We start from the raw sequence: 985944 nt of genomic DNA, 5'->3' as shown, positions 1-985944 counted from the left end.
AACTACATTATTTGTCCCTGTGTTCTCTTCGTTCCAAGTTATAATTCCTGGCTGTTCTTCTCTGTATATTTAGCCTTAGTGTGTGATGAAGCCATAGACCAGGTCTTTGACATCCTTCTTGTCTACTTAAAGAGTCCAGATACCAGCCCTACTGTGAGTATACGCAGCAGTCACATCGCTATGAAATATAATAATAGTAATAATAATAATAATAATACGAAATCCAGCATATCTATCTTGTTTGCTGTGTCATAAAATAATAATAATAATAATAATAATAATAATAATAATAATAATTTGTTTATATACCACCCTATCTTCCCAAAGGGACTCAGGGCGGTTTACAGACAAAAGTAACCAAGTGGCAAACATTCATTGCCAAAATGCGGCAGCCTCGAAGAGGGTGACGGCAGGGCCCTTCTGGGCCCATTGGTGCAGCGGTGGCCTTTATTCCCTTACAGGTTCTGAAGAAGACCTTTCAGGCAACACTGAAGTGGTTTCTGAACACATTAGAGCCGCCCAAATCGAGTGCTGACTTCCAACGGCATCAGCAGTTTTTCAAAGGTATCACTCTCATGTCTAAAGAACGATAAACTAGGTCACCATTAATGGAAGCAGATGTATAGCTGAAGGGGCTGGAACAGACCACTTCTAAGGTGCTCTGCTCTCTCTTGTTGCTCGCATCTTATCCTTTCTCTGCAGATATTTTCGCAGTGTTACAAAAACGCATGTGCAGCCCCAGCTGGGAAGTGCGTGACTCGGCCCTGGAGTTCCTCATGTTGGTGATGAAGGACTTGAAAGGTAAACACAGGGCTGGAAAGGAAACATGGCTGAGTGGCTTGGAGGGGCTAAGCAAGACTTCTGTGCCCAAAGGCAGTCCATCTATGATTCAGAGGCAGTGAAAGAGAGATGGCTTTCCCTGCCATACCCTTCTCATGAGCTTCTACAACAGCTTCTCCCAACTTGATCTCTTGCTGGTGCTTTGGGCTTCATTTCCTATGACACCTCACCACTGGCCATGTTAGCTGGGGCTGATGGGAGCTGCAGCTCAAAACACAAAGACGGCAATGGTTGGAGAAGCTGTCCCAGAGCTATTGGCTTGTCCTCCTTCACATACCAGGAATATTTCTGCAGAAGTTTTTCCTTGAGCACATTCCTGCCTTTGCCCTGGGATTGGAGGGTTTGGAGACGCTGAATATTTGTCTCATCAGCCACCATGTGCTTGCCAACATCCGTTCTCAGGATTTGCTGAATAAGCCAGTATCTCTCAAAGTCCGGCTTTGGTTTGAACAGAAGGGTGAGGCTATCTGTTTCTAGAGCAGGGAGGGAACGCATGGGCTGCACAGGGAGGTTTTCTAGGCAGTCCGGGGAGTGAAAAACACCCCAGATCGATTAATTGCCACTTCTGGAACCATCTAAAAGTTGCAGATATGTGGTGTATCACTGGCAATTTTTTTAATTGGCCAAAAGTGGAAATGAAGCAACATCATTTGGGAACAGTTTTCAGAATCTGAGAGTCAACCATAGGGGTGAAAACATGTTCCCAAGTTTCTACAGTGCTCTCCTCTTATAGAGGAAGGCATAGATGGGGAATGGTTAAATAAATAAAGTTATTATTATAATGGGATCGAGCAGTATGTGTAAACCTGCCTCTCCTCTCTGCAGGGCGGCAGTGGTTCTGGGAAGCACTACTCTCGTCCGAGGTGCCAGCTCTTGCAGAGAGTCTCCTCGATGACCCAGAGAGCTATGTCCGAGCCAGTGCTGTAAAGGCCTTGGGGCAGTTTTCCCTTATGGTCGCCGTTGACTCACATGACAGCGGGAATCACAAAGAGGTACAGTCTTTGTCTGAGCAGACCTTTTGTCCTGGAACTACTTTTTCAACCACTGTTCTTGACTTTTCCAAGGTCTTGTCTTGTCTCATATGCACTTCCCATTTCTCATAGTGAATCCAAATGGGAAAAGTAACTTTTTTTGGCGGGGAGAGGGGCAAGAACTCTCATTACCCCAATGACTGTGCTAGTTGAGGACTTCTCAAAGTTGCAGTCCAAAAATAACTTATCACAAGCTGTGCCCTGGGCCACTGTCTGTTTTAAGTCTCCAGCTAGCTATCCACACTTTTTTTCCAGGATGGTGTTCCATTCCCATCTCTCTTACTTATATCCTTCTTATTCCAGCAGCCAGTCAACACAGGGCTTCACAGGAAGAGTGGGGAGAGGGATCCCATTTAGTCCCCCCTCCTGTTTTCTTTGCAAGCTTAGGGTTCCTCCAAGCCTGCCTTCTCATGTGTCGATATTTCTGTATGGCTGCATACAGGTCCGCACTCACGTTGATCTTAGCAGATAGGATCCCACCTTGTGGGTGCCAGGTAGCCTAGATGACAGAGATCTGGACTAGAGTGAGAAGAGAAACAATAAACAACTTTCAGGCTCTGTGTTTCTTCTTTCTGTTGCCTTCAAGGTCAGTGCTCACTTGCTGCAAATCTTGACCACGGACACTGAAGGCTTCCCTCGCAGAGCCGTGATTGGCGTCTTCATTGACTGGCTGCGGGAGGGCCACCCGGACGTCTTGGCTGCCCCTGAGCCATTTGTTTCTGACGTGATACAAGCCGTGAGCAGGGACTTGGACTGGGAAGTCAAGGTTTCTGGTCTGGAGCTGGCAGAGGCTTTTGCTGCCCAAACATTTGCACGGTTTGGGCTTGCCGAGTGTCCGTACACCACCGATTGCTTGCCATCCAGCAGCACGCCTTCCCACCTTCCCGAACTAATGCAGATATTCTCTCGAGTGAAGCTATTTGAGTTCCTGTTCCGAGCCCTTCAGGACTGTGACCGGCCGGTAGCGTTGAAAGCCTGCTGGGTCCTTCTTGCCATGAAACCAAAGATTTGTAAAGACAGCTGCCTGGAGCCGGAGAAGAGGTTTGAACCGAATGAGAGAACTCAGCCAGAGGAATTGCCAGGGGATGCATCTCCTTCTGCACTGATCAATACCATTGGGGAGTCTTGTGAGAAATTTCTACGGGATCCTGAGTGTCTGCCCACAGTTTTAAAGTCGATGGACCTGGAGGCCTTGGAAAGATCTCTGGATCTCAGTAGCGATCACTTGGAGCAGAGTCCCCAGTCCCTCTTGCAGGACATCCTCTCGGCCTCAGGGAATGTAGAAGAGAATGAAGCAGACTGTTACTGATGTCGCTGTGGCTTGGAGATCTCCAATTTGAAGGGCAGGCTGCTTTTCAGAACCTTGCTGCCTCGATGGACGGCTGTGTTCAAACAGCCCTCCTCTGTCCCCGAGAGCACAAAGGGCTATTTTGTAAAAAAAAATTTCCTGTGCAGATGGACACGTCCGGTGAAGATTTTCCTAGCAGAGTCATATCTATGTGTAGGAATCGCTTTGTGAATGTCCTCTGAGAGGAGCTGAACAACATACAAGAAAATTCAGAGACAAACAGGACACTCCCTCTGAAAATCGCAAGTGTACAATAAATATTTCATTGTTAAGAACTGGTCTGCAAATCATTTCTAACCAGCCATGCCCCTTGCAATACTGAGGATGCATTGCGCTTAAAAATGACAGTACTCGGGTAATATTTTGCATTCTTGGAATCAAATCCATAAGGCTACCAGCTTATAGCTGGGATGAGCAACTTGTGGCCTGCTACATTTTGTTAGCGCTGCAACTCTTACACGGGTTGGGGCTGCTGGAAATTAAAGTACATTTTTTTGGTGGATGAGAAGTTGCCCATTCTTGATTACAGCTCAGGAAGGTTACCTTTTGGGATCTCAATTTCCAGGATTCCCAGCCAGTGACTATGCTGGTCTTGGAGATTCAGTATAACTTTGCCAAATTCTGTCCTGGATTTACACTGCAGTACTTTTAAGAGCGCTCCTTTTCAAAAGCCTCAATTTTAAGGCAGATCTGGATACATTTTTGCTCAATTGTGTGCTTGTGTGAGAAATATACAATGATGATGATGATAATGACAATAATAATAATTGGTGCAAGCCAGTAAAGGTGTCTTTGCTTCCCTGTTTTAAGACAGCCAAATGTCTTCGGATGGTAGCACCTCGCCCTTCCAAACCCATTTTCAGTAACAACAGGACAGGCTTTTAGGCTCGACTGCAGTTTTTGGAGAGGCTCCATTTCCCTTATTTTTCTACTGCAGTTTTTGAAAATGCTCCATTTTTGTGATTTATTTTAAAAAGCACCAGACACAGTTGCTAAGTGACTGGTGTTTGCAAAAACCTGCTTCGTTTGCGTAAGAGCTTACAAGTTCCGAGACTGATAAAACTCCTTCCAGGAATGTACAGGGCTACACAGGACAGCTCTGGATGCAGGATAGGGGAGAGGCTTGATATAGAGTGTCCCTGTTCTGTGCCCAGGCTGGATAGCTTCATGCAAGCACCACAAAAAGGGGGAACGAAGCAGCAGAAGGATCCCTTTGAGAGATCAAGATGCCTGAGAGTCAGAGGCAGACAGAGATGCTCACAAAAAAGTAACTGGAGGGTGAGTAAAGGCATAGAAAGGCTCCTCTCTCGACAGAGCATTACATAAGGCTGCAGTCCCGCAGACATGGCTTGTGTAATGATGTTGCCGCCTGGGAACACAACTGGAAGGATGTTTTTGTGCCACGGTCTGCCCTCGCCGAGGAATGCAAAAGGGTGCCGGAGAATGCAGTCTGCAGTCTTGTTATGGTCTTTCAACTCAGCTCCACCTTCTGGTGATCCTATTAATGATTTTTTAAAACTCGAATTCCAGGACAGCTTACAATAACTTAGATTACCAATAGTAATCTAAAAGCAATGCACGGGCAGGATTAGACATGTCTTTGCCTGGGGCCAGAATGACACGAAGCAATGGATTCAAAGATTCTGCTTCCTGATGTTAAGAAGACCTGGGGAAGGTGCACCTAGCGGCAGGGAAGGTGCACCTTGCGGAAGGGAAGGTGCACCTAGCGGCAGGGAAGGTGCACCACTTGGTCTACCTTCTCTGCCACTAGGTCTACCTTCTCTGCCACTAGGTCTACCTTCTCTGCCACTTGGTCGACCTTCTCTGCCACTTGGTCTACCTTCTCTGCCACTTGGTCTACCTTCTCTGCCACTTGGTCGACCTTCTCTGCCACTAGGTCTACCTTCTCTGTCACTTGGTCTACCTTCTCTGCCACTTGGTCGACCTTCTCTGCCACTTGGTCAACCTTCTCTGCCATTTGGTCTACCTTCTCTGCCACTTGGTCTACCTTCTCTGCCACTTGGTCTACCTTCTCTGCCACTTGGTCGACCTTCTCTGCCACTTGGTCGACCTTCTCTGCCACTTGGTCTACCTTCTCTGCCACTTGGTCTACCTTCTCTGCCACTTGGTCGACCTTCTCTGCCACTAGGTCGACCTTCTCTGCCACCAGGTCGACCTTCTCTGGCACCAGGTTGACCTTCTCTGCCACTTGGTCTACCTTCTCTGCCACTAGGTCGAACTTCTCTGCCACTTGGTCGACCTTCTCTGCCACTTGGTCTACCTTCTCTGCCACTTGGTCGACCTTCTCTGCCACTTGGTCGACCTTCTCTGCCACTTGGTCGACCTTCTCTGCCACTAGGTCTACCTTCTCTGTCACTTGGTCTACCTTCTCTGCCACTTGGTCGACCTTCTCTGCCACTTGGTCGACCTTCTCTGCCATTTGGTCTACCTTCTCTGCCACTTGGTCGACCTTCTCTGCCACTTGGTCTACCTTCTCTGCCACTTGGTCTACCTTCTCTGCCACTTGGTCTACCTTCTCTGCCACTTGGTCGACCTTCTCTGCCACCAGGTCGACCTTCTCTGCCACCAGGTCGACCTTCTCTGCCACTTGGTCTACCTTCTCTGCCACTTGGTCTACCTTCTCTGCCACTTGGTCGACCTTCTCTGCCACTTGGTCGACCTTCTCTGCCACTTGGTCGACCTTCTCTGCCACTTGGTCGACCTTCTCTGCCACTTGGTCGACCTTCTCTGCCACTTGGTCTACCTTCTCTGCCACTTGGTCTACCTTCTCTGCCACTTGGTCTACCTTCTCTGCCACTTGGTCGACCTTGCCACTTGGTCGACCTTCTCTGCCACTTGGTCGACCTTCTCTGCCACTTGGTCGACCTTCTCTGCCGCTAAGTCGACCTTCTCTGCCACTTGGTCGACCTTCTCTGCCACTTGGTCGACCTTCTCTGCCACTTGGTCGACCTTCTCTGCCACTTTGGTCGACCTTCTCTGCCACTTGGTCGACCTTCTCTGCCACTAGGTCGACCTTCTCTGCCACTAGGTCGACCTTCTCTGCCACCTGGTCTACCTTCTCTGCCACCAGGTCGACCTTCTCTGGCACCAGGTCGACCTTCTCTGCCACTAGGTCGACCTTCTCTGCCACTTGGTCTACCTTCTCTGCCACTTGGTCGACCTTCTCTGCCACTTGGTCGACCTTCTCTGCCACTTGGTCGACCTTCTCTGCCACTTGGTCGACCTTCTCTGCCACTTGGTCGACCTTCTCTGCCACTTGGTCGACCTTCTCTGCCACTTGGTCGACCTTCTCTGCCACTTGGTCGACCTTCTCTGCCACTTGGTCTACCTTCTCTGCCACTAGGTCTACCTTCTCTGCCACTTGGTCGACCTTCTCTGCCACTTGGTCGACCTTCTCTGCCACCAGGTCGACCTTCTCTGGCACCAGGTTGACCTTCTCTGCCACTTGGTCTACCTTCTCTGCCACTTGGTCTACCTTCTCTGCCACTTGGTCGACCTTCTCTGCCACTTGGTCGACCTTCTCTGCCACTTGGTCGACCTTCTCTGCCACTTGGTCTACCTTCTCTGCCACTAGGTCTACCTTCTCTGCCACTTGGTCGACCTTCTCTGCCACCTGGTCGACCTTCTCTGCCACCAGGTCGACCTTCTCTGGCACCAGGTTGACCTTCTCTGCCACTTGGTCTACCTTCTCTGCCACTTGGTCTACCTTCTCTGCCACTTGGTCTACCTTCTCTGCCACTTGGTCTACCTTCTCTGCCACTTGGTCGACCTTCTCTGCCACTTGGTCGACCTTCTCTGCCACTTGGTCGACCTTCTCTGCCACTTGGTCGACCTTCCCTGACGCCAGGTCGACCTTCCCTGACGCCAGGTGCACCTTCCCTGACGCCAGGTGCACCTTCCCTGACGCCAGGTGTACCTTCCCTGATGCCAGGTGCACCTTCCCTGACGCCAGGTGCACCTTCCCTACCCCCAGGTGCCCTGTGCACCTTCCCTGCCGCTAGGTGCACCTTCCCTGCCACTAAGTGCACCTTCCCTGCCACTTGAAAAACATTCAAATGTGAGTAGATCAATAGGTACCACTCCGGCGGGAAGGTCACGGCGCTCCATGCAGGCTAACCTAGAAGTTCGAAAACATGCAAATGTGAGTATATCAATAGGTTCTGCTCTAGCGGGAAGGTAGCGGCACTTCATGCAGGGTAACCTAGCAATTTGAAAACATGCAAATGTGAGTAGATCAGTAGGTACCACTTCAGTGGGAAGGTAATGGTGCTCCATGCAGTCATGCCAGCCACGTGCCCTTGGAGGTGTCTATGGACAATGCCGGCTCTTTGGCTTAGAAATGGACATGAGCACCATCCCCCAGAGTCGGACTCGACTAGACTTCATGTCAAGGGGAAAACCTTTACCTACAGATTGCAAGGATCAAATCCTCTCTTGAGGTTCTGCCCATCAGTGATGCCTAAACTCTGGTCCTGCAGGTGAGTGGGAGTGCTCAGTTCCCATCAGCCTGGACCACCTTCTGGCAGCTGAAGAGCAAAACAAGGAAAGGAGCCAAGTTGGGGGGCTGCCTGGACTCAAAGCATGGAAATAGGGCTGCAGTTGGGCGTTGGGCTCCTCTCTTTTGATGGGAACTTCCCCAAAGGCTTTCCCTCCTGATCCGCCCCCACAGACAGCCTGCTTTTCCCTCTGATATCTCTCTCTCTCTCTCTCTCTCTCTCTCTCTCTCTCTCTCTCTCGCCCACGTCACGCCTCGGGAAGCCTCCTTGGCCCTCCCTTCCTTCCTCCAGCCGCAGAGAGAGAGAGAGAGATTGAGAGGGAGACGGGGCTCCACCGACTGCCGCCTTGGAGAGCCGGGATTGCCTCGGAAAGGTAGGGGAAAGCCTTGCTTAGACTGCAAAGGACAAGGGAAGGAGGGCATTTGGGGGAGAGAGTGCCTCAGTGGGAGGAAAGCTGCTGGGAGAGCATCCTGTCCCCTCTTTCAATCCAAGGTTGCAATCATTCATGTCTGGCTCGAGGACGAGATTTGGGAAGTCTCCAAAGCTGCCTTCCCTTTCCAAAACAAGAAGAATCCTCTAAGGGTCAACCTAAGCAGCACCTTCTACTTACAAAACAAGGTGAAGTCCACCTCTTGGGTTGGCCAGGTCAAAGATTTCCAACATAGGGATCAATATCATTCAGATATTGTCCGCTATGCTTGTCTCTGCCTCCTATATTGATAGGGAGTTTTGGTGGAGAGACATCACCTCCCCAGAAGCCTCCTGACTTTCTGATTGTCCCGCAAAATAGCCCCCCAGGGATGCAACAAGGCAAATGCAAGGAGGCAGGATGAAAACACAGCAGTGTTGGGGAACGGGCAAACTGCCAAACAAGTCAATGTGATGAAGTCCTGCCAACTGCAAAAGGCCACCCTACTGGGATCTGCGTGCATCATCTGAAAATACATCACACAGTCCTAGACACTTGGGAAGTGTTCGACTTGTGATATTGTGATACGAAATCCAGCATATTTATCTTGTTTGCTGCGTCATACACTAATAAGAACAACAATAATAGCAACAATAGGTTGCTGGGAATTTCTGGGCTGCATGGCCTTGTTCCAGAAGCATTCTCTCTGAGGCATCAGAAGTTGGGAACATTCAGCTCCCATCTTGCTGGATATGATACTACTAGCACTTTTATGGTCCAGTTCTTTTTAGGAGCCAACCCAGGATTTTATCAAGCATGTTTGTTTTATATGATTTTATTTGTTTTATGACTTGCTTTATTGTTGATTGATTTGTGTTATTGTTGTGTTTTATATTGTCTGTTTTGCCTGGGCTTGGCCCCATGTAAGCCGGCCCGAGTCTCCTTGGGGAGATAGGGCGGGGTATAAAAATAAAATTATTAATATTGTATGACACAGCAAACGAGATAGATATGATGGATTTCGTTTCACAAAATCACAAGTTGAACACTTCCCAAGTGTCTAGGACTGTGTGATGTATTTTTGGATGATGAGCACAGATCCCAGTAGAGTGGCCTTTTGCAGTTGGCAGATCGTAAAAATTATTATTATTATTATTATTATTATTATTATTATTATTATTATTATTATTATTATAGGACCATATTTGTGCCCATTGGATGCAAGGGTTGCTTTCTTGGAAAGCTAGACAGCAACCGTTGGATCCGGGAGCAGGGCTAGTCCACCGACTACTCCTTTGAGAAGCACTGCTATTGATGTTTACGGTTCTAAATTAACTTTGGAAACAGTAGGCTGTTTGGAATGATGGGAGTTGAAGTCCAGCACACCTGGAGGGCCCAAGTTGGCTCATGCCCGGTCTATAGGAAAGGTGGCCTATTCCTGGGATTGGTCCTAGTCAAAGCAGGAATGATTCAAGATCCTCCTTTGAAGGATAGGGTTCAGTACCTTGGACAGCACCAAACCCCAGTCTGGATTCGCAACTCTATGAGAAGCATTAGCCTTTGATGGTCATCCATTTGGCCAAAATTTCCACACATGCTTTTCAAGGGCCAGGTTTCAAATGATGGTCTTCCTGTAGTCTTGACTTCTCTGCCACCTCAGCTTCCTAGCTCCTTACTATGCCTGCTTCTGCCCTTAATATCTCTCTTAGGAGCACCCCCCCCCTACTCCAGGGTTGACCCAGTTTCCAAGGGAGGGGATCCCGGCATATGGAAGCAGAAGCAGCTTGGGCTCTTTCTCTAGGGCTCACGCCTTCACCTTGACAGCAGAGGAAGCAGTGCTTCTTAGTGAAGTCAGTTCACACATTCCCCTTCCATTGCGAGAAGAAACGCTGGACTGGACAAGCTCTTGGTTGTGTTCATGCATCAGGGGTGTCACGGTTCAATCTGTGGGACAGGTGAATCAAGGTTAGGCTTTCTTCCTCTTCTATCATGGGCAGCTTCTCTTTGGTCCATCCAGTACTATGTTTTATGCTCTGTGACCGAGTAAACCGCTGAGCTGCTGAACTTGCTGACCGAATGTTTGGCGGTTTGAATCCGGGGAGTAGAACGAGCGCCTGCTGTTAGCCTCTGCTTCTGCCAACCTAGCAGTTCGAAAATGTGCAAATGTGAGTAGATAAATAGGTACTGCTCCGGCGGGAAGGTAACGGCACTCCATGCAGGCTAACCTAGCAGTTCGAAAACATGCAAATGTGAGTAGATCAATAGGTATCGCTTCGGCGGGAAGGTAACGGCACTCCATGCAGGCTAACCTAGCAGTTCGAAAACATGCAAATGTGAGTAGATCAATAGGTATTGCTTCGGCAGGAAGGTAACGGCACTCCATGCAGGCTAACCTAGCAGTTCGAAAACATGCAAATGTGAGTAGATCAATAGGTATTGCTTCGGCGGGAAGGTAACGGCACTTCATGCAGGCTAACCTAGAAATTCGAAAACATGCAAATGTGAGTAGATCAATAGGTACCGCTTCGGTGGGAAGGTAATGGCACTCCATGCAGGCTAACCTAGCAGTTCGAAAACATGCAAATGTGAGTAGATCAATAGGTATTGCTTCGGCAGGAAGGTAACGGCACTCCATGCAGGCTAACCTAGCAGTTCGAAAACATGCAAATGTGAGTAGATCAATAGGTATTGCTTCGGCGGGAAGGTAACGGCACTTCATGCAGGCTAACCTAGAAATTCGAAAACATGCAAATGTGAGTAGATCAATAGGTACCGCTTCGGTGGGAAGGTAATGGCACTCCATGCAGGCTAACCTAGCAGTTCGAAAACATGCAAATGTGAGTAGATCAATAGGTACCGCTCCGGCAGGAAGGTAACGGCACTCCAGGGACACGGGACATTGGAGGTATCTATGGACAACGCTGACTCTTCGGCTTAGAAATGGAGATAAGCACCAACCCCCAGTCGGATACAACTAGACTTAATGTCAGGGGAAACCTTTACTATGAAAACTGAATTGCATTAGCAATTTCAGGATTGGTAAATGTACATACCATAGATATTGTTGTACATGGAAATAATGGTAGTAACAAGAAATTCTTGATAAGATTCACAGTTTGTCTGGTTATGCTGGTTTGTGATGACAACTACTGTACAGTATATAATCAATGTTCATTTTTTGTTCAACAATAAATGTGAATTCTTCTTCATGGAAAAATAAGACATCCCCTGAAAATAAGACCTAGTGCATCTTTGGGAGCAAAAATTAATATAAGACACTGTCTTATTTTCGGGGAAACATGGTATGTACATTTACTGATCCTGCATGCTCCGGTGTTCTGTTCGTTGGGCATGCTTCCAAACACAAACTTTGCTAGGTCTTACTTTCAGGGGAGGCCTTATATTTAGTAATTCAGCAAAACCTCTACTAGGTCTTATTTTCTGGGGATGTCTTATTTTAGAGAAAACAGGGTATAAAAGCCCATACTGACGACTGTACAAATGCCTATTTCTCAGGGCCCTTTTATTTCCCTATGTGTCCAGCTGCACATTAGAATAATGCCTGATGTGAATCTGTTTTGTCTGCACGCAGAGGCCCTTTGTGATGTTGCCAATAATGAAAAAACACACACACAGCCTCCTATGACATTCAAACCAAGTGAAGATCTATTTGCTGAAAGCCTATGTTCTTGTCAGAGAAGCATAAAGGAAAACAAGGTGCCCTGGGCTGTGCAGAGCATTGCGATGTGCCCTTGGGCTCCTCTCCAGACATGGCTTCTATTTTGATGAGCTCTCGGGGACGGTCTATACTTACTTCCTGTCCTTGGAGGACTTGGGTACATTGGAAATGACAGAGGAGGACAATGCGTGCAAAGGAGAAAAAACAGAATGGGAACATTGCTAAAACGGAGAAACCGGGGGAACTCTGGCAACACATTTTGTATTTTGGTATATCTTATCCTTTTCAAACATGTGCCCTTTTACATATCGACATTCCAGATATATAAGGCCCGGGCTGTGGCGCAGGCTGGTGAGCAGCCAGCTGCAACAAATCACTTTGACCAAGAGGCCATGAGTTCGAGGCCAGCTCGGAGCCTGCGTTTGTCTCTGTCTTTGAATGTTTGCCTTATATGTGTAACTAGCTGTGCCCGGCCACACATTGCTGTGGCGTTGTCTGGTGGTGTTGGTGAGAAATTGTTGAGGTAGTGGTGGTATTGAATGTCTGTTGTATGGTTGTCTTTATGTTTAGTATGCATTTGGTTGTTTGTGTACTGTGAAAGTGGTGAGGATAGAGGGGGGTCTATGTCCCTGTGTAGTATTGTATAGTATTTATACGTTGTCCATGTGTTGGGAATGCTTGGATTGTGTACTGTTGGGCTGGATGGCCCTTAGGGGTCTCTCCAAACTCTTGTGCCTGTTCCCTGGGCTGAGTCGGCTGCTAGGAGACCAAGTGGGTGGAACTTAGCCTTCTAACTGGCAGCAATTGGATAAAAACAATTATTCCTCTCCCTCTAATTAGGACTTTATTTTTCTTTTCTTTTTGTTGTATCAACCTAGAGACGTGGATGATGGGTTGTGTTGTCAAATTTCGAGGTTGGGGGGCCTGTAGTTTTGTTGTTTTGTGGGTCGCCGTGATGCCATCACTCTTTTATATATATAGATGTAATCCGCCCTGAGTCCCCTTCGGGGTGAGAAAGAAGGGCGGAATATAAATACTGTAAATAAATAAAATAAATATAAACCCACCCTTGCCTAGTTTCCAACAGACCTCACAACCTCTGAGGATGCCAGCCATTGATGTGGGTGAAACGTTTCTATCCACAGTTAGCAACTCAGATGAGCCCAAACAATGAAGCTTTGTCAGCTTCCAGCGACTGTTGAAATAAGGCATATTTAAGGTATTGTTCTCTCTCTCTCTCTCAAAAATAGCACAGGCATGCAGAACCTTTTGACATCCCATCTTCAACCCCATTCTGCTGCACAGTTGGCCCATATTTTCTTATTATGCTGATGTCTGTTGTTATCATTTCAGATTGTGACGGCCTTAGAAGGGGGCTGCCTGAGCCAAGCTGCGAATGAGTGACAGAGAGAGGAACTTTCAAAGGGAATAATTAATGGGTAGTTGTCACTCTTGGAGAGTTGCTTGATAGCAGCTGATTTACAAAGGGAATCATTTATGAAGAGATTGCCACAAGTTGTAATTTAGGAATCCTTGGTAGGGATGGTACCTGCAAACGATTGTGCCAGATTCGAAAAAGAAGCCCAAGAATGGGAAAGAATTACTCCATTGCATCTTTCCAAGACAAATGTCGGTTTGGACATGGTATTTAAAAGGGTGCATTGTTTTGACTCACATCTTGGAAACACTACATCGTGAGGAAAGATGTTTAAGGCAATGGTTGGTGCATGCAGATTCCTTGGATAGGTGTAATGAAGTACGCATTTTTGGTTTACAGATGTTATGTTTAATTGTGTGTTTGTGTTTTAAAAAGGTAAGTATTACAGTTATTGCATCTCAACACTTAGAGGCTGGTTGCCATGGAGAAGTAGGCGGAGCCAACTGTCGTTTTGTTGAAGAAGCGCAGAGTTTAAAAAAGGGATCAGTCTGTGCTCTGATGAGGCACAGGGAAGATTGATCCTAGGTTGAGGGGATCAAGGAGACTCAATTGTTCATTTTGAGTCAGTTTAAAATAAGTTTGGTGACTTATTTAATGTAGTCTGTGTCCTGGTAAGGAACAGGGAATCTGTGATCGTATATCACAGGGGTGACTGTGGTTTAAAAGTAGCAGAGAAAGAAGTTCTAACTACTTTAAGTAAAAGAAGTGACACTTTAGGGAGTTTGACTCATCTCATTCTAGTATTGTAACTGTTAATAAAAATACTTCTAAGTGAGAAACAACATCGTAACCACTAAGCTCTGTGCCTGAATAAACTTGTTATTTTTCTTCCAACATCTAAGCCTCTGTCACATATATTATAAACCATACGCTACCATCTAAAGTGAAGAAGAAGAAAGAAAAAAAGTAAAAGGTCTCCTCTCTGAGTCTTTGGTGGTTGCATCTTTACAAATTGGTGGCAGTTGCTATTAGCTCCTCGCAATAGGTTTATCCAAAAGCAAAGTATGGGATCAAGCATTGTTTTCTTCTCCCTCTAGAAGACAGCGTGACAGATCCAGGGTTTGTTGCCAGCAATGTTGCAGTGCAGACATGCCCAGGAGTTCAGTTTTGGACCTCGGGCGCTGAAGGATGCGCTGATCTCAACCAACCCCGCGCTGCAGGAGCTGTACGCCAAGGCCTTCTCAAGTGCCGAGAAACTCTTCCTCTCCGAGGCCTACAATCCCCGACGGACACTTTTCTGCAGCTTGTTCATCAGGACGGCCTTTGACTGGATTCTCAGCCACCCTGATGCTCCGGAGGATTTCGAAACCTTCTACTATTCACTGTTGAGGAGAAAGCAACGATGCTACCGGAAGCACATATATTTGCAACCCATAGGTAACTGAACATTGGTATTACATAAGGGCGGCAGACAGTAGATGAGGATCTCCAGGTAAACTCATAGATGATTGGGAGGGGTTTCTAACTTCCAATTGTCTTACAAAAGCAAAGCTTATGTTTAATCTTTCCTTAAATTAATATTGGTAAATTGATTAACAGATACGTATTTTTTCTAATGTGCAGACAAAGCATTTTCATTAATATACACTAATGTTTCCATAGTCTTAGCATACTTCACGAGGATAACAACAATAATAATAATAAATTATGTATTAATAATAATTTAATAATAATAATAAGTGCAGGTGGTCCCAGTGGTGATCGGCACACTGGGTGCCGTGCCAAAAGATCTCAGCCGGCATTTGGAAACAATAGACATTGACAAAATTACGATCTGCCAACTGCAAAAGGCCACCCGACTGGGATCTGCGTGCATCATCCAAAAATATATCACACAGTCCTAGACACTTGGGAAGTGCTCGACTTGTGATTTTGTGATATGAAATCCAGCATATCTATCTTGTTTGCTGTGTCATAATATAATAATAATAATAACTGGGTGCCGTGCCAAAAGATCTCAGCCGGCATTTGGAAACAATAAACATTGACAAAATTACGATCTGCCAACTGCAAAAGGCCACCCGACTAGGATCTGCGCACATGATCCGAAAATACATCACACAGTCCTAGATACTTGGGAAGTGTTCAACTTGTGATTTTGTGATATGAAATCCAGCATATCGATCTTGTTTGCTATGTCATACAATAAAATAATAATAGTAATAATAGTAATAATAATAATAATAATAACAACAACAACTACTTTATTTTTATATCCCGCCTCCATCTCCCCAAAGGGACTCAGGATGGCTTACATGGGGCCAAGCCCAAATAATAACAGTCATAGTAAAAAAACCCCACAAAAACAACAAAGTAAAACAAATCAATAAAACATATCAATAAAACATAGGTCGGATAAAAACCTGAAACATGCATAAAAATGACTGGGCCATAAAATGCATCCAGTGAAGAATGTAAACAAAAGAAGTAGGTAACCCGAGACTGTTATTGATAAGGGGCTAAGGATGAGGTAAACATGGGAACTATTGCCAACTGAAGAAATAACCTCTAGTGCTATGATCCTAAATTGCAATTGAAATAGGGTTGCTCTTGTGCATTTTCCACTCATTTCCAATATATAGGAACTCTAAAATAGACCATGTTTTAGCTTACTGTGTTTTCTTGTATTGTTACACTTCTGTTGTTTTCTATAATTTTGTGCCAAGGCAATTAAAAATCCGCTGTTTGTGTTGATATCGCTGCACCACTTACCTGATTTGCAAAGTTATCCCCACCTCCAAATATTGCTTTAAATGTGCACAGGTCTTGGGAAAGAGTACAAATCGTGGCCACAGTGGCTCGAGGAGACTCGGAAGCACAGTCCAAAACAAAACCCTTCCCAGGCACTGAACTTTTTTTTTGCACTTTAGTATGTTGTTGTTGCCACCTTCTTTGTACTTGACCATGCAAGGACAAGTAACTGACTTGACACTTTTTTTTCTCTCAGACCTAAGTGAAGGTCCTGTTGGGATCTCCTTGCTGGACTCCCTCCGCAGCTGTGTCGAATCCTTCTTCCTGGGCCTCCGTGTTAAGTGCCTTCCTTCTGTGCCTGTCTCCTCCATTCATTGCTGTTACCGCCACAACCAGGATTCGGACAGAGTGCAACTCCATGCCGGTAAGGTGATGGGAGAGCAAGTGGGGACAATGGTGGGGTGAGTGGCATTGCACTTTTAGCTCATCCTCGCCTTCCTTCCTTTTCACTTGTATTAGTCAATGTTTTATCACTCTTGACCAGAGCAGGGAGGAAGGGAGTGAGGTAGGAAACACCATGTTTCCCTGGCAGAATGTTTGGGCAGTGGCTGTCACTCTTTCCTTTTGGGACATTGTTTCCGGATATGCTCACCCTTTGGTCATCAGAGAAATATTTGCTCACCCAGACCAGGGGTTCTCAAACTTTTTCAGCCTTTTTGAAGCAAAGTTTTTATTGTGGAGCCCCACAAAATGTTGATTTATTATCTACACGCATAATAAAAATTTGAAGTTGTAGGTACTGGGAAATAGGAGGCAGGAAGCTGCATGGCTTCATGGAGATTTTCACTACCACTCGTGGAGCCCAAAGGGTTCCACAGAGCACAGTTTGGGGCCGGGCTGTGGCGCAGCTGGCTAGTAACCAGCTGCTATAAATCACTACTGTCATGAGTTCGAAGCCCGGGTCGGGTTAAGCCTCCGACCATTAATAGCCCCGGCTTGCTGTTGACCTATGCAGCCCCGAAAGACAGTTGCACCTGTCAATTAGGGAAATTTAGGGACGCTTTATGCGGGAGGCTAATTTACAACACCATAAAACTGCCAGCAAAACACGAGGGAAGGAATGAGGAAGTACAGCCATGACTGGACGGTGAAGCAACAGCTCCCCCTGTGGCCGGAATCGTGAAGCTGGAAAAATGTTAAAAATGCCTCTGAGTCTGTCTAATGTATGTTGTTGTCTGTTGGCATTGAATGTTTGCCATATATGTGTTCATTGTAATCCGCCCTGAGTCCCCTTCGGGGTGAGAAAGAGGGCGGAATATAAATACTGTAAATAAATAAATAAAGCCTTGTCGTAGATCAAAACTTTATGGATGTATTGTAGCAACTGATTTCATCCCAAGGCAATTGCAGGCTTCATCTAGTGTTTCCTCTGCTTCTGTAGATGGGATTCTGACCTTCCTGAAGAACAACAAGCCAATGGATGCCCTCTGTGTTCTGGGCCTCACCCTTGCGGACCTCTACCCCTGCGAGACGTGGAGCTTCACTTTTGGGAAGTTTTTGCCAGGCCAAGGTTTGCTTTCTATCTTGTGATTTTCCACAGTACTGGAGTCACACTCTCCTGGGATTGATCCATGAGAATGGAGCCATTGGAGTGGAAATGAGATTTCTGCTGTAGGATACTAAAAGTTAGAATGCACCGCATACTCCAAAGCTACTCCCAAATTTCTTGCAAACATCAAATCCTATTATTTTTTGGAAAGCTTCATAATGGATGATGCTGATAAACCCACTTGTATGTGATCGACAGTAGTTTTTCCTGTGGCGAGTGAATGAATGGGTGGGTGTCTATGGAAATGAAACTGACCTTTCTCACCTCTGGTTTCCTCTTTCCATAGAAGTTGGCGTCTGCAGCTTTGCCAGGTTTTCCGGTGAATTCCCCCAGGTGGGCTGTACCACTTTGAACCCATCCCCATGGAGGCAAGAGGTGCACGATGATGTCCTGGAACAGGCCAGGAACCAGGCCTTGCTGTTCAACCTGCTGGAGATGCTCCAGTGTTGCAAGGTCAGTTGTGCACTGTTGACAGAGCTACAACTTGGCGTTAGGAGGAGTACATGTTTTGCCAGAGTAGAGCCACATTTGGAAAGCAAGATGTATCTGGAAACCAAGTTACACCATCAAAATGGACAAGATTGTAGCTAGTATAGTGAGTGGTGTGGGATGTTGCATTTTCAAAGAGCAAGTAATAGGGAGTACATGACACTGTGCTATCAAGGATGAGCCTCAGACTGTACTTTTTCTCGGTTTCTCACGTGACAGGTCACCTGCCATGAGATCTGCCACCTGATCGGCTTGGGAAACTGCCGCTGGCTTCAGTGCATCATGCAAGGCGCCTTGAGTTTGGATGAAGTTCTGCTGCGACCGCTGGAGCCCTGCCCAATTTGCCTTCGGAAGCTGCAGTACGTTGTGGGTTTCAAGCTCATTGAGCGCTACCGGGTAAGAGCAGAGCCCACGCCCTTCCTCCTGCTAGGCAGGATCTTGAGTCTTAGTAAAACGGTGGCTGAATTGCACTGGACATGCAGATTTTGTTTTCATACTATAATTCCTTACAGTAGTTCATGCTTAGCACTGAAGTTCCATCCTATAACAGTTAATGAACTTGAGCACCCGACCATTAGCTTAGCTCACTGTCCACCTAAACAGTTCGAAAACATCTGTGCTGTGAGTAGAGAAATTAGGCACCGCTTAAGCAGGGAGGTATTTTACGACACCATAACAATGCCGGCGATCAAAGAACAAGGAGGGAAAATTCTGCGATCAAAAAGGGCTCATCGTCATAGCGGATGGAGTGACAGCACTCTCTGTGGCCGGAATCAAGCATAACCTTCAGGCGCCAAAGTTAGAAAAATTGCCGAAACACCTCTATTTACTATTATTTATTTATTTCCGGCATTTATACCCTGCCCTTCTCACCCGCGGGGACTCAGGGTGGCTTACAACAGTTGGCAACATTTAATGCCAAGAACATAATAATAAAACAAAACCAGTACATATCATCAATTCAAACTATAAAAATACATCATTAAAATACATTTTAACATTTAAAACATATGTAAATTAGATCCATTTGTCTAAAAGCCTCATGCTTCAGCCTTCAATCAGACCATGTCGACGTTATCGTATTACTTATTAAAAGCTTATGCACACAGCCATGTTTTCTATCTGTCTGTCTTGTATGTCTAAAAACGGCATTGAATATTTGCCGTGTATGTGTGTATTGTGATCCGCCCTGAGTCCCCTATGGAGTGAGAAGGGTGGAATGTAAATACAGTAGAGTCTCACTTATCCAACAGTCGCTTATCCAATGTTCTGGATTATCCAACGCATTTTTGTAGTCAATGTTTTCAATATATCATGATATTTTGGTGCTAAATTCGTAAATACAGTAATTACTACATAGCATTACTGCATATTGAACTACTTTTTCTGCCAAATTTATTGTCTAACATGATGTTTTGGTGCTTCATTTGTAAAATCTTAATCTAATTTGATGTTTAATAGGCTTTTCCTTAATGCCTCTTTATTATCCAACATATTCGCTTATTCAACGTTCTGCCGGCCCATTTATGTTGGATAAGTGAGACTCTACTGTAGTATAAATAAATAATAAATAAATTATTTGATGAACTATAAATTACTTTCAAAAGAAATACATGCTTGTTTTTGTTCTTTGGCACAGAAACTTTATGCTTGGATGCAAACTATTTCATCCACCTGGCTCAGCCAAGAACTGTCCGAGTTGTCTCTGTCAGAGGATGTTTTGCAACCGAGCACGGACTCTGGGATGGATTGCGAGAACGACTCTGAGGCGGTCACGTCCCTTTCGGAACCCCTGACACCAGACACTTGCAGCCAAGCCGTTTCCACGTTGCAGGACCTGGATCTTGACGATCAGTCTTGTTCCCTGGCTGATGCTCCAAGCCAGGAACAGCTGGGTATTGCGCCGAAACCCTCGGACATGATCAAGGAGTACACGCTTTGGCTCCAGATGTGCATTGCTGCGCTTGAAAAGGACGTCTCCGAGGAAGAGATTCTGCAAGTGGACAGGGCCGTGGACGCGATGGCGCGGTGGGAAATGTTCACAGGACGGCTGCCCAACACGCGGAGGGAGCTCCCGCTGCCCACCGACAGTCCAGGGCTACGGAAAGTCCTGGGTGACAAGTTCTCCTCCTTGAGAAGGAAACTGAGCTCCCGAAAGCAAGCCAAAGCAGAATCCTCCCCTTGTCGCTGGAAATGGGAGGAGAGCTAGCCCCACCAAGAGACTTTGCCTGATCCTGGGGTGGGATGTGGGGTCCTGGGGGTTTAGATGTGGGTTTTGTTAGCTTCTTTTCTCCTTGTTATGCCTCTTGTTCTTTTCAGTGCACGTTTTTGTCATTCCGTTGAGAAGAGATCCGTGAACTCTCTCCAAGTGCAATAAAAGAAGCTTCTTTATTGAGGCCTGGTCTTTTCCCTTCTTGGAGGAGATCTTTGGCTTATTACGGCCAAATGCATTAATCCTTAATAGGAGATTCAGCCTCAATAGAGGATGGCTTTTTGTGTGTGTGTGTCAGGAGCAACCGGAGTAGCTTCTGGAGTGAGAGAATTGGCCGTCTGCCAGGACGTTGCTCAGTGGACACCCAGATGTTTTGATGTTTTACCATCCTTGTGGGAGGCTTCTCTCATGTCCCCGCATGGAGCTGGAGCTGATAGAGGGAGCTCATCCGCACTCTCCCCAGGTGGGATTCGAACCTGGCAGCCTTCAGGTCAGCAACCCAACCTTCAAGTCACAAGGCTTTTATCCCCTAGGCCACCGGAGGCTCCTAATAGAGGATGGTGGGACCCAGGTAACAGGTGAGAAGATTTCAATCCTTACACAATCTAAAAAGCAACCGCCACTGCAGAGGAATGACCAAATTCTGCATTTTTGGAGTACATGTAGGAAGTGGTTTGCAAGCCAGAAAGCTTGTGGTGGATCCAGGTTTTGGAGTGTTTGGGGATGGGACAGCCTTAACGGTCTTTGCTATTCTTTGCTAACATTGATTCAGGATTCGGTGTCATTCTCCCAAGTATTAATCGGGGTTGACCTTGCTGAGTTTCCAAGATCAGATGGGATCGGATGCTTTTACTCGGCATTGCTGAAATGCAAATACTAAATCTACAGTCCTGTGCATATCTGCCTAAGATTCAGTCCTACTGAACTCAATGGTCTTTAGAGTAGCTATATAGCAGGATGCATCATAAATAAGGAATAGCTGGTACATAAAAGCAGCTGGATGAGCAACGGGCAGAATAGTGTCCCCTTATTAGATCTGAAAGGAGCCTCCGGTGGCCTAGGGGATAAAAGCCTCATGACTTGAAGGTTGGGTTGCTGACCTGAAGGCTGCCAGGTTCGAATCCCACCTGGGGAGAGCGCAGATGAGCTCCCTCTGTCAGCTCCAGCTCCATGTGGGGACATGAGAGAAGCCTTACACAAGGATGGCAAAACATCAGAAAACATCTGGGCGTCCCCTGGGCAACGTCCTTGCAGACGGCCAATTCTCTCACTCCAGAAGCAACTCCGGTTGCTCTTGACACGGAAAAAAAAATTAGATCTGAAAACCATGCAGTGAGATGGAAGCCACCCTGTTGCTGCCTCCTACTGGCTGCTGCTTTTTTGTGCTGGTTTTTCTGCTTTCTGTTTTGCAAAACAGGCACAAAAAAACAATACATTTCGTATTTGGAAAATGACAGGTTAATTAGCGAAGCGTGGATGGCTGCGGGAGGAAGATACGAGAGAGAACGTTTTAACGTCGAGCTGATTTTCCATTTTATCAGCAAGTGATAAAGGAGCCAAGACGTGTCTGCAAAAGTGTTTGTGACACCCTTCCTGTTGCCATGGCAACCGATTTCCCAGAAATGAGGGTCTACCCAGCACTTCTAGGATGTGTCTGTATGCGTGTTTGTGTAGGAGAGAGAGTGATGCACGCCTTTATATTCACATCATGTTTCCCCAGGACTTAATTTGGCACAAGGCTGAGCACTGGAATTAGTTTTCAATCAGCAAGTTATCTTTTCCCTGTTGAGCATCAAAAGTGCAGCAGTTTTACTGCAGACCAGAATTTGACAAGGGAAGATGAAGATGGATCTAACTGGCAATCTATACCTGGGAGAAGCAGCCAGCGAAGAGAATCACATTGTGTTGTCAAAGACTTTCATGGCCAGAACCACTGGGTTGCTGTGCGTTTTCTTGGCTGTGTGGCCATGTATCAGCCACATTCTTTCCTGACGTTTCACCCACATCTATGGGAGCATCCTCAGAGGTTGTGTGGTCTGAGATCTACAATGGGTGTTTTATTTATTTATTTACATCACTTTTACCCCGCCTTTCTCTCTGAGGGGACTCAAAACGGCTTATAGTAAATAAGCAAAAATTCAATGCCTAAAAACAATGTAAAAACAATTCATATAAAACAATTTACAAAACAATTCATATAAAATCACATTATATAAAATTTTAAGCATGTCCAAGATTAAAATCCATTCATCCAGAATCCTCAATAAGTCTTCGTACAGGTCATGTAAAGTCCATGTTCTCATTCATTAAAAGCTTGCGTGCACAACCATGTCTTTAATGCTTTCCTGAAGCCTAGGAGAGTTGGTATCTGCCTTATGTTGCTGGGGAGGGTGTTCCATAGTTTTCGTTCTGCATCCGAAAAAAATGAAAATTCTCAACCCATTGGCCACTATGGGCAGGTTTAGAACATAAGCCTGATTCTCGGTGACATTTCCTTCACAAAACAGAAACACCCGGAAGAACTGAGGAGTATCCTGTGAAATGCGGAAGCTGCAGTCACTATATTAATCCAGTGTAAGGGATTTTTTATCAAATTAAAAGCCGGACAATTGATGATTCATGCAAAACACGAATATTCAACTCCAGGCAGGGCTGCAGGATGCAGGGGGAGTTGGGGGTTTGGGGCGACACTTCGAATGGAAAGCTGCAGGCACAGAGCCCTACTGTTGTTCAACACAATAGGCAAGAGACAGGGGCCCCTCATGCTCAGCTAGTGGCACCGGTCTAAATTGGGAGGCTGCCCATTGAATTATTGCTGTATTGCTCACTTAAACGCTTTCTAAACAAAGAAAAAAGGGAGCGGATGCCTCGGACTCAAGGCTGGAGGCAGCACTCCATTACAAATATCATAAACTACTTCCACCAGGACTCTTTACTATATAACTAATGTTTCCAAGCAATGGCAAATGAAGTGACTGCTATTCAAGCATCTTGAGTTAAGTTCAAATGACTTGACTAGACTGTAAGTTAGATGCATAAAGGTTATTGACAGCATACCTTGAAAACGGAGTTACTGTACGGACCCACAAGTGGAGGCAGCATGGTCACAGCTGGCTTTTTACATGCAAGACTCTTAGCTGACAATGCTGAGAGAGAAAAGGAATACATAGAGGAACAATAGCTGAACATGTGGCAGATCTTCCATTTTCTTCCTGAAGTGGCCTTCCTTTTGTAAGAGGTGCTAAACAATGGATGAAGGAGAGAGAGGCAGATTCTGTTATCTCATTTCCAAAGTTACACTAAGTGGCTCGTTTACTTTCCATTCTAAACTTGAATCCCAAAGCCAGGACAAGAAACTAGAGAACCCAGGCCTGGCTGTAACTTGAAAACCACGTTGCCTGAACCGAAGTGTCCATTAGCTCCTGATAAACAGGCAGTACGACATCTTCCACATGGCATCAATGCAAGCTCTTACCAATCTTGTTCCCTTGTATCTAGAATTAAAAATGGGTTGGCAGCAGTTGCAAAGTATTTCTAAGCTTTTGGGATGACTAGTTGCCAAACTTGTATATTATAGCGTGTATTGTAACAGCTGCTTCCCAAAAAGATTGCAGTTGCTTTGCAGACACTGGAAAGCCAAATAAGAACAAATCACATTTTAATAAGATTTACAAAATTCATATATACAAAACAGTAAGTGAATACAAAGCAATAAAGTACATTTTTTACACCACAATATATTTAAAAATCTAATACACAGCTCCATAAACCGACACCGTCACAGCAAAATAAGCCACAAAGATGCTCTTTTAGTGCTTATAAAGTATCACATTAAAAATACTGAGAATCCTATCGCTACGTTATGAGTTGTGGCACTTACATTTTGGCACCTTTCCAAAAGGACTTTGTGCTTTTTTCCTGAAATTAGGGCAACGATGTCTCTGTGCCCACAAAGGCATGTTTTCTTGAGCTTTGCAATACTGCATAGAATACTGTTTTAGCAGAGAAGGTGTGTTGTGGCAGTACAAGGATGAGCAACAACTCAGGAAATCCCTGACCCTTGCTTCACCAGAAATGTTTGGGAAGTCACTGGGTCACATACTGGATCACTGAACAGATTTATTAAAATCACGTAAAGCAATATAAATACTACAAATTATGCTTCGGCATACATGATTCACTGCTGAACTTCATGGCCAAGAGCACATTTCTGAGCTCCATTTCGCTATTAACAGACTCTGGCCTACTTTATTTAGAATATTATTCTAGAGGAAAAATACCATAGAATTGACTTGAGGATTATCAAATTCCTAGAGACACAATTTCCCTCTTGATAAGTGAAAATGCAGGAATGGAACCCATGGTTACAGGGATCTTGAATAGGAATGGAGTTCCATCACTGTGGGACAACTGAATATACCATTCTCTGTGTCTTTGATATAGGACTTGGCAGGAAATGTATACAAGGAAGGCACTCGTGGGTGATCTTAAAGGCCTTAATAGGAAAAAAAGTACTAAACTGTCTTTACAATATGTGGAAGCTCAGCTGTTAAAGGCTGGAGTTTGTACATATTCAGAGGACAACACTTATTTGGCTTTTAAGACATTTATGAGACCATCTGTATGGTCAGTGTCTCTCACTCCACTAGAAGCTGTCTGAATTTGCATGTCCTAGTTATAAACAAACTGGGAGGGAAAGATTTATAATGTGTGTGCCAACAATTACAATGATGTCAATACGTTGTTTTAGTGAGCAGCCAAATCCTCCTTCTGGAGAGAGTCATCAAAGTGCACAGACTCTTCATTGATGGCATTCTGTTTCACTAGACACAAACTGTCAGTGTTGAAGCAGCGGCGCTTGAAAATCCATTCAGCAACAAGAGCCTTCCCTCTTCCACATCTTTCCCTCCCAACAAAAGACGTTTGGCCCAAGACCAGGAAGTCAACCACAGAAGCCAGGGCATCTTTCTTTTTCTCTTCTGATCTCAACTGTGGGGATTTATCGAGCTGGCTACAGCAAGCTAAAACTACAGAAGGAAAGCCAAGCCCTAGATTTGTTTTCCAGCCACTTGGTATATCCTTTAATTCAATGAGTAAAGCAGTTGTAGAAGCACCACCACCAAATTGTGCTCTTGACCAGAGTCCAATACATTCACAAGTTCGGAGGATATGGAAATTTGGTCCAAACTGCCCAAAATTTGGTCTGGATGGAAGAAACATACATCCCTCCAGTTCCTTCATGTAAAGATACACAATGGCAAAGTCAGTTTTAGTGTTAAATACTGTTACTATTCATGTAAGCTTCCCAACATGGGGCCCCCGCAAATTCATGCCAACTGCATGTTTTCCAAACTTTCAGCAACTGTTTATACATCTATCTGAAGTCACAGAAGGGAGTGTTTCCTCTCTTAGTCCTTGCCTGAAAGCATTGAAAACATGGCACAACTCTTTGCAGCAGACCTTCTCCAACAAACGAGAAATCCTGCCATAGCTGAGGACTATTTATTTGGAATAGAATATGCTGAAACATAAGTTCAAGGTCCCGTCTATGACTGTCCTGTGTGTAACTCATTTCCTAGTGAGTGAGAAGTCCTACAACTCAAAATCCTGTCCTACCCTCTAGTTATACCTGGGACAGTATGTTCTCCAGGCAAACGCCTTGTGGCTTTGGCAAACAAAAGGAAGGAGTCAATTTGTGCCTCTAGAGCCCTTAGTACTACTGTGGTAGGTTTTTTTTTTAAAAGTCCGAGTTCTAAGCAAAATATTGGCACACAATATACTAGGATTAGGGATAGGCATACAAAGCCATACATTTTAAAGTCCGAGGAGTCTGAGTAGTAACAATAATGTACATAAAAATCCTGACATTGTAAAACAGAAGCCTTCAATTGCAATATCTAACATAAGGATTAGTACAGATTATTTCGAAATGCGCCACATCATGAGAGCATGAAACCACAAAGTTCCTTCCATCGTAAGAGAGACTGGATGTACCAGATTAAGTTAAATTCATTCTGACCACCCAAACCTGTGGTAACTAAGCATGTTTATCTCAGCAAGGGACTCCCTCACACCAAGAGACCTGTATCTGGTATGACATACTAGAAGACTACATTCTACTTGTGGTTGCAGTGGTAGCCATAATTGTAACAGGAAAAGCAAGAACATATTGTGAGTACAGAGCTCTAATAAAGGGACTACAATGAATTAGCTCTTGCTTTACAATGCGAATAGAAGCATAGTTCAGATGCTAAATACTTGCAATCAGAGTTTGTGCTACAGTCTGGCACTTTGGCCCAAAATTAAAAAGTGTATGAGGCACTTTTGGGAAGCCAAAGAAGCTACGTTAAGTGAAGACGAAAAACAAAGGTTCTTTTAGATATAAAGATTGCAATACAGTGAAGTTAGAATACAGAAGACCCACTCTAGGTATGCCTAAAATTATGGGAATGTTCCACTGTGCAAGCTATAATGTAAGATCAGATGTATACGTTGTTCTATGATTAATTACCCTTAAAATCCTGTCAATTCCAGCCACTTGCCAAGGCAAAACTAGCATCTGAAAAATGCAAATTAGAAGTATCTCTGTTGATACAGGATTAGGATTCTTAAGAGAGAGAAAAGCCACAAAGAATTCCAGTGAATATAGTGATCAACAGCCATGGACAAAACATGAGTGAATTACATTCCCGTTTATCCTTTAATAGATATTATAAACTTCAAAAATATTTCAGCATATTAGTATATACGTGGCAAAGTGGGAATATTAGATTCTCGCCTAGACTCAGAAGTGGAAATGGTAGTTGGTCCATAGAATATCACACTACGTAAGTTCTCATGTGTAATGTAACCTTGAAAATGGGAAAAGTCTGAAATTCAGCTGAGCTAGGTTGTGCATGAAAGCAAGATTTGTGCCAATTTCTGTTATAGAATGTATGGTACACATACATAAGCATGCATATATACATTTAAGGAATCCACACAGAGAAAAAACATTCTAGGATTTGTCCACGCAGAAGGCCCAAGACATGCCTGGAATGCTGCTTCTCATTAAAGATATGACTGTCACCAAATGGCACAAACAGCATAAACTAGAGCATTCTGATAATGCCATACAATAACTAAGCCCTTTGAGTTGTATTATAACAAGTAATGTACCAATGTCACAGTAAACTTCCTTATGTTGGACAGGATCCCTGAATGAAGACTATTAGCACTGAAAAGGTAGGCCACTGTTTTGGTTAATACAGACTTCATAGCACAAAAAGTGTGAAATATTTGTACACACAGAAAAGGCACCCATAGTTAAATTCAATCTATCAAACTTAAAAAAAGAAATAAGCACATCAACATTACCCACAGCCTCTTGCAAACCTGCACATATTTTGTGGTACCCTTAAAAGGGCAAGTTAGAACTTGTCAGTTTACAAGATTTTCAATGTATATAGATTGATAAAAATCTGGCAACAGATACTAACAATTAATTGAAAGTCAGGCATTTCAGTTCAAAATGAGCAGTGTTTTGCCTTGACACGATGAACAGCCACCGATTAACAAAACTGCCCAAAGAGTAGGATCAACTTTCATATCTGAGACAGAAAACATCATTAAGTTGAGAGGACATTTCCAAAGAGTTCCAGCTATAGGTTAAAGGATTGAAGATGTCCGGTGAGAATATCAAGAATGTGCATAGTGGGCTCATGTTGTAATTCCACGATGCAATGGGTACTATACATGTAGTGCAAAGTAAAGCCTTGTGTTGCACCAACTCAGACTTTAAATTTCTGCCCTTTTGGATCAGAATCCCTAAAAAAGCAGTTTGTACAACTAACTAAGTCAGTTTGCAGTTCTGAACCTCCAATTTGAGGGAAGTTGAAGAGATTTTCAAACCAGAAAAGAGCCACCTTGGAAAGCAGAATCTGAATACTGGCGGAGGATTCTGTACGCACCAAACCTGAGCGTTGATCCCAGGATTGCAACCACATATTACAATGCATTTTTCAAAATGAAGTCTCAGTCAGAGAACTGGATACATTATTGGGTTTGTTAATACATCAGAAAAACTAACGTGGGAGACAGGCAGTATGGCATCAGATTTTGGCACCATTAAATAACATTAATTATAAACACAAATTACTTTACAAGTTTTTCTCCAAAGTTAGTGTTTTCTTTTCAGAAGGCAGAATGCAATAATGTGATTCAGAAGAAGGCACTGAACTTGTAACAGCCACTTTTTCAGTAGTGTTTTAGTTTAGTGATTCAGTAGCTAGTTTGAGCTTTCACAGTCCTTCTGCCCGTTGCTCGTCTGTCTGGACTGGCTATTTTGTCGTTTTCTTGAGCCAAACAAACGGTTAGGATCTTTTAAAAAAATCCAACACATGAACCAAAAGAAGCTGGGTCTATAGCTAGGCTTGGCTGCAAGAAAAAAAGTGAACCTTCTTTCACTGCAACATGATATCTTTAAGGTTTTCCTGAAGGATTGTATCCTTTACAGCATGAAACACAAAGCGGATGTTTTCAGTGTCTATGGCGGTGGTGAAGTGATGGAAAAGGGGCTTACTACGATTCCTCCGCTTCCGATCAAAACACTGCACCAGGTAACGCTGAACATCCTCCAGACGGTGCGGGTCACCCTTGAAGTCTCCAAAGTATTTCTTAATGCTGACAGTCTTCACTTTCTCCACCAGAAGGTCCATTTTATTCAGGAAGAGAATGATGGAGACGTTAAAAAAGAGCTTGTTGTTCACAATGGTCTCAAAGATGTTCATGGATTCAACGAGTCTGTTTGTGCGCCGGTCTTCCATAAGGACCTGATCATACTCGCTCGAGGAGACCATGAACAGTATCGAGGTGATCCCATCGAAGCACTGAAACCACTTTTGCCGCTGAGACCGCTGTCCACCCACATCGACCATTTTGAAAGGGATCTTCTTGATAATGAAATCATGCTCCACAATCCCCTTGGTGGCTTTTCTAGCGAGTAAGATGTCTTGCTTACTAGGGAAATAATTCTGCAGAAAGAGATGGGGGAATTAGGGAGACATCATGTATAAGAAATGGATCAAGAGCTGGCTCCAGGTGTGTTGTGGCAAAGTATGGAAGAGAAGAAACAAAAGCCTCAGCTGCAAACGGTGGGTTCAGTATGCTAATTCCTTTGCTACACAAAAATACCTCACTCTCATTCAGCATGTTTGCACTCCATTAAACAGCCCCAAGCAAACTCAATTTGGAGGCATCTGAAAGGTTTACAAGCCTTTTCAGTATCAAGAACATATCCTTTGAAGTTCTGTGTAGCAGGCTTGCAACATATGCAATAAAATCTGGCATTTCTGATAAGCTAAGCCTTGTAAGTTTCACTGCTGCAGGTACTGGGCAAGTTTCACTGCTATTAAATGATGGTGTGACACATATCTGAAAGTACCCTTCTCTTCCTATAATAGGCCCATTTTCTAGATCATCTCTGGGTCCAGAGGAAACAAACCCACTCACCAGTAAAACGACGGCACTGCAAAGGTACATTGTATTCTAAGAACTGATAATGGAATTATGTTTCAGTAAACAGATGTGCTACTCTATGCTTATAGGTCCTGACAATTCAGATTCTATTACTTGGTCTCCTTTGTCACACATTCCTTTTATTCTAACACTAGCACATACGAACACTTCTCGCTTTATTTAGCATGTTTCCCCCCAAAAAAGTACATAAAACTGGAAATAAATTTAAAAAGAACAGCAGGAGATAATAAATAGTTTTTAATTCTGTTCAGTTTCCCTCTAAGTCAACATCTGGATCAACATAATTTGGACATCAGAAAACACATACAGGAGGACGCAAATACTAGGGACAGAATGGGACCAGGAAAACAATAAAAACTTACCAACTGGCCAATCCGGTCCAGATTATCCAGGAAATATTTCACTGATTCACCCTGTTGAGAGAAGGGGATATATGTAGATTAATGCTATTTCTGGAGTAAGTTTAAAAAGACCAAACCTTGGTGAAAACAAAGAAAAGTGTATTTGTTCACCACACTCACTTTATATTTATTACTAGAATAAGCATCCCAAGTTCTGAACAAAAAGTTGCTTGTATAGCAATGATACAGGAAAAGTATTCTGCTCCATAACTATCTATACAATCTTTCTAATGAAATCATAAGATGATAGAAGGTTTTTTATTTATTTATTTCCAATATTTATATCCCGCCTTTCTCACTCGAAGGGACTCAGGGCGGTGTATAATAATAGCCGCAATTTGATGCCTATACACAGTTAAAACACACAGTATATAAAACAATTAAAAATTATAAAAAGATGAGGGATACTTCAGATTATAAGTCTCCAAGGTTCAGATTTGAAACAATGGCATAATTTAATCTTTCAACAAGTTTTAAATGCCGCTAATACTAAGCAAACAATACCAACAGGGGCTAACAAGAAGAAAGTCTGAAATATCCTTGTGCTAATTCTGCTCTCTTTTTTTTTCAATTGCAGAGGCTGTGTTTTGATTATTCCATCCAAGAGAAAAATACTGCCCGGTTTCCAGTTGAAACCTTACTTTGCCCTACAATTCTTGTTCCACCTATCCAAAGAGTTAACAGCAAAAGGTGGATGATGAATTTCATCATGGTGTGCCTCCTCCTCTAATGCTTGATATCCTCTGAGTCAGTTTTGCCAACTAGGACCGAATGGGAGGTGCTGTTCCTATTGTTGAGCGGCAGCCATGAGTCACTCCACATCTGGGAATGGGAGAGCACAGCAATAGGAAAAACAGTATACTGGTTTAGAAAACGTCAGTTCCCACATTTCAGCATTGCTCTAAACTTCATATTTGGGTGTTTTTGTTTATAGCTGGCCTACATTGTGCATTTTTACTGTGCTAATCTTGAAATGTTGACTGTGGGGACATTTACAGATATTTATACTTCCATTCAACAAGCAGTTAACTCAGTGTGTTGCATAGATATTAAATGGCTCCTGCTACATGTCACTTCCTGCGTACACGTGTTAAAGTGATGCTTGCTAATCAGACCCCCCTGGACAAAAATAGACATAGGTGAAGTTGAAGGCATATATTTACAAAAATAACAATTTCCTTGGACAACAAGGAGTTTAACAGCCTAGACTAGCAAAATACAGTTTACAGTGTATGTGTACATATTTTAATGCAAGTGTAAACTAAATGATCAGCATTAGGACAATGAATGGACTTAACCTATGACAGGGGTAACCTATGACAGGGGTACCCTATGCAAGGCTCCTGCCCCTTATTCCACCTTGTTTCCCATCAGATGTAAGATTCTGCATCAGTCTGCCACAACAGACCCTATCTGCATCCAAATCATTATGTACAGTGCAACATTTTTAATGGATATCCAGTTTCACTTCCCTATGCTTCAAATACAGCCCTCCCTCTGGTCAGAAGTGTTTGTAGGCAGTGAGATTTTATGGTTTGTTATCAGAAGCAACACAACACAGAAATCCCTTCAAAATGACACTGAAAAATAGGATCTTGGCTGTACCCAAGAGAGCTGCACTTTTTCTGTTGGGCTAACAGTGCGGCTGGAAAGAAGTCCCGGCTCCTAAGATTCCATGATCAAACACGCCACATAATGTAATCTATTATGTGCAATTTCTTTCCTGCTCGAAGTTTTCTAAGCTGACTTGCCAGACTCAAATGAATAAATGAAGCTCAGTTCAAGTTTCTTTGGGGGATGCAGTAGGGGCAAGTTATCCTCTTAGGACACATACTGACAGTTTGTTCAGGAGTAAAGCCAAATGAAGCACAGATCAGCTACAGTCTGAACTGCAGAAATCAATGTTGACATCAGAGAAGACATTTGAAAGGTGTCACAAATGTATTACTCAAAGCAACATTTTCCACTTTCTCAAGGAGAACCTCTTGAAGGGTGTTCCTGGACACCTTTCGCACATGCATGCAAACACACACACACAAATAGTGAAATCAATAGCGGAAATAGTGTGATCTGAGGTTTTACTTTTCCTTACATACAATAAAGAGACAACACTACAGATGTCATGAAAACATACCTGCCACAAAATAGCTATCCATACCAATTACAGATTTGTTGAGGTTCACCAGATGAATTCCTGACAAGTCATGCGTAAATTGTTTCATCAAAAGCCAAGACCTTCCCACTGGACTGCATGTTATCTGCAAGCATCAGAGATTTTCCCTGCCAGACTGAAAAAAGAGCAGACTATGCTAATGACTTTACCACTGTTTGGCCTGGACTCAGCAAGACTTTGGTCTGCGGTTTCCTCCCTCAGTTCTCACATCATGTGCCAACACTTCCTAATGGGGATGGACAGGCTGCTCACAAAGGTAGCTGTTATTTAAACCTTGTAGAAAGTATTTGAATCTCAAACCCGGAGGGAGTGAAATTCTCTCAAGATCACTGTTGGGAAATTACTTATTTTTATGTATGCCAAGTAGTCGACAGTATCAAACTGAGCAAGGCTCACTCAAAGCCCTTCTCAATCTAAGACAAGTCAGTCCATGACAAACATAATTGTCCCCACAGCCCCTAGAAGGTGTAGGGAATTTATCAAGAGACACATATGTTGGGGCTGTCACAGACTGCACTTTTCTCATTGCTTCTTTAAGCCCAGGCTTTCCATCCAACATAAATCATCACAGAATGCTCCTAACTAAACATATAACATCTCGACATTAAACAGCATTCCTGCCAATGCAAATATATTCTGATATATAGACTTATAGTATAGACTTCCTAACGTCTATACTATACACATACACACACACATCTATATATCATAGATCTCAGGCATATATTCAAGCAGACCTTTGTATCAATGGCCATCAGGCAACACTTCAATATTAGATCTATATAAGCCTGACCGGAATACTGAGAACTGGCTTCTCCCTCATCTTCTTCTATCTAAGTTATTTTCCCAATGGCACTGAGACAGTCATTTCCACAGGGCTTTATTTTGGGCATCCTCAGGTTGGCAGCAAGCATGTCAGCCAAGTGTTCATCCATCTTTTCTTTGGCTGTCCACATGGTCGTGGTCCTGCCATCTCCAAATGTAGTGCTGTTTGTGCTACTGATGTTGGTTCTCTTCACATTATATGGCTCCTTCTCCCTCATCAATTGCTGCTAAAGTACCAATTCTCCCTTTACTTTTTGGAAACTCATAACAAATAACTGGTTTCACTGTAAACTTGAGACAGTTTTGCTCAATTCCTTTTTTTGCTGTGTGTTATTTTAGTGGAATCCTCAACAACAAAACATGCTATTACAACTCTCCTCTGCCGGTTGCCAAAACGTACTGCAAGACAGATTCAGTCCCAATTTTGGGGAAAAGACAAAGTATAAATGCTATAACAACAACAGGAAGGAGAAGATAGCTATGGCAAGAGGAGCTGCTTAGAATTATGAATCCTCCCATTTGCCCTCCGAAAGTTCTGAAAGCCCCTCTCCACAGATTTATAGGTTATCCAGGAAGGGAGATGTATAGCTCTGAAGAACTATTGTGCAAAGGATTACAAAATGATTCTGGCAACAATATGGAAGAGTAAGTACCGCCCATTCAAAATACCAGATACTTTCTGCTTATCAAGTCTCTCTGAAAAGAGGTTCAAGGAACTAGGAGTTGTATATGATAGCGACAGAAAGCAATACAGTATACTCCTTTTGAATAAGCAAGCAGAAAAATATGGGTGCCGGAGGCAGTCGCGTACTGATTATAAAAGAATTTCTATTCTGCAGCTATATGCACACCCCTCCCATCAGAAAAGGGCAGAAACCTGATAAATGTAGCTGTAATACACAATGAAGCTTTTGTCACACAAAGACTTGCTTGAATAAAAGAAACTTACCAAGGGACACAGATGGGAGGAAGCCAGTTAGTGTGCTCCAGGGGAGAAAGAAGGAAGCAGAGAAAATACTACGATTACAGCATCCACCCACACAGTACACAAAGACCCAAGGCCCCACACAAGGATTCACAGCCAGAGCTTTGATACATCAGGTGCAAAATAGGATGAACAAATGCTAGTAAGCCATGACCAAATATCAAACTTAATGCTGACAACAATGCTGCTGGGATCAAACCTTGTCATATTTTTAGTCATATTTCAACTCTGATTTTCAAAGTAGCAATGCATTACATGGATGAATGGTGAAGATAAAGCAGTCAAAAGAAGCCAGAGTTTGTTATACTCCGAATCTTTGAAAGAAGATCTCTAGTTACCCAATTCAGGAACAAGGAATTGGAGAATTCCTTCATTTTGAAAAAGTTGTTTACAGAAACACTACACAGGATAAAGGTTTAGGAGAGAAAAAAATAGCAATTTCTTCTGAGCTTTAAGGTTATAATATTACTCCTTTATTAAAAGAGAAGGGTGCAATCCAAAGAGCCAGGCAGGAAAATTAGTTCGTAAGGAAGACATATCTCATATCTCAAATTGCTCACTGTAATGTTGTTAAACAAGTTTACTGCCCACCACTATCCATACATTATGAATCTCAGCACTTCCACAGCTGCTTTGAATGGTAAACAGAGTGTAATTTCCTAAAACTGCTCTTACAACTGGAGGAATATTTTTATATTCGTGCAGATCCTTGCTCTTTTCTCCAAAATGCCATTTCACATACTCACCAGCTGGTATTCACTTCTGCGGCTAAAAGCTTCTTTGATCCCAGAATCCTTCCATAGACCAATCAAGGCAGGCACATACAGCTGGAACAGAGAGGGTTCAATGGGCATCCCAGCCTTGTTTTCAAAGGCCATCAGAAACATCCCATGCTTCTCATTCTCTGTGTACTGCCAAGGAATGCCTAGTTTGTCCCGTGCATCAACTAGAACTCTGCAGCCCTGAAAAAGACAGAAAACACATTCAGCGATGTTTGAATAAATTACAACACAATATATGAGATACTTTGTAATTTTCCTTAAGGAAACTATGCCATTTTAAACCTTTCAATGTGAAAACCGCAACAAAGTTTTTGCAGTTTAATAAACATTGCCCATGTTTTTATGATAGAAGCTATTAGGAAATGACATTTACAACCCTGGAACAAAAATTGTGTTACATAGTATTATTTATGTGTCACACACATTGTTTCTGGACATCATGGACCTGGCATTTACAGAATCAAAAATATCTTACATAGACCCACATATTTCATCATTTAGCCACAGGTTAGTAGTGTAAACATCAAGATTACTGGTATACTGAATGAAAAGAACAGACCCCCATGAACAAAAGAATCTTCACTTTACTTAGCCTACGGAAACTTAATCCATCGACTTAAGCAGCAAATCTTCGTATTTGTAGCTGCACTTATGCCTGCAATCTATAAGACGACTTTCTGGCTCCAAGTAAATCCAAAGAAATGGAAAAAAAGGCTTAGAGGGTTGTCTTGATGCAGTGACAGTGAAACCTTGAAGGTGAAAACTGATTTGAGGAGAGGTGCAAATTGATCTGAGATATTTACTGAAAATGTATAATCAAAATTAGTACACACACCGCACTACAAATGAACAGATTGGGCAAAAACCTATTTGTAAATTAGAAACTCTAATTTACAATGTTGCATTAAAGCTTAGCTTCAATTTACAAGCAAAACCACCGTTAGGTTGTGAGTATTTACTTTAAGCAAAGCAAAACTGATGTTTGGAAAGCTAGGATAAATGCTAGGAAAAAGTACAAGTCTAACCACTGCCTGCACTGGATGGAAAAATAAATTTTGGACTGTGGCTTACTTTCAGAACTTGCAACTGTGCCTTCTCTGTAAAGACATATATACAGGGGGAACACAACAGAATGATGCCAAACGGGTTTCAGTAAACAAGGTAAACTATCTAATTGACACTTAAGTATGACTAATATTTTCCAAAAGCATCTAATGTCTGTCAGAGTGAATGAATATCTATGATTAACCTGTAATAGATCAGATACAGGCAGATTAGTTTCTTGAAAACTAATCATTTTCAGGGGAGGGTGGTGGTATTAAAATTTGATGGCTGAATACATTTTAATTACATTAAAACATTGATGTAACTTTTCTAAAATGTAAACTACTTTTTAAAAAAATGAATTGAAATTGGAAAGTTAATGTAATGTTCACTTTTATGTGTGCCTATCTATGAATGGGCCTTAAATCCTTCTGCAGCCATAATACACTTTGGGTAAGGTGCCATTGACATAACAGGATAACATTAAGCCACTTTTAGAGCCAATTTCTATACCTATTACAATTTTCAATGTATTCTTTAATCAGGGGTAACATCTGTATGCTGTAAACATTACCATACGAATACTATACAGGCAAACAGATCTGGGTTAGAGACTGCTATCTACACTACTTTGAACTCACTGGAGGAAATACAGGATACAGACGTAAGGAATTAATAGATAACACTCTTCAATACTACAATAAATACTAATAATCTAAGTTTATTTTCACATTGGCTTTGTTAGAAAAGAGCAGATGGGTATTTTCCTTCAATCCTGCATGAGATTCTCAGTAGCTTCTCATGCTAGAATATATCTGTAAATTTTGCAAAGCAGCAGAATGGTACCACTCCCTAGAAAAACGCTTTTTCCAAAGCCAACATTCTGGAATCTGTTTGCTTCCAATATTCAGGGTTATATTCTCTGCACCATGGAAAATCTGGATTCCTGCTGTTCTTTAAAACAGGTTTTTAGCCCCAAGGGCTAGAGAGCAAGATCAGAAAACAAGTCTGTGCAGTTACCAGGGTGTGTAAATCCTGCTCCCTATCCCTTCAGTCTGGCTTCTTCTTTTTAAACAATACACTTTCAAGTGAGGCTCTAACCTTGTCCTCCTGATGATGGATTGCTGAAATACAATTTATTCTGAATTCTACAGGTAAAAAGGCGCAGGAAGCAGCATAATGAGCTCACACGATTACTTATCTCTTAGGATTCTCAACAAGCTTTATTCTAGAAGTGATTCCCTCATACTTTGCACTGGATAGAAAGCTACTTTATTTAATGCAACACAACACTGCTATTTCATTCTGACTTGATGTCCCATCTCTTTGTATCAGCCTTTCCTTCCTTCCTTCAGGTTGCCTTGCTCCTCCCCTCTTCCCTTATAAGGAAATGTGTATGAAGAATTTACCTGACCGCAGAGTGAAAACTGCGTGATGTAAACACTGTGTTAACCTTATCTTGCATATGACCCATCCAGTCTATGTATTTAATTAATAATATTTACACTCCACTTTTCTAGGTTCAATACAACTAATTCAAAGTACTACACAGATGCTTTTGCTAAACGATTCAGGCTTATGAAACCTCACGGCACTTTCATTCCTGCTACTTTTTTGGCACAATTCAGTGTGTGTAGTGCTCCGTTGGACTGCAACTCCCATAATCCCTCATTATAGCCATGCTGTTGGCTAAAGTACAAAAAGGGCCACAGATACCAATTCTTACCTAGTTTTTGTCTTCTATTTTGCAGGATGTATTGCAAACATAAACAATGTGTGTTGGATTCAGATTTAGGTCAGCAAAACAGCAGAAATTAAGAAAGGACAGAATATTTTTGTTAAAATTCACTGCATATACACAGGGTGGAAAAACCAACATCACTTCAGGTGTCATTGCCCTGTAAACTCTCATTGTTTTGCACCACTGACCAGGAGAGCCAACACAGTGTTTAAGTGCTGAATTACACATATTTACCTCGAGGATGTTTGTACCTTATCTTGAGGACACACAACTGTCCAAGTTCTTTTCTGTCCCTGCTCCTTCTTTGGAGGCTTTAAAACAGAGACTGGGTGGCCATCTGTCAGGGGTGCTTTGATTGTGCTTTAACTGTATGGCAGAAAGGGGTTGGACTGGATGGCCCCTGCGGTCTCTTCCAACAATATGATTCTATATTAAGCATGGGCAAACATGGGACCTCCAGGTGTTTTGGAATTCAACTCCCACAATTCCTAACAGCCTACTGGTGGTTAGGAGTTGTGGTAATTGAAGTCCAAAACACCAGGAGGGCCGAAGTTTGCCCATGCCTGTTCGATATTATTGATTTATTTAGTACATTTATATCCCGTCCTTCTCACCCTGAAGGGGATTCACAGCGGCTTACACATTATATGTACGTACAATTATATTTTTAGCACAGCACAATATTATTATTTATTTATTTACTACATTTATATGCTGCTCTTCTCACCCCGAAGGGGACTAAGAGCAGCTTACAAATCAAATGTACATACAATATATTACTAGCATAGGACAATATAAGCATTAAATTACTATATTGTACTATATAATTTTATGGTAATATTACATTTAATATATAAGCAATATTATATTGTATTATTAATTAGTATAATATTGTATTACACTATAATATTATTATCAATATTATAAGTACATACAATATATTGTAGATTTATAAATTAGCATTATATAATAATAATATTATGATGTAATACAATGTAATAATAATAATTATAATTCACTATTATAATTGTGTATTTATATTACATGCAACATTACTAATAATATTGCAATATACAGTAGAGTCTCACTTATCCAACATAAACGGGCCGGCAGAACGTTGGATAAGCAAATATGTTGGATAATAAGGAGGCATTAAGGAAAAGCCTATTAAACATCAAATTAGGTTATGATTTTACAAATTAAGCACCAAAACATCATGTTATACAACAGATTTGACAGAAAAAGTAGTTCAATACACAGTAATTCTATGTAGTAATTACTGTATTTACGAATTTAGCACCAAAATATCACGATGTATTGAAAACATTGACTACAAAAATGCGTTGGATAATCCAGAACGTTGGATAAGCGAGTGTTGGATAAGTGAGACTCTACTGTAGTTGTATAATATAATATATTGTATGTATATATACAGTAGAGTCTCACTTATCCAACACTCGCTTATCCAACGTTCTGGATTATCCAACGCATTTTTGTAGTCAATGTTTTCAATACATCGTGATATTTTGGTGCTAAATTCGTAAATACAGTAATTACTACATAGAATTACTGTGTATTGAACTACTTTTTCTGTCAAATCTGTTGTATAACATGATGTTTTGGTGCTTAATTTGTAAAATCATAACCTAATTTGATGTTTAATAGGCTTTTCCTTAATGCCTCCTTATTATCCAACATATTTGCTTATCCAACGTTCTGCCGGCCCGTTTATGTTGGATAAGTGAGACTCTACTGTACTTGTAAACCGCCCTGAGACCCCTTTGGGGTGAGAAGGGCGGGATCTAAATGTCGCTAATAAATAAGTAAATAATGAATAATATTACTATTTTATACTATATCACTATACTGTAATATTATGAATAATATTACATGTCATGTAATATTATTAATTACAGGTTCTGCATCCCCATATTCAAACAACTATGGCAAGAAAACATTTGGAAAGAAACACTCCAAAAAGCATACTTAAGACTTCGGGTTGCTGTGAGTTTTCTGGGCTGTCTGGCCATGTTCCAGAAGCATTCTCTCCTGACGTTTCGCCCCCATCTGTGGAGCTAACCACCTCAGAGGATGCCTGCCATAGATATGGGGGAAACGTCAGGAGAGGATGCTTCTGGAACACGGCCAGACAGCCTGCAGGCCCGCTCGGCGCCAGTACCTTGAGGGCGTTCTCGTAGATGGTGGCCCGGAAGTCGAGCAGCGCCTTCTGGTCGAACTCTCGGCCGTGGATGATGCGCATCTGCTTGAGGAAGGTGGACTTGCCGCTCTCCCCGGCGCCCAGGAGCAGGATCTTGACCAGGCGGCGGACGGCGCGGCGCTCGCGGGCCAGCTGGGCGTCGATCTCGCGGCTGCGGCGCCGGGCCTCGCGCTCCGCCTCGCCGCCGCCCCGCTCCTTCCCCCCGCCGCGGGACGAGGCCTCGGCCGGCAAGAGGCAGCGGCTCAGCGTCCGCACCACCCCGGACATCGCCTCAGGAAGGGAGCCCCGCGCCCCCGTCCGCCCACTTCCGGTCTCGCCTCAGAAATGGCCGGCCCCGCCTCGCTCCCAGCGCCCACTCACGCCAAGCCCCGCCCCACACCCGCGCTCGTCTCCACCATTGGTGAACATACCAACGTCACTCAAGCACCTTCTTTTTCCCTATTGGATGACGGAGTGAAGGGGAAAGGGATTGGACAGACACTCCTCGACTTGACTCGTCTTCCTTCCTTCAATTCGCGACTCCGCCCTAACCCTCGAACTCTATTGGTCTAACCCTTCACGTCACTCAAAGTCTATTCGCTCTTTGCATTGGTTGAAACTGCCCGGATGGAGAGAACGGGAAGGGGATTGGACAGACACCCCTCGACTTGCCTCGTCTTCCTTCCTCCAACCCTCGACTCCGCCCTAACTCTCCAACCCTATTGGTCTAACTCAAAGTCAACTCCTTCTTCCTATTGGGTAAAATGGCCCGGAAGGCGGGGAAACGGAGAGAATGGGCATGGGATTGGACAGACACCCCTAGACTGGCCTTGTCTTCCTTCCCACAACTCTCGAACTGTAGCGGTCTAAACCCTTCACGTCACTCAAGATCAATTCGCTCTTCCTATTGGTTGAAAAGGCTGGGAAGGCGGGGAAATGCAAAAGATGGAGTGGGTGGGGACGCGCCTTCGGTTTCCTTGCTCTTCTCAAGCTCATTGGTCTCACTCATGTCACTCAAGGTAGGTCGCCTTTCCTCGTTGGCTGACAGGGCTCGGAAGGCGGGGAAAACGAAAGGAGGAAGAGCGGGACAAAAGGGGAGGGAAAAAAGAGGAGGAGCCACGCTCCGCAGTGGGCGGGGTTTTCCCACCCAGTGAATGGAGAGGAAGCAGGCGCCGTTGCTGATTGGACGAGAGTCTTTAATTACGTCACTGGCTAAAAATGTGCGAATGAAAGCAGGCAGAGGGCGGGGTTTAGGGGTTCCTTAGGGGCGGGGCATGCATTGGGGTCAAAATAGTGTCATTGTTGTATGTTTACATTTCAATACAACTTAAAATATACAATAATAAAAAAGTTTTATCATTATATATTATTGGTAGTCTAATTAATATATTAGTATTATTATATTGCAATATTATTTTTATATATTATATTGTATTATTATTATATACATATATAATGCGTATGAGCATAGACTACGTTATCATCAGTGTACGGGACAGATGTTGTGATCTTGGTTTTGGCTGTCAGTCATGTCATCTTTCCGATAGATTATTTCCACGCCAGTAGGAAGCTTCCCATCAAAAAGGTGCAGTGTCATAGTGATGAAGAAGGAGAATAAGGTTGGGGCAATAATACATCCCTGTTTGACTGCTGGTAGGCTGTTAGGAATTGTGGGAGTTGAAGTCCAAAAAACACCTGGAGGGCCCAAGGTGTCCATAGACATCTCCAAGGTCATTTGGTCGTCATGACTGCATGGAGCGCCAAAGCGGTACCTATTGATCTACTCACATTTCCATGTTTTTGAACTGCTAGGTTGGCAGAAACTGGGGCTAACAGTGGGAGTTTACCCCGCTCCCTGGATTCAAATCACCAACCTTTTGGACATTAAGTTCAGCAGCTCAGCGGTTTAACCCATTGTGCCAGTTCAAATCAGATAATCTGTATTTTTCAACTTGATATAGACACAGGGTCTTCTCCCATACCAATTTGCACTTCCAAGAATTTGCAGCACTTTATCAGTCACCTCGTTTTTACAATATTTATATGGTACCCAGTCTATTTTTACAACCTCTCCGTTTTAATCCATGTTTTTTATTAAGTTTTTGTCATTTATTTGTATTGGGTAATGTTTAAAATTGTTATAATTGTGCATGTCTCTTGTATATTATTGTGTTTTATATTGCTATTGTTTTTATTCGGGCTTGGCCCCATGTAAGCCGCCCTGAGTCCCCTTTGGGGAGATAGAGGCGGGGTATGAAAATAAAGTTATTTTATTGTATGACACAGCAAACAAGATAGATATGCTGGATTTCGTATCACACAATCACAGGTCGAACACTTCCCAAGTGCTAGGACTGTGTGATGTATTTTCGAATTATTATTATTTTATTATGACACAGCAAACAAGATAGATATGCTGGATTTCGTATCACAAAACCACAAGTCGAACACTTCCCAAGTGTCTAGGACTGTGTGACGTATTTTCGGATGATGCGTGCAGATCCCAGTCGGGTGGCCTTTTGCAGTTGGCAGATTGTAATTTTGTCAATGTCTATTGTTTCCAAATGCCGGCTGAGATCTTTTGACACGGCACCCAGTGTGTCCATCACCACCAGGACCACCTGCACTGGTTTCTGCCAGAGTCTTTGCAGTTCAATCTTGAGGCCCTGATAGCGGCTGAGTTTTTCCTGTTGTTTTTCGTCAATGCGACTGTCACCTGGGATGGCAACATCAATGATCCAAACCTTTTTCTTTTCCACAACTGTGATGTCTGGTGTGTTGTGTTCCAGAACTTTGTCAGTCTGGATTCGGAAGTCCCACAGTATCTTTGCGTCCTCATTTTCCAATACTTTTGCAGGTTTGTGATCCCATCAGTTCTTTACTGCTGGGAGGTGGTACTTGAGGCAGAAGTTCCAATGAATCATGTGGGCCACATAGTTGTGCCTCTGTTTGTAGTCTGTCTGTGCGATTTTCTTACAGCAGCTGAGGAGATGATCAATGGTTTCGTCAGTTTCCTTGCACAGCCTGCATTTTGGGTCATCAGCTGATTTTTCGATCTTGGCCTGAATTGCCTTTGTCCTGATGTCTTGCTCCTGGGCTGCAAGGATCAGGCCTTCTGTCTCCTTCTTCAGGGTCCCATTCGTGAGCCACAGCCAGGTCTTCTCCTTATCAGCTTTTCCTTCAATTTTGTCAAGGAACTTTCCACGCAATGTTTTGTTGTGCCAGCTATCAGCTCTAGTTTGTAGTGCGGTTTTCTTGTACTGGTTTTTTGTCTGATTATTATTATTATTATTATTATTAGGTTATTGTTGATACCATATTGTTTTTGTTGCCCCCACTTTTCCACTTATAGAGCTAGTTTATTGATTTTCTTTGAAATATGGTAAATATTCAAAAACATTTAATCTACTGATGCTTCGATTAATGAAATTTTATTGGTATCTATTTTTATTTTGAAATTTACCCATAGCTGCTGCATTTCCCACTCTCGGCTTATACTTGAGTCAATAAGTTATCCCAGTTTTTTTGTGGTAAAATTAGGTGCCTCGGCTTATATTTGGGTCGGCTTATATTCGAGTATATACGGTAATTGAATTGAACTGGATGATATGGCAGTGTAGCTCCAGCCTCATTTGTCGGTTCAACATAACTCAAACTTGACTGCAATTAATGAGAACAGAAACTGAGAGATTCCTTCACTAGAGCATCTGAATAACTCCGGTGCCAGTGGTCCATCCGTTCCTGCATCTCTTTTTGCCCATAGTAATATTCTCCTAGTCTTTGTCAGCCTTTGAATTTGTCTTCCGTGAACTCATTTAATCCTCTTTGAAACCTGTTTGAGTCGCTGACCGTCTCCTTTTATCCTTTCCTCTCTTTCATCAAGGAAAGGAAGAAAGAAAAGAGAGAAAAACTTGTGTTCCGTGACATTAGCACTTTGGGGATCATTGTGTTCTTATTATAACTACCAGGCCAGCCGCGCTCTTGTCTTTCCCTCCCTGCCTTGAAGTGTGCATTTTTCAAAAGCGGGAAGAATGATCAATATTAATATAATAAGAAAATGATGTCTCAAGATTTGCAAGCAGCGCGACGGGCTGCACGTCGTGTTATTTCACAGCTGTGCTTGAGGTGAAAAACACATAAATCACCCCAAACAGCCATGGAAACCGCAGCAAGTTTTTAAAGGGGATTTAGATCTCTGAATTTAAGGGACCAGATCTCTGAATATGTAGGGAGCGTATCACTGTGTATCTTAGGAATAGGAAGGAATGGGAGAGGGAAAAGACCCCAAATTCATTGGAGAGTCAAAATTCAAACGGCAAGTAGACACAAGACCTTTTGCAACACAGGATGACTCTTGCCTTAAAGGTTGCATCAGATTATTGTGGCATGAAAGTCTATGAAAAAGAGCCTCTAGTACAGGGGTCCCCAAACTAAGGCCTGTGGGCCAAGGTCATTGACCTGGCCCCTGTCCTAAACTTTAGACTTAGGGTTGACCTAAGTCTACCTGGTCTTTGGAGGTCTCTTTCCTTACCTGTGGTCTTATGAGATGGTCTAGATGGTCTTTGAAGGTCTCTTTGCTTAGCTATGGCCTTATGAGACCTTCTGGATGGCTTTTGGAGGTCACTTTCCTTACCTATGGTCCTATTGAGATGTCTAGATGGCCTTTGAGGGTCCCTTTCCTTACCTATGGTTTTATGAGATTGTCTAGATGGCCTTTGGGGGGCCCTTTCCTTACCTATGGTCTTATGAAACCATCTAGGTGGTCTTTGAGGTCCCTTTCCTTATCTATGGTCTTCTCGTGGCCTTATAAGACCATCTAGATAGCTTTTGGAGGTCACTTTCCTTACCTATGGTTTTATGAGATTGTCTAGATCAGGGATCCTCAAACTCCGGCCCTCCAGCTGTTTGGGCCTCCAACTCCCAGAATTCCTAGCCATTGAACAAGCTTTGCTAGGGCTTCTGGGAATTGGAGGCCAAAACAGCTGGAGGGCCGGAGTTTGAGGATGCCTGGTCTAGATGGTCTTTGAGGGTCCCTTTCCTTACCGATGGTCTTATGAGACCATCTAGATGGTCTTTGGACATCTCTTTGTTTACCTATGGTCTTATGTTAGGGTTGACCTAAGTCTGAAATGACTTGGAGGCACCCAAAAACAATCCTAATTTTTTACTTTCATCCTAGTCCGGCCTCAGATGCATATTTTGTGGTGATGGGGATTGTGTTTGCACTTCGGGTCTCAGATACCCTAAAGGCACCAACATCTGGCTCAGCCCAGACCACAAATGAATCCAAAGTCCTGCAGGGTATATTTCAGAGGAAGAAACATGCAAAACAACTTCTGAATATTTCCTTGCCCAAGAAAAACCTATGAAATTCATGGAGTTGCCATACACTTCTGGCATCTGGTCTTCTCTGGTAGTCTCCCATCTAAGTATTTGCCTGGACTGACCTTGTAAGACAATTTATCTCAAAAAGGAGTTCTGGCACAGGAGGCAACGAGACGGATAATATAGTCTCGTGAGAGTACAAAAGCAAAGTTTATTAGCTATGAGAAGGCAGGACAGCCATACACCCCAAAAGGTTTGAACTTGCAAATGGCTGCCGTGAAGCATGGCATCGTAAACAAAGAATATATATCTCGGCTTATCAATACTTGACCAATTACTGAGGATCTTCTTCACCTCCACACCTCTTTGGCACATGTGGTGTCTATGATCTCACTTGCTGATCTCAAGCTGGCATTTGGCCTTGGAAGTTTCTGGAGAAAGGTACCAGCTCAAGAGAAAGGGAGGAGAACAGGTCCTTTGTTACTTTGGCTCATACAAAGAGCATATTGTCTATATAAAAGCTAATATGATATAAGCAGAGGCAAAGCTATATATGCAAAAGTCTACTATTTTCTGGCCCATGGCCCTTCAAGCTGACAGCTTCTAATATCAGATGAAATCTTGGCTTGTTGTGGAAACAAGGATTGGTGAGAAAGTTTCAGTGGAGACCCCTTTCCCTCATGATAATAACTCTTCCAGGAGTGAATTTCCCTTCCTGAGGTAGATCTCTCTCACCTCCTGTTGTCTCACCCCCATTTGTAACTAACTATGAGTTTTTGTAAGTCAGATATTTGTAACTCAGGGACGGCTTGTATTTCGAAGTTATCTCTTCCAATGACAGCTTGAGGCCACCAGCTGCCAGTAGCAGCCAGTTCTATCCCATTTCGCTTCCATTTCCATTTCATTTTATTACTTAAGCTTCGAGCTGTTTGCATTATGCCTGGCGTTGTTTGCGAACATAGGCCCCACCGGTGGCTGTTTCACACAGACATGGTCCTCGCAGTGGCCGCAGCGTCATTAGATGGTGTTTGAGAGAGAAAAAGAGAGAGATAATGTGTGTGAACCCTCCCATTGCAAGCAGAACTTTCTTGCCCCGCAGCCACAGTATTTTTCCAAACTGTTGCACATTCATCAACCAGTGATTAATCAGACAAGCGTGTGCCGCAGTTGCTGGTGGCATGAAATTATTCTTTGTGTAATTTCAACATGCCATTCTCTGGCTGAGACCCTCATTTCGAACAGAGGATGCTTCCAAACAAGACTTTTAATGTGTGGTCGTCCTGACTCATTCCCGGAATGGGACAGGGTTTCAGATGTCGTTGTTGGAGACTAGTAAAGGAGAGAATTCCAGGAGAGCAATAAAACAAGCCTTTTATTATCACAGCTGATGATAAGACAAAACAGCCATAGGTACCCACTCTAGTGGGTCTGTACCATGCAAATGGCTGTTGCAACATGTGCATAGCAAACAAAGAATTTATATCTCAGCTTATCTAAAATTGACCAATGGCTGAGGATCTTCCTCACCTTCCAAACCTACTTGGCATAAATGATACCTGGGACCTCACTTGTTGATTTCAAGCTAACTTTTGGTCTTGGAACATTCTGGAGAAAGGCACCAGCTCACAGGAAGGGAGGGGCATATGTAGAGACAAAGCTACATAGGCAATAGTTTACTATTCCAGGAGTGCAATGAAACAAGCATTTTATTGTTATCACAGCTGATGATAAGACAAAACAGCCATAGGTACCCACTCTAGTGGGTCTGTACCATGCAAATGGCTGTCGCAACATGTGCATAGCAAACAAAAAATTTTATTTCTCTGCTTATCTACAATTGACCAATGGCTGAGGATCTTCCTCACCTTCCACAACTACTTGGCACAAGTGATACCAATGACCTAACTTGTTTACTCTGAGCTTTTTTCTCTCTCTGGAACTTCCTGAAGAAAGGCACCAGCTCACAGGAAGGGAGGGACAGGCCCTGTGTTGCACATACTACTTTGGTTCATACAAAGTGCTTATATTGTCTATCTATATATCTATATCTATATCTATCTATATATATAAAAGGGTAATGGCATCACGGCACTGGACAAAACAACTAAACTAAAAGCCCCACAACCTCAAAATTTGACAACACAACCCATCATCCACGCCTCTAGGTTGATACAACAAAAAGAAAAGAAAAATAAAGTCCTAATTAGAGAGAGAGGAAGAATTGCTTTTATCCAATTGCTGCCAGTTAGAAGGCTAAGCTCCTCCAACTTGATCTCCTAGCAACCCAATAAAAATAATTAAAAACACTAAAAAATTAATACAATAAAATATTATAATAACAGAAAATAACTAAAAATAATACAAGAAAATAATAAAATATAATAAATAAAAATATAACTTACAATAAAATTAATAAAAAATTGCAAATAACATCAAATAAAAATTACACAACAATTTTTAACCAATACCACCACCACTTTGCCACAGCAACGCGTGGCCGGGCACAGCTAGTATATATATAAAAGGGTAATGAAATTTCGGCCTAGGACAAAACAACAAAACTACACATCCCAGAAACACTAAACTTGGCAGCACAACCCCTCATCCATGCCTCTATGTTCATACAACAAAAAGCTCCAGCTACTCCAGAAAACGGCCAGGCTTTGAGACTGCAAGGCTATTCACTTCTACTCCACCTGGCCAACAAAGGATTCTCATAAGCCACAGCAACGCGTGGCCGGGCAAAGCTAGTATGATATATGCAGAGGCAAAGCTATATAGGCAATAGTCTACTATTTTTCTGGCTTATGGTCCCTACACTGTCAATGCCGTCGCCTTCTATTTACATCTCCCTATGTTTTCCCATTGCTTCTTCTCTTTTAACAGACCAGATAAATAGATCTGTTCAGAAGGAAAACAGAGAATGATTGCCCAAGGCTTTTTTTTGTTTTGAACCACTGTCTGGAAGCGCCCAAGGACTTGTTGATTCAATGGAACTGGGATGAATTGTTTCTCGGCTACGAAGGCTTTGACTAATCGTGTGTCATAATCATGACAGTTATTATAACCAATTATTAATTGCTGTTCTGTCTGGATAATGTTTCAGATTTCTCATCGACGGGCATATTGGCGGATTACATTCCAGACTGCTTGACTTCTATCGCGTTCATGGCAAAGTATGGTTAGAACTCCATTCTTCCACAGCAAAAGGGGAAAAAATATTTGAAAAATATGTTTATTGATTGCCAAGAAATGTTAATGAATCCCGGACTGGTGGGGATTTGCACAGTTCAAGGCTTAACTCTACAGAAAATGTTGCACATGGTTGCAGGCACGTTTTGCAAAATCTGATGTGTGAGGAAACACAACTTTCTCTGCAATTTCTGGCCTTTCTCCTCTCTGTGGAATGATCCTCCACTTGTTCACAAGTCATATCAAAATCTGCAAAAAAAAAATCCCCAAATCTGCGCTCAACTTATACATGAGATTGACTTATACACAAATTACCATACCTCACAACCTCTGAGGATGCCTGCCATAGATGTGGGCAAAACGTCAGGAGAGAATACTTCTGGAACATGGCCACACAGCCCAAAAGACATACAACAACCCTGTGATCCTGGCCATGAAAGCCTTTGACAACACATATACACAAATTTATACACTTTTATGCTATATTTGCCCCACTGACCAAGGGAAGGGCCGTAATATTCCTAATTTGCCAGTATAGAAACCCATCCGTTCCCGGATAATTTCCCATCGTGCACTTTGCTAACATTGCTGCATCTGCCACTAAATACAGTGGAAGCCCTCGGGGTCAAAGCCAGTCTATTTCCATTATTAATTTGTGTCAGGTGTGCCACGTTTAATTTTCATTTTCCTCATTTCCATATTCTTCTTCCTTCCCCCAAGAGGGATCAAACATAAATACTAAAATATGTGTGTCATGGCTCCTTTGTCAATTAATCTTTACCTGTTCCACAATTCTTGGAGGAAAGCCGGCTCCTCTTCATTAGGATGCCAGGCCCGTGTGGCCAAACACATTCATTTACTGTTAAGACACAAATCCTCCAATTTATTAATTCTGGAGAGAGGCTGAATATATGTTTGAACCAGAGGGATAGCTGTCCCGTTGACGTTCTTCACCAAGATGGGGTCACACGAAGGGAATAGACAAGCACTTATATAGCTTAGACCAGGGGTCCCCAAACTAAGGCCCGGGGGCCGGATGCGGCCCTACGAGGTCATTTACCTGGCCCCCGCCCTCAGTTTTATAATATAATATATTGTATATACATATAATATTGATAATAATATTATAATGTAATACAATATAACACTAATAATAATACCATATAATAATACTAATTATATATTCTATATTAAATATAATATTACTAATAATATTACAGTATAGTGGTATAGTTCAATAAAGTAATATATAATGCTAATATTGTGCTATGCTAATCATATAATATATTGTATGTACATATAATTTGTAAGCCACTCTGAGCCCCCTTTGGGGTGAGAAGGGTGTGATACAAATGTAGTAAATAAATGCAGTAAATAAATAATAAATAAATAAATACATTTTAGACTTAGGCTCACCCAAAGTCTGAAATGACTTGAAGGCACACAACAACAACAACAACAACAACCCTAATTAACTTGACTATCTCATTGGCCAGAAGCAGGAGCACACTTCCCATTGAAATCTTGATCAATGTATGTTGGTTAAAATTATTTTTATTTTTAAATATTGTATTGTTTTTTCATTGTTCTTGTTGTTTTTGCACTACAAATAAGACATGTGCAGTGTGCATCGGAATTTGTTTGTATTTTTTTTCCCCAAACGATAATCTGGCCCCTCAACAGTCTGAAGGATTGTGGACCGGCCCTCGGCTTAAAAAGTTTGGGGACCCCTGGCTTAGACCAATGGTGTCCAATCTTTGGTCCTCCAGATGTTTTGGACTTTCGCTCCCAGATTTCTTGAACATGGAGTCCCAAATTCCTGGAGGACCAAAGGATGATCATTACTGGCTTAGACTGAGATCCAGATGCAAATGTATGGGATGAAGATTGGTTTACCATGGGAAGATGTGGAAGAGTTGTGATGGTCCAATGGATTCCCGTCTTTCAAGCAGAAAGGTATGACCGTCAATGCCTATTGGCCATGATGATGTTATGTGAGGTTATGTGTAGAATTTAGTGGCAATGCTAGGCGGCATGGACAGGTGAAGCTAAAGAAGGGACTAACTTGGTCTAACCCAAGTCTAATCCTATCTCTCCTAGGATATTTTGAGATGCCATGTTGGGAGTCCATACAGAGCAGATTGAGTGTCCCACTGCTCTGAATGGAGACTGTCAGAAATAAATCAGGCCTCCTTTATTTAAAAGAGAGACTGTTAATTGGGAAGAGAAGAACATATTTCAATGCAAAGAGGGAAAAATGAAATGGAATGATTGGACCGGAAGGAACAAATGACTCTTGGAAACATCTGGGAGCAGGTAAGAAGAGCTTGGCAAACATCTGGATGCAGTTGGGTGCAAATAGGCGCAGGAAGGCCTGGCAAGACGCAATAACAGAAACGACAATGTTGTTAATACAGGCTAGTAGCTCCCATGGCCATAGAGCAGGGAGCCTGCTCCAATTTGGTCTTCACTTGAAGCCTGGTTGAAACCAATTGAACGAAATCCAATAGTGACAACTACACTGATTGCACAAAACCTGAATGGACATGTACAGGATGGTTGATGCTTGGCTTAGCAGTCATGGACATGAAGAGGACATTGGATTATTGTGGATCATAACTTCAACATGAGCTGTAGTTGGAAGTCCTGCCTTGGGTGGGAGGTTGGACTCAATGGTCTTTGGGGACCCCTTCTATCTTGATGCTCCGAAGGTATATGTTTTAGATATTTATTTATTTACAGTATTTATATTCTGCCCTTCTCACCCAGAAGGGGACTCCAGGCGGATCACATTGTACACATATAAGGCAAACATTCAATGCCATATAACATAGAACAGAGACAGAGACAGACACAGAGGCAATTTAAACCTTCTCCAACTTCCAGCTTCCCAAGGGTATGCTTGATTCCGGTCACAGGGGAAGCAGCTGTTTCATCATCCACTGTGATGGCAACTTCCTCATTCCATGATTTTTATGGTGTCGTAAATTAGCCTCCCCACATATAAGTAGTACCTAAATTTCCTACTTGATAGATGCAACTATCTTTCCGGTTGCTTAGGTCAACAACGAGCAGGGGCTATTTTTTATTTTTAATTGTCGGGTGCTCACCCCAACACGATCTGGCCTCGAACTCATGACCTCTTGGTCAGAGTGATTTATTGCAGCTAGGTGCTAACCAGCCTGCGCCACAGCCCAGCCCGGATATGTTCAGACTGGAAACCCCAGAGCAGATTCTTCATCCCTCTGACCTCAAAGGCATCGGCTTCTGGTGCTGACCTTGATAGATTGTAACAAGGAAGTTTCAGTAATCCCTCCGTGTTGTTGTTCTTGAAGCATCCCAGAACTTATTGAACAATCCAAGCGAACAGCTCTGCTCCGGTTCCCATTTATCGTCTGTGCCAAACAGAGAGGTCATGACTTCTCTTATCTTGTAAAAGGTATAGATAAGGAGCTTAAAGTTGATGGATTAGGGGAGAAATAGGCAGGCCAAATGCGGAAAAAAGAGAAACAAGCAGACAAAATACCCAGGGCAAATGGCCACACAAGAAAGGAGAAAGCATCTACTTTTTCTGTTTGACCTAGAAGGGACTTGGATCAACATAGTCTTTTGAATGAGTGACCAGAAAGACCAGTTGCAACACAAACCATGCCGGTCTGGGATTTAGGTCCGCTGGCTTTGTTATTTTTTGTTGGCTGATGGCATTGCTTACTTCCTCCAGACTAGGCAAGGCTACAAGCTTGTCCATGATTTGTTGTTGTGGGATTTGCAAGAGAACCTCTTTGGCCATGTTAGGGCTGTGTTTCAGAAGATTGTGATAGAAGTCTTTCCAACGTGTTGTTATTGATTTTTTGTCCTTCAGAAGTTTGGTTCCATCTGATGAGCGTAGAGGGTGTATGCCTTCATTTCTTTAACGCCACAAACCATGCAAAACAAAGACACCCAAAGCATCAGGAAAGTAAAAGCACTCCTGGAGAAGCAACACACAAGGAATCATAATTCTTGCAACCAGGATGTCATGATCTCCGATCTTTGACATCTCCGGACACAGAGCAAGTGCTGACAAAGAACAGATGCCAGCCATAAAATGGGCCAGCCATAAAACATCAATTACCCTCTGGTACGTGAGAGCCCCTATATAAATGGGCTACAGAGAAAATTCTGGTTTTCTGTACAATAAAACCTGTTGGAATCTACCAGCGTGTGTCTTGGTGCTTTCTCCTGGTGGAAGACTTACCACAGCACAACTGGAAGAAGAGAACCTAACAAACATTTATTACATATTGTTATTATATTATAATCACTACTTCTGTTACGACTACGACAATGAATCTCAAACTGTGCTATTTGAGCAGATTGACATGTGATGGGTCCCTGTCATGATCTCCGATCTTTGACATCTCAGGACACAGAACAAGTGCTGACAAAGAACAGATGCCAGCCATAAAACGGGCCAGCCATAAAACATCAATTACCCTTTGGTATGTGAGAGCCCCTATATAAATGGGCTACAGAGAAAATTCTGGTTTTCTGTACAATAAAACCTGTTGGAATCTACCAGCGTGTGTCTTGGTGCTTTCTCCTGGTGGAAGACTTACCACAGCACAACTGGAAGAAGAGAACCTAACAAACATTTATTACATATTGTTATTATATTATAATCACTACTTCTGTTACGACTACGACAATGAATCTCAAACTGTGCTATTTGAGCAGATTGACATGTGATGGGTCCCTGTCATGATCTCCGATCTTTGACATCTCAGGACACAGAACAAGTGCTGACAAAGAACAGATGCCAGCCATAAAACGGGCCAGCCATAAAACATCAATTACCCTTTGGTATGTGAGAGCCCCTATATAAATGGCCTACAGAGAAAATTCTGGTATTCTGTACAATAAAACCTGTTGGAATCTACCAGCGTGTGTCTTGGTGCTTTCTCCTGGTGGAAGACTTACCCACAGCACAACTGGAAGAAGAGAACCTAACAAACATTTATTACATATTGTTATTATATTATAATCACTACTTCTGTTACGACTACGACAATGAATCTCAAACTGTGCTATTTGAGCAGATTGACATGTGATGGGTCCCTGTCATGATCTCCGATCTTTGACATCTCAGGACACAGCGCAAGTGCTGACAAAGAACAGATGCCAGCCATAAAACAGGCCAGCCATAAAACCTCAATTACCCTTTGGTATGTGAGAGCCCCTATATAAATGGGCTAGAGAGAAAATTCTGGTATTCTGTACAATAAAAACCTGTTGGAAACTGCCCAGCGTGTGTCTTGGTGCTTTCTTCTGGTGGAAGACTTACCCACAGCACAACTGGAAGAAGAGAATCTAACACAGGGTTCGAATTCCCACTCAACAATAGAAACCCATTGGGTCACTTTGATCAAGCCACAGCCTCTCAGCCTCAGAAACCAGTAAAGGCAAATCCCTTCTGAACAAACCTTGCCAAGAAAGCCTTGCCTTTGGAGTCACTACATGTTGGAAAGAAATCAAGTCCCACAACGAGAAGCAAAACATCAACATTGCTGCAGAGCTACCAACTGTTGACAGTGCAATGTTGACTAAAGCCGCAAGACCCATTTCCGTACCAGCCTCTTGGATTTCCCATTACTTAGGGCTTTTATTTATGGCCCCATGCCTCAGTGATTGTGTTGTTTACTTGCAACATTGTGCTGACAGCTTTCTGATTCCCTAAAGCTTTTCCAGTGACTGACATAAAAGCTGGGAGGGGGAACAATGTGGGTCTCTCCTCCCTCCTCCCTCCCCGCCTGTCAAGATGCAGGGATTAGATGCAGAATAATGCAGCCTTTCCACCCAACCCCAGAGCTGTAACTCAGCCTCTGGATGCTCCCGGCCCCATAAATCTGGGCAGAAAAGTGCAGCTCCAGCAGTTTGCGAACAAGAGCCGCTGAGTCCGATTGAATTATGGCTGCGGGAGGCATCTGGGATCCCCCTGCGTCGTCGAATGGTTGGGAGCTCTAGCAAGGGGATGATGACTTGTGATTTTAATTAGATTGACTTAATTTATCACCTGCAGGAAGAAAAAGGGAAAGGATAAGGAGGAGGAGGAAGGCATGAGAGCGATGCCGGATCCTGAGACCCCTTGAAAAACCTTCAGGATGGTTTTGAATGGCCCTTCATGTTATTGACACCAACAGAAAAGCAACGACACTTCGCTGGAGGAGACGACTTCACGGTGTCACAATAAGCAGGGTGACAATTGCATTGGTGGAATCTCTGGCCCATACCCGTTCTCTGTGTTGGCATGGAAGCTTGTGAAGGATGCGAAGAGAACGGCTTTGATTTTCATGGACGTTTTCAGACCCGCTTTTCTCAGCCCTCCTTGCAAAAATATTCATGTGTTTATTTATTTATTTATTTATTTATTTATTTACAGTACTATATTCCGCCCTTCTCACCCCAAAGGGATCACATTATATACATATAGGGCAAACATTCAATGCCCATATACACATAGAACCGAGACAGAGACAGACAGATGCAGAGGCAATTTAACCTTCTCCTGCGGGTATGCTCGATTCTGGCCACAGGGGGGAGCAGCTGCTTCATCATCCACTGTGACGGCACTTCCTCTTTCCAACGTCGTAAATTAGTTAAATTTGCCTCCCCACTTTATAAGTGGTACCTTATTTCCTACTTGATAGATGCAACTATCTTTCGGGTTGCTAGGTCAGCAACGAGCAGGGGCTATTTTATTTTTTATTTTTTTATTGACGGGTACTCACCCCACCACGGGCTGGCCTCGAACTCATGACCTCATGGTCAGAGTGATTTATTGCAGCAGGCTGCTCACCAGCCTGTGCCACAGCCCGGCCCCAAATGTGTTGCTTTAGGTTGCGCTCACTTAGGCTGGACCTTCACTGTCAAATAATGCAGTTCAGTGCAGTTCAAATAATAATAATAACAATAACTTTCTCCTTCTCCTTCTCCTTTTCCTTTTCCTTCTCCTCCTCCTCCTCCTCCTCCTAGCCTGGGAGCTTCAGAGCCTGGCTGTTTCCTGCCTGGGGGGATCCTTTGTTGGGAAGTGTTACCTGGCCCTGATCAATGCTAATCAAACTGGCCAGTTGCAACATTCGCACTTGCCTCAGGCAGACAAGAGTTCTTTCTTCCACCCTCTCCAACATTTCACAGGTATATAAACCCCACTTGCCTAGTTTCCAACACCTCACAACCTGTGAGGATGCCTGCCAGAGATGCGGGCGAAACGTCAGGAGAGAATGCTTCTGGAACATGGCCTGGAAAACTTACAGCAACCCTATAATACTGCAGTTTGGGTGCTACTTTGGGAAGGCCAAGCTTGCCATAGGAATTGTGCTGGTGTCGACATAAGGTTTCTGGAAACCCCATAGGTTGCTATCCATGGTGCTGGAAGCTCTTCTGGGGTTCACATTGAAAGTCTTTCAGGGCTGGCTTTACTCCCACGGTTCCAACTGCTGTGCTGGCAAAGGGACTCTGGAGAAATGCAGCGCTTCTCCGTAGAAACCAGGGAAGGAGGGGGCTTCAAATGACTCCAGTATATCACAATCCATCATCTTGGCGTCCAATCAGCTCAATTTTATGCACCAAAAAATACTGAAATATTATGATTAGATCATTGAATGCAGCCTCGTATTTTATCACCGAGCTTTCAAGATTGGGCATGAAATAGATATTTACCGGCTGGGAAAAATCAAATGGAAATATTAAGCTGGAGAAAGTAAGGAGGAACGCGTGGCACTGTATCCTCAAGTATCCAGCATGGAGGGGAGAGGCGAGTGGGGGCCGTGGCCAGTTCAGCCCTGACCTTTGCAATCACTTCTCCGGGCAGCTCTGGACAAGTCATGATCTCCCGATGTTATCATCAGAGTAGATGTCTCCTGCTGTTTGTAAGGTTCTCTGTCTGGCCGATGTCTTAAGTCTTCCACCAGAAGAAAGCACCAAGACACATACTGGTAGATTCCAACAGGTTTTATTGTACAGAATACCAGAACCTTCCCTTTGGCCCATTTATATAGGGGCTCTCACATAACCAGAGGGTAATTGAGGTTTTATGGCTGGCCTGTTTTATGGCTGGCATCTGTTCTTTGTCAGCCGACCAGAGATGTCAAAGATTGGAGATCATGACACATAAGTGTTACATGGAGTCGTTTTCCTGAGCAGCGGTCTTGTGTTATGTGTATTTTAATAGTGTTGTGCTTACTCGTTTTGTTTTAACCCTATTGTGCCCTGCCTTGAGCAGCATGAGAGGCAAGTAATAACATTAATTATACTACTATTATTATTACATTATTATTATTATTATTATTATTATTATTATTATTATTATTATTATTATTATTATTTGAAACACAACAAGATGAGTCTACAGCAGACACTGCTAGCTGTTGTATTGGATTCCACGTCAGACACTTCCCAAGTGTCTAGGACACTAATAATAATAATAATAATAATAATAATAATAATAATAATAATAATAGCACTTGGGAAGTGTTCAACTTGTGATTTTGTGATACAAAATCCAGCATATCTATCTTGTTTGCTGTGTCATACAATGCCGTTGTGTCAATATTATTATTATTACTACTATATTATTTTATTATGACACAGCAAACAAGATAGATATGCTGGATTTCGTATCACAAAATCACAAGTCGAACACTTGACTGTGTGATGTATTTTCGGATGATGCATGCAGATTCCAGCAGGGTGGCCTTTTGCAGTTGGCAGATCGTAATTTTGTCAATGTCTATTGTTTCCAAATGCCGGCTGAGATCTTTTGGCACAGCACCCAGTGTGCCCATCACCACCGGGACCACCTGCACTGGTTTCTGCCAGAGTCTTTGAAGTTCAGTCTTGAGGTCCTGAGAGCGGCTGAGTTTTTCCTGTTGTTTTTCATCAATGCGACTGTCACCTGGGATGGCGACATCAATGATCCAAACCTTTTTCTTTTCCACAACTGTGATGTCTGGTGTGTTGTGTTCCAGAACTTTGTCAGTCTGGATTCGGAAGTCCCACAGTATCTTTGCGTGCTCATTTTCCAATACTTTTGCAGGTTTGTGATCCCACCAGTTCTTTACTGCTGGGAGGTGGTACTTGAGGCATAAGTTCCAATGAATCATTTGGGCCACGTAGTTGTGCCTCTGTTTGTAGTCTGTCTGTGCGATTTTCTTACAGCAGCTGAGGATATGATCCATGGTTTCATCGGTTTCCTTGCACAGTCTGCATTTTGGGTCATCAGCTGATTTTTCGATCTTGGCCTGAATTGCCTTTGTCCTGATGTCTTGCTCCTGGGCTGCAAGGATCAGGCCTTCTGTCTCCTTCTTCAGGGTCCCATTCGTGAGCCAGAGCCAGGTCTTCTATTATTATTATTATTATTATTATTATTATTATTATTATTATTATTAATGGCCTTTGTCCTGATGTCTTGCTCCTGGGCTGCAAGGATCAGGCCTTCTGTCTCCTTCTTCAGGGTCCCATTCGTGAGCCAGAGCCAGGTCTTCTATTATTATTATTATTATTATTATTATTATTATTATTATTATTATTAATGGCCTTTGTCCTGATGTCTTGCTCCTGGGCTGCAAGGATCAGGCCTCTGTCTCCTTCTTCAGGGTCCCATTCGTGAGCCAGAGCCAGGTCTTCTCCTTTTCAGCTTTTCCTTCAATTTTGTCAAGGAATTTTCCACGCAATGTTTTGTTGTGCCAGCTGTCAGCTCTAGTTTGTAGTGCAGTTTTCTTGTTTTTTGTCTGCTGTACTTTGAGGAGTTTCTGATTTTTGACTTCAATCAAAGCAGGTTCTTCACTTTGCTTTACTTCTTCTTCTTCTTCTTCTTCTTCTTCTTCTTCTTATTATTATTATTATTATTATCACCTTGTGCAAATGGAACCTATATGTATACTGTGGCATATCAGAGTTGGTTGTGAAGGGGCATCGTCTCCGTGCATTGCCTTTGCACACTGAGTATTCCAATTGTTTAACTGCAGCTCCCATAATCCCTGAATCCTGGCACCAAGCACAAGGGTTTCAGGCTCTGCATCCCTTTTATGGCACTCAAATCAATAAAGCTCCACTTCACTGCATTTATATCATACGGTTCTGCTTTGTGCCGCAAGGTGACCAGATCTCCAGCATGGCTCATGCTGAACTGAAAACAGCTTGATCTGGAGGATTGTTTTTCCCCCTCTTTCCCCTCCTTGTAAAACACATCGTGTTCCATTACTTCTCATCACAAAGCAATGGGGCTTGACCTCCTGTTTTTACCCGGTGCCTCCACACCGAGAGAAGTGGGAAATGGCATTCTGCAAACAAAAGCAGGGACCCGATCTCCTATGAACACGGGGAGAGGATGTTGCTGTTGTATCGCATGTAACGTTTTCTAAACGGCTCTTAATAAAGCTGTTTGAATAATAGAGCAAATGGGAAGGACAGGAACTGTTTTGTTTGGGTTCCTTTTTGTTCGGATGGGACCAAACTGAGGGGTTGGGATCGGATGCATTTCGAAGTGCGTGGACTACAAGCTTTTCAGAAAGCCATCTTCTGTTTGCCAATATTGGTTCAATTCCATCATTGGTGGAGTTCAGAATGCTCTTTGATTGTAGGTCAACTACAAATCCCAAATGTTAAGGTCTATTTTCCACAAACTCCACCAGTGTTCACTATTGGGCATATTGAGTATTTGTGCCAAGTTTGGTCCAGATCCATCATGGTTTGAGTCCACGGTGCTCTCTGGATGTAGGTGAACTACAACTCCCAAATTCAAGGTCAGTGTCCACCAAACTCTTCCAGTATTTCCTGTTGTTTGAGTCCACAGTACTCTCTGGATGTAGGCGAACTACAACTCTCAAACTCAAGCTCAATGCCCACCAAACCCTTCCGGTATTTTCTGTTGGTCACAGGAGTTCTCTGTGCCAAGATTGGTTCAATTCCATTATCGGTGGAGTTCTGAATGTTCTTTGATTGTAGGTGAACTATAAATCCCAGCAACTACAACTTCCAAATGTTAAGGTCTATTTTCCACAAACTCCACCAGTGTTAACATTTGGACATATTGAGTATTCATGCCAAGTCTGGTCCAGATCCATCATTGTTTGAGTCCACAGTGCTATCTGGATGTAGGTGAACTACAACTCCCAAACTCAAGATCAATGCTCACCAAACCCTTCCAGTATTTCTGTTAGTCATGGGAATTCTGTGTGCTAAGATTGGTTCAATTCCATCATTGGTGGAGTGCTCTTTGAGTGTAGATGAACTATAAAAGGTTTAAATTGCCTCAGTGTCTGTCTCTGTCTCTGTTCTATGTTATATGGCACCGAATGTTTGCCTTATATGTGTACAATGTGACCCTTCGGGGTGAGAAGGGCGGAATACAAATACTGTAAATAAATAAATAAATAAATAAATAAATAAATCCCAGCAACTACAACTCCCAAATGACAAAATCAAGATTGGTTCAATTCCATCATTGGTGGAGTGCTCTTTGAGTGTAGATGAACTATAAAAGGTTTAAATTGCCTCAGTGTCTGTCTCTGTCTCTGTTCTATGTTATATGGCACCGAATGTTTGCCTTATATGTGTACAATGTGACCCTTCGGGGTGAGAAGGGCGGAATATAAATACTGTAAATAAATAAATAAATAAATAAATAAATCCCAGCAACTACAACTCCCAAATGACAAAATCAAGATTGGTTCAATTCCATTATTGGTGGAGTTCTGAATGTTCGACAACTCCCAAATCGCAAAATCAATCCCAGTGTGGTCCCTAACCCTTGTAGGCAATCCACATCTCCATGAATTGACCTTTTGGTGAGGCAGTTGAACCAATTTATAGCAGTAGAGGGAGCTAGGACTCTTTGGATGAAGCTCAGTCCAATGTTTTCTTCTTCTTTCCTTTGGGTTCCTTTTCCTCCTTTCTTGCTGCCAGAAATGTGCAAAGAACACAAGGTGAAAACTTATGGGAGGGAGAAAAAAACCACAACCCATTGTCTGTCATTGCTCCAAGAGGACTGTCATAAATTACAGGCCCTAATACCAATAATAAGAATAAAGTATGAATGAAACCAGTGCCAGATTAGCAAACGTATTTAATGCTTCCAGAATGTGATCAATACGGCTGAATTGAGTTTTATCCAGGGCTTTCTGAAGCTGGTTTTGCCCCATCCATCACTGTGTGTCCAACGCTTTCATGGCTGGATTGCTGTGAGATTTCCAGGCTGTCTGGCCATGTTCCAGAAGCATTCTCTCCTGACGTTTCGCCCACATCTCTGGCAGGCATCCTCAGAAGTTGTGAGGTCTGTTGGAAACTAGGCAAGTGGGGTTTATTTATCTGTCGAATGTGAAAGAACTCTTTCTTGTCCATTGGAGGCAAATGTTGCAATTGGCCACCTTGATTAGCATTGAATGGCCTTGTAGCTTCAAAGCTTGGCTGCTTCCTACTTGGGGGAAATCCTTTGTTGGGAGGCGTTAGCTGGCCCTGACTGATTCATGCCTAGAATTCCTCTGTTTTCTGAGTGTTGTTCACTATTTACTGTCTTGATTTTAGAGTTTTTAATAATAATAATAATAATAATAATAATAATAATAATAATAATAATAATAGTGTTCGACATGTGATCCAGTACAACAGCCAGCAGAGTGTCTTGTTGTGTTTCTAATAATAATAATAATAATAATAATAATAATAATAATAATAATAAGTCCTAGACACTTGGGAAGTGTTCGACTTGTGATTTTGTGATACGAAATCCAGCATATTATCTATCTTGTTTGCTGTGTCAGTGTTGTTGTGATAATAATAATAATAATAATAATAATAATAATAATAATAATAATAATAATACAACTTTATTTATATACTGCTCCATCTCCTCAAAAGGACTCAGGGCTGTTTCCAACATGAACATAAAAAAACATTCAGTTGTCAAAAAACACCATGCAATGAAGTTAAACATAATAAACAACATCATAAGACAGAACCAAAACAATTCTATTAAAACACACATAAAATTACAAATCCACATCTTTGAGGCCTTGCAGCTTCAAAACTTGGCTTTCCAGGCTGGGAATCCTTTGTTGGGAGCTGTTAGCTGGCTCTGGTTAATTGATGCCTAGAATTCCTCTGTTTTCTGAGTGTTGTTCGCTATTTACTGTCCTGATTTTAGAGTTTTTAATAATAATAATAATAATAATAATAATAATAATAATAATAATAATAATAGTGTCTGACGTGTGATCCAATACAACAGCCAGCAGAATGTCTGCTGTGGACTCAACTTGTTGTGTTTCTAATAATAATAATAATAATAATAATAATAATAATAATAATAATAATAATAATTATTATTATTATTATTATTATTATTATTTAATTATATCCCGCTTTTCTCCCTCATGGGACCCAAAGCAACTTGCAACATATTAAAATCACATAAACAATAATCAGAGTGCCTCATAATACAGTAGAGTCTCACTTATCCAACACTCGCTTATCCAACGTTCTGGATTATCCAATGCATTTTTGGAGTCAATGTTTTCAATATATTGTGATATTTTGGTGCTAAATTCATAAATGCAGTAATTACTACATAGCATTACTGCATATAGAACTACTTTTTCTGCCAAATTTGTTGTCTAACATGATGTTTTGGTGCTTCATTTGTAAAATCATAACCTAATTTGATGTTTAATAGGCTTTTCCTTAATGCCTCCTTATTATCCAACATATTCGCTTATCCAACATTCTGCCAGCCCGTTTATGTTGGATAAGTGAGACTCTACTGTATAAATATAGTAGGATAAACAGATTATAAGGCATCAGTGGTAGAAGCCATTGAAATCCACAAGTATGTGGACAATTTCAACACAAAGGAGGAAACCATGAAAATGAACAACATCTGGCTACCAGTATTAAAAAACCCTCTAAAATCAAGATAGTAAACAAGCAGACAAGAGTTCTTTCTCCCACCCTGGACATTGCAATGATATATAAACCTGGAATACTTATAGAAACCCAGAGAGAGATGTTGAGAGAGACCAAGCACACAATAGTCCTTCCCTTCCAACTCTCTCATTCCCTCCCATCAGTCAATCCCGCTTGTAAAAACACATTTACAGTCTGAAAGCCTCAAAGTGATATTTCCCAGCCTTTCCTCCCTGCAAGTGCTGACCCACACATTGGCCTCACTGATGGGATCAACTTGGCTTTCACTTAACCCTTCCTGGGCTCTTTTGCCCCGTTGAGCATTTCTTCAATTATCCCTCCTGCCACTCCTGAAAAAAGCACAAAGAGAAAATTCATTGGCGCAGGCCAAGGACAAAAGTAGGCAAAATGAAAGCCAAAAGGACTACAAAGCTGGGTTGTTGTCAGTTTTCCGGGCTGTCTGGTCATGTTCCAGAAGCATTCTCTCCTGATGTTTCACCCACCTCTGCGTCAGGCATCCTCAGAGGTTGGGAGGTCTGTTGGAAACTAGGCCAGTGGGGTTTATGTCAGAGTATTAGGAGCGCAGCAGTAGTTGGATGGAAGCAGTGGAGCACAGAACGAAGAGACACTCAGAGACGTTGGTAAAACTACTTACAAAGTTTTACTGAATCAACACAAACAGACTAACAGACGACAGATGAACCCAGGACTCAAACTCTAGGCAGACAGAACTCGACTCCTAAGCAGACAGATCTCGACTCAACTCAGAACTGAACAGACGCAATCAATAATGCACACGCACTTGTGTCTGGATACTCCCTAGTTCCAGCCACACATCAAGGTCATCATAGTTTCTTGGCAATTAACTCTTTCCACATTATGGAACAATCTGAATGATGCAATCAGTTGCAATACAAGCATGACACAAATTGCATTTAAACACTATCAATACACAAATCTCACATTAACAGTTTATGTATCTGTGGAAAGTCCAAGGTGGGAGAAATTACTCTTGTCTGTTTGAGGCAAGTGTTGATTAGCATTGATTAGTATTGAATAGCCTTGCAGCCCGACTGCTTCCTACCTGGGGGAATCCTTTTCTTGTGAGGTGTTAGCTGGCCATGATGGTTTCCTGTCTGGAATTCCTCTGTTTTTAAAGTGTTGTTCTTTATTTACTGTCCTGATTCTGAGGGGAAGTAAAGGAGAGAATTCCAAGAGAGCAATAAAACAAGCCTTTTATTGTTATCACAGCTAATGATGCGGAGCCTCCGGTGGCCTAGGGGATAAAAGCCTCGTGACTTGAAGGTTGGGTTGCTGACCTGAAAGCTGCCAGGTTTGAATCCCACCCGGGGAGAGCGCGGATGAGCTCCCTCTTTCAGCTCCAGCTCCATGTGGGGACATGAGAGAAGCCTCCCCACAAGGATGGTAAAAACATCAAAACATCCGGGCGTCCCCTGGGCAACATCCTTGCAGACGGCCAATTCTCTCACTCTAGAAGCGACACAAAAAAAAGAAAGAAAAGCTAATGATAAGGCAAACAGCCATAGGCACCCACTCTAATGGGTCCGTAACATGCAAATGGCCGTCGCAACATGTGTGCAGTTAACAAAGAATATATATCGTGGCTTATCTAAAATTGACCAATGCCTGAGGGTCTTCCTCACCTTCCACACCCACTTGGCACAAGTGATACCAATGACCTAACTTGTTTACTCTGAGCTTTCTTCTCTTCTTGGAACTTGACATCATTCCACAGATATATAAACCCCACCTGCCTAATTTCCAACAGACGTCACAACCTCTGAGGATGCCTGCCATAGGTGTGGGCGAAACGTCAGAGGAGAATGCTTCTGGAGTGTGGCCATAAAGCTTTGAAAACTCACAACAATCCAATGATTCTGGCCATGAAAGCTTTAGTATTGTAGATCTCAGACTATACAACCTCTGAGGATGCCTGCCATAGGTGTGGGCGAAACGTCAGAGGAGAATGCTTCTGGAGTGTGGCCATAAAGCTTTGAAAACCCACAACAATCCAATGATTCTGGCCATGAAAGCTTTAGTATTGTAGATCTCAAACTATACAACCTCTGAGGATGCCTGCCATAGGTGTGGGCGAAACGTCAGAGGAGAATGCTTCTGGAGTGTGGCCATAAAGCTTTGAAAACTCACAACAATCCAATGATTCTGGCCATGAAAGCTTTAGTATTGTAGATCTCAGACTATACAACCTCTGAGGATGCCTGCCATAGGTGTGGGCGAAACGTCAGAGGAGAATGCTTCTGGAGTGTGGCCATAAAGCTTTGAAAACTCACAACAATCCAATGATTCTGGCCATGAAAGCTTTAGTATTGTAGATCTCAGACTATACAACCTCTGAGGATGCCTGCCATAGGTGTGGGCGAAACGTCAGAGGAGAATGCTTCTGGAGTGTGGCCATAAAGCTTTGAAAACTCACAACAATCCAATGATTCTGGCCATGAAAGCTTTAGTATTGTAGATCTCAGACTATACAACCTCTGAGGATGCCTGCCATAGGTGTGGGCGAAACGTCAGAGGAGAATGCTTCTGGAGTGTGGCCATAAAGCTTTGAAAACCCACAACAATCCAATGATTCTGGCCATGAAAGCTTTAGTATTGTAGATCTCAGACTATACAACCTCCGAGGATGCCTGCCATAGGTGTGGGTGAAACGTCAGAGGAGAATGCTTCTGGAGTGTGGCCATAAAGCTTTGAAAACTCACAACAATCCAATGATTCTGGCCATGAAAGCTTTAGTATTGTAGATCTCAGACTATACAACCTCCGAGGATGCCTGCCATAGGTGTGGGTGAAACGTCAGGAGATAATGCTTCCGGAACATGGCCAGACAGCCCGGAAAACTCACAGCAACCCAGTGACTACAAAGCTGCTCCAAACCGATCCAGCACCATCATATTCAGGACTTTAGAAGAAAGTCATCCCTAGTTGTTGGGCTCTTGATGGTTGTTCGTTCCAGATGGAGTCACTTAATAGTCTGTTCCGTTATTGACTTCCAGCAAGCGGCCAAATACTCATTACAAGCATTCATTCCCAGACCACCTTCGCTAATAGCTATTGATATTCCGATTCCGTCTGCGTGCTCCCCGGTGTCTTCTGAATCCTGCAGTGGTGACGTCTCACCGTTCATGAAAAACCTGGGATTTAATTACTTAGTTCTAACCCCACCTCTTACTCCTGACGCAACATGATTTTGGAGAGCTTTCGAAGACTATAAATGGCTTGAGGAACATTCCCCGATTCAGATTACTTTGATTAGTTGCATTAAGGTCATATCGGAGGGTCTTGGGCCGTTTTTAGTCGTTTGAATTGATTTTCCCCCCTCCAAAAACCAAAAGTCAGTGATACATTAATATCAAGATAGGTAGCAAATCAATTTTATAATATCCCGTAAAAAAGATTAATGTTAATGAATATTTTTTTTTGGTTATTACTAAGACATTAACACTAATGTTTCCAGGCTGTGTGGATAAATATTCCTAAATGTTCCACAATTTCTGTTCAACGGCAACATCAGAGTGAGAGGGGTTGACTTATTGGATATATATCTATATATATAAAATGGTAATGAAATTTCGGCCTAGGACAAAACAACAAAACTACACATCCCAGAAACACTAAACTTGGCAGCACAACCCATCATCCATGCCTCTACGTTCATACAACAAAAATAAAAGAAAAATAAAGTCCTAATTAGAGGGAGAGGAATAATTGTTTTTATCCAATTGCTGCCAGTTAGAAGGTTAAGCTCCGCCCACTTGGTCTCCTAGCAACCCACTCAGCCCAGGGGATAGGCAGAGTTAGGCCTCACTTGGGCCTCTTCCACACTGCCTATAAAATACAGATTATCTGATTTTTACTGGATTATATGGCAGTGTAGACTCAAGGCCTTTCCACACAGCTGTATAACCCATTTATAATCTTGTATTATCTGCTTTGCACTGGATTATCTGGACTCCACACTGCCATATAATCCACTTCAGTGTGCATTTTATACAGCTGTGTAGAAGGGGCCTCATATAATCCAGTTCTAAGCAGATAATATAAGATTATGAATATAATATGTAATAATTACGGTGATATAATAATACAGAACAATATAATCTCTACAATCAGGACAATAAATAAAGAACAACACTCTGAAAGCATAAGCCTATATATATATATATATATATGTGTGTGTGTGTGTGTGTGTGTGTGTGTGTGTTGTTTTTATTGCACAATTTATAAGCAACTTGTATCTTTCTTGTTACAACCAGTATTCGAGAGTCTATTTTTTCATTAGAATAAAAAAACACCTCTTGGATACCACAACCCAAATACCAACGTAAAGTGTGGGAGAGCCAAAGAAAGAGAAGAAAAGAAAAAAAAAGATAAAAATAAATAACTTTTTAAAAAAAAGAATTACTATGTAGATATATACATATCATTTATCAGTTGCTATATGTCCCCATGACTTCCAGAGCTCTGGAATTGGTCCTCTTTATTTTTCGCAGTAATCATGTGATTTATTTTTATAGTTTAAAGAAAAAGTTTAACTACATTTATTATTACAGTAGAGTCTCACTTATCCGAGCTAAATGGGCCGGCAGAAGCTTGGATAAGTGAATATCTTGGATAATAAGGAGGGATTAAGGAAAAGCCTATTAAACATCAAATTAGGTTATGATTTTACAAATTAAGTGCCAAAAATCATGTTATACAACAAATTTGAAAGAAAAAGTAGTTCAATACACAGTAATGTTATGTTGTAATTACTGTATTTATGAATTTAGCACAAAAATATCATGATATATTGAAAACATTGACTACAAAAATGGCTTGGATGATCCAGAAGCTTGGATAAGCGAGGCTTGGATAAGTGAGACTCTACTGTATTATTGTTTTTATTCCTATTATTTTCCCAGGAAGTTTCCTTAGACCAATTCTATGTGAATTTTTTTTTTCTTTTATTAAATACTCTTTCATGGGTCTCCAATCCATGCTGTTTTTGGGAGTTCTGTCCCAAAAACAATATTTAATATTTTTAAAGATTTTATAAGATTAATATTTTTTCTAACCACGGTGGCAAGAATAGTCTTAGCACAAGTTTGGAAAACAGAGGAAGTGCCTAGTATGGAGAAATGGATCAATAAAGCTATGGATGTGATGAATATGGACCTATTGACACAGAGGTTAGCACAGGACATATATAATTTTGGAAGCCGAATTCTGCAACTGAGTTTTCATGCCATGCTTTTCCTACAGAACTCAAGTCTTTTTATGCTGCATTTCTGGCTCTGTACAACTTGCTTACCTGCAACCATTTTTGCATGGAAATAAGAGGATATTTCAGTGCCTACTTGTGGACATGACCTCTTTTTGCTGCTCTTATGGCCCCGGGCCATTTAACTAAGGCCATTGAGCGGAGGGATTTGGGAACGTGCCCCACCATGTTGTGCGACTTGTTTTTTGGCAGCTTGCAAAGCAAACACTGGTAATAAACAGCAATGGGAAAATCAATGGGAACAGGAGGCGTATTTCAGCCTCCTCCATCTCATTGTTGCTACTTTGATTCATATAACAAGCAATCTGATAATGAGGTTGCGGGGATTGTGGGTTGCAAAAGGCAAAAGCAACACTACCTCCACCACCAACAAAGACTACTAAAATATCAACACTTGGAGGATGTGTTGTCGAAGGTTTTCGCAGGGTTGTTGTGTGTTTTCCGGGCTGTCTGGCCATGCTCCAGAAGTATTCTCTCCTGACGTTTCACCCACATCTATTTATTTATTTACTACGTTTATATCCCGCCCTTCTCACCCCGAAGGGGACTCAGAGCGGCTTACAAATTAAATTTACATGCAATATTATATTATTAGCATAGCACAATACTGGTCTTAAATTACTATATTGTACTATATATTGTAAGGAGCCCCGGTGGCGAAGTGTGTTAAAGCACTGAGCTGCTGAACTTGCAGACCGAAAGATCCCAGGTTCAAATCCTGGGAGTGGAGTGAGCGCCCGCTGTTAGCTCCAGCTTCTGCCAACCTAGCAGTTCGAAAACATGCCAATGTGAGTAGATCAATAGGTACTGCTCAGGTGGGAAGGTAACGGCGCTCCATGCAGTCATGCCATTGGCCACATGACCTTGGAGGGGTCTACGGACAACGCCGGCTCTTTGGCTTAGAAATGGAGATGAGTACCAACCCCCAGAGTTGGTCACAACTGAAACCTTTACCTACCTTACTATATCAACATATTGTAACATTATTAGTAATATTAAATTTAATATATAATTAATATTATTATATTGTTTTAATTAGTATTAATCTATGGCAGGCATCCTCGGAGGTTGTGAGGTATATATGTGAAGTATAGATGTGGGTGAAACGTCAGGAGAGAATACTTCTGGAACATGGCCATACAGCCCGGAAAACACACAACAACCCAACATTTGGAGAGTTAATGTTGTGACTAGCACAGCAGATTAGACCGTCAGCTGTAGAAGATCTTGCTGATTGGAAGGTTGGCAGTTCAAGCTGTGTGTCGAAGTGAGCTCCTGCCATCAGCCCCAGCTTCTGCTTACCTAGCAGTTCGAAAACAACAATGTGAGTAGATAAATAGGTACAGCGTTGGCGGGAGGTAAATACATGCTGGCTAATCCGATCAGGAAGGTGTCCATGGATGATAGGCTCTTTGGTGTGGAAAAATGAAACCACAGCAGTTTCCCACGTCTGAGTTGAGAACAGCCTCCAGATGCCGGAGATGAAAAAGAAGGAAGCCTTACCTTTGTTCGTGTACTGTCTGTCTTTGTCAATTGTTTAACGGCATTGGATGTTTGCCATTCTATGAGATTGGAGGGACGAGTGCAATGGATTTTCTTATATTTCAAAATATGGGACGATTTGCATTTGGATGTAGGATCCGTCCCCATATCCTGGACTTGATCCACATAGGGTATTATGAGTCCTAGCTTTGAATTATGCTCAGAAACAGTGGAACTGTTGTAGCAAGGGAGACACTTGGGTCATAAAATACTTCTAGTTGAGCAGGTCAGAGGTGTTACCTGGATTATAATATTTATTGATTTATTTACAGTATTTATATTCCTCCCTTCTTCCTCACCCCGAAGGGGACTCAGGGCGGATCACATTACACATATAAGGCAAACATTCAATGCCATAACATAGGACAGAGACAGACGCAGGCACCGGGCTGGCCTCGAACCCATGACCTCTTGGTCAGAGTGATTTGTTGCAGCTGGCTGCTAACCCGCCTGCGCCACAGCCCGGCCTTCAACTCCCACCATTCCTAAAAAATAGAACAAAGACAGAGACAAACGCAGGCTCTGAGCTGGCCTCGAACTCATGACCTCTTGGTCAGAGTGATTTGTTGCAGCTGGCTGTTAACCTGCCTGCGCCACAGCCCGGCCTTCAACTCCCACCATTCCTAGAACATAGAACAAAGACAGAGACAAACGCAGGCTCTGAGCTGGCCTCGAACTCATGACCTCTTGGTCAGAGTGATTTGTTGCAGCTGGCTGTTAACCTGCCTGCGCCACAGCCCGGCCTTCAACTCCCACCATTCCTAGAACATAGAACAAAGACAGAGACAAACGCAGGCTCTGAGCTGGCCTCGAACTCATGACCTCTTGGTCAGAGTGATTTGTTGCAGCTGGCTGTTAACCTGCCTGCGCCACAGCCCGGCCTTCAACTCCCACCATTCCTAGAACATAGAACAAAGACAGAGACAAACGCAGGCTCTGAGCTGGCCTCGAACTCATGACCTCTTGGTCAGAGTGATTTGTTGCAGCTGGCTGTTAACCTGCCTGCGCCACAGCCCGGCCTTCAACTCCCACCATTCCTAGAACATAGAACAAAGACAGAGACAAACGCAGGCTCTGAGCTGGCCTTGAACTCATGACCTCTTGGTCAGAGTGATTTGTTGCAGCTGGCTGTTAACCTGCCTGTGCCACAGCCCGGCCTTCAACTCCGACCATTCCTAGAACATAGAACAAAGACAGAGACAAACGCAGGCTCTGAGCTGGCCTTGAACTCATGACCTCTTGGTCAGAGTGATTTGTTGCAGCTGGCTGTTAACCTGCCTGCGCCACAGCCCGGCCTTCAACTCCGACCATTCCTAGAACATAGAACAAAGACAGAGACAAACGCAGGCTCTGAGCTGGCCTTGAACTCATGACCTCTTGGTCAGAGTGATTTGTTGCAGCTGGCTGTTAACCTGCCTGCGCCACAGCCCGGCCTTCAACTCCGACCATTCCTAGAACATAGAACAAAGACAGAGACAAACGCAGGCTCTGAGCTGGCCTTGAACTCATGACCTCTTGGTCAGAGTGATTTGTTGCAGCTGGCTGTTAACCTGCCTGCGCCACAGCCCGGCCTTCAACTCCGACCATTCCTAGAACATAGAACAAAGACAGAGACAAACGCAGGCTCTGAGCTGGCCTTGAACTCATGACCTCTTGGTCAGAGTGATTTGTTGCAGCTGGCTGTTAACCTGCCTGCGCCACAGCCCGGCCTTCAACTCCGACCATTCCTAGAACATAGAACAAAGACAGAGACAAACGCAGGCTCTGAGCTGGCCTTGAACTCATGACCTCTTGGTCAGAGTGATTTGTTGCAGCTGGCTGTTAACCTGCCTGCGCCACAGCCCGGCCTTCAACTCCGACCATTCCTAGAACATAGAACAAAGACAGAGACAAACGCAGGCTCTGAGCTGGCCTTGAACTCATGACCTCTTGGTCAGAGTGATTTGTTGCAGCTGGCTGCAGCTGGCTGCTCACCAGCCTGAGCCATAGACTAGTTTATGGTCAACCTGGCTGCTTCCTAGCTCTCTGCACTTCTGGATCATTATCATATGATGCCTCAGCTTTGCTCGCCGTTATCACTTATTTATTTCCATATTTGTTTGTTTTATATCCTGCCTTTCTTGCAGGTTTGGCATTCCGATGTAATTAAAAAGCTTCCAATAAATTACAGACACGAAAATACGAATTACATTAATTGTGCTCTTAAAACGCTAATTAAAAGCATTTTAAAACCACGCTAAATAATAAATAAGCAGTAAAATGCTTTTTAAAAGTCCGGCGCGTCCTGTGTAAAATCTCCGACGGTAACAGGCAGGCAGTCGCCGAAGGTCGACATAAATAGAAAAGCCTTTGCCTGTCTCTGGGGGAAAGACGACGGAAAAGGAACCGGCCTCGTCTCCTTTGAAAGGGGATTTTGTCAGTTGGGCAGGTTAGCAAAAGTTTAGCAAAGGGAACAAACACTGGAGAACATCCAATAAAACCAGCAGCTGACAGGATACGCCTTTCAGGGTATTCAGCGGATAAATTATTAATAAAAGAATACCAACTTTTCATTTTTGGCCTGTCTACACTCTCAAAGACAATCTTCCGGGGCAATATAAAATCATAAAAAGGGGCATAAATATATAATGAAACAATGCATAATTTTACAACGTGTGAAATCATTATTGCATGTGTACACTGCCTGTGGCCTCTACGATTTTCTGCTTGAGATTCCGTTTCAGAAATTTCTGGTGCTGGAGCTCTTGCTCCATTTATTGAACAAGAAGAAGAAACATATGAATCAAGGGTTTTTAAAATGTCAATAGGAGGTTTGCTCTTAGGACTTTATCATAGGAGGCTGAGGAAACACTTTTACAGTAGGATAAAAGTGCCTTTGGATGGAGCTTATTGCACAACGTTGTGTCTCTTCCATAGTCACATTATGCTTGAATTGCAACAGAGAAAGCCATTCCTTATGGCAAGGTTGTCTCCTATTTTTTTTTCTTGAAGCCCACAACTTAATTTAAGCCTGTCCAGGCACCCATGAAATCATGCTGAAGACACCTGGCCTTCAAGGCCTTATCTCGGATTCTCTGAGAATGTCTCATTTGTCTATTTTTCACTCCTTGTGTTCTCAGGCCTAATCTAGTTTCCCGAGAATATTCCCCATTCACCTTGCTAAATACACCAGGCTGCACACAGGATAAAGTCTTTTGTAGTTTATTAGGAAATAGGAAAATAATAGTTCTTAAAAAGCAAAAGCAAAGTTCCAAAAGGCTATAAAGAATAATCCAAGAAAACGTTAGACATAAAACAAGGTTCCATTAAAACATGACAAAGTCCCAAAACATGAATACACCAAGGCTGCAAGATAATACAGGAAAGCAAGAGCTGGCTTCTTGACTCAAACGAGAAGTTGCTTTGACAAAGATTTCTCTCTCAGCACACTCTTTTAATACCCTTTGTATAGCATTTTTTTTTCCGTGTCAGGAGCAACTTGAGTCGCTCCTGGAGTGAGAGAATTGGCCGTCTGCAAGGACGTTGCCCAGGGGATGTTGCCTGGATGTTTTGATGTTTTACCATCCTTGTGGGAGGCTTCTCTTATGTCCCCGCATGGAGCTGGAGCTGATAGAGGGAGCTCATCCACACTCTCCCCGGGTGGGATTCGAACCTGGCAGCCTTCAGGTCAGCAACCCAACCTTCAAGTCACAAAGCTTTAGTCCTCTACGCCACCGGAGGCTCCTTTGCATAGCATGAACGCATTTCTTTGGCCTCTGACCTCCCTCTTGTTTGCTATTCTAGCACTCCTGCGAATCCTGAATTCCAAACGGCCAGCACGATCCAAAGATTCTGTTTCATCAAGGCCAGACAGCTCATTAGCATTAGCGTCTTTCTGTATGCTATCAGACTGGGAGCTGTCCTCCCTTTGCACCTGGATAGCTTCAGTATCATCTTCAATATCATCAACACCATTCCCTGCCATGGGAAAGCCTCCCTGCTCTTCATGTGCCACAGCAGGAACACTCTGAACCTGAATCCCATAATTCCCATCAGAGTCATCGTGAACCAGAATCTCATCATCTTGAACCTGAATCCCATAATTCCCATCAGAGTCATCGTGAACCTGAATCTCATCATCTTGAACCTGAATCCCATAATTCCCATCAGAGTCATCGTGAACCAGAATCTCATCATCTTGAACCTGAATCCCATAATTCCCATCAGAGTCATCGTGAACCGGAATCTCATCATCTTGAACCTGAATCCCATAATTCCCATCAGAGTCATCGTGAACCTGAATCTCATCATCTTGAACCTGAATCCCATAATCCCCATCAGAGTCACTCTGAGGCTCTGGCTGAGCCACAACACTCAAGGGAACTGGAACTTTCACTTTCCCCGGTTGCCTGGGAATGAGCACAGGAATCCACAACATTGGTCTCATATGCCTGCGACTCTCTCCAATCACTATTCCCATTTCCTACAGCCCCAAAGCTCTGTTAGAAGATGGTGTTGTTCCAAGAAACAATACAAAGAAAGGATTCCCTGAAATGCACAGGCAAGAGGCCACTATAACTAGAAATGTAATGCAATAATATAAACTATAAAACAGTAATTAAACCAAAGTAGAATCCATGTGTTACCAACACACATACATTCATAGAAAGTAAAACTCTATATTCAGAGTTTGTGAGTCCAATGCCCACCAGTTCATGTTCCACATGGAGGACTGTATAAGTCACTAATTGTGAGTCCAAATTTAAACGTCCAAGTATGTGAATCCTTTTATGAAATCCAATGTTTTAAACAAGTCCAAGGGCCGGGCTGTGGCGCAGCTGGCTAGTAACCAGCTGCTATAAATCACTACTGACCGAGAGGTCATGAGTTCGAAGCCCGGGTCGGGTTAAGCCTCCGACCATTAATAGCCCCAGCTTGCTGTTGACCTATGCAGACCCAAAAGACAGTTGCATCTGTCAAGTAGGGAAATTTAGGTACGCTTTATGCGGGAGGTTAATTTAACTAATTTACAACACCATAAAACTGCCAGCAAAACACGAGGAAAGGAATGGGGAAGTACAGCCACTACTGGACGGTGAAGCAACAGCTCCCCCTGAGGCCGGAATCGTGAAGCTGGAAAAATGTTAAAAATGCCTCTGAGTCTGTCTAATGTATGTTGTTGTCTGTTGGCATTGAATGTTTGCCATATATGTGTTCATTGTAATCTGCCCTGAGTCCCCTTCGGGGTGAGAAGGGCGGAATATAAATACTGTAAATAATAATAATAATAGTTACCATCCACGACCGGTTTCGACTGTGTAGTCTTCCTCAGGTGGTGGTTATGCAGGTATGGAGAACCTAGAGTAGTCAATTTCATTCTTCAAGTATATAAAGACTCACAAACTCTGAATATAGAGTTTTACTTTCTATGAATGTTTGTGTGTTGGTAACACATGGATTATATTTTGGTTTAATTACTGTTTTATAGTTTATATTATTGGATTACATTTCTAGTTATAGTGGCCTCTTGCCTGTGTTGTTCCAAGAAAGCAAAGTCTAGCCAACACCTCTGAAGAGTGCTGTGAATGTGACACCAACACTCCCACAGCCCGCCAGTTAAACCAGTCCTGTGGCCACTTGAGCTTCACCCCGAGTTTGCTGCCGATAATACTGATGAAAAACCACTTCTCTCTCTCCTAACCATGAGCATTCTCTGTTGTTCAGAGCAAAAATCAATACAGCTGTTAGCACTAAGCTGTCAGATGACTTTTGATGCCTAATATATGATGAAGTAGTCACTCTGGGGTAGATATTTACACTTGGATGGTGTTTCTATCGCCCGCCATCTGCTTTGAAAGAGTTCTTTTTCTACCCGTCTCTCTTGTTGACTAACGTTGGATGTTCTCCTGAAAAGACGGGTTTTCTGGAGAGGAATAGAAACAAGAAAAGGGAAGAAAGAGATCCGAAGCAAAGCAAACATATCTGCACACTCCCAATGATGGTAGACCGGGAAGAGTTCGGGTTTTCGCACTCCAAACTAGAAGTCATGAGACCAGTTTGCTCCAGGATTGCTGTGTTTATCCTCCAAGGCTGTTTTCAGAAGTGACATTGAAAGCTCTTTTTAGCTCAATGGTAATAATAGCAGTGAGCACTTATAAAATGCTTGAGAGCATTCAAAACGCATCATTCACGGATATTATTGCCTCAATCTTTTAAACCAAGGCTGTAAAAGAGGTTGTCTTTATGATTCCGCCCAATTGGAGACACGGGGCCAAGGCCTGGAGCCTGTATCCCGCTTCCTCCGTCTGTCGATGTATTTATCATGGCCAGTGCTTTTTCGCCCCTATTTCCAACTTCCTAAAATGTCACCAATGTGTTTTCCAAAGTGCAAATGTCCTGAGCAACAGGAGCAAAAGTGAAGATGGTGCAAAACCTGCAAAAAGTTCTCCTCTTGTCTAAACTGATTCTCCTCTTGTCCAAAAACACACACCTATTGCTTTAAAACACTGCAGACTGAGAAACCGTTAAAGCGTTTCCTCCTAGGTTTGCCATCGAATTAATGGATTAACGGATTAGGTTGTGTTGATTTTAACAATGGGTTGATTTAACCTGCCTACTGAGACCGAGCCTATATAAAGCTGTCTTATCATCAGGCTGCACCATCGCCGCGTGAAGCCACTTCAGTAGCGTCAAGTCCCAGTCACATTACGGTTCCCAAACTTTTCCCTTCCAGGTGTTTTGGACTTAAGCGTCCAGGATTCCTGAACTTTAGTCCTTTTTGGGAGTTGAAGTCCAAAACAAAAGTTTGGGGATCAATACCATAGCGTAAATATATGCAAGATCCAATGTTTGTGGGTTGGATTAGATCTTCAAGAGACCAGGATTTGAATCTCTGCAGACCCATGCAAACTCATTATGGGACCTTGGGAAAGTTCTCTCTCTTCTATATATATAAAAGGGTAATGAAATTTCAGCCTAGGACAAAACAACAAAACTGCACATCCCAGAAACACTAAACTTGGCAGCACAACCCCTCATCCATGCCTCTACGTTCATACAACAAAAATAAAAATAAAAATAAAGTCCTAATTAGAGGGAGAGGAATAATTGTTTTTATCCAATTGCTGCCAGTTAAAAGGCTAAGCTTCGCCCACTTGGTCTCCTAGCAACCCACTCAGCCCAGGGGACAGGGAGAGTTAGGCCTCACTTAGGCCTCTTCCACACTGCCTGTAAAATACAGATTATCAGATTTGAACTGGATTATATGACAGTGTAGACTCAAGGCCCTTCCACACAGTTATATAACCCATTAATAATATTATCTGCTAGTCTAGCCATGTCTGACTCTGGGGATTGGTGCTCATCTCCATTTCTAAGCTGAAGAGCCAGCGTTGTCCATAAACACCTCTAAGATTATGTGGCCGGCATGACTGCATGGAGCGTTGTTACCTTCCCGCCGGAGCGGTACCTATTGATCTACTCACATTTGCATCTTTTTGAACTGCTAGGTTGGCAGAAGCTGGGGCTAACAGCAGGAGCTCAACATGCTCCCCGGATTTGAACTGCTGACCTTTCGGTCAACAAGTTCAGTAGCTCAGCGGTTTAACCCACTCCACCACTGTGGGCTCCCAATGCCATGAGTAGCAAACATAATAACATCAGACAGGGCATTTTGGCTTTGGCTGTACCTGTGATGTCCCATGGGCCTCGGAGTTCTGACCCCAGCGCCATTATGGCTCATGATGACGACAACATGGGTCTTTTGCCGTCTCAGCCGGAGACGGAGTCATTCCAGATGCCTGTTGTTGACAATTCTTGCCAAGAGCCCATTAAAACGGACCTTGAACAAGCTTTTCCCAGCGCCTCTCCCCCCTTCGCAAGAAAAGAGTTCTATGCGGCGAGTCGGGGTCAAAAAGAACAAACAAGGAGAAGCACCAGATTAGCACTCAGACAGGAAGATAATTAGCTAAGTTTCCCCTGGGAATTTGCAGGGAGGAACGCATCTGGATGATGTTGTGTTTCGCTTCTCTTTCCCTTGGGAAAGGAAGCTCTGGACACCTGCTCTGCAGGAAGATTGAGGTTCCTTAAAAGTTCCCCGCACCGAGGAATCCGTGCGGAGTCAACAGATCAGCTTCAGGATTAACTTTGGTTCCAGCCTAGTGTGGACTGAGTTTTAAGTCTGCAACTCCAGTTTCCTTGCCTTGCCTTGCCTTGCCTTGCCAAGTTTTCATGAACTATTTCGTCGTGTTTCCAGCTTTACATCTTATGCCAAGTATTTAGCCTTGTTTCCAGTTCCTGCCTTGGACTTACTTTGAACTTTAGAAATACTTTGGACGCTTTCCCCACTCTACTGCTTGGAAGTAGAGTGTGTTTCGGTTTTGGGATTATCACTTTGAACTCTAATATTAAATACTGGACAATATATTTCTGGACTATATTTGACCTTCCCTGAAAGGTCTATTGCTGGACTACATTTTCTATTTGTTTTTATTCTTCTATAATATTTCCTTAATAAAGATATTAGATTGTATTTGGCCCCGTGTGTTGGTTCTTAGTGCTCCGCTGCCTGGGCGTGACAGTACCAGATAATCTTCAGAGCCTTCCCAGTAGTTCCATTCTTCTACTGGTCTTTATTTACTTTCTATTGAGCTCCTAGAGTATTGGAATAGTCTTCTGTGCAGCTTCAAAACCTTAAATGTCTGTCTATCTGGGCAAAAGGATGCAAATGTTTTCTGCTCTTGAAGTTCAACAAGGAATCTACTCAATGTGTGCATCATTCCAGATGGATCACGTGCTGCTCCAACCTGAGCACCCCCAAAGAAATCATGAGAATCTGTAATGAGAAATATCCCAGTGGGCTATTGACGCATTTGGAGCGGCTGGAGTAATCTTCATTGTCATTTGGAAAAGGGAAAAAAAGTCCTTTCATTTCCATCCCCAAAGATGATCACCGTGCCATAGCAAAAAGGATTGGTATGTTACCCTCCAGCCAGCATGCTGGCACAAAAAGAAAATCAAAGACTGTGAAATAAAGTTAGTTGGAAATCCTTACAAGCAACAAATCCCCGATACACTGAACCACACGATGCTGGCTTTATATAATGCAAATCTGTTTTTTTCCTTCTCCAAGACGGAAAAGAAAAGAGGTGTAAATTCGTCTGCTTTTATTACTCCGGATGCTGAATTCCACCTTTAGAAAGTTTTTTTGAAATCTTTCATATATTAGAGGTGCCTATGCACACGTTCACTTATACACACATATAATATATCTACATACATATAATCTTCAAAAGCCGTATTCCAATTATCCCCCTTGAAGTGCTGGGACCATAAAACACATTTGACTTAACGTCTCACATCTATTTCTCTCAATCCGCAGCCGGTTGCAATCAGCTGAAATCCATGGCATTTCCAACAATGCAATTTTTATATATACAGAAAGAGAAAGAAGGCGCCTGTTATTTTTATGTGCTCATAAATGTCTTTATAGAAGAAAGTATGTCAAGTGACAAGGCAGTTTGCTATGGGTATGCGGGGGAAAAAACTTGCCATTTAATTTAAGATTTTTAAAGTGGGGGAATTGTTCTAGCTGCCAGTTCCAAAGCCTTTCGCAATCTGTATTTTTCAAAGGGTCGGGTATATACCGTGCTTGGCAACTCCATGCACAGGAGGACACAATCTGCCAGGCAGAGCTATGTAACCTATTTGTTGTATTTTAATTTATTTAGCCTCGTACAAGCTCTGTTGAAGCGTACTGGTGAAGAGGCGCACAAGGCTTCACCTGTAGACATGAATGAAGCGTCAGTGGAGCTTTAGCTATCTGTAGCATAAAGTACATTTTGTTAATGTGGGATTTGTGTATAGGTAGTGTTTAAATGAAATTTGTGTCTTGCCTGTATTGCATACTGATTGCATCATCCAGAGTGTACTATAGTCTGGAAAGAGTTATTTACTAAGAAGCTGTGATGTCCTTGATGTGTGGCTGGAACTGGGGAGTATCCAGACACAAGTGTATGCATTACTGACCAATGCCAGATCAATTAGTGCATGAACAAAATCTCCAGACTGCCGAAGAGGTGTGGCAAGCTCTCAAGAGTGTTCACCAGAGAGAAAGCGCACTAGGCAAGATGATCTGGACAAAGACGCTGTACAGAGCAAAACTGATTGAAGGTGGAGATGTGATGTCCTTGATGTGTGGCTGGAACTGGGGAGTGTCCAGACACAAGTGTATGCATTACTGATTGCATAAGTTCTGTTCTGTTCTGAGTTGAGCCAAGTCCTGTGTTCGTCTGCAAGTCTGTTTGTCTTATTACTGCTTTCAGTAAAACTTGTATATAGTTTTACCATCGTTTCTGATGTCTCTTCGTTCTGCGTTCCACTGATTCCATCCAACTACTGCTGCGCTGCAAATTACTCTGACACATTTCAATGAGGATTGTATGTGTTCCTATCTGATACAGATGGGTAAAGGCTCCAAGGTAGCTACTCTACAGATTCAAGCTGATTTTAAAAGGCAGAACTCAAGGAACCCAACAAAATTATGATGCTGAACTGGGACGATAGGTATGGGCGTAGAGGTTAATATTTTTAGGAAAGGGCCTTACGTCTTCTAAAACTGTCGCACCTCAGGTTAGCTTCACCTTGCTAAAGACACCAGGCTGCACACAGATCGTATTCTTTTGTGGTTTATTAGTAAATAGGGAAAAGATTGTTCATAAAAGGTAAAAGATAGTTACAAAAACAAGGTTGTAGAATAAATCCATGGAAACATTAGGCATGAAACAAGGTCCTTAAAACGAAGCCAGAAATGAGAATACATCCAGGCTACAAGATAATACAGGAAAGCAGACTTGGTTCTTGATTCAAGCGAGGAAATTGCTTTGACAAAGGTTTCCCGCTCAGCAGACTGTTTTAATAGCATGACATGAAGGCATTTCTTCGCCCGTTGACCTCCCTCTTATTTGCTATTCTGAGACTTCTGTGCAACCCCTGAAATTCCAGACAATTAGCCCGATCTAGAGAAGCGGTCTCATTGCTTTCACTTTCAAGGCCACAGGGCTCGTTAGTGTTATCAAACTGAGGCTGGGAACCGCTCTCCCTTTCTGCTTCTTGCACCTGAAAACCATCATCATGAACAACATCATTTCTTCCCATGGGAAAGCCTCCCTGCTCCTCATCTCCCACAGCAGGAACACTCTGCACCTGAACCCCATAATTCCCATCAGAGTCATCTTGAAACTCATCCAGAACCTGAATCCCATCATCTTGAAACTGCATCCCAGAATCCTCATCAGAGGCACACAAAGGCTGAGTCAGAACAAAAACCTTCTGAGAAATCTGAGACTGAAGAGTAATCAGTCCAGCTGGAAGTCACCCCAAATTCTTGGAATTATAATGCCATATGGGGAAAGAGATCTTAAAAATGTAAAATTATGGTGCTTTGGATTTTTTGGCAGATGCCTTGGCCAACAATAATTAAAATCAAGGTGCATTGTTTTGTGAAGATGGAGTCCAAGGACTTCACCACATTGACTCATTTCCCCGTCCAAGGACACTTCAGGCTCATTTCAGTGATGGAGAGGCACAGAGCCCATCACATGACATTGAATTACTTAGAATAATAGAATCATAGAATCTGAGAATTGGAAAAGACCTCGTGGGCCATCCAGTCCAACCCCATTCTGCCAAGAAGCAGGAAAATCACATTCAAAGCACCCCCAACAGATGGCCATCCAGCCTCTGCTTAAAAGCCTCCAAAAAAGGAGCCTCTACCACACTTTGGAGCAGAGAGTTCCACTGCTGAACAGCTCTCACAGTGAGGAAGTTTCGTTTGCTGTCCCATTTCATTTCCGCAAAGTGAGAAAAAGCTGCTGCGGACAGAGAGCAATGGAGAACAGCGTTTGGCTGGGGAGATGGTGGTAGAGGCAGAAGAGAAGAAAGAGAAAAAGAAAGGGTTTTGGGCTGATAGAGAAAAGGGAAAAGCAGGGAGGACTTGAAAAGCCTTTCCCCATGTGATGAATGTGAAGACGGGCAACAAGTGGTCAAGAATGGCTCAAGTAAACAGTAGGATGGGAAAGGAGTAAAAGTTTCACGGAGTGATCTATTGAAAAGCATTATTGCTACATGCTTCTCTACAAATCTGTAAGTTCATGAGATGAAGACCCAAGAGTTACTTTACCACCAAGAAGATTGGATCTCTCCAATGGAATATGTTCTGCCTTTGTCTTGTGTGAATCTCCTCCACCATCAAGCCACAACTAGCTTCTCCATGTTGAAAGGCATCTGTGTCTTCCCAAGCATCTTAGTTTGGGAAAGTCCTAGCCAGAACCTCCAAGTAGCATCTGTGCCGTGTTATGGCTGGGTTTAGTGGTTCCCTCACATTCAGCATTTGGCCATTTGTCAAGACTTCCCAGCATCTGACTTCAGATGGAAGAGTGAGTGAAAGCAGGCTCCATCTCAGAGGTTTCAAAGAGCCTCCGATGGGAATCCGATGCCTGTTTTGCGATCAAACAGCACTTCCCTCTCCGACACAGGTTGAGTCTGGGCTTCACAACTGCTCCTCGTCAATCCAGATGGTTTTGTGCTGCTCTTCTGCCACCTTCTCCTTGATGATGCGGAGGAGGTCCTCAAGGCTGCTCCAAGCGTCGGCTTCCAGGGAGGCATACAGGCAGGGCAATCCCTCCAGCTCTTTCTCATTCTGCCGGCACATCGGGAGGAGCTCTTCTTCAATCTCAGGCTTCGGTAAGAGCTTCCTGCATCACAGAAGGGCAAGCCATAAAAGATACATATTATACACACGCATGGATGTGTGTGCAGAGATTCCCGTTTGAAATAAGTCCCCAACACCTTTTGTTTTGCTGAGCAAAACAGATACCAAAGGCCATGATAAATGGAGAGATGCAGTTGATGATTTTCTCTTACTGGTGCTTACATCACACACATTATATATATACACACACACACACACCTTCTATCTTCTAAATCTAATCTAAATCTAAATCTAAATCTATATATATAAAAGGGTAAAGTTATTTGCGCCGTGACTATAACAACACAACTATGCACCCCAGAAACACCAAACTTGACAACACAACACAAAAGCCTTGCCTCAAGGTTCATACAACACAACCGAACCCCCAAAACAGAACCGGGACCCGCAAACCCCCAAAAACCACTCTAATGAGAAAACAGAACAATATAATCTCTAAAATCAGGACAATAAATACAAACCAACACTCACAAGACAGGAGAATTCCAGACAGGAGAATTCTAGACAGAAAACAATCAGACCCAGCTAACACCTCCCAACAAAGAATTCCCTCAACCAGAAAACAGCCAGGCCTCGAACCTGCAAGGCCATTCATTGCTAATTGAGGTAACTAATTCCAACATTCATACTTCCTGCACTTAGACTATTCATTGCTATTCAACCTGGTCAACCAACAATTCCACAAGGTAGAAAGCGGCCAGGCTTCCAAGCAGCAAGACTAATCACTCCTGTTCAACCAGCCTAACCAGAATATACCCTACATGGCTCAGGTTTGTAAGCCATCAGGCCACTCCATCCCATTCAACCAGCACAAGAAAGGAGGCCCCTATATAGAAACTGCCCAGGCTTAGAAGCACAAAGGCTATTCAGTGCAATTCCAATAGGCCACAGCAACGTGTGGCAGGGCACAGCTAGTCCATAATAAAAGTGAAAACCCAAATGTGTGTATGTGGCACAGATGTCGGCTCACACAGACAGCCTCCGGCCTCCACAAACAGGCTACCGTTCCCAGTGCTGAGGAGTCATTCTTTTCCACTGACATTGCAGTTATAGTGAGCGCCATGAACATGTAGCCCAGCCCCTGCCAATGTCCTTCCCAAACACTACGGCCCACCAGCCAAGGAATGCTTTCGTTTGGGGACCATTTCATCCTAGATTTTGCTTTTTCTTTCACCACAGGCAGGCATCCCAGGGTTCTCCATTGCTGTGGAATTTGCATGACTCCGCCCACTGCCCTTCCCTTTCAAATCTGTCTGCAGAACAAACAGAGCAGAACTGAGCTGCAACTAAACTTACTGGAGGAGTTTAGGGATTGACTCCACATGGTGGAAGTTGTAGTTCACCCTGCATCAAGTCAGAGCACTGTGACTCCTACTAGGGAATTTAGATGAGTTGTAGTTCACCTACACCCAGAACGCAAGGAACCCAAACAATGATGGCTCTGGGCCAAACTTGCACTGCATCCCCGATATGCCCAGATTTGAATACTGGTGGGTTTGGAGGGGAATTAGCCTGGACATTTAGGAGTAGTAGGTACTGGGATTTATAGTTTATTTATTATTTATTTGCTACATTTATATGCCGCCCTTCTCACCCCGAAGGGGACTCAGAGCGGCTTACAAATTAAATTTACATACAATATTATATTATTAGCATAGTACAATACTGGTAATAAATTACTATATTGTACTGTATCAATATATTGTAATATTATTAGTAATATTACATGTAAAATATAATATATAATTAATATTATTATATTGTACTAGCTGTGCCCGGCCACGTGTTGCTGTGGCAAAGTCTGGTGGTATGGGAAATAAACTATTGAGGAATTGGTGGTAGTTAAGGTCAAGGGTAAAGGTTTTCTCCTGACATTAAGTCCAGTTGTGTCCAACTGTACACTGAAGTGGATTATATGGTAGTGTGGAGTCAAGATAATCCAGTTCAAAGCAGATAATATAAGATTATAAATGGGTGATATAGCTGTATGGAAGGGCCTTGAGTCTACACTGCCATATAATCCAGTGCAAATCTGATATTCTGTATTTTATAGGCCTAAGTGAGGCCTAACTCTGCCTGTCCCCTGGACTGAGTGGGTTGCTAGGAGACCAAGTTGGAGGAGCTTAGCCTTCTAACTGGCAGCAATTGGATAAAAACAATTATTCCTCTCTCTCTAATTAGGACTTTATTTTTCTTCTCTTTTTGTTCTATCAACCTAGAGCCATGGATGATGGGTTGTGTTGTCAAATTTCGAGGTTGGGTGGCCTGTAGTTTTGTTGTTTTGTCCGCTGCCCTGATGCCATCACTCTTTTATATATATAGATTATTAGTATTATATCGTTCACCTGCAATGAATGAGCACTTCGAACCTCACTGATGATGGACCAGGACCAAACTTGGCACACAGAGCGCCCATAAACTAAAAGAGCATATTGGACAAGTTTGGGGAAAAGGGAGTTATAGTTCACCTGCATCCAGAGAAACAGTGACCTCCACTGACAATGGACTGGGACCAAACTTTGCACAGAGAAGCCTCATGAACAACTGAACATACTACAAGTGTTTGTGGGAAGGGGCCTTTATTTTGGGAGTTGTAGTTTACCTGCATCGAAAGAGCACTGAACCCAGCCAATGACGGATCTGGACCAAACTTGACACATAGACTGAACATTGTGGGCTGTGGATACTGACAGATGTTTCGGGGCAATTGCCTGGGACTCTGGGAGTTGTAGTCATTCACCTGCATCCAGAGAGCACTGCAGCCAGGTGATGACCAGCCAACGACAGATCTGGACCACACTTGGTACACAGACCCAAAATGGCCAACTTTGAATATTGGCAGGGTTTGGGGAGGATTGACCCATAATTCTGGGAATAGTAGTTCACCCACTCCAAACACAATACATAACATTGAAAGGCAAATAATACCATTCTCAAATGACCCGGGCACCGCCGGGTCCCCAAGCTAGTGTGTATATATATATACAGTAGAGTCTCACTTATCCAACATAAACGGGCCGGCTGAATGTTGGATAAGCGAATATGTTGGATAATAAGGAGGGATTAATGAAAAGCCTATTAAACATCAAATTAGGTTATGATTTTACAAATTAAGCACCAAAACATCATGTTATACAACAAATTTGACAGAAAAAGTAGTTCAACACGCAGTAATGCTATGTAGTAATTACTCTATTTACAAATTTAGCACCAAAATATCATGATCTATTGAAAACATTGGCCCCAAAAATGCGTTGGATAATCCAGAATGTTGGATAAGTGAGACTCTACTGTATCTGTTTTTATTTCTGAAATTTACCATCCTCGGTTTATACTGGAGTCAATGTTTTCCCAGTTTTTTTTGTAGTAAAATTAGATGCCTCGGCTCATATTCGGGTCGGCTTATACTCGAGTATATACGGTATATATTACGGTAGGTGTGCATCTCAACATGTTTGAGGAGCCACCTCTTCACCTTTTCCCAACCAAATGGTTTCAGTGCCAAGAGAGTTAGCCAAACTCCAAACACCATTGAAATGAAGTGAGACAAGGAGGTAGGAACTCATTTAAGTCCCATTAATTTCAACGGAACTTAAGTGCAATTAACTCTCTCTGACTTAGGACCAATAATTTAACTGGGAGACGGCCTGACAAAATACTACCAGCAATACATTTAAATTAAAACCTCAGCCCATTAATAGCACTTCTTCGATTACATAGAGATCTGTTCAGCAATCACACCAGTAGACAGTATTTAGCGCGGCTGGAAAATTCAATGCTCTCTCCCAGCGTCTTAATATATCTGTATGTCTCAAAATACCTTTCTGAAATATAGTTCTATATGGAAGCTTCACCAGCCAAAATTCATTTTGTATAAGCTACAATTTAAGTTGGTCTGCATTTATTTTCCAGGCAATATTTTTTGGCCACCGCCAATGAATAACCTTCTATTGTTGCTTCGACGTGATTAATGCAAATTGAAAGATCACTTCCTGCTCCGACTCGAGTGAAATAATTGACCGTTCGTTCGTTAATCCTTTATGTTTTAGTTACGAAAGACAGGATCGCAGCTGCCGTGTTGATGTTTATGACTCTCCTGCATTTACTTTCAGATAAGGAGGGGCACCTTTTCAATCTTCCATGGGGAATAACACCGTGGAGTAATAATTTTCTATTGATTTCCTATTAAGCTTATATTTAGACTTGTTTTCATTGTCATCTTCCATACTGTCTTCCATTTGTTTGCTAAAACAGTGGTTTGCAGGTCACCTTTGCAGTTATACCCAGGCAGTAGTGATACAATTTGGACATGACAAAAATATTATTAGTGTAATTTTGGAGAAAGTAAACCTAAACATAGCTTTTATACATATATGTTCTCTCTTCCTTGGGTTTAATTTGTTTACATCCGTCAAAAGATGTCATCTTTAGGCATTTTTAAATACAACTCCATGCATCTTTGGGGGCAAAGTCCTTCATTTCAATTGGGTTCACGATTATCTATTGCTTCAAATATCCATGTGAATTTTAGAGATTTCTCTTCCTTCTGGATAAGCTCTGAGAAAATGAAATCTTGTTGGCTGCCTTCTGGTTGATTCTTAGCCTTCTAGGCCAGAGTTTTCCAAATGTTTCATGTTGATGGCACACTTATTACACATGCATCCTTTCGCAACACAGTAATTCAGTTTTCCTAGCAAACTGGGAATTAAACCAACCTCTTATAAGAGTTTCATGTAATATATCTATATGTATCACACACACACACACTATATATAATGTATTATAATATAAGTTTTTTGTGACACAGTAATTCAGTTTTCCTAGCAAACTGGGAATTAAACCAACTTCTTATAAGAGTTTCATACAATATAGCTATATGTATTACACACACACACACATTATATAATGTATTATAATATAAGTTTTTTGCGACACAGTAATTCAGTTTTCCTAGCAAACTGGGAATTAAATCAACTTCTTATAAGAGTTTCATACAACATATCTATATGTATTACACACACACTATATACTGTATTATAATATAAGTTTCATATGAGTGTCACTGTATAAACGAGGTTTGGAAATTTTTCCTTTCCACTTCTTATGTTAGTAGCACACTTATTAAGTGTGCATCCTTTTGCGACACAGTAATTCAGTTTTCCTAGCAAACTGGGAATTAAACCAACTTCTTATATATCTATATGTATTACACACGCACATACAAACACTATGTACTGTATTATAATATAGATTTCATATGAGCATCACTGTAGAAACAAGGTTTGGAAATTTTTCCTTTCCACTTCTTATATTAGTGGCCACTTATTAAATATGCATCCTTGTGCGACACAGTAATTCAGTTTTCCTTGCAAACTAGGGTTAAACTAACCCCTTATAAGAGTTTTACACTATCTATCTATCTATATACACATACACACACAAACACATATACATACAAATACATTAACCCTCTCTGGAGGTTTTTAAACAGAAGCTGGATGGCCATCTGTGGGGAGGGCTTTGGTTATGAGTTTCTACCTGGCTGAAGGGGGGTGGACTAGATGAGGTATAAAAAGGCTATAATACACAGGAGGAAAGTGTGGGTGATATGCCTTGCTTCCTATTCATGATAACATCAGGTTAGTAGCATCCAACAAAGTCATGAAAGCGCTCAACACACCTGAACTTCTTGACATTCTTTTCGGAGACTCTGATAAAAAGAACGATGGGATATATCTTGGCTTTGATTAAATCCTTTGTGCAGCCGATGCCGACTTCAAGCAGACAATGTTTGTTCTGAAAATACGGAGTCGGGGAAAGGACTCGGGTAAGTACACCTTGGGATTTGTAAGCACACAGTCTCAAGCAGGATTAGGCAAATTAGTTCCCACCTGGTGAAATTATTTCATATCGGAAAGTAAAGGTATATCTCATGCCCTTACTCGCAAAGCAATCCCCAAAGCTTTGTTTCTTGTGTTCTTTTGTCCCAGTTTCCAAACATAACCTCACTTTCCCAACCCTGGTCTCTAAGCATCTTCAGTCACACCATCCATTATCCTTTGTTTCTCCTTAATGTTTGAGATGTTCTACATGCAGCTACATCTCTCCAAACCCATCATTTCTATCAGGCTTTTGACTTATTGAAGATCAGCTTCAACATAATCTCCAGCCAAAGGCCAATGGTCGTTGAAGCAATGGACTTTGGAAGGATGTAGGTTTCCTCTCCTTGACCTCCTTGGTATTAATAATAATAATAATAATAATAATAATAATAATAATCTTTATTTATATTCTGTTCTATCTCCCAATGCCATTATACAATTGATAAAGACAGACAGTACATAAACAGAGGCAAGGCTTCCCTTTTTTCATCTCCGGCATCCGGCTGTGCTCGACTCGGCCATGGGGAGGTGCTGTTGTTTCATTTTTATTATATTATAAAATTATTATTATAAAATAAATATTATAATTGTAAATTTACCATCCTCGGCTTATACTGAAGTCAATGTTTTCCCAGTTTTTTTGTGGTAAAATTAGGTGCCTCGGCTTATATTCAGGTCGGCTTATACTCGAGTATATACGGTATATTTTAGTTTGGGCCAAAGATCATGGAATTTAGATTGTAGACTATAGTAGGGAAAGTGTGGTCCTTGAGGCCCATTTCTGTGCCCCTGAAGTCCACCCAACAATAATTATAATAATAACAGCCTCATTAAATCCAGTTGTGTCCGACTGCACACTGAAGTGGATTATATGGCAGTGTGGAGTCAAGATAATCCAGTTCAAAGCAGACAATATAAGATTATTAATGGGTTATATAGCTGTGTGGAAAGGCCTTGAGTCTTTCTGCTATATAATCCAGTTCAAATCTGATAATCTGTATTTTATAGGCAGTGTGGAAGAGGCCTAAGTGAGGCCTAAGTCTGCCTGTCCCCTGGGCTGAGTGGGTTGCTAGGAGACCAAGTGGGCGGAGCTTAGCCTTTTAACTGGCAGCAATTAGATACAAACAATTATACCTCTCCCTCTAATTAGGACTTTATTTTTCTTTTCTTTTTGTTGTATGAACGTAGAGGCATGGATGAGGGGTTGTGCTGCCAAGTTTAGTGTTTCTGGGATGTGTAGTTTTGTTGTTTTGTCCTAGGCCGAAATTTCATTACCCTTTTATATATATGTAGACTAGCTTTGCCCGGCTACGTGTTGCTGTGGCTTATGGGGATCTTTTGTTGGCCAGGTGAAATAGCAGTGAATAGCCTTTAAGTCTCAAAGCCTGGCCGTTTTCTGGAGTGGCTGGAGCTGTTTGTTGTATGAACGTAGAGGCATGGATGAGGGATTGTGCTGCCAAGTTTAGCGTTTCCGGGATGTGTAGTTTTGTTGTTTTGTCCTAGGCCGAAATTTTATTACCCTTTTATATATATAGATAAAAAAATAAAAAATAAAATAAAAAAGTAAAAAAATATATATAAAAAGTAAAAAAAATACACTCATCCTATTCTAATTGGCTTTTTGATCACCTTTGTAAGCCAACACTTCTGAAGAGCATGATGAACATGCTACCGTACCAATCGAGCATCATCGAAGTACAAATACTTTCTTAATCTGGAGCCTAACTGCCCAACGCGGAGTCAACCAAGCAAGTCAAATCTTGCCTACTGCATTTGTTTGTTAATTCGCTCTAATGGGTCCCCTTCCCGAAAGAGAAATTAACAGATCTAAAGACGGGGATCATGTCAAAATGAAGGTAGCATGTGCAAAACATAAGCACGTAATTGAACCTTGTTTGTTCAAATGCAACATGTTCCGTAATTGCTTCTCAAAGGGGGAGAGAAACTTCTTTGGCTTGTCTTTTCCCTGCTGCATAACAAGCGCTCCACATTTGATGCCATCTGTTTGGGCTTGACATTAGCATCTTTGTTCTGTACATCACTGTCTCTTTCCACAGCTCGGGTAAAACCTCTTTAGATAGATGGATGGATATACAATCCAAGTATCCCATCCCCTCTAGACTGCATGAAAATCTAGAGAAGGAAATGAGGAATAATTGGAATAGCTGAATGAGAAGTGTCTGTCTTTAAAGTAGAACAAGAAGATGCAACGGAAGATGAGGAGAGGACCCATTCATAGAATCATAGAATCATAGAATAGTAGAGTTGGAAGAGACCTCATGGGCCATCTAGTCCAACCCCTTGCTAAGAAGCAGGAAATCGCATTCAAAGCACCCCCGACAGATGGCCATCCAGCCTTTGCTTAAAAGCTTCCAAAGAAGCTTTTAATTGGAGACTATGAAGACACAAGTTGGCCATCTGCAGACATAGATTCTGGATCCATTGAGTCAACCATCCAGGATTTGGAAACAGTCTCCTCCGGGCTGTGGCACAGCTGGCTAGTAACCAGCTGCTATAAATCACTACTGACTGAGAGGTCATGAGTTCGAAGCCCGGGTCGGGTTAAACCTCCGACCATTAATAGCCCCGGCTTGCTGTTGACCTATGCAGCCCCGAAAGACAGTTGCACCTGTCAATTAGGGAAATTTAGGGACGTTTTATGCAGGAGGCTAATTTACAACACCATACAACTGCCAGCAAAACACGAGGAAAGGAATGAGGAAGTACAGCCACTAGTGGACGGTGAAGCAACAGCTCCCCCTGTGGCCGGAATCGTGAAGCTGGAAAAATGTTTAAAATGCCTCTGAGTCTGTCTAATGTCTGTTGTTTGTCTGTTGGCATTGAATGTTTGCCATATATGTGTTCATTGTAATCCGCCCTGAGTCCCCTCTCGGGGTGAGAAAGAGGGCGGAATATAAATACTGTAAATAAATAAATAAATAAATAAATAAAAAATCTTGATTTTGCCATTTCATATGAAACTTAAGATCTTGGCAGGACTGGTGAGCAGCCTGCTGCAATAAATCACTCTGACCATGACGTCATGAGTTCGAGGCCAGCCTTGAGCACCTTGAGCACCCGTCAATTAATTATTTTTTTTAAAAAAAATAGCCCCTGCTCGTTGCTGACCTAGCAACCTGAAAGATAGTTGCATCTATCAAGTAGGAAATAAGATACCACTTATAAAGTGGGGAGACAAATTTAACTAATTTACGACGTTGGAATAAGGAAATGCCGTCACAGTGGATTATGAAAGAAGCTAAAAACCTGGCTCTTCCAAAAGGCCTTCGACGATTAATTATTAGGTTGAACTATCTGCCCATCCAACTACAGTTTTTTCTGCCACTACTATTTTGCACTTTACTGAGAAACTACCTCTCCCATTTTGATATATTTTGCACTTTAGTCCAGATCCTTGTTTTACTCTCCTGCTTTTAATATTTTATGCTATATGTTGATTACTATGATGGTTTTATTTATTGATGTTTTACTGTTGGAATAATTGTTTTATCATTTTATTGTTGTATGTTTTCGGGCTTGGTCCCCATGTAAGCTGCTCCAAGTCCTCATAGGGGAGATGGGGCGGGGTATAAAAATAAAGTTATTATTATTATTATTATTATTATTATTATTATTATCATTATTATTATTATTATTATTATTATTATTATTATTATTATTAGCTGCTCCCCCGTGGCCAGAATCGAACATCCCCTCAGGAGAAGGTTAAATTGCCTCTGTGTCTGTCTCTGTCTCAGTTCTATGTGCATATGGGCATTGAATGTATATAATGTGATCCACCCCAAGTCCCCTTCGGGGTGAGAAAGAAGGGCGGAATATAAATACTGTAAATAAATTAATAAATTAATAAATTCCAGTTACCTTGGCAGCAACCGCCTCGATATTGGCAGGGAAAATACATTCGTAGGTGTGCGGATTCCTTTCTCGGGAATATATTATTGTTTCTGTCTTGTGTCTCCTTAAGAATTCTTCCTTTGTTATGATGTCTGGAAAAGAAGACAAGGAAAATATATAGATACAAGGTTGACAACCATGTGTGCTCTACAAACACGGACAAGCCTTCAACCCACTTTTGGAGAAGGTCCATCAAATAAGAAAGGGAAGTCAACACTAAATCAAAGGTTTGCTCTTAGTGTGAACTTTAAAGGACCTATCCAAGGTGCTGAAACTATTTAAGGGATAGACTTCATCACTTTGGATAGCTTATTACACGTTTGAAATAAATAAAACCTTGAGGGAATTCATCCCGGTGGCATGGAAGCTATCAAATATTCCTGCCTTTTGCTGTTTGCAGTGTTTGAAAGCCTTTGCTTCTGGACAGATAGAAAAGGAAACATCCATAGAGGCCCAAACGCTACAAATATTGCAGGGAAGATTGTGTAAAAACAACAGATATTCACAATCTATAGAACCATAAACTCTTAGAACTGGCATGGCTATCTAGTCCAAATGCTTACAATAATAATAAGTGTCCTAGACACTTGGGAAGTGATTGACTTGTGATTTTGTGATACGAAATCCAGCATATCTATCTTGTTTGCTGTGTCATAATAAAATAAAATAAAATAATAATAATAATAATAAAGATTTCCACCAGCATTTGGAAACAATAGACATTGACAAAATTACGATCTGCCAACTGCAAAAGGCCACCCTGCTGGGATCTGCACGCATCATCCGAAAATACATCACACAGTCCTAGACACTTGGGAAGTGTTCGACTTGTGATATTGAGATACGAAATCCAGCATATCTATCTTGTTTGCTGTGTCATAATAAAATAATAATAATAATAATAACAACAACGACAACAGCAACAATAATATCCCGGTGGTGATCGGCACACTGGGTGCCGTGCCAAAAGATCTCAGCTGGCATTTGGAAACAATAAACATTGACAAAATTACAATCTGCCAACTGCAAAAGGCCACCCTGCTGGGATCTGTGCACATCATCCGAAAATACATCACACAGTCCTAGACACTTGGGAAGTGTTCGACTTGTGGTTTTGTGATATGAAATCCAGCATGTCTATCTTGTTTGCTGTGTCATACAATAAAATAATAATAATAATAATAATAATAATAATAATAATAATAATAATAATAATACATCACACAGTCCTAGACACTTGGGAAGTGTTCGACTTGTGGTTTTGTGATATGAAATCCAGCATGTCTATCTTGTTTGCTGTGTCATACAATAAAATAATAATAATAATAATAATAATAATAATAATAATAATAATAATAATAATACATCACACAGTCCTAGACACTTGGGAAGTGTTCGACTTGTGATTTTGTGATATGAAATCCAGCATGTCTATCTTGTTTGCTGTGTCATACAATAAAATAATAATAATAATAATAATAATAATAATAATAATACATCACACAGTCCTAGACACTTGGGAAGTGTTCGACTTGTGATTTTGTGATATGAAATCCAGCATATCTATCTTGTTTGCTGTGTCATACAATAAAATAATAATAATAATAATAATAATAATAATAATAATAATAATAATAATACATCACACAGTCCTAGACACTTGGGAAGTGTTCGACTTGTGATTTTGTGATATGAAATCCAGCATGTCTATCTTGTTTGCTGTGTCATAATAATAATAATAATAATAATAATAATAATAATAATAATAATACATCACACAGTCCTAGACACTTGGGAAGTGTTCGACTTGTGATTTTGTGATATGAAATCCAGCATGTCTATCTTGTTTGCTGTGTCATACAATAAAATAATAATAATAATAATAATAATAATAATAATAATAATAATACATCACACAGTCCTAGACACTTGGGAAGTGTTCGACTTGTGGTTTTGTGATATGAAATCCAGCATGTCTATCTTGTTTGCTGTGTCATACAATAAAATAATAATAATAATAATAATAATAATAATAATAATAATAATAATAATACATCACACAGTCCTAGACACTTGGGAAGTGTTCGACTTGTGATTTTGTGATATGAAATCCAGCATGTCTATCTTGTTTGCTGTGTCATACAATAAAATAATAATAATAATAATAATAATAATAATAATAATAATAATAATAATACATCACACAGTCCTAGACACTTGGGAAGTGTTCGACTTGTGATTTTGTGATATGAAATCCAGCATATCTATCTTGTTTGCTGTGTCATACAATAAAATAATAATAATAATAATAATAATAATAATAATAATAATACATCACACAGTCCTAGACACTTGGGAAGTGTTCGACTTGTGATTTTGTGATATGAAATCCAGCATGTCTATCTTGTTTGCTGTGTCATAATAATAATAATAATAATAATAATAATAATAATAATAATACATCACACAGTCCTAGACACTTGGGAAGTGTTCGACTTGTGATTTTGTGATATGAAATCCAGCATATCTATCTTGTTTGCTGTGTCATACAATAAAATAATAATAATAATAATAATAATAATAATAATAATAATAATAATAATAATAATACATCACACAGTCCTAGACACTTGGGAAGTGTTCGACTTGTGATTTTGTGATATGAAATCCAGCATGTCTATCTTGTTTGCTGTGTCATACAATAAAATAATAATAATAATTTGCTGGCATGTTTACCTCCTGCCAAAGCAGTACCTATTTATCTACTTACACTGTTGTTTTCCAACTGCCAGGTAAGCAGAAGCTGGGGCGGACAATGGGAGCTCACCCTGACCTGTGGCTTGAACTGCCAACCTTCTGGTCGATAGGATCTTCTACAGCTGGTGGTTTAACCCACTGTGCTAGCTGCAGCCCCATTATTGAAGCACACAACTGAAGCACTCCTGAAAGAAGTCCATCCAACCTCTGTTTAAAGGTCTCCATAGGCAGAGAGGCCACCACTCCTTAAGGCAGTCTATTCCACTGTTGAATCATTCTTACACTTAAAAGACTTCTAATTTTACATGTTAATTTTACTCTAATTTTCAATTTTCCTTGAAATTTTAATCCATTGTTTCAGGATCAGGGATGGGGCTGAGTGGGCTGAAGAGGGCAGAGGACTTTGAAGGTGTCGAAGAAATGATGGCTACAGTTATTATCTTCTTATTCACAATCCTCAAGCTTTCGCTGGCAGGGAACGGAGCCGGCGGCATGTTTATCCTCCAGCTAGTTAAATCTGGTGAACTTGAGCATGACCTATTTCAAGAAACAACATATGAAGTGCCAGGATAGGAGAATAACTGACGTCTCCATAATTGCCAGCCTGCGTTGCACTGTCAGGCTCTTCTTCAACAACGAAGTGTGCAAGATCTTCTGCAACGTCTACCACCGTATACGCATAAAAGAGCATAATAACAACGGAGGAACCGCCTCGCTGTGCATCATGCCAACGATAGTCTTGTTAAAGTGGGAATGATTGTATATAGAGTTGGTTAAATGTAATTGAGTCATGGTTGTGCAATATGTGCTGGAGATTGCATCATACACTGTGTGCTGCTTACTATGCCAGTGTGTAAAGGGTTAAACTTGGATTGCATCAGACAACAGAGGCTGAGATAAATAGCCCTCTACTTCTTATCTTTTTCTCTCTGTCTCTTCCCGTGTGTGCCTGCGTGAGAGCTGTGTATTGTCTTGTGAGATTTCCGTTCGTAAGTAAACTTTTGATAGCTAACCGAAGACTGCAGCGTCGTTATTTATCCAGAGCTTCCTTGTCAGAGACTTCTGCTGCGTGTGTGCCTAGGAAACCGCTCTGATAAGTCTTGTCCTCCAGAAGCAGTGATGGGAAGGCCAAAGAGTGTAGAGATAATGGACAACTCTGGACTTCTTCCCCAGCATGAAGCCATTAGCAGCCTCCTGTCTTTCAGGAGGTAGAAATACTATCCGTGTATGTGCCTTTAAGTTGCCTGTTGACTTACGATGATGCTCTGAATTTCATAGGCATTCCTTAGGCAATTTATCATTACAGGGTTGTGCATCCTTCTTCCAAAGTGCTTGGGACCAGAAGAGATGCTGGAGAATTCTATTTAACCTAATTTGACTTTCCTGGGTTTTAAAAAATCTAAAGGTAAAGGTTTTCTCATGACATTAAGTCCAGTCGTGACCGACTTTGGGAGTTGGTGCTCATCTCCATTTCTAAGCCGAAGAGCCGGCGTTGTGCATAGACATCTCCAGGTCGTGTGGCCGGCATGACTGCATGGAGCGCCCTTACCTTCCCACCGGAGCGGTACCTATTGATCTACTCACATTGGCATGTTTTCGAACTGCTAGGTTGGCAGAAACTGGGGCTAACAGCAGGCACTCACTCCGCTTCCGGGATTTGAACCTGGGACCTTTTGGTCCGCAAGTTCAGCAGCTCGGCGCTTTAACACACTGTGCCACCAGGGGCCCCATATATTAAAAAAGTCTACAACTCCCAAATTCTTTGAGTTAGCATTTTAAGCAAATCTGAATTTGTAATCAGGAAAGTTGAATGGCAGGACAAGGCAGGCGACGTAGTCATTCAGGGCGATGGGATTTACCTGGTTTGCACAAATTGAATTCCAGGGCTCCTCCGGCGTTGAGCAGCTTCTGAATGAAGGTCTTGGAAAGCATCGTGGGGCTGAAGAGGACGGGCCGGCGGCGGTCACAATGGACGGGACGCACCGAGCTATACGGGACCAAGCTGAAACTCCTATTGATCTCCGTTACTGAATCGAACTCTGGAAGAAAGACACGATGGTGTGTTTTTCAGTATCATGAGTGAAGCAGAAGTGAATAAGAAATACAATAATCAACATCACCACCACCATCATCATTATTATGAGATAGACTCAGGTACAGAACTGGCACCTGCTTCCCCAAACCTGGCTGTCTTGAGACAATTTCATCATCTCAAGAAAGATGAATATATTGACCTCTCTAGAAAACAGGTACAGTAGAGTCTCACTTATCCAACATAAACGGGCCGGCAGAATGTTGGATAAGCGAAAATGTTGGATAATAAGGAGGGATTAAGGAAAAGCTTATTAAATGTTATGATTTTACAAATTAAGCACCAAAAACATCATGTTTTACAACAAATCGACAGAAAAAGCAGTTCAATACACGGTAACATTATGCAGTAGTTACTGTATTTATGAATTTAGCACCAAAACCTCGAAAGCATTTACTAAAAGAACATTGGCTACTAGCAAATTGACTACAAATGAAGATAGATTTGTATTAAATGAACTTACAGTAGCAACATTTTCGGAAATTAAATCCATAAAAAGCCTTGCTGCCTAGGGAAACAGCTGTGGATCGGGGCAAGGGGCAAACTGCCTTGGATAATCCAGAATGTTGGATAAGTGAATGTTGGATAAGTGAGACTCTACTGTATCTGCAAGCTGGAGGCATGTAAGGATTGGGTAAAGGATGTCTTGAGCTGTCCAGTGATGCATATTTGCTGCATGGAATAGAAGAAATCCTTATTCATATTACACTTGCTTGTGGTTCATTTCTGGGCCAAATTCAACGTGTTAGCTATTACTTGGCACAAGACTAAGACACTTGGACAATCAGCCTTTCCCACATTTCTGATCCATTTCAAAAGCCTGTCATGTTCTCTGAAAGGTGACAGGTATCGTGTAGGTGGGATCAGGACCCTTTGGGTGGAAGCATCCCTAAGAATGTTACCATTGTCATGTTGGCTCCATTTCCACAAAACATTGCTAATGATCTAAAATGGCACCATTGGCTACAATGACCTGTTGTCTATGGCCAACACCCAACTAGAACATACCCACTGAGACAAAAATACTCACAAAGACGTTGCCTTCACACACATTCCTATTGATTCAATGGACCACTTGGGAACACCTGAGGCCAATACAATCTATTCATTGCCTTAGGTGGCAATTATTCCTAGCAAACCCAGACCAACACGGATACTCATAGATATTTTTTTCTGTGCCCTTCTGAGTATGAAATGTCATGCTATACCTTCAAATCTGTCAATCAAGGCCTTGGTCACTGGCTGGACCTCCGATCTGGAACGGGTGTCTTTCGAGGTGACAATGCGGACGCGTTCGTTGCTGTTCATTCGCTTGTACTTGTTTTCCGACCTGCTGACAAACTGACAACAAACAAAGTCCTTGTCAAGGGGAGCTTTGAGACAAGAACCTTTCAAGGAAAGCAACCCATCTCTGGAAATTCATCCAAGAAGGAAGAAATCCTTGAGACCATCCAACTACGCAACTGCTACCTAGACTTGACTTCCTCTGGCTTTGTTTGAATTGTGCAACTAGCATTTCACTCTGTTCCTTTCTTTACCTGTAGAATCTGCCCCAAAAGGAAACTGGCTCGAGAAAGGCGAGGACTGGTTTTAGCGTCGCTTGGTGGTGTGTGGTCTTCCGGCTGCAGTGTATTCTGGAAGAAGAAACGTATTTCAGGATAAAACAATATGCCAACTTGTTGAACACAGCTTTTTTTGTCAGAAGATCTAAGCAGACTCAATCACAACGCGAATCTGGCAGATTCCATTCATCTATATATATAAAAGAGTGATGGCATCAGGGCAGCGGACAAAACAACAAAACGACAGGTCCCCCAACCTCGAAATTTGACAACACAACCCATCATTCACGGCTCTAGGTTGATACAACAAAAAGAAAAGAAAAATAAAGTCCTAATTACAGGGAGAGGAATAATAGTTTTTATCCAATTGCTGCCAGTTTGGAGGCTAAGCTCCACCCACTTGGTCTCCTAGCAACCTACTCAGCCCAGGGGACAGGCACAGTTAGGCCTCACTTAGGCCTCTTTCACAGATTATCAGATTTTTACTGGATTATATGGCAGTGTAGACTCAAGGCCCTTCCACACAGCTATATAACCCATTTAGAATCTTATATTATCTGCTTTGAACTGGATTATCTTGACTCCACACTGCCATATAATCCACTTCAGTGTGCATACTAAACATAAAGACAACCATACACAGACATTCAATACCACCACTACCTCAACAATTTCTCACCAACACCACCAGACAATGTCACAGCAACGCGTGGCCGGGCACAGCTAGTAGTTTAATATAATTTCAATAATGTGTTGTCAACGGCTTTCATGGCCAGAATCACTGGGGAAATTCATGGCCAGAAATGTTGCATACCTATCATATTAACCAATCGAAGCAGTGTTGCTTTTGTGAAGAGGACAATGCATTCACGGACCATGAAAGAAGGAAAAACGATTAGGAGAAGCAGCACCAAACTTAAGCAAGATGTCATACCCCAGCCACCTTTGGCTTCTGAACCTGATCCAGAAATGAACTCTGACTAGGATGAAGCTTATTCTGACCTTTTGCCCAGCAATCCAAGCTCCTTTCAGTTACAGCTGCCGGCTGTTGATAGTTCAGATGCTTCCTTAATTGGGAGAGATACGGGAGATATTACTCCCGTGGCTGAACCAGATGTCTAGAGTTCCCCAGAGAATGTGCCCTTCAACCGAAAGGAGTTTTTGCATCGCCAGAGATCAGAAAAACAAGGGCTTAGAAGGAGTAACCGCTTGGCATCTCGAGGAGATTGTGGATAAAAAGATTCCCTTGAGAACTTTTGGGGAGTTTGGTCTCCCTTCGTTGGGATCTGATCTTCGTTCCATAAAAGTGCCTTGCACTACGGACACTTTGCGGTGTCAACGTAGCGTTTTTCCTGAGAACACTTCACTGACTCCAGTTCCCTGATTTCACCAAGCCAAGCCTCCTGTTTCTGGCGGCCAAGCCGAGCCGTGACTCCCGTTTTAAACCAGAGTAAATTCACTTCCTTGCCTTGTTCCTGAATCAAGTTTGATCTTCGCTTTGTCTTGTTCCTGCTTTGATATCCACGATCTCCTAGTGACTGGGGACCTTGTTATTCAGCCTTGCTTCTTTGTTGTTCCCTGCTCAAACTTCCCAACAATTTGAGCGTGTTTCGGTTTTGGACTTTGGACAATAATATTGGACATTTTCCTTCATCTTTTTGAACTTATTCATACCTCATCACAAAGGACTATTTCCCACTCATCCTTTCTGCTTATGCATTCCTGAATTTATATGTACTTTAATAAAGATATTATATGATTATTGGTCTCTGCCTAGTTTCCAGTGTTCACGCTGCCTTGGGGTGCAACACAAGATGATCGATCTCAAAGACACGACTTACCCGGGATGTTCGGAGCGTCCCGTACGAATTGTCCATCTCCTCCCGGTTTCCTTTGTTCATCAGCCGTTGCAACTTCACTAGGAGGAGCTGTTGGGCTCTATAAACAAGGATTTGCACAAACTCAGGGCATCAACCATGGAGGAAATCAAATAAATATAGTAGCATGAAGGAGTCCAGTAAAGGAAAGGCAGTCTTGACTGCACATCATTGTCTCCTAACTGTTTAGACTGGAGACATTCAATATTTTTTCCCGATCCCAGGAAGCTGAAGGCAGTTCAGGAGAAGGATCGATGCTCATGGCAAGCACATTCATCCTTTCTTTATCCCTGAGAATCACATATATTTCCCAAGGTTTTTCTCACCCGCTAAATGTGACTACTACATCACATTTAGAAGTTGCTTTTTAAATAGTCAAAAGTGCTTCACAAATGCTGTCTTTCTTACTATAGCCCTGCAAGGGAGACTACGGGCAGGAGACGAGGATGAGATATTCCCTAAGGTTAGCCCTCGAAGTGAGAAATATGCCGATGTATATCCATAAACACGACGCCAACTCCGTTCCAGATTGACGACAATTTAGAGAGCAGACACCGTGGTATTCAAAGCCCAGTGTTGTCAACTCAAGATCAGTAGGGAAGTTTGGTTGTTTACTTATTGTGTTTCTAAATTGCGTGGTAATCAAAGTTCTCTGAATAGTTTGCATTCTATTAAACAATATAAAATACAACATAGTTTTAATTAAAGTTTCAGGCAGAATGAAAAATATACGGCACTCCAGATCTTGTTGGACTGCGACTCCCATCAGGCATTGCTTAGCTAGCCAATAGTGAGTGATGAAGAAGGCAAGAGCTCTTGTCAATAAAACCGCTCAGTTTGGTTCTATTTGAAGCACCATATCTTGGGAGCCAAAATGCATCAACACATGTATAAAGCGATTAGTGGGAATGGAGAGCCTAGAGCAGGTCTGCACAACTTGCAGTTCTCCAGGTGTTTTGAACTACATTTCCCAGAATTGAACAAGTTGGTGACGGCTTCTGGGAGTTGGAAGCCAAAACAGCTGGAGGGCCACAGGTTGTGCAAGCCTGGCCTCGAGAATGCTTGCTCTTTAAAATTGACTTGTTGGAGATATCATAGACTGCTAAAAAGACCAATCTTTGGTCTTCCAGATGTCCTGGGCTTCAGCTCTCAGAATTCTTAACTGCTGGTTAAACTAGCTGGAGCTTCTGAGAGTTGAAATTCACAGTGTCTTGATCTAACCTTGGTCTCTTGGTGTCTTGATTCAACACTGTTCTCTTGCTCTCTTGATCCAACCCTGATCTCCTGATGTCTTGAATCTAACCCTGGTCTCTTGGTTTCTTGATCCAACCCTGATCTGCTGATGTCTTGATCTAACCCTGGTCTCTTGGTTTCTTGATCAAACCCTGATCTGCTGATGTCTTGATCTAACCCTGGTCTCTTGGTTTCTTGATCCAACCCTGATCTGCTGATGTCTTGATCTAACCCTGGTCTCTTGGTTTCTTGATCCAACCCTGATCTCCTGATGTCTTGATCTAACCCTGGTCTCTTAGTTTCGTGATCCAACCTTGGTCTTCTGATGTCTTGATCTAACCCTGGTCTCTTAGTTTCGTGATCCAACCTTGGTCTTCTGATGTCTTGATCTAACCCTGGTCTCTTGGTTTCTTGATCCAACCCTGATCTCCTGATGTCTTGAATCTAACCCTGGTCTCTTGGTTTCTTGATCCAACCCTGATCTCCTGATGTCTTGATCTAACCCTGGTCTCTTGGTTTCTTGATCCAACCCTGATCTCCTGATGTCTTGAATCTAACCCTGGTCTCTTGGTTTCTTGATCCAACCCTGATCTCCTGATGTCTTGAATCTAACCCTGGTCTCTTAGTTTCTTGATCCAACCTTGGTCTTCTGATGTCTTGATCTAACCCTGGTCTCTTAGTTTCTTGATCCAACCTTGGTCTTCTGATGTCTTGATCTAACCCTGGTCTCTTGGTTTCTTGATCCAACCCTGATCTGCTGATGTCTTGATCTAACCCTGGTCTCATGGTTTCTTGATCCAACCCTGATCTGCTGATGTCTTGATCTAACCCTGGTCTCTTGGTTTCTTGATCCAACCCTGATCTGCTGATGTCTTGATCTAACCCTGGTCTCTTGGTTTCTTGATCCAACCCTGATCTGCTGATGTCTTGATCTAACCCTGGTCTCTTAGTTTCTTGATCCAACCCTGATCTCCTGATGTCTTGATCTAACCCTGGTCTCTTGGTTTCTTGATCCAACCCTGATCTGCTGATGTCTTGAATCTAACCCTGGTCTCTTGGTTTCTTGATCCAACCCTGATCTGCTGATGTCTTGATCTAACCCTGGTCTCTTGGTTTCTTGATCCAACCCTGATCTGCTGATGTCTTGAATCTAACCCTGGTCTCTTGGTTTCTTGATCCAACCCTGATCTGCTGATGTCTTGATCTAACCCTGGTCTCTTGGTTTCTTGATCCAACCCTGATCTCCTGATGTCTTGATCTAACCCTGGTCTCTTAGTTTCGTGATCCAACCTTGGTCTTCTGATGTCTTGATCTAACCCTGGTCTCTTGGTTTCTTGATCCAACCCTGATCTCCTGATGTCTTGAATCTAACCCTGGTCTCTTGGTTTCTTGATCCAAACCTGATCTCCTGATGTCTTGAATCTAACCCTGGTCTCTTAGTTTCTTGATCCAACCTTGGTCTTCTGATGTCTTGAATCTAACCCTGGTCTCTTAGTTTCTTGATCCAACCCTGATCTGCTGATGTCTTGATCTAACCCTGGTCTCTTGGTTTCTTGATCAAACCCTGATCTGCTGATGTCTTGATCTAACCCTGGTCTCTTGGTTTCTTGATCCAACCCTGATCTGCTGATGTCTTGATCTAACCCTGGTCTCTTGGTTTCTTGATCAAACCCTGATCTGCTGATGTCTTGATCTAACCCTGGTCTCTTGGTTTCTTGATCCAACCCTGATCTGCTGATGGATTTGTAGTGTCTGGGGATGAGGAGGTTTGTACTTTGCTCACCTGCTGCCATTGGGGATGGTGCCCATTTCCAAATCCCGGTCAGTGAAGGGGTCAACCCGGGCACAAAGCCATTCACATTTCCCTTGGTACATGGTGTCGAGGACATGAAGGATTTCGTCACAGTTTACCGAGAGGGAGCAGCAGTCCAATTGGCTGGAGATGCTCAGATTCAGGCGGATGTAGAAAGAGTCTCCTGACGTCACCAGCCCTTCGTTGATTTCAGTCAGAAGATTCCTGTATTCTACAATGGAAAGAACCCAAGTCATAACCATTGATTGTACGAGCTTAGGAACCTGGTTCACCATAAACGAGACCAGCAATTCAATCTAGTCTGGTGCTATATCACTGACCCCAATGGAAGAACTGCTTGGGATGTCTCTCCAAACGTGTCTGACAATGGTGGACCTAGATAAAGTTCTTCCCTATATAATAAGGTAAAGGTAAAGGTTTCCCCTGACGTTAAGTCCAGTCATGTCTGACTCTGGGGGTTGGTGCTCATCTCCATTTCTAAGCCGAAGAGCTGGCGTTGTCCGTAGACACCTCCAAGGTCATATGGCCAGCATGACTGCATGGAACGCTGTTACCTTCTTGCCGGAGCAGTAGCTATTGATCTACTCACATTGGCATGTTTTCAAATTGCTAGGTTGGCAGGAGCTGGAGCTAACAGCGGGCGCTCAAGCCGCTTCTGGGATTTGAACCTGGGACCTTTCGGTCTGCAAGTTCAGCAGCTCATATAAGGGTAATGAAATTTCGGCCTAGGACAAAACAACAAAACTGCACATCCCAGAAACACTAAACTTGGCAGCACAACCCCACATCCATGCCTCTACGTTCATACAACAAAAAGAAAAGAAAAATAAAGTCCTAATTAGAGGGAGAGGAATAATTGTTTTAATTCCAATTGCTGCCAGTTAGAAGGCTAAGCTCCGCCCACTTGGTCTCCTAGCAACCCACTCAGCCCAGGGGACAGGCAGAGTTAGGCCTCACTTAGGCCTCTTCCACACTGCCTATAAAATACAGATTATCTGATTTTTACTGGATTATATGGCAGTGTAGACTCAAGGCTCTTCCACACAGCTATAGAACCCATTTATAATGAACTTAATGTCAGGGGAAAAACTTTACCTTTTACCTTAACTACCACCAATTCCTCAATACTTTATTTCCTATACCACTATACTATGCCACAGCAACACGTGGCCGGGCACAGCTAGTATGTATGTGTGTGTGTGTGTGTATATATATATATATATTCTGCAATTTTTTCTCACTGATGTTTGGTGGAGAAATATTTTTCCCAATTCCTCAGTGTAATGCATTTCTGTAAATGGCAGGGATCAGCTTTAAAATCTTATACAAGGCACTCTTTGAATTTAGTTGCAAGAAGACACAGATAAACCCATCTATCAGATGTTAAAGCAGTTACCGAGAGAAATAACCTCTTAGAAAGGGAAGTAAAATGACCCCCACGTTTGAATATCTCTCCACAAGAACGCACTCTGCAAAAGGACACCGGTAATGATAAAATTATACCCCAAGCCTTACATCACCCCCCTTTTCGATATAGATTTTTTCCCTTTTGGCTTTATATAAAGTACAGCTCAATCATTTCATAATTAACTCTAATTGGCACCTCGCGCAATCTGTATCTCACTTTTTTGCTCCTGCCAAGTGTAGCGTTCGTTTTTATGTTTGAAAACATGAAAGGAGCCGAGGGAAGCTGCGAGGGGGGAAAAGGCATGGGAGCATTTTTCCAACTTTTCCAAATCCCCTTGACCACTTAACTTGGGGAGAAGAGCACGTACATGCTCGTTTTATCCAGCTTATATATAAACGCGGTTTTATTTATTAACTTTAGAGTATTTATAGCCCGTTCTTCAGCCACAAAGGCTCTCCGAGCAGTTTACAAATTGTTAATTTGACAATTCCCTGCCCTCAGGCTTACCATCTAAATAAAACGTGATACACAAGGAAAAGGGAATTGTAGCTGAGGTCCAGCCGTTCTGCAAATATTATTCCATCCAATACAACAACTATTCTGATTTTAGGGGTGACAGAAGGTGTGTAACATTTCTGTGACTCTTGGAAGCAATTTCTTTAAGATGCAGATGATATTTATTTAATTACTAGCTGTGCCCGGCCACGTGTCGCTGTGGCATATGGGAATCCTTTGTTGGCCAGGCGGAATAGCAGCCTCAGTCGGCATTATAACTCTATCCTGAATTTTATTAGGTCCCTTTATTCTGGTATTTTAACTGATGATGTTATTTTTATATTGCTGCTGCAGTCCCCCCCACCAATGAAGTTGACTGAATTTTACTTGGTGTTTGATTGATATTATTAACTCTTGTTTTATTGTCTTACTGTGTTTCATTTTTTTTTGTATATTGTTCAATGTATTTATGCTGTTGTTTTTGTAAATTGTGCTAGAATTGAGCTGGAATTTAATGGCTTGCTGCTTGGAAGCCTGGGTACTTGCGTTCTAGGGGAATTGTTTTCTTTATTTTTGAGGATTTTTCTCGCCTTGTCTCTGATTTGTTTTGTTTTTGTTTTTTGATGTTCACTCCTTGGGAAATGATTAGTTTTGTAGCCAGATTTGGTGTGATTTGGCCCATTGGTTTTGTTGTTAACTTGGTCCTAATTAGGCACATTACATTTATATTTACATATAGATAGATAGATTTATTGTGTCAGAAGCAAATTGAGGGTACATATATCTAGTTCCACAATATTGATGAAGAGAGTGGGAAAGGAAAGATGGAAGGGCGGTAAAGAATTGGGCAGGGCTGTGGCGCAGTTGGCTAGTAACCAGCTGCAATAAATCACTACTGACTGAGAGGTCATGAGTTCGAAGCCCAGGTCAGGTTAAGCCCCCGACCATTAAATAGCCCAGCTTGCTGTTTACCTAAGCAGCCTGAAAGACAGATGCATCTGTCAACTAGGAAATTTAGGTACGCTTTATGCAGGAGGCTAATTTAACTAATTTACAACACTAATTTATAAAACTGCCAGCAGCACATGGAAAGGAATGAGGAAGTACAGCACTCGGTGTCACTCGTGGATGATGAAGCAACAGCTCCCCCTGTGGCCAGATTCGAGCATACCTTCATGAAGCTGGAAATGTTAAAATTGCCTCTGTGTCTGTCTATACTGTATGTTTTTTGTCTGTTGGCATTGAATGTTTGCCATATATGTGTTCATTGTAATCCGCCCTGAGTCCCCTTTGGGGTGAGAAAGAAGGGCGGAATATAAATACTGTAAATAAATAAATAAATACATTCTCGAACTGTATTGTTGCTTGGTGTGGTTCGTAAATATACATGCATGTCTGAAAGTTTGACATATGCCTTACCTTCGTGATTCGATTTACAGTGGAGTATCAGCTGCCCACTACACTTCTGAATTATCCAGTGGATTTCTTCCTTTGTGCAGGCATCCAAGGGTAGGGTTGTATTTTCCCCTCTGATGCATCCCTCCACCTAGAGATACAAAAGCAGTGTTATTCTCGCCAATGTGGCATTTATTCCACTTATTAAGAAGTGTAGTTAGCACCATCTGAATCCAGACTGACAAAGTTCTGGAACACAACACACCAGACATCACAGTTGTGGAAAAGAAAAAGGTTTGGATCATTGATGTTGCCATCCCAGGTGAGAGTCGCATTGACGAAAAACAACAGGAAAACTCAGCCGCTCTCAGGACCTCAAGATTGAACTGCAAAGACTCTGGCAGAAACCAGTGCAGGTGGTCCCGGTGGTGATGGGCACACTTGGTGCCGTGCCAAAAGACCTCAGCCGGCATTTGGAAACAATAGACATTGCCAAAATCACGATCTGCCAACTGCAAAAGGCCACCCTACTGGGATCTGCGCGCATCATCCTAAAATACATCACACAGTCCTAGACATTTGGGAAGCGTTCGACTTGTGATTTTGTGATACGAAATCCAGCATATTTATTTATTTATTTATTTGCAGTATTTATATTCCGCCCTTCTTTCTCACCCCGAAGGGGACTCAGGGCGGATTACAATGAACACATATATGGCAAACATTCAATGCCAACAGACAAACAACATACAGTATAGACAGACACAGAGGCATTTAACATTTTTCCAGCTTCACGATTACGGCCACAGGGGGAGCTGTTGCTTCACCGTCCACTAGTGGCTGTACTTCCTCATTCCTTTCCTCGTGTTTTGCTGGCGGTTTTGTGGTGTTATAAATTAGTTAAATTAGCCTCCCGCATAAAGCGTACCTAAATTTCCCTACTTGACAGATGTAACTGTCTTTTGAGGCTGCATAGGTCAACAGCAAGCCGGGCTATTTAATGGTCGGGGGCTTAACCCGACCCGGGCTTTGAACTCATGACCTCTTGGTCAGTAGTGATTTATTGCAGCTGGTTACTAGCCAGCTGCGCCACAGCCCGGCATATCTATCTTGTTTGCTGTGTCATAATAATAATAATAATAATAATAATAATAATAATAATAATAATAATAACAATAATAATAATACATCACACAGTCCTAGACACTTGGGAAGTGTTCGACTTGTGATTTTGTGATACGAAATCCAGCATATCTATCTTGTTTACTGTGTCATACAATTAAATAATAATAATACCCAACATGATTTTGCCGTGTTTCCCTTACCATAAGCAGCTGGTGCCCTTCTCTGAGGCCAGCTTTCTCTGCCAGGGAATACATCTTGACCGACTTGACGAAGTTCCCTTTGATGTTCCCTCCCAGCACAGTGATCTCCGAACCCAGCGTGTCTCCATTCACAATGATTTGCTGGACAGCATGGAACGTGTTGTGGAGGCGGCCAACGGACGTCACCGAAGGACGGAAAGGCCTGAGTCAACGGGAAGAAGAGAGAACATTGGCTTTTCTCAATTTGGAATCGTAAGAGTGGAAGCCGTGGCCTGCTTATCATTTTGTAAACACGGAGCAAGAACGCCTTGAGCAAGTAGATGCTGACCAGAAACCACACTCCCAAACTCAACCAAGCCTTCAACATACCTCTCCAGAGAGAACTTCCGAAAAATGGAGTTGACTTGCTCCAAGTCCAGCCCTTCAGACTGATGAGAAGAGGACGAGGAAGGCAATGAGGAATATCTGTCGTGAAACTCATCTGGAGAAAGAAGTAGGAGAAAAAGATTGGTAGGATACAACACAAGCATCAAAACTAAGACTCAACACTGGTACAGTAGAGTCTCACTTATCCAACATAAACGGGCCGGCAGAATCGTGATATTTTGGTGCTAAATTCGTAAATACAGTAATTACAACATAACATTACTGCATATTGAACTACGTTTCCTGTCAAATTTGTTGTATAACATGATGTTTTGGTGCTTAATTTGTAAAATCATAACCTAATTTGATGTCCTTAATCTCTCCTTATTATCCAACATATTTGCTTATCCAACGTTCTGCTGGCCCGTTTCAGTTAGATAAGTGAGACTCTACTGTACCAGTAAACACAGCTATTGTTTCCAGGACACCGAATCAACAGAAATCAGTCAAAGACAAACATAATATTTGCACCAAAACAAAACAATTCCTAGTGTTTAACTGGGTCACGTTACTAAATTATTTAGCATTGTCTCTATAACTCCATCATTATCATCATCATCATGGCTCAGTGGAAACGGTTGAAAACCAGTTTCCAAAATGTTGCCTTGGGTGGCATGGTCTCTGAGTCCTTGTGAAAAGTAGGGTATAAATAATAATAATAATAATAATAATAATAATAATAATAATAATAATAATAATAACAACAACAACAACAACAATAACAACAATAACAACAATGTATTTCATCTCTGCTCTGGCAGCAGAATATCATGGGTCATCCTGAATGGTCGGAATAGCACACTGCATTGTACATCACTACTGACCGAGAGGTCACGAGTTCAAAGCCCAGGTCGGGTTAAGCCTCCGACCATTAAAAAAAAAAATAGCCCCGGCTTGTTGTTGACCTAGCAGCCCCGAAAGACAGCTGCATCTGTCAAGTAGGGAAAATTTAGGTACGCTTTATGCGGGAGGCTAATTTGACTAATTTACAACACCATAAAACTGCCAGCAAAATGAGGAAGTACAACCACTAGTGGACGGTGAAGCAACAGCTCCCCCTGTGGCCGGAATCGTGAAGCTGGAAAGATGTTAAAAATGCCTCTGTGTCTGTCTAAAACTGAATGTTGTTTGTCTGTTGGCATTGAATGTTTGCCATATATGTGTTCATTGTAATCCGCCCTGAGTCCCCTTCGGGGTGAGAAAGAAGGGCGGGATATAAATACTGGAAATAAATAAATAAATGAATAAATAATGAGGACAGGAGGAGAAAGAGCATGAAGCAGGGAAACTGGGACATTTGAAGAGTTTGGATGAAAACGTGGGGATATGGAAGTGCAATGTGGTTGCTCAATACTTCCAGAGACCTTTTCCATTTCTGGATGACCCCAGAGATGCCAATTAGGAGGTCCATTCAGTACCTTTCAAAGAGACAGGCATGTCAGTCTATTTCAGCGTAAAAGGGCGGCGGAACGAAGGGATCCAGCAGTACCGTCGAGACGGAGAGTTTATTTCGGCACAGGCTTTTAAGGATATCGATCCACTTCTTCATAGGCATCTGACAACTTGGGCAACCCAAGCAACCAAACCCTCCCGCCTCCTCCTTACCGTCTAACTCCAAAGTGTCGTAACCAATGCTGTCGTTGTCTTCCTCAGTCAGGCTGGAATGAAAGAAGACAGTGGTTTTTGTCTTTCTCTTTTCAAAGCACATCCCAGCATTCAGCAACAGTAGAAGAAGACCTCTCCAATGCAGGAAGCTGGTTAGAGGTTAACACTTGCATGGAGGCAAATGGTGCCAACAGAGAGAGTTGTGTGTGAAGTGTTGAGGTTGGAGAAGGTTCCATCCAGAAAGGAGAGATGCTGGGAGCGGGGCAGCCGATCAACCCAAAACTCCTAAAAAAGGAGACATCTCTCCTCTCCCGGCATGACGGGATTTCAGGTCTCGACTACTTCGCGCCTGGCATCTCTTGACTCTGAACTATTTCAGAAAAGGACGCACAGGCTTAGAAGCTCCAGTGCCTTTGGCTTCCCACAGTGGGATGTTTCACAGATGTGAGCTTCAAGGGAATGTGTTTCTGGACTTCCAGGAGGAGTATCCTCAATCTGAAATGCTCAGGAAGAGAATCATTTCGGATTCTGGAAGTGGGACCCAACATTCGTTTACGTTTCATATATAGCTTGTGAGCAGGGATCCTCAAACTTTTTAAGTGGAGGACCGATTCACAGTCCCTCAGACGGTTGTGGGGCCGGACTAGGATGAAATAGTCCAGAATTAGGATTGTTGTTGTTGTGTGCCTTCAAGTCAGTTCAGACTTAGGTCAACCCTAAAATTTAGGACAGAGGCCAGGTCAATGGCCTTGGAGGGCCTTAGTTTGGGGACCCCTGATCTAGACGATCTCATAAGACCATAGGTAAGCAAAGAGACCTCCAAAGACCATCTAGATGGTCTCATAAGACCATCAGTAAGGAAAGGGACCTTCAAAGGCCATCTAGATGATCTCATCAGGCCATCAGAAGACCATAGATAAGGAAAGGGGTCCTCAAAGACCATCTAGACAGTCTCATGGGACCATAGGTAAGGAAAGGGACCCTCAAAGACCATCTAGATGGTTTCATAAGACCATAGGTAAGGAAAGAGATCCTCAAAGACCATCTAGACAGTTTCATAAGACCATAGATATGGAAAGGAACCCTCAAAGACTATCTAGATAGTCTTATAGGACCATAGGTAAGGAAAGTAACCTCCAAAAACCATCTAGATGGTTTCATAAGACCATAGATAAGGAAAGAGATCCTCAAAGACCATCCAGATGGTTTCATAAGACAATAGATAAGGAAAGGGACCCTCAAAGGCCGTCTAGACGGTCTCATAGGACCATAGGTAAGGAAAGTGACCTCCAAAAACCATCTAGGCTGTAGCTAAGCAAAGAGACCTTCAAAGAGCATCTAGACAATCTCATAAAACCATAGGTAAGGAAAGAGACCTCCAAAGACCAGGTAGACTTAGGTCAACCCTAAGTCTAAAGTTTAGGACAAGAACCAGGTAAATGACATTGGAGAGCCACATCCGTCCCACGGGCCTTAGTTTGTGTACAGTATGTGTAATCACGAGGAGTCCTCAGTGGTGCAGCGGGTTAAACCCCTGAGCTGCTGAACTTGCCAACCAAAAGGTTGATGGTTCGAATCCAGGGAATGGAGTGAGCTCCCACTGTTAGCCCCAGCTTCTGCCAACCTAGCAGTTTGAAAACATGCAAATCTATGGTTCAAAAACATGCAAATCTATGGTGCAAAAACATGCATGTCTATGGTGCAAAAATGTGCAAGTCTATAGAGAAAAAACATGAAAATCTATGGTGCAAAACATGCAAATCCATCGAGCAAAAACATGCAAATATGTGGTGCAAAAACATGCAAATCTATGGTGCAAAAACATGCAAATCCATGGCGCAAAAATATGCAAATCTATGGTACAAAAATATGCAAATCTATGGTGCAAACACATGCAAATCTATGGCACAAAAACATGCATGTCTATGGCGCAAAAACGTGCGAGTCTATAGAGCAAAAACATGCAAATCTATGACGCAAAAACTTCCAAATCCATGGTGCAAAAACATGCAAATCTATGGCGCAAAAAACGTGCAATGGATTAAACTCTTGTGCTGCTGAACTGCTGGCCTGAAGGTTGGCAGTTCAAATCAGTTGTATGGGGTGAGCAACCCAACCTTCAAGTCAGCAGTCCTGCCAGCACAAGGGTTAATTAATGTAATTTTATTGGTATCTGTTTTTATTTCTGAAATTTATCACTCTCGGCTTATATTGGAGTCAATGTTTTCCCAGGTTTTTTTGTGGTAAAATTATTTGCCTAGGCTTATATTTGGGTCGGCTTATACTCGAGTATATACAATATATATACACACACACACACACACACACACACACACACACACACTAGCTGTGCCCGGCCACGCGTTGCTGTGGCGAAGTCTGGTGGTATGGGAAATAAAGTATTGAGGAATTGTTAAGGTCAAGGGTAAAGGTTTTCTCCTGACATTAAGTCCAGTTGTGTCCGACTACACACTGAAGTGGATTATATGGTAGTATGGAGTCAAGATAATCCAGTTCAAAGCAGATAATATAAGATTATAAATGGGTTATATAGCTGTGTGGAAGGGCCTTGAGTCTACACTGCCATATAATCCCGTTCAAATCTGATAATCTGTATTTTATAGGCAGTGTGGAAGAGGCCTAAGTGAGGCCTAACTCTGCCTGTCGCCTGGGCTGAGTGGGTTGCTAGGAGACCAAGTGGGCGGAGCTTAGCCTTTTAACTGGCAGCAATTCGATAAAAACAATTCTTCCTCTCCCTCTAATTAGGACTGTATTTTTCTTTTCTTTTTATTGTATGAACGTAGAGGCATGGATGAGGGGTTGTGATGCCAAGTTTAGTGTTTCTAGGATGTATCGTTTTGTTATTTTGTCCTAGGCCGAAATTTCATTACATATATATATATATATATATATATATATATATATATATATATATCTGCACATGCTTAAGGCTCTGTTTGATCCAACAGCTGTTCTTTCCCTTTCCTTTCCTTTCTCTCCTTCTTTGAAAAGAAAACCCCACAAAGCATAGAAAATGTCACCAGTTCACCGGTGGCAACGATTCCATCCAAGGGAAGTATTTTCAGGTGCGGTACAAGCCCAGGAAAAATCGGAGTTGCCCTCGTCACCTTGTCAAATGCGATCAGAAGCGTTCTGACAATTCCATATATTCCTCCCCCAGCCCTATGCAGATGCAGCGAGGGAATATATCTATATCTCTCTATATATAATGACAGTAACCATCTCAAAGCAGTACAGCATCCGCCGCTAACTCAGCCTTCTCCCTTCACCCTAATGAGTTTCATCACGCACCCGACTCTCTTCTAATAACAGGAGTTGCATGAAGCATTTCGAGTCTGCAATTTCGCTATATCTTACATTGAGGAGCACCCACCTACTATGGGGAGCATCTTCTTTGGAACGCCGGAGTATGGAGTCATTGCCCGGTGGCTCTGGGGTCGTGGACATGATGCTGGGGTTGCGATTCCGGAGCGTTTGCTGCATTTCCAGAAGAAAGAAGACATAAGACATATAACACATATATAAAAGGAACCCATACATTGCTGTGACTTTTCCGGGCATGTTCCGGAAGCATTCTCCCTTGACATTTCACCCAGGCATCCTCAGAAGTAGTATGGTGTGCTGGGAACCAGGCAAGTGGGGTTTACTGTATATACTCGAGTATAAGCCTAGTTTTTCAGCCCCTTTTTAGGGCTGAAAAAGCTCCCCTCGGCTTATACTCGAGTGAGGGTCCTGGCCGGCTTCTATTCAGGTCGGCTTATACTCGAGTATATAGGTATTCAGAGTTGGACAGTCTTATCTTATTAAAGCCATGTTATTATCTTAAATTACAGTTTTATATAAGTACTAGCTGTGCCCGCCCACGCGTTGCTGTGGCAAAGTGGTGGTGGTATTGGTTAAAAATTGTTGTGTAATTTTTATTTGACGTTATTTGCATTTTTTTAATTAATTTTATTGTAAGTTATATTTTTATTTATTATATTTTATTATTTTCTTGTATTATTTTTAGTTATTTTCTGTTATTATAGTATTTTATTATATCAATTTTTTTAGTGTTTTTTATTATTTTTATTGGGTTGCTAGGAGACCAAGTTGGAGGGGCTTAGCTTTCTAACTGGCAGCAATTGGATAAAAGCAATTATTCCTCTCTCTCTAATTAGGACTTTATTTTTCTTTTCTTTTTGTTGTATCAACCTAGAAGCGTGGATGATCGGTTGTGTTGTCAAATTTCGAGGTTGGGGGGCCTGTAGTTTTGTTGTTTTGTGGCTCGCCGTGATGCCATCACTCTTTTATATATATAGATTCAAAAACATTTAACCTACTGATGCCTCAAATAATACAATTTTATTAATATCTATTTTTATTTTTGAATTTCACCCGTAGCTGCTGCATTTCCCACCCCTCGTCTTATACTCGAGTCAATAAGTTTTCCCAGTTTTTGCAGTAAAATTGGGTGCCTTGGCTTATATTTGGGTCTGCTTATACTCAAGTATATACAGTATATATCCATGGAACAATGTCCAGGGTGTGAATGTTGCAACTGATCGGCACTGATTAGCATTGAATGGTCTTGCAACTTCAAAGCCTGGCTGCTTCCTGCCTGGGGGGATCCTTTGTTGAGAAGCGTTAGCTGGCCCTGATTGTTTTCTGGGTGTTGTTCTTTATTTACTCTCCTGATTTTAGAGTTTTCGGGTCAGCAACCCAACTTTCAAGTCATCAGTCTTTGGCGACCCATTGCACCCACACCTGTGCCAGACAAGAAACAATCAGGGCCAGCTAATCACTTTCCAACTAAGGATTCTCCCAAGCAGGAAGCAGCCAAGCTTTGAAGCTGCAAGGCCATTCAATGCTAATCAAGGCGATCAATTGACGTGACAAGAGTTCTTTCTCCCACCCTGGACATTATTCCACATAAATATAAACCCCACTTGCCTAGTTCCCAAAGCATTTGGCAAGGCAGCTTCCTAAAGAATCCAAAGCCAAGGAGTGAGTGTTTATAATCCGCTGACCACTATCTTCTTGCCTTGATACCTTGCCAATCTTATCAGTAAGCGTCTGGCCGGACATCTCTTCCAAAGTTTCTGACAGCTTATTCAACCCAAAGCTATGATTTACATAATGGCTAATGAGTTGCTCCTCCACCCTGATGTTCAACCCTCTGAAGTCAATTTTATTTTATTTTTTTCTGCCCAGAACACAGAGACGGTTATTCTATTTATATTGATTTATCTGGTATTCAAGTGCCAGACCTTTTCCACCTTCTGCAGTTTGATGGAATAAGGCAAACATGGGCAAATTTGGGCCCTCCCGGTGTTTTGGACTTCAACTCCCACAATTCCTAACAGCCGGTAGGCTGTTAGGAATTGTGGGAGTTGAAGTCCAAAACACCGGGAGGGCCCAAGTTTGCCCATGTCTGGAATTAGGGTTTCCTGACTTTCAGCAGTTTCTTCTATCTGCCCAACAATAGAGCTGGCCCTTGCTTCAGCGCTATCGGCGTTATTTTTGTACTTGCTTCAGCGCTATCGGCGTTATTTTTGTACTTGCTTCAGCGCTATCGGCGCTATTTTTCTACTTGCTTCAGCGCTATCGGCGCTATTTTTCTACTTGCTTCAGCGCTATCGGCGTTATTTTTGTACTTGCTTCAGCGCTATCGGCGTTATTTTTGTACTTGCTTCAGCGCTATCGGCGTTATTTTTGTACTTGCTTCAGCGCTATCGGCGTTATTTTTGTACTTGCTTCCGCGCTATCGGCGTTATTTTTGTACTTGCTTCAGCGCTATCGGCGCTATTTTTGTACTTGCTTCAGCGCTATCGGCGCTATTTTTGTACTTGCTTCAGCGCTATCGGCGTTATTTTTGTACTTGCTTCAGCGCTATCGGCGCTATTTTTGTACTTGCTTCAGCGCTATCGGCGCTATTTTTGTACTTGCTTCAGCGCTATCGGCGCTATTTTTGTACTTGCTTCAGCGCTATCGGCGTTATTTTTGTACTTGCTTCAGCGCTATCGGCGCTATTTTTGTATTTACTTCAGCGCGATCGGCGTTATTTTTGTACTTGCTTCCGCGCTATCGGCGTTATTTTTGTACTTGCTTCAGCGCTATCGGCGTTATTTTTGTACTTGTTTCAGCGCTATCGGCGTTATTTTTGTACTTGCTTCAGCGCTATCGGTGTTATTTTTGTACTTGCTTCAGCGCTATCGGCGCTATTTTTGTACTTGCTTCAGCGCTATCGGCGCTATTTTTGTACTCGCTTCTCAGTGACTATTGTTAGCTGTTTCCATTGGGACCTCGTTGCAATGACAATCCCAGGAGGGATAATTTATGGTCCCATCAGCGTGCTTTTCATTTCCAGGGGCCAGCGTCTCTTGCAATCTCCCCGTGTCCTTTTTCTCGCGCTCAGCAGGATCCTTCCCTCCGTAAGTCACGTTGGGAATCGCATTGTCGGGTAATAGGATGTCTACCTTGTGAGATTATGGGAATGCGTCCAGCCGGCGGAGAAAATGGATCGGCTGGCAAGTGCCGAAACCTTGTTCTTCCCCCTTTGCTTTGGCTTACGGATCTCAAGGACAGGATAAAAAAAATAATGTGGAAAGGAAAGAAATCGGATCGCAAGGCAACAAGCAAAGGAAGATCTCCTCTCCCTCTCTCCAGATAATAAACAAACATCATGGCAAGCCAGCAACCACACTATTTTTTAGGTCCATAACTTGATGTTAGGTTATTGACTAAACCTAGGTGGAATTGCCAATATGGAAATCACAATGGACTCAATTTCCCTTCTCACAGGGAAAGTCATGCATGGGGTGCCCAACAAGGTTCCTTACAATTTTGCCAACTTTGCAGCTTCCCACTGAGTTGCTGATGGAAACAGGATTCGAGGAATTGGTGTCGGCGTGGCTGCTGCTGCTGTCACATCGGTCGTCGTCGAGTCCTCGGACCGCTGGGCTCACAAACGACAGAAAAAGACAGCGTCAGGAGGGATGAAAGGTGCCTAAGATATTGGCATTAGGGTCTGCTTGGATGGAAACAATGGTGGGCAAACAAGATCCCTGACACATGCGGTAATTGCTTCCAACCCCACCTCCCATGATGTGGTCAATTCTATATCTTCTCTTCTCTTTGCCTTCTGATCCTGTCTGACTCTTTCCTCTTTGCTCCAAAAACAAATAAAAACCAGGTCACAACAACTCCCTTTGAGAAATGCTACCCAATCAATGTACAGTAGAGTCTCACTTATCCAAGACTTGCTTATCCAACGTTCTGGATTGTCCAATGCATTTTTGGAGTCAATGTTTTCAATATATCGTGATATTTTGGTGCTAAATTCGTAAATACAGTAGTTACTACATAACATTGCTGTGTATTGAACTACTTTTTCTGTCAAATTTGTTGTATAACATGATGTTTTGGTGCTTAATTTGTAAAATCATAACCTAATTTGATGTTTAATAGGCTTTTCCTTAATCCCTCCTTATTATCCAAGATATTTGCTTATCCAAGCTTCTGCCAGCCCGTTTAGCTTGGATAAATGAGACTCTACTGTATTGTCAAAGGCTTTCATGGCTGGAATCACTGGGTTGCTGTGAGTCTTTCAGGCTGTATGGCCGTGTTCCAGAAGCTTTCTCTCCTGACTTTTCACCCACATCTGTGGCAGGCATCCTCAGAGATTGTGGAGTATGTTTATTTATTTATTTACAGTATTTATTTATTTACAATATTTATATTCTGCCCTTCTTTCTCACCCCGAAGGGGACTCAAGGCGAATCACAATGCACATATACATGGCAAACATTCAATGCCATTAGAGATACAACATATACAGGCAGACACAGAGGCAATTTAACATTTTCCAGCTTCCAGCTTCATGAGGGTAGGCTCGATTCCGGCCACAGGGGGAGCTGCTGCTTCATCGTCCACTTGTGACACCGAGTCCTTGATGATAGTACTTCCTCGTTCCTTTCCTCGCACTGCTGGCAGTTTTTAATGGTATCGTAAATTAGTTAAATTAGCCTCCCCGCATAAAGCGGTACCTAGAATTTTCTACTTAACAGATGCAACTGTTTTTCGAGCTGCTAAGGTCAACAATGAGCTAGGCTATTAACGGTCAGGAGCTCAATCCGACCCGGGTTTTGATCCCATGACCTCTCAGTCAGTAGTGTTTTATTGCAGCAGGCTACTAAACAGTTGCGCCACAGCCTGGCCCTATGTTAGAAACTAGATCCACACCTGCCTGCAACAGAAAAGAGTTCTTTCTTTCTCCCACCCTGGACATTATATAGATATATAAACCCCTCTTGCCTAGTTTTCAACAGACCTCACAACCTCTGAGGATGCTTGCCATAGGTGTGGGTGAAAAGTCAGGAGAGAATGCTTCTGGAACATGGCCATACAGCCCAGAAAACTCACAGCAACCCAGTGATTCTGGCCATGAAAGCCTTCGACAATATGTTTCCCAAGACCGGCTTGCAATAGGATTGGGGATCTTCTCCTATCTGAGTAAAAGTTGATCCAAGAGCCAAAGCCTTTGAGACTTCTTTGTAAAGAGACTCTCACCACCGGTCCCTGCAGATAGTGGTATAAACAGAAACCGAGAGAGAATTTTAAGCAAATTAATTGCCATCTGGCTCCTGGTGCTCAGGTGGCAGATGTGGCTGAGCAAAGAATTCTTTATCTCATCTTGAAAATGACCTGTTGGGTTTGTTTTCATCGTTGGGCTTGGGGAAATCATTCACTCAAGAGAAGGATTTGGAATAATAATTACTTCTGCTCTCAAGAGTTTGTGTATTTCTTTTCCAAATTGGCCTTGCTCCGTGTGTTTTGGACTCCACCTCCAATCATGCTTAGAGCTACCGTGTTTCCACGAAAATAAGACACTGTCTTATATTAATTTTTGCTCCCAAAGATGTGCTAGGTCTTATTTCCAGGGGATGTCTTATTTTTCCATGAAGAAGAATTCACTTTTTTTGTTGAACAAAAAAATGGACATTTATTATCTACTGTACAGTGGATGTCATCGCAAACCAACATAACCAAACAAACTGTGAATCCTAGCAAGAATTTCTTTTTACTACCATTATTTTCATGTACAGTAGAGTCTCACTTATCCAACATAAACGGGCCAGCAGAACGTTGGATAAGCGAATATGTTGGATAATAAGGAGGGATTAAGGAAAAGCCTATTAAACATCAAATTAGGTTATGATTTTACAAATTAAGCACCAAAACATTATGTTATACAACAAATTTGACAGAAAAAGTAGTTCAATATGCAGTAATGCTATGTGGTAATTACTGTATTTATGAATTTAGCACCAAAATATCACAATGTATTGAAAACATTGACAACAAAAATGCGTTGGATAATCCAGAACGTTGGATAAGCGAGTGTTGGATAAGTGAGACTCTACTATATGTACATTTACGAATCCTGCATGCTCTGGTGTTCTGTTTGGCAAGCATAATTCCCAACAAAACCTTTGCTAGGTCTTACTTTCGGGGGAGGCCTTATATTTAGCAATTCAGCAAACTCTCTACTAGGTCTTATTTTCTGGGGATGTCTTATTTTTGGGAAAACAGGGCAGTGGGAGTTGTAGTCCTAAAGAAAGTGATTTGGTATCTCAAGTCGCTCCTGACACGGAAAAAAATTAGATGTGGGTGAAATGTCAGGAGAGAATGCTTCTGGAACATGTCCATACAGCCGGGAAAACTCACACCAACCTTGGGAAAGTTCCTTATTTATTTGTTTATTTACAGTATTTAGATTCCGCCCTTCTTTCTCACCCCGAAGGAGACTCAGGGCGGATTACAATGAACACATATATGGCAAACATTCAACGCCAACAGACAAACAACATACAGTATAGACAGACACAGAGGCATTTAACATTTTTCCAGCTTCACGATTCCGGCCACAGGGGGAGCTGTGGCTTCACCGTCCACTAGTGGCTGTACTTCCTCATTCCTTTCCTCATGTTTTGCTGGCAGTTTTATGGTGTTGTAAATTAGTTAAATTAGCCTCCCCGCATAAAGCAGTACCTAGAATTTTCTACTGAACAGATGCAACTGTTTTTCGAGCTGCTAAGGTCAACAATGAGCTAGGCTATTAATGGTCAGGAGCTCAATCCGACCTGGGTTTTGATCCCATGACCTCTCGGTCAGTAGTGATTTATTGCAGCTGGTTACTAGCCAGCTGCGCCACAGCCCGGCCCAATTTTTTGGGACTAAAGTGCACCCTTTGCCATGCTGGATGGGGGATTCTGTGCATCCTAGTCCAGAAACCCATTTCCTCAAGCTCTGGTTTCAAGGGAAACTTAACTATATTTGCATGCATCTTTGGGGAACTATTTTTGGGCTTCCCCGCCTGGTAACATCGACAGGAACGCGACAAACAGCTTGAGCATTAAGAGGAAGACGAAGGCGACGGGGACGTGGGCTTTTTTTTTTCTCTGACCTTGAAAATCCGATGCCTTGCTCACACTGACGGGGGATCTTGTTCTTGGCAGCTGAAAGAGGAGAGAAATCAAAATGAACTCGGGACATGTGTTGCTTTTCCCCCAGAAGAAACACCGCCCACACATTCTCCACTCCATGCGCCTCCTTCCTTCGGAGAAAATGAAGAGGGTCGGACAGGATGACAGTTATTGCAGGCACCAAAATCCCTGTATTTTGAAATAATAACAGGAGTTGTGTTTACACAAACATAAGGGGATGGAACGGCTTCAGGAAACGGGGGGAGCCAATGTGACAGAATTGCTAAGATTACTTAACAAGTGAGAGGAAGACAGAAAATATTCTCTTTGTAAGGCAGGAATTTAGAGGTGCCCAGTTATGGCAAGGTAGTCATGGGATTCGTGTTGGAATTCAACACAACAATGCCCAAGTCTGTGACCTCCACCTATGATGGACCTGGGCCAAACTTGGCACACAGAACCCCCATGACTAACTTGTTAATGTGGGGTTTGTGTATTGATAGTGTTTAAATGCAATTTGTGCCATGCTTGTATTGCAACTGATTGCATCATTCAGATTGAACCATAATGTGGAAAGAGTTAATTGCCAAGAAGCTGTGATGACCTTGATGCGTGGCTGGAACTAGGGAGTATCCAGACACAAGTGGGAGTAAATGTACTATATTACTCTGGCTATTCCCCTTGGTTTTTATCCTTTAGACTGCTTCACCATTTTATTTCCCTGTTTCCCCTTATTCCTATGTCTCTCTCTCCCGAGTTTTTAATTAAGTGTTCATGTGGCCTGCCCTGGTTTTCATTGCTTTCTCCGATTTGGGTTGTAATATATATACGATGATTTTGCACTGTTATATTGTGTTATGATTTGCTGTTTATTTTGTTATATTGTATGGTGTCTGGGCATGGCCCCATGTAAGCCGCCCCGAGTCCCCATAGGGGAGATGGTGGCGGGGTATAAATAAAGTTTTATTATTATTATTATTATTATTATTATTATTATTATTATTATTGTGCATAACGATTGCATCAGTTCAGTTGAGTTCTGTCTGCCTGGAGTTCGAGTCAAGTTTTGTTGGAGAACAGAGCAGTCCTGTGTTCGTCTGTCGTCTGCAAGTCTGTTTGTGTTGATTATTGCTGCATACAGTAAAACTTTGTAAATAGTTTTACCAACGTCTCTGAGTGTCTCTTCGTTCTGTGTTCCACTGCTTCCATCCAACTACTGCTGAGCTGCAAATACTCTGACATAACTCAACCTACTAACTGACTAACCACACTGGGAATTGTAGTTTGCCCTCCAGACAGACAGCACACTGAATCCTACTCATGATGCATCTAGAGCAAACTTGCCCAACATCACAAACTCCAGCAATCCCGCCTCAGTTTGGACCCTACCTGGATCCCTTTCAGGTTCATCCTTCGGAATCGGGGCTGCTCAGAGCGGAAGAACTTGCTGTCTTCAGGAGATTCCTCCGAAGTTGAGGAATCGTCTGCCTCCTGGCCATTGGCTTTGGCACTTTGGGATTCAAAAGCCTGGGAAATCACAGTGAGGGGCAGGTTTCTTGGTAAGCTCTGGAAGGAAGTGCAAGAAGAGATTTAATGAACATTGCTTCCCAATGCTACACTTTCCAAAAGTTCATTTAGCACAGAGATGGAGGACAGACTTTCTTTCCCTTTCCACAGAACAAGTGCTATTGACCACATTTCCAGAATTGTCCTCTTGGGTTTGCTTCAAGTAGAACTTTGTTAGGATTAGCTCACAGTAAACTCAGGCTTAAAGGGATTGTAATAATAATAATAATAATAATAATAATAATAATAATAATAATAATGTACAGCAGACAAATAACCAGTACAAGAAAACTGAACTACAAACTAGAGCTGACACAAAACATTGCATGGAAAGTTCCTTGACAAAATTGAAGGAAAAGCTGATACGAAGAAGACCTGGCTATGGCTCACAAATGGGACCCTGAAGAAGGAAGGAGACAGAAGGCCTGATCCTTGCAGCCCAGGAGCAAGACATCAGGACAAAGGCAATTCAGGACAAGATCGAAAAATCAGCTGATGACCCAAAATGCAAACTGTGCAAGGAAACCAACGAAACCATTGATCATATCCTGTAAGAAAATCGCACAGACAGACTACAAACAGAGGCATAACTATGTGGCCCAAATGATTCATTGGAACTTATGCCTCAAGTACCACCTTCCAGCAGAAAAGAACTGGTGGGATCACAAACCTGCAAAAGTATTGGAAAATGAGCACGCAGAGTTCCAGACTGACAAAGTTCTGGAACACAACACACCAGACATCACAGTTGTGGAAAACAAAAAGGTTTGGATCATTGATGTTGCCATCCCAGGTGACAGTCGCATTGACGAAAAACAACAGGAAAAACTCAGCCGCTATGAAGACCTCAAGATTGGACTTCAAAGACTCTGGCAGAAACCAGTGCAGGTGGTCCTGGTGGTGATGGGCACACTGGGTGCCGTGCCAAAAGATCTCAGCCAGCATTTGGAAACAATAGACATTGACAAAATTATGATCTGCCAACTGGGATCTGCGCACATTATCTGAAAATACATCACACAGTCCTAGACACTTGTAATTTTGTGATATGAAATCCAGCATGTCTATCTTGTTTGCTGTGTCATAATAAAATAATAATAATAATAATAATAATAATAATAATAATAATAATAATAATAATAATAATAACAAAATGATAAAACCTCTAGAAAGACCAAGGCCTCCTCCAAACTGAGGACATATTCCAACCACCATTTCCTTTATTGCGTAACTGAAAGCTGTGGTTATTCTGAGGGTGTAATGCACTGTATTCACACAGTATGATTTTGGCCAGAGCTTGGGAGAAAAATTGCCATGGGTTATGTAGGCTAAGTGTGTCTGAAAGACGTAGTCCAAAAACGTAATTTCCCCCGAGTTCTATTTTTTGCTGTGCTCCAAAAGGCATGCCAGGTGGACATTTAAACCAAAAGGCAATGCTCCTCAGCCAGGACGGATGCCAATATCGTAAGCCCAGTCGGACTCACTTTTGTGCCAACCAGACTGTGCCGTCCTCCCTGTCACTAGAACCCATTGCTCTATCCACTTGGGTTGCATAGGGCAGCAAGAGCCTCCAGAATGGAAGCAATGTTGTGACAGTTCAACTTGAGAGACATTGCATAATGGCTAGGATACCAGTCAGCTGTTTCTAGGGTCACCTCTAGACCAGCCAGCCAATTCCAGAGGAGAAGGCTGGCAGAGATTGCTGGCACTGGCACTCGGCAGTCCAGAAGGAAAGGTGTCAAGCCTTGATGAGCTCTGCCAGGTGCATGAATCCCAGCAATTGCCCACCTATGCCAGGTATAAATGAACTTGCCCAGCGAGAGAGAGAACAGTGTGATCATTTTCTCGAACTCTACCTGGTCGTAGCCGTTGTCCTTGGAGAGACGCCGCAGCTTGCACTCCAGATTAATGATGCAGGCCTCCTTTCGAACCACTTCGATCCGGAGTTCGTCATTCCTTTCCTCCAGCTCCCGGATCTGCTTCCGATATTTGTCTTTTTCGATCAGGCACTGAGAATACTGAGTCTGGGCCTCGTCGCGTGAATGGAATGCCTTGGGAAGCAAAGAAAGTCCGATAAATTCCTTCAAAGGTGCAGATCCTGCTTGGATTTATTTATTTATTTATTTACATCATTTATATTCCGCCCTTCTCACCCCGAAGGGGACTCAGGGCGGATCACATTACACATATTAGGCAAACATTCAATGCCTTTTAAACACAGAACAAGGACAAACAAACATAGCTCCGAGCGGGCCTCGAACTTATGACCTCCTGGTCAGTGACTCATTGCTCTCCCGTCTGCGCCACAGCCCCGGGCTGGCCATTCATTCCAAATGCAGGGTTGAAACCTTCCTCTCCAAACAAAATATTATGTTCCAGATACCAACTTGGCTGAACACTTGGGAATCCCAACTGAACTGAACTCATATAGTAGGGATGGGGAACCTGGGATGGTTCATATACTTTTAGACAGGGCCAGCCCAAGGTAATTTTCAAGTGTAGGCGAACAGAATTTTGGCGCCCGCCCAAACCTTCAGGGTGAGAAGAGCAGGACACAAGTATGGGAAATGAATGAATGAATGAATGAATAAAATCAGGACAGTAAAAAAAGAACACTCAAAAGCAGGAGAATTCCAGACATGAAACAATCAGGGCCAGCTAACACCTCCCAACAAAGGATCCCCCCAGGCAGGAAGCAGCCAGGCTTTGAAGGCAGGTGGCAGGTCCAGGCTGAAGACCTGAAGGAGGAGGAGGCGGGGGTGCGTGTGCATACATGCACGCATGTGTGTGCACGCGGGGTGCCTCAACTGTGCCCCCGGGATTATGGCACCATAGGCAAGTGCCTAAATTGCCTCGCGGTTGAACCGCCCCTGCTTTTGGATATACTCTGAAGGAGAACCTTATCCAGTTTGATGTTCAAGAAAAGAGACATAGTGAATTGAAGGACACAATGCTGGTTGAGATGTCAACACTCTATGCGAGAAAATTAGTACCAAAGTAAACAAACACAATGAGGGGAAAATCAATCAAAGTTGTTACTGCCTGTTTAGCACTTAACTATTCTATCCCATTGAGTCCCAGGTAGGCAGCAACCCAGAGAATATAAACATGATCAAGCCTTTGGTTGCCTGCTTTAGATGCCACTTGAGTGCTTTGAATCCTCCAAAGTGCTATAGAAAGGTTACATATTACTGTATATACTCGGTTATAAGCCTATTTTTCAGCCCTTTTTTTTAAAGACTGAAAAAGCCCCCCTCGGCTTATACTCGGATGAGGGTCCCGGTTGGCTTATATTTGGGTCGGCTTATACTCGAGAATATATGGTTCATTTATTATTTTTCTCTATTATTATTGATAGTGTTACATTTATTATTTTTCTCTATTATCGTTGCTACCATTGCATTTATTTTACTCTATTTTTATTATTATTAATACATTTATTATTTCACTCTGATCTTATTATTATTATTATTAATTTATTATATATAAATTGCATTTATTATTTTACTCTATTTATTATTACATGTATTATTTTCCTGTATTTTATTATGACAAGATAGATATGCTGGATTTCATATCACAAAATCACAAGTCGAACACTTCCCAAGTGTCTAGGACTGTGTTTTCCTGTATTTTTATTATTATTATTATTATTATTATTATTATTATTATTATTATTATTATTTTATTATGACACAGCTAACAAGATAGATATGCTGGATTTCATATCACAAAATCACAAGTCGAACACTTCCCAAGTGTCTAGGACTGTGTGATGTATATTATTATTATTATTATTATTATTATTATTATTATTATTATTATTATTATTATTATTATTTTATTATGACACAGCAAACAAGATAGATATGCTGGATTTCATATCACAAAATCACAAGTCGAACACTTCCCAAGTGTCTAGGACTGTGTGATGTATTTTCGGATGATGCGTGCAGATCCCAGTAGGGTGGCCTTTTGCAGTTGGCAGATCGTAATTTTGTCTATTATTATTATTATTATTATTATTATTATTATTATTATTATTATTATTATTACATGCATTATTTTACTCTATTATTATTAAAAGGATATATAAGCACATTTACATTGAAGAAGATGAGAATAATGATTGGATCAGAGCTGGACAGTCTTATCTTAAATTTGGGCTTTATGTAAATATTCAAAAACATTTAACCTACTGATGCCTCAATTAATGTAATTTTATTGGTATCTGTTTTTATTTCTGAAATTTACCACCCTCGGCTTATAGTGGAGTCAATGTTTTCCCAGGTTTTTTTGTGGTAAAATTAGGTGCCTCGGCTTATATTCGGGTCGGCTTATACTCGAGTATATACGGTAAGTATTATTATTAATGATGGATTGGATTCCACTTACGGAGGACATTTCACCCTCAAGTTCCTCCTATGCCTTCCTCTCCAAAGAGGAAACATCACTTCCTCTCTCTGCCCACAACTTTTTCTTCAAAAGGCTCAATATAGAAATATTTTACATAAAGCCTATGCAAAGCAGTGCGTCCCGGATTCATTCCGATATCTCCTAAGTTTCCAGTCAGTCGTGTTCCAATTTGGATCTCTGGTTCAGAGAAGAAGAAGCTCTGGAGTAGCAGAAAATATTTTCTGTCCATTTCCTTCTTGCCCAAGGACACTTTGTGATTTCCACATACCTGGTCTCTCTCCTTCTCCACTTCTTCCAGCTGTATCATCACCGTATTCATGCGATGTTTGTACATTTCACAGTCTTTCCCCAGAGTTGAGCATTTCAGCTCCAGCTCCTGTTTCTCCTCGAGGTACTACAAATGAATCAATCAATAAACACACAATGCATCAAGGGCAATCGATAAAGATCTAGCCCACGCCAAAGAAGAGGACCTTGCCGATCTATCACCGCATCTCAGGGTTTGGCTTTGGTTGTAACACAATAGGAGAGTCTCAAGGGATATCTTGCCTATATTCTGCTCCATCCCTGCTTTAAGTATATTGTGTCTATTATTGTGGCACTCACAACTGGCTTTAGCATAGCCAGTTAACCACAGCTGCAATAAATCTTGCCAGTCAACAGGTTGGCAGTTCGAAACCCAGGTCGGGGGTGAGTGCTCGACCTTCAGCCCAGCTCGCTGCCCACCTAGCAGATCGGAAACAGCTGTGAGTAGATAAATAGGTACCGCTTAAGCGGGGAGGTATTTTAATGGCTCAAAGCATGGAACACAATACGTATATTAGAGCATCATATACATAATAATGTTAACAATAATAGTACAACTGATGAACAAATTCAGTCAGCTATAGTGACACACAGTCGTTACTTACAGAGTAGTAACTTACAGAGTATAAAATTTATAGACTGCAATCATCCAGATTTAAATGCTACACAGAGCAGTTTTCAGTATAGAACATATATCAACATATATGAGGGCTATCCAGAAAGTAGGTTACGTTTTGGATTTTAAAAAGGACAAAGTATAGGAGAAATCATTTACCATATGCAGCTGAAAGACACATCCCAAAACTATAATCTCATGTAATCCCTATTGCAATTTAGACACGTTTCATATAGATAAATGAGTTTGAAAAGTACTGCACCAGTAAATTTGCCGCCTCTCTCCTCCGTTTCCAACAATGGGGCCGTGGCTGGCAGTGCAGTGTTTTGGCTACGCTGCAGGAAGGGAGAAGGGGGAAGAGCTGAGGACACAAGCGGGGAATTTACTGGTGCAGTACTTTTCAAACTCATTTATCTATATGAAACGTGGTTAAATTTCAATGGGGATTACATGAGATTGTAGTTTTGGGATGTGCCTTTCAGCTGCATATGGTAAATGATTTCTCCTATACTTTGTGCTTTTTAAAATCCAAAACGTAACCTACTTTCTGGATAGCCCTCGTATCAACAATGTTGTTATATGTTGATATATGTTCTGGTTGATATATGTTCTATACTGAAAACTGAATTTGGTCATCAGTTGTACTATTATTGTTAACATTATTATGTATATGATGTTCTAATATACGTATTGTGTTCCATGCTTTGAACCTTTATCGTGGTGCATATTTTTTCAGATATTGTTTAGAATAGACATCTGTCTTTAGTTATTAGGTATTTTAATGGCACCATAAGGAAATACCAGAAAAATGCCGGCAATCAAAGAAGAGAGGAAGTCTGTGAACAGAGCTTTTCAACATGAAGGATGGCGCAACAGCACCCCCTTGTGGACGGAATCGAGCACAACCTCCAGGACGCCGAAGATGGGAAATGCCTATATACCTCTATCTGTATTGTTGTTTCTCCTGTCTTTGTATAACGGCATTGAAAGTTTGCCGGTTATGTGTTCCACCCTGAGAAGGGCGGAATATAAATACTGTAAATAAACAAACAAACTATAGAGAGTTGTGAATTACTTGACGGCATACCAGGGGTCATGATTGTTGGGAAATCATCCTGGACTACTCAAGTCCAAATGTAGTTAGATAGATGATAGAGTCAGATTGAGGGAATCCTTTCCCTGTTTCCAAAGCATGCCTAGATAGGCTCTACTGTGTTTCACTCTATCCTTTGTACGTCACATCCCTTACTTTGAAGTTAGTAGAAATGTGAATCTCTAGGGACAGTAACTTCTCATTGGTCAGAATGTCTTTTATGGCCCCAATAAACAGGACCATGAGGTTGGAACCATTTTGGTTCTGTCTTCTCTCTTTGTTCTTCTAGCTAACAACAACACCTTGCCATTCCTCCTGGCAAGATGTGACTATCTAGCTGTTTGTTATTTTCTCCTTAGAAACCAGTCTAGAGTAGACTAGACAGCTCCCAAGCCTTTCTATCTACAATGGAGTTCTTTTTACCTGAATAAATACTTTTTGAACTTTTCTTGAGACTCTGCAGTCCATTGCAATCCTAAAGGCTTGTCTTGCTCGCCAGTGTAAGTAACTGTTGCATTTGAAAGCTTTTGCTTTTGCTACTCTGCTGATTTTGGTGGAATCTCCCCCAGAGAGGGTTAAATTGAGTCTAACCGCTCAGAGATTACCACAACAATGATTTGTCACAATACCACACTATCTGGGTAGAATGAAGATTGTTCCCGTTAGGTTTCATGATGCCAAATGGAAGGAAAGGCCAGTAAGGAAACGAGACACTTATCACTATACACAACGTCAGATCTGCTTCTCCTTCAAAACAAAAAGTGGTTGGAGACAGCACATCAATGCATGCAGGAGAATTACATCAGCCCATTGTATTTAAAAAATTTTTTTGCATTTCTTGCATCAAAAAACTATCTAAGGCTGCTGTTGACAAATGGGTTTTCAGGAAGACTGTGAGATCTTGTCTATGAACAACTCCAGAACTGCACACCTGCCTGTTTGTTCTCCAAGAAAAACTCCAAGGTTCGTTGTGTTTTCTTGTTTTTACAATCTCCGTCTTACCTTATCTCGCAGGTCCTCTGCATGTCGGATCTCTTCCTGGAGATTAAAGATCTTGTTGACCAACTCCTGACGGTCTTCCAGTGCCTCTTTGCGGTCATGCTCTAGGATGTCCAAAATGGCCTTGTCTGAATCCGGCAAGCCGGGTTCTCCAGCCTGGAACACATGAGCAATTGTATAGAACAATGATGGGTGACCTTTTGCGCTTGGTGTGTCAAGATTCACCAAAAAACCTAGCATGACTTGGGTGGTGTGTCACTTCGAGAAAAAACCCCATAATTTTGCAATGTGTATAGTTTCAATAACAAAAATATATAATCTATATATATAAATGAGTGATGGCATCACAGCAACCCACAAAACTACAGGCCCCCCCAACCTCGAAATTAGACAACACAACCCATCATCCATGCCTCTAGGTTGATACAACAAAAAGAAAAGAAAAATAAAGTCCTAATTAGAGGGAAAGGAATAATTGTTTTTATCCAATTACTGCCAGTTTAGAGGGCTAATCTCTACCCACTTGGCCTCCTAGCAACCAACTCAGCCAAGGGACAGCCAGGGTTCAGTTAGGGGACAGGCAGATTTAGGCCTCACTTAGGCTTCTTCCACAGATTATCAGATTTGAACTGGATTATATGGCAGTGTAGACTCAAGGCCCTTCCACACAGCTATATAACCCATTTATCATCTTATATTATCTGCTTTGCACTGGATTATCTTGACTCCACACTGCCATATAATCCACTTCAGTGTGCATTTTATACAGCTGTGAAGAAGGGGCCTCATGTAATCCAGTTCTAAGCAGATAATATAAGATTATCAATATACAATATACAATTCCTCAATACTTTATTTCCCATACCACCATACTTCGCCACAGCAATGCATGGCCGGGCACAGCTAGTCTCTATATATAAATGAGTGATGGCATCACAGCGACCCACAAAACAACAAAACTACAGGCCCCCCAACCTCAACATTTGACAACACAATCCCTCATCCATGCCTCTAAGTTGATACAACAAAAAGAAAAGAAAAATAAAGTACTAATTAGAGGGAAAGGAATAATTGTTTTTATCCAATTACTGCCAGTTTAGAGGGCTAATCTTTGCCCACTTGGGCTCCTAGCAACCAACTCAGCCCAGGGACAGGCAGACTTGGGTCTCACTTAGGTCTCTTCAACAGATTATCTAATTTGCACTGGATTATATGGCAGTGTAGACTCAAGGCCCTTCCACACAGCTATATAACCCATTTATAATGGACTTAACGTCAGGGGAAAACCTTTACCCTTTACCTTAACTACCACCAATTCGTCAATACTTTATTTCCCAGACCACCAGACTTCGCCACAGCAATGCGTGGCTGGGCACAGCTAGTTGTAATATATAACTGTATTTAATAAATCAAAAACTACTTACTACCATTATTTCCATGTACAACAATCTATGCATTTTCCACGCTGATTTCTCTCTATTCTAGTTTCAATGTAGTCATGAATCATGAATAATATAATAATATAATAAAATGATAATATACTACAATAATAATAGAATAATAATAGAATGATATCTCATATATATATATATATATATATATATATATATATATATATATATATTGTGCATAATTCCCATGGAGTAAACAACAAAACCACTGGACCAAACCACACCAAATTTGGCCACAAAAGACATTAGTCATCCAATCAATCTGCATGCGGCAGCGTGTCAGCAAAAATGGCTAGGCGTGTCAGTGCTGACACGCATGTCATAGGTTGGCCATCACTGATATAGAATAACCCAGCATCTCAGGAAAACATCACATTCTTATGACGCTTGTGCATTTCTTTCCAAACTCAGTGTGCAAACAACTTCTCTGCCTGGCTTGTTTCCACGGAATTGCATTTGGTTTCCTTTGCGTCTGCTCCTTGACAAGAGATGTTTTTATGACACGTGGAGCCATTTCAGGGCAACATGCTCTGAATAATCGAAAAATCCTCGCCTGAAGTCATCATCACTGATGACGAGAACAAATGTTTTCTTCTCAGCGGCAGCCAGCTTTCCCCTTTCTGCCTTTAAGTAATTCGCTGTCCAAAAATAATTTCATAAACCGGGAGTCAAAAGGTACAAATACTTGACATGCAAAAGCAAAAGGAGAGAAGAAGAAATTGTGGAACGTTCTCTCACATGTACAGCCATTCCCTGTGAAATCTCAGATCCGAGCCCTACAAATATCATGCTTCCTAGACACTTGGAAAGTGTTCGACTTGTGATTTTGTGATACGAAATCCAGCATATCTATCTTGTTTGTTGTGTCATAATAATAATAATAATAATAATAATAATAATAATAATAATAATAAACACAGTCCTAGACACATGGGAAGTGTTCGACTTGTGATTTTGTGATACGAAATCCAGTATATCTATCTTGTTTGCTGTGTCATAATAATAATAATAATAATAATAATAATAATAATAATAATAATAATAAATACAGTCCTAGACACATGGGAAGTGTTCGACTTGTGATTTTGTGATACGAAATCCAGCATATCTATCTTGTTTGTTGTGTCATAATAATAATAATAATAATAATAATAATAATAAACACAGTCCTAGACACATGGGAAGTGTTCGACTTGTGATTTTGTGATACGAAATCCAGCATATCTATCTTGTTTGCTGTGTCATAATAATAATAATAATAATAATAATAATAATAATAATAATAATAATAATAATAAACACAGTCCTAGACACATGGGAAGTGTTCGACTTGTGATTTTGTGATACGAAATCCAGCATATCTATCTTGTTTGCTGTGTCATAATAATAATAATAATAATAATAATAATAATAATAATAATAATAAACACAGTCCTAGACACATGGGAAGTGTTCGACTTGTGATTTTGTGATACGAAATCCAGCATATCTATCTTGTTTGCTGTGTCATAATAAAATAATAATAATAATAATAATAATAATAATAATAATAATAATAATAAACACAGTCCTAGACACATGGGAAGTGTTCGACTTGTGATTTTGTGATACGAAATCCAGTATATCTATCTTGTTTGCTGTGACATAATAATAATAATAATAATAATAATAATAATAATAATAATAATAATAGGACAGTGCTGTGTGTACTACCTAGAACATCTTCCTTGCTTGCATGCCATCATCTATGGGAATATCATTTAAAATCCAACTATTCCGATAGCTTCTGTATCTGGAATGGAGGAAAAAGTTCCCACCTTGCCTTTGCTTTGTAACTTAGGTTGGTCTTGCAAAGACCTCAATTGCTAGAGGAGCAAATTGCTTTGCTCCTCTAGCAGCCAACCTGGCTTTCATGAGGAAAGAAGCCAACTTGGCTTTCCAGAGAAATCTATATGGTTTTTTTTTGTTGCAAATCTATGACAACCAGGCTTACCTAGAAGTTGGCTGTATTCTGACGGGAGCGTGAGTAATTGTGCAGCCGTGTCTCTCCTGCTCCCACCGTCAGGTGTATCTCCAATTAATTACAGCTCTATTTCTCCGCCGCCTCATTTCCAACCAGTGATTAAGCTCAAGTAAGTCATGCTGATTAACGCTCTCAACCTTCCAAATTACTATTTACAATGCCTCTCCTGGGAAGACTACAACCGAGCAGAAGAGGAGTTTTAGACTCCACACCTAAAACAGAGCTCAGTCCTTGGATCAGCTCAAGGGCTGCTTGGAGCTTAATGAGGTTATGAAAATCAACACATCACTTACTTTCTGCTTCGGAAAGGACGAGGCTGCTGCGAAGCACCGGGAACATTAATTTGGTTATGATTTGCTTAATCTTCCCGTGTCCAAATTGCGGAGGTGTGAGACAGATTAAGAGTGGTTGGAAAATAATAACTGACCATATCTACTTAGAAAATTGAACATGTGCAAACCTCTCTGCCGACCTTGGTCTTTATTATCCATGTTTTGCTGCTGGATGGCAAACTTCAGCTATGTCAAACCATGGCTTGTTGCCAAAAGGAAGCCTACAAATCCTGGCTCGTTCCATAAAACTGGCAAAAGAGATGGGAGAACAAAGCAAACCAGGAATAGGAGGAGAAGCCACAGCTTGGCCGGGCTGTAGCACAGCTGGTTAAGAGCCAGCTGCAATAAATCACTACTGACCGAGAAGTCATGAGTTGAGCTCCCAACCATTAATAGCCTAGTCCGTTGTTGACCTAAGCATCTCGAAAGACAGTTCATCTGTCAAGTAGGAAATGTAGGTACCGCTTTATGCAGGGAGGCTAATTTAACTAATTTAGAACACCTTAAAAAATCCAGCAGCGTGAAGAATGAGGAAGTGCTCCATCAAGGACTCGGTGTCACAGATGGACGGTGAAGCGGCAGCACCCCCTGTGGCCAGAATCGAGCATACCCTCATGAAGCCAGCTGCAATAAATCACTACTGACCAAGAAGTCATGAGTTCGAAACCAGCCTGAGTTGGATTGAGCTCCCAACCATTAATAGCCTAGTTCGTTGTTGACCTAAGCATCTCGAAAGACAGTTCATCTGTCAAGTAAGAAATGTAGGTACCGCTTTATGCAGGGAGGCTAATTTAACTAATTTACAACACCTTAAAAAATCCAGCAGCATGAAGAATGAGGAAGTACTCCATCAAGGATTTGGTGTCACAAGTGGACAGTGAAGCAGCAGCTCCCCCTATGGCCGGAATTGAGCATACCCTCATGAAGCCAGCTGAAATAAATCACTACTGACCGAGAAGTCATGAGTTGAGCTCCCAACCATTAATAGCCTAGTTCGTTGTTGACCTAAGCATCTCGAAAGACAGTTCATCTGTCAAGTAGGAAATGTAGGTACCGCTTTATGTGGGTAGGCTAATTTAACTAATTTACAACACCATAAAAAAATCCAGCAGCGTGGAGAAGAATGAGGAAGTACTCCATCAAGGACTCAGTGTCACAAGTGGACAGTGAAGCAGCAGCTCCCCCTATGGCCGGAATCGAGCATACCCTCATGAAGCCAGCTGCAATAAATCACTACTGACCGAGAAGTCATGAGTTTGAAGCCAGCCCGAGTCAGATTGAGCTCCCAACCATTAATAGCCTAGCTCATTGTTGACCTAAGCAGCTCAAAAGACAGTTCATCTATCAAGTAAGAAATGTAGGTACTGCTTTATGCAGGGAGGCTAATTTAACTAATTTACAACACCATAAAAAATCCAGCAGTGTGGAGAAGAATGAGGAAGTACTCCATCAAGGACTCGGTGTCACAAGTGGCAGCTCCCCCTGTGGCTGGAATCGAGCATACCCTCGTGAAGCCGGAAGCTGGAAAATGTTAAATTGCCTCTGTGTTTGTATGTTATATGTCTAATGGCATTGAATATTTGCCATATATTATGTACATTGTGATCCGCCCTGAGTCCCCTTCGGGATGAGAAAGAAGGGCGGAATATAAATAAATAGGTTATCTCTCGTGCAATAGCAGTCTTAAGCAACAAACCATCTTTAATACAAACCGTGGCTCACTGAAGACATCCTAAATTCAGGTAACGGAGCTGAATTCTCCAATTCGAATCATCTCATTTGAGCCCTAAACGCAAGCAAACCACTATTCTCAAAGCCTCGGCCATCTTTCACACGGCACGCGAGCATCAGCCTTTCAGCCTTCCTCGCAGGGCCATTAGAAGGAAAATTTATGAGAAATATTGCACCGGGTTGGACACACAGGAAAAGCATTATATAAACCAGCTGCTGTGTACTCTGAACTGAATGTTCTCTTACTGGAAAAGCGGCAATCTGTATAAATTATACAAAAAGATGCATAATTTATATTTCCCCTTGTTGCATGATTAATTCCACTGTTTTCTACAACTGGTTTAGCTTCTTCTCTTCACGGAAACCTCGCCGAAATCTGGAATGCGGTGTCGTTCTGGGACTCCCCAAGAGTTCTTTTGGTGTTGGAAACCCATCAGATGATTTTGGACAAGTCACACATTCTCAGCCACAGAGGAAAGGAATGACAACCCCCATCCAAACAAACCAAGAAAATAATTTGCTTTTGGATCCATATAAGTCAGAAATGGAAATGTCAGAACCAAGAATGACTTGAAGGCACGAGCAACACAACAAATGATGCAGCAGATGCTGCACAATCCATTATTATTGTTGATCAGGTCCAATGTCACAACCATTGGGCATCCAAAGAAATTCTACCCAGAATTATCCCTTTGGCTGTCAACAACAACAACAACTCTTTATTGATTAGTCAATTTTGACCATATCAAAACATGTGAAACATTCCAAACATACACACTTACTTACCCAAACATACAATGTGGCTATCAATTAAACCAAATCCTTACTGATGCCCATATAGAGCATCTGGACCAGTATACATCTGGACCGGGCTGTGGCACAGCTGGTTAGTAGCCAGCTGCAATAAATCATTACTGACCAAGAGGTTATGAGTTCGAATCCAGCCCAAGTCGGAGTGAGCTCCCGACCATTTAATAGCCTAGCTCTCTGTTGACCTATGCAGCCTGAAAGATAGTTGCATTTATCAAGTAGGAAATTTAGGTACCACTTTATGCGGGGAGGCTAATTTAACTAATTTAGATAGGTAAAGGTTTCCCCTGACGTTAGGTCCAGTTGTATCCGACTCTGGGGGTTGGTGCTCATCTCAATTTCTAAGCCGAAGAGCCGGCGTTGTCCGTAGACACCTCCAAGGTCATGTGGCCGGCATGACTGCATGGAGCGCCGTTACCTTCCCGCCAGAGCAGTACCTATTGATCTACTCACGTTGGCATGTTTTCGAACTGCTAGGTTGGCAGAAGCTAGGGCTAACAGCGGCCGCTGTATTCGAACCTGCGATCTTTTGGTCCACAAGTTCAGCAGCTCAGCGCTTTAACATACTATGGTTAGTAGCCAGCTGCAAAAAATCACTACTGACTGAGAGGTCATGAGTTCGAAACCAGCCTGGATTGGAGTAAACTCCCGACCATTAATAGTCTAGCTTCCTGTTGACCTTTGCAGCCCGAAAGACAGTTGCATCTGCTGAGTAGGAAATTTAGGTACCGCTTTATGCGGGGAGGCTAATTTAACTAATTTACGACACCATAAAACTTTCCAGCAGTGTGCGGATGAATGAGGAAGTACTCCATCTAGGACTAGGTCACAAGTGGACGATGAAGTGGCAGCTCCTCCTATGGCTGGAATCGAGCTTACCCTTATGAAGCCGGAAGCCGGAAAATGTTAAATTGCCTCTGTGTCTGTCTATATATTTCATATTGTCTAATGACATTGAATGTTTGCCACATATATGTGCATTGTGATCCACCCTGAGTCTACTTGTAAATAAATATAAATCCTGTAAATAAATAAATACACTATCCTCTAGGCCAGGGGTCCCCAAACTAAGGCCCGGGGGCCGGATGCGGCCCTCCAAGGTCATTTACCTGGCCCCCGCCCTCAGTTTTATAATATAATATTTTATATCAGTTTTAATAATATAATATATTGTATTTACATATAATATTGATAATAATCTTATGTTATACAATATAATACTAATAGTAATACCATATAATAATATTAATTATATGTTTTATATTACATATTATATAATAGTATAGTGGTATAGTTCAATATAGTAATATATAATGCTAATATTGTGTTATGCTAATAATATAATATATTGTATGTACATACAGCTGCTCTGAGTTCCCTTCGGGGTGAGAAGGGTGGGATATAAATGTAGTAAATAAATGCAGTAAATAAATAAATAATTTTAGACTTAGGCTCGGCCAAAGTCTGACATGACTTGAAGACACACAACAACAACAACAACAACAACAACAACAACAACAACAACCCTAATTAACTTGACTATCTCATTGGCCAGTAGCAGGCCCACACTTTCCATTGAAATCCTAATAGGTTTATGTTGGTTAAAATTGTTTTCATTTTTAAATATTGTATTCTATTGTTGTTGTTGCACTACAAATAAGACATGTGCAGTTTGCATAGGAATTTGTTTGTATTTTTTTTCCAAATGATAATTCGGCCCCTCAACAGTCTGAAGGATTGTGGACTGGCCCTCTGCTTAAAAAGTTTGGGGACCCCTGCTCTAGGCTGTTCCACTTTCATATGTGGTGTATTCCTTGTCTCTCTCACCCCAAGTTTTTATCTTTGTGTTCATGCGGCCCGCCCTTGTTTTTACTGTTTCTTTGACTTCTTGTTGTAATGTATATTATTATTTATTGTATTGTTTTAATTGTGTTATGATATGTTGTTTTTATATTTTATTATATTGTATTGCTCTGGGCATGGCCCCATGTAAGCCGCCCCGAGTCCCCGTTGGGGAGATGGTGGTGGGGTATAAATAAAGTTTTATTATTATTATTATTATTATTATTATTATTATTATTATTATTATTATTATTATTATTATTCTCCCAGGCTGAGACCAATAGAAGATGGATTCCCAGCGCAGAAGTAAACAAGTGTAACTTATCTCCCCCTAAACGGCAGCGAGAATTGTACAAGCAGGTTAGCAACAAAGTTAATTCCCCCGGTGTGTTCTCATATTTTTTCCCAGCCTCAAACTGCGAAGAGAATGAAGAAAATAGCCAAGAAGTCATTTGTAGCAAAGAGCTCTTTTCATGCCACCGGGCAGTTGTTAGCTTCCGATCATCTATAACAAAGTCCATCTGCCTGGTTATAGATTCCCAGCTCACGACAGCTCTGAAACTTGACCTGACCCGACAAATCATCTTCAGCAACCCAGATTTCCATCACGGCTCTCCCCAGAAACAACTTGAAAGACTTGGACTTTGAAATCTGCACCCAAGGCTATGTCCCGCTCTTTGGAATTTCCCAGATTCACCTGTATGATGGACTGGAGCTCCTGGATTTTGGTCTTGAGCATCTCGTTTTCCCGTTCCAACTCCAGAACCTGTTCTTTCTTTGGTCGGTTCTCAATGTCGTTCTTGAGCTTCAAGGACTGGTTCCTTTCCAGCTTGCATTCCTCTTCCACTTTATTCAGCCAGTGTTTCAGCTGGTCAATCTAGCAAAGTCCCATTAAAAAAAAAAAAAAGATAAAATAAGTCAGTTTTTAAAAAACAGGCCATGCCACTAGTAGTGTCATTTCCAGAAGTTATAAAGATGCCACTCAGCGAGCAAATAAATAGCGTGTATTTCATGCACAGTGCCTCCAGCGCACATATCGCAAATGGCACAGTGAATTATCAAATAAAAACAAAGGAATCTGGGGTTGTAAAACTTCTCTTTTACTTCATACTTGCATGCAGGAATGGATACTTTTTGAACTTTTCTAACTGTGGGATGACTTACAACAGTTTGTGCACATTTTTGACATTTTTTGGGGTATTTGTCTAGGTAAAATATTGAGCTGTGCAGAAAGCAACCCTTGGTCTCAAAAAACTGTGTTCTTGCACTATTTTCTGCTCAAAATAAGTTTTTATTTACAAAAAGAAGTGTTCTGAAATTAGGAATACTGCACAATATTTCATTGGATATGGTTGGCCAATATTTCCCAACTGACTTGGATCAATGTGTCCAATGATGATGAATTTTGGGAGCTGCAATTGTGGAAAGTTGTGCAATTTCCGTTGGAGGACTACACAGTTGTAGATCCATCCGTTGACTAGGAAGACGAGGAAGCTCTGAGCTCTAGATATTTATGAGATGATAATCCCATCATGCCTCACTGCTGGTCAAGTTCGATAATAATAATAATAATAATAATAATAATAATAATAATAATAATAATAATAATAATAATTGCAAAGGCTACCTTGCTGGGATCTGCACGCATCATCCGAAAATACATCACACAATCCTAGACACTTGGGAAGGGTTCGACTTGTGATTTTGTGATACGAAATGCAGCATATCTATCTTGTTTGCTGTGTCATAATAAAATAATAATTTTATTTTTATAGGGTTGATCGGAATTGTAGTCCCATATCTGAAGGGCAACAAGTCTCAGGTATTAGCAGCGCAGCAGTAGTTGGATGGAATCAGTTGAGTGCAGAACGAAGAGACACTCAGAGACGTTGGTAAAACTATTTACAAAGTTTTACTGTATCAACACAAACAGACTAACAGACAACAGATGAACACAGGACTCAAACTCTAGGCAGATAGATCTTAACTGAACAGACCAATCAATATGCACACATACTTGTGTCTGGATACTCCCTAGTTCCAGCCACACATCAAAGTCATCATAGCTTCTTGGCAATCAACTCTTTTCATACTATGGTACATCTGGATGATGCAATCAGTTGCAATACAAGCATGACACAAATTGCATTTAAACACTATCAATACACAAATCCCACATTAACAAGTTCTTCCATCCTGCCTTAGAACCCTTTTTTTTAAAGTAATGTTCTTGTTGGAGCCACAGAGCTTCTGAACCTGCTGACTGAAAGGTCAGTGTTTCGAATCCGAGGAGTGGGGTGAGCTTCCTCTGTTAGCCCCAGCTTCTGTTAACCTAGCAGTTCTAAAATATGCAAATGTGAGTAGATCAATAGGTACCACTTCAGCGGGAAGGTAATGGCACTCCATGCAGTCATGCTGACAACATGACCTTGGAGGTATCTATGGACAACGCCAGCTCTTCGACGTTGGAGATGAGCACCAACCTCTAGAGTCGGATACAACTAGACTTAATGTCGTGGGGAAACCTTCACTTTTCCTAATGTTCTTGTCGTCACAATCATACACAAAGCAGCCAAAGAGTCCCATGTCCCACATGGCCCCATCACTAACCTCTAATTGGAGGTCCCGGCTTCTCATCACCGCCATGTTCTTTTCTTCACTCAGTTGGGCATACCTCATGGCCAAGTTGTAGTTCTCGTCTTTAACCTTGACCAGTTCGTCGTTGTAGTTGTTCCGCTCCTCCTTCATTTTGTTGTACCTCTCCTGGAAGGTCAGCAGCTCTATCTTGTTGAGCTTCATCTGCTTCCTCTCATCCTCCAACTGGCGGGACTTGGCCAGGAGTTCGCAGCGTTGCGCATCCTTGGTCTTGAGCTGCTGCTGGAGCTTAATGATCTCGTTCATTAGGAAATGAGTGAGGCCTTCGTGACCCTCTTCTACTGAAAGAGACAGGCAAGGACAACAGGGTAGTGGCAACCAATGTACCCGACTTCAGCGCAATAACGCCTGTGAGAAGTAGTGAAGGTTGAGTTGGACAGAGTCAGGTACCTCTGGCCCACCACAAAGGATAAAAACCAAAATACCACAGTTATTCTTGAACTAGTCAATGACCTAAAGTAAGACTTTGGCAGATGGAACACAACAGATATTGTATACCTTCACTTCAGATATTTTATACCTTCAGGAGCCAGGCTGTGGCACAGGCTGATAAGCAGCCTGCTGCAATAAATCACTCTGACCATGAGGTCATGAGTTCGAGGCCAGCCCGTGGCAGGGTGAGCACCCGTCCATTAAAAAATAAAATAAAAAATAGCCCCTGCTGGTAACCCTCAGGAGAAGGTTAAATTGCCTCTGTGTCTGTCTATCTCGGTCTCTGTTTGATGTGTTTATGGGCATTGAATGTTTGCCCTTCGGGGTGAGAAGGGCGGAATATAAATACTGTAAATAAATAAATAAGAAATAAATAAATATACATTGCTTTTTGTTGTGAGCTGCCATAGGTCCCATCCCTTGAGGAAGGCAGAATATAACATGAGTCTGTTAATGTGGGATTTGTGTATTGGTAGTATTTAAATGAAATTTGTGTCTTTCCTGTATTGCATACTGATTGCATCATCCAGAGTGTAACATCGTCTGGAAAGAGTTAATTACTAAGAAGCTGTGATGTCCTTGATGTGTGGCTGGAACCAGGGAGTGTCCAGACACAAGTGTGTGTGCATTGTTGATTGCATCAGTTCAGTTCTGTTCTGTGTTGAGTGCTGTCTGCGTAGGTGTTAAGTCCTGTGTCCATTGTCTGCAAGCCTGTTTGTCTTGATTATTACTGCTTACAGTAAAACTTTGTATATAGTTTTACTAACGGGTCTGGGTGTCACTTCGTTCTGCGTTCCACTGATTCCATCCAACTACTGCTGCGCTGCAAATTACTCTGACAATTGGTTATGGGCCCAGATACCAGTTCCTAGACTGGTCAGAACCTAGACTGGACCAGAGCACAGACTGGACTTGATTCTGGAATTTGGAGTGGAGAAAAGTTGGAGCTGCAAGTGTGACCAGAGATGGGACCCGCTGTTTTGGTGAGCCTGCTTTGGTGTGTCTTCGGTGGAAGATTGTTTCCTGGAGAAGCAGAGCTGCAAGCGGGGTGTGCTGGAGCCTGACTGATTGATGGCCAGAAGTGAGAAGTGTGGAGCCATAAATCTTGAAGCTTGAGGGGGACTTGCCAGAAGCTGCTGAAAGTGTGGAACCATCAGTGGCAAATAACATTAGTCTTGACCACACTCTGACATTGCTCGGCCTCACACATTTCTGTGAAATATTGGAGGGTAAGACACTTACCAACAATAGTGGAGAACCGTCGTGTTGGTTCCTTTCCGGTCACTAATTTATAGAGCTCCGGATAGTAAAATTCAAGGCTTTCTAAGAAGACCACATAGCCTCTCTCTCCTTTGGTGTGAAGAATGTCTAGGAGTCGACCTAAGAGACGGGTTGAAAGAATATCACACACAGATAAGCTAACAGAGCCGAACTCGGAAAATTAAAATATACCAAAGTTAAAATCCTTTTTATAGCTCTTTTAATCCAGCCTTTGATTTCAACCACCTTGTTCCTACCTGCTCGGTTGATTTTGGAGAGCAGCATGGGGGAATTGAGCACCTCGTCCTCATCTTGTTCATCGACGACTTTACACTGGCGAAGGTACGGAGTCAGCTTGGCCGGGTTGATGTAGCGGGTCAACATGTGCCGGTTGCACTCCACGTTCTCCCACAAAGCGTCCTCCTCATCCTTCAAGGTCTCCATACAGTCCTCCATTTCCAGTTTCCTTAGTAAGAGAAAGAGAAATGGATCAGAAACATTCTCCACTCACCTCCAAAACTGATTAATAGAGGGCATAAATGAACAGATTTTGGTTTACCAGGAGGAGTTGGTCTGATTCTCTGAGAATGTTACCCTTTTGGAAATAATACTAATGGAGCAGCTCTTGAATATTTTATTTAAAAAGCCTAAAAATCACTTACCTAGATTATCCTTACTCAAAAATCTTGTTTTTCCATGAAAGTATTGACAGGACATGTTCTGCCTGACATTTGCTCTTTGCTCACAATATAAGGTCATGCAAACTGCAGTAATGATTTGGCTGCTGGATGATGCATACGTGGGATGAACTATGAACATGTCACCTGAGGATAGTGCATACGTGGAGCAAACTATGGACACTTCACCTGATGCGACGAGTAATGAATTATATAAGTTACAAGGCAACTACGCATGTCCAAAAGGATAATAAGAGTCAGCAAATTCCATTGTCAGTTAGCTTTCTGCGCATGCTTCTGTAAAATTATATAAATTGGAAAGCAGGCAAGGCGTGTTATTGCGTTTTCTGGGCATTAGCTAACATTGTCACCTGCTCTTGGCCAAAAGTAAACTATTTTGAAGACAACTTCTGCTGTCAATCTGCTTTCTTCACCCGCGTCCAAACAAAATTCTGCAACACTCTTTCGGAAATAATACTTGAGCCCATAATTGCACATATAGTCCCTTCCCCATAATCCCTTCCCCACGATTTCACCTGTTTGCATTCAACAAAATATGTATTTATTTACGACATTTCTATCCTGACTTTCTCTACCCTGAAGGGGACTCAAGGCAGCTTTACAAATTGGCAGCTATGCAATGCCTTAACAACAATACAAGATAAAATGACCATTTAAAAATAAAATTATAAAATACAATTAAAATACAATTAGAATGTGTTGTCGAAGGCTTTCATGGTCGGGATCACAGGGTTGTTGTATGTCTTTCGGGCTGTGAGGCATGGAGAGACTAGGCAAGGAAGGTAAATATATATCTGTGGAGAGTCCAGGGTGTGACAAGAGTCCTTTGTCAGTTGGAAGCCAGCAGTTAATCGCCCTAATTAGCATTGGAAAGGTTTGTCTCTTGCCTGGGGGGCATCCTTTGTTCAGAGTCATTAGCCGTCCTTGGGACTCCTCTGCCTTCAGAGTGTTGCTTCCCATCTACTGTTCTGATTTTTGAGCTTTTTAATACTGGGAGACAGATTTTGTTCATTTTCATGGTTCCCTCTTTCCTGTTGAAGTTGTTCACACGCTTGTGGATTTCAATGGCTTCTCTGTGTAGTCTGACATGATAGTTGTTGAACCAACCTGGACACAGTATATTATTTGAGAACACAGAAATGCTTGACCACTCCAACAACTATCATGTCAGAAGCTTCAGTGTTCCATTCGTGAGCCAGAGCCAGGTCTTCTCCTTATCAGCTTTTCCTTCAATTTTGTTGTGCCAGCTGTCAGCTCTAGTTTGTAGTGCAGTTTTCTTGTACTGGTTTTTTGTCTGCTGTGATCTGAGGAGTTTCTGATTTTTGACTTCAATCAAAGCAGGTTCTTCACTTTGCTTTACATATTCTGCCAGGGCATGTTCTTCTTCTTTGACTGCTTGTTTGACTTGTAAGAGTCCTCTGCCCCCTGATCTTCTAGGCAGATAGAGCCGGTCAACATCACTGCGAGGGTGCAGTGAATGATGAATGGTCATGAGTTTTCTTGTTTTTCTGTCCAAATTGTCCAGTTCCGCCTGTGTCCAGTTTATGATGCCAGCAGTATAGCTTATGACAGGTATGGTCATGAGTTTTCTTGTTTTTCTGACACCATCTGTCGGGGGTGCTTTGAATGCGATTTCCTGCTTCTTGGCAGAATGGGGTTGGACTGGATGGCCCATGAGGTCTCTTCCAACTCTACTATTCTAATAATAATAATAATAATAACTTTATTTTTGTATGCCGCCACCATCTCCCCGAGGGGACTCGGAGCGGCTCACATGGGGACAAGCCCAATGAAATCACATTCACATCATAAAACCAACAGTTAAAACAACGAGCATCATACTAAAAACAGGTTAAACAATTTCAATAGAAAGGAAGAAACCATGAAAATGAACAAACTCTGGCTACCAGTATCAAAAAACTCTAAAATCAGGACAGTAAATAAAGAAACAACATTCAGAAAACTGAGGAATTCCAGACAGGAAACCATCAGGCCCAGCTAACACCTCCCAACAAAGGATTCCCCTGGCATAATAATCCCTCTCAACAGATAGCCATCCAGCCCATGCTTAGTAGGAATGATAATAATAATAACACTATGTAACAGGGATAATAATAATACAGTAGAGTCTCACTTATCCAAGCCTCGCTTATCCAAGCTTCTGGATAATCCAAGCCATTTTTGCAGTCAATGTTTTGAATATATCATGATATTTTGGTTCTAAATTCGTAAATACAGTAATTACAACATAACATTACTGCATATTGAACTACTTTTTCTGTCAAATGTGTTGTATAACATGATGTTTTGGTGCTTAATTTGTAAAATCATAACCTAATTTGATGTTTAATAGGCTTTTCCTTAATCCCTCCTTATTATCCAAGATATTCGCTTATCTAAGCTTCTGCCGGCCCGTTTAGCTTGGATAAGTGAGACTCTACTGTATATTAAAAGGATAATAATAATAATAATAATAATAATAATAATAATGCATGAAAATAATAATATGATAACAATACTAAAAGGATGATAATAATAATAATAATAGTGCATAATAATAATATATTCAAAGGATGATGATTCTATGATTCAACGCAAGAGATGAACGGCCACGTTTGGGACTTTCCAGCTTCCTTGTTCTCCTTCTTGGCTTTTCTTGATCAGTCATGATGGGGAAATAAATGAATCTTGACTGATCCTGTGATGGTTCCTTTCTTGGAAGAGGCCACAGGACTGTGGTTGGCAAGAGGAAGACTGCTTAGCGACTGTTCCAAATATTTGCAGATGTGGCTGCCTGAGAAATAGTTGATAGTTGCTGGCGGGAGGGATCATAACAAGATGAAATCACTTCCTTCAACCCAGTTGTTTCCTCAATGTGAGCCCTACCTTTGATACAACCCCCAGACTTTCATGTCAAGAGCTGTGTAATTTGTGTAACCAGAAGTCAGAAGACTTGTGGTCGTGCCTTTCGTGGGTAGTCAGCCTCTCGCTTCTCGACATCCCCGTTGCCTTGGCACTAGAAGACGGTTTCACGAGACCATTTGCTCTTGTTGCAATGGTGTATTAACGGTGAGGCCGCAGACCATATTTTAGTTCTTGGGGACCACTGGTGATCCATGGACCACAGGTTGGGAACCACTGCACTGGAGAAATAGGCTGCTCAGAGCCACAGACTTTGTCTAAAAAAGGTAAACATAAAGGTTTTCCCCTGACGTTAAGTCCAGTCATGTCTGACTCTGGGGGTTGGTGCTCATCTCCATTTCTAAGCCGAAGAGCCGGCGTTGTCCGCAGACACCTCCAAGGTCATGTGGCCACGAGCATGACTGCATGGAGCGCTGTCACCTTCCTGCCGGAGCAGTACCTATTTATCTACTCACACTCTGGGGGATGGTACTCATCTCCATTTCTAAGCCGAAGAGCCGGCGTTGTCCACAGACACCTCCAAGATCATACGGTCATAGTCATGACTGCATGGAGCGCTGTCACCTTCCTGCCGGAGCAGTACCTATTTATCTACTCACACTCTGGGGGATGGTACTCATCTCCATTTCTAAGCCGAAGAGCCGGCGTTGTCCGCAGACACCTCCAAGGTCATATGGTCATAGTCATGACTGCATGGAGCGCTGTCACCTTCCCGCCGGAGCAGTACCTATTTATCTACTCACACTCTGGGGGATGGTGCTCATCTCCATTTCTAAGCCGAAGAACCGGCGTTGTCCACAGACACCTCCAAGATCATATGGTCATAGTCATGACTGCATGGAGCGCTGTCACCTTCCTGCCGGAGCAGTACCTATTTATCTACTCACACTCTGGGGGATGGTACTCATCTCCATTTCTAAGCCGAAGAGCCGGCGTTGTCCATAGACACCTCCAAGGTCATGTGGTCATAGTCATGACTGCATGGAGCGCTGTCACCTTCCCGCCGGAGCAGTACCTATTCATCTACTCACACTCTGGGGGTTGGTGCTCATGTCCATTTCTAAGCTGAAGAGCCGGCGTTGTCCGCAGACACTTCCAAGGTCATGTGGCCATAGTCATGACTGCATGGAGCGTCGTTACCTTCCCGCTGGAGCAGTACCTATTGATCTACTCACATTGGCATGTTTTCAAACAGCTAGGTTGGCAGAAGCTGGGGCTAACAACAGGTGCTCACCCTGCTCCCCGGATTCAAACCACCAACCTTTCTGTCAGCTTTGCGGTTTAACCTGCTGCACCACCAGCTGTATATATATTGTATCTACATACAATATATTATATTATATACAGTAGAGTCTCACTTATCCAACATAAATGGGCCGGCAGAACGTTGGATAAGCGAGTGTTGGATAAGTGAGACTCTACTGTATATATATTTTTATTACAACATTTGTATCCTGCTCTTCTCACCCAGAAGGGGACTCAGGGCGGCTTACAATAAAACACACATATATAAAAATATAAAATACAATGCAAGTCAATTAAAATAGTTAACTAATTAATTACAACAACATTCATAAAATACAATACTAAATAGCAGATTGGTGCAATCAGTTTGTTAACATAGCAACAATATTAGTATGATATATTACTATATTGTACTATACTAATATTACTAATAATATTGCATGTGAAATAATAATTGTTATTATATATACCAGGTTTGAATTTGGGACCTTTCGGTCTGCAAGTTCAGCAGCTCAGACTTTGTCGACTTCCTTGAAAATGCGCAACAAGGAGTAAGGACAGGATTCTATCTTAGGAAACAATGTTCAGACAATGCATGACAAGCACTTGGAAAGCTTTTATCATAAAGCCAAAGCTTAGGTTTCCCCAAAATTGCTACTGTTGAAGCTGCCTCGGGGTTCCTTTTGTTGATCCAACATTTGACAGTGTGACAGATACGCCAAATAATAGTCAGATTATTACTGCTAATACTATTCATAGCCTGGTTTGATCTGTTTTCATGCTACACGTTCTTCCTCTGACTGTCATCTTTCCCTTTCTTTCTTTCTTTCTTTCTTTCTTTCTTTCTTTCTTTCTTTCTTTCTTTCTTTCTTTCTTTCTTTCTTTCTTGCTTTCTTTTCACAGTCAAAGCAAAGCCACCAGCAGCAATTCAAATGGCTGAAACATGCATGGGTTTTTATCGCATTTGCTCTCTTGCAGTATATTGTATAGCCTTTGATTTGAGTGCCACTTAAAGCACAACGTGACACCTTGCGAGAGAGAGAAAAAAAATGGCTCGAGTGCCATGGAAACATTGCGGCGTCGGTCTCAAATGGCAGGTGTAAAGTCACCAACGTGGGCTGACTGGGAATGAGGGCGATGGGAGAAGAACTCTGAATCGCTGCCATAGCAAAAAAAAAGGCCTTAAATTTCTCCAGAATGCCGATTGTGCCGGGCAACCTATATCCTTGCGTCTCATCCAAGTGAGGATTCAAAATCTGCCCTCCAGCATTTCAAACACAACTTCGTGGTGGATCTATACATATTCAAGCATATGCAACTTTAACACGGATTTGTATTTTGACCTTTTCAGGGCAGTGGGTTAATAGATTTCCTCTCCTTTTTGTTGCAATGTGTACTGTAAAATAAATCTGCCTCACCTGTCCTTATGGTAGGAAATTAGAAACTGTGAATAATAGTGAACTCTATTGAAAGGAACACCTCACTATGAAATTGCACCGGAGAACTTAGAATATGACTGCGTTGGCACAATTGGTTAAACTCTTGTGTTGCTGAACTGCTGACCTGAAGGTTGGCAGTTTGAACCCATGGGACGGGGTGAGCTCCCACTGTTAGTCCTAGTTCCTGCTAACCTAGCAGTTCGAAAACATGGAAATGTGAGTAGATAAATAGGTACCTCCTCGTCAGGAAAAGGCAGAAAGATGCTCCAAGCAGTCTTGCTGTCCACACAACAAGGAGACGTCTGTGGACAACACCGACTCCTCAGCTTGGAAACGGAAAAGAGCACCTCCCACAGAGCCAGAGATGAGCATCGCCTCCAGAGCCGGAAATGAAAGGAGAAGCCTTTGCCTTTGTCCGTGTATGTGTGTCTCATTGTATGTCATTGAAACAAGACATTGAATGTTTGCTTGTATCTGTTTATAGGGGCCGGGCTGTGGTGCAGGCTGGTTAGCAGCCAGTTGCAATAAACCACTCTGACCAAGAGGTCATGAGTTCGAGGCCAGCCCGTGTTGGGGCGAGCACCCGACAATTAAAAATAAAATATAGCCTCTGCTCGTTGCTGACCTAAGCAACCCGAAAGATAGTTGCATCTATCAAGTAGGAAATTTAGGTACCACTTATATGTGGGGAGGCTAATTTACGACACCATAAAAATCACCCAGTCGCTGTTGGAATGAGGAAGTTGGCGTCGCAGTGGATGATAAAACAGCTGCTCCCCCTGTGCCCGGAATCAAGCATTCCCTCAGGAAGCTGGAAGCTGAAATTTCCTCTGCGTCTGTCTCTGTCTCTGTTCTATGTTATATGGCATTGCATGTTTGCCTTATATGTGTACAATGTATATAAATATAAATACTGTAAATAAATAAAATATGCTGTAATCCACTCTGAGTCCCCTTAGGGAGAAGAGTGGAATATAAATAAAGTGTTATTATTGTTGTTGTTGTTGTTGTTGTTGTTAGTAGTAGTATACAGAACAGCTACACACTGCTAGATCTTAAAGCATGACTTTATGGAAGCATACCATAGAATCACATCAAAGGACCTAGGAAAGACCTAGAGAATTTTTCAGATGTTGATCAGAGATATTGGTCCCATAATAATATTGGTCTCCAAGCCCTAACGACAACATTAAACAGCATATGTGTCCACTAAGAGTACTTTGTAGCCATTCCCAGCCATGATTTAATGGACAAGAAGCCCAGTCGAAGATGTTCCTCTATAGATCTTGGCACGCGATGTAGTTCTATTGACTCCACACCTAATAAATATGACTGCTTTATAACACTCATTGGGAGAATTGCCCAAAAACATATTCCACAAGGAAAGTGAGAATACACTTTCAGCAAGGAACCTTCCTGCTATTGGGGAATTTTCATTCAAAATGCAAAAGATGGAAGCACAGAATCATAGAATCATAGAATCATAGAATCATAGAATAGTAGAGTTGGAAGAGACCACATGGGCCATCTAGTCCAACCCCCTACTAAGAAGCAGGAAATCGCATTCAAAGCACCCCCGACAGATGGCCATCCAGCCTCTGTTTAAAAGCCTCCAAGGAAGGAGCCTCCACCACGGCCCCGGGGAGAGAGTTCCACTGTCGAACAGCCCTTCTCACAGTGAGGAAGTTCTTCCTGATGTTCAGGTGGAATCTCCTTTCCTGTAGTTTGAAGCCATTGTTCCGTGTCCTAGTCTGCAGGGCAGCAGAAAACAAGCTTGCTCCCTCTTCCCTATGACTTCCCTTCACATATTTGTACATGGCTATCATGTCTCCTCTCAGCCTTCTCTTCTGCAGGCTAAACATGCCCAGCTCTTTAAGCCGCTCCTCATAGGGCTTGTTCTCCAGACCCTTAATCATTTTAGTTGCCCTCCTCTGGACGCTTTCCAGCTTGTCAGCATCTCCCTTCATCTGCGGTGCCCAAAATTGGACACAGTGTTGTTCCAGGTGTGGTCTGACCAAGGCAGAATAGAGGGGGAGCATAACTTCCCTGGATCTAGACGCTATTCCCCTATTGATGCAGGCCAGAATCCCATTGGCTTTTTTAGCAGCTGCATCACATTGTTGGCTCATGTTTAACTTGTTGTCCACGAGGACTCCAAGGTCTTTTTCGCACACACTGCTGTCAAGCCAGGCGTCCCCCATTCTGTATCTTTGATTTCCATTTTTTCTGCCGAAGTGAAGTATCTTGCATTTGTCCCTGTTGAACTTCATTTTGTTAGTTTCGGCCAATCATCTCTCTAGTCTGTCAAGATCGTTTTGAATTCTGCTCCTGTCTTCTGGAGTGTTAGCTATCCCTCCCAGTTTTGTGTCGTCTGCAAACTTGATGATCGTGCCTTCTAACCCTTCGTCTAAGTCGTTAATAAAGATCCTGAACAGAACCGGGCCCAGGACGGAGCCCTGCTTGTGGCACTCCACTTGTCACTTCTTTCCATGATGAAGACGACGCATTGGTGAGCACCCTTTGGGTTCGTTCGCTTAGCCAATGACAGATCCACCTAACCGTAGTTTTGTCTAGCCCACATTTAACTAGTTTCCTTGCCAGAAGGTCGTGGGGGACTTTGTCGAAGGCCTTACTGAAATCCAGGTACGCTACATCCACGGCATTCCCTGTATCGACCCAACTCGTAACTCTATCGAAAAAAGAGATCAGATTAGTCTGGCATGACTTGTTTTTGGTAAATCCGTGTTGACTATCCCTTTGGCTTGTTAGCATACAAGAATATTTAGTGGCTCCGAAAGACAAGGAAACTTGAACATTGGACAACGACAGAAGAGGTTTCGATAGTGCTGCATTTTGCATTCGAATGTACAGACAATTGTCAAGAAAATGCTAGCAGCATATGAAACAATGACATTCCTAACCCGGCAGACAACTTCTGAAAAAAAAAATTGTCTGGAATGTATAAAAAAAATGTAGGGAAACATGAACAATGGTCAATGATAGAATGACATTTATAAATAGCTGCACTATCCAATTGAATGTACAGGCAAGACCAGAGAATTCTCCTAGAACACAAGCATATGGAACAATGGCATCGTTGACCCGGCAGACAACTTGATAAATATCTGCAAAAAAATATCTTGGGTGGAAGAAACACAATATTTTACAAATATGGACATTTACAATCAGGCTTTTTGCACATGGCAGAAAGCTGAATGTGTTGGTAACATTAGCTGATCCTTAATGTGGCACATGGAATTTGCTCAGATGCTCAAAAAAAATATTTTCTTACTAAGTGTAGTTACTAGGATTAACAGTTTGAGGTTCAGATGAAGTTAATTTGTTTTTAATTTGTGTTGTTATGTCTTGATTGTTGTATTTTATGATTTTATGTGACTCTATTGGGCTTGTTCCCTGTGTGAGCCGCCCCGAGTTCCCGCCTAGGGTGATAGAGGTGGCATACAAAAATAAATTTATTATTTTTATTATTATCCAGACATTATGGAGTTGGAAACTGGGGGATTTTGGGGGAAATCAACCCTTGGTTTACAGTTGTTCAACCATGGTCTAAAAGGCGGAGACGGCCAGGTGGGTGCTGTGCTGGTACGGCTGTACTAGAAGTTCCAACTTTATTTTCTTTCTGCTAATGTTTTCAGTCATAGGGCAGGCCGCCTGTCCATCATCATTAAGTTTGATTCCACCCCTTGTTCAGGGCTCTGGGAGGGAAGGAGCCATTTTTAAGTCAGTCTCTCTTAAGGAAGCTAAGCTATAGGACATAGACCAGCTCATCCCGTAGAAAAGCTTCATATCTCAAGAACATCCGGGGAGATAGAACATCCGAGGAATCAGAAACAGAAATTCCAGGGGAAAAGTCCCAAAGGTTCTGGCTAAGAGCTCACAGCCTCTCAGCCTCACAGTTCCTGAGGGAAACAGCCCTAAAGTTTCCAAAGAAACCTCGGAGAGAGAACAGCATCACAGATTCAAGGAACCCCATCTGAAACATCTGCAAGCCTTTGTTGGTAGGTCCACTCGATACCCAGACGCATTTGGAGTCGGTAGTGGGTCCCACATCAGCTAGGCCCATATGATAGACAGCCTGGGAGAGGTTATAAAGGGATTTTCTTATAGAGAAAGCACAGTTATCCAAAGCCAATTGTCTGTCCCCTGGGGATAAGATTGAAAAGTCAACAGTTTATTAAGGAAACCTTGAAGCAGGGGTCCTCAACTTTTTGGTCCAGTGAATTAAAATACATCCTACATATCAGATGTTTACATTATAATTCATAACAGTTGAGAAACATTGCTCTAAACCAGGGGTCCTCAAACTTTTTAAGCCGAGGGCCGGTCCACAATCCTTCAGACTGTTGAGGGGCCAGATTATCATTTGAAAATAAAATACAAACAAATTCCGATGCACACTGCACATGTCTTATTTGTAGTGCAAAAACAACAACAAGAAGAACAATGAAAGAACAATACATTATTTAAAAATAAAAACAATTTTAACCAACATACATTGATCAGGATTTCAATGGGAAGTGTGGTCCTGCTTCTGGCCAATGAGATAGTCAAGTTAATTAGGGTTGTTGTTGTTGTTGTTGTTGTTGTGTGCCTTCAAGTCATTTCAGACTTTGGGTGAGCCTAAGTCTAAAATTTATTTATTTATTATTTATTTATTTACTGCATTTATTTACTACATTTGTATCACACCCTTCTCACCCCAAAGGGGACTCAGAGTGGCTTACACATTATATGTACATACAATATATTATATTATTAGCATAGCACAATATTAGCATTATATATTACTATACTGAACTATACCACTATACTGTAATATTATTAGTAATATTACAGGTAATATAATTACATTATAATTACATAATGGAACATAATTAATATTATTATATGGTATTAGTGTTATATTGTATTACATTAGAATATTATCAATATTATATGTATATACAATATATTATATTATAAAACTGAGGGCGGGGGCCAGGTAATGGTGCTTGGAGGGCCGCATCCGGCCCCCGGGCCTTAGTTTGGGGACCCCTGCCTTGAAGTGTTATTTGACTCCTTGAAGATTTATTATTTGTTCAACAATAAAGACTTTGTTATCTCATTAAAAACTCAAAGGACTATCCTTTTCAGGAAAATCCTCAAGAACCTCTCTTTTGAGGCGCCCTGGCTTCCCGCTGGGCATAAAGTATACGTCAGGGGTCCCCAAACTAAGGCCCGGGGGCCGGATGCGGCCGTCCGAGGTCATTTACCTGGCCCCCGCCCTCAGTTTTATAATATAATATATTGTATATACATATAATATTGATAATAATATTATAATGTAGCACAATATAACACTAATAATAATACCATATAATAATATTAATTATATATTCTATATTACATATAATATTACTCATAATATTACCGTATAGTGGTATAGTTCAAGATAGTAATATATAATGCTAATATTGTGCTATGCTAATAATATAATATATTGTATGTACATATAATTTGTAAGCCACTCTGAGTCCCCTTTGGGGTGAGAAGGGTGTGATACAAATGTAGTAAATAAATGCAGTAAATAAATAAATAAATAAATTTTAGACTTAGGCTCGGCCAAAGTCTGAAATGACTTGAAGGCACACAACAACAACAACAACAACAACAACAACTCTAATTAATTTGACTATCTCATTGGCCAGAAGCAGGACTACACTGCCCATTGAAATCCTGATAAATGTATGTTGGTTAAAAATTTTATTTTTAAATATTGTATTGTTCTTTCATTGTTCTTCTTGTTGTTGTTGTTGTTGTTGTTTTTGCACTACAAATAAGACATATGCAGTGTGCATCGAAATTTGTTTGTATTTTTTTTTCAAATGATAATCTGGCCCCTCAACAGTCTGAAGGATTGTGGACCGGCCCTTGGCTTAAAAAGTTTGAGGACCCCTGATATACGTCCTATATAAAGACAACTAGCTGTGCCCGGCCACGCGTTGCTGTGGCGAAGTCTGGTGGTATGGGAAATAAAGTATTGAGGAATTGGTGGTAGTTAAGGTCAAGGGTCCCCTGGGCTGAGTGGGTTGCTAGGAGACCAAGTGAGCGGAGCTTAGCCTTCTAACTGGCAGCAACTGGATAAAAACAATTATTCCTCTCCCTCTAATTAGGACTTTATTTTTCTTTTCTTTTTGTTGTATGAACGTAGAGGCATGGATGAGGGGTTGTGCTGCCAAGTTTAGTGTTTCTGGGATGTGTACTTTTGTTGTTTTGTCCGCTGCCGTGATGCCATCACTCTTTTATATATATAGATAGTTACAGACCCAGCGCGTGACAGAACAGGTGCTATCTCCTTCCATGTGCTTATTATGTTCATTTTCTACCGGAAACAAAAAACTTTGAACATGCCAACATGAGATGAAACGGCACATAGGAAGAACTAGGAACGGGAATGAAAGGGGCGGAGGGCAAAATCCAATGTGTAAACCCACAAACACACAAAAGTAAAGAGAAGGAAGTCCCGCAATCCATCTCAGCTTCTTTAAGATTAGTGTTAGCTTGGAGCATGCAAATAAAACTAATGGCACAATAATTTTAATAATTTACCAGAGGAATTTAGTGCCTCTATTTAAAGGATTTTTTTTTTTTTAAAAAAGAAGAAGTCGCAAGCAAGGAGATGAAAGCTTGGCATTTAATAAAGGGTTTAATCTACACACCCTCAGTGCTGCCATGCATAATGATGAAGGGGAAAAGCAAAATGATTAGAGAGACAATGGAACAGAAATGCATCTCTGTTTTTCCGCCTGAACACCGCATTAGCCACTGGCACATCCGGTTGTCGTGTCCTGAGTGGCTTCATTTGGTTCCTGTCTTTTGTAATTTCCCCAGGCTTCCTTTCCTATCTTTTGGACCCATACATAGATCCTCAGCTTTTATATATAAAAGGGGCCGGGCTGTGGCGCAGGCCGTTGAGCAGCTGCAATAAATCACTCTGACCATGAGGTCATGAGTTCGAGGCCAGCCCGTGGCGGGGTGAGCACCCGTCAATTAAAAATAAAAAAAATATCCCCTGCTCGTTGCTGACCTAGCAACCCGAAAGATAGTTGCATTTATCAAGTAGGAAAGAAGGTACCACTTATAAAGTGGGGAGGCAAGTTTAACTAATTTACGACGTTGGAATGAGGAAGTGCCGTCAGAGTGGATGATGAAGCAGCTGCTCCCCCCTGTGGCCAGAACATCCCCTCAGAAGAAGGTTAAATTGCCTCTGTGTCTGTCTGTCTCGGTCTCTGTTTGATGTGTTTATGGGTATTGAATGTTTGCCCTATATGTACATAATGTGATCCGCCCTGAGTCCCCTTCGGGATGAGAAAGAAGGGCGGAATATAAATACTGTAAATAAATAAAATAATTATATATAATGCCCAAGTAAAATGGGGTTTTGTTGGGTTTTTTTTATCTAAAAAAATATTTTCAAGCTGTGGATTCTTGCTTCTGTGGATACAGGGAGATGACTGTATCAAGTTTCTTATTTTTTTAAACTTATTATTACATAAACTTCAGAAAAGGGTTTGCATTGAAATTAACTGCATTGCAATTAACTGCAATGGATCACTGACCAGGAGGTCATAAGTTCGAGGCCCGCTCGGAGCTATGTTGTTGTTTGTCTTTGTCCTATGTTAAAAGGCATTGAATGTTTGCCTAATATGTGTAATGTGATCCGCCCTAAGTCCCCTTCGGGGTGAGAAGGGCGGAATATAAATGCTGTAAATAAATAAATAAATAAATTGAAAAAACATTAAAATAACAAACATCGATACCAATTACATTAGGAAAGAGTGTGAGTTGCAATGAAAATCCCTATTGCATGACAAAGTTGTAGCAATGGCAAAGTTGTAACAATGCAATTCAATTTTAGAGGAAGAAGTGGGCCGGGCTTTAGCATAGCAGGTTAACCGCCAGCTGCAATAAACCTTACCAATCGAAAGGTTAGCAGTTCAAAGCCCAGGTTAGCCCAGCTCACTGACCACCTAGCAGATTGAAAACAGCAGCGAGTAGATAAATAGGTACTGTTTAAGCGGGGAGTTATTTAAATGGCACCATAAGGAAAACCAGAAAAATGTTGGCAATCAAAGAAGGAGGAAGTCTTTGAACAAGGCTCTTTGAATGGAGCAACAGCACCCCCTCGTGGCCAGAACTGAGCATAACCTCCAGGATGCCGAAGATGGGAAATACTTATATACAGTAGAGTCTCACTTATCCAATGTTCTGGATTATCCAACGCATTTTTGTAGTCAATGTTTTCACTACATCGTGATATTTTGGTGCCAAATTCGTAAATACAGTAATTACTACATAGAATTACTGCGTATTGAACTACTTTTTCTGTCAAATTTGTTGTATAACATGATGTTTTGGTGCTTAATTTGTAAAATCATAACCTAATAGGCTTTTCCTTAATGCCTCCTTATTATCCAACATATTCGCTTATCCAACATTCTGCCAGCCCGTTTATGTTGGATAAGTGAGACTCTACTGTAATTTTATTTCTGAAATTTCCCACCCTCGGCTTATACTGGAGTCAATGTTTTCCCAGTTTTTTTGTGGTAAAATTAGGTGCCTCGGCTTATATTCGGGTCGGCTTATACTCGAGTATATACAGTAAGTAAAACTTTATTTATATACCACCTTCTCTCCCCAAAGAGACTCAGGGTGGTTTACAAGCATAAAAACAGCAACATACATTATATAAGTAGCACAATACACACATTATTAAAACAGAATTAAAAACCTATACAACTAGTAAAACAGTGAAGACCATAAGAAACAATCACAACAACGAGAAGGAACAAGAATATATATAATCAGATGGGTTGACAAATATATCCAATGGTTAATCTGGCAAGTGGATGGTGCAGTCCAAAAATATCCGGAGGGATATTTGGGAGTTGTAGTTGCTGGGATTTATAGTTAACCTACAATCAAAGAGCATTCTGAACTCCGCCAATGATGGAATTGAACTTAAGCATTTTTAAGGACACGAACTGCAGTCCCAACTTCTCTCAATGCTACTCATTGGTGGAGCTGGAAACCGTGGAGGACCACAGGGTCATGTCTACTTGGTGCCATTCACTTGGCACACAAAACTCCCATAACCAACAGGAAATACTGGAAGAGTTTGGTGGACGCTGACCTTGAGTTTGGGAGTTGTAGTTCACCTACATCCAGAGAGCACTGCGGACTCAAACCATGATGGATCTGGACCAAACTTGGCACGAATACTTAATATGCCCAAATGTGAACTCTGGTGGAGTTTGGGGAAAATAGACCTTGACATTTAGGAGTTGTAGTTGCTGGGATTTATAGTTCACCTACAATCTGGACTCCAGCAATGATAGAATTGAACCAAACTTGGCACACAGAACTCCCATGACCAAAAGGAAATACTGGAAGGGTTTGCTGGACACTGACCTTGAATTTGGGAGTTGTAGTTCACCTATATCTAGAGAGCACTGCAGACTCAAACCATGATGGATCTGGACCAAACTTGGCACAAATATTCAATATGCCCAAATGTGAACACTGGTCGAGTTTGGGGAAAATAGATCTTGACATTTAGGAGTTGCAGTTGCTGGGATTTATAGTACACCTACAGTCAAAGAGCATTCCTAACTCCACCAACGATGGAATTGAACCAAACTTGGCACACAGAACTCCCATGACCAACAGGAAATACTGGAAGGGTTTGCTGGACACTGACCTTGAATTTGGGAATTGTAGTTCACCTATATCTAGAGAGCACTGCGGACTTAAACAATAATGGATCTGGACCAAACTTGGCATGAATACTCAATATGCCAAAATGTGAACACTGGTGGAGTTTGGGGAAAATAGACCTTGACATATGGGAGTTGTAGTTGCTGGGATTTATAGTTCACCTACAATCTGGACTCCATCATGCAGAACCCCCATGACCAACATAAAAGACTGTGTTTTCTGATGGTTTCTGACACCCCCTTGCAACCCCCAGGTTGAGAAATGCTGATGTAGAGGATGGTAGAGAAACAATGGGTCCCAAAGCCTTTAAATTTCATGAAACTGCAGAGTCTGAAAAACCACGGTGCAGAATGCAACACAATGGAGCCCATACAAATGCCGTTTTGAAGAGCTAAACATTTTTTTCTCTCTCTTTTTTTTGAAAACCCCCAACGCTCGCCAGCAAATAATAGCAAGCACATTACAAAACCGAAAACAGCGAAAAGAATCAACAGAACCAGGGCAAATATAGAACAACCTGAAACAGCAACAATTTCAAAGGCGTGCTGAAAAGGAATGCCAAGAGGAAGACAAGGAAAGCAGGAACTAATCGACTCTCTCGGCCGATCATGTAAAGCTACAAAGAACAATGTTTAGCATTTACATGGTGAATTTTCAGTGTTCAAAGCACTCCGCATTGCAATCCATATGACACTCTTGTAAAGCAAGCTGGTTAGGCGATGGAATTTATCTATGTGTTGACTTGTCACTCAATATTTGATTCAATACGTCTGCTCTAGCTACTAGCATTATCAGGTACAAAGATGTTTTGCACACACACATATCCATCCACCCCCTCCCCATGGATGCTATAGATTGCTTTCTGTCCAAATAAAAAACTTAGAAATAGGTCTTTGGATGGATCACAACTCCCATGCACCCTTGGAAACATTAAATACATGATTGGCTATATATTTGAAATTAAATTTCCAACAAGAGAAAGCTTTCCTTATCCATATGAGATGTGTTGCCTATCATTCTGAATGATCCTACGGTTGATGTTCCCAAGTGATGTTATGGACAGGACTCTGGTTGGACTGGATGGCCCATGAGGCCTCTTCCAACTCTACGATTCTATGGTTCTAAGTTCCCATATAGTGTAGTTCAAATCTATATATATACTAGCTGTGCCCGGCCACGCGTTGCTGTGGCGAAGTATGGTGGTATGGGAAATAAAGTATTGAGGAATTGGTGGTAGTTAAGGTAAAGGGTAAAGGTTTTCCCGTGACGTTATAGAAATGGGTTCTATAGCTGTGTGGAAGGGCCTTGAGTCTACACTGCCATATAATCTAGTTAAAATCAGATAATCTGTATTTTATAGGCAGTGTGGAAGAGGCCTAAGTGAGGCCTAACTCTGCCAAGTTTAGTGTTTCTGGAATGTGTAGTTTTGTTGTTTTGTCCTAGGCCGAAATTTCATTACCCTTTTATATATATATATATATAGAAAAGAGTGATGGAATCCCAGCGATTGACAAAACAACAAAACTAAAGGCCCCCCAACCTCGAAATTTGACAACACAACCCATCATCCACGCCTCTAGGTTGATACAACAAAAAGAAAAGAAAAATAAAGTCCTAATTAGAGGGAGAGGAATAATGGTTTTTATCCAATTGCTGCCAGTTAGAAGGCTAAGCTCCACCCACTTGGTCTCCTAGCAAGGGACAGAGTTAGGCCTCACTTAGGCCTCTTCCACTTAGGTCTATAAAATACAGATTATCAGATTTTAACTGGATTATATGGCAGTGTAGACTCAAGGTCCTTCCACACAGCTATATAAACCCATTTATAATCTTATATTATCTGCTTTGAACTGGATTATCTTGACTCCACACTGCCATATAATCCACTGTGCATTTTATACAGCTGTGTAGAAGGGGCCTCATATAATCCAGTTCTAAGCAGAAAATATAAGATTATAAATATACAGTAGAGTCCCACTCATCCAACATAAACAGGCCAGAAGAACGTTGGAATAGTGAATATGTTGGATAATAAGAAGGGATTCAGGGAAAGCCGATTAAACATCAAATTAGGTAATCATTATACAAATTAAGCACCAAAACATCATGTTATACAACAAATTTGACAGAAAAAGTAGTTCCATGTGCAGTAATGCTATGTAGTAATTACTGTATTTACAAATTTAGCACCAAAATATCATGATATATTGAAAACATTGACTACAAAAATGGCTTGGATAATCCAGAAGCTTGGATAAGCGAGGCTTGGATAAGTGAGACTCTACTGTACTTTATTTCCCATACCACCATACTTCGCCACAGCAACGCGTGGCCGGGCACAGCTAGTTGTATTATATGGCAGTGGAGATTCAGCCGGAGTTGCTTTCCTCTCTGAGTTCCTCAAAGTGTTGGACTTTTGCTTTCATCTTCTGAAGCAGCATAACCAATGTGCAAGAGTGCTGGAAGATGAAGCCCAAAAAATGAGTGAAGGACACAGCTCTCTGGACCAAGGAGACATCCCACCCTATGTCCCTGTGGTCCTCCACAGTTTCTAGCTCCACCGAGGAGTAGCATTGAGAGAGTTTGTATCCTAAAGAATATTTGAACGAGGGACTTTGTGACTCTATGTTCAAACCAAAGGCAAGCTACTGCAGAATCTTCAAGAGAGAGAAAGAAAGAGAATGAGAAGAACATTCCAAGAAAGAGAAATGAATGAGTGAAGGGAGCTGGGACAGATGGTCCCTCCTTCCGGCGTTCCTGTAATTCAGAAAGCCACCCGACTTATGGGCCTACCTCAGAACCTCTTAAGAAGCAGAACAATGAGCGGTGACAATGCAAGGAGAAGAGGACTCTGCTCTGAATGCTCTTCAAGCCACCATCTTCATTTCTTCATTGTCTTCGTCCCGTCTCTTGCTTTCGTTTGCACCCCTTCATAACATCTCCCGCAAACGGCGCAACATGTGTCCGGAAGCACCCACTCACTCGATGCTGTCCTTTTTCAACCTCAAGCCTATATTTAGCAGGAAAGAGGCCTCCGCGGCCTGTTTCACTTCCCTTTCTCTTTTCGGCTCAGAGGCTGAGAGTGGCTTTCCGGCAGGCTCTTCACCAGGGCGGACAACCGAAACAGAAGCTTTCTCCAGGACATGGAAAATGTGCTTGCTTCCTAGAACGGATGAAGAGAAAGGGAAACAACCATCACAGATGAATCTGTTTCAAAACCCAGAGCTTGGAAAAGGTCATTTCTTTAAGGTAAAAGGTTACTATCACAAAGAGCATGGGAATATTACTTTTTGGACTTCTATTCCCAGGATGCTCCAGCCAGCATGGTCACTGAGGCTCTGGGAACTTGAGGACATAGTTGCTTCTGGCATGAGAGAACTGGCCGTCTACAGCAGGGGTCCCCAAACTAAGGCCCGTGGGTCAGATGTGGCCCTCCAAGGTAATTTACGTGGCCCCTGTCCTAAACTTTAGACTTAGGGTTGACCTAAGTTTACCTGGTTTTTGGAGGTCTCTTTGCTTACCTATGGTCTTATGAGACTGTCTAGATGGTCTTTGAAGGTCTCTTTACTTAGTTACGGCCTTATGAAACCATCTAGATGGCATTTGGAGGTCACTTTCCTTACCTATGGTTTTATGAGATCATCTAGATGGCCTTTGGGGACTCCTTTCCAAATCATCTAGATGGCCTTTGAGGGTCCCTTTCCTTACCTATGGTCTTATGAGACCATCTAGATGTTTTTTGGAGGTTTCTTTCCTTACCTATGGTCTTATGAGATCAACTAGACGGTCTTTGAAGGTCTCTTTGCTTAGCTATGGCCTTATGAGACTGTCTAGATGGCCTTTGAGGGTCCCTTTCCTTACCCATGGTCTTATGAAACCATCTAGATGGTCTTTGAGGGTCCCTTTCCTTACCTATGGTCTTATGAGACAATCTAGATGGTTTTTGGAGGTTTCTTTCCTTACCTATGGTCTTATGAGATCAACTAGACGGTCTTTGAAGGTCTCTTTGCTTAGCGATGGCCTTATGAGACCGTCTAGATGGCCTTTGAGGGTCCCTTTCCTTACCTATGGTCTTATGAGACCATCTAGGTGGGTTTTGGAGGTCTATTTACTTACCTATGGTCTTATGAGATCGTCTAGATCAGGGGTCCCCAAACTAAGGCCCTCCAAGGCCATTTCCCTGGCTTCTGTCCTAAACCTTAGACTTAGGGTTGATCTAAGTCTGAAACGACTTGAAGGCACACAACAACAACAATTCTATTTTTTTACTATTTCATCATAGTCCGGTCCCGCAACAGTCTGAGGGACTGTAGATCGGCTGTCCACTTAAAAAGTTTGAGGTCTACAGAGACATTGCCCAGGGAACGCTTGGATGTGTTACTGGGAGGCTTCTCTCATGTTCCCGCAAGCTAGAGCTGACAGACAGGAGTTTAACCAACAACCTTCAAGTCAGTAACCCAACCTTCAGGTCAGCAGTTCAGCCATGTAGATGTACCCCTTGTTTAGCTGCGGGGTTTTCAACCAATGCATCCATCTATGCTATCATAAAGTCTGGGAATCTGTTCTTCTTCATGCTGAATTGTGTGTCTCTAATCAAAAAGATTTATTAAAATGTATTTGGAATAACAACAACACTTGCATTCGGGAGCCCTTGATAACGGTGCCTGATATTGTTTCAGGTGACACCGAACACCAGGCGCACAATGCAATGTTGTTGTTTTCCTGGCTCTGAAAACTCAATCCGGCCCAAAAACGAAGGGGGATTTCGGATAAGTCTTTTGAAGTGTCATTTCTCATTCTATCTAATCTTTCTCATGGAAGCCTTTAAGTCGGAAGCTTTGCCTCCCCGATTGCTGAGTCAGCTGCCTGGGCTCGGAGTTGTAAAAATCTATTTTAAAAAGGTCCGATGATTTTATTTTCCAATCATAAATACAGAATTTAATTAGCAGCTTGCTGCTAATGAATTCACAGCGGAGGACGTGATTGGTATGAGGCATGGAAATTTCAAGCATAAAACAAAACTAATGCAAAACCAAGCCGCCCAGTCGCACTCCCCGAGCAATTGGATTAACTCTTGGTGGAACCCATAAGAAAAAGGGACTTTTAGAAAATGCAAAATACTGTTTACTTATGCAAGGCTTACATGACCGAGTTGCTTTATTTCACATGTGCCTATTGTTAGGTCTAAATAAAAATCATAACATTGGATTTTTCTTTTGCATCTTGCAGAATCCCTCCCCGTTCTTTCCGTGTTATTTCTGCCTCATAACTTTCTCATAAGGGAGTAGGGTCATGGACATATCTATTTTGTTAAATGAGATATACCTGAGCTCTCTAAATCTGCGTTGCTGTGAGTTTTCCAAGCTGTATGGTCATGTTCCAGAAGCATTCTCTCCTGACGTTTCACCCACATCTATGGCAGGCAGTTAAAGTTGGGTCAAATTATATTAATTCAATAATGTAGATGCACCCCAAGGCATTTTTTTTTAAAAAAATCAGGCCTGGATCAAGAAATGAAACTGATAGAAATTAGGCATGTGCAATTTGGCTGGAGGGCGATCTGTTTTTGGTCTCCGAATTTTGTTGGGTACCCAGATCTCTTTTTTTGGGAACATCCCAAACAACATACAGTAGAGCCTCACTTATCCAACATAAACGGGCCGGAAGAAGGTCGGATAAGCAAATAGGTTGGATAATAAGGAGAGATTAAGGAAAAGCCTATTACACATCAAATTAGGTTATGATTTTACAAATTACGCACCAAAACATCATGTTATACAACAAATTTTCATTACAATAAAAGTGGGAGAACATAAATAGTAAAGAAAAGTAGGAAAGTAGCAAGAAAATGGTGAGCAGAAAAAAATAAGAGAAGAAAAAAAAAGAGAAAAAAAAAAAGAGTTTGTCAACTTCCGATCTCTTCCATCGAGGTTTAAAAAAGGTCCATATATTTATAGAGAAATATACATTTCTTTAAGGAAGGATAACTTCCCAATTGTTGGTGCTATTTTTTATGGTTGGGAATCTACTTTTCTTCTTCTCTTATTTTAAATATTCTTTCAAAAGAGTGGATTTATTAACACATTCAATATCTCAGAATAATCCGCCAAGACAAAAGACAGATTGGAGTAATCTGAGAAAATATTTGATAAAAAAAAATCGAACTCTTATGAAACATGTTCTAAAATAATCTTAGGCTCGACGATGTAAAAAGTTCTGTAGAGAAGAAAACATGCCTCGCTATGCAGAAGATCCAGAAGAGCTGCATATATGTGTTTATTCATGGTTTTCTTTTCTTACCATCTCACTGATATGTATATGATTCTTTTTTTAAAAAAAATCAATGTATCACATGATTTCAGAGTCCTGCTTAGTACCGCAGCCCAGATTGAGTTGTACCTCAACTCTTACTACCTACTGAGAATATAGAATGTTGAGAAGAGATAATTTCCCATCCTGCTGTTCACACGTGGTTCTGTACGTGGGGAGATTTCCCCGCATTCCGCCCGCAGCAAATTACAAATCGGCTTTAATACCTAGTTATTTTTCACTCGCCCAGATATTTGGATTTCGATTCTCCAGTGCTCTTCAAACACAGCCGGGTGTTTCTCTAACTAGGAAGGCCTCGCTGAAATTCCTCTTCAAAGATCTCTTTGCTGGGCTGGCAGCAATTACAGGTAATGATGCAGGCAGGTGAAGGAGAGGAAAACAACAACAGAGAGGGGAAGATAATGGCAAGCACATTACACAAGTGACCCTTGGAAAGTCTGGGATGAGTCCGCCATTGCCTTTGTTCATACATCACCATCCTCATCAGGACGGTCACCTGTTCGCAAGGCTGTCTCGACATTCCCCATATTTTATTTTTAATTCATTTACATATGAGGAAATGAAAGGGAGTTGACGTCCAAAATACCCGGAGGGCCAAAGTTTGCCCATGCCAGATCTACACTGTAAGAATTAATGCAGTTTGACACCATTTTCAACTGTTGTGATTCCAGCCTTCCTTCCTTCCTTCCTTCCTTCCTTTCTTTCTTTCTTTCTTTCTTTCTTTCTTTCTTTCTTTCTTTCTTTCTTTCTTTCTTTCTTTCTTTCTTTCTTCTTCTCCTCCTCCTCCTCCTCCTCCTTCTCCTTCTCCTTCTTCTTTTCATCCTCCTCCTCCTCCTCCTCCATCATCTCCATCTCCATCTCCATCTCCATCTCCTTCTTCTTTTCATCCTCCTCCTACTCCTCCTCCTCCATCATCTCCATTTCTGTCTCCTTCTCCTCCTTCTCCATCTCCATCTCCATCTCCTTCTTCTTTTCATCCTCCTCCTACTCCTCCTCCTCCATCATCTCCATCTCCATCTCTGTCTCCTTCTCCTCCTTCTCCTTCTCCATCTCCATCTCCATCTCCATCTCCTTCTTCTTTTCATCCTCCTCCTCCTCCTCCTCCATCATCTCCATCTCTATCTCCTTCTCCTCCTTCTCCATCTCCATCTCCATCTCCATCTCCTTCTTCTTTTCATCCTCCTCCTCCTCCTCCTCCTCCTCCTCCTCCATCATCTCCATCTCTATCTCCTTCTCCTCCTTCTCCATCTCCATCTCCATCTCCTTCTTCTTTTCATCCTCCTCCTCCTTCTCCATCTCCATCTCCATCTTCATCTCCATCTCCATCTCCTTCTTCTTTTCATCCTCCTCCTACTCCTCCTCCTCCATCATCTCCATCTCTATCTCCTTCTCCTCCTTCTCCTTCTCCATCTCCATCTCCATCTCCATCTTCATCTCCTTCTCCTTCTTCTTCTACTACTACTTCTTCTTCTTCTCCTTCCCCACTGTCTATTTTTATTTCCTTGCAGCTTTCACTTCCTCATGTGTAAATTTAATGATATGGTGCACCTGTGGGTAGGGTTTTGTTGATATTTTATAGACTCAACTACCTTGATTCTTTTGAGAGAGAGAAATATCGATAGTACTGAAGACATAATTGCCATTGGCTTTGATCCAGAGTGGAGCGTATTTGCTCAGATGTAACACTTTACTGTGTTTAAAACCTTCCATGCTTTAATCTAATTTACTCTGCCTGTGTTTTCCACGACCGTTTTAAATTAATGTATAATTTTACGTTTACAATCTACTGTCAGCCCATCAATCAAATCTTATTTTGGTCATAGACCAGAAAGTATAAATGCAACTGCTTAAAAAAAATACAAGAGAATAGTCAAAATGCAATGCAGTGCAAATCTAATTGGTTGTGTCTTATTGCATTTCTTTTTAAAAAATGGTGTTGCAAGCTACTTTGCATCTTAACATTGGGAAAGAGTATGTATCGGTGTGTCGCGGGGTTTGGGAGCCCACAGTTGCAAGCATCCGGAAGTTCAAATCCGGACAAAAGACGTTTTCTGCAGCCACTTATATGGTGAAATATTTTGGAATTAATGATCCTATTGGCTACACTTTAGCTCAGATTCTGGTGCGGCTAAAAAAAGATTCAACACCTCCTGGAAACATTTCAAATCCTGGCCTTGTGTATCCCTGACATTTGGCTTCCATCTAGACTAATCCCTTCTCAGTTTTTGACTCAGGACGATTTGTTTCATTCGACTTCTGAATATCTGGATTATGCTTCTGCTTTGAAGGACGGTGATATCACCTTTAGACCACCCTAGTTGCTTGCCAGCTTTAAAACAGGGCAGCAGGTTTTAATCCTGAATTTAAAAAGACTATCCAACAAGCTGGATCCTTTAATAGGTTCAAATTCAGATTAAACTCCAAAATTGATGGGCATTTACATTGACACCACTTTCACTGCGATGACTATAAAATCATGGAAGTTGTAGTTTAGCACTGGTGCTTCATCGAACAACAACTCCCATGCTTTCATAGTACTGACCCATGAGAGTCTAGTTCAGTGATTCTCAATTAGTGATGTTCGCGGCATTTGTTTCATCTGTTTCATTCATTTATTCATTTAGTATCGTCTATTCGGATGCACAAAACGAAAGATGCAATTTTCGGTAACACGAAAGAGAAAGCTGAGTTGTAGGCCAAAACAACTGGGAACCCACAGGTTGAGAACCATTGGTCTAGGTGGTGCCAAACTGCATTCATTCTACAGTCTAGATCAGGGATCCTCAAACTTTTTAAGTGGAGGGCCGATTGACAGTCCCTCAGACTGTTGGGGGGCCGGACTATGACGAAATAGTCCAAAATTAGTATTGCTGTTGTTGTGTGCCTTCAAATCATTTCAGACTTAAGTCAACCCTAAGTCTAAAGTTTAGGACAGAGGCCAGGTCAATGAACTTGGAGGACCTTAGTTTGGTGACCCCTGATCTAGATGATCTCAGAAGACCATCGGTAAGCAAAGAGACCGTCAAAGACCAAGTAGACTTAGGTCAACTCTTAAGTCTAAAGTTTAGGACAGGGGCCAGGTCAATGACCCTGGAGGGCCGAATCTGGCCCATGGGCCTTAGTTTGGGGACCCCTGACCTAGATGATCTCATAAGACCATCTAGATGGTCTCATAAGACCATAGGTGATGAAAGGGGCCCTCAAAAGCCATCTAGATGATCTCATAAGGCCATCAAAAGACCATAGATAAAGAAAGGGATGCTCAAAGACCATCTAGATGGTTTCATAAGACCATAGGTAAGGAAAGGGACCCTCAAAAACCATCTAGATGATTTCATAAGGCGAACAGAAGACCATTGATAAGGAAAGGGACCCTCAAAGACCATCTCGATGGTTTCATAAGGCCAACAGAAGATAAGGAAAGGGACCCTCAAAGACCATCTCGATGGTTTCATAAGGCCAACAGAAGACCATAGATAAGGAAAGGGACCCTCAAAGACCATCTCGATGGTATCATAAGGCCAACAGAAGACCATAGATAAGGAAAGGGACCCTCAAAGACCATCTCGATGGTATCATAAGGCCAACAGAAGACCATAGATAAGGAAAGGGACCCTCAAAGACCATCTCGATGGTTTCATAAGGCCAACAGAAGACCATAGATAAGGAAAGGGACCCTCAAAGACCATCTCGATGGTATCATAAGACCATAGGTAAGGAAAGGGACCCTCAAAGGCCATCTCGATGGTATCATAAGGCCAACAGAAGACCATAGATAAGGAAAGGGACCCTCAAAGACCATCTCGATGGTTTCATAAGGCCAACAGAAGACCATAGATAAGGAAAGGGACCCTCAAAGACCATCTCGATGGTATCATAAGACCATAGGTAAGGAAAGGGACCCTCAAAGGCCATCTCGATGGTATCATAAGGCCAACAGAAGACCATAGATAAGGAAAGGGACCCTCAAAGACCATCTCGATGGTTTCATAAGGCCAACAGAAGACCATAGATAAGGAAAGGGACCCTCAAAGACCATCTCGATGGTATCATAAGACCATAGGTAAGGAAAGGGACCCTCAAAGGCCATCTCGATGGTATCATAAGGCCAACAGAAGACCATAGATAAGGAAAGGGACCCTCAAAGACCATCTCGATGGTTTCATAAGGCCAACAGAAGACCATAGATAAGGAAAGGGACCCTCAAAGACCATCTCGATGGTATCATAAGACCATAGGTAAGGAAAGGGACCCTCAAAGGCCATCTCGATGGTATCATAAGGCCAACAGAAGACCATAGATAAGGAAAGGGACCCTCAAAGACCATCTCGATGGTTTCATAAGGCCAACAGAAGACCATAGATAAGGAAAGGGACCCTCAAAGACCATCTCGATGGTATCATAAGACCATAGGTAAGGAAAGGGACCCTCAAAGGCCATCTCGATGGTATCATAAGGCCAACAGAAGACCATAGATAAGGAAAGGGACCCTCAAAGGTCATCTCGATGGCCTCATAGGGGTTTTGGGTGCGTGTAGGGTCTGTTGTGTGTAACACCTTTGTATGTCTTTGTTTGAATGTTAGGGTGAACTCTTATATTTAATTTCTTTTTAAAAAAATGAGTAGAAATCTAGATTGAAAATAGTGGATAACATGTAGAAAGAGCAATTCTATATGTTTTGAATTGCTGATAATAATATGTACTTAATGTTAGAATTAACCGGTTGATTGACTAATGTAGATACACATGTACATTTCAAAAGGATTGTTATTTGACTTTATCTGCTATAATTTGCTGTTTTGTCATGTAACATATCATTAATAAATTGTTTACCCACCCAGCCCAAAAAAAGGAAAGGGGTCCCCAAAGGCCATCTAGAAGGTCTCACAGGACCATAGGTAAGGAAAGTGACCTCCAAAAGCCATCTAGATGGTTTCATAAGGCCGTAGCTAAGCAAAGAGACCTTCAAAGACCATCTAGACAGTCTCATAAGACCACAGGTAAGCAAAGAGACCTCCAAAGACCAGGTAGACTTAGGTCAACCTTAAAGCTAAAGTTTAGGACAGGGGCCAGGTCAATGACCTTAGAGGGCCGCATCCGGCCCCTGGGCCTTAGTTTGGGGACCCCTGGTGTAGATGCACCCCACATCTCCAACTTGAAAGTTACCTACACTCAAAGTTAAGCTGCAGTTGAAGAACCTCAAAAGGTTTGGTCCCCGACTCTTGTGAATACAAAATCCAGCTGCAAACACAGGTCTATTTTCATGCTGTGCAAATACCTAATCTGTTTACTTTAGTATTGTTTTTACTGGGGATCTAACATTATGTACTCAATCTGATGCTCACTTTGCCATTCAGACCTTGTGAGGATTGTCAGCCAGATTTTGGAGTATTGGCTTGCTCTGTTCCCAATTCAAAGATCTCTGAGTCCCTAATCCTGTTAATCATCATCATTTTATTTACTTGGAAATGTTATGTTTCCTCCTCACTTTTGCTCTGGCTAAAAAGCACTTGAGAACAAATTCTGAATGCGGGACTTTGGGGACAAAGCATCTGTCCATACAATGCAGTTTTCCTCTGCGGATGCCCATTTACAAAGGCTTTTCTTCATAATCTTCAGACAATGCTATGTATATTTAACCTTTGCAACAAAAGCATGTCAAGTATTTTGGGTGCTTTACACTGGAGTAGGGCCAGCGTGGCTGGCGGGATGCTTTTCAGAGCAATCATCTGGAGGCTTTGAGCCTCTGGATTGACATTTTTGATAACCTTCTGCTGATGGTTGATACGTCTCTCTCTCTCTTGACTTATTGTGCGGATGTATTGTGCCAGAAATGGCAATGGGCGCCTAGAAGAATGAAACTTTGCAACAAACATAACAATCCTTTCCTGTGTTCTTTGACTACAAAGTTCAGTGTTTGGTCCCAAGGATGGCAACATCTTTGGAACTACAATGGTTGAGCTCCGTCGTCATAATTATGTCCCACCACAACCTTTATTTGCAACCCAGCAGTCTCTTGACCAAAGTGCTTCCAAGGTGCCTGAAATAAGTGCATTGAGAAATGATATCTACAGTGTTGTCCTAGTCATGGGGTTCCTTGAGTCCAAGCATCTGGGAAGGCTCCTTAATGTCCTTCCACAACAAAACAACGTTAAGAATTGCATACCCTCCAACCTTTCACAGATGAAACCCAGGGCATGTGTAGCCGAGCAACATCTGAATGTGATCAAGATGGTTAAAGTTATTATAGAAGACGAATATACAAGCTAGGCATCTATGTAGACATCTACAATCATGTTGCTAGCAGGTTAATAATAATAATAATAATAATAATAATAAGAAGAAGAAGAAGAAGAAGAAGAAGAAGAAGAAGAAGAAGAACATGCTCTGGCAGAATATGTAAAGCAAAGTGAAGAACCTGCTTTGATTGAAGTCAAAAATCAGAAACTCCTCAAAGCACAGCAGACAAAAAATCAGTACAAGAAAACCGCACTACAAATTAGAGCTGACAGCTGGCACAACAAAACATTGCATGGAAAGTTCCTTGACAAAATTGAAGGAAAAGCTGATAAGGAGAAGACCTGGCTCTGGCTCACGAATGGGACCCTGAAGAAGGAGACAGAAGGCCTGATCCTTGCAGCCCAGGAGCAAGACATCAGGACAAAGGCCATTCAGGCCAAGATCAAAAAATCAGCTGATGACCCAAAATGCAGACTGTGCAAGGAAACCAACGAAACCATGGATCATCTCCTCAGCTGCTGTAAGAAAATTGCACAGACAGACTACAAACAGAGGCACAACTATGTGGCCCAAATGATTCATTGGAACTTATGCCTCAAGTACCACCTCCCAGCAGTAAAGAACTGGTGGGATCACAAACCTGCAAAAGTATTGGAAAATGAGCACGCAGAGTTCCAGACTGACAAAGTTCTGGAACACAACACACCAGACATCACAGTTGTGGAAAACAAAAAGGTTTGGATCATTGATGTTGCCATCCCAGGTGACAGTCGCATTGATGAAAAACAACAGGAAAATCTCAGCCGCTTTCAGGACCTCAAGATTGAACTTCAAAGACTCTGGCAGAAACCAGTGCAGGTGGTCCCGGTGGTGATGGGCACACTGGGTGCCGTGCCAAAAGATCTCAGCCGGCATTTGGAAACAATAGACATTGACAAAGTTACGATCTGCCAACTGCAAAAGGCCACCCTACTGGGATCTGCACGCATCATCTGAAAATACATCACACAGTCCTAGACACTTGGGAAGTGTTCGACTTGTGATTTTGTGATACAAAATCCAGCATATCTATCTTGTTTGTTGTGTCATACAAAATAATAATAATAATAATAATAATAATAATAATAATAATAATAATGTACATCACACAGTCCTAGACACTTGGGAAGTGTTCGACTTGTGATTTTGTGATACAAAATCCAGCATATCTAACTTGTTTTCTGTGTCATAATAAAATAATACTTTGTTTTTCTATCCCGCCACCATCTCCCAAAGGGACTCGGAGCGGCTAACATGGGGCGATGCCCAAAACAAAACAGAATAAAGCAATTACAATGAATATCAAAACAAAACAGTAATACCATAAATCAAGTGAAATAAACAATGTAAACATTTTAAAAATACAGTAGAGTCTCACTTATCCAAGCTAAACGGGCCGGCAGAAGCTTGGATAAGCAAATATCTTGGATAATAAAGAGAGATTAAGGAAAAGCCTATTAAACATCAAATTAGGTTATGATTTTACAAATTAAGCACCAAAACATCATGTTTAACAACAAATTTGACAAAAAAGTAGTTCAATACATAGTAATGTTATGTTGTAATTACTGTATTTACGAATTTAGCACCAAAATATCACGATATACTGAAAACATTGACTACAAAAATGGCTTGGATAATCCAGAGGCTTGAATAAGCGAGGCTTGGATAAGTGAGACTCTACTGTACAATAAAACACATAAAATCAGAACAAATGAGTAATGATACAGCATCAACCACTGGAGATAAAAGGGCTCGGGCATATAAAACTCAATATCCAAAGCTTTAATAAAGTGCATAGACAAGTTTTGCATGTCTGCAAGGGGTGCGTTTTTACCTTCCCGCTGAGACAGTACCTATTGATCTACTTGCATTACATGCTTTTGAACCGCTAAGTAGGCAGAAGCTAGGACTAACAGCAGTAACTCACTCCGACTCATGGTTTTAAACTGCCAAAAAGGGAACAAAAGAGGATTGGTAATTCTGTTAGTTCAAAATTGGGATGGGTGGAGGATGGGATAGTGTGAGCAAGTTGTGAAAATTATTAATGAGCGAAAGCATGCAAACTAGGAGAAGCAACAGTGGTTTGCATTCACCTAAGTCTCCATGATTTTGACCTGCTTGAATTTTCTCCCTACCTTCTGGGTTAATTGACTGTAAACTAGTTTTGCACTCTGAACCGAGTTTCCAGTAATCAAAGTGAGTTGAGAACGAAACGGGAAACCGAGAGGAGATCAAAACTGGGTTATGTTTAAAATCAGCGGGAAAAGGGGAACAATCGGGGAATAATGAGGCTACAAATCCGGAGAGTTGGAATGTGTGTGGTCATGGTGTTCTTTTGTGTCCGCTCTCCACATTGATGCTGCTTCAAAACCAGTTCCGAACTCTGCTCTTTCACTGGTTTGGCTCTGGATGAATGCAGTCGTTTCCCGACTTATTTCGACTGCCTTGACTCGGAGAGAAAGGTTATCACAAAGTCTGGAAACTCACGACTCTTTGAAACAATCATGTAGACCAAGTGGAGTGATTAGTTTTCCCTGTGGAGCCGGATAAAGGGTTTTTATAAGTAAAGGGGCAGGTTGGGGCATGGACACTGGAAAACTCTGTCCTTGTTTTCTCCCGAGCGGAGGAGGAAAAGTTGCCCAAAGTCGAGAGAAAAAGCTTTTTTTTTTGTCCAACTCCTTGGCTTTGTGCCACAGGTACCAATTACGCACCCCCGAGGGCAACCCATTATAACTCCGAAAGCCTTGGAACAAATTGAAAACCGAAAGGCTAGCCTCCCAAAAATGCTCACCCCATTAAAACTGTTGACCCAAATGAGCGAGGAAGGGGGAAAATAACGTTCCTGAGGGGACGAGGCCACTCAAAGAGGCAATGCATACACCTGCAAGCATCCCATCAGTGGGCCTGAAAATAAACCAAAGGAAACTAAAAAGAAAGGGAAAAACTCAGTGCTTAAAAGACACTTTAGGTACTCCAGCCAAGCTCAACAGAGGTCAACGTGTAACGGACTTGTAAGTAATGAAACAGGACGGAGGCTGGGAGCTATACAACTTGTTTACATGGTCCGAAGACAGGGAGCTCTCTTATCCATCTGCTGTCGTGATGGAAGGCTTCACTATGGACCACGGATGATGGGATTTACAGTACCTTCACTCACTTCCTGAGACCACTGCAACTGCCACAAATGACAGAACTGAACCAAACTCGGGACACGTATCCCAAACGACACACTTTACACCCTGTTTAGGGGAGGATGGACCCAGGATAATGGGATTTGCAGTACCTTCATCCAAATCGCCTCCCACTGCAAACCCCATCGGCCACAGATCTGCAGCAATGGGACCATTCATACTATCCAAAACAACTCAATGCCCTCTGCTTATAACCCGGGCACCGCCGGGCCCCCAAGCTAGAATAATAATAATAATAATAATAATAATAATAATAATAATAATAAATAAATAAAGGTAAAGGTTTTCCCCTGATGATAAGTCCAGTCGTGACCGACTCTGGGGGTTGGTGCTCATCTCCATTTCTAAGGCGAAGAGCCGGCGTTATCCGTAGACACCTCCAAGGTCGTGTGGCCATAGGCATGACTGCATGGAGCACTGTTACCTTCCCGCCGGAGCGGTACCTATTCATCTACTCACATTGGCATGCTTTCGAACTGCTAGGTTGGCAGGAGCTGGAGCTAACAGCGGGCACTCACTCCGCTCCCGGGATTTGAACCTGGGACCTTTTGGTCCACAAGTTCAGCAGCTCAGCACTTTTAACGCACTGTGCCACCAGGGGCCCCTAAATTATTAAATTTATTATTAAAATAAATTTAATAATATTATTAATAAATTTATTATTAAAATAATAAAATTACGATCTGCCAATTGCAAAAGGCCACCCTACTGGGATCTGCGCGCATCATCTGAAAATACATCACACAGTCCTAGACACTTGGGAAGTGTTTGACTTGTGATTTTGTGATACGAAATCCAGCATATACATCTCGTTTGCTGTGTCATACAATGTCGTTGTGTCAATAATAATAATAATAATAATAATAATAATAATAATATACATAACACAGTCCTAGACACTTGGGAAGTGTTCGACTTGTGATTCTGTGATATGAAATCCAGCATATCTATTTTCTTTGCTGTGTCATACAATGTCGTTGTGTCAATAATAATAATAATAATAATAATAATAATAATAATAATAATAATAATATACATCACACAGTCCTAAACGCTTGGGAAGTGTTCGACTTGTAATTTTGTGATACGAAATCCAGCATGTCTATCTTGTTTGCTGTGTCATAATAAAATAATAATAATAATAATAATAATAATAATAATAATAAACACAGTCCTAGACACATGGGAAGTGTTCGACTTGTGATTTTGTGATACGAAATCCAGCATATCTATCTTGTTTGCTGTGTCATAATAAAATAATAATAATAATAATAATAATAATAATAATAATAATAATAATAATAATAATAAACACAGTCCTAGACACTTGGGAAGTGTTCGACTTGTGATTTTGTGATACGAAATCCAGCATATCTATCTTATTTGCTGTGCCATACAATAATAATAATAATTGATAATAATAACATACTGTGTTTTTGTGTCAGTAAAACAATAACAATAATAATAATAGCATGCTGGTAATAAGTTGGAGTGGAAGTCTCTCATTTATAAGGTCAGCCATAGATCACAGTCAACTTAAAACCAAAGGCAAATATACTACACATCCTCTATGGCAGTACAAAGAACAAAGCTGCAATTGGAGATTGAGAGGAAACACTGACTGGAGACGGAATTGTTGCTGCATAGTAAATCGGTGACAATACTGCGAGAGGGAAACAAGACTGTGTGGGAGGCTAGAAGAAAGAATCGAAGAAGAAGACAATGAAAGATTGTGAATTAGTAACATCATAAAAGGAGTATTTATAGAGCAAGATCTGTGTTTCATATCCTTCCCCGAAGAGGAACTCGGGGGAGGGAAAAGGTGGTGCATGTGTTTATGACTACGAAGACCAACTTACGTCTTTATTATGGATTTATTTAATTCGTTTCTATGCCAGCTGTCTCCTGAAGTGGGACCCAAAAGGAGGGCAATGGCAACAGAGATAGACTGTTGGATACTTTTATTTCTATTTGTTTAATATTGGAGAGAGAGGGCTATCCAAAAAAAATGACCCTTGGCACCAACACTAAAACTGTTTTTCAAGAGACACATGTGAAAACGGGTTGCAAATAACTTGGAAATAAAAAGAGATTTGGGCGAGAAGCAAGAAAGTGTGGGAGAGGAGATTCCAAGGTTATACTCAAGTCCAAAATAAATAAGGGGATCTAGTTTATGTTTACTTGCAGCAAGTACAACCAATGGGCCAAGCCAACAGCATTTGCATTGGACCCAAAAGGAACTAAAGGTTTTAAGAGAAGAGATTGCAGAAAGTTGGAAATGTTGGAAGAAGCAAAGCCAAGTGGAGCCAGAAATCCTCCTTACCTTGCCAAGGCACCAGTTTTGGCTAGTTTGTAATCTGAAGAGATGCGTTTCTTGATCTCTCTGGAAAGCCAGCAAAAAAAGGAGATGGCTAAGGAACGAGGAGGGGACATTTCAGACTCAGACAGAGAGCGAGACTGGGTTGAGTGCACAAAAAGGAAAAGGAAAGAGAAAGAAACCACCCAGGAAACCAGACCGTTCCAGACTTCGAAAGTTAAAAAGGCTGTTGACTGGCATAGCATGCAGATGAATGTCAGGTAGGTAAATGCAACTAGTTCAGTGACTAGTTGGAAATGATTTTGGCTAGTGGTTTCCCTCCTTTGGTCCCTAATGTATCTACTCGTGGCTATTTTCTAATTGCTTAGGTGGGCAGTGAGCTGGGCTGAAGATCAGGTGCTCACCCCAACCCAGGCTTCGAAATGCCAACCTTTCGGCAAAAGATGCCTTTGTGATCCTGATGAAGGTGTATTAGGAAAATATAATACTTGTATTGGAAACTATAAATTGAATGTACTCATATTAGAAATAGGAATAGGAAAATATGTAATCACCAGCAGATTGTGTGCATATAGCCCCAAAAATACACTCTACCTAGCAAATAACCATCTCCCCAAAAGCAGAGACCAAAGTTCACCCTAAGTGCCAGAGACATATGTCAAGTGTCAACAAGAATAGATAAAGCTCCATGCTAATGGACGAAAGACAAGGCTTTTGGGATGTCAAGATAAGACCTGGCGCCATGTAGGAGTGCTAATGGCTCCCTAAAAGCTAGGATAAGGGGGAATTCCTCAATTAATGGGATCTCAGAAAGCCTAGATAGGAATTCCTTGTTAATGTGGGATTTGTGTATTGATAGTGTTTAAATGAAATTTGTGTCTTGTCTGTATTGCATACTGATTGCATCATCCAGAGTGTGCTATAGTCTGGAAAGAGTTAATTGCTGAGAAGCTGTGATGACCTTGAGTGTCCAGACACAAGTGTGCGCATTACTGATTACATCAGTTCAGTTGTGTTCTGAGTTGAGTTGAGTGCTGTCTCCTGAGAGAATCCTATGTTCGTCCATTGTCTGCAAGTCTGTTTGTCTTGAATATTACTGAAGTCAGTAAAACTTAGTATATAGTTTTACCAACGTCTCTGATGTCTCTTCGTTCTGCGTTCCACTGATTCCATCCAACTACTGCTGCGCTCCTAATACTCTGACATTCCTTAGATAAGACCTAATGGAGGGTCAGAGGTCTTGAAAGTAGCCTATATTTTAGGAAAACACAAAGGTAGCTTTTAGTAAAGTGAAAAGTAAGACTTTTTTTGACACTAATTGGTGATGGATAATGCCTATATGACATAGGTAGATGGAGGGAAAATGGTATAAAAGAACCTGTGTTTCTTTGTTCTGTACCTTCGCTTTCCTGATTACAGGAGAAGGTCCTTCTTATTGCTTATTCTCTCTGGCCACTGAGAATAAACGTCTTTTTCTACAGCAACCGGAACTCTCTTTATCTCATTACCTCAAACCTTTGTCTGCCATTTCAATCCCTTCCATTTCGAGTCTTCTCCAGCAGAGAAATCAACTTGGAAGGAAGATAGATCCCAGCAGTCTCTGCAAGTCTTTCCCCTTTGGGGAAGCAGATGGTATTCTCTTCTGGAGGAGACAGCATACACCCCTTCCAATGCCAATCTGTTCCCTCTTCTTTTAGTTTTATCCCCAAGAGAGCAATCCTATACCGTACCAGGGTCCAACTGATCCAACCAATATGGTATTTTTTTAAATCAGTGTAGCCATTCCAGAAATCCTCTGGGACCAGAAATGCATTTCACAAACTATTGATCCGATGATGAATTGTTTATGTTCCTCCTGGATGTCGCAGTTTCGGTGTGCTCCTCGCCATAAACCATCCCCAATGCTTGACATCTTTTAGAGCAAAAGGAACGGCAGACTCGAATGCTCATGTTTTATATATCCAGCGCCTTCGCTGAGATCATTAGTGTTAATTATTGTAGCGGCCTGCACACTGTTATTTTCTCCTTCTGGGGCCCAATTTCGCCATCGAGTCCCTTTCCCACTAGTTCAACTTGCTACCTGCAGATAAAGAGCTGTGGGCACAGCTGCTCTCCTCCGGCGTTTGGAGAGAGAGGGCGAGGTTTTCCTGTGACATCTTTTGAGGGTAATGGCTTGAAATCCAGGAGGGGTGTCGTTCCTGTCTGTGGGTTTATGAGAAAGATTCAGGCAGCATGGCAATCGCCCCAAGTGCTGAATGGTATGGAAAGCTTTGCATACATTTCTTTCGAGAATACTGTCAACACAACATCTTTTCTTATTGCCTCCTGTGCCATCGCCTGTGTTTGATTCAGTGAATCCCTTGCACCATATAATCCAGGCTGTTAAGCACTCTGGTGCTTTGAAATGAACTGAGCTTTCACTCCATTTTGAATGAAAGTTCGTACTTTTTATTATCTAAAAGGTTTCGCTTTTTTAAAATTCCGTGTCAGAAAAACAAACATCTCCTCCTCCTCTTCTAGCATTTGAAGCTGCTTACCAATAATTAGAAAACAAATGTAATAAAGTAGAAAACACAAAAGCAGCAGAAGCAAACAACCAGCATAAGGAATCCAAAAGCAGCCAAACCCCTTCAAGTTCCTTGGTAAACGTTTGCCTTATGCTTCTTGGAAAAGCCACAGAGAAATCTTACTGCAAGACTGGATCAATATTTATTGGACTATAATTTAGGAGTGCTTTGCCAGTTTCAGGGCATGGCTGGAAGCCGTAACAGAGGACTTGTCTACAGCGCTAACATCATTCAGAAAGGATATCACTTTTTCAACTACAACTCCTCGTGGCCATGTTACCTGAAGGATTCTTTGAGTAGTCATTCAAATGAAGGCTTTGACTAGAGACATTTCATACTACACAACGGTAACACCGTGCTCCTGCTTTACTTACCATGAAAAGGCACTAGAGCTCTCTGGCCAATAATTCCGAATATCCACATTTAAAGTGCAAATCTCAGGATTCTTCAGGTGACGACCATAGCAATGAAAACACGAGGGTTATCCAGAAAGTAGATTACGTTTTGGAATTAAAAATGAACAAAGTATAGGAGAAAACATTTACCATATGCAGTTGAAAGCCACACCCAAATACCACTTCTCAACATAGTCACCATTCAAATCTAGGCACTTATCATAGCAATGAATGAACTTGGCAACTCCTTCCCCACAAAACTCTGCTGCTTGCGTCCTCAACCAGCCGGTCACACTTTTCCGCAGCTGCGCATCGTCTCCAAAACTCTGTGTTGAGGATGCAAGCGGTAGAGTTTTGTGGGGAAGGAGTTGCCAAGCTCATTCCTCGCTATGATAAGTGCCTAGATTTGAATGGCAACTATGTTGAGAAGTGGTATTTGGGTGTGGCTTTCAATTGCATATGGTAATGTTTTCTCCTATACTTTGTTCATTCTTGATTCCAAAATGTAATCAACAACAACAACTCTTTATTGATTAGTCAGGTTTGACCATATCAAAACATGTAAAACATACAAAACGTACACCCTTACCCATACATACAGTAAAATCATGTAAAACAGTAAAACCATGTAAAAACAAGGCATCCTGGCCTACTAGCCTACCAACCCACTCCTTGGTAGTTGTGCAAGTACAGAATAAAAAGATTAAAATTAAGATTAATTATTCCCTTAAGGTAAGGTTTAAGCAGGGGACAAGGGTAAGTAAAACTAGTGGCTTGTCCATAGTAAAATTTTAAATTTGGATTTTGTTATTGGCATTAATAACACAGCTGTCGGCTTCCATCTTCTCGCAGATGGCCAGCGCTTTTTGTGTAAAAAGGGTTAGTTTTAAAATAGAGTTTTTATCTGAACCCCCGTAGAAGGATGTGCAGTTTCTCCTTATTCTCTAAATGTGGTTCTCAAGCAGAGGCTCTAAATAGAGAGATCGAATCCTGTTGTAATAGGGGCATTTTAAGAAAAAGTGTTCTGAGTCCTCCACTTCTGCATCTGCCTCGCGGCACCCACAGGTTCTCTTTGTATAAGGGATATTCTGGCGTCTACCTAGCTTAGACTTAATGTCGAGTTGCTCAAATCTAGCTCGGGTAAAAAAAAAATGTAATCTACTTTCTGGATAACCCTCATAGAACCATATAGATATATTATTGGATTTAGCCAATCTTTTCCAAGGATAGAATGGCTCCATTTTACAGACAGAGGAAATGATGACACTGGGAGTTGAGTGATGTCTTCCCAAGCTATCTGTTGTATATGGATGACCAATTCCCATCTCTGTGTCGAATCACTGCAACGTCTTTCTTCCTCTTTCCTGTCACTTGTTCCAGCCATTGTACTAAACACAACAGAGCAAGATTGTGAAGCACTCCAGGATGTTGCAAACATGAGGGCAGCACAAACAAAGAAATATCTAAGTATGGAGTGCTGGAATAGGACACTTTCTTCTCTTTGATGCTGTTCCTTCCAATCTGCTAATGTTTCTAACAAGAACAACAATAAATGATGTTTGAACTCACAGTGGCCATGATGTGATACTAATGGAGTGGAGTGGAGACACTAGGAAGAGGAAGAAGAGGAGGAGAAGGAGATGGAGATTGAAAAGGAGGAGAAGGAAGAGGAAGAAGAGGAGGAGGAGAAGATGGAGATGGAGATTGAAGAGGAGGAGAAGGATAAGAAGAAGAGGAGGAGGAGGAGATGGAAATGGAGATGGAAGAGGAGAAGGAAGAGGAAGAGGAAAATAGGAAGAAGAGGAGGAGGAGGAAATAGAGATGGAAGTTGAAGAGGAGAAGGAAGAGGAAGAAGAAGAGAAGGAGGATGTGATGGAGATGGAAGAGGAGAAAGAAGAGGAAGATGACACTAGGAAGAGGAAGAAGAAGAGGAGAAGGAGATGGAGATGGAAGAGGAGGAGAAGGACGAGGAAGAAGAAGAGAAGGAGGAGGTGATGAGATGGAAGAGGAGAAGGAAGAGGAAGAAGAAAATAGGAAGAGGAAGAAGAGTGATCGATGTACAACAGAATATGTAGTGATTTCAGCTAGGTAAGGAGGTCCATGCCTGGCGAGCTTGTGCTAAACCAGATCAGTCAGGACAGAGAACAAGCACTCTGGATTGAAGGCAAAATACAGAGGTTTAGTACAGTTTGGTAAAAAAAAAGGATGCAGAAACCAGGAAAACACTTCAAAATGTAAAAGTTGCCATGTCCTAATGTCCAGGTTTGAAGTCCAATGCTCAAACCACTGCACCACACTGGATCTCGAATAAGTTTTTTGTTAAGAGAAAGACTAAGAGTTTTGGGTCATGATTCTTTTCTTTTTTTAAAAAAATAAATTTTATTGTATATTACTTTGGAAAAGTAGTTAAAAACCACCTTCGTGGATTGAGAGGAAGAGAAAGATTTGCAAAAAGTGGAAAAGGAAAATAAAGGGAAAAAAAGACCAAAAAGAGAGAGAAAAAAGGGGGAGAGTGAGAGTCTTTTTTTCTTGACTTCCCTTCTTCTCTATAATGGTGTCTTATCAATTGATGTTTTCATCTGTTGTTTTCAGTCTTTACTGCTTCTGTTTTAAATAGTTGACTTGTCTCGGTCTGTTAATGGGCATTATATCAATACTTTGATTTTTTTGGTTTTCATCCAATCTTTTATTGGCGTCCAGTCTGTCATTGTCTTTGGTTTGTTCTGTGTTCTTGATAATAGAAAAGTTATTTGGTCCATATTCATTATATCCCATATTTTCTTTATCCATTCCTCCTTATTTGGTATTGCTTTTGGTTTCCATAGTCTGGCAAGCACTATTCTGGCTTGTGAAAATTTTATCTTCACATATTGGGTCACAATTCTTACATTCCAGAAGTTGCATTCCGAAAAAATCAACTTCTCCAAGTTCTGGACCTTTATTGTCTCTTTCCCCAAAGAGTTCCAGGCAACCAACCAAAGAAGCCTTAAGTGAACAATTAAAAACAACCTTGACGATTTAAAAACCCAAAGCATTAAAAATTAAACGGTTTTCATAAATTAAAGAACAACAAAAGGGGACGGAGAAGCGGGAGACCATTTTAAGGCTGCTGGAATGCAAGGACGTGGCTTTCCCCTTCAACTTTGCAAATGCCTTCAAAGAAGAGCTAGATTTTAAGTGAGGAAGGAGGAGAGTTATGTTTGCAGATCACAGCGAGAGTGTTAGTATATTTGATTGCTTGATGATTTTGTAGGTATAAATGATTTGCCTATCATGGGCTCTATTTGTTCTTCCTGCCTTCCAGCGTTTGCTTTCTCTTTTGGGAACAAAAGCAAACACACTCTTTTTGAGAAAGAGCCTCAGGTTGCTTATAAATAGCACTCATATTTCTCTGATAATTATAGATACGTCGGATTCAACCTGGATGCAAAATTATATATATGCCTGCTATTTATGCCCATAAATGTTAAAACCAGAGTGGGCTTGTTGAGGTTTTCTTTAATGGTCCTCTTCAGAACAAAAGCAAAGAGGGTGGGGAAATCTATGCATACCAGTTTAATGCCATGAAATTGCCGTATATACTCGAGTATAAGCCGACCCGAATATAAGCCGAGGCATCTAATTTTACCACAAAAAAACTGGGAATCCAGTATAACCCGACGGTGGTAAATTTCAGAAATAAAAATAGATTCCAATAAAATTGCATTAATTGAGGCCTCAGTAGGTTAAATGTTTTTGAATATTTACACAAAGCTCAAATTTAAGGTAAGACTGTCCAACTCTGATCAAATCATTATTCTCACCTTCTTCAATGTCAATGTGCTTATGTATCCTTTTAATAATAATAGAGTAAAATAATACATGTAATAATAATAATAATAAATACAGGAAAATAATACAAGTAATAATAAATAGAGTAAAATGATAAATGTACTAATAATAATAAGATTAGAGTGAAATAATAAATGTATTAATAAAAATAATAAAAATAAATTAAAACAAATGTAATAGTAGCAACAAAAATTATGATATATTGAAAACATTGACTACAAAAATGCGTTGGATAATCTGGAACGTTGGATAAGCAAATGTTGGATAAGTGAGACTCTACTGTAATAATAATAATAATAATAATAATAATAATAATAATAATAATAGAGTAAAATAAATGTAATAGTAGCAACAATAATAGAGAAAAATAAATGTAATAATACTAATAATAATGGAGAAAAATAAATAAATGTACCATATATTCTCGAGTATAAGCTGACCCAAATATAAGCCAACCAGGACCCTCAGCTGAGTATAAGCCGAGGGGGGGCTTTTTCAGTCTTAAAAAGAGGGCTGAAAAACTAGGCTTATACTCGAGTATGTACAGTAAATGATGTTTTATACGAATAGTGTTTCATGCCTCCGGAATCCATTAATCTTTAACGATTTTATGAAATTAGAGGCCACAAACAGAGAAAACTTTCTGGTGGAAGTAAAAAGCAAAAACAAAAGAATATAAAGAAGATTCCAACAACACAATATGGAAAAGGTCTGGGAATCTTGCCCAACTTTCGGAAATTGTTGGACTGCAATTCTCAGCATTCCTCATCTTTGGCTAAACTAAAGTGTCGAAGTCATGAAGCGACATATGGAAAGCTGCATGATTCCTACTTCATTATATAGCAAACTAGCTGTGCCCGGCCACGCGTTGCTGTGGCAAAGTGGTGGTGGTATTGGTTAAAAATTGTTGTGTAATTTTTATTTGACTTTATTTGCATTTTTTAAATTAAATTTATTGTAAGTTATATTTTTATTTATTATATTTTATTATTTTCTTGTATTATTTTTAGTTATTTTCTGTTATTGTAGTATTTTATTGTATTAATTTTTTAGTGTTTTTTATTATTTTTTATTGGGTTGCTAGGAGACCAAGTTGGAGGAGCTTAGCCTTCTAACTGGCAGCAATTGGATAAAAACAATTATTCCTCTCCCTCTAATTAGGACTTTATTTTTCTTTTTGTTGTATCAACCTAGAGGCGTGGGTGATGGGTTGTGTTGTCAAATTTCAAGGTTGGGGGACCTGTAGTTTTGTTGTTTTATGGGTCACCGTGATGCCATCACTCATTTATATATATAGATTGTTAGGACCATGGATAGTTCACAGTAGGCTTGGATTGCAACTCAGACTATATTCCAGAATCATAGGATCAGTTCAGATAAGACAAAACCACTTGAATACAATTGAAACTTTATAGGCATCTGCTTCTCTCTTTGAAAAGGGTTTAGTTGAAACAGTATTGTGTGCTAAAAGACAATGAATACAATAAAATGCATTTTAAATTACATTGGAGGACAGAAAGATGGCCTTCCCCAATTGATGGTAAATGTAATAATAATATACTTCATTTATATTCCGCTCTGTCTTCCCGAGGGATCTCAGAGCAGATTACAGAGTACATATATTTTTTTTAAAGATATTTTAAAGATGTTTTTAAATTGTTAGATTTTAGCCTGTTCTTGTAAGCTGCCACGAGCCCTAGGGGAGTGGCGGCATATAAGTTTAAATAATAAATAAATAAATAAATAAATAAATAAATAAATAAATAAATATATGGCAAACATTCAATGCCGTTATACAATTGACAACAAAAACAGACAGTACATAAACAGAGGCAAGGCTTCCCTCTTTTTTCATCTCCGGCATCCGGCTGTGCTCGACTCGGCCATGAGAAGGTGCTGTTTCATTCTTATTATATTATAAAATTATATTATTATTATTATTATTATTATTATAAAATAAATATTATAATTGTATATTATATATTGCATGTAATATTATGGATAATATTGCATTTTTCATCTCCGTCATCTGGAGATGTACTCGACTTGGCCACGGGGAGGTGCTGTTGTTCCTGATCAAATTGCCGGCATGTCTTCAAGAGTGCCTTTTACCTCCTTGCCGAAGCAGTACCTATTTATCTACTCACATTGTTGTTTTCGAACTGCTAGGTAAGCAGAAGCTAGGGTTGACGGCAGGTGCTCACCCCGACCCGTGGCTTGAACTGCCAACCTTCTGTTCAGCAAGATATTGTGTAGCTGGCAGTTTAACCTGCTTTGCCAACCCTAGTAGTAAATGTCTACTACTAGGTTTGTAGAAAGAAAGGTACAAAGTATGATATACCTAAATCTCACTGGGAATTTTTTCCACAGTTTTCTCTTGCTTTCTTCTGACTACGGTGTGTGTCCCTACTATTGTCATTTCGGGCTGTGGCGCAGCTGGCTAGTAACCAGCTGCTATAAATCACTACTAACCGAGAGGTCATGAGTTTGAAGCCCGGGTCAGGTTAAGCCTCCGACCATAAAAAAAAAAATAGCCCCGGCTTGCTGTTGACCTAGCAGCCCCGAAAGACAGTTGCATCTGCCAAGTAGGGAAAATTTAGGTACGCTTTATGCGGGAGGCTAATTTAACTAATCTACAACACCATAAAACTGCTCACGAGGAAAAGAAGAGGAAGAACAGCCACCAATGGACAGTGAAGCAACAGCTCCCCCTGTGGCCGGAATCGTGAAGCTGGAAAGATGTTTAAAAAAATGCCTCTGTGTCTGTCTAAAACTGAATGTTGTTTGTCTGTTGGCATTGAATGTTTGCCATATATGTGTTCATTGTAATCCGCCCTGAGTCCCCTTCGGGGTGAGAAGGGCGGAATATAAATACTGTAAATAAATAAATAAATAAATAAATATTCCCATAGAAGTGAAATCATAGTGAAAGTAAGGTGATGAAAAGAGATTTTTTAAGAATCACCTTCCCCAGCTAGAACGACAAGAAAAGAGGCAAAGAAGCCGAAAGCTCTGCGTTTGGAATTGACCGAGAACATTTTCATTCCAGATGCATTAGCGAGACAGATGGCCCAAGTTTGTCCCAGGCTTTTGGAACCAAAACTAACAGGCCCCCAAATCCAACAAAGACGCGAACAGCTGTCCTCTCTCAATATACCTGAAAGATTAATCTTTTTTTGCCTGTGGCTTTGTCTGAACTCTTCCGTTACCCAGCAAGATGCTTCTAAAAAGCTCCTTAAGATGTGATTCAATAGGCTGGAAGCTTTGAATATCATATCATTCAAGTTGCTGTTTGGAAGGAGATTTTGCTATGTTATCTCACTGTATTAACCATAATTATCTTGCTGTTTTAACCACATTGTATCCCGCCTTGAGCCTCAAGGCGAGGTGGGTAATTGATGACGATGATGATGACGATGATGATGATGATGATGGGGGCTAAAGGGAAATTGTACTGAAATTTAGACCCAAAATGTAACCTTTTCAAAAACGACAATTCCCGATCTCAGTTTGACTACCATCAATCACTTTGAACATTCTATGCTGCTAATATTTAATGAATGGCATTTGTAGTCCACAGAGTTACTTTTTGGGACCATAATAATAATAATAATAATAATAATAATAATAATAATAATAGGCACACTGGGTGCCGTGCCAAAAGATCTCAGCCGGCATTTAAAAACAATAGACATTGACAAAATTACGACCTGCCAACTGCAAAAGGCCACCCGACTGGGATCTGCACACATCATCTGAAAATACATCACACAGTCCTAAACAATTGGGAAGTGTTCGACTTGTGATTTTGTGATACGAAATCCAGCATATCTATCTTGTTTGCTGTGTCATAACATAATAATAATAATAATAATAATAATAATAATAATAATAATAATAATAATAATAATAATAATAATAAACTTTGTTGTTGAAGGCTTTCATGGCTGGAATCACAGGGTTGTCGTGAGTTTTCCAAGCTGTCTGGCCATGTTCCAGAAGCATTCTCTCCTGACATTTTGCCCACATCTATGGCAGGAATCCAAGCCAAGGAGCCTGTAGACACCTCCTGGTCATGTTGCCAGCATGGCTCCATGGGCACCTTATTACCTCCCCGCCGAAGTATTGATTTACTCACCTTTGCATGTTTTCTAACTGCTAGGTTGGCAGGAGCTAGGGCTAACAGTGGGAGCTCATCCTGACCTGCAGCCTCAAATTGCTAACCTTTAAAGTAGGTAAAAGTTTTCCTCTGACATTACGTCCAGTCGTGTCTGACTCTGAGGGTTGGTGCTCATCTCCATTTCTAAGCCGAAGAGCCGGCGTTGTCCGTAGACACCTCCAAGATCATGTGGCCACTGGCATGGCCTTGGAGAAGACCTATTGATCTACTCACATTTGCATGTTTTCGAACTGCTAGGTTGGCAGAAGCTGGCGGATTTGAACCACCAACCTTTCGATCAGCAAGTTCAGCAGCTCAGTGGTTTAATCCGCTGCACCATCACGGTCCCAATTATAACTACAGCATTTCACAGCTAGCATTAAACATGAGTGGCATTTGTCATGCAATCTATTAATGCTGGCAAAGAAAGGCAGCTGGTGCCCTCCTTGAGCAAAACCAGACCCAGAAATGGTATTTTGTTATCCAGGCAACGGGTTCAAAGGCTGAGTTTACGACACGAAAGACCAAAAAGCCGAGACGTCTTTCCTGCTGAGAAAGTGACAACGCAGTGGCCGCTGCTTTTTCCGAATCAAAAACGTCAGCAGCTCTGGACACAGAAAGATGAACTCGGCCTGTCTTTGTACACGAAGGACAACGGAGATGCTGGACATGCCAGCCTTGAGCCATCAAGAAGCCTCCGTCGTAAGTCAAAACAACACTTTGTCCTAGAATGGATGCTTTCTGATCGTGACCGCTGTGCTTTAAGATTTCTTTTGACAACGGGCGGAGATCAAATAACAACAGCGTTTTTAAAAAGGAGATAGAACAGGAAGGGATTGCTAATACAGTAGAGTCTCACTTATCCAAGCCTCGCTTATCCAAGTTTCTGGATTATATCCAAGCCATTTTTGTAGTCAATGTTTTCAATATACAGTAGAGTCTCACTTATCCAACACTCGCTTATCCAACGTTCTGGATTATTTGATGTTTTAATTCTGTGTTGTGTTTTTTCACCTATTGTGTATATTTTATGATTGGTTTTTGTTTTTGTCCTTTGATGTTTTATATTTTATCATTGTTTGTACAGTAGAGTCTCACTTATCCAACACTCGCTTATCCAACGTTCTGGATTATCCAACGCGTTTTTGTAGTCAATGTTTTCAATACATCGTGATATTTTGGTTCTAAATTTGTAAATACAGTAATTACTACATAGCATTAATGTCTAATAAACTACTTTTTCTGTCAAATTTGTTGTATAACATGATGTTTTGGTGCTTAATTTGTGAAATCATAACCTATTTTGATGTTTAATAGGCTTTTTCTTAATCTCTCCTTATTATCCAACATATTCGCTTATCCAACGTTCTGCCGGCCCGTTTATGTTGGATAAGCGAGACTCTACTGTATTTTAATTTTGCTGTAAGCCGCCCCGAGTCCCCTTCGGGGGAGATGGAGGCAGGATATAAATAAACTTTATTATTATTATTATTATTATTATTATTATTATTATTATTATTATTATTATCCAACACATTTTTGTAGTCAATGTTTTCAATACATCGTGATATTTTGGTGCTAAATTCATAAATACAGTAATTACTACATAGCATTACTGCGTATTGAACTACTTTTTCTGTCGAATTTGTTGTAAAACATGATGTTTTGGTGCTTAATTTGTAAAATCAGAACCTAATTTGATGTTTTAATAGGCTTTTCCTTAATGCCTTCTTATTATCCAAGATATTTGCTTATCCAAGCTTCTACCGGCCTGTTTATGTTGCATAAGTGAGACTCTACTGTATCATTTATTTATTATTTATTTACAGTATTTATATTCCGCCCTTCTCACCCCGATTACAATGAACACATATATGGCAAACATTCAATGCCAACAGACAAACAACATACAGTATAGATAGACACAGAGGCTTTTAACATTTTTCCAGCTTCACGATTCCGGCCACAGGGGGAGCTGTTGCTTCACCATCCACTAGTGGTTGTACTTCCTCATTCCTTTCCTTGTGTTTTGCTGGCAGTTTTATGGTGTTGTAAATTGTGATGACATTTTGGTGCTAAATTCGTAAATACAGTAATTACAACATAGCATTATTTTGTATTGATCTAATTTTTCTGTCCAATTTGTTGTATAACATGATGTTTTGGTGCTTAATTTGTAAAATCATAACCTAATTTGATGTTTAATAGGCTTTTCCTTAATCTCTCCTTGTTATCCAACATATTCGCTTATCCCATGTTCTGCCGGCCCATTTATGTTGGATAAGTGAGACTCTACTGTATCATGATATTTTGGTGCTAAATTCGTAAATACAGTAATTACAACATAACTTTACTGCGTATTGAACTGCTTTTTACGTCAAATTGGTTGCAAAATATGTTTTGGTGCTTAATTTGTAAAATCATAACCTAATTTGATGTTTAATAGGCTTTTCCTTAATCCCTCCTTATTATCCAAGATATTCGCTTATCCAAGCTTCTGCCAGCCCGCTTAGCTTGGATCAGTGAGACTCTACTGTAATAGTGTGAGAAGCAAAACCAAAGAGAATTGGAGAAAGCTGGAGAGTTTCCATTCTGAAAAATAACAACTTTGCCTGTAGGGAAAGGACCAAATGTTTGGAAGGATGGCAGAGATTGCGTCTCTCGATCTCTGTCTCTTCCCACGTCTCTGTTTTTTTTCTTTCTCTCCAAATTTTGCTGAATTGAAAAAGTGTCATTTCTCATTTTTCTTTTATAGGTGCCAGAGGTTGTTACCACTCACCCCTCATCCTGACTGGCTAATGCCCTGCAGAAAGCAGTTGACATGGGGGAAAGGGCCATAATGAGATGCTTTATCGGCCCATTACGTAGTTCCGCACTTGGAAATGAAATGAAGACTGCAGGCCCTGCTGTTAACATGCCGGCTCAGCGGAAGGGGCACCGATCTGCATTCTGGCTCAAATAAATCATGGAAAGGGGTTTGTTTGTTTTTTCCGATGTCACGGAAGCAAAAACACCCAATTCCTGCTCTAACTGGTCTAAGAAGTGGAGACCGGCTTCACAACGGTACAGCTGAACTGGGCTTGGTGGCAAAAGGGCGGGATATAAAGAAAGTGTATTATTACAATCACATTTAATATGAGATATTCATAATTATTTACTCCTATGCTCTGGTTCTTAGCCATAGTTTGGCCTTCATATCACTCCACTTCCTAAAAGATGTATCCAAGTGTTGGAGACTAGCCCGGAGGGGAAGTAAAGGAGAGAATTCCAGGAGAGCAATAAAAGAAGCCTTTTATTATCACAGCTGATGATAAGGCAAAACAGCCATAGGTACCCATTTCAGTGGGTCCGTACCATGCAAATGGCCGTCGCAACATATGCGTAGCAAACAAAGAACTTTATATCTCGGCTTATCTAGAATTGACCAATGGCTGAGGATCTTCCCCACCTTCCACACCTACTTTGGCACAAGTAATACCAATGACCTAACTTGTTTACTCTGAGCTTTCTTATCTCTCTGGGTCTTCTTGAAGGAAGGCATCAGCTCACAGGAAGGGAGGGGCACAGGCCCTGTGTTGCATGTACAGTAGAGTCTCACTTATCCAACACTCACTTATCCAATGTTCTGGATTATGCAAGTGAGACTCTACTGTATTAGTAATTATATATTCCTACGCTCTGGTCCTTAGCCACAGCTTGGCCTTCATGTCACTCCACTTTCTAAGAGCTGTGTCCAAGTGTTGGAGACTAGTCCGGAGGGAAAGTAAAGGAGAGAATTCCAGGAGAGCAATAAAACAAGCCTTTTATTATTATCACAGCGGATGATAAGGCAAAACAGCCACAGGTACCCACATTTTGTGGGTCCGTACCATGCAAATGGCCGTCGCAACATGTGCATCGCAAACAAAGAACTTTATATCTCGGCTTATCTAGAATTGACCAATGGCTGAGGATCTTCCCCAGTTTTCCCAGTTTTTTTGTGGTAAAATTAGGTGCCTCAGCTTATATTTGGGTCGGCTTATACTCAAGTATATATGGTACGTTAAGAAATTGTAAAGTCTGGAGAGGGAAAGAATTTTTTTTCTTATCGGTTCTATTTTGTCTAAAACTTACTTGTAATTGAAAGGAAGGAAGAAGAACGGAAGTCACGGACTCATTTCCCTTTTTTCCCCATCCCATTCTCCTTTTATAATAATAATAATAATAATAATAATAATAATAATAATAATAATAATAATAATAATAATAATAATAAATAAATAAAAACTCAGTCGCTATCAGGACCTCAAGATTGAACTTCAAAGACTTTGGCAGAAACCAGTGCAGGTGGTCCCGGTGGTGATGGGCACACTGGGTGCCGTGCCAAAAGATCTCAGCCAGCATTTGGAAACAATAGACATTGACAAAATCACGATCTGCCAACTGCAAAAGGCCACCTGACTGGGATCTGCACGCATCATCCGAAAATACATCACACAGTCCTAGACACTTGGGAAGTGTTCGACTTGTGATTTTGTGATACGAAATCCAGCATATCCATCTTGTTTGCTGTGTCATAATAATAATAATAATAATAATAATAATAATAATAATAATAATAATAATAATTTTATTCTTGTACCCCACCTCTATCTCCCCGCAGGGACTCAGGACGGCTTACAAATGCAAAAGAGTATACATACAAAAACATCAAATACCGAAAACGCACAAATGAAAAATCAAAACATACGATTAAAATCAAACCATTAATAAGACAAAGCCCGGGGCTGTGGCGCAGACTGGAGAGCAAGCCAGTGCAATTAACTGCATTGAATCACTGACCAGGAGGTCATAAGTTCGAGGCCCGCTCGGAGCTATGTTGTTGTTTGTCTTTGTCCTATGTTAAAAGGCATTGAATGTTTGCCTAATATGTGTAATGTGATCCACCCTGAGTCCCCTTCAGGGTGAGAAGGGCGGAATATAAATGCTGCAAATAAATAAATAAATAAATAAATAAAGTTATTCTTACTTTCCCACTTTTCTGTATTCACAATGTTCCCCCACTTTTTATGTAACGTAACTGTTTTCTTTTGACTTTACTTTCTTTTTTACTTTCAGTAAAAATATTTTTTAAAAACGTGCCGTAATTCAGTCTGCAAAAGTGTCCACGATGAACGTCACCCAGTTATAAGCAATGTTTTTGCTCTAAAGAAGTCTCTTTTCCTTCCAGCTCCTTCCCGAGGCTCCGGTGAAGAGAGCCAAAGCGAGGAAGTCAAAAGCTGCTCCTACGTTTGTCCTTTAGTAGGACATCATGTACACATGTCTGGATTTCAGACTCCTTTCCTGTCGGGTTGGCTGGGTTTGCAGAATGACAAGGGAAACAAATGCTTTGCCAAACATGCAGAGATAAAGCACCACTCTGGATAATTAGTTAATTAGGCAGGAAATCGCCTGTTATTGGACAGTCTATGGCTTCGAGTAGTAAGAGCATATGTTTTGCATGCAAAAAGGTTCCATCATTAGTGGACATCAAGCCAACTTCAACTTGTAGTGATCTTATGAATGACTAGCTGTGCCCGGCCACGCGTTGCTGTGGCAAAGTATGGTGGTATGGGAAATAAAGTATTGAGGAATTGGTGGTAGTTAAGGTAAAGGGTAAACGTTTTCCCGCACTCGAGTATAAGCTGAGGGGAGCTTTTTCAGCCCTAAAAAAGGGCTGAAAAACTACGCTTATACTCAAGTATATACAGTACTTACACTGTTCTCTTTCGAGATGCCCCACTGCCATCCCTTATGTAGAACAGTCATGGGCCAACTTTGGCTCTCCTTCCAGGTGTTTTGGACTCCAACTCCCACCATTCCTAACAGCCTCAGGCCCTTTCCTTTTCCCCCTCAGCCGCTTAAGCATGTGGATAATTTCAACAGAACGGAGGAAACCATGAAAATGGACTAAATCTGATATTGAAAAACTCTAAAATCAGGACAGTAAATAAAGAACAACACTCTGCAAACAGAAGAATTCCAGACATGAATCAATCAGGGCCAGCCAACACCTCCCAACCAAGGATTCTGTTAATGTGGAATTTGTGTATTGATAGTGTTTAAATTTGTGCCATGCTTGTATTGCAACTGATTGCATCATCCAGATTGTACCGTAATTGTGGAAAGAGTTAATTGCCAAGAAGCTATGATTACCTTGATGCGTGGCTGGAACTAGGGAGTATCCAGGCACAAGTGTTTGTGCAAAACGATTGCATCAGTTCAGTTGAGTTCTGCCTGCCTACAGTTCGAGTCAAGTTCTGTTGGAGAACAGAGCAGTCTTGTGTTTGTCTGTCGTCTGCAAGTCTTTCTTGTGTTGATTATTGCTGCATACAGTAAAACTTTGTAAATAGTTTTACCAACGTCTCTGAGTGTCTCTTTGTTCTGCGCTCCACTACTTCCATCCAACTACTGCTGCTCTGCAAATACTCTGACACTCTCTCCCCTGCAGACTATGAACTCAGGCTGGATCTACACAGCCCTATAATCCAGATTAGTAACACAGGTAATGCAGATTATCTGTTTTAAACTGGATTATATGAGTCTACACTGCCAGATAATCTGGGATAAGAAGATAATCTGGGATCAGATCCTGGGTTTAGGATAGAGTTGTGCACGGAATCAGTTTCTCCTGTTTCCTTCGTTTCTTTCGGGAGCACGTAACAGGAACCTCCCTCCCAGTACGAAAATAATAATAATAATAATAATAATAATAATAATAATAATAATAATAATAATAATTTATTTTTCTATCCTGCCACCATCTCCCAAGCGCCTCCTCTAGAATAGAAATAAACAGCAAGTTAGAAGAAGCCTCCTTAAAGTTCGTGGGAAATGAAGCCTGGGAAGCCCCCAACATAATGGAAACAGATCTTTCAGCACTCCAAATTGAAAACAGATATCTGCCCACCCAATTTTGGGAAGCTCCTAAAAATGGATCAGGCCCCCACTGAAAGCAGGGACCCGAAACGGATCCAGGTTTATCCCAAATGCACAACTCTAGTTTAGGGCAGTGTAGATCCAGACTTAGTCAGACATACATGCCATATATATGTAATTCTATTGAGAATGTAACTGCTGAGAAGCAGGGACTATTTGGTATGCAGCTGAGTGCTGAAGCTGTTAAGATTATTTTCCTGAAAACAGATATTTCCTAGGTCCCTGGTTTTATCACTGCGACTTCTTTTTCTTTTGTGAAAATTTGCCTTATTGAGTTTTAAGCTTCTATAAATAATGCAAGCCAAACATTTAACTAAAACACAGCTGTAAACACACATACCCGGTGGTTTAAAACTCAGCAAGCTCATTAAGGTTCCAGGCTTTAATAAAATATCCAGCAAATCGAAGCATTTTTTTGTTTCCTCAGATGTTATTTTCCAAAACAACATACCCAGCAACTTAAGTGTTGACAATTGTGTCATTTTGCTTCTGCGAAACATAACTGATTGACTATTAATTGAAGACCATTATCGGGCAACATTCTCGGGAGAAGGCATTTTATCATCTACTCATAAAGTTTCAGTCTATATCATAGATATGTACACTTGTATCAGAAAACCTTGTTTTATCATAGTGAGAAATTCTTCAGATTTAATCGATCACACAGATAGTTGTCTGATTCAGATTTCTTTTGAGCAGGAACCAGAAACATAGAGTCTCAGGCCCATTCTACACTTCCATGGAATTAAGTAATTTATATGTTTTTAATGCTTTTTAATGTTTGTATAATGTATTTTTACTGATTACTGTTAATGGTTTTTAATGTGTTGTTAATTTTATTGATTGTTTGGCATTGAATTTTGCTGGGTGTTATAAGCCGCCTTGAGTCTCTTCGGGTGAGAAAGGCAGAGTAAAAAAGGTTGCAAATAAATAAAAATAATCCAGATTATCTGCTTTGAACTGGATTATATGGCAGTGTAGGCTCATATAATCCAGTTCCAAGAAGATAATGTGGATTATCCACTTTGTTCATCTGGATTATGTTGCAGTGTAGAAGGGGTCAGAGTTGCACTTAACCTAAAGATTACTGGAGTTGACATTTTTAATCAAATCCATGAATGATCAAATCCTCAAAAGTCAAAACTACAAATGTGGAGGGACAGTTGTACTTAATTAAGAAGCTGATACAGAAATCCAGTCTTGAACTGTACTTTCATTATTACAGCAGGATAAATTATATCACTGCTGCAGTTGAAACTACTTGGATTCGATATAATTGTTGTAGCTCAGCAAGTGGAAGATTTTTCTAATGACGAGTCAGAGAATGAGGCGGATGATAGGTTTCAAAGTGAGGAGTCTGCAACTGATCCAAGAAAGTTGCAGGCAGATGAGACCGATGTTGTGAAGTCCTGTGCTCATTCCCAGGCAACAGGGGAAAGTAAAAGTTCCGGTTCTCTTGAGAAAAGGCCTTGGGCCGATGGGGAGTTTTCTTGGGAAAGTAGATTAGGCCTGAGAACACAAGGAGTGAAAAATAGACAAACGAGATATTCTCAGAGAATCCGAGGTATGATTTCAAAGACCAGGTGTCTTCAGCATGATTTCATGGATGCCTGGACAGACTTAAATTGTGTGGTGTGGGCATAATAATAATAATAATAATAATAATAATAATAATAATAATGAGGAACTGGAAAAATATAGATTTTTAGACATATGTTGTATGTACATTAGAAGCAGTGAAATGTAAAAAAATCAGACTTTATCTGTGTTAGATTCTGTGTAAATGTACAAGCTGGCAGGACAGGGAGAATGGGAGCCTGCTATCTATACATTCCAGTGTGAATTGGTTCCTAGTACAGCTAATAGAGGGAGAGCAGACTTCTTAACAAGGCAAAAGTAGGCCCCTGATTAATGTACTATAGCCAAGCCATAGTTATCTGTAACTTGCTACAGGCTTTTAGAGTGCTTAGATAGGAAAATGCTGATTGTGCATATTTATGCCCATGTATGTAAGCATGTGAAGTTACGTACTAATGACGAGATGTATGTAGAAGCATGTTCTTTGTCTGAAAATGTATAAAAGGCAATGTCAACGCCTTGATCGGGGCTCTGGTTGGCTTTCGGAAGAGATTCCACCTCCAGAGTCTTCAGATGAATATAATAAACTGGACTTTTTGGCCTCTCAAAGGGTCGCTCTTGGTGTTATCTCTCCTATCATCTACAACAACAATAATAATAAAACTTTATTTATATCCTGCTCACATGGGGCAAAGCCAACATAGTTCACAGACATAAATACATTGCACAATCTACACAAGTGAAAACACAATAAGGTAATAACACAAGAGTTAATACAACAATAATAATATCAAACAACCACCAATACAATTCAATCAGTGCTTCAGTGCTAGAGTGCAACAATCATATCTCTATCTATCTATCTATCTATCTATCGATCTGGCATGTCCGATTGATGAAAAAAATGTTTCAATTCTCATTTCTAAAGTAGGGGGCGCTTGCGCTTCGATATAGAAAGTATTTCCGATTTTTTCACCCAAAAATTTTGGATATTTCTGAAAATTCGTAATGATTCTAAATGTTTCTAAAATGGCGGACGCGCATGCGCAATCGCCCCCCCCCCCCCCAAAGAAAAGGAACCCGGGGGAGGACCTTTACAGGGCTCTCCCGCCCTCATTTCTTGAGCTATCCTCCTCAACCCTAGCCCCCACCTTTGCGTCCGTCATGGAAGCTTCTGATTGGCCGGGGAGTGGCAGCCATGTTAGGCTGCACTAAGCTCCCATTCTAGGTAGGCTGCAGAAACAAAAATTTTTTAAAAAATATTAAAAAAAATATATTTAAAAAAATTTTGGGGGAAAAAATTAACGAAACATTAAGAGACAATTAGAGAATGGGCCAACAATGGTTCGAATTACATTGCTGGTTGCGCTGTGAGACAATGCCTCGGAATGCGTATCAAAAAGCGAGAAAAATCCGAAATAATTCCGATATACGATTCAAAATGATTTTTTGGACATGTCTACTATCTATCTATCTGTCTGTCTGATTGTCCTCAGGTTTAGTATGTACAGGGCAGGCTTTGTTTACAATTGGTGTTCTTTCCAAAATGGGAGCAAACAGCTGAGACATTGGCCCAATTTGTCTTATCTTCTTCCATCTGAGGCAGTTGTTTCACTGTGCCTCATGGTAGAACCAACTCTGGAATAAATAATGAAGCAGGAAAGGAAAGAGAAGGAGGGGAAAAAGACTTCAGACTTTCAATCAGAAATATGTGTGTGTGTGTGTGTGTGTGTGTATGTGTGTGTGTGTGTGTGTGTATATATATATATATATATATATATATATATATATATATATAGCCAATTAATCAAATTGTCCTCAGGCATCTGCAGCCTTCCTATGAGACCTCCGTAGTGATTCTGTTTCTGAAGATATAAAGCACTGTGTTAACTGTCAGCATTCAGCAACCTGTTGGGTGTAATTTATCTTGTTTTAATTTATTAGGAGCTGTCTCCATATCTCTGTCCTGCTTGGAAGAAAGAGGCTTTAAAACAAATAAAACTAAATGTGAACTTCATTCAATATATTTTAATATATATATATATATATATATATATATATATATATACACACGCAGCAAAGAACCCTTCAGAAGAAGAAGAGGAAGAGAAGGAACGAGAGGGGAAATCAATTTTCATTTAGAAGAGGGATTCTGGCAGACTGGGAGCCACATTACTGCATTATAGTACCTCTTAACATCCAGGTTTATGTGACATATGGCATCATTTCTCTGCCATGATTCTATTACTTTCAGAAATCTGTGTTTAAAGAGCATTAAAAGGTCTCGCTCAAACTGACGGAAGTCAGGAAATTCAGAGGGAAGAATGACAGGCTTTTTAGTGAGTCTTATTGGAAATGGAGACGCGTCGGCCCTCTCGGCCCCCAATGGATCCGTAGAAGTCAGCAATAAAAGCAGCGTTACTTCATTTTTTTTTGTCAAGTTATGGCAAACATTAACAAAGTGGGGTTTTCGTCATCCAGTTTTATTTCCCCCTCATGTATGGGACTTTTTCGCCGGAGGGAGCCATCAGCAAGAGGTATCGTGACAAGACTCAATTTCCCGGTCCTCACAAAGGCATAAAATGCTTTGCTAAACGGATGATGCTTGTGTTTCCTCTCCACTTGTCATTTACAGAGGAGTTAAATTGCCTGCGATTCGGGGAAAGATTTGCACATGTTAGTAAAAAGGATGAAACCCAAAGCTTGGGGAGAAAAATGCCTTCGTTGTGCTATGGCTCCCAGTGGCCCCTCCGGCTGCAAGGCTTTGCGCGCTGGAGTCTCCAAAGTAACTTTTCCGCATTTCTGAGGAGAGAACATTCCTCCAACCGCTTCTCTTTTTCCTTCCCTAAATTTGCCTTATTTATTTATTTATTTATTTACAGCATTTATATTTCGCCCTTCTCACCCCGAAGGGGACTCAGGGCGGATCACATTACACATATAGGCAAATATTCAATGCCTTTTAACATAGGACAAAGACAAACAACATAGCTCCGAGCGGGCCTCGAACTTATGACCTCCTGGTCAGTGATTCATTGCAGTTAATTGCACTGGCTTGCTCTCCCGTCTGCGCCACAGCCCCAGACAATATCAAGGTTAGCTCTACATTAGGCAATGCAAGGAGGCGGTCTGATGAAACAGGCATGGAGTCTCATGGAAAGGTAGCATTAGATGGTTCTGACCCATATGATCTTATAGAGCTCAGGTCAACACTATCTCAAAATCGGTTACCTTCCCGGTTCTACCAATCTTGGGCTGACTTTCTGTCTCACTACCTTTCTTGGTGAGGACGTAGAAAATGGTTTTCTTGGTGATGTCTAGGCTATGCAATTCTCTCCTGATGGAAATTCACTTGTCTCTCTCTCACTGCTCTATTTTCATCATCAGGCAAAACTCGTATTTCAACAGTCTACCTGGTTGAGCTACAGCAGTGGTTTCCAACTTTTTTTGACCAGGCTCTACTTGACCAGGGACCACTTTGACCATGGACCACTTAGACTGGGGACCACGTTGACCATGGATCACGTTGACCATGGATCACTTTGACCGGGGACCACTTTGACCAGAGACCACTATGACCATGGACCACTTTGACTGGGGACCACATTGACCATGGATCACTTTGACTGGGGACCAAGTTGACCATGGATCACTTTGACCAGGGACCACATTGACCATGGATCACTTTGACTGGGGACCACATTGACCATGGATCACTTTGACTGGGGACCATGTTGAGCATGGATCACTTTGACCAGGGACCACGGTGACCATGGATCACTTTGACCGGGGACCACGTCGACCATGGAACACTTTGACCGGGGACCATGTTGACCATGGATCACTTTGACTGGGGACCACGTTGATCATGGACAACTTTGACCATGGACCACTTTGACCAGGGACTACTTTGACCAGGGACCACTCTCCAACATTAGTACCAAAAGAGTTACGAATCAGTTTTTGGTCAACTTTCAATTTAGTTTGGTTATTTGGGGTGCTGATTCAGAAAATGGCATTGCATAGACCATATCAGCTCTTAGTTTCTGATACAGAACATATCCGATCCAGTAGTCGCCATCTGCTCGCCCACAGAAAAACATATTTAAGAGTTGAGAGCTGATGTGATCTAGCCAATGCAATGTTTTGAACCAGCACTCCAAATAACTCCAGGAACAGGTCTAAAAACGAAGACACCAAGGTGCCACATGGAATGTGAGAAGGAGGAGAAGCAGCAGTCAGGAGGCTTGTTGTTGTGTCTTCTCCCGTCCCGACATCCCTGTTGCCTCAGCACTATAAAAGGGCTTTAATCACTATAATCAGTTGCTCCCGTTGCAATGGTGTAGTAACGGTGAGGTCGTGGACCATATTTTAGTTCTTGGAGACCACTGGTGGTCCACAGACCACAGGTTGGGAAGCACCGATCTAGATAAACATTAGACATGTCCAAAAAATCGTTCTGAATCGTATATCGGAATTATTTCGGATTGTTCTCGCTTTTTGATACGCATTCCGAGACATTGTCTCACAGCGCAACCAGCAATGTAATTCGAACCATTGTTGGCCCATTCTCTAATTGTCTCTTAATGTTTCGTTAATTTCCTCCCCCCCCAAATTTTTTAAAATATATATTTAAAAATATTTATATATTTTTTGTTTCTGCAACCTACCTTGAATGGGAGCTTAGCGCAGCCTAACATGGCTGCCGCTCCCCGGCCAATCAGAAGCTTCCACGATGGACGCAAAGGTGGGGGCTAACATCCTCTGCATCCACATGGAAGATTGCCATACAAGCACGGTGTGTAGCGATTGCGCATACGCGTCCACCATTTTAGAAACATTTAGAATCATTACGAATTTTCGGAAATATCCGAAATTTTTGGGTGAAAAAATCGGAAATACTTTCTATATCGAAGCGCCAGTGCCCCCTACTTTAGAAACGAGAATTGAAACATTTTTTTCATCGATCGGACATGCCTAATAAACATGCATAGTATGCCTTTTAATATGCCATTTGTGTTTCAAATGACATATTAGGGGTCCTTGGCAACATAGGTTTTCCATGCATTCTCTCGTTTTGGAAATTGGGAGTTTGCATTTCACCACCCTCTGTGTCGACATTAGCTAACTTTGTGAATCACACATCTCAGCACGTTCAACTGCGGCCAAGAAAAAACGAAAAGAGGGGGAAAAAAGCTTTTAATGTTTTGTTAGCTAGCGACAATATACAGCCGATTGAAGAATAAATCCAACCATGACAGGATATTATCTTTCCGAAATGCTCTTTTGAGGAAGAAACTGTGTAGCAGGACCCAAAATAAACAAAAGAAAACAAAATAAAAAGGACACCTTTTTTCCCCTCTTATGTGAAGTGTATTATTAAAAACAAGGGAGAAACATATGAGTGTGTTGACTTAATAAATAACACACAGCTGTGTGACCTATAAGCCTGCGGTTCCGATGTGCGGGAAAGAAGGAGTTTCATGGCTTGGATGACATAATAAAGGATTATGAGAAGTGCTTCAAACAGACTGAGTCATCCGGAGACCCCACTGCAACCATTACAGCCGCGTCTTATATCCAAGGAACTCGAGAACTGTTTTGAATGCAAGCACATAGACACCCCATGGGGTCTTTTTCTTTTCATTTGAGAACATGCTGTCTTGAACAGGAACAAAGGTAGGCAAGTTTTGTATAAATTTAAAGTGGTCTGTATTATATATGCATATTCGCATTGGAGGTGCGAATAGGATAGGGTTGTTGTATCTCGTCTAAGGCCCCATCTACACTGCCATATAATGCAGTTTCACAATGAAATTGAACTACTGTATATACTCGAGTATAAGCCTAGTTTTACAGGCCTTTTTTTAAGACTGAAAAAGCCCCTCTTGGCTTATACTCAGGTGAGGGTCCTGGCTGGCGTATATTTGGATCAGCTTATACTCGAGAATATTTATTTATTTATTTATTTATTTACCGTATTTATATTCCGCCCTTTTTTCTCACCCCGAAGGGGACTCAGGGCGGATTACAATGAACACATATATGGCAAACATTCAGTGCCAACAGACAAACAACATACAGTATAGACAGACACAGAGGCATTTTAACATTTTTCCAGCTTCATGATTCCGGCCACAGGGGGAGCTGTTGCTTTACTGTCCACTAGTGGCTGTACTTCCTCATTCCTTTTCTTGTGTTTTTCTAGCAGTTTTATGGTGTTGTAAATTAGTTAAATTGGCCTTCCGCATAAAGCGTACCTAAATTTCCCTACTTGACAAATGCAACTGTCTTTCGGGGCTGCATAGCCCAAACAGCAAGCCGGGCTATTCAACGGTCGGGGGCTTAACCCGACCTGGGCTTCGAACTCATGACCTCTTGGTCAGTAGTGATTTATTGCAGCTGGTTACTAGTCAATGGTTTCAATATATTATGATATTTTGGTGCTAAATTTGTAAATACAGTAATTACAACATAACATTACTGCGTATTGAACTACTTTTTCGGTCAAATTTGTTGTATAACATGATGTTTTGGTGCTTAATTTGTAAAATCATAACCTAATTTGATGTTTAATCGGTTTTTCCTTAATGCCTCCTTATTATCCAATGTATTCGCTTATCCAACATTCTGCCAGCCTGTTTATATATAATTATTATTCTATTATTATTGTAGTATATTATTATATTATTACTATTATATTATTATTATATTATTCATTATTTATGACTACATTGAAACTAGAATAGTGAGAAATCAGCATGGAAACTGCAAGAGGTACCAGAGATTGTTGTACATGGAAATAACGGTAGTAAATAGTTTTTGATTTATTAAATACAGTTATATATTACAATTATACATTTTTGTTATTTAAACTACATATATTGTGAAATTATGGGGTTTTTTTTCTCAAAGTGACACACCACCCAAGTCATGCTAGGTTTTTTGGTGAATTTTGACACACCAAGTGCAAAAGGTTGCCCATCATTGTTCTAGAAGCATTCTCTCCTGACGTTTCACCCACATCTATGGCAGGCATCATGGTCAGCCTCTGCAGCAACCCACGGAGAGCCCCTTCTTCCTATAGGTTGCAGATACGGTGCCGGAGAATGGCTCCTTTCCCAAATTGATTTCCGTAAAAGGCATTTTAATATTTCAGAGGTTCCCTCCTAAATGTTTTAAAAGCCTCAAATTAGAAGCAGTAACCAGATAATAAATACAAGCCAGTGCCTGCCAATGAGAAGCAGGACCAAGTTATTTGTTATGTTTATAATTCATTTCCGTTTCTCCACCGAGAATGTCTCTGGAGACGATGATTCTAATCTCGGAGCGAATCTCAAATAAGGAGAAAGTATTCTGTCAAATACACCTGCAGGACATGGGTTGGCTTGTTCCTCCTCTCCCTGCAAACATCCATCCAGGGAACAGGATGCATTAAATATCCATAAATAATATGTGAGTACAGTATCCAATGCCCCCATCCATGTGCAGGTAGGTGAGAAGGAATATTTGAGTATGTACATCCCAACATGATTTTCACAAGGGGAAAAACACATTTTGGAAAGAAAGGCTTCTAAATAATGTGGAACAACATCGAGGCAGATTTTATGTTGTGTTATGATATGTTATTTTGCTCAGAGGAGAATTTCACAGTTTCGTGTTTAACTTTCCAGGTCCATCATGGCTTTCAGTAGCATTCACACACAGGTGATTCAGCGCTTGAGGTTTTGCTTTATTTCATTGTTAATGATAGCTCACAAGGCAGAGGATCAACTGCAAAACAAACAATGAAAAATGCTTGGTACCCAGGGAACCGCTTTCTGAAAGGAGGAAACAGACCGTGTTGCCTGGATATGTTGCAGTTTGTTGTCAGGAAGGGATGGGTAGGTCGGACTTTATGACATAGCAGCAGCTAAATTGAATCGTATTGAAAATAATAATAATAATAATAATAATAATAACAGAAACTCCTCAAAACACAGCAGAAAAAACCCAGTACAAGAAAACCACACTACAAACTAGAGCTGACAGCTGGCACAACAAAACACTGCATGGAAAGTTCCTTGACAAAATAAAAGGAAAAGCTGATAAGGAGAAGACCTGGCTCTGGCTCACGAATGGGACCCTGAAGAAAGAGACAGAAGGCCTGATCCTTGCAGCCCAGGAGCAAGACATCAGAACAAAGGCAATTCAGGCCAAGATCGAAAAATCAGCTGATGACCCAAAATGCAGACTGTGCAAGGAAACCGAAGAAACCATTGATCATCTCCTCAGCTGCTGTAAGAAAATTGCACAGACAGACTACAAACAGAGGCACAACTATTTGGCCCAAATGATTCATTGGAACTTATGCCTCAAGTCCCACCTCCCAGCAGCAAAGAATTGGTGGGATCACAAACCTGCAAAAGTATTGGAAAATGAGCACGCAAAGATACTGTGGGACTTCCGAATCCAGACTGACAAAGTTCTGGAACACAACACACCAGACATCACAGTTGTGGAAAAGAAAAAGATTTGGATCATTGATGTCACCATCCCAGGTGACAGTCGCATTGACAAAAAACAACAGGAAAAACTCAGGACCTCAAGATTGAACTTCAAAGACTCTGGCAGAAACCAGTGCAGGTGGTCCCGGTGGTGATGGGCACACTGGGTGCCGTGCCAAAAGATCTCAGCCGGCATTTGGAAACCATAGACATTGACAAAATCACGATCTGCCAACTGCAAAAGGCCACCCTACTGGGATCTGCATGCATCATCCGAAAATACATCACACAGTCCTAGACACTTGGGAAGTGTTCGACTTGTGATTTTGTGATATGAAATCCAGCATATCTATCTTGTTTGCTGTGTCATACAATAATAATAATAATAATAATAATAATATTAATAATAATAATGCAAAAGGCCACCCGACTGGGATCTGCGCGCACCATCCGAAAATCCATCACACAGTCCTAGACACTTGGGAAGTGTTTGACTTGTGGTTTTGTGATATGAAATCCAGCATATCTATCTTGTTTGCTGTGTCAGAGTAAAACAATAACAACAACAATAATAATAATTTGCTTGTATGATAATGTGCCTGTTGTCAATGGCTAGATCTCAGAGAGGCTGGATCTATTGTGCACCAACTCTGCAAGCAATTAAACAGAATCCAAAGAAACAAAGTCGAGTTACGTCTCACACAAGTCAACAATCGGATGGAGAAAGCATGTCCAAAAGCAAGGTTAGGTAGTATGGAGTTTTAGCAAGCTACTCGACAAACTAACAGGGGCATAGCCAGAGATGGATTCCAATAAATAGCCAGTAGAGTTGGAAAATACTCAAAAATACCAGGAACAATAAGCTTGTGGGTGGGAATTTCTATTAGTTACTCATAACTAGAGAAGATCAGTTGAATCAATAATCGAGTTATGTTACGTTAGCTATGCCATCCCACGTATTCTTGATTTGCTCGGTCATATATGTGATGGTTTTCATCTGTAAAGTGGTCTGTATTATATATGCATATTCGCATTGGAGGTGGGAATATGATGAGGTTGTTGTATCTCGTCTAAGGTCCCATCTACACTGTCATATAATGCAGTTTCACAGTGCAATTGAACTACTGTATATAGTCGAGTAGAAGCCTAGTTTTTCAGCCCTTTTTTTAAGACTGAAAAAGCCCCCCTCGGCTTATACTCGGGTGAGGGTCCTGGTTGGCTTATATTTGGGTCAGCTTATACTCGAGAATATATGGTACATGTATTTTTTTTTCTCTACTATTATATTTATTATTTTTCTCTGTTATTGCTGCTACTATTACATTGATTTTACTCTATTTTTATTATTATTTTATTTATTATGGTCAACCCATAGGATTTTTTTTTTATCTTGTCAGAAGTCATTTCTGGTGTCAGAGAATTGGCCATCTACAGAGACGTTGCCCAAGGGATGCCCGGATTTGATAGCTGGGAGGTTTCTCTTATGTCCCCTCAAGCTAGAGCTGACAGACGGGAGCTCACCCCATCTCATGGATTCAAACCAGCAACCTTCAGGTCACCAGCAGCCCTTTCGTCCTACCATTGTTCACTTCTTGTTATGTTCTTTGTTATGTTCCTTAGCAAGAGACTTCTTCTGGTGGGGAGCAGAAGCAGTCTAGCATTCCTTGTTGATAAAGTCATTCCGTTCTGTATCCTTAAGCATGTCATAAAACCTCTCGGGAACTTTGGTCCTGAGTTCTGAAGGGAAACAGCATCCCATTGAAGATCTTGACTTTTCCTGACTAGGTGAGAGTGGGGCTGTTTTCTGAGATCTCGGAGAGCTCGAGCCCTCAGAATCCACCCATAATATATTGCTTTTGTTGCAACTCCGGATTTGTTAGTTTATTATTTTTCCCCAGTGCAGTTGGTGAAAGATTACAGTCATGCCAGATTGCTAACAGGCATAATTCACTAATTCAGTATGCAAGTGGCTTCATCCACTACGAGTTGACAAGACATAATAGAGCAGCTGCCAAAGGTCAGGTGGAATTGGAAAACGAGGATGTAAGATGGCATCGCTCAGCAAACAGCCCGTGGCAGAACACAGTCTGGAAATAAATGTGGCTTGTGAGATGATTTGTACATCCATGCTCGACACTTGCACATGTGTGCGAGCCACAAAACAGCCACGAGTCATGGATGGATCCGCCTGATGTGGCTCCATGGTAGGGTCACCAACTACCCCAGCTCTGCATAGATCTTGCCATTTGGGCTCAATAATAATAATAAAGTTCTGGAACACAACACACCAGACATCACAGTTGTGGAAAAGAACAAGATTTGGATAATTAATGTTGCCATCCCAGGTGACAGTCGCGTTGACGAAAAACAACAGGAAAAACTCAGCCGCTATCAGGACCTCAAGATTGAACTTCGAAGACTCTGGCAGAAAACAGTGCAGGTGGTCCCGGTGGTGATGGGCACATTGGGTGCCGTGCCAAAAGATCTCAGCCGGCATTTGGAAACAATAGACATTGACAAAATTACGATCTGCCAACTGCAAAAGGCCACCCGACTGGGATCTGTGCGCATCATCCGAAAATACATCACACAGTCCTAGACACTTGGGAAGTGTTCGACTTGTGGTTTTGTGAAACGAAATCCAGCATATCTATCTTGTTTGCTGTGTCATACAACGTCGTTGTGTCAATAATAATAATTTATTTATATTCCTCCCTATCTCCACAGCATATAAAAGAACAGCACAAAACAATACAATAAGCAATACAATAAATAATAATATCCATTTATTATTTAAGAGATGATACAATCCATTTACGAGATGATACAATCCACCGAGAGATGATACAATCCATTTACGAGATGATACAATCCATTTGAGAGATGATACAATCCATTTAGGAGATGATACAATCCATTTACGAGATGATACAATCCATTTAGGAGATGATACAATCCATTTAAGAGTTGATACAGTGCATTTAAGAGATGATACAATCCATTTACGAGATGATACAATCCATTTACGAGATGATACAATCCATTTACGAGATGATACAATCCATTTGAGAGATGATACAATCCATTTACGAGATGATACAATCCATTTAAGAGATTATACAATCCATTTACGAGATGATAAAATCCATTTACGAGATGATACAATCCATTTGAGAGATTATACAATCCATTCGAGAGATGATACAATCCATTTGAGAGATGATACAATCCATTCGAGAGATGATACAATCCATTTAAGAGATGATACAATCCATTTAAGAGATGATACAATCCATTTAAGAGATGATACAGTGCATTTACGAGGTTATACAATCCATTTACGAGATGATACAATCCATTTAAGAGTTGATACAATGCATTTAAGAGATGATACAATCCATTTACGAGATGATACAATCCATTTGAGAGATGATACAATCCATTTACGAGATGATACAATCCATTTACAAGATGATACAATCCATTTACGAGATGATACAATCCATTTACGAGATGATACAATCCATTTGAGAGATGATACAATCCATTTAAGAGATGATACAATCCACCGAAAGATGATACAATGCATTTAGGAGATGATACAATCCATTTAAAAGATGATACAATCCATTTACGAGATGATACAATCGATTTAAGAGATGATACAATCCATTTACGAGATGATACAATCCATTTAAGAGATGATACAATCCATTTACGAGATGATACAATCCATTTGAGAGATGATACAATCCATTTAAGAGATGATACAATCCACCGAAAGATGATACAATGCATTTAGGAGATGATACAATCCATTTAAAAGATGATACAATCCATTTACGAGATGATACAATCCATTTAAGAGATGATACAATCCATTTACGAGATGATACAATCCATTTAAGAGATGATACAATCCATTTACGAGATGATACAATCCATTTAAGAGATGATACAATCCACCGAGAGATGATACAATGCATTTAGGGGATGATACAATCCATTTAAAAGATGATACAGTGCATTTAAGAGATGATTCAGTGCTTTTAAGAGATGATACAATCCATTTAAGAGATGATACAATGCATTCAAGAGATGTTACAATCCATTCAAGAGATGATACAATGCATTTAAGAGATGATACAATCCACAATCCACCGAGAGATGATACAATCCACCGAGGCTCGAAAGTATTGCTGTTGATGTGGTTGAAACGCGCTCCAGTATAGGTACACGATAATCAAGTGGCGAAAAAGCTAGTGAGCAATCAGGACTCTTATGCCTGAGCATCCCATTACCAGAGTTTCGACAGTACATCAACAAAATTGCGAAAAGCTCCTTGAGCACCATTGTGTTAGTAGTCCAATACGAAGGAAGAATGCTCCAGGGCTTAGAATTACGACTGACATACGTGGATGGCTCCACGAGGAAATGAACTGGCTGGTTTGCTAGTTCCGGATATTCCCAGAGCTGATGTTCCAACATCTTTGTTGTCATTGTTTATTTAACACTCTCTCTGCCTCACTCCCTATTCAGGGAAAATGCGGATCTTCCTTTTGTTTGACAACGTACCAGCTTTACGAACAGACTCTCGGGCAAAGTGTGCCATGTTTGGGGTGTGCGTTCCCCCATGCGCCTTATTTCCATAGCCAAATGGTTGGCAATTCATTAGCAGTGCCGAAGGTCTGAGGTGAAAACAATCCCTCTGCGGCTCTTTAAAGTGTTTCATAAACAACTTTATGCTGCGAGCAATAATGTTAGATCCGTACAGATTTACATTATAATTAGAGATGTTAACAAGCTGCCCCCAAACTTTTGACACTCGGAGCTGTTTTGGTTGAAGTCCCGACTAGATTGCCAAATGGGTTTTTCCCCCCGCGCTCTCTCTGGGTTGCAATGCCATGCCCTGTTCCACTCTGTTTAATCACAACCATTCCTTTCATATTTATTATTAAGCTATTTGCATAGGGCAACTCAATTTAGCTGATATCATCTGCTTAGCAATACGGCTCCAGCCTCGAGATAGGTTGGCGCCCTAAAAGGCATAATGAAAATATATACCTGCTCGAGCTATGGAATAACATTAGTAACCGTGGTATAATTCTTGGGAAGGAGAAGAAAATAATAATTACTTGAGGAAGGAAGGGCGGGGGGGGGGGGAGAAATATCACAGTCCTCATAAAAGTATGCGCTAATGCACTTGGCTGTCAAACAAAGGGGTTCTTTAAAATGATGGAGGCTTCCCGAGCGCCATAAAGAAATAAGTATAAAAATAAGAGATAAGCATTTATTTTGAGCAATATGTTTCACACTAGCGATCATGGATGGCTTCATAATCAGTTACCAAAGCAGGACTGGGACATGCAAGCCAGGGAAGTTATTTTCAGAAACACAACAAATCAAACCAAGTTAAGATCACGGGCAGTCAGATAGTGGTGGGAAGCCATAATTTGGAGAATCTGGCTCCAGAAAGATTAGAGCCGCATCCTTTTTCATTTCCAAATACAATTCAAAGCAACGGTTATCACGTTCACAACCCTAAGTCATCCCAGTGTTGGTTAGGGGATTGTTGGAGAGTTTTTCCTAATTGGTTTATATATTTGCTTTGTTTCTGCTCTTCTCCAACAAATGGGACAATTAAACAGAACATACACCAATGTGAAAGGAGCGAATGCATAAATTGGGAAAGGGAAATGTAACACAACTTACTTCAAAGCCCCTTTTAAGGCAAGCAACACAAGTTACTAAAACTTGGCAGAAATGAAATGTTCTTCCTGAGGTATCAAGCTTGGTCTCCCTAGGAAGCAAGAAGCGGAATGAAATGGATCATTGCACTGAATCCAGAGAATGGGGTGAGCTCCCGCTGTTAGCCCCATCTTCTGCCAACCTACCAGTTCAAAAATATGCAAATGTGAGTAGATCAATAGGTACCGCTCTGGCGGGAAGGTAACAGCGCTCCATGTAGTCATGCCAGTGGCCACATGACCTTGGAGGTGTCTATAGATGAAGGGACGATAAGCCGGAAAATAATAAACTATTTCCTATGTAGCTTTGCCTCTACATATGTCCCTCCCTTCCTGTGAGCTAGTGCCTTTCTCCAGGAAGTTCCAAAGAGAGAAGAAAGCTCAGAGTAAACAAGTGAGGTCACAGGTATCATTTATGCCAAGTAGGTGTGGAAGGTGAGGAAGACCCTCAGCCATTGGTCAATTTTAGATAAGCCAAAGGTATATATTCTTTGTTTGCTACGCACATGTTGCGACGGCCATTTGCATGGTACGGACCCACTGTTTGGTTTATCATCAGCTGTGATAACAATAAAAGGCTTGTTTTATTGTTCCCTTGGAATTCTCTCCTTTACTTCTCCAACACAGACAACGCCAGCTCTTCGGATTAGAAATGGAGATGAGCACCAACCCGCAGAGTCAGACACGACTAGACTTCATGTCAGGGGAAAAACTTTACCTTTATGATATGTTCAGCCTACAAGTTAGATATGGTGATAAAATGCAGCCTTATTTCCTTGGCTACAACTTGAATACCATGGCATGCATGCAGGACCGGCCCAAGGTAATTTTCAAATGTAGGCAAACTGAATTTTGGCGCTCCGCCCCCCCCCCCCCCAAACCAATCACCAAAAAATAAAAGTGTTGGATAAGTGAAAATGGGTCTGGGCTGTGGCGCAGGCTGGAGAGCAGCCAGTTGCAACCAGATGCAATGAATCACTCTGACCAGGAGGTCATGAGTTCGAGGCCCGCTCGGAGCCTATGTTTGTCTTGTCTTTGTTCTATGTTAAAGGCATTGAATGTTTGCCCATATGTGTAATGTGATCCACCCTGAGTCCCCTTCGGGGTGAGAAAGAAGGGCGGAATATAAATGCTGTAAATAAATAAATAAATAAATGTTGTATAATAAGGAGGGATTAAGGAAAAGCCTCAATAAAGAACAACACTCTGAAAACAGGGGAAACCCAGACAGGAAACAATCAGGGCCAGCTAACGCCTCCCAACCAAGGATGCCCCCAGGGAGGAAGCAGCCAGGCTTTGAATCTGCAAGGCCATTAAATGCTAATCAAGCTGGCCAATTGCAACATTCACACTAGCCTCAAACAGACAGCTCTTTCTCCCACCCGGGACTTTCCACAGATATATAAACCCCACTTGCCTAGCTTCCAAGAGACCTCAGAACCTCTGAGGATGCCTGCCATAGATGTGGGTGAAACGTCAGGAGAGAATGCTTCTGGAACATGGCCAGGCAGCCCGGAGACCTGGCCTCAAGGGTGAAGGCCAGAACGGAGTTGCCTCAACAGCGCCCCTCAGAGCATGGCGCCTCAGGCAACCGCCTAGTTCGCCTAATGGTTGAACCGCCCCTGATCCTGCCTCATAAACCTAGTATACACCTATTTGTTTCCATTTTGGTCTGGCAAGTGAAGCCGAGCGCTCCGTCTCCATCCAGGTTCCTCCTCCCTCTCCCTTCTGCTGCCAGGTGTTGCGAAGGCACTTCACAGCCTCCCAGTCCAATTGTGAAGCCCATTATTATAAAAGTCAAACAATAAAACTGTCAAGCGAATCGCCAACCAGGGACTAGGTATTCTGGCCACAGGCAGGTAGAAGAGGCAGCATATTACCGTGACATATGTTGATGCTGTTTACCTGCTGCCTGATTACCAGGCAGCCCTGGTATTGTTATCAGGCACATGAATCCAAAATAACTACAGCTCGAGAAGTCATTCCCAACCTCCCTCGTATTTTAAATAGGGGAGAAAACACCAGTCCCATCACCGCGGCCCACCGCCTCTTCTTTGGCTGCGTGATGCCCGGAAAGGATGTTTTGCATTTCAGCCGGGAAAGGATAAGGATAAAAAGGAAAGAATGTTCTGAAATGTTTCGTTTTTTGAGAAAAATGGTTTCCTCTGCAGGTGTTGGTAATTAACAGCGAGCGAGCCAGCTTGACGTTTGCAGATCTAACCTTTCCAGCTCCTTATTTCGGCATCAGCCTGTATACAAATACACTCCGCCGCCCCATTGGGATGATCCGTTATCTCAGCAACAGCATCGTGCCGTATCAATATTCTTTTCTGAAGATTATCTAAAATTCAGAAGTGACAGAGTTGGGGCAGGGGTGGGCGGGGAGACCCTTGATGTTAATAGAATTAAAAGAGAGCATGGCAAATTTCCCCTCCTGCCACCAAACCACTCCTATAATGGGATAAATAATTTACCAGCCATATCCACATCCACAAGAGGTGGCGTGGGGAAAAAGCTTAAGATATCTGTCAGCTTTGCAAATGACATTTGGAAGGGGGGTAAAAAAAAAGGAATCCGCTTAGCCTAGGTATTCACTACGTGGCTGGTTCCATATAAGGTGGGCGAAGGGAAGCTGGAGATAGCACAGCACTCGGAAAGCAGAGATTTGATGTCCTTATCAGTCCCCCGCGAGCGTGCCAAAGCAAAGCTGCACATTACAGCCACTGAGCACCCACATATTTTAAAGATAGACAGAAAAGCACGAGATGCACAGAGATGAGTTTCTCTATTCCTAGCAAATATGAGCCAGTGACATGGATGAGTAAACAAGAGCTGGGAGGGGAAGGCCATTGGAAGGAGCAGAAAAGTGCTAGAGGCAAGTTGCAAAGACTGTAGCTCACTTTGGCCCTTCGGGTATTTTGGACTTTATTTTATTTATTTTATTTTTATTTACAGTATTTATATTCCGCCCTTCTCACTCTGAAGGGGGCTCAGGGCGGATTACAATAAACATTCAATGCCAACAGACAAACAACATACATTAGACAGACTCAGAGGCATTTTTAACATTTTTCCAGCTTCACGATTCTGGCCACAGGGGGAGCTGTTGCTTCACCGTCCAGTCGTGGCTGTACTTCCTCATTCCTTTCCTCGTGTTTTGCTGGCAGTTTTATGGTGTTGTAAATTAGTCTCCCGCATAAAGCGTACCTAAATTTCCCTAATTGACAGATGCAACTGTCTTTTGGGTCTGCATAGGTCAACAGCAAGCTGGGGCTATTAATGGTCGGAGGTTTAACCCGACCCGGGCTTTGAACTCATGACCTCTCGGTCAGTGGTGATTTATAGCAGCTGGTTACTAGCCAGCTGCGCCACAGCACAGCCTGACTTCAACTCCCACCATTCCTAACAGCCTCAGACCCCTTCCTTGTCCTCTCTCTTTTCAAAATCCACAAGCCACTGCAGCTGGTTACCTCCTTAATCAAACTATTTTAGTCCTAAGGAGAGGAAACTGATAATTATTCCCATTGCAAGTTGCTTTGCTAACTTACCCGTGTTGCCGGTGTCATTGCCATGCATTGCCTGTGCTCCAAAATCGCTCCCAACTGAAGAAACCCAACGGCCTAGACAAAGTGATGTTTCAGCATGCCTCGCCACTGAGGCAGCAATTACATATGTTCCTGGGACTTAACCCAAATATTATAGCTCAATGGTAGAAAAACCTCTTTTGAAGACAGAGAGAAAGATAGAAATGCGGAAAAGACAAAGACACAAGCAAACATAGATGGCAGCATAGAAAAAATAGTTTGAGCATCACATTTACACTGCGGTGTGAGGATCGAAAACATCATGGCAAGAAGCAGGAAATCGCATTCAAAGCACCCCCGACAAATGGTCATCCAGCCTCTGTCTATCTATCTATCTATCTATCTATCTATCTATCTATCTATCTATCTATCTATCTATCTATCTATCATCTATCTATCTATCTATCTATCTATCTATCTATCTATCTATCTATCTATCTATCTATCTATCTATCATTATCTATCTATCTATCTATCTATCTATCTATCTATCTATCTATCATCTGTCTATCTATCTATCTATCTATCTATCTATCTATCTATCTATCATCTGTCTATCATGTCTATCATCTCTCTAGCTATCTATCTATCTATCTATCTATCTATCTATCTATCTATCTATCTATCTATCTATCTATCTGAATCTAACTATCATATCTATCACCTATCTATCTATCTATCTATCATTATCTATCTATCTATCTATCTATCATCTATCATCTGTCTATCTATCTATCTATCTATCATGTCTATCATCTCTCTCTCTCTCTCTCTCTCTCTCTCTCTCTCTCTCTCTCTCTATCTATCTATCTATCTCAATCTAACTATCATATCTATCATCTATCTACCTATCTACCTATCTATCTATCATGGTCTATCTATCATCTGTCTGTCTATCTATCTATCTATCTATCTATCTATCTATCTATCTATCTATCTATCTATCTATCTAGTCTATCATCTCTCCATCTGTCTGTCTGTCTGTCTATCTATCTATCTATCTATCTATCTATCTATCTATCTATCTATCTATCTATCTATCATCTATCTATATCTCTAATTATTATATCTATCTCTATCATCTGTCTATCTATCTATCTATCATCTATCTATCTATCAATCTAGTCTATCATCTCTCCATCCGTCTGTCTGTCTATCTATCTATCTATCTATCTATCTATCTATCTATCTATCTATCTATCTATCTATCTATCTATATCATCTATCTATATCTCTATCTAATTATCATATCTATCTCTATCTATCTATCATCTGTTTATCTATCTATCTATCTATCTATCTATCTATCTATCTATCTATCTGTCATCTATCTATCTCTAAATATCATATCTCTATCTATCTATCTATCTATTATTGTCTATCTATCATTGTCTACCTATCTATCTATCTTTCTATCTATATCTTGTCTATCATCTCTCCATCCGTCTATCTATCTATCTATCTATCTATCTATCTATCTATCTATCTATCTCTAATTATCATATCTATCTATCTATCTATCTATCGATCGATCGATCGATCTATCTATCTATCTATCTATCAGGGAAGGAAAGGGTTATATTCTCATTCCTCACTGACTTCAATCCCCAAAATTATCCAAGCTGCTCTTTGCACTGAAGGCCTATCTATCGACATTAAAATACGAAGAGATCTTTGATGTTCCAGTCTGGTTCCGAGCTTTTTTGCTAAACGAGAAGAACCACCCATTTTTGTCTCTGGAAGGATCCAGATGAGACCAGAGTAACCTTTTTTTCCCACACAGTCGAAACAAACTGTGTGTTGTGTTTATAAAAGGGTGTCTGCTGCAGGAAACTGGCTTGAATTCCACCATGTATTGTTTTAACCCAAAGCAACCTGATTAGATTACATCTAAGAGGAACAAAGAGAAGCGGTTTCTGTTCTGATGGTTCCTTGGCTTAGAAAACGGTCCTTTCTGATTTTTTCAAATGCAGGAGCAAAGGGAGAGAGGAACGATTCCCCAGCCCAGCTTTCCCACTATTTGGACAAAAAAGCATGTAATAATAATAATAATAATAATAATAATAATAATAATAATAATAATAATAATAGGAAAATAATACGTGTAATAATAAATAAAGTAGAATAATAAATGTAATAATAATAATAATAACATCAAAGTGAAATAATAAATGTATTAATAATAATAATAGAGTAAAATAAATGTAATAGTAGCAACAATAATAGAGTAAAATAATAAATGTAATAGCACCAATAATAATGGAGAAAAATAATAAATGTGCCATATATTCTCGAGTATAAGCTGACCCAAATATAAGCCAACCAGGACCCTCACCCGAGTATAAGCCGAGGGGGACTTTTTTAGTCCTAAAAAAAGGGCTGAAAAACTAGGCTTATACTCGAGTATATACAGTATATTGAAAACTGGAGATGTACCTTTCATAGTTGTGCAAAAGAGGAAATGTAAGCAAGTATTTCTTGTCAAGTAAACAGATAAGAAGCAACATATCTTGAAGTTTTGTCAGAGGTAACCTCTGAGGATGCCTGCCATAGATGTGGGCGAAACATCAGGAGAGAATGCTTCTGGAACATGGCCACACAGCCCGAAAGACATACAACAAACTTGTATTCTTTTCCTGTATTTATTATTCTTATTATTACATGTATTATTTCACTTTATTATTATTAAAAGGATACATAAGTGCATTTACATTGAAGAAGATGAGAATAATGATTTGATCAGAGTTGGACAGTCTTATTTTAAATTTGAGCTTTAGGTAAATATTCAGAAACATTTAACCTACTGATGCCTGAATTAATGTAATTTTATTGGTATTATTATTATATCATTTCTACCCAGCCCTTCTCACCCATCAGGGGACTCAGGGCGGCTTACAATATACATCAAAAACACAGTTTACATCAGATTAAAAGTCATCCAAGATTAAAAATTACAATAAAAATTAAAATATAAATTAAAAACCAGCATAATTATACATCTAAATATACATTTCAGGCGCATTTTTCATGTTACCGGAAGCTGGAACCTGGAGAAGGTTTAAATTGCCTCTGTGTCTGTCTCTGTCTCTGTTCTATGTTGTATGGCATTGGATGTTTGCCTTATATGTGTACAATGTGATCCGCCCTGAGTCCCCTTCGGGGTGAGAAAGAAGGGCGGAATATAGATACTGTAAATAATAAATATTTTGTAAGGACTCCGCATCTGATGGCATGTGCGCACGCAGTTGGTTTTTTGTCTCTTTCCAAATCATAGTCCTCCTGCTCCAGTTTCTAAGCCGTGGCTGATCTTTCAAAGGTGGCGGAACAAGCAGGCAGCTTGGCTTCTGTGGCTCCTCTGTGGTATCTGTGGTATCTCCTCTCCTGTGGTATCTGTTTTTATTTCTGAAATTTCCCACTTTCAGCTTATAATGGAGACAATGTTTTCCCAGGTTTTTTGTGGTAAAATTAGGTGCCTCGGCTTATATTCGGGTCGGCTTATACTCGAGTATATACGGTATGTTAGTGTCCAGAAAAGGAACACCCTTGAATTACAAGATATTTAAAAAGAGGAAGGAAAAATATCCTCTCTTACCTCCCATGGGGAGAAAAGCATTGCAGTCCTTGGGCCATTACTCTTGAAGTCAAGCAGAAAAACTGGTGTTTCCAAAGTATATGCCGAAAAGCGAGTCCTCTCCCTCTCTCTTGTTCCCTTTCCAAATAACATTTCCCTTTCTTTATCTGGTTGGTTTGACCTCCCAGACCTCTCCAATCTGAGTTTATTAACAGCACATTCCGGTCCAATGCTCCGAAAGGCGGGACGGTTCCCATCCCGTCCTCTGTCCCTAATTGCACCGACTGAATCATTTACTTATTAGAATTTAGAATTGTTTTTCCACTTCTGCTTCCTCTTAACCCACCCGCCCCTTTGCCTCTTCCCTATGGATTAGCCTGTCTGAATCCATTCTCTGCCCCATCACTCGATATTACTGACACGGCACCGCAAAAGGCGTTTTTTCAGAGACCACCTCTGGGATGCGACACTCTTAATTGCTCCCCCTTTTCATTTCCAGAGAAGAAAGTCGGAATATTTTCTCCTCCGAAGCCAGGCTGGTGGTGGAATCTGCATAGCGAATGTGAAGGGAGCCAGGCTTTGAAGGCAAGGCCAAAGGGCCAGGCAAGGCTGGAGTGTTTGTTAATTAAAAAGTCTCCGCCGTTCCAGGGGAGTTCGAGGAGCCACAGAAGCCAAGCTGCCTGCTTGTTCCGCCACCTTCGCAAGATCAGCCACGGCTTAGAAATTGGAGCAGGAAGACTATGATTTGGAAAGGCCAGGGACAAAAAATCGACTGCGTGCGCACATGCCATCAGATGCAAAATATTTCTGTAAAGAGGTGATGTGGCAGAGAGGAATCCCTTTTGATCCCACCGCTGCCACCAATTGTAAAGAGGTGAGGTAGAGGAATCCTTTCTGATCCCACCACACACGCAGTTACCACCAATATAAAGACGTCTTATGGATGATGATTTTAATTATATTATTATATGTTTTAACTATCTTCTTCTTTGCTGCCACCAATGGAGGAGATGTCAGGCAGATGACGCTTGTTGTTTTTATGCTTTCTTTGTTTATTTCACTTCAGATGTTGATGTTGCTTAACTTAGTATAGGAGTATGACAGAGACTTAGATGGAATAAAATCAAAACAAGTTTATTGCATGTACAGAGCTTGATGGTTTCTTATAACTTGTTAAAGGCACTTAGCTTAATGGTTACAAATAGATATGAGGTGTTCAAACTTTCAAAATACTTCTTTCTCCAAACTAAACTAGAACCTGATCCTCCTAGATCCACTGGGATTAACTTTCCCTAATCCCCAGCCTCTATAACTAACCCTAAACAAGTCTCCTAACTTGCTTAGTCTGGCCTAATAGAGGTCTGTCCCTCCTGGTTTCCTTCAGTCTTGAAACCAGACTGCTCCCTGTGATTTAAAATCACAGACTGTCTAAAATAAATCACTTTATTTTAGATCTGACTCAAATTCTTTTATTTGAGCCACCCTGATCCTCCACATGAGAATCAGTCTCTTCCCTGCGACTAGAAATCACAGACTGAAACTGGGTTTTAAAACATTCCCCCTTTTCCTTTCCAAATGGCGGTTGGATCCGCCCCCGTTGTCATGACTACCTGTCCTTCAAAGCTGAGCTGGCTACCTCCTGGTATTAGCAGCTCTAATACTCACCATTTTAAATTAACCAAACCTGACTGTTTAAACAAATCAAATAAACATGTCATCATTAAACAAAATAAAATCATACACTTCTTTACAATTTCCATTATCAAAATTGCACTTGACAGGGATCTGCTTCTGTCAGACCTTCGAATCCAGGGAGGGGTGAGCTCCTGCTGTTAGCCACAGCTTCTGCCAACCTGGTAAAGGTAAAGGTTTCCCCTGATGTTAAGTCCAGTCGTGTCCGACTCTGGGGGTTGGTGCTCATCTCCATTTCTAAGCCAAATAGCCGGCATTGTCCGTAGGCACCTCCAAGGTCATGTAGCCACTGGCATGACTGCACGGAGCGCCATTACCTTCCCGCTGGAGCAGTACCTATTGATCTACTCACATTGGTATGTTTTCAAACTGCTAGGTTGGCAGGAGCTGGGGCTAACAGCGGGCACTCATTCTGCTCCCGGGATTTGAACCTGGAACTTTTTGGTCCACAAGTTCAGCAGCTCAGCACTTTATCACACTGTGCCAGCAGTTCGAAAAACATGCAAATATGAGTACAGTAGAGTCTCACTTATCCAAGCCTCGCTTATCCAAGCCTCTGGATTATCCAAGCCATTTTAGTAGTCAATGTTTTCAATATATTTATCTGCTTGGATTTTAATGTATTGTCCATTATTTTATTTTGTGTATTGTTGGAATGTTTTAAGTTTTTGTCAAATATGTTGTGTTGTTGTTTTGGGCTTGTCCCTGTTGTGAGCCGCCCCGAGTCCCTTCGGGGAGATGGGGCGGGATATAAAAATAAAGTTGTTTATTATTATTTAATATTATTATTATTATTATTATTATTATTATTATTATTATTATTTCTATCAAATTTGTTATATAACATGATGGTTTGGTGCTTAATTTGTAAAATCATAACCTAATTCGATGTTTAATAGGCTTTTCCTTAATCCCTCCTTATTATCCAAGATATTCGCTTATCCAAGCTTCTGCCGGCCCGTTTAGCTTGGATAAGTGAGACTCTACTGTATTTATTTACAGTATTTATATTCCGCCCTTCATTCTCACCCCAAAAGGGACTCAGGATAAATCATAATGCACATAGCAATCATTCAATGCCATTAGACATACGACATATATAGACAGACACAGAGGTAATTTTAACATTCCAGCTTCTGGCTTCATGAGGTTATGCTTGATTCCAGCCACAGGGGGAGCTGCTGCTTCACCGTCCACTTGTGACACCGAGTCCTTGATGGGAGTACTTCCTCATTCTTCCGCACACTGCTGGATGATTTTATCATATCGTAAATTAGTTAAATTAACCTCTCCACATAAAGCGGTACCTACATTTCCTACTCAACAGATACAACTGTCTTTCGGGCTGCAAAGGTCAACAGCGAGCTAGACTATTAATGGTCAGGAACTTACTCCGATCCGGACTGGCTTCGAACCCATGACCTCTCGGTCAGTGGTGATTTATTGCAGCTGGCTACTAACCAGCTGCGCCACAGCCCGGTGCACTAGATCAATAGGTACTGCTCTGGTGGGAAGATAACGGCGCTCCATGCAGTCATGCCAGCCATATGATCTTGGAGGTGTCTGTGGACAACTCCGGCTCTTTGGCTTAGAGATGGTTCATATGGTCTCTTCTGAGTATGATACTTTGTACTACCCTGGAAATAGCACCAAGCGAGTGGGAAAACGGCTCTGGAAATGCTATCCGAATCCAAACCTTGTCAGCCGTCGTCGTTCTTGGCCTGACAATTCTGATGTAATAAAAACTCCATCAGCATTTCCATTATAAACTCTATTTTAATCCAACTGTAAAAATGTGCTCAAGGCTGAGATTTGCAATAAAAATTCAAAGCTGGGGAGCCATTTCCTTTTCCCAAACAAATAGTAAAAAAAAAAGAAAGAAAGAACCCTGCACATTTCAAAAATGAAATTGGCAATGTTTCACTTCGCTAAGAGCAACCAATGCCTCTCAGAAGTTCCTCCATGACAGGCGTGTTGGGGTACATGTATGTGCGAGAGACAAGAGGCATGTTTGCGTGCACTAATGAGATCACAATCCCATCCAACAACATGTTCTGCTCATACTGTAACATCTCATACTTTTCGCTGATTCGAAGACACATTTCTTCCCGCCTTGGTCTGAAACGGTGTCAGCCAGGGATTGCTTTCCATTCCATGCGAATGGGTTGCGAATGTTGCCAAATCCACGTTGTTGCCAAAATCCTTATGTAATCAGCGCTTGCCATTCTGTCCATGAGAAATTATATCCTTGGGTCAGATTCCGTTTTAGTCATGCACATTTGCTAAGTCTCGTTGATTCCAGTGGCAGGCTCTCAACTTTCTCAGTTTGGCATGGATTCTTTGTCGCCTTCGCTTTGTCATAGGATACAAAATATAAAAAGGAGAAAAATCTAGAGCTGCTTCCTTGGAGGCTGCTATTATTATTATTATTATTATTATTATTATTATTATTATTATTATTATTATTATTATTTTATTATGACACAGCAAACAAGATAGACATGCTGGATTTCATATCACAAAACCACAAGTTGAACACTTCCCAAGTGTCTAGGACTGTGTGATGTATTTTCGGATGATGCGCGCAGATCCCAGCAGGGTGGCCTTTTGCAGTTGGCAGATTGTAATTTTGTCAATGTCTATTGTTTCCAAATGCCGGCTGAGATATTTTGGCACGGCACCCAATGTGCCCATCACCACTGGGACCACCTGCACTGGTTTCTGCCAGAGTCTTTGAAGTTCAGTCTTGAGGTCCTGATAGCGACTGAGATTTTCCTGTTGTTTTTCGTCAATGCGACTCTCACCTGGGATGGCAACATCAATGATCCAAACCTTTTTCTTTTCCACAACTGTGATGTCTGGTGTGTTGTGTTCCAGGACTTTGTCATTCGGAAGTCCCACAGTATCTTTGCGTGCTCATTTTCCAATACTTTTGCAGGTTTGTGATCCCACCAGTTCTTTGCTGCTGGGAGGTGGTACTTGAGGCATAAATTCCAATGAATCATTTGGGCCACATAGTTGTGCCTCTGTTTGTAGTCTGTCTGTGCAATTTTCTTACAGCAGCTGAGGATATGATCAATGGTTTCGTCGGTTTCCTTGCACAATTATTAATTGTTATTATTATTATTATTATTATTATTAATAATAATAATTATTATTATTCTGTCAACTGCAAAAGGCCACCTTCTATTGTTGGTGGAGTTCAGAATGCTCTTTGATTGTAGGTAAACTATAAATCCCAGCAACTACAACTCCCAAATGTCAAGTTCTATTTTCCACGAACTTCACCAGTGTTCACATTTGGGCGTATCGAGTATTCGTGCCAAGTTTGGTCCAGATTTATCATGGTTTGACTCTGGATATAGGTGAACTACAACTTCCAAACTCAAGGTCAATGCCCACCAAACCCTTCCAGTATTTCCTGTTGGTCATGGGAGTTCTGTGTGCAAAATTGGTTCAATTCCATCATTGGTGGAGTTCAGAAAGCTCTTTGATTGTAGTTGAACTATAAATCCTAGCAACTACAACTCCAAAATGTCAAGTTCTATTTCCTCCAAACTCCACCAGTGTTCAAATTTGGGCATATTGAGTCTTTGTGCCAAGTTTGGTCCAGATTTATCATGGTTTGAGTCTGGATGTAGGTGAACTACAACTCCCAAACTCAAGGTCAGTACCCACCAAACTCTTCCAGTATTTTCTGTTGGTCGTGGGAGTTCTGTGTGCAAATTTGGTTTGATTCCATCGTTGGTGGAGTTCAGAATGCTCTTTGATTGTAGTTGAACTATAAATCCCAGCAACTACAACTCCCAAATGTCAAGTTCTATTTCCTCCAAACTCCACCAGTGTTCAAATATGGGTGTATCGGGTATTTGTGCCGAATTTGGTCCAGTGAATGAAAATACATCTTGCAGATCAGATTTAGGAAAGTTGAGAACCACACGTCTAGAGCAGGCATGGGCCTCCAGGTGTTTTGGACTCCAATTCCCACAATTCCTAACAGCCTACCTGCCTACTCCCCAAGTTTGTCCATGCCTGCATTGGAGAGTATTACTGAACATCTCCAAAAATGAGGCTGGGGTGTAGCTGTGCCAGAGCCTTTGTGATTATGACAGTGCCATCGGCACTTAATCTATTGCACCAGGGACAGCCCTCATTAACGGCCAATTAAAAATCCATTTTCAATCTGCAACAAATGGATCCGTTAATTGATCCAATCAGTGCAATTACTCTTTGCAGGCCCTTAAAAATTAAGCCTTTTGGTTCGATGTCCAAATCCAAAATTGCAATATTTTTGGCTCGGTCTCTGCGGCCGTAAAAGCGAGGATCGTTACGATTCCTCCCCCAGAAATGCCTCATCCACTTATCTACGATACAGCCCAACCTTTGGAATTGTCCAGACGAAAACACAAATGTTCGCCGTCTTTCTTCCTGCGTCTTATGGAGAAATTTCATAAGCGAGGAGTTGAAAAGGCCTTTAAAAGGTCACTTTGTCCTTTAGGTGACCTACGTGGATCTGCTCTTTCAAAGGAGCAGGCATGCCGTTGCCTTTTAAGTTGAGGCAATCAGAATGTCAGCCCACGTCCCCTACCTCCTTCCTTCCTTTTTCTTGTCTGCTCTTCTCTGGCATTGTTTCCTTTCATCTCAAGGCCGAGCAAGTCAAATCTGCTCTTGAAACAAACAACAGGAATGCAGCCTCCAGCATTTCAGAAGACGCGTCAATGTTTAGGGCTCGTTCCAAGGACTGGGGGCCATGTGGAAACACAGCTTACTCCAGAAAACCTGCAAACACACAAGAAAGTGGCCAGCTGGGTCCAGGAGAAAGTGGTGGATCTCTTCCCAAGAGCTGCAAGGCTAGATCCAGTCTCCAAAACAACAACTGTTCCGTCTCCCAGGGGTTTGATTTGCATTTTCCCATGGTTGTAGGGAATAGCACTCTTTTTGCATTTTCCAGGGTTGCTGCAGACTCGGTAGCACTGATAGTTAGCCGTTAGCAGAGAGTTGTAACCATTCTGCAAGGCCTTTGCTGCTGAAAACTTGCAAAGTATCCTTTTGGTTTTGAGACCGCCCCTTTTACTGGGGATGAAATCTCCATTTTGAAAAGCCTTTCCACAGAAGAGAAAAGAACTCAGATGTGCTTGTGTGGTCAAGCCAGGCCAGTTCAGACAAGCCATCGTAAGTACTGACTTCTTGCCTTTGAAATTGGTGCTGAGCAGATAGGGAAAAACCTGCTCCTTCCAAGATTGCAACTCAGCACTGGGGCAAAGAACATCCCAGGATTTCTTTGCCATTGGAAGAAGCTCTAATTACTTCATCTCCAAGCTAGCTTTGAGCTTAGATAGTGAAAGACCTGCTTTTTTTTGATATAGCAGCTCAGGGCTTGGGTAGAGAGGATCTCAGGATCTCTTCGCCTTTGGAAGAAATTAACTCAGCAACTAAGGGGAAAAGCAAGAAAGGAACGTCTGCAAGGTTTTATAAGTTGACTGTTTATATTTGTAACCTTAACTACATGTGCCAAGTCTGCCAAGGACTTTGAGAAAATAAAATCTTGTTTGATTGTTCAACTTGAAGTCATTTTGGTTACTGGGATTGCTGAGCTTCAAAGTAAGGCCCCAGGCAAAGAAAGAAGCATACCTCAAAGCTCTAAAAGGTGCCTGGATGTGACGGCATAACAACAACAACAAAAGTTATCACGGGAAGGCATTCCAAGCAAGTAAGACGTAGGTCAACATGCCAGGTCTAAATGTTTTGGTCCACAGATAAGGAGAACCAACAGGTTGGGCAGGACATGTTGCTGAGCAAGACAGGACAAGCCAACACTCTAGGAATCCCAGAAATGGGAACAAAGTAGAGAGCTGGAAAATGTGCAACTGAGCAAACTCTTCTCAACTTAACCGGGAGTTGATATATTCTCCCTTCCACTGAATTTTCTAGAGTGGTAGATCTCACAGTTTGGTCTTCAAAGTGTTTAGGACCTCAGCACCAAGGTTCACTGCTTGTATATGAAACGGATATAGGCTTCTGGAAACGACCAGGGAGCCAAAGCTGGGAAACCATTGCTTTAGAGGACACGGCAGAAATAACCCAGCTAGCCAGCAGACTTGATAACATAACAGCCAGCCAACGTCTTTCGAGCTATCTAGCCATGTTCCAGAAGCTTTCTCTCCTGATGTTTGGCCCACATCTGTGGCAGGTATCCTCAGAGGTTGTGAGATATTTCCTCAAGCCTTGTTAAGTTTGTCCAAGAAAGTGGGAGTGTGCCCACCCGTCAGAGGAAAAATAAAGATTCTGGGGTTGTTATATGTCTTCCAGGCTGTATGGCCATGTTCCAGAAGCTTTCTCTCCTGACGTTTGGCCCACATCTGTGGCAGGCATCCTCAGAGGTTGTGAGGTATTTCCTCAAGCCTTGTTGAGTTTGTCCAAGAAAGTGGGAGTGTGCCCACCTGTCAGAGGAAAAATAAAGATTCTGGGGTAGTTGTATGTCTTCCGGGCTATATGGTCAAATTCCAGAAGTATTCTCTCCTGACGTTTGGCCCACATCTGTGGCAGGCATCCTCAGAGGTTGTGAGGAATTTTCTCAAGCCTTGTTGAGTTTGTCCAAGAAAGTGAGAGTGTGACCACCCGTTAGAGGAAAAATAAAGATTCTGGGTTTGTTGTATGTCTTCCGGGCTGTATGGTCATGTTCCAGAAGTATTCTCTACTGACGTTTGGACCACATCTGTGGCAAGCACCCTCAGAGATTTCTCCATACATCACAACCTCTGAGGATGCCTGCCACAGATGTGGGTGAAACGTCAGTAGAGAATACATCTGGAAAATGGCCATACAGCCCAGAAAACATAGACCACATCAGCTCTAGATTATTACATATGCTTTTTTGTGGGCGAGCAGATGGCGACTACTACCGTGTTTCCCCAAAAATAAGACCTCCCCAAAGAATAAGACCTAGCAGGGGTTTGGGGGGATTGCCAAATATAAGGCCTCCTCTGAAAGTAGGACCTAGCAACTAAGGCTGCAGCAGAGTTCCATTGGGAAGCATGGCTGCTGGGCAGAACCAGCACTCATACACACACCGGAGGGAGGGAGGGAAAGTGCTTGCTTTCTGTGCCTCCCTCCCTCCCTGCCTTGCCTTTCCTTGCCTGTCCCCCAGCCGAGGCTTGAAGAACCTTCCGTGGCTGCTGCCATTTCTTCCTTCCTTCCGTCTCCCTCCTGGCCATGCTGCCTTGCTTCCCAGAGGCTTCTGATTGGCTCCTGGAGCCAGGGCAAGGGAGGGTGGGAGGGAAAGAAGGAAGAAAGAGGGCTTTCGTCCTGCTGCTTTTGCTCCTTAAAGGTACAGGACGCATTGGGATTCTCCTCTCATCTTCCTATCCTATGCCATGAAACTGATTATTTTATACTATTATTCTATTGCCATATTATTATCATCATATTCTGTTACTATTATTATATCCCATTATTATATTATCCTATTAATATATTTTAAATCATTATATTATATTTTTCTATTATTATTATATCATTATATTATTATTCTATTATTATTCTATTATATTTTCATATTATTATATTATTATTCTGTTATTATTAAATTCCATTTTATATTACCCTATTAATATATTTTATATCATTATATTCTATACTATTATTCTATTATATTATCATATTATTATTTTATTATTATTAGCATATTCTGTTATTATTATATTCCATTTTATATTATCCTATTAATATATTTTATATCATTCTATTCCATTCTATTATTCTATTATATTATCCTATTATTATTATTATATTATTATGCTATTCTGTTATTATATCCCATTATTATATTATCCTATTAATACCATATTATTATCATTTTCTGTTATTATTATATCCTATATTATATTATCTCATTAATATATTGTATATCATTATATTATTATTATATTATCATATTATTATTATAGTATATTATATTATTCATCATTCATGACTACATTGAAACTAGAATAGAGAGAAATCAGCGTGGAAACCTTGTGAAACCTAAATTGCAAGAGGTACCATAGATTGTTGTACATGTAAATAATGGTAGTAACAAGAAATTCTTGATAGGATTCATAGTTTGTCTGTTATGCTGGTTTGTGATGACAACTACTTTACAGTATATAATAAATGTTCATTTTGTTGTTCAACAATAAATGTGAGCTCTTCTTCATGGAAAAATAAGACATCCCCTGAAAATAAGACCTAGTGCATCTTTGGGAGCAAAAATTAATATAAGACCCTGTCTTATTTTCGGGGAAACAGGGTAGGTGGTATATGCCATTGGTGGTCCAAGGACCACAGGTTGGAAACCATTGTCATAAATTGACAGGTGACTTGGAAGACTTTAACTTTCTACTTGACCAAGATGTCCCCTGGACATAATTACAAAAATTGCTCTTTACATCATCAAATAACCATTCCTGCTAATTATCTAAATTTTAAAATGTAACTTTGCAACACTCATGGCATTTCATTTTGAGACACTACTCCTGCTCATAACATCCCATTTTCAAGTTTTGGCCCACTATTTTCTAATGCATTGTAAAGAGCCACAGGCTGATACCAATTGGTTGACAATCCATGGAGAGATTCCGGGAAAGAAAGGCACATGTATAGCCAACGGGACAAATACAATCCCAGTCCTTTGGTTATAAAAAATTTGCAGGCTCTCCCCATCAGACAGCTTAAGAAGCATTGACCTACAACAAAGAGAAAGGTTGAAAAAGTGGTCGCTGCAATAACTAGAATATCCATACGCGGAAGGTCATCCAAAAGTTTCCCCAAACGTATGTTTGACTGTATTCCAGCAACGATCTGCTTCTCCTGCCAATCTGAGCAAGTGGGAATAGTGCAGCAGCTGATGGGAAACAGCCAACCATGGAATTAAGTCCAGATTTTCAAGTTTTTGCACAGCAGTAGCAACGTCGGGCATCATTGGATGTGCGGAGGCTAAAGGGTCAGGAATGCACTCCGGGCTGTCCGTTTCTGGCGGCGCAAGTAGATTTTCCAGGCAGTGTTCACACCAGGGAGCTTGGCGTCATCCAAATTGAATTAAGAGGCAGAGGAAATAGTAATTCCAGTGCTTTCTGGGAGGAAATGAACACCCTACAGATGAGGTCTGCAAAAAGCTAGGACTTTGGACACAAGTCCGGGGCTCCGTTCAGCAGATCAACAACCTTGGGTCCCAAAGATAACAAAGGACAGAACTGAACTCATGGGAAGTAATAGAAAATAGAAAATACATCCCATAGGACCATATAAAGGAAGTCAACTAATAGACATTATCATTTCAATACCTCCTTAAGATTATTTATTTATTTATTTATTTATTTTTCAAACTTATATCCCTAGGGCTCAGGGCAGCTTACAAGAACCGGCTAAAATCTAACAATTTCAAAACATCTTTAAAACATCTTAAAATTAAAGCCTCAAGTGCCTAATGATATACCGTATATACTCGAGTATAAGCCGATTTATGATGCAGTATATTCAGACGCAAAGATTGCACTTATTTTCTCAACCCCAAAATGCCATATGAATTACCGTATATACTCGAGTATAAGCCGACCCGAATATAAACCGAGGCACCTAATTTTACCACAAGAAAACTGGGAAAACGTTGACTCCAGTATAATGGTAAATTTCAGAAATAAAAACAGATACCAATAAAATTACATTACTTGAGGCATCGGTAGATTAAATGTTTTTTAATATTTGCATAAAACTCTAATTTAAGATAAGACCCTCCGACTCTGATTAAATCATTATTCTCATCTTCTTCAATGAAAATGCCCTTATGTATCCTTTTAATAATAATAATAATAATAATAATAATAATAATAATAATAATAATAATAAGGTAAAATAATAAATGTAATAACAATAATAATATCAGGGTGAAATAATAAATGTATTACTGTATATAGTCAAGTATAAGCCTAGTTTTTCAGCCCTTTTTTTAAGACTGAAAAAGCCCCCCCTCGGCTTATACTCGGGTGAGGGTCCTGGTTGGCTTATATTTGGGTCAGCTTATATTCGAGAATATATGGTACATTTATTATTTTTCCCTATTATTATTGGTTTTATTACATTTATTATTTTTCTCTATTATTGTTGCTACTATTACATTTATTTTACTCTATTATTAATAATAATAATAATTCATTTATTATTTCACTCTGATCTTATTATTATTATATTTATTATTTTACTCTATTTATTACTACATTATTATTTTCCTGTATTTATTATTATTATTATTATTATTATTATTATTACATGTATTATTTTACTCTATTATTATTAAAAGGATACATAAGCACATTTACATTGAAGAAGATGAGAATAATATGATTTAATCAAGAGTTGGACAATCTTATCTTAAATTACAGCTTGATGTAAATATTCAAAAACATTTAACCTACTGATGCCTCAATTAATGCAATTTTATTGGTACAGTAGAGTCTCACTTATCCAACATAAATGGGCTGGCAGAACATTGGATAAGCAAATATGTTGGATAATAAGGAGGCATTAAGGAAAAGCCTATTAAACATCAAATTAGGTTATGATTTTACAAATTAAGCATCAAAACACCATGTTATACAACAAATTTGACAGAAAAAGTAGTTCAATACGCAGTAATGCTATGTAGTAATTACTGTATTTACGAATTTAGCACCAAAATATCATGATATATTGAAAACATTGACTACAAAAATGTGTTGGATAATCCAGAACGTTGAATAAGTGAATGTTGGATAAGTGAGACTCTACTGTATTAATAATAATAAAAATAGAGTAAAATAAATGTAATAGTAACAATAATAATAGAGTAAAATAATAAATGTAATAATACCAATAATAATAGAGAAAAATAATAAATGTACCATATATACTCGAGTGTAAGCCAACCAGGACCTTCACTCGAGTATAAGCTGAGGAAGGTCTTTTTCAGTCCTAAAAAGGGCTGAAAAACGTGGCTTATACTCGAGTATATATGGTACCTCTTCTCTGTCTCTCTAAAGCAGTGGTTCCCAATCTTTTTTTGACCCTGGTCAAAAAATGGTTGGGAACCATTGATTCATGGTAACTATTTGAATTACATAGGATTCTCTTAAGCAAGAGGCGGTTTCACCAATTTCTTCTTCTGGAATAAAAGCTACATCACTTGGTATTTGTTGGTGGTCTCCCATCCAAATCCTAACCAGGGCTGATCCTGGCTACCTTCCAAGAACAGACGGGATCTTATGCCTCGAGGCGGCACTTTAAGTAGCTTACTTTGCTGCAAAGTCACCGCGAGAGGCAGACCCCAGCTTCATATTACAAATGTTTGTCTGGCTGGAGGTTTTTCAAATAGCCCCTAAGAAGCCTCCGAGGACCACGCGTGAAAGGCCCTCATTAGCTATTAATGCGTTCTTGCAACTGAAAGGTGCAGAGAGCAGCGTGGAGCTCACATTGGAGGAGAAACGGAAAGCAAAGCTTGGTTCAAAAAGTGTCCAATTAGCAGATCTCTCCTGTGCCTTTGTTCGCCCGCCAAGCGAAACAGGAGCTGAACTTGAGCAAAACAAGGCCTGGCGTAAAGTTACATTCTCCCTCCCCACCTTCCCAGCAGGAAAATCCACTCACGACTAAAAGCAAGGAAAGAAAAGATAATGGAGAATAAACTTCTCCCTCACCTAGAGGCAAGCATTATGGCCTATTGAGTAAACCTTGTTTACTTTTCTAAATAGATTGCAGCTGGGAATTTTCTCTCTGAAGGTTTAACCGGATTGCTGATCATCGCGGTTCAAATGCCTTATTGGCAGCGTGTCTTTGGGAAATTGCATGTATAAGTATTTAGTTCCATTTAGAAAAAGCAATAATTGCTGTTAGGTAAATGCAGTACACGAGACTTGACTGAAGATGCAGGATGCGGATGACACCAAACTGGGAGGGATAGCTAACACTCCAGAAGACAGGAGCAGAATCCAAAATGATCTTGACAGACTAGAGAGATGGGCCGAAACTAACAAAATGAAGTTCAACAGGGACAAATGCAAGAGACTTCACTTCGGCAGAAAAAATGGAAATCAAAGAGACAGAATGGGGGACGATGCCTGGCTTGACAGCAGTACATGTGAAAAAGACCTTGGAGGTATCGTGGACAACAAGTTAAACATGAGCCAACAATGTGATGCGGCAGCTAAAAAAGCCAATGGGATTCTGTCTGTCCTGCATCAATAGGGGAATAGCGTCTAGATCCAGGGAAGTCATGCTCCCCCTTATTCTATTCTGCCTTGGTCAGACCACACCTGGAATCACACTGTGTCCAATTCTGGGCACCGCAGTTGAAGGAAGATGTTGACAAGCTGGAAAGCGTCCAGAGGAGGGCGACTAAAATGATCAAGGGTCTGGAGAACAAGCCCTATGAGGAGCGGCTTAAAGAGCTGGGCATGTTTAGCCTGCAGAAGAGAAGGCTGAGAGGAGACATGATAGCCATGTACAAATACGTGAAGGGAAGTCATAGGGAGGAGGGAGCAAGCTTGTTTTCTGCTGCCCTGCAGACTAGGACACAAGGGAAGAATGGCTTCAAACTACAGGAAAGGAGATTCCACCTGAACATCAGGAAGAACTTCCTCACTGTGAGAAGGGCTGTTCGGCAGTGGAACTCTCTCTCTGCCCCGAACTGTGGTGGAGGCTCTTTCTTTGGAGGCTTTTAAACAGAGGCTGGATGGCCATCTGTCGGGGGTGCTTTGAATGTGATTTCCTGCTTCTTAGCTGGGGGTTGGACTGGATGGCCCATGAGGTCTCTTCCAACTCTACTATTCTATGACTCTGGTGTGGTGTTGGGTGAAAGGGTGTTTCAGTGCTAGAGTGCTACAATGTCCTCCTTCACCATATTGTCTCCAATGATAGGTCACAAAAGATGGCCCCTCCAAGAGATCTCAATCTTTGATCAGGCATGTTTAAATCACATAACTATATGTTCTCTGGTTGCTGCATTTTATTCCGTAGCTGAGTAGCCTGTGGTTGAAGGAAATAAGAGAAACCATCCCTCTAAATCCTTCTTATTCAATTATTGCTTAGTAGTGAGATTGATGAGACCAGTGTTGAAAGCTGGGGTGGGACGAGGGTCACAAAGCACTTCTCCATATGTTTCCTCTTGCAGCACCCCAAATTATAGAACATATCAATCTGGTGGCATATCTATTATCTTTTACGCCTGCGGTGAAAGTCCTTCTCCGTCTCTCGTGCTCTTAACGGAATTTAAGATCCCTTTATTCATTTTAACTGCTCCATTAATTTACTGGCTTTCTCTTCGTGGCTTTGATCTTCATTTTTGATCTCGCATTTTTGTAATAAGTGTCTGTTTTGAAGGTAGCATATGGCGGTGGAGAAATCGGATACAAAGTGGCCGCAGTTGGGTGGGCCCTGCTTTTAATTTATTTCATTCCTAGCATTTGCACTGCTATTTCATCCATTTATCTGATACGCAGTCATTAAAATTTAAACGTCAATAAAACGAAAGGCTCGGATGAGGAAATAGGAACAGAAGAACAGCAGCAATCTAATCAAAGCCACTAAAACAATAAAATGGCAATCATTCAAAAGCCTTGTTAAGGAGGAAGATTTTAATTTGTTGACTCAAGGTGTGTCCAGGAATTGCCTGGGGAGAAAATTCAAGAGCCGTGACAATATTACTACAAATGTCCTCCAAAGATTCCTATATGGCCTTTGACTTACTTAATGGAACCTGATGTTTGAACATGAGCCTTCAAGTTGCCTATTGATTTATGGAAACACCCATGAACTTCATAAGATCTCTTAGGCAAGGAAGACTCAGAGATGATTTTACCAGTTCTTTCTCTGAAACATAATCTACAGCACCTGGTCTTCACTGGCAGCCATGGAAGTTAAAGTGGTGTCACACTGCATTAATTCTACAGTGTAGATGGATTGACATCTGAACCAGTAGGAAGTTTCATTAGACCGCAATGTCCTAGACATTTCCATTATCAAATTTACGGTACTCAAACTGGACGATCTTATTCATTGAAGCATTTTATCCCATTGTTTCAGGCAAAAGGCAATTAAAGTGGTGTCACACTGTATTAATCCTACAGTGTAGATGGATCCAGTATGAAGCTTCAGCAGACTGCAATGTTCTAGACATTTGCTTTATCAAATTTACAGTACTCAAAGTGGACAATCTTATTCATTGAGGCATTTTATCCCATTGTTTCAGGCAAAAGAGCCCGGAGAATGGATTGTGTATAAGGAAATGACCAGTCATAAACTTCATGGTGAATCTGCTCCATAGGTCAGTGCAAACTGTAAACAGATTCTATGAGGTGCCAAAAATGTATGGGGGATAGATTTCAGCATCTTGGATTACTCCTTTAAAATTCTGACTAAATTCCAGAGCCTATTTACCAAGTGAATACTGCATAAACTAGCCACTTTGAGTCTCCTTATGGAGAGAAAAAGTGTGGTATAACAAAACGTAATAATAATAACAATAATAACAATAATATGTAAAGCAAAGTGAAGAACCTGCTTTGATTGAAGTAAAAAATCAGAAACTCCTCAAAGCACAGCAGACAAAAAACCAGTACAAGAAAACCGCACTACAAACTAGAGCTGACAGCTGGCACAACAAAACATTTTCATCAGATTAACTCCCAAGTAGAATGCATTGCTGCAATCCCATTTGATATATCATCAAATCATTAATTCTCGCTGCTAGGTTTTCCCTATCCAACTCATTTTGGCCCTGGAGTTACAGAAGAACCAATAGTGCAATACGTAACGATACAAGCGCTCGTGAGTGGCGAACTCCATCGCCCTTGGTTCAAACCTGACCAGGAACTTACAAGGGAGTATCTTGCCTCACTCTCCTGTTTGCAGTTTGGCAACAACTGAAGCCAAATTGGGTGACATCCTAGAAGACCCGTCTACTTAAACTTTGATCCGTCCCAGTCGAAAAAAGGAGGGCTGATGTCTTACAAGCAAATAGAGGCCGACAGATGAAGTGAATTGGATCCACCTTTTGAACCCCGCTCCTTATTTCTTCTTCTCTGTTTGTTTTTGCTCCCAGCTAAGGTCACCTTTGGAACTGGGGCTCAGCTGGAATGAAAGCAAAAGGATAGGAGTCTATGCAGTCAGGAGGGAAGTGTACTGTTTATCCCATCAGGGCCAGCCCTAGGTAATTTTCAAGTGTAAGCGAACAGAATTTTGGCACCCCTCCAAACCAATCACTGAAAAATAAAAACATTGGATAGGCAAAAATGTTGGATAATAAGGAGGGATTAAGGAAAAGAATATTAAACATCCAGCTGCTTCACCCGGCAGGAGACAGCCTCGCCGGAAGTGGCAGCACATGCGAACAAAAAATTGGCTTTAGGGCACATCGTTTGGGGGGCCTCAACTGCGCCCCCCAAATGATGGCGCCTGAGGTAACGGCCAGGCTGTGGCGCAGCTGGCTAGTAACCAGCTGCAATAAATCACTACTGACTGAGAGGTCATGAGTTCGAAGCCCGGGTCGGATTAAGCTCCTGACCATTAAATAGCCCGGCTTGCTGTTGACCTATGCAGCCCCTAAAGACAGTTGCATCTGTCAAGTAGGGAAATTTAGGTACGCATTATGTGGGAGGCTAATTTAACTAATTTACAACATCATAAAACTGCCAGCAAAACATGAGGAAAGGAATGAGGAAGTACAGCCACTAGTGGACGGTGAAGCAACGGCTCCCCCTGTGGCCGGAATCGTGAAGCTGGAAAAAAATATTAAATGCCTCTGTGTCTGTCTATATATGTTGTTTGTCTGTCGGCATTTAATGTTTGCCATATATGTGTTCATTTTAATCCACCCTGAGTCCCCTTCGGGGTGAGAAAGAAGGGCGGGATATAAATACTGTAAATAAATAAATAAATAAACGGCCTAAATTGCCTTACGGTTGAACCGCCCCTGTATCCCATGCACATGTATGCATTTCTTTGGTGCCCAACTCGTCTTCTTTCCCTTGGCGCTCAGGGAAAGGGTTTGGAGGAAACCAACCTTGCAACGGTGGAGTTGTGCTCCCATGGTGAACGATCTGGAGCCATAGATAAAGGGGAAGCGGGGCGAGAGCAAAGGGAAAAAGCAATATGATTTCCAGCTTGGACAAAAGTACCCGAAATCCATCAGCAGCTCAGCTGAGTTTAAGCTTTTGTTTGATCCCAAAGAAAGGTCAGACTGCAGGACAGACTCTTTTAAAGGTCTCCGGAGAAAGAGAGAAATCTTCTCTGCCCATCTCTTTTTTCCTCGCCGGTAAACATCCACTATTGCATTATCTCACTGCAAAGAATGACAACGGCGAAACAACTCTTGCCTGTATTTTGGACTTAAATCAAAGAGCTTCGGGTTCGTAGCCAAACAAGTCTAGAGGAAGCTGTGGGCAAGTCGGGGCAACTCTGCCTAAGCTACTTCACCTTTTCTCGTGTTGTATTGATATAAGGAGAAATGTCATCCACAATCTATTCTAGTTTGTATATTGTTATTGGGTTGTTGTGCGTTTTCCAGACTGTATGGCCATGTTTGAGTAGTTTTTCCAATTTCAGTGTGTCTTGGAACAGTTTCTCCCCGTAGAGATCTTCAATGTGTTGTGGAAGGCTTTCATGGCCAGAATCACTGAGTTGCTGTGAGTTTTCCGGGCTGTACAGCCATATTCCATTATTATTAAATGGAATCATAAGCATATTTACATTGAAGAAGATGGAGATAAGGATTTAATCAGAGTTGAGCAGTCCTATCTTAAATTACAGTTGGATGTAAAGATTCAAAAACATTTAAACTACTGATGCCTCAATTAATGTAATTTTATTGGTATCTCGGCTTATACTGGAGTCAATGTTTTCGCAGGTTTTTTGTGGTAAAATTAGGTGCCTTTTAATAATAATAGAGTAAAATAATAAATGTAATAATAATAATAATAATAATAATAATAATAATAAATGCAGTAAAATAATAAATGTATTAATAAAAATAAAAATAGAGTAAAATAAATGTAAAAGTAACAATAATAGAGTAAAATAATAAATGTAATAATAATTAATAGAGTAAAATAATAAATATTATTATAAAAATATTATTTTCTCTATTATTGCAGATATTTGATGATGCAGATATTTGACCTGAACAGGATCTTGTTAACAGCTTGTTTATTTTAACTTCTTTTGTATCGTGGGTTGTATGTTGTATGTATGTCTATGTGTTAAATGTTTTGATACGGCCGATGGGCTAATCAATAAAACATTTATTATTATTATTATTATTATTATTATTATTATTATTATTATTATTAACTGCATTTCTATACCGCTTTTCTCACCACTGGGGGGACTCAAAGCGGTTTACAACATAATAAATAGCAAAATGCAATGCCTTACAAATACATAAAAATATATCACATATCTAAATAAAATACATACAACTGTAGATTAAAACCATTAAAACTATAAAAACATCAAACATAGGCATATGCATGGAACATGCAATTAACATAGACATTCCTCTATGCCTGATCCAGACACTATTCTCCCATTGAGAATAGTGTCTCCCATTTATTATTATAATAGAGAAAAATAATAAATACAGTAGAGTCTCACTTATCCAAGCCTTGCTTATCCAAACTTCTGGATTATCCAAGCCATTTTTGTCGTCAATGTTTTCAATATATCATGATATTTTGGTGCTAAATTCGTAAATACAGTAATTACTACGCAGCATTAATGTGTAATGAACTACTTTTTCTATCAAATTTGTTGTATAACATGATGTTTTGGTCCTTAATGTGTAAAATCACAATCTAATTTGATGTTTAATAAGCTTTTCCTTAATCCCTCCTTATTATCCAAGATATTCGCTTATCCAAGCTTCTGCCGGCTCATTTAGCTTGGATAAGCGAGATTCTGCTGTATACCATATATACTTGAGTATAAGCCGACCTGCATATAAGCCCACCAGGACCCTCACCCGAATATAAGCCAAGGAGGGGTTTTTTAGTCCTAAAAAAGGGCTGAAAAACTAGGCTTATACTCGAGTATATACAGTATTTTTTGTTACCTTACCCTACCTCGTTCCTTTCCCGGCGATACATAATTCATGAGAATTAATTAGTGAATGTTTGCACAGCTCTTCAGGAAAGAAGGCCTTTATCAGAGTGGTAAATGCTCACAATATTAAACAGTGTGATTCAGCCTTGCGAGATTTTGTAGATCAGTGTCTAACTTGGTGTGAGCTTCTCTCTCTTTCTTTGTTTCTCTCTCCGTCTTATAACATGGTGCATTTCTAATATATTACACAAGGATTGTTTCGATTCCTTATGAGAATAAATCAAGCCTACGTCTTCTCCTTCTCTCTCTTTCTCTCTTTTTGCAAGAACTGACACACTGTTATCGACAATAACCCGGCTCTAAGGAAGAATAATGCTAAAGCATTGCTAGTGTTGACAGAGGTGGGATACCAACCCGTCACCGTTTGCCGCCTGTAAAACATGCCAGACTTCCCATTCCTCATATCCTCGGGATTTGTTCTCTCACGTTTGACCCGGGATGTAATTTTCAATCCAAAATGCGTTAACATTTGTTCTGGGTGGAGGGGGATGGATTGTGATGTGGTATTATGTAGCGTAGGGAAGCAGCACGCTTTGAGATGATCCATTTTGACACGGTATATACTGTATTTGCGACCCAATCTTTCTGGAGCAAAGGCAAAGCAGAGCAAGGGGAGATTTTTCCTCTGAATCTTTGAAAAGCTTTGCTGAATCTGATCAAAAGTCAATGCCAAACCCTCCAACACTTCATAGATGAGAAATGGGACTTCCAACATCAGAGCAGGATGAAAGTTACCGCTTATATTCGGGTCTGTTTATACTCGAGTATATACGGTAGTTGCTTTTGATATCTTGTGACATTGCTGAGATTCTTGTTTTCTTCTGGAGCTTTGGATGAAAGATAAATATCCAGAATTCCTTTGAAAGTGGCCAAAACTGGGATCCAAGCGATCTCCATTGAGAAGAAGCAAGATGGAGATGTTGTAAGATCTCATGAAGATGTCAATGCTGAAAATCAACATCTTGGGTGGCTGATGTCTCCCATGTTGATACATCTGTGGTAGGTTCTAATCAAAACTATGAAGGAGCAATCCACAGGGCCGAGTGCTACCTCCCTCTATTCCAAATCGTGACAGTTGGAGTAATGCGATTATGAATTATGAAGACATGGTCTTCTGAGAGATCTCTAATCTAATGATGAATCTGGCCTGGTAACACAGAGAAAACAGTCCCATATTTATGTCTGAAAAACCTGGCAACCCTTGCTGCCCAATTGCTTTCATTAGCGTTTGAGCCCGTTCTCAGAAGCCCTGCAACTATCAGCCCTACCCTGGTATCGACATAAAGCACATGGCTTATGGCCAAAAGGGAGGACAGAATCCTCCAAGGACCCATGAACCAGCCATAAAAGTCAGTTGGCCTGAGATGAGAGAAGGTGGGCTTTGATATGTTGGGTGATTTGTGATAATGTCCTTAAGGCCCTATATAGATGGGCAGTAGTGCTAGACTCTTGTATTCCGAACAAAGTGTAAGGGTTCTTTGCTTCAACTGTGTTGCTATGGGTTTAGTCTTCTCTTGAACGAACACGCCAAGACACACAGGGGCTGATGATATCATACATCTTCATTGTTCGGAATACAAGACTCTACAACTACTATGAAACCTCATGTTATGCATGTTATGCTTGTACACTTTTGGCATCAGCCATACTTGTATCCAGAGGAGATCCAAGGTAATTTTCAAGTGTAGGCGAACAGAACTTTTGGTGCCCCCCCCCAAAATCCAATCACTGAAAAATAAAAGTGTTGGATAAGCGAAAATGTTGGGTAATAAGGAGGGATTAAGGAAAAGCCTAAATAAAGAACAACACTCTGAAAACAGGGGAAATCAAGATAGGAAGCAATCAGGGACAGCTAACACCTCCCCAAAAAAAGATTCTTCCAGGCAAGAGGAAGCCAGGCCTTAAAGCCACAGGGCCATTAAATGCTAATCAAGGTGATTAATTACAACATCCACACCTGCCTCCCAACAGACAAGAGCTCTTTCTCCCACCCTAGACATTATTCCACAGACAAATAGACCCCACTTGCCTTGCTTCCAACAGACGGCAGCGGGCTCCAGAATGCCCAACACAGGCTCCGGAAGGCCCGCCCGGCCCACTGGAAGGCCCGACATGGGCTTCCAGAGCCTGCGCTAGGCCTTCCGGAGCCTGCGTCGGTCACTCCGGAGCCCGTGTCGGGCCTTTCGGGGGGCCGGGGGCCCCAAAGAAGGCCCACAAGGCCCGAAGAAGGAGGCAGGTGGGTAGCACCATCCTCCCGGGGGCCTCAACTGCGCCCCCGGAATGATTGCGCCACAGGCGACCGCCTAAATTGCCTCGCCGGTGGACCGCCTCTGCTTGCATCCTTTCTGGCCAGATTGCTAATAAACCTCTGTGGCTGTCTTCACCTAGTGAGTGTGTTCTTCAATCAGGAAGTTCAGACTTTATTGTAAATGCTCGCCAGGCACGGACCCTCCGTATCCACAGTCATAGTCTAAATCTGATCTCATCTTCACTTGTGTATTCTTCCTTGCTAATAATCCTTACCATCTTGATCCTATTCTGATGTCGCTTGCCCTCCCCCCCCCCCCCCATGTCCTGGTTTTCCTTTATGAAATGTTGGTGGGTATGTGATACTGGAAACATAGATTGTAATCTAGTTCCCTTTCAGCGACTGGATTACAACTTGCTCAGTTCCCTAAGCAACTGCATATTCTGAGCCACTTCTCCAGCTCAGCCAATTAGTGTCAAAGGCTTCACAGCTACAACCACAATGCCACTGAGATTACTTCGCTGTCTCAGGCATGTGTTTGCACGCACCTGGCATACGTGCACCCTGCATTTTTCTTGGCTTAGGTTTTGGTCTCCACACTTTCCCAGCCGCGATGTCGATGGCCACTCATTTCTGGACATTGCAAATTAAGCAGTGTAATTGTCGTTGTGTTCAGATAATCCTCTGGCTGCAGATTAATCACAAGGTGCTGCAGCCATTTAGGAAGCACTCCAGTTTAGATGACATCAGTGTCGCAGGCGGGGATTCAGCCATATAAGCCAGGTATTATCCTAAACATACAAAAGGATGGCAAATTGTATCTACACATGTATTATTCCAAAGGGGGATGTTTCCTTGGTGTTATTCACAGAAAACACAGAAAAAGGGAGAGGAAATAAAAGGTAGATCTGTCTTTCCATAATAGAAATCAGACAATGCATACGGTAGATCAAAGGGCACCTTTCATTCGTGGTGTGTGTTTTTATTAGCAGTTATAATGTCTTCCCAATGAAGTGCTTAGTTGCTACTACATGCTGCTTAAAATATGAGCCAGCTTTCCTGGACGATGTCTGTTTTGTCTTTGTTGTGTATTCTTATTCATGTACAGTAGAGTCTCACTTATCCAAGCTAAAGGGGCCGGCGGAAGCTTGGATAAGCGAATATCTTGGATAATAAGGAGGGATTAAGGAAAAGCCTGTTAAACATCAAATTAGGTTATGATTTTACAAATTAAGCACCAAAACATCATCATGTTATACAACAAATTTGACAGAAAAACTAGTTCAATACGCAGTAATGTTATGTTGTAATTTTTGTATTTACAAATTTAGCACCAAAATATCATGATATATTGAAAACGTTGACTACAGAAATGCCTTGGATAATCCAGAACCTTGGATAAGCGAGTCTTGGATAAGTGAGACTCTACTGGCAGTGCTTGGATTATTAGAAGAAGGCATTGTTTGTTTTGGGATGTTAGGTAATATCATTGAAGTTTGGTCCAAATCTGTTGGCTCGGTTCAGTGCTGTCTGGATAAGGGTAAACTATAACTCCCAGATCCATAGTCAATCACCCCTAAACCAGACCCATATGCACAGTTGGTCATGTTGAGTCTGTGTGCCCAGTTTGGTCCAGATCTGACATCAGCTGGGTTCAGTGCTTTCTGGATGCAGGTGAACTATAACTCCCAAAATCAAGGTCTATTCTCACTAACTCCTGCAATATGTTCAGTTGGTCATGGGGCTTCTCTGTGCCAAGTTTGGTCCCAGTCCATTGTTGGTGGAGGTCACACTTTCTCTGGCTGCAGGTGAACTATAACTCCCAAATCAAGGTCCATTTGCCTAAACCCATGCAGTATGTTCAGTTGGTCATGGGGCTTCTCTGTGCCAAGTTTGGTCCCGGTCCATTGTCGGTGGGAGTCACAGTATCAGTGAAGGTACTGCAAGTCCCATTATCCGTGGCAAATGTGGCCCAGATCCATTGTTGGTTGGTTTCACAGTGGATGTAGGTCAAGTACGACCAGAGGCGGTCCAACAATGAGGCGAATTAGGCAGTCGCCTGTGGCGTAAAACATACGGGGGCGCAGTCGAGACTGCTTTTTCTGTTGATTTGTTGTAAAACATGATGTTTTGGTGATTAGTTTGTAAAATCTTAATGTAATTTGATGTTTAATAGACTTTCCCTTAATCCCTCCTTATTATCCAACATTTTTGCTTATCCAACGCTTTTATTTTTTAGTGATTGGTTGGGCACCAAAATTCTGTTCGCCTACCCTTGAAAATTACCTAGGGCCAGCTCTGAGTACGACTCTTGTAAATCATGTTGAACTCTCCCCAAACTTCTTGTTCAATTGCTGATCAATTCCTCTGCTAACTGTGTGCCGAAGGAAAGGGTAGGAAAGGGTTAAGGGAGAGGCAGTGGGCGGGGTAATACATACATACACATTTCTCACTTTTGTTATGTGTATAGATATGTGGAGGAAGGAGAGAGATGGAAATAAGCTTGCAAGCTTAGCAAAAGCTTTAAAAAGAGCCAATGAAAAAGAATGAGGTCAACAAGGGTTAAAAAAGACAAGAAAGAAAGGAAAAGAAATCTAGACACTGGAAATTAGAGGAGATAAATTACAATAAGGATAAGGCTGTGGATTGTGTGCCGGATTGTGAGCACTAATAAAGCTCTAATCATTCTTAGCTTTGGAAAAATCCTTCCTGCGCACAAAGGCCCAGGGCCTGCCCGACACATGGCAATCTATTTTCCGGGACTCGTAGGGAATTTGCGTATCCGTGCCAATAAAGCAAACCCATCTCAGGGAAGCCATTGAGAAATCATTCGCTGTTCCGATGGAAGTGAGCAATAAGCCCGCGCGATGCTAATTTAGATCCTTCCGGAAGGCTCCCCACCAAAGCTCTCGCCCTGGAAATTCCCCAGCCTTATTATGGTTATTATTACTATTTCTATTTGCATGATACAAACAGCATCCTTGACACTGACAGCTGCTACTTAGAGAGCCCTTGTGGGAAATACAGTGTTGTGGTGTGTGCATAGGTGTGTTTTGCAAAATGGAGCTTCAGAGAAAGAGTGGAGCATCTTTATTCCTCTTTGCTCACACATGGCTAGCATTCCACATTCATTAGGCTTATTTAGCTCTTCAGAGATAATATGATCTCTTAAGGGCTCATGGGGTAGCTCTTGATAGGTTTCAACGCCTTCTGTATTTTTCTATATTTGGGAGTCAAGATCCTCTTTCCATCGGCCTTCATAAAGCACTTGGTTTATTTACATAATGGGCATAACAGCAGGGAATGAGGAAATCCATAGCATTGTAATCTCTCTAATCAAAAGACAAGGTGTAAACAAGAGAAATGGAGCATATTTGGACATGAGCAAGAGACGACTCCAGTTCAGGCACCTTTGGAAATAGGCATGTGTGACTCCCACCATAATGCATCCCATTCTTCAGCTAAGGAAACTTTGACTTTCATGCACATTTCAAAATCTCACAAAAGAGTGACCGCAGAAGTGTTATGTCAAAACAGAGTATGACACATATAATAATAATAATAATAATAATAATAATAATAATAACCATCAGAACAAATGCAATTAAGCCCAAGATCGAAAAATCAGCTGATGACCCAAAATGCAGACTGTGCAAGGAAACCGACGAAACCATTGACCATATCCTCAGCTGCTGTAAGAAAATCGCACAGACAGACTACAAACAGAGGCACAACTATGTGGCCCAAATGATTCATTGGAACTTATGCCTCAAGTACCACCTCCCAGCAGCAAAGAACTGGTGGGACCACAAACCTGCAAAAGTATTGGAAAATGAGCACGCAAAGATACTGTGGGACTTCCGAATCCAGACTGACAAAGTTCTGGAACACAACACACCAGACATCACAGTTGTGGAGAAGAAAAAGGTTTGGATCATTGATGTTGCCATCCCATGTGACAGTCGCATTGACGAAAAACAACAGGAAAAACTCAACCGCTATCAGGACCTCAAGATTGAACTTCAAAGACTCTGGCAGAAACCAGTGCAGGTGGTCCCGGTGGTGATGGGCACACTGGGTGCCGTGCCAAAAGATCTCAGCCAGCATTTGGAAACAATAGACATTGACAAAATTACGATCTGCCAACTGCAAAAGGCCACCCGACTGGGATCTGCGTGCATCATCCGAAAATACATCACACAGTCCTAGACACTTGGGAAGTGTTCGACTTGTGATTTTGTGATATGAAATCCAGCATATCTATCTTGTTTGCTGTGTCATAATAAAATAATGATAATAATAATAATAATAATAATAATAATAATAATAATAATAATAATAATAATGTTTATTTTTATACCCGCCTCATCTCCCCGAAGGGACTTGGAGAGGCTTACATGGGGCCATGCCCGACAACAATACAATAACAGCAATAAAACAATAAAACAAGGTCAGCAATAAAACAATGTCATATCAATAAAAACATAACATCAATGAACAGTTATAAAAGTCAGCGCACGGCATAAAATGGTTAAAAACAGGGCTAAAAACGCGGAGCTGGGCCCAGAGGAAAAACTTCAGCGTGGTAGAGGTAGTTACACAATTTAAAATCAATAAAGTGCTAAATAATCATGGCCAGGCAACCTAATATCACATGAGCAGGAAAATCATCCCTATAATAATTACGCAGAGTAATGAAACATAAAAAAATTTTTCAGGTGGATGTCATTAAGAGTCACTGGGAAAGAAACCTACAGTTTAACATCACAGCCTTGGATGACATTGACCTAAGCCAGGAGGCTTGCCTGGAAATTCGAGCAGATAACCAACTTCGTAGGTCAATGCCATTTCACGGGAAGCAAAAATTCCAGGGTAGACATAATGCTTTCATGTCTGTTTATTAGGAGCAAACGGGAAACCTGCTCTTCACTTCAGGCAACGTGAATTCACATTACAACCAGACCTGGGTTCTCTAGTTCTTGTCGTGCTTTTGGGATTCAAGTATTCTGGGAGTTTTTCCATGTTCATGTTGTGTTTCCTTGTTCACGTTTTGCTTATGGACTCCAGCTGCTTTTGGATTTTGGGACTATTCTTGAACTGTCTTGCTTTTGGGTTTACAAGAGACTTTGATTGCTGACTTTTTGGATTCCTTATCCCTGCTTTTTACTACAGTAGAATCTCGCTTATCCAACATAAATGGGCTGGCAGAACGTTGGATAAGCGAATATGTTGGATAATAAGGAGAGATTAAGGAAAAGCCTATTAAACATCAAATTTGGTTATAATTTTACAAATTAAGCACCAAAGCATCACATTATACAACAAATTTGACAGAAAAAGTAGTTCAATACACAGTAATGTTATGTTGTAATTACTGTATTTATGAATTTAGCACCAAAATATCACAATATATTGAAAACATTGACTACAAAAATGAGTTGGATAATCCAGAATGTTGGATAAGCGAGTGTTGGATAAGTGAGACTCTGCTCTGTGTGTGTGTGTGTGTGTGTGTGTGTGTGTGTATATATATATATATATATATATATATATATATATATATATATAGTGTTTATAATAAACTGTTTGACTTGACTCTGGACCCTTGTGGGTTCTCTGTATCTTGTCTTGGTTTTGGGATTCAAGTATTCTGGGAGTTTTTATATGTTTTTTTTTATATATATGATCTTTATTCAAAGTTTTATATATAGAAAAATGAGAGAAAGAAAAAAAAAGAAACATCAATATATATATCTTGATAAGAAAATAGTGTTTTTCCATCGAAAGTGGGAGAACAATTATTTTTGTTAGAAAGTAGGAAAAGAGAGTAGAGAGGAAATAAAAAAAGATATAAATAAAATAAAAACTAAAAAAAAAAAAAGGAAAAATGTTGACTTCCATCTTCCTTTAACTGGTTCTGCAAAAAAAAGAATTCTGATAGTCAATCAAAGCCATATCCCCTTTGTCCTTATCCGATTCTAAGATTGAATTTATTCAGCAGATGGGGTTAAATTTTATTTGTTTTAAATAGTCCTTTACCAGGCCCCAGTTGGTTTCTTTCTTAGGCAAGCCTTGACTTGAAGATAACCAGTAAGTAAGCCTATCCATGTTCATCACTTCCAAGACTTTAATCAACCATTCCTCCTTGTTTGGAGTCTCTTTTTGTCTCCACCTCCTAGCATAAGTTATTCTCGCCGCAATAACCAGATAGTTAAACAGGATCTCTTTATCTTTGTCATATTCTATATCTAACATTCCGAGTAGAAAATATTCAGGTTCTCTTCTAATCTTTATCTTCAAAATTGATTGTATTACTACATTTACCTCTTTCCAAAATTGTTGGGCTCTCGGACATGTCCACCATAAGTGAAAAAACGTGCCTGTTTGGTGCTCACACTTCCAACATTTTTCTGAGGAGTTTTTATAACATGTTCATGTTGTGTATCCTTGTTCAAACTTTGCTTATTGACTCCAGCTGCTTTTGGATTCTGGGATTGTCCTGCTTTTGAGTTTGCAAGACACATTTGACGGCTGACTATTTGGGTTCTGCACCTTATTTCCTTATCTCTACTTTTCACTTTATATCTTTTGTGCATGTTTGCAATAAACTGTTTTGCTTTTACTCTGGATTCTTATGTGATGCTCTGGTCATGGGTGGCTTCAGGTCTGGAGCGCGACATGATAGAAATGTTAAAACATCCCTGGAAATAGAGAGGAAGAAGAAAAGGAAGAGGAGGGGAAGGAGACTTCTATGTTATGTTGCTTCTTATTTTATTTGAGGATGCTTCAGGTGTCAAAAGTTTGGGAAATGGATGAAGAAGTGAGCAGTCCGTGCCTTGCACTTGAATGCCACGGCACAGGATAATGATCCATCCCAAAGTCAAGATGGATGCCAGTGACAGTAAAGAGAAAGTGAGGGATGAGATGCCATATATATATATATATATCACTTATATGCCAGCGTGTCGTTGTTTCCCCTTTCTGTGATGTCTCCCATCCTAATTAGAGGACCCGAGGCTTTCGACTCTGGGAAGGATGCCAAGCGGTTGAAGAGCTCCTTCGCCGCATGAAGAAACTGGATTAGATCAGTGCCAGTGACTTGATTTCCTTCGACTGGGGCGAGCTCTTCTTATAAACCAGCGTGGATAAAGTGTGACCCGTGGACTGGTTTTGTTTGCTTTTCAAACCACACCAATGCTATCTTGCAGCAAACCAAGAATTCGCCCTTAAAAGAAGTTGGAAAGTGCTCCCCCTTTTCCTTTTGTTTGTTTCTGTTGACTTCATAATTCACTTATACTGAATCCAAATCTCTGGAGGCGCACAAATGAAAGCAAACAGACGCTCTCTGAAAAGTCAGAGACAGAAGATATGCTCCGAAAGGACGCACAGGGCACTCGCGGAGAGTTATGGAAAACATCAACGCAACAGAGGGAAAAGATGCTTTGTTTACCAGTAGATAACATGCAGCCTTTCAACCCTTTTTTCCTTTAAAAACAAGAAACCTCCTGGGATTTGTCTGCTAACATTGTGTCCATTTGCAGGGCTTGGCAACCCAGGTGTTTTGGACTAGTGTACTGCCTTAATGGGCTAATGGAGATGCAGTCCAAAACACCTGGGAGGATTCAGAATGGGGCTAGATTCTATAGAAAATTTGGAGACTTGGTCTGGAACATTGGTTTTGCTGTGACAGACGTGGGAAACATTCAGACCCTTTAGGTATTGTTGGGCTGCAATTCCCAATATAGAAGCCGGGCTTTAGCACAATAAATCTTGTCAATTGAGAGGTTGACAGTTCGAAGCCCAGGTCAGGGTGAGCTCCTGATCTTTAGCCCAGCTTCCGTCTACCGGTTCGAAAGCAAAATGTGGGTAGATAAATAGGGACCGCTTAAAAGTGGGGAGGTATTTTAAAGGCACCGGAAAATGCTAATCTATATATATAAAAGAGTGATGGAATCCTGGCGACCGCCAAAACAACAAAACTAAACACCCCACAACCATGAAAATTGACAACACAACCCATCATCCACGCCTCTAGGTTGATACAACAAAAAGAAAAGAAAAATAAAGTCCTAATTAGAGGGGGAGGAATAATTGTTTTTATCCAACTGCCAGTTAGAAGGCTAAGCTCCACCCACTTGGTCTCCTAGCAACCCACTCAGCCCAGGGGACAGGCAGAGTTAGGCCTCACTTAGGCCTCTTCCACACTGCCTATAAAATACAACTTATCAGATTTCAACTGGATTAGATGGCAGTGTGGACTCAAGGCCCTTCCACACAGCTATATAACCCATTTATAATCTTATATTATCTGCTTTAACTGGATTATCTGGACTCCACACCTTTACCCTCTACCTTAACTACCACCAATTCCTCAATACTTTATTTTCCATGCCACCATACTTTGCCACAGCAACGCGTGGCCGGGCACAGCTAGTGTTTAATAAAAAAAGGAGGAAGTTTACAAACAAAGCTCTTCGGCACGCCCTGTGGCCAGATCCAAGCACAAGCCTCCAGGATGCCGAAGATGGGAAAAGGCTATATACCTCGATCTATGTACAATTGTCTGTCTTGTTTGCGGCATATGTATGTTCTTTGATTTGCCCTGAGTCCTCTTTGGGGTGAGAAGGGTGGAATATAAATACTGTAAATAAATAAATATTCCTCACCATTACTTTGTGCTAGTGAGGAATGATTGCTGTTTCAGTCCACCAACATCATTCACATATACCTTTTGTTTTCAAACTAGGCTTCTTTTTGGTGGACTAGTAAAAGGCTTCATGAGCTCCAAAAATAGGCGAAATAGATTGCACTATACCCTCACATTTATTTATTATTTACAGTATTTATATTTCGCCCTTCTTTCTCACCCTGAAGGGGACTCAGGGCGGATCACATTATATACATATAGGGCAAACATTCAATGCCCATATACACATAGAACTGAGACAGAGACAGACGCAGAGGCAATTTAACCTTCTCCTGCGGGGATGTTCATAAATTGGGTTTATGGTTCCCGTCCCCTTGATCAGGTCATGTAAGTGTTAGTTATTTCGATAATTGTATTTTTACTTTGTTTAATAATGTGTTATTATGTTGTTATGTAATGTTTGTGTTGTTTTTATGATTGGAAACCGCCCTGAGTCCCATCCAGGAGATAGGACGGTATATAAATAACATTATTATTATTATTATTATTATTATTATTATTATTATTATTATTATTATGTTCGATTCTGGCCACAGGGGGAGCAGCTGCTTCATCATCCACTGTGACGGCACTTCCTCATTCCAACGTCGTAAATGAGTTAAATTTGCCTCCCCACTTTATAAGTGGTACCTTATTTCCTACTTTCTTTCCGGTTGCTAGGTCAGCAACGAGCAGGGGCTATTTTTTATTTTTAATTGACGGGTGCTCACCCTAACACGGGCTGGCCTCGAACTCATGACCTCATGGTCAGAGTGATTTATTGCAGCAGGGCTGCTCACCAGCCTGCACCACAGCCCGGCCCACATGGGTTTGTCCTTCCATAAGAAAGAGCTCTTTTCTGAGCCCATGAGCCGAAGGTCACCTTTGGCTCAACTATTTATTGCAAGGTATAAACTTTGTGAGAGAGGCACATTAAAGGTCCATTAAAGAACCTAAATAAATACGTACCTGGCGCAGACAGGAAGTGCTCATCTGGCACTTCCCCATCTATCTCCTTTGTAGTGATATCACCCAAAGATATAAATAAACTCATCCAAATAAATCTCATCTCGACTGCGGCATTAGCATGGCTGCTAATGTATGTGACTGTCAGCCAAAATAAATTACCTTGTGATAGAAGTCATTTTCCAGCAAATTAATTATTCCCGTGTCAGCTAAAAGAGGCAGGTGCACTGTCACTGTTACCTCACTCGGGCTCTTCGATGAACTTCTCGAGTTGGCAGGACTTACGAAGGGCTCCGCAAGTCCCAGGCGGACTTAAGACCACCTCACCTAGTTATGAAGTCATCTGCTCTTAAGTAAAGTGGTCCACCTCATGTTCAGACCAAAGAGTTTTCCAACCAGATGTTCACGTTCACACCAATGCAAGCGATGCCTGTATTTTGCCAGTGACTCATGAGCAGGCTGAAATGCCACCTTTCTCTTTTCACTTCTGTAGACATTTAGGTCATCAATAAAACTGTCATTGCAATTTCTTTCCACGGGTACGTTTCTCCAAGACCACCAGGCAATATGGCATTGCTTCGCTCTCTCTTTATCCATCAACACGCTGATCGGAAGGACAGAGGACAGAATGGTGGCCAGGTTGGAACACGCACATAGAATTCACTATATCTCCTCTGGGTTATGCACATATTTATTTATATATTCAATATCTTGTCTTTTTCCAGTGAAGAGAAACCGTATCATGGACCATTGGTTGATGCATGGAGTTACAACTTGCATGTGCAGCTGAGAGATCAGGTTGTTGTTATTATTATTATTATTATTATTATTATTATTATTATTATTATTACTAGCTGTGCCCGTGTTGCTGTGGCGAAGTCTGGTGGTATGGGAAATAAAGTATTGAGGAATTGGTGTTAGTTAAGGTAAAGGTAAAGGTTTCCCCTGACGTTAAGTCCAGTCGTGTCTGACTCTGGGGGTTGGTGCTCATCTCCATTTCTAAGCCGAAGAGCCGGCGTTGTCCGTAGACACCTCCAAGGTCATGTGGTCGGCATGACTGCATGGAGCGCCGTTACCTTCCCGCCGGAGCGGTACCTATTGATCTACTCACATTGGCATGTTTTTGAACTGCTAGGTTGGCAGAAGCTGGGGCTAACAGTGAGGGCTCTCTCCACTACCCCAATTCAAACCTGCGGCCTTTCGGTCCAGAAATTCAGCAGCTCAGCACTTTAACACGCTGCCTTGAGTCTACACTGCCATATAATCCAGTGCAAATTAGATAATCTGTGGAAGAAGCCTAAGTGAGGCCGAAATCTGCCTGTCCCCTAACTGAACCCTGGCTGTCCCTTGGTTGCTAGGAGACCAAGTGGGCAGAGATTAGCCCTCTAAACTGGCAGCAATTGGATAAAAAAAATTATTGCTCTCCCTCTAATTAGGATTTTCTTTTTCTTTTCTTTTTGTTGTATCAACCTAGAGGCATGGATGATGGGTTGTGTTGTCAAATTTCGAGGTTGGTGGGCCTGTAGTTTTGTTGTTTTGTGAGTCGCCGTGATGCCATCACTCATTTATATATATAGATTATTATTATTATTATTATTATTATTATTATTATTATTATTATTATTATTATTATGACACAGCAAACAAGATAGATATGCTGAATTGCGTATCACAAAATCACAAGTCGAACACTTCCCAAGTGTCTAGGACTGTGTGATGTATTTTCGGATGCTGCTGCAGATCCCAAGCTAGTACCCAAGCTAGTCATCCCTATAAGTCACCAAGCAGGTTGATGAAAAAGCAAACATACACAGGCTTGGGACTGATATCTATGTACATTGTGGCATCTCTTCTAAATGGACATTTGTATTTAAAACATATGAGTAGGTAGAATGATCGTAATGCTCAAGGCAAGATTGTTCCCTCCCTGCTGAACAAAGCTTTGTCTCCATCTGTTCAAAAGTACAATGCTTCCTACCCCCCTCTGGAAAAAAAAAATCCTTTCCAGTCGCAACATTCCAAAAATATTCCATGCAATGTTGCAAATCTGTTGGATTGTGTTCTTGAAGTGGTAAACACAGACAGCATGATAAACAGTCTGTTTTGATTCTAGCCATTACATTTGTTTGGTTTTCGGTTTTGTTTTACGACGTGTGGGTGCAGCACACTCTCCGTCTCATACGAAGCGTCCCAACATCAGCCCTGGGGCACAACCCTATCACAATCAAGCTGTCACATTTCGCGCATACACACATATATGCCAGCCAAGCAAGGGAGTGCAAGAGAAAACCCCCGCAGTAAATAAAGGAAGGATTGTGATTACTTACAAACATGGCGATATGTGATTTTTCACAGTCTGTGTTGCGGCTGTGAGATTTTTTTTTTCTCCAAAGGATCACTGCTGCTGAAACTTGCTTCAATGCATTTGGAGGAGGTGATATTCATTACTAGAAGGATAAACAAACCCATGTGCCCAACCCTTCCTCTCTGTGGCTTGGTGCGCCAGCTTATTTATTTATTTTTATTTTTATTTACAGTATTTATATTCCGCCCTTCTTTCTCACCCCGAAGGGGACTCAGGGCGGATTACAATGAACACATATATGGCAAACATTCAATGCCAACAGACAAACAACATTCAGTTTTAGACAGACACAGAGGCATTTTTTAACATCTTTCCAGCTTCACGATTCCGGCCACAGGGGGAGCTGTTGCTTCACCATCCATTGGTGGCTGTTCTTCCTCTTCTTTTCCTCGTGAGCAGTTTTATGGTGTTGTAGATTAGTTAAATTAGCCTCCCGCATAAAGCGTACCTAAATTTTCCCTACTTGACAGATGCAACTGTCTTTCGGGGCTGCTAGGTCAACAGCAAGCTGGGGCTATTTTTTTTTATGGTCGGAGGCTTAACCCGACCCGGGCTTTGAACTCATGACATCTCGGTGTGATTCATCAGTAGTGATTTATAGCAGCTGGTTACTAGCCAGCTGCGCCACAGCCCGGCCCCTTATGTTGATGCTCGAGAAACTCTGAAGTGTCAGCTCCCAACAGCTACTGATGGTTGTTTTTTCCTGAATGTTTGTCTTCTACGTAGACATTTATTATTTATTTATTACAGTATTTATATTCTGCCCTTCTCACCCGGATCACATTGTACACATATAAGGCAAACATTCAATGCCATATAACATAGAACAGAGACAGAGACAGACGCAGAGGCAATTTAAACCTTCTCCAGCTTCCAGCTTCCTGAGGGTATGCTTGATTCCGGCCACAGGGGGGAACAGCTGCTTCATCATCCACTGCGACGGCACTTCCTCATTCCAACGGTGGCTGGATGATTTTTATGGTGTCGTAAATTAGCCTCCCCACATATAAGTGGTACCAAATTTCCCACTTGATAGATGCAACTATCTTTCGGGTTGCTTAGGTCAGCAACGAGCAGGAGCTATATTTTATTTTTAATTTTCTGGTGCTCACCCCGACACAAGCTGGCCTCGAACTCAGAGTGATTTATTGCAGCTGGCTGCTAACCAACCTGTGCGACAGCCTAGCTAAGAGATGCACTTCCATGTCTACCAGTTCCATGCACCAATAACAACCATGTTTTTATCCTTCTGGAGTTTCAATAACATGGTGTAACAGATGCGACTGAACGAATAAACAACAACATAACTTCAGATGAGCTCCCGCTTCCCAAAATCTAAGCACCTAGTGATTGTTTCAGCTGGTGAGGAACTCAACTCATGTTTTTAACACCTTATTAGTATGTTGACCTTTTATGATTGTTTTTATCAATTACTGTTGTTTTATTGTTGATTGATTTGTTTTATTGCCTTGTTTGCTTTTATATTGTTGTGTCTGGGCATGGCCCCATGTAAGCCGCCCCGAGTCCCTTTGGGGAGATGGGGCAGGGTATAAGAATAAAGTTATTATTATTATTGTGTTGTCGAAGGCTTTCATGGCCGGGATCACAGGGTTGTTGTATGTCTTTCGAGCTGTGTGGCCATGTTCCAGAAAGTATTCTCTCCTGATGTTTTGCCCACATCTATGGCAGGCATCCTCAGAGGCTGTGAGGTATGGATTATTATTATTATTATTATTATTATTATTATTATTATTATTGTTGTTGTTGTTGTTTCAGCTGGTGAGGAACTTTAGCAAGGTGTAGACATGTCCATCATTTGTGGAATGTCATCTTGACCAGAAAGATTGACGGGAGAGTCAACAACTCTTCCTTTGTTGGGAGGTGTTAGCTGGCCCTGACTGTTTCCTGTCTGGAGCTCCCCTGTTTTCTGAGTGTTTCTGACAGTACATAAAGAACAACACTGAGAAAACAGAGAATTCCATACAGGAAACAATCAGGGCAATGGTAACACCTACCAACAAAGGATTCCCCCTGGAAGCAAGCAGCCAGGCTTTGAAGCTGTGCGGCCATTCAATGCTATAGGCTGGGCTGTGATGCAGCTGGTTAGTAGTCAGCAGCAATAAATCACCACTGACTGAGAGGTTATTGGTTCGAAACCCAGGTTGGGTTTAAGCTCCTGACAGTTAATAGCCTAGCTTGCTGCCCACCTAAGCAGCTCGAAAACAGCGGTGTCTTCTGAAACAGCCTGGAAAACTCACAGCAACCCAACAAGAATCTATTTGGATTGATCACCCCTATCTGCTTCCAACAGGTAGGAGTTACAAATGAGAAACGTTTTCAAGGAGCAGCGTTGAAGGAAAAATAAAGCAGAAGAATGCAGGAGAAGCTTCAAAGTGCGAAAAAAATCTTTATGGCACCTTATGTATTTTTGATCTAAGCAATATTGTAATTCTTCATTCAGCTCAGTTCAAATATTCCACTTCTTTCTTTTTAAAGAAACAAAATATATTCCACTCATTAATCAGCTCATGTAGGCTAGGCCCGAATCGTATAATTTACTGATTTAAAGGGGTAAAGGAAGGGTGGAGAGAGAGAGAGAGGGAGTAAAATCTTGATTCGTTTGTGGTTCAGAATATTTTAATGCTTGGAGGAGTTCCAACTGGACTCGCTATTTAGTATTAGCGAGATGCCTGTGATGGTGATGAAAAGGGGGGAAAAAAGAGGAAAAGGTGTTTTTTTTCCCCTCTAAAATAATAATAAAGAAACCTCTGGCACGACTAATGGCACGCTTCCAGTGAATCCGTCTGCTAATTTTATCTGCACTTGAAAATTGCTACCTGTGAATTTCTTTCGCGACCAAGCCCATTCTTTCTCATCACAGACACCCCCTCCAAATAATAACTCCGCTCCATGCCAATGCCTTTATTCAATACCATTCTTCACTGTTGCTTTTACTGCTATTTTCAGCACACCTTCAGACCCGCACAGGGCTTACAAAAACCTTCCAGCGTAACTAAGAAAAAATAAGTAGATTTTGGGCCATTCATTCTGTGTCACCAAGGGTGCATATATACCAGGCATGGGCAAACTTTGGCCCTCTCTCCAGGTGTTTTGGACTTCAACTCTCTGTGGCTTGGTGCTCCAGCTTATGTTGATGCTCGAGAAACTCTGAAGTGTCAGCTCCCAACAGCTACTGATTGTCGTTTTTTTCCTGAATGTTTGTCTTCTGCATAGACTAATTTATTATTTATTTATTTATGTACAGTATTTATATTCTGCCCTTCTCACCCGGATCACATTGTACACATATAAGGCAAACATTCAATGCCATATAACATAGAACAGAGACAGAGACAGACACAGAGGCAATTTAAACCTTCTCCAGCTTCCAGCTTCCTGAGGGTATGCTTGATTCCGGCCAAAGGGGGAGCAGCTGCTTCATCATCCACTGCGACGGCACTTCCTCATTCCAACAGCGTCTGGGTGATTTTCATCGTGTTGTAAATTAGCCTCCCCACATATAAGCGGTACCTAAATTTCCTACTTGATAGATGCAACTATCTTTCAGGTTGCTTAGTTCAGCAACAAGCAGGGGCTATATTTTATTTTTAATTTTCGGGTGCTCAACCCGACATGGGCTGGCCTCGAACTCAGAGTGATTTATTGCAGCTGGGTGCTAACCAACCTGTGCCACAGCCCGGCTAAGAGATGCACTTCCGTGTCTACCAGTTCCATGCACCAACAACAACCATGTTTTCATCCTTCTGGAGTTTCAATAACATGATGTAACAAATGTGACTGAACGAATAAACAACAACATAGCTTGAGATGAGCTTCCGCTTCTTAGTTTTGGACTTCAACTCCCACAATTCCTTCCTTTCCTGCTGACTGGAAGGTTGACAGTTCAAGCCATAGGTCGGGGTGAGCACCCACTGTCAGCCCCAGCTTCTGCTTACCTAGCAGCTCAAAAACAGCAATGTGAGTAGATAAATAGGTACTGCTTTGGCAGGGAGGTAAAAGGTGAAAACATGCTGGAAGGCTAATTAATTTTGAAAAATCAAATTAACTGAACCCAAACAATTTAAAGACTTTGCCTAACTTCAGGCAACTATCAGACCCTGTCAAAACTTATTAATTCATCGAATCAATTAACTCCAGAATTGACCTTATTTTTTTTAGATTTGGTATAAGTTTTTATTATTATTATTATTATTATTATTATTAATTGAGCAGACTTTGGCAAAGGGACTGGTGTTGCGAACTTGGATTGATGAACTGTAACTCTGATTAACGAATTTGGATTAATGAACTCACGAATGGATTATTAACTAGAAAACTTTGACTGATGAACATTTACCACAAAAAAACTGGGAAAACATTAACTCCAGTATAAGCCAAGAGCGGTAAATTTCAGAAATAAAAACAGATACTTTTCCATTTCGCCCCATCATTTAACTCCAGCAATTGATTGTTCTTTGTTGCTATCCAGATGCCTAAATATTTGATTTTTTTTTTTACTATTTCTAATCCTGAAATCTTCTTCAATATTTCCTGACTTTCCAATGACATATTCTTTGTTAAAATCACTGTTTTATCTCTACTAATTCTAATACCTGCTAGCTTACCAAATTCTTCAATTTTATATAGCCAATTTTTAATTTTAGACTTTGGGTTTTCCACTATACAAATTACATCATCCGCAAATACGCGGATTTTGATTTCTTGTTTATCTAATTTGATACCTTTTAAATTTTCATCTTTTTTAATCGACCTTAACAAAACTTCTAATGCTAGAATAAAAATAAGTGGAGATAAGGGGCAACCTTGTCTAGTTCCCTTTTTTATTTCAAATTCCTCTGTTGTTTGTCCATTGACCCTAATTTTAGCTCTTTGCTGATCATAAATTGCATGGATTCCATTTTTGATTGACTTGAAACTCTCTCTGATTCACTTGAAACCCTGTCTGATTGACTTGACATCCTCACTGATTGACTCGAAACCCTCTCTGATTGACTCGAAACCCTCTCTGAATGACTCGAAACCCTCTCTGATTGACTCAAAACCCTCTTTGACTCGAAACCCTGTCTGATTGACTCGATACCCTCTCTGATTGACTCGAAACCCTCTCTGAATGACTCGAAACCCTCTCTGATTGACTTGAAACCCTCTCTGATTTACTCGAAACCCTCTCTGATTTACTCGAAACCCTCCCCGGTTGACTAGATGAGATTTGAAGCAGGAATTTCATGAACTTTGCCTTAACCTTTTAACCACGATGTTATGCTCGCTCTGTCTAGACTCGTGGCAAAAGGATTATGAGGTCCAAAACATATTTAATCAGTAGACTTGTGCACATGTTTGCAGACCTATAAAAGACAAGCGTTTTATAGTTCTGCAAACATGTGGACAAATGCTTTACACTTGGTTGGCATTGTTTGATTAATACAGGCCTCCCATAAACATGCTTTACAATTAAAGTGGTTCTGTCGTTAAAGGGAATTGGCGGCGGGGCTTTGCAGATATGACCAATTTCATCTCCAAAGAACGACAGAGGATAAACAGCATATTAAGTAATTGGAAAATAATTCGGCAAAAAACGTTCCCGGGGACATAATTACAGCATTTGAAATTACACGACTCGCTCACTGTTTGGGGAGGGAGGGGAGCCGGGAACCCGACCTCACCGAAAGCATCACGCATTCTCCAATAGAAATTATTGACCCATTCTTGTAAAGTTTAATCCAAGGCATGCAATTTGTCTCCAGGCTTTTGATAAGAGAGCAATCATTTAAAACCATGCTGTTCCCCAATAAGTAATACTCAGTGAGCAATTTGATCCATCGATGGCTTCTTCCTAATACGTTCCCCGAGGAACCGTTTCCCTAAATCTATTAGACGTTTACAGTCTTTCTGGATGGGCTGCCTGAGAAAGTCTATCACACTGTATTAACTTGACAAAGTAATGTGCTTCTCTCTTATATTTTCATAGCAAGAAGTGCAGTTTGACCTTGAAAAGACTAACAACACTTTATTATCCCTGATCTAAAGGAAGGGCAGTCGGGCGGCTTTGCAATGATATGGCACTGATGAACTTCAGAGGTTTCCCATCAGAGCACATTGCCGTACCAGAGTTAAGGAGGCTGTGATAGTGACACTGTGGCACTCAATCCTACAAACCAGTGGGTTCACAGTTCGAAAGATGTCCTCAGTGGCCTCCTCTTCTCCTTGTCACAGTTGTAACTTCCCTAGCTCCAGTGGGATTCCTTCCCAGTGGTCCTCAGAACTTGAGATGCTTTTCTGTTCTTAAGATGAAAGGCACATGTCAGCATTTTAGATGGATTAGGAATTTATTTATTTATTATTTACAGTATTTATATTCCGCCCTTTTTTCTCACCCCGAAGGGGAGTCAGGGTTGAACCGCCTCTGTTCCCACCCCACAGAGTGCAATCTAAATAAGACACGATACACAAGGAAAAAGAAGTGGAAGTGGAGAAGGGATTAATTCCAACAAATACTGGTTGTTAATTTGTCTCAGCAAACATAGTAATAGCAATTGAGACATACCGTGTTTCCCTGAAAATAAGACAGTGTCTTATATTAATTTTTGCTCCCAAGGATGTGCTAGGTCTTATTTTCAGGGGATGTCTTATTTTTCCACGAAGAAGAATTCACATTAATTGTTGAACAAAAACATGAACATTTATTATATACTATACAGTAGTTGTCATCACAAATCAGCATAACCAAACAAGCTGTGAATCCTATCAAGAATTTCTTGTTACTACCATTATTTCCATGTATAACAATCTATGGTACGTACATTTACCGATCCTGCAAGCTCTGGTATTCTGTTTGTTGGGTATGCTTCCAAGCAAAAACTTTGCTAGGTCTTACTTTCGGGGGAGGCCTTATATTTAGCAATTCAGCAAAACCTCTACTAGGTCTTATTTTCTGGGAATGTCTTATTTTCAGGGAAACAGGGTAGGAGTTGCCCATCACCATTCACTGAGACCAAGGCAACATTGAGACAATCTGCATCCTAGGGTTTTTGTTTATTATGTCAGAAGCGACTTGAGAACATACTGCAAATCGCTTCTGGTGTGGGAGAATTGGTTGTCTATATAGACGTTGCTCAGGGGAAACCCGGATGTGTTAGCTGTGAGGCTTCTCTCATGTCCCTGCAAGCTAGAACTGACAGACAGAGCTCACCCCGTCTCACGAATTTGAACCTGCAACCTTCAGGTCAGCAACCCAACCTTCAGATCAGCAGTTCAGCCAGCGTAAGGGTTTAACCCATTGTACCACCATGGCTCCTAGGGTGTTGTTATAGAACTTCAGTCTGGACTTCCATCAATCTTTCTCAGATCCTCCAGTCTCTCCATACAAAGACATACATGGAGTAAATCCTCTCACTGGTGACAGATTAGGGAGAAGGTACGACATGTCCTGTCCCTCAAAGGACTCATCATTTTCCACTACAAAGTAGCTATTTCCTAGTCATTGTGAGCCATTTACCTGTAATTTCCCTAACCAAAGAGGTACTTGCCTGGCTATTAAGGTAATTTCCCATCAGTCCTATTGGTTCCATCAGCTCCCTCCTATCCAAACTCCAACCTTACGGCTTCATGCTTAGCAATCGACTGATATTAGAAACGCCGTTTCCATTTCCTGACCCTTAAAAAAGAAAGCTGTCCCTTTGGAATTGATTTCATTCAGCCCCGGAAAAGCGTAAGTGCAAAAGAGAACATTGGGAATCGGTGCCGAATCACATTTTCAATATGTTGGCATCTCAGCACTGTTTGGTGCGCATATTATTTGGAAGCAGCAGAATATCATTTTATCTCCTTTTATGATAATAGGAAAATCGATAGGCAGAGGGTTTAAAAATGAAACGGCCCATTTATGAGTTTCCTCCATTCCTGCTCCTCCCCTCGCGATCAGATAATATTCCAGCTGGAAACTGAATTTATACCTCCTGAGAAACTCCTTTGGGAATAATTACTAATCACTGTGATTTTTCTAATGTGCCATTTATATATATCTGCAATTTCTCCTTGGAGTTATCCAACAGAGCATCTTCCAGGCACGGAGCAGATTTCCTTGAATCCAGGGAATTACCCAAATAAACAAAGGAAGATGTATTCCTTTCAAAGGCCTATAGCAAAATGCAGGAGGCATCCATACATATTTATGCTTGCTTTTTTATTTTATATACACACACAGACATAAGCACCAAATTATGAGGATGCATGTGTGTATGTGGAGTCAATAAAGTCTGAAAGAAGGCATTTCAATATAAACCTTATGAGAAATTCTTGAGATAGAAATGATCTTCATATAACTAGATAGATAGACATGGGCCAACTTGGGCCTTCCACGTGTTTTGGACTCCAACTCCCACAATTCCTAACAGCCTCAGGACCCTCAACTGGAGGGCTCGAGCTTCCCCATGCCCGATCCCATTGGTAGTGGGTAGCTTGAGTCATAAATTGCCTCAAGTAATCCATTATTTGTACCCATATTCACTAATATAGAGTACTTCTAGGTTTATAGATGGGGAAAGAGAGTATATTTTCGAACTGCTTAGGTAAACAGTGAGCTGGGCTTGACGGTCGAGTGCTCACCCCGACCAGGCTTTGAACTGGACACCTTTCAATTGGTAGATCTTGTACTGCTGATTGTGGCTCTGTTTTGGCACTAAAAGAAGTAATAATAATAATATAATAATAATAATAATAATAATAATAATAATAATAATAATAATAATACTTTATTTTTCTATCCCGCCACCATCTCCCCGGAGGGACTCGGGGCAGCTAACCTGGGGCGGAGCCCAACACAGAACAAAGAATAACAAATTAAAACACATATCAAGAACTAAAAACAATAGTACAACAGGGTCAGATGTTGATAGTCTCAAGACACAATATATTTATTATGTCTTTAGCACAGTTGGTAAATCACCAGCAGTAATAAGATCTACCAAATGAAAGGTGGCCAGTTTGAAGCCCGGTCGGGGTGAGCACCCAACCGTCAAGCCCAGCTCACTGTTTACCTAAACCGTTCGAAAACAGCTTAGAACTGTAAGTTGAGAAATTAGGTAACGCTAATTAGTGGGGGAGGTATTTTATGACATCATAAAGAACAAGACTAGAAATGCAATGACCAAAAGGAAGGTGGAAGGAGGAAGTCCTGATGGCTCTTCGTCATAGAGAATGGAGCAACCGTGAATGAATCCGAACTCAACCTCCAACTGTGAATGAATCTGAACTCAACTGTGAATGAATCCGAACTCAACCTCCAACTGTGAATGAATCTGAACTCAACTGTGAATGAATCTGAACTCAACCTCCAACTGTGAATGAATCCAAACTCAACTGTGAATGAATCCAAACTCAACTTCCAACTATGAATGAATCCGAACTCAACCATGAATGAATCCAAACTCAACCTCCAACTGTGAATGAATCCGAACTCAACCGTGAATGAATCCAAACTCAACCTCCAACTGTGAATGAATCCAAACTCAACTGTGAATGAATCCAAACTCAACCTTCAACTGTGAATGAATCCAAACTCAACTGTGAATGAATCCAAACTCAACTGTGAATGAATCCAATCTCAACCGTGAATGAATCCGAACTCAACCTCCAACTGTGAATGAATCTGAACTCAACCTCGAACTGTGAATGAATCTGAACTCAACTGTGAATGAATCCAAACTCAACCTCCAACTGTGAATGAATCCAAACTCAACCTCCAACTGTGAATGAATCCGAACTCAACTGTGAATGAATCCAAACTCAACCTCCAACTGTGAATGAATCCAAACTCAACCTCCAACAGTGAATGAATCCAATCTCAACTGTGAATGAATCCGAACTCAACCTCCAACTGTGAATGAATCCGAACTCAACCTCGAACTGTGAATGAATCTGAACTCAACTGTGAATGAATCTGAACTCAACCTCGAACTGTGAATGAATCTGAACTCAACTGTGAATGAATCCAAACTCAACCTCCAACTGTGAATGAATCCAAACTCAACCTCCAACTGTGAATGAATCCGAACTCAACTGTGAATGAATCCAAACTCAACCTCCAAGGCATGGACTTGTCTCAAAGTCCATGCCTTGAAGGTTGAGTTCAGATTCAACACACCTCCTTTCTGTCTGTCTTTTCTGTTTTGTCCTGTCTGTCCAAACGGTATTGAATGTTTGCAGTGTATCCTCCCCGAGATGATGATGATGATGATGATGATGATTATTATTATTATTATTACGCAACTGAGGAGGAAAAGGAAAGGGCCTGAGGCTGTTAGGAATGGTGGGAGTCGGAGTCCAAAGCACCTGGAGGGCCCAAGTTTGCCCAGGCCTGACCTCGATCATCACAAATGAAAAGGCCTTGTCCAGTCTTCTCTTCAGCTCTGACAAATGGCAATGGCAGCTGAACATTGCTTCCTTGCTGTCTTTTAAGATCAGTGACACACGCCTGCATATTTTATTTTCAAATTTCAAAAGGCCCATATTTCATTTCTCTGAAGGAAAGGGACTCACAGAATGCCTTGGACATCTTACAAGGCGATATCAATAAAAAAATAAATGGCACCTGAATGTTGGTGAAATTCAAAACCATATGCTCGGGGATTTGCCCTGTTCGCTCATAATTAATTTTTAACAAATTGATTGCCTATTCTTTTTTTTATTCTCCTGTGCATTTGTGGTGTTTTTTATTTCTTCGGCCCAAGTAAATCGCTTCAAGAACGTTGTCATTTTTTATTCATTTCAAGGAACGGGAAGGTATATTTTTACATATCATATCTCGATCGCCATAGAGTCAGAGAATTGGAAGTGATACCCAATCTATCCCAATTCTGCCATGCAGGAAGACACAATGAAAGCAGCCCTGACAGATGGCCATCTGATTAAAAAAACCTCCCTTCTTTAATTGGCCTATTTTGAACATATGTTTATGCATCTGTGTCTTGTGTGGGAAAAGAGAGAGAGAAGGAGAGGGAGCAAGAGAAAGTTCCCAAAGCAAATTTTGGTTTTGCCATTTTATATCAGGGATCCCATTCACTATCCCACTGTATATAATGGGTCTTTGGTATGTGTAGAAAGGTGTTTTCTTCATTGGCTAAAATTGCCAATTAAGTGACATTATCAGACCAAGCTGATTTCAGGAAAGTGAAAAGCTGCTCATCACAAGTGCCGAACCCGACTCAACACATAGAAGATGGTTTTGAAAGACAGCAGATTACAGGAGCTGTCTTCACAGACCTGTCAGTACTGTAAATCATCACCTCTTCCTGAAAAAAATGTATACTATCACAAAGAACTACCACCTCACCCGCTTCATAGGAAATCTGCTACAAAACAGGAGCTTTTTTGTTGAGTTCCAGGGCCAGAGAAGCAGATGGTGAAAACAGAAAAATGGCCAGCCACAGGGGAGCGTGCTTGACCATCAATGTTTAGCATTTACTCAAATGACCAGCGACTGTCAGAAGGGACAGAATTTAATCTATGCTGATGATCATGCCATCACCGCTCAAACAGGGAGCTTTGAAATGGTTGAACAGAAGCTCTCCGAAGCTTTAGGTGCTCTTACTGCCTATTGCAGGAAAAACAAACTGTGCCGGGCTGTGCCGCATCTGGCTAGTAACCACTGCAATATATCACTATGAGTTTGAAGCCCAGGTCGGGTTAAGCCCCCGACCATTAAATAGCCCGGCTTGCTGTTTACCTAAGTGGCCCGAAAGACAGTTTATTTATTTATTTATTTCCATTATTTCTATCCCACTCTTCTCACCCGAAGGGACTCAGGGCGGCTCACAATCTGGCAAAAATTCAATGCCAATATACAATACAAGAAGATAAAACAACTGAATAATTTAACAAAATACATACATTCAAAACCATACAGTATAAAATCCTTGAATCATTCGTCCACAAAACCTTGTACATAAACCTTAATCCAGACCGAGTTGAAGCCAACAGAATTCACTCATCAAACGCTTGCCCACAAAGCCAGGTCTTCACTTTTCCCCTAAAACTCAGAAGGGATGAACAGTTGAGCCCCCCAGGAGGATGGCACCACCCCCCGCCTCCTTCGCCTTCGGGCCAGTGCTCGCTGGAAGGCCTGACCTCCGGGGGCCTTTGTTTGGCCTCAGGGGCCTTTGCCCGGCATCCTCAGAGGTTGTGAGTTCTGTTGGAAGCTAGGTAAGTGGGGTTTATATATCTGTAGAAGGTCCAGGGTGGGAGAAAGAAATCCATTGCAGGCAATTGTAAATGTTGTAATTGATCACTTTGATTAGCCTTTAATGGTCTTGCAGCTTCAAGGCCTGGCTGATTCCTGCTTGGGGGGAATCCTTTGTTGGGAGGTGTTATGTCGATTTGTTGTAAAACATGATGTTTTGGTGCTTAATTTGTAAAATCTTAATGTCATTTGATGTTGAATAGGCATTTCCTTAATCCCTCCTTATTATCCAACATTTTCGCTTATCCAACGCTTTTATTTTTACAGTGATTGGTTTTTTTGGGGGGCAAAATTCTGTTCGCCTACACTTGAAAATTACCTAGTGCCGGCTCTGGGTGGGAACTGTCAAAACAACACTTTGTAAACTACTCCGGGTACTGTGCCATTATCCGGGTGGAGGCTACAAGGGGCTGCTAGAGAGAGAAGGAGGAGGAAAACAATTTTCCCCATTTTTGTTGGTTATTCTCCCTCCCCACTTCCCATGTCATAAACTAGACGGTTGTTTCCATGGTGGGAACATGAGTGGGGGGAATAACAGGAACACAGACCTCACTTTGTCATAGCTCAATGCCATGGAATCACGGCAGTTGTCATTTGACAAGGTCTTTAGCATTCTCTGCCAAAAAATACAGGTGCCTCTACCTCCCCAACTACAAATCCCAGGAGCCCATAGCATCAAATCGTGTTATTTAATCAGGGGTCAAACTGCATTAATTTTACATTATAGGTGCACCCTTAATGGCTTTGGGTAGGTCAGATTCTCTGAGCCTCAGAGGAAGGCAATGGCAAACCCCATCTGGCAAGAAAATGCCGCGAGAGGTCACCTTTGCCATCAGTCGGGAACTAAGCCATGTATTGTTTGCTGAAGGGTTGAGTACAAATGCTCTATAGATGAAACAAACACACAAATAAAAGTTACCTGTAAATAGTCCCTGCAAAAAGTAGCAACCAGCCATCAGCGGTCAATGAAGCCTGGAAAGAATATCATTGCCGCACTTGACTTCCCCGGAAAAGCAGCTTCTGCTGTATTTCTCCGGTTGATGGGTCTTTTATAGGCAGCGTGGCTCTTGGCTTCCTCCAAAAAGTATAGCAAGCTTAATATTGGAAGTATCAGCCGTGTCTTAAATATTGCATAACTTTGGTGACCCCAACGATTCCGCAAGCCCTGCGAGAAGCTGGAGAGCGCTTGCTTATAACGCTTTTTATTGCAGGAAGAATATATATAATTGGTAAATCCAAGCAGGAGTTGCATATTAACCACAAAAAGAGGGACAAGGCAGAATGTGCTACTCCGGCGGCTGACCTTGAATTCTAACTCTTTCTTTATTCTAGTGAATGTGGTGCTTGCTCAACCTTTGCTAATGGCACAAAAGTCCAGAAGTGCTATTACCGGGCGTTAAAATGCTCAGGATTTTTAATGATGTCACGGTTGCGTTTGAGGATGAACTAAAGCAGGCAAGGCTGGTGCCCCTTTCTGTGCCTTCCACAATCGTGAGGAGAGAGACACATCAGGAGGCAACTAAATTTGCAAAAAGCTATGAAACATATCCTAGGCTTACTGTCTTCCTGCTTCTCTGGTCGTTTTTAGGATTTTGCAAGCTTATGCCTTCGAGTCACCTGCTGACCGACCCATGGCTATCCCATTAATTTTATAGGGTCTTCCGAGACAAGGAATATTCAGGATTAGTTTTGCCAGACCTTTCTAGTATTCATGGGCAGCTTGAGTCAATGTAGACTCACAGAATGCAGTTTTAACTTAGCTGAGCACATAAGCCATCCTGCCATGCTGGTTCGGTTGTACTGTATCCTAATGGATATCACCTTGCAATACCATAATTATGAGGAAAATATTCCAAAACATATCAAAGGGAAAAAAGGAAGTTGTATTGTCGAAGGTTTTCATGGCTGGGATCACAGGACTGTTGTATGTTTTCCGGGCTGTCTGGCCATGTTCCAGAAATATTCCCTCCTGACGTTTCGCCCACATCTATGGCAGGCATCCTCAGAGGTTGTGAGGTATGGAAAAACTCACCAAGGAAGGTTTATATATATCTGTGGAAAGTCCAGGGTGAGAGAAGAACTCTTGCCAGTTGGAGGCCAGTGTGAATGTTGTATTGTCAAAGGCTTTCATGGCTGGGATCACCCCATCCTTTGATGCTTTAGAAATGTGATCTCTCCTAGGGTTGACGTGACTTCCCCAATTTGGTCTCTGGAATGTTTATGGCCCTAGAGAAGAAAGAGACCCAGGAGGTTGGTCGCCATTCGATCTTCCTGCTTTGTTCCAGAGAGAGGACGCACTTTGTCCGCTCTTGTAGTCAAGATGTAGCTATCTAGATCTTTGTTATTTTGATCTATCTATGTGTATTAGATCAGATTAGATAAGCTAGTTAGCTCCAAACCTTTCTATCCATCAATGGATTTCTTTTTACCTCAATAAATGCTTTTAAACTTTAAAGCTAGCTTTGTGGTCCTTTTGCCATCCTGAAGAAGACACAGAGGCTTTCCTGAACTCACACCGCATAAGTCTCACTGCTGCATTTACTCTACTATTTTAATGGGAATTTACCACATAAAGGGGGTGATTTGAGCTTAACGGCTCATCAATTCCCAACAGTTAGTTGGTTAAAGGTCCAGTCTGTTATAGAGATGTTCCCTGGAAGGGCACAAAACTGGGGAAGTGATGACGTGGGTATGCAGATGATTCCTTGATTAACTTAAGTGTCCAGTTGGAGAGTTCTTCCAGTTCTTCTGAAGAGTTAAGGTCTCCCCACTCCAGCTTCCCATGGTTTCTCAGCCCTTCACTAGAGCTAAAGAAGCACAACCAGGATACTTTATGGTGTCATGAAGGAGCATTCAACGAGATAAGTCACAGCAGCCAAGAAAGCTCATCCTGAAAAACAGCTGAATTATAGAAGACCTAGTTCAAAGAAGGGGCAAGTTGATATACGTGGTGAAGCAACCAAGGAGAACAGCAGTGACAAATAAATTATTTGGGTTGCCTCTCGAGAAGAAGAGCCACCTCGGGGTGCCTCCTTGCTGTGCCAAATGACCAGGGAGCAAAAGTGGACAGAAAACATCAAAAATAAAAAAGTGGAAGCCTCAAAACTGGTAAAAGACAGTGATTAGCACATCACCTTCTCTGTCGGCATCCTCTTATTTATTTATTTATTTACAGTATTTATATTCCGCCCTTCTCACCCCGAAGGGGACTCACATTATATACATATAGGGCAAACATTCAATGCCCATATACACATAGAACTGAGACAGAGACAGACGCAGAGGCAATTTAACCTTCTCCTGAGGGGATGTTCGATTCCGGCCACAGGGGGGAGCAGCTGCTTCATCATCCACTCTGACGGTACTTCCTCATTCCAGGTCGTAAATTAGTTAAACTTGCCTCCCCACTTTTATAAGTGGTACCTTATTTCCTACTTGATAGATGCAACTATCTTTCGGGTTGCTAGGTCAGCAACAAGCAGGGGCTATTTTTTATTTTTTAATTGACGGGGGCTCACCCGGCCACGGGCTGGCCTCGAACTCATGACCTCATGGTCAGAGTGATTTATTGCAGCTGCTCAACAGCCTGCGCCACAGCCCGGCCCCGTGTGCCTTTGCTTCTTGCCCAGGCACAGTGTTTCTGGATTTATTTTCTTCCCTCCATCTGGACTTATGAGATCTCATCTTGATGCTTAAGCATGAGCTGTCAGTCAATCTGGAGACTGTTTTGGAAAGCAAGTCTGCGCATGCACAAAATATTAGTAATCCAGTGGACTATCACTGATGTGTAAGCAGTGATGTATGGGTAATAAAGCTCTCTTCCGAAATCAGCCTTCAAGCAAATTTCCAGTGGATTTGCATTTCCCTCTAAATCGATGTCAATTAATACCTTTTCTCAGACTCTTAGTAGAAAATAATAATACTCTGCAGTTATGGTAAATCAGGCAGGCTATATTGTAATTGCTCTAACCACCTTCCATGTGTGTTTGAAACTTATTCTCTCATTTTATGATCTGTTTATTTTACAAGTGTGGGCAAACTGTAGACAATTACAGTCATAATAGTTCTGGGGCCCTTGGTTTTTATCTTCCCTCAGTACAATGTGATTTTTTTTTTTGAGTCCTTGCAGTAATTGTTTTCGCCCGCCTCTATCTTATTTCTTTATCACCTTGAGGTGAACATGCTTTAAAAAAAAAAAGAGTTATTCTATTATAAACACATCAAGCAATTCAGAGGAAGGCAGTTAGGTAATAATGGAATCGATGCCTTCTTTTTTCCAGGGCATTTGTCACCTAAATTAATTGAAGCATCTCAAATGGATTCAAAACGCCTTTTCCAAAATACGTTCAATTTGAGTATCTTGGACGATGGTCATTAAAAAAAATGTAGGAATGTAATTTATGGAAGAAAAAAAACCTCTAAGCTTTATTCTCCTTTGTAAATGGCAAAACAGGCCGAGCATCTTTTATCTGGGTTTCCAAAATACTTCAAAATTTTAAGTTGTGACACTTCTGCTTTCTGATAGCTCGGTATACACAAACATTATTTCATGCTAGAAATTATTACAATATTGTATATGAACTACAAATTAATTTTATAATACACTAGCTGTGCCCGGCCACGCGTTGCTGTGGCAAAGTGGTGGTGGTATTGGTTAAAAATTGTTGTGTAATTTTTATTTGATGTTATTTGTATTTTTTAAATTAATTTTATTCTAAGTTAACTTTTTATTTATTATATTTTATTATTTTCTTGTATTATTTTTAGTTATTTTCTTTTATTATAGTATTTTATTGTATTAATTTTTTTAGTGTTTTTAATTATTTTTATTATTTTTATTGGGTTGCTAGGAGACCAAGTTGGAGGAGCTTAGCCTTCTAACTGACAGCAATTGGATAAAAGCAATTATTCCTCTCTCTCTAATTAGGACTTTATTTTTCTTTTCTTTTTGTTGTATCAACCTAGAGGCATGGATGATGGGTTGTGTTGACAAATTTCGAGGTTGGGGGGCCTGTAGTTTTGTAGTTTTGTCAGGTGCCCTGATTCCATCACTCTTTTATATATATACTAGCTTTGCCCGGCCACGCATTGCTGTGGCTTATGGGAATCCTTTGTTGGCCAGGTGGAATAGCAGTGAAAAGCCTTGCAGTCTCAAAGCCTGGCCGTTTTCTGGAAGAGCTGGAGCTTTTTGTTGTATGAACGTAGAGGCATGGATGAGGGGTTGTGCTGCCAAGTTTAGTGTTTCTGGGATGTGTAGTTTTGTAGTTTTGTCCTAGGCTGAAATTTCATTACCCTTTTATATATATAGATAGATTTATGATAAAATCTAAAAAATCTAAACCACGAAATACTTTGGACTTAACTGAATCTGGACAGCCAGAGTCGAGGCTAAAGAGGCTTTTCCAACATTTGTGGAAGATCGTAATGACAAGGACCGGCATTGGAAGGGCCAATGCCTCTTAAATAAGAAACCCTGAGCAGTCAGACACCTGACATTTCAAGCTCAACATCCAACAAAGAGTTTGTGTTATTTACAACTGTTGATTTTCTCGAGCTTTTGTGTGTTTCATACTTGTGGAGTTACTTGGATTCATGCTCTCCAAACTGGCTTATGGTTTATGTCTGGGTTCTGGAATAGCCAAGACGTAACTGTTCTGCTTTCCTTGGTCAATATCCATGGCTACTCTCCTAGAATTTGCTGCCTGTAGGGACAAGAGAGAGTGAGCCAAAGTAGTTTAATGGTTTGAAGGTTTAGCTGGGCTTTTGAAACAGCAGTGTTCATATTCCAACTCAACCATGAAACAGCAACGTATTCACTAAGAACAGCTCTCTAGGGCAGTGGTTCCCAACCTTTGGTTCTCCAGATGTTTTGGACTTCAGCTTCCACAATTCCTGACAGCTGGTAAACTGGTTGGGATTTCTTTTCTTTTTTTAAATAAATAGTCGTTATTTGCAAATTTTACTATACACAGATAAAAACTGGGGGCATCGGGGTAGGGAAGTTGGGGAGGGAGGGTGGGGCATGGGGGGTGAAAGGGAGTGGGGCGGGGGGGTGCAAGGAGGGAAGGTGTACTTCCGGGTCAGTTTCCTTTCTTGGTCTTCCCTGTTGTTTGGCCAACAAATAAGTCAGTCTATCCATGTTCTTGATCTCCGCTACTTTTATTAACCACTCTTCTGTCGTGGGAGCTTTATTCTGTCTCCAATATCTAGCCTACACTATTCTAGCTGCTGTCGATAAGTACATTAATATCTTTTCATCATTTGATCCTGCTTGAATTTTGGATAAGTTCAATAGAAATATTTCTGGTAATTTGGGAAGATTGTTGCCTAATATTTTTTGAGTATATTCATGAATCCTATTCCAGAATTCCCTTGCGATTTTACATTCCCACCACATATGGTGGTACGTTCCTTCTACCTCTCCACAGTTCCAGCATTTTGTACTATTTGATTTTGTTTATTGATCCTAATCTTTTGGGAGTAAAATGCCACCTATATAGCATCTTCAGCCAATTTTCCTTCAAATTGTAAGAGTATGTAAATTTAATTTTCCTATTCCAACAAGCTTCCCATTCTTCCATTAATATACTCCTTCCAATATTTTAGCCCATTTAATCATACTGTTTTTTCCTATTTCTGTTTCAGTATTCCATTCAATTAAAGATTTGTAGATTTTGGAGATGATTTTGTCTTCAGACATCAAAATTCTGTCCCAGGTATTTCCTTTATCCATAAAGCCATGTCCCTTGTCCTTATTAAAATATTCTTTTAGTTGCCAGTATTGTAGCCATGTAAAATTACTGTACTGGTTGGGATTTCTGGGAGTTGAAGTCCAGAACAACTGGAGGACCAAAGGTTGGGAATCACTGCTCTAAAGCCTTACTAGGAGTGCTCTGAAAGCCTCCTAGATTGAGCCGTCCCAGTGCTAAAGATCTGCAAATCCCAACACAGAAAGGTCCTTGATGTATTTTGTCTGCAGCATGGATGAATCAGGAGTTGGTGTGACCAAGGGTCTTCATCACATTAACTCAATAAGTTTGAAAAGATAGTCATATTTACATTTAAGTCTCTCCTATGGGTACATTTGGGCTTGAAAGTGGTTGACTTTGGGCTGGACTATGTCAGAGTATTTGTAGCGCAGCAGTAGTTTGATGGAATCAGTGGAACGCAGAACAAAGTGACACCCAGAGACATTGGTAAAACTATATACAAAGTTTTACTGTAAGCAGTAATAAACAACACAAATGCAGACAATAGATGAACACAGGACTCTCATTCTAGGCCAGGGGTCCCCAAACTAAGGCCCGGGGGCCGGATGCGGCCCTCCAAGGTCATTTACCTGGCCCCCACCCTCAGTTTTATAATATAATATTTTTATTGCATTTTAAATAATATAATATATTGTATATACATATAATATTGATAATAATATTATAATGTTATACAGTATAATACTAATAATACCATATAATAATATTCATTATATGATATATACTACATGTAATATTACAGTATAGTGGTATAGCTCAATATAGTAATATATAATGCTAATATTGTGCTATGCTAATAATATAATATATTGTATGTACATACAGCTTCTCTGAGTCCCCTTCAGGGTGAGAAGGGCGGGATATAAATGTAATAAATAAATGTAGTAAATGAATAAATAAATAATTTTAGACTTAGGCTCGCCCAAAGTCTGAAATGACTTGAAGGCATACAACAACAACAATTAACTTGACTATCTCATTGGCCAGAAGCAGGCCCACACTTCCCATTGAAATCCTGATAGGTTTATGTTGGTTACAATTGTTTTCATTTTTAAATATTGTATTGTTCTTTCAATGTTGTTGTTTTGCACTACAAATAAGACATGTGCAGGGTGCACAGGAATTTGTTCCTTTTTTTTCCAAATGATAATTCGGCCCCTCAACAGTCTGAAGGATTGTGGACTGGCCCTCTGCTTTAAAAGTTTGAGGACCCCTGTTCTAGGCAGACAGAACTCAACACAACTGACGCAATCAGCAATGCACAAACACTTGTGTCTGGATACTCCCTAGTTCCAGCCACACTTCAAGGACATCACAGCTTCTTGGCAATTAACTCTTTCCACACTATGGTACACTCTGGATGATGCAATCAGTTGCAATACAAGCAAGACACAAATTGCATTTAAACACTATCAATACACAAATCCCACATTAACAGACTACGCCTTGGAAGTATCAGGAAGAGATGTTCCCAAGATCAGAGATCAATGTAGGTACAAAGATCCACAGTCAAAGGGTTTGATTATTGTGGTAGAAGAAATGGGAGTTGAAGGTAACTGTCCTATAAGCTTTATCTCTCCTCCCTACAAATGATATCTGCCATTCTGCAACACCGTTAGGTCACCGGTACATGGAGAAGCTTCTGAACCATGAAAAGCGAGCGGTGTGGTCCTGTTGCTTGATGTCAAGGCATCTTGGTCTTTGAAAGTGGCAGAACTTCCTCGCTCACTATCTAAATATATCCGGAGTAGAAGCTTCCACCTGCAGCCGCTAACAATATTTTCAAATGTCAAACATTTCACAAAACGGCAGAACCTGTTGTCTTGATCCTTTGTGTTGGCACTTCTTACTCTTTGCTCCTCAAATCACAGCAGGACCGTATGGCCAGGTCATTGAAGATTTACACTTGAAAGTGACATGGGATGGGCACGTATTAACACTGGGACAATACAAGACAATGGAAAGAGTTCACTTGTCATGTCTTGGGAAGCTGGCAGACTCTATCCAGGTCTTCTCATCTGACTTCAGCGTTATATTAAACACAACTTTGTCAAAAGCTCTACAAGTCTAGGTCTTAAACCCATAAAAGACATGGAGCAGAAGGTTGTCACACCTCTTTGCCTTCAATCTGAGCACCGTGCCTTAGTTGTGTAACAGCTTTTCTTTTTTTGCTTCCAACGTTGTATGTGTTTAACTGTAAACGGGAACTCTCACAAATCCTGAATACCTTTCAATCAAAGTATCGTATTCCTCACTCTCCTAGGACTGCAGCTTATTGCCTCTCTTTAATATGTTTTTTATTAATAAAACAGAAAGAGCTCCAAATATGTCAATATTCTAGTTAATGGAGACCATATTGGCCTCTTTTAGGCCCACCAGAGTCTTAGTTTTCTTCTTCCAGCAGATGCCTGGGGAGAGCCTTCAAAAATGGTGAGGTCATTGTTTTAATTCTTCTTGCAGGATTTCAAGCGATGTAATGGAATATCTTTCTCTCTCTCTTTTTTTGGCCATTCTTTTCCATTTCCCTATAAGTGGTGTAGAATACTATAAAAGCATACCAGATGGCCTTTGACTCCAGGGAACGTCCTCTTTCGGAAAAAGCATCGAGTGCCTCCAGATTGCTAAAAGCACTCGGGATGGTTTGGAGAGCCAGAGAACAATCCTTTTTTTCCCTGAAAACACACAAAACTTCTTACTTGCGTTGCAGTTGTTTTCCTGCAACTCCGTCTCCGGGGAGAGGAAGAAATGTGTGTTAAAAACAGTCATGGAGTCTTTTGGGACGAGGACGTGATTAAGGTAGGCCGTTGTTTGTCCTGGATGCGTATTTCCACCGCTGTCTGGAGCGAAAGCTAACCCGAGGGATAAACCGCAAAGATTCAATTTAAGAACCCAAGAAGCAGAACTAAGGCTCCGGATCGAGCGGAAGCAACGTTCCTGTTAATTAATTCAGAAATCATCATCACCGTTACGCCTTGATACAGGAAGCCCATACGCCGCGCAAGTTGCAACAACATCAAAAGCACATTAACATGACAAAACTCCTCATTATAAGTCGAAGTGCACGCACTGTTACTATGCTCCAATGGATTTACTTTTGTGTAAATGTACTTAAGATTGTACGCTTCTGTGCATTCCTTAGGAATAAGCCTCTCAGAAATATTTTGAAATTATTTTGAGGCATCAGTAGGTTAAAGGTTTTTGAATATTTACCATATTTCAAAGAAAAACAATAAACTAGCTCTGTAAGTGGAAAAGGAGGGTCAATAAAACAATATGCTATTAACTAACTTAATAATAATAATAATAATAATAATAATAATAATAATAATAATAATAAAAACTTCATTTGTACCCTGTCCTATCTCCCCATGGGGACTCAGGCAGACTTCCAAAGTAGTAACATGCAAACATTCAATGCCTATATAAACAATGCAGAGCTAGGTATAGATCTATAATTATATATACTAATTTCATATATGTATTTCCCCCTGAAACGTTTGCAAATCCTCTCTCTATATATGTACATTTCCCTTCTGCAATATTTGCAAGCCCTATATAATCTATATTCATATATATCTATCTAGATATCTTTCTCTATATAGATAATTATATCTGTATAGGATTTGCAAAGACTTGCAAACATGTGAGGCAAAAATGCATATATTAAAATAATGTATACATACAGATACATGGAAATCTCAGATATCTATATGTATACAGGACTTACAAAGACTTGCAAACATATGAGAGGAAAATTCATACATAAAAATAATGTATATAGATAGATACAAATATTTAAGTACATAGGGATTGCAAAGGCTTGCAGAGGGAAATGCCTATATCTCTGTAGGAGAGATTAACAAATATTTCAGGGGAAAATGCTTTTATAAGATTAATGGTGTGTGTGTGTATATATATATATATATATTCTTCTTCCTGACTTGCAAGGGCTTCCTTCCCTTTTCAAAATATTCCCTTGGTTAAGAGCGAGGGAGGCTTTGGAAGACACACTGATAAGGGAAGGTAAGAGAGAAATATATCATATATTGCAAGCAATGGCCTTGCCTCATTATAAGCCGAGGGAGGCTTTTTCAGCTCATAAAAAGGGCTAAAAAACTCGGCTTATCTTCGAGTATATACGGTATATTAGCTCACCCATAAGAAAGTCCCATTGTTCTCTGTAGAACGTACTCTCCATTAAATGTGTTTAAGATTTCAGTCTAAATCACTCACCTGAGTCTTGGCTGGACATCATTCTATTCCATTCATATATATATATATATATATATATATATATATATATATGTCATAAATTACTAACTGGTACTGACTCATGCAATTATTTTGAATAATGTGACCGTAGCTATAACTTTTCTCTCCCCTCTCTTAGCCAATCCGGCTCCTATGGCGAAGGCTATTGTGAAGTGGGCTGATTGGAAATGCTTCGTGTTTATAACAAATGTATCCCTTCTTATTTTCGTCAAGCTCTCCCACTTGCTGAATGAATTGCAAGGTTGTCAACTGTACCTGGAACTAGTTTTCCAAGCAGGAAAGCATTTTGCTTCAGTTGCTTATTTTAGCCGCATAATTAAAACTGAGTCATTTGTCTTCTGTCCATTCTCCGGCTAATTTTACAACTGCAGGTGGTATTATTTCCCACTATCAATCTGTTCCTTTTGATGATGTTTTTTCTTTCTTTCTTTGAGAGCATTCAGAGGAGCCGAGCTCTGAGCAACTCTTAGCCATAAGGATGCTGAGCGCCGAAAGGGGAAAACACTGCAATAATAAAATATCAATTGTGGGGTATTTTTACCTGCAAAGTATAAATTTCTCTGATTCTGAAAAAAAAAATTAACCACATGTGTAACGGCACTCCATGCAGTCATGCCAGTGGCCACATGACCTTGGAGGTGTCTACGGACAATGCCGGCTCTTTGGCTTAGAAATGGAGATGAGCACCAACCTTCAGAGTGTGAGTAGATCAATAGGTACTGCTCCGGCGGGAAGGTAATGGTGCTCCATGCAGTCATGCCAGTGGCCACATGACCTTGGAGGTGTCTACGGACAATGCCGGCTCTTTGGCTTAGAAATGGAGATGAGCACCAACCTTCAGAGTGTGAGTAGATCAATAGGTACTGCTCCGGCGGGAAGGTAATGGTGCTCCATGCAGTCATGCCAGTGGCCACATGACCTTGGAGGTGTCTACGGACAATGCCGGCTCTTTGGCTTAGAAATGGAGATGAGCACCAACCTTCAGAGTGTGAGTAGATCAATAGGTACTGCTCCGGCGGGAAGGTAATGGTGCTCCATGCAGTCATGCCAGTGGCCACATGGCCTTGGAGGTGTCTACGGACAATGCCGGCTCTTTGGCTTAGAAATGGAGATGAGCACCAACCTTCAGAGTGTGAGTAGATCAATAGGTACTGCTCCGGCGGGAAGGTAATGGTGCTCCATGCAGTCATGCCAGTGGCCACATGACCTTGGAGGTGTCTACGGACAATGCCGGCTCTTTGGCTTGGAAATGGAGATGAGCACCAACCCCCAGAGTGTGAGTAGATCAATAGGTACTGCTCCGGTGGGAAGGTAATGGCGTTCTATGCAGTCATGCCTATGGCCACATGACTTTGGAGGTGTCTACGGACAACGCCGGCTCTTCAGCTTAGAAATGGAGATGAGAACCAACCTCTAGAGTCAGATACGACTGGACTTAATATTGGGGAAAAAACCTTTACCTTTACCTTACATGTCTATGCCCATTTTCTTTGGTCTTTCTCTTAATGATCTTGCTTTTAAAATGAGACAGATGGCCAATTGGGACATGGAAAAGATTGTGGTTCGGTGAAATACGTCATTAACTAATCAGCCCCAGATGGTTTTAATAATTTATCCTGTATTTATTATATCCTTACCATTTATATGTTTTAAATGCAATCTTTTATCCTTGCATCGTTGTTTTTAATTGACTGGTTTTAACTGTTATAATATTCTAGTTTCATATTGTATCACTGTTTTTATCTTTTTATATTGTGATTTGTATTATGTTGTTGTTTATTTTGTCCTTATGTTGTTTGGGCCTCTGCCCCATGTAAGCCGCCCTGAATCCCCATGAGGAGATGGTGGTGGGATATAAATAAAGTATTATTATTATTGACATGACATTGTATGACACATTAAACAAGATAGACATGCTGGATTTCGTATCACAAAATCACAAGGCAAACACTTCCCAAGTGTCTAGGACTGTGTGATGTATTTTCGGATGATGCGCGCAGATCCCAGCAGGGTGGCCTTTTGCAGTTGGCAGATCGTAATTTTGTCAATGTCTATTGTTTCCAAATGCCGGCTGAGATCTTTTGGCACAGCACCCAGTGTGCCCATCACCACCGGGACCACCTGTACTGGTTTCTGCCAGAGTCTTTGAAGTTCCATCTTGAGGTCCTGATAGCGGCTGAGTTTTTCCTGTTGCTTTTCGTCAATGCGACTGTCACCTGGGATGGCGACATCAATGATCCAAACCTTTTTCTTTTCCACAACTGTGATGTCTGGTGTGTTGTGTTCCAGAACTTTGTCAGTCTGGATTCGGAAGTCCCACAGTATCTTTGCGTGCTCATTTTCCAAGACTTTTGCAGGTTTGTGATCCCACCAGTTCTTTGCTGCTGGGAGGTGGTACTTGAAGCATAAGTTCCAATGAATCATTTGGGCCACATAGTTGTACCTCTGTTTGTAGTCTGTCTGTGCGATTTTCTTACAGCAGCTGAGGAGATGATCCATGGTTTCATCCGTTTCCTTGCAGAGTCTGCATTTTGGGTCGTCAGCTGATTTTTCGATCTTGGCCTGAATTGCCTTTGTCCTGATGTCTTGCTCCTGGGCTGCAAGGATCAGGCCTTCTGTCTCCTTCTTCAGGGTCCCATTCGTGAGCCAGAGCCAGGTCTTCTCCTTATCAGCATTTCCTTCAATTTTGTCAAGGAACTTTCCATGCAATGTTTTGTTGTGCCAGCTCTCAGCTCTAGTTTGTAGTGCGGTTTTCTTGTACTGGTTTTTTGTCTGCTGTGCTTTGAGGAGTTTCTGATTTTTGAATTATTATTATTATTATTATTATTATTATTGGTTTCCAAAGACTTGGAAACATTGCATTTTGGGCACTCCATCTCCTAAGTGTATCTACACCTGTGGTCTGTGAACCACCAGTGGTCCCCACGAACTAAAATATGATCCACTGCTTCACCATTACTACACCATTGCAATGAGAGCAACTGGTCTCATGAAACCCTCTTCTATGCAAAGGGTAGACTTTACTTCTTAAAACAACAGCTCTCATGATTCCATAGCCTTGAGTCATGGCAATTTAAGTGGTGTCAAACTGCAGTAATTCCACATTGTAGATGCACCCATAGAATCCACCAGCCAGCATCTCCATTGGTCACATTTGCTTGATTCTGGGAGTTATGCTTCCAAAAAGCTAATGTTTCCAAGTGCTATTCTTCCCAGGAATATGTGCTAAGCATTTGATATCTTTTTCAACACACTGAATGATGTTTATTATTTCCCCAGGTCTTTGACAATCTTAAAAAAATATTTTATCTCTGGGTTTAATTCTTCAAAAAGATGGCTCTTGTACTGTTGGAACATGACTGAATCGTTGCAAAATTATATGACTGTATGCACTTTTAAGACATTCCAATGTTGTTTTAATTGGTTTGAAAAGCCAGAAATATCTCATCCAAAAAATATAAGGAGACTCGTAGCTTTTGGAGACTGTAGGGCAGGGTAGGCAAGGCATAAAATAATAACAATAAAGAAGGTGAAGGTTGAGAATCGGAGAAGGAGGGAGGCGAGGGAACCGCAGCACATTTTCTGCTGTGTGTCAAGTTTGAAGATTCTTGGAGTCGGTTACTGGATATAGCATTCATGTCAGCTTTGTAATACTGGAAGCCAATATCTTGGCACTTCTCTTATGAAACACCCTGTCCAGAGAGCTCTGCCAAGAAACATGTTTGATTATTTTCTGGTGACAGGTAAGAGCTCACCTTTCTTGCAAGTTTCCCTCATTGCTGATTGATTTTAGCTTGTGACGGTGCAGCTCTTCTGATTCTATAACTTTGTTGTTTTTACTGGATGATTTCCCAAAGCCAAACTATTAGCTTCACACTTCCAATGAAGTTTTCGGTCTGTATTTCTGAAAAGAAAGACCTTTGAATGCCAGAGTGGAGGAGTGGAGTGGCTCCAAAGTAGTTTTCAGAGACAGGTGAAGTTTTTGTTCTGTTTGTGCACGCCTGGGTTCCAATAAGAACAAGAATGTGCAAGAACGAGCTTCTGCAAATTTCTTTAAAAAGAGTTCTCTTTCAAAATTGTAAAATTCAAATGAGCTAATATAAGTAAGGAAAAATAAACCTATGGCGGTTGGACACTACAGAGCGCAGCAGAAACATTTACAAATCTGAAAAGGTGTGTGTGTATATATACACATACACACCGTATATACTCAGTATAAGCTGACCCGAATATAAGCCGAGGCACCTAATTTTACCACAAAAACTGGGAAAACTTACTGACTCGAGTATAAGATGAGGGTGAATATAAGACGAGGGTGGGAAATGCAGCAGCTATGGGTCAAATTCAAAAATAAAAATAGATATTAATAAAATTGCATTATTTGAGGCATCAGTAAGTTAAATGTTTTTGAATATTTATATAAAACTGTAATTTAAGATAATAATAAGACTTTAATAAGATAAGACTGTCCAGCTCTGAATACCTATATACCTGAGTATAAGCTGACCTGAATAGAAGCCGGCCAGGACCATCCCTCAATTATAAGCCAAGGGGAGCTTTTTCAGCCCTAAAAAGGGGCTGAAAAACTAGGCTTATACTAGAGTATATACAGTGTGTGTGTGTGTGTATATATATATATATATATATATATATATATATATATATCTCACACACACACCTTTTGTCTGCAAGGCAAGCGAGGAATATGTTGTGCTCTGCCCCGAGAAGGGCAGAATATAAATGTTTTAAATACATAATATACGATGCTAGATCCAAAACCAGAATCAAAGCATCTACCTGTTCATAAATCTGTCAATAGCTATTGGCTCCAGGAGATCAGGGAACATTTATTACCATATCTTGGAAATCATCATCATCAGCAGACAGTCATTATGAATTATGAACTAACTTTTCTAAACTTTGTTTACTAGACAGTGTTTTGGAATAATAATAATAATATACGAAATCCAGCATATCTATCTTGTTTGCCGTGTCATACAATGTTGTTGTGTCAATAATAATAATAATAATAATAATAATAATAATAATAATAATAAACAACAGGAAAAACTCAGCCGCTATCAGGACCTCAAGATTGAACTTCAAAGACTCTGGCAGAAACCAGTGCAGGTGGTCCCGGTGGTGATGGGCACATTGGGTGCCGTGCCAAAAGATCTCAGCCGGCATTTGGAAACAATAGACATTGACAAAATCACGATCTGCCAACTGCAAAAGGCCACCCTGCTGGGATCTGCACACATCATCCGAAAATACATCACACAGTCCTAGACACTTGGGAAGTGTTCGACTTGTGGTTTTGTGAATCGAAACCCAGCATATCTATCTTGTTTGCTGTGTCATACAACATCGTTGTGTCAATAATAATAATAATAATAATAATAATAATAATAATAATAATAATTCCTATAGGTAAACTGGACCCAAACCATGTAATTGCTAGGTTGGCAAGAGCTAGGGCTGAGAGATGGAACTTCACCCCATCTCATGGATTTCAACTGCCAACCTTCAGGTCAGCAGTTTAGCAGCATAAAGGTTAAACCCATTGCACCACCACACCATCCAAAACCAACACTTTATACTTCACCTGGGAACTAACTGACAACTAGTAGAATGACTTCAATACGGGTATAATGTCCTCACTCCTAGATGTTCCTATAACTTATCTGGCTGCCATGTTTTGGACCAATTGGAGTTTCCAAACTTGGTACAAAGATAACCCAATGTACAGCACATTGCAGACGTACCAATTTAAGGTGGACCATCTTTAGGTCCTCAGATTGTAGGAAGTAATAACCTTGTAGTAACTTTTCTAAACTTGGTTTACTAGACAGTGTTTTGGAAGGAGAGCTTTGGGTCCCAGTTCTAACCCCTGTTTCTTCTTTTAGTAAAAAATATTTTCTGACAAATATGGATAGGATTTCTTCCATAGGGACAATTGATCTTATCTATTTATTTACAGTATTTATATTCTGTCCTTCTCACCCCAAAAGGGACTTAGGGTGGATCACAGAACACATATACGGAAAATATTCAATGGTGATGATAACAATGACAAGACAAACAACAGATAGAGGTATATATAAGCTTTCCCATCTTTCGGCATCTTTGGAGGCTGTGCTCAGTTCCGGCCACCAGGGGGTGCTGTTGCTCCAGTTTTATTTGTTTGTAAACTTCATAAACTTCCTCTTTATTTCTGATCGAAATGCTGAGCTTAAATACCTCCCCCCTTTAATGCGGTTCCTATTTATTTACTCACATTTGTTTTTGAGCTGCTAGGTAGGCAGAAGCTGGGCTAAAGGTCAGGAGCTCACCCTGATCGGGGCTTCGAACTCTCAACCTTCCAATTAGCAAGATTTTTTTGCATCTTGATTAACTAAAGTCTGACCCTTGAAAAAACTTACTGTTACATTATTTTGGCAACTTTTACTGTAGAATCAAGGCGCTATTTTGAGAGCACCCAGAGATTTATTGTCAGCTCGGAAGAAGATTGTTTACATATAAACATTTATTTCTCTCAAACAGCAAGCATCAATGCTGAATTACAACTTGCTTTAAGAAAAACTTGCCCAGGTTTCAAAAATAGCTGGCCCCACGGAATGGAAAACTCCGCTCCAGAAAAAGGAGTCCAAATTCCTTTCACGCAGGCAGAAATAATGACAATGTTATTTGGGTCCTGGCCATGAATGAGTCGAAGACGAGAGGCTCTGCCAGGATGAAGAAACTACATGAGGAAATGTAACATCTGCACCGACTTACTCCCATTAAGGGAAAAGCATGCGGTGGGGAAAATGCCAAAATGTTTGACGTTTCCACAGCATCTCTGAAAGGAAGGCGATGGATAATAAATCGGGTGTTGTGAGGTAGGAAGAGGTGAACTGGGCTGACTTCGAGAAGTCACAACACGTTCCTGGGGAGAATTATTTAATTCTAAGTTATTTGCTTATCCAACGTTCTGCTGGCCCGTTTATGTTGGATAAGCGAGACTGTACTGTAATAATAATAATAATAATAATGAATATTGGAAGAGACCCCTTGGGCCATTTAGTCCAACCCCCTCTGCCTTTGTGCACCAAAACCACTAGCATAGCACCCCTAACAGATGGCCACCCAGCCTCAATATTATTATTATTATTATTATTATTATTATTATTATTATTATTATTAATAATAATAATAATGACAGTCGCATTGACGAAAAGCAACAGGAAAAACTCAGCCGCTACCAGGACCTCAAGATTGAACTTCAAAGACTCTGGCAGAAACCAGTGCAGGTGGTCCCGGTGGTGATGGGCACATTGGGTGCCGTGCCAAAAGATCTCAGCCGGCATTTGGAAACAATAGACATGGTTATGTGCCCAAGCTTTTCATGAGTAAATGACAAAGTTGACATGGCCTGATTTAAGCATGAAGCATGAGGATCTCGGACAAATGGAATTAATTATATATACGTTTTTAAGGTATTTATAATGTGTTTTAACAATGTTATTAATGGATTTGTCTATATTGTTTTGTTTTTATGATTGCATTTTGGGCATTAAATTTTGCCAATTTTTGTAAGCCGCCCTGAGTCCCCTCAGGTGAGAAGGGCGGGGTATAAATGTTGCAAATAAGTTGGTTTCAGTTCCGACAAAGAGTTGTTGGAACTCGGCTCTGGCGTATGTTAGGAGCGGGAGAAAACATCTGGTTTGCCTCGACTACATTCTCAATTGACCTTGAAAACTTAAAAACTAGTTATCTCCAAGATTTCCTTTCCTTGTTCCTTACTCTTTGTCGGTAGTAATTAAAAACCCAATTAAGTTTTTTCTAGATTTAATTTGAGTCCTGACATTTCTCCCTATTCCTCCACTCTTTTTATCCAGTTTTTTGTAGTATTTATCGGTTCTTCGATGATACATATCATATCGTCGGCGAAGGCTCTGCATTTGTATTTGTATCCTTGAATTTCAGCCCCCTTTAAACTTTCGTCTTCCCTGATGATGTTTATTAATATTTCCAAAACTAATATAAAGAGGAGAGGTGAGAGAGGGCATCCTTGTTGGAACTCGGCTCCGGCATATGTTAGGAGTGGGAGAAAACATCTGGTTTGCCTCGACTACATTCTCAATTGACCTTGAAAACTTAAAAACTAGTTATCTCCAAGATTTTCTTTCCTTGTTCCTTACTCTTTGTTGGTAGTAATTAAAAACCCAATTAAGGGTGCTTTGCATTTCCAGCGAAGGTAAATTGAATCTCGTCTGCACCTCCAAAACCGTCTGATAAAGGCAACTCCTCCTTGCCGCTGTGAATTAACTATTGGAGATTGCAGCAAAAGTTGCCAGGGATACAGAACTTCATATTTTCCAATATTTTGCAGTTTTTAGAACTGGAATATAGCCAGCCTTCCATATTTGATGGTGTTAGGGGCACATGGCCCCTGGAAAAGTGGAAAAACACAACTGATAAAGACATTACTGTATATACTCGAGTATAAGCCAACCCGAATATAAGCCGAGGCAACTAATTTTACCGCAAAAAAACTGGGAAAACATTGACTCAAGTATAAGCCGAGAGCGGTAAATCTCAGAAATAAAAATCGGTAATAATAAAATTACATGAATTGAGGCATCAGCGGGTTAAAAATTTTTGAATACAGTAGAGTCTCACTTATCCAACATAAACAGGTCGGCAGAACGTTGGATAAGCGAATATGTTGGATAATAAGGAAGGATCAAGAAAAAGCCTATTAAACATCAAATTAGGTTATGATTTTACAAGTTAAGCGCCAAAACATCATGTTATACAACAAATTTGACAGAAAAAGTAGTTCAATACGAAATAATGCTATGTAGTAATTACTGTATTCATGAATTTAGCACCAAAATATCACGATTTATTGAAAACATTGACTACAAAAATGCGTTGGATAATCCAGAACGTTGGATAAGCAAGTGTTGGATAAGTGAGACTCTACTGTAATATTAATATTATATGCATATGCTTGCTTGCTTATAGAGGAATCCTTTGTTGGGAGTTGTTATCTGGCCCTGATTGTTTCCTGTCTGAACTTCCCCTGTTTTCTGAGTGTTGTTCTTCATTTACTGCAGCCAGGCATTGAAGCTGCAAGGCTATTCAATGCTAATCAAGGTGGCCAACTGCAACATTCACACTTGCCTCCAACAGACACGAGTTCTTTCTTTCTCCCACCCTGGACAGACCTCACACCCTCTGAGGATGCCTGTCCACAGATGTGGGTGAAACGTCAGGAGAAAATGCTTCTGGAACATGACCACACAGCCTGGAAAACTCACAGCAAGCAACCCGTTTTCTATTTACAGTAGAGTCTCGCTTATCCAACGTAAACAAGTCGGCAGAATGTTGGATAAGCGGATATGTTGGATAATAAGGAGGCATTAAGGAAAAGCCTATTAAACATCAAATTAGGTTATGATTTTACAAATGAAGCACCAAAACATCATGTTAGACAACAAATTTGGCAGAAAAAGTAGTTCAATACGCAGTAATGCTATGTAGTAATTACTGTATTTATGAATTTAGCACCAAAATATCACGATATATTGAAAACATTGACTACAAAAATGCGTTGGATAATCCAGAACGTTGGATAAGCAAGTGTTGGATAAGTGAGACTCTACTGTATCATGATATTTAGGTACTAAATCCGTAAATACAGTAATTACTACATAGCATTATTTCGTATTGAACTACTTTTTCTGTCAAATTTGTTGTCTAACATGATGTTTTGGTGCTTCATTTGTAAAATCATAACCTAATTTAATGTTTAATAGGCTTTTCCTTAATGCCTCCTTATTATCCAACATATTCGCTTATCCAACATTCTGCCGGCCCGTTTATGTTGGATAAGCGAGACTCTACTGTATATTGAAAACATTGACTACAAAAATGCGTTGGATAATCCAGAGGCTTGGATAAGCGAGGCTTGGATAAGTGAGACTCTACTGTATTTTATTTCATTTGTTTGCAAACGCTGCTATTCCTCTCTGAGCCTGTAGAGGGCGCAGCGTACGCGGCGGCGACTTCAAAGGGAAACAGGCAGGCTTTAAAAAAAATATATTAATACAAAAGCTGATCGATCAAGCAAGGAACCAATAAGGAGCGCGCCTGCGCAGTTGGGGAGACACGCACGCGCCCCGAAACGACCGTTAGGGCGAGGAAAGCGCGCGACTCCCTCGTCCAATCAGCGAGCGAGAAGGGGTGGCGGGGGGGAGGGGGAGGAGTGAGGTAAATAAGAACTCTTCAAACTTAAAGGTGGAAGGAATATAAATTTGGGCTGAGGCTGTGAGGAATGGTGGGAGTTGGAGTCCAAAACACCTGGAGGGAAAGCCCAAGTTGGCCCATATCTACATTAAAATAAAATAAAGCGTTCCTGGATGTGCAGCTGAAGAAGACTCCTGAGATGTCCACACTTGAGGCAGCTGAAGAAGACTCCTGAGATGTCCACACTTGAGGCAGCTGAAGAAGACTCCTGAGATGTCCACACGTGAGGCAGCTGAAGAAGACTCCTGAGATGTCCACACTTGAGGCAGCTGAAGAAGACTCCTGAGATGTCCACACTTGAGGCAGCTGAAGAAGACTCCTGAGATGTCCACACTTGAGGCAGCTGAAGAAGACTCCTGAGATGTCTACACTTGAGGCAGCTGAAGAAGACTCCTGAGATGTCCACACTTGACGCAGCTGAAGAAGACTCCTGAGATGTCCACACTTGAGGCAGCTGAAGAAGACTCCTGAGATGTACACACTTGAGGCAGCTGAAGAAGACTCCTGAGATGTCCACACTTGAGGCAGCTGAAGAAGACTCCTGAGATGTCCACACTTGAGGCAGCTGAAGAAGACTCCTGAGATGTCTACACTTGAGGCAGCTGAAGAAGACTCCTGAGATGTCCACACTTGACGCAGCTGAAGAAGACTCCTGAGATGTCCACACTTGAGGCAGCTGAAGAAGACTCCTGAGATGTACACACTTGAGGCAGCTGAAGAAGACTCCTGAGATGTCCACACTTGAGGCAGCTGAAGAAGACTCCTGAGATGTACACACTTGAGGCAGCTGAAGAAGACTCCTGAGATGTACACACTTGAGGCAGCTGAAGAAGACTCCTGAGATGTCCACACTTGAGGCAGCTGAAGAAGACTCCTGAGATGTCCACACTTGAGGCAGCTGAAGAAGACTCCTGAGATGTCCACACTTGAGGCAGCTGAAGAAGACTCCTGAGATGTCCACACTTGAGGCAGCTGAAGAAGACTCCTGAGATGTCTACACTTGAGGCAGCTGAAGAAGACTCCTGAGATGTCCACACTTGACGCAGCTGAAGAAGACTCCTGAGATGTCCACACTTGAGGCAGCTGAAGAAGACTCCTGAGATGTACACACTTGAGGCAGCTGAAGAAGACTCCTGAGATGTCCACACTTGAGGCAGCTGAAGAAGACTCCTGAGATGTACACACTTGAGGCAGCTGAAGAAGACTCCTGAGATGTACACACTTGAGGCAGCTGAAGAAGACTCCTGAGATGTCCACACTTGAGGCAGCTGAAGAAGACTCCTGAGATGTCCACACTTGAGGCAGCTGAAGAAGACTCCTGAGATGTCCACACTTGAGGCAGCTGAAGAAGACTCCTGAGATGTCTACACTTGAGGCAGCTGAAGAAGACTCCTGAGATGTCCACACTTGACGCAGCTGAAGAAGACTCCTGAGATGTCCACACTTGAGGCAGCTGAAGAAGACTCCTGAGATGTACACACTTGAGGCAGCTGAAGAAGACTCCTGAGATGTCCACACTTGAGGCAGCTGAAGAAGACTCCTGAGATGTACACACTTGAGGCAGCTGAAGAAGACTCCTGAGATGTACACACTTGAGGCAGCTGAAGAAGACTCCTGAGATGTCCACACTTGAGGCAGCTGAAGAAGACTCCTGAGATGTCCACACTTGAGGCAGCTGAAGAAGACTCCTGAGATGTCCACACTTGAGGCAGCTGAAGAAGACTCCTGAGATGTCCACACTTGAGGCAGCTGAAGAAGACTCCTGAGATGTCCACACTTGAGGCAGCTGAAGAAGACTCCTGAGATGTCCACACTTGAGGCAGCTGAAGAAGACTCCTGAGATGTCCACACTTGAGGCAGCTGAAGAAGACTCCTGAGATGTACACACTTGAGGCAGCTGAAGAAGACTCCTGAGATGTCCACACTTGAGGCAGCTGAAGAAGACTCCTGAGATGTCCACACTTGAGGCAGCTGAAGAAGACTCCTGAGATGTACACACTTGAGGCAGCTGAAGAAGACTCCTGAGATGTCCACACTTGAGGCAGCTGAAGAAGACTCCTGAGATGCACACACTTGAGGCAGCTGAAGAAGACTCCTGAGATGTACACACTTGAGGCAGCTGAAGAAGACTCCTGAGATGTCCACACTTGAGGCAGCTGAAGAAGACTCCTGAGATGTCCACACTTGAGGCAGCTGAAGAAGACTCCTGAGATGTCCACACTTGAGGCAGCTGAAGAAGACTCCTGAGATGTCCACACTTGAGGCAGCTGAAGAAGACTCCTGAGATGTCCACACTTGAGGCAGCTGAAGAAGACTCCTGAGATGTCCACACTTGAGGCAGCTGAAGAAGACTCCTGAGATGTCCACACTTGAGGCAGCTGAAGAAGACTCCTGAGATGTACACACTTGAGGCAGCTGAAGAAGACTCCTGAGATGTCCACACTTGAGGCAGCTGAAGAAGACTCCTGAGATGTCCACACTTGAGGCAGCTGAAGAAGACTCCTGAGATGTACACACTTGAGGCAGCTGAAGAAGACTCCTGAGATGTCCACACTTGAGGCAGCTGAAGAAGACTCCTGAGATGTCCACACTTGAGGCAGCTGAAGAAGACTCCTGAGATGTCCACACTTGAGGCAGCTGAAGAAGACTCCTGAGATGTCTACACTTGAGGCAGCTGAAGAAGACTCCTGAGATGTACACACTTGAGGCAGCTGAAGAAGACTCCTGAGATGTACACACTTGAGGCAGCTGAAGAAGACTCCTGAGATGTACACACTTGAGGCAGCTGAAGAAGACTCCTGAGATGTCCACACTTGAGGCAGCTGAAGAAGACTCCTGAGATGTACACACTTGAGGCAGCTGAAGAAGACTCCTGAGATGTACACACTTGAGGCAGCTGAAGAAGACTCCTGAGATGTCCACACTTGAGGCAGCTGAAGAAGACTCCTGAGATGTCCACACTTGAGGCAGCTGAAGAAGACTCCTGAGATGTCCACACTTGAGGCAGCTGAAGAAGACTCCTGAGATGTCCACACTTGAGGCAGCTGAAGAAGACTCCTGAGATGTCCACACTTGAGGCAGCTGAAGAAGACTCCTGAGATGTCCACACTTGAGGCAGCTGAAGAAGACTCCTGAGATGTACACACTTGAGGCAGCTGAAGAAGACTCCTGAGATGTACACACTTGAGGCAGCTGAAGAAGACTCCTGAGATGTCCACACTTGAGGCAGCTGAAGAAGACTCCTGAGATGTCCACACTTGAGGCAACTCAACACCGAACTTCTCTCTTCTACACAACCATGAAAACAATGGAGTCTCCTCCAGTTTAGGGTTGCCATGCACAAGCATGCTTGCTTGTGAAGCCCTTCCACGCAGCCATATAACCCAGGTCCCTACCACACAGTTGAAAAAAATCCCACATTATCTGCTTTGAACTGGGTTATATGGCTGTATGGACACAGGGTCCTTCCAGGCATCCATATAACCCGGAATATCAAGGCAGAAAATCCCACAGTATCTGCTTTGGACAAGTTTATCTGCGTCCACACTGCCATATATTCCAGTTCAACACAGAAAAGGTGGAACAAAAATCGACTCCCTGCATTCAACCTAATCTGACCTGCAGCAGGGAGTTCCACAGATCTGGAAAGAAGCCCTGCTGAACCAATCGATAAATGAATATGTGCGATTTTATACAGCTGTGTGTGAGGTCGAACAAAAATCGACTCCCTGCATTCAACCTAATCTGACCTGCAGCAGGGAGTTCCACAGATCTGGAAAGAAGCCCTGCTGAACCAATCGATAAATGAAAATGTGGGATTTTATACAGCTTTGTGTGAGGCCGAACAAAAATCGACTCCCTGCATTCAACCTAATCTGACCTGCAGCAGGGAGTTCTACAGATAATAATAATAATAATAATAATAATTTTATTTTTGTACCCCACCATCATCTCTCCAGAGGGACTCGGGCGGTTTACAGATATAAAACCAGCATACAGTAATATCAAATACAAAAACACACAAATAAATTTAAAAGGCATTAAAAAATCACAATCATTATAAAACACATGAAAAACACAGCAATAAAAACATAAAATGAGCTCTCCATTCAACCTAATCTGACCTGCAGCAGGGAGTTCCACAGATCCAGAATGAAGCCCTGCTGAACCAATTGATAAATGAAAATGTGGGATTTTATACAACTGTGTGTGAGGTCGAACAAAAATTGACTCCCTGCATTCAACCTAATCTGACCTGCAGCAGGGAGTTCCACAGATCCGGAAAGAAGGCCTGCTGAAGCCAAGTTTCGTTGGCTTCGACTCGGTCTGGACTAAGGTTTATGTACAAGGTTTTGTGGATGAATGGCTCAAGTATTTTGTATTATTTTAAATCTGTTTTTAATTGCTAATGTTTTGTTCTTTTGTATTGTTGTATATTGGCATCGAATTCTGCCAGTTTTGTAAGCCGCGCTGAGTCCCTTCGGGTGAGAAGGGTGGGATAGAAATGATGGAAATAAAATAAATAAATAAATAAATATATTCCAGTTCAAAGCAGATACAGTACTTCCAATCCGACGCCAGATGGCGTCAGATAATACGGAGTGTCGGTTACACGGAAGTCGGATGAGCGAGACTCTACTGTATCTTGATATTCTGGGATAGAGGGCTGTGTGGAAGGGCCCTCAGTGAGGCTTGGGTAGTGGGGTGACCACTGATGATGCTGGGAAGGGAATTATAACATACTAGCTGTGCCCGGCCACGCGTTGCTGTGGCGAAGTATGGTGGTATGGGAAATAAAGTACAGTAGAGTCTCACTTATCCAACATAAACAGGCTGGAAGAATGTTGGATAAGCGAATATGTTGGATAATAAGGAGGCATTAAGGAAAAGCCTATTAAACATCAAATTAGGTTATGATTTTACAAATTAAGCACCAAAACATCATGTTAGACAACAAATTTGGCAGAAAAAGTAGTTCAATACGCAGTAATGCTATGTAGGAATTACTGTATTCATGAATTTAGCACCAAAATATCACGATATATTGCAAACATTGACTATAAAAATGTGTTGGATAATCCAGAACATTGGATAAGCGAGTGTAGGATAAGTGAGACTCTACTGTATTGAGGAATTGGTGGTAGTTAAGGTAAAGGGTCAAGGTTTTCCCCTGACATTAAGTCTATTATAAATGGGTTATATAGCTGTGTGGAAGGGCCTTGAGTCTACACTGCCATATAATCCAGTTAAAATCCGATAATCTGTATTTTATAGGCAATGTGGAAGAGGCTTAAGTGAGGCCTAACTCTGCCTGTCCCCTGGGCTGAGTGGGTTGCTAGGAGACCAAGTGGGCGGAGCTTGGCAGCAACTGGATAAAAACAATTATTCCTCTAATTAGGACTTTATTTTAATTTTCTTTTTGTTGTATGAATGTAGAGGCATGGATGAGGGGTTGTGCTGCCAAGTTTAGTGTTTCTGGGATGTGTAGTTTTGTTGTTTTGTCCTAGGCCGAAATTTCATTACTCTTTTATATATATATACTTACAGTATTTACTTACAGTATTTATATTCCGCTCTTCTCACCCCGAAGGAGACTCAGGGTGGATCACATTATATACATATAGGGCAAACATTCAATGCCCATATACACATAGAACCGAGACAGAGACAGACGCAGAGGCAATTTAACCTTCTCCTGAGGGGATGTTCGATTCTGGCCACAGGGGGGAGCAGCTGCTTCATCATCCACTCTGACGGCACTTCCTCATTCCAACGTAGTAAATTAGTTAAATTTGCCTCCCCACTTTATAAGTGGTACCTTATTTCCTACTTGATAGATGCAACTATCTTTCGGGTTGCTAGGTCAGCAACGAGCAGGGTCTATTTTTTTTTTATTTTTTAATTGACAGGTGTTCACCCCGCCACGGGCTGGCCTTGAACTCATGACCTCACGGTCAGAGTGATTTATTGCAGCAGGCTGCTCACCAGCCTGCGCCACAGCCCAGCCCCTTTGGTGAAGTACATCTCCTCTAAATCACTGTCAACTCCTCCTAAATCCCTCCAGTATTTTCTGCTGGAGTTCTGTGTGGGAAGTTTGGCCCAATTCTATCATTGGATATATCATTAGATATAGATAGATAGATAGAGTATATTGTTTCCGCCTCTGGTGACATTGTCTCTCTGCCTTGCTCCTGTGGATACTCCTGTTGGCGTGGCAGAAGCAAGCGGAGGCTTCTGCAACCAGGGTCCCCGGAGTCCAGCCTTCCAAAGAGACGCCTCCATTCACCTTGTTGCTGCTGCTGCTGCTATTCATTCCTGCAGCTCCCTCTCGCCTTGGTTCCCCGGGTCTGGTGTCTCTTTTGACCCAGAAACCCGCCTGCCTGGAGCTGCTGGGGACCCGCTGCTGGCGGAGGAGAGACTCTGGGGAGGGGTCTCTGCTCAGGTTTCTCATTCGAGTTGGAGAGAGGGACGCGCGCGCGAGAGAGAGACCCATCCCTTCCTTGCTTGCTTCTTCCTCAACTGGTTGCAACTGCAAAGCAGCGTCCTCAGGAGCTGGATCCTTTCTCTACCTGCTCCTGGCTATGGATCTTCCCCGGCGTTGATGCAACGAAGGAAAATCGGATTTAAATCACTGCTTTCTCCCTCTCTGTCTCTCTCTCTGTGGACTCCAAACCTGTCACGGGCGGATCTTGGGAGTCGCGGAGCCTGAGCTGGAGGATTTCGAACTTGCGATGCTGGTGAAGAAGAAGCCGGGCGTTGCAGGAGCCTTGCCTTCCAACCAAGGGGACCAGTTTCCGTCATCTTTGCGGTATGGAAGGTGCTCCTCGGGTGGCCTGCCGGTGCTGCCTCTGCCTTGCTGAGAAGTCCACGCACGCGTTTGTTTATTTCTCCCTTCCTTGTTCTATGATGAAGAACTCCCATCGCTGGAAATACTGACGCCGGGAAACTTAACACACACCGAGTGCACACCCAGCCAGGCGCGGAGCCTTCCGATCGCCCCCTCCCCACTCACTCCATTGGCGGCGGAGCCCAGAGAGGAAGGGAACATGTGTTTCGCATTCCTGCCGGCTTGTTTTCCGGCTCGGGGCGGCGGTTCCAAGGCAGCCATGCGAGGAGCAAGCCCCCGGCGAGTTGGGGGGCCCGGGCCGGCCTCGGAGGGCTTCTCTGGGGAGGAAGGAGAAGTGACGCCGCCGAGGGAGAGCAGGAGGAGGAGGAGGAGGAGGAGGAGGAGGAGGAACAGCCATGGCTTGCCAGGCCCCGAGAGAAGAAAGTTAAACTTCGGCGGGTGCTTCTGGCGGGCATGGGGGGCGTTTCTCCTGCTTCAGCTCCACATGTTGCAAGCCCTGGCACAAGGTAAGCCTGCCTGGGGACTCGGGTTGGGTTGGGTTGGGGGCTTGCACAGAAGGAAATGGGATTTTGGCCTGCCTCAATAGCACTCTAGTGCCTGAGATCCAAGGAAGTCGTATTGGGGGGCTTTCACAGAGGCCAATGGGATTTTGGCATTCGTCAATAAGAGTCTAATGCTTCAAGGAAGTCATATTGGGGGTTTCTGCAAAGGTAAATGGGATTTTGGCATTTATCAATAAGTCTAATGCTCCAGGGAAGTCATATTGGGGGGCTTTGGCATTCACCAATAAGCGTGTTATGCTCCAAGGATGTCATATTGGGGGGCACTTGGTCTGCCTCAATAGGACTCTAGTGCCTAGATTCAGTCCCAATGGGCTTGTTTTCTCCCTACTTGCTGAAGGACCCCCCAAATTCTTGCTCTGTAACACAGGGAAGTCGTATTGGAGGGCTTTGGCAGAGGTAAATGGGATTTTGGCATTCATCAATAAGAGTCTAGTGCCTGAGATCCAGGAAAGTCATATTGGGGGGCTTTGGCAGAGGTCAGTGGGATTTTGGCATTCATCAATAAGAGTCTAATGCTCCAAGGAAGTCATATTGGGGGCTTTGGCAGAGGTAAATGGGATTTTGGCATTCATCAATAAGAGTCTAATGCTCCAAGGAAGTCATATTGGGGGGCTTTGGCAGAGGTAAATGGGATTTTGGCCTATCTCAATAGGAGTCTAGTGCCTGAGATCCAGGGAAGTCGTATTGGGGGGCTTGCACAGAGGTAAATGGGATTTTGGCCTTTATCAATAAGAGTCTAATGCTCCAAGGAAGTCATATTGGGGTTTTTTGCAGAGGTCAATGGGATTTTGGCATTCATCAATAGGAGTCTAGTGCCTGAGATCCAGGAAAGTCATATTGGGGAGCATTTACAGAGGTAACTGGGATTTTGGCATTCATCAATAAGAGTCTAATGATTCATCAATAAGAGTCTAATGCTCCAAGGAAGTCATACTGGGGGGCTTTTGCAGAGGTAATTGGGATTTTGGCCTGCCTCAATAGCACTCTAGTGCCTAGATTCAGTCCCAATGGGCTTATTTTCTCCCTGCTTGCTGCAGGACCCCCAAATTCTTGTTCTATAACACACGGAAGTCATATTGGGGGGCTTTGACAGAGGCAAATGGGATTTTTGGCCTGCCTCAATAGATCCATGGAAGTCGTGCTCCTCCTCTATTCTGCCTTAGTCACACCACACCTGGAAGGAATTACACTGTGCCCAATTCTGGGAGATATTGATAAATTAGGATGTGTCCAGAGGAGGGCGACTCAACTGACCAAGAGTCTGAAAATAAGCCCTGTGAGGAGTGGCTTAAAGAGGTGAGTATGTTTAGCCTGCAGAAGAGAAGGCTGAGAGGAGACATGGATCAAGTCATAGGGAGGAGGGAGCAAGCTTGTTTTCTGCTGCCCTGGAGACTAGGGCCCCTTCCACACAGCTGAATAAAATCTCACATTTTCCTCTTTGAACTGGAATATATGGCAATGTGGACTCAGACAGGGCTGTATCCAAGGGGTGTGTGTGTGTGTTAGGGGTTCAACCCTCCCAGTTTATCCAAATCTCCATGAGTGTCCACTGAAGTTTATCTCTCTTGAGTGTCCACTGCAGTTCATCGATGGAGCCTATTTCTAAATTATTATTTTTTGTTATGGAACTACTCTTCATTATTCTCTAAAAACCATTTCCTCCGGAAATTTTGTTATGGCTATGGCCCTGCACTCAGATAACCCAGTTCAAAGCACATATTGTGGGATTTTTCTGCCTTCATATTCTGGGTTCTATGGCTGCCTGGAAGGGCCCTGAGTCCACACTGCCATATAACCATGTTCAAAGCAGACATTGTGGGATTTTCTGCCTTGATATTCTGCGTTATATGTCTGTGTGGAAGAGCCCTAGGACGCAGTGGAACATAGGCTTCAAATTACATGAAAGGAGGTTCCACCTGAACATTAGGAAGAACTTCACGGTGAGAGAGAGCTGTTCAGCAGTGGAACTCTCTGCCCCGGATTGTAGAGGAGGTTTTGAAACAGAGGTTGGATGGAGCTGTGAATGTGATTTTTGGAAGAATGGGGTTGGAGTGGAGGTCTCTTCCAACCAACTCTAGGATTCTGTGATTCGAGGTGTTGTGTCTGCGGTCTCATCATGCAGAAAAGACGTCTGCAAACATTTCTGCTGCTCAAGGAAAGAGCGAGACAGAAAGCCCTGGCTTGATAGTGGAGAGACAGCCTAGCACTGCAGCCCCCTCCCCTTTCTCTCTCTCTCTCTCCATCCCTCCCTCCTTCCCTTTCTCTAACAATGGGCTTTGTATTCAAAAGAGCTGCCTCTCTATAAACAGTCATGGCAGGGATAGCCATTGGCAATGTCCCCTGCAGTCTCTCCCTGTAATCCTATCCCAGCCTCTGGACTAATTTTTACCTTTCACTGGCTGGGCATGAATCTGCAGTTCAGTTCTGCCAGGCAAGGGAGAGTTAACTTCTGGATGCCTGTGTGTGTGTGTGTATGTATTATAGACAGACGCTCACTCTCTCTGTCTCTCTCTCTCACACACACATACAAACGGAGTTAAGCTGTCAAAAGAAACGGGCCCATAAATCTGCCAGCGAGGGGCTAAACCAGGCATGTAAAAAGAGAGCGCCAGAGGGGGGAAAATGAGGACCATTGTACGTTTCGCGCCCTGCTCATTCAACATGGATTTAAACCCAGACAAACTGGGCGATTGATTCGCATCTCTCTGCCTTTTCCCACATCAAGGACCGTGATTGTTAAATGAGGGTTCATGTAGCAGTTGGGGAAAAGAATCGGAGACTTCCCATAACCAACACCAGGCACTGGGTATCCAGTAATATCTCTCCCTTTTATTTCTGTGGCTAGTTTTTATATATATATATATATATATATATATATATATATATATATATATCTCCATTCTCAGCAACAAACACAGATGCCAAAGTGTGAGCTCGGTTATTACACGTGTTGTCGAAGGCTTTCATGGCCGGAATCACAGGGTTGTTGTATGTCTTTCGGGCAGTGTGGCCATGTTCCAGAAGTATTCTCTCCTGACGTTTCGCCCACATCTATAGCAGGCATCCTCAGAGGTTGTGAGGTATGGACAACCTCTGAGAATGCCTGCCCTAGATGTGGGCGAAACGTCAGGAGAGAATACTTCTGGAACATGGCCACACTGCCCGAAAGACATACAACAACTCTGTTATTACAATTGGCGACGCCGGCCAAGCTGATGAATAAGAGCTGCTTTCAGTTGTGTGTGTATATATGTGTGTGTGTGTATGTCACGCTACGATGGAGCGGACTCTGGGGTTCCCCACTGGTTTAGTGTGGGTGAGCTGGTGGAAAGCATGAGCTCCCATGCCAGGGGAAAATGTGGCTAAGCATTTTCATTGCATGCACATTGTGCACACTTTCCTTAAGGATTTTTCTGCCAGCATTTCAGAGGCTCACAATGCCTGCCATAGATGTAGGTGAAACATCAGGAGAGAATGCTTCTGGAACATGGCCAGACAGCCTGGAAAACACACTACAACCCTGTGATTCTGGCCGTGAAACATTCCGGAGGTGGATCAAGCTGCACCGTGCATGTCCTTTTCTAATCCTGTGCATCATGGAGACATGAATGTTTGTGCCGCTCTGTAGTGAGAATACTCTCGTGTCATGATCCTATTATAGTTCAGAGATTTCAGAATCCCCTTCCCTCTCCCCACACCCTTCTCCTTCCTTTGAAAGTCTAGAATTTCCTCGGGAAGAGCCCTATGCTAATCATTGGACAGTTTGAGTGGCGAGGGAGGGGCTATGCAACTAAGTCAGCTTTGGCCCTGCCTCGTCAGCATTTACTTTTGTGTGCTGAACTTTCTCCATCCAAGTCCAAAAGGATGGAAATAGTCTTCTTGGTAAGTGCCCCAACCATGAGTCCCTTTCCCTGTCTTTCATATGCTTACAATTCCCCATCCTTCTGAAACTTTAGGCATTGAGGTCTACAAATCTTGGTGGGTTATTGCTTTGTTTACCCCAAATCCTTTTTATTGCAAATCCAAATGCACAATTCTCTCTCTCTCTCACTACTTTGTATACAGCTGCAACGACTACAAGACTCAATACCATTCTGACCTTTTGCAAGACAAATATTAGAACAGCTATTTAAAATGGATTTCTTGAAGTCTGTAATGAAACTAGTTTTCGAGGCAGATGCCTGAATGAATTAAAATGACCTTTAGCAATGGCTTTCTATGGACAAATAGTGGAAGAAACCTTCACCTCGTGTTGGGTTACATTTGCTCAGATACATACATACATAATAATTGATTATTATTTGATTATTATCAGTGATACAGTGTTTGGTGTAGGAAGAATAACCACAAGTGAATATGATTTGAATTACTTTTACATCAGGTGTTAGTGATTTCCAGCCCCTTCCAGACAGTGTGGGTTTGCTTTTGGCTGATGAAATAGCCCAATTCATTAGGATTGTTGTTCTTGTGTGCCTTAAAGTAGTTTCAGAGTTATGTCATTAGGGCTGAAGATGGATAAATCACCTTGGAAGGTCACATCTGGCCCACAGGCCTTTATTTACAGACCCCTGTTTTAAGACATTTGGAACCGGAATCAGGAATATGTGGAAGTTAGAAAGCAATTCCTATTTTCCCTGGGCTGATGGAAGTTGCAGTTCAACACCTGAAGGATCTCATGTTTCCTGCTCCCACTTTAAGAGAAACTGAGGCACAATTTCATTGGAAAGATTCAGTGTTGACAAATGAATGGCCATTTTTATGGGTGTTCAACATGCAGTGCAAGCCTAGGTGTGCCTTCTCACAAGTAAACCCCATTGTGTCCCGTGATGTTCATTCTCAGCAACTTATTCACAAGCTTGTACCTGGTAGAACAAAAGGGATGTGAATGTAACAGAGTTTCAGCCGTGTTACAATGTAAAGGATGTTCAATGCATTCAGTGGAGTAGCAAGACTTTATTTCAGGAAGGAAAACGAAATAATGTATCTCTCTTTTTTAAGAATTATTTTGTAGCCTTTGAAGACTAAACAATTTATAGAGGGCCACATGTTGGTTAGTACATTAAAATTGGTTACATTTGTTGTCTTTGGTATAATTTGTATACTATTGTGGTTGTCTTGTAAATTATTATTTAAAGTACAGTAGAGTCTCACTTATCCAAGCTAAACAGGCCGGCAGAACCTTGGATAAGCGAATATCTTGGACTATTGCAACGCCCTGTATGTTGGGCTTCCGATGTCCACGACCTGGAAGCTCCGTATTGTTCAAAATGCGGCAGCCAGGCTACTCACAAGAACACCTATGAAATGCCACATAACACCAGTGCTGCAGCATCTGCATTGGCTTCCAACAGATTACCGTGGTCTATATAAGATGCTAGTCCTGACTTTTAAAACTCTTTACGGCCTGGGCCCATCGTATCTTAGGGACCGTCTCTCCTGCTCCCATCATCGGAGGTCGCAACGACCATCCCAACGAGACTTACTCTATGTACCGGGTCCTAGAGAAGTGCACTTGGAGAGGACCAGGCGCAGAGCTTTTTCTGTTTCTGCCCCTGCCTGATGGAATGCCTTGCCGCCCTATATGAGAGCCATGCGTGAGTTGGGGCCTTTTACCCTCACACTCAAGACCTGGCTCTTTACTAGAGCTTTTAATCTATTTTAATATTTTTAATCAATATTTGTATGTATGTATTTCTATCCTTTTTTATCTTGTAAATCGCCTAGAGCATCGTGGATGGAGGGCGATTAATAAGTAATTAAATGATGATGATGATGATGATGATAATAAGGAGGGATTAAGGAAAAGCCTATTAAACATCAAATTAGGTGATGATTTTACAAATGAAGCACCAAAACATCATGTTATACAACAAATTGGACAGAAAAAGCAGTTCAATACGCAGTAATGTTATGTTGTAATTACTGTATTTATGGATTTAGCACCAAAATATCATGATATATTGAAAACATTGACTGCAAAAATGCCTTGGATAATCCAGAACCTTGGATAAGCGAGTGTTGGATAAGTGAGACTCTAAAGGTAAAGGGTAAAGGCTTTCCCCTGACGTTAAGTCCAGTCATGTCTGACTCTGGGGGTTGGTGCTCATCTCCATTTCTAAGCCGAAGAGCCGGCGTTGTCCATAGACACCTCCAAGGTCATGTGGCCATTGGCATGACTGCATGGAGCGCCGTTACGTTCCCGCCGGAGCTATACCTATTCATCTACTCACACTCTGTGGGTTGGTGCTCATCTCTATTTCTAGGCCGAAGAGCCAGTGTTGTCCTTAGACACCTCCAAGGTCATGTGGCCGGCATGACTGCATGGAGCGCCATTACCTTCCCGCCGGAGCGGTACCTATTGATCTACTCACATTGGCATGTTTTCGAACTGCTAGGTTGGCATATTTTGGTGGAGGTTCATTTTGAAAGAAAAATATCTGGTACTTCTATTGATTATGCATATATTTTGATGAACTGGTCTAAAACACAGGAGTAAAACAATAACAACAGCAACATTTTATTATGGTCCAAAGACCCTTATTGCACCATAGGAGTATTATAATAACTTTTTAATTAGTTCAACTAAATAAAAACCGTAAGAATTTGCCCTCTAAACATTATAAGTTCCAGAATTAAGCTCATGATAATAATGTTTCAGCTGTGATGATTAAAAACTGATTAATTATGACGTTACATAACATTCCTTATTTTTAACTAACGGACTGTGCAATTGTCATTACCTCCAGTGTTAGGGTTGTGTATCCTAACAGTTGGTAAACTGACTGGGATTTCTGGGAGTTGTAGGCCAAAACACCTGGGGAGCCACAGGTTGAGAACCACTGCCTTAGAGCTACTGCCAGTCTGTTCTACATATGCATTCTTTGTTGTCTTTTCTTCTGCATAATATCTAGATATGCACTCTGCTTCTCCGTCTTTGAGCTCCATCATGTCTGCACAATGGTACTGTGATCTTAATCTTAGTTTGTATACAAGTAATAAAATGGACTCTGAAATGTGCATGATATGACTCCTAGTAGGTCCGATAAGGGTCAGATTTGTCTGATCACTGGATAAAAATGTGTTAGTGTTATGTGATTTATTACACTAATAATGTAGGCCTTTTCTGAAACTTGTACATAATGGGCATTATCATCTTTGTCGCCATCAATGTATATGTCCTTTACAAGTAAAGCAGTGGAAAGCAGTGTGATCTGCCAAAGGTGTATACGCTAAAATATTTGTGCATACACATAAACAGAGGGAACCAAATAACAAAATATAAAACTATAGGTAAAGGTTTTCCCCTGACATTAAGTCTAGTCATGTCTGGTTCTGTGGGTTGGTGCTCATCTCCATTTCTAAGCTGAAGAGCCGGCGTTGTCCGTAGACACCTCCAAGGTCATGTGGCCAGCATGACCGCAAGGAGCATCATTACCTTCCCACCGGAGCAGTACCTATTGATCTACTCATATTTGCATGTTTTTTATTCGAACCACTGACCTTTTGGTCAGCAAGTTCAGCAGCTCAGCAGTTTAATCCGCTGTGCCACCAGGGGATCCATATAAAAATATACGACAGTAAAATAAATTATTCAGATAAAACACAAGAAATATAATACAGTACAAAGCAAACTGGCCAATATATGTAATCAAAACATACAAGATTCCACCCAATATTAAATTAGAGAAAGTGACTCTGTAGGCTTCTAAGATGGCCTTGATTTTGTGTTAAAATGAATACAGTAAAGAAATGGTTTTGGAAGAAATAAGTCATCTTGACTTACTTCTAAAAGGCTGCTCTGTTCTAGACTTCAGTATTCCTCGGAAACAGCACGATACTTAAGACAGTCATTTGCTTTTGACAGCTGTATATCTTTCATAGCCCAAATTTGAGGAATACAGTGTAGCCTACAAGGCTAATAAGGCCATTTCTGGTGTCACTTGTGAGGAATAATTTTGGTGCTAGACCTTGAAGGTTATAGCTATTGCATTTAGAAAGACAACTGGTGTTGGGTGATTACGTTAAAATTGTTTTGAGCCAAACTGAAGGGTTTGGTTCATTTTATTAAAATATAACAGATTGTTTTTTTTATCATGCTAGTTCAGAAAGTTGTGGCATTGACATAAACAATGTTAATACTCTGTATGAGTTGCCAATCCACCTGTTAAGAGAATAGACATAAATGAGTATTTATCCTAGTATATGCATCCAAGTCCATGTCCCCTGGCTCTGTGCTCCCAATAAAATGACTAGAGATGAAATGAGTTCAAAATGAAGAAAAACAGGATAAGAGGAATTGGCAGTATATGCCTTTATCTCTACCTACTGCTTTTATCCCTTACAGGAATTATGATGAATGGTTATGGCTCTCTGTTCTTTGATTCTCTCTTCTGAGCCTATCCACTTGTGATTCTAGCACTTCAACATTTTCTATAGTCTCTGTCCATGATATAGATTATACATTTGCTTGCCTGGATCTTGTCAAATTTCTGCTGTTGTTATGGTCATCGATGTAGTCAACCATGCAATTAATTCCCTCTTCTCCACCCCTACTTTCTAGCATTTCATACAATATACCATCACATATAGGAAAAACATTTACTTTTTAACAACTTTAGAAACAAAGAGTTTTAAACCCCAGTCCATGAAAAATATGCTAGTTCATCTATAACTCTTTCTCACCTTAAAAATTGAGTTTGGCCATGCCAGGAGTGTGTTTTCATAAATAAAATTGGTGTGATGGCTGGGCTTTGAGTTCTGACCAATGTGACATTTATATCATTTTTGGATTACTGCAAGATACTCACAATGAGGCCGTCAATGTGCTGGTTATGACCTCATATAGCTCAAGCTCACACTATCTGAAATACGACATTTCCCTATATGAGCCTTCCCAGGCATTACAGTTTTTATCTGAGAGTTTTCACAAGCTTGTCTGGTGAGGACATGGGAAAGAACCTTCCTTCTTAGCCCACCTACACTGCTATATAATCCAGTTTCTGAATGCAGATTAATTGCATTGAACTGGATTATATGGCAGTGTAAACTCGTACAGTCAGCTTCAAAGCTGTTAATATGCATTTGGAACTGGATTATATGGCAGTATAGATCCAGACTTAGTGGTTGCTCCTAGGCTATGGAGGTGTTAGGTTCTCTTCTCCCAGTTGTGCTGTGGGTAAGTCTTCCACCAGAAGAAAGCACCAAGACACACGCTGGTAGATTCCAACAGGTTTTATTGTACAGAATACCAGAATCTTCTCTTTAGCCCATTTATATAGGGGCTTGCTAAAGAGAAGGTTCTGGTATTCTGTACAAATTGTCGGGTTCTCTTCTCCCAGTTGTGCTGTGGGTAAATCTTCCACCAGAAGAAAGCACCAAGACACACGCTGGTAGATTCCAACAGGTTTTATTGTACAGAATACCAGAACCTTCTCTTTAGCCCATTTATATAGGGGCTCTCACATACCAGAGGGTCATTGAGTTTTTATGGCTGGCCTGTTTTATGGCTGGAATCTGTTCTTTGTCAGCGCGTCCAGAGATGTCAAAGATTGGAGATCATGACAGGAGGCTGGGTTGGTTTCCTCTTTCAATTGATCTTCCTTCCTTCCTTCCTTTTAGTCACCATATAGAAATTTCTTCTTTAAACAAGTCAAGAAAAATCCAGCATCGGTGCCAATGGTTCATTCTTAGCATTTGGCCAAGAGTGTTGGGTGCTTCAGGTGGTCTTGTTGGAGGTCAGCTCTCTGCATCATCAGATTGTGTGCATTTCTATTGATTCTGGATTGCAATGCCACACATCACTGTACAGGAGAGATTTAAACAGTAAGTCTATCTCTTTCTTTTAACTCAAAATAGATCAGGTCTGGGCTGGGCAAAGATGAGATGTCTAGTCTAGAGTCATATTCTGCCAACTCAAATGGACTCCTCATGATGGCAGTAGAGTATTCATGCTAAATCCCATGAGGTGAGACTCCAAGCACAGTGGCTCATAAGATCTGACCTTCATAGCCAAAGGCTCTGCAGAAGTTATCTTTCAAGGAGTGACAATAATTGCCCATGACAGTGCCTGTAAGTTCAAAATTGTTACTTGCTATGTCTTGATTTAGGCTATTCTTGAGACAGTGAACAAAAATGGAGATAAGCAGAAGAAAGGGAATGTCGTCAAAGTAAACACTATGAAAACTGACATCTTGGCTATAAAGTCTTTCTTACCAACATACAGCGCACACTTCATGATGTTGCAGATGTCGTTTTCAGAATTTTAACATACTGGGTATGTTTTTCATTCCTGCTCCAAGCTATTTCAGACAGTTGTCCTGCTACTTCTCTTGGTGTTACTTAGATCCAGTGATAGTGATTGTGAAGAAGAAATACAATATTGCCTCTGGAATAGTGTTTTTCAACCCACACTGCAACCTGAAGGCTATCTGTTTTTGAATATGCATACAAGAAAAGACCTAAGTAACAAAATATTTCCAGTCATGTCTCCTCGCCTCCTCAAAACTCTGGTTTAGATGCTTCAGACTTCTTTCCAGAGAAGCTGTTAAAATAAATGTGACAATCTATGGAATAATTTGTGCATGCTTTTTCTGTTGTTCATATTATGCAATTTCTTTTTCAACTTAGAGTATCGTTGGATTTCAATCGTAAGATTTATTTATTCAGAAGAGGATTGCTAAAGCAGAGATTGTATGATCTATCTAATGCCATCCAGTGAATTTCCATGATTGAGTTTCCTATAGCTATATTTTTCTACTAAACATAAATTCAGTTTGGGACTAATTTATATAATACTGTAAAGAAAGGGAAAGAACATTTTAATTCTGCTTATAATAGAATACGATTTTACTGTAGCAGTCTCAGTGCTGATTTGTGTAGTTGCACATTAACAGGTGAGAAAAATAAGAAGTTTTATGTACGAATCTCCTGTTGGCAACAACAATTCAATATCCAAATGTGACTGACAGCTGGATGCCTAACTGAGCCCAACACCAATATAAGATGACAGATGGAAAATAAAGGCTCAAGTACTTTATAATTTTCCAAAGCAGTAATGCGTTTTTGTTTCATGCTGCAGTAATTCTGAAGTAAATATAACATGTCATTAATCCAAAACAAATGGCAACCAGAAGTTATTCCACCACATTAAACTCTTAACTCTAAAGTGTGATTCTGGTTTTTTGTTTTTTTTAGTATAGTGTTGGATTTAGGTAAAGGTAAAGGTTTCCCCTTGACATTAGTCATGTTCGACTCTGGGTTTGGTGCTCATCTCCATTTTAAGCCGAAGAGCCGGTGTTGTTCATAGACACCTTCAAGATCATGTGGCCAATGGCATGACTGCATGGAGCGCCGTTACCTTCCCGCCGGAGCGGTACCTATTGATCTACTCATATTTGCCTGTTTTTGAACTGCTAGGTTAGCCTGTATGGAGCGCCGTTACCTTCCCGCCAGAGTGGTACCTAATGATCAACTCACATTTGCATGTTTTCAAACTGCTAGGTTAGCCTGTATGGAGCGCCGTTACCTTCCCGCCAGAGCGGTACCTATTGATCTACTCACATTTGCATGTTTTCATACTGCTAGGTTAGCCTGTATGGAGCGCCGTTACCTTCCCGCCAGAGTGGTACCTATTGATCTACTCACATTTGCATGTTTTGAAACTGCTAGGTTAGCCTGTATGGAGCGCCGTTACCTTCCCGCCAGAGCGGTACCTATTGATCTACTCACATTTGCATGTTTTCAAACTGCTAGGTTGGCAGAAGCTGGGGCTAACAGTGGGTGCTTACTCCACTCTCTGGATTCGAACCTGCGATCTTTCGGTCAGCAAGTTTAGCAGCTCGGCGCTTTAACACACTGCACCACCGGGGGCTCCTAAACTGAGCCCTACAATCTCACAACACCATTTCCTGGTGTTTGTCCTTCCAAGAACAACTGGCACCATTTTTTATATGATCCTTAGTGCTTGGCACATTCATACGATATGGCAAAATGAAAGAATTTAATTGCCTTCCTCTCCTTATGGATAATGTGGAGGCCTGCAGATGTGAACCCGAAGGTTCCACATGCTCTTGTTCATCATGGAAAGTTATATTTTTCCCATTACATCTGAATTGATTCATTGGGATGAATGTCAGTCACTTGGCATTTATCACTTACTATTCAAATATAACAATTTAAAACATATTAGAGTCATTCAAGTTAAATTTATGCCATTTCATTTTGACTTGCCGCATGTCCTTATGACCCTGCATCACAAAATTTCTGGCTATGAATATTTTAAAGATACAGGGTTAGTGTGGTTACTTTTATGCACAAAGCTAGCTGCCAGTAGTTCAACAAAACGCAATATATGTATATTTTCACTAGCGTAGAATTTCCTTGCAAGACATTTTGATATTGATGACAGATTAAGATAAAGCAGTGTATGGATGGTGCTGTAGGCTATATCTTCTGAAATATATCCTACAATACCAGGTACTGTGGGCTGTATTTCAGAGGAAGGAACTGACAAAAACACCTCTGAATATTCCTTGCATTCAAGCTGACAGACAACTTGAATGCACATACACATAGTTTGACACTTAATTACTGTATATACTCAAGTATAAGCCTAGTTTTTCAGCCCTTTTTTAAGACTGAAAAAGCCCCCCTCGGCTTATACTTGGGTGAGGGTCCTGGTTGGCTTATATTTGGGTCAGCTTATACTCAAGAATATATGGTACATTTATTATTTTTCTCTATTATTGGTATTATTACATTTATTATTTTTCTCTATTATTGTTGCTACTATTACATTTATTTTACTCTATTTTTATTATTATTAATAATACATTTATTATTTCACTCTGATTTTATTATTGCATTTATCATTTTACTCTATTTATTATTAGTTGTATTATTTTCCTATATTTATGTATTATTTTACTCTATTATTATTAAAAGGATACATAAGAACATGAAGAAGATGAGAATAATGATTTCATCAGAGTTGGACAGTCTTAAATTTGAGCTTTATGTAAATATTTAAAACTGATGCCTCAATTAACGTAATTTTATTGGTGCAGTAGAGTCTCACTTATCCAACACTTATCCAATGTTCTGGATTATCCAACACGTTTTTGTAGTCAATGTTTTCAATACATCGTGATATTTTGGTGCTAAATTTGTAAATACACTTATTATTACATAGCATTACTGTGTATTGAACTGCTTTTTCTGTCAAATTTGTTGTTAAACATGATGTTTTGGTGCTTGATTTGTAAAATCATAACCTAATTTGATGTATAATAGGCTTTTCCTTAATTCCTCCTTATTATCCAACATATTCGCTTATCCAACATTCTGCCGGCCTGTTTATGTTGTCTAAGTGAGACTCTACTGTATCTGTTTTTATTTCTTAAATTTACCACCCTCGGCTTATACTGGAGTCAATGTTTTCCCAGTTTTTTTGTGGTAAAATTAGATGCCTCGGCTTATATTTGGGTCGGCTTATACTCGAGTATATAAATATTATTTTGTAGTAATGAGCTGAAGCAGTGTTACTATTTTCTTGCCAGTGTTAGGACTGTAATTTGGTAATTTTCTATGTAATAGGGTCCTCTCCTGTTGTTTACTACTAGGTGTGCACTGACTTTGCTGAGTTATAACTGCATGGAGCAGCGTTACCTTCCCGCCGGTACCTATTGATCTATTCACATTTGCATGTTTTCGAACTGCTAGGTTGGCAGAAGCTGGGGCTAACAGCGGGAGCTCACCACACTCCCCGGATTCGAACCGCTGACCTTTTGGTCAGCAAGTTCACCAGCTCAGCGGTTTAACCCACTGCGCCACTGGGAGCTCTCTTCCCAATGTATCCATGTACAATTCATTTTGCAGTGCCTTGGCCTGCTATGATGTGCCCGAGTAGTAGACTAGCATTGTCCAGGAAAGGCATTGGAAAGGCATTAATCACCCTAATTAGCATTGGAAAGGTTTTGTCTCTTGCCTGGGAACAAAGGATGCCCCCAGGCAAGAGACAAAACCTTTCCAATGCTAATTAGGGTGATTAACTGAAACATTAATCCTGGCTTCTCAGTGACAAAGGACTCTTGCCACACCCTGGACTCTCCACAGATATATATTCTTTCCTTTCCTTACCTAGTTTATCCATACCTCACAACCTCTGAGGATGTCTGCCATAGATGTGGGCGAAACGTCAGGAGAGAATACTTCTGGAACATGGCCACACAGCCCAAAAGACATACAACAACCCTGAAATGGGAGAGCATTTTCTCGTATTTTTCTCATGCCATAGCATCGCCGACATTATACCAGCCATGATATCCATAACATTTTAGCAACAAGTAATTTGGTGAATCACTTTCTGGATCGCGGCAACGAGTCATTACTCATTGGACGACCATAGTAATTACTTCCTTTTCGAGAACTGACATTCCAAACTGTGATCAGTAGATGATATTATTATAATAAATATATTCTAACAGTTTATCTCGAAAGGAGGAGTTTCAGGAGGAAACACATAAGAACTGTAATAATAAAAAATAATTTTGATATGACTTGTCAGCTGCTGGGCAAAAATCCATCCGCCCACCTTGATGCTGCAGATGCCTAAGGGTGTGCAAACGGAGATTCCGATGCAGCCCAGTAGAGGGAGTCTGAATTCAGTGCGGAATCGGGAGAAATGCGACCTGAAAATACCTCGAAAAAGTCTATGTCTCAGACTTTATTAAAAGTTATGACTTCTACAATTAGCCGGAAGTTAACAATTAACCTAGTTGGTCGTATTTCTGAATAGACATGTATAGGATTATTTTAATTATGTTGATACCTTCTTTATATGTTAGCTTTTAATATTTTTATTAATAATTTTATCCACATCTCTTAATTCTCGTAAGCTACCTTGAGTCCCCGTGAAGCAATATGAATAAAGCAATAAACAATAACTTGATTCTCTAGTTTTTATGAAAATTTCATTTTTTTTTTCATTGCCACCCTAGGAATAGTAAGAAACAATAAATAATACTAAATTAAATGTTAAATTTAATAAAATTGATACTATATGCTGCTAAAATACCAATAAATGGGCCCCAGAGGGAATCAAGCTTGAACTCTCCCTGGAAGGCAAGATGACTAAACTGAGATTGTCATATTCCAAATCCAAATTTATTGAATGCTTAGACCATAGGTCTTTCGCATGCAAGACAAACAAACAAATACACAAAAGCCAGATCATCAAATCTATATATATAAAAGAGTGATGGCATCATGGCGACCCACAAAACAACAAAACGACAGGCCCTCCAACCTCGAAATTTGACAACACAACCCATCATCCACGCCTCTAGGTTGATACAACAAAAAGAAAAGAAAAATAAACTCCTAATTAGAGAAAGAGGAATAATTGCTTTTATCCAATTGCTGCCAGTTAGAAGGCTAAGCTCCTCCAACTTGGTCTCCTAGCAACCCAATAAAAAATAATAAAAAACACTAAAAAATTAATACAATAAAATACTAAAATAACAGAAAATAACTAAAAATAATACAAGAAAATAATAAAATATAATAAATAAAAATATAACTCACAATAAAATTAATTAAAAAATGCAAATAAAGTCAAATAAAAATTACACAACAATTTTTAACCAATACCACCACCACTTTGCCACAGCAATGCGTGGCCGGGCACAGCTAGTACAATATAAAACATGCCATTAAAACCCTATATAAATCATTAAAACATTAAAATGCTGCAAATATCAATGTCAGGATATGCCCTTCAAATACTACATATGTCATGGATTAGCACCGACATAATTAAAAACAAGATAAAACCAAGTAAGTACAGCATTATTAAAACACCTTGGATATAAAAACCACTATTAGTTCAAAGCTTGTCATATTTGCGGTATATTATCTATTAAGCTGCTGAACTTGCTGACCAAAAGGTAGGCGGTTCGAATCTGGGAAGCAGAGAGAGCTCTCACTGTTAGCCCCAGCTTCTGCCAACCTAGCAGTTCGAAAACTTGCAAATGTGAGTAGATCAATAGGTACTGCTCTGGTGGGATGGTAACGGTGTTCCATGCGGTCATGCTGGCGACATGACCTTGGAGGTGTCTATGGACAATGCCAGCACTTCGGCTTAGCCAAAAATGGTGAGCATTAGACTCAAGTAAATATGATATATTTAAACAGAACTTCAAGGGGCAATGGTGGAAGAAGCTGCAAAGGTTGAACTTATTAACATGCCTGTTGTATCTTCAAAGTCTGAAAAGTATATACACGGTCCCTACTCGGCAAAAAGTAAACTGTCTCATATTCATATTTGCACATAACCTACTTGGCTTCTCAAGAATTATCATGTGTTGCTGTATCTGTAATAATGAGCTTTCAATTTTATTTATTCCCCAGAGCACCTCAGTCTTTAAATGACCTTCTCGGCTTCATGTATCTGATGAAGTTGCCTGTTGCATACTAAATTGAATTCTGTAATAATCTAGTTTTTAAAGCTGCCATAGAATATTTACGGCCGGATCCTGAGCCTCCTGTACACACGCAGTGTTCTTATGGAAGCAGAAACTTTTACCATTCTCTTTATAAAAAAACCCCAATCTTTATTTCAGATAGTGAAGTAAGCAAAAAGATTTAATTCTGTTTGCATAATAGTGTTCAAGACTTTTCAGAAGGGCCGTGAAAACATGGTTATAAGTGCCCAAGCTTTTGATGAGTAAATGACAAAGTTGACATGGCCTGATTTAAGGATGAAGCATGAGGATCTCGGATGAATGGAATTAATTATATATATGTTTTTAAGGTTTTTTGTAATGTGTTTTAACAATGTTATTAACAGATCTGTTTATATTGTTTTGTTTTTATGATTGCAATTTGGGCATTAAATTTTGCCAATCTTTGTAAGCTGCCTTGAGTCCCCTCGGGTGAGAAGGGCGGGGTATAAATGTTGTAAATAAATAAATAAATTTGTCTTCTGTTAAAAAATTGCAAATATTTGACTCAGATCCAGGGTTAGAAGAGGCATCAATATTAGAATCTTTCTCTCAGTGCTTTTCAATCCTTCTCAAAATGTTTTTTAAAAAATAAACAAAAGGAACAATTACAGTAGAGTCTCACTTATCCAAGCTAAACGGGCTGGCAGAAGCTTGGATAAGCGAATATCTTGGATAATAAGGAGGGATTAAGGAAAAGCCTATTAAACATCAAATTAGGTTATGATTTTACAAATTAAGCACCAAAACATCATGTTATACAACAAAATCGACAGAAAAGTAGCTCAATACACAGTAATGTTATGTTGTAATTACAGTAGAGTCTCACTTATCCAACATTCGCTTATCCAACGTTCTGGATTATCCAATGCATTTTTGTAGTCAATGTTCTCAATATATCCTGATATTTTGGTGCTAAATTTGTAAATACAGTAATTACTACGTAGCATTACTGCATATTGAACTACCTTTCCTGTCAAATTTGTTGTATAACATGATGTTTTGGTGCTTAATTTGTAAAATCATAACCTTCTCCTTAATCTCTCCTTATTATCCAAGATATTCACTTATCCAACATTCTGCCGGCCCGTTTATGTTGGATAAGTGAGACTCTACTGTACTGTATTTACGAATTTAGCACCAAAATATCACGATATATTGAAAACATTGACTACAAAAATGGCTTGGATTATCCAGAAGCTTGGATAAGCGAGGCTTGGATAAGTGACTCTACTGTACTTCATTTGGCATGTTATTATGGAAGTCATTGCTGCAGGGTGTTGTGATAATCATATAGTTGAAAGAGACCACAGTGGCCATCTAGTCCAACCCCTTGCCATGCAGGAAAAGCAGAATCAGAATATCCCTGACAGAGGGCCATCCAGGCTCTGTTTAAAAGCCTCTAAAGGAGGAGCTTTCGCTGGACTCTGAGGCAGAGAGTTCCACTGCTGAACAGCTCTTCTTACAGTCTTATTGTTCTTCCTATTGTTCAGGTAGAAGCTTCTTTACTGTAATTTGAATCTATGGTTCCATTGAGTCTTAGTATCCAGAGCAGCAGAAAACAAGCCTGCTCCCTCTTATGATATCCTTTCAAATACAGTAGAGTCTCACTTATCCAACATAAATGGGCCGGCAGAATGTTGGATAAGCAAATATGTTGGATAATAAGGAGGCATTAAGGAAAAGCCTATTAAACATCAAATTAGGTTATGATTTTACAAATGAAGCACCAAAACATCATGTTAGACAACAAATTTGGCAGAAAAAGTAGTTCAATACACAGTAATGCTATGTAGTAATTACCGTATTTATGAATTTAGCACCAAAATATCACGATGTATTGAAAACATTGACTACAAAAATGCAGAACGTTGGATAAGCGAGTGTTGGATAAGTGAGACTCTACTGTATTTAAACATGGTGATCAAGTCTTCTCTCAGCCTTCTCTTCTTCAAACTAAACAGACCAAGAACTTTAAGCTCCTTCTAAGAGGGATTTGTGGTCTTCAGACCTTTGATGATTTTATTTGCCCTTCTCTGGATACATTCCAGCTTGTCAATATTCCTCTTGAATTGTGGTGCCACATAACTGCTAACGTATGTGTTTTTTAAAAATGCTTACACAAATTAATGACATATGTTGTGTCCATGACTGTGAGCTATTAATAAATAATACCGTAGCTAAGAAGACGCCCCTTCATATTCAGAAGTAGAAAGTTTTTAATAGTTGACGTGGGTGGAAAGGAAAGGAAAACGCCATGGATTACCAAAAGGAGAAATATATGGGTTCCTGGACAAATTCATTAAAGCTCTTACTAGAAGCTTTAATGAACAAACCAAGGTTGCTGGTTCGAATCCAACCCGGGGAGAGCGCGGGTGAGCTCCCTCTGTCAGCTCCAGCTCAATGCAGGGACATGAGAGAAGCCTCCCACAAGGATGGTAAAAACATCAAAACATCCAAGCAATGTCCCCTAGGCAACGTCCTAGCAGACAGCCAATTATCTCACACCAGAAGCAACTTGCAGTTTCTCAAGTCGCTCCTGACTTGAAAAAAAAAGTCATAGAGTTGACTAAGCTGAAGCCAAGTTTATGGCAAATGAAAACAAGAAGACAAAAATTTCAAAATGAATATTTAACCAATTAAATAATAATATTTCAAACCCAAATGTAAATTAAACAAACTTTCTATTAAGACAGGCAATGATTTTCTTCCCCTTCAGGCTCTTAAAACCATCATTAGAAACCAAGTTGGAAGCTATTTTACTGGGGATATTCACACTGCTTGCATTCCAAATCACATTATTTTGAAGAGAATAGCCCGCCTGCAAATACAGGCCTTGTGAATACCATTTATAATTAAAACATGTTAAAATAAATTTCACAGTTTATTGAAAGTGAAAATGAGCATCTTCTGTTAACCTCGTCCAGGAGGGAATTAGCCAGCCTCTTTCGCCGGATAGAGCCGTATTAAATGAAAACACATTGGCAAAGCTTCAAGCGGTTTGGAGGTTTTGTTTCTATTATTTTCCGAAGCCCCCATTGGTAGGTGATTTGAAAGCTGTACAAATTTAAAGCAATTAAATAAAACGGGGCCCAATGGCCCAGAAAAGCAGACACACTAATAAACAATCAAATAAATATTCCAACTGTTACAGCTTCAGACCAGCTCTTGGGGAAGACAATGTAGATGCAAATCACAAAAATAAGCCTTCTAATGCCAAAGGATGATGATTACATGTAGAAAAGGACCACAGCGGTGATCTTTTTATGCTGGCGGTTCATAATTTTTCTCTCTGTGTGTCCTCTTGGTCTTTCAGTAAAAGGTATCTTCCTTGAATCCTCTCCTTTTGATATGTCTCATGCTGGATCTACACTGCCATATAATGCAGTTTCACAATACAGTCAGCTGCACTGAACTGAATTATATGACTTTACACTGCCACATAAAGTGGTGCAGCAGGTTAAAGCGCTGAGCTACTGAATCTGCTGACCAAAAGGTCGGTGGTTAGAATCCGGGGAGCGGGGTGAGCTCCTGCTGTTAGCCCCAGCTTCTGCCAACCGAGCGGTTCGAAAACATGCAAATGTGAATAGATCAATAGGTCTTTGGTGGGAAGGTAAGGACACTCCATGCAGTCATGCCAGTGGCCACATGACCTTGGACGTGTCTACAGATATGCAAATGTGAGTAGATCAATAGGTACTGCTCTGGCGGGAAGGTAACAGCACTTCATGGGTCATGCCAGTGGCCACATGACCTTGGAGGTGCCTACGGACATGCAAATGTGAGTAGATCAATAGGTACTGCTCCGGCAGGAAGGTAACAGCGCTCCATGCAGTCATGCCAGCAACATGACCTTGGAGGTGTCTACAGACATGCAAATGTGAGTAGATCAATAGGTACTGCTCCGGCGGGAAGGTAACAGTGCTCCATGCAGTCATGCCAGCCACATGGCCTTGGAGGTGTCTACGGATAACGCTGGCTCTTCGGCTTAGAAATGGAGATGAGCACCAACCCCCAGAGTGTGAGTAGATCAATAGGTACTGCTCCAGTGGGAAGGTAACGGCGCTCCATGCAGTCATGCCTATGGCCACATGACTTTGGAGGTGTCTACGGACAAAGCCGGTTCTTCGGATTAGAAATGGAGATGAGCACCAACCCCCAGAGTCAGATATGACTGGACTTAACGTCAGGGGAAAACGGTTACCTTTACTAAGCAAATACATTGAATACATTGAGCAAATACAGTGTATCTTTACACTGCCACATAATCCAATACAATACAGTTAATCTGCAGTGTAGAATGCTGGGCATTCAATTTTCCAGGAATTGTGTAAGCAAACAAAACCTTAAAACACTCACCCATATTTATGCAACAGCTTCAGGAGCTGTAGAAATTAAATCTTCCACATGGCCATATAAATTCAAATGAAATTTATCAGTCAGGTTATTGTCTATGCATAGTAAATTTTAATATTTCCCCGTATATTTCATGGCATTTTTAGTTTTGTAACTTTTTGATGTGGGTTTTAAAATTTACTCGATATTGATTTTGTCAGGTTTACATGAGCATCAGAGAATTTGGATCAGATCAGTAATCAGATTGCATTAAGCACGTTTGATTGATGCAAGATATGGAAGAGTGGTTTCTATCTCAGGTCTTTTTTACGTATTGAAGTAGAGTCAACAGTTTCCAGTGCTTTTGATGGCTGAGTGTTAATGGCATCCAGGCAGTCCCCACGTTACAAACCTCTAACTCATAGTTAAGAATGGGTGTGAGACAACAGAAAGTGAGAGAAATCTACCCCTCTGAAAGTGTTATTATCACGGGTGAAAAGGTGTCTCTACTGAAGCTTTATCACCAATTCTTGTTTCCACAACAAGCCAATTTTTTCAAAATCCAATTCTCACAGGGACAGAAAGTAGTTGAAATCTTTTGAACAGGGGCATGACAGCAAAATAAACACCACAGTGGTGTTTGTTGACCTTTCCCTATGATATTCAAAGTGACATTATATATATATATATATACTAGCTGTGCCCGGCCACGCGTTGCTGTGGCAAATTGGTGGTGGTATTGGTTAAAAATTGTTGTGTAATTTTTATTTGACGTTATTTGCATTTTTTATTAATTTTATTGTAAGTTATCTTTTTATTTATTATATTTTATTATTTTCTTGTATTATTTTTAGTTATTTTCTGTTATTATAGTATTTTATTGTATTAATTTTTTAGTGTTTTTTAATTTTTTTTGGGTTGCTAGGAGACCAAGTTGGAGGAGCTTAGCCTTCTAACTGGCAGCAATTGGATAAAAGCAATTATTCCTCTCTGTCTAATTAGGACTTTATTTTTCTTTTCTTTTTGTTGTATCAACCTAGAGGCATAGATGATCGATTGTGTTGTCAAATTTCGAGGTTGGGGGGCCTGTAGTTTTGTTGTTTTGTGGGTCGCCGTGATGCCATCACTCTTATATATATATAGATGGCTTAAAAGGTATCTACACTGCATGTACTTTACAGTTTTTAATTTGATTTTGGTCGCCACCTTGAATCTCTAATCTCTTTTACAAGTGAAAGGTGAGAAAAAGAAATATCCTTAGTTTTTAATATCAAATCATACTAGCACTGACAGTATTCTCCCTATGAATTATATATCCTTGTTATCAGCACACAGTTTTGTTAAGGTAACGTGTTTATGTTTATAGCTGGGAGCAACTATAACACGTCTTGTTTACGGTGACATGTTGGGTGGCAGACAAAACCAGTGGGCATCTGGTTTTAAGGATAATAATAGTACATGGAGGACTGACTGTATTGCTAAAATGTTGAGAAAAGGTGATTTACCGTATATATTTGAGGATATAAACTGACCCGAATATAAGCCAAGGCACCTAATTTTACCACAAAAAAACTGGGAAAACATTGACTCCAGTATAAGCCGAGGGTGGTAAATTTCAAAAAGAAAAATAGATACCAATAAAATTACATTAATTGAGGCATCGGTAGGTTAAATGTTTTTGAATCTATATATATAAGGATAATGAAATTTCGGCCTAGGACAAAACAACAAAACTACACATCCCAGAAACACTAAACTTGGCAGCACAACCCCTCATCCATGCCTCTATGTTCATACAACAAAAAGAAAGGAAAAATAGAGTCCTAATTAGAGGGAGAGGAATAATTGTTTTTATCCAATTGCTGCCAGTTAGAAGGCTAAGCTCCACCCACTTGGTCTCCTAGCAACCCACTCAGCCCAGGAGACAGGCAGAGTTAGGCCTCACTTAGGCCTCTTCCACAGATTAATTTATTTTAACTAGATTATATGGTAGTGTAGACTCAAGGCCCTTCCACACAGCTATAGAACCCATTTATGATGCACTTAATGTCAGGGGAAAACCTTGACCTTTTACCTTAACTACCACCAATTCCTCAATACTTTATTTCCCATACCACCAGACTTCGCCACAGCAACGCGTGGCTGGGCACAGCTAGCATTTACATAAAGCTCAAATTTAAGATAAGACTCTCCAACTCTGATCAAATCATTATTCTCATCTTCTTCAATGTAAATGTGCTTATGTATCCTTTTAATAATAATAGAGTAAAATAATACATGTAATAATAATAATAATAATAATAAATATAGGAAAATAATACAAGTAATAATAAATAGAGTAAAATAATAAATGCAATAATAATAATATCAGAGTGAAATAATAAATGTATTATTAATAATAAAAATAGAGTAAAAGAAATGTAATAGTAGCAACAATAACAGAGACAAATAATAAATGTAATAATACCAATAATAATGGAGAAAAATAATAAATGTACCATATATTCTCGAGTATAAGCTGACCCAAATATAAGCCAACCAGGACCCTCACCCGAGTATAAGCTGAGGGGGGCTTTTTCAGTCTTAAAAAAAGGACTGAAAAACTAGGCTTATACTCAAGTATATACAGTAATTTTTTTTGGTAAAGCTTGCAATTTAAAATGTTTTACTCTACAAAAACCTTGTAATGGGCAGGTTAGAAGTCAAAGTGAATTTGTTATATTATTTGTAGTCAAGTCCGTGTTTTCCTATTAGAGTTGTCATATTGTAATCTGTAATCTGTGCAGTGGGTTAAATCATTGAGCTGCTGAACTTCGTGCCTGATAGGTCAGTGGTTCGAATCCGGGAAGTGGGGTGAGCTCCTGCTGTTAGCCCCAGCTTCTGCCAACCTAGCAGTTTGAAAACATGCGAGTAGATCAATAGGTACTGCTCCGGCGGGAAGGTAATGGTGCTCCATACAGTCATGCCGGCTACAGAATTCAGAGAATGCAAGCATACTTAAGAGTGTCAACTTTCTACATTTTGTTAGGACATTTCATTGAATTCATTGTGTCTGATGAGTAAACATGCACAAGGTTTCCTAAAGACATATTGCCCTCACTGTCTACTAGAGATTGAGGTTAATGCATAGTTTAAGCTTTATCAAAAGACATAGCAGCAGACCACAGTAGGTTATAAAAGATAGGCGACATTTGAAAACATTTCCTGTGAACATCATTTTTTAAAAAACAGATAAGCTGTGTGATTTGAAAGATAAATGTTATGCTAAAGTGCTGGGAAGCTGATCACAATGTACTCTTCAGAATTCAGAATATGAGACACAAGTGAAATTTTTGCACCAGATGGAACTGAATCCATAAAACTCTTAAAGCAATTGTGTAGGATGTGTAAACAGCTGACAAACTCTAAGCCAAACACTCATGATTTATAGAATGAATATTCATTAATGCTTGTCTTTTAATGAGAACAGTTCAACCAATGCTTAATTCCGAAACCTACAGCTCCTTTTTAATGTGTCAATTTATCTGCTCAAGCTCCCCGTGATGCTGATCAACAAGCCTCCTCTCTAAGCCTCTTAACCTTTGCTTATTGTTGTCCAGGTCCATACCCTTCTTTATGAAATCGTAGTTTAGATTATTTTAGAATCACGCTTCTTATCTGGATTCCTAAGTAATTTTTTTTTTTGCCTTTAAGTTCGAGCTTGACAAACTTTGAAGAAAGCACACTTCTGTAGCTGGAACTTAGGTTTATACTGTTTACAGTATATTTCGTGTCTACTGCTTTCATCTTTTAATATGCAACTGTATCTGGATAGTTGTGTGACTTGGGGTAAGACATACTCTCACAGCTGAAGAGAAAGACAACAACAAACCTTCTTTAAATGAATCTGCTAAGACTGCCCTAAGATAGGTTAGCCAAAAGTTGGAGTCATTGTGAAGCCACATAGCAATAGGATACTTGGTGTGCTTTGGAATTGCGTAGAGAGCATTAGATAGGCCAAAGATATGTTTAAAACATTTTTCACTTAATACACGAGGGTTGAATGAAAAGTAATGCCTCCGCCTTCATAACTCCTCAACAGAGGGTAGTCCTGGTATGCGGCAGGTCCTGGCTTGTATGGAACCCTGCGCAGACGGGAAAGCCTTAGCATTGAATGGTTGTGTTGTTAAAGTGCGAAGTATGGAACCCTGCGCAGACGGGAAAGCCTGAGCATTGAACGGTTGTGTTGTTAAAGTGCAAAGTATGGAACCCTGCGAAGATGGGGAAGCCTTAGCATTGGACGGTTGTGTTGTTAAAGTGCGAAGTATGGAACGCTGCGCAGACGGGGAAGCCTTAGCATTTAATGGTTGTGTTGTTAAAGTGCAAAGTGTGGAATCCTGCACAGACGGGGAAGCCTTAGCATTGAACAGTTGTGTTGTTAAAGTGCGAAGTTTGGAACCCTGCGCAAACTGGGAAGTCTTAGCATTGAATGGTTGTGTTGTTAAAGTGCGAAGTATGGAACCCTACGCAGACGGAGAAGCCCTAGCATTGAATGGTTGTGTTGTTAAAGTGCGAAGTATGGAACCCTGCGCAGACGGGGAAGCCTTAGCATTGAATGGTTGTGTTGTTAAAGTGCGAAGTATGGAACCCTGCTCAGACGGGGAAGCCTTAGCATTGAATGGTTGTGTTGTTAAAGTGTGAAGTATGGAACCCTGCGCAGACGGGGAAGCCTTAGCATTGAATGGTTGTGTTGTTAAAGTGTGAAGTATGGAACCCTGCTCAGACGGGGAAGCCTTAGCATTGAATGGTTGTGTTGTTAAAGTGTGAAGTATGGAACCCTGCGCAGACGGGGAAGCCTTAGCATTGAATGGTTGTGTTGTTAAAGTGTGAAGTATGGAACCCTGCGCAGACGGGGAAGCCTTAGCATTGAACGGTTGTGTTGTTAAAGTGCCAAGTATGGAACCCTGCACAGAAGGCCGGTCAGTATGACTTAAGCAACGTGCAGTCACTGAATTCTTGACAGCAGAAGTTGTCACCCCGAAGGAGATTCATCAGAGAATGCAAGCTATTTATGGGGATTGTGTCGATGTAAGTCCTGTGCGTCGTTGGGCAAGTAAGTTTAAAGATGTTTAGGTGGGAACATCTGACTTGTGTGGCAAACAAAGAGTTGGACGTCTTGTGACAGCAACCACCAAGTTTCACAAGCAAAGCGTTGACAGATTGATTCAGGATGATCGTTGTATCACTCAGAGAAAAATTTCAAGTATATTCAGCATTTCACAAGAACGTGTGGGTCACATTATTGCTTTGCTTGGCTATTGGAAGATCTGTGCATGATGGGTCCTGTGAGACGCTGGTTGCGGAAACAGAGTGTCGACTTCTTCCGCAACAGCTTCAGAAAACTTTTTCATCGTTGGCAGAAATGTATCCAATTGTCTGGTGATTATGTGGAAAAGTGAATAGTCGTGGTTAAAGAGCACATTCTAAGGATTATTTCTGCATTTGATTTATTAAAATATTCCCATCCAAACCCAATAACGAAGCTGGAGGCATTACTTTTCATTCAATCCGAGTAGTTTTTGAGTTTGAATCGATCTGACAAAGTCATTCCCATTGACATTCTTCTGTGATAATCCTAAGTTTTGCATGTTTGATTGGAAGATGAATAGAGGAATAGGGTGTACTAAGGTTTATTGGCTAAAGATTATTTTTGTTCTGAAGCTGCTAAAGGTCATGTTTTCAGTTTTATACACATGCACTATATTAAAACACCCCAAATTTCTCTAGAAAAGTCTCCCATTGTCTGGATATTCACTGTAAGAGCAGCACAGAGAAATATCACTAATATAGAAAGAAAAAGCACGCCGTGTTTTATATGATGAGCTACTTTGAGTGAGACAGAGATGACACTTCTGAGTGAGACAGAGATGACAGAACATTAAGTGAGATATTTTTTTCTGGCTTTTATTGAATGGAAGTGCTTTATAGGCTTCCTTCTATATTCATCTTACAGATGAAATACTTGATTGTCCAATTACTACATTTATGCTGTTCTGCTATTAGTGAGTTTTTTTTTTTTAAATGTAGCGAACAAGCCAGTCATGATGCTGCAGGTAGCAAAAGGCATCAATTACACAAAATAAGGAGAGTTATTAGTAGGGATGGCATTTCAGAAGAGATGTGACAAGATGTGACGTGCTGGTTATTATTTTTAGAAGTCTTCTACCTTAATAACAAATTCTGTGTCTTTAGTTTACATGGTTGCATGTAGTACTATAAGTCCTTGCACTGGGACGCATGGAACTATTGAAGGGTCTTGTGGAGATGTGGCAGGGAGGAATCTTTATATCCCACCGCTTCCACCAATTGTGGTGATATGGGAAGGGAAGGATCTTTTGGCTAATTATATTATTATATATTTAACTATATCCGCTGCCACCAATATAAATATGTTTTATTTAACTGCGGCCACCAATTGTGGAGATGTCAGGCAGAGGGGAATTTATCTTCTTTATCCTTGTTCTTATTTACTTTAGATGGTATCGTAACTTAGTTTTGAATATATGTGACAGAGGCTTAGATGTTAAAGAAAATTAATACAGTAGAGTCTCACTTATCCAACATAAACGGGCCGGCAGAATGTTGGATAAGCGAATATGTTGGATAATAAGGAGAGATTATGAAAAAGCCTATTAAACATCAAAATAGGTTATGATTTTACAAATTAAGCAGCAAAACATCATGCTATACAACAAATTTGACAAAAAAAGTAGTTCAAAAGGTAGTTCAATACACAGTAATGTTATGTTGTAATTACCGTTTTTACAAAATTAGCACCAAAATATCATGTTATATTGAAAACATTGACTACAAAAATGCGTTGGATAATCTAGAACGTTGGATAAGCGAGTGTTGGATAAGTGAGACTCTACTGTAAGTTTATTTCAGGCACAGAGCTTAGTGGTTACAATTTGTTTCTCAGAGTTAAACTTTCTTAATCTGTTGCAAATATAACTTATGATGAATCCTCTCTCAAAATACTTTCTCCTTTCCTTGAGTAGTCTAAACCTTTTTCTTCTTCTTACAACCAAAACTATTAACTGATCACTTTGGATCTAACTGGGATTTCTTCCCCTTACCACTCAGACTCTCTGAATAAACCCAAACAAGTCACTTAACTTGCTTGATTTGACACAACTAGAGGTCTGAGCTTCCCTGGGTTCCCTAACTTGGAACCAGTGTCTTCCCTGTGACTAAAAATCACAGACTAAACTGTTTTTTAAAACATTCCCTCCTTTTCTTCCAAACGGCGGTTGGCTCCGCCCTCGTTGCTATGGTAACCTGCCTCAGAATGCTGAGCTGGCTACCATCCCCCTCGCACTGGTAACTAATACCCTTTTAAACATAGTTAAACATGACTTTTAAAACGAAATTATACAAACATGACATCTATAAATCAAAATAAAAACACACTTCTATACAGGTCTGGACATCTTTTCCAGATGCTCTGACTGCTTTGGAATGCATTGAAGAGGAATGCAAAGTATTGAGATGCATGCTACAAAATGTAAGAATATGTACACAGAGGTCAGGAGGTGTAATTGGTGCCTCTGATCTAAACGGAGGACATACAGTGAAGACAGAGAAGAAATGTGGTTGTTGGTCTTGGAGGATGCATCAAAGATAGATGTCAATGGCCACAGAACTCATGTGATTTCCAGTATATGATTCTTAAAATAAACTAGTCCAAAGCCATTCAAAAATAATGATCAGCACCATGGATTGCACTGACAGCCAGTAGAGCTGGTGCAGAATTATCATTTTGGAAGGTGCACTCTGTGCCGGCTGAACTTCTAAACCATCTTTGAGGACAGTTAAGTATATAGCACTGCAGTATGTAGGAGATTTCAGACATACCCAGAGCCTTGTTTGCTGGCTCTGAAGTGCAAGGGACACCATCTTGGTCTTAACATCTGATCTTTTCTCCCAGGAGACTTTGCATTGAGTATGGCTGACCATTATAGCAAACCAATTAAACTAAGTTGCAGGCCTTTGGTGAAGCAAATACTCTGAAAAAAAAGTGTTGTGTCTGCTTAGGTCTGAAGCCGAGCTGTGCTATTGGCCACTATTGCAGATATTGTGTTTACGCCATTTTCTCTCTTTTCCAGCTTTAGCAGATGGCTGAACATGGGCTATATTTGATACTTGGTGACTCTGTTGCTCTGTTTTCAGTGGATGGATGGATTGTCCCCTTGTTCCCCAATGATAAACACATTGGTGAACACTCATGTGGATCTTATTTACTGCCACCCTGGGGTTCCTCCAGCAAACACATTTATTTGTTTATTTACAGTATTTATATTCCGCTCTTCTCACCCCGAAGGAGACTCAGGGCAGATCACATTATATACATATAGGGCAAACATTCAATGCCCATATACACATAGGACAGAGACAGAGACAGACGCAGAGGCAATTTAACCTTCTCCTGAGGGGATGTTCGATTCTGGCCACAGCGGGGAGCAGCTGCTTCATCATCCACTGTGATGGCACTTCCTCATTCCAACGTCGTAAATTAGTTAAATTTCCCTCCCCACTTTATAAGTGGTACTTTATTTCCTACTTGATAGATGCAACTATCTTTCGGGTTGCTAGGTCAGCAACGAGCAGGGGCTATTTTTTATTTTTTAATTGACGGGTGCTCACCCTGCCACGGGCTGGCCTCGAACTCATGACCTCATGGTCAGAATGATTTATTGCAGCTGACTGCTCACCAGCCTGCGCCACAGCCCGGCCCCAACATTAGCTTCATACATTCATTGGCTAGCTGCAATGGATGTAAACAATATACAGTTATGGCCACTGCAAATACAACAATGCATTTTGAATTGTGCTGCTTTTTATTTTGCTACATACCCACTCCATGTTTTTTAGCATATCATCATTGGCTGTTATTCATGACTATGATTGCCTTGCAAGTGTAGAGTCTTGGCCACGAATGACTGTAGAGCAGGCATGGGCAAACTTTGTCCTTCGTCCACATGACCTTGGAGGTGTCTATGGACAACGCCGGCTCTTCAGCTTAGAAATGGAGATGAGCACCAACCCCCAGAGTCGGTCACGACTAGACTTAATAGCAGGGGAAAACCTTTACCTCTACCTATTCACTAATATAAAGTACTTCTAGGTTTATAGAAGGGGAAAAAGAGGTTAAAAGACAGCAGTGACAATACAGTGTTATTTTGGATACATTTTTGGCTTCAAAGTCCATCTACGGAAGGATAGGTCTAATTAGTGTTTCAACTAATTAGATAGATCTAATTAGTGTTTGAGTCCCCTATTGGGTGAGAAGGTGGGATATAAATATTGTAATAAATAAATAAACGTCAGTGTCACTGGCCAGTGTGGGGATAGACTCTAATCTTTTGACTCAAAAGGAGAATTATTGAAGATGCTGGGGACAAATATATTACCATTTTCTAGAAAAATCTTGCTTTCGTGTTATCCATTTATCATTCTTCTTTTACATTAATTTTTTGTGACTATCCAATAGTTTTTGTTTTGTTCTTTCATCCAGAGTATAATCAATACACAAATGCTCAGTGGAGATTGAACAAAAGATGGATGTCTTCCAGAAAGAGATTTAATCAAGCAAAAATATATACATACACACACACCCAATTGGGAATGGCAGCTTTATCATTCCTTAGCCCTTCTGACTGACAGTATAGTGTGATAGAATGACATTACATCTGAATTTCCGTACAAATTGTGTATGCCTTGAATGAAGACTTTATCAAACCAACTTTTAATAAGAGTAGGGAAATAAGTGTTCTATCCTTACTTAGTCTTGACTCACTTCCACCCTCCGTATTATTGAATTCGTATCTACAACCCAGTGAATTTGTGGGACTGGGCTAATTGTTTCCAGAAAAATATATTAAACATTTTAATGGTGTAGCCTGAGATATAATAAGATAATTAGTGCCTGATTTAAAGACTAAAATGGAGCTATAAAGCTAAGGTCTGAGTGAATATCCACTTGGCCATCTAACATTTTAATTATGTAAAGAAGGGAAGCAGTTGTTTAAATCACATTTTGATATCTCCAGAGAGCATAAGTGCATTCATAGATTAGTTTTCTAGTGAACTGCACATACTGAGTGGAATTGTGTGGATTAGTCACAAACAGAGCAGACCCACTCAAATCAGTTGAACAATGAGTCAAGTTGTAGGTTATTTATTTATTTATTTATTTATTTACAGTATTTATATTCCGCCTTTCTCACCCCAAAAGGGACTCAGGGCGGATTACAATGAACACATATATGGCAAACATTCAATGCCAACAGACAAACAATATTCAGTTTAGACAGACACAGAGGCATTTTAACATCTTTCCAGCTTCACGATTCCGGCCACAGGGGGAGCTGTTGCTTCACCATCCACTGGTGGCTGTTCTTCCTCATTCTTTTCCTCGTGTTTTGCTGGCAGTTTTATGGTGTTGTAAATTAGTTAAATTAGCCTCCCGCATAAAGCGTACCTAAGTTTTCCCTACTTGACAGATGAAACTGTCTTTCGGGGCTGCATAGGTCAACAGCAAGCCGGGGCTATTTTTAATGGTCGGAGGCTTAACCCGACCCGGGCTTCGAACTCATGACCTCTCGGTCAGTAGTGATTTATAGCAGCTGGTTACTAGCCAGCTGCGCCACAGCCCGGCCCCTAATTTCAGTTGACGCAATGGCTCAATCCTAGTTGGAACACATTAGGATTTATGATGTTGACTGCATGGAAAACCATGAACTACACTTTTTTCTGTGGACAAGCTTTCTTAACATCGTAGAACAGGCATGGGTAAACATCGGCCCTCCAGGTGTTTTGGACTCCAACTCCCACCATTCCTAGCAGCCTACTGGGTGTAATTTTTGGAGTATGGGTAAGTGAAACCATGGATAAGAGAGCCGTACTGCAGTTTGAAGTAGTTTCCCAGTGGTAACTTTTAGTGAATACCTTTTTCTTGGCATCCATTGACCTTCTTGCAATTGTGCATTTTCTGTCCTGCTGTTGGATGACTTACGGATTCACCGAGCAGATTGCTGAAGGCCATTTTTTTCTCCTAGCCTTTGGTATGAAAATGCATCTGAATAAGGGCTCTTTGATCTTCTAACTAAAAGAAGATTAAAAAGAAAGCTGGTGGGCAATTATTTTCTGATGAAATTGAAGGGACTTTCTTAAAATTTTAAGTCAGGCGAGAGCTTTTCCTTTTTTAAAAACTGAAATTTCAAAAAAAGGGTCTTACAATGTGGATGGCTTTGATTAGTTGGTTGTGCATTGTGTCAAGGTACAATGTGCAAAATATAATAGTGATGAGGTTGTAGTTAATACCGAATTCTCCTTTCTCTGGGCAAGAAAACAAATGGTATAAATAAAAAACCAGAAATGGCACCATTGATGTCAGGAAGTTGACATCAATGAAACAATCTGTATAATGTTTTTATTGCAAGTGTAAATACAACTTGGCACAGCCTTTGACACAACGTGGGCAATTCTGTAGTGTTGAGTAATTATAGTTATTGTAGTAAATGTAGCACAACTTTTGTGTATGCACAAACTTGTCCAGAGGAAGTTTTCTGAGCATTGAAGGGACTTGAGAAAGAAAGAAGAAATCACTTCTGATAAACAAATGCTTAGAAAAACTATGTACAGTAGAGTCTCACTTATCCAAGCCTCTGGATTATCCAAGCCATTTTTGTAGTCAATGTTTTCAATATATCATGATATTTTGGTGCTAAATTCATAAATACAGTAATTACAACATAACATTACTGCATATTGAACTACCTTTCCTGTCAAATTTGAGGTATAACATGATGTTTTGGTGCTTAATTTATAAAATCATAACCTAATTTGATGTTTAATAGGTTTTTCCTTAATCCCTCATTATCCAAGATATTCGCTTATCCAAGCTTCTGCCGGCCCGTTTGGCTTGGATAAGTGAGACTCTACTGTATTTCATACCATATCATCTTGGCTCAAATTTTGTGAGTTATTTTCAGGACATTTTTTCAAATGGAATCACTTACATTTCATGCTTTTAGTGAACACTGCTGTATTTCTAGATCGAGTATGAGATGTTTCCTTTGCATGAACATGTTGCGATACTGCAGTTATTGTAGGTTTGTTTGTTTATTTATTGTGTCCGTAGCAAATTGAGAATACAGTTATAATGTATAGAAAAGCCACAAAGTTAAAAACTTGGCATTATAGTAAATTTTCTTTGACCAGAAGCTGGTCACTTAGAGTGTCCCTGGTGTCGTTGTAAGAAGGTCCTCCATTGTGCATGTGGCAGGGCTCAGACTGCATTGTAGTAAGTCAATGGTTCTCAACCAGTGCGTCCCCAGATGTTTAGGCATTCAACTCCCAGAAATCCTAACAGCTGGCAAACTGGGAGCTGTTCCAAACTTTCTGGGAGTTGTAGGCCAAAAGTTGAGAACCACTGTAGTAAGTGGTCTGGGGTTTGCTTTCCTCCACATTTGCATCTTGTGGACTCGACTTTGTAGCCCCATTTCCTAAAATTGGCTCTGCATCTCATGGTGCCATTGCACAGTTTGTTTAGTGCCTTCCAAGTCACTCAGTTTTTTGTGTGCCCAGGAGTGAGTTTCACATCTCTACTATTTTAGGTAGGAACCTTGGTGCAACTCGATATAGACATAGGGTCTATTCCCATCCCAATTTGCACTTCCAAGAATTTGCAGCACTTTATCAGTCACCTCGTGTTTACAATATTTATATGGTGCACCTTACCCAGTCTACTTTTTACAATCTCTCCGTTTTAATCCATGTTTTTATTAGTTCTTGTTTTTATTGGCTAATGTTTAAATTTTTTTTAAATTGTGCATGATTTTGTCTATTGCTGTGTTTTATACGGCTACTGTTTTTATTCGGGCTTGGCCCCATGTAAGCCGCCCTGAGTCCCCTTTGGGGAGATAGAGGCGGGGTATAAAAATCAAGTTATTATTATTGTTATTATTGTTGTTATTATTATTATTATTATTTTGTCCCAACATCTTGTCCCAACATCTTTGTCCCAACATCTTGTCCCAACATCTTGCCCAATTACATCTAGCTTTGTAGTGGGGTGTTCATTTGTTATATGCAGAATAGTTCCTCAGAAGAAAAGAATATTCCTGCCCATCTTGAAGGGGGGTGGCTACAAAATAGTTCCTGAAGAAGTTTCCCTTGGATCCAGGCAATTTTTGTCTAGTCATAAAGGTCCTATTTTGGGGCAAGGAACGGACAGTGACATGAGCCATACCTTCATTGTATAAGGGGATTTGGTCAGCTGCCTGACACACACATTTCATTTTAGAATCATAGTAATTCTGAGAGAATTCTGAGAGTGCCTTGGACCACAAGAAGATCCAACCAGTCCATCCTTCAAGAAAGAACGCCCAACTGCTCACTGGAGGGAAGGATATGAGAGGCCAAGATGAAGTACTTTGGCCACATAGTGAGAAGACAGGAAAGCTTGGAGAAGAGAATGATGCTGGGGAAAATGGAAGGAAAAAGGAAGAAGGCAAGATGGATGGATGTTAGCCTTGAAGGGACTGGCTTGACCTTGAAGGAGCTGTGGGTTGTGATGGCCAACAGGGAGCTCTGGCCTGGGATGGTCCATGAGGTCAACAACAATTGGATGCAACTGAACGAATAAACAACAACAGAATCATAGAATGATCGAGTTGGATGAGACCTCGTGGTCCATCCAGTCCAACCCCATTCTGCCAAGAAGCAGGCAAACCACATTCAAAGCATTATCTAATACAATACCATGTGACTATATGCTAAAAAGCGTACAGTAATGACTATTTTATTATTGTGTTAGGAGGGTGTTTTTAAAAATTATTGTATAGGTACAGTGTGTTAAAGCGTTGAGCTGCTGAACTTGCGGACCAAAAGGTCCCAGGTTCAAATCCCGGGAGTGGAATGAGCGCCTGCTGTTAGCCCCAGCTCCTGCCAACCTAGCAGTTCGAAAACATGGAAATGTGAGTAGATCAATAGGTACAGCTCCGACGGGAAGGTAACGGTGCTCCATGCACTCATGCTGGCCACATGACCTGGAGATGTCTATGGACAACGCCGGCTCTTCGGCTTAGAAATGGAGATGAGCACCAACCCCCAGAGTCGGTCATGACTGGACTTAACGTCAGGGGAAAACCGTTACCTTTAATTTAGATACAACATTTGCTTGGTTTTTTGTGTGCAAAGAAGTTACCAGTGATTCAGTCTTGAGAAAAATGACTGAGGTCCAAGGGTTCCATTAATTCCAAGGGTCCCATTAATTCATTTCAGCCTAGATATTTTAAAATAATTGGCTTGGTAAGAAGATTGAGCAAGATTAGTAGCTAATGTGGAGATAAGTACAGTAATTTCTGTACAATGTATAACTGTGATTGTCAGTAGGTAGTAATAGGAATTCAGATTATTTTTCATGGGACCTTGCTTCTTTGTGTGAGATCATTAGCAGCTTCTGATATTGTAAATTGAGTTATTTCACACCTGTATTTTTTATCACTAGGCATTAACCCTCAAGCCAGAGACACTGATAAGTCTTACTAATTAGAAAGTCATTAATGTAGTTAGGGATATGTGCAATCAATTACGATTTGGTCTACTAATCTAAACAAAAACTTAATTGCATATATTCATCTTGTACTTTGAGTCCTTTTGAAGTGCAGCAGAAATGCCATTTTTGGCGAGCAGAAAATCTTTACAATGCTACAAATAATTTCATTTGTTCCATGAAGTGTAGAAATTCAATATTTTTTAATAAAGAAGATGCTGCTTTTTATCCTCCTCGACATCAATGAGATTATAATGGCAATATTATGGCACAGGGGCCGGGCTGTGGTGCAGCTGGCTAGTAACCAGCTGCTATAAATCACTACTGACCGAGAGGTCATGAGTTCGAAGCCCGGATCGGGTTAAGCCTCCGACCATTAATAGCCCTGGCTTGCTGTTGACCTATGCAACCCTGAAAGACAGTTGCACCTGTCAATTAGGGAAATTTAGGGACGCTTTATGCGGGAGGCTAATTTACAACACCATAAAACTGCCAGCAAAACACGAGGAAAGGAATGAGGAAGTACAGCCACTTCTGGACGGTGAAGCAACAGCTCCCCCTGTGGCCGGAATCGTGAAGCTGGAAAAATGTTAAAAACGCCTCTGAGTCTGTCTAATGTATGTTGTTTGTCTGTTGGCATTGAATGTTTGCCATATATGTGTTCATTGTAATCCGCCCTGAGTCCCCTTCGGGGTGAGAAGGGCGGAATATAAATATTGTAAATAAATAAATAAATAAATAAGAAAATGAGGGCCCTTCCAGACAGGCACAAAACGAACAACGGGTTCCGGATTATCCTGAGGTCTGGATTTCCAGGTTTACTTTGGATTAAAAAAACAGCTGGTCTAAGACTTTCAACAAGGTCTGAATCTTTACAGGTGTTGGGCCTGTGCGAATTGACTCTTGGGATTCATTTCCACGATTCCGAGGTATTTTATATCCCGATTCCTTCCGGGATTTTGGCCTGTCTGGAAGGGACCTGAGACATATAACAAAAAAATCAGTATATGCAATGCTTTTTTGGTTAGATTTCTGCTCAGTCATACTGTTCTCCTTTGAGTTGCCCACTGCGACCCCTAACGTAGAACAGGCATGGGCAAACTTGGGTCCTCCAGATGTTTTGGACTTCAACTCCCAGCATTCCTAACAGTCTCTGGCCCCTTCCTTTAATTATATTAATTTAAGCTAAGGCCCTACCAAGAGCCCATGAAGTCATCCCTTTGGCACCTTGCTTAAGGAAATACCATTTATGTGTTTTAAATGTAATTTTTTATCCTGTATTGTTGTTTTTATTGATATATTATATTACTGTTATATTATCTTTTTTATATTGTGATTTATACTATGTTTATATTTTGTCCTATGTTGTTTGGGCCGTTGCCCCATGTAAGCTGCTCTGGGTCCCCGTGGGGAGATGGTGACGGGGTATAAATAAAGTTTTTTAAAATTATTATTATTATTATTATTATTATTATTATTATTATTATTATTATTATTATGGGCCTAAGGCTGTTAGGAATGGTGGGAGTTGAAGACCAAAACATCTGGAGGGCCCAAGTTTGCCCATGCCTGGGTTCACCCTTAAAATATGATACCCATTTAACATCACATGCTAATCCCAGAAAGTTACCGATCTTCTTTATGGAACTCCCCGCCTCCTTTCTAATATTAGAATACAACTTTTCAAAGTGTTAAAATACAGCTGCAGAGCTCTTCGGAGAGAAACAAAATTGGAACTATTAAATATGACAGGAAACGGACTGCATGACAGAAATTGAAGGTAGCTCTGGCTTTCTTCAGGAGCTCATTTACTTTCTGACAGATGTAGTCTCAGAGAGAAGTGGAAGCATAATTCAAACGACGACTCTGAGCAGACAGACAGACACACAAACACACACACACACACACATGCATCTCGGTTGTACGTGTTTTACCAGAAGTAAAAGTCCCATGGCGCCCATGAGGCTTACACAGGTGTAAACACGCTTCTTGATTTCAAAACGTAAAAACACTTAGTTTGCCTGCTAGAAACAATTAATCACTCTTATGATTATATTTATTCAAAGAGGCATATGGAATTACTAATTAAACTGTTTATAGATAATGGGTAATTATGATTGATTATCACCTGGATAATGAACAGCATTCTTCCTTAGAAACTTTTGTTTACAAATGTGGAGTGCATTGTATGGCAATTCACACATACAGTAGAGTCTCACTTATCCAACACTCGCTTAGCCAACGTTATGGATTATTCAATGCATTTTTGTAGTCAGTGTTTTCAATACATCATGATATTTTGGTGCTAAATTCATAAATACAGTAATTACTACATAGCATTAATGTGTAATGAACTACTTTTTCTGTCAAATTTGTTGTATAACATGATGCTTTGGTGCTTAATTTGTAAAATCATAACCTAATTTGATGTTTAATAGGCTTTTTCTTAATCTCTCCTTATTATCCAACATATTTGCTTATCCAACGTTCTGCTGGCCTGTTTACGTTGGATAAGCGAGACTCTACTGTATGTAAATAGTCTCCGAAAAGCTGATCAGCAATCTTTTCCTCCATAGAGAGGAAATTGTCCAGTATGCACTACTTTGGTAATAATATTGCAAAACAGATTACTGTATATACCCGAGTATAAGCCTAGTTTTTCAGCCCTTTTTTAGGACTGAAAAAAAACCCCGTCCTCGGCTTATACTCAGGTCCTGGTGGGTTTATATTCAGGTCAGCTTATACTCAAGTATATATGGTATATTTATTATTTTTCTCTATTATTGGTATTGTTACATTTATTATTTTACTCTATTAATTATTATTATTACATATATTATTTTACTCTATTATTGTTGTTATTTTTACATTTACAGTAGAGTCTCACTTATCCAACATAAACGGGCTGGTAGAATGTTGGATAAGTGAATATGTTGGATAATAAGGAGGCATTAAGGAAAAGCCTATTAAACATCAAATTAGGTTATGATTTTACAAATTAAGCACCAAAACATCATGTTATACAACAAATTTGACAGAAAAAGTAGTTCAATACACAGTAATGCTATGTAGTAATTACTGTATTTACAAATTTAGCACCAAAATATCACGATGTATTGAAAACATTGACTACAAAAATGCGTTGGATAATCCAGAATGTTGGATAAGCGAGTGTTGGATAAGTGAGACTCTACTGTATTTTACTCTATTTTTATTATTATTAATACATTTATTATTTTACCTTATTTATTATTACATTTATTATTATTATTATATTTATTATTTCACTCTATTATTATTATTAAAAGGATACATAAGCACATTTACATTGAAGAAGATGAAAATAATGATTTAATCAGAGCTGAACAGTCATATCTTAAATTACAGTTTGATGTAAAGATTCAAAAACAATTGTATTGGTATCTCGGCTTATACTGGAGTCAATGTTTTCCCAGTTTTTTTGTGGTAAAATTAGGTGCCTCAGTTTATATTTGGGTCAGCTTATACTTGAGTATATACGGTAATTTTATTGGTATCTCGGCTTATACTGGAGTCAATGTTTTCCCAGTTTTTTTGTGGTAAAATTAGGTGCCTCAGCTTATATTTGGGTCAGCTTATACTTGAGTATATACGGTAATTTTATTGGTATCTCGGCTTATACTGGAGTCAATGTTTTCCCAGTTTTTTTGTGGTAAAATTAGGTGCCTCAGCTTATATTCTGGTCGGCTTACACTCGAGTATATACGGTATTTTATTTTAGGGGTGTTTAGCAAATAGTAGGACCTTAGACATTCTCACAATTTATAAACAAGCTATTTTTATTTTAAAAAACCCATTGGCAACTAGTTGACTTTTTTTCCATAATGATGTGTTCACGTCAATTGGACAAACATCTCTTATTTGAACCAAATAATGATGGCTGTTTCTTGGATGATTATTTCTCTGTGGATAGCAGTACAGGAACAGTGGATGCAAAATCCTCAATTTGATTTCGACTGCTTAGTAAATATCAGTCTATATCCCTATAGCATCATCTGGATGCAGAGGAACATGAATACAACACGGTTTTCGGAATCCTTCCTATAACACTAGAGCTCTGAAAAGTTTTTTTTAAAGCTCCGCATAATGCGTTTCAATCAGAATCTGGATTTGTAAAAACGAAATACAACCAACTGGCTTATTTATTGCAACACACAAAACGTGAGAAAAAGAATAAAATAGGGGGAGTATTTAATTTGAACCTTCTCGCCTGATGAGTTACTCCAAAATCCCTTGAAATATGTCAAGTCTAGAGTCCTAATGTCCCGATGTCATTGCATCAGGTCACAATGCAATTGTGTCAAACTGCATTAATTCTATAGTGTAGGTGCTTTTTGCCTTTTACTCATTGCAGCCATTCCTATCCTATTCCTACCGGCTGTTGACTCGAACTCTAGGCAGACAGAACTCAACTGAACTGACGCAATCAGTATGCAGAAACACTTGTGTCTGGATACTCCTTAGTTCCAGCTACACATCAAGGTCATCATAGCTTCTTAGCAATTAACTCTTTCCACACTATGGTGCATTCTGGATGATGCAATCAGTTGCAATACAAGCATGGCACAAATTGCATTTAAGTAGATAAAAAGTGTGTAGTAGAGAGATACGTAGTGTAAGTTGTAATGGAAAAGTTAAAAAACTGATAAGAAATATGCTTAAAGATGTTCTTGATTTTTTTTTTACTGTCAGATTGTATACAATATGATATGTTTAAGATATTTTAAAATGAGGAAAATGTAAACTTATACATTTTGATTGATAAATTAATATTTTTTTAAAAAAGATCTACTCGCATAGTATGTTTTCAACCTTTTTTCGTGTCAGGAGTGACTTGAGAAGTTGCAAATTGCTTCTGGTGTGAGAGAATTGGCTGTCTATCAGGACGTTGCTTAGAGGATGTTTTACCATCTTGTGAAAGGCTTCTCTCATGTCCCTGCATGGGAAGCTGGAGCTGACAGACAGGAGCTCACCCTGCTCCCCGGATTCGAACCACGACCTTTCGGTCAGCAGTCCTGCCGGCACATGGGTTTAATGCAACTCTTTTCGAACTGTTGGGTTGACAGAAGCTAGGGTTGACAGTCGGGAGCTCACCCCGACTTGAGGCTTCAAACTGCTAACCCTTCGGTTAGCAGCTCTTCTTGCAGCTAGCTGTGAACCCTTCATGTAAATTAAATTAATATTTTGGGTAAAAATAGTTTGAATTTTTTCTATATTTTTCTGCAGTAAAATATTGTAACTTAGGTGATTAAAATTGCCATAGTACTCATTCTGAACTATTCTTTTGCCGAAACAATGGCACCATGTTTGTATTGACTTGAAGGACATCGAGAAGTGAAATAATAAGAAGAGATACATTGTAAAGATTTCAAGCAAATATCTGTAACAAGAACTGATATTCAGAGGCAACGAGAGAAAACGAGACGCTCTCGAAATTGTTCTTGAGGTCCCCTTGTTTGTTTTATTGTTGTAAGTGGCTTTAAAGACACGTCCAACTTGCTAGCACTTTATTTTTCCCCACAGGGAGGTATGATCTATCAGCATCGATAATAATGCTTATTTCATCACGGCGGAAATCGTCGCCGCTTTATGATGAAAGAAATGCCTAATAGTCACGGCTGCTGTTGCAAAGCGAGTTTCTGGAACAGCAGGAGTGACATGATTTTTTGAAAATTGCAATACAATATTAGATATGGAAGAGTCTGAACCTGTAACGTCCGTCCTTTCCCAGAAATGACATTTAATTATAGTAGCTTTTCAGATAACGGGTACTCAGTATGGTGTTTTCTGTGATTATGTGATTTATGAGAGAGAACATAACATGCTTTTAAGGGAAGACCATTAGAAACAAGCCATCTTTAAGGATCACAGCCTTGCTTTGGTGTCCCTGATTTCCCCATAAAGGTTTTTTTAAGTCACTTGACAAATGCTGTCAAACATGGTAACCCCTCACTGCACATCTTAATCCATGACGGAGAGTTCTCGGATAGATTGGCTGTGAGGTGAAGGAGTTTTCAGACGTGATGCCTCCGCAGCCATCTCCCTCCGACAGATGCAGTGACCTTATCAGACAGACAGCTCTATACGGCGTGACAGCCCAGCCATCTGGTTTGTATTGATCATAATTGATTTAAGGAAAACGATCCTCCATCGCTTGGTGCTGTTAAATCCCAGAGCCAAACTTGACACAGTTTTTTGTTTGGAGGCTTGAACTCCCATGACTCACCAGAGACTCCACCCTTTGTTTCGGAATCATCTTTGATTCGGAATTATGTGTATTTGCAAAGAGGACAACTTTGATGTGTCCTCAACCACTCCTTGGAGACTCCAGAGTCCTTTCTGCATTCTCACATCTAAGTCTCCAGAGGAGTGCATCAGAACTGGAGGTTAATACCACCGAGAATTAAACAAGTGCTTATTGTTTTCAGCAATGACAGGGACTTTTGTGTTTTCCTACAAATGAGGTTGGGTGTTTGATACACTTCAGTGGCTCAGTGCTTCCATGCATTTCCTCCTGTGTGGTTCTAGAGAGGGAACATTTCCTCCCTATTTTCCTTGAATTCTTAAAACAACAGTAACAACAACAACAATTCTTTATTGATTAGTCACTTTTGACCATATCAAAACATGTAAAACATACAATACGTACACACTTACGCATACATACAATAAAACCATGTAAAGATACAAAACATCCCGACCTGCGGCCTAATAACCCGCTCCTAGACAAATACAGACTAAAAAGGTTAAAATTAGTAATTTCCGAAGGTAAGGTTTGAACGAGGACAGGGGTAAGTTAAACAAGTGTCTTGTCTGTAGTAAATTTTAAGTTTGGATTTTGTTAATGGCAATATTGTATCAGCTCTCAGCTTCCATCTTCTCATGAATGGCCAGTGCTTTTTGTGTAAATTCTTAAAACAACAGTAGTAATACAGTAGAGTCTCACTTATCCAAGCTAAACAGGCCGGCAGAAGCTTGGATAAGCGAATATCTTGGATAATAAGGAGGGATTAAGGAAAAGCCTATTAAACATCAAATTAGGTTATGATTTTACAAATTAAGCACCAAAACATCATGTTATACAATAAATTTGACAGAAAAAGCAGTTCAATACGCAGTAATGTTATGTTGTAATTACTGTATTTATGAATTTAACACCAAAATATCACGATATATTGAAAACATACAAAAATGGCTTGGATAATCCAGAAGCTTGGATAAGCGAGGCTTGGATAAGTGAGACTCTACTGCACTTAATTATATTTATAGACTGTGGAATACAGAATGGGATTAACACAAAAGGATGAGTATTCTAAAATACAGTAGAGTCTCACTTATCCAACATAAACGGGCCAGCAGAATGTCAGATAAGGGAATATGTTGAATAATAAGGAGGGATTAAGGAAAAGCCTATTAAACATCAAATTAGGTTATGATTGTACATTTTAGGAGCCCCGATGGCGAAGTGTGTTAAAGCGCTGAGCTGCTGAACTTGCTGACTGAAAGGTCCCAGGTTCAAATCCCGGGAGTGGAATGAGCGCCCGCTTTTAGCTCCAGCTTCTGCCAACCTAGCAGTTCGAAAACATGCCAATGTGAGTAGATCAATAGGTACCGCTCTGGCAGGAAGGTAACAGCACTCCATGCAGTCATGCCAGTGGCCACATGACCTTGGAGGAGTCTATGGACAACGCCGGCTCTTCAGCTTAGAAATGGAGATGAGCACCAACCCCCAGAGTCGGACATGACTGGACTTAACGTCAGGGGAAACCTTGACCTTTACTTTACAAATTAAGCACCAAAACATCATGTTATATAACAAATTTGACAGAAAAAGTAGTTCAGTACACAGTAATGCTATGTAGTAATTACTGTATTTACTAATTTAGCACCAAAATATCATGATGTATTGAAACACATTGACTACAAAAATGCATTGGATACTCCAGAACCTTGGATAAGTGAGACTCTACTGTATTAGTATATGTCAGCATCTTCATTGGTACCTTTCAGCCTTCTTTGAGCTCAGAATTAACAGTGAAAGATTTTGTAAATATTGCTACCTAAAGTTCCCTTCTGTCTTTAAAAAAAGATTGCAACATTATTTTTTCAGCATGTCAGAAGCACCTTGGCAAGTCGCTTCTGGTGTTAGAGAATTGGCCATCTACAGAGATGTTCCCCAGGAGATTCCTGGATGTGTTACTGTCCTGCTGAGAGGCTTCTCTTGTGTCCCTTCAAGCTGGAGCTAACAGACAGGAACTCATTTCTAAGTTGAAGAGCCGGCGTTGTCCATATGCATCTCCAAGATCATGTTGCCGACATGACTGTATGGAGTGCCATTACCTTCCCGCTGGATCGGTACTTAATTGATCTACTCACATTTGCATGTTTTCGAACTGCTAGTTTGGCAGAAGCTGGGGCTAACATCAGGAGCTCGCCCTATTCTTTGGATTTGAACCACTGACATTTTGGTCAGCAAGTTCAGCAGCTCAGCAGTTTAATCCGCTGATCCACCAATGGCCCTAATGTGTTTACACGCCTGCAAAAGCCAGAAAATCTCCTTTGTATAGTGTGTGCTAAGGTTAAACCTGGGACTAATCTATATGGAGTTGTTAGAATACTAGTGGAGGTGGGGTGGGAGTGGTTCACACCTAATAGTAATATGTAGTAATGATATTGCATATTGTAGCTGAGGGTCCTGATCTAGATTTAGGCATCTGGACTGAAATGCCTAAAGAAGGACAATAAGAAAGATCTTTCCATTTTTTCAGTAGAGGGACATCAGCGATAATCTGGAGAAAATATGCATAGCAAACAAAGTTGCCAGTACAAATGTTAACAGTTCTTGATAAATTAGAAATTATATGCAGGAGGAAAAGGAGAAAATCCTATCTCGCTTGCTACTCTTCACTCTTTCAAAACGCATAATTCCCCTTTCCAACATGCATTGTGCTCTAATAGGATTTGTGCAAATCGTGGTGTTGTAAATATACCCTAAGGGACATCTGTAAGCATATCAACAAGTGCCTGCTTTTCTATGGAGATCTGATTACTGTGTTGAAATTACGAGCAGCGTTTTAGACATGGCTACAGTTTCAGTTGCAGGCGCTCTTTGGGCCTGAAATTTCATTTTGGAGCAAGAGGTCCCCAAGGGCTGGTTACATTTATTTAATTATGTTGTACAAGGCTTGGGTAATAGTTTTAGATCAAAGGTATAAAAAATCCACTTCGAGGCAAATCTGCAACATAATTCAGGGAGTGGGAGATTGCCCAGTTTTTCAACATTTGCTCATCTGCCAGAATGATATTAAGATATCATTTCTCCATGTTTTTAGCAATACAGTATATATCTATAAATTCTTGAGCTGCAATTCTATGTTCATATAAACAGAAGTAATGGAATTTTCCCCCTGCCACTTTTCTGTTCATTGGCTCCAGAGTGGATTTGATACTTTCTGTATCATACTTGTAGTTTAACTGCCGGGATGGAATGTAAGGACATAGTTTGGACAGTAACTTCCTCGCAAGCGGAGTACTCGTAAAAATCCATAACAACCCAAGAAGAAAAGTGCTGGTCAACAGATGCAATTTCTGCTTCCAAATCACTTCTACCGAATGTGATATAGCACGTCCAGTCATATGATGATACTACTGCTCTTTAAAAGTATTTTGCTTTTACATATTGCCCAGTTAAGAAACCAGGAGGAATGAAACATAAATGCGCTGCATCTCATTAAAAATCCAACCGTGCCACAGAGACAGATGCTGAGGACATACCCGTGCCAGATTGAAGGCTCATTGTCTAATGTGTGAATCATGTAGGCGCAGGTTTTTACCACCTCCATTTTAATATGGAAGTTGGCTTGTTAGAAAGCATGTCCATATGGGAATCACATCACACTTTAAAATGTGCTGTATGTGCAAAAAAGTACTTTTGTATGTGCAGTAAAAGTAGTTTCGTAACTTTTTAGGAGGGGTAGCTAGCTTGTTTCGTAGGCTAAGATATTCACAAACGATTAAGCTGATTTAGGTTGGCAATAGATATACAGTGATACCTTGACTTAGGAGTTTAATTCGTTCCGAAACTTTAAACACTCTGATCTCAAAGTGAATTTTCCCATTGAAATGCTATTTATCAGTTCCGGCTCCCCCGAAACTCTTTCCAAAATGTGTGTTGGCCAGTGTAATAGCAAGGGAAAACCTGCACAGTCACATGGAACAATAAAAAAGACCAACTTTAAAATGGTAGAAGCAACAAGTTGTGGCACAATGGTAGCAACGCTGTGGCAAGGAAGCAAAAAGGTACAAAGTGAAGAGGCAGAAGCATCATTTTGTTCAATCAATCAATTTATTAATGCTCCGACCAATGGTCATATGCATTCACAGAGACAACATCAAACAAACATCTATACAAAACACTGTAAAATCCAACACTTAAAAGTAGGATGCAAGCAGGATAAAACAGAACATGTAAACATTGTGAGGTCCAGCAGCACAAGTGCAACCTGCGCTGGGAACTGCACAATTACTGGTAAAATGCCAATGTATCAATGCATCATTTTGTTTGTACTGTACTAATTTTGGATTTTGGAATACAGTAAAGTCTCACTTATCCAAGCCTCGCTTATCCAAGCCTCTGGATAATCCAAGCCATTTTTGTTGTCAATGTTTTCAATACATCGTGATATTTTGGTGCTAAATTCGTAAATACAGTAATTACAACATAACATTACTGCGTATTGAACTGCTTTTTCTGTCAAATTTGTTGTATAACATGATGTTTTGGTGCTTAATTTGTAAAATCATAACCTAATTTGATGTTTAATAGGCTTTTTCTTAATCCCTCCTTATTATCCAACATATTTGCTTATCCAAGCTTCTGCCGGCCCGTTTAGCTTGGATAAGTGAGACTCTACTGTACCTGTATCCTCAAATATGTATGTGGTGAGTTATCTTGGAATCTAAACACAATATTCATTTATGTTTCATATACATATTATACCAGGAGTCCCCAAACTTTTAAGTGGAGGGCTGGTAAACTGTTAAGGTGCAGGACTTGAATTGTGTGTGGGTATATGCACGTACTTATGCGCTGTGCATGCGTTAGCCATGCCACACAGCCACCCCTGCTCTCACTGCCACTGCCATTGTTTATTTATTTATTTATTTATTTACAGTATTTATATTCCGCCCTTCTTTCTCACCCCAAAGGGGACTCAGGGCGGATCACTTTACACATATAGGCAGACATTCAATGCCTTTAGCATAGAACAAAGACAAGACAAACATAGGCTCCGAGCTGGCCTCAAACTCATGACCTCTTGGTCAGAGTAATTTGTTGCAGCTGGCTGCTCACCAGCCTGCGCCACAGCCCGGGCCATCACACACACATCGCCACCACTCACTTACATTCACTGCACACCCGCTGTCACCACACACACACTTGCCACTACCAAGACACTGCTCACACTTGCTCGCTCTTGCCGCTGCCACATACATCTCTGTGCCGGTTGTGCCTGTGCTGGTTGTGTGGTGTGTTCACGGGCATAGCAGTAGTGGTGGGGACTGGAAAAAAGACCTTGGTGGACCAAATTTGAACCATAGGCCTTAGTTTAGGGACCCCTGTCTTAGATAATTTTATATTCATTTTAAAATACTTTTGTGCATGAAACAAACCTTGTATATATTAAACCACCAGAAAGCAAAGGTGTCATTATCTCAGCTGTTCGTGTGGACAAGTTTTGATTTTGGGGTATTTCAGAATTCTAGATAAGGGATATATTCAAACCGTATATGACTTTGCAAACAGATTGTGTAGGAAATGTTAGGGGTTAATCGCTACCCTGATTTATTTATGAGTCAGGTCTCTCACCTTCTTCTCACCAGTCAGACCACTTAGGCATCCGGCGAAAATGGCACCAACAAAACGACACCTCAGTTGTAAATTATCTGCTGATCCCAGCGGTTCAATACTTTTATTTACAAGCTATATACAACTCTAAACACCATCACTATCAGGACACATGTTCTCTGGCAAGGGCAAAGCATGCCTTGTCCTCTCAGTTTACCGAGTCTGCTATCAGTGCTAGCAAGGCACTCCCAGCATTCCACAGTCCATGACAAATGTTCGGTCCATGCAGTTGAAACAGAAGTCTTGACCCATTGGTCCTGCAGGCAGTCAATCAGAGCTAGCATGTAATTAACTCCTATGCTGCTGGAAAGCTTGCCGGAACACATAAACACAGTCCAACAGCAACAATTTGATTTAACATTTCACACTCTAAAAACACTGACAGGAAAGACCCCAAGGTGCCTTAATTCCCTTGCCTTGTATTGGTGGGAGTTCCTAACTAGAGACAACCAAAGATTGGTCTTCAAACTAGTGCATTTTAGCCTATTCTTCACCCACAGAATAACAGGGAGAATAATATAATGAGTGACAGTTATAGCCCATTGCTGAAGAACAAACAGTTGTTTCCTCTTCTGTGCAAACTACTTTCAGTTGTCAAGCTAATAACCTTTCACTTCCAAAGAAAAACATGTAAGAATTTCATACTCTGTTTCAGATTCATAATACGTACATTTTAATATGTCCATCAAAAATAAATTAAAGTCTGAGCAAATATTCAGGCGCCGAAATCCTTGGATAGAGTTTAAATAACCCCTACCAAGGAATGAATGCTGAACAAATTCCACAAATTTAACATAATAACACTCATTCATGGCTTTTAATGTGTTTGAAGCAGCAGATTCATTTGGTTAAAAAGAGTAATACTAAAGAAATTATGATAAATTCATTAAAAAGAAGCAAGAAGATCATCACTTCAGCATTTAGGTCCACAATTGGTAGACTTATGTCTAAAACGAGTTCTCTATAGTGTGGCATTTATTTTTAACTAATTGAATGAAAAAGTCTGCTGTATTTAATTTTCAGAATGGCTTATTAAGTGTTCTCATGGGTTTTAGAACACACAGTCAGACAATATTTTCAACCACTCTAATCCCATTATCTGCTACAGAGGTATACATTATTTGTAAAATCTGAAATCATCTCTAGCATCTGTCTCCACTAAATAACTCTTCCAATTTCATCTCTAGCTTTCCTTTGGTGATACTTCATTTAAAATAATTAGAATTATCCTTTTTAAAGGTTACCTCCGTCTTCAAGTTCACAAGATTCTGGGACCCAAGGGCAGAATATAAATACTGTAAACAAACAAATAAATACATTATGAATCAGCAGAGTACACTTGCATGAAAGACAGATAATAATTGGTAAGTCGGGCTCCATCTATTTAATACGTTACCTCTAAAAACAATTCATGGAAATTGTAGTCATAACTTAAAAGGTGAGAATAAATATAGCTTTATGTCCCAGGGAGTTGCAATACCTGAAGATGAAAATATAGAAAGTTAGCTCGCAATACGGGAAGTAATTTCAAATTAAAAAATAATGAGAAAGTGCACATGGTAAAGAATGAAAACATCACACTCCCCACAGAGCAATTAATGTGAGTAAGTGCTCATCATCTCGAGTCCTTGCTGGATTTTATTACCAGAGGACCGTCTTGTTGTAGAGTTGCTAAGGGTTGCAAATATGTTTTTCTGGGTTATATGAACATTAATTTCCTGCCAGTCTTCCTAAAAATAATAAAATGGAATACTTAGGCGATCCCTCGTAGCTCGAGGATGATAGTCTTCCATCCTTGGTGTCTTGGGTGTATGTTCTTAGGTGGCTGAAGAGACCTAGTCTTGATCCGCATGTTCTCCCTTCCGCAGTGAGGACATCGGTTTCCAGGTGGAAGGCGGTCCCGGTAGGGTTGGCTTGATGGGCCTTCCTCTTGACACATTTCTCCCTTAAGCCCTCCGTTTGTGCCTCTTCGAACTCCACAGCACTGCTGGTCACAGCTGACCTCCAATTAGAGCACTCAAGGGCCAGGGCTTCCCAGTTCTCAGTGTCTATGCCACAGCTTTGAGGCCCTCTTTCAATCTCTTTACCTGCCCACCAACATTCCGTTTCCCATTCTTGAGTTGGGAGTAGAGGAGCTGCTTTGGGAGACAGTGATCTTTGGGCATTTGGACAACGTGGCCAGTCCAGCGGAGTTGATGGCGTAGGAGCATCGCTTCAGTGCTGGTGGTCTTTGCTTCTTCTTCCAGCACGCTGGCATTTGTCCGCCTGTCTTCCCAAGAGATTGGCAGGATTTTCCTGAGGCAACGCTGATGGAAACGCTCCAGGAGTTGGGTGTGATATCTGTAGAGCGTCCACGTTACGCAGGCGTAGAGCAGGATTGGGAGGGGAATGGCTTTATAGACAAGCACCTTGGTATCTCTACGGATGTCCCGGTCAGCAAACACTCTCTGCTTCATTCGGAAAAATGCTGCACTCGCAGAGCTCAGGCGGTGTTGTATTTCAGTGTCGATGTTGACTTTTGTGGAGAGGTGGCTGCCAAGGTAGCGGAAATGGTCAACATTTCCTAGTGTTACATCATTAAGCTGTATTCCTGGCTTTGCAGAGGGATTAGCTGGTGCCTGTTGGAAGAGCACTTTGGTTTTCTCGATGTTCAGTGAGAGGCCGAGCTTCTCGTATGCTTCTGCGAAGGTGTTGAGAGTGGCTTGTAGGTCTTCTTCTGAGTGCGCACAGACTACGTTGTCATCGGCATATTGGAGTTCTATAACAGATGTTGTGGTGACCTTGGTTTTGGCTTTCAGTCTGCTGAGGTTAAATAGCTTGCCATGATTTCCACTCCGGTGGGAAGCTTCCCATCAACAAGGTGAAGTATCATAGTGATGAAGATGGAAAATAAGGTGGGGGCAATAACACATCCCTGCTTGACACCCGATTCCACCTTAAATGGGTCACTTTGGGAGCCATTGCTGTCCAAGACTGTTGCCATCATGTCATCATGGAGGAGCCACAGGATATTCACAAATTTGTCAGGGCACCCGATTTTTTGGAGGAGGGTCCAGAGAGTGCTGCGATTCACTGTGTCGAATGCTTTTGCAAGGTCAATGAATGCCATGTACAGAGGTTGGTTTTGTTCCCTGCATTTTTCTTGGAGCTGTCGAGCAGTGAAGATCGTGTCCACTGTTCCTCTGGAGGGGCGGAAGCCATAAAATGGAATATTACAACTTGAATCAATACTTCTTGCTGTACCAAAAAAAAACATGGTGTAGCCCCCGTACAGCACTGAGAACTAGGCATGGATTCATAAAGTAAATATTCATTATTGAATGCAAATTAAAAATGAATGTATCTTTAGGCGAGTTGATTTGAAGAAGTGTGACATCTCCTCATTCCAGATTCTAAGACACTCCAAGAACGCTGTCTTTCTAAGCAAAATGCCATGTGTGTTTTTAAAAACCTGCTGGATCATTGGAAAGCCAAGTTCTCTGCAGGATTCTTTTCTTTTCTGTCAAGCTAAATACCCTCATTTCCATTTATAGTGAAAGCAAAACATCTGTAAAGACTAATGAAACTTCCATTAGAAGGTGTTACCTGTATTAAATAGAATTTTGATTTATACTCCAGGCACTGCCAATCGTTTTAAGCTCTTGTGATTTCAAGGCTTCTGTGTTTCCTCCATTTATTTATTTTTCCTATCCTTTCATTCTTCTATGATAAAAAGGTGTACATGTAGACATAGTTGACAGTCACTTTATAGCAGGCATGGGCAAACTTTGGCCCTCCAGGTGTTTTGGACTTCAACTCCCACAATTCCATACAGCCCGGAAAAAACACAACAACAATATTATTATTTTATTGTATGACACAGCAAACAAGATAGTCATGCTGGATTTCATATCACAAAATCACAAGTCGAACACTTCCCAAGTGTCTAGGACTGTGTGATGTATTTTCGGATGATGCGCGCAGATCCTAGCAGGGTGGCCTTGCAGTTGGCAGATCGTGATTTTGTCAATGTCTATTGTTTCCAAATGCCGGCTGAGATCTTTTGGCACGGCACCCAATGTGCCCATCACCACCGGGACCACCTGTACTGGTTTCTGCCAGAGTCTTTGAAGTTCCATCTTGAGGTCCTGATAGCGGCTGAGTTTTTCCTGTTGTTTTTCGTCAATGCGACTGTCACCTGGGATGGCGACATCAATGATCCAAACCTTTTTCTTTTCCACAACTGTGATGTCTGGTGTGTTGTGTTCCAGAACTTTGTCAGTCTGGATTCGGAAGTCCCACAGTCTCTTTGCGTGCTCATTTTCCAATACTTTTGCAGGTTTGTTATCCCACCAGTTCTTTGCTGCTGGGAGGTGGAACTTGAGGCATAAGTTCCAATGAATCATTTGGGCCACAGAGTTGTGCCTCTGTTTGTAGTCTGTCTGTAGGATTTTCTTACAGCAGCTGAGGATATGATCAATGGTTTCGTCGGTTTCCTTGCACAGTCTGCATTTTGGGTCATCAGCTGATTTTTCGATCTTGGCCTTGATTGCCTTTGTCCTGATGTCTTGCTCTTGGGCTGCAAGGATCAGGCCTTCTGTCTCCTTCTTCAGGGTCCCATTCGTGAGCCAGAGCCAGGTCTTCTATTATTATTATTATTATTATTATTATTATTATTATTATTATTAATGGCCATTGTCCTGATGTCTTGCTCCTGGGCTGCAAGGATCAGGCCTTCTGTCTCCTTCTTCAGGGTCCCATTCGTGAGCCAGATCCAGGTCTTCTATTATTATTATTATTATTATTATTATTATTATTATTATTATTATTATTAATGGCCTTTGTCCTGATGTCTTGCTCCTGGGCTGCAAGGATCAGGCCTTCTGTCTCCTTCTTCAGGGTCCCATTCGTGAGCCAGAGCCAGGTCTTCTCCTGATCAGCTTTTCCTTCAATTTTGTCAACTTTCCATGTAATGTTTTGTTGTGCCAGCTGTCAGCTCTAGTTTATTATTATTATTATTATTATTATTATTATTATTATTATTATTATTATTATTATTATTACAACCCCTGTACATTCCTGCCTTCCAATAAAAACTCAGGTTCCATTTAGTTGCACTATTTTAAAGGAATGTGTATAAAGTATATACGAAATAGATGAAATTTGTGTTAAGATTTGGCTCCCATTTACAAGATATCTCATTATGTATGTGTATGCAAATATAGATATTCCAGAATGTAAACAAAACCCGAGCCAAAAATACTTCTGGTCCCAATCATTTCTTCTCTTTAGGAAAGAAATATGTATAATATACCAGAATATGTTCTATAGCTCAGAGAGAGAGAGAAAAATTTCTTTTGTATGTCTCTATTGATTCACTGTTGCATTTATTTCTCAAAACTAACTTCATTTGAGGTTTCCTGAATGCATGCGCTGGAAAATATGTATCAATACATTGTCATTAATTCTACTGGATGGCAACACTATTTTTAGAAGACTATAAGACATTTTTGCTTGCTTTTCAACTACCATGCCCAAATATTTTTCTATAAAATGGTTTATAATAACACCTTCCAATTATTTAAAAAATGTTTGTACTAAAACCAATGAAGACATCCAATATACTTAGAATTGTTTTCTAAGTACAGTAGAGTCTCACTTATCTCACAATACATCGTGATATTTTGGTGCTAAATTCGTAAATAAAGTAATTACAGTAGAGTCTCACTTATCCAACATAAATGGGCCGCAGAATGTTGGATAAGCAAATATCTTGGATAATAAGGAGGCATTAAGGAAAAGCTTATTAAACATCAAATTAGGTTATGATTTTACAAATTAAGCACCAAAACATTCATGTTATACAACAAATTTGGCAGAAAAAGTAGTTCAATTCGCAGTAATGCTATGTAGTAATTACTGTATTTATGAATTTAGCACCAAAATATCACGATATATTGCAAACATTGACTACAAAAATGGCTTGGATAATCCAGAACCTTGGATAAGCGAGTGTTGGATAAGTGAGACTCTACTGTACTACATAGCATTACTGTGTATTGAACTACTTTTTCTGTCAAATTTGTTGCATAACATGATGTTTTGCTGCTTAATTTGTAAAATCATAACCTAATTTGATGTTTAATCGGCTTTTCCTTAATGCCTCCTTATTATCCAACATATTCACTTATCCAACGTTCTGCCAGCCCGTTTATGTTGGATAAGTGAGACTCTACTGTATAAGGATTGCATATATTTATATGCAGAATTCTTTACAGATATGCAAACAAACATATTGTAGCCAGATACTGCAAGCTAGAGACAATTGCACACACACACAAAATTTGCAATACACATTAATTTGATGTGTGTTGCTTTAATTGATACTGTGTCTGGGTTTTTTGTTTGTTAGCCTTCTGAATTGGCTTTTGTCCAGTAAGTGTTTTCTGTAATCATGAAACATGCTAATTTAATCTATTTGCACCTGAAACCAATTTCAAAATTAGCACCTGTTAGACACTGCCGAAGGATGTTAAACAAACAACACAAAAATGCAACCCATTTGCTTTTTAATGAGCAAATAATAGTATGCTATTATTGCAGTCCATCTTACATCAGTCAAAGGTTTGTGGTTAAGTGTGTACTTGCAATGATACGTGTAACTACAGAGACGAGTCTTAATATTATAATCTCTTCTCATTACGTGTGAAGGTAAGCAAATGTGAATAAATGGCATTTCGGTGAGTCCTTCTTAAATTCCAGGAGAGAATACAGCTGTAAATGTCAGATGCTATCAGGTGGAAATGAATAAAGAGAAATAATATGAGACGCAGATCCAAATCAGACATGAAGAAGGCATCTACCACTAAAGACTGTGGGCGCATCCAGACAGCACCTACAGACGCATTTTCCCCTGGGGCGTCCAGACAATGCTTCAGGGAAAAATGAATGATTTTGGCACAAAGCAGGAAGACCCTGTAAGTTGTCTGCTGGAAAGACTCGGGTCTTTCATATCACAAAATCACAAGTTGAACACTTCCCAAGTGTCTAGGACTGTGTGATGTATTTTCGGATGATGTGTGCAGATCCCAGTAGGGTGGCCTTTTGCAGTTGGCAGATCGTGATTTTGTCAATGTCTGTTGTTTCCAAATTCCGGCTGAGATCTTTCGGCACGGCACCCAGTGTGCCCATCACCACCGGGACCACCTGCACTGGTTTCTGCCAGAGTCTTTGAAGTTCAATCTTGAGGTCCTGATAGCGGCTGAGTTTTTCCTGTTGTTTTTTGTCAATGCGACTGTCACCTGGGATGGCAACATCAATGATCCAAACCTTTTTCTTTTCCACAACTGTGATGTCTGGTGTGTTGTGTTCCAGAACTTTGTCAGTCTGGATTCGGAAGTCCCACAGTATCTTTGCGTGCTCATTTTCCAATACTTTTGCAGGTTTGTGATCCCACCAGTTCTTTGCTGCTGGGAGGTGGTACTTGAGGCATAAGTTCCAATGAATCATTTGGGCCACATAGTTGTACCTCTGTTTGTAGTCTGTCTGTGCAATTTTCTTACAGCAGGATATGATCAATGGTTTCGTCGGTTTCCTTGCACAGTCTGCATTTTGGGTCATTTTTCGATCTTGGCCTGAATGGCCTTTGTCCTGATGTCTTGCTCCTGGGCTGCAAGGACCAGGCCTTCTGTCTCCTTCTTCAGGGTCCCATTCGTGAGCCAGAGCCAGGTCTTCTCCTTATCAGCTTTTCCTTCAATTTTGTCAAGGAACTTTCCATGCAATGTTTTGTTGTGCCAGCTCTCAGCTCTAGTTTGTAGTGTGGTTTTCTTGTACTGGTTTTTTGTCTACTGTGCTTTGAGTTTCTGATTTTTGAATAATAATAATAATAATAATAATAATAATAATTATTATTATTATTATTATTATTATTATTATTGGTTTCCAAAGACTTGTAAACACTGCATTATGGGCACTCCATCTCCTAAGTGTATCTACACCAGTGGTTCCCAACCTGTGGTCTGTGAACCACCAGTGGTCCCCACGAACTAAAATATGACCTACAGCCTCACCGTTACTACACAGTTGCAATGAGAACGACTGGCCTCATGAAACCCATGAGCCAGAGCCAGGTCTTCTCCTTATCAGCTATTATTATTATTATTATTATTATTATTATTATTATTATTATTATTGCTATTATTATTATTATTATCAACACAACGACGTTGTATGGCACAGCAAACAAGATTGATATGCTGGATTTCGTTTCGCAAAACCACAAGTCGAACACTTCCCAAGTGTCTAGGACTGTGTGATGTATTTTCTGATGATGTGTGCAGATCCCAGTAGGGTGGCCTTTTGCAGTTGGCAGATGGTGATTTTGTCAATGTCTATTGTTTCCAAATGCCGGCTGAGATCTTTTGGCACAGCACCCAGTGTGCCCATCACCACCGGGACCACCTGCACTGGTTTCTGCCAGAGTCTTTGAAGTTCAATCTTGAGGTCCTGATAGCGGCTGAGTTTTTCCTGTTGTTTTTCATTATTTTTATTATTATTATTATTATTATTATTATTATTATTTCCCCCCTTTAAAGGCTTTTGTGTTCTGGTGCTCTGGTAGAAAGCCTGGCAAGGCATCTGGACATCCCCCACCTCAGAAAAGCATTCACTTTTCTGGAGGTGTGTGGACTAGAACCCGAGAACAATCACGTTTTTAAAACACGATTGCTTCCACATTAAAGGGCTGTGTGGAATCACCTTGTGTTAGCATGCTTTTCATTCCCACATTACAGTCCACCAATATATCCAATAATGCCCATGATTATCGCTCCAAGCCCAGAGAAGATATTTTAGCAATGAAAATGAAAGAAAGCTATAAACATATGTATCTCTTATATTTATGTCATCGTCTTCTTTCTAAAATAGTAATATACGTGTCTACTTGAATCAAATATTGAAGACTAATTCACTAAAATCTTACAGATATGCATGCTTCTTGGTAATGTCTCCACTGCTATACAATGAGCAGATAAGGTTGATTCTCAAGCAGAGGAGCAACAAATATCTGGCAAAGCTCTGTTGTTTTTCCTCATTTCTGTTGTTTAGTTTATGAACGGAATGTTTTTGATTATGTGAACAGAATGTTATTGGATTAAGAATTTAATTGCTTTAATACAAAACATTCCATTCCATTTTGATTGATGGTAATGTTCCCTCTGAGTTGACTAGGTGGGATGTGGGGAAGGAGATGTACGTAGTAATAATGACACAAACCCAGAGCTGCTGCTAGGAATTTGATAAAATGGCTTATCTCTTTCTTGTTGTTACTGTGACATGTACTTGTTCTAAGAGTGCAAAAGACATGTCATTAGGATGCATTTCAAAATAACTTTGTTTCTCTTAGGAAGAGTGCGACGAGAGTGATCCCAGGTTCAGAAGAAAGTGCAATATTGTACAATTTTGAAATGCAACATGCAGACACTCTCCCACACAGTTTTCAGAGTATGCCATTTAGATTATTAATAGTTTTTGCTCTTAGGAAATATATTTGTGGTTTTGGGTTACACATCCATCTGTTCCAATTTCTGAATTGTCATTTAAATGATGTATCACACAACAGAGACAGATGACTGGAGGCATTTGTAAGATGCGGCAGAGACTTCTAAAATGAGCAGTTTTAAACCACAGAGTGGTTTTGCTGACTTTGAGACCCGGTTCAGAGCACGGACTCAACGGGACACAGAAATGTATAGAAATCAATGTTAAAACGCCATTAAAATTGGACATGTATTCAAGCTGCTATAATGTATTTGTGAAATATGACTTACAGCGAATAGAGAACATTATTATCACTTGCATATTAGTCTGTTCAAAGATCCAACATTTTGATTAAAAATCTAATAGAAGTTGTTAGATTCACCACTTGTGGAGGATGGAACTAAGCACTATATTTTGGTTTACAAAATCTGCGGCTTGAGACCTCTATCTCATTCTGCCTCATACCATAATAATAATAATAATAATAATTTATTTGTTTGACCAGTCATATGACCATTTCAAAGTGCAACATAAATAAAAACAAGGCAAAAGGGATGGGAGGACAGGCAGCTGACCATCTGTTTGCCGACAAAATCTTATTTTCCTGATTAACTAAGCACTATAAATATTTGAAGTGTGCATGACTAAAGCAAAAGTAACTTTTCTACTCCACCATGATAATATTTTACGTTGAATCCCTCTGTGAACTGATCAAAGGATAATAATTTTGGCACCAAACTTGGTGGATATGTACTATTATGTAAAAACCATTTGTATTGTGAAAAGGATGAATGTTGTGGCAAAGGCTTCAAACATTTATATTAAAGAAGCTTGAAAGAAATGTATTAATCCTCATGGACTGGGATAAGAAAAAAATCATTGGGTGAGTCTTGGAATATTTTCTATTGCTATGAGAATTCCATTATATTCAGGGTCAGACAAAATGTTCCGATGAGGGTCCGGGTTAGGGTACAATGTACATTTCTTCTGTTTGGGAATTTCAGTAGGTCCAATGTTATGATAACCAGAGCAAATTCTTTCTCTTTGAAAAATGACAGAGGACATTGTGCCAATAGCAATTTAAAAAAACAACAAAACAAATCAGCCCTTATTTACAAGTAGCTGAAATTTGAGGAAGCTGTTATTCAGGTGAACATGTCATAAAATTTCATGTCTATTTCTGTGTGGATTCGGCAACAAAATGCTGCTCTTATGTCAAAGCAAACCCATGAGCTGTTAACTCAAAATGCTCTCAAGTTGGGACACTCTTAAGTTTAGATTTATTTATTTATTTATTTATTTATTTACAGCATTTATATTCCGCCCTTCTTTCTCACCCCGAAGGGGACTCAGGGCGGATCACATCACACATATAGGCAAACATTCAATGCCTTTTAATATATAACAAAGACAAACAAACATAGGCTCTGAGCGGGGCTCGAACTCATGACCTCCTGGTCAGAGTGATTCATTGAAGTTAATTGCAGCTGGCTTGCTCTCCCACCTGCGCCACAGCCCGGGCCCCTGTATGTTGTCTTCTCATTCACATTTTGCAACCATGTATGGAAGTTTCCTTATCTTGGCCATGCTGGCATATAAGAGAAACGGAGAACTAGGATCGACGGTTGCAAACTGGCTTCTCTTTCTTTACCATGATTGTTAATGAGTTAAAAGGCATGAGATCTTTGTTTGCCAGGAGAAAAATGTTACAACTTCCTGTCAGCGTGGGGGTCAGGGGTGCATGCTGGGTGGGTTTCTTCAAACTCCATCAATCATCTTCTCCAGCACCCTGATGAATTGGTTGCAATCGTCTGCCTCACCAATTCCTCTTCAATGTTAGACTCAGACACATCAGTAGTCTGAAGTCCAAACATTTATTTCAATATCTACAAACATATTTACAAAGCATAGCAAAAGCCATCGCTCTGAGCTGGCATTCTTCTATAGCCTCTTCACTCGGCAAGCACAGCTCAACACACAGAGATAAGAAGACACATTCCTCAGTCTGCAGGAAGTTCTGACCTCCAAAGCCAGAAATCATGCCTGATAGGTCATAGCAGGCTGTCAGTCTAACTAGCCTGCTGTTAACTGTTTCATGACTGAAACACACACTCTAGCAAAACAGCAGAAACACTTGATTTACATTTCACCTGCGATGTAATTACCCGTCCCTGATGACTTGATATTTTTTCCGCACCTTGGCCCAGATCTTTTGATCCAATTCATGATTTTAATATTATTCTGTGTATCGACTTTTTATGACTGTTTTTCTTATGCTGATGTTTTTATGGTTGCTGATTTGTCTATTGTTTTTGTTTTGATTTTGTACTGTTGCGTTGGGCAAAGCCCCATGTAAGCTGCCCCGAGTCCCTTTGGGGGGATGGGGCGGGGTATAAGAATAAAATTATTATTATTATTATTTCATATACATACATCCATAATCCAACACTTCCCCCATACGGAAAGGCTGCTTTTGAAATAAAAACACATTAAAGTCCTGCATTCAAAAGCACTCATGCAAGAATTAGGACGTGAGTGAGACTCACAAGAATATTCATAAGCCATTGACTGGAAAGATCTGTATCTACACACTGTTTCCTATCTAACAAAAGCTGCACTGAAGATGTTTGAGGAAAAATTATGCACTTCATAGCAACTCCTTAAGCTTCCTGAAGGATTGAAGTGTGCTTCCTTCTAAAAAAAAAATATGTCATTTCTGTATAGAAAGGGGCTTCCAGGTTTATAGATCAGATTGCACTTGTTATTAGAAAATATTCAGTTATGATGAAGTGGATTAGTGTAGGTCTGGTGATAGAATTCTCCCCTGCCCCTTGGTAATTGAAAGACCTTTTAAATCTGATACTGGAGCATGTGCTGTGGCATCTAATCCCACTAGAGAAGTCTGAATCATTCGCCCAACGGTGCTAGTCTATTTACTGAAGGGTCTTGGAAATGCACGTTGAATCTTATCCACGGAAGATTTGACTATCTGTCCACCACCTTCCCCAAAATTGCTTTCCTTTCCTTGGCGTCCAAAGCTACCATGTAAGTTGAAGTGCTTTTGAAGATTTTTCTGCTCTTAATTAACACCATGATTGAAAGTTTTCTGGAGAACCGATAGCATATTATTTTGTAATTTTGTCATGACGTATATTTCGTCTCTGCTAAAAAGTAATTAAATACAGTATTGGCTTGCATATAACTTACGTTGGTTATGGAGACAAATACTTTATTCCAATGGTTTTTCATACTTTTCTTATGTATGAAATGTAGCCAGCTAGGGCAGTAATGCTTTTCCTCTGGGGAGATGGTGGCGGGGTACAAAAGTAAAATTATTATTATTATTATTATTATTATTATTATTATTATTATTATTATTATTATTATTTCCAGAGTAATATTACCAAAGTTTCTATTACTGTATATACTCGAGTATAAGCCTAGTTTTTCAGCCCTTTTTTTAAGACTGAAAAAGCCCCCCTCGGCTTATACTCGGGTGAGGGTCCTGGTTGGCTTATATTTGGGACAGCTTATACTCGAGAATATATGGTACATTTATTATTTTCCCCTATTATTATTTGTATTATTACATTTATTATTTTTCTCTATTATTGTTGCTACTATTACATTTATTTTACTCTATTTTTATTATTATTATTAATACATTTATTTTTTTACTCTGATCTTATTATTATTATTGCATTTATTATTTTACTCTATTATTTTCTGTATTCTTTTCCCAGTATTTATTATTACAGTAGAGTCTCACTTACCCAGGCTAAATGGGCCGGCAGAACGTTGGATAAGCAAATATGTTGGATAATAAGGAGGGATTAAGGAAAAGCCTATTAAACATCAAATTAGGTTATGATTTTACAAATGAAGCACCAAAACATCATGTTATACAACAAATTTGACAGAAAAAGTAGTTCAATACGCAGTAATGCTATGTAGTAATTACTGTATTTACGAATTTAACACCAAAATATCATGATGTATTGATTACAAAAATGTGTTGGATAATCCAGAACATTGGATAAGCGAATGTTGGCTAAGTGAGACTCTACTGTATTACATTTATTTTACTCTATTATTATTATTATTATTATTATTATTATTATTACATTTATTATTTTACTCTGATCTTATTATTATTGCATTTATTATTTTACTCTATTTATTATTACTTGTATTCTTTTTCCAGTATTTATTATTATTATTATTATTATTGCATGTATTATTTTACTCTATTATTATTAAAAGGATGCATAAGCACATTTACATTGAAGAAGATGAGAATCATGATTTGATCAGAGTTGGACAGTCTTATTTTAAATTTGAGCGTTATGTAAATATTCGAAAACATTTAACCTACTGATGCCTCAATTAATGTAATTTTATTGGTATCTGTTTTTATTTCTGAAATTTACCACCCTCAGCTTATACTGGAGTCAGTGTTTTCCCAGTTTTTTTGTGGTAAAATTAGGTGCCTCGGCTTATATTCGGGTTGGCTTATACTCGAGTATATACGGTAATTTGGCTCTTGATGTAACCTAAAGAAAGCAGGTACAAATAAAATTAGGCTAATCGCTAGGCACCCATTTGAATAGCTCAACTTGCTTCATAAGAACAAGAAGTGGACTAGCGGAGTTATTCCACAACTGCCTTTTACACTTAGTGGTAATTCTCATTTTCTGGAGAGGACCCTTGGGCAAACTTTACCTACTTGCTTATGGGATGTAGCATGCAAACTGTTCATAATCAAGTTGTATAAAACCTTTATGGTTTTTCCTATGTAGTTCTGACATGCTGAGTATGTCAAGGTTTTTATTTTGAAGCACATTATTCTGGTAGTTTCAAAGAAATATGTTAAAAGTTGGAACTTCTTTTATACTTCTTGAAGTTTTGCTGTGGGATTTAGTGAAATCTGAATGCTAAGCCTGGGGCAACTATTATCGTCAGTCCTACACTCTTTTTCAAAGGGAGACCTTAGAAATTATTACATCCCCAAATTTCCATTTCTTTGGCATCTCCTTAAATCTTTGACCGGTTCACTGTTTCTCCCTTGAAACCCTCCATCATGTTACATAGTTTAATATCTCAGGTTCTATGTGTTGTCGAAGGCTTTCATGGCCAGGATCACAGGGTTGTTGTATGTCTTTCGGGCTGTGTGGCCATGTTCCAGAAGCATTCTCTCCTGACGTTTCGCCCACATCTATGGCAGGCATCCTCAGAGGATCCTCACAACCTCTGAGGATGCCTGCCATAGATGTGGGCGAAACGTCAGGAGAGAATGCTTCTGGAACATGGCCACACAGCCCGAAAGACATACAACATCTCAGGTTCTATTTCATTCTTACCTAAATGTTTAGATGCTGTTCTACAAAACTGGAAGAAGAGAGAAACAGTTAATGAACCATTTAATTAGTGTAGTATGGACTTGAAGGATAGGGAAAATCCAGGAATAGCTGTGCGGATATCTATAGTGAGCTGCATGGCGCTCGAACCAGATTTGTGCATGGATATACATAAACCAATGGCAGAATTCCGCATCAGGATTTCATATCACACAACTACGTCGTATTCGTGGTTACACACGATGAACAGCACCCATAAGCAGCTAGCTACTATACCTGAGATGTGGAGAAGTCCGTTTGTGTCTTGAAACTGGACTGTTTTACTGGAATGACTATTGGGAGGGAAGAGGCTGACTACCCATGAAAGGTGCAAAAGGTGTGACAACAAGCCTCCTGACTGCTGCTTCTCCTCCTCCCTCCCCCTGAGTGGAAGCGGGGGAGCCTTGCTGTCTCCGTTTTTAGGCCTATTCCTGGGGTTATTTGTGGTGCTGATTCAGACAATGGCATTAGATAGACCACATCAGCTCTAGATGATTAAATATGGTTTTTTGTGGCAACTACTGAAATCCTCCCACCATCTCCAACTGCCGCTTGGGTGCCAGAGCTAAGAGGGAGCAATGAAGAGAGTTCCATCTTGTCTCTTTACATCAGCTGGAGGCCCCTCCCCACAATAACATGCTATGCTAGTTATATATAAATGTACTAGCTTTGCCCGGCCACGCGTTGCTGTGGCTTATGCTTTCAGAGTGTTGCTCCTTATTTACTGTCATGAATTTAGAGATTATATTGTTCTGTATTGTTATATCACAGTAATTATTACATATTATATTTATAATCTTATATTATCTGCTTAGAACTGGATGATATGAGGCCCCTTCTTCACAGCTGTATAAAATGCACACTGAAGTGGATTATATGGCAGTGTAGACTCAAGATAATCCAGTTCAAAGCAGATAATATAAGATTCTAAATGGGTAATATAGCTGTGTGGAAGGGCCTTGAGTCTACACTGCCATATAATCCAGTTGAAATCAGATAATCTGTATTTTATAGGCAGTGTGAAAGAGGCCTAAGTGAGGCCTAACTCTGCCTGTCCCCTGGGCTGAGTGGGTTGCTAGGAGACTAAGTGGGCGGAGCTTAGCCTTCTAACTGGCAGCAATTGCATAAAAACAATTATTCCTCTCCCTCTAATTAGGACTTTATTTTTCTTTTCTTTTTGTTGTATGAACGTAGAGGCATGGATGAGGGGTTGTGCTGCCAAGTTTAGTGTTTCTGGAATGTGTAGTTTTGTTGTTTTGCCCTAGGCCAAAATTTCATTACCCTTTTATATATATAGATATATATGTATATGTATATGTATATGTATATATATGTGTATGTGTGTGTGTGTGTGTATCTATCTATCTATCTATCTATCTCTCTATATATATACACACATACTATATAATTTACAATAATATATAATAATTATAACATATTGTATATACATATAATATTCCTATTATAATACGATATAATACTAATAATACAATATAATAATATTAATTATATATCATATTTTACATGTAATATTACTAATAATATTACAATATATTGATACAGTTCAATATAGTAATTTAATGCCAGTATTGTGCTATGCTAATAATATAATATGGTATGTAAATTTAATTTGTAAGCCGCTCTGAGTCCCCTTCGGGGTGAGAAGGACGGCATATAAATGTAGCAAATAAATAAATAATAAATAATACTGGTTGGCATATGTTCTGTACCAGAAACTAGAACTGATGTGGTCTGTCCAATGCAGTTTTCTGAATCAGTACCCAAGTAACCAAACTCAATCTAAAGTTTGCCAAAAACTGATTTGCAACCCTTTTGGTAATGATGTTGGCAACATGACCTTGGAGGTGTCTATGGACAACACTGGTTCTTTGGCTTAGAAATGAGCACCAACCCCCAGAGTTTTACTCAACTAGACTTAAAGTCAAGGAGAAACCTTTACCTAACTCTTTTGATACGAATGCTGGTCAAAAATGGTTGGGAATCATTGATTTAAAGGGACAAATGGCTAGCAAAGGAAGGATAAACAGCTTCTTCCTGTCCCCATTTTCTATCAGTTCTCTGGTTGGCCTGAAATTACCTGCCGCTATTTCCCGGTGTAAAACAACTGGGAAGAAACAATAATGAGACCTTTGTAGGAGGAGTATCTGACACTTCCACACTATTAAAATTCTCCCATTCAAATCCCACAGAGCACTTAAAAAAGAAAAAAGAAGAGAAAATGTAATTTTAAGTTGGTCTGGGTAAAGACAATGTTGAAAGGCACATTAATCTTGGTGTTTTGTAAGATGTTTTGTTCAGGGCTGCTATCAAAATTCTTCATTTATCCTGAGACATGTCCTGCTGTGATAATCATTTCATCCAGGCTTACATTTCCAACTTTTTAAAGAGAATTTAATGAACTGGATTTAATTCCTATGAATGCAAGAAAAAGAGCCCAGCACCAAATATTACACTGGAGGGTACAAGACACAACGGTGTTTGAGGTTAGAATTTCAAATACATTAAAGTGTAAAAAAACATATTGAGGAAACTGCTGGATACCATAAATAACATTCTGATCATCGGCAGTCTTCTCTTACAAGATGGGTAGCACGGAAAGCGGCATCACAGAACCGTGGCATTAATATTTATTTCATTTGCCCAGTCTTTTCTCTCCACATCTCAACATATTCCCTCCAACTCAACATAACTCTGTCCTCATACAACCAACTAGCCAGCATCAGTAAGTAACTTCCTTAAAGTACTTATCAACCTTCATAGTGGTGTGCATTTGTATGGAATTGCTGTTCATTTTGTTTAGTTTCATTGTTTTGTATCAGTTTTGTATTTGTTCCAGTTTCTGAAAACGGGGCGGCTATACAGACTCAGCTTAGGGTCCCAGAATAACTATTGTTCTTAATATTAATATTATTATTAATACTCATTGGTACACATCAGCTGTCATGGAGAAGCAGACCTCTCTCAGACACAGCTTAGGATCCCAGAATAACTATTGTTATTGTTATCAACTGTCATGGGGAAGCAGACCTCTCTCGGACTCAGTTTAGGGTCCCAGAATAACTATTGTTCTTAATATTAATATTATTATTAATACTCATTGGTACACATCAGCTGTCATAGGGAAGCAGATCTCTCTCAGACTCAGTTTAGGGTCCCAGAATAACTATTGTTATTAATATTAATATTATTATTAATACTCATTGGTATGCATCAGATGTCACGGGGAAGCAGACCTCTCTCAGACTCAGCTTAGGGTCCGAGAATAACTATTGTTCTTAATATTAATATTATTATTAATACTCATTGGTATGCATCAGATGTCACGGGGAAGCAGATCTCTCTCAGACTCAGCTTAGGGTCCCAGAATAACTATTCTTATTAATATTAATATTATTATTAACAGCCATTGGTACACATCAGCTGTCATGGGGAAGCAGACCTCTCTCAGACTCAGCTTAGGATCCCAGAATAACTATTGGTATTAATATTAATATTATTATTAACAGCCATTGGTACACATCAGCCGTCATGGGGAAGCAGACCTCTCTCAGACTCAGCTTAGGGTCCCAGAATAACTATTCTTATTAATATTAATATTATTATTAACAGCCATTGGTACACATCAGCCGTCATGGGGAAGCAGACCTCTCTCAGACTCAGCTTAGGGTCCCAGAATAACTATTCTTATTAATATTAATATTATTATTAACAGCCATTGGTACACATCAGCCGTCATGGGGAAGCAGACCTCTCTCAGACTCAGCTTAGGGCCCCAGAATAACTATTGTTCTTAATATTAATATTATTAACACCCATTGGTACGCATCAGCTGTCACAGGAAAACAGATCTCTCTCAGACTCAGCTTCAGATCCCAGAGTAACTATTGTTCTTAATATTAATATTAACATCCATTGGCACACATCAGATGTCATTGGGAAGCAAGCCTCTCTCAGACTCAGCTTAGGGTCCCAGAATAACTATTGTTATTAATATTAATATTATTATTAGCAGCCATTGGTACACTTCAGCTGTCATTGGGAAGCAAGCCTCTCTCAGACTCATCTTAGGGTCTCAGAATAACTATTGTTCTTAATATTAATATTATTATTAGCAGCCATTGGTACACATCAACTATAATGGGAAAGCAGACCTCTTTCAGTCTCTTCTTATTGTTACGTAGCCTGAAACTAAAGGAAAACAAAAGCAAGCATGGTGACCATGCAACTTTCTCTTTCGTGTCGCCTTTGGTATTGTCTAAAAATTGCATATTTTGTTTTGTGCATCCGAATGGACGATAATAAACAAATAAATGAATGAAGCAGATGAAACAAATACTGCGCATATCACTACTAAGCACTGTGAATATTGGCCTTCACAGTCTTTCTCAACGGATTGATTTGGTTAAATGATACCTGCTTGTTTATAATATTTGCTGTAGACTTTATATATACTTCTGGAAAGGATTTCAATATGGAATTCACTATGAGTTCTATTTTTATATTGCACTGCCTCTAATGAGTTCAAGCAATAAGTACTGGTGAAAATTGGCACGGGGACTCAAGGCATTTTGTAACCTCATGTCCAAAAATGTTCTTCTTCTCTTTCAGACGATGTCGCGCCCTATTTCAAGACAGAACCAGGCTTGCCACAGATCCATCTAGAAGGGAACCGGCTTGTGCTCACGTGTTTGGCAGAAGGAAGCTGGCCGTTGGAATTCAAGTGGCTGCATAATGGCTCTGAAACGACTGCCTTCTCCAGTGAATACAAGTAAATGGAATGAGCTTTCAATTACATTATTTACAGTTGCACTGAAGCGACATCCTCATTTTTGTCCTCGAGATTGGCAAAAGAACACAGAAGCACTATAGAATTAAAATTTAGGGAATGAAAGTACCTTAATCTAATGTAGAACATTATTTTTATTAGTTGATGTTTTATTATAGTTACTTTCTTCTGTATTAAGGTATAAATACACACTTACACAATTATAAAGATACTAGCTGTGCCCGGCAACGTGTTGCTGTGGCTAGGACTTAATTTTTCTTTTCTTTTTGTTGTATGAACGTAGAGGCATGGATGAAAGGTTGTGCTGTCAATTTTCGAGGTTGTGGGGCATTTAGTTTAGTTGTTTTGTCCGGTGCCGTGATTCCATTACCCTTTTATATATATATAGACTAGCTGTGCCCGGCCACGTGTTGCTGTGGCGAAGTCTGGTGGTATGGGAAATAAAATATTGAGGAATTGGTGGTAGTTAAGGTAAAGGGTAAAAGTTTTCCCCTGACATTAAGTCCATTATAAATTGGTTATATAGCTGTGTGGAAGGGCCTTGAGTCTACACTGCCATATAATCCAGTTAAAATCAGATAATCTGTATTTTATAGGCAGTGTGGAAGAGGCCTAAGTGAGGCCTAACTCTGCCTGTCCCCTGGGCTGAGTGGGTTGCTAGGAGACCAAGTGGACGGAGCTTAGCCTTCTAACTGGCAGCAATGGGATAAAAACAATTATTCCTCTCCCTCTAATTAGGACTTTATTTTTCTTTTCTTTTTGTTGTATAAACGTAGAGGCATGGATGAGGGGTTGTGCTGCCAAGTTTAGTGTCTCTGGGATGTGTAGTTTTGTTGTTTTGTCCTAGGCAGAAATTTCATTACCCTTCTATATATATAGATTGATAGAAGGAAGGATGGGGATTTGAATGTCTGAATCAGCATTTGGAAACCACTGACATGTACAGAACAGATTCAAAATATTCCCTAACATCAGATATTGTGTTGTAACAATGCAAAGCAAACACAGTGTATTGGTGCGTATTACTACTATAGAGAAATGGTGAAGAGCCATACTTAAATACTGTTTGATCACTTAATGTTTTGACAAAATATAATACATGGGTTCCTTGGGTCATGATGAAAGGCGGATTTGTTTTGCTTTCGATTTGATTAACTTGCTTCGAATCCTTGAAGCATTTGTCTTTTCATAGAGGATGTGCATGGAAAGATAATCCAAATTTATAATAAAGCCTAAATAAATATGTTACTATGAATATTTCAGGCCTATTATTTATTTTTAATTGCTTGCCACGAACCAAGATGCACTTGGCATGTTTTTGTATTTATATGCAGGGAACTGCATTTAATCACTGGGATGAAATCATTCCAGACCCAAATGTATTTGTTTTTAGTTGATTTAAGCTGGGGTAAATTCTGCTTTCACCTCAGAGGCAAGCAGCTTAATAAAATCTTGGAGATTTTGCTACATAAATATAGGCTGGTGCAAATTATTGAACCATCCAGTTCAATTTAAATCAACATCAGTGCTGTCATTGGCTTGCATAAGTGATGATTTCCACCTCAAATCATTACCTAATTAACGTAATGTTATAGGCTATACTTAGTATATTGTTAGCTCAGTGTTAGGAGAGACGAAATACTGTATACACTTGAGTATAAGCCTAGTTTTCCAGCCCTTTTTTTAACGGCTTATACTCAGGTGAGGGTCCTGGTTGGCTTATATTTGGGTCAGCTTATACTCGAGAATATATGGTACATTTATTATTTTTCTCTATTATTATTGGTATTATTAAATTTATTACTTTTCTCTATTATTGTTGCTACTATTACATTTATTTTACTCTATTTTTATTATTATTAATAATACATTTATTATTTTTCTCTATTATTGTTGCTACTATTACATTTATTTTACTCAATTTTTATTATTATTATTAATACATTTATTATTTCACTCTGATCTTATTATTATTATTGCATTTATTATTTTACTCTATTTATTAGTACATGTAATATTTTCGTGCATTTATTATTATTATTATTACATGTATCATTTTACTCTATGATTATTAAAAGGATACATACGCACCTTTACATTGAAGAAGATGAGAATAATGATTTGATCAGAGTTGGACAGTCTTTCTCTATTATTGTTGCTACTATTACATTTATTAATACATTTATTATTTCACTCTGATCTTATTATTATTATTATTATTACATTTATTATTTTACTTTATTTATTAGTATATGTATTATTTTCCTGTATTTATTATTATTATTATTACATGTATTATTTTACTGTATTATTATTAAAAGGATTCATAAGCACATTTACATTGAAGAAGATGAGAATCATGATTTGATCAGAGTTGGACAGTCTTATCTTAAATTTGAGCTTTATGTAAATATTCAAAAACATTTAACCTACTGATGCCTCGATTAATGTCATTTTATTGGTATCTATTTTTATTTCTGAAATTTACCACCCTCGGCTTATACTGGAGTCAATGTTTTCCCTGTTTTTTTGTGGTAAAATTCGATGGCTCATCTTATATTCGGGTCAGCTTATACTCGAGTATATACGGTACATTTCATGCTTAAATGGCTTTTAGTGAACACTGCTGTATTTCTAGATCGAGTATGAGATGTTTCCTTTGCATGAACATGTTGCGATATTGCAGTTATTGTAGGTTTGTTTATTTATTTATTGTGTCAGTAGCAAATTGAGAATACAGTTATAATGCATAGTAAAATTAGGTGCCTCGGCTTATATTCGGGTCGGCTTATACTCGAGTATATACAGTAATTCATATGGCATTTTGGGGTTGAGAAAATAAGTGCAATCTTTGCTTCTGAATTTTTGGCATCATAAATCCGGCACTACCAGTACTTGTGGGCTACCAAATATTTGTCTTGTTTTCTTTGGAATATAATATGTTGGACCAAGATCTGCAAGCATTGCCATTCATTAATATTATGTATTACTCAGTACAGAACATAGGTTCTCTCATATATATATATGTGTGTGTGTGTGTGTAGCCCTTCACATGGCTATTCAAAGATAGATAGATAGATAGATATAAAATAACATTAGAATACCTACTGAAATTAAATGTATGTTATAATTGCTCTGCCTCGATGTCTTACAGGTATCTCATTCCATCCTTGCAAAGATCAGATGCTGGTTTTTATCAATGTGTCGTGAGGAACAGGATGGGAGCGCTCTTGCAAAGGAAGTCAGAAGTTCAAGTGGCATGTATGTATGGAAATATTAATTCCAAAATTTCTTAAGTCATGGAAATTATACTATATACTAGCTGTGCCCGGCCACGCGTTGCTGTGGCGAAGTATGGTGGTATGGGAAATAAAGTATCTTATATTATCTGCTTAGAACTGGATTATATGAGGCCCCTTCTACACAGCTGTATAAAATGCACACTGAAGTGGATTATATGGCAGTGTGGAGTCCAGATAATCCAGTGCAAAGCAGATAATAAAAGATTATAAATGGGTTATATAGCTGTGTGGAAGGGCCTTGAGTCTGCACTGCCATATAATCCAGTTAAAATCAGATCATCTGTATTTTATAGGCAGTGGGGAAGAGGCCTAAGTGAGGCCTAACTCTGCCTGTCCCCTGGGCTGAGTGGGTTGCTAGGAGACCAAGTGGGCGGAGCTTGGCAGCAACTGGATAAAAACAATTATTCCTCTGATTAGGACTTTATTTTAATTTTCTTTTTGTTGTATGAACGTAGAGGCATGGATGAGGGGTTGTGCTGCCAAGTTTAGTGTTTCTGGGATGTGTAGTTTTGTTGTTTTGTCCTAGGCCGAAATTTCATTACTCTTTTATATATATATACTTACAGTATTTACTTACAGTATTTATATTCCGCTCTTCTCACCCCGAAGGAGACTCAGGGCAGATCACATTATATACATATAGGGCAAACATTCAATGCCCATATACACATAGAACCGTTTTGTCCGGTGCCGTGATTCCATTACCCTTATATATATATATATATATATATATATATATATATACACACACACACACACACACACACACACACACACACACACACACACACTAGCTGTGCCCGGCCACGCGTTACTGTGGCGAAGTATAGTGGTCTGGGAAATAAAATATTGAGGAATTGGTGGTAGTTAAGGTAAAGGGTCAAGGTTTTCCCCTGACATTAAGTCCATTATAAATGGGTTATATAGCTGTGTGGAAGGGCCTTGAGTCTACACTGCCATATAATCCAGTTACAATCAGATAATCTGTATTTTATAGGCAGTGTGGAAGAGGCCTAAGTGAGGCCTAACTCTGCCTGTCCCCTGGGCTGAGCGGGTTGCTAGGAGACCAAGTGATCGGAGCTTAGCCTTCTAACTGGCAGCAATTGGATGAAAGCAATTCTTCCTCTCCCTCTAATTAGGACTTTATTTTTCTTTTTTTGTTGTTGTAGGAACGTAGAGGCATGGATGAGGGGTTGTGCTGCCAAGTTTAGTGTTTCTGGGATGTGTAGTTTTGTTGTTTTGTCCTAGGCCGAAATTTCATTACCCTTTTATATATATAGATTACAGCCATCGTTCCATCAATTAACAAAGCAAGAAAGAGGTGCCAGTGACATTCCTATACTACAGTTTGATTCGTCCTCGGGTAGCTAAAGGTTGGACCACTGCAGTATACGGATTAATATAGATATTTTCAAAGTTTTGTAAGTTAAAGACCACCAGAGAAGAATAGGCATTCTGTGGCATAAAGAAGCTGTGAAATTGCTAAGCATGTACATATAAACACCTAAAATGGGAGACCAGGCTTCATTTCAGCATTTGCACTCCTGAAAATGAATGGACTAGTTGACAACCAAATGCAATGCAAGCCAATCTCTAAAACCAAATGAGCCAAACCCAACAGGGCTGGCACGTCCAAACCTCTGATTGCAGAAACTGTCAAGTCTGACCTCTGATTAAATACTTGACTTTCGCTTGGATAAATGTGTTGATTTTCTCAATTACAGATGCCAAGATATGTGACTCGAATTGTAAAATACATCTGTTCTTACAGTCACTTTGGTTTTTTTTTTTAAAATAACAGACTTTTCTTCGCACACTTTGAAAATAGGTTCCATCTGGTCCTTGAAAGATAAATACTCACTCACACACAAATGTTAGCGTGTGTACTTAAGTTGTTAATTTGGTTGTCAAATTTCCTTTAAGATTCCCCACAAACGATGTCACTGTTAAAGTGGTAATGTTTGGAATAAAATAAATATGTATGTATTTATTCATTATCCTAATTTCAGCTAGCAGACACTGATCCAGTGCAAGTGATACACTAAATATTCGATTACTACTGCATGTCAATTTTGTATCTGTATCTATATTTTTGTGTTTTTATCTATGTAATTTGTTGTATATGTTTTATGTTCATTTTTTGACTTTGTTGTACCCCACCTCGAGCCTTCAGGAGAATTGGGTAATAAATAACATTTATAATAATAATAAGAAGAATAAGAATAAGATGGACTTATAATAATAACATGCCTGGCTGTGGCGCAGGCTGGTTAGCAGCCAGCTGCAATAAATCACTCTGAGTTCAAGGCCAGCCCTTGTCGGGGTGAGCACCCGACAATTAAAAATAAAATATGGCCCCTGCTCGTTGCTGACCTAAGCAACCCGAAAGATAGTTGCATCTATCAAGTAGGAAATTTAGGTACCACTTATATGTGGGGAGGCTAATTTACGACACCATAAAAATCCTCCAGCCACCGTTGGAATGAGGAAGTTGCTGCCGCAGTGGATGATGAAGCAGCTGCTCCCCCTGTGGCTGGAATCAAGCATACCCTCAGGAAGCTGGAGCTGGAGAAGGTTTAAATTGCCTCTGCGTCTGTCTCTGTCTCTGTTCTATGTTTATATGGCATTGAATGTTTGCCTTATATGTGTACAATGTGATCCGCCTGGAGTCCCCTACGGGGTGAGAAGGGCAGAATAGAAATATTGTAAATAAATAAATAAATAGATAGATAAATAAATAAATAATATGCTATATTTATATTCCGCTGTATCTCTCTGAGTGGATTCAAGGCGGATTACAGAACACATATATGGCAAACTTTCAATGCCTTTGTACAATTAACAAGGACAGGCAAACATAAACAGAGGTAAAGTAAAGGCTCTCCCCATCTTTTCCATTTCTGTGTCGAGGAGCTTTGTTGTCTCCTCCTCCTGATTGAATCCAGCATGTCCTTATGAGCACCTTTTATTGCCTCCTTCCTTTCAAGTGGCACCTATTTATCTACTTACACTTCTGTTTTCGATCTGCTAGGTGGGCAGGGATTTGAGGCTGATGGCGGGTGCTCACCCCAACCCTGGCTTGAACTGCCAACCTTTCGATCAGCAGGATTTTCCGCAGCTTTATTTTCCGCAGGATTTTCCACAGCTTTATTTATTGTTGTTGTTGTTGTTACAAATACTGTCTGCACAGATCTGCCCATCAATCAAGGGTGAAACAAACCCTGGGGACTTATATTGGAAGAAAGGCAGAATATAAATGGAATTAATAATAATAATAATAATAACAACAACCACAACAACAACTTTATTTTGGTATGCTGCTCCCTCTTTCACAGCGGAGACTCAGAGCGGCGTACATGGGTAGCAAGCCCAATCAATCACATTTAACAACAAAAGGTCATCAGTTATACAAGAAGCATCCTAAAGTAAAGGTAAAGGTTTCCCCTGACGTTTAGTCCAGTTATGTCTGACTCTGGGGGTTGGTGCTCATCTCCATTTCTAAGCCGAAGAGCCGGCGTTGTCCGTAGACACCTCCAAGGTCATGTGGCACTGGCATGACTGCATGGAGTGCTGTTACCTTCCCGCGGGAGCAGTACCTATTGATCTACTCACATTGGCATGTTTTCGAACCGCTAGGTTGGCAGAAGCTGGAGCTAACAGCGGGCGCTCATTATGTTCCCTGGATTTGAACCTGGGACCTTTCGGTCTGCAAGTTCAGCAGCTCAGCGCTTTAACACACTGTGCCACCACCAGGGGCACAAAAACAATTTAAACAGATCATAATTTAAAAACATCATTAAGACACAATAATAAAATAATTAACAATCATCACATACCAGTAAACACTAGTCCAATATAGGACATAAATGGACAACCATCAAAACTGATAAAAGTGTCTATATCAAAATAGACATAAGAAAGGAATATAAAAGGGAAGATGAATCTAGGTGGAAATCAGCTATAAAGTGACCAGGGAGTTTCAATATAGATAAGGGCCAGGTATAACAGACTAGTTTAGTCAAAAGCATGACCAAACATCCATGTTTTTAACTGTTTCCGAAAGACGGCGATAAATACATGTACCAAATAATTTTTAGATATTCAATAAGCATATCACTCCTGCTTATTATGTATTTCTGTTTCACCTTTCCTGTTCTGGTGCTATTAGTGTGCAGAAATGTGTAGTTTACATGTTTTATACTTGGGTATATTAAAGCTGAAGGAGCTAACTTGTGTCACTAAGGAAATAACACAAATTTTGGACTGCTAAGCCCAGGAAAGGAGCTCTTTCTAAACACTTGGCTTTACTAAAGTGTATTGCCATGTGTTTGGCGGGATGCTCTGCTATCCCCAAATTTCCATATGATCATTTCATTGTGGGAAAGACAAGTAGAAATCTTTCAGGTGAGAGGAAGTTTCACTCTTTGTTTACCCACCACACGTCTCCGTCTGAGGCTTTGATTATCGTTCCTCGGGGCACTTAGCTGGAAGGTCAGCCACAGTGGCTGTCATTTGATAAATGGCAGGAAGATAAAGTGGGTGAATGGAATTCTTTATTAGACATGACCATTTAGTGGGAAGTGATTAAAGGGAGAAGAGAGGTATCATGAGAGAAAATGTGCCGGATTTATTTTTTCTTCAGTTTAATATTAGCATCCGAGAACAATAGCGTGTAATGCAGTACAAATTGGCCAAGCCGCCATTCACTCTTCCAGCTAGCCATTATTATCATTATTATTCTATCCCCCAACAGATACTGATTTAAAAGTGTGATGGGATGATGAAATAGTTCAGTTTTTAAATTAGTTCATCAATATTGGACAAGGGGAGTGTAAACATAATGGCGGGGATCTCTTAACTGCTTTTAAGGCCTAAGATTGCCTGGCTCTTCACTTCCAACCTGACTGTCTTCTGAAGCATGGATTCCCTTTGCCCTTAATCATTGAATGGGTCCCAACATTAATTAAAGTTAATGGATTTCCTCTTAACCAGGATTTGAAAACAGCTTCAACGCCAGCTCCTCATTAATAGAGGAACAAATGGGAGTTCAGATGTCCCCTCTTTGGCCACCCTTTTATTGGTTTAGAATTAAAATATTGCACCTTTTTGTCCTGCAATTTATCGAGAAAAATGCCAAAAATGGGGCTTACAGAATCTGCATGTCAGAGACATGAACTATCCACTGTAGAAGATAATAATAATAATAATAATAATAATAATAATAATAATAATAATAATAATAATCAGAAATTCCTCAAAGCACAGCAGACAAAAAACCAGTACAAGAAAGCCACACTACAAACTAGAGCTGACAGCTGGCACAACAAAACATTGCATGGAAAGTTCCTTGACAAAATTGAAGGAAAAGCTGATAAGGAGAAGACCTGGCTCTGGCTCACGAATGGGACCCTGAAGAAGGAGACAGAAGGCCTGATCCATGCAGCCCAGGAGCAAGACATCAGGACAAAGGCCATTAATAATAATAATAATAATAATAATAATAATAATAATAATAATAGAAGACCTGGCTCTGGCTCACGAATGGGACCCTGAAGAAGGAGACAGAAGGCCTGATCCTTGCAGCCCAGGAGCAAGACATCAGGACAAAGGCCATTCGGGACAAGATCGAAAAATCAGCTGATGACCCAAAATGCAGACTGTGCAAGGAAACCGACGAAACCATTGATCATATCCTCAGCTGCTGCAAGAAAATCGCTCAGACAGACTACAAACAGAGGCACAACTATGTGGCCCAAATGATCCATTGGAACTTATGCCTCAAGTCCCACCTCCCAGCAGCAAAGAACTGGTGGGATCACAAACCAGCAAAGGTTGTGGAAAATGAGCACGCAAAGATACTGTGGGACTTCCGAATCCAGACTGACAACGTTCTGGAACACAACACACCAGACATCACAGTTGTGGAAAAGAAAAAGGTTTGGATCATTGATGTCGCCATCCCAGGTGACAGTCGCATTGAGGAAAAACAACAGGAAAAACTCAGCCGCTATCAGGACCTCAAGATCGAACTTCAAAGACTCTGGCAGAAACCAGTGCAGGTGGTCCCGGTGGTGATGGGCACACTGGGTGCCGTGCCAAGAGATCTCAGCCGGCATTTGGAAACAATAGACATTGACAAAATTACGATCTGCCAACTGCAAAAGGCCACCTGATTGGGATCTGCACGCATCATCCGAAAATACATCACACAGTCTTAGACGCTTGGGAAGTGTCCGCCTTGTGATGTTGTGATATGAAATCCAGCATATCTATCTTGTTTGCTGTGTCATAATAGAATAATAATAATAATAATAATAATAATAATAATAATAATAATAATAATAATAATAACAACTTTATTTTTATACCCCGCCTCTGTGACTATATCAAGTTGACAAAGGTAAAAAGATATTTCCTATCACCAAGAAAGACAGCAAGCCATGAATTGTTCTAGATCAGACGTGGCCAATTCCGGCTGTCCAAATGTTTTGGATTTCAACTCCCACAATTTCTAACAGACTCAGGCAGTGGATAGTGGTTCTCAACTTCTGGGTCCTCAGATGTTACTGTGTCAGTTTCAATTGGGAAAAAGTCAATTGTCTACCCAAGGAAATGCAAACATGCAGCCTCATGCCTCACTACACACTCAGAAACTTGCACTCATCAGCATTACTACAAGGTCTGTTCTGTCTCATAACTTAATTGCAGCTATGTCAATGATTTCTATAAAACAGAATTATTCTACTCACTGACCCCTAAAACAATAAAAATGTGGCATAGACAAAGAAACTTCTTAGAATCATGGTATAACTTTTCTTTGCAGACATGGGAAATTTCCAGGATGTGGAGAAGAGGAAGACAGTGTCTGAAGGACAAGCCACCGTTCTCAACTTCCCTCACATCGCCAGCTATCCAAGACCACAAGTGACTTGGTTTCGAGATGGGCACAAGATTATCCCAAGCAGCAGGATGTAAGTGGAAATTAATATTAGTGAATTATGACTAATTGCATTTTGTAACACAATTTACATTTTTAAGAACCTAATTATGGTTGAAAGATGATAAAGCAATCTTCCACGTTTCCTGTTTAAGTTGGTGACTGTTTTAAGGCTTCTTCTAAAAGCTTTATTGGAATAATTTGTGAAATGGTGATGGTCTGGTCTGCTCAGCCTAATTCCTGTATGCTTTTGGAGAAGCACTTGAATGTCCATGATTTAGTAATTCACTCAGTGTACTTACTTGTTGACTTCTGATATTAACTTATGAAATAAGAAGAGGTGAGAATGCATTCTTTGACAATGAGGTGGCACATAATGCTTTCTTTCTTTTGTATCCCTTTCCTCTGCAATGACAGTTTTGTTTCCTTTGTCTAATTAGGAGTTCACTCATTCATGAAGAAATGTATCACTTAATCAATGTCTTAAACTATCATTTTATTGATCATTTGACATGCCAACTTGATTTTATCTTCAGCTTCATGGGATTTTTTTGGAGCTTTGTTGTTTCTGTTAATTACGATCTTTTAAAAAGCATGGTTTTTCTCAATAATCCATTTGTGCATTTCAAGAAATTAGTAGGTAATTCGGGGAATGTGTGAGTATGTATCCGTGCGTGAAAGAACCATCGGCTGTCTATATGACCATATCACACATTCAAGGAAGGTTGCAGAGTATGAAAACCTGGCCAGAAATTATCTTATTATAAGGCAATACAGTCATTAGGGTTAGGGGCAGAGGATCTTTTGGTACTAATGTTGGAGAGTGGTCCCTGGTCAAAGTGGTCACTAGTGAAGTGGTCCCTAGTCAAAGTGGTCCCTGGTCAAAGTGGTCCCTAGTCAATAAAAGATTGCGAACCACTGATCTATAGCCATAGTGGAGAAAAAAATGGGAATTACCAGGTGTAACGAAGTGTGAATTTTTTAGTTTACAGATGTCATGTTTAATTGTGTTTTAAAAGGGTTAATATTTCAGTTACTCTGCACTCATGAGTTGGTTGCCATGGAGAAGTGGGCTAAGCCAACTGCCGTTTTGGTGGAGAAGTGCAGGTTTGAAAAAGAAGCAGTTAGTCTGTGCCCTGAGGAGATACAGTGAAGACTGATCCTCAGTTGAAGGGATCAGGGAGACTCAAATGTTTATTTTTGAGTCAATTTAAAATAAGTTTGGTGACTTATTTTAAGGTAGTCTGTGCCCTGATGAGGTACAGTGAAGACTGACCCTCAGTTGAAGGGATCAGGGAGACTCAAATGCTTATTTTTGAGTCAATTTAAAATAAGTTTGGTGACTTATTTTAAGGGAGTCTGTCTCCTGATGAGGAACAGATAATCTGTGATTATAATTCATAGGGTGACTGCAGTTCAGAGCAGTAAAGAAAGAAGTGACATTTTAAAAAGTTTGAAACACCTCATTCTAGCTTTGCAACTGTTAACCAAAGTGTCTCTAAAGAGAAAGTTACTGTAACCATTAAGCTCTGTGCCAGAATAAATGTGTTATTGTTTTTTTAAACATCGCAGCTTCTGTCATATATATATTACCATCAAAAACAAACAAGAAGAAAGAAGAAAAACAAAAATTAAAAGGTCTCCTCTCTAAGTAGCCAGTGGCTATATCTTCCCATAGTGGTGGCAAGCGTGGATAATCCCCTTTACATCTGGTGGCCGCATTATAAACATCTTTACAATTGGTGGCAGCAGTTATAATATAATAATACAAATTAAATAAACATTCCGACGTCTCTTCTCCGCACCAGGTTTCCAAAAAGGAGAGGTGGGATGGAGGGGCAGATATTGCTTTAGCCCTTCCCACTTTCACCTGAGGCATGTAGCTTATCTTTCTGCTTCATAGAACAGTTTCAAGAAGTAGTCTGATCCTACCAGTGAGTTACTCAAAATTAGCCATGGCTAAAATATAGGTATCCCATCTCTATCTATTTGTGAATGTCCCTTATTAATTCATGCTAACGGATAGGCGAATGGATATTTTGGAAGTCAACATCTGCCTGGCCAAAACCAATTTGTGAGTTCTCCTGTTGTGCTAATGTAAGTTTCTTCACAACATATTTGTATCTTGCTCCGTGGAATCAAAGGAAGGGATCATAGCAGGACTACAAACCAAGCTTGGTATTCATGTATTAGAATTTCGGAATACTCAGAATTAATTATGCCACCAAGTGCTTTGTTGGTCATTCCTCTAGAAAGACATCTCTCATACGAGCTCCTTAATAGGCCTTCTAATGTATGCTGTGCTTGAAAAGCTCTTGCTAAAGACTCCCTTAGTGCTTTCTGGGGCAATGCTCTAAAGAATGGCGCTCACATTAAGTCTGCTTAATACTTTCTCCAGAAGGTATTGATATGTCTCTGCTGCTTTTGAGGAGTATAATGCATCCTTTGCTTTCCCCTTTTATCTATATGAAGTAAATATTCGGCCGTGCTTTTATCCCCTCGGTGGCTTCTGATTTTGTGGAGGATTTCCTGATGCACCAGCTGTTGTCAACACCGCCCCGGCCCAACTGTGATGCGATGCATTACGGCTTCTGTGCCAAGAATGCACTAATCCATTTTGCTGCTAATTTTGATCTCTTCATTACACGTTATCATTTTAAGCTCTTTGAGTTGTTCCAGCATCTTTGGGTTTTCTTTGGCTTCGTTAATTAAAACATTTTAATTTAATTGATAATCCTCATCTCTTGCGGGAGGGGGCAAAGCCTTTTTCTTTAAAAAAAAATAAACTTGCTAGCAGTTGTTGCAATTTATTTAGCATATGGAATGAGTTTGGTTTCATGAGTATTTTTGACATTGCTAATATTTGGTCATAGATGTCAGTGGCGATGGCGTGATTGCAGTCAACATATTAATTATTTGCCTTTCTCTCTTGTTAGAATCTGTAGTAGTCTAGTTATGTGTATTTCTGATTCCATTTGATATCTGAAACTTTAAGGAACGATGTATCTTCATTGGGTGATGCTGAGATATTAGCCGTACTGTGCCTCCCAGGTTTGGCACAGAGCTGGATTCGCTCTGATTTATTTATTGTATCAGAAGGAGATTGAGGATGCAGTTGTAAGATTGCATTGTAGTAAGTGGTCTGTGGCTTGCTCTTCTCCACATTGAAACACACTTAACAGAATACTGTATATACTCGAATATAAGCCGACCCGAATATAAGCCAAGGCACCTAATTTTACCACAAAAAAACTGGGATAACTTATTGACCAGAGTATAAGTCGAGAGTGGGAAATGAAGCAGCTACTGGTAAATTTCAAAATAAAAATAAATACCAATAAAATTACATTAATCGAGGCATCAGTAGGTTAAATAATGTATATATAGTAGAGTCTCACTTATCCAACATTCACTTATCCAATGTTCTGCTTTTTAGTAGTCAATGTTTTTGTAATCAATGTTTTCAATACATTGTATTCTTTTGGTGCTAAATTCATAAATACAGTAATTACTACATAACATTGCTGTGTATTGAACTACTTTTTCTGTCAAATTGTTGTTAAACAAATCTATATGTATATAGATGGATCTATATGTATATAGGGTTTGCAAAGACCTGCAAACATATGAGGGGAAAATTCATAAATAAAAATAATGTATATTGATAGATAGATCCAGATATAAAAGTACACAAGGATTGCAAATGCGTGCAGGGGGTTAATGCCTATATATCTGTAGGAGAGTTTAACAAATATTTCAGGGGAAAATGCTTTTATAAGATGAATTGATATATATTTTTCTTCTTCTTGACTTGCAAGGGCATCTTTCCCTTTTCAAAACGTTCCCTTGGCTTTGGAAAACACACTGACAAGGGAGGGTAAGAGAGAATTATATCATAGATTGCAAGCAATTGCCTCCAGGTTCTGTTGCCCGGCCTTGACTCCATGTTTCCATTTAAATATGTGCATTATATTTCCTGTTTATAAGCTGTTACTTGCTTGTAGTTAGCTTGTTAAAGAGGGTGCAATCTAGTAAATTGTTTATTACCATTTAATACAATACTGTATTTATAAATCATATAAACTATATCATGTAAGTTGTTGGTGACAAAATATAATATAATTTTTAACGATGCCACAAGTTAGGCATGCAGTTCAACTATTGTTGATAAAATTGCAACGATTATAATGACACTGCCAATAACAACGTATTTATATTAGTCAGTACTTCTGTAGGGACACCAGAAAGCAGGGCGAGGGGCTTAATACATTGAAATTCTGAAAATTACCTGTCTGGCTAAGAACTGGGTTGGCAGTTTTTGCTTTGATAGCAATGCGCAGCTTAATGTTCCATGTCCTGATTTTTCACTTGAAAACAAACACGACTTCATTGTACATGTACTGAACCAACACCAGTGCTTCACTTCTCTGCAAATATTAGTGTGCCTTACAGCTTATGCTAGTTGCACATAATTGCATTTCACATACACCAGATAATACTTTAATTAAAATTGTGATAATTAGCATGTATTTTTAATGAACAATAAATTCAGAGATTGCCAAGTCAGTGGTGCATTTATTGAATAATGCTGCCGCTTAAAAAGAAGAAGATGAAAACCTTCTAAATCTACAAGCTTTACTTTTATAATGTCGGTATTTATCTATACAAACATTTAAGCTCACGGATCGGTATGGATTGTTCTGTTGAGTTATAGGGACAGATTTATAATCCTACACAATTAGGAATCTTTCCCATGGGTAGGACTTGATCTGGTTAAGATCGATGTGTGCTCTTCTCCAAACCATCATAGAATCCTAGACTTCGTGGACCATCCCGTCCAACCCTATTCTGCCAAGAAGCAGGAAAATTGCATTCAAAGCACCCCTGACAGATGGCCATCCATCCCAACTTTTGCAGTGCCCAGAACTGGACACTGTGTGATTCCAGGTAAAGTGGTCTGACCAAGTCAGAATAGCATGACTTCCCTGGATCTAGACACTCGACTCCGATTGATGCAGGCCAGGATCCATTGGCTTTTGTAGACCCATCTTGGACTTTGTTAGACCCATCCAATATGTCTTAGAAATCTACAAGCTCCAGGATTTCATAGATGAAAACACTTAGCACACTTTTGACCAGCCCATCCTTATGTTTTATTACTGTGTTTTAACTTTGTCTTATTAATGGTTGTGATTTTATCGTATGTTTTTAATTTTCATTTGCGCGTTTTCGGTATTTGAGGTTATTGTATGTTTGTCTTGTATTTGTAAGCTGCCCCGAGTCCCTGCGGGGAGATGGAGGCAGGGTATAAGAATAAAATTATAATTATTATTTTATTATGACACAGCAAACAAGATAGATATGCTGGATTTCATATCACAGAATAACAAGTCGAACACTTCCCAAGTGTCTAGGACTGTGTGCATTATTATTATTATTATTATTATTATTTTATTATGACACAGCAAACAAGATAGATATGCTGGATTTCATATCACAAAATCACAAGTCAAACACTTCCCAAGTGTCTAGGACTGTGTGTATTATTATTATTATTATTATTATTATTATTATTATTATTATTATTTTATTATGACACAGCAAACAAGATAGATATGCTGGATTTCATATCACAAAATCACAAGTCGAACACTTCCCAAGTGTCTAGGACTGTGTGTATTATTATTATTATTATTATTATTATTATTATTATTATTATTATTTTATTATGACACAGCAAACAAGATAGATATGCTGGAGTTCGTATCACAAAATCACAAGTCGAACACTTCCCAAGTGTCTAGGACTGTGTGTTGTATTATTATTATTATTATTATTATTATTATTATTATTATTATTATTATTATTATTATTATTTTATTATGACACAGCAAACAAGATAGATATGCTGGATTTCATGTCACAAAATCACAAGGCAAACACTTCCCAAGTGTCTAGGACTGTGTGATGTATTTTCAGATGATGTGCACAGATCCCAGCAGGGTGGCCTTTTGCAGTTGGCAGATCGTAATTTTGTCAATGTCTATTGTTTCCAAATGCCGGCTGAGATCTTTTGGCACGGCACCCAGTGTGCCCATCACCACCGGGACCACCTGCACTGGTTTCTGCCAGAGTCTTTGAAGTTCAATCTTGAGGTCCTGATAGCGGCTGAGTTTTTCCTGTTGTTTTTCGTCAATGCGACTGTCACCTGGGATGGTGACATCAATGATCCAAACCTTTTTCTTTTCCACAACTGTGATGTCTGGTGTGTTGTGTTCCAGAACTTTGTCAGACTGGATTCGGAAGTCCCACAGTATCTTTGCGTGCTCATTTTCCAATACTTTTGCAGGTTTGTGATCCCACCAGTTCTTTGCTGCTGGGAGGTGGTACTTGAGGCATAAGTTCCAATGAATAATTTGGGCCACATAGTTGTGCCTCTGTTTGTAGTCTGTCTGTGCGATTTTCTTACAGCAGCTGAGGATATGGTCAATGGTTTCGTCGGTTTCCTTGCACAGTCTGCATTTTGGGTCATCAGCTGATTTTTCGATCTTGGCCTTAATGGCCTTTGTCCTGATGTCTTGCTCCTGGGCTGCAAGGATCAGGCCTTCTGTCTCCTTCTTCAGGGTCCCATTCGTGAGCCAGAGCCAGGTCTTCTCCTTATCAGCTTCTCCTTATCTCCTTCTCCTTCTCCTTATAATAATAATAATAATAATAATAATTATTATTATTATTATTATTATTATTGGGCCCCTTTTACACTGCCATAAAATCCATATTAGCAAAGCAGATAATCCACATTATCCGCTTTGAACTGGATTATATAAGTCTCCTCTGCTATATATTCCAATTCAACGCAAATGATCTGGAATTTATATGGCAGTGTAGAAGAGGCCTGAGTCTTGTGTGACCACGATGGCAAAAGCTACTAATGAGGAAGGATATACAAGCGAGGAAGAGCTAGTTTGATTTTGCCTGCGTCTACAGGAAAAGGCAAGATTCATCTTCCTTCCCTGCTGCCTACACTGAATTGAATGGATGCTACTTTTGCATTTTGAACTTGGTAGCAATTGTATGTCAATGCAAAGCAAGGAAATGGAAACAGAGGAAGTGATGCATTTTAAAAGCAACAACAACAAAGCAGGTGAACTAATGAATAGCAGAGACCATGATACAACGGCTAAACATACTACTATGGGCATTGGAGCATTTAAGCTAATGGCATCTTCCTTTCCTCCTTTGTATGCAGCCATAGACTAACAACATTATTAGCAATTCACTGGCTCACGGATATGTCTATTGCTCATTCTCCCTTCCAGTGGCTCTTAAAGAAAAAAAAGTGTATCTTTCTCCCTTTTAAATAAAGATCTCTGATGCATATTTATGTGACAAAAATATGTCAGTGTTTTTCCAGTTTAATTTACATATCTTCATTATTTTAAGGCTCTGATGAGAAAGTAAGATTCAAAAAGATTATTTGGCTTAGAAATGGAGATGAGCACTACATGTCCGAGTTGGACTCAACCAGACTTAAAGTCAATGGGGAAACCTTTACCTACTAGTATATAAATAACGGCGCTCCATGCAGTCATGCCGGCCACATGACCTTGGAGGTGTCTACGGACAACGCCAGCTCTTTGGCTTAGAAATGGAGATGAGCACCAACCCCCAGAGTGTGAGTAGATCAATAGGTACTGCTCCGGTGGGAAGGTAACGGCGCTCCATGAAGTCATGCCTATGGCCACATGACCTTGGAGGTGTCTATGGACAACGCCGGCTCTTCGGCTTAGAAATGGAGATGAGCAACAACCCCCAGAGTGTGAGTAGATCAATAGGTACTGCTCCGGTGGGAAGGTAACGGCGCTCCATGAAGTCATGCCTATGGCCACATGACCTTGGAGGTGTCTATGGACAACACCGGCTCTTCGGCTTAGAAATGGAAATGAGCAACAACCCTCAGAGTGTGAGTAGATCAATAGGTACTGCTCTGGTGGGAAGGTAACAGCGCTCCATGCAGTCATGCCAGTGGCCACATGACCTTGGAGGTGTCTATGGACAACGCCGGCTCTTTGGCTTAGAAATGGAGATGAGCAACAACCCCCAGAGTGTGAGTAGATCAATAGGTACTGCTCCGGTGGGAAGGTAACGGCGCTCCATGAAGTCATGCCTATGGCCACATGACCTTGGAGGTGTCTATGGACAACGCCAGCTCTTCGGCTTAGAAATGGAGATGAGCAACAACCCTCAGAGTGTGAGTACATCAATAGGTACTGCTCCGGTGGGAAGGTAACAGCGCTCCATGCAGTCATGCCAGTGGCCACATGACCTTGGAGGTGTCTACGGACAACGCCGGCTCTTCGGCTTAGAAATGGAGATGAGCACCAACCCACAAACATGACTGGACTTAACGTCAGGGAAAACCTTTACCTTTACCTATATAAATACAGCTCTTTCTTGTATGCCAAGTAAAAATATTCTTTGATGATGTGGCCAGAAGTCACTATTACCACCTATTAAGAAGATCAATGAGAGTCTGGAAAACCACTGGCTGATCTTAGGCAAGTCACGCTCGCAAACCTCCTTAGAACAAAACTTGCAAATAAGGACCCATGACAGTGTCACCACGAGTCAGAAATGATTTGAAGGCACACAACTAATATCTCAATTTCTCCCAAATAGCAATAGAACTTTTTTTTACACTTTGATCTAAGGTTAGTTAGATGAATACAAGACAAGTGATTTTCTTTGACCAGTTGCGCCCCATGCTGCTCTGGATTATGTTTAAACAATGTTTTCAGAAGCCTGTTTCAAAAGCTTTCTTTTTTCATGCCTGAAAGCCTTTTTCATGACTCGCGGAACAAAACAACAAGAAACCTCTGCATGTCTTGGATGTGATTTGGCTTTTGCAGGCCATTAGTATCAGGTCAGCTTCAGTTTACACTTGGAGAACTTGGTGCATGGCATGGATATGGGACTGACTTTCTGCTAATTTAATGACGGAGAGCAAGGAAGGAACTGGCAGCTTGCCCATGGCTTCTCTATGATCCGAATTTCTAATAGTTTTGTCTCCAGCCTTCACCTAACAGATTGCAGATTCATTTAAATGAAATGGCCCAACTCAAATTTCATGGGCCTCTTTGAAGTGTATTAGAAGTATGGCTTCTGCCTGTTGCAGAAGTTCCTGTAACAGGTGTGCAATTAAAAATATCCAAAATATCTGCATAGAGAGTAGTTTCTGTTAAGGCAGAGTATGTTAAAAATGTCACTTGTTGCTGCGAACCCGTAGCTTCCCAGCTCAATTTGCATGACACGCATTATCTCTTAAACTACAGAGAGTCTGTTGTCGCCTTGAAACATTTATGCAGGCCAGCCAGGTCAGCCTCGAAGCAAAACAATAAATAAGAAGCCAACTTGGAGAATAGTAATACTCGGAAATCAATGTGAGCGGCATTTTAATCTTCCAGGGGATCCTTCATCAGATTCGAAACTGCCCTAGTTAAAACAGACAATTCTTTCTTGAGTTAATTTAATTGACTTCATTAGTAGATTTGGCACTATGGACCTTGGCCTCAATGAAGCCTGGAAGCGGAAGCAAAAGCAATTGTCCTACTTTAGGGGTTTATTTATATCACTCTTGTTTGGTTAATCTAACATTATGTTGTGTTTTGTGATGATACTATTAATGTCTGTAAAGAGCTTTGAGATAGAAATACAGTAGAGTCTCACTTATCCAATACTCGCTTATCCAACGTTCTGGATTATCCAATGTATTTTTGGATTCAATGTTTTCAATACATCATGATATTTTGGTGCTAAATACAGTAATTACTACATAGCATTACTGTGTATTGAACTACTTTTTCCATCAAATTTGTTGTATAACATGATGTCTTGGTGCTTAATTTGTAAAATCATAACCTAATTTGATGTTTAATAGGCTTTTTCTTAATCTCCCCTTATTATCCAACATATTCGCTTATCCAATGTTCTTGCCGGCCAATTTATGTTGGATAAGTGAGACTCTACTGTAATTACTACATAGCATTACTGTGTATTGAACTACTTTTTCCATCAAATTTGTTGTATAACATGATGTCTTGGTGCTTAATTTGTAAAATCATAACCTAATTTGATGTTTAATAGGCTTTTTCTTAATTCCTCCTTATTATCCAAGATATTCGCTTATCCAAGGTTCTGCTGACCCGTTTAACTTGGATAAGTGAGACTCTACTGTAGTTACTTATTACGGTCAACTGATTTTCCTGGGTCGGAGAACAGATGGGAAATATGTTGTCGAAGGCTTTCATGGCCGGAATGACAGGGTTGTTGTGAGTTTTCCGGGCTGTCTGGCCATGTTCCAGAAGCATTCTCTCCTGACGTTTAGCCCACATCTATGGCAGAGGCTGGGAAGTACTGGGAGGGACTTGGATGGTAAACCACCAGCAGTAATAAAATCTACCAACTGAAAGGTGGCCAGTTCGAAGCCTGGTCGGGGTGAGCACTCGACCATAAAGCCCAGCTCATTGTTTACCTAAGCAGTTCGAAAACAGCTTAAAGCTGCAAATAATAATAATAATAATAATAATAATAATAATAATAATAATAATAATAATAATTTATTTTTGTACCCACCACCATCTCCCCAGAGGGACTCGGGGCGGCTTACAGATATAAAACCAGCGTACAGTATACGGTTTTACAAAAACACATAACTAAATTTAAAAGGCATTAAAAATCACGATCATTATAAAACACATGAAAAACACAGCAATAAAAACATAAAATGAGCTGGGCAAAGTGCACTGAGTGGAACTTGTAAACAAGAAGGAAGGAAGAGGTCATGGGAAGAGCCTTAAACTGGGTAGAGAAATTATTTATTTATTTATTTACAGCATTTATTTTCCGCCCTTCTTTCTCACCCCGAAGGGGACTCAGGGCGGATCACATTACACATATAGGCAAACATGCAATGCCTTTTAAACATAGAACAAAGACAAGACAAACATAGACTCTGAGCGGGCCTCGAACTCATGACCTCCTTGTCAGAGTGATTCATTGCAGCTGGTTGCAGCTGGCTTGCTCTCCAGCCTGCGCCACAGCCCGGAGCCCAAATTAGGTGCTATTGGGTGTTTTACGTCCCCATAAAGAACAAGATCAGAAATGCGATGACCAAAAAGGAAGGTGGAAGGAGGAAGTCCTGATGGTTCTTCGTCATAGAGAATGGAGCAACAGAATGTCCCAAAATGTATAGATGTGTTTGTAAATCACATGGACAAAGAAAACTGTGGGAAATAATTAATATGAGACGAAGGGAAGCTTGTAACCCAGTGTGGACCAGCGTTGGAGGAAAATAAGAGCTGAACTGAGACCAGCCTTGAGAGATCTGTACCATGCCTAATGCCTTCAGCCTACCATGCAGTCTGAATCTTGTATTTGTTTACCTGGATTGTCTCCATCTAACTCTGCTCTGCATTTCTTGTAGTGCTTGACCTCATGGCTTCACTTAGTGAAATACCCTTTCTCTTCCATTTAGATAATCGTGTTGTGCATCTGATGAAGTGCAGTCTGGCTCACAAAAGCATGCCACACGACACTTCCATTAGTCTTTTAAAAACGCCAATGCCACAAAAACAGTTGTTTCTGTTACAATAAATTAACACAGATACTTCTCCGAATGTCGCGGCTGCAAAAATCACTGATCGTGGGCTTTGTCGTCGTTACGGCTTATTTACATACTGCATTTTCCACAAAGGCAGTATGCTCAAAGCAATTCACAGAATAGGCGATTTAAATACTCGAGCCATGACAGTCAAATATGCAAAATGTATTAATTAAAAATAAACAAACAGTATTAATAAGCAGTTAATTGACACGGGAATAGATGGCCCTTGTGGTCTCTTCCAACTCAATGATTCTGTGCAATGTGACAATTTTATATTGTAATATTATTGAAATCTATATATATAAAAGGGTAATGAAATTTCGGCCTAGGACAAAACAACAAAACTACACATCCCAGAAACACTAAACTTGGCAGCACAACTCCTCATCCATGCCTCTACGTTCATACAACGAAAACAAAACAAAAATAACGTCCTAATTAGAGGGAGAGGAAAAATTGTTTTTATCCAATTGCTGCCAGTTAGAAGGTTAAGCTCCGCCCACTTGGTCTCCTAGCAACCCACGCAGCCCAGGGGACAGGCAGAGTTAGGCCTCATTTAGGCCTCTTCCACACTGCCTATCAAATACAGATTATCTGATTTTAACTGGATTATATGGCAGTGTAGACTCAAGGCCCTTCCACACAGCTATATAACCCATTTATAATGGACTTAATGTAAGGTAAAACCTTTACCCTTTACCTTAACTACCACCAATTCCTCAATACTTTATTTCCCAGACCACCAGACTTCGCCACAGCAACGCGTGGCCGGGCACAGCTAGTAATATTATATTGTAATACGATATAATACTAATAATACAATATAATAATATTAATTATAAATTATATTTTACATGTAACATTACTAATAATATTACAATATATTGATACAGTACAATATAGTAATTTATTACCAGTATTGTTCTATGCTAATAATATAATATTGTATGTAAATTTAATTTGTAAGCCGCTCTGAGTCCCTTTCGGGGTGAGAAGGGTGGCATATAAATGTAGCAAATAAATAAATAAATAAATAAACAAATTTGGAATTTGCAAGTACAGTAGAGTCTCACTTATCCAACATAAACGGGCCGGCAGAATGTTGGATAAGCAAATATGTTGGATAATAAGGAGGCATTAAGGAAAAGCCTATTAAACATCAAATTAGGTTATGATTTTACAAATGAAGCACCAAAACATCATGTTAGACAACAAATTTGGCAGAAAAAGTAGTTCAATATGCAGTAATGCTATGTAGTAATTACTGTATTTATGAATTTAGCACCAAAATATCACGATATATTGCAAACATTGACTACAAAAATGCGTTGGATAATCCAGAACGTTGGATAAGTGAGACTCTACTGTAATTTAAAATTGATAAAAAAATTAACAATGCAAATATTTTTGACCAACAATAACAATAATATTGACGTTTTACCTATATTTAACAATTAAATCAGCACTGAATATTAAGACCTACACTACACATACACCTCAGTTATATCAAAGTAGCTGCAAAGGGAGAAATAAAGGAATAAGTTACCAATAGCATCCAAGCATCGTTATAGATAAATAGAATCCAACTAGATGACCTTCCCTTATTATTATTATTTTTTGCCCAGGTAGGACTTGCTTCTTTGAGTTCCCAATGACATAGTTACACACAAATAATCAATTTGATACAAATTATTTGAGGGTTAGACACAATATAGTTCATGGGGTACAGCTAGGTCTGCTTATGATCTTCTAAATCTTTGGAACTTTGCAAATCTGGAACTCCAGAAATGGTTTTTAATTAAAAAAATAAATAAAAATCATATATTTGTTTGCAAATATATGATTTGTCTTTTACCGAACTGTCAATATTTCTGGGGGAATACAGGCGTTAATATGGCTCGATAGCAGCATTATGGATCCAGTCTCCTTGTATTTTGGAAGTGTTATCAGGAGGAGCATGTAGGTTTGTTCTTGGCAGAGAAAATGTGTGCGCTGGGAAGGAGAACTAGCTAGCTACATTGTCAAGGAAAATCTCTTGGCAAATAAATGAAGGGAATGAAGGATGTGGTGTCAACCACAGGTTCTCATCAGTGAGGGACTCTGACTACCCTAAAGCATCAAATGCAGCTAATAAGACAACTGAAAAAAAATATTCCATTTCATCTCTCAGTTGGCAGGATCCCATCTCCTCCTGTGAATGACTTTAGGCCCAGGCATGAGGCAGGATCTGCAGTGGTTTCTTTAATCATTGACCAAAGAGGGAGGAAAGTACAGCCACACTCTTCACATTGATATTCCATTGGGCACTTACCTTTGACATATACCTGCTTTGTATCTAAGAGCCATGAAATTGTAATAGGGAATCAGGAAGAAATCTATGATGAATTCAGTTTGCTCTTGGGCAGCAAAGCTGCACAACAGTCAAATATGCAACAGTCTTGTTGATGTTGGAGGACTGACTATATTATAATTGGGTACATAACTGGGCTATAGAGTGAAGTGGGAAGTGACATACATGCCTACCTTGGGGCTGGAGGAATTTCCTGAAAGCTCCCACTTATGCAACATAACATAGTGGGCTGCCAGTTCTTTTGCACACAAGAACTTTATTCATGCACCTGCACACAAGAACTTTATTCATGCACCTGCACACAAGAACTTTATTCATGCACCTGCACACAAGAACTTTATTCATGCACCTGCACACAAGAACTTTATTCATGCACCTGCACACAAGAACTTTATTCATGCACCTGCACACAAGAACTTTATTCATGCACCTGCACACAAGAACTTTATTCATGCACCTGCACACAAGAACTTTATTCATGCACCTGCACACAAGAACTTTATTCATGCTAATTCATGCCTGTTCATTAACCGTTGTTAACCCTAGCTTGTTCATGTTTAGTCAGCATGGCAATTGCTTCCTGCTTGCCAAAGCATGTATTTATTTACAGTATTTATATTCCGCCCTTCTTTATCACCCCGAAGGGGACTCAGGGCGGATCACAATGTACATACATGCAAACATTCAATGCCATCAGACAAACAACACACAGACAGACAGACACAGAGGCTACTTAACTTCCCAGCTTCTGGCTTTGTGAGGGTATGCTTGATTCCGGCCACATCCACTGTGCTTCATCATCCACTGTGACGGCAAGTCCTTTTTTGATGGAGTACTTCCTCATCCAGTGTTGTAAATCTGCTTCTTCGCATAAGTGGTCCCTAAATTTTCCTACTTGACAGATGTAACTGTCTTTCGGATTGCTTAGGTCAACAATGAGCAGGGTTATTTTTTATTTAATTGTCGGGTGCTCACTCCGACACGGGCTGGCCTCCCTGCATAAAGCGGTACCTAAATTTTCTACTTGACAGATGCAACTGTCACCCCAGTTTAAGCTTCTCCCCATGATCTTATAGCACCTTAACTTCCTTCATGTTTACAAGATTCACTTAGTGCACTTTGTATGATTTTATTGCTGTGTCCCTCTGGGGAGATGGTAGCGGGGTATAAAAATAAAATTATTATTATTATTATTATTAACTGTCTTTCGAGCTGCTTAGGTCAACAGCGAGCTAGGCTATTAATGGTTGGGAGCTTAATCCGACCCAGGCTTCGATCTCATGAGCTCTTGGTCATCGTGATCTATTGCAGCTGGCTACTAACCAGCCTGCGCCACAGCCTGGCCCATATTTTTTTTCTTGTGTTATGAAGAGAAGGCTCAAGAAACTCCTCAGATTTCTTGCTGAATCAGTTGCGTTTGTTTTATTTCTGTGTCAATACTGGACAGCTATAGGTACTAGGGGTTTCAATTGTAATATTTCCAGTGTTGGATTAGCTATGTTCATCTGATGCAGAAGTGGGGAGCATATTTCCCCCCAAAGGCTGATGCGCAGCTAGGTTCCTCCAACACTAAGCAACCCAGCAAATGGTGACTGAGGGTTGAAAAAAGTTTCCGCAATCTCCGAAGGACCACCTACCAGCTGTCTCCAGTCTGGTAGGATCAAAACCAGCCATATTTACTTGGAGTCTATTAATGTGAACAGTGCCTCTAGGCAAACTGAGCAGACGTTAATTGGGTAGCTGCCAAGGCCAACAATATTCAAAAATAAAACACAAGAAATTGTGCATTCAGGTAGAGGGTTGCAACAAAACCCCATGGACCGATTAAAGAGTGGAAACATCCGATAGCAAACACTCTCATCACTACACCATGATGCCCGCGTATCTGGGAGAAAGTCCAGTTGAATAAAGTGGGGCTTACTGTTTATTATTTATTTATTTACAGTATTTATATTCCACTCTTCTCACTCCAAAGGGGACTCAGGACAGATCACATTGTACAAATATAAGGCAAACATTCAATGCCATATAACATAGAACAGAGACAGAGACAGACGCAGAGGCAATTTAAACCTTCTCCAGCTTCCAGCTTCCTGAGGGTATGCTTGATTCCAGCCATAGGGTGAGCAGCTGTTTCATCATTCCACTGTGACGGCAACTTCCTCATTCCAACGGTGGCTGGATGATTTTTATGGTGTCGTAAATTAGCCTCCCCACATATAAGTGGTACCTAAATTTTCTACTTGATAGATGCAACTATCTTTCGGGTTGCTTAGGTCAGCAACGAGCAGGGGCTATATTTTATTTTTAATTGTTGGGTGCTCACCCCAACATGGGCTGGCCTCGAACTCATGACCTCTTGGTCAGAGTGATTTATTGCAGCTGGCTGCTAACCAGCCAGTGCTACAGCCCGGCCCCTATTGCATATAAGTGGTACCTAAATTTCCTACTTGATAGATGCAACGAGCTTAGGTCAGCAACGAGCAGGGGCTATATTTTATTTTTAATTGTCGGGTGCTCACCCCGACGCGGGCTGTCCTCGAACTCATGACCTCTTGGTCAGAGTGATTTATTGCAGCTGGCTGCTAACCAGCCTGTGCCTCAGCCCACCCCCTACTGTTACATTATTAACTTTTTTTTCAATCTTAGTCTTAAAATGATGTGCAAGGGGAAGCAGAAACACTTCTGTCTGTGTCTTAAGAAAAAAAAATCAATAGTTCTTTCTGATGTATTGAGAGGCAGTTGATCATCTCTGGTTTAGTTCTGTCTCTGTGGCCATAAAGTACATCCTTTCATACTGTATTTTCTTGGTAACTTTTTTTGGTTGTCATATATTTTAAATCATTTTTAATTTTGGTAGTAAAACCAAGCCATTATTCCCATTTCCCCCCTTCTCTTCTCTTTCCTGGAGACTTCGTGACATATTGTCCTAACTCCAGCCTGCGTTTTTAGAACTGCTGGAATTAGAATATGTACGATCGTTCCAAATTGGTTGACACAATTGCAAAACATAAAAAAGCCAGTGGAAACACATTACTATTAAAGCATGAAGTCACAAGAGTGCAAGTGATAATTGATTTATAATGGCTAGAAATACGTCTTTCTCCGCCTGTGGAATTCTCTCCCACAGGAGGTCTTTGAGTGGAAAACGAGAAGTGAATATAAAAGTCTGGCTGAAACTTTGTATTGTCTTCAAAGACACTTGTCTTTGCGCAAACCAAAGATGGAGCTCATCAAGGTCCACACTCTTTGGGAATATGTTAATATGTACAACCCTTTGGGGCATCACCAGGATTTATTATTTCTATAAATTATTAATGATGAAAAAGAGATAAGGACTATGATTACCTTCATTTTTTACTAAATGTGTTCTGTGATACACAAGATAAAGATCTTTGAAGACTATTCAGGATTTTTTTACTCAGCTTCTCACCTACTTCTCTGGCCATCCATGGTTATGTTCTGAGAGCAAGTGTCTGCAAAGCAAACCTTCTCCATGACCTCCAAGGATCCTCTGGGTATAATAATAATAATAATAATAATAATAATAATAATAATAATAATAATAATAAGCTGATGACCCAAAATGCAGACAGTGCAAGGAAACCGACGAAACCATTGATCATATCCTCAGCTGCTGTAAGAAAATTGCACAGACAGACTACAAACAGAGGCACAACTATGTGGCCCAAATGATCCATTGGAACTTATGCCTCAAGTACCACCTCCCAGCAGCAAAGAACTGGTGGGATCACAAACCAGCAAAGGTCGTAGAAAATGAACACGCAAAGATACTGTGGGACTTCCGAATCCAGACTGACAAAGTTCTGGAACACAACACACCAGACATCACAGTTGTGGAAAAGAAAAAGGTTTGGATCATTGTTGTCGCCATCCCAGGTGACAGTCGCATTGACGAAAAACAACAGGAAAAACTCAGCCGCTCTCAGGACCTCAAGACTGAACTTCAAAGACTCTGGCAGAAACCAGTGCAGGTGGTCCCGGTGGTGATGGGCACATTGGGTGCCGTGCCAAAAGATCTCAGCCGGCATTTGGAAACAATAGACATTACGATCTGCCAGCTGCAAAAGGCCACCCTGCTGGGATCTGCGCGCATCATCCGAAAATACATCACACAGTCCTAGACACTTGGGAAGTGTTCGACTTGTGGTTTTGTGATACTAAATCCAGCATATCTATCTTGCTTGCTGTGTCATAATAAAATAATAATAATAATAATAATAATAATAATAATAATAATAATAATCTTTATTCTTATACCTCGCCTCCATCTCCCCGAAGGGACTCGGGGCGGCTTACATGGGGCAAAAGCACAAGCAAATACAGTAAGGAACATAAAACACATCAAACAGCAAAAACCGCACGCAAAAGGAATAAACATTAACATAGAAATAGCAAAAGCATTGGTAAAAACATATTAAAATACAGCGATAAAATCATAAAAACAAACCGGGCGAAAGTGCACTAAGTGGGTTTTGTATCTTGAAGGACAAAATTGCACTTGGGCATGTTAACAAACCCAAAATGTTCTCTACCTTCTTCCTGATCATGGCCGGCAATGGGAAAGGGCAATGCACAACCTTACAACCTGTGAGGACGCCTGCCACAGATGTGGGCAAAATGTCAGGAGAGAATGCTTCTGGAACATGGCCATATCGCCCGACAAAACTCACAGCAACCCAGTGATTCCGGCCATGAAAGCCTTCGACAATACAGGCAATAATGTATTTTCTCAAACAAGGGACAACAACTGAGAGCTTTTTGAATCAGAACAGATTTTAAAATCCGGACTTGATTTATCCTTGCTCGGTACATAGAAAATCTTAGAAAGAGGACAAGTGTTGGGAGATAGCAAGATTGACTTCTATTCTTTCTTCTCCTCCTCCTCACGGCTAGGACACAATTGTGTGTTTTTGCAGGCGGTTTTTACACATTCTGTGAAAGTGTTGGAGAATATAACTATTTCCTTATTGCATGAAAGTAAGTGCATTGGTATCTTGTTTTGGGCTTTGTGATCTAATCCATCTGCCTCACTGCGCTTGTTTGTTATTTTGGGTGTGCATCATTTATTAAAGAAAAGGTAGCACGCTTTGCATGTGGACAGGGGATTTTCATCACTTATTTCCCCTTATTGGAGACTCTCACAGTAATGGTGGAGATATACAACTACTCGTGTTGCTTTTACATGGGGTTGAGTGGGAGATGGGTCTTGGAATAATCTAACACATCGGTGAAATGTGTCGGAGGCATGTCTTCGCACTCCCTGGCACATTTATAAGTTTTTCTTAGAAGCCGAGACACTGTTGACTCAACCCCGATGTTAAAATGCTTCATGATCCAGTTTTGTATTTGGGTCGGGATGGAGAAAACTAGCAAGGAAATTGCTTGAAGTATCATCAGTCCCAACATTATAAAGTCATTATAAACTTAACTTTTCATACATTTGCAAGATGAAATGTTGAATGACAGACCACTGAAATGTATTTTTAGAAGACAGGTAAAGGTAAAGGCCGGGCTGTGGCACAGCTGGTTAGTAGCCAGCTGCAATAAATCACTACTGACCAAAAGGTCATGAGATCGAAGCCTGGGTCGGATTAAGCTCCCAACCATTAATAGCCTAGCTCGCTGTTGACCTAAGCAGCTCGAAAGACAAGTAGAAGTTTTGTGTCTCATTCCTCCCCTGCTCCTTTAAAACTATGTTTTAATCTATTTTATTGCATTTATGTTTTAATTGTTTTATAATTTGATAGGTTATATTTATTATTTGTTGTATAATGCGGCATTGAATTTTGCCATAATCTGTAAGCCGCTCTAAGTCCCCTTCGGGGTTGAGAAGAGCGGGGTATAAATATAGTAAATAAATAATAGAAAATGTAGGTACCACTTTATACAGGGAGGTTAATTTAACTAATTTACAACACCATAAAACTTTCAGCAGCGTGCAGAAAGGAATGAGGAAGTACTACCACCAAGGACTCGGTGTCACAAGTGGACGGTGAATCGAGCATCCATCCCCTTATGAATCTGGAAGTTGGAAAATGTTAAATTGCCTCTGTGTCTGTCTATATGTCGTATGTCTAATGGCATACCCTTTCGGGGTGAGAAAGGCGGAATAGAAATACAGCAGAGTCTCACTTATCCAACATAAACGGGCCAGCAGAATGTTGGATAAGCGAATATGTTGGATAATAAGGAGGCATTAAGGAAAAGCCTATTAAACATTAGGTTATGATTTTACAAATGAAGCACCAAAACATCATGTTATACAACAAATTTGGCAGAAAAAGTAGTTCAATATGCAGTAATGCTATGTAGTAATTACTGTATTTATGAATTTAGCACCAAAATATCACGATATATTGAAAACATTGACTACAAAAATGGGTTGGGTAATCCAGAACGTTGGATAAGCGAGTGTTGGATAAGTGAGATTCTACTGTACTGTAAATAAATAAATAAGGGTTTCCCCCCGACATTAAACCTAGTCATAACCGACTCTGGGGGTTGGTGTTCATCTCCATTTCTAAGCCTGTAGATCATGGAGCACCGTTACCTTCCTGTTGATCTACTCACATTTGCTTGTTTTTGAACTGCTAGGTTGGCAGAAGTTGGGGCTAACGGCGGGAGCTCACCCCGCTCCCCGGATTCAAACTGCCGAACTTTTGGTCAGCAAGCTCAGCAGCTCAGTGGTTAACCTGCTCCACCAAAAATTCCACATGATCTGCTTTGAACTGCTGCAGATTTGACACAATTGTAGACACAGTTCTACTCCTTCTGTTAAGAAGGTAACGGTTTCCCCTGACATTAAGTCCAGTTGTGTCCAACTTTGTGGGTTGGTGCTCATCTCCATTTCGAAGCCAAAGAGCCGGCTTTGTCCATAGGCACCTCTAAGGTCATGTGGCCGCTGGCATGACTGCATGGAGCGCCATTACCTTCCCGCCGGAACAGTACCTATTTATATACTCACACTCTGGGTGTTGGTGCTTATCTCCATTTCGAAGCCAAAGAGCCGCCTTTGTCCATAGGCACCTCCAAGGTCATGTGGCCACTGGCATGACTGCATGGAGCGCCGTTACCTTCCCGCCGGAACAGTACCTATTTATATACTCACACTCTGGGTGTTGGTGCTTATCTCCATTTCGAAGCCAAAGAGCCGCCTTTGTCCATAGGCACCTCCAAGGTCATGTGGCCACTGGCATGACTGCATGGAGCGCCGTTACCTTCCCGCCGGAACAGTACCTATTTATATACTCACACTCTGGGTGTTGGTGCTTATCTCCATTTCGAAGCCAAAGAGCCGCCTTTGTCCATAGGCACCTCCAAGGTCATGTGGCCACTGGCATGACTGCATGGAGCGCTGTTACCTTCCCGCCGGAGCAGTACCTATTCATCTACTCATATTTGCATGTTTTTGAACTGCTAGGTTGGCAGAAGTTGGGGCTAACGGTGGGAGCTCACCCCGCTCCCTGGATTCGAACTGCTGACCTTTTGGTCAGCAAGTTCAGCAGCTCAGCTTCCTTTTAGAAGACAGCAGGGCCCAAAATAACTAGCGGACTATTAGCAATGTCAGAAGACGGAATATTAGCACCAGACTAACCACATAGGTTCCTTCTTTTTAAATCATGTCCAATGTTGCTTTGCCTTCGTACTTTTAAGTATAATGTTGACAGAAATTTGTCTCTGAGCAATAACGTGGGCTGGAATCTTGCAGCCGTGCCAGCGATATCACATGGCTTCGTTCGCATCTCCTCGAGTCTTTTTCTCGCCGCTCCCTCCCCAACGGCTATCATGAGCCGAACGGTTTATCATCCTCACAAAGCATCTGTTGTTGCTTCGGCTTCTCGCTGCTTTGTGTATTCTCTCGCTGGTATATTCACTTAATTATGTGGCGGCCAATAACCGCACTCCAAGGGAACAAAAACAACTCTTGGGTTCATTTTTAAATTATATTGTACTGCATTGCTCTGTTCTAAGCCTCTCTTAAAATAAATGTTGAAAGTAGAACTGTTGATATAGTTTTTTAAAAAAGCTTTACGTTTTACTAAGTTCAGATAATTTTAAATGGTCCTTCAGCGAGAATAAATCAATTTTGTACCATATAACTTTCAATTACAGCCTTTGGATTGAAATAACAGCATGTTTGAAGGAGTTTAAAAGGATCTCAGCAAGATTTTCTTACATCTTCTGCCTGATATCTGCTCGGCGTTTTCTCCCCTCGCTCGTCTCTTTTCCTCCAGGGAAATTCCATCATGTATCATTGAGAAAAACAGTTTAAACACTAGACACCTTCTTGCGTTCGGTGCATCCGTGTCTGTATTTTCCCATCACTCGTGTAGGATTATTTCCACATATCTGAAAGCAAAAAAGGAGCGGGGCAAATCCCCAATGACACAAGCCTTTATTTTTAAAGGGCTCTTATTTTTTGCAAAGACATGACTTTTTAGAAATCGTAATTTATTTTATTTATTTATTTACAGTATTTATATTCCGCCCTTCCTATCCCAAAGGGGACTCAGGGCAGATTACAATGCACATATATACATGGCAAACATTCATTATAGACAGACACAGAGGCAATTTAATACTTTTCAGCTTCCAACTTCATGAGGGTATGCTCAATTTCGACCACAGGGACACCGAGTCCTTGATGGAGTACTTCCTCATTCTTCCACAAGCTGCGACAACTCACTTCCTTTATTTAACTATGAACTGTGCATGCAGTTGGAACACCGAGTCCTTGATGGAGTACTTCCTCATTCTTCCACAAGCTGCGACAACTCACTTCCTTTATTTAACTATGAACTGTGCATGCAGTTGGAACGCCGAGCCCTTGATGGAGTACTTCCTCATTCTTCCACAAGCTGCGACAACTCACTTCCTATATTTAACTATGAACTGTGCATGCAGTTGGAACACCGAGTCCTTGATGGAGTACTTCCTCATTCTTCCACAAGCTGCGACAACTCACTTCCTATATTTAACTATGAACTGTGCATGCAGTTGGAACACCGAGTCCTTGATGGAGTACTTCCTCATTCTTCCACAAGCTGCGACAACTCACTTACTTTATTTAACTATGAACTGTGCATGCAGTTGGAACACCGAGTCCTTGATGGAGTACTTCCTCATTCTTCCACAAGCTGCGACAACTCACTTCCTTTATTTAACTATGAACTGTGCATGCAGTTGGAACACCAAGTCCTTGATGGAGTACTTCCTCATTCTTCCACAAGCTGCGACAACTCACTTCCTATATTTAACTATGAACTGTGCATGCAGTTGGAACACCGAGTCCTTGATGGAGTACTTCCTCATTCTTCCACAAGCTGCTGGATGTTTTTATGTTGTCATAAATTAGTTAAATTAACCTCCCCATGTAAAGCAGTACCTAAATTTCCTACTCGTCAGAAGCATTTATCTTTGCTTAGGTCAACAACAAGCTAGGCTATTTAATGGTCAGGCGCTCAATCCAACCCTGGTTGGCTCGAACTCATAGTGATTTATTACAGCTGGCTACTAACCAGCTGCGCCACAGCCCGGCCCTTTGTTGGGTTGTTGTGAGTCTTCTGGGCTGTATGGCTATGTCCCGGAAGCATTCTCTCCTGACGTTTCACCCACATCTATGGCAGGCATCTTCAGAGGTTGATGGGACTGTTGGAAACATACCTGGTTTACTCATGCATTCAGAGTTGTGGCTCTTCTGAGGCATGGATGTACAGTAGAGTCTCACTTATCCAACATTCGCTTATCCAACATTCCGGATTATCCAACGCATTTTTGTAGTCAATGATTTCAATACATCGTGATATTTTGGTGCTAAATTCGTAAATACAGTAATTACTATCTAGTATTACTGCCTATTGAACTACTTTTTCTGTCAAATTTGTTGTATAACATGATGTTTTGGTGCTTAATTTGTAAAATGATAACCTAATTTGATGTTTAATAGGCTTCTCCTTAATCTCTCCTTATTATCCAACATATTCGCTTATCCAACGTTCTGCCGGCCCGTTTATGTTGGACAAGTGAGACTCTACTGTACTTGGATATTCTAAATTAGACATCAAATACACTATGAGGTTCTTTTAAACACTATCCAAAATAAATAATAATATTGGAGAAGATCGAGGAAATTGGCTTTAGAAGTTGCTCGTATTGCTCATCTTTTTGTTTTCACATTTTTAGTAACAGGAATACTTAAGGACTGCATTCCGCCAGGGTACATAATATCTTATGACACCCAGCTTAAGGAGAACTCATAACTCATGAATGTCATAGCTGTAAAACAGCTGAGTTAAAGGGCCATTTTTTAACCTGGGCTAATAAATTGCACGGTAGGACTTCACTGACTATTAAAAGGGCCCCTTATAGCACTAGACAGTGAAGATGGGATGCCGCTGTGCATTCAGCTGTAATATTATAGCTCAGTTTGCCTATACAGGACATCAAAACACAGCCTTTTTCATTCTTCACAAATAATGCATGCTTTGGTTTTCTGAAATGAAAGAATAATGGAAAGCAAGAAATATGCAGGGGAATTTATTTAGAAAAATCCCTTGAAGCTGAAACGAGAACACGCTTGTACTCATAGACTGGAGCGAGCTTACGATATCCTGCAATTGTAAATAGTAAATCTTGTATGTTGGAACCATGAAAGTAGCCAGGCTAACAGATGCACCCTTATTAAAAGCTTCTTGTCTGTTTCATCTCTTGAAAAGAAATGTCCGAACTGGAGCTTTGGAAGTACAGTAGAGTCTCACTTATCCAACATAAACGGGCCAGCAGAACGTTGGATAAGCGAGTATGTTGGATAGTAAGGAGAGATTAAGGAGAAGCCTATTAAACATCAAATTAGGTTATCATTTTACAAATTAAGCACCAAAACATCGTGTTATACAACAAATTTGACAGAAAAAGTAGTTCAATAGGCAGTAATACTAGATAGTAATTACTGTATTTACGAATTTAGCACCAAAATATCACGATGTATTGAAATCATTGACTACAAAAATGCGTTGGATAATCCAGAACGTTGGATAAGCGAATGTTGGATAAGTAAGACTCTACTGTACAGTAGAGTCTCACTTATCCAACATAAACGGGCCGGCAGAACGTTGGATAAGCGAGTATGTTGGATAGTAAGGAGAGATTAAGGAGAAGCCTATTAAACATCAAATTAGGTTATCATTTTACAAATTAAGCACCAAAACATCACGCTATACAACAAATTTGACAGAAAAAGTAGTTCAATAGGTGGTAAAGCTTTTGATGGGTGAAAAACCGGGGCTATTGTCTGTTTTTATTGTTGTTTTATTGTTTTTATTGTTATTTTAAAGCTAAGTGTATTGTTTTAATCTATTTCTGTAAACCGCTCCGAGCCAAACTGGGAGTAGTTTATGTTAAAGTGGGAATGATTATATATAGAGTTGTTTAAATGTAATTGAGTCATGGTCGTGCAATGTGTGCTGGAGATTGCATCATTCACTGTGTACTGTTTACTATGCCAGTGTGTAAGGGGTTAAGTGCCTGAAAACTTGGATTGCATCAGACTGCAGAGTCTGTGATAAATTGCCCTCTGCTTCCTATCTTTTTTCAATCCCTTCCCGTGTGTGCCTGCGTGAGAGCTGTGTATTGTCTTGTGGAATTCCGTTTGTGAGTAAACATTTGAGTAGAGAGCTGAAGATTCCAGCGTCGTTATTTATCTAGTGCTTCCTCGTCAGAGACTTCTGCTGCGTGTGTGCCTAGCAAATCGCTCTGACAGTCTAATAAATAAATAAATAAATAAATAAATAAATAAAAATAACGCTACATAGTAATTACTGTATTTACGAATTTAGCACCAAAATATCACGATGTATTGAAAACATTGACTACAAAAATGCGTTGGATAATCCAGGATGTTGGATAAGCGAATGTTGGATAAGGGAGACTCTACTGTACTTATGAAGGGTGAAATGCAGATGTATATCTTATAATTTTCTGATCCTACTGTACAATGGAATAAAAATAATAAATGGATGGGATGAGAAGGGACTCCACAAAAGTACAGTAGAATGAGAAGACTATAATGCTGAAATGGATTGTTCTCTGACTAGGAGATGGCCAGATGTACAGACCAATGGATCGTTGCATTGTATAGAAAAGGCATGGGCAAACTTTGGCCCTCCGGGTGTTTTGGACTTCAACTCCCACCATTCCTAACAGCCTACCGGCTGTTAGGAATGGTGGGAGTTGAAGTCCAAAACACCCGGAGGGCCAAAGTTTGCCTATGACTGGTTGAACCCATTGGGAGAAAAGCTTCAGCACCTTGGAGAGCTCTTTCAAGCTCAGCATGACATTCCCAACCAGCCAATGCTGGAGTCCAAGTTCCATGGGAAAACTTTATCCTGCCAGGACTATCTACATCAGGGGTCCCCAAACTAAGGCCCGGGGGCCGGATGCGGCCCTCCAAGGTCATTTACCTGGCCCCCGCCCTCAGTTTTATAATATAATATTTTTGTATCAGTTTTAATAATATAATATATTGTATATACATATAATATTGAGAATAATCTTATGTTATACAATATAATACTAATAGTAATACCATATAATAATATTAATTATATGTTATATATTACATATTATATAATAGTATAGTGGTATAGTTCAATATAGTAATATATAATGCTAATATTGTGTTATGCTAATAATGTAATATATTGTATGTACATACAGCTTCTCTGAGTCCCCTTTGGGGTGAGAAGGGTGGGATATAAATGTAGTAAATAAATGCGGTAAATAAATAATTAATTTTAGACTTAGGCTCGGCCAAAGTCTGACATGACTTGAAGGCACACAACAACAACAACAACAACAACAACAATCCTAATTAACTTGACTATCTCATTGGCCAGAAGCAGGCCCACACTTTCCATTGAAATCCTAATAGGTTTATGTTGGTTAAAATTGTTTTCATTTTTAAATATTGTAGTCTATTGTTGTTGTTGTTGCACTACAAATAAGATATGTGCAGTGTGCATAGGAATTTGTTTGTATTTTTTTTTCAAATGATAATTTGGCCCCTCAACAGTCTGAAGGATTGTGGACCGGCCCTCGGCTTAAAAAGTTTGGGGACCCCTGATCTACATGGTGGTTGGTTTCAGAGAAGATAAAATAAACAAATACATAAATAAAATAAGGCAGTTCCCTCCACCGTTTTCCCCTTGCTCGTCTGATGAGTTCTTTAGTATTTTCATAAAAGTAAGATAACACAGAAGTCACAAAATGCTGCGGTTAATGCCAGTTATTTTGTTTCCTTCCAACTGCCATGGTCTGTTTTTTAATTATTAAACCCGAATTCATCAGGAAACATATATAAAAAGGTTTGATATATTCTGTTTGACAGACTTCCCAAGAGGACCAGAACTCGTGGCACAGTCCTTGAGAACAATCTCTTTTGATTACATAATCAGATAAAATTGATTTCCTCATGACAAGAAGATACTGTACCTTCATCCTTGGCATCCTGATATGCTTTGACAGGTGTTATTAAGGCACATCATTTGCATCATAGCTGCATCCCCACCCCTGGCACTGCAGCTTATTGCTAGATGCAAGTTATTTCGTTAACCCTAAAGTATCCATGGATTCAATCTCTGTTGCATGGTTTGGTAAAGTCACAACCAATTACCATATATACTCAAGTATAAGCCGACCCAAATATAAGCCGAGGCACCTAATTTTACCACCAAAAAACCTGGGAAAATATTGACTCCAGTATAAGCTGAGATACCAATCAAATTACCGTATATACTCGAGTATAAGCCGACCCGAATATAAGCCGAGGCACCTAATTTTACCACAAAAAAAAAACTGGGAAAACATTGACTCCAGTATAAGCCGAGGGTGGGAAATTTTGGAAATAAAAATAGATACCAATAAAATGACATTAATTGAGGCATCGGTAGGTTAAATGTTTTTGAATATTTACATAAAGCTCAAATTTAAGATAAGACTGTCCAGCTCTGATCAAATCATTATTCTCATCTTCTTCAACGTCAATGTACTTATGTATCCTTTTAATAATCATAGAGTAAAATGATACATGTAATAATAATAATAATAATAAGCATATCTATCTTGTTTGCTGTGTCATAATATAATAATAATAATAATAATAACTCCAACTGATCAAATCATTATTCTCATCTTCTTCAATGTAAATGTACTTATGTATCCTTTTAATAATCATAGAGTAAAATGATACATGTAATAATAATAATAATAAGCATATCTATCTTGTTTGCTGTGTCATAATATAATAATAATAATAACTCCAACTGATCAAATCATTATCCTCATCTTCTTCAACGTCAATGTACTTATGTATCCTTTTAATAATCATAGAGTAAAATGATACATGTAATAATAATAATAATAAGCATATCTATCTTGTTTGCTGTGTCATAATATAATAATAATAATAATAACTCCAACTGATCAAATCATTATTCTCATCTTCTTCAATGTCAATGTACTTATGTATCCTTTTAATAATAATAGAGTAAAATAATACACGTAATAATAATAATAATAATAATAATAAATACAGGAAAATAACACATGTAATAATAACTAGAGTAAAATAATAAATGCAATAATAATAATAAGATCAGAGTGAAATAATAAATTTATTAATAATAATAATAAAAATAGAGTAAAATAAATGTAATAGTAGCAACAATAGTAGAGAAAAATAATAAATGTAATAATATCAATAATAATAGAGAAAAATAATAAATGTACCATATATTCTTGAGTATAAGCTGACCCAAATATAAGCCAACTAGGACCCTCACCCGAGTATAAGTCGTGATATTTTGGTGCTAAATTTGTAAATACAGTAATTACAGCATAACATTACTGCGCATTGAACTGCTTTTTCTGTCAAATTTGTTGTAAAACATGATGTTTTGGTGCTTAATTTGTAAAATCATAATCTAATTTGATGTTCAATAGGCTTTTCCTTGATTCCTCCTTATTATCCAAGATATTCACTTATCCAAGCTTCTGTCGGCCCGTTTAGCTTGGATAAGTGAGACTCTACTGTATATAGTTTTATATATATCTGTGGAAAGTCCAGGGTGAGAGAAGAACTCAGCATTATGTTTTAAGATTTTGCATTTGGAGGTTTAGAGAAGTCTGGGAGAAAACTAGGGAGTTACCCAAAAGCAACGCACAACAAAAAGCGTTCTAGTTACTCCATGTATCCTATGCAGCCTCATGCCCTGGGAAAAAATAATGTTCTTTTCTCTTTTTTTTTGTCTTTCATCACATTTCTTGATTTGGAAATTCAAGATGCGTTTCTGAGATATCCTTTTGTGCACCTGTTCATGTAATCTTTCATTATCGGTCTGTATTCATGCTGGTTGTTTTATTGTTGCTGCTGTATGGCTATCCTGTAATATCTACTCCGTCTGCAAATTGTGCAAATATATTACTACAGATTCTTCCCTACTGCAGCCTTCCAGAGGGAACAGACCCTGTAAAGGTTGGTATATTAATGCAGAAAAGAGTGGATGCAAATCGTGTTCCCAAATTGAAAACAGTCTAAAGAGCGCTTGGGTGCCTCTCCTACTTGGGACCCATCCTTTGCTTCACTTTAGGGTGAACTGAGCTTTTAAAAAACATCTTGGTCTTACCCAATTCACTAGCTTCTTTAAATGAATCAATCTCTGCAATTCTGCTTTGCTTTACATTACACAAATGCGATACATGTTGGTCTTTGTGAGTAAAACATAACTTTTATATCTTTGTAAGAGAAGCCGAAACAGATCAATGACAGGAAAGCAAAAATGCATTTCAGTGGTATTAATTCAGAAGCAGGTATGATATGGATTGAATGACTCGTTTCTGTCTAGAAGCGTCAAACCAAGAGAACGTGTGTTTGTAAACTTTTGCGAGTATGGACTTTTTTCTTTCTTTTCCTCCCTTGCGTGACCTTCTAAAGGGCTACCATATAAAATCTTATTAGAACAAAATAGATGGCGAATGAAGTTAAGAAACCCCAAGCCTCTCAATTAGCTCAAATTTCCAAGCGATGGCTCGAGGACTCATTGAATGCTATGGCAGCCTCTCCTAGCTCCCTGCGATCCAGAATAATTGCACATATCATTAGCATTCAATTAACATGAGTTAAATTTCTCTAGGTACTATTAACTGCAGAGACCCCGTTTATGGATGCGCTAGAATAGATTCCCCTCATTTGATGGCGAGCAAAGATAAGCATTTACGTTAACTGGCCTCCGGAAACAAATCTGAAATTTCTATTCCTTTTCAGCCAATTCTCAAATGGGTGCAACATGAGTCATGCACAGCTTGCCACATTTATAGTGAGTTTTTGCAAAAATCATAAATAATATCCTTATTGCTAACTTCCACATCCTTTAGCCTTAATTTATTTAATACTAGCTTGGGGACCCGGTGGTGTCCAGATCATTTAACAAAGGCAGTGTTTGGGCATCACAGTGGTCTGTAGGAGGTGATTTGGGTGAAGGTACTGCAAATCCCATAATCCTTGGTCCATCCTTCCCCAAAGGGCTGCAGTGTGTAAAGTGTGTTATTTGGGATATGTGTGCCAAGTTTGGTTCAGTTCTGTCATTCGTGGCAGTTGCAGTGGTCTCAAGAAGTGAGTGAACGTACTTCAGGTCCCATCATCCTTGGTCCGCTCTCCCCCAAACCACACTAGGATGTAAAGTGGGCCACATTGCTCCTGTGTGTCAAGTTTGGTACAGTTTTGTCATTCATGGACATCACAGTAGTATATGGGATGTGAATTGGATGAAGGTACTGCAAATCCCATCATCCTTGGTCCATCTTCCCCCAAACTGATGCAGCATGTAAAGCGTGTCATTTGGGATACATGTGCCAAGTTTCGTCCAGTTCTGTCATTGGTGGCCGTTGCAATGGTCTTAGGAAGTGAGTGAAGGTACTGCAAGTCCCATCATCCTTGGTCCATCTTCCCCCAAACTGATGCAGCACGTAAAGCGTGTCATTTGGGATACATGTGCCAAGTTTCGTCCAGTTCTGTCATTGGTGGCAGTTGCAATGGTCTTAGGAAGTGAGTGAAGGTACTGCAAGTCCCATCATCCTTGTTTTGTCCTCCCTCAAACCATACTAGTATGTAAAGCAGGTCATGGGAGGAGTATGTATGCCAAGTTTGGTCCTGATCCATCATTGGTTAGAGTAACAGAGGTCTGTGGGAGCCGAAGCTATTGAAAGTACTGCAGATCCCATTATCCATGATCCATCCTCCCCCAAACTGCACCAGGACGTAAGGGGAGTCATGTGGGTTAAGTGAGCCAAGTTTGGCCTGTGGAAGTGGCAGCCAATCAGAAAGCCAGCATGTTTTTCAGGCATGCCTTTTACCTCCCTGCTAAGCAGTACCTAATTATCTACTCACATTGCTGTTTTTGAACTGCTAGATAGGCAGAAGCTAGGTTGACAATGGGAGCTCACCCCTCTTGCCGCTTGAACTGTCAACCTTCCAAATTGTCCTTTTCATCTGGTTCTGGGCATGGCAGCGAAACATAACTGGCGAGAGTTTTGTGTTTTTTCATCAAAGTAGTAAACTGCAGATGCCGCATTATTGCCTTGTAAAGCTACATACATTCCAACAAAAGTATATGAAGAAATAAGGAATAACAGTCCATAAGAATGGGACTTTCTTCTAAGTGGAGCGTTTAGGATCAGGTTATAAAGTCTTTCTTCCATAGCTTTTAACCACGTTTATGGCAGAATTAGAAGAGGTATAAGTATGGTAAAACATGAGGGGCGATGCTGGGAGGCATTTAATAAAGACGCGTAACCAAGCAACAGAGTTTAAGAACGCCTATAAAATATAACTCATAAAACCAAAGCAGAAAAATAATGTTTGAAATAAAATGAAAAAAAAATACTTGAACTATAAACTTGACTTAAGACAACAGAGCTTTGCAATGTTGCTCTGGTTTAAATGTCTCTTCTTGTTTTGTTTCCTCTTAACAGTACAGATTAACCATTCTAAGTTTGCAATTATTGGCACGGCAGTCATAGAAGTGATTGTTTCATAACTAGAGAAATTGCAGCCTGAATGCAAATTGTGCGGCATCATCAGTTGCAAATGTGTTCGTATTCAGTGCAAGGCATAATACAGCCGTCAGAACCGTTCCTGTCAGATGCAACTGTGTTTTGTAGGTGCAGCTAATGAGAAATCCTTTTCCTGGAGTAGTTTTTTCAACCTGGCCCGTGTCATCTTTGTCTCTCTAGGTTTGTTTGCATCATTAAAAAGCCTGATTTATTGGGCAAGAATCAACTGTAATGAGCTTCTGGGCCATACGCTCGGTCCTCCCACACTTCCGTGCTGTGGAAGACTGGAAATATTTACATCCAGTTTTGATTCATCATAATTTAACGTTATGTCTGAAGACAAAACCTGTTACACCAAACCAGCTCCATTTCCTGTCATTCCAGTATGGCTTGATTCAAACAAATTAAGATTAACTAGTGTGCCGGTCTTTGAGGAAATGTCAAACTGTGTATTAATTTTGAAAATGTCAATATAATGTCTGGTCTTCTCACATTCAGGCCTCAGTGTTTCCATTACATCAAACCATGGTCTATTTCAGGCATGGGCAAACTTTGGCCTTCCTGGTGTTTTGGACTCCAACTTTATTTTATGATGCCAGCTAGAATTAGAATAATTTTATTACTGGAAGGAATTTTATCATGATGTCTTTCTGAACTGTTGGATTTAGTTTTTAGTTTTTTCTGAAAGGTAAATAATAATAATAATAATAATAATAATAATAATAATAATAATAATAATAATAATAATAACAATAATTTCTAAATGAAGATGAATCAGAAACTCCTCAAAGCACAGCAGACAAAATATCAGTACAAGAAAACTGCACTACAAACTAGAGCTGACAGCTGGCACAACAAAACATTGCATGGAAAGTTCCTTGACAAAATTGAAGGAAAAGCTGATAAGGAGAAGACCTGGCTCTGGCTGACGAATGGGACCCTGAAGAAGGAGACAGAAGGCCTGATCCTTGCAGCCCAGGAGCAAGACATCAGGACAAAGGCAATTCAGGCCAAGATCGAAAAATCAAAATCTGACCCAAAATACAGACTGTGCAAGGAAACTGATGAAACCATGGATCATATCCTCAGCTGCTGTAAGAAAATCACACAGACAGACTACAAACAGAGACACAACTATGTGGCCCAAATGATTCATTGGAACTTATGCCTCAAGTACCACCTTCCAGCAGTAAAGAACTGGTGGGATCACAAACCTGCAAAAGTATTGGAAAATGAGCACGCAAAGATACTGTGGGACTTCCGAATCCAGACTAACAATGTTCTGGAACACAACACACCAGACATCACAGTTGTGGAAAAGAAAAAGGTTTGGATCATTGATGTCGCCATCCCAGGTGACAGTCGCATTGACGAAAAACAACAGGAAAAACTCAGCCGCTATCAGGACCTCAAGATTGAACTTCAAAGACTCTGGCAGAAACCAGTGCAGGTGGTCCCGGTGGTGATGGGCACATTGGGTGCCGTGCCAAAAGATCTCAGCCGGCATTTGGAAACAATAGACATTGACAAAATCACGATCTGCCAACTGCAATAGGCCACCCAACTGCGATCTGCGCGCATCATCCGAAAATACATCACACAGTCCTAGACACTTGGGAAGTGTTCGACTTGTGGTTTTGTGATATGAAATCCAGCATATCGATCTTGTTTGCTGTGTCATAATAAAATAATAATAATAATAATAATAATAATAATACTGATGATATGAAATCCAGCATATCTATCTTGTTTGCTGTGTCATAATAATAATAATAATAATAATAATAATAATAATAATAATAATAATAATAATAAATCACACAGTCCTAGACACTTGGGAAGTGTTCGACTTGTGATTTTGTGATATGAAATCCAGCATGTCTAACTTGTTTGCTGTGTCATACAAAATAATAATAATAATAATAATAATAATAATAATAATAATGAATTTCCCCGTTTTGGTGTCAAACTGGAGGAAAAACACATGGCTCCCATGCAAAAGCAAAGGCAAACAAACAAAAAAATCAATCATTTCAGGAAAATTTCAGGCAAGAATAAGATTGATTTCATAGTCAGACAATTAAGCTTTGATTAGCAAGCAGCGAATCTTTCTTTGGACTGTGACAAGCCCACTCATTTCATCCAATTATTTCTAAGGCATTCTTGTTTGTTTTTATTTTCAAGGGAATTGTTTAAAGGATTGCAAACTTGTTATGTAATGAAAGTAGAAAAGATACATATGTACTGTTCACTAAGCAATAATAATAATGCTTTTAGAGGACAATTCTTCTTTGAAATGAGCATAGAGGTGGGGAAATTTGAAAAAAAAAACTTTGAAAATTCTGCTTTCCTTTCCTTTTCTCCTCCTTAGCCAGGTTTCATAAAAGGACAACCAGGAAAGACATGTTGTTTGGTGACTGTTTACATGTCAGAAGGAGAATCCAGTTACTTTTAGTTTAAAAGGCAACCTTGTTGCTGCATTGATTTTATCTGACTCCTGTTTGTTTGTGCCGAGTGGTCTAATGTTGAATTAGAAGTGCTAAGCAGAAAGATTCTCTCTCAGTACCTGCCTTATCGCTTTGTTTGAAATGACAGCCAAGCTCAGTTTTGAAAATGCCCAAATGCTTGATCCGTCCTGAATTGCCCGTTCGAAGTGCCATCACCTTCTGTGTGCTCATATGGCCACTTGGTTATAGTAAACGCTTCTAATGCCACATATTTACACCTGGAGCGATACTGTGAGTTCCAAGCACCTTTTTCTGACATCAATCAGATTGTAGAGTATTTATAAAATATGGCTGGAGAAACGGATGAGACAAAACCGTTCTGGTCCTCAGTTACAGGGATGTTCCTTGGCACGTTCAGGACAAGGACTCATTCCAAGCCTAGCAAACCCAAGTGCTACAATCACCATTACTTGCCACATGTTAAAAGTCATGTTTCCAACTTTCCTCAGATGCAGATGTTTAGGGGTGGTGGTGGCACGATGGATTAAACCCTTGTGCTGCTGAACTGCTGACCTGAGGGTTGGCAGTTCGAATCTGGGGAACGGGGTGAGCTTCTGCTGTTAAGCCCTAGCTCCTGCCAAGCTACCAGTTCGAAAACATGCAAATGTGAGTAGATCAATAGGTACCGCCTCGGCGGGAAGGCAAAAAGATGCGCCTTATTTATTTATTTATTTATTTGCTACATTTATATGCCGCTCTTCTCACCCCAAAGGGGACTCAGAGCGGCTTACAAATTAAATTTACATACAATATTATATTAGCATAGTACAATACTGGTAATAAATTATTATATTGTACTGTATCAATATATTGTAATATTATTAGTAATATTACATGTAAAATATAATATATAATTAATATTATTATATTGTATTATTAGTATTATATCGTATTACAATATAATATTATATGTATATGCAATATGTTATAATTATTAAATTATAATAATTTAAATAGCTTCTCTAAATAGCTTTGTGTTTTAGCCTTCAACATACCATGGTTTTATTAGCCTTTTAGATTTTACCGGACAATGCTTCTATGAGATTGTACCCCACTTATGCTGGTCTATGACCGTAATAAAAGAGTTTGATTTGATTTTATTTGACACTCCATACAGTCATGCCGGCCATATGATCAGGAGGTGTCTATGTACAACGCAGGCTCCTTGGCTTGGGAATGGAAAGGAGAATCTCCCCCAGAGCCAGAGATGAGTTCTGCCTCCAGAGCCGGAAATGAAAGGAGAAGCCTTTGCCTTTGTATTTGTGTTTCATTGTATTTTCATTGTAACAAGGAATTGCCTGTTTATATGCTGTAATCCGCTCTGAGTCCCCTCGGGAAGAAGGATGGAATATAAATAAGTTGTTGTTGTTGTTGTTGTTGTTGTTGTTGTTGTTGTTGTTGTTGTTTAAACCAGCGGAAGCCTAAAAAGACAAGGGCTCCTCTCTAATTTCTCAGGACTCCTTTCTCGTTTCCCTGTAAATAACACGGCTTTCCAAACATATGTGAAGCTTAACTCTCTAGCTTCTTGCGCAGCATCTCTCTTTCCTAAACAACCTAAAACTAGTTTGCAGAAACATACGGCCTTAAATTACTCAGGATACCTCGGACTGTGAAACTGATTGATCATAAAGGCTCCAGGTTCATTATGCAATGGGACATGCTTTGCTTAGAATCTAGACTCTGGGGCTATAAACACAGCTGGTCTTTTCCAGCTGGCTGGCTACCACCATTGGTTTCAAAGGAGGCGCATTTTCTTAATTTCAGTATTAAAACTAATGGGAAATTACCTATAAAAATAGTAATAAAGCTACATAGGTGTTACTGGGATTCAGGGTTTGTGCGTTCAAACTTGCTGCAAATATACATGTATACATACTTGTGATGGAGAAGGGGAATTGTTTATATTACGTTACGTTATGTGGGATTCATGTTGACTTACAGAAACATATACAATTGTGACCAAAAGAGGTCTACACAACTCACACTTTAAACACATAGAGGAGAAAATTTCAAAACATACAGTTAAAGCCCAATTAAAGTATTTGTAGTATTGCCCCACCCTGGCAATTTTCAGAAAGAGCTTGAAAACCTGGCTCTTCCCACAGGCCTTTGGATAAGGTCTGCCCATCTTCATAAGAATTCTTGTTTCCTGTGACCATTTCCTCATCGAATGCACTTTAATTCAATATAGCCACAGGGTCTATTTCCATCCCAAGTTACCCTCTCACTAATCTGTAGCACTTTGTCATCTACCTCAGGTTTGAATTTTATATGGTGCACTTTATTCAGTCTGCTTTTTAAATTTTTGTGTTTTAATCATGTTATTAAGTTTGCTATTTTACCTGTCTATGTTAATGTTTGTTTTTATGATTTGCACATGTCTTTGTACATTTGATGTATTTTATATTGTTACTGTTTTATCTGGGTTTGTCCCTTGTAAGCTGCCCGAGTCCCTCCAGGGAGATGGAGGCGGGGTATACATAAATTATTATTATTATTATTATTATTATTATTATTATTATTATTATTATTATTATTATTATTATAGAACAGTGTTTCTCAAACTGGGGGGTCGCATATTTCATATATTGGAAAAGACGTATTTCTGATGGTCTTAGGAACCCCTTTGGCAGAGAAGATCTCTTCAATTTCCTTCTCTTCCTTTTTGAAACAGATGGTGAATCCTCCCATCAAAAACCCAATTTGCCCAATTTTATCATTGGTGGAACTATGATAGTAGCTGAACTATAAATCCCAGCAACTACAACTAACAAATGTCAAGGTCTATTCTCCCCAAATGCCACCAGTGTTCACATTTGGGCATAGTGAGTATTCGTGCCAAGTTTGGTCCAGATCCACCATTGTTCGAGTGCACAGTGCTCTCTGGATATAGGTGAACTACAACTCCCAAACTCAAGGTCAATGCCCACCAAACCCATCGAGTATTTTTTTTGTTGGTCATGGGAGTTCTGTGTGCCAAGTTTGGTTCAATTCCTGTGTGCCAAGTTTGGTTCAATTCCTGTGTGCCAAGTTTGGTTCAATTCCTGTGTGCCAAGTTTGGTTCAATTCCTGTGTGCCAAGTTTGGTTCAATTCCATTGTTTGTGGAGTTCAGAAAGCTCTTTGACTGTAGATTGTTTTAGTTAACCCATGTTTATTTCCTTGTTAACAATGCCATGTTTTTGGCATATTAATCTCTTTGAAGCGCCTTTGCCTGCTTTCCCTCTCCCTGCTGTTATGGAGGAATGACATAAAACTTGGCACATCCCGGTGTTCTTTTGATGACAGGCCTCCTTTTATGGCCTTGTCTATGCCGACACATTGATGATCCTTTTTGTGCTTCGGTGTAGGGTCTATTTTAATTTGTTCTGTAATTGAGATTCACCTTAGTGTGCATCTTCAAAAGGAGAGTTAAGTAGATACAATTTCCCATCTTTTTGTCAACTTGTCATCTCGCTCAGAATGAGATGATAGAAGCCACAGGAATATAAACATTGCCATAATTTCACGTCTTCAAATGAGTCAAGTAAGGAGAGGTGAGAATGCAGACAGGCATGGAAAGATTCCTGTTAATTTCTTGTGTTAGAAGCAGGATCGGTCAGAACTAAAACAACAAGGAAGGAATTATTTTAAGAGTATGATTAACAATTGTGCAGTATTTCTGAATAGCAGAAAAATGCTTGCTTATACAAATTATATTTAACAAATGTATCCGATTTCTTTAGCTATCTTTAGACTTGTGCAAAACCGAGTTGCTGTTGTAAGATTTCAAAAGCATCTTGTTTCCAGATGTTTGGATGGTCAAGAAAACCCTTATAAAATGGGCTTTTCTTGCTTAAATTAGCATAGTATAAAACAATGAAATATAAAAATATAAAAATGGCAATACAGTAGAGTCTCACTTATCCAATGTTCTGGATTATCCAACACATTTTTGTAGCCAATGTTTTCAAAACATTGTGATATTTTGGTGCTAAATTCGTAAATACAGTAATTACTACATAGCATTACTGCATATTGAACTACTTTTTCTGTCAAATTTGTTGTATAACATGATGTTTTCGTGCTTAATTTGTAAAATCATAACCTAATTTATGAGGCTTTTCCTTAATCCCTCCTTATTATCCAACATACTCGCTTATCCAACGTTCTGACAGCCCATTTATGTTGGATAAGTGAGACTTTACTGTATTTCTGAGTGTTAATGGTGAATGAAAAGAGCACTATGTGCCTGCTTTTGTTGCAAATCCTAACTAAAAGAAATATATTTTTATTGCACAATAATATTTTATGTCTATTTATCAGCCATTCAAGATCTGATCTTACGTTAAATACAAAACGAATTAAGATTAAGTCCATCCTTTTCTATTCTCCTGAACTGTTTATTGAGAAAACTAATAGAAGTCAATTACCAGATAATGTGAAATGCTTTAAGAAAATATGGCCATAGTTGCAACAAGGGATCCAGTTGACTCATATTTTGCATTGGAGTTCTGTAAAAGTTTGAAGTCATTTTGCGTGGAAAGAAAGCTAGTATTTTGTTATAGATTGACTGTAGCAAACGCCTCTCATTGGGAAGTGCAGCCCATTGGTCACAGTCCTTTGTATGCAGCAGAAGCCAAGGCATAATACCTTCAAAGGAGACAAGGCGGCTCCGGCTTTTCGACTTGCCCGGAGCACATTTAAGGGCCACCTGTAGCCGAGATTAGAGCCGTCTCCTTCCCATAGTTTCCTACATCTGTCTGCGGCTTTGAAGATACATGAGCTTGGCAGGTATAATCTAGTTTCAACTACTGTAAATGCATTGCAACATAGCCTCTTTTCAAGTCAATTTCCACCCCCTTAAATCATATCAACATCAACAAGGAAAAATAGCTGAGGATTCTTACTTTTGTGAGCAGGAACACATAAGCAGGCTGCTCAACTCTCGTTCGATACATGACAAAACCATTCAAGCCGGAAGCCTTTTTAAGAAGGTGAAAAAGGCCAAATAAATGTGCGTCCATGTACAAGAAAATCCTCCAAATTGGTGCTCTTAGATGCAGCTGGCTCTTCCACGTCGACTTTTAGCTCAGAAATGGGAGGGCCGGGCCAAGTAATAGTCAACAGCTTTAAGCAGAGAGAGAAAATGCCTGCAATTAGGGATGCTGCGGAATTGCACCCAGAAATAGGCCTTTGGAAATTGTTCTCATCGGTAGCAAGCTTTCAAGGATCTCTCTCATCCACTTTCCATGCCCTTTGTAGCAGATGAATACCCAGGAGGAAGAAATGGCCAGGCTTCCCCAAGACCTTTCCTGCTTTGTGGAGGAATTTCAGTTGGTAGTAATACTAGGTTCTCTGTATTAAGCATCTGGGTTGGTGTCACCATTCCTAACCAGTGATTCCGGCCATGAAAGCTTTTGACAATGCATTCCTTGGATTGCAGGGTTGTTGTATGTCTTTCGGGCTGTCTGGCCATGTTCCAGAAGCATTCTCTCCTGATGTTTCGCCCACATCTAAGGCAGGCATCCTCGGAGGTTATGAGGCATGGAGAGACTAGGCAAGGAAGGTAAATATATATCTGTGGAGAGTCCGGGGTGTGACAAGAATCCTTTGTCAGTTGGAAGTCAGTGTTAATGTTGCAGTTAATCACCTTAATTAGAGGGTTTTTGTATGTCTTTCGGGCTGTCTGGCCATGTTCCAGAAGCATTCTCTCCTGATGTTTCGCCCACATCTATGGCAGGCATCCTCAGAGGTTGTCTGCCATAGATGCCTGCCATAGATGTGGGCGAAACGTCAGGAGAAAATACTTCTGAAACATGGCCACATAGCCCGAAATACATACAACAACCCTGTGATCCCGGCCATGAAAGCCTTCGACAACGCACTCCTTGGATTCTTTGCGGGTAGATCCAGCACCTGGCAGTTTAGACACATTATTCCATATTGGTTTCTGCTTGAGACTCATGGAACGGTGGGTACCATTTTTTCTTGTCATTTGTTGTTATCAGTGATGGAAGAGATAATCACACCATACCACTGCATACATTTGCTATTAACTCATTTCTTTGGGACTTGATACAGAGACAATCTCCTTGAGTTTTCCCTGCCTTTGGCACCTCCGTTCCCTTTTGCTTCCCTTCAAGCAGAGAATGAAGTGGCCTGATATTCCTTTATTTTCCTAATATGCTCTGTATCATATCTGTACTAAAACGGGGGGCGGGGGGGGGTATCTTCTAAAGAGCTAGCACAGAAAGCAATACCACTTAAAGCCACATTTCCTGAAAGCTGCTCTTATCTATAACGCACTGTGGTGTGTGAGTCATAAGTCTCCACTCTTCCTTCCTTCAACTATTTGCATGGTATTTGTTTTCACTCCCTGGTTCCCAACATATGGAGCACACGCCCTACAGGGAAGCACTTTGATTTTTATGGGGGACAGAATGAGTAATTAACAGTGATTTATTTTGCATTTCTTATGGTTCCAGGGACCTTACATACAGTATATCAATATACTAGCTGTGCCTGGCCACGCATTGCTGTGGCGAAGTCTGGTGGTATGGGAAATAAAGTATTAAGGAATTGGTGGTCGTTAAGGTAAAGGGTAAAGGTTTTCCCCTGTCATTAAGTCCAGTCATGATGGACTCCGGGGGTTGGGGCTCAACTCCATTTCTAAGCCGAAGAGCAGGCTTTGTCCGTAGACACCTCCAAAGTCATGTGGCCATTGGCATGACTGCATGGAGCGCCGTTACCTTCCCGCTGGAGTGGTACCTATTTATCTACTCACATTTGCATGTTTTCGAACTGCTAGGTTGGCAGGAGCTGGGGCTAACAGCGGGTGCTCACTCCGCTCCCAGGATTTGAACCTGGGACCTTTTGGTCCGCAAGTTCAGCAGCTCAATGCTTTAACACACTGTGCTATCAGGGGCCCCTTTTACACTGCCATATAGTCCAGTTCAAATCAGATAATCTGTATCTTATAGGCAGTGTGGAAGAGGCCTAAGTGAGGCCTAACTCTGTCTGTCCCCTGGGCTGAGTGGGTTGCTAGGAAACCAAGTGGGCGGAGCTTAGCCTTCTAACTGGCAGCAATTGGATAAAAACAATTATTCATCTCCCTCTAATTAGGACTTTATTTTTCTTTTCTTTTTGTTGTATGAACGTAGAGGCATGGATGAGGGGTTGTGCTGCCAAGTTTAGTGTTTCTGGGATGTGCAGTTTTGTTGTTTTGTCCTAGGCTGAAATTTCATTACCCTTTTATATTAATAGATATTGTGACATACATATTTTGAAAATTGAAAGCGGAATGTACACAGCTATCAGCTGTTAATAAAGAGTGTTAGGTGAGTCAATATTTTTGTATGAAAAAAATAAAATATATAATCAGCTGTGAGAAAATGAACATCAGATGATAGGATATTCTTGCATCTTCTCACCAAATACATGCCATGGAGTTGGTCACATAAGTTACCCTGAATTTGATACACATTACTTATATCCATTGTGCCTCGAATATCACTCCTGCCCATGTGATAGTTACGTTTTATTACTTAGTAGATTTTCCCCCTTTCTTAATAGGGTTCTTCAGATTCAGGGAAGCACTTAATTGCTTGAGTCATCACTATTCCCACATCGTTTTGTGTTGTTTTAGGTCTGTTCAAGTAATGTTTAAGCAATAGCCATATATCTAGGAGAAAAGAGGCACGCGTGTTAATGCTATTGTCAATCCTGGCGTAACTTGCTCTTTGTTACTTTTTATTTCTCCCTGCTTGATATGTGGGTTAGGCATAGTTACCATTTTTCTACGCAAAACCAGGAAGGTTTTAAATCTAAAGAAATCTCAGTCAGTCTGTTGGGCCCAATGGCACTGAATTCATTCTTTATAATGGGCTTTAAAATATTCCACTGCTTTTGCAATGGCTTAAGAGAACCAGAACTGACATAACTAGATGTGAAAGGATGTTCAGCTTGTCTCGGGAAGAATCACACACATACATCATCCATTTGTAAATCAAATCAGTGAAGTACAGTATCTGACAAGGATGGAAGCATGTTATACGGCCACAAAGATAGTCTCCGTGCTGTAGAATTCTCACAATTGGGAGGTGCAAAACCCACCTTTCAATCTAAATTGATGAGAAGAAGAATCATGGACCAAAACAGGTTGGGTGCAGATCCCGTGGCATACAACTAAAGCTCAAAGGTAGATTGATAACTGTAAGGCAAACATCAGTATAACTATATAGGATTACTAGCTGTGCCCGGCCACGCGTTGTTGTGGCGAAGTCTGGTGGTATGGGAAATAAAGTATTGAGGAATTGGTGGTAGTTAAGGTAAAGGTTTTACCTTACATTAAGTCCATTATAAATGGGTTATATAGCTGTGTGGAAGGGCCTTGAGCCTACACTGCCATATAATCCAGTTAAAATCTGATAATCTGTATTTTATAGGCAGTGTAGAAGAGGCCTAAGTGAGGCCTAACTCTGCCTGGCCCCTGGGCTGAGTGGGTTTCTAGGAGACCAAGTGGGCAGAGCTTAGCCTTCTAACTGGCAGCAATTGGATAAAAACAATTATTCCTCTCCCTCTAATTAGGACTTGATTTTTCTTTTTGTTGTATGAACGTAGAGGCAAGGATGAGGGGTTGTGCTGGTAAGTTTAGTGTTTCTGGGATGTGTAGTTTTGTTGTTTTGTCCTAGGCCGAAATTTATTAATCCTTCTAGATATATAGATTAATTTTATTTCTGCTTTTTTTCCGCAGAGCTGACCATTGCATTGGATAGATCACATCAGCTCTGGATTATTAAATATGGTTTTCTGTGGGTGAGCAGATGGCGACTACTGGATAGAGTATGTTCTGTATCGGAAACTAGAGCTGATGTGGTCTATCCAATGCAATTTTCTGAATCAGCAGTCCAAATAACCAAACTGAATTTAAAGTTGACCAAAAACTGTTTTGTAAACCTTTTGGTACTGATGTTGGAGAGTGGTCCCTGGTCAAAGTGGTTCCTGGTCAAAAAAAAAAAAAAAAGGTTCGAAACCCCTGCTTTAAACAGAGGCTGGATGGCCATCTGTCGGGGTGTATTTTTAATGTGATTTTCCTGCTTCTTGGCAGAATAGGGTTGGACTGGATGGCCCGTGAGGTCTCTTCCAACTCTAGGATTCTATGACATGTACTTCAACATCTGACAGAGCTTACATCTACGCATAGAAAAATGGTAACAGGAATTGATGCATAATTCCAAGGGTTTGTTTGGCTAGTGTGCATGTGATATACAGTAGAGTCTCACTTATCCAACATAAACGGGCCAGCAGAATGTTGGATAAGCGAATATGTTGGATAATAAGGAGGCATTAAGGAAAAGCCTATTAAACATCAAATTAGGTTATGATTTTACAAATGAAGCACCACAACATCATGTTAGACAACAAATTTGGCAGAAAAAGTAGTTCAATATGCAGTAATGCTATGTAGTAATTACTGTATTTACGAATTTAGCATCAAAATATCACAATGTATTGAAAACATTGACTACAAAAATGCGTTGGATAATCCAGAACGTTGGATAAGTGAGTGTTGGATAAGTGAGACTCTACTGTATTAGTAATCAGAATATTCCTGTGCTATAGGCTTGCTAATTCTGTTCCGGAGCTGTCATATGGACATCAATTCTTACTACAGGAAGAAATGATGGAATAAAATCTGTCACTGAATATTCTCGCTTGTTATAAATTAAGTCTAGGAATCTCGTGGAAGCAAAAGCAATAGCTAATTAAACAATAATGCCATGTTGGTTTTAGGCAATGAACATAAATAGCTGCAGACAGAATGGCTTTGGAGAAGTGTGCAATGTTTATGCTGATGACTCTTCATGCGTCTAACTATCCTCGCTTAAATTGCCTGCTCTGTGGGGAGATGTGTGTGTCAAAAAGGGGCTCTCGGTTCCTTGAGAAGGACAGATGACAGCCATCTCTTTCAGAATGGAGTGCCAGAAGCCATGCAGATTCATTTAATCAACTCTAAATAAACTTGAAAAACTTTGTTTGGCCACTTCACTTCTAATCAAGCAGTGGATGGAAAACACTGACAGCTAATAACTTATCTGTTTATGGATGTTACTCTCCCGCACTGTTATGTCTTTTCAAGAGATGCCCTTTAACATTTATTTATTTACTTTATTGGATTCGTTCTCCCAGAATGGGATTCATGTAACTCTCAATGCAATATGTGAGAAGACAGTTATACCTAAATCACAGTAAACCTGTGAAAGTGCCTTTGGTTTCAGGTTGCCATCCGTATAGAGCAGGCATGGGCAAACTTGGGTCCTACTTCCAGGTGTTTTGGACTTCAACTCCCATCATTCCTAACAGCCTCAGGCCCCTTCATTTCATTAAGTGATAAGATACATATGGACGAAATCATCCATCTTCCTCTCTCCTGTGTGACTCAGTGTGAGTATTGCCTGCGTTGTATGTGATTATCTGATCACTTAAGCGGCTGAGGAGAAAAAGGAAAGAACCTGAGGCTGTTAGGAATGGTGGGCGTTGGAGTCCAAAACACCTGATATGCATGATATATAGCGTTCTTTTTAAAGAGTTTACTACTCTTGCTTCTGCATGCTGTGCTTGCAGTTTGCTCCCTGTCTTTCATTGCTGGAAAAAAAAATTAATGGTATCAGTGACACCATGATCCTGTCGTAAGATTTATTGCCTCCGAAATGAGAGACAAAACAAAACTTAATGCAGAAGGAAACAAAATGGGTAATGAGAATACTTTATAGACCATAGTTTCATTATCCCACACCTCGCGGCTTAATAAAGATGGTTTAATGTAAAATCGTGTTGCCGAAGGTCAAACGAGAAGGACAGCTAGCATTTCAAGCAAAGGACGGCAAAGAGGTCAGAATACAAAAGGGACAGGCATGAAGGAAGGAACGTGATAGCCGGCTTCAAGATGAGAGGGCTGTCTCTTCCACTTTGTAGTAAGCCTCTCCTTTCATTGTGATCTTTCTAACATACATAGAAAAAAGAGTGCTAAAGAAGGCAGACAGCCTAAATACCTTCCAGGCACCAGATCTTGTCCGAAACAGACACTGGGAACATGCACAAAGAAGAAAAGGAGCCATTATCCATGGTGTCAATGACTCTTTGATTAGGTAAACCATAAATCCCAGCAGCTACAACTCCCAAATGTCAAGGCCTATTTTCCCCAAACTCCACCAGTGTTCAAATTTCTGCATATTGAATATTGGTGCCAAGTTTGGTCCAGATCCATCATTGTTTGGAGTCCACAGTGCTCTCTGGATGTAGGTGAACTATAACTCCAAAACTCAAACTAGGTGCCCAAGGAATGCTTCCAGTATTTTCTATTCGTCATGGGAGTTCTGTATGCCAAGTTTGGTTCAGTTTCAATGTTGGTGAAACAAAATGCAATTTGTTTCATAAAGATCAAGTAGACAGAACATATTGTAAAGAACAAAAATAACTTTCTGGCCTTGCATCGCACATTTTAGTGCAAATATTAAGACACAAACAGTGTTCAATTCAGCAAGTATTGCAGAATGTCAGTTTCAATGTTGGTGGAGTTCAGAGTGCTCTTTGATTGTAAGTGAACTATGAATCCCAGCAACTAAAACTCCCAATTGACAAAATCCAACCCCCGCCCCAACCCCACCAGTATTCAAATGTGGGCGTATTGGGTATTTGTGCCAAATTTGGTCCAGTGAATGAAAATACATCCTACATATCAGGCATTTTCGTGACGATTCATAACAGTAGCAAAATGACAGTTATGAAGTAGCAAGGAAACAAATGTCATGGTTGGGGTTCAGCACAACATGAGGAATCTGTATTAAGGGGTTGCGACATTAGGAAGGTTGCGGACCACTGCCATAGATATTCATGCCTCTCATTCCAAAAAGGAGGAACAACTTTATCCAATGATAACTTTGCTTAAATTGAAACACCTTTTGCTAGTGCAACTTGGCACTTGGTGTACATCAGTCCTTCAGCCCTCAATGGAATAAAATAAATCCCCATTGAATTATTGGCTTTCATCCCCTTACTTCTGAGAAAGCCGAGGCATTGCTTTTTGATTTTAAACAGGAAGTTGTCTTAGATGTGTCAGATATTATGAAGACTTTGTGCAGCAATGTAAAGCAATTATATTGCTTTAATTAACTTTGTCCTTTGTCTTGATTCTTCTTTCCTGTACAGTGAACTTGTCAGTGGCTTGTTATTCTGAAACTGCAGTGCTGTCACAAATGATATCGGCAGTCTCACCACAGTAGCTTGTTTGTGATTAAAAGTGTCCCTTCCAGCACAGAGATGAATAAGCTGCTGACTCCAAAGAAACTTTGGGTCCAAAAGAAGTCAATTCTGCTTCCATAGAAAAACCAGCCTGGCTCGGAGGTGGACATGTCACTTTTTCCCCTTAAATCTGAGCTATACACCAAGCTATTTTGCACTTCAAAATAGGAACCAAACAGTGTCCTTTCCATGGTACATCCAGTACTTTAGTGTGTCTCCTGCACTATTATGACATCTGTCATCGTTGGACAGTCATATAACCCAGAATATCAATGTAGATAATCCACAGTACAGTAGAGTCTCACTTATCCAACATAAACGGGCCAGCAGGATTAGTGAACATGTTGGATAATAAGGAGAGATTAAGAAAAAGCCTATTAAACATCAAAATAGGTTATGATTTTACAAATTAAGCACCAAAACATCATTACACATTAATGCTATGTAGTAATTACTGTATTTACGAAATTAGCACCAAAATATCATGATATATTGAAAACATTGACTACAAAAATGTGTTGGATAATCCAGAACGTTGGATAAGTGAGTGTTGGATAAGTGAGACTCTACTGTATATGCCATGAACTGGGCTATCTGAGTCAAAGCAGATATTGTGGGATTTCCTGCCTTGATATTCTGGGTTATATGGCTCTGTGGAAGGACCCTTAGTCAATTTATAGCTTGGAGTCTTTAGCAGATATAGGGCATTTCTATTTTCCTTGTATTTCACTATTGATAGACTTTATGAGGCAGTTTACAAGTACCTCATGGCCGAAGAGCTAAAATTGACTTCAGCAACTTACCTCCCACGGTACTTAATCTGTGTTGAATTGGTCTATAAATTTTTACCATCAATTTAATTAATTTAGTAGATCAATTTGCTTTTTGGGGGTGATCGTATTCCATCAAAATGGCTTTTAGGAATTCCTTCACGGTCTATTTATAGGGTGTGCTGTTTCTTTCTTGGTGCCACACATCTGTTAATGGCTCATCGTCCAGAGCGATGGGGAAGAGAGGAACATGGGAACTCCCTGCTTATTGGGAGGAAGGATCTTCCCTGAGTCTAAGGCCAAGAATCCAGAGAAGACTGACCAAGTTGATCAAAGGTGTTTGGACTTCAGCTCCCCCCTCAGCCATGAAAAGATACATATCTAAGGAGGATGAAATAATCCATCTTCTTCTCTCCTGTGTGACTCAGTGTGAGTATTGAATTGGAGGATGATTCCATCTTCCTTGCTCACACTCTGGCTCATTCTTTTGGCTTACTCCTTATATTTGCATGCTAGATTATACTTTTCAGAAATGATTAGTTTTAGACATTGAGGACTTGGCTTACTTGTGGGTTTAGCTTAGTATTTCGAGCGCACCTCGTGATCTCTCTGCTACAATAAATCATTTAGAAGAACACCTCTTTCAGCCGTTACCTGAGAGGATTGTATTACAAATGTTACCGAGTGTCACTTTGAAAGAGTGGGGAGTTCTCTGGGGCGTTTGGTTTCATACGCATAGGACTTTGTACTTGTCATGCAGACAGCCAGGACTGCATAAATAAGCAGCATTGTCTGAAAATTTAGATTTTCTTGAGCAGGAATGAGTCATAGAATTTAAACATGTTATGCGACCATCATAGTAACCATTCTCTTTCTAATAGCAGCACGAGTTCGATATTGTTTCTGTTCAGTAAGAGAACAGTTACATGGCTTTTCCCTATGTCAGGAGCGACCTGAGAAACTGCAAGTCGCTTCTGGTGTGAGAGAATTGGCTGTCTGCAAGGACGTTGCGCAGGGGACATTTATTTATTTATTTCCAGTATTTATATTCCGCCCTTCTTTCTCACCCCGAAGGGGACTCAGGGCGGATTACAATGAACACATATATGGCAAACATTCAATGCCAACAGAACAAACAACATACATTAGACAGACTCAGAGGCATTTTTAACATTTTTCCAGCTTCACGATTCCGGCCACAGGGGGAGCTGTTGCTTCACCGTCCAGTAGTGGCTGTACTTCCTCATTCCTTTCCTCGTGTTTTGCTGGCAGTTTTATGGTGTTGTAAATTAGCCTCCCGCATAAAGCGTACCTAAATTTCCCTAATTGACAGGTGCAACTGTCTTTCGGGGCTGCATAGGTCAACAGCAAGCCGGGGCTATTAATGGTCGGAGGCTTAACCCGACCCGGGCTTTGAACTCATGACCTCTCGGTCAGTAGTGATTTATAGCAGCTGGTTACTAGCCAGCTGCGCCACAGCCCGGCGCATCCGACATTGCTCGGATGTTTTGATGTTTTTACTATCCTTGTGGGAGGCTTCTCTCATATACACGCATGGAGCTGGAGCTGACAGAGGGAGCTCATCGACACTCTCCCCAAATTCAAACTGGCAACTTTCAGATAAGCAACCCAACCTTCAAGTCATCAGTCCTGCCAACACAAGGGCTAGTAGTACTACTAGAATGAACTCAAATCTCGCAAGGCGTAATAGTTATTTTATACTTTTGCTTTAAAATAATGGAAGAAAAAGATGTATTTTGGTAGATAGGTGGGTGAGTACGAGTTGGCTTCTAAGTTTTTGTATCACATTCAGAAAAATATTACTTCACAAAAAAACCGGAAGGATTGAATCAGAACACGAGTTTCTGCTTAGCCATCAATAGCGCATTACAAGATCTATGAAAGCGGTGTTGAAAGCGATCTCTTTTTATTCACCTGAACTGAAATAGACTTGAAGGCAAACACTCTTACTTTTAAGCAATTGTCTTGCTTCCGTACACTCTGGGGACTTGCGTGGGCTTCACAACTGAATATTGAATGTTTTTGTGTGACGGGATATCAAATGCATTGCTTCCTGCCGGAAGTTTTTTTTTCTTTCTGTTCCTTCTAGATAATGTTCAAAGTGCCATGAAGCAATTTGGCATATATTAATATTTTACGTCACCACATCCTTTTAAGATGCTTAGCTTTCACTTAATTTACTTGCGGGGTTATCAAAACGGTGACGGTATTTCAGTACCATCTTAGAGCATCTTTCCACTTTAAATCCACTTACTATCTCTTGCAAAATTCTGGGGATTGTAGTTTAGGGAGAGGCCTTTCAACAGCGAAAGAGGTCCTGGTCCTCACTAAACTACAAATCCCAGAATTCTGCAAGAGGCAGCAACTGGATTTAAAGTGGATCTCAACCTGTAGGTCCCCAGATGTTTTGGCCTTAAACTCCCAGAAATCATAACAGCTGGGATTTCTGGGAGTTGTATTTATTTATTTATTTATTTATCATATTTACCGTATATACTCGAGTATAAGCCGTCCTGACTATAAGCCGAGGCACCTAATTTTACCACAAAAAAACTGGGAAAACATTGACTCCACTATAAGCCAAGATACCAATAAAATTACCGTATATACTCAAGTATAAGCCGACCCGAATATAAGCCGAGACACCTAATTTTACCACAAAAAAACCTGAGAAAACATTGACTCCAGTATAAGCTGAGGGTGGTAAATTTCAGAAATAAAAACAGATACCAATAAAATGACATTATTCTCATCTTCTTCAATGTAAATGTGCTTATGTATCCTTTTAATAATAATAGAGTAAAATAATACATGTAATAATAATAATAAGCATATATATCTTGTTTGCTGTGTCATAATAAAATAATAATAATAATAATAATAAATAATACAGGAAAATAATAAATAGAGTAAAATAATAAATGTTAGTCTCATCTTCTTCAATATAAATGTGCTTATGTATCCTTTTAATAATCATAGAGTAAAATAATATATGTAATAATAATAATAATAATTACAGGAAAATAAGCAAGTAATAATAAATACAGTAAAATAATAAATGCAATAATAAAAATAATAATATCATAGTGAAATAATAAATGTATTAATAATAATAAAATAGAGTAAAATAAATGTAATAGTAGTAACAATAATAGAGAAAAATAATAAATGTAATAATACCAATAATAATAGAGAAAAATAATAAATGTACCATATATTCTCGAGTATAAGCTGACCCAAATATAAGCTATCCAGGATCCTCACCCGAGTATAAGCCGAGGGGGGCTTTTTTAGTCTTAAAAAAGGGGCTGAAAAACTAGGCTTATACTCGAGTATATATTTATTATATTCCGCCCTTCTCACCCCAAAGGGGACTCAGGGCAGATCACATTACACATATAAGGCAAACATTCAATGCCTTAACATAGAGCAAAGACAAAGACAAACGCGGGGCTCCGAGCTGGCCTCGAACTCATGACCTCTTGGTCAGAGTGATTTGTTGCAGCTGGCTGCTCACCAGCCTGCGCCACAGCCCGCCTTTCTCGATCACTGGGGGGACTCAAGGCGCTTTACAAACAGCACTACGTAGTGCCTACATCATAAAACATGAGAGAGTTGCATTAAAATTAAAATAAACATACATAAAAACATATTTAAATACAATCCAATGTTAAGACACATCATCCAAAGTCAAGGTCTAAGACCGATCCAAAGTCAATTGCTCGATTTCAAGTAAACTTATTTTACAACTACTTCTCAAAGGCTTGCTCCCAAAGCCAGGTTTTAACTCTCTTTCTGAAAGCCAGGAAGGTGATTATGTGTTGGGTATCATTGCAGTTCCAAAGGCCACTTGTTGTTGGTGGCACCGATTGAAGAAGCTGTGGAGAGAACTTCAGCTGAGGAACATGTTCATATGGACCAGGGGTCCCCAAACTAAGGCCCGGGGGCCGGATGCGGCCCCCCGAGGTCATTTACCTGGCCCCCGCCCTCAGTTTTATAATATAATATATTGTATATACATATAATATTGATAATAATATTATAATGTAACTAGCTGTGCCCGGCCACGCATTGCTGTGGCTTATGGGAATCATTTATTGGCCAGGTGGAATAGCAGTGAATAGCCTTGCAGCCTCAAAGCCTGGCTGTTTTGCAATGAATATCTTTGCTGCTTCAAAGCCTGGCTGCTTGCTACCTAGGGCAATGATGGGCAAGCTTTTGCGCTTGGTGTGTCAAAATTCGCCAGAAAACCTAGCATGACTACTGCCGGCCCGTTTATGTTGGATAAGTGAGACTCTACTGTATTGAGGAATTGGTGGTAGTTAAGGTAAAGGGTCCCCTGGGCTGAGTGGGTTGCTAGGAGACCAAGTGAGCGGAGCTTGGCCTTCTAACTGGCAGCAATCGGATAAAAACAATTATTCCTCTCCCTGTAATTAGGACTTTATTTTTCTTTTCTTTTTGTTGTATCAACCTAGAGGCATAGATGAGGGGTTGTGCTGTCAATTTTCGAGGTTGTGGGGTGTTTACTTTTGTTGTTTTGTCCACTGCCGTGATGCCATCACTCTTTTATATATATATAGATACAATATAACACTAATAATAATACCATATAATAATATTAATTATATATTCTATATTACATATAATATTACTAATAATATTACAGTATAGTGGTATAGTTCAAGATAGTAATATATAATGCTAATATTGTGCTATGCTAATAATATAATATACTAGCTGTGCCCGGCCACGTGTTGCTGTGGCATTATCTGGTGTTGTTGGTGAGAAATGGTTGAGGTAGTGGTGGTATTGAATGTCTATTGTATGGTTTTCTTTAGGTTTAGTATGCATTTGGTTGTTTGTGTACTGTGAAAGTGGTGAGGATAGAGGGGGTCTATGTCCCTATGTAGTATTGTATAGTATTTATACGTTGTCCATGTGTTGGGAATGCGTGGATTGTGTCCTGCTGCATAGTAGAAAGGGTTGGGCTGGATGGCCCTTAGGAGTCTCTCCAAACTCTTGGGCTGAGTAGGTTGCTAGGAGACCAAGTGGGCGGAACTTAGCCTTGTAACTGGCAGCAATTGGATAAAAACAGTTATTCCTCTCCCTGTAATTAGGACCTTATTTTTCTTTTCTTTTTGTTGTATCAACCTAGAGACGTGGATGATGGGTTGTGTTGTCAAATTTCGAGGTTGGGGGGCCTGTAGTTTTGTTGTTTTGTCCGCTGCCCTGATGCCATCACTCTTTTATATATATAGATTGTATGCACATATAATTTGTAAGGCACTCTGAGTCCCCTTCGGGGTGAGAAGGGTGTGATACAAATGTAGTAAATAAATGCAGTAAATAAATAAATAAATAAATTTTAGACTTAGGCTCACCCAAAGTCTGAAATGACTTGAAGGCACACAACAACAACAACAACAACAACAACAACAACAACCCTAATTAACTTGACTATCTCATTGGCCAGAAGCAGGACTACACTTCCCATTGAAATCCTGATAAATTTATGTTGGTTAAAATTGTTTTTATTTTTAAATATTGCATTGTTCTTTCATTGTTCTTCTTCTTGTTGTTTTTGCACTACAAATAAGTCATATGTAGTGTGCATCGGAATTTGTTTGTATTTTTTTTTTCAAATGATAATCCGGCCCCTCAACAGTCTGAAGGATTGTGGACCGGCCCTCGGCTTAAAAAGTTTGAGGACCCCTGATATGGACTGTATATTGCAGTCTGTATATTGGCAGGCTCCAATTGTATTGCTCTGTTTGTATTGGTCGGAAATGACAATAAGCGGGCAGTAGTAGCAACAGCAAAGGAATGAGGAGGGAGAGGCGTGTTCAAAAGGTAGCCCAGCACCGTGTAGCAGTGAAGGAGCAACTTCCAAGTTTAATGCAGCTGTGCACTAGACATGGCAAGAAGACTCCTGAGTCTGTGATAAAAACAGATGTTGGCAATGTCTGCTTTCAACTCCGAACCCCTTGCTCCCAATTTGTCTTACAGACCGAATGGTTTCAGACAGGTTCTGGAATCAGGCCATTGTTCTTTTCTTGTTAATTCCTTGGGGGAGAACGAGGAGAGCATGTATCAATTCCCCTCTTAGAATGGTTGTTAGACCATTCTAACAACTATCATGTCAGACTGCACAGAGAAGCCATTGAAATCCACAAGCATGTGGACAACTTCAACAGAAAGGAAGAAACCATGAAAATGAACAAAATCTGGCTACCAGTATTAAAAAACTCAAGAATCAGAACAGTAAATAAAAAGCAATACTCTGAAAACAGAGGATTTCCAGACATGAATCAACCTAGGGCAGTTAACGACTCTAAACAAAGGATGCCCCAGAGGCAGGAAGAAGACAGCAGATAAGCTTTTCAATGCTAATTAAAGTGATTAACTACACAACATTCACACTGACCTCTCTCACCCTAGACTTTCCACAGATATATATTTACCTCTTTGCTTAGTTTTCTCCATACCTCACAACCTCTGAGGATGCCTGCCATAGATGTGGGCGAAACGTCAGGAGAGAATGCTTCTGGAACATGGCCACACAGCCCGAAAGACACACAACAACCCAATTCCCCTCTTCTTTGGCCCTCGTTCCAAACACATGCCCTTTTCCAAAACATTAGGTTATTCCGGGAGCACAGCAGCTATATCAGCATGACCTGGTTTCCAGGTAACCAACCAAAAAGGAAAAAAAAGGTTGGGGGGAGAATAGAAGAAAAAAAAAAGCTTGTCATCTGTAACAACGCACCATGAATAACTCCTGGATGATAAAAGCAAGAGAGGTTGGTTCGACAAGGCAGCACCTGTTTCCCTGTGAACAGCAAGTGTTGAAATAATGATGGCGCGGGAATACAAGAGGTTCAGACACCTATGTAAAAAAAAAATCAAAGTGAATTGTGGCACAGGGAACCATCCCAACATTCCCCTTAGGAGACCAGTGATTATGCAGTGATTTATTTGGTGGCACATTTCTGTGTCCTTATGCCTGTTTCTAATAATACTTGGCATTGCTGCCGTGATGAGAACAATCCTCCTTCTACATGGCATTAAGAGTATAGAAAGTGGACGTGGAGAAGGCACAAAGTAAAAAGACGCTATTTTTTTTAATTTGAGAGACAAATTTTCCAGGAAATATCTAGGTCCTCATAGTATGTATCTTGACCTATGACTTGTTTTATTGTTGATTGTTTTATTGTTATGTTTTTATATTGTTTGTGACCTGGGCTTGGCCCCATGTAAGCCGCCCCGAGTCCCTTCGGGGAGATGGGGCGGGATATAAAAATAAAATTATTATTATTATTATTATTATTATTATTATTATTATTATTATTATTATTATCTGGCACAATTCTATAGTTAACTTTTGGTGGAAGTTGACCATAGAGTCATACTGCAAGACGTAGTCATTTTTGACCTGGCTTGTCCCCATATAAGCCTTCCCAAGTTCCTTTGGGAAGATGTTGGCGGGATACAAAAATAAAGTGATGATGATGATGATGATGATGATGATGATGATGATGATGATGATTACATTTAATTATGAATGAATCGTATGTTCTACAGGCCCACTCCTTCATCCCCACCAACCATGCTTCCTCAGGTTCAGGAACTCTCTCTGTATTGATGGTCCCCAGCCTCTCGACGGTTGCAGAATGAATGAGACTTTAGTCCAAAAAATATAAATAAAAATATTAGTAGTCTGATTTATGTTGATTGCCATGGTCATAAGATGTATTGCATTACCATCATCGCCATCATAGTAAATGTATTACCTGCCCCTCCCTGCATGTATTATATTAATACAGTAGAGTCTCACTTATCCAAGCCTCGCTTAGCCAAGCCTCTGGATTATCCAAGCCATTTTTTGTAGTCAATGTTTTCAATATATCATGATATTTTGGTGCTAAATTCGTAAATACAGTAATTACAACATAACATTACTTCCTTATGGCACCCACTGCAGTACATTTACCTAATAATACCCATTTGTGAATCTATTTGACTACTTTGTCAGTCAGTGCCTTTCAACATTAGGAAAAATCCTGTTCATATGAATCCTGCAGTTAGAAATTAGTCACTGGGTGAGATTAGTAACTCAGGTTTTTTTTTTCCTGCTATGTCATGCTTCTAAATCTTTCCTTTCTCTCTGGGAACATTTTGTGTTAAGTTAACTCTTCACAATTACAGTAGAGTCTCACTTATCCAAACCTCGCTTATCCAAGCCTCTGGATTATCCAAGCCATTTTTGTAGTCAATGTTTTCAATATATCGTGATATTTTGGTGCTAAATTCGTAAATACAGTAATTACAACATAACATTACTGCGTATTGAACTACTTTTTCTGTCAAATTTGTTGTATAACATGATGTTTTGGTGCTTAATTTGTAAAATCATAACCTAATTTGATGTTCAATAGGCTTTTCCTTAATCCTTCCTTATTATCCCAAGATATTCGCTTATCCAAGGTTCTACCAGCCCGTTTAGCTTGGATAAGTGAGACTCTACTGTACATGCATAAAAATGGAGTGTGTTGTCCTGAATACACACACACAAACACAAAATGACTTCGGAAAAACCTGAGATCGGCATCAGCGTTGTTTACTACTTTAGGTTGTTGAATGGTGATGCAACCTAAATGTGAAACACAACGATTCAATGGGTCTAACTAAGAACAAGCAATGCTGGATTTGCCATTGTGCTTTGGTTTTTCTTATGTGGTGGAATTCTAAATTTGAAGGCGATCTATTTCAGAGCAGTTCCAGACATAACGATAGAGTTGACGGTCTATAGGAGTGTGACACAAAGCAGCAACGTAGGTCTACCAGGCCAAATAATCTGGCACCAAAATAATAATAATAATAATAATAATAATAATAATAATAATAATAATAATAATAATAATAAGTTTATTTATATCCCGTCTCCATCTTCCCCAAAGGGGACTCGGGGCGGCTTACAGCAAAATCAAAATACAAGCAATGATAAAATATAAAACATCAAAGGACAAAAACAAAACCAATAATAAAATATACACAATAGGTGAAAAAACACAACACAGAATTAAAACATCAGATTAAAAACAATGAGGTTGCAATAGTAGATAAGCAGTATGTTCTCAAGTCGCTTCTGACACAACTTTAAAAAATCCAGCACTGATTTAGTCCTGTGTTCTTTAAGCACTTGCAATTCCTATTTATGTCTCCAGCAAGAACTATAGATCCCCCCGCCCCACTTCTCTTGTATTCAAGCTGGCAAACTTTCGTGGATTGTTGTTGTAGTTGACAAAGCATCACATTTCCAATGGCATTTTGCATTTTGAAGGCTGGCATTCCAAACCTTTTGAAATGTGCTACTCTTCGCTTTCCATGTCTGGGGAATGCTAGCATCCCGTAACGTGATCAGATCCGTCTTCTTCGTGTTTCATATAAAATATGCAAACTAATTCTCCATCCGTCTCAGTCTGAATACTTTGTGAATTCATGCTTCAGTAATCGGATCCATTCTAGACACAGCGCCCAAATATCATTACCTGCAAACAACACATGCTTCCATTCCTCGAACCTGTTGTAGCTGAAAGATTTATGATTAGCGATTTTAGCTGTAGCATTCGGTGTACGGGTTGGAAGGATATTTTTCTGAGTTCCAGATAGATTTTTTTTTTCTCCCGAAGAGAAGTTGATAGCAAAAGGGCTCGGCATAATATAATTTTCAGCAAGGAAATGCATTAAAATCTTTTAGTTCCTTATGCAGATAAACAGAATTTGATAAGCAGCTGTGAAGTTTTTGTTTGTTTCTACACCTCATAGGAGACAAGGTGTTGTCAAAAAGAATGTCCATTAATGTGTTGTCAAAGGCTTTCATAGCAGGAATCACTGGGTTGCTGTGAGTTTTCCGGGCTGTACGGCCATGTTCCAGAAGCATTCTCTCCTGACGTTTCATCCACATCTGTGGCAGGCATCCTCAGAGGTTGTGAGGTCTGTTGGAAACGAGGCAAGAGGGGTTTATATTGTTAATGTGGGAATTGTGTATTGATAGTGTTTAAATGCAATTTGTGTCATGCTTGTATTGCAACTGATTGCATCATCCAGACTGTACCATAGTGTGGAAAGAGTTAATTGCCAAGAAGCTATGATGACCTTGATGTGTGGCTGGAACTAGGGAGTATCCAGACACAAGTGTGTGTGCATATTGATTGCGTCAGTTCAGTCGAGTTCTTTCTGCCTAGGAGTTGAGTTCTGTCTGCCTAGAGTTTGAGTCCTGAGTTCATCTGTCGTCTGTAAGTCTGTTTTTATTGATACAGTAAAACTTTGTAAATAGTTTTACCAGCGTCTCTGAGAGTCTCTTCGTTCTGTGCTCCACTGCTTTCATCCAACTACTGCTGCGCTGCTAATACTCTGACATATATCCAGGGTGGGAGAAAGAACTCTCGTCTGTTGGAGGCAAGTGCGAATCTTGCAATTGGTCACCTTGATTAGCATTGAATGGCCGTTTAGCTTCAAAGCCTGGCTGCTTCCTTCCTGGGGGCATCCTTTGTTGGGAGGTATTAGCTGGATTGTTAGCACTCCAGAATATCTATTAGTTAGGAACTTAGAAATCTCATGGATATTTTGATCCCAAATGTGGGTATGTCTGTGCGGCATCTTGTTTGTCTGCTTATTATGACATTCCCATTACAGTCACATGGAAAGGGACAGATCAACATCTGTTGGGGGGCAGGATGATGGGTAGCAGAGTGCAATCCAAAAACACCATCCCGGTCTCACCTCCTTCTCCAGACTGTCTTCCCACGTGGATAAACAGCACAGGTCAAAAACACTCCAGCAGACGAGGGTTCGGTTGAAAATCCAACGACTATAAATCTTTATTTACATAACTATATACAAATAGAGCAAATCAGTCCTTTCTCCATGAGTGCTCACGCTGAAGCAACTCACACACACACACAGGAAACTCCTCTGCATTCCACAGTCCAAGAAGGATGTCCCGGTCAAAACAAACTTGACCCCATTGGTCCTGTGATACGTCAGTCATAGCAGGTTCTCATTAACTCCATAACTACTGGAATGCCTTGCCGAAAACTAACACAGATTGATTTTAACATTTCACAATACACAATACCCTGACAACATCCATCTATGATAGTTGATCCAGGATAGTTATTGCTTCTGTTGAAGATGACGGTGGTTTCTGCCATTACCTCTCATCTTGCTGCTGATCCCTAATGTCTAATAATGCAGCAATTGCAGCGCCTGGTTCCTTGATGGCTTCTCATTCATTTTCCCACAGAGAACGCGAGAGGTATCACAATGCCATGGGAGACTGCCGAGCTCACCTTTTGTGAGACATCACAAGGCAACGAGGGTCTGGTCTCACTCTTTTCTTCCTTATGGCACCCGCTGCAGTACATTTACCTAATAATACCCATTTGTGAATCTATTTGACTACTTTGTCAGTCAGTGCCTTTCAACATTAGGAAAAATCCTGTTCATATGAATCCTGCAGTTAGAAATTAGTCACTGGGTGAGATTAGTAACTCAGGTTTTTTTTTTCCTGCTGTGTCATGCTTCTAAATCTTTCCTTTCTGTCTGGGAACATTTTGTGTTAAGTTAACCCTTCACATGGGGCTCCTGGTGGCACAGTGTGTTAAAGCGCTGAGCTGCTGAACTTGCGGACCGAAAGGTGCCAGGTTCAAATCCCGGGAGCGGAATGAGTGCCTGCAGTTAGCCCCAGCTCCTGCCAACCTAGTAGTTCGAAAACATGCCAATGTGAGTAGATCAATAGGTACCGCTCTGGCGGGAAGGTAACAGCGCTCCATGCAGTCATGCCAGTGGCCACATGACCTTGGAGGTGTCTACGGACAACGCCGGCTCTTCAGCTTAGAAATGGAGATGAGCACCAACCCCCAGAGTCGGACACGACTGGACTTAACATCAGGGGAAAAACCTTTACCTTTTTTTTAACCCTTCACATTTAGCTTCATTTGCTTTTCTGCCATGCTTGCCCCTTGTCTTTGCTCCTATGTCTCAACATATATTCCTTTAGCAGTCACTACCAGTCAGTAAACAAATATTCACCTCGGTGGCACAGCGGATTAAAACGCTGAGCTGCTGAACTTGCTGACCGAAAGGTCGGTGGTTCGAATCCGGGAAGCAGGGTGAGCTCTCACTGTTAGCTCCAGCTTCTGCCAACCTAGCAGTTCAAAAACATGCAAAGTTGAGTAGATCAATAGGTACTGCTCCAGCAGGAAGGTAACGGCACTCCATGCAGTAATGCCTATGGCCACATGATCTTGGAGGTGTCTGCTGACATGCAAATGTGAGTAGATCAATAGGTACTGCTCCGGTGCGAAGGTAACAGCGCTCCATGCAGTCATGCCAGCCACGTGACTTTGGAGGTGTCTATGGACAATGCCGGCTCTTTGGCTTAGAAATTGAGATGAGCACCAACCCGCAAAGTCGGACACACCTAGACTTAATGTCAGGGGAAAACCTTTACCTTTACTAAGCAAATACATTGATCTATGTAGTGAACACTGAAGAACATTTTTATTGGATTTGTAATCTCTCCTGTATCTGTTCAAGGTGTCATTCTGAAAACTTTCAAATTTTCGATTCTTTTGAAAATAGATATATTAAAAAAAATCTTTTCTGTTTGTCCTTTCCAAATTGTGCCTATTTCAGCCTGTGGTAATATTTCAAATTATTTTTAGCATGCTTGTAAATGTTGACCTACACTTGCTATTGTAGTTTGCAACTTATAACCTGTCTTGTCTCTTTGAAGCTGATACCATATTTACACAGAGTATAAATCTCTGTGCACACAGTATTATTATTCATAAGGAAGAGAACGGCTCTCTGGATAATAGATGGCACCGAGTGTCGGGGAGGATATGGTTTGCCATCGTGACACTCCTGTTTTTGCAGGTTGTTGGCACAGAGATTACTGGGAGCGTGTAGATTAAAAGCCCAGAAAAATAAAACAAATTCATACTAGAACAAAAGATCATATCCCACTCTCCGTGTTGGGTAAGTGCTTAACATTTTCTCCCCTGAGAACTAAATAATCATCATTATGTTCTCCGGAGGAGTATGGTACTTCCCAACCTTCCTAATTTAGATCGGTAGTTCCCAACCTTCCTAATGCTGTGACCCCTTGATACAATTCCCATGTTGTGGAGGATTGATTTTGTCATTTGGGAGTTGTAGTTGCTGGGATTTATAGTTCACCCACAATCACAGAACATTCTGAACTCCACCAGCGATGGAATTGAACCAAACTTGTCATACAGAACTCCCACGACCAACATAAAATACTGGAAGGGTTTCCTAGGCATTGAGTTTGAGTTTTGGAGTTGTAGTTCACCTACATCCAGAGAGCATTGTGGACTCCAAACAATCATGGATCTGGACCAAACTTATTTATTTATTATTTATTTACAGTATTTAAATTCCGCCCTTCTCACCTCGAAGGGGATTCAGGGCAGATTACAATGAACACATATATGGCAAACATTCAATGCCAACAGACAAACAACATTCAGTTTTAGACAGACACAGAGGCATTTTTTAACATCTTTCCAGCTTCACGATTCCGGCCACAGGGGGAGCTGTTGCTTCACCGTCCATTGGTGGCTGTTCTTCCTCTTCTTTTCCTCGTGAGCAGTTTTATGGTGTTGTAGATTAGTTAAATTAGCCTCCCGCATAAAGCGTACCTAAATTTTCCCTACTTGACAGATGCAACTGTCTTTCGGGGCTGCTAGGTCAACAGCAAGCCGGGGCTATTTTTTTTTTAATGGTCGGAGGCTTAACCCGACCCGGGCTTCGAACTCATGACCTCTCGGTCAGTAGTGATTTATAGCAGCTGGTTACTAGCCAGCTGCGCCACAGCCCGGCCCCATGAACTTGGCATGAATATTCAATATGCCCAAATGTGAACACTGGTGGAGTTTGGGGAAAATAGACATTGATGTTTGAGAGTTGTAGTTGCTGGGATTTATAGTCCACCCACAATCAAAGAGCATTCTGAACTCCACCAATGATTGAACCAAACTTGGCACACAGAACTCCACGACCAACATAAAATACTGGGTTTCCTAGGCATTGAGTTTGAGTTTGGGAGTTGTAGTTCACCTACATCCAGAGAGCACTGTGGACTCCAAACAATGATGGATCTGGACCAAACTTGCCACAAATGCTCAATATGCCCAAATGTGAACACTGGTGGAGTTTGGGGAAAATAGACCTTGGCGTTTGGGAGTAGTAGTTGCTGGGATTTATAGTCCACCCACAATCAAAGAGCATTCTGAACTCCACCAGCGATGGAATTGAACCAAACTTGGCACACAGAAATCCCATGACTCACAGAAAATACTGTGAGTCATGGGTTTAGTGGGCATTGACTTTGAGTTTGGGAGTTGTAGTTCACCGACATTTAGAGAGCACTGTGGACTCCAAACAATGATGGATCTGGACCAAACTTGGCACCAATATTCAATATGCAGAAATTTGAACACTGGTGGAGTTTGGGGAAAATAGACCTTGACGTTTGGGAGTTGTAGCTGCTGAGGTCTAAGTCCACAAAATCCATATTTGGGAGTCCAAGGAAGGAAGTAAATGGAATAAGCAAGACATGGGCCAACTTGGGCCTTCCCTCCGGGTGTTTTGGACTCCAACTCCCACCATTCCTCACAGCCTCTCTATCTTTCCTTATTGTGCAGAATAAGAACATTACATTTCTGTTGTTTCAAAATCTTTTGCCATTTAATTACCTCGTCATCTGCTATTTTGACTAGAATGCGCTTAGTTCAAAACCAGCGATTTTACAACTTTAAGCGTTTGATCAGCTGAATTACGGCCAATAATTAAAATATATTTCATTTTGAGAATTGTCAAATTCTTTGGAAAGCAGTTTCTAATTATGTCTTAATTATTATTTCGAGCTCTTCAGAACCACATTTATTTTTCCAATTACAGCCCATGGATGACATCCCTGTTGGGAACTTTTAATAAAGTCGGGCTTATTAGTTCAATGTTCATATGCATTTTGCCCTTTGGCTGTACTGTAAACATACTTGGTTACCACCGCATCGCCTCCGAAAATAAATTAAATGTATATCCATAATGAGGTTAGTGATATCCCAACAGTGTGTTTCCAGTGAATACATAACAACGTTGCTTTCAGATCTTGCTTGGGAGCGCTCGCTTCCCAGTTAACAATTGGATGCTGCACTAAATAGACTGCTATTCTGATCCAGCAGGGAGTTTTTTAGGTTAACCATAGAATAATAAGGGAGTTTTTTTTTAAATAGGAAAATGTTGCTAATGTACACATTTATTCACAATTTAATGGAGAGAAGCACACTTTGAATCACAATTTGAACCACAATCAGGCTTTGAACAAAACGGACGAATTCAGAATTATTTAATTTAAACTGTGTAAGGTTAAGGAGTCCTTTGAGGCTCATTACTTGAGGCTCGGTGAGTCTATTTGATAGCGAAAATATTGCCCATGAAACAGCAGTCAGCTAATTTTTTTGACAGTATTATAAAGTAGCTAAATGACCTTAGACTAAAGGATGTGTTAGTTTTGTAAGTGTAATATCCTTGACACTTACTGTATATACTCAAGTGTAAGCCTAGTTTTTCAGCTCTTTTTTAAGACTGAAAAAGCCCCCCTCGGCTTATATTTGGGTGGGGGTCCTGGTTGGCTTATATTTGGGTCAGCTTATACTCGAGAATATATGGTACATTTATTATTTTTCTCTATTATTATTGGTATTATTACATTTATTATTTTTCTCTATTATTTTGCTGCTATTACATTTATTTTACTCTATTTTTATTATTATTAATACATTTATTATTTCACTCTTATCTTATTATTATTATTATTGCATTTATTATTTTACTCTATTTATTATTACATGTATTATTTTCCTGTATTTATTATATTATTATTATTATTATTATTACATTTATTATTTTACTCTATTTATTATTACATGTATTATTTTCCTTATTTATTATTATTATTATTATTATTATTATTATTATTATTATTATTACATGTATTATTTTACTCTATTAGTATTAAAAGGATACATGAGCACATTTACATTGAAGAAGATGAGAATAATGATTTGATCAGAGATGGACAGTCTTAACTTAAATTTGAGCTTTATGTAAATATTCAAAAACATTTAACCTACTGATGCCTCAAATGATGTAGTTTTATTGGTATCTAATTTTATTTCTGAAATTTACCACCTGCGGCTTATACTGGAGTCAATGTTTTCCCAGTTTTTTTGTGGTAAAATTAGGTGCCTCGGCTTATATTCGGGTCGGCTTATACTCAAGTATATACAGTAATTTATTGGTATCTTGGCTTATACTGGAGTCAATGTTTTCCCAGGTTTTTTGTGGTAAAATTAGGTGCCTCGGCTTATATTCGGGTCGGCTTATACTCAAGTATATACAGTAATTTATTGGTATCTTGGCTTATACTGGAGTCAATGTTTTCCCAGTTTTTTTGTGGTAAAATTAGGTGCCTCGGCTTATATTCGGGTCAGCTTATACTCGAGTATATACGGTAATTTGATTGGTATCTTGGCTTATACTGGAGTCAATGTTTTCCCAGTTTTTTTGTGGTAAAATTAGGTGCCTTGGCTTATATTCGGGTCAGCTTATACTCGAGTATATACGGTAATTTGATTGGTATCTTGGCTTATACTGAAGTCAATGTTTTCCCAGTTTTCTTGTGGTAAAATTAGGTGCCTCGGTTTATATTCGGGTCGGCTTATACTCGAGTATATACGGTAATTTGATTGGTATCTTGGCTTATACTGGAGTCAATGTTTTCCCAGTTTTTTGTGGTAAAATTAGGTGCCTTGGTTTATATTCGGGTCAGCTTATACTCGAGTATATAGAGTAACAGGATTTGGATTTCCACCTTGGAGGCTGTGTTTGTTATATGACACTTTAACTGAATGCCGAGGAGTAAAATGAAATTAACAAAGACTTTGTGAATTTACTGATGGTCCCTTTTCTTCCTTTGTGGGATTTCCTTTCTTGCTGTAGATCTTCTTTCCATTTTGATTGATGTGAAAATAAACATACAATTTGTTTGTTTGTGTGCTATGGGGAAATTCTACAGAAGTTGTCAAAAAGTGAGAATACAGGAGTTGCGGGGCTGAGGTTTGCCAGGTTGTCTGCCTAATGTGGTGGAAGTCAATTACATTAGAGCTGCAGCAATTTGCAAACAGGTTGCAATACATCACTGTTTGTGAGTGGGAGAAGGCTGAAAGCAAATCTGTTGTTTGTCATATGATAACTCTGAATTACAAATTATGCCAACCAGGAAATAATGGGGAAAAGAGCAAGAATTATACATCTTGAAAGTATAGAAACTGATACATAGGTATTGGGGTTGTGCAAAATTATCGTTGCTCCTCATCAGTCGTATCAAATTTTCCATAAACTGCGTAATAAAGCCACGTGGTGGCTAAAAATGTGTTCCTCTATTTCCCCAAGAGCAAAAGTGTTTTGTATGTAGTGTTCCGCAGTAGAACATGACAATTGCGTAAATATACTTTAAAACCTACCGTGACTATCAGATCGATGTGATTTTCCTCCAATGAATAAAACAAGGCAGTGTGAAATGAGTGAACTTTGAAAAATGATGACTTTGCCTTCAAAAATGTCAGCAAAAGAGCTCACAGTTTTGCACTATCATTGAGTAATTTAATATTCCATTTATTGAATATTCAACTTATTTCCTGTCCTTCTAAAACTTCTGCAGTATGAATGAGTCATTTAGTATTCAACCTATTGAGGGTTTCACTTATTTGCTGCATGTTATGCATTGAAATTATAGTAGTTTTTAGAATGCCATTAAATTCTGGTGATAACCCAATGGAGAGGTGCAGGATTGGATTGAATAATTTAGTTAGGGTTTAAAAGTCCTCTTAGATTACTCTGGGTGGACATAAACTTGAGTTTAGCATCCAGACCTCTTTTTCTTATTATTGTATGTACGGATTAAATTCTAAAACAGTTTGCAGAAATTAATAATTACAAAGTTTATGGAGGAAACTTCAAAACTAACAGAAGCATCACAGCATAGATATATGTGGACTACAGTCCATGCCTGTATACATACAGAAAGTGTTTTCCTGAATTCAAGATAGAGTCTCACTTATCCAACATAAACGGGCCGGCAGAACATTGGATAAGCCAATATGTTGGATAATAAGGAGAGATTAAGGAGAAGCCTATTAAACACCAAATTAGGTTATGATTTTACAAATTAAGCACCAAAACATCATGTTATACAACAAATTTGGCAGAAAAGGTAGTTCAATACGCAGTAATGCTACGTAGTAATTACTGTCTTTACGAATTTAGCACCAAAATATCACAAAGTATTGAAAACATTGACTACAAAAATGCATTGGGTAATCCAGAATGTTGGATAAGCAAACGTTGGATAAGTGAGACTCTACTGTATAGGTGTCTATAGTGATTTAGCTAGGACTGTGGTTAGAGAGTCCGTGCCTGGCGAGAGTACACTAAACCAGATAGGCCCAAATGCAGAAACATATTCACAAGCCACAGAGGTTATTACGATTCGGCCAAAAAGGATGGAAGTGCAAGCTATTTGGATAATCCAGAACATTGGATAAGCAAATGTTGGATAAGTGGGGCTGGGCTGTGGCGCAGCTGGCTAGTAACCAGCTGCTATAAATCACTACTGACCGAGAGGTCATGAGTTCGAAGCCCGGGTCGGGTTAAGCCTCCGACCATTAATAGCCCTGGCTTGCTGTTGACCTATGCAGCCCCGAAAGACAGTTGAATCTGTCAATTAGGGAAATTTAGGGACACTTTATGCGGGAGGCTAATTTACAACACCATAAAACTGCCAGCAAAACACGAGGAAAGGAATGAGGAAGTACAGCCACTTCTGGACGGTGAAGCAACAGCTCCCCCTGTGGCCGGAATCGTGAAGCTGGAAAAATGTTAAAAATGCCTCTGTCTAATGTATGTTGTTTGTCTGTTGGCACTGAATGTTTGCCATATATGTGTTCATTGTAATCCGCCCTGAGTCCCCTTCGGGGTGAGAAAGAAGGGCGGAATATAAATACTGTAAATAAATAAAGAAAGAAATATTTGCTTCGAAAGATACAATCATAAACATACAGAGAAATGCAAGACATCTTATACAGATGCTAATTTATTTGGCAGAATTCAAACCTATAGTTTTCAACAATAAAACCATTGCTACCGTAGACAGTAAGACGTTTTCCTCTTCTGCGAAAAGTTTGCTGCAGCAATCAGACTTTCTGTGTGAATGTAATACTTGTGCTGGGTTTCTCTTCAGTTTGCTCCAATGTATACTATAGCTTACTGTCAACTTTCTTCCTGCAGCAGATCCCCGGTGATGGCCTCTGAGTTAGTTGGAGGCTATAATGTTCCAAGAAATGTGCAGGAATCCTTTGTCATCCATTACTCTCTCACTCTCTTACTGCAGCTGTTAGCTCTAATCTGAAGTAACAGTCCTTTTGGGAAAAGGTTTGCACAGGCATCATTTTTTTCTCGTATAAGAGTTCAATCTCCTGTAGCATAACTGCAGTTGAACACCAGGGTTTTTTAAACCACTAGGCAATTGTGCTAAGTAGTTTAACTATTTATAATTGCACTTTAGCATTATATAAATGGCCCTAGATAGAAAAATTAGGAATAAAAGTAAATTAATTTGCATTTTAAATGGTATCTCTGTTATGATTAGTGCGTTCATTCACTTGCTGCTGTTGGGTGCCTTCAAGGTGTTTTTGATTTATGGCAAATGAAACGTGTCATCTTTTTTCTTGCAAGATTTGCTCAGAGGAGGTTTGTCTCTGTCTCTTTCTGAGGCTGAGAGAATGTGACTTGCCCAAAAGGTCACCCAGGGCCATTCTACACATGCCTAAAAAACCCAGAAGTATTAACAAAAGTAAAGGTAACCCATATAACTGTTATATACTTAACACTAGCTGTACCCGGCCACGCGTTGCTGTGGCGAAGTATGGTGGTATGGGAAATAGAGTATTGAGGAATTGGTGGTAGTTAAGGTAAAGGGTCCCCTGGGCTGAGTGGGTTGCTAGGAGACCAAGTGAGCGGAGCTTAGCCTTCTAACTGGCAGCAATTGGATAAAAACAATTATTCCTCTCCCTCTAATTAGGACTTTATTTTTCTTTTCTTTTTGTTGTATCAACCTAGAGGCATGGATAACGGGTTGCGCTGTCAATTTTTGAGGTTGTGGGGTGTTTACTTTTGTTGTTTTGTCCGCTGCCGTGATGCCATCACTCTTTTATATATACTTACATAGTGCCTAATTGCTTACAAGAAATGTCTTGTAAGCAATTAGGCACTATGTAAGTATAAAAACCCAGAAGTAACTGAGATAAAAGGGGGGATGGCTAAATCACGTTTGGGGAAAGTACCGGCGGAATCGAGTTAACAACTGAAAAGCACGTGTTTAAAACCCGATTCTGCCTAAAAATGTGCATTTTCTCATGACTGCTTATCCCTGTAGTTGTGGAAAACATGTGACTTCCTTCCGAGCTGCCTGTATGGACTGCTCCAGCACACGTGTGTGCTTTAAAAGCCTGAAACAGTTACAGAAACAAAAAACGTAGCCACGGACACACAGGTGGCTCAATCTAAGCACAGTTGGAAAGCAATTAGAACTCTCAGCAACCATTCCTTTGCTCTGATCTTTATTACATTAAACAGAGCTTGGATTTAGAATTGGGTGAAGAGAGAGCATAAGAAATCTGCTTGTGTGGACATGAGGTCCAGTGCATCTCGAAAGAATTTTTTAAAAAACCTTCCATTGGATGTCCCTCATCCCCTCTCCGTCTTGTGAACTTGTAAAATCTGCTTCAAAGGAAGTGGGGAGCATTTCCCAGGACTAACATGTCTATGTGGAGTTGTTTTCAGGTCCTGGGATTTGTTGTCCCACTTTTTAAACCCGCATTTTGACACTGTCTGGAAGTGCCCTCAGAGGGTTTCCATAGCTCCTTGTGTCAATCCACTTTTTAGACTGGAACTCTGTACTCAGATATAGGGTTGAAGACATGGGGCCGGGCTGTGGCGCAGGCTGTTGAGCAGCTGCAATAAATCACTCTGACCATGAGGTCATGAGTTTGAGGCCAGCCCGTGGCGGGGTGAGCACCCGTCAATTAAAAATAAAATAAATAACCCCAGCTCGTTGCTGACCTAGCAACCCGAAAGATAGTTGCATCTATCAAGTAGGAAATAAGGTGCCACTTATAAAGTAGGGAGGCAAATTTAACTAATTTACTACGTTGGAATGAGGAAGTGCCATCACAGTGGATGATGAAGCAGCTGCTCCCCCCTGTGGCCAGAATCGAACATCCCCTCAGGAGAAGGTTAAATTGCCTCTGCGTCTGTCTCTGTCTCGGTTCTATGTGTATATGGGCATTGAATATTTGCCCTGAGTCCCCTTCGGAGTGAGAAGAAAGGGCGGAATATAAATACTGTAAATAAATAAATAAATAAATAAATAAATAAATAAATAAATGTATAAGATCACATTATAAATAAGGTATTTGGATTTGTTATTTGAATGTGTATTTAAACCAAAATGAGCTAAATCAAACAACATCATTTTGTGTATTTTCTGGTTCTGTTATTTTTTTTTTCTGGAAAACCCACAGCACGACTTAAATGCAGTTAAATAGCTTTTTAAACGTCTCCATGTTTTGTAGATGCACTTTGGTACAATTTCAGTGCTATTTTTATAATTCTGCAGCTTTTAGTTTATTTTGGGTTTTGTATTAAAATTTTAATCATTTTTATTGTTTTTTTGTAAACCACCCCAAGTGGAAAATTGAAGGGTAGTATAAAAATACTTAACTATATACAAGTAAATTAACGCAAGAAAGGAAATGCACACAGTTTAGAACAGGCATCAAGTCACAGCTTGAAACTGTCTGTGGAAGTTAATATCATGTTTGCACATTTCCATCGAGCATATTAAATCTTTGTAGACCATAGTGTTGATAACATGCTGACTCTTTTATTGAGGAAAATGGGGAGAATTTGCTTCTCAAGCTACTTGGAGATAATGTCTATTAGCAAAAACAACAAAGGTTATATTATTTTGCTGGGAGCTGTCAGGTAGTATTTAGAGCAGGTGTCATCAAACTTTTTAAGCAGAGGGTTGGGGGTTGAACTAAAGTTTGAAAAAATGAACAAATTCTTATGCACACTGCACGTATACTATTTGTAGTGCATAACTATGCATGTATGTATGAAAGAAAGAAAAATACAATATATAAAGTGAAGGATAATTTTAACCAACATAAACTTACCAGTATTTCAATGGGAAGTGTGGCATTCTTATGGCTAATGAGATAGTCAAATTTATTAGGACTTTTGTTGTTGTGTGCCTTCAAGTGTGGGAAACTCAATTTGGATGGTTTCTCCTTGAATATATCTTGTCCGTGAGTTGGGGACAGCCTGGATACAGTAAATTATATATTACATGTAATATTAATAATATTACAATATATAGATATAGTACAATATGGTAATTTATTGCCAGTATTGTGCTATGCTAATAATATAATATTGTATGTAAATTTAATTTGTAAGCTGCTCTGAGTCCCCTTCGGGGTGAGAAGGGCGGGATATAAATGTAGTAAATAAATAAATTAAATAAATATATGTACCATGTTTCCCCGAAAATAAGACAGTGTCTTATATTAATTTTTGCTCCCGAAGATGTACTAGGTCTTTGGGAGCAACATTTGCAGCAAATGTATTATTTTTCCATGAAGAAGAATTCACATTTATTGTTGAACAAAAAATAAACATTTATTATATACTATACAATAGTTGTCATCACAAACCAGGATAACCAGACAAACTATGAAATCTTATCAAGAATTTCTTGTTACTACCATTATTTCCATGTACATCAATCTATGGTACGTATATTTACCCATCCTGCATACTCCGGTGTTTTGTTTGGCAAGCATGTTTCCAAACACAAACTTCACTAGGTCTTACTTTTGGGGGAGGCCTTATATTTAGCAATTTGGCAAAACCTTTACTAGGTCTTATTTTCAGGGGATGTCTTATTTTTGAGGAAACAGATTAACACCGTAAGATGCCAAACACATTGCAAATAGTGGGCCAGCCATTGACCCATGTGCAATAGTCATGATGTTATTCAGTAACACCATCATTACTGGAAAAGAAATCAAAGAGTGAAATGAACATCAACCTCAAAGTACACATAGCATTTGGGAAGTGTTTTGCTTTAGTAAGACCTTCCCTATGTCCTAAGGGCTAATCAATAAAATGTATTCTTCATGGGTTGTTTTTCTACGAAGATCTTCCCATTTGAATGTAGTTTCACTAGCTTTGCCCGGCCACGTGTTGCTGTGGCTTATGCTTTCAGAGTGTTGTTCTTTATTTACTGTCCTGATTTTAGAGATTATATTGTTCTGTATTATTACATCACAGTAATTATTACATATTATATTTATAATCTTATATTATCTGCTTAGAACTGGATTATATGAGGCCCCTTCTTCACAGCTGTATAAAATGCACACTGAAGTGGATTATATGGCAGTGTGGAGTACAGATAATCCAGTTCAAAACAGATAATATAAGAGTATAAATGGGTTATATAGCTGTGTGAAAGGGCCTTGAGTTACACTGCCATATAATCAAGTTATATATAATCTGATAATCTGTATTTATAGGCAGTGTGGAAGAGGCTTAAGTGAGGCCTAACTCTGCCTGTCCCCTGGGTTGAGTGGGTTGCTAGGAGACCAAGTGGGCGGAGCTTAGCCTTCTAACTGGCAGCAATTGGATAAAAACAATTATTCTTCTCCCTCTAATTAGGACTTTATTTTTCTTTTCTTTTTGTTGTATGAACGTAGAGGCATGGATGAGGGGTTGTGCTGCCAAGTTTAGTGTTTCTGGGATGTGTAGTTTGGTTGTTTTGTCCTAGGCCGAAATTTCATTACCCTTTTATATATATAGATGGACTGTGAACCATCAATCTTGTCTAGATGAAAAAAGAAGGACCAGATCTAACCAGTTACCTAAGTTCAGAAAATCTAAGTTTGCTTTCATGACATTTTTAAGGAAGAGGGATCATTTGCAGTTGACTCCTCCAGAAGAAGTGAATTACCTTGCGAAATGGATTGTTTCATTAGATTGGTAGAAACTGTTTCTCCCATTCTCCGTAAACTCATTCCAGGAACTGAGCATAAAGGCGTCAAATAACCAAGATGATAATGATGTCAAAGACGACAAACCCAGCGAGGAATAGAATCTGTTTTTACCTGGCTGAAATAAAATATAATTGAATGTATCCTTCTGGTTCTAATGACGGGAATAATAAAAATCAGTCTTTCAGCCCTTGCAAACTTTAGTTAGGAAGCAAAATATATTTATCTGGTTATTTTTAACTCAAAATCAATTCCCCTGTTTAAGATGATATTCCTGCAGCAAAGCGATAAGGACATTTTTAATGTTTCCCAGCATCTGCCTGTGCATTTCCGTGTGCGGCAGGATTAGTGGATAGCTGATGCTGCTGTTACATAAATGTGAGCAAGCAAAGTGAGCTGCTCATTACAGAGAGAAGTGGATAATATGAATCAGTAGCAGAAAGTGATGGAACGGTGGAGGCTGCCCATTAACTCCGTAATAGTTCCTCTTTTTCTCCAGATGAAGGGATTCGCGGGCACCAGCGTTTTGCTGCCTTGCCCAAGTAAATCCCAAAGCCTCGGCAGCAGAAACGTCTGCAAGTTGAGAGATAAATATGTGAAGACAGATGCAGTGAATAATATTTTGGAATTACAGGCATTCAGCTCTTGGCAGGACTGTTATCAAAGTCCCTGGCAAGGTGAGGGATCGTCATTCGGTGCGCAAAACAGGAAGGCGCATTGGCCGCTCTCAGGCAGATTGAGCCCACTTGGCATGAGGTTTCGCCATGTCTATTATATTTGTCCAAAACCGTGTGAATTCATTACAGTTGGTATTTCAGGAGTTACCAGAGTTTTGACTGTTTGTTGGGTGGGATGCCAGTTGCCACAAGATAATCTCGTGAGCTTTGGTGCAGCATAATCAGGCTGAAACAGAAGGTTTTGATTAATTTCCAAGGTCTTTATTTCGTCGGGAGAAAATATTTTATTTTGATTGAGGAAGAGAAGTCTGCTGATCATTCTTAGAAACTGAACCTTGCTCAAGGATTTAATGGCGGCATCTCCTTTTCAGTTATAAGGACATTAAGAATATCTTTTTTTCTTATGAGAATATTTTTAGGGTTTTAAAAAATACTAGCTGTGCCCGGCCAGGCGTTGCTGTGGCAAAGTGGTGGTGGTATTGGTTAAAAATTGTTGTGTAATTTTTATTTGATGTTGCAGTAGAGTCTCACTTATCCAACATAAACGGGCCGGCAGAACGTTGGATAAGCAAATATGTTGGATAATAAGGAGGGATTAAGGAAAAGCCTATTAAACATCAAATTATATTATGATTTTACAAATTAAGCACCAAAAAATGTAATATAACAAATTTAACAGAAAAAGTAAAAAATACGCAGTAATGTTATGTTGTAATTACTGTATTTACAAATTTAGCACCAAAATATCACGATATATTGAAAACATTGACTACAAAAATGCATTGGATAATCCAGAACGTTGGATAAGTGAGTGTTGGATAAGTGAGACTCTACTGTATTTGTATTTTTTAATTAATTTTATTGTAAGTTATCTTTTTATTTATTATATTTTATTATTTTCTTGTATTATTTTTAGTTATTTTCTGTTATGATAGTATTTTATTGTATTAATCTTTTAGTGTTTTTAATTATTTTTTAGTGTTTTTTATTATTTTTTATTGGGTTGCTAGGAGACCAAGTTGGAGGAGCTTAGCCTTCTAACTGGCAGCAATTGGATAAAAGCAATTATTCCTCTCTCTCTAATTAGGACTTTATTTTTCTTTTCTTTTTGTTGTATCAACCAGGAGGCATGGATGATGGGTTGCGTTGTCAAATTTCGAGGTTGGGGGGCCTGTAGTTTTGTTGTTTTGTGGGTCGCCGTGATGCCATCACTCTTTTATATATATAGAATGTAAAAGTGTTTGGATTAACAGCACAAGAATTTCAGTGCAATTCATGAGTGCCATTCTTTGAAGTTAGGATGTTAAATGGGTTTGCAAAGCCTGGTTATGGGAGTGGATCTGTATAAACAGTAGCAAGTCAATAGTTAGTAACATTTTCTATGTTGTATCTCTGGTTTTCTATGTTGTATCTCCATTTGATACTATCTATTAGAGAATACAGTAGAGTCTCACTTATCCAACATAAACGGGCCAGCTGAATGTTGGATAAGCTAATATCTTGGATAATAAGGATGGATTAAGGAAAAGCCTATTAAACATCAAATTAGGTTATGATTTTACAAATTAAGCACCAAAACATCAAGTTATACAACAAATTTGACAGAAAAAGTAGTTCAGTATGCAGTAATGCTATGTAGTAATTACTGTATTTACGAATTTAGCACCAAAATATCATGATGTATTGAAAACATTGACTACAAAAATGCGTTGGATAATCCAGAATGTTGGATAAGTGACACTCTACTGTAGTTAGTAACATTTTCTATCTTGTATCTCTGGTTTTCTATGTTGCATCTCCATTTGCTACTATCTGTTAGAGAATATTCATTGAACCCATGGAGTTTACACCGTTTGGGAAGTGATTTTATATTTATTGATGACCACCAATTGGATGAGCCCCCGGTGGTGCAGTGGGTTAAACCCTTGTTCCAGCAGAACTCGTGACTTGAATGTTGGGTTGCTGACCTGAAGGCTGCCAGTTTAAATCCAACCTGGGGAGAGCGCAGATGAGCTCCCTCTGTCAGCTCCAGCTCCATGCTGGGACATGGGAGAAGCCTCCCACAAGGATGGTAACAACATCAAAACATCTGGGCATCCCTTGGGCAATGTCCTTGTAGACAGCCAATTCTCTAACACCAGAAGTGACTTGCAGTTTCTCAAGTTGCTCCTGACATTAAAAAAAACCCAATTAGATGTAGGTAGGCTGTTAGGAATTGTGGGAGTTGAAGTCCAAAACACCTGGAGGGCCAAAGTTTGCCCATGCCTGTTCTATCTGGTCTATTTTACATAGGTAGGTAAAGGACTTTATTTATACTATGAGTTATCTTAATAAACAGAGTGAAACTGGAGCATAAGAATTATTCAATTGAGGCACCAGATCAAACCATTTACATCATCAGTCAAATCCACACTGGATTTGGCATTATGAATTCAGGTCAGAAATAACGTTTTCCACTTAGATATTTTCCTAAACAAGCAGCTAAATGACAAACTCTTTACGCCTCTCTTCCTTCTTATATCTGTTTTGCATTTAACCTACTTTACGTATTGAATGTTTTATAGCACTTTATGAATCTTTTTACTCTTTTGTACACAATTCATAAAAAATAATAATTAAGAGAAAAAAGAGGTATAAAAGGAAAAAAAAGTTTATTATTGAATGTGGTCAATAATACTTGTAAGCTGTCTTGTAATACCTCTGAGGGTGCCTGCCATAGATGTGGGCGAAACGTCAGGAGAGAATGCTTCTGGAACATGGCCATGCAGCCTGGGAAACACACAACAACTCAGTGTCTTACAATAGGTTCACGTAGCACAAGATTCTCATCTTCGTAATAGTTTTCCTTATTGTCTTAACATGCAGGGCACCTTCCCATATTTGACTCTTAACAATTGCAAATGATTTCTTAGTTTCCTAATTTTGCTTTCCTGATCGTGGCAATTCTACTTAAATATTACATTATCACAAGCTTACGGGGATCTACAAGTAATGATCGTTAAGCTGTTCCATCTCATTATAGTTTATATCCAGGATATTCGAGGTAGATAAATGTTTAATTGATTCAAGACTGGCTTTTCTGTTTAATAAAGAACATATTATAAATTTTCATAAGAAGTTGCACAAAAGGAAAAAAAAGACTGCAGAGACTGAGAATGATCTAGAGTGTTTTGGATTTCAGCTCCCATAAATCTCAGCCATTTTACCAGATGAGAGGAATTATGGGAACTGAAGTCCAAAATATTGTGCATTATGTATAACACTTTTGTGGACTTTGCCATTCACTACTTGTTATACATTAGTTTTAACCCTAACATCTTATTTATTCGGAAACACTGCCAAAGATGAACATGTATTCCAACACAAAAGGTTGTTGGGAAACTCATGCTTGAATTGGAAATACCCACCCACTGTGTGCAATTCAAGTGCTATTAAAGGAATTGGAAATGAACAGGCAAGTGGCAGTTGTCTATTCCTTGCAGTCATAACAGAATGTCTGACAGGCACACAAAAAGGCATTTAGGTAGAAGCAGGGGGAATTCAACTATAATAGTAACAATACAAATACTTAAATTTTTTCCATGTTGAAGTTCTCCACAAACTTTGAACGTTTTGCTTGCCATTTTATATTCCCCAAATAAAATACCATATTCTGCTTAAGACTAAACTTACTTGTGTTATGATAGACCCCGTGCACAATTTACTTTGAAAGTGAATAACCGTTCTTGGGGATCTCTGAGTTGGTCCAAAGTAAATGGTGTAAAGTAAAAAATTAAATTTCACAACAGTTTTAGAATTCCACTATCGCGTTTCGGTTAGTTCTAGTGGTCTATACAGAACTAATATTGTTGTACTACCATTCAGCTTTAAGTATGTACATTTAAGAACAAGCAAGTGTGAATGGAGCCCCCAATGGCACAATGGGTTAAACCCTTGTGCCAGCAGAACTACTGCCCGGGATGAGCTCCCATCTGTCAGCTCCAGCTTCCCATACTGGGACCTGAGAGAAACCTCTCACAGGATAGTAAAACATTTGGGTGTACCATGGGCAACATCCTTGCAGACAGCCAATTCTCTCACACCAGAATGTTGCAGTTAGCACGCTTGATTAGCATTGAGTGGCCTTGAAGCTGCATAGTCAATCAGTGAGGTTTTTTCCATAGAGGTAGCTTGACCATTGTTGCCTGGAGGCATCTATACAGTGGAGGAAATGAACATAATAAAGCTAAAAGATAAAATAAAAGGGATAACATTCTTGATAGCATCATGGTTCCTATGTGTTGTCGATGGCTTTCATGGCCAGAATCACTGGGTTGCTGTGAGTTTTCTGGGCTGTATGGCCATGTTTCAGAAGCATTCTTTCCTGATGTTTCGCCCACATCTATGGAAGGCATCCTCAGAGATTGTGAAGTATGTACCTCACAACCTCTGAGGATGCCTGCCATAGATGTGGGGTCAAATGTCAGGACAGAATGCTTCTGAAACATGGCCATACAGCCCTGAAAACTCACAGCAACCCTAAGAAAATGCTGCTTGATACTGTCCTCGTTTATCACCTCAAGAACAAAGAGACTCCATTAAATATGAGTAAGATTCTTCCTGTATTAGACAAGATAATCTATCTGTGCTGTTGTCTTGCCACTACGAGAGATTAATTTTGGGGCATCCGATTTAGAAAGTAGTGGAGTAATTTTCATCACTTTCCTTAACATCGTTTTGAATTTCTTTTTTTCACACTTAGAAGAGAGGTTTTCATTGCTTGTCCAGAATGACACACTTTAGATGAAAAGAGAATCTGGTGTGGATCAAAAGATGATCCCGAGGGAGAATCTTCGTGGTAAAGTCCTGCCTTTGAATGAGAAAGTGACCCTCACAAGAGTTAAACCGAGAAGATGTGATGTCAAGGTCACATTAACCACACTCTCAAGGGCGTAACGGGATTGTTCCTTTTCCTTAAGAGCGTTTCAGTAAAGCCTTGCTAAAGATTCCTCAAGTTTCTCAGACTGAAGGCTCTTAGTGCTGCCAGTCAAAAGGCATTGTGCGGGGCATCCATCTTTTCCATCTTTTTCTCGTTAATGGATTTTGTGTGGTAAGAAAAAAAAAATGGAAAAAGTAGTGTGGGAAAAATAGGAGGCCTGTAGATGGAAGACGACTTTGTCTAGCTCCTGGTAAAACTGCACGAATAAGGCAGGGGGTTGCACAGTGAGAAGCTCATTTGGAAGTAAACAGAATGGCAGACTAATAAGATTCTGCAAGAGCGCCTCTAGCTTTTCAGTACAATGAGCAAGGGCAAAGGACTGCTGTAGAGTATCGATAGCATCTTCTTTGCACCTTTAAAATAACATCAAAAATTTAAATGATTTTTATAATACAGCTTTAGTTGTAAAGCTGTCCAATAATGCACAATATTTCAAGCTATGACAGCATGAGAAGACATTTTTTTGTACATCTTTTCTTTCCCAGTGAAACCAACTTGGAGCGTGTTGGGTGATTTCCCTAACCAAAAGAAGTTACTGATGACCTTCAGCCTCATTTCCCTTTCTTAATGGGAGGGAGAAAAACATTGCAATACCTTTGAAAATAATCTGTCTACTATTTCCATCTTCCCCCAAGTTCAATCCTACTTTATATAATAATAATAATAATAATAATAATAATAATAATAATCACCATCTGCCAACTGCAAAAGGCCACCCTATTGGGATCTGCACACATCATCAGAAAATACATCACACAGTCCTAGACACTTGGGAAGTGTTCGACTTGTGGTTTTGCGAAACGAAATCCAGCATATCTATCTTGTTTGCTGTGCCATACAACGTCGTTGTGTTGATAATAATAATAATAATAATAATAATAATAATAATAATAATGATGATGATGAAACTGAAATCCAGTCTCTGACTAACACTGTCCGAATTTTTAGCACTGATATCAGCATGGAGTTTGGCTTGGACAAATGTTCAACAGTAGCATTGAAGAAGGGAAAAATCATTGAAAGTGTGGGCATAAATATGCCTAATGGCCAAACAATAAAGTGTCACCAGCCAGAGGCCTATAAATATCTGGGCATATTACAGCTGGACAACATCAAGCATGAACATGTGAAGACTGTGGTCAGCAAAGAATACACACAAAGGGTCAGAAAAATTCTCAAAAGCAAGCTCAATGGAGGCAACACCATCAAGGCCATAAACACCTGGGCCATACCTGTCATAAGATATACTGCTGGCATTATAAATTGGACACAGGTGGAACTGGACAATTTGGACAGAAAAACAAGAAAACTCATGACCATTCATCATTCACTGCACCCTCGCAGTGATGTTGACCGGCTATATCTGCCTAGAAGATCAGGGGGCAGAGGACTCTTACAAGTCAAACAAGCAGTCAAAGAAGAAGAACATGCCCTGGCAGAAGATGGAAAGCAAAGTGAAGAACCTGCTTTGATTGAAGTCAAAAATCAGAAACTCCTCAAAGCACAGCAGACAAAAAACCAGTACAAGAAAACCACACTACAAACTAGAGCTGACAGCTGGCACAACAAAACATTGCATGGAAAGTTCCTTGACAAAATTGAAGGAAAAGCTGATAAGAAGAAGACCTGGCTCTGGCTCACAAATGGGAGCCTGAAGAAGGAGACAGAAGGCCTGATCCTTGCAGCCCAGGAGCAAGACATCAGGACAAAGGCAATTAAGGCCAAGATCGAAAAATCAGCTGACGACCCAAAATGCAGACTCTGCAAGGAAACGGATGAAACCATGGATCATCTCCTCAGCAGCTGTAAGGAAATCGCACAGACAGACTACAAACAGAGGCACAACTATGTGGCCCAAATGATTCATTGGAACTTATGCCTCAAGTACCACCTCCCAGCAGCAAAGAACTGGTGGGATCACAAACCTGCAAAAGTATTGGAAAATGAACATGCAAAGATACTGTGGGACTTCCGAATCCAGACTGACAAAGTTCTGGAACACAACACACCAGACATCACAGTTGTGGAAAAGAAAAAGGTTTGGATCATTGATGTTGCCATCCCAGGTGACAGTCGCATTGACGAAAAACAACAGGAAAAACTCAGTCACTATCAGGACCTCAAGATTGAACTTCAAAGACTCTGGCAGAAACCAGTGCAGGTGGTCCCAGTGGTGATGGGCACACTGGGTGCCGTGCCAAAAGATCTCAGCCGGCATTTGGAAACAATAGACATTGACAAAATGTCAATCTGTCAACTGCAAAAGGCCACCCCATTGGGATCTGCGCGCATTATCCGAAAATACATCACACAGTCCTAGACACTTGGGAAGCGTTCCGACTTGTGATTTTGTGATACGAAATCCAGCATGTCTATCTTGTTTGCTGTGTCAGACTATGTCATTGTTATTATTATTATTTTATTTGTATACCGCTCTATCTCCCCGAAGGGTCTTCCAACATAGATAAAGCATTCAATTACTAACACCAAAACATACAACGCAACCATAATAAAACATTGACATAATTACTATTAACACAACATGCTCATGTAGAATTAAAAACAGTTCAATGCTGTTCAATTAACTTGTATGTTCAACATACAAGTTAAACAGATACATAGACAAAATGCACACATGTCTGTTCCCCTTGACTATTTTTGGATCTTTTGGAACTAATCTCTTAATCTTTCTTTTGTTGTAATTTTCTATTTCTCTGGCTCCAGTCCAGACTTCTTTTGGCTCCCAGGCAATTAGACTAAATGGTGGAAATCTATTTTACATTAACTTCAGCTATGTTATAATTTTTTTTTTTACATCAGGATCTTATCGTTTGTGCCACAATCTGTTCCTGGTCTTGTTTTTGGAGAGAGCTTCTCCATCCTTTGCTTTCATAGAATTATAGAGTTGGAAGATACCACATGAGCCATCAAGTCCAGCCCCTATAGAAACAGTCTTTTATTTGTGAAGCTACTGGATTCACAGTTGGTGGAGTTTCTTCATTATCTTTCCCCCCTGAAGATTACAAGTTTGCAATTATATTCATGATTAAGCAAGGCATTGGCAAAGAAGATACTGTATTTAATTGATCCAAATGCAAAAACAAGTTATGGTCAAAAGTTCTAAGCTCATGATTCCAAAATAAGTAGCTGTTTTATACGTTGTGGCATGTTTTGCTTTATTGAGTCATTAGGGCCAGAGAAATGAATGATCATGTCAGTGTCTGTTACTGCTTTCATCTCTGAGACAACAAATAGCATTTGTGTGAAAACTAAGAAGAGAACATTGCAGCGATGTGGCCAAATGCAGGGCTAGAAACAGCAGTGGGACAGCATGGTTGGCAGTGTCAACGCTTTTCTCAATTTATGGACTAAAGCAAGTGCTCTGTCATTAAAAATTCATCTCTGTCATTGTCACCTCATCTGCCATCTGCTCACTATGTTGCCCTATGGCAGGGGCGGGAGCACTTCATTGCTAATTTGTTTTTTGTTCAGTATATATTTTCAAGTGGCCTTGTCAACAAAACAGGAGGGGAAAAATCTATCACTTCCACAGAGCGCTCACTCAAGCTTTCTATGTCCATAGCATAGCATGCTCTGGTGATGCCATAATATACCTGAAAGCTAAATGTTATTTGAATAACTCGGGGAAATTAACTCCTGGTGGAAGTGAAGGCGGTGATAGGGTAAGAATCTGTGGGAAAGAAGAATGCTCCTTCATCATGAGACGACGATATCATAATTAACAACAAGAAGTCCTAATGCACATTGATTTCAGTACAGGTCATGCCTTTGTAGACTAGTCATTTGAAATTGCTTTCAATTTGCAGACAGCCTATAAATACGCAAACCTATGTGCAAAAAGCGAACCATTTCTACTTTATGAATATTATATGTATATACAATATGTTATAATTATTATATATTATTCTAAATTATATTGTGTATATATATATATATATATATATATATATATATATATACACACACACACACACACACACACACACACACACGCGTGTGTGTGTGTGTGTGTATACATATACTAGCTGTGCCCGGCCACGCGTTGCTGTGGCAAAGTATGGTGGTATGAGAAATAAAGTATTGAGGAATTGGTGGTAGTTAAGGTAAAGGGTAAAGGTTTTCCCTTGACATTAAGTCCATTATAAATGGGTTATATAGCTGTGTTGAAGGGCCTTGAGTCTACACTGCCGTATAATCCAGTTAAAATCAGATAATCTGTATTTTATAGGCAGTGTGGAAGAGGCCTAACTCTGCCTGTCCCCTGGGCTGAGTGGGTTGCTAGGAGACCAAGTGGGCGGAGCTTAGCCTTCTAACTGGCAGCAATTGGATAAAAACAATTCTTCCTCTCCCTCTAATTAGGACTTTATTTTTATTTTATTTTTGTTGTATGAACGTGGAGGCATGAGTGAGGGGTTGTGGTGCCAAGTTTAATGTTTCTGGGATGTGTAGTTTTGTTGTATTGTCCTAGGCCGAAATTTCATTACCCTTTTATATATGCCGTAAGACAGCTTTGGATGCTGTTAGTATATATTAGCAAGAATTCTTCATTAATTTGCTTTCCCATTAAGTCTGCATTTGAAGCGAACCATGCTTCTGCTCTAATTTTGCACTGATGGATGAATGTCAAAAGGCAGCATTGTTGCAAAGAACCCCCCAGGTTGACAGTCCCAGTGGAAGATTGCTGTCATGAAAATTTGAGCTCATAATGGATGAGTGCATGTTTCAAGAAATTTAGAGCAGTTCCATAGGGTTCTGAAGGTGAAGACAGAAATCAGTGGGAAAAGCTCGTCAAGGTTAACGATTTTAATTTAGTCCCCTTGATTTCAGTGGGAGACTCAAGCCATCGTCTCGTTTCTCCTTGAAAAGCTTCTAATGGTTATCCAGAACATATTGCTTTAGAAGGGATCGAGTGGCACAAAGCCCTGGATATTGGACTTTTTTTTTCCAAAAAGCAAATCTTACAAGGAGAAATATTAACATGAAACCGCGTTGAATAATTAGACAAGTGACTCATGTCAGAAAGACTTTGCCAACTGATGACAATCCTACTGAGAATCCCTGAGTAATTACATCCCCGTTGTCCCATAATCTCCTCATTTCTTCGTAAAATAGCTCCCGCTGAGTTGCCGGAGTTCTCATGTAGAAGGATCAGCTCCAGTTAAATGTGATGGAAGCTGAAGTTTTTATAAGGCAAAGAGTCTGAGTTCAATATTGCCCAAGAAGCTGGGTGGAAGCACAGAAAAGGAGGCTTGATCCAGGCATTTGGAAACCTCTCCCGTTTGCACTTTGGATCTGTTCTAAGTATCGAGCAAATCAGGTTATACTCTGCTTTATTCTGCCTATGGTATTGTAATCCAGTGTCATGCAGTCTAGTCAGTGAAAACCTAGTGACTTTTCAATTCTCTGGGAAATGGTTTCCTGAATTAATGAAAATGGAGGAGAGTCAGCAAAGTTAAGAGAAAAATTCTTGGAAAATTGAATTATGAGGAAAAAAATGTAAAACTCTTTCTCTGGATTTTTTCCCTTCATCTTCTATATATATAAAAGGCTTTTGGCATCACGGCGACTCACAAAACAACAAAACCCCAAATCCCCCAAACTCAAAAATTGCCAACACAATCAATCATCCCCACCTCAAGTAAGATACAACACAATTACACTAAAAACACAATCACAACAGCAACAACCGCAGCAGGCGATGTGTGCATGCGCCACAATCCTCCCAACCCTTCCCGTGCGCACGCACATACAACTCCAACCACTCCACAAAACGGCCAGACTTTCACGCTGCAAGGCTATTTACTCCTATTCCACCTGGCCAACAAATAATTCCCATAAGTGACAGCAATGCGTGGCCGGGCAAAGCTAGTTACATATATAAATGTGTACAATGTTATATTTTAACAAATAAAAAACATCAAATTCGAAAATAAAGGCAAGCGTCAAGGTTTTCCCTTGACATTAAGTCTAGTCATGTCCGACTCTGCGGGTTGGTTTTCATCTCCATTTCTAAGCCGGCATTGTCCATAAACGTCTCCAAGGTCTGGATGGCCATCTGTCAGAGGCTGGATGGCCATCTGTCAGGGGTACTTTGAACGTGATTTCCTGCTTCTTGGCAGAATGGGGTTGGACTGGATGGCCCATGAGGTCTCTTCCAACTCTACGATTCTATGATTCTAAGGTCATGTGGCCACTGGCATGACTACATAGAGCGCCATTACCTCCCCACTGGAGTAGTACCTATTGATCTACTCACATTTGCATCCTTTCAAACTGCTAGGTTGGCAGAAGCTGGGGCTAACAGCGGGAGCTCACTCTGCTCCCTGGATTCGAACATCCAGCCTTTCGGTCAGCAAGTTCAGTAGCTTAGCACTTTAATAATAATAATAATAATAATAATAATAATAATAATAATAATAATAATTTTATTTTTGTACCCCGCCACCATCTCCCCAGAGGGACTCGGGGCGGCTTACAGATATAAAACCAACATACAATAATATCAAATACAAAAACACACAAATAAATGTAAACTTTAATCCGCTGCACCACTGGGGAATGCTAAAAGAAATAATAATACAGTAGAGTCTCACTTATCCAACACTCGCTTATCCAACGTTCTGGATTATCCAATGCATTTTTGTAGTCAATGTTTTCAATACATCATGATATTTTGGTGCTAACTTCGTAAATACAGTAATTACTACGTAGCATTACTGTGTATTGGACTACTTTTTCTGTCAAATTTGTCGTTAAACAAGATGTTTTGGTGCTTAATTTGTAAAATCACATCCTAATTTGATGTTTAATAGGCTTCTTCTTAATCTCTCCTTATTATCCAACATATTCGCTTATCCAACGTTCTGCCGGCCCGTTTATGTTGGATAAGTGAGACTCTACTGTAATAATAATAATAATAATAACAACAACAACAACAACCGCTGTGCTGCAGCCCAGAATACTATTCTTGATTTTTTTTCCTAATTCTTCATCATATAAATATGACTTTTGGCCTCAGCCCTGGCAATTGGAGAACCAGCCCAGTTAAGGTGTTTTAGATAGATCTTTAATACTCTACCTCTGAACAAGCACCTAGTCATTAAGGACATTAATGAGTTTTATGATGATGCTGGGATAGGATTGTATTGGCCTCAATATGCATTGGCATAACGTAGGTTTCCCTGGCACCATTTTAATATAAATAAAGATGCTGATAGACCATTACTAATTTGCATGATGATTTTGGCCTCATGTTGGTTGGAAATATTCATCGGACGCATGCCAACCCGTAGGCACATCTTCTCTCAGGTTCTCTTAGAATTAATATGGAAATTAATAATGCACTATGGCATTGCAACAATAATAGCCTTTTTGGAAGATAACCAGCTCTTCTCAATTTGTATTTAACGTTTCCTTGCTTGTAGCTTGTTCACCGATTCATTAAATATTAAAGAAATAAATTTCTTTTCATACCAGTTCATCACAAGATGAGTCAGAGGAGGTTCTTTTTCTTTTGTTCCCCCTTCTGTTCCCGCTTCTCTTTTTCCGTCTTCTTTTGCATTACAGGTGCAAGTCCAGTTGGAGAGGTTCAAATGATCAAGGGTCTGGAGAACAAGGCCTATGAGGAGCGGCTTAAAGAGCTGGCCATGTTTAGCTTGCAGAAGGGAAGGCTGAGGGGAGACATGATGAGGGTCATGTGTAAATATGTGAGGAGATGTTGCACCCCAAGGCAGCGTGAACACTGGAAACTAGACAGAAACCAATCTATATATATAAAAGAGTGATGGCATCACGGCGACCCACAAAACAACAAAACTACAGGCCCCCCAACCTCGAAATTTGACAACACAACCCATCATTCACGGCTCTAGGTTGATACAACAAAAAGAAAAGAAAAATAAAGTCCTAATTACAGGGAGAGGAATAATAGTTTTTATCCAATTGCTGCCAGTTAGAGGGCTAAGCTCCACCCACTTGGTCTCCTAGCAACCTACTCAGCCCAGGGGACAGGCACAGTTAGGCCTCACTTAGGCCTCTTCCACAGATTATCAGATTTTAACTGGATTATATGGCAGTGTAGACTCAAGGCCCTTCCACACAGCTATATAACCCATTTATAATCTTATATTATGTGCTTTGAACTGGATTATCTTGACTCCACACTGCCATATAATCCACTTCAGTGTGCATACTAAACATAAAGACAACCATACAACAGACATTGAATACCACTACTACCTCAACAATTTCTCACCAACACCACCAGACAACGCCACAGCAACGCGTCGCAGGGCACAGCTAGTAATCATATAATATCTTTATTAAAGCACATATAAATTCAGGAATGCATAAGCAGAATGGATGAGTGGGAAATAGTCCTTTGTGAAAAGGTATGAATAAGTCCAAAAAGATGAAGGGAAATGTCCAGTATTATTGTCCAAAGTCCAAAACTGAAACACGCTCAAACTGTTGGGAAGTTTGAGCGGGGGACAACAAGGAAGCAAGGCTGAATAACAAGGTCCCAACTCACTAAGAGATCGTGGATATCAAAGCAGGAACAAGACAAAGCGAAGATCAAACTTGATTCAGGAACAAGGCAAGGAAGTGAATTTACTCCGGTTTAAATTGGGAGTCGCGGCTTGGCTTGGCCGCCAGGAACAGGAGGCTTGGCTTGGTGAAATCAGGGAACTGGAGTCGGTGAAGTGTTCTCAGGAAAATGCTACGTTGACACCGCAAAAATGTTTGCAGTGCAAGATACTTTTATGGAACGAAGATCAGATCCCAACGAAGGGAGACCAAACTCCCCAAAATTTCCCAAGGGAATCTTCTTATCCACAATCCCCTCGAGATGCCAAGCGGTTACTCCTTCTAAGCCCTTGTTTTTCTGATCTCTGGTGATGCAGAAACTCCTTTCGGTTGAAGGGCACGTTCTCTGGGGAACTCTGGACATCTGGTTCAGCCACGGGAGTAACATCTCCCGTAACTCTCCCAATTAAGGAAGCATCTGAACTATCAACAGCCGGCAGCTGTAACTGAAAGGAGCTCGGATTGCTGGGCAAAAGGTCAGAATAAGCTTCATCCTGGTCAGAGTTCATTTCTGGATCAGGTTCAGAAGCCAAAGGTGGCTGGGGTATGACAGGGGAAGTCAAAGGGAGGAGGGAGCAAGCTTGTTTTCTGCTGCCCTGGAGACTAGGATGCAATGAAGCAATGGCTTCAAACGACAGGAAAGAAAGGAGATTCCAATGAATGTGAGGAAGAACTCCCTCACTGCGAGAGCTGTTCAGCAGTGGAACTCCCTGCCCTGGAGTGTGGTGGAGACTCCTTTTTTGGAGGCTTGTAAACAAAGGCTGGATGGCCATCTGTTGGGGGTGCTTTGAATGTGATTTTCCTGCTTCTTGGCAGAATAGGGTTGGACTGGATGACCCGTGAGGTCTCTTCCAACTCTATGATTCTATGATTCTATGAAAGCAGGTAAGAACTTATCTCCTTTGGGGCCAAGGACCTCATTTGTCCTAAATCCAGCACTGTGTCCAATGCAAATGGTTAAACATTTTTTTTAATTTTTTAATTTTTTATAGTGAAACATGATACATTGAAAGTGGTGGAACAATATATCAATAGAAAAGTGGGAAAGTATCAAGAGGAAAAAATAAACGTAGAAATGGAGGTAAAAAAAAAAAAGACCGAAGAAGAGGAAGAGGAAGAGGAAGAAGAAGAAGAAGAAGAAGAAGAAGAAGAAGAAGAAGAAAGGAGAGAGAAAAAAATCGGGTTATACTTCCCATCTTGGCTTCGGAGTTGTCTCTTTCATTAATTGTGTCTTTATGTATTCCGTTTAATCTACTTTATATAATAGACAGGTCTATCATAAAATCCATTCTTCTTTTTGTTAGGAATTTTATAAAGTTTGTCCATTCTGTTTTGTTTTTCCCTTCTCTTATTTTTTGTGTTAATTTGTCCATTTGTACTATTTTATTTATTTATTTATTTACAGCATTTATATTCCGCCCTTCTTTCTCACCCCGAAGGGGACTCAGGGCGGATCACATTACACATATAGGCAAACATCCAATGCCTTTTTAACATAGGACAAAGACAAACAACAAACATAGCTCCGAGCGGGCCTCGAACTTATGACCTCCTGGTCAGTGATTCATTGCTCTCCCGTCTGCGCCACAGCAGTATACTGGATACTATATCCAGTATTCTTATTATCCATTCTTCGAGGGTTGGGAATTAAACTTTTTTTGGAGAGCTGTTGTTCCAGACTGATAGGAGAAGGACAGGTGTGTACTTACGTCTTTCTCTTTTATATTTCCCTCCGTGCTTTACATGGTTCTGATAAAGAAGACTCAGTAGATTGTATTATTATTATATTGGACTGATGCTCCATTATTTCATTAATTCAGATCAAACCAGGTGTGCCATCTGTCAGGAAGCAAGTGTTAATCCCTGTATAGTGGCTATTGTTTTCTTTTAACTCTGATATCAAAGCCGGTCTTTTATCTTGCTTAATCCCTGTATAGTGGCCATTGTTTTCTTTTAACTCTGAGATCAAAGCCCGTCTTTCATCTCGGCTACCCCGAAAAGGGGAATAAAAATCCTGGGATCAAGCTTTTGTTTAGAAAACTAAGGTACTGGCATGAGTTAAGAGACATAACCGAAGATGGAACTTCCTTTTCCTCAAATTTTTTTTGATCTGTTTTCAGAAACAATATAATCACAGCTAAGGAGAAGTAGCAGAGTTTTTCAAAGTTTTTCAAAGCCACAATCCAGAGACGTGTTTAAGTACATCCTTGGGCAGGATGTCAGATTTCAATCACTAAATGAGAGACTCCTGCCCAACGCACACTCACACACATCGCAGGCTACCTATCCAAGTCCATTAGGTTTGTGGAATAAAAACTCTGTGAGACACACAAGATTAGTTTTGAAGTTCTTTGGATGGCATCTGGAATATGGAACAAAGTCACACATAGTTAAGCAACATTAGCAAGACGCAATGCCAAATTAAAGCGTAATGTTTGGCAATCGCATTGCTGAAATATAAGTTATTTAAAATATAAGCTATGGATCACAACAAAATAAAATACCAGTTTTGGAGACAAGAGACCCAGTATATCTTCTGTTGACTCTTAGAGCATTGTTAAGGTGATCATATAATGTAGAGATGGATGGCTTTTGAATGCTTTGAAGCATACCTTCATGGTAGAGCAAGGGGACATTTCTCAAAATATTATTATTATTATTATTATTATTATTATTATTATTATTATTATTATTATTATTATTATTATGACACAGCAAACAAGATAGACATGCTGGATCTATATCACAAAATCACAAGTTGAACACTTCCCAACACTGTGTGATGTATTTTTGGATGATGCGTGCAGATCCCAGTCGGGTGGCCTTTTGCAGTTGGCAGATTGTAATTTTGTCAATGTCTATTGTTTCCAAATGCCGGCTGAGCTCTTTTGGCACAGCACCCAGTGTGCCCATCACCACCGGGACCACCTGCACTGGTTTCTGCCAGAGTCTTTGAAGTTCAATCTTGAGGTCCTGAGAATGGCTGAGTTTTTCCTGTTGTTTTTCTTCAATGCGACTGTCACCTGGGATGGAAACATCAATGATCCAAACCTTTTTCTTCTCCAGAACTGTGATGTCTGGTGTGTTGTGTTCCAGAACTTTGTCAGTCTGGATTCGGGAGTCCCACAGTCTCTTTGCGTGCTCATTTTCCAATACTTTTGCAGGTTTGTGATCCCACCAGTTCTTTGCTGCTGGGAGGTGGTACTTGAGGCATAAGTTCCAATGAATCATTTGGGACACATAGTTGTGCCTCTGTTTGTAGTCAGTCTGTGCGATTTTCTTATAGCAGCTGAGGATATGATCAATGATTATTATTATTAATAATAATAATAATAATAATACTTTATTTATATACCGCCCTATCTCCTCAGGGGACTCACGGCGGTTTCCAACATAACAGAAAACCATACAACAACTAAACATAATACAATAATGCACATAGTGCACAAGACATACTTTTATGTAGAATTTGAAATGAATTTAAGATGATAAATCTCAATAGTTTGGGTGTGTGAATTTATGTGTGTAATGCATCACTTTTCATAACTTTCCTAAGTGAAGATCGTATTGTTCCAGCTTGACAGTCCCATTAAAATACCACTCTCAGAGGTTCTGTTATGGAGATCTAATATACATGTGGATGGACAGAAGTCTAATATGAGTATTATCTTAATCTGCTTGTATTGGAACTCTTAAACACTGTCCTCATATGTACTTATCTCAAAACAACAAGGTACTATTCAAAACGAGTAGACATTAAGACTTAATATTACACTTGCACATTGAAGCTTTGAATGCTTAATGTAATGAAGAGTGGCATTCAATCCAGCATAAATGCTCCCTATAGACTATTTATGTACGTTCTTGTAAATAAGATCTTTATCCTTAACTAACAACAAGGTACACATTTCTGTGCTTTTCCTTAAATTACCTTCGCATTGTATAGACTGCTCTGACATGCATGTGGCCTTGAGCATGGCTGCTCATCCGTGTGAGCAGCCATGCTTAGGATTGTGATGTAAAGAACTGCAACAACTTTGTAGAGGAATGGCCACAAATGGTTTGCTCTTTCTAATTAAATTAAATTGCATTCAAATTAAAGATTAAAGCAGGAAAAAGTAACCAAGTGAAGACCCTTCTTCAATTATCTCATGTTCTCTCTTTCATTTGCATGTCCTTTTCTCGTTACATCGTGGAAACCCATTTATTAGGGCTAATTATCGTGTCCTTAATGTGACTGATGTGCCGTGCTCAGAGCCTGTCAATGCAGGGCTCTTCTTTTAAGAATTCCAATCAACTCTCTCATTCACAGTCAGAGTTATTGGCTGCCATTTCTTTCAAGACATGGACACCTCGAAGTAATGTTGACTGCTTCTCTTACTTCTTCATGTTGGCAAAACTCACTTGCCTTTGGGCCGGGCTGTGGCGCAGGCTGGTAAACAGCTGCTGCAATAAATCACTCTGACCATGAGGTCATGAGTTGGAGGCCAGCCCGTGTCGGGGTGAGCACCCGTCAATTAAAAATAAAATATAGCCCCTGCTCGTTGCTGACCTAGCAACCCGAAAGATAGTTGCATCTATCAAGTAGGAAATAAGGTACCACTTAGAAAAGTTTAACTAATTTACAACGTTGGAATGAGGAAGTGCCGTCACAGCGGATGATGAAGCAGCTGCTCCCCCTTGTGGCCAGAATCGAACATCCCCTCAGGAGAAGGTTAAATTGCCTCTGCGTCTGTCTCTGTCTCTGTTCTATGTGTATATGGGCACTGAATGTTTGCCCTGTATGTATATAATGTGAACATCGAAGGTTAAATTGCCTCTGTGTCTGTCTCTGTCCTATGTGTATATGGGCATTGAATGTTTGCCCTATATGTATATAATGTGATCCGCCCTGAGTCCCCTTCGGGGTGAGAAAGAAGGGCGGAATATAAATACTGTAAATAAATAAATAAATAAATAAATAATAAAATTATTCTCCTTGTCCCGACCTATGTTGATCCAGGGGCTCAATCCAAAGAATACATTGATATACAGTTGGACTAAAACAAATAATAATAATAATAATAATAATAATAATAATAATAATAATAATAACTTTATTTTTATACCCCGCCCCATCTCCCCATTGGGGACTCGGAGCGGCTTACATGGGGACCAAGCCCGAAAACATACAACAATAAAATGATAAACAATTATACCAACAATAAAACATCAATATCAATAAAACCATCATAATATTTATTTATTTATTTATTTATTTCCAATATTTCTACCCCGCCCTTCTCCCCGAGGGGACTCAGGGCAGCTTACACAACTGGTAGGATCACTACCAGTACATCATAATACAATAAAATAAGAATAAAACAGTTAAAATAATTAAATAACATAATAAAATACAATATATAAAAATTTAAAACAATGCAACACCAAATATATATACCAATCATCCATCAGACCTTGTGCAAAAGCCTTAATCCGATCCATGTCAATGCTAACTGAGTTCATTCATTAATAATCAACATATAACATAAGATATTAAAAGCAGAAGAGTAAAACAAGGATCTGGGCCAAAGTGCAAAGTATATCAAATGGGAGAGAGCTTTTTTGTTTATAGCTGCAAAAACCAGAAAAACCAGCTGCAAAAACCAAAAAATCAGAGCTTTTTTGTTTATAGCTGCAAAATAGGCTTGACATCCTTATGGGCTTGGCATCAACCAACATGTCTATCGGTCAACAAGTCAATAGAGTTGTGCACGGAACCGTATCCCTCTGTTTCATCCATTCTTTTGTTACTTTCGTTACCTTTGGAAGGATATAATGGGAAAATCACTCCCGGTATGAAAATCATCTCAACATGAAATCAAGCGGGAGCCTGCTTTTCGGCATCACAATTTAATCCTTTTAAAGATTAAAAAAAGGCATTCCACAGATCTATAAACCCCACTTGCCTGGTTTCCAACAGACCTCACAACCCCTGAGGATGCCTGCCATAGATGTGGGAGAAACGTCAGGAGAGCCGTGGCCATACAGCCCGGAAAACTCACAGCCACACAAACACATGCTATCCAGAAGTTCAGTCGTGAAAAGATCTTTATGATCTTTATGTGAATGCCACAGTGTCAGGATCTCCAATCCTCGACATCTCTGCTCAGCTGACAAAGAACAGATGCCAGCCACACATGTGAGTTTTTCCCATGGAGTAAACAACAAAACCAGTGAACCAAATCACACCAAATTTGGCCACAAAAGATATAGTCATCCAATCTATGTCTTTCAATTAAAAAAACCTAAAAAAATAAAGTCTAAATTATAGAGGACGAGGAAGAGCAGTTCTCCCCCTGGCTGCCAGTCAGAAGGGTAGGCCACGCCCCCTTTAGGCCTTGCTCACTTCGTGTCCTAGCAACCCCCTCAGCCACAATGGCTGAAGGTTCACTTAGGCCTCTTCCACGCTGCCTAAAAATACAGATTATCTGATTTGAACTGGATTATATGACAGTGTAGATTCAGGGCCCTTCCACACAGCTATAGAACCCAAAATGCCTACGTCAACAGCACGTTTGTTAAAAGCATCTGGTTAATTAATGAATACGCTTATCTGATTATCATATCATAAAAAACCTGAGGTTTTGTCCATTTCTTTTCACCATTTACCTTTTCTTTATTTGTTATATTAAAATTATAAATGCAGTACATCTTTTGTTTAAAAAAAATCAGAAAATGTAGACATCTATCAATGGAAACTTGGCACTTTTTTCTAGCTTCCTGTCATTTTGCTGGGATTCTCCTGTGACTGCCAACTTGTTAAAACCTGCCAAAAGGACTATGCATATTTAACAACTTAATTCTTTTGGTCCTATTTTAACCAGACTTTTTTTTTCTTGCTTCCCTTCCCAAAACAGAGCCATCACGCTAGAGAACCAGCTGGTCATCCTTGCAACATTATCAGCAGACGCTGGGTGCTACTACGTCCAGGCGGTCAATGAAAGAAACGGAGAAAACAAGACGAGTCCGTTTATTTTTCTGAGTGTGACAAGTGAGTTACTGACGTTTCAACAAATGTTTTCTGAAATGGACATAAGTCTGCTCAATGCCAGAGAAAATGAGGGTTTTTTTATGCACAGAAAAGTAATGTTAGTGGTGCATCTTACCTGCTGTATTAGCTACAAAAAACTAAAAGGAATTTGGCTTACAAGTGGAGAGTGTGCATTAAGCAGACTGAGTCAAAGAGCTTTTAACAGGCCTTTCCATGAGATATGTTTTTTTTTTTTTATAAAATACATTTAGGTGCATTTTGAATGCAAATCCATTACTTCTTCCATCACTGTTTTAAGGTTTTTCCTTCATCTTATTTCATGCCTATCATGTCCCTGGTTACTGGTTGTTGAGGTTGGTTTGATACACTTTTACGATGTTTTTTTATACCCTGCTGTTTTTAATTGTTTTAATTAGATCGTTATATGTTATATAAAGTTTTTAACTGTGTTTTAGCTGGTAAATGTTGTCGTTTGCTCTGGGCTTGGTCCCGCCTGTAAGCCGTGCACGTGGATATACAAACTAGCTGTGCCCAGCCACGCGTTGCTGTGGCAAAGTGTAGTGGTAGGGGAAATAAAGTATTGAGGAATTGGTGGTTGTTAGTATATGTTATTTCCTAAAGCTTATGAAAAGCAAATACTGTGGCTTATCTGCCTTGGCATTTTGTGTGGAAGGGCCTTGAATCTACACTGTCATATAATCCAGTTCAAATCAGATAATCTGTATTTTTAGGCAGCGTGGAAGAGGCCTAAGTGAACCTTCATTCATTGTGGATGAGAAGGTTGCTAGGACACGAAGTGAGCAAGGCCTAAAGGGGGCGGGGCCTACCCTTCTGACTGGCAGCCAGGGGGAGAACGGCTCTTCCTCGTCCTCTGTAATTTGGACTTTATTTTTCTAGGGTTTTTTTTATTGAAAGACATAGATTGGATGACTATGTCTTTTGTGGCCACATTTGGTGTGATTTGGTTCAGTGGTTTTGTTGTTTACTCCATGGGAAAAACGCACATTACATTTTTATATATGTAGACTAGCTGTGCCCGGCCACGCGTTGCTGTGGCGAAGTATGGTGGTATGGGAAATCAGATAATCTGTATTTTATAGGTAGTGTGGAAGAGGCCTAAGTGAGGCCTAACTCTGCCTGTCCCCTGGGCTGAGTGGGTTGCTAGGAGACCAAGTGGGCGGAGCTTAGCCTTCTAACTGGCAGCAATTGGATAAAAACAATTATTCCTCTCCCTCTAATTAGGACTTTATTTTTCTTTTCTTTTTGTTGTATGAACGTAGAGGCATGAGTGAGGGGTTGTGCTGCCAAGTTTAGTGTTTCTGGGATGTGCAGTTTTGTTGTTTTGTCCTAGGCCGAAATTTCATTACCCTTTTATATATATCGATTGCAGAGGGACAATGGGGATTGTATTCTCCTCACACCTCGCCAACCATAGTTCTCCATACTGTTAGAGATGTCCAATGGGAGGTATCTCTTGATTAGCATTGAATAGCCTTGCAGCCTGGCTGCTTCCCGCCTGGGGGGATCCTTTGTTGCTGGACCACTCTAACAACCACCATGTCATACGGATTGCTGTGAGATGGCATTCCAAGGAACTTGTTGGAACCTCTGTATTATGTTATTCTATCTCTTTATGGTATTAAGACCTTACTACTACAATTATTGGAGAGAAATACTGGTGTTCTCTTCCTACTCTTTGTAGCCCACGTGGCTTGGGTTGCTGCCACAAGAAGTAACAGTGATGTTACTTTGAAGTTTGGTTAAAGAATTCCCCACGAAATACTGATGTATAGCAGAGACTTGGCTAGGCTCAGATGTACTTTGCTTAATAACTCAATCCCATTCACTTTAGCACAAAGCCACATAAGGCAACGACAGGCCTTGAATATCTTGCAACTTTTGCCACAAAGTCTTTATTTTACCATGCAGCATAAGGTCAATCACTCTTTCTCCCCAAGTTGCTTGAAAAGTCTTGAATAAAATGTGCCACCTAACCCCACTCCCATTTCTTTTCCTGGCAGCCCAAGAAAAACAGCCATACTTAGAATTTAATGACATTCATTTATAAAGCAGGCTTTAATGGTCTGTATTACATAACCACTAATGCACTGTGCAGCTCATTTTCTGATCTTAATTAACATTTGGGAATAGTCTGTCGGTGGCCATGTGAATAAAACATTTACAATGCAACACCGTTGGGGACAAAAATGGCATGGACGCATCGAGAAGAAAACAAAACGGAGATAATTTGCAAGGCGGGCTGCAGAGTTCGCGCAGGTGGTCCTTTCAGGAGATGCAATGATTAAAAGAATTAGTGGGGAAAACGAGATCTAAAAGTTTGGGGTTTTGTTTCTCAGCCAAGAAAAGGCTTAGGCTCTTGGGCACGGTTGCTTTGATGATACATTTGTGCCAGAAACGGCAGGTTTCGGACGAGGCGAACGCTTGCTTATTATGCTGTTAACACATTTGATAAAACGAGTGTCCTGAGTTTACAGAGGAAAAGGAATAGACTAAATTCAGGAGACATGAATGAATCAAAAAAAGGATTTTAATCAGACAGAAATGGTCCTGAAGGTATAGGCGAAAGATGATGGACCAGACATCAAAACCAGCAGTTTCAAAAGAGATTCAGCAAAGTAAACCTGCTTTAAAGCACTTAGACTGTATCTGGAAGACATAACCAGTTGCATGAAAAATGACAGGTTTCTCTCGCACGTTGAAGACAAAACCTATTATTTCTGGGCTCTGGCTTCAGAACATTGTGAACATCTATACAGTGGAGGAGATGAATATAATAAAGATAAAAGTTAAAATAAAAGAGATGCCATTCTTGATAGCATCATGGTTACTATGTGTTGTCAAAGGCTTTCATGGCCAGAATCACTGGGTTGCTGTGAGTTTTCCATGTTCCAGAAGCATTCTCTCCTGACGTTTCACCCACATCTATGGCAGGCATCTTCGGAGGTTGTGAGGTCTGTTGGAAACTAGGCAAGTGGGGTCTATCTATCTATCTATCTATCTACAGTAGAGTCTCACTTATCCAACACTTGCTTATCCAACATTCTGGATTATCCAACGCATTTTTGTAGTCAATGTTTTCAATACATCATGATATTTTGGTGCTAAATTCGTAAATACAGTAATTACTACATAGCATTACTGCATATTGAACTGCTTTTTCTGTCAAATTTGTTGTAAAACATGATGTTTTGGTGCTTAATTTGTAAAATCATAACCTAATTTGACATTTAATAGGCTTTTCCTTAATCCCTCCTTATTAGCCAACATATTTGCTTATCCAACGTTCTGCCGGCCCATTTACGTTGGATAAGCGAGACTCTACTGTATCTATCTAATCTATCTGTGGAATGATGTCCAGGGTGGAAGGAGGAACTCTTCTCTGTTTGAGGCAAGCGTGAATCACCTTGATTAGCACTACTTGATTAGCCTCAAATCCTGGCTGCTTCCTGCCTGTGTTAGCTGGCCCTGATTGTTTCCAGTCTGACTTTCATATGTTTTACAGACAAAACTAAAATGATGACTGCTCTGCTTGTTGTTTGGCTTCTGCCTTGATAATTTTATTATTCTGCCCCTGAGATCAAATACTTTTCCAGCAATATTATAAAGTGCTGTTGACAGAGAATTAAAACCAACAGAATACCTGGAACGAGGGTCAGTACAGTTAAGTACAACGGACTCCAACTATTTTTTTCTTGGAGAGTTTCATTAAATGATTAACTACTAATTTAGTAATTAGGCAAGTCGATGTATTTCATGTGCTCTTTTGCCTTGGAACAGACAGCCAGTTATTACAAATGGAATCTGGCCAGCGCAAAATGATATTCTTCCACTTAATTACAATATAGCGAAGTCAAGACTAATTTCATTCCCTTACTCCTTTACTCCTATCTCCAAGATAATACCTTCCCTCCTTTACTCTTGCAATGTTTGGGAGAAATATGTATCTTCATTAAATAATAATTGGCTTTATTACCTTTTGACTCTTGAAAAATGATGGCCGGTAAGATTTCTATCAAACGTGCATCCATCTTATTTAATGTTTTTCGAAGCTTGCATTGGTTTTTCAAAGAAAGACATCAATGTCTGCAAAACATCCTGTATTATTGGGGAGGCTCTTATGAAATGGGACCAAGAACATCTCATTTATTAAACACATCTGCTTAGGTGGCATTCACCTCTATATTTCATAAATGGGAGAGGGAAGCCAGCAGCGAGGAACTGAATCGAAGTTCCAAATGATGAATGTCGCCAAGGCTTTCCAAGCTGCCAAAAGAGAGCGTATTGATTCTCCCATTTTGCATAACTTGCCTTTTCAGTCATTCGCTCAGGCTCCGCTCTTTGCATCTTTTCATAAAATATTGGGAGAGAATCGGGGAGAAAGAGATGTAATATTGTCCCAAAACCAATTCTGAAGGTAGGACACATTACTTAAGAGAGAGATAACAGACTCTGGTCTCAAGGTAATTGTCTATCAATTCCAGAGCGATTTTAGTGACAATGTGTAATTTCCTCCAACTCATCTCACCACTGAAATGGAAAGAAGAAATGGATTCTTTATGAGCTTTGCCATCAGTGCTAACAGTTTGGGAAAGAGAGACTTCGCACTTCGGATGTATGATACAAACGAACTGGATACTTCTGACTCCTTGGAAGGATATATTGGATCTGTCTCCTTAAATACCTGGCATTTGCAAACTTGGGCCTCCGGGTGTTTTGGACTCCAACTCCCACCATTCCTAACAGCCTCAGGCCCTTTCCTTTTCCCCCTCAGCCGCTTAAGCTGATGGAAAGAGCTGTCAGAGTATTTGCAGCGCAGCAGTAGTTGGATGGAAGTAGTGGAGCGCAGAACAAAGAGACACTCAGAGACGTTGGTAAAACTATTTACAAAGTTTTACTGTATGCAGCAATAATCAACACAAGAAAGACTTGCAGACGACAGACAAACACAAGACTGCTCTGTTCTCCAACAGAACTTGACTCGAACTGTAGGCAGGCAGAACTCAACTGAACTGATGCAATCGTTTTGCACAAACACTTGTGCCTGGATACTCCCTAGTTCCAGCCACGCATCAAGGTAATCATAGCTTCTTGGCAATTAACTCTTTCCACAATTACGGTACAATCTGGATGATGCAATCAGTTGCAATACAAGCATGGCACAAATTTAAACACTATCAATACACAAATTCCACATTAACAGAATCCTTGGTTGGGAGGTGTTGGCTGGCCCTGATTGATTCATGTCTGGAATTCTTCTGTTTGCAGAGTGTTGTTCTTTATTTACTGTCCTGATTTTAGAGTTTTTCAATATCAGATTTGGTCCATTTTCATGGTTTCCTCCGTTCTGTTGAAATTATCCACATGCTTAAGCGGCTGAGGGGGAAAAGGAAAGGGCCTGAGGCTGTTAGGAATGGTGGGAGTTGGAGTCCAAAACACCTGGAAGGAGAGCCAAAGTTGGCCCATGACTGTTCTACATAAGGGATGGCAGTGGGGCATCTCGAAAGAGAACAGTGTAAGTACTGTATATACTTGAGTATAAGCCTAGTTTTTCAGCCCTTTTTTAGGGCTGAAAAAGCTCCCCTCAGCTTATACTCGAGTGCGGGTCCTGGCCGGCTTCTATTCAGGCTGGCTTATGCTTGAGTATGTAGGTATTCAGAGTTGGACAGTCTTATCTTATTAAAGTGTTATTATTATTATCTTAAATTACAGTTTCATATAAATATTCAAAAACATTTAACCTACTGATGCGTCAAATAATGCAATTTTATTAATAGCTATTTTTATTTTTGAATTTGACCCGTAGCTGCTGCATTTCTCACCCTCATCTTATAAAAAAGGTAAAAGTTTCCCCCGACGTTAAGTCCAGTCATGTCTGACTCTGGGGGTTGGTGCTCATCTCCATTTCTAAGCCGAAGAGCCGGCGTTGTCCATAGACACCTCCAAGGTCATGTGGCTACTGGCATGACTGCATGGAGTGCCGTTATTTTCCCACCAGAGCAGTACCTATTGATCTACTCACATTGGCATGTTTTCGAACTGCTAGGTTGGCAGGAGCCTCGTCTTATACTCGAGTCAATAAGTCTTCCCAGTTTTTGTGGTAAAATTAGGTGCCTCAGCTTATATTCGGGTCGGCTTATACTCGAGTATATACGGTAAATAGAAATCTGACCAAGAGCACTGCAGCTATTGTGGTATTTTTGTTATATGTCTCTGGTCTCTTCCAGACAGGCCAAAATCCCGGGAAGAACCGGGATATAAAATCCCGATTCCTCCCGGGATTTAAAATTCCGATTCCAAATTCTAGGATTTTGGTGGGGAGGGTGGCTAGATGTTCTCCTGTGTTGCTCAGATATCAACCTGGGAAGGCACCTAGCAAACCCCCAGCCCCCCATTTCCATTCAAAACATATTGGCCAGGCCTTCAGACACCTGGCCTTCAAGGTCTTATCTCAGATTCTCTGGTTAGGTAGAACTAACAGCTTCAGTGCCAGCATCATAACACAGCACAGCATATTCTAGATGCGTACGGATTAAGTGTATTAAAGTTTTAATGTGATGAGGTCCTACAATGAAGTTAATGCTTCGATACCAAAAAATGGTATGGGGGAGGGAATTGGATTGCTTGACTGTGACTGTGCTATATATCACATTGGTTCGTGCGACAAATGTAATGGGAATCCAATGCAGCCCCAAACCCAAGAGCCTTGTGAGTTTCGTCATGTTTAAACCCATCTTCAAAAATGTCATTTTGCTCCCTTCCTTTGGTAACCTTTCACTTTTATTCTGTCCAAGAAAAAAAATCTGCCCTGTTGTATTCTGTCTGGGCCTATCATAAAAGAGACAAATGTCCCTTATATGCTTTAGCAATCGTTCAGTATTCTGTTTTCATCCATATCTAATTTCAAGTAGCTGCACAAATGTTTAGGGACCGAGTTAGATCTGTACAACGAGCACTATACAAAATGACTCTTGCTCCTATGATATTTCATGCTCTTTTTAAGCAAAAGCTTCAGGAAAGGAAAGAAAGGACAACGCCATTCTTTGGTCTTCTATTTGAAGAAGTGATATAATATACAGTAGAGTCTCACTTATCCAACATAAATGGGCCAGCAGAACGTTGGATAAGCGAATATCTTGGATATTACGGAGGGATTAAGGAAATGCCTATTAAACATCAAATTAGGTTATGATTTTACAAATTAAGCACCAAAACATCATGTTATACAACAAATTTGACAGAAAAGGTAGTTCAATATGCAGTAATGCTATGTAGTAATTACTGTATTTACAAATTTAGCACCAAAATATCACAATGCATTGAAAATATTGACTATAAAAATGCGTTGGATAATCCAGAACGTTGGATAAGTGAGTGTTGGATAAGACTCTACTGTATTTGCAGAAAATAAATCTTGTATCTTCTATATATATAAAAGGGTAATGAAATTTCGGCCTAGGACAAAACAACAAAACTACACATCCTAGAAACACTAAACTTGGCAGCACAACCCCTCACTCATGCCTCTACGTTCATACAACAAAAAGGAAAGAATAAGTTTTTATCCAATTGCTGCCAATTAGAAGGCTAAGTTCCGCCCACTTGGTTTCCTAGCAACCCACTCAGCCCAGGGGACAGGCAGAGTTAGGCCTCACTTAGGCCTCTTCCACAGATTATCTGATTTTAACTGGATTATATGGCAGTGTAGACTCAAGGCCCTTCCACACAGCTATATAACCCATTTATAATGGACTTAATGTAACGTAAAACCTTTACCCTTTAGCTTAACTACCACCAATTCCTCAATACTTTATTTCCCATATCACCAGACTTTGCCACAGCAACGCGTGGCCGGGCACAGCTAGTAATATATAATATGCAATTACTGTTTCCTATTATTAAATCAAAATTCACTACACAAAGTATTTTGCAAACTTTGCTGTTTAGAAACAATATTGGTAAACGCTCTGCACCATTCATATTCCGTTTGGACATCCATATCTATATTTGTTTGCGCTGAATTTTCGAAGCCAGTCGGGATTCCATCCCAAGCACTTTATTTAGACCTGGCACATGCAATTAATCTTTCTTTATCTCTAATCATTTTGCTGTTACTTTCATTGGAGCGATTTGTTTCCTATCTCTGCTGCTGCGCCGGAGTTGATACGTGGCGATAAGAGCGTCTTAGAGGACACAAAGAAGGAAAATAGAAAATTGAATTTGCCTAGCAATCATGATACAAACGGTGACATACATCAATTATGTATGCCATCCAGGCCTATGTACTCTTGAACAAACTCGACTGATTTGCTGGGAGGCTTGCGTCACAACAGTGCTTGATTTCGAAAAGAAAACCCAGAAGCCTGAAATGTTTTTTTATGTCCCGAGCATCGGAAGAATGACACACTCATGTTCGGAGAGAGTTCACAAATAAAAATGAACCCAGATTTTCGAGGGAATGGAGAGATCATCTAGTTGTGGCAGAAAGCCTCTCAGGAACCATGAGAAGTTACCCTCCAAATGAGAAGTTACCCAACAAATGCTACGGTCAGCGAAGGACAAGAGGGATCCTCTCTCTTCTGCAGGAGTCTACCGGATACCATGCAGCTGTGGACAAGTCTACATAGGGACCACCAAACGCAGCGATGCCCAAACAAGAGTCAAAGAACATGAAAGGCACTGCAGACTAATTCAACCAGAGAAATCAGCCATAGCAGAGCATTTGATGAACCAGCCTGGACACAGAATACTATTTGAGAACACAAAAATGCTGGACCATTCTAACAACTATCATGTCAGACGACACAGAGAAGCCATTGAAATCCACAAGCATGTGGACAACTTCAACAGAAAGGAAGACACCATGAAAATGAACAAAATCTGGCTACCAGTATTACAAAACTCAAAAATCAGGACAGTAAATAAAAAGCAACACTCTGAAAACAGAGGATTTCCAGACATGAATCAACCTAGGGCAGTTAACGACTCTAAACAAAGGATGCCCCAGAGGCAGGAAGAAGACAGCAGATAAGCTTTTCAATGCTAATTAAAGTGATTAACTACACAACATTCACACTGACCTCTCTCACCCTAGACTTTCCACAGATATATATTAGCCTCTTTGCTTAGTTTTCTCCATACCTCACAACCTCTGAGGATGCCTGCCATAGATGTGGGCGAAACGTCAGGAGAGAATGCTTCTGGAACATGGCCACACAGCCCGAAAGACATACAACAACCCAGTTACCCTCCAGCTTCGGTTTAAAAAAGACGGTGAATGGTATTGATTCAGAGTATTTATACCTGTTCTTCAGCCACAAAGGCTCTGAGAGTGGCTTACAAATTATTCATTTCACCTCAGGCTTACAGTCTAAAGAAGATTCGGCAGAGAAGAAAAAGGAGATGGTGATAAGGAAGGATAAGGACAGTGTTGCTTTCTCTCTCCAAGGCCAGAGCAAGGGATGTTTAAGGGTCTTTCCTCCGTGTTGTCAATGGCTTTCATGGCCGGAATCACTGGGTTGCTGTGACATTTTCATGCTGAATGGCCATGTTCCAGAAGCAGTATCTCCCAATGTTTCACCTGCATCTGTGGCTGGCATCTTCAGAGGTTTGTTGGAAGTAAGGCAAGTGGAGTGTATATATAATAATAATAATAATAATAATAATAATAATAATAATAATAATAATAATAATTGATCATTGATGTTGCCATCCCAGGTGACAGTCGCATTGAAGAAAAACAACAGGAAAAACTCAGCCGCTATCAGGACCTCAAGATTGAACTTCAAAGACTCTGGCAGAAACCAGTGCAGGTGGTCCCAGTGGTGATGGGCACACTGGGTGCCGTGCCAAAAGATCTCAGCCGGCATTTGGAAACAATAGACATTGACAAAATTACGATCTGCCAACTGCAAAAGGCCACCCTGCTGGGATCTGCACGCATCATCCGAAAATACATCACACAGTCCTAGACATTTGGGAAGTGTTCGACTTGTGATTTTGTGAAACAAAATCCAGCATATCTATCTTGTTTGCTGTGTCATACAACGTCGTTGTGTCAATAATAATAATAATAATAATAATAATAATAATAATAATAATAATAATAAGGCCAAGATCGAAAAATCAGCTGATGACCCAAAATGCAGACTGTGCAAGGAAGCCAACGAAACCACAGCTGCTGTGTTTCACCTGCATCTGTGGCTGGCATCTTCGGAGGTTTGTTGGAAGTGAGGCAAGTGGAGTGTATATATAATAATAATAATAATAATAATAATAATAATAATAATAATAATAAGGCCAAGATCGAAAAATCAGCTGATGACCCAAAATGCAGACTGATCTCAGCCGGCATTTGGAAACAATAGACATTGACAAAATTACGATCTGCCAGCTGCAAAAGGCCACCCTGCTGGGATTTGCAGCATCATCCCAAAATACATCACACAGTCCTAGACACTTGGGAAGTGTTCGACTTGTGATTTTGTGATACAAAATCCAGCATATCTATCTTGTTTGCTGTGTCATACAATAAAATAATAATAATAATAATAATAATAATAAGGCCAAGATCGAAAAATCAGCTGATGACCCAAAATGCAGACTGTGCAAGGAAGCCAACGAAACCACAGCTGCTGTGTTTCACCTGCATCTGTGGCTGGCATCTTCGGAGGTTTGTTGGAAGTGAGGCAAGTGGAGTGTATATATAATAATAATAATAATAATAATAATAATAATAATAATAATAATAAGGCCAAGATCGAAAAATCAGCTGATGACCCAAAATGCAGACTGTACAAGGAAGCCAACGAAACCACAGCTGCTGTGTTTCACCTGCATCTGTGGCTGGCATCTTCAGAGGTTTGTTGGAAGTGAGGCAAGTGGAGTGTATATAATAATAATAATAATAATAATAATAATAATAATAATAATAATAATAATAATACCAAGATCGAAAAATCAGCTGATGACCCAAAATGCAGACTGTGTAAGGAAGCCAACGAAACCACAGCTGCTGTGTTTCACCTGCATCTGTGGCTGGCATCTTCAGAGGTTTGTTGGAAGTGAGGCAAGTGGAGTGTATATATAATAAATAATAATAATAATAATAATAATAATAATAATAATAATAATAATAATAAGGCCAAGATCGAAAAATCAGCTGATGACCCAAAATGCAGACTGTGCAAGGAAGCCAACGAAACCACAGCTGCTGTGTTTCACCTGCATCTGTGGCTGGCATCTTCGGAGGTTTGTTGGAAGTGAGGCAAGTGGAGTGTATATAATAATAATAATAATAATAATAATAATAATAATAATAAGGCCAAGATCGAAAAATCAGCTGATGACCCAAAATGCAGACTGTACAAGGAAGCCAACGAAACCACAGCTGCTGTGTTTCACCTGCATCTGTGGCTGGCATCTTCGGAGGTTTGTTGGAAGTGAGGCAAGTGGAGTGTATATATAATAAATAATAATAATAATAATAATAATAATAATAATAATAAGGCCAAGATCGAAAAATCAGCTGATGACCCAAAATGCAGACTGTGCAAGGAAGCCAACGAAACCACAGCTGCTGTGTTTCACCTGCATCTGTGGCTGGCATCTTCAGAGGTTTGTTGGAAGTGAGGCAAGTGGAGTGTATATATAATAATAATAATAATAATAATAATAATAATAATAATAAGGCCAAGATCGAAAAATCAGCGGATGACCCAAAATGCAGACTGTGCAAGGAAGCCAACGAAACCACAGCTGCTGTGTTTCACCTGCATCTGTGGCTGGCATCTTCGGAGGTTTGTTGGAAGTGAGGCAAGTGGAGTGTATATATAATAATAATAATAATAATAATAATAATAATAATAATAATAATAATAAGGCCAAGATCGAAAAATCAGCTGATGACCCAAAATGCAGACTGTGCAAGGAAGCCAACGAAACCACAGCTGCTGTGTTTCACCTGCATCTGTGGCTGGCATCTTCAGAGGTTTGTTGGAAGTGAGGCAAGTGGAGTGTATATAATAATAATAATAATAATAATAATAATAATAATAATAATAATAATAATAATACCAAGATCGAAAAATCAGCTGATGACCCAAAATGCAGACTGTGTAAGGAAGCCAACGAAACCACAGCTGCTGTGTTTCACCTGCATCTGTGGCTGGCATCTTCAGAGGTTTGTTGGAAGTGAGGCAAGTGGAGTGTATATAATAATAATAATAATAATAATAATAATAATAATAATAATAAGGCCAAGATCGAAAAATCAGCTGATGACCCAAAATGCAGACTGATCTCAGCCGGCATTTGGAAACAATAGACATTGACAAAATTACGATCTGCCAGCTGCAAAAGGCCACCCTGCTGGGATTTGCAGCATCATCCCAAAATACATCACACAGTCCTAGACACTTGGGAAGTGTTCGACTTGTGATTTTGTGATACAAAATCCAGCATATCTATCTTGTTTGCTGTGTCATACAATAAAATAATAATAATAATAATAATAATAATAATAATAATAATAATAATAATAACAACAACAACTTTATTTATATGCCACTCTATCTCCTCAAGAGGACTCAGGGCGGTTTCCAACATGTATACAAAACAGTCAATAGTCAAAAACAACTTAACACAACAGACATAATAAACAACATTGTAACAAGGCAAAAACAATTCAGTTAAAATAGACATAGTGGCAGTCAGAACAGGAAGAAGAGGAAAGCTTTCTGATTGTTAGTTTTGAATACAAAAATAAAAAAGATGTTACAAATATCTGTTCACAAACCATGACTGTCCAGCTGCAGCAAGAAGTGTTCCATCTGTTCCCGTAGATATATTTACTTTCCCCATGCAACAAGTCATTTAAGGATGCACAAAGGATATAGTCAATATTGTTTTTCTATTACAATTATATTTTATTATAATAATTATTATTATATCTGTGTAATAATGTCCAGGGTGGGAGAAAGTCTGAAATGACTTAAAGGCACACAACAACAACAACAATCCTAATTAACTTGAATTTCTCATTGGCCAGAAGCAGGCCCACAATTCCCATTGAAATCCTGATAGGTTTATGTTGGTTACAATTGTTTTCATTTTTAAATATTGTATTGTTCTTTCGTTGTTGTTGTTTTCCACTACAAATAAGACATGTGCAGTGTGCATAGGAATTTGTTGGGGTTTTTTCTCTCTTCCAAATGATAATTCGGCCCTTCCACAGTCTGAAGGATTGTGCACTGGCCCTCTGCTTTAAAAATTTGAGGACCCCTGAGTAAGAGTATTTATGTAGTGGTAGCCTGACCTTTGTTGTCTGGAGGCATCCTCTGTTTGGAAGGTGTTAACTGCCAATTTGATTGTTTGTTGCCTGGAGTTCTCCAGCTTTTGAGTGGCATTCCTTATCTACTGTCTTGATTCTGCTGTTTTTTTAAATACTGGTGACCAGATTTTGTCCATTTTCATGGTTTCCTCCTTTCTGTTGAACTTGTTGAAGGTGTCAAGCTGAGCTCGAAAAAGCTCTCCAAGGTGCTGAAGCCTTTTTTTATAAAAGGTTTTTCACCTTCTTTGCCAAGGAATGCTGGTGCCTCACCAAATTGCAACCCTTAGGATCCCGTAGAAGTCAAAGTGGTGTAAAGCTGCATTAATTCTACAGTGTAGATGTGTCCATAAAAAGCAGTAATAACTGCTTTGTCTCTTTAACCATCCTGGTTGCTGTTTAGCTTATGCTAAAACCTGTAACTCCCCCTCACCTATGTTTAACTATGATCAAGTTTGGTTGAAAACAGAATCTATTGTGTTGTTTTGTCCCAGCACGTGTTCTTCTCACTAACTAGAAACATTTATAATAATAATACTAATTATTATTATAATACTAATAATACTAATATAATAATAATAATAATAATACAATATAATAATATTAATTATATATTCTATTTTACATGTAATATTACTAATAATATTACAATATACAGTAGAGTCTCGCTTATCCAACGTAAACGGGCCGGCAGAACGTTGGATAAGCGAATATGTTGGATAATAAGGAGAGATTAAGGAAAAACCTATTAAACATCAAATTAGGTTATGATTTTACAAATTAAGCACCAAAACATCATGTTATACAACAAATTTGACAGAAAAAGTAGTTCAATACTCAGTAATGCTATGTAGTAAGTACTGTATTTATGAATTTAGCACCAAAATATCACGATGTATTGAAAACATTGACTACAAAAATGCGTTGGATAATCCAGAACGTTGGATAAGCGAGTGTTGGATAAGTGAGACTCTTCTGTATTGATAAGTACAATATAGTAATTTATTACCAGTATTGTACTATGCTAATATAATATTGTATGTAAATTTAATTTGTAAGCCACTCTGAGTCCCCTTCGGGGTGAGAAGGGCGGCATATAAATGTAGCAAATAAATAAATAAATAGATAAATAATTTTATTTCCCCAAAAGCTAACCATAGTGAATATGGGTGACGGGATTATAAAAAATATCTTCAGCTACTCTGAGGCTGTCAGTAAAATTACTGCAGTTACAAGGGTAGCTATAAACCCATAGTTAAAGGTTAAAATTCTAGATAATGCATACTATTTACTGTATTATTGCACTAGAAATTTCATTAAAGCTGAATAGTAATGTCCCGCAGTAACCGTTTGTTTGGCCTATTAGATGGCTGACCACAAATAACCCATAATAAAGGGCTGTCAGTTTCTCCCAACGCTGCAAGTCCATCCAGGCAGTAAATATAAACTACAATTATTTTTAAGAAATCCCATTCTAGGGCAGCTTAATTAGGCTTATATTAAAATCATATGTCAACTAGGCCTTCTTCAGTAAAGAGAATGCACATGCCTAACTAAACATGGCCACATTTTGTTTGCTGTTTAACTAGTCAGATTTTTTAAAAAATACTCATAATAATCATGCATATCTTTAAAAATACCCAGCATGTTCCATATCAAGATGACCACCCTTGATTTTGTCTGGTGATCATTTATATGTATTTAACCCAGCTTTTGCACTTTCTTCTTTCTTTCACCTTGGTTATAAGGCACTAGCTGTGCCCGGCCACGCGTTGCTGTGGCGAAGTCTGGTGGTCTGGGAAATAAAGTATTGAGGAATTGGTGGTAGTTAAGCTAAAGGGTCAAGGTTTTCCCCAGACATTAAGTCCAGTCGTGTCTGACTCTGGAGGTTGGGGCTCATCTCCATTTCTAAGCCGAAGAGCCGGCGTTGTCCGTAGACACCTCCAAGGTCATGTGGGATGACTGCACGGAGCGGTGTTACCTTCCCACCGGAGCAGTACCTATTCATCTACTCTCATTTGCATGTTTTCGAATATCCAATATTCACTTATCCAATGTTCTGGATTATCCGACGCAGTCTGCCTTTTAGTAGTCAGTGTTTTTGTAGTCAGTGTTTTAAATTCATTGTGATATTTGGGTGGTAAATTTGTAAATACAGTAATTACTACATAGCATTACTGTGTATGGAACTACTTTTTCTGTCAACTTTGTTGTATAACAGGGGTCCCCAAACTAAGGCCCGGGGGCCGGATGCGGCCCATTGAAGCTATTTATCCGGCCCCCACAGCACAAGGGCAGAAGGGGGTTGGGCTAAATAATCCAAGGGGTCTCTTCTTCTCTTACAACCCTTATTATTATTATTATTATTATTATTATTATTATTATTATTATTATTATTAACATTGAGGCTGGGCGGCCATCTGTCAGGGATGCTTTGCTTGTGCTTTTGGTGCGCAGAGGCAGAAGGGGGTTGGACTAAGGGTCTCTTCCAACCCTCTTTTTTATTATGACACAGCAAACAAGATAGATATGCTGGATTTTGTATCACAAAATCACAAGTCGAACACTTCCCAAGTGTCTAGGACTGTGTGATGTATTTTTGGATGATGCGCGTAGATCTCAGTAAGGTGGCCTTTTGCAGATCCCAGTCGGGTGGCCTTTTGCAGTTGGCAGATCATAATTTTGCCAATGTCTATTGTTTCCAAATGCCGGCTGAGATCTTTTGGCACGGCACATTTATTATTATTATTATCATTATTAACATTGAGGCTGGGTGGCCATCTGTCAGGGATGCTTTGCTTGTGCTTTCAGTGCACAAAGGCAGAAGGGGATTGGACTCAATGGCCCAAAGGGTCTCTTCCAACCCTCTTTATTATTAATATTATTATTATTGTTGTTGTTGTTATTATTAATAATTATTATTGCTCAGTGGCCAACTATAGTCCGGCCCACCAACAGTCCGAAGGATCGTGAACTGGCCCCCTGTTTAAAAAGTTTGGGGACCCCTGTTGTATAACATGATGTTTTGGTGGTGAATTTGTATAATGATGACCTGATTTGATGTTTAATGGACTTTTCCTGAATCCCTTCTTATTATCCAACATATTTACATATCCTGCTGGCCTGTTTGTGGATAAGTGAGACTCTACTGTATATTGATAATGTTATATTATCTGCTTAGAACTGGATTATATGAGGCTCCTTCTTCACAGCTGTATAAAATGCACACTGAAGTGGATTATATGGCAGTGTGGAGTCAAGATAATCCAGTGCAAAGCAGATAATATAAGATTCTAAACGGGTGATATAGCTGTGTGGAAGGGTCTTGAGTCTACTTAATCTGTGGAAGAGGCCTAAGTGAGGCCGAACTGTGCCTGTCCCCTGGGCTGAGTAGGTTGCTAGGAGACCAAGTGGGCAGAGCTTAGCCTTGTAACAGGCAGCAATTCCTTTCCCTGTAATTAGGACTTTATTTTTCTTTTCTTTTTGTTGTATCAACCTAGAGCCGTGGATGATGGGTTGTGTTGTCAAATTTCGAGGTTGGGGGGGCCTGTAGTTTTGTTGTTTTGCCCGCTGCCCTGATGCCATTACTCTTTTATATATATAGATATCTGAGGTTGTTAATGTTTCTTCCACAATTTTAACTCCAGCCTTATACAGATTTCTCAGGAGACAGACAAGGTGGCTTGGTCTCCCCATATCACCAAGAACTGGTCTTATTCTGCACAAAAGGTGGATGTAGTATTTTTTTGCACAGAAGACAGCATTTTCTGTGCAAAAATATTCACTGTGGAAAACACAAAGTCTCCTTTGCAGGAAAACAAAACAGAAAATTTTCCACTTTTTTTGAGGACTTTCCCAACTGGTAAGAAAATGGTTCAAAGGTTTCTTGTTTCCTTCAAGGATTAAATTAACAGAATTACATCCCTAGAAAGGAGTAAAGCCTTACCTTGAGAATGACCACAATAGATTTGCCTTTAGGGACCAAGAGGTCCAAGTTGTTTCATTTTCATCAAGCAAAAGTTAAGTACCGTATATACTCAAGTATAAGCTGACCCGAATATAAGCCGAGGCACCTAATTTTACCACCAAAACTGGGAAAACTTATTGACTCGAGTATAAGACGAGGGTGGGAAATGCAGCAGCTACTGGTCAATTTCAAAAATAAAATAGATATTAATAAAATGGCATTATTTGAGGCATCAGTAGGTTAAATGTTTTTAAATATTTATATAAAACTGAAATTTAAGATAATAATAAGACTTTAATAAGATAAGACTGTCCAACTCTGAATACCTATATACAGTAGAGTCTCACTTATCCAACATTCTGGATTATCCAACGCATTTTTGTAGTCTATGTTTTCAATGCATCGTGATATTTTGGTGCTACATTTGTAAATACAGTAATTACTACATAGCATTAATGTGTAATGAACTACTTTTTCTGTCAAATTTGTTGCATAACATGATGTTTTGGTGCTTAATTTGTAAAATCATAACCTATTTTGATGTTTAATAGGCTTTTTCTTAATCTTTCCTTATTATCCAACATATTTGCTTATCCAACGTTCTGCTTACATGGGGCCATGCCCCAAACCATACAATATGACAGAATATAAAACAACACATCATAACACAATTTCACAATACAATAAATAATAACATACATTACAACCCAAAATTCAGAAAAAGCAATAAAATACAATCCAGTTAAAATCAGATAATCTGTATTTTATAGGCAGTGTGGAAGAGGCCTAAGTGAGGCCTAACTCTGCCTTCCCCTGGGCTGAGTGGGTTGCTTGGAGACCAAGTGGGCTAAAACTATTTAGGTCCTTGTGATTTCCTTTTTTTCCATCATTTTAAAATGTATTTATTTATGCAATGCTTTTGACACGAAATAAAAAGTGGGCGGAGCTTAGCCTTCTAACTGGCAGCAATTGGAAACAATCAATTATTCCTCTCCCTCTAATTAGGACTTTATTTTTCTTTTCTTTTTGTTGTATGAATGTAGAGGCATGGATGAGGGATTGTGCTGCCAAGTTTAGTGTTTCTGGGGTGTGTAGTTTTGTTGTTTTGTCCTAGGCCGAAATTTCATTACCCTTTTATATATATATATAGAAGACTGTCCAACTCTGAATACCTATATACTCAAGTATAAGCCGACCTGAATAGAAGCCGACCAGGACCCTCACTCGAGTATAAGCCAAGGGGAGCTTTTTCAGCTCTAAAAAAGGGCTGAAAAACTAGGCTTATACTCAAGTATATAAAGTATTTTATCTCTTGGACGTACCTGCAGCATAGTTAATGTTACATTAAGCCATTTTAAGTTGTGTTGAAATGAGAAATGACACAGAATACTAACTCGCTTCTTCATCTCTTGTTGCTGTATTTAGTTGCAACCATGTATAATTGTAGCCTGTCCTTCTCACCGTGAGTAACACGACAACTCTGCCTTGCAAAATAAGGGGGAAATAGTAAAAGAAAACGATTATAATTGCCTCCGCTGTGTGAGAGCATTTCACAATAAGCAGGGTTCTGTTCAGGTTCCAGTTTCTGTCACTTATTTCACAAGAACAGGAGTACGATTCAGAGATAAAACTCGCCTTCCTCTCCACAGTAAAGTCAATCTTGGCAAATAATGAAACTGGAGAAAGGTTAGTAAACTGCACTCCCTCCTTACTCTTCTGTCTGTTGCGGGAGGTTGTAAGCGTCAGAACTTGCTGTCTCGCTGCCTTTCTCTCCCAGCATGTCGTTTTGAGAAGGATCTTTTTGAAAAGAGAAAAGGTTAAGAAAAGGAAGGGGGAAAAAAGATAGCAGCCATCAGTTTTTCTGCAGCAATTAAGTCAACTCTTGTAGAATAAGAAGACCAAGCGTGTGGGAGGAAAACAAAGCACGCGAGGCCACGTAGCCCGTCCCAGTGTTGTCAGATGCAACACAAGCTGATGCCTCAATATAACATTTCACAATTTCCGAAGCATCACACTTCCATTCTCAGCTGTAAGTGGAATTAAAACTAAGGTCCTATGTGATACTTAATATCAGAAATATTCTGAATTCTTTTGATGAGATTGAAAAGAAAAGGGCGCTGTGGCGCAGCTGGCTAGTAACCAGCTGCAATAAATCACTACTGACCGAGAGGTCATGAGTTCAAAGCCCGGGTTGGGTTAAGCCCCCGACCATTAAATAGCCCGGCTTACTGTTGACCTATGCAGCCCCAAAAGACAGTTGCATCTGTCAAGTAGGGAAATTTAGGTACGCTTTATGCAGGAGGCTAATTTGACTAATTTACAACACCATAAAACTGCCAGCAAAACACGAAGAAAAGAATGAGCAACAGCTCCCCCTGTGGCCAGAATTGTGAAGCTGGAAAAATGTTAAATGCCTCTGTGTCTGTCTATACTGTATGTTGTTTGTCTGTTGGCATTGAATGTTTGCCATATATGTGTTCATTGTAATCCGCCCTGAGTCCCCTTTGGGGTGAGAAAGAAGGGCGGGATATAAATACTGTAAATAAATAAATAACGAAGAGTGACATAAGAGCAAAATATTCCACGCTATGATAACCAAAGACACAATGTTGGCAATTGGCTCTCTTTATATATCAAAGTAGAGACATGTATATACACCAGGCATGGGCCAACTTGGGCCCTCCAGGTGTTTTGGACTTCAACTCCCACCATTCCTAACAGCCTACCGGCTGTTAGGAATGGTGGGAGTTGAAGTCCAAAACACCTGGAGGGCCCAAGTTGGCCCATGCCTGGTCTACACCTTTCTTGCTCAGAATACTATCTGTACAATTCCTCCTTTTTGAAGAAGACCCTCTTTTGTAATAATTCAACCGGATCCAAAGAAGCTCTTTGTTTATTCTAGAGCAGCTTGGCCACAAAAAAAGAATATGCTAGCTGTACTTCATCATTTTACCGAGGTCTCTAAAAAAGCCCATCACCAGCAGCCCCATATTTTTGAGTTATGCTAACCATTCTTTTTTGTGACAGACTCACTCAGTGCTTCATTAATTTAGGTACTAGTCTAGAGGATACAGAGTCGTAAAGGTTGTGCCTTTCTTGTGATACTTTATTTCGATTTTTTGTGCCAGCGCTACCAAGCTCTACAATGCCACTTCAGGTGGAAAGTTTTGGCTTCCCTGGGATCTTTGTGTCAAAATATTTCAACTCAGGGCACTATTGTAGAATAGTCTTGTGCATGTCGGATGAATCACTATCTATTTCTGCTTGCTGGATACTGGAAGCCCCCATATCCATTTTCCAGTGCTGCCGAATGGGCACTTTTGTTCCACATCTTGAAGTTCAGTTGAGCTATCCTCCCTGGACTACCTTAAAAAGTCCCCCTGGACTACCTTAAAAATCCCCTCACTTGCCTGCAAGTCTGCAATCTCCTTTCTGCTTGGGGTTTTGCTTCCTTAAAGATGTTTCTACTTTCTGCTCTAGAAAAGAGTCAGGCTTCCCTTTTTGTTTGCTGGGATTATTATTATTATTATTAACTATAATTATCTGTCAAAAGTATTTTCTGAAGGAGAGGAAAGGAAGGAGAAAAAGAAGCTAAAGTAAAAGGGTGACTCTCCGAGCCCCCAAATGCGCATGCATCCACCATCCCTCAGGTCCCCAACTCCCAGTCAGTCCCACTAAATAAAAAGAATCAGGCAAATAAAAAATTCAACTGTGGTGCGAAATAGGGGAGGAAAAGCCGAGACCAGCTCTTGCTTGCTTTTGTGTCAGGTGAGTTTTCATACTTATCATTATGTGGTATCGAAGGTACCGAAGGAAACTGAATCCATGCACAACTCTATTACAGGATGGAATTTTGTTCAGGCTACATTAAAATGAACAAGAGATTATTATTATTATTTCTTATTATTATTTCTATCATTTCTATCCCGCCCATCTCACCCGAAGGGACTCAGGGCGACTTACAAAAATGGCAGAATTCGATGCCAATACACAACAATACAAAAGAATAAAAACATAAGCAGTTAAATACAGATTTAAAACAATACAAAATACTCGAGCCATTCATCCACAAAAACCTTGTATATAGACCTTAGTCCAGACCGAGTCGAAGCCAACGAAACTGATTCTTTGAACGCTTGCTCACATAGCCAGGTCTTCACTTTCTTTCCAAAACTCGAAAGGGATGGAGCCTGCCGGATGTCACTAGGGAGGGAGTTCCACAGCCGCCCTGAGTCCCTGCGGGGAGATAGAGGCGGGGTACAAGAATAAAATTATTATTATTATTATTTTATTATGACACAGCAAACAAGATAGATATGCTGGATTTCATATCACAAGTCGAACACTTCCCAGGTGTCTAGGACTGTGTGATGTATTTTCGGATGATGCGCGCAGATCCCAGCAGGGTGGCCTTTTGCAGTTGGCAGATCGTAATTTTGTCGATGTCTATTGTTTCCAAATGCCGGCTGAGATCTTTTGGCATGGCACCCAATGTGCCCATCACCACCAGGACCACCTGCACTGGTTTCTGCCAGAGTCTTTGAAGTTCAGTCTTGAGGTCCTGATAGCGGCTGAGTTTTTCCTGTTGTTTTTCGTCAATGCGACTGTCACCTGGGATGGCAACATCAATGATCCAAACCTTTTTCTTTTTTCCACGACTGTGATGTCTGGTGTGTTGTGTTCCAGAACTTTGTCAGTCTGGATTCGGAAGTCCCACAGTATCTTTGCGTGTTCATTTTCCCATACTTTTGCAGGTTTGTGATCCCACCAGGTCTTTGCTGCTGGGAGGTGGTCCTTGAGGCATAAGTTATTATTATAAGTTGTTGTTATTATTATTATTATTATTATTATTATTATTATTATTATTATTATTATTCCTCTTGTAGGCTATATGCACCAGGGCTTCCTGTAAGATGGCTCTCTCAGTAATACCATACACCTTGGCCTACATCTTTTTGTTAGTTTTAGCTAGACTAAACCCATTTAAACGAGCAAGGTTTACATTTGTGTTGACGCGCAATCCAACAGTGGATTGTATAGCTCTACTTTAGTTGGGATTAAGAAACACAATGTCAGACATGGACTGAAAGTGCCATGTTCCATGTTTTGCACAAGATTTAGTGTTCTAGGCCTTGTCCATGATTTAGTACTGCAAAGCAGATACGTGATGCTGACAGAGCTGGAAATACCTTAGAAGCTTGTCACTTACTTGTTCTTTACATGCTCATTATCTCTTTACAAAGAAGTGCTTTGCAAAACTACGAGGAGGGAACGTTTTATGTGAGCTGAATCCTTCCATTAAAAGGATATGTGACAAGTTGCTGAGGCAGCCATTTCTCAAATGTAAACACACACATATAATTTTCCTTTTGGCAAACATCTTAAAATTTTAAATATGCAGAACTGAAGGACTGTAATCTTAATTCTATTCCCTCCTCCCCCAGTGATATATAACAAGCTATTTTTTATGTGCATTAGTGGCAAAACTCCTTCCAATTTTAATGGAGTTGGATTGCAGATCAAAATAAGCTGCATGTAAAGTTTTATGTGTGTTTAAATTCTGATATTCATATCCATAATTTGTTAGGAGTGGGCGGCACGGTCTTGTGCACGTTCCTTCCTTCAGAGGAATCTTTAATGTTGGGAAATATCACCTTGGAAAGAATTGGAGTCCAGGTGGGCAATTATTTTGAAGTGGTCGACTTAAAAGCCAAACAAAACGGCTTGCAATTGTGTGCTTGCAATTTTCACTCATTCTGGATTACTATCACAATGCAGATTAAAAAGGCATGGGTTGAGGCTGCCATTTGCTTCTGAAGATGCTACCTCTTCCATAAGACATAAGGCAAAAATAAAATGTTATTGTTTTAGCTCAGAGAGGAGACACGATGATGGCCATGTATCAATATGTGAGGGGAAGGAAGTCATACGGAGGAAGGAGCAAGCTTGTTTTCTGCTGCCCTGGAGACTAGGACTTGGAACGATGGCTTTAAACTACAGTAGAGTCTCACTTATCCAACATAAACGGGCCAGTAGAACGTTGGATAAGTGGATATGTTGGATAATAAGGAGGGATTAAGGAAAAGCCTATTAAACATCAAATTAGGTTATGATTTTACAAATTAAGCACCAAAACATCATGTTATACAACAAATTTGACAGAAAAAGTAGTTCAGCACGAAATAATGCTATGTAGTAATTACTGTATTTACGAATTAAGCACCAAAATAACATGATTTATTAAAAACATCGAGTACAAAAATGTGTTGGATAATCCAGAACATTGGATAAACGAGTGTTGGATAAGTGTACAAGAAAGAAAGGAGATTCTATCTGAACATTAGGAAGAACTTCCTCACTATGAGATAGAGCTGTTCAGCAGTGGAACTCTCTGCCGCAGAGTGTGGTGGAGGCTCCTTCTTTGGAGGCTTTGAAACAGAGGCTGGATGGCTATCTGTCAAGGGTGCTTTGAATGTGATTTTCCTGCTTCTTGACAGAATTGGGTTGGACTGGATGGCCCGTGAGGTCTCTTCCAACTCTAGGATTCTAGGATCACAATTTACGCTCTGCCGTGATTGAAAACCCTTGGATCTTGAAGGCAGATGTCACAGTTTTCCTTCACACTCTTCAAATACAGACTTCGGTCCAATAATAATAATAATAATAATAATAATAATAATAATAATAATAATAATGAAGGAAAAGCTGATAAGGAGAAGACCTGGCGAATGGGACCCTGAAGAAGGAGACAGAAGGCCTGATCCTTGCAGCCCAGGAGCAAGCCATCAGGACAAAGGCAATTCAGGCCAAGATTGAAAAAATCAGCTGATGACCAAAATGCAGACTGTGCAAGGAAACCGATGAAACCATGGATCATATCCTCAGCTGCTTTAAGAAAATTGCACAGACAGACTACAAACAGAGGCACAACTATGTGGCCCAAATGATCCATTGGAACTTATGCCTCAAGTACCACCTCCCAGCAGTAAAGAACTGGTGGGATCACAAACCTGCAAAAGTATTGGAAAATGAGCACCCAATACTGTGGGACTTCCGAATCCAGACTGACAAAGTTCTGGAACACAACACACCAGACATCACAGTTGTGGGGGAAAAAAGGGTTTGGATCATTGATGTTGCCTCCCAGGTGACAGTCGCATTGACAAAAAACAACAGGAAAAACTCAGCCGCTATCAGGACCTCAAGATTGAACTTCAAAGACTCTGGCAGAAACCAGTGCAGGTGGTCCCGGTGGTGATCGGCACATTGGGTGCCGTGCCAAAAGATCTCAGCCGGCATTTGGAAACAATAGACATTGACAAAATCACGATCTGCCAACTGCAAAAGGCCACCCTGCTGGGATCTGCGCGCATCATCCGAAAATACATCACACAGTCCTAGACACTTGGGAAGTGTTCGACTTGTGATTTTGTGATACGAAATCCAGCATATCTATCTTGTTTGCTGTGTAATAATAATAATAATAATAATAATAATAATAATAATAATAACAATAACAACTTTATTTTTATACCCCGCCCCATCTCCCAGAAGGGACTTGGGGCAGTTTACATGGGGCCTTGCTCGATAAAACAATTAAATATCAAAACACAGCAATAAAACAGTTATCCAATAAAAACATCAATTACAATAAAAACAATCGTTAAAATCAACATAAAACATACAATAATAACACTGGAGACTAATTCATAGAACCCAGGCAAAGTGCAACATGTGCCGAAATGGGCCGAAATGGGGAAGGTAATTTCACAGTTGAAATGGACAAAGTGCAATATAACATTGGCAATGTTTGGTTCACATTGAAAAATATCTGGAATTAAATGAACAGCATACATCTGCAAAAGTCTGATTCGGATCCCAGCAGTCCTGAACCTTAGAATAGGTTTTTCTCTGAATGACAGTCCCATAGTGACGTATAAGAAGCAGACAGCAGAGAGCGATTAAAATTGCAAACTCTCTTTTCAAGGTGATGGAAAGTACTAAGTGAAATCTTTTAAAGATGGGAAGAAGGATCTATATGATGAAAGAATAATATTCTTTCTATTACTATGAAAAATTGGACTGTGGGATCATCCAATGTGTTTCTGCATATTTTAACATCCCAGTGCATTGAAAGGCCGGAGATCTGGACGGGACTTTCCTGTCCGAGGTTGAACCAGCCTATGTTGACATTCTTCCTTTCCTACGTTGTGTCTGGGAGATAGGACGAGTTGGTCATTTATCTGCCTTTCCCCTCTTCGTGTTGTTTTGTATGGCAAAGAAGGAAAGACTAGAAATGAGTCTCATTGGCTTTTATGCTAGCAAGCCATTCGGGAGGAAAATGCACGAGGCAGGATGTGCAAGGACAAGAAGAAAAAGAGACAGCCTTTGATTAAACCGTGGATGCGAAATCAGATACGCTACTCATTGATGCAGAGGGCCATTTGCACTTCAGAAGCTCATGCAGAGGAACGTTATGGGATCTGACAGAACTTTTTTGGACTTCGTGGTGCCAGTAGGATTCCTCTCTGGAGTGTAATACAGAATTGATTTGCAAAAGGGTCTTGGACAATTACACGTATTGGTTACAAATGCTCCGTCATCAAGCCACATTACACAGATGATTGATCTAGTAGTAGTATTTGTCTCCGAAGATTAGTTTGAGAATTGTGTCCCTCGGTGTAACTTCCAGAAAAAAGTCAACAGAGGAGGAAATGTCAGATCCTTAATTATTGTGAATGATAAGCCCAGCATGTGAAATATGTACATTCAGTGATTTATTTATTTATTTATTTACAGTATTTATATTCCGCCCTTTTTTCTCACCCCGAAGGGGACTCAGGGCGGATTACAATGAACACATATATGGCAAACATTCAATGCCAACAGACAAACAACATACATTAGACAGACTCAGAGGCATTTTTAATATTTTTCCAGCTTCACGATTCCGGCCACAGGGGGAGCTGTTGCTTCACCGTCCAGTAGTGGCTGTACTTCCTCATTCCTTTCCTCGTGTTTTGCTGGCAGTTTTATGGTGTTGTAAATTAGCCTCCCGCATAAAGCGTCCCTAAATTTCCCTAATTGACAGGTGCAACTGTCTTTCGGGGCTGCATAGGTCAACAGCAAGCCGGGGCTATTAATGGTCGGAGGCTTAACCCGACCCGGGCTTCGAACTCATGACCTCTCGGTCAGTAGTGATTTATAGCAGCTGGTTACTAGCCAGCTGCGCCACAGCCCAGCTGAAAGGGAACAGGTGAACAAACTTACCTTAGTCTAGAATAACTTTATAATTCTCAATGATCAGAAGCTGCTAATTGTGTTAGTCTGTTACAGTAGAGTCTCACTTATCCAACGTAAATGGGCCGGCAGAATGTTGGATAAGCGACTATATTGGATAATAAGGAGAGATTAAGGAAAAGCCTATTAAACATCAAATTAGGTTATGATTTTACAAATTAAGCACCAAAACATCATGTTATACAACACATTTGACAGAAAAAGCAGTTCAATACGCAGTAATGCTATGTAGTAATTACTGTATTTATGAATTTAGCATCAAAATATCATGATGTATTGAAAACATTGACTACAAAAATGCGTTGGATAATCCAGAACGTTGGATAAGCAAGTGTTGGATAAGTGAGACTCTACTGTAGTTCAATATGCAGCAATGCTATGAAGTAATTACAGTATTTACGAATTTAGCATCAAAATATCACTATGTATTGAAAACATTGACTACAAAAATGCGTTGGATAATCCAGAACGTTGGATAAGCGAGTGTTGGAGAAGTGAGACTCTACTGTAGTTCAATATGCAGCAATGCTATGTAGTAATTACTGTATTTACGAATTTAGCATCAAAATATCATGATGTATTGAAAACATTGACTACAAAAATGCGTTGGATAATCCAGAACGTTGGATAAGCGAGTCTTGGATAAGTGAGACTCCACTGTATATGTTTCCCATTGGTAGAAACTGGTCATGGCTCAATGCTGTGAAATTATGGGAATTGTTGTTTCATCAGGTCTTTAGCTTTCTCTTCCAAAGGGTGCTGGTGCTTCACCAAACTACAAATCTCAGGATTGCATTGCCTTGAGCCATGGCAGTTCAAGTGGTGTCAAACTGCATTAATCCTCCAATGTAGACGTGCCTAGGGTTAGAAAAAAACATCCTGTTTCAAATCATAGAGTGTAGATAACACAACTAAATTGATTGGTGATATGTTGGACTTGATAGAAATCAGTTGTTTGCTTTGTGATGTAAGAAACTGTAAATTATATAGATGTACTAGCTGTGCCCGGCCACGCGTTGCTCTGGCGTTGTCTGGTGTTGTTGGTGAGAAATTGTTGAGGTAGTGGTGGCATTGAATGTCTGTTGTATGGTTGTGTTTATGTTTAGTATGCATTTGGTTGTTTGTGTACTGTGAAAGTGGTGAGGGTAGAGGGGATCTATGTCCCTGTGTAGTATTGTATAGTACTTATACATTGTCCATGTGTTGTGAATTCTTGGATTGCGTCCTGCTGCATAGTAGAAAGGGTTGGGCTGGATGGCCCTTAGGGGTCTCTCCAAACTCTTGGATTCTATGCTTCTATTATTATTATTATTATTATTATTATTATTATTATTATTATTATTATCATCATCATGTTCATCATCATCATTATTATGTAGAGGCTGAATGGCCATCTGTCAGGAGTGTTTGGATTGTGTCCTCCTGCATGGTAGAAGGAAGTTGATGTGGATGATCCTTAGGGGTCGCTCCAAACCTTAGGATTGTATGTTGTTGTTGTTGTTGTTGTTGTTGTTGTTGTTGTTGTTGTTATTATTATTATTATTAGTGTTGAGAGGCTGGGTGGCCATCTGTTGGGAGTGCTTGGATTGTGTCCTGCATGGCCTTTAGGGGTGTCTCTTAACTTTCTGATGCTGTGATTCGTTGTGTATTATTATTGCCTAACTGTGTCTGTCCCTTGGGTGAGTTGGTTACTAGGAGACCAAGTGGGCGGAGCTTAGCCTTCTAACTGGCAGCAATTGGATAAAAATAATTATTCCTCTCCCTCTAATTAGGACTTTATTTTTCTTTTCTTTTTGTTATATCAACCTAGAGGCATGGATGAGGGGTTGTGCTGTCAATTTTCGAGGTTGGGGGGCCTTTAGTTTTGTTGTTTTGTTGGTCGCCGGGATTCCATCACTCTTTTATATATATAGATAGCTATCGGTGAACCATTAAAAAGGTTCAATATTAGTGCTGGATGACTGGTGAGTTTAGTAGTGGTAGACATAAGTTTTAGGATATACGTTTCAGTGCTTGTAAATATATTGTGTTGGAGCTTCGATCTGAGTACTGCTCTTTTACTACATATGTTGTTACGAAATCAGATGACCGATGTGACTGTTGAGTTCTCAAAAGTAAGATTTTTAATGACCCAGTCATCCTGGTTTATAGTGTGTTGTTGGCTGGTAATTCATTTCGGTTTCTTGTTAATAATCTTGTAAGCCGTTTTGGTGATTTTCAATTTCTAGCGGCAACATTTGCACCTGCTTCACGGCGCAATCTATCAGTAGAGCTGGAAGCACAAAACTAATCTGTTATAGATATTAGATTTGTCATAAGCAGTTATCCTTAATAGTGTAATATTTTCAAAATATTAATCCCTAGTGAAATACAGTTTAGATTCGTAATATTTGCGGCGTGAGCACTTGCCAATCAAATTTTTAATATCAGTCTTCCCAATGCAGCTGGATTAACTTTCAGTGCAAGTTAGGTGATTTATATGTTAGTTTATGACTGATTATTCACAGCACTCTGGTAAACCTTTCTGTACAGACAGCCCTCATTACTCCAGATGGGCTTGAGGAATATCTGGACTACAGTGAAATATTTCTGCCATTGAGCTCCATTTATCACCTTGGTTCCATGCTCCAGAGAATATTTAATTTGATGGACTTTCAAATTAATTTTGAGCTGCTCAGGCTTGCATTTAAGACACCAAAGCTCCTTAAAACATAAATGCAGACTCACATGTGCTTCTTGGAAGCATTGTCAAAGTGTCATGCTCCTGGTTATGATATGTAATACAGTTTTTGTTTCTGGGTTATAAATGCCATTTCCCAACTGGTTCTATTATAAAAACACTAGCTTTGCCCGACCACGTGTTGCTGTGGCTTATGGGAATCCTTTGTTGGCCAGGTGGAATAGCAATGAATAGCCTTGCAGTCTCAAAGCCTGGCCGTTTTCTGGAGTAGCTGGAGCTTTTTGTTGTATGAACGTAGAGGCATGGATGAGGGGTTGTGCTGCCAAGTTTTGTGTTTCTGGGGTGTGTAGTTTTGTTGTTTTGTCCTAGGCCGAAATTTCATTACCCTTTTATATATATCGATCGTAATATTGCAATACAATATAATACTAATAATACAATATATACATGTAATATTACTAATAATATTGCACTGTAGTGGTATAGTACAATATAGTAATATATGATACTTATATTGTGCTATGCTAATAAAATAATATATTGTATATACATATAATATTGACTAGCTTTGCCCGGCCATGCGTTGCTGTGGCTTATGGGAATCCTTTGTTGGCCAGGTGGAATAGCAGTGAATAGCCTTGCAGTCTCAAAGCCTGGCCATTTTCTGGAGTAGCTGGAGCTTTTGTTGTATGAACATAGAGGCATGGATGAGGGGTTGTGCTGCCAAGTTTAGTGTTTCTGGGGTGTGTAGTTTTGTTGTTTTGTCCTAGGCCGAAATGTCATTACCCTTTTATACATATTGATCGTAATATTGCAATACAATATAATACTAATAATACAATATATACATGTAATATTACTAATAATATTGCACTGTAGTGGTATAGTACAATATAGTAATATATGATACTTATATTGTGCTATGCTAATAAAATAATATATTGTATATACATATAATATTGACTAGCTTTGCCCGGCCATGCGTTGCTGTGGCTTATGGGAATCCTTTGTTGGCCAGGTGGAATAGCAGTGAATAGCCTTGCAGTCTCAAAGCCTGGCCATTTTCTGGAGTAGCTGGAGCTTTTGTTGTATGAACGTAGAGGTATGGATGAGGGGTTGTGCTGCCAAGTTTAGTGTTTCTGGGGTGTGTAGTTTTGTTGTTTTGTCCTAGGCCGAAATTTCATTACCCTTTTATATATATTGATCGTAATATTGCAATACAATATAATACTAATAATACAATATATACATGTAATATTACTAATAATATTGCACTGTAGTGGTATAGTACAATATAGTAATATATGATACTTATATTGTGCTATGCTAATAAAATAATATATTGTATGTACATATAATATTGACTAGCTTTGCTCGACCATGCGTTGCTGTGGTTTATGGGAATCCTTTGTTGTCCAGGTGGAATAGCAGTGAATAGCCTTGCAGTCTCAAAGCCTGGCCGTTTTCTGGAGTAGCTGGAGCCGTTTGTTGTATGAACAACAAAACAGGCCTGGATGAGGGGTTGTGCGGCCAAGTTTAGTGTTTCTGGGGTGTGTAGTTTTGTAGTTTTGTCCTAGGCCAAAATTTCATTACTCTTTTATATATATGTAGACTAGCTTTTATATACATGTAGATTAGGAAAAGTTTATTAAACGGCACACTTGTTATAGTTTTTCAATGATTACCTCCTAGATTCGCAACCAATTCAACCTTGTTTGTGGCAGCCACAAAAACAAAGTTTCTGGAGTAGAACAAAGTACTTTCAAAGTAAGTACAGTAGAGTCTCACTTATCCAACACTCACTTATCCAACATTCTGGATTATCCAACACATTTTTGTAGTCAATGTTTTCAATACATCGGGATATTTTGGTACATACAGTAATTACTACATAGCATTACTGCGTATTGAACTACTTTTTCTGCCAAATTTGTTGTATAACATGATGTAAAATCGTAACCTAATTTGATGTTTAATAGGCTTTTCCTTAATCTCTCCTTATTATCCAACATTTTCGCTTATCCAATGTTCTGCCGGCCCGTTTAGCTTGGATAAGTGAGACTCTACTGTACTTTCAAAGTAAGTACAGTAGAGTCTCACTTATCCAACACTCGCTTATCCAACATTCTGGATTACCCAACACATTTTTGTAGTCAGTGTTTTCAATACATCGTGTTACTTTGATGCTAAATTCGTAAATACAGTAATTACTACATAGCATTACTGCGTATTGAACTACTTTTTCTGCCAAATTTGTTGTAAAACATGATGTAAAATCCTAACCTAATTTGATGTTTAATAGGCTTTTCCTTAATCTCTCCTTGTTATCTAACATATTCGCTTATCCAACGTTCTGCCGGCCCGTTTATGTTGGATAAGTGAGACTCTACTCTACTGCTTAATGAAACAGGAAATAACACTTTCAAACCAGGAACAAAAAATTTTTCCCAAATTTTGTTACATAGTGTTATTTGTATCCCTCAAATCATTATCTAATGGAAAACCGCTTGCGAAAAGCATTTTTCTTGGGAAACACTGTGTAAAACGTTGTGTATAGTAGGAGAAAGGTGGATACAAAGTTGAATGCAACCTTGTTCAGAAGTCATAGCATGAAGCAGAAAGAAGGGAGAGAGAATATCCTTGCAAGACTGTTTTATGATTTCGGCTTCATGTAATGAATGGGCTCTGGGCAGTTGCAATCGCAAGATTATAAAACCCAATCTAAGGTCCTTTTGGAAACAAATTATCAGGGCATAACCCAGTTTGAGGACAATTTCTATTATGTGAACAGTCACTTTAATGACTTCGTATATATGATGAAGTGAAAGATTAAATAGTTCAGAGACTGCTCCGTGTCCATAGAACGCTAGCAATAATACTTTTATTTATCCAGACAAATGTGCTCCATGTTACGTTTTGCTTCTTGCGCAGTCCATTCAGATAAATCAGATTGTGCCATTGGTTTTACGTTGTCTCCGGCTCATGAGCCTTCATTTCAGACATTTCTTTCAGTGCGATATGTCATTAAGGATCGTGTGTCCTGTGATGCCTGCTAGGCTTTATTTTCTTCCCTATTTTCTTTTCGAACCATCAGATGGAAGGCAGGCTTTTCTATTAGAGAAATGGTGGAAGGGCATGGATTAAGTGGTGTCAAGGCTGACAAGTGTGTTATCACGTTCAGGCTGGAAGCTGAGGTGAGCTGGAATGAATCATCATTGCAGGCGAAATACGGCCGGGATGCATTAACCAAGTTCTCTGGAGACTTTGACCTTTGCAAACCCAGGAGTAGGAAAGGGCTTACCGTGCTTTTAGTCCCATCGGGACTCCCTTTGACGACTCATTACGAAATTGTTCACCATCGATCTTGTGCTGCAAGAGTTTGCCTATCCCAATTCTTCTACTATTTGATAGCTTTCGCATACCCAGGAGCTGACGTTTTGTCTCTTTTGCAGGAATGCTATACTTTTTTGGGGCATTCTCTTATTTCAATTTGCTAATCCCTTCTTTAATTTCAGTCTCTTTAGGAATTTTAAGACCCAAGTATAAAGAGTTGCAGGACAAAACATGACGAAACTGCACAGATACTTTAGAGCAGTGGTTCTCAACTTTTCTAATGCCGCGAATCCTTAATACAGTTCCTCATGTTGTGGTGACCCCCAAGCATAAAATTATTTTCATTGCTACTTCATAATTTTGCTACGGTTATGACTTGTAATGTAAATATCTGATATGGAGGATGTATTTTCATTGTTACAAATTGAACATACCGTATATACTCGAGTATAAGCCGACCCGAATATAAGCCGAGGCACCTAATTTTACCACAAAAAAATTGGGAAAACATTGACTCCAGTATAAGCCGAGGGTGGTAAATTTCAGAAATAAAAATAGATACCAATAAAATTACATTAATTGAGGCATCGGTAGGTTAAATGTTTTGAATATTTACATAAAGCTCAGATTTAAGATAAGACTGTCCAACTCTGATCCAATCATTATTCTCATCTTCTTCAATGTAAATGTGCTTATGTATCTTTTTAATAATAATAGAGTAAAATAATACATGTAATAATAATAATAATAATAAATACAGGAAAATAATACATGTAATAATAAATAGAGTAAAATAATAAATGCAATAATAATAACAATAATAAGATCAGAATGAAATAATAAATGTATTAATAATAATAATAATAATAATAATAATAAAATAGAGTAAAATAAATGTAATAGTAGCAACAATAATAGAGAAAAATAATAAATGTAATAATACCAATAATAATAGAGAAAAATAATAAATGTACTATATATTCTTGAGTATAAGCTGATCCAAATATAAGCCAACCAGGACCCTCACCCGAGTATAAGCCGAGGGGGGCTTTTTCAGTCCTAAAAAAAGGACTGAAAAACTAGGCTTATACTCAAGTATATACAGTAATTAAAACATAGTGATTAATTATTATTATTATTATTATGAGGGTTATCCAGAAAGTACATTACGTTTTGGAATTAAAAATGAACAAAGGAGAAAACATTTGCCATATGCAGTTGAAAGCCACACCCAAATACCACATCTCACGTAGTCGCCATTAAAATCTAGGCACTTATCATAGAGATGAAGAAGCTTGGCAACTCCTTCCCCACAAAACTATGCCGCTTGCGTCCTCAACCAGCCGGTCACCCTTTCCCGCAGATGCGCATCGTTGCCAAAACACTGCGTTGAGGACGCAAGCGGCAGAGTTTTGTGGGGAAGGAGTTGCAAAGCTCATTCATCTCTATGGTGAGTTGTGGTATTTGGGTGTGGTTTTCAGCTGCATATGGTAAATGTTTTCTCCTATACTTTGTTCATTTTTAAATTCCAAAACATAATCTATTTTCTGGATAATCCTTGTATTATAATAACTTTATTCTTATATCCTGCCCCATCTCTCCGAAGGGACTCGGGATGGCTCACATGGGGACCAAGCCCGGCAATGCACAATAAAATACAATCACATAAATACATTTAAAACATATAAACATAAAATCAGAAAACATATAATACATTAAAAATACTCAAGCAATATCTAATAATAGCTAAAACAATATCTTTGGGGGAGTACGGACAACGGATTATGGGATTTGCAGTACCTTCAACCGATTGAGCTCTGACTTCCACACATCACTGAGACCCCCATGAATGACAGACCTGGACCAAACTTGGCACACAGAACCCCCACAACCAACAGAAAATACTGGAGAGGTTTGGGAGGAATTGACAGTGATTTAGGAGAGATGTAGCTCACTTACATCCAGAGAGCACTGTGAACCCAAACAATGACAGATCTGGACCAAATTTGGCACAAATAACAACAACAACAACAATAACAACAACAACAACTTTATTTTTATACCCCGCCCCATCTCCCCAAGGGGACTCGGGGCGGCTTACATGGGGCCAAGCCCAGGCAACAAACAATATAAAACTCAGTAATAAAAAACAAATCATAAACAAATAAAATCACATATACCAATAAACAATAAATACACTTTGATAAAAACCTGGGTTGGCTCCTAAAAAGGGTAGCGGGTCAGAAAAATGCAAATAGTTTTATACAGTACAGAATAGGAAAGATGAATACGTCCAAATTTGAATACAGGTGGGGTTGGGGAGGATTGATTTTGGCACTTACCTCACAACCTCTGAGGCTGCCTGCCATAGATGTGGGTGAAACGTCAGGAGAGAATGCTTCTGTAACATGGCCATACAGCCGAAAGAGAAATTTATTTTCGCTCCCTTCCGTAATGTTTTATTTGAGGTAGTTCAGAGGTTCCTATTGCAAGGTTAACACTTTCAATGGAGGGCTCCTCTGAAGAGACTGCTTGCTCTCTTGCTTCTCCATAGGCATCTGGAAATAGACATAATACCCGTTTTTGCCCATGGCTTTCTTGCTTTGATCTCGGAGATGGTTGGCCCTTCTTGGTTCTGAGTCTGCTTGCAGCTCTTTTTCTGTATTTGAAAAAGAGTATTTGACAAGTGTTTTGAAAAGAGGGGAAGAGTTGTTTTGTTGCCCTGCTGAGGCACGCGTGGACACTTTTACTGGGATGGATTTATGCCGTTTAGCGTCTCTCTCTGTCCAAACGGTGTTGGTGGGGAAGAGGCCTGATTAAATGTTTCTTTATGCCTTGCTGTTGTGAACCCAGAGTAATTCTTGGAGATTGATTGTCAAACATTCTGAATCAATTAGGCCTTTAATCAGCGAACAGCAAACTTCGGATGGGCTCTGGACTGATTTTACCACCTTCCATCGACATGAACCTGAGCAAGAAAACAAGAAACTAGGAAAACCATTCAAGGGGTGTAATTCTTTCCTGATTATTGTATTAGAAGGGTCTCTGCTTCGCTTGTGGGCAAAAGGGGAAAACTCCGTTTGAAAAACAATTCTGAAATTGAGGTTTTAATCGATGTTGCTTGCAGACATTCAGTAACTCCCTTTGCTATGGAAAGATAAAAATTACTTGGTGAGTAACGTATGGCTTGGTAAAGGCACTTGCCAAGGTCTGCTCTTGTGGAGAGGCCATTGGCTAAATGTGACAAGACAACGGAAGCCAAAGCAGCAAATATATTGATTTTAGGGTGATTTCCCCATCACCCTAGGTATTCCCTCCAGCTGACTGTCAAAATGAAGGATCTATATATGAAAGTTTTACACCGAAACCAAGCTTGCCCTGTAGAAAGACCTGCAGTGATGCTATTGCATGGCAAGTACGAAAGCTGCACATTGACAGGTGTAATGAAGTACGAATTTTTGGTTTACAGGTGTTATGTTTAATTGTGTGTTTGTGTTTTAAAAGGGTAAGTATTACAGTTATTTCCTCTCAGCACTCAGAGGCTGGTTGTCATGGAGAAGTAGGCAGAGCCAACTGCCGTTTTGTTGAAGAAGTGCAGAGTTTAAAAAAGAGAGTCAGTCTGTGCTCTGATGAGGCACAGGGAAGATTGATCATAGATTGAGGGGATCAAGGAGACTCAATTGTTCATTTTGAGTCGGTTTAAAATAAGTTTGGTGACTTATTTAATGTAGTCTGTGTCCTGGTAAGGAACAGAGAATCTGTGATCGTATATCACAGGGGTGACTGTGGTTTAAAAGTAGCAGAGAAAGAAGTTCTAACTACTTTAAGTAAAAGAAGTGACACTTTAGAGAGTTTGACTCATCTCATTCTAGTATTGTAACTGTTAATAAAAATACCTCCAAGTGAGAAATAACATTGTAACCACTAAGCTCTGTGCCTGAATAAACTTGTTATTGTTCTTCCAACATCTAAGATTCTGTCGCATATATTATAAACCATACGCTACCATCTAAAGTGAATAAGAAGAAGAAAGAAAGAAAAAGTAAAAGGTCTTTGGTGGTTGCATCTTTACAAATTGGTGGCAGTCGTTATGAGCTTCCTTTACAACAGGTTTCTCTTGCTACAAAGAATATGCAATGTATCACCCAAATGGTGGTGCATTCGGAACCAGTCTACCAAAAACATGGTCCTTTATACTTTCAGAGAGTTCAGATATGAGATTTACAGCTATATTGAGTATAAGGTGAAAGAATGGGTTGTTAACTATGAATGATTAACTACAAAACATGTATATAGCTGCAAATCATAGTGCTTGCACTGTTACCCTCCAATTTGTTCAATTACGTAATTACGTAATTGAACATTTGGGTAAAAGCTTGTCTCGTTTCGTTTCCGGCTTTTGTTGCGGGGCCCGATCCATTTTCGGAGACCCCCACTGGCAATGGACCTGGATTACTTTAGGCAGACAGAAACCCCATGAAATACTGGAGAGATTTAAGGGGAATTCATCTTGATTTATAGCCATTGTAGGTACTGGGATTTATAGTTTGCCTGCAATCAAACAGCACTCTGGAGCTCACCAATGATGGACCTGGAACTACTGTATATACTCAAGTATAAGCCTAGTTTTTCAACCCTTTTTTTAAGACTGAAAAAGCCCCCCTCGGCTTATACTCGGGTGAGGGTCCTGGTTGGCTTATATTTGGGTCAGCTTATACTTGAGAATATATGGTACATTTATTATTTTTCTCTATTTTTGTTGCTACTACTACATTTATTTTACTCCATTATTATTATTATTATTATTATTATTATTATTATTATTATTATTATTATTATTATGACACAGCAAACAAGATACTGTCAGCTCACCACAGCCGCTCCTGAATGAACACACGAGACTCTTTGTGGTATCACCAGGAACTTTTACTGTAGGAAACATGAACATCGGAAAAGCCAAGAATGGGAGGCTCCGGCCAACCCTCCTTTATATACCCTCCCCCTCATTTGAACAGTCTCTTCCCGCTCAGTAAAACCCCGCGCAAATTCCCCGCCAAGTCCATCAGCCGTTTCTCCTCCGAGTCCTGGGACGCAGGTGTCTTATCAATGTCAGTGACCCTGAAACTCAGAGCCACATCCAGGCTCTAGTAGCAGGGTTCTGACATGGCGTCCTCCTCCCCTTCGTCCTGGAAGGAAAAGATTAAACACAACTATTGTTCTCCGCTGTCCAGAGTTCCTTTATACTTTTTTAACAGGCTGCAATGGAATACCGGGTGTACCTTTCCTAGGTCCTTTGGTAGCCTCAGCTCATAGGTCACTTCGTTTATTCTTTTTGCTACCCTGAATGGCCCTATATAGCGTGGAGCCAATTTCTTGGATGGGAACCCCAATTTCAGGTTTTTTGTGCTCAGCCAAACCAGATCTCCTTCGCCCAATTTGTCCCCCTCTCGGCGCCTACGATCCGCAAAGAGCTTGTACTTCTTTTGTGTTTCCCGCAATGCCTCTACCACGGTTTGCCACCCTTGCTTGATTTTGGCCGGCCATTCCTCGTCGGTCTGGCCCTCCCCTTCCTTCCACTCGGGTAGCCTGGGGAAAGGTGCCACCTCCTGTCCGTATACTATTTCGAATGGGGCACGACCTGTGGCCGAATGTACGGCCCCGTTAAAAGCCATCTCAGCAAACGGAAGAAGGTCCGCCCAATCATCCTGTCTATAATTGGTGTACATCCTTAAGAATTGGCACAGTGTCTGTTGGGTACGTTCGACCCCCCCGTTGGTCGCGGGATGAAAGGCCGAGCTCAGGTTCCTTTCTGCTCCTAACAGCTGTAAGAATTTTCCCCAAAATTTTGCAGTAAATTGGACTCCCCGGTCACTAATTATCTTGTCGGGACACCCATGTAGGCGATATACATGCTTCACATACAAATCAGCAAGTTTTTCAGCTGAAGGAAGTTTTGGCAGAGCCACAAAGTGTGCCTGTTTTGAGAATAGGTCCAATATTGTCCAAATGTATCTGTGGCCTCTGCTGGGGGGTAGTTCGCCTACAAAATCCATGGCTACGCATTCCCATGGCCTCATGGGCTCCACCACCTTCTGCAATAGCCCCTGGGGCTTCCCCGGTGGTGTTTTTCCCTCTGCACATAATTCACACTGCGTGACGTATCCCCTGGCGTCTTTCCTCATTCCGGGCCACCAGCATTGTTTGGCCAACAGTTTAATAGTCCTGGTGGGGCCTAGATGACCCGCACCCTTGTTATCATGGTACTTCCTTAACATTTCTCGTCTTAAACATTCAGGAATATACAATTTCTTATTTACAAACACCAAATCCCCACACAATTCTCCCTTTTCTTTGTTTGTTTGTAACCATTTGTCCATTCCATACGCTCGCTTCAACTCTTCCTCCCATATTTCTCCTCCCCCCGTGGAAATGGCAGTACGTTTGTTTTCTTTGGCCGCTTGTGCTCGAGTTAGTACTGCCAGGCCCCATTGCTTATCAAGAAAAATACTCCCTTCAGATTCCTGAATTCCTCCCCCGTGCTGAGGCATCCGAGAGAGAGCGTCAGCGAGTATATTATGTTTCCCCTGGAAGAATCTGAGTCTGAAATCAAAACGGCTGAAATATTGGGCCCATCTAATTTGCTTCGCTGATAGTTTACGAGGGGATCTTAGATACTGTAAATTTCTATGGTCAGTCCACACCTCAAACGGTGTTCCACTTCCTTCCAGGAAGTGTCTCCAGCACTCTAGTGCTTTTAGAATCGCTAAGGCTTCTCTCTCCCAAATCGGCCAGTTTTTTTCTGTATCGCTAAACTTTTTTGACAGATAGCCACATGGCTTCAGGTTCCCCCCCTCGTCTTTCTGTAGCAGAACTGCCCCATATGCCCGGTCTGACGCATCGCAATGTAATACAAAGGCTTTAGACATATCAGGGTGCTGTAGGACAGGCTCCTCAGTAAAACGCTTTTTAAGGGCTTCGAAAGCTTCCTGGCATTCTATTGTCCAGGTCAGTTTGGCCCCTGGGGCCTTCACTTTGGCTGTTTCTCCCCTACCTTTAGTCTTTAACAAATCCGTTAATGGCAAAGTGAGGCGCGCAAAGTCCTTGATAAATGTTCTATAGAAGTTTGCGAACCCTAGGAAGGATTGCAGCTGCTTCCGTGTTTTGGGGGCTTCCCACCCCCTCACGTCTTCTACCTTCGCAGGGTCCATCGCCACTCCCTGGGAGGAAATCCTATACCCCAGAAAGTCTATCTGGTCTTTATTGAACTCGCACTTGGCAAGCTTCGCATACAGTTTTGCTTCTCTCAACTTTTGCAGGACTTCCCTGACTAGTTCTATGTGTTGCTCCTTAGTCCGAGATACTAACAATATGTCATCTAAAAAAACAAAGACTCCCTTGTACAACAATGGATGCAACACTTCGTTGATTAATTGCATGAACGCGGCGCCTCCGCCGCACAAACCGAAAGGGAGCACACGATAATTGAATAATCCGAATGCACAGGAGAAGGCCGTCTTCCACCTGTCCTCTGGTTTAATCTGCAATTTATGGTACGCTTCAATTAAGTCCAATTTAGTGAATATCTGTCCCTCCGATAACTGGGCGATCAAGTCCTTCACTAAAGGTAGGGGGTATTTATTTCCAGAACTGATTGCATTCAGGCCCCTGTAGTCAATGCAGAGCCTCAGCGTTTGGTCCTTTTTGCGCCTGAACAACACAGGCGCCCCTAGAGGGGAATTTGAAGGCTCTATGAAACCCCTCGCTAGGTTTTTATCAATGTATTTTCTCAGTTCCTCCTTTTCCCTAGCCGACATTGGGTATATTTTTGCCTTAGGAAGCTCTGCTCCTGGGACTAGCTCTATCTTCACTTCAACTCTCCGCTTCGGTGGGAAACTGTCTGCTTCCTTCTCATCAAATACGTCCACAAAATCCCGATACTCTGGGGGTAATTTATCTGCCAGTTCTGCTATCCTGATAGAGTCTTCCTCCCCCCTTTTCCCCGGCTCCCTTTCCACTTCCTGGCTCCCTCCTTCCAACTTCATCCTGAAGATCATGCTCTTATCCTCCCAGTTGATTTGCGGGTTGGCCTGCCCCAGCCATGGCATGCCTAGTATAACATTATAGCTGGCTATTTGTGATATCACAAATGACACCTTTCCTTCCCAACTCCCTATCTTACACTTTACATCTTCGGCACTGTACTTAGCTAATGATCCCGATGCTGTGGATCCGTCCAACTGCGAAAAAGCTATTGGGGATTCTAGGTTCGTTCTTTCGCATCCCAATCCCTCGGCTAATTCAGGGGAGATGATGTTCCTGGAACATCCACAATCCACAAATGCTTTGCAGGTTGCTTGTTTGCTGCCACTTTCCAGCTGAATGGGGACCACTATCATGGCTTTGTCCTGACTTACCAACCCCCCCGAGTGGTGCCTCATCGGTGGTTCTTCCTCGGCGCGTTTCCCTGCCACGGCTCTTGGTTTGGGCGGCCCTCCGCCTTCCCCTTTTCTCTGCCAGCACTCGGCAGCCCTGTGGCCCAAACGGCCGCACACGAAGCAGCCCCTCCTGCTGGTGCTCACGTTCCCTGTCGGCTCCGTTCTCCTCCCGGCTGGGGTTGATCCCTCCTTCCGGCTCCCCTCTTTCATCTGCGGCCGCTGCTGTAGCCCTCCTCGGTGCCTCCTCGCCTGGGCCAGCGATGTCTCGATGCGCCCCGCCAGCTGAATCCATCCGCGCAGTGTGTCAGGCTCATCACGATGCACCGCCCAGGAGAGGATCTCCCGCCTGAGCCCCTCTTTGAAGAGTTCTATCTTTGTCACTGCAGACCATTCCGGCACCTTTTCAGCGAGGCATTGGAACTCCTCCGCATACTCAGATACCGACCTCTGCCCCTGGGAGACGGTCTTCAACTCCTCCCTCGCCCGGATCTGCTCCAGTGGATCTCGGAAACGGGTCTCCAGGGCCCCCATAAAGCGTCGGAGTGACCCCAGACATGGGTCGCGCCGCGCGTGTAGTTGAACGTACCAGCTGGCCGCTCCCCTCTTCAACACTGCACCAATGGCCCGTACCCGGCTGGATTCCGTTCTAAAAGTGTGGGCATTGTCCTCCATATAGCCCCTCACCGTGGTCAGGAAAAAATCCAGTTCAGAGGACTCTCCCCCAAACTCGATCCTTAGTTCCTCTCGTCTCGGTAGGGGTCCCTGTGGTGGCAATCCCCAATCCTCCGCCCGTCGCAAGCCCCCTTGCGGGCCAGTGGGCCCCGCTGCTGCTTCCCTTTGTCCTGTGCCACGCCCGGCATTCGCCAGGGGCACCAGGGTCTCAGTTGGGAGCGTAGCCGGGATTCTCGGAGGCTTTTCCCCTTCGTCGTCACTCTCCTCCACCCGCGTCAGGCTCGTTTGGATCTTGGGCCGGGCACCGGGCTCCTTTCGCATTTCCCTTCCCTTCGGTGCTGGGAGGTCTGCAAAGCCCTGGCTGCTTCCCATGCTCACGTCCCACATTGAGCTAGCCCGGAGTTCCCTTCCTCGCTCCGGCTCCGCCAAAACCGCCAGGCGCTCCATCGCCCTCGACATCACTGCCAGGGTGGTCTCCATCGCCGACATCCTCTCCTCCAGAAACACCATCTTTTGCGGGCCTGGGGAAGGTGAACCTTCCTCTCCTCCGGTGCTATCTCCCCGCACCACTCCGCGCCTCTGGGTTACCCCATTTGGCTGGGCATAAGCGGTGGATGACGCCAGGGCCGCCAGCTGGTGGAACTCAGCGTCCGTCTCGGGAGTGGCCCTTTCCGACCTTCCTCCTCCGGCGCCCAAGAGCTCTTCATCCTCCACTTGCATGTTACACCTCACCGCTACAGCGGGATGGTGTCCGTATTCTTGGCTTAGTGTCAGCTCACCACAGCCGCTCCTGAATGAACACACGAGACTCTTTGTGGTATCACCAGGAACTTTTACTGTAGGAAACATGAACATCGGAAAAGCCAAGAATGGGAGGCTCCGGCCAACCCTCCTTTATATACCCTCCCCCTCATTTGAACAGTCTCTTCCCGCTCAGTAAAACCCCGCGCAAATTCCCCGCCAAGTCCATCAGCCGTTTCTCCTCCGAGTCCTGGGACGCAGGTGTCTTATCAATGTCAGTGACCCTGAACCTCAGAGCCACATCCAGGCTCTAGTAGCAGGGTTCTGACAGATACCGGTAGATATGCTGGATTTCATATCACAAAATCACGTCAAACACTTCCCAAGTGTCTAGGACTGTGTGATGTATTTTTGGATGATGCGTGCAGATCCCAGTCGGGTGGCCTTTTGCAGTTGGCAGATCGTAATTTTGTCAATGTCTATTGTTTCCAAATGCCGGCTGAGATCTTTTGGCATGGCACCCAGTGTGCCGATCACCACCGGGACCACCTGCACTGGTTTCTGCCAGAGTCTTTGAAGTTCAATCTTGAGGTCCTGATAATAATAATAATAATAATAATAATTATTATTATTATTATTATTATTATTATTATTATTAATAGTACATTTGTTTTTTTAACTCTGATCTTATTATTATTATTGCATTTATTATTTACTCTATTTATTATTACATGTATTATTTTCCTGTATTTATTATTATTATTATTATTATTATTATTATTATTATTATTATTATTATTATTACTACATGTATTATTTTACTCCATTATTATTAAAAGGATACATAAGCACATTTGCATTGAAGAAGATGAGAATAATGATTTGATCAGAGTTGGACAGTCTTATCTTAAATCTGAGCTTGATGTAAATATTCAGAAACATTTCACCTACTGATGCCTCAATTAATGTAATTTTATTGGTAAAGTAGGTAAAGGTTTTCCCCGGATGTTAAGTCCAGTCATGTCTGACTCTGGGGGTTGGTGCTCATCTCCATTTCTAAGCCGAAGAGCCGGCGTTGTCCATAGACACCTCCAAGGTCATATGGCCACTGGCATGACTGCATGGAGCACCCTTACTTTCTTGCCAGAGCGGTACCTATTGATCTACTCACATTGGCATGTTTTCGAACTGCTAGGTTGGCAGGAGCTGGAGCTAACAGCGGGAGCTCACTCCGCTCCCGGCATTTGAACCTGGGACCTTTCGGTCTCCAGCTCAGTGCTTTAACGCACTTTGCCACTGGGGTATTTATTGGTATTTATTTTTATTTCTGAAATTTACCATCCTCGGCTTATACTGGAGTCAATGTTTTCCCAGTTTTTTTGTGGTAAAATTAGGTGCCTCGGCTTATATTCGGGCCGGCTTATACTCGAGTATATACGGTATACTTATACTCGAGTATATATGGCACACAGAACCCTCATGACCAACAAAAATAACTGGAGGTCTTTGGAATTGACAGGAGTTGTAGTTTACCTACACCCAGAGCACACTATGAACCCAAACAATGATGGATCTGGACTAAATTTGGCATATAGACCCAACATGGTCTATTGCTAATACTGTCAGGGTTTGGAGATAATTGCCCTGGGAATCTGGGAGTTGTAGTTCACCCTTATCCAGGCAGCACTGAACCCAGCCAACAACAGATCTGGACCAAAGTTAACTGATATTATCTAGCATCCCAAAGCAAACAATGCCATCTTCGAATAACCCGGGCACTGCCGGGTCCCCAAGCAAGTATTACATAAAACGGCCCCTACACATAACTTTTATAAATAACGTGTGATTTTCTGCTTGGTTGTGGAGCAGAATGTTAATCCTGGCATATTCATCTGCCACAATAAAAGGGTTGCTGCCGCGTTCCGCACAAAGTTCAGGATAAATGCCCAGATCTCAGGTGAGTTATAGGTCAGTTGCAGTAATTGGAAGGGAATGTAATCAAGTCACCTCTGTATTATCCAGCCGTAGTGGTACCTTTTATTGTCTGCTAATGAATAGTAAACAAACTTGTCACTAGCCATTGATTCTGGGGGAATGTGCTGTATAATTTATTCCAATAAAGAGCATCATGTCTACCAAAGGGAAGTGTCTCTTGATAACACAAGGGTTATTAAATACTGCTGGAAAAAGAAAAAAAACACCCCACCTTCAGCGTAATGAGATTGAAACTGTCTACATAAGGAAACCAAACTTTTATTGCAGGCGCGGAGAGTGAAAGCCACCTCATCAGTGTTGACTTTGCATCAGGAGTGACATCTAATTAAGGCTGCGCCGTTTCCTTCTGAGGAACAATCTGAATTGCGATTTAATAAATTTCCAACGAGAAAGCTTTATAAATAGCAAATCATGGCCTCTGATAATTTTTTTTAGCCCTGCCTGGCTTTGGTTTTTTAAATGCACAAATTGCCTGTGATTGGCATTGCAATATTCTAGCAATGATTTCAAAATATTTGATTTCCAGTAGAGCTGCTATCGTGACAATGCCATTATCTTTTGGAGTCATGAGAATCTACTCTTCTGCTGGGTTATGAAGAAAGTCAAAAGCACTTCTTTTGAAATTGAATAGATATGCCTATCCGTTCTTAGAAAACCAAGGAGTTATGTGAGAAACATATAGCCAGGTAGTTGTTATATATATATATATATATATACTAGCTGTGCCCAGCCACGCATTGCTGTGGCAAAGTATGGTGGAAGGGCCTTGACTCTACACTGCCATATAATCCAGTGCAAATTAGATAATCTGTGGAAGAGGCCTCAGTGAGGCCTAAATCTGCCTGTCCCCTAACTGAACCTTGGCTGTCCCTTGGCTGAGTTGATTGCTAGGAGACCAAGTGGGCAGAGCTTAGCCTTCTAACTGGCAGCAATTGGATAAAAACAATTATTGCTCTCCCTCTAATTAGGACTTTATTTTTCTTTTCTTTTTGTTGTATCAACCTAGAGGCGTGGATGATGGGTTGTGTTGTCAAATTTCGAGGTTGGGGGACCTGTAGTTTTGTTGTTTTGTGGGTCGCCGTGATGCCATCACTCGTGTGTGTGTGTGTGTGTGTGTGTATGTGTGTGTGTGTGTGTGTGTATGTGTATATATATATATATATATATATATATATATATATATATATATATATATTAGTATATTTGGAAGCTGGAGTAGAATATTTTTTTCTGCTAGACTCTGGAACTTACTGAGTCAATGGGAGCCTCTGCTCATGTGAAAAGAAAGGATGTCTTATAGGTAGTTCAGCCAAGGAAGCTTCAAAATCTGCTGGTTCTAACTGTTCCCTAAACTCAGAGCAAAGCTAGAATTTATATACCTGGTGAACCTAAGAAAATGTGGTATAGACACCAAGAACTAGGAAGCCCTCGAGTGTCTAACTGGGCCCGGGCTGTGGTGCAGGCTGGAGAGCAAGCCAGCTGCAACCAGCTGCAATGAATCACTCTGACCAGGAGGTCATGAGTTCGAGGCCCGCTCGGAGCCTATGTTTGTCTTGTCTTTGTTCTATGTTAAAAAGCATTGAATGTTTGCCTATATGTGTAATGTGATCCACCCTGAGTCCCCTTCAGGGTGAGAAGGGCGGAATATAAATACTGTAAATAAATAAGTAAATAAATAAATAAACTCAGGCATGGACAAACTTCAGCCCTCCAGGTGTTTTGGACTTCAACACTTGTGACACCGAGTCCTTGATGGATTACTTCCTCATTCTTACCACATGCTGCTGGAGGTTTTTATGGTGTCGTAAATTAGTTAAATTAGTCTCTCCGCATAAGGTGGTACCTAAAATTTCTACTTGACAGATGCAACTATCGTTTGGGTTGCTTAGGTTAACAATAAGCTAGGCTATTTTAATGGCGCTCAAACTGACCCGGGCTGGCTTCAAACTCATGACCTCTAGGGATTTATTGCAGCTGGCTACTAACCAGTTGCACCACAGCCTGGCCAACTGTTTTCATTCTGGTGTCACTGGTAAGTACTGAGCTGAAATCCACAGGGCAAAGCTTAGAACCCGTGAAACCTTTTACTCATCCTTAGCTGTTACACGAAGATTCACAGCCATGCTTTTGTTCAGTTAATAACTTTATTGTTGTTTGTGCCAATATACTACAGTTCTTGTCTCCTCCCCACTCTCTCATTCTTAAAGAAACGCTGCCATGCTCGAAGTGCTTTTCTGGCTTGTAGGGAAAAAATATAGCTTGGGACAGAGCAGAATGGTGCTCTGATTAAAGTGATTAAAACTATATACAGCATGCATAATTAACCTTTGCGCTGGCTGTCATGGGGAGCTGATGCATTTCGCCGATACTGTATCTACCCACGGCAGCTAACGTATGCTCCATGGCCATTTTTCCCCCCTCAAGAATTTTAATCACTTGAGATAAAGAGCCAGGAGAGGGTGCAGGGAATCAAGGCAGCATTAATCCTCTCTATGGCTTTATAATTTTCCGCAACTCATAATCAAGAAAAAGAATACTGCCTTAATCCTGGACGCCAAGGTCAATCATTCTTGGGCCCTTTTGATATTAAGAATGTCATAATTATGAAAAGATTACTTAATGAACATGATGTTCCTTTTAATAAGTATTTTACGCAGCTTAGCTCTCGGAAAACAAAGCAAGTGTGCATTTCAGGCAGGAAAAGAGAAGCTGGAGAAAATATTGTTCCGACTCTTAACAGTTGGTCAAGCAGCAGGAAAGGCACATTAGCAAAGGTGGAGTTGAGAAATGTAGATGGGAAGCAACATCAGGTGGGGCAAGAGGAAAGTGGGGGTCCCAAAGGAGCAGCCGGAATATCCGGAAGCCAAAAGGTCACGGCAGACAAGCGAGGAAACACACAATCGCTTACCATTGGATCCCCTTGGTGAAATCCTGCCAGAATGATGCACAAGCAGCCAGGTTTTCCCCTTAAGTTGTGTACTTCATTATAGAAACATGCTGGGTGATGATCATTGTGAACGCCTGACCTTTTTTTAGAGAAACGTGCTCGGTGAAAAAATAACGAAATCTCATCACTCAATTCAATCCTGAATTTTCGATTGGCAAATGCTACTCAAGTGCCTACTGTCCCGTCTAAGCAAACCTCGGTGTTGAAATCTCGTCACACAATTCAATCCTGAATTTTCGATTGGCAAATGCTACGCAAGTGCCTACTGTCCCGTCTAAGCAAACCTCGGTGTTGAAATCTCGTCACACAATTCAATCCTGAATTTTCGATTGGCAAATGCTACGCAAGTGCCTACTGTCCCGTCTAAGCAAACCTCGGTGTTGAAATCTCGTCACACAATTCAATCCTGAATTTTCGATTGGCAAATGCTACGCAAGTGCCTACTGTCCCGTCTAAGCAAACCTCGGTGTTGAAATCTCGTCACACAATTCAATCCTGAATTTTCGATTGGCAAATGCTACGCAAGTGCCTACTGTCCCGTCTAAGCAAACCTCGGTGTTGAAATCTCGTCACACAATTCAATCCTGAATTTTCGATTGGCAAATCCTACGCAAGTGCCTACTGTCCCGTCTAAGCAAACCTCGGTGTTGAAATCTCGTCACACAATTCAATCCTGAATTTTCGATTGGCAAATCCTACGCAAGTGCCTACTGTCCCGTCTAAGCAAACCTCGGTGTTGAAATCTCGTCACACAATTCAATCCTGAATTTTCGATTGGCAAATGCTACACAAGTGCCTACTGTCCCGTCTAAGCAAACCTCGGTGTTGAAATCTCGTCACACAATTCAATCCTGAATTTTCGATTGGCAAATGCTACTCAAGTGCCTACTGTCCCGTCTAAGCAAACCTCGGTGTTGAAATCTCATCACTCAATTCAATCCTGAATTTTCGATTGGCAAATGCTACACAAGTGCCTACTGTCCCGTCTAAGCAAACCTCGGTGTTGAAATCTCGTCACACAATTCAATCCTGAATTTTCGATTGGCAAATGTTACACAAGTGCCTACTGTCCCGTCTAAGCAAACCTCGGTGTTGAAATCTCGTCACACAATTCAATCCTGAATTTTCGATTGGCAAATGCTACGCAAGTGCCTACTGTCCCGTCTAAGCAAACCTCGGTGTTGAAATCTCGTCACACAATTCAATCCTGAATTTTCGATTGGCAAATGTTACACAAGTGCCTACTGTCCCGTCTAAGCAAACCTCGGTGTTGAAATCTCGTCACACAATTCAATCCTGAATTTTCGATTGGCAAATGCTACTCAAGTGCCTACTGTCTCATCTAGGTGTCGATTGTATGGAACGCCCTGTCGCCCGAATGCTTGAATAATGGCATTTATTGTGCCATTGACTTCTTTGTCGCACTACACACTGCCATTCATTTCCTTAGAAAACAAAAATATAGTCTTCAAAAGGCCAGAAAGGATTTTGAAGTTCCTAGAATAAAGCTAAAAAACATCTTAATGTACAGGTTGTCTTTTCATCACTCTGAGGGGAAAAAGGAAGGGGCCTGAGGCTCTGAGGAATGGTGGGAGTTGGAGTCCAAAACACCCGGAAGGAAGGCCCAAGTTGGCCCACAGTATTATTATTATTATTTTATTATGACACAGCAAACAAGATAGATATGCTGGATTTCGTATCACAAAATCACAAGTCGAACACTTCCCAAGTGTCTAGGACTGTGTGATGTATTTTCGGATGATGCGTGCAGATCCCAGTAGGGTGGCCTTTTGCAGTTGGCAGATCGTAACTTTGTCAATGTCTATTGTTTCCAAATGCCGGCTGAGATCTTTTGGCACGGCACCCAATGTGCCAATCACCACCGGGACCACCTGCACTGGTTTCAGCTGTCAGCTCTAGTTTGTAGTGCGGTTTTCTTGTACTGGTTTTTTGTCTGCTGTGCTTTGAGGAGTTTCTGATTTTTGACTTCGATCAAAGCAGGTTCTTCACTTTGCTTTACATATTCTGCCAGGGCATGTTCATGTTCTTCTTCTTCTTCTTCTTCTTCTTCTTCTTCTTCTTCTTCTTCTTCTTCTTCTTCTTCTTCTTCTTCTTCACAACATTTATATCTCGCCCTTCTCACTCCGAAGGGGACTCAGGGTGGTTTACAAATATATATACATACAATATATTATATTAAACGACTATATTGCAATATTATTTGTAATATTGCATGTAATATAAATATACAATTATAATAGTGAATTATAATTATAATTACATTGTATTACATCATAATATTATTATTAATATTACATGTATATACAATATATTATAATATTAGTATAGTATAATATTATTATATATTATTATATCATTAAATTGATGCAGGAGACATGGTGGAAAGTAGCCTTTCTGGACCGGTCCTTAATTAAAACTTGGAGACGGCACCAACAATAATACTCTAGTGCTACTAAATCTTTGGTGGCATTAAACATAATACAGCGATTCCACTTGTACTGACAAAGAATGTCTTACCAAACTTGTGCTGAAAGTTTTATAGAGACAAATAAAACTATACCAATAATGTTTAAGCCAAGAGTCATAACTTGTTCGTCTGCACCCTGCTTTTCATTTGCAGCATTATCTGCTTTTATCATCCCAGTTACTTCTCATTTCTGCTGTGTATGGCTTGGATCTGCCTTGCCTTGTCTGAGTGATGAATTCCTCTACTTTCTAGTTCTACTTCATGGCTAACGATATAGAAAGCCATAATCTATGATTTCTAGTCTGTGAGATCTCTGCAAACCTCATGGCCTGTCAGAGATGGCAGTAGTCCGGGAGATAGGGCGGTATATAAATAAAGTTTTATTATTATTATTATTATTATTATTATTATTATTATTATTATTATTATTATTATTATTATTAGTCATTTTTTGGAAAGTGTAATTGTGTATTCCTGAATGGCAGGAGGTTGGACTAGATGGCCCTTGTGGTCTCTTCCAACTCTAGTTAAGCCATCAGTGTGGATCAATTTCTGAAAGTCCAAATTGTGTCTCCATTAATGGGGTTGAATCAACTCGATAATGTTCTCTTTGTATTGGTCATATATCCGTTTATTAAATGGGAATGTTAATGATTTACTTCGTAGGTCAACTGTGAGCATGTTTGAGGTTAGCCCTGTAAATATATGTTAAATGCATTGTAGAAATCATGAACAATGGTGCAGAGATCGTATCTTAAAATCCACTCTACGGTCTAATAGCCACAATTGAAGTTGTGATTAAAGCTTTTGATCTACCAGTAAGCTCACATTGCACTTGCTTTATTTTTTAAGATTTTATTTCACCATCAAGGATATAATCTGTTTTATTATGAGATGTAGATTAATCTGACAAGGAGACGGCTCATATTATCTGTTGCTATCTAAAGGATTACATGGAAAATCTCCAAACGTGATGGGAGTTAATGCTTTCTTAGGGAAATGTGGGATGAAGATAGCTGTGTTAGAAGTGGTCTTGACTTGGGCTTTTGAAGAAGCAAAGCATGAATGGAAATGGTCATGGCTTTGGTTATCTCCTTGGCGTGATGACAAACTGGGAAAGTTTTGCTTCTGGCTGCCTGTGCCAGTTGCTCATTAATTCCCAGGAAATGCTCCGGGCCATAGTTGTTGATGCTAATCTCTCCCATTTGTTTTGTCATTAAACAAAACAAACCTGTTCCCATTTCCACACTGAGTCCTCCATCACTCGGAACTGAATACGGTGTCATAGTTTTCAAGATAAGTACTGTACTTGACTTTGCTACTGTCATTTTGCTATTGTTATTAATCTTAATGTAAATATCTGATATGCAGGATGTATTTTCATTCAGTTTGGCCCCAATACCAAATACGTCCAAATTTGAATACTGGTGTGGTTGGGGGGTGGATTGATTTTGTCATTTGGGAGTTGTAGTTACTGGGATAACAAACCCAGTGCTATTGTCTTTCCTAAATGTATCCTGTAATTGATGATAACACAACCAGTCATGGTCCAGATTCATCATTGTTTGACTCTATGGTACTCTCTGGTACAAACTCCACCAGTGTTCACATTTGGGCATATTGAGTATTGGTGTCAAGTTTGGTCCAAATCCATCATTGTTTGAGTCCACCGTGCTCTCTGGATGTAGGTGAACTACAACTCTCAAACTCAAGGTCAAGGCCCACCAAACCCTTCCAGAATTTCCTGTTGGTCATTGGAGTTCTGTGTGCCAAGTTAGGTTCAATTCCATCATTGGTGGAGTTCAGAATGCTCTTTGATTGTAGGTGAGCTATAAATCCCAACAACTCCAACTCCCAAATGCCAAAGTCTATTTTCCCCAAACTCCACCAGTGTTCAAATTTGGGCATATTGAGTATTTGTGCCAAGTTTGGTCCAGATCCAGTGCTCCCTGGATGTAGGTGAACTACAACTCTCAAACTCAAGGTTAAGGCACACCAAACCCTTTCGATATTTTGTGTTGGTCATTGGAGTTCTGTGTGCTGGGATTTATAGTTCACCTACAATCAAAGAGCATCCTGAACTCCACCAATGTTGGAACTGAACAAAACTTGAAACACAGAACTCCAACAGAAAATACTGGAAGGGTTGGTGGGCACTGACCTTGAATTTGGGAGTTGTAGTTCACCTACATCCAGAGAGCACTGTGGACTCAAACAATGATGGATTTGGACCAAACTTGGCACGGATACTCAGTATGCCCAAATGTGAACACTGCTGAAGTTTGGGGAAAATAGACCTTGGAATTTGGGGACTGTAGTTGCTGGGATTTATAGTTCACCCACAATCAAAGAGCATCCTAAACTCCACCAACGTTGGAACTGAACCAAACTTGGGACACAGAACTCCAACAGAAAATACTGGAAGGGTTGGTGGGCACTGGCCTTGAATTTGGGAGTTGTAGTTCACCTACATCCAGGGAGCACTGTGGACTCAAACAATGATGGATTTGGACCAAACGTGACACCAATACTCAGTATGCCCAAATGTGAACACTGGTGGAGTTTGGGGAAAATAGACCTTGGTATTTGGGAACTGTAGTTGCTGGGATTTATAGTTCACCCACGATCAAAAAACCCTTGAACCCCACCAATGATATAATTGGGCCAAACTTCACACACAGAACCCCCATGACCAACAGAAAATACTGGTCTTTGGCGACATTGAGAAATGAAGGATTGCAGTCATTGGAAGTGAACACTGCTGCACCATAAGGGACTCTAGCTGTTAGAAACAAGCACAGTTTTTTTAGAGGAGATTTGAGCATTAGTTATGAGAGCATGAAACCGCAAGCCCTGCTTTAGCAAAGGGAGGCCCATGGAGGAGGTTTAGGGCTATCAATTGTATGTTGTCATCTCAATGAAATAGACAACATTTTGTAGCTCCAGACCAGATGGTGGACAGATTAGCTCCCAGAGTAGTAATATGTGAAGGAATTGCCTGTATGACTTTCAAGCCAAGTTCCTTGTGAATATAAGGACAGTGAATTTTGCACTTTTTCCAAGCTTTGGCAGTATCGCTGGCTCTATATTTCTTCAACTTAGTACTTTATTTTCATTTTCTTGTCTTACAAGTATTTTCTCCTATGGCCTTTGGCCCCACAATTCTCCTGTTTATGACCTTGGCCTCGGTCTTGGACTTTGCTGACCGGAGAGTTCATCTTCCCTGTCCCAGTAGACGCTTCTGCCGTCTGCCCTCTAGCCTTTTATTCTCTCTCCATTGCCCGAATATTTTTCAATTGAGCTAACAAGACTTATTCTTGTACCAGCAAAAAAAAAACAAACTGGTTTGGTTTCTCAACAATTTGCCACCTGTCACTGTGCTTACCTGGAAATGATACAAACCCGGATCATCCCCAATTACTGGCAAATATCACACAATATAGTAGGTGCCGAACATATATCTAATTGGGTTGCTGTGAGTTTTCTGGGCTGTATGGTCATGTTCCAGAAGCATTCTCTCCTGATGTTTCACCCACATCTATGGCAGGCATCCTCAAAGGTTGAGAGGTCTGTTGGAAACTTGGCAAGTGGGGTTTATATATCTGTGGAAAGCCCAGTTGTGGGAGAAAGAACTTTTGTCTGGGTTGTTGTGCATTTTCCAGGCTGTGTGGCCATGTTCCAGAAGCATTCTCTCCTGATGTTTTGCCCACATCTATGGCAGGCATCCTCAGAGGTTGTGAGGTCTGTTGGAAACTTAGCAAGTGGAGTTTATATAACTGTGGAATAATATCCAGGGTGGGAGAAAGAACTCTTGTCAGTTGAGGCAAATGTTAATGTAGCAATTGGCCATCTTGATTAGCATTGAATGGCCTTGCAACTTCAAGGACTGGCTGCCTAATGCCTGGGGGAATCCTTTGTTGGGAGGTGTTAGCTGGTCCTGATTGTTTCCTGTCTGGAATTCCCCTGTCTTCTGGGTGTTGTTCTTTATTTACTGTTCTGATTTTAGAGTTTTTAAGTACTGGTATCCAGATTTTGTTCATTTTCATGGTTTCCTCCTTTCTGTTGAAAATGTCCACATACTTCTTGTGGATTTCTTTGGTTGAATCAGTCAGCAGTGCCTTTCATGTCCCTTGATTTGTGTCTCGACAATTCTGCTGTGTTTGGTGTCTCTGTATAGACTTGCCCACAACTGCATGGTACCAAAAGGGAGAAGAAAACCAATAGTAGCAAGGAAACTATCAGATTTAAAAGGGAAGAGCCACGCCGGAGATGTAAAATCAGCTTTGAGAGTAAAACTGGGAAATATGAGAGGAAAGGGCCGAGAGGACAAAAGCAAAACCAAAAAACCAAGATAGTCTGAACTAAACAAAGGAGAGAGGTCGAAGAAAGAAGTAATATGTAAGAGGTAAGGGAAAAAAGCGGAGAAAATCATATATTTTCCCTGTCAGAGTTACAGGAAATTAAAAAATGATGACAAAAGGGCTAGATTCACAAAGAGATTTGAAAGTAAGGTGGTGGCAGTGTTTAAATTCAATACAAGAAGCAGGGCGAACAAATGAAAAGGGAAACAGTGCTGTTCCGTCTCCCAGGGTTTTGATTTTACAAGTTGCCCATAGTTGCAGGAATAGCACCTGTTTGCATTTCTTCCAGGACTTTTGCAGATTCTGCAGCAACCTGATAGTTTAGCCATTAGCAGAGTTTGTAGCCAGCTCAGCAAAGTATTTGCTGCTTGCAGTGTGCAAATGTATCTTATTGTTCTGGAGACTGCCCCTTTTCCTGGGGAAAGAAGGCTCCATTTTGAGAAGCCTCTTGCCTTCTAGACTGAAGAAGAAACAACTTAGATGTGCTTGTGTGGCCAAGTCAGGCCAACTCTGACAAAGCCATCATAAGAACTGACCTGCCTTTAAAACCAGTGCTGAGCATAAATAGGGAAAGACCTGCTCTTTCTAAAATTAGTAGCTTAGCACTGGGGCAGAGAACATCTCAGGATTTCTCTGCCACTGGAGGAAGTTCTACCTACTTTGCCTCAAAAACTAGCTTGGAGCTTAGATAGTTATAGACCTGCTCTTTCTGATAGCTCAGGGCTAGGGTAAAGAGGATCTCAGGATCTCTTTGCCTTTGATGGAAGTTAACTCAGCAACTAAAAGGGAAAAGCAAGAGGGGGAAAGCGGCTGAGGAAGAAAAGGAAAGGGCCTGAGGCTGTTAGGAATGGTGGGAGTTGGAGTCCAAAACACCCGGAAGGCCAAAGTTTGCCCATGCCTGGTATAGATAGAACAATAAAGGTGGTCTACAATTTCTAGGGATTGTGTTAAGGTTACAATGCTGTATGTGCTTACTTTGAATTCAGTGGCTTCTTGCCTAGTGCTCTTACGTGACCTCAGAAAGGAACAGCCCAAAGAATAAAAGACAATTTTATAAATCATATGGGAAAGAAAAATGGGGGAGGAGAGTTTGTAAAAGCAAAACAGTACATTCGGAGGTAGTTCTGAGTCATTCCGATGCAACCATTAAAGAGACAGAGGTTAGCAAGAACAAGTAAAGATAAAGAGACAGAATGGAGAGTGCTGACTACGAGAAACACAGAGTAACAAAAGGAGAAATACAAGATTAGGCAGTAATCACAGATGAAAGGAAAATACTTTAAGGGTTTTCAATATAGTCATAAGATTTCATTTTCCAGGGTTTACTTTTTTGTAGAGTAAGTATAGGGCATCTTGCTTGAATAAAGCAGTCAAATTTCAGTCATAATTACTGCTCCATTCTTCACTTAGCAAACGTACACAACAATGATATTCTGTTCAGCATATCATTTCAAAACAGTAACAACATCACTACGACGGAAGTGGCTCAGATAAATTATAGATCAAAAGCCTGCTTTTGTTTAGGACTTGGATCTAATTTGAGGAGATCTGCAGACAGGGTATAGTCTGGTGAGACGCATGCAGCCTGTGCCTGCTAAAAATTCTGCTCGAGACCCGTCGCATAAGTAAGCCCTTGATACTGCTTTGACATAATTTAAAGAATTTCAGATCAAAGGTAAAAAAATGCCAAGGATTCTTATGTCATCTTTTTAAACCGGTTTTAGCTCCATGTATCTGCTCAGAGATAAGCTGAGCTCAATTTACCTTCTCAGTACACTCATAAGAAATCTAAAGTATTCCTGCCAGCCTGGATGTGATCTGGAAGCAGAAGTAATGCAAACAAGCAGCATATGCTTTGAATGTGCTTGGCATCCCTTGTGTATGCACACACACATACACAGTTTGCCTCTGAAAAGGAAGAAGTTGCCCAAAACCTTGTTGGAAAACGGTGGCAGGGATGACCGTAAAGCCCTAGGCAGCTCAGATCCAGCTTATCTGAAAGACTGGATCAAATTTAAAAGACCCCCAACTCCAAGTCAGTCCCACTAAATCAAAAGATTTTCGTACCGGGAGGGCTCTTACCATGACATGTTCCCGAAGGTACCGAAGTAAAACAGATCCATGCACAACTCTAATGATGCTAAGATATTTTAAAGTATCTCTAATGGAACTAAAAAGCAATTCGATTTAAAAACAGCCTCCTTTCATGATACCCCTTGCGAGTGACACAATCCAAAATAAAAATCGACCACGTCTTAGTTGTACAAATTAAGGAGGAAGGGGAGTTTTTAAGCAAGATTTTCGCCAAGGTCATTCCCGTGTCACGAGGCTCCAGAGAGAAAGCCTGTTCCCTTTTTAGACGCTTATTACTTTACAAGGAGTTAATAGAGGACATGACTAAAGGCAAAAGATGACCCATAGTTTCCCTTCTCAGTATGAAGTATATTAGATTGCTGGCAACCACAAGGTTATTGGCTCGGGTACACCTTCTGCTGTCCACAAGGCTGCCAAAGATATTCTAGTCAAAGATATAGGGATAACATATTCCTTTAACAACTTGTCCTTCCAACAGTTTTAAAAGTCGGATTTAGTTATTGTTGTTTTTCTATCGCCACTATAAGCTGAAACCCTGCTGTGCTATTCAGCTTTATTTATTTGCTCCTTGTATTGCTTTTCTGCTTTTCTTTCAGTGAGGTCAGGTGCCTGGCTTTGTTCTTGCCCACTTTTATTTCTCAGCTGCTCCAGAGCCAGTTCTATTGTTCAGTGTGGCTAGAACCATCCTGTAACCATGACCTGTTCATGGAAGTCCAAGAATCATAATACACCAGCCAACTCTATGCTGTTCCTCGTGTACACATCGACAAGCAGACACACTTTCTCTCTGTGTCATCCATCCACACAGCATTGTTTTCTCTCTCTTAATGAAATGTTGATTAGGAGCTTGGCAGGGAATATTCAGCAGAAGGCAGAGAATCAACTTAAGCTGCATCAAAAAGATCCAGGCAGAGGCAGGGAGAAGGAAGGAAGTAGCCATGCCAAGTTGGACACAAAGATGGAACCAAAGATTTTGATGAGTCGATTAGCTTGAGTAATTAATAAAGTCAAAGAAAGATCTGTGCAGTGGTTGGAGAAGACTTCGTATTAATGTCCTTGAGGGGATAGCAAGCATGGGCTCGGGCTGTGGCGCAGGCTGGAGAGCAAGCCAGCTGCAACCAGCTGCAATGAATCACTCTGACCAGGAGGTCATGAGTTCGAGGCCCGCTCGGAGCCTATGTTTGTTTGTCTTTGTTCTATGTTAAAAGGCATTGAATGTTTGCCTATATGTGTAATGTGATCCGCCCTGAATCCCCTTCAGGGTAAGAAGGGCGGAATATAAATGCTGTAAATAAATTTCAATTGGGTCAGTATGTGTGCATCTAACCAAATATTATGGTTGGTTTTGAGGAAGTAAGTGAAGTGAAGTTGCTGGTCTGAAAATATAATGATGATGATAAATAAATGATATAAAAATAGAATAATTTAAAATGCAATGGGTTCTAATAAATAGTGCTAATAGTTCTAATAAAGGCACATAAATTGTTATCTGGGTATTTTAATCTAATAATTCTATCTTTATATTGCTGCTGCAGTCCCCCCACCTATGAAGTTTGACTGAATTGTATTGGTGGTTGTTTGATAACATTACTGTTGTATTAACCTTTGTTTTATTACCTTATTGTGTTTTAACCTGTGTATATTGTGCTAATGTATTTATGTTGTTACTTTTGTAACAATGTGAGCTGCCCCGAGTCCCCACGGGGAGATGGTGGTGGGATATAAATAAAGTTTTTTTAAAAAATTATTATTATTATTATTATTATTATTATTATTATTATTATTATTATGACACAGCAAACAAGGTAGATATGCTGGATTTCGTATCACAAAATCACAAGTCGAACACTTCCTAAGTGTCTAGGACTGGGTGATGTATTTTCAGATGATGCACGCAGATCCCAGTTGGGTGGCCTTTTGCAGTTGGCAGAACGTGATTTTGTCAATGTCTATTGTTTCCAAATGCCGGCTGAGATCTTTTGGCACGGCACCCAGTGTGCCCATCACCACCGGGACCACCTGCACTGGTTTCTGCCAGAGTCTTTGAAGTTCAATCTTGAGGTCCTGATAGCGGCTGAGTTTTTCCTGTTGTTTTTCGTCAATGCGACTGTCACCTGGGATGGCAACATCAATGATCCAAACCTTGTTCTTTTCCACAACTGTGATGTCTGGTGTGTTGTGTTCCAGAACTTTGTCAGTCTGGATTCGGAAGTCCCACAGTATCTTTGCGTGCTCATTTTCCAATACTTTTGCAGGTTTGTGATCCCACCAGTTCTTTGCTGCTGGGAGGTGGTACTTGAGGCATAAGTTCCAATGAATCATTTGGGCAATGACTTGTGGGCAAGTCTATACAGTTGTGCCTCTGTTTGTAGTCTGTCTGTGCGATTTTCTTACAGCAGCTGAGGATATGATCCATGGTTTCGTCAGCTTCCTTGCACAGTCTGCATTTTGGGTCATCAGCTGATTTTTCGATCTTGGCCTTAATTGCATTTGTTCTGATGGCTTGCTTTCGGGTTGCAATTTATTATTATTGTTATTGTTATTGTTATTATTATTATTATTATTATTATTATTAAGCATGGAGTAAGCTTCTCATGGCACAGTTGGTTAAACCCTTGTGCCGGAAGGACTGCTGACTTGAAGGTTGGGTTGTTGACCTGAAGCTTGCCGGTTTGAGTGAGCGAGTGAGCTCCCTCTGTCAGCTCCAGCTCCCCATGCAGTTATATGAGAGATGCCTCCCACAAACATCAAAACATCTGGCAAACGCCCTTGGGCAACGTCCTTGCAGACGGCCAATTCTCTACACCAGAAGCGACTTGCAGTTTTGCAAGTCGCTCCTGGCATGAAAATAAATGGGAGTGATCAGTTCTAATGCTGCATATTCTAAGAGCATGCTATGGATGCAGACGCTGTGCAGGATGCCAGATGAAGACAAACGAGAGCAATGAAAGCCAATCCGGGTGGTGAATTACATACCCGAGTGTGTTGTGCTAGTTCGACTGCAGCCAGGGAGAGCTTTTTAAAAAGCGATTAAGCTGAGCACCTATGAAAGACCAATGGCGCACTGGTCAGGTGATAACCTTGTGTTACCCTAAATTACTGCTTGCAGGCCTGGACTTCGCACTGCCTTTGCTAGTAGAATGATTTATTGTTTTAATAAATATGCTCTCGGTGTTATTTTACCCAAGATTTTGGCTTCAGAAGCTTGGAGTTACCGGCAAGCATTAATGCCTGCTCACTTGGTTTAGCTGGTTTTTATGCCTCCTGGGCTTTATTGAAAAGATTGTGTATAGAGACTAACCTTGGCTTTTGAATATTTCCAGGAGTTTGTAAGTTCAAGGATTCCTAGGTTTTAGTGAGTCATCTTATCAGTATTACAGGTATCTAAGTAAGGAGTATCAGCCTTAATGTCATATTTTTGCTCCCTTTGAGTCCAGATAAACAAAGGGTGTATACAGTGTAATACCAGCAATAAAATCTATGTAATCTATATATATAAAAGAGTGATGGAATCCCGGTGACCGACAAAACAACAAAACTAAAGGTCCCCCAACCTCGAAAATTGACAGCACAACCCCGTATCCACGCATCTAGGTTGATACAAGGGGGGGAAAGCAAAATAAAGTCCTAATTAGATGGAGAGGAATAATTGTTTTTTATTCAATTGCTGCCAGTTAGAAGGCTAAGCTCCACCCACTTGGTCTCCAGCAACCCACTCAGCCCAGGGAACAGGCAGAGTTAGGCCTCACTTAGACCTTTTCCACAGATTATCTAATTTGAACTGGATTATATGGCAGTGTAGACTCAAGGCCCTTCCACACAGCTATATAACCCATTTATAACCTTATATTATCTGCTTCGAACTGGATTATCTTGACTCCACACTGCCATATAATCCACTTCAGTGTGCATTTTATCCAGCTGTGTAGAAGGGATTAAGGAAAAGACTATTAAACACCAAATTAGATTATGATTTTACAAATTAAGCACCAAAACATCATGTTATACAACAAATTTGACAGAAAAGAACAGTTCAATATGCAGTAATGTTATGTTGTAATTACTGTATTTACGAATTTAGCACCAAAATATCATGATATATTGAAAACATTGACTACAAAAATGGCTTGGATAATCCAGAGGCTTGGATAAGTGAGACTACTGTACTTTATTTACCATACCACCATACTTTGCCACAGCAACGTGTGGCCGGGCACAGCTAGTAGTAATAAAAAAGGGAGTGTTGTGTTACGGATACATGCCCAGCCTAGGGTTTCTGGGCTGAACATATCTAGTGACACGGAGAATTTGGTAAACATCATGTTAGTTTGAATAAGACACACAGCTGCTATGTCTAGTTGAGTGCGATGCCTCGGATTTTGCCACCTCTGCATCATGTTTAGGATTGTTTTGCATTAGCTTGTGGGCTGCAACAGCTGTACAGAATGAGAAAAAAGCTATGGAGCTGAGTGTCACTGACATTGATGACAGTGCAATGCAAGGCATTTCCCACTCACTGATGCCGAAAAAAAGAGATCGCATTTCTTTCAAAAGTCTATTAAAATCATAATTGGAAACATCCCAGTTAGATGAAAAGGAGGTCCCTAGATATACTTTTATGGATTCCTTTTGTTTGGAAATGGGCCGGCATATGTGGCAGGGAAATGGGAGTGAGAAGAGGGTCAATGAACATGGCTGGCATCTGGAGAAAGTTAAAAATAGCCGTAGCATGGGATGTGTTTATACACCAGAAAGCCCAGGGCAACGGGAATATTTAAATCATGCTTCTCGGAAGAATTAACAGCGTAAAATGCTAAAAGGAGGGAGGGCACAGAAGGGCATAGCTGGGCCTACGTGCACAGTCTTCACGTGCCATCAAAGCTAATGTGCACCTCACCTTTGGCTATGGAATTTAGCCAAAAAAGGTGAGCTAAATACGGTACAGTGTTCCCTCACTACCTCGCGGTTCACTTTTTGCGGATTCGCTATTTCGTGTTTTTTCAATAAACTCGAAAAGACTATTATAAAATATAAAAAATTACAATTTACAGCCTAAGGAAGGGAGGAAGGAGAAGCCAAAGGGAGAGAAAAGGAGCCCAAGCGGCAACGGGAAGAGAAGGAGGTGATTTATCAACACACGATTGGTTGATAAAGACTTAAAATAGTGTATAACTACTAAAATAATGTATAAATATTAAAATAAATATAGCGTCCCTACTTCGCGGATTTTTACTTATTGCGGGTGGTCCTGGAACCTAACTCCCACGATAAGTGAGGGAGCACTGTAGTTACATGCTCCTATATACATTTTTTACATTTTTAAATTTATTTAATTCCCATTTTTATTTCAATTTTTGAAAGGTGAAGTATACACCATATAATATAATAACACTTTATTTATATCCCGCCCTTCTCTCCGAGGAGACTCAAAGGCGAGGCAGTGGCACAGGCTGGTTAGCAGCCAGCTGCAACAAATCACTCTGACCAAGAGGTCATGAGTTCGAGGCCCGCTCGGAGCCTATGTTTGTCTTGTCTTTGTTCTGTGTTAAAGGCATTAAATGTTTGCCTTATAGGGCGGCATATAAATACTGTAAATAAACAAATAAATAAATAAAGTGGATTAGAGTACATAAACAGTCACAGGCAAACATTCAATGTCTTGTTACAATGAGACACAAATACACAGGCAAAGGCTTCTCCTTTCATTTCTGGCTCTGGAGGCGGTGCTTACCTCAGTTTCCAAGCCAAGGAGCTTGTGTTTTCCGTAGACACCTCCTGATCATGTGGCTGGCATGACTGCTTGGAGTGTCTTTTTGCCTTTTTCCTGCCGAAACAATTCCTATTTATCTACTCACATTTGCATGGTTTTGAACTGTTAGGTTGGAACTGCTCTGTTAAAACTGGTCCTCGAAATGCATTGATTCTAATCCAAGCCATTTTTGTAGTCAATGTTTTCAATATATCGCGATATTTTGGTGCTAAATTCGTAAATACAGTAATTACAACATAACATTACTGCGTATTGAACTACTGTTTCTGTCAAATTTGTTGTATAACATGACGTTTTGGTGCTTAATTTGTAAAATCATAACCTAATTTGATGATTAATAGACTTTTCCTTAATCCCTCCTTATTATCCAAGATATTCGCTTATCCAAGCTTCTGCCGGCCCGTTTAGCTTGGATATGTGAGACTCTACTGTACAAGGCTTTTGTTCTATCCTGGAGCATCATGTTTTTGGCTCGTGGCAAAGAATGGCAAATAGAATGGAAAGTATCACTGTTTTTAATAGTTTTGTGTAGTTCTAACAAAATACTAAACTTGATAGAATGGCGTGAGTTAGTCTTTGAAAAAGTCAGCAATTTATGGATATCGTGCCAGCTATATTTTCCAACTGTGTTGCAAAATGGCTTTGAGAACCTTCAGGATTTTTTTTTTTACAAAAAGCTACAGAAGCTTATGAGTTATTGTTTTATAATAGTCTTGCAAGCGACACAAGCCCTAGCTTTGATGGACGTTCCCCACCATCGCTGAAGCACCTGATTACAAATTTTCAACACCGAAACCTGGCTGTGAACACTCATAGATTAAACAAGACAGCTCTGTTTCTCGTTTTACTTCATGTCTGCTGTTTTGGCTCCTGGGGCCATCAGCCGCGCATTCCCAAAGATTTAGTGGAGGAGCGAAAAACCGAGGCGCAGGAAGAATCTCAAGAAGAGGCCTCGAGATGCAAGTGGAAGGAAAAGGCAGGAGTGGGCACAGTGTGAACTCTGGGCCAATTGCAAATGATCACAATAGCATTTGTTCCCTGGGAGATCAAATCCAGGTTGCTGTTTTGGAATATGTTTGTCAGAAGCTGATGCCATACTCGCTGAAACACTTTCGTACACTTTTCTGTAATACTAGCTGTGCCCGGCCACGCGTTGCTGTGGCGTTGCCTGCTGTTGTTGGTGAGAAATTGTTGAGGTAGTGGTGGTATTGAATGTCTGTTGTATGGTTGTCTTTATGTTTAGTATGCATTTGGTTGTTTGTACACATCCAAGAAACACTAAACTTGGCAGCACAACCCCTCATCCATGCCTCTATGTTCATACAACAAAAAGAAAAGAAAAATAAAGTCCTAATTAGAGGGAGAGGAATAATTGTTTTTATCCAATTGCTGCCAGTTAAAAGGCTAAACTCTGCCCACTTGGTCTCCTAGCAACCCACTCAGCCCAGGGGACAGGCAGAATTAGGCCTCACTTAGGCCTCTTCCACACTGCCTATAAAATACAGAGTATCTGATTTTAACTGGATTATATGGCAGTGTAGACACAAGGCCCTTCCACACAGCTATATAACCCATTTGTAATTTTATATTATCTGCTTTGAACTGGATTATCTTGACTCCACACTGCCATATAATCCACTTCAGTGTGCATTTTATACAGCTGTGAAGAAGGGGCCTCATACTTCGCCACAGCAACACGTGGCCGGGCACAGCTAGTAACATAATAAAAATTATAAAAAGGAACAACTGAGTGGCCTTTCCTGATATAGGATCGTATGGAGATTTCTGCATATGATATATTAATGCTTTAAAGCCGACATAACGCCTTTAAGAGGACCGTATCTTCCTCCAAAAAGACTCAGCGATGCAGTTTCTGGGTGCCAAATGTCCTTATTTCCAGGATCTATGCTTCATTTCCATAGGCTATTATTATCTTAAAGGAAGATGATAATGTCCATGCAAGATGGAATATGATGGCCATTCATTCCTTCTCTACTTTTTTTTGTTTTGAGAAGAGAGAGAGAGAGAGAGAGAGAGAGAGAGAGAGAGAGAGACTTACCAGGTGGCTGATAAGAAGTTAAAGAACAGGAAAAGATAGCAACATTGACAGCTCATGATAAATAATCGTGACAATCACAACGGGGACTGCGATAGTGGCAGCAAACAAATGAAAAGTAAATGCAGAAAATTGGAGAAGCATAATGTGTTCCTATAAAAGACACAGAGCAATAGGAATGGCACTAGAATAAAATCCCAGAAATCCCAGCCAGTTTACCAGCTGTTAGGATATCTGGGAGTTGAAGGCCAAAATATAAGGCAGCTGAGAACCACTGCCTTATATTCTTGTGACCATTGGCTTACAATATGGCTCCTCCTTGACTAGGCCATGAAACAGATCCCAAATGCATTCCTTTTGGCTGGACTTCCGCAAGACTATTTGTTTTTCCAGAGTGAAGTCCTAATCAAAATGATTATTTCCAGTATGTCATGGTAGGAGGCTGGTTCTCCATCAGACCAGTCTTCAGTATCTAGTTTGACTATATTTATTTTATTTATTTATTTACAGTATTTATATTCCGCCCTTCTTTCTCACCCCGAAGGGGACTCAGGGCGGATCACATTATATACATGTAGGGCAAACATTCAGTACCCATATACACATAGAACCAAGACAGAGACAGACGCAGAGGCAATTTAACCTTCTCCTGAGGGGGGAGCAGCTGCTTCATCATCCACTGTGACAGCACCTCCTCATTCCAACGTCATAAATTAGTTAAATTTGTCTCCCTATTTTATAAGTGGTACCTTATTTCCTACTTGATAGATGCAACTATCTTTTGGGTTGCTAGGTTGGCAACGAGCAGGGGCTTTTTTTTTTTTAATTGATGGGTGCTCACCCTGCCACAGGCTGGCCTCGAACTCAGAGTGATTTATTGCCTGCCCCACAGCCCGCTACAGCAGCCCGGCAACACTATATATTGGGTTGTAAATTTGGAGTAAACAAGTGCAGAGTGGCAGCTGAGAATTGTGCTTGATAGCTCTATCTGAACCAAATATATACACTGCACCTGCCTTGTTTTTATAGGTAAAGGTTTTCCCCTGACGTTAAGTCCAGTCATGTCTGACTCTGTTTTTATACATATAGCTTATTTCAGTCATTATAGTAAACCTATGTAATGGAGCCTCCGGTGGCTCAGTGTGTTAAAGCACTGAGCTGCTGAACTTGCGGACCGAAAGGTCCCAGGTTCAAATCCAGGGAGCGGAGTGAGCGCCTGCTGTTAGCTCTAGCTCCTGCCAACCTAACAGTTCGAAAACATGCCAATGTAATAATAATAATAATAAAACTTTATTTATATACCGCCCTATCTCCCGGATGGGACTCAGGGCGGTTTACAGTCATAAAAGCAAACACAAACATTACATAACAACATAATACATATTAGTAAACAAAGTAAAACAATACAATTATAACAATAAATCACACTTACATGATCAATAGGTACCGCTCTGGCGGGAAGGTAACGGCGCTCCATGCAGTCATGCCGGCCTCATGACCCTGGAGGTGTCTATGGACAACGCCGGCTCTTTGGCTTAGAAATGGAGATGAGCACCAACCCTCAGAGTCGGTCACGACTGGACTTAACATCAGGGTAAACCTTTACTTTTACCTATGCAATGGCAGAGAAAACCAGCAGATATTACCTGTCTTCTCTGTGTTTCTCACCACAATAGTTTCAAAGTCCAGTCTAATACGGGAGCTGTTTTGTGCTAAGCAATAAATCTTGAGTGTCCCAACGCTATGGGATGAAAAACTGTTCCATTGTTCTTGACATCTGTCAGAAATGGGAAAAAATGAAGATTTACCATGCCTAACCTTTAGAGGATTAAAGTAACAGGAGCCCCCTCCCATTCCCAGCCTGACAACCCTAATAGATGTGGAAATGTCGCACTATTTGTCAGCCCACATTACTGGGCGAAAAAGGAGACGGATCTTGGAAGGACATTTTTCCTGAGCCGGATCATCTGCCAATGAAAATTCCACAGGCGTCTTCAAGGGAAAGCCTGGGTGTTTTCTCTGCTTCTTGATTCCCTGATTCATCTGTGCGCAATATTACCAAGCTATTCTAATCAGACAAAAGGTTTAATTAATGTTTTTCATACTCAGATACGTTGAGAAGGTTGTTAATCTATCAAAAAGACGTGGTGCATTCAATTAAGACTCCTTAAAATGACAAGACACAGTTGGTTTGCAGCATGCATGTTGGTGAGCATCCAAATCATGTCCCTCTGTTTCCATTTGATCTTGCAGATAGGATTATCACTCTAAGCAGATAGGATTATCACTATAAGTTTATAGGAATGTGGGATCTATAAATATTTCAGAATTCAGACATCTTCAAACAACTTTGCTCATATAAGTGGGAGTATAAAAGAGAATCCACATACAACTAAATTGTGAATGCATAAAGGTGAATGTCAACAGACTAGCTTGCACCTTTGTTTTAAACCCCATAAAAGTCTATGTGAGCAGGAGGAGAAGAAAAATGAGACTGTCAACCACAGCAAAGATATTGGGGATGTTGGGATAAGAGAGATGTGTTGGACAAGATAGCAAGGATTATTGTGGAGCTTGCTCTCAAGCTATGTTGTCCTTTGCTGTAGTTGTTGGCTTGGTTCAGTTGGTCTTCATAGTCTATATGCCTCACACAAATAGATCTTGTAGTGCTGTTGAAGACGCCTCAACCTCTGAGGATGACTGCCATAGACGTGGGCGAAATGTCAGGAGAGAATGCTTCTGGAACATGACCATACAGCCATACAGTCCAGAAAACTCACAACAACCCAGATCTTGTAGTGTTTTGTATGAAGGCACTGTTGTGGTAATCTCTGAGCGGTTAGACTCAATTTAACAACAACAACTACTACTACTACTACTACTTTATTTTTGTACCCCGCCTCCATCTCCCCGAAGGGACTCGGGGCGGCTAACATGGAGCCAAGCCCAAACAATTACAATAAAACAAAATAAAATACATACAAGACACACGACAACATCCAGTAAAAATACTAATACAATAACAAAACTTAATAACAGTGGCATAGTAAAACAAAGTATGAAAACAGTATAAAATTTAAACGAGGGCGAGTTTATTTACCCCTGTGGGCCTATCAATTTCCTAGAAAGGATAACTATTTAGGATTTTTTTAAGGTTTTCTATGGCAACTCTATGATAACATTTAGTGGAAATCATTCATTTCACTTGCATTCACTATTCTCTGTGGTTTCCTTGTTCCATGGTAAGCTCAGGAACATGTCTTTACGCACTCTCTTTAACCATCTCTGGGGGAGATTCCACCAAAAATCAGCAGAGTAGCAAAAGCAAAAGCTTTCAAATGCAACAGTTACTTACGCGGGGTGAGCAAAGAGAAGCCTTTGTCTATTTAGGATGGCAATGGACTGCAGAGTCTCAGTAAAAGTTCAAAAAGTATTTATTCAGGTAAAAAGAATTCCATCGTAGACAGAAAGGCTTAAGAAATAAGAGATAAGAAATATGTTTAAAGATGTTTTGATTTTTTTAACTGTCTGATTGTATACAACATGATATGTTTAAGATATTGTAAAATGAGGAAAATGTAAACTTATACATTTTGATTGATAAATTAATAAAAAGTATATTTTTTAAAAAAGTAGATAGAAAGGCTTGGGAGCTGTCTAGTCTACTCTAGACTGGTTTCTAAGGAAAAATAACAAACATCTACATAGAATTTCAGTAAAAGTTCAAAAAAGTATTTATTCAGGTAAAAAGAACTCCATTGTAGATAGAAAGGCTTGGGAGCTGTCTAGTCTACTCTAGACTGGTTTCTAAGGAAAAATAACAAACATCTACATAGAATTTCAGTAAAAGTTCAAAAAAGTATTTATTCAGGTAAAAAGAACTCCATTGTAGATAGAAAGGCTTGGGAGCTGTCTAGTCTACTCTAGACTGGTTTCTAAGGAGAAAATAAGAAAGGAAAAATAACAAACATCTAAATAGTTACATCTTGCCAGGAGAGACAGCAAGATGCTTCTTGTTGCTAGAAGACCAAAGGGAGAAGAGAGAACCAAAATGGTTCCAACCTCATGGTCCAGTTTCTTGGGGCCATAAAAGACATTCTGACCAATGAGAAGTTAGTGTCCCTGGAGAGTCACGATTCTACTAACTTCAAAATAAGGGATGTGACGTACACAGGATAGAGTGAAACACAGTAAAACCTATCTAGGCATGCTTTGGAAACAGGGAAAGGATTCCCTCAATCTAACTCTATCATCTATCTAACTACATTTAGACTTGAGTAGTCCAGGGTGATTCCCAACAGGCACAGATTGTGAAGAATCTCATTTCAGGAGATGGGCCATTAAAATACTCGTTCAGTGAGGTCCTGGGTCTCACTTAACTACAAATCTCATCCTTCTTCAGGAGGTGACCACGGGATGCATACTCTCTGCCTACTCTTTCGGCTCCAGTGTGATAAGACATCCAGGCTTGCCGAGAGATTTCATTATACTACAACTCATGTCTATATTAGAAAAGCTAGCCAAAAGGATTAAATTGCTGAAGTATTGAAAGAAATACATCTAATTCCATAGTCTGAACCTCACCCAAAATGAGCATGTACTATGGATTGAGTGTATGCTTCAGCAGGCAGGAGTCTATTACGTTCTTGTTGCTTAATAGGTTTTCTTTCCCCCACGCCCCCAATCCTATTTAAAAAATGGATTTCATCACTTACTACCTTGTGTGTGATGCCTTTTGATGGAAAAATGCTTTAAAAAAATGCAAAACAGAACTTGTGTTCAACAGTCCTCTATGGTGGTAATCGCTGCAGTTTTTTTTAATAAAAAACCCATTGTACCCCATTATCTATTCCCTCTCCCCACTTGTGTTAAGCTCTAAGACAGGGGTCCCCAAACTAAGCCTTCCAAGGTCATTTACCTGTCCCCCGCCCTCAGTTTTATAATATATTTTTATATCAGTTTTAATAATATAATATATTGTATATGCATATAATATTAATAAAATATTATAATGTTATACAATATAATACTAATAATAATACCCTATAATAATATTAATTATATGTTATATATTACATATAGTATTACAGTATAGTGGTATAGTTCAATATAGTAATGTATAATGCTGATATTGTGCTATGCTAATAATATAATATATTGTATATACAAATGATATTGATAATATTATCATTTTGTACAATAGAATACTAATAATAATACCCTATAATAATATTAATTATATGTTATATATTACATATAGTATTACAGTATAGTGGTATAGTTCAATATAGTAATGTATAATGCTGATATTGTGCTATGCTAATAATATAATATATTGTATATACAAATGATATTGATAATATTATCATTTTGTACAATAGAATACTAATAATAATACCATATAATAATATTAATTATATGTTATATATTACATATAGTATTACAGTATAGTGGTATAGTTCAATATAGTAATGTATAATGCTGATATTGTGCTATGCTAATAATATAATATATTGTATATACAAATGATATTGATAATATTATCATTTTGTACAATAGAATACTAATAATAATACCATATAATAATAATAATAATACTATGTTATATATTACATATAGTATTACAGTACAGTGGTATGGTTCAGTATAGTAATGTATAATGCTAATATTGTGCTATGCTAATAATATAATATATTGTATATACATATGATATTGATAATATTATCATTTTGTACAATAGAATACTAATAATAATACCATATAATAATAATAATATGTTATATATTACATATAGTATTACAGTACAGTGGTATGGTTCAATATAGTAATGTATAATGCTAATATTGTGCTATGCTAATAATATAATATATTGTATATACAAATGATATTGATAATATTATCATTTTGTACAATAGAATACTAATAATAATACCATATAATAATATTAATTATATGTTATATATTACATATAATATTACAGTACAGTGGTATAGTTCAATATAGTAATGTATAATGCTGATATTGTGCTATGCTAATAATATAATATATTGTATGTACATACAGCTGCTCTGAGTCCCTTTCGGGGTAAGAAGGGTGGGATATAAATGTAGTAAATAAATGTAGTAAGTAAATAAATAATTAATTTTAGACTTAGGCTCGCCCAAATTCTGAAATGACTTGAAGGCACAAAACAACAAGAACAACAACAATCCTAATTAACTTGACTATCTCATTGGCCAGTAGCAGGCCCACACTTTCCATTGAAATCCTGATAGGTTTATGTTGGTTAAGATTGTTTTCATTTTTTTGTATTGTTCTTTTATTGTTGTTGTTGTTTTGCACTACATATAAGACATGTGCAGTATGCATAGGAATTTGTTCGTATTTTTTTTTCAAATAATAATTCGGCCCCTCAACAGTCTGAAGGATTGTAGACCGGCCCTTTGCTTTAAAAGTTTGAGGACCCCTGATCTAAGAGAAGGCCTGTGACTGCTTTCTTTGCATGCAGAGGTGACTTTATGACTCCTGGCTTGTTTCAAAGAAGGAAAATGGAGGCAGGAAGAGAGTCTGACTGTTTGGCAAAGATCAACTCAGTGGGCAGATGGAAAGCAGTTGGGGCCGGGCTGTGGCACAGCTGGCTAGTAACCAGCTGCTATAAATCACTACTGACCGAGAGGTCATGAGTTCGAAGCCCGGGTCGGGTTAAGCCTCTGACCATAAAAAAAAATAGCCCCGGCTTGCTGTTGACCTAGCAGCCCCAAAAGACAGTTGCATCTGTCAAGTAGGGAAAATTTAGGTACGCTTTATGCGGGAGGCTAATTTAACTAATCTACAACACCATAAAACTGCTCACGAGGAAAAGAAGAGGAAGAACAGCCACCAATGGATGGTGAAGCAACAGCTCCCCCTGTGGCCGGAATCGTGAAGCTGGAAAGATGTTAAAATGCCTCTGTGTCTGTCTAAAACTGAATGTTGTCTGTCTGTTGGCATTGAATGTTTGCCATACATGTGTTCATAGTAATCCGCCCTGAGTCCCCTTCGGGGTGAGAAAGAAGGGCAGAATATAAATACTGTAAATAAAATAAATAATAAATAATTGTCTTACATCCAAATTATCTCTCAAGGAGTTTTCCCTCCATCTAAATCAGCAAAAGGGGATATTATTGTTTTCCCTCACATCCTTTTGCATGGATATGGAGGAGGTGGAGGCTCCTTCTTTGGAGGCTTTTAAGCAAAGGCTGGATGGCCATCTATCAGGGGTGCTTTGAATGTGATTTCCTGCTTCTTAGCGGGGGGTTGGACTGGATGGCCCATGAGGTCTCTTCCAACTCTATTATTCTATGATTCTATGATTCTATGATTCTAGGTCACTTATAATGCAAAAAAAAAAAAAAACCCAGCTTGTTTGGGAGTGGCCGGGTGTCATCCCTGTAGTTACCGGGGTGGCATCTGGATACCCCACCGGGAAATCCCAGTTTTTTGGTTAGTGTGTGTATTTAAACTCACACAGAAACGGGTTTTTAAAACCCGCTTTGGTGCGGGTTTAAACCATGTCTGGAAGTACCCTGAGTGCAACCTAATTTTGAGCTTTGAACTCATTTTGCAGCAGTAGAAATAAGCTAAGGACAAAGGGGGAATGTGAGAGGAGAAGCGAGAAACTGGGAAATGTTGAAAGCAGCTGAAAAAGTGAAACAACAAGGGATTAATTGGGACTGTCAAAACTGTTGCCAAAACATAATGTTTTCCTCTGTTCAGATGCAAAACCAACCCAGAGCTGAGATTTTCTGACTCCAATCAGTTTTGCAGAAATTGCTTTCCTTTATGGAACACTCATCAAAATATTTCTGTTTCGACGTGGTTTTCTATAAATCTGATTGAAATGTCGCCAGAACCTTGCCGGATATGTAGTAAATCATCGTATTAACCTTTCCCTGTAAAACACAACCTCTTTGCCCCGAGATCATGGAAGAGATGGAAACTTGGATATGCTTTTTGCATACATCGTGGTGTTTTTAGTCAAGCATAATTTACAATAAAATAATTTTATCGCTTGAGTGACGGCAAGGCGATTCCAGGATCCTACAGTGTGCAATAAACTCTCCCTAGTTATATTTCGTCTATGAGATACCCAAATGGCTCATAGATTTATTGATCTCTTATTCTTGTGAAAAATGTAAAGTCTGAAAAAAAAATAAGCAGTCACAATTCTTGTTGCTTTTACTATCAGTTTGCATATTTTATTTTCTTATTCTCAGAGCGCATTTAAAATATCCATCACATATATAAAAACTCTGAAATTGTATGGTTTATGCTGATAGAGAGAGAGAGAGAAATCTAAAATATTACACCAAATGGATATTTTCTCAGAGAGCGATGCAAAGTTAAAGTATTGCTATGTATTTTTGTTACAGGACGTGTCTTTTTATTTTTCAAATCGGTGATATTTCACAGGTTAGGATGAGTGAAATGACATGGCAGAGGCACCGCATGCATATCCAGCTCCTCATTAATGGACCATAAATTGACAAGGCCCGGAGAACTTTTAAATGAGAGGTTTATATGTAGCTTTCCATTACCATGGTGATATTACAGCCTGTGCGGATTTGAAAACGCTGTGTTCCAAACCCTGTAATGCAAAGCAAATTTACCCAGTTTAGAGACAGAAAATGTGGCCGTGGGTGATGAAATAAAGCAAGGCAGCCGAGCCAGATGCACACTCACAGGGGATCTCGTCATTCATTTTACTGTATTATTTATTTCTCTTTGGAAAAGGTGACGTGATTAAAGGGGAAAGATGGACAGATGTGGATTTCCATTGGGGAGGCTTTGGAATAATTGTACTAGAGAGATGATCCTAGAGTCATGTGGGCTCCATGTACACTGCCGTTATAATTCGGATTGAACTGGAGCCAGTCCTTCCCTTTGTTATTTATGAATGCTCCCATTAGAAAATGCATAAGGATGTGGGTGAACTACAACTCCCAAACTCAAGTTTATTTATTTATTTATTAGTGTCATTTATATCCAGCCCTTCTCTCCCCGAAGGGGACTCAGGGCGGTTTACAAGTATGTATACATATACATACAATCTATATATATATAAAAGGGTAATGAAATTTCGGCCTAGGACAAAACAACAAAACTACACATTCCAGAAACACTAAACTTGGCAGCACAACCCCTCATCCATGCCTCTACATTCATACAACAAAAAGAAAAGAAAAATAAATTCCTAATTAGAGGGAGAGGAATAATTGTTTTTATCCAATTGCTGCCAGTTAGAAAGCTAAGCTCCGCCCACTTGGTCTCCTAGCAACCTACTCAGCCCAGGACAGGCAGAGTTAGGCCTCACTTAGGCCTCTTCCACACTGCCTATAAAATACAAATTATATGATTTAAACGATTATATGGCAGTGTAGACCCAAGACCCTTCCACACAGCTATATAACCCATTTATAATAGACTTAATAGAAATGGAGATGAGCCCCAACCCCCAAAGTCAGACACGACTGAACTTAATGTCAGGGGAAAACTTTTACCCTTGACCTTAACTACCACCAATTCCTCAATACTTTATTTCCCATACCACCAGACTTTGCCACAGCAACGCGTGGCCGGGCACAGCTAGTGTATTATATTAAACGACTATAATGCAATATTCTTAGTAATATTGCATGTAATATAAATATACAATTATAATAGTGAATTATAATTATTACTACATTGTATTACATCATAATATTATTATTAATATTACATGTATATACAATATATTATAATGTTTAAAAAAGATAAAGGTTTTCCCCTGACGTTAAGTCCAGTCATGTCTGACTCTGGGGGTTGGTGCTCATCTCCATTTCTAAGCCGAAGAGCCAGCGTTGTCCGTAGACACCTCCAAGGTCATGTGGCCATTGGCATGACTGCATGGAGCACCGTTACTTTCCTGCCGGAGCGGTACCTATTGATCTACTCACATTTGCATGTTTTCGAACTGCTAGGTTGGCAGAAGCTGGAGCTAACAGCAGCCGCTCACTCTGCTCCTGGGGTTTGAACCTGGACCTTTCGGTAATTATAATTAAACATTATAATGTTTAATGCTTACCAAACCCTTCCAGAATTTCCTGTTGGTCATGGGAGTTCTGTGTGCCAAGTTAGCTTCAGTACCATCGTTGGTGGAGTTCTAAATGCTCTTTGATTGTAGGTGAACTATAAATTCCAGCAACTACAGTTCCCAAATGCCAAAGTCTATTTTCCCCAAACTCCACCAGTGTTCAAATTTGGGCATATTGAGTATTTGTGCCAAGTTTGGTCCAGATCTATCATTGTTTGGAATCCATGGTGCATTCTGGATGTAGGTGAACTACAACTCCCAAACCCAAGGTCAAGGCCCACCAAACCCTTCCAGTATTTCCTGTTGGTCATGGGAGTTCTGTGTGCCAAGTTTGGTTCAATTCCATCACTGGTGGAGTTCGGAATGCTCTTTGATTGTAGGTGAACTATACATCCCAGCAACTCCAACTCCCAAATGCCAAAGTCTATTTTCCCCAAACTCCACCAGTGTTCAAATTTGGGCATATTGAGTATTTGTGCCAAGTTTGGTCCAGATCCATTGTTGTTTGAGTCCACAGTGCTCTCTGGATGTAGGTGAACTACAACTCCAAAACTTCCAGAATTTCCTGTTGGTGATGGGAGTTCTGTGTGCCAAGTTTGGTTCAATTCCATTGTTGGTGGAGTTCTGACTGCTCTTTGATTCTAGGTGAACTATAAATCCCAGCAACTACAACTCCCAAATGACAAAATCAACCCCCTTCCCAACCCCACCAGTATTCAAATTTGGGCGTATCGGGTATTTCTGCCAAATGTGGTCCAGTGAATGAATAATCCATCCTGCATATTAGATATTTACATAACAATTCATAACAGTAGCAACATTACAGTTGTGAGATAGTAATGAAAACAATGTTCTGGTTGGGAGTCACCACAACATGAGGAACTGGATTAGGGGGTTGCGGCATTAGGAAGGTTGAGAACCACTGGTTTAGAATATTAGTGGCAGGATGATTTTCAAATCTCGAAAATATTATCGTACTGCTAGTCAATGTTCCTCTTGCAACATTATCATTTTGTACGGAAGAGATTCCACTGTTTGACCAATTTATAATCCTGAATGTCGCAGCTGAGCAGTTCATTAAACCTGCTTTGCATTTTTTAACATTCTTTATTTAAGGTTACTTTATAAATGTCTGCTGTGGGACACTATCTGGCGGTATAAAACTATGCCAAGTTTTAAAACCGCTCCTACTATCTAACCTTAATGAGATATGCTTCCACAACTGAGTCACATGGGACTGAAGCTATAATTATTTATCCATCTTCCTATTGCCGTTCTTGCTTTTGCACTCGCGGTTCTGTGTTTGTTCCAGTCTCATTCAGCTCCCATCCAAGCAATCAGCCAAGATCAATGTTGTTGTGGTCACAAGCAACTCCTTTTTCTTACAAGGAACTGTGATTTGACTTATCTGCCCTGGTCTTGAAAGGCACGGCTTTAATCTCTATACACTGTGTTGAGAACATAGGTTCGTCCTTGTTCCGCTTTATCAACGACAGTAACAGCAAAATAGATGCGCCGATGAAATAGGAACGCAACAAGGTTAAAAATTACACATATACGATGTTGTTATGAATTTGTGTACTTGTCTCAAACAGAAAGCGCAGTAAGCACAGGGGACCTTTTGTTTACCCCTTAGGGTGCCTTCACACCAGGGCAGTTATATCGCCCAAGATATTTTACTGCGCGGCAACATCAGTAGGCACTTACTTTGTCTTTAAAAGCCATTTCAAGCACTTACCTTTTTCTACAGCCTCTCCCAAGGTGGCTTTGAGTAAAAGTGTTTTTGGGTTTTGTTTTGCTTAAATATAAATCTTTATATATATATATATTTAGCGTGGGCTCTTAGTGCACCTGATGTAGGCATCCTGGAGGGATCACAGTCGACGGTCGGAATAGCCGGAAGGAGGAGTGGAGCTCAAGGTGCCCTCCGTGCACACTTGGAAAGGCTCTCTCTTCCTCTCCTTTGCTGTAAATTCCTTGCTTAATACACTGGAACCTTGACTTAAGAGCGTCCCAACTTAAAGGTGTTTTGAGTTAAAAGCCATTGCTCAGCCCAGATTTTGCTTTGACATACAAGCATTATTTTGAGTTAAGAGCGAGTGTCAGAGGGAGCACTAGCTCAGAAGGAGCACTAACCGATTATTTTGATTGTTATTTCATCGCTTTTAATTATTGATATGCATTTTAAATTGTTATACTTTGTTTCTGTTTCGGGCTCCGCCCCATGTTAGCCACCCTGAGTCCCTTTGGGGAGATGGTGGTGGGATAATAATAATAATAATAATAATAATAATAACAACAACAACTTTTTTTTATACCCCGCCTCTATCTCCCCAAAGGGGACTCGGCAGCTTACATGGGGCCAAGCCGGAATGAAAACAATAGCAATATAAAACACAACAATAAACAAGAGATATGCACAATTATAAAAATTTAAACATTAGCCAATAAAAACAAATGACAAGAACTAATAAAAACATGGATTAAAACGGAGAGGTTGTAAAAGTAGACTGGGTAGAGTGCACCAAATAAATATTGTAAACTCGAGGTGACTGATAAAGTGCTGCAAATTCTTGGAAGTGCAAATTGGGATGGGAATAGACCCTGTGTCTATATCAAGTTGACAAAGGTAAAAAGTGCAAACTGGTACAAGAATGGTCACAGAAAAATAATAGAAAATAGAAAAATAAATTATTATTATTATTATTATTATTATTATTATTATTATTATTATTATTATTATTATATTGCATGACACAGCAAACAAGATAGATCTGCTGGATTTCATATCACAAAATCACAAGTCGAACACTTCCCAAGTGTCTAGGACTGTGTGATGTATTTTCGGATGATGCGTGCAGATCTCAGTAGGGTGGCCTTTTGCAGCTGGCAGATCGTAATTTTGTCAATGTCTATTGTTTCCAAATGCCGGCTGAGATCTTTTGGCACGGCACCCAGTGTGCCCATCACCACCGGGACCACCTGCACTGGCTTCTGCCAGAGTCTTTGAAGTTCAATCTTGAGGTCCTGATAGCGGCTGAGTTTTTCCTGTTGTTTTTCATCAGTGTGACTGTCACCTGGGATGATGATGATGATGATGATGATGATGATGATGATGATGATGATTAGGCTTTAGGGCCTCAAGGGAGCAGCCTCCGTGCCTCATGCTCTTGTCCACTTTACCTTTGAGGAACTTTGGGTTAGTTGATTTTTTGTGATTTTTATTCCTGGTCTGTTTGACTTTGTGATAAGAGAAGAGAGAGGGAGGCTGGAAGGAGGACAGTCAAAGTTTCTTTAGGTTGCTGTCAGTTTTCCGGGCTGTGTGGCTATGTTCCAGAAGCATTCTCTCCTGACGTTTCACCCACATCTATGGCAGGCATCCTCAGAGGTTGTGAGGTCTGTTGGAAACTAGGCAAGTGGGGTTTATATATTTGTGGAATGAAGTCTGGGGTGGGAAAAAGAACTCTTGTCTGAATGTGAATGTTGCAATTGGCCACCGTGATTAGCATTGAATAGCCTTGTAGCAGCCCGGAAAACTCACAGCAACCCAGTGATTCCGGCCATAAAAGCCTTCAACAACACAAGGTAACATTGTATTTGGTAGGAGTTCAGTTTAATACATTTATATCACAATAACCCAGTTGAAATGTATCTAGGAAGCTTTTTCGGTAGAGCAGTTTTGAGTTTGACTTTTTTTTCCCTGGGTTGTTTTCCATAGATTGGCAAGGCATCATAGGGCCGGGCTGTGGTGCAGGCTGGTAGCAGCCTGCTGCAATAAATCACTCTGACCATGTGATTGTTTTAGTCAATTGTTATGTTTTGTTTTTGTTTTTTAATTCTTATAGCGTTTTATAGTGTTTTTAGTGTTTTATTGTACAATGTTTTATGCTGATTTTATATTGGAAACCACCCTGAGTCCCTTTCGGGAGAGAGGGCGGTATACAAATAAACTTTTACTTACTTACTTACCATGAGATCATGAGTTCGAGGCCAGCCAGTGGCGGGGTGAGCACCCGTCAATTAATTTTTTTAAAAAAAATAGCCCCTGCTTGTTGCTGACCTAGCAACCTGAAAGATAGTTGCATCTATCAAGTAGGAAATAAAGTACCACTTATAAAAGTAGGGAGGCAAATTTAACTAATTTATGACGTTGGAATGAGGAAGTGCCGTCACAGTGGATGATGAAGCAGCTGCTCCCCCCTGTGGCCTCAGGAGAAGGTTAAATTGCCTCTGCGTCTGTCTCTGTCTCGGTTCTATGTGTATATGGGCATTGAATGTTTGCCCTATATGTATATAACTAGCTGTGCCCGGCCATGCGTTGCTGTGGCAAAGTGGTGGTGGTATTGGTTAAAAATTGTTGTGTAATTTTTATTTGACGTTATTTGTATTTTTTTATTAATTTTATTGTAAGTGATCTTTTTATTTATTATATTTTATTATTTTCTTGTATTAGTTTTAGTTATTTTCTGTTATTATAGTATTTTATTGTGTTAATGTTTTAGTGTTTTTAATGGTTTTTTTTAGTGTTTTTTATTATTTTTTTATTGGGTTGCTAGGAGACCAAGTTGGAGGAGCATAGCCTTCTAACTGGAAGCAATTGGATAAAAACAATTATTGCTCTCCCTCTAATTAGGACTTTATTTTTCTTTTCTTTTTGTTGTATCAACCTAGAGGCGTGGATGATGGGTTGTGTTGTCAAATTTCGAGGTTGGGGGGCCTGTAGTTTTGTTGTTTTGTGGGTCGCCGTGATGCCATCACTCTTTTATATATATAGATGTGATCCGCCCGGAGTCCTCTTTGGAGTGAGAAGGGCAGAATATAAATACTGTAAATAAATAAATAAATAAATAAATAAATAAATAAATAAATAAAATCATCAGACGGAGGCCTTACCTTCCTTCCCGAACTCTCTGCGTCCGTCTCCCACCCCTAAAACTCAGCTCATTCCTTTTAGGCTGTGATTTCAATTAAGCCTCATCTGGCTTTTCCTCCTCGCATTCTTGTCTCCTTTCCATCTCGTCTTAATGTAATTAGTGTCCAAGACAGCTCATCTGCTGTAGTTAATGCTTTGAATTAATCCCCCTTTCCCCTCTCCTGCCTTCGTTCTCCTTCTGTTGCTTTGGCTTCTGGTCCAATCTCTCGGCTCTCCAAAGGCTTCTCCGTTTGTTCCTTGCTCTGAACTATTTTGTGATGTTTTCTGTGACCGACTTCACGAGAATACGGGGCATCGAAGGGCAGAGATAAAACGCGCGGGTTTGGCAGAAGGGTAGAAACAGATAAAAGCTCATCAGTGTAAGAATACCTGAAAAAATCTTATATCTGAAATTAAAAAAAAAATATTTAACATCTGCAATATATTTTTTAGCATTTTTAAAATCTCTAAGGCAAAGCTCACGCTGAGCAACACCATCCAAGAATAATTTCATAATGCTTTTTAGCGGTGCGTTTGCGGTAGACAAATTGACACTATAAAATGTTACTGCTCCAAAGGAGCTATCGGTGCCTATTGGGTAATTAAAAGCTAAATAGAATCTTAAGAATCAATTCATGCAATTTCTGGGCCGGCTTGTTTGTTTACCTGCTGTAACTTTTTACAGCTTGGAGCCACTTAGGATGGCTTTTTTTTTTTTTGTCATTTCCAACAAGATCATGTAATGCAATTCACACTAATATTTTGACAAACAAGCTGTTAGGGAATGCTTGTATAATTTTCATGTTTTTTCGTGTTTATTTTCCATTCATCTGTAATTCATTATTACAACGAGAGAGGCTTTGGTCGAAGGAATAGTGAAATCTAAGATATAACCCAGGTGATTTCTCGCCTCAAAACAACACTCCTAGAAAGAGCAAAGCGACATAAGTTGGGTTGTAACATCACTATAATCAGAGAACAGATACAACAAAGTTTAAAAATATTTATTTATTCATTCATTCATTCATTCATTCTTTTATTTACAGTATTTATATTCTGCCCTTCTTACTCCGAAGGGGACTCAGGGCAGATCACATTGTACACATATAAGGCAAACATTCAATGCCATATAAACACAGAACAGAGACAGAGACAGACGCAGAGGCAATTTAAACCTTCTCCAGCTTCCAGCTTCCTGAGGGTATGCTTGATTCCGGCCACAGGGGGAGCAGCTGCTTCATCATCCACTGCGATGGCAACTTCATCATTCCAACGGCGGCTGGGTGATTTTTATGGTGTCTTAATTAACCTGCCCACATATAAGTGGTACCTAAATATCCTACTTGATAGATGCAACTATCTTTTGGGTTGCTTAACTCAACAACGAGCAGGGGCTATTTCTTATTTTAATTGTCGGGTGCTCACCCCGACATGGGCTGGCCTCGAACTCATGACCTCTTGGTCAGAGTGATTTATTGCAGCTGGATGCTAACCAGCATGCGCCACAGCCTGGCCCCAATACAATTAGCAATAAATTAACTATAGAGATAACATATGGAGCCTCTGGTTTCACAGAGGGTTAAACCCCTGAGCTGCTGAACCTGCTGACCGAAAGGTCAGAGGTTTGAATTGGGGAGTGGGGTGAGCTCCCACTGTTAGCCCCAGCTTGTGCCAACCTAGCAGTTCGAAAACATGCAAATGTGAGTAGATCAATAGGTACCACTCAGAAGTAAGGTGATGGTGCTCCATGCAGTCATGCCAATGGCCACATGACCTTGGAGGTGTCTAGGGAAAATGCCAGCTCTTTGGCTTAGAAATGGAGATGAGCAGCAAGCCCTCAAGTCGGACTCGACTGGACTTAATATCAGGGGGAAATCTTTACCTAACAATAGCATTTCCAGGCCCACATTTGACTAGTTTGTGATAGCATAGGAAAGTAGTTTGCAATAGGGAGCAATAAGATAGAAGAAGAGTTGTGAAGGAATGTGAGTCCATCTAAAGTTTATTTTTCAAAAAGAAATGCAACGTGACTAACCAAGGTCATTGTCCTATTTAAGTGAAACATAATTTTAACCTAATATTAGTTCAGATTAAAGACCCTTTTGTGGATGTCATAAAATGCAAACACCAGATCTCATTGCACTGGAAATAATAAGGTTTTGTCTCTTTGCCGCCTCCTTCTCTTTCTGGGCTGTTGCTGTGAGATGAGGCACTTCGGCATTATTCCGAATGTGGGTATCGCTGCTCCGCTTTGGCATTAACTGCCACCACAATCATTGCAAGCCTGCATGAGACTGTCTTTGCTCTCTAACATATGGATGGCAGCTATAAGCGATGCGTGTAGATTCTTCAACTGTAGCCTGCTGTCTTCGTCTTTTATATAAATAGCTTAGCTGTAGGTGTTTAGGAACAGTGTTGAAAACAACTCTTAATTGAGCATGGGACGTAAACGAGGAGAAGAATGAGAAGTGCCATCGCCGAGGATTGTTCTCAGAAATGGAGTCTTTCCAAAAGCTTTTAAAACATTAAATTTCCTGCGCTATTTTTTTTTTCATTTATCTGTCTCTTCACCCCTTCCTTCTCATATACTTCCTGACCTTTTTTTCTTCTTGCTTTGCCACAACACCTTGTAATGGACCCTTTCCAAAACAGGCACTAAATATCTCCGGAAATTTAGAATCTAAGTGACAGAAAATGAGAGAAAAGAAGCTTTTCATATAAGATTCATTCTTGCTCAGGTGTTCATATTTTAAGGGGAGGTCATTTTGTAAGGGTCGGAAAGTTTATCTTGTTATTAAATGCAGTGCCAAAAATCCTAAGTTGAAGGCTTTCCTCTATATCAGCCCAGAAATCTATATATATAAAAGAGTGATGGCATCATGGCAGCGGACAAAACAACAAAAGTAAGCACCCCACAACCTCGAAAATTGACAGCACAACCCCTCATCCATGCCTCTAGGTTGATACAACAAAAAGAAAAAAAATAAAGTCCTAATTAGAGGGAAAGGGATAAAAACAATTAGCCAGTTAGAAGGCTAAGCTCCGCTCACTTGGTCTCCTAGCAACCCACTCAGCCCAGGGGACCCTTTACCTTAACTACCACCAATTCCTCAATACTTTATTTCCCATACCACCATACTTCGCCACAGCAACGCGTGGCCGGGCACAGCTAGTATTGTTATAAGATTGTGGATTACACTGAGTAACCAAATTTGAAACATTTTTGTTCCTGGTTTGAAAGTGTTATTCCTCTTTAACTGTGCGGTACCTACTTTGAAAGTAGTTGCTATTCTCCAGAAACTTTGTTTTTGTGGCTGCCACAGACTATGTTGAATTGTCGAAGGCTTTCATGGCGGGGATCACAGGGTTGTTGTATGTTTTTCGGGCTGTATGGCCATGTCATACAGGAGAGAATACTTCTGGAACATGGCCATACAGCCCGAAAAACATACAACAACCCTATGTTGAATTGGTTGATACTCTATGAGATATTCTGGGCTGTGGATAGCACGGCAGGTTAAACTGCCAGCTACAGAAGATCTTTCTCACTGGAAGTTTGGCCGTTCAAGCTGCGGGCGGTGTGAGCTCCCACCATCAGCCTAGCTTCTGACTACCTAGCAGTTCGAAAACAGTAATGTGAATAGATAAATAGGTACCGCTTTGGCAGGGAGGTAAAAGGCACCCCTGAAAAACAAGGCGTCCATGGATGACAAGCTCCTCGGCATGGAAGAATGGAACAACAGCACCTCCCTATGGTTTAGTAGAGCACAGCCTCCAGATGCCGGAAATGAAAAAAGAGGGAAAACCTTGCCTCTGTTTATGTTATTGTCTGTGTTTGTCAATTGTATAGCAGCATTGAATGTTTGCCATATATGTAATCTGCTTTGAGTCCCCTTGGGGAGGTAGAGCAGAATATAAATAAAGTATATTATTATTATTATTATTATTATTATTATTATTATTATTATTGGATTTCGTATCACAAATCGAACACTTCCCAAGTGTCTAGGACTGTGTGATGTATTTTCCAATGATGCACGCAGATCCCAGTAGGGTGGCCTTTTGCAGTTGGCAGATCGTGATTTTGTTGATGTCTATTGTTTCCAAATGCCGGATGAAATCTTTTTGCACAGCACCCAATGTGCCGATCACCATAGGGACCACCTGCACTGGTTTCTGCCAGAGTCTTTGAAGTTCAATCTTGAGGTCCTGATAGCAGTTGAGTTTTTCCTGTTGTTTTTTGTCAATGCGACTGTCACCTGGGATGGCAACATCAATGATCCAAACCTTTTTCTTTTCCATAACTGTGATGTCTGGTGTGTTGTGTTCCAGAACTTTGTCAGTCTGGATTCGGAAGTCCCACAGTATCTTTGCGTGCTCATTCTCCAAGACTTTTGCAGGTTTGTGATTCCACCAGTTCTTTGCTGCTGGCAGGTGGTACTTGAGGCATAAGTTCCAATGAATCATTTGGGCCACAGAGTTGTGCCTCTGTTTGTAGTCTGTCTGTGCGATTTTCTTACAGCAGCTGAGGATATGATCCATGGTTTCGTCGGTTTCCTTGCAGAGTCTGCATTTTGGGTCATCAGCTGATTTTTCGATCTTGGCCTGAATTGCCTTTGTCCTGATGTCTTGCTCCTGGGCTGCAAGGATCAGGCCTTCTGTCTCCTTCTTCAGGGTCCCATTCGTGAGCCAGAGCCAGGTCTTGTCCTTATCAGCTTTTCCTTCAATTTTGTCAAGGAACTTTCCATGCAATGTTTTGCTGTGCCAGCTGTCAGCTCTAGTTTGTAGTGCGGTTTTCTTGTACTGGTTTTTTGTCTGCTGTGCTTTGAGGAGTTTCTGATCTTTGATTTCAATCGAAGCAGGTTCTTCATGTTTTGTTGTTGTTGTTGTTGTTGTTGTTATCATTAAAAACTATAGTAAACTGTGCTGCAGGAAGTCCCTCCCATCAAAACAAAATTTTTGCAGTTTAATAAACTTTTTCCATGTTTTTATGATAGAGCCAATTAGAAAATGACACTTATAATACAGGAACAAAAATCATGTTACATAAAGTAATTTGTAGAAGTAGTATGACTTTCTGATGGGCATTGGTACCTTTTGGGATCTCTACATTGTCACTTGCTGGTTGGACCCTCGCCCGTTAACACAATTTACTCCATTCGCTGGAGTTCAGGATTTTGTATTATTTTTCATCTGATTATATGGAATTGTAGTTATCGTGTCTATGTCTACAAGGCACTGTGATGTTCTTTGTTTGACTGCTGGTGAATTCCTCAGGTCATCATTAGAAATGAACAGAGAAGGGAGATCATTTTAGTCACATAACTGTCTGTGAAAGAGAGATAGAGAATGAAGATAGTCACGAGAGCCTTCAATGTTGTTAGAATTGTTTAAAGTTTGACTGTGGATGGTGTGTTAAAAAGCCAAGTTATAATGGAGAATGTAATCAGAAATGTCTAGCTGCATGAACTTTATGATGGGGAAAAAGGGGACCATTAAAACGGTTTTTAGCATCGAAATTGCAGACAGCGATGCAAACACAACATATTCTGTAGCAACCTGTTCATTGCTCAGGCTGTTATTGGCAGGGGGGTTGGCATTTGAATTTCTACAGTCATTAGTTGAAGCTATTGCTATTAATATCCAGCCTCCCAAGGAAAACATGTTTATTTCTGAAACTGGTCACCTAATAATGGCAACATACCGTTTTTCTTCACTTTTGTGCTTTGTGCCTTGTTAAGATGGCTTTTCCCACCGAGCGCTAATGAGGCACCGAGAATCGTGGTTGTAAATCTTGGTTCTTGTGAGTCTTAAAATGTTTATTTTAGAGATTGTTGGTTGTGCTCAACAAGTTCGGGGAATACAAAAAGGCAAGATTTCATAGGGCTGAAGAACACCGGCACAGTCTGTCTCCTTCTTCGTGGCATAAACCGATATTAGGTCGGACATTACTTCTCCTCTGTCTGGTGGATCAAGGTGAATCCAAAGGCTTATCTGAATGTAAATACCTTGCGGATCCTTTACTCTGTGGTTCTCAACCTGGGGTCTCCAGATGTTTTGGGCCTTCAACTCCCAGAAATCCTAACAGCTGGCAAACTGGCTGGGATTTCAGAGAGTTGTAGGCCAAAAACATCTGGGGACCCCAGGTTGAGGACCACTGGAAAATGTAGCCCATTCTGCAACATCCGTTGCAATTGGTTGTAATTGTGGAAATGAATCGGCCACTTTGTTTATTTGTTTCGTTAATATTCCCCCATCCCATTTCATGGGAGGAAGTTTCTCAGCCTGGGAACAGGGACGGAGAAGGCCCTCCTCGCTTGTGTCTCCACCAGACATGCTATTGAGAGCGATGGGACTGAAAGAAGGACCTCCGGAGATCAATAGAAGTCATGCATGCTCCTAGAATAGTAGAGTTGGAAGAGACCTCATGGGCCATCCAGTCCAACCCCCTGCTAAGAAGCAGGAAATCGCATTCAAAGCACCCCCGACAGATGGCCATCCAGCCTCTGCTTAAAAGCCTCCAAGGAAGGAGCCTCCACCACGGCCCCGGGGAGAGAGTTCCACTGGTGAACAGCCCTTCTCACAGTGAGGAAGTTCTTCCTGATGTTCAGGTGGAATCTCCTTTCCTGTAGTTTGAAGCCCTTGTTCCATTGTATCCTAGTCTGCAGGGCAGCAGAAAACAAGCTTGCTCCCTCTTCCCTATGACTTCCCTTCACGTATTTGTACATGGCTATCATGTCTCCTCTCAGCCTTCTCTTCTGCAGGCTAAACATGCCAAGCTCTTTAAGCCGCTCCTCATAGGGCTTGTTCTCCAGACCCTTAATCATTTTAGTCATTTTAGTCATTTAGTCATTTTAGTCCTACATAGAGTTGAGCATACATGACCTCTATTGATCTCCATGGGAGGTCCTTCTTTCAGTCCCACCACTCTCAGTAGCATTTCTGGTGGAGACTCATGCGAGGAGGGTCTTCTCGATCCCTGTTCCCTGGCTGAGAAGCTTTCTTCCTCCCATGAAAGGCTAAGCCAAGTCCCACCTGGCTGAAAACATTTGAGAACCCCTGCCATAGAAATTCCTTTGGCTAAACCACTCCGCCATGAGATCCAAAGCAAGAACGTTGTTATTCTGTGTATCAGACTCCATCCAGCTGCAAACAGTTATTTGAAGATTCCTTCTGTTCCTGGAATATAAACCACGTGAGTTTCCCCTTCAGCATGTAAGATGATTACATATGGTCTTTATATACATACCTTTCACATTTGGTTCTGGAAGTACCGTATATACTCAAGTATAAGCCGACCTGAATATAAGCTGAGGCACCTAATTTTACCACAAAAAACTGGGATAACTTATTGACTCGAATATAAGCCGAGGGTAGGAAATGCAGCAGCTACAGGTAAATTTCAAAATAAAAATAGATACCAATAACATTTCATTAATCGAGGCATCAGTAGGTTAAATGTTTTTGAATATTTACCATATTTCAAAGAAAAACAATAAACTAGCTGTTATGATTGAGCCTCATGGCTCTATAAGTGGAAAAGCAGGGGCAACAAAAGCAATCTCTGAGGATGCCTGCCATAGATGTGGGTGAAACATCAGGAGAGAATGCTTCTAGAACATGGCCATACAGCCCAGAAAAGTCACAACAACCCAGTGATTCTGGCCATGAAAGCCTTCGACAACATATGTTAACATTGCTTTGTACAAAATGGCTAGTTTTTCTTGCTTAATCCTAGATTCATTTCTCAGCTTGGTAAACAGTTCTAAGATATTTGAAAGATCCTTATCTCAATCAGAAAAACATCTCTTTTCCTTTCTTGCTCTGAGTTTGATGAATCGGTACATAGTTGTGGGGGAAGAGTGTAGATTTCCCATTTAATTCCACTTTGTGACAGTTCTGAGTGCCAGATGGAATCAAACATGTTTTTTTAGGTCAATGAGGCAGATATTCTCCCAGTTTTTTTTAACTAAGTCTGTTAGACAGTGATCATATTGTAAATAATATGATCAGTAGTCCTGTATCCAGGGTGAGAACCCATTTAAGCTTCCAAGGATTAGTTAATGTTTCATTAAGTGCTGTTGCTGTTGCAGCAAAACAATTTGCTGATGCTGCTGTTATACCTTTCCAGCTGGTGATATTGCGAGTGTCTGTGTTTATGAATTGGGTGCTTAGTCCATCTGCTTGCGGCTCTGAGAAACATCCAGCCTTCCGTGTTCAATCTAAAAGTTTTTCGGAGTTCTCTGGCATAACGATAATATTACATTTCAATCTATATATATAAAGGAGTAATGGTGTTCGTTCCTCCCACTAAACAACAAAAGTACAAGCCCCAGAACCTCGAAATTTGGCAACACAACCCACCATCCTTGCCCCTAGGTTCCGACTACAAAAAGAAAAGTTAAATAGAGTCCTAATTAAAAGGAGAGAAATGATTGTTTTTATCCAATTGCTGCCAGTTAGAAGGCTAAGCTCCGCCTACTTGGTCTCCTAGCAACCCACTCAGCCCAGTGTTAATAAAAGAATAAAAAATAAAATGAATACAAATAATACAATAAAAACCAATAAAAAAACACTAAAATAATTAAAAACTCTAAAAAAATTAATACAATAAAATACTATAATAACAAAATAACTAAAAATAATACAACAAAACAATAATAATAAAAAAGATAAGTTACAATAAAATTAATTAAAAAATACAAATAACGTCAAATAAAAATTCCACAACCATTTTTAACCAATACCACCAACACTTTGCCACAGCAACGCGTGGCCGGGCACAGCTAGTACTTTCTAATATTGTATCTCTGTCGTCCTATTGCCATGTTTGCATTTTCTGTTCTATTTGAGAAGCCTCAAGGAGTTGGATAGTTTAGTGAAGTGTTTCATCAATCTACAAGCCTTGCTTTAGGGTCACATTTAAGGGAGAGCTAAGAAGTAAATTTAAGTGGTGTTAAGAAGCAATATTTCCCTTTTTAGTTCTTTGTTGGTATTTATTGCCACCTGCATTCAGACTTTTTCTTCAGGTTTCCAGGAAAGGGTTTGTGCCGATTGCTTTTCCTGCCGTCATTATATTTAATTTATACACTCGGCTGTTTGAAATTCCATATGGTACCTGCTGTTTTTGAAACTGGTACATATCCAAGTGGTGATTACAGGCAACACCGAGGAGCTTGCATGAGATTACATTCACAACATATATTTTACGATTTTCAAGTCCCACCAAGTCATAAAACGATACATGTGCAACTATCACTTAAGCAGCGGTTTAGTTATGCCGATTTTATTACCAAAACCTGTATTTGGAGCAAACCTAAAAGCAAGCTAACCAATTGTGCACGTTGTGTGTATATATAACAAATGTTAGCAAACATAACAATTATGCTTGGATGAAAAAAGAGTCCATGTTCAGGTTGCTGCTTCCTCAAATATTTGATTCATCCTTAACACTCATTTAGACATTAACACGTTTTTATAACAAAGATATAATTAATTTCAAATAAATATTAGATTTTGCTTCTTTCAAAATCTCCTTAACCATACGAAATTCTAGATCATAAGCCATAAGCAATAAAAAATATAATGAAGTAAAACCCGAGACAAGCAAAGAAATGAGGTTTAGAGAGAAAATGTGGGTTATTATTATACTATTATTATGCTATGCTAGTGATATATATATATATATATACACACACAATATAATTTACAATAATATATAATAATTGTAAAATATTGTATATACAGTAGAGTCTCACTTATCCAAGCTAAATGGGCCTGCAGAACGTAGGCTAAGCGAATATCTTGGATAATAAGGAGGAATTAAGGAAAAGCCTATTAAACATCAAATTAGGTTATGATTTTACAAATTAAGCACCAAAACATCATGTTATACAACAAATTTGGCAGAAAAAGTAGTTCAATACGCAGTAATGCTATGTAGTAATTACTGTATTTACGAATTTAGCACCAAAATATCACGATGTATTGAAAACATTGACTACAAAAATGCGTTGGATAAGCGAGTGTTGGATAAGTGAGACTCTACTGTAATTATAGTGTGCTAAAAGATTACGTTTTCCCGTGTTTTAAATGTACCATATATACTTGAGTATATGTTGGGTTTTTCTGGCGTTTTTAGGGCTGAAAAAGCTTCCCTCGGTTTATACTCGGGTGAGGGTCCTGTCCAGCTTATATTCGGGTCGGCTTATACTCGAGTATATAGGTAATCAGAGTTAGACAGTCTTATCTTATTAAATTACAGTTTTATATAAATACTAGCTGTGCCCGGCCATGCGTTGCTGTGGCAAAGTGGTGGTGGTATTGGTTAAAAATTGTTGTGTAATTTTTATTTGACGTTATTTGCATTTTTTTATTAATTTTATTGTAAGTTATTTATTATATTTTATTATTTTCTTGTATTATTTTTAGTTATTTTCTGTTATTATAGTATTTTATTGTATTAATTTTTAGTGTTTTTATTATTTTTTTATTGGGTTGCTAGGAGACCAAGTTGGAGGAGCTTAGCCTTCTAACTGGCAGCAATTGGATAAAAGCAATTATTCCTCTCTCTCTCTAATTAGGACTTTATTTTTCTTTTTGTTGTATCAACCTAGAGGCGTGGATGATGGGTTGTGTTGTCAATTTTCGAGGTTGGGGGGCCTGTAGTTTTGTTGCTTTGTGGGTCGCCGTGATGCCATCACTCTTTTATATATATAGATTGACAAACATTTAGCCTACTCAATCAATATAATTTTATTGCTATCTATTTTTTATTTTTGAAATGTATCCGTCGCAGCCACATTTCCCACCCTTGGCTTATACTGGAGTCAATAAGTTTCCCCAGTTTTTTTGTGGTAAAATTATGTGCTTATACTTGAGTATATACGGTACATTGATAAAATGATAACATCTCCAATGTAAACCAAAGAAAAAGCATTCCTTTCCCTAGGATAGTTTATTTAGCTAGATTGTCTTTCTGCTTGTCTTTCTGCAGCTGACGTGACTTCTCATGCTTTTCTCTAGTAATGAATTTCCAGTCGCCTTTCTCTTTTAAAGAGATGGAATAAGGACACCATGCATAATTAGATTAACTGCTTAGATGTTTAATGTTACTCCTTGGCTCTATTTTACATGTTTCACATTCTTACTGATAGACCTTATTATAAAAGGGCAAGGAAACACGAGTTACTTGAAAACAAACTTCTTTCCGTTTTTTAAAATTGCTTCACTTGATTCTGCTGGCAATTGCTTTTATCATGTTTCACACTCCGAAGTGAGGACAGAATCTTTGTGATTCTGCGTCTCTCTAAAATCCACGATAGAAGCATAGCCTAATGCAAGGGCGGGTGCAACCCACCAGATTTTCCAAAGCAAGAGTTAAGGTTCAACTGCTCATATGTTCTGCTCATATGTTCCCTGCAATCTTCTTGCGAGTCTTAATTAACTAACTCTAATTTGTATCCCAACGCAAGACCCGACAAATGTTTTGGTAAACGATATCTCTAGTTTGAATGGGAGTCAACGTGCATGAGCAGGGTGTGATGCCTTTATAAAATTGGAACTTGCAGAAACTCAGTAAGAAAACAAGTGTTCATTAAGATATGGACAGAGCAAGGATAGGTCATGCAAATGAAACCCTTTGAACTCTTATAAGATACGTGCAGAAAATAAATATGATTTGGGTCTTTTTACAAGCAGTATTATTTTTCCATTCAAATACATTACATATTTTGTTCAATGCGCTTTACACGGAACATAAATGTAATCTTTGCCTCCGTTGGACCCCTGATCTACAGGGGATGGTGACGTTCAGGGGATGGGGTTCTTGTATGTTTTCCGGGCTGTATGGCCATGTTCTAGAAGTATTCTCTCCTGACGTTTCACCCACATCTATGGCAGGCATCCTCAGAGGTTGTGAGGTATGGAGAAACTAGGCAAGGAAGGTTTATATATATCTGTGGAAAGTCCAGGGTGAGAAAAGAACTCTTTGTCAGTTGGAGGCCAGTGTGAATGTTGTAGTTAATCACCTAAATTGGTGATATATATAAACCTTCCTTGCTTAGTTTTCTCCAGACCTCACAACCTCTGAGGATGCCTGCCATAGATGTGGGCAAAACATCAGGAGAGAATACTTCTAGAACATGGCCATACAGCCCGGAAAACATACAACAACCCTGTGCTCCCAGCCATGAAAGTCTTCGACAACACATTCAGGGGATGGATTTTCCATAGCCCTGTTTTTAATAAGTTAGGATTTGTTGGGGAATGTTGCTATGCTTTTGAGGAACAGGTGACTTATTCCATTTCAGCTGATGTGGAGTTTTCCTGCAATATCAGATTAGGTCTCTGGATGGAGGGAGTTAAGGATAGATTAATTCCCTCCATCCAGAGACCTAATCTGATATCACAGGAAAACTCCACATTAATTAGACATTCAGAGAGACTCAGTGATAAATCCTTGAAAGCCAGGTGCGAGAGGCATGATCGCATGGCTTCGTGGTTGGGTTTGGTCTTAAACCTGATTCCTTGTGCTTGACAGGGCAGATTACAGGAGATACAAGGAATGGAAAGGAGCATATTTGCACAAGGAAAGGGCTTGAATTATGGCCATGTCAGCGCCACATTGCTTGGTGCAAGCTCCTGTCCGTTGCAATTGTTTCTGCTGACATCAGATGTGGCATTTGTGGAATGAGCGAGGAGGAGATGGCGATCTTCTCATATTGACAGAGGTGTTCACATGACGTGGCCATCTCACCTTCTTCTTCCTGCGCATGGAGACATGTCTACTAATGTCAAAACCCAATAACCAGTAGGCATTTTGTCCAGATTGGAGCCCCTTCCATACTCCCCTATATTCCAAGATACTGGCACTGTAGATTCATATAATCCAGTTCAAAGCAGATAATCCTGGGATATAAGGCAGTGTAGATACAGCCTGAGGCTGTTTCCAGTCCCACCTGATCTCCATGAGGAGTGGAATAGCCATGGCGGAGGCTTTCGGAAACTACAAGTCTCACTTTGTGCACTTTGATCAGCCCATCCTTATGTTTTATTGCTGTGTTTTTAACTTTGTCTTATTAATGGTTTGATTTTAGTCGCATGTTTTAATTTTTCATTTGTGCATTTTTAGTATTTGATGTTTTTGTATGTATACTCTTTTGCATTTGTGAGCCGCCCTGACTCCCTGCGGGGAGATAGAGGTGGGTACAAGAATAAAATTATTATTTTATTATGACACAGCAAACAAGATAGATATGCTGGATTTCGTTTCACAAAATCACAAGTCGAACACTTCCCAAGTGTCTAGGACTGTGGGATGTATTTTTGGATGATGGGCGCAGATCCCAGTAGGGTGGCCTTTTGCAGTTTGCAGATTGTGATTTTGTCAATGTCTATTGTTTCCAAATGCCAGCTGGGATCTTCTGGCACGGCACCCAGTGTGCCGATCACCACCGGGACCACCTGCACTGGTTTCTGCCAGAGTCTTTGAAGTTCAGTCCTGAGGTCCTGAGAGCGGCTGAGTTTTTCCTGTTGTTTTTCGTCAATGCGACTGTCACCTGGGATGGCGACATCAATGATCCAAACCTTTTTCTTTTCCACAACTGTGATGTCTGGTGTGTTGTGTTCCAGAACTTTGTCAGTCTGGATTCGGAAGTCCCACAGTATCTTTGCGTGCTCATTTTCCAATACTTTTGCAGGTTTGTGATCCCACCAGTTCTTTGCTGCTGGGAGGTGGGACTTGAGGCATAAGTTCCAATGGATCATTTGGGCCACATAGTTGTGTCTCTGTTTGTAGTCTGTCTGTGTGATTATTATTATTATTATTATTATTATTATTATTATTATTATTATTATTATTATTATTATTATATTGCAAGCCCAGGAGGGGCTTTGGCTGCTGTGGAGGGAGCAGATGAATACCAATCTCCACGGCACCCAAGAAAGAACATTGCCAGACATAAGAGAAGTATAGATGTGCGCACATTGTGAGAGGGAACAAAAGCACCACTTCGAGTAATGTTTTGTGCTTACTTTTAAAGGGCATTTTGATAAGAGTGTTTAAAGTTCTATGCCATTTTCCTATCAACCGTTAAGGAGTTTCTTTTAAAAAAAATATTAAAGTTATGAAAAGTAATGCAACACCAGTAAGTGAATTACTTTTTTTTATACACTTCAGTGAGTAATGACAATAAAGCACTGTTCAAATGCAGGCTGAGCATCCCTTATCTGAAATGCTGAAATACACCAAAATCCGAATTTGTCTGTATGGGTGGCTGAGATAGCAACACTTGTGCTTTCTGATGGTTTGTGGACACTGATTTATTTTAACACATAAGATTATTAAAACTATTGCATAATATTTTCATGTCAGGAGTGACTTGAGAAACTGCAAGTCGCTTCTGGTGTGAGAGAATTGGCCATCTGCAAAGACGTTGCCCAGGGGATGGCCGGATCTTTGATGTTTTAACATCCTTATGGAAGCTTCTCTCTTGTCCCCGCATGGGGATCCGGAGCTAAGAGATGGGAGCTCACCCCACTTCCCAGATTCAAACAGTCAACCTTTCAGTCAGCAGTCCTGCCAGCACAAGAGTTTAACCCATTGTACCATTGGGTGCTCCTTCTTCACATTGTATATATCAGTTGTATGTGAAGCAAGGGTTAAACCCTTGTGCCAGCAGGACTGCTGACTTGAAGGTTTGGTTGCTGACCTGAAGGTTGCCAGTTCAAATCTGGGGAGAGCACAGGTGAGCTCCCTCTGTCAGCTCCAGCTCCTGATGCAGGGACATGAGAGAAACCTCCCACAAGGATGGTAAAACATCAAAAACATGAGAGCATCCCCTGGGCAACGTCCTTGCAGACAGCCAATTCTCTCACACCAGAAGCAACTTGCAGTTTCTCAAGTCGCTTCTGACATTAAAAAAAAATGTGAAACATAAATGAATTTCATGTTTAGACCAGATTCCCATCTCACATTATGTACATATATACACATCAAGGGTTTTAAAAAAATCCAAAAACCATGATACATTTTGTTCCTGGCATTTTGGATAAAGAATACTAACTGGTATTACAATTTGCAGCAAAATGCATGTGTTATTTTTTAAAAGACATTTTTCAGTTTTTCACCTCCCTCTCGTAGCATTCACTTAGAAAGGCTCAGAGTTTGTAAAACTAATGACAGCTTTAAAAAGGAAAAGTCTCTAGTTGAAATAGCTGAATAAATACAATTTCAGTGCTGCAGGCTGACAGATATCTTCAGAGTGAACTCTGCTTTCAATCAGTAAAATCTGGTTAGCTTTCTACTTCTCATTACAGGTCCCTGTAACATTTCAAACTGCCTGTCATAATTTTAATCTGAATCTGAAAGACATTTTTATAGGTACGAAAGTGGTTCATGTTCCTTCCAGTCTGTTAAGCTTTGTTGAGGAATATAAGTACTTTAAAAAAAGGAACATTTTTTTTCATTTTCAACTTAGACTGACGCCTTCAGTGTTTCTTTACCTTTTAAAAATCCTCAGATTTCAGTATATTTCTTGTTCTCTTTCCCTCGAGTTGCAACAAAAGAATCTGTATCACATCAAGATTAAGCTGTATTGACTAATATAAATCTTAATGCTGAAGTCAGCGTTGGTTTTAAAGAGGCCAGTTGGGGTCATACCAAATTTTGTCCCATATTTGCTAAGCACCGACTCAGAGATAGAGGATGCATTTCTGTTTGTGACAGCTGGGAGATGCAGGAAAGTCCGGCACATTGCTTTTCTATTTCCTCCGGTTAATCCTTGCAGCCACTCAGGACCCGTTCGTGCAACCGGAACATGGTTTTCATTTTCAGGATGACCTTGGAAATGTGTTTGCACATGATAAGAGATGGGATGGCCCAAGACTTGTCAGATTGGCCCATCATCCCTTTAAGTATCTTTCCGAGACTGGAGTGGAGTGCCTTTCCCCTTCCAATTCATCATATCTTGTTCAGCACCATGGACAGCTCCATCAGGATTCAGGCTGAAACCAAGGATCCATCTAGACCAGGCATGGGCAAATTTGGGCCCTCCCACCAGTGTAGTAATAATAATAATAATAGTTCTAGAACACAACACACCAGACATCACAGTTGTGGAAAAGAAAAAGGGTTGCATCATTGATGTTGCCATCCCAGGTGACAGTCGCATTGACGAAAAACAACAGGAAAAACTCAGCCGCTATCAGGACCTCAAGATGGAACTTCAAAGACTCTGGCAGAAACCAGTGCAGGTGGTCCCGGTGGTGATGGGCACACTGGGTGCCGTGCCAAAAGATCTCAGCCGGCATTTGAAAACAATAGACATTGACAAAATCACGATCTGCCAACTGCAAAAGGCCACCCTACTGGGATCTGTGCGCATCATCCGAAAATACATCACACAGTCCTAGACACTTGGGAAGTGTTCAACTTGTGATTTTGTGAAACAAAATCCAGCATAACTATCTTGTTTGCTGTGTCATACAACATCGTTGTGTCAATAATAATAATAACAATAATAATAATAATAATAATAATAATAATAATAATAATAATAATAATAATAAAGAAGAAGGACATGCCCTGGCAGAATATGTAAAGCAAAGTGAAGAACCTGCTTTGATTGAAGTCAAAAATCAGAAACTCCTCAAAGCACAGCAGACAAAAAAAACAGTACAAGAAAACCGCACTACAAATTAGAGCTGACAGCTGGCACAAGAAAACATTGCATGGAAAGTTCCTTGACAAAATTGAAGGAAAAGCTGATAAGGAGAAGACCTGGCTCTGGCTCACAAATGGGACCCTGAAGAAGGAGACAGAAGGCCTGATCCTTGCAGCCCAGGAGCAAGACATCGGGACAAAGGCAATTCAGGCCAAGATCGAAAAATCAGCTGATGACCCAAAATGCAGACTGTGCAAGGAAGCTGACTAAACCATTGATCATATCCTCAGCTGCTGTAAGAAAATCGCACAGACAGACTACAAACAGATGCACAACTATGTGGCCCAAATGATTCATTGGAACCTATGCCTCAAGTACCACCTCCCAGCAGTAAAGAACTGGTGGGATCACAAACCTGCAAAAGTATTGGAAAATGAGCACGCAAAGATACTGTGGGACTTCCGAATCCAGACTGACAAAGTTCTGGAACACAACACACCAGACATCACAGTTGTGGAAAAGAACAAGGTTTGGATCATTGATGTCGCCATCCCAGGTGACAGTCGCATTGACGAAAAACAACAGGAAAAACTCAGACGCTATCAGGACCTCAAGATTGAACTTCAAAGACTCTGGCAGAAACCAGTACAGGTGGTCCCGGTGGGTGCCATGCCAAAAAATCTCAGCCGGCATTTGGAAACATTAGACATTGACAAAATTATTTGTCTGTGTATGTTTTCTTTTTTTGTTATTCATTGTTGATCTGGTCAATCATAAGATCTATCTATCTACCATGTTTTTAATCATTCCAAATGTTGTGGAAGTTGAACCATCAGAAAGCCAAGTTGCCACTCTCAGCCAGCCGTGTGGACAATTTTGGAATACAGTAGAGTCTCACTTATCCAACACTCGCTTATCCAACGTTCTGGATTATCCAATGCATTTTAGTAGTCAATGTTCTCAATACATCATGATATTTTGGTGCTAAATTAGTAAATACAGTAATTACTACATAGCATTACTGCATATTGAACTACTTTTTGTGTCAAATTTGTTGTATAACATGATGTTTTGGTGCTTAATTTGTAAAATCATAACCTAATTTGATGTTTAATAGGCTTTTCCTTAATGCCTCCTTATTATCCAACATATTTGCTTATCCAACATTCTGCCGGCCCGTTTATGGTGGATAAGTGAGACTCCACTGTATTTTGGAGTTCAACATCAAGGACGTTCTGCCCATCCAAGATCTCTTTCATCTATAAAACCAATTCTCTATTTGTCATTCCATATTGCTCGTCAAAAGTCCAGGTATATTTCTTAACCATACTAATTTAAATTGCTTGAAACATCTGTTAAACACAAGTGACTGCTAACTTATTAAGTTGCTTATACTTTTCAGAAAAGATCTTGAATATGACAGAAACATACCTCGTGTTGTGTCATATTCAAGATCTTTTCTGAAAATTTCATCTTTGAGCAACAACAGACGAGCACAATGTTGGAAACTGGTACAACAGGGAAAGGGAAAGGTTAAAATGCTTTTTTTCCTTCTGGAGGCAGGAAGGGTTTTCTTAATGAGGGGTGGGACTGCAGTTTCACCTGAAGTCTGAAGTGGAACAGAGCAAGAAAGTATTTCCCTTGAGCTTTTGCTGAATGTGTAGCTTGGCTCTGAATGCGGTAATTATGACTATTTTGTACTGCATTTTACTCTTGTTGTGAAACTGAAAGCACCTGTCTCTCGTTGACTAGACAGTAGGCTTGATCGATCCATGAAAAATTTGATTCTAAACTCGTTTCAAAACTAGAGGGGGCAGTTTTTCGTTTTTGTTGCTAATAACGAATTTGGCCCCCAAAATTTTTCGAAATTAACGAAAATTCGTTATTTTCTAAATTAATTCGTTAATGGCGGACGCGCATGCGCGGTGGCCCAAAAACAGCCCGAAGGGGGGGGACTTAGGGGGCTCTCCCGCCCTCATTTTTTGTGTGATCTTCTTCAAACTTGGTACAGTGGTAGAACACATTTAACACTGATAGCTCACCAAAATGTGGAACGTTTCCCTTATCCTCTGAGTTTTGGCAAATTTTCATAGCTTTTATAATAAACCATTTTTTAATAATTGCAGAAATCTGTTCCTGGTTTGAAAGTCTTATTTCCTGTTAAATTGGGTTGTCTTTACTGTGAAAGTCATTGTTCTACTTCAGAAACTTTGTTTTTGTGGCTGAAACTTTGTTAAATTGGTGTGTGTGTGATATATATTGTGTGTTATAGTCCCTGCTTGTGTGTGTGTGTGTGTGTGTGTGTGTGTGTGTGTGTGTGTGTGTGTGTAGGTAAAGGTAAAGGTATCCCTTGACGTTAAGTTCAGTCATGTCTGACTCTGGGGGTTGGTGCTCATCTCCATTTCTAAGCCCAAGAGCCAGTGTTGTCCATAGACACCTCCAAGGTCATGTGGCCGGCATGACTACATGGAGTGCCATTACCTTCCCAGAAACACCCAGAAAATGGGAATTCCAGACAGGAAACAATCAGGGCCAGCTAATACCTCCCAACAAAGGATTCCCCCAGGTAGGAAGCAGCCAGGCTTTGAAGCTGCAAGGCTATTCAATGCTAATCAAGGTGACCAATTGCAACATTCACACTTGCCTCCCACAGACAAGAGTTCTTTCTCCCACCCTGGACCTTCCACAGATATATAAACCCCACTTGCCTAGCTTCGCACAGACGTCAAAACCTCTATGTCTGCCACAGATGTGGGTGAAACGTCAGGAGAGAATGCTTCTGGCACATGGCCATAGAGCCCGGAATACATACCACAACAGTGTGATCCCGGCCATGAAAGCTTTCGACAACACAACCACAGTATCCATTTAAGTTCATGTAGCGTGGTATGGACTGGAGACCTGTATTGGGGGGAGGGAGGGTGCGAATCTGGGCCCCTGGGAGCAGCCGAGGACGGGCCTGGCCCACACCCCCTCGCATCCCGGGCCTCTTCCTCCTCACCGCCGGGCCCCTCTCGGTCTCTCCAGGCCTGAGCTGAGGCGAGGCGGCGGCGGCGGCGGCCATTTCCCCCCTCCGTCTTCCTCCTCCTCCTTGGCCTCCTTCCCCCTCGCCCCCTCCCATTGGCTGAGCCTCCCATTGGCTGAGGGGCAAAAGGAAAGGAGTTTGGGTGATTTGCAAAAGCTTTTTTTTCTTAACGAAAAAAACGAAGAAATAAGAAAAACCGGCCTCTCGCGATTCGAAACCGCGATATCCAGACGTGTGGACAACCAAGGTTCTATATTGCTTCAAAACAAACGAAAATAACGAATTAATAACGGGTAACGGGAAAATCGAATTATTTGAGCAAGCCTACTAGACAGAGGTTTAGCTTCATTTTCAAAGCCATCTGGATTCGAGGCATCTCTTGTTCCACTGAGAAGACCACTGATTGTTCTAAACCGGAAACAGTTGTAGAAGAACCATGCCATTCATATAGATGCCAAAATGAAATTCAAGAGTCCCAAAACATAGTAGTGGTGTCCCAATGAGTGTGTTTGTGTCTTTAAATGATGGAATCCTGTTAGTGGTATACACATGAGTATGTCACACTATGCATGCAGAGCGAATTACTCACTATGGTGCAAAGCAGGTATTTGGCTAAGTGTGGAGATTATTTTTATTATTTATGTATTTACTTATTGTTGCACAAGTAGCAACTTTGCACATTGTGATTGCATATTGCAATTGTGCATTACACGTTGGATGTTACAGTTATGTTCTCTAGTTGCACATTGTGCAAAACTGCCGCAAGAGTGTTGTGGTTGAGTCTTTGATGAAGTCTTCGAGTAGAGATACTACTAGTTGTGCTAGAAGAGGCAGGAAAACTACTCGTGAGCAAGACTCCGATGAGGAGCAACAAAGGAAGAGAATCCGGGAAATACTTCCCGGTGTTTTGTTGGGCACTTTTTGGGATCTCTGTTTCAGAAGATGTGTTTGGAAGACTGCTTTGGGACATACGTGTTAACCCGGGTTTTCAGTGGCAAGGGGGGCTGGCATTGTGTGGGTTTGCGCTGGATTCTCCTGTGTTGGTTTTATGCATTAGCTGCCGGCTTGCCTCCGTCGCTTTGGCTCTTTGTATTAACCTTGGACTGGACCTCGATGCCTGTGACTTCTCCCTAACGACACGGACTGGAACTCGATGCCTGTGACTTCTCCCTAATGATGCGGATTGGAACTCGATGCCTGTGACTTCTCCCTAATGATGCGGATTGGAATTCGATGCCTGTGACTTCTCCCTAATGACACGGACCGGATCTGGTGGCTGTGACTTCTCCTTTACGACACGGTCTGGCTTCAACAACGTTTTGGGGCATAGTGTGGCCGCTGGCCACTGTGGGTAGTTGCTGGTAGCTTTCCTGTGATTGTTAAGCTCCATCGAGAAGGTGGAGCGAGTTTTCAGCCATTTCGGCTTAGTTTGTTTTAATCCGGATTATTTCCCAGGATAATCCGGATTATATCCTGAGTTTGGGTTTTTTAGTTATTTTTGGACATTGTTACTTCACACTGAATAGAAAGTGTTTTGAGCCCTTTTTTGGTTGTTTCCTGGGCTCTTTTGTGTTGTTTTGCAATAAACTGAGTTATTTATATTGGCAGGCGTCTGACTCGTAACAGAGAGTTGCATGGTGCTCATGCAGAATTTCCCTACAAGAAAATATTTACACTATGCTGAGAGGATGTTGGATTGTGGCCAATGATGATTCACTGGCTTATTCTGAAGAATGGTACATGAAAGTTTCCCATTTGTTTGCCTTTCTCTTACAAAGCATCAGGAACAGAGCCAGCAGATGCATCTTGTCAAAAGCTCCTTGTAGCCACATCCACGTTTTCTTGTTATGAAGGTGGTCTCTGTCTTTAATAGAAATCAGAGAGGCAATACAAGAGCCAAAAAAGGCTCTGCTCCTGAACCATGTCTTATCTGCAGTTGCTAGATAATGAATCTTTCTTCAACGCATGCTGTAGTACAAAGGGGCAACGAAGGGCTATCTAACAATTTATTCCCAAGAATTCAAGTGCTGCCTGTACTGTAAAAATTACTTACAACAAAAAAGGACCCCAGTAATAAGTTCCTTGTAGTTGTCCATTTAAAGAGGTGACTGCATGCCTGGAGTTTTACTAAAGGATTAGTACATAGATAAATAGAAGACGCTATTCCTCTACAATAGGCTTGTGCTTGGATTCGGGTTGGTTGGTTCCCTTCGGCCAATCTGGCTTGTTCGGATGGCTGAATATGTATGTAGGATATCATAATTCACAATCATATCACTGAAAAGTCAGAAGAAATAGACAGCAAATTTCTATTAAATTCCCATGTGTTTCGGTATATCCTATTCTCTTGACCTTTCCATTTCCATACCTTTTTGAAGATGGATAACTGAAACTGTGGATATTGAATCTGTGGGTGATGAGGTCATACTCTATTAGAAAATTAAATGCTTATCTAGCCAGAACATTATGTTTGAATGTCTAAGCAAACATATTATGTTTAGCTGTTATCTGTTGTTGGGAGCACAGTCTTTGTGTTGATAGACTCCCACCCCACTTCTTCAGCAGCCGAGAAGGTGCCTTTCTCTTCATTTTCTTCCTCCTGAGTTTTGAGAAAATCTTATAATAATAAAATATCCATATGATTGGTAATCAACAAAGGTTGTAAAAAGAAGGTCTTACTTTTGTTTGAAAGAACATCCACGCTCGAGCGGTGTTTTTGTTTGTGCCTTTCTCTCGCTCGTTTCTTTTATGGCGGATAAAGACTTCTCCGCTCGAGTTTGTGATACACGGCCCTGTGCTTAGTTTTATACGATTCCACATTTGCAATTGAATGCATTCTATTTGTTTCTGGGTCTCTTTGACCTGAATGATTCCATTTTAGTTTAATTCATGTCCTTGTGAAAGCAGAGAGAAAATTGCATTTTGGTCAGGTAGGTGGAGAATGCTAACCGACAGACCTTGGGTCTCAATAACCCCTTTCTCATTGTATTATTGTGACAAGCCATTCCATATGCCGGTTTGTTTTTGTTGTTGGTGGAAAAGGCTTTGGGGTAGCTCCTTGCTTTTTTACTTCAGCTCCCATTATGAGAAAACATTCAGAAAGCATCAGAGCTTTGGGAGCCAAGGTAGCAATCTGGATTTTGAAATATGTTCCACATATAACTATATACCTGGAAGCCAACAATAGTTGACCTTGAGCTTAAAATGCAATGCTGCCTGTTGCGCGCTTCTTGGAGTGAGCAATGATTTCAGAAGCCAACAGAAAACCACTTACATCCAATCTGGTTTCCCAGCCATTGTTCTCTAGTCGCTCCCTTCTATCATTCTAAAAATAACATCAAGGGAAGGACTGTGAGATTAGATGCACGCACCTAAAGAATAAAGAAATAAATAAAGGCAAATAACTACCTCTTTGAAAGTATAAGTGGGTTTGCTAGAGATGGTTGGGATTGACAACTCACTCAAACATAATCCTCTTTTGGATTATTTGTATTTCTTGCCCTCTTGTGTTGTTGATGTAGGCATCTTTTATAGGGGCCTGTTTTTATTTCGATGTCTACACCATTTACCATAATATGGTAAATGGTGTAGGGGCCGGGCTGTGGCGCAGCTGGCTAGTAACCAGCTGCTATAAATCACTACTGACCGAGAGGTCATGAGTTCGAAGCCCTGGTCGGGTTAAGCCTCCGACCATTAATAGCCCCGGCATGCTGTTGACCTATGCAGCCCCGAAAGACAGTTGCATCCGTCAATTAGGGAAATTTAGGGACGCTTTATGTGGGAGGCTAATTTACAACACCATAAAACTGCCAGCAAAACACGAGGAAAGGAATGAGGAAGTACAGCCAATACCGGACAATGAAGCAACAGCTCCCCCTGTGGCCGGAATCGTGAAGCTGGAAAAATGTTAAAAATGCCTCTGTGTCTGTCTATACTGTATGTTGTTTGTCTGTTGGCATTGAATGTTTGCCATATATGTGTTCATTGTAATCCGCCCTGAGTCCCCTTTGGGGTGAGAAAGAAGGGCGGAATATAAATACTGTAAATAAATAAATAAATAAATAATATTTAGCCAATATAAAAGCACTGACAGCAACCCAAAAGTGGTATTTTGCGCACAAAATCACAGGATCATAGTGATCACAAGGGCCATCCAGTTCAATCCCCTGCCTAATCCATAAAATTATAGAATCATAGATCTGGGTCTCATGGGCCCTTGAGTCCGACCGCTACTTAGTGTAGTATCTTCAGCTAAAGCATTCCCAACTGGAAGCTATCTTTGTTAATGTGGAATTTGTGTATTGATAGTGTTTAAATGCAATTTGTGCCATGCTTGGATTGCAACTGATTGCATCGTCCAGAATGTACCATACCGTGTTTCCCCGAAAATAAGACAGTGTCTTATATTATTTTTTACTCCCAAAGATGCGCTAGGTCTTATTTTCAGGGGATGTCTTATTTTTCCATGAAGAAGAATTCATATTCATTGTTGAACAAAAAAAATTGAACATTTATTCTATACTGTACAGTAGTTGTCATCACAAACCAACATAACTAAACCAGACAAACTGTGACTCCTGTCAAGAATTTCTTGTTACTACCATTATTTCCATATACAACTGGTATGTAAGCCGCCCCAAGTCCCTCTGGGGAGATGGAGGTGGGGTATAAAAATAAAATTATTATTTTATTACGACACAGCAAACAAGATAGATATGCTGGATGTCGTATCACAAAATCACAAGTCGAACACTTCCCAAGTGTCTAGGACTGTGTGATGTATTTTCGGATGATGTGTACAGATCTCAGTAGGGTGTCCTTTTGCAGTTGGCAGATCGTAATTTTGTCAATGTCTATTGTTTCCAAATGCCGGCTGAGATATTATTATTATTATAATTATTATTACATACACTTACCAATCCTGCATGCTATGGTGTTTTATTTGGCGGGCGCCGGGCATCCTTCCAAACAAAAACATTGCTAGGTCTTACTTTCGGGGGAGGCCTTATATTTAGCAATTCAGCAAAACTTCTACTAGGTCTTATTTTTTGGGGATGTCTTATTTACAGGGAAACAGGGTAGTATGGAAAGAGTTAATTGCCAAGAAGCTATGATGACCTTGATGTGTGGCTGGAACTAGGGAGTATCCAGACACAAGTGTTTATGCATAACGATTGCATCAGTTCAGTTGAGTTCTGTCTGCCTAGCTGTTGAGTTCTGTCTACCTAGAGTTTGAGTCCTGTGTTCATCTGTCATCTGTTAGTCTGTTTGTGTTGACCAGGCATTTAGGTGTTTTGGACTTCAACTCCCACAATTCCTAACAGCTGGTAGACTGTTAGGAATTGTGGGATTTGAAATCCAAAACATCTGGAGGGCCAATGTTGCCCATGGCTGGTCTAGACTCATTTTGAAGACATCTAGATACCTTCTAGACATCTAGATACCTTCTAGATGCCTTGATACCTCTGTTGGCAATTAGTTGCTGGTTGTTGTTTTTGGCAATTAGTTGCTGAACTGCTCTTACTGTCAGGTAATTAACTTTGCATAAGAAAATTAGATGTTCTGTCTCCTTCATCATTGCAAAACTTTTGTTTTCATCCTAATTTGGCTTTATGTGTTGTCGAAGGCTTTCATGGCCGGGATCACAGGGTTGTTGTATGTCTTTCGGGCTGTGTGGCCATGTTCCAGAAGCATTCTCTCCTGACGTTTTGCCCACATCTATGGCAGGTATCCTCAGAGGTAGTGAGGTATGGCTTTGTGTGCTTTGGGTGCCTCAACGCGATCTATGATGTTTGAGTTTGATTTTAATAGCAGTCCAAGACAGATGCTTGCTCTCATGTTCATTGGACCAAAAAATTTGAGACTGTATCCAAAAAAAGACAGAAATTATCCCAGTCTATTTTTATATAGGACCGTGATTCTTAAATCATGTGGCAAAGCATATTTTGAAACTGGTGCTCTGTGTATCTCTATCTTTCACCCTTCCAATTATGCATTTAAATGTGTTTAAACTGTTTTAAGCCTGTGCTTTTTAATAGAATCCTTGGTTTAATTGCCTTTTAGCTTTTGTAAAATGGAATTTTAGCCGAATTTTGTTTTAAATGATTGTAAGCTGCTTTGGGTCCCATGCTGGGAGAAAGGCGGGGTATTTATTAGTTAGTTACTGTATATACTCGAGTATAAGCCTAGTTTTTCAGCCCCTTTTTTAAGACTGAAAAAGCCCCCCCTTGGCTTATACTCGGGTGAGGGTCCTGGTTGGCTTATATTTGGGTCAGCTTATACTCGAGAATATATGGTACATTTATTATTTTTCTCTATTATTGTTGGTGTGATTACATTTATTATTTTTCTCTATTATTGTTGCTACTATTACATTTATTTTACTCTATTTTTATTATTATTGCATTTATTATTTTACTCTATTTATTATTACATGCATTATTTTCCTATATTTATTTTATTATGACACAGCAAACAAGATAGATATGTTGGATTTCATATCACAAAATCACAAGTCGAACACTTCCCAAGTGTCTAGGACTGGGTGATGTATTTTCAGATGATGCGCGCAGATCCCAGTAGGGTGGCCTTTTGCAGTTGGCAGATCGTAATTTTGTCAATGTCTATTGTTTCCAAATGCCGGCTGAGATCTTTTGGCACGGCACCCAGTGTGCCCATCACTACCGGGACCACCTGCACTGGTTTCTGCCATCCTATATTTATTATTATTATTAGAGTAAAATAATACATGTAATAATAATAATAATAATAATAATAATAATAATAATAATAATAATAATAAATATAGGATGGCAGAAACCAGTACAGGTGGTCCCGGTGGTGATGGGCACATGTATTATTTTACTCTATTATTATTTAAAGGATACTTAAGCACATTTACATTGAAGAAGATAAGAATAATGATGTGATCAGAGTTGGACAGTCTTATTTTAAATTTGAGCTTTATCTAAATATTCAAAAACATTTAACCTACTGATGCCTCAGTTAATATAATTTTATTGGTATCTATTTTTATTTCTGAAATTGACCACCCTCAGCTTATACTGGAGTCAATGTTTTCCCAGTTTTTTTGTGGTAAAATTAGGTGCCTCGGTTTATATTCAGGTCGGCTTATACTCGAGGATATACGGTATTTATTTATATTTACAGTATTTATATTTCACCCTTCTTTCTCACCCTGAAGGGGACTCAGGGCGGATCACATTATATACATATAGGGCAAACATTCGATGCCCATATATACATAGAACAGAGACAGAGACAGACGCAGAGGCAATTTAAACCTTCTCCAGCTTCCAGCTTCGTGAGTTTATGCTTGATTCCGGCCACAGAGGGAGTCAATTTTTTCAATTTTCCCAGGTTTTTTGTGGTAAAATTAAGTGCCTTGGCTTATATTCGGGTCGGCTTATACTCGAGGATATATGGTATTTATTTATATTTACAGTATTTATATTCCGCCCTTCTTTGTCACCCTGAAGGGGACTTAGGGCGGATCACATTATATACATATAGGGCAAACATTTGATGCTCATATACACATAATACAGAGACAGAGACAGACGCAGAGGCAATTTAAACCTTCTCCAGCTTCCAGCTTCCTGAGTTTATGCTTGATTCCGGCCACAGAGGGAGTCAATACTTTCAATTTTCCCAGTTTTTTTGTGGTAAAATTGGGTGCCTTGGCTTATATTCGGGTCAGCTTATACTCGAGTATATACGGTAGTTAGTTATATCTAAAGGGCTTAGTTTCTTCCCTTAGTCTCATCCCTGGACCTGTGTCTCAATACAGCAATGGTAGAGATGCCATTCAGTATGATGTGTTAAATAACCACTACGGGTGAGCAGAGCTTGTCAATACATTTCTGAAAACGTATTTGTAGAAATCATCCCTGCATACATCAAGTAGCTTTACTCCATCAATCACAACCTTACCAAGATTTTTAAGTGAATGGGGTTCATCAAAAAATCATTAGTCCATTGTTCCTGTTGCGTTCTGATGACTCAAAATACTCTCAAAGTAATCAGTATCGGAGTCATTTAGGTACCATCATGGGAAGTGAAATAAATACACGGTTACATCAAGACCGAGATTAATCAGGTATCTGTGAATTTGCCAGTTTTGTAGATTCCTTTGAGTAAAACCCTTTAAGTTCTTTCAAGAATGAAAGATCCAGTTCTCAACTCCCTCACTTGGGAAAGAACAACGGCGTGGACTGGCAGGGGATTCTGCGCTGAGATTTGATTGCCTTTCATGGCCTGGATGTTCATATATGTCGAAATAAATGTTAAAGGCAGTATAGAAATACTCAAGACTTTGAGAGCAATCCTTTAGATTTGTACAGTTCCCCGTGGATGTCATCGCTTCGGCTAAGATCCTTTCATTACTGCCAGCTGACATTTACTGGTCTTCGGCTCTTCTTCTGGATTTGCATGTGAAATATATCACGATTCTTTCATGTTCCATTATTTGGCTGAAAGGAGACTACCATAATGCAAGCTAATTCAGGAGGGGAAATCTTTATATTGGAGAAAGGGTTGTAATTTCATTACTTTGGGGCTGCTGTACCGCTCTCGTATTACATTTCCAAGTTATTCCATTTCAGGGCAAAGACGTGTCCAAAGTATCTTTTCCAGGGCTATTGAACCCTTTATGCAACTTAGAATGTATTATTTCTTTATTTATTTACCGTATATTTATTCTGCTCTTCTCACCCCGAAGAGGACTCAGGGCGGATTACGATGAACATGTACATGGCAAACATTTAGTGCCGTTAGACATATGAGATATAGACAGACACAGAGGCAATTTTAACATTTTCCAGCTTCTGGCTTCATGAGGATTTATTGTAAATGTGATTTTAATATGTTTTATTGATCTGTTTTTATACTGTTGTGTCTTTTACATTGTCTGTAAGCACCTGGGCTTAGCCCCACGTAAGCCGCCCCGGGTCCCTTTGGGGAGATGGAGGCGGGGTATAAAAATAAAATTGTTATTATTATTATTATTATTATTATTATTATTATTATTATTATTATTATTATTATTATGCTCGATTCTGGCCGCAGGGGGAGCTGCCGCTTCATCATCCACTTGTGACACCGAGTCCTTGGTGGTAGTACTTCCTCATTCCTTTCCGTACACTGCTGGCAGTTTTATGGTGTCAAAAATTAGTTAATAATAATAATAATAATTTTATTCTTATACCCCACCCCATCACCCCGGAGGGACTCGGGGCGGTTTACATGGGGCCATGCCTGGACACAAGAACACAAAATCAAATAAAAACAATAAACAAATCACCGAACAATAAAACTTCAACATGATTAAAAACAGTCATAAAAAGTCAAAAAGTTAAAAAGTTAAATTAGCCTCCCTGCATAAAGCAGTACCTAGAATTTTCAACTCAACAGATGCAACTGTTTTTCGAGCTGCTTAGGTCAACAGCAAGCTAGGCTTTTACCAGTCGGGAGCTCAATCTGACTCAGGCTTCGATCCCATGACCTTTCATCAGTAGTGATTTATTGCAGTTGGCTACTAACCAGCTGTGCCACAGCCCGGCACAGATGGGCGTAGTAGTACGAATATCAGTAGTAGTGTGAACATGTGAATCTCTCTTCTACTGAGTCCATTCTGCCATTGCTTCCTGTAATCAATCCCATCTGATTGGATATGTGTGAGATCTCCAAAGCTTAAGGTGATGCCACATACTCATATATGTGACTCTCCTGATATGTCCATAGCCAACCATGAAGTACATACTTGGGGACTTGTCACTTGGAAAGTCACACATTCCCCACTGGCACCCAACATAATTTTAATTAGAAGCCATAGATTGAAATAATAATAATAATAATAATAATAATAATAATAATAATAATAATAATAATAATAAAACTTTATTTATACCCCGCCACCATGTCCCCGTGGGCAATGGGCATTATTTCACATATGCCAAGTTTTTGGTAACAATAAAAGTAACTAAAATAGGTGCAATTATGTTGCAAAAGGAGTGAAATGTCATTCATTGTGTTATTACGCACAAAGTACTACAGTAATGGAACATCTACTCAACCAAAGCATTAATTAGAAGTACGTTGTATTTGATGTTGACCCTCATTATGTTGTGGCCCTAATTTAGTAATATAATATAATTATGTCTTAATTATTGCAACAAAGAATTAATTACAAATTACTTGCTGTTTCCAAGAACTGGCTTATCCCAACCTGTTTAGTTATAGTATTATTTCCCAAGAAAAGGAGGGACAAATATGAGGAAGAGAGGTAGAAATTGCTCCTCACCTCATGTCATAAGCAGATTGCCAAAAAGAGCTTTTGCAATCTGAAATCTTCCTCATATTTCCAGGCTTTCTGTTGGGTAGACTGTTTGGTAGATGCCTTGGAGTTGTTGTTGTTGTTGTTGTTGTTGTTGTTGTTGTCCAGTGGTCACCCTACCTGAGCCAACAACGGTAGTTCGGAGGTGGAGTCCCGTCACTTGGCTTTTGCCTTCCAACTTCCTTGCACAGAGAATCTGCTTCTAAATCACATTTCTGCATGATCTCACAAAACCTGTCTGTGGCTCCCTCCTGAGAGAGTACTATCTTTGTGCACACTGACAAGGATATTTCTCTTGCTTTAGTATGCCATAAAAATATACAGCTCTCCTCAGCATCAGTTCCACTGATCAGCTTTTTAAAATTCATTCGGAAACACGGACCGTCGTATTGCAAATTCCGTCGTTAAAAGAACACAATGTTATTTTGCATTGCTGGCTGGGTAAAAGATTTAAACTCACCGGCTCCCCCTGGCGGCTCTCAGGGGCACGATAACATCACGCCATCGCTCAGTCCAGATGTTTTGAAAGTCCAATTCAGGGCTGGGAAAGTTGTGTCCCTCCAAATGCAATTGGATCACAGTTTCTGTGTGTCTCAGCCATCTTGGCCACTGCTGAAAGATTATGGGAATTGTCGCTCACCAGCATCTGGAGTCAATAATATTATATACGAATGTTATACCCCAGCCACCTTTGGGTTATGAACCTGGTTCAGAAATGAACTTTGACCAGGATGAAGCTTATTCTGACCTTTTGCCCAATTCTCCGAGCTCCTTCCAATTATAGACCCCAGCTGTGGATAGCTCCGATGCTTCCTTAATTGGGAGAGATACTGAAAACATGACTCCCGTGGAAGAACCAGATGTCCTGAGTTCCCCAGGGAATGTATCCTTTAACAGAAGGGAGTTTCTGCATCGCCAGAGATCAGAAAAACAGGAGATGCAAAGGAGTCAACGTTTGGCATCTAGAGGGGATAATGGATTGGAGATTTCCTTGGGAACCTTTGGGGAGTTGGTTTCCCTTCGCTATGATTAGATCTAAGTTCCATAAAAGTGTCTTGCACTCTGAACAATTCATGGTGTCAACGTAGTGACTTTTGAGGACACTTCACCGTTTCCAGTTCCCTGATTTCACCAAGCCAAGTCTCCTGTTCCTGGCGGCCAAGCCGAGCCGCGACTCCCGATTTAATCCGGAGTAAATTCATGTCCTTGCCTTGTTCCTGAATCCAGATTGCTTTCAGCTTCGTCTTCTGCCTGCCTTGATATCCAAGACTTCCTAGTGACTTTGGACCTTGTTATTCATCCTGTTTTCTTGTTGTTTCCCCGCTCAAGAACTTCCCAACAGTTTTGAGCATGTTTCGGTTTCTGGACTTTGGACAATAATATTGGACATATCTCTTCAACTCTTTGGACTAATTCATACAATTTCTCAAAGGACTATTGCTCACTCAACCTTTCCACTTATTCTTTCCTGAATTTATTATTGTTTTAATAAAGATATTGTATGATTTTTGGTCTCTGGTTGGTTTCCAGTGCTCACGCTGCCTTGGGGTGCCACAACTAACTTGGGGACCCGTCAATGCCCAGGTAATTTGAAAGAGGCATTGTTTGTTTTGGGGTGTTAGGTCATATCAGTTTGGTAATCTGTAGTTCTGTCTCTTAGAAGAAAAAAATCAGTCTTTCCTTTTTTTTTAATGGAAATTCCTATTAAAATGCATAAGGATGTGGGTGATCTACAATTCCCAAAATGGTGGGTTTCTGTGCCAAGTTTGGTCCAGATCCATCATCAGATAGGTTCAGTGTTCTCTGAATGCAGGTGAACTATAACTCCTGGATGTCAAGGCCAATCACCCCCAAACACCACCAGTATGCAAATGTGTGCCAAGTTAGTTGCAGATCCATCGTTGGTGGGGTTCAGAGTGCTCTTAGATTGCAGGTGAACTATACATCCCAGTGCCTCCGATTCCTATAAATCATGATGAATTCTCCCCAAATCTCTCCAGTATGCTGTTGTGACTCAGCCACAGTATAGCCAGAGTCAGGATGAAGAAGGGGATTCTGGGTTTCAGATACAAGAGCCAGTTGAGCCAGAAGATGATGGCATGGGAATGCAGGCTGACTCAGAGGCTAGAGAATTGCAGTTTGAGCATAATGACCCCAGAAACCATAGATAATGGCCAGGAAAACATTCCCATGGGAATTAATGAGCAAGAGAGCTCTCAAGTCCCGGTTCAGGTGCAAGATAACGATAACGAAGACCTTGATTAATCTAGGGCTGACTGTCTGTTATGGCGAGGTTTTCAGGTCCGTAGGAGTGAGAGGCTAGCGGGAAAGAAAGAGGCCAGTTCTGGGAAAAGGAATGCCTTTCTCCGGTGCTTTTAAAAGTGTGTGTTTGCAGATAGCTCATTGTCAAAGCAAATCCTCACTTCATCTGTGTGGATGTTCTTGTTTCATGCTTAGGGAGAGTTTTCCTGGATCTTTGCACCTTTGGGCCTGGTTTTTGGGATCTACTGACTACTGCCTTGACTTGTGGATTATTTGATTGCTGTGGTTTATGGACTAATGGATTTTCATGACTTATGAACTATTTGGATTCCTATTGACTCTTTTACTGCAACTTTGAAAAACCTTTCAACTGCCTGCTTTGATTTATATATTTGCTTTTGCTCAATAAAACTTCAAAAGACTGTCTTCTGTGTCTGACTGAGTGTCTATAGCAAGGTGAACTATTCTGAGGTGCAACATATGCTTAGTTGCCGATTAATTCCTCTGATTGCAATGTGTCATAGGAAAGGATAGGAAAGGGTTAAGGGAGAGGCAGTGGGCGGGGTCATGCAAATAGGGAGAGAAAGGAACACTGGGATGTTCTCGCTGTAACCTGCAATGTCTTTGGAGAGAGTGACTTCACGGGGAAGTATAGCCTGTTTGTGGAGGCCGGAGGCTGTCGGTGTGAACGGACACCCGTGCCACATATACACATTCAGATTTTCACTTTTATTATGTGTATAGATGGCTGTTCATGTAGAACTCTCACTCCCTCGAATAAGATTACCGATTCCTGCCAGCTAGATTTTATTTTAAAAAGATTGAAAAAAATGTATATGAAAAACGACTTGAGTGTTCTTTGGATGAGATGTCTCACAGCGATATATATTATTTCATGTGAAAAGCTCTGATGTGGTGGATGCTCCGTTCCTGTGCCAAAAGCAGCCCCTCGCTGTGCGATTGGGGGGAAGGTCAGGTCAGTCGCAGAGTCTGAACTCCCAAATTGCTCTTTGAGCACAAAGACTTGTCAGAAGCCAAGTTCAGAGTAGAGAACAAAAAGCACGCCGGCTTTTGAGCTGAGCTGCTAAGCTGACACTGGGAAGCCATATAACAATGCGTCAGCTTAATTTCCTAAACACTGCAATGTGTACGGTTTGTTCCAAAATGTTCCTGAAGTTAAGGCTTGGCTCTTGTATTGACACATTTTTAAAAACAATGGTTGTGGTAGAGAGACCACTGCTTTGCCGAAGGAAGAGAAAGGGTGCAAACCTGCATTTTGATATACAGTAGAGTCTCGCTTATCCAACGTAAATGGGCCGGCAGGACGTTGGATAAGCGAATATGTTGGATAATAAGGAGAGATTAAGGAAAAGCCTATTAAACATCAAATTAGGTTATGAATTTACAAATTAAGCACCAAAACATCATGTTAAACAACAAATTTAACAGAAAAAGTTGTTCAATACGCAGTAATGCTATGTAGTAATTACTGTATTTACGAATTTAGCACCAAAATATCACAATATATTGAAAACATTGACTACAAAAATGCGTTGGATAATCCAGAATGTTGGATAAGCGAGTGTTGGATAAGTGAGACTCTACTGTATTTGAAAATAGGTGTCCTGCTTAGCTTTGGAGTGGCCAAAGAAGGAAAAAAAATGTGGACATCAACAAACTACAAGGAGACAAATACTGTATATACTCGAGTATAAGCCTAGTTTTTCAGCCCTTTTTTAGGACTGAAAAAGCCCCTCTCGGCTTATACTCGGGTGAGCGTCCTGGCTGGCTTATACTCGAGTATATATGGTGCATTTATTATTTTTCTCTATTTTTATTGGTATTATTAGATTTATTATTTTACTTGATTATTATTGTTAGTATTACATTTATTTTACTCTATTTTTATTTTTATTATTATTTCATTTATTATTTTACTCTATTATAACATGTATTATTTTCCTATATTATTTATTATTATTATTATTATTACATGTATTATTTTACTCTATTATTATTATTATTAATAATAATAATAAAACGTTTATTAATTCACTCTGATATTATTATTGTTAGTATTACATTTATTATTTTACCCTATTATTATTATTAAAATGATACATAAGGGCATTTACATTGAGAATAATGATTTAATCAAAGTTGGACAGTCTTATCTTAAATTAGAGCTTTATGTAAATATTCAAAAACATTTAACCTACCAATGCCTCGTTTAATGTAATTTTATTGGTTTCTATTTTTATTTCTGAAATTTACTGCTCTCGGCTTATACTGGAGTCAATGTTTTCCCAGTTTTTTGTGGTAAAATTAAGTGCCTCGGCTTATATTCGGGTTGGCTTATACTCGAATACATACAGTAATTCCTCATGGCAAGTCAATAGTTCTGGGAAATGCCAGCCTATTTTGTGGGTATCATGCCTCGTTGTTGTTGTTTACCTTCCTTTTTTAAAAAAATATATTTTTATTGAAGTTTTACCTTATAAGATAGAGTAAATTAACATCAAAAGAGTGAGAACATTTGATTGTATAGAAAGTAGGAAAACTGTGATTAAAAAAGGATCAAAAGGGGGGAGAGAGAAAAAAAAACCCAAAAACCAAAAGCAAAGCTAAAGTGTCCATATATATATATATATACACACATACACACACACACACATACACATATACTTACACATATACATACACACATACATACACACACACACACGTATACATACATATACACACACATATACACACATACATATACATACACAAAAATCTGAACAAATGGCGATATAAAAATGCAAAAGTACTTGGTAAAGAAACACACCAAAAAGCAAAAGCAAAAAAGCATTAGACACTTTGAGTAGAATCGCTAGATTAGAAGCAGCTGACATTGGTAATGTTTTAACAAAGAACTGCCAAAAACTGTTAAAGTTAAACTAAACAATCATTGTTGTTCCAGTACAACAGGTGGAAAATATAATAGTAATACTACTAATAATAATAATAATAGTAGTAGTAGTAGTAATACTAATAGTCAGGATTCCCAAGCAGTTCCTTGATTTAGTCATTCTCTAAATGTCCCAGGATTTCATTTGTGATTGACTGCCATGTGGTCAGTTTTCTTCCCTCTCCATCATCCTCTCCATGAATCCAATGCTCCTCCTCTGCCCCTGTTCCCAGCTTTTCCTCCAGTATTTATGTTTCTCGTCTGGCATCATTGCATGAGAGACTTAGACTATTTGAAAATGGTCAGGCAGGTTTTCATACTACTCAGAAAGCCCTGGGGAAATCTTCTCATACCTGGAGATTATCAAACTGTCATAGGAAGTTTCCTAGATGTGGCTGAAGCAATACACAAACCACCTCGTCCGTGAGCTCTGCCAGACTTTGACTCGTTCCTTGTACCTCAAACAGCAGTTTAGCAGACTAGCGGAGCTTTGGCACGAACAAAGGGAAAGTGACAGAAGAAGCTTCTCTTCTGGCTTGGCTTCTGCACATCAGGTGTTCTCTTCTCGATGAGGATCAGAGTCGACACTGGTTCACGGCCGAGCAAAGGGTTTCGTCTTCAAAGGAGGATCCTGGACAGTTCAGGATGGAGACTGGCACACAAAGTAGACTCACAGGAAGCTCTAACAGTCAAGGTTTAAGTGAGACAGTAACTCCGTCATGGTGGTGAGCTCCATATACGGAGTAAGATTGCTTCTGGTGGAGAAAAAATTTGGCCTGGAGAGAGGGAAGATGAACTTGTAACCTGTTCTGTTAAGGGTTGTTGTGTGTCTTTCGGGCTGTTCTGTTAAGTTTTGTTACTGGTTTCTTCTTTCAAGACAGGGGTAGTGCCTCTTAAGCCCAGAATCCCTAGAGCAGGGGTCCTCAAACTTTTTAAGTGGAGGGCCAGTTCATGGTCCCTCAGACTGTTGGTGGGACGGACTGTGATGAAATAGTCCAAAATCAGGATTGTTGTTGTTGTGTGCCTTTAAGTCATTTCAGAGTTAGGTCAACCCTAAGTCTAAAGTTTAGGAAAGAGGCCAGGTCCATGGGTCTTAGCTTGGGGACCCCTGATCTAGACGATCTCATAAGACCATAGGTAAGCAAAGAGACCCTCAAAGGCCATCTAGATGATCTCATCAGGCCACCAGAAGACTATCGATAAGGAAAGGGACCTCAAAGACCATCTAGATGGTGTCATAAGACCATAGGTAAGGAAAGGGACCCTCAAAGGCCATCTAGATGATCTCATCAGGCCACCAGAAGACTATCGATAAGGAAAGGGACCTCAAAGACCATCTAGATGGTTTCATAAGACCAAAGGTAAGGAAAGTGACCTCCAAAAGCCATCTAGATGGTCTCATAAGGCCGTAACTAAGCAAAGAAACTTTCAAAGACCATCTAAATGATCTCATAAGACCATAGTTAAGCAAAGAGACCTCCAAAGACCAAGTAGACTTAGGTCAACCCTAATTCTAAAGTTTAGGACAGGGGCCAGGTCAATGACCTTGGAGGGCCGCATCCGGCCCCCGGGCCTTAGTTTGGGGACCCCTGCCCTAGAGTGTCCAGAATTTTCAGGTTCTGAATAACCCTTGAGCAATTTCCTCAAAACATATTGACTTATCCAAGCGAAATGGGATGCATAGAATTTGTGGGGAGAGAGTGAAGCTACTGGAAAAGGGACAGACAATGGAAGGTGGGAAAACTTTTCACTTCCTCACTGTGTGAGCAGTAAATATACTAAAGGAGTACATAGGGCTTCACTGCCGTTCACCCAAAATAACACAAAACAAATAATAATATATTGTCGAAGGCTTTCATGGCCGGAATCAATAATAATATACTTTATTTATATGCTGCTCTAGCTCAGGGCAAATTACAGAACACATATGGCAAACATCCGATGCCGTTATACAGTTAACAAGGACAGACAATATATAGACATAGGTAAAGTCTTTTCCCGTGTTTTCCATTTCCGGCATCTGGAAGCTGTGCTTGACTCTGGCCACAGGAGGGTGCAGTGTTAATGTTGCAATTAATCACCGAAATTAGCATTGGAAAGGTTTGTCTCTTGCCTGGGGAAACCATGAAAATGAACAAAATCTGTCTCCCAGTATTAAAAAGCTCAAAAATCAGAACAGTAGATGGGAAGCAACACTCTGAGGGCAGAGGAGCCCCAGGGACGGCTAATGACTCTGAACAAAGGATGCCCCCCAGGCAAGAGACAAACCTTTCCAATGCTAATTAGGGTGATTAACTGCTGGCTTCCAACTGACAAAGGACTCTTGTCACACCCTGGACTCTCCACAGATATATATTTACCTTCCTTGCCTAGTTTATCCATGCCTCACAACCTCTGAGGATGCCTGCCATAGATGTGGGCGAAACGTCAGGAGAGAATACTTCTGGAACATGGCCACACAGCCCGAAAGACATACAACAACCCAGCTTTGCCGTCCTTAGATGTCCTCTGGGTTGTTATACGTGTCTTGTAGTTAGAATTGTTCTTCTCCTGATTCTCTTTTTGTATATATTGTATCAGTGTCAGAGGGAGATCCACAATAACAAAACTATTTAAATACTTAGTTTGTTTAAGTGTATGAAAGTGTTTCTCAGGCAATCTATGATGATCAGCTACAACGGGGCAAGAATAACAAATGAGTAATTTAACAGATTAATTCCATGAGTATTTCTCCAAGTCATCTTTTAACTAATCAATGGACCAATTATGTCTGATGACTCATTTAAGCAGATAAAGACACAGACATCAAGCCTATGGTTAATAAAACTATGACCAGCTGATTGTTTGAATTATCTTTCTCATCACTGCTCCACTAAAAAAAGCCATGGTAATTATAAGGCATTTTCAGAAATGTGAAATGTTACACATTAGTTTCATGTTTGCTAATAACTATTTCTTCAATTGATGTCCTACAGGCCAATCGCTAAAGATTTGATGAGTTTAATATAATTGAACAATGCAACATATTATATGCCATTTAGTGGCCTGAGCCCATTAGTCCTCCATTAGATAAAAAGCCAGCGCTATTGTACCGTTGTGTCAGGATTCAAAGGAAATATATTAGGCCCTGATCAGCATCATCTTAACCTCACATGTTCAGAAACCATTATGAAATGACTAATTTCACTAATAGGCTTCTTCGAGGACATAATGTGAATAAAAATGAAATAAGCATGAATGCTGTTCACCATTGTTCTCTTTGCAATTAGTAATAAGTAGCAAATGAAGCTCAGCCTCGATCGGCCTCTTTTCAGACACAATTAAAAACCTTGCTTCCTATGTTTCATCTATTTACCGCAAATGGGCTCCATTCCAGACTGGACTTTTAGAGGTCACCGCCATGTCGTCATTTGTTCTTTGGTTACTTTTGATGCAGTTGAAGAACTGAAAAACAGCGTTCATGGCATTGCAGGTAGAGGTGAGCATTAGTGCAAATTAACACATTTCAGCATTTACGGCTTCTTTCTAATCATTTCATTTGCTCCAAGACAAGAAAGCCTCTCTCTAGCATCAGAGATGAGTGGGCAGTTTATTAGCAAAAGCATTTACAAAAGGAAAATAGGACATTTCCCAAAAGAGCAGTAGAAAAGGAGCTATAGGATAGCATTAGTCCAAATACAAAATAAATAGTCCAAAAATGGCAAGGTACATGAAATCAAAGAAGTCAAGATCACGGAGATAAATCCATAAGCATGAAATCAGAACTTTTTCTAAGGCAAAACTCTTTTAGGATTATAGGTAACCCAGGAAACTTGAATCGTGAACTTGATTGAGAACTAAAACAGGAACATGAATCATTTGGCAACATTGTCTGCTCTGAGGCACCAAGTAAGCATCACTCAATTTAAACCCAAGTCCAACCAAGAAGCCATGAGATCGTGTCTTTCACACCTGGATTTCAAGAATTTTCCAAAAAGCTTCTGAGTGCCTTATTATTATTATTATTATTATTATTATTATTATTATTATTATTATTATTTTATGACACAGCAAACAAGATAGGTATGCTGGATTTCGTATCTCAAAATCACAAGGCAAACACTTCCCAAGTGTCTAGGACTGTGTGATGTATTTTTGGATGATGCGTGCAGATCCCAGCAGGGTGGCCTTTTGCAGTTGGCAGATCGTGATTTTGTCAATGTCTATTGTTTCCAAATGCCGGCTGAGATCTTTTGGCACGGCACCCAGTGTGCCCATCACCACCGGGACCACCTGCACTGGTTTCTGCCAGAGTCTTTGAAGTTCAATCTTGAGGTCCTGGTAGCGGCTGAGTTTCTCCTGTTGTTTTTCGTCAATGCGACTGTCACCTGGGATGGCAACATCAATGATCCAAACCTTGTTCTTTTCCACAACTGTGATGTCTGGTGTGTTGTGTTCCAGAACTTTGTCAGTCTGGATTCAGAAGTCCCACAGTATCTTTGCGTGCTCATTTTCCAAGACTTTTGCAGGTTTGTGATCCCACCAGTTCTTTGCTGCTGGGAGGTGGGACTTGAGGCATATGTTCCAATGAATCATTTGGGCCACATAGTTGTACCTCTGTTTGTAGTCTGTGCAATATTATTATTATTATTATTATTATTATTATTATTATTATTATTATTATTATTTGTCAGAGTTTTATATTATTTAGATCATTTCTTATGTGAAAATGGATAAGTGTTTGTGAGAACCATGTCCTATCCATGTATGACCAGCAGCAATTAAGACACCTGCTAAAGACTGAGTACTATTAATAGAGACTGAGTAAATCTTGAGTTAGTGAATGTGATGGTGTGAAGGTGATGGTGACAATGATGGTGTTGCTGTTGGAAAGCTGTTGGAGTGGAGCTGAAGAAAGCTTGAAGATAACATTTTGTTTCGCCAGTTGAAAGCTGCTGATAAAAGCCAAGGACTGTTATGTTTGTATATATTTTCATATAAATCTTTCTTTACTAAAAGGCAGTTTGTTTTGGGGTTTTCTCCTTGGACGAAGGGGTTGAATGTTTGGAACCCCAGTTTGATAGCTGCGACATTATTATTATTACTAGCTGTGTCTGGCCACGCGTTGCTGTGGCTAAGTCTGGTGGTATGGGAAATAAAGTATTGAGGAATTAAGGATTATTGAGGATAGACCCTGACATTAAGTCCAGTCGTGTCTGACTCTGGGGCTTGGTGCTCATCTTGTCTACACTGCCATATAATCCATTTAAAATCTGATAATCTGTATTTTATAGGCAGTGTGGAAGAGGCCTGATTGAAGTGGCCCTGGGTTGAGTGGGTTGCTAGGAGACCAAATGGGTGGAGCTTAGCCTTCTAACTGGCAGCAATTGGATAAAAACAATTATTCCTCTCCCTCTAATGAGGACTTTATATTTCTTTTCTTTTTGTTGTATGAACGTAGAGGCATGGATGGGGGGTTGTGCTGCCAAGTTTAGTGTTTCTGGGATGTGTAGTTTTGTTGTTTTGTCCTAGGCCAAAATTTCATTACCCTTTTATATATATAGATTATTATTAATACTTTATTTTTGTATCCCACCACCATCTCCCTGAAGGGACTCGGGGCGGCTAACATGGGGCCAAGCCCTGACAAACAAAATATAAACAAGTTAAAATATAAAACAAAGCAATAAAAATAACAAGCAGTATAAAATCAAAAACGAATTCAATTACTCTACCTTTCACTCCCTGCGGAGACCTAACTTGCCCAAGGACCAGGCAATATGGAGTGGTTCAGTGTCTCTTTTGACTCTCAATTTCTTACCCTTGGAAATCCACATTTTAAATAGCAGATGGTCTGGAAAACAGTTTCGTATATAGGTAGTCTGGCTAAATGCAAAGAAGAGAACAACTCCACCAGTTGCACTCCAGTGAGTGTTCTGGTCTTTCTACTGTGCTGCTCTGAGTTTCATCTTCAAAAGTGAAACTTCAGTAAAATGCCAGCCCTGTGCTATTTATGATAGTTTGTGCTCATTTTCGGTTTGTCTCACCCATATATCACACTTTAAAACATTTTTGCAGAAACGTCTAACAGAACTAAATATGCCATGACTGTTCTTTCCAACTCTGTGCTATTTCGTGATGGATTTTTTTGTGCTAAGGACTGAAGGTTTTGGAGTCTTCCAGTTGCCAGCTGTAAATTGCATTGACTCATAATGGCAGATTTTATAATGCTAAGATGCCTTAATGTACAGTGTTCGATGAGCCAGTTTGGATTTTCATTGGTTGAGACGCGGGGTTTAATTCTTTTTCCTCCTGTAACTCATTTATTGCCATCCTTATTTTTAGCAGCCTTTTATTATGATCTTTCTCATGTCGGGAAAACAAGGCTTTGTTTTCTCTCCCCAAATGAATAGCTCGGAGCAAAGCAATAACATATTGGTAGTTTAATTCACTTATTAAATACATGCATTGAGATATAATGCATATGCACATGCTGGCACACATAGCAGCCCGAAATGCCAGCATTTTTTCCTTGCCACATTTTTTTTTCTTCCTGCTGTGTATCCAGAGTTGCATAAGCTAAATTATTTACAGTTTGTAGACTCACAAAAGAGAAGCAGATTTGGGTTATTTACTTTCCTGATAAGGAAAGAGGATTGAAGTTGCTGTGATATGCTGCTTTGTTAATTTCGTATTTGTTCCCTGGAGTATAAGAAATCTTTTTTAAAAACTCACTCGAGCACTGGCAGGCTCTTTTGAAACTGCATGGAAGTCGCAAGATTAAACAAAAACATGAAAAGATCTTAAAAATATAAGTCAGCAAATGTTTGATAAAAATAAAAGTGCTTCGTCGCGAGGGGGAAAAACCTCTTTGAGCTCAATTTATTTGTTCTCCGGGAATGGGCCTTCCTGCGTTTTCCTGGGGAGCAAACCTTATGATCTCTTTGCTTGGAACGATTTGGAGCTTCAAGTCGGGGAATAAAAGGCTTTTGCATAGTATCATGAAAGCAACAGAAAATGACTGGACTTGAGAGCTGCTCCCTAATGAGAGGATGATCTGCTCTCAAGTCAGAAGGAAAAAGTGGAAGTTTGACGAAATGCAACTGCGCTGTAGAAGGAATGCAAGTCGGCACCACTTCAACTGCCATGGATCAATGTGTAGAACCATGGGAGATGGGCTCAGAAGTCCTTAGTCTTCTTTCCTAAAGAGTGCTGGTGCCTTATCACGCCACAAACACCACAATTCAATAATATTGAGCCGTGGGAGTTAACGTGGTGCTAAACTCCATTAATTCTGTAGTGCCGACACACCAGTGTTCCAAGACTGAAGACCTCCCAGATGGGCCGTGATGCTCAGTGATGGAAACCCACCGGATGATCTTGGAGATATGGCAAGTCCCGTCACGATCCTCCTTCCGCAGGGACCTGAAAACCTGGTGTTTCCAACAGGCCTTTGAAAATGATTAGCTCCAGATCCTACCTTGGTCACTGGCTAGGGCTGTGCTTGTATTTTAACCACTTCCCCGGCCCTGCAATACATTATTGCACTGGTCTTATCTTCTAATAGCTGCTCAACGGGTCTTGAGATTGAGAAATCTAGGCTGTATCCTGGCCACCAGTTTGCATTTTACCCACCCTGCATCTCTATGTTACTTCATTGCACTAGTCTTGGCCCAGCCTCTCATAGTTGTCTCGGCACTCCCTGGAACCTTGTCCATTGGTAGTTAAACCTCACCCAATGGATCAGCATTGAACTGGTTTCAATTCTACTTGAGTATGTTGTGTTAATAGTAATTATGTTGATGTTTTATTATGGTTGTGTTGTATGTTTTGTGTGTTGGTAATTGAATGCTTTACTTATGTTGGAAACTGCCCTGAGTCCCTTTGGGGAGATAGAGTAGTATACAAATAAAGTTTTCAATCATCATCATCATCATCACCATTATTATTGGTCAAGTCTTTCAGCCTCAGTGGAAGGCAAAGGCTCCTCAGCATTGCCACTACTGGGCCTAATATATTGTTCTTGTGCCCGCCTTTGGTAATTACTCTCCTCATTTTTCTGTCTTGAATTCCCCTTTTCTATTTACCTTTATCTACCTCATTAGATTTTAATCATGCGCTTTGCACCACTGCCCTGCCTGTTTATCATCTTGTTCTTATCAGGCAGTTTTACTTACCGTGTTTTCCCGAAAATAAGACAGTGTCTAATATTAATTATGCTCCCAAATATGCTCTAGGTCTTATTTTCAGGGGATGTCTTATTTTTCCATGAAGAAGAATTCACATTTATTGTTGAACAAAAAAAATGAACATTTATTATATACTGTACAGTAGTTGTCATCACAAACCAGCATAATCAGATAAACTGAATCCTATCCAAAATTTCTTGTTACTATTATTTCCATGTACAACACTCTATGGTGCGTATATTTATCGGTCCTGCAAGCTCTGGTGTTTTGTTTGGCGGGTATGCTTCAAAACAAAAACTTTGCTAGGTCTTACTTTTGGGGGAGGCCTTATATTTAGCAATTCAGCAAAACCTCTACTAGGTCTTATTTTCAGGGGATGTCTTATTTTAGGGGAAACAGGGTATTATTATATTGTTGTAAACTCTTGGTTTGACCTGTGTAATGTTAAATGTATATGATGTTTTATCATTAAAATGTGTGTGTGTGTGTGTGTGTGTGTGTGTGTGTGTGTGTATATATAATATATATAATATATATATATATACACACACACACACACACAGTAGAGTCTCGCTTATCCAAGCTTCTGGATTATCCAAGCCATTTTTGTAGTCAATGTTTTCAATATATCATGATATTTTGGTGCTAAATTCATAAATACAGTAATTACTACATAGCATTACTGCGTATTGAACTACTTTTTCTGTCAAATTTGTTGTATAACATGATGTTTTGGTGCTTAATTTGTAAAATCATAACCTAATTTGATGTTTAATAGGCTTTTCCTTAATTCCTCCTTATTATCCAAGATATTCGCTTATCCAAGCTTCTGCCGGCCCGTTTAACTTGGATTAGTGAGACTCTACTGTGTGTGTGTGTGTGTGTGTGTGTGTGTGTGTGTGCATATGTTTTAATCTGCTTATTGTGGAACTTTGGGCTTGGCCCCATGTTAGCCGCCCTGAGTCCCTCCGGGGAGATGGAGGCAGGGTATAAAAATAAAGTTGTTGTTGTTGTTGTTATTATATAAAGGCAAACCTTTCCTTACGAAATTCTACCAAGAAAGCACCGTGATAGGTTGGAAACTACTTAAAGGTCCGCAACAACAACAATATTTACACTTTCCTTTTCTGAATCAGTGGTTGGAGCAAGTGTGCAAGTGTGGTCTATCTGAGTTGGGGATTGCACTGTCTATCATACTTTCATTGGCCATAGAGATCCAACTCCTATTGGGATCCCAAGAGCTATGGCAGATGGATAGTATTTCTACTACCTGGTGATGGATTCGTACCTTCCAGTCAGTGCTATGTTGACTTCATCCAATGTCTTCTTATAGTTATGTGATTTCGTCCTCTGTGCCGCTGGCTTGAAAAGTGACTGTTGGTGCATATGTAACCACAGAGCTAGGCCTGGACAATATTTATGATGGGCTTGCTTTCTTGTTTGCAGGTGCTGACGATGCATCCACCACTGAGGCCCCAGTCATTGTAATTCCTCCCCGTAATACAAGTGTGGCAGCTGGGAGTAATGAAGCCGTCCTGGAATGTGTGGGCAATGGCAGGTAATGGAAAATCACCCGGGTTCTGCTCAATTAAAAGCACTAATACACTGAAGAGAATGCCCAGGTCACTTTTTATCAGGACATGGGAAATATGGATCTTGTTAGGTGAATTTTGCTACTGTCACCAGTTCCCTGCAAGAAGATTATTCTTAATAATTACCAAACTGGGTTGTAAATAAAAACAAGGTGTGTCATGCAGAGGCATTTTTGTTTGCTTGCTTGTTTGAGTTTTCCTTTGCGGTTACTGTGATACAGGTTCCTTCATGGCTTGGTGTAATGAAGTATGAATTTTTGGTTTACAGATGTTATGTTTAATTGTGTGTTTGTGTTTTAAAAGGGTAAGTATTACAGTTATTGCATCTCAGCACTCAGAGGCTGGTTGCCATGGAGAAGTAGGCGGAGCCAACTGTCGTTTTGTTGAAGAAGTGCAGAGTTTAAAAAAGGGATTCAGTCTGTGCTCTGATGAGGCACAGGGAAGATTGATCCTAGGTTGAGGGGATCAAGGAGACTCAATTGTTCATTTTGAGTTGGTTTAAAATGAGTTTGGTGACTTATTTAATGTAGTCTGTGTCCTGGTAAGGAACAGAGAATCTGTGATCGTATATCACAGGGGTGACTGTGGTTTAAAAGTAGCAGAGGAAGAAGTTTAACTACTTTAAGTAAAAAAAGTGACACTTTAGGGAGTTTGACTCACCTCATTCTAGTATTGTAACTGTTAATAAAAGTGCCTCTAAGTGAGAAACTACATTGTAACCACTAAGCTCTGTGCCTGAATAAACTTGTTATTGTTCCTCCAACATCTAAGCCTCTGTGTCGCATATATTATAAACCAAGTTGCGTTACCATCTAAAGTGAATAAGAAGAAGAAAGAAAGAAAAAGTAAAAGGTCTCCTCTCTGAGTCTTTGGTGGTTGCATTTTCGCACTTGGGAAAAAATGTCAGTATTATTTACAAAGAATTTCAGAAAGATCAGAAACTCAAAGTCATCTCGAGCACTGTGTGTGACAACTCCGCAACGCTAGCATTTTTCATTGTGTCACTTATGCTTACGTTTATAGCTCCTCGACCCATATGTAAGCATGGGGAAGCTCTTTGTTAAACAAAGACTGGGAACCTAGTTGTTTTCCTTATTCCTCATTGGATATTTGATCTATCAGCCCAGGGGCAAGAACATTGTGGGAGAAAGAGAATGGCCTGACATCTTCCTAGAGCCGATGAATAGCTCCTACCCTGCGAAAGCAGAGGCATTCTTAATCATAGTTAGTGCAGGCTCTCAAACTGAGTTAGAACGAAAATACCTCCCATACAGCTTCTCCCTAAGTTGTGTTTATTTTTAGTATTCTTTGCCCAAGCAAAGCAGATAATTACCCTCTAAAAGTTCAATCGCTATTACAATTAGCTATGCTTTTTGAACGGCGCTGGAGTCGGGTTTTTTTTTTGCTCCTTCTGCTTAAGTCCTGGGAGTTGTGGCGGGATTTATTTCCAAGTGTCCACTGCTCGATGTGCCCGCAGTCCCGGGAAGAGTTAGGTGAGTCATATGTTCAGGCAGTATTATTACTGCAGATAACATAATTCATAGTAATAATTGGCATGACTTTTACCCTCGCAGGCCCGCTGAGAAATTAAGCATCGCCTGGAAGAGGAACGGAATCAAAATAACCAGTGGAGTTGGCACTTTTGGGAGACGTCTTTCTATTGCCAACCCAACCTCGGCTGACATTGGGATGTACGTCTGCGAGGCGCAGTTGAGAGGCAGCCCGGTTGCGCCGGAGAGAGCAAAGGCTTTCCTGTCTATCCTGGGTAAGGCGGCTTTTTCATAACACCAGCCTTGAACCAAAGCACAATAGGAAACAGAAGTAGTTGTTTTAATATCCCCCTGACCTTCGAGCTGAACTTCTCTGCTGCAAATAGAACAAAGTGTGTGAAGTAGGACTATCTTCAAAATTAATTCTGCTGTTTCTCTTTATGAATACCAATTCATCAAGCGTATTATTTTTTTCCTGACGTTGGTGTTATGCAGAATACTTTGTGAATCTCGAAACTGTGATCATGAAACTGGAAGAAACGTACTTGGTGAAATATTAATCAGTCAGCTCATATGTCATACTTTCTAGCGGTATCAATCCAATACTCATTGTTATCTCCTTCATGGGGAAGATTTTGGAAATGTTTGCTTATGTATTTATTTACATTATTTATATTCCGCCCTTCTCACCCGGAAGAGGACTCAGGGTAGATTACGATGTGCATATACATGGCAAACATTCAATGCCAAACAACATATAGAGACAAACATTTTCCAGCTTCCGGCTTCATGAGGGTATGCTCGATTCCGGCCACAGGGGGGAGCTGCCGCTTCATCGTCCACTTGTGACACCGAGTTCTTGATGGTAGTACTTCCTCATTCCTTTCCACACACTGCTGGAAGGTTTTTAAATGGTGTTATAAATTAGTTAAATTAGCCTCCCCACATAAAGCGGTACCTAAATTTTCTACTCAACAGATGCAACTGTCTTTCGAGCTGCTTAGGTCAACAGTGAGCTAGGCTATTAATGGTCGGGAGCTTAATCCGACCCAGGCTTCGATCTCATGACCTCTCAGTCAATAATCACGCCACGGCGCCACAAATAAAATGTTTTGCCTTATTGAATAGCCCATTGGCTGCATCAAAACATTTAACAAACACATTTAACACACACATAGAGCATACAATCCACATTACAGTCAAAGCTAAAATAAGCAAGCTGTCAACAAGATCAAGATCAGCCGCCCTGAGTCCCTTCGGGTGAGAAGGGCGGGATATAAATGTGAGAAATAAATAAATAAATATCTCAAATGCCCCTACAATTTACCCCAATCGACTCCAAGTATGCAGTTCTCAACTGAGTTGCTTTTACATAGAAAAAGGGCTGTTTTGTTATTATTTTAGCATTCTGGCCAGCCAATAGTATAATGTACTAGCTGTGCCCAGCCACGTGTTGCTGTGGCGAAGTGTGGTGGTATGGAAAATAAAGTATTGAGGAATTGGTGGTAATTAGTATACATTATTTCCTAAAGCTTGTGAATATGCATTGGCATTCTGGGTTATATAGCTGTGTGGAAGTGCCTTGAGTCTACACTGCCATATAATCCAGTTCAAATAAAATAATCTGTATTTCATAGGCAGTGTGGAAGAGGCCTAAGTGGACCTTCAGCCTGTGCCCCGGGCACCGTTATGGCTGAGGGGGCTGCTATGACATGAAGGGGGCAGGGCCTAAAGGGGGCGGGGCCTACCCTTCTGACTGGCAGCCGGGGGAGAACGGCTCTTCTTCGTCCTCTGTAATTTGGAATTTATTTTTCTCTGGTTTTTTTATTGATAGACATAGATTGGATGACTGTCTTTTGTGGCCAAATTTGGTGTGGTTTGGTTCAGTGGTTTTGTTGTTTACTCCATGGGAAAATGCACATTACATTTTATATATATATATATATATATATATATATATATATATATATATAGATGGACTAAGGTATTGGTTTCTCTCCTCCTCCTCCTATCTGCTCTTCCCTAACAATCATCAATGTATATCAGCAACTTTCACGTTGCTCATATACATTTCCCCTAGTGTTGGGAAAGTTAGGTGGCAATCATTTTAATTAACATTCAGAAAATAGTTGGTGTTGATCAGTTGGATGTGTTGGAGTCCTAGATGTGCTGTTTTGCCTCTCTCGCTTTCTCCTCCTTCTAATTAGTGCTGTAAGTTTGTCAAGCTGCTAGACAGGAGTTGGATCTGGTATCTTTTGTTTCCGTGTCGTACAAGGAGTCCCACAATGAAGCCATTGTGAGTCAGAGCTGAAAGCAGATGAGCTCTATTGTCTTGTGCCTCGACGGTTCACCTCCACGGCCTCCTTTGTAGAGCCATCCATTCGTGGTGGCATTTTGTCCATGTTGTGTTTTAAACTTCTGACTGTAATTTTGGCTCCTTCTCCATAGTCACCTGATCTCAAATGCAGAATTTCGAAGCCTGCAGAGAGCTGTGAACAAAACATTTCGAGTTGAGACTCTTAATGATAACCCAGCCTCCCCCTGCCATTGTGGATGCTCAGAGACACTGCCAGCGATAGGAACTAATTAAAATCAGCCAAGCTATCGGTTGAGTGTCTAACGTAAGGAGACAATTTAATTTAATTGGCTGTAGCTGGAGTTTCAGAATAAAATTATTAATTAACGAAATGAGAGATTGCACTAATAGTCAACATTTCCCCTTACCTATTTCTTTCATAAATCCACATGGATATAAGGAACCTGTGTATATTTTTGTTTATTGTTATAATATGATAGTTAATTCCAGAGTTGAAAGAGTTCAAATCCACCGGTTGTTGGAACAGCTTGTCAAAAGTTGGGTGACTTGTATCCAGATGTTTTCTACACTGGACACTCCATCTGTCGCGGGAAAGTGAACTTTGAAGCCCCTTTACCTTGGCATCGAATTGGGGATCATTAAGACAAAGAAAGGAGGAGATTATGGAGAGGAAATTATATCACAGAGAAAGGGAACACAAGTAGAAAAAGGTCGTATTTATGTGAAAAGGGAGCTAGCATGGCACAGTGGCTTGAGTGTTGGATTATAACTCTAAGATTGGATCCACATCGCCATATAATACAACTAGCTGTGCCCGGCCACGCGTTGCTGTGGTGTTGTCTGGTGGTGTTGGTGAGAAATTGTTGAGGTAGTGGTGGTATTGAATGTCTGTTGTATGGTTGTCTTTATGTTTAGTATGCACACTGAAGTGGATTATATGGCAGAGTGGAGTCAAGATAATCCAGTTCAAAGCAGATAATATAAGATTCTAAATGGGTTATATAGCTGTGTGGAAGGACCTTGAATCTACACTGCCATATAATCCAGTTAAAATCTGATAATCTGTGGAAGAGGCCTAAGTGAGGCCTAACTGTGCCTGTCCCTTGGGCTGAGTAGGTTGCTAGGAGACCAAGTGGGCGGAGCTTAGCCTTCAAACTGGCAGCAATTGGATAAAAACTATTATTCCTCTCCCTGTAATTAGGACTTTATTTTTCTTTTCTTTTTGTTGTATCAACCTAGAGCCGTGGATGATGGGTTGTGTTGTCAAATTTTGAGGTTGGGGGGCCTGTAGTTTTGTTGTTTTGTCCGCTGCCCTGATGCCATCACTCTTTTATATATATAGATATGATAGTTAATTCCGGAGTTGAAAGAGTTCAAATCCACCTGTTGTTGGAACAGCTTGTCAGAAGTTGGGTGACTTGTATCCAGATGTTTTCTACACTGGACACTCCATCTGTCGCAGGAAGTGAACTTTGAAGCCCTTTGCCTTGGCATCTGATTGGGGATTATTAAGACGAATAAAGGAGGAAATTATGAAGAGAAAATTATATCATAGAGAAAGGTAACACAAGTAGAAAAAGGTCATATTTATGTGAAAAGGGAGCTAGCATGTGAGCCTAACTATGCCTGTCCCCTGGGCTGAGGAGGTTGCTAGGAGACCAAGTGGGCGGAGCTTAGCCTTCAAACTGGCATCAATTGGATAAAAACTATTATTCCTCTCCCTGTAATTAGGACTTTATTTTTCTTTTCTTTTTGTTGTATCAACCTAGAGCCGTGAATGATGGGTTGTGTTGTCAAATTTCGAGGTTGGGGGGCCTGTAGTTTTGTTGTTTTGTGGGTCGCCGTGATGCCATCACTCTTTTATATATATATATTTCAGAATGCAGATGAACTGCATTGCACTGGATTATATGGCAGTGTGGACTCATATAACCCAGTTCAATGCAGTCAAGTTGCATTCTGGAACTACATTATATAAGAGTGTGGATGGGATCTAAGTCCAAAACATCTGGAGGAACAGACTTTGAGAAACACTGCTATGACCAAATCTAATTTCCGTTGCTAATTCTAGATACAGTAGAGTCTCACTTATCTAACGTAAACGGGCCAGCAGAACGTTGGATAAGCGAATATGTTGGATAATAAGGAGAGATTAAGGAAAAGCCTATTAAACCTCAAATTAGGTTATGATTTTACAAATTAAGCACCAAAACATCATGTTATACAACAAATTTGACAGAAAAAGTAGTTCAATACGCAGTAATGTTATGTTGTAATTACTGTATTTACGAATTAAAAATATCACAATGTATTGAAACCACTGACTACAAAAATGCGTTGGATAATCCAGAATGTTGGATAAGCGAGTGTTGGATAAGTGAGACTCTATTGTACCATATATTGGACTAGATGGCCCATGTGGTCTCTTCCAACTCTATTATTCTATAAGTCTACCGACATCCTTTTAATACAGTAGAGTCTCACTTATTCAACACTGGCTTATCCAATGTTCTGGATTATCCAACGCATTTTTGTAGTCAATGTTTTCTATATATCGTGATATTTTGGTGCTAAATTCGTAAATACAGTAATTACTACATAGCATTACTGCGTATTGAACTACGTTTTCTGTCAAATTTGTTGTCTAAGATGATGTTTTGGTGCTTAATTTGTAAAATCATAACCTAATTTGGTGTTTAATAGGCTTTTCCTTAATCTCTCCTTATTATCCAACATATTCGCTTATCCAACGTTCTGCCAGCCCGTTTATGTTGAATAAGTGAGACTCTACTGTATTGGAATTTCTATCCGTCCCTGAAAATTACAACTTCTAATATATTCAGGAGCCTTGAAATATTTCACGCAAGTCAAGACGTCGTTCTTTTTCATTCCTCTGCAAAGTTGTGTTCTATCTTTAATCGTTGTCTTCTTTTATTTTAAAAAAACACACACACAAATGGCAAAGTTGAGTTTTAATCTTCTTTCTCCCCTCTCGCTCCCTGCTTTATTTCCTTTCCCCCAAATTATTATCTCCCGACTCCTTTTCCTTTAAAAGAGCAAGAACCCATTTCAATTATTTATGATTTTGATTTAAGCCTTCCTTTATCCTCACCGTTTTATTGTGACTAATTTAATTTTGGGGCTGTGCTGTCAGATCTTGCCTTCTGCAGTATTTCAAGCCACAGTTTCTACCAGTGCAGACGGTGCTTAAGATATAACTCAGATAAAACAGGAAAAACAAACACTAGGAGGGGAAAAAATCCTTAAAGTCACATTGCAACTTTGATGAGTAGCCTGTATGCACTTCCTTGGGATGTTTATTTATTGATACTATCTTCTTTATAGCGGGTTGCTGATGAGCAAGGCTCACCATATGAACATGTGGACAGAAAAGGATCTGTGTTGTCGAAGGCTTTCATGGCCAGAATCACAGGGTTGTTGTATGTCTTTCGGGCTGTGTGGCCATGTTCCAGAAGCATTCTCTCCTGACGTTTCGCCCACATCTATGGCAGGCATCCTGTTACAAATTGATCTGTTACAAAGGATCTGTTACAAATTGGTTATCCATTACTTTTATTGTGCCTTTTAATACAACGAGCCTGTGCCTTTTAATACAATGAGACACTCTCCTTTTGGCTATTTACTCCAAATGTCAGCTTGACCGACTCTACATTTTGGAATTTATGAAACCGTGCAACAGCAGGAAGGCTTCCTAACAGGAGGCTAAGTGTGCCAAGCGATAGAATAATTCATGAAAAGGCTGGAGTTCCAGAATGGAAAAGAGCCATTTCTTAATTATCAAGGGACCGGGATAAAAGGAAAGGTGCCGACAAGGATCGGAAATGATAGAGGAGCTTGTGTAAAATGGAGAGTTCTCTGTCAGTTTTCATGAAGGTGTTTCTTCTACCCGCTACATTATTAAAACCTGCTTTAGTATCACTTCAGGACTCAATTAGGCTCATCCATTTGTGCACATAAAAATTGTAGGGCTCATAATAGCATAGCCTTGGACACTATACAACTCGGAACCTGCTGAGTACAAAAGATCATGTTAGACCAGGGGTCCTCAAACTTTTAAAGCAGCGGGCTGGTCCACAATCCTTCAGGCTGTGGAGGGGCCAAATTATCATTTGAAAAAAAATGTGAACAAATTTCTATGCACAATGCATATGTCTTATTTAGAGTGCAAACAACAACAACAACAATGAAAGAACAATACAATATTTGAATATAAGAACAATTTTAACCAACATAAATCTATCAGGATTTCAATGGAAAGTGTGGATCTGCTTCTGGCCAATGAGATAGTCAAGTTAATTAGGATTGTTGTTGTTGTTAGTGGTGTTGTTGTTGCGTGCCTTCAAGTCATGTCAGACTTTGGGTGAGCCTGAGTCTAAAATTGTTCATTTATTTATTTACTACCTTTATTTACTACATTTATATCCCACCCTTCTCACCCCGAAGGGGACTCAGAGCAGCTGTATGTACATACAATATATTATATTATTAGCATAGCACAATATTAGCATTATATATTACTATGTATTGAACTATACCACTGTACTGTAATATATGGGCTCAGGCTGTGGCGCAGGCTGGAGAGCAGCTGCAATGAATCACTCTGACCAGGAGGTCATAAGTTCGAGGCCTGCTTGGAGCCTATGTTTGTCTTGTCTTTGTTCTATGTTAAAAGGCATTGAATGTTTGCCTATATGTGTAATGTGATCGGAGCACCGGAGCAGTACCTATTGATCTACTCACATTGGCATGTTTTCGGGGTGAGAAGGGCAGAATATAAATGCTGTAAATAAATAAATAAATAAATAAATAAATAAATAATTTAATATTATTATATGGTATTATTATTAGTATTCTATTGTATAACATAATATTTTTATCAATATTATATCTATATATATAAAAGAGTGATGGCATCAGAGCAGCGGACAAAACAACAAAACTACAGGCCCCCCAACCTCGAAATTTGACAACACAACCCATCATTCACGGCTCTAGGTTGATACAACAAAAAGAAAAGAAAAATAAAGTCCTAATTAGAGGGAGAGGAATAATTGTTTTTATTCAATTGCTGCCAGTTTCAAGGCTAAGTTCCGCCCACTTGGTCTCCTAGCAAACTATTCAGCCCAGGGGACAGGCATAGTTAGGCCTCACTTAGACCTCTTCCACAGATTATCTAATACTAAACATAAAGACAACCATACAACAGACATTCAATACCACCGCTACCTCAACAAGTTCTCACCAACACCAGACAATGCCACAGCAACGCGTGGCCAAGCACAGCTAGTAATTATATATAATATATTATTAAAACTGATATAAAAATATTATATTATAAAACGGAGGGCGGGGGCCAGGTAAATGACCTTGGAGGGCTGCATCCGGCCCCCGGGCCTTAGTTTGGGGACCCCTGTGTTAGACCATCATTCCGGAACTGATATCACCATTATTTTGGAACACGAATTGTTTCCCACAAACCTCGCCGCATTGGGTATAAGGTCTTTTTTTCCCGTGTGCTTAAAATCCAAGTAATTATCAGAAATGTAGATCCAGTAATTCCCAGCTGTGTGTTAAATTTAGGCATTTCTATTTTAGGGTTTAAGTAGGTTAAACAGTAATAAGGGCATAGGAATCTGATGTAATTCATCCAGGAATCCGCCAGCGGTGATTATAATACGTGTTGAAAAGGCCAGTTGGTAAAAATTATAGTTCAAAATCGACTTGAATAATAAATATGGATGAGTGTGATATTGTAGAGGAAAGACAATGTAGACCTTGGAAAAGGAAATGATAGTTCTGAAAAATATATCGGGAGAGCCGAGTATGTTAGTTTTATATGGAAGAATAGTTGAGAGAGAGAGAGAGAGAGACGTGAAGTAGAAATCTATTGATAGTTGGTCACCAGGAGAGGTGACTAAGTTCTCATTGGTTTTCATGAAGGGCAAAGAGATAAAGCCCATCTGGGATGACTTAGCCATAATTATAATAATTCTGATGTATAGGGAATACTGCATGACATGCTGTTGATTATAATATAGTTGATAAACTCTTATAATTAGGTGGTCCTGTAGAATATTAAAAAGAGATAGATGACAAGAGGGACATGCAGTTCAAAATCTAGTGGATAAAATATAGAATAGAGAGCCACACAAATGCCAGACTGGTCTCTCATAAACCCGTATGGCTGATGGATACTCAAATGTCACTCCTGGCATCATCTGTTGTGCAAACACATAATCCGTATAGTACAGAAATTGTTTATGCTGTTCATGTCTTACACATGAACCCACAGGTCTCCTTCCTATGGCCATACATCTCCCTCTGTCTTATGTCTTCGACTGCCTTTGGTGAGTTAATTCTAATCTGGGAATTTAATTAATTATTAGCATTCCTTGCCAGGCAGGATTCTCACATTATTGCGGTGGCTCAGTGGGTTAAACCAGGGTTCCTCAAACTTTTTAAGTGGAGGGCCGATTCACAGTCCCTCAGACTGTTGGGGGACCGGACTAAGATGAAATAGTAAAAAATTACGATTCTTGTTGTTGTGTGCCTTCAAGTCATTTCAGACTTAGGTCAACCCTAAGTCTAAAGTTTAGGACAGTGGCCAGGTCAATGGCTTTGGAGGGCCTTAGTTTGAGGACCCCTGATCTAGACGATCTCATAAGACCATAGGAAAGCAAAGAGACCTCCAAAGAACATCTAAATGGGTTGTTGTGTGTCTTTCGGGCTGTGTGGCCATGTTCCAGAAGCATTCTCTCCTGACGTTTCGCCCACATCTATGGCAGGCATCCTCAGAGGTTGTGAGGTACCTCACAACCTCTGAGGATGCCTGCCATAGATGTGGGCGAAACGTCAGGAGAGAATGCTTCTGGAACATGGCCACACAGCCCGAAAGACACACAACAACCCTGTGATCCTGGCCATGAAAGCCTTCGACAACAACATCTAAATGGTCTCATAAGATCATAGGCAAGGAAAGGGACCCTCAAAGGCCATCTAGAGGGTCTCATAAGACCATAGATAAGCAAAGAGACCTCCAAAGACCATCTAGATGATCTCATAAGACCATCAGTAAGGAAAAGGACCCTCAAAGGCCATCTAGATGATCTCATCAGGCCACCCGAAGACTATAGATAAGGAAAGGAACCCTCAAATACCATCTAGACAGTCTCATAGGTCCATAGCTAAGCAAAGAGACTTTCAAAGACCATCTAGACAATCTCATAAAACCATAGGTTAGGAAAGGGACCCTCAAAGGCCATCTAGATGGTCTCATAGGACCATGGGTAAGGGAAGTGACCTCCAAAAGCCATCTAGATGGTCTCATAGGGCTGTAGCTAAGCAACGAGACCTTCAAAGACCATCTAGTTGATCTCACAAGGCCGTAGTTAAGCAAAGAGACCTTCAAAGACCATGTAGATGATCTCATAAGACCATAGGTAAACAAAGAGACCTCCAAAGACCAGGTAGACTTAGGTCAACCCTAAGTCTAAAGTTTAGGACAGGGGCCAGGTCAATGACCTTGGAGGGCCGCATCCGGCCCACAGGCCTTAATTTTGGGGACCCCTAGGTTAAACCCTTGTGCTAGTAGAACTGATGACTTGAAGGTTGTGTTGCTGACCTGAAGGTTGCTGGTTCCAATCCAACCTGGAGAGAGTGTGGATGAGCTCCCTCTGTCAGCTCCAGCTCTATGTGGGGACATGAGAGAGTCTCCCACAACATCCAAAACATCTGGGCATCCCCTGGGCAACGTCCTTGCAGACAGCCAATTCTCTCACACCAGAAGTGACTTTGTAATTTCTCAAGTCGCTCCTGACATGGGAAAAAATGTCTGGAATGCCCTTGACAGAGATGGCATGAAACACTACCCTTCATTTTCAATAGATAAGGGACCCACACCCTACACAAAGCCTTTTCATCACACCAGAGCCATTATGAGTCATAAACTCCCATAAAATGCCTCTCGTCTGAATGTTTAGTAAGTTGCATCAGCGATACATCAAGAAGTAAAATGGCCCCTGTCATGCTCCTAACCCATGGCTGCATTATACTTCCCCAAACTGTGTGGGAAAGCTTCCCTTGATGTCTTCATGTAGTCCCAGCAAAGATAAACGGAGGTGGTTCCAAACTCTGGTTTTATTAGCTGCAGTTGTTATAAATTTTTGAAAGGGTAGCGCATCCCTGCGCCAGCAGAGCAGCGGTTTGGGGAGAGATTTGTGGCCGATGAGATGAGCACGTATTTGTTGTGTTAGTGGCCAGTATGGAGATTAAGTATTGTCATTGCGCTCATTAGAAAACAGGACTGGTTTTTAAAAAAATGCATACAGTGTGTTCCTAATATTCTTGGTAATCTATATATATAAAAGAGTGATGGCATCATGGCGACCCACAAAACAACAAAACTACAGGCCCTCCAACCTCGAAATTTGACAACACAACCCATCATCCACGCCTCTAGGTTGATACAACAAAAAGAAAAGAAAAATAAAGTCCTAATTAGAGAGAGAGGAATAATTGCTTTTATCCAATTGCTGCCAGTTAGAGGGCTAAGCTCCTCCAACTTGGTCTCCTAGCAACCCAATAAAAAATAATAAAAAACACTAAAAAAATTAATACAATAAAATACTATAATAGCAGAAAATAACTAAAAATAATATAAGAAAATAATAAAATATAATAAATAAAAATGCAACTTACAATAAAATTAATTAAAAATGCAAATAAAGTCAAATAAAAATTACACAACAATTTTTAACCAATACCACCACCACTTTGCCACAGCAACACGTGGCCGGGCACAGCTAGTCCTTTAATATGATATTATCATATTGGCGTTTCAGTGGGAGTCGTGAAATCCTGCCACTGCATAAAATGAACAATTGTGCTTTAAAACAGATCCTATGGCTGAAAATGAAACTTGGACAAAGGGGAATACAAGGCGAAAACAACCAAGATACAAAAATATCCAAGTGGTCTCTTACAATCAGGGCGTCTTCTAGGTCTTTATTATGAAATATTTTCCCTGAAAAGTTGATGGATGCTGATCCAAATGCTTACATTTTAACATGATTGCTTGCTATATAATCTTAAATGGAATATTATAGGAAACATCAAACATTTATGCAGCTCCTTGGGAGTTTCAGTGGAGATTTGTGCTCCTTCCACACAAATTTCAGAGCTACTTAGCCGATGATTAATTTTATTTATTCATTAAAATATTTGTATCCCAACCCTCGCCAAAAGATCAGAAGTTTTATTTATGTGATTCCTTGAGATCATTGCTATATATACATTGGTCAACTCCGATTTATGGTGAACTTCTCCTTTGCAAGACTTATGCTCTGCCTCTTCTTGTGGGACTATGGCTTCTCCTACACAGCCATATAATCCAGATTATCAAAGCAGGTTATCCACATTATCTGCTTTGAATTATTATTATTATTATTATTATTATTATTATTATTATTATTATTATTATTATTATTATTATTATTAACTGCATTTATATACCGCTTTTCTCACCCCTGGAGGGACTCAAAGGGGTTTACAACATAATAAATGGCAAAATTCAATGCCTCACATATCTATATATATAAAAGGGTAATGAAATTTCGGCCTAGGACAAAACAACAAAACTACACATCCAAGAAACACTAAACTTGGCAGCACAACCCCTCATCCATGCCTCTACGTTCATACAACAAAAAGAAAATAAAGTCCTAATTAGAGGGAGAGGAATAATTGCTTTCATCCAATTGCTGCCAGTTAGAAGGCTAAGTTCTGCCCACTTGGTCTCCTAGCAACCCACTCAGCCCAGGGGACAGGCAGAGTTAGGCCTCACTTAGGCCTCTTCCACACTGCCTATAAAATACAGATTATCTGATTTCCCATACCACCATACTTCGCCACAGCAACGCGTGGCCGGGCACAGCTAGTATATATATAAAATATATCACATATCTAAATTGAAAACATACAGCTGTATATTAAACTATTAAAACTATATATATTAAACATACAACTATATATTAAACTATTAAACTATATATATTAAACTATTAAAACTATAAAAACATCAAACATAGACATTGAACTGGATTATATATAATCCAGTTCAAAGCAGATAATCTGAATTATATATTGCAAAGTAGATGGAGACTTAGAAACATTAAGGTTTGAACCCAGATTTAGTCATACTAAGGCCCCATCTACACTCCCATATAATCCAGTTTGAACTGCTTTATAATAGTTTAGACTCGTATAATGCAGATAGAACCGCATTGACCTGAGTTATATGAGTATGCACTGCCATATTATCCAACTCCATGCAGTCAATCTTCATTCTGAAACTAGATTATATGGCAGCGTAGATGGGGACCTAAGATATCCATGGAAACCAATTATATGGGAAATGCATGGTTTGAATGGGTTTATTTCAGTTAAATAAATCTGGATCCAACTTGGGTGACCAGCTGGTGTTAGCTCCAAAGGAAAGCTCTGATCCCTAGAAGCCCTGCCAGATTTTGATGTCACAGTTTTAAATAAAAATTTCGAATATTTTGGTTGCAATAATTAAATGCAGAACGTTTAAAGCAACACAAAGTACAGCCTTTGGACCATTTCTCTGTCGGCATATAGAGTCCTACCACTGTGTTCCGATATGCCAGAATTACAACCTTCTCCACTAATCTGAATATTTGGATCCATTTATTATGTAATTTCAGTCTGTCATTATTTCCCGCCTTTCAAATACACCGCACTTTCCAAGAGGAATAGAATGGCTGTTTGGAACAGCATTTGGTCCCGTCGAAAGATTGTCAGGGATAATTTCGGTGTGAAATAGATGCCTCGCGAGGGAGTTAATGGGTTATTGGCGTCTCCCACTCCATCTTGGGTCACCCATTTGGACCTGGGCCTTGGGGATTAATAACAGCTGTTAGTTATGGCAAAGACACAATAATAGCCCTTGAAGATTATTTTTTTTAAGTGTTTGGAAAAACATAGATTGTTCCAGCTGGAAACCACAAAAGAGAGCTTGCTTGATTTGAAGGAACTGGCTTGAGCAGTAGCCTCATGCATTTGATCTCTTCTGGAATACACTTACATAAGGATCTAAAGTAATTGGAGGAATTACTCCTTAAGATGTAAGCCTTTGCATTAAGTGTTGTTTGTTGTTGTTTATTCGTTTATTTTTATGTTTATTTGTGTTTATATTATATTTATATTATACTAGCTGTGCCCGGCCACGCATTGCTGTGGCGAAGTATGATGGTATGGGAAATAAAGTATTGAGGAATTGGTGGTAGTTAAGGTAAAGGGTCAAGGTATGGAGTCCAGATAAAATTTGTTGTATAACATGATGTTTTGGTGCTTAATTTGTATAATCATTACCTAATTTGATGTTTAATCGGCTTTTCCTGAATCCCTTCTTATTATCCAACATATTTACTTATCCAACATTCTACCGGCCTGTTTATGTTGGATAAGTGAGACTGTACTGTATATTTATAATCTTATATTATCTGCTTAGAACTGGATCATATGAGGCCCCTTGTACACAGGGATGTGCTGCCAAGTTTTGTGTTTCTGGGATGTGTAGTTTTGTTGTTTTGTCCTAGGCCGAAATTTCACTATCCTTTTATATATATAGATTTTATTTATCTTTATTTATTTGGAACACTACAGTTCCAAAGCATCTCTCTTCCTTCGTCTAGCCTTCCTTATGGTCCAGCTCTCGTAGCCATAGTGTCAGGATGTGAAAGCCCAGCATTCATAACAGCTGAACTCTCCACATCCCGTCAGAGCAATGCGGGGTGGGAGATAATCTAAATGATAAGAGCCATCTGGCCAGGAGGATGGCTTTTATGGCCTGCTCTGGTTTCTCAAGACTGGAAAAGGACTACATAACAGATATGGGCTCGGGCTGTGGCGCAGGCTGGAGAGCAGCTGCAATGAATCACTACAATCAATCACTCTGACCAGGAGGTCATGAGTTTGAGGCCCGCTCGGAGCCTATGTTTGTCTGTCTTTGTTCTATGTTAAAAGGCATTGAATGTTTGCCTATATGTGTCATGTGATCCGCCCTGAGTCCCCTTCGGGGTGAGAAAGAAGGGCGGAATATAAATGCTGTAAATAAATAAATAAATGTGTGAATATGGAAAGGGGGGTGAAGGTAGGAGGTGGATATACTCGGGGTTTGGCGGGAATATGTTAGTTCTAGCTTCGTTTTCATCTTGTAAAGAAGGTCTTCAATAAAGCGTTTCCACGGAACTGCATTGAGTCCTATAGCTTTCAAGAGCTGACACATTGATTACTACGGGGAATACCATTGCCTTAACTATGCAGACCTTCGTTGCAAGTGTGATGTCTCTACTCTTCACTATTTTGTCAAGGTTGGCCATTGCTCTCCTCCCAAGAAGGAAACGTCTTCTGATTTTCTGACTGCAGGAATCTTCACGCCTAGAAATACAAAGTCTGTCACTCCCTCCACGTATTCTTAGTTTTTTCCTATCTATATATATAATAAAAGTGAATGTTTGTATGTTTGTATGTATGTATGTATGTATGTATGCGAGTATGTGCCAGCTTTCTGATTGGCCGCCACTATCGCAGGCCACTGAGACCACCAGGAATGATGGATCTGGACCAAACTTGGCACACTTAATCCCCATGATGCGCTTTACACCCTGGTGCCATTTGTGGGACAATGGACCATGGATGTTGGGATTTGTAGTACTTTCAATCGCTACGGCTCCCACAGGCCACTGCGACACCCACCAGTGACGGAACTGGACCTAACTTGGCACACAGAACCCCCATGAACCCCTTTCCATCCTGGGGCAGATTGGGGGAGGATGGACCAAGTAGCTTCACTCACTTCTTGCTCTGGGAGTTGTAGTTCACCCTTATACAGACAGCACTAAACCCAGCCAATCTGGGTCAGACTTGGCACACTGCCTCATCATGCCCAACTGAGCATACAGGCAGGATTTTGGGGTGATTGCCCTTTGGCTCTGGGAGTTGTAGTTCACCCTTATACAGACAGCACTGAACCCAGCCAACGACAGATCTGGACCAAACTTAAGTGATATTTCCTCACATCCCCAAACAACTCAATGCCCTCTACTAATAATCCGGGCACCACCGGGTCCCCAAGCTAGTTATATATAGTTTCTGTTTCTATCTCCTCTTGTTTCTCTTCTGCTTCATCCATTCTTGAGATAGCTGCCTTTCTTCTCCCATGATAGCCAAGCAACCTCTCACAAAGCTGTGTTGTTGAAAACATATATTTTGCAGATATCAATATGACACCTATCTTTTCAACTAATTTTACTGGTACTCGCCAGTGCATACAATTAATATATTGTGTCCAGATTCCTATGTATGTATTTTTAAAGCTTCGAAAGTGCTACTCTCCGTGAAATAGGCCTTTGTGCTGTTTGAATGGTGACCTCACTGTTTTCTTGGAACTCAACCAAAAGCCTTCTCTACTCAATACTTTTTCCAAGCTTTTTTCACTTTGCTTTTTCCCATATGTCTGCCACTTCATATACATATATATTATTTGTATTAATAACTGCCATCTACAAGGGAATACTGGAGATCAATAATGCCTTTAAACTGATGTCATTAAAAGGCTATAAACTGTGCAAACATCTAAGTTTATTGGTTTCACTCTGTAGGTTTAATTTTCTAGGGAATCCGGCTTCCCGAAGCCTCTGCTGCAGAAATATTGAAAATGGAGATTGCAGGGGTTTTTTTTTCAAAGTTACATATCAAAATCCATAGGCAGAAGGATCATTAAGAGTCATGAAGAAGAATAGGAGAGTTCAGGCAGCTTGGGTCAGAAATTGGTAGCAGATGAAATGAGAATCCTGTGATTTGTATAACATTAGCAATGGGTTCTTGGAAAGAAGGGACTTGTGGTTGGGATTTCTGGGAATTGTAGGCCAAAAACATATATATACTCGAGTATAAGCTGACCCGAATATAAGCCGAAGCACCTAATTTTACCACAAAAAAACTGGGAAAACATTGACTCCAGTATAAACTGAGATACCAATAAAATTACATTAATTGAGGCATCAGTAGATTAAATGTTTTTGAATCTTTACATCAAACTGTAATTTCAGATATGACTGTTCAACTCTAATTAAATCATTATTTTCATCTTCTTCAATGTAAATGTGCTTATGTATCCTTTTAATAATAATAGAGTGAAATAATAAATGTAATAATAATATTAATAATAATAAATGCAGTAAAATAATAAATGTAATAATAAATAGAGTAAAATAATAAATGTATTAATAAAAATAAAAATAGAGTAAAATAATAAATGTAACAATACCAATCATAATAGAGAAAAATAATAAATGACTAGGAAAGTTATACAGTAGAGTCTCACTTATCCAAGCTAAACGGGCCGGCATAAGCTTGGATATGCGAATATCTTGGATAATAAAAAGGGATTAAGGAAAAGCCTATTAAACATCAAATTAGGTTATGATTTTACAAATTAAGCACCAAAACATCATGTTTTACAACAAATTTGACAGAAAAAGCAGTTCAATACGCAGTAATGTTATGTTGTAATTACTGTATTTACAAATTTAACACTAAAATATCATGATATATTGAAAATATTGACTACAAAAATGGCTTAGATAATCCAGAAGCTTGAGTAAGCGAGGCTTGGATAAGTGAGACTCTACTGTATTAATAATAATAAAATAGAGTAAAATAAATGCAAAGGTCACAACAATAATAGAGTAAAATAATAAATGTAATAATAATAATAATTAATAGAGTAAAATAATAAATGTAACAATTTATTTTATTATTTATTTACAGTATTTATATTCTGCCCTTCTCACCCCGAAGAGGACTCAGGGTGGATTACAATAAACACATATATGGCAAACATTCAATGCCAACAGACAAACAACATATATAGACAGACACAGAGGCATTTAACATTTTTTTCCAGCTTCACGATTCCGGCCACAGGGGGAGCTGTTGCTTCACTGTTCACTAGTGGCTGTACTTCCTCATTCCTTTCCTCGTGTTTTGCTGGAAGTTTTTATGATGTTGTAAATTAGTTAAATTCACCTCCCGCATAAAGCGTACCTAAATTTCCCTACTTGGCAGATGCAACTGTCTTTCGGGGCTGCATAGGTCAACAGCAAGCTGGGCTATTTAATGGTCGGGGGCTTAACCCGACCCAGGCTTCGAACTCATGACCTCTCGGTCAGTAGTCATTTATTGCAGCTGGTTACTAGCCAGCTGCGCCACAGCCCGGCCCAACAATACCAATAATAATATAGAAAAATAATAAATATACCATATATACTTGAGTATAAGCTGACCTGAATATAAGCCCACCAGGACCCTCACCCGAGTATAAGCCGAGAATGGTTTTTTTCAGTCCTAAAAAAGGGCTGAAAATCTAGGCTTATACTTGAGTATATACAGTAGTGGAAATGTTCTCTGTTGTAACTTCTGCAGCAACTTCTGTTATTGTAGGTTGCTTCAAAAAGCTAGGGTCCTTTTATAATTTTAATAATAATTATAATCATTTTATTTACATATCTTGCCTCAAGGCAGTCTTTAATGTTTCGGAGATCCAATTCTGAAGAGTGCAATGAATATTGAAATCTGAGTTGGTTCGCTAATTGACATTCTGTTGCTTCCTTTGAATGTTCCACATTCAAACAGAATGTGATGGAATCTGTTTACAGCCAACTTGTTATGATGCTTATAAAAACTTCTACGTACTATTCTCTGATATAGATTTATTCTTGAGCTCTGGTGCTTTATATCCAAAGCTACATGGGATGGTGTTTGGAAACAGAGGTGGTCCCGTCTATAAAATGTGTTGCTGTAAATAAAAACCTTTATGAACCTCCCGGGATGAGTTTTAAAATATACCCTCATTCCCGTCTGTGAAATGAAAAGGGCCTCTACTCCAATGTTAATTTGCTGTGTAAAACTCTAAATATAAATTGGTAGTAGCTCCCTACTCCGTGAAATTTATATTTATCATCATGTATAATTGTTGAGGTTGTTTTATGAGGCTATCACTTAAAAGAAACTGTAAACCCAAAATGGAAGTCAAGCTGGGTAACACTGCAGTAAATACATTCCTTCTAGTTTCATAAATAGGTTTTGCATAGAAGGTTGAATTCCTCTACTCATGTAGATGGAAAGATTTATTTTTAAAATACAAAAAGTTTGAGAAACCCAGAAAAAAAGAATGAGAAACTTCACAATACATGTTTGATACATATTCTGCGCAAAATTGGACATAGTTACTTTTCACAAAAATTGTGCACAGAAAATTCTGTTGTCTGCACAGAACAATTGATTTGTATAGAATCAAATATTTTCTGCACAGGAAAGGCATTTATGTTGCAGCAAATAGTATTTCTGTGCTGAAAGCGATGAAAATTTTGTACAGGATAAATCCTAAAGTTCAAATAGTCTTTGAAAACTGTACCTTTCTGAGACTAACTTCTAACAGGAACCCAATACTTAGAAGAAATTGTTGCTTCATTTGAGAAGATATCTATTGAAGAACTGCACTCTTCTTGGCACCATGTTTTGGAAAACGGAAATGCCCATAACCTTTTGGAGATTTTATGTTTTTTGGAAAGGCCTAATCTTGTCAGAAGTCACAACGTTTTGAAAAACGATGCCACAGCAGTCTGAAAACAAGGGAATTCCAGATAGGAAACAATTAGGGTTATCTAACACCTCCTAACAAAGGATTCCCCCAGGCAGGAATCAGCCAGGCCTTGAAGCTGCAAGGCTTTTCAATACTAATTAAGGTGATTAATTGCAACATTCACACTTGCCTCCAACAGACGAGAGCTCTTTCTCCCACTCTGGACCTTCCACAGATATATAAACCCCACTTGCCTAGTTTCCAACAAACCTCACAACTTCTAAGGATACGTGCCATAGATGTGGGCGAAACGACAGGAGAGAATACTTCTGGAACATGGCCATACAGCCCGGAAAACATACAACAACCCTGTGATCCCGGCCTTCGACAACATGATGCCATAACCTCTTGATAAAAGCTTGATCTGTTAGAGTCATAACATTTTGGGAAAATGGCATTCACCAGCATTCATGCAAGGCAACTAGATTTCTCAGCTGTAAAACTGATGTACCTAGGTATGTCTTTGAACTGTTAGGGACAAAGATATGCCAGTACACAACCATATATATATTATGCTCTCAAAATACAAAAATAAGTAGACTTTTTAAAAAGGAACATAGTTGGTTTACTCACAAACTTCATGTATTCAGCATACAGGTGCTTTGCTTATCAATCTAGTTACAAATAGGATTTGAAGTAGTTTCTCTGTGTAAGTAACACAGGGCATCTTTCTTACCATGTTTCCCCGAAAATAAGACAGTGTCTTATATTAATTTTTGCTCCCAAAGATGTGCTAGGTCTTATTTTCAGGGGATGTCTTATTTTTCCATGAAGAATTCATATTTCATGTTGAACAAAAAATTGAACATTTATTATATACTGTACAGTAGTTGTCATCACAAACCAGCATAACCAGACAAACTGTGAATCCTATCAAGAATTTCTTGTTACTACCATTATTTCCATGTACAACAATCTATGGTACATACATTTACCGATCCTGCATGCTCTGGTGTTCTGTTCAGCGAGCATGCTTCCAAAGAAAAACTTTGCTAGGTCTTATTTTCAGGGGAGGCCTTATATTTAGCAATTCAGCAAGAACTCTACTAGGTCTTATTTTCCGGGGATGCCTTATTTTAGGGGAAACAGGATAGAATCAACAGTCCAAAGCCCAAAGCATATCTCTGTTCTGAGAGTCTAACAGAGTCTCTGTAGTCTGTTTCAACTAACTTCTAAAAGCATACATCTGCTTCTACTGAAGTCTAAAGCATACTTCTTGTACAGTCTTCCAAAGTGCACTGTTTCTGAAATGGAATCTGAGTCCTGAACAAGCCCAGATCTGATCACATGGTCTGCAGCCCCTCCCACAAGAAAGAGTTAAAGAAAACTGCAAACCAACATACACACGTATACAATACAGTAAGCAATCTGAAATATATACATAACAAATAACTAGTGGAGGCTTGAGGAAGGTTGCTATTTCCAACACAATGTGAGTACGCAACTGAATGAGCTTGGCTTGTACAAATACATTCTCTGACAGTTTTCTGCTTTCCCTTTCTTAAGAGCCACCGTATTTTACTGTTGAACCCGAGACCCGAATTGTGGTGGAAGTGGAGAAGACGGTGCACATCCAGTGCCAGGCAATGGGTAAGTGAGGTGTGAACAACGGCTGCAGTTTTGACCATTTAACCTCTTTATTAAAGTCGCTGCTGGCTGCATGCGGGAACTGTGTTGTGCTTGTTTGTTTATTGCTTTATAAAGTACAATTCTCTAGGTGACACGCTCAGGAGAAACAAAATTAAAACAATTTTTTAAAGCATCCGAAGATTCATCAGAAAGGATGAATCATGCCTGTCGGCTTCACTCCTGTTTGTTTGTGCTCCTCGACTGGAAGGATGGGTTCAACAAACGTGTTTGGCTAAAAGGGATTAGTGTCTTGATCCGAGTGAATTAATGGAAGCAAAATAGTGGCTCTGGGACCTATAACCGGGGCTTGTGGAGAAACAATCAATAATTGCAATAGTTAAAGCGCCTTGTTTCTTAAAATTATAGTGCTTCTGTAGCAGAAGGAAAATGTCAGTGAGGAGAACATTTAAGTGTAGTTACACTTCTGTGGGCGCACGCTCTCGACTGCAGTTTAATTGAAGGCTGTCTGGAAATCTCTAAAACCTTCAAAATATTTAGAATTCCACTTAAAATAAAATGCTTTCGAAGGACTAATTCCAAGCATACTAATTAAAGCATAGTAAGTGTAAATTGCTTATTTCGGCTGCTAAATGGGTTAACTTGACTTGGGGTACATCTCCATTGTGGAATGAATTGTTTGTGCAATCCTGGGATTTGTAGTTTGGCGAGTCACTGGCATTCTTTGGCAGAAAAGACTGAAAACCTTGTAAATAAAGAAGGCTCCCAGGATCCTATAGTATTGAACCATGGCGATTGCACTGTGTTCATTCTGCAGTGTAAATTTATTTATTTTTATTTATTTACAGTATTATATTCCGCCCTTCTTTCTCACCCCGAAGGGGACTCAGGGCGGATTACAATGAACACATATATGGCAAACATTCAATGCCAACAGACAAACAACATACATTAGACAGACTCGGAGGCATTTTTAACATTTTTCCAGCTTCACGATTCTGGCCACAGGGGGAGCTGTTGCTTCACCGTCCAGTCGTGGCTGTACTTCCTTATTCCTTTCCTCGTGTTTTGCTGGCAGTTTTATGGTGTTGTAAATTAGCCTCCTGCATAAAGCGTCCCTAAATTTCCCTAATTGACAGGTGGAACTGTCTTTCGGGGCTGCATAGGTCAACAGCAAGCCGGGGCTATTAATGGTCAGAGGCTTAACCCGACCCGGGCTTCGAATTCATGACCTCTCGGTCAGTAGTGATTTATAGCAGCTGGTTACTAGCCAGCTGCGCCACAGCCCGGCCCCTTTAGACACCAAATAGCCATCTGACCTTGTCAAGTTTTAAGTCCACTTCGCATATTTTTATTTCATTCACTTGGGGCATAAGTTCTGAAAGATAGAAGTTTCCATCTTGAGGTTCTCCAAGTGGACTACCACATCTGATTTAGAGGCATGGATTTATTTGGGACTGGACCTAAGTAAGTAAATGTTGGTACGCAAGACTCAATTTCTCAGCCTGTACTGAACTAACTAACTAACTAATAATAATAATTAATAATAGGTTGGCTCCCTCTTTACCTTCCTTCAGGAAACAACTGAAGACTTGGATGTTTCGGCAGGCCTTTGGAGATACAGTCATTAATTAATCTGCCCCAGAGGGTTTTTAATAATCTATCCCGTTTTTATTACGATTTTACCATTTATGTGTTTTAAATGCAATTTTTTTATGCTGTATTTTTGTTTTAATTGATATATTGTATTACTGTTTTATCTTTTTATATTGTGATTTGTATTATGTTGCCTATATTTTGTCCTTTGTTGTTTGGGCCTCTGCCCCATGTAAGTTGTCCCGAGTCCCCGCGGGGAGATGGTGGCGGGGTACAAATAAAGTTTTATTATTATCATTATTATTATTATTATTTTATTTTTATACCCCGCCCCATCTCCCTGAGGGCACTCAGGCGGCTTACATAGGGCCAAGCCCAGGCAACAAGCAATATAAAACTCAGCAATAAAAACAAATTTCTATACCGCTTTTCTCACCCCTGGGGGGACTCAAAGCGGTTTACAACATAATCAATGGCAAAATTCAATGCCATATATATATCATATATATAATCATATATCTAAATAAAAACATGCCGCTATAGATTAAAACTATAAAAACATCAAACATAGACATATGCATGAAACATGTTATTACAACAGTTAACATAGATCCCTTCTCTTCCCCCCCCCCCCACCATCTCACCTAGGGCCGGCTCTGGGTGTTGTGAATTAAATTAGCCTCCCCACATAAAGCGGTACCTAGTACAGCTAAAGTATCCTAGGCTTGGCGGGCCGGGGGGGGGGGTTAAAATACAGTTTGCTTATGCTTAAAGATTACCTAGGGCTGGACCTGGGTGTCATAAATTAAATTAGCCTCCCCGCATAAAGCGGTACCTAGTACAACTAAAGTATCCTAGGCTTGGCGGACGGGGTTAAAATACAGTTTGCTTACGCTTAAAGATTACCTAGGGCTGGACCTGGGTAAATTAGCCTCCCCGCATAAAGCAGTACCAAGGAGACTCGGTGTGGCTTACATAGGGCCAAGCCCAGGCAACAAGCAATATAAAACTCAGCAATAAAAACAAATCATAAACAAATCATAAACATAACTACACATCTTCAGATGAATGGGTTTATTAGAAGTCATTTTCAGGCAATTCAGATCATCATATTTCTTAGATTCTTATCCGTTACAGTTTCAAATGCCTTCAAATGTCACATTGGAACCATCCTATCATTTTTTCTTGAAACATACTGGGTCTTTCATGTACCAGAAAAGAAATGAAGACCATGGTTTTCACGCTTCTCACCTGGCTGGTGTTTCTCCAGAATCGTGCTCCATTTCCTTGTCTCTTGGTGCCGTAGTTTGTAGGTCTGCAATAGGCACTAACTGTGTTACTGTTTGTTGTAAGCCCAGCATCTCCGAGAGGACATAAAATGAAATGGGAGCAGGCCAGCCCAGGTGCTTGAATAATAGCCCTGGGAGCATAATTGAGCGGCTCGGTGCCCTGATTGTAAACAGGCAGGAAGTCTCAATTTGTCACAACTCCTATGGGGTCCTTTGGCACAAAAGCCATTTATTCCATCCTTACACACCATGGGCGTGAGAGACAAAGATTAAATTTACTTGATACAGCTAGATGAACTATAAATAAAATTACTGCTTTTTTCTGCTCACTGTAAATGGAATTTTCTTGGGAGCCAAGTTTCTCTGCAATGGTTCCTGTTGCAAAGGTTTAAAATATAAGGTATCGTTTAGCTTTCCAAAAAAGACTCAAAAGGTTCTTGAATATGGGGGCATTAATTTCAATAGATGGAAGTCTTGGAAATTAAAAAAAAAACATGTTGTTGTGCTTTTGGAGAGTAACTACTATACCCTTCTTTTCTGTTGCTCCCCTTCAACATCTATCCATAAGACAGTACCACTATCTTATGACCCTATTTTTTATTATGGTTTTTATTCTTATTCCTTTCTCACCCCGAGTGTTAACTTAGTGTTCATGTCTTGTTTTTATGCTTACTTAATTTTGCGTTGTAATGTATATTATTATCTATTGTATTGTTTAATGTGTTATGATGTGTTATTCTTTGATATTTTGTTATATTGTACTAGCTGTGCCCAGCCACGCATTGCTTTGGCAAAGTGGTGGTGGTATTGGTTAAAAATTGTTGTGTAATTTTTATTTGACGTTATTTGCAATTTTTTATTAATTTTATTGTAATTTATATTTTTATTTATTATATTTTATTATTTTCTTGTATTATTTTTAGTTATTTTCTGTTATTATAGTATTTTATTGTATTAATTTTTAGTGTTTTTTATTATTTTTTATTGGGTTGCTAGGAGACCAAGTTGGAGGAGCTTAGCCTTCTAACTGGCAGCAATTGGATAAAAGCAATTATTCCTCTCTCTCTAATTAGGACTTTATTTTTCTTTTCTTTTTGTTGTATCAACCTAGAGGCGTGGATGATGGGTTGTGTTGTCAATTTTCGAGGTTGGGGGGCCTGTAGTTTTGTTGTTTTGTGGGTCGCCGTGATGCCATCACTCTTTTATATATATAGATTGTTCTGGGCATGGCCCCATGTAAGCCGCCCCGAGTCCCCGTTGGGGAGATGGTGGCGGGGTATAAATAAAGTTTTATTATTATTATTATTATTATTCAGTAATTTGCACTCACGCAAACAGCATTCTGTCACTCTGCTCATATGGAAGATGACGAGTCCAAATATGAGAGTTTCTGCTATGCGTGGAAGTTCTCTACAGGATTGGGAATCCTATTTTCTGGGGCTCACAATTGAGAGAAGAATGCCTAATGCTAGGCTTTACTCTCTTCTGTTTCCACAATTGCCATTATTTAAGCTTCAAAGCACTTCCAGCGTCCTCTGTCTAGAGAACTATTCCATTTTTGTATCATCTGTTTCCATGTTACTCAGCAGTAATTTGTATTTGCCCAAAGGGGATTTCCTGGGATTAATAACATTTGCATTGAGAATTCCGACAATCAGACTGTACATAGACAGGCCTTTGGCATGAAATTTAAATTGTGTTTATTTTACAGTGGTGCACTGTCTCTATTTGGTATCAAGCTACACACACATCGCATTGTGTGGGGCAATCCGTAGCTTTATTATTCGAGCAAAACGAAAGCTTCACATGTGATTTCAGGAACTGATTATATCATTGTACAAAAATATAATTTCACGGCTGCTCCAATATTCCCTCCTTTTAAAAAAACAGCTTTTTTGTGGCTGTGTTCTTTGGGGACCTAATATATCTTTCATTCTTCACAGAAAGCTGAGTAACTGAAAACAAGTTGTTATGTATTTTTGTGTTTGGCATATTGGGGAGTTCTCCATTTTGTGCTGGATATTTAAAAATAGGCTGTGCCTGTATTTGCTTACTGGATGCACATAATAGAATGGCCTTTACTCTCCCTAAGTGTGATAACTTGCTGGTGGAAATAAATTGAACTCTAGATGATTATCTTGATGCAGAAATACACATGAGTTCAGATATTACCCGTACAGATTATTCCTATAGCAGCGGAATCATAGACTAGTCTCAAAAGTGTTGTGGAATTTCGTTTGGACACGGGTGAAGAAAGCAGACTGACAGCAGAAGTTGTCTTCAAGATAGTTTACTTTTGGCCAAGAGCTGGTGACAATGTTAGCTAATGCCCCAAAAATGCAATGCCACCCCTTGCCTGTAGTGGCTTTCCAATTTATACAATTTTACAGAAGCATGCGCAGAAAGCTAACTGACAATGGAATTTGCTGACTATTATAATCCTTTTGGACATGCGTAGTTGCCTTCTTATATAACTTATATAACTCATCACATCAGGTGAAGTGTCCATAGTTTGCTCCACGTATGCACTATCCTCAGGTGACATGTTCATAGTTCATCCCACGTATGCATCATCCAGGCAGCCAAATCATTACTGCAGTTTGCATGAGCTTATATTGTGAGCAAAGAGCAAATGTCAGGCAGAACATGTCCTGTCAACACTTTCATGGAAAAACAAGATTTTTGAGTAAGGGTCATCTAGGTAATTGATTTTTAGGATCTTTAAATAAAATATTCAAGAGCTGCTCCATTAAAAGCAGATAGACCAGTTCTGCTTCCTTGTCTAGGGACTTTGGCGGAGCTGGGGAAAGCGAGGGATTTGTCTCCTTTGTGTATAGAATCACCTTCTTTTTGTGGGATTCCATCTTTAGAGCCCACAGTGGTGCAGTGGGTTATCTTAAAAGTTTCTCTCTGTGTCTGTTTTGGGCAGGGGTCCCTCTTCCTACTCTGGTGTGGTATAAGGATGCGGTCCCTGTCCTCAAATTGCTGAATCCCCGTTACAAGGTTCTGGTCAATGGAAGTCTTCATATCCAGGGATTGCAGCCCGATGACTCTGGGATCTTCCAGTGTTTTGCAAGAAACGCAGTCGGAGAGATGCAGACCGATACCTTCTTGGATGTCACGAGTAAGTTTAGACTTCCATGCTCTTTTATAATAATTTCAGATAGAATGGGAAATGGGTAGGAATGTTCTGAGCAAGGAACTGAAGACCTGGTGGTGTCGGCAGGTTTTTGAGTAATTACATTGGAATACCGCCGATCTCTGGGCCTGAATATATTGCACAAGATTTATCTAGCCTAAAATGATACACTTCAATATTTTGGGTTTATGGTTCCTATCCCCTTGATCAGGTTGTGTGTTATTTATTGCTATATAATTGTATTGTTTTACCTTGCTCAATAATGTGTTATTATGTTGCTATTTATTTATTTATTTATTTATTTACAGTATTTATATTCCGCCCTTCTTTCTCACTCCGAAGGAGACTCAGGGCGGATCACATTATATACCTATAGGGCAAACATTCAATGCCCATATACACATAGAACCGAGACAGAGACAGACACAGAGGCAATTTAACCTTCTCCTGAGGGGATGTTCGATTCTGGCCACAGGGGGGAGCAGCTGCTTCATCATCCACTGTGACGGCACTTCCTCATTCCAACGTCGTAAATTAGTTAAATTTGTCTCCCCACTTTATAAGTGGTACCTTATTTCCTATTTGATAGATGCAACTATCTTTTGGGTTGCTAGGTCAGCAACGAGCAGGAGCTATTTTTAATTTTTTAATTGACAGGTGCTCACCCTACCACTGGCTGGCCTCAAACTCACGACCTCATTGTCAGAGTGATTTATTGCAGCAGGCTGTTCACCAGCCTGCACCACAGCCCGGCCCCTATGTATGTGTTGTTTTTATGATTGGAAACCACCCTGAGTCCCATCCGGGAGATAGGGCAGTATATAAATAAATTATTATTATTATTATTATTATTATTATTATTATTATTATTATTATTATTATGAGGGACTTCCACAAAACACACCATATGGTGAATTTCTTCTTTGGACTAGGCATCCAGGCTGGCTATATTGTCCCCAATTTGTCATATCTGGTTCAGTACCATGGACAGCTCTGTCAGAATTCAGGCTGAAACCAAGGCTGCATCTAAACCAGGCATGGGCAAACTTAGGAATTGTGGGAGTTGAAGTCCAAAACACCTGGAGGGCCGAAGTTTGCCCATTCCTGTGTTAGACCATTCAAGGGATTTGAATCTTGGTCTACTGGAGTCAGTGGAAGGCTAACTGCAAGGCTGAAGAAATATAAATACAGTAGAGTCTCACTTATCCAACACTTGCTTATCCAATGTTCTGGATTATCCAACGCATTTTTGTAGTCAATGTTTTCAATATATCGTGATATTTTGGTGCTAAATTCATAAATACAGTAATTACAACATAACTTTATTGCATATTGAACTGCTTTTTCTTTCAAATGTGTTGTATAACATGATGTTTTGGTGCTTAATTTGTAAAATCATAACCTAATTTGATGTTTAATAGGCTTTTCCTTAATCCCTCCTTATTATCCAAGATATTCGCTTATCCAAGCTTCTGCCGGCCCGTTTAGCGTGGATAAGTGAGACTCTACTGTATTTCATTTGGTTGTAAGGTTTGCACCATTGTTTAACCAATACTTGAAATGAATTCAATGGCAACTTTCCTTAAGTCCTTATTTCTTCCTGCTGATTTAAATGAATTAAATCACTTCAATCAACCCACACATTTCAAGGTTCTTCTTTGAAATGGCTTGCACATTATCACCTGCCGCAGCTGCCTCATTTGGACAACGTTGCTTTACCTGCTGATATCAGCCTCACAAATGAACCCGTTGCCGATGAGACGCAAATAAGATTCTACTTATAACGTCACGTTTCTGTTTTTACGAGGCACAGGTTGCCACGTTAAGCACGGCCTTGTTTAACAGCAAACATAAACTGTAAATTCTCTGTGAGCTTTCCAGGCAGGAGCCCTGTCAGGGAGGATTTCTATAACTGGAACTCACGCCTTGAACTCAGGTAACTAATGGATTCAGCCGACGAAAATTGAGTGACAAGGGCTTTGTCCTTTTGGTTCTTGGTGCCATAAGAGCATTTCCCACATGACTTCGGTCTAGTTGGAATGCTTAAAAATTATAATGTATGAAACAGTGTCACAAATATGAATATCTCAGGGGATGGATTGCATAATGGCCTTCTGTTTCATACTGGGAGAAAAGTAACTACAGTAGAGTCTCACTTATACAACATAAACGGGCCAGCAGAACGTTGGATAAGTGAATATCTTGGATAATAAGGAGGGATTAAGGAAAAGCCTATTAAACATCAAATTAGGTTATGATTTTACAAATTAAGCACCAAAACATCATGTTATACAACAAATTTGACAGAAACGGTAGTAATTACAGTAATTACTGTATTTATGAATTTAGCACCAAAATATCACGATATATTGAAAACATTGACTACAAAATGCATTGGATAATCCAGAACGTTGGATAAGTGAGACTCTACTGTATGAAGTTTCCTTTTGACATGATGAAAGTACAGTAGAGTCTCACTTATCCAACACTCACTTATCCAACGTTCAGGATTATCCAACACATTTTTGTAGTCAATGTTTTCAATATATCGTGATATTTTGGTGCTAAATTCATAAATACAGTAATTACTACATGGCATTACTGCGTATTGAACTACTTTTTCTGCCAAATTTGTTGTCTAACATGATGTTTTGGTGCTTAATTTGTAAAATCATAACCTAATTTGATGTTTAATAGGCTTTTCCTTAATGCCTCCTTATTATTCAACATATTCTCTTATCCAACATTCTGCCGGCCCATTTATGTTGGATAAGTGAGACTCTACTGCAGTTCAATACGCAGTAATGCTATGTAGTAATTACTGTATTTACAAATCACGATGTTTTGAAATCATTGACTACAAAATGCATTGGATAATCCAGAACCTTGGATAAACGAGGCTTGGATAAGTGAGACTCTACTGTATGAAGTTTCCTTTCGATATGATGAAAGTATGAGTAACTTAGTAAACAGTGTTTTTGTCATAGGGGACAGCATTTCCTTCAAATATAGTCTTGTTTTCTGTGCAAAAAGAATGTCATTTGTGTATTTTGCACAGAATCAGACCCAAACTGCTACCCTGTTACCCCGAAAATAAGACAGTGTCTTATATTAAATGTTGCTCCCAAAGATGTGCTAGGTCTTATTTTCAGGGGATGTCTTATCTTACTTTTCCACAAAGAAGAATTCACATTTATGGTTGAATTTTTTTTTTTAAAAAAATGAAAATGATCACAAAACAGCATAACCAAACTGTGAATCCTTTCCAGAATTTCTATATTATATTTTATTGCTATGCTGTTTTTAAATTACTGTTTTAAATTTCTGTTCGTATGTAAATTTATGTTGTTGTTGGGCTTGTCCTTGTGTAAGCTGCCCTGAGTCCCTTCTGGGGATACAAGAATAATGTTATTATAATAATATTATTATTTCTTGTTACTACCCTTTATTTCCATGTACAACAATCTATGGTATGTACATTTACCAATCCTGTATGCTTCCAAACAAAAACTTTGCTAGGTCTTACTTTCGAGGGAGGCCTTATATTTAGCAATTCAGCAAAACCTCTACTAGGTCTTATTTTCTGGGGATGTCTTATTTTAGGGGAAACAGGGTAATAGCACATGATTTTGCTATGGGAAATCCCACCCTGAATGAAAACACATCATGCCGTCTTCTCACAGAGTAGATGCCAAGTCACCCAATGGAAGATTCCATCCTCAAAGTGCTTGTGGACCTCGTTTCGAGACAAATAGATGTGACAAATCGATTGTGGTTGTTGTTATTGCTGTCATTATCATGCATTGGGGTGAGTGGATGAATGTGTAAGAGGGAAGAGAAGAGGGAGTTCTAGTTTTTATTTATTTATTTACAGTATTTATGTTCCGCCCTTCTTTCTCACCCCGAAGGGGACTCAGGGCAGATTACAATGAACACATATATGGCAAACATTCAATGCCAACAGACAAACAACATACATTAGACAGACTCAGAGGCATTTTTTTAAACATTTGTCCAGCTTCACGATTCTGGCCACAGGGGGAGCTGTTGCTTCACCGTCCAGTAGTGGCTGTACTTCCTCATTCCTTTCCTCGTGTTTTGCTGGCAGTTTTATGGTCTTGTAAATTAGCCTCCCCGCATAAAGCGTCCCTAAATTTCCCTAATTGACAGGTGCAACTGTCTTTCGGGGCTGCAGAGATCAACAGCAAGCCGGGGCTATTAATGGTCGGAGGCTTAACCCGACCCGAACTCATGACCTCTCGGTCAGTAGTGATTTAAAGCAGCTGGTTACTAGCCACCTGTGCCACAGCCCGGCCCGGTTTGCTTTGCTGCCTATTCGGATACGGCCCCGGAACTCTAACCATTCTTGTCCTAGGAAACTAGACCATCTAGGCCACACCGTCAATCATGATTCCTTTCTATATCAAGAGTGTAGGCTTGGTCCGAGGTGCCGTGGATGACTTTCTAGTTCTAATCTCCTCTAATAGCCTCCGCTTTAGCAATGACAGTTATTCACTGGATTCCGGTGGGATGGACAGGTGCCAAGCTATACATCTCCTGTGATTGGCACTCGGCTCCGTTGTTAGATCTTTCCTAGACTTACCTCTGAACACATATTGGGTTCTTAAAATGTCTGATATCTTCTCCGGGCTCGAGATAACAAGCCTGGCCCTGTTTGATCTTTGCATCGGAAGCTGAAAGGAAGTGGCACATTAAAACAGAACGGCAAGGAAAGCTTGGTAGAAACATAGACATACCTTGGATGGGATTGAAATCGCAACTTCTTTTGGCTGACATTTAACTTGGCAAACTAATGTCAGACTCGTGTTGCTTTTCATCTTAAAGAAGCATGTTAGGAGGATAAAAGCAGCGAGTCCTGTTTATTTCAGTTTCCTCCAAACCTCCTTTTCAAAACCCTCCTTGCTTTGCTTGTACTTGCGCAACGGCTGCTGCCAGGGTTTTTATTTTATTTTATTTTATTCCTTTAGCCAGCATAGGCAAGTTGGCCAATTCCCAGGAGATAAATAGTGAAAGGTTGCTTTCTCTCCTGAAAGGCTTTCCTGTTGTGATTGTCATGTGCTTGTCCATTAGTGGTGCAACAAAAATAGATCGAGCCGTTCCACCGGGAGCTTAGAGATCGTTCAAAGACTTAGCCAAGAACTCTATTAAAGAAACACCCTGGATTTTTTTTTCTTCTTCTTCCAGATGTTGCCCCCACTTTTACTCACCCTCCTGCCGATATCACTGTGACTGAAGGGATGACTGCAGTCTTAAGATGCGATGTTTCTGGAGCCCCAAAGCCTGCCATTGCTTGGAGGAGAGGTATTTTGTTTTATTTCTTTTTGGGAAATCACCCCAATTTGCTGCTCAGGGAACTGAAGCTATTCTTCCACGCTGTGTTTCAGAGCACCAGATTTTGGCCAGCGGCTCCGTCCAGATCCCCAGGTTCCTGCTCCTTGAGTCTGGAGGACTCCAGATCTCCCCGGTCTTCCTTCAAGATGCTGGAAACTATACCTGCTGTGCCGTCAACTCCGAAGGAGCCCTTAATGCTTCTGCTGCTCTTACCGTTTGGAGTAAGGATCACGTTGGGTTCAAACTCTTGCATTGATCAAGGCCTTGTCTATTCCAGTAGTGCCTTTGAGCACCCAGTTCGTGGGTGGGTGAGTTGGTGGGTTGTAATTGAATAACTGAATAGGAATTGTGTATTTATTTATTTACAGTATTTCTATTCCACCCTTCTTTCTCACCTTGAAGGGGACTCAGGGCGGATCACATTGACACATATAAGGCAAACATTCAATGCTATATAACATAGAACAGAGACAGAGACAGACGCAGAGGCAATTTAAACCTTCTCCAGCTTCCAGCTTCCTGAGGGTATGCTTGATTCCAGCAAACATTCAATGCCATTAGAAATACGACATATATAGACAGACAAAGAGACAATTTAACATTTTGCACCTTTCGGTTTCATGAAGGTGTGCTCGATTCTGGCCACAGGGGGAGCTACTGCTTCATTGTCAACCTGTGACACCGAGTCCTTGATGATAACTTCCTCATTCCTTTGCTGGCAGTTTTATGGTGCCATAAATTAGTTAAAGGGGCCCCCGGTGGCACAGTGTGTTAAAGCGCTGAGCTGCTGAACTTGCAGACCGAAAGGTCCCAGGTTCAAATCCCGGGAGCGGAATGAGCGCCCGCTGTTAGCCCCAGCTCCTGCCAACCTAGCAGTTCGAAAACATGCAAATGTGAGTAGATCAATAGGTACAGCTCTGGCGGGAAGGTAACAACGCTCCATGCAGTCAATGCCGGTCATGTGACCTTGGAGACGTCTATGTACAACGCCGGCTCTTCGGCTTAGAAATGGAGATGAGCACCAACCCAAAGAGTGTGAGTAGATTAATAGGTACCGCTCCGGCGGGAAGGTAACGGCGTTCCATGCAGTCATGCTGGCCACATGAACTGGAGATGTCTATGGATAACGCCGGCTCTTCGGCTTAGAAATGGAGATGAGCAGCAACCCCCAAAGTCGGTCACGACTGGACTTAATCTCAGGGGAAACCTTTACCTTAAATTAGTTAAATTAGCCTCCCCACATAAAGCAGTACCTAAATGTTCTACTCGAAAGATGCAACTATCTTTCGGGTTGCTTAGGGCAATAACAAACTAGGCTATTAATGGTTGGGAGCTCAGTCCAACCCAGGCTTCAATCTTAGTCAGTAGTGATTTATTGCAGCTGGCTACTAACCAGCTGCGCCACAGCCCGGCCCCTATGTGTATGTAGCTTCTAGATTTGATTGAAACCACTGGCTTTCCAAATGTTTTGGACTATGGCTCACATAATTCCATATCTTTGTGCACACATTGTTCAAATTTGACCAGGATGAGTAGCATTGATAGGATTGAGCGTGCAACTTTCCCAAGCTCTAGTTTAGTTGGCATCATCCTAAAGATCTTTATGAGATGCAAGGATTTTTTAAAAAGGAGCTGCTTGCTCCACCAAGTCAGTGAGATGTGGGTGGAAGTGTCCTGTCAAAGTTCTATTCCGAATAGGCGATCTTTGAAAAGTTATTTAATTCAGTCGTACACTGTTACAGCAGCAGTTGGGATGACACTATTATATAAGCTGAAGAGCAGAAATATTTGGCACTCTCGGACATGGTGCTTAATGGGATCCGATGTTCACACTAAGCACTTGACTCTTGTTCCTTCTCAAGATACCTCTCCAAGCATTAGGGCCTATTATTGCTTCTGAGGAATGGGACTTTGTTCCTCTTTTCCATTTACCTTCCTTTTTCACACTCGGATTTGGCTGATGTACTCGGCAGCCGTTCCCTTTATGTGAAACCTTTTGTGTCGACTTGCTCAGTGACCTTCATTTCCCGAGCACTTTTGAATGATGGGACTTTATAATGATGTTTGGGTGAATGTCACCTCTTGAGTTTGTGGGGTATTATGAAATATTTTATGAGATAAGGCTCTGCAGCTCCGTAGCGGAGCACATGCGTTGCATACAAAGAAACGTGGTGCAAACCATGACATTTCCAGATGGGCCTTGGAAGGATTCCTACCAGAACATAAGATAGTTTCCCATATTACTATGTACACTTCACATCCTATGACATAGAGTAACTTTGTTGCTGTTGTTAGTTGTTAATTGTTGTTAGCTGCTGTTAGGTCAGCTTTGACTTATGGGAAACATATTAATGAAAGGTCTCCAATCTACTTTATCAATGATATGTCTAAATGTTATAGCCTTAGCGTCATTGATGACATAAATGCACCTTTGGAGCAGTTCTCCTCTTTTCCTACTTTCTTCTCTTTTGCCAAGCATTTATTATCTTCACTAGTAAGTCAAGTCTCCTCATAATATATCTATTAGGCATGTCCGATCGCTTAAAAAAACGTTTCAACTCTCGTTTCTAAAGTAGGGGGCGCTGGCACTTTGATATAGAAAGTATTTCCGATTTTATGAGATGCAAGGATTTTTTAAAAATGGGCAGCCACGTTAGGCTGAGCTAAGCTCCCATTCAAGGTAGGTTGCAGAAACAAAAACAATTTTTAAAATATTTTTTTAAATATATTTTAAAAAATTGGGGGGGGGGAAATTAACAAAACGTTAAGAGACAATTAGAGAATGGGCCAACAATGGTTCGAATTACATTGCTGGTTGCGCTGTGAAACAATGTCTCGGAATGCGTCTCAAAAAGCGAGAACAATCCGAAATAATTCCGATATACAATTCAAAACGATTTTTTGGACATGTCTAATATCTATTATGAGGTTTTCCCCTGACATGAAGTCTAGTCGTATCCAACTCTGGGGATTGGTGCCCATCTCCATTTCTAAGTTGAAGAGCCGGCGTTGTCCGTAGACACCTCCAAAGTCATGTGGCCATAGGCATGATTCCATAGAGCACTGTTACCTTCCCGCTGGAGCGCTACCTATTGATCTACTCACATTTGCTTGTTTTTGAGCTGCTAGGTTGGCAGAAGTTGGGGCTAACAGCGGGAGCTCACCCCACTCTCCGGATTCGAACCGCCGACCTTTCAGTCAGCAAGTTTAGCAACTCAGCGGTTTAACCCTCTGCGCCACGGGGGGGCTGAAGTATGTCTAAATTATGGCAATTTCAGTTTAAGCAATTGGTCTTCAGATTTAATCCTGGCCTGAAGGAAAAGAGGGCTATAAATCCAATCAATCAATCTAGGACTCAATCATCTAGTTAGAAAAACAACTGAAGTATCTTGAACTGAAGATCTGAAGTTCCCTTTTGTCGCACCTCAGGTTAGCTTCACCTTGCTAAAGACACCAGGCTGCACACAGATCGTAGTCTTTTGTAGTTTATTAGGAAATAAGGAAAAGACAGTTCATAAAAGGTAAAAGTTCAGTTCCAAAAGATAGTTACAAAAACAAGGCTGTAAGAACAAATCCATGGAAACATTCCTTAAAACAAAGCCAAAGTCCCAGAAACGAGGATACATCCAAGCTATAAGTTAATACAGAAAAGCAGACTTAGTTCTTGATTCAAGCGAGGAATTGCTTTGATGAAGATTTCCCTCTCAGCAGACTGTTTTAATAGCATACCATGCCCTTTGACCTCCCTCTTATTTGCTATTCTGAGGCTTCTGCGCAACCCCCGAAATTCCAAACCACTGGCTCGATCTAGAGAAGCGGCCTCATCATCGCTTTCAAGGCCACAGGGCTTGTTAGTGTTATCAGGCTGGCAGCTACTCTCCCTTTCTGCTTCTTGCACCTGAAAACCATCATCAGTAACAACATCATTTCTTCCTGTGGGAAAGCCTCCCTGCTCCTCATCTCCCACAGCAGGAACACTCTGCACCTGAATCCCATAACTCCCATCAAAGTCATCTTGAAACTCATCCTGAACCTGAATCCCATAATTCCCATTGAAACTCATCCTGAACCTGAATCCCATAATTCCCATTGAAACTCATCCTGAACCTGAATCCCATAATTCCCATTGAACGCATTTCTTTGGCCTCTGACCTCCCTCTTGTTTGCTATTCTAGCACTCCTGCGAATCTTGAATTCCAAACGGCCAGCACAATCCAAAGATTCTGTTTCGTCAAGGCCAGACAGCTCGTTAGCATTAGCATCTGTCTGTATGCTATCAGACTGGGAGCTGTCCTCCCTTTGCACCTGGCTAGCTTCAGTATCATCTTCAGAATCATCAACACCCTTCCCTGCTCCTCATCTGCCACAGCAGGAACACTCTGAACATGAATCCCATCATTCCCATCAGAGTCATCGTGAACCGGAATCTAATCTTCTTGAACCTGAATCTCATAATTTCCATTGAAACTCATCCTGAACCTGAATCCCATCATCTTGAAACTGCATCCCAGAATCCTCATCAGAGTCACACAAAGGCTGAGTCACAACACCTTTAGACCTCCCATTTGAATTCCGATTGCATGCCAGCCATAGTTAGTGTTGCCTACCATTAAGGTTGCTACCATCATGTCCCTAAAATGGGTTAAGTCCGTTGGGAAATTAAAAGTGGGAGACAATTGGACGAATTTCCGGGGAAGAGAGTCTGCAGAGAACTTTGCACTTTCCTATGTTTGCGAGATGCAGGGAGCCAAGGGAGCAGAAATGTTCTTGCCCGGATGACAAATAACCGAGCTCGCTGCTTTCCGAGGGCAAGCACCTAAGCCAAGATGGAAGCCAGCAATTTTACCTGAACTGCGGGTCGTGTTCTTTTTCAGATCGCACTTTTATCGTCCGCCCTCCCGAGGACAGCACTGTTATTAAGGGAACCACAGCAATGCTGCAATGTGAGGCTGCTCATGACCCGAGAATTTCAATCAGGTTGGTGGTGTCTGCAGTTGTTTGTGCAGGTTATTTGAGCTTAATTTTACAAACCAGCCAACTTGTGTTAGGCGAGCTCATTCCGGTCCTTTTTCCGAGTCCTAAGGTTGGAGGTTGTGCCATTCATCATGTCACGTCTAGTTTTATTTTTCCTCTTCCAACTTATATATTATTTACAACAAACTCTGTTCCACTTCATGACTTCAATATCACTTCCGATGATATACTGTCAGGGTTAATATAATATCAATAAAACCGACTTGTCAAAAGCTGATACTTAATGAGAATCAAACCCAAAGCAGTTTAAATGGCTTGTAGGGATGTTTGAAAAACTCCTGAAAGCATCACATCTGCTTCTGGAAAAAAAAAATTATAATCAATTCAACTCAGCAGAATGTAAAGTAGTCTTAAAACTGCCAAATTCTACAAGCATGAATTAGAGGAATTCCCCCCTCTGTTTCTTTGACATGCAGAGAGCATGGAGAGGAATGGAAAATAATGCAGATGAAAAAGAAAAAGGCAAACTAGGAAGGCTGCCGTTCCCTTTAGAACATGTCGAACAATTTCACTGCTGTGAAAGAAAAAATTAAATGAGAAAAGGAGGAAACCGTGTCTTAAAAGCTTCTCCTTTTGTCGTGCTAATAGTATTGTGTCTGTGGGTCTTTCTATACACAGCTAGGTCGAAAGGTTTTCTTCCTGTGTCATAAAAAGTGTTATGAATGAGCACATAACAGCAAAAGTTGTTACAGATCATAGCTTGAACTATTCTCTATACAAAACTACCGTTCAACATAGTCACCATCAATTTGTACACTTTTGTGCCATCGTTTAACCCAGGCATCAAAAACATTTTGGAAAAATTAAGGGTCTTGCTTTGTGACCCATGATTTTAAAGTTGTTTCAAGTCATTGAATCTGTAACTGTGTAGGTTGTCTTTCAGAAGTCCAAACTGGTAAAAATTTAGTAAAAATCGGGGCTGTAGGGTGGTTGAAGCACTGCTGACCAACCCATTTTTGCAGCCACCTAGATTGTGAAAAATTGTGTGTCTGGGCATGCATTATTGTGATGAATCTTGATGGAACAAATGTGGCCTCTTCTTTCTTATTGCCTTTTTAAGTTTCTTAAGTGTGGTTATATAGGTTTCGTTGCTGATTGCGGCACCAGGTTGCAGAAAATCAACAACAACAATAATAATAATACTTTATTTTTCTATCCCGCCACCATCTCCCCGAAGGGACTCGGGGCGGCTAACATGGGGCGATGCCCAAAACAAAACAGAATAAAGCAATTAGAACAAGTATCAAAACAAAAATATATACAATTATATACATACTAGCTGTGCCCGGCCACGCGTTGCTGTGGCGAAGTATGATGGTATGAGAAATAAAAGTATTGAGGAATTGGTGGTAGTTAAGGTAAAGGGTAAAGGTTTTACCTTACATTAAGTCCATTATAAATGGGTTATATAGCTGTGTGGAAGGGCCTTGAGTCTACACTGCCATATAATCCAGTTAAAATCAAATAATCTGTATTTTATAGGCAGTGTGGAAGAGGCCTAAGTGAGGCCTAACTCTGCCTGTCCCCTGGGTGAGTGGGTTGCTAGGAGACCAAGTGGGCGGAGCGTAGCCTTCTAACTGGCAGCAATTGGATAAAAACAATTATTCCTCTCCCTCTAATTAGGACTATTTTTCTTTTCTTTTTGTTGTATGAACGTAGAGGCATGGATGAGGGGTTGTGCTGCCAAGTTTAGTGTTTCTGGGATGTGTAGTTTTGTTGTTTTGTCCTAGGCCGAAATTTCATTACCCTTTTATATATATAGATAATATTGATATTATATTATAATACAATACAATACAATACAATATTATACTAATAATAATACAATATAATAATATTAATTATATATTATATATTCAATATAATAATATTACTAATAATATTACCATATAATGATATAGTACAATATAGTAATTTAATGCATATATTGTGCTATGCTAATAATATATTGTATGTACATTTGGTTTGTAAGCTGCTCTGAGTCCCCTTTGGGGTGAGAAGAGCGTGATATAAATGTAGTAAATAAATAAATAATAAATAAATAAAAACGGTAATAACATAAATCAAATCAAATAATAAATAAATAAATAATACCCTATGTGTTCCAAAAAAACTTCATATTCACGATAATGCTTAAGCGGTTGAGGGGGGAAAGGAAGGTCTTGAGGACGGGAATGGTGGGAATTGATGTCCAAAATACCTGGAGGACCCAAGTTTGCCCATGCCTGGTATATATGATCCGAAGAGAAACCAGAGTATTTTATTCTAAATGTGTCGGGTTCTCTTTTAGCACCAAGACACACGATGGTAGATTCCAACAGGTTTTATTGTACAAAATACCAGAACCTTCTCTTTGGCCCATTTATATAGGGGCTCTCACATACCAGAGGGTAATTGAGGTTTTATGGCTGGCCCATTTTAACGCTGGCATCAATTCTTTGTCAGCTGACCGGAGATGTCAAAGATTGGAGATCATGACAAAATGTGAAATTAAACTTGGCTGGACATTTCTAGAATTAAACATTCAGAAGTGTAATATGTTCTGGGATGTAATCCCAGTGTTGGTTCTTGGGTTTGGAGGGTGGTGCCGACAGGTTTCTGCAGATTCTGGGATACGTACAATGGAAGTGACAATTCATTCCAGACTTGCCGTTTAAAAAACCACAATTAATAAAACTAAGGATGGTTCTGCCCTTTTTCTTTCCACTTCTGGGAACAAACACAAAAATCTTGGCATCCGTCCGCCAGCCTCAGCCTTTTTGGGCTCAGATTGACAACTCACGTTTCAGATTTCATGTTTAAGGAGGGCAATTGCATTTTATTAGTCTCTCAGGTCTGACAGACGTTGACTGGATCCGAAAGAGACCTTGGGAGATGACTAGCAAGCTTGACTGTGCTACATAATTATTTAGCTCTGTTTTTACCATATAATTTCAGCACTTGATATGTCATCATTTTTTAACGAAATAGACATCTGACTTTAACGGTCTGAAATACTGTGACAATCAGGTATGTTTGGAAGAAGGACAACGTTGTCATAAATCCATCTAGCAGCTCCCGCCTCACCATCGGCAAAGACGGCACGCTCATCATCAGCCAGACGTGGTCCGGGGACATCGGAGACTACACCTGCGAAGTCACGTCCTTCGGAGGGAACGATTCCCGGGTGGCTCGGATGGAAGTCATGTGAGTGTCCCGACCGTTTTAGGTGGTGTGTCTTCTTTTCTCTACATTTGTTTTGTTTTGACTTTGTATTTGCTTTTACGAAACCCAGTCAGTTCATTGTTCCAATACATCTATACATCTAGATTCGTTGAACATTGGTTGGGATTTTACATATGTGTGGAGTGTTGGGAATCACCCTGGACTACTCAAGTCTAGATGTAGTCAGATAGATGATAGCGTTAGATTGATGGAATCCTTTCCCTGTTTCCAAAGCATGCCTAGACAGGCTTTACCGTGTTTCACTCTATCCTGTTTACGTCACATCCTTTACTTTGAAGTTAGTAGAAATGTGAATCTCTAAGGACACTAACTTCCCATTGGTCAGAATGTCTTTTATGGCCCCAATAAACTGGACCATGAGGTTGGAACCATTTTGGGTCAGTCTCTTCTCCCTTTGTTCTTCAAGCTAAGAACACGTCCTGCCATCCCTCCTGGCAAGATGTAACTATTTAGATGTTTGTTATTTTTCCTTTCTTATTTTTCCTTAGAAACCAGTCTAGAGTAGACTAGACAGCTCCCAAGCCTTTCTATCTACAATGGAGTTTTTTGAACTTTTATTGAGACTCTGCAGTCCATTGCAATCCTAAAGGCTTCTCTTGCTCACTGCGTGTAAATAACCGCTGCATTTGAAAGCTTTGCTTTTGCTACTCTGCTGATTTCTGGTGGAACTTCTCCCAGAGAGGGTTAAATTGAGTCTAACCGCTCAGAGATTACCACAACAAAGGGTTATGGGCCCAGTTTATTGGGGCCATAAAAGACATTCTGACCAATGACCAAATTTGCCCACTGTCTGTCAGCTATTAAACACTAGAAAGAGCATTTATCCCAGTGGTTCCCAAACTTATTTGGCCTACTGTCCCCCTTCCTGGAAAAGGGGGCGTGGCTTAGAGGGGTGGGCGTGGCTCCTGCTCAAGAGGGAGGGGCTGAGCCTCTCCTAGTCCAAGATGCAGGGCTGGGAGGGGGAGGTGGGCGGGGCCACAAATGGGCGGCCAGGACTGGGATGGGTGGAGTTACGAGCTCTGAAGCAGGGCTGGGCCTCTATCCCTATCCTGTGGTGCCTGCTAGGACACAGGGGGCGGGGCTAGAGGAGGGGGCGGGGCCTCTTCCCAAGTGCCTGACGGGGCTGAACGTCTATACCCCGTCCCCCTATTCTAACAAGCGCCTCACCGGAGGTATACAGAGGCTCAGCCCTGTCTCGGGCTCTTGGGAAGAGGCCCCGCCCCCACCCCAGCCCGCCCTTTAGTCCTAAAAGGCCTCTCAGGAAAAGTATAGAGGCTCAGCCCTGTCTCGGGCTCTTGGGAAGAGGCCCCGCCCCCTTCCCTAGCTCCTCCCTCTGTGTCCCAACAAGCGCCTCAGGAGAGGTATAGATTCTCACCCCTGTCTCAGGCTCTTGGGAAGAAGCCACGCCCACTCCTCTAGCTCCGCCCCTGTGTGTCCTAACAGGCGCCTCAGGTGCTCAGCCCTGTCTCCGGCACTTGGAAAGAGGCCCCGCCCCTCCCCTGGCCCCGCCCCCGTGTCCTAATAGGTGCCATCACCACCCCACTGGATCGCTGCAGCACCCACCAGGGGGCGGTAGCGCCCACTTTGGGAATCACTGATCTATCCTCTTGTTTATCAGCGAGAAGAGATGAGGGAGACCAAAGTTCCAAAGCCAATCGTTGTTTGTTTGGTGAAGAAGTATTGAAGATGCACTCTCATTCCCTTCAACTGCCCCATTTTGTAGAGAGTGCTCCAATTCATCTTCTGCCATAACCCCCATTCAGATGCTTTAGAAATGTCCCAGTTTCCCTCTTTGTCCCCAGCATTCTTCTGTCCCCAAAAACCAAGTCCAAAACTGTAATTATGATTTACATTCTGTTTACTCAAATGGGAGAGAGGAGAGAGAGAACTGCCCTTTCAGGGGAATGAGAACCTTCCCACTGCTATCTGGAGAGTGCTATGGAGCAGCAATAGTTACATCATCTATATCCTCCAACATTTCAGGGATGGAAACTGAAACATTTGTGGCCCAGCAACATCAGAATGTGGTCAAAATCGGGAAAATATTATTAATAGAAGATAGGCATGTGCACGGGTTCAGTCCTTCCTTGTGATTCCTTGATTTCAGCCTATTTTTGCCTTTACAAGGCTTGAGTCGATATTCCCGGGAGCCGAATACCCCAATTCCAAGCGCAGGCCCAAAGTTCTCTGATTCGGGTCTGTAGTAAGCCTTCCCTCTTCTTTACGGAGGGCTGTGTTTGCCCGTGATTATCTGCATTAAATGCTCCGCTGATAAGTATAAAATTGAAAGGGACCTGCATTGATTGTTTTCCTCGGCTGAGCTGATCCTTAAGCTTTGATGGAAGTGGATTGTAAGAACAGCCGGCAGTTTTGTTGAGCAGGAGAAGATGATAGTCTAATGCCATAATCTTTTGGACTGAAACTGAGTACTAATGTGTGTGTGTGTGTGTGTGTGTGTTTTTAATAGCATCAGTTTCTGCTGGCTAGTTACACCTAATCTTGTCTTAGAGAAGGTGCATACGTTCAACCTGGCAATGTAGCATGTTTATCTCTAAGGTTCTGTTATATATTTGTTATACCTTTGTTATATCTATCTTGAGTGCCATGACTGAATTATGTTTGGAAACCACTCGTTCTTATATTCTCCTTTTCAACTCTTCTGGTTGGAATCTCTTGCTGAGAAGAGAACCCCAAACAGAGTGTTACTTCCGGTGCTTAATTATATTGCTGTTTCCTATACTTAATTTGTTGTCTTCTTTAGGGATTTTAAGAATAGACAAGACACAACTTGATGCTCTTAGCATTAAGGCTAACAACTTGCATGTACTGATGTGTGTATTATTTAGAAGACCGTCCAAGTGTGAGATCTCTCCAGACATTTCTACTCTCATAATAATAATAATAATAATAATAATAATAATAATAATAATAATAATAATAATAATAAAGCACAGCAGACAAAAAACCAGTACAAGAAAGCCGCAATACAAACTAGAGCTGAGAGCTGGCACAACAAAACATTGCATGGGAAGTTCCTTGACAAAATTGAAGGAAAAGCTGATAAGGAGAAGACCTGGCTCTGGCTCACAAATGGGACCCTGAAGAAGGAGACAGAAGGCCTGGTCCTTGCAGCCCAGGAGCAAGACATCGGGACAAAGGCAATTCAGGCCAAGATCGAAAAATCAGCTGATGACCCAAAATGCAGACTGTGCAAGGAAACCGACGAAACCATGGATCATATCCTCAGCTGCTGTAAGAAAATTGCACAGACAGACTACAAACAGAGACACAACTATGAGGCCCAAATGATTCATTGGAACTTATGCCTCAAGTCCCACCTCCCAGCAGCAAAGAACTGGTGGGATCACAAACCTGCAAAGTTCATGAAAAATGAGCACGCAAAGATACTGTGGGACTTCCGAATCCAGACTGACAAAGTTCTGGAACACAACACACCAGACATCACAGTTGTGGAAAAGAAAAAGGTTTGGATCATTGATGTTGCCATCCCAGGTGACAGTCACATTGACGAAAAACAACAGGAAAATCTCAGCCGCTATCAGGACCTCAAGATTGAACTTCAAAGACTCTGGCAGAAACCAGTGCAGGTGGTCCCGGTGGTGATGGGCACATTGGGTGCCGTGCCAAAAGATCTCAGCCGGCATTTGGAAACAATAGACATTGACAAAATTACGATCTGCCAACTGCAAAAGGCCACCCGACTGGGATCTGTGCGCATCATCCGAAAATACATCACACAGTCCTAGACACTTGGGAAGTGTTTGACTTGTGATTTTGTGATATGAAATCCAGTATGTCCATCTTGTTTGCTGTGTCATAATAAAATAATAATAATAATAACTTTATTCTTATACCCCGCCCCATCTCCCCGGAGGGACTCGGGGCGGCTTACATGGGGCCAAGCCCGAACAGAACAATATAAAAACAAACAATGCAATAAAACAAACAATCAACGATAACAACAATATTGATAAAAACAGTCATAAAAAGTCAGCAGACAAGATAGATATTAAAAAACATGAACTGAATTTACGAATCTGGGAACTCAATTGTAGAATTGTAGAACTCAATTGACAGACCCAGTCTTTTGAACTTGAACATGTCCATTTGTATTTTAGAACGTTTTTATGAATGTTGACGTAAGTTTAATAATTTTTAATCTGATTTATAGTGTATTGTATAATTTTTATATGTGTGTTTATTGTAAGCCGCCCTGAGTCCCCTCTCGGGTGAGAAGGGCAGGATATAAATGTTGTAATAAATAAAATAATAAATTGTCACCAAAATCTCAGGGACCTTGCAAGCTCTGCTACTAAAAGACTGTATTCACCAGTGAAACCAGTAATTGAATTGGGAACCGCATGCATGCTAAATAATAGTTTAGCCAATAGGTCCAGGCTGTTCAAAATATTGTGTCTCCCTATACCAGGGGTCCCCAAACTAAGGCCCGGGGGCCGGATGTGGCCCTCCAAGGTCCTTTACTTGGCCCCCACCCTCAGTTTTATAATACATTTTTATATCAGTTTTAATAATATAATATATTGTATATACATATAATATTGATAAAAATATTATAATGTTATACATTATAATACTAAAAATAATACCATATAATAATATTAATTATATGTTATATATTGCAAATAGTATTACAGTATAATGGTATAGTTCAATATAGTAATGTATAATGCTAATATTGTGCTATGCTAATAATATAATATATTGTACTAGCTGTGCCCAACCACGCGTTGCTGTGGCGAAGTATGGTGTTATGGGAAATAAAGTATTGAGGTACTGGTGGTAGTTAAGGTAAAAGGTCCCCTGGGCTGAGTGGGTTGCTAGGAGACCAAGTGAGCGAAACTTAGCCTTCTAACTGGCAATAATTGGATAAAAACAATTATTCCTCTCCCTGTAATTAGGACTTTATTTTTCTTTTCTTTTTGTTGTATCAACCTAGAGGCATGTATGAGGGGTTGTGATGTCAATTTTCGAGGTTGTGGGGTGTTTACTTTTGTTGTTTTGTCCGCTGCCGTGATGCCATCACTCTTTTATATATATAGATTTACATACCGCTGCTCTGAGTCCCCTTCGGGGTAAGAAGGGTGGGATATAAATGTAGTAAATAAATGTAGTAAGTAAATAAATAATTAATTTTAGACTTAGGCTCACCCAAATTCCGAAATGACTTGAAGGCACACAACAACAACAACAACAACAATCCTAATTAACTTGACTATCTTACTGGCCAGCAGCAGGCCCACACTTTCCATTGAAATCCTGATAGGTTTATGTTGGTTAAAATTATTTTCATTTTTAAATATTGTATTATTCTTTCATTGTTGTTGTTTTGCACTACAAATAAGACATGTGCAGTGTGCATAGGGATTTGTTCGTATTTCTTTTTCAAATGATAATTCGGCCCCTCCACAGTCTGAAGGATTGTAGACCGGCCCTTTGCTTTAAAAGTTTGAGGACCCCTGCCCTATACAAACCTGCCAGAGTCTTAAGACTTTCAAACAATGGGTTTCTCTTAGACTTGTCTTCATGTGGTGAGTAGCTTCTTAGTAGCTGCTACCTGTAGCAGATTGCCTTCCATGGGAAGCTAGGTTGGAACTAAGTGTTTTTGCTTGCAAGTCAACCTTGGATTCCAAAGATACATACAATGCAATGCCTCTCCTTTGTCTCTTCCTTTGCTTTAACCTTCCGGATCTAAACATAGTCCGGTAACTCTTCCATGGCCACGCATTTGTAAAGATGCTGTTGCCTCCAAACAATCAACGTGTGCAAACCACAGGGCATCTCCAAGGAGAGAAGACCAGATATGAACACAGGGCTTGCAAAGCAAAGGGATGTCATTTTGAATTTCTCCATTATTAAGTGCATGTTAATAACAGTGATTCTCAGAGATGTATGGGAACAAAACTCCAAATGACACCCTGTTAAAAAGCCATCTCGTCGTGGGTGTCATCTCCATATATCCCTCCAATTGCTTTGACTGCCTCTTACCATTTGTGCTCTTCCTTTTTTATATATTTTGCATGCTTCATCTAAGTGAGAACAATTGGGAAGAAGTCAGGCAGAAAGCAGATTATCTTTTCCACACAATAGAGAAGGGTTTCGGTAATTTCCAGCCTCTCTGGTGGGCTATTATCCAGGAAGGAAAAATTACTGCCGCATCCAAATCTACCTGCAGTCGGAAAAAACACACGCCAGCACAAAAGGCGAGGAGCCTCTTCCCTTGTTAAATGCCAAATGAATAGATTATTTTTGCTAATGCTCCAAAAGGTCAGAGCCTGCATTTCCCCACCTTAGGTCATCTATAGAAGCAAAATTAGTGTCATGTAAATGAAATGAGAAATGTCTTCCCCAGAAAGATGAAATTTCTCTGAAATTTGTATTGATATAAAACTGTAAAAAAAGGCATCATGGCAGAAAATGATATCCATTGGTATAGTTTAAAAAATCTATGGAGGAGACATAACTAAGTGGAATTGGTTTTTGGATATACAGTAAGTAGAGTCTCACTTATCCAACATTCACTTATCCAACGTTCTGGATTATCCAACGCATTTTTGTAGTCAATGTTTTCAATATATCATGATATTTTGGTGCTAAATTCGTAAATACAGTAATTACTACGTAGCATTACTCCGTATTGAACTACTTTTTCTGTAAAATTTGTTGTATAACATGATGTTTTGGTGCTTAATTTGTAAAATCATAACCTAATTTGATGTTTAATAGGCTTTTCCTTAATCTCTCCTTGTTATCCAAAATATTCGCTTATCCAACGTTCTGCCGGCCCATTTACGTTGGATAAGTGAGACTCTACTGTAGAACAATTCTAACAAATTCTTCAACTGTCCCCATTTGCAAGGGACGATTCTGATATATATATTCTCTCTCATCCCACTTTTTCAGATGCTTTTGAAATGTCCCAGTTTTCCTCTCCTCCTCCTACTTCTTGCATTTGTTCTTGGCTTACTAAATGCAAACTGCAAAAAGGAGTTTGTGCTTCATGAACTCAGCAAGGTGATTGCTGCACTTCAGCCAGAATTCACCTTGCACTCAACACCAACCAGGAATAATAATAATAATAATAATAATAATAATAATAATAATAATAATAATGATTTTATTTTTATACCCCGCCCCATCTCCCTGAAGGGACTTGGGGCGGCTTACATGGGGCCAAGCCCAGTCCACAACAATAAAACAAAGCAATAAAACAGCTCAAATAACAATAAAAACAAATCATAAAAATCACATTCAAGGACAAAAGATAAAATCTTGGATAAAATCTAGAAAAAAAAACCTGGTCCAAGGTGCTAGTTTGTCAATCCAAAAGTAGTCGTAAAAGGAATCCAAAAGTAGTCGTAAAACAGTTTAGTGAGAAAAGCACATATAAAAAGGAAAAGTCACCATAAAAAATAAGAAAGGCAAAATTCAATAGGTAATGGGAGAAATCGTCAATAAGCAATAAGCCAAACCAAAGTGGCAATAGGAAAAACACTCCAAAGGTAATAATCCAAACAGTTAAAATCTGTTCCATAAACAAGGTACAGAAACAAGAATCAAAATATGAGCATGATTCCAAGATTCATGAACATGAATCCAAGAGCCTAAACCATGAATCCACTAAGACATGAACTGGATACAAGGCTCAAGAGCCTCACTGTTAAGCAACATTGCCTGATCTGAATTCTAATAATAATAATAATAATAATAATAATAATAATAATAATAATAATAATAATAATAATAATAAACTTTATTTATACCCCGCCACCATCTCCCCAACGGGGACTCGGGGCGGCTTACATGGGGCCATGCCCAGGACAGTACAATATAGCAAAATATAAAACAACATATCATAATACAATTAAACAATACAATAAATAATCATATACAATGCAACACAATATATATATATATATATATATATATATATATATATATATATAACAGGGCGGGCCGCATGAGACAGCTTTCTCACCCATCCAACTCCTTATCTGGGGTTGCTATGAGAAGAGTAGGTGAAAAGTCTTCGCCAGCCTGTCTGCTGGACTCTGAGGCAATTTCACTTTCAAGCATGTTTAAGTGGCCGAGGGGGGAAAGGAAGGCCAGGGATTGTAGAAGTTGAAGTTCAAAACACCTGGAGGGACAAAGTTTTCCCATGCCTGGTGTAGAGGGTTCAGTTTAAAGAAGTCTTCCCCAACCAATATTTCCCCATAATGTGTGATTCGGCACACATACATCCCAGAGTTACTGATCCCATCCCATTGACCCTCCTTTGTCATCTTTTCTTCTGCTTTGTAACTGTTTGGTAGCCACTAGCCAATTTATATTTATATTTACAGTATTTATATTCTGCCCTTCTCACCCCGAAGGGGACTCAGGGTGGATTACAATGAACACATATATGGCAAACATTCAATGCCAACAGACAAACAACATTCAGTTTTAGACAGACACAGAGGCATTTTTAACATCTTTCCAGCTTCACGATTCCGGCCACAGGGGGAGCTGTTGCTTCACCGTCCATTGGTGGCTGTTCTTCCTCATTCTTTTCCTCGTGAGAAGTTTTATGGTGTTGTAGATTAGTTAAATTAGCCTCCCGCATAAAGCGTACCTAAATTTTCCCTACTTGACAGATGCAACTGTCTTTCGGGGCAAGCCGGGGCTATTTTTTTATTTTATTTTTTTATGGTCGGAGGCTTAACCCGACCCGGGCTTCGAACTCATGACCTCTCGGTCAGTAGTGATTTATAGCAGCTGGTTACTAGCCAGCTGCGCCACAGCCCGGCCCCGAGGTTGCTTCTCCAGAACGGACTGCACTCTCGCCCTATTTTGCAGCAGTTGAGAAGCAACTTGGTTTATCACAAACCGATCTATCATCTATCGTCTCTCTGAGTGTGCTTTCAAGGTGCCTGTCCATTTATGGCAACTCTGTGAATTGTATTGGGTTTTCTCAGGCAAGGAATCTACCGAAGCAGTTTTGCCCATGCCTTCTTTAGCGCAGGCCACAAACCATAAGATTCTATTTTTCTTATTAGCTTTTATTCCTCCCTCCCCTTCTCCTCCAGCTGAGCCACTTACTACAAGTCAAACTTCATGGCAGACTTAACTTCGGAAGTCTTTTGTGACCACGAAGGAAAGCTTTTTTCCTCCTTTTTTTTTTTTAATAAATTGACAGGGAAGCCGGCTTAATCTCTTGCGCCTTCTTGGTAATCCTCTCTTCAGTCACAGTCTCTCTAATTACCTGCTGTTGGGCTCCCTCTCCCCACCATCTTCGGTGAGAAATCTTTCCAAAAACAGGACTCTCGTTCATTTCCCTTGGCAAAAGAGCTCGCTTTTAGCTAATTTTGTAAGCAAGTTCTGCCGGTGTTTGCTGAGTAATTTTTCCCCAGCAAGCCTCTGGAAGTTACACATTTTTATAAAAAGGCATTTGTGTCTATTGTGTGTCATCTCTGAATAATCTAAAATTATTCTCTCGTCTTAAAGTTGTCATGAAATAGTTCCCACTTGCTTAGGCGAGGCAGTTAGGAAAATAGAAATGTTGCCAAATTACAGGAGACTCTGTCCTGTCCTTACTGTCTGAGATATTTTAAAAGTATTTTAGAACTGAACTGGACCCAAAAATCGAAAAGCGAATGTTGTAATCTAGGAAACATTGAGAGGTGGCATCCAGAGAAAGTGAGACCACATGTCCTGTCTTTACCACCTTGGAGTAAAATGCGAGATACAGTAGAGTCTCGCTTATCCAACGTAAACAAGTTGGCAGAACGATGGATAAGCGAATATGTTGGATAATAAGGGGAGATTAAGGAAAAGCCTATTAAACATCAAATTAGGTTATGATTTTACAAATTAAGCACCGAAACATCATGTTATACAACAAATTTTACAGAAAAAGTAGTTTAATACAAAATACTATGTAGTAATTACTGTATTTACGAATTTAGCACCAAAATATCACGATGTATTGAAAACATTGACTACAAAAATGCATTGGATAATCCAGAACGTTGGATAAGCGAGTGTTGGATAAGTGAGATTCTACTGTATTATCTCGTCTTAAAGTTGTCATGAAATAGTTCCCACTTGCTTAGGCGAGGCAAGGAAATGGAAATGTTGCCAAATTACAGGAGACTGTGTCCTGTCCTTACTGTCTGAGATATTTTAAAAGTATTTTAGAACTGAACTGGACCCAAAAATTGAAAAGTGAAGGGTATAATCTAGGAAACATTGAAAGGTGGCATCTAAAGAAAGTGAGACCACGTGTCCTGTCTTTACCACCTTGGAGTAAAATGTGGGATATATTGTTTCAATTTTTTTTTATCGTATCAGAAGCATTGCTTTTGGTGTGAGGGAATTGGCTGTCTACTGAGACGTTGCTCATAGGATGCCCAGATGTGTTGCTGGGAGGTGTTTCTCATTTCCCCGCAAGCTAGAGCTGACAGACGGAAGCTCACCCCATCTCATGGATTTGAACTGGCAACCTTCAGGTCAGCAACCCAATCTTCAGTTCAGCAGTTCAGCTGTCACGAGATTTAACCCTTGTTTTCTACTGAAAGAAGTCCAATAACAGAGTTCTCCTATATTTCGGAATAGTCCCAAATGCTGCCCTTGCTCTTGTCCTTATTGAGCCCAATATAGATTTGTCTCCAGTCTGAGATCTGGCTAACAGGCACATCGTTTCACGGATGTTAAGAGCATGAAACTTACATTTCTTAGAGAGGAGAGTCAGAGTATTCATGCACAAGTAAGTGTTTATGATGATGGTGTCAACAATTTCTCATCTTCTTGGCTCTTCATATTTTCTCTTCTCCTTATATACCATGAGCACATTTCTTCAAGTGGGATTAATAATTGTTAGCCTCCACTTATGTGGTCAAGTGAGAGACGAACACATTCCCTCCAACTCAAGGGTTCTCCTTCGGTTTTAAATGATGCTTCCCGGTGAGAGATATTTCTTGCAAGCTCCGTGCCTTTGCCTGTAGGGACTTTGGTGTGTTAGCTTCCAGTGCAACTGACAGCTTCTCATTTAAGGAGGTGACAGATCTTTGATCTTAACCCCAAACATCCGTTAATTATTTACCCTTACTAATATTGGCTCAAGGTTACTATTTGATACTGTCCAATCGGTTTTTAAAAAACGAGCTTGTGACAAATCCATTTTAATGAGCACACTGCGTCCTAACCGAGAGTCGTGGAGATTGCTTTAGACTCCGAACTTGATGGATGTTATAGTGCATTAATATTAAAATTTGGAGGAAGTCTCGCAAGATAATCAGCTGCAGCCACATCCTAAACAACACGTTGCATTTAAACTCGGGACAACCCAAAAGGAGCATTAACTTGTACTGCCTTTTCCCAAAACGGCGATCAAGCCGACTTTCCTAATGAGTGGAGACAAGTTTGACATTCACTGTTTCAGATGTTGAGAAGTCTCTTTAAATTTCTGCTGAAGACCAGAATTCCAAATAGGCGAAAACAATTCCCTTTTATATCAAATCTGTACATAAGCAAAATGACAGCTGCCTTGACCAAGCCTACTTAATTAAGCACAGCTTACAGCAAGTGCAAAGTAACTTTGAGTTGATACCTTTTAGAAAATGGATTTATAGATAGAAAGCTTCATGCTGGGGTTGCAATCATGGGCATCCGTAACACACGACCCTCCAAACCTGTGATTGTGTGTAAATAATCTGTTGTTCTTGTGTAAATAAGTGGCTCTTCTTGTAATAATATTTCTTCCAGCTTTTCTGCAGCAATTCTGCAAGATATCCCAGGGTTGGTGGCTCTAAATGGAACATAGGACATCCAATTTTGGCCCAGACAACACTCTGTCATAGCTAGAATAGCATTTGTGGTGCAGTTCAGCACAAAGTTGACATTTTATTTATTTATTTATTTACAGTATTTATATTCCGTCCTTCTCATCCCGAAGGGGACTCAGGGCAGATTACAATGAACACATATATGGCAAACATTCAAGGCCAACAGACAAACAACATTCAGTTTTAGACAGACACAGAGGAATTTAACATCTTTCCAGCTTCACGATTCCGGCCACAGGGGGAGCTGTTGCTTCACCGTCCATTGGTGGCTGTTCTTCCTCATTCTTTTCCTCGTGTTTTGCTGGCAGTTTTATGGTGTTGTAAATTAGTTAAATTAGCCTCCCGCATAAAGCGTACCTAAATTTTCCCTACTTGACAGATGCAACTGTCTTTCGGGGCTGCATAGGTCAACAGCAAGCCGGGGCTATTTTTTTTAATGGTCGGAGGCTTAACCCGACCCGGGCTACGAACTCATGACCTCTCGGTCAGTAGTGATTTGTAGCAGCTGGTTATTAGCCAGCTATGCCACAGCCCAGCCCCAAGCGATACTCATGCTATTATTTACCATATATACTCATGTAGAGTAGACCTCATGTATACATTTAGGGCTAGTGATGTGCATTTGTTAGGAATCGCTGTTCGCTTCGTTTAGTTTCATTCGTTTCGGCTCATTTTCATTTTCGTCTCCACTTCCGAAAATGGGGCACCTATCTAAATGGAATTTTGTCTCGCATCCGGAAAAAAAAAACCTTTACCCATTATACTTCCCTGATTGACCAAAACAATGCATGTGGACAGTCCATGAAACTTTGTCCCATCGTACTTTGTTCCATTTCGTTTTCTCTCTGTTGCCTCATGATATGGCCAATTTTATTGACTATGCAGCATTTTAATGATATTGTCACCATGGGATCATTTGGCACAACTGCCGTACATACCTTAAATATAGCCCAGAGGTGTAATTTCTTGCATTGTCAAAATTTTATTTTATTTACAGTAGAGTCTCGCTTATCCAATGTAAATGGGCCAGCAGAACATTGGATAAGCGAATATGTTGGATAATAAGGAGAGATTAAGGAAAAGCCTATTAAACATCAAATTAGGTTATGATTTTACAATTTATTTATTTATTTATTTATTTATTTATTAGAATATTTATATTCCGCCCTTCTCACCCAACAGGGGACTCAGGGAAGCTTACAATAAAACACATATATAAAAATTATACAGTACAATGTAAAACAGTTAAAAATTATAACTGATAAAAACACATTATAAAATGTACAGTGTAGATATGTGAGATTAGATTACACATTATATAAAAAAATTAAGCACCAAAACATCATGTTATACAACAAATTTGACAGAAAAAGTAGTTCAATACACAGTAATGCTATGTAGTAATTACTGTATTTACGAATTTAGCACCAAAATATCACGATGTATTGAAAACATTGACTACAAAAATGCATTGGATAATCCAGAACGTTGGATAAGCGAGTGTTGGATAAGTGAGACTCTACTGTATTTACATTTGTACTCATTTTAAGGCAGTGCCCATTGCTTGTTGCTCTTTTAGGCTGCTGTGCGATTCCTCCGGAGCATCTGTTGCTTCATTTGGCAGGACGGTGGCTCTTTTGATTTGGAGCTTAATAAACACTGTCAGGACAGCCTTGGCTGTAATCGCTTTTACCAACCCAGACATAATTTTGCTTTTCAGCTCAGGTTGTGCAGCCTAGTATGGGTTGTAATAAGCTATGGGCCGTGGTTCAAAGTTAATACAAAATTAAATTCATTACCCCTCTCTTCACTTCAACAGCGAGGAGACATCTGAAATTCAAAGCATGCTTTTTACAGCTCTGATTTAAATCCACATTCCGGGGCCTGGGATTGAACTTGTTTATGAATCTGGACTTGTGGTTTTCAGAGAGCGCTAAGTCTGCGGCATCGTAATAAATTATGAAAAGAAATGAGTACATTTTTAATTAAAGAACATGTCAAGAACAGTTTGGTGATGACCAGCAAGGGTCAGCAATAATTGATCTTGAGAGATAACTTCCAGTCGGTGACAAATTGCTAGGCTGGTTGGCATTTCTTCATTCAGAAGCGAGAGGGTTGAGAAAGGCCAGAATGTGCCCAGATTTTGTGAGCTGCAAACCTAAGACCATAACTTGCACTTTTAGCCCAGTTCCTTTGGATCCAATCCAAGATTTTATCATTATATTTTTTGTATGTGGTTTTTATGACTTGTTTTTATTGTTGATTGATCTGTTTTATTGCTTTGTTTTTATATTGTTGATATCCGGGCTTGGCCTCATGTAAGCCGCCCCGAGTCCCTTCGGGGAGATGGGGTGGGGTATAAAAATAAAATTATATTATTATTATTATTATTATTATTATTATTATTATTATTATTAAGAAATTCCAGTGTAGTTGAGGCAGAAAATCCCAGAACTAGACCTAGTGTTTGATGGGAGAGACGGAGGTCCAGCTCAAGGCCAACAAAATCAACATTTATTGGGTCTACCACGGGCATGGGCAAACTTCGGACCTCCAGGTGTTTTGGAGTTCAACTCCCACAATTCCTGGCCTCAGGTCATTTCCTTTCCCCCCTCAGCCGCTTAATATTTTTGAATGGTTGTGCTCAATGGACGTCAGCAATGTCTTCTGCTTCCCCGAGTATGAAAAACTCCACTTTAAATCATCCCTGTGTTGGGAAATCATCCTGGACTACTCAAGTCCAAATGTAGTTAGATAGATAATAGAGTTAGATTGAAGGAATCCTTTCTCTGTTTCCAAAGCATGCCTAGATAGGCTCTACTGTATTTCACTCTATCCTGTTTACGTCACATCCCTTACTTTGAAGTTAGCAGAAATGGGAATCTACAGGGACACTAACTTCTCATTGGTCAGAATGTCTTTTATAGCCCCAATAAACTGGACCATGAGGTTGGAACATTTTGGTTCACTCTTCTTCCTTTGTTCTTCAGGCTAACAACATCACCTTGCCATTTCTCCTGGCAAGATGTGACTATCTAGCTGTTTGTTATTTTTCCTTTCTTATTTTCTCCTTAGAAACCAGTCTAGAGTAGACTAGACAGCTCCCAAGCCTCTCTATCCACAATGGAGTTCTTTTTACCTGAATAAATGTTTTACTGAGACTCTGCAGTCCATTGCAATCCTAAATAGACAAAGGCTTCTCTTTGCTCGTCCCGTGTAAGTAACTGTTGCATTTGAAAGCTTTTGTTTTTGCTACTCTGCTGCATTTCAGTGGAATCTCCCCCAGAGAGGGTTAAATTGAGTCTAACCGCTCAGAGATTACCACATTTCTGCTTCCCTGAGTATGAAAAACTCCACTTTAAATCATCAGTCTCCCCACCCCCTTGGTCCCCTGTTCATATGTTTTATAGCTATTCCATTACTAAGAACATGCTGTAAAAAGAATTTATGGACCCAGTCTCTCAATTAAAAAAACACATTTGAAAATTGGCTTTTTCCCCCATGGTAAGTAACAGTGCCATTAGAAATTTAAGCATCAAACTAGAGAGTTTCTTTATAAATCATCATTTGGGAACTTGACAAAACTGAGCTTTACTCTAAATATGTTATTCAACTCCTAGACTAGACTGAATGATGTGTATCCATTAAGGCATCCATCTGATGTCTGAACTTGTAAATACCGTACATGGATGACATTTGGTTGTGAGTTACTGCAAAGGGTAGTAGGTTGTGTTTCTGCGCTTGTCTGATTGCTTGCGGCTTGTCTTTGGTCTCCCTAGAGAACTGCCTCACCCGCCCCAGAACCTTCTGGCCACCTTGAACTCTTCCTTCAGCCGCAGCGTCATCCTCTCTTGGGTGCGTCCCTTCGATGGAAACAGCCCTGTCCTTCACTACATCGTTGAGCTCTCTGAGAACAGTAAGTGAAGCAAAGCCCTCTTCTTTTACCCATTTCTGCTATTCACGCAGAAAGGCATCATTCTGTATTTTTCTGTTAGCCTGATGTCCTCTGTATATCTCCTCCCCCCCCCCCCCCCCGGCAAATACACATGTGGATTTTTGAAAGGCATAATTATTTTCTTCCAGTGGATAATACTCTGTTCTACTACAGTGCGGATCCTAATTGGGAGCTTCCTCCTCAGATTGCTGCACATGGCATTCGGTTTGGCTTCATGTGCCAGGCTGCCTCAATGTTCACGGTTTGAGAATGGAATTATGTAGCCTGGCAGAGTCCTGAAGTTTGGATGCTGCCTATTGTTATGGACATGGTTGCTATAAAAGGCCTCCCTGGGAAAAGATTGCATGCATTATCTGCCATCTTCTATCAAAAACACTTGCTTTTCCCTCTGTGTTCTGCTTCCCCAACACTAAAATACAGTGGTAGTTGCACCCCAACAAGATGCACCTAAGTTTGTGATGTCAAAACCACAAGAGGCTCCTCCTTTATGACTGGAGAGCAGGCCTTCTGTTTCAATGTCTTGTGGCACATCTTCGTACTAGGAGCCTTACAGTTTATCCCTACATAGATGATTGGCTGCTTGTGCGCTTAAGGTCTCACCTTGGCTAGTACTAGGTTGCAACTTGGAGCTGCTTTGCTTGCCTTTCTTTATATTTGCTGCTGTCAGCCAAGAGCTGGGGCTGCCACAGCTTCTCTCTCTAATTCCTCTCCCCCTGATCCTTCTTTCTCCCCCAACATCTGCATGACACATCTGGAGCCTTGCACCCAACAGCAGGCTTGGGAGGAAGTCAATGCAGAAACGGCTGGGTGGGGAGTGGGAACAATCTGCAGCTGCTTCATCTCACAGTTCAGCCGTGGCCTGAAAGATAAAAGTTCCAAGCAGCAGTCTTCATTTGTACATTGGATTTCATTTTTTGCATACACACACTTGCACTCCCGTCTTCATTCTGTTTCTCTCTCTCCTATAAAGACATCCCCAGTGCTTCCAGGTCATACTGGTTATCGCTGATCAAGTCTATATGAATGCAAAATTTGGGAAATGTTGGGGAGGGTGGGTTCAGGTTGTGTATGTATGTAGACTCATACATACCATATTTATCAGTGGGGTAAAGATTCTGAAGAGATTGAGAAGATTTAACATGCATTTCCTTGAATATTTCGTTTTGGAAAAACTGCATCCATTGTCCATTTTGAATCTGTTCTGCGGCTGTGGACCTTTTTGGGAGGTGATCTAACCAGCCTCATTATAATTCTATTCTGAATTTTACTAGGTCCCTCTTATCTGGGTATTTTAATCTAATGATTCTATCTTTATATTGCTGCTGCAGTCCCCCCACCTATGAAATTTGACTGAATTGTATTGGTGGTTGTTTGATATTCTTACTGTTGCATTAACTTTTGTTTTAACTTTTGTTTTATTACCTTATTGTGTTTTAACCTGTGTATATTGTGCTAATGTATTTGTATTGTTACTTTTGTAACAATGTGAGCCTCCCCGAGTCCCTGCGGGGAGATGGTGGCGGGGTATAAATAAAGTTTTATTATTTTTATTATTATTTTATTATGTCACAGCAAACAAGATAGATATGCTGGATTTCATATCAGAAAATCACAAGTCGAACACTTCCCAAGTGTCTAGGACTGTGTGATGTATTTTCGGATGATGCGCGCAGATCCCAGTCAGGTGGCCTTTTGCAGTTGGCAGATCGTAATTTTGTCAATGTCTATTGTTTCCAAATGCCGGCTGAGATCTTTTGGCACAGCACCCAGTGTGCCCATCACCACCGGGACCACCTGCACTGGCTTCTGCCAGAGTCTTTGAAGTTCAATCTTGAGGTCCTGATAGCGGCTGAGTTTTTCCTGTTGTTTTTCGTCAATGCGACTGTCACCTGGGATGGCGACATCAATGATCCAAACCTTTTTCTTTTCCACAACTGTGATGTCTGGTGTGTTGTGTTCCAGAACTTTGTCAGTCTGGATTCGGAAGTCCCACAGTATCTTTGCGTGCTCATTTTCCAATAGTTTTGCAGGTTTGTGATCCCACCAGTTCTTTGCTGCTGGCAGGTGATAGTTGAGGCATAAGTTCCAATGAATCATTTGGGCCACATAGTTGTGCCTCTGTTTGTAGTCTGTCTGTGCAATTTTCTTACAGCAACTGAGGATATGATCAATGGTTTTGTCAGTTTCCTTGCACAGTCTGCATTTTGGGTCATCAGCTGATTTTTCGATCTTGGCCTTAATTGCCTTTGTCCTGATGGCTTGTTCCTGGGCTGCAAGGATCAGGCCTTCTGTCTCCTTTCTTCAGGGTCCCATTTGTGAGCCAGAGCCAGGTCTTCTCCTTATCAGCTTTTCCTTCAATTTTGTCAAGGAACTTCCCATGCAATGTTTTGTTGTGCCAGCTGTCAGCTCTAGTTTGTAGTGTGGCTTTCTTGTACTGGTTTTTTGTCTGCTGTACTTTGTGGTGTTTCTGATTTTTGACTTCAATCAAAGCAGGTTCTTCACTTTGCTTGACATATTCTGCCAGGGCATGTTCTTCTTCTTTGACTGCTTGTTTGACTTGTAAGAGTCCTCTGCCCCCTGATCTTCTAGGCAGATATAGCCGGTCAACATCACTGCGAGGGTGCAGCGAATGATGAATGGTCATGTGTTTTCTTGTTTTTCTGTCCAAATTGTCCAGTTCCATCTGTGTCCAATTTATAATGCCAGCAGTATATCTTATGACAGGTATGGCCAGGTGTTTATGGCCTTGATGGTGTTGCCTCCATCTAATTATTATTATTATTATTATTATTATTATTATTATTATTATTATTATCTAAGGCCTTGCTGTGTGCTTCAGTCATTTTGTTGTTTCTCTGGCCACCGCTCAGCAGACATGCACTAAGAATACCAATGTGACTGGAATAATTATGGGCTGGAAAGGTGGGCTTTACATGCTATTTTGAGTAGCCTTTGGGTACAATCCGGAATATCAGGCTTTGCGGGGATCTGTCCTGGAGATAGGGAAGACACTGTCAGCTGAAAAATACACTAGTTCCATTCTAATAATCTGTAAGGAGCTCAACGGAGATCTGATAACATCCTCCAGAAATTGCTTCGATAATCCTGGAGAGCATGAAGGGATGTTCTGAACTCTCACACGCTGTCAGACAAATCCGATGATTTTCGCTGATGGCATTGTAATCTAAGCACAGGCTGGGTCTCAGTGCATATCAGATACATGTACTTCACTCTGCTTTGTGTCAGTAAGCACACGAACAAAGAGCAAAGACAGCCTCGTGGGTGAGAGCTGACATTAGAGAACATTTCATTCCATTCAGATCACCTAATCTTTTGAGGACGGTGCCCTTTTTGGATGACCTGGAGCCTGGCTCCTGCTCCTGGGTTGCCTTGGACTCATTTGGTGGTTTCAAGCATGCTGTTCTGCCTTGATCCCTGTTTCGTCCCATATAGAACAAGAATAATTGATTGTGGTATATATTGTGAAACTGTTTCAAGGATCAGCAAGTATTGTTCAACATTTTTTTACTTGGGAAATGGCTAGATATAAATGGAAAACTATGTTTGTAATACTTTCTGTGCACTAGGCCCAGTGAGCTAGACTCCCCCTCTTCTCTTCTCTCTTTCAAGATAAGCTCCTCTTCAATTCAAACATTTAAATCCGGAGTTGCTAGCTATCCATGTTTAAAATATATGTTTCAATGTAACTAGTAAAACACTCGGTTATATAACATGCCTATTAGTCTTGCTTTGATGGTCCCAAGAGATTCAGTCTTTTTCTTTGTAAGCTCAGTTAAAAGAAGCTGTCTCTCCATGTTTCCTAAGAAGGGACTCACACCCCAAGAAATTCCTACATATCCAAAAATATTCATTTTGCAAGATGTTCAGCATTTAAAGAAAGCAATTTGGCAGAATATTTAAAATAATAGACTTCTAGTAGCAGTTCGAAAACATGAAAATGTGAGTAGATCAATAGGTACCGCTCCAGCGGGAAGGTAATGGCGCTCCATGCAGTCATGACCTTAGAGGTGTCTACGGACAACGCCGGCTCTTCGGCTTAGAAATGGAGATGAGTACCACCCCCAGAGTCAGTCACAACTGGACTTAACGTCAGGGGGAAACCTTTATCTTTACCTAGACCACTAGTGGTCCCCAAGAACTAAAATATGGTATGCGGGTCACAGTTACTACACCATTGCAACGAGAACAATTGGTATCAAGAAACTTTTTTCTAGTGCCAAGACAATGGAGGTGTCAGGAGGAGAGAGGCTGACTACCCATAAAAGGTACAACAACAGGCCTCCTGACTGCTGCTTCTCCTCCTCCTCTAAATTGGATAGACCACATCAGCTCTAGATTATTAAATATAGTTTTCTGTGGGCGACCATCTGCATCAGAAACTAGAGCTGATGTGGTCTATCCAATGCAGTTTTCTGAGTCAGTATCACAAATTTATTTATTTATTTATTTATTTATTTATTTATTTACAGTATTTATATTCTGCCCTTCTCACCCCGAAGAGGTGTCAGGGCAGATCACATTGCACACATATAAGGCAAACATTCAATGCCTTAACATAGAACAAAGACAAGACAAACACGGGGCTCTGAGCTGGCCTCGAACTCATGACCTCCTGGTCAGAGTGATTCATTGCAGCTGGCTGCAGCTGGTTGCTCAACAGCCTACGCCACAGCCCGGCCCCAAACCACATAACCAAACCAAATCTAAATTCTATCAAAAACTACTTTGTAACCCTTTTGGCACTAATGTTGATCAAAGTGGTCCCTGGTTAAATAAGAAGCTGGGAACCACTTTTCTTGAAGATGCCAGTTCAGTCCCAAGATTGCATAGATCTTTTTATCCTCTATATCCTTCTCATTTCAAATAAAAAGGCAACCCATTGCTTCTCTTGAAAGAGCTGTGCGGCAAAACGTGATGAAGCTTTCGTTCAGGCGAGCAGAAATTTTGGATCATGTCTTTAAAAATATACATCCCCACCCAAACTCCACCCAAAACGTTACGGAGAGAGACCCGTTTTGTTGTGGAATGTATGGAATGAAAGCAAAGAAAGCTAAAAGGGAAATAAAACAGCCTTTGTGTGTATTCTACCCTTTTCCCATACACTAAAATATTAATCTCGTTCTGCTATCAAAAGATGCTCTGAATGTAGGCATTTCCTTGTGTCTCCAAGTCCTATTCAAAGGAAGGGCCAGTGGTTCAAGGAAAACACAAGAGCCATTCTCACTGCAAATGGAGAGCGGTGTTAGTGCTTTCCTTTCTACTTTGAGATGATGGGCTTCTTCCTCCGTCTACTAAACAGTCGGGTGGGCATTTATGTTTTCCTGGGAGGGGTCTTTTCCAACACTGTCGGTTTCATTTCTGTTTCCTGCCTGCCGTTTTCTTATCCTTTGTATAGAAACATGTGCTTTCACTGAGTGAAGATGTGTGGCATTGTGTTGTCAATTTCTTCAGGTAGCGCGCAGGTGTCTTTTTCTGTATTTAAGCTGTCACTGTTTCTAAATGTGTTTTCCGTGAGCACATTTGCTTGCACTTGTAGCTTTTTAACTGTCAGTGGTAGTATAAAAGGTGTTGTGCATCTCAATCCTTGCATGCTGTTATGCAGATAAAAACTGATGGGAGCCGGCGTGTTATTTCTTTTCCCCCAATTGTCTAGGATGTATTTCCAGGTATAAGGCCATTGCGTTTTAATACTCTATGACTTCTGAATATTAGGAAACCAAGTCTCAGAGGAGCCTTGGCGGGGGCTCTTTCGAAGTGCTGGAGACAGGGCTGAGCACCTGAGGCACCTGTTAGGACACACAGGGGGCGGAGCTAGAGGAGTGGGCGTGGCTTCTTCCCAAGAGCCCGAGACAGGGCTGAGCCTCTATACTTTTCCTGAGAGGCCTTTTAGGACTAAAGGGCGGGGCTAGGGGTGGGGGCGGGGCCTCTTCCCAAGAGCGCGAGACAGGGCTGAGCCTCTATACCTCTCCTGAGAGGCCTTTTAGGACTAAGGGGCGGGGCTAGGGGTGGGGGCGGGGCCTCTTCCCAAGAGCGCGAGACAGGGCTGAGCCTCTATACTTTTCCTGAGAGGCCTTTTAGGACTAAAGGGCGGGGCTAGGGGTGGGGGCGGGGCCTCTTCCCAAGAGCGCGAGACAGGGCTGAGCCTCTATACCTCTCCTGAGAGGCCTTTTAGGACTAAAGGGCTGGGCTAGGGGTGGGGGCGGGGCCTCTTCCCAAGAGCGCGAGACAGGACTGAGCCTCTATACTTTTCCTGAGAGGCCTTTTAGGACTAAAGGGTGGGGCTAGGGGTGGGGGCGGGGCCTCTTCCCAAGAGCACCAGACAGGACTGAGCCTCTATATCTCTCCTGAGAGGTTTTTTAGGACTAAGGGGCGGGGCTAGGGGTGGGGGCGGGGCCTCTTCCCAAGAGCACCAGACAGGGCTGAGCCTCTATACCTCTCCTGAGAGGCCTTTTAGGACTAAGGGGCGGGGCTAGGGGTGGGGGCGGGGCCTCTTCCCAAGAGCGCGAGACAGGGCTGAGCCTCTATACTTTTCCTGAGAGGCCTTTTAGGACTAAAGGGCTGGGCTAGGGGTGGGGGCGGGGCCTCTTCCCAAGAGCGCGAGACAGGGCTGAGCCTCTATACTTTTCCTGAGAGGCCTTTTAGGACTAAAGGGTGGGGCTAGGGGTGGGGGCGGGGCCTCTTCCCAAGAGCACCAGACAGGACTGAGCCTCTATATCTCTCCTGAGAGGTTTTTTAGAACTAAAGAGCCGGGCTAGGGGCGGGGGTGGGGCCTCTTCCCAAGAGCATGAGACAGGGCTGAGCCTCTATATTTCTCCTGAGAGGCTTTTTACGAATAAAAGGCGGAGCTAGGGGCAGAGGTGGGGCCTCTTCCCAAGAGCGCGAGACAGGGCTGAGCCTCTATATTTCTCCTGAGAGGCCTTTTAGGACTAAAGGGCGGGGCTAGGGGTGGGGGCGGGGCCTCTTCCCAAGAGCGCGAGACAGGGCTGAGCCTCTATACCTCTCCTGAGAGGCCTTTTAGGACTAAGGGGCGGGGCTAGGGGTGGGGGCGGGGCCTCTTCCCAAGAGCGCGAGACAGGGCTGAGCCTCTATACTTTTCCTGAGAGGCCTTTTAGGACTAAAGGGCGGGGCTAGGGGTGGGGGCGGGGCCTCTTCCCAAGAGCGCGAGACAGGGCTGAGCCTCTATACCTCTCCTGAGAGGCCTTTTAGGACTAAGGGGCGGGGCTAGGGGTGGGGGCGGGGCCTCTTCCCAAGAGCGCGAGACAGGGCTGAGCCTCTATACTTTTCCTGAGAGGCCTTTTAGGACTAAAGGGCTGGGCTAGGGGTGGGGGCGGGGCCTCTTCCCAAGAGCGCGAGACAGGGCTGAGCCTCTATACCTCTCCTGAGAGGCCTTTTAGGACTAAGGGGCGGGGCTAGGGGTGGGGGCGGGGCCTCTTCCCAAGAGCGCGAGACAGGGCTGAGCCTCTATACTTTTCCTGAGAGGCCTTTTAGGACTAAAGGGCTGGGCTAGGGGTGGGGGCGGGGCCTCTTCCCAAGAGCGCGAGACAGGGCTGAGCCTCTATACTTTTCCTGAGAGGCCTTTTAGGACTAAAGGGCTGGGCTAGGGGTGGGGGCGGGGCCTCTTCCCAAGAGCGCGAGACAGGGCTGAGCCTCTATACTTTTCCTGAGAGGCCTTTTAGGACTAAAGGGTGGGGCTATGGGTGGGGGCGGGGCCTCTTCCCAAGAGCACCAGACAGGACTGAGCCTCTATATCTCTCCTGAGAGGTTTTTTAGAACTAAAGAGCCGGGCTAGGGGCGGGGGTGGGGCCTCTTCCCAAGAGCCTGACAGGGCTGAGCCTCTATATCTCTCCTGAGAGGCTTTTTACGAATAAAAGGCGGAGCTAGGGGCAGAGGTGGGGCCTCTTCCCAAGAGCGCGAGACAGGGCTGAGCCTCTGTAGACCTCTCCTGAGGCGCTTGTTAGAACACGGGGGCAGGGTATAGAGGTCCAGCCCCATCAGGCACTTGGGCAGAGGCCCCACTCCCTCCTCCAGCCCCACCCACTGTGTCCTGGCAGGCACCGCAGGACAGGGATAGAAGCTCAGCCCTGTCTCAGAGCTCTAACTCCGCCCATTGTGGCCCCGCCCACCTCCCTCACAGCCCTGCATCTTGGAATAGGGGAGAGGCTCAGCCCCGCCCTCTTGAGCAGGAACCACACCCACCCCTCTAAGCCATGCCCCCTTTCCAGGAAAGGGGGTGGTAGGCCAAATAAGTTTGGGAACCACTGGTCTAGTCGCTTCTGCATTTTGAAAACTCGGGTTTAGCTCTGGGGAAAATGGGTGCACAAAATGATGGGAGAATGTAGATCAGCATGAGAAAAGTCAAGGGCGGAATATAAATACTGTAAATAAAATAAAAAAAAATAAAAGTCAACTTTGGAGGGATTAAAAATAAAAAAACAATTGTTATAAAATTACAGCGTACGCAGACGACGTGGTCTGTATAATTGAAAATCCACTTAAAAATCTAAATTGCTAGATTATAAATATAATAAGAAATAATTACTGTGGCATAATGTCATGGGAGCCAGGCACAGAAGAGCCCCAGTGGCCAGATTTTCATCAAATGGGTTTTCTTTACAATCTGGTTCAACCCCAAATCTCCATGTGACTCACATATGTTAGTTATTTCAGAGAGTGTCAGATGAAGTGCAGAAGAGAACAAACACATCCCGAGCTGTCATTCTATGAAAGCCAATGCAAAGTGAAAAATTCTTTATTTCTTTATTTGTTTATTTACAGTATTTATATTCCACCCTTCTTTCTCACCCCGAAGGGGACTCAGGGCGGATTACAATGAACACATATATGGCAAACATTCAATGCCAGCAGACAAACAACATTCAGTTTTAGACAGACACAGAGGCATTTTTTAAGCCCTGTTTCTGTGCATAATAGAAGCTCATTTGATAGCTTGACCCTGGCTTGTTTGTTGTCACTGCCGCAAAGCTTCTCCGGGCTTTCTGGGTCGGGCAAGTGACAGTAATCCCCAGAGGAAGGGGAAGTGGGTGTTGAATAGGAAACATTTTTTATGGAATGTTTCCTATTTTGGAAACAGGATAGAAAAGGGCAACAAAATCGAGGAGGCTCGTGCCGTTCTCTTGTCCCTTTTCTGCTGTGCAAGTAGCTACTTTGCTCTTCATACACACACACACATATCGTGCTTAAGCCTTTGAAAAGGCTTCATTTGATTGTCAAGAGAAGGGTTGCTATTTAAATTTTAAAGGTGCTCTGTGAACTTGCGGAATCCTTGGCTCCACGCGCAAGCAAATCATCCCGCTCAAACCCCTTTTTACTCTGCAAAGCGGAGTGCCCGAGAGATGAATAGGGTTCGTTTGTATTAGTTTTCAGTTTAATCTCTCTTCCTGCCAGATCTTTTATCTTCTACCAGGAGAAGGGGGAAAGAATAAATAAAGTATTCTACAGATGCCGCATATAAACAGAGCGCAACCCTAAGCCAGCGGAGAGATTAATAGGCTCCATTGTTGAATCAAACTGTTCACTAGATCGAATGGCTCGGGTTAAGCACTCTTGAGTGGTGTTTGCACTCGTGGTAAACAAATAGCGGAGAATGGCTCCGGGAAACAGACGGGTGACAATTAGCCCATTTGCGGACATCCAGCCTCCTCGTGAGTGTCCGCTCTTCCGATTTCATGATTAAATCTCTTTAATTCGGCTCCACTTTCATTTCTGCCTCCCTTTATTTTTGTCACATCCTTGCACAACAAATACTCATTTTATTCATCAGAGAACATCTGTAAAACGTAAGCAAAAAGATGCAATCTATCTATATATATAAAAGAGTGATGGCATCACGGCGACCCACAAAACAACAAAACTACAGGCCCCCCAACCTCGAAATTTGACCACACAACCCATCATCCACGCCTCTAGGTTGATACAACAAAAAGAAAAGAAAAATAAAGTCCTAATTAGAGAGAGAGGAATAATTGCTTTTATCCAATTGCTGCCAGTTAGAAGGCTAAGCTCCTCCAACTTGGTCTCCTAGCAACCCAATAAAAAATAATAAAAAACACTAAAAATTAATACAATAAAATACTCTAATAACAGAAAATAACTAAAAATAATACAAGAAAATAATAAAATATAATAAATAAAAATATAACTTACAATAAAATTAATAAAAAATTGCAAATAACATCAAATAAAAATTACACAACAATTTTTAACCTATATCACCACCACTTTGCCACAGCAACGCGTGGCCGGGCACAGCTAGAGCCATATAAAGTAAATAGGGAAATGAATGCCTTTTCTTCATTCTATCCATATATCACACAGGGTTGAGTCTCATCTGTTTCTTGCAGTCCATCAGTTCTCAATTCTCGCTTTTACTTTGAAAGTATGGATATTTCTGCACCCCCGGTGGTGCAGCGGGTTAAACTGCTAAGCTGCTGAAGTTGTGGACCGAAAAGTTGGTGGTTCGAATCCGGGGAGCGGGGTGAGCTCCCCGTGTTAACCCCAGCTTCTGCCAAACTAGCAGTTTGAAAACATGCAAATGTAAGTAGATCAATAGGTACTGCTCCATACAGTCATGAGCTTGGAGGTGTCTACAGACAACGCCGGCTCTTTGGCTTAGAAATGGAGATGAGCACCAGAGTGTGAGTAGATCAATAGGTACTACTCTGGCGGGTAGGTAACAATGCTCCATGCAGTCATGCCAGTGGCCACATGACCCTGGAGGTGTCTATGGACAATGCCGGCTCTTTGGCTTAGAAATGGAGATGAGCACCAACTTCAAGAGTTGGACACGACTGGACTTAATGTCAAGGGAAAACCTTTACCTTTACCTACTATATATGTGTATGATTTTTAGGGTTTGCGGCTCTGAGTCTTCTCTGGGAAAAAAGAAGCAAGATATAAATGCAAATAATAATAATAATAGTAATAATAATAATAATAATAATAATAATAACAGGAAAAACTCAGCCGCTATCAGGACCTCAAGATTGAACTTCAAAGACTCTGGCAGAAACCAGTACAGGTGGTCCCGGTGGTGATGGGCACATTGGGTGCCGTGCCAAAAGATCTCAGCCGGCATTTGGAAACAATAGACATTGACAAAATCACCATCTGCCAACTGCAAAAGGCCACCCTGCTGGGATCTGCGCGCATCATCCGAAAATACATCACACAGTCCTAGACACTTGGGAAGTGTTCAACTTGTGATTTTGTGATATGAAATCCAACATATCTATCTTGTTTGCTGTGTCATAATAAAATAATAATAATAATAATAATAATAATAATAATAATAATAATACTCAGCCGCTATCAGGACCTCAAGATTGAACTTCAAAGACTCTGGCAGAAACCAGTGCAGGTAGTCCCGGTGGTGATCGGCACACTGGGTGCTGTGCCAAAAGATCTCAGCCGGCATTTGGAAACAATAGACATGGACAAAATCACGATCTGCCAACTGCAAAAGGCCACCCGACTGGGATCTGCACGCATCATCTGAAAATACATCACACAGTCCTAGACACTTGGAAAGTGTTCGACTTGTGATTTTGTGATACAAAATCCAGCATGTCTATCTTGTTTGCTGTGTCATAATAAAATAATAATAATAATAATAATAATAATAATAATAATAATAATAATAATAATAATAATAATAATAAGTCCTAGACACTTGGAAAGTGTTCGACTTGTGATTTTGTGATACAAAATCCAGCATGTCTATCTTGTTTGCTGTATCATACAATAAAATAATAATAATAATAATAATAATAATAATAATAATAATAATAATAATAATAAGTCCTAGACACTTGGAAAGTGTTCGACTTGTGATTTTGTGATACAAAATCCAGCATGTCTATCTTGTTTGCTGTGTCATAATAAAATAATAATAATAATAATAATAATAATTATTATTATTATTATTATTATTATTATGTCTTTGTTGATGAGCACCAACCCCCAGAGCCGGACACGACTAGACTTAATGTCAGGGAAAAACTTTACCTTTACCTATTTAACTATATTTTAGCAATCTATGTAATAATAGGGACATTGGAGTTAGATGCCTGGGTGTGATGCCATTCTCTTTAGTCTCTGAAGTCATTTCATCTTCTGAGAATGCAACAAGAAATAAGCAGGCATCATCTTTTCAATGTACTTCACTCCCCTGCGAAAAATCAAAATGCTACTATTCATTTTAAAAATACGTCTCGTGCTGGAAGTGGAGCAAACATTGCGATACTCTGACCTCTTTTGTGAAGGTGGCTGCTCTAAAGAGGCCTGAAATAGCTTGCGAACACGTCCTGCTGCTGAGAATTCTTGCTTTCTTCCCCACACCTTTTCATAGCGATTGTTCCACTAGACAATTGTTGCCGGGAACCCAACTCCTGCTCCCACTATACCTTCCGCCTATTTCTCATTCAATACATAATTTCAACCAGCCACTCACTTGACAATGTAATGGCACCATTGAGGGCAAGCAAAGTTAAGTGTGACTCAGTACGGCATTTTTCCTGGACAAATCTTGTAATTCTAGTCAATAAGGAAAGTAGTTGAAATGGCTCCTATGTTTGCAAGTCGATCAATCCACTCCAATTGAAAGGAGCTCTCCAAGGTGCTGAAACCTACCTCCAAAATAGATCTAGCACCAGGTTGCTGTGAGTTTTCCAGGCTCAAACAGACAAAGAGTCCTTTCTCCCACCCTGGACATCATTCCACAGGTATATAAACCCCACTTGCCTAGTTTCCAACAGACTTCACAACCTCTGTGGATGCCTGAATGCTTCTGGAACATAAAAATAAAAATAAAGGTAAAACTTTCCCCTTGACATTAAGTCTAGTTGTGTTTGACTCTTGGTGCTCATCTCCATTTCTTAGCCGAAGAGCCGGCATTGTCCGTAGACACCTCCTAGGTCATGTTTCCACTGGCATGATTGCATGGAGCACCGTTACCTTTCCACTGGAGTGGTACCTATTGATCTACTCGCATGTTTTCGATCTGCTAGGTTGGCAGAAGCTGGGGCTAACCGTGGGAGCTCACTCTGCTCCCCGGATTCAAACCGTCGATCTTTCAGTTAGCAAGTTCAGCAGCTTTGTGGTTTAACCCGCTGAGCTATTGGGGGCTCCTTTTTGGAAGACGGCATTCTCTCCTGACTTTTCTCCCACATTCCATGGATATATAAACCTCCCTTGCCTAGTTTCCAACAAACCTCACAACCTCTGAGGATGCCTGCCACATATGTGGGCAAAACGTCAGGAGAGAATGCTTCTGGAACATGGCCATACAGCCCAGAAAACTCACAGCAACCCAGTGATTCCGGCCATGAAAGCCTTCGACAATACATAGATCCAGCCCCTTTAAAGTTGGAAAATTTATTTATTTACAGTATTTATATTCCGTTCTTCTTTCTCACCCCGAAGGGGACTCAGTGCGGATCACATTGTACACATATAAGGCAAACATTCAATGCCATATAAACATAGAACAGAGACAGAGACAGACACAGAGGCAATTTAAACCTTCTCAAGCTTCCTGAGGGAATGCTTGATTCCAGCCACAGGGGGAGCAGCTGCTTCATCCTCCACTGCGACAGCAACTTCCTCATTCCAACGGTGGCTGGATGATTTTTATGGTGTCATAAATTAGCCTCCCCACATATAAGTGGTACCTAAATTTCCTACTTGATAGATGCAACTATCTTTCGGGTTGCTTAGGTCAACAACGAGCAGGAGCTATTTTTTATTTTTAATTGTCGGGTGCTCACCTGGACATGGGCTGGCCTCGAACTCATGAGTGATTTATTGCAGCTGGCTGCTAACCAGCCTGCGCCACAGCCCGGCCCTATTTCCAGGCAAAGACCTGGACTAGATTCACTATCCTATTGAAATGTGAGACTCCAGCATCCACTGTATACGAGTGAATGAAAATTACCTGTAGGAAAAGAATTACCTTGTTGTTGTTTGTTCAGAAATGGAGATCACTTTCTGAGACTAGCAGGGGAAAAATACCTTCCCGGAATCTCCTTACCTCTCACACATCGTGTGATGATAATAACACACTTTCTCGAATGGAAAGGAGGTAGCATGTTCTACTTACCATATGCTTCCTGTTTTCACTCCTCGGAAAAGTTGTTAATACAATGCAGGTAGCAGAGAAATGCGATGTGTTAAACATCCAAACTGACAGAGGAAAGGCTTATAGCCTTATAGTTGGTGCCGCGTTGCTTTGGAGGACTCACCTTTGAGCGTGTTCACGCCAAATAACTTTCTCAACAGGAATCACGCACACAGGCCCTCTCCGACTCCCCGGCCTCGCAGCATCTTTCTCGAGATTTTCCGCCATGAGCCGATTTGGCTCAGAAAGTCACTGTTGCATACCTGCGTGCAAGCTGACAGGGAAGATATTCCACCTTTGCTGAGAATTTCATTAGAGTCCTCCAGTCGGTTGCGACGGTGTAAACGGACTGCCAAACAGATGGGTTGAGAAATACACAGCCCATCTGTCTTTATCATGCTCATTTCCCCCTTTATTAAAATGTTAATGGATATAGTTTTTATTTATTACGCAGTGACATGTGCGGCATCCTTTTTACAGCGCCGAAGGGTTTTGGACCGACGGGGAAGCTTCTGCCTTCCTCACAAACAACCTTAAAATCCAAAGTTCGGAGAAGTGCTGCCAAGTTAAAATGGCTTTCATCCCTGGCAGCTTTTATTCAAAGTTCAAAAGTGGTTAGGAAATAATATGGCTCACTTTAGAGATTATGTATTATTGTTATGGATTTGTAATCTTGAGTTACAAATTCTTCATCTGCTCTGTTTTCACTAAATGGCCTCTGCGTCTGTCTCTGTCTCTGTCCTATGTTATATGGCATTGAATGTTTGCCTTATATGTGTACAATGTGATCCGCTCTGAGTCCCCTTCGGGGTGAGAAAGAAGGGCGGAATATAAATACTGTCAATAAATAAATAATGTTGTATAGTCCAATTGTGTTGGGAATCTGTTGTCCACCAGTCTAATCCAGGTCACCAGCCTTCAAAGTTCGCTCGCGGCATCTCACCTGTGCTTCTTTGTGGCTTTGTTCTTTCCTTTTTCCTCTCGAAACAAAATGTTCTCCTTTATGTAGGGCTTAAATGATTGTTCCCCTTTATCGAGGGCTTATATCGATACGAAATGTGGCCCCAATTTGAACCCAATATCCAGTACTTGCTGATCCATTCCAAAAGGCACGACTGAAGTCCTGTAATCCTTCACGCAACTGAACAAGGTGCTATAAAGAACCTTACCAGAGACAACAATCTATCTATCTATATATATAAGGGTAATGAAATTTCAGCCTAGGACAAAACAACAAAACTACACATCCCAGAAACACAAAACTTGGCAGCACATCCCTGTGTACAAGGGGCCTCATATGATCCAGTTCTAAGCAGATAATATAAGATTATAAATATACAGTACAGTCTCACTTATCCAACATAAACAGGCCGGTAGAATGTTGGATAAGTAAATATGTTGGATAATAAGAAGGGATTCAGGAAAAGCCGATTAAACATCAAATTAGGTAATGATTATACAAATTAAGCACCAAAACATCATGTTATACAACAAATTTGACAGAAAAAGTATGCACAGTAATACTATTTAGTAATTACTGTATTATAAATTTACCACCAAAATATCACAATGAATTTAAAACACTGACTACAAAACATTTACTACTAAAAGGCAGACTGCGTTGGATAATCCAGAACATTGGATCAGCGAATGTTGGATAAGTGAGATTCTATTGTAATATATACCATATATAAGGGGCCGGGTTGTGGCGCAGTTGGCTAGTAACCAGCTGCTATAAATCACTACTGACCGAGAGGTCATGAGTTTGGAGCCCGGGTCGGGTTAAGCCTCTGACCATTAATAGCCCCGGCTTGCTGTTGACCTATGCAGCCCCGAAAGACAGTTGCACCTGTCAATTAGGGAAATTTAGGTACGCTTTATGCGGGAGGCTAATTTAACTAATTTACAACACCATAAAACTGCCAGCAAAACACGAGGAAAGGAATGAGGAAGTACAGCCACTACTGGACGGTGAAGCAACAGCTCCCCCTGTGGCCGGAATCGTGAAGCTGGAAAAATGTTAAAAATGCCTCTGAGTCTGTCTAATGTATGTTGTTTGTCTGTTGGCATTGAATGTTTGCCATATATGTGTTCATTGTAATCCGCCCTGAGACCCCTTCGGGGTGAGAAAGAAGGGCGGAATATAAATACTGTAAATAAATAAATAAATAAATACCACCATACTTCACTACAGCAACGCGTGGCCGGGCACAGCTAGTTTATTTATAAATGGGCATTTCATACTCACCTTTCAAGTCATATTCCTACAAATGGAAGGTGTTCCAGTCAATAGTCGATGCAATTACAGCTCCAGATAAGAGCAAAAGGAGGTGGCTTCCAAAAATGGAGTGGATTGTGTGCTAAGAAGTAAACAAGACACGTTGCGGGTATGTTTGTATGTATTGTGGGAACGAAATGACAACTCTACAAAACAATTCTCGAAGTCAGATTCGGGAGAAAGATAATGCCAACAACTTGGAGGGAAAGCACTTTTCCCGCAGAAGAGCTTATGGAGGCGACACTTCACTCTGCCTTTTTGAAAATGCAAGTGCCTTTCATGAGACACAAAGGCATCAATATGGAAAACAAAATAAGCACTGCTGCTTGTGCAATCGAGCGGCTGGCAGTGAATACCTTCCTACTGAGCTTGTGTTCTCTGCTTTTTGATCAGATAGGTAAGGATTTTGTCATGGGTTACGATGACAAAATCTTGGTCTTTGGGAACTGTCACTCGTTGGGAATGGAAAGGGAGCTCCAACATAACATTATCTTCCGTTGTGCAAAATTATTTCAAGATTACACTGCATATAACTGTTATTTATTATATACTAGCATTTGAGAAAGATATTGCTTGCCTGTGTTCCAAGTGTAGCCTAGATCAATGTCAGCTGGGTTCAGTGGGCACAGGTGAACTACAACTCCCATATACAAGTCCCATTGCCCATGGTCCGTTCCCCTCCAAACAATGCCAGGATGTAGGATGGGTCATGGGTGGTTTGTGTGCCAAGTTTGGTCTTGATGAATCACTGGTGGGGGTTGCAGTGGTCTCAGGAAGTGAGTGAAGGTACTGCAAATCCCATAATCCTTGGTCTGTCCTACCCCAAACTGCTGCAGCATGTATAGTGTGTCATTTGGGATACGTTTACCAAGTTTTGTTCAGTTCTGTCCTTTCTTGCAGTTGCAGTGGTCTCAGGACGTGAGTGAAGGTACTGAAAATCCCATCATCCCTGGTTCAACCCTCCCAAAAACAGCAGCAGGGTGTAAAGGGGGTCACGGGGGGTTCTGTGTGCCAAGTTTGGTCCACTTCGATCACTAGTGGGTATTGCAGTGGTCTGTGAGAGTCGAAGTGATTGAAAAGTACTGCAAATCCCATCATCCATGGTCCATCCTCCCCGAATTGGCACCAGGCCATAAAGTGCGTCATGGGGGTTAAGTGTGACAAGTTTGAGCCAGGTCCCGTTGTTCCGGACTCCACTTTGTTGCCCCATTTCTGAAGGCATCTTCAGTGCTTTCCAAGTCACCCCGTCTTCTGTGTGCCACTGATTGGGGTTCCTGGCTTTAGCCTGCCACTTTTGGACTCTTGCTTGCTGAGGCGTTCCTGCGAGTATCTCTGTAGATCTTTGAAAACTATTTGGGCCAGGTCCTGTCGTTCCAGACTCCACTTTGTTGCCCCATTTCTGAAGGCATCTTCAGTGCCTTCCAAGTCACCCCGTCTTATGTGTTCCACTGATTGAGGTTCCGGGTTTTAGCCTGCCACTTTTGGACTCTTGCTTGCTGAGGCATTCCTGCGAGTATCTCTGTAGATCTTAGAAAACTATTTGGGCCAGGTCCTGTCGTTCCAGACTCCACTTTGTTGACCCATTTCTGAAGGCATCTTCAGTGCTTTCCAAGTCACCCCGTCTTCTGTGTGCCACTGATTGGGGTTCCTGGTTTTAGCCTGCCACTTTTGGACTCTTGCTTGCTGAGGCGTTCCTGCGAGTCTCTCTGTAGATCTTAGAAAACTATTTCTCAATTTAAGGCATTGATATAACCGTTTAGTGTTGGTAATGCTGATGCTTCCCTTGAGAAAATGACAATGAACTTCAAGGCTTCTTTCAGTATGTAAACACAGAGAAAAAAACATGCGTTACTGATAGTGCCTTTTCAAATATATTCAGAGAGGGATAGGGCTTGAAGAAGCGCACTCATGGCATCAAGAGGAAATGTGAGAAAACAGTCTTAAGAAGATTAGGTTCTCCAACTTACAAAAGGATAGCTAAGGGAGAGTGCGATAGAGGCATGCAAATAATTACAAGGTGGATTAAAAGGTGGGTTTTTAATTGGCTTTAATCTGCTCTTTTATGAAAAGGTGTTCCTTGCTGATGGTGGCATTGTTGTAAACACAGTTGTCCTAGTGAAGAAGAGAAGAATAAATTACGCCCGTGTTATTAAGACGAGACAATCTGTTGCCTTGGCTAAATCACCTCAAAGTATCCTTTTCATTGAGCTACTTCCATATTTATTTTAATCAGCTAAGCGGTTGATTAATTGGTTGAAAGCAAGACTATTAACGGACTAACAGCCCCATCCTAAGGACATTTATTCGGAGGTTGATTTGGACTGGGCTTGCGGAGTAAATGCATTTCGTATTGGGGTGGAACAGCTCTGTCTTTGCCGTAATTAAACCAGAGCCAATGAGACTAAATCAGTTTGCCAAGTTTGCCTTAATGGCTTTATGGATTGAGCTGTAGGAAACCACTGATCTGTAGATAGACCTAATTTGGAAACCAGGACTGTTTACTTTGAATACTTTTAAACTTAAAGGGGAAAAGAGGAACCGCAGTTGTGTATCGCCTGATAGAAATGAAACGGAGTTTTCTTTTGTTGTCCTCATCTGGACCTGATGAAAGTCGCATAGCAAAGGGATTTTTTAATATCTGAAATTCTGTTTCTCTCTATCAGATTCTCCTTGGAAAGTGCACCTCTCTGACATTGATCCAAAGATGACCAGCATCACTGTGAGTGGATTAACACCAGCCCGAACCTACCAGTTTAGGGTGTGTGCCGTCAACCAGGTGGGAAAAGGCCAATACAGCCGAGAAACCAGCAGGTACCGTTTAATGAAACCGCATGCTAGTTCTTTGCAAATCTCCAGACAGTTTGGTCAAGTTAGAATTGTATAAGGAAGGGCCCAAGAGGTAGATGGAATCAGAATCATCTCCTTTCCAAAATCATTAAAAGTCCTGACTGGAGAGTCCATATTCAACATGTTGTCCAAGGCTTTCATGGCCGTAATCACTGGGTTGCTGTGAGTTTTCCGGGCTGTATAGCCATTTATTTATTTATTTATTTACATCACTTTTACCCCCTCCTTTCTCTCCAAGGAGACTCAAAGCGGCTTACAGTAAATAGGCAAAAATTCAATGCCTAAAAACAATGTATAAAACAACAATTCATATAAAACAATCTACAAAACAACAGTTCATATAAAACAGGTACCATTACAAAATAAAATCACATTATATAAAATTTTAAGAATGTCCAAGATTAAAATCCATTCATCCAGAATCCTCAAGTCGTCTCTGAAAAATGTGCACCACGAGAAAGGTTCAAACCATAGAACACAATATGTATATTAGAGCCTCATATACATAATAATGTTAACAATAATACAAATAATAAGATGTATAGACTGCAATCATCCAGATTTAAATGCTATACAGAGCAGTTTTCAGTATAAGACATTTATCAGACATATATCAACAATATCAACAAGACTCCAACTAAAGTTTGTTAGCGACACAGTATGCGTACATCCAGTCTCTCCAAATGCATGTAATATGCTGTAAAACTCAATATATCAGTGTGCAAATCACTTGGCTCAAACTTGGCTTGGAGTCAAAGCAAATCAAAGTCTCTGTAGTTTTGAAGCAGTTCTGTAGGACTCCTCTAGATGTAAATGCAGTCAGTAGGCTGTAGCTTCAGTTTGTTGACAATAAATGGTCAAATAGATGTTATTTTAGAGTAGCTGACTGTGAGCCGAAGTAAGCTGTTTACAAGCTGTTTACATAAGCCGTTTACTACTGGTTCCCAGGTTTACTCCAGTTTCAGTTAACCCTTCATCTGGTAAGTGGCAATGTTTTGAATATCTGTATTGTTGGCTCAGCTTCAAGTTTTATGTTCGCAGTATCTACATGCTGATTGTGGATTCTATAGCCATCTCCCAGAAGCATTCTGTCCTGACATTTCACCCACATCTATGGCAGGCATCTTCAGAGTTTGTGAAGTCTGTTGGAAACTAGAAAAGTGAGGATTATATATCTGTGGAATGATGTCCAGGCTGGGAGAAAGAACTCTTCTCTGTTTGAGGCAAGTGTGAATATCGCCATTGGCCAACAGGCAGGAAGCAGCCAGGCCTTGAAGCTGCAAGGACATTCAGTGCTTTTACCTCCACCTATACCCAGCCATTGCACTTTATTCCAAGCCAGCTCTATAGGTTGCAAAATATTGCAGATATATAAATTCTACAGCCTTACTTCCAATCTTGAATATGCTCACAGGCAGGAAGCAGCCAGGCTTTGAAGCTGCAAGGATATTCAGTGCTTTTACCTCCACCTATACTCAGCCATTTCATGTTATTCCAGGCCAGCTCTACAGGCTGCAAGATATTGCACATATATAAATTCTACTGTCTTACTTCCAATATTATTATTATTATTATTATTATTATTATTATTATTATTATTACTACGACATATTATTATTATTATTATTTAATCAAGGTGGCTAATGGCAACCTTCACACTTGCCTCCAACCTACAAGAGTTCTTTCTCCCATCTGGACATTATTCCATAGATATATAAACCCCACTTGCCTAGTTTCCAACAGAACTCACAACCTCTGAGGATGCCTGCCATCGATGTGGGCGAAACGTCAGGAGAGAGTGCCTCTGGGACATGGTCAGAAAAGGAAGGGGCCTGAGACTGTTAGGAATGGTGGGAGTTGGAGTCAACAACAACAACAACTCTTTATTGATTAGTCAATTTTGACCATACCAAAAGTGTGTACGTTTTGTATGTTTCACATGTTTGGATATGGTCAAAATTGACTAATCAATAAAGAGTTGGAGTCTAAAACACCTGGAGGGCCCCAGTTTGCCCATGCCTGGGTTAGACTCGTAAGTTTGTATAGATCAACTAGCTGTGCCCAGCCATGTGTTGCTGTGGCATTTTCTGGTGGTGTTGGTGAAAAATTGTTGAGATAGTGGTGGTATTGAATATCTGTTGTATGGTAGTCTTTAGTATGCACACTGAAGTGGATTATATGGCAGTGTGGAGTCAAGATAATCCAGTTCAAAGCAGATAATATAAGATTCTAAATGGGTTATATATCTGTGTGGAAGGGCCTTGAGTCTACACTGCCATATAATCCAGTTAAAATCTGATAATCTGTGGAAGAGGCCTAAGTGAGGCCTAACTGTGCCTGTCCCCTGGGCTGAGTAGGTTGCTAGGAGACCAAGTGGGCGGAGCTTAGCCTTCTGACTGGCAGCAATTGGATAAAAACTATTATTCCTCTCCCTGTAATTAGGACTTTATTTTTCTTTTCTTTTTGTTGTATCAACCTAGAGCCGTGAATGATGGGTTGTGTTGTCAAATTTCGAGGTTGGGGAGCCTGTTGTTTTGTTGTTTTGTCCGCTGCCCTGATGCCATGACTCTTTTATATATATAGATATGAGTGAGAAATGGGTAGGGATCAAAACTCCATTCCGTCTCACTTTTGGGTCAATTGCGGAATAGCTATCGCATATCTCCTACGTACGTACTCATCGGTCCCTTCTGATTCCATCTAAATAGCACATCAAAGGACGACTCCACCTGACTTGATTTAATATGTGTTTTGCTGCTTCTGCCTTGAGTCGGAAGCTTCCTGGGGATTTTAGACTAAACCCTTACTCTTGAGTTCTAAGAAGTTTGGGGAGTCACCCCATCTGTCTGGGGAGGTGGACAGGAACCGATGGAAGAAATCATTTCCGAAGGGCAGCAAGTGAAATGGACTCACTGGGGCTTGCCGTCTTTTTAACAGATCATGGCAAGCTGGGTGATTCAGATAGAATAAGCTTGCCAGAACATCTGTCTTCCTTGTGGCTTGCTTAACTGATTTTCTCTTATGTTGATTTGTTACAACTATTTCAAGCATGTCTGCAGCAGCAGAGCCATGTCGCTTTCTGGTTAATATTATGTGTCTGTAAACAAAGCTCGGTTGAAGACATAAGGAGGGTGTATTTACCATTTTTTTCCTCCTGCTCTCCTGCGCTTAGGTTGATGTTACCTGAAGAACCACCAAGTGCCCCTCCGAAGAATATCGTGGCCAGCGGGCGGACCAACCAGTCCATGATGGTGCAGTGGCAGCCCCCTCCCGAGAGCGAACACAACGGGGTCCTCCATGGTTACATCCTGCGGTAAGCATCTCTGTCTATGCTTAAGAACATAAAACTGGAAATAGAATGGAGACCAATCACACCAAATTGTAGCATCAGATAAACAGAAGTTGTCTTTGTTAAGGAGTTATCTTTTGTCATTACTCCAAATAATTACACTATGTAACAAAATCTGAAAAAAGTTATGTTCGTGGTTTGAAAGTGTCATTTCCCATTTCATTATGTGGTACTTACTGTATTTTGATTTTATTATTATTTTATTATGACACAGCAACCAAGATAGATATGCTGGATTTCACATCACAGAATCACAAGTTGAACACTTCCCAAGTGTCTAGGATTGTGTGATGTATTTTCGAATTTTTTTTTAAATTATTGTTATTATTATTATGTTTATTATTATGTTTATTATTATGTTTATTATGTTTATGGTTGAGTTGCTGTGTGTTTTCCAGGCTGTATGGCTATGTTCCTGCAGCATTACTATTATTATTATTATTATTATTATTATCATTATTATTATTATTATTATTTTATTGTATGACACAGCAAACAAGATAGATATGTTGGATTTCGTATCACAAAACCACAAGTCGAACACTTCCCAAGTGTCTAGGACTGTGTGATGTATTTTCGAATTATTATTATTATTATTATTATTATTATTATTATTATTATTATTATTATTATTATGTTTATTATTATGTTTATTATTATGTTTATTATTATGTTTATTATGTTTATGGTTGAGTTGCTGTGTGTTTTCCAGGCTGTATGGCTATGTTCCTGCAGCATTACTATTATTATTATTATTATTATTATTATTATTATTATTATTATTATTATTATTTTATTGTATGACACAGCAAACAAGATAGATATGTTGGATTTCGTATCACAAAACCACAAGTCGAACACTTCCCAAGTGTCTAGGACTGTGTGATGTATTTTCGGATGATGCGTGCAGGTCCCAGTCGGGTGGCCTTTTGCAGTTAGCACATCGTAATTTTGTCAATGTCTATTGTTTCCAAATGCCGGCTGAGATCTTTTGGCACGGCACCCAGTGTGCCCATCACCACCGGGACCACCTGCACTGGTTTCTGCCAGAGTCTTTGAAGTTCAATCTTGAGGTCCTGAGAGCGGCTGAGTTTTTCCTGAGTTTTTCAATACGACTGTATTATTTTCTTTTAATTTATTCTATTATTATGATTATTTTATCTTATTATTTTGTTATTTTTATTTTTATTATATATTTTATTTTTTATCATTTTATTTTATTATTATTTTATCTTATTATTATTTTGTTGTTTTATAATATTATTACTATACGATTACTATTTTATTTATTATTATTTTGTCTTGTTATTCTTTTGTTATTTTGTTTTGTTGTTGTTGTTGGGTTGCTGTGAGTTTTCTGGGCGATCTGGCCATGTTCCAGAAACATTCTGTCTTGACATTTCATTATTAAATGTGTTGTCGAAGGCTTTCATGGCCAGAATCACTGGGTTGCTGTCAGTTTTTCGGGCTGTATTGCCATGTCCCAGAAGCATTCTCTCCTGACATTTCACCCACATCTATGGCAGGCATCCTCAGAAGTTATGAGGTCTGTTGGAAACTAGGCAAGTGAGATTTATATATCTGTGGTATAATGTCCAGGATGGGAGAAAAAACTTTTTTTTTTCTGGTGGCGGAAAGTGAGAAAGTTGCAATTAATCACCTTGATTAGCATTGAATGGCCTTGCAGCTACAAGGCCTGGCTGACCCCTGCCTGGGGGAATCCTTTGTTGGGAGGGGTTAGCTGGTCCCAATTGAGTCTTGTCTGGATTTCCCCTGTTTTCTGAGTGTTGTTCTCTATTTACTGTCCACACAACTACAACAATTCGAGTTTGTAACAAATTAGTTCATTTCATAGCCTGATAAAATCCCAGGGAACTTTTTTCTGCTGGAGGAAAGTGAGAATGTTGCAGTTAATCACCTCGATTAGTATTGAATGGCCTTGCAGCTACAAGGTCTAGCTGATTCCTGCATGGGGAAATCCTTTGTTGGGAGGTGTTAGCTTGTCCCGATTGAGTCTTTTGTCTGGATTTCCCCTGCTTTCTGAGTGTTGTTCTTTATTTACTGTCCACACAACAACTACAACAATTCCAGTTTGTAACAAATTAGTTATTCTAATAGTCTGATAAAATCCCAGGGCAGCTGGCTCATTCCGCTGCCCACTAAATATTGTCCAGGGCATCCTATGGAGCCAACATGATGTACTGGCTAGGAATCTGGCTTGAGAAAGATGAGTCTGGTGTGAATTCCTGCTCAGCTGCCAAGCTCATTGGGCGATCCTGGGCCATTTGATCTCTTTCGGGCTCACCTCCCACACAGGGTGGCTTTGGATAAACAAGGATAAAGTGCGTAGGGCACTGCACGGGGCTCCTGATTATTGTCATTAAACGGCAAATTTCTGCCTCTGAGAAATGCATTGCTGATTAAACAGAAACAGTAGTAATTTTTTTTACAGTGCCAGCTGCTAATTAGCAATTGTATATGAAATATAGCGGGGAACAAAGACACTCCTTGCTCTTACTTTAAAGAATGATGACTCACGCAGCTGTTCCATTGGCACTCTAGGCAACACACCTAAAGGTCTCTGACTCATTATTGGAGATCGTGTTTGTTTTTGGTCACAGTCATCCCAAATCCTTCCCAGTTTGACTGCCAAAACTGCTAGCAGTAGGTCAGCATGTTCAGTGATAATAATTTATGACAGTGTGCCTTGACCAGTGCTTTAGGATGCCAAAATATGGACCATGAATTGGCAAACTCTTATTAATTGGCAGACACAATATATGTGTGTGTTCTGATATTGGATAACATACTATTCTTGAATTAGTCCAATCTGGTGAATACATGTGTGTGTTCAGATACTGCTATTCTTGAATTAGTCCAATCTGGTGAATACATGTATGTGTTCAGATATTGGATAACATACTATTCTTGAATTAGTCCAATCTGATGAATACATGTGTGTGTTCAGATATTGCTATTCTTGAATTAGTCCAATCTGATGAATACATGTGTGTGTTCAGATATTGCTATTCTTGAATTAGTCCAATCTGGTGAATACGTGTGTGTGTTCAGATATTGGATAACATGCTATTCTTGAATTAGTCCAATCTGGTGAATACATGTGTGTCTTCAGATCTTGGATAACATGCTATTCTTGAATTAGTCCAATCTGGTGAATACATGTGTGTGTTCAGATATTGGATAACATACTATTCTTGAATTAGTCCAATCTGGTGAATACATGTATGTGTTCAGATATTGGATAACATACTATTCTTGAATTAGTCCAATCTGGTGAATACGTGTGTGTGTTCAGATATTGGATAACATGCTATTCTTGAATTAGTCCAATCTGGTGAATACATGTGTGTCTTCAGATCTTGGATAACATGCTATTCTTGAATTAGTCCAATCTGGTGAATACATGTGTGTGTTCAGATATTGGATAACATGCTATTCTTGAATTAGTCCAATCTGGTGAATACATGTATGTGTTCAGATATTGGATAACATACTATTCTTGAATTAGTCCAATCTGATGAATACATGTGTGTGTTCAGATATTGCTATTCTTGAATTAGTCCAATCTGGTGAATACGTGTGTGTGTTCAGATATTGGATAACATGCTATTCTTGAATTAGTCCAATCTGGTGAATACATGTGTGTCTTCAGATCTTGGATAACATGCTATTCTTGAATTAGTCCAATCTGGTGAATACATGTGTGTGTTCAGATATTGGATAACATGCTATTCTTGAATTAGTCCAATCTAATGAATACATGTGTGTGTGTTCCGATATTGGATAACATGCTATTCTTGAATTAGTCCAATCTAATGAATACATGTGTGTGTGTTCCGATATTGGATAACATGCTATTCTTGAATTAGTCCAATCTGGTGAATACGTGTGTGTGTTCAGATATTGGATAACATGCTATTCTTGAATTAGTCCAATCTGGTGAATACATGTGTGTCTTCAGATCTTGGATAACATGCTATTCTTGAATTAGTCCAATCTGGTGAATACATGTGTGTGTTCAGATATTGGATAACATGCTATTCTTGAATTAGTCCAATCTAATGAATACATGTGTGTGTGTTCCGATATTGGATAACATGCTATTCTTGAATTAGTCCAATCTGGTGACCGCTATCCAGGTGTTCGTTTTTTGCTCTTTGCTACATCATAGTTTTGCTCTTTATCATTTAAGCCTGACCTTGAACAAACTATTGTGGGCAAATTGTGTTTTCTGCTGGACCACCCTTTGTCGATGAATGAACAAAGCCTCCAAAGTCAGCATTTTCCAGCTCTGTTTGTAAAGTCTGTGAGCTGTCTGTCAGTGGGAGTTTTTCAGAGCTCCACTCAAGCATGCAGCTGGGAGTTGACATGCTCTCTTTCTGTGTATTTAGTGCCAGGGACTACCAAGGTGTCAGTGCCTTTTGGGCACGGATGTTGTCAGGCCCAGAAGTAGAGCACCTTTATGTTGTCCTGCCGCCAAGGCACCTGAAGGCAGGCAGGACCTTCAGCTACGACACTTGTCAAAGCTCACGGTGAGGAGGGGAGACACGCAAAAGGACATGGCATTTCCAAACCGGCCTTCACCTGCTCCCCTTCTTCCCTGCAGGAAGATGTTGCATGTATAGGTCCAGGATGTCTCACACAGGAGCATTTCACACTTGGCCTGTTTTGAGCAAGACAAGCAAAGTGAACAGCCAGGTGGACACAAAGCATTGGAAGGAGCCTTCTGGGCTATTGGAGCCCAAGTCCATCCAGCCCAACTTCACCTGACATGAGTGGCAGTCTTCAGAGTCTCTCAGACTGGAGCTACACTACCATATAATCCAGATTATCAAAGCAGATAATCCACATTCATTTATTTATTACAGTATTTATATTCCACCCTTCTTTCTCACCCTGAAGGGGACTCAGGATGGATTGGAATGCACATATATATGGCAAACATTCAGTGCCATTATTAGACATACAACATATACAGACAGACAATCGAGGCTATTTTAACATTTTTCCAGCTTCTGGCTTCATGAGGCCACACTTGATTCCGGCCCCAGGAGAAGCTACCGCTTTGTCATCCACTGTGACGCCAAGTCTTTTTTGATGGTAGTACTTCCTCATTTTCTTCGCATGCCGCTGGCAGTTTTATTAATATATTGATATATTGCATTACTGTTTTATCTGTTTTATATTGTGATTGTATTATGTTGCTTATATTTTGTCCTTACGTTGTTTGGGCCTCTGCCCCATGTAAGCCGCCCCGAGTCCCCATGGGGAGATGGTGGCGGGGTATAAATAAAGTTTTTTATTATTATTATTATTATTATTATTATTATTATTATTATTTTATGGTGTCATAAATTAAGTTAAATTAGCCTCCCTGCCTTAAGCGGTACCTAGAATTCTCTACTTACATGCTCATCTGAAGCGCCATATTATCGCCTCTTTTAATGGCCATGTTTTTACTCTGATGAAGCTGTGTTATTGATTTACTGTGATTGTTATGTATTTTATACTATTGTGATTGTTGTATTTTATATTGTGCATTTTATACTGTCGTATTTTAGTGCAGGTTGTTGGGCTTGGCCCCATGTGAACCGCCCCGAGTCCCTTCGGGGAGATGGGGCGGGATATAAAAATAAACTTATTATTATTATTATTATTATTATTATTATTATTATTTTATTATGACACAGCAAACAAGATAGATATGCTTCAGGGTCCCATTCGTGAGCCAGAGCCAGATCTTCTCCTTATCAGCTTTTCCTTCAATTTTGTCAAGGAACTTTCCATGCAGTGTTTTGTTGTGCCAGCTGTCAGCTCTAGTTTGTAGTGCGGTTTTCTTGTACTGGTTTTTTGTCTGCTGTGCTTTGAGGAGTTTCTGATTTTTGACTTCAATCAAAGCAGGTTCTTCACTTTGCTTTACATCTTCTGCCAGGGCATGTTCTTCTTTTTTGACTGCTTGTTTTACTTGTAGGAGTAATAATAATAATAATAATAATAATAATAATAATAATAATAATAATAATAATAATAATTGAAACACAACAAGATGAGTCCACAGCAGACACTCTGTTGGCTGTTGTATTGGATCACACGTCGGACACTTATTATTATTATTATTATTATTATTATTATTATTATTATTATTATCTGTTTTTGAGCTGCTTAGGTGGCCAGCAAGCTAGGCTATTAATGGTTGGGAGCTTTAACCCAACCTGGGCTTTGAACCAATGTCTTCAGGGTTAGTGGTGATTTATTGCTGCTAGCTACTAACCAGCTGTAATACAGAAATCATTAAACCTAAATTTAGTTCAATACATAATATGAAAACAGATACAAAAGGCATTGTTAAACAATCAAACTCACATTGGAATCAAACTGTTTGCAGAGTATGCGTGTTTAAAACTTAGATCTTTCTGATCCACATTTAAATAACTCAAAAATAAAACAACTGAAAAAAAGGACTACAATCCACCTACACTTGAGAAATACCTAGGGCCGGCTCTGATCTGATTTGAACTGGGTTATATGAGCATTGATCTGATTTGAACTGGGTTATATGAGCATTGATCTGATTTGAACTGGGTTATATGGACTACTTTCAGCAGCAGCTCTGTGTTCTTTGTCGCTGAGCCTTTAGTAATACAACTCTCACTCCTCTCTCACATTAATTTAGGGACAAAACAGAAGGGTGGGCAATGGAACTATTTCCATGTTTGTCTTTGCTCGGAGCTATAATGCCTTATTTGCAAGTCAGACTGCTATTTAGACTACTTATTTCTGAGACGTGGATTAGCATATTTTGAGACCCTTCTGTGCAGTTTGTTTCCTGGAGGGAAAACAGGACGCCTTCCTCCCGCCTCCAAGTTCACAGGCTTCCAAGGAGTGTTTGTTTTTGAAAAGTCTTGTTTCCTGACAGTTGCCCTCCCTCCTTCTCTTTGCAAAGTGCAAAATCAGGCCTTGGAGGGATTCACCAGATGGCCTTGGCTTTCCAGGTCATAAGTCTTATGCAGAGACACATATGTGTTTCTTAACAACCTGTATCTCATGTCTCTTGTTGGTAAAGACAAAGAACTATCACAAAACAACCACGTGGCTCATCCATTTGAAATATATATCCAGTTACTATATATTTGCAAGGATTACATATATTAGCAAGGGTGTAATCCTTGCTTCTGGAAAACAGATAAAACACTATGAAAGTGGGGATAAAATGGAATACAGTAGAGTCTCACTTATCCAACACTCGCTTATCCAACGTTCTGGATTGTCCAACTCATTTTTGTAGTCAATGCTTTCAATATATCGTGATATTTTGGTGCTAAATTCATAAATACAGTAATTACTATATAGCATTACTGGGTACTGAACTACTTTATCTGACAAATTTGTTGTCTAACATGATGTTTTGGTGCTTAATTTGTAAAATCATAACTTAATTTGATGTTTAATAGGGTTATCCTTAATTCCTCATTATCCAACATATTCACTTATCCAACGTTCTGCCGGCCCGTTTATGTTGGATAAGTGAGACTCTACTGTAATGTTATTTTTCGTGGTGCGTTATTATAACAACAAATGATGGGAGACATTTTAAGTAATATGTATGACAACAGACACAGTTCACCAAGAATTAAGTATCGTATAAACTCGAGTATAAGCCGACCCGAATATAAGCCAAGACACCTAATTTTACCACACCAAAACATCGTGTTATACAACAAATTTGACAGAAAATGTAGTCCAATATGCAGTAATGTTATGTTGTAATTACTGTATTTACGAATTTAGCACCAAAATATCACAATGTATTGCAAACATTGACTACAAAAATGTGTTGGATAATCCAGAACGTTGGATAAGCGAATGTTGGATAAGTTGAGACTCTACTGTAATATGTATGACAACAGACACAGTTCACCAAGAATTAAGTATCGTATATACCCAAGTATAAGCCGACCCGAATATAAGCCAAGACACCTAATTTTACCACAAAAAAATTGGGATAATTTATTGACTCGAGTATAAGCTGAGGGTGGAAAATGCAGCAGCTACGGGTAAATTTCAAAATAATGGATATATATTTTTCTTCTTCCTGACTTGCAAAGGCTTCTTTCCCTTTTCAAAACATGCCCTTGGTTAAGAGCGAGGGAGGCTTTGGAAAATAAAACACACTGATAAGGGAGGAGAGAAATATATCATATATTGCAAGCAATGGCTGGACCTTGATTCCATTATAAGCCAAGGGAGGCTTTTTTAGCTCAAAAAAAAGGGCTGAAAAACTTGGCTTATCTTTGAGTATATACGGTATTAGGTTGCTGTGAGTTTTCCAGGCTGCCTGGCCATGTTCAGAAGCATTCTCTCCTGATGTTTTCCCCACATCTATGGCAGGCATCCTTAGAGGTTGTGCGATCTATTAGAAACTAGGCAAGTGGGATTTATATATTTGTCGAATGTCCAAGGTGGGCAAAAAACTCTTATCTGTTTGAGGCAAGTGTGAATGTTGCCATTGGCCACCTTGATTAGAATTGAATGAATAGCCTTGCAGCTTCAAAGCCTGGCTGAACATTCCACAGATCTATAAACCCCACTTGCCTAGTTTCCAACAGACCTCACAACCTCGGAGGATGCCTGCCATAGATGTGGGAGAAATGTCAGGAGAGAATGCTTCTGTTATAATTTTTTTAAAAATTAACGTTTCAAGTGATATGTACAGCGAAAGTGTGGGAATAAAGGTGTTTATAGAAAAGAAGGGTGAAAATAATAAAAAGAAGAAAGAGAGAGAGAAGAAAAAAGAAATAATAATAATAACAACAACAACAACAAAAAATAAAATAGAATAAATATGTACATACATTGACTTCCATCTTTTACACGGTTACTTTAGTGGGTTTTTGATTGTCTTTTCTTATCTCTTTTTCTCTAGTGTCGTTATCTTCTTACACTCAATCTATAATAACAAATCTTATGCTTAAATTAACACCTTCATTTGCTCTTCTTTCAAGTAGTTTTTTTTAATCAAATCCCAGTTAGTTTGTTTTTTAGGTCTACCATGATTATTTTTTAAATAAATACATCAACTTGTCCATAGTCATTATTTCCAACACCTTATTTATCCAGCAGTTTATCTCGGGAGTTTCTTTCTTTTTCCAATATTTGGCATACAGTAGAGTCTCACTTATCCAACGTTCTGGATTATCCAAGGCATTTTTGTAGTCAATGTTTTCAATACATCATGATATTTTGGTGCTAAATTCATAAATACAGTAATTACAACATAACATTACTGCGTATTGAACTACTTTTTCTGTCAAATTTGTTGTCTAACATGATGTCTTGGTGCTTAATTTATAAAATCATAACCTATTTTGATGTTTAATAGGCTTTTCCTTAATGCCTCCTTATTATCCAACACATTCGCTTATTCAACATTCTGCTGGCCCGTTTATGTTGGATAAGTGAGACTCTACTGTATGTCATTCTAGTAAGGTAATTAAAAAGAATTTCTTTATCTTTTTTTCTTTTTTAATGTTAAGCATCCCTAAAGAGAAAATATTTTGGATCCAGATTTAATTTGCAACATCTTTTGAATTTTTTGGTGGATTTCTTTCCAATCATTCTTTGCTGTCGTAGATGTGGGAGAAATGTCAGGAGAGAATGCTTCTGGAACATGGCCAGACAGCCTGGAAAACTCACAGCAACTCAGTGATTCCAGCCATGAAAGTCTTCAACAACAAATTAAGCATTAGTTGCCTTAGTTAATAGTCAACAGGAAGGTGCAACAATTGGCCATAAAAGCTCCTTCTCTCCCTGTATCTGTCACAAGGTTTAATGAAACATCTGTTTTGCTCACCTGAAGCCTTCCTAGAAATCGTCTCCAAATTCCACGGAAGGCCAATTACTCCCCCGATTGTCCTTATGGGACCGTAATCCCGGATTCCTTAATAATTGACTAATCGCGGCTGAACTCTCCATGTTGAAGACAAACGTCTTCAGGGATAAACATGGTTCATACTGATTTACAGCCGTACCTTGACAAAAATAATAATAGTCGTGTTTAAGGCTGCCAAGGGGAGGAGGCACGCAAAGAGAAGCCAAACACTCAATCATCCTTTTTATTGGACAAGCTGTAATTTTTTCCGCGCAGCCATAAAACAGGATAAAACACAAGTTTCTCTTCGCTTTGGGCATGCATTCTCAGTGACATCCAAGTAGAAATATTGTAGCAGTCACGGCAGAATAACTTCATATTTGAGACAGGTGATGTTGTTTAAATCTATTTACTGTATATACTCAAGTATAAGCCTAGGTTTTCAGCCCTTTTTTTAAGACTGAAAAAGCCCCCCTCGGCTTATACTCAGGTGAGGGTCCTGGTTGGCTTATATTTGGGTCAGCTTATACTCAAGAATATATGGTACATTTATTATTTTTCTCTATTATTATTGGCATTATTACATTTAGTATTTGTCTTTATTATTGTTGCTACTATTACATTTATTTTATTCTATTATTTACATTGAAGAAGATGAGAATAATGATTTGATTAGAGTTGGACGGTACTATTACATTTATTATTTGTCTGTATCATTATTGGCATTATTACATTTAGTATTTGTCTTTATTATTGTTGCTACTATTACATTTATTTTACTCTATTATTTACATTGAAGAAGATGAGAATAATGATTTGATTAGAGTTGGACGGTACTATTACATTTATTATTTGTCTGTATTATTATTGTTGCTACTATTACATTTATTTTACTCTATTTTTATTATTAATAATAATACATTTATTATTTCACTCTGATCTCATTATTATTATTGCATTTATTATTTTACTCTGTTATTACATGTATTATTTTACTCAATTATTATTAAAAGGATACATAAGCACATTTACATTGAAGAAGATGAGAATAATGATTTGATTAGAGTTGGACGGTACTATTACATTTATTATTTGTCTGTATTATTATTGTTGCTACTATTACATTTATTTTACTCTATTTTTATTATTAATAATAATACATTTATTATTTCACTCTGATCTCATTATTATTATTGCATTTATTATTTTACTCTGTTATTACATGTATTATTTTACTCGATTATTATTAAAAGGATACATAAGCACATTTACATTGAAGAAGATGAGAATAATGATTTGTTTAGAGTTGGACGGTGCTATTACATTTATTATTTTTCTCTATTATTGTTGCTACTGTTACATTTATTTTACTATTTTTTAATTATTATTAATACATTTATTATTTCACTCTGATCTCATTATTATTATTGCATTTATTATTTTACTCTATTTATTATTAATTGTATTATTTTCCTGTATTTATTATTATTATTATTACATGTATTATTTTACTCTATTATTATTAAAAGGATACATAAGCACATTTACATTGAAGAAGATGAGAATAATGATTTGATTAGAGTTGGACGGTACTATTACATTTATTATTTTTCTCTATTATTGTTGCTACTATTACATTTATTTTAATATTTTTATTATTATTATTAATACATTCATTATTTCACTCTGATCTCATTATTATTGCATTTATTATTTTACTCTATTATTCCATGTATTATTTTCCTGTATTTATTATTATTATTATTATTATTATTATTATTATTATTATTATTATTATTATTTTATTATGACACAGCAAACAAGATAGATATGCTGGATTTCATATCACAAAATCACAAGTCGAACACTTCCCAAGTGTCTAGGACTGTGTGATGTATTTTCGGATGATGGGTGCAGATCCCAGTCGGGTGGCCTTTTGCAGTTGGCAGATCGTAATTTTGTCAATGTCTATTCTTTCCAAGTGCCGGCAGAGATCTTTCGGCACGGCACCCAATGTGCCGATCACCACCGGGACCACCTGCACTGGTTTCTGCCAGAGTCTTTGCAGTTCAATTACATGTATTATTTTCCTGTATTTATTATTGTTGTTGTTGTTGTTGTTGTTATTACATGTATTATTTTACTATATTATTATTAAAAGGATACATAAGCACATTTACATTGAAGAAGATGAGAATAATGATTTGTTCAGAGTTGGACAGTCTTATCTTAAATTTGAGCTTGATGTAAAGATTCAAAAACATTTAACCTACCGATGCCTCAATTAATGTAATTTTATTGGTACCGATTTTTATTTCTGAAATTTATCACCCTCGGCTTATATTGGAGTCAGTGTTTTTCCAGTTTTTTTGTGTGGTATATTCAGGTCGGCTTATACTCGAGTATATACGGTATTAGCAGTGGATTATTAATACTGTACCAACAAACAGGAATCATTTCTGCTCATATTCAAGAAAACATATCTATTCTGCCAGTGTTTTCTGTGATGCAGGATCTCTTCTGGAAAAGATAAATCAGGTTGTCTGCTTTGACTCCATTCATTCATTCATTTATCTGCTGCCAACGAATGATGCTTCCTCTGTGCAGGTATCGCTTAGCCGGCCTTCCTGGAGAATATCAACACAAGAACATCACCAGCGCCGAGATTAACTACTGCTTGATCAAGGACCTGATCATTTGGACTCAGTACGAAATCCAGGTGGCATCTTACAACGGAGCTGGCCTGGGGATGTTCAGCCGGGCGGTCACGGAATATACTTTGCAAGGAGGTAAGCCTTAACACTTCTCCTGTTTGCGCATAAAGCATGCCTATTAGGCATGTCCGATTGATGAAAAAAATGTCTCAATTCTCGTTTCTAAAGTAGGAGGCGCTGGCGCTTCGATATAGAAAGTATTTCCGATTTTTTCACCCAAAAATTTCGGATATTTCCGAAAATTCGTAATGATTCTAAATGTTTCTAAAATGACGGACGCGCATGCGCAATCGCCAAAAAAAAGGAACCGGGGGGGGGGACTTTTATAGGGCTCTCCCGCCCTCATTTCTTGAGCTATCCTCATCAACCCTAGCCCCCACCTTTGTGTCCATCGTGGAAGCTTCTGATTGGCCAGGGAGCGGCAGCTATGTTAGGCTGCGCTAAGTTCCCATTCTAGGTAGGTTGCAGAAACAAAAAAAAATTAAAAAAATGTTTTTTAAATATATTTAAAAAAAAATTGGGGGGAAAAAATTAACGAAACATTAAGAGACAATTAGAGAATGGGCCAACAATGGTTCGAATTACATTGCCGGTTGCGCTGTGAGACAATGTCTCAGAATGCGTATCAAAAAGCGAGAACAATCCGAAATAATTCCGATATATGATTCAAAATGATTTTTTGGACATGTCTAATGCCTATATCTCTGCTTTTCTGAATGCCCATGCGTTGTCTTGTTTCTCTCCAGATTTCCAATGTATATGAGCAGCAAGGAAAACAGAAGGTGATAATTGGTATGTTCTGTCTCAAGGAAGTACGGAACAACAGCTGCTCAATTGCAAATTACGTTTCACTTTTGAACCACGTCGGTTAGTTAATTTGGTTGTTTAAATAACCCCCGTGACACGTTACGCTTATTGGAAACTTTCTTACATTTTGACCCGTGTTTGCATATATTTATACTTTATATGCAGCAACAATTGCATTTGGAAGCAAAACGGATGAAATTCCAAATAGGACCGGCTACTTGTATCCATGTATCCAAGACTTTGTAATTCTACAGCATATTTATTTATTTATTTATTTATTTATTATTTGATACATTTATATCCCGCCCTTCTCACCCCGAAGGGGATTCAGAGTGCCTTATAAATTAAATTTACATACAATATTATATTATTAGCATAGCACAGTAATGGCAATAAATTACCATATTGTACTATATCTATATATTGTAATATTATTAATAATATTACAGATAATATATAATATATAATTAATATTATTATTACAAAATACAGTAGAGTCTCGCTTATCCAACATTCGCTTATCCAACGTTCTGGATTATCCAACGCATTTTTGTAGTCAATGTTTTCAATACATCGTGATATTTTGGTGCTAAATTCGTAAATAGAGTAATTACTATATAGCATTATTGCGTATTGAACTATTTTTTCTGTCAAATTTGTTGTATAACATGTTTTGATGCTTAATTTGTAAAACTATAACCTAATTTGATGTTTAATAGGCTTTTCCTTAATCCCTCCTTATTATCCAAGATACTCGCTTACCCAACGTTCTGCCGGCCTGTTTGTGTTGGATAAGTGAGACTTTACTGTATTATTAATAATATTACATGTAATATAATATATATAATTAATATTATTATTACAAAATTATATTATTAATATGATATGCATATACAATGTATTATAATATATATTATTGTAAATTATATTGTATATATGTATATATGCATGTGTGTATACATACACACACACACACACACACACACACACACATCTATATATATAAAAGGATAAAGTTGCGGGCGCAGTGACTATAACAACAAAACTAAATGTCCCAGAAATACGAAACTTGGCAACACAATGCAAAAGCCTTGCCTTCCGGTTACAACAACACAACCACACCACAAAACCACAATCCGGACCCACAAAACTCACAACAACACATCATGACTATAACAACACAACTAAACGCCCTAGAAATACAAAACTTGGCAACACAACGCAAAAGCCTTGCCTCCCGGTTGTAACAACACAACCACACCACAAAACCACAATCCGGACCCATAAAACTCACAACAATACATCGTGACTATAACAACACAACTAAACGCCCCAGAAATACAAAACTTGACAACACAACGCAAAAGCCTTGCCTCCTGGTTGTAACAACACAACCACACCACAAAACCACAATCCGGATGCACAAAACTCACAACAAAGCATTGTGACTATAACAACACAACTAAACGCCCCAGAAATTTGAAACTTGGCACACAACTAAATGCCCCAGAAATACAAAACTTGACAACACAACGCAAAAGCCTTTCCTCCCAGTTGTAACAACACAATCACACCACAAAACCACAATCCAGACCCACAAAATTCACAACAATGCATCATGACTATAACAACACAATTAAATGCCCCAGAAATACGAAACTTGGCAAAACAACGCAAAAGCCTTGCCTCCCGATTGTAACAACACAATCACACCACAAAACACAATCTGGACCCACAAAACTGAAAAATTGAAGAAGGTAACAGACTTCAAATACTACTACTAATGTGAGTATAAAGAAGGGTGGAGGTCACAGCATAAATACAACCTAATGTAGACTGACCAACACCACCAGACTAAGCCACAGCAACGCGTGGCCGGGCACAGCTAGTATATATATATATGCATAATATATACATATGATATGGCACTCTGGAAGCCTGCTCACCCTCTCAACAAAGAACTTTTCCCCTAATTTTGGAATATTTATTCCTTGCAAACAAAAGGGCTGCAAAAAGGCCAGCCTTTGGACTCATTGCTCCGTTCTGAAACCTCTTGTGATGAGAAATGAAGCCATGCCTGTTTCAATCCGTGGTCTCAAATGTGGTCCAGTTGAGCTGTTTTGAGCCATCGAGGGTATCATGGTCTTTGCTTTAGGAGGCTGTAAAATGCAAGAGGGCCATTAAAGCCTCCCATTTGAGAAACACACTACATCGGTTACTTCATAGCCAGGAACACTTTTGCAATGCAGAGTGGGAATAAGACAGCAATATTATGGCACAATTAGATACACCCTGCCCTGTAAGAATATTCTTTTGGGCCAATTTGAAAACGAAATGTGCTAGGGTTGCAAACAACTCAATTGGAGTGGGGTTTTGGGCACTAAATAGCATTGGAAAATAACCAGTAGATCTCTGTGAATGTTAGCTGGCTTTTGAGATGGTAACTCTCAATTTTCCAAGTCTCGATGAATGGCGAGATCACTGAACCGCCTTTTTGCCTCGTAATCTAAACTATCATAGCCAAGACTGTGACGGCGCGAGTGGTGCCATCTATATGTTGAACTGTAAGTTGCAAGATTTGAATTGTTGTATCATGCCTGATTTTGCCTTTACCCTGTAAATGTAGTTGGATTGATTGGTTATTTATAGCTGTCAATCAATGTTCTTTGCACCAGTTATATTGCTCCCTCAGCTCAATTTTTGGCTCCACCCTTTCCTAGAGTAGGACAGTGTTTCCTTTTTCATTCCACCATCAAGCTTTATATCAGATGGACGTGAGAGAGAGACTTGGCTCTAAAAGCCCTTGATTAAGTTACCTCTCAGCAACAATTCTGAGGTTCTTACCCTTGAGACTTATGCTTCATGTTCAGGGCCAACCTGGATGATGTTGAGGAGTCTCAAGCGCCTTCAGATCAGTTCTTTGGCACCAGAGGAAGACTGTGTCTTCAAACATAGGCCATTTGGACTGAGGCTGAGGATTGCTCCGGCATTCACAGCCATTGAGAAAGAGGGACCTGGAAAAGCTTCTCAGCTGCAGAGCTCCTTGGACTTAAAACAACCAAGGACTATAATTTATATTTTCCTTTACCCCTTTGAAACTTCCAGCTTATTGCCTTAAAGGGATAACCCTTTGAAACAATAAAACCATTTTTGAGTTATCTACAGTGTTTTGGTCCTTGGGAGTTCCAGCTTCCCTAAAGGAGGGCAAGAAGCAATCCCCTGGGGAAAGATGTCACGTCCATGCCTCTTTCGCTAAGAGTTATAGCCCCAGGCGTGACGGCACAAAGACCACAGCTTCAGCCTTTGCCTTGGTTGCTTCTTTCCCTGCTGCCTAACATTGCTTGTCTGTCTTCCCTTCCCCATGACATTTCAAAATCAAAGACACTCCAACTCCCTTTCCCGCTATGTCTGTTTCTCCGGTAATTAATGGTGACATCGTGCCACCATCAATGAAAGCTCCAAAGCAGCCGTGATTGAGTCTTCTTGTCCTACTTATAGTTTTCCAAGAAGCATCTGGTTGTCCGTTGTGTGAAACAGATTGCTGAACAAGATGAACAAATCCTCGGTCTGCCCCGGCAAGGTTCCTCTCACGTTCCTTGCACCTTGTAGCAGGATAATGCAACATAAGTCTTCCCTGACCAATGTCACAGTCTGATTCTATGCAATGCTTTGCAAAGATTGCAAAAGGGTTTGGCCATTGCATATGTTAGTTGTCACTATTGACCTGATGTTGTTAAATTTTACTTTCAATGCGCCTTGTAGCAATAATCAGTGACGGGCAACTGCTGCCTCCAGGGCTAATTTTATGGCCCTCGATTGCGCTAAGCTCCGCAGATTTCTTTTTTTGCCTTGTCACCCAGAAGAGGCTAATTGCCTTTTTTAATATTTGCAGGAGCAGCATGCCCTGTTGACATATAAATGCCCATTTTTCAAACCCAGAAGTGAAGTTGTGGACTCATCCAGTTTTGTTTTGTTTTATTGGCTTTTTGGACATCCATGCAGCCATCGGAGTTCGCAGATTTGGAATATTATATTTGTCATTAAATTGATTTTGACTCAGTCCAGCCCATGAATAAGAGAAATCTAAGTCATAATCTGTCCTCCTCAATGTTTTGACTTCAGATATCTTAATTGGGAGAAATGGACTGAAAGTTTAGCAGATGCAACATTATGTCTGTATGTGCCTTCAAGTCGCTTGTTGATGTGTGGTGATGACCCCATGGATTTCTCTTAATTTTTTTAAAATAAGGAATTTTCAGAGATGGTTTACTGTTTTACATCTCCTAAAATTCCATTGGGTATTTTCCTTGTAGCCATTGGACAGTTTCTTTCATGTCAGGTGGGTTTTCATACCGGAAGGTCGCTTACCGTTACCGATGGTACCGAAGGAAATGGAGGAAACAGAAAAAACGAAATTCATGCACAACTCTAATTAGAACTTCCCTGGAAATTATGCATTGCATTATGAATGTATCTTTGCTTGCTACATTTATTCCTTCCTGAGTTTGGTTCAGCCTGTTGTTGGTTTTTTTGCGCAAGAAAAGTGGATCTGTTCAAATAGAAACAGTTGTAATATATTCTTCGCCACCCACACTGTCCCCATTTGGATGTTTCTTCCTTTCCTGTATTCTTTCCACTACCTTTAAGGTTGGATAGTCTCTTCCTTGTGACATTTCATGTTCTCCAAGTACCTTAACCAAATCCATCAGCATCTATTTATATTTCAGTCCTTTGATTCCCGTCCTTATATCTGGCAATTGGTTCTAATGTTGCTTGCTTGATATCGTGCAATGTTATTATCATCCTTTATTGACCAGCTGTCTGTAGTCATTTATAAATATATACATCCAGTGTTGTAAGCTGAAAATGGTCTATTCTGCATTAAGAGACTGATAGACAACGGCATTCAGATTGCCAGGATCCTTGGGCAAGGATGTTTTACTATCCGATGGATAGTGGTTGGTTGTAGGTTGAACGCTGGACATTTGACTGGTTTGTGTTACTGCTTCATAAAGCAAATGGATGATTTCAATATGGACGTTGCCATTTGCTAATGCGGACTTTATTTTTAAGGATATTTTTATTGATTTTGACCGAAAGAACAGAATGTACAACCAAAAACATAAAAAACATAAAAGGAGAAAACATAGAAAAATATACAGACACATATATAGAACTAGACACTACAACTAACCTAAGACTAAACTAGGTTAAAACACTAAGGAACTCTGACAACCCCATCACAAGGCCAGGCTATGGCACAGGCTGGTTAGCAGCCAGCTGCAATAAATCACTCTGACCAAGAGGTCATGAGTTTGAGGCCAGCCTGTGTCGGGGTGAGCACCCGACAATCAAATTTTTTTAAAAATAGCCCCTTCTAGTTGTTGACCTAAGCAACCCGAAAAATAGTTTCATCTATCAAATAGGAAATTTAGGTACCACTTATATGTGGGGAGGCTAATTTACAACACCATAAAAATCACCCAACCACTGTTGGAATGAGGAAGTTGCCGCCGCAGTGGATGATGAAGCAGCTGCTTCCCTTGTGGCCGGGATTGAGCATACCCTCAGGAAGCTGGAGAAGGTTTAAATTGCCTCTGTGTCTGTCTTTGTCTCTGTTCTATGTTATATGGCATTGAATGTTTGCCTTATATGTGTACAATGTGATCCGCCCTGAGTCCCCTTCGGGGTGAGAAAGAAGGGTGGAATATAAATACTGTAAATAAAATAAATAAATAAGCTATGATAAAAAGTACAGAACAAAAGGCAAAGGCATTGTTCTGCTAGAAGAATAGAAACCCCGAAGGTGGTGGAGCATCCACAGAGCCCATGAGCATCTCTCTCAGAGCTCCAAGGGCTCCCCGGAGCACAGTTTGAGAACCGCTGAGTAGACCATAGCCAACTCAGAGTAGAAATGTCACAACTTCCAAGCACTCATGCTTAGGGCACAGAGGACACATGCCATGCTCTTTGTTCATCCAGCCTAGTATGGCTCACTTTGTCCGACAATGCTTTCGACTGCTGTCCAATGTTTCATGACAAGGAATTTCCCCATCACCTACTACCTGACCCTTTTCAAGAGAAGCTTCCACAGACTGAGCTTCTTCGGATGTTCTCTGTCATTGAGCTGTAGTCCATCCCTGGGAAGGACCTTCTCGCCTTAGAGCAGTGCTTCTCAACCTTCGATATAGTCAATATAGTGTGTAGATCTCAGAAAGTGTTCTGCCTTGATCAGACATAACCTGGAATATCCTTGTGTCTAGTTTTGGGCAACACAATTCAAGAAGAATATGGATGAGATAGATGTCCAAAGATAGGGTACCAAAGTCATCCAAGCTTTGGAAACTATAAATCCCTCTGAGGGTTGGCTCAAGAAGTTGGGTATGTTTCATTTGAAGAAGGTTAAGGGCAGTGGTTCTCAACTTGTGGATCTCCAGATGTTTTGGCCTTCAACTCCCAGAAATCCTAACAGCTGGTAAACTAGCTGGGAGTTCTGGGAGGTGTAGGCCAAAATGCCTAAGGACCTACAGATTGAAAACCACTGCTCTAGGTGGACCTTTGTCTTTACTCTTTTGGCTTGTGGTTGGATGAGTAAGAGTCAGCTGGAAGTAAGAGTACAGTATCTATATATATATAAATGTAATGTTCGTTTTATTATGGAGTAAACAACAAAAGTCACTTCCTTAGAGGTTATCCATCTCAAAGAGTAGCCAAGTCATTGATAGTTCATTGTCACCAAAAGGACAATTTCTTCTTCTTAATGACTTAGTACCAGTACTGTAATGTCAGTTCTATTTTTTTCTTGTTTTCCTAGAATTAAAGCAGTCTGGTGCTTGCTAAAAACAGCCGACCCTCTCTGAACCTTAAGCACATTTTCAGAATGGTATTCAGTGGACCTCTCTGACCTGACATGTCTCTACTGCTGTTCATTATGCTCTTTAACCGTTACTGCTGCTTCTATTTGCTCAGACTGATCTAGATGCATGTTCTGGCCTAGAGAAGGATATGACCCCCATAATTTCATTGGTATATGCATATCCTAAGTTTGGGTCTTAAATTGCTCCTGTATCTGAGGCTTATCTTGTGGGACGTGACCTAGGAGAGCATCGTGATCATTTGTGGTGCACTGATGGATGCTGTGCTTGGGTTAAGGAGAATTTTGATGTTTCTCCATAGTCATAATTATTGTTTTGGAAACACCATCACTTAGAGAATAGTTTTATGGAAAACCGGTACTGATACCAGACGTGAAATCTTAATTTCTTGAGCTCTAGCCATGCTTCAAGAAAGAGGGAATGTTGATGTTTCTCCATAGTCATAATTACTTTTTTTGGAAACACCATCACTTAGAGAATAGTTTTATGGAAAACCGGTACCGATACCAGACATGAAATCTTAATTTCTTGAGCTCTAGCCATGCTTCAAGAAAGAGGGAATTTTGATGTTTCTCCATAGTCATAATTACTTTTTTTGGAAACACCATCACTTAGAGAATAGTTTTATGGAAAACCGGTACTGATACCAGACATGAAATCTTAATTTCTTGAGCTCTAGCCATGCTTCAAGAATAGCATTTTGTAGATTCCATTGGAGGCATGAATTACTTTTATTTGACTTTGTAATAAAGCAAACGGCATTAATGTCCTGTATTAATGTTCAGAATATGGTATTCTAGGCAGGTGTTTTAATTTACTTTTTGGAGTGCAGAGGAGCTTAGGAAGTGTACCAGGCAATTGTCTGCCTCTCACCGAAAAAGATGTCCTAGAAATTTCGGTTCTGTTCTGAACGGTCCTAATAAGCTTGCTGATTCGAAAAAGAAATTGTATCCAAGTCTCTGGAATCCATTAAATAAATGGGCTTAGAAATGAGGTGTAAGTACCAGACTACTACAATTTAAGCCACTGAAGGAAAGGATGGAAGGCTCGGAAAGTGACAAACGTATCCTGTAAAGACGCGGCTGCATTTAGAACTAGGAACTGACATCCTAAGATATTGAAAGCTCATTTGGAGGTTTTTCGAGCTTTCGCTAAACACTTACCTATAAAATTGCTCTTCTGACTCTCTGCATATTCACAAGGAGCCTCGTCTGAAGCGGCAACAGGTTTAGCCTAAATTCCTTCTCGTTTTCCCATTACCTTGCTGCCTGAGTCCATTTAATGGCTTTTATTCACACTGCCTCCCTGACCTTTTCTGCTAAAAGTAGTTTTGTAATGCTACATATTAACTTGCCGTTCGAGCAGCTGAGTTTTAATGCATTTGCAGCTAAGTGAACTTTACCAAGGAGAAGGTAAAGGTTGGGTCTGTCACAGCAACATTGCTATTCATTCGGGGGAATTCCTTAAACTTGTCGCGAGACACTGAAAGCTGTGCACATCCAGGGGGAAATTCGGGTTTGCATGGGAGGAAATATATTTGTCAGCTCTGTAAAGACAAGTGGCAGCACTGTGCTGTCTACACAGAAGGATGGGTGGCCATCAACATGTTTAAGCTCAAGTAGAACCCTATACGCTTCCATGAATTTCACATCACTAATCTATATATATAAAAGAGTGATGGCATCACGGCGACCAACAAAACAACAAAACTACAGGCCCCCCAACCTCGAAATTTGACAACACAACCCATCATCCACGCCTCTAGGTTGATACAACAAAAAGAAAAGAAAAATAAAGTCCTAATTAGAGGGAGAGGAATAATTGCTTTTATCCAATTGCTGCCAGTTAGAAGGCTAAGCTCCTCCAACTTGGTCTCCTAGCAACCCAATAAAAAATAATAAAAAACATTAAAAAATAATAATAAACACTAAAGAAAATTAATACAATAAAATACCATAATAACAAAAAATTACTAAAAATAATACAAGAAAATAATAAAATATAATACATAAAAAGATAACTTACAATAAAATTAATTAAAAAATACAAATAACGTCAAATAAAAATTACACAACAATTTTTAACCAATATCACCACCACTTTGCCACAGCAACGAGTGACTGGGCACAGCTAGTATTACATATGAATCCATTAATATATCTTTTATACACTTGTATCCTTTATATACTTGAGCGTCTTTGGAGACTCTGTATTGTTGACCCAGACTGTAGAAGCAACATAGCATTGCTCTTTATGAAGTTCCAATGCACTTCTGGATTCAGGATAATAATAATAATAATAATAATAATAATAATAATAATAATAATAATAATAATAACAACAACAACAACTTTATTTTTATACCCCGCCCCATCTCCCTAAAAGGGACTCGGGGCGGCTTATATGGGGCAAAGCCCACAAACAATAAAACAAACAACAGCAAAACAATAAAACAAATATCTCAACAATAAAACATCAGCATCAGTAAAAAAAAAATCAACATACAAAATAAAATATTAAGAACAGAAGACGAATGCACGGATCTGGGCCAAAGTGCAAATATTTCAGAATCGGGAAGAGGTAGTTATACAGCTAAAATAGACAATAAAGTGTTTAAATAATACTGAGGAGGCATCACCGGTGAGGCAATTTTTAAGTAGGCAGATAAGTCGAACCTACAACGATTGATCATCGAAGGCCTTTTGGAAGAGCCAGGTTTTAAGGCTCTTCCGGAAGGAGAGGAGGGTGGGGGCCTGCCTGATATCCCTGGGGAGCGAGTTCCAAAGACGGATTCAGGATAGTGATGAGGGCGTTGAAAGCTTGGAACCATGATATTGTCCACCTTCCTGAGGAGTGAGGTCTTCTGGAGAAGCTCTTCCTCCATCTCAGAGTCCCAAGGGTTGGAGCATTACATACAGAAGGGCATAGTGGAGGGTGTTTTCCGCTTGGGGACCCTGATTTTGGACACTCTCTCTTTAGAGGTCCAAGGGATATCTGTTAATGTGGGATTTGTGTATTGATAGTGTTTAAATGCAATTTGTGCCATGCTTGTATTGCAACTGATTGCATCACCCAGAATGTAACATAATGTGGAAAGAGTTAATTGCCAAGAAGCTATGATGACCTTGATGTGTGGCTGGAACTAGGGAGTATCCAGACACAAGTGTTTGTGTATAACGATTGCTTCGGTTCAGTTCAGTTGAGTTCTGTCTGCCTAGAGTTCAAGTCAAGTTCTGTTGGAGAACAGAGCAGTCCTGTGTTCGTCTGTCGTCTGCAAGTCTTTGTGTTGATTATTGCTGCATACAGTAAAACTTTGTAAATAGTTTTACCAACATCTCTGAGTGTCTCTTGGTTCTGCGTTCCACTGCTTCCATCCAACTACTGCTGTGCTGCAAATACTCTGACAACATCAACACTGATGTTGCTCCAGTATCAGGTCAAAGCATAACTTTGGAGTCAAGACTTTGTGACCTGACTGAGTTCGTCCAAATCTGCAATGCTTTTCAAAGGCCTTAAACTGTTTCAACTGATTTTGAGCTGCCGTATTTGAATATATCGAATTGACTAATATACCTTTCATCTTTTCAGATTATTCAATTGGTGAAACTGATTTTCCTGGTCAGTTTAGATACAGAGCGGGATAGAAATAGTTAATCACCATCAACTTCATAGTTGTCATCGTCATTATCACCATTGTCATCGCCATTATCAACAAGAATGCCATGAATTATTATTCCTGCTGTTGCAATTTTTCTGTCAGCATGTTATCATTTTCTCCCCCTCCTTTCAACAGCCATTTTTCATTATTATTTTTTTTGTCAGGGTTAAAAAAATCACCCTTTCCTTAAAACAGAATGTCTTCTGTTTTAAAATGATGGGGAGGTTGGGGAGGGGACCCCGATTGGTCACGTTTCTGTGAGCATTGTGAATAAATGCTTCTGCATCTTTGTCTCGGCTTTTGTAGCAGATTCCAAAATAAACCGAGGGTTATATCGAGAAACACTATGTTTGCGCGTGACACTCTTTCAAGATATTCTGAGTTCTCTCACAAGTGTCACTTCCCCGGGGGAGATCTCTCTGTTCCTCAAAGTCATTCAGAATTTTCAAAGAAGGAGGTGAAGCTCAAAGGTTCGCAGTGTGTGGGCAGCAGGAAAATATTTAAGACTGACTTCTGTAGGCAAACTCTCTGTGAACTTTTTGTCAGAGCTCTCTGTATGCCATTTTCCAGGAAGCCAACATCCTTTTCAAAGTGTGTGGCAGGCTCCCCATGGAGACAAAACTTCTAGCAATCAGCTACTCGCAGTTTGTTTCTACTTCGCTGGAACTCTCCTGTTGACCAACTCACAAGCCCACTCGATGCAACCGAAGTTGCAACTATTGGGTGCCACGACGGATGGCATAGCAGGAGACAGATGTAAATTTCTGAGCATGTCTCTTGTTCAGAACTAATTAAAATGCACACGGGTAACAAGAAGTCCATTTTGTTGAAGTGGGAATGATTGTATATAGAGTTGTTTAAATGTAATTGAGTTCTAGTGTTGCAATGTGAGCTGGAGATTGCATCATGCTGTCTGCTGTCCACTATGCGAGTGTGTAAAGAGTTGTGTATTGCATCAGACAGCAGAGGTGGTTATAAATAGCTTGCTGTGTTATCTGTTCTTCCCTCTGCCCTCTGCTCTCTGCCTGTTTGCACTCTGTATGTATATGTCGTCTTGAGAGTTTTCCGTTTGTCAGTAAATCTTTTGTAGAAAGCCAAACAGGCTTCAGCCTATTTATTGGTGCCAGTGATTCTTCGTTGATCTTTCGCTGCATGTGTGTTTATCCAAACCGCGCGCTCTGACAGTGGTTATGGGCCCAGCACGCTTCCGCTAGTGGGGAACTTTCTGTAGTCTGTAGTGCCTTTTGTGCTCTTCAGTTTGTGTCTGGGTGTTGCTGCATTGTCCACAGCTGTATGGTGTGCGGTAGACTCCTGAAGTAGTTATAGGATCCCATTTATCCTTTGCTGAACGTAGCATTTGTTGAATTTTCTTGGTGGGTCTGTTGATTATTTGTAGGCTGTGTTTCTTCATCAGCTTGCCTATACGGTCAGTGGTTCCCTTGATGTATGATAAGAACACTTTTCTTCTAGATCAGTGGTTGTCAACTTGTGGGTCTCCAGATGTTTTGGCCTTCAACTCCCAGAAATCCCAACAGCCGATAAACTGGCTGGGATTTCTGGGAGTTGTAGGCCAAAACACTCGGGGACCCACAGGTTGAAAACCACTGCTCTAGGTGGACCTTTGTCTTTACTCTTGTGGCTTGTTGTTGGAAGAGTAAGAGTCAGCTGGAAGTAAGAGTACAATATATATAGATAAAAAAATGTAATGTTTGTTTTATTATGGCGTAAACAACAAAACCACTGAACCCAATCATTCCAAATTTGGCCACAAAAGACATAGACATCCAGAATATGTCTTTCAATTAAAAAAACCCTAGAAAAATAGTCCAAATTACAGAGGATGAGGAAGAGCTTTTCAATCTGGCCAAACAAGGATTCCCTTACAAAAGAAGTAGCCAGGCTCTTTAATTGAGGATGCTACTCCAGCTACTCCAAAAAACAGCCAGGCTTTGAGGCTACTTCACTGCTATTCCACCCGGCCAACTAATGATTCCCATAAGCCACAGCAATGCGTGGCCGGTGGCCGGGCAAAGCTAGTACTCATATACAAGAGTGAGTAAGAGTCGGCTGGAAGCATTCAGGACCCTGGACAGCTCTCTGTGTTTCAGAACAGAAGGAATCCAAGGCAAATGGGCAGGCTAGGAGCTAACTCAAGTTGAGACATACATAGCAAATTGTCTCCACAACGTCTTCTGCTTTTCTGTCTTCTCGGAGATGAGTGCTTATATTTTAAAGGATCATTCATTTTTCCATGGGTACATGTGTTGGCAAGACCCTTCCGTATGTTGTGGCAACAGAACGGCACTTGCAAGTAGTTCTGTGGACCAAATAATTGGTCCAACGCTGAGTTGAAGTCCAAAACACCTGGAGGACCCAAGTTTGCCCATGCCTGATGTAGGTTGTGACACCATTCTGCCAACGTTTCAGCAACAGGACAAGACTCATGAATGAACTCAGTTAGCATTGACATGGATCGGATTAAGGCTTTTGCACAAGGTCTGATGGATGATTGGTATATATATTTGGTGTTGCATTGTTTTAAATTTTTATATATTGTATTTTATTATGTTATTTAATTATTTTAACTGTTTTATTCTTATTTTATTGTATTATGATGTACTGGTAGTGATCCTACCAGTTGTGTAAGCCGCCCTGAGTCCCCTCGGGGAGAAGGGCGGGGTAGAAATATTGGAAATAAATAATAAAATAAAATAAAGACGCTGAAAAGTGGTCTGAAGATTTCAGGAAGGGCTTCACGCTGTCTTGAAGATCATAAGAACATTATGATGTCAACAGGCAATATTTCTAAAGGCATTCTGGGAATGATAAACTACTTGCTAGGTATGTGAGTAGCACAAGAGAGTCTCCCGGTCCCTGAAGGTCCTGTGATTAATCACACGCCGCGTGACTGCAGGGACCAGTTTCAGGTTGTGGAATTAAGGTGATAAATGGCTTCTGTTATTGTCGTCGTGTACACACATAGCTCATTCTCATTGCAACCATGTAGATGACCCATGGGGAAGATGTTATCTACCTGGGAAATCTTTAACAATTATGGGAGAGAGATTATCTCCAATTTTCATCTTTCACGTGCAGGTTAGACTACATCTGACCCATCATGGAAAATTAATATACAAGTTTGTTGTCAATATACTTTATTTTTAAGAGGGATGGGATTTAAAATGTTTTTCTCGGCAACTGCAGGAGGGCCAGCCACTCAAGTAAATGGTTCAGTTTAAGTCAGTGCATTATGTTCTTTATTTAGCGGCATCGTCCTATCCGTCTAAGGCAGCTTTTGTTAGTCATTCATTTGCAAGGCAGAGATGTTGTAAATTATAGATAATGCTTAATCTTTGAGTGGTTGCTATTATTATTTATTTATGCAGAGATAAATAGTTAATTTGGGGATTCTAGTTGTTTAAAGCTTACTGCCTTTTTAGCTTCCGTTAATGCCACTTTTAGTGCGCCATTGAAGTCCCGTAATAATTATAATACCAATTTTGCAGCACATATAACAACGTGCCTCAGTATTGCGGAGATCAATTTTGTGTTTTCAAAAGGGAAAGGAGCTTCTTCCTTTCCTAGGAAGTCCTGGGGACAGTTTTGGAATCAGAACCTCGTCGAAATATCTTTAGCTCTCGCATTTCACAGACTATTTTTCCGTGTCTTATTCCAACCCTGATCAAGAGATTGGGTCATCTCAAAGTGTGCACATTCGTGGTGCCCTTTTAGTTGGCATTTAGTGCAAAGGTATTAGGCTAATATGGCCTTTGGAATATTTCTCAAGACCAGCCAAGCTACCTCTGCTTGTTATTAGGCATGTGCACAAACTTCGTTGTTATCGTTTCTTTCGTGTCTTTTGTGTCTTTTGTTTATTCGGAAGCACAAAACAGAAAGCCACCTCCCCACACGAAACTCAGCTCCACACGAAAGACTGTTTTCACGTGGAGCTGAAATTTCATTCATGCGTGCTTCTTCTCTTTCTCTGGAAACGAAATGAGACAAGCTATTACCCGAATGCACATCACTACTTTCTACAACATACAAGCATTCATATATATAATAAGTTTCTTGGTCACTGAGTGGGGTTTTGAGCTGCTGTGAGTTTTTCTTTGTGAAGCTGCAGATTCCCATTACAGAGGGATGTCTTTGCCTTTCGCCATCTGCGCTTCTATCTCAGTCTTTGGGGAAAGTTCATCTTCAGCCACAAAACCTATTTCATCCTCCCTCCTGCCCGTTGAAGGCATTGCCAACAGAAAAAAGAGGAATAAGCCCATTATGTTTCTTTTTAAGTCACTGCCGAGTATCAGAAACATAAATCACGGGTTCTTTTTTCCACACCACTGTTATTTCCTTTGAATTGTGAATGGCAGATAAATGTTTCTTCTTTTTCCCTTCTCTTTTCTTCCATTTCATCCTGCCTGCGCTGCAATCAATTTTACTTTGTCTCCTTCCTGGCCGCGTTGTGCAGTGCCGACCGCCCCGCCGCAGAACGTTCAAGCAGAAGCTGTCAACTCCACCACCATCCACTTCTTGTGGAACCCACCTCCCCAGCAGTTCATCAATGGGATCAATCAGGGATACAAGGTTTGGATGCATGCTTTCTCAAGAATTTGGCATCTTAGAGCTCCCTTATAGAACCAAAGCTTTCATGGCCGGAATGACTGGGTTGCTTTGAGTTTTCCGGGCTGTGTATGATCATGTTCCAGAAGCATTCTATCCTGACATTTCACCCACATCTATAGCAGGCATCCTCAGAGGTTGTGTGGTCTGTGGTACAAAAATAAAGTTATATTATTATTTTATTATGTCACAGCAAACAAGATAGATATGCTGGATTTCATATCACAAAATCACAAGTCGAACACTTCCCAAGTGTCTAGGACTGTGTGATGTATTTTCGGATGATACATGCAGATCTCAGTAGGGTGGCCTTTTGCAGTTGGCAGATCGTGATTTTGTCAATGTCTATTGTTTCCAAATGCCGGCTGAGATCTTTTGGCACAGCACCCAGTGTGCCCATCACCACCGGGACCGCCTGCACTGGTTTCTGCCAGAGTCTTTGAAGTTCCATCTTGAGGTCCTGATAGCGGCTGAGTTTTTCCTGTTGTTTTTCGTCAATGTGACTATCACCTGCAACATCAATGATCCAAACCTTTTTCTTTTCCACAACTGTGATGTCTGGTGTGTTGTGTTCCAGAACTTTGTCAGTCTGGATTCGGAAGTCCCACATTATCTTTGCATGCTCATTTTCCAATACTTTTGCAGGTTTGTGATCCCACCAGTTCTTTGGGCCACATAGTTGTGTCTCTGTTTGTAGTCTGTCTGTGCAATTTTCTTACAGCAGCTGAGGATATGATCAATGGTTTCATCAGCTTCCTTGCACAGTCTGCATTTTGGGTCATCAGCTGATTTTTCGATCTTGGCCTGAATTGCCTTTGTCCTGATGGCTTGCTCCTGGGCTGCAAGGATCAGGCCTTCTGCCTCCTTCTTCAGGGTCCCATTTGTGAGCCAGAGCCAGGTCTTCTCCTCATCAGCTTTTCCTTCAATTTTGTCAAGGAACTGTTTTGTTGTGCCAGCTGTCAGCTCTACTTTGTAGTGCGGTTTTCTTGTACTGGTTTTTTGTCTGCTGATTTCTGATTTTTGACTTCAATCAAAGCAGGTTCTTCACTTTGCTTTACATATTCTGCCAAGGCATGTTCTTCTCTGACTGCTTGTTTTACTTGTAAGAGTCCTCTGCCCCCTGATCTTCTAGGCAGATATAGCCGGTCAACATCACTGCGAGGGTGCAGTGAATGATGAATGGTCATGAGTTTTCTTGTTTATTATTATTATTATTATTATTATTGTGTGAGTAGTGACTTGAGAACATTCTGCAAATCGCTTCTTGTGTGAGGCAATTGGCCGTCTACAAAGACGTTCCCCAGTGGACACCTGGATGTGTTACCATCCTGCTGAGAGGCTTCTCTCATGTCCCCACAAGCTAGAGCTGACAGATGGGAGCTCACCCCATCTCGCGGATTCAAACCGCCAGCCTTCAGGTCAGCAGTTCAGCCGGAACAAGGCTATAACCCATTGCGCCACTGCTGGGCGTTGGTAGAGAGGGAGATATCCATGAAGCTTTCCTACCATGCAATCACCACGTACCCAGATATGCAGATGAGGTCTTTCAAATATGGGTCTCCTGCAGTGGAATGGGAATAATGGTGACATTTCATAAAGCCATAAGTCAGAGTTACTGTAGATCAGACAGATAGCGAGTTCATTGCATAGGCTCCAAAACGGCCCAGCAATACCAAGGGCAGTCCACCTGAATGAAGGCTGAATAACCAGTGTGTTAAATCATGGGTTTTGCTGCCTTTCAAAATACGTTCCAATCTAACGTTTCCATTAGGCTAGTTTCTGGAGTTGTTTTTGTACCCATTTGTTGTTTAAACTGCACTTCCCTCAAAAAATATATAAAGTATTTCACGGGTTGATTCACACTTGTCAAGAGATAGTGATACCCTCGCCTGTAACTGTCAACATTTCTCCTTCACTTTCCTCTAATTCTTTTAGACCGAAACAGCTGTGCAGTTCATATTTCTCTTACAGATTCCTCCTCCCCCCCAAAACCCCCCCCCCCCTGTAATATGGATACTAGGGCAAGGAAGACATTTTTGTCACATCTTCTTGTACCACATAATTTTGTATAATGATTTATAAATTACCGGTAATCAAGATTTTGTGTTCCCGCTTGCCGAGCGCGTTCCACCCATGACACATTTTTCTGTGGCAAAGGCAGCCGGCTGCTTTTTATAGAATTGTTCGGCATGAAGCTCTTGGGAAGCGAGGAAACAGTTGTTGACATTTGGACGTTTCCATTGTGTTTCATTGATATAATTTAGAAAACAGAAGCAAGGCTCTGTGTGTGCCATTATGGGATTGTTTCTTCTATTTTGAAACTCACTTGAAATCCAGCGAGTCTTTGAAGTATGATGTGACAGTTCTGTGAGAGAGAACCAGGTGTGTGTTTGTGTGTGTGTTGGCGTGTGTATGGGAAAAGTCAGCTTTTTCCTACACTGCTAAGAAGCCAATTCTGGTTTCCTGGAGCTTGGGCGTACTGCGTTGAAATATGAATTTTATACGCTTACTCCTGAAGCTTTTCTATCCAGGAGTAGAGAAATGATTTTTTTTGGCCAGGTGTATGATTCAGGGAGCCCTGGTAGCAAAGTGTGTTAAAGCACTGAGCTACTGAACTTGCAGACCAAAAGGTCCCAGGTTCAAATCCCGGGAGCGGAGTGAGCACCCACTGTTAGCTCCAGCTTCTGCCAACCTAGCAGTTCGAAAACATGCCAATGTGAGTAGATTAATAGGTATTGCTCTGGCACTCCATGCAGTCATGCCAGTGGCCACATGACCTTGGAGGTGTCTATGGACAACGCCGGCTCTTCGGCTTAGAAATGGAGATGAGCACCAACCACCAGAGTCAGACACAACTAGACTTAACATCAGAGGAAACCTTTACCTTACTATGATTCAGGGTTCATGGTCCTCACTATTTTCCCAATCAATGGGGAGTGCTTGAACACTTGAAAGCATAACATCAGGACTAGTCAAATGGTGTAGGCTTTCTATTTGAGATCCTCTGTGACCCAGAAGTAAAATGCAAAACTTTGCTCCATTTATTTTTTCTGGAAGCACATCTACATTCTTCCTTGTGTTTGTTTGGAAATAACCACCATGCCCATGAAAAACATCCGAAGGCACATGCGTTAAATTCAAGGCATATGAGCCAAATCCAGCCTGCCATTTCTTCTTATATGACCCTCCAAATGCTTGACTACTAGAGTTGTGCACGGAATTCATTTCTCCCATTTATTTCGTTGCCTTTCGGAGCACGATATGGGAAGCCCCTTCCCAGTACAAAAATAAGCTCGACGTGAAAGCAAGCAGGAGCCGATCCTGACTCCTCGCCTGCTTTTTGTGAGTATGTGGCTCTTGTCTCCTTGTTTTGGAGAGTGTGTGTGACATGTAGGAAGCACACATTCCTGCCTACAGCTGAGCACCTTTCCTCTAGAGTAGGAATTGTCATTCAATAACATCTGTGTAAAAATGAAAGAGCACCGACTACTATGTAAACAAATTATAGTTGGCCCTCTGCACCTTCATCCATGAATTCAACGGCCCTTTGAGTTACCTGGGGGTGTAAGGGTTTTTTTTGGATATATTTTTATTAGTGTATATAATAAGTAAATAACAGCGAAAGAGTGAGAACAATGCTTTTGACAGAAAGTGAAGAAGAAAGGAGAAAAAAGAAGATAAGAAAAAGAAAAAAAACCAAAAAATTAAAAAATTAAAAATGACTTTTTTAATTTTTTAATTTTGGGGGGGGGGGGGGGGGGGTTGTAAGTTTTTTAAAACCTTTTAAGAAGAGCTTGACCAAGGGATCTTGGAAGCATGACCGACCCTCGAATCCCCTCCGATACCAGGAGATGGCTGCTAGATAGCATTTCAAGGAGGCAAAGGAGAGGCCCGAAGTGGAAAGATGTACCAAGAAGTCTAGAATTTCGGATGTCAGGGCCAAGACAGGGTCTAGGCCTCTGGGCTCTATAAACTTGCAAAACCTATACCACTTGTACTTATAGATTGCTTGAGATGGATGTGGCTCTGATGAAAATGAGTGTAAAACCCTTTCTTTGTTCATGAGTGGGTTACAAAACAGGCTAAACATAAAAGGATTCCCCTTCTCCTTAAAGGTTTCCGGGCTGACTCTTAGGGTCAGTTAGCTCCAATTAACAACGGTTAACCGAACTGAAGGGACCCCAGTTGGCTATTCGGCTAGCCTTGTGCTGTGAAAAGCAATCAGGTCGGCAAATTATATCGGACCCTTCAACAACATAGCTCACTTTTCTTGCCGTTTGACATCATCTCAAGCAGCAAGGGCCGTGCCAAGTACGTCAAATCAAGCTTCCAGGGAAGCGTGGTTTGAAAGAACTTGGCATTGCTTTTCTCCAGATAAGGTCAGCCCAAGACCTTGTGCTACCTGAGGCAAAGCACAATATGACAGTGATATGAATAAAGCCCAATTAGGAGACTGTCTGACTTCAACATTGGTGACAGGACAGTGTTAACAGGACAACAGGCTCCTTGGAATAGTCAAAAGCTCAATTTTTGCCAGGTCAAGAAGATGAGATGGGCATGGAGCTTGGGGATAATGATGAGGAACGTGTCATCTCCATTGTCACCTTTTGAAACAACCATCTCTTTATCTTCCCTAAGTTCCCTTAGTCATCGATGGTGCGATGCCTTCTTGCCATCCCTTCCGTTCTGAATTTGTGGGGCTAATGTGGGCTCTTATTCTCCTGATCCCTGTTTATTCATTCCCCTGTAAGCAAAGCCCTCCCCGGTTGCAGTTACGTGAATGTGTCACAGTTATGTAAATCGTCAAATCTCGCTTTAAGCACTTTATGTTAGCCACAGATATTTTTTTTTCAAAAAAGGAAAAATCGCCACACCACTTTCGAGGCATGCTTTTTAAAATTCCCTGTCTGTCGCTGGAACTAATAAGCAAGCCCTTTCAGCCAGCACAACAACAAGGTTAAATCTGTATATATAACCATATTGGTGACAATTCTGTTTTGGTTATATTGGGACGTTTGTAATTGAGCTTAAAATGTCCTGGCAGGTGTATGTGGTTGGGTTGTAAATGGGAACCACTGCGAAAGTGCTTTCTTTTTTCAAAAATCAGCTCTTTCTCTCCTGTTGCCTTTCTAGCTCCTGGCCTGGCCAGTAGACGCACCGGAAACGGTCACTACAGTCACCATCACTCCAGATTTTCATGGGGTTCACAGTGGCTATATATCCAACCTGAAGAAATTTGCCAGCTATTACACATCAATCCTCTGCTTCACCACCCCAGGAGATGGGCCACGAAGTCCACCACAACTACTCAGTACTCACGAAGACAGTAAGTATGGAATTGCCCATGTCTGTACTCATAGTCTTAATGAATCATAGTCTTTGGGCAGCGTTTCTCAACTTGAGGATCGTGAGGGGAATATCAGAGAAGTCACCAAAGTATTTTTTGTTGGTCCTGGGGGTTTGTCTAGGAAATTTGGCCCAATTCTTTTTTTTTATATATAAAGAATTTTATTAAATTTTTTATACTACATTGAAAGAGTGAGAACAACCAAGGTATAGAAAAGTAGGAAGAAGAGAGAAAGAGAGAAAGATAAAAGTCTACAATCCATAAAAATATACCCACACACACAAAAAATGACTTCCATTCCATCTTCTTGGATAATATTTTCTTATTATTCAATAATATTTTTTTCTTACTAAAGAAAAAAATAGTAAAATTATGTCTCGTAATCTTCATTTTCTCAAATTATCCAGATAGTCCTGAAGATCATCCCAATTCGTTCTTTTCATTATCTTGCCTGTATTTTTCTTCAACGAAAAAGTCAATTCGTCCATGTCCTTTATTTCTCTTATCTTCTCCACCCACTCCTCAATTGGTAGGGCTGATTCCTGTTTCCATTCTCTAGCAAAAACAATTCTAGCGGTGGTCGTAATATAAGTGAAAAGTTTGTCTTCTTGTTCAGTCAATTGTAAGTCTAAATCTGTAAATCCTAATAGATAGTACTCTGGTTTTCTTATAAAGTTTCTCTTTAAAACCTATTGTGATTCTTCATGAATCTTCGTCCCAATTTGGCCCAATTCTATTGTTGGTGAGGTTCAAGGGGCTTTTTGATTGTAGGTAAACTATAAATCCCAGCAACTACAACTCCCAAAGGTCTATTTCCCACAAACTCCCCCAGTGATCACGTTTGGTCATACTGAGTATTGGTGCCAGGTTTGGTCCAGATCCATCATTGTTTGGAATCCACAGTGCTCTTTGGATGTAGGTGAACTACAACTCTAAAACCCAAAGTCAATGCCAACCAGACATGTGAGAGTTGCATTCCAAAACACCCGGAGGGTCAAGGTTTGCCCATTCCTGTGTTAGAAGAATGTTATCCTTGTTGGGAATCATCCTGGACTACTCAAGTCTAAATGTAGTCAGATAGATGATAGAGTTAGATTGAGGGAATCCTTTCCCTGTTTCCAAAGCATCCCTAGATAGGCTTTACTGTGTTTCACTCTATCCTGTTTATGTCACATCCCTTACTTTTGAAGTTAGTAGAAATGTGAATCTCCTGGCAAGATGTAAGGAGATGTTTGTTATTTTTCCTTTCTTATTTTTTCCTTAGAAACTAGTCTAGAGTAGACTAGACAGCTCCCAAGCCTTTCTATCTACAATGGGGTTCTTTTTACCTGAATAAATGCTTTTTTTGAACTTTTAGTGAGACTCTGCAGTCCATTGCCATTCTAAATAGTCAAAGGCTTCTCTTTGCTCACCGCATATAAGTAACTGTATTTGAAAGTTTACTTTTGCTACTCTGCTACATTTTGGTGGAATCTCCCCACAGAGGGTTAAATTGAGTCTAACCGCTCAGAGATTACCACAACAATCCTCTCCACTATCAAATGCTAACTTGTATCTCCTTGTGTAGACCGTGCTTCCAAATCCTTCATTCTTTCCTCATAGAAGGTTTTCTCTACCATTAACCATCCTCTTGTCTTCAAGCTGTTTTATTTTTCTACCAGATACTTGACCTCGCAATGAACAAAGTTTATGTAACCCCAAATGGCCTTCCTAATTAGGCTGAAACCATTCATGAAATCGATTAACCATGCCGAGAACCACAGCCGACTCAAATGTGCCTTTTCAGTAGGAGCTCCTCTCTGTTGCAAGGGTTTTCAGCACATAGTTATAAATAATTTCCAGTTCTCCCTTGGGGAAATTATGTTGTTTGTCTAATTGAACCACAGTAAGTGGTTGCATCCCTTGAATTGCTTCTGAAGACTCAACTGTTATTAAATTACTGCATTATTCCCATTAATTGGCTAATTAATTGTTAAATCTAAGTTACTTTGCACAATTAAAGGTACAGGAGCTTTGTCTTGGTTCACTAGTGAGGTTCCATAACGTGTAAAGGGAATATTTGTATGTGGAATCATGTATTTAACATGCACTCAGAAGACATCATTGTCCATGGTTTCTGAATATATGTTTTGTATTTATTCTGAAATCTGCATCCTCCGTTTAGACATTATGATATTAACCTTATGGACTGTAGTTGATTAAAAAGAATACTTATTTACAGTCAACATGCATTTAATCGTCAATATACTGTATATACTCGAATATAAGCCTAGTTTTTCAGCCCTTTTTTTAAGACTGAAAAATCCCCCTCGGCTTACTCAGGTGAGGGTCCTGGTTGGCTTATATTTGGGTCAGCTTATACTTGAGAATATATGGTACATTTATTATTTTTCTCTATTATTATTTGTATTATTACATTTATTATTTTTCTCTATTATCGTTGCTACTATTACATTTATTTTACTCTGTTTTTATTATTATTATTAATACAATTATTAATTCACTCTATTATTACTTGTATTATTTTCCTGTATTTATTATTATTATTATTACATGTATTATTTTACTCTATTATTATTAAAAGGATACATAAGCACCTTTACATTGAAGAAGATGAGAATAATGATTTGATCAGAGTTGGACAGTCTTATCTTAAATTTGAGCTGTATGTAAATATTCAAAAACATTTAACCTACCGATGCCTCAATTAATGTAATTTTATTGGTAGAGTAAAGTCTCACTTATCTAAGCTAAACGGGCCGGCAGAAGCTTGGATAAGCGAATATCTTGGATAATAAGGAGGGATTAAGGAAAAGCCTATTAAACATCCAATTAGGTTATGATTTTACAAATTAAGCACCAAACCATCATGTTATACAACAAATTTGACAGAAAAAGTAGTTCAATACGCAGTAATGTTGTGTTGTAATTACTGTATTTACGAATTTAGCACCAAAATATCACGATATATTGAAAACATTGACTACAAAAATGGCTTGGATTATCCAGAGGCTTGGATAAGTGAGACTCTACTGTATCTAATTTTATTTCTGAAATTTACCAACCTCGGCTTATACTGCAGTCAATGTTTTCCCAGTTTTTTTGTGGTAAAATTAGGTGCCTCGGCTTATATTCGGGTCGGCTTATACTCGAGTATATACGGTAATTAACCTTTTAAGAAAGGATTTATTAGCCTTATTTCCTACATTGGACCCTCTGAAAGTCAATACAAGATCACCATTGGTGGTGACGTTGCTTTGCTTAAGCTCAACAAGTCTTCTCCTGAAATAGAAGTGAGAAATAAGTTCAGGATCTTTGGTTTCATTTGATAGATGGTCTTTCCACTGATGTGTATCACAACTGTTTCAACCTAAATCCACACTGCTGTTATGTTCGTACTGCTGTAGCTAATTCATCACTTGAAATCACAAGTTTTGAAAGGTTTGGGCAGATGGGTTTGAAGTACCGCATGCTGACAACCAGGTACCTTGTGTTGGCAACCCTCCAAAAGGACAGACTGCATATTTTAAAAACCTTCATGGATCTCCTTTGGGTTTTGTTTTGAGGTTCTTTTTGCTGCATTCATAGCATCTTCCTCCTTCGTAGTCTCACAACTTGCCAATGGACAAGTCCTGCGAGGGTGACACATAGTCAACCCAACCAGGCATATATCTTGTTTGATATGTTTGTTTCGGAAAGACTGGAGGATACAAAATGTTGGCAGGGAAAGCGGTGCTGCCTTCCTGTCAACAGAAAGAAGATTTGTAATCTTTGTGGCATAATTCACAGTTCTTCCATGCAAGCTCCTGCGAAGATTGTCATTCATTCATTCATTCATTCATTTCCAGAGTGAGGTAGTTATCCTCCTCTTCGGTTTTCAGAGAGACTCGCTGACTCGCTTACTGGGAGAGTCTTACTTGAACTGCACAATAACAATAGGAGGAACAAAACAGCAGCATCTATATATATAAAAGGGTAATGAAATTTCGGCCTAGGACAAAACTACAAAACTACACATCCCAGAAACACTAAACTTGGCAGCACAACCCCTCATCCATGCCTCTACATTCATACAACAAAAAGAAAAGAAAAATAAAGTCCTAATTAGAGCGAGAGGAATAATTGTTTTTATCCAATTGCTGCCAGTTAGAAGGCTAAGCTCTACCCACTTGGTTTCCTAGCAACCCACTCAGCCCAGGGGACAGGCAGAGTTAGGCCTCACTTAGGCCCCTTCCACACTGTCTATAAAATACAGATTATCTGGTTTTAACTGGATTATATGGCAGTGTAGACTCAATATAACCCTTTTATAATGGACTTAATGTCAGGGGAAAACCTTTACCCTTTACCCTTAACTGCCACCAATTCCTCAATACTTTATTTCCCATACCACCATACTTCGCCACAGCAACGCGTGGCCGGGCACAGCTAGTTATATACTAAAAAGAGAGTGTGACATCAAATGTAATAGATTAGAAATGCTGTGTGCGACAGCGGGCAGTGTGTTTGACTTAGCTCCAGGTGAGACTTCTTAGAAGACCGTTCCAGGGCCATAGTACCATTGTATGGTACATTGTGATGTTAAAAAACCCACATTTTCCTGTCCATTCTGGATAACAAGCTTTTTTGTTGATACCCAGGACCTTATCAGACGCAGTGTCACACCTCAGGTTAGCTTCACCTTGCTAAAGACACCAAGCCACACACAGGAAGTAGTCTTTTGTGGTTTATTTAGTGTTGTGGTAATCTCTGAGCGGTTAGACTCAATTTAACCCTCTCTGGGGGAGATTCCACCAAAATGTAGCAGAGTAGCAAAAGCAAAAGCTTTCAAATGCAACAGTTACTTATACGGGGTGAGCAAGAGAAGCCTTTCAGCTTAGGATGGCAATGGACTGCAGAGTCTCAGTAAAAGTTCAAAAAGGTATTTATCCAGGTAAAAAGAACTCCATTGTAGATAGAAAGGCTTGGGAGCTGTCTAGTTTACTCTAGACTGGTTTCTAAGGAAAAATAACAAACATCTAAATAGTTACATCTTGCCAGGAGGGATGGTAGGATGCTTCTTGTTAGCTAGAAGAACAAAGGGAGAAGACTGAACCAAAATGGTTCCAACCTCATGGTCCAGTTTATTGGGGCCAAAAAAGATATTCTGACCAATGAGAAGTTAGTGTCCCTGAAGATTCACATTTCTACTAACTTCAAAGTAAGGGATGTGACGTATACAGGATAGAGTGAAACACAGTAAAGCCTGTCTAGGCATGCTTTGGAAACAAGGAAAGGATTCCCTCAATCTAACTCTATCATCTATCTGACTACACTTAGATGTGAGTAGTCCAGGGTGATTCCCAACATTTAGAAAATAGGCAAAAGATAGTTCATAAAAGGGTAAAAGTTCAGTTTCAAAAGATAGGCACAAAACCATGCTGTAAGCAATAAATCCATAGAAACATAGAGCATAAAACAAGGTCCTTTTCATAGAAGCCAAAAGTCCCAGCAAATATAATATATCCACGAGATATTACAGGAAAGCAAACTTGGCACAGGAAAGCAGACTTGTGTCTTGATCAAGCAATGGAGTTGCATTGACAAAGATCTCTCTACAAGTAGACTGTTTTAAAAGCATGGCATAAAGGCATTCCTTTGCCCTTTGACCTCCCGTTTATTAGCTATGCGAAGACTTCTCCGCAACCCTCTAAATTCCAGTCTTGTAGCTCGATCGAGATCCTCAGAGTCAAGGCCACTGAGCTTGTTACTGTTACCAGGCGGAGGCAAAGTGCTATCCTCCCTTTCTGCTTCTTGCACCTGAAATTCCTCATTAGAAACAACATCATGATTTATTCCCATGAGAACAACTCCCTGCTCTTCATTTCCCACAGCCGGAATGCTCCTATAATTCCCAGCATCAGAGTCATCTTCAAATTCATTCTGAATCCCATCATTATGCACATATAACCCAGGATCCTCATCAGAGTCACACAAAGGCAAAGGCGGAGTCACAACACAGTCTTCTCTACATCTTCTCCTTGTCTCTCCACATTGCCAAAATTCCACGGAGCCCATCACATGATGCAGGGCAATGTCTGGTGGGAATCCGTGGGGCTCCGTTTCAGCAACATGGAGAAACGAAGTCCAGATTGGAATCGGGTATAACTGAAAAACATCGAAGAACATGAAGAGGAAGCAGGGAGAGGATGAGGAACGGATGGGAAACCACGTGGAATGGAAAACCATCCCAGAAGATAGGGAAAGACAGTAGGGAACGAAGGAGGATGGTTCTGCTTTTCCCCACTTTTCCCCACTTTCTCCCTGCCCATCTGATGAGATTCTCAGTCCATCTAACACAGTGTTTCTCAACCTGGGGGTCGGGACCCCTGGGGGGGTCACGGGGGGGGGGGTCAGAGTTGTCGCCAAAGACGATCAGAAAACACATATTTCTGATGGTCTTACTTTGGTCCAGATCCATCATTGTTTGAGTCCACAGAGCCCAGCAAGTGAGAAAACCATTGGTAGATTTTGGCCGTTGAGATGAATATGACAAAGGGTGGATTTATTTTTCCTAGGAACGTTCAAAGTGATGAAGTGGGAAGTGTAAATACTGAAACTAAAAGGGTGTATAATCTGAGGACAGTCAGCAAGGGGAATCAAAGGAGGGTCTCTGCAGAGAAAACTAATTCAGAGACCATCTATATCCAAAATATCAAAGCTATCCCTTCCAACAACATCTCAATTTGATTAGCTTTGTGCTGCACTTCGTGGAAGCTGTGCTCTTCTATAGTTTTCATTAGATTCCCCGGGTTTTGTGAAGACTGATAGCAGGCAACAGGCATAGCTCTCCGACCACTCTTTCCCCTCTAACCATTTAACTAATGGATGTGTGCATTTTGAAGATACGTGGCTTCCTTGATTGTACCTGCTCAAAACAGCTGGGACCGAAATACTTCACCCTGGTCTCAGAATTAAATCGGGAAGCTGCACATTTCTGTGCCCAATACATCTCTCTTCAAAACAGTTTTTTTTTAAGCGTTCCCTTCTCAGCAATTCAATAATCTTATTTAAGAAATAAACAAGAAAAAAATGCATGCATAGCATGTCCAATTTGTAATATCGCACAGTCCAATTTTTCTCCCCGTCATTTTCCCGGGCCTAATTTATCAAAGCCTATGGAGAGGGAAAACATTTTTCTTTGGTGTGCGGCGCAAGTGCTCTTCACTTCAATTCCCCACTTTCCATTTGAAATCTCACCCCTGCTGCTCTGGTACGGGAAACAGACAATGAAGCAGAGATGAGCAGCTTCTTGATGTGGCGATTTCCTGTCCCCATGACTCGGGAGTAACCATCTGCTAGTCAGTCCTGCTTCAAAGACGATCCTTATAGACCACTCCGGTATTAAAGCCATCCAATTCCAAAGGCTGGCAAATTGGTTGTGGGAGAGACTTGTTGGAAAAGAACTGGGTGGGACCTCTTTGCTCGAAGGAGTGATTTTCTGCCATGTGTGCTTAGCATGGTCTAACCCACTGAATTTCTGCAAAGCTGCTTAATTTTAGATGTGTTTACTTAAAACCGGGATGGCAAAGCAGAAGGGTTTCTTGGATTATTTGCTTCCGAAGTAATCTGATTGTGCAAGGCTTCAGAAATGCCATTGACACACATTAAACCAGCACCATTGATCTGGTATTTGTTAAGTACATACATCTACCATGGCCCAAGGCCGCTTGTTCTCTGCTTACAACAGCTGCTGCTGCTTCCTTTTTCCCTTTTTTTCCCTTTTTGGCCAGCTGTCAAGAGATTACTCTCGTTCCTTTCCTCACGAGACACGATGACATATGAAAAAGAGCTCTAGCAGAATAGCAGTTCTCACAGGGGTAGTCCTTGGAATTGCCAGGTAAAAGGCTTGATAGTGATGGGAAGGAGTGTGCTTACAATCTAAGCAAGCTAAAGCCAGGCAGAATTGGTCGTACTGATAAGATGGGCAAAATCTGAGCCTTGTAAGGCAAGTGCCTGTCTTGTATAAAAGCTATCGCCAGATAGATTGGCTAAGGTTAGTCTAAATCAGGAATCCCCAAACTACAGCCCGCGGGCCACATGCGGCCCATTGAAGCCATTTATCCGGCCCCCACGGCACAAAGACTGAAGGGGGTTGGGCTAAATGGCCCAAGGGATCTCTTCCAACCCTATTATTATTATTATTATTATTATTATTATTATTATTATTATTATTAATCACGTTTTATTGATTAGCCCATCGGCCATATCAAAACATTTAACACATAACATACAACATACAACCCGCAGTACAAAAGAAGTTAAAATAAACAAGCTGTTAACAAGATCCCGTTCATGTCAAATATCTGCATCACCTCCACAGTTTACCCCAGTTGATTCCAAATATGCAATTCTCAGCTGTGTTGCTTTGAATAGGAAAAGGGCTGTTTTGTGTGTTATTTTAGGATTCTAGCCGGCCAACAAAAATGAAGTTTTAATATGTGGGTCCCAGTGTGTTTTGTGAATAATGTATGGCCCAAGGCATTGGTCTCTCTCTTTCTTATATAATTGACAGCTGAACAGTACATGTGCAATATCCTCTAACTCTGATGCTCCACAAATACAAATTATTATTATTATTATTATTATTATTATTATTATTATTATTATTATTATTATATTGTATGATACAGGAAACAAGATAGACATGCTGGATTTCATATCACAAAATCACAAGTCGAACACTTCCCAAGTGTCTAGGACTGTGTGATGTATTTTCGGATGATGCGTGCAGATCCCAGTAGGGTGGCCTTTTGCAGTTGGCAGATCGTAATTTTGTCAATGTCTATTGTTTCCAAATACCGGCTGAGATCTTTTGGCACGGCACCTATTATTATTATTATTATTATTATTATTATTATTATTATTATTATTATTATTATTAACATTGAGGCTGGGAGGCCCTCTGTCAGGGGTGCTTTGCTTGTGCTTTTGGTCCAGAAAGGCAGAAAGAAGTTGGGCTAATTATTATTATTATTATTATTATTATTATTATTATTATTATTATTATTACTACTGCTTGGTGGTCACCTGGCCAACTATAGTCCAGCCCTCCAATGATCTGAGGGATCGTGAACTGACCCTCAGTTTTAAAAGTTTGGGGACCCCTGGTCTAAATGCATCCTTCCTATTCTCTTTCCCTTTTCCTCTTACACACACATGAATACACAAAATTCTTCTAACCCCGAGAATCTGGCTCAGCAAAGCACTTCCATTCCAGCCGTCAGTCTGTGCCAGGTATCTGCTGAGGGAGACTGTGGTGCTGAAAACCCTCAGAGCTCATCATCCCATCCACTTTGGATCGGAGAGGCTTTGTTGCTCACAGTCAGCCTCTCGAGCAATAAAAAAAAGCAAAGCTCGGCTTCCCAATCCCGGCAGGAGATCCCAGCTATCTTTGCTGGAAATTTGAAGAAGGAAAGAATAAGCTCTCTCCTTTGAAGAAGAGAAGAACAATCAGCTCCTGCTTCGTAGCTGCAAGAGACATCAGTCTTTCACTGCTGAACACCAGGAAGTAAGAATAGCAGCCGTGTTCAGGGTGTATCAAAAACTATTGGAGAATGGCTTTTGAAATAGATAGGGTCATGTGTGATTTTCTCTATTTTGCCGAGGAATGCTCTGATGAAGGACAAGGTGTAGATACAGAAATTAAGTGGGTGTGTAATATCACGACACCAATTTCCGAGTCCCGAGTAGTCCCCCTCACAACCCAAGCAGTTGAGTAAGCCGAGAATTAAACAGCCCATCTCCCCTATTATAAAACAGTATTTCAGTGGACCCCAGATCCATTTTTGGGAGCCACCTGAAAGATGCGTTTTTACTCTGGAAAGATCCAGCCCATTGGAGGCAATGGGGAAATTACAAGGCTCACCTTTCCATCATTTTTAGGACATCAGTCTTAAGAAACCACTCTTTCTGGGATCCTTTCACCTTAGATCCTTCAATAAGGCCTGGATTAAAGTAATCAGACTTAAGAAACCACCTTTTCTGGCATCGTTTCTCCTCATGTCCTTCAATATGACCTGGGTTAAAGGCACCAGACGTAAGAAACCACCTTTTCTGGCATCATTTCTCCTTAGATCCTTCAATAAGGCCTGGATTAAAGGCATCAGACTTAAGAAACCACCTTTTCTGGGATCGTTTCTCCTCATATCCTTCAATAAGACCTGGGTTAAAGGCACCAGACCTAAGAAACCACCCTTTCTGGGATCGTTTTCCCTCAACACCCTTTCAGTGAAGCTGAGTTTGGGAAGGCACTCTTTTCAAACACTTATTTCAGTGGGAGCGCCACTACCTGAAGGAGCATTATCCATTCTTAAAAAGGATATAAATTACCTCCTCATTTTATGGTGTCTTTATAAGTGGTAAGATTTGAAGCATTTTCACCACCGGTAGCAGTTTCTTAAGTGTGTAGAAAGTAAATTGCTTCTTTATTGCTATTGAGCCAAAAAGCAAGCTAAGCCATGCAGAGCTGTGAGAATTTAGATCACCGATTGGTCTCTCTCAGAAGCTTACTTGCAACAGAAAAATGGAAGCCCAGCATGGCTTTCTTCTGTTCTGATTGGCCCAACAGGTAGGGTGTACAGGGAAACCCCATGTGCATGTGCTCCTGCCTCTCTGCACTCCACGTGTAGCCAAAAGAAACAGAAAGCGCTTGTTTTGGGCAGCCACGTGATCTGTTGCGGCCGGAAAAAATGGTAGTGGAGCCTAAGCCATTACAGCTGACCAAAACAGTCAAAACTAAGATAGAACAGCACATCAGTGAATGCTCTGGAGAACCCTCCTGGCCTTTGTTTATCTTTCAGCCTATTCCAAAGCAGCTCCCTTCTTCCTATCTTCAAATATCGGGCAGCAACACTAGAGTGTGTCAATGTGAGATTTGTGTAATGAGAGTGTTTAAATGTAATTTGTGCCATGCTTGTATTGCAGTCAGATTGCATCATCCAGTGTGTAATAGTGTGTAAAGAGTTAATCACTAATGAGCTATGGTGTGTGTGGCTGGAACTAGGGAGGATCCAGACACAAGAGTGTGTGCATATCTGTCTTGAGTTCCAGTCAAGTTTGAGATCTGTTGGAGAACAGATCAGTCCTGTGTTTGTTCGTCGTCTGCAAGAGTCTGTTTGTGCTGTTTACTGCTCCATTCAGTAAAGCTTTGTATATTGCTTTTACTGACGTCTCAAAGTGTCGCTTCATTCTGCGTGCCATTGTTTTCATACTACTGATGAGGAACTGAAAAATATAGATTTTTAGACATATATTGTATGCACATTAGAAGCACTGAAATGTAGAAAAAAATCATGCTCTCTCTGTACCAGGCACAAAGGAAGTGTAAAGGCTCTATGTGAATGTACAAGCTGGGAGAAGGGGGGCCAGTTATCTATACATTCCATTTAGAGGGAGAGCAGACTTTTGACAGGACAAGAGTGGCCTCTTGATGGATCTCTCTTTTGGTGTCTGTGACTTGCTACAGGCTTTTAAGAGTGCTTAAGATAGGAAAATGCTGATTGTTCATATTTATGCCCATGTATGTAAGCATGTGAAGTGACGTACTAATGACGAGATGTATGTAGAAGCATGTTCTTTGTCTGAAAATGTATAAAAGGCAAGTCAATGCCTTGATCGGAGCTCTGGTTTGCTTTTTGGAAGAGATTCCACTTCCAGAGACTCAGCTGAATATAATAACTGGACTTTTTGGCCTCTCAAAGGATCTCTCTTGCGTTATCTCTCCCGTCATCTACAACATTACTACTGCTGCGCTGCAATACTCTGACAGAGTGGAGGGGTTATTTGACATCTCAGAATGAGAGTCAAGCCCCATCTCCAAGCTTAGGCAGTGGTTAGAGCTTATACTGGCCTGCCTTTCTGTCATGCTCTCCAATCTTTGACATCTCCGGACACAGAGCAAGCGCTGACAAAGAACAGGTGCCAGCCATAAAACGGGCCAGCCATAAAACTTCAATTACCCTCTGGTATGTGAGAACCCCTATATAAATGGGCTACAGAGAAGATTCTGGTATTCTGTACAATAAAACCTGTTGAAATCTACCAGCGTGTGTCTTGGTGATTTCTTCTGGTGGAAGACTTACCCACAGCACAACTGGGAGAAGAGAACCCGACAATTTGTACAGAATACCAGAACCTTCTCTTTAGCGAGCCCCTATATAAATGGGCTAAAGAGAAGGTTCTGGTATTATGTACAATAAAACCTGTTGGAATCTACCAGCGTGTGTCTTGGTGCTTTCTTCTGGTGGAAGACTGACCCACAGCACAACTGGGAGAAGAGAACCCAACAATTTGTACAGAATACCAGAACCTTCTCTTTAGCGAGCCCCTATATAAATGGGCTAAAGAGAAGGTTCTGGTATTATGTACAATAAAACCTGTTGGAATCTACCAGCGTGTGTCTTGGTGCTGTCTTCTGGTGGAAGACTTACCCACAGCACAACTGGAAGAAGAGAACCTAACACTTTCCACCACATTTGTGGTGTTATGTGGCTTCTCATCAGCTCTGGGATTAGACAACCATTTTCTTTGACAAGATTTCCTGCACTTATCTTCATCTTAGGCTAAGGGAGTGTCACTCATTGAGCAGGGATTTGAACCCTGATTTCCTGGAGCCCTGATTCAATATGGCAGTACATTGCACTAGGTCTCTTCCCCATTTTCAGGGGCTTTAATCACTTGTGAAAATTTGTGGGACTATAACTGCCTTTGCTGGTTGTCGGTATCAAAGAATCCTGGGTGTACGGATGGCGCTCCTGCAACGGTGATGTGGCTGGGGGTTTCTGCTTTTTAAAAAATGAGTTTGAATAGGATTTGAGACATAACGCTCTCCCCTTCTGCTGTAGTTCTAAGGAAAATCCCTCTTCTGAAATTGAGCTTTCCAAACGAAGCGTTCCCTATTAGCTTTAGGATTTTCTTCAGGACCACATCAGAAGAAGAATCTCCGCTGTGATCCTTTTCAATGCAATTTCCCTTTTAAAGCCATGGCAGGCTATATGCAGATGGCATTTTACCCCAAGGTAATTGATGACCTTGTTTCAAAGTTTCATGCAGAGATTGAATTTCATGTAGATATAAAATTGGGACATTTTGGACCTCACGGTCTCGAGCAATAATGCCCTTGCACCATCTTTTAGAATTGGCTGTCAAGAGAGGAACGGAGCAACAATCTCTATTTTCTTCTCTTTCCTGTCTTTCTGAAGGTTGGGCATGCCCAAATCTATTCTGTCTTTTGATATAGGAGCTCATAACAGTGATAAAGTATTGCATCCAAATTACTCTCCAAAGTTTTTTATCATCTTCTTTTTTCTATACTTCTTTTCCCATTTACTTTACTCTGAACAATCAGCTGTAACAGCCTGTATTTTTTGTTTCTTATTATGTGTCTAAAATATTCTAAATTTCTATGTCTTTCCCATTTTCTTCATTATACTTAATACTTTTCCATTGGTCACCCTCTTGGTGCCAGAAATCCTTAATATCCTCTCATAAATCCACATTTCAAATGCTTCTTTTTATATATCTCACCATTTTGATTGCATGCTGCACAGAGTAGAACAGAGAGTGCCGTACTTTTTCGCAAAGTCAAATTATAAGTTTTTATTGCACATTATCTTCTTCATCTTACTCTGTCTCTGTCCTAACTTTTATTGCGTGTTTGATCTCCTACTGTTTTATTTAGACAAATTCCAGAGGATATATATTTGTCAACATCCCAAAAAAGAGGCGGGGGTTAATAAAGTCTGCAGTCTTATATATGAATTAAATTCCATTGAACCCATTTGGATTTATTTCTAATGACTGGACATCTATCGGATTGCAGCAGTTCTGGGAACAGCCGAGAAGAAGATCGGGTGGAAATAATTCCTGCGGATGAGAGCTAGAATGTCCTTAACGCCTTGATCAGTCTTGCCGCGCTGGTCCTGGCTGGCTGTTTTATTTCTTCAGACCAAACAATGCCAAGCTGAATTGAATCCAAAGTAAACGGGGCCCCTCCTGTTAACAGATTTCCCTTTCTGATTGCCAGAGCCTGGAGTGGTGGGACATCTGAGCTTCACGGAGATCTTGGACACGTCGCTCAAGGTCAGCTGGCAAGAACCTGTCGAGAAAAATGGCATCATTACAGGCAAGTATCGGCAAGTAGCCTCCATGAAACGTGTTATGAGAAATGGGAGAGCGGGGCGTGAGAATAGGAACGGTTGAGGTTCAGGGGACACATCACATTGCAGAGATCAATAGGGTCAGCTTTGATCAGGAGCCACTGGCTAGGAATTCAAGCTTGTTGCTGCTGCTACTTTTGTGAGACTGAAAAGTCAACAAAGGTACCTTAGAGGGGTTATGGCAGGGGTCCTCAAACTTTTTAAGTGGAGGGCTGATTCACGGGCCCTGAAATAGTCCAGAATTAGGATTGTTGTTGTTGTGTGCCTTCAAGACGTTTCAGACTTAGGTCAACCCTAAGTCTAAAGTTTAGGTCAATGACCTTGGAGGGCCTTAGTTTGGGGACCCCTGATCTAGAAGATCTCATAAGACCATAGGTAAGCAAAGAGACCTCCAAAAACCACCTAGATGGTCTCATAAGACCATAGGTAAGGAAAGGGACCCTCAAAGGCCATCTAGATGATCTCATCAGGCCACCAGAAGACCATAGATAAGGAAAGAGGCCCTCAAAGACCATCTAGATGGTTTCATAAGACCATAGGTAAGGAAAGGGGCCCCCAAAGGCCATCTAGACCATCTTATAGGACAATGATGGGCAACCTTTTGCATTTGGTGTGTCAAAATTCACCAAAAAAAAAACCTAGCATGACTTGGGTGGTGTGTCACTTCAAGAAAAAAAAACTATAATTTCACACTATTATTTAAACTATATAAATAACAAAAATATATAATTATAATATATAACTGTATTTAATTTAATAAATCAAAAACTATTTACTACCATTATTTCCATGAACAACAATCTATGGTACCTCTTGTAGTTTCCACGCTGATTTCTTTCTATTGTAGTTTCAATGTAGTCAAGAATAATGAATAATAATATTATAATATAATAGTAATAATATAATAATATACTACAATAATAATAGAATAATAATAGAATGATATATATAAATGTAATGTGCATAATTCCCATGGAGTAAACAACAAAACCACTGGACCAAATCACACCAAATTTGGCCACAAAAGACTTTAGTCATCCCATCAATCTGCATGAGGCAGCGTGTCAGCAAAAATGGCTAGGCGTGTCAGTGCTGACATGCGTGTCATAGGTTGGCCATCACTGTTATAGGACCATAGGTAAGGAAAGTGACCTCCAAAATTAATCTAGATGGCCTCATAAGGCCGTAGCTAAGCAAAGAGACCTTCAAAGACCATCTAGACAATCTCATAAGACCATAGGTAAGGAAAGGGATCCTCAAAGGCCATCTAGATCATCTTATAGGACCATAGGTAAGGAAAGTGACCTCCAAAAGCCATCTAGATGATCTCATAAGGCCGTAGCTAAGCAAAGAGACCTTTAAAGACCATCTAGACAATCTCATAAGGCTGTAGCTAAGCAAAGAGACCTCCAAAGACCAGGTAGACTTAGGTCAACCCTAAGTCTAAGATTTAGGACAGGGGCCAGGTCAATGACCTTGGAGGGCCCGGGCCTTAGTTTGGGGACCCTTGGGTTATGGGGCCCATTATCACCTCGACTGCTTTCCCTTCATCCAACAAACTCCACTTCTCCCTTTCTACCCCTCTCAAACTGGATAATTATGAAGAAATTCAGGTCCTAAATTGACAATATAGACATGTTGCTAAAGTGCATATCTTAATCTTAGTCTTCATTTTAACCCAAACTGGGGAGAAAACTTGCCATTTCAGTTAGCCAATTAGATCTTGAATAATAATAATGAGAGGTGGGATGTGACAAAATAATAATGCGAGGTGGGATGTGACAAAATCATGCCTTTCCCTTGAATGCTTTGGTGCCTTTATACAACGCTGCTTAGAAATCTGCGAGCGGCTAGGAGCCTTCCACTTCATCACTTCGGTTCGTGGATGTCATTTGCTGAGACTTGTTTTTTAATTCTTGTGCACAGAATGAGCGGAAAGCGCAAAGGGCATTAGAAGGGAGCAAGCCAACTTTGGAAAATTGCCCATTGCTCTCGTTGTAGATTTCAGTATCTCCCTTTCTCCCTGGGTAAACTCTGATTTATGAGGGCCTGGATGCAGACGGACAGTTTGTGATTGGATGTACTGCTCTCTCATACGGAATTTACTCCAGATCAACAGAAAATTATTTCTGAAACTCCTCCGGTCATTAGTTTCAGTTAGAGTGCGGTTTGCTAATGCCAGACATTGAGAGACACTTCTCCTGGCTTAAGCTTGAGTCAGGCAAAACCCGACTTTTGTCTACCTTTTGGATTCTTTTGAGTGCTCAAATGGCACAGTATGTGCTTTTTAAAAATTAGACGCCATTTTTTTTTTAAAAAAAACTTAACATAGGTCCCAAAATTCCTCACTCTCACTTTGCAGGCTCAGTTCCTTTTTGGGAACATTGGGTCAAGAAATGAAGCTTGTGTATTACGAAAGGGCACATTGAGGAGGGATTCAGTTTCAACCATTTGATAGAGAGCCTTAACGAAGCCGTACCTATTGATCTACTCACATTTGCATGTTTTTGAATTTCTAAGTTGACAGAAGCGGGGGCTAACAGCGGGAGCTCACCCTGCTCCCTGGATCCAAACCACCGACTTTTCGGTCAGCAAGTTCAGCAGCTCAGCGGTTTAACCCACTGCACCACTCTTTTCTCAGTCTCTATTGCCTGGCTTCCTTGGATGGTCCCAAATTCTGTTTTATTTCCAACTAGCTTGGGGACCCGGCAATGCTGGGTTCAGTGCTCTTTGGATGCGGGTGAACTACAACTCCCAAAATCAAGGCCCATTCCCACAAACAGCTGCAGAATGTTCAGTTGGTCATGAGGCTTCTCTGTGCGAAGTTTGGTCCCGATCCATTGTCAGTGGGGACCACTGTTTCTCTGAATGCAGGTGAACTATAACTCCCTTTTCCCCAAAATTGTCCAATATGTTCTATTGGTTATGGGGACTCTGTGTGCCAAGTGTGGTCCTGGTGTATCATCGGTGGGGTTCGGAGTGCTCATAAATAAAATAAAAGAACAATGGGTTCCCCTAAAACTGTGGAGACCAAAATCCACTGCTAGTGGTAATATGACAATAACCAAATAAACTAAATGTATATATTACAATAACATATATCCAAAAAAACAGGACTGTTCCAATCGCATAGAAGTAGAAACCAGCGGTTCTTCTCTCGAAGTAGAAGACCAAGTTTTTCATGTGAGTAAATGTCCTGTTCTTTATTACATATGAGTAGACTCCAGTTCTCATATAACTTGACTCAAACCTGCAACCGGTTTCGACTCACAGGAGTCTTCGTCAGGCGGTTGGGCTTACAAATAATCAACAAAGGTTCAACTTTTGAGGTGAGAAATTCACCATCAGTTTTCTGAATAGGTGGCCACTATCTATGTCCCCTTAGGATCCACCTATTCAGAAAACTGATGGTGAATTTCTCACCTCAAAAGTTGAACCTTTGTTGAGTATTGAAGTAAGTAAAGTGCCTGAATATACTTTTTTGTAAACTTTTTTGTAAACTTTCTGTACAAATCATTTAACTGCATGTATGTATTTATGATATGTATTATTTGTAGACCCAACCGCCTGACGAAGACTCCTGTGAGTCGAAACCGGTTGCAGGTTTGAGTCAAGTTATATGAGAACTGGAGTCTACTCATATGTAATAAAGAACAGGAGATTTACTCACATGAAAAACTTGGCCTTGTACTTCGAGAGAAGAACCGCTGGTTTCTACTTCTATGCGATTGGAACAGTCCTGTTTTTTGGATATATGTTATTGTAATATATACATTGAGTTTATTTGGTTATTGTCATATTACCACTAGCAGTGGATTTTGGTCTCCACAGGTGAACTATAAATCCCAGTACGTACTACTCCCAAATGTCCAGGCCAATTCCCCTCCAAACCCACCAGTATTCAAATTTGGGTATATCAGGGATGCATAGCAAGTTTGGTCCAGACCCATCATTGTTTGGGTTCCTAGCGTTCTGGGTGTAGGTGAACTACAACTCCTCTAAATTCCCCAGTAGGAGTCACAGTGCTCTGACTTGATGCAGGGTGAACTACAACTTCCACCATGTGCAGTCAATCCCCAAACTCCTCCAGTAAATGTAGTTGCAGCTCAGTTGTGCTCTGTTTGTTATGCAGTGAGATTTGAAAGGAAAGGGCAGTAGGCGGGGTCATGCAAATTCCACAGCAATGGAGAACCCTGGGATGCCTGCCTGTGGTGGAAGAAAATGCAAAATCTAGGATGAAATGGTCCCCAAATGAAAGCATTCCTTGGGTGGTGGGCTGTAGTGTTTGGGGAGGACATTGGCAGGGGTTGGGCTGCATGTTCATGGCGCTCGCTGTAACCAAAATGTCAGTGGAAAAGAGTGACTTGCTGGCTCCTCAGCACTGGGAACGGGAACCTGTTTGTGGAGGCCAGAGGCAGACATCCATGCCACATACATACATACGGGTTTTCACTTTTATTATGGATATAGATATAGATGAAGGAAACTCTATCCATCTTCTCCACTCCATGGCTGTTTTCATACATATGGCCTCCTATCCTCGGTTGCCTTTTTCTAAGCTACCACCACCTTAATCTTTCCCCGGAGCAGAAAAGTTCTGTGATTGCTTGGGTGGTCCTTTTTTGGCACCTCTTTTCAATAGGCTCTGTGCTTTCAAGCAAACTTTTCCAACCGGCTCTATGGAGACTGTCACAAGAAAGGTTCGCAAATGTGCTTCAGAGTCAATCAAATTGTCACCAGGGGCTCAGAGGAGAGAGAGAGAAGAAGAAAGGAACAAGTAAAATCAAAAGCCAAATTGAAAAAAAAATCAGGTTATAGAAACTCAAGGGAAGTGTATAGAAGGCAGATGATGGAGAGGGGAGAAGAGAAGAGCAAAGGCATGAAGGGCTAAACAGGCCGACAGCAAGAGGAAAGTGAGGTGGTGGAGGGTCAGCTGTTGTACAGATCAGGACAATGGATGTGGCTGTTCAAGGCTTGAAAAGCGAGATGAAACACTTCCCCTTGCTTAAAAGCCTATCTACAGGTGGGTGGCTGTACAGAATGAAAATTCCCCACACACATCGCAATTATTTTAAATTTCTCAGCATGTTCCTCTGAGTTCATTACCATCTCATTTGTACGTTTGTTCTCTCGGTTCCTGTTTGTGATGGAGACTTTTGCCCACCATAGAGGTCTATCTTGTACCATCAGATAGAGTTTTTCATCCCAGATTGTTCAGACCAAGCCATCTGTCTGGGGTGCTTTGAATGCGATTTTCCTGCTTCTTGGCAGAATGAGGTTGGACTGGATGGTCCATGGGGTCTCTCCCAACTCTATGATTCTATGATTCTATGGTAAAATAGAATTGTGAGTGTGTGCCTGACCTTCATGAGTGTTCATATTTTATTTACTCCCATGTTGTATTCAGGCCATGAGTTGGAAGACATGACACTTTATCCTGGACAAAAGTTGGAAATGAGAGGATATGAGCTGAGGTTGGGTGTTTGAAGGACCATCAGTGAGGGCAACAGAAAGTGGACACAAGTTGGAGACGAGAGGATATGAGCTGAGGTTGGGTGTTGGAAGGACCATCGGTGAGGGCAACAGAAAATGGACTGTGATGTCTCAGGCACCTTTGGCCCCTGACCCCGCAGCCATCATAGATCAAACTGAAGAGGATTTGGGCTTTCTTCCATCTCAGCAAGATTCCGTCCCTTTCCAGATGTCTCCTGTTGACATTTCAGTGCCAGAGCCAATTAGGGATGCCCTTGAAACGGAGCCTGTTTCTCCGGAAAGTTTGGTGTTTGATAGAAGGGCTTTTCTCAAAACAGATCGCTCCCAAAGGCAGATTTTAAGGAGAAGCACAAGATTAGCGGAGAGAGGCAATTGTGGTTAAATCAGTTCCCTTGGGAAGTTTCGGGGAGGCAGGCATCTGGTACGATGTTGAAACAGCTCCGTTCTCTGGGAAGATTTGGGGAATCAAACACCTGCTTGGGGGGAGCTCTTGAACTTCAATAAAAGTTCTGCACTGAGTTTCCCCTATCGCGGTGTCAACGTGACTATTGAATGAAGAACATTGTCTCTTGTTCCTGAGCTTCCAAGCGGCCCACCGGTGCGTTTACTCATGAGTAGTCTGGGAGTTGCGTTCCACTCCTTGCCAAGTTTGAACTGCGTTTCAGATCCACCACAAAATACCTTGCCTAGCCTTGAATCCTTGTTCTGGACTTTACTTCAAGAATCTTCCTGCGGAACCTTGCTCTTTCCCTACTCAAACTTCCAAAGAGTTTAAGTGTGTTTCGGTTATTTGGATTATAGACTTTAGACTCTAATACTGGACATATAACTTCATTTTATCGGACTAATTTTGATCTTCTCTCAAAGGTCAACTGCTGGACTATATACTCTGCTTATTTTTGTTTAGAACTTTTATTGCTTTAATAAAGATATTAGATTGTTTATTGGCCTCCGTGTTGGTTTCCAGTGTTCACGCTGCTTAGGGGTGTTACATGGACACAAGTTGGAGACGAGAGGATATGAGCTGAGGTTGGGTGTTTGAAGGACCACCAGTGAGGGCAACAGAAAGTGGACACAAGCTGGAAATTAGAGGGTATGAGCTGAGGTTGGTGTTTGAAGGACTATCGGTGAGGGCAACAGAAAGTGGACACAAGTTGGAGACGAGAGAATATGAGCTGAGGTTGGGTGTTTGAAGGACCATCAGGGAGGGCAACAGAAAGTGACTCCTTGAAGAGAAAGCACAGAGCTATGAATCAACAATTGTAGGGTTGCAAGCATCGTAAGAGTCTTCTTGCTCACAACCCTATAAAGGCAGGAAGGGAGCATCTAGGTCCATGTTAGTGAGCTATATTTAGAGAAACACCTTTGGAAGACATCTCTAATAATATCATCTTGAATGCTTTGTCCTTTTTTTTCATCCTTCCAGGCTATCAAATCTCCTGGGAGGTGTATAGCAGGAATGAATCCCGTCTTGCTCACACTCTTGCGAACACGACCCTTGAGTACAAAATTACAGGCCTGTCGTCGCTCACCACCTACACAATAGAGGTAGCAGCAATGACAGCCAAGGGAACGGGCTCCGTCACCTCGTCGACGATTTCATCAGGAGTGCCTCCAGGTGAATAGAATATCGTCGTAATGTTTCTCATTAGCCCTTTCTTTGGTGAGATCAAGGAGCTGTTCGGGATCACAAAAGCAGAAATGACAATGACGCAAGGAAAACTTGGTTGGGATGCCATCCCAGTGTCAGATAATGGGGCCCTTTGAGGTTAATGGTGAAATGAGTAGATGTTCCCATTCAATTACAGCAATCCAGTTAGATTAATGCCACGTAGTTAACTGCCATCTGTGCCCATGTCTACATCTGCATGAATGTCTCAAGAGGAGGAAGAGAGGCTAGGAATTTGGACTCCAGCAAACTGGGTGGACCGAATAGAGGGGAATGGGATGGGTTGGCACACTGCTTGCTCTTCATTTCCTATTTTTAGTGCTGTCACTCAAAGCACAAATGTTGCCATAAGGGAGGGGGAGCGAATAGCAACTGGAATAAGTAAAAGAAAGGAGTTCTCCACCTTACTCCTCTAACTTGCTCCCTCCATGTCCTCTTAATCACCCATGTGGAGCCTCTGTACCATTTTATCCACATACAAAGAGCAAGGTTGCAGCATCATAAACTCATGATTGTATTTTAGCAATATTTGCTTTCTTCTGCCTATCATCCCTTTTGAACATTTTATTGAGAAACAAAGGCTTACCAGTTTTGAGGATTGTGCCAGTATTGAAAGAGACAGATCCTGCTAAACAATTAAATGTCTGGAATGCTTCTGAAACATGGCCATACTGTTAAGATGCAGAGCCAGGGTGGTCAGGATGCGTGTGGGTGGGTTTCTTCAAACACCTGCTCCGGACCAGCACCCTGATGAATTGGTGAACTTCTGCCCTCACCAATTCCTCCAGTGTCAGACTCAAATACATTTGCAATCTATTTAATATTTACAGAGATATTTACAAAGCAGCAAAGTCCATCGCTCGAAGCTGCCATTCTTCGGCTCAGCTCGTCTCTCACAGTACAACAAGAGATAAGAAAGCACATTCCTTAGTCCGAAGGAAGTTCTGACCTCCAAAGCCGGAAATCATGTCTCATAGGTCACGGCAGGCTGTCAGTCAAGCTGGCCTGCTGTTAACTGTTTCATTGCTGAAACACACACTTGCTGAACAGCAGAAACACTTGATTTACGTTTCATATACACACAACCAAAAATCCAACACATACAACCTGGAAAATTCACAGCAACCCAGTGATTCCGGCCATGAAATTTATTTATTTATTTATTTATTTACAATATTTATATTCTGCCCTTCTTTCTCACCCCAAAGGGGACTCCGGGCGGATTACAATGAACATATATATGGCAAACATTCAATGCCATCAGACAAACAACATACAGTATAGACACACACAGAGGCAATTTTAACATTTCCAGCTTCGTGAGGGTATTTTCAATTCCAGCCACAGCGGGAGCTGTTGCTTCATCATCCACGAGTGACACCGAGTGCTGTACTTCCTCATTCCTTTTCACGTGCTGCTGGCAGTTTTATGGTGTTGTAAATTAGTTAAATAAGCCTACCGCATAAAGCGTACCTAAATTTCCTAGTTGACAGATGCAACTGTCTTTTGGGCTGCTATGCATATATATATGGCAAACATTCAATGCCATCAGACAAACAACATACAGTATAGACACACACAGAGGCAATTTTAACATTTCCAGCTTCATGAGGGTATTTTCAATTCCGGCCACAGGGGGAGCTGTTGCTTCATCATCTACGAGTGACACTGAGTGCTATACTTCCTCATTCCTTTCCATGTGCTGCTGGCAGTTTTATGGTGTTGTAAATTAGTTAAATTAGCCTCCCGCATAAAGCGTACTTAAATTTCCTACTTGACAAATGCAACTGTCTTTTGGGCTGCTCATTGCCCACCATGGGAAGGAGGATGTTGGGCGACAAACAGATCTTTGGTGCAATGCTTATATTCAGTTCTATCACCCACAAAAAAAATCAATAACTGTAGAAATATTGAGCTGTGTATGTACAGCCTGAGTTTGAATCCTTGTCTCTTTTCCTCGGCTGTATTTCCTTACACAGAGCTTCCTGGCGCGCCATCCAACTTAGTGATTTCAAACATCAGCCCTCGCTCTGCCACGCTCCAGTTCCGGCCTGGTTACGATGGGAAAACATCCGTCTCCAAGTGGATAGTAGAAGGCCAGGTATGGAAAAGGTTTTTGTATATGTTTGTTATTACGTATATAAGCCTGGAGAATTATTTTATGCTCAGCTTTGATTACAAATAGTGTAGCATGGCCATAAGTTGCTTTGAAAGAGCTCTTTGGTTAAGACTCCGATATCTGGGAAACCGATGTGGTCATCACTTTCCCACTTTCGTTGGTTCTTTCCCAGCCTCTATGCAACCATTTCTTCATTGTAAAAGGCTTAAATGTCTTTCAATTTCTTTTTGTCTTTAGCCCCTGATAACTTAACAGAAATTGAATGCAATCTTCAAGCTGGAGGTTCTGTGTGTCAAGCTTGGTCCAATTCCATCATTGGTGGATTTCAGAATGCTCTTTGATTGTAGGTGAACTATAAATCCCAGCAATTACAACTCCCAAATGTCAAGGTCTTTTTCCCCAAAAACTCCACCAGTGTCCAAATTTGGGCATATCGAGTCTTCGTGCCAAGTTTGGTCCGGATTCACCATTGTTTAATTCCACAGTGCTCTCTGGATGTAGGTGAACTACAACTCCCAAGCTGAAGATCAGTGCCCATCAAACTCTTCCAGTATTTCCTGTTATTCATGGGAGTTCTGTTGTCAAGTTTGGTCCAATTCCATCGTTGGTGGAATTCAGAATGCTCTTTGATTGTAGGTGAATTATAAATCCCAGCAACTACAACTCCCAAATGACAAAATCAATCCCTTCCCAACCCCACCAGTATTCAGTTTTGGGTGAATCGGGTCTTTGTGCCAAATGTGGTCTGGTGAATGCAAATACGTCCTGCATATCAGATATTTACATTACGATTCATAACAATAGCAAAATTACAGTGATGAAGTAGCAATGAAAATAATTTTATAGTTGGGGATCACGGAACTGTCTTAAGGAGTCACAGTATTAGGAAGGTTGAGAACCACTGAATTAGTATTTCATTTTTAAAAGAAGGGGAACGAGAATTGTGTATTCTGTTTACTAATACAGTAGAGTCTCACTTATCCGACATAAATGGGCCAGCAGAACCTTGGATAAGCGAATATGTTGGATAATAAGGAGGGATCAAGGAAAAGCCTATTAAACATCAAATTAGGTTATGATTTTACAAATTAAGCACCAAAACATGATGTTATACAACAAAATTGACAGAAAATAGTTCAATACGCAGTAATGCTATGTAGTAATTACTGTACAGTAGAGTCTCACTTATCCAACATAAACGGGCCGGCAGAATGTTGGATAAGCGAATATGTTGGATAATAAGGAGGCATTAAGGAAAAGCCTATTAAACATCAAATTAGGTTATGATTTTACAAATTAAGCACCAAAACATCATGTTAGACAACACATTTGACAGAAAAAGTAGTTCAATACGCAGTAATGCTATGTAGTAATTACTGTATTTATGAATTTAGCACCAAAATATCACGCTATATTGAAAACATTGACTACAAAAATGTGTTGGATAATCCAGAATGTTGGATAAGCTAGTGTTGGATAAGTGAGACTCTACTGTATTTACGAATTTAGCACCAAAATATCACGATGTATTGGAAACATTGACTACAAAAATGTGTTGGATAATCCAGAACGTTGGATAAGTGAATGTTGGATAAGTGAGACTCTACTGTATCAGCTTCCTCCTCTAAGATGTGTGGGTGCTGCTATGTATGATCAGCGTTTTTTTTTTTTTCTTATTAAAATCAACATTCCTCACGGACTTTTCCATAATTCTTCCTTGAACAAGGTTACTGCTTTTGTATAAGAAGCATCATGGCTTATCTGTTTACTTCTGAGATTAAGTTCAAAGTGCTAATTTAATTTAAATTGCCCAGCAGTATGGGGCCAGGATACGCAAAGAAATGTCTTCTCTCTGTTCTTTGAGAGAGCGTGCCGAGAATATCTCTAGATAATTCCACCCAACTGGGGATCCTCCACTCCAAAAGTAATACCTAAGGCGGTCATTTCGGAAAAGCTGTACTTTTAGACAGGCATTAATTCTGGCATTAATGGATATTCTAGAGCTTTTCTCGGCTGCTGTATACATCTCTGCTTATTGTTTCTTTGTTGGTTTTACCAATGCCGTGGGATTGTATTTGAGAGCTTGAGGAATAAATAACACAAGTATGTTTGTTTGCCTGGGAAGAGACTAACCCTGATGCCTTCCTGGCTGCTTTGTAACACCGAGAAAGATAAGTAAATGCCCCCAAATGAACTAAGAAAGCAAATGGATGCATTGAAGGAGCAAAAGGTGGGCTTTTCTGCAACAGGGAGGTGGCAACAGGGCACCTGTTTAAAAGCAGGAGAGGAATTTCCTTTCCGAAAACAAGAATTGGAAAGAAAGAGCCATCCAAACCAGTCTTTCATTCCATTTAGAGAACCGGGAAGGGGGGGGGGGGCAAGGTAAGATTTAGCAATACTTTTAGATCTAAGGAAAAGGTTTTTCACTAACATTAAGTCAGGAGGTTGGTGCTCATCTCCATTTCTAAGCCAAAGAGCCAGCATTGTCCATAGACACTGTAAAGGCCTATTAACGACTGAGGTTCTTTCAGGCAGGGTGAATCTTTTTTATCCCACCGCTGCCACCAATTTGTAAAGATTCAACCACCAAAGACTCAGAGAGGAGACCTTTTTTTCAAAAAAATCTTTCTTCTTCTTATTCACTTTAGATGGTAACGCAACTTGGTTTATAATATATGCGACAGAGGCTTAGATTTTGGAGGAACAATAACAAGTTTATTCAGGCACAGAGCTTAGTGGTTACAATGTTGTTTCTCACTTAAAGGCACTTTTATTAACAGTTACAATACTAGAATGAGGTAAGACAAACTCCCTAAAGTGTCATTAGGAAGTAGTTAGAACTCTTTCCTCTGCTACTTTTAAACCGCAGCCACCCTGTGATATACGATCACAGATTCTCTGTTCCTTACCAGAACACAGACTACATTAAATAAGTCACCAAACCAAACTCAAAAATGAACAATTGAGTCTCCTTGATCCCCTCAACCTAGGATCAATCTTCCCTGTGCCTCATCAGAGCACAGACTGAATCCCTTTTTAAAACTCTGCACTTCTTCAACAAAATGGCAGTTGGCTCCGCCTACTTCTCCATGGCAACCAGCCTCTGAGTGCTGAGATGCAAAAACTGTAATACTTACCCTTTTAAAACACAAACACACAATTAAACATAACATCTGTAAACCAAAATTCATACTTCATTACAGACACTTCCAAGGTTGTGTGGCTACGGGCATGACTGCATAGAGCACCTTTACTTTCCTTCTGGAGTGGTACCTATTGATCTACTCACATTTGCCTCCCCCAAGGATAGTAAAACATCAAACATCCAGGTATCCCCTGTGCAACGTCCTTGCAGATGGCCAATTCTCTCACACCAGAAATGACTTGCCGTTTTATCAAGTCGCTCCTGACAAAAAAAAGTTTAAGTATTTGTCCATCACAGAATTACAACATGCCACTTATGACTCATTAAGCAAGACTAAGATATTATTTATCTGCTCCAGTATCTATATTTTGAATGCTATTTTGTTTCTCTCCCTGTAAAGGAAATGATAGAATAACTGGAAGGTTTTCTTTAGCACACCCCGTTATTTCATAGCATATGTGGAAATCTCTAAATAATTCACACAGTTCTTTGTGTGTGTTTGGGGTGAGGTGGGAAGCAAGCGGCAACATAGATTGCACAGAACCGTATCTGAAATCCAGCTCACTCATGGACTCATTTCATCCTCCATAGAGAAATCTGTTTTAGATTTGAAGCAGACTGTCTGGAGGGGACGGAACCATGGATCAGCTGGTTTGCCTTCCAATCCTTCAGGTGCCTGAGTAGGTCGGTAGGTTGCAATGATATGCTCTTGTGTTCCCATCTTCGGTTTTGAAGTGCGCCTCTTCCCCATCTTTGTACAACGACCCTCTTTGTTTCTGTTGTTCCGGCTTGGAGAAAAAGCATCTTTCCTCATTTATTCCGCTGTCGGGCAAACGGGGCCGCTTCCTTCCCACCTGCAGATCTCTATAAATTGGGTACGTTTAAGATTAAATATTGAGTTTCTGGGACCAGTTTGTGCCGTTTTCATGCCTTGATGCAGACCATTCACCTGGTAGCGAGGCTGCTTCAAGCTGCTTGATGCTTTTGGAGTGATGCATAGGAACATTATATTTAACCTCTATCGTGGTGTGTGATTGCTGAACAGAGTCCATGTCTCGTGGCATCACGCTGCTCTTGCTAGTGCTACCGAGCTCAGAAAGTATGGCAGTGAAGTGCCAAAACAATGCAACCTTTATCTCCTGGAACAATGGCGAGATTTGCAATATACAAAACTTTATCTGACACCCATGTATGCATCACTCAGCCAGACGTGATACAGTTTGTAAAATTATTGATGTACACCTAAGGATTGATAGGAGACAAGGGGCTTCTCAGACAGTTAGATAAATCTTCCAGCCTTTTTTTTCGCTTTCTTCTTTCTCCTTTCATAAGCTCAGCTCCTTTGAAGCAAAACATGGCTCTTTCTTTGGTTGCTTAGTTTAAAACAGCAGTTCTTAAAGTGTGCTCCGCAGAGTCCTTGGGGCTAAGTGAGGTATACTAAAGGACGGTGCTTCTCTCCTCCTCCTCTTTCCTCCTTCTCCAAGGGCATGGGCCTTTCCCCAGTGCCTCCTTGTTCCCCAAACCCTTTTCTCCTCACCTGTTTCCTTTTTCATTCCACCATCAAGCTTTCTATTAGATGGACGTGAGAGAGAGACTTGGCTCTAAAAGCCCTTGATTAAGTTACCTCTCAGCACCAATTCTGAGACTTATGCTTCATGTTCAGACCAACCTGGAAGACATTGAGGAGTCTCAAGCACCTTCAGATCTGTTCTTTGGCACCAGAGGAAGACTGTGTCTTCAAACATAGGCCATTTGGACTGAGGCTGAGGATTGCTCTGGCATTCACGGCCATTGAGAAAGAGGGACCTGGAAAAGCTTCTCAGCAGCAGAGCTCCTTGGACTCAAGACAACCAGAGACTGTAATGTATATTTTCCTTTACCCCTTTGAAACTTCCAGCTTATTGCCTTAAATGGATAACCTTTTGAAACAATAAAACCAGTTTTGAGTTATCTACAGTGTTTTGATCCTTGGGAGTTCCAGCTTCCCTAAAGGAGGGCAAGAAGCAATCCCCTGGGAAAGATGTCACATCCATGACTCTTTCGCTAAGAATTATAGCCCCAGGTGCGACGGCACAGGTGCTTTGAATGTGCTTTTATTGCATGGCAGAAAGGGATTGGACTGGATGGTCCATGGGTTGCTCCAATGATAATGATGATGATGATGATTACAAAGGCTGGGTGGCCATCTGTTGCGGGTGCTTTTAATACATGGCAGAAGAGGTTGGAGTGGATGGTCCTTGGGGTTGCATGTGGCAGACCTAGGTAAAACCTGGCTCAAGTCTTGTGTGTATGTTCCAAGCTCCTGCAAGACATGGAACCTATAACTCTTATGAGGGGCCTCCTATTGCAAGAGTTGAAGCAGATTGCATGAATTAACATCCATAACCCTACATCTGGTTGCAGACAGGAGCTTATATAACCATTTGAAAGTAAAATTAGAAAGGAAAGCATCCATACATGAGAGGAAGAGGCATTTCCCATCTCATTTCCGGCATCTTGGAGGCTGTGTTCGACTCCAGCCACATGAGCTTGGGGTGGTGCTGTTGCTCCATCTTCCATGCTGAGGAGCTTTGTCGTCCTTAGACGTCCTTCTGGTTGATGTCCTTAAGAGCACCTTTATTACCTTCCCTCTAAAATCAGTGCCTATATAATAATAATAATAATAATAATAATAATAATAATAATAATAATACTTTATTTTCCGCCCTATCTCCCCAAGGGAACAGAACAAAACACACAGAAAGGAGGTTTGTTATGTCTGAAGTCCAGCTTCAGTGCCTTGGAGGCTGTGCTCAGATTCAGCCACAGGGGTGTTCTGTTGCTTCATTGTCTATGATGAAGGACTTCCTCCTTCCTTTCGGTCACCAGCATTTTATGGTGTTGTAAAATACCTCCCCCACTAAATTAGCAGTACATAATTTCTCTACTTACAGCTCAGCTGTTTTCGAACTACTTGGGTAAACAGTGAGCAGGGCTTGACAGTCAGGTGCTCACCCCGACCGGGCTCCGAACTGGCCACCTTTCGGTTGGTCGATCTTATTACTGCTGGTGATTTACCAGCCCAGTTTTCAATCTGCTAGGTGGGAAGGAAGCTGGGGCTAATGGCGGGTGCTCACCCCGACCTGGGCTCGAGCTGTTGATCTTCCAATTACCAGGATTTTTCAGCAGCTAGCAGTTTAGCCCACTATACTTAAGCCCGGATAGCTACCTGCAGGACTCTATTCAGCCCATCTTCCTCAACTCCTGGCTTTTGACAGCTCTAAATCACTCATCCCTTACTTCCAATTCAACTACATTCTACTTTGGAAGAACTTAGTTTTAGACATGTTTTCTTTCTTTGTCACTCTCAATCATTCTAAATGTGGAGGCTATGATTTGTAAATTGGAAGCTTTTACTGTGCTTTATTAGACGGAATCAAAGTTGGCATCTGCGTGTGTGCGTTTCTATTAACAATAGCAGAAAATTCTCCTAAGTGCTTGCTGTCATAACAGTTGTCTGGTGGGCAGTATATGTTTCACCAACAAAAATAGAATTCCCCCCAAAGTGCAGATGGAAAATGTACTTAACGTCTTTCCTTTGAGCGAAGTAAGTTTGAGAAAGGGCTTCTTCCCGTGTCACTCTCAATCAGTTGAGATCTATGATTTGCAAATTGGAAGCTTTGAGTCTTCTTCATTAGACAAAATAAGAACGTGCATGTGTGTTTCTTTTAATTAACAATAGCACAAAATTCTCCTAAGTGCTTGCTGTCATAACAGTTGTCCGGTGAGCAGTATATGTTTCACCAACAACGTCTCGGTAGACTGCCAATTCTCTCACACCAGAAACAACTTACAGTATGTTCTCAAGTCGTTTCTGATACAATAAAAAGCTACCTTTTCCGTGTGTTCAAAAACCGCTGTATTCTTCAAAAACTTTATTTCAAAAAAAAAGCACAGTGGGCTTTTTTGCTTTTATTCCTCTTTATGTGAAGGAACAATCGGGCTCTTTATTCCTTGCTTCGTGCGGGTCAAGACGCTCTTGACCTTGTAATCCCATCATCCTGATTTATAGAATAGCCGCATGACATACTGCTTAAAAGGTCTGTTAAAATTTATTAGCGCTAATTTTTCATCTCCCTCGTGCCGTACACTTGAACCCGACGTAATAAAGAAAAGCTGGATTTAAAAGCAGGGCTATCTCCTTCTAAGGGGGATCGCACAATTTATGTTAATACTCATTTCGGTAATACACATTTTTTTGGAAAAATTTGTAAAGCTCAGAGAAATCCTAAAGACGGCCACAAGTTTTGGAAGTCAAATGCAAAGGGACACGTTGAATCTGTTCCAAACCAAAGGCAATAACTCACTTTTCTGTTTTTTGGCACTGAAGCCATCCGCCACTCGTGTCAATAAATCCTTTTGTCAGTGGCAACATTTTCTTTCATGTTTTCAATGCCAAATGCAATACCTCACTATTACAGGCAAGTCTTTATAACGCTGTGACTCTCTGCCAAGCCAAATATAGCTCCGCAGCCATTGATGGTGGTCTGCCAAATACCCGATGGTCCCTCTCGTTCTTTTCCATGGTTCTGCCATTCATTGCTGATGGACTGAATTGGTTTTATGGAACTGTCCAAACCTCTCGTAGGGTTTCTCCCCCACCTTTTCAACCTGATCATGATCATTGCGATTCTTCTTTGCCTTTGGGTTGGCTTTTGAATTGAGAAGAACCGGTCACAAGAGCTTCCTGGCAGTATTGACTCCAAGAAGGTTTTGCCATTGTCGCTCTGATGATGATACCTGAGGACAGAACCCTTTTGGATGTTTCCACAACAACAACAACAACAACAACAACAACAACAACAATAATAATAATAATAATAACTTTATTCTTATACCCCACCCCATCTCCCCAAAGGGACTCGGGGCGGCTTACATGGGGCTATGCCCGGACGCAACAGTACAAAATCAAAGCAAAAACAATAAACAAATCAGCTAACAATAAAAACATCAACATGGATAAAACAGTCATACAAGGTCAATATACAAAATAATGTTAAAGTCATGAGTTGGATCAAAAGATCTGGGCCAAGGTGCTGAAAAAATGTCAATCTCTTGGAGTCTCTCAAATCCTCTTAGAGGCCATACATAGATTTTTCTAGCAACAAAAATAATTTTATGGTTGGGGTCACCACAACATGAAGAAGTTGTGTCATCTCCCGTGTTGTGTTTTTTCGCCTATTGTGTATATTTATTATTGGTTTCTGTTGTTGTCCTTTGATGTGTCATATTTTATCATTGCTTGTATTTTGATTTTGCTGTAAGCCGCCCCGAGTCCCCTTCGGGGGAGATGGAGGCGGGATATAAATAAACATTATTATTATTATTATTATTATTATTATTATTATTATTATTACCTCATGAAACGACCTTACAGTTGAGTTTGACATGAGCCTACTTATCTGTTCAATCCATTTAAATCCTTCTTTGCAGCATTTTGGTAGCTGATAAAGCCCAACCACAGTTTTATTGGTGTTGGGAATCACCCTGGATTATTCAAGTCTAAATGTAGTCAAATAGAGGATAGAGTAAGATTGAGGGAATCCTTTCCCTGTTTCCAAAGCAAGCCTAGATAGGCTCTACTGTGTTTCACTCTATCCTGTTTACTTCACATCCCTTACTTTGAAGTTAGTAGAAATGTGAATCTCCAGGGACACTAACTTCTCATTAGTTAGAATGTTTTATGGCCCCAATAAACTGGACCATGAGGTTGAAACCATTTTGGTTCATTCTTCTCCCTTTGTTCTTCTAGCTAACAAGAAGCATCTCTCCTGGCAAGATGTAACTATTTAGATTTTTGTTATTTTTCCTTTCTTATTTTTCCTTAGAAACTAGTCTAGAGTAGACTAGACAGCTCCCAAGCCTTTCTATCTACAATGGAGTTCTTTTTACCTGAATAAATGCTTTTTTTGAACTTTTATTGAGACTCAGCAGTCCATTGCAATCCTAAATAGACAAAGGCTTCTCTTGCTCGCCCCGTGTAAGTAACTGCTGCATTTGAAAGTTTTGCTTTTGCTACTCTGCTACATTTTGGTGGAATCTCCCCCAGAGAGGGTTAAATTGAGTCTAACCGCTCAGAGATTACCACAACAATTGGTTCTTTATTTTACGGAATCTGGCTGTTTTAATTAATGGCACGCTGCTCAGAATTTTCTGCAGTTTGCAAAATCTGTAGGCAAATTGTAATGGTTCTTTTCTTCCTATGATGAAGATCAATCATGGCATTCCTGATCCCTGTTTTGGAGAGCAGACGATTTCTTAGGCAGGTGATCTGTATGGCACCTAGCAGTGCAGGTTACCCAGTCAATAATAAATATTGGCATTGTATTGGGCACAGCTGTGAAATGTGATGGGCATGTTCAACACATAGTTTTAGACTTTATTGGCAAACTTTTCTATGAGTTTGTCCAGTTCTACAGGTTAAGTCAGATTTTCAATGTCAACGGAGCTATTAGGATTCATCCATTGTATAAGGCGCTCTTCTTGATGTCATTCTCACTTTAAAGCTTGGTAAATAAAGTGCCGGAGACTCTGACAATTTTATGCTTTTGCCGATCTTTAAATCAAAAACAGCTGAATCGATTTAAGTAGTCTTTTGTAAGAGGGGGGAAAAATTGCATGCAGGCTGACAGGCAGCGTACCAAATTTCATCCCAAAGTGATTTCAAATGACTGAGTTATAAACCTCTATAATGAAAACACTGAACTATTGCTGAACAGAGGATGCCCATGTAACAATGGAGAGACATTGTGTTCCCATTGAAAATGACGAGTAGCTGATAACCATCGCCCGGCTTGGAGACATTTCCCACTTTCTAATCTCACCATTTTTCTTGGGCAAGAAAAAAGCAAATCTATTTTTTCACTCTGATGTTTGATTGTCATCTGCTGAGATTATTTTCCTTGAGGATTTTGCATATCTTGTAGACATGACCCAAAATATCAGCAATGATCTTCTCAGAGTCTTTAAGGAGCTTGATAGTGACATGGTGCCTTTGAATTCATCCTTGGCAAAAAAATCTCCACTTGACAGTTGCGACACACAATCTTGACATTTCCATGCATTTAAAAATGTGTAGATTAAGTTGTAATTTCCACTGGAAGGATATGTTCATCTTTTTGCTGTGTGACAGGCCAGAATCCATCCCGACAAGGGCCTTGAGCCTAAATCCAGTTGTTCATGACAAGTGGAATAATTGACTGGATTAGTGGCACTGACTCCCTCAGTTTTGGGTAAATCTACTCCAATTGGATCTTAAAAATCAGGTACGGCTTTGGTCTTCCATATCTCAGCCTTTCATTTTTCTTTATCGAACCCAATATTTGCTTCTTGACGTCAGAGAGAATCGGCAAGGATATTTCATCTAGACCAGTGGTTCCCAATCTTTTTGTGGCTATTCCCCATCTAAGCTTCTCTAAAATCCCATTGCCCCCATTTTTTACTCCATGACATATAATTATTATTATTATTCAAAAAGTGAACTATTTATTCATGCAAAGGAAGCCTAAATAGTCTTTAACGTGGCCTAAGCAAGCTTCTAAAGAACATGACATCCATGAAAGAGAAAAATAAAAAATGAATAGATTTGGATCATCTGCATTAAACAACCTGTTCCCCTACCACGTCATTGATTCCATATGGATGAAATACAGGAATTTAATTTTTTCAGTGTTCTCAATGGCAAGGCTACTATAAAATTCCCCGTCTTCTGAACAACCCTAATACTGTCTTTTTATCCTTGAGATTAGTAACTTTTAAGTATGTTTTCTTTTTATCTGTGACTTCTTCTTGTTGTATATACCTTGTTATTTTGTTGTTATGTGCTAATAAATTCACCATAACTAATAATATAACCTGGTACCAATTTTTTAAATGGATGAGAGACGTTATAATAAGTTACATCACGAATTACTTTGAGAGAAAAAAAACCTTTCCAAGCACTGGCAGAATTGGTTATCTTTCCTAGCACTCATTCTTCGTATAATGAATGCCACCTGCGCATATTTATTCAAAATTATGCTCAGTTGAGTTAATTTCAATCTCCTTGTGTTAATTTTATATATTCAGATGGCTGCTTAAATCAAGGAAATAGAACTTTGCATCCTGTATCTTTAAACTTCCTTTATTATGCTTCTCTATAGGAAAAAAAGTTTTGTGTAACTGAAAAACTTCTACCGTTGCGAAAATAATATGTTCCAATAAAAAAAGTAATATTGCCTTTGCGGTGCTGTCCTTTCCGTCCTCGTTGGCCATGCTGGCAATATCCTCCCTGCCCAACTTCTCTTGACTTTAAACTTTATTTCTTTCCCATCTCATCCTTGTCAAAGAATTGACGATCAAGACAGATTGGATATCCCATGCAGAAGGAGAATATATAGATATATATATAAGACGTGGGAGAATATATATAAGGGTGCTCTCCTGGACATTTATGGCTGCCTTGCAAAACTGTCACCAAGGTAATTTACCAAGGCAGGCGCAAGTGGGCAAGTTGGGTTTTTCAAGGTCAGTTTACCGTATTGTGAGCACCAATTACTTCAGATTCGAGCGAGGTTTCACAGATCTGGTGTATAAGAAATATCTTTATAAGTTTTCTTGGGGGAAAAAAACACTTTTGGCTTACATGAAACTTCCCATTGATTTTTATAAAGATCTCTCGACACACGGCTTCAGTTATCGAGGCTAGGAAAGCAGTGCTCACGTTTTACGTTTTGTCTTCTCGTCTTTTGAAAAATGTCTTGGATGCTGTGTGTTTAGCCATGGGCCAGGCATTTATTTCCCTGGCTGTCCATCTGGTATGAAAGGGTTTCAGGACATTTCTATGGTCACGTGAATGTTTTCTTAATTTGGTCTTGGATCCAGTACGCTCCTACGTCTTCTTTCACATTGAAATTTTGGAGGTGTTTGCGGTAGAGTTGTGCAATCTGGGTAAACCTTGATCCATTTCATGTCCCGGCTTTCGGTGGGGGCCCCAATCCATTTTTAGGAGACCCCCAAATTCAGAAGGATGGATATCTGTTTTTCTCTGGGGTGAAAAGATCAGTTTTTTATTGATCCATTATGGGAGGGAACCTCCCCAGGCTCCCCTTCTCGTCATTTTGGGCATTTAAGAAACCACCAGTTTAGTATGTGTTGGCTTCAACGTGGTCTGAATTAAGACTCTTGTATAAGGTCTGGTGGATGAATGGCATAAGCACTTTGCATTGTTTTAAACTTTGTATATTGTATTTTATGACTGTTTTAACTGTTTTAAGATTTTAGTTCATTGTATAACGGTGTAGCGGCATCCATTGCCACTTGTAAGCCACCCTGAGTCCCCTCGGGTGAGAAGGGTGGGGTATAAATAATTGAAATAATAATAATAATAATAATAATAATAATAATAATAATAATAATGCCTGATCCTTGCAGCCCAGGAGCAAGCCATCAGAACAAATGCAATTAAGGCCAAGATCGAAAAATCAGCTGATGACCCAAATGCAGACTGTGCAAGGAAACCGATGAAACCATTGATCATATCCTCAGCTGCTGTAAGAAAATCGCACAGACAGACTACAAACAGAGGCACATCTATGTGGCCCAAATGATTCATTGGAACTTATGCCTCAAGTACCACCTCCCAGCAGTAAAGAACTGGTGGGATCACAAACCTACAAAAGTATTGGAAAATGAGCACGCAAAGATACTGTGGGACTTCCGAATCCAGACTGACAAAGTTCTGGAACACAACACACCAGACATCACAGTTGTGGAAAAGAACAAGGTTTGGATCATTGATGTCGCCATCCCAGGTGACAGTCGCATTGACGAAAAACAACAGGAAAAACTCAGCCGCTATCAGGACCTCAAGATTGAGTCTGTCTGTGCGATTTTCTTACAGCAGCTGAGGAGATGATCCATGGTTTCGTCGGTTTCCTTGCACAGTCTGCATTTTGGGTCATCAGTTGATTTTTCAATCTTGGCCTGAATTGCCTTTGTCCTGATGTCTTGCTCCTGGGCTGCAAGGATCAGGCCTTCTGTCTCCTTCTTCAGGGTCCCATTCGTGAGCCAGAGCCAGGTCTTCTCCTTATCAGCTTTTCCTTCAATTTTGTCAAGGAACTTTCCAAGCAATGTTTTGTTATGCCAGCTGTCAGCTCTAGTTTGTAGTGCAGTTTTCTTTATTATTATTATTATTATTATTATTATTATTATTATTATATTTTATTATGACACAAAATCCCAAGTCGAACATTTCCCAAGTGTCTAGGACTGTGTGATGTATTTTCGGATGATGCGCGCAGATCCCAGTAGGGTGGCCTTTTGCAGTTGGCAGATTGTAATACCTCACAACCTCTGAGGATGCCTGCCATAGATGTGGGCGAAACGTCAGGAGAGAATGCTTCTGGAACATGGCCACACAGCCCGAAAGACATACAACAACCCTGTGATCCCGGCCATGAAAGCCTTCGACAACACAGATTGTAATTTTGTCTATTATTATTATTATTATTATTATTATTATTATTATTATTATTATTATTATTATTAAACTGTGGGTCCCAAACGGGATCCCCTGAGGACAATATTGGGGTCACAATAATTTGGCAACAGTAAAAGGTTTCTGGATGTCACACATTGACACAAATTGGTTAGCAGCAACATGCCATGTTCTTTCTTTTGTTCCATTTCAGATCCCTGCAGAAAATGTTTCAATTGTACAACACAAAAGGGAAATCAGCCTGTTTAGCAAGCCTTGCAAATGCATCTGTTTCCAAAAAGGAAGAGAAGGACAGTCGGAGAGATGTTCTGCCTTCTTTGCCAAAGGGACTCTTAAGACCATCAGAAACATGTATTTTCTGGAGGTCTTTGGAGACCCCTCTGATACCCCCCTCACGACCTCCCCAGGTTGAGAAACGCTGCAATACAGTAAGTCAAGGAGGCTAAACAGACCCATAATACTATTCTCTGGCTTTTATTTCTTCCCCTTCTGTTTTTAGCCAGAGGGACTTTTTCGATTCCCAAGATTTTGCCTGGAATCTGCATGGAGATTCTCTATTTTTCACTCTGCTGAGTGAACAAACAAACCGGTATCGATTTCCAGAGTTCACGGTTTTCAGAGAACCGTGTTTCATTGCAAAGATCCGAAACGGAACAAAAGAAAGCAAGAGAAAGAACAAAGGTGCTCTGGATACATCCCTGCTGGCTAAGCAGCGCGGAGACTGTGCCGCGCTTTGTATTAATTAGCCAGAGTAAGTGGCCCACAGCCAGCTCAGCAAAGCACATCTGCAAGAAGCGCGCCAGCAGGGTCAGAGCACTAATATGGATTTAGAGCATCGCTTTCCCCATGCCGCCGTTCGGGGAGAAAGAAAGCTAGCGTTTCAAGGAAGACGAGGTAGAACAAATGCACAAAGGACAAGGTCTGGGGTGGGGAGCACAAAGCACGTCACAAATAAAAACGATCTTTGCCAACTCGTTGCAGAACCAACACATAGAAAGAAAATGTGTCCCATAGCAAACAAGATGACAGAAAGGTTCAATTTCCTTCCCTGATGATGTGAAAGCTATTTCTAAAGCAGTGATGGTAAGAGGACCTAATATGACAAACGACTGACACTTAACCATATAAAACTAGTGACCTGCAACTTCAGACTTAGTTAATCTACACCCAAATTAAAGTGCTTGCCACCCAAGCTGGGCACAACTCTAGTCCAGGGATTCTAAAACTTTTCCACTCGCGACCCCTTTCCTCCTGATACATTTTTACATGATCCTGGATATCTACGAGGGCTATCCAGAAAGTACAGTAGAGTCTCACTTATCCAACACTCGCGTATCCAACATTCTGGATTATCCAACGCATTTTTGTAGTCAATGTTTTCAATACATCATGATATTTTGGTGCTAAATTCGTAAATACAGTAATTACTACATAGCATTACTGTGTATTGAACTACTTTTTCTGTCAAATTTGTTGTATAACATGATGTTTTAGTGCTTAATTTGTAAAATCATAACCTAATTTGATGTTTAATAGGTTTTTCCTTAATCTCTCCTTATTATCTAACGTATTCGCTTATCCAACGTTCTGCCGGCCCGTTTACGTTGGATAAGCGAGACTCTACTGTAGGTTACGTTTTGGATTTTAAAAAGGACAAAGTATAGGAGAAATCATTTGCCATATGCAGCTGAAAGACACATCCCAAAACTACAATCTCATGTAATCCCCATTGAAATTTAGCCATGTTTCATATAGATATATGAGTTTGAAAAGTACTGCCCCAGTAAATTTGCTGCCTCTCTCCTCCGTTTCCAACAATGGAGGCGTGGCTGGCAGCACAGCGTTTTGGCTACGCTGCAGGAAGGGAGAAGGGGGAAGAGCTGAGGACACAAGCGGGGAATTTACTGGAGCAGTACTTTTCAAACTCATATATCTATATGAAACATGGGTAAATTTCAATGGGGATTACATGAGATTGTAGTTTTGGGATGTGTCTTTCAGCTACATATGGTAAATGATTTATCCTATACTTTGTCCTTTTTAAAATCCAAAACGTAACCTACTTTCTGGATAGCCCTCGTATGTATATAAAAGAGTAATGAAATTTTGGCCTAGGACAAAACAACGAAACTACACATCCCAGAAATACTAAACTTGGCAGGACAACCCCTCATCCATGCCTCTAAGTTCATACAACAAAAAGAAAAGAAAAATAAAGTCCAAATTAGAGGGAGAGGAATAATTGCTTTCATCCAATTGCTGCCAGTTAGAAGGCTAAGCTCCACCCACTTGGTCTCCTAGCAACTCACTCACCCCAGGGGACAGGCAGAGTTAGGCCTCACTTAGGCCTCTTCCACACTACCTATAAAATACAGATTATCTGAACTGAACTGGATTATATGGCAGTGTAGACTCAAGGCCCTTCCACACAGCTATATTACCTATTTATAATCTTATATTATCTGCTTTCAACGGGATTATCTTAACTCCACACTGCCATATAATTCACTTCAGTGTGTATGTTATACAGCTGTATAGAAGGGGGCTCATAGAAGGGGGCTTAATGTCAGGGGAAAACCTTTACCCTTGACCTTAACTACCACCAATTCCTCAATACTTTATTTCCCATACCACCATACTTTGCCACAGCAACACGTGGCCATGCACAGCTAGTTGTATATAAAATAGGTATCAAATTCAAACATTGCCAGAATTCTTCCTGCTGGGAATGTTGGATATTGAAAATGACAAGAATAAAGAAATTTTGTTTAACTTTTTAGTCACAGCGGCAAGGTTAGTCTATGCAAGAATGTGGAGACAAAAAGAAATACCTAAAAAAGAGGATTGGTTAAATAAGGTATTAGAGATTATGAATATGGACAGGTTGACTTACTGGTTATCCTCAAACCAAAAAAAGAAACCAACTGGGACCTAGTCAAAGACTATTTAAAAGAGGTAAAATTAGATCTCATCTGCTGAAGTTCAACATTTACAAGACTAGAAGAGGACGAAGGGGACATAGTATCGTTATAATGGAATACTAACTACGAATGCTTAAGGAATAGCAAGAGTCGAGAACTTTAAGAATTTTTTTCATTATTTTGTCTTTTTTCTCTCTTTTTCTCATTCTTCCTACTTTTCTATAATAAAAATATTGTTCTCCCACTTTCGATGTATACTAAATTTTCCTTATTTTCTCGTATGGTATATGAAATTCCAATCTATATATATAAAAGAGTGATGGCATCACGGCGACCCACAAAACAACAAAACTACAGGCCCCCCAACCTCGAAATTTGACAACACAACCCATCATCCATGCCTCTAGGTTGATACAACCAAAAGAAAAGAAAAATAAAGTCCTAATTAGAGAGAGAGGAATAATTGCTTTTATCCAATTGCTGCCAGTTAGAAGGCTAAGCTCCTCCTACTTGGTCTCCTAGCAACGCAATAAAAAAAATAAAAAACACTAAAATTAATACAATAAAATACTAAATACTAAAAATAATACAAGAAAATATTAAAATATAATAAATAAAAATATAACTTACAATAAAATTAATAAAAAATTGCAAATAACGTCAAATAAAAATTACACAACAATTTTTAACCAATACCACCACCACTTTGCCACAGCAACGTGTGGCTGGGCACAGCTAGTAACATATATTTTTTAAAAAATTCAAACATTACCTAACAATGTATCCCTCAATTTCCCGCGTGAAGAATATCATCATTAAAAAATCATAAAACCAAACTGTCATGTGAATTCCAGCCTTTCCCTTGACATGTTCCCCACAAAATAATTTATACACTGTTTACTTTGTGACATGCATGCAAATCAACGCCCTCCAATTATTTCAATTTGGAGAGGATAGGCTTGATTCATCCTCTGTCATCCCACTTTTCCAGCTAATTTGAAATGTCCCAGTTCTCTCTTCCTTCTCTACGTTTTCTCATTGAGTTATCTTGAGCGAGGCATGCTCTCTCGGCCTCAAGGGACAGCCATGGCAAGCTGCTTTTGAATCAGTCTTGCTCATGCCAGGTTTGCCATAGTCGTTCCATAATCTGACTTGTTGTGAAGGCACACAACAAGCAACGTCGTCATTGATGGTTGTGCTGATATTCTTTGCCATTTCATTGCTGCTTTTGTAATCTTCCATGCTCATATATATATATATATATATATATATATATATATATATATATATTTGCAAGTCGTTCGTTTTATTTTTAGTCTTGTAACCTACCTTGAAAATGCCTAACGGAGAGACTGGCGCAAATAGAATTCCAATAAATCTTTTTCATCACCAAACGGGAACCATCCGTGGCAGGAGCAGAATTTACTCCCAGCTGAAATGGAAGGACAAATGAAACTTAACTCATATTTGTTTATTTAATGTCATCAGTATGCATAGAGCACAGCAAAATACAAGAGGGTAGATCTTGCTCAGGTATCTTTCCTAGTTATTATTCAGTGCATGGAAAAAGAGAAAAGAAGCAAAGGAAACGACGAGCAAGGATAGAATATGTGACTGTTAAAGATACTGGATACAGTCGGTATTGTGTAATGGTCACGGTGTTGGATTAGGATTTGGAGATTCAGGTGGTAGAAAGGACATTAAATATACAGTAGTCACTTATCCAGCGTTCTGGATTATCCAACGCATTTTTGTAGTCAATGTTTTCAATATATCATGATATTTTGGTGCTAAATTTGTAAATACTGTAATTACAACATAACATTACTGTGTATTGAACTACTTTTTCTATCAAATTTGTTGTAAAACATGATGTTCTGGTGCGTAATTTGTAAAACCATAACCTAATTTGATGTTTAATAGGCTTTTCCTTAATGCCTCCTTATTATCCAACATAGTCGCTTATCCAACGTTCTGTCGGCCCGTTTACATTGGATAAGCGAGACTCTACTGCAATGTGTCTTAAAACGTTAAATCTTTGTGTCTCAAACTATTGCTTGTTTGGGCCAAAAGCTTTTGTAGAAATACAGTAGAGTCTCACTTATCCAAGCCTCGCTTATCCAAGTTTCTGGATTATCCAAGCCATTTTTGTAGTCAATGTTTTCAATATATCGTGATATTTTGCTGCTAAATTCGTAAATACAGTAATTACAACATAACATTACTGCGTATTGAACTACTTATTCTGTAAAATTTGTTGTGATGTTCTGGTGCTTAATTTGTAAAATCATAACCTAATTTGATGTTTAATAGGCTTTTCCTTAATCTCTCCTTATTATCCAATATATCCGCTTATACAACGTTCTGTCGGCCCGTTTACGCTGGATAAGCGAGACTCTACTATAATGTGTTTTAAAATGTTAAACCTTTGTGTCTCAAACTATTGCTTGTTTGGGTCAAAAGCTTTTGTACAAATAGGTGTTTTGGACTCCAACTCTCACAATTCCTAATAGCGGGTAGGCTGTTAAGAATTGTGGGAGTTGGAGTCCAAAAACTTGGAGGGCCAAAATTTGCCAATGCCTGCTCTATATCCAGAAATACTTTTGGCAAATCACAGTGTATGATCACATCCTTACTCACATTCCGCTAAGGCTGATATTATCTAAACCAAAATGATTGTTTCTTGTCCTCCTCATTGTTGTGGAATTTCGTTTGGCCACGAGTGAAGAAAGCAGACTGACAGCAGAAGTTGTCTTCAAGATAGTTTACTTTTGGCCAAGAGCAGGTGACAATGTTAGCTAATGCCCAGAAAACGCAATGCCACCCCTTGCCTGTAGTGGCTTTCCAATTTATACAATTTTACAGAAGCATGCGCAGAAAGCTAACTGACAATGGAATTTGCTGACTATTATAATCCTTTTGGACATGCGTAGTTGCCTTGTAACTTATATAACTCATTACTCATCACATCAGGTGAAGTGTCCATAGTTTGCTCCACGTATGCACTATCCTCAGGTGACATGTTCATAGTTCATCCTACATATGCATCATCCAGCAGCCAAATCATTACTGCAGTTTGCATGACCTTATATAGTGAGCAAAGAGCAAATGTCAGGCAGAACATGTCCTGTCAACACTTTCATGGAAAAACAAGATTTTTGAGCAAGGGTCATCTAGGTAAAGGATTTTTAGGGTCTTTAAATAAAATATTCAAGAGCTGCTCCATTTCAAGGCTGTTAGGAATTGTGGGAGTTGGAGTCCAAAAACCTGGAGGGCCAAAATTTGCCCACGCCTGCTCTATATCCAGAAATACTTTTGGCAAATCACAATGTATGATCACATCCTTACTCACATTCCGCTAAGGCTGATATTATCTAAACCAAAACGATTGTTTCTTGTCCTCCTCTTAGGTTGGCGTCATAGGCGAAGAAGAGGAATGGATCACGCTGTGTGAGGTAGAAAAGGAATCAGATGCTCAGCTGCTGGAGATCCCAAACCTCACGCCGTATACGCATTACAGGTGAGAGCAGATGGTAATTAATGGACACATCAACCGGCCGGTCCGTGGCAGCCGGGGCCAGCTCACACCAGCAGCTGCTGGGGGGAGAATTCACACCTCTGAAGAGTTTAAATTTACACCTCACAAGCACTTGCACTTAAATGACCCGCTTGATGTATTTTAATTGTCGCCTTCACATAGTAAAATAATTAATCAATCTGGAAATGGGAGCGAGGTGTAAAGTGCAGTGCTAAATAGTGCCGTTGAATAACTTAACACATCTTGAATCTGGGAGTTTGTCTAGACTAAAAGTTGCACTGGTTTAATTAAAATTGATCTTGCTTCATTTATGGGGGAGACAGTGCTGCAATTGGCTGACAGCTCCCTATATCACTATATCACCTATATCACTTTGGCTTCATTCTGTTAGTTGGGTCAGTAGATTTCATTTTCCTCTCTTTACTATACTTGGGAGAGCGCAATGGAGTTAAGCTTTGACGTACATCAAGTGCTCATCAATGTGAGGGACATACTGCTTTTCCTTCTGTTACTGCCATTGTAAATTCTTCCTGTTTACCTCCTTTGACTTCTTTATTGCTAGGTCAGGGCTATGACCTTAAGTATAAGGTGCAACAGCTTTGCAGACACTAAGCATGTCAGTGCTTCGGAAGACAAAAGTATAAAGTAGCTCATGTCTAGTGTTGCACTTTTCGCCCAACACCACACCAGAGTCCACTAGTTCCATCTAAAAATGTTTATTGAAGAAAGCATGTAAAAAGGGGGAAATGACATTTCCAAAAAGATCAGAAGAATAGCAAATACAAAAGAGCAATAATCCAAAATGCAAAAGTACATCAAGTTAAGAGAACCAAAATACACAGCAGTACTTCAAACATAAATCCATAAACAAGAAAACAGGAACTTTTCCAAGGTAAACCCTTCAAGAAAACGGACCAGAACAGGAAACATGAGAATACTTGAATCATGAACTTGAGAGCATAGACAGAAAAGCCATCCCCTATGTCAACATTATTTCCTCTGAGAATCATGAAGTCAACACCATTTAATTTGAGCCCATCCAAGTAGCCATGAGATCATGCCAAATGCACCTGGACTTCACGGTCTTATTACGGATTCTCTGAAAACATGTAATTTGTCTATTTCTCACTCCCTCTGTTCTCAGGCCTAATCTGGCTTCTTGGAAAAATTTCCCATTGGCTGAAGAGAATTGAAACTTTCCCTTTCTCTGTTTGCCTGGGAACAAGCACAGGAATCCAAAACATCGGCCTCATCTGCCTGAAATTCTCTCCCAACACTGACAGATTCCTCACTTTGAAACCCATAAAACCCCTCGTTCTCTGAAAAATCCTCTGCCGTTTGCTGAGCTGCAACAGTCAGCACTCTGAAAAAAACGCTATCTCCTTTCTTTAATTTCCGCATAGTTTAGAGTGATTACCTAATAGTTTAAAAGAGGATACGCTACTTTTGTATGCTTCTGCAAATTGCTCTCTGGGCAAATATACTGCTTTTGTTCTTTTGGAGTCCTCAACTTAGATGCTGAAAGGAATTTTTCCCCAGAACCATCTTGTCTCCATCATCCCAGGTAGACTTAGAACCACATTCCTCATTGATGAAAGTGGGGAGTAACTTGGACTTAGGCCACATCTTGGTCAGGCTTGCCTTGTTCCTTCTGTGTGCTGTCAGTGTTTGGAAAATTAATGGGGTTGTTTTGCTTAATGCTTTTCCTTCCATTAATGCACTTCCTTAACAAGATCTGAACAGATAGACTAATGGCATTGCATATGCTTGCTCCACCTTCACTCCATCCCAGCCTTTTAAAGCTAGACACCAAGGATTTAACATTGAACTAGAAGACACTTTCTTTCCAATTTTCATAGTTTGCATAGAAACACCAGCCTGGACTGTTTTTTAATCCATACTTCTAAGCCTGTTGTCCCCAAGAAATCATATTTTCCCCTGCTTTTAATTTTGGTTATAGATAAACCGCCAAAAAAAGTGAAATGTATCTAATGGAAGTTAAGGAGATAGTTAATTCACTCCAAATCAAACTTTAGATGTTGCAATGAAAAGAGCTGAAACTTTGGATTGGCTTAATCAGCTTTCCCTGACAAGGGGTGATTTTTTAATTGGAGAGGGCAAATTTTGATCATGGAGGATGAGAGGACTCATTCATGTCTGCTCCCCTGAGAGCCTTGCAAGGCCCAAAGAATAGGACATTTAATCATAATCAGTGAGATAAGCACAGCTTCACATCTCGTGGCTTGCTACACCCCACTCCCAATGCTACCCACCCAATTAGTTGGGTGTCTGTAACGGAATTTCCTCCTTTTCTCACAATACTAGAATTCAAAGTAAAAGCATTTATTAGAATCTCTATATATAAAAGAGTGATGGCATCACGGTGACCCACAAAACAACAAAACTACAGGCCCCCCAACCTCGAAATTTGACAACACAACCCATCATCCACGCCTCTAGGTTGATACAACAAAAAGAAAAGAAAAATAAAGTCCTAATTAGAGAGAGAGGAATAATTGCTTTTATCCAATTGCTGCCAGTTAGAAGGCTAAGCTCCTCCAATTTGGTCTCCTAGCAACCCAATAAAAATAATTAAAAACACTAAAAATTAATACAATAAAATACTATAATAACAGAAAATAACTAAAAATAATACAAGAAAATAATAAAATATAATAAATAAAAATATAACTCACAATACAATCAATAATAAATTGCAAATAACGTCAAATAAAAATTGCACAACAATTTTTAACCAATACCACCACCACTTTGCCACAGCAATGCGTGCCCGGGCACAGCTAGTATTTTCTAAATCCTCTGGTTGTCTTTCATGATTGTTCCATTTACATCAGCAGATCTGAATCAGTCTCTCTGATAAACTCTTGCAACTTGGAAGTGTCAACATTGCTGGAGAGCAAGCACTGAGTATCAGCTGCCTTTTATTATAGATCGAGGACACATGTGTCAAACTCAAGACCTTCCGTGTTGTTTTATGTGGTCATCCAGGTTCTGGACAATAACTCCTGTGTTTTTCATCATTAGATGTAATGACTGACATGATGGGAGTTGTAGTATAGGAACATCTGGAAGGCTGTCATTTGTTTTGTTTAGTCATTATGGTGCAGCTTGAATTTGAATACAAAACTTGTGGATATGATATCCAACTTTGAAATGTAATTTAACCTTTCCACAACCTCGCAGACACAAGTTCTGTTGGGTTGCAGTTCCCATAATCCTCAGTATGTTTTGTGGATAATCAAAAGTAAAGGGAGTTGTCGTTGCATAACATCTATGTGTTGGGAATCACCCTGGACTACTCAAGTCTAAATGTAGTCAGATAGATGATAGAGTTGGATTGAGGGAATCCTTTCCCTGTTTCCAAAGCATGCTTAGACAGGCTTTACTGTGTTTCACTCTATCCTGTTTACATCACATCTCTTACTTTGAAGTTAGTAGAAATGTGAATCTTCAGGGATACTAACTTCTCATTGGTCAGAATGTCTTTTATGGCCCCAATAAACTGGACCATGAGGTTGGAACCATTTTGGTTCTCTCTTCTCCCTTTGTTCTTCTAGCTAACAAGAAGCATCTCGCCATCTCTCCTGGCAAGATGTAACTATTTAGATGTTTGTTATTTTTCCTTTCTTATTTTTTTCTTAGAAACCAGTCTAGAGTAGACTAGACAGCTCCCAAGCCTTTCTATCTACAATGGAGTTCTTTTTACCTGAATAAATACTTTTTGAACTTTTACTGAGACTCTGCAGTCCATTGCAAATCCTAAATGGTCAGAAGCTTCTCTTGCTCACCCCGTGTAAGTAACTGCTGCATTTGAAAGCTTTGCTTTTGCTACTCTGCTGATTTTTGGTGGAATCTCCCCCAGAGAAGGTTAAATTGAGTCTAACCGCTCAGAGATTACCACAACAGATGGGAGTTGTGATACAGGAACATCTGGAAGGCTGTCATTTGTTTTGTTTATGTTGGAGTATGGTTGTATTTGTATGAAATGTAAATCAAGTGTTTACTGCTGATGAGCAAGAGTGTGTATTTTTCAGTAATGAAATAGTTAACAGCAGGCTAGTTTTGACTGACAGCCTGTTGTGATTGCTATGACCTATCAGGCCTTTGGGGGTCGGAACTTCCTCTGGACAGAGGAATGTGTTGTTTATCTTATCTGTGTTGTGTTCGGCTTGAGCTTTCTCTGGAGATGGACTATGAATGCTATGCTCTGAAGCCGAGAAATGCAAACTGTAAATAGATTACGTAAATAAAGTTAATCAACAGTTGGACTTCGTCTGCTGGAGTGTTTGTTTGACCAGTGCTGTTTCTCAGCATGGGAATACAGTCTGGAGAAGGAGGTGAGACCGGGATGATGAATTTTTGGAATCCACTCTGCACCCCATCATCCCCTGTCAGTGGGTCTTGAATTTGAATACAAAACTTGTGGATATATCCAACTTTGAAATGTCCTTTAACCTTTCCACAACCTAGCAGCCACAAGTTCTGTTGGGTTGCAGTTCCCATAATACTCAGTATGTTTTGTGGATAATCAGAAGTAATTGGAGTTGTCATTGCATAACATGTAGGGACCCAAACTGGGTAAAAACTCAAGAGCACTGACCTCCATGTAAAGAAATTATGTTGGCTCTCTGTATCCATGGATGAACACGGATGAACACCCATGGATTCAATGGCCCTTTGGAGGCAATCACAAGGCGGATGTGGCTCTCAATGGAAATGGATTTGACACTTCTGATATAGGGCACGATCAATCATTTCATGTTATTTAAGTTGATGAACGAAGATGATTCTGGTTTCAGGTGTCCTGGGCCCTTCTAAGCCCTTTGACACTGTCTGTTTCTGTCCTTCAGGTTCAGGATGAGGCAGGTGAACGTGGTTGGGAAAAGCCCCCTCAGCCAGCCATCGCGGGTCATCCAGACCCTCCAAGCCCCACCAGACGTTGCGCCAGGGAGTGTGACAGTGCGCACCGCGAGTGAGACTAGCCTATGGGTCCGATGGGTGGTAAGTTGACATTTTAACTTTTCCCTTCAACAAAGACTCCGAAACCCAGAAAAGATTTCTCAACTGTCTTTGCAGCAAAATTACACCTTCTCCCGTAGTCCTAATTGAGATCCTTCTATATATTTCCTTTCTGCGCTCTATCAGGCACCCGTGCCTTCTCATATTCCTGGAAAGGATCTGCTCTCTAATGGACCATATGATAAGAAGCATAACAAGAAATTATAAATACGATATAATTGGAGGAGAGCAGATGGCTCGGCTCCGCTTGTGGCAGCGCCATTCCAAAGACATTCCTTCCTTTCACTGGAGCGGCTTTCGTTTCAACTTCCGAAAAGTTTTCAGCTGCAAAGAGAGTTTCCCCCTCCCCACTTAGGAAAACAGTGTCAATGTGGAGGTTATATCGATGTGATAGATTGCAGTGCTAAGTGATTAACTCTGGAATCGAGTGATAAATTGCAGGGCCACTGATAAATGAATTTATCATTTGCCTCTGACAGCCATGCCCACCCCAACCAACTAGAATTCATTCACATATCCAATTTCCTCATAGCCTTCCCAGCATGATTTCTCCCCATTTCTCTCTCTAACGGAGAATATTCTCTCCCTAATACTATATTCTTGGGTGGAATTTAAGTTGCAATAGGTTTCACCCCTAACGCTGGAGGAAGGAGGCACGTTCTTAAAATGTTCTATAAGTTCTCTGATATGAGAAGGAATTCATTTCTTTCTTGTTGAGCGATGTTCTGCTGCTCACGGGAAAGCATATAAAATATCCCCCGAGTCCCTAATATGTGTGTGTCTGTGCGTATGTGTACACACACCTCAAGGAGCCCTTTGGATCCTAGTGATAAAAAGGCAGGATGTTATTAGAAGCCCGAAAGATAGATTAATCGGCCGCGAGACAGTGCGGCAGGCAAAGATGAAAGGCGTGTATCACGTGACTTTGCAATTAACTCTATTAATATTGCTTCAGCCCAATTGCGGAACATTTGTAGGTCTTTAATAATAATCCATAAAGAACCGCCAGCTCTGGTGGTGAATTAAGGCCTTGGCTTCTGTTTCAGAGTGCTTTCTACTAGCAGTGTTCGAGATAAAGACAGGTCTGTTCGTTGGTAATATATTTCTCCATTGTCGTCATGTTAAAATGTACTGTCCGCATGGCTGGCTTTAAAGCAAGGAGTGGGAAACCTCAGGCATGGGGATAGAAATGGGCACCCTGCTCTTGCCGGGCTGTGGCGCAGGCTGGTGAGCAGCCTGCTGCAATAAATCACTCTGACCATGATGTCATGAGTTCGAGGCCAGCCCGTGGCGGAGTGAGCACCTGTCAATTAAAAAAAATTAAAAATAGCCCCTGTTCATTGCTGACCTAGCAACCCGAAAAATAGTAGGAAATAAGGTACCACTTATAAAGTGGGGAGGCAAAATTAACTAATTTAAGACATTGGAATGAGAAAGTGCCGTCACAGTGGATGATGAAGCAGCTGCTCCCCCCTGTGGCCAGAATCGAACATCCCCTCAGGAGAAGGTTAAATTGCCTCTGCGTCTGTCTCTGTCTCGGTTCTATGTGTTTATGGGCACTGAATGTTTGCCTTATATGTATATAATGTGAGTCCCCTTCGGGGTGAGAAAGAAGGGCGGAATATAAATGCTGTAAATAAATAAATAAATAAATAATGGTTGTTTATAACCGGTTTTTGGCAAATATATTGTGCCACCATTTTGGTTTTGGCTGCTGGAATGCAGCCTCCAAGGATTTCTCACAAACTGGATTTGGACCATAGTTTTCTTCCCGTTTATATAGACAAAACAGTTTCTGAGCCAATCTCATAGCTTTCCTTTCTTTTAAAGTAAGGGATTCAGGCATGTTTGATCCCATTCTAGGAGGAGTATACTTTTTCATCTGTACCAGCGGTTCTCAAACTGTGCTCCATGGAGCCCTTGGGATTTGTTCATGTTTTTTTTCAATTAGTTCACACAAATACTCTCCATCCATCTGCCTCTGGTCTGGCCCATCTGTCAACAATACTATCTATATATTAAAAAATGTAACATGCATTTTCCCCATGGAGTAAACAACAAAACCACTGAACCAAATCACATGAAATTTGGCCACAAAAGACATTAATTGTACTTGGTGGTTGATTGATATTATTACCACCGTATTAACTTCTGTTTTATTGGCTATCTGTGTTTTATTCTTTGTATATTGTGCAATTGTATTTATACTGTTGTTTTTGTAAATTATGATGGTCAGGACTTGCCCCATGTGAGCCACCGTGAGTCCCCGTGGGGAGATGTGGCGGGGTATAAATAAAATTTTATTATTATTATTATAGTCATCCAATCTATGTCTTTCCATAAAAAAATCTAGAAAAATGAAGTTCAAATTACAGAGGACGAGGAAGAGCCATTCTCCCCCTGGCTGCCAGTCAGAAAAAATGTAACGTGCATTTTCCTCATGGAGTAAACAACAAAACTACTGAACCAAATCACACCAAATTTGGCCAGAAAAGACATAGTCATCCAATCTATGTCTTTCAATTAAAAAACCTAGAAAAATGAAGTCCAAATTACAGAGGACAAGGAAGAGCCATTCTCCCCCTGGTTGCCAGTCAGAAAAAATGTAACGTGCATTTTCCCCATGGAGTAAACAACAAACCTACTGAACCAAATCACACCAAATTTGGCCACAAAAGACATAGTCATCCAATCTATGTCTTTCAATTAAAAAAAAACCCTAGAAAAATGAAGTCCAAATTACAGAGGACGAGGAAGAGCTATTCTCCTCCTGGCTGCCAGTCAGAAGGGTAGGCCCCGCCCCCTTTAGGCCCTGCCCCTTTCATGTCATAGCAGCTCCCCATCCACAATGGTGCCCGGGGCACACTACCTATAAAATGCAGATTATACTATTTGAATACAACACAAAATGAGAAAATAATGGTTTTAAAAATAGAAGTAACCCAGAAACTTAAAAACATTTAAAATAGACTTATAAAATGATGATGGCAATAAATTCATTTCAGATTTTAAGGCAGTCTGAAACAATGAAGAGTAAGCTATGGTTTGGTATTCGTAAATATTTGTGCTCTTGACAATGATGTAAAAGAACATTTGAACATCGAAACTGGCCCATCTGTATAATTTGCTTCTCTTTCCCCCCATTTTACTCAGCCTCTGCCTGATACTCAGTATAATGGGAACCCGGAGTCAGTCGGATACAGGATCAAATACTGGAGTGTGGACACGCCATCTTCTGTGCTCACAAAGGCCATTAGTGATCGGCTGGAGAGGGAAAACACCGTCGAGGATCTCGAGGAGTGGACCGAGTATGAACTCCAAATCCAAGCCTTCAATGCCATTGGGGCTGGACCCTGGAGCGAAGTTGTGCGAGGCCGCACACGGGAATCGGGTGAGTTGTGGAGAAGGAGGTGCCATCATAACTGTGCAAATGTTTTTTTAAATATATTTCCCTTTGCTTCTAATTTTCTTCTGGTCTGATGCATACTTGACATTGTCCTATTTTAATTTCCTGCTGAATCATAATGTACCCCAACACTTTTCTCCATCAGCTACTGGGATTCTTGGTGCATTTTTCTCCTGCTCAATGTTCCGAGTGGGAAGAAGCCTTCTAAAGCAGGTTTGCAAAATTGTAGCCCTCCATGTGTTTTGGACCTTAACTCCCAAATTTCTAGCTATTGGACAAGCTGACTAGGACTTCCTGAAGTTGGAGGTCCAAATATCTTGGACGGCCGCAAGTTTGACATCTCTGCTCTCGAGCAATCACATGCTCAGGGATTGCTTTTGAGGGTGTGTTATCAGATCGTTCGGATGCATGTGGATACAATGAAGATAAAGTAAAACTCTATATTCAGAGTTTGTGAGTCCAATGCCCACCAGAATTCATGTTCCACATGGAGGACTGTATAAGTCACTAATTGTGAGTCCAAATTTAAACGTCCAAGTAAGTGAATCCTTTTATGAAATCCAATGTTTTAAACAAGTCCAAGGTTAGTCACCATCCACGACCGGTTTCGACTGTGTAGTCTTCCTCGGGTGGTGGTTATGCAGGTATGGAGAACCTAGAGTAGTCAATTCCGTTCTTCAAGTATAAAAATACAAATTACAAAGTATAGTAAAAGCATGGAAAACATGGAAAAGCCATGCTTTTACTATACTTCGTAATTTGTATTTTTATCCTGTACAAGTGTTTCTAGCCATTCGTATATATTCCCTGTAGGTCCACTCCGTCATTGATAATGACACATTGAAATTAAATACTTGAAGAACGGAATTGACTACTTTAGGTTCTCCATACCTGCATAACCACCACCTGAGGAAGACTACACAGTCAAAACCGGTCGTGGATGGTGACTAACCTTGGACTTGTTTAAAACATTGGATTTCATAAAAGGATTCACTTACTTGGACGTTTAAATTTGGACTCACAATTAGTGACTTATACAGTCCTCCATGTGGAACATGAACTCTGATGGGCATTGGACCCACAAACTCTGAATATAGAGTTTTCTATATACTTTCTATGAATGTATGTGTGTTGGTAACACATGGATTATATTTTGGTTTAATTATTGTTTTATAGTTCATATTAGTGGATTACATTTCTAGTTATAGTGGCCTCCCGCCTGTGCATTTCAGGGAATCCTTTCTTTGTATTACAATGAAGATAAACCAATGGTTCCCAATACAGGGAGAAAGCAGAAGTCCCATTTTTGCTCATGGCCAGGGATATCTCCAAATTAGCTTTTTTATGGCACTGTAGAGTCTTCTCAAATCAGAGAGTTGGCTTTGCATGCAACTGATCTAATTTAGTGTCTTCCCTAGTTACTAGTTGTTGCACACTTTGAGCTACAATTTGAAATATTTCAGAACTGATTCATTCCTTTGCTTCCATGTAACTGGTAAGCAGACGTAGTTGTACACTCCAGGTTTTTGCAAGTTCAGATCTCGGTGAGACAGGCTCTGTAGCTCCTGCTGTCAGGAGAAAACAGACTTCGTGGTTCAGTGGCAACGTCAGGGTAAGCAGTAGGCATGTCCGATCAATGAAAAAAATGTTTCAATTCTCGTTTCTAAAATAGGGGGCGCTGGCGCTTCAATATAGAAAGTATTTCCGATTTTTTCACCCAAAAATTTCAGATATTTCCGAAATTTCGTAATGATTCTAAATGTTTCTAAAATGGCGGACGCGCATGCGCAATCGCTACACACCGGGCTTGTATGGCAATCTTCCATGTGGACGTTCGCCCCCACCTTTGCATCCATCATGGAAGCTTCTGATTGGCCGGGGAGTGGCAGCCATGTTAGGCTGCGCTAAGCTCCCATTCAAGGTAGGTTGCAGAAACAAAAAAACTTTTTTTAAATATTTTAAAAAATATATTTAAAAATTTGGAGGGGGGGGGGGGAATTAACGAAACATTAAGAGACAATTAGAGAATGGGCCAACAATGGTTCGAATTACATTGCTGGTTGTGCTGTGAGACAATGTCTCGGAATGCGTATCAAAAAGCGAGAACAATCCGAAATAATTCCGATATACGATTCAAAACGATTTTTTGGACATGTCTAGGAAGCAGCACCAGTCGCTCTTTAGCATCTGCAGAAGATAGTTATTAAGCCGTTCTCTAAACTTCAAACAAGGCTCTTTCCCCGGCTCCCATCCCACACGTATCCGGTGCAATTTACCTTTCTAAGCTGGTGAATAATTGAGCGGAGCGACCTTTCTTGAATTAAGCATTCCCTTCTGAAAGTAAATCATCATTGTAGCAAACCCGGGCAATGAGCAGAGGCTGTATTTGTAATTTGTCTCCATAATCATACAGGGGCCGACCACCGGTGCCTGGGTAAGGCTGGGTCCCATTTATCACTTGAAAAGGGATCTCAGCCCCTTTTTTGTGTTATAAATGATTTGACACCATCCCATTTGCATATTTTCATTACCGTCAGAGGAGGAAGGGATCAATTAAAACCACATGCACGCAAACCCATTGACAGGATGCTTCCTCTTGAAGATAAGTAGGAGAAGACGGGCGATGGTCAGCACTCTGTCCATGTCACTCAGACTATGTTCTGGGATTATGTCTGTTTATTATAGCCTATTGTAAGTTATGATGGAGACTGTTGATCTGAAAGGGATCTAAATATTTCAAATAAATACATTGGATTCCTTTGCTCCAGGCTATACTCAATACAAGGGAGTCCCCGGTGACGCAGCAGGTTAAACCGCTGAGCTGATGAACTTGTTGACTGAAAGGTCAGCGGTTCGAACCTGGGAAGTGGGGTGAGCTCCCACTGTTAGCCCCAGCTTTTGCCAACCTAGCAGTTCAAAAGCATGCAAATGTGAGTAGATGAATAGGTACCACTCCGGCAAGAAGGTAACGGTGCTCTATGCAGTCATGCCAGCCACATGACCTTGGAGGTGTCTATGGACAACGCCAGCTCTTCGGCTTAGAAATGGAGATGAGCACTAACCCCCAGAGTGTGAGTAGAGCAATAGGTACTGCTCCAGCGGGAAGGTAACGGCACTCCATGCAGTCATGCCAGCCACATGACTTTGGAGGTGTCTATGGACAACGCTGGCTCTTCGGCTTAGAAATGGAGATGAGCACCAACCCCCAGAGTCGGACATGACTAGACTTAATGTTTACCTACCTTATAATCAATACATTGGGTTTATTTTATTCTATTAACTGACTCTTAGTGTAACACTAAGCAGCAGCATGCAAACACTGATTTTGGATGCCTCAGAATATTTGACCTATGTGACACAAACGATTCAAGCTCAATAGCAGAGTAAATACAGTAGAGTCTCACTTATCCAACGCTCGCTTATCCAACGTTCTGGATTATCCAACCCATTTTTGCAGTCAAAGTTTTCAAAGTTTGTGATATTTTGGTGCTAAATTCGTAAATGCAGTAATTACTACATAGCATTACTGCATTTTGAACTACTTTTTCTGTCAATTATGTTGTATAACATGATGTATTGGTGCTTAATTTGTAAAATCATAATCTAATTTGATTTTTAATAGGCTTTTCCTTAATCCCTCCTTATTATCCAACATATTTGCTTATCCAACGTTCTGCCGGCCCGTTTATGTTGGATAAGTGAGACTCTACCGTACTTTGTATTGCATTACTGGTTTTACAAAGACAGCACTTCCATACTGCACGTGTTGTTTTTCCACCACTAAGATCATTCCTGGAACTTTTGGTCATTTCTGTTATTTATCTCTGTGTGTTTCTTTGGACACACAGCATGACACTTTTCTTATCTTGGCACTGTTCTTTGGCAGCTGTCATGCCTTCGATGTTGATTGAGATTATTGTCATAGTTGGTACTGAAAAGATCCGTTGTTTTGTTTGTTTGTTTGGCTGGTCGGTTGTACACTGCAAGTCACTTCTGGTTTGAGGGAATCAGCCGTCTACTAAGACATTGCCCAGGAGATGCCCTGTGGGGACACTTCTCTCTGTTGGGAATGACCCTGGACTACTCAAGTCTAGATGTAGTCAGATAGATGATAGAGTTAGATTGAGGGAATCCTTTCCCTGTTTCCAAAGCATGCCTAGACAGGCTTCACTGTGCTTCACTCTATCCTGTTTACGTCACATCCCTTACTTTGAAGTTAGTAGAAATGTGAATCTTTAGGGACACTAACTTCTCATTGGTCAGAATGTCTTTTATGGCACCAATAAACTGGACCATAAGGTTGGAACCATTTTGGTTCTCTCTTCTCCCTTTATTCTTCTAGCTAACAAGAAGCATCCTGCCATCTCTCCTGGCAAGATGTAACTATTGAGATGTTTGTTATTTTTCCTTAGAAACCAGTCTAGAGTAGACTAGACAGCTCCCAAGCCTTTCTATCTACAATGGAGTTCTTTTTACCTGAATAAATACTTTTTTTAAAAAAACTTTTATTGAGACTCTGCAGTCCATTGCAATCCTAAAGGCTTCTCTTTCTCACCCCGTGTAAGTAACTGCTGCATTTGAAAGCTTTGTTTTTGCTACTCTGCTGATTTTGGTGGAATCTCCCCCAGAGAGGGTTATATTGAGTCTAACCGCTCAGAGATTACCACAACACTCTCATGTCCCCATTCCTGCTACCTAGTTTCTCCAGATACTTTAAAAGAACAGAAAACTACTTGGAAGTTTGAAAACAGAATTTGGAAACGTTATTTTTTTAGACTATGGGTCCTTAAAACCCTGCCCATTTCAGCTGCACAATTCTAGGAGCTGGAGCGGGGAGGAAAGAAATTGCCTCCAACTTTGTTTGAAAGCAACTTGTTTACCAGAGTCCTTGAAAGCTGCAATTTGAGGCCCACCATCCATCTCAGTAGATAGGGCTAAGCGAGTCGACAAGGCGTTTTGGTTTGCTCAGCAAAGAGAGAAAGACCAAAGAAAAAGAATGAGAGAGCAAAGGGGGGAAAAAACAAACCCAGTTTCTTGCTTGAGAGGCAGTGAATGTGACGGAAGGAAGACGGAGTACAATTTAATTATCCAGTCCTCTAAGGGCAGGTCTGGGATTAAAGGAATCAATCTTTTTGCATCCAAAAATGAATTATGTCGTGATCACTAGGACCTGTTGTAGAGAGGTATGTCAATGCTTGCAGCCATAGATTCCTCAACAGGAAAACTATCCCTAACCGTAAATGCTATTCATAGATAGACTGGATATTTTTGGTATCTGCTTCTCTTGAGGCTTGCAGGGTAAAGGCAACATCTGTCCAGATGGCTTAGATATATAGAGGCTTTTATTCTGTTTCAGGGCAGTGTGGTCTGTGTGATAACCCACTGCGTTGTGTCCCTTGCTGTGACTCTTTTAACCAGAACAGTCCCTTGGTTCACATTCAAAGGGAAACTGCCAGCGAGGGCAGCTGAGCTTCAAAAAGTGCACATTCAAAAATCTGTCAAATCAAAACTTCCCTCACAGTGTCTGTTTACACATTTTCCTAGTTGTGTTGCATTATAAACAGGGCATGGAACAAACAGGGCTGAGTGTGCGAAGAGCCCCTGCAGGTCTTGGCTCGATTAAGAAAACTAAATATTAAGGAAAGAGGCGTAGGAGGAAATGTCAGGGCTTGCTCCGTGGATTGAAATGTTGTCTGCTTTGCAAAAGAGATGCCTCCATCTCACTCAGTTCCTATTGGTACACAAGGTCCTAAGCGAGTCATTGGGCTCAAAAAAACCCAGCCATTTGGTCCCTGATACTCTTCCGGAGTAGTGCTAGACCATTTTCGAAACTATTTCTTCTCACTACCTGTTTTGAAAATGCACCTAAGAAGACCTAAAAAGACCAACACATGGCAGAAGTGCTCTTCCTATTACTCAAAAAACATTTTGGTGTGTATATGTGTTTTTTTAGCCCTCCAACGTTGCCTATGCCATGTTAATTGAGTCCTCTGTGCCGTCGCGCCTGGGGCTATAACTCTTAGTGAAAGAGGCATGGACGTGACATCTTTCCCCAGGGAATTGCTTCTTGCCTTCCTTTAGGGAAACTGGAACTCCCAAGGACCAAAACACTGTAGATCACTCAAAACTGGTTTTATTGTTCACAAAAGATTATCCCTTTAAGTCAATAAGCTGGAAGTTTCAAAGGAAAATATACATTACAGTCTTTGGTTGTCTTAAGTCCAAGGAGCTCTGCAGCTGAGAAGCTTTTCCAGGTCCCTCTTTCTTGATGGCTGTGAATGCCAGAGCAATCCTCAGCCTCAGTCCAAATGGCCTATGTTTGAAGACACAGTGTCTTCCTCTGGTGCCAAAGAACTGATCTGAAGGCGCTTGAGACTCTTCAACGTCGTCCAGGTTGGCCCTGAACATGAAGCATAAGTCTCAAGGGTGAGAACCTCAGAATTGGTGCTGAGAGGTAACTTAATCAAGGGCTTTTAGAGCCAAGTCTCTCTCTCACATCCATCTGGTAGAAAGCTTGATGATGGAATGAAAAAAGGAAACGCTGACCTACTCCAGGAAGAGGTGGAGCCAAACAATTGAGCTGAGGGAGCAATATAACTGGTGCAAAGAACATTGATTGACAGCTATAAATAACCAGTCAATCCAACTACATTTACAGGGTAAAAGCAAAATCAGGCATGATACAAAAATTCAAATCTTGCAACTTACAGTTCGACTTGTAGATGTGCCACTCGCACCATCACATCCTCTCTCAGCTCCCAAAATGCCCTAGATAATACAATTGAAAGATCTGCAGGACTTATTGAAAACAGTCTTGCCCTTGTGGCATAGCACAAGCGTAGGTAGGGTTAACAAGCCGACCGCTCTATTATCACATCCTTGGCACAGATGCTGCTTCTTCAAAAACAAACCATCCAGTTTCACCTCTCTCTTTTCACACAGAAACTCATTCCAGCTGTGCTGCACTCCTGCTGCCCTTAAGTAGTCTTTTGGCGGGCTTCAGTCTCCGAAGCGTGAGTGTCCATAGGTACCGAGCCGATATAGGCAGTGATTACCTAATTATGGCCATGCCGCGGGGCTGCGGGTTAGGCTATTCCGGAGCAGACATTTCAAGAAACAGCGGAGGGATCATGTTTGGGGATTGCCTTGCTGTAGTAATGAGGGCCAGGCAAAAATGGATAGCGGTCAACTTCCGTTTGGCAAGTCTGCTCAGGCCCTCGCTCTACCCAGGGGTGCCGGGAATATAAGTGTATACGTCTCATTTATATTACATATATTACTTGGCCTTGAAGCGGGGAAGTTGGGCTTCTCTTGTGACCAACCCGCCATGAATCATTGCATACGGCAAAATAGCAATCCGAAGCAGGGGAGCTTTTGTTTACTCTCAAAATCCTACTGGGCTTTTTTCAGCCACCTTTTCTGCAAGTATAGAGGGACTTTGTCGGCCCCTTAATCCTCCTTTTTGAGTTCCAGATGCTCCTTTTCCTTTCCTTATCCACCACTATGCCTGTATTCTGAATGAGACAGTTCAAGCAATCTGCAAATCTGCTCCAGCTTGCTTTAATTAAGACTTCGATAGAAGCAAATATTCAATGTTGAATACCAAGTAAAACAGCAGACATTTACATGGAAGGCTAACTAGGTGTTTACCACATATCAGGCCTTTTTTGAGGTGTTGTGAAGGTCTGTCCTCCTGCCCTATCCATTAATAATAATAATAATAATAATAATAATAATAATAATAATAATAATAATAATAATATCTCCCTAGAAGATCAGGGGGCATAGGACTCTTACAAGTAAAACAAGCAGTCAAAGAAGAAGAACATGCCCTGGCAGAATATGTAAAGCAAAGTGAAGAACCTGCTTTGATTGAAGTCAAAAATCAGAAACTCCCCAATGCACAGCAGACAAAAAACCAGTACAAGAAAACCGCACTACAAACTAGAGCTGACAGCTGGCACAACAAAACATTGCATGGAAAGTTCCTTGACAAAATTGAAGGAAAAGCTGATAAGGAGAAGACCTGGCTATGGCTCAAATTGAAGAACCTGCTTTGATTGAAATCAAAAATCAGAAACTCCTCAAAGCACAGCCGACAAAAAACCAGTACAAGAAAACCGCACTACAAACTAGATCTGACAGCTGGCACATCAAAACATTGCATGGAAAGTTCCTTGACAAAATTGAAGGAAAAGCTGATAAGGAGAAGATCTGGCTATGGCTCAGGAATGGGACACAGTCCTAGACACTTGGGAAGTGTTCGACTTGTGATTTTGTGATACAAAATCCAGCATATCTATCTTATTATTATTATTATTATTATTATTATTATTATAATATAATACTTTATTTATACTCTGCTCCATCTCCCGAAGGACTCGGGGCGGCTTACACTGGGACAAGCCCACCAATAATGCTCTAAGTTTGAGCACTTTAGCTTTGGAAATGTTTTGGGAATTCTCTGTTAGAATTTCCTTTGGCAGACTGTTTTCATATCCTGTCAAATCCAGTATTTTAGATGTGAACAAAAACATTTTTTACAAAAACTGCACACTCTCTCTTTCCCTGTCTCTTGCTTCCTGAAAAGAAATGTTCACCCTGAGAAAGTGACCAAGTTTGTTTTAAAGGTGCCCGTTTGCAGAAACAGAGTGCCTGCCTGACTTGTCAGTCCTGGAAATAACTATGTGATAAAGAAGATCAAAATGGCATTAGTGTTGCTCCTGCTGCAGTTAGGAGGATGGATGGTGAGCCAAGGCTGGATTTACAACCCAGGACTGTTTGGGTCAAGGAAATCAGGGCAGGGATTTCTGCGTTCCCTCAACAGCGTGGTTTGCAAAGAAAGCAAAGGTTGAAATGATAGAGATGCTACAAAGCTTAGGTAGGCATGGCTGTGGGAACCAAGGGAATGAGGTTTTCTTCTCCTCTCTTTGCATTGCTGAGAAGAACCTGACTCTTACATTTGGGCTTGCTGTTAGCTGCGGCTTTCTGCTTCTTGCATGTTATTTGGATGCTTTGTTCTCAGTGCCCTTTGGGGTTTCTTTCTGGGACTTGCTTTCTCTACCTGTCAGTGCCATCTCTGTAGCTCGTGCTAACACATTAGTCGCCTCACACTTCAGGGAGTTTTGGGATTCTCCAGACTTCTAGTTTTGGCACAGATGAGTGGCACAACGTGTTTTCCAACCAGGTGATAGAAGTCTCCTTTCCAGAAGTGGCATCCTATTGAGTTAAGTAGTGCAGAGCGTGCTTAGAAGGTGGAAGATCTGAGAAGTTCTCTGGAGGTTCGCAGTTGGGGTTGATGAGTGCTACAGGACGCAAAGTTGAAGGAGTTGTTGCTCACTGGAAGACTTTTTGAATGTGTCAGGTTCATTCCCTGGACCTGGAGTTGTCAGCTCAAGTTGCTGTTGTTTTAAAGTGAATAACTAGCTAATACAGCCATGGGCAAACTTGGGCCCTCCGGGTGTTTTGGACTCCTACATTGTGGGAGTTGAAGTCCAAATTTCGACTTCCAGCTCTTTTTGAAAAATAAAAAAAGATGTAATGGCTTCTTACACATCTTATAAACTACTAGCTTTGCCCGGCCACGCGTTGCTGTGGCTTTTTAGAATGTTTTGTTTGCCAAATGGAATAGCAGTGAATAGCTTTGGAGGTTGAAAGCCTGGCCGTTTTCTTCATATGGGAATCCTTGTTTGGTGAGGTGGAATATAATGAGTAGTCTCGGTGTGAGAGATATGAATGCTGTTGTTAGTCACCTTGATTAGCATTTAATGGCCTTGTAATCTGAAAGGCAGACTGCTTCCTGGGTGGGGTAATCATTTGTTGGGAAGTGTTAGGTGGCCCTAATTGTTTCCTGCCTGCGCAGATGGTTTGTTGCCGGTTTTTGGGTTTCTTAGCCCCCTTTTAGGTTCCTGCTGTGTTTTTTTGTTATATGAACCCTGAGGCAAGGCTTTTGCATCCTGTTGTCAAGTTTGGTGGTTCTGGGGCGTAAGGTTGTGTTGTTATAGTCATGGCACAAACAACTTTACCCTTTTATATATATAGATCCAAAATGCAAAAGAATCTTTACCTTGGCATGGTAAAACTAAGCAGTTGGATCCAGGAACATTCATGGCTGATAAACTACTGGTTGTATTTGCACCAGCATCCAGCACATCTCTTCTTTTGTGCTCCTTCCCCCCCCCCCCCCAAGAGAAGTAATTTGTGTGGGAGCTGCTCTTTGTGGAGATCTATGGATAAAGCCATGGCAGCCATCCAAAGGCACTCAAGGCTCACAGCAATCTATATTCCTTTAAGATAATTGCATCCTTGTGTGGAGCCCATCTCGGGGAAGATGGAAGGGAGGAGGACTTTCCACGGTAAGGAAGGTGCAGGATGGGCAGAGGAAGCATCCGTCTTGCCCACAAGAATATTGGTGCCGTGTTTCTCTTGCCTCGGGTCATCGGAAACTGAGAAATTGCTGGGGAGATTATTGACTGGCTGGAAGTCTGGTGCCTTTGTCATCTCCCCACTTTAGTTTATACTAGCTCGGGAACCCGGCGGTGCCGGGTCATATGAGAAAGGCATTGTTTGCCTGTGTTCCAAGTTTAGTGTAGATCCAGTGTCAGCTGGGTTAAGTTGGTGCAGGGAACCACAACTCCCATATGCGAGATCCTTCATACACAGTCCACCCCCCTCCCAACACCTCCTGGATGTAAAGCAAGTCATGGGGGCTCTATTTCTGTGGATGCAGGTGAACTATTTATTTATTTATTTATTTACAGTATTTCTATTCCGCCCTTCTTTCTCACCCCGAAGGGGACTCAGGGTGGATTACAATGAACACATATATGGCAAACATTCAGTGCCAACAGACAAACAACATTCAGTTTTAGACAGACACAGAGGCATTTTTAACATCTTTCCAGCTTCACGATTCCGGCCACAGGGGGAGCTGTTGCTTCACCGTCCATTGGTGGCTGTTCTTCCTCATTCTTTTCCTCGTGAGTAGTTTTATGGTGTTGTAGATTAGTTAAATTAGCCTCCTGCATAAAGCGTACCTTAAATTTTCCCTACTTGACAGATGCAACTGTCTTTCGGGGCTGCTAGGTCAACAGCATGCCGGGGCTATTTTTTTTTTTTTTATGGTCGGAGGCTTAACCCGACCCGGGCTTCGAACTCATGACCTCTCGGTCAGTAGTGATTTATAGCAGCTGGTTACTAGCCAGCTGCGCCACAGCCCGGCCCCTATATAACTCCCTATAACTATAACTCCCTTTTCCCCAAACTTTGCAATATGTTGTATTGGTTATGAGGGCTCAGTGTGCCAAGTGTGGTCATGGTGTATCATCAGTAGGGTTAGAAGTGCTCATTCATTGCAGATGAACTATAAATCCCAGTACTTACTATTCCCAAATGTTTAGGGCCATTCCCCTCAAAAACCCACCAGTATTCAAAACTGGGCATATCAGGTATGCATGGCCAGTTTGGCCAGGTTCATAGCATTCTGGGTGTTGGTGAACTACAACTCCTCTAAATTTCTCAGTAGGAGTCACAGTGGTGTGACTTGATCCAGGGTGAACTACAACTTCCACCATGTGCAGTCAATCCCCAAACTCCTCCAGTAAGTTTAGTTGCAGCTCAGTTCTGCCCTGTTTGTTATTCAGAGAGACTGGAAAGGGAAGAGCAGTGGGCGGGGCCATGCAAATTTCACACCAACGGAGAACCCTGGGATGCCTGCCTGTGGTGGAAGAAAAAGCAAAATCTAGGATGAAATGGTCCCCAAAGGAAAGCATTCCTTGGGTGTTGGGTCGTAGTGTTTGGGAAGGACATTGGCAGAGGCTGGGCTACATGTTCATGGAGCTCGCTGTAACTGTAATGTCAGTGCAAAGAAGTGACTTGCTGGATTCTCAGGCCTGGGAAGTATAGCCTGTTTGTGGAGGCCAGAGGCTGTCTGTGTGAGCGGACACCTGTGCCACATATACACATATGGGTTTTTGCCTTTATTAAGGAATTTAGATTTAGATTTAGTAACGTGTTCCTCTTTGTAGCCTCTGAGTATATTTTAAATGACTAATTAAAAATAATTTTAATTATTAATTATTATTAATTATTAAATTATTTTAATTTAGTCCCCTTTGGGGTGGACAATTAAAAATAAAATATAGCCCCTGCTCGTTGCTGACCTAAGCAACCCGAAAGATAGTTGCATCTATCAAGTAGGAAATTTAGGTACCATTTATATGTGGGGAGGCAAATTTATGACACCATAAAAATCATCCAGCGCCATTGGAATGAGGAAGTTGCCGTCACAGTGGATGATGAAGCAGCTGCTTCCCCTATGGCTGGAATCAAGGATACCCTGAGGAAGCTGGAAGCTGGAGAAGGTTCAAATTGCCTCTGTGTCTGTCTCTGTCTCTGTTCTATGTTATATGGCATTGAATGTTTGCCTTATATGTGTACAATGTGATCCACCCTGAGACCCCTTTGGGGTGAGAAAGAAGGGCGGAATATAAATACTGTAAATATAAATAAATAAATAAATAAATATTCTTCTGTGAATTGAACTGCGAGGAGAAAAAACAATAAATACTGTAAACAGGCAGAAAACAACATTAACAATTGCAGACATGTTTGGATGGGCCAAGAAAAACAAGGATTACCGGAGTGCATAAATCCAGTTGTGTAATTAAAGCACACACACATGAAGACATTCAGCAAAGTAATTCAACATCATCCGGTACTAAGAATAACACCGAGCCCTCTCCTGCCCCTTGTCATCTCAAATAAGCCTTCCGACTGCCTTTGCAACCTTGACAGGTACATCGTCCTTATTGATGTGCCCTGTGGGCATCAGGTACCTACATGAGGATGGGAAGGGAGCTATGCAAAAAATAAATTACAAAAAGGCCCTCTGCCAAGACCTTTCAAGTGGCCGGGAGATGTAATCTTGTTAACTGGGGAGTGTTAAACTTGCCTAAAGGTGCTGAGAGGCGCAAGAACACTGAACACCATGGAAATAGGTTGGCTTTCTCCCTATGAAGGTTAGTGACAGTAATTCTATTGTGACCTTTAAATTACAGTCTTCAGATTGAAAAGGGATGTATTTTTAAAAAGTTTTCTTTTGAAATGTTCTGTTTTCTTGAGTGTAGAAGCCAGATTTCACACAGTGGCTTTGTGGATTTTTACAACAGCTAGGCAGTACGTAAAGGTAACCATTTTTCCCCAACGTTCAGTCAAGTGATAATTATTGTTAATGATTTTGGATGTGTTGCTGTTTTTATTGATTTGTTTGGCATTGAATTTTGCCAGTTGTTGTAAGCCGCCCTGAGTCCCCTTGGGTGAGAAGGGCGGGGTAGAAATGTTGTAAATAAATAAATAATAAATAGTTGTGTCCGAATCTGGAGGTTGGTGCTCATCTCCATTTCTAAGCCGAAGAGCCAGCATTGTCCATAGACACCTCCTAGGTCATGTGGCTACTGACATGACTGCATGGACAGCCATTACTTTCCCGCCAAAGCAGTACCTATTGATCTACTCACATTTGCATGTTTTCAAACTGCTAGCTTGGCAGAAGCTGGGGCTAACAGTGGGAGTTCACCCCATCCTGTGGATCCGAGCTGCCAACTTCCAATCAGAAAATTCAGCAGCTTAGTGGTTTCACCTGATGCAGCCTGTGTGTATAGTATATCTATCTATCTATCTATCTATATATATGGGTAATGAAATTTCGGCCTAGGACAAAACAACAAAACTACACATCCCAGAAACACTAAACTTGGCAGCACAACCCCTCATCCATGCCTCTACGTTCATACAACAAAAAGAAAACAAAAATAAAGTTCTAATTAGAGGGAGAGGAAAAATTGTTTTTATCCAATTGCTGCCAGTTAGAAGTCTAAGCTCCTCCAACTTGGTCTCCTAGCAACCCACTCAGCCCAGGGGATAGGCTGAGTTAGGCCTCACTTAGGCCTCTTCCACACTGCCTATAAAATACAGATTATCTTATTTTAACTGGATTATATGGCAGTGTAGACTCAAGGCCCTTCCACACAGCTATATAACACATTTATAATGGACTTAATGTAAGGTAAAACCTTTACTCTTTACCTTAACGACCACCAATTCCTCAATACTTTATTTCCCATACCACCAGACTTCGCCACAGCAACTCGTGGCCGGGCACAGCTAGTACAGTATATAACACATACACACAACTAAACTAAACTGAAAGTACACACGATTATTATATTTGTTTATCTTTTTGCTTTGCTTTCCTTTGCTTCTGCTTTTCTTTTTTTCCCTTCTGAATGTTGATTAGCCTGTCTGTAATAAAACTAATAAAGGATAATTATTTTTAAAAAATAAAGGAGAAGCCATCTGACAATAGGAGCTGTTCATCAGCAGGATTAGTTTATCTGAAAGATTTCTTGCCAGCTTGTCTGATCAAAGGTGCAGCCCCAGGGCAGGTTGCAATACTGTTGAAAACAATATTAAAAACAAGAGTTGTGTCAATTAACAGAACGTAGCAGACCAAATGAAACAAGAATTTTACAGCAGAAAGCCATCCTGTCCAACCAATTCATGCAAACAGAAGGTTGCAGATCGTATCCATTGAATGTGTATGAATGGTCAAAGGACCCTTCCAGACATCTTCATAATCCGGGACAAAGAAATGGGGCAAAATATCGTGGTACCTGACAGCAAGTCCAGACATTGATCTGTCAGTCCCGGTTAATGCTCTCCCACCATCCTAACATGTTCATTTGAAGTAGATTTTTGAAATCTGCAAGATGGACATGGCACATCCACAGAAAGTCCTCTCCGAGATGTGCTGAACCTCATATAATAATAATAATAATAATAATAATAATAATAATAATAATAATAATAATAATAATAATAATAATGGTCCCGGTGGTGATGGGCACACTGGGTGCCGTGCCAAAAGATCTCAGCCGGCATTTGGAAACAATAGACATTGACAAAATTACGGTCTGCCAACTGCAAAAGGCCACCCTACTGGGATCTGCGTGCATCATCCGAAAATACATCACACAGTCCTAGACACTTGGGAAGTGTTCGACTTGTGATTTTTTTGATACGACATCCAGCATATCTATCTTGTTTGCTGTGTCATCATCATCATAATAATAATAATAATAATAATAATAATAATAATAATAATAATAATAATTTATTTATACCCCGCCACCATTTCCCCGTGGGGACTCGGGGCGGCTCACATTGTTACAAAAGTTACAACACAAATACAGTAGAGTCTCACTTATCCAACGTTCTGGATTATCCAACGCATTTTTGTAGTCAATGTTTTCAATACATTGTGATATTTTGGTGCTAAATTCGTAAATGCAGTAATGACTACATAGCATTATCATGTATTGAACTACTTTTTCTGTCAAATTTGCTGTATAACATGATGTTTTGGTGCTTAATTTGTAAAATCATAACTTAATTTGATTTTTAATAGGCTTTTCCTTAATCCCTCCTTATTATCCAATATATTCACTTATCCAAGCTTCTGCCGGCCCATTTATGTTGGATAAGTAAGACTCTACTGTACATTAGCACAATATACACAGGTTAAAACTCAATAAGGTAATAAAACAAAAGTTAAAACAAAAGTTAATACAACAGTAATAATATCAAACAACCACCAAAACAATTCAGTCAAACTTCATTGTATGCGCTGATGCGGATATCTGAGTATGCACACAAGCAGATTTCTTGTTATTGGATCTTGATTTAAGGCAGGGGTCCTCAAACTTTTTAAGCAGAGGGCCGGCCCACGGTCCCTCAGAGTATTGGGGGGCCAGACTATAGTTTAAATACAAATATGAACAAATTCCTATGCACACTGCATATGTCTTATTTGTAGTGCAAAAAAAAAAAAGCCAACAAAATGTTATGGTTTGCAAAGACACTGTGCTTTATTTGTGTGTTAACTGGAAAATGAAGTGCACGAAGCTGATTGTCTGAGCCTGCAAAGACCTGGGAATTTGATTTGAAACTGTTTCTGTTCTGCTGCTGGAGTACCAGTTTGAACAAGTTTTTGTTCAGTGTGAGTCTGTGTGGTGACTGAGTACTGCTTGGGGAAGATGGCTCTGTACTCAGAGAGTCCTTGCTATTTCTGAGGCCTTGTTTGCTGCTGGGAAACGAGGATGAAAAACCAGGACTGTATTCTTCACTGAAGCAGATTTATGGACTGAAAAAGGACTGTTTATGACTGCTGGGATTCTGTAAGCAATCAGAGGGACCATTGTGAATACCATTGTTCTTTGGATCTCTTGGAATTAGTAAAGTTCTTGTATTATTTGTTATTATTATTTGCAAATCTGAGTGGTGCGTCATTGTTCTACAGGGTGACTCTGGGCTCACGGGCACACGTAAGAGCTTCCGTTTACCATCTACAATCCACAACACGAAAAAACAACACAATATTTAAAAAGAAGAACAATTTTAACCCATATAAACCTACCAGGATTTCAATGGGAAGTGTGGGCCTGCTTCTTGCTGATGAGATAGTCAAGTTACAGTAGAGTCTCACTTATCCAACATTCGCTTATCCAACGTTCTGGATTATCCAACACATTTTTGTAGTCAATGTTTTCAATACATCGTGATATTTTGGTGCTAAATTCGTAAATACAGTAATTACTACGTAGCATTACTGCATATTGAACTACTTTTTCTGCCAAATTTGTTGTATAACATGATGTTTTGGTGCTTAATTTGTAAAATCATAACCTAATTTGACGTTTATTAGGCTTCTCCTTAATCTCTCCTTGTTATCCAACATATTCGCTTATCCAACGTTCTGCTGGCCCGTTTATGTTGGATAAGTGAGACTCTACTGTAATTAGGATTTTTGTTGTTGTTGTTATTGTTGTTGTTGTTGTTGTGTGCCTTCAAGTCATTTCAGACTTAGGGCGAGCCTAAGTCTAAAACCGAGGCCGGGGCCAGATAAATGACCTTGGAGGGCCGCATGTGGCCCCCGGGCCTTAGTTTGGGGACCCCTCATTTAAGGTATTGGCTTCCTGGCTGATATCCGAGCAGAGGATGGGCTGGAGATGTCCAAGCCGTGGTCCTTTCATTACAGGCTGCTCCTTCCCGACGGATGTCAGATAGACTTCCTAGTATATGAGATCCTAGAATACGAATAAGCGAATAAACGGATTCGTCATCTTCTCGTGTTCCTTTTGCAGTTCCTTCGGCTCCACCAGAGAACGTGTCCGCGGAAGCCGTGAGCTCCACTCAGATCCTCCTGACTTGGGCGGCTGTGCCGGAAGCGGAACAAAACGGGCTCATATTGGGCTACAAGGTACTGTCCATGTATATAGGCATCTAGAAAGGAAAATAAATCATGGGTAATCCTTTCGTAGGAAAGTGCTTCCTGTGATGTCTAACCACATGAAAAAGTGCATAACAGACTTTTCGGGACCCACCTACCTTCAGGACCTTAAAAACCTGGCTCTTCCAACAAGCCTTTAGTGATGGATTTCTGCCCCTGTAAGGCTTGTTCTGTGGTATATATCTGTTGCATATCTGTTGCATATATCTATTCTATCCCTTCACTTGGAATAGTTCCCATGTTTTACCTCCTTTTTAACCCCTTATCTGTGATAACATTCTCTCGACTTCATTCCTCAATACATGCACTTTATGGCCCAGTTATTGTTATGTGCTTTTCATGTTTTTATTCAATCCATGTTTTATTGATTTGTTATCGATATGTTTTTATTGACTTGTTTTACTGATGTGTTTTACGATGTCTGTTATGTACGGGCTTTGCCCCATGTAAGCCGCCCTGAGTCCCTTCCGAGAGATGGTGGAGGGGTATAAAAATAAAGTTATTATTATTATTATTATTATTATTATTATTATTATTATTATTATTATTATTATTATTTTGACACAGCAAACAAGATAGATATGCTGGATTTCGTTTCACAAAATCACAAGTCGAACACTTCCCAAGTGTCTAGGACTGTGTGATGTATTGTTGTTGTTATTATTATTATTATTATTATTATTATTATTATTATTTTGACACAGCAAACAAGATAGATATGCTGGATTTCGTATCACAAAATCACAGGTCAAACACTTCCCAAGTGTCTAGGACTGTGTGATGTATTGTTGTTGTTATTATTATTATTATTATTATTATTATTATTATTTTGACACAGCAAACAAGATAGATATGCTGGATTTCGTATCACAAAATCACAGGTCAAACACTTCCCAAGTGTCTAGGACTGTGTGATGTATTGTTGTTGTTATTATTATTATTATTATTATTATTATTATTATTATTATTATTTTTAATTGTATGACACAGCAAACAAGATAGATATGCTGGATTTCGTGTCACAAAATCACAAGTCGAACACTTCCCAAGTGTCTAGGACTGTGTGATGTATTGTTGTTATTATTATTATTATTATTATTATTATTATTATTATTATTATTAATTGTATGACACAGCAAACAAGATAGATATGCTGGATTTCGTATCACAAAATCACAAGTTGAACACTTCCCAAGGGTCTAGGACTGTGTGATGTATTATTATTATTATTATTATTATTATTATTATTATTATTATTATTATTATTTTTAATTGTATGACACAGCAAACAAGATAGATATGCTGGATTTCGTGTCACAAAATCACAAGTCGAACACTTCCCAAGTGTCTAGGGCTGTGTGACGTATTATTATTATTATTATTATTATTATTATTATTATTATTATTATTTTATTGTATGACACATCAAACAAGATAGACATGCTGGATTTCGTTTCACAAAATCACAATTCGAACACTTCCCAAGTGTCTAGGACTGTGTGATGTATTTTCTGATGATGTGTGCAGATCCCAGTAAGGTGGCCTTTTGCAGTTGGCAGATCGTAATTTTATCAATGTCTATTGTTTCCAAATGCCGGCTGAGATCTTTTGGCACAGCACCCAGTGTGCCCATCACCACCGGGACCACCTGTACTGGTTTCTGCCAGAGTCTTTGAAGTTCAATCTTGAGGCCCTGATAGCGGCTGAGTTTTTCCTGTTGTTTTTGGGATGGCAACATCAATGATCCAAACCTTTTTCTTTTCCACAACTGTGATGTCTGGTGTGTTGTGTTCCAGAACTTTGTCAGTCTGGAAGTCCCACAGTATCTTTGCGTGCTCATTTTCCAGTACTTTTGCAGGTTTGTGATCCCACCAGTTCTTTGCTGCAGGGAGGTGGTACTTGAGGCATAAGTTCCAGTGAATCATTTGGGCCACAGAGTTGTGCCTCTGTTTGTAGTCTGTCTGTGCAATTTTCTTACAGCAGCTGAGGATATGATCAATGGTTTCGTCGGTTTCCTTGCACAGTCTGCATTTTGGGTCATCAGCTGATTTTTCGATCTTGGCCTGAATTGCCTTTGTCCTGATGTCTTGCTCCTGGGCTGCAAGGATCAGGCCTTCTGTCTCCTTCTTCAGGGTCCCATTCGTGAGCCAGAGCCAGGTCTTCTATTATTATTATTATTATTATTATTATTATTATTATTATTATTAATTGCCTTTGTCCTGATGTCTTGCTCCTGGGCTGCAAGGATCAGGCCTTCTGTCTCCTTCTTCAGGGTCCCATTCGTGAGCCAGAGCCAGGTCTTCTATTATTATTATTATTATTATTATTATTATTATTATTATTATTATTATTAATTGCCTTTGTCCTGATGGCTTGCTCCTGGGCTGCAAGGATCAGGCCTTCTGTCTCCTTCTTCAGGGTCCCATTCGTGAGCCAGAGCCAGGTCTTCTTCTTATCAGCTTTTCCTTCAATTTTGTCAAGGAACTTTCCATGCAGTGTTTTGTTGTGCCAGCTGTCAGCTCTAGTTTGTAGTGCGGTTTTCTTGTACTGGTTTTTTGTCTGCTGTGTTTTGAGGAGTTTCTGATTTCTGACTTCAATCAAAGCAGGTTCTTCACTTTGCTTTACATCTTCTGCCAGGGCATGTTCTTCTTCTTTGACTGCTTGTTTGACTTGTAAGAGTCCTCTGCCCCCTGACCTTCTAGGCAGATATAGTCGGTCAACATCACTGCGAGGGTGCAGTGAATGAGGAATGGTCATGAGTTTTCTTGTTTTTCTGTCCAAATTGTCCAGTTCCACCTGTGTCCAGTTTATGATGCCAGCAGTATATCTTATGACAGGTATGGCCCAGGTGTTTATGGCCTTGATGGTGTTGCCTCCATTGAGCTTGCTTTTGAGAATTTTTCTGACCCTTTGTGTTTATTCTTTACTGATCACAGTCTTCACATGTTCATGCTTGATGTTGTCCAGCTGTAATATGCCCAGATATTTATAGGCCTCTGGCTGGTGACACTTTATTGTTTGGCCATTAGGCATATTTATGCCCTCACTTTCAATGATTTTTCCCTTCTTCAATGCCACTGTCGAACATTTGTCCAAACCAAACTCCATGCTGATATCAGTGCTAAAAATTCGGACAGTGTTAGTCAGAGACTAACACTATTATTTATATTATTATTTTCCTAGATAATTTGTCTCTTTTTCCCCCACTGCAGATTTTGTTCAAAACCAAAGATGCGGAGAGCAAATTAAGTAGCCAAGTTGTGAGAGGGAACCACACTCTTTCTGTGCTTCTTGGCGGCTTGCGGAAGTATGTTCTGTATGAGATTCAGGTGCTGGCTTTCACCCGCATCGGGGACGGGGTCCCCAGCTCCCCTCCCATCATTGAACGGACCAAAGATGATGGTGAGTGAGTCCGTGTATCTTGTTGGTTTGAAAATGAGAACTCCTTCCGTTATCCACCTTTGAGGAGAACATATTAGCAACCTCTCAGCTTGGTTACATGTTTAATCTTAAAGAGCCAGATCCTCCCCCAATGTAAACACCCTGGGAATCTGCTCCCAAAATCGCAGCCTTTCCCACCCCCACCCCTCTTCCTAGCAATTGACAAAAAGACCGTTTCACTCTAAAACCTTATATTTTATTGCCAGTTCCTGCCTGAAGCAAATTTTTACAGCCCAATTATGAACTCCTACAGAAATCCAATCATAGCGGTAAAAAAAAGCTGTGGTATAATGGGACGTGATAAACAAACCGTGCTGCGATTGAACGCGAGCAAGATGTGGAGTTGCCGATCCCAGGAGTGTGCCTAATGCCAACCTTGAGCGAAGGAAGAATCAAATGACCTTTGCAGAAATTAGTGCATAAATATTATTTTATACTTTACACAAACACTTTCTCTATGGCTGGGAGTTCTCATTTACAAGCTGACATATTGAAAGGCTTAGTCGGGATCCTGGAGGAAGGGATGTGAATGCATTTGGCATTTGGGGTGTGTGTGTGTGTGTGTCTATGCCTCCCATCCTAAGATAACAAGAAACAAGGCTACAATGTCTTTTTGCCTTTTCCCACCAAAGCGGTACCTATTGATCTACTCACATTTGCATGTTTTCAAACTGCTGGGTTGGCAGGAGCTAGAGTTAACAACAGGAGCTCACCCCGTCCTGCAGATTCGAACTACCAACCTTCAAATCAGCAGTTCAGCAGCACAAAGGTTTAATCCATTGCACCACCCCTATCTTCTATATATATAAAAGGGTAATAAAATTTCGGCCTAGGACAAAACAACAAAACTACACACCCCAGAAACACTAAACTTGGCAGCACAACCCCTCATCCATGCCTCTACGTTCATACAACAAAAAGAAAAGAAAAAAAAACCTAATTAGAGGGAGAGGAAAATTTGTTTTTATCCAATTGCTGCCGGTTAGAAGGCTAAGCTCCGCCCACTTGGTCTCCTAGCAACCCACTCAGCCCAGGGGACAGGCAGAGTTAGGCCTCACTTAGACCTTTTCTACACTGCCTATAAAATACAGATTATCTGATTTGAACTGGATTATATGGCAGTGTAGACTCAAGGCCCTTCCACACAGCTATATAACCCATTTATAATGGACTTAATGTCAGGGGAAAACCTTTACCTTAACTACCACCAATTCCTCAATACTTTATTTCCCATACCACCATACTTCACCTCAATTAGCAATGAATAGCTTCACCTCCTGGCTTCTTCCTGCCTGGGGGCATCCTTTGTTCAGAGTCGTTAGCTGCCACTGGTTGATTCATGTCTGGAACTCCTCTGTTTTCAGAGTGTTGCTTCTTATTTACTGTTCTGATTTTTGAGCTTTTTTTAATACTGGCAACCAGATTTTGTTCATTTTCATGGTTTCCTCTTCTGTTGAAGTTGTCCACATGCTTGTGAATTTCAGTGGCTTCTCTGTGTCGTTGTTGGAGTGGTCAAGCATTTCTGTGTTCTCAAATAATATACTGTGTCCAGCTTGGTTCATCAAGTGCTCTGCTATGGCTGATTTCTCTGCTTGAGTGAGTCTGCAGTGCAACACTCTGAATACAGAAGAGTTCCAAGGGCAGCTAATGACTCTGAACAAAGGATGCCCCCAGGCAGAAATGGCCAGGAGATGAATCTTTCCAATGCTAATTAAGGTGATTAACTGCAACATTCACACTGGTCTCCAACTGACCACAGTTCTTCTCACACCCTGGACTTTCCACAGATATATATTAACCTTCCTTTCTGAGTTTCTCCATACCTCACAACCTCGGAGGATGCCTGCCATAGATGTGGGCGAAACGTCAGGAGAGAATGCTTCTGGAACATGGCCAGACAGCCCGGAAAACATACAACAACCCTGTGATCCCGGCCATGAAAGCCTTCGACAACACACCTCTCAACCTCTGAGGATGCCTGCCATAGATGTGGGCGAAACGTCAGGAGAGAATGCTTCTGGAACATGGCCAGACAGCCCGGAAAACATACAACAACCCTGTGATCCCGGCCATGAAAGCCTTCGACAACACACCTCACAACCTCTGAGGATGCCTGCCATAGATGTGGGCGAAACGTCAGGAGAGAATGCTTCTGGAACATGGCCAGACAGCCCGGAAAACATACAACAACCCTGTGATCCCGGCCATGAAAGCCTTCGACAACACACCTCACAACCTCTGAGGATGCCTGCCATAGATGTGGGCGAAACGTCAGGAGAGAATGCTTCTGGAACATGGCCAGACAGCCCGGAAAACATACAACAAGCCTGTGATCCTGGCCATGAAAGCCTGCGACAACACAATTACGGCAATAATTTTCAGATGTAATAAAGATAACACACAAGTGAAGAAAAGAAGAAAAGGCCACAGAAGCCAAAAAATACAGAAAGAAAAAAGTGAATGGAGCAGAAATGAGAAAATCAAATGCACATTTAACCCCCAACCTTTCTCGTGACAATAACACACGACTATAATGTGGCTTCTGCTCAACGCAAATAAACCCGCTCACTCTCGGCTCTGTAATAAGATGTTGGCAAACGGTCTTTGCGCTCTTCCTTCCCGCAGCATGTGTTGACGAATGGTGATGTTTATTCTCCCGTCCCCACTCTCCTGCCATAAGCCAGCTTGATTCCTCCCTGATCAATTTAATTAAAAACATCATAGGTGAGAGCAGAGCTGGGATTGCGGCTTACGGGGCCGACATCAGTGTCTCTTGGATTTGCAAATTAGCATTCGCTCCCCTTGACGACCTTGCCGTCGTGCCTTCCACGATGCTCTGCACCTGTTCCTTTTTGGAGACCTGTGGCTGAACAGAGGTGCTCTAAAGATGCCTATGCGCCTCTCAGGGAGCAACTCAGACTAGGATCTCACATTTTCATATGTCCTGGAGCGACACGAAAAACAGTCTTTCCTTCAAAGTAATTTAAAACACCTCCGTAGTATATAACAACCAGAGTTATGAAATCTTTTTACAGCCTGATTGGCACACTGAGACCCCCCGGATATGTCGGTGTGTAATCATTCTCATTTGAGGTCAAATCTTGTTTGTCAAAGACATCATTGTAAATATATTTATTGGTGCAATAAAACACCCGAAGCTTAGAGCTGCAAGACTCTAAGACTCGATTGTTGTCGCGACCTCGGAAGATAGCGAGCTTTTTATGTTGTGCGGGATTTTCTTCGTCTCTTCGGGTCCCCGTTATTAGATCTGCTTCACCTTTGCTCAAACAGTTGGTCCAAAATATCAGGCATAACCATTCCAAGACCCTGATCCACTCAATCTCCAAGCTGTCACAATGAAACATAGTCGCATGTGTACCAAAACAATGGTTTATTGATGACTAGCTTTGCCCGGCCATGCATTGCTGTGGCTTATGCTTCCAGAGTGTTGCTCTTTATTTACTGTCCTGATTTTAGAGATTATATTGTTCTGTATTATTATATCACAGTAATTATTACATACTATATTTATAATCTTATATTATCTGCTTAGAACTGGCCCCTTCTACACAGCTGTATAAAATGCACAGTGAAGTGGATTATATGGCAGTGTGGACTCAAGATAATCCAGTTCAAAGCAGATAATATAAGTTTATAAATGGGTTATATAGCTGAGTCTACACTGCCATATAATCCAGTTCAAATAAGATAATCTGTATTTTATAGGCAGTGTGGAAGAGGCCTATGTGAGGCCTAACTCTGCCTGTCCCCTGGGCTGAGTGGGTTGCTAGGAGACCAAGTGGGCGGAGCTTAGCCTTCTAACTGGCAGCAATTGGATGAAAGCAATTATTCCTCTCCCTCTAATTAGGACTTTATTTTTCTTTACTTTTTGTTGTATGAACGTAGAGGCATGGATGAGGGGTTGTACTGCCAAGTTTAGTGTTTCTGGGATGTGTAGTTTTGTTGTTTTGTCCTAGGCCGAAATTTCATTACCCTTTTATATCTATATATATAAATGAGTGATGGCATCACGGCGACCCACAAAACAACAAAACTACAGGCCCCCCAACCTCGAAATTTGACAACACAACCCATCATCCATGCCTCTAGGTTGATACAACAAAAAGAAAAGAAAAATAAAGTCCTACTTAGAGGGAGAGCAATAATTGTTTTTATCCAATTCCTGCCACTTAGAAGGCTAAGCTCCGCCCACTTGGTCTCCTAGCAACCCACTCAGCCCAGTGTTAATAAAAGAATAAAAAATAAAATAAATACAAATAATACAATAAAAATAATTAAATACACTAAAAAATTAATACAATAAAATACTATAACAAAATAACTAAAAATAATACAACAAAACAATAAAATATAATAAATAAAAAAGATAAGTTACAATAAAATTAATTTAAAAAATACAAATAATGTCAAATAAAAATTCCACAACAACTTTTAACCAATACCACCACCACTTTGCCACAGCAACGCGTGGCTGGGCACAGCTAGTATATAGATATCCAGGATCATGTGAAAATGTATCAGGAGGAAAGGGGTCACAATTATTCCTCTCCCTCTAATTAGGGCTTTATTTTTCTTTTCTTTTTGTTGTATCAACCCAGAGGTGTGGATGAGGGGTTGTGCTGTCAATTTTTGAGGTTGTGGGGTGTTTAGTTTTGTTGTTTTGTCCGCTGCCGTGATTCCATCACTCTTTTATATATATAGATAACCATTCCAAGGCCCTGATCCACTCAATCTCCAAGCTGTCACAATGAAGCATAGTCACATGTGTACCAAAACAATGGTTTATTGATAATGTGGAGATATCAAATGCAATGGAACAAAAGGAGGTCTGTTCTTAGGCACTTGTCTCCTGCATCTGAAGAGTTTTTAGACCACCTGTTACCTGATCACTTTTTTTAGAAGTTGGATATGTTAGCAAATTAACCTTCTACATGTAAGACTGCTGTATAAAAAGAAAACTGGATGATACGTGTCTTTTTTAATTGAGTTATTCCTCTCGATTTCTAGCCCCAGGACCCCCAGTGCGATTGGTCTTCCCCGAGGTGAGGCTGATGTCTGTCCGTATCGTCTGGCAACCGCCTGAAGAGCCCAATGGGATTATTCTTGGTAAGTTTTTATTAAAGCCTAATAAAAGCCAACGATGTAGAGATGCAGAATTGAGAGCAAGAGTCATAAAAATACCTTATGATCTTATCACTCTGACAAAGCAAACTATTTAAAAGACAAAGAGAGAGAACTCTAAAAACTCTAAATAAAGAACAACACTCAGAAAACAGGGAAATTCCAGGCGGGAAACAATCAGGGCCAGCTAACACCTCCCAACAAAGGATTCCCCCAGCTACAAGGTTATTCAATGCTAACCAAGCTGGCCAATTGCAGACAAGAGTTCAAACAGACAAGAGTTACAAGATATTGGATATTGGACGAACGGATTTTAAACACATGTTTTATGTTTTATATTTTATACTGTATTTCATTGGTTGTATTTTTTATATGTTGTTGTTTTTAATGATGTATTGGCATCGAATTGTTGCCAATTGTACACCGCCCTGAGTCCCTCCGGGTGAGAAGGGCAGGATAGAAATATTTGAAATAAAATAAATAAATAAATAAATAAATAAGAGTTCTTTCTCCCACCCTGGACATTATTCAACAGATCTATAAACCCCACTTGCCTAGTTTCCAACAGACCTCACAACTTCTAAGGTTCTCTGCCATAGATGTGGGCAAAATGTCAGGAGAGAATGCTTCTGGAACGTGGCTAGACAGCCTGGAAAACTCACAGCAAACCAGGCCGGCCTGTGGCGCAGCTGGCTAGTAACCAGCTGCAATAAATCACTACTGACCGAGAGGTTATGAGTTCGAAGCCTGGGTCGGGTTAAGCCCCCGACCATTACACAGCCCGGCTTGCTGTTGACCTATGCAGCCCCGAAAGACAGTTGCATCTGTCAAGTAGGGAAATTTAAGTACGCTTTATGCGGGAGGCTACTTTGACTAATTTACAACACCATAAAACTGCCAGCAAAACACGAGGAATGGAATGAGGAAGTATAGCCACTAGTGGACGGTGAAGCAACAGCTCCCCCTGTGGCCAGAATCGTGAAGCTGGAAAAAAATGTTAAAAATGCCTCTGTGTCTGTCTATATATGTTGTTTGTTGGCCTTGAATGTTTGCCATATATGTGTTCATTGTAATCCGCCCTAAGTCCCCTTCAGGGTGAGAAAGAAGGGCGGAATATAAATATTGTAAATAAATAAACCCAAAGAGAGAGAGGTTGAACTCGAGGCTATTTAGTACAACCAGACTTCTTTGTCAATATATATTAATTTATTGTTCAGAACGAACTTTTATTTAGTGGTTCTCAGGCAGGAGACTATGATATATTATTGAAATGCTTAGTAGGTGAAGGTTGTAGTCTCCAGAGCCCTAGTCTAATGCTCAAACCACTACACAATAATGGCACTTAGAGTACTAAATACCTTCTAGTAAATGCAATTCTTTTGCAATCATCATAGGCTCTTCCCTGGAAATCCATCCACTTCCTTTATGTTTCGCATTTTCAGATGCTCCCTATAGTAAAGCAGGTTATTGTATTCCTTAGATAGTCTTGCTTGTTAAGTCTTCCCATGTCATGTTGTCCCCTTAAATGGGGAACTGCTTTTTTTTTTTGCTTTGTGTTAAACAAAGTCTGAAATCATTCACTGTATGCGGCATTTACTCAGATGGCAGACGGCAGCCCAAAATCCGTCGCTGATGATAATAGGGCCCACGAGGTGGTTGGAGTGTCATTAGATGTGATCTGAAAGCAGCTGCTCCGAAATCTTTTGCATATAGAAAAGGGAGAGAGTTTGAGGAAAGGGAAGGAAAGGAAAGTGGGTTTTCAATCTTGGTGCGACTTAGCAGTCAAGAAGATTCCAGACCCTCGTGTGCTTTAGGAAAAATCCTTCAGTGGGTTTATTCTTTGCCCTTGAGATACTTACATTATCTTAAAAGGAACTCTGCAGTGTGCTCTGAATCTGACTTATTGTCAGATTAAACATCCAAACACAGGACTTCTCAGGCTCTCCTCCCCATCATTTCAAGAACATAGGCCAATGATGGGCAACCTTTTGCGTTTGGTGTGTCAAAATTCACCAAAAAAAACTAGCATGTCTTGGGTGGTGTGTCACTTCGAGAAAAAAAATGAAATTTTGGCCTAGGACAAAACAACAAAACTACACATCCCAGAAACACTAAACTTGGCAGCACAACCCCTCATCCATGCCTCTACGTTCATATAACAAAAAGAAAAGAAAAATAAAGTCCTAATTAGAGGGAGAGGAATTTCACAATATATTTTAATTTATTTATTTATTAAACTTATATACCACTACTCCCAGTTTGGCTCGGAGCGGTTTACAAAAATAGATTAAAACAATACACTTGGCTTTAAAATAACAATAAAAACAACAATAAAAGCAACAATAAAAACAGACATAGCCCTGGGTTTTTCACCCATTGTCGGAAGAGCAAGGTTTTGCAGGCTTATATATAGTTTAAATAACAAAAATATATAATTGTAATATATAACTGTATTTAATAAATCAAAAACTATCTACTACAATTATTTCCATGTACAACGATCTGTGATACCTCTTGCAGTTTCCACGCTGATTTCTCTCTATTCTAGTTTCAATGTAGTCATGAATAATGAATAATATAATAATAATATAATAATATACTACAATAATAATAGAATAATAATAGAATGATTATATATATATATATGTATGTATGTATGTATGTATGTATGTATGTATGTAATGTGCATAATTCCCATGGAGTAAACAACAAAACCACTGGACCAAATCACACCAAATTTGGCCACAAAAGACATAGTCATCCAGTCAATCTGCATGCGGCAGCGTGTCAGCAAAAATGGCTAGGCGGGTCAGTGCTGACACGCGTGTCATAGGTTGGCCATCACTGACATAGGCAAACACAAGAAACTTGAATCATGAACTTGAGATCTGAGACAGGAAACTGGATCTTTGGTCAATGTTGTCTCCTTTGAGAGACACCAAGTAAACATTACTTAATTAAAGCCCAAGCCTGACCAAGAAGCCATGAGATCATGCCTCACACACCTGGGTTTCAATGATTTCTCGTAGAGTTTCTCTGACCACTAATTAATCTATCCTTCACTCCCTCTGTACGGAGACCTAATCTGATATCACAGGAAAATTCCACATCAACTGAAGGCCGATTCCCAAGAGAAATGGACCTTTCACCAGTTTCCCTTTTTTCCTGTTGCTGAGGAATGAACATTGGAATCCAAAACATTCTCTGACTCATCTTCAACTGCCTATACTTCTCATCAACCCATCATCCCACTTGTCCTCTGAGAAATCCTCAACCTCTTGCTGAGCCCCAACAGTATCAGTAGTTCTTTTTCACTTAATGAAAGGCTATGCTCATTAGACAGAGAATGTAAAGCCCTTAAAAGGCAAAGGTTTTCCCTGACGTTAAGTCTAGTTGTGTCCGACTCTGGGGGTTGGTGCTCATCTCCATTTCTAAGCCGATGAGCCGGTGTTGTCCATAGACACCTCCAAGGTCATGTGGCCATTGGCATGACTACATGGAGTGCCGTTACCTTCCCGCCGGAGCGGTACCTATTGATCTACTCACATTTGCATGTTTTCGAACTGCTAGGTTAGTCTGTATGGAGCGCTGTTACCTTCCCGCCAGAGTGGTACCTATTGATCTACTCACATTTGCATGTTTTCGAACTGCTAGGTTGGCAGAAGCTGGAGCTAACAGCGGGCGCTCACTCCACTCCCTGGATTCGAACCTGCGACCTTTCAGTCTGCAAGTTCAGCAGCTCAGCACTTTAACACACTGATCATATATAGTGTGTAGTTAATGTTTTCTGATGCTTTGAATGTAGTTGTAATATCTTTTGCTTTATTCTAGAACAAGTATTTTTACTTTATTTTTGTTGGTTAGTTAGGTTTTTTTGTTTTTACATTTGTATGTAGGTTTTGTTTTCATTTGTTTAAATCAATTAATTTTAAAAATGGCTCCTCTGCCTGGCTGTTGTTATACATCATCAGTTGTAATCCAGTAAGTCTGTGCAGGATGACAGTTTGAAACCAGTCAAAGAAAAGAGCAAAAATGCATCAACACTTGCCATCTCCAAGCTCTTGCTGGATGGAAATGGCTTCATCCGAATGTAATTAGCTGTTCGGTTCTGTCTTTGAGAGAGAAACAATATGATTCTTGTTTCCTTTTCCAGTAGTCTGTCATCTAGCCTTTTGTGAACATTCTTTAAGTGAAACAGAAGCAGAAAAAACAGGTGTAAAAGCAGCACAGTCTTGTAGTTTAGATCAATACTAAGTACAGGATTGCATGGAACACTTTTGCTTGTTTCTAGTTCACAATTCATAGGTCAACTGTAAAGAGGCAAATCCATTTCATTCTCATAACCTACTTTTGCGGTTGTTACTTGGGCTTCACAATGGTTGCTGATCAAATCCAATCCGTCTTTTATAGAGTGCAACACTAAATACTTAGCAGATTTCCCTTTTTGCATTCCAGCTCATCGTCTCCGCAGCACTTCTCCAACTGTGACTAAAATGAAGCCATCCTTCATTTTATGATCCTCAGCCTCCAACTGAGGCCTCTTTCAAACTTTCCTCCTCCCCGGTTTTCATCTCCATCTACTGCTTATCTCGCTCTTAATTCTTGAAATAGCTGCACGTCAAAAGAACCCCACTAAGTATCAGGTTCAAAGTGGGAATCGGCCGAACTTTGCAAATTAATGTTTTGATCGCATATTGCGTTTCCACCCATCTCCAGCCTTTGAAATGCTAAGTGGTAAAAAAAAAAAAATAACGTGCAGAACTGGACCAGAACAACTGAAGCTTCTCACTATTATGCTTCAATAACATCTCTTTTAGTAATTTATTTATTTATTTATTACATCATTTCTACCCCGCCCTTCTCACCCATCAGGGGACTCAAGGCGGCTTACAACATAAACATACACATCAAAAAACAGTTTTCATCAAATTCAAAAATCCATCAAGGTTAAAAATTACAATAAAATTAAGAATAAACATTAAAAATATACATAATTATACATTTAAAGATACATTTAAGGCGCTTTCCATGACCAGGTGGGGTCTGTCAGTAGGTCATATATTCATATCTCATTTTTGCTGCTGCTCATGCTCAAATAATAATAATAATGATTGGCCATCTGTCAAGGATGCTTTGATTGTGTCTTCCTGCCTGGCAAAAATTGGGTTGGACTAGATGAACCTTCCAACTCTATGAATCTATTATTTATTTATTATTTATTTACAGCATTTATATTCCGCCCTTCTCACCCCGAAGGGGACTCAGGGCGGATCCCATTACACATATAGGCAAACATTCAATGCCTTTTAACATAGAACAAAGACAAACAAACAAAGGCTCCGAGCGGGCCTCAAACTCATGACCTCCTGGTCAGAATGATTCATTGCAGTTAATTGCACTGGCTTGCTCTCCCGCCTGCGCCACAGCCCGGGCCTATGATGATAATGATATTATTAATAATAGCAGCAGCAACAACAGGATCTGATGACCTTTGCTAGACCATATGTGGACCAAATATTTCCCACCTCTGCTTTGCCATATCTTTTGTATTTCTCCTAATCAACCTTCATTTGAACCTGCTCACAGACCCAAAAGCAGAAAATGAGAAAAGACTCATAAGGCTGATCATCTGAAGCTTCTCCTCACCAACCAAATTCTGCAGCAAATGAATGTTTTCAGGCTCAAATTGGTTGCATTTTCTGCTCGTTTTGGAAAACTTTGCGTGGTAGCAATGTGCATAAAAACGGCATTAGTGTTCCAAGCACAAAACCATGCTCCTGTCTATTTTCTTTGGGGGAAACTAGTGCCCTTGAAGAGGCACAACATGTAAGAGATGCATAATGCTATTGCCTTTTGTTTGGTTCAGAGCAAAGTACAAAAATGTGCAGAAGTTGTTTGAAACCCACAATGAGTGCCATATGCTGAGTACCAACAAGAGATAGAAGTGATTTGGTTTTGCTTCTTGGGAACTTTTCACTTGCTACATCTGAATGTCTGTTTGGTCAAGTCGGAGAGGACAATGGGCCCGGGCTGTGGCGCAGGCGGGAGAGCAAGCCAGTGCAATTAACTGCAATGAATCACTCTGACCAGGAGGTCATGAGTTCGAGCCCCGCTCGGAGCCTATGTTTGTCTTGTCTTTGTTCTGTGTTAAAAGGCATTGAATGTTTGCCTATATGTGTAATGTGATCCACCCTGAGTCCCCTTCGGGGTGAGAAGGGCGGAATATAAATGCTGTAAATAAATAAAATAAATAAATGTTCACATGGCCATCTTCCAGATGAGGAAGTTCTGCTCTGAATTTGTGAATTTCACAAACATTTTCCCCCTCCAGTCAGTTAATCAGTCAGTCAATCGGTATGTCTTTATCACCGTCAACAAACCATACGGCAATGCAATTAAGATGTATATCTATATATATAAAAGGGTAATGAAATTTCAGCCTAGGACAAAACAACAAAACTACACATCCCAGAAACACTAAACTTGGCAGCACAACCCCTCATCCATGCCTCTACGTTCATACAACAAAAAGAAAAGAAAAATAAAGTCCTAATTAGAGGGAGAGGAAGAATTGTTTTTATCCAATTGCTGCCAGTTAGAAGGCTAAGCTCTACCCACTTGGTCTGCTAGCAACCCACTCAACCCAGGGGACAGGCAGAGTTAGGCCTCACTTAGGCCTCTTCCACACTGCCTATAAAATACAGATTATTAGATTTTAACTGGACAGTAGAAGCACATAAAATATCGCAAAGAACACCACTCTGACGACGGTAGATCCCAAGACAACAATGGGAAGTCTTTCTTCTTCTTCTTCTTCTTTTTTCTTCTTTTTCTTTTTTTATTATTATTTTCTGTTTTTATTATTATTATTATTATTTTGTTGAACTATCTCTATTACTTTTTCAATCCTTGGTTTTCATCTCGTACTTTAATCTCTCTAATCTTTCACAAATGTTTTCCTCGCTTTCACTGTATACAATACTTACATATTACAATAAAAATCACTATTAAAAAAAAAAAAGAACACCACTCTGAAAACAAGGGAATTCCAGACAGGAAACATTCAGGCCCAGCTAACACCTCCCAACAAAAAATTCACTCAGGGAGGAAACAGCCAGGCTTTAAAGCTGCAAGGCCATTTCATGCTAATGATTTTGCCTAATTGCAGCATTCATACTTGCCTCCAACAGACAAAAAAAAAAACAATCATAAATATTGTATATTCACAATTCCTCAATACGTACTTTATTTCCCATACCACCACCATACTTCGCCACAGCAACAAGTGGCCGGGCACATATAAAAGAAGTATGCACACTCTATATTTGGAAACGTAAAGTTTGAACTTCACGTGGAAACCTGAACATTTTCCCCCTCCTCGATGACGGCCCTATGAATCGGCAAGAACTGGAAATATCTAAATTCTCGTAGAAGTATTTTCTAAGTGTTTTGAATAATTCATTTCCCCTTGCGAGGATGTCTTAATCATTTCCATCTCCAAACATTAGCGTCTTCTTAAGGTTTGACGAACGGTCTTGCAACCACAGATCCGGTCTCCAGTCTACTCTGAGAATAGCCATTGACACACACAACACCCTTTTCACCCACAAATATCGCCCACATTTTTTATGATGTTCGGCAATCTTTGAGTATGCCGAGTTTCTATTCTTCATAACTTAAATGGCTTTTAAAATGCCTCTGCATGTATTGATGTGTTGTTTCCAGAGCTCTAGGGCATATACTAATTTCTCTTAGAACACTTTCCTCTATTGATTTCTATTGTTTGAGATTTCCCTTGGTCTTTTCGTCTCTTTTGCCGCAAAAAAGTTTCACACCCCAGTATTTTCCCCTGGAATTACCTTATTTTTGCATTGTTCCAATTGATTGACGTGACCAGCATTTTTGGGTTCTTTTCTTGCTAATGCATCTTAAACGACTTCTTTCATACCTACCAAAGTGGTTTGACTTTAAATCAGATGGAAGGGGAATAACACAGCCATTTCTCACCCATTTCGCTTGCTTTGGAATCAATTGTTTTATTCCGGAGAGTATATGTATTTCAGGAGTTGCGTGAAATTGTGTTGTGGAGAAGACGGCTAACATTTTGTTTTTCCCCTCTTTTTTTTCTTTGGTGCTATTTTAGTTTGGGAAAATTCAGAATGTTTGCCATCATAAAAATAGCTCCCTCCTTTTGTATTCTTGTGAAAATCATTATAGCAGATAAAAGCCGAATCTATCTCGAGAACATTCAGTTCCTGAGTTTGCTCATTCTTCTCACGGTACAATGTATTTTTTTTAAAAAAATACAGAAAACGACAATGATTTAACTAGACCACTTAAAAGTAGAACATATAACTCTGTTTCTATGCCCCAAACACATTTATATTTGGATTTCTTTTTTAAAAAGATATTAGAAAGGGGATTGATTTGCTCAAAAGCAGACCCAAATGTTCGTGCAGTGGGCATACTGGACGTATTCGCGTCTAATCAAACGGAGGCCCATTTAGTTCAATGAAGCCGACTCTCGCGATTATGTCCTGATGATCCACGGAAGCAATTTGGTGGAACAAGCTGAGGGTGACAGTTTCACAAAATGCTTTCCCATCTTTTTTTATTGGGTCGATTTCATAAAGTTATTGGTCAAATCAGTGTTTCTCCGCGGCCCTAATTTGAACTTGTCTCCTCCGATTGCGCATTAAGCAAGCAAGCAAAAAAAGAAACGTGCAAGTCATTAAAGTGGCTCCACAACTTTGCCTTTCTTCTTCCTACAGACTTTAGCTAGAGATGATGTGATTGGGGTTGTTGTATGTCTTTCGGGCTGTGTGGCCATGTTCCAGAAGCATTCTCTCCTGACGTTTCGCCCACATCTATGGCAGGCATCCTCAGAGGTTGATTTTTATGACTGTTTTACTGATGTTGACGTCTTATTGATGTGAAAAATTGTCTTTACTGTTTTATTGCTGTGATTGTACTTTTATGTCGGGCATGGCCCCATGCAAGCCGCTCCAAGTTATTATTATTATTGTGAGGCATGGATAAACTAGGCAAGGAAGGTGAATATATATCTGTGGAGAGTCCAGGGTGTGACAAGAGTCCTTTGTCAGTTGGAAGCCAGTGTTAATGTTGCAATTAATCACCCTAATTAGCATTGGAAAGGTTTTGTCTCTTGCCTGACGGACATCCTTTGTTCAGAGTCATTAGCTGCCCTCAGAGTGTTGCTTCCCATCTACTGTTCTGATTTTAGAGTTTTTTAATACTGGTATTCTCTCCTGACGTTTCGCCCACATCTATGGCAGGCATCCTCCGAGGTTGTGAGGTATGGAGAAACTAAGCAAGGAAGGTTTATATATATATCTGTGGAAAGTCCAGGGTGAGAGAAGAACTCTTGTCAGTTGGAGACCAGTGTGAATGTTGCAGTTAATCACCTTAATTAGCATTGGAAAGATTCATCTCCTGGCTATTTCTGCCTGGGGGCATCCTTTGTTCAGAGTCATTAGCTGCCCTTGGAACTCTTCTGTTTTCAGAGTGTTGCACTGCAGACTCACTCAACCAGAGAAATCAGCCATAGCAGAGCACTTGATGAACCAACCTGGACACAGTATATTATTTGAGAACACAGAAATGCTTGACCACTCCAACAACGACACAGAGAAGCCATTGAAATTCACAAGCATGTGGACAACTTCAACAGAAAGGAGGAAACCATGAAAATGAACAAAATCTGGCTACCAATATTAAAAAAACCTCAAAAATCAGAGCAGTAAATAAGAAGCAACATTCTAAAAACAGAGGAGTTCCAGACATGAATCAACCAGTGGCAACTAACGACTCTGAACAAAGGATGCCCCAGGCAGGAAGAAGCCAGGAGGTGAAGCTATTCAATGCTAATTGAGGTGATTAACTACAACATTCACACTGGCCTGGATTAACTACAATATTCACACTGGCATGGATAAACTAGGCAAGGAAGGTAAATATAGTAAATATAGGCAAGGAAAGTCCAGGGTGTGACAAGAGTCCTTTGTCCGTTGGAAGTCAGCGTTAATGTTGCAATTAATCACCCTAATTAGCATTTGAAAGGTTTGTCTCTTGCCTGGGGGGCATCCTTTGTTCAGAGTCATTAGCCATCCTTGGGGCTCCTCTGCCCTCAGAGTGTTGCTTCTTATTTACTGTTCTGATTTTTGAGTTTTTTAATACTGGTAGCCAGATTTTGTTCATTTTCATGGTTTCCTCCTTTCTGTTGAAGTTGTCCACATGCTTGTGGATTTCAATGGCTTCTCTGTGTAGTCTGACATGATAGTTGTTGGAGTAGTCAAGCATCTCTGTGTTCTCAAATAATATACTGATATATATTATGATATGAGAAGGTAGCTGGAGTCACAGATGGGTGAGGAATAGCCTCATCATCGGGCAATTTCCAGAAATTCTTAGTCGGCTCCTTACCTATAACCTGGTGGTTCTCAACCTGGGGTCCCCAGATGTTTTTGGCCTTCAACTCCCAGAAATCTTAACAGTTGGTAAACTGGCTGGGATTTCTGGGAGTTGTAGGCCAAAAACATCTGGGGATCCCAGGTTGAGAACCATTGCTATAACCCAACGACATCAATCAATGCATCCCAGGCAATTTGTCCTCTAGGACCACGGGCCAACTATTTAATCTCATTCTATCCATTCTTGCCAATAACACCAGACTTGCTTTCTTCTGGAGTCGACTACAAACCCAGTCCAGCTGCTCAGCTCCAAAATCAATTTCGGTCAGGGATGGCTTTGCTAGTAGCGAAACTGTTACATGCTCCATCAGGTTTCCATGGTGGGAAGCATGGAGGAGGACGGCCAAATAAAGTCAAAGCAGAAGCAGCTGAACTCAACAGCAATGGACATCTGCTATCCCTCTGACCATCTTTTGCACTCTAAAGAGTTCGGCCGAAGTCGGAGACTATTCCGCTGCCAAGCATCCTATTAATGTGCCGGCAGCAGCTTGGACACTCACCAGATTTCGACAAAAGAAAGGCAAAGGCAAAGCAAAGGGAGATTGTACCAGGGATGATATCAGACGGGATAGACAACATTCATCTCTTGCTGAGAGGTGGCAATAAAAGCGGATTCGGAGCATCGTTTGTCAAGCCAACTCTGTGTGTGCCATGAATCCACTTGCAGGCTTTGGAGTTTAATTGGTATACAGATGGTGGTAATTGTGTGCAGTGGGGCTAGCGATGCTTTTGCAGATAACCTGTCCTCTCCCTCTATGTCACTGTCTTTTTCCTCACTCGGGGGAAACAGGATGGTTTGTGGCAGCCGAGTGGGGAAGTGGCTGCTCTTTTTGTCTCCTGCGTTGATGTGTCATTATGAGTCACGTCTCGTCTCCGTTGCCATTTCTGAGGTGCCAGAGGAGAGGCCCGTGTTTCATCGGCACTCAAATTACAGCCGACAAGATTTGAGAGGCAGCCCAGTTGTTGAGGCCTGTCTTGGAACCGGGATGCACACAGACGAGAGATTCGGAGGGCCATATAGAGAGAGATTTGCAAACTTGGCTCCACAAAACGGAGCATCGAAATGTGCGGCTTTGCCAGAGCACCTGAACCACAAGCAGGAGCCAGAAAGCGTTACGAGAGAAGAGCTTTGGGTCAGAGCAGATCCACTGAATCGGGAGCTGGATGACAGACCGACAGTTGTGCAAATCGCACTGATTCAATGGTTCAATGAGCTCCCAGTGCTGCAACATTTTAAACCCTTGTGCTGGGAGGATTGTGTTGGGAATCACCCTGGACTACTCAAGTCTAAATGTAGTCAGATAGATGATAGAGTTAGATTGAGGGAATCCTTTCCCCGTTTCCAAAGCATGCCTAGACAGGCTTTACTGTGTTTCACTCTATCCTGTTTACGTCACATCCCTTACTTTGAAGTTAGTAGAAATGTGAATCTCCAGGGACACTAACTTCTCATTGGTCAGAATGTCTTTTATGGCCCCAATAAACTGGACCATGAGGTTGGAACCATTTTGCTTCTCTCTTCTCCTTTTGTTCTTCTAGCTAACAAGAAGCATCTCGCCATCTCTCCTGGCAAGATGTAACTATTTAGATGTTTGTTATTTTTCCTTTCTTATTTTTCCTTAGAAACCAGTCTAGAGTAGACTAGACAGCTCCCAAGCCTTTTTACAATGGAGTTCTTTTTACCTGAATAAATACTTTTTGAACTTTTACTGAGACTCTGCAGTCCATTGCAATCCTAAGTAGTCAAAGGCTTCTCTTTCTCACCCTGTGTAAGTAACTGTTGCATTTGAAAGCTTTGTTTTTGCTACTCTGCTGATTTTTGGTGGAATCTCCCCCAGAGAGGGTTAAATTACACGGGGCGAGCAAAGAGAAGCCTTTGACCATTTAGGATTGCAATGGACTGCAGAGTCTCAGTAAAAGTTCAAAAAGTATTTATTCAGGTAAAAAGAACTCCATTGTAGATAGAAAGGCTTGGGAGCTGTCTAGTCTACTCTAGACTGGTTTCTAAGGAAAAATAAGAAAGGAAAAATAACAAAGATCTAAATACAGTAGAGTCTCACTTATCCAAGCCTCGCTTATCCAAGCCTCTGGATAATCCAAGCCATTTTTGTAGTCAATGTTTTCAATACATTGTGATATTTTGGTGCTAAATTCGTAAATACAGTAATTACAACATAACATTACTGCGTATTGAACTACTTTTTCTGTCAAATTTGTTGTATAACATGAAGTTTTGGTGCTTAATTTGTAAGATCATAACTCAATGTGATGTTTAATAGACTTTTCCTTAATCCCTCCTTATTATCCAAGATATTCACTTATCCAAGGTTCTGGCGGCCCGTTTAGCTTGGATAAGTGAGACTTTACTGTAGTTACATCTTGCCAGGAGAGATGGCGAGATGCTTCTTGTTAGCTAGAAGAACAAAGGGAGAAGAGACTGAACCAAAATGGTTCCGAACTCATGGTCCAGTTTATTGGGTCCATAAAAGATATTCTGACCAATGAGAAGTTAGTGTCCCTAAAGATTCACATTTCTACTAACTTCAAAGTAAGGGATGTGACGTAAACAGGATAGAGTGAAACACAGTAAAGCCTGTCTAGGCATGCTTTGGAAACAGGGAAAGGATTCCCTCAATCTAACTCTATCATCTATCTAACTACATTTAGACTTGAGTAGTCCAGGATGATTCCCAACAACTATGGGCGAGTTGCACTCTCTCAGCCTCGGAGGAAGACAAAGACAAAACTTCTCTGAAGAAACATTGCCCCTAAAAACTTGTAATATTTTTGCCTTAAGTCAGGAAGGAAAGCTGTTTCACTAATATACAGAACCCTGGACTTCTTGAAAGTGGATCAACCACCTTCCTATATTCTCTGTTTTATAAATAGTGGTATAATTGGGAATATTGGCTCTGGGTTTTTCTAAGAACTGTGTGATTGACTTAGAGAAGAGCAGAAGGGTCTACCCCATTCTTTGATCCATTTGGAATTTGTAACTTGTTAACATGAGCGTTAGGAAAAAAAACACGGTACCAGCTGGGTGCTGTTAGGCATTCATATCAGAAAGAGTCTAATCTTCAGAGATCATTAACTGCGCACCATTCACAGCGAAACCGGAGAAAGAGAAAAAAGAGGGACCTAGTTTTGAATATAATTAGCATTACCCTTTGCAAATGTTATGCAGCCTGTCTAGGTATGTATCTTGAATTGCACACTGTGAAATCTAGGCCTGATTTAATAAACGCTGTAAGACTTTATTTCACCACTTTTGAAAGTCTAGGAAAAAGAGAACTCATCAAATGGTATACTGAAGGGAGGTGCTCTGACCTTTTCCAGTTTCTGTACATGTGCAGAAAGCAGAACCAAAGGCACAGTCAGATACAGCTGGGATGAAACATGACAGAGGCAGAAAGCCATGGTGGGAGGTGGGATGGGACACAGAATGGCTTAAGACAAAAGTCGAGGGGAGTGCACACTTCGGAGGCAAAGCTAAAATAAGCCCGGCAGCAAACGCCTGCAGGGGAAATGCAAAAGATGAACAGAAATCCAAACTTGGTCATCGGAGTCATTCAAGTGTAAGTGTTTTGGGCATAGAAACAGAGTTATATTTTTAAGGGTTGTTTTATGCTTGCTAAGCCCTGCTTTGCTTCCATATACTCTATAGCTGGGAGGGTTTTGTAAAAGCAGCATCAGCATTGGCAAGATGCTAAAAGAAAAGAAAATCAGATTTCCAGCTTCTCTGCAGTGAAGCCTACAATACACAAAGCTTGAGAGGGAAAGGCAGAAATTCGAATCTATCCGATCCTAGATTAGCAGTATGTGCCGACCTGTAACAGGGAATGCAAACAGCAGCTGCCTCCAGAATTCCTTATGGAGCTTGCATAAGGACCCAGCTGAACATATAGTGTTACCAATCCTTAGGCACGCCACACCTTCTCATTCTAAGAGGAAATTAATAACAAACTTCTTCTGGACAGATCTTGCCAAGGAACTCTTTATTTATTTATTTATATTTACAGTATTTATATTCCGCCCTTCTTTCTCACCCCAAAGGGGACTCAGGGCGGATCACATTATATACATATAGGGCAAACATTCAATGCCCATATACACATAGAACAGAGACAGACGCAGAGGCAATTTAACCTTCTCCTGAGAGGATGTTCAATTCTGGCCACAGGGGGGAGCAGCTGCTTCATCATCCACTGTGACGGCACTTCCTCATTCCAACGTCGTAAATTAGTTAAATTTGCCTCCCCACTTTATAAGTGGTACCTTATTTCCTACTTGATAGATGCAACTATCTTTTGGGTCGCTAGGTCAGCAACGAGCAGGGGCTATTTTTATTTTTTAATTGACGGGTGCTCATCAACCTAACTTCACTACGTATTGAGACATGCAACAGAGGCTTTCTCTGTAGCCTGATCTGTGGGACTTCCTGCACAAGGAAGCATTTGAAACTATTGACCATTGTCCTGCTTTGGATCATTTGGTGATCTTGAGTCCAATCCCACAATAAAACAGAATTTTGTTGTTTGGACGAATGTCTAGAGCCTCTGCTCTCTTGCTTTGCCTCTCTCAGCATTTGTTGGTAAGGGAAGACATTGGACAGATACATTCCAGTTGTCAAAATCAGTTTCAGCTGTGTATACTTGTCTTTGGTATCTGTCACATTTTCACAGCCCATCGATATTCTCCGGGAAGATGAAACTGCTTCTATATCTCGGTCTTTTAAAGAACGAAATGTGAAACAAATTTCACGGTGGATCATCACTCAGAAGGCCCTTTCCATTCATCACATCGTCCGTAATTTCCCAGATAATGTACTGCATCAATCCTGGAGGATGGGAGAGATGTTATAAAGCTCAGCTGGTAACCCCTAAAAAGAAGCAAATTGCATTGTTTTGTCTCCAAATAAATAAGTAATTAGGATGCACGAATAGTCCTGGCGCTTTTCCCGTACTAAAACAGTGGAAACAACACAACCAACTTTCTATTTTGTGTGTGTGTGTGTTTGTCATTATGAATCTAGGATACCAAATTGCATATCGCTTGGCAACCAGCAACCCGAACAAGTTCACCACGGTGGAGGTGGGCTCCACAGTCCGGCAGTTTGTGGCTACAGATCTCCTCCCAGAATCGGCGTACATATTCCGAGCCTCTGCCAAGACGCGTCAAGGCTGGGGGGAGCCCTTGGAAGCTACGGTTATCACGACGGAAAAGAGAGGTAAGATCTGCAAGCTTGTTTTTATAAGAGGAATCAGTGTCACCAGGGATGGGGATTTCATCTCCTAGCACCCATCCGGTAGCCACAGCAATAAGTTCCAGAACACCTATTTCCAATGCAGTTAAACAATCCTGTGATGGCGCGAGTGGCACCATCTATATGTCGAACTGTAAGTTGCAAGATATGAATTGTTGTATCATGCCTGATTTTGCCTTTTTACCCTGTAAATGTAGTTGGATTGATTGGTTATTTATAGCTGTCAATCAATGTTGTTTGCACCAGTTATATTGCTTCCTCAGCTCAATTGTTTTCCTCCACCTTTTCCTGGAGTAGGTCAGTGTTTCCTTTTTCATTCCACCATCAAGCTTTCTATCAGATGGACGTGAGAGAGAGACTTGGCTCTAAAAGCCCTTGACTAAGTTACCTCTCAGCACCAATTCTTCTTACCCTCTCAGTACCAATTCTTCTTACCCTTGAGAGATTCTTACCCTTGAGACGTATGCTTCATGTTCAGACCAACCTGGACGATGTTGAGTCTCAAGCGCCTTCAAAACAATTCTTTGTCACCAGAGGAAGGCTCTGTGACTTCAAACATAGGCCATTTGGACTGAGGTTGAGGATTGCTTCGGCATTCACAGCCATCGAGAAAGAGGGACCTGGAAAAGCTTCTCAGCTGCAAAGCTCCTTGGACCCAAGACAACCAGAGACTGTAATGTATATTTTCCTTCACCCCTTTGAAACTTCCAGCTTATTGCCTTAAAGGGATAACCTTTTGTGAACAATAAAACCAGTTTTGAGTTATCTACAGTGTTTTGGTCCTTGGGAGTTCTAGTTTCCCTAAAGGATGGCAAGAAGCAATCCCCTGAGGGAAAGATGTCACGTCCATGCCTCTTTCGCTAAGAATTATAGCCCCAGGCACGACGGCACAAATCCAGCGCTACTTTTTTAGACATTCAACTTATTTGCAAGCGGAGTGTCCTAGAGATTTATGATCCTTTTTGTAATAAATGCTTTGTTTACAAATGTACAACGAACAGATGGGAGCCGAACCCACTCAGACGCAATACCAACAGCATGGCCAACAATGATATAACGTGCCGAGGGGCAATGGGTATCTCAAAACACATCCACATACAAGCTGGATAACCTCCTGATCCTAAAGACTGCCGCTGCCTTATATACCCAGCATCCAAAAAAAAAACAAAAAAAAACTCCACTATTAAAATGCTTGAGGCAGGAAATGATATTTCTGTAGGGAAGGGCAGTTCGGCAGGCATGGTTTGCATGTTGCCACATTAGCGTTGGTTTGGATAAAAATGGCATTTCAGAATGTATAAATTGCACGCAAGGATTTGGCATCCATCAGTGACTAGTGTCCTGTTGTGTTTTTTTTTTCCCTGCACTTCAATTGAAGGGACTTCTTGCCAGAACTCCTACCCACCGCCAAATATATACTCTCTTATACATTAGAAACAAGAATGCTGTTTGTCTTTGAAAAAAAAAACACTTTTTTTCTAGCCATGATAGAGCCTATTAAACAAGATTATGCAGGCGATACTGCTGAGCACGTAATAGCTGCCTCTCATAATTTCCTTCCTTCTGTTGCAACAACAATGGGTTCTATTGTTAAGCACTTAGGGTTACTTTGAATACAAGACCTATATATATAAAGCTGCCCACCGCATGGATGACTGTACATCCTACCAACTGCAGAGAAGCAAAAGAAAGTAACCTGGTTTGCAGGGATTGTCTGGCAGGAGGCACACTCGGAAGCTCACACTCTACAACTGAAGTTTGACACTTCCTGGCACCTCAACCCTCTGAATCCGTGCTCATATATCTGCATATGTTTCCCTGCAGAATAGATATACAGAAGAGACTTTTTTCTGACATATTGTATTATCATCTTCTTCCATCGTCACCGCTTGACTATAAAAGGTAAAGGTTTTCCCCTGACATTAAGTCCAGTCATGTCCGACTCTGGGGGTTGGTGCTCATCTCCATTTCTAAACCGAAGAGCCGGCATTGTCTGCGTAAAAATCAGCGCTCGGGCTTTTAAAGTCATTGTTGTGTTATGTCGTTTTGTTTAGTGTTGATATGTTTTGAATTACTGTCAAATTTTGTGTACGTAATTGTCATGCTATGTTGTTATTTGGGCTTGTCCCTGTGTAAGCTGCCCCGAGTCAATTTGGGGAAATGGTGGCAGGATATAAGACTAAAGTTATATATAATTATAATTATAATAATAATTTTTTTTTCATGTCAGGAGCAACCGGATTTGCTTCTGGAGTGAGAGAATTGGCCGTCTGCAAGGACGTTGCCCAGGGGACACCCGGATATTTTGATGTTTTACCATCCTTGTGGGAGGCTTCTCTCATGTCCCCGCATGGAGCTGGAGCTGACAGAGGGAGCTCATCCGCGCTCTCCCCGGGTGGGATTTGAACCTGGCAGCTTTCAGATCAGCAACCCAACCTTCAAGTCACAAGGCTTTTATCCCCTAGGCCACCGGAGGCTCCTAATAATAATAATAATAATAATAATAATAATGATTATTATTATTATTATTTTTATTATTATTATTATCTGCAAAAGGCCACCCTACTGGGATTTGTGCGCATCATCCAAAAGTACATCACATAGTCCTAGACACTTGGGAAGTGTTCGACTTGTGAATTTGTGATACAAAATCCAGCATATCTATTTTGTTTGCTGTGTCATACAATAATAATAATTTAATAATATTATCATAATATAATAATAATAATAATAATTTATATAATTATTTAATATTCATATTTATATAATATTATAAATAATATTATTTATAATAATATTATAAACAATTATATAAATAAGACACCTCCTAGGTCATGTGGCCACTGGCATGACTGCATGGAGTGCTATTACCTTTCCCGCTGAAGTGGTACCTATTGATCTACTCACATTTGCGTGTTTTTGAACAGCTAGGTTGGCAGAAGCTGGAGCTAACATCAGGAGCTCACCCCACTCCCCAGATTTGAACCGCCAACCTTTCGGTCAGCAAGTTCAGCAGCTCAGCGCTTTAACATGCTGCGCCACCGGTGGCTCCCCATATGCGATTACAGATTCCAGTTTATATTTTGTGTGTCTGTGTGTGTGTCTTCAAGTCATTTGTCAACTTACGATTTCTTCAGCAAGGACTTCCCAGATGTGGCTTTGCCACTCCCTTCCTCCGATTTAAATCAATCCGTTATTGCAAAACCTCGGTGAAACAAATCATTTCACATTAGCACCAGCGACAACAATAAAAGGCAGCTTTAAAAAAACAATTACAGTTTTAATTACAAGATCAGGCTGAAGAATTATGCAGATTAATATACCTAGATTTCAATGCACGTGTTAATCGGGCATGGGGAAGATTGTAAATTAGATGCGAAGCGTACTCTCTTGAGGCATGTCTCCATCACCCCGGAGGCTGCGACCTAGAAGACTCTTCCTTTTGTTGCACAAGGAAGGCCCTTGCGATGAAGCCTGGCTGAAAGAGAATAAGCCACGGAAAAGCTGGCATGCAAAGGAACTCTCCAAGCCACTGGGAGCTTTAAAAATAAGCACCGCTGTATTGGATTGAGCTTAGAAGTTTAAAGGGAGGAGGGAAAGGGAAAATAGAAACCAGTGCAGTTCTTTTAAGACTAGCGTTGCATTGAATCAAACTGGCAGTTCTAGGTTCCTCAGAGAATCTCGCAATCATTTTTTTAGTCAATGGAGTTTCAGCCTCGGTGGTGCGGGAAGTCCCATATACAGTAAATTAGAGTCATTCCTCTGGGAGATTCCTGAGCCATGGATCACTCTGACAGCGTAACCCATTTTTGGGAACTCAAGAAGCAGGAAGATTCTTGGTCTCGGGATCAATCTAGACCAAGAAGAGTTGCTCTGTGATGTTTGTTATAGTCTTTCCTCTACCTCCACCTCCTGCCTTTAGTCTGCTTTGGATTGATCATTGGAAGAACGAGCATTGGCTTAATTTGCTAGTCTGGCTCCCAAGGCATGTATTCTTAGGAAATCCCATTGTGCAAGGAAACACAAATTAATCTCAGGGAAAACATCTAATTTTATTTGGAGATATTGGAAGCCTGCTGCTAATCAAACACTAGGCTGGAAGAAATAATATGTGTGGTAGAAAAGACAGGCAAAATCCCCAGGCAGGGGATGATAGGTCCCAGGCCATAAGTAGTCATACACTAAAAAAGATGTATGTTTTTATGTACCAGAAAGTGACTAAAAGGCCTTGCATTGTGCCTCCTGCTCCAGGTCCTGTTCCAATTCTCGCAGTGGCTCACAATGTAAGATGCCATTCTGCATTCATATGCTAGACATTAGACTTGTGCACAAATTTGTTTTCTTCTCTTTTCTTCGGTATCTTCGGCACCTTTAGAAGTCATTAACAGTAAGAGCCCTCCTGGTATGAAAGCCCACCCGCAAAGCAAGCAGGAGCCAATCTCAGTTCCTCCTCTGCTTTTCAGGAGCACATGGTCCTCCTCTTGCAGCATGTGGAGAACCGCCACATGCTCTTTGCATGGGATGTCCTAGCTTTCTGTCCTAGGGTCCTATTTGTCTTCTTTTGGAGATGCAAATGTTCCTGAAATTGGGTTTCTATGAGTTTTCTGGGCTGTATGGCCATGTTCCAGAAGCATTATCTCCTGACGTTTCACCCACATCTATGGAGGAATACTCAGAGGTTGCGCAGTCAGGAGATAATGCTTCTGGAACATGGCCATACAGCCCAGAAAACTCACAACAACCCAGTGATTCCTGCCATGAAAGCCTTCAACAATGTTCTTGGAGGGTTGTTGTATGTTTTCCGGACTGTATGGCCATGTTCCAGAAGTATTCTCTCCTGACGTTTCGCCCACATCTATGGCAGGCATCCTCAGAGGTTGTGAGGCATGGAGAAACTAAGCAAGGAAGGTTAATATATATCTGTGGAGAGTCCAGGGTGTGAGCAGAGTTCTTTGTCAGTTGGAAGTCAGTGTGAATGCTGCAGTTAATCATCTTAATTTGGATAATCCACCCCTTCCTGATGATTTGACAAACTAGCACTTTTGACCCAGGTTTCTCCAGATTTTATCCAAGATTTTATCTTTTGTCCCTGTATGTGATTTTTATGACTTGTTTTCATTGTTATTTGATCTGTTTTATCACTTTGTTTTATTGTTGTTGACTGGGCTTGGCCCCATGTAAGCCGCCCCGAGTCCCTTCGGGGAGATGGGGCGGGGTATAAAAATAAAATTATTATTATTATTATTATTAATTAGCATTGGAAAGGTTTGTCTATTGCCTGGAGGGCATCCTTTGTTCAGAGTCATTAGCCGTCCCTGAAGCTCCTCTGCCCTCAGAGTGTTGAATGTTCTTGGAATTGTCCAAAATCTAGATAATTACAAGGAACAGTCTCTGATATGTAGTAAGGAAGACCTCTGAAAACATTAGGAAGAAACAGATTGAAAGACCAAAGACAGGAGATGATTCAGACACATGCATCTGATGAAAACATACAATCTCTTGGAGACGCTGGTAGATTCTTGCTTCCTCCAACAAAGCCACCCTAAGAATTGTAGTTCTGGCCTTTGCATCCTTTCATGCAACTCAGTGCTGTTCTTGTCAAGGGCTCTGCAAAGTGAATGGCTTCCCATTCTTTGCCACTGAGGCCTGCTGAGAGACATTGAGCCATAAAGCAACTGTTTTTGAGAGAAGCGGGGAGCGGGAGGATCGAAAGCCCCAACATAAACTGTGTTTTGTTGAAAGCTACGGGCGACTCAGGAAGCCAGAGGTGTGCGTTTATGGAAACAGGTGCTGACGGAGTCAAATGGAATGAGTTTCTCGGAGGCAAGGCGCTGCGGTGCCGCCAATCAATGCTGGCTTTATTACACGCCACACATTTTAATCAGAATCGATAATCTCCATGATAAACAATTAAACAATTATTCCTCACTCTATTGAGTTTTTCTATTGAAATTGATGGTTGTTGACAAACTGGGCCGGGTGAAAGTTCCCTTCCTCTTTTGTATCTTAACCATTTCCTGGCCTCACGCTTTTCTCTCGTGGCCCTTGGGACTGGCTGGTCTATTTTAGTCTAATGATTCCAAGTGATGGAGTGCAGGAAAAGATAAAGTCTGAAGTGTATAGGTTTCTTGAGATATCCGTTTGGCCCTCAAAAGGTGTGCAGTGACTGTGCGAAGAAGACCGTCGAGTGTGAAGATTGCACAGGCGGCTGCTTTGCCAGGAAGAGAGACGGCAGGGCAGGAAGTCAGCCAAGCTTGGGATTGTGTGAACCTTCAAGGTCTTCGAGAGTGTCTGTCTTCAAGCATCAGCTATCGGGTTCCATTTTTGAAGAAAAACTTCAGGTGTCTGGATGGAAACTATCAGATTTAAAACATCAGTTGCAAAGCCGGTTTTCTTGCTTGTTACCCAGGAAAGCAACAGTTTGTTCTGGGTGGTGTTTTGCATCAATATACTCATTTCTTAGGGCTGAGCAGTACTATATTTGAAGGTGTTTTATTAATCAAGGGGTTGTTTTTAATTTCAGAGCGTCCAGCCCCTCCGAGGGAATTGAAGGTCCCCCAGTCTGAAGTGACCTCCCGGAGTTTGCAGCTGCACTGGGTTCCCGGAAGCGACGGATCTTCACCCATACGTTACTTCACGGTGCAAACAAAAGAGCTGCCAGATGGGGACTGGAAGACATATTCGTCATCTATCAGCCATGAAGCCACCTCCTGCATAATTGACAGGTACCCATATAGAGGGAGGAAGCATCGCATGCCTTAGCCCTGGTAGCATCTTCCAGACTCAAAACACCAAGACTCTTCTTCCGCAGTATGAAATAAAAGAGGGTTTTATAGTTTGCTTTGAGACCTATGTACTCAACTCAAGAGTCAAAGCCTAATCTTGATCCTTTCACGGTATCTCTTTCCACTTGGTTTTTCAATACTAGGCGTATTAAAAATCTAGTGCTGAGTTTTTTTATTCATCCAGAGCAGGGGTCCCAAACTTTTTAAACAGGTCCCTCAGACTGTTGGAGGGCCGGACTATAGGTTAAAAAAAATACTATGAACAAATTCTTATGCACACTACACTATATCTTATTTTAAAGTAAAAAAAAACCCACCAAACAAAATGGAAACAAGTACAGCCTCAATGTTAATAACAATCATCATCACCATCATCATTATCATCATAAAAATAATAAAGAGGGTTGGAAGAGACACCTTGGGCCATTGAATTTTTGTCTATTTACTGTAAGCCGCTTTGAGTCTCCTTGGTGAGAAACGCGGGGTAAAAGTGATGTAAATAATAATAATAATAATAATCATCATCATCATCATCATCATCATCATCTAGTCCAACCCCCTCCTGCCTTCGTGCACCAAAACCTAATCAAAGCACCCCTGACAGATAGCCACCCCACCACCACTACAATAATAATAATAATACCGTAATAATCAGGGTTGGAAGAGACCGTTAGTCCAACCCGCTTCTGCCTTCGTGCACAAAAGACACAAGCAAAGCATCCCTGACAGATGGAAGGTGTGCACGGGGCTCCCTCCTCCCTCGCCTCGCACACACCTTTTCCTCCTTCTCCTTCGTGCCACACGTGCCTTTCTCAGCGGAGGAGAGAGCCACCACTGCGGGGGCCGGATAAATGGCTCCAAGGGGCCACATGTGGCCCGCGGGCCATAGTTTGGGGACCCCTGATCCAGAGTAATCTAAACATTCTATTTGGTTACGGATTAATATTATTTACTCTTGGGATAGGGATCAAGGTGGATTCAGTGCATAAGATTCTAAAGAGCTACCGTGGTACACTGGATTGAGGTATCAAATTGTAGGTATCGAATTGGTCCTGGATAGGGAACTAGCCCCAGTGCCCTAGACCTAGATCTATGCAGCGTCAAACCTTTGCTTTTCCAGATTTTTTGGGATTTCAACCCCCAGAAGCCCAGGCCTACTTGTCCATTGCTCAGGAATTCTGGGAGCAGGAATCCAAAACATCTAGAGGACCGAAGGTCGGATGCCACTGATTAAAAGAGTCCTCTTCAGATGTTTTAAGCTTGACAAATTTCACCAAGATGTTATCAAGAGAAAATGTACTAATCATTAAAAAAAATATTGTTCCTTTTCAAGTGATGAAAAAATGGGACTAAATCAATAATTAAAATGTGTCTCAACCATGGAGAACAAGCACTGGATAATTAGGGGTGTAGTTAAGGATCTGTTTGTCGGTAATGTTGCTGCTGTGCTGGAGAAAAAGCAATAAAGTGCTGCATGGAGGAAGCGACTAATTAACATTGCATGTGACCTTTGCTTAATTAAGCCTTATTTCTCAGTGAAGGGTTGTGAAAGGATCCTGATGAAGGACAGAGGTACTTCTGGAAAAGGTGTCACGTGGGAGCACAGTTCTAATTTACCTCCCTTTACCAACCTGGAGGGCCCAAATTGGCCCATGCCTGCTCTATGGGGAGGCAAGGGCTTTTAGTAAAACCATATTTTACTCCAGTTTGCATGTTGCTTGATGCCTGCTCATCTCTCTGGGAATTGTCTGAAAGTGAGGGCAGGATTATAACCCCAGACAAATTGTTCTCCTATTGTTTCCGCACAAGTTAATTGGCGAGCTTTCCTTTTCTGTCTTGCCAGGCTCTCTAGCAAGGCAGGAAAATTCAAAATCCTTGTGAAGTCCCTTCTTTTGTCGTGATTGTTGAAATGCATTCCCCATCCACGCATTGAGATTCTGTCTCCGCGAGTCCCTTATCTTGTTTCCAGATGAAATGAGGGCAATTTTATCTGTATTGCCATACTGAGGAACGGAGAGATAGCATCGCCCTGTTTAAACAGCATTATCCAGCCTTCATTAGATTCTGCTGGAATTAAAATTCTTGTGCTTAAGCCTCCCGCTACCTATAAGGACTTGCCAGTTGCCGCTCGTCCTTCCTCGCCTGCTCAGATCTGCTGAATTTGCGGGAGGGGAGGCCTGGGAAGCGCTGGCGAAGAAGACGGGATAATACAACGTAGACTTCTGGCAGTGAGCGTAATGATCAAATAGTTTGATGCCATCTTTACAATTTGCAGATGGAGTGCCTATCTCCCTCTTGCGATAATTTCCACAAGCACAACGAGCTGTAAGGAATAAGGAAAGATGAATTCCATCTCTTTACTGGCAATTTCGTTTTCATTTTTCTCTCCCTGAAATCCTTTTCCATTTGTCTTCCAACACTAATCGCTTATTCCTTTTAAGTGTTTTCCTCCCAAGCTATACCCACATCTGTTTCTTACCCATCCTATATACGGCAACATTTGTATACTTAGTGCTTCTTTTCTCAGAGTGCCGTGACAGGGACAAAATCCACCAATTTTTTCTGGACTTACTGCATTTATTTATTTTATACCCATCTTTCTCTTTAAAACAGAAGTTAAGGTGACTTTAGCCTTTTCTACACTGCCATATAATCAGATTCAAAGAGGATAATCTGGATTTTATATGGAAGTGTAGAAGGGGACTTCAATTCAAATGAAAATATAGAATAGACAATAGGTTTGTGCATGAATTTAGTTTCCTCCAATACCTTCGGTACTTCGGGGCCCTTCCAGTATGAAAATCTATTCAACACAAAAGCAAGCGAGAGCCAATCTTGATGACTCCTCACCTACTCAGCATCATAGTTTAATTTTTGGATTTTCCTTTATTTTCCAGATTCTTTTTGTTTAGTTCATTGGTTTTCAACCAGTGGGTCCCAGGTGTTTTGGCCTACAATTCCCAGAAATCCCAGTTAGTTAACCAGCTGTTAGGATTTCTGGGAGTTGAAGGAACCACTGATTTATGGGGACTGACTGGGAGTTGGGGACATGAGGGATGATGGGTGGGGTTCACATGTGTGTGTTTGGGGGCTTGGAGATGAAGAGTCACCCTTTTAGCTTCTTTTTCTACTCCCCTTCCTCTCCTTCAGAAAATACTTCTAAAAATAATTGTTATTAATAAAAATGGTAATCCCAGATAACAAAAAGAGAAGCCTGCCTCTCCTCTAGAGTAAAAAATAGAAACAGGTTTAAGGAAGCAAAACGGCAAGCAGAAAGGAGATTGCAGGCACTGAAAACAGAGGGGATTTTTAAGGTAGTCCAGAGAGGATAGCTCTAGTGAGCTACAAGTCATCGCTCTTCCTTCCCTGAGCCTCCTTAAAATGCCTCTTGGAAAGCTGTGGTGTCCTGGTGGTGTTGAGGGAATGCATGCACGCCTGCCTCTCCTCTAGAGTAGAAACAGCTTTAAGAATCATTAAACCTGGCCTTATTCTCTGAAACAAATGCGGTCATTACTTCTCAATACCAAAAACCAGGCAATGTATCTACCACCACTTTCCTTGTGGGGATGCCTCGGAGCCATTTCACATGCTGTCCATCATATAGCCTTGTATCCCTCTGTGTTTAATCTGCCACTCCTAGCAGGTAGATCAGTCCTGCTAGTTGGCCCTATAAGACAAAGGACTGTATTGGTTTTAACCGATTAATTAGCTAAGCTTATTGTGTGCGAGTGTGAACTCCTGCAGACCTTGTTAGTGACTCAAGAGGGAACTTCCCATTAGCGATGCTGGAAGCGCTGCTAAAGTCACCTCGGCGGGAAGCCAGCTTTTGCATATCTTAAAGTCACTGAGTACACAGAAAACTTGCCGGGAATCCCCTGTCGTTATCTGTGTTAAATAAGCTGAGTAACACAATCAGTTGGAAATGCAGCAGCAGTGGGAAATAGCATCCCTGCAGCAGTGGCTAATAGATTAGCCGAGAAATCCGTGGCTGCAAAGACCACGTTGGCCCTCCCTCTGCTGCTGGTTACTTTTTGATACATTTTTGGATATCCTACATATGCATTTTGTACACTTTTCCAACTTGCAGGCTGAATCCGTTCACTTCCTACAAGCTGCGCCTGAAAGCAACCAATGATATTGGAGACAGCCATTTCGGTGCCGAGACAGAAGCAGTCACGACGCTTCAGGATGGTAAGACTTTTAGGAAGCCAAATTGGGACAGGAACTGAAGATGGTTATTTGGCATTGAGAATGCTTTACTTCATTCATTCTTCACTAATTTCATTCCTTGAAGAACTAATAGGGTAAACTTATCCCTGCGGCAAAAACTGAACATTTTTGAAGACTTTTCACAATTCAGGGTCTCTTCTGTGAAAAAAAATAATCACAAATTGTGCTTTGTTTTTGTCGCACCGCTAAAATGTTCTGTATATGGGTGGCATTGCCTGTGTAGAAAATAATACTTCTGCACAGAAATGTTATTTTCTCTACAGAAAATGCTGTATTTGGGAATTTATAGTGCACAAAATTCAGAATCCTTTGGTGTGGAGAGCAGCATGTTACAGAATATTTTTGCTCAGAAGAAGACAAATCATGTATATTTTGCACAGGATAAGTCCCAAAATATGACAGTTCTTATGACCAGGATTTTCCTCATCAAGTTTTCCATTCACTCAATAATAATAATAATAATAATAATAATAATAATAAGAAGAAGAAGAAGAAGAAGAAGAAGCAAAATAATAATAATAACTAATATGCAATAATAATTATTGCATATTAATATGCAAAATAATAATAATAACTGCAAAAGGCCACCCTACTGGGATCTGCGCACATCATCCGAAAATACATCACACAGTCCTAGACACTTGGGAAGTGTTCGACTTGTGATTTTGTGATACGAAATCCAGTATATCTATCTTGTTTGCTGTGTCATAATAAAATAATAATAATAAAAAAATGTTATTTATATACCTTCCTATCTCCCGGATGGGACTCAGGGCGGTTTCCAATCATAAAAACAACACATATATTACATAGCAACATAATAACACATTATTAAGCAAAGTAAAACAATACAATTAGAGTAGAGTCTCACTTATCCAAGCTAAATGGGCCGGCAGAAGCTTGGATAAGCTAATATCTTGGATAATAAAGAGGGATTAAGGAAAAGCCTATGAAACATCAAATTAGGTTATGATTTTACAAATGAAGCACCAAAACATCATGCTTTACAACAAATTTGACAGAAAAAGCAGTTCAATACGTAGTAATGTTATGTTGTAATGACTGTATTTACGAATTTAGCACCAAAATATCACGATATATTGAAAACATTGACTGTAAAAATGGCCTGGATAATCCAGAAACTTGGATAAGCGAGGCTTAGATTAGTAAGACTCTACTGTAATAATAAAACTTTATTTATATACTAGCTGTGCCCGGCCACGTGTTGCTGTGGCAAAGTGGTGGTGGTATTGGTTAAAAATTGTTGTGTAATTTTTATTTGACGTTATTTGCATTTTTTAATTAATTTTATTGTAAGTTATATTTTTATTTATTATATTTTATTATTTTCTTGTATTATTTTTAGTTATTTTCTGTTATTATAGTATTTTATTGTATCAATTTTTTAGTGTTTTTTATTATTTTTATTGGGTTGCTAGGAGACCAAGTTGGAGGAGCTTAGCCTTCTAACTGGCAGCAATTGGATAAAAGCAATTATTCCTCTCTCTCTAATTAGGACTTTGTTTTTCTTTTCTTTTTGTTGTATCAACCTAGAGGCGTGGATGATGGGTCGTGTTGTCAAATTTCGAGGTTGGGGGGCCTGTAGTTTTGTTGTTTTGTGGGTCGCCGTGATGCCATCACTCTTTTATATATATAGACTGGCTATCTCCAGGATGGGACTCAGGGCGGTTTCCAATAATAAAAACAACACATGCATTACATAGCAACATAATAACACATTATTAAGCAAAGTAAAACAATACAATTATATAGCAATAAATAACACTTACACAACCTGATCAAGAAACTCATGTTTCAAATATGTTTCAATGTTTCTTATATCCCTAGTTCATTTATTCCTAATATCCCCCATTAACATTAGAGATCAGGAATTCTAGTCATGCAAAATCCTCCATCTGGGTTCTGTTGACAAAGTTGCACCTCTTTAGTAGTCCGGCTCTCCCACGGTGCATCCAGCTAATGAATCTTGCTGTCAGAGGCCCAGAAACTGAATTAAACCCAGTTTGATTTGTCTTCCGGGTTCTGTGCTAACTAACCATTATCTTTCCTGAAATTGAATAATTTACTAAGGGGCATTAAAAATGAATGCAGAATGGACTGTCTGTTTGTAGAACTTTATTCAATTGCTTTCTCTCCAAATCTACTTCTTTGCGGCACAAGTGCTAAATTGTTGAATGAGGGAGAGAGGGGAGGCCGGGCAGGATCCGAGGACTGAAGAAGAGAAGACTCTAAGCCAGGGGTCCCCAAACTTTTTAAACGGGGGGCCAGTTCACGATCCTTTGGACTGTTGGAGGGCCAGACTAGTTGGCCACTGAGCAATAATAATAATAATATAATAGCAATAAAAGCAATAATAGTTGGCCACTGAGCAATAATAAATAAATAAATAAATAAATAATAACAACAATAACAATAATAAAGAGGGTTGGAAGAGACCCTTTGGGCCATTGAGTCCAATCCCCTTCTGCCTTTGTGCATCGAAAGCACAAGCAAAGCACCCTTGACAGATTACCACCCAGCGTCAATGTTAAGAAGACGAAGAAGAAGAAGGAGGAGGAGGAGGAGGAGGAGGAGGGTTGGAAGAGACCCCTTGGGCCATTTAGTCCAACCCCCTTCTGCCTCTGTGCCCCAAAAGCACGAGCAAAGCATCCTTGATAGATGGCCATCCAGCCTCAATGTGAAGAAGAAGAAGAAGAAGAAGAAGAAGAAGAAGAAGAAGAAGAAGAAGAAGAAGAAGAAGAAGAAGAAGAAGAAGAAGAAGAAGAAGAAAGAGGGTTGGAAGAGACCCCTTGGGCTATTGAGTCCAATCCCCTTCTGCCTTTGTGCATCGAAAGCACAAGCAAAGCATCCCTGATAGATGGCCACCCAGCCACAATGTGAAAAAGAAGAAGAAGAAGAGGAGGAGGAGGAGGAAGAAGAAGAAGAATAAGAAGAAAGAGGGTTGGAAGAGACCCCCTTGGGCCATTTAGTCCAACCCTCTTCTGCCTCTGCGCACCAAAAGCACAAGCAAAGCACCCCTGACAGATGACCACCCAGCGTCAATGTTAAGAAGACGAAGAAAAAGAAGAAGAAGAAGAAGAAGAAGAAGAAGAAGAAGAAGAAGAAGAAGAAGAAGAAGAAGAAGAAGAAGAAAGAGGTTGGAAGAGAAGAAGAGAAGAAGAGACCCCTTGGATTATTTAGCCGAACCCCCTTCTGCCCTTGTGCCGTGGGGGCCGGATAAATGGCTTCAATGGGCCACATCCGGCTCCCGGGCCTTAATTTGGGGACCCTTTCTCTAAGCTCTGGCAAGGCTGTATGGCAGTCGTGAAAAACTATTTGGTTTTGACTTCCAGAATTCCTTGTTTTGTACAGGAAGAGGGTGCGATACAAAATAAGAATGCATGCCCAGCATTGCATGGAAAGATGCAGTCTCCGCAAATGCAAGATTTCACTAGAGAGAGCTCAAGATGAGAATGTATTCCATTCAAGAATACATTGCCTTTCTTTGAGGCTGGGAGAGTTTGACGTGCCCAAGGTTTCTCAGTAGGTTTCTATGACTAAGGTTTGAATTGTAGTCTACTCAAACCATTACACTACGCCGGCTCCCTATTTTCTCTACCCATCCACAAATTCATAAGTCCCTGGATGAATGGGTCATAATACGTGGCCCCACATGATTATTTCTAGGGTATCTTCATACCCATAAGTCATGTCATTTAAAAAACACAAGTAACAATATCAACCAAGCATCTATAGAAACTCTGTAAAATTCCACAGTTAAAAGCAGGCTGCATGGAGTATAAAACAGAGCTTGCAAAATATAACCAGTAAAAAGCCAGTATAAAATATCAGTCATGTTAAAAACTAGATAAAAGCATCCCCAGCGCAGTCGGTATATTGGCATTTTTCCGGTAATTGTGCAGTTTTCGGCACATGTTGCACCTCACAATGTATATTTCGCAGTATATTTTTGCAGTTATTATTATTATTATTTTGCTCTGTTTTATCCTGCTTGCATCCTACTTTTAACTGTTGGATTTTACAGTGTTTTGTATAGATGTTTGTTTGATGTTGTTTCTGACCATTGGTCGGAGCATTAATAAATTGATTGATTGAGTCATTGAGTCCTAAGTCATGTCTGTTCCCCTGTCCCATTCCCCAAGATGAAGCCTGCTTTGCAAGAAAGAGAACGTGCCATTAACGGTAGCCTGTACTTGCTGATCCAACCATTTTGCAACTTTTTGGGAGAGTCTGCATTCATAAGTCACCCAGAAGAGATGCAAGAATTTAACAGCCTCCTTTTAGTGCCGTGCATAAAAAACAACATTAGCATAAGTTGCTTTGTGCTGTATTGCTATCCAAACACATCAAGCGCCTCCTGCGAATCGACCAAAAAGCTCAGAACTTGTGTTGATATTTCTGGGGGACATTTCTGCAAATCAGGCATTATTGCTGTGCTGAGCTGCAATAATATCTATCACTGATAAGATTTCCCATTTTTAGCTGGGTATGTCCATTTGGCAGCCATCGAAACAGCAATTTAGCCATCATGCAAGCCCCAGCCTACCAGGGAGCTGGCTCCAAATGGAGTTTGGAAACTACTATAGTTCTTTGACTCTAACATGCACTTTTTTCCATATTAACATTTCTAAAATGGGTTGCATCTTCAAATCACAGGTGTATCTTATGTATTTTTGTTGGTGGTAGTGGTGCTGAAGTTAGTGTGCATCTTACAATTGTTGGTGTTTACAATTGAAGAATTATGGTACAGTAGAGTCTCACTTATCCAAAGTTCTGGATTATCCAACGCATTTTTGTAGTCAATGTTTTCAATACATTGTGATAATTTGGTGCTAAATTCATAAATACAGTAATTACTACATAGCATTACTCTGTATTGAACTACTTTTCCTGTCAAATTTGTTGTATAACATGATGTTTTGGTGCTTAATTTGTAAAATCATAACCTAATTTGATGTTTAATAGGCTTTTCCTTAATCCCTCCTTATTATCCAACATATTCACTTATCCAATGTTCTGCCGGCCCGTTTACGTTGGATAAGTGAGACTCTCCTGTAGTTTGTTACCCTGCATGACAGCTGGGGTGAGGAATGAAAGCGAAAATTCTCTCCAGAGGAAAGAAAATCAATATTATTGCCTATAAGCCCTTGGGATGAGCTCAACCTTGGCCTTATCTTTAATGTGCACTGTTTCTCTCGTTGCTCTTTTTTGTTTCCTTGCTTGTTTGTTTGTTGCGGCAAATGAGCACAAGGGATGTTCTGGAACTCATTCCCATGAATTTTAAGCCATCCCAGTTCCCTTCATCCTTTTGCACACTTTGGGCTGAATTTGAAAGAGCCCGGCACACCCTCTGGCCTCCATACAGCAGAAGTGATTAATGGGAAAAGCTTCTCACCTCCTCAGCAACCTCAGAGGATTTATTTTGCCAAGCGGAAACGGGTGCCGGTGGTGGAGCATTTTAGCGTGGAGAGCTGGGAGCACTTGATAAGCCTCCTCGGCTTTGTCCCCAACGCATTCTGTGCCTTTGCGGCACAGGTAGGATAGGCGGTGAAAGCAGGCTTAGGCGGGTGGGCCTCTGAAAGCCATTCTCTGCCATTGGGCTACACTGCCGTGCCTGCAGTGATGCACACAAGGAAGGAAATAAGGAAGGAAGGAGCTTTGATTTAAAAAATTGGAACGTCGTTTTTGAAATGTATCTATCATCATCTTTTTTTTCTCTTTTAGTCCCAGGTGAACCACCCAGTTCTGTTTCTGTGATCCCGCACACAACGTCCTCTGTCCTTGTGCAGTGGCAGGTTAGTAAACTGTCAAAGGTTGAGTGAGATACTCTGTTTATAAGTGAAAAAGGCCACTAACCCAAGTCTAGCTAGTCCCGAGGATTCGTGCCACTTGCCATTTAGGTTGTGCATTGCTCTTCTTGTAGGACCTTTTCACACTACCCGTTTATAGTTTACTAGCTGTGCCCGGCCACGCGTTGCTGTGGCGAAGTCTGGTGGTATGAGAAATAAAGTATTGAGGAATTGGTGGTAGTTAAGGTAAAGGGTCAAGGTTTTCCCCTGACATTAAGTCCAGTCGTATCTGACTCTGGGGGTTGGTGCTCATCTCCATTTCTAAACCGAAGAGCTGGCGTTGTCTGTAGACTCTTCTAAGGTCATGTGGCCAGCATGACTGCATGGAGTGCCGTTACCTTCCCACCTGAACGGTACCTATTGATCTACTCACATTGGCATGTTTTCAAATTGCTAAGTTGGCAGAAGCTGGAGCTAATAGTGGGCGCTCACTTCGCTCCCGGGATTTGAACCTGGGACCTTTCGGTCTGGAATTTCAGCAGCTCAGTGCTTTAACACACTTCGCCACTGGGGCTCCTGCCATATAATCCAGTTAAAATCTGATTATCTGTATTTTATAGGCAGTGTGGAAGAAGCCTAGGTGAGGCCTAACTCTGCCTGTCCCCTGGGCTGAGTGGGTTGCTAGGAAACCAAGTGGGGGGAGCTTAGCCTTCTAAGTGGCAGGAATTGGATAAAAACAATGATTCCTCTCCCTCTAATTAGGACTTTATTTTTCTTTTCTTTTTGTTGTATGAATGTAGAGGCGTGGATGAGGGGTTGTGTTGTCAGTTTTCGAGGTTGTAGGGTGTTTAGTTTTGTTGTTTTGTCCTAGGCCGAAATTTCATTACTCTTTTATATATATAGATAGTATCTAGCCTACTTATGTCCTCTTTTGGTCACTGTAGATCAGACCTCTTCAACCTACGGTCCTCCAGGTATTTGGGCTTCCAACTCCCAGAAGCACCAGCTAACTTGTCCAGTGGTCAGGAATTCCGGAAGCCAAAATCCCAAACATCTGGAGAACCATAGGTTGAAGATACCTGTAGATCAGTGGTTCTCAACCTGTGGGTTCTCGGGTGTTTTGGCCTACAATTCCTAGAAATCCCAGCCAGTTGACCAGCTGTTAGGATTTCTGGGAGTTGAAGACCAAAACATCTGGGGACCCATAGGTTGGGAACCACTGATGTAGATGGAAGTATCCAGCAACTCCATCCATCTGTATCTCCTACTTTACTGCCACTTGGGCATCCCATGGCCATAGAGCAGTGGTTCCCAACCTTTGGGCCTCCAGGTGTTTTGGACTTCAACTTCCAGAAATCTCCACCATCTTACCAGCTGTTAGGAAGTGTGGGAGCTGAAGTCCAGAACACCTGGAGAACCTCAGGTTGAGGAAACCTGTAGATGGAGATATCCAGCAACTCCATCCATCTGTATCCCCTACTTTACTGCCACTTGGGCATCCCATGGCCATAGAGCAGTGGTTCCTAACCTTTGGGCCTCCAGATGTTTTGGACTTCAACTCCCAGAAATCTCCACCATCTTACCAGCTGTTAGGAAGTGTGGGAGCTGAAGTCCAAAACACCTGGAGAACCTCAGGTTGAAGAAACCTGTAGATGGAGATATCCAGCAACTCCGTCCATCTGTATCCCCTACTTTTATTGTTGCATGGTCATCCCATGGCCATAGAGCAGTGGTTCCCAACCTTTGGGCCTCCAGGTGTTTTGGACTTCAACTCCCAGAAATCTCCACCATCTTACCAGCTGTTAGGAAGCGTGGGAGCTGAGGTCCAAAAGACCTGGAGAACCTCAGGTTGAAGAAACCTGTAGATTGAGATATCCAGCAACTCCGTCCATCTGTATCCCCTACTTTTACTGTTGCATGGTCATCCCATGGCCATAGAGCAGTGGTTCCCAACCTTTGGGCCTCCAGGTGTTTTGGACTTCAACTTCCAGAAATCTCCACCATCTTACCAGCTGTTAGGAAGCGTGGGAGCTGAAGTCCAAAAGACCTGGAGAACCTCAGGTTGAAGAAACCTGTAGATGGAGGTATCCAGCAACTCCATCCATCTGTATCTCCTACTTTACTGCCACTTGGGCATCTCATAGAGCAGTGGTTCCCAACCTTTGGGCCTCCAGATGTTTTGGACTTCAACTCCCAGAAATCTCCAACAGCTTACCAGCTGTTAGGAAGTGTGGGAGCTAGAGGCCCAAAGGTTGGGAACCACTGCTATAGAGGCTAAAGAAACACAAGTGCTGACCAGGCAACATCCAGTTGGAGGTCCATTGAAGGAGAGGGATGAAGGAGCAGAACTTCGTGTCCCACCAGGTCAGATCAGGATCCCAGCCTTACTGTTACGTTACGGCTGTATCATTGATGTTGAGCGTGTCATTTACAGCATAACTTAGCCCACATAAAAGCAATAACATGCTCAGTTTCAAAATCCTGAACTAATGTGAAGCAAGTTGGCTGTGTTTACCCAAGCACCACGCTTCGGTATCAATCAGCCACACATTAGAACAGACGGAAACGTGAACAGAGGAGAATGAATGTGGCACATGTGGGAAGAAAGGTTGATCCCGTTGATAGATATTGGGTGGATAATGAATGCAAAATAGGTAGTAGTTGAGATAATTGGGTGCTTTTTATTTCATGAAAATGTAATGGGATAGTTGCACCCAAGCCACATCAAGGGAATTGAAGGCAATTACATGTCATTACTCCGCTTATGTTATTTGGGTACTCAGCAATTTAGACACACTGTAGTTTTCAAATAAAAATGTAAAATAAGCTTATAGTCTAGTGAAATGCTGAGAAAAACACAGACGGAATCCACGTTATTTTGGGTTTCCCTGTGCAAAATGACATTTTAATGGTTCTATAGGGAACGTGTGCAGGGAAATGAGATGTTGAGGCATTAAGCTCCCTGCCTGATTGTTTGAATCCCACCTTAAAACAAATGGAGACGGTTGTGTTGATGAAAAAGGCGATTCTGGGGCTCAGCGCTGATGTCTGGATTCCTTTTTGGTATTAAACTTAATGCTTTCTTCTAGTCTATTTCTTCCTTGCTCCAAGAATGTGTCCAGAATGCACACTGTAAACAAATTGTTGTTATTGTTCCTTGAAACCGTGCCGACTGCCACTCATAATCACTTTACCTGGCCCTGCAAATCCTCTGGGCCCATCTTAGAAACAGATAGAAAATCCTAAATAATCCATTACATCAAAACCTAAGGATTTTTTCCATGAAAGACAGATAAGAGCGAGATGCCCTGACCTTTCAACAGAGTACTTTTTCCAAGGCAGAACTATGATTATCAAGGCAAAGAGGAAAGATCATCCCATGCCATTTATTTCCCAGGCCTTTTCTGTGCCATGTATCTTAATAGCTTCCGATTCTGATATAAGATCCAAGCCCCGAGTGAATCCTACCGGCTCTCTATTGAATAGGGACTCGATATCAATCTGGAAGCTTTTTTTATATGAAGAGGAGAAATAAAATTAAGGCATTATATGGAACCCTCATTATCAGAACCTTGATTATCTAAAATAACTAGTTAATTGAATTGGCCGCCTGTCCCCTACCTAGATTCTGATCAAGACAGTCCCATCCAAAGTCTTTGTGCTTATTCAGATTTCTAATTAACTACATATTGAAGATGTTGCACTAAATGGCCTAGGAGAGAAGACATATTGCAGCATAGTCCAAAAAAGTGACTTTTCCACGTTCTTCTTAGAGGACAATCTCATCAGATGGTGCCCAGAGATTACCGCTCCCAGCTTTTCTTCTGCTAAATGGGATCCTACCATCTCCCATGTGTGTATATATATATATTAGGGTTGTGCATTTGTATGGAATTACTTACCGTTTCTGTTTGTTCAATTTGTATGGCCCCGTTTCCATTTCCGTCCGCCGCTGACGAAAATTGGTGCTTATACAAATGGGCTTTTCTGTCCAAGGTCCGAAAAAGCAATTTTTTTTCAGACCTTGGGCAGCAAAGCAACATGTCCTACAAGCCAGACCTATGAGCCATCGAGTGCTCAATGTCTTCTAGATGTGGTTTGCAGGGCCTACAGGTGAGCGCCGAGCACACAATGCTCATTGGCCTTGTGAACCAGGGCTATGAGCATTGAGCACTTGATGGCCCATAGGCCTGGCTTGCAGGGCCTACAATTGAGTGTTCGGTGCTCAACTGTAGGCTTTGCAAGCCGGGTCTATGAAACATTGAGCCCTCAATGCTCGTAGTCCTGGCAGGCAAAGCAACATGTCCTATGAGCCGGACCTATGAGCCATCAAATGCTCAATGTCTTCTAGAAGCGGCTCGCAGGGCCTACAGGTGAGCGCCGAGCACTCAATGCTCGTTGGCCTTGCGAGCCAGGGCTATGAGCATTGAGCACTTGATGGCTTATAGGGCTGGCTTGCAGGGCCTGCAATTGAGTGTTCGGTGCTTGACTGCAGGTCCTGCGAGCCAGGCCTATGAGACATTGAACCCTCGATGCTCGTAGTCCTGGCAGGCAAAGCAACATGTCCTACGAACCGGACCTATGAGCCATCAAGTGCTCAATGTCTTCTAGTTGCAGCTCGCAGGGCCTACAGGTGAGCACCGAGCACTCAATGCTCGTTAGCCTTGCGAGCCAGGACTATGAGCATTGAGCACTTGATGGCCCATAGGCCTGGCTTGCAGGGCCTACAATTGAGTGTTCGGTGCTCAACTGTAGGCTTTGCAAGCCAGGCCTATAAAACACTGAGCCCTCAATGCTCGTAGTCCTGGCAGGCAGGGCGTATGAGCATCGAGAGCCCGGCGCCTGGCAGAAGGCCCTGCGAGCCAGGGCCTACAGTCTAGTGACAAAAATCATCTGTCCAAATGGCTACCATTTCCCACTGCCTTTCATTTCACTGTTTCTTTTGTTCCCATGGGGTTGTACCGTTCCATGCAATCCAAATGGACAAAATGGTAGAAAACCACAAAAGAAACAGATGAAACAGGATTCGGGCCCAACCCTAGTGTGTGTGTGTGTGTGTGTGTGTGTGTGTGTGTGTGTGTGTATGTGTGTGTATGTGTGTGTGTGTGTGTGTGTGTGTGTATATATATATATATATATATATATATATATATATATATATATATATCTGCACTGAGCAAACTTGTTCAAAGCATAGGCTCCGTGATATGCTGTATTACAAGCATGGTGAGATAGATGTCTTACATTGCACCCAAGACTGTCTCTTCTCGTTGTCTCCCAGAATCTTCTCTCCATTTGAGACTAAGATGTTTTTGCTCTCCAGGTAGACTACCATGGTCTCTTGCCATGTTGCTTTTGTGAGGGATCCTAAGCATCCCCTCTTTGGTCATGCAAAATCACTTTGACTGGAAGGTTGAGAGTTTCTGTAACTTGTATCCAACCAAAGCAGCTTTTCCAGGTCTTGTATAAATCCAGTTTGCTTGAAGATAAGTTAATCCATAGTGTGATTTCAACTATTGATAGCAATGGGTTGTTGTATGTCTTTTGGGCTGTGTGGCCATGTTCCAGAAGTATTCTCTCCTGACGTTTCGCCCACATCTATGGCAGGCATCCATAGCCCGAAAGACATACAACAACCCTGTGATCCCGGCCATGAAAGCCTTCGACAACAGATTGATAGCAATATTTGTGTTTATGTTTTGAGTATTTCACATGAGGCAGAAACTGATTCCTGAACCCTAACATATTTTAATGGAAACCTCTTGTAGCCTCCGAAGGCTGAGAGCCTGAATGGCCTTCTCTTGGGATATCGCATTTATTACCGGGAGTTGGAATACGAAAGCATGGGATCAGGACCAGAGTCCAAAATCATTAAAAACCCATCGGCTTTACGAGCAGAGCTTACACGTAAGTAGCCAATGTGTCATTGTGTGTCTGTATTGCTCTTTCAATGGAGTCTGATTAGTTGTTAGTCTCTTCATATTCTGCGTGAAAGCTTTAGAAGAAAGGCTGGGTTTTTTTGCCACTTTGTTTTTAAAATGGTTAATGAAAAAGAGTGATTTGCACTTGTTCTGACATGTATTCCGTTGCTTAGCGGAAAGGTTTACGATATGTCCAAGGAGGTCATCCAAACAGTGCTTCCCTCCCTCCCTTCGATCCTCGGCACTCACAATTACTCCCGGCTTTCTGCCGTTTCCATCTTGTGGCTACCCTAGTAGTAAATCAGGTGTCCAAAAGTAGCTCGCCTAGTCCATCAAATTAAAGTCTGTATCGATTGGGAGAGCGGGATAAAGGGCGGAGGGGAAAAGAGAGTTAGAACGTCGCCTGCTGTGCATTCCACGTGCGGATGAAACCACAACCTGAAAATGCAGGTGTCCTTCCAGCCCCAAAGTTTACAACCTCTGTAAAATATCTACATTTTCCAACCCTAGCCATAGCTGGATCTTGGGGATTCTTCTTCCCCTGGCCACCCGTCCCTGATGCATTATTTTTGGTCCAGTTACAGCATCCCATGTCATTTCCTATTCCCTTGCAAGATGAGCGAACCCTTGTGACTGATGATCTTTTGGCATGTTCTCTAAAAATTGATGTGGCTTTTATTGCCTCTCAAGGTCCGGTCCTCAAGCTCAGAGCCGTTTACGGGTGGACGGCGTTGTTTCCCTCCACCTGCGCTGTGTGTCATTTGCAATAACAGTCTTCCCTGCACCCTAACCACTTTCTGCTTTGCTTACCCCGAATAGCCCAAAGCAGCTTCAAGACAGTGAACAGCAGCTCTGTATTAACAACGTATGAATTAACACGTAAGTGTGTGCATGCCAACACCGAGCATTGTTAGATCCATCTCTTTGCAATTGTACGGCTTCCTGGTGCCGTTCCCAATTTATCCTCGGGGGATTCCGCTTGTGGGATCTGCTTTCAAATACCTACTCTGTTTACACTTTTTTTTCCAGTATACCAGGTGTAGGCAACAAAGATAATTTATTCTCTTGTTATAGCAAAGCATCACTCGAGGGAAATGTGGATTGGATGCCTTGCTGGCAAAATGTATGGAGCTTGGTTCATATTTCTAGGCCATCACAGGGTTTTCTTTCCTGTATCTGAATGCTGGCTCAGATCCTCAGCTACCTACAGGGCTAAATTAGAAAGGACCTGGAGAAAGCCAGGTCATAGCTAAGAAACCTGTACAGCTGGAAATAAAGAAAATGAGGTTAGATGTCTTTAAAGGCCTGCCTGCTTTCTGTTGAGGACACTTCTGCGTGGCGTGCCTTGGAGTGGAGCCGAGAAGGTCAGCAGAGAGATTTGGCCCCACAGATTTTAATTCTCGTCTTCTTTCCCAGCGTCTTCTACACAGAGTCCCCTGTGAATATTTAGCCTCAGATAAGAAAGGAATTGAATGGAGCTTCTGTCAGTCTGACAGAAACTTTGTGTTTGCAAAGGGATCTTGTAAACCCTTAGAGACTAACTAAGAGAATGAGGTTGGTAGCATACGCTTTTGTAGACGACGTCGTCTTCTCCAGGTGCATGTCAGGAAGTAAACATAGGACTTTATCACACTGACACATTATTCCACTACAGTCATGTTAATATAATGGATACATACCAGGTAGAACACATTCAGAATTGCACGTCTCTTCAATAATAATTAATAATAATAATAATAATAATAATAATAATAATAATAATAATAATAATAACAACAACAACAAGCAGTCAAAGAAGAAGAACAAGCCTTGGCAGAATAAGCAAAGTGAAGAACCTGCTTTGATTGAAGAAAACTCATGACCATTCATCATTCACGGCACCCTCGCAGTGATGTTGACCGGCTATATCTGCCTAGAAGATCTGGTGGCAGAGGACTCTTACAAGTCAAACAAGCAGTCAAAGAAGAAGAACATGCCCTGGCAGAAGATGGAAAGCAAAGTGAAGAACCTGCTTTGATTGAAGTCAAAAATCAGAAATTCCTCAAAGCACAGCAGATAAAGAATCAGTACAAGAAAACTGCACTACAAACTAGAGCTGACAGCTGGCACAACAAAACATTGCATGGAAAGTTCCTTGACAAAATTGAAGGAAAAGCTGATAAGGAGAAGACCTGGCTCTGGCTCACGAATGGGACCCTGAAGAAGGAGACAGAAGGCCTGATCCTTGCAGCCCAGGAGCAAGACATCAGGACAAAGGCAATCACGGCCAAGATCGAAAAATCAGCTGATGACCCAAAATGCAGACTGTGCAAGGAAACTGACAAAACCATTGATCATATCCTCAGCTGCTGTAAGAAAATTGCACAGACAGACTACAAACAGAGGCACAATTATGTGGCCCAAATGATTCATTGGAACTTATGCCTCAAGGACCACCTCCCAGCAGCAAAGAACTGGTGGGATCACAAACCTGCAAAAGTATTGGAAAATGAGCACGCAAAGATACTGTGGGACTTCCAAATCCAGACTGACAAAGTTCTGGAACTCAACACACCAGACATCACAGTTGTGGAAAAGAAAAAGGTTTGGATCATTGATGTCACCATCCCAGGTGACAGTCGGGTTGACGAAGAACAACAGGAAAAACTCAGCCGCTATCAGGACCTCAAGATTGAACTTCAAAGACTCTGGCAGAAACCAGTGCAGGTGGTCCCGGTGGTGATAGGCACACTGGGTGCCGTGCCAAAAGATCTCAGCCGGCAGTTGGAAACAATAGACTTTGACAAAATCACGATCTGCCAACTGCAAAAGGCCACCCTACTGGGATCTGCACGCATCATCCGAAAATACATCACACAGTCCTAGACACTTGGGAAGTGGTCGACTTGTGGTTTTGTGATACGAAATCCAGCATGTCTGTCTTGTTTGCTGTGTCATATAAATAATAATAATAATAACAACAACAACAACAGCTATAGAAGCAAAATAACTGTTGCTCTGTTGCTCCTGAAGCTGCATCTACAATATGCTAACTAAATAATTTTAGTTCTCAACCGGTGGGTCCCCAGGTGTTTTGGCTCACAACTGCCAGAAATCCCGGCCAGTTTACCAGCTGTTAGGATTTCTGGGAGTTGAAGGCCAAAATATCTGGGTACAAATAGGTTGAGAACCATTGTCTTGAGGTTTTTTGAGGACATTGAAGGTGATGCTTATCTTACAACCCAATTATTTGTATTTCTAGAGCTGAAGAAGTACAAGCGGTACGAAGTTGTAATGACAGCGTATAACATTGTTGGGGAGAGCCCTGCCAGTGCCCCCGTGGAAGTCTTTGTCGGCGAGGCAGGTAAGCACATCATTTGCTAAAATCCTCGAAAGTAGAACTGGCATAACCTGAATGGGAATATATTCCTAGTTTGACCTACAGAAATTATAATTGAGCCCTGTAATTGAGATGTGGAACTTAAAAGGTATAGAATATCAGAGCTTGCATTTTAATTCAACGTCCTGGAACACCAGAGTCAGCATGACAATTGAACTGGTGGATGGAGTTGTAGTCCAAAAAAGTAGTCTGGGAGTTGTAGTCCAAAAAAGTATATTTCCAGCTTTGTCTAGAATAGAGTTTGCTGCATTTTTAAAATTGAGTTTAATCATTCTGCGATTCTTGAGATTGTATGGGTATGCGGGGGGGGGGGGGGATTCTGACAAGGTGTACATTAACTTGGTTTAACTGACTCTCTGTTTCTTGCATTCCCATCCAAAATGGGTGGTTGGTCCCTTCTCTTTTGAGCTACTTGACGTGTTCCTGAGAGTGCCATTCTCAGTGCCAGGCCACACGTTCCACAGACTGACGCACAGCCTCATTTTCTCATTGGACTCAGGCGTGTCAATGTGGGTTCCCTCCCCACAAGTTGACCTGATTTCGTGGCTGCGTCCTCCTGTCTCGGCACTCCGTGTCCCTTTTTGGAGGAAGGGTTGCTGTGCGAGGTCTGACCTCTGCTCCCGCCCAGCGCGACTCCGTCTGCTTTCACCCCGGTTACCCTCATCTTTCATATTTCACATGCAAAGGTTTCATTTCAAATTTGAGAATTATTTTCATTACCGTTCCATTACATTCGCAACGGCATGGGCCTTGGACAAGCTATTAGCTCTTCCTGACCTTTTTATTTCGAACATTGCCGTGATGTTCTGTTATCTTTTGCGGAAACTCCATAAATTTACCAGGGCAGCTGTGCTCTGGGCTGGCTCTTACTATTACAGTGTCGTCCGTTGCTAATATATGTTCCCTGCTGGTGAATTTTCCATTGGCAAGAAAAAAAGAAAGGATGTAGGGAAGAAAACCGAGACTTAAATTTCTATAGTAAGCTTCAAGTCATTAACCGTATGCATGCCAGGATCACCAGTTTAATTAATTAATCAATTTATTTATTTACAGTATTTATATTCCGCCCTTCTCCGGGCGGATTACAATGAACATATATATGGCAAACATTCAATGCCATCAGACAAACAACATACAGTATAGACACACACAGAGGCAATTTTAACATTTCCAGCTTCATGTGGATATGCTCGATTCCAGCCACAGGGGGAGCTGTTGCTTCATCATCCACGAGTGACACCGAGTGCCGTACTTCCTCATTCCTTTCCACGTGCTGCTGGCAGTTTTATGATGTCATAGATTAGTTAAATTAGCCTCCCGCATAAAGTGTACCTAAATTTCCTAGTTGACAGATGCAACTGTCTTTCGGGCTGCTTAGGTAAACAGTGAACATATATATGGCAAACATTAAATGCCATCAGACAAACAACATACAGTATAGACACACACAGAGGCAATTTTAACATTTCCAGCTTCATGTGGATATGCTCGATTCCAGCCACAGGGGGAGCTGTTGCTTCATCATCCACGAGTGACACCGAGTGCCGTACTTCCTCATTCCTTTCCACGTGCTGCTGGCAGTTTTATGATGTCATAGATTAGTTAAATTAGCCTCCCGCATAAAGTGTACCTAAATTTCCTAGTTGACAGATGCAACTGTCTTTCGGGCTGCTTAGGTAAACAGTGAACATATATATGGCAAACATTAAATGCCATCAGACAAACAACATACAGTATAGACACACACAGAGGCAATTTTAACATTTCCAGCTTCATGAGGGTATGCTCGATTCCGGCCACAGGGGGAGCTGTTGCTTCATCATCCATGAGTGACACCAAGTGCTGTGCTTCCTCATTCCTTTCCATGTGCTGCTGGCAGTTTTATGATAATAATAATAATAATAATAATAATAATAATAATAATAATAATAATAAAACTTTATTTATACCCCGCCACCATCTCCCCAACGGAGACTCGGGGCGGCTTACATGGGGCCATGCCCAAAACAATACAATATAAACAGCATATAAAAGAACAGCACATCACAATACAATAAGCAATACAATAAATATAATATCCATTACAAAATAAAACACGGATGATGTCATAGATTAGTCAAATTAACTTCCCGCATAAAGTGTACCTAAATTTCCTAGTTGACAGATGCAACTGTCTTTCGGGCTGCTTAGGTAAACAGCAAGCCGGGCTGTTTAATGGTCAGGAGCTCAATCTGACCCGGGCTTCAAACTCATGACCTCTCGCTCAGTAGTGATTTATTACAGCTGGTTACTAACCAGCTGTGCCACAGCCCGGCCCTAACAAAGAGCCAGAGAAACATGGACTGTAGGGTTAACACTGCACATCTTACATGTCTATAGAATTTGTGAAACTCGCTATGTCTTTGTGGAATAATAAGTCACAGGCAACCACAAGCAACTCAGTCCCATTGGTTTGTCCACATGGAAGTTTGCATCCTTAGGTTCAGGAAGAGAGGAAGGCATTGTGTCTGCTGACATGTCCTTTGCTGAAGCCTCCTCGCTCTTTGAACCCCATGGGAGCCCTGAAGAAAATTCTGCTGAAGGTTCGCCTATCTCATTATAGAGCAACAGTCCTGGAAGCCATTGAGATGTTCTGAACCTCTGTCCTTTTCACCTTGTGCAAGCCTTTCCACGACTCAGCTGCCAGGCATGATGCTTTGACTCCATGACAGCTATCTTTTGGATCCACCTTCCCATTGGCATCCTGCGCTAGCCTTTTTCTTAAACGCAGCATCCCCATTGCTCACCAGCCTTCAACTTTCCACCAGCTAATGATGAGTTTGGGGCACCGGCCCGGTAATTCAATAGAACTGCCAGTTGTCAGCTGCTTTCTCATTTTGGAAGGAGCGGAAGAACAAAAGATGGCAATATCAACCCTACAGTCCATGTTTCTCTGGCTCTTTGTTGACCTGCAGAGCTACCTTTGCTGCAAATATAATGGAAAGTACGGAGCTTGAAGGAGATGTGTTTGTGTGAAGCCAAACAAGGAAGAAGAGAATAGAGAATGGAGAAAAGTGATAAACCCTTTGGCAAGGATGGCATGCATCCTTATAACTGTTGTTGAGACTGACAACGGGAGCTAATACAGCTTGGATATAGATCCACACCCACCCCTTCCTTCCAATGTAATTTCTAAAAAATGATAATGAGCGGTGGTGTCGACTCGGATGTTCAAGAGGAGCGCAGAAAGAAAGCAGGTCTGAGCAGAGAGGTTTCCTTAATCTGATTTCGACTAATGACTGTCTTGTTTCCTCTCCGAAAAGCCAGCTACCTGTCTTGTGCTGCTTCTGTTAGGCAAAGGAAAAGCCAGAGAAGCAAAGGACAGTAATACCATTAAGGCCCTTGCCTGAGCCTCGCGTTTCCTTTTTCGCTCATGTTCTGAATGAGCCAGAAGCAAATCTGTTTTCCCACTGTTAACTGTAATTATTTCCCATCGCTTCCCTGCTGGTGCCGACTGCTGTATGTCCCCAGGAACGGCTGAACCTATTATTTTCCATCAGCTGTTTTCCCACCTGTGTCTGAAGCGTTGCTTGTGCATCCCCCAAAGGCTCGGCTCGGCTGATAGCAGCGGTGGGAGAAACGGCCAAATTGGGTTTCTGGGAATTTCAACGTGCCGGCCCAGAAATGCAAAGAAGGGGCTCCAAGGTGCCGGCGGGCAGACTTTGCGGCTCAGAAAGGAAAGTCGAAGGAGGAAAACGGGCTCGGGAAAGCTTCCTGGCGAAGATAAAGAAGAAAGACGTCAAAGCTACACTTAAAGCACCTGTTCGGTTTTGACCTGGGATCCAACTGGAAGCGTTGCTGCCTTTGTTTCGCACGATGAAACATTTTCTTCTTGTTCAGCCAAGGCATCGCAATGTCCATACGCTGAGCCTCGGTGCTTTGGATCCAGCCCAGATGGCTGCCGTTTGAAATTCCCTTCATTTGCCCGAAGAAAGAGGTGGGGATTCTGGAAACCAAGCGGGTCTTTCAGCTTCCATTTCCCAGCCTGCAAACCCCTCTGCCCCGCAGCTGTCTCTCTCAATCCCTCCTCCGGCTGCCCAGCCGTCCTCCTTGGCTGCCATCCCAGCGCACAGAGAGGTGCCTTGAACCCTGCCGACGCCAACGTTGGAGCAGGATTGCACCCCTCCATGAAGCACACTTTCTTCTCTCCCACTTGTTGCCAGAAATGCTCTGAATTCTGTGCAGAATCCAGACGTACTGGCGCTGTTACAAAAATCTTGGAGATGAAGTAATTTGGTACGTATTGGACGGCACGGCTTGAGCGAGCCATATGCACACCAAAGGCAGAAGAGCGCTGCTAAAAATCAAAGAACGGAAATACATACCCCGTGGCACTGTACTTTTAAAAGAATCTCATTTATTATCGTGTCTTTATCCTGCTGTTCATCTAATAACATTAAGGCACTATAGGTTAGGATGTACAGTAGAGTCTAACTTATCCAAGCTAAACGGGCCGGCAGAAGCTTGGATAAGCGAATATAATAATAAGAATAATAACTTTATTTTTATACCCCACCTCTATCTCCCCAAAGGGGACTCAGGGTGGCTTACATGGGGCCAATCCCGAATAAAAACAATAGCAATATAAAACACAACAATAGGCAAAAAACATGCACAATTATAAAAATTTAAACATTAGCCAATAAAAACAAATGACAAGAACTAATAAAAACATGGATTAAAATGGATAGGTGATAAAAGTAGGCTGTGTAAAGTGCACCATATCTTGGATAATAAGGAGGTGCGAAGGTGCAACCACCAAAGACTCAGAGAAGAGACCTTTTTTTTAAAAAAAAAATTCTTTCTTCTTATTCACTTTAGATGGTAACGCAACTTGGTTTATAATATATGCGACAGAGGCTTAGATGTTGGAGGAACAATAACAAGTTTATTCAGGCACAGAGCTGAGCAGTTACAATGTTGTTTCTCTCTTAAAGGCACTTTTATTAACAGTTACAATACTAGAATAAGGTAAGACAAACTCCCTAAAGTGTCATTGCTTTTACTTAAAGTAATTAGAACTTCTTTCTCTGCTACTTTTAAACCACAGTCACCCTGTGATATACGATCACAGATTCTCTGTTCCTTACCAGACACAGTCTACATTAAATATCACCAAACTTATTTTAAACAAACTCAAAAATGAACAATTGAGTCTCCTTGATCCCCTCAACCTAGGATCAATCTTCCCTGTGCCTCATCAGAGCACAGACTGAATCACAGACTCACTTATCCAAGCCTCGTTTATCCAAGCTTCTGGATTACCAAGCCATTTTTGTAGTCAATGTTTTCAATATATCATGATATTTTGGTGCTAAATTCATAAATACAGTAATTACAACATAACATTACTGCGTATTGAACTACTTTTTCTGTCAAACTTGTTGTATAACATGATGTTTTTGTGCTTAATTTGTAATCCCTCCTTATTATCCAAGATATTCGCTTATCCAAGCTTCTGCCGTCCCATTTAGCTTAGATAAGTGAGACTCTGCATACAGTAGAGTCTCGCTTATTCAACATAAACAGGCCAGCAGAACATTGGATAAGTGAAAATGTTGGATAATAAGGAGGGATTAAGGAAAAGCCTATTAAACGTCAAATTACTGTATATACTTGAGTATAAGCCTAGTTTTTCAGCCCTTTTTTAGGGCTGAAAAAGTTCCTCTCGGCTTATACGCGAATGAGGATCCTGGCTGGCTTATGTTCTGGTCAGCTTATACTCAAGTATATAGGTAATCAGACTTAGGCTTATCTTATTATTATTATCATAAATTACAATTTTATGTAAACATTCAAAAACATTAAACTTATTGATGCCTCAAATAATGTAATTTTATTAGTATCTATATTTATTTTTTATTTTTGAAATTTGCCAGTAGCTGCTGCATTTCCCACTCTCGTCTTATACTTGAGTCAATAGGTTTTCCCAGTTTTGTGACAAAATTAGGTGCCTCGGCTTATATTCGGGTCGGATTATATACGGTACATTACGATTGTACAAATTAAGCACCAAAACATCATGTTTTGATACAAGTCTGCCACTTGTTTGGGAGCATGGCTGCATTTGTGTTGTTGTTGTTGGACGTGTTGGCCCGTTGCGCGATGCTGCCTAGAGAAACCGCCGTGGATCCACATTATCTGCTTTGAACTGGATTATACGAGTCTACACTGCCATACACAAGGAGTCAATTCTTGTACCTTTTGTTAATATATGAGATGGATGGGTCGTGGTTGCTTCCTCTGAATTCTGTGTCACCAAATAAGGCAAAATACGAGAATGAATCCTGCCTCCCTGCTTCCAATTTCCATCCTTTTCATCTTCTGTTTTTGTGGCTGACAATGTTCCAGTCTGCCATCCACTTGAAAGAGAGAAAAGAGGATCCGTGTGTTATAACATTTCAAGGAAGCACGGTCACTATGGTTTTGATGCTGATCCCACATTCATAGCAGAATGGCTCTTGGCTGTGCCTTTGCTCCTTCAAGGATGAATATCCCGGTGTCAGCATCTCACAGTGTGAGTCTCTGGAGACTGAAATCCTCTGGAAAAGCACCAAGCGAAATGGGGAATGAACTGTGTTGGTTTAACCCAAGATCCCACTCTTTAGATTCTCCCCGTTTAATCTTGCAGACAGAGAATTGAATCTTTGAAACGATTTGCTAAGAAAGAATGTCCAGATTGAGACGCATGCCAGATGGGTTCATCCGCCACCCTTAATTCTCGGTTGGTAAGGCAGCAAGAAGATAATTTGCACTGGTTTCACATTGCAAGCTGAAGCAGCTGACTGAGCGCCTCATTAACAGCTCATTAAGCTGTTAATATTACTCATAAGCAGTTTTCCGTGCGACTCGATGTGTTGCATTGCGCGGCTGTGGCTCCTTGTTTAACTCGTAGCAAAGTACCCTGATTTGTCACATTGAGAAGTTGGAAGGAGGCTTGCGCTTATCCCAGAACCAAGATGCTTTGTTTTCTTCGCCTACATTTTCCTTGCCATCATATCCCATCAACAAACAACAAGAATCAGCTATTTCCTGACAGAAGAATGTCCCTCTCTTGCTTGATGTGATGGAGCTGAGCTGTAATGACGTTTGAACATAGTGCTTTCATGTTCTTCTATCCCAATGGTTCTCATCCAGATGTTTTTGGCCTTCAGCTCCCAGAAATCCTAACAGCTGGTAAACTGGGAGTTGTAAGCCAAAAACATCTGGGAACCCCAGGTTGAGAACCACTGTTCAACCCTTTCCATTGCTCAGTGCTAGCTTGCTTATGACTTGTTCTGTGGAAACTGTGGTCTTCTTTCCTTCATCCTCGCTCCTCTGCATCTACAGCTCAAATTCCATATCTAGTTGTTCCTGGATGTTATTGAGCAGACAAAGCATCATAGGAATTGTAGTGGCATCTCCCACTCTTCTGCCGTGTTGTATATTCTAGGGTACATAAGCCGGGCTGTGGCGCAGGCTGGAGAGCAGCCAATTGCAACCAGCCGCAATGAATCATTCTGACCAGGAGGTCATGAGTTCGAGGCCCGCTCGGAGCCTATGTTTGTCTTGTCTTTGTTCTATGTTAAAGGCATTGAATGTTTGCCTATATGTGTAATGTGATCTGCCCTGAGTCCCCTTCGGGATGAGAACGGCGGAATATAAATGCTGTAAATAAATAAATACATACATAAGCCGGACTGTGGCACAGGCGCAGGCTGGTGAGCAGCCTGCTGCAATAAATCACTCTGACCATGAGGTCATGAGTTTGAGGCCAGCCTGTGGCAGGGTGAGCACCCATCAATTAAAAAATAAAAAATAGCCCCTGCTCATTGCTGACCTAGCAACCCAAAAGATAGTTGCATCTATCAAGTAGGAAATAAGGTACCACTTAGAAAGTGAGGAGGCAAATTTAACTAATTTACGACATTGGAATGAGGAAGTGCCGTCAGAGTGGATGATGAAGCAGCTGCTCCCCCTTGTGGCCAGAGAAGGTTACATTGCCTCTGCGTCTGTCTCTGTCTCGGTTCTATGTGTATATGGCATTGAATGTTTGCCCTATATGTATATAATGTGATCTGCCCTGAGTCCCCTTTGGGGTGAGAAGGGTGGAATATAAATACTGCAAATAAATAAATAAATAAATAAATAAAATATTTCAAGACTAGGGTGTTGCTTTCATTTCTGCTGCACAGACAGACCTTGAATGAGCTTTGTTGGCCCATCACTCTGAGGGTTTCAATGGTGATCGAGCCCAACTCCCTGCTCCTTTAACATCACTTCTGTTACTGTGGATGAGGGCTGAAGAACCTCAACTAACCTTCCATTTCATGCTAGATCATTGTGACAGTTCTCACATCCCACGATATTTGTTTCGTTCCATGTTCTGAGACTTTGGGGGAGCTACCAATACAAATAATGGAACTTTTCATATCAGGGTAAGTTACAAGCAGGATTACACCACGTTGTGACCTTCAAGTCAGACAACAAGATAGGGCAGAAGGTTGGCAGAAGGTTGGCAGAAGGTATATGCCTACTAATAATGTGCTCACTTCCGAATCAATTCCATTGTGTTGTCTTCAACTAGGATACAATCTGGGACATCTCAGGAATAAGGAACCTCTCCTGGCGATATATGGGCCATTCCACCCTGCTTTACTGGTTGATTGTCTTAACATTAGAAGCACTGATTTCCCCCTTGCTCTAGTTTCAGTTTCATTCTCGTGCATCCGGTCTTGTGTTCTCTTGCATCCCAAATGAGGCGAGGGAGAGGAAGCCTTCATTACAGAGGGCAAAGGCGGGCAGTGGGAAGCTAGCAATTTGAAACACATGTACTGCCGCAGTTTAATAGAACAATTGTATGCTAATCTCTTGTAGATTTCACAGAAAACCGTTGGCTGGGACAGAGGCCTTTGCAGCAGCTTTAGCTCCCCCTCGTGGCCTTTGGCAATGATCATTGTCAAAGCAGCCCAAAAATCAAGAGAGAACAGCACGCTCCCTTTGCTTAAACAGAAGGAATTAGCGCTGTAATCAACAGTAATTTAATGAGGAGAAATACTGTTATTAGAAGCCTCGTCGCTGCAGCCTGACCTTTCTGAGATGCGTTCCTCGATAAGGCTGGCATCCTACAGATCTCAACAACCACTCGAGAGCTGAAAGCGAGCTGGAAGATGACTAGGATGGGTGGGCGGACGTTTATTGATGTGCAGCACAAAGCAAATTATTAGCGGAGAAGTTGATCATTCAACAGGATACTGAGGAAGTGTTTGGGAAGCTGATGGGCAGCAATGAAGAGCACGTTTTCTTGTCATGTAATTCATATACTGTGGCACACAAGAAAAGGCCAAGTGCCAACCTGGATGACTTTAAAATGGGGTCAGATTCATTCAGGGTTGTCAGGACCATCCTAAGAGGCTCTAAGAGAGCTAGATATCACCTCCATCCGTCAGCTGTTAGGAGATGAGAGAGATACTCAAATCCTGCAGGTTGATTTCTTATAGTCCAATGGTTCCCAGGCTTTTTTTAAACCAAGGACCACTTTGACCTGGGACCACTCTCCAACATTAGTACCAAAAGGTTACGAATCAGTTTTTGGTCAACTTGAGATTCGGTTTGGTTATTTGAGGTTCTGATTCAGAACATTTCATTGGATAGACCACATCAGCTCTAGTTTCTGATACAGAGCATATGCCATCTAGTAGTTGCCCTCTGCTCGTCCACAGAAAACCATATTTAACAATCTAGAGCTATTTTCCTCTGCATGTATTGTGGACTTTATTTTAGTTCTCCCACAGGTTGGGAAACCACTGTTATAGTTAAAAGTTTGACCACAGAATTCTCAATGTAATAGGTCTTTGGCCTGCTCCACCATGACTCTTCTTAGGTTCCTATTTTTATTATTTTATTCTTGAAGAACATCACCATGCAAGAAGGGTGGAGTAGAGTTGCAGCTTATGTGCACTCTAAACCAAATAGAGCAATTATGTAAAAGCGTATCAGAATAAAACTGGTCCACAACAAAAGAAAAACAAAGAGAATTCTGTTGGGAATGGATGAGCCGTTAAGCTCTAATCACCCTCTTTATGAGGTAAATTCCCATTAAAATAGCAGAGTAAAGAATTGCAGCAATGAGACTTGCGCGCAGTGTGGGTTTTGGAAGGCCTCTTTGTCATCAGGAAGGCAAAGGGATGCAAAGTTAGCTTTAAAGTTTAAAGCATTTATTGAGGTAAAAAGAAATCCATTGATGGATAGAAAAGGTTTGGCGCTAACTAGCTAATCTATCCTGTTCTAATACACATAGGCGGATTAAAATAACAAAGCTCTAGATAGCTACATCTTGACTAATAGAGGACAGAGGTGCGTCCTTTCTGGAACAAAGCAGGAAGCTGGAATGGCGACCAAGCCTCGTGGGTCGCTTCTGCTCTAGGGCCATAAACATTCCAAAGGCCAAATTGGGGAAGTTACGTCAGAGCCCTAGGAGAGATCACATTTCTAGAAACATCAAAGGGTGGGCTGACCTAAATAGGACGGGAAGCAGGAAACAATGGTGAATCCTATCTAGGCATGCTTTGGAAATGGGGAAAGGATTCCTTCAATCTAAGTCTATCATCTATCTGACTACATTTAGACGAGTAGTCCAGGATGATTCCCAAGAAATCCCTCCTGAGTCTCTCAGGTGGCGGTCATGAGATTGGAAGGTCTAGGTGCCACCACCAAAAAGACCAACCTGATGTGTCTCAAGAGGGGAAGGGAACCAAGGAAAGCTCATATGGAAACAGATGAGCCTTCAGGTACTTCACCCAAATCAACAAAGAGCCCTAATAGTCAGGACCCTAACCCTGAAATGAGCTTTGAAGAACTAAAATGGAGCATAAATGTCGCGTGACCACCTGGGCCGTGAAATGAAGACATACGGCTGTCATTGGAGTTGACGGTTGTGCTGCAGCAGCCGCTAGCAAGCAGCAGTGAAGGCAGGCAGGCAGGCAGCCAGGAGTAATGGCAGGGCTTTCCTCTCTCATTGTAGCATCTTCAGCTGCCAGGAGGTATGAAAGCGTCTCGTCCAGACTTTTAATTATCCTGAAACGTTGGACAGTCGCAGGCTTTGAGGATAAATGAGGTTGCATCTCACCTAGGCCTGCTTGCTTTGCCCATCAGAGCTGGATAATTGTTGCTGGAGAAATGTGTCCAAGCGGAGTCTTTGGCACCGCTGCTTTTTAATGCAATGCTTATGTGCCTGATGGGTCGTCCATCTTGCATTAGGAAAGCAGAGCAGTATATCTCCATATGCTGCACTAAGTGAGGCGCAGGAAGGGGATTTGGATGGCATCCAGATGGGAATGTCGTGGTGGCAAGCGGGCATGGAGGTGGCACTTTCCCTCCCCGCAAACCAAGTCGTAGCTACACATTCTCACCAGGTTCCTTAGTAAACAGGTTATCTCTGCTGCGATGTGGCCTTGCTCGTTGTCATGGACGCATGTGCCAGGTATTTGTCTGGGTTCATGATAGTAATGGGCACAATACTGTCCAGGTTAAGCATTTTGAAGCTCCATTTGGTTTAATGGGAGAATTAAGCACATGCTTAGCTCCACGGTTGCAATCCATTCAGACTGCTCAGAAGCATAATAAGGAGAACCATTTGTGGGCTGAGTTTTGTCTGTTTTTCCTCTCAAGTCGCAACCGATTGTGCCACAGCCTCCAGATTTAAAATGTGAGCTTGGAAAGGGAATCCGAGCTTTTACAGGTAGCAAAGGTAAAAGGGGAACTGTGTTATCAAACTCCACTGAGAGGGCTTTTTTCATCTGTTCATATACATTTTTGTTTTTAAAGATTCATCTCATTTAAAAAACACTCACACTTGAGTTCTCCTACTTTTTCTTCCCACCCAGCTTAGCCTTCTCAATTGTATACCCTCTCCTCGTAATTCAGCATTTCCCTATCTCTTAACTATTCGGTTTCCTCGGGCGATGATCAAGAGTTCTTGTAGAAGTCACCCGCAAATTACCCTGGGATTTCCTTGTTGTGTCAGGAGGTCAGAGCAGTGTGATCCGGCGGTGCCCTTCTTAATCGCTGTCTGATTAATAGCCTTTGATACTGAAAACTGTTCCCTGAAGAGGAGGGCAACCATGTTAAACTGCTCAGGTGAAATGAGACAGTTAGCTAATTGCATTGATTCCAACTGTTCGAGCCTGGCATGCGTTATACCTACGCCGCTCTGTGCTCCAAAGATTATTTATATATAATGCAAGCTGTGCTTGTTACTCTCTTAAGAATTCGTGAGTGTCTCGGATCAGATCATGGCTCTGGTTGCAACGTTGAGGAAGCCAATGCAACTGAGAAGCAGAGAACAGGCAGAAGGATACCCGTTGTTGTTGTTGTTGTTGTTGTTGTTGTTGTTGTTGTTACTGCTGCTGCTGCCTTGTGCCTTCAAGCTGTTTCTGACTTATTACTAGCTTAGGGAAAATCTATCATGGGGTTTTCTTGGCAATATCTAGTTAGTTTCCCATTGCCGTATTTTTTTAGACATAGACCATGGCTTGGCTTGCCCAAAATCCCCCAATGGATTTCCATTGAACCCTGATCTCCCAGAGCTGTAGTCCAATGGTTCCCAACCAATAATAATAATAATAATAATAATAATAATAATAATAATAATAATGAATTCATTGGAACTTATGCCTCAAGTACCACCTCCCAGCAGCAAAGAACTGGTGGGATCTCAAACCTGCAAAAGTATTGGAAAATGAGCACGCAAAGATACTGTGGGACTTCCGAATCCAGACTGACAAAGTTCTGGAACACAACACACCGGACATCACAGTTGTGGAAAAGAAAAAGGTCTGGATCATTGATGTTGCCATCCCAGGTGACAGTCGCATTGACGAAAAACAACAGGAAAAACTCAGCCGCTATCAGGACCTCAAGATTGAACTTCAAAGACTCTGGCAGAAACCAGTGCAGGTGGTCCCGGTGGTGATGGGCACACTGGGTGCCGTGCCAAAAGAACTCAGCCGGCATTTAGAAACAATAGACATTGACAAAATTACGCATAAAAAACTGCATAAAGGCCACCCGACTGGGATCTGCATCATCCGAAAATACATCACACAGTCCTAGACACTTGGGAAGTGTTCGACTTGTGATTTTGTGATACGAAATCCAGCATATCTATCTTGTTTGCTGTGCCATACAATAAAACAATAATAATAATAAAAACTTTATTTACATACCGCCCTATCTCAGGGACTCAGGGCGGTTTCCAGTCATAAAAACAACACATACATTACATAGCAACATAATAACACATTATTAAAAAAGGTAAAACATTACAATTATATAGCAATAAATAACATTTACACAACCTGATCAAGGGGACGGGAACCATAGACCCAATATATTAAAGTGTATCATTTTTTGACCCTGGACCATTTTGACCAGGGATCACTCTGACCAGGGACCACTCTCCAACATTAGTACCCAAAGAGTTATGAATCAGTTTTTATCAACTTTAGATTTCGTTTGGTTATTTGGGGTGCTGATTCAGACATTTGCTTTGGATAGACCACATCAGCTCTATTTCCTGATACAGAACATATGTCATCCAGTAGTTGCCATCTACTCATGAAAGGGGTGATTTGGGAATTCCCCCCAATCACTCTATAAATTGCCGGGTTCTTACCAAGCTGTTATGAGTCATCACTCGGAGTCCAAAGGTTGAGGACAAAAACACCTTTATTTGTAGCTACAGGTAGACGATGACCACACGTAGTGGTGGGGTCAGTAAAGATCGTCTCCCCCGACTCAAGCTCTGGGGTCCTTTTTATACCCTGGTTGTTTACAGATTTCTAGTTCCTCTTTCTGAACTAAATTTTACTGGAAATTCCCAGTTCAGTTTGTGGTGAGCTAGAATTTCCTGAGTTGTCAACAACTTCTAACCACAACTTTCGACAGGTGCAAGCAAAACACATGTAATTTATATATTGCATACATTTCTCAGAATCGGCTGACCACAACTGAATTCTTGCTTAAACATAAACACATGATGTCCTAAGACAGCAAGTTTGCAAACTTTATACTTATGGGGGACAGACTGATCCCTGGATTTTTAAAGCAGACAGGCATTCTAAAATGGAGTCACTTTGGCCAAGGCCAAGTGACCCCTTCATTCCCCCGTTTTTTCTTGTAACCAAGGAAGACATTTTCTTGGTTACACAGGCTATTTCACCTTCCCAATTACAGTGGGGTGGTGTCTTGTTCCATGGTGTTTAACTGCATGTACATGACACGCTGAACTTCCCTGCGCTGAGTGAAAATATCAGTGATCAGTCTGGCAACCATGTTTCTCAAGCACAACATGATACATGGCAGAAAAAGCAAGGCAAGAATTACAATCAGCAAAATTACAAACAATATTTTGATGAGGTCCCTCAGCCACCAGATATCCGGAAAAAAATTCAAAAGCCAATCAATCCAGCCGGTTCCCTTTGGGGTGTATTTAGCCCTTATGGTGAAGACAACGTTGTTAATCTTGGCCACATCAGATTCAATAACTCCAGACTCATTGATGTAATGGCAGCAGGTTATATTTAACCATACACATAAACCGCCTTCTGCCGCCAAAAGGTAATCTAGCGCCATCTTGTGTTGCATGAGAACTCCTGTCAATGAATCAATTTCGGTCTGGAGTGCTTTTATGCCAAAGACAGTCTGATTAGCCATAATTTCCAGCTGTGCGGAAATCCTTCTCAGTTGTTTAACATTTAGGGCAGCTCCCACCCAAGGAAACAGAATTGCTCCAAATCGTTCTCCCTCATTTAGGTACGTATTATCAGGATTGTAGCCACGTTTTTCATCATATGATCTTTTAGGCCTGTTCCACCGGTCAGTTGCTCCCAATGCTTGCAGGGGCTGCTCTCGCGGGTGTATCTCAATATTGGTGGGGACTAGGGTACCAATGGTGCAGGTACCAACCCACAGTGGGGGCAAGACTTTACCTCCCCACTTCCCACATATCCAGAAATATCCCGGAGGCAATCCTCCCATGGCATGGTTGTCAAGCAAAATACCGGGCCTTGGCCTACCAGGAATTTGATATTCCATTGGGAAGTTTCCTCGTGTCCGGACCAGATCTTGCCGCGGTGGGGGTGCAGCTCTCGCCACTGGTGATCGTGGTGAAGGTTCAGCACCACCCACAGGCAGTTGTGGTGGAGCCGCCGCTCCCGCCACAGGTGGCTGAATTGCTGCCTGAGGCAGCTCCGACCCGGGCTTAACCACATACATCTTAGGGGGGTTATTTGCTTTCCCATTACGTGCCGGACGAGAGGGTGGTGTCTTGTCATCACCCTCTGGCGAGGAAGCTTGCCTTCTTAATCTTTGTGGTTGTGGCTGTTTAACTCTATGGTGTATATTGTCATAGTATACAGGGAGAGAGAAATTACAATGGGGGTAATCTCCTACCTCTATAAGGGTGGCTTGGGGATAATTCTTATGTTCAATCTCTGAGATCCCATCTTTTGATCGTGTCAAACAAGCTGATGCGGTTGGTGCAGATTCATCATGGGCCAACATAAATTGAGCTGAATCAGTCAACCCCTCATGGTCAGCGTATGTCCAAGGGGTGAACAGTTTCCATCCACTTAGATCCAGCAATGGACCTGCTTTCATGACCCAACCCTCATATTGGGAACGAGGGCTATGGGCACAAACCCAGCAGTCTTTTACTTCTGCTTCCTTTACTATATCTTTAATTAGTTGGTGGAACATGTTCCTGTCCCAACCCATATGTGCCTGCACCAACGGCATCATGATCAACATTAAAAAGCACAATTGTGTCCTCATCTTTACCCTTGTGTTTGTCCTCAATATTACAACACTTTAGCCAACACAGAAACAGAATACAACCCACACAGGTACCCACAATTCCCCACACCCAAACCCAAGTGTCCATTCGGTCTTTTGGGACACTCTCGGAAGTGTACCCTCCTTCCTTCTTCAAGGCGGTTCTTGGTAACCTGACCTCTGGGGCTAGCTCTAGGTAGCTTCGGGCCCCTCCTCTTCAGGGCAGCTCTTGGTAGCTTGACCCTTAGGGTGTGTGAGTTTGAGTGGATTGTCCTTATGCAGGTTTACCTTCCAGGAGTCAGGATCTTTGGTGGTGTAGTCCCTTTTTGATGCAAGTGTAATGTACCCCGGCTTCACATCTCTTAACTTCACAGTAGTAGGAGTTATCAGGACCACCTCCAGTGGTCGAACGCCTCCAGTGGTTCTTTCCACCTTAGCCGAGGGGATTACACTGCCAATTTTTCAGCCAACCCTGGTCTCCTGGTAAGAAAAAATGTAGCGCAGTAACGGGAAAAGGGATGACACCAGCATACTTATATAGTTTATTTTAACAACATGTCCAGAGATTGGACTTCCCTTCAGAGCCCTGTTCGTTCTTTCCTCGAAGACTAAGGTCAATAACACAATGCAACTTCCAAGCGGTTCCTAACAACTGAGTTAGGCACCCAAGGACCTGGTGCACAAAGGCAGAGCCTTTGCCACCTGGTGAACCAATGGCTAGGCCATTGTCAACCCCAATGTGTAGAGCATCCCGTACCTAGGGATTGCATCCCTTGACATGGCACGCCTGACCTCTACAACTCTCTCAGCAGTGGTTGGCACCCCCACCCTGAGTATATAATCACAAAACTCTAGACCCTTGGCATCTTCGGCGAAATCAACTACTAAGGACTTAAAGAATTACATTTTAACAACAAGACGCCAGCCCATAAACATCCAGGGCTGGGTCCACTAGCCCGGCTGCAACCGGGCCCCAACTGGGCTGGTCTCCCTGGAACACAGCAGCCAAAACCTTGGCTCTATGAGACGCTCTCGCCTCCTCCCGTTTCACTTGCATAGCCTCTCGAGACAAATAAACCTGATTTGCAATTTCCAATATCCTTTCTAATGTCAGGTGGGCCAACCCCACCTCCTTCTGCAACTCTCTCCGTATGTCTGGCCAACATTGGCTGATGAAAACACTTTTCAACACTATCTTTCCATCGGCATGATCATTCCAATCCTTCATATCATAAGGAGAAAACTTCTCAAATGCTTCTCTAAGCCTCTCCAAAAATGCCACCGGACTTTCATCCTGCTCCTGTTCCATCTGGTAAATCCTTCTTACATTGGGAACTCTTGGAGTTCCTTTCTTCAAAGCACAAACAATTAACTTCTGGTACAATCTCAAAGAATCCCTACCATTTGCTGTATTTGGATCCCATCGAGGGTCTACTCTCACTGGGAACACTTTTTCCTGGTATACATCAACAGCATCTAAACTATTTGAGTTTGCATGTTCTCTCACAGCCTCTTGTCTACCTACTTGAGTCAACAACACTCTTTCTTCTGCGGTCAGCAACATTTCTATCAACTGCTTCAAATCCATCCAACTAGGATTATGTGTCAGAATGATACCTTCAACCAGATTTGCCATGCCCCTTGGATCTTCTGTCCAAGCGGGGCGGGCCTTTTTGATATTCAAAATATCTAGAGAGGTGAAGGGTTTATACTGAAACAGATTCCTAGTTCCAAACCTATGGTTCCCTTGATCATCTGGAGAAATGGGCACCAGCTGTGGTGACTCAACTTCACTTAACTTTCCATACCTACGAGCCCTTCTCATTTGCTCCAATTCCTCAAGTGCCTGTGCTTTTGCTCCATTCAGATTCCATTCACTTTCTTCCGGGGGTAGGTATGGTCCGAGGCTAGAACCCATCACAGGCTCCCGCACAGGGACTCTAGCAGCTGCAGTGGGGTGGAATCTCCCCATTGCACCTCCCCCTTTAAGTGGTGACAGTGGAGGATAGAGGGCAGGTGTATATGGGCGAGCCGGCATAGGTTCATGGGCCGGATCCCCTGAATTTGGATAGGGGAGGTACTGCCTTCCCCATTTCTTTCCCATTGGGGTGTCAATTTCCCTTTGGGAATCACCTGAACCAACTCCTCTCTTCCTCTCGGTCATCACATCATCCACATTCATGCATTCACATTCTCCCAACCATTCAGGTTGTTTTCGCACCACATCATACCAAGCAGAGATGTATTTGAACTGATTTGGATGCACGTCTGCAACAAATCTATAAACACTTAAAATCAGAACAGGATCGAGTGAACCTTTGGAAGGCCACTGGGGAGTGAGGGGAAATGAGACCCATTCTAACTCACACAACGCACGCAACTTATTTGGCCTCATTCCTTTCTCAGTAGTGTACTTCTTAAATTGCTCAAAATTATTTAACATACATTGGAGGGGGGTCATGGACCCTCCCGATTCTTTTGATTCTTTCCCACCCATGGTGGTATGTAAAAAAACCAATTTCCTAATGGAGTATGCCCCCGGACCGTGTTTGGATCACCCGTGCACGTCTTGTTACTAGGGTTTGCCTCCTAGACCCGATTGGATCTCCCTTTTCAGGTCTTTCCTAGAGCTCTTTTCTCCCTATGGGGTTCTCTTGGTTCCCAAGGGATTCCTACGGGACCTGGAACTATCTTTACAATTTAAAACTTCCCTCCCCGCAAAGCTTCTTCTTTCCCACCCACTGGGGTGTGAAAGATCAACCCAACAACAACAACAAGCGGTTCAAGAGGTATACTTGCCTAATTTTCGTCCCGTCCCGCGGCGGCCGCCTTTCCACGAGTGGTGGTTGTCTCACAACTTCTGTTTTGGAGGAGAGCACGCCTTCCCTTACCTCGGGTGATGTGAAGGGAACCACCGGTCTTTACCTCTATTAAGAGGCCGTGGCCACGTCTCGGTGCGGACCGTACGCAGCACCCTGGAAGGGGAGGGAGCACGCCTTGCTCCCAAGAGCAACTCCGAGTGGACTTCAACAGAGTCTTGGCAAAACTACAAATCCCAAAATTCCGGGCCCCACGTTGGGCGCCAGAAATGAAAGGGGTGATTTGGGAATTCCCCCCAATCACTCTATAAATTGCCGGGTTCTTACCAAGCTGTTATGAGTCATCACTCGGAGTCCAAAGGTTGAGGACAAAAACACCTTTATTTGTAGCTACAGGTAGACGATGACCACACGTAGTGGTGGGGTCAGTAAAGATCGTCTCCCCCGACTCAAGCTCTGGGGTCCTTTTTATACCCTGGTTGTTTACAGATTTCTAGTTCCTCTTTCTGAACTAAATTTTACTGGAAATTCCCAGTTCAGTTTGTGGTGAGCTAGAATTTCCTGAGTTGTCAACAACTTCTAACCACAACTTTCGACAGGTGCAAGCAAAACACATGTAATTTATATATTGCATACATTTCTCAGAATCGGCTGACCACAACTGAATTCTTGCTTAAACATAAACACATGATGTCCTAAGACAGCAAGTTTGCAAACTTTATACTTATGGGGGACAGACTGATCCCTGGATTTTTAAAGCAGACAGGCATTCTAAAATGGAGTCACTTTGGCCAAGGCCAAGTGACCCCTTCACTCACTCACAGAAAATCATATTCAATCATTTAGAGCTGATTTTCTCCTCATGTCTCGCAGACTTTATTTTAGGTCTCACAGCCCACCAATGGGCCACGGCCCACAGGTTGAGAACCACTGCTGTGGTTTAACACTCTTTACACCATGCTGGTGCACATATGTTTGAATATTGGAGGATTCAACACATTTAATGCCATCTGATACAGAATCCTTCTGATGCCAAATAAATCATATTGGAAAAATATATAAGGAAAATGTAAAAAACCAACTCCCGTGGAATTAAAACAGCAGCCTCCTCTACCTACTCCGAAAAGAAATGTTCTCATCGTATTTGCCATCCTTCCTTGAAAAGCACTCATGAGCTTTTGAGGTCTTTGAACCAAACTGGAACAAAACTGGAGAAAACATAATTTTTGAAGGCTGCGCTTCCACAATAGAAGCCATGTTCTGAGACAATTGCCAAATCAATGGAAATCATGTTGTGAAATCCGACATCACTTCATCTCATTTTCTTTGAATCGTCGACTCATCGACTAGTTCTCAGCTGTCTGTTGGAGATGGCAGGAGGCAAAAGACAAGGCCTTCCCTCGCTCTGCCGTGTAAATGGCTGGTCATCGGGGGTCCTTTCAGAAAACTGGAGAAGACTTCACAGAGCAGCAGTTGCTTGGGCGGAAAAGCCAGGTGTCAGTGTTTGTATTGCACAAATAATAGAGACACATCAGGGTGCCCTAATAATCTGTTCTGTACTAGAAAAAAACCCTATGTTGATAGATATCAAGGTTAAAAAAAAACCCTCATAGCATATATGTTTAGCCCTCTTTGCAGGATTATTGTTAAGATTAGACTGGAGATCCAAACACGATGGGGGGAAAATACGGCAACTTAGGACTTTGTCACACAAGGCTGGTATTGCACAATCACAGGATAAAAGGACTTACCATAGAGTGTTATGTCTTTCCTATAGTTGCACCCAATTGTAATTGGATTGTCTCTTTTCATTGATGGGGGAAAAATACGGCAACTTAGGACTTTGTCACACAAGGCTGATATTGCACAATCACAGGATAAAAGGACTTACCATAGAGTGTTATGTCTTTCCTATAGTTGCACCCAATTGTAATTGGATTGTCTCTTTTCATTGATGGGGGAAAAATACGGCAACTTAGGACTTTGTCACACAAGGCTGATATTGCACAATCACAGGATAAAAGGACTTACCATAGAGTGTTATGTCTTTCCTATAGTTGCACCCAATTGTAATTGGATTGTCTCTTTTCATTGATGGGGGAAAAATACGGCAACTTAGGACTTTGTCACACAAGGCTGATATTGCACAATCACAGGATAAAAGGACTTACCATAGAGTGTTATGTCTTTCCTATAGTTGCACCCAATTGTAATTGGATTGTCTCTTTTCATTGATGGGGGAAAATACAGCAACTTAGGACTTTGTCACACAAGGCTGATATTGCACAATCACAGGATAAAAGGACTTACCATAGAGTGTTATGGCTTTTCTATAGTTGCACCCAATTGTAATTGGATTGTCTCTTTTCATTGATGGGTGAAAAATATGGCAACTTAGAACTTTGTCACACAAAGCTGATATTGCACAATCACAGGATAAAAGGACTTCTGCATAGAGCTTAGTATAGAGTGTTATGTCTTTCCTATAGTTGCACCCAATTGTAATTGGATTGTCTCTTTTCATTGATGGGAAAAACTCATCAATGGATCCAATATTTCTTTTTTTTCTGGTGTTCTTCCTAATGCAATGACGTCCTTGTGCTGCAATCCCAATACAGTAGAGTCTCACTTATCCAAGCTAAACAGGCCGACAGAAGCTTGGATAAGTGAATATCTTTGATAATAAGGAGGAATTAAGGAAAAACCTATTAAACATCAAATTAGGTTATGATTTTACAAATTAAGCATCAAAACATCATGTTATACAACAAATTTGACTGCAAAAGCAGTTCAATACACAGTAATGTTATGTTGTAATTACTGTATTTACGAATTTAGCACCAAAATATCACGATATATTGAAAACATTGACTACAAAAATGCCTTGGATAATCCAGAAACTTGGATAAGCGAGGCTTGGATAAGTGAGACTCTACTGTACTTCGAAACACTTCAAAACTGTGTGACTGCACAATGGCAGGACAATAAGGGGAGGAATAGGGAAAATAAGCACATATGATTATAATATAATAATAAATAATAAAATTTTATTTGGAACACTAAACTGGAGACCTCCATGCTGTTGCCTGCTACCTTCTCTCACAATGTTTTTCTCTTAGCCTTTTGACTTTGGTTTGGGATTATGTCTTTTGAAATCCATTGTGCACACTTTGTGAAATGCATTGTGCCTGTTTATAGAGGAGACATAAAGAGAAAGAAAGAGATGGAGAAGGAGAGTGTTTTCTCTTTCTTTTTGCACAGTGTGCCATGCAGATTTCCCGCTCCGATTCTATTACTGACTCCTGTGTGGGCACAATCCTCTCTTGGCACCCGCTCCTTTGCTCGGTTCGGTTTTTCTCCCTTTGAATTACACCACTAATGGCCTCTCTGCCTTTGCACGCCCTGCTCTTGGCACGGCTACAAAGCCATGGTTATCCCTTCTTCAAGGCAAAAAAGAAAAATCAATTAATTTGTCCAGCCTGCTCTGTTTATGCTATTTGCTTTTTCCCTGACCAGTTCTTCCAAAGGGTTCGCAGGAACAGGCTGGAAGGTAAAAAACAAAAACCTTCCTTAAATTAACAACTGTGTACAAAAAGCTGTTCCGGATCCCTAAGCAAAATACAAGGGCTTATTTTGAAATGGCAAGTCAAAATATGATTTGAGCAAGCTGGCGCATCATTTTGCTTGCCAAAAATTGAGTTTTGGGGAGTTCTTTTTCTACACCTGTTCTCACTTATAGAGTCTCACTTATCCAACACTCAATTATCCAATGTTCTAGATTATCCAATGCATTTTTGTAGTCAATCTTTTCAATATATCATGATACTAGCTGTGCCCGGCCACGCGTTGCTGTGGCTTATGGGAATGCTTTGTTGGCCAGGTGGAATAGCAGTGAATAGCCTTGCAGCCTCAAAGCCTGGCCATTTTCTTCTTATGGGAAACCTTGTTTGATGAGCTGGAATACAAAGGAATAGACTTGCTGCTTGGAAGGCTGGATTATATGGCAGTGTGGACTCAAGATAATCCAGTTCAAAGCAGATAATGTAAGATTCTAAATGGGTTATATAGCTGTGTGGAAAGGCCTTGAGTCTACACTGCCATATAATCCAGTGCAAATTAGATAATTTGTGGAAGAAGCCTAAGTGAGGCCTAACTGTGCCCGTCCCCTGGGCTGAGTGGGTTGCTAGGAGACCAAGTGGGCAGAGATTAGCCCTCTAAACTGGCAGCAATTGGATAAAAACAATTATTGCTCTCCCTCTAAATAGGACTTTATTTTTCTTTTCTTTTTGTTGTATCAACCTAGAGGCGTGGATGATGGGTTGTGTTGTCAAATTTCGAGGTTGGGGGGCCTGTAGTTTTGTTGTTTTGTTGGTCGCCGTGATGCCATCACTCATTTATATAGATAGATTTTGGTGCTAAAGTCGTAAATACAGTAATTGCTACATAGCATTATTGCGTATTGAACTACTTTTTCTGTCAAATTTGTTGTTTAACATGATGTTTTGGTGCTTAATTTGTGAAATCATAACCTAATTTGATGTTTAATAGGCTTCTCCTTAATCTCTCCTTATTATCCAACATATTCGCTTATCCAACATTCAGCCGGCCCGTTTACGTTGGATAAGTGAGACTCTACTGTATTGTCAACAGCAGCTAAAGATTCCATCTCAACTCTTGTGATTAGGGATTCTTGCCTTGCCTTGAATTTTGCATTGCCTTTTGGGTGCAAAGGGGCCTTGAACTTAAGAATATCTCTAGATATCATGGAAATCAGGGCGGTTTTTCAAAGACGTTTGCCTCCTGTTCCTGTCTGCGTTTCCTTCGAAGTCAATCCTAGTGCGAACGGTCCGAGCGCGTGTCCTCTTTTGCATAATCCTTTTCCATAGAACGGACTTGATCGCGTCCGGAAACTTTTGAAGCCTTTTCTGCAAAGGGCTGATGTGCATTGGACTGTGCGGCAAGGAATAATGGCTTACAAGCCGCTACCGCTTCCCGAGGGTGACGGATCAGAAATGCAGAAATAGCAAAAGGGAAAAAAGACTGGCTTCTGTAGACTTTCGAGAGAGCTTGGGCTTTCTGGAACAAGAAGGTACATATAATATTACCCTCTAAATGTGGTGCACTTGACTTACAGATGGCACGTTAAATGGAGGCCTTTCCTGAAAATCCGGGTAATTGGGCAATTTCTCTCTTATTTTGAGATGTGGAAAACAAACAGCGTCTTTCAAGGCCCCGTCTTATATACCTATCTAGAAATCCTGTATAAGGAAACAACTGCAAAACTATGTAAGAGAAATCCATATTGTTACAAAAGCAGGAGAGAAGAAAACAATCCGTATACAGAAAGCTAAGGACACAAAGACTGAATATACACAAAACCTACAATGAATACAAAGGTGTGAACATACTGAGAGGGACAAACAAGAGACAACAATTAATGATTTTTTTTTTTCAAATAGGCTTTGAAATCCTTTTTTCAAGGAGACAAACCATTTGAATACAAACAGCTCAGTATTTACAAACTGCTCAATGGATTTACGTTTTACAAGATGTTTTCTTATATTTGATAATGTACAGGGGAAAATATACTACACAAGAAACATCACACCAGTATGTAAACTAGAAATCCTATATACACTTAGATGAGGTTTGTCATCTTTTGATGCGGCACTGCTTTGTTCCCAAGTTTGCTTTAGTATTATTATTATTGTTTTGGTATGTTGCATCTCTGTATCCATTCTGTGCTTTGTATGTATCTGGATTCTCGGTGGCCTTGCTTTTGTTCACTGATTATTTTGTTCTATCACATTTTCATAATTACGTGGATTTATCAGTCATGTTTTTTGGCAGTAGCTGTTTTATATAATAATAATAATAATAATAATAATAATAATAATAATAATCAGAAACTCCTCAAAACACAGCAGACAAAGAATCAGTACAAGAAAACCACACTACAAACTAGAGCTGACAGCTGGCACAACAAAACATGGCATGGAAAATGTGTTGTCGAAGGCTTTCATGGCCGGGATCACAGGGTTTTTGTATGTCTTTCGGGCTGTGTGGCCATGTTCCAGAAGCATTCTCTCCTGACGTTTCGCCCACATCTATGGCAGGCATCCTCAGAGGTTACCTCACAGCTGATAAGGAGAAGACCTGGCTCTGGCTCACGAATGGGACCCTGAAGAAGGAGACAGAAGGCCTGATCCTTGCAGCCCAGGAGCAAGACATCAGGACAAAGGCAATTAAGGCCAAGATCGAAAAATCAGCTCATGACCCAAAATGCAGACTCTCCAAGGAAACTGACGAAACCATGAATCATATCCTCAGCTGCTGTAAGAAAATTGCACAGATAGACTACAAACAGAGGCACAACCATGTGGTCCAAATGCTTCATTGGAACTTATGCCTCAAGTCCCACCTCCCAGCAGCAAAGAACTGGTGGGATCACAAACCTGCAAAAGTATTGGAAAATGAGCACGCAAAGATACTGTGGGACTTCTGAATCCAGACTGACAAAGTTCTGGAACACAACACACCAGACATCACAGTTGTGGAAAGGAAAAAGGTTTGGATAATTGATGTTGCCATCCCAGGTGACAGTCGCATTGACGAAAAACAACAGGAAAAACTCAGCCGCTATCAGGACCTCAAGATTGAACTTCAAAGACTCTGGCAGAAACCAGTGCAGGTGGTCCCGGTGGTGATGGGCACACTGGGTGCCGTGCCAAAACATCTCAGCCGGCATTTGGAAACAATAGACATTGACAAAATCATGATCTGCCACCTGCAAAAGGCCACCCTACTGGGATCTGTACACATCATCCGAAAATACATCACACAGTCCTAGACACTTGGGAAGTGTTCGACTTGTGATTTTGTGATATGAAATCCAGCATGTCTATCTTGTTTGCTGTGTCATACAATAATAATAACAACAACAACAACACTCTGAAAGTTCTTGAAGTCTAAATCAAGCTCACAACAATATGCTGGAGGCAAATGATTTATTCCTTTTTTCCACAAGCCCTAAATAACAGTTCTAAAGTTTCCCACACAGACACCCTGTAATATAACAGGCCAACTCCCATAAGCTCCCTAGTGACCAAACACTGTGCCCACAGTCTGTTAACTGCAATTTCTATTTCCCTCACAAAAGAGATGTCTTATCTACACTATCTTCCCTGTACCCAGCCTCTCTTCGCCCACCTCCCTTCTTTATGGCAGAGAACCAAAGCAGCCAGTTCCAGGCTGCTACAGTGATGCTGACACTTTATTTATATCCCGCCCTTCAGCGGATTACAGCACATAAACAGACACAGGCAAACATTCAGTGCCTTGTTACAAAGAAATACAGTGAGACAAAAGCAAAGGCCTCTCCTTTCATTTCCATCTCTGAAGGCGGTGCTCATCTCTGGCTCTGGGGGAGATGCTTTTTCTCCAGTTCCGAGCCGAAAATACTGTTTCCGATACAGATAATGCTATTTTCTCTGCAAATCGACCACTATCAATCTTTATAGAGAATAAATCCTAAACTGCTAAGATTCTTGTCCATTTAGGATTCGACTTCTTCGGAGTTTTGTTAAAACCGCTTTTGTGTATTTTCAAATATTCTTTCTCTCTCTAAACATCAAAAACCCTCTTATCTATGGCGTACATTCAGTGAAATCTACCCTGTTTCCCTGAAAATAAGATATCCCCAGAAAATAAGACCTAGTAGAGATTTTGCTGAATTGCTAAATATAAGGCCTCCCCTGAAAGTAAGACCTAGCAAAGTTTTTATTTGGAATTATGCCCGCCAAACAAAACACCAGAGCATGCAGGATCGGTAAATGTACGTACTATAGATTGTTGTACATGGAAATAATGGTAGTAATAGGAAATTCTTGATAGGATTCACATTTTGTCTTGTTATGCTGGTTTGTGATGACAACTACAGCACAGTATATAATAAATGTGCATTTCTTTTGTTCAACAATAAAAGTGAATTCTTCTTCATGGAAAATTAAGATATCCCCTGAAAATAAGACCTAGCACATCTTTGGGAGCAAAAATTAATATAAGACACTGTCTTATTTTCGGGGAAATACGGTATGGAAGAGTTTTCCAAGAAAATTAGTGGACTTCCTTTGTGTAACAATATTAATGTGTGCTCTATGGAGCAGGCAGCCTTCAGCAATTTTAAAAGACAATTAAAATAACAATAAATGGTGATATAATTTATTTGAATCAAATGTGGGACTGGCTAGACCCAGTTTTGCATTTTACTGTTTCATTGTACAACAATAATTTTGCTGCAGCCAACGCAAACAAAACTCCATCAGCTTTATTGATGCTTTGGATTATTAATGCTGCTCTTAAAACTCTCCTAGTTAGTTTTGATTGAATTGTTCCTTATTCTAGGGTTTTCCTTTCTTTTAAAAAAAATCCTTTTCGGGTTCCCTCCCCCCTCCTTTTTGGGTGTGTGTTTCTGTCGTTTAATGGAGCGGTAAATAAGAATTTCTGATAATGAGCCCAAGCATCTGTCACAACAACCTGGTGCCGGTTATTAACATTTCCATTAACGGCAGGGTGGGCAGCGATAATACGGAAACAGCACAGTTAGAACAAAATAAATAGTTGGTGTCAGGCTGAGTGGGTGTTAATTACTATTTTATTTTATAACCCCGGAGAGAAAAAGAGCAGAAAGATAGAAATATATAATAATAACAGGCTCGTGAAGGTCATTGTCTGTTGTGGGGGAAAGAGAAAGAAGCTGGCCAGAAGAGCAAAGAACCTGTGCTATGTCTCCTTTGCTTGGCAAGATTTTTACAGCTTCCGTTTGGGGTCTGCTAAATGGGCATAACGCAAGGAGGCTGGGCTTTCAAGCACGATGCGCAGAGGCTATTACAATCCCATCTGCAGGCAAGAAAGGTGGCACATGGCATCCTTTACGCATAGTTTTAACTCCCTCTGTAAAAAAGTTGGAAGGGAAAGTAGGCCGAGACTGATTTCAAGTGTCAAAGGCAGTCATTTGCCCGTTGACGAAGAGCCGCTGTGATGTGCCGGGCAGCAGGGCTTTCAAAAGGCAGATTGATCCTCCGTTAAGGACTTTGCACTCTTGGAGACGCGTCACAGATATCCCTGAGCGGTGTTACATCCAACTCAGGAGCAGGATGTGTTTCTCGCTAATATACATGTCAGGAGATTAGGAATGGATGAGTTGGCATCCTCTGGGCAAGCGGAGTTTAACGCGTTTAGTCGGTTGCTGTTGCTGCTAGCGGAGGGGCCTGGTCTGCGCAAGGAAACATCCAGCCCGCTCTGCCTGGGGAAATCTGCGCCGGGCTGCCTTCCATTAAAGGCACCAAAACGTTGCTCTGGGTTGCGTTGATTTATTCATTGAGTTTCTTCTCGCCTGCCTTGTTTCCGGGCCTGCACTCAGGGCAGGTTACCACAGATGTTGAAAAGCACATGGTTGCGAAGTGACAAAATGCAGAAGCACAGAAGTGATACAACACCAGGAAAAATACAAAGGGATACAGATTTCAAATCTCTCTGTCAACATGTGGAAAATCTAGTTTGCATGCTTGCAAGAATCCCTGTTTCTGCCGTATACCTTTTCCGGTCTGCACCTGGCGAAGGCACTTGGGTTCATTTCTAATTCTCCTTCCACTTCTTTTTGTTGTCTTTCTCCAGCCCCAGCAATGCCTCCTCAAAATATCCAGATAAATGCCCTCTCTGCAAGCCAGCTGGAAGTCACCTGGGATCCTCCTCCCGTTGACAGCCAGAATGGGAACATCCAAGGCTACAAGGCAAGTGGCTCTCTTGCATCTCCCAATGACGCTAGACTATCTTCTCTTAGATAGACCTGGGAACAGGAACGTGGGGAGTTGCCTTCTTAGCTGTATTGTGTGAGTATATGAGATTCCTTGCATGTGCATTGGGAGGACAATGAAGGGGTCGTTGCTACATACACGAGCCTGGGATTTCACTTCATAGAATCATAGACCTATTGTAGTAAAAGGTAAAGGTTTCCCCTGACGTTAAGTCTAGTCATGTCTGACTCTGGGGGTTGGTGCTCATCTCCATTTCTAAGTCGAAGAGCCGACGTTGTCCGTAGACACCTCCAAGTTCATGTAGCCAAAGGCATGACTGCATGGAGCATCATTACCTTCCCGCCGGAGTGGTACCTATTGATTTACTCACATTGGCATGTTTTCGAACTGCTAGGTTGGCAGGAGCTGGTGCTAACAGCGGGCGCTCAAGCCGCTCCCGGGATTTGAACCTGGGACTTTTCGGTCTGCAAGTTCAGCAGCTCAGCGCTTTAATGCACTTCGCCACTGGGGCTCCTATTGTAGCCTGTTGTTAATCCTAACTGTAGTAGACCCATTGTGTCAGAGAGCACTATGGACTCAAACAATGATTGACAACACGATGGATTTTTTTTTCATGTCAGGAGCAACTGGAGTTGCTTCTGGAGTGAGAGAATTGGCCGTCTGCAAGGATGTTGCCCAGGGGACGCCCGGATGCTTTGATGTTTTTACCATCCTTGTGGGAGGCTTCTCTCATGTGCCCGCATGGAGCTGGAGCTGATAGAGGGAGCTCATCCGCACTCTCCCCGGGTGGGATTCGAACCTGGCAGCTTTCAGGTCAACAACCCAACCTTCAAGTCACAAGGCTTTTATCCTCTAGGCCACCGGAGGCCTAGGGGATTGGGACCAAACTTGGCACGAATTCTCAATATGCCCAAATGTGAACACTGGTGGAGTTTGGGGGAAATAGACCTTGACATTTGGGAGTTGTAGTTGCTGGGATTTATAGTTCACCTACAATCAAAGAGCATTCCGAACTCCACTGATGATGGAACTGAACCAAACTTGGCACACAGAACTCCCAACAGGAAATACTATAAGGGTTTGGTGGGCATTGATCTTGAGTCTGGGAGTTGTAGTTCACCTACATTCAGAGAGCACTGTGGACTCAAACAATGATGGATCTGGACCAAACTTGGCACGGATACTCAATATGGCCAAATGTAAATGCTGGTGGAGTTTGGGGAAAATAGACCTGAGATTTATAGTTCACCTACAATCAAAGAGCCCCTTGAATCCCACTAATGAAAGAGTTGGGCCAAACAGGCAGAACGATCTTCAGTGTTCTCTGTCAAAGGAGTTCCTAAGACCATCAGAAATATGTGTTTTCTGATGGTCTTTGGCGACCCCTCTGAGACCGCTTCATGACCCCCCCCCCCAAGGGTTCCTGACCCCCAGGTTGAGAAATGCTGATTTAGAGATTTAAGGATTTATTTATTTATTGACAGTATTTATATTCCGCCCTTCTTTCTCACCCCGAAGGGGACTCAGGGCAGATCACATTATATACATATAGGGCAAACATTCAATGCCCATGTACACATAGAACCGAGACAGAGACAGACGCAGAGGCAATTTAACCTTCTCCTGAGGGGATGTTCGATTCTGGCCACAGGGGGGAGCAGCTGCTTCATCATCCACTCTGACCGCACTTCCTCATTCCAACGTCGTAAATTAGTTAAATTTGCCTCCCCACTTTATAAGTGGTACCTTATTTCCTACTTGATAGATGCAACTATCTTTCAGGTTGCTAGGTCAGCAACAAGCAGGGGCTATTTTTATTTTTTTAATTGACGGGTGCTCACCCCGTTACGGGCTGGCCTCGAACTCATGACCTCATGGTCAGAGTGATTTATTGCAGCCTGCACCACAGCCCGTTCCCAATTGAACCCCAATCTCAGCAATCAATTGGAAGCCAACAAACGTGTCACAAAATGGGACGTTTAGGCTTTGAGTCAACCCTACCACATTCCAACTGCCATTTCCAAATACTCTTCGGAGGTGGCCCTGGGTAAAACATGTTTGCAATAATCTATACTGAATATTGCCAGCAGAGACGCTCTGGCCAAGTCCTCTTTTGTCCAGGAAGAAGGCAGCTGGTCCCCAACATCCGCACCAGTAGCTGTGCCGGATCCAGGATCACACCCTGGGTGACACTCTGCCAAAGGCTTATTGCCGTCCTAGAAGCAAATCTTTGAGTCTGGATTGAGTCTTGACGACAAGCCTCGGAGCCTGCCTTTGGTTCATTGCTTGCCTGTGCATTAGACCCGCAAACAGAGCAAAGCCGAGCCAGTGAAAATAATCTGGCATTACGGCTTGGCAGGAGTGAGCTACCTGCTATAACCATTTGTATATTTCCCCCTTTTGTTTGTGCACAGGCTGTTCTAATAGCTTGGCTTGTAGCACAAAAGCAGACTCTTGGCCGGGCATTGAGGTCAGGTTCCTGGCTCACCTAGTGTAGGATTGATTAACCAATAGACGTTCATTAGTGGCTCCTGAATGGCCAAACTGGGAGTCCAAACTGGGTAATCAGGCTGAGGAGAGTGGGTCTGCATTGTTACCACTGGGCACCGATGTCGAGAAAGAGCAATTAGATTATGAACCACTGGAGAGAGTCCATGGCTTACATAATCATACCATCATGAGAACAATTCCGTATCCTTTGTCCTACGGCGGATTGGCCAGATGCTTTCTGGGCACTCACAGGTCAACTTGAAGGCAATAACTATGTCTTGTTCTTTGGCCATTTAAAGCAACTGGTCTGCAGAGCCACAACATCTCTATGCGGCCAGCTTGAGAAACAGAATCCAGCCTGGACACAGGATATTATTTAAGAACACAAAAATGCTGGACCACTCCAACAACTATCATGTCAGACTACACAGAGAAGCCATTGAAATCCACAAGCATGGGGACAACTCCAACAGAAAGGGAGAAACCATGAAAATGAACAAAATCTGGCTACCAGTACTACAAAACTCCAAAATCAAAACAGTAGATGGGAACCAACACTCTGAGGGCTTGACTGAACAAAGGATGCCCCCCAGGCAAGAGACAAAACCTTTCCAATGCTAATTAGGGTGATTAACTGAAACATTAAGGCTGGCTCCCAGTGACAAAGGACTCTTGCCACACCGATATATATTCTTTCCTTTCCTTACTTAGTTTATCCATACCTCACAACCTCTGAGGATGCCTGCCATAGATGTGGGCGAAACGTCAGGAGAGAATACTTCTGGAACATGGCCACACAGCCCGAAAGACATACAACAACCCTGTGATCCCGGCCATGAAAGCCTTCGACAACACACAGAATCCAATAGAATCATAGAATCATAGAATCATAGAATAGTAGAGTTGGAAGAGACCTCAAGGGCCATCCAGTCCAACCCCCTGCTAAGAAGCAGGAAATCGCATTCAAAGCACCCCCGACAGATGGCCATCCAGCCTCTGCTTAAAAGCCTCCAAAGAAGGAGCCTCCACCACGGCCCCGGGGAGAGAGTTCCACTGTCGAACAGCCCTCACAGTGAGGAAGTTCTTCCTGATGTTCAGGTGGAATCTCCTTTCCTGTAGTTTGAAGCCATTGTTCCCTTGTGTCCTAGTCTGCAGGGCGGCAGAAAACAAGCTTGCTCCCTCCTCCCTTTGACTTCCCTTCACGTATTTGTACATGGCTATCATGTCTCCTCTCAGCCTTCTCTTCTGCAGGCTAAACATGCCCAGCTCTTTAAGCCGCTCCTCATAGGGCTTGTTCTCCAGACCCTTCATCATTTTAGTCGCCCTCCTCTGGACGCTTTCCAGCTTGTCAACATCTCCCTTCAACTGCGGTGCCCAAAATTGGACACAGTATTCCAGGTGTGGTCTGACCAAGGCAGAATAGAATAAGGGGGAGCAGGACTTCCCTGGATCTAGACGCTATTCCCCTATTGATGCAGGACAGACAGAATCCCATTGGCTTTTTTAGCTGCCGCATCACATTGTTGGCTCATGTTTAACTTGTTGTCCACGAGGACTCCAAGACTTCCAATAGACTTCTCCATCATGACTTGGCCTCACCCTTTGAAAACCACTCAGCTGTCTTCGCCAGATTTTTAGAGAGCAGATGCCAGAGAGCCAGTTGTAGAACAGACCAGTGTCAGGAGGAGACCAGATTAGGACAATTGGGATAGCGGATGAACTCAACGTCCACATATAATAGCATTTGTTCCTTTTCCACTTAGGTTTATTACTGGGAAGAGGACAGCCGGAACGAGACCGAAAAAGTGAAGGTCCTTTTCCTCCCAGAGACAAGTGTCCGGTTGAAGAACTTGACCAGTTACTCCAAATATTTGGTCTGCATTTCTGCTTTCAATGCGGCCGGAGACGGGCCAAAAAGTAGCCCTGGTCAGGGCAGAACGCACCAGGCAGGTAAGGATCTGCAAAAGGCAAGGATGGGATGTAAATTTGGCCACAAGTTTATATTCCAACTAGCTGTGCCCGGCCACGCGTTGCTGTGGCGAAGTATGGTGGTATGGGAAATAAAGTATCTTATATTATCTGCTTAGAACTGGATTATATGAGTTCCCTTCTACACAGCTGTATAAAATGCACACTGAAGTGGATTATATGGCAGTGTGGAGTCAAGATAACCCAGTTCAAAGCAGATAATATAAGATTATAAATGGGTTATATAGCTGAGTGGAAGGGCCTTGAGTCTGCACTGCCATATAATCCAGTTAAAATCAGATACAGTAGAGTCTCACTTATCCAACATAAACGGGCTGGCAGAATGTTGGATAAGCGAATATGTTGGATAATAAGGAGGCATTAAGGAAAAGCCTATTAAACATCAAATTAGGTTATGATTTTACAAATGAAGCACCAAAACATCATGTTAGACAACAAAATTGGCAGAAAAAATAGTTCTATACGCAGTAATGCTATGTAGTAATTACTGTATTTACGAATTTAGCACCAAAATATCACGATATATTGAAAACATTGACTCCAAAAATGCGTTGGATAATCCAGAATGTTGGATAAGTGACTGTTGGATAAGTGAGACTCTACTTTAATTTGTATTTTATAGGCAGTGTGGAAGAGGCCTAAGTGAGGCCTAACTCTGCCTGTCCCCTGGGCTGAGTGGGTTGCTAGGAGACCAAGTGGGTGGAGCTTAGCCTTCTAACTGGCAGCAATTGGATAAAAATAATTATTCCTCTCCCTCTAATTAGGACTTTATTTTTCTTTTCTTTTTGTTGTATGAACGTACAGGCATGGATGAGGGGTTGTGCTGCCAAGTCTAGTGTTTCTGGGATGTGTAGTTTTGTTGTTTTGTCCTAGGCCGAAATTTCATTACCCTTTTATATATATAGATTGTCCTGTGAGCACTTCTGGGGATCATAATAAGTTTCTGTGGAATTTGTGGTCTTCGTCGTTGGTCTTGCTTCTCCTCATGCTGTCCATCGCTGTTTCAGCTCCAGGGCCTCCCAGCTTCTTGGCTTTCTCCGAGATCACTTGCTCCACACTCAATGTCTCCTGGGGAGAGCCGGTTGCAGCCAACGGCATTCTGCAGGGATACCGAGTGATCTACGAGCCTTTGGCCCCAGTTCAAGGTAAGGCTGCCAGAAAGGCTTGTCCAGTCTTGACTTGGAGGAGGCAAAGAATCTATAAAAATGTAAGATTGGAATTTGCTTTGTTGTGGTGATCTCTGAGAGGTTAATCTCAATTTAACCCTCTCTGGGGGAGATTCCACCAAAAGGCAGCAGAGTATCAAAAACAAAGCTTTCAAATGCAACAGTTACTTACACGGGGCGAGCAAAGAAAAGCCTTTGTCTATTTAGGATGGCAATGGACTGCAGAATCTCAGTAAAAGTTCAAAAAAGTATTTATTCATGTAAAGAGAACTCCATTGTAGATAGAAAGGCTTGGGAGCTGTCTAGTCTACTCTAGACTGGTTTCTAAGGAAAAATAACAAACATCTAAATAGTTACATCTTGCCAGGAGAGATGGCGAGATGCTTCTTGTTAGCTAGAAGAACAAAGGGAGAAGAGAGAACCAAAATGGTTCCAACCTCATGGTCCAGTTTATTGGGGCCATAAAAGACATTCTGACCAATGAGAAGTTAGTGTCCCTGGAGATTCACATTTCTACTAACTTCAACGTAAGGGATGTGACGTAAACAGGATAGAGTGAAACACAGTAAAGCCTGTCTAGGCATGCTTTGGAAACAGGGAAAGGATTCCCTCAATCCAACTCTATCATCTATCTAACTACATTTAGACTTGAGTAGTCCAGGGTGATTCCCAACATGCTCATCTTATTGTCTATGTTTTCCTGTATCAACACACACACTAGATTGTGCTTTTATTATTTGTTTATTTACATTGATATTTATATTGACTGCATGGAGCGCTGTTAACTTCCCGCCAAGGCAGTACCTATCGATCTACTCACACTTGCATGTTTATGAACCGCTGGGTTGGCAGAAGCTGGGGCTAACAGCGGGAGCTCACCCTGCTCCTCGGATTCGAACCTGCGACCTTTCAGTCAGCAAGTTCAGCAGCTCAACGGTTTATTCATAATCATAAATAGGTAAAGGTAAAAGTTTTCCCCTGACGTTAAGACCAGTCGTGTCCAACTCTGGTGGTTGGTGCTCATCTCCATTTCTAAGCTGAAGAGCTGGCGTTGTCCGTAGACATCTCCACGGTCATGTGACCATAGGCATGACTGGATGGAGCACTGTTACCTTCCTGCCGGAACGGTACCTATCGATCTACTCACATTTATTTATTTATTATTTATTTACAGCATTTATATTCCGCCTTTCTCACCCCGAAGGGGACTCAGGGCGGATCACATTACACATATAGGCAAACATTCAATGCCTTTTAACATAGGACAAAGACAAACAATATAGCTCCGAGCGGGCCTCGAACTTATGACCTCCTGGTCAGTGATTCATTGCAGTTAATTGCACTGGCTTGCTCTCCCGTCTGCGCCACAGCCCAAACAAAACCCACACAAAAACATTGGCATGTTTTTGAACCGCTAGGTTGGCAGAAGCTGGGGCTAACAGCGGGAGATCACCCTGCTCCTCGGATTTGAACCTGCAACCTTTCAGTCAGCAAGTTCAGCAGCTCAGTGGTTTAGCCTACTGTGCCATCGGGGTCTCTGTAATCAGTCTAACATTAGCCATTTCAACTGCATTGTTCTGTAACAAATGACTTTGTTCCCACTCTGTATTTCGGTTGCATCCGTGATTTTTTTTTTCCTAGCATTTTTAATCCAGCCCTGGCTTTAATCTTTTCCCCCATTGACTGGGAGCCTAAATAGTGTGATTAATTTTCCGAAATAACAGCTGAGAAAGAATTGATAATCTGTCTGCAGATGAATATAAAATCATTCTAAAGGTACATGTGAAAAAAGATTTAATAGGCTTGTTGCCGCGCAGGTTGTTTAATGTTTATTTTATATTTCTGGAGGGCTGCGAGGGGTCCAATCAGGTCTTGAGCTTCAACTAATTCCTGCTGATTCAAACCCAGGCGGGGAGCAATCACCAGCATTGTTGGAGCTCTCTCTCTATATATATATATATATATATATCTTTCTCTCCTTTTTCCATTGAGGGCAGGTGAGGGTTAGAGAGAAAGTGCCTTTGACTGCCTGCCTTGCATCTCCGTGGCTTGTGAGCCAAATGAAAGCCGCACTGAAAGCCCTTTGCCATTTAGCATGGGCAAGAGGCTCAGCGTGAAGTGCCAGGGTGGAAAAGGTATATAATTTTAATCAGGAAACATGCTCCGTGGGGAGATATTTTTGGGAGACCTCTCCCGTCGTTCCTTTTACAAGGGAATTATACCGGGCAGGTCTGGTGTTATCATCCAGGACTGGAATGAACTCATCCTGGGTTTGATTCAAGGTGCCTGGGTCCAATCTCATGCTTCAGGATACGTATTTAATCATTGATGGGGCGCCGGAGGGGATTCTGCCTCCATCCGAAGACCGGGCGGTTTGTGCAATTGACTTGTCTGCATGGCACGTAAGCGGAAGCATCTCGCCCGGAGGCACCAGGCTGAGGTCATGGCTGGAAAAGAAAAAGAGAATTTCAGATCTGAAAGAAAGGGCAGCAAGAGAAGTGGGGATTTGTGGCACTTGGTGCATCCCTGGAGACCTTGGGGATTACAGCTGGGGGTTATATTCCGTATTTAACTCCAAAATCAAATGTTTTCATTTTGTAATTGTTTTCTGTAGCTATTCAATCAATTCCGGTTATCAATGCTTGCTTTGCTTTAGATTTCTAAAAGCTCATTATAAAAACACACACAAATATATATATATATACTAGCTGTGCCCGGCCACGCATTGCTGTGGCAAAGTATGAGGCCCCTTCTACACAGCTGGATAAAATGCACACTGAAGTGGATTATATGGCAGTGTGGAGTCAAGATAATCCAGTTCAAAGCAGATAATATCTATATATATAAAAGAGTGATGGAATCCTGGCGACCGACAAAACAACAAAACTAAACACCCCACAACCTCGAAAATTGACAGCACAACCCATCATCCACGCCTCTAGGTTGATACAACAAAAAGAAAAGAAAAATAAAGTCCTAATTAGAGGGAGAGGAATAATTGTTTTTATCCAAGTGCTGCCAGTTAGAAGGCTAAGATCTGCCCACTTGGTCTCCTAGCAAACCACTCAGCCCAGGGGACAGGCAAAGTTAGGCCTCACTTAGGCCTCTTCCACACTGCCTATAAAATACAGACACCACCAGACAACGCCACAGCAACGCGTGGCCGGGCACAGCTAGTAAGATTATAAATGGGTTATATAGCTGTGTGGAAGGGCCTTGAGTCACACTGCCATATAATCCAGTTAAAATCAGATAATCTGTATTTTATAGGCAGTGTGGAAGAGGCCTAAGTGAGGCCTAACTCTGGCTGTCCCCTGGTCTGAGTGGGTTGCTAGGAAACCAAGTGGGCGGAGCTTAGCCTTCTAACTGGCAGCAATTGGATAAAAACAATTATTCCTCTCCCTCTAATTAGGACATTATTTTTCTTTTCTTTTTGTTGTATGAATGTAGAGGCATGGATGAGGGGTTGTGCTGCCAAGTTTAGTGTTTCTGGGATGTGTAGTTTTGTTGTTTTGTCCTAGGCCGAAATTTCATTACCCTTTTATATATAGAGATATATAGATATATATATGTATATACACAATGCGATGGTTTCCTGAGAGGTTTTTTAATCACTTTCCTGTATCGCTCCCAATTTAATCATGAGAGGGTGTTAGGAATGCTCGATCACTCCAACAACTATCATGTCAGACGACATGAGAAGCCATTGAAATCCACAAGCATGTGGACAACTTCAACAGAAAGGAGGAAACCATGAAAATGAACAAAATCTGACTACCAGTATTTAAAAAAATCAAAAATCAGAATAGTAGATGGAAAGCAACACTCTGAGGGCAGAGGAGCCCCAGGGACGGCTAATGACTCTGAACAAAGGCAAGAGACAAACCTTTCCAATGCTAATTAGGGTGATTAAATGAAACATTAGCACTGGCTTCCAACTGACAAAGGACTCTTGTCACACCCTGGACTCTCCACAGATATATATTTACCTTCCTTGCCTAGTTTATCTATGGCTCACAACCTTTGAGGATGCCTGCCATAGATGTGGGCGAAACGTCAGGAGAGAATACTTCTGGAACATGGCCACACAGCCCGAAAGATATACAACAACCCGGTGTTAGGATTGTTAGGAACTGTAGGATTATTGCACCGTCAAAGCAGGAGGCTACACGGTCAAAGCTTGCTGAGAGATGAGCGAAGCTTTTTCACTTTCACAGAGTCACAAACTTTAGCAATTTGTAGTGCTATTTATTAGAAAAAGTCAATCTTTGCTTTTGTTTTTATGAATGCACCCATTAGAAAATGTATAGGGATGGGGGTGAACCACAATTCCCAACTTCGTGGGACAATCACCTCCAAGTCCCACCAGTATCCAATTTATTTGCGATTTATTTACAGTATTTATATTCCGCCCTTCTTTCTCACCCCGAAGGGCGCTCGGGGCAGATCACAATGCACTTATGCTTGGCAAACATTCAATGCCATTAGACATACAACATATATAGACAGACACAGAGGCAATTTAACATTTTTATTTATTTATTTATTTATTTCCAATATTTCTATCCCACCCTTCTCACCCGAAGGGACTCAGGGCGGCGTACAATTGGCAACAATTCGATGTCGGCACATCATTAAAAACAACAACATATAAAAATGTATTACAACCAGTTAAATACAGTATAAAATATAAAACATATGCTTAAAATCCGTTCGTCCAATATCCTCCTACTTTATCCATACATTAGTCTGGATCGTCTTTGTCATTTATTCGTTAAAAGCCTGGGCACATAGATAGCCATGTTTTTAAGGCTTTTCTAGGGTATGCTCCGTTCCGGCCACTTCATCGTCACTGTGACACCGAGTCCTTGATGGAGTACTTTCTCGTTCCTTTCCGTTCGCTGTGGAAGTTTTTTTATGGTGTCGTAAATTAGTTAAATTAGCCTCCCTGCATAACTCAGTAGTAGCTAACCCCAAACAAATCATTATTCGCTCAGCTTAGTCTAAGCCTAGAAGAGCTTAGACTCTTCTATGTTGACTCTTGTACAGATTTCTGTAGTTAATATGCCGACTTCTGATGGGACGTTTTTACGACTGATCAAACGGTGAAAAGTTCTGAATTCCCCGAGTCTGGCTACACTGAAATGGGTTGGACAAGTCCTGAATAATCCTCTCTGTTTTGTAGAAATATCCCAATTTCTCCCTCCTCGGCTCACTTTTGTCCTCAGTTTAGTTCACTTGTTGCAAACGGAGTTCAAAGTTTCAAAGCATATCGAGACCCTTTCAGGTGTTTTTACTCACCTCTATTTTGAATTCTCATTCTAAAAATACTCTGCTCTGCATGTTTCTGCTACATGCGTGGAATTGGCTCTTTTTTCCTGAACTTCAAAAAGCCATTCAGAGAAGTAGAATTACTACGAATTCTTTTCAACTGCTTCTCTCTCTACTAAAGTGACCTGGACTTGGAAGTCTCTGTTGTAAGATTTAGGGATTTTTTTGGGAACGGCTTTCTTCGCATTCGTAGCTGTAGGTGACAAAACAACCTTGCAGCTATTCTTTATACCGCACTTAAAACAACAACAGTTGTTTCGAATTTCCATTGTTGGAGGGCTTTCCTTGACTATGTCTGAGCAGTGAAAGGATCCCCGGAGAGAACAAATGCATCTAATGTAATTTTCCTCTCTTGTGTCTTTTATGCACCTAATGGATGCCTACGTCCCAGAACTAAAATAGCAATTAGAAGAAGAGCGCGAACCTGCTTCAGAACTTTATTTTTAGCTTTAAACCAAGGAAAGCAGAGATAAATATCTTTAATATACCTAAGTAATAATATAAAAAGATGGATGACAACACAGTAGATAGAATGCATCGAAATTGATTTTGTGCCGCATGGAAGAGGTGTTGTCCAATTGCTATATGACACTAGTTAAGCGTTAGGATCATTTTGTTTTGGTGCAAACATTCCTAACTCTGGGTTGTTGTGTGTTTTCTGATCTGTCTGGCCATGTCCCAGAATAATCCAGAAACTTGGATAAGCGAGGCTTGGATAAGTGAGACTCTACTGTACTAATAAAAAAGAAGGAAAAAGAAAAAAGATTTTAAAAAGAGGTAAAAAGAAGGAACATATATAATTCAACAGTTGCTATATTTTCCCTATAACTTCCAGAGCTCTGGATGTGGTCCTGTTTGTTTTTTTTTCTTTGTTCATACGTTTTAAGTTTGTAGGTAAGAAAAAATTAACTACCTTAATTTTATGTTGTGATCCCAGGAAGTTTCATCCTTCATTTGGTTCTGTTGTAAAGAGAAGAGACATTGGTTGGCCAAGGCTTGGACTAGTGCATTTAGCTTGGGTGACTTGACAGAATGATTGACACAGAGGCAACACGTGGAGACGGGCTGGGCAAAGGGAGAAAGTGACAATTTTGGGCCCCTCTTTTCCGACACAATTAGTAAAATTGTCTTCAGCCTCCTCTTAATTTCTCAATTGCACCGTAAGAGTTTCCCTCCTTGTCAGTATCAAGCTTAACATCTAATTGCACTTATCTGTGCTGAAAATTGGCCATTATCGCTACTTAAACTCCCACTAATTGTAAGACACGCTTCCTTAGCAAATGGCGAGGCGATTTGACTGGTAATCTGAACCAGATCGGCTCCACTGCCTTTGACCAAACGCCTTATTTTTCATCCTGTCGTCCCGTTCCAGGGGTGAGCAAAGTCGTGACTGTGGACATCAAGGGGAACTGGCAGCGCTGGCTAAAGGTCCGGGACCTCACCAAGGGAATGACCTACTTGTTCCGCGTCCAGGCCAAGACCATCGCCTATGGGCCTGAGCTTCAAGCCAACATCACAGCGGGGCCGGCGGAGGGTAAGTGGGGATGCGCAGAACTTGCCAAAACAGTATCCAAAACGGCGGAGTCGATTGCATTAACCCAGCACCCAACGGCAAACTGAAATACTCCAAATGCATTCTCAAGCCAAGAGAGAATCATGTTAATGTGGGATTTGTGTATTGGTAGTGTTTAAATGAAATTTGTGTCTTGCCTGTATTGCATACTGATTGCATCATCCAGAGTGTACTGTAGTCTGGAAAGAGTTAATTGCTAATAAGCTGTGGTGTCCTTGATGTGTGGCTGGAACTGGGGAGTGTCCAGACACAAGTGTGTGTGCATTACTGCTGCGCTGCAAATTACTCTGACAAATCAAGTCCAAACTCATGATTTAGTGGCATCGGAGTTGAATGCCAGGTGCTTCTGCATCCGAGACAGTCTATAAACCTAAGGTCACGGTTATATATTCAGCTGTCCAAGAGAGACACAGTAGATAGCTGTGATGTCCCAATGGGAAGGGAGGTCTAAATGTAAACTTAAAATAATGCATTTAGGGATATTTTGTTGTGGTAATCTCTGAGTGGTTAGACTCAATTTAACCCTCTCTGGGGGAGATTCCACCAAAAATGAGCAGAGTAGCAAAAGCAAAAGCTTTCAAATGCAACAGTTACTTACGCGGGGTGAGCAAAGAGAAGCCTTTGTCTATTTAGGATGGCAATGGACTGCAGAGTCTCAGTAAAAGTTCAAAAAAGTATTTATTCAGGTAAAAAGAACTCCATTGTGGATAGAAAGGCTTGGGAGCTGTCTAGTCTACTCTAGACTGGTTTCTAAGGAAAAATAAGAAAGGAAAAATAACAAACATCTAAATAGTTACATCTTGCCAGGAAAGATGGCGAGATGCTTCTTGTTAGCTTGAAGAACAGGGAGAAGAGAGAACCAAAATGGTTCTGACCTCATGGTCCAGTTTATTGGGGCCATAAAAGACATTCTGACCAATGAGAAGTTAGTGTCCCTGGAGATTCACATTTCTACAAACTTCAAAGTAAGGGATGTGACGTAAACAGGAAAGAGTGAAACACAGTAAAGCCTGTCTAGGCATGCTTTGGAAACAGGGAAAGGATTCCTTCAATCTAACTCTATCATCTGTCTAACTACATCTAGACTTGAGTAGTCCAGGGTGATTCCCAACAATTTTAAGGTAAAGGTAAACGTTTTCCCCAACGTTAAGGCCAGTCGTGTCCGGCTCTGAGTGCTGGTGCCCATCTCCATTTCTAAGCCGCAGAGCCAGTGTTTTCCGTAGACACCTCCAAGTGTTGGAGACTAGCCCGGAGAGGGAGAGAGAATTCCAAGAGAGCAATAAAACAAGCCTTTTATTATTATCACAGCTGATGATAAGGCGAAACAGCCGTACGTGCCCATTTGTGGGTCCGTATTATGCAAATGGCCGTCGCGACATGTGTGTAGCAAACAAAGAACTTTATATCTTGGCTTATCTAGAATTGACCAATGGCTGAGGATCTTCCCCACCTCCCACACCTACTTTGGCACAAGAGATACCAATGACATAACTTGTTTACTCTGAGCTTTCTTCTCTCTCTGGATCTTCCTAGAGAAAGGCACCAGTTCACAGGAAGGGAGGGGCACAGGCCCTGTGTTGCACATACAATAGAGTCTCACTTATCCAATGGTCGGTTATCCAATGTTCTGGATTATCCAACGCATTTTTGTAGCCAATGTTTTCAATACAACGTGATATTTTGGTGCTAAATTCGTAAATACAGTACAGTAGAGTCTCGCTTATCCAACATAAACGGGCTGGCGGAATGTTGGATAAGCGAAGATGTTGGATAATAAGGAGGCATTAAGGAAAAGCCTATTAAACATCAAATTAGGTTATGATTTTACAAATTAAGCACCAAAACATCATGTTATACAACAAATTTGACAGAAAAAATAGTTCAATACACAGTAATGTTATGTAGTAATTACGGTATTTACGAATTCAGCACCAAAATATCACGAAGTATTGAAAACATTGACTACAAAATTGCGTTGGATAATCCAGAACATTGGATAAGCGAGTGTTGGATAAGGGGGGGGGGCAGCGCGGCCGCCAGCGCGGCCCAAAGGAGAAGGAGGTTGGGGGTGGCACCATCCTCCTGGGACGATTGTGCCCCCAGGACAATGGCGCCACAGGCAAGTGCCTAGTTCGCCTTATGGTTGGACCGCCTCTGAGGATCGTGGACCGGCCCTCTGCTTAAAAGGTTTGGGGACCCCTGGTCTATATAAAGGCTATACGATATATGCAGAGGCAAAGCTATGTTAGGCAAAAGTTTACTATTTTCTGGCTTATGGTCCCGACACAAGGTCATGGGTAGGTTGTTAGGAATTGTGGGAGTTGAAGTCCAAAACACCTGGGATATAGTCGAGGCAACATCTGATCAAGATGTCAACAGTAGCGGGAGCTTTGAAGCCAAGCAAGCAGCAGTCTAGCAGGGCATCCCTGCATGATGCATATAGTTGGCTTCCTCCTGTGAAGCTAAGCTTGTTTCAAAGAAGACATTTTTCCGATACTCCAGATTTCAAGGAGGGACATAGTGGGAAGAATCAGCACGTTGGGTATACATTACCAAGTAGTTTTCCTAAAGGATCCTTTGAAGCAGCAAGGTACCTCTGGCGTGTTCCACCTTCGGTGGTTCAAGCGCTCGGCTTAATCTGTGCATCTTTTTCAAAGGACACAGCACTTTGCCGGGGGCTTGTGGGTTTTTGCTCTCTTTTCTCCAAAGTAATTAGAGAGCGTGGTTTGAGTAATGGCTGCTTTCAGGCTGACCTCCCCTTCGTTCTCTCGGCCTCCTTCCCGCAGGATCTCCCGGCTCCCCTCAGCACGTTCTGGTTTCGAAAACGGCCTCTGGACTGACTTTGTACTGGACAGAAGGGATCTCCGGAGAGAAGCCCACCACCGGCTACATCATAGAAACCAGACCTTCAGGTAACCCGCTGCTGAAGGAAAAACATGAGCTGACCCAGAAAAACGTTAGTCATAGAATCTGCAGAGCAAAGATAGAAAGACCTGGCAAAGGAGAAGCAGGGCGGGTATAATTTATTCCCGAAACACTGAAGTAATAGAATCTCTTTTCATTTTTCAACTTTTACAAGTTGAACTTGAGCCAACAGTATGATGCCATTTATTTATTTATTTTATTTACAGTATTTATATTCCACCCTTCTTTCTCACCCCAAAGGGGACTCAGGGCGCATCACATTGTACACATATAAGGCAAACATTCAATGCCATATAACACAGAAAAGAGACAGACACAGAGGCAATTTAAACCTTCTCCAGCTTCCTGAGGGAATACACATAGAACAGAGACAGACACAGAGGCAATTTAACCTTCTCCTGAGCGTATGTTTGATTCCGACCACAGGGGGAGCAGCTGCTTCATCATCCACTGCAATGGCACTTCCTCATTCCAACGGCAGCTGGGTGATTTTTATCATATCGTAAATTAGCCTCCCCACATATAAGTGGTACCTAAATTTCCTACTTGATAGATTTATTTATTTATTTACAGTATTTATATTCCATCCTTCTCACCCCAGACAGGACTCAGGGCGGATCACATTATACAAATACAGGGCAAACATTCAATGCCCATAAACACATTGAACCGAGACAGAGACAGACGCAGAGGCAATTTAACCTTCTCCTGAGGGGATGTTTGATTCTGGCCACAGGGGGGAGCAGCTGCTTCATCATCCACTCTGACGGCACTTCCTCACTTCCTCATTACAACGTCGTAAATTAGTTAAACTTGCCTCCCCACTTTTATAAGTGGTACCTTATTTCCTACTTGATAGATGCAACTATCTTTCAGGTTTCTTAGGTCAACAACGAGCAGTGGCTATATTTTATTTTTAATTGTCGGGTGCTCACCCCAACACGGGCTGGCCTCAAACCTCTTGGTCAGAGTGATTTATTGCAGCTGGCTGCTAACCAGCCTGCGCCACAGCCCGGCCCCAACAGCTAAGAAAGCCAATGGGATTTTGGGCTGCATCGAAAGAAGTATAGTGTCTACATCAGTGGGTTCCACTCAGTGGCCTTCAACTCCCAAAAATCCTAACAGTTGGTAAACTGGCTGGGATTTCTGGGAGTTGTAGGCCAAAAACATCTGGGGATCCCAGGTTGAGAACCACTGATCTACATGAAGCTACATAAACAGAGGCTGGATGGCCATCTGTCAAGGGTACTTTGTGCTGCATGGCAGGGGGTTGGGCTAGATGACCCTCATAGTCTCTTCCCGCTCGATTATTCTTTGATTCCATTTTCTGAACAGAACATGTTATAGCTTGGACATGCTTAAAATTTTATATAATGAGATTTTATTTTGTCACGGTATCTGTTTTTTATATAAATTGTTGTTTTGTAGATTGTTTTATATGAATTGTTGTTTTTACATTGTTTTTAGGCATTGAATTTTGGCCTATTTATTGTCAGCCGCTTTGAGTCCCCTCGGGAAGAAAGGCGGGGTAAAAGTGATGTAAATAGCCCGGGCTGTGGCGCAGGCTGATGAGCAGTCAGCTGCAGCCAGCTGCAACAAATCACTCTGACCAAGAGGTCATGAGTTCGAGGCCAGCTCGGAGCTGCGTTTGTCTCTGTCTTTGTTCTGTGTTAAGGCATTAAATGTTTGCCTTATATGTGTAATGTGATCCGCCCTGAGTCCCCTTCGGGGTGAGAAAGAAGGGCGGAATATAAATACTGTAAATAAACAAATAAATAAATAGCTGGGGTCTTCGTACAAAGTGTGCTCGTGGTTATTTTGTTCAGAAAACAACTTTTTCTGTACAATAAACCAAACAAGACCTGAATTACAAATAGCCTTTGAAAACTGCAAGTTTTGAAAACTGAATGGCTAAACATCCCGTTCTTTGAGAAGAAAACCAGTGAACAATTGCATGGCCTGGGATGTAAAAGGGGGAATTTCCATCATCTGGGATGTCTTAAGTCTCTCCTCTATATGTTTTAGTAATATTCAGTCAACAGGTATAAAGTAAAAACTCATATAGACCGGTTTCGACTAGGTCTTCTTCAAGTGAATTAATCTGGGAAAATTACAATGGATTAACAAAAACATATAACATATCCACATAAATATCATTATAAATTTGACATAGAGACTTACAATAGTATATTCATATGTATACCCTTTATGTTCCTCTTCCTAGTTGTGTTATATCTTATTTATATACTGCTACCTGAAATCACCCCACCTGATGACAAAACTTCCCATTATATTGTGAGGTTCCTAAATAACAGTCTATGCTCGCTATAAGAATTAACCAAGAGCCAGCAGAGTATCTCATGAACATATAAATCCATTCACACTGTGAGTATATAAATAAGATATAACTTCCTTAATTGAAACCTAAAAACCTTAAATTATGTTATAGCCACTGTTTGTTCCTTTTATTTAGACCCACCCTAGAAAAAAAAAGAAAAGAAGACATAAAAACATAACTAGGAAGAGGAACATAAAGGGTATACGTATGAATATACTATTGTAAGTCTCTATGTCAAATTTATAATGATATTTATGTGGATATGTTATATGTTTTTGTTAATCCATTGTAATTTTCCCAGATTAATTCACTTGAAGAAGACCTAGTCGAAACCTGTCTATATGAGTTTTTACTTTATACCTGTTGACTGAATATTACTAAAACATATTACTGTATTTGTGGGTATCTATTACTTTGGTGCATAACCAGGAACCCATTTACTTATTATTTTAAGTCTCTCCTCTGGCAGTTGCTTCTTGTATCAATGCAGTCCCCATTTTCTGGGCCGTGTCCATTGGCGTGCCACGTGTTGGCTCATTGGGCGATGGTTGAAACGGTCCCTCCAAGGAGGTTTTCGCAGAGCTTTGTGCAGACCGGCTCCAGTGGATCTGCAAACAATCGTAGGCCGTGGAGGAGGGAGGAGAGCCCCTTGCTGCTCCCTCTTTTTAGTCATTTAATTCCTATGCAGGAATTATTTTAATCCTATTCATGGCACTGTAATAAGCGCGTGGGGGCATTTGTGTGCTAGGAGGCCTTTTCTTCGTTTGGGTGGAATCTGCAGAGAGCGCGAAATGCGATCCAAGCAAAAGGGGAGCTTGGTAATTGGAGCAGCGGATTATTTCATGCACCCTTTGGCTTCAGGAAAACGTTCTGTACCTTGCTCGGTTTTATTTTGCCAGCACCTTGGAGAGTGTTTCATTCTGGATTCAGAGCTTAGCCCTGAGGAGTATGGTGCTGTCCCAAGTCACTGTTTTCATCCATTGCTGGGAATGATGCAATTGCACCTTTCTATTGGATGAGGATGACTTTACGGAAGGCTAGTGGGTGGTGGAAGGCCAGCATGGTATAATGGTTTGAGCATTAGACTATGACTCTGGAGACCAGGGTTTGATTTTATTTATTTATTTATTTATTTATTTATTTATTTATTTATTTATTTATTTACAGTATTTATATTCTGCCCTTCTCACCCCAAAGGGGACTCAGGGTGGATTACATTAATAATAATAATTATTATTATTATTATTATTATTATTATTATTATTATTATTATTATTATTTTATTCTTGTACCCCGCCTCTATCTCCCCGCAGGGACTCAGGGCGGCTTACAAATGCAAAACAAGTATACATACATAACACATCAAATACCGAAAACGCACAAATGAAAATTAAAACATACGATTAAAATCAAACCCTTAATAAGACAAAGTTAAAATGCAGCAATAAAACATAAGGATGGGCTGAACAAAGTGCACTAAGTGAGACTTGTATACATTGCACATATACATGGCAAACATTCAACACCTTTAGACATATAACATATAGGCAGACATTTTCCAGCTTCTGGCTTCATGAGGGTATGCTCAATTCCAGCCATAGGGGGAGCTGCCGTTTCAACGTCTACTTGTGACACCGAGTCCTTGATGGTAGTACGTCCTCATTCATTTCTGCATATTATACTACTAATAATACAATATAATAATATTAATTATATATTCTATATTAAATGTAATATTACTAATAATATCACCATATAATGATATAGTACAATATAGTAATTTAATGCTTATATTGTGCTATGCTAATAATATATTGTATGTTCATTTGATTTGTAAGCCGCTCTGAGTCCCCTTCGGGGTGAGAAGAGCGGGATATAACTGTAATAAATAAATAGATAATAATAAATAATACTGTTGGCAGTTTTTATGGTGTCGCAAATAAGTTAAATTAGCCTCCCCACATAAAGCGGTACCTAGAATTTTCTACTCAACAGATGCAACTGTTTTTTGAGCTGCTTAGGTCAACAGCGATCTAGGCTATTAACGGTCAGGAGCTCAATCCAACCCGGGCTTTGATCCCATGACCTCTCGGTCAGTAGTGATTTATTACAGCTGGCTACTAACCAGCTGCGCCACAGCCCAGCCCTGCTCAGCCATAGTAAGCTTATAATGAACTTTATTTATATCCCGCCCTCTCTTCCAACAGGACTCAGGGCCGCTTACAAAAAATAAAAACTCAGTGCATGCACAAATTACAAAATTACAACATGACGCATAAACAATAACATCACAAACCTAACAAAAATAAACCACAGTACAAAAAGGCAAACATAAAAACATAAAAAACTAACAGACTGACATAACAATAAACACAAGGAAAATAACCCAAATTTTCCAACGTGATGACTTTAGGTAAGTCACAGCCTCAGAAGAAGCCAAAGTTACCCTACTTTGAACAAATCTTGTTACGAAAACCTTGTTTCTAAGGTCAGCGTAAGCTAGAAATTACTTGAAGGCACACAACAACAACATCATCCTCACCCTCCTCATTATTATTATCATCATCATTCTGGGTTAGTTAGCATTTGGATGTGAGGCTGCCAAGTGCTATAGGCTATATTTCAGAGGAAGGGAGTGTTAAATCCAACTCTGAAACTTTTTTGCCTATCAAAACAATATTACCCGTGGCATCGCCATAAATTGATACATCACTTGAAGGGTGTGCACACAAACACACATACAGCGGATGACCGCATACATAAAGCCACAATGAAGTGGGGAGAATTGCGGTCTCTCTGTAGCCACTGCAAGGCATCTTAACAAGCAAATGAAAAGTGTTAACACTTTGTCAATATTCAAACAACTTACCATTACCTTGGGGGTTTTGTATCTCAGCTGTCTTCCATTATAGGCCTCATTACCCTTAACATTAAATGCTGCCTTCTCTCTTGCTTCCCTTCTCATCCTATTGCCGTGGTAGCTCTCGGCCAAGGAATTAAAAACGTCACGGTGAAATAATACATGTGGGCCCCTACCTACGTGGCCTTTGACTGACAAGCACTCAAGGCATTGCTGAGTTTTATGGGGACTCATCTGCTTAGCATTTCAAATACTTCTTCATTTATTTAGAAAGTTGGTTTATTCAATTCCGGACTGGTTCGCGATATATTTTAAGAGATATAAAAGAGTCGGACTAATGGATTTAAACCCAAAATGCTAATGCCTCCCTGTCCAAATCTAAGCCGTGGAGGAGTTCCAGCTGCTCCATTTCTATTTACCAGTCTTGTTGAAGCGGCCCACATATACAAACACACAGCTGTAAGTTGCTGTAAAATATCCAGCTGTTTCCAGCTACAAACCCAAACATACGAAGGATGTGTTACAGGATCAATGACAGTCTCCATAGGACGTAGTGGCAACAATCCATTTTGAGACGAGGTATGGAAACATCATCTCACATCCAAGGGGTAAATGAGGCTGATTCTTTCAGAATAGGGAAGGAATACATGAAAGAAAGAAAGAAAGAAAGAAAGAAAGAAAGAAAGAAAGAAAGAAAGAAAGAAAGACAGAAAGAAAGAAAGACAGAAAGAAAGAACAGATTTGTTAGACAGCAGGCAAAAGGTAAAGATATTGGATGGAATTCACAATCACAGTTGTGACCTGGAGTTGTTTCTTGTCCTGATTTCCCCTGTTTTCTGAGTGTTGCTCTTTATTTACTGTCCTGATTTTAGAGTTTTTTAAATACTGGTAGCCAGATGGTATTCATTTTCATGGTTTCCTCCTTTCTGGTGAAATTGCCCACATGCTTGATGATTTCAGTGGCTTCTCTTTATAGGCTGACATGGTGGTTGATAGAGTGGCCGTACTGCCTGGAAAACTCACAACAACCCGGTGATTCCGGCCATGAAAGCCTTCAACAACACAAAGGACAAAGTGTTGGTTTTGAGCTTTCAATCTCTACATGGTTTGGGTCCAGGTTGCCTACAGAATTGCTTTCTTCCATATAGAAGGCCAAAAAACATTGCTACCCCGAGTAAAGCTGGCTCATTGAAATGGTTAAGCCGATTCAAACATACTTTCCAAACAGCCCGGTATCTAAAGACAGAAATGCCTAAACACCTCAGGAGGGTATTTACCAGAGCTCATTTTGAGCAGCTGGATACGATGGTCAAACACGGAGGTTTAATCAAGTTTCATACAACGAACGATTTTGTATTTGTGGAGCATCAGAGGTGGAGGATATCGCACATGTCCTGTTCGGCTGTAAATTGTATAAGAAAGAGAGAGACCAATGCCTCGGGCCATACATTATTCACAAAACACACATTTAAATTTCATTTTTGTTGGCCGGCCAGAATCCTAAAATAACACACAAAGCAGCCCTTTTCCTGTTCAAATCAACACAGCTGAGAATTGCATATTTGGAATCAATTGGGGTAAACTGTGGAGGTGATGCAGATATTTGACCTGAACGGGATCTTGTTAACAGCTTGTTTATTTTAACTTCTTTTGTATGTTGTATGTATGTCTATGTGTTAAATGTTTTGATACGGCTGATGGGCTAATCAATAAAATATTATTTGATTTGCTTTCTTGCATACAATCTGCCCCATACTGGGGGATGTCAACTCAAACCAGCCAGGACCCAACTGGCAACCGTCAACCAGCTTTTCATTGGCCACCCCAAGATTGTGGAATGACCTGCCAGATGAGTTTTGACAGTTCGATCAGCCGTCGGAATGTAAGATTCATCCATTTTACCCACGTTTTAACCTGGAAGCTTTGCAGGCTTCCAAGCAGCAGTGCCTCCTCCGCTCTCTTGAATCCCATTTTCTTTATCGCCTCTTTGTATTCTGTCTTAATCATGGTCACCACCCAGCCAAAGCCGGTCAATTCAATGCCTCTTCTTCTTCTTCTTCTTCTTCTTCTTCTTCTTCTTCTTCTTCTTCTTCTTCTTTCGCCTTTGTTCCGTCCTCTGCGTGGCAGGCGCCTCGTTGTCAGTCTTGTCAGCCTCTGCCTCCGCCTTGCATCCTTGTCCTTTTGTGAGCCCGTGCCGCAACCTCAACCTTCTCTCCTTAAAAATAAATTAACATTTTAATTTGGTTCTTGTTGAGCCCCGCTCGGGAGAAGCCTTTGAATGGTCCGCTGCCCGCATTGACTGGCATGTGATTAAGGGCCAAGGTTTATAGCAAGACGGCGGCGTCCTCCCGCCTCCAGCTGCGCAGGGCAGAGAATTGCTGGAGAGAGCAGAGTGATGTCGACATGGCAGGCGTCCATCCAGGCCTGGCTCTTAACGCAGCAGGCATTTGTTAGCAGCCTCCACGCCATCAGGCCTAAGAGCCACCGTCGGTTGACTGACAGTTTGATTCAGCCCAGAGCGCTGGATTAATTGTCCATGAAATCGCGCTCCCGTATTGGAGCCGCGTCTGTTCCAGCACCTGCAGCTCTCCTCGGACGCTCACTCCCTTCGAATGGATAAGTGTTGGGAATCACCCTGGACTACTCAAGTCTAAATGTAGTCAGATAAATAATAGAGTTAGATTGAGGGAATCCTTTCCCTGTTTCCAAAGCATCCCTAGATAGGCTTTACTGTGTTTCACTCTATCCTGTTTACGTCACATCCCTTACTTTGACGTTAGCAGAAATGTGAATCTCTAGGGACAGTAACTTCTCATTGTTCAGAATGTCTTTTATGGCCCCAATAAACTGGACCATGAGGTTGGAACCATTTTGGTTCTCTCTTCTCCCTTTGTTCTTCTAGCTAACAAGCAGCATCTCGCCATCTCTCCTGGCAAGATGTAACTATTTAGATGTTTGTTATTTTTCCTTTCTTATTTTTCATTAGAAACCAGGCTAGAGTAGACTAGACAGCTCCCAAGCCTTTCTATCTACAATGGAGTTCTTTTTGAACTTTTACTGAGACTCTGCAGTCCATTGCAATCCTAAATAGATAAAGACTTCTCTTTGCTCACCCCGTGTAAGTAACTGTTGCATTTGAAAGCTTTCACTACTCTGCTGATTTTTGGTGGAATCTCCCCCAGAGAGGGTTAAATTGAGTCTCTGAGATTACCACAACAATAAGAACGTAGAGCATTCAGGACTAGAGTGCTCTTGAGTCCTGAGACCAATAATCACAGGTTGGTGCCACTACAATGTCCAGTCAAGACACTTCTGTGCGCTTCAGCATCGGATGGAAAGCTCAGAGCGGATGGGCAAAGATACAGCTCTGCACCTCCGCCCCAGTCCTCCATGCAACGGGATAAGAGACATGCATAATAATAAAAATACAAAGCATTTGGGACTGGAGTACTCTTGAGCCTTGAGACCAATCATCCCAGGCTGGTGCCACTACAATGTCCAGTCAAGACACTTCTGTGCGCTTCAGCATCCGATGGAAATCTCAGAGCGGATGGGCAAAGATACAGCTCTGCACCTCCGCCCCAGTCCTATATGCAACGGGATAAGAAGCATGCATAATAATAAAAACGCAAAGCATTTGGGACTGGAGTGCTCTTGAGCCTTGAGACCAAAGGGGGCCGGGCTGTGACGCAGCTGGCTAGTAACCAGCTGCTATAAATCACTACTGACCAAGAGGTCATGAGTTCGAAGCCCGGGTCAAGTTAAGTCTCCGACCATTAAAAAAAAATAGCCCCGGCTTGCTGTTGACCTAACAGCCCCGAAAGACAGTTGCATCTGTCAAGTAGGGAAAATTTAGGGACGCTTTATGCGGGAGGCTAATTTAACTAATCTACAACACCATAAAACTGCTCACGAGGAAAAGAAGAGGAAGAACAGCCACCAATGGATGGTGAAGCAACAGCTCCCCCTGTGGCCGGAATCGTGAAGCTGGAAAGATGTTAAAAAATGCCTCTGTGTCTGTCTAAAACTGAATGTTGTTTGTCTGTTGGCATTGAATGTTTGCCATATATGTGTTCATTGTAATCCGCCCTGAGTCCCCTTCAGGGTGAGAAGGGCGGAATATAAATACTGTAAATAAATAAATAAATAAATAAAAATCCCAGTCTGGTGCCACTACAGTATCCGGTGAGGACACTTCTCTGCGCTTCAGCATCGGATGGAAAGCTCAGAGCAGTTGGGCAAAGATCCAGCTCTGCACCTCCACCCCAGTCGTCCATGCAACGGGATAAGAGGCATGCATAATAACAAAAATGCAAAGCATTTGGGACTGGAGTGCTCTTGAGCCTTGAGACCAATAATCCCAGATTGGTGCCACTGCAAGGCCTGTGGAAGACACTTCTGTGCGCTCCAGCATCCGATGGAAAGCTCAGAGCGGATGGGCAAAAATACAACTGTGCACCTCCGCCTCAATCCTCCATGCAACAGGATAAGAGGCATGCATAATAATAAAAATGCAAAGCATTCAGGACTGGAGTGCTCTTGAGTCCTGAGACCAATAATCCCACGTTGGTGCCACTACAATGTCCAGTAAAGACACTTCTGTGCGCTTCAGCATCCGAAGGAAAGCTCAGAGCGGATGGGCAAAGTTACAGCTTTGCACCTCCATCCCAATCCTCCATGCAAAGGGATAAGAGGCATGCATAATAATAAAAATGGAAAGCATTTGGGACTGGAGGGCTCTTGAGCCTTGAGACCAATCATCCCAGGTTGGTGCCACTACAATGTCCAGTCAAGACACTTCTGTGCGCTTCAGCATCAGATGGAAAGCTCAGAGCGGATGGGCAAAGATACAACTGTGCACCTCCGCCCCAGTCCTCCATGCAACGGGATAAGAGACATGCATAATACTAAAAATGCAAAGCATTCAGGACTGGAGGGCTCCTGAGCCTTGAGACCAATAATCCCAGGTTGGTGCCACTACAGTGTCCGGTGAAGACACTTCTGTGCGCTTCAGCATCCGATGGAAAACTCAGAGCGGATGGGCAAAGATCCAGCTCTGCACCTCCGCCCGAATCCTCCATATGCAACGGGCTAAGAGGGACTGAGGCACGCATAATAACAAAATGCTTTCTTCCGTATTTTCTTCTTTTCTTTGTTAGGAAATATCTTGCCCTTTAGGGTTGCTGTCTCCTGCCTTCTTTTCCAAATACTTGCACCCAGCCAAGGCGATAGGAACGGAAGAGAAGGGACAGATGTTCCCGAAGCAAAAAAACAAAATGCAAATTGAGAGCAATCCTCTTGTAACCCCCACAGCCAGCTGGTCTGCATCTCACAGTACATTAACCAAAAATTGACAGGGAGGAACTGCACTGGTTTGGGGAGCGGGGCTGGTTTCGCATAGCAAACTTTCCCTCTTTCTGCACTAATATTAAGCAGTGCTGGGTTGCTGTGAGTTTTCCGGGCTGCATGGACATGTTCCAGAAGCATTCTCTCCTGACATTTCGCCCACATCTATGGCAAGCAGGTTGTGAGGTCTGTTGGAAACTTGGCAAGTGGAGTTTATATATCTGTGGATTGATGTCCAGGGTGGGAGAAAAGGAGTGTGAATTTATTTATTTATTTATTTATTTACAATTTTTATATTCCGCCCTTCTTTCTCACCCCGCCTCGCGGATCACATCACACATATAAGGCAAACATTCAATGCCTTTTTAACATAGAACAAAGACAGAGACAACAAACGCAGGTTCCGAGCTGGCCTCGAACTCACAACCTCATGGTCAGAGTGATTTGTTGCAGCTGGCTGCAGCTGGCTGCTCACCAGCCTGCGCCGCAGCCTGGGCCTGAATGTTGCAATTGGCCACCTTGATTAGCTTCAAAGCCTGGCTGCTTCCTTCCTGGGGGAATCCTCTGTTGGGAGGTGATTAGCTGGCCCTGATTGTTTCAGAAAGTTAGATAGTGTGGAGTAGGATATCAGTAAGCGAGTTGGACCTAAAGCCAGGCTCGCTTTCAGAAAGCACCCTCTCTGTATCTAACCTGCTGAGAATAGAACCCAAATAACAGAAAGGGCTTTAGCAAGATTACACTCCTAATATTCTTCTAAATTGTTTCCCAAGTGATAGGAAAAGAACAGAGGCTCCAGGTCAAGAGTGAGTCCAGCTGCCAGTAGAAGCAATAAATTTTCCCAGGCAATTGAATTCTTGGCTCCAAGATGGACATGTGTGTTTTGCTAACCATGGGGAAGGGTCCGAGGTTTGCCACATCGCCGGTCCCCATCTCCTTCACTAATGGCATCCTCGAATAGGTTTTGTCTTTATAGGGCACTGCAATGGTAAAACGGGAAGCTAATACACAGATAGGCTCTAAATTGAAATTCTTCTCCGTATCACTAACACAGACAGCTCCATCTATTACAAGCATGTTGTACAGAATACAGTGAAGCTTTTATTTGTTTTTTACGTACTCTGAGCTATATTCGCCGTTGCTGTACATCTACCCTCTGTCTCGTTTGAGTAAATAAAATGCTAGGATTTTCTTATTACATTATAAAACTATTTTAAGGCAGTATTTTTCGCCCCCACCACCCTTTGTAGAAATATATCCTCAAACACAAATGGCTGTTCCAATGAATGGTTATCCCAAGTACAAATAATCCCCTGCTCCGGATTTTTAATAGACAAATTACTTGCTTTCTAATTATCCCGTATTTGTAAAAATGTGGCCAAAGCAGGAACATATTGAGCCAATGAAGCCGATCCACACAGGACCTGCCAACTCCCCTTGATCAGCAAATAGGCGCTGGGGGACCTGTCAGTCATTGTAAGTGGCACAAAGCATGGCAAAACTGATAGGCTCTCACTGAAATGTACTGGCAGCAAACCTGAAGGGAGTGGAGATCAAAGGACCTAAAGATTGCTCAGAACATACTTTTAGTGGGTACGAGATCACAGCCTCAAGGGATCCTAAGTAAATAATTGAATGGCACAACTAAGGAGAGAAGGGGGAACAAGGTGTTCCATTCATTGAATTACTGGTCCATTATTTCCCTTTCTCTGCCGTCCTCCATTACACTATCTAACAATGTGCCGTTGCACCTGGGGCTATAACTCTTAGCGAAATAGGCATGAATGTGACATCTTTCCCCAGGGGATTGCTTCTTGCCCTCCTTTAGGGAAACTGGAACTCCCAAGGACCAAAACACTGTAGATAACTCAAAACTGGTTTTATTGTTTCAAAAGGTTATCCCTTTAAGGCAATAAGGGGTAAAGGAAAATACATTACAGTCTTTGGTTGTCTTAAGTCCAAGGAGCTCTGCAGCTGAGAAGCTTTTCCAGGTCCCTCTTTCTCAATGGCCGTGAATGCCGGAGCAATCCTCAGCCTCAGTCCAAATGGCCTATGTTTGAAGACACAGTCTTCCTTTGGTGCCAAAGAACTGATTTGAAGGCGCTTGAGACTCCTCAACGTCATCCAGGTTGGCCCTGAACATGAAACCTAAGTCTCAAGGGTAAGAACCTCAGAATTGGTGCTGAGAGGTAACTTAATCAAGGGCTTTTAGAGCCAAGTCTCTCTCTCACGTCCATCTGGTAGAAAGCTTGATGGTGGAATGAAAAAAGGAAACACTGTCCTACTCCAGGAAGAGGTGGAGCCAAACAATTGAGCTGAGGAAGCAATATAACTGGTGCAAACAACATTGATTGACAGCTATAAATAACCAATCAATCCAACTACATTTTACAGGGTAAAGGCAAAATCAGGCATGATACAATTCAAATCTTGCAACTTACAGTTCAACATATAGATGGGGCCACTCGCGCCGTCACAAACAACATTTGAACAATGTCTTGTTCCTGGTTTGAAAGTGTTATTTCCTGTTTAATTGTCCCGTTCTTCCTTTGAAAGTAGTTGCCCTACTCCAGAAACTTCATTTTTGCGACTGCCACAGACTATACTGAGTTGCTTGAGATACTCATTGAAAAACTAGAGAAATGTGCTGCAGGGTGTCCCTCCCGCAGAGACCAAGTTTTTGCGGTGTAATCAACTTTTTCCATGTTTTTATGACAAATCCAATTAGGAAATGACATTTATAACCCAGGAACAAAAATCGTGTTACATAGTGTTACCAAGCAGCTTTGATGGCCCAGAGGTTCTTCCTAATGTTTAAGTGTAATTTCATTTCCAATCACCAGTTTGTTCTCATTGGCGCCATCCGTGGGTAAATCAAGAAGTCTTCTGTATATAAGGGCTGGACTTTAGCTGCAAGAGGGATTAACAATTGAAAGGTTGACAGTTCGGAGCCTGGGTCAGGGTGAGCACTCGACCTTCAGTCTAGCTCGCTGCCCACCTAAGCAGTTCGAAAACAGCTGCGAGTAGATAGGTATTACTTAAGCAGGGAGGTATTTTGTGGCACTGTTAAAAAAGGAAATACCAGAAAATGCCGGTGATCAAAGAAAGAAGGAAGTCTGAGCTCTTTGACATGGAAGATGGAGCGACAGCACCCCCTGTGGCCAAAATCAAGCACAACCTCCATGACGCCGAAGATGGGAAAATGTCTATATATACCTCTATCTGTTGTCTGTCCTGTCTGTATAACGGCATTGAACGCTTGCCCTCGTATGTGTTCTGTGATCCACCCTGAGTCCCCTTCGAGTGAGAAGGGCGGAAAATAAATGCTGTAAATAAATAAATAAATATATGAAGCATGTCCTCTACCATCAGATTCTGGTTCCTATCTCGATATGAAGGCCCCTTGCCTATTACTTTCCAGGCTGAAGCTTACACTTCCAAGGGCAACCAGCTATGTAGCTCCATGCATAGTAGCCAACTGTTGCACATTTTATTTATTTATTTATTTACAGTATTTATATTCCGCCCTTCTTTCTCACCCCAAAGGGGACTCAGGGCGGATTACAATGAACACATATATGGCAAACATTCAATGCCAACAGACAAACAACATACATTAGACAGACTCAGAGGCATTTTTAACATTTTTCCAGCTTCACGATTCTGGCCACAGGGGGAGCTGTTGCTTCACCGTCCAGTAGTGGCTGTACTTCCTCATTCCTTTCCTCGTGTTTTGCTGGCAGTTTTATGGTGTTGTAAATTAGCCTCCCGCATAAAGCATCCCTAAATTTCCCTAATTGACAGATGCAACTGTCTTTCGGGGCTGCATAGGTCAACAGCAAGCCGGGGCTATTAATGGTCGGAGGCATAACCCAACCTGGGCTTCAAACTCATGACCTCTTGGTCAGTAGTGATTTATTGCAGCTGGTTACTAGCCAGCTGCGCCACAGCCCGGCCCCTTTTAACCTGTGTTAATTCTTCTAGTAGACCTTGAGGTCTGATGGAGCCTACACGATGCTTGAGAAGTGCTCAAAGAAGTGCATGAAAAGATCAGGACGTGCTCACCAAACACCCTTTCTTGCTGCTTTGTAGATGAAGGGCTGTGGGATCTGTTTGTGAAGGACATTCCTCGTGGTGCCACTTCCTACACAATCAGCCTGGAGAAGCTGAAACCAGGAGTGAGCTACGAATTCCGGGTGGTGGCTGTGAATGACTTTGGATACGGAGAACCCAGCGCTCCTTCTGTAGCTGTATCAGGTTGGTTCACTGCATTGAGTGCTTCACTGGAAACTTGGGCAAAATGTTAATAGGTGAAGGGTTAAAAGGATGCCTCATTGGAAGGGGATAAAGGAGATGGTCCTCAAGTGGTTCCTTAAAATTTGATGTCTTTTTATCTCTTTTCCCCAGCATGTCCTAGAACAGTGGTGGCCAACCTATGACACGTGTGTCAGCACTGACATGCCAAGCCATTTTTGCTGACACGCTACTGCCTGCAGATTGATTGGATGACCATGTATTTTGTGGCCAAATTTGGTGTGATTTGGTCCAGTGGTTTGTTGTTTACTCCATGGGAATTATGCACATTACATATATATACTAGCTATGCCTGGCCACGCATTGCTGTGGCAAAGTATGGTGGTACGGGAAATAAAGTATTGAGCAATTGGTGGTAGATAAGGTAAAAGGTAAAGGTTTTACCTTACATTAAGTCCATTATAAATGGGTTATATAGCTGTGTGGAAGGGCCTTGAGTCTACACTGCCATATAATCCAGTTAAAATCAGATAATCTGTATTTTATAGGCAGTGTGGAAGAGGCCTAAGTGAGGCCTAACTCTGCCTGTCCCCTGGGCTGAGTGGGTTGCCAGGAGACCAAGTGGGCGGAGCTTAGCCTTCTAACTGCCAGCAATTGGATAAAAACAATTATTGCTCTCCCTCTAATTAGGACTTTATTTTTCTTTTCTTTTTGTTGTATGGACGTAGAGGCATGGATGAGGGGTTGTGCTGCCAAGTTTTGTGTTTCTGGGATGTGTGGTTTTGTTGTTTTGTCCTAGGCCGAAATTTCATTACCCTTTTATATATATACTAGCTTTGCCCGGCCACTCGTTGCTGTGGCTTACAGGAATCCTTTGTTGGCCAGGTGGAATAGCAGTGAATAGCCTTGCAGTCTCAAAGCCTGGCCGTTTTCTGGAGTACCTGGAGCTGTTTGTTCTATGAACGTAGAGGCATGGATGAAGGGTTGTGCTGCCAAGTTTAGTGTTTCTGGGATGTGTAGTTTTGTTGTTTTGTCCTAGGCCGAAATTTCATTACCTATATATATATATATATATATCATTCTATTATTATTCTATTATTATTGTAGTATATTATCATATTATTACAATTATATTATTCATTATTCATGACTACATTGAAACTAAAATAAAGAGAAATCAGCGTGGAAACTTCAAGAGGTACCATAGATCGTTGTACATGGAAATAATGGTAGTAAATAGTTTTTGATTTATTAAATACAGTTATATGTTACAATTATACATTTTTGTTATTTAAACTATACATATTGCAAAATTATGGGGGGGTTTTCTCGAAGTGACACACCACCAAGTCATGCTAGGTTTTTTGGTGAATTTTGACAACCAAGCGCAAGAGCTTGCCCGTCAGAATCCATATCTTTGAACAGACGTGGATAGTACCTACAAATGTAGACAACGGATACTTTACAAATAGCGTTGGGGTGCATCACTATGAAGGAAGAAAGCATTCTGGAGACTTGTTCAAATCCCCACTTGGTGCCCTGCTTCAGGCAGGACTAAAATAGAGCAGCTGCAAATGAGGAAAGGTCAATAGAGTCCGAAGGCAGCAAGAGAGTCAAAAGAGGATCAGGGTCAGCAGAAGAGCAAAGACTGGAGGCAGTTTGGAAGAAGAGGTGCCCACCAAAAGGCCTGGCCTACTGCTAGAATCACCTAAAATGATGCTCAGACCAAAGAGAAGGAGACAAGTGAGCTGTTTGGCAGAAGCAAATTTTTATTTATTTATTTATTTACAGCATTTATATTCCGCCCTTCTCACCCCGAAGGGGACTCAGGGCAGATCACATTACACATATAGGCAAACATTCGATGCCTTTTAACATAGAACAAATAGACAAGACAAACATAGGCTCCAAGCGGGCCTCGAACTCAAGATCTCCTAGTCAGAGTGAATCATTGCAGTGATTCATTGCAGCTGCTCTCCAGCCTGCGCCACAGCCCGAGCCCAAATCTAGATGAGTTGAACATAGTTTACAATTGGAGCCATCTGGTTGACACAGAACCTATTCAGAAACTGGATGGTGGACACACAAAATTAGCAGAGGGCAAGAGGGAGTTCAGCTGGCAGCGGGAAATGAAATAGGTCCCCCATGCAAATGCTACAGGAGAATGACTGTTTCCTTTCATATTTTTACTGTGTTTTGCAAAACAAAGCACAGGTCCGTAAGGCACGATGCAAGAAGACTTGTAAAAATAAAACGAAATGGCATTCAAATCTTTCTCCTCGTGCTGCCTCTGACTTTCTTCAGGGAGTCATTTCTCAGATCTTTTTTGCTGCTTCAGCAAGAGCAAGAGGTAGGAGGGGACAAAGAAAGAAAGAAAAAAGTCTTTGCGGTTCAAAAGTTTTGCACCTGAGGGAGAAATTCAGACCGCTTTGCACGTCTGACAGAGCTTGCCTTTAAACAAAGTAGGGGGGAGAGCTCTCTGCTCATGTTGTAAGACAGTCAAGCACAATTTAGCAGAAGTATAATCAAAAGTGGAAATGAAATGTCATCATTTTCAGTTATATTAATGTCTTCTTCCATCCCTATGTAGCTCTCTGGCCGCTAAAGATAGAGGGCATTATAATGTATTTGTCCATTATTTTATTTTGTTTATTGTTGGAATGTTTTAAGTTTATGTTAAATATGTTGTTGTTGTTTGGGCTTGTCTCTGTTGTGAACCGCCCTGAGTCCCTTCGGGGAGATGGGGCGGGATATAAAAATAAAGTTTATTATTATTATTATTATTATTATTATTATTATTATTATTATTATTATTAGGGCAGCTTCAGTTTGGGAGCGAGACACTTGCGTTACTCCGCAATTGGGAAAGGATTGCGAGATCCTCATTCTTCCAATTTCTGCCAATGTTGACATTGGTAAAGGGAAACTCTGCAGCCATTGATGTAACAATGGCTCATTTCCCTTTGATATAATATAATATTCCAATTGTTCTGATTTGTTAGGAATGGCCCCAATTAATTCTTCGTCATCTCACCTCCTCAACTGCTTTTCAAAAGTCCAAGTTTCTCTGTCCTACTGTTACTGATATCATCTATCTGTTAGTCAATTACCTGTCATACCATCCTACTTTGAAAGCCAGGAAAAACGTATTTGGGATTGAAGGCAATAACAGATTTATTCACCTGGCCAGATGGATGACAGAACAGTGTAACCGCCAAAAAGAACTGACATTCATACAGAATAGTGCATCACATTTTATAAAGTTTCACAGCTCTTCAAATCTCCTCCTCCCTCCGTTGGTTGGTCAGGACATGTGTCTCCTAGAATCTGCTTTCTCATTGGCTGAGATTTCCTCCTGACATCACAGACCAGAGCGGAGAGGAAGAAAGAATAGCTGGGATTGGTGGAGTTCAAAATAAAAGGCTTTTTGCTTTGCCCACCTCTGAGGGTGTGGGCCCCATTGTCCAGACTGGAAAGAATTGGTATTTAGCACTAAGTAACTTTGGAAGCTTGGGAAAATCTCTACACAAAGAGTGAGACTTGGGAAACTAGAAAGTCAATCAAGTGGGTAAACACCTCAGTTTTGATGTATACCCATGAGTCTTCTCCCCTCTCTGTTTATTAATAAAGCATAAACCCGAACCAAGACATAGGGGAAACTTAAAATGTTTTGTCAATGAAAACCTCTATAAGGGTTGTGGGGCCATTGTCTTATTGGATGGGCATTGTCTATAGACTGAGGGGTTTAATCCGCCCAAGAATGTTTGGGGTTGGGCTGGGACTGAGACCCAGCTAAGATCTGTACAAATATTTATAAATTTGTAATTATTATTATTATTATTATTATTATTATTATTATTATTATTATTATTAGAGAAGGGTGGGTCAATTTTTCAATAACACTACTATTTATTTATTTATTTATTTATTTACAGTATTTATATTCCTCCCTTCTTCCTCACCCCGAAGGGGACTCAGGGCGGATTACAATGAACACATGTATGGCAAACATTCAATGCCAACAGACAAACAACATTCAGTTTTAGACAGACACAGAGGCATTTTTAACATCTTTCCAGCTTCACGATTCCGGCCACAGGGGGAGCTGTTGCTTCACCGTCCATTGGTGGCTGTTCTTCCTCTTCTTTTCCTCGTGAGCAGTTTTATGGTGTTGTAGATTAGTTAAATTAGCCTCCCGCATAAAGCGTACCTAAATTTTCCCTACTTGACAGATGCAACTGTCTTTCGGGGCTGCTAGGTCAACAGCAAGCCGGGGCTATTTTTTATTTTTTTTTATGGTCGGAGGCTTAACCCGACCTGGGCTTTGAACTCATGACCTCTCGGTCAGTAGTGATTTATAGCAGCTGGTTACTAGCCAGCTGCGCCACAGCCCGGCCCCGAGGACTACTATTTTGTCCTCGACTTACTTCAATTGCTCCAACCTTAGTTCAAAGTTCAGATGTGGTTTTTACTCCATTAACTAAACAAGAGAGGAGAAGATAATAATAATAATAATAATAATAATAATAATAATAATAATAATAATAATAATAATAATAATAATGCATTCTTGCCCTTTCCAAAAGACAAGTGCAAACTGCTGCGGCCTGTCCTAGTTTGTGTTCTTCTTCGTTAATAATGATTGACCAGACTCTGATGTTGTTTGGCTACAAGTGTCCTGATTTCCATCTGTGAAATGTTGGAGGGTATGCGAATTGTCTGTGCTGCCTCACAGGTATAAACACGACTCCTTGTAAATAAATTGCTTGCTTGTATGTGCTCTGCTTGAGCAGAACTATTTAATCCATTTCCTTCTGAAGCTGGAGCTCATATACTTCAGATTGGCCAGAGAAAAGAAAGACGTTCTCTGTTGGGAGCTACAGAAGGGAGGCTTGCAAAGCACTGCGGGCTGCTGTCACTCAGAATGATGATCCATAGCTTGTCTGTCTCTTTAATTAATTAAACCAATGCTCAATGCATCCCATAGGTTCCATTTCCACAACTGAGTTTGGCAGCTGCTGTTTTGATGATGCTCTGATCCTTGTCAGATTCCCAGCAGATAATAAGATAATCTTTTTGAGGGACTTTGAGTAGAAAGCATGAGTGGCAAGTGTTTCCATTTCCTCGTGTGCATTTGTAGTTATGCAGAACTGAGCATCTCCTCCATGGCGGGATGTGCAAATTGGCACAGAGTCCCTCCTCCTAGATGGTAGAGCATGTTGTAGGATTTGAATAGGAAGGTAACACGCACACATAGGAAATCCAGATATATCTGCTTTGAACTGGGTTATCTGTGTTGGGGTAATCTCTGAGCGGTTAGACTCAATTTAACCCTCTGTGGGGGAGATTCCACCAAAAATCAGCAGAGTAGCAAAAGCAAAAGCTTTCAAATGCAACAGTTACTTACACGGGGTGAGCAAGAGAAGCCTTTGACCATTTAGAATTGCAATGGAGTCAGTAACAGTTCAAAAAACATTTATTCAGGTAAAAAGAATTCCATTATAGATAGAAAGGTTGGGAGCTGTCTAGTCTACTCTAGACTAGTTTCGAAGGAAAAATAACAAACATCTAAATAGTTACATCTTGCCTGAAGGAGCAAAAAGGTGTTGTTGTTAGCTTGAAGAACAAAGGGAGAAGAGAGAACCAAAATGGTTCCAACCTCATGGTCCAGTTTATTGGGGCCATAAAATACATTCTGACCAATGAGAAGTTAGTGTCCCTGGAGATTCACATTTCCACTAACTTCAAAGTAAGGGATGTGACGTAAACAGGATAGAGTGAAACACAGTAAAGCCTGTCTAGGCCTGCTTTGGAAACAGGGAAAGGATTCCCTCAATCTAACTCTATCATCTATCTAACTACATTTAGACTTGAGTAGTCCAGGGTGATTCCCAACAATCTGAGTCCACACTGCCATATAATCCAGTTCAATGTGGATTTTATACAACTACATGGAAGGGACCTTGCTGTTGTCTATACACTTGGTTCAAGTTTAGTAGGATTTCACATGTCCTTGCTATGAAAATTAGCTCTCTTTAGTGTGCCGTGTGGTAAGATGGCAAAACAGTATCATTTCTATATTAAACTTTGTTACATTTCAGGGAACCATGGTTAGTGAAATGTTTTATTGAAACCATGGTTAGTGAGAACAATCCAGAATCAAACCATGATTTCAGAACCTTGCTTGACTGAACCGAATCATCACAAAACAGAGGTGGAGGAATCTAGTCCCAGTAGTTGTTCATTTAGCCCTTCTTTTTCTTGACTGACAAAATCAACTATCTTTTCAAAGGAAACAGATTAAGGTGGGTCAGCCATGTGGGGTGTGCAATTTTTTGGATCCTTCCCTATTGTGACGTTGGTCTTTTCCTCCTCCTCGCAGCTCACACGGAGTCTCCCTTCTATGAGGAATGGTGGTTCCTCCTCGTCATGGCTCTCTGCAGCCTCATTCTCGTGCTGCTCGTGGTGTTTGTGCTGATCTTGCACGGTCAAACCAAGAAATACCGGAATTGCAATCCAGGTGAGAGCAACTTCGGTGTCCTCTTCTGCCTGTCATTTAAAGAAAGAGGTCTCAAGAATATTATCTAACAAAATCAGCTAAGAGAGCCAGCATAATGTAGAGCAGTGGTTCCCAACCTGTGGTCCGTGGACCTCCAGTGGTCCCCAAGAACTAAGACGTGGTCCTCAGCCTCATAGTTACTACACCGTTGCAATGAGAACGACTGGTCTTGCAAAACCCTTTTATACAGTGTTCCCTCACTACTTCGCGGTTCACTTTTCACAGATTTGCTGTTTCGCGGTTTTTCAATAAACTTTAAAAGACTATTATAAATAATTAAAAAGTACAATTTACAGCCTAAGGAAGGGAGGAAAGAAAAGCCAAAGGGAGAGAAAAGGAGCCCAAGTGGCAAGTTATGATCTCCAAAAGGTGTTTTCCAAAAGGTTATGAATGCCATTTATCAACATACGATTTATCAACATACGATTGTGTCTAACTACTAAAATAATGTATAAATATTAAAATAAATATAGTGTCCCTACTTCACGAATTTTCACTTATTGCGGGTGGTCCTGGAACCTAATCCCCGCGAAAAGTGAGGGAACACTGTAAAGGGTTTTTGGTGCTTCTCTGAATGATCATGTTTTCTAAGAAGTTATGATCTCCAAAAGGTGTTTTCCAAAAGGTTAAGAATGCCATTTTCCAAAAGATGTTTAATAGTTTTAATGTCTATATGTTGTACAGTGTTCCCTCACTACTTTGCGGTTCACTTTTCATGGATTCGCTGTTTCGCGGTTTTTCAATAAACTTTAAAAGACTATTATAAATAATTAAAAAGTACAATTTACAGCCTAAGGAAGGGAGATAGGAAAAGCCAAAGGAGCCCAAGCGGCAACGGGAGGAGAAGGAGGCTATTTATCAACACACGATTGGTTGATAAAGACTGGACATAGTGTCTAACTACTAAAATAATGTATAAATATTAAAATAAATATAGTGTCCCTACTTTGCGGATTTTCACTTATTGCTGGTGGTCCTGGAACCTAACCCCAGCAATAAGTGAGGGAACACTATAGTACCAAGGCAATGTTGGGAGGGGAGAAGCTGACTATCCACGAAAGCTGGGAGAACAAGCCTCCTGACTGCTGCTTCTCATCCTCCTTCCATTCCACGTGGCACCTGGAAGTGGGGGTGCCTTGGTGCCTTCGTTTTTAGGCCTGTTCCTGGGGTTATTAGGATAGATCACATTTTTTAGAATGGATAGATCACCTTTTCCTATAATGGCTGTACCATCACAGAGGCTAAGAGTTTGCTCAGTGTATATGGAGGAATAGGAAAATCAGGCACCCGCCATTCAGGAATTCTCAGACTTAGCCATTCTAAGCTGAAAGACAGGATTGATGCCCCTCCTCTCCCCCACCCCATTGCCAATTCACTTCTAACAAGTGTTTGCAAATCGAGTTTGATTCCCCTGGGACCCAGAATTATGAATGCCATGGCATTTTACCAAGCTAATGCTATTACAGATTCCAGTGTTGGGCTCAGAAGGCAAAGCTCTCCGCAATCTCCGTCTGGAGGGCAGACATGAAAAGGCACGTCTGACCTGTACTTTCTGCGGCTACGTTGCAATTGAAGCTGGAGATAAAATAACTGCCCAAAGTGGAGGAGATTTCTGGCGGGCAGAGAGGGAGGGAAGGCTCATTAAAAGGCTTAGCACAAAGGCACCCTAGTCCTTTGGCACAGGGATAGTCTTTGGGATTTGCTTTGCACCTGGAGATGCCGTTGAGATGGAGGCCACGTGTCAATTAGGACTAAAGAGATGCAAATTCACATCCAAACGCACCCAGGAAAGTCGTTGGGTAAATATGGACCACTCACCGCTCAGCTAAATGCGATTGAGAAGATGGGGCATAGACGTTATAATTGTTGTGGTAATCTCTGAGCGGTTAGACTCAATTTAACCTTCTCTGGGGGAGATTCCAGCAGAGTAGCAAAAGCAAAAGCTTTCAAATGCAGCAGTTACTTATACGGGGTGAGCAAGAGAAGCCTTTGACCATTTAGGATTGCAATGGACTGCAAAGTTCAAAAAGTATTTATTCAGGTAAAAAGAACTCCATTGTAGATAGAAAGGCTTGGGAGCTGTCTAGTCTACTCTAGACTGGTTTCTAAGGAGAAAATAAGAAAGGAAAAATAACAAACATCTAAATAGTTACATCTTGCCAGGAGAGACGGCGAGATGCTTCTTGTTAGCTAGAAGAACAAAGGGAGAAGAGAGAACCAAAATGGTTCCAGTTTATTGGGACCATAAAACATTCTGACCAATGAGAAGTTAGTGTCCCTGGAGATTCACATTTCTACTAACTTCAAAGTAAGGGATGTGACGTATACAGGATAGAGCGAAACACAGTAAAGCCTGTCTAGGCATGCTTTGGAAACAGGGAAAGGATTCCCTCAATCTATCATCTATCTAACTACTTGAGTAGTCCAGGATGATTCCCAACAATAATAATACATATTGAATAATAATAATAATAATAATAATAATAATAATAATAATAATAATAATAATAATAATAATTTATTTGTTTGACCAGTCATATGACCATTTCAAAATGCAACATAAATAAAAACAAGGCAAAAAGGATGGGAGGACAGGCAGCTGACCATCTGTTTGCTGACAAAATCTTATTTTCCTGATTCTTCTTCTTTCAGGAAATGTGCTCTTTTCTTGATAGCTTTCAGGGTGAAGAGGCTGACTCTGATTATGGTGGATCTTTCTTGTCCTTGCAAGAGGACTGTCAGAAGATCATTTCTGTTGGGAGACCTAAAATTAGATAGTAATGGATGTAAATATCTGTGTCGAAGTTCGGCATATGCTGGGCAGTCAATCAAAAAATGTTCGATATCTTCCACTGTTTGATCTCCCCAGACACAGAATCTCTCATTTCTTGGGATGTTACAGTAGCGACCAGTTTGCATCATAATACCGAGTTGTTCAAACCTGGCCCTGGTGTATATTCTTCTTAAGGACAACGGAACTGGAATAGTCAGATAGTGTTCTAAATGAGTATTCATTTTGTGAGAGGCTAAAAACTTTGTGGCAGAAGACCTACCTATACTTGCTAGGTCCAATTGAGCATAGATATCATGAGTGCGTTGCATGAGCACTTGTTTTGCCCTAGGTCCTAGATCATTCAAAAATTGTAAAGGAAGGCCAGTTTTAGCCATCTCATTGTTTAAGGCCACTATCCATGATGACTTGTGGGCACGCTGGTCTTGATCCTCTAAACATATTGAGTAAAATTCCCTGCCGAATGAGGTGCCAATCTGCAGACCAGAATAAAAGAGAGTACCTTGGGTCAAAGCCCATACATGCCGGTCAAGTGAGGGGCAAATCAATCTCATTTTACTGCCACCCTGGACTGCAAAAATCAGAGTCAAACGGATGGTTTGCGGAAGCCCTGGCCTGTATGACTCAAGGCTCAGAGGCTAATTTCTCTTGATGGGTTGACCGTTACGCAGGCATGGCCCATATCATTACTCTGGATTCCTAACCTTACAGATATCGACCCTTGCGAACAACCCAATATGGATCGTCTGATTAATAGCCTGAGCAAATTGCACATTAGATACACGAGCCTAATGGATCATTTTTCCATCTTTCTACTCCAGCGCTTGACAAGATGCTGCTGGCTTAAAGAAAGACAGCCAGTGACCCGTTTTGCTGGTCAGCATGACACCATCTATTTCCCAACCTTTCTTTCTTTGCTAGACTCTGCTGCCCTTTCTTGAGAGCTGCTTTTTCAAACGGTGCCAACTAAAAGTTATGAAAATCTGGGTGCAGGATTTTTGTTAAACCACTGAGCTGATGAATTTGCTGACCGAAAGATCGGTGGTTTGAATCCAGGGATCAGGGTGGGCTCCCGCTGTTAGCCCCAGCTTTTGCCAACCTAGCAATTCCAAAACATGCAAATGTGAGTAGATCAATAGGTACGGCTCTGGTGGGAAGGTAACGGCGCTCCATGCAGCCATGCCAGTGGCCACATGACCTTGGAGGTGTCTACGGACAACGCCGGCTCTTTGGCTTAGAAATGGAAATGAGCACCAACCCCCAGAGTGTGAGTGGATCAATAGGTACTGCTCCGGTGGGAAGGTAACATTGCTGCTCTATGCAGTCCTGACAGTGGCTACATGACCTTGGAGGTGTCTTTGGACAATGCCGGCTCTTCGGTTTAGAAATGGAGATGAGCTCCAACCCCCAGAGTGTGAGTAGATCAATAGGTACTGCTCTGGTGGGAAGATAACTGTGCTCCATGCAGTCATGCTGGCTACATGACCTTGGAAGTGTCTATGGACAATGCCAGTTCTTTGGCTTAGAAATGGAGATGAGCACCAACCCCCAGAGTGTGAGTACGTCAATAAGTACTGCTCTGGTGGGAAGGTAACATTGGTGCCCCATAATAATAATAATAATAATTATAAAACTTTATTTATACCCCGCCACCATCTCCCTGCGGAGACTCGGGGTGGCTTACATGGGGCAGAGGCCCAAACAACATAGGACAAAATATAGGCAACATAATACAAATCACACTATAAAAAGATAAAACAGTAATACAATATATCAATTAAAACAAAAATACAGGATAAAAATTGCATTTAAAACACATAAATGGTAAAATCGTAATAAATACAGGATAGATTATTAAAAACCCTCTGGGGCTGATTCATTAATGACTGTATCTCCAAAGGCCTGCCATGCAGTCATGCCAGTGGCCACATGACCTTGGAGGTGTCTACGGACAATGCCAGCTCTTCAGCTTAGAAATGGAGATGAGCACCAACCCCCAGAGTGTGAGTAGATCAATAGGTACTGCTCCGGCGGGAAGGTAACGGCGCTCCATGCAGTCATGCCAGTGGCCACATGACCTTGGAGGTGTCTACAGACAATGCCAGCTCTTCAGCTTAGAAATGGAGATGAGCACCAACGCCCAGAGTCGGACATGTGGCCAGCATGATTGTATGGAGCGCAGTTACCTTCCTGCCCAAGCAGTGCCTATTGATCTACTCACAGTTTCCAAACTGCTAGGTTGGCAGAAGCTGGGGCTAACAGTGGGAGCTCACCCCACTCCCCAAATTCGAACCGGCAACCTTTCGACCAGCAAGTTCGGCAGCTCAGCGGTTCAACCTGATGCGCCACCAAGAATGGCTTCTTTGGCAGAATTACAGTAAGAAGAGAGTAACCAAATCCCTGTGACAAACACTCTTATCCTCTTATAAAGATATTTTTAACAGGAAATATGATGATCTGAACGTGGTGGTTCTCTCCCTGTCTTCATGCAGAGCCAAAGCAGGGCCTTTGCCTGCGCTCATTCTGTCGCCGTTTGTCCCCAGGAAAAAGCATGGCCAACGTGGAGGAATCTGTCACTCTGGATAATGGGGGGTTTACGGGCCTGGAGCTCAACAGCCGGCACCTCAATGTCAAAAACACTTTCTCCAAGAAGAACGGGACAAGGTGAGGCACGGCTGGTTTCTGCGTTTGGTGGCCGGCCAAATCCAGAGCGATTGCAGAACGGCTGTGGGAGGGTATATTTATTTATTTTATTTATTTACAGTATTTATATTCCGCCCTTCTCACCCCGAAGGGGACTCAGGGCCGAGTATAACACATATACAGCAAGAACTCCATACCGGGACATAAAATATAAATACAGTAGAGTCTCACTTATCCAACATAAACGGGCCGGCAGAACATGGGATAAGCAAAAATGTTGGATAATAAGGAGGGAAAGTCTATTAAAGTCTATTAAACATCAAATTATGTTATGATTTTACAAATTAAGCACCAAAACATTATGCTTTACAACAAATGGATAGAAAAAGCAGTTCAGAACACGATAACGTTATGTAATCATTGCTGTATTTATTAATTTAGCACCAAATTTTTGCAATTTATTGAAAAATTGACTACAAAAACATTGACTACTAACCTTGGATAAGCGGAGCTTGGATAAGCGAGACTCTACTGTACACACAACATTTTTGTTCTTTGGTTAGAAATGTTTGTGGCAGCCACAAAAATAAAGTTTCTGGAGTAGAACAACTACGTTCAAAGGACGACACAATCAGGAAATAACACTTTCAAGACAGGAACAGAAGATCTTTCAAATGTTGTTACATAGTGTAATTTGTCGTATGTTCCCATTTCTCTCTGTGAAACTGTTTGTGGATGATACATGTATGTAGGTGAGATTTAATCATATCAGAATCCCACAAAAAGCCACACAGGTTTTTTCTAGACAGGTAGACACTGTGTTCGTTCTGACACAAGGAGAGAAAATAATACCCTTGGTTTCTTTTGTTGTGCCTAGATCTCCTCCTCGCCCGAGCCCTGGAGGCTTGAACTATTCGGACGAGGATCTCTGTAACAAATACAACGGAGCCGTGCTCACGGAGAGCGTTGCCCTCAATGAGAAACCTTTGGATGCATCGGAATCAGAAGTGAGTTGGAAACGCTTTGGTTGAGGGAACCATGCTGGAATGCAGCTAATCTATATGCAAGTTGCATCCATAAGAAAAGAGAAAGGGGTCTAACTAGCCAGTGTGGGTGAGAAAACAAGCCAAGGTGGTCCCAGTGGTGATGGGCACACTCAGTGCAGTGCCGAAAGACCTTGGCCTAGACCTATACACCATCTTTCCTTAGTAAGGATAAGGATTGCATCAGAGGTTCTCAAAGTGTGCTCCGTGGAACCAAGGTCTTTATTTATTATTGATTTCTATCATTTCTACCCCGCCCTTCTCACCTGAGGGGACTCAGGGCGGCTTACAAAAATGGCAATTAATGCCAGTACACCAACATACAATAAAATAACATTAAAACAATTAAAACATGTAAATAGTATAATATACAATAAACAAAATTAAAACAGTGCAAAATGCTTGTGCCATTCATCCGCCAGACCTTGTACAAAAACCTTAATCCAGACCGCGTCGAAGCAACGGAAACTTATTCTTTAAGATTAGGCACTGCACCCAGTGTGCCGATCACCACTGGGACTGCCTTGATTGGCTTGTGCAAGAGTCTTTGCAGTTCAATCTTTAAATCCTCGTATCATGTAAGCTTTTCTAGTTACTTCTCATCGATTAAGCATCTGAGGGGGAAAGGGAAGGGGCCTGAGGCTGGTAGGAATTGTGGGAGTTGTAGTCCAAAACTCCTGGAGGGAGGGCCCAAGTTTCCCCAGGCCTGCTTCATGGCTTTAAAGGTCGGCAGTGCCCACTTGCACTGAAATTATGGGGAGAAACTAATTTTGGGGGATATTTTACAAAACGACTGGAATGCCATTTTCTCCCCAACTCTTAACTCCAGCTCGACTTTCATTCTGCACAGAAAAGGAAAGGAAATGACTTCCAACAGATTGCTTGGAACTAGGGACTGAGAACAGGTTTCATTTGTAAACAGGCCTTTTCTCTGGGGTGGTTCAAAGCCATGTAAATGGTCCACTCCTGGGGTTTTCCCTCCCGGCTTGTTTCTGATCTCTCCCTCCCCTTTCCATCCCATTAGAGCACGGCATTAATACAGCAAATTACACCCGGTCTTTCTTGTTGCCAAGTGCAGTCTCCTTCCCACTCTTGACTTCAATCCACTTTCCTGAGCAATACCGTATTATCTTGAAAGCCTCAGGTTGTCAAGTCCCGGCGACCCCCTTCCCGCCAGACACAATGCCCATGTTTATCTCAGAATCTGAAATGCCACCGGTGTGAAAAGCAAATATAATCAATCACAGTGAATGTCAGAGACATGTTGATTAGGTACCGCCCGCCTAGATCTCCCCTTTTATAAGATTTTTGGCCTGTAGCTCTTGGAAAGAAAGCTTTGACAGTTCAGGGCATCAGCCATTCCCTGGCTCAATGGAGATTTCATCTGAAAAGAAGGCACAACAGGCCACAGGACGGCTCAGATTTAATTCAAGCTCTATGGTTTCCTAATTATATTCTTAATATTACAATCGGCAGTAGTTTATTAATTTGTTTATTAACCATCATCCTGGACCTACTGGATTTATTTTAAGCCCAGCCTCAGCCCCAGTTTTGATGTATCTCCTCAAGCATTACACATAATGGATAGGCTTGTGCATTTCAGGTGAATCCCAATCCATTTCTGCTTTCCGGATATCAAGAGCCCCCCATATCCATTTTCCAGCGCCTCCCAAAATCATGCGCATTGCCAAATTTATTTATTTATTTACAGTATTTATATTCTGCCCTTCTTTCTCACCCCAAAGGGGACTCAGGGCGGATTACAATGAACACATATATGGCAAACATTCAAAGACAAACAACATACCATATAGACAGACACAGAGGCATTTAACATTTTTCCAGCTTCATGATTCCGACCACAGGGGGAGCTGTTGCTTCACCGTCCACTAGTGGCTGTGTTTCCTCATTCCTTTCCTCGTGTTTTGCTGGCAGTTTTATGGTGTTGTAAATTTGTTAAATTAGCCTCCCGCATAAAGCGTACCTAAATTTCCCTACTTGACAGATGCAACTGTCTTTCGGGGCTGCATAGGTCAACAGCAAACCGGGCTATTTAATGGTCGGGGGCTTAACCCGACCTGGGCTTTGAACTCATGACCTTTCGGTCAGTAGTGATTTATTGCAACTAGCCAGCTGCGCCACAGTATTTTCATTCCTCATCCGAAAAAGTAGGGTTTTTTTTTTCAGCCCATTGAAACCGGTTGTGGATCAGGGGTCTACTCATCCTTTAGGAAGAATCAAGAAAATAAACAAGACAGCTTACTATGTTGTGAATACAACTACCATTCACCATACTGTGAATGCAAAAGTTTGTGATTTGTAATCACTTATCTGACATTTACAGTATGTAGTCGAGTATAAGCCAACCCGAATATAAGCTGAGGCACCTAATTTTATCACACACAAAAATGGGAAAACATTGACTCCAGTATAAGTCGAGGGTGGTAAATTTCAGAAATAAAAATAAATACCAATAACATTACATTAATTGAGGCATCGGTAGGTTAAATGTTTTTGAATATTTACATGAAGCAAAAATTTAAGATAAGACTGTCCAACTCTGATCAAATCATTATTCTCTTCTTCTTCAATGTAAATGCCCTTATGTATCCTTTTAATAATAATAGAGTAAAATGATACATGTTGTTGTTGTTGTTGTTGTTGTTGTTATTATTATTATTATTATTATTATTATTATTATTATTATTATTATTACAGGAAATAATACATTTATTTATTTACAGCATTTATATTCCGCCCTTCTTACCCCAAAGGGGACTCAGGGTGGATCACATTACACTTATAGGCAAACATTCAATGCCTTTTAACATAGAACAAATGACAAACAAACATAGGCTCCGAGCGGGCCTCGAACTCATGACCTCCTGGTCAGAGTGATTCATTGCAGTGATTGATTGCAGCTACTCTCCAGCCTGCACCACAGCCCGAGCCCAATTATTACATGTAATAATAAATAGAGTAAAATAATAAATGCAATAATAATAATAATAATAATATCAGAGTTAAATAATAAATGTATTAATACTAATAATAAAAATAGAGTAAAACAAATGTAATAGTAGCAACAGTAATAGAGAAAAATAATAAATGTAATACAGTAGAGTCTCACTTATCCAACATAAACGGGCCGGCAGAATGTTGGATAAGCGAATATGTTGGATAATAAGGAGGCATTAAGGAAAAGCCTATTAAACATCAAATTAGGTTATGATTTTACAAATTAAGTACCAAAACATCATGTTAGACAACAAATTTGGCAGAAAAAGTAGTTCAATACGCAGTAATGCTATGTAGTAATTACTGTATTTATGAATTTAGCACCAAAATATCACGATATATTGAAAACATTGACTACAAAAATGCCTTGGATAATCCAGAACGTTGGATAAGCGAGTGTTGGATAAGTGAGACTCTACTGTAATACCAATAATAATAGAGAAAAATAATAAATGTACCATATATTCTCGAGTATAAGTTTACCCAAATATAAACCAACCAGGTCCCTCACCCGAGTATAAGCCGAGGGGGGCTTTTTCAGTCTTAAAAAAAGGGCTAAAAAACTAGGCTTATACTCGAGTATATACAGTATATTCATTTATTGTACATAATACAATGTGTAATTATCTCTAATATATTGTGATTAACCCTTAGTGGGTACTTATCAGTTAAACCCTTGGGAACTCATTTTTTCTTAGAGAACTTACAAAACTCCCTTCTTCATACCCTTCACTCCTAGCTTTTTCTCCAGTTTCCCAGCATCTGCCCAAGCAGAATTCATTGAAAAACAGAAGAAGTGAAAGCCAAAGGGCTTCAGAAATGTCACCGAAAGGGGAAAAAATTCAGCACCGTACCAGGAGTCTGCCCCTTTCTGCATCTTGTAATGAAAGCTCCATGCAGGAGAGATGCTGCAGTTTGTTGTCGAAGGCTTTCATGGCCGGGATCACAGGGTTGTTGTATGTCTTTCGGGCTGTGTGGCCATGTTCCAGAAGCATTCTCTCCTGACGTTTCGCCCACATCTATGGCAGGCATCCTCAGAGGTTGTGAGGTATGGAGAAAATTCTAATTCAACCAGAGAAATCAGCCATAGCAGAGCATTTGATGAACCAGCCTGGACACAGAATACTATTTGAGAACACAAAAATGCTGGACCATTCTAACAACTATCATGTCAGACTGCACAAAGAAGCCATTGAAATCCACAAGCATGTGGACAACTTCAACAGAAAGGAAGAAACCATGAAAATGAACAAAATCTGGCTACCAGTATTAAAAAAGTCAAAAATCAGAACAGTAAATAAAAAGCAATACTCTGAAAACAGAGGATTTCCAGACATGAATCAACCTAGGGCAGTTAACGACTCTAAACAAAGGATGCCCCAGAGGCAGGAAGAAGACAGCAGATAAGCTTTTCAATGCTAATTAAAGTGATTAACTACACAACATTCACACTGACCTCTCTCACCCTAGACTTTCCACAGATATATATTAACCTCTTTGCTTAGTTTTCTCCATACCTCACAACCTCTGAGGATGCCTGCCATAGATGTGGGCGAAACGTCAGGAGAGAATGCTTCTGGAACATGGCCACACAGCCCGAAAGACATACAACAACCCGATGCTGCAGTTATTTCTTGGTCTTTTGTTTTCTTTCCTCTTGCTTGGTCACCCTGCTGAGATTTGTGATTGCAGGGTCACTACAAGCGACACGATAATGGGTGGGCTTTGGAGGGAGAGCGAACCGTCTGTGGTGACGTTCATCGCCTCTCTTGAAATTCGGACTGATACCTACCTTAACTAATAGGGAAGAAAAGGCAGCAGACCCCAAGATATTATAAGCTTGACTCTTTGGCACAATGAATCCGGAACGAGGCCGGAGCCGGAGGAAGATAACAATGTCTTGTTGAAGGCTCTCAAGGCTGGGATCACAGGGTTGTTGTATGTTTTTCGGGCTGTATGGCCATGTTCCAGAAGTATTCTCTCCTGACGTTTCGCCCACATCTATGGCAGGCATCCTCAGAGGTTGTGAGGTATGGAGAAAACTAATATCTGAAAAATGTGCACCACGATAAAGGTTCAAACATTAGAACATAATATGTATATTAGAGCATCATATACATAATAATGTTAACAATAATACAATATTACAAGTGATAAGATTTATAGACTGCAATCATCCAGATTTAAATGCTACACAGAGCAGTTTTCAATATAAAACATATATCAGACATATATCAACAATATCAACAAGACTCCAACTAAAGTTTGTTAGCGACACAGTATGTGTACATCTAGTCTCTCCAAAGGCATGGGTGAAAAACTCGGGGCTATGTCTGTTCTTATTGTTATATTATTATTATTATTATTATTATTATTATTATTATTATTAAACTTTATTTGTACCCCGCTAGCATCTCCCGAAGGACTCGATGCGGCTTACAAAGGCCAAGGCCTCAACACACAATATAACAATACAAAACAAAAAGCAAATTAAAAACAATTAAAACAGTATAAACAACAAACAATAACAATACGCTAAAACACAATAGAACTGGGCCGGGCCAGAGTAATGGGTACAAGATTAAAAGTGCTGATGTGACAGGTGATATATAAGGCTTCTAGGGCAAGTGCAGAGTGCGATATACAATCTTAGTTCTAATAAAGTGCTTATGGGACTTGGTGTTGGAGATTTCCTATTAATCTGGGAATCTGGATTTTAAAGCTAATTGTATTGTTTTGATCTATTTCTGTAAACCGCTCCGAGCCAAATTGGGACTAGCGGTATACAAGTCCAATAAATAAATACATAAATATCTGTGGAAAGTCTAGGGTGAGAGAGGTCAGTGTGAATGTTGTAGTTAATCAGCTAAATTAGCATTGAAAAGCTTATCTGCTGTCTTCTTCCTGCCTCTGGGGCATCCTTTGTTTAGAGTCACCCTAACTGCCCTTGGTTGATTCATGTCTGGAACTCCTCTGTTTTCAGAGTGTTGCTTTTTATTTACTGTTCTGATTTTTGAGTTTTTTTAATACAGAGGATTTCCAGACATGAATCAACCAAACAAAGGATGCCCCAGAGGCAGGAAGAAGACAGCAGATAAGCTTTTCAATGCTAATTTAGGTGATTAACTACAACATTCACACTGACCTCTCTCACCCTAGACTTTCCACAGATATATATTTACCTCTTTGCTTAGTTTTCTCCATACCTCACAACCTCTGAGGATGCCTGCCATAGATGTGGGCGAAACGTCAGGAGAGAATGCTTCCAAAACATGGCCAGACAGCCCGAAAAACATACAACAAGCCTTCCTTTTCGGCACCGGCTGGCTCTTTCTCTCCGTTAGCATCTTTCCGCCTCTTGTTAATTACCTCGGCCACCTCGGCACCGTCGGGTGCCCTCTGACCAACCTGCAGGCGAGGCGTCTTTCCTTCTTGTGCCATCTCCAGCCGTTCCTTGTGATGTTCACATTATCTTGAGATTAAACTGGCTGCTGCGGCTCGGCTCCTCTCTCTGTGACAACCTGGAAATAAACCTGCCATTAGCAGCGCGTGCTGGGCATAAATATGAATTTTGCTCTGCCACGTTTTGTTATTCATGTCAGGAGTTCCACATGCTGGTTCCTCATAGAGCATAATGACCATCTTCTGCCCAAGGCAACTTCTGCAAGCCGACACAACATAGGCAGAGGTCACTCGAGTCTCTCCGTTCCCAGCTTACACTCTTTCCGTGCCCTTTAGTTCCCTCTGCTCGGAATGGAGCCCTTCGGCATAAACGTCGGGCCCTTATTTTCCTTCAGTGCTTTGATATTTCCTCGGTCCCCTTTGGTCCTTGTTTCTATTGCTTGGCTCAGACTTGGTGGAAATCATAACGGACACACAGCAGAGGTAGCCGTAAAGGCTGCGGTCTCTTTTGATCCTCCTGGAAACATAGGAGCATGCTACTATAGTCTTAAAAAATTACTGGGCATATCTGTTTATGCTGTTTTGCAGCGTGCAGATCAGGGTACGTGCTGGGTGGGTTTCTTCAAACTCCATCAATCATCTTCTCCAGCACCCTGATGAATTGGTTGCAGTCGTCTGCCACACCAATTCCTCTGTTCCATGTCAGACTCAAACACATCTGTAGTCTGAAGTCCAAACATTTATTCAATATCTATCATACATATTTACAAAGCATAGCAAAAGCCATTGCTCTGAGCTGGCATTCTTCTATAGCCTCTTCGCTCGGCAAGCACAGCTCAACACGCACAGAGATAAGAAACACATTCCTCAGTTCCCGACCTCCAAGGCTGGAAATCATGCCTGATAGGTCAACAGCAGTCACAACAGGCTGTCAGTCAAACCAGCCTGCTGTTAACTGTTTCATTGCTGAAACACACACTTTTGCAAAACAGCAGAAACACTTGATTTACATTTCATACACATACAACCATAATCCAACGTATTTTTCCCACTTCAGTTTCTATTATCATAAGGCTTCAGGGGAGCTGAGCTTTTGTTCATCACAGTTTGCAGCTGCTCCCTCTTCACAAGGCAAAGATGTTGATCAGGATGCAGGCAAATAACCATCTAACTTCAGGTGGGCTTAGCAAGATGCCTTTCCTTTGATAGACCTTCTCATGTACTGCATGCCTTCAAGTGCCAGAACAGCCAAGGCCAGAATCGTCTTGATACATCTTGTTCAAGATAATCTGGTGATCTTTTTTTCACACCCCATTGGCTTATGTTGTGGCCGGAACAGTCCAGCTTCATAGCATGGTTTAACAACATTGCCACAAATTGTATTTTCAAATTTAACAACAGTAAATTAACTCCAGGAGTCTTCTGCCTGTGCTGCCCAGTACTATTGCAATGTTTGGGTGCAATCTTAAAGCCCTGAATAAAGTAAATATTAGACTTGTGCATAGATTTGGAGTGGTCAGTTTCCTTTGGCCAATCCGGCTTGTTTGGCTTAACAATAAGGGCTCGGCCATTACGTTTTTTCGTCCATTACAGGACCACATGGCAACTGATCATGCCATGTGGCACAGAGAGGTATTTTTATGTTCTCAAATAATATGCTGTATCCAGGTTGGTTCATTAAGTCCTTACAGGAAGGTTCTTCCTAATGTTTAGGTGGAATTTGTTTTCTTGTAATATGAACCCACTGGCTCATGTTCTAGTAGCAGAGAACAAGTTGGCCCCATCTAATTCACACACAAAAATGCGGACATAGTAAGTGCTAAGCATCCTGCTCCAGTCCCATGAATGTAAATATTACTGCTGCAAACTTGGGGTTGGGAACCCATATTGGCTAAAGTAAACATATGTGAGTTTGCCCTCAACCCATGGTCTTATCAAAGAAACTGTATTTCTGTTAAGCCTGGAAAATCTGGACACCCTTCAATATAAACAAGGAATTTTAATGAGGTTCAGTCACTCCCATAAATCATGTTTATTTCCGTCAGCTAGAAAAGCAAAAAATCTGGGCAGGAGAGAGGTTGAAAAAAGGCCCGCTTAACATGATGACCGAAAGCTGTCGGCTATTGCGTGGCCATGTGTTTATCCTGTTGTAAATACACACAGCACGACAACCTTGATGCCAAGGCGGCACACGCCGAGCTGATTGGGAGGCAGTTCCAGCCAAGTTTCCTTCCATGGATATCATAATGGGGGAAAACACCCAAACTTCCAAAACTAACAGGTTTTTATGGGTGCCACAAACCTCCTGCTCTGTGTCAAAACACAACAAGCACGCAGGTTGAGGCTTCTGGAAGATATCCAGAGAGAGGAGGCCAGAAAAAGAAAAGGAAAAGGAACTGGGGAGAAAATGGAAACTCAGAGTAGTTGAGCAACACAAAGAGCGTGGACATTGCAAAGAGTGTGAATATACATGATTATTCCCTCTGCTATTAGTTATAAACAGCTGTGCAGAATTCCCTGTCTCCAGCCATTAAAAGAAGACAATTTGACAGCCGCAAACCCTTTCTTTCCAGACTCCCGGTAACGCTGGCCTTAAACTAAACTAGCCCAATCGTCCTTAATTTGTCTCCCAGATCGCATTTTGTTTCTTTCATTGTGCCAATAAAAGGAATACTTTGAAATCGTCACACATTTCCTCTCCTTTGGTGGCGTGGCTGGCATCCTCGCGCACCTTGGCTTGTCAATTTCTCATCCAGCCGGCGGCCCAATCCGGTGCCAGGCTGATGCTGCTGTTGCCGTGGCAACCGGCCTGCCGTGGCGGGGAACGAGGACCGCCGCGCGGCGGAAAAGAAAACAGCCCTGCAGCATTTCCATTTAGTCAATAGTTTTGCATCATTAAAAATAATGTGGCCACTCTAAAACATAATCCAGTTGTAGGAGCAATTTGTATAATCACGGGGGACTGTGGGAGGAATAAACTTCAAGAGTTTCTGGGTGAACAGCGTTGAGACCGTAGTTCCCGGAATCTGTTTTGTTCCTGGCGGTACATTGGGCAATTGCTAACCCACCCAGGGCTATACTTACATGTATGGAAAGAAAGCTGGAGTCTACCCATGCCTAGGACCTCTTGCTTTCGGTCTTTGTGCCTCTCGTTGGCTTCTTGGACCTCTTGCTGAACCCAGCACACCACATCCACGCTCTTGGCATCCATCTGCCTGACTCTTTGACTCCAACTTGAAAACACAGTGCGGACTCACGTCGTTTTCTTTGCAATTTAGTACAAACTTCAGCCTCTCTAGCACCAGGGAACCCAGAAAAAAATGATCAGTTAGCTGGCAAAGCCCCGCATTAAAAATAATACTTAGGAGACACTGTGTTGGAGTTGCCAGCGTGAAAACGTTTAAATGGTTGCGCCGATGACGGAATTTCAGCATCTGTTTTGCAATGAGCTGGAATTCTATCTTTTACACAACCATTAAAGGTTCCATTTTTCACCCTAATCTATATATATAAATGAGTGATGGCATCACAGTGACCGGCAAAACAACAAAACTACAGGCCCCCCCAACCTCGAAATTTGACAACACAACCCATCATCCACGCCTCTAGATTGATACAACAAAAAGAAAAGAAAAATAAAGTCCTAATTAAAGGGAAAGGAATAATTGTTTTTATCCAATTGCTGCCAGTTAGAGGGCTAATCTCTGCCCACTTGGTCTCCTAGCAACCAACTCAGCCCAACTTCCACACAGCTATATAACCCATTTGTAATCTTATATTATCTGCTTTGCACTGGATTATCTTTACCTTAACTACCACCAATTTCTCAATACTTTATTTCCCATACCACCATACTTTGCCACAGCAACGCGTGGCCGGGCACAGCTAGTAACTCCATATGCTACCTGTATTACAGAGTGCATGCACACATCTAAAATTAAAGGCTGCTGACAAAAGGAGAAACCATCATGCCTGAAGATGGGGAAACCGAGGCACCGTCAAATTGCTATGATCACTATCCTGTCGGTGTGATCCCATTGCGGTGTGCAATTGACAGGTGCATCGGACCACTACCATCCAAAATCAGTCCATTCTAATAGCTTCTGTTTAATCATGGGAATATTGAATATGATACTGAAATCAATACCATACCAATGACTTAGTGAGTGTTCCCAGCATTCTCATTGACCAAAAACCTACATCACTATGATGATGGAGTTCCATCAGCATAAGTATCAGACGTAACTATAATGATGGGGTTTTATTGGCAGAGCTACTTCTGATGTTACTACCCCACCCTGCAAAAACTTACCTTGCCCTGACCAAAGAGTTCCCAAGGTATTGTAGAATGAGGCTGTAGATCAGTGGTTCTCAACATGTAAATCGCCTAGAGCATCTTGGATGGAGGGCGATTAATAAGTAATTAAATGATGATGATGATGATGATGATGATGATGATGATGATGAACATGGAGTCCCCAGATGTTTTTTGGCCTACAACTTCCAGAATCTCATCCAGTTTACCATCTGAAGATTTCTGGAAGTTGAAGGCCAAAACATCTGGGGACCCACAGGTTGAGAACTACTACAGATGATGACATCTAGTGCTCTCCTGGTCATGAAGCAGATGGAGAAACCTTTCAGGGGAATTCTAGTAGGGATCTTGCTTCTGATTGTCACAGCAGAGATCACTGGTGGGGAGAGAATGTCAGTCAGCTGACTTCCAACCAGCAAAACAACAGACCCTCGTTGCTCGCAACAGCTACTGCCTTGTAAATTAGGAATGGGGGATTTTTCCAGTTCCTACATATTCCTTAAACTGAATGCAAGGGGAATTTTGTCTCCTTCCATAACATTTTAAAGCTGAGAACGATGAATATATCACATGACAGAATTGGCCATTTTGCCCATCTCTATCCTGGTAATTTGCATAGTATAGGAGCAGCTACTGATGAATAGACCAGTGGGTGAAAATCTATGGTGTGCTTGTTTTTTTTTTTCAACAACCTTGTCCACATTCCAGAAAGACCTGAAAATCTGGTTATTTCAATGCGTGTTTGACTAAATTGGCACAATTTGACGGTGTCCTTATCTTCACTTATACCCAGATACTGCACTTTAATTAGAGTTTGCAAGAGATTGCACATATAATTTTATTGCCTTGCCTCCAAGTTTGATGACGTTCACTGCCCCTAACTATTGGTTATCAATGTGTTGTTGAAGGCTTTCATGGCTGGGATCACAGGTTTGTTGTATGTCTTTCGGGCTGTGTGGCCATGTTCCAGAAGTATTCTCTCCTGACGTTTCGCCCACATCTATGGCAGGCATCCTCAGAGGTTGTGAGGCCTAGTCTCTCCATGCCTAATCTCTCCATGCCTCACAACCTCTGAGGATGCCTGCCATAGATGTGGGCGAAACGTCAGGAGAGAATACTTCTGGAACATGGCCACACAGCCCGAAAGACATACAACAATCCTATTGGTTATCAGTCTGGAGTATGTTTTTGTTGTATTTTATATGCCTTATGATTTTGCATGTTAACATGTTTTAAATGTATTTACGTTACTGTATTTTATTGTGTATTTTTGGGCTTGGTCCCCATGTGAGCAACCCCGAGTCCCTTTGGGGAGATGGGGCGGGATACAAAAAGAAAGTTGTTGTTGTTGTTGTTGTTATTGTTGTTATTAATAATAATAACAGCAACAGCTGTGGTGCAGGCGGGAGAGCAAGCCAGCTGCAATTAACTGCAATGAATCACTCTGACCAGGAGGTCATGAGTTCGAGGCCCGCTCAGAGCCTATGTTTGTTTGTCTTTGTTCTATGTTAAAAGGCATTGAATGTTTGCCTATATGTGTAATGTGACCCGCCCTGAGTCCCCTTCGGGGTGAGAAGGGCGGAATATAAATGCTGTAAATAAATAAGTAAATAAATAAATTATTATTTCTCTAAAACCATAGGCGACTGATTCCGACTATGAAGACGAGCTGCCCAAGCACTCCTTTGTCAACCACTACATGAGCGACCCCAGCTACTACAACTCCTGGAAACGGCAGCAAAAGGGCACCAAGCACCCGACGCCCTACCGGTACGAGGAGTGCGTCACGACCGAGGCGGAGCCTTACTTCCAGACTGTCATCACCACACAGAGCTCAGGAGGGGTTTACACCCCGACAGGACAGCCTGCGCCAGGCTCACGGACTCCAGTGACAGGCTTCTCCTCCTTCGTCTGACACTGGGGAGGCAGCGGCAACAACAACACGAGTGCTCCGCGGCCTGCAACTCTGGAAGAACCGCCACCCAACCAGAGGGCTGTATGTGTGATAGGTGCCGTGAACTGTGGGTACGTTTCTCTTTATCAGGGTAGGATGGATGTAAATGTGAATGTTTTCTTCTTTTTTTTTCAAGACAATCAACACTTTAAAGAGACAGAGCTGACCCTTGCTTTGATTTCTTTTTGCAACAAAACCCACAGAGGATCAAAAACTGATACTTTTAACCACTTTGGAATATAATTTAAGGGAATTTTTTTAAAGAAAAATAAAAAAATTGCTTTTGTAATGCTGCTATGGAAAGCAGCTTGCTACGGGTTGGGTAATTTTTGTTCGCCTTTCCTCAAGCCAAGGAGTCTTGTGGATTGAGTCGCCCTGTTGTGAATCCGTCTACTTTCTCCCAAACACACTCCTTTTTTTCCCTCTACCAAGCAGCTTCATTAGGAAACACAGAACAGAGAAGAGTTTTTTGTGAATGGTTCTCTTCTTCGAAGCACCAACCGAATTGCCACGTTGTCTCGGTCTCACGTCTCTCCCGGAGCCTCCAAGGTTCGCTCTTGGTGGCTTTTGATCAACCGTCTCTTCCCTTCATTTCTATTCTGTTCCAACCGAACTTGCGATGCTTCTCAAAATCTTCCCCGCCCTAAGGTTTTGCTGTTAGGAAACTCAGTGTGAAAGCAGCACTGGATGAAACACCCGGCGAGGTTTCAATGTTACTCTTGTTGTGGGTCTGATCCCTCCTTTGTAGACTGCATGTGCCGATGTCCATTTTAAATCGAAACGAAAGGAAAGCCCAGCCAAAAAAGAGGCTCCTTTGAATGAACATAGTGCTTATGATTTGATAAGGAGAACACGCCCGCTGGAAAAACAAAAAAACAAAACCTACATGTTAACACCAGATTTGTTTGATTTTTTTTTAAAGATGTATATTTTTAATGATTTTTTTTAAATACAAAGACACATCATACTCTACCGGGTGATCTTTTTTGGATATCCATAGGTGCCTTTTCATGACTGCTCAAATGTGCATGCGTCTAAATGAAGCTCATGCCGTTTCTGAAACCACAGGGTTACACATTACCTCATGTTCATGATTCTTTACCCAAATTGTCTCTCTGTGTTGCAGCTTGGAACTTTTTCACTGGGAAGGATGTTCTTCTCGATGTTTTGGGCTGCCTTGTCTTTGACCCAGAAGCTTGTTTCTGCCAAGGCCCATGACTAGGTTGTTGTGAGTTTTTCAGGCTGTATGGCCATGTTCCGGTAGCATTCCAGTGCCACTGGGCTGGGCTGTAGAACAGCTGGTAAATCTCCAGCAATAATAAGATCTGCCAACTGAAAGGTGGCCAGTTCGAAGCCTGGTCGGGGTGAGCACTTGTCTGTCAAGCCCAGCTCACTGTTAACCTAAGCAGTTCGAAAACAGCTGAGCTGTAAGTAGAGAAATTAGGTACAGTAGAGTTCCGATTAACCGACTTTCGGTTAACCAACACTCCGTATTATCCAACGTCCCAGGCCCCTTGGGAGGCGCCCGTGTGCGTTGCTAGGTAGCTTGCTATCTACCTAGCAACGTGCACGGGTGCCTCTCAAGGGGCGGGGCAGAAGCACTTGGCTTAGGAAGTGCCCCTGCATGTTGCTAGGTAGCTTGCTATCTACCTAGCAATGTGCACGGGCACCTCCCAAGAGGTGGGACGGCGAGCAGAGAAGCGCCTGTGCGCGTTGCTAGGTAGCTTGCTATCTACCTAGCAACGCACACGGGTGCCTCTCAAGGGGCGGGGCAGAAGCACTTGGCTTAAGAAGTGCCCCTGCGTATTGCTAGGTAGCTTGCTATCTACCTAACAATGTGCACAGTCACCTCCCAAGAGGCGGGGCGGTGAGCAGAGAAGCATGTTGCTAGGTAGCTTGCTATCTACCTAGCAACGTGCATGGGGCGCTTCCTTCAACTGGCTTACTGGATAATAGCACCTCCCTATTATTTGTCAGATCCGGTTATTCGACATTCGGCCAGCCCGTTTATGTCGAATAACCGGAACTCTACTGTCCTGCTAATTTAATAGGGGAGGTATTTTACGACGCCATAAAATGTCGGTGACTGAAAGAAAGGAGGAAGTCCTGATGGCTCTTTGTCATAGAGAATGGAGTGGCTGAACACACTCCACTTGCCTCATTTCCAACAGACCTCTGATAAAAACTCTGAGGATGCCTGCCCTAGATGCCGGCGAAACGTCAGGAGAGAGTGCTACTGGCACATGGACATACAGCCCGAAAAGCTCACAGCAACCCAGCGATTCTGGCCACGAAAGCCTCCGACAACACAAGGCCCGTTATGTTTAATCCTGGGTTGCGTACTAGAAGACATGCTGCTGCAGATAGCAACATGTGATGGATGGCCATCTCGGAACCAAAGTGGGTGTTGCAAAGAAGTTTGGTCTGTGGAATTGCTGCTGCCCTTTGACTCCCTGAAACATGTTTGCCTGGGGACACCTTCTCTGGGTCGGTCAGTACAGCCTCGGGCAACGGAGCCTTCATCAGAAGAGTAGAATAACGGTGCTGTTTTTCCTTTTCAGGGTCTTCTGCTCTGAGGCCGGTGGGACCTCTAGGTCATTCCCACCCGTGTCCATTCAGAAGCATGGCAAAGCCTTGTTAACATAAGCATCGTCTCCTCTGGGCTGCCTCACTGCTGTTCCTCCCCTTGCCCTGAGATTAATCTGTGTCACGCAAAAACCTATGCTTGCCAAGCACTTGAATGGCAGATCAAGTGTTCCTTTCGTTGCAGATACACCGATTGGAAAGTCAACAGATTAATCTCCTCTTCAGCAACGTCTGAAGCATCCATTAGTATCTCCTGGAGAAAAGTCCTCATATCATAGCAGAATAAAGGGGGGTTTTTTGTTTGTTTCTTTGACCTGCTTTCCACTGAAGCAAACAAAGCCGGTGTCGATGGAAACACAACGATCTTGAGTTTGGTGGTGTTCACATGGCTGGGTTGAGAAGGTGAGAAGGGCGGGGTATCAATGCTGGAAATAAATGCTGGGCTTCAAAACAGTTGAGTTTCACATCATAAGGACTGTTGTGTGCACAGAAACCAAAACATCAGCGATTCAGGAATGCCAAATTCGGAAATAACGTTCTTTTTTTCCCCCGTAAATTTTTATTAATAGTAAATTCAAAAATAAAAATAAATACAGTAGAGTCTCACTTATCCAACATAAACGGGCCGGCAGAATATTGGATAAGCGAATATGTTGGATAATAAGGAGGGATTAAGGAAAAGCCTAACATTGACTACAAAAATGCGTTGGATAATCCAGAATGTTGGATAAGCAAGTGTTGGATAAGTGAGACTCTACTGTACATGGAAAGTGGGAGAACAATGGGGTGGAGAGAAAGAAAGAAAAATGGAAAAAAAGAAATTACACCACAAAAAATTTCAAAATTTTACAAAAATGCCTCCAACAAATGTTGGAAATGTGAACAACAGGTAGGTACTTTTTTCATACATGGTGGACCTGCCCAAAAGCTATAAAAGTTTGGAAAGATATACAAAAAATATTAAAGACTAACATTAAAAAGGAGACCGAATATTTCATGCTAGGAATGTTGGATCTGGATAAAGACAAAGATAAAGAGATTCTATTTAACCACCTGACAATAGCAGCCAGAATAACATATGCGAAGAAGTGGAGGTCAAAAGAAATGCCAAAAAGAGAAGAATGGCAAAATAAAGTCTTAGAAATAATGAATATGGATAAATTAACTTACTGGCTCTCTCCGAACCAAGGTCTACCGAAAAAACAAACGAACTGGGACACGGTAAAAGAATATTTTAATCAACTTAAAATGGAGCTTATAATTTGAAATGATAACAACAACAAGAAAATATTAGAGACAAAGGGGAAGAAGACGGTTTGGACTATAAAATATTAAAATACAGAAAGTCACAATACAAACACCAAGGAATAGATGGAAGGAAAGAACGTTCTCTTGATAAGTCGAAAGCTTATATCTCTCAATGCAGGGTTATAGTTGCGTAGGTCACATTCAAAATCAGATATCCGACTATTCCCAAAAGTGGCTTTCCAAACACTTTCTATTGCCTCATCATTGGGTTTTCATAGGAAAACGGTTTGGTGATGGTTAGCATTGCCTTGCTCTGCGAAGGATTAGTTCCTATAGGCATGGGCAAACTTTGGCCCTCCAGGTGTTTTGGACTCCAACTCCCACCATTCCTAACAGCCTCAGGTCCAAATCTGAATACTGGTGGGGTTGAGAAGGTTGATTTTGTCATTTGGGAGTTGTAGTTCACCTACAATCAAAGAGCATTCTGAATTCCACCAACGATGGAATTGAACCAAACTTGGCACAGTGAACTCCCATGACGAACAGAAAATACTGGAAGGGTTTGATGGGCATTGACCTTGGGTTTTAGAGTTGTAGTTCACCTACATCCAGAGAGTGGACTCAAACATTGATAGATCTGGACCAACCTTGGCACAAATACTCAATATGCCCAAACGTGAACACTGGTGGATTTTGGGGAAAATAGACCTTGTCATCTGGGAGTTGTAGTTGCTGGGATTTATAGTTCACCTACAATCAAAGAGCATTCTGAATTCCACCAACGATGGAATTGAACCAAACTTGACACACAGAAATCCCATGACCAACATGGAAGGGTTTGGTGGGCATTGACTTTGAGTTTGGGAGTTGTAGTTCACCTACATCCAGAAAGTGGACTCAAACAATGATAGATCTGGACCAAACTTGGCACGAATACTCAATATGCCCAAACGTGAACACTGGTGGATTTTGGGGAAAATAGGCCTTGTCATCTGGGAGTTGTAGTTGCTGGGATTTATAGTTCACCTATAATCAAAGAGCAATCTGAATTTCACCAACAATAGAATTGAACCAAACTTGGCACACAGAACTCCCATGACCAACATGGAAGGGTTTGGTGGGCATTGACTTTGAGTTTGGGAGTTGTAGTTCACCTACATCCAGAAAGTGGACTCAAACAATGATAGATCTGGACCAAACTTGGCACAAATACTCAATATGCCCAAACGTGAACACTGGTGGATTTTGGGGAAAATAGGCCTTGTCATCTGGGAGTTGTAGTTGCTGGGATTTATAGTTCACCTACAATCAAAGAGCATTCTGAATTCCACCAACGATGGAATTGAACCAAACTTGGCACACAGAAATCCCATGACCAACATGGAAGGGTTTGGTGGGCATTGACTTTGAGTTTGGGAGTTGTAGTTCACCTACATCCAAAAAGTGGACTCAAACAATGATAGATCTGGACCAAACTTGGCACGAATACTCAATATGCCCAAACGTGAACACTGGTGGATTTTGGGGAAAATAGGCCTTGTCATCTGGGAGTTGTAGTTGCTGGGATTTATAGTTCACCTATAATCAAAGAGCAATCTGAATTTCACCAACAATAGAATTGAACCAAACTTGGCACACAGAACTCCCATGACCAACATGGAAGGGTTTGGTGGGCATTGACTTTGAGTTTGGGAGTTGTAGTTCACCTACATCCAGAAAGTGGACTCAAACAATGATAGATCTGGACCAAACTTGGCACAAATACTCAATATGCCCAAACGTGAACACTGGTGGATTTTGGGGAAAATAGGCCTTGTCATCTGGGAGTTGTAGTTGCTGGGATTTATAGTTCACCTACAATCAAAGAGCATTCTGAATTCCACCAACGATGGAATTGAACCAAACTTGGCACACAGAAATCCCATGACCAACATGGAAGGGTTTGGTGGGCATTGACTTTGAGTTTGGGAGTTGTAGTTCACCTACATCCAGAAAGTGGACTCAAACAATGATAGATCTGGACCAAATTTGGCACAAATACTCAATATGCCCAAACGTGAACACTGGTGGATTTTGGGGAAAATAGGCCTTGTCATCTGGGAGTTGTAGTTGCTGGGATTTATAGTTCACCTATAATCAAAGAGCAATCTGAATTTCACCAACAATAGAATTGAACCAAACTTGGCACACAGAACTCCCATGACCAACATGGAAGGGTTTGGTGGGCATTGACTTTGAGTTTGGGAGTTGTAGTTCACCTACATCCAGAAAGTGGACTCAAACAATGATAGATCTGGACCAAATTTGGCACAAATACTCAATATGCCCAAACGTGAACACTGGTGGATTTTGGGGAAAATAGGCCTTGTCATCTGGGAGTTGTAGTTGCTGGGATTTATAGTTCACCTACATCCAGAAAGTGGACTCAAACAATGATAGATCTGGACCAAACTTGGCACGAATACTCAATATGCCCAAACGTGAACACTGGTGGATTTTGGGGAAAATAGGCCTTGTCATCTGGGAGTTGTAGTTGCTGGGATTTATAGTTCACCTACATCCAGAAAGTGGACTCAAACAATGATAGATCTGGACCAAACTTGGCACGAATACTCAATATGCCCAAACGTGAACACTGGTGGATTTTGGGGAAAATAGGCCTTGTCATCTGGGAGTTGTAGTTGCTGGGATTTATAGTTCACCTACATCCAGAGAGTGGACTCAAACAATGATAGATCTGGACCAAATTTGGCACAAATACTCAATATGCCCAAACGTGAACACTGGTGGATTTGGGGGAAAATAGACCTTGTCATCTGGGAGTTGTAGTTGCTGGGATTTATAGTTCACCTACAATCAAAGAGGCCCTTCAACCCCACCAACGACATTAAACAGCCATCATAATGGAAAGAGCTACTGCTCTTTCTGGAGAGAGTTTTCCAAAAGTAAGAACTGCCGGCTTGATCAAACGCGCCTTCCTTCCATTTGCCTTTCAAATGGGAGATATCAAGGGCAATTCTTTTAAGACACATTGACACTAACAGAGTAATTTCTGCTCTCCCAATCCACATCCATCTCCATAATGGTGCGGTTATTGGCGGTGTTTATTCAGTTACAACGGAGTCCGGAAAAAAGTGGGCAATTGAAACGCAGGGAACAAGTGGGCATTCTCAAGCTGCGGGGACTGAATTATTCCTTCTCCTCTCATTATCGTAGATCAGGGACCTGACAAGGCCAGGCTTTGATACGCGAGAGCTATAATAACAGGATTAAACATGAAGGTTGTTTTTATTATTTATCACTGCTGGATCGGAGATGGCTGGTTTTGCCAAGAACAAAGCCCTCTCGAGCTAAAAGCGGGAGGAATCGTAAATTTGTTGGAATCAAGGCCTGTTAAAAGCCATCCACGCTCTACACAACGTTTTAATCAAGGACGATGTACAAACAGTGTATCCATCCAGTCACATTTGGTTTCCTCTTCCGACTGTTTTTGGAACTCTCTAAAAATTCCTCTGTACTTATAAAAGCATCTACTTTTTATGGTGCTCATCTCCCATGTCTAAGCCGAAGAGCCGGCATTGTCCGTAGACACCTCCAAGGTCATGTGGCCACTGGCATGACTGCAAAGAGTGCCATTACCTTCCCATCAGTAGGAGCGGTACCTATTGATCTACTCACATTTGCATGTTTTGGAACTGCTAGGTTGGCAGAAGCTGGAGCTAACAGTGGGAGCTCACCCTGCTTGCCAGATTCAAACCTTTGACCTTACCAATGGATCTAACTAAGCTAGAATTCCCTATACTCTAATTATGGCATTGCGTTAGTGCCATGCGCATGCATAAATTGAGTTATGCATGCGAGGTGAATTATTTGACATACCTCAACGGACATAATAATAATAAAAACAACAACAACAATGATAATAACAACAACAAACCAGTACAGGTGGTCCCAGTGGTGATGGGCACATTGGGTGCCGTGCCAAAAGATCTCAGCCGGCATTTGGAAACAATAGACATTGACAAAATTACGATCTGCCAATTGCAAAAGGCCACCCGACTGGGATCTGGGTGCATCATCCGAAAATACATCACACAGTCCTAGACACTTGGGAAGTGTTCGACTTGTGATTTTGGGATACGAAATCCAGCATATCTATCTTGTTTGCTGTGTCATACAATGTCGTTGTGTCAATAACAATAACAATAACAATAATAATAATAATAATAATAATAATAAATCATTCCCACTTCTTAGCCGAAGAGCCGCCGTTGTCCATAGATGCCTCCAAGGTAATGTGGCCAGCCGGACTGAATGGAGTGCTGTTACCTTCCCGCCGGAGCAGTACCTATTGATCTACTCACGTTTATTTATTTATTAGTGACATTTATATCCCGCCCTTCTCACCCCGAAGGGGACTCAAGGCAGTTTACAAGTATATATACATACAATATATTATGTTATACGACCATATTGCAATATTATTAGTAATATTGCATGTAATACAAATATTCAATTATAATAGTGAATTATAATTATTATTACATTGTATTACATCATAATATTATTATTAATATTACAATATATTATTATAATCGCAAGTTTTTGAACTGCTATGTTGGCAGAAGCTGGGGCTAGCAGTGGGAGCTCACTCCACTCCCCAATTCGAACCTGCGACCTTTTGGTCAGCAAGTTCAGCAGCTCAGCGCTTTAACATGCTGCACCACTGGGGGCTCCATCATTATTATTATTATTATTATTATTATTATTATTATTATTATTATTATTATTATGTCACAGCAAACAAGATAGATATGCTGGATTTCATATCACAAAATCACAAGTCGAACACTTCCCAAGTGTCTAGGACTGTGTGATGTATTTTCGGATGATGCGTGCAGATCCCAGTAGGGTGGCCTTTTGCAGCTGGCAGATCGTAATTTTGTCAATGTCTATTGTTTCCAAATGCCGGCTGAGCTCTTTTGGCACGGCACCCAATGTGCCGATCACCACCGGGACCACCTGCACAGGTTTCTGCCAGAATCTTTGAAGTTCAATCTTGAGATCCTGATAGCGTCTGAGTATTATTATTATTATTATTATTATTATTATTATTATTATTATTATGACACAGCAAACAAGATAGATATGCTGGATTTCGTATCACAAAATCACAAGTCGATTATTATTATTATTATTATTATTATTATTATTATTATTATTATTATTAACTGCATTTCTATACGCTTTTCTCACCCCTGGGGGGGACTCAAAGCGGTTTACAACATAATAAACGGCAAAATCCAATGCCTTACAAATATATAAAAATATATCACATATCTAAATAAAATACATACAACTGTAGATTAAAACCATCAAAACTATAAAAACATCAAACAAAGACATATGCATAAAAGATGCTATTACAGTATTATTATTAATACTCCATGCCCTTAACTTTGCTGTTAATGATGGAGAGAATGTGGTTTGTTACAAGATCATCGAGTAGGTTCCCATGAGCAAGCGGAGACTGGAAGCCACGTCTCCAGAGTCACAATCCCATGCTCAAGCCACTACACCACGCTGGCTTGACGTTGTTGGTAAATATGTCGCTATTTTTTTCCTTTACCAAATAGGGTAACTCTACAAGACTCCATCTGCCTTCAGGTTTCTGCCTCGCAACATACCAGCTGTTTCTTTCCACCGAGCTCCACGTGTTTATTCTCTCCACAGATCCCGGCACATTTCCACCCGGCAAACTCGGTTAATTTGACACCTCTGCTGAGCTGCAGAACCAAACAGCAAAATCCCGGTGTAAAGATGTCATGATCATTGTGTTTTATTCATGATTGCTATGTTTAGGTTGACTGTTTAAGGTTATATATTTCAGCTATTCTTATACAGAAGTTGGGAGCCTCTAAGGCATGGCCAGGAAAAGGGGCGTAGCTTCACCTTGCTGGTGGAAGCCTTAGAATTCAAATTTAGCAGTTGGAATTGGGCAGTTGGAGTTTGTCGGTTGACCAGAGCAATTGGTTCTGTTCAGTGGGAAAGGAGTGAGATCGAGAGAAGAGATTGTGGGAGGAAGTTGAGCAGCTAGAGAGTTTTAGCGGAGAAGGGCTAAAATTAAAGTTGCTGAGCCTTTAGTAGGGATAACTAAAGAGCTGAGGCTACATCCCTAAGTCAAGGAGGACTAGGGTTAACCAGTTAAACTCCCCAGTCCAAGTTTGATCGGGTACAGATCAACTAAGTTCAAGAAGGACAGTATTCCTAACTGAAAGAAACAAGTCATATAAAGCTGATACCATACTAAGCTCAGTGAAACTATTGAGAAATCTTGCAACACTTACTGTGCAGAAGTAACATCGTTCACCTCAAGATATAACATTCTTGCGACTATCAAGCTTTGTGCTATAAATAAACAAGTTACTGTTTCTTCAACTGTTGCTTATTATTTGAGCAAAGCATCTTTCAAAGGTGGTGGCAGCGACAACATTGAAAAGTGGGATACATAGAGGTAGAAGTTGAATCCTTCGCAATTTGGTGGCAGCGGTGGGATCCAAAAAGATTCCATCCCTGTCATCATACTTCTTTACATTTGGTGGCAGCGGTGGGATCCAAAAAGATTCCATCCCTGTCATCATACTTCTTTACATTTGGTGGCAGCGGTGGGATCCAAAAAGATTCCATCCCTGTCATCATACTTCTTTACATTTGGTGGCAGCGGTGGGATCCAAAAAGATTCCATCCCTGTCATCATACTTCTTTACATTGGGTGGCAGCGGTGGGATCCAAAAAGATTCCATCCCTGTCATCATACTTCTTTACATTTGGTGGCAGCGGTGGGATCCAAAAAGATTCCATCCCTGTCATCATACTTCTTTACATTTGGTGGCAGCGGTGGGATCCAAAAAGATTCCATCCCTGTCATCATACTTCTTTACATTTGGTGGCAGCGGTGGGATCCAAAAAGATTCCATCCCTGTCATCATACTTCTTTACATTTGGTGGCAGCGGTGGGATCCAAAAAGATTCCATCCCTGTCATCATACTTCTTTACATTTGGTGGCAGCGGTGGGATCCAAAAAGATTCCATCCCTGTCATCATACTTCTTTACATTTGGTGGCAGCGGTGGGATCCAAAAAGATTCCATCCCTGTCATCATACTTCTTTACATTTGGTGGCAGCGGTGGGATCCAAAAAGATTCCATCCCTGTCATCATACTTCTTTACATTTGGTGGCAGCGGTGGGATCCAAAAAGATTCCATCCCTGTCATCATACTTCTTTACATTTGGTGGCAGCGGTGGGATCCAAAAAGATTCCATCCCTGTCATCATACTTCTTTACATTTGGTGGCAGCGGTGGGATCCAAAAAGATTCCATCCCTGTCATCATACTTCTTTACATTTGGTGGCAGCGGTGGGATCCAAAAAGATTCCATCCCTGTCATCATACTTCTTTACATTTGGTGGCAGCGGTGGGATCCAAAAAGATTCCATCCCTGTCATCATACTTCTTTACATTTGGTGGCAGCGGTGGGATCCAAAAAGATTCCATCCCTGTCATCATACTTCTTTACATTTGGTGGCAGCGGTGGGATCCAAAAAGATTCCATCCCTGTCATCATACTTCTTTACATTTGGTGGCAGCGGTGGGATCCAAAAAGATTCCATCCCTGTCATCATACTTCTTTACATTTGGTGGCAGCGGTGGGATCCAAAAAGATTCCATCCCTGTCATCATACTTCTTTACACCCGGGTTTCTAATGCATTACTGAGGACGAACCGGGAGAGGGCATTGTCTGGCTTTGGCCGGTTTACAAGTTGTGCATTATCATCCCTAACCTATTGGAAACACTTTGCAGATTGGATACGAAAAAAGCTGGTCTGGGAAGGAAGGTGGTGATGGTCGATACGAAGCAGAGAGTGTTTTATACCAATAACATCGTAATCTGATTGGCAGCCGTCGCTCTCCGAAGGAAGAGGTCAGGAGGCGAGATTACAAACTCAATATTTTCTGCCGGACTATACTATTCTTGGAATCAGAAACTTTAAATTGCTCCCCAATAAATGGATTCCCTACAGACTAAACATTAGCATGATAGGGGAAAAATTCCAGCCATGCTGTTACTCTAGTTCAGGGGTCCCCAAACTAAGGCCCGGGGGCCGGATGTGGCCCTCCAAGGTCATTTACCTGGCCCCCGCCCTCAGTTCTATAATATAATATTTTATATCATTTAAAATAATATACTATATTGTATATACATATAATATTGCTAATAATATAATGTTATACAATATAATACTCATAATACCATATAATAATATTAATTATATGATATATATTACATATAATATTACAGTATAGTGGTATAGTTCAATATAGTAATATATAATGCTAATATTGTGCTATGCTAATAATATAATATATTGTATGTGCATACAGCTGCTCTGAGTCCCCTTTGGGGTGAGAAGGGCGGGATATAAATGTAATAAATAAATGTAATAAATGAATAAATAAATAATTTTAGACTTAGACTCGGCCAAAGTCTGAAATGACTTGAAGGCACACAACAACAACAATCCGAATTCACTTGACTATCTCATTGGCCAGAAGCAGGCCCACACTTCCCATTGAAATCCTGATAGGTTTATGTTGGTTACAATTGTTTTCATTTTTAAATATTGTATTGTACTTTCATTGTTGTTGTTGTTTTGCACTACAAATAAGACATGTGCAGTTTTCATAGGAATTTGTTCGGGTTTTTTTTTTTTTCCAAATGATAATTCGGCCCCTCCACAGTCTGAAGGATTGTGGACCGGCCCTCGGCTTTAAAAGTTTGAGAACCCCTGCTCTAGTTGCTGCTGTTGTGTGCATTCAAGTCATGTCCAACCCGTGCCAGATCCGTCCCAGGCGTGAGGTTTGTAAGTGAGGCAGCGACCAGCCAGGCCTTGAAACTGCAGGCCATTAAAATGTGGCCAATTGCAACATTCGCATGTACCCAGGGACGGTTCAACCATGAGGCAAACTAGGCAGTTGCCTGTGGCGCCATGCTGTAGGGGGCGCCGTTGAGGCAACTCCTGCCTCCGCCGCCGTGCCTGCCATGTTCCAGAAGCATTCTCTCCTGACGTTTCACCCACATCTATGGCAGGCATCCTCAGAGGTTCTGGGGTCTGTTGGAAACTAGGTAAGTGGGGTTTATATATCTGTGGAAAGTCCAGGGTGAGAGAAAGAGCTCTTGTCTGTTTGAGGCTAGTGTGAATGTTGCAATTGGCCAGCTTGATTAGCATTTAATGGCCTTGCGCATTCAAAGTCTGGCTGCTTCCTCCCTGGGGGCATCCTTGGTTGGGAGGTGTTAGCTGGCCCTGTCTGGATTTCCCCTGTTTTCAGAGTGTTGTTCTTTATTTATTTATGTATTTATTTACATATTTATATTCCGCCCATCTTTCTCACCCCGAAGGGGACTCAGGGCGGATTACAATAAACACATATATGGCAAACATTGAATGCTAACAGACAAACAACATACAGTATAGACAGACACAGAGGCATTTAACATTTTTTTTCCAGCTTCACGATTCTGGCCACAGGGGGAGCTGTTGCTTCACCATCCACTAGTGGCTGTACTTCCTCATTCCTTTCCTCGTGTTTTGCTGGCAGTTTTATTTAGGCTTTTCCTTAATCCTTCCTTATTATCCAACATTTTCTCTTATCCAACGCTTTTATTTTTCAGTGATTCAGTGCTTCTGTTCACCTATACTTGAAAATTATCTTGCATGTACCTCAAGAAGACACGAGTTCTTTCCCCCATCCTGGACATTATTCCACAGGTATAGAAACTTCCAACAGACCCCTCAACCTTGGAGGATGCCTGCTGTTGATGTGGGCAAAACATCAGGAGAGAATGCTTCTGGGACATGAAGTTCTTTCCCCCACCCTGGACATTATTCCACAGGTATAGAAACTTCCAACAGACCCTTCAACCTTGGAGGATGCCTGCCATAGATGTGGGCGAAATGTCAGGAGAGAATGCTTCTGGGACATGAAGTTCTTTCCCCCACCCTGGATATTATTCCACAAGTATAGAAACTTCCAACAGACCCTTCAACCTTGGAAGATGCCTTCCATAGATGTGGGCGAAATGTCAGGAGAGAATGCTTCTGGGACATGAAGTTCTTTCCCCCACCCTGGATATTATTCCACAGGTATAGAAACTTCCAACAGACCCTTCAACCTCTGAGGATGCCTGCCATAGATGTGGGCGAAATGTCAGGAGAGAATGCTTCTGGGACATGAAGTTCTTTCCCCCACCCTGGACATTATTCCACAGGTATAGAAACTTCCAACAGACCCTTCAACCTCTGAGGATGCCTGCCATAGATGTGGGCGAAACATCAGGAGAGAATGCTTCCGGGACATGAAGTTCTTTCCCCCACCCTGGATATTATTCCACAAGTATAGAAACTTCCAACTGACCCTTCAACCTTGGAGGATGCCTGCCATAGATGTGGGCGAAATGTCTGGAGAGAATGCTTCTGGGACATGGCTATACAGCCTGGAAAACTCGCAACAACCCAGAAAATTATCTCTCCTTGTAAAGAAAATGGATAAAAAAACAGTTGTGGCATTCAATGGGCACTGAAGAAAGGATAATATTATTACACCGACGCCAACAAAATTGTCAGAGATTCTTCTTCCTTGCATCTCTATGTATATGTGTCAAATATGGATTCTCTGGCCAGAAAAGAATGAAGAAGAAACAGAACGAAAAGTATATTGTGCGCCACTCAGTTTAATCTTCCAACATGACTGCTGTCGACTTAGAATACAGAGCCAATGCAGCATGTCACTTTGAAAAATTAATCTCACTTTAATGCTCTCGTGGTACAGGACTCCGAGTCCTCACTTTTAGCTCTTGGCCGGGAAAGTCCTGCAGAACGTAATTATTTTTTATGGAGAGAAGCATCCTGCATCGCGCCTCCCCATAAGCACACCATTCCCAAGGTTTGCTTCTAACAAAGCACACATTTTTCTGGAATCTCCATGCATTCACTTTAAAAATATTCTTCCAAAAAGGATTGTCTCTGGATCAAGCCAAATGCACTCTCGATCGGGCCAACTTAGCACACTGAAAATGAAACGCAGGCAGAAATCCCAGGCTCTTATTTCTGGACTATAAAGTCTTATCGCCGCCCATTGCTTCTCAGTTCAAGTGATCCTGCCTTGTTTTGAGAAGCAAATGTGCGATTCAGCATTAAACTTGATTTTATGACAACAGCCATCCCTCTGTTTTTTTTTTTCTTCTTCTGATCCTTGAACATGAAGCCATCTCTCCTCTTTTTTACTCTGAGCTGAAACCAGCATTCTTGGGATTTGTGTAGCAAATTCCAGGCGTATCCAGAATTTGAATGGTTTGAGAGTGTTATTCCCTGTTTAATTGTGCCGTACTTACCCGTACTTTGAAAATACAGTAGAGTCTCACTTATCCAAAATAAATGGGCTGGCAGAACGTTAGATAAGCGAATATGTTGGATAATAAGGAGAGGTTAAGGAGAAGCCTATTAAACATCAAATTAGGTTATGATTTTACAAATTAAGCACCAAAACATCATGTTATACAACAAATTTGGCAGAAAAAGTAGTTCAATAGGCAGTAATGTTACGTAGTAATTACTGTATTTATGAATTTAGCACCAAAAAATCACGATATATTGAAAACATTGACTATAAAAATGTGTTGGATAATCCAGAACGTTGGATAAGCGAATGTTGGATAAGTGAGATTCTACTGTAGTTACAAAATGAAGTTCAACAGGGATTTATAACCCAAGTATGGTAATTTATTGTTGTGCGTGATACATCGTGCATGCAACATTGGGGAGCAAACTTGTGGAATACTTCACAGAGATCATGAAAAGGTAAGTATTCATAACAAAGGCCCCAAATTGATCTTAATTTTTTCAATATCGTCTAGGACAGTGTTTCTCAACCTGGGGGTCAGGACCAGAGGGGTCACCAAAGACCATCAAAAAACACATATTTCTGACAGTCTAAAGAAAATCAAATCCCTCCAGTATTTTCTGTTGATCATGGGGGTTTTGTTTGGGGAGTTTGGTTTAATTCTATCATTGGTGGGGTTCAAGGGGTGCTTTGATTTTAGGTGGACTATACATCCCAGCATCTACAACTCACAAATGTCAAGGTGTATTTTCACCAAACTCTACCAATGTTTAAATTTGGGCATATTGAGTATCCGTGCCAAGTTTGGTGCAGATCCATTATTGTTTGAGTCCACAGTGCTCTCTGGATGTAGGTGAACTACAACTCCCAAACCCAAGGTCAATGCCCACCAAACCCTTCCAGTATTTTCTGTGGGTCATGGGAGTTCTGTGTCCCAAGTTTGGTTCAATTCCATCGCTGGTGGAGTTCATAATGCTCTTTGATTGTAGGTGAACTATAACTCCCAAATGACAAAATCAATCCTCCCCAACCCCACCATTATTCAAATTCGGGCATATCGGGTATTTGTGCCAAATGTGGTCTAGTGAATGAAAATACATCCTGCATATCAGATATTTACATTATCTGGGGGTGCTATGAATGCGATTTCCTGCTTCTTGGCAGGGGGTTGGACTGGATGGCCCATGAGGTCTTTTCCAACTCTACTATTCTATGATTCTATGATTCTATGATTCAAAACAGTAGTGAAATTATAAAATAGCAACGGAAATAATTTTATGGTTGGGGGTCAACACAACATGAGGAACTGTATTAGAAATCGCAGCATTAGGAAGATTGGGAGCTACAGATCTAGGAGCTTTGGAGGGATTGAAATTTTATGGTCCAGAAGGTAGAAGAGACAACAAGGGGATTGGCTACTCTTGATCTCATCTTAACAAATGTGGAAGACCTAATCAATACAGTCGAAGTGGTCAGATCCTTAGGGGCAAGTGACCATGTGCTCCTGCAGTTCGCCATACAAAGGAAGGCTGAAACTAAGACAAGTCAAACACGCATTCTGGACCTTAAGAGAGCTGATTCCAAAAAATGAAGAAAATACTGAGTGTCTGCCTTGTGTTTGTTAGATCTAAAACCCAGAGAACAATGTCTGCTGCAGCTCGACGCACAAGTCTCCCAGGACTGAAGCTTGTCAGTGAACGACATGCTGCCGCTGTTCCAGAGCTAGTTAAGTTACTGCGGCTGAAAGGCTGCCAACTCGGCTCCGTTGTCTCTCCTCGCCTTCCCCTCCACATGCCGTAACCCCTTTGCCAGGAGAAATAGACAGAATTATTCCATCGCCAAAGCCGCAACTCAGAGCCTATTTACTATGTGAGCAAACAGTGGTTAGTTTTGAAGCACCAGCCTGCTTTCCACGCTGTCAAATCCCACATTGAAGGGACAATCGATCACAAAAAAAGCTCGCTTTGTGACAACCGGAAAATGGGTTTTGATATATTTGGGTCGAGCTGAGGAATAGGGACAGGCCTGGTCTTCTTTTGGTCTGCCGATGTGCATCGGAAATGTGCGTTTCTTTGAGATGCCGACATGGCTCCAGTACATCACATTCTATATATACTTCGCACATTCTCACAAATCGTTCCGACCTGGGGATTCCCTTTTTTCTCTTCCAACTCCATTGACTTCTCCATTCAAATTAGTCCCAATTAATCCTCTGATATCCTACTTTCTCCGTTGCATTCAAAAGGTCCCAGTTTTCCACTTCTCCTCCTCCTATTTTCTCTCTTTGGCCTCTTCTGCACTGCCATATAATCCAGATTATCAAAGCACATAATCCACATTATCTGTTTTGGACTGGCACAAGTTTTACCTATCCCTTATAATTGACCGTGTCTACCTTGAAGTCATGTTTAATAATAATAATAATAATAATAATAATAATAATAATAATAATAATAGTCCTGGTGGTGATGGGCACATTGGGTGCCGTGCCAAAAGATCTCAGCCGGCATTTGGAAACAATAGACATTGACAAAATTACAATCTGCCAACTGCAAAAGACCACCCGACTGGGATGTGTGAGCATCATCCAAAAATACATCATACAGTCCTAGACACTTGGGAAGTGTTCAACTTGTGATTGTTTCCAAATACTGGCTGAGATCATATATCTGCCTAGAAGATCAGGGGGCAGAGGACTCTTACAAGTCAAACAAGCAGTCAAAGAAGAAGAACATGCCCTGGCAGAATATGTCAAGCAAAGTGAAGAACCTGCTTTGATTGAAGTCAAAAATCAGAAACTCCTCAAAAGCACAGCAGACAAAAAACCAGTACAAGAAAACCGCACTACAAACTAGAGCTGACAGCTGGCACAAGAAAACATTGCATGGAAAGTTCCTTGACAAAATTGAAGGAAAAGCTGATAAGGAGAAGACCTGGCTCTGGCTCACGAATGGGACCTTGAAGAAGGAGACAGAAGGCCTGATCCTTGCAGCCCAGGAGCAAGACATCAGAATAAAGGCAATTCAGGCCAAGATCGAAAAATCAGCTGATGACCAAAATGATGATGATGATGATGATGATTATTATTATTATTATTATTATTATTATTATTATTATTATTATATGAGTTTACAGTGCCATATAATCTAGTTCCAAGCAAAAAATCTGGATTTTATTCGGCAGTGTAAAAGGGGCCTCAGTCTACAGTGCCATATATCCCAGTCTGAAGCAAATCATGTGAGGTTTTATTCAGCTGTGTGGAAGGGGCCATAGATCAAATCTATCTATATATATATATAAAAGAGTGATGGCATCACGGCAGCAGACAAAACAACAAAAGTAAACACCCCACAACCTCAAAAATTGACAGCACAACCCCTCATCCATGCCTCTAGGTTGATACAACCAAAAGAAAAGAAAAATGAAGTCCTAATTAGAGGGAGAGGAATAATTGTTTTTATCCAATTGCTGCCAGTTAGAAGGCTAAGCTCTGTTCACGTGGTCTCCTAGCAACCCACTCAGCCCAGGGGACCCTTTACCTTAACTACCACCTCAATACTTTATTTCCCATGCTACCAGACTTCGCCACAGCAACGCGTGGCCGGGCACAGCTAGTGTTAGATAAAAGCATATATTAAAACACGCCCATGTTGAAAGACCTAAGACAAAAAGTTCAAACAAGATAAACACAGAATGTGCTCAACGCCCAACTCTCAGGTTTCCGTGGCAGTTAAAGCAGCATCGAACTGCACTCATTCAATAGTGTAGAAGCATCCTGGACACACTCTCTCAGCTTCAAAACAAGTCGTGCCAAGACAAACTTGGGATGGGGTTGCTTTTAGGGGCAGATACAAAATGTGCCGTCCCAATTCGCAGCTCAAAAGGAATAGGAAAGCAGCCAACGCCAAAGGGAAAAGGGCCTCTGGAAGGCAGAGAGCCAAAGGGCGATGGCAATGGGATTGTTGTTCTGTCAAAATAGGAGTCAGCACAGATCTCCAAAGGAGGAAGGCTAGACGAAGCAGAGCAGCAGGAAAAGCCCAGGAAAAAAGCAAACTTCCCCTGCAGATATCCAATGAGAGAAAAAGAATCTGGCGTGGTGCAAAATGGACTTCTTCTCCTTCTTTTCCATCCAAACTTGGTCTCTCCTGGGGATCTTCTTGCTCCTCCTTATGCTGTGAGTATCATCCCGGCATCTCTGTGGGGAGAGACTCTTTTTGGAGCAAGTTTCTCCCCCTAGGATTTGCCATTAGCAAGAATTAATGCAGTTTGGTAACACTTGAATTGACAACCCAATGATATGAGATTCTGGGTTCTGTAGCTGAGAAGGGACTGCAAAACTAAAGATCCGGCTGCACTTAAAGTGGTGTCAAACCGCTATAAACCTCCCTTACTTAGTATCCCACAGACCTCACAACCTCTGAGGATACCTGCCATAGATGTGGGTGAAACATCAGGAGAGAATGCTTCTGGAACATGTCCAGACAGCCCGGAAAACTCACAGAAACCCAGTGATTCTGGCCGTGAAAGCCTTCAACAATCCAGTGATCTTTTCAGCTTTGTTTGGTTTTAACCCACATTGTCTCTTCTTACTTGCAAATCTATTCCTGATGCTTCATATATTGACGGTCTCCCTGTTTACAGCTATGGGATCTGGCCCTACAATTTCTTCAAGAAACTGGGCATTCCTGGGCCGAGGCCTCTACCTTTCATCGGCACTTTCCTCGAATACAATAAAGTGAGTTTCCATGAGTGAGTGAAGACATTGATGTCTAAAATAGAACTTCTCCTTGCCTGGCTTTCTCCATCCTGGCCTTCCTGATTTTTCTTTTCTCGTGGCAGGGAGTTCTTGATTTTGATGAGAGGTGTCGCCAGAAGTATGGCAAGATCTGGGGGTGAGTTTCTTGCAGAACGAAAGCCCACAGGAAGGTCATTTTGTTAACTGAGATATGTAGACTGTCAGGAATTTGATGTTGGATTCCTCCTCGCAGCCCGCTAACTGTCAGAGTATTTTGCAGCGCAGCAGTAGTTGGATGGAATCAGTGGAACGCAGAACGAAGTGACACCCAGAGACGATAGTAAAACTATATACAAGTTTTACTGTAAGCAGTAATAATAAAGACAAACAGACTTGCAGACAATAAACGAACAAGGACTTGACTCTCACTCTAGGCAGACAGAACTCAACTCAGAACTGAACAGAACAGAACTGATGCAATCAGCAATGCACACACACTTGTGTCTGGACACTCCCCAGTTCCAGCCACACATCAAGGACATCACAGCTTCTTGGCAATTAACTCTTTCCAGACTATGTTACACTCTGGATGATGCAATCAGTATGCAATACAGACAAGACACAAATTTCATTTAAACACTATCCATAGACAAATCCCACATTAACACTAACAGCATTCAAGCAAGTCTGGCTAAAGTGCTTATATTGCTCCTTCTTCTTTGTCTATTAGATTTTTTGACGGTCGTCAACCTGTGATGGCTATTATGGACCCGGTGATCATTAAAACTATCCTGGTGAAAGAATGCTACACTCATTTCACCAACCGACGGGTAAATAACTCCTTCACATTTCCTCTGATGGCATGTATAATTGTGTCTTGAGAATAATTGTGTCTTGGATTATGTAGGACTTTGGCCTGAACGGGGACTTTGATGCCTCCGTACTGGTAGCTCAAGATGAACACTGGAAGAGGATCCGCACGGTTCTCTCTCCCAACTTCACCAGCGGGAGACTCAAAGAAGTAAGTCGCCAAGGTTTCTTTGGATATAATCGACCTATAATGCTTTTTCCCCTTCAGAATCATACCATTGTAGCATTGGATTACACCTTCCACCCCTGTCTACTCATGAAAGGTGTTTTGTTTCAAAACTGAAAAACACCAAAGTCAAACCTTCTACTTTCAGGAAACAATTTTCTCATCATGTGAGGCCAGGCTGTGGCGCAGGCTGGTTAGCAGCCAGCTGCAATAAATCACTCTGACCAAGAGGTCATGAGTTCGAGGAAGAATTAGCACCCGACCATTAAAAAAATATAGCCCCTGCTCGTTGCTGACCTAAGCAACCCGAAAGATAGTTGCATCTATCAAGTAGGAAATTTAGGTACCACTTATATGTGGGGAGGCTAATTTACGACACCATAAAAATCATCCAGCCGCCGTTGGAATGAGGAAGTTGCCGTCGCAGTGGATGATGAAGCAGCTGCTCCCCCTGTGGCCGGAATCAAGCATACCCTCAGGAAGCTGGAAGCTGGAGAAGGTTTAAATTGCCTCTGCGTCTGTCTCTGTCTCTGTTCTATGTTATATGGCATTGAATGTTTGTCTTATATGTGTACAATATGGTCTGCCCTGAGTCCCCTTCGGGGTGAGAAAAAAGGGAGGAATATAAATACTGTAAATAAATAAATGTGTTGCAACAATAAGATTGCCAAGAAATTAAAGATATTTGAGCTTCTTGAATCTAAGAAGGCTGGAGACATCTGAGGGACCTTTTACACGGATCTGCTTTGAACTATATGGGAGTGTAGACTCATATAATCCTGTTCAAAACAGGTAATGTGGATTATCTACTTTGACAATCTGGATTATATGGCAGTGTAGATCCAGCCCGGGTTATTCTTCTGAGCTACGTGACAAAACCAAACTCCCTAACAAAGCAAATCCATCTCAAGTGGCTTGGGAGCACTACCATAGAAGACGTATGTCCAGCTCCTTAGCGGTTCTGTGTGTGAAGCAATCGAACAAATGGCTGTTCCAAATTGTTGGTTGACATTGATTCAATTTGATGGACACCTAAAGGTTGTTCCAGCATCTCAAGCGTTGGTCTGTGTTTCAGATGCTCCCCATTATCAACCATTACGGGGAGATGTTGGTGAAGAACGTCCAGAAGAAAGGGGAGAATGGAGAATACATCGACACCAAGGAGTGAGTCATTTTTGTGTGACCAATGCAATGTCTGAGCTAGTCCTTTAGCTCTCTATGATCCAGAAAGACCCACGTCTCACAAGATGTAGTTGGGAGTTCAAACAGTCAAGGGAAGTCAAGATGTTGAGGGACGTCTACAGAAGCTCACTGTGTAGTATTTGATATTTGTGGGGGATTTTATCCCACTTTTTCCTCTTTTTTCCAGTATCTTTGGGGCCTACAGCATGGACGTGATCACCAGCACTTCGTTCAGCATCGACATCGACTCCATAAACAATCCCAAAGATCCCTTTGTCGTGAGCATGAAGAAAATAATCAAAACCAACTTTGTAAATCCACTGCTGCTTCTCATTGGTATGAAGTCTTTGTTTTGATAGAGCATTCGAACCCCTTTCCTCATTCATAGATGGGAAAAGGAGGGCATTGGAAAGATCTTCTGGAGCCTGGAAAACTCACAGCATGTCGGATTCTCTTATCCCAGTTGTGCTGTGGGTCGGTCTTCCAAAGGAAAAAGTACTAAGACATGCTGGTAGATTCCAACAGATTTTATTGTACCGAATGCCAGAACCTTCTCTTTGGCCCACATATATAGGGGCTCCCACATACCAAAGGGTCATTGAGGTTTTATGGCTGGCCCGTTTTATGGCTGGCATCTGTTCCTTGTCAGCCGACCAGAGATGTCAAGGATTGGAGATCATGACACAGCAACCCAGTGGCGATGAAAGCCTTCAGCAACACAGCTAATCTATTGGACTATCTGTTGGTGTTTCTTACTTCCAGATCTGTTTCTTTTTAACCTCTTTTCTAGTCATCTTTCCGTTTCTCAGACCAGTGCTGGAAGCACTCAACATCAGCTTGGCACCCACCTCCGCCACTGGCTTTTTAAGGGGTGCTCTCAGGAAAATCAAGAGTGACCGGCAAAAAAACGTTCACCAGGTCAGCCTGAGTCATATCCTTGCCTTGCTCCACTTCTAAGTAGCTGTGATCCAAACTGTGTACAACTATTGCTTTGAGGTGGAATTAATGAATGTCAGGATGAGCCAAACCCAGGAAAATGGTACATATATACATATGTGGTGGTCCTGTAAATATGTTCCAAAATTTTGGGAGAACGTTTTTAAAGAAATAAAGGAAATCACCAAAACAGAAATAATAGGAACGCCTGAAATAGCACTGTTGTCATTTGTGGATAATATTCAAATATCAAAAGAGTTAAAGGAATTAATCGCCAACTTGGTAACAGCAGCAAGATTGTTAATAGCCAAAAAATGGAAAGGAAGTGAGGAGTGCCAATTGGAAGAATGGTATAAGGAGATTTGGGATATGGCGATAAATGATAAATTGACATGTAAGATTAAAATTAAAAGAGGGTTATTAAAAAAGGATGATTTTGGGAAGATATGGGGAAAATTTATAGAGTTTGTATATGTAGAAGGTAAAGGGGAAAAACCTGTTAAAGAAACAATGAAATTTTGGAAATAAATATTGTAATTGGCTGGTCTGGGGTGAAGGGATAGCACTAGGTGAGGGGTAAGAAAAGGTAAATAATATGAGTATGTAATATAGAGAGTGAAAATACTATATGAGCTTGATATACATAACTCTGTATTGCAAATTTGTTAAAGAATGTATAAGTTTTAAGTATAAATAAAAATTATTAATTTTTTTTAAAAAAAGGATGAGCCAAACCCAAACCCATGGAGCAACCTTACATCGTGAGGGTGCCTCATTCAGCTCCAGGACTACATTGGACCATTCTCTCCTATCAGTTCCCAGCTCTTGTGTTTCTCTTCCTTGCAGGACCGGGTTGACTTTCTGCAGCTCATGGTAGATTCCCAAATTTCAGGTGACGTCTTTGATGGCACAAATTCATATAAAGGTAAGGATATGTGGGACTGTTGAGTGCTTCACCCTTGTTATCTTCGCATTTTAATTCTGACTAATTAAGGTGGATCATAGGATGATGGGGAAGACAAGCCCATCTTCATTTTCTGAAATGATGCTTCTCCTTCTGTCCTGAGATGTTGACAACCATTGTAAGTTATACAAGAGCCATGATCTCAGATAACGATCCGTCCACCACCTAGTCCAGATTTGGATGCTCCAAATCTCATTTCTGATGGAAAGAGCTGTCAGAGTATTTGCAGCACAGCAGTAGTTGGATGGAAGCAGTGGAGCGCAGAACGAAGAGACACTCAGAGACGTTGGTAAAACTATTTACAAAGTTTTACTGTATGCAGTAGTAATCAACACAAACAGACTTGCAGACAACAGATGAACACGGGACTGCTCTGTTCTCCAACAGAACTTGACTCGAACTCTAGGCAGACAGAACTCAACTGAACAGAACAAAACTGATGCAATCGTTATGCACAAACACTTGTGTCTGGATACTCCCTAGTTCCGGCCACACATCAAGGTCATCATAATAATAATAAATATAATAAAACTTTATTTATACCCCGCCACCATCTCCCCAACGGGGACTCGGGGCGGCTCACATGGGGCCATGCCCAAGACAATACAATAAACAAAATATAAAAACAACATATCAAAATACAATTAAACAATACAGCAATAACACTACACAATACAGAACAAAATAAAGCAAAACGTAGCATAACATAACAATCATAGCTTCTTGGCAATTAACTCTTTCCATACTATGGTACAATCTGGATGATGTAATCAGTTGCAATACAAGCATGGCACAAATTGCATTTAAACACTACCAATACACAAATCCCACATTAACAAGAGCCTCCTCTCTGCTTGTGTAGAGTAGTTGTGCGGTGTGTGGCATAGCTGTAGCTGTTCATCTTGTAGGCCTCATCTCAATGCTTCAGGTGTGCTTTGAGCTGGAAACACAATATTAATCATGTCACCGTTCAAGATATGTATATTTTTAGATTTAGACTGCAGAACACAAAGTGCACCCTGATCATTCCAGGCTGCGTCTATATCAGACTAATTGTATTTTCCTTCCTCACATTCTTTCCAGCTCTAAATGATCGAGAGATTTTGGCACAGGCCTTTACCTTTGTTTTTGGTGGCTATGAGACCACCAGCAGCACCCTCGGCTACATGGCGTACTGCCTGGCCACCCACCCAGATGTGCAGAAAAAGCTTCAGGACGAAATCGACGAGGTACTTCCTGACCAGGTAAAATCTCACTGAGTTCCCCACGGCTCAGGTCACGCGAGAACATGCTGATCTGCTGTTCTCCAACATATGGAGTACAATTGGTGGGAGGATAGAAAGGAGGTATTTATTAGTCTCTGTAGTTTGGCAAGACCATCTCGAAAATCTTCGAGCGTGTCCAAAAAATCAGAATTACAGAAGGTGAGTAGAGGAAGAGAGATTGAATCCATGCAGAGATTCCAAATAGTGTGGTTGTTTGATTATCAGACTAAGAATCCAAGAATCATTGTTATGTGCAATCCTTAGGTGAACCTATGACATGTTTTACTTGGCGGATGGAGATTTCCTTTGCTGTTTTTTGAGTCTGAGAGTATTTGACTTGATCTAGGTCACTCAGTAGATTTTCACGTCCAAGTAGAGATTCAAGCTCTGGTCTCTCATTGTCCTAGTCCAACATTGAAACCATGACACCACGTTACACAGTAGTTTTTCTACAGCCCCTCCTATGTGGAGTGATTTTTTTTCTTCTCCCTTGCAGGCAACTCCTGTTTATGATGCTCTCCTTCAAATGGAGTATCTTGACATGGTGATCAATGAAACCCTGAGACTCTACCCTCCAGGAGGACGGATTGAAAGGGTTTGCAAAAACACTGTAGAGATCAACGGAGTGACCATCCCAAAGGGCACCGTTGCCATGATTCCTGCATTTGTTCTCCACCGGGACCCAGAATTTTGGCCGGAACCTGAAGAATTCAGGCCAGAAAGGTAGGAGGATGTGCCTTTGTGCAATTCTTACAGACTTTCAAATGAGACAATTCTGGGGGCCCTTCCAGACAGACCCTATATCCCAGGATCTGATCACTTGTAGCTTCTTTTATTTATTTATTTATTTACTTATTTATTTGCAATAGTTATATTCCGCCCTTTTTTCTCACCCCAAAGGAGACTCAGGGTGGATCACAATGCACACATACACAGCAAACATTTCAGTATTTCAATATCTTCCAACTTCCAACTTTGGTGCCTGGAGATTATGCTTGATTCCAGCCACAGGGGGGTGCTGTTGCTTCATCCACTATAACGCTGAGCCTTTTGGATCGTAGTATTTCCTCCTTGTTCTTTGATCGCCGGCATTTTTTATGGTGTCATAAAATACCTTCCCGCATTTTAAGCGCTGCCTAATTTCTCTACTCACAGCTAAGCTGCATTCGAACTGCTTAGGTGGACAGTAAGCTAGGCTTAACAGTCGGGTGCTCAATCCGACTTGGGCTTCGAACTTGCCACCTTCCGGTCAGCAGTGACCTTTTGCTGCTGGCGATTACCAGCTGTGTTACTTTGTAGACAGTCTTTTCCCTTAAAATTGATTCTTCCAACAGACCCGGGAAAGAAAGTGTATTTACTTGCCTCTAGAGTAGACAGCTTAAATGCCTAAAATGATGGGAAGGGGAGCCTGGGATGTCCCCCACATAATGAGCCAAATAGAAAACAACAAATTTCTGCCCTCTTGAATCGGGAGCCTCCCGAAAAAAATGCATCAGATCCCCACCGAAACACACGACACTAAAGCGGATTGCAGTTTACACGTATTGCACAAGCCTAATGCCCTCCTGATTTAGGTCTATCCTCTGGCAGCAAAGGATCGAGATATGCATTGCTTAAGGGCCACAAATACCACCCTGAGTTTTACAGCAACCAATCCAAGGTGCATGTTGGCTTGTGTCTCTCCGCAGGCGTCTTTTGAGAGAGACACTTTCCTTCTTTTGTTTTGCCAACAGGTTTAGTAAAGAGAATAAGGAATTCCTCAATCCCTACGTCTTCCTTCCTTTCGGCATCGGTCCCAGAAACTGCATCGGGATGCGTTTTGCGCTTCTCTCCTTGAAAGTGGCCACGGTGGTCCTGATGCAGAGATTCTCTTTCCGAACCTGCAAAGAGACGCCGGTGAGCGAGGGAATGTATCCCTGCCATAAGGCACAGAAATCCTTTGCGTGTTTTCAGTCACTATAAGAGCAAGTGGACCATCAGGACAAATCCCACACTTTAGCTCCTCTTCAACAACCTCGATTATATTTTCTAGTTTTGGGCAACATCTCCCTCTGGGCAGCTGTGTTTGCACTTCGACTCAGTATGAGCTTCCTGGCTCAGTGGCTAAGCAGATGTGCGAGCACACCCTCTGACATGTCTTTTTACTCTTATTCAATGCATCAGGGTGTGTGTATATGTAAGAGAAGAGCTAGAGGTGAATATAAAACAATGGAAATGTGGTATATTGGAGCTCTGCGGGTCTGCTCGTTGACTCCGGTGTCCTGTTATCCTATGCCACTGATGGCCAACCTATGACACGCGTGTCAGCACTGACACGCCTAGGCATTTTTGCTGACACGCTGCCGCATGCAGATTGATTGGATGACTAATGTCTTTTGTGGCCAAATTTGGTGTGATTTGGTCCAGTGGTTTTGTTGTTTACTTCATGGGAATTATGCACATTACATTTATATATATACAGTAGAGTCTCACTTATCCAACATAAACGGGCCGGCAGAACGTTGGATAAGTGAATATGTTGGATAATAAGGAGGGATTAAGGAAAAGGCTATTAAACATCAAATTAGGTTATGAGTTTACAAATTAAGCACCAAAACATCATGTTAGACAACAAATTTGACAGAAAAAAGTAGTTCAATATGCAGTAATGCCATGTAGCAATTACTGTATTTACGAATTTAGCACCAAAATATCATGATAAATTGAAAACATTGACTACAAAAATGCGTTGGATAATCCAGAATGTTGGATAAGTGAGTGTTGGATGAGACTCTACTGTATGTGTGTGTGTGTGTGTGTATATATATATATATATATATAATTCTATTATTATTCTATTATTATTGTAGTATATTATCATATTATTACTATTAAATTATTATTATATTATTCATTATTCATGACTACATTGAAACTACAATAGAGAGAAATCAGCGTGGAAACTGCAAGAGGTACCATAGATTGTTGTACATGGAAATAATGGTAGTAAATAGTTTTTGATTTATTAAATACAGTTATATATTACAATTATACATTTTTGTTATTTAAACTATACATATTGTGAAATTATGGTTTTTTTCTCAAAGTGACACACCACCCAAGTCTTGGTAGGTTTTTTGGTGAATTTTGACACACCAAGCGCAAAAGCTTGCCCATCATTGTCCTATGCACTCACTATTCCTTCTTTCGTTGTCGTTGTTCTCGTTGTGACATAGATCCCTTTGGAGCTGGAAAGTAAAGGTTTCATGCGTCCCAAAAACCCCATCCGACTGAAGTTTGTTCCCAGAGTTATGGCTGAATCTAATGAATGAAACCTAAGAGGTTATTGCCACCTCCTCTCTTCTGCATCCCATGGAATTGAAGAAGGCGGACTGAAGATCACCTAGGGAAGGCCATGTGTGTAAATGGTTTTATGCATATCATCACATCGGTGACATTAATAGAGAAAAGCTGAAGAAGAACTTGCAGCTTTTCTTTCCACGAACGTCAGTACAATAGTTCTGTATATGCTCATATCTTCTATATATATAAAGGAGTAAAAACCTATTGAAAACATTCACTACAAAAACATTGACTACTAAAAGACCGACTGCGTTCGATAATCCAGAACATTGGATAAGTGAATGCTGGATAAGTGAAACTCTACTGTAATATGAAATAATTACTGTGGTATAATAATACAGAACAATATAATCTCTAAAACCAGGACAATAAATAAACAGCAACACTCGGAAACCAGGCAAATTGGGAATTCCAGAAAAGGAACAATCAAGGCCAGCTAACACTTCCCAACAAAGGATTCTCCTAACTGGCCAAACAAGGATTCCGCAACCAAGAAAACCTCGCTGCTATTCCACCTGGCCAACAAATGATTCCCATAAGCCACAGCAACACGTGGCCGGGCAAAGCTAGTACTGTATAAACGGACCCTGTGTATAAGTCAAAGGCAGCTTATAGATTTTGATATGATCTGTGGATAAGTTGAGGAACCTCGTGAACTAATCCCACTCTCCATTAGGAAGCTACACTATTGCTATTTACGGGCCCACTTTTTAAAACTCATTCTTATTGAAGTTAGGGAACTATGGGATGGGCATCCAACATGCAATACTGGTGCGAAAAACATATATATATATATTCCTTCCTTGCCTAGTTTATCTATGCTTCACAACCTCTGAGGATGCCTGCCATAGATGTGGGAGAAACGTCAGGAGAGAATGCTTCTGGAACATGGACAGACAGCCAGGAAAACTCACAGCAACCCATAGTAATGTTATCTCGGATCAGTAAAAGTTTACTGGGTTGCTGTGAGTTTTATGGGCTGTACAGTCATGTTCCAGAAGCATACATATATATACTGTATATACTCGAGTATAAGCCTAGTTTTTCAGCCCCTTTTTAGGGCTGAAAAATCTCCCCTCGGCTTATACTCGAGTGAGGATCCTGGCTGGTTTATGCTCGGGTTGGCTTATACTCAAGTATATACGTAATCAGACTTAGACAGTCTTATCTTATTAAAGTCTTATTATCATAAATTACAATTTTATGTAAACATTCAAAAACATTTAACCTATTGATGCCTCAAATAATGTAATTTTATTAGTATCTATATTTATTTTTATTTTTGAAATTTGCCAGTAGCTGCTGCATTCTCCACCCTCGTCAATGGGTTTTCCCAGTTTTGTGATGAAATTAGATGCCTCAGCTTATATATATAATGTTTATTTATTTTCATTCATTCAAATATACATACATTGCAAGTGTTTGTTGCATACAGTGCAATATTTTCATCTATTAGCCTTTCATAATCATTTCTCAGACAATATATTTTCAATAAGGGGTCACAGTCTTCTATTTGAATAGTACAGTAGAGTCTCACTTATCCAAGCTAAACGGGCCGGCAGAAGCTTGGATAAGTGAATATCTTGGATAATAAGGAGGGATTAAGGAAAAGCCTATTAAACATCCAATTAGGTTATGATTTTACAAATTAAGCACCAAAACATCTTGTTATACAACACATTTGACAGAAAAGTAGTTCAATACACAGTAATGTTATGTTATAATTACTGTCTTTACGAATTTAGCACCAAAATATCACGATATATTGAAAATGTTGACTACAGAAATAGCTTGGATAAGTGAGGCTTGGATAAGTGAAACTCTACTGTACATATAAAAATATTGTAAGTTCCAAATTTATGTCTGTTTCCTCCCTGCCTTCAATCTATTAGCTTCCTCTATGTACATTTTTAGATTAATTTTACATTGAAATGTTGGATCATTGGTTGCCATTCATTAACAAAGTTCTCTAAAGGTTCTCCTCTTAAGTGTATCGTTATTTTGTCCATCATCAGCTTATATTCAGGTCGGCTTATACTTGAGTATATACGGTACAATATCTGTTGCCTCATAATATTTTGTTCTGTATTGGATAGCTTTGTATTGGAAAGATAAACACAATTTAAATAAATCAACCAATAGATGGAAGTTTGTGTTGTCGAAGGCTTTCATGGCCGGGATCACAGGGTTGTTGTATGTCTTTCGGGCTGTGTGGCCATGTTCCAGAAGCATTCTCTCCTGACGTTTCGCCCACATCTATGGCAGGCATCCTCAACCTCTGAGGATGCCTGCCATAGATGTGGGCGAAACGTCAGGAGAGAATGCTTCTGGAACATGGCCACACAGCCCGAAAGACATACAACAACCCCAGATGGAAGTTTCATTGAAAAGTGTCAACATCTTCAGGGGACTCTCTTTTTCCGGAACACATTGTGCCAAGAAAACCCTCGAAAGGGGTGGCTTTGGAAATGAATCCAAAGGGCAAACAAAGGCAAAACCAGTTTCTGGAGAGATCCAGGGCGAGGCCAGCTGGGCTGGTGTGGTGCCAACATCCCAGTCGAGAGGGATTTCCCGGCCTCTTTCACGTGATCTCCGAAGGAGGAACCGGGACATATAAGAGCACAAGGAGTGCCAAGGGGAAAATGATATAACACTTTCTCCTCTACGAGAGAAGGCATCCGGTGTGGGGCAACATGGATCTCCTCTCCTTCCTTTCCCCCCAAACCTGGGTGTTTCTGGGGGTCTTCTTGGTCCTCCTGATGCTGTGAGTACAACGGGGTCTGGCTTCTCCTTGGGAAAAGTTGGCTTCTGGAGTTGGTTTGGGACAGAGTGACAAAAGTCAGGCTCGACAGCCAGGAAACTTGCCTTTCCCCTGAAATGCCCAAGAGAAGCCTTGGTTTGGGTATGTTTCTCTCTAAGGCCCCTTCCACACAGGGCTTTCATTCAAAGCTGTGCTTGAAACTTGATACCGGAGTGACGCCAATGTCCTTTGTCCGGATAAACAGTTTAAAGGCCCTGCCCGTTCAGACTCTGTGCCTTCAGTCAGTTCCCATATTTTATTCAACTTATATAACCCAGAATGTCAAGGCAAATATCTGAGCCCACACTGCCATAGAATCCAGTTCAATGTGGATTTTATACAGCTGTGTGGAAGGGGCCTCATATAATTCAGTTCAAAGCAGATACTGTGGATTATTTGTTTTGTTAATTTGGATTATATGGCAGTGTAGACGGGACACTCTAAATGGGTTCCTGAGTCAACTCAAACACAAATGACCTCCTATATATACAATTGAAAATAAACCAGTTCAGTAAACAATATGTCTGGCAAATGAGTTATACTGTTTAAATTCACAATAATAACAAACACCATCAAATGGATTGTCCAATATACATTGAAATGCAGTCGGTGTTAAAATATATCCATAGAACATCATCCATTGCCTAATACTAACATGGTTCCAAACTTAACACTTGTTCTCTTTAGAGATACATGTCATTTACATTGTGAAATATATATCAAAGACACCAATAGTTACATACACAAAATATAAGTAACTACCTATCCATGTATCTCTAAGGAGAACAAGTGTTAAATTTGGAATAGGTAGTCTATCAATTGAATAACAACTATAAAAAAACATTGCAATATACTTACACAGTTATATATTTTGTGTATGTAACTATTGGTGTCTTTGATATATATTTCACAATGTAAATGACATGTATCTCTAAAGAGAACAAGTGTTAAGTTTGGAACCATGTTAGTATTAGGCAATGGATGATGTTCTATGGATATATTTTCTTACTTATATTAGTGTACGTAACTATTTTCAGACCACCAGAGGAAGGCCTGATGCAGGGCCGAAACCGGTCGTGGCGGACTTACTCTTCTCGGCATTAGAATACACAACGCCGATTGCATTTCAATGTATATTGGACAATCCATTTGAGGCTGTTTGTTATTACTGTGAATTTAACGCTGACTGCATTTCAATGTATATTGGACAATCCATTTGATGGTGTTTGTTATTACTGTGAATTTAAACAGTATAACTCATTTGCCAGACATATTGTATATATAGGAGGTCATTTGTGTTTGAGTGTAGACGGGACCTCAGTCATAATCTCAATTGCTGCTTCTTGCCTTGCAAACACTGTTCTGATGACTCTCAGGCCCCTTCCGCACAGCTGAATAAAATCCCACATGTTTTGAATTGGAATATATGGCAGCATGGACTCAGATAACCCAGTTCAAAGCAGATATATGGAGCATCTCTCACTCCAATTGTCTTTTCATAAACCACTAGCTATGCCCGGCCACGCGTTGCTGTGGCGTTGTCTGGTGGTGTTGGTGAGAAATTGTTGAGGTAGTGGTGGTATTGAATGTCTGTTGTATGGTTGTCTTTATGTTTAGTATGCACACTGAAGTGGATTATACTGCAGTGTGGACTCAAGATAATCCAGTTCAAAACAGATAATATAAGATTCTAAATGGGTTATATAGCTGTGTAGAAGGGCCTTGAGTCTACACTGCCATATAATCCAGTTGAAATCTGATAATCTGTGGAAGAGGCCTAAGTGAGGCCTAACTGTGCCTGTCCCCTGGGCTGAGGAGGTTGCTAGGAGATCAAGTGGGCGGAGCTTAGCCTTCAAACTGGCAGCAATTGGATAAAAACTATTATTCCTCTCCCTGTAATTAGGACTTTATTTTTCTTTTGTTTTTGTTGTATCAACCTAGAGCCGTGAATGATGGGTTGTGTTGTAAAATTTCGAGGTTGGGGGGCCTGTAGTTTTGTTGTTTTGTCCGCTGCCCTGATGCCATCACTGTTTTATATATATAGATTGTTGCCTCTTCTCTGCTTGCAAACCTTCCTCTGATGCTTCATCCCTCTTTGTCTTTCCAGCTATGGGATCTGGCCCTACAATTTCTTCAAGAAGCTGGGCATTCCTGGTCCGAGGCCTTTGCCTTTCATCGGCACTTTCCTCGAATACCGGAAAGTGAGTATCTATCCACGGATGTTGCTTCATTCCTGGGCAGGTGGAGACAAGGCATTTTACAACGCATCTCCCTCTCACCTGGATTTCTCATTCCTGGCTTTTTTGGCATCTCTTTTTCTCTTGGTAGGGGGTCCTTGATTTCGACGAGATGTGTCACAAGAAGTATGGCAAGATCTGGGGGTGAGTTCCGACATGGGAAGGACAGTTGGTTGGCAGAGAGGTGTCAATCAATTTTTTTTCTTTTCACAGCACTTCAAACTCAACCCTGCAACTCCCTTTGTAAGTTTGTCAATAGCCCAGCACATGGATTCTCAAACTTTCCCAAACTTTTCGAAGCAAAAGTTCCTTGTGGAGCCCCAAGAAATGTTTATATATTATATATAATGTATATATATAAGACGTGGGCCAGGCCGGTGGCAGATAGATGGAGAGCAAACTAATTCACACCATGCAAAATAATAATAATAATAATAATAATAATAATAATAATAATAGCAGAAACCCCCAGAGGAGCCACTGAACACCTTTTGCGGAGCCCCAAAGGCTCCCCGGAGCACAGTTTGAGAACCGCTGGCCTAGCAATGAACTACTATCAAGGGGAAAGGTAAGACAAAGACATGGAAGAGGAACAGTAAGAGAGTAGATTGGCACTGGCCCCTTGAACAAGTGGTTCCCAAACCCCCTTTCCAGAAAAAATATGACTCAGCTCCCCCTGGAAAGAGGGCCGTGGCTTAGAGGGGTGGGCATGGCTCCTGTTCAAGGGGGCGGGGATGAGCCTCTCCCCTAGTCCAAGATACAGGGCTGCAAGGGGAGGTGGGCGGGGCCACAAATGGGAGGCCAGGACGGGGATGGGCGGAGTTACGAGCTCTGAGGCAGGGCTGAGCTTCTATCCCTGTCCTGCGGCGCCTTCATGACACAGGGGGTGGGGCTAGAGGAGTGGGTGGGGCCTCTTCCCAAGTGCCTGACAGGGCTGAACCTCTATACCTCGCCCCCGTGTTCTAACAAGTGCCTCAGGGGAGGTCTACAGAGGCTCAGCCCTGTCTCACATTCTTGGGAAGAGGCCCCGCCCCCACCCCAGCCCCGCCCTTTAGTCCTAAAGGCCTCTCAGGAGACTTGGGCTCTTGGAAGGAGGCCCCGCCCCCTTCCCTAGCTCCGCCCTCTGTATCCCAACAAGCGCCTCAGGAGAGGTATTGATCCTCAGCCCTGTCTCGGGCTCTTGGAAAGAAGCCACACCCACTCCTCTAGCTCCGCCCCCTCTGTGTCCTAACAGGCACCTCAGGTGCTCAGCCCTGTCTCCGGCACTTGGGAAGAGGCCCCGCCCCTCCCCTGGCCCCGCCCCTCCCTGGCCCCGCCCCTCCCCTGGCCCCGCCCCTGTGTCCTAATAGGTGCCATCACCGCCCCCCTGGATCGCTGCAGCGCCCACTTTGGGAATCACTGCCTTAGATAAGCAAGAACTGTCTGAAGACGAAGGCCAAGTTGAAGCCCATCCAGTTTGGCTTTCTCACAACTCAGGTGCGGACATTTGGATGGGGTTTATCCAATCTTGCTAAAGCGCTTGTGTTTCTTCTTCTTTGTCAACAAGATTTTTTGACGGCCGCGAACCAGTGATGGCTATCCTGGACCCTGTCATCATTAAAACCATCCTGGTGAAGGAATGCTACACTCATTTCACCAACCGCCGGGTAAAGAACTTCAAAATTCCTCTGATAACACGCACTAAGAGAACAAGATAAGAATCTCAAGTCCACGTCACTCTCGTGACTGTTTTCCTTCTGTCTTGGATTATGTAGGACTTTGGCCTGAATGGAGACTTTGATTCATCCATACTGACAGTTCAAGATGAACAGTGGAAGCGGATCCGCACGGTTCTCTCTCCCAACTTCACCAGCGGGAGACTCAAAGAAGTAAGTCACCAAGGTTTCTTTGGACAGAGTGCCTCCTAATGAAGACTTATTTTTCTACAAAACCATACCATTGTAACAGTGGCTTAGGACTTTGTCCACACGTAAAAGGTATAATTTGTTTCAAAATGGATAAACACAACCCTGTGAGGGAGTATAACACAAAAATATTACAAATTGTTGACATTGATTCCACTTGATGGACATCTCAAGGCTGTTTCAGCATCTCAGGCTTTGGTCTGTGTTTCAGATGTTTCCCATTATCAACCATTATGGGGAGATGTTGGTGAAGAACATCCAGAAGAAAGTGGAAAATGGGGAATACATAGACACTAAGGAGTGAGTCATTTTTGTGTGGCCAGTACAATCCATTCTACTGCCTAGCTTGAGCTAGTTGTTGTTCTGAACTTGTAGCTGGGCTTCAAATTGACAAAGAGAATCAAGTTGTTGAGGGACGTCAATGGGAGATCCTTGTATGCTATAGGAGCCCATTACATTTTATGTTTGTAGGTTTGTTTCTTTTCATCTTTTTCTCCTTCTTCCAGTATCTTTGGGGCCTACAGTATGGACGTGATCACCAGCACTTCATTCAGCATCGACATAGACTCCATAAACAACCCCAACGATCCTTTTGTCACAAACATAAAGAAGATAGTCAAGTTCAACTTTGTGAATCCACTGCTAGTCCTCATTGGTATGAAGTCTTTGCTTTGCCAGAGTATTTGGACCCCTTTCTTTATCTATAGTAGGGCTGTTTCAAAACTTTACAAGTCAAGTCAACTTTTATTCGATGCTTAGACCATAATAAATACATGAAAACCTGATTATTAAACACAATATAAAATACACCATTAAAATCCTATATAAATCATTAAAATGCTACATATATCTATGGCGAGATACACCCTTAAAATACTACATTACAAAATTAGAGAGTGCTGTCATTTTGTTTCTAAAAAATTGTTAGTGAAAATTTTGTGACTTTTTCGTTATAGTAATTGCGTAAGTGGAGAAACTTCAGGGACTCTTTTCTCCCTCGTTGTTACAGCTATTGGGGTGAAACTTGCTACAACAGTAGAATGCATTTACCACTGTGAGCATATCAAGTTTCAGAGTGTTTCATAATAAATGTATTAACAGTAATAAAAATAGAGTAAAATAAAAAATGTAATAATACCAATAATAATAAATGTACCCTATATATTTGAGTATAAGCCAACACAAATATAAGCTAACCAGGACCCTCACCTGAGTATAAGCCTAAAACAGGGCTGAAAAACTTGGCTTATACTCGAGTATATAGAGTAGACATGTCCAAAAAAATCATTTTGAATCGTATATCGGAATTATTTCGGAATGTTCTCGCTTTTTGATACGCATTCCGAGACATTGTCTCACCGCGCAACCAGCAATGTAATTCGAACCATTGTTGGACCATTCTCTAATTGTCTCTTAATGTTTTGTTATTTCCCCCCCCCCCATTTTTTTTAAAATATATATTTAAAAATATTTTAAATTTTTTTTTGTTTCTGCAACCTACCTAGAATGGGAGCTTAGCGCAGCCTAACTGGCTGCCACTCCCCGGCCAATCAGAAGCTTCCACAATGGACACAAAGGTGGGGGCTAGGGTTGATGAGGATAGCTCAAGAAATGAGGGCGGAGAGCCCTGTAAAAGTCCCCCCCCCAGGTTCCTTTTTTTTTTTTTTTTTGGCGATTGCGCATGCACGTCTGCCATTTTAGAAACATTTAGAATCATTACGAATTTTCGGAAATATCTGAAATTTTTGGGTGAAAAAATCGGAAATACTTTCTATATCGAAGCGCCAGCGCCCCCCTACTTTAGAAACGAGAATTAAAACATTTTTTTCATTGATCGGACATGCCTAATATACAGTAATTGATATGTTTGTTGGATTTTCTTATTGACTTTTAGATCTATCTCTTTTTTTTCTAGTCATCTTTCCATTTCTCACACCAGTGCTGGAGGCACTAAATTTCAGCTTGACACCCACTTCCGTCACCAACTTTATCAAAGAGTCTATCAAGAAACTCAAGAAGGACCGACAAAAGAACCTTCATAAGGTCGGCCTCAGCCATACGTTTGTCTTCTTTCACTTCTAAGTAGCTTTGAACAGACCATGGCTTTGAGGTGGAACGAATGGTCTCCACCAAGATGATCTCCAGGAGGAAACATCTGACCATTTCTGGCCATCGGTGGTCAGCTCTTGTGTTTCTCTTCCTTGCAGGACCGGGTTGACTTTCTGCAGCTCATGGTAGACTCCCAAATTTCAGGTGAAATCCTCGATGACTCAAAATCATATAAAGGTAAAGATACATGGGATTTCGGGTGTATTTCACACTCGCTATTTATCATTTTCATTCTAATTTTCACTAACAAAGATGAATCATGAGATGGTGGGAAAGGGAAACACATCTGCATTCTTGGAAGTGATGCTGATATAGACATCAAATGCAGATGATACAACAGCCATGGTTTCAGAAGACTATTTCTGTCCTCTTGGCCCAGTTTCCGATGTTCTGGATCTCATATGAGCTGGAAATATGGGTCCTGCTTTTCATATATTCATACTGGAAGATCTTTGATCTCTTCTCATTGGCAACTGTGCAATTTGTAGCAGTAGACATAGTCATTCCAGCATCTCCATAGTCAGCTGATGTTCTAACCCCAAGGCAAGAAACTCATTCCTCCTTTTTTAGAACGTTGTGTAGGGTGTTCGTCATTGCTTCAGCTAATTTTGATGCTTCAGGTGGCTTCTCTTTCTCATAAGGCAACCAAGAAGTTATCTGTCTTGGATGCCCAATATTCATCATCTCACAGTGCAAGCTGAATGCGATTTTGAGATATAATATCCAATGACAACCATGAATCCCATCCTGATTATTACTGGTGACTTCTCTACTGAACCAATTGAGTTGACTATTGCGTTTTCCTTCTTCTCATACTTTCCAGCTCTCAATGATAAAGAAATTTTGACCCAGGCCATTATCTTTGTCTTTGCTGGCTACGAGACCACCAGCAGCACCCTCAGCTACATGGCTTACTGCCTGGCCACCCACCCAGATGTGCAGCAAAAGCTTCAGGAGGAAATCGATGAAGCCCTTCCCAACCAGGTAAGACTCTGTTCTGTCTCCATGGCTCGGGTCAGCTGAGAAGAGAGCTGCTGATCTCCACCATGTGGAACGTAATTGGAAGGAGGATGGGAAGGTAAGTACTAAGTAGAAGTTTGACAAGACCATCATGAAAACCTTCAACAGTGTCCAGAAATGTGAGTAGAAGAGCTGTTCTGGAGCCTGTGTGTAGCATTTTCTCTCTTCTCCTCCACAGGCAACTCCTGTCTATGAGGTTCTCCTTCAAATGGAGTATCTTGACATGGTCATCAACGAAACCCTGAGACTCTACCCTCCAGGAGGGCGGATTGAAAGGGTTTGCAAAACCACCGTGGAGATCAATGGCGTGACCATCCCAAAGGGCACCGTTACCATGATTCCTGCATTTGTTCTCCACCGGGATCCAGAGTTCTGGCCGGAACCAGAAGAATTCAGGCCGGAGAGGTGCGTGAGAATCCCTCTGTGCAATTGTTCCAGCTTCTTCCTCTCCTGGAGAAATCAATGCTGTTTGATGGATTTCAATATATCAGGAGGACACTCCAGATGGCTCTGACTTTGTCCCCTGGTTTTTCCCCTTGTTGTTTTGCAAACAGGTTTAGTAAAGAGAATAAGGAAACCCTTGATCCGTACACTTTCCTTCCTTTTGGAGCGGGTCCCAGGAATTGCATCGGGATGCGTTTTGCTCTTCTCTCCTTGAAAGTCGCCATGATCGTCCTGCTGCAGAGATTCTCCTTCCGAACCTGTGAAGAAACCCCGGTAAGTTGAGAAAGGTGTTCTTGCAAAAATGTAATTGTTCTAGTAAAGGAAGATCCTTTGCATGTTTTTGAGAAAACAACCAATCTATATATATAAAAGAGTGATGGAATCCCGGCGACCAACAAAACAACAAAACTAAACACCCCACAACCTAGAAAATTGACAGCACAACCCCTCATCCACGCCTCTAGGTTGATACAACAAAAAGAAAAGAAAAATAAAGTCCTAATTAGAGATAGAGGAATAATTGTTTTTATCCAATTGCGGCCAGTTAGAAGGCTAAGCTCTGCCCACTTGGTCTCCTAGCAACCCACTCAGCCCAGGGCCTCTTCAATCAGGCCTCTTCTTGGCTTAGAAATGGAGATGAGCACCAACCCCCAGAGTCAGACATGACTGGACTTAACGTCAAGGGAAAACCTTTACCCTTTACCTTAACTACCAACAAGTTGTCAATACTTTATTTCCCATACCACCATACTTCACCACAGCAACACGTGGCCGGGCACATCTAGTAATAATAATAATAACATCACACAGACCTAAACACTTGGGAAGTATTCGACTTGTGATTTTGTGATACGAAATCTACATATATATCTCATTTGCTGTGTCATAGTATGTCTTTCTGTCAATAATAATAATAATAATAATAATAATAATAATAATAATAATAATAATAAAATAGCCCTAGACACTTGGGAAGTGCCCTGCGTGTGATGATCCAGTACAACAGCCAGCAGAGTGTCTGCTGTGGACTCACCTTGTTGTGTTTCAAATAATAATAATAATTCACGCACATACTAAAACATATTTCCACAAAATACATACATAGCTCTTCTTCAACAACCTCATATATACCATCTAAGGAAATACAGTAGAGTCTCACTTATCCAAGCCTCGCTTATCCAAGCTTCTGGATAATCCAAGCCATTTTTGTAGTCAATATTTTCAATATATCATGATATTTTGGTGCTAAATTCATAAATACAGTAATTACAACATAACATTACTGTGTATTGAACTAGGTTTTCTGACAAATTTGTTGTATAACATAGTGTTTTGGTGCTTCATTTGTAAAATCATAACCTAATTTGATGTTTAATAGGCTTTTCCTTAATCCCGCCTTATTATCCAAGATATTCGCTTATCCAAGCTTCTGCCAGCCCGTTTAGCTTGGATAAGTGAGACTCTACTGAACATTAAAAAGTATTTTCAATGTACTAAAAAGCAAAAATATACTATTCTAGGAGTAAGAACATGATTTATTACTAGCCTTAATGAAATACAGACTTATCATAAATTCACCTTATATTATTCTTCTATAGCTCTCTGTTAACCAAATGATGACATAACTGCTTGGAAATCCTGACTATTAGTATTACTACTACTATTATTTTATTTTCCAACTGTCGTACTGGAATAACAATGATTGTTTAGTTTAACTTTAACAGTTTTTGGCAGTTCTTTGTTCGAACATTACCAATGTCAGCTGCTTCTAACCTAGCGATTTTACTCGAAGTGTTTAATGCCAGTGCTAATACCTTTTTGCTTTTGCTTTTTGGTGTGTTTCTTTGCCAAGTACTTTTGCATTTTTATATCGCCATTTGTTCAGATTTATATATGTATGTATGTATGTATATATATATGGACACTTTAGATTTGTTTTTGGTTTTTGGTTTTTTCTCTCTCCCTCTCCCTTTTTGACCCTTTTTTAATCGCAGTTTTCCTACTTTCTATACAATCAAATGTTCTCACTCTTTTGATGTTAATTTACTCTATCTTATAAGGTAAAACTTCAATAAAAAAATAAAAAGAAGTAGAAAAATAGAGAAAAAAAACAACCTCCTATATAGAAAGTGGGGTTTAGTAGACATCACCCCCTGACATTTATCACCCCTGCACAGACTTGATCCATATGAATCAATGTGACTGGAATCTTTAAGCTATGCATTTATTGTTTCTTCTTTCTTTGCCTTATCTCGTCTTTTCTCCATTTGGTGAAGATCCCTTTGGAGCTGCAGAGCCAGGGTTTCATGACACCGAAAAAACCCATCCGACTGAAGTTCGTTCCCAGAGTTATGGCCGAGTCTAAGGAATGAAAATCAATATATCCCAGAGTTGTTGCTTACCCACTCGCTTTTGCGTCAGATGGAACTGAAGGAAGCGGATTGTTGACAAAAATGTTTCGATTTGTACACAAGCACACTTCCTTTTTTTAATTTTTTTTAATTAATTTATCAATCAAAATGTATAAGTTTACGTTTTCCTCGTTTTACAATATCTTAAACATATCATGTTGTATACAATCAGACAGTAAAAAATCAAAACATCTTTAAACATATTTCTTATCAGTTTTAGATTCTGCACACATCTAATTACAGTAGAGTCTAACTTATCCAAGCCAAACGGGAGAACCTTGGATAAGCGAATATGTTGGATAATAAGGAGGGATTAAGGAAAAGCCTATTAAACATCAAATTAGGTTATGATTTTACAAATGAAGCACCAAAAACATCACATTTTACAACAAATTGGCAGAAAAAGGAGTCCAAAAAACAGTAACGTTACTGTATTTATGAATTTAGCACTGAAACATCACGATATATTGAAAACATTGTCTTAAAAAGCATTGGCTACTAACAAATTGACTACAAATAAAGATAGAATTGCATAAAATGAACTATACAGTAGCAACATTGTTAGAAATTAAATCCATAAAAAATGCAATCCTTGCTGTCTAGAGAAACAACTGTGGATCAGGGCGGGAGGCAAACTGCGTTGGATAATCCAGAACGTTGGATAAGCAAATGTTGGATAAGTGAGACTCTACTGTACTAACCATATACATTTCTGTTGAGCCTCGATCTGTTTCTGCTGTCTAGACCCGTCCCATTGGCGGCAATGGAGAACTTACAAGGCTCCGCTTTCCTTCATTTCTGGAGCATCCGACTTAAGATTGGGTTAAGGAAACATCCTTCCTGGGATCCTTTGCCTTCTAGCATCTGCCTGTTTCGGGTATAAAAAAATGACATTTAGCCACTTTCTGTTATAACTATCGGACCAAAACAAACACCCAGAATTAGCCGGAGAAAACCGACCAACCCGAATCCATGCACAAGCCTACTACGTACAGATAAGCCCTACTGAGTTACAAAGCCCTTATATCCAGATACCCTTATGTGGAACAAAAGTCTTATTTTCTTCAGAATAAGCTCATGTGGGATCAATATTAAAGCAAAAATGCCAATAAGTGCATGTCTGTCTTTTTAATTAAATTGTACCACGACGAGAGAAAAACAATGCTTTATTATGCTTCTTTTGGAATATGACCTTCTCCCTCCTAAAGTACACACGGATATTATTGGATAGAATTAAAAACAATGCACCTTAAATTTAGTTTCCGACACATGTGTCAAACTCAAGGCCCGCGGGCCGAATCTGGCCCTTGGTGTCTTCTTGTTTGCTTTTTTGAATGCATTACCCACTTATATACATCACTACCCATACGTCATTAAAACAAGAGATAAAACACTGTGAAATAAACCAAACATGGAAATAGAGGTTAAAAAATTAATATTAATATATTAAATATTATTATTATTATTAATAATAATAATAATATTAATATATTAATTATTATTATTGTTATTATTGTTATTGTTCCACCACTTTCAATGTATTATGTTTCACTATAAAATAAAAAATTATTCACCATAATAAACCAAACATGAAACACAGAGTTAAAATGCAAATTAAAATCTGCGAATAAAATCCAGATTGAAACTCAAAATTTAAAGTTTACTCGGTAAACTTTTCTGCAGGTTGGTGCTCGCATCTCTATTTCTAAACCGAAGAGCCGGCGTTGTCCGTAGACACCTCCTAGGTCACGTGGCCGGCATGACTGCATGGAGCGCTGTTACCTTCCCGCTGGAGCCGTACCTATTGATCTACTCACATTTGCATGTTTTCGAATTGCTAGGTTGGCAGAAGCTGGGGCTAACAACAGGAGCTCACCCTGTCCCGCGAAATAGAACCACCAACTTTCTGGTCAGCAAGTTTTGCAGATTAGTGGTTTAACCCGCTGCGTCACTGCACAAGATATAAATTTTATTATCTCTTGCTTATCTTCTTATCTGCCTTTTAAAAAAGCAAATATTTTCAATGCTGGATCTGTTCCCTATGAATTCCCAGGGCTTGAAAAAGTTACTTCTTAGAACTCCAGCTTGTAGAATCCCTAGTTCGCAGCTCTCTTGCAGACAGCGAGTAAAGCCAAGAGTGGTTCTGTGTGTGTGTGTGTGTGTGTTTGTTTATTTCCAAGCACAATGTCCCAGTGTAAAAACGAAAGTGCCGCCAACTCCGCTTCCAAGCTTAGGAATATTAGGAAAAAAAGTCAAACAAAGCCCTCCAGTCTGTTCCATGTGACTTCCAGAGGAGCGGCTGCCATTCAAGCAAAGTTCATCTCAGATGGCTAGATAACATTAAAAAACAGAAAGGCAGAGAAAGAAGGTGGAGAGAGAAGGAAAGTTTCCACAGAGTGCGACACAAGATGGATTTATTCTCTGGCTATTTGTCAGAAACCTGGATCCTCATTGGTGTCCTTGTGGCCTTGCTCATGCTGTAAGTATTTTTTGCATTTGAGAAAGCAATGTATTTATGGGAACGAAAGCACTGGAGGAACAACCTAGAAGATATCTGTGGAAAAGAGATGTTAGATGTTTATTTAATTATATTATTATATTATAACCACTGCCACCAGTGTAAAGATGTTTATAATGCGGCCACCAGATGTAAAGGGGATTATCCACGCTTGCCACCACTATGGGAAGATATAGCCACTAGCTACTTAGAGAGGAGACCTTTTACATTTTGTTTTTCTTCTTTCTTCTTGTTTGTTTTTGATGGTAATATATATGACAGAAGCTGTGATGTTTAAAAGAACAATAACACATTTATTCTGGCACAAAGCTTAATGGTTACAGTAACTTTCTCTTTAGAGGCACTTTGGTTAACAGTTGCAAGGCTAGAATGAGGTGTTTCAAACTTCTTAAAATGTCACTTCTTTCTTTACTGCTCTAAACTGCAGTCACCCTGTGAATTACAATCACAGATTATCTGTTCCTCATCAGGAGACAGACTACCTTAAAATAAGTCACCAAACTTATTTTAAATTGACTCAAAAATAAGCATTTGAGTCTCCCTGATCCCTTCAATTGAGGATCAGTCTTCACTGTACCTCATCAGGGCACAGACTAACTGCTTCTTTTTCAAACCTGCACTTCTCCACCAAAACGGCAGTTGGCTCCGCCCACTTCTCCATGGCAACCAACTCATGAGTGCAGAGTAACTGAAATATTGACCCTTTTAAAACACAATTAAACATGACATCTGTAAACTAAAAAATTCACAGTTCGTTACAATATCATTTAGACTGTGTCGTTTATACATCTGAGAAGGACCAACATCTGCTGCAAATAGATCCAAATATTTTAACATGTGTATAAGACACAGAAGTTCAACAGAAGAACCATGCTGAGTTTCCTTCTGCCTTGGTCCCGAAGCTGCTTTAATAGGCTCTCGTTCTTCCATGGCGTGGGATTTTTATGGGCACTGTCCACCTCTAACCCACCCTTTTCTATCATTTCCTTTTTACCAAAACAAGCCTTCATACGAGTAAAGATCCACGGTATTTTGATATCATTCAATTGTCCCAATTTTGCAAATACTGTTCCAATTAATCCACGGTTGCTCTCTCCTTCGCCCATTCCCATTCTTCCTGCTACCAATGAAGTGCCAAAATAGCTCTCAATTAATCTGGATTTTTTTTTACTAATCTCTTTCATTTGCTTTTCCAGATATGGGATATGGCCCTACAATTTTTTTAAGAAGCTGGGTATCCCTGGACCGAGACCTTTGCCTTTCATTGGCACTCTTCACAAACACCGAATAGTGAGTATCGGGATATCCTTAGGGATCAGCAAAATGTGCCTGAGCAGTGGAGGCTGCATAGAGATTTTTCTTGCAGAGTATTTTCTCTCCTTGCTTTTCTGATGTCTCTTTCGTTTTGGCAGGGAGTAAACAACTTCGACCAGAAATCTCATGAGAAGTATGGGAAAATCTGGGGGTGAGTCTTCCACAAAAAGAGATGACTTTGCCTGGCTTGGTTTCCTCTGCAGTGTCCCCAGTCCTTGTGAAGTCCTCGCTGATTTCTCTCCTTGATCACATTCCCAACTATTGGACATCTTATTCCTTTGTAGACTTGTGCGTTTCGGCTGAACCTCGATCTGTTTCTGCTGGTCAGATACCAGTAGATCCCTGTATCTGTTTTCGCATACCTCCCAATAATGGACTGGTAGCTGGATAGCCATTTTCGGTCAGCAGCCAAAAATTATGACTAGATCCCATTGGCAGCAATGGGAAACTTATGAGGCTTCTCTTTCTATTCCTGGGATCATTTCCTTTCTACCCTTCAAGGGAGCTTGGGTTTCAGCTTGCCCTTATAATCATCTGAACAAACCGAATAAGCCGAAAGAAATCGACCACCCCGAATCCGTGCACAAGCCTATTCCTTGTCATCTCTAGACTCTTACTCCTCAAGTTAGATTCAAGATTGTGACTCACTTGTGATTCCAGTTGGATGTACTCTAAGCATGGCTGAGTCTGGATCTCGCCCATAACTCCCCATCTTTGAAGCAAACCTATTTAGATGTAAGGAATGGACATATTGTATTCATTTGTCTATACTTCTGTAGAACTTCGACTTATTCATAGCTCCTTCCTGTATCCTTGGTTCTCAGACATTAGTCCTCTGGGTTTTTGGACTTCAGCTCTGAAAACCAGAGCTGGGCCGGGCTGTGGCGCAGTAGGCTAGTAACCAGCTGCAATAAATCACTACTGACCGAGAGGTCATGAGTTCGAAGCCCGGATCGGGTTAAGCCCGGCTTACTGTTGACCTATGCAGCCCCGAACAACAGTTGCATCTGTCAAGTAGGGAAATTTAGGTACGCTTTATGCAGGAGGCTAATTTAACTAATTTACAACACCATAAAACTGCCAGCAAAACACGAGGAAAGGAATGAGGAAGTACAGCCACTAGTGGACGGTGAAGCAACAGCTTCCCCGTGGCTGGAACTGTGAAGCTGGAAAAATGTTAAATGCCTCTGTGTCTGTCTATACTGTATGTTGTTTGTCTGTTGGCATATATGTGTTCATTGTAATCTGCCCTGAGTCTCCTTCGGGGTGAGAAAGAAGGACGGAAAATAAATACTGTAAATAAATAAAAACCTTGGACAAACTAATTGGGACATCTGGGAGTTGAAGTTGAAACACCAGAATTTGAGACATCATTTACACTGCAGTTTAATGTAGTTTGGGATGCATTCTATGTTCAATGTAGATGCATATAATGCAGTTGCAAACTGTATTGAACGGTGTAGACAGAGCCTGAGAATCATGTTGCAGCTGAAGATAAGGTGTCATGATTCAGATGCTTCCTACAAACTGTTATATTATGACGAATTATAGAATTACGAAGGTGCTTTTCTTCTTCTTTCTTTTGGCCCTTAGACTATTTGATGGCCGCCAGCCAGTGATTGCTATTTTGGACCCTGCCATCATTAAAATAATCTTGGTGAAACATTTCTACACCCATTTCACCAACCGACGGGTAAGTACCTACAAGGAAGTTTCCTTTGATAACCAAACTCCCCGCCCCATTTTAAGGATAAGTACCGTATATACTCAAGTATAAGCTGACCCGAATATAAGCCGAGGCACCTAATTTTACCACAAAAAACTGGGATAACTTATTGACTCGAGTATAAGCTGAGGGTGGGAAATGCAGCAGTTACGGGTAAATTTCAAAATAAAAATAGGTACCAATAAAATGTCATTAATCGAGGCATCAGTAGGTTAAATGTTTTTGAATATTTACCGTATTTCAAAGAAAAACAATAAACTAGCTCTATAAGTGGAAAAGTAGGGACAACAAAAACAATATGGTATCAACAACAACAACAACAACATAATAATAATAATAATAATAATAATAATAATAATAATAATAATAATAAAAACTTCATTTGGATCCCACCCTATCTCCCCATGGGGACTCAGGCCGGCTTCCAACAGAGTAACAGGCACACATTCAATGCTTATATAAACAATGCAGAGCTGGATATAGATCTATAATTATATATACTAATTTCACATATGCATTTCCCCCGAAACGTTTGCAAATCCCCTGTGTATGTGTGCATTTCCCCCACAATATTTGCAAGCCCTCTATATAGGTAGGTAAGAATATATTCATATCTATCCAGACATCTCTCTTTATATAGATATTTGCAGAGACTTGCAAACATATGAGGGTAAATTCATATATAAAGATAATGTATATGCATGGCTACAGATACACAAGTACATGGATCTATATGTATAAAGGATTTGCAAAGACCTGCAAACATATGAGGGGAAATTCATATATGAAATTAATGTATATAGATACACATATAAAGGTACATAGAGATGGCAAAAGCTTTCAAGGGGTTCATGCCTATATATCTGTAGGAGAGTTTAATAAATATTTCAGGGGAAAATGCTTTCATAAGATTAATGAATATATATTTTTCTTCTTCCTGACTTGCAAGGGTGTCTTTCTCTTTTCAAAACATTCCCTTGATTAAGAGCGAGGGAGGCTTTGCAAAAGGAAACACACTGATAAGGGAGGAGAAGAGAGAAATAGATCACATATTTCAGCTCATAAATATGGGCTGAAAAACTCGGCTTATCTTCGAGTATATACGGTACATGTTTAAAAATATATATGGCAAAAAGATACTCTGGGTTTTTAAAAAGGAGGAGAACAAAAGATGCAACTGACACTCATTCTTGTTTTCTTTTTGACTTGGCTTTTGTAGGACTTTGGGCTGAATGGAGAGCTGGATACATCCATAGCCATAACCAGAGACGAACACTGGAAGAGGATCCGCACCGTCCTGTCTCCAAACTTCACGAGTGGGAGGCTGAAAGAAGTAAGCCATGAATGTTACCAGCATTGTTATTGTCATTTGCCATCAAGTTGGCTTTGACGTACATCTGAAGGCTCCTTAATTGACTCCATCTCCTTGTGATGCTGTCTTCTGCTTTACTGAGCATTATCACCTTTCCCGATGAACCATGTCATCTCATGAGATGCCCAAAGTAGTCATTTTGGCCCGTCTTCAACAGCCTTGATTTTGTCTGCCAAAGAAAACCATAAGCCCCTTCGACACTGCCAGATAAAATCCAGATTAACTGCTTTGAACTATGGCAATGTAGACTCATATGTAGGGATGACTCTACACAAAGTCCACGTCAACATCTCAGAGGGCTTTGGTGTGTGTTTCAGATGTTGCCCATCATCAACCATTATGGGAAAATCTTAGTGGAAAGTGCCCAGAAGAAAGTAGAAAATGGGGAAGCCATAGACCTCAAAAGGTGAGTAATTCCTGAGCAGAGCTATATATAAATCAGAAATAATTTGAAAGCAAACAATAGTCACCAATTCCTAAATGGTTACTACTGCCTAGTTTACAATAATTCAAAAACATAGTCTTGTTTAAGGCTTTCATGGCCAGGATCACTGGGTTGCGGTGAGTTTTCCGAACTGTCTGGCCATGTTCCAGAAGCATTCTCTCCTGGTGTTTTGCCCACATCTGTGTAGCACTTTATTTGTTATCTTGAGTTTACAACTTATAACAAAGTGCACTTTAGCTAGTCTATTACTCAACTTGGCTGTTTTTAAATCTGTGTTTTTTTATTTTCATAGGTTAATGTTTAAATTTTATAATTGGTGTATGTATTGTTTATTGTCACTGTTTTTATCTAATATTATCTGTGAGCCGCCTCGAGTCCCCTTCGGGAGAGATGTAGGCGGGGTATAAATAAACATTATTATTATTATTATTATTATTATTATTATTATTATTATTATTATTATTATTATATGACACAGCAAACAAGATAAATATGCTGGATTTATTATTATTTATTATTTATTATAATAATAATTTATTATTATTATTATTATTATTATTATTATTATTATTATTATGACAGCTGGTATTCTCAGAGGTTGGGAGGTCTGTTGGAAACTAGGCAAGTGGGGTTTATATATCTGAGAAAAACATGAAAATGAACACAATCTGGCTACCAGTATTTTAAAAACCTTTAAATCAGGACAGTAAATAAAGAACAACACTCAAAAAAAAGAGAAAATCCAGACATGAAACAATATTACTTTATTATGACACAGCAAACAAGATAGATATGCTGGATTTCGTATCACAAAATCACAAGTCAAACACTTCCCAAGTGTCTAGGACTATTATTATTACAATATTAAACATTATTATTATTATTATTATTATTATTATTATTACTACTACTACTACTACTATGGCAGGTATCAGAGGTTGGGAGGTCTGTTGGAAACTAAGCAAATGGGGTTTAATCAGGACAGTAAATAAAGAGCAACACTCAGAAAAAAGAGAAAATCCAGACATGAAACAATCAGGGCCAGCTAAAACTTCCCAACAAAGGATTCTCCCGGGCAGGAAGCAGGCAAGCTTTGAAGCTGCAAGGCTATTTAATGCTAATTAAGCTATTTAATGCTAATTAATTCACCCTTGCCTCCAACAGATAAGAGTTCTTTTATTCCAAAGATATATTAGCCACACTTGCCTAGTTTCCAACAGATCTCAAAACCTCTGAGGATGCCTGCCATAGATGTGGGTGAAACGTCAGAAGAGAATGCTTCCGGAACATGGCCAGACAGCCCGGAAAAGATACAACCCATAGTTATGTTATCCCGGACCTTGTTGTATCTTTGAGACAACAAAGATGTTGGTTGGTATGCTCTTCAGATGTAGTAGACTTAAGTCTACAAAGCTAATGTTGGCAACTTCTTTCTTTTAGTTAGTCTGTTTCAAATAAAATAATTCATTAATGATCTCAGGTCAAGATGTGCTGTCTTTTATGCCCCTTTTCTTGATATCTGTTCTTTTTTTTAATTGCATGCTTGTGTTGTTTTTTTTCGCTCCGAGAAGGATATAGCAGCAAGAATGAGATATCATTGTTTACTTTGCTTGACTTTATAATTGTGTTTTCGAAGATAAAATCGTGGTTTCTAGGTATGCTTTAAATGAAACTATATTCATTATCACATGACAGAAGTATATTGATTCAAACGGTAATAGTGATATGTAATATAGATAGACTGGATACAGGGTAACCAGGTTTAATGGTGCATGATTTTTTACAATTAGTTGTAATGGGTTTTTAAATGTCATTCTTTAAATAAATTTACTGTTCTCTAATGAAATGCCATACAGGCTGCAGACATGTCAGATAAATATAGAGGATTAATTTGAATATTTTTGCTCCCTGTTTGAGCTTTTCTGCAGCATAAAAAGTCCATCACGAGATTCTACAAAAGATGCAGATTAAGGCTGGATCGACAATGCCCTATATCCCGGGATCGGATCCCAGATTATCTGATTTGAACTGGATTATATGAGTCTCCACTGCCATATAATCTGGGACTATAGGACTGTGTAGAAGAAGCCTAAATTCTTTGTGTCAGAAAGAACTTATGGTACTTCTAATAATAATAATAATAATAATAATAATAATAATAATAATAATAATAATAATAATTTTATTTTTGTACCCCGCCACCATCTCCCCAGAGGGACTCGGGGCGGCTTACAGATATAAAACCAACATACAATAATATCAAATACAAAACACACATATAAATTTAAAAGGCATTAAAAATCAAAATACTTCTTGTTGTTGTTGTTGTTTGTTGTTGTTGTTGTTGTGTCTTGGGAAGCTCCCTGCGTGCCATGGAATCCTGTCACATTGGATGTATTTGTCTTTTCTTCATCTCTTTCTCAGCTTCTTTGGAGGCTACAGTATGGATGTGACCACCAGCACCTCGTTCAGCATCAACGTGGACTCCATTAACAACCCCAACGATCCTTTTGTCATGCATATTAAAACGTTTTTGAAGTTCGACACTTTTGACCCGGTGATTCTCCTCGTTGGTAGGAGGCCTCTGTATTTTGACCTTCCTTCTTTCCTCATCCTCTTATTACTTCTTCTTCTATTCTCCACTTCTTCTTCACCTCATGTTTTTCCTTCTTTTCCTCTCCATCTCCATTTCTATCTCCATCATCTCCATCATTTCTATCTCCATCATCTCCATGCCCATCTCCATCTCCATCATCTCCATCTCCATCCCCATCTCCGTCTCCACCATCTCCATTGTCTCCACCTTCACCTCTATTTCCATCATCTCATCACCATCTCTGTCTCCATCTCCATCATCTCCATTGTCTCCATCTTCATCTCTGTTTCCATCTCCATCACCATCTATGTCTTCATCTCCATCATCTCCATTGTCTCCATCTTCATCTGTTTCCATCGTCTCCATCTCCATCCCCATTTCTATCTACATCATCTCCATCGTTTCTATCTCCATCATCTCCATGCCCATCTCCATCACCATATCCATCACCTTCATTGGTTCCATCTGCATCTCCATCTCCATCATCTCCATCTCCATCCCCATCTCCGTCTCCACCATCTCCATTGTCTCCTCCTTCACCTCTATTTCCATCATCTCATCACCATCTCTGTCTCCATCTCCATCATCTCCATTGTCTCCATCTTCATCTCTGTTTCCATCTCCATCACCATCTATGTCTTCATCTCCATCATCTCCATTGTCTCCATCTTCATCTCTGTTTCCATCGTCTCCATCTCCATCCCCATTTCTATCTACATTATCTCCATCGTTTCTATCTCCATCATCTCCATGCCCATCTCCATCACCATATCCATCACCTTCATTGGTTCCATCTGCATCTCCATCTCCATCATCTCCATCTCCATCCCCATCTCCGTCTCCACCATCTCCATTGTCTCCATCTTCACCTCTATTTCCATCATCTCCATCACCATCTCCGTCTCCATCTCCACCATCTCCATTGTCTCCATCTTCATCTCTGTTTCCATCGCCTCCATCTCCATCACCATCTCTGTCTCCATCTCCATCATCTCCATCTTCTCCATTTCCATCTCTGTCCCTTGATTGTTGCTTGGAGATAAGTCCCCTATCTTGAGTCAATAGGTTGATATTATAGCAGGGAAAATGTGTGTAATGTTTCTGATATCTTATGTTATGTCTACATTGGGAGCGCTGTAACTAGCTTGAAGTTGAGAGCTCCTCAGAAGATGAACTCCAGGATTTTGGTAGTCAAAGTGGAATAACTGTATAGTATGAAATGCCCCTGAGTTTCCTTCACTGGATCACAGTTTTATGGCATCTCCCAAAGGATCATTTTCATCTCCTTTCCCAGTTATTTTCCCGTTCCTGAGGCCACTTTTCGAGAGACTAAACTTCAACATGGTGGCACCATCGTCGTTCACAACCTTCTTCATAGACGTTCTCAAAAAAGTCAAGAAGGACCGGCAAAAGAATGACCACAAGGTGGGTTAGACTCATTTCTGGGGTCTCTTTTGGTTCTGTGAGTGCAAGATGGACAGGACATGACCATCCCAAAGTCACAACCAGAGATCTGTGGACAACTACTTGGGATGTCAGTCACATAAGGGGCATCTGCTTGTAGTATCACTAAGCACATCAGCTTTAGCAACATCCACCATTCAAAGCACAAGCACCATAACAAATACAGGAGGCAAAATAGATATTTTCAAGACGGTTCTCTCATGCTGAGCTTTCTTCCCTTTGCTCTACGGATCGGAGGACCACCATAGATCTCCTATAGCAATTCTGGGACACTTTCCTGGGCTGAATGGAGCCTACATTTTGCCATTATCCTCTACCTATTCTCATCATATGTGACGTTCTTCCATTGCAGAACAGGGTTGACTTCCTACAGCTAATGGTGGACTCCCAAATTTCAGGCAACATTCCCGAAGAAGCAAAGATGTACAAAGGTAAATCCATGCAGACCTTGTATTTGTAGGACAGTTGACTGTGGTTTCGCCTACGTGAAGCTGATAAAATATGTCCTTTCTGGTGATGGCGTAGGTCCTCCATGAGATTTTATGGTTTGCTTTCACCAGAGGTTGCCCAGGAGGACCCAGCAGTGGTTCTCAACCTGGGGTTCCCAGATGTTTTTAGCCTTCAACTTCCAGAAATCCTAACAGCTGGTAAATTGGCTGGGATTTCTGGGAGTTGTAGGCCAAAAACATCTGGGGACCCCAGGTTGAGGACCATTGTTCTAGAGGGTAATACTTCTCTAGAGATTTTATAGACCCTCTAAGGTAACTCCTAGCTGTATTGTCCACATTTCCCTGTCCCTATGGTACTTTGCATACCAAAATCACCAGAATCCCCCAGGCCAATGGGTAAGACATGCCAGCTAAATCATTCTCAGAGTTCAAGAACATGTGACATTTTCAAGTTCTGGTATAGCTTTGCCACATTCTCAAAAAAACTTGAAAAGCAACTCCGTCACCGGGCCCCAGTTTTGGATGTTTCATCTCTCCCTTCAGCTGGAAATCTGGGGGTTGCTGTTTGTTATCTAGTAAGACCTTTTAACGGCATTCTCATCACAAAGAGGGATTTCACCGCAGCGCTGGCCAAAAGTGATTTTGAGATTTATACTTGCCGTCTACACAGTGTTACAGTTAATCCCACCCTGATTATTACTGGCTGCTTCTCCGCCAAACTGATTTATAGTTGTGTTTCCCTTCCTCGTCTGTTTCCAGCTCTAACTGACAAAGAGATTTTGACCCAGGCGATCGTCTTTATTTTTGCCGGTTTCGAAACAACCAGCACTACCCTGAGCTTCCTGTCTCACTGCCTGGCCACCAACCCAGACGTCCAGCAGAAGCTTCAGGAGGAGATTGATGCCACCCTTCCTGACCAGGTAAGAGTCTCCATGGACCAAACATGAATCCAGTGATCTGTGACGTTGGAAGATTTTCAAGAGGATTTTTGGAAAATGTATCACTTCCTCATGGCTATAGGGAGAGAGGGACGGAGCATGGGAAGCGAACGGTGTTAGATCCACGCTTTTCCCTCCATTGAAATACAATTAAAGTCCTAATCTAATATGTAGCCGGCTGAAAGGTTATCTACAAGTCTTTTGAAAGCTCAACGCAGAAAGCGGGAAGTATCTTCTGAAGCTTTTCTGTGTGCTCAGAGCGAGACAGACATAAATCAGCCAGGCTCATCCTGACTCCACCAGCCCTCCAGCGTCCGGAGTCCGGAGCCATCACAAATCAGCATGGAACAAGCAGGAGAAAACCCCGACACCCCAGGAAAGGTAATGTCGACGGATCCGAAACCGGATTATTTGATGTCTTTGATGACAGAGATGAACACATTGATTAAAAGTTTAGCATCTGAATTTGTGGAGATTAAAGCAACCTTGTCAGAAATTAAACACCATGCTGATGAGAATGAATCAAGAATTGAGCAGTTAGAAAAAGAGACTAAGTTTCTGAAAACTAAATTAATTGATTCTGAGAATCGTTTGAGAAGGAGAAATCTGCGTCTGAAAGGGGTGCCTGAGAATATTAAGGACTTAAGTCAGTTTGTGATAGAACTGTTTACTAACTATGACATAAGCCACTCCGAAAATGATATTGAGAGAGCTCATAAATCACCCCCCCTTCAAGAAGCTTCATGATTATAGGGAGATAATTTTGAAAGCATGGTGGTAAGGTTTGAATTGAATCAAATTCTTCTCAGAGTAGTTTGAAAACATTGAAAACATGAAAACATAAACAACATAAACAACAAAGCCAATGGTTTTTTTAAGGCAATGAAAGGCAAGTGTAACTGATACCATTAATAATCTTATCCTAGTGAGGAGTTTATTCCTCATCGTACACATCTCCATCCTCTTCCCCAGACTGTGTTTCTAAAGCCAGAACTGCAGCACATTGCATTTGGGTGAACATTAACAACCAAACACATCTTGAAATAATTTCACTTGTCATAATGCCAACAGCCTGACCCCTACTGAATTAATTATATATATGTTTTTAAGGTTTTTATAATGTATTTTAATAATGTTATAAATTGATTTCCCATATATACTCAAGTATAAGCCGACCTGAATATAAGCTGAGGCATCTAATTTTATCTCAAAACTGGGAAAACCTATTGACTCAAGTATAAGACGAGGGTGGGAAATGTAGCAGCTACTGGCAAATTTCAAAAATAAAAATTAATATAGATACTAATAAAATTAGTTTAATTCCTAGGCGACTCCAACCTACAATGCGATCCAGCAGATGGAATACCTTGACATGGTGGTCAATGAAACCCTCCGGCTCTACCCCGTCGGAGGTCGGATTGAAAGAGATTGCAAAAACACGGTGGAAATCAATGGCGTGACCATCCCGAAAGGAACCGTCATCGTGATCCCCACTTTCCCCCTGCATCGGGACCCAGAATATTGGCCGGAACCAGAAGAATTCAGACCAGAGAGGTACGTTGCCAGAAGAAGCTGAGTTGCAAATGAAAAAATGGAAATATGGGAAAAAATGAGAGGTTTATGAAAGGTACCCTCGAGTCATTTCTGACATATGGCAAACCTACCGTAGTTTTCCAGGGCTGAAAGAAAGTGACTTGCCCAGTGGGTTTCCATGGCTGAGTAAGGAGATAAATCCTGGTTTCCAAAGTCTTGATCCAACACTTAGTTCCCAGAAGAGTGATATTGGTTAATCAGCCTAGCTTGGGCTGTGCTTGTGATTCCCAAATGTGTTTATTTCTCTGAAGAACATACCCTTTGGGTCTGGCCTCAGATCATTCATTTCACCTAAATCAATTCCTTCCTCAACGAATGACTCTTGAGTTCCTCCTTGACTCAGGCAAGTCCCCGTTAGAGACGGATCCAAGCGTGTCTTGCTTCTGGGAGAGATGCTCCATTCACGCCTTTCTCTCCGTCGCTGTGCAAACAGGTTCAGCAAAGAGAACAAGGAAACCCAAAACCCATACGTCTACCTGCCTTTCGGAGCCGGTCCCAGGAACTGCATCGGGATGCGCTTTGCTCTGCTGGTTGTGAAAGTGGCCATCGTGGTCCTCCTGCAAAAACATACTTTACGACCCTGTAAAGAGACCCAAGTAAGCAGGGATTATACTTAAAAAAGTAATAAGGCAAACTGTCAAATGATGCAGAATTGCTTCCCTATATGCTGTTAAATAAAATGAGTAGTAAACTTATAGTAAACATCCTTACCAGGGGTTCTAAAACTGTGCTCCGAGGATGAGGTGGCAGAGGACTCTTACAAGTAAAACAAGCAGTCAAAGAAGAAGAACATGCCCTGGCAGAATATGTAAAGCAAAGTGAAGAACCTGATTTGATTGAAGTCAAAAATCAGAAACTCCTCAAAGCACAGCAGACAAAAAACCAGTACAAGAAAACCGCACTACAAACTAGAGCTGACAGCTGGCACAACAAAACATTGCATGGAAAGTTACTGCTGGGAGGTGGTACTTGAAGCATAAGTTCCAATGAATCATTTGAGCCACATAGTTGTGCCTCTGTTTGTAGTCTGTCTGTGCAGTTTTCTTACAGCAGCTGAGGATATGATCAATGGTTTCATTGGTTTCCTTGCACAGTCTGCATTTTGGGTCATCAGCTGATTATTATTGTTATTATTATTATTATCCACTAACACTATTTCTTTCTTTCCTAATGAAAAAGATCCCCTTGGAAGTGCATGGCCAGGTCCTCCTGGAACCCAAAAAAACCATCAAACTTAAGTTGGTTCGAAGAGCTGGACTTGAAGAATAGAAAGATTGGAAATGGCACCTTCTGGACCACGCCATGTGGAATTAGTAAATATTGTGGACTGCAAAGTGAATATGGAAAATCAGCATTATGAATTCATCTCATATCCCACAGGACTAAAGACTTGGGCCAAAAAGAAGACAATGGAGGATGTTGTCATTTTAACTTCAGGAAGCGGGTGGAGTGCGAAGTTTGAATAGATGTCAAATGTATAATATCTTATAATTTCATGTTATGCTTGCACATTTCAGCTTCAGCCATACTTGCATCCTTTCTGGGAGGACTGAATAAACCTCTGTGGCTTGTCTTCACCAGATGAGTGTGTTTTCTAATCTGGAACTTCGGGCTTCAGTGTAGATGCTTGCCAGGCATGGACCCTCCATATCCGCAGTCCTAGTCTAAATTTGACTTAATTTGGACAGCTTTAAAAGCATTGATCAACCCATATCAGAGTTGAAAATAGCTAACAGATTGTCCTGTGAGGAGCTTTAGGGCTGGTTTAACTGACGCAGCAACACTGGCACAAAATCTGCTGCGTGAGCCCATTTTGTCGGACTAACTTTTGGTCTTTTAGTTCTACTTTTTCAGCCAGTGGTAGGTCTGCTCAAGAGCAGCTGACACCCCCGATATCGGCAGGGCAGTTAATCTGCAATGGGTTTTAGTCTGAACTTCAAAGGCTACGATTACTATATTTGTATCTTATCCCCAGAATAGACTGAGCTGTTTCGATAATGTCCTTAACTTCAGATTGAAATCTAGAGTGTGTTCACTGCCCCACTGATACGGAAACCACCAGCTACCATGGTTGTGGCTGTTCCTTTCTCCTACGATGCCACGTGGAGAAAGCAAAGGTAGTTTAAAGAAATCCAACACTGTGGGAGTCCACCGATAATTGCATCGCAGTGCAAAGCCCCGAGCAATTGTGAGATGTTTACTGGTGCACAGCGCAACTGTTAATCCCCTTCTAATTATGAACGCTTGCATTTGTATAGGATTTACAGGCTGTACTTTTCTTCATCATTCGTTTACAGTTCGCGGTAACAAGGAGTGCATCTACACTGTTGAATGAATGCAGTTCGATACCACTCTAACCACCACAGTTCAACAATTCTGGGATTTTGTAGTTTGAGAAGGAACCAGTGCGCTCTTTTACAACTATAACTCCCATGATTCCATATCATTGAGCCATGGCAGTTGAAATGGTGTTGATTTGTATTAGTTCTACAATATAGCTACACCCTAAGTGGCCTTAAGTCACAAACAATGGTGGTAACAAGTTAACAATTATTATTATTATTATTATTATTATTATTATTATTATTAACACGCAAAGATACTGTGAGACTTCCGAATCCAGACTGACAAAGTTCTGGAACACAACACACCAGACATCACAGTTGTGGAAAAGAAAAAGGTTTGGATCATTGATGTTGCCATCCCAGGTGACAGTCGCATTGACGAAAAACAACAGGAAAAACTCAGCCGCTCTCAGGACCTCAAGATTGAACTTCAAAGACTCTGGCAGAAACCAGTGCAGGTGGTCCCGGTGGTGATCGGCACAATGGGTGCCATGCCAAAAGATCTCAGCCGGCATTTGGAAACAATAGACATGACAAAATCACGATCTGCCAACTGCAAAAGGCCACCCTATCTGCACGCATCATCCGAAAATACATCACACAGTCCTAGACACTTGGGAAGTATTCGATTTGTGATTTTGTGATACGAAATCCAGCATACCTATCTTGTTTGCTGTGTCATAATAAAATAATAATAATCAGAAACTCCTCAAAGCACAGCAGACAAGAAACCAGTACAAGAAAACCGCACTACAAACTAGAGCTGAGAGGTGGCACAAAAAAAACATTGCATGGAAAGTTCCTTGACAAAATTGAAGGAAAAGCCACCCGACTGGGATCTGCTTACATCATCCGAAAATATATCACACAGTTAGACACCTGGGAAGTGTTCGACTTGTGATTTTGTGATACGAAATCCAGCATATCTATCTTGTTTGCTGTGTCATACAATGTCATTGTGTCAATAATAATAATAATAACAACAAACACAGTCCTAAACACTTGGGAAGTGTTCGACTTGTGATTTTGTGATACGAAATCCAGCATATCTATCTTGTTTGCTGTGTCATACAATGTTGTTGTGTCAATAATAATAATAATAATAATAATAATAATAATAATAATAATAACTTTATTTTTGTACCCCGCCTCCATCTTCCCGAAGGGACTCGGGGCGGCTAACATGGGGCCAAGCCCAGGCAATTACAATAAAACAAAATAAAATACATACATGAAGGTCTTGTAAAGGCTAAAGGTCTTGTAAAGCAACAACTCCCATAGCATTGAGCCATAGCAGGACAACCTGAGCAGAACAGTGACCATGTTTGTAGGCACATACTGTATATACTCGAGTATAAGCCTAGTTTTTCAGCCCTTTTTTTAAGACTGAAAAAGCCCCCCTCGGCTTATACTCGGGTGAGGGTCCTGGTTGGCTTATATGTGGGTCAGCTTATACTCGGGAATATATGGTACATTTATTATTTTTCTCTATTATTATTTGTATTATTACATTTATTATTTTTCTCTACTATTGTTGCTACTATTACATTTATTTTACTCTATTTTTATTATTAATAATAATACATTTATTATTTCACTCTGATCTTATTATTATTATATGTATTATTTTACTTTATTTATTACTACATGTATTATTTTTCTGTATTAATTATTGTTATTGTTATTATTCCATGTATTATTTTACTCTATTATTATTAAAAGGATACATAAGCACATTGACATTGAAGAAGATGAGAATAATGGTTTAATCAGAGTTGGACAGTCTTCTCTTAAATTAGAGCTTTATGTAAATATTCAAAAACGTTTAACCTACTGATGCTTCAATTAATGTAATTTTATTCGTATCTGTTTTTATTTCTGAAATTTACCACTCTCGACTTATACTGGAGTCAATGTTTTCCCAGTTTTCTTGTGGTAAAATTAGGTGCCTCGGCTTATTTTCGGGTCGGCTTATACTCGAGTATATAAGGTATATGCTTTCAAATCCCCTGCTGATTTATGTCAAGGAGTAGGGTTTTCTTAGTCCCTTGATTTGTGCCATCTCCTTCCTGTGAAATATAACTTTCAGATATGTATTGGTGGTCTCCCATCCAAATACTAACCAGGACTGACCCTGCTTAGCATCCAATTTCATGCAGAATCTGGTGTCACAAATACCAGAGAAAAACGAAGCATTAGTGAGGTAGTCATACTACCTAAATAATGCATTGTTTTGTTCGCCATCCGCACCACGTGGGATCCCTTTTTTTTATGATGTTCACCCATAAACAGGGCATGGGATTTAATTAACTGTGCGTGAGAAACCGACACCTGCGATGGCTTGAGCACCTGAAACATTGGCCCCGGTTTCTATGTCCAGCTATTAAAAGAGGAGCCATGGGGCAGCTGGCGCCAAGCCACGCAAAAAAACAGCAGGAGGGCGTAAAGGGGCTTGCAGGAAATAAAATTTAATCTTCCAAGGATTCAGTTGGAAAAGAAAACCCTTTACAAAAGCTGGAGTACGAGGAAAAGGAGCCATGGTGTTGATATGAGGACTTCATGGTGGAACGTGATCCGACGAGACATTGCTCCGTCGGCATCACAATTAAATACATTCAACCTGGAGAAAAAGAGAACTACCCTATTTCCCTGAAAATAAGACATCCCCAGAAAATAAGACCTAGTAGAGGTTTTGCTGAATTGCTAAATATAAGGCCTCCCCCGAAAGTAAGACCTAGCAAAGTTTTTGTTTGGAAGCATGCAGGATCGGTAAATGTACATACCATAGATGGAAATGAAGGTAGCAACAAGAAATAATAATAATATAATTAATAATAATAACAATATATAATAATTGGAAACAATAGACATTGACAAAATTACGATCTGCCACCTGCAAAAGGCCACCCGACTGGGATCTGTGCACATCATCCGAAAATACATCACACAGTCCTAGACACTTGGGAAGTGTTCGACTTGTGATTTTGTGATACGAAATCCAGCATATCTATCTTGTTTGCTATGTCATAATAAAATAATAATAATAATAATATATAATATTATAATATAATAATAACTTTATTCTTGTATCCCACCTCCATCTCCCGGAAAGGACTCAGGGCAGCTGACACAGGGACAAGCCCAACCACAACATAAATTTGCATACGAACAGAAATTTAAAACAATAATTTAAAAACAGTATAGCAATAAAATATAATATAGAAATTCTGGAAAGGATTCACAGTTTGGTTATGCTGTTTTGTGATGACAACTACTGTACAGTAGATAATACATTTTCATTTTTTTTAAAAAAAAAAATCAACCATAAATGTGAATTCTTCTTTGTGGAAAAATAAGATAAGACATCCCCTGAAAATAAGACCTGGCACATATTTGGGAGCAAAAATTAATATAAGACACTGCCTTATTTTTGGGGAAACAGGGTAAGAGAGTAAGAAGGAGAAGGAGAAGGAGAAGAGGAAAGGGAGGAGGAGAGGAAGAAAAAGAAGAGCGAAGCTGGGCTTTAACACAGCAAGTTAATCACCAAGCTGCAATAAATGTTCCCAACTGGAAGGCTGACAATTCGAAGCCTGGGTCAGGGTGAGCTCCTGATTTTTGGCCCTGCCTAGCAGTTCGAAAACAAATATGAGTAGATAAATAGGAACTGCATTAAAGCGGGGAAATATTTAGGCTGAGCTGCTGAACTTGCTGACTGAAAGGTTGGCGGTTTGAATCCGGGGAGCGGGGTGAGCTCCCACTGTTAGCCCCAGCTTCTACCAACCTAGCCGTTCGAAAACATGCAAATGTGAGTAGATCAATAGGTACTGCTCCGGCGGGAAGGTAACAACGCTCCATGATTCTATGATTCTAGGTGTCCTCTCCTGTAGCCAATAAATCCAACTCTCTTGGTCCGTTTTGCCCCGTTTTCGGTTTCCTCCTCCCCGTTCTGTTTTCGGTGGATTACACGAAACGGACCACTGAATATTACAAACCACTGATCCGGGCCCAAGCCTAATAAGGATATCTGAAAGAAACATTTCACAGTGTGCAAAAAAAGGCCTTATATGTGTATTTAAAAGACAGCTTTATTACCAAACGCTGTATCATCTGGCACCTGTCACGGCCATTGCATAAGTAGAAAAAGATTGCACTGTAATAAAGAAAAGGTGCCTCCCCCAATCTGATTCCTCTGATAAGAGCTCAGCAGCAGCGAGATAAGGTTCAGCAATAACCTGAGCTGGCAATTCGCTGTGTTTAAACAGAGCAGTTTCTGCTTACGGTGAAGGTAGACTTTGATCTGGATTCAAGGGAGTTCGACAAAAGGGTCTCTTTGGGCCGGCAATTGGAACCCATGGGGCCCAACATCAAGAACAACGAAGGAGAAGCCAATAGGTTCAGATATTCACATGTACGGATTCTAGGATTGGTTTCGGTGGTAATAAGGATTCATGTAATTCATTTTTCTCCTGCTAGGCAAAGGCACATCATGGACTTTCAATCTGGCCGCATAAGGAGGCAAATAAAGGCAGCATTTTGATGCTAAGAAAATACCGATAAATAACCTTTGCCAACCAGGGATCACATATGACGTGAGTTTAGCTAATGACATCTAAGGGCAATAGGAGTTGACTTCATTGACACATGTCGTTCATCATTTTTACAAAAAACTATAGGTAAAGGTTTTCCCCTGACATTAAGTCTAGTCGTGTCCGACTCTGGAGTTGGTGCTTATCTCTATTTCTAAGCCAATGAGCCGGCGTTGACCATAGACACCTCCAAGGTCATGTGGCTGGCATGACTGCATGGAGCGCCCTTACCTTCCTGCATTATTATTATTATTATTATTATTATTATTATTATTATTATTATTATTATTATTATTATTATTATTATTGGCACACTGGGTGCCATGCCAAAAGATCTTAGCTGGCATTTGGAAACAATAGGTATTGACAAAATTACGATCTGCCAACTGCAAAAGGCCACCCTACTGGGATCTGCGCGCATCATCCGAAAATACATCACACAGTCCTAGTCACTTGGGAAGTGTTCGACTTGTGATTTTGTGATACGAAATCCAGCATATCTATCTTGTTTGCTGTGTCGTACAATAAAATAATAATAATAATAGTAATAGTAATAATAATAACATCACAGAATCCTAGACACTTGGGAAGTGTTCGCTTTGTGATTTTGTGATACAAAATCCAGCATATCTATCTTGTTTGCTGTGTCATACAATAAATAATAATAATAATAATAATAATAATAATAATAATAATAATAATAATAATAATAACAACAACTTCAAAGACTCTGGCAGAAACCAGTGCAGGTGGTCCTGGAGGTGATATATATTGTTGTGTCATACAATGTCATTGTGTCAATAATAATAATAACAACAACAACTTTATTTTGTACCCCGCCTCCATCTCCCCAAAGAGATTCGGGGCAGCTTACATGGCACAAGGTGCCCAAAACAACTCATAAAATAAACAGTCAGTACAATACTAAATAAAACCACGAGTATATAACACAACAGTCTGAACTCAGAACAGAATAACCTTGCAAATTCAAAGCCTGGCTGCTTCCTGCCTGGGGCAATCTCAACCCAGTCTTTAACCATACTATAGAGTTATAGACCATGGTTGCCTCTTTATCAGCCGTATCTGCCTGCTATGAAATGCTGGGATGTGTAGCTTCCAGTGGACTGGACACTGACCATAGGGTCATGCTGGAAGACCTATACATTCTTTGAAAAGTTAGCAATGTCTTCATTTGTGATTTTTCCGCTTTCGAGGGGATTCTTGGGCCGGGCTGTGGCGCAGCTGGCTAGTAACCAGCTGCAATAAATCACTACTGACCGAGAGGTCATGAGTTCAAAGCCCGGGTCGGGTTAAGCCTCCGACCATTAAGTAGCCCAGCTTGCTGCTGACCTATGCAGCCCCGAAAGACAGTTGCATCTGTCAAGTAGGGAAATTTAGGTACGCTTTATGCGGGAGGCTAATTTAACTAATTTACAACACCATAAAACTGCCAGCAAAATACGAGGAAAGGAATGAGGAAGTACAGCCACTAGTGGACGGTGAAGCAACAGCTTCCCCTGTGGTCGGAATCATGAAGCTGGAAAAATGTTAGAATGCCTCTGTGTCTGTCTATACTGTATGTTGTTTGTCTGTTGAATGTTTGCCATATTGAATGTTTTCCATGTTGAATGTTTGCCATATATGTGTTCACTAGCTGTGCCCGGCCACGCGTTGCTATGGTGTTGTCTGGTGGTGTTGGTGAGAAATTGTTGAGGTTGTGGTGGCATTGAATGTCTGTTGTATGGTTGTCTTTATGTTTAGTATGCACACTGAAGTGGATTATATGGCAGTGTGGACTCAAGATAATCCAGTTCAAAGCAGATAATATAAGATTCTAAATGGGTTATATAGCTGTGTGGAAGGGCCTTGAGTCTACACTGCCATATAATCCAGTTAAAATCTGTGGAAGAGGCCTAAGTGAGGCCTAACTATGCCTGTCCCCTGGGCTGAGTAGGTTGCTAGGAGACCAAGTGGGTGGAGTTTAGCCTTCAAACTGGCAGCAACTGGATAAAAACTATTATTCCTCTCCCTGTAATTAGGACTTTATTTTTCTTTTCCTTTTTGTTGTATCAACCTAGAGCCATGAATGATGGGTTGTGTTGTCAAATTTCGAAGTTGGGGGGGCCTGTAGTTTTGTTGTTTTGTCCGCTGCCCTGATGCCATCACTCTTTTATATATATAGATTGTAATCCGCCCTGAGTCCCCTTCGGGGTGAGAAAAAAGGGCGGAAAAGAAATACCGTAAATAAATAATTCTTGTGCCCTGACCCCAGTGAATGTGGAGGGCTTTATTATTTATTACAAATGCCCTTTCTTTTCGCGGCTTCCGTTGCCGATGTCTCTGTCATGACTCCATTTGGAGCCGAACTCTGCATCCTGAGCACCTTTCGGCACCGCAATAAAAGAAGGTGGAATGAAGGTGAGAATCCTCGCAAGACGTCAGGAATATGCAGGAGGCGTCCCCATGGTATAGTGCTGAGCCATTGTGGGTATCATTTCCAAATTAGATGTTATGCTGCCAGACCATTATTGATCTAATTTTCTCTGCAGAATACTTATTAATGTTATCTTGTTACCCCTTGATGCATATGGCCTTGCCGAGCGGAAATGGCAGGGCTGTAATTGTCCCTTGGCAGGGAATTATTCATTCCCCCCCCCCCACCCTATCTTGAAAAGAATGAGCACCATATGCAGTTACACTAATGATTTCATTTCTGAAGACTTCATGTACCGCGTGCGGGGCGTTCTCGACGTATTATGGTTAGATTAACAATCATTCATTTTAAATATCCCATTAAGAAGGGCATGTTTTGCTTACTAAATGCCAAAAAGTCTCTCTCGCTCTCTCTCCACTGCCATTTTCAGTGTCTTTTCCCCCCTTTTATTGAGAATATTTTGTAATTAGTAGGTGCTTATTTTTTCCCCCGTTTTCCGTCTCATGTTTGCAATTCAAAAAAACCAAAAAGTGGCACCGTTTTTCGTAACGTGGCTTGCTTGCTTGATAGATTCATCCTCAAGTTCAGAATTAATTGGAACAATGAATTAGCTCGGATCCAAACGGGAGGCAGGAAACAGACAAGTTTTTAATTGAGGTTTGAAGGACATGACAAATATTGGCCCGTATTTCCCTGAGATCATCCACACTGCAGAATTATAGTAATTTGAAACTGCTTTAACTGTATAGAATCCTGTAACATTATAGGAACAAACATCACTCCGGATGCTAGGTTAGCATTATTAATGGATGACACAAGGTTGAATTTAGAAATGGAAAAGAAAGAATTTGTGATTGTTTTGCTCACAGTGGCAAGACTTATAATTGCAAGGAATTGGAAAATACAATAGAGTCTCACTTATCCAACATAAACGGGCCGGCAGAATGTTGGATAAGCGAATATGTTGGATAATAAGGAGAGATTAAGGAAAAGCCTATTAAACATCAAATTAGGTTATAATTTTACAAATTAAGCACCAAAACATCATGTTATACAATAAATTTGACAGAAAAAGTACAGTAGAGCCTCACTTATCCAAGCCTCGCTTATCCAAGCCTCTGGATAATCCAAGTCAATGTTTTCAATATATTGTGATATTTTGGTGCTAAATTTGTAAATACAGTAATTACAACATAACATTACTGCGTATTGAACTACTATTTCTGTCAAATTTGTTGTATAACATGAAGTTTTGGTGCTTGATTTGTAAAATCATAACCTAATTTGATGTTTAATAGGCTCTTCCTTAATCCCTCCTTATTATCCAAGATATTCGCTTCTCCAAGCTTCTGCCGGCCCGTTTAGCTTGGATAAGTGAGACTCTACTATAGTTCAATACGCAGTAATTCTATGTAGTAATTACTGTATTTACGAATGTAGCACCAAAATAACACGATGTATTGAAAACATTGACTACAAAAATGTGTTGGATAATCCAGAACGTTGGATAAGTGAGACTCTACTGTAGTAACCAATCTCACACTGGAAGCATGGTATGGGGAGATATGGAATGCAGCTTTAAATGATAAATTATCAATGGAAATGAGAGTGTTCAGGGGGGAAATTAATAGGTTAATAGATCTGATTTTGATTTATACTGGTCAGTTTTTATTAAATATGTTCCAGAAAGTGAAAAAGGAAAGCAATACAATCTTGTTGGTCGGGAATGTTGGATATGACATTTGTTTAATGGTTGAATTACACATCTTATGGTAAAGGAAATGATACTTGTTCAGGCGATGGTGGGATTATGTGTTTGTAAAATGTTTACTGTTTTGTGTTCTGTTTCACTGTGGAGGCAACACCATCAAGGCCATAAACACCGGGGCCATACCTGTCATAAGATACACTGCTGGCATTATAAATTGGACACAGGTGGAACTGGACACTTTGGACAGAAAAACAAGAAAACTCATGACCATTCATCATTCTCTGCACCCTCGCAGTGATGTTGACCGGCTATATCTGCCTAGTAGATCAGGAGTCAGAGGACTCTTGCAAGTCAAACAAGCAGTCAAAGAAGAAGAACATGCCCTGGCAGAAGATGGAAAGCAAAGTGAAGAACCTGCTTTGATTGAAGTCAAAAATCAGAAATTCCTCAAAGCATAGCAGACAAAAAACCAGTACAAGAAAACCGCACTACAAAGTAGTTATTATTACTAGCTATTATTATTATTATTATTATTATTATTATTATTATTATTATTATTATTATTATTATGACACAGCAAACAAGATAGATATGCTGGATTTCGTGTCACAAAATCACAAGTCAAACATTTCCCAAGAGTCCAGGACTGTGTGATGTATTTCCGGATGATGCATGCAGATCCCAGTAGGGTGGCCTTTTGCAGTTGGCAGATCGTGATTTTGTCAATGTCTATTGTTTCCAAATGCCGGCTGAGATCTTTTGGCACGGCACCCAGTGTGCCTATCACCACCGGGACCACCTGTACTGGTTTCTGCCAGAGTCTTTGAAGTTCAGTCTTGAGGTCCTGATAGTGGCTGAGTTTTTCCTGTTGTTTTTCGTCAATGTGACTGTCACCTGGGATGGCAACATCAATGATCCAAACCTTTTTTTTCCCCACAACTGTGATGTCTGGTGTGTTGTGTTCCAGAACTTTGTCAGTCTGGATTCGGAAGTCCCACAGTATTTTTGCGTGCTCATTTTCCAATACTTTTGCAGGTTTGAGATCCCACCAGTTCTTTACTGCTGGGAGGTGGTACTTGAGGCATAGGTTCCAATGAATCATTTGGGCCACACAGTTGTGCCTCTGTTTGTAGTCTGTCTGTGTGATTTTCTTACAGCAGCTGAGAATATGATCAATGGTTTCGTCGGTTTCCTTGCACAGTCTGCATTTTGGGTCATCAGCTGATTTTTCGATCTTGGCCTTAATTGCCTTTGTCCTGATGTCTTGCTCCTGAGCTGCAAGGATCAGGCCTTCTGTCTCCTTTTTCAAGGTCCCATTCATGAGCCAGAGCCAGGTCTTCTCCTTATCAGCTTTTCCTTCAATTTTGTCAAGGAACTTTCCTGCAATGTTGTTATATTATTATTATTATTATTATTATTATTATTATTATTATTATTATTATTCTCTGCACCCTCGCAGTGATGTTGACCGGCTATATCTGCCTAGTAGATCAGGGGTCGGAGGACTCTTACAAGTAAAACAAGCAGTCACAGAAGAAGAACATGCCCTGGCAGAATATGTAAAGCAAAGTGAAGAACCTGCTTTGATTGAAGTCAAAAATCAGAAACTTCTCAAAACACAGCAGACAAAGAATCAGTACAAGAAAACCGCACTACAAACTAGTTGTTATTACTAGCTATTTTTATTATTAATATTATCTTCAGCCTTCTCTGCCAAAGGGGTTCCTAAGACCATCAGAAATATGTGTTTTCTGATGGTCTTTGCCGACCCCTCTGACACCCAGTCCCGACCCCCAGTTTGAGAAACACTGCCTTAATATATGGCATTTTTTTCCTTGCATTGGCTTTTCACCCAAGACATCTGAAAGTAGAAGTGTGGGGAGCACAGGCTCGCATTCCTTGTTTCCTGCCCTCTTCCTTTTTCTTATTCTCTGGAAAAATCCCAGAGACGTTTGTACCATCACACGGCAAGGGATATGGGACTTTATGCAAATATAGCCTCAACAATTATGTACAAAAGAACGGTTCGCAACGGCATCTGTTCTCCTGGCGATGCAGGTGAAATAATGGTCCCAAAGGAACGTTTAGAAACATAACTCGAAAGCCGGCACTAGTGTGAAGAGCTGGCTCTGGGGATGGCTTTCAAGATGATGGGCTTCTTGGGAATCATCAGTCCTGTTGTCGACAACTCCATGGGGATCTGCAACACGAAAGAGGAGAAAGGGATTATAATTATACTGTTGGATAATCAGGTGTCGAAAGTCTCCCGTTCTCTTCAAAAAAAGAGCAAAGTTCACTGTCTCGCTTTTGAAAGATGGAACAAGCTCAGAGATGCTCTTTAAATGCTTACAGTGCTTTCGGAAATGTGTGACAGTCGAGAGCAGAGATGGAAATGCAACTGCCATAATTATTGCTGTTATAACCAAGTTTTCATTAGTGAGTTTTCCAGGCTGTCTGTCCATGTTCCAGAAGCATTCTCTCCTGACGTTTCACCCACATCTATAGCAGGCATCCTCAGAGGTCTGTTGGAAACTAGGCAAGTGTTTCTGGGATTTACCACCCTCGGCTTATACTGGAGTCAATGTTTTCCCAGTTTTTTTTGTGGTAAAATTAGGTGCCTCGGCTTATATTTGGGCCGGCTTATACTCGAGTATATACGGTAAGTCTACTACATCTGAAGAGCATATGGTCCCAACCAACATCTTTGTCGTCTCAAAGATACAACAAGGTCCCTTGGCTTACTGATCCGAGATAACATGACTATGGGTTGCTGTGAGTTTTCCTGGCTGTCTGTCCATGTTCCAGAAGCATTCTCTCCTGACGTTTCGCCCACATCTATAGCAGGCATCCTCAGAGGTTGTGAGGTCTGTTGGAAACTAGGCAAGTGTTTCTGGGATTTACCACCCTCGGCTTATACTGGAGTCAATGTTTTCCCAGGTTTTTTTGTGGTAAAATATGAGATAACATGACTGTGAGTTTTCCTGGCTGGCTGTCCATGAGGCGGGATACAAATAAACTTATTATTATTATTATTATTATTATTATTAATATTAATATTATTATTATGTTCCAGAAGCATTCTCTCCTGACGTTTCACCCACATCTATAGCAGGCATCCTCAGAGGTCTGTAGGAAACTAAGCAAGTGTGGCTGATATATCTTTGGAATAAAAGAACTCTTATCTCCTGGAGGCAAGTGTGAATGTTGCCACTGGTCAGCTAAATTAGCATTGAATAGCCTTGCAGCTGCAAAGCTTACCTGCTTCCTGCCTGGGAGAATCCTTTGTTGGGAGGTTTTAGCTGGCCCTGATTGTTTCATGTCTGGATTTTCTCTTTTTTTCTGAGTGTTGCTCTTTATTTACTGTTCTGATTTAAAAGTTTTTAAAATACTGGTAGCCAGATTGTGTTCATTTTCATGGTTTTCTCAGATCTATAAACCCCACTTGCCTAGTTTCCAACAGACCTCCCAACCTCTGAGGATACCTGCCGTAATAATAATAATAATAATAATAATAATAATAATAATAATAATGATGATGTTTCATGTCTGGTGTAATGAAGTATGAATTTTTGATTTACAGATGTTATGTTTAATTGTGTGTTTGTGTTTTAAAAGGTTAAGTATTACAGTTATTGCATCTCAGCACTCAGAAGCTGGTTGCCATGGAGAAGTAGGCGGAGCCAACTGCCATTTTGTTGAAGAAGTGCAGAGTTTAAAAAAGGGATTCAGTCTGTGCTCTGATGAGGCACAGGGAAGATTGATCCTAGGCTGAGGGGATCAAGGGGGCTCAATTGTTCATTTTGAGTCGGTTTAAAATAAGTTTGGTGACTTATTTAATGTAGTCTGTATCCTGGTAAGGAACAGAGAATCTGTGATCGTATATCACAGGGGTGACTGTGGTTTAAAAGTAGCAGAGAAAGAAGTTCTAACTACTTTAAGTAAAAGAAGTGACACTTTAGGGAGTTTTGTAACTGTTAATAATGGTTTTCTCAGATATATAAACCCCACTTGCCTAGTTTCCAACAGAACTCCCAACCTCTGAGGATTCCTGCCATAGATGTGGGCAAAACGTCAGGAGAGAATGCTTCTGGAACATGGCCATACGGTTCGGAAAACTCACAGCAACCCAGTGATTCTGGCCATGAAAGCCTTCAACAAGACACTAACATGACTATGTTTTTGAATTATTGTAAACTAGGCAGTAGTAGCCATCTAGGAATTGGTGACTGTTGTTTGCTTTCAAATTATTTCTGATTTATATATAGCTGACAACACAAGTTTTCATTACATTCTTAGCTCTACTACGTACAAAAAAAGCCCTGCTCTGTTCCAAACTATTCCAAATATGAGCCAATCTCCATCCCGCTTCCTCACCTGTGTTTCCTTGCAGGGCTTGAAGGTGAAATTCTGCAACAAGCTCACAGCACCAGCCTTTAGGATCAGAAATGCAAATCTCATCCCGATGCAGTTCCTCGGACCGGCTCCAAACGGCAGGTAAACATAGGGGTCAATGCGGCCTTTGTTCTCTTTACTGAACCTGCGGAGAGACAAAAGGATGGAGGAGACAATTTGTTAGCTTTCTGAACAATCGCATTAAGTGAGCACTGGGGTCACAAGGGTCTGTGTGCCTTAATATTCCCAATTTATATGAAAAGGAAGTAAAAAAAGTCAACAGGAAGACAACAAACGACTTTGAAATGTGGTGCTGGAAACATGGTATCGCCAAAAAGACAGTAAGTAAGTATCAAAGATTTTAAATCAAAGTGCACAACTTCTGAGCAGCCTGTTTGATATTATTATTATTATTATTATTATTATTATTATTATTATTATTATTATTATTATTATTTTATTATGACACAGCAAACAAGATAGATATGCTGGATTTCGTATCACAAAATCACAAGTTGAACACTTCCCAAGTGTCTAGGACTGTGTGATGTATTATTATTATTATTATTATTATTATTATTATTATTATTATTATTATTATTATGACACAGCAAACAAGATCGATATGCTGGATTCCGTATCACAAAATCACAAGTTGAACACTTCCCAAGTGTCTAGGACTGTTTTTATTATTATTATTATTATTATTATTATTATTATTATTATTATTATTATTATTATTATTATTTGAAACCCAACAAGATGAGCCCAGAGCAGACACTCTGCTGGCAGTTGTATTGGATCCCACATTGGACACATTATTATTATTATTATTATTATTATTGACACAACGACGTTGTATGACACAGCAAACAAGATAGACATGCTGGATTTCATTTCACAAAACCACAAGTTGAACACTTCCCAAGTGTCTAGGACTGTGTGATGTATTTTCAGATGATGCGTGCAGATCCCAGTAGGGTGGCCTTTTGCAGTTGGCAGATCGTAATGTTGTCAATGTCTATTGTTTCCAAATGCCGGCTGAGATCTTTTGGCACGGCACCCAGTGTGCCCATCACCACCGGGACCACCTGCACTGGTTTCTGCCAGAGTCTTTGCAGTTCAATCTTGAGGTCCTGATAGCGGCTGAGTTTTTCCTGTTGTTTTTCGTCAATGCGACTGTCACCTGGGATGGCAACATCAATGATCCAAACCTTTTTCTTCTCCACAACTGTGATGTCTGGTGTCTTGTGTTCCAGAACTTTGTCAGTCTGGATTCGGAAGTCCCACAGTATCTTTGCGTGCTCATTTTCCAATACTTTTGCAGGTTTGTGATCCCACCTGTTCTTTGCTGCTGGGAGGTGGGACTTGAGGCATAAGTTCCAATGAATCATTTGGGCCACATAGTTGTGTCTCTGTTTGTAGTCTATCTGTGCAATTTTCTTACAGCAGCTGAGGAGATGATCCATGGTTTCGTCGGTTTCCTTGCACCGTCTGAATTTTGGGTCATCAGCTGATTTTTCGATCTTGGCCTCAATTGCCTTTGTCCTGATGTCTTGCTCCTGGGCTGCAAGGATCAGGCCTTCTGTCTCCTTCTTCAGGGTCCCATTCGTGAGCCAGAGCCAGGTCTTCTCCTGATCAGCTTTTCCTTCAATTTTGTCAAGGAATTTTCCATGCAGTGTTTTGTTGTGCCAGCTGTCAGCTCTAGTTTGCAGTGCGGTTTTCTTGTACTGATTCTTTGTCTGTTGTTATTATTATTATTATTATTATTATTATTATTATTAGAAACACAACTAGATGAGTCCACAGCAGACACTTCCCAAGTTGTTGTTGTTGTTGTTGTTGTTGTTGTTGATATTGTTATTTGTTCCTTCCCAGCATAGATTAAATAGGGGAGCCGCAGTAGCGCAATGGGTCACACTCGTGTGAACTGCTGACTTGAAGATTAGTTTCTTGACCTGAAGACTACCTATTTGAATCCCCAAGACAGGGTGAGCTCCCGTCTGTCAGCTCTAGCTTGCGGGGACATGAGAGAATCCTCCCAGTAACACACCTGGGAGTTCCCTGGGCAACGTCTCTGTAGACGGCCAATTCTCTCAACCCATTAGCGATGTCGCTTCTGACACGTTAAAAAGACTTCACAACCCTCTGAGGATGCCTGCCATAGATGTGGGTGAAACGCCAGGAGAGAATGCTTCTGGAACATAGCCATGCAGTGATTCCAGCCGTGAAAGCCTTCAACAACACACAAACTCATGGCAACACACTTGATGGGAGGGCAGCTGAAGAAAACGGTGTTCCAATGGTTTTGAAAACGTCTCCGCTCTGACAGGAGAAAGCTCATTAATGCGAGCTACCTTCTGGCTGGTAGGGAAAAAAATAACCCCTTGGCACGGAGTTGTGCTGACATCAAGCCTCTCCACCTGTTATCTTGCAGAAGTTGACATGAGAAAAACAAACCTTGGAAGAGGGAGGGATGGGTACGATTTATCTGAAGCAGGGTGGCCAGTTTTTAAAACCTTAAAGGCACGGTGCGTTTCATCACGCAGATGTGCGGAACTCGCTCGTTCATGCTTTGCACACGATTGTCACATACATCAGGTAGATAGATATTCCTTATCTGGGAAATGCTCCAAAACCCAAAAATTGTCCATATGGGTGACAAGACAATGACGCCTTTATTCTCTGACGGTTCAATGCACGTGAGATTCTGAAATAACCTTCAGGCTATGTGTATGAGATATACAAAATAGATGGAGATGAAGCAGAAATAATAAATGTTGTGTTTAGATTTGGATCCCACCTCCAGGATATGGTATATACAGTAGAGTCTCGCTTATCCAACATAAACGGGCCAACAGAACGTTGGATAAGCAAATAGTTGGATAGTAAGGAGAGATTAAGGAAAAGCCTATTAAACATCAAATTAGGTTATGATTTTACAAATTAAGCACCAAAACATCATGTTAGACAACAAATTGGACAGGAAAAGTAGTTCAATACGCAGTAATGCTATGTAGCAATTACTGTATTTACGAATTTAGCACCAAAATATCACAATGCATTGAAAACATTGACTACAAAAATGCATTGGATAATCCAGAACGTTGGATAAGCGAGGGTTGGATAAGTGAGACTCTACTGTATATGTAAATATTCCAAAACTTGAAATAGTCCAAAATCCAAAACACTTCTGGTCCCAAGCATTGGCTTTTTTTTTTTTTGGATTTTTAAATGAATTTTTATTTTTTTAAACACATTTTTTGTATTATTATTATTATTATTATTATTATTATTATTATTATTATTATTATTATTATTTTGGTCCCAAGCATTTTGGATAAGGGATTAAAGAACCCATGCAGGTACAACAGATGGGATTATGCTGATTTTTAATGACAAGAACGAGGTTAGAAACCCTCGACTATTCCCTCTTTGATAACAATTCCGTCATCGGGTTGTTGTATGTCTTTCGGGCTGTGTGGCCATGTTCCAGAAGCATTCTCTCCTGACGTTTCGCCCACATCTATGGCAGGCATCCTCAGAGGTTGTGAGGTATGGATAAACTAAGTCAGGAAAGGAAAGAATATATATCTGTGTAGAGTCCAAGGTGTGGCAAGAGTTCTTTGTCACTGGGAGCCAGCATTAATGTTTCAGTTAATCACCCTAATTGGCACTGGAAATGTTTTGTCCCTTGCCTGGGGGCATCCTTTGTTCAGTCAAGTCCTCAGAGTGTTGGTTCCCATCTACTGTTTTGATTTTGGAGTTTTGTAATACTGGTAGCCAGATTTTGTTCATTTTCATGGTTTCTTCCTTTCTGTTGAAGTTGTCCACATGCTTGTGGATTTCAATGGCTTCTCTGTGTAGTCTGACATGATAGTTGTTAGAATGGTCCAGCATTTTTGTGTTCTCAAATAGTATTCTGTGTCCAGGCTGGTTCATCAAATGCTCTGCTATGGCTGATTTCTCTGGTTGAATTAGTCTGCAGTGCCTTTCATGTTCTTTGACTCTTGTTTGGGCAAAGCTGCGTTTGGTGTTCCCTCTGTAGACTTGTCCACAGCTGCATGGTATCCGGTAGACTCCTGCAGAAGAGAGAGGATCCCTCTTGTCCTTCGCTGACCGTAGCATTTGTTGGATTTTCTTCGTGGGTCTGTAGATAGTTTGTAGGTTGTGCTTCTTCATCAGCTTCCCTATGCGGTCAGTAGTTCCCTTGATGTATGGTAAGAACACCTTTCCTCTGGGTGGATCTTTGTCTTGACTCTCATGGCTTGTTCTTGCCCTTGCAGCTCTTCTGATGTCTGTGGTGGAGTATCCATTGGCCTGTAGAGCCCAGTTTAGGTGGTTGAGTTCAGCCATAGCAGAGCCATAGCAGAGCATTTAGGTGGTTGAGTTCAGCCATAGCAGAGCATTTGATGAACCAGCCTGGACACAGAATACTATTTGAGAACACAAAAATGCTGGACCATTCTAACAACTATCATGTCAGACTACACAGAGAAGCCATTGAAATCCACAAGCATGTGGACAACTTCAACAGAAAGGAAGAAACCATGAAAATGAACAAAATCTGGCTACCAGTATTACAAAACTCCAAAATCAAAACAGTAGATGGGAACCAACACTCTGAGGACTTGACTGAACAAAGGATGCCCCCAGGCAAGGGACAAAACATTTCCAGTGCCAATTAGGGTGATTAACTGAAACATTAATGCTGGCTCCCAGTGACAAAGAACTCTTGCCACACCTTGGACTCTACACAGATATATATTCTTTCCTTTCCTGACTTAGTTTATCCATACCTCACAACCTCTGAGGATGCCTGCCATAGATGTGGGCGAAACGTCAGGAGAGAATGCTTCTGGAACATGGCCACACAGCCCGAAAGACATACAACAACCCTGTGATTCTGGCCATGAAAGCCTTCGACAACACAATTCCGTCATCTTTGGTCATGGGCTCTGCTAGGTGAGGCTGATGGGAATTATAGTCCAATTGTAGTTCGAAGCCACAGGACAGGTTGAACACTGTTAGCCATAGCTCCTGCCAAACTCGCAATTCGAAAACATGCAAATGTGAGTAGATCAATAGAAAACAGAGAAGACCACAAGGAATGTGCTGCCTCCAGAGCCGGAAATGATTTCCCTGATAGTTTTGTGTCATTCCCACTGCCGTCCCAACAGAAAGGACTGCAAATGAGACGAAAGAAGAGTGGAAACCAATGCAGAAAGACGCAACACTCCCGCACCGTACCTTTCAGGTCTAAATTCTTCAGGTTGCTCCCACAGGTCTGGGTCAAAATGCAGGACATGTGCCGGGATCATCACGGAAACTCCTTTCGGAATGGTGATCCCATTGATCTCGACATCCTTCTTGCAGGTCCTGTCAATTCTTCCTCCAAGGGGATACATCCGGAGCAGTTCGCTGACTGTCATATCAAGGTATTCCATTTGCATGACGGTCTCATAAACAAGCGGAGCCTTCAAGAGAGAGAAGGAGAGAATTGCTTGCAGCCAAGTAGGTCATGATCTCTTTCAATAGACTATCCAACCTAGTGTCTTAGTATCTAGAATGAGATGTCTTATTCCCTGGTTGGCTTTATTTATTTATTATTTATTTACAGTATTTCTATTCCGCCCTTCTTTCTCACCCTGAAGGGGACTCAGGGCGGATTACAATGAACACATATATGGCAAACATTCAATGCCAACAGACAAACAACATTCAGTTTTAGACAGACACAGAGGCATTTTTTTAACATCTTTCCAGCTTCATGATTCCGGCCACAGGGGGAGCTGTTGCTTCACCGTCCACTGGTGGCTGTTCTTCCTCATTCTTTTCCTCGTGAGCAGTTTTATGGTGTTGTAGATTAGTTAAATTAGCCTCCCGCATAAAGCGTACCTTAATTTTCCCTACTTGACAGATGCAACTGTCTTTCAGGGCTGCTAGGTAAACAGCAAGCCGGGGCTATTTTTTATTTTTTTTTATTTTTATGGTCGGAGGCTTAACCCGACCCGGGCTTCGAACTCATGACCTCTCGGTCAGTAGTGATTTATAGCAGCTGGTTACTAGCCAGCTGCGCCACAGCCCGGCCCCTTTGCCCTGAAGAGTCGTCACTATCTCTTGGCTTGACTTCTCTTGCAAAGTTGTGACAATTCAATTGGAAAATGCACCAAATCTATTTACTTGTTCAAGACATTTTGTTAAATTCCTTGTCAACTCTCCAAGAGAGTGCACAAGAAGTAAGAAGACCTCTGAAAGATTAAACAAGTGAGGAAAAGCTAATTGAAACACTTAAGGTTTCTCCTTAAGAGGATGTCTAAAAACAGCCAGAGCTAATTTTAGTGTCTCGAGGTCAACCAAAATAGCACTTTGAGATCTCTGCAATTTCAAAGGCGATGGAGACAAGCTGATCTCTTCAGAGGAGAGGTCCACCGTTGGGTTGCTGCTAAGAAGAAAGAGCTGTCGCTTGTAACTTCATGCCTTAGCTTCACATTGTGGTTGGACATAGAGCAGAGCCTTTGCTGAGGATCTGAGGTTTCCACCAGGCACATAAGAGGAGAGGCAAGCATTGGATGTATTCTGGCCCATTTAGGACATTGCAGATCAAGACTAAGACCTTGAACTAGGGCTTGGAAGCCAATAGGAAGCTAACGCAGGTCTTGCAAGGTAGGTATTATATGTTCCCCAACATTGTGTCAAGGGCAACCGTGCATAGAACACGTAGAGGTCACTAATTATTTTTTGTTTACATCAAAATATATAATTTCTGATTTCTTTATATTTACCCCCAATCCTGTATTTTTTTTCAAAATCTGTTAGTATAATTTTAATTCTCTAATTCCTATTAAAGGATGGGATAAAATTATCATAATGTCATCAGCATAAGTATTCAGCCTGATTTCCCCGCCATCAAATTTAAAGCCTTCTATCCTTATTCTGTCTGCCAAGATCTCAATACCTCAGCTAGCCTTGTCTGGCTTCAAGTTCAGCTTGTTTACCCACCTTGAACCTCTTAGAGGAAAGGTAACACAGAAAATGTCCCATAATATTAATATAATATTACTGTATATACTCGAGTATAAGCCTAGTTTTTCATCCCTTTTTTTAAGACTGAAAAAGCCCCCCTCGGCTTATACTCGGGTGAGGGTCCTGGTTGGCTTATGTTCAGGTCGGCTTATACTCAAGTACAGTAGAGTCTCACTTATCCAAGCTAAACGGGCCGGCAGAAGCTTGGATAAGCTAATACGTTGGTTAATAAAGAGGGATTAAGGAAAAGCCTATTAAACATAAAATTAGGTTATGATTTTACAAATGAAGCACCAAAACATCATGTTTTACAACAAATTTGACAGAAAAAGTAGTTCAATATGCAGTAATGCTATGTAGTAATTACTGTATTTAAGAATTTAGCACCAAAATATCACGATGTATTGAAAACATTGACTACAAAAATGGCTTGGATAATCCAGAAACTTGGATTAGCGAGGCATGGATAAGTGAGACTCTACTGTATATAGGTAATCAGACTTTGACCGTCTTATCTTATTAAAGTCTTATTATTATTATTATTATTATTATCATCATAAATTACAATTTTATGTAAACATTCAAAAACATTTAACCTATTGATGCCTAAATATAATGTAACTAGCTGTGCCCGGCCACGCGTTGCTGTGGCGAAGTCTGGTGGTATGGGAAATAAAGTATTGAGGAATTGGTGGTAGTTAAGGTAAAGGTTTTCTCATGACATTAAGTCCAATTGTGTCCGACTGCACACTGAAGTGGATTATATGGCAGTGTGGAGTCCAGATAATCCAGTGCCAAGCAGATAATATAAGATTCTAAATGGGTTATATAGCTGTCTGGAAGGGCCTTGAGTCTACACTGCCATATAATCCAGTGCAAATTAGATAATCTGTGGAAGAAGCCTAAGTGAGGCCTAAATCTGCCTGTCCCCTCGGCTAAGTTGGTTGCTAGGAGACCAAGTGGGCAGAGATTAGTCCTCTAACTGGCAGCAATTGGATAAAAACAATTATTCCTTTCCCTCTAATTAGGATTTTATTTTTATTTTATTTTTGTTGTATCAACCTTGAGGCGTGGATGATGTGTAGTGTCGTCAAATTTCGAGGTTGGGGGGCCTGTAGTTTTGTTGTTTTGTGGGTCGCCATGATGCCATCACTCTTTTATATATATAGATTTTATTAGTATCTATATTTATTTTAATTTTTGAAATTTGCCAGTAGCTGCTGCATTTCCCACCCTCGTCTTATACTCGACTCAATAGGTTTTCCCAGTTTTGTGATAAAATTAGGTGCCTCGTCTTATATTCAGGTCGGCTTATACTCGAGTATATACGGTAATTTGTTTCCAAAGAAATAGGGATGTCATATGAGGTCACATAGCCAAATCATAGTTGTGTAAGCGTCATACTTCAAGGAATGTAACCACCAAATGGTTCTATGGATGGAGGATGTATCTCCAAGACGCTGACGGATGAGAAATCCTAGCTTCTCTTCCCACTGTCGTTGTTGGCTAGCTTTGGTGGATGTGGTTATCTAATAGCATCTAAAAGGCCATATGTTCCTTGTCCTTTCCATAGGGCTACTACGTACCTTATTTGGCAGAGCGGCATCAATTTCGTCCTGTAGTTTCTGCTGAACATCGGGATGTATGGCTAACTCATACAGCATGTAGCAGAGGATGTTGCTGGTGGCCTCGTATCCCGCAAAGATAAAGATCACGGCATTGGCCAGAATCTCTTCATCAGTCAAAGCTAACAAAGAAAAACCAAGCCAAGTTTAAAACTGTGTTCGAAAGGCAAGGGCAACTTTTTTGTAATACTTTTTCCAACACATACAACCAAAGAGAAAGACAATACAACATAACCCTATAAATATATATACAATCCCAAATCGGAATTTTAATATTATTGTGTATATTGACTTTTATGACTGTTTTTAATCATGTTGAAGTTTTACTGCTCGGTTTAATGTTTTATCTGATTTGTGCTGTCGTGTCTGGGCATGGCCCCATGTAAGCCGCCCCGAGTCCCTCCGGGGAGATGGGGCGGGATATAAGAATAAAATTATTATTA

The 985944-nt window shown here is 40.8% G+C and overlaps 11 protein-coding genes and 2 long non-coding RNA genes across 24 annotated transcripts in view; 8 read left to right on the top strand and 5 right to left on the bottom strand.

Annotated features, from left to right (window-relative positions):
• The window catches only part of brat1 (BRCA1 associated ATM activator 1), a gene marked incomplete in the record, with an annotated part of 11014 nt that extends 7520 nt beyond the window's left edge, over positions 1-3494 (top strand). Inside the window, 5 exon segments of the mRNA XM_062964245.1 lie at positions 74-153; positions 462-564; positions 703-801; positions 1666-1832; positions 2458-3494. Coding sequence (XP_062820315.1) covers positions 74-153; positions 462-564; positions 703-801; positions 1666-1832; positions 2458-3180 — 1172 coding nt within the window.
• Positions 3495-3642: 148 nt separating this feature from the next.
• Positions 3643-20447, top strand: amz1 (archaelysin family metallopeptidase 1). Of its 3 annotated transcripts, none has more exons than XM_008118721.3 (7): positions 3643-4497; positions 14300-14639; positions 16210-16377; positions 17395-17523; positions 17849-18015; positions 18271-18447; positions 19691-20447. In XM_008118721.3, the coding sequence occupies exons 2-7, from the start codon at positions 14336-14338 to the stop codon at positions 20258-20260; spliced, it is 1515 nt and encodes a 504-aa protein (XP_008116928.1). In that variant the 5' UTR covers positions 3643-4497; positions 14300-14335; the 3' UTR covers positions 20261-20447. The 3 variants fall into 3 exon arrangements, with proteins under 3 accessions (XP_008116928.1, XP_003226098.1, XP_016852104.1); XM_003226050.4 differs by lacking the exon at positions 3643-4497 and adding an exon at positions 7301-8109; XM_016996615.2 differs by lacking the exon at positions 3643-4497 and having other exon boundaries at positions 11269-14639.
• A 3457-nt stretch (positions 20448-23904) lies between these two features.
• On the bottom strand, positions 23905-40284 carry gna12 (G protein subunit alpha 12). Its single transcript, XM_003226041.4, has 4 exons — positions 39910-40284; positions 34910-35125; positions 30142-30192; positions 23905-29274 (listed from the first exon to the last, which is right to left on the bottom strand). Exons 1-4 carry the CDS (start codon positions 40213-40215, stop codon positions 28705-28707), a joined length of 1143 nt encoding a protein of 380 aa, XP_003226089.4. The 5' UTR covers positions 40216-40284; the 3' UTR covers positions 23905-28704.
• Positions 40285-79876: 39592 nt separating this feature from the next.
• card11 (caspase recruitment domain family member 11) lies at positions 79877-160791 on the bottom strand. Of its 2 annotated transcripts, none has more exons than XM_062964229.1 (24): positions 160653-160791; positions 142036-142244; positions 141761-141898; positions 140042-140367; positions 138129-138308; positions 129246-129398; positions 126497-126622; positions 123669-123863; positions 121636-121812; positions 120228-120279; positions 116602-116717; positions 113154-113257; positions 109760-109812; positions 108098-108209; positions 107729-107930; positions 106428-106554; positions 103076-103316; positions 100024-100120; positions 98159-98254; positions 97829-97961; positions 96388-96567; positions 91739-91863; positions 87655-87770; positions 79877-81957 (listed from the first exon to the last, which is right to left on the bottom strand). In XM_062964229.1, exons 2-24 carry the CDS (start codon positions 142232-142234, stop codon positions 81753-81755), a joined length of 3453 nt encoding a protein of 1150 aa, XP_062820299.1. In that variant the 5' UTR covers positions 142235-142244; positions 160653-160791; the 3' UTR covers positions 79877-81752. The 2 variants fall into 2 exon arrangements, with proteins under 2 accessions (XP_062820299.1, XP_062820300.1); XM_062964230.1 differs by having other exon boundaries at positions 140042-140364.
• A 180-nt stretch (positions 160792-160971) lies between these two features.
• On the top strand, positions 160972-191943 carry LOC103280271 (uncharacterized). Of its 2 annotated transcripts, none has more exons than XR_010001131.1 (4): positions 160972-161108; positions 187419-187633; positions 189687-189994; positions 191574-191943. It is a non-coding gene; the product is annotated as an uncharacterized LOC103280271 (long non-coding RNA). The 2 variants fall into 2 exon arrangements; XR_507259.3 differs by lacking the exon at positions 160972-161108 and adding an exon at positions 176028-176239.
• Positions 191944-256683: 64740 nt separating this feature from the next.
• On the bottom strand, positions 256684-264420 carry LOC134294209 (uncharacterized). Its single transcript, XR_010001181.1, has 2 exons — positions 264146-264420; positions 256684-257272 (listed from the first exon to the last, which is right to left on the bottom strand). It is a non-coding gene; the product is annotated as an uncharacterized LOC134294209 (long non-coding RNA).
• Positions 264421-290768: 26348 nt separating this feature from the next.
• Positions 290769-906259, top strand: sdk1 (sidekick cell adhesion molecule 1). Of its 7 annotated transcripts, none has more exons than XM_062964469.1 (45): positions 290770-291917; positions 358896-359055; positions 362228-362334; positions 369199-369346; positions 462459-462592; positions 586672-586783; positions 588392-588582; positions 608878-608961; positions 614773-614967; positions 620188-620304; positions 620388-620555; positions 625209-625311; positions 628423-628554; positions 644237-644373; positions 663509-663656; positions 666865-667005; positions 679538-679719; positions 695456-695571; positions 700741-700933; positions 715020-715118; positions 722072-722263; positions 724294-724415; positions 744426-744535; positions 749425-749575; positions 752747-752984; positions 770201-770316; positions 773559-773748; positions 778816-778914; positions 794452-794646; positions 801206-801407; positions 805555-805658; positions 811443-811513; positions 817276-817414; positions 818248-818307; positions 820670-820771; positions 849154-849269; positions 853547-853733; positions 854780-854917; positions 861642-861803; positions 864629-864754; positions 879401-879565; positions 885945-886082; positions 891405-891576; positions 892433-892562; positions 904976-906259. In XM_062964469.1, the coding sequence occupies exons 1-45, from the start codon at positions 291611-291613 to the stop codon at positions 905246-905248; spliced, it is 6672 nt and encodes a 2223-aa protein (XP_062820539.1). In that variant the 5' UTR covers positions 290770-291610; the 3' UTR covers positions 905249-906259. The 7 variants fall into 7 exon arrangements, with proteins under 7 accessions (XP_062820542.1, XP_062820539.1, XP_062820538.1 ...); XM_062964468.1 differs by having other exon boundaries at positions 628420-628554; XM_062964470.1 differs by having other exon boundaries at positions 628378-628554; positions 891456-891576.
• Positions 500122-505394, bottom strand: LOC134294169 (uncharacterized). Its single transcript, XM_062964317.1, has 2 exons — positions 503632-505394; positions 500122-500403 (listed from the first exon to the last, which is right to left on the bottom strand). Exons 1-2 carry the CDS (start codon positions 505177-505179, stop codon positions 500362-500364), a joined length of 1590 nt encoding a protein of 529 aa, XP_062820387.1. The 5' UTR covers positions 505180-505394; the 3' UTR covers positions 500122-500361.
• Positions 906260-924474: 18215 nt separating the features above from the next.
• On the top strand, positions 924475-935361 carry LOC100557851 (cytochrome P450 3A24). Of its 2 annotated transcripts, XM_003229563.4 has the most exons (13): positions 924515-924756; positions 925224-925317; positions 925422-925474; positions 926048-926147; positions 926225-926338; positions 927429-927517; positions 927723-927871; positions 928326-928453; positions 929318-929396; positions 930519-930679; positions 931197-931423; positions 932434-932596; positions 933916-935361. In XM_003229563.4, exons 1-13 carry the CDS (start codon positions 924686-924688, stop codon positions 934009-934011), a joined length of 1524 nt encoding a protein of 507 aa, XP_003229611.2. In that variant the 5' UTR covers positions 924515-924685; the 3' UTR covers positions 934012-935361. The 2 variants fall into 2 exon arrangements, with proteins under 2 accessions (XP_062820533.1, XP_003229611.2); XM_062964463.1 differs by lacking the exon at positions 932434-932596 and having other exon boundaries at positions 924475-924756.
• A 1117-nt stretch (positions 935362-936478) lies between these two features.
• Positions 936479-948079, top strand: LOC134292292 (cytochrome P450 3A24-like). Its single transcript, XM_062964464.1, has 13 exons — positions 936479-936806; positions 938950-939043; positions 939171-939223; positions 940626-940725; positions 940834-940947; positions 941195-941283; positions 941490-941638; positions 942899-943026; positions 943191-943269; positions 943916-944076; positions 944291-944517; positions 944667-944829; positions 946833-948079. The coding sequence occupies exons 1-13, from the start codon at positions 936736-936738 to the stop codon at positions 946926-946928; spliced, it is 1524 nt and encodes a 507-aa protein (XP_062820534.1). The 5' UTR covers positions 936479-936735; the 3' UTR covers positions 946929-948079.
• Positions 948080-949153: 1074 nt separating this feature from the next.
• LOC100558240 (cytochrome P450 3A29) lies at positions 949154-962959 on the top strand. Its single transcript, XM_062964465.1, has 13 exons — positions 949154-949446; positions 950682-950775; positions 950898-950950; positions 952393-952492; positions 953745-953858; positions 954215-954303; positions 956767-956915; positions 958233-958363; positions 958755-958833; positions 959611-959771; positions 961117-961343; positions 961816-961978; positions 962562-962959. Exons 1-13 carry the CDS (start codon positions 949376-949378, stop codon positions 962649-962651), a joined length of 1521 nt encoding a protein of 506 aa, XP_062820535.1. The 5' UTR covers positions 949154-949375; the 3' UTR covers positions 962652-962959.
• On the top strand, positions 956922-958214 carry LOC134294198 (uncharacterized). Its single transcript, XM_062964466.1, has one exon. It carries the CDS (start codon positions 957000-957002, stop codon positions 957993-957995), a length of 996 nt encoding a protein of 331 aa, XP_062820536.1. The 5' UTR covers positions 956922-956999; the 3' UTR covers positions 957996-958214.
• An 8413-nt stretch (positions 962960-971372) lies between the features above and the next one.
• Positions 971373-985944, bottom strand: part of LOC100558437 (cytochrome P450 3A9) — a 31696-nt gene continuing 17124 nt past the window's right edge. Inside the window, exons 10-13 of the mRNA XM_062964462.1 lie at positions 985463-985623; positions 982101-982327; positions 976833-976995; positions 971373-974658 (exon numbers count right to left, since the gene is read on the bottom strand). Coding sequence (XP_062820532.1) covers positions 974569-974658; positions 976833-976995; positions 982101-982327; positions 985463-985623 — 641 coding nt within the window. The 3' untranslated portion in view covers positions 971373-974568. The remainder of the gene's footprint in view (positions 974659-976832; positions 976996-982100; positions 982328-985462; positions 985624-985944) is intronic.

This window comes from Anolis carolinensis, unplaced genomic scaffold, assembly GCF_035594765.1.
Source record: "Anolis carolinensis isolate JA03-04 unplaced genomic scaffold, rAnoCar3.1.pri scaffold_13, whole genome shotgun sequence".
NCBI lineage: Eukaryota > Metazoa > Chordata > Lepidosauria > Squamata > Dactyloidae > Anolis > Anolis carolinensis.
The sequence above is the reverse complement of the archived record's forward strand: the minus strand, read 5'-3'. Positions and strand labels throughout refer to the sequence as shown.

Excerpts from the sequence above, each read along its gene's own strand:
- LOC134292292 (XM_062964464.1), top strand. The coding sequence starts at position 936,736 with ATGGATCTCCTCTCCTTCCTTTCCCCCCAAACCTGGGTGTTTCTGGGG. Across the intron at positions 944,077-944,290 it reads ATGAAGCCCTTCCCAACCAG|GCAACTCCTGTCTATGAGGT; the intron begins GTAAGACTCTGT and ends TCTCCTCCACAG. Across the intron at positions 944,830-946,832 it reads GAACCTGTGAAGAAACCCCG|ATCCCTTTGGAGCTGCAGAG; the intron begins GTAAGTTGAGAA and ends CATTTGGTGAAG.
- card11 (XM_062964229.1), bottom strand. The coding sequence starts at position 142,234 with ATGGAGGACTGTATGGAGACCTTGAAGGATGAGGAGGACGCTTTGTGG. Across the intron at positions 106,555-107,728 it reads AAGGGCACCAGCTGCTTATG|GTGGAGGGATGCATCAGAGG; the intron begins GTAAGGGAAACA and ends TTGTATCTCTAG. Across the intron at positions 98,255-100,023 it reads GGACGCTCCGAACATCCCGG|AATACACTGCAGCCGGAAGA; the intron begins GTAAGTCGTGTC and ends TTCTTCTTCCAG.
- LOC134294169 (XM_062964317.1), bottom strand. The coding sequence starts at position 505,179 with ATGTTCATGTTTCCTACAGTAAAAGTTCCTGGTGATACCACAAAGAGT. Across the intron at positions 500,404-503,631 it reads GGCACCACTCGGGGGGGTTG|GACGAAGGGGAGGAGGACGC; the intron begins GTAAGTCAGGAC and ends TTTTCCTTCCAG.
- LOC100557851 (XM_003229563.4), top strand. The coding sequence starts at position 924,686 with ATGGACTTCTTCTCCTTCTTTTCCATCCAAACTTGGTCTCTCCTGGGG. Across the intron at positions 926,339-927,428 it reads CCAGCGGGAGACTCAAAGAA|ATGCTCCCCATTATCAACCA; the intron begins GTAAGTCGCCAA and ends TCTGTGTTTCAG. Across the intron at positions 931,424-932,433 it reads GAAGAATTCAGGCCAGAAAG|GTTTAGTAAAGAGAATAAGG; the intron begins GTAGGAGGATGT and ends TTTTGCCAACAG.
- sdk1 (XM_062964467.1), top strand. The coding sequence starts at position 291,611 with ATGTGTTTCGCATTCCTGCCGGCTTGTTTTCCGGCTCGGGGCGGCGGT. Across the intron at positions 620,305-620,387 it reads TGCCATTGCTTGGAGGAGAG|AGCACCAGATTTTGGCCAGC; the intron begins GTATTTTGTTTT and ends GCTGTGTTTCAG. Across the intron at positions 770,317-773,558 it reads GGCTCATATTGGGCTACAAG|ATTTTGTTCAAAACCAAAGA; the intron begins GTACTGTCCATG and ends CCCCCACTGCAG.
- gna12 (XM_003226041.4), bottom strand. The coding sequence starts at position 40,215 with ATGTCCGGGGTGGTGCGGACGCTGAGCCGCTGCCTCTTGCCGGCCGAG. Across the intron at positions 35,126-39,909 it reads TCTACGAGAACGCCCTCAAG|GGCTGCAGAGTTCTAGTTGA; the intron begins GTACTGGCGCCG and ends TGTCTTTTTCAG. Across the intron at positions 30,193-34,909 it reads GCAGAAGTGAATACCAGCTG|GGTGAATCAGTGAAATATTT; the intron begins GTGAGTATGTGA and ends TTCTCTCAACAG.
- amz1 (XM_008118721.3), top strand. The coding sequence starts at position 14,336 with ATGTTGCAGTGCAGACATGCCCAGGAGTTCAGTTTTGGACCTCGGGCG. Across the intron at positions 14,640-16,209 it reads CATATATTTGCAACCCATAG|ACCTAAGTGAAGGTCCTGTT; the intron begins GTAACTGAACAT and ends TTTTTCTCTCAG. Across the intron at positions 18,016-18,270 it reads AGATGCTCCAGTGTTGCAAG|GTCACCTGCCATGAGATCTG; the intron begins GTCAGTTGTGCA and ends CTCACGTGACAG.
- LOC100558240 (XM_062964465.1), top strand. The coding sequence starts at position 949,376 with ATGGATTTATTCTCTGGCTATTTGTCAGAAACCTGGATCCTCATTGGT. Across the intron at positions 950,776-950,897 it reads CTCTTCACAAACACCGAATA|GGAGTAAACAACTTCGACCA; the intron begins GTGAGTATCGGG and ends TCGTTTTGGCAG. Across the intron at positions 953,859-954,214 it reads CGAGTGGGAGGCTGAAAGAA|ATGTTGCCCATCATCAACCA; the intron begins GTAAGCCATGAA and ends TGTGTGTTTCAG.
- LOC134294198 (XM_062964466.1), top strand. The coding sequence starts at position 957,000 with ATGTTTTTCCTTCTTTTCCTCTCCATCTCCATTTCTATCTCCATCATC.